A 1,096,191-nucleotide genomic window follows, 5' to 3' on the forward strand; every position below is an offset into this window, starting at 1 on the left:
TTGTTTATTCGGTGAGTGCTTAATGTGCTCCTGTTCTGATATTCGAGTATTCAGGAAAGGACTCGAGTGCCTTTGTGGGGAAGAAGTCAAATGTCCCCCGACGTGTGGCGAATTCTTATCCCCGTGTGAATCATATTTACTCGAGCATTTGGTTTTCAAGTCCCAATCTAGGCACTCATGCATTTATCCGAGTACACATCTGTCCCGAAAATTTTTATATAATGAGAGACATTTTTGCCCAAGCGTTTGGCAGTGGAATTAATGTTTCCTCCCAACAGTTAGTAGTATAATGATGAGTATAATGATGCCAGGCTGCGTTGAAAAAACAACGTACGCCTCAATATTTAGTTCTCAGATGCAATCTCATCTAGATTAACGGCTGGTTTCTCACCACCCTCCGCCACACTCCTATTGAGGTGTCTTGCGGGGTAAAATCTAGACGAGTCTACGAGTAGATCTGGCTACAGGTATTCGAATACATTTTGTCTCACTCCCACTTTTTTCTATCCTTATTTCGCGGCTGTTCCTCACTGGCGCCACCCCTCCCTCCCTGCCGGGCCTTCCTCCTCCGCCCGGCCCTCGTCTTGTCCACTACGCCCCTTGGGGTCCCCGCCTCCGCCGCCGTCGCAACCACCACCACCCCTCAGGACCCTACGCTTCTTCTCCGTTCCCATCCTGCCCCCAGCTCCGAAGGCCCTTATGCAAACCATAGCGTGGATTCTAAGAGGACGGGTAGCTACGCGTGAGGGAGCTGCGGGCTGCTCGATGAATATGCAGCAGACGAAGGCGATGTTAAGGGATTCTCTCACCCCATATCTCTTTCCTTTCTATCTCCTCACTCTCTCTCTCTCACTATCGTACACTCTCCTCCTCCTCCTCCGTGGTCGTGGTCTCCGCCTCCAAGGCGACGTGGTTCTTGTGTTGTGCTCGGGGATGGAAAATAGCGAAGGGAATGGGCGTGCCACTGCCGAGTTATGGGTTTCGTTTTGGGGCCCGAAGGGAAGGGACTGGTGGGGCAGTAGCTTTGCCCCCGATGATGCTGCGCGGTGAGCTGGTATTTTAACCGGAGTATTGAGTACAAATAGAGCGGTGTTGGCTGCGCATTTACTGGAAGATGTGGCCGACATGAAAGCACGCTGCCTAAGAAAAATCGCGATGTTACTTTGAAAACATAAAAATGTTTTTAAAATAGAGCTTGTAATTTACAAATCAGAGCGTAGTAATCCTCCTCCCGCTTGATTTCTGTATTTTAGTGGAATTGTTATCTAACCTAAATAATTGAACTTAGCCCCACTATAAAAATGATATTTTTGATGGAGTAAGCCAGTTTTATGAAGTCAGTAGTGCAACCAAATGACTTCGAATTATACTGTTACCATTTTGGCAACCGGAGAGAGGAAAATGAAGCCTTATAAGTTTTTTATTACTATTGCCCGATTTGTATTTTCCTGCGTGATTTCGTAATCCAGTGGGGATAACAATATTATGGAAGGTGACTTTATTTTTTATAAGAAGTAACTTATCACTGGAATTCAAACAATAGTGTTGATGGAATCAGCCGATCGCCGATATTCTCCGTCGCGGGAAAGAGGAGGAGTTGGGATTGGTCACTGGATTTTGCATATTCATTCTTGTCTTGATGCGCAAAATCACTTTTCTCTAGCCTAACTCCGATGTATGTGGAGGGTGAGATGTTTGTGCGTTGAAATTTCCACCCTCCTATCGGCTACCCCCTTTGTGTCCTCCCGCGTGTCCATCCTTGGGTCCGTTCCCTTATCCGCCCCCAGGGGATGACCGTCGCTTCATCTTCCGCCCCCAAACCACATCCTCTGCCCCCAGCGACCACCCCCGTGGCAGGAATCTATCCTCATTCTGCGGGGCGGGGGATGGATTTCACCCCGTCCCTCGCATTCCCAAAGGCTCCAGCCCCCAGCACCCGACGCCGCAGCCGCGGCCGTATTTAGGATGCGGTGGCGACATGAGGTTGGCTCGGATAAAGGGGGAGGAGGGTGTGTGTGGCCTGGTGGGTGGCGGTGTATTAGAGTCGGTGTGACTCCCTGCTTGTGTGCGTGGGGGAGAGGGAGAAGTTGAGAGAGGAACGACACCAATTACGGAGTCGGTAATTAAATCAACACCCGGGTTAATCAGCTGCGAAGGGATGGTCACGGGAGGGTATTCAGGCGGACGGGGGTGTGAGGGAGGGTGGGCGAAATGGCAGAGTGGGAGGGGGAGGGCTGGTTGTGTGTCGCGAGAAGGGAGAGAGTTTGAAATGGATGGTCCCCAACTCTCTCTCTCTCTCTCCCGGTCACCCTGTTGTACCGCGGCAAAATAAATACTAACTGAATAAATAACCCGAGCGCGACGGGTCCAATCCCGCGGTACATACTCACGCGATGTGGCCGCGATGCTCCTTCCCCGCTACCCGCACGTCTCGCGCACATGTGTATTGAACTCTGTGCACATATATAACAGAAGTATGTATGTATATCGTTGGGAGGTGGGTGTGGACGGTGAGAGGATTGCAGGGAGAGAAATAGGGCGGATCGCGGGTGAGGGGCGGGGAGCGGTCACCGGGAGTGCCGGAGGGGTGTCGGACTGGACCAGGGAGCTTCAAAAGGGGGCGAAGATGCGGTGGATGGGTCGAGCAGTTCTGCGAGGGGAGTGGCCAATGGGATGATACGGTCGGATTTCAACCCCCTCCACCCCCTCACCCCACCCACCCCCCACCTTTCCTCGGGCATAGTCCAGCGGGGTAGCGTGCTGGTGAGCGTGAACCGAGACCATATTGTGCCCCTGGATGGTTTTAATTAATTAATATCAATCCGAAAGTTCAGATGACGAATTGCCCCTGGAGATATGGCCGGTGGTGCAAGGGCATTGAGTCCGGAGAAAGGGTAGAAGGGATGACATCCCAAAACCCTTTCCCCCCCATCCCTAACCCTTTATCCCCGTGGCCTCAAGGAAGCGGGGCAGGGCCTCTCGGATCCTTGGAGGTAGGGCTTCTCCATCCCTCTTATCTCAGGGCGTGTTCCGTTGGGTACGTTGAGACTCCTTAACTTGCTCCGTGTTAATATTTGGTCTACCCGCCGTGGTGGCATTCGTCCCTATGCTCAGGATAAAGCAGTCCTCCCTAGGGTTGGCTCGTTAATCGCGGGAGAGGAGATTTACCGTGAGATTTATGCGCGAGCGTCGACTTTATTTCACGGGTCCTTTGTGTGAATTCCGTCGCGTCGTTTTAAATCGCTGCTTATCATAAATTCTGGTTTTTCTTTCGGGGGTGACTCCTTGAACTCGTGTTTTTTCTGTATTTTGTTTCGACTGAATGTGAGCCCTTGTGCTCGTATTTATTAACTTGACAAATGTTCTTTGAAATAACGTGTTTTCTTTCGTTCAACTACTTATAAGTTTGAAGTTTTCATGCTTTTATTATAATGTGCTATCGAATTCCTTGTATTCATATGTTTCCTTGCATGTTTTAGTCCACAGCTATGTTAACTGTGTCTCAGTGAACGGGGTAAAAATACAGTTCAAATTCAGTTTCATCTCATTCGAACGCTCGTAAAATGTGGATTATACATGTTATTCGTGGTGATTATCATATGCTACTGTCCGACTTTGGGGGATTTATGGTAGAGGGCTTGTTCACTGAACCAGTTAGTTAGTTTTGTTTTTCGATGGACACCACTTTTTCGCATATCTATCTTATTTTTAGTGCATAAAAATTCATCTTTTACAGTGGTCTACCTGTATCAGTTGATATAAGTGAAATTAGTCAAAGTTAGCTTATTAATTATGTTGTAACGTCTTTAATTGTAATTATTAACTGGATGGAGCATTTGGTATTGTGGGCTTGACATTTTATTTCACGTTGTTCGAACAGCCGTTGTCGCCTTATATATATTTTCTGATGCAAAATCTGCCCTCATATTGGCTTCCAGTCAAAGAAACCCTCTAGTTAATCACTTGTAATATTATTGTTATACACTTAATGTTTGACAATTTTAGTATCACTAATGGGATGCTGCTGCTGATGCTCTCTAACGACAGTAATTATATTAAGTGTCTCTTTGGCGAATTCAGCCATTGTAAGTGAATATGAAATGAATATTTCAAGTATTACACCACCCTAGTATGTCAGCTCACGCTGATATTCGATAAGACTAGTGAGGATAATATTTCAATGGTTATAATTCCTTTGCGCATTTGAATGCCAAAATATATGTAGAGGCTAATTTAACAGCTTTTCTGTCAGTAAAATATTTCCCTTCAATAGCGAATCAGAACTCATGCGTTCTGATTTCATGCGTGTGAAAGATGCGAGTCTTTGGATTGAATTTGCTCAGCAGCCACTTTATTTGTTCTTTCCATCCTTTCCTTTTATTGGTAAATCATGTGAATATCACATATTTTTGGCTACCATGAAGAAATCTTGGCGTTAGTCATCGACCCTAATTAAATATGCGCTGATTATTAGACATGATGAATTGTTTTTCTCGCCAATTCATTTTATTTAAAAGTTAATGAATGTTTATTATCATTTTCTCTTTCCAAAAAGGTTGAGTTATCGTTTCTTATATTTTGAATATCTAAATGGTTGAGTGTTGGAAGTAATTCGTTTTAAACATTCAGCGTTTAGAACTTTTAAGACTATGAATATCCTTATCGTTATTCATAATCTTCTCTCAGAAATTAGACAATCCTATTTGCCATTATTGGAAGGAGGATGTCTTGCTGGATTCATCTCATATCGGTATGCCCTCGTAATTACCTATAACCCGTGACGGTGCTCTGACCTGCAAGAACTTTTGGTTGAATATTCGTGTCTGTTTACTTTTCGTTTAATGAATTGATGTTTTCGCCGTGGTAGTGTAAGCCTTTTATATTTTCTCCGAATACATTTCCTTTTCTCTGACGAGAATTTCAAATTTTTTGGCCAAGCTAGTTATCTGAAAGAGCCCATGATGTAGTCAGTGTTGAGAAACCTGAACAGATAGGTCAAAAACCTCGGAAGACGGGAGTTAAATTGGTATGCGTCATCGTTTTATATTTATGTCGTGAGAGGGGGATTTTTATCTCCTTTTATTCGTGGGAATATATATTAGCTCTAATAAATCATATGACAGTTTTTTTTCCGAGTGGCATCCCTTCTCCTCTAATATTTCATTCACCAAAAAAGAATGTTAAGGTAAATCCACGGAAGATGTTTCTCAGAGGTCACCTGTTGCCCAAGGTTTCAATTTACTCGGGAGGAGAGCGTTATGGAGCTCGTCCTAATTCGCTGAATTTAGCTGTTTCCCTCGGAATGAGTCGTAGGAATGAAGCTCTCTTCCCGCTCCACTTCCCCTCCTCCCTCCTTTTCCATTCCTTACCTTATTTGCTCTCCCGAGATATCTTCACCATCATCTTCCAGTCCCCCCTCCCTCTCTATCTCTCTTTCTCTCATCCATTTGCGTATGTGCTGCATCATCGCGAGGCGTTTATATTGTATTAATAACGGTCGTCCCCTCCCTCTTCGGCTCAGCATTTCCTCGTAGGCGTTCTCTTTTTCGTTCGTAATTGAAATCGCCGAATCGAATTGTTTTCCTTATCGAGATCTCCGTCACGATCTCTTGAGTTAATGTCAATTCCGGCTCGTATGCATTTGCGTAATTGAGCCAGCATGCTGACGTAGCCTCATAAGTACTCATAAAGACAAGTATTGGAGTCCTCAGCCAATTTGAAAACCTGATTTCATTTACAATACATATATTCTTCTTGGTACTAATATATCTGTACACCTAGTTATAGATTTGGAAAAAATAATAACATCCCCCACATATTTTAACTTTACTCTCTTATATAATTTATTTATCATCTCATCCCCAAGATTCTGTTCTCATTATTTCCTTTTTTCTATTTAATCTTGAAAGCCTGGTATGTACGCACTACAATGGAAGGAAGTTTTCCTCTCAAACTCCCTTTCTCTTTTCGTTATCTTGAATCTCTTGAAATTTTCTGGTATCAATAACTAAAAATGATTAACTTAATCCTCCTGAGGTTTTTCAACTTCGGTATTCACTTTTCACTCACGTATTATATACTTTCATGGCTTTTTCTTCAGGACGCGCTCGTTGCTGCATTTATCATGTCTACCATTTCGAAGCCATTGATTATTTTAAATCTATGCTTAGAAAATGTCGTAAATAATCGTTGAGCGACTAAAGGAGTACAAATGACTTCTGCTCAGAGCATATTTTTTCATTGGCCACGATCGCTTATCGTCAAATGTTGACCAATTTCCGTATTGTGGCGTAGAATGTAAGATTTATTTCCTTCTCTGTTTCATATGGCATTTTTTGTATTTATATGAAAATGTATCATAGATTGGCTCTATGGATCTCATCGCTAGTTGTTACTTTGACTACGTTTTGCGAATTATTTCCTTAGCCAAATTAATATGCCGGAGTTGACTTCTTATGACTTTTAGATTGATGATGGATTTTTCGTATTATAAAATTAAAACTAATACATATACTATCGTATTATGAAGTACACGGTAAACATCAATTTATTTTTATTTATTTATTTCATCACCAAAAACGGCACAAAGGCTTTTACATTGGCTGTTCATTAAATAAATAATACCTAAAAGATAGCAAACAATATTTATTCAGTGAGTTCTAAATTGTGCGAGATGAGTGTAGGAAATAGCCGTTTTACTTCTTTTGCTTATTGTATTTCATTAAATGGTGAATGGATTTATTTCTGCCGAATTATGTATCCATGATTTTTAGATATAGATAATTACATGACACCCTATCCGCCAACGGAAACTTCATATTCTCCCGGAATAATTGCCCATAATCGTTGAGTAGAAAGTCCTCATAGTTTTTGGTTTCGATTTTTCTTTAGCTTGGGATGTGATCCGATGTGTAAAATTGTGTGAAGAGGGTAGTTTTTATCGTCGTGCGAAATTTGAATATCTTCCGTGGTTCCATAATATTGAATGTATCCGCTGTATTAATTAAGCTTTCTAGTGCATCCGACCTGTCGCTTACATGTTTTCCTGTCACTTTTTAATTTTCTGGGAGAGATTTATTCTATTATTACTTCGGTATTTCTTACGGCAATTACTGTTATTGCATCACAAATCACAAAATCAATTTCCTCTTGGCTACTGAGCATATCCTTTGCCTTTTGGAGATGAGGAAAGCCGGAAGCGCGGTGATGGGATATTGCTGCCATTCCGGTTTGTTATTAATTGCCTCGAGGGGAAGAGCAAAAAACTCCACCTATAGGCGATTGTCGGCCATGTGCGCGTTTATCTTTAAAAACCGTGGGAAGAGTCGTTAAAACCGATGTCCATTTTCCTTCCGTGTAACATTGCGCTTCGATCCGAATCGGCTGCGAGAATAAAGACGGAAAGAGGTGGTAGATCAAGAGGACGGGTCCATCTCGGAGACAGTGATCTGAGAGTTTGATTCAAATCCGGACGAAGAGGTTTGTAATGACGAGAAGCGAGAGGTCTTTCGTAGATCGCCGGTACCAAGATGGCGTTTTGCTCGACCGATGCCAGTTAGAATCGCGGTCTTGGCCATGTAACCGTTTAATCCAACTGCCCTCTGACAAGATCCCTGGATCCACCGTTCTTGCCCCCACACTGCGTGGCAGAAGCGGTGCTCCGTACGCTTAATGGATTTCTCGGTGTCGGTACACGCCATACCGCCATTGTGGAGCAAAAAACTTCCTTTGTTCCTCCGCGCCTCCATCGCAGGCCCCCGGTCCCCTTGTCTTCTCTCCGCGGATGATGGAGGTCGCCACCAATCATTTCTGCCCAGAAGTGGAGCCAATGAGTGTGCATCTATTCGAAATGTATTCGTGTACTGAATTTATATTTCCTCCCACAAATTCAAGCGAAAAAAATTGGTGATATTCAAAGGCCGACACGCGTAAAAATTAAAATTAATAAGAAAATCACTTAGTCCTAGTGCTTTAGGGAGACTTGCAAATATTTAAAAAGTAAAATTTGCAGGAAACTCGATGGTTTTAGTCCAGTATTTTGACGTAATAATTTTCCTACTGTCGCGTGAGAAAGGAAAGAATTAAATGGGGATTTTACAAGAAAACTACTGCGATTAGTACAGGAGTTATACTTATTCGTATGGTATTTTTGCCTCGAAGGAATCCCATTTACACTAACTAATATATTGTTATTTTTTTAAATGTTGCCAAATAAGTTCCGAACTATGAAGTTATGTTATAATAACTTCGAGAACCCCTAACGGTTTTGAGTTTAATAAGACCTCAATCCAAAATCAATTTGTGATCCTTATCAGAGTTTTGATTCTTATTTTCAATAAAATGATATCTGTGGCTGTACTTTTATGTATTTTTTCCTCGGAATTTTTGTGATTTTCTGCGTTATTACTTTTTTCATTCGTTCTTAATGAAATCACACCCAATAACTGTGACTCCTGTGAACATGGATCATATAATTTTTCGTCGTGATTCTTCGGATGGCACTGAAACTTAAACTGCATGGTATGCGAATAGCCATTTCAATTATCTCCGGTAGGGGTTGATTTTTCAAATGGAAAGAATTGCAATACAATTTCCAAGCACATTTTAAACTCCCATTTATGTCCAAAAAGAAGCCGTATGCATTTCGTAATGGCACATCGTGGATCTACTTGCCTATCGACCTATTAATGCTACTTCATAGTCGCAATGCAATAATTAATTCTACAAATATCGCAAAGGTACTCGTGATTAAGTAAATGGTCGTTGGGTCCCTCTAAATACGGTCTATGCCTCGCGTCCGTCTCTTTTGATAGATTTACGCTAGATGCATGTGCTTGCATATTTCATGCATGTGCGGCGTATACGTGGAGTTTGCTTCCTGATTCGTGATCTAGTGTTCAGTCGTCCGGGGCTTCGTCGTGTTGGACTCCTTCCCTTACGCCATCATCTCGCCAGAGAGGCAAAACTTAACGGTGGTTCAGCCATCCCATTGGCTATAGGTTTTTTTTGGTCAGGACACTGCGGTACGCTTCATTAAACCTCTGCGAACGCCCTCTGCGAAGAATCATGCTTTCATTCCCGCCTCGCAGGAGGCGGCCCATACCTTCGCCATTATTTTCATGCCATTCGTTGTATATATACGCTTTTCCTTTTCTTGAGACCAACCTACCTCTCCCTTCCTCCCCTCCTATCTCTCAGATGTATCTCCCTTTACCTCCCCGTATTCTCTCCCCTCATATTCCACCATTTGTTATATTTTTTATTCCTTCTCTCTTTCCCTCATTTTTTTGTTGAAAAAGCTGCTACTGTGGCTCAGCTTCCTTTGTAACACCCTCCCCTCCCCCGCCATCAAACATTTCTTTCCCTCCCCCCACACCCTTTCCCGCATTCTCCCAGTAAGTCCCCCCACCCTTCACGCCCCCGCCAGTCCTCACCCCCACCTCCCCCGGTGGCCTCGAGGCATGTATGTCCGTGAGTGTATGCCAGTAGCCGGATGATTGGTGTTAAGTATTTTAAAAACACGTCTCAGATGTTGGTGGGTTGGGGGGGTCGGGAAGAGGAAGAAAAATGTTGCTGGTGGCTCCTTTTCGTTTGCGTGTTGGCTCGGGGCGAGATTGGGTCTCATCCCGACAGGGTTTTCTCGCTCCCCTCCCCCCACCCTCCCCTATTCACCCCACCCATCGACCCCCCCACCCTCTCCATCCCTCAGCACTTCATCATGCTCCTCCATAAGCAGACCCCACGCATCCTCCCTCTCATTTTCCCCATCCCCCGTCGCCTATCTTAAACAGTATCATGCCTTCTCGCGCCGCTCGTATAATGCCCACTCTCCTGCCTCCCGGCATTTCTTTATCTCCATCTTCATTTTCTTCTTCTCCCAGTCTCTCTCTTTCTCTCTCACTTGAGGCCACTAGCCTTTTCTCTCGATTGCCGAATCATCTCGCCGTCGTCCCATTTCTTGCACCTTTCCTGCTTGCCCTCCCCCTAATCTCTTCACCTCTTCGCTCGATCCATATCGGTGGCGCATCTTCAAATACATAATGCATCGCCTGACGCAGTGTTTGCTTTCCTGTGAACTTATTGCCAGCGCGTTCGCAGCGGTCATTTTTTTCATCGAAATGGTTGTTGATTTGTGGTGAGTGCTGATAGCTGGCAATTATCGACAGATTTATAAATTTTCTCTCTCAGCCGGGAATGATATCGGGTTATTTTAAGTTTTCCACTGCAGTGAGATTATTTTTATATTGTTTTTCCTGCGAAATGTGCTGTAAAAATAGGAGAGGTAGTCTAAATAAAATAATTGTTTTATCAAAGTTTCTCTCTTCGTGGGTAATACTTGTCAATTTTTATTATTTCCGTTATGACCAGCGAAGATCACCGTTCAATTACTGTTGAATAATTCTTCGGTCTTAATGTGCAGTTTTCGTTGATGGGGAATTGACATATTCCATTTTTGTCGCGGGTGAATTAAGTGGATGCATCCCTCCCTCTCAACCGATTGTATTTTGTCTATTTTTGTTTATATTTTTGTTTATGAGTTCAGCTATCATATTGAAATTTTATGGGTGGTTAGAGCAGAAATTTTCAGCTTTTATCCATTTTTCTCAAATATAATAAAATTTTTGAGGAACTGACTAGGCACGATGTTTTATATTAAGGATTTAGGAAAATATTTAAAAAATTCTTCTCTCTTTTCCGTCATAATATCAAGGGGATTGCTTACTTTAAAAAAGAAAAGAAATTCGCCGTGACAAAATCGGGAGCTGTGTCGAGCGGGAATGATGCGTCCTCTGAAGCTCAATTTTTTGTTGTTGTGAAAACAATCCATTGTTGAATTTTCTCAGTCCTGAACTTGCTAAGTGCTGCAATTAGTTGCTGCCATTACACCTACGTCCCCACCTTAAGCGCTTCCGCATGTAATCTGTTCCTTTGTGCCATTTCCGTCAAAGTTAACGAATCGAATACCAATATGCTAAGTATCTAGTATTAACTAATAATAAAATCGCGTGCAAAGAAGAGCTGCCAGGTATGTGAAAGGTCGTTACGATAGTCTTGTTAGTGTAACTGACCTCTTAGATTAACTCGGAGGAGAATCTCTGTCAGACCGTAGATTGAAAAATAGACTAAACCTTTTAAATAAATTCAAGAGCAGTGTCTTTTCTAACAAAGTAGTCCATATCTTACGGACGCCAACATACTACGGATGATCAGATCATATAAATATAATGTGAGAGATAGACTGTAGAAAAGACAGATTCAGAATGTCTTTTTTTCCACGATCAATAAGAGATTATAACGGCAGCGATAGAACTCATAAATAGATTAGATGACTTATAGTGTAGCCTACTAACCTATTTAAAACTTAATGCATGTTTCTTATTTTTATTTCTAACAGCATATGGTAGTATAATTTGTTAGTATGCGTGACGTTTTTTGGATCGTGTGGTGTGCATGTGGGAGTCCAATTGCATGGTGCATGCTGGCGATTGATCACCCCCTGCCAAACACCCTAAAGGTGTCTCGCAGGGTATTATGTATGTAGATATAGGCTGCCACAGTGACTAAATTCTTGGCGGATGAATGCAATATATCATGGAGGAATGTTTTGTGTCGTTTATTTTCTGAAGTCTGGATTTCCCCTGATTCATAGTCTCATTTAGACTTCAAATCTGTGATGATTTTGAAGTGCAACCAAAACTTCGCTAGCGTGATGAAGTTAACGTGGTCAATCAGCTCGGTGGCACGCCCCGGAAAGATTGAGTCCATAGCTCACAATGTAAAACGTATAAAAAGTTATACGATTCCTATTAATTTTTTAAAAGGCTACTGGTATGAGAACCTTAAAAACTACCGTGAGTTTTTCGTATCGGTTTAGAGTTTCCTAACGGAATACGTAGGTAATTATCTTTTTTCCTGCGCACTTGGCTAGATTTATGCACCCGTGGGCGTTTGAGAAGGGTCAGCACATAGAAGATTACTCAGAAGTTGTGGAATTACTCGGGTTAAGAGTGCCAACTGGCAATCAAATAAATTATGGACCAGGATGGCTTGTATAATTGGTTAATAGCTTGGATGAGCGGGCAAAAATATCAAGGAGGAAATACGGTTGTAACTACTGGATCCCTTAATAACTATATCTTCCTCGCAGTTAGTAAAATACAGGGTGTAATTTATGACGCCATAAAATTAAGAGATTTCTGTGAAGTGGCTCCAATCTGTAAAGTCTCTCTCTTTGCTTATTGAAAGAGGAGTAATCCTCTTCTATATTTTGAGCTGCAATTTTGTAGCTCAGGAAACCTCTTGAACTTTTTACTTTGACTTTTATCTGTTTTTAAGTAAATTAAATTGAATTATATTTGCGAAGATTTATTTTGGCCTGTAGAGTTGGATTATTAATGGTGTACGTATTTTCGTGGTTGGTAATTTGGCCCAGAAATTGGCTTGCTTCTCAATGATGCATTAAATTTCAATTTTATATCAAACTTCCTTTTTGGTTCCAATTGGTCAATTAATTTGCCGTAATCAACATTAAATACATTACATGCAAGCGTTCTCAGGGCTGAGTTTAAATCTGTTCTGCGAAATAAATTTAGTGTTAATTAGGCAACCAAGTTCTGTTCCAGCCTTTGTTACATTACCATTCTCTACATAATTATACTGTATTATTTTTTATATATGCTCTACTATATTATATTCTCGGGTACCTCACACCTTCCGGCATCATTATCATCGGATTATCGTCCTCGCTAATCATGCCTCTAGTTCGAAGTTCAAATCCCACTTACTATCGGCGCAAAAAGGTAGAACGCTGAACTTTAAGCACTTGTATAAAATCCTGCCGAAGTTCCATAGGTCTCGTCATATGTCGTTTTACTAATTGTTTATTTTACTACAACAATGAATCATTGAAAATTATTTAAACGTAAACGTTTAGCTTCTACTCTCGAAAGAGTGAAGAAGAACACGCGAAAAACTATGAGGAGGGCAAAACGGTCGCCTTCTCCATTTCGTCACGGACAAAACTTCTGATTTTGCATTTTACTGTGTTTTTTACGGACAGAATGACATCTTTTAAATTTGAATTCTACTCATTCTTTGATTTTTTAAATGGCCGAAAGGTAGATTTCAATGATCGAGGTGTTGAAAAGAAAACGAATATCGCAGTTACGTATGCTATATGTAAAAAATGTGTCTAAAATTTTCACGTTAGGAAATGTTTAAATTGCTCCTCTTACTTAACAGAAACCAAAAAGACGAAAATCCCCCGCGGCAATGCACTCTACTAAAACGACGATTTTCTTAGTTTTGGTTTATTTTAAGTAAGAGGAACAATATAAACATTTACTCACATGAAAAGTTTAGTAATATTTTTTGGATATAGCATACGTAACTGCGATATAAAATTTATTTTCTATGCCTCGAAACAGACCGTAGACATTATATCTTCCCTGTTGTAGCTGTCAGGGTAGTGCTCTCTGTTGCCCACCGACTCTATTTTCAGTCTATATCTCCCTGTTTTCCCTACCGACTACGTGTAATTAATTAATTGCTGTTTCCAGTTGTCTCCATAGGACCTCCTAAAGTTTCCCTCACTACATAAATGCCTCGAAACAGTCATGTGCCAATAGTTTTTCCCGGTGTTGTGGGTATAAATCGTTTCTCACGTGGTCACTCAGCGTTCGAATATTTCATTGGTTCACTATGGGCTCATTAGCGCCCAAATGTGTAAACCGGATGTGAAGTGGTGAATCCGTTCCGCTTGGGATTGATGGCCGGTGCTCGGTGTGGAATTCATTTTGTTTGTCTTACAAGTAGTTTTATGATTTAGGGGGCGGACGGGAAGGTTCGGTAACAACAGTCTTCAGTCACCTCCCCGAATGGGTCTTTTCAGGGGAAGGGGAGGTTGCCCTCGCCAAGAAGGGGAATCGGTGGGGTGAGTTACCATCCCGTGCTCTCGCTCGAGAGATGAGAAGAAGCGGGAATCTGGTTAGGCACTGGTGGTGGGGATGCCTTTGAGGATTTGGTCGTGTGGGTGGCTGAGGCGGGAGAAAATTTCGGTCGGGAGGATGAGCGCGGAGGGGGCTGGAAGAAGTTTAAGGAAGGGGAGAGAAAAAAAAACACTCGCAGGAGGAAACGAAAGTTCATAATCTCTCATGAAATATGAAGAAGGTTCCGGGAGGGATCGTAGATCATGCGGTTAAAAATGGATGCCTCGGGTTAACTCCTTTCCCCCAAACCATTCCTCCCTCGTCTCATTTCTTAGTATTCCCCTCTCCAGTCCCACTGCCTCCCACCCCTCTCGCGGCAAATCTAGCCTCATTTCCCCACCCCATCCTCCTCTCCGTATGCTTTCCTTGATATTCCCCCACTCCACACTTTTCCACTCTTAAAACCCTCACTACCCGAATGCGGGTGGGAAGGGAAATAGTGTTGTGAGGGAGGATGGGTTTCGGCAAGGGAGAATTTTAATGGGCGGCGTGGATTGAATGGTACAGAGGAGACGGCTACCGTTGACTGCCTCCGTTTATACTGTCCGGAAAAGTGGCCACTTGCTCTCCCGTCTCTCTCTCTTACCCTTTTCCGTGGAAGTCTTTTTCACCCTCCCTTTCGTCCCGCCCACTGCCATGTGTTTATATGTGTGTCTCCCTCGCTCAATATGAACTCCGCCCTCCATCCCCTGAGGACAATCCCTTCGACCGACGCATTTCCTTTTCCGCGCTAATCTCTTTATTGGCCCTGATGGGAAGTCGAGTAAACGATGTGGTTTCCCTTGTTAATTTTCTCTGGATTTTGGTCTCTATCATTTTGTATTCCCTCATTCTCTTTGTATGAATTTCCCTCCAAACCATCCAGCTTGTCGTTTTGGGCTACTTATTCTCCGAAAATTTTCCGCTCCTGTTTCGTGGGAAAATATTTATGTATTCTTATTGAAGGCTCAGACGATGTGTGTACGATGTAGATGGGAGTTTGAAATTGTGCGCCCTCCCCATTTCATACGCATATTTGCATGGGAAGGGTCTCTTTCGTGGAGCCGTTTCCTATTCATGGCTCGTCCTTTATTTTCCTACCGCGATGGATTCCGCTGTTGGGCAAAGTGTTTCGGACCGATTTGAAGCTGCTTTAGTTTCCGCTCCGGAGATGAACGTCAGGTGAAACCACAAATCCAATCCGTCAGGGCTACAAAAAATAAAACAAGCCGTACAGATGTGGGCCCGTCAAGGGTGGGATCCATAGTTTAATATCGCTTTCCTGAAATACGTCCGTGTTTTCTCTCGTTACTCGTCTTTCGCAATCGCCCTACGGTTTGTGGTCACAGCCGTTTCTCACGAAATGAAAGGGTTGGTTCATGTCAATGATCCTTCGGGAAACCATCCTGATTTCAATCATCATTTCAGCGTCGTCTCAGGAGGACTGCTCATCATAAGTCATTGATGCAACTGCGTTGGGACGCGAGTTTCGTGGAAGTTATTTGAAACCGAGAATTTCATGCTAATTTGGCCAATGCGCTTCCTTTCCCCAGACCCGTCACGTCAACCTTAGCAATTTTAAGGTGGTTATTTCCTAGAATTTTATAAGTAGGCAGCTAGAAACGGTGCTCTTAAAATATTCCCGTGCGCGTTAATGGCGCGATTCTCGGAAATCATCACCTGAATCTCCCCGAGGACCTTGCTCAAGTCACACAACATACCGTTATGGGTTACTAATTTTCACCCTCATTAGCCTCCTGACTCACTTTGAGCTCTCCCTCGGATCGTTAAGGCAGTTCCGTATTGCCAATTAACCGCTCGTGTATGCACTTTATCTAACGTTTCGCATCTAGCAGCTCGGCCGTTTATCCTCTTCGGCGATAGCTCTTTGAAAGGGCCGGAGAAAATCCTTGCCCTTGCGGCTCTCAGCTCCGCAGTTTGACTTTCGCCGTGGAATGCTTTTGAGACGCTGAGTGACACTTGCAGACAAAATACCTCCTGTCAGTCGTTTGGGTCAAAGGAAAGTAGTGGAGGAAGAGAGGAAGTAAACGGTTGGTTATATTTGGGAGTCTCGCCTTTGACGAGCGGTGGGTGGTCTCGTGCTTCCGGAATAGAGCGAGACATCCTCTCTCACAACTTAACGGCAATCGATTAATCCTCTCAGTTATATAATTCAGAAAATTACGTAAGGTTAGGCATGTTGGAATAAATTCTAACTTCGTTATCTCGCATGTGAACGTAATAATATCCTCCAGTCAACTGATATTTGCATTGGAAACATCTCAAGTGAATTATTATTGAATTTCAAAAACTTATTTCTACTTAAGGAAATAATTCGTTAGCACTGAATTTATTTCCATGCCATTGCTGCGAAGGAGTCAAGGTTCCCATGAAGTTACTCCCGCTGGAGTTTAGTTTTCATAGGAGCAGTCCATGGTTTGTGGACTCTTCAATTAGGCAATACTGAACTTGGTTAGTAAGGCAAGATTAAGGACACTGAAGCTCAGCGACTTTTTATTAGAAAATGACTCTCAAGTTAAGCAGACTCAGTTTATGGATTTTTATATCCATGATTGTTGAAACTAGAGATTTAGGATATGTTGTCTAGAGTACTTGACAAATGCCATTTGTGCAAATCACGAGTTATCGTGGATTATTATCTTTTACCAAAAAAAAGTAAATGATTTATTAGTTTGTTTCATCATATTGAAAGACAATAACATCCTTCTTAGGAGAATCTATAAGTAGTATCACATCGCAGTATTGTAAAAAGAGCAAACTTATTTCATGTGCAATGACGTTTATATATTGCTAATTATAAAATAGAATTGTTTACCTATGAAACAGCAGCTTCGTATTCAATTTATCGAGTCACACTTTAAAAAGTGCCGAAGAATGAACCAAATTGATGTTTTTATCTGGTGAATCTTTAGGAGGTCACCGTTAGCTATCAATATTTTTCTTACAAATACTAGGATATTTTTCAATGAAAAAAGATTCTTGCTAAATAATTTGACTTTTCGAAAATATGTACCTCGAATTGTTACCCGAATGCTTGAAATTTATACTTATCATCTATAGTTACAAAAATCTTTTTGGAGAATCTATCTTTAAAGTAGTGATGCCTTTCATGTCTTTTCTCATGTCATCTATGAGCTTCTTTCGTCAATGGAATTCTTCAATGGAATCGCCGACAAATGTCTAGGATCTTCGTTAATTAATCATCTTAGGTTGATATAATATGATAAATACTGTATTTCATAAAAAAATCTTTGAATATTTTTATTTTCTTGTTTATAGTGGGCGCTGTGCATGTATATAGATGTAGATGATGTAGTTGTATGCAGAAAAGTTTATTGCCATTGCGATAGATTGACATTTGAAAAGGAACTTGCTGCCATAAATAAATGGTGCAGCACTTGGGAGTTAGAATTAAATCTTGGAAAGCTTATGGTGATGGGTTTTGGGGTAAGGATATATCATCAAGAAGGAGCTACACCACTAACGGGATTCTTAAATCAAATGCCGAAATCGTAAAATACTTGGGGTCACCATTGCTCGTGGGGTAAACACATGCGCGAAGTATGCGGAAAAGCTAACCGTAAACTTGGGTTTGTAAAAATAATTCTGATGAGGTAGGGCTGATAGCTGAAATCAATCGAGTACAGTGCAGGGTGGCCAGATTCGTGATGAGTTGTTGCGATAAAAAGTGCATTTTGAGTTTCCAGTATGTTATGCGAGTTAGGATGGGAATCTTTACAAGAACATAGATCGAAGTTTAGACTAAATCTACTTGCTAAATTTGGAGAAAATGTTTTCTCATTCGACGTGGAACATATTCTACGTTTACCGTCGTTCTATGTTAGACGTGATTGGAAGAAGAACATAAAATAAGTAGACTGCAAAACAGATTTAAAATGTCATTCTTCCCTCGTACTATTAAGGATAGCAACGGTGTCTCAGTTAATAGAATCACTCGCTAGGACGACTCATTGCATGTCTTTTTCTTCTTCCATAGTTTTAACCTTGTAGGGATTTGCTATAGGAACAATGGCGGCTAACAATCCTGTATCAACGTTTATATTACATTATATTTACATATAAACGAATCATATCGTCTTCGTTGTGGACTACATAATTGAAATTAATATTGTGAAATCTTATCAGATAAATACATTATTTTCAGAGCCTTATTGATAAAGCAGTCGGTATAGGAAAGGCGTCTATGGTTTTGATAGTGAAGATTGCCAAGGCATTGCCGGAGCACTATTCGTACAAAAGGGACGTACTTGCGTGCTCACACAAAACGCCTATAGAACGTGAAGCTGGTTTGTTGAATATAAACGAAACAAAGTGTAAACGTGCGGGCCCGATGAAGTTAGAAATATTTTTTATGACCAGGAGACAGATGGTTGCCTATTTAGGAATTCATGTTTTATGCATTGTGTATTTTGTATATTAAAGACTCATGGGACATCAAATTTATTTGGTGGCATTGGTGGACAGCTTTTGCTGCGGTTGACTGGATGGTGACTTCAAAGTAAAGGCTAATGATTTTTATGAGGAAGGGGTTTATAAATAATTTTTTCCGCTAACGATTCCGTCTATGAATGCAGATTTCATCGCGTTTTTAGCATAGTCTTTGTGTAGAAATCGACCAGTATGAGCTTATGTAGAAAATTTCTTTTCCCTTCATGTACATGATTCCCTGCCAGTATCCTCAAGAGTGTTTGGCCGCGGAAATTAATTGATCGCTTGGACAATGCATTGATTCTCGGTTGTAAGAAAAAATGTCCAATTTCTGCGAATTTAGCCGGTACAATTACATAGATCAATGACTACGAAGTTATGAACACGCTTAGAATTCCCCTTTGATGTTTTCATAAAATACTACGCAATTTTGCATAATATTTTATTATTCACACGTTTTGTCAATGTCGCCAATATTTACTAGTGAAAAACGTCTCTATCTAGTGTGGTTTAGTTTCAACAAGAAAAAAATTCTACCACGTTGAAGAGTTGAAATCGTGTATCTATGTTGTTTTAAAATACCCTATCAATTTCGCTTATCAGTGAGAAGTGTTCTTAGATGCTCTGCAGGTAATATATCTGAGGTTTTAGTGTCTTCTTTTAAAAGTCTTTTTATTGGTGGGGAAGACACTCTTTCGTAACCAGCAATAAAAATATTAAAGCGTTTTGTACCCTTTTGTCATCCTTCTTAAGTGCCCCGTAACTTTTTGTCCCCCGTTAATGGTCTCCGTCCTCTTTATTGTCTTCCCGGAAACGTCTCGAAAAATTGCCGTTGTGATTCCGGACGCTCGCAACAGTGTCCGCACACAGTAAAGTTTATTGCCAAACTAGCGAACTGTTGAGGTTGGGAATGGAGAAGCTTTTCCCTGTGAAAGAAAGGAGGTGGACCTCCGCCATTGTTATCTGGGACCATGTCGTTCAACCCCATCCCCTCACGCGTTGTCTCACCCGACTTCTCCCTAAAACATTTCCCAACTGTTAAAATCGTCTGCACTTTCCTCCCTCCTTACCCTGAAAGGGCCCATGGCCTTCCGATTATCCCACGCCTAACGACTCCTCTCCAATTTCTCATTGCTTTGGAATGTGCCCCCTACCGTGCTTAGTCTCGTACTGAACGTGCCTTTCTCCCTCTCCTGCTAAAGGGTGCATTCCCTTCTCTCCGCCAGGCCTTTTCCCGTATGGGATGTCCTTTTCAGCCTTGTGGAGAAGGTAACTACATAATCGAGAATAGTTGGTTCCTACCTGACCACTTGGTCTTCCAGGTACTTGCGGGTCGTCCTTAAGTCCTCCAAAATTGTTGTCCTCATGTTCAGTCATGTTCTCCCCCTTCTCTTTTCGTAAAATCCCGTTAATCACCCTATTAACATTGTGTTTGCTCTTTGCCTACGTTGACTTCTTGGCTAACTTTTATCTTAGGGGATAGTTGTTTCTTGGGATATATTGTGCGGCTGTTCCTTAGAGGATGGTGAATTCTGAAAAACGGGGATTCTGTTGTTGGAATGAATATTTGCACCTTCAAGAGTGCATAATTTTCTACACATGTACGCACAAAATATTGTGTGTCCTTTTGACCGAGTCAATTTGATATTCTATAGACATGCTACATCGGTATCTTATGCATTGAAATTAATTTAGTGGATAATGGATGTCTTTCTCTGCGAATGATCTATGATTCCGAATATAAGATTCTCCTCTTTTTTATTTTTAGGCGTGATAATTTTTCAAAAAATCGTAGGAATCATTGACGTGACTTTACTTTTTTGCCTCTTTGGAAAGAAAAAAAATCCAGAGATTTTTGAAACAAATTATTGTCTTCACTCTACCTCCTTTTAAATCATCAGAAGGGCTGCTATTTGTGACAAGAATTTTTGTTCATACTTCATTCCTTTGGAAATAAAAAGAGGCAGTCATTTTCAATGTAAAAGATGGTTTGATATGAGTGATATTTTGCGAAAAATGAAGAATTATGGAAATAAATTATGTATCTTACTTTTTTGGCCTGAATATGTATGAGAATCCACAATGGAAACAATGTACCAAGGAAATTTCTAATACGTATTCTGTACTTAATTTTCTTATTAACAATCCATGATTGTTATTAATGGAGTTGAGATCCTCTAGGTGGGGAGCCAAGCACCCCTGATTCCTTCTCTTCTTCTTCACGCATGCGTATTAGCCGTTTTTTTGCCATTTCATTCTCTAAATATTCTTGATTAGAAACTTAATTTCTTCGAACTTTCTCCATGCGTGCTATGTAAACTAAGGATTATTCTTTTTAGCTGAGTTTTTACATATATTCAATGCTCCTTGCATTATTTAGCACTATTTTATTGAGATATGCATTCAGATCGACTGCTGACACGGCTCCTTCCTCTATTCTGTGGATTTGAACTACATGTACATAATGCCTTGCGAGCCACCTGTAGGATTTTTGAATGGGGGTGACTAATTAGGCAAGGAGTAGTTGGGCTGCATCAGCGCTGAGATGACAGGCGTTGACATGCATGAGAACACTTCCAGAAGTCAGCATGTCTCCTCTTTTGCTTTAAGTTGGAATGGACGTGATGTTTCACATTGTTTCAAACTCTATCCATAGTGCATTAAAAAATTCTCTTTTATCGGCATTAAGGTCAAGACATGTCGATGCTGAAGCCAATTGGCGAGTTTTCTGGCTCTCTCCGCAGTGCACACTTGGCGGGAGAATCAATTGAGGCAGTGTACTTAATGAGATTGCTATTAGCTTTAAACTAACAACTTACGGTCAGAAATGACTTGAGCATATGGTACGGAGGACGCCCAAACATCCTTTCTGTGCAGTACTCGCCTGTCGCTCGTATGGTGTTTTAGATGAGCAACCGAAGGTTGAAAAAAAAACCGCCCTCGTAATTCCATTATTTTATTCCTGTGATGCCATATAATTTAGTTTGACGGTAAACGAAGGAAATTTTTCACGTGGTTTTAGAACAGTTCTTCTCAGAATTTAATAATTAAATTTAGCTAATATGTTTTTTTACGTTTCTGTAAAGATCCCATTCTAACTCCCTTCACATATGGCTCGTGTCGAGACTGATGGGTTTTGACCTTGGCTGAAGTAGTTGCCATGGCCTTTATTAAAGGAAATTTAATTTTATGAAATCTACATCTGCATAATACACTGCAAGCCAACTCTTGTAACAAATAGCAAAAGGATAGGAGGGAGCGATCAGGTGTGGAAAGGTCAAAATGTTAAATTGCCGTTTCTGGTAGAGTTCTATGTCGAAATTCCTGAAATTTTCCCTTTTTGATGAATTACGTACCCTTTAAGACATTTTAATTCCAAATTTACTTATGGCTCGCGTGGTATTGTGTAGCTATATATTTCCTTAAGCCATTTAGGTTGTTTATACTTTTTTTTCACCGCTGATAGATTTTTTTTTCTTCGAAAAAACTTATTTTATCCAATATTCAGCAGTAAATCGTATTCTTGGAGTATGTTCCATATCTGGTCAGAATATAGTCGTCGATTGTAGTTCATGAAACGTTTTCGTGCTGCTAGTTCATCACTGCCAATTTTCCCTCCGGTGTGTCAGTTCTCATGTTCTGTTTCCATAGCCTTTCAAGTAAAAGGGCACTCGTCGTCACTGGCTTTTTTCTCCATGGTTACAGGTGTTTGACCTGGCTTTCTCCGAATTCGGGAGTCTTGTTTCCCTTTGCGAGGGTGGTCTGACGAAACACGATTTGTGACCTCTTCGTTTTCCTCCTCGTCGTCTTGTCACCGCTTTGTCGAGCGGCGGCATATTCGGCTGCCGCTGGAGGTGGTCTCAAGTTTTTCGTCTCCGGGGACGTGTTTGGGTGCGTGGTAAGTGGGTGTAGGTACGGCAAAGGTACGTGGCAAATGTGAGCCCTCGTGAAGAGGTGGCAGGTTTGCTTGGGTGTTTGGAGACGCCATAATAAGCCCGAGGACATATGGCGCCGGCTCGTGATAGATAGCATCTTCTTATTTTCTAAGGCTGAGTGTTTTCTGTCGAGACACTGATAAGCTGGCGACAAGCTCCAAAAAAAAAGTCAACCTGTACTGCTAAGCGGTGGTTCTTGCATCGTCGGCTGCCGAAGTGCGATTTAAGATGTGGAGACAGGGATGGCTTAAAAGGGGCGTTGTCTTGCTGAACTCTCTCTCGGGTAGAACTTCGAAGTCGCAGTTATCGTAAAAATTTTCATTTTTTGTCACTTCTAGGGTTATTTTTATTACCAAGAGCATCATGCTCTTACCTTGATGTGATTATGTGATGATACTCCTTCGAGTAAGGCTTTGAATTCTTAGTTATCAAAAAATTTATCTGTTTTTATGTGGAGGGTTATTTTAATTTCAATAGGCAAAGCAATTAAAATGACCCTCGCGCTCTTACCTTGATGTGAGAGTGTGATGATACAATCCCCAGAAATCTCTTAAACCGTGCTGCCCAAGAAAAAAAAACATTTTCTCCCGGGTTTTCATGGAGATATAATGCACACATTGTATCACTAAGTAACTATTAAGCCAGAATTTTAATGTCTGTTCAGTGATGTGTGTACATCTTACTCATAATATTTGATCGTCGCCAATGTCGATGTTTTTTTCGAATAGAAGATGTACCCATTGATAGTGAGTAAGTAAGCTCATTGAGTGTAGAGATAGAACTAATTTCGAACATTGCGTCCTCTTATTCAAATATCCACCATCAATCTAGTCATCAAATCCATTTTTATTCTGTGTTACATTATCGTGGAGATTGTAGTCTCTCACCCTGTGGGAAAGGTTGTTGTCAGTCACTTCTCCTAAGTGATATATTTAGTTTCCTTCCTATATGTTCCCGAAAATAACTGAGCAGAATTTCTTTCGCGGCGTTTCATGTATGCTGCGTTCTTTCATGCATATTGTTGAGTGGTATCCATTCTGGCGTGCGAATTGTGTTATTGGCACGTGGTGTCAGTTCTATTGGAAATAAAGCGGGACCAGCTCGGTTCCTTTGGGGGCACGTTGTCCATGCCTATGTGCAGTTTGTAATTAATTGCCTTTCTTCTGGCGGATTATCCTAGGGTGTATAAGAGAATTGACATTTCTTCGTCTACATAATACCTTGCAAGCCGCGTCTAGGGTGTTTGGTAGGATTGCGACCTACCACTAGCATCTCAGGAGTCCGCACATACACTCCAATTGGTCATAAATATTACTCTTATTTCGTAATATTTTTCATATTAATTTTTTACGTAACAAATAATTGTTTTCTTCGAAATAAGTTCTTCAGTATTATTGTTCCATTACTGCTGTCATTCGGTGGTATCAATTTTGACGCGCGAATTTGGGACGTGGTGTCTTGTATCTTGGTGTTATTGGGACGTGGTGTCAGTTCTCGTGGGAATTGAGGGGGCCCGCTCCGTTGCTTTTGCTGATATGGGCGGCCAATTGTTTTTCCCAGAGACATCTGATGGACACACTATTCGGTGGCGTGAGTCGAGCGAGAGTCTCTATCCCCTTATCGTGCATCCTTCTCCCGGCCGACATCATTCCCTCTCCTAACCCCATCCGCTAATTTTCAGCTCTCGCCCCCCATTCTTCAATATTTATCCCTGCCTCCCCATCCTCCGCCCTTGCCCCTCATGATTGCCGGGCCTGTTTCTCGCGATCGCCTCCTTCGATGGCGCCGTCCCGTCCTTTTATTCTCGCTCGCCTCCAAATCCTCATCCCCCTTCTTCTCCTCTTAGCTCCGCTCCACCGACCATTTCTCGCTTTGTCTTCTCCCGTCTGTCACTCCGTCTGCCCAGCCGAACGAAATACTGTGACCCCCGAGCCTCGTGTCCACCTATCTGATGAAGGTAGCCTCTCGATGTCTATTTCTAACTCGGAAGAATTATTGTCGTTCCGGTTTTTCGTTTAAGATTTATCGAGCCTCGAATTTAATTGGTCTGCCAAAGTTTAAAAAAATGTCCCATCATAAGCAACTTAATACGTCCTTCATTCGTTGCCAAAGAGAGCGAGGTCAGCGGTAGTGATGTAGTGTACGTTATTACTCTAGTTGGAGTAAATAATTTTTTGAGTGAAAAATATTTTTAAGTGCACTTACCATTTTTTTTGGATGGCTCTGTGTTCAAGATACCTAGAAAATCCGTTGCGCCATGCCCTTCCAAACCGTAATATTAGCCTAGACATGTCATACATTTTCTTCAATACCAAAATACTTAAAATAAATTCGTGTGAGAATTCCATACTGAGGTTTAGTCACACTGTGCTGGTCTTTCAACATTAAGCTGACAGGTGAAAACTGTTATGTATAAGCATCTAATCCTGATTCGTCATGATCCATGTTTCAAATCTGGGTGAAACAGTCTTAAAGGATTTCTAGTTCCGCTAGAACGCTGTCGAAGCATGAAAATCGTTTGCGTCCTCAAACTCTTTAAATGTATTGATTTCAATGGAATTATGGAATATATAGTAAAATATGAATGAAATGAATGTAAAATATTTTCCCTTAGTACCCAAATATGGGTTCTTCTTGAAATATATGTGGCTCCTCATGTGTTAAGTCTATCTCTCCTGCTCATGATGCCTTAACCTCTATGTAACCTCCATGTTCTTCATAATGGAATTCTTTTCGTAGAATGCGGAAGGACCGTGCGATACTCCTCTGTGGCTAGCAACGTCTTCTGTGGTTGTATCTACAGCAGTTGTTGGTGTGAAGCATGAGAGCGGCTCTATCTAGAAAAATTTCCTTCAAAGATACTCAATTGGGATTTTTTTCTCACAAGTAATTATGGCTTTGCTAGTGTCGGTGAAAAACTTACTCAGCAATTTCCCTTGAGTGAGCATTATGTTGTGAGAGGAAGTACATTTAGGCGTATACGCTTGGAACTACATTTCAACAAAATTACTCCATTCCTTAGTCTACGATGCTGTCGAATTGTAGGTACCGCGTGCTCACTCAAACGTTGGAATGAGGATAGGAAAATGCAGAATTATCCACATTTTCTTAATAGGGAAGACGAATGATTAGATTATCGAAGTTTTAAGCGTAACAATTACTTCTTGAGTGAAGATTTTATTTTCCATTTTGGACTCACATCTGAAAAGAAGATTCATGCCATATCTTTCAATTCATAGTCCTTCCTTTTTCTATTGTTTTTAGCGTAAATCATAATTTAGGTACTTTCCGGAGTTCTTGATGTTGGCCTCAGCTGTTGGCTACTGTGCGCAGCTATGTACAGCGTGTTTAGGATCTACACTCACGCCAAACTCTGGGCAAACTTTAGACTCACTCCAAGGCTCACACTACGGCCATAACTACATATGTAGTAATTTGCCAGCGTTATGTCATGGAAATAAAACTAAGTCCACCTATGATAGTTCTTCTTGAGATTCATCTGGCTCTCCGCGTGTGATTACCGTTTCCTCTGCGCATAATTCCGTGCAGACAATTCCTTGGCATTCCTTACGAAATTCTTTCCGTCGTCTCTCTCTCTCTCACTCTCCGGAGAGAAGGTAGTGGTCGCAATCTCTCCCCGTCATATTCTCCCTCTCTCTCGTGCGTGTATATAGCGGACTCTCCACAATGATCCATACCCACCCCCGCTAAATAGCGCGACCACGTACTGCGTGAAGCCCCCCTCTCTGTGCCCCCAGGGAGCGCTAATGATTCAGAAGGAGAGAAATCATCCCTTTCTCACCCAGGCAGGAGGGGAGGAGGTGGTCGACTCTTTGAGCGAGTGTTGTCCAGGAGGAGGAAAAGAGTGTGGGAGAAAGAGAGAGAGAGAGAAAGGGACTCCTACGCATGTGATTTACGACTCGGGACAAAGTCGCACGGTATGGGGCTCGTGAAGGGATTGGAAGGGAAAGGGGGTGGTGGTGGTGGTGGTTTTAGTCTTGGGAAGGATGGGAGGTTTGAAAAGGGAATGGGTGGACCGTGTGAGAGAGAAGAGGATGAATCCCCTGTCCGTTAGGTTCCTTTTGTTTTTCCCAGGGACCACCCCTCCCCCCTCACACGAGCAGTGTCGTCCACTGCCCCTCCCAGCCGTGCCTTCCCTCTTTCTCGCTCTCGGAAGAAAATGAACGTGCGCTATCCCTCATGAGTTCTCCCAACCCTGCTCCCTCCACATACCCCTTCCCTAATCATTCGTCTTCCCCTTAGTCATCCGGCCTCTTCCGATTCCTCCGTTTTCTTCGCCTCTCCCCCCCTTCTTTGGCTTATCCCCCGCCATACAACCCTTTCTCTAGTAGTTCTTGTTCCTCTTTGTCATCTCCCACTTATTCTTTCAATTCCTTTCTTCTTTAATGTAGTGACATCCTTCAAATTAAAGATCGCGGGATCAATTCTCACACTTGTGGAAATTTCTACCACCCAGGACATAGATCTACATCTACATAATACCCTGCGAGCCACCTCTAGGGTGCTTGGCAGGGGGTGATCAATCACCAGCATGCAGCATGCATTTGGACTCCCACATGCACACCACACCGTCCAAAAAATGTCCCGCATACTTACAAACTATTCTACTATATGCTGTTAGAAATAATAATTGAATTAAGAAACATGCATTAATTTTACATAGGTTAGTAGGCTACACTACAAGTCATGCAATCTATTTACGAGTTCTATTGCTGCCGTTATAATCTCTTATTGATCGTGGAAAAAATGACGTTCGGAATCTGTCTGTTCTACAATCTATCTGTCTCATTTTATTTATATGATCTGATTTTCAGTTTGATTTGCGTATTCGTCTATTATCTAATGAAAGTATTCTTTTGGCTAAGGCAGGTTTGCATGGGGCATTTGACAATCACTCTGGCCATCTCCACTCCCATCGTCTTCAAATCACAATGCATCTTACTCCCTTTTATATGTATTGTCTATACAGCTTATTCTCTTCTTACACCCCCCTAGGAAGTAGGTGGCTACCCAGGCAGCTACCTACTTCCTAGTAATATGGACGGATTCGGTGGTGATAGCATCCTTCCTCCAACGCGATTTTTAACATTTCCTCCCCGCTCAGTACTTCATTCAAACTCTTAGTCTTTTCCGCAATTCATCTGAAATCATTCTCTCCTCGCCCAGGATGGACAACTCTTCATTCCTCCTTCTATCCGTCCACTTCACCGTTTCCATTCTTTTCCACGACTAAATTTAACGTTTTTATTCTCCTCTCGTTCTACTTCCTCAACTTCCACGTTTCCGCTCCGTAAAGTGCTCATTTCTGTGCTATTTCTCACTCTGAGTCCATTGTAAGAGAGGTTGAGTGGTCCTAAAGGCACTTTTGAAATAGAGATTTACATTATTATTATTATCATCATCGTGCATCTATCTTATTATTCCCTTTACATTCTCCTCCTTTAGTCTATCTAAAATATAATATTTCTATGACGCTGCGGTGTGCATGTGGCGGTCCTCTTGCATGCTGCATGTTGGTGATTGGTCACCCCCTGCCAAACACCCTAGAGATGGCTCGCTGGGTATTATGTAGATGCAGATGTAGTCATTCTTCCCCACGGTCACCGTACCTCCCTCTTTATCCTTCCTATTCCTTCCTCAGTTTTCTTCTTTGCCCCTCCCCCTCCTCTCACCCGTTCCCGCCAACTCCTCGGGGTGGAGTCCGAGAGAGGAGGACATTGCCGGACAACGTAGGTGGTCCCCGAAGACGCGGCTCGCCTCGCATCGGGAGGTGATGGTGGTTCGCCCAAGGCGGGAGTGATGCGCCTTTCGGGAGGCAGACGATTGAGTTTGGTGGAGAAGGGAGGGAATGGAAAGGTGCTCTCCCAACGATTCACACGCGTGCGTGCGTGATCCTCAAGCCCCTGTCGAACTACTCATCCGTCAGTCTTAGGAGTCATAGGATATCCCACAGCAAGCATCGGATTATGTGCGATAATTCTACGAAAAGAAGTAAACTTTTTTGCTCGCTGGTGAGAGCTAGCCTTTATCACATACATGCCTGTGTCATTGTGGTTAAACCTAGGATAATGCAGCTTGCATACGAGTGCTTCTTGGGTGCTTGTACAATTTCTCCAGTAGCATTTCACATGCATCAGAATGTGCCCCCCGTCATTGTGGCCTACCACCAGTAATGCATCATTTTTTGCAAACGTCTCTTGTTGGTGACAATGTGAATGGTATCTCTTTGGAGCGGGTTGACTGATGGCTATAAAACTACATTAATCCTCCTTAACAAGTCTGTTAATAAAAGTGAGTCCGGTCATAAGTTGGTATCCTTACGTGATTTTAATATTTGTAAAGAATCTGTCCTCACTGCATTTTTTCTCGAAATCATTCTCTAACATTTCTTAAATTTCATTTCTCCGTGTTGAATCCTTTTGTGTTATGACCTCGCATGAATATATTTATTTTAATAGCAAACCGTGTACAAATTTTAGCTTTCGATGTAAGTGTATTTGTCTTCTTTGCGTGGGGTGGTACAAGTTTGTTAGGGCTTACACTGCCTGCAATAATGTGTGCACATTCTTATTGTTTTTAATTAACATTGTAACGTGAGATGCCTGTGGCGTTCTGGCGATCAGTCACCCTTGCCAACACATCCTTGAGGCGTCTAGCAGGATATTATGTAGATGTAGCAAACATCAATTCGGTTATATTGTTCATCGTATAATATGCAACGTTAGAAAAGCCATTAGACGTCATTGAGCGGAAATGACGCCTGCTCAACTAGATGGCCGTCCTAAGATTTTGCGCCGAGTTACTTGGAACGAGCCGTGGTGTCACAGCGTGTCGAAGTGGACATCTCTTCTTTGCGACTTTTCTTCGTCTCCCGCCGGTGGTGGTTGGCGTCTCGTCGGACCTGTCCCCGGCCTCACAGCATGCGGAATTCGTGCTATGCAACGTTTCTCTGCCCATTCGAGCACCACGGGTGGCCCGTGTGCCTTATGGGATCCCGTTGGCTTTTGCTTGTCCCACGGGAGACCCAGCCACCACCGTTTACACAACACCCCTTCTTGGCGGGTCCCGCTGCCCTTTCGGTTGGCTGTAACGCGCATTATCCATCTGGATAAACCGGCTCGCAAATGCGATTGTGAATTTTACAAAAAGACACCATTCTTAAGCTGTTTTTCTCGGTAGCAACCAGTCACTGGAAATTGCCATTGGGAAACAAAAGTATAGGTAACTAACGTCACGATAGACTTGAAGGTGTAGCGAGGTCATTGGTGTCGTGGCTTTAAGGAAGGGGTTATGGTTCGCATCTGTTAAAATTTATAGTTTGGTTCTTCCTTACGTAATAGTAATAATTATAGGGAAGAATTTGCTCGGAAAAATGCTTTTGAAGGTGGAGTAAATTAATTGACTCATAATTGCAATGTTTCAGCTTACGCTATGGATGAATTGGTGACGTGGGCTATACTTTGGGAAAAATAAACCCTCGGGATGTGACTTGTATGAAGCAACAATTTATTGACTGTTCATTTGTAACTTTAGGTTATCAACCAATTAAAACTACTGAGAAAAGTACAATTTTAAGGTATCGTATCGCATTTCTTCGGTAGGATTGATTATTTGTGTCCATCCATTTAACCTCAGTCTATGCTCATAAGAAGGATTGCGAGAGAATAGACAACATTTGCCAAACACACCGTAGGTGGCTTGCATAGTGTTATGTATGCACCTTTACGAGTAGAATAGGTTTTGTGTTAATCTAGTCGTCACTTATGACGTCGTTTCTCATGATTGTGACTACGATTTGCATATGCGTACAATTTGCGCCTTCCTCATCATTCCTTTTTGTTCTCATCCCCAGTCTCCATCCAGGTTCACTTACATTAATCGCTTACGACTGAAAGGCGCTGTATTTCTGCATACATGTAAAAAACCTCTCTCCTCTGTTTTCTTGGTCTGTCATTGCACATATTGTCACTCCAGTTTTACAAAAGCTTCCTCAATTACATTTTCTTTCTAGTTCCTACTAGATCCTTTGCTCTCAGTCTGCCACACCCTATTCATACATCTCACCTTACCCTGCGAGCCTCCTATGCAATTTTTGGCTGGGCATGAGGACATTTGCCCTACCTGTGTCACCGTACATACTTACTTCATAGTATTAAGGGAACGTTCAAGTATTAAACAAGCACATTTTTAGCTATTTTGTAACACCTTCCCCTCGTGAGCAGAAATTGGCAGTAGTCGAGCCTCATAAGCAAGAAATATCGGTATTCCTTCTCCCTCTGGAGTGGTTATTTTAATTTATATCACAACGACACGTGCACCGCTGCGCAATATGCGGCAACTGTTTGTTGTTTGAGGACGTAATTTTTTCGAGTATGTATTGAAAATCAGATGTTTCAATGATATTCTTTACCCTGTTAGCCTCACTAAGGCTTTTATTTACTTTCTATGTCTTACTCGTCACTTACCCGAATGTACATGTTATAGCGTTCATCATACGAAATAAGTAATAATGTTTCCCGAAGAATTGAATTTAGTTTGAAGAGCTGACCACATCACCATCATCAAAAAGTTTGACCACATCATTGAAATTTGCAGTTTAACATTTCACATGCAAGGTGGAAACCTGAGGAATTTAATAACTACGTAGGATTAAAAACACGGCATATAAAGAAAGTGGGAAGAAACAATAGACGTTTCTATGCCAACTATGTAATCTACGAGTAGGCACCGCGTGAACAGTAGGTGATAATAGTGTGCCTCATGCATGCATTGGTAATCTCAGACGATGTAAAACTCCACGTGGAGTGGCATCGCATGGGCGCCAATCTTGCCTTTTTCAAATGCAGTTAAAATTGACCATTGACATTCGTCTAAACCGGTATTTCTAAAACCAAATAATTTGTATATTATGAATACACTAATGGTGGGTAACGAATCACAATCAATGCCTTTCGTTTTCTTTGATGAAGGAAACAACACAATTGTCGGAGCGCAGCCGCCGGTATTATTGCCAATAATTATTTTTGGTAAAAGACTTATACTAAGCTCCTACTTTCAGTCCTTAACGATAGCCGTATTATTTTGCCTGTAGTGAATAGTATTCCCACCTTTGTGTCACAATGTGGACAGAAAAGGTTATCTTGGATTTATCCTTGCTCATTTTATAATCCTCACTATCAGCTGTATTCACCTTGTTAAACCAAAATTTCCATTGCCACCTTCATTCTGCTTCATTCGCGCTAGACAGTCGCGTTGCCGTTTAGCTTGTTGCCAGAGTTATCTCGAGTCCCGCGTAAATGCTGTCGGAACTTAACGCTTCGGTTGGCAACGAGCTTTTGTGACTCGGCTTTCGGTGAAGATTGGAGGTAATTTACGAAACCCTTTCATTCGGAGCCTCATCTATCTACCTCACTCGTTGTTGTCCCCTCTTCAGCCATCTATAGTGGATCTTTTGGGCGGTTAAGCGAACTTTTCGGAGAATCGCGAGCGGGAGCAGTTCGGGTTGTTGATCACGTATAGAGAGTGCATCTCTTTTTACTCACGGGATGGGATCCGCCGCCGGGGGAGGGTGGGAGGGGAGGTGGGAGCGAAGGAGTTTACAAGTGCCCCCGTTCTGCACCGCAGCGCATCTTGCTGGTTGACAACGTTCGAGGGCGCTTGTTTTTAGGGGAGAAATCAGCCGTGGAGAAATTAGGCCGTTAAAAATCGCCTCCATAAACCGCATGTCTCGTGGGTATTACTTTCTGGAACAGCGTTGGCGTCGGTCTTTAATTTTTTCGCCTCCCTAGTGACCGCAGTTTCGAGAAAATGCGATTTTTATGTGTCAAACTATGTTTATTCCAGTTTTTTTTGCGGAAATTGTTCGTAGTTGGACCAGAGAGTGTACGGTTTTAGAATTAATTTCAGGGAAACCACCTGATAATATTATTTCAACATTTTGATTTCTAATTGATATAAAAATCAGTATGTTATACTTACCATTTATATTTTCGAAATAACTGGACAATTTAATTAATGTGATATTGGCATGGCACACGATAAAAACTGACGATTATATTCATCCTTAACAGTTAATATTTTATATTTTTTTAAGAGTCTTTTGAAAAGACTCACGGAATTACCGTAGCCTTGGAAAACCTTTTCCAAGAGTGAGGATAATTTCGTGATGGATTGCTAAAACATTGGCTGGTCTTAGCACTTCAAATAAGTTTATAAGCGGTATAAAATATTTCCATTAAAATAATTTTATTTCCAGTGCTTGATATAATTGGAAAATCGTAGGAAAATCTCTCATATAGTATTTGCGTTTGTGTACACCCTTGCTTATTTCATTTTCAACTCATCAGTTTACTTTCTTCTCAATACCCTGACTTATCGGCTCGGCTGCAAACCTACTATGTCTTGTGTTCTAGGAATAATAATTTTACTCACTTCATTTTTTTTAAGTTTTTACATTTATAATTTTTAAGTATAAAGTATTTTTCTCTGTAAATGCGTACTGTAGTGCATTCATTGCTTTTAAATTGAATTTGATGGACCTCGAAGTGCGCTTGTACTATTTGAAAAAATAAAAGATAAAAAAAATATCGGGCATCTTCCTTTTCCAATGGAGGTAATTTCTCGGTACGACTTTTATGCCGGAGATTGTTTACCTTATGCGCCCGAATGCCTATGTTCGCTCTCGGGGAATAAACCCCATTGTTTTACCGTGCATCGCTCGGCTCTTCCCTTGTTCGGAAAACCTGCATTTTTATTTATCGAGGCGAGGGTCTCACCCTTCCCCTCCACCTTTACATCGAGATTTAAGCCCAATCGGTCGATATTCAATCAGTTTTTGCGTGAAAAATTGCATGCACGGAACACGATAGCAGTCCGCGTCGCCTGTACGTGGGAATTGGCGGGGGAAGCGGTGGGGTTCAGCCCCCACCCCCGCCCCCCCCCTTGCCATCAGCGGCCCCGAAAGAGATGGTCCCCTTCTCTGGCTCGTTTCCGCGCCGCCGTGCAGAAATATCCATTAAGCAGCGTCATTCAATGCACTTCGACGCGATTTAATGGAGAGTGCAGAGTTTAACAGGCCTTTAAACTTTCCCACTTCTCTCTTCTCTCCCCCGCCCCTCTCTATCTCCCACTCCCTTCTTTCTGCCCACCTATCTGTGCCCTCTTATCTGTCGAAGCGTGAATTGTGGGAGCTGTTCCGCGTGTTTAAAACTCCCCTCCCTCCCCACGATTTGCGTCACTGCCTCCTCAACCCATCCCCCTCTCTGTTTTCATCCTCCCCACGGTACGGGTGACGCCACCTCTACCACTTGACTGCCGCGTTCAAAACACACTAACACCGCCTCCTATCCCATGCCATGGACCCTTAGTCACTCTAGTGTGAGTGGGTGTTCTTTCTGCGTTTTTTCTGTTTTATATATATATATTTTATTTTTTTCTCCGCCTCCCGTCGCCTGTACCCACCCATCCCCGTGGAGGTATCGTTCCTCTTTCGCCGCGCGATCGCTCTCCGCACGGCACCCCAATGGCCATCCCTTTCGGCAGGAGGGAGGAGAGAGAGAGAGAGGAGCTTTATTGCCCTCATCCTGCTCCGATGTCGAAGTGGCAGGTACCTATACGTGTGTGTGTGGGTGGGTGGAGGCCAATAGCGCGTCGTCGATGGTCCAATGGCGTTCAAACACCTCCCATCTCCGCTCTTCCCTCTGTTGTGGATGTTCTCCTCCAAACCCTTTCCTCATTCACTCTTTTCCATTCTTCTTCACCCCCTCCCCGCCCCTCTCCATGACCCTGTTCTCAACGGGGTCAGTTATCTCGTCCATGTCACGGCTCCAGCCCACCCTTCCTCTTCCCAACCAGCCTATTCTCCCCAGAAATGCTTTTCGCCTTCTCTTCAGAGTGCGTGTTTGTGTGTGTAAATAAATAAATATATATATAAACGAGCGTCTTTTTTGTGGTGGGACTGCGTGGTATAGCGCGGGGGTGGCGCGGCGTCGAACTAGTATCTCCGTCGCTGGCCCACCTGTCTATACACACCCTCCCGCCATCCATTGCAGGCACCCATCGTATCTCCTCGTTTTTTTACCGGCATATTCTTTATATTTTATTCGCTTTACATGTTTATGGCCGCTGCCCCTTCGCTGTACGCCTCCTTCCTCCCCCTTCCCTTGCGTCTCCGCGTTATCCCAACGCGGCGATGGCGCGTGTCCTGCCGCTTTCGATTTGTTTCGCGAGGGCGTGCGTATGATGAGTCGATGTTCTCCCCAGGAGGAGGACCCCTCTACAACGCCTCGCGATTTATTGTGATTTTTTTACCCCTCGATGGGGTGATAAATTTATGGACAGGGTGCGCGATGAAAAAAATGTGTAATAAATTGGGGCATTATAGCGGAAGTGTTGAGAATATTTGGGGGTGGTGCTGGGGGGAGGCTGAAAGGAAGGAGAGGAATCACATGAAGGTGTTGAGCCGAGAGAAGGAGAGGGACGATTCTTGTATGTTTTTGGAAAAATGTTCTTTTTCTCCAACCTGCGAGAGTCCCGAAATTCCGCCCCTTCTCCATCGGTCCCCATCCCCCCTGGCTTCTTCCGTAACGGTACCCCCTCCTCCTTCTTCCTTACCCTTTCTCCCACCCTTTCCCCTTGCACCCTTCTCTTCCCCCACCCCTCTTACCTTGTCCCTTCTTCCGTATCGTGTGCATGTCTGCGCTGTGACCCCAGCGGTGTCGTTTCCTCGATTTGGGTGGCTTGAAAGCATACTGGTGTATTCCTTCGTGAACAGGGTTTTTGGGTGGGGTGGGTTTTATAAAGGGTTTTGGCTTTTGTCGTTCGAGGGCGGTGGGAGGATGTGGGGGCTTTGCGTAAGAGATGCGGCGGGAGGGAGGTCGGGGAGTTGTGGGAGTATTGCGGAAGAAATGTTTATGGGCCTTGCCTCCGGGTTAAAGGAGGGAAATATTCTCTTCGCTCCCTCCCTTATACCAGGCGGGGTGCAACACGGGGGTGGGTGGGTGGATGTGTTTGGCCCGTGGACGCCAGTCCCGCGACCAAACCGCCCGGCGCCGCGTCGCCGCTCCCCCTCTTGCTCACCTTTCCTTTGCTTCCGCCGTGCATGACCGTGTTGCGGTCGGACGGGGTCACAGCACCGGGTCACGCTCCGGTAGGAGGACGGCCCGAGGAGGAGGATGTGTGGCCCCCAGTACGGGGAATGCCAAGGGAATGCCCACCCAGACGGCGGCGCGGCCGATTGCAGCAGCGGGAAGGGAGCAGAGGAGCTCTTGCACGGACGCTGTTCCGCCTCTCTTCATTTTCTCTCGTGGGCGCGGGCCGACTTTTTGCGGCGCACAGGATCACGGGGTACACCGTCGGAACGCCTCTACTCCTTCCAAACCTTTCCTATTTTATACCCTCCTCATCAACATCCACGGAACACCGGGCGAGCTGCATCCAGGGATTGCAGCACGCGGTGATTCCTAGCCGGGCGTGCGCTATTTGTCGTAGCTCGAGGTCGAACTTTATACCACTCCCTTTGTGGCCCCTAAGCAGCGTCCGGAATGGCCCTAAATCGCCAAATGGTTCTAGGCACCGCTGGTATTCCTTAAGATATTTTTACGATATCTAATCATGGATTACTCATCATTTTCGGTTTCAATTCTATGAGGGCTCATTTTCAATAGCCAATAAAAAAATAATTTTGAAGCTAATGCTTAACCCCTGCATTTACCCGTTGGAGTACAATTTTCAACTGTTCTTTGTTGGAAGTTTTAATCATTAAAAAGTAGAAAAATTTGTTGCTCTACCCTAAATAAAACAGGTTGGAAAATCATGGTTATATTTTACAGTTATATTTTTGTGAAAATAATGGATTAAGGATGGAACAATGGTTTCTAATTTCGTAGAGCTTTTTCATATTAAAATATAGACAACGGCAGACTTTATAATAAAGGAGTTTCCTTTTTCTTCTCTTTAATAAATCTTTGGACTTAGTTTTGATCTTATGCACTTAGTTTTTTTGCCCTTGATCATTAAGCATAAATCTCTCACTCTCTGATCTACAATAAAAGTCCTTTGCTTTCCGTGGAAATTTATTCTGCTTCTGGTTAGGTTTCATGAAATATGTCGAACGCCCTTCCATAAACAGTTTCTTTTATTTACTCTTGTTGGTTTTCCTTTCGCATGTATACTTCTCTTTCCCCGTAGTGCTCACAGAGTCGCTTTTGTTCCCACCTTTACTACTGTCCCCGGCAGCGGGCCGTCGCGAGCCACTCTCCCTCTCTCTCTCTTTATATCCCTCGCCTCCGTGCGCCTGGAGACGAAGGGTTGGTTTCGCCGCGGAGGAGGGCGGCCGCAAAGCGGGGTACAAGTGTGTGTAGGGATGGACCGAGGGCGGAGGACGATGGTCTTGGCAACTCTCCCAAGTTATAATTCAGAAAGTACCGGAATGCCCCCAGCCACCACCACCACCAACTGCACGGCCCTCCTCTTTACCTCCCTCCCAACCCATGTCTCCACCACTCCAGCCGTCTCCCCCTCCCACCACCCTTTTCCCCATCTTCCCTCTCAAGATTAATAAGAGTTGCATTCCGGTCTTTGGGAAAACTGTGTAAATAATGTCGCGCGGTGGAAGGGCGTCGTTTGTATTTTGCCCTGCTCTTTTTAGTGTGGGTGGGGCAGTCGGGTGGCCCTTCCCAGAGGTTTCTGTTCGCGAGGGATCGTATTTAACTTGATTGCATTTCTGAGTGCGGAACGGCTTTTGCGAATTAAGTCACCTACAGCGTTTCTGGGGGGAACTTTCCGGCCGCAGCATATTGCGTGCTTGTTTCCCGGAAAGTTTCCTCGGCCGCTTGGGGTCCTTTCCTAAACATTTGAGGTATCGTCGCAAAGGAAATCTTTTAGTGGTAACGTTAGGGAGGGGGGGCTCTTGGGAGATTAAAAAATAAGTGCTGAAGATGAAATGGCCCCTATTAATACCATCTCGGGTTTTGCTGTTCTATTAGCGAGTGAGGTATTAAGGCAATTAGTGTTTGCAAGAAATTAGTTCCATCAAGTTTAAGATATTCTGTACTGATGCGGAAGAAGCATATTTGTTAGTTATTCCGTTGCTGAACTTTTTACATTTTATTGAAAATTATAATGATACTGTAGAAAGTCCATTATAAATTTGCCATTTTTGTATGAGAATGGGATGCGATACGTAATGTAATTTGAAATTATTTTTTTCCTTGAGGTCTTACGATTTAGGAGAGGATGTTACGAAATAAATTGGGTGAAATGTGATATACCCTTTATATTCAGAAGATTAACGTATGTCTTGTGTGCCAAGTATGGTTCTAATAATTCGAAATTTTTATGTGTAAGCTAATAATTTGTATTAATAATTGTGATATTTAATGGTAATTAATTATTTCATAGTGTAAATAAGTGTTTTACTAAACGCACTGATTTTGGCACTGTATGGAAACAAGTATCCCTACTAGCTGCAATAAAATACTTTTATATTATTTGGAGTTCTCCTCTTCATATTTTTGCTAAGTGTGTCTATTTATCCACTGCTTACCGCGTCTTCTGAATTCCAAGATCTGTGGCGTTAGTGTTATCTTATTGATTATATGTTTTTCAAATATATTTAGAGTATTATTGGCTAGTTTTGCTTCCCCGCTTTCTAGCCTAGATTATTTCACAGAAAATAATTCTTCCCCCAATATATTCCTCCCCAATATTATAATGTTAAATGTTTGAAACGACAAATTTGTATTGATATATCTAGCAATGATATCAATAAGAGCTACGTGGAGGTTAGAGAGTGTGATTTGATTTAATTTTCGGTTCTCCATTGCAAAAGTTTGACACTACGTGAAAAATTTGTCTTTTTCTTTTCCTTTTGCTTGTTTTCACTATAGACGTTTGTGCCCTTCATCAAGCTATTCGTCAAAAGTCATTATAGTCACTTAATTTTAATTATTTGATTTTTAATACAAGTCATACTTTTCGTCGATTGCCATTCGTCCGATTTTTGTCTTCTTCAACTGATTATTTCATTTTCCGGTGTAGTCTATGTGTTCTTTGAGAACCATCTTAAGTCGTTAATTCTGAAGTATCTAAAGTCTTATTCTTTACGCTTAATGAAAAAATATGTTCACAAATTGATAATTTTATCAATACCTCCACTGGTAATTCATTAGAATCTGCAGGCATGTTATCTAGTCATCTACAGTGTTACTAAATGTTAAAGGTTATGGTGTGACATTTGACGTTTGAAGTGTACTATTTTTGAAAAATGGCCGTTAATGCGTATGATTTAAAGCGTATTTTTCATGCCATCATCTCGGTAAGTATAGGCCGTAAACCTTTCCATTATTTTTTTATTATTCTGGTAGTTAGCCTATCTTTTAATGTATTGCAGCTGAGGGAGTGTATGAGAAAACCTTCTATTCACAGAAATGCGCACGCTCTTCCTTTTGTAAGAGATGCTTTATACAATGATTCGACTTGATTACTTTCATTTACATCGCGTCGATTCTGGGCTAGCAATAGGTCGTAAACCCTTTAAATCTCTGTGTTGGTTTTTTGTAAGAAGAAAATTTTGGAAGATTTCTACGCATTCGTGACTTGAGTGGAACCTAAGGCCCTTCTAATCCACGATAGGGCGTCGTAGTGGCATACGGGTTTACTCTAGCGATCGTGGGGGTGGGGTTTTAGCGCGATGAGGGGAGAGAGGTCCCAGGAGAGAAGAAATAGAGAGAAAGAAAGGAAGGCGAAAAACGGTGGGGAGCGAGGTAGAGGGGATGGAAGGTGGAAGGATACCCCAAGATTCCATCCCCGAACCTTGATTTACAGGCTTTCTTTCGGGATTTATTCCCGAGATTCTGATTTATCGTTTCAAGGAAGTGTTTCGGCCGGAAGGGGCGAAGAGAAACCTTGACGGGGCTCTTAGCAAACTCCTCCTGCTGCACAGATCTTCTACCGAGGATTTGGTAGCTGTGTCTTTCCCCGTTCGCCGGAAAAAATCGCCTTTCGCTTTGAAGGCATACGCTTCTCTGTCTCTCTCCGGAAACTGCATCTTTCTTAATCTTGGTCTGTCTTTGAGTAAGCATCCTCTGTGAAACAAATTTTATATTATTTTCACGAATATTTCCATTGTCGTCGCACTCTATCGGCTGTCATTAAAACACATTAAAACAATTGGGTTTGTGATACTATATTTTTGTAGAAAATCTGTTTGAAATTTCGCAAATTTTTAACGAGTTTAATGGTTAAGTATTGGTAATGGGATATGTTAAGAAAATTTGCATATATTATTATATTATGTGTGTTTTACGAAAATAATGATTGTGAATAAGGTAAACCGTAGTCAAATAGTCCCGATATAAGAGAAACTTAGGCACCTTATGGTCCTACTTACTACTGACTAAGTTGCTTATTAAGAACCTAAATAACAAAATTGCTTAAAACGTACGCCATGAAGAATTATATAGGGAAGAGTTAGGGGGACGATGCGTAAAATTTTCCTTGCCAACGTTATTTGATCGGTGTAAAATTTTCGACGCCATATTAAGTATTAATAATTATTCAGCCAAAATTCTTACTTAGCTAAATGGAAAAGAAGGACAATGAACTTGACCTGCTAGTGTAACGTGATCTAAAAATTGATTTGATGTAAGGTGATCTTATATGATTGTAGTATGATGAAATGCGAAAATAACTTTTTGATTCCACATGAATCGTGTCCGCAAAATTTATGATGAACTATGTTAGTTACATTTTATTTTAATAAGTCGATTCCATGAAGTAACGCCCGAGACAACGAATTATTTGAAAATAGTATTTTCTGCCAATATTTACCAAAGCCTTTTATGAATTGATTCGCCTGTCCGCGGTGGAAACTCCGTAACCCGCCCTTGGCGTTGTCGGCTCATCTCTTCTCCACGTCCTCACCATCTATCCGACGATTTCTTCCACTTCTCGTTTCAAGGCATCGCGCATATCAGCTTTTCCATCCACGCCCTCGTCCACCCTCTCATGATTCCTCTACAACCGCTATGATTGCACTCCGTGTTCCTTGCGATGGTGCGAATATGTATATGCACCCCTCCTGCCCAGAGACGGGTGAAAGGAAAAGATGCCGAGGGGTTGAGAGTTATGCCTCGGATATTCCCGTGGTTTATCTCCATCCTCCCTTCCCCACCACCTCCGCATTTCCCTCTTATGACTCGCCTCTCCCTCTCTTTCTCATTCTCTTCCTTTGCTTAAAATGCGAATTCCTTCGAGTCCTAGCCGCTGCGCATCTCATCTCGCCTGGCCTTCGTTTCGCCCTCCGAACCCGCTTTCTTTGGGTTCAGAATGGTACTTCAGCTGCGTATTCTCTATGCAAGGCAGCTCCATGCAAGGATTTATACCTATATTCGGTATCCTTTCGAAATTATGCAATGGAGCAAAGCTATGGGTAACGGTACCTCACTCCTCTTGTAGGTTTACTACACTTTCATGTGATTGAAGGTATTTAGTAGAATCGGTAATTTCCATAAAAGGGTACATAATTTCATGCTCCTCAGAGTAAGCTTGAGTGAAAATTAAATGAAAAAATGTGTGTTAAATTTCCGTGAAAATTAAACATCGGCGACATCCACGATTTTTAAGGTCTACGATAATGTAATGTTTCCTCATTCATCCTATGTCCCAACTGTCTCTCTAAAGTCGACCACACTACTTTCGGTGTATTCTAATACCCTACATAGTCTAAGACTGCAAAGAGTCTGTAGGTAGTTCGTTGCTTGTTGCTAAACATGGTGTAAAAGCAATAAATAGTTATTTCCGCGTGAGATCTATTTTTTTTTATTCTTCACACTCAGGTTAGACGACTCTCGATTATATACACTAATTCACAATAAATCACTTGGAATTTTAAAAGAAAGTTCTATTTTTATTCATTGTCAATAAAATTTTGCCTACGGAAAATGTTTTCCTCTCCAAATGCTTTACTTGAATTTGACTTATTTGGCTCGAAGGGAAGCGTAATAAAGTTATAATCTGGCGTAACTCTCAAACTCTGCGATACCATATTCTGTTTTTTGAGAATCAGTTGGAATTTTCTGTTATTAAAATCAAAAGAGTTGCGTCTTCCTATCGTTGTTATTCCACTTCCTTGTGAATTTTCCTAATAACTGCTTCCCATTTGGCCTCGTTCTTCCGTGTTGAACTTGTTGGTTGAACTTAATGAGCTGCTCCATTTAGCTTCACGACCAGCGTGGATGAAAGTGAGTAGCGCCTCGTATTCCCTCCTGGAATCTCCCCGCTTTGACGAGGAAAAGGCCTCTGGCCCTCAAAATTTAACAAGTGTGCACAGCAATCGTGAAGGATTTTTTCCTCCCGAACTGGTCTTCATCAACTGCTCCTTAGATGCTTTGTGCCCCGTGAAGATGGCAAACACGGCCTTATGGGCGGAGCAAAACGTTGAAACTGCCGTGCCGAAGGAAGATGACTAGATTAAAAAAGAGACGGGGTCCATCGCCCAAAATTTGAGGGCGAAAACTGGCTGAGTATGAACTTTTTCCCTCAAGTGCCCTTATTACATTGCATACGCGGAAAACTGCTTCTGTGCCGTTTTCACGATTCTCCTCCTTTTTTTTTTATTCCCGCGCCAGGGCAAAAACTCGTTAAAAATTCCCGGGGTTGTCCGTCGTGATTTCGTGGATTCGGGGTGCTCCTGTGTCCCGCGCGCTTTTAATAATGCGCATGAACCCAAAAACATCGCCATGGATCCTCTTTTCATTCGTTTCTTTGCTTTCCCTTCGTTTCCTCCTAAATGCTGTGTTACTAATTTTATCGGCAGACACTGGTGGATGGTAGGGTGGGAATGATGATTGCTCTCTCGTTACGAAAACTTTTTGATGATGAAAATGTAATGAGCTATTTTAATCTCATCCAACTCGTCAAATATGTATTTTGGTATTAATATTGTAATTATAATTATATATATTGCGCAAGCTCACGGTGGGCTTAAAATGTGATGACCCTATCCTCAAACGAATTAATTAGGTATTTAAAATGAATTCTTCCTTATTATTTCTACTACTATTTGTCGTTTATGTGAATAAAAAGGGTATTGAGGAGTATAATATATTTTTGTTATAGGTGACGGTGTTTGTGATCAATGCAGGTTTCATCATAACACGTCGAATTTAAGGCTTATAATTTTTCTGATTTGCCAAAAATCTAATTTTATGATCTCTTTTTCTTGGGCACAAGTCCCTTTTTTCTCTAAAAATAATGGCTCTCATTCAGGGTTGCGAAGTTTGTGTCCCATTCTTTTTGCTCTTAGGATTGGTTTCTGTGTAAGAGCAAATTTTCTCTCATAATACTTAATAATTCTGATGGAGTTCTGGACACAAACTCCTGAAGATGCAATTGGTTGATAGTAAAATCATAAGTGCTATTAATAATGTCATTTGGTTTTAGCAATTTGGTATTCTTATTGTATCTGAATCACCATTTAGTGCAATAAAAAATGTGAGGTACTCTCAAGGATAACTGAGTTGTCAGTGTTTTTACAAAATATTTTGGGTACATGTTTTTGCTGAAATATGTAATACCTACTATTGTTTCACATGATATTTTTATTATATTTCTTCACTTTTAATTGCAGGTAAGGTATTTTCGGGTTGAGGATATTCTTTCCTGGATATGTCACATGCTTTCTTACCGTAAATGAAAATACTATCGCCAAGAAAGTAAGTACGAATATTGCATTATTGGAGTGTGTATTTTGAAAAATTCTTTTGGCATGCTGTCACCATCGCCATCAGTCAATGAGCCGAGAATTGTTTTGACTCAGCTCTCTACTAAACACTTCCATCGGCAAATCTATTCCTACGTTCTTCCTCTCCTCTACATCCCTCATCGCCTGTTATATCTCATTCAAGGTTTTTTTCCATTCTTCTCGTGAACTTTTCTTCCAACCATTTCATACATCCGAGTGACTTTGACAGCTAATTATTCAATAATATCTAGATACGTAATCCTTCCTGGAGAGTGCAGTACTATCACTGGGTAAAGTAGCTGATAATCGCAGGTAAATACTATAGAATTTGCTAGCGCAGAGTTTGAGAGTCACGCCAGATTATAACATGATTACACTTCCCTGCAAGCCAGATAAGTCAAATTCAAGTACAGCATTGGAAGAGGAAAGGTAGACATTTCCCAAAGACAAAATTTTGCTGATAATGAATAAAAATAGAACTTATTTCTAAACTTCCAAGATTTATTGTGAATTATTGGCCATAATCGAGAGTCGTATGGCCCGAGTGTGAACTATATAAAAAATAGATCTCACGCGGAAATAACTATTTATTGCTTTTACACCATGTTTAGTTATGAGCAACGAACTACCTGCGGACACTTGGCAGTCATCGACTATGGAGGAAATTCGAAGGAAAGTAGTGTGGTCGACTTTTGAGAGACAGTTCCGATAGGATGAATGAGGGTAAACGGTAAAGGGAACTGGGTAAAGTGGCTGATAATCGCAGGGTCCTTGGTTTAAATCCCAGGTGAAGTATTCGGAAACCTTCAAGCAATGTGTGGTTACCAAGGGGAAGAATTTATGGTATCAATTGCCCGTGGCTAAGTGGGGGTGACATATGCCCTCATTTATTCAAACCAGCCTTCAGGTTGAGTCAATGAGTAAGTGAACCTCTTTTTGGCTCTCGCATTCAGTGTTAAATTAAACTTATTGTACTCTTGAGCAATGTAGACTTATGGAAGCTCCTTGGGGATCAGCTTGGTGCAATGGCTAGTTCTGGCGTCTCGTCCTCTGGGTCCGGGATCAATTACCGGCGGTGGCGTAGATTTTTCTTAGCATGCCTGAACCCTACATGAGTATTTTTTGTTATGGAGAGCTCTTCAAGCATAGCTTTCCGTCCGTTGGATAGGCCTTTTAGACGCGGTCCCTTGACGCCTTCATTTGACAGCTGGCTAGTTTTGACGCCGAGTTTCTCTCCACCCTTCCTTCCCTGCCCTTCCCTCACGGCGCAAATGAGCTCAGCTGTCGTTCGACTCCTCCTAATACCTCCTCCATTCGAAGCTCCTCTGTACTATAGCCATCTTGCCCGCCCGGTTCCTCCCATGTAGGTGAAGATCCGTGATGTAGTGGGCAGGGACGTACGTGTAATGGTGGTCGTGGCGATGGACAACTCGCAGGGGACAGAAACGTGGGTGGACGCACTCGCGGGTTAGGGGTTGGTAAGGTGGCGAGGAAATTAAGGGTGTTTGAGGGCAGTGTGTTCGCCGGGAGGAAAAGGTCGCAGCGGAGAGGCTCGCGCTGTGTGGACGCGAAAAACGGGGCGGAGTTTGGGTCGGCGGTGTGTTGCGGGGCGAGCGGACTGACAGCCGTCTTGTTCGCCACGGGGAAAAATATCCGGAGCGCAATAAAATATGGCGAAGGACGGGGGTGTAGGGGGGAAAGTACACGGGAGACTGTCCCCGTATAGAGCGGGCGCATCGGTGGTCGGAGGGGGAGGGGTGCTGGATTCTCCCTCCCCCGTTTATCACACAAGTTCTCCTCCCTTATTGCATTTCCCGCCCCATCTCTCTCTTTCCCTTTAACATTGCCCGAAAAATAAATATGTATTAAACACGCACGCATATATATCCGCGCAGAAAGACTCGTATGTGTAGGCCTCGTCCCTACGCGTACGAATGCGCTTTTCCGCCCCACCCCCTCTCCCATGGCTAGCTTCTCCTCCTCGCCGAACGGAACAATCCCTCCGTGGATCCGCCCACACTACGGAAAACAAGCGAAAAACAAAAGGAGAGCAAGCCGCGCCTGTTTGGCGGAAAAAATTAGGGTCCCCTAGCGTTGATGGGAAGAGGGTTGGGGGTGTCGTTGAGGGCGTTAGGCGAATTGGGCGGGGGGGGGGGGGGGGGGGGGTTGTTTGAATGTGGGGTGGGGTGAACGAGAGGGAAAAAGGAATAAAAAAGTATGTCCGTTGCAGGTTTTTGTTTTGTGGCACGTCTCGATATAATGTTCTTTTTTCTCTTCTTTCCGGCTCCTGTTTCGATTTTTTTGCCCATACTCCCCACCCTCCCTCTGCCGCTCTTCCGATAAATTTTAAGGCTCGGACACAGTAGTCTGACTCGCGATTGAAGTGCTGCTTTTGTGATCACGTGATAATTTGGGGAGTGGCACTTTTTCGGAGCGGCGGCGGTTACATATTACTGGCTTGTATTTTTTCCCTCCATGTTTTCCTTTCCTCCGATGACTCCCCCATCCCCCTCTCCCCCGTAGTTCTTCCTTCTCCCTTCCTTCCCCACCCCTCTCCACCGCATGAGGGAAAGGGGATGGGGTGGCGCTAGCCCATGCATGCATTTTTTTCCTGCTCACTTATGCCATCGGCAGCTGGAGGACGTCAGAATCCGTGTTGTCCAGTTCCAGTGTTTCTCAATATCTGTATCCATTGCTTTATGATGTTATAGTGTTGCATGCAAATGTTGATGATGACTTTCTATTCGCATGAAACTGTTGAAATTTTTATTCCTCATGCTTTCTTCACCAGCGGCCTTATTAATTAGGCATAATACTTAATCATGTTTCAAAAAATATTCCCATTCATTCCTTAGTATTTTGGTTAGATAATTCCCTTTTTCTCCGAATAAGAAATATCCTCGTAAATTTTTCTCTGTGGCTCACACTTAAATGCTAGCATAAATTCTTATGTCTCTAGGCATGGTGTGAAGATGTAGCATTATATATTTTTTTTAATCCTAGGAGGTTTTATTATGCCGTCCGTGTACTTCATTGACGGATACTGGGTAAAAAAAAGATTCTAATTTGGATGAGGACATTTCGAGGTCTTTTTACCTTCGTTTAATTGAGCCAAAAAATGTTCGAGCACTTTATGTGTAACGGGAGTATCGATTGAAAGAATGATTTGATCGTCATTCCCTGCGTTTTTTATAATCACTATTTGATACAAGCTTTTTTGGAGTACAGAAGTCATGTATAATGCAGGAAACCCTTTTATGCTTAAAACATTCTACGTGCGATCAATCTGTAGGTGTTTTGGAATTAATGCCATTTTTCTTGAGGGAGCTTCAATTGTCAAAGGTATTCTTTTAAATACAAAGGTATAAGTGAAGCATTTTGTTCAAAGAAATCTACTTTTCTAAGCGAAAAAAAAATTTTTTATTCCTTTTTAGATTTTAATTCGTATGTAGTACCTTGTGGACACAGTTTTACGTGCCCATTTTGAACGATTCTTCTTATTTTTAATCCTTTTTTTCTTCTTAGTAGCCTAATAGAAATTACGGTATTGTTATGGATTTCAAATAAATTTTGTAATTTTTAAAGTTGCACAAACGTATTCGTGAGAAAGTTGAAGCTCAAAAGCAAGACCTTATATATTACGAAACTTTGAAGGAATTACGGTGATTTCTTTGTGGCATTTTGCCGAAGGATTCCGATACATTCATTGGTGCAAAATACTTCCGCAATCTTTTCACTGTCTTCCCGTACCGTGCCGTTTTAGGTCCATCACTTCCAATTATACGCCTATACCCATTTGCCGCTCAGTGATAACTTCCGCCTGTGGTATGGCGTAATGGAGAGATGCAATCACTGTGTAGGGTGGAGTATTTACGCCCCCTGCTCATGTCAACCAATATCGACCGTCGGTTCACCTAAAAAAAAATTCAAATTTTTTTAACGTACCTATACATGATGCAGATTATAAGTGGTTTTTCCTAATTTTTGATAATTACTGACTATTATTATATTTCTTCACCGTTAAATTATTATTTTATTAGTTAATACCTTTGTGTTGAAAGAAGAAAGTATTTATGATTTTTTTAAAGTGTAACATCCAACTATCATCATATTAATGTGGCTGACTGTAGTTTCGGCAGCGTGATATAATTGTTTTCCTTTGTTGTTTATTTTGTGCTATTGTGTGTGTTAGTATTTTTATCACGCTTAAAATAAGAATTTTAAGCAGGATATACCATAGAATGCGTGAGAGCGAGTATAAGCATTTGTAGTATTGTTAATGTTCTTTTAGAGAAATAGTAACAGGAGGAAAAGTTATTATTTTGTTCATCATTATCATACAGGTTTATCATAAAAGAATGGTGGGGTTTTGAACAAGTGAAAACAGAATATCTTACAGTTTATACTTTTAATTTTTCGAATTTGTCGTGTACTACAGTTTCTCTACATTATTGATAAATTTCAATTTGTGCGCCCTTAGTCGCTCGGGAAATGCCCGAACATTACTCAACTGCTGTCTAAACATTAGTTAACATAACTTCGTCATTGCTATATTAATTTTGTTCATTTAGTGGTTTATGTCGCGATTTTGTTTGTTAAAAACAACGCTTTCGGTTTAGCCCCACTTGAAAAAATCGCAATATCTTATCTTATGAATTATCCTATGGTATCTTGCTATGAATCACTGAAACTGCACCATTCTTTTATGATCACCTTGTACTTCAAGAATTCTTGCATTAGTCTGAAATAGCTCTCCACTATTTTCTCCTACCAGTCAATCTTTTTACACTTGCGTCTTTCTTGTGTTATCCATTGTTAATCACCCATTCTGTGGTCTATGTATCTCATTCAGGCCTCTCTCCATTTCCACTTGTTCTGCAACGATTATTGCCATCAGGCCATCATATCTCATGTTGTGGTCAATTGAGATTAAGGGCATTGAGAAGTCTTCTTAATTTTTTTCTGGCGGATTCTTTGCTCCCCTTTTTCATGTTTTGCAGTTCATACGTATCACAACCCTTTTCTTCATCATTCACTCTAATCGCCTCCCAGTAGTAATTTTAGTTGCTTTTGTAGTATGTGAATTGTTTGTTTCGTTGATTTTTGGAGGCATGGTCCGTGTAAGTTGCTTTTTTCTATAATATTTGACGTTTCTTACCCTAGTAGTAGCTATTCAGTCACCTTTGCGTTACTCTTGCCGGTAAAAAATGCAATTGGGTAAAAATGAAATTAAATGCTTGCAAAAAAATAGTTTCACGGCGCTCGGGCGTTCGTAAAAAAATAATCATTTACAGGTCGCCATAAATCACTCTCTTGAAAGCGAAATGCTGCACACACTATGTGAAAATTGAGTTGTTCCTTAGTTTCCTATTTAGTGTGTTTGAAGCAATTATTGGTATCTTTCATACAAGCTGTCTTCTTCCATGATGCTAGAGTTGAAAAATTCAAAGGAAAATAGCTTAAACAAATAACCATGCTACTGCGCTTTCAAGAATTTCGACCTTTCGACTTTCGAAGCCTTTCGTCCAAATATGTTATTTGCCTAGGTTCTATCCATTCTAATTTTGTCAATGCTATCATTGAACTTAGGACACTGTGAAGGCGTGTTTACTCAAAGCATTTAACTGGGCGGTTAGATGCTTGAATGCACATAAATATTGCACCGTAGAATCGTCCAGAATTGCGAAAATGCACGAATGCATCCCAATAAATAGCCCGTCCTAGTTTCGTGCGTCTACCCAAGCATTTTTCTTGCCACGTACTTGCACGTATAATTGAATCGTGTAAACACGGCTTAACCTCGCGCTTAGTGCTCTCTTTGGTTACTTTATCCCAATTTTTTTCCATGAACCGTCCTCTAGGAACCAATTTTTAATTTGACTGACAATGAGGTGTGGATTGGGCGTAGAGGCCGTCAGGGTTTTTGGCTCTCGGAGTGAATAAGTGGCGGTCGGGGACGGTATGGCAGCGTGGGCAGATGGTTTCGCGTGGATTGTTCGTGGAAGGGTCTTCTCAGGGGTCGGGAGTGGGTTGCATATGGCGCTCTCAGATGGAGGAATGCGCGTCGCCCGGGCCGGCGCCGCCGTCTTGGCGCTCGGGCCCTCCTCCGTCTTGCTGTCCGGCCGTCCTCCCCGTAAATATGCGTGAATGGACGGACGCATGGCCCATCCCTCTTTCCCGGGGCGAACGGCCGAGTTTGGGTTATGGACTAGTTGGGGACGGAGAGAAAGGAGGAATTCCAGTAATACGCGAAACTGGAGACCGTGGTCCTCAAGGAAGGAAGGCAGCGTGCCGTGAACCCTATGAGGGCGGGGTGGAAGGCAGTTATGTATGGAGAGGTGTCGGCTCGGAAATGAGGCGGGGAGGCGCCACATGGAAGGACTTAGGTGTCGTTGACTAAAACTCAACTTGGCGTAACTTTCCATATTATTACGGGAAACAAAAATTCAGAATTTCACTTCGTTTACATGGTAATCTGTAACCCATATTGCTGTGCTTGAACCAAAGCTCAAAACGTTAACATGTCTTTTATTTCGTTTTATCTATTCAAATTCGTTTAGTTAAGTTGAGACATGATGGCCTGATAAAGGCAATCGTCGATGGACAAGTGGAAGGCAAGAACGGAAAAGGAAGACCTCGAACAAAATATATGGAACAGGTAAAGAAGGATGTGAAAGAGAAGAAATACGTAGGTGTGAAAAGATAAGTTGATAGAAGAAATGAGTGGAGAGCTGCGTCAAACCAATCCTAGGATTGTTGACCAGAGATGGTGATGATAATTTGAAAATGTATTGCCAATTTCCCAATATAGAATCTGTTTTGTGGTGACGACAAATTTCGATGCATATTATTTTTAAGTAGTTAAAGTTAGTTTTAAAGTAGGTAGCCAAAAGTGGAAAATGTTATTTTTATTTAACAGTTATTTCTCTTTACCAATGAAGATACTTTGTTTTACGCTGTTTTATAATTCTTACTGAATATATTTTTCTTCGAAGTGATATTTTTTGGGTGCATAATCCAGTATCCACACTACTTGGTTAACAGAATAATAATTGTACAAAACATGCAAATTCATTTGAGTGTAATGGCGCTAAGTAAGGATAAAAATTCTTTGTTCTGCGAATGAACATTTATTCCATATTGACGAAAACCATTGACGATGTAAAGTCGTTAGTTAATTTACTTTCACTGATATGAAATTCATCGGAAGTGAGTGGATTAATACTAAATGCAAAAATTGCTGTTCTCTACAATTCAACTTATTAGATGTAACCTATAATTATTGACGGAATATTCTCACAATCTCTTTAAAAAATGAAAACTAAGCAGTGATCAAATAATCACCCGTTGTTAACCAAAGCACCCGTTTCGTAGGCTCCTTCCACTACCTCACCTCACTTCACCTAATCAGCATCTAAGGTCTTCGCTGATTTACTTTATACTGCCAAATGGTCTTTTTTATTGGTCATAGTATTGAAAAAAAATACTGTAAATGACCATGAAATAAACATCCACATGTACTATTTTTGAATAGAGATGGGTCGTACCGTTGAATTTTTTGTTTTTTAGATCGGAGATTGTTTTCATCCCAAGAAAAATCTTTACATGATAGGAATCAAAACATGAAAATACTGAATAAAAGTATTGAAAGGAAGAACTAAAACTTTCCAAATTAAAATTCTACATTAATTCAAACTCGACCAAACCTCATGCTAATTTCCTCAGGTTACGATTTAGTTTTTTCCTTGAACACCAATTGAAATACTGGAGTCTCGCAACAAGAGGACGCATAGGTTAATTCATCCATACTTAATTAAATTATTTATTCATAGGGAGTACTTACATGGGGTCATAGGTATCTTAACGTCAATGGCGGGGGTCTCGTATAAAATTAGTGCGGAACCTTGTTAATTTAACGTAATATTAAAATAAAATAAATTACTCATTTACTCTTCACTCCCATGGCCATTTATACCCTAAATGGTATTTAGCCTCGCAAACTGTCTGCCTCCAACTCTTTCCAACTTCTGCATCCGCCTCGCTGACTCCCATTTTCCCCTTATCAATCAGCACCTCATCCTTCCATCTTTTTCTCGGTGTTCCTGGAGGTCGTCTTCTATCAGGGTTTTCTTCCCAGGCTTGTTTTACTTGGGCCTCTTGCTCTCTTCGTACTATGTGCCCTGCCCATCGCAATCTGCGGCTCTTTGCTTCAGGTGTGTCGAAAAGGTCCCTGATTTCCCTGTTGTGTTTTCTTCTACAGCTTCCATTTTCTCTTGTTGGTCCAAAAACTTTCCTTAGCATATTTTTCGAAGACAATTATTTTTTCCGTTCTTTTGTCGATAAACCATGATTCAGCTCCATATAGAAGGATAGGTCTTATTATTGTTTAGTAAATTCTAAGTTTTGTTCTGATGGATAAAATTTTTGGTGCTAGCCGTTTGTTCAGGGCATGCATACTTCTATTGGCTGAATTTATTTTGTTTTGTATCTCATATGATCCACTATTGTTTGAGCTGATTTGCTGTTAGCTCTTAGAGCTGTGGCGTCAGTTACACGTTGATTTTCACTGTGCCGCCTATTTTTTCGTGCACAGTTTTATTCAATGTTTTGCTATTATTTCTGTAAACCAGTCTTTAGCGTCAAGTTAAGTCGCTGAGGAGGAGGCGGGGAGGATGGAGGCGTCCCCGGAATGTTCGCCCTCCCTCCTGACGGCCACCACAGCCGCGACACGGCCCGGCGCCGCCCCCTTCTTTACCTCTGGTCAATATAGGTATTTCCCCTGTCAGGTGCTATTTGTCTTACTCCGCAGCGGGGACAATTTGTCACGCGCCACCCGCCGAGGATGACGTGTACTTTTGTGGAAGGCATTTTTCTCCGTAATTCTGTGTGGCCGACCCCGTCGGTAGTAAACAAATATATTTCCTGCATGTTACGGAAGATTCCCGGTGACTCCCGCATCAGTAACGGTGTTTGCATTGTGCAGTTCACTTAAGCCTTTTAATGGTTAGCTCAGTGCATTTTGAAATGAACTTGAATGTTCTTTCCTTTGCCTGCAAGTGATTTTAAATTGCATTCGCGTTGTATGGCGTTTTCTTCCTGGCTGTTTAGCTGTGATTGGATGTTGTGCGGACCTAAATTGTTGTGTATTGATTGCGGAAACTGTATGTCGACATTGGAAAGGAAATGATTTTGAGAGAGAATTTAAGTCGTCTAGTAGATGATCGTGATTTTTTCTGTTTCAAGGGCTGCAACGAATTTCCGGTTGTTCAATGTACGATAACCTTCTCTGTTTCATGAAACTAAGGAGGAGATAGTAAATAGTTTTGTTTTCATTTTGCGCAAGCCTTGTATACCCCGCCATACTCTTTTTATGTGACGGTACCATTGTGTAGGAATATCATCAATCAATTCTCCGCTAAATGTAGGAATCAATTGTTTCGCAATAAAATAAGTTTAATGATAATAATCCATACTCCAAAACATTAAAGGCGGTACAATAAGTAAAGATTTTATTCTATCTTGATTCCTAGGATGTTGACTAGTGTGATGCTGTTATTTTTTATGGTTCATTTGCTTCAAGTTATCCCGTAGTTTTGAGGAAAATTGAATCGGAAGCGAGGGAGACTAACTATTACGGCACAACTCTCTCTATGATAAGTTTCCGTCTCGTTTCACGCCTCGAGTGCAACGGAGTTCCGCGAACGGTACTTTACGAAAGTTGGAACCCATGCTCAGCCGTGCATCCGCCATTTTCCTTCCTTTCCAGTCGGAGACATCAGTGGGATACACGGTTGTTCCCGTGCCCCTCCTCGATGCCTGAAGTAGGAATGCGCCTTGTGCTCCAGGGTCCCTGAGTTACCCTCTTACCTCATCCGTCTCGCCCGCGGGAATCCGCTCATCTCCGCTACGGTCTTGATCGTTCCTCCTCGCCAGAGGATCCGATCAATCAATCGAGACCCATTCCCTTGTCTTGTCACGCATTACCGATCTATCAAAAAGTTCCTTCCCGCCAAATACTCCCCGTTGCGCCCGCCCGCCTTCACCGTTTACCCTCCGCCTTGTCTTCCCGACTTTCACCTCTCTCTTTCTCTCTCGATCTCTTTTCCTTTTCTTTTTGTCCGTCCATCCTATTCCGTTCTGTTGTAGCAGTTTACGGAACGGGATATCAAGTGATTCCATTCCCTTTATCCTCTTCGATCTCCCCAATCTGCCAGGAGCCCTTCCAGTTAACCTCTTTCTTCTTCAATAATGATTGAATGTTATTAATTTAAAATTTAGTCTTTGTTGTACTGTCTTTAACTTCGGGGTTAAAAGTTTTATGGGAAAAAATATTATGAAATTTCCTAAGAAACGGTGGATAGCTGCCCGTTGCACCCGGAACGCATTTACGCATTTCAGAAAACTAACCTTCATTGTTTTTGGTATAAGAGATTATGGCAGTAAGCCATGGATGATTTTTGCAACATTTTGGTCCACGTAGCCGAATGCTCATTTTAAATATGTCTCCTTCTAAAGTTATGAGAAATACCTGCTTTGATAGCGATCGTAGCGCAGCAGTGAATCCTTAAATTGTACTTCAGTACTCTGAAGCAAACCCCTGAAAAATATTCCCAAGTAGTTATTGTTTGAAGTTGACCAATCTATGTCGTTAATTTGATTATAGCTATTTGCTGTATTATTTCACTGTCGAATTTTCTCAGTTCCTATTGTGGAGGTAAATTACAATTAAGTCTTCATATTATTTTGTTGATTTGGAAGACTATGCCGAAAAAAGTTGATTCAGTGGATTGGATTGAATTAAGCAATTAAACTAGCATTCCGTTACGGAAAGGAAATCTCTGTGAAATCAATAGAAAAAGGATAACGGTTCTCTATATGATAGATTTTGAAAGTAGCTTGGTACAGTCATTTTAAATGTAAATCTTTATTAACATTTGTCTCAGTATGCCAACTACAGGAAATATCAGTGCTTCCTCTGTGTCTAGTGCAGTTAGCTGACCTCACAACCGTGACTTCATTTTTTCATACTTCCCACTCAAAGATGTTTGGCTCTGTTCTTGTGCCACGTGAGGTCTGGGAACGGTGTGTTTTTTGGCGGTAGTGACGAGATTCTGCTTGTTAGGACGGCGCGTATGTTTTGGTTTATGACGTTGCAGTAAGGCGAGGGAAGATGAGAGTGGAAAAACTTGGCCCGGAACAGAGTCATGCGTGTTTGGGATTCTGGAGGGCGTGTCTTGACCCCATGGCTCATCCTAACGCATTTCTGAAGCGCTAGAACCTCTGTTCATTATTAAGGCAGCTTGCGTGCTACTCCTGCTTGTGTGTTGCTCCTGCTGTCCCAAAGACATTCCCTTACGACCTTTTAGGGTCCCTCACCCCCTCCTCTCCCCATCGCAGCATCCCTTCATTACCCATCCTGCTCCTTACTGCCAACCCTGAAACAGCTCCTCAACCCCCGTGCTTCGTTATGGTTACTCTTGATTTATGCCCTCCTGCCTCACATCCTGGCAAGGGGGTAGGATGTTTCTTTCGGGTCACCTAGGATGTAGGCAAGAAAGTGGGTGTCGTGTTACTGGGAGGTTTGCCATTTTTTTCTAATAGGTATTTGGTGGGCAGATATGTTTCCTCGCCCTACACAGTTCCTCCAACCATTCCTGTAATTTCTTAGCACCCTCAGCTTTGCTTCTTGTGTTTTGGGGGTGGAACTAATAATTAGCATCACTTTTTTGGCTGATGTATGGGATATTAAAGCTGTACTCACCACGGTGTGGGTGGAAAGGAAACGACAATGGCAGTAAGGTGATTCATTGGGCTAAAACAATAGAGTCTTGGAATCGGCATATCCAATTCACTTTCTTGATATAATAGTCGTAATACGTAGGTAAATGTTTTTCATCCTGAGTAAATTTCAAGTTTTTAAAATTTAGAATACCTGAAATTAATTGTGAAAATCCTATGACATGTATTTTAAGAGCAAAAGGTGTATAAAAGATAGTATGATCAAAAACTAACAACGAGCCCATGTACACTTTATTTTAGCAGTACTTTTCATGGATTTTGGCTAGATTTGATATTTTCAAAAGGATTATGAAAAAAGATGCTGAGACGCTAAAAAAGGTTTGAAAATTCGCCTCATCTGTTATACCAGAATATGGTAAGCTGGGATTCAAAGAATCTTTCCCTCCGTAAAAACTTTGCCTTTTGCAAAATCTTATTGGGAACATCTCGAATTTTAAAAGTACGTCCAATTGAAATGCCTTCCTATTTCAGTGAAAGGATAACAGTCAGTAACATCTATTCTTTTGAAAATGTTTGTGCGATTTTAGAAACCTGATCTTGACGAACAATATAGAAATCAAGAAAGTATTTTCAACTAAATTAATAAAAATGTGATTATGATGGGCACGTTCGTGAAACTGCGTTGGAAGGCATTAAGTTATCTAGAGTGCGCTTCAATATGCCTGCAACCTTGGAAACACGTCGAGTTAGCTACCACATATGTGGTACTCTTGCTCGTTGATGATGGTTTGATCTTCCGTGATCGCATCCTTTTGCGTATTTTTATATTTGTTTATTTATATATATAATATTCTTTTTATATCCTCTTTTGGCTTCTAGTAAATAATTTATGCTGCACTTCTCTGTCTAGGCAGAAGCAGGATTGATACACCGGAATCTCATCTGTCAATACCTATAGCCCTAGTTCCCCTAGCCATAATTCAACCATAGACCCTGTATGATTTTTATGCGAAAATAAATTCACCTATTTACTTTTGCACATTTTATTCACTAATTATTTTGTTTATCTAATAGGAATTTATTCGAATTCCAATGTAACATATTAATACCTTCTGCTGCTTAAATTTAACGAGTAATTATTCACTTATCCCTGTGTAGAATGCTCAAATGGATATAGCTATTTATTATTCTTCCTAATTTCTCACTAACTATGCAGAAACATTATTTTACATTCATTATTTTAATTACCTCATTTAAGTGGAGAAATCGGATTGCAATCGCATATTGATGCAACCTCGGTAGTTGGACCGAAAGAAACCTGCTGCGCGGAGCGGTGTGAGTGGGTGGGGTGACGCATGTCGTGGAACTAATCCGTAGAATATCCATAAATGTTTTGTCAACTGAGTATGTATCCATGTCACGTGGTGGTGATGCGTCGGGTGGATCTTGCTACCTGCAAAATTCTGCTGTAACTCCGTCCGACCATAAATGCTCACGTCATGTTCGTTGCCGTCCCCGAGAGTGAGGTTCCGCGCGCGGAGCTTCACATGGGCGGGGGAGGGGGCGGCGGGAGCAGTCTCCACTCTTATTATGCCACCCGAGTTCCCTCGAGCTGCCGTAGATCCGTTCATGGAGATTTTGCGTCGAGTTGATGGCGACTCATGGTTCTAATTATAAATCTCATGTCGCTCTTGTGGCCAGTTAAATTGAGGGTTATACATTTAAGTCAAAATTTATTATCTTCAATTTTGATGCCCTCGATTTACTAGGCCGAATAAAACTGGAGAACAATGGTGTATTTACCTGTTGGTGTCAGATTTACTCTTTTTCACATATTTGAATTCTTTGTTTATTTTTCATTAGTGCTTCATTCCTCTTTTTGATTGTGGTGAAATTGACACAAATTCAAGGGATTGATCTAATTGTGATAGCGATTGGAAACTTAAGAATTCGACAGTCAAACATAAAATGTGGACACTAGAGAGTTTAAAGCATACTGATACCATAAGAATGAAAAATCTAATCAAGTATGGATTCTATTCCTATTTAGTTTGGGAAATTAAATAATTAGTGGCTTACATTGGTGAATTTCTTAGGTGGTCTCGTGAACTTTTTTTTAGCCGTTTGAGCTCCGCCCCTCGCTCATGTTCTTGTCATTGGTGCGTATGCAGGATCAGCATCAAATCAGCTGTTTGCGAGTTACCACGAAGGTGTATAGCAGTGAAAAGTGTTTACCAACAAGCAGAGCTATATTAACCAGATTCCATTTTTATCTGCTGGAAAAAGATTAGTTTTAAACGTATCTACAAGCATAGAGATATGATAGCTATATAAAAGATAGGTACCAAATGAGAAAATGTTTTTATACTGATCGGTCTGACGCTGTCTTTTATTAGTAGATTTTTCTTTGGCTACATCTTCTACTTCCCACCGCCACCCGCATCTGAAATCCTAATAATGTAATTATTATCCTAATAATTTTGACCTCATAGAATATGCAAATTTGCATTTTTCTCTTTGATTTACTAAAATAAAATTAGCTTTATTTTCACACGCCATTGGAAATGCATATGAAGAGACTCTTTCCCGGCGTGTGTGGGCACTGTTATTTCTCGGGAATTCGCTCGAATGAAAAACAACTCGGGTTAACAAAAAACTGTTTTTTAGTGTGTATATACTTTTGAAAAGAATATTTATAATGTCCTTTTTGATCAGCGTATTGTCTAAACCTTGGTTAGCCTGGCCCTATATACAATTACAGAAGGTTTTTTTTTTCGTATTTTAATATCCATGTTTTACCTATTTCTTAACATCCCACTTTCTGGGTATTTATGCGGCCCCTTATAACTAGATTTTGGTTGTGCTCTTCGTGTAGCGACTCCGAATGCTCACCCCCTGTACGATTTTGCATCCTTAGCCTCTCTTTCAGGAGAAGTCCCACCCCATTCCCGCACCATGTACTAGCCCCTGCCTCCCCTTTGCCCCCCACGTGGGCGTTCCTCGTATACACAACACGTGCGAACACTCACTCACCGTCGCATTTGTTAAGTCTCCGGCGGACTTGTTCCTTCTCGCGGACTAAGACTCCGGCTGCTCTTCAAACGACCACGGAGATGGCTGATTTTGGAGAGCTAAAGAGAGAGCTTAGTCATGAGCTGTTGTCGACTTTATTCTCTATTTTATCGCTCGGGCGTTCTCGTTTACTTTATTTTTTTGTTTTTAATTCCCTCTTCCCCTCGTCCCCAAACCGCTACTGCGCGCGTTGTTGTAGCTTTCATGCGGCATTAAATCAATGTCGCGGTGGGGATTTTAGAGATCAGAGATGTCTGCCTTCCGCCCTCACGTTTTATTTCATTCGCCCCGTCTCTCGCACGCATCGCACCGATCACAGAGCCTGTCCCCGTGGGTATGTGTCGTGCTCGGCACGGTGTTTTTCCAGATACCTCCAGGATGCATGAATTTTTTTTCTGTGCATATCCAAGAAAAGAAATGGGTTGTATTTGGTCGGCGACAATCGCAGTCTCTGCGTGTATCTAGGAAATTCTATATTCCATGTTTTTTATGAATTCACATTCACTCCATGTAATTCTCTATGTACAGATATTTTACACCTATTGCGAAACCCGTTTGAGGAATCTTTTTTTTTAATGTCGTTACTTGCGCCCAACATAGTGAATTATATTAATATATTAAAGGCATTTCCGCTTACATGATTGTCATGCTTAAACACGTGATGTTTTGTGTCTAAAGGGTTTTTTGTTCGTAATGCGTGTACTTAGATATAATTTTGGAAGGTTTACAAACCTTTTCCTATCAAAGAAAACTCATTTAAAATTCAGAGTCAGCAAGAGGTCATTTCTCATCATCATGTTCTAGATTGTTCAATTAGATTTCAGACTGAAAACAAACTTTGCTATTTGTTTAAATTATGTTCTTTGTTAGCTATATTCAGGTGAAATCATTCTTAATAAAAGATGCTGTCTGAATTTGAATTAATTGACCGTTGGTGTATTTAGCTGTTTTCGTTGTTTCGAGATCTTTTAATATTTGCTGGCTGCATTTTTCGTTGACACAGAGGACAGAAGTGCATCTGTAATTTTGCGATATATTTTTAATTGTTCATCGATGAACAAACATTTTAGCAATAACCTATCAATATCACAAGTAACAAAACTGTAATAAGTAATTTAATATTTAATTTTTTAATTAATAAAATGGCGGCCTTGAAAACGAAAGGAAATTTTTTCGTATGGCTGGTGTAGCTTTTATTCTATCACTTGTCGAGCCCAAGTCTTTTCTCAGTGAACTACCATTTGATTTGTGGTCCATGGACTTCCTAATCCTTACTTACTGTAATGCACACGTTCCGAGCCAGTAATGCCTTTCGTCTCTTGAAAAAAGTGATTGTACGTGCTCCAAAATACCTCTGTCACCATTCCCTTTCCTTAACGTCCGTATCCTTTGTGAGGCACAGCGGAACACGATTCGTCAACATTCCGCGGGGGTCCTCCGATCCGTCTGGCCCTGTCCGCGCCGTTCTCACGTTACCTTTGGCGAGCTCCCGAGATACACCCTTTGATGCTCAGCGAGGACGTGCGTGCCCTTCTTCTACACTGCCATTCCTTCTTGATGAGCTATCACGTTTCATGATGCACCATCGATCTCGCTCCAAGCTTGTCCACCTAAATAGTGGTATCGGTTACCCGGGCTACATTTGTTAATAAGTTTCCAACTCGACTCGGAAATTCGTAAACAGTGCTGTATGCGCTCTTGGCGGGCACGGCCGGGGAAAGGTTCACTGTAACCTTCCACCACGGTCGACTCCGTCGTTTATCCGAAGTGATAAACATGGGTTTTATATTGAAATGGAAAGGGGATGAAGGCAAAAAAAGTATCTCTCCTCTTCTCGAGTTCCTTTGTAGTTCCGACGTCCCGGTCTTTGTGTGTGTGGGAGTCGGCAGGGGTTTCCGTCTCCCGCTGCCGACTAATTAATAAGTGTTGAATATGAAATGTTGTTTCGGTGAGGTGCTCGCCTCTTTACGCAGCCGTCGTGAGAGGTTACTGAAATTACTGTCGACCATGTGGAAAATTAAGGGAGGGAAAAAGCGAGAGGGCATCCGTTGAGGCGAGCACGGGAGAGGAAATGGTTATGGCTTCTCTCCTCCTTAATAAGCCCCCCTCTCCATTTCCACGCGGGAATTTATCTGGCGATTGACTTGAAAATGGTGAAGACGTCATTTCTCGTTAATACTCCTCGCTGCGTTAAAAAGTAATTTTCTTTTTTATCGCCCTATTTTATCGTGGCACCTTGAAACATGTTATTAAAAAGAAGTGCAAAAGTCGGAAGGCAGTAATTCATGGAATGCATTCAGGATGCGTTCGGTTAACTCTGTTCCTCGGAGGTTATTGTCTCTCCCTCTGTAATATAAGTATGGTTTCCTCAAACCACTATGCCTTCAAGGCGTTATGATTTATATAATACGATCGAACGTTTCCTAGCCACGAAAAAATATTATTTTGACGGGGCATTCTATGTGCACAATGTCGTCCCACGCACTGCTGATATGTTTCTCCCTATCCGTACTATTAGCCTTAAATGACACTTGATTTCAATACGATCTGGCGCAATGAATCTGGCGGTCATGACCTGTAATTTTCAAGAAATATGCCTTCTCCAAGTTCCACGGGATCATGGAATACAAGAAATTTACGATTTTTTACATCCCGAGTTTTTATATCCTTATATTTTGTCGTAATTCACGAAAGTTTTTATTACATAGCACTGCACTACTTAGACTTCGGGGCAAATAAACAGCTTTCCAATAAAGAAAACCTTAAATATCTATATGTAGGAGCATATGTTCATTAGATAAATCATTAAATGTTTTTATGAACCCACTAAAAGGCAAATTGAAAAGATATGGTTGGAAAAAATAAAATTAATTTGAAAGAGACTTCGTTCATGCGCTATGCATATTGTTGTGGGACTCCGGCGCTAGCGAGAGCAGCGATTCATGAATTTGTATAGAATGAATGTTATTATCCATTATCGTCCGAAAAAAGACTAGCATATTAAATATGTTAATTTTATTTTTTTCTGCGTTAGCATTTTCCTCTATCGATCCATTCTATCTTACATTGAGGGCCCTCAAATTTGAAATTTCAAAAAGAATCTCAATGTCATTAAATTATTAATAATTATGAAACGGAATTACTTATGTCATTCCATTTCTTATTGACTTTTTTATTTGCTTGATAAGAAGCTTTTTCTCGCAGAATGTGATTCGGGTTTATCTGTTTGCGAAGCCCCCTTATCTGCCTCCTCCTCGTCATGAGCGCTGACTATATTTGTCGCCCTTGCTCTCATCATTCTCGTCAGTCGCCCACCAATTTTTTACTTAGCGCCCTCTTAAATCATTAGCAGGCGGTGGCGGACGCAGCTACAAGTGCGAGGTGCCGTGGGCAGAAAAAGCGCGCCCTGACCCTCTCAGCCCGCCCGTATGACGGATGTCTGAGCCGGCCGGCCGAGGGCAAGGAACGCCCCCGCGTCCCGACGCCTCCTAATGGCAAAGTGTGATATGTTTATGCAAGCGCCACACCCACACCTAAAGTGGTATGCACTCTGCCCACTCCCGCCGTTCGCGTTTTTTTTTCGAATGCCGAAGGGAATGAGGTCCTCTCCCTCACACTTATGAATTGCGTGGTTGAAGTTGCAAAGAGTTCCTTCATTCCAGGTCTTGGTTGTCGGCGATTTCATTTTTTGTGGAGTTGATTGCTGAAGTCATCGTCTGTTTGAGAAATTTCTAGGCCTCAATTTACTTCGCTAGCCACCTAAAAGGTTCGATTGGTGGTTGGTCTTAAATATTTTGAAAATCTGGCATTGAAGTTGAATTAGACTGGGCAAATGAAGTTTTCTTTTCAAGGGAGCTGGGGAAGTTTTCTCGATGTTTTTCCCTGGTGAATTACTAGTTGTAGGAGGGAAGAGTTGCGTTTTTGCAGGAAAAAAGCCGAATTTGGAAGCATCTAGTTCATTTTCTCTCCAGTTGATAGCGTCAAGATTAATTGATACCCATGAATGCGGTCTTAATTGGCATTGGGTGCTAAACCTAGCTGTGATATCACTGCGCTTCATAGACCTCGGGGGGTATAAACTGCTTTCCGGTGAAAAAGATTAAATACATACATTAAGGTGAAAATAATCATTTGTTAAATCACGAAATATTTTTATGAACCCTCTGAAAGGCTAAACTGGCAAGATATGGCAGAAAAAATAAAATTAATTGGAAAGAGACTTTGTTCATGTGTTATGCGTATGGTTGTAGGAAGCGAGAGCAGCGATTCACGAATATGTATGGAGAGAATGTTATTATCTAGGCCTCAATGTACTTTAATGAGTTTAATGAATCTCACATTCCCTCTCTTGGTCCTTTCCGGACTTCCCAAGTGTTTATGCGGAGAGGGAGGGAAGCACTTCCATTTAAAAGGCCTTTGAAGTATTTGGCTTGTTATTCCGCGAATGAGTGGGGCATTTGTTCGGGAAGATGGACCCGAGGCGGCCGAGTGTTATCCTTTGACACCTCCCTTCCCGTCCAAATAAACGCCATCGCCGTCTCTTGCAGCCATCATCGCCCGCTCCATCGCTTTGAATCTGGAGTCCCGTCGTCGGCGCACGATTGCCGTCTCCCGGAAGGGGTCTCCCATTCAGTCCTCTCCGCCATCCATGCCAGATGTGCGCGTGGATGCGGAGCGGCGGTGTTTTCGCGCCCCGCGATGCTGGGGCGTGCGTGGGAAAAGGAGCCGGCGATGGCCTATCTGTTGTCGCGGGCGGAGTTGGGGAGGCGTTGAAAGGAGGGAAGGGCGTGAAGTGCTCCTCCGTCTTCGCGTGCGACCGATCCACTCGCTCGCTTTCCCAGGGTGCTCGCCGATTTCCACGCCGTGAGAGATATAAACACGCGCCCCGCTGCCTCTCCTTGGCCCTTTTCTCTGTTTTGATTGTGGGAGAAAATGTTTTGATGGGGGCCGCATGGGCCCGGGCTCATTACTCGCTGATGGAGCGAAAAAGAACGTTTTCACGATTCATTTAAGTGGAGTAGCGATGGGAGACGCATTGAGAAGATGATTCATTCGCCTATCTGCTTTCTACGTTTGGTTTTAATATCTTGAATCTTAGTGATCAAAAATGTTCAATGGTGTTATTTTACTGAAGAATTGGAGCAAATGCTACTAATTCACGTGTAGTGCACTCTTAAATTCGTGTGTGGGGCCCTTTACCTACTTTTTTTTAAATTTCTGTGTGAAAATGCATAGTATAACTATTTATTATGAAAAAAGTTTTTCGAGTTACACTGGAATTAATAAATCATACCGTCGCCTTAGCTAACCAATTTTGAAGTCATTATATTTGCTATGAAATCGCAATGGATCTTAGTTCCTATAATGTATGAAGAGGAGTTAAGCTCATTTTTTTCGCTCTCGTGTGCAATTTATGTTCTGTAAAAATGCAAATTACCAATTTTATCTCGCTATTGTTGCCCTAAAGGTTATGCGAGCTGTCAATGCATTCATTGATTTCTCTTACGTTTTTACTTCGGTTAATCACACTTTTTCAGCTATGACTGCATTGTCTGTGATGACTTTATGGATAATTTTCACTCATCGAAATTATGATACTGCGTTTCGTTTTACTAACAGCCGAGGTAAATGTAATTTTTTATTACGTGCACATTGAAAGGAAATGCTTTATTTTGGCGCGTGTAGATATGATTTTGAAGTGTGCGGAGATGGATCTGTGGGAAAACATCTGTTTCAATACATATAATGGACTTGAAGCACTGTATGGAGCGGAGAGCTTAAAAACTAGTGGTAGCCCTTTGCTGTCGTAAAAGGACCTCATGAAATTAAAAGGAGGAAGTGACGTTTAAGTGGATACGTGAGTGGAATTTTAGAAGGCAGATGTGAAACCATATTGAGAAGCCGCTAAGAAGCGTTTACTCCGGAATATTATGCTGTGCTTGAGCATCATCTTCGGGTCTGGGACTATTTTACCCTTCCTGTTTTCCGTGAACGTTCCCTAGTCGTTCGTGGTTCAGACATCGGTCGTTAAGCGTTCTTAGATTTTTCTTCCATCCATTTTCTATAGCCAGGTGGGTAAAAGTCCCTAACCATTCGGATTGGAAACCTGCATCGCCATGTTTATTAGCGACAGCATATCCTCTTGCTTTCTTGCTTTTATTTTATATGCCTCTTCGTTGTCCTATCGTGCAGCGTGCAAGATGAAAGGTAGAGATAAAGTGAGTGGCTTTTCAGGCGCGGACATTTCCCTGAGCCTTGAAAAAGTGCAGGTTCCTCTGCGAAGTCGTAAGTAACTGGTGCTTGGTTGGGATTTCCTTCTTTTTCGCTGTCGACCTTTGCGTTTGCTACATCCTCTTGCGATCGTGCCTGCTAAATTCTTGTCGGAAATACCTAGTTCTTATTCATGTTTCCTTTTGTTTGCATAGCTAGTTCTTCTGCTCTTGTTATCAATGCCAGGTTGTAGAGAAGCATATCTGTCTCAAATACTGTTATTATTGCTTCACATTTTTATTCGGCTTATGAGTTGTGTTTCGATTTATTTGTCTCGGTGTTTTCGCCATGAAGTCACGTTGATATTCTCCATACTTAATCACCCTACTATAATTTTCGGATTCTCAATTAGAATTTTTTTCAGTTTTATGGATTAGTACGAAGAAAGCCACAGTATTTCTGTTGCACGGAAGTTGGCGTAAAAGACTCATTTGTTTAGAAATTTACTTAGCTTTCATGTACATTTCGGTAAGGGCTTTATGATTCAGTGCCCAATTGATTCATTCATTTATGACTTTCATGTAGTTTTTCGGATCATTATTTTAATCCAGTGTGGGTTCGGATAGGTATTGGATTGTCAAGGTTAACCTAGGGATGAGCAAACGGAGAGTTGTCTCACTTGATAAATAATACAGCTTGGTGATGTAGTGAGTGAACAAAATGACGATGAGGCATGCGAGGAGGACCCCGCATACTTATTTATCCTACCTTTTAAACTTAACTTTATCGAATTCGACATTATAATAATCTGAAAAATTCAGTTGTCCTGGCAGTCAGACTGTACCGCCAGATTGTGTTCATTCTCGATTTACCTCTCTGTGCACTTGTGTGTGTATGCTACCGGCGAAGGCACCTTTGTGAATTCCGAAAAGGACTGGGCGGCTTTTTCTCTTTGGGTGGACAAAAGTGGACTATTATTCCCTCACGGATGTTCATGCTAAAAATTTGTGAGAGCTCTATGGGGTCACGCGGGTAAATGGCGTATTAGGTTGGAGTTCCGAAGGAGGGAAGCAGAGGTGGTGTGTTCTTGTGCGCAGAGAATGAAGACGAGGGAAGAGTGTCTGTGGAGAGATGGAAGCCAGTCATTGGAGCAGGCAGCTACATGGTGTGACACCGGAGACGGAAAATTGGATGATTCTTTCGGAAAAGGGGTCTTGATCCCCCCAAATTGCTATTGAAATCTTACATCCCTGGAGGGACGAAGGGAGTCATTCGAGAGAAAAAGTAGATTAGGAAGGTGTTTAAGGGATAAGCGAGGCTTCAAGTCGGGGTTAAGCTTTGGGCTAAGGGACAGTTTTTCCTCCTCCGATCGGAAGCGGCTCATTTTTCGGGCGTCGGTTAAAAAAGGGTGCAAGGATGCTGTCTTTTGGAGTCAGGGATGTTTGGCGATGAACCCTCAGGACATAGTATCCCCTGTATGGGAGAGGTGGGATTATCTCTAGTCCCTCATTGCTAGTCGGTTTGTCAACCCCTTCGGCTTCGGGACCCGTCCTTGTTCTCTCAACCTTAGGATTTATTCTTCAGCCCCAAAAAAACAACCAGCTTTCCTGGTTCCCATACGACACCGGTCGTTCCCTCGTACAGATATTTCTCCTGGCCCATCACAGGTCTTAAACGTGCTCTTTCGGACACCATACTTCCCAAATCTCGCAGTTTTTTTAAACGTTGGACAGCGCGTATGCTTGTCCTTACCGATTTTCAGTCGCTAATCTCCGGGCCGAGGTTAATGCGTGCCTTTATCCCCTTAACTTGTGGCCATTCGGAAGGGTTGGCGGGAAATGGCGGAGAAAAGTGGGCGGCGAGCGATGGAAAAGGTTCTTGCAAATCTGTGGGATTTGCTTTGACACACGCTGAAGGTACGAGGGATGCGTGGGGATGGGAGAGTCGTTTCGTATGTTTTACTCTTTGTACCAAGCCATCTTCTCCATTTAGCCATACGAGTATCATCTCCTTTTAAACATACCCTCATCTCGTTTATACATCTTATTCGCCCTGGTCCATCCCTGCACGTTCCTACTCATCCCCTTTCGCGGTTCCTGATACTTCGCGATGGCCCGTTCTCTTCTTTTGTTCAAGTATTCCTCTCTTCCCTCCGTGGCCATTTTCTCAGGAAGGGTTTGATATTATTGTAATTCTCTATTGAAGGAAGTATAAAAGTAGTTAAGGTCTTTTTGAAAATTTTATGTTTGATCCAATGTATTGCACTCAGTGTTCGGTCTTTACGGTTCTCCCAATGGGTTTTAAAATATTTTGAATGGATAATAGGGTAGTATCCTTCATCAAAGAAAACGAAAGGCATTGATTGCGATTCGTTACCCACCATTAGTGTATTCATAATATACAAATTATTTCGTTTTAGAAATACCGGTTTAGACGAATGGCAATGGTCCATTTTTATCCTCATTTGAAAAGGACCAGATTGGCGCCCATGCGATGCCACTCCACGTGACGTCACAAGGACCTAGTTTCTATACGAGAAGATAGGAGCTATACATCGTCTGAGGTTACCAATGCATGCATGAGGCGCAGAGCTGAGGGGAACATGTCTTAATAAATCACTTATTAGAATTGGCTAAGGTCGGAAAGTTTTCCTCGTTTGATAAGGTATTAATAATCCTTATTTAAGGCAAGCGCTACCTGCCAGCAGGGTACTCAGCTACCCGCAAGCAGCCTGCGTCATATCACCGCTAAGCCTCGCCTCAAGGTCACCTCACAGGGCGGCAGCGGGAACCAGAAATACGTCACACGGAGAGATTTCCCGGCATTCATACTTACGCGTCGCGTTTTCGCGCGCTTGAAAATTTTCACTTTTCATTGAATCGCGAGATATCGTCATTTAAAAATCTAAAAGCGTGAAATACGTACTCCAGGAGTAATAATCTTTCGATTTAGGCAATAAAAAAATAATAGGAAACCACCCTATTGCTAATGGTAATGTTGCCAAATCATCGTCTAAAAAAATCTCTTTATTCAATAATTAAGGTTGTTTAAAAAAACTTATCTTGGCTTAGCGTAGTAGTGGTAAACATTTGGCAATGGATTAGATCTGTTTCCGACGTTTCTGTGATGCTGATCAAAAACGTTTTTCATATGTTTTTGTGAAGTGGAAATTCAGGTTAGGACTTTTTAATGGCAATTATTTATTTAAAAATCGAATAAAAAAGAATCAACCGTCGCCATGCACTTAAAATTTTACTGCCTCCTATTTGGGTTGCCTGTACGTAGAGAATATCTATCAAAAAAGTTAGCTCACCGTTTCCACGGCTCTTTTAATCACTGCTCTGATAACTTAAAACCGGTAGTCACCTTCCTCCGAGTGTTTCCAAATGGATGCGCGACGAATTGGTTGATTGCCTACTATAAATTCCCCCTTAAATTCGGTTTCGCGTTACATTCTATTTATATTTTCCCCATTTTACGATCCTACCGGGGTAAAGGGAAAAGGGTTTGAAGCTTATATTTTTTTATATATTTTTATCTGTCCGTGCCTCCCGGGAGAACATCCGTTCGTCCGAAGCAATAACGTGCCCCTTGAGAGTAAGTTTAGTGTGGATATGGAGGGCGTGAAGGGAATTCATTTACGGACAAGTTATTCTTATTTTCCTTCCTCCAATATGCCACCTTTTGGGGTGCAGAGCTTCGCGGGTGCGGCACTGATGTATCCCTTTCTCGTACGTATGCACTCCCCACAGTCTCTCGCGGCTTCAGATTGGTTCGGGAAAATCTGGCCGGGTGTAATAAAGTTTAACGAGGCGGAGGGTGGAAGGGAGGTGGTTGTCATAGGGAAGATTTCTGGGGAGGATTCGCTTATTAATGCCGCCGGATGAACTTAAGACGTAAAACGTCTACCCCCGCTTGATATATCGCGCGGGCGTTATTCATCGTTTTTCTTGCGATTCCGCGAGAAACTTCAGAGAGAAGACTGAAGGGATGTAGAAGGCTGAGAGGTTAGGCGTTAGAGATGGAATGGGCTCGTATATCAAGTTAATTTTATTGCCGAATGTGATACAGTTGAAAGAAATTAAAAGACATTTTATTTTCTCTATCCTAAACCTACTTCTTGAATTATCTCCGACCCAGCATGGGGGTTGTATATCTTTTCACGGAAGGGGGACGCGTAAGGTGCCAGCAATTTTTCAGGTGAAAAGTTATTGACGTCACTCGCTGCTACCCTCTAATCATCTCGAGCTCCGAACATGCTCCTCCTTTCTCCACTTTCAAGGTATGAATCCAGTGTCAATAAGTTCCTCCGATAGTGAGATAAGATTTCTAGGGTCACACACCGTGTAAGGTTCTCAATATCTCCTTCCCATGTTTCTTTGTGCAATTCGCCTATCGTCCTCAATGATTCAGGAATTCAATGATGGATTCTTGGATCATTCATTTGGATTTATTTGGATTCCTGAATACCTGAGGAATATGGGCTAGTTGCACATCGAAACGTCGGAAGGAGATATGGAGGACCTAATCCGGTGTGATACCCGAGAAATCTTCACTGCCATAGTTCGCCGGGAAAAACTAGACATTACAAGTACCTCTGGTGATGAATCTGACTTTCTGAGTCAGTCGCAAATTTTGTTACAAATTATCGAAGGAATTTGTGAAAGTTTTTAGTTGACAATTCATAGATCAACTGATTTTTCGAGTTATTATCAGGTTCAGTGGCGGTTCTGGATATCCAATTTACAGTAGATGGAATGGTAACCTTTTTCGGACCCCCACTACTGCTGGGAGGTTACCCCCTACTTAGCCCTGCCCCCCTTGTCTCTATCCTGGAACGGCCATTGATTAGATTAGAAGATGCTGCGAGGCGAACGATCCTATTTTAAAGTGAAAAAGTGGAGTACCATATGGAGTATCCCATATGAAGGCTATTAAAAGTGTTTCTAAGTACTTTTTTTACTGGTATCTTGTTTTCTTCAGGAAAAATAAATCCAAACGTCATCCCCTCAATGCGTCTCCTCTAATTAGAAGCCCAATGAATTCAAATATTGTACCATTCAGTGTTAAGATAGACTAAATCGTGACAGTCCCTCCTGACTACTGAAAGTCAACGACAATCAACAATCCCCAATTGAGTGGTTTTATTTTTATTTTTGGCTCGAAAGTGTGGAAAAATATTTATTTATTTATTTATTTATTAATGAGCTCTGTAGGCAAAGCACTCACCATTGATTTCGAAGGATTTGCTGCTGGTCAGTCAAGTAGTATTGTCCATGGCCGTACACATTAACTCGTAATTATGATGGTTCCTGGGCTTGTTCGTTTCTAAGCCTACTAATTTATTCATATTCCGTCCTTTGCGCCTTAATCATCTTAGTCCTTACATGTCCTTCTTTCTATTTTCTTTCTCAATTTCTACTACCTCCTCTCCCTTTTACCGTTCCTAAGTAATAACGCCTCTCTTGCAGTCGGAAGTCATCGAATAAATAAGTGGTGAAGGGAGAAACCGATCCTAATCTTGTTTATTTTTCCCTTCCCAACCAAGGCCTCTTCGCCCCCCCCCCCTCTCTCTCTATCCCACTCTTGCCTCCACCCATTCCGTTCTGAGGCCCCTGTCGCCGAATAGTTTACGATGAGAGGTAGGCTTTAGAGGACTGGCAGTTTTAGGAGACAGAGACCTCCATTTGCCTCTGACTAATGAGGAGGGAGACTCACTGACCCAAAGTCTGGGGCTATTTCTGCGTAGTTATTGGTTCTCCTATCTAACATCATTCATTCGCTTGTTACACTCTTATTTAAGTTTTCAAGACGAACGTTTTGCTAATTTTGTGGCTTTGTTAATGAATACTTCTATTGGTCATTATATTTCTGCCTTTATTGCTATATGATCTTGAGACCCTCTGAAGAGAAGAATTGACCGTTCATTTTCACGTTAACTCCTCAATTATCCAGCAATGCTGAGTTAGCATAAGGCTTAGCCTTTTGCATTCGCTTCGAAGTGACCAATACTCCTTTCCTTTGGAATATTTGATTTTGTTCATTTAGTTCCGTTAAACAAGTCACCTGATTAAAAACAAACATTCGTTATGAGCTCGTTTGCTAATAGTTTCTATTGTCAGTTAAGATGTTTCTAAAAACGAAAACTTCCGTATTTTATCAGCCTTCGATGCTTACTTTTCAAGGAATCGGCGGTGAAACTTCGAGTGTCGTAACTTTTTCGTAGAATAAGGCCAAAACAATTACTGACTTCGTACGCGCTGCGCAGTATAGCTCCTCCCTTCCTTTGTCTCCGATATGAGATGATACCACAAAGTTTTCTGAGGGACCATAGCATCCATATTTTCATATAACTTCTGAGTGATTAAAGAACCATTGGATGTTTTTCTTTTGTCTACCCAATATGTCACCCTTGTGTTGCTCTCCAGTTAGAGTAAATGATCACTTACCTTGAAATGGGATTTTATTTATTTATTTCCATTACCGCCACCGAGGCCGGATGGCCGGGATGAGACGCATTTTCGTTTGGCTTAGATATTCCGTGCGCATGCAATTATTTACATTTTTAATTTCCTTCTTAAACGTTTCTTCATCCCTTTTATTATTTTATAGGGGCGCGAGATAAATTATTTCAATGTAATTTGGATGCTCCTAACTTAGCGCTGCAAAATACGATTCTGTCATTTTCAATGGAAGCGTGAGCCATATTTTTTCGTTTTCATTCTGTGATTCATTTGCTTACTCCCGCTGACTTAAGCCGTTATAATTGAAAAGGATAAGCGAAATGCTATACGGTCCTCTCCTTCACAACCGCGTGCAGAAATGGAAACACGACATCCAGGAATGCTGAGGCATTTCGTGAAACTTTTTTCCGTGAAAGAAAGGAAGAGGGTTTGGGGGGACAGGAAGGAAGAAATAAATAAATAAATGAAAAAAAAACAACGCTCTAGGGGTGACTTGTTTTTATTTTCTCTTTTTAATATGACTTCCTCAATGGGAGGACATAGTGCGGGAGAACTTCCACCCGCTTGTTCGCGAAAATATTCCTCTTTATTTTGGTCCGATGCTATCTCTTCCTCCTTTATCTCCTCCAACCCACACCCCCGTCCACTCTCTCTCTCTCTCCAGTGAGAAGAATGGGAATTTTGGGACTGCGGTCGTGGCTCTTGTGTTTTTCTCGTACTTAACCTCTCAACCCACCCTCCCCCCCTCTCTCTCTCTCATGCCTCCAGGGGGATGAGGGAGAATCCTTCAGAGGTCTACTAGCAGTGGAGTCACCTACACCGAGCCTCTCCCATTCCGGGGCCCGACCTCGCTTCGTTTTTCGGGGGGAAAATGTATGGCCGGAGACGGCTGAGGTGGTAATATGTCGTGTGGTGAGTGGATCTGAAGGTCGTGACTGAGGGTTCGTTTCCCGGTGTCATGGCGTCCCCGCGGAGAGAGGTTGGCTGTCGGGGGGAGGGTGAAAAGGGGGATGGGAAAAGAGGAGGACTCTTGCGGTAAGAGCCGCACATTCGTTACCCCGAAAAAGAGCAGACTTTTTCAAGCCCTTGTCTGGCGGGTCATCTTGGCGCGCGCCCAGCGGGAAGGGGAGTGGGGGTAGGAGGAGGGGCCACTCCTCTTTTTCCGCCTCTCGCTCCTAAAAGTCACCTCGGCCACGATGGATATCCGTGTGAGCCGAAACTTTTTTTTCCTCTCTCTCCGGAATAAAAGTACCTTGGTTTCAAATTTTCAGCTTTCATCCCCTTTGCTTTTCCCTATTCTCTCTCTTTTACTCATTTTATTTGCTTTGCCTTAAATTTTACCTACTTATACGATGGTTTTTTTCTTATTTTTATATAAGGTAAGAATAAATTGTCAGCATCTATAGAACACCCTGCGTGCCATCTCTAGGGTGTTTGGCGGGGGGTGACCAATCCTCGCGGCCATAGAAATATTACGCATACTAGCAAAATATACTCACATATTCATTAAAAAAATCTTGCAATGGTTTGTAATTCCTATAGCAAATACATGCAAGGTAAGGACTATGGAAAAAAGCATGCAATGAGACTAGGGAGTGACGCCGTTAATCCTATTAATTTTGACAACGTTGCTATCCTTAATAGTACAAGGGAAGAATGACATTTTAAATCTCTCTGTTTTGCAGTGTTTCTTTTATTTTCTTCTCATGATCACGTCTACCATAGTACGACGATAAACGAAGGATATGATTCACGTCGTCTGAGAGAATTTCTTCAAATTTACTAAGTAAGTTAAGGCTATGCTTCGATCTACACTCCTGTAAAGATTCCCATCCTAGCTCGTGTAACATACTGGAAACGCTGCTTTTTTGCCGTAACAACTCATCACAAATCTGGCCGCCATGCGTTGTACTCGATTGATTTCAGCTATCAGTACTACTTCATAAGGGTCCCATACGCTAGCAGCATATTCCAAGTGAAGCCTCACTCGGGTCAGGTAGCATAATGCGATGGAATCAATGTTGATGCAGGAGTTGGAGTGTTTTGGATAATATTCATGCCTGTCATTTAATGTTTGATTGGTATTCAAGCCTATAATTGTCTTGCCACCGGTCTCCTTATTTTCAAATCCAATGCAAGTTAGTTTCCTACGGTTATTTTAATCCATATGGCTGTGGGTTTTTCTCAGCATTTACGTAAAAGTTCCTTCTTCTAAGTGTTTTTACCTAATTTTTCGTCCAATTATGTTCCTCAATTATTTTATCTGATTCGTGCTGTGGCGAACCCATTTTTTTCTTCCTACTAGCCCTTTTCTATACTTCTTCTTCATTTTCCTATTCATTTCTAATTTTTCCATACCGTTTTTTCGGCATTATCCTTTTTCAAGTGAAGTATATGTTTATTTATATTTTAACCGGGAAGTGTTAGATAATCTGATTCTTTTCTTCACACAGGTTATGTAATGCTTCTGGTCTGATCCTAGGATGTCAAAACCCATGCTAGATTAGAATTTATGCACCGTTATCTCTTTTCTACTATTTTTCTTTGAATTTTGATAGCATAAACCTTTTGTCATGGGTCATGAAAAATCCCCTCAGTTCTCGCCTTTGAAATATACTGTATTATTTCTACTATCAATTGAACATAAAATTGTCAACTTCTCTCTGTAGTTGTAATTGTCAGTTAAATGGTAAAAGTCTATTTAATTTTTGCCGAAGTTATTTTTATTTGGAAAGATATATTAAAAGTATCTTCCGTGTAAGGTCTCTTAGTTAAAAAGTTGTCGTGAACGTATTAAACCAGGAACGTGTAGGGAGTGTCTAAGCTGCGACAAGCTTAAAATGGACGTCAACACCCACTTTTTCAATCATTTCGATTTTAGCCCTTCTTGAAACAGATATGAAACGAAAGTAACGTTGGAATTAATGATTGCTGTATTGTGTTTCCCCTTTGAAGGATTTTGGTAGGGCCACTTGTACACGTGATGTCATGGCTGTTCTCCACGAGTTGTAGCGTGTCACACTCGTCGTCGTACCTACAAAACTTCTGTGTTTTTTTTTTGTTTCGCCCACCCAACACACACAAACCTCGTTCTCTCCCTCCCTCTTCGTTCCTCTCTTCCTTACGGGCTCGCACCGATCAAACAATGAATGAAACCCATCCGTCTTGGCGACATCGGTGTCTTATCCCGGGGAAACTCACCTCTCCCCCATCCCCGTTACCCGTCCCGCCCCCGCTCCAACCACAAAATGCCTCCGTTGGATGTAACGGCGGGTCCGCTCGTGGACGTATCTGAAGCAGGATGCGTGAGATGTTTATGTGGATGACATTGCTCCTCCTCCTTCCCCAAAGGGAGTGGAAGAACACAAGAGGGGGATGGGTAGGGGTAGTAGTAACCAGGGGTATAAGCGACTCAGGCAAGGATCCTTGAAGGGGGAAAAAAGAGGGCGTGTGCTCTCCTGGGTAGGACGTTTTCTCGGTTTTCCGGCGCCAGGAGTAGTATAGTCGGTTAGCCGGCGGCACCCCCTCCGTCCCGGGTCCAATTAGGGCACCCTCCGGCATTGGCTCATGGGTAGACACCTATATCCCTCAAATGTCCCCTCATTCCCCCATCTGAGGACCACTTGATTTATGTAGTCTTTGCCACTTCCTGTCGCGACTGCTCCAAGGAGAGGGGAAGGAGGTCTCCTCCGTGGAGGAAGTCTTGGCTGTCGGGAAGGGGTGTGGGAGCGGCGCTGTGGGGAATTCTGTGGGGTGGGTGGGGGAGTGTGGGCGTGGGAGGGGCGGGGGCTTGACCTCTGGTCGTGGGAAGGTGGAGGTGATTGAGGCAGCGGCCTCTTCGGAGAGAGCCCATTGCTTTTGGGAGGGAAGAGCCCATCACTCCCCTCCATGGAGACAAGAACCACCATCCACTCTCGTCCTTTGCCTGAAACTCTTTTTTTTTTAATCTTTTATTCCTCTACTTATCCGTTTCCTCCTAACTATTCCTCCCTTAATTTCTTTTCCTCATCTATCTATTCCACTTATTCGAATATTTTCGTTCTAAAACTGAAGCAGGGGAGATGTTGTGGAATGATATCTTGATTTAATGAAAAAGAGAGATGGCAAATTTTCCACATCTTTATTTAATAATGTAGGACCTGTTTCGACCGTCAGTTCATTTTAAAGCGCATTGTACTTGCAAATGTAATGTAATGGTCGAAGCGCGTCGTACATTATTAAGTACTTTTATGGAAATATTGCCATCTCCCTTTTTCATCAAATTATTTTGCTATTTTTCCATTGCTTAGTGACGAAAATAAATCAGTCGATGCCCACGTGTCTCACCTACATGCCCACGTGATGATCTCATGAATAATGAGACCATAATACTTAGTGGAAGCCATTTTGATATTTAGTTATAATCCATGTATTCTTTTTTTGAGGTTAAATTATAAAATTGGATTACTCAAGGATTTCATACCCGTGGATAGTTGCTTTACTTCCCTGTGACTCTTTAAATCCTCATGACTTATCGAAGTACTTATCTTTGTTTTGTCCTGAGCATTTTCTTTGAAATTAAAATCCACTATTTTTCTCATGAATATCTTCGGAAATCGTTGAATTCATCCGGGATATTATACTACCTATTCAACCGTTAAGGGGATGCCGAACCGCCTTACTGTCTTAGGGCATTGATATGATCTTGTAAATAAAAACGCTGAGTGGCCTTCCCCTCTTCTCTGAGTAACTTTTATAATATAGCATGGTGTAGATCCCGGAATTATTTGTTTGCGCGTGAGGTTGAGAAATGCTTGATATTTACCAAGAGGTGAGCCTAGTTTTTTCGCCCAAGTCCTGTACTGAGGTCCTTCCTGAATGATGTGATGAAAGGCATCATAGTACGTGAGACTGTCTGTAGCCATGGTATAATTTCGAATTTGACTTTGTGCAGTTCGCATGGAAGGTGCTTCTTTTCCACCGTAGTCTCTTTACGGCAACGGATTGTTGTTTTGGCTTCGTGAGAGCAGTTTTCGAAGGTCTAGGGCTAATAAGGTTTTGAAGGCCATGTTGGAAAAGGAGTTAGTGTTTGGTAGTTCTGTCGTATTCAAGGAAAGTGGTGAGCACTTAAAAAAAATCTCTTTATCATCCTCTATTTTAAAGACTTTTAAGTGGAATTTCAATGGTTATGCTTGATCATAATCCGGGAAATATATTTAAATGCTGTAATAGATGTCCTGTATACCTACTAAGTTATTTCGCTCACATATCTTGCATCCGTCAAAGATGCACCTCTGGATATGTTTATTGAAGATTGGTGTTAAAAAATGTACTCTTGAAACAATAAATATTGAGATAATTCCTTTTAGTTCGATTTCCGGTGTCCGTCTCAGTATCGGGCTCTCCCCATAGTTTTGCGAGGCCACGGATTTGACCATAACTTTTGTTTGCCTTTTTCTGTAGCGGGAAGCTGCAATTGGCCGCCGTTAGTGCTCCTTGAACCTAAATCCTTCACCTGAAACCATATGTCGCGGAGTACCTTGTCTAACCATTTGGAGTTACCGTAAAATACTCAAGAAAATAAACTCTTAAATTAGGGTGGAGTGGAGATAAGTGTGTTCCCCTTCAAATTTAATACTAGTGGAAGCCTTTCATAAAATAACACTTGTAAGCCTTTCTTCCCTCAGTTAATTCGCTTGTATCCTTCTCAATCTTTGTCGGTATTATTCCTGCCTCTTCATAATCTCAATCTTTCTAAATTTCCACTGTTTTAACTTTCCCGTAAGATTCATCTTTCAACGTTTGTGTTTTTTTTATCAACCTCCTTTCTCTTTGTGGGTGAGTCTATCAAACAGTCCAATTGCATAAGGATTTCCGGGCGAGTTGCCTTTATTAGTTTTCACGAGTTTCGTACTTGGTCAGTTTCGAGAGAATTATCGGGACTGATTCTACCTTCGAAAGTTAGATACTCTTAAACCTTACCAGGTGGATAGCCTTTGAAACTTATACATAAAATAAAATGCACTGCGACCGACTTATGGCGATGGATTGGAGGACGATAAGAAAATAATGATGATAATGTGGTAGCAGTTTTCACTAAAGTAAATGAAAGAGCTGTTCATCTTTGAATATTTCGGAATGAATATAGATCATACATGAGAAGCTCGAAGTATAAAATTTCAGGACGAATAGCCTTTGCGTATTCGTAATTGAGGTGCTTCTTATGATTGAACCTGGATGCGGTCTACGGCGATTCTCCAGAGGACAAGTTTTGACGAAAAAACGCTATGCATCGCTGAATTGAACTAAATTTGCGGCCATGATAATAATGCTTACCACAGTACTCAATAGTCTTACGATCCTTGTCGGACAGTATCAATTTAATAGAGATAGTATTAGTCTTAAGCAGTGTTGAATTAATACAAGATAATCTCGTAAGTATGAATGAAGATTTTCGTGAGAATGAAAATCTTTCATTATTTATGAAATTTATGCATTTTTCTGTTTCGTGGTGATTCCATATTTGAGGATAGCGGTGGATGGGTGGAAATAAATTTATTTAATAAGCAACTAAAAAGTAAAGTGAATACATTTGATTATGACCTTTGAAAGCCAAAATATGCCTTGAAAACCTAAAAAAAATTCATGGAGAAAGTAAGTAAGGTTTCAATTTACGTCCGTAACGATTTGACGCCTTCAGTTAAGGAGATGTAATAAAAGACATTGTAGTTAGTACTCTCTTTCTCAACGATGGTAATTGGCTCTCTTCGGGTGGCTCGGATATCCGCCTCTATATATTCCATTCGCCCGTCACATTCCGGAAGAACATAGCTGCCCCCGATCTTTCCTTCGGCGACCTTTCTCCCTCGCCTTCCCAACACTTCGCTGACGATTATTAAAGCGGTCACGACCCTCCCTTATTTTTTTGATCCACCTGCGCCCTCTAGCTGACATCTGTTCCTCGTGGTCAAGGGCTGTCTGAGCGTGAGACCTTCTTAAACGGACTGCTACTTCAGTCACGCATGTAATTTGTGACTCCCCAACTCGGTCGTTTTTCATTCTTCAGCCCCTATATTTTTAATCCCTTAATCAAGAGTGATATGCATTTTCATGGACATATGTTCCATACGTTACAAAGCGCATACCCTGTCATTTTTATTTTTAATCACTATATGTGTGATCTAATTAAATTCATGTGTTCGAGTTTGTAACTTTTTAATTCGAAGATTAGGGCTTAATGTCTAATATTATGTTACACTGTGAATGAATCTCCTACACTAATTGGAGGATTTTATCATTTTCAAGAAAGGAGAAATACCTTAATAACAATAGTTGTATTTTGTAATTTAGTCCCCTTGGTTTTCGAAATTTGGGTGTATACTTAATAACCTTCATTTGTAATCGGATCTCCGTTACGTAATTCTTTTATTAGAAAATTAAAATAGAAAATGATAGTACATTAAAATTGGGGTTCGACCGTGGTTATATCCTGATTCTAGACATATAGTTCAATGTGTTTTAATTTTCTTTAAAGTAAATTGCCACCCATGTAGGATTTCATTATACATTTACGTCCTTCCACGTGGGAAATGTATGCTGAACTGAACTCTAGAATGCATAATTATTCAACGGTGGTAAGTATTGTGTTTGCATCTTAAAATCTGATGTAAGCGATGCACTTTAATGGACAATAAGAATCATGGATGTTTCGAATAAATTTGTTTTCGTTTGCTGTACTATAATCTTATATTTTCTCCAAAATATCATCATCAGCGTTGCAGAATTCTATTCATTGCCATAGGTTTTTTTCAATTTTTTTCCAAATTTTACATTTCATGACTTAAACAGACCTGGCGACGACATTAGGCTACTACTAACGAAAGGTGCCTAGGGGACCACAGATTATTCTCCCATCCCATCAAGCAGGGATCGGGCAGCCTCTGAAAAATATCTGCCTACGTCGGGATTGGAACCGGGAACCATTGGGTGGGAAGTCGGATCTTACGTAAAAAGCTATTTGAGAGGAAAATTTAAAAAAATATAAAATCGTAAACTGAAAGTAATTCTGTCTCCTTTTAAACCATGTTCAAAACCGCGCCATTTTTTAAATTAACTATGTTTTGTTCACCTTGTGTTTAGAGTAGGAGTACATCCATGTATTAAAATGCCGTTACGAATGAGCTACGTTTAGGCCGCGGAACTGTCGAGAGTTGGCCCAGAATGTAAGAGTTAACGAGCATATTTGTATTTTCTTGTACACCATTAATTTCGTGTCTTTCAAGTGGCGGAGAAAATTGGACTTTTTGCTAACATTGCGCGTTAGTTTCCTCTCCGCTTGCTGTTTCTGTTCTAGTTTTCTTGTATTGTTTTCCGGCGTAAAGTGCGCAATCTATTTCAAGTGTCTGCCTGGCATGGCAACAGTAGGTGAACGGATTCATGTTCATTCTCATTATCTTGCTAAAAGTATTGCGAAAGTCAGCATGTGCATACGTATTCATTTATTATTTAGTAGTAAAGAGCTGGGAAAATTGAAAATGGCATCGAAATAAGGTGTGATGACAGTAAATCCTCAATGATAAAATATTTTGCTGCATAATCTCTGGGCTAATAAACTTTAATTTAATTTATCGCATTTATTCGAATTTATCTAATCACCGGAATTGAAAATTCAATAATTTCCAATCCCCTCAGCTCCCACCATAAATACCTAAGCTAATTTCTCCTTATTGTGTTGCCAATACTAGAGATCGCACACATCTTTAATTTTTTTCCGCACCAAGGCTAAAAGTTGGAAACAAGTACCCTTCTTTGTCAATTCATGCCAATTTAAAAATTTATCTGTGGGGATGAGTTTCATGTATGTATGATTCATAGTTTATTTGGAAAAATGCTATTTAGTGTAAAATGCCGCAATATTAAGCTATGTAGTAATTCATGCCGTCTCTAACCATATAAATATGGTCATACTCTGGTATTTGTTTTATTTTTATTTTTTTGTTTTGAAAAGCCGTATTGCATATCGGTTTATTATTGCACGGTATGAGTTATGTAATTTCATTTCCCAATTAAAAAATACAATTTCAGTGACTGGAAAAGCTCCTTTAAGTATATTTTTGCCTCTGAATGTACGTAGATAATTATTTGTAGTTCTTCGAAAAATAGGAAAATAATTTTTTTATAATCCCAAGAATTCTATTATATGTATAAATATATTAGTTTTTATCTCGAGAAAATTGCATGTATAAGGCTTTCTCATTATCAATGAAATATTTTTCGGGAAACGGTGGAAGATGTGAGGTTACCTACATGCGGTGAAATTTGCGTCGAAATTCAACGTTTACGCCATGCATCAAAGTCAGCGATAAAATCACCGAGATCCTACCTACCTCTTCCAGCTGGTTCAAATTTTTCACCCGAGTCTGCGGAACATCCGAATTTCAGGGACATTCGAGAAGAATTCACCCGGGGATCTTGTTCCCTTTCCTGGAAATGAGAGGGATTTCCTCGATTGCCGAGAAATGTTCCCGAGCCCCTCAGAAAGGAAAAAAAAGAAGGAATCCTCACCTGTCGGGCCGAATCTTACCGTTCGTTCCCTGATACTTGATTCGCGCGCAAGACGTCCCCCCCCCCCCCCTTCCGAACAGTGCTTGCGGTGGATTTTTGCCGGGGAGGTAAGGGGTCTCTATCCTGTGGGATCTGGAAGGGCGCCAGGGAGGATTTTGCTGCGGGAAGAGGCGCGCGGAGAAGGGTTTGGACGGAGAGAGTGGGAGGGTGAGGGATTCGAAGCGGAACTGGAGTCAACCCCCTCTCCCCCTACCCTTGGAACAGGACGCTCGTAAACCCTTGCAAGGAGGGACGGAGGGGGAGGTGCAGAATGGGCGTTGCTCCTTGTACGCGGACTCGAGAGTGACTTTTATCGCCGAACTCGCGATGATTCTTCGGCACAAGATTAAGGTTCCGAGCGTAGTCAAGTGCCAGGAGGTTGTATGCGTGACCGGGATATCAATATTAATTGAATGGATGATGACCTAGGGGAGTTTGTAATTGATAATTGGCCCATGAAGTGTCTGCTTGTCTTTATTCTTTAAATAAATGTGGCTACTGCATTCTGGCAGTTTTGCATCATAACATATGAACTATCCATTACAACAGTATAAAAGCCCCTTTGAAATGTATCCCTCTGTCTCGTTTGGCAAAAGAATGAACCTCTTCCTGGCATTCTTGAGATGTGAAGCTCGGTTATTAGTGGTTGTTAATTTTCATCCTGTGTGAAAGTGCCCTGAGTATTTTTTAGATTGTCGTGAATTATTTTTATCACCCAAGTCCATGATAAGTCTCTAAGAGGAGACAAAGATTCTGGAATTTCAATATTAATCAGATGGATTATGAGTTGGATGATTTTTATCGTGAAAAATCGGTTTTATTAACTGAGTACTTATCTTTATGGTCTAAATGTTTTTTGCTTATGTGGTGTGATTTCTTTACAATAAAATAGAGAAGCTATCCCTTAAAACAACCTAACATATTTGTGCTTACCTCATCTAATATTGGGTAAATGAACAATCCTCTTACACCCTTGAGGGTACCATGTTGATGTAAATTGGTATCCCAAATGAATGTGCTCAAGGAGGTGTGGCTTTTCAAAAGCGACTTGTATCTAGGTGATACGGATGATTCTTCGGAGGAAGAAAGCGGTTTCTCTCTTAGTCAGGTGCCAGAAGATGGAATGTATGGCCGGTTGGGATTTCAATACTAATCGAATGTATCCCCAGTGGGAGGATTTTATAATTGAGCACTGATTGAAACCATGTCCTTAGTGAGAGCGTTTTCATAATTGAGAACTGATTTCATATAATTTAATATTGTCTTCAGTTTTTTAAAAATGTATTCATATCTTGTAGATAGTATGTGATACAGTAAAATGGGTGAACTATCGCCAAAATGTCGTATCATTTGGTGTAGTTCTGGTTGGGAAAAATAAAATCTCCAGAAAAATGGAACACCCAGCATTCTTTAGGTGAGTTGGTGAGTGAGTTTGGTGAGTCAATGTTGATATTGATTTTACCCTGTTTGACAATGTTCAAAACTTATTTTTTGGCACGTCGATAGTGGCTTGAAATGGTTAGCATGCGATTATGCTCAGCTGGGAAATATATTCAGAACTCATTCAGGTGCCTGGTGATTTTTTGTCTCAAAGTTGTCACTATTAATCCAGTGTATCTTGCGTGGAAGGTCTTCTAATTTTAATATTGGTTGAAGAGGATACATTACATTTGTTCAGCCGGTTGTGTTTTGTGGTTTTTTGTGACAAATTGGAAGTTAAAAACTTAAAAATATATCATTTTCAGGGCATAATAAGTACAGCGTTGATAACATTTCAATGTGTTCAGAATAAAAAATATCATATCAGAGAAAATAATTTGGTAAAAATTTCAAATTTGATGTAAATTTTGACTGGTATCAGTCTTAAATATTCCTAAAATTTGAACATGATAGCTTAAGTTTTAAATAAGTAATTTGTTTTGATCAAAGGCTGGCAGAGAATGTTTCTACTGAAGACGTACCTGTGAAATCATATATGTACTAAGATACTATATATACTACATATAAGATGTCCTCTAAAAAATTGTGGAATGTAGCGTGTGGAGTGTTGGGGGTAAAAACTTACTCCCCACCTTTCACCTTATACTTTTCTTCCGGGGAATAGATTATTAATGTAGATTGATATCGTGGATGGCGCCTAATATCCAAATAGTGGATTTTCCATGGTAACTTATATCGCCCAGTCCGCGGTTATTCTATTGGTGAAGTAAAAACTTATTAACCGTGGTGAAATGCCAGCTCCATTCGGATCGGCGTACATTTTCAGCCTTTCGATATTGTCTTACCTCATGCAACTATGTTTTGGAGGATTGTAGGATAAAGTCACATGACTCAATTGCTTGGCAGAATGAAATCACAATTAGGTTTACCGCATTGCTTATCTTTTCTTTTACAATCTTTCAAAAATTGTGCGCCAAGGCATGTGGTAATTTAAATACACGCCTTATATTCCTCGTTTTCAAAGTAGACTTCAATTCGCTGTTGCTTCTTCTCCTAGTCTTTCTTTAATTGCAGAGGAATTCAATTACCGTTATGATGTGTGATTCAGTACGGAGGCTGAGTATGTATTTCAAGTACCTAAAGATTTCAATTTTATGCTTCTTTGATTGTAATTTAGACCTCTTTTCGTGCTTAAAATTGAGGAGGAGTAATTGCCTTTGCTAATTGGATAGAAGCGCCGATTCCGGCGGAGTGTTTGCGGGCTTCAAGTATTGGACGTCGCTCTTCGACTCCACTGGTGCTATTACTGCTAATTGGAATTGCAGTGGCCTCCAGCGTTAACGACTCCCTCCTGACCAACTCGCTGCGTATCTCTCCCTTGCCATCGATATCATGGGGAAATCATCAGCGGAAATTTTAATTTCATCCGAAAGACCCTCGAAATCGTTTATTTCAACCGAATTGCTTAATTTTTTCGATATCACTCAACATTTACTGCTCATATTTTGTAAAATAAGGGATGGATTAATATCTCTTATGTATCGTATATGTATCGATCACCGTGTATTGTTCTCTTATTTTCATCTTTTTCTGCTTCTTGGCTTTTGAACAGATACTCAGCTATAAATATTCAATGAAAGGAATTCTCTTACCCGGAGGAGAGCATCAAAATCCTTTCAGTGCTTAATGATGCTCAATATAGAATTATTTTCTCCTTCAAAGTAATGGTAAGTAGCCAATTTTATCCTTTCCAGAATGGCTTTCCACGTAAAGTGGTTGAGGACATTTGATTATATATTTTTGGAAGTTATTCAGTCCAGTTTAGTTAACATTTGAAAGTGATTAGAAATGTTCCGCATGGCTTTTTTGCAGTTGTGTGAATTATTCCAAATTACTTTTTTTCGTGCTAATGATTAAACGTTTTCATTTATCGTACCACCAAACGAATACCATCACGTTATGTACTGCATGGGATTAAGGTTTTAATAAACATCGTACTTTTTTACAGGAGACATTTATTTACTGTTAGTTACACGATAATGCGAGGGTCGTTCAATAAGTCCACAGAATCTCCGAGAAATTGTTCTCTCATCACCAAAAATTATTGTTAACCAGAAAGCAGCACTCGTTAAAAGGGAGTTTCGGAGATATCAAACACTTGTTTTTGAAAGGGTTAACGCTGAAGGATACCAAAGCTGAGTTGCGAAAGGGTCATGGCACACCTCCTTTTGTGTTTGCTCCTATTTACAATTGGGTTAAATAATGTAAACTAGGCCTTACATCCATAAAAATGAGTATCGTTCCGGATGCCCTGTGGAAGTGTCTAGCACCGAAATTACTGATAAAAACCACGGTATGGTTTTAAGTGATAGATTAATCAAAGTGCGCGATAAAGGTAAGGCCGCAGGCGTATCGCAATGCACAGTTGCTTTAATGTTGCACGAAAATTTGTGTGTGAAAAAAAATCTCGGCATGATCGCTGCCGCGTTTGCACACAGTGGAGAATAAACGTAATCCTGAGGTTAACTCAGGGACTGTTTTGGCGCTTATCCTTCGTAATCCTGGGGATTTTTCGCGTCGATACCAAACTTTGGATGAAATATGGATTCATCAATACTCTACAGAGACAAAATAATAGGTAAGACAATGGAATTTTGAAGATTAACGGGCTCAAAAGCAAGTGAAGATTGTGAAATGGTCCGGTCAGGTCGGTCATGGCAACGATATTTTGGAATGTATGCGGAATAATCCACATCAATTACTAGGAAAAGGGAAAAATTATAACAGGAGAGTATTATGCATCGTTATTGGACCGTTTGATGGTGGATATCAAGAAGAGCGTCCTTATTTGAAACAGAAAATGTTCTTCCTTCAACAAGACAACGCACGGTTGCGCACCTGTTCAGTTACAATAGCCAATATCACAGAATTAAAGTTTTAATTGTTGCAGAATTCCCTGTATTCACCAGTTGTGGCCTCCAGTGACTTTTTCTAATTTCAAAACTTGAAGAAATGGCTTCACGTACAAAGTTTTACGCCTAAGGAGGACGTCATCGCACAGACTAATTCCTATTTTGAGTATATCCCGAAATTCTTTATTTTTTTGAACGGCTTAAAATACTTGGAAAAATGCTTACAAAAATTTATAGAGCAAAGTGGAGACTAAAATGAAAAACATAAAAAATTGACCCATTGTAATTTATTTTTATGCCTTTTTCTAAAGACTTATTGAACGACCGAGATAACTAGAGAATGCGCCCTTCGCCTCCTTTTGGTCGTACGAGGTGGATCTTTCATGGGTCTCTAGTTGGACGAGGCTGGCGAAGAAGTCCCGTTAGTGCAACGAGGTCGGTTGTATGTAGTCGGTACCTTCGGTGGGCAATCTGGGGCCACAGTTTCGGGAGAAAAAAATAGCGCGGCAGGAGTCGGGTGAGCGCGAGGCTCCCACACACGTAATGGCGAAAATCATGAGAGGAGGAAGGGGGGGTGCAAGGGCGCCTAGGGTGTGGGAGATTGAGGAAGGGATGTTTTGCGCCGCGAGCCACCCACCCGCTCCGCTCCTCCCTTCCTCCTCCCCAGCATCCCCCCATTCAATCTCCACACACCCCCATCCCACCGATTACCCCCTCCCCTTACTACCCATACTCCCCTACTTCGCCCTTCCCCTCCCCCATTCTTTTCGCCCGCCTGCTCTCTCATCGAACGAAGGAGGGCACACGACAAGCGGCGGATCCAGTTGACGTACGATGCTGCGAAATGGCGCTACAAGGCCCTTCATTAATACGCTCCCTCTCTCCCCCGCCATGCATTCCCACCCCTTTCGCAAACCCCCCATCCTCCTCGCCCTGCCTTTCGCCAAACCTCCCCCGCCCACTCCCGCTGCCTCACCAACCTAACCCCCACCCTCCCGCCGACTCCCTCTAATCAGAGCCACACATCTAACGGAGAGCATCCCATTTTGTCGTCGCCTCCATTATTCCGTCCGCCGTTTTGTTTCTTCTCTCTGCGCGCTCTCCACGGAGAGGGGTGAAATTTATGGCCCGGCCTCCTCCTCCTCTTCTTCCTCCGCCTCGACTTCTCCAACCAACCACCCACCCGCCCTGTGCCGCGCGGCGTGAGCTCTGCACGGGTGGTGGAGCGGTGGGGGATGGTTTATTCCATCCAACTCGCCCTCTCTCTTTACCTTCCATCGTTAAGCCATCCGACGTGCGCGGGAGAGGAACGGCCGATTAAACGGTTTTTAAAAGCGTGGGAGTCCGATGCATATTCAGGGGTGCGCGTGTTGTTTGATTATTATTGCCGCGTGAGCATCGGATGGGTGCTCATCGGAGACCGTTTGCTAAATGCGCGTGGCGTGTCCGATCGCGAGATAAAATTAAAAGAATCGCGCATCTTATTTTTTAAACTTCTTTTCGTGGTAGATTCCTCAGTAGGTTTTTACGCAAAAGAATTATCCTTTAAAGTACTATCTCCTATTCCTACCTGAGATTCGTCTACTAGACGTTACGTGTTTATTTTGAGTTAACACTTGTATACTCTTATGAAAGTGTGAAAAAATGTAACGCCTCGCGCTGATTTTACCCAAAGTTGAGTGCGCTGTAAATTTTATAAATCCTGGTTGGTATAGCAATAAATTAAAGAGTTGCTTTTGTAAGTTAATATTAAATCCGAACTATGAAACGTTGGTACTAGTTGCTGCATACTTCACCTCGCAAAAAAAGGTTCTTGTAGAATAGAAAGTCTAATGAAAAAAATAGGATTTTTGGCGGCTTTTTAAAAGCTAGCAATTTTCGTTGAAAACTTCCGAAAGTTTTCAGTGACACAGATAAACTGATTTTAGACTTATATTATTTGTAACGCCTTAAAAATTCGTCTTCGACTAAGGCTTTGATAGCATTAGTGAAGTTAGGAGGTATCGTTCGGTGCGAATTTTAGAATATAATATTGAAACTAAAATGGAGAGTTATGTAAAGGAGGTACATGTGAGTGAAAAAAAAGCCTCTTCTAATGAATGCGTTAGTTTCTGGGATGTGTTTACCATCGACTGGTTGCGGACTATGAATAAGAATTGAATTCTTCTCTAAACACTTGAATCGTATATTCAGTTTGCAAAAGCTGTATATAGTTGAATATTTTTTTCATTTAGCATTTAAAAAATTCATTGTGCATTATTTTCAAAATTTAATTTTTATTTTCCTTGCTGAATTTAGCCCTCTATAACTTCATTCTCTTTTTGTATGTAGCTTACCATTTCATGATTACTGTAATCTCTCGGTATTAAGTCAGCTGAGCTCCTTCAGCTATCAGGGTGATCTATTGATGTTCGAGGTGCTTTAAATCAGATTTTTTTAGTTTTTCGTGCTTTATATCCATACGCTCGTGGTAGTATTTATTTTTTGAACTGAAGAATTTTATACTTTAGATTAGATGTGAATTTATTTGTCTCGGTTTACCTTGTCTGACCGCATTGGCGTTCATTAATTACCGCGCGGTTAAAAAATCCCTAATAACGTTCTGTTTTTGTTGACAAAGCCTAAAGTCTCCTGTATTGGCTATTTTTTTCATAAAAATTCATTTGGATTCCGTAACCTTAATCATGGCAGCATTGGAATCATCTTCTATTGCGATATAGGATCTATCATTGAAGGAAGCATTGGTGTCTCTTATTTAAAAAAATGTACGATGCACCTCGGGTGTGGCTTTGAAAAAATACTAGTCACTTATTGGCGCTGCTGCGTAAACTATTTCGTGATTTTTATTTTTATTTAAAATGCGGTAGTTAGGACGACTTGTTTTCACTTCCGCGAGACCGTGGTGTTGTATTATTACTCGATGTAACTATGAATAGGAGAATGGTTTCCTTACTAATCTAAGTGACTGGGAACCCCTTATAGTACTTAAATAGTAGTGTATGCGTACTTAAATGTACGCAAATAGTAACATGAAAATCGTCTTCAACGATCGCTCTTGTTTTGTGATTCAAACGTTAGCTTTTTATGCGTGTCATGGTATTTTCAGAAATATGTGAAACCTCTGATTCTGTCATTTTCAACTTTATCGGGAGTCGGTGTTAGCTCATGGTCTTTAAGTTCGTGTATGCTTGGTGTGATCCTTGCATCTCGCCGAGGTCGTATTTTTTCAATGTCTTGTGTTCTAGGAATGGCTTTCTGAACACCATGTAGTAAGAAGACGTACTTACTCGTCTAGTCAAATCCTTGCTTTGCCTTGCATCTACGTTCGCCATTCATTTCGATGATGCCAGCGTATTCCGTTAGTACATCCATTTTACGGCAGAGTGACTGCTATATTTCCATCATTCCATTCGGCCTTCTCGTTTCCAGCTGATAAGACGGGAGGGAAAAGGATACCGACTGCGTGGCAGTGTACGAATGCTATGGTGGGATGGGGGTTGGCCGTTATCCTGTGATCTCGCTGGCGAGAGAGACTCGGGAACCAGCGTTCCCATCTGCAGTCTTCCTTCTCTCTCTTTTTCACCCTATACTCACTCCCACTCTGCCCATTCTGAAGTTTTTTCTCGCCAATACTCTTTAGCGGAAATTTGTTCTGCTATGACGAAGAGCCATACCCTCCGCGATAGGTTAGAAGCAGAGATTATGAGTAGATAGCATTTTTTTCCTACGTTCATGAACATAATTTTACTTCTTTGTTTCTTTGTGATTTTTTTCTTCATGGATTATGGTTTCTTTCGTCTTTCAGCGGTAGACGAATATTTTCACACTTTTATACACACTATCATACGGTGGTCTGACCAGTGTAACCCAGGTATAATGGAGGGAAAAGTATACCAATCTCTTCGAAAAATGTATTTCCATTTTCATTAACGCATTCACGTTTTCTGTCGACAAAACTCTCTCAAATTTCAGTTTTAATTTTCTCTTTGGTTCGGGGCTAATTCAATTCCCTGTTTGATTTCATGTGTGTTCATCCTCCGTTTTTTTTTGATTTCTCGACTTCTTTACACGAACTTTGTCCTTCTTCTTCTGTCGGTCGTTCGTCCTGCCCCTTCTCGATCCTTGTCACTTTTAATTCGTACCGCTCCCCCCGCCTCCTTCATTATCGTCTCTCCTCGGTCTCATCCTCCCACTCCTTTCCCAGCTATTGCTCGCTCTTCCAGCCCAACCTTCTCTTGAAGGACTGACTCTGGAAAGTTTCGCGAAGGAGGTGATGGACTGCGCTTTAGAGTAGGAACTGTGTCGCAGGGCGGACCCTATGTTAAAGGGTGGAACAGAGGAACAGGATGAACGGCCGGGGTGTATGTGTGTGTGTTCGCGTGTCTGTGTGTCCGTGTGGAAGAGGCGAGGAGACGTTCTCTCGGGAGAAGACGTCGGGGTACTGTGGCACTGCACATCCCTCCAACCGACACCTTCCCTCCTCCGCGAATTCCCGAGACCGTCTCCCGAGTCGGAGATAGTCCGAAAGGTCAAATATTTCCCTCCACCGCGGGGATATCCCGTCCGTGACCGCGAATAGAATTCTCTGTACCCTCGCCTGAGAACCACTGGCATACTAAAAAAAAACAACTCAATATCTTGGCCGCTTATATAAAAACGCACCCTCATACCGAAGGGATGGGACGTTAGTATACATATGAGGGGATGAGAATCCTAGGGCTACAAGTGATTTGTTTTCTAAACATAGTTAGGTACAGAAGTTGATAGAAGAAATATAAAAAAAAGGTGGCCAAGAGTCCTTCTGTGCTGACATCGAGTAGAAAATCAAATGGTTTACTAAATATCTAGTTTGTTTTCTTTACCTAATTTCTGTACCTAACTCTGTTTAGAAAAAAATCAATTATACCCCTTGGGTTTTCACCCCCTCAAATTTATACAACTATTATACATATACGAGCCTTCTTCACCCTATCAGGTAAGAGCAAAATCTTCATGCCTCACTTGCTTGAAATCAAAAATATTATCATCGTCCAATAAACGCAGTCTGCTCTAGATGGCAACCACGCGCGGTAAAGGCGACGAGGAATAAATATACCACTCAGAAAGGTTGAAGTGTTGATAAATCACTTACTGTGTAATATATATGAGGGAAGGGTTAAAGGGAATTGGTGGAAAAAAAACTTTTCTTCCACCTGCGCTGCGCTAGACTACCTGCGACTGCATAATTGAGATAGCTCCGGCTGGAATTGCGGGTGGTGGCCTCAAGTTGGGTTGGGAGTGTGTGCGGGTATATGCCGTGTATCTCCCTCATTCTCGGCTTTTTCATTTTGTGGGGAAGGGGTTGGTTGAAGGGCGGGACGCGTATGTGTGGGGCAGATGCCCCAGCGGCGGCTCGCCCCTTATGTTTCACGCTCGCCCCCCCCGCCCCTGAGGTGGTGACTGTGCGGAGACGGGCCCGGGGCGAGATAAGAGCGGTGGAGACAATCACACGCGGCAAATGACTTCATTTGAGGTCACCAAGGGATTCGCGTGAGATGGAAGGACTCGCCTCCTCCATTTCTCATCCTCTCACCCTTTTCCTCGATTCGCCGTCACCTTTTTATCTCATCCTATTCATATTATAGTCAACAGTCTCTTCCACGCCTTCTCGACGACGTATCCTTTCGCCTATCGGGGACGGAAACCTTCCATTGTGAATTGTGCTCGCGTGTATTGCCTTTTTTCCTCATCTGTATTTTTTCCTGAGAGGTCACACAGGAATGCATATATACATATAAGTTGATGAAGGAATGTGATGCTCCTAAAAATAATAAATTCTATTCCTAAACCATTAGAGTCGTATTCTACAATTATTGCCATGTGTCATTAACGTTCGCATTTAATTGTAATTACTGCCACTAAAGATGGCTGCCGTAAAATGGGTGTAAAGGGGTCAATGCCTACAATGTGATGCATAATTTGCCCATAGCATTTTTCGTCATAAGGTGTGATCTCTAAGCTCGATGACTCTCCGATCTACTTTAATAGAGACTGAAAGCTGTGTTTTTCGATGGATTCGGAATTTTCACCCTAATGAATAGGCCATGTCACCCGTGTTCGGCTCCGTAGGTATTCTTTTGAACTTGACAGAATTTTAGGTATCCTTGTTATCATTTTATTTTTTTGTGATTAGGAATGGTTTTTAGTTTAAGAGTACAAATTGAATTTTTTTTTCTTAATATCATTTGAAATTTTTGTGTCTGGATTTTAAGGTATAAGATTTCTGTGTTTGCCGATCTATCTGTTATAGATTTGTATTTTATTGATTAAACAAAACTAGTAAATTATTGTAGAAGAATGATTTTGAGATGATATATATGGGAGAGGAGAATTAAGTGTTACTTTTTTTTTTAATATTACAGTATTAATTATGTAAAATGTATTATCTAGTCCATTGCACTGTTGATAATGTTTCTTTTCTTTTCATTGCAGGTAAGGACCTGTTGAAAAGAGGATACTCCTCTCTAACGTAATTCGTTTCCTTTATTATCTATAATATCAAAAGTAAGTGAGTAAAACCTTTTATGTAACTTATTATATTCTTCCACACTTTTCCTTGATTTTTTTCAAGTTGAAATTGTCTACTCTGGAGTATTTTGCATCGTTGATCACCGTAGCATTAGACATCAGTATTCACTTGTGTAGCCAGAAAACGCCTGTGATTCGGGTATTAGTGGATTCTTCCGATCATATCCACTGCACTTAAATGGAGGGCATCATGGCTATCATAAGAATTATATTAGCATTTAGTGAATATCTAGTATTTGTGATTACTAACTTCTATGATAATCGTAATGTTATCTTCGAGTTAACCTGTATTTATTGATGAGTCGGTATCCCATTGCTCTCAAGGGTGAAGATGGGGAATTATTTTCCCCCTGATATTTTTAATCGGCGAGTGTATTTTACTTATCTATCTACTTAATCGGACTTTAAAGATCCCGTATTTTTATCTGTCTCTGAAGATCGTACAGGTACTTCAGCTAGGGAAAAATTGCTTAGAAAATATTTTCAGAAGTTCTTAGAGATTAATACAAAATTCTTGAACAAGGTATTTGCGGGAAATAAAGAGACCTCGCGAAGCATTTTTTGTCCTTTTAAATGGGCAAAATTTTTTTGTTACATTAGGGGCTAATGGTGTAAGGTAGTATGTAAATCGCGTGCGGTAGTGTTAAATATTTTTTCGTATCATCTACTTTTTGTTCATTCTCCCTTTCCACTTGTGAATGTACGAGGCATGTGCTTTCTTGATTGCTGCTTTGACTGGCTCTCACTCCGACCGTAGTGCCACTCATCGGACCATCACGTCGGCGTTTTAAACCTCCCAGCTCTCTTAATAGACCGCGCAGTTGTCCTGTTTACGACGGTAGTGGTCCATTATCGTCACGTTTCGGCTCTTATGTCGCTCACGTTTTTCCGCAGCCCCTCTTCCGAGGGTTTCTCCCGCCCTCCTTTTCCACCCCTTTATCTCCCGCCGTTGAAGTCGCTTTCGTCGGCGAGGGTAGTCGTCCACTGTCGCGTTGATGCATCGCGGCAGGTGAGGATTAGCGGAGGAGTGGGGATTTTGGGGGAGTGAGGGCGCTTTACGGGCAGGACTAGGTGGCGGCGACGGGGAAATGGTAGCTTGGGAAGGGGTTGGAGGGAAAAGGGTGAAGATCCGTGAAGGAGAAAGATTTCCCGTGAGTGAAAGGCGGTGTGGAGCCAGCACAGAGGGGGTGGGGTGTTGTGAGGGGGTTGAGTCAAGAGATCCAGATGGGGGCTCTTTCACATCACTCTGCTAGCTACCGCTGAAATGTTTGGCAGGGGATGTGATTTTTTTAAACTCATCATTCCCTGCCAAATTTTTGTATTAATAAATCATGTATTATCGTTGGTAAAATTTGTGGGAACTCTATAACAACTACTGGCTTAGTTTTGCATTCATAAACATCACCAAAATATGAAATAGTGGATTAAGTGACCTTCGTGTACGTTGTTACTTCGTGGCCATTTATTGGATATTTTGAAGCGTTTTTATGTAGCACGCACTCCGGCGCCAATTATGTTTTTTTGCTGTTCCTACGTAATGACGTGGTGCAACACAGAATTCCACTCAGTTTATATCAACACAAATGTCTGTGCGTAGATCTTAGGTGTTACTCCTCATCAAGAATGCACTGAAGATTCTACTGTGCTGATTTTTCGTGCGTTGGTGCCATTACACCTTATAGTGCCATTGGAATTTTTATTATAAGGCAGGAAATGGGTTAGGTGTAAATTGTAATGCTACACTACCTGACGAAAGATTAGGTTTTAAGATACGATGAATTCTGTTCATATCTTTTCTCGTATGCTGGAGAGATTCATTTAGCATTAGTAGAGTTAGTGGGTAGGTGTGCTGGAGACCTGTCTCGGCCTCCTTGCTCACGTCACTGCTCAGCACTTCGGCATGGCACTCGCCTTCGGCTACACACTCACTCCCGGGTCTGACTCCTATTCATCCTGTGTGCTCACCCCCCTACCACTCTCATCTCGAGCTCACATCCATTTCCTTCCATCGTCTAAAGTCACATCAACAACCGTCTTCATTCCTCCTCCGAACACTCCATCTTTCCTCAGCCTCTTTGCTCCCATCGTATTTTTAATTCTGCCTTTCTTACCCCACTCCTCAACATATTTATGCGCATTTGCCCCATCCCTCTTCTTTCCCATCGTTCCTATTCGCTGCTATTCTACGCATTATAACCACATAAGCTCGCATCTCTCATTCTGTTTCCCTTTCTTAATTGTTTTCGCTATTTTTAAAATTTTAGCATTTTTCAAAATTAGTTTTGATTTTAACTATGCTCGCTAAGGCTGTTATGAGTAAGATATCGCTGCTGCTTCACTCCCATTTTTATTTGGATTGTTTTCCTGAAGTTGTTATTTTTCTAATATTTATGCCACGTAATGTTTACGAGAATCCATCGAGTGTGTGAAAATTGACAAAATTTAATAGTGTCTTTCTCTTTTTTCCTCTCAGATAGATTTTTAAGCGTTAAATTGTTGTTTCAGTCATATGATTACGAGCGCAATGTATTATTTCTCTCGCATACGGTTTCATTTAGTAAAACTTTTAGTGCATGGATTTATATACAACTGTCTAGGCCGTAGATGTTGAAGGACGGTTTTGTCTCTATCTCTCCTCAATAAAGGCCATATTTTCTATTTTATCGTTGCTGCCAATTGTCTACGCCTCTCTTGGCGCAAAAGGATTACTTACTGCGTACTCGGTTTTGTGAATGAAAATCACCGTTGCTTTTTCACGTTTTTCAATCCTTTCCCTCTCAATATTATTGACGATGAGAGATTGAGTTACTGTCCAAAAAATTCGCTGTGACCTGTTTGTCACGTTATTCGCTGATCCTGTCTAATCACCGCGGATGATGTGTAGTGCATTTCGTGTAATCAAATTTTAACCCCCTGGTGTATGTTGGTGGTAGTTCACCCCCTGCCAAACACCATCGTAGATGGCTTGCAGGGTAATGTGTAGATTTATATTTTCCATCCCTTGACTTTTGGATGTCCGTCGGCATCTAGAACTTTTGAGTGTACCTTAATGCCCTTGATTTTAAATATTTATTTGCCATAATGTGTGACTGAATATATAGAAGAATATATTTTCTCACCTCTATTCCTTCCATACCACTCTCCTCTTAAGGCTGTATCACACAGGGCACGTCATTTCGCAGGTTAGCGCGGAAATAATTTTTGAAATTGCGAGAATGCGAGCACATAATTAAGAGCAGTGGCTATTTTTCCATCTCGCACCTATGCATTCCCACTTGCGTTCTAACAATTCTCCGCTTTACACGACGTAATTTTGACTGAGCCTTCGTGCAGACTTCATATTGCGCAATGACGTGCCGCGGCTAAAACGGCCCTTACACTTCTTATTAGTTCTTTCTTCTCTTGCCGTAAGCATTGATTCGTCTTATTGACCTCTTCTTCCTTGTATCCAAGTAGAGTTTCCCGGGGGGACTCACGTCATCCTGCTCTCCCCTTCCCCCTGGCGGCCTCTCCTATGTGCGTGGCTAACGTCGAGGAGCGTATTCGAAGGATGACATAAAAAGTAGATTGTGGAGGAAGGGTTCCTCTGTTTCAGATTTTCATCGCTTCACCGTCTCCTCATTTTACCACTCCGCTCGCTTATACATATATATATATATTCTGTTTTGTGCCCGCTAACACCTTTTCCTCGTCCCACGTGTCTTTTATAAGTCCCTTGCGTGTAAAATTGGATTGTTTCCGGAATATTTGACTTTTATATTTTTTTGTTAGTTAATTGATATGTTTTCAGTGTGATTCCCTTTTATGCGCTCTTTTTATAGCCACCTATTCTTCTTTTTTTGTCATTTCACGTCCTCGCACTATTTTCGTGACGTGACACGAAGCTCGTGGAAAGCATTTTTTTCCTCGCTTTCTGGGCTTGTTTTGACCGCCGGTAATGAGTGACTAGAAGCTCCGGGGCATTTTGCCTGTAATTAGTTATCATGCATAATGTGGCGATACAGACTGTCGGGTTTGAAAGAGGTGTTTTTAGATGTAGTTAAGTGTCGACTCAACACGGTTGACCTCCGATCGCGGCGGAATCCCTGTTGATAAGACTTTTTTAAGGAACCTAATTTGCTCTCAATTTTGGTTTCAACATTTTTTCTCAAAATTCATATAAAAAGTTGTCACAGTATTCATAATTTTCTAAATTAATCATTATTGATGATTTATTGCATCATATAGAAAAACTTTAACTGTTTAAGGCTTTAATTTTCCGTTAAACATTGTTTGGTTAACTAATGAATTGAAATTACCTCTGCATTTTTCAATAATGTGTGCACTACTGGTAGTAATTGGAAGAACAAGTGGAAATTGGAAATAAACAGTTAGATAAAAAACATCATAAACCTTTTCGAAAAGTAAACTTTTGTTTTATATTCGATTTCAAAAGTTTTCGTGAGTTATTCTTTTTTACTGTCGTCTTCAAATTGCTATTTCTTTTCATCGTGGTGATAATATTTTTTAGCCTTACGTCAATAGAGTCAAATTAAATTGAAAGATTCTCTGGCGGCTTTCCATTTTTTATTGCTTACACGCAATATTTACCAGATGCATAGTAATAAATTCACCATGGAAAATCATTTTAGATGGTTCTGTTCAGTCTTGATGTACATTTTGTGACTGGGTTGAACTTGGACTTTTGATTCGGTTGTTCGGTGATGAGCTCGCAAAGTACTTCAACACGAAGAGCCGATCTGGAAATCTTGTGATCTGATTCGCTCACGCCGTGCGGTCCTTTTCGTTGAGTAATATCGTCGCTCCCGATAAATTTCGCCGTGGACGTTGAAGCGTCCGAATAATAAGAAACCGCCGCGGCCTCGCGATAAATTACGAGCCCGCGGTGGAGAGAGAGGGGTGAGGGGGTGCGAGACGGGGATATATATCCGAAGGAAGAGTGGGCCCCGTGTTACCTTTTTCACCCTCATCCAACACCCATCCGCTTAAACGCCCACGCCCCGTGCGATTGGAGGCAGAAAAAAAATAATGGAGGAATTGGGAAGGCGATAGCGAGAGAGAGAGAGGAAAGACAGAAAAATAAGTGGGGAAGATAGGAGATGAATTCTCGTGGAAATTGGACAGATCGTGGGACGAAGTTGGGGAAGAAAAAGTGGGTGAAGGCGGAGGCTTGGGCGAAGGGATGGGCTCTGGGACGTGGGTTGGAACGGCTCGAATTTCAAGGCATTATAACTTTCAAATTTCAAGGGCCTTTCGCGACAAAAATAATGCTCTGCTTGGATATTTATGATTTTTTTCGGCGACGAATTGTGTTATCCTCAGTAGGTGACTCTACGGAGGTGAACTTCGTTTGTTGCTTTACTTGGGCGCTGCATTTGATGGAGTTTAGGGAGCATATGATGATTATCAGGTTTCCCACTTATTTTTCAAGGCGTCCCTGATCTACTACAATATGTATTATCAGTATTTCTAATAAAGTTAGTTGATATCAACGTTGCATTGATAACTTGAACTCTTTACTAGTTAGAACTATATCCTTGTGAAACAATTCTCAGCAGTAGTATTGAATGAGCTACTTAATAGTGCATGGCTATATTTTGTGGTACCATGTAACAGGTAATATAATGGCACAAAAGCTTTTATACGGCCCACGGATTTTTATTAATTCGACCCAAATTCTTAAAAACAATGTCTTTTTCATGGTCATTGAAACTTGGGACGGTTAATAAAAGTCTGTGGACTGTTCTTCTGTAATTATGTTACATAAAGAAAGAGATTACAAGTTCTTTCATTTTTTTTGAGAAAAAACTTGTGAATGATCTTATTTTTAGGGTCATTTTAGTAATACATGTCTGCTTTTAGTTGGTTACGTACAAATATTGGACCTGATCTGGATCCCACACACCAGTTACGGTGATCAATCATTTTCTTTGTGAAAGTTCACTAGGAATTTTTCAAGCAGTATGCCATCCCAGAGATTCCAATTCACCTTTATTTTAGTTCGATGAAGACACTAAAAAGTGTAGAAAACTGGCTATGAAATTATATATGTTAAAGTCTACAAAATGACCCTGCTACTGGAAAAGCGAAAGCTGCCTGTAGGATGGTGAGGAACAACTCCAAGGAACAGCGCACCAGAATCTCTGTCATCAGGAATAATAGTGCAGGCATTGATTGAAAGAAAAGACAAATTGAGGAGATGGAAGGGGTATCTAGGAGAGGGAAAAATATTACAATCGTGAACTTAAGAGATCATCTGTATGGAAATTTAACGGAAGCAGAGGAGTTTCTGGATGAAGAGCGATGCGGATTATGAAAAAGTAAGGGCTCAACACAACAATATTTGCCCATAGGCTCCTAGTAGAGTAGAGAATGGAGGAGATCATACCGTCGCTTATCGCGTTTGTGGCTAGGGTTTAGTTACGGAGATTAGAACTCAATATTTATAACCCTGATGTTAATCAGATTGCTCTACAATGACGGGAAAGTTTTTAATGTTTGTTAATGTAATGAAAGAGAAATTATGACGAGTGAGTTACAACGGTGAATAATTTGTATTCTACGATTTATTGATGACGGAGAAGTCACGGTGCAAACAGAGAAGGATATGAAGACAATTCTGGTAAAGAGATAGAAATACTGAACGATCCTATATCAACTATTTTTAGTCGGAGTACCTCTCATTTCTGACAAATTATTGGAGGTAGAAGAAATATCTTGCCTAAAAAACTACAACCGTTTCTTATGGTATAAAATCCATAAACGTAATAGATATGTGCTTGGTGAAATTGATACGGATAGATGATCACCGAGCCGAGGGTCGAGCCGTTTGGGTCTTCAATTATAAATACTAGCTATAGATATGAATTTATTTTGTTAATTGCCCATGAAAGGATTATCTGGCGGAATGGAGGAAACTTTAAGAAAAAAACTGGCGTACGATAACGTTTACGCGCAGTGCTTCGAAAAATCACTAGTCTGCCAAGATTTGGCGAAGCTCATCAGAGTTACCAAGATTTTCGGAATAAATCATCGTCGTAGACAAAAGTCTTTCCTGAGAGTATTTCATCTAAACTTTCTCTGAGACCATTTTTTGAGAATAGGAATCTTAAAACTAGGAAAGAAGGATTGTAGGTTAGTGTCGTCCGCGTCGTGCGAACGGAAATAAAGAAGAGGATAGCTCGATTTGAATTCGGTTGGATCGTCTAGAGGTGTGGGGAAAGCCGGAGAGACTTGAGAATTCTGAGTTGTAGGTAGGGTGGGGCTGTTGGTTGAGAGAGAGACGGGAAGGGAGCGAGGTTTTGGTACGAGAGGGTGGAGTGAGAAATCCTTCATCCGGAGAGTAAGAAGACGAACTCGAGCCGAGGAGTTGATGGGTTGTACGTCTTCGGCTGCAGCCATTCATCTCACACCCGATCCTCCTCTTCCCCTCCCACCCTCTCCTCCCCGCCCCTATCGCCCGAATGCCCTTTAACCAATCCTTCACCCGCATCCCCTCGTGTTATTCCCTCGCACGAGGTGAGACTTGCGATCGGAGGAGGAAGGCGGTGAGGAAACGGTCGGAAGTGGAAGAGTTGGGCTGAGTGCGAAAATAGATATCCGTGAGTGCTTTAGTCGTCTGTAGTTTTAAATTTAATTTTCCATGTAAATGGACCAATTTGAAAATATATATTCACATCGAAGCGGACCGAAATTCGTTAAAATGTTCCAAGCGAATCATATCGAAGTGAATCATTTTAGAATCTAAACGCATTGTAGTTTCTTTAGGCTCGTGATTGGATACTTTATTTACAACTTTTCTGGGAAATGCTTGCGAAAGAAAAAATATTAACCTATCTCTGATTTTACTGATATTATTTTGATTTTTATTGCTGCTTTCAGGATATGCGCATCGTACGCGGATTTGTATTCGAAATATGCCTTCTCTAAAGTAATGTGCATTGTTTACCGCCAGTGAATTTTAGTTTCCTCTGATAGTTTTTTTCTCGGCAGTTTTTTTCCGCTTTGCAAATGCTAATCGATGATATCTCTAGTGATGTACACATGGATATATGCAGGATTTTTCACGCGATGATAGAATCATTTATCCCCTAATTTTAATATAAGCTACAAATAAGTTTACATTTGAACCATTTCGGTAGTGTATCAAGCTACTGCTTCCTTAGTCGCGCAAGAATTAGGTAAAATATTTGGATATGAGAAAAAATATTTGGAAATGAGAAATCTCAGATACTTCTAACGGCTTCAGTGTCTTCAGAATGGAATGAAAAGTTTCATTTTACATTTGAATTAAAAAACTTTGGTTATGATTTGTGATACCATTAGAATGGAGACCAGACTTAACACGCAATAGAGTAAGTCATGTATGAGTGAATGTAAATTTTTTGTAATGTTGATCGGGAATTTGAAATTTCTGTATACCTTCCTGCGAAGAATTCTTCTCCCAATGCTACACTCTGTGCAGTTTCGTATAATATGGCGAAATATATTTTTTCTCGCAATGGAAGGGATTATTGTTGATATGAATCGTCTTATATCCGTAATCCACCATCCTAGTGGGACTGTTAGGCGTAGGTACCTAGTCGTTGGGTGCAGCAGCAGCGTTGTATGAGTGGGGACGTGGGCATCGAGAGCTTTCGGTGGAATAGGCGCACGTGTGTGGGGAAGAGGGTGAGATGGGAATGAGGTTGGATGTGTGCGATCGAGTAGAGGAGCAGGGGAGTTTTACGGGGCACGCGTTTATGTTCTCTCCCGCCCGCGCCCCGGGGCAAGGTTCGTCGTCGTGGTTTGAGCCCCGGCGGGGTCCAAGGGGAACGGGGGAGTTGGGCGGGATAAAGAGGGAGGAGGAGGGACATGGGCGCAGCGCATGGGAATAGAGTTTCGTCGAACTCGAAAGTTTTTGAGTATGTTCGGTTTGTTGGTCGGGCGCACCAGCGCGGGGCTTATTCCTTCGTTGCAGGAGGGATCGCCTCGAGGGATACGCGTGTTACAATCCCCGTGCTAGGGATTCTGGGAGTTAGGGGATGGGCGGGGGGGGGGGGGGGGGGGGGGCGGGAGAGAGGATAACAGGGGTAGGGAAACGAGCCACCTTCTCCGGCCTGGATACAGAAGGATGTTCCGCTCAGGACGGCCATGGGTAAATAAATGAAAAATATTCACTTCAGGACGGGGAAAATTTTCGCTTATTTTCCTCTTTTTCTGTGGGGGTTGGTGGCATTTAGTTTATTAGACTCAAACTTTTCTGGTTATTTCATTCCCCTCTAAATTCGTCTGGAGCAGGTAGTATTCCCTGGCTGCCTGTGATCTGGGTATTTTGTTGCTAGCTCCGTGGAATAGCTCAATGGTATCATCCGTTTTTTTCTTACTAGGAATCGATTTTAGTTAATTATTTTTTTTAATTCGATTTTTATTTGGTCGAATGGGCTTGCACATTTCTGACCAACTATTTTCGAAGATTCTTCGCCGATAGGTAGGTATTCAGTGTATCATTTATGAGAATTTTAAAATACCATTGAATGCCGTGGAAGATGAGTGGCTGTACAGTTCAAAGGCATTGGTAAGGTCCTGGATAAACTTCCAACCAATCAAAATTATTTAGCGACTGTTACTTATGCATTCTTTGTCGAGATCAGGTTCTTTCGCTTTGTACCTGTTGACGGCGCTCAGCTTCTGACATCTTTCACCCTAAGTAATTTGTAGTATTTTTTCATGCGGCCTTTACTACTTGACTGTGGTTACACCGTGGGTATAAATTAACTCATTCTATGGAGAGCCTTTCGATCTTCTACTTTAGATCTTACATAATTTTTATTGCTACCTTTATTTCACCAATTAAATATTTATACCCGATAACCTACCTTCTTCAAATTTATTCCTCGTGTGGTCCGCGCGCCGCTAATTTTCTCGTGTTTGATTGTGTAAAAAATGTTAATTGGAAATTAAAAAGCCTCTTGAAAACAATTTTTAATACTTTTTTATTGATGCGATTACGGCAAATTGATCAGAAGACAGAGCAAGGTGATTATTGTACTATCTTACCAGCCCGAACGTAAGTTAGTCGTATCACAGGAAATCCTTTCGTTGACTATTTTAAGATATATCCATCAGTCCGGCAACACCTTTCCAGCGTGTCTCGACATGCTTTATTCGTCCTTTCATCCTCGTAGTTCCTTATCCGTGCCCTTCCATGTGTTCTACATCTTTTCTAATGTTTTGACTCGCGCGTCGCGTCAGTGAACTCACCAAGCTTTTTTGTCGTGTTCATCTCATCTGGGAAAAGGAAGGATCTGTACCAGATTCTTGGCTAGCGTTTTACCTATTTCTGAAACTGGGATTATCTTTGGACACTTGAGGATTATCATTTAGATTTATCGTATCCTCATGAGTACAAGACGGTACATTCCAAAAGTAACTTAAGCTAAATCAGGAAATCAGCTGAATCACCGTGTCTGGAAAAATGTGGTTTTAGTGGGTATCCAAATAGTCGTGTGAAATTTCTCATTGAGTTATTTATGCTGTATGCAAATTTTGCGGAGTAAGCTCGATGCTTAATGATTTTCTGTGTACTTTCCTATCTCGTTGTCATTTCACTTCAATGTTGCAAAAAGTGGTTAACCGAATGAAACTGTTACGAACTTCCAGTGGATTGTGAGGCTTACTCTTGTTGGACATCTCGCCTGCTCGCACGCCCAATTCCACTGTGAGGTGTGAGCTGAAGTGCTGCGTCTCAGCCTGAAATATTGTCCCTCTTCCTCATCCCATTCATGTATTCCGTAGATCGTAGATTAAAAACTAGACTAAACCTTTTACATAAATTCAATTGCAGTGTATTTTCTGACGAAGTTAGCCATATCTTACGGACGCCAACATACCGCGGAAGATCAGATCATCTTCTATATTATTTCTACTGTATAGATACCTTTTCCTCAACTTATACGCAACCAAACTCTACAAATGAGGTACCAAAATGCACAGAATTTATCAGAGAACATACGACGGCCTATCTTACTTCCTAAATATTGCTATTGTTTCCTAAAATTGGTTTTTAAATAATAAAAAAACAACAAAAAACGGTAAATATTCCTAACGTTAACGGCGCACAAACTGATACATTTGTTCATTTGCAAAAATATCTCGCATTCTTTAGATCATTTTTATCAAAATGCGGCTGATTCCACATTCAAGTCTCCTGTTGATACGTAAGTATGAGTTATCATGTTCGTTTAACAGAGGATAGTGTAATAACTTCCAATGCTGTGTTGAAAGAGGTCCTCTGACCTTTGTACACGAACATTCCAATTAAATTTGTACATAAGACCCTGCCTTTTTTTCTACATTTTAAAATTAGAAACGCGCCTATCCCTCTGTGGACCTGCATTGAAAAGAGTGGGGAAAGCCCGCTGGGAGCGGGCGCAGCACGCTCGTATAAATAAAATAGGAGAGATAGATTGTAGAGTAGACAGATTCAGAATGTCTTTTTTTCCACAATCAATAAGAGACTATAACGGCAGCGGTAGAACTCACAAATAGATTGGATGACTTGTAGTGTAACCTACTAACTTTTGTATGTTAGCATGCATATACAATATAAGCATGTTTCTGAAATTTATTATTATTTCTAACAGCATGTGGTAGTATAATTTGCTAGTATGCGTGACGTTTTTTTGCACCGTGTGGTGTGGATGTGAGAACCCTATTGTAAGCTGGTGATTGATCACCCCCTGCCAAACACCCAAGAGGTGGGTCGCAGGGTATTATGAAGATGTATTCACGTTTCTTCACCTCAGGCCAATTATCAATGCCTGGTGGGTGAAGATCGTTCCAAAACTGGATTCGAACCCTCAAGACGTCTTCAGGTCTTCTTGCTACCGAGGTCAGCAAAGATTAAACGTGAGAGTAAAGAAGTTGTGGCCAATGTCTCCTCAGAATCTCGCTGCGGAAATGATTTACTTTACCAAATGAAACATAAAGATAAGATAGAATTTTCCTTTTGATGATGGAACAGAAGTGTGAAGCGACCGGATTTACTCAATCATTTGGGAGCCAATGTAAATTATTTATTTTCGATATTCATATTATTAATCATATATTCTATGAACTGGCGAAATATGGGTTCGAAAATGAAAAGGAGACTTCGTTGACTTCCACTGATTTATTTCGTCCGTACGACATGTTTCGAACCATAGGGGTCATTATCAAGTACTTGATCAAGTACTATTGAACGAAATATGGGCCACTTATTTCCCTGCGCCAGTAAACGAAGTTGATGGTAGATTATATCCTTGCCTCGCCTTCCTTAAATTGGTGAAGTAGAAAATTTGGTGTCTCCTCCACATCCCGACGCGGAAAGGCGTGGCTGCGAAGGCGCTTCGAGTAGAGACGGTGCAGGGGCGGGTTGCATGGGGCTGCTGCCCGGTGCGGTGGCCGGCAGATGCGACCAGAGGAGTGGTCGCGTGCTTGGCCCTTTCGCTTGCGTGCCAGGCCGCTCTCTCCCACCGGCACATGCTCCGCCGCGGCTGCGGCGTCTTGGAAGGCGGCGGCGGCGGAGGCAGAGGTGTGGGGGCAGGTGGTGAGGGGGAAAAGGAGGAATACCTGAGCAGCCACCCCCCCTCTCTCTCTCTCCTAATCCCAATCCTTACCCCCTCCCACAAAATACCCGGTCTGTTCCCGACATACCTCATCATGCAGGTACCCATGTCGGGATGATTTGGGGAACGGGCCGCGGTGTTCGTGGTCCCGAATGCATTGGGGAAATAGGGTTCTTAGGATTCCTCCCTATATATGAGACGAGATGTCTGAAGGTTAAAAGGGGGTTCAGGGAGTGGATGATGGCGGGGCGTATACCCTCGATCGGAATTCGGCTGAGAAATTTTGAATGGTGGTGTTTTTCCGATAACCCCTTCCTCTCTTACCCTCTTCAAAATATGAGGGCTGACGGATGTTTGACTGAAATTTAGCCCGCGCACATGTAAAACGACTGTTTTTTTATTCAACTGCAATGCCGTAGGACCGAAAGCGGATGGAATCGTTTATATATGAGAGGAAGGTGTTGGGATGAGGTGAGCGTGGATATTAAAGAGAAGGACGGCTTTTTCCGTGTGTTTTCCGGGAGGCGAGTGCCTCAGCGATGATAGGTTGGGGTGTCGTGTCATATTTAGGCTTTCAGTTTCGTGGGGCGGGAAAACATTGGTGAATTTCGGTGTATGCCGAAGATTATGGCCATCTGAGATGAGGCGGAAGTTGGGAACGGATGATATCAAAATTACTGGTTTCGCCAACGCGTCGGCCATGTTCTTCTGTTTTTGGAATTGGTTGGGATTGTTTAAAGGGTCCTTTTTACTCAATCATGTTGCGGAAATATCGTGTTATCGGATAATTTAATATTCCAGGACTTCTTTGTTTTTTTTCCTTTGTTTCCTGTTGATGGTTTGAATGGCTGGTGTCCTTTCTACCTTATGTCTTGTGATCTTAATCGCTGAATCGACCGCAGGAATCATTGGACGAGTCGGCTGCCGTGGAGTGTGATATTGGTCCTATAGCATGTATCTATCGGATGCACAAATTACTTAGCACATACCTATGGATGAGCGAGTTTTTTCCTTTTCTTCAATAGTGTCGGAATTGCGGGAAGTTTAATTTTACCTGTCGTGCAAATTTGAAGTCGTACGAAATTCTGGAAATTCACCTTTGAATTAAAATATAGCATAAGGCTCATTTTGACAAATCCCCATGTGAAGTGGTGATTGACTATCACTTTTCTCCATTTTCCATTGGTTTTATTAATCTTTATTTTAATAATCATTCATGACCTTTTTATCATTGTTAAATTATTTTTATTTTTTAGAATTTTTAATTCTTAATTGATTATTGTTAATTTCTAATTGAAATTATTATGAAGTTCAGTTTTGTTCTTGTGACCTTTGTCTTCATTATGTTTCCTTAGCATCGGAAGATATTTAGTAATTAGTTTTTTCTTTGTGTTTGCACCATCATCAGATATAGAGCACAGTCAAGTCAAATTATTGGATCAGATATTCCATGCCTATAGAGCTGAGCTTTCTACGGTGAACAGGCTTTCTCTTTGGCTCACACTCCATAAATGGCTAATAAAGGCCTTTGTGGGCTTTACCACAATAGGTTGGTGAGAATTATTGTGACTAGAAACCCTCGTAACAATTATTCTCAATTCCTCTGACACTTAACTATCCCTAAACCGCATTATGTTGGGCATCAATTTGAAAGAATATTGAAACATAACAGAGATTTATTGAGTGCATTCACCACTGGTAGCACCAATTATATGTGAAAGCTCGTTTTGATAGATGAAATAGTGGTAAAATTTGTCTTATAATTTAAATTGAGCGTCTTTTGATTCATGGATGAAGTCCATGGGTGGTACAGACCATCCGTTCGACAACGGTGCCTAATTGAAACAGTTAAGGATCACGCCGATAAGCATGAAAATTTCTCATGAATTTCGAATTGGTTTTTATTACATTTATCTACATAAAATCATATTAGTGGCGCGCCACTGAGTATACCTAATGATTGCAGACGCCAATGCATTTTCGAAACTTCAGGGTTTATCCATTGCGAGACTCGGAAAGCTCAAATTTTCTTACGACTTATTTCGCAGATCCTCGAAGGTCACAACTGAGTTACGTGTGGCAATTGTGCTTTTTATTCACATGTTCGTCATGGGGTATTATTTCTCTCGACTGCAATTTCTTAACGCTCGATAGAATGGATCAGCCTTGGGTACCTTGCTTTCACTCGCAAACCGGAATTAGGCTTATTTCAGTCCTCAATTTGAATTCACTTTTTGTGCACTTTGAGCGATCGTATGTTAATTGCGTGCGGCTATGAATCACTCATGACGTGAAGCGGATGATGTATCGTGTTTTTTTGTATCGTGCGTTATTTCTTTAATGCACTCTTAATTTCCCACCATTATGCATATTTTGTACGCGTATTACAGGCCGCCTCACTTCCGGTGCATCGTTCATGCGTTGGATTTCTTCGGGGATAAATTCATGAGAATTCTTAAAACCGGGGATTTTCTTAACTTTCCGTTTTATTGTGTTATTCACATAGGCGTGCTGTCGAGATGTTATCTCTCCTCTTAACTTCATTAATGCGGCGTTTCTCTCCTCTGCGACTATTATTTATGGACATGCATATTTTAGGCTGTTCTGCTAATATTAAATCATTCAAGCACGGATGCCGTCAGTTGAGCAGGCGTTTCTGTACATAAAATACGACCACGTATTATTAGATAGACTTCAATTGACTTGTCTGGTTTACACCGAAAATTATCACCTCTGAAAGTTGGATATTTTGCTTTAAAAATTATGCTCATAAAAATAGGGCATTTTTGTAGTTGATAAGCATAATCTTGCCCAGTCGATGTGATCAAGAATCATCCAAGTGAATATTTTATATCTCACTAAAATTCTATGACTGTACCTTCATTACCTTAATGCATATAATATGCTAATAAATACTCCTCTATAGAATTTTATTACAAATTTCGTATTCAGGAGTTTTCTTTTATGACGGAGGAAAATGTTCTATAAGCTGTGAGTAGATGGGTGAAGAACCCTTTGCATTGAAAAAATACCTTATGAGGGATCAACTGATAATTTTGTTTTCTAATATCAGGTGAAGGCATTCCCTTAATCTTTTTTATTTCTTTGAAAGTTATGTAAAATTGTACGCAATTGTAAATCGGTTGGTTATAGTTTACGTAATCTTTGTACTGAGTTTTGGAATTTAATCCTTTTTTGATAATAATGTTTTGGGCCAGATTGTCTTCCTATAGTGCTAACGGTAGGGTAAGTCAGACCTCAAGGCGCGTTGGGTATGAAGGATGAAGCGTCGCGACGCTTCATGATGAAATATTAGAAGGTTATGAAGGATCTGGCATTCCACTCCAATTTTCATCTGAGTGACTACTGTCATTTCCTCTGATGTCCTTTCCTCTGGTCCACTACGGCCCTCTTTACTTGGAATTGTGGTGTTAAAAGAAAGTAGCCACTCAGATTACGAGGTAAGAAATATTTTATTAGTTATTCTTTCACCATTATCATTAAATGGCTACTCATTGTGAATGAAAATTGTTAAAATGAAACATTGAATTTCTGAAATTTTCCAGTATGGGCCATGGAGAGTTGTATTAAATTCAATTTATATGTCACTCCTTACTCTTATCACTCGCATGTGGATTAAGTAGCTTGATTTTGGAGGATACCTGCTGATTTCACAATTTTTTCGAATGTAGGATGAATTTTGGATGGGAATATGTTTTAATACACTTATCGAAACGATTAATTAAATTTTTATTTGATGCCATAGTAGACGGGCCCAAGGACCTCGGCCAGATCTAACGATAGACTGTTCAAATGAGCATAGTTAGCAATATTGATTTTTCATTTACAAGCGAGTGACTAAGTTATGAAAAAAGCTTTTTGAAGTTTTATCATTATTCTTCTTGGTACGTGTCAACTGCAGAAGTCAGAAAAATATTGTGGGCATTCGAGATAATGCTACGGAGGAGAATGAAGAAGGTGATATAAAGGAGGGTAAAAAGTGAGGAAATGGTGATCATGGTGATCGAGACGAAGAAACTTCTTGTAGTTAGAAGGTTTGAGAGTTTGAATGGAGTTGGTGCTAAGCGTAAAAAATGGCAGAAAATCTTTTCTAAAAATTGTTCTGAATATCATGTGAGAGGTGAGGATATTATGTCAAGGAGGAATGGGTAGACAATAGGATATAGGATTGCATTAATGCGACCTACTCTTAATTTATGATATAAGTTAAATCTTCACCCGAACGAAAACCTTTAAAGACCTCTCACAGGCTCTTGCCGGAAAAATGTACTTCCTGGCATAAGTATTAGTGTATCAAGTTTTTTTCATTAAAAATATCCGGATCCACGGAAGAAACTTCATGGTGAACGAGCCAACGCCAACTTTACTTTAGGTGGCGTTGGACGAGTCCGTGATTAAGGTAGTTACTTACATTCATAGATATGCACACACATTCGTGCTCGTGTGAGGGGCTGGTCGGAGCGACAGCCCATCTCGTGGTTAAAAACCCGCGAAGAAATTCCTGGTTTTTCACTGCTTCTTCCAGCCGCTAATCTCCATCCCATCCTCCTTCCGCACCTATTTTCGGGTGGCTCGCCACCCCTAGTTTCGTCACCGTCCCGACACCTCTTAGGCTGCAGCAGTGCTTCGCCCTCTCTCCCTTTCGCGTTAAACCCCAAACGGTCCTTCTAAAAGCGTGATGGCCACGTCGACGGAAGACCAGATGTAAATGACGTTGTAACCGTGGAGAACATCACTCAGAACATTTCCTTGAGAGAGAGAGAGAGCTGGGAGAGGAGACAAGTGTGGTTGCCAAAAGCGATCGCCTCTGTAATGCCCTGCGATGGCGTATCGCTCTCAACACTCTTCTCACCGCCAGCGGGACAAGGGTTATTTTTTTATTTCATCCCATTTCCACACGTTCATCCTCTTCCCCCATCCCATCCGGCGGGATGGATAAGGCCGTGGGAGGTGGAGATGACGTGTGGGTGAGATACCGGGATACGTGAGTCCTCCTCGCCTCACTCTCGAGTGGTTTTCGGGAGTGGATTTTTGTCGGTGGAAGTGAAATCACACTCTCTCTCTCGCAAAGGGGAAGAAGAAATCTGCTCGAGTCGTGTTCGTTCGTCGGCGACGTAGAGAGAAAAAGTGTGGTTTTCAAGTGAAAGAGCAAGGGGTGCTCGCGAGACGTGCGAGGAGATGGAGCCAATTAGTCAATTTTTCGGAGGAGGAAAGGCGGTGGTGATGGGTTGGGAGCAGCCCTCAAGCCCCTCGTATCCCTCCACCTCGCACTCCTGTCTCCTCCTCCTGTCTTCCTCCACGAAAAAGCTCCGTTGTGGTGAGCGCGCGGAGTCCCCTGAAAAATTCCTGCGCCCGTGGCGGAGGGAGGTCGCGTTACGGGTTCATTTTTCAATTTGTATTTTCGGAGCGTCTCCCGTGTGTGTGTTTTTTTTTTCTTTCCGCTCTTCCCGTGTCGGCGGGTCACGATGCTAATGGCTTGGGTTGAGATCCACTCGCACGGTCCCGAGTTCTGTTTCAGGGATACGGATGGATTGAGGTACATGTGACGCCGCCTATCGTCAGCTCTCCCCAGGGGATGTCTTCTTTCACACTCGAAGCGGACTGAATGTCTTGAGAGAGCGTTCTTTCCGTGGAGTACTTATAAAAAGTCTACTAGCATTTTATCATCGGCCCACTTTTTAAAATCGTGAGATACAGATGATAGTCGCTGAGCGAAAGCCCCAAAAGCAATCTCCAAATTATCTGGTTAAAAGCCATACATGCCTACATGATAATCAGTCCTGAGTACATTTTTATCTATCGCACTCGTATTGTCTCATTCACAAAATCGATGTTTCTCAAGACGTTGACATCGGATGGGAAGATGCTTCGTGCAATAATCCTTTTTTTTATTAAAAATGAGTGTTTTGTTAAATCCGAAAGCAAATCAATTATCTATGTAAATAATTCATGTGTATGAATTGAGTTTCAACTAAGTGAAAGTTTTCGGCATATTTTGCTTTTAGTCTTGAGGCCCGAGATTATCCCTCTTATTTGTTCCTAAGTTTTAACGCCAGTGTATTATTAACATCCAAATTGGATATCTACTTACTCATGGTAGCAAAATTATCGAAATTGCTGATTTACGGCGTAATGTTTGAATAAATGATAATTTTTTAAACAGCTCATTTGCAGATTCAGTGGAGTAAAGTATTGCAAGTTTGTTTTACGAAATTGAGCCCATGGTTATCTGTTTTTTTATAAGGAATCGCAGCTGTGGCCTAAATCGAGCCTATCAAAAAGTTGTTACGATTTTAAGTAGGAATAAATTCGTACGTATTGGCCTCGCCAGTATTTACCGGTATAACTTCTGGGATAGGCCTTTTGTTCCATCAATTGGCCCACTTAAAGTTGGTAGTTTGAATAGTGGTTTGTTATTTTGATCACAATCCTGATTAAGCATATTTTAGTGGGTCCCTCAATTTCTTCTCTGGGAAACCCGTGGTCCCCAGTAAATAATTTATTCGAAGTAATTCACATTCTTGAATTGCTTCTCGAAAACTAAGCCTTCCGGAAACCGTGCCTCCGTTCCGGAAAGTATTCGTGGCCTGGCCACCCTGGAACGGAAACACCTCGGAGAGTCTTTCAACGGGATGGCTACTTAAAATTAGCATCCCCACCCTGAGGTACTCCGCCACCTGCGATGCCCATTAATGAGATCTCGTCCCCTCCTGCTTATCATTTTTCTTCGACTTTTGCACAGGCAAATCTCTTAAGGAGGTGGCGAAGGAGGTGGACTTTGGGAGATAAAAGGGGGAGACAGTGGTTTGGCTTGTGGGCAGTGGAATGCGAATTGATGACGCCTCGTTCCCACCCTTTTTCCTCTTCGCCTCACATACTACCCTTTCTCCTCTTCCCCCCCTCTTCACTCTCTCTTCGTCTCGCCCGCGCCTCCGCCTCGTCCTTCCCCCGGGAGGGCCGTCGTCGTCTCCCGAGAGTGGTTTGTCTCGAATCCCCCGCAATCCATCCTGCCCTTCCCTCCTTTTTCATCCGCCACACACTCTCCCATCCCTTTATTTTTTCTCTCTCTCCCTTGTCCACGTCCTTCCTTCCTCTTCCTCTCCCTTTTCCTCCTCCACCCCCACGGAAATCTCCTCTGATGGTAAAATCGTGTCCCGGGTGCCGAAACCTGAATGGAGGAATTTACAACCCCAGTGCTTGACTAATATCGTGTATCGTTTCCCCCAAAGTGTGCATGAGTGTGTGTGTGGATGCATGCGCTCTCATGGTTTGCCTTTTATTTATGGTTGGTCTGTTTTTACCCTCGCCTTTCTTTAAAGGGTGCGTGGGGGTTGCTTAATTGCCTTATCGTCGTCTTTGGCCGACTAGTAAATCCTTTCGCTGGTTGAGTGTGATAGAATGTGGGAAGGAAGCGTCTTCCCTATTATTTTTCTTGCTGAGCTCCAATCAATCTTCAGAGTGAGCTGCTTAATGTTCAAGCAGCTCTCTTTTTTAAATAAAAAAGTCATTGTGTTGATAGTGGCGCGGCTCATAATTTTTAATTCGTAGGCTTGTAAATGATCGTCTGCGATTGAATTTAGTAAAAAATCTTGAAGAATTACAAAAATAAATGCTTCGGATTCAATACATGAAATTCTGTCAATTACTGGCACAAGTTCTTAATTAGTAAAATTGAGCTGATTGAAGGCAATTCATTTTTGTTTATGATTCGTAAAATTTTCTGTTTTATGCTGCCTCGACCAATTTCACGTAGCAGTCAGTTAAGGTCAGGCAATGACAAAGACAGGTTTTGAGATGAACGTTGTACAATGTGCGTATACTTTCCTGAATTATTTTTAGTATCTGTTAACGATTACTTTGTCTCACGATTTCACTTTCTAGGTCTACTCCCCCCTACATCCGACCCCAGAAATCTATTTTCCTTCCAGTTCTCCGTATACCATTTCCTAAACTTGTTTTTGCAGTACTTTCCAATTCCTAAACTTACTTCTGCCACTGTCTCCAGTCCGTCAGTATCCCTACAGCCCCTCTATGGATTACATAGCTATTCAGACTCTCCTAACACAACCTCCTACTCTTCCCATTGTCACTTGCTCTTCATAACTTAAAATTCCTCTCTTCAAAGACCATTAATCTGAGTAGGTACCTATTTATCTTAGCATTTGCCAGAATCTTTTTTACTCTCTCGGCACCCTATTCCTCAAGCATCCGCAACCCTGTATTATCTCCTACTCATGTGTAGTACCATCTAGATCTGCGATTCGCCTTAGAAGAAAATGACTTGGTGGTGTACCTGTTAGCATTCCTGACCGAAAATCGGGAGAGTCTGAATCCCGATCAAGCCAAATAAATTTTTCATGCCGAGTTTCATCCTTAATTAATTATTTTAGTGCATTTTCCATTTCATGTGACGCTATACTTTAAGATTACTTCGCCAGTCATTTTCTAAGCATTGATTCCCGGTGAAAGATTTGAGGAACATGAGCCATGTTACCCGATGTATGATGCGAGAAGAATTCACGATTAACACCCGGACAATGCTATCAATTCCCTTCCACAAAAAGTAAATCATAAACTCACCCAATTTTCTTATTTCATTGATATTAATCATTTTTCTCTGGAATAGTTCCACGCTATGAAGATTCTTTATTTTCTAATTTGATTCCAATTCAGTTTAAGTTTAATTACCTGGTCGCGGTAGACTTAAACTTGAATGAATATAAACACACTTTGTGAATTTTCACTGAATTTATTTGCTGGTACGAGGCGTTTCGCCGCTCGAGAATGATGTCTTAGCGTCGAAACGCGTCGTACCAGCAGATAAATGCAGTGAAAATTCACGAAGTGTGTTTATATTCATTCAACACGAGTTTCCACAAAGTTTAAGCCGAGTCTATAGATTTCAGTTTTAGCCTTTTTTTGTAGCTTTAGTTTTTGCCGAATTTATTTAATCGGTAGTCCAATGCTTCCACCAGTTCTCTGAAACTTCAAGTGTAATAGATTACTACTACGAGGGATATAGGTAAGGGCCTGGTCGTCAGCGATTCGTATCAATTTGATTATTTGCTGCTCATTTCGACTCCTAGGTCTACTTCCTCCTCCCACTTCCCTCACCATTCATTCCCTAAGCATTCTTATCGAGATAAAATGACGACAGCGGACCATCGTGTTTTACACGTAACGTAACACTGCCACTTCACAACCTGGTTCTCCATCTGTCATCACTTACTCACCGTGAGCCAGTTATAAATTTGAATTACCTCTTTAAGAATAAGCCTTTGAATTTACGTTATTTGTCATAATTATTCTCGATAATTTCCTGCTTTTTACTATTTTTCGCTCTTTTCACAGTTGATTTCTCCTTGCAGTTGGCAAACGAGAACGCGAATGAAAAAGTTTCCTAGAGGCTCTGCGAAGCAGTTTTTATAGCTGTAATAATTGTATGGTTGTAGGCTTTGCATAATTACTGGAAAGGGTATGGGTTTTCATTCCTTTGATAAAAGGATATCTTTTGTTTTAATGCATTTCATTCTACCTACCTTTTCTACAAATTCGCTGAGGCAATCATTTCATGCCATAATCAATGATTCTAGCAAAAACCCATTCATGCCTTGCAGAAATCAATGGCTAATCTTCACTGATTGTATTTTTGAAGTGAAATATTTAACTTGAGTTTTCTCTTACATTTAATAACGAATTTTTTCGTGCCAATGTGGAACATAGTGCCAAAATATTAACATCTTCCTGTAGAAGAATTCATGTAGGGACAAGGTTTTGAAAATAATGTTTAACCGATTAGTGTGATGTTGTATTTTGGTCAATAATTTGGATGAATTAACTCTCGATTATAATAATTATTGGTGTGAATGAAGTGTTGGATAAAAAAGTAAATGATATAAGGATGCCATTGTTAAAGGTGTTCCATCTTATTTTTACCGTGGGAATGAACTAAATCTGAATTTTCTATGATGGATAATTTGTCATCCTTAAGTAATATACCGCTCTCGTCGACTTAAGGCCACTGACTCAAACTGTGGCGGCTGCTTGAAAAAGCGTTCAAGCCCATGAAAACAGTTTTCCTCCCGTCCGTATATCTTATTTTAGTTTTCTTATGGCGTCCTTGTTGTGACTACCCAGCGAGCTTCTCTCTCAACCGAAAATAACTTTTCACGATCACAACTCAAGCCGTTTGGACGCCCGCTCATCAGCCATAGAAATATCCAAAATAAAAATATAATTTCACCTCGTGCTTCATATTTTAATCCCTGCCGCCTCCGCTTAGTCCCGGCTAATTAGTTTTTTTTCTACTTATTAGTCGACCGAGAAAAATTTGCTTTCTCCCGTGTCGGAGCAAAACACCTCATCTGAAGCTTAGAGGAGGGAGTCCTTTTTGCAAGGCTTAGGGGAATGTGCTTTAAGTCTCTCTCTAACCCTTATTCCTTAATTAATTACTGAAATCATGCGCAATGAATTTATAGCTGGTTTCCATGGTCGATTTCAGGTGTTAAATAATATATTTATTTTTTATATTTGATATAATGTATTCTTCGTGGATTTAGACTTTTTCCTTGCTGTCCTTATGTATGCATATGCCTCAATATGTAACTACCCCTTTCCTTTGTTAGTTGCATGCTGTGCTTGCTGTTAATTGAGTATTCGAAATATTACGGAAGATCAGATCATATAAATAAAATAAGAGAGACTGAGGAACAGACAGATTCAGAATGTCTTTTTTTCCACGATCAATAAGAGATTATAACGGCAGCCTTAGAACTCACTGATAGATTTCGATGACTGGTAGTGTAGCCTACTAACTTATGTATAGCTTAATGCATGTTCCTGAATTTTATTGTTGTTTAAGATCAGAGTGAACTCAAACCTCTTGTAAGGGAAATTCTGCCTTTGGTGTTATAAACACGCCTTATCTATGGAATAATATGCGAGCACCTACGACGGGATTTAATAAAAAAATGCCCAGGAAAGAAGTTTTGTATCGAAGGTGGGGTGCTAATATTCAGAAGGACCCTTAATCTAAACCTTATTACCCTCAATACGATTCGTATATCGTCTTTATTTGCCATTTCGCGTGAAACGCGGCCAGAGTGAAGCGCGCCTAGTGTAGGCTTGAGGGTTAATTACCCGTGAGAGCGTGATGAATTCATCTCCTCGCCGAAAAATAGACTGTCGGCCCCAATTACGTCTGACGGCTTTCCGGCATCTCGCAGACACCTCCGAAACGCACGGTGTCGGATAAAAGCGGGAGTGGGATAGGCGAGGCCTCCGCCCCTTGCCGACCCATCGCATGTCCTTAAGGCTCTCTGCTTTCTTGCGATGCGTCCGTATGCCTCACGCCCCCTCATTCCTCATCATCCCCCTTCTGTCTCTTCAAACCGTGCTTCCCTCTGGGATCATTTTCCTAATGGTTACGTGTATCTCCCGTTAAGCACTATCGCTGGCCTCGCCCGCTCACATGTTCACACTTTTTTATGGTGGCCCTAATTTTTTTTAAGGAGCTTTGTAGCCGAGATGCTAACTTTGCTAACGAGCGGATTCGGCCTGAGTAAATGCTAACCGTTTTAAAGTCCCTTTGGCGCACCTGGTGTTGAGTTCTTTTCTTATTGGCATTTATTTGTCTTGTTAATTGATATATTATGCATAATTACGTCAGGTTTAATTAATCATGGCATAGACAAAAAAGTTTTGGTACGAAAACCTCAATGCATAAGTGCCTTTTTACTCGTAATTGATCAATTATCAGGGCTATCTTATACTTTTTTGGGAAATAAGTGTAGAGAAGTCTACGAATTCGGTGGAGTCTATCACAGCTGTTTTTAATCAGGTCGTAAATGAATTTCTTGTGTTCATTTCCTCAAATTGGGATCTTTTATTTCAATCATGGACATATTATATCTACTTACTTATAGTAATTTTATGTAAGAGTATTGAGGTGAAATAATTTCTGAGTTTGATTCCCTCCTTTTGCTGAATCATGCGGTGGCCGAATTTTGAAGACATGGAAGTCAATTAATGACAATACTTGAAACAGTATTTCACCCTTTTGCTGATTTAACGGAAATGTAAACGTATAATCGTTGTTTGGATATAATATGTTTACAGACAGTAAAATAACGGGTACACGATCGCAACACAACATCATTTATCGCACAATTCCCGCATAACTCCCACTTGAGCTGTTCCTCAACTGGGTGAATGATATTATAAGTGGATGTAGTGTAATATATTATTAAATATAGTCAGTTGTTTTCGAAATTAAAAGCAAGATTTTTTACGCAGTGGTTTGTTGATATTTGAATAGCGGAATAGTAGTCGGGATTAATGGGTTACTACGACAAAATAATGCAATATTAAGTCCAGCACAGCGATTTTTGTCTTCAAAGGATTAAAGCCTTTGTGTCTTACCATTTTCGGGCATAACATGTATTTTTGTGATATTTAAGAGCATGAGAAAATATCGTCTTCGACTACTCGGTTCAAGATTCTGAATAAAAGTGTGCGACCTCGGTGTTTACTCAGTTTTGGGTATTTTTCTTTGATCAATTTTACTGTCGTACATCCTCTGCGTCCTTAAAATAAGTAATATCCTCTAGAGGCCGTATTCCTCATCCATTTGTTTTTCTTTAGCAAGCTTGAAGATTCTGGCTGAAACTCAGCCATAAAACTATATATTTCGCCTTAATCCTTAGTTAGCTCAAACGGGATGGCACCCCGCAAACATTTGTTTTTCAGGCCAATAAATCATCTTAGCGCATTAAAGGCTTCCTCCGTCCTATCTCTCCCTCCTCCTAAACTGCCATCAGTCTATTTCTTATTACCCTCTTCATAGCTGAGAGTCAGGTTTTCTCTCGAGTTTGAAACGTCAGCTGCTTCTGCCACTTAAGCATTCCTGCGTCTTAATTTTTTTGTGAGTTAAATAGAGCTATCATATTAATCATCCACTGCTATCCTCCCTTTTTAATTACGCTCTGTATGAGTATTCTATTTTGAGAAGTGCCACAAATCTGTCGGGCGAAAATTATGTTCCACCGGGTGCTTGCCGTGATATATAATGCAATGCTAGTCCCCCTCGGTACCCTGTGATCAGTATCGTCATCTTGCGTAAATTACCGTCGAAGGATATTTTTCATAACAGTTATCGTTGATTTTTTCGTTATTATATTTCTGTCTTCCGCGCAGAAGTTTAAGCCGCTTATGACTATTTGATTATTATTTTGAGTAGTGGAGCTACATGTGATTTCTCTTATGTTGCTGTTTTTTCATTTGTTTGTTGTGCTTTAAGGAACTTGGTCTTTGTTTGAACCAAAAGTATTACATAGATACTTTACATAGATACTAAATTTTTCTGACATCCTGAAAACCCTTGTCCCCGCCTTTTCAGACTTACTGCTGATCGATACTGATACTGCTGATCGAAGTTTAGTGAAAAAAATTTTCCTGCACATGAGTACTATCGGCGATTTTTAATTTTTCGTCTTGAAAATGTTATTTTTAAGGAATGAATATGCATAAGCCGATAAAATTTGGGTACTGGTGAGCCTAAAAAGGTTTATTTTATCGCGGATATGGCTATAAATATGGTTTCCCTAATTGTGGAGTATTAATTTTTGTGTTGGCCCATTTTGTTTATATCCAAATGAAAGCCGCGAATTACGAATAGGTATTCAAAATACCCAAAAAGTAACTCTTTCGTGATCTAACCAAGTACACGGCGAATCAAGGATACTCCAAAATAACTGAGTTAATTTTAGTATTTTGACTTGCAATCAAGGAAGCAGTTACACTAAGAAATAGTAATCGGGTTGAGTTGGCTGAAGCCCTCTTCGTCGGTTTTCCTCCGCGAAATGCGTGGATGTTTCTAAAAATGTTGAATTACTTATGCTCCAACCTAAAAGGACCAGGCTTTCAAATTTGTTCAATGTAACCAGAGCAGGATTGAATTTTAATCGACATTACTTCGTTCAAAATATCACTCGTTTTTAACCTTACTTGACTTCTGCAATTTTTATTCACAATCCCATCACATTCCACTAACGAGGTTGACGTCTACCGAAAACCTCCCCCTCTCCCTCCTTCTTTCCCCTAGATATGTATGTAGTTATATATTTCTTCGTACATGTAATGTTAATAGATAATAATGGCGATTTTTAAAATTAATAAGCCTATAAAAGTGTGGTACTGGAAAGCCTCTGAAATCTCATTATATTTGTATCGTATTCACACCTTTCTAAGTACTCAAGAAACTTCGCCACATCCTCCCTTCCACCTCATCCTTAAATTTACTTTGTAATTACAAGACACGAACTTGCTGTAAACCTATTCTTTGAAAAAAAAGTGAAACCGTTCAAATCATGTTTACTGGAAGCATTTCCGTGGAGAAGTGATTCGATGAGCCTCATCATCGAGTTGAATGAGCCCTCTTCTTTGCGGAATTGCTCGAAACGCTCGGTTCCAGCCACAGTTCCGCTACCGTAACCTCCCTCCTCCCCGCAAAACTCCCATATCCCAGTCTGCTATTCCTTCGTCAGCTGGCGATAAATCCCCACCAAACACCTCCCTTTCCCTTTCTTCCACGGATCCTCCCACTGCTTCGCAACATTTCCTACTCTCCCTGTGCCCCAAATAAATGCCTTCTCCTCCTTCAAGTGCCTTCGTTCGCCCAAGCCAAAAAAAAACACTATGCGCTGGGCCTATGGGCCACGCCCGCTCTCGCTCCCGTTTATACTCACCCATGACACTCAGGAGGGACTCCTCGGAAGACCTCAGGCCTCTCTCTCTTCTCGTCCCCTCTTAAGTTCCTTGCAGCATCCTCCCTGGTTCCTCGCAATTACGGCCAGCCCTGGGCGCGTATTAGTTCCGCTACCCGTGACACACCCCCTCGTCCCCTGTAAGGAGCGTCCGATTCCTCCTTGGCACACTCGTCGTGGCTACTACCCCGCCCCATTCGTCCCCTCGCCGGGCCCGCAGCCGCTCATAAAAGGGAGCAGAGTGCTAGAGCAGCACAGTATCCTCCCCCGAACATGTCCTCCTGACTGTCTCTCTCGATTCAAGTGGAATGCTGATCAGCTAGCGGGGTGATAAAATCGTCCTTCTGTTCATTTTGAGGATCCATTATCTAGTTATGCGAGATAGTCGAGTTTAACGATGTCTCTGTTCAACTCTTGTTCGAAGTCGTGGCGAAAAGTTACCTGAAATTAAGATGACGCATCACTCCCTCTCCACTGGTCGTATTTGGTTATCTTTGGTGACGTATTAGTCCTTTGAAAGTTAGGTTATCATCATAAAATTTAAAGGGTATACATAGGAGAACTTTGCCAGCATTTGCCTTTGCCTATAATATTACAAATGTTGACCAGGATTGTTTTTAAATACACTGAAAATTTCATGTTGATCTTAAAAGTTTGTAATAGCGTCTCCATAAAAGACCGGTCGACAGGGAGGGAAGCGTCCCCATAGATGGATGCTTGGATACAGGTCTTTCAAAATCCTTTAAAAGCATACTTGTTGATCGTGTTCCTTATTCTTATGATTTTCTGCAGTGGCTCGAACACTGAAGACATTCGCAAAGAAAATCGGGGAAAGTAAACTATTCACATAAGGCATCAGTAGAGAAGATTGTTAAAGCAGTGAAAGCTAGTTGATAATGTTAATAGTTGTCCAGAATGAATATAGGAGGTATGTCTCGGTAGGAGGGAGAAATAGCATAAGCCTTTCCCATGGGTTAAAATTGGCAGCAAGTACTATAAATCAATGCGAGAAATCTTGCGACGAGTACGGAATTTGCTATGGAAATTGCAGTGGTAATTGCTGTTGTTACATACCAATTGGATGTGAATTGATTTTGTAAAATGCGCTGCCATTTCAGAATCAGGTTGTGATTAAATTATCCCCTGAAGCATTTTCTCACGCCCTGCTTTGTCGACTGCAGCCGTACGCTGGCTGGGAGCTAAATCATTACTACCCTATCATTCAAGTGATTTTTCCACCAAGGATATTCTAGGTGCTTATCGGATGATTGCCGGCTGCCGTCATGTATTAGATGTGCTGTGATTATGTTTTTGTTTTGAATACCTCAGCCATTCGTTCAGTGTCTCAGGTCACTTCATTCACGTCTTTCTTTAGCCATAATTGAGTTGTTCCACCAATTGAGATTCTTGCCATTCCGTTGGGTAATGTATCGCGATTTTTACTCTCATCTTTCCTCGAAAAACTTCCGCTAGGTTGTTTTCAGCAGCGAGATGAAAAATTAAAGCCCTTGGTGGAATTTCAACGTACTCGGCCTCTCTGTTTCCCGTGATTTATCTCTCGTGCCGGGTGTATTTGCGAAAAAATGGCGAAGCGTGGAGGGAGAGGAGAGAATATCTCCCAGTTGAATTGTCGTTCTTGTTTTCAAGATATAACCAGGAATTCGCGGGCGGTTTTGGGACATCCCGTGGGGGAAGTGGGAGGCTGGCGGGATGGAGAGGGGGGGGGGGTGGATGTTTGGCTAGCGGGGAAAGAGATGGCGCAGCGGCAAAATGATAAAATCCTCCGTCCTCCCTTTTTACCCCTGCCAAGGCCCTTATATCTTAATTTACTCCGATCCCTTTCTCCGTTTAACCGCAGCGCCACCACCTCTGTACTATCGCCACCTTTTTAGCCCCCCCTCCGCCCTATCTCCCCTTTCCATCCGCCCCTCAGCTAACGTTGTGCTCTGGTATTCCTGCACACTTACGAACACTCCCGCCCCTGGCTCCCTCTCCGTGCCTCCCAACCCAACAGATTTATGTCCACGTGCCCATTCCTCATCCTATCCAACCTTTCCGCTCTGGGTAAATACCTCGCGGCCATTTCGCCAAACTCTTCCCATCGCCTTCCTCGTCAAGAGGACGCCCTCCTCCCTCCCTCTCCGCATCGGTCGTATTTCGCTCGTTTTGGTGACTCATTTAAAACTTACGCTATCATCTGGAAATTTTCAAGGTATCTAGGGAAGGACTTGGTCAGAATTTGTTTGTGTATGAAATATAAAAGCTTTACATTTGAGAAATTACTGCGGTGACAATTTCAAATTGGTGGTTTTGGCAAATGCTTACCAGTGGTCAGCAATCCAAAGGTTGGTTGGAAGCTGTTGCCCATTTTATTCTCCTATTGTCTAGTCTTTTAATTCGGACATTATTCTTCTGTTCTCCGTCCTTCATCACCTGCTCTATATATCTCACCCAAGGCTTCCTCGGCCGTTTCTCCTTTCGGTCTTCCCCTTCACGATTTTTTTCATATGATCATCGTGCCTCGTGATATGGCCAGTTAGGTTACCCAGTCTTCTTATCAAGGTTTTCAAAAGACTACTCCTCTTTCCTATTATTTGTAATACTGCCACATGATTTAGTAATTTGATCTTTATCATTCATTTTATCAAACTTATACTTATTTCTTCTCTTTCGCATCCTTCTTTACCTGTTCTTTATATTTTGTTCGAAGTTTTCCTTAATCGTTCTTGCCATCCACTTGCCCCTCGATCATCAGGCCATCATGTCACAAAATATGTCCTATAAGTCTGGTTGTTCCGTCTTATCAGGGTTTCCATGAAGCTTCTCTTCTCTCCTACTCTTTCTCATTACTGACTAGCTCGATGTATTTCATCTTCATCATTCATTTTTAACACCAAATTTCGAAACCTTCTACCCTAAACTTCCTTGCGGCTGCCATCCTGTATTCCTCGCGACCATTTCAGTTTCAATATTGATAAAAATAAGCTTTAAACGAATAATACGCTGCGTAAAAAGATAGGTCGAGCGGAAGGGATGCATTCTCTTAAACCTTCATATTTTTGTCTGCCTCCAATCTACACCCTTCGCAAACTCTTCAAAGCGTCGTCATTCCTGTGATCGCTTCGCCCATGCACTCTCCCCAGCATCCGTCGCCGGACAGCCGAAATCCTCGTAACTCTTACCTTGCGGATGGATAAAAAATTCCCCCCTCCCTCATTCTCATCCCCTATTTCTCGCGCACTGTCATGTGTTTCCCCACACTCCTTTTACCGACGTTCCCATCTCTCTCACAGTCCTGTAAATTTTTATTAGGGCAGACAGTTTCTCCGTGAAGGGTCAGCGCGAAGGGTGGTCAGATGGGAAGACGGACAGCGGGATGGCCATATGAGAGCTTAAAAGCTTTTGCTCCGCGCGGTCCCTTATGCGTTTCCGTTGTCCTCGCTGATGCGTTCAGGATCCGCACTTAATTTGAACCTTTTGCGCGTGGCTTGACTTAAAATTTCTACCTGGACTGATTTATGGTGGTGTAGTTTTTCGGTAAATTATGAGCACGTATGAGCATCACTCGTACTTAACTTTGGACTGCGTCGTGAATCAGTCTTTTCGAAGTATATTCGTAAGACTGTTAATAAACATTTTTGAAGAGGTATTTTTCAGCTTCTAAATTAGCTTCACGTGATTATCTCGCTGTGACTAATTATTTTGAAATATTGATACTCATGGCATTGTCAATAATATTGCACAATTTTCGTTGAACGAACTAACGGGCTTAGCCGGGCAAGCGAATTGATATTACTCAATTTCTTAATAATGATGTAATTATTTTTTTCCACAAATTGAGAGCAAAAATAAAAGATTTGGAACTGTTCGAAGTTTTCCTGCTTTCGGTCGCAGTTATTTTCTTCCAAAGCTATCCAATTAAAGAAATGAAAAATGAATAGAATATAAGGTAGACGCGTGAGCTCGAAATGCGAAACGATAATTTTGAGATAATTGCAGGTTTGTCCTTGCGACCCCTTTTTTGCAACGATGGTTTATGAATTCGGAGTTCAGAATTGGAATCGAAATCTTTGGAGAGTCGTCAGCTTCCTTGGTAACGTATGTTTATCGGTCGGTGCCCTGTAAATCTCCATCCCCTGGGTGCTGCGTCTAGGGTGAAGGATGGTGGGAGCAGAATCATTGTATTTGTCCTTGGCCATAAAACCGCCCAAGCAAGGAGGCCGTGGTCATGCATCAACCAGCCGCCCCTGGAGGACTGCTCTGGTTATTTCTCATCCGAGAGCGTGTTTTCCTTCGGGGGAGGAGTGGACCTGACAGCGATAACCTTCCGTGGGTTTCCATCTCACTCAAGACGATCCCCGTCGCGTCGTCCACGCAATATCCAGGTCGCCTATTCTAACCGTCGTCTCCCTACCATTAAGTCAATTTGCATGGAATCTTGCATCGCGCATCAAGACATGACGTATCCGCAACAAGGGGAAAATGTTATGAATGGAATCTAAGTTACGTCGTTATTAAAAGCTTTGAAAGTTGAAAGCGTTTTCTTTGGTCGGTCAAAAAGTTTAATCTCGCGTTTTTATTCCTTTTTAGTTACATTCGTCTTTATTGTGCCTGCCGTCGTTATAGGATTTATTTTTTTGCGTCAGATGAGAATTTTGAGTTAGGTACTTGATGTATAATGAATTTATGGAAAACGTAACTAAGATAACGTGTGTGAATTTCTCCGCTATTTTCTGACCTAAGTATCGGCGGGCATGGGCATTTTCTAAGTATTTCGTTCGTAGTTGGAGATTGTATGTATGAAGTATTGGAGTAAAAAAATTCTTCTATTGTGTGATTTGAGGATACTTTGCTACAGTACACCCTAGCAATTCTAAGTATGAGTTATGCTTGGTACAATATTATTTGTAGTAATATGATTTTCAGTGAAGTTCGTGAGGTGGAAAACCAATCATCTGCCAAGTATCATGGAAAGCTGGATACCACATAGATGTAGATAAAAAAAACTGTGGAAGTGGGTAGTTTTTGTCTCAAGTTAAATCTAAACCTGAAAACAATTTTCTAGCCACTTGACGCAAATTAACGTATTATTGCCCATTGCTAATGAAATAATTACCAATCACTACTCCGATCACGAATCGATCATAGAGTATAATTTAAGGATAGTTTTTAGGACTATCTACGAAAAATTTCTATCCATTCCCTAGAATTTTAAATTTTGCTTTTTTCAACTAATGGTCACACTTATTTGAATTTTTCCTCCCAAGTTGTAGATTCACGCCTAATTGCGTTAATTTGTAGTGATCGAGGCTTAAAGCCTGGTTTACTGCCCAAATTGACATCTATGAATGCCGCTCAAAACGATACCTACCTTCCTTCATTTACACAGAAGTATCCCAAAAGTACATATTCGCTGATGGAAGATTTAAAGAAACAAAAGAAATTCCATGACCAGAAGAGAAATATTTTTATCTCCTCTGGTGTTTGCCAAATTTTGGCTTACGAGTAGCTGTTCCCTCATGAGTATGGGGAAAAGCACTCTGTTGCTGCATTTTTCACTTAGTTAAGGCAACGATGCGATCTATCGGTATTCGTCGATTCTTACTGCGTTAAAAGTTGAACTACTTCTACTTCGTTGAATGTATAATCAAATCTACCACACCCTCAGTCAGTTTGCACTCCCTGTGCTCACATACGCTGTTTGGCTGCCAATGTCCATACTTGTAAATAAGGTGATAATTACTAAAATTCGAGCATAATGATTAGTAATTGTCGACTGCTATAACAGTCAAATTCGTCCTGTATACCCAGCTTTACTCCGTCGCTTTTCGCAAGCTAAACATTTTCTGCTATTTGTGAATGTTGGCTGTAAGGAGGTGGAGCGGCGAGAAAGAGGCGTGGCGAGCGCATGAAGACGGAAGCGCGTGGTAGGAAGACGAATGTGCGAGATTGTAAGCGGTGAAATCAGGATGCCGGGGAATTCGACTCCCTCTTTCCCTGATTCTCGATCCCCTGGCCCGAAATTTTTCCCCGTCGTCGTCGGGGGTGCGTCTCCCTCTTGAGAGTGATTTTCTCGGAGAGCAGTCGGGGGAGGGGCGTGTCCCGACCGCAAGAAGCAATTCACCCGCTTCCCACCGCTCCCTCTTCCGCCTTCCACGATCCATCTCCTCCTCTCCACCATTCCTCCTCGCGTGTAAGTCTCTCCAGACCTAATTAATCCGGCCGTTTTGGTGGGAGCGAACCGGGATTTCTCATAGCGAACGAATGAGCTAGCATTCCGCTTCACCCCTCGCGACATCCCCTGTTCCTACGGTCTCCGGGACGGGAGAAAAGGGTTTCGGATCCTGGAATGGATGGTATATTGCGGAATAGGGATTAAAGAGGGAGTAAAGGTTTTTGAGACCGACTCCGCCCCTGCCGTGGCTGGTGGGGTGTCAGGGGAAGGGCGTAATAGGTGAGGTGGGTGAGGGAGTCATGGGGTGTTACGAGGAGTTGAGTGTGGGGTTTTTGAACGAACGCTCGCTGGGGAAAGATCGTGTTTACTCGACGACAGCCCGCGGAATGCTAATGCAAACACACAGGGTCCATTAAAAAAAAATATAATGCCACGAAGCCCCTTCCCCTTTGCTCGGCCCATTTTTCTGCCATGCTTAATATGTTTTTCACACCTCGACCTTTTCCTTATTTTTTTCCGGGAAGTCGCGCCTCGTTCTGCGTTGATGGGGTTTGGAAATAGAGGCCTCATTTCCGGTATCTTACGGGAATGATTGTTTCTTTTGCCAGTGCGGTGTGAACAAATTGCGAACTCTATACTGTATGCCACTTTTTCGTGATGTTTTGGGCTCTTTGTGTGTTTTGCAATTTGCGTCTTAATATGCTGTATGGGAATTTTTGTGCGTGTTTTTCGGGTATATGGATGAATGAAGCAAAGATAAAATTGCTTTTTCGTGGGTTTGGCTCATAGGTTTTTGGAAAAATGTTTTTCAATGAAGTGATGTTTTTAAATGTAAAAGTTATCAAATTTACTTTACAGCTTTACAGTTGTATTTTAAATTGGCTTCGAACTAGTGAATATTAGTTGGTGTAAATTGAGTATAGACACTGCTATTTATGCTGTAACTGTCGTAAGTTGATAGTGGTATAAACACAGATACATATTTGGTTTGCAGGACGTCACATTTTCAATTCAAAATTTTCACTGTTTCTCATCCAGCACCGCGAACTTCCGTCATTCGTAGTCGTTGATCAATTCTACATACCTTTTTTCGTAGTGAAAGGGAAATAATATTGGATTAAAGTGAGAAAAAATTGGCAAGCATTTTCTGCGACACCCTTAAGTCGTTTCGTCACCATGCTTGCTAAATTAGCATTTTCTCTTCGTACTGTTTACCCAGCTCGAATACTAGTCGAGGTGGACGGTTTTTTTGACTTATTTGCTGTGAAACGTCTCCTTGATAGATCGTTATAACATGGATCACTCTTCTTCTTCTTCGTCAGTCATGTAATGCTTCCTTTCTCCTCTCTTCATGCTTAGCACCCAAGCATTCCTTTCCGCATCACATCAGCGATGCAATTGGTTTCTATCCTTATTCCATTTTCAAAAATAATTATATCTTAAAATATGGTGAACACATGATTAGGTGAGTGTATATGGAATAAGCACATGCATAAGTGGTTCCATTTTAAAATGTTACGAAATCGAGCGTATTGATCATCGTGGGAAAAAATTGTGATGGGTTTGGTGTTTGGTATCATAATTTTCATTCATCTACCTTGTCTAAGGAATTTTGAGTGTCCTTGTGGTTCCTTAATAATATTTCCATTTTCATTTAATTATCTACCTTTGTATAATTTCTTCAGTTTTATTTGGGTATATGATCATCACAGTATCCTGTCTTGGGGGAATGGAATTAGCTTTCACGTGATAGCATTATATTTTAAATGCTAGTGAAAAATAATTTTGCTAGCTGAAGAATTTCCCACAAATAGAAGTATTCCACTCTGTAATACTTACTGATAACAAATTTAATAATAGTTCATGATGCACCTACCTGCTCAAAGTAAATATAATCAAGAACAAACATCGACCTCTACGCCTCAACCAAGTTTTAAATGGAAAAATTGAATGCCATGTGTTAGGTGTAATGAGCTGACTACATTTATTGCGTGTTGCCATGTCGATTTAGAATTTCTGGTGCATAATTTTATATGCTGTAGATGAAGGCGAAGTATAAGGAATTGAATGAATCTGTAGGTACTTCTTCAAATTCACCGTATGTGTATTTACTTTGAGGTTACCTTGATTTGGCTTACTTGATACGAAACCGCCCTTGTGGTTCCCATTACTCATCTCGTCATGGTAATACCCTTTCTCATACCTATTAATATGGTAGCTCTTACCCCTCGACCTCTTCGCTTGACTCGTATTGCGCCATTCATCCATGCTCCGTTTCAACACCTTCATGATTTGTTACGCGCCGTCCTTCTAACGACGGGATTTTAGGTCGAATCCCTTCCGGTCTCCTCTTACACATTAATATATTTATTTTTAACCACAAGTTTCAAAAATCTTACTCACCATCAGTTTTTTTCATGTAAGCTATGTCCCTTCCACGCGGAATGTATTCGATGCTTCAGGTATATGTTAAGAATATTAGTCCTCCTTTGTGGCCTTTTCGTTTGAAACGTGAGCGGGCTTATAATTCAGTGCGATAAAATTTGGGTTGAAGTGATCTTTTCGTTCTCTGCGGGTTATCTTGGGGACCCACGGTCTCGATTTCTTTCACTTTCATCTCAGCCCATGAAAATGTTATGAGTTCTTAAATGTGAAAGTTGAGGGGCATAAAGCTTCATGGTGAAGCTGTCTTGGGGGTTTTATGTTCGTTGGATTGACCTGGATTATCACCGTTCTCTTTATCCATTGCGCTAAATATTTCATTTGGTGAAGTTTGGAATTGTTACAGCAGTTTACTTTTGATTTCCATCCGTTCTCTTATGGTAATTTATTGTCGTTCAGCTAAAGTTGTATTGTGATTTAATATTAACGGATCTTCTTATTTTTAAGCACGGTTGTAACTTTGCTGGAGCACTTGTGTGTGCAGAACTTGAACTGAATGCGTTTATCCAGGAAATATATTTCTAGTTGGTGACAGTTCAAGCTATATCAGGTTTTAATCGCACTATCTTTTAATCGAAAATGCCATGCTTCCTTTTGCACGCTTCCTTTGTTTAATCATGGTCGCGCTATGTGATTTACGGATGACGTTACGTTATCTTTTCTGCATTCATAAATATTCTTACGAATTGCTTTCATGCTGCTTCCTTTGTTTACTACTTATCTCGATCAGTTATTATCGTATTGCTGTAAGTTGTTTATAATTCTTTTTCCTCAATATTTTTTGCTTTCCCTTCCTGTTTTCCCCCCCATGATATGTTTCTTACTTTGAATTGATTACATGTTTGGAAGATACCGTCGGCTTTTTATTTGGCGTTAAATGTAATCACATTCATATTTTTTCTTGTCCAATGGGATATTTTTTGGTCTTTTATCTCGGCTCGTGCACTTAGTTTGTGAAGCCTTCGTGCTTTGGCACTCCTTTTTTTCCTCCTGTCATCTATTCTCTTCCCATCTACTTGTTATCATTGTCTGGCCTCGTTAGTGATGCTTCATTACATTTTCCCAAATTTTAGTATAAAAAAATGAAAGCTTGCCTTAAGTAACTTACGCCTCAAATAAACAAATACTATATAGTTTATATATTATATATAGTTTATATACTATACAGTTTTTATATAAACTAGTTCATACATTTTTTACCTAGTCAAGAACCAAGAAGTCAAGCTTTACGCTAGGTTTGTAATGTTCATCCTAATTGCTGAGTGATGAAAACCATATCGTTGTGAGAAAAAAACAAAGTTTAATTCAGTCAATTATTTTTCAATTTCCCGTCTTGGACCAAATTGTCTAGAGAACGACTGAAACAGTTTTTAAAAATCATTTTGAAGTGTTGATATTCTTCTCTCTTGCTGAAACCAGGATCAAACTATAATTCACTCGTTATTTTTTTACTGCATTCGAGATAAATATATTTCAGGGTTTTTGAGAGTTTTGGCTTTTGATGTAAAGAACTAAATTGGTTTGTGACGGCCAGAAATGGTAATTAGATTAGTCCTTTACGCTAAATATTGACCCCACTGAACAAAGTGTTGGTTGTTATTGCTTTCTTATTTCGACGATTCCGTGAACTTTATTTTTTCACACGAATACGTAAAGATAATTACAGTTGTCAGCCTAATTTCCGTGTGAAGTGAGTTGAATACACTGTAGGGGACTGAGTAAGTACCTACGGAATAAGTGCGTCAATTGAGTTAGCGAGGTACCAATTATTTACGATCCGTGACTAAAAATGACATAGCAGGCGTAAAATGAGTGCAATAGATTCCAAAGGGAGTTAGAAATTTAGTTTTCCGGTGAAAAATAACACCCAAAATCGAGTACTATGCGGAACCGAATCATAAACCGTGTACGTTTTCGGTGGAATTTATCTTTTGGTAGTGAGCATGAATGAAATCTGGTGTGTAATCTATGAAGTATCCATCCAGTGGCCTAGATGACTGCTGTGATGCGCTAACCTTCTAACGCATGCGAACAGAGCCCTCATGTTTTTTTGACGTTACATACACTCTTAAATTGTCATGGTGTTTTCTTCCTCCATTGATACGTTTTATCCTTTCTTTGAAGCTTTATCTTAGGCTGTGCAACGTCGTTTGCACGCTGGAAAAAATGACTGAAGAGAACGCATTACAAAGCGTTATACCTTATCTCATTTGCAATCACTCGGTTCTCCTGGAAATATCCGAATACCCTCTGGGTACTTCGAGGCCATTAGCGAACCTCGTATCGTTGTCGGATACAAATGGGTCTGGTTCTTCTATTTCTCCGCGTTTTTAGCCCGAGGTATTTTTGGATGTAAGTACTTACATTCTTGTGGAATTATAATATTTGCATCACAAATACGCACTGATTTTCATTTTTGTCCCAGAAATGGCCTTGCGAGAGCCGTTTGCGCATGAATTTCCTGTAATCCATGTAGAAAGTCAGAGGGTTTAGCGCATAAATATTATCGTCTTTGTTCCATGATTCATTCATAGTATTACTCAGTGTTTATGGTTATCGTGTTTCACATAAAGCACATTTGCCTTCTGACTTCAAAGATAGCTAAATTTGGGGTAGAAAAAATACAAACGACTTCCGTTCGAAAACTTTCATTTGAGTTGTTCCTGAAAATAACGTTGTGACCACGTTGAATAACTTCTGAGTGTCTTTTTTAAGGCTCAGTAAAAAGTGATTTAGTGCGTCATAACGCGTAGTTGCTACCGTCCGAGGATACCACGAGGATTTATTCAAACGTCCCTCCATATGGCGGTCATATTCATGACCGTTTCCCTTTTTATTGTCTTCCGGTAGGGAGAACTTCGCCAGTCATTACCGAAAATCTTGCTAAAGGGTTCTCGCGTTGCGGCCGCGCGCGCTCATCTTCATCCCGAAGGACAGTGGCCGGTATCTCGGGAGAGTATCGAGTAAAAGGCTCGGGGTGGCCGCTGAACTTAATACTGCGCGGGCAGGCGAGAGAATAAGCGTGGGGGAGAAGAAGTTAGTTTTTTTTAAGTTGAGACCCGAAGACTGGCGCACTGTTGTTCGAGGAATGGGAGCCAGAGAGTGGAGGGAAAGCGTGAAACGTGAGACTTTAGGCGGGCGGTTTAACGGCGAACGATAAAGTCTTTTAGGGAGACAATAATTTGGCGAGGAAGGAAGGGACAAATTTGTTGGAAGGTCCGGGATGACAGCGTTAGTTCCCTATCTTTGGGAAGCGGTTTTGCCTTTAGGGAGAGGAGAAAGAGCAGAGAGAGAAGGGACATAGATAAAGAAGGGAGTGGGGTAAATAGAGAGTGAGAAAGATGGGGAGGGAATTGGGCGAAACGTATGATAGGGAGGTTTGGAGGCGGAGGTTTGGAGTTGGAGAGAAAGCGTGCAAGTTTCTCCTCTTTCAAGCATCTTACAGGGAGGGTGGAGTTCAATCGTGTGAGAGAGAGGAAGGAGACGGGTTTGGAGTACGGGCTGAGGAATGGTGGTGGAGAGAAGCAGTTGCGAGCTATTCGTGGGCGGGTTTCAGTGAGGGGTGGGTTTTGGTGGTCCTAGGGGTGGCGGTACCGTGAGGTAGAAGAATGTGCTCGGGGTGATTGTGGTCTGTGAATAATTGGTTTGGTTTTATTCACATGAGCGAAGTGCTCAGAGACCTGTCTGATCGTTGTGTTGCAAATCTGTTGTACGATTGCTTTCGTCACAAGCTTAAGATTAACCGCCCAATGGTGCCTTAAAAGCGGTCGGGATATCAATTGGCTCTATATAAAATGGGCTATTTTCTCCTTTGGACTAGTTTTTTCAATGCATATTTCTCATCAGTAAGTATTTGCTGTTAATTTATCCCTTACCTTTATTTTGCAATATGCAATAATGTGATTTTCTTTAACTTTCCGTTAGTACCAGTCTCTTGGCCTTCTTCTGGGAGCATTAATGGCGAAGAGGACTCAGAGACAATCAAATAATTGCTGTTTAGATTTCTGAACCTCTTTTAACCCCTTTTTTGTGGGATATTCTTCTACTTCTGGGATTAGAATTACACTAAATAGTAATTTTGATAGAAAGGCAGTTGCGCTTTCCAATAGTCTGGTCAGTTCAATACGTTAAATTGCGCTGGGATAATTATTCGCTTGCACTGCGTCTCCGGTCGGAATCCCCGCTCTCCGCCCTGTTCCGAGTGAATGAATTTTTAACTTTGGATTTATTTTATCTTTGCTGTGGTTAGGCGGACGATTCCGTTAGATTTGAAGGATGACTTTGTTGAACTATTTCAGCCTTTCCCTGTTCATAATGTGCTTAGATTTTTCTTAAGTTTTACATCGGGTCAGAGTTTCCGTCTTGACCTTCAAGAAACATTTTACCTACGGCTCCATTTGCTTTACTGTCGGTACAGTTATCATTCACAAACCCATGGTAGCAGTACGATTTGCTAAATGTTTTATGAATCGATTCGAAGCTAAATTCCCGTGGAGTCATGTCTTGAATTCACGTTACAGGTATGCGTACGGTAATGTGGAAGTGGACCATGCATGATGCCTTGGTCGCGCTTCCTCTTGTTTGAAAGATAGGTACATTTGTAGACGATTTATACCGTTCCTACTGTTCATGTTATATAGGTATGTGTCGCGAAGATGTGTACTTGTCTTTTATGCGGTATTCATAATTGCTACCTTGTTCTCGTTTGTCGTCAGAAATGCTGCTGCGAATAAACGCATTGTATTCAAGTGAAATCCTCAACTCATCATTATTCATATAGCGGCGTAATTAAATATTAACTGTCTTATGTTTTAGGCGTAGCTCAATGGAAATTATTTATGTTTAGAAGGTTTGAAGATGTTATAGCGTGATTTTTTATTCGTGAAAAGTATTTTTGATCGACTACGGTTTCGTTATATCATGATATTGTTTCACTGTCATGTAATCGTGGCTCGTCCAAATAAGGCCATACTTGGAAATAGCGTATGTCTTTAGAAAGTATTTTATGTGAAGACGCTAGAAGAAATAAGGTGTCTTCCCACTTCATGGTTTCATGTCCTTCGTAATTGAAATTAATTCCAAATCTAGAATTAGATCAACGCGAATTTGCCAAATGTTCTGCGCTAAGCTTGTACCAGTGGTTGTTGTGGTAATGAGTGAGTGTCTCCTACGAACTTAAGCGCACAGGAGGCGCGCCTATCTTGGCCAACTTGTGCCCCCCCTTGCCTTCCTTCTCCACCTACACCTCTTCTCCCCCCCCTATAAACACCCCCCGTTCCATCCCCCTGGCTGGCTCCTTGTCTCCTCCAACCCCCTCCCCGCTTGTCGCCCTATCCCTTCCTCTGGCGCCGGATCCAGGGCTCGTTATTTCTCGTGATGGACTGTGGAGTGTCACGCAAGTTTAGGGAGCAGGGATTAGATCCCCCGGGGAGGTCGGAGGTGGCGGTGCAGAGATTTTGGGTAGGCTCGGAGGCACCGTGGTCGGGCCTCCGATGGATACGCATTATTTTATTTTCCGAAGATCCGAGAGAGCTTTTAAAACCTGGAAAGAGATATTTTAAATGGATTGGGAACGGGAACCTTAGAATGCTAAGGGCTTGGCATTTTGAGTATATCGGGAAATTGAATATTATGACATTAAATCTGATGCATGTTTGAGCTGATATCTATCGCAAAGGCAGTTTCAAAATGGCGTGAGGTTGACGCTACCTTGTTTTTTTTAATCAATCAATCGCGAAGGTGTTCATTATTTTTTCAGAAATGATGCAGTAGTCGTGAACTATCTTCAGGGTTTCCTTTGTATTTGACTGCTAACTGACCATTTTCAGTTAACACTCGATTCATGAAGGGCATCAGGATTTATTTACAGTGGATTTTATCTGACTGTCTCGCATGCTGTTCCTGGTTATATTTATTAGAGTCATGTTATCTTGCAACTTGATTATCATCTTCAAGTAGAGACTCACTTTCGCAAGGTACAGTATCATTTATGAATTCGCTGGAGAAAATTAGGTGCATATTTATGTAATAGAAAGTTATTCATTGAGAGGTGGATGGGATATCATGATGAAAGTTTAGGACTAAATACTGAATAGTTCACATTAATGTAACTGAACTTGAACGGTAGGATATTTCTTGTTGTATCTTAGAAATTGACGCAGCCAATCGTGCTCTATCGTGACTAGTTGGTTGGTATTCTTTTCTTTAATATCCTTGTCCAGCAGCAATATCGCTGCCCTTTAGAGCGATCATTAAAATAATTTCAGCTCTGGCTTGGACCTTTTTCTAGCCTATCCAACTGTATTTATCTCGTGAAATTTGCTTAATCCTTACAATTTGTAAATTGAAAAATCCATTAGCGATTGAATTAAATACATATACTTGTAAGTAGGGATGTACGGATCCAGGATTTTTCTTGGGTCCTTGATTTTCGGAGCCGGATCTTTCGGATCGGATAGTCTCGGATTCAAATGCATTTTCAAATTCCTGACGCTGAGATTCCCCCGATGATTGTTCAATCTCTTGGGAAGAGTCACGCTATATGCCAGTCGTATTTTGCCTTTTTTATTTTCCTCGGCTGAAATTCTCCTACGTAACCACTGCGAGAGCTTTCAAATAAAACAGTTCATGTGTAGAACAAGAATCGCATTCGACGGCGCATTCGAAGAGATAATCGGAACTCTTTCCACCCTTGTTGGGGTGTTGCATTCACTGAAACTATTATTTAAAATTTCGGATCCAGATCCGATGTCTTCCGCGACTTTGGATCCGATGTATCCGATGAAGGGCAGTATGTAGTAAATACCTCGGATCCAATATCCGCGGATATTTGGATCCGAGGTATCCGATCCGATCATCCCTATTTGTAAGACTATAGTTTCCCATTCTTTCAACCCGATAGTAAATTGGAGTTTCATTGCACAGGCAAAGAACATACGCATATGCTGTGGCAATAATTGTTATTTCGTTGCCAATTTGAATTTATTTGGGCTAAATATATTAGACAGATTTATCATGAGGAGGTAGACGAGGCTGTGGACAAGGTCGAAAAGTCTTGTCGGAATACGACTTGGGTGGGAACGCATTCCGAAGTGGTCTTCGTGCTACCAGTTATATTTTTCTTTGGCCTCCATTCCTCTGCATATTTGTCTGCTTCCGTTGCTTTTACTGCATTCAGTGACCCGCCTTGAGTACCGTCGCGACGGGTCGTATCAACTCGTAGGTACTTCAAACCTTTTAAGGTAACGTGTGAAATTATTTTATAGCTTGCTCCATCAACTCTCTGTTTGTGATAAGATCATTGATTTTAGATGATAGAACAAGTACGATCACGTACTCATCAACCGTATCTTAATTTCAATTTTCCTTTTTGTTTTAAGTTAATCCGGTGTTGATGTTCTATTTATTGTTATGACAATCTACATGGCGCAGTTCTAGTTGCAGAGTGTCATTAAATGTTCTCTTCGAATAGAGGGAAAAAATATTTAAACGAACCTAGGCTTGGTGTTCATTATCAGGGACATCGATGATTACATACGCCGATTTAGTGACAAAATTAGTGGTAATTGAAGAACCGGTTGAAAATACCATGAGGATTATTTTTTATGTCGAGATTGGTCTCCTAGGTTATTACAGCATTCAATTAACAAGTTTACTACTTACCTCTATGGAGTGCAAAGGAGTTTGGATCGAGAAACGAAGGATGTGTAATTTTCATTAAAGGTTAAAATTATCCTCATCAACTGACGGTTGATGCTTTTTAGCTGATGCGCGAAGTTATTTTTAATAGCTCGCTCCATCAATTATCCGTTTGTACTTATCGCTTTTTCAGGCTATATTTCTGGAAATTTAGTTTTTAATATAGGCTGTAATGACGATATAAAATGTTCATTAGCGTTATGCTGTATAAATATCTTTTTGACAACAGGCGATATTATGTTTTTGTACCATTAAATCAAGTTAAATTAGTACATAGGCTCGTATCTCTTGTTGACCCAAAAGCCAATGGATTTGTAGTTGAATGAAGTCAAATAATGTCGCCTGCATGAAAATTGCGCTTCGGTCGGCTCAAATAGCTGAAAGGATTCCTGACTTAAAAAGCCAAGGAATGAATCATCCGCATTCTGTCTTCCACAATTTGTCTTTTTAACTGCGTTATATACAATCTGTAATGGCTCTGCTTCTATGTAAGAACATTAATGAAAATTACTTCCGTTGAATCTCGCAATCGCGAGCGTACCTCCTTCAACTGAGCGAGTCATGTGGGCACCATTGCATCGTGGTCGTGGTGGGTCCCTCAACCAATTCACCTCTCTCTCTCTCGAGTTAAGTCATTCCCATTCGTTGGCACCGCCCTCCGAGGCCTTTTGTCTTGCGACAGTACTATCTCCCCACAAACTCCAACCCGCCCTCCCCCCTCCACGCACCCCACCCTCCCAATTTTCCCCCTGCATGATCCTTCTTCCCACAACCCCCTCCCACAGCCTGCCTCTCTTACCACCCCACCCACGCTTATCCAACATCCCTGCGACCCAAAGACTCCACCAATTAGCTTAAAATAATGAACATGTTTTTTCCCGGGAAAATTCCGCGTCGGCTCGCTCTCCTTCCTCAGTCTCCCATTCGTCTCTTTACTCTTTATTCTTTCTCTTCCTTTCTCTCTTCCTTTCCGTCCCGTGAGTAGTGACTACGCCTCTTTGTTGCTTCTTTTTGCCGCTCTCCTGTAATTCGAAGTTAAGAATGTACTAACGAGGTACTCCTCTGCTAAATGGTCCGTCTCCCTCGGCTCGCTCCTTTGGGTTGTTTATTGGATGGTCTTATTTACTCGCCGTTCGATTTGATTAGCCGTTTGAGGGGGCTCGTGGTGATTAAATACCAGAATTAAAAGTGAACGGCTCTCGTTGGCGATATGTGGTATTCCTCGTTATTTCTGTAGTAATAGGTAGTGAATTACCCTGGGGTGGGAAAATGAACCAGAGTTACCCCTAGTATTTTGCTAGATTTATCCAAAATCTCGTGAATACGCCTCACTTTTTATCATTTCTCCTCTCAAACGATCCCACATGTTGAGTTTTGCGCCTTAAAAGAACGCTTCACTCCCACCCGACCGCTATTCTGTGTTTTAGATGATGTATTACTTGTTGAAAACTCATGCTGTCGTTCAGCAATTGTCAGGAAATTTAGAGTCATTGGACTCTTGTCAACATTTGTCTGTACCTCATGCATAAAAGCGTCACATCTGAGAAAATAATGAGGCAAAAATTGAAGTTTGGGCAATTGCTGAATGAGGTGTACTCCATGCATTCGTAAAAGTTGAAGACGATAGCGATAGTTTTAAACATGTTGTATGGGACCAAACAAGCGTGAGTGTAATAAATCCTCTTTACCGTATGAACTCCCTTTTTGAGTTTGCCTCCTCGAAAATATCTTCAGAAGCAAAGACGATCAGTGTGACGACTACGGAAATTAGATTTCGGTTTGTATAACTTCCAATGGTTCTTGATTTTTGGGCAGTCCAAAACCTTCGAAGGTACCATTTCTTCTGAACATCTCATAGCATATTCTGAGCCTTTTGTGTGTATATATATTTTTTGTTTTTCTCTAGCTTTATTTTGTGAAGAAATGAATTGGAATTCGGTTATAATTTTCGTAGTTTAATGTAGTTTATTGACGGCTAGCAATACCCTTTCCTTGTTACTCATAAGATATGGAAGTGAAGTCCGTCCATCTGTATGTTGCCTTATTTTATTGTTTTTTTTTATTGATACCTACTATGTCTGATGAATTTTTATTGTCATTATTCAAAGTTACCGGCCGAGATACGCAAATAACCTAGGTTAACTAATCAGGGGTCTAACTATCCCCAAGGATGTTTCTCCCATTCTGCGAGCTCAGCCCTCCGCGCTCCGCTTTCGTCTTATCTATGTGGTGCTTCGCCTTACTACCGGTCGCCGCCACATATCTTCCCCCATCCCTGTGTTGCTAACTCCTGTTGCCCGGATTAACGTGGCTTTGTTTGCATAAGGGACTGGCTGCCAGCGTTTATCCTGGTTAGCCTCACCCACGGTGCCGCAGATTTTCTTGCTTCTCTGCAACGATCTCCTCCCTTCCTCGCGCCTTCTGGTGATATGTTCTTTTTCAAGTTTAATTTTTGACTGTTTCAGTAGATTATGTTAAATGTGTAAGATTCTGGATATATTTGGAATGCCAAAGAGACATCTCCCTTTTAGTGCTAGAGATAACTTACCTTTCTAATCTTTATCGCATATTGTCTAAATTCTTGATAAACGTCGTGCGAAAATGTACTGTAAAGGATTTATTTGTAACGCTCGCAGGAGTAAATAACAGTTCAGTTCAATAAAGTTCCGTGTTTCTACCCGTCGTTTAATGTTTTTTAAGTTATGGTAGAGCTCACCCTGGGCGTGTGTGTTTCTTCATATTTTGGTTAGGGTGTTTGTTCCATTCCATGTAAATCACGCAACGTAAAAATCTATGTTAGAGGTGTCCAAAAACGTCAGCTGGGGTCCTTGGATCAGTAGCCAATCGCTCTACTCGGTTGGCCCCTGCACTTCTTGAGGTGTTTGTTCCCAAATATTATGTTGACTCACCTCATACCTCTCGATTTTCCGAAATAAATAGGTCTTAGCATCTCTTTTCTCTCTCTTTTTAAATCTAATTCTTGCACCGCGTCTACGATTGATTGATATCGGGGTATAAAGTTTCCCTATTATGACCCTGTCTTAATCGCATCACATCCCTCCAAACCCATTTCATTACTTACAGTAACTCCGTCCTTACCATTGCTTCTCAGTTTTGGATATTCCGAGATCAAATCCTCTCCGTTCTCAAGTTTTGAACTGTTTTTGATAACTGAAGAAAAGGGGATTAAATTATTTTTTTATGCTAGCTTTTGAAAATGGTTAAGTTCATTCGCTGTTTTGGGTGATCCCGGAGAATTGATAGAGATCCTATTTCCCATTCATGCATCGGTGTTCTTTTTTTGCTTGGACCTCGGATATTCATCTTCGAAACGCTCTCTCCGATAAAATTATCTTTGTAAATTCATTGATAGGAAATCCGATCTTTCTCCTCGCTCTTGTGTGATTCCGTTCGTTCGTTAGAACTGCTTCAGTTTTTTTTTTCGAGGCTCCAGGAATGATAATAATTACATAAAAAATAGTTCAGCGCTTAATATTGATGATGGTTTCTCGACCGCGACGCGGCGGCGAAGCCACTCAATGGAAAAAAAATGACGTTTCCTCGTGGTGGATAATCGGTTGCACCCAACAATTTTGAGATCTGTATTTCTTCGCGGATAAAGACGTCCTTATCTTGTGTTCGATCCGCGAACAGAGAGAGCGGAAGATATATATCCCAGCCCACGCCGATGCCTACGGCGCATCTCATAAGCTTTGGATACCTCTCGGTTGGAAAGAAAAAAAAAATTTAGCAATCAAGCCCTCGCTTTTCATTCGAAAGGCGATCTTGGTCTCGGAAGTGGGCAGTGGTTGGTTTTCAATTTCAAATTGAAGGCCCTGCCGCGATATAACAATCCCTTAAAACCATGTCATTATGGGACGCGGCGGCGTATTTCACTCCTGGAAGCTCTTGTTTGAACAACAAAGGCAGCAACAACGTAAAAAAAAGTTCTCATTCCCGATGTTCCACGCGGTTAAATTGGTGTGTGGGGGCCGGGAGCCGGAGAAATTATTACACCCAGATGTCAACCACCCAGTCACGTTTCTTATTGTCGTGTGTGTGGAGTGTGATCTTATTTTTCGGGCGCGGTGAAAAAAATTATGTAGTTAAACGCGTTGATGTTTGTTTATTTTTTCCTCCTCCTCATCCTTCCTTTGGCTTTTGTGAAGTTATTTGTGGCTTAGGCGTCCGTGTGCATGCATATATATACAGTGTGTGTGTGTGATTATTATTTTTTTAAGGCTGGGCGCCGCCATTTGGACAGGGGTTCGGTAGGAATGCTGGAATGGAAATGATGATCGTGAGCTGGGAAAAGGGAAGCGGGAAGGCGAGGGGTGGAAGGGAATGGAATGAGTAATGGTCTTGTGGGTCCAGAAGCAGAATGCGGGAGGGGGGGATAAGGACGAAGGCGATGAAGAAGTGGGCAAGATTGGTTTTGATTAGCCAGTCTCCCTTCTCCGAAATAGTTTGCCTCGAAGACGCCGAGGCGCGGTTGATTTTCTCGCGTGGGAGAGTGGGTGGATCAGTTGGGTGGATTTTGGGCAACCTCGGTCTATAACTATGGGCCAATTCCAAGGAAAAGGTTATATGGGTGACTGGCTTCAATAGTGTAGAGCCAAAATGGGCTGAGAAGTTGGGCTCTTCTCCTGGCCATCATTGCTGGAGTTTGAATTCGTTGTTGGATTTAGGTAAAAATTTGTGCAACATTAGACAATTTTTTCCACGAATTTCTAATGTTATTTGATGAAGTGAAAAGATGGTAAATGTTGATTGTGTGTTTTACGTAAATTTTCATGTATATTTTTCTGTGATCATTTGAGTCGCGTGGTAAAGTATTGCCTGAGATTCTCCCTTTTTTGTTTGTAGCTTACTTAGATGCTTTATGCTAGTGGTGCCAAAGTTAGTACTTTTTGGACTCTGTTCAGTATGGCAGATATTTCACTATTGTGTTTTCAAGACTTGGAAATTAATTTTCTAGTTACTTGAATACGACGGAATTTCATGTAATATTTTTTTATGAATTACTGGTGGTGGTAGATTTTTCTACCGTTTTCCGTATGCTAATTCGTAAGCGGTCTTTGAAAAGTTTTTTTGGCACTTTTTTTTAATTATTAACTTATCCCTGTTCTCGTATTATAGTAGCTATCAGTGTTCGACGCTTTAATTTTTTGTCTTAAGTAATCTTTCTCGTTTGTAAGCAGCGTTCATTATTAGTTTTTTCTGTACCATTTTTTATTTACCTTTCTTAATTTTGAGGTCATTACAGACTCTCCGCCTCCCGAAAATTAGCCTTATTTAGTTAAAGACTAGAAACGATTTTACAACCACAACCTATATTTTTGTACAAAATATCACTCCCATAATCACAATATTCTACCTTCCCCGTACAAAACGCGAGGCCAATGATAGGCACGACATGGCATTAATTTCCTACCCTATGTTTTTCCAGGGCATATCGTGCGCTGTTCTAGACTCAACTTAGGCCAAATATGCAAATTCGGTATCGCGTGTTGGACGGAGTCTATACCTCGATCGTGTTATTTTTTCTCATGGTGTTAGCCTGTGGTGGGAGTTGCCTAACATTCGACCTACTACTACTACTAGGGCGGTGAGCTAATGAAAGAGAACGATTTTTCCTCTCTCTCTCTTCATCGGTATCATGACTATTCTGTTGATGTGCGTGCCTCGCCCGAGGAAACAATGATTAGGCAGCCGCCATCCCCGCTTCTCTTGCCCCCTCGACCCGCATCCCTTCCTACTCCCAACTATTTTGTACACCCCGCGTTCCCGCTTTCGAACTTAGGCCCGTCTTCTCCGGGAACCCTCTTCTACCAGAGCGAATCAAATTCCGGAGGCCATTCCTTCCCACTCTAGCATGGTGTAGGGAGTCCTGCCGAGTAATTCGGGAGCATCTTAAGCCTCCCATCCTCCGACGCCTTCCACCCACCCACCTCATCATTGTCATTTCCATCTTTATAGAGCCCCCCTCCTCCTCCCCTTAACCGTGCCCCTGATCCTTGCCTTCAGGGTCTAACGACTCCCTTGGCCTCTCCTCTGCATCCGCCCCCATCCATTTTACCCCATCTCTCTCCTAATTTTCCATCTCCCTAGTATGTCTGTGTGCCTCCGCTCTTAGCTCTGCCGCTCTGATGGTAATTTTTCTCACCCTCATCCTCAAGCTGTTGGTACATACATATGTATAGCTCTGATACAAATATTAATGCAAAGAGGTTTGTAGATGATTTTTTTAAGCTATGAAAATCATCACGTTGTTTTCCTCTGACACTGTTGAATCCATGAATGGTCCATGATTTGGATACAAATCCTAGTAGCATCAAATTTGAAGATGATTATTTTAACAAAATATTATTTGTGAACCCCAACGCGCCTATAGTATGCAATGAGATCAGTGCTCCTGTATGAATTTCAGAATAAATACCCCAATGAGTCGTTTCCGATGGAGTTATCTCCACTGGGAAGGAAAGATTATTGTTTTTTTCCTAGTATTGTGAGCATGCTACAGTGCTGCATATGTTAGTAGGTTTTTAAGATCTATTTCCTTCCACCAAATGTGGGACATTTTATTTTCTAAGAGTGGGCCGCGCTCGATAATGTTATGATCAATATGTTGCAGAGGCATTGTTGGTTTGATAGCTGATTTTTAGCTATCTCTGACCAGAATGGTCTTATAGGAAGTGGGGGGTTTGATGACTATTTCTATATTTCATTACATATCGCCTACAGATGCAGATATCAGTGGAGCCACATTTCTTTAGTATTAAGTGTGATATCACGGTAAAACCAACACGTTGTGCTGGAAAGATTATTCGAAAAATTTTCATTTCATATGGTTACTTCCCACCAATAATTTAATTGATATGGTGTAATATGCGATAGAATGCCATAAGCTACCTCAGTACACAGTATCCACGAATAGATAGGTATGATGTGATGGGGTTATTTTCAACTTCATGCATTTCATGACGTATCAATTACGATTTAATATGCATGATAAACTTTATGTTTTTGCTGTTTTCCTTTTGGGAGAATACCTTATTCATCTTGTGGAAAGATTTTAATAAGATTATACCTGTTGGTGTCGCCTTTTATTTCTGAGTTTTAACTGTTGTCTTAGTTTTTAGCGTAGTTGATGAATTCAAATGCATATTGTGAATATTTTCTGGCTGGATTTGGCCATTTTATAAATTTCTACCATATTTTTTGTACAGAAGTATTATTGTTGGGTTCTATTCGTACGATCGCTTCTTTTGTAAATTCCTTTCATACCTGGTATTTTATTTGTAGTGCCATAAATTATTTGTGTTTTCTTCATTTCTTATATTCATGCTTTTTAATGTGTAAGTAATTTATATTTATTTAAATTTATTTTCAGGTAAGAAGCTGAAACAAATGCCGTTTTTGAAGAATTTCACGCATTTCTATTCTTGGACGCTTCGGTAAGCTGTTTTCTTTACCGCTTACTCTATGCTCATGGAGTTGATCCTCTTGTTGAACTTTCGGCTGATTTTACTTTGAACTGCCCTCCTGTAGGTTTCCTTCATGCTTCGTGGTCTTTGTTTGATTTTGTTCAGTTCTTTGAGCTTCTCTTATTGATCTTTGTTAAAAAAATTGCAGCTCATATCGTTTGCATTCAAATAAAATTAATAGTTATTATCGCAAATGGAGTTTTCGTGTGTGTGCCAAATTGGCCCAGTTTTAATTGGAACCCCGACGAATGCGTTTATTTCTCGAGTTTATTTCTCGATCAATTTACTGAATGTTCATTTCCCTTTAGCAACTTATCAGTTACATTTGGGATAAGGACGTTGGCTCTAATGAAAATAGGTTAAATGTATTTGACATGCTTTGGCAAAAGTATTTTTTTAATGTTCTTTTTTCCTATTTCATAATCGAATAAGTTTCTGACGAACCTACAGTGTTTTCTTACAAAGGATGTGATAGTCAATTCAGAGATGGCTTCCGTAGAAGTACCATTACTCTTGCCTCATTCCGCTGTTTTTTTCTCATTGCGGAAATGGTATTTATTCCATTTGATTATATTTCTCTCCCTGTATCGTGGAAGGGAAAAGGAAATTGTTTGTCTCATAAGGTTTTCGTAGAAAACTTTCGTAGGTTTCATATGTAACCCATGAATATAGCAATCTTCCTATCTCTTACTCTCATTTAATAGAGTTAGTCAGATACCGTTTCACGTACTTTATATTTTGTGGCCGCTCTCATTTATATAGTCACAAATTGTTTATAAATATTTCCCTCGGGCTTAAAATGGTGGGCTGTGGATTACATTTAGGCAGTGTGTTTCGCATAAATAGTGCTTTAAGGTTTCTTCTACGTTTACATGCGTAAGTCGCACGTTGTTGCTTGCCACCTTCGTAATTTCTCAGCAATGTGCGTTCTATCATTCGAAAATATCGCTCGTTTGTCTCTTAATTTGTGGCTTGACATTGCCATCCCTATTTTAATCTGTTCCGCTCTCAATTATACCTGCCTTCTTTATACTATTTAATAAAAGAGTCTCTTCTCATTTCTCTCGTGTTTTTTTATCTCCGCTTTCTCAATCCCTTCCCCCCCCCCCCCCCGAATCTCTTCTCTCCTCGCTCCTTTTTCCTTGCCTCTTCATTTGTCTTCTTCCTATCCCCGCTCTCCATCTCCGCATTCCCCCGTCTCTCTCCCCTCCTTCCTAATTTCATTGCCTTCCACTCCCCCACACCCCGCCATCTTCTTCGCCTTCCGCCTCTATTTATCTCCCTCTCTTCTTCGTCTTACAAACAACTAACTGTCCATTCTCCTCGCCGGACTAAGGGATATATCCTTCTACCTTTTTATTTATTGCCTCGTGATTGCTACCCCTACATTTATCCCCGTCTCATGAATGGCTCGCACTTCCCCGACTTCTTCCGTCTCCGCCCGCCTCTCTTCTCACCACTTCTCTGCCAGCAATCTCTTTTCCCTCCCCGAATTTCCTGGATTAAGTCGAAAAGACCTCCTTCTTTTGTACATCTAAACCCTCCTATCTTGTATTAATAACCATTGACAGAGGTCGGGTTGTCATTTCTCGGTAATTGCCCTCAGTGCGCATTTTATTTAAATTATTTCATTTGCTATAATTTTGGGTAGGTTTACTTTGTTTCTCGTAAATGATCCTATGTTCAGTTTACAAAGGAATTTGCAGACTTTGAGGGTACTTTTTGGCCAAATAACGGGTGTCGACAATGTAGGCTTTAATTAAATCTAGTCGGTGACCAAATATTTCTGGAAGAGATGAATTTTTCAATCTTTACATTTATATTGTATCTTTTTACGGGAATAGGAAAGGGATGCTGGTGTATTTTAGTGGTTGAAAGATATTTTAGATGACTGCTAATATTTTCGGATGTAACACCGTTTCTAATTTTTATTTGAATCATCTCTTGCTTATTCCCTAACTGAGACACGTTTGTGGATTATGGCGGAATTGATACTATTCTCCAATTTTATAATTTTTACATTAACTTTCTAGGATATGCGGGATTTTTATTTGTTCCTTCAATGATAGCTATTTCATGACCGATGTCTTTCCTGGTCGGCTTCTGGCGAAAATTTTTTCATCAGCAGTATAGGAGCATCGTTCATGATAATGAATTCGTTAAATATTTTCCGATGGCAAGATAAATTATTTGTTTTCTGTTATGGGGTTTAATTACGCAATTTTCGTTGTTGTATTCGCTTGGATATTGCTGTTCCATTTGTTTCGTTGGGTTCATTCATTTTCTCTTGGACATTTTTAATTTGTCGGATGAGCAGTAGTTCGTGATGCTGGCTGCTCCTGAAATTATCGGTAGCTTTATCGCCATGCGATAAATAACGCGTAAGAAAATTAAAAAATAATCTGAAATACCTTTTACTCCCTATAGTCACGCATCAGACCTCCCGCCACCAGTTTTTAAATAACCAATAAGCTGAAGGTGTGGGACGGTACGGGGGTGAATGAAAATCTCTTCTCTTTACGGTCGCTCATTCCAGCCTGTCTAAAACAAATTTTTCAGCTGAGTTGACCCCATGCGAGTCCTTATTGACCTCTTCGCCCCCTGTGCCCTCGTCTCCCTCCTCCTGTTTAATAGTGTTTCGTTTGCGGCTTCTGAGGGTGCATCGCCACGGGAGATCTGCCTTTCCTTTCTCATCCTCTGCAATTAGGTATTGACCTTGACTCTGCTACTAATGAACTGGGGAAGGCCAGTTCTTTCCGCACCGCACGACTTGTTTTTCTTCTTTTTTTCCCGTTCCCGGTAGCATCAACATGCCACCCGGTTGATAGGTGAATAGTTGTTTTATTCCAATTTTCCTCAGTTCTTTTGCGTTGAACTCGTTCAATACTGAACTCTTCCAAAACTCAATTTTCTGTTTAGTTTGTTCTAAAACTTGTTCCAGTGCTCCATTTATCTCCAACACCAATAGAATATTGGATTGGTTTGTTTAGATTCATTCTTACAGTCAGTTGTAATTGGGAAATTAGTTCTTATTCCTTTTAAATGCTGCCTATTCTGTGCCAAAAATGTTCGTAATTTCTTTTGCTCGTTTATTGTGGTTGTAATCTTTGCCCGTCAAGAGTTGACGGTATGTTTTAAATTGAAGTAATGTGTAGGATACGTTGTAGTTATGAGCATTCTTTGGTATGATTAGGACGTCATGAGTGTTGGAAATATCTCCCACTTTTAACGGCAGGTTGCAGTGATCGCGCGAATCACTAGTTGGTCGATATCTTCCAAACGTGACTACAGGCACAAACGCTCGGGGTCAAGTGAAAATTCCCAGAAAAACAAAATATGGTAATTGTTGGCACAATTGAGTTTACTTTTTAATAAGCTGGAAGTTTTATTCATTTGTATGTGTTTGTCAATTTTTCCCAGGCTTGTAATTTAACCGCACAGAGCATAACATTTCTTGGAAACTGAGCATTAGCATGTTTGTGATAATCATTGAGTTGTCAAAAATGACGAATCTGGTGAATATGGAGGCGTTGCTGCTCAGTTTTACATTACTTATTGTACCCTGTGTTACTACTGTAGTTGGTTTAATTTTGCCTTATACTATATCGTCAGCTACGAAATCCTTGATTTATGTTAGTGCAACTACCGTGAAATTGAGTCTGAAAAACTTCGAAGATGGCTTTATAACATTTATATACGAAAGGAACATATATGCTGATAAACGGTCTAGTTGCTACCTGCCTGGTAAAATTGGCTGTAAGTGATACTCATTAACGCATTAGCTACAAGTTATTTCCGTCAGTATTGGTCCGATTAGCAATATTAGTTTAATATGTCATTCTCATCAAATGCATATTTAAGGTATCAAACCGGGGAATAAGACGAAAACATTTTGTTTTTAATTTTCTATTTAAATGGTAATCAGCTCTGTGGTAAGCCCTGTCTGGTAAGATCCTAGCTTATATTTCTGGCGAATTTCCTTCTCCGTTTGGGATTGAAGAATTCCATTTTTAGCTCGGTTACATTATTTTCCGTGGTCCTTCATGAGTAAAAGTTTGGTGGTACGATATAGATTTAACGACAAAAGGTGATTCTGACTAGGAAAAGCAATGGCCCAAGCCGCTCTCTCCCATGAACTGATCTGACTGTGAGTAGGGAGGCTGAGGATATAGGTAGCGGTAGCGTGACAGGGCGGAGGATGGCTCCGGAGGAGAGATGGAAAAAAGCCTAAGGGCTATCCATTGGCCGCGTTCGTTACGAAAGGGGGCGTTGTTTTCGCGTTAATAACAAAGGGCTGCTCGGTGCCATGCCCCCAGAGGCCAATTGCCTCACTTCTGCTCCACGCCTTACTCGAAATTTACTTTATTCTACCGCTCTCAACCGGCTCCACATCTCTCATTCTCCTTACATCCTCCCACTGACTTCTAAATCCTTCTCCATCTCCATTTTAATTTGTAGTCCTATACCAATCTTCAATTCTCTTCTTTCAATTATTTCTCTCCATGCTTAAGTACCACGGTAGTCTCCGTTTCACTGGCTGCGTGATTCAGTTTTCCATGTTGAACAAAACTTTGACCTCGTGCGGGTTTAGCGGTAGCTGCTATTCTTGCGCACAAAATGAATTTTAGCTGTAAAAAAAAAACCAGTCCACGAACCTTTGCTCAAGATGACTGATTTCCTGTGTCAGAGGTTCGTGGCATTGAACTTGAAAGCTTGAAACAAGTACGAGGCAAGAAAGGGGTGCAACCGTTTCGCTTAATAGTTGTTCTTGGCGATTAAAACCCTCAACGTTTTCCTTTGGTATTTATACTATTTTCCTTTTCTCTTGTTAATCACGATTCCAATGCTTATATCCTTATTTTAAAATGTTTACTAAACTCAGCTTGTAATCATTGCCTTCCTTCAAAGATAACTTATTTAGTTTCCTTTGTGTTATTAAACGTATCTTTGATAATGGCAACGCAATAAAATTCCGGGGGGATGTTTGGCGATAAAAAGTGGAGGTGATTGCCTTCGAAGTGCTTGCGAAAAACCACAGTGCTTTCTTTGTAATGATGCTCCTCTGTTATTCATAAGACTCGCTTTGCGGTTGTTTTCACTATCGTGTTGACGGTATTATGCATAATAGTAGTGGGTAAGAAATCCTTTACATCACACTAAAGCTTTTAAGAACGGTCGACAAAGCATTGGAATAGAGGAAGAAAACGTTGTATGCGTACAATGTGGACATCCATTCTCCTTGATTATTTTTGCCGGTGTTTTTTCAGAAAACAATATCAACCGCATTACTTCTCAGTCCCCTCTTTTCTGACTTGTTTCCTCCGAGCACTCTTCCCCCCATCCCTCTTCACCCCCCCTTGGAAATTTTTCCTCTGGTACGCAGCTTGTTCGAGGCTTATAAAAGGGAAATTAAAACTCGTTCAACTACACCGCCTCCGGAAATAAAACTTTTTTCTCCATAGCCGACTCTCATTTCGTTTGCTCCCTTATATTCCTCTTTCCCTTCGAAGCAAATCCCTTCGTGGTATAATATCCTCCTCCTCTGCAACCTTTCGTCCCCCGCACACGCTTCAAGTGATTCACTTATTTCTCCCCATTCTCTGTGGACTCACAAGCCTCTATTAACCCCGACGTTTGTGGTGGCTTCTTCTTTCCTTCATATCTCCCCTCTTCAGCTGCAACTCCTTCACCCCAGGCCAAATTCCCGTGAAATCCCGTCGCCAGCTCCCACTTCGTATTTTCCCTCTCCCATTTTTTTTCGCCACTCTATACTGTGGTTTTGAAATTAGAATTACGCATCGGGGAAATTTATTGTTAACGTCTTTAATCGCGTGCAATGCCCGCAAATAATTATTTTGGACCCACAATCGCTATTTTAAATAATTTCTCGTGGATGAGCAGTATATTTGCATTGTTTAATCTGCATCGACACCCAGGTAGTGTTGTGAAGTAGCGAGCCAAAAACGAGATCTTCAAACGCTATTGACTTGGGTACTTACTGAGAGACGCGACGAGGGGTTATCACTATTGCATAAGTGGGATTATCGGAAGAGTGGTTATCAATCTTGATTACCAGTTTTTTTTTCGTTAAATTCGGAAAAGAAAAAAAAATATGTGCGGGTTAAAATTATTTTGGACGATGTATTGCCTAAATTTTCCAGCATTCTGTTAGGGTTAAATCTCATACATGATGAAAACTATCTCTCATGTTAGATATTTTCCTAGGGTATTGGGAAATACTAGCTCACAAATACATACTGGATATACTACCCGTATCGCTACATCGGAGGCTATTTTGTTTGCTTTGCTTGCCACTTTTAGACTAGGGTTACACTTTAGAACGCATGAAAGGATCAACGTCCAAGATCGTGATAATGGGTGGGTAAACTGTCGAAAACTAGCGAAAAGATGTTCTCGACTATCATTTGCGAATGATTACTAGAACATGTCGCTGTTACCAGTGGCGGATCTATGGGGGGAGAGGGCTATAGCCCCCCATTGGGTATCCAATTTACACTGGATAGAATGGTGATTTTTTTCTGACCCCCACTACTGCTGGACTTTTAACCCCCACTTAGCCCCCCCTTGTCCCTATCCTGGATCCGCCACTGGCTATTACCTTCCACTGGATGGATGGGGTGATGTTCGTCTAAATCTATCGTAGCCTCAGCCATTCCCCATGCAGTAGGTGTTTTTAAAAATTATCATCTTAAGTACTTATTGCGTTAGAAAGATAGGATGACACGGCAGGCTACGTTTCCTGCTTTTATAATTTGCAATTGCATCAATTGGATTTTATCCGTTTGTTAATTTAATCTTGTTGACAATTTCTCCAATCCGGTTTCAAGTAGGTACTTTAGCTGTTAATAATTTTTGAAAGTTTAGTTTTATGTGTTTCAAAGGCTAATAGTTTAACCTATATATCTTATTAATCGACTTCATGACTGAATTTTTTGATTTGCATTACCTATGAAGTCCAATGTTTTCCAGTATTTCAATAAAAATTGGAATTAATCTTACATCTACCAATTTCTAATTTATTTTATGGCCGCCTCATTTTTCGTGCAGCTGGTGGTTTTCTATTTTATTTTGTGTCGCATATCGGAATTATTGTCATGCTCACTATCCATCAATAGCTTGAAAAATACGGTCATGGTGAAAATCTCTTTATCTGATTTCCCAATTCTTTTCTGAACTTTCTTTTGAAATTCTTTCTTGCCTGGGTTTCAACACAGTTTTGCCGTCACATGGGAGTGACCAATTTTCGTTGTTTCAAATTGATTCTTTTCATCTTGCATTTATAATTATATCTTAGTATTTTCCCCTTTTTATTTTGGTTTCCTATCGTTCCATGTTACTTAACCTTATTGTTTTTTTTTAATAATTTTAGCGAAAATCGTCTTTCAGGTATTATGTAATAACATTTCGAATTTTTTGTTGATTTGATCCACCGGTTGAATATCACTAAATTTTTTTTGATTTTCCCGTTTAATTGTTATTGATAATATAAAAACTATGTCATGATGAAATGATTTCGGTACTTTGGTGAAAATGTGAGAAACGCGTAGACCTAGTGTATCAATATCTGCTCTGCCGAGGATGGTAATTGCCCTTGACAAACAATGTGAATGAAGTTCTCTAGGGTTTCCAGCTGGTTGTGGAAGCTAGCGGAACTGTCCAAGCTCCTGTGACAGTCTCGCATTTTGTTTGCTGATCTCTTAGCTGATTTTAAGGAAAATCACGATAACTTCATCAGACCTTCTATATTGATTGCTCGCTGTATCTATACATATTTTTCCTTTCAAGGTAACAAATAAGCAATTATGCAGTGTATTTTCAGGTCTACTAAATGAAGATCTCTCTGTTTTCAACCTTATAAATTTTCTAAAAGCCAACTTATGTCGAAGTGGTATCGTTTTCTGTGGACCTGTGCTCTTAATGGTTTCAAGACGTCCATCTGCTGCAATCGGCTTCATGCATTTCGAGGTATGGTTCATTTTTCTCGAGGCCATCCTTCTCTTTTCCTTCCCTTCATGTTTTCTCGCATTCCTAAGCGTCTCTTCTAATGGCAATCACTCATCCCAGCCTCATGTCACGCCCTTCTTTCAAGTGTCGCACCCTCGTCGATGGGAGCGAGATGTGAAGATCTTCCTTCCAGAGTCGTCGCCTCCCTTTCCCTCTCTCAAGGTTTCGTGAGTGATAACATTTCGTGCTCGCGATGAAAGGGCTCGGCTAATAAGGACCCTTGTATTAAGCGCGAGATGGGGTGAATGTCGGCTACCGGTTGCTGCCGTGGTCTTTCCCTCCCGTCCTCCTTATTATAATGTATCGTCCTAATGGTCTGTTGATCTGTAATTCCAGAGGGAGAGGAAAAAATGTGCCTGAGAGATCTTGTTAGGAAGAACATGGAGTGCTATTCGAGAAAAATCAAATGAGAAATGAATGATGGCTGGCCTCGTGAATGCTGCGGAACTCAGCCTTGGGTAATTGGTTAGAAAATTGGATATCATCTGATTTCTGTGCCTTATACGAATGTGCATATCGTCCACGCAATGTTTTTATGGATTGCCATTTTTGGAATGGTTCACATCCAGAAGCACTCATATTCGTTCATTTATTTCTGCAGTGATTGCATGTGGATTGTGATGAAACCAAAGATTGCACTATTTGACTCTGTATGCTAATTCTTCTGTTTTCATTAGTAATGCAAATGCAAGGATGTTAAATTTCCCCCTTATTTAGGAGTTACGCATCTATTTTGATGGCATTAATATACCTTGATGACCATCTTTTATTACATGTGTTTAACCCTATCATTAAAAACTCGATTTCGCGTCTTGTTATAAAAAGAATAATTCCTTACATAATACGGCTGAGGTTTTCTTTTATCATTTAAGTTGAGCCGAAAAATGTCTCATTTTCGATTCCATTCGATAATTGTGAAGACGAGCTGTAATAATTGTTGCGCCGCACTAAGTATTCAACTTCTAAATCTGAATGTCTCTACTTGGCTCTAAAATAACCTGCTAGCCATCCTCCTTTCTTCTAATTTCCTCCGACGAACTGATCTCTTTAAATGAGTCTATATGCTGCGCAAGCGGTCCCGCTTATCCGATCATGTTTACCCTTCCAACCCGTTGCCTCCCCAAAAGATTTCCTTCCTCATCCCTCCAAACTCCGAAACCAGAATCATTACCATTCCTTTGTAATGGAGAATCCATCCCGTCCGCAACCCATTGATTCAAGTGTCTCAGGGGAATGTGATACCTCCCGGGTTACGCCCCGCTCGTTAGCCGACAATCCTCCCTATCTCCTTCCCGACCCGCGCTCACCCCTCTTATTTCATCTTCCATCCCTCTCTCCCGCTCGTGGGTGGACAACAGTGCCACCTCCCTGCTTACCTCCTCACGGCCCCTCCCTCCTTCCCCCTTCTCCTTTCATCGGTCATTGTTCCTCCCGAATGCCCGTGACCGCTCGCTCTCATAATTTACGTCATCCTCACGGCGCTTCTGTGTGTGGGGCCCCGCGGGGTGGGTGCCGTTGGCCGGGGGTGGTGGCTCCGATGGTAGATTCCATTTCTGATGCTGTCACTTTCAAAGACCCGGATGAAAACCCGCCTCCAGCGCGGCAGTCTCATCATCGACCGGGCCCAGCTTGTGTCCTCCACGCATCGCCACCTCATCCTTCATTCTCACGTCTACCTCGCTTCCTCTTTTTTTTTCGATTGGCCACTCCTTGCTTCTTCTCCCATTGAACTTTTGCCCTCTCTCTTCTCTTTCCAGCATTGGTTTTTTCCGATGAGGATGGCTTCCGACTTGTTAAGGGAAGCATTATTATCAGCCTCTCTTCTTTCTCCGTCCTCCCAAATTGGAGATTTGAACGCTCGCGTCGTCGGTGCACGCCCCGGAGCGTATGTGATGAATGAATTATGGGCCGGGTCCGGCGGTTTGGTGCGCACCCAGATTGGCCCGCGCGATTGGAGCTGCTAATTGAGTGGCCTGTGTGGTTAAGCGGGCTGATTGGTGGGAGAGTGCCTGGGGTTGGGGTGCGGTGACTCATTTCGGCCTGCCATTATTTCTCTCATCCATCGTTCACTGGTACGGTGCTTGATTGTTTTTATAATGTGTCTTGCGTAAATAAATAAAAGTTTTTAGTATTAATGGCTCGGGCTGTATTTGAAATAACCATTGCTATGGAAAATGCCATTCGTTTTGCGCATTTCGTATTTGCTTTTCCTCAAGACTTATTGATTTTTGTTTCCTTACGGTTATTTTTTACGTTTATATTTTATGCGTTTTTCTTTCTTAGCGATTAGAGGTGTATCGGCTTGTTTTTTGCTCATCTTGCTCGAGAATCATTTACTCCGTTGTTGTTCCTTAGAAAAGCGTGAGTAGATGGAACTCTCCCTTTATCTATCTATTTTCGACTGGGAATTATTGAGTTAATAGAGTTCGATGATGGAAAAAGAGAGGTGCATATCCCTTGAAGGTTATTTGGGTTATTTTGTTATTAAATTCAGGAGGTGGTGTTATCACATTGCTCTACTTCGGTTTTTACCTTTACATCAGGCATTATTTTGGGCGTGAAAGAAACGTTAAAATTATACAGGGTGCTGTTATTTTCAGCGAGTGATAATTGACACAGCTCCATCGTAAATTTGACCTCCATTTTGCTGTTGGCTAGTATAGAAGATTTATTATATTTTGGGGATGCTTTAAGGTGGAGAACAGCTTCACTTCCTATGTTATTGCTGCTGGAGTTATGTCCTTTCGTCGAGAAACAGTTTTCTTCGCTTGCAAATGCCTTTGAGCGTTTTCAAGCTGGCAGAACTCATCCAATTGTAGTTCGTCTACTCCTAACGAATTTTTTCCGATGCTCGATAACAAGCTCTTACAATGTTATGAGATCAAATGATTTCGTTATTCACTATAAGCTACTTCTCTACTTAGTAACAGGGTTTTTTGGCTCCTTTTTTTAAATGTACCAGCAATCTTGGATCAAGGTTTTTATTCGATGAAAATTCCCCTTGCATTACTCTAATAGTGGCATACAGAGTGTAATTAATGCAATGGATGAAATCATGTCTTAAAATGGGCTACTAAATGCGATTCAAGCCTATAATTCCATTGCGTGAAACGTGAAATCAGAAAATTAATAATTTAGAAGAAAAAATAGCGCCAGTTTTAGGCAGATTATTGATATTCCATCGTAATTTTGTTTTCCACCGCCTATTTGTTAAGTTGTAATGGTAATTGCAGTTAGTACTTCCGTTTTGAGACCTTACACTTCCGTTTTGCACATGTCTCAAATACCAGCTATGAATTTATCTTGGCGTAACTCCTTCACCATCTCATATAGGTACTTTCAAATTTTTTATCACCTTGCCTAATTATATATTTTTGAGAAAGATCTCCTAAACACGTCACATAACGAGTTTTTCACGCATATCATGCCCAGTATTAATAAATTGATATGGTTTGTTCATCTGTAGTCGTAATGGAACTTTTACTTCTTATCATGCTGGTAGGTTGTTTAGCTGTGAAGATTTCTGTCGAGTCCAATCTTCCTATAAGTTATTTTTGACACGAATATAGTTGGCGAAATGAAAAAAAAAGAAATACAATGTTGGGATGGGTGAGACGGGGGTGATGAATAAATGGTTGTGTCGGTTTTCATGTAAAGATACCATAACGGTTAGATTACCTGCAGTAATAGTACCGTACAAATTCGTAAGCAGGTCCTATTATCGTGACATTTTCATATTATGAAATCCGAGGCAGTTAAACAGTAGGTCAGCTAACGTTCCCGCACTATGGTGGTTTATCTCTCTGTCACCATCGTCTTTCGCATCGTTAGTCAATTTTTCGAATTCGTGTTGGCTTGTTTTACAAGATTCTGAATGGTAATATTGAATAAAGTTTGGCAATTCAAAGCTTTGCAATATATTCTCGCCGTAGTTAATGGTCTCTCTTTTTTCTGTCGTTCGGTTAGCGTTATAATCGGTAATTTGAAAATTATTCATCATTCCTGATTACTGGAATAAAATGATCCCATTAAAATTCCAGTATGAGGAAGAACCTGTAAGTTGTACAAAATTTTATCTGTGCAATTACTGCGCAGTTGTGTAATTTTTTTGCATATTAGCATACACATTGCCTTCCCTCTGGGCGTTTATGCTAATATTTCACCCTGCCTTCTTTCTTGTACCCATCCAGTTTCGTAGTTATACCTTCGGGCCGCAATTCGTAAGAACGATGAAAATTCGACCCAATTCGGGTATAAAATGAATAAAACATTTCCAAATCGTTTTCAGGGTAGCTACCGGAACAGTAGCAGTCGTTTTAGGGTATAAATCAACGAATTGTTTCCCTAACGGGAGTGGTTGGACCAACTCATGTTTTTCCGACTACTACCAATGGAAAGATGATTTCCTCGAAGAATGTGTGAAATAAATATTTCATACGGATAAACGCAGACGAATAATTTGAGAGCGCATAAAATTTTCGTAAATATTATCGTTATTTCCTCTATTTCTACTGTTTATCGATAGAAATTCCCTGCCCTCCCGATTTACAATTCAAAATATACGTATCTATATTATCGATTTCAGTATCATATATGTTTCGCTGGTACTTATTTGAAGACAAAATATAACTTCGGTGATCCAATTTCGATTAATATTTTTGTTTAAAATTTGGTGAGGGAAAAGTTTGAATATAATTTTGTCTGAAATTTTCAGTTTTATTGGCTAAACTGGCCGTGGGAAATGTTTACGTTGTATTCCGTGATTAAATATGCTATCAATGGGGGGGTGTGATTTCTTGCGTTATTATCTCTGTCTTAAAATATTACCGTGCTTATTGTTGGTTCTATTGTTGTTTACGGCTTTATATCTACTACTCATTTGGACAATGAAATTGATCGAGTGCTAGGGAAGAAATGTAAGTTGAAAAGCGTATTTTTCGTGTGTTATTCACTAAGTAATTGTGTCAGTTGGATAGACTAATGCTGTTTTGTGTGCCAAAAATTCCGTTGATTTCTATTTTCATTTTAATGCAATTATACTATGTAACAAATAATGGTTCCTAGAAGTTGATATATATATTTCCATCACTTTGTGATTTCTTCTCCCGACTTAGTAAAAAAAATAAATGCTATTTATACTTGCAATTAGATGCTCTATTTCCATAAATTTCAAGTCTATGCGCCGGACTTTAATCTCAGGTTTATGTGGGCTAAAAGAAAAATGGAAGACAGTGGTTTAGATTTTCTTGCTAGAGAATGAACTTAGCTAATGAATTTATTTCCAAGTTTGTTGGACATCAATAAGTTTGATAACTGTAAAATCATCTATATTTTATATTTTGCAAATGGTTCGGTTAATGTACACTTTTGTTCTCCATTCAGCATTATATTTGCTGCGAATTTCCTTTTTATATTTTTGCAACATGATTTTATCTGTTTCTCCTTTTAGATAGCATTTATTGATGCCAATTCTCAGTGTGTAATATTTTCTCCGTAATGGTTTCTTTAATGTTTAGGCTACATGTAAAATGAAATAATGAAGCCTGTCTTTATTAGAGGTCTATTATCTGTAAACGAAAGGTCAAAGTGTGATCTATGCTTAGCGACCTTAGAAACATTTACTTCATGGATAATTAATGTTTCACACCTCGTTATAACTATGGTGGGATCTTGGTTTGAATCTTTAAAGACACTAACTCATTATTTTTTCTTGCAAATTCGCTTGGAGAAAGCCATAGTCCTAACGGGCGCGACTGTTAGTTCCCATGGTCTTCAATTGCCAGTTAAACGCGTTCGCTGATGCTTAAAGACGGAAAAGAGTGTTGGTCAGTGGAATCCAATCACGGTCATAACAACATTACTCGTTGAAATTCCCGTCATTGTATGAATCTATGTGTGCAATTTTTTTGTCCTTAAAACACCGTTGACAAACTTCGCTCGTTCTCAGTATCCAGTAAATGAAGATGTTTGGAGATCCCTAGTCTCCCAGATCCCAGAGTCTTGGAATAGATTGCCTCCGAGCCATCGATAGCAGATCCGGCATTACTATTGATTCGGAATGAGTGAAAGTTAAGTTACCTGAACTCATAGTTACGCTCGTTGGCATGTTGTTGTGCATTTGTGGACGATCCGCCCAGTGTCTCAATATCGAAGTCTTGCTGAACCAAAGGAAGTTAAGCCGACTAGAATCACGGCTTAATGAACGTGGTCTATTTGTGGATGAACATAAGTTTTCAAGGATGTTTTTCTGCAGTACTTTGACGTATTAAAAGTAATTTGCCTACTATTTTTTTACAGTTGTAAAATATTGCTTTTACTGAGAAGCAATGGAAATGCCGGTTTAGCATACAAACTTACAGTTTTTATGGGATTATATTTTTAAATGGGACTTTTTCCAGAAGATTAAATACTGCTTTGATTTTCGATGCATTATAGGAACCTATTTGGCTTTGAAATTTCTTTTAGCTCAAACTTAGGGTGGGTATAAATTTTATCTGTATCTTTTTTCGTCGGACAGTTAACTTATAATGGAGGATTATCCGAGAATGTGGCTTTTGCTTAAGTTACGTTTGCGCTTTTTTCCCTGGCGGCATACCTCGGCCGTCCTCGGTGGCGACCGAAGGAGCCTTTCACATGCTGGGTAGAGGTTCGCGGATTATTCTCGCTGGATGGGTTTATAACCACTTAGGTCATGGCTATGTATCATGATTCAGTTCATTATAGAAGTGGATCTATTGGTCTTGCTACGTTTTGAGTTAAAAATGCTTTTATTAGTATGTCCGCACTTAGCAAATGGGATATTGAGTACCACTAACTCTATCTCTCGCGGAAAGTGCCAGGAGCGCAATAGCTCACCTCCTGCAACTTCACTCTTAGATGCTGATTGTTCACTAATCATTCAAAAGTCAATATTCCTTTCATTTTAGCATTAACTATTTTCTTTAAATTATAAAAAATTAACTTGTATTACAAAAAATTCATCAAATAGCACATTAAAACTGTGAAACCACGTACAACAAAGATTTCCCAAAGTTTTTGATTAAATACTTTTAATTGTTTTTGAGACCTTATTTTTTTCCTAACCTACGGCAAAATCAGCAAAAATGCCTCGACTTTTTTTTAGCATAGTACCTAGAAAATTGGTTGGTACTCAAAGTTTTAACGGGCAATAGCTTGGAAAGAGAGAAATTTGTGTACCATGGTGTGCTGATGGTAAAATGTTTCTTACTTTTGACCAAGTACTCTGGAATCTCCTCATGTTTTCCTCTCTTTTACGTTCTCTCTGTGTGCCCAACGTGTAGAAATAGTTTCGGTCTTAGTAGCCTCAAGGTGTTTAAGTGGCCTAGAAAAGGAAAGCAAACGAAAAGTGTCTTTCAATTCGTTTTTCAGTGGCTCCTCTTCAAAGAACGGCCCAAAGCTGGCCACAGGGAATGGAATCATCGCTAAGCAGGCGGCTGTCAACTCTCTCGCGCGAATAAATGTTCCCGCAGGGACGGGAATAGTGTGGGCATGAACCCGATCTCGCGACCTCACCTCCTCCTCATGCCCACAGCCGTTCGAATTCCCGCCCTAGTCCTCTCACACCTGCGCCCCCCCACCCCCGTCACCCACCCCACCGCGCGCATTCCCCCCCTCCCTCCACTTCCCCATATCCAACCAGCCCCAACGGACCGTCTTCATGTTTTGTAATTATTAGTTTTATTCTGGAGGTCTTCCAGATAATTGAACATCGCAGCTTACATCACGGAATATTACACTGCTATCTCTCGGATCTGATCTCCACCGAGCTCACTCAAACAACCCTTTACGGACACGATCGCGCTGCGCCCCCACCTTTTCTACCACCGTCCTAATCTGCTCCCCTCCCCTACCTTCCCTCCCCTCATGCCCTATCATCCCTTCTTCCCGCCTCAGCCACATAATGCTCGAACAACCCTATCCCATCTTTATATCATTCCCACCATTCCTGCCCTCTTCCCTGTCACTTTTTACTCGTGCTGAACACCAGAAACAGGTATATTGTTTCCTCTCGTTTGTGTATGTTGAGAAGGGGCCGAGGAAGGACTCCGTTTTGGTATGCTTCTTTTTTTTGAGAAGGAAGTCGGCTCCTCTTGGTTCCTCTTCGCATAACAGGTGATAAACGTAAGGGAGTGAGTTCCTTCGCGGAGATAAAGGATTCGGCTCCACGTTCTCGCCTTATTTATTGGTCTCCGCGTGAACCGTTCAGTAGACCCCCAACTTAATATCTCGTTATCTGCGAGATCTTTACTTATTAGGGCATTTATATTGTGTGGTATGCCTTATCTTTCGGATCTTCTATTCACTCTCTCACCTAGAGGTTGTCGCACTTCATAGCTCGTATAAACTGCTTGTTCTTTATGTACCTACTCTTCACTTACAATGTAGCTAAAGCATCTTTGTTGTCTAAATTATGGTGTTTTTTCCCTCTTGCTTGAATCCATCGGAATGTTTTCCTTTCAATTTATATGGTGCTGCTGCATTTTATGCGTGGTTATAAGAGCTATTTCTTTGTATGATTATCATCAAAAGCCGTGTAACTTCTAATACCGGTTGATTTTACCTTTAATTAGCGATTAAGGATATTATTTTCTATCGGTTTGAATTTTGGCTTATTCTCCTCTGGTCACGTATTTATTTTCATTTCGTCTGATTGTTTTTTTTCCTTTTGCTTTTTTCACGGCTGCCCATTATTATCTTTTTGTAAGTAAACGGACGCACGTATTATGTTTTAGAGCCAACGTGCTCCAGTCGCGATAGTCTACATTAAATTTTAAATAATTTTTTATTCCAATAAATCTCGAGTAATGTGTTATTTTTTCAGATTTGCATTCTGTAAATAAACTGAAGTTCCAGGTTCGATTTTTGCTGCCTAGTTGGTTGTACGAATCGGGCTTTTACGCGTATGTGTTATATCTCTATTTAAAATTATTTTCCTCGCTAATGTAAAGTTACTGATATGGATAAATTATGCATTTTAAGTTTCGTTGTTTCAACTTCTATTTTCCCTCAGGTAGTAATGCATTTGCATTTCCTTCTTTCTCGATATCCAGTCGCATGAGGTTTTTTTAGTTCAAAACTGTACAATACACCCCCGATATCTTTATTTCCGGTTCAGCTACCTATATCGCGTGGCTGGAATTTATTAAGAGTTGATTTTTATGGTATTGTATTCCCCTTTTGTCTCGACAGGTATCAGGAAGCATTCTAAAGCGTTTCGAATTCATCGAAGTGTATATCTTCAGGCCTGAATATTTTCAGGTAATGGTTGAATCCGTTTACGTATATCACTTTCACGAAGACTGAAACCTTTGTTGAACACTGAAATCTTTGTTTTTAACTCAGTTACTACATGTAATCGAAAATTGGCCTGCCACAATCTATAATTTCCGCTGTCTCTAATCAGGTGAGAAAACCGCAATTAGCCACGTGATTGTCTTGGCTACCGTGACATTCTGCGTCCGTTGGTAAATCACCTAGTCAGTTTCTCTTTCCGCGATTGTCGTATCCAATTACAAGTTTATGTATCCACCGCGAGACCGTATCGTAAAGTGCAATCAATGCCCATTCGTTAACAAAGTTCCAGAGATACTGAAAAAGGTGCGCGCTTCTTCTTTGTTTCCTGGGCCCGTCTGGTGTTGATTAACAAGATCGTAACGATCCCTGTCCGCTTTTCTTTCATCTCATCAACATCTGCTCTGCCTCACCCCACGCCTCCTCACGAAAAGATTTCACCCAAGCACGTCGGTCCTCTCTTTCTGCTTCCTCTCCCTCGCACCTCGATTTTAGTCTTTCCTCGCTCATTACTTTCCCCAATTCCGTGTTCGCACTGCTTTTTTAATCTGGCGCCGCCTCTCTTAATCGTCTACTGCGTTTTTTAATGTCACGATAAATCCCGAAATATATATATTTCTCCTTCAAACTGGTTCGAGTCGTCGTAGATTCCGCTCAGTATTGCATCAAACAGTCGGCTTCGATGGATAAACGGGCGCGGATATTGAGAAAAGATAAATATCTATCTTCGTCCCTTCGAGTAATTGGCCGCTACGGGATTCCATCCTTAGGCGCCCGAAAAAAAATATTACGCGCGGAGGAGGGAATAGCAAAGCTGGAAGGTAAGGATGAGAAAAAAATCGAGAGAGTGGCTAATGACGGAATTATAAGAGGCCGAGGGAAGGAAATGAGGGCGTTGGGAAGGCGATAGGAATGGAAGCGAGGCGCGAGGTGAACGTTATAGGGGGGACGCTTTTATCGCCCGTTGAAATCGCCCGCTTTCGCAAATGTAATGGTATCACGATCCCGCCGCAGAAGGCGGCAGTCGTCGAAGGGGATCTCGTGGTCTCCTACCGCACTCACCTCTTAGCCATTTATCCGTCCACCTTTCGCCGAGCCAATCGACCTCCCCTGATGGCTCGGCCGAGTAAGTACCAGTTTGCTGCCGTAGTTTGCGGGAGGTGTGCTCGCTTTATAATGTTTTTGCCTCACGGAGATATGGCTCCCGCGGTTGTTTCTTTTGGAAGTTACCGAGATAAATGCGTTCCATTTTTTTTAAGCAGTGTTTTTTTTCTCTGCGCGGATATCTTATTTTTCTGGAATCTTTCCTGTAAGAAGGGTCTATCACGTCATTATGTGGATGACTCCCTTTTTATCTGCTAAACTTAATGTAACTTTTAAAAACTGATTGCCTTGTAAAGATCTCTCGCGTAAGGATGTAGCTTTAACTTGGTACTCGTGACGGTGACCTTGTGGATGATTTGTGATAGTGTTTACGAAACCTTATGTTTATATGATGTTGAAATTTATCATTTACCTGAAAATGTCTTTTATAAATAATTGATCATTCAATCTCCGAAATCTTGCAGTTACTTTTTGCCTCTTTAAAAATACGTAATGCTTATCGGGCGTTTTTGATGAGCGAATCTTCTCGAATTGTACTCCGTTTGAGGTTTCCTTTTGCACAGTCAACCTTATCCGATCAAATTTTAGATTTGGAGATAAATGGTATGCTTGCTGGAGTCCCTTACCGTTTTCTCTCCTCCTGAATCGTCTTTATTAATCCTTATGTCTTGGTTATTGGAAAATGCTTTCCCTACGGATTTATCTTCTTGTAATCGTTCTTTTAATTAGTGCTTTCGTGTCTATTCTCTTTTCGTCGTCAAAAGGCTTTTTCAAGGATAACCAAGTTACGTTTTTGTTACACCTCTTGTATGACACAGATATCTTGTTGCATTGTTTATAGTGTCCGTCGCTTCTGCATGAAAGTATGTAAACTTTCAAAAAAAGTTTGCAATCGAGAAATCATATGCCTTGATCTTGAGTCTTATCCTTCGAGTGCGCAGATAATGGAATCACATTTTTTCAAACGGTATGAATTTTTCCACTGCTGGATACTAACGGCTAGGCACTTTGAAAGTTGTTAGTGCTCATAAATATATGATTATTTGATACATATTATTGGTTTGTAAGCCCAAATCCTCTGGTATACAAGCCTGACGACAAGTTACTCACTCTTGAATGAGCTGTGATGTTTTTTTTTCAAAATTTATTTCGTCATAATCCTTGTAATTTTCTTTAAATCAAAGGAAACGCTTACTTGAGATATTTATCGTAAATTTGCCCATCTTCTCTTTATCTCTCATGCCATCGCCTTGCATTCATTTGTTCCGCACTTAATGGAGGAGTAACCTTACCGCAGGCCCTCTCCGTGAATTTGCTGTGAGCGCCTTATCTTCTTGTGCCCTCTTCTCGTTTGGCAGGAAAGATTTACACCTCTCTCTGATTTGTGCCTTCTTTGGATTCCCGACCACTGGAATTGCCTCGTGCCTGCTTCGAAACTCTTCGTTAGCGCGATTTGGGTCAGATAGCTCACCTCTACCGTACAGTCGTGCCTCGTTTTGCACTCGATTACATTGCTTCTACAAGCCGGGTATTAGCCAAAGAATCTGTTCCCTTCCTTTCTGTTGCATTTTTCAAAAGAACATTTGCATCACTTGATGATCTCCATTACTCAGCCAGTAGATAATGATGTACACTTTACTTGTTTATCTCTAGTCGCCGCTATTGATGTGATTCTTCTCTCTCTCTTCGTGGTTATAGAATATTCAGAGTGTTTGGTATTAAATTAGTCATCATTAGTTTGACGGCAGCATACGTTTATGTATTTTTTACGAATTAGAAAAATACAATAAAGTTCGTAACAAAGAAATCGTAATCGTGACATTCCACTTCGAATAAAGTTGTGTGTTACCCTCACTTGGCATCCCATTTTTCAGCTCGACAGAATAAGTTCTTTGCTTTAGCGTTTTAATTTTTTTTCAAATATGACATTTGTTATCAGTGACTATTTTCATTAATTTTATATAGTCGAACTATTCGAAAAATGTTTTGGCTTTGGTGGCTAACCTATTGAATAATCAAAGTTGATTATCCTGCATAGCTTTATCTTGGTTAGCGTAATTACTCCATCTTTTTTTAAATTTTAGTTTGTCATCTGTGTTAATGATTCTCCTTTAGGAATCATATTGATTCTCCCAGGTAGTCATATTGTACGTGTAAAATCGCTTTAAACCTAAGCCATAGCAATCTAGAGCTCGTTATGCAATGAATGATGTGCCATAATTCTAAATGGTTCCACTGTAGTCGTAGTAATGCCAGCATAATTTTTTTAAATGAATATTCTGAAAAATGTTTCATGAAACCCTTCATATTAAATAATTGTAAAGCTATAAGTAATAGCACTGCTGAAATATTTTCTGTTTTTTTTTCGAAGATTTATGTGATTCTCTGTTGATATTTAACAATTTCATGAGCTATTGGCATAATTAACTGAGGCTGGTTGCGAAACGGTAGGGCTAAAATTGAATGCCTTTGTTAATCCCGCAGCATAAGCAAATTCATGTGTAAGATTAGGGTTAAGTTAAGGCATACGTTTGGGCAATATTCAAACTTGTTGAACTTGATCGTGTAAGTCGAGTCATCGATAACACCCGTCACTCACGGGAGATTTTTCTTCCATTTTACCGCAATATCTAGTTTTATGGAGCCGTAACGCTGAAAGTCTGGTTATACTCGTGACAAATTGTTTATTCAGGTTGTAACTGCAGACAGGGGGTATCTAATCGGAGTCTTGTCACATACATCTCAATGGTTTTGGTGTATAGGATCAAGTAAGTCTCTTCTCGTGAACATCAAGACCAACCGTCCAAGCGTCTCGTTGTAAGCGTCGTCAAGTTAAGTTTGGATCTAATGTCGCCTGTCCAATTCATTGCTCCCTTATCAGAAAATGTCCGACAAGTGGATGGTGGTCGTTGGAAGAGTCGCAATTATAGGATTTCCGGTGAGGTAGTGTATTCGCCGTCTCCCACGCTCGTTCCCTCAGGTGTGCTGAGGTGTGGTCCCCACCCCCTTCCTATCCTCACCCTCCTCACTCCCAGACGTATGGTAAACTGGAATTTTGCTTGTATTTTGTAATCCCTTTCTTATGTCTTCTCTTTCATCTAGTTCTTTCGTAATTTGTGTTCATCCTTCCTTTACCCTGTGAAATGTAAGTGAAGTATCAGCAGTTCAACCTCTTTGGATGGTCTTCATTAATTCCTCGTCACATTTACCGTGCGTAGTTTTCGGCTAGAACAGACTGCGTTTATTAGACGCTAATAATATTTTGGATTCCGAGGGAGGGTGACGTGAAGGTTCCGTTTTTTCCTTGTTGCGGGAAGAAGGTTGTAGTGGCAAACTAGAACTTGTATTATTTTACCAATATAAACCAATTAATTATGCGGATTATTTTTATGAAATTTTCGCCTTCGCTCATTGCTACAAATTCCCTCTTATCATTCTTTCGAAAAGTCATATTGGTTACCCATGGACTAAAAGTAACCCCCGTAAAATTTTTTTCTTTGCAATATCATGAATAATTTGTAACTCAAAAAGTTAATACGTGTCGACGGAATATCTTATAGGTATGTATTGTTACAAAATGTGCCCTTATTTCTATTTTATAAAGAAGTATAATGGACGAGTTCCATTCTATGGGGCTTAACTACGTTGAAGTTGCCAACATGTCGCGGTAAGGATATTTATCTATTGAAGGGCACGAAGTTTTTATATTTTAGGAAGTAAATATCTTCCCTTATTTCTGTTTTATGCCAGGTCGTAATTTTTAAACTAAAGTTGACGTTCTATTTTTGTTTCGTCCATTTACTGCTAAAGCATAATGTTGTGAAATTAAATAGTGCAGCGAAAGAAGCCGACCTCTTCCTTGGCAGATATATCCGAAGTAGTTCTGTGATGTCGATATTTATTAAGTTTTTATAACGGATTTTTGTCGATTTTTTTACTGACTCCAGAAGTTAAGGTCTGCTATCTACCTGACAAACTTTTCAACTAATATTGGCATTAATTGAACTATAATGGCACCATTGGCAATAAATGGGTATCCGGTGAGAATCTTAATATCATGATCCTAATATGAGTGGGTTGGAAGCCGAGGGTACAAGTGATTTCTCTTTTCTATACAGAGTTAGGTACAGAAATTAGGTATAGAAAACAAACGCGATCAATTAGATATATTGTTGTGCATTTGATTTTCCACTCGATGTCAGCACAGAACTGAGACTCACTCGTTTCCCTTGGCAACCAGGTTTTTGTGTATTTATTATAACAATTATCTTTACCTAACTCTGTTGAGAATAAGATCACTTGTACCCCTTGGCTTCCAACCCACGAATATATAATCCTAATATCCCTACTACAAGAATCAAAATGTTTCTTCTATATCACGGTATTCTATGGTGATATATCATCCGATAAAAATAGCCGCCCCTAAAATGCCAAAATACCCGATAAATATTCAATATCATAGTATACATTCCTCTATAATACCTTATGCCTATCTTGGTATTTTATTTGGTGGCTATTTTTCATTGAGTGATATAACACAATATGCTACAGTGAAACTTATCGAGAACAGTCAGGCGACAGTTATCATCCTAGCATTAGTTATCAACATCTCCAATTGCTGATATTTAAAAGTATCGTATTCTGGTATTTAATTTTTATATATATCGCCCAGGGTACCTCATGTGATCGTAGTGGTATAGGGCGATATGAGGCGGGCGGCGGCCGGGACCGATGTGTGCACCGGTCGTGGGAATGGGACGCTTCCGTCAGGAGAGGCGCACCGGCAATGGCTCGGAACGCAATCATAAAGGCGGAGGAGGATCGACCGCGGATGCACTGCCTTCTTCCACCCTACCCCCCCATTATTCACGTCTCCCAACCCCTTTCCATTCTCCCCTGTACCAACCACCACACACACACTCACACGAATGCACGCGTCATCGGCCGGCCGATGCAAAAGTCACACGCCGACTTTGCCCCCCATACCGTCCGTTCCCTTCGCATCCTATAGTGCGGCCGACTTCTTAACCCCGCGTCACCCTTGGCGCAAAGGGATATTCATTCTCACGGAGGAAGCCAGACGACGAGGGGGGAGAGGATAGATATGGCCTTCCCGGCCTTCGCCGCTTCGATGTAGGTATTGAAGTCGCTTCGGCGGTGGCAAAGCCATATCGGGAGAAGAAGAGACCGGGGTATTCATTGTCGGCTTCCTGGCTTTGAGTATCTCGCACACCTCGACGCTGAAGCACCCGAGTTCATTGCCGACAGCCGCCCCCTCGAAGCGGGTGTGCGAGTTGGGGAAAATGAATTTCTGAGCCAATAAGTTAATGATTCTTTTTTGTTTCTACTGGATAATACCTGTTGAATGACCGAAATAACTGACTTTTTTTGCCTGTGAATCAACTGCTATCACTTCCAGAGAAGAGAAAAATATCAGGGGTTATTATATCTTGCGGGGATGTTTTTAAGCAATTTAAATCATCGACCACTATCATGTGGAGGGTACATTAAATGGCTATGTCAGCCACTAAGTCTTATTTTTAACGGCGACGTATCAATCACCGTGAAATGAAGCAAGATGGTGCTAATGACGGGATACGAAAAAATTAAATTCTGATTTTCCATATCGACAGATTTTTCTACAGTAATAACCAAGTAAAAAATTGTCATAATTACTAATTTTTCGGCGCATCAACTGCCTCTTGGGATAATGATAAATATATATTTATGAAGCTTTCATTTTTCGGGCACGAAATTCAATAATCATTAGCATTGAATAATTCATGGTTATCCGCTATTTCCTTTAAGTAGAATTTTTTATGGCATGCTGTCCAATGCGTTTATACGACCAATGAGCCAAAGAGAAATAAACTATGCTCTCACATGTTTTGAGGAAGATTATTTTTCAAGCATCAAATCATATTTAATGTGTAATAATTTCTTCCTCAGCTCTAATCTTCTTAAGTATTCACCACAATAAAGTGGAGGGAATTTGTGGCGGAGGAGGTCTTACCTCAAGCCCATTCACAAAAAAAATGAAGCCGAGAGCTCAAGAGTCAACGAAGGCTTCGAGAGGAAAATTACATGAACAATTGCCATTATTAATTTGTGCCCGCTAAAATATTCCTTTTTGCCATCCTTAGATAGTGGCATTGAGCTGATTCAGCCGCCTTTTTCGGAAGATGCGCTTCAATTAACGTAATGCGAGCTCACAAATCCTTGAGAAGTTCTTGAGCCTTCAGAATATGGCCGTAGCGCCCTATGAAAGGAAAATGGGAAAATTGGTAGCATGGAAGAGAAGCCATCGCTATAGTTCGTTAGCAGTCAGATGAGGTTTTTGTACTAATAAAATCAAAGACATGATTGCATAGAAATCTCCTAGCCGATGGCTGAAGGGGATTGATGTGACATTAACACAGGCTGAATGGGAAAACTGAAGCAGTATCGTAGGCTTAAAATTCATTTAACTCTCCTATTGTTTACAAATCGTAGATGGTAATGAATACATGAATTTCACCGACTACGACTGATATCCTTAATTGTTTATTTTCGAATCTAAGGAGGGGTAATGACAATCTTTTCATATTCGAAGAATTTCAATAAGTCCAATATATTTTATATTATTTTCATACCAAAACGTGCTTCATTAATTTAATGTTTTGATAATGAACGTAGTTCACACTAAGCTACACACTGATTGAAATATCTAGACACTGAGGATTTTCCATATTCATGACTATTTATATTTCTGAATAATAATATGAAGGTCCCGCTAAAATATTTTATCGAATTTATACTGCATTGAACGGCTTAAGGAGTTCAATTTGGGGCGAAATGTTAAAAATAAAAGTTTGCATTACAAAAGAAGAAATGTTTGCAAGAATAACTCCAGGCAGAATACTTATTTATTTGTACCACAGAATCAAAATTATAGCTACTACTACTGAGTTACTCCCTTTTACTGGTAGTGAACTATCATTTGAACGGAACCATCTCACGATATACTAAGAAAAAACCCTGGGAGTGAGAAAATCTCAGAAACTGGTATAGCTTGAAATAGAATGAGAAACTTGGTAACTGCTTCGAGAAGATTGCGGAGGAAAAAAAGTTACCCACTGAACGCGATCGTAAAAATATCCTTCGATGCAATGCAAATTTCAGGATTTCTAAGTGTCCATTCAAGGAATCTTCATGGCGAATGGGAAGAAAAAAATAATTGCATGCCGCCAGAGGCGAGCGAGACAAAAACGAGAAGGAGATAGACAGAGGGAGAGAGAGCAAAAAGCGGACGAGAAAAACTGTCAATACGGCGGCTAGAGCTCGTCCATCCGTAAAACTGCGGCGGGTGGAAGAGGCCAGCGGGAAAGGGGTGGAGGAAGCCCTCATCGGAACATCTCATAAAGGCAGCATTCTAGTATTTTTTCCCCCTGCCTTTCGGAGGCAAAGCTTTCCCACAGTTTACCCTTCCATAGACGCCCACGAAACCGCACTCCAGTACACTTCAATTAGTGTCGACGGCCAACGAGTCGTTCAACTCACACGATCCAAGGAAAATCACTTTTTTTGCGATGGCAGCCAACAAACCCTTGCTTCGTATGCGCACTTACCGGCTTGCATTCTTTATTCCACGCGAGATTCCCATCCACGGCGGTTTTATACGACGACTTTTACGACGTTTTTCATCTGAATTCTGAAGATGTTCACCCCAGAAAAAAAGGGGGGCTCATACCAGCATAGGCCAATGAGGAAGAGCCGCCAGAGTATATGCTAGCGATTTACCCAATTAATTACTTAGTTCAAGTAATGAAGGTAAAGTCATTAATTTTTGGATGAAAAGGTTCAACCTGCGGCAGTTTTTATTGAACCATTGCTCTAGACAATTATGATTAAATTTTTATGCTATAAGAAATGCTAGCAGGAAATATGAACAACGGAGGAATGGCTTGGGAGTTGAAATTGACACATGATATCTTGCAAAGAGACCTTTCACGACACGAATTAAGTTCTGCGAAATTTAAGTACTTAACTAAAACTGTCAAAAATAAATTTCATCCAAAGTTTAAGTAAAGATAGCAAATCTTTTAATTGAAATGTGAATAAATACACAGCTATCACTGATATGATGGGATGAATGACAGGGATCGCCATTACCTGTGCCGGATTTTTGGGAAGTTTTAATAATTTCTGTAGAGGTTCGGGATAAGCCGAAGTATTCTCGCTACATCTACAAATAAAGTACCTAGCTGGAAAACTCCTTGATATATTCATACCCACTGTTTCACTCATCAAGTAATGAGTATAAAAATGGATGCGTGTGATTTGGATAATTAGGTTATGAAGGTTTACTGCACACATGAAATGCTTGAACGAAGTTTTACTTACGGCTTTTATTGTTTTCGTTTTCGCTTTAATAAGCATACATTCCCTGCGTTGACAAAAATTTAATGGGTTGAAAGAAAATTTGGCGTTGAAGCTTAACTTATTCATTGAAGTGTTTAGGAAAATTGATCAACTCTTCTTCGAGAGAAGAAAGAGAAGAGAGTTCTCAAATTCAGAAATGATTATGAGTGTCCATTTTTGTCATGCTTTTTAAATGCATTTGATATGTTTTCAAATATATTTTTTAAACAATATTTTGCAGCATCTCTAAATTCGTAGCCACCATGCATGTAGTCCTTTAGCGTTATACCTTTCTATCGAGATCTAAAATAGTCTTGGTAATGCAGAAGAAGGAGTTTCTTCAATGCAGAGGATTTTACAATCATCCTCTGCAGTATACTGACCGAATTATAATGACCATTTGATTTAGCGTGTCATTGGAAAATAGTTGCTACCACTATCACAATCGTGTATGGCTTTGTGTTTTGTAGCCTTCCAAGTTTTGACTGTATTCCGTACGGTGGACAGTATTCAACATAGTCATTGTCCTCTCTAGTATTTGCAAAATGTATATCAATATCTGTACTCCTTGGTATTAGTACCGGAATAATACTAATGCTACTGATATTTATTTTATGCAGAAATCCAAGATTTACTTGGTATAAGATAGGAAATCACAATAATCCCCGTCACTCTACGTAGCTCATTATGTCCATCCGAATCTTGCTTTTCAACCATCTTGTTATCCCTTATTGGCTGGTATTCGAATCATCATAAATCGTTCCGCATAACATTAATTTTATGCATGTTCGAGGCAATCAAACCACATCGTTTTCAGCCAATTGATTCTTCATTTTCAATTAATGGGTCTCGGGCAGTGTGTATAGATCATGGAATTAGCTTGGGTCGAGTGCCCAAATTTAGACACGTGTCATAAATATTCGAATAAAAAAATAGAGATTAGGCTTTTTCGGGCATATGTTGGATGTTGAGAATATCGGTCGAAGTTGAATCCGTTGATAGTAGGTTATTAACGAATGTTCTTATTAGCATACCCTTTCGGGATGCCGCTTTAAATTTCTCATGCGGATTACTCCTCTTTTTATCTCATTATTCTCTCCCGTTGCTATTATCTTGCCAGTTTTTTCCCCGGCCTTAATGTTCATTTCGACCCGAGCACCCATTATTTCACAGCGGCGAATGAATAAACTGGTTCTCGTCTGTACGAGCTAATTGCGCCGACTGGCTACGAAGGCAAAATTCTATCGCACTCCCTTCTCTCCTCAAGTAGTATTTTTAACTCAGGGTCGTTCCATACCAAATCAACCACACCGTGGCAACCAATGAGTCAAATTTTGACGAAACTTGGTACATTACATCTCTCCACCAGGTTATGAAAATAGCCCAATATATTTTACCTAGCATCAATGGTTTTTACAGTTAATGCCTTACAAACTAGTTGAAAGAATGTATATTCTGAAAGAATTTATTAGTCAAACAGTGTACCTCGGTAAGCGTGAACTGATTATCAAAAAAATTGAGAAGCCTCAAGTTTGTTAGGCTGTACCTGAAAAACTATGGATGGAAAAAAATATTTTGGCTTTTTTCATAACTTGGCAAAAGAATTAAATGTACCAAGTTTCGTCAAAACGCAAGTTGGTCTATGCCAAATCCTCATTTTTGAGCTTGTTTGGTATAGAATGGTCCCTTAGAGAAAGTTTTTCTGTAGCCCTTCATACCTCCTATCTAATTTTGTGTCACCGTACGCATTACGCTTAGCTCTCGAGTGTCCTAAGCACCTGAGTAATCCCTGTGGAATTTTACCTGATTTGAGTTGAATTTTAAGGTGCTATTTAGTGATCCTCGCCGTTTGGAAACTCAGGAAGCATTCGATTACTTTTTCCCTAAAGTAAGTTGCGTTTTTCTTCAGTTGCTATGTCTAACGTTGATTTTAACAAAAATATAAATGCTATATAGCTCTGAACATACATTTTAGGGACATGCATGTAGTATATATGCGCTTCTTTATTATTATTCCATATTGTCGATTACTGAATGATTAATATGTGCAAGTATAATTTCAAAGTTTAATTTTTTCCTTTATCTACCTTTTGCAATTTTTTATTTTATCCCGTGTAAGGACAAGAAAATTGACTTGATTGATTGAAATTATGACTTGATTGGTGACACCATGTTTGATATGAATTTTCAATACCTTTTTCCAAGCGAAGCTCTATCTGTAATTATGTATGGAAAGAGCTGCCTTTGAATTTCACCATTTTTGAATTTTGCATTACTTTCTTTCATTTGAAAAATTCTGCTGTCGATTTTATTTTATTACATTCAACTATTATTGAAAAATGTGCCAATCATCAGTCGTATTACGCCTTGGAGTCATGAGTATCTGAAATGGGGCTGTACCGTCACTGTTTTCTGCATAGCCTTGTATTTATTTCATCATAAGCGTTGTCGTGTCCTTAGTATTTCTTTACATGTCCTCTTTAAATCATTTTTGCAAAGCTTTGAAGAATGCTAAAGTAACTTCAATAAAACCTTTTAAAATCCCTGAAATTATATGCTCAAGAGAGATAACCTATGATGTAACCATACTATTCTTACTCTGGATTTTTTTCTGATCTAATTTCCATTGATATGTTTTCTATGCAACGGTGCCCTCAAAAGAAACAGAACCCTGTATAATTGCTGCCGTCCAGCCTAATGTCTCGTAATGTCCGTATTTTAACCTCAAAAGAAGTTCCTGGGATGTTTCTTCTCATGCAAATTGCGGAAATTTCTTTCCTTTCCAATAGTATTCTCTGCCTGATTTGGAAAAATTGTTATTCAGTTGTGATGCCTTGGGCTAAGCGCCGCAGGTCGGTAGCTTTCGACCATTCCGCCGTCTTTGCTTTCCATAATCCCCGTTAAATTATTTTTATTTTTCTATGTATTTGTTAGTTGCCCTCAGGTTATCCCACCCTTGTTATTTCTCCAATTCAAAGTCATTTGCATCAATTTTACCTTTTTATATTGATGAATATAGATCGGTTGAAAATGGTGGTAGCTGTTAGGAGGATTTTTATTGGCCAATCCGTCGATAGCATGTATATAGCTGTTTTTGGAAAGGCTGGTGCATATTCTAATCTGTAGTTCCGAGTCAAATCGCTTTACGGTGTGGAAACGTGGGCTCTGAGGGAAGAGGATAAAAAAGATGGAGGCTTTCGAGATGTGGGTGAGGAGGAAATTGGAAAGAGTGAAATGGGCGGAGAGGAAAAGGAACTGTGAGGTGAACGAGATTTGGAAACTTCTCTCGGAGATGATGCATAAGACAAGGGGGTGTGAACTTAACGGGCACGAAATGGGCAGGTGATTAGCTGTGCTAGATGGAAGAAAGTTGTTAGCGGGGAAGGGGGAGGTAAGAGGATTCATGGACAGAATGGAAGAAAATGGCCTTTAATTTGTATTGAAGTGGGAAGTTCAATTTGGGAGAGGAGCAGGCTTTGATGATTTACATAATTCTCCATGTAAAACTACCGTAACCGATAGAGTAGGTACTTTCAGCAATAGTAATAATAATGATTTCGTATATTATATAATAATACATATTAATAATAGTAATGATGATAGCCATATGACCTCTGGTTTTTCATAACACGTGGACTCTTTTTTTGAGTGGAAAAGTAACTGTATAAATTTATTTTTGTATTTTTGTCCTTATTGTAAATGTTCTTTGCCAGAGCAGTGTTTCTTATCATAAACCTTCGTTTGATTTAATATGAGATATACTTGATAGGTCAGTAGAGGGAATGTTTAATGTTTATCCCATATATCGCTGCTGCTTATATGTGCTCGAAATTTTTTAGTGCTGTTCTGTCTCATTTTTTGAAGTTGTATTCCCTTGTATTCAGTTGCGTATATTTTACATAATCCCTCTTCGTATAGAAGTTGAGCTAATTTTCTTGTGAAAATCTAAATCGTCTGGGCGGGTAAAGCCTTGCATCGATAGATACGTGCACGCACAAAATAAAAGCTTTTTTTCTCTTCAAAGGTATTTATTATTTTATGGAAAATATTTTACTAATATATTCTTTCTGTTTTCTTTTATTTTCCGGAAATTCCATAACCATGGTGCTTCTGCTCGGTGAAAATCCATGACACTGCGTTGGAAAACATCTGCTAATGGCCCTTGCCTGATTTATGCTGTTTTGATCGGAAAACCTGATAATCTTCGCCTATTTTAACATAGGATCCTACTTCGGTGAGTAATTTTTCTTACTAAAAGGGAGGTGAATTTTCCTTAAGGTTTGTTTCTTCTCTTATTTTTCATAAGTTGCTGCATTATCCGCACAGAAGGCCCATGTGAGACCTTCGTGGCTGAATTAATTGTCGCTAGAATTCTTTTAGCTTCAATTTCTCTGTTATTTTTTTAGTATGTTGGCAGTTTTATTCATATTTTCCGAAAGAACCTCCTTATCTCTTTCTTAGGCAGGTTCAAAGTACTAACATTTTTTTGTTTATACACATTTGGCAACATTTCATATTGAAGGTTTTTTTTACTTCATCTTGGTCCTGTATACATTTTTCCTAACCATGGTATTGTTAGTATTGCTTTTCTATTTGCTCATAACTTTCTAACGTTCCAGTAAGAGCTGGATATGTAATAGATAGAAATGTATTATTTTCATGAAACCTGCTCATAGATTCCCCGCCAGGGAATAATTTTATCAATACGTGACAGCAACAAATAGAGCAATCATAAACTTTCCGATAAATAATCTATTTAATTATTCTTCAAATTATGTAATGGCAATGCCTAAGTGTCATGGGCTGTATAAGTTAAACTCCAATTTTTAATGTTTTAACCGTCACTATGCGTGAGCTACCGTTATTTCAATTAGCCTTAGATCTTTAACGAAAAAAAAATTGTGCTCGTGGGTTAATTTCCATTTTAGGTCTAGTGTTTATCCTCCGTTGAGTATTCTACCTTCCTCAGTCGTAATATGTTTTCTTTCTTTCTTCCATGTGACTTGGCTGACACAATCTACCTGTGCGATTCACCACCATGGACGCATCTTATTCAACATTGGGGTCACTAACCTTGTCTTCTCATTATTAGGGCGTGAGTATTTTGTTGATAATTTATTGTATAGAAGTATTTTAATATTCTATCGATTGTAGTTAATAATTTTAGCGGATTTCCTTTGGAGATATAAACATAATGTTACTACAATTGTGCTGTAGAATGAATGCACTAGTTTTGTGGTTGACACGGTGATATTGCCATGTAAGAATCTCGTGATTCGTGCATTATGGATTCACACACTGTTGTTGAAAAATTGGAGTTCCACCCTGCTTGAACCAGATGGTACTCCGTGAATTGATTAAAAGTTGTATCTGTATCATTCATGTAAAATAATAATCCTATTTAATCAATTAAGGGCCAAATTGGCCGTATTATTTGTTATTAAGTCTACAGGAGATGTGCAGTGGTCATTCACTGATAATATGGGATAGTGATTCCAGCAATGTCAGGCAGTTGGTTTAAAATATTTTCTCTTTAATATTCATAATCACTACCGTGTTTGGCTCATTATTGATGGACTTACAAGTATGGGTTAGTCATAGAAGAATTGTCTCTTGTATAGTCTCGTACCCTGGTTGGTATTCTCCTCAGAAAATTGCTTGAAAATGGTATTAATAGGAATCAATAGTTCTACAGAAAGTTTGAAATTTTATAAATCCTTGTACTTAATTTGAAATTTTAATTATTGGTCATGGAACTACTGATACTCGATACTATGCTGTTTGCAAAATGTTATTTGAGCGATCCTCTTACAATTTTGATGACCTATGCATGCATGGTTTGCTATATCTTCGTATTATTTCTTGTTGACTGTTGCTTATGTTCAATATTCATGCATGAAACATGATGATACCACTCAATTGTGTCTAAGTGCTGTGTAGCGTGTCCATGTCGAGTGCTTGAATATTCATTGGAAATGTAAAATGTGGGGATGTTTACAGCTAAAAGGCTCTGGTGATTATGAGGAATCCAAAACCTTGAAAACGTTATTTTAATGCATACTTTCGTCTCCCTGCGTCATTTTGTTCTCTGCGGAATATCTCACTTTTCATCGCCACACTCGCAGAACCGGATCTCCTCGAGACATTCGCCTTTTTTAATTACCGCACCTTCCGTTTTCTACCCTGCGTTTTAATTTCATCCCACCCTTTTGATTGCATCGTTCTATTCAGTCCCGCGACCTACCCAAATGTCCGTCATCCTCTTACGAGCACGGTATTTTTTTCTCGAGAAAAAAAAATACCTTTCCCTCTCGCTTCAGCCTGCTTTGTTTTGTTTTCTCCGATCCCCTCACTGTAAGAATCTCACGCAATCTGGGCCTCGGTGTTATCCTCCCAGTGATGCCAAAAGCTCCTCCCCTTTCCTCCCCCATCCCTAATGCCTTTACCGCCCTCAATATGGTGTTTCCTATGCAATGGAAATCTCTACCTCGAGGAGGTGGGACGGAGAGATGAAATGTGTCATTTTCATGAAAATTTCCTGCTATTCTCTTCTTCTGTGTGTGCTTCATCGACTGGCAGCCACAAAATACGGCTTTCATTGCTATATGTGTTTTCTGGAAATTGAATTTCAATATCTACATTTTTGTGCTGGTTTTATCGGCTATTGTTATTTAGACATGCAAAAAATGTTGATTTATGCCAGAATATTTCTTCGTTTTATAAAAAAAGCTTTGTACTTTGTGAATCGTCAATCGTCAAGTTATTTTGCCGATGGAAGCTTAATCTTCCGGCATAATTTGTGAACTGTTTGAAAATGTCACTACGATCGGATGCAGTAACTTGGCTTTAAACTATTGGGATTGAAATATTCACATTTTCAGTACCCTATTAATGCTTTTAATCGCGGTGGATGACTTTTATGGCGGTTGCGCTCGAGAGGGACTTAAATGGATTGACACCATATCTCTTTAGAGATACCGTGCTAACTACTGAATGTATCATCTAATAAGGAAAGTATAGGAATGAAATTTCGATTTGTTCCGCTTACGATTGGAAAAAAGCATTGAAAAAAGGAAATATGCGTTCGTGTAGCCTAAAGTATATTAATTCTTAAATTATGTTTTCATACTTTTATTTAATAAAAACTAAGCGGAGCAAAGAAAGAAATAAAATCCAAAATTAATTCGCCTTACGAAACTTTATTTTCTTAGAAATTAATCCGGAAAATTTCAGTAACGTATTCAATTTCTGCTCGGATCTACCTTTTCCTAAGAAAATTCCAATGAGAAACCAAAGGTACCTCCGAAAGAAACCAAAGTTATCGCCGATAACAGTGAGCCCCCTTAATATATGTTGAATGAAGATCTCGAGGCGAGTCCCAAGTATTGCCGCCAAGCACCAAACGGCAAGCTCCCCTTGCCCTCTACCCCTCCTATTAGCTATTTCTATTTCACTTCCTCTCCGTGCACTTGTTTCCTGCAATTGTTGTTGAAATTACTCTTCGGTCTCCCTCCTCTCCTCCTGTTTAAAAACACACTAAGTGGAGCGCTCCACATTGAGTGCAGGCTCCGTGTCTGAGGCATTTGTGCCCGAACCTAAATGTATTCCAAAGTACGCGCTCTGAACCCGCTCATCCTTTATTCACGTTCTCCGTATTATATATGCACTTCTGGCAAATTGTCGTTGTTCGAGCGGTAATCACGATGCCAGTATTAAAAAAACATGCCTCGAAAATTCCTCATTAACAGTATTTTATCTATTGTCCTTTACATTTTTATCAGGAGAGGTATCCAAGTTATGTACCTACGAGTATGTGTATGAATGTCGCTTTATCATTTTTCCCACGACCCTCTTGTCATATCTTGTTCTCTTTTTTTGTTCCATTATTTTTCGTCCTTCTTCAACACTTCTTGTCATAAATGAAAGGTAAAATAAAAAACAGATTCATTATTCTGCATATTTACGTGTCTATCCTGGCTTTATTTCATCTCTTTTGTAAAGCTTTTCATTGTAATTAAATTTTAGCAGGTTACACTCCCAATTGATCAGTTTTAATGGCTATGTATGCTTTTTTAGGGAGTTTGCAGTAAAATAATTTCAAATTCGCAATATATTTTGGAAGCTACTCGCTGATTTTCATTTTTCATGTAATCATTTAGCCAACAAATAAGTCTTGCATCTTGATCCAAGGGATTCTATCGTGTTCTTTACTCATTTAAAACTTCTTCCATTTCCATTCCATTTGTCGACAGCGTAGGCCTCAGAAGGTTTACATTATACCTACAACCCTGAACTAAGGCTTCGCTTATGTCCTCGCAAAGCACTCTACTCTGGGTCTGTTGTCTCTAAGAGGATTTTTATAAAAGTTGTGTTTAGTTTCAAGGAGTTAAAAATAAGAAATTATTGCACAATGGAACACAAATGAAAGAGGGCGGGAGGGAAGGAGCTTACTTTGGTGTTCGGTTCATTGTTCATCGCTAGCTAGTTTTTTGAACGACAATAATAGGCATTTTTTAATCATTTGAAATGTTGAAGTCTTTTAAGTCCCTTATATTTTTAGTTCTGTTCATTTTAACTAGCACTGCAAGTGTACTTTATTTAGACTGATGTAATGGTCGATGCTTCCGGTACACCAAAAAACTCAGTTTCTGACCCGATAAAAAGTTTTGATATTTTAATAGCGGGCAGCTTATCTCGTTTCAGATTATTGGGAATGGTCATCTCTTGCGTCAATGTATCTTTGGAGAATGGAGACAGAGTAAAAATATATATTTTTAGTTCAAAGAGTGTATTAAATGAAGAAAATTGTTGAATTTACTTTGCATCAGTTGACTACGGAACAGAACTCCTAAAATGCGAAGGCTATGCTCAAGTGAAGGGTGTGAGTTTGCTTGCTATCACCGGGATCTTAATTATTCTTTGGCTTTCTTTAAGTACGTTATTTGTTTCATTTTTTTCTGCTATTATCTAATTCTTGATGAGAGATTTTTATATTTATGCTCGAATTTTGTTGCTCTCTATAGTAGTTTTTTTACTTATTGCGTATTATAAAATATCAAGGAAAAAAAGTGGTCGGATCGCGCTTACATAAAAAATGAAGAAAGTTAGGATTTATACGTCTTGGCTTGACGATGAAGTTATTTATCGCAAGGCATTTCTTATCCTGACATGCATTTAATGGTGGTAAACAAGACTATGAAGGAAGACGGTTTAAATTTTCAAATGATGCCATGCGAGGGAGTGGTAATTCTTGGAAACTTTTTCATCTGAAATGTGGTGCAGCCGTCCGAGAATTTTTTTATAGTCGGAGAAAAGAATTCGTCTTCATCATACTGAGCCGACTCCCCTCACCTCCACGGGCCTTATAAGGCCGAAAATTAGTGCAAGATGTTCCTGCTCTCGGAACGAGTCTTGGAAGCATCCAACCCTTGTTTACACGCGTACGGAAATTACGGGCCTCCTCTCCCGCCACCCCGAATATTACCGAGGCACGCTTACATACCGTTCTCGCATCCCAAATTTTTAACGGAATCCCTTGTTGTACACGCATAAGGATGTTCCTTTATATTCCCTCCCTCTCTCTCTCTCGTTTCACGATTCCCAGCTTATTTCTTCCCCCTTTCCTACAGCTTGGTTTTGCCTCCTTTAGGGAATCCTTTCGAAAATTTCCCCGCCCCCCCTCTCCCTCTCCTTTCCCGAAACACCAATTTCTCCTCATTCGCCTCACACCCCTTTTCATTCAAGTGAACAGGTGCCCGGTCTGTCGACCTCATGCCCGAATCGGCGGAGAACCCACGGGTTTCGACGCCCATAAATTGTGCTTCCCTCCGCGGGGAGCTCCTCGCCCGATTCCCCGCAGAGCCTTCGTCTCCTCATCGCCGGTGCCCGCGTGCACGGAAAATATATATATCGTTTTGGAGTGGGGCGGTGCAGGTGAAAAGTGTTCTTCCCCCCCCCCTCCCCCCCACCCTTCGAGAGACCACGCCTGGCCCTTATCAATCCAAGCATTTCGTTCTCTTTCTCTCTCTTTCTCAAACACTCGCCAGCCTAATTATTCCGTCCTTCATTTTAACCAGTCCGTCCGTATCAACGTCACTCCCAACCTCGTTGCCTGTCAAGCGCGGAAAGTTTTGTTTTTTATTGGTCTCGCAAGTCGCGTTGTCTGATGCCTTTTTATTGTATTTGCTACCAAATTTTGTTCCCCTTTCCGAGTCACTAGCGCTCCGTGTTACTTATCGTTCGTTTTTTTCTTATATGTACTTGTACCCGTTTTGTCGTTTTTTTCCTTAAGCTTATTTTTTTCATGCAATTAGCACATTACGTCGATACAACACATCGACGCAACTGTCATTTTGTTCTCAGTGACTTCGACCTTGAAATGGGGGTGCCAAACCCGGAGAATCTAGCGTGTATAAAGACAGACTTCTTTCAAAGAGCTGATTTTTTTTCTGTTAAAGGGTTTACAATGCGTAAGTAGATTTTGGAAGCCACTGGAGACTCGGAGGCTGCGCGCTAGGCTTAGATTGCTTGAAAAATTGAGAATGGATATCCTTAAGAGCGACACGGAGAACATATTATTAGAGCCCTTCTATATTTCCGTGTCCGACAGAAGCGATAAATTATAGAGATGTTTTGCAGAACGGGTAGATATGGCAATTCGTTTTTCCCTGGACCCATGAAGGACTTAAATAAATGCTAGTCGTAATTTTCTTAAAGCACTTCCTTCTTGAGTAAACGGCTGGTGTCCTAACACCCCCTGCCTCATGCCTTTTAGGCGGCTTGCGGAGTATTATGTAGATGTAGATGAAGTAAGGCCTGCATCTCAATTTTCGATTGTAATTTCCATTTGTGTCTTTCTTATTCAGACAGCAGTTCGTTTTCGCGTCTGTTTCTCTTGCTCGGGATTTCTCCCACACACTACGCTTATCTGCACTTCCATCCGGGACGCCAGTTTTCGAGTTTTATCATACTTATGGCTGTCGACGTCTCTTAAACTCCTTTTCCTCCGTCCGTTTCGTATGATGCATCAAAATTTTCCTGTCACGTGTCTGTTTTTATCCAAACGTATCTGTCTTCCTTCGTCTGGGTGCCCAGTCCATCGGTTGGGATCTCGAAAAATGAGCCGTGACCACCCATGTTAACTTTTTTTCGGATTATACATTCATAGCCATTTCTCTGGCTCGTTTCGCGAGTCCAATTCCATCGTCTCGCAGTCGCAATCAGCGTGATATGTAATTATCACATGGAGTATATCGTCGGAGAACCTAGCAGCTTACAAATTACGCCCTTGGCTGTCTCAATCTCGCAAAAAAACTCGCTGTTTTTTCAGACATATTTTCATGTTGTACGGATATTTTCGTGTGCTTCTCTCCCATTTCCTGTTCATTTTTGAAATGCCTTGTTTATGTTATCAAACTGAACGGACAAGCCATCAATTCCCTTAGAAACAAGCTGTTTCAGTTGTATTTACGATGGGTATCATCTCTGTAGTAGCCCTTTCGAATGGCCAAGTTTTGTTAGCCCGTGAGATTATGTCCGCATGGAAAGAGATCTTTTTAAGTTAATTATGTGTTGAAGCTAGCAATCAGTTGGTATTTCTTGACAAAACAGTCCATTTTTCCCAGAGAAACCTGGTATGTTAACAAGATGTAAATTGAGACCAATTGGACGTTTTTATGTCAATCTTTGTTGTACCGGTCTGCGCATTCTGCGCTATCAATTTTATTCGTAACTCTGTAGTTTATTTTTTAATAATATCACCATGAATTTTTATGACAATTGATATTCTTCGTCCACGATGGGATTGATGGGAGTATTTGGTCAGAGAGACAACTCTGCGTCGTTGTAGTTTCAGAGGAGAAAATTATGTTGCCTACCATTTTTCTTTGTGAAAGAAATGCTTGGACGAAAAAGGTCGACTTAATTTTGTCGTTGTTCGTAATGAAATGTTTCGAATTCGCTATCATGAGCCTGAATTAATGTATATTTTATGAGTTGGCGCTTTATTTATCCCATTCTTTCATACCAAGTCACCTCTTTCAATTGTCTCATTTTCTAGTTGAATATGTCCTTTAGTAATGCATTAAAATCCGTACATATTTAGGATGAGTAGAATTTGACTTTTTTTTAAGTATAATAACCATTGAATCAATTCATTATTCAGTCCAAATTAAATCCTTTGAACTCATATTCTCTGGTGTGATATGCCTTTTCACCATCTTATGTTTCAGCTAAACCTTTTTTCGTAAATCACTCGATGGATACGTCAGTAGAGTGTTATGATGTCTTTTAGCAACTAGCGAATTAGGGTTCTCGAGGTCGCTCATGTAAAACGAGGTTTGACTGAGGAAATTGTCAGAACTCCTAGGAATAATTATAATTAAAGACAAGCGCGATAAGTATTTATTTAATATTCCTCTGATGATACAATATTGTGTTTCAAAATATATTTCCTTTAACCATGGGCCAATTAAAGTAAGATTGTGGTAGAAAAGCATTTCCTTAACAATTGCCCCTGTTATCATTTTAATGGTACAACACTGCCTCTTTCTTTATATTTTTAATCTGTTATTCCTCTATTGTGCGGCAATCGGGTACTCTTACCTTCTTAATTTCCTTAGTGCTTGTTTTATCATAAAAATTCTGCAAATAAGGCAGTAAGAATCACATCAAAAGGTATGTTTAGTTACAAATTTGGTTGACAGGCATTTGGTATTCTGGCGTCTCTATTGTTTTAATCTTCGTGACGAAATCTGCCTCAGTGGTTGTTAACTCTCATTTTAGCATGTCTCAAGCCTTAATTTTCAGGTAATTCTGCGAGCTCTATATGCTTCGTTTACATTTATTACTTAATGATGGGGATTGCAGCTCTTGCGAGGAAGGGCTGCTCTTGTAAGATGTATCGGATAAGGTCAAAAAAATACTAATCCAGGCAGCAACCGTTGAAACACATGTAACGCGCAATTTGAAAATACATATCTGACAATTATTTGCAATTTATTTGGAAAGCACCAACAACTGTTACCCTTTTTAACAATCTTAATACCTACGTAAAGCTGCTATTAATTGACGGGTTTCTCGAGTGCATAAACCGCTGGTCATAAAGACATCATGCTCTTTGAGAAGATAAGAAACCAGTTTTCAGCCACCTGAATGTTACGAGGTCAATATTTTTAATACTCTCTGCAGAAGCATGAAGTCCTATCTTCATACCGCATCAACTGTGTGAACGTGTATTGCTCTATTCAATCGTTTACCGAGCGTATTGTATATAATTTTATCGGCTACACATACTATTTAACGGCTGCTGGGAAATGGCATGTGCATTTTGTGTTGAATTCTCATGGAAGTTGCTGCAATTACTTTATTGCTCTACGGCACTTGGTAAGCTGATAAAATATTAAAGACCCTGAAATTCAAGGAATTCTAATCAGTGTAGTTTTTTCCGAAACTATGTTTTACCGTTGAACTTTATCGATATTTGCCACATTTAAGTACCATTCAGCCCATGAGAGAGACTACAGTTTTTCGCAGCGAGTCACTGCGGACTGGGTGTGGGTTTCATATCTTCAACGCAATAATAATATTTAAATGGTGTTTGGAGTGTGGGAAATATAATAATAATGCCTTGGAAATGAAACTTCAGAGCTTCGTGAACATTTTCCATGGTAAGATACAGGTTGAAATTTTAGGAATGCGGCCCTCTATTTCACTGAAACCCCGCGGTCGATACGATATCGACACTCAGACAATCGGCAAGTTTTCACATACATTTACAGATGCATATGCTGATAATAGTCTGATGGGCCAGTTTGCGCTCAATTAAAAGCCCGTGATATTCACTACCTCCAACTCCTGTTTTAGCAAAAGAATAGTCGCTGGCTTCCGGACTAAATTATTGGTATCAATGCTTCGCATTGAGATGGAGTTGTACCTCCGTCCAAATCCGAGTCGTCGCTATAAATTATTTTCATGAGTTCAGAATAATTGTTTCATTTATATTAACAATACACTTTGATTCTAACTTGTAGAAATGTAAACATTTACATAATTAGCTGGATTTGAATGTTATAGACTACGGAGCTTAATCGCGTACCTTTCCCTTGTCTTCCTCTTATATCTTCTATTTTGTCAGTTGTCCATATTTTCAGTATCTATACCCTGCATCTATCATCATTGGTGTTTGCGACTGTCGTGTTGCTCTGAATTTAAGTTTTTTTTTAATAACTTAATGGCTTAATGAATGTCTTCCGATACCTTATCTTAACCTATTCTATATATACCTTATTCTTAAGTTTTCGGTTGTTTTTCTCATATATTCTCAAGTTTTCCTGCTGGGTTTTGTGTTTGAGTTATTTGAATTCATCTTACCTATTGTACTGGTATTCGACTTGTGTTTATGTATTCGTAATTTCATTCTGTTTGTCTGCGTAAAATACAATTTTATACGTGAAAATTCAATAATTTCTATGTTTTTTCATAGATATTTTTAGTGCCGAAATTTTTAGTTGGGATTTTATAATTTTATCTATTCCCTATCAATGGCAATCTATTATGCGGTTTTTTTTAGAGGGGTAGAAAGTGTTTGCCTTTTTCTTGGAACCATATGACGTCGCGTCGCAATTCTCATTCAGAATTAGCATTGGAAACCTTGATGATTTAGGAACGAATAGAGGGGACATAGTGAACGTTACCTCTTTCTTTTTCTCCAGAATTCACCTTCTCTTACTTCATTTTCTTTCGGTGAAGCTGTTCTCGCTTGGTTGGAAGCACAGCTTTTTGATGAAATTACAAATGGATCATCATCCATCCAGTTTCAAGGAAAGATTCACCTCTATCGGCTCCATTCCATATCATCTCTATTATTTTCCCTCCGTTTTACTCTTTTTCGTGCGACCCGTGTTAATCAAAGTGCGGAAAACATTTAATTTCGTGAGATCTCGTCTCCTTTCGCCTTTGCAGACGTGTCTAATCCTCTGGCCGTTTATATCGTCATCAACACGGAATGGTGCTAATTTAGGATAACGTTCCCTTCCCGATCTTTGAACCCCGATCTTCGTATCACGCTCTCCTCAACCTTGTTTTTTTAGCCATTTCACCCCGTAGTGGCTTTTGCGATAAATGCGAATTCTCTTGTGCGCTTTCATCATTATTTATGGCATTCGCCAACTGCCGTACCTCGCTCCATTTTTTTAATCTCCCATTTCTGCCATATTTTTTTTACCCTTTCTCTCCCGCCTGGCCCTCGCGTATGATCGTAGTCGTGGCCTATCAATCCAGCGGCATCTTGGCGTCCCTTCTGAAGCTCTTACCGTGCAATTCTCTCATCTCGCTACCAAAGCTCTCCGTTTTATTCCCCTGTGTTTATTCCTTTCTGCCTCGCATGACCCGCTATCGTTCACCAAAATGCTTGGGTTCATTTTTTTGCGTTGGCTGTTGCTTTTCCTGATCGAGATATTCTTTCTTTCAATGTCAGTCCACATGAGACAAGGGAATATGAAGTAGCTTTAGTTCAAGATCAATTTTTCCGTGAGAAAGGAGTTTCCCTTTCACTACGACCATGCGGATTTTTTTCAAGTTCCATACTCAAGTCTCCAAGAATAAATTCCTTAGCTTATCGCGACATTAAGATGCTTCTCCTATTCAAATCGTTCTTCTTTGGTCATTATAGATCGCTCACAAAGTTCTAGTACATCATCTTTGCTATTTCGTGCGGTATTTATTTACATCGCTGTTTAGCGTAGACGAAACATACCCTATTTTCTCAGTCGTAATTGGGAATGATCTCAATTTTAATATCATTTTGTGCTATCCTCCCTTGATTGAGTATTTTGGACTTATTAAGTAAAACATATATTGAGCGTCTATCTTTCGGACAGAAATGTTTTACCCGCTTAAATAAGGGTATTTTGTATTAGGACAGTATGTAAGCTCGACTATGACTGCAAAAAGAGGAGATGAAATCACTGGATTGATGTAGTTGTGTCCGTTAGTGTATAGTCGTGAATTGAATTAATGCTGTGCGGACCTCAGTTTTCCACCACAAATCTCAATACCACGAGTGTGTGAAGGAAGGAAACGTTTGCTATCCCGTTCGACATCTTGTGCCTTTCCATCCTGCCTCTGCCTATCACCAACCCAAACCTATCCCTTATATTTAGGCCTCGTAGTAATGAGGGTTTGAGATTAAAGAGAGAGAAAAAAATAGGGTATAGTTTGGTCGAGGGACGGACCCAATCGGAGGCGTTTAGCAAGGCTGATGTTGGGCGGCGGATTCGACCTTTTCAGCGGCCCGTCATTCTTGCCCGCCTATCCGATTATTCCTCGGGCGGGCGAGAGAGAAATTTGCCCCCGTCGCGTACCTGGGGCCAAATAGCCCCTATTCCTCGGCTCCCCCTCTCCTCTCTATCGTCCCTCCCCCGCTTCCCTTCTTTTCAGCTCTCGGGACTATACTTCTCTCTCTCTGGGGTGAGCGAGTACCGTAATTGATCTGGAGGCGATTTCGCTCCCGATTTCAGCATTTACTAGTATTTTGGAGAGATTGCTTTGGGCTTCTTTTTTTTCATCCATCCGTAAGGGCAACTCACTCGTACTCTCCGGGGTGACGCAAGAAAACTCTTTTTTCCGTGGTGAGAGCGAATTCACTCCTTTGAAATATACTGCCTATATTTTCAGTTTCATCTCGGCGAGATATTCTTTTCATCCGCTCTGCTTTTATTTTTATCCACAACGTTCAATCTGAAAGTACTTGCGTTATTGAAGGAAATAAAATTATTTTTGGTGTTGTAATCAAACGTGTATGTTCAGTTAAATGATTCTGTTACTCCAACTAATGGTGTAGTAAAAATCGTGTTGCCCGAAGAATCATGCATGAAAGTTTTTGAACACTTGTCTTACCTCAGGAAATTTTACTTATTTCTTGTTTTCTACGTAACAGTTTTTCCCATGTATATTATAAGTATTACTTAGGGGATGGTTATCAAATTTTGTCTTAAATGGTCTTAACTTTAAATCTTAATATTTATTTAGGTAAATCAGAGACTAACATTTGGTTTAGTGTCGCCTATATCGTGTATTTCAGCTAATGAGGCATTCGTGTAATTTTTCTTTCCGTTTTTCATTTGTTTCTCTAATTTCAATGGGTCAACAATTCATTGCTCTTCCCGGGAGTATTCATTCCACCGTTTATTGTATTGCATGTTGCCGTAGACCTGAATACCTCCACCGGCATCAAAGATCAAACCGATTATTCGCTATGTGTTTTTATTATTATATGTACACATTATGTGTACCAGTTGCAGTGGAAAATGATGCAAGAGGTTTAATACCAGATGTGTTGTAAATAGTAATTGTGTAGAAATAAATGCTTTTCTCGGGACTCCATGTCGGGCCCGATTGATTCACTTTGCGCGCCGCTGAAATAATGTTGTTTTAATATCCTTTTCTGCTCAGCATTCGTTTCATCATTATCTTCATTAATATTTCAACCCCAGAAAGGGTTTACTGCGCTGTTTCTTTTTTATTATTCTCTACTCTAGGTCAATCCTCTTTCACAATTCGTCTTGTGCAATTCCTATTCTGTGAACGTAACTTCCGTTGGCCTTTCTGTTGCAATCTTCCTTCTATCTTTGCCCATAAAAAACAATTATTCTTTTAGCGTAAATTATTTTAATCCAAGGGCGCCAAAGCTAACGTGGACGCTTGGCATTACAACTTTCCACAATTGACGAATTCCTTCTTGTAAATTCATGTATTTATTTTTTCACATTGCCTTTATATCTTGAGCATCCTCCTTTTTTATTATTCATTTTATTATTGGTCAGATTTTCCAGTGTATATGACTAATTTCTTTAAAATACTAGTGAGGCATTGAGATCGTTCTAAAGTTACCGACATTTCTTTGGATTATGTATCGTCATCCTCATCCCTCACAATCAATAATGTTGGGATATTATTCCAATGAAACTTTGACCATCACTGAGAAGTTATTTTTTACCATTTAGCACCATTTAGTTGCGGAGAACTCCCTTTTAATATAATTTTCATACCTTAGGATTGGATATTTTGATTTCTAACCTGATTCTGTTCTCAGTGAAAAATATTCCTTTCTAAACAAGACAACATTTCCAACATTTTTAATGCAGACGAACTAAAATTTTATTTTTTCGGTATTTTTACTGTATTTTTTCTTTCACCGTAGTTTTAAAAATTTCAGTTCATATGAATTATAGAGGGTGGTTCAATGATGTAGGGGGAACTGGCAGAGGGGAATCGATTACTACTCCATATGCTTCTATCCCAACTTTAAAATAACTTTAATAATTTTAAAATGGACCACATAGAAAATTGTCTCTGTAACAAAGAATGTAAATTTACCTCGGAACCCTCTCGGAGGTATATTTTTCTATTTTTGAATATTTAATGGTGGACAAAGGTATGATCCGTAAAATCTTAAAGTGTCAATGTCATGTCTTAGCTTTTAACAGATTATTTCTTCGCTTATAAAAGACGAAATGCGACCTGTCGGGAGAGAATGGTGTTTTTCTGATAGTGTGTGGATATCAGTGAGCCGGCAACAGTAGGCATTGCCCTCTCACAACGTCTATTTCGCACTAATCTCCGTGTGGAGGTGCGGGAGAGAATTTCATTCGCCCTTCAAGATCGGCCTGAATGACGATAACGTGTAATTACGCTCCTCTGCCCTGGTAGCCGTGCAACCCACCCATTTTCGTCTTACACCCCGACCTTCATTTTCTCTCCAAACGGTGCGTTTAGGAACGATGCGATTGAAAGGATAGGCTCTTTTGCGGACCGCAGGGAGTTCCTGAATTTTTTCCTCCTCCTCTCGTTTACCGGGCGTGGTGCGATGGGGAAGTCGAATGATAGGTTTAGGAGGGATGTGAAGGGAAAGTAGGGAAAGGTAATAGTGAGCAAGACCTGTGTGCCACCCTCTATTTATTTCCCATTTAATTTTTCCGGCTGGGGAAGGAGTTTTGAGATGGTTTAGATTTGGTCGCCCAAAATTTCAGAGGATAACCGCAGGGTTTTTATTTCTGAATCGGGGCATTGGGGTAGCAGAAGATTGCTGGGTGAGATTTTAAGAAGCGAAGAAACTGTCAACCACTCTTTTGACCGTTTCCTTTCCCAAATGCCTTTCAGAAGCCGTTATGAACCCTCTCTTAAGTACGCAAACATACCCTCAGGGTTTTGTATGCCAAGTGGCTTGTGTTGACTGCTAGGAATTCTCATCATAATTTAGGTGATTGTGGAAAGTTAAGTTCCCAAATTAGTGTACTTTTTTAAACCATGCTAATTTTACTCTTTGTTTCCTTTTGGGGCTATGAATACTTCTATTTCATCTAATTTCTTCTACCTACGGTTAACCGTCCTGCATGCCTCATTCTACCTTCTTATACCAGTTAAAGACTGTGCTCGCAGAATCCATGAGTAGATCTCCTTCTTTTTTTACTCGGGGGAGTCCGTTTCTATTCTGATAGTGAATTGGCAAAACTTATTCTCGGTTCTATTCATTCGGGGGCATTGTCATTGTCGATCCTTGATGTTCCTCTGAATTCCTCGAATAGCCCATTTGTTGCGCTTTATATGGTATAATCTAGATGATATCCTTTTTAATTAATTTCACATTGGTCATTTGCTTGTCTTATCATTTTCATACTTGAAATCAATTTATGGACCTCGTCTAAGTTAAAAAGTATTTACAATAATGTTAAATATTTTTGTGGTAGAATTAGGAAATATTTTTATTGTGGAAGACGACAGACAGCTCTTAAAACTCTTATGCAAGAGAGTTGTATTTTATAGATTGTCTTTTGTTCTAATATTGATGAAAATAACAGAAATTCTGATTTGAGGTCAATGAAAGAGATTTATCTGAATGCCTGTAGTGCTTGTAGTTGGTTGAAACTGAAATCTATTATTATTTTCTTCGTGATTTTCCTAATCATGTGTTCCACTTCTGCAGGTGTAGTGTACTCGCCTGTGTAGGTGTTCGTGAAAATGAGATACGTGGGAGTCATGGTATTTTCACTGCTAACATTCTCCATTAATTCGCTTTCGGAACAGCGAATATAATTTACTCATATTTTATTGTAGAGTAATGAGTTATGGCAGTATTATTTCATACGGGGAAATGTTATTGCTGTAAATTTATTTTTTATGTGATGTTATCTTTTAAGAAGCTTATGTCTAGTAAGTCGTAACATCGCTGTTGTAATACTTGCGTTTCTATTTATTGAATATCCTATTTATACGCCACATGGGCTGCTACTCCGATATCGCTACCAACTTATCGTCGCCTAATGTCAGAGAGAATGTGTTTGGCTGTCAGATACCCCAAGGCTAACGTTCCATTAGATATCGCTTGCAGTGGATGACTTTTGATCTTAAATTTTAGTTCATTGGTTGATCCAAAAATTGATGTGGAGCATGGCTAGGAGTTATGCTCATGTTTCTGCTTCCTTCTCTTTGATATTTTCATTTTATCATCGGCCTCATTCAAGCTTAATGTATTTAATATATTCAGCATCAATTTGTATGGATCCATGACTGATTTAATAAATAAACTCTGTACAGGATAAATCTACACCTGCTCCAAATGTTGCCTCAAACTCTTACCTCCATTATTCCCTCGATGACGCATTTTTAACCTTCATAATCGGTATCCAGATATAAAGGCAAGGTGTGTCTAATTATTTCAGCTATTTTAGCAAAAACATTATGGAAGCGGCTATATATCTGTAGATACTTATATTTTAGAGGTTGAAATGTCAGAGCCTTGTCATCATCAGTTGGCCTAAATTTTTAAGCCTGTCGTTACCTTCCAGCGCCTTTCATCTCTACTCTAGCATCGGCCCCCCGTCCCCTCGAATCCCACTACCCTTCTAATATCGCATCATCCCCGTTTTTCTGCGGATCGCTTCGCCGACACCTTTTCCCACAATCGGTCTCCTCCCACTCGGGTCGCACTCATCCACCCGCTCTCAAACAACCACCTTGCGGCCGCAGATTAAATGCGGTTGCTTTATGCGGGCGTTTTATAACCATAACCACGCCGTGTACCGACTTAATGAACATCTAGTAAGCTTATACTTTCACTTCGTCCTTCCTCCCTCGCATTGACTCCCCGACTCCACTTCCTCCCCGGAGAACCAGCGTCATAAGCCCCCCGCCGCCCGCACCCGACTCCCCCACCTCCTTAATAATCCCACCCTCTCGACGCATTTCCATGAGCTCTCCTGCTCGCCTCCCTTTATTCAGTGTTATTTTGTTTTAATAAAATCACAAGTGCGCCATTTTTATAGTATCCAGGCTTGGGAATTGGTTTTCGTCCTTTTAATTGAGGATACGTGGCGAAAATTATCTCCCCAAAATATCTGTTCACACGCATAGGTGTGTGAATGAGGTGGCTGTCCGAAATAGTATTTCCTTTGGTAGTTTGCACGCAACTTCTCCTTCTCTATACTTTTTTTATATATTTAATTTCTTCTAATCGATTAAGTAACCAGGTGCGTTTGTGTGAGGAGAAATTTGGGATAATTATTTCCGTTTTTGATCGGTGGCAGGTGATCGGCCAATGAATGTGTTTTTAATGAGTACGTTCACCATTTTGGGTGTTGCTGTCAAATCTTAAGAAATAAAGTCGGTTATCATTCAATTACTTCATTATTTGATGGGTTGTTCTTATGAATTTGCTGTGCATGAATGGGTCAATAAGATAATGTTTTTTGTTATTATTACCATTCTTCATATCTTCAATTGGTGTGTATTTGAGTTAAACTCACATTTACTCCCGACAGTTTCTTCTATTTGTATTATCGATCATTTTGCTGGAGTTATAAACGTAATTTTTTTATATGGTATCCTCAAACTTCTAAACTGTCTTCTTGAAAACGTTCATTTTTATTTTACTCTAGCGAGATAACATTTTAGTTTTTGGTTCTCAACCCGAAATACTTGTATGGACACATATGAAACTTTCAACGTGTCTTGCACAACGTAACGATTTTATCTCATCCATTTGGTATTAAATATAATTTCTAGTTTCCACATGTATAGGAAATACCAAAAAATGGCAATGACGCTCTATAAGAGTGTGGTATTGCTAATGTATTCCGTTGTGGGAATATACTTCCCATTCACATAATTTGTGATGCTAAATGCATAAAATATCCTCCTGAGTCCGTAAGGACACTTTGATAGGTATAGTAGTCATTTTATAAAATCTTTAAAGATAGAAAAGAAATCTGAAAATAACACGTAGTCTCCAAGGTCGTGTGTAACTGAGCGTAATACTTAAGCTGATAGGACTCTGATTCTAGCTACTCCGTATACCAAGGTAATTATAGCTTTGCAACGTTGAAGATAACATTTCCTAGTGGAACTAATTTAATTGGTAATACTTTATGACATAAGAATAAAGTCAGCTCTTCTTTGTTGCAGTTTTTCTGGCTTCTCTATAACGAAGCTCGTTAGTATATGTGCTCATCTTATCTCCTCTGCCATATCTTGTCTTTTACTCAGGAAAATCAACAAAGAGACTCTTTCCTCATTGTATTCAATCTCTTTTTTTATTGTGGCACCCTCGGGTGTATTCCCGAACGAATGAAGTCGGCCTGTTGTCAAGAATTCCCTCCTCGGCTTTCTTGCGTGAACGTGTCCATCGAAAACGATTTGCTACATCTGCGGACATCCCGCCGATTCCTTTCGTGGCGTGTCAGTGCTACTCATCGTCGCACGAGGCGTCGATGTCAAGGGAGCATTTGGGCCAGTTGTGTCAACATTTCGGCGCTCGATAAAAAAGCTCCTTCTTTTCTTCCTTTGTCGGCTCCCCTCAGACGAAGCCGCCAATCCACCCCTCGCTCTCCCTTAAGTCCACCCCTTGCCTTGCCATTCTTCTCCGTCCAACTTCCATGAAAGAAGAAGAAAGAAAGAAAAAATAATTTCCTCCGATCTTTATCACTCGGCAGAAAAACTTGTTTCAAATTGAGGATGATTTAGAAAGGAATAAATGAAAGGAGGAAAAAAATATATTCCCCAATTACTGAGCGTACTACAAGTTTTTAACTTCAGGTCTTCCTTTATCGTCCCCATGTTTTTTTTACTCAACTTGCTCCAAATAAGCCTTGGTGTTTCTCCGTACTCGATTGTTATCGGAGAAAATAATCCGAGGGAATATTCTGTTCTTTTTCTTTGTTTTTTTTTTTCTTTCTCAGATAATGCTCTTAAAAGCTCCCTCTTAAGCTTTATAATTTGTTGCCTTCATTGTATTGTAGTTGTCTCTTTTACTTTACCATGCGGGTGATTCCGCTCTATGTTTGATCGTTGGTTGAAGGAAAATCTTCTGATGTTCCTCTTTTATCTTTTTCATGTCCTGGCTCCTGCTTTGCTGTTCCCGATTCGCGTCGCAGTACGTGAGTATTCATTACATTTTAAACGCATGTTATTTCCTCTCTACAAAATTGAGCGTGGAATCAGAGGCTTCTGCTCTATCTGTTGGCATAGCTCGATTTGTTTGAGTATGCTCCCAAGGTATGTGAAAATGATTGTTTATTTGCTGTCCTTTTGCGCTAGGTAGATAAGTAGTTGCTTATCATGCCTTCGAATTTCGTAATACAACACACATTTTGTATTTACTTCTACCTTTGACTCTCTATTTTTCTTGTTTCCACGTATCTAGAAAATGCGAAAAAATGGAAATGGCGCTCTAAAAGTATGGTATAGCTAAAACATTCCATTGTGGGAATATACTTCCCATTCAGATAATTTGTGAATGGGAGATATATTCCCCATATAATATGTGAATGCATAAAATCCTCCTGAGTCCGTATGAACACTTCGGAAGGTGTAGCAGACATTTTATATAATGTTTAAAGATAGATAAGAAAGCTGAAAACAACAAGTAGTCACCAAGGTTGTGTGTAACTGAGCGTTATACTTAAGGTGATTGGACTCAGATTCTAGCTACTCCGTATACCAAGGTAATTATTAATCTGCAACGTTGGAGATTATATTCCGTAGTGGAACTAATTTAATTGGTAATACTTTATGACGTAAGAATAAAGTCAGCTCTTCCTTGTTGCAGTTAGACTGGCTTCTCTTTAACGAAGCTCGTTAGTGTTTGTGCTCATCTTATCACCTGTGCCATATCTTGTCTTTTACTCAGGAAATTCAGCTAAGAAGGGTTTGGAGGGAGGCGTCACATTGAGTCGCCGCTGGTGCGCTTCTTTTTCCCCCCGGAACCTCATTTTTTTATTTCTAAATGAATACCTTATGTTACTTTTAAAAAGTGATTCAATTTCTATTATTTTGAATTGCAAGTAAAAGAAACGTTATCATTTATTTCGCCATTTGAGTGTACGTGTAGAGTTAAAATACGATGCATAAACCACCAGATGCCAATTAAATGTAGAATGAACTTAAGGTATCTATTATTATTAATTACTCGAAACCAATATTTTTTGTGGTAAGGGATTGCCTGTAGGACTAATTAATTTTTAAATCTTAAACTTCTCAATTATGGGTTTTATATTGCCTTTGTGGTATTAATCCTCGTTTATATAAAATTTCCTAAGGTTTATTTAATTATTGAAGATTTAATTTTTGAATTTACATTACCTTGTTTTTCCCTATAAATCTCCATTCACATTGATATATCTCCATATAAACTTATTCTTAGATTCTCCAACCTTTTGAAAACACCGCTGCCACGGCATTTTCGATGGTGTGCAGGTACCTAATTGCTGCCTCTTTTGAATTATAAAATAAAATAGCCATGAATAATTCCGGTCCATCCTTATCCCCTCGTCCTTCGGAGCCTATTCCATTGATTTATTTGGATGCGGTAAATCAGGAAGCCTCCCTTTAAGGGGAGGAGTGAGCCACCTCTCAAAGACGCGAACAAAGACTTCCTTCCCATCCCCTATTGACCTTTACGCTCCCCCGTCTTCTTTTGTTCTCCTTTTTCTTTCCTATCCCCCTCCCCTTTCCTCCGTATGTGTACCGTGTGCTCGTTTCCGCTCTCAATATCCCCTTCCCTCACCTTTGTCGGTCTCCTCTTTCTCCTCCACCAAACTTCCCTCCACCATACCCTTCACATCCATGCGCACCGATGGTGAAGGAAACATCCATCTACTCAAAGGGATGTATAAAAGGGTTAGGACTCTGTATGTGATGTGGGATATAGGTGGCGTTAAAGCATGAGAGGGGGTTGGTAGAGAGGGGTCACATTCGGTCGCCGCTGGTGCGCTTCTTTTTCCCCCCGGCACCTCACCGTCCATCTCCCGCCATTTCCCATCCTCCCCTCTCGGACTTCTGACCCGCACCGCCGACACGGTCAGGTGAGAAACCCCATCACGTCACCCTGCCCTTCCGAACATCCCCCATCCTCCCCCATCATCCGGCCAAGCGTCTATCGTCTCTCTTCGGTCCTTTCTTCCCCCCACCCCACCCCTCTTACAGAACGGGTCGGGAATAAATATATGCGGTTGACTCCTGGGGCACCGTTTCATTGATGCGACTCCTTTTTATCGTTTGAGGTGTGCCGACCAGCACGGATGAAGTGAGCCTCGAATTATTAAGTCGATAATGGGTGAATCACCCTCTCCCTATTTGGCCGTCGTTTCTTTTTTAATAGTTGCCGTTTCGAATTTGATATAATTGATTTCTTACTGACAGATTCTATTAGACAGGTGTCTATATCGATGAGTTCTCGAACGCCAAATGAGTGGCTGCGGGTAATTTCTTGGAATTAATTTGGCCAATGTCCTTGTTATTTCAGGTGGGGTCGGGTAATGGGTTGATACATTAAGAACCTCTATTTTTTTTATCCAAATTCTATTATAAAAATTTATTAATATACCTTTTCTGCGACGATGGGCATAGGTTGCTTACCGTGTTACTTTTCAATGATAATTTGTGGCACCTACTCTTATGAAAGGTAAACTCTGTAAAATGGAGTGGTAGTCGGCTTACACCTTGCACGAGATGAGCCAAAGCCATATTGGGTCTTCCTCACTTGGCTGATGGAAATGTATGTTGATAAAGAAAATGTAGGAAGTATGTAAGTGCAGTGATTTTTCAAGCATTTAAGCCTTCGTAAAGGATTTCAGTTATTGTCGGAATTGCTATCCAGTCCTTATTATATGACCTGAGGAATACATTGTCTAACTTTCATACATATCCTTACATTGAAATGAAGCGCTTTGTTTATAGGCCCTTATCATGTGAAATTTCTTGACTATATTGAAAAGTATCGTCATTACATTTTGTTGCTGTTTTATGGAACGAGAGGCCATTATTATCGATGGCATTTCTTTACATCTTATCGTATGTTAGTGCAAGTTATCTTTACATAAAGTGGTCATTCGCGGAGCTGTAGAAAGGGGAATTTGAATACCTTTAAATGCAGTAGATAATATTGTGACAAGAACGAATTAGCATTATCAGTCACTTGACTTGAACTGTTGAATCAAATAAATCATAAGTATGGAATGCGGTATGCTCAAGGTAGAATAGAGGGACTAGATATGGTATATACTTACAAGCTGAAAAGTCCATATCTTCTTCAATTTACTCAGCAAGCGTAAACGTATTCTTCATAACTTGTTATTTCAAAGATATTGTTAACCTTTCGTGTACTGTATTCTATCGGGAAGATCGTCTACTTTGTCGTCTTCATCACATCTTTCATCTCTATTGCAGATGCTTTATTTTTTGTTATAATTACGTCGTCATGTTGGCGTTGGCCTGTTTCAAAACAGTTTCTTTCAGATTTCCGGCTGAAAGGTAAAAAAAACCGTAATAATGAAAACAATGGAGAAATTCCGCTTTTGCCTCGCCGGATGCCCTTGCATTTATGCAACGGGTATTGGTATATCGTATTTTCGATGAAGTAGAGCCCCTTTATTATTACTATTACTATTTACCGACCTATATTTTCATTGAAAGAATATAGGGCAGGAGAATATAATATGTGATAATAAAGGGTAATATTCAGTTTGGTTTAGGTAAAGAAATATAGCTTCATGCTTTCCTAAGAGTTTAGCGTGTTGAAATGTATTGCGCTCTGCATCCAGATTTTGAGTGCTGATTCACTCAATTATGTTTCCGTGATTAATATTTATGTTTTCATTAAAATTTATTTTATGATAATCTGGAAATATATGATGCATGAAGAGTCGCTTTCGTCATTCCTTGTGCTCCTCGTGGAAGTAACTCCTTATACTGGTAGTACCTACTGCTTATCCTACATTCAAAATTACGAGTCACATAAGCATGGCAAGAGCAGAAACGAAGAAAATGTACGGCTTCCAATAAATGAGTGGAATTATATGGTGTTCGTTTTGTTTTATTATCGACTTAATCGAGTATTATGAGACGATATTTTTCATAGTTACGTTTATTTTTGTTAATATTGTTGACAAATATTTCATGATTGCAAATTGTTTCACGTATCTCCCTTCCTTTTGGCGACCCGTGATTTTAATTAATTTCAGAATGGAGGAAGAGGTTAGGTATTGAAAAAGATGGCGAGAAAGGATATTTTGAATGAGATTAACTTGTTTTATGTTGATATGAAGACTTTTGAAGACATGAGTTTGGAATTTATATTCCCTAAATAACGGTGAAACAAGAGCGGAGTTTCTAATAGTTGTGGGGCTATTTTATAGTGATGGAGGACCCATTATTTATAATTGATGATTTATAGCTGTCGTGTGGAGCTATGCTCCATCTACTAGAAGTGGAAGCCTTTTAGCTCTCATGTGTTTTCTTATACTGAATATCAGTCGCTTTCAAGTCAGCTCATTGTTACCTGAGAAATAGGCAGTCTCTCCTCCGGAATAAAGTCTTCTTCCGTCATCTTGTCGGCTCTTTTGTCACCGTTCTTTGCTTTCTACGGACAGCTTGAGTATCCAGAGTGACGTGGCGAGTCACTTTTTATCACGGCTCCGTGGAGTCTCGGCCAGTACAATGCATTATATCCGTGCTGAGGAATATCAAGTTTTTTTTCCATTTTCTTAGAATTCAATGAAATTTTTGAAAAAGAACACCACCACATTTTTTTCCTTACCACTCAGTGCAAGGCATGAAATATGACTGAATTTTTTCTTTTCTTTGTGGAGAATACTCATTAATAGAAATAATTATAACCGGAAAGGCTACTGTGAAACGTAGTTTCGGAATAAAATGCCCCTAACCTATCGGAGATAGAGAGAGATCTTCAGCTGCCTTATCTTCATTTTTGCGCCTATTTGTGTCGCACATTTTAATTTAATTGGCTTTGAAAACGCCAGAAGGCGTGATCAGAAAATTTTAATTGTTTTGTTGGATCCGAAACCTTTAGGAAATAACGAGGTCATTCCGCAATCCGCAATTTTCGTCATTATTTCGCACGCCCGGAAAATTAACGAACCAATACGGATTAGCTGTGCTCATCTGAACTTTTCGGCCGTTGGAGTTGCTTTTGTTGCAGTTGCAGGCGCTTCAATTGCTCACCAAATTGTGTAGTTTTGCATTTGCGTGTAAGATCAGTGGACTGAGTGAGATGTCTAAAATAGAAATATATATAAATATTTAACAGTGGATTGAATTAGAGAACCTTAATTAATTAGATAGTATCCATTGGAAATTATGCGGTGAATTCCACCTTAGTATTTTTACCTTCTTTCTGGTTCATGCATAGCGTTAGCCCCACTTGGGCGCGTCATCAATAGAATGTGTGCACATATTATAATATTTTCTTGCCTGCCAAGCACTTTGCACTGTTGAGTGACCGTGAATAGATCTATTTTCTAAGGTAGCTAATACATGATAGGGAAAATATTGAAATCGGGAACCGTGATAAACAATTACATTAAGAAGGAAGTGTTCATATGTATGTCTCATTGTCTTTTCTTTTTTCCCCTGAAACTGGGCTATATACCCAGTTCACTGCCCCTGCCAGGAACAGCATAGTCGGGCGTTGTAAGCATGTGTAAATGTTGACATGCATGAGTTTTTTCATGTGGATAAGTGATTGGAGGTATGTCCAATGTGGCTGAATGAAGGACAAAAATTGGGGCAAAAATTAATAAATGCATGTATCAAATACGTGTAGGAAACTCCCCACAATCTTCTTTTCCGACAAAAACAATCTTTATTCTCATTCGTATGCATTGACAGCCCCCTACGGGATATAACGTATTCCAGTATCCCCAATTGTTCAATTGAGATATGCCAATGCTGAGTGTTAATTTAATAATTCAATAGATGGATAATGATTGGAGGGACGTCAGTATTGCTGAAAACATTAAACAAAAATTAAGCATAAAAATATGGGGACATTAAGATTACGCTTCACTCCCGCTTGATCGATCAATTTTTCATGACAAATTGTTAGTTTAAAACGTAATACTTACACCATGAAATTTTGTGAATTTATTAATTATACTTAGCATACGGTTTTATCGCAAAATTTGAAAATATTCCTCATTGTTTTCTTGGATGATTTTTTTTATTTGAGAAACAGGTAAATATTGAAAAGGTTCCTCTATTTATGAATTCAATATTTCAAGTTGATGACGTTCGTTTTGCACGAGTAATTCCTATAAGTATATAGTACAAAATAGAACCAGTAGAGAGGAGGTGATGCGTCCTCTTTAGAACCATTATTTCATCTAATTTTCTTTCGTGAACTTTCGCTACAGTCTTCTCACCTTCGTCGTCGTCGTAGAAACCCGGCCTCAGGCCCAGCTGTACTCGTGGGCTGCTCCGTCCGTGAACGGTTTGTCCCAGGCCCCTTTACCTGTTCCCGTGCCCCCCCCCCCCCCCCCCCCCCCCGCTCGAGGGCGGAATGAGAAATTTTGATCGAGTCGAGTTGATTGGGCGTGAGGGGTTCCCTTCCCGGGCGAGGGAAGTTGGCTCCTCTCCGTGAGGGCAGATTGGATGGACTGGTCGCGTCGCCGGAGGTGGCGGTCCGTGAGGGACATCTGTCGCAATGGACGTGCTGAGAGGACCTTCCCCGAAATCCCTCCAGCCAGCCCTCCTCCTCCTCCTGCAGCTGCCCTCCCTCCCAGTGGTTTGCTGCGAACGGGGAAGGAGAGTGTCGTGTCCGAAAACGGCGTTTCGTGGTTTGACGTCATCCAGAAGAGACTATCTGTTGATGCATCCCCTGCACTGACGTGAAAATTGGGGACGTCTTGTTATTGAATTCATTCCCCTAAGCGATCTGAATGGAGATTCCGAAAAGTGTCGAAATTCGAATGTGAATTCATACTCCCGTGATGCAGTTTTCTCCTCTTTTGATCACATTTTTGCCTCAGGTCTTATACATTTAATATTCTTTCCTCGCCTCTTTTACCTTTTATTCTCCCAGTATTCTACGTGGCCATTTGCATATTCTTTTTATTTTCTCACTAACACCAGGCAATCATTTCGATTTCGATCGACAAGGATGATTGTAACGTAGGTGGGGCTCTCTGATGCACCAATAATTCCCACGAACATATCAGGCAGGACATTGTGTACTTGTACTCTCGTTTGCGCCGAAAGTTGATGACTTATGATAATTCAATGAAATAGAGAGCAATCAATACTTTATTTAACCCTTTAGTGTATGCTACTTTAATTGAAATTATATTGTTATAAGTTCGTATTTACGTTCATTCTATCCCTATTTATTTGATAAGCATTAAAATTTGTGCTGTCGTAAGGTTTAAATTTTCCTCCTACAATTATGTTGACCGCGTTTCACTATTTGGGCGTGAGAATTTAACGTGCTTCTTTTTAATGCTGCGTTTAAACATACCTTCATAATTACGCTTGTATAACAATTCTCATTTCCTCTATAATTTTTTTGATTACTACTCTGAGGCGAATTTATCGTTCACAAGATGATACTTAAAAGGCCGACGCTTTGTAAACTTAGCGTGTGTGTTTTGTTACAAGGAAGCTGATTTGTATACCCTGCCGTTGAATATGAAAAACGCACGCTATCGGCTGAGATAAATCGACGATAATGCACGGATGTAATTATCGTGTATTCTTTAATGTGACGACTGTAATCTATATGAGATCTTTAGGCACTATTATAATAACTGGTTGGATGCCTTTCGTATTTCCTCCGAAAAAAAAAGATACGTGTGTGTATAGCGTTTTACCTTTTACTCCTTTCGTGCAGACTTTCTTTCCTTTGTTTCAGGCATTTTTCCCCTCTGGTCTTATCTCTCACGCCGTCGCTTAAAATTCTCACCGTTAATACTTAGGTACTTCATCCATTATGGTTATCTATGGCATACTCTCTTCCACTTTTAAGTTACACGGCCCTTGCCTCTTGGCGTTTTTGCCTCGTCTATCATTTCTTTTCCTTAAATGTACTCGATTTGCGAATTCCATTTTCAACGTTTTTAGAATGCACTTTCCGTTCCATTTTCCTCAACATGATCATGAATTTATTCCGCATTCCTCTAATGCAGCATGATATTAATTTTTTCGCTCTCTTGTAGCGGTGTAGTTTATTTAATTTAGTGGTATTTATTTCAGAATCATGCTCAGGAAAATAATTTGAAGCATTAGTTTGCGCGCCAGATAATTAAACTAATGTGGTCTTACTTATTTGGTATCGTAGGTACTTCATTTTCTGCCCTCATTCACTCAATGAAAATCCGTGGTTTTTTAAATTAATTTTAATGTAATAGTCAATTGCTGGTGTGTTTAGAGCTTACTTTATCGTTTAAATTACTCGTCGCTACGTAAGATTCTTTGTAATCTTACGAACCGCTTTCCCTCAATCATTCCGGAATAATTCATTCTTTTTTTAGTCAGGGCTTGATTTATCAAGCTGTGCTAGGCTCTACATTTATTCTCTGTCATTTAATAGAAGTAGGTAGAATCATTTTGTTGAACTATTTTAATTCATATGCGTGTTATCGTATCATCAACTGTGTTTATTCATATTCAAGCCACCGCTCAGGCTCTTGGGATTGGATTTTTCATGACGTTCTCATGTTTAAAATGACATCTATGTATATTGCTATCATATATAGGGGATTTCCTATGCCGATCAAGTCTATGATAGTCCCAGCCGTCAATCACTTGCTTCATGTATAATATTGTGTCTTTCTGATTTGAACATTTAAAGTATTCTATCCCTGGTTACTCAATTAAAATCTTAATCGTATTCAGCAGTCTTTCTCTTCCTCACTTATTATGTAAAATGACTTCCTCTGCATCTGTTCTGGGAAAATCGTCCCATACAAGAATTGCTAAAGACCGGCATACTATCGATCCAAAAGGACTGTTTCAATAACTTTCGATTACTGTTTTCATGATTTTTTTTCCTGTCGATGCCAGCCGTGCCTTTGTTCGATATCATGTCCTTGTTGCCGTCCCATTCCACTTACAAGGCACGCAGCCGTCAATTTCCCACCAGGCGTTGCGTGGTGTCACGTGCGTTCATAGTCCTTGATCTTTTTTAATCCCGTCGAATTGATGAGGCAGGTGTTGACGACGACGCATATTCTACCATATTTTTACGAGTCACCTGATGGCTATTGCGGGCGTTAAGATCGCGAATTCGAAAGTATCCGTATTATCGTCAAGGTGTGCGATTCCAGAAGCGTTGTATTTTTTCCGAATCCTGCGCCGAGAAACTTCCTTGTCATGGGATTCATAGCTTTATTTTACTTCTAGAATCTCTTTCGAGTCGAAGCACGAATTGGTCTCGCGTTGTGTGTTATTTATTGACCTTTTGGCACGTACGAAATGAAATTTTGGAGATAAGCTTGAGGATATCCGGCGAACTCTAAAGAATTCCTTAACATTCTAATATTCTTCATATCGCTAAAACGGTGGAAGTACTTCGTGAATATTTCTTGTACCTATATATTCTGAGCCGAAGATTCAGGCTATGGTGTTTTAATTTCCTGGTGGTAGTGACAGGCAAATAGAGTGTTTGCATGGGTGAGGAATAAGCATGAAACCCTTACCATTTAGTGCATACATGTTTGAAGTTCACATATGTTTAATGAAAATTCCATGTGTTTTGTTATTAATTTATTATTTAAGTTTTAATAACCTTTGTTTTAGCATCGAAATTCAGGAGGGTAAAACGACCTGTAATTGGCTATTCGTTACGTGACGTCATCTCCCATAGTATAGTTGCAAGCGGACGGGAGCATTGATGAATAACTTATATTTCGCGTATTTTACGTGATATTTCATCATTTTTCTGCTAGTAAATTTGCAAAATGGAACCTGGTTTCGTTAAGGCTTGTTCAAATAACCTCCCAGACGTAGACCCCTTCGTGATCGGTGTATACCTAGGGCCTATCTTCGTTTTTGTAAGGTCTGTAACTTCGTTTTCTCCCGAGTTGGGAGAAAATAGACTCGTGAATCACCCGTTTCATCCAACACTTAAGTCTCTAACTCGATTGCATATAGACGATGAAGTAAAGAGTGAAGTGAGTTGTGAATGTAACATCTTCGAGGAAATTATTTCTTCCATGCTGGTTCAACCAACCGTATACATTTCGATCAAAGGTATCTGAGTATTGCGAAGTATGTTTCATATTTAAACTAGTTGTGCTTTAGGGATACATCGAACGCGTATTAATTTTCATTCGTTTGTTCGCTTCTAAGTTCTGTTTGATTTTATTACCTATTGAACCTATTGCCAATTCATTGTGAGTTTTCGCCAGTGTTTACATTTAAAGCATTTCGTTGCGCTGTTGTTCGTTTTTTTTTTTGGTCATATTTTGGTTACGGTAGGAATGATGGTGAAATTCGAAGCTTTTTGATGTTACAATAACTGGTTTAGCAATTTGTTTCAGCCTATTCATTTAATTGTCTTCGCAATGTTAACGTGAAATAACGTAAACTGATTCTAAGTCGTTAGTGATGGGTGGGAAGTGAGATGTGAAGAATCCTTACGAATTTCAAGGAGTGCAAATTCTTTTAGTGTGGTGTGCAGAGTGATTGGAAAACCGATAATTATGCTTTATTAGTGTTACATAATAGTGTTTTATATTTATTGTGAGCCAAGTTCTTTATTGAAACAGTTGATTCGGCATATACTGATTATAAGTATCAAAAAGACATCTCGTGAAATGTGTGCGTGGTAGTGCTATTTGGGGCGAACATTAAACATAATAAATAAATAAATAAATAAATAAATAAATTAGCAATAAATATGTACAAGTAAGGGTAATTTTGCATTGTTTTTTATACAATAACACCTCTAGTAAACTATTTTTCCCTATGTTTCCGCACTTTTATGCTGTCAATATTTGAAAATTTAAATGTAGCGAGGCAGGTTGTTGTGTTTCCTCTACTATAACATTTTAGGAGTTGCAAACATATGTTACTAATTGCTCGCATGTACGTATTTGCAATGCATCAAATTTGTACCATTCATACATTTACCGTAACGTTATTTTCTTTACTGCATTGTGAAATTTTTAAATTTTCCTTTTCCACTCCAACATTGTGTATATCTGCTTTTCGAGTATAAATGCTTACAATACTGACGTTGCTAATTATGTTTTTCCATAGTCATCAAGCATACATAATGAAAGTAAGCATCCTAAGTGAAAAAATATGCAATGCATATCATCAATGAATACACGGCCGTTTGTATGCAAGAATAACTGCATCTCAAACATACATATGCTTCAGTATTATGCATTATTCTCTCCTTTCTGAATGGAATAGTGTAATAATGTCATCGACTTAAGATCCCTCCGGGCTGCCAATTACCATTTCCGTCGTAGTTCAGGCTTATCGGGAACATCCACAAAAACCTTGTTTGGTGTAGAAACACGGGTGCTCCCACATATCGGAACAAAACAATATTCATTCCGGAATTTTGTCCTACAAGCCATTAATCTATCTTCGCTCATGGCTACGAACTTAAAGAATTATTGTACGAAATATACCAGTATTTTATAGTAGGACAGATGGTTTATTCCGTCAGATCAACCTCAGTGTTCGTAAACAACAATAAACAAGGTTTCCATCAATCGCAGGTGATCGGAGGAACTGCAGTCAGTTGAGTATGGGGATTGACGTCACAAGTCGTCTGACTTGGCGGCGAAGTGTTTTAAGCGCAACATTGATTTTGGAATGTTTATTTGTTAATAGCAAATTCACCCATGGTCGTACGACTGTAGGAATTGGAATTTTGCTTAATTAAACCAAACTGATATTTTTAACAGGCCTCACCAAAAAAGTGCAAATACTCTATTGTCGAAATTCGAAACGTAGGATATGTTTATTTAGTATTATACATAGGTTATCATATTTTAAGATATTTTGTTTATAAAAACTTTTCATTTATGTGAATAATAAATTTTTTTGATCGTAGTGATTTCCCTATGATAATCAAGTTATTTTTTTCAAGACCTGTTGATACTCGAGAACGCATAATTGCTGACTTCACAAGGTTTGTGATTTTTTTCAAGAAAAAACGACTAATATGGTCACATAGAAAAAAATTTTTCTGAATTTTCTTCAATGTGCTGTATTTGAAATCACCGAGTCGCTTTCGACGCTGTTTTGCCAGTTCTCTAATAAAATATTGACCACCGATAGTTATCATTGGGTTTACACTGAGATGATGATGTAATATCATTTCACTTAAAGTCTTAGTGACTCTAGGCAAAGTTATTTTGAACGTAAACATTTTGTCTTGGTTCATGATAGAATAAATTCTCGTAGAAGGGAGTAGTTAAGATTTTTATGAAAATTAAACATAAGTCACGATAAACCAGCTACCACGGTTTTTACTTACAAGTAAAAACCGTGGTATTACTTGATTTAAACATCCTGGTTCACTACCTCTATACATTCTTCCCCTTGAATTGTTATGCGAATGGTTTAGGAGTTGATGCGGTGATAAACTATTCGCCGAGATGGCGGAATAGGTCGAAGTTGATGGCACATGAGATGCCTTTTGTCGTCCGGAAGGTGGCAAGCTTAGGTGTAATAGGAAGACGAAGGGGGTGGTTGGAAACTGGGAATGAATGCGGAAGGGAGGGTTGGATTGGGCGAGGAGGCAGAAGTTGTCCATGGGAAGAAAAGATGGGGCTATTTCTCCCTTGCCCTCTTGTGGTTGCGTGGGCGGATGTTCTGGGCGTGGGCCGCTCCCGAGGACGATATAGTGTGTCCATAGGGCGTCCTTTTTCTTTCACACCTCTCCCTCCCTTTATCTCATCCCATTCTTAATCTCCTCGTCCTTTCTCACACACACACGCACACTCTCTTCGCCTCCGCAGTGGACCAAACCACCCACTCTCCCCGATCCGTGGATATAATAAAAAGGAATAAAATTCCCATTCGGTACTTTTCTTTATGCGTCCGGTTCAACCCTCGTAAAGAGTTTAAGCGGAGGATGAAAATGACCATTCCGTGTCTCTTATTTCGCTCGTACAAATAGCCGTGCTCGTAAGGTGGTTGTTAAAGCTCTTTTATTGACTCCGGAATCGGCTCCAGTTTGAAATCCGAGTTTATGTACAAACGGTGAAAAGTCGAAGGGTAGGGAGGGGTTTTTGTTTCATTCATGCCCCGTGAATTGGGGTTCCATCCCGACTGAATTCTGTCCCATCGTTAAATCTTCCATCTTTATTTAGGGTGGACAATTCCGGTCCACGTGGGCTACCCGAAATCCTGGACGTCATAAGTTTTCCTTCCTTTAGCACGTAAAAATTTATTTTTTTACTCGGTACCATACATTACCTCGCTGGTGCCTAAACCCATTGGCTCTGAAAAAACCAAGAATTCAAATCAGTTCACATCACAGTCGTTGTTATTTTCATTTTGTGTTCTTAAAGAAATTATTGGAAATCGTTTTGATTGTTCAAAACTTATCAGTATTTTATGTGATCCATGGATTATCGTTAATTTATCCCTTTTTTGCTGCCTTTACATCTTGTATTAAGAAGGGGTTCCTAGTTGTATGGAACAGAGTTTTGAAAGATAATCAGCGAGTATATTGATTCTATATCCACCATTGTGCTGTAGATGATATCAATAATTCAGTTCGGTGCTGGCGTAATTATGTATGAAAATTATCCTGGGATTTCTTAAACATCTATATCTCCTCAACCAACAATCTATCTTCAGTAATTCCAAAACATTTTTCGTTTTCTCCTCTTTCTATATTTTAGTTCCATTCATTTTTTATCTTTTTTTAAATCGCTTATTAGATGTTTCTGTAGCCGTTATAGTGTATTTCATCCGGACTCATTAACGGCAATGCTCCCAGCTATTGGGTGCTGTGTTGAATAAACTGCCTTTTTTAATTTGTATTTTCTGCTTTTATGATGGAAGGTTCACGCGGTAGAATTTTTTACTCCCATAATAAAAAGGTTATTATTTTTGTGATTAGCATAGCTGCTCACGTCCGCTCTTCAGCTCAGCTAATATTATATCTACAACACGAACCCCTATATTATTCCCCGTCGTGATTTTATTCTCATGCAAGCATTTATCACAATACCATTGTGATGCATCTCTATCTTTTAATCGGTAGCGGAGTGATGAAAAGCAGCATTTTCTATTATATCCGTTCTTTGACCTCGTTTGTTCCTAAATTACTTTACTTGGGCGGAGTAACCCCCTGTCATACTCATAACTGGGTATGCTTCATTTAAATCATGGTGTTTGTGAAACCTTACTAGAATTCTTCAGGTCATTTAGTTTTATGGAGTTTTTAATATTTAAATAACACCAATATGAGCGATGAACTCTTGGTATCTTGTCGAGAAGTTGTGCATTTGTATTCTTAAGTTCAGCCAACCGATTCTGCCTCATCAACGCTTAACTGCTTAACATATGTATATCATGTTTTTGCGCCAAAATTAATAGGTCTCTCGACTTCTTCTTTTATATTTTTCATTTTTATTGTCATCTCACCTTTACATCCTGAATATAATACTGGCAAGCTGTTAAACAAGGGTATCATAAATTAAATTTTAATTGGCCATATTCATACCTTAAAGCCGCTTTTACTGTTCATTGTCTCACGCAGCAGATAGTGAATCCCAGATGACCTGTGTATTTCTCACTATCCTTAGAGTTTAATCTAGATCGTGCATAAGTCCATACCATCACGATACCCTGTTAATTAAATCCGCCTGACTCGTAAAACCCCTCGGCTTCTTGGTGTTCAAAATGATCCATATCTGAGCGACTTAACCCTTTTTCAATGGCCGCGGAAGGAAGGAGGTGAAAGTTTCGTCACTTTATTGTTTTATTATATCCCTTGCTCATATTTCCTCAGTCTATCCATCTCTGAGAATATTCCACTGCTTCCATCTGCAGTTCCAACTTTAAATGAGGCAGCGTGGAAAAGACGTGCATCTGTGCATTATTCTCAATGAGCTGTTCATTACGGCCCGCACTCGAAAATGACTTTATGAATTCAATTGTTAGATAGGATGAATAAGGTTTTTGAGAAAATATGTTCTATATACAGGCACTCCCTCGTTAAATAAAATAATTCGTAGCGTTAACACCCTATTGAAATCATATTGACGTCATGAAAGATCTAATGCCCTACTCTATATGCTCGCCGGATGTAAGGACAAGGGTGCTGTCACTTGTAGTCCATGTTTATTTGTCGGAAGGACGGGTGAAAATACGAAATTTCATATTCCTTTTCGATGAAACGTTATCGTGCGCTATTTGTTTGAGGCGACCAAGGCTTAGGTTGTTTCCGCAGTTGAAGCTAAAGAAAGAGCCGTGGGGAAGAAACCTTGGGTCACTTCGCCGTTGGCATACCTACTCGAAACAAAAGACGCCAAAAAGATCGAGCCTCATTTCCTTTATCGCGGAAGATATTGTGTACTTGAATTGCCTGCACCCCGCACAGATGCAGTGATCAAGCATCCCCTTATATGTTACCGATGTATGAACTTTTAGCCCTCGGGATGGGAAGCTTAAACTTAAAAGAGGTAACGGGATGTTTTCCCGCTGATTGGCTTGAAAAAAGTGAGCTGCGGGTGAGTATAAAAGCATTTGTCTTTGTGCTTTTAACAGCATTGACATAGTTGGTAATAAAATATACATGGCTTATCACCTGTGGCAGTCGTCGCCATTGCAAAGTAATCCTAAATAAGTTTTATGTCCCCTTAAATAACTTCACCGTACAACTACGTTTCTACGGCGCATTAATGCGTTGCCTTCAATTTCATGCACTAGTACATGGATTGTTACTGAGGATCACCACTAACCCCTGTGAAATTCTTCAGCGCCCTTCTGCGCAGACACTCAACACAAACACCCTTAGCCCAAAACTTTTCCCTTCCCTCACGCCTCCGCCCATCTCCGACCGCCGTAGGCCGGACTTCCTCACGTGCCTGCCCGGCGCCCTCCGTGCCCCGTCTCCGCCGCTATCTCCGCAGTTGATCGCATTCTCGATTCTTCATTTCTGTCGTTTACAGCCGGAAGGAGTCCTAAAAATGTCTCTTCTCCCTCCGCCCTTCCATGTTTGTCCCTCGCTGTTCCTATCTTTTCCTCGCGAGGCGAAATTGCGACAACCGTGGCGTAGTCTCTTCTTCACTCGCACGAACGGACTATCCTTCGCACCATCGCCCTCTTACTGCGGTCGTTTTTCACCTTTTGTCCCACGGTCTTTATGCTGAGGACCTTATAATAGTGCAAAATTTGTATTCGATACCGTCTACTGAGTTTCTTTTCTCTTAATGTGAACAAATGGTTTGGGACCAGGAATTTCGTTCCTTGACTTTATAACAATAGTCTTTATACTTGCTGCCGTTTCTCTGTTTATCTGTTTATTTTTGAATTTTTATTCTGTATTTCTTTTTCATTCGTGAGGATATTATTATTATATTTTAATTATGTGGCTTATTTCTTTGAAAAGGTTTTTATTATTCACTATAGTTTTCTCATGCTTTATGAGTGTAACTTTTTGATAACACATAGAAAATTATTTCTAAGTTTAATATCCCTTTTATGTATTCGAATTTCCTTCTGTCCTGGGTTATATGAGTAAACTTCTTGGTTGTTTTGTTGTGTAATATAGGCTCTGCGAATTTTCAGCGATCCAGTGCTTGACTCATTCACACCTCTAGGAGATGAAGCGTGCGGGTAGTATTTAGTGTATGCATGAGAAATGAAATGTTGCTTATGTGCGAGCTTTCTCCTTTACCTTATTGCTCCGTCGGCGTTAGATTATAGTTTCAGATCTCAGGTGTAGACACACGGATTGGAAAATATTTCACCGTATATCTACAACCATTCATTTGGAATCAACTTTTACTCGTGGATGAAATTCGATCGCGATGGTTAGTTTGAGAGGCATGCAAATTTTTTTTCTCGCCTTCATTCCGTTCACCAATCGTCGTCCATTCTACTCTTCCACCTTTCTTTTTTTCTCCGTCGCAGGCGTGACACCCTGGTGGCGCCTGCCCCACTCCCCGTTGTGCATCGTGCGAATTTCGCCCTTCACTCTCTCTCTCTCTCGAGTGGCCTTCCCTCTTCGCCTGCCCCCCCCCCCCCCCAACCCTTTATTACCCATCCCACAGGTAAGGGGGTTTTATTCTGACACATCCGACCACAAAACCGCGCCGCTTCACCATTGTCGCCCGCATCTTTTGTCGAGGTCTTGTTGCGCGTGTCGCTTTAATGCCCCGACAACGACGACAACTGCATAAGTAGTTTACCCACCGGTGCTGGTTCTTAACGACCCCTGGGTGATACCCCCGCGATAGGGCGTCCCCTCCTCCACGCCCAAGACACGCGCCCTTCCCCCAATGCTCCCTTCGTCATCCCTCCCACGCACACTCGGCCCGCCCGCACCTCTGCACTCACCACCAAGCAAACCCCTGCGCTTTCTCTTCATGTCGTCAACGCTCCCGTTGGTACTTGAGCGTTCGCGTTACTTTCAATGATTTGTAAATTCGGTGATACTAGATAATGGTGGAGCCCATTTCTTTGTGATACGACATTGTGATAATGGTGTGGTCGTTCATTCCACCCCGAAATCCTAGTGCATTTACACAATCCGGTCGATGGAAGGGAAGGGAAAAGTTTTCCCTAGCGTAATTAGCATTTAATAATTAAAATATAGTGGATTTAATGATTCAATCAACTGTTTGACTGCTTAATGCAATATTGAGGTTGTTTTAATGGTAACCTATCGAAAATTTTTAACAAAGCGATGCCAGGAACTCATCCGGAGTCAGTACGTACCTACCTACAGAAGAGTGGAACCAGGCCTTCCCGAAGTACAAAAGAATATTTTGTACTGCTTCGACGCATAATATTTATCTAACGTATCGCTTGTTAACTGAACTCGGGGTAAGGTCTCGGGATGAGCATGCTTATACAAATATATATTTTATCACAGTAATTCTATGTTTCACGGGTGACTAGTGAAATTGGGAAAAAGTAGTATGTGTGAAAATAGTGGGGAGTATTTCATTATAATATATGTTATAAATTGGGGTTTTATATAATTCGAATCTCGCGCCATTTCAATCGTAGCTATGGATTCCAAAGCTGCGCAAGTCCAATAAGCCTTCCACTTTTTTTGCTCACCTTCAATTCCATCACTTCCACTTTTCATCGCGGATAGATATGTTACGTTAGATGGCATCGATTCATGGAACAGTCAAATTAACAGCTATATTTGCGCCAAAAATAAACAAAAACTGTTCTTCCCAAATTCCAGCCTAGTGGACTTGTTACGTTTTATAATTCATCGCTTTAACTTATGCCTTGTTTGAACGTCATGCTAGGATTCCTATGATTATACCTCAAAGCCAGCGTAATCGGATCAGAAATTTACCGCTCACGGGAAAAGTTGACTTTTTTCCGCCAAGTTCCCTTACCAGCAACACATTGGGAATGCTGAATAGCGTGGTGGTGATTAGAAGCAAACAGAGAGTGACATCAACGCGAAAGAATTCTATTTTTTGCCAGCAATCGCTGGAGAAGTTGTAAGCTATCCAAACCAATCTATAAATTGTAGCTGAGTGAGTGACCTCACGCGCAGAGTTGCCAGCTGCTCAAAATTATGTAAAATCTTCCTATTATTTGAATCCATAGTCAGTCAGCATCATGTATGAGGTAGATTGGCGAGCGAGCCAGGGTGGTGGGATCAATCGAAAAATCTCATCATCAACCATCTCTGAAAATATCTAATTTTTCGAAAGACCATGCTTTCATTTTATTTTTGGCATGGTTTTAAATAATGTCAAGGTCATAATATCCGGTGAGTTCCTGTGTCGTCTTAGTTCGCGGTTTTCTTTCGAAGAATCGAATTCTTTGAATGCGGAGGGGCGTTACTATCACAACATCTGTCACTGTGAGCCATTAAATCCCCCTTTCGCGAAAGCAGTTGGTTCCGTTGCTATAATCCTCGCAAACATCGTGCTAGATGTTTCAACGGCCATCCGTTGTGAGAAAATTTATGTTCCCTACCGCCGTTTTTCGTAATTAAGAATAGCTTTGCATCTTATGGATTAGACAGAGTGAGAGTGATTTATTGCTTTTTCTCACTGCCTTCGTCACTCTCTCGCTTACATTCCATTAAATGCTCGGCCTTCAAGGACTGTAATGTGACCATAGTGTTGTGTGTCGTTTGAGATGCGTTAAGTCAATTTTTCGTGAAATAATAGGACTCAGATTGTTTTGTTTATAGTGAGTGACGAGAATCGGAGAGTTAATAATTAAAATTTTGGTGTGTATTACTCAGACCGATCGACGCGATCGGATATGTAAGGTGAAATTAAATAACCCGCGAGGCATGAAAAATTAACTTCCTGTCCTTATCGAACCGTTTCCCTCCTCTCGTGTTATACTTCCAGTCTTATAGTTTCGGTGGGAACTCTCGAGGGACAAATTTATCTTGACGCTCCCTCTTCCCGATAAATTTCCCGGCCGGGCTGCATATTAATTGGCCGATGTCGCAGGCGGATGGGGAAATGGAAAACGGGCGTTGCGGCCAAGACAGGACGAAGGAAGGAAGGAAGGAAGCTAAGGCGAAGGAGGGAGGGCAGGTGAGAAGGTACACACGTTGTGTATGTGTTTGTGTGCTGGGTCCGGCAAAACTCACGCGACACATTTGGACGACGACGCTATAACCGGATGCGTTTCGGATACGACGTTTCCCCCGTTCCCTCCGTAGAAACGGACGCTACATATCCTCAGCGCCAAAAAATGCCACGGAACCTCCCAGCGCGGCCCTCCTTATTTATACGGACTCCTCCCCGGCCTCCTGACCACGCTATTCATCGAAAAACAATATACATATAGAAAGATCCTTATCTCCCCGTCCTTCCGTGGCTAGACATGCCTCGCCCCTTCCTTCTATATAGCTATATATGCCCGCCGTCTCTTACTCCTCGCGCCACGCCGTCGCACTTCCGACCATTTAGCGCCGAGTCTTCCCGCTTTCGGTCGCCAGCGAGGATCGCTAGAGACAGGCGTGTCGCTCCGCTGTCCTATTGTGAAGGCGCAATCCATTCCGACCGTCTCACATTTGTTGAATGTTTTAAAGTAAAAATTTCTCTTTTCATTCGGGTAATGCTGGCTAGAATGGATCTGTAGGCAGTAGCGACCTACAGGCCCGTTCGCCACGTGTTATTTTATTTCATAAAGAATAAATACAACCTATTTTTGTGTTTGTTTATTCCGTTGCGCTCTACGCGAAATGCTGGCTCCAAACCGGTCGTGCTGGTTTTATCACCCATTTCTTGAGCGTTTTGAAGTAAAAAAAAATCTGTTTTAATTCGGGTTATGCTGGTTAAAATATTTGTGGATCAAGTAGCATCAAGTAACTGGCGCATAATCCATATTTGTTATTTTTATTTATATAGAGTAAATACTACCTATTTTTATTCTTGTTTATTCCGCTGCGTACCGCATGAAATATTGTCTCCAAAGCGAATAGGAGTTTTATATGCTGTAAGGATTTTGTATGCTAGCGTAAGCTGTATCACCGGCTGAAGCGCCGAAAGTCTTTGGCGTAACATACTGCTCCATACGTTCACAGTGGCACTGCTACGTAGAACTTGGCCCTCTCTCGGTTTCCTGAAAGCTAATGGGGTAGCTTGAAGTTGTTATAAATATTTTGAGGTACAGGTAGATCTATTTGTTTACCATTTACAAGTTAGTAGCTTAATGCAGAATAATTTTTATTTCAGGTTAAATCCTATTTTATCCTATACCCATCCAATTTGTTGATTAAATTTAGATATTGAGTCAATGTGAAACACTTAATGGAATTATTTCTTGGAGAAAGTAGTAATGGTGTGGGTACTGGCCTACAAGAGTGTAGCAAAATAACTGAACTAATTGGCTTTGCAATAATTTGAAATGCGGATTTATTCTATCACAATCATTCGCAAATCGAACGTCTTAAAAGTAACCGGGATATAAAGGAAACCATAGCTTAACCAGGCTCCGTCAGGAGTGGATTACTTACGTTTTTGAGTATTCAGATGCAAGTACCTGTTAGATTAGTAATTGATGTGGTACTAATTAGTCCTTCCCTTTTTCTCCTCTGCTTACTCAGATCGTTGTTTGCCCGAATAATAATAAATCTTAATAAATCCAAAAGTTCCCTTCCATCAATTGTTTTTATCCATATTTATAGTTATCTTATATAGTTATAGTTATTTATATTTACCCTCTCTTATTGTTAATAACTTATATTTTGACATATTTCAGGTTGTGTCTATTTGAAATGATACATGATACGAATGATCATGACAAGATAGCGTATTCATCCAAAAAAATTCTCTTTATTTATGTTTCGTATCAAGTGCCAAGGTTTCGGCAGGATGTAGTTGTATAGTTCTTTTTATATGGTTCTTTAATAATAATGCCGATCCTTAGCTAATGATTTTGTCGTTCGTGCCTGTTAAATTGACTTACTTACACTTTGTTGGTGATGCAGGGATCTCCAATAACATAGATTGCAATAGGATAAGTTTGTAGGGCACGTAATTTCCATTTTTTAATGTTTTAAGTGAAGCTGTCATGGATAATTTATTTATTTAATTATTCCGAAACAGCCGATACGACTTTTACAGTAAGTATAAGAATCATAATCTGAAGTTTTAACGATATGGTTTCATTACATTATTCTTTATCGGCTGTTATTTTCCTTGCTTCTCTTGTTCTGTCTGTTGAAAACTTGAAGCTCGTAAGCTGATTAATAAGTAAGATTCATTGGTGCACAAGGAATTTATCAAAGGAATTAAAGCCTTTTAGAATACTTAAAGTTAACAGGAATCGTCATCTAAGCCAATATTATCTCCAATATGTAGGTACTCCTTTGTTGTGCGTCGGTTTTTTATTCAATCTCTACTACTATTTTTTGGATGTTAAAGTAATCATGCCTACGATACGGTGAAGAAGTGGTGCCTTAATTTCACCTGTCGGCTTTCCACGGAGACGCATAGCAGCTCAGCTGATATGGTCTTATGTTTGGGATCTCAGGTGTTCGGGTTAGTATTTTCTGGCAGTCTTCGCGCCGGTTTTGCAGGTGTCTTATGTTAACCAACGTTCCCACTGTTCGTTGAATGGACTTTCTCACGGCTATCAATTCTTGATTTTTGAGATAGATCGGAATCATTTATTAAAATTTATGAGTCAGGTCGAATTAGTGCTATTTTTAAACTGATGATTTCATAATTCTGCGTCCTGCAGTGTAGTGTTACAATATTTAATTTTATTTTTCACGCGCTTGCGTCCTTCAAATTGACCGACTTTGGGTTTGTTCTTTATCTTCGAATTGGGGCTCAATTTCACAGATGACGTCACATATTTAACCAATTAGGAGCTTTGTTTGGAATAATAATAAGCGACCGACTGCGGCGCGGGAGTCACTTTCACGGGAATGGATCAATGCCATCTTGTCGCCATTGCCTCGTGCAATTAATGGCACATTAAACTATTCAGTTGAAAATCCAATAGCTCTTCAAATGTGGTAATTTTAATCCGGCTTTCAAAATTAACTGAATTTTCCGTGAAAATCAAACAGTAAGGAGAAAGTAGAACGAGTGGTGACTTGCCGTTAGAAAATTTTGAAGCATCTTTTTCTTTTATCGTAAGAATCCGATCTTGTGTGGCAAGCGCGTGCATCGACCGTCACTGAAGGAGACGATAGTTTTCTCTGTTTAGCTAATAATATGTATGATTTGTACCACTCTCCATTTCGTTCCGCTGAGGTCTCTCAGTAATGAAATATTTGTTCTCTATCGCATTCATCCTATTATTTTTATCAATTCCTTTGAAATATTCGGGAAAATTGCGATTTATTGTGCTCATTGAGATCAGCCAGTTTGGGTTCATACGTTTTAAATTAGTATCCTAAAATCTATTCATTTTTCTTGAGATGCGCACAGGTGTGTTCTTGTATATATTAGTGGACATAGATTTTAATTATTTGAAACTTGTCTTACTATTTCTTCTACAATGTAACGTCCGTGCGAAAATTAAAAAATGGAATGCGAACTTATTTGTAGCTTTATTAACTCAGGACTTACCTGTAATGACATCATCCAGTTTAGAAAGCACCCCTTGTTGAGAAAATGAAAGTTAAAAGGATAAATTGAACGACTAAGTTGAGTTTTATAAACCCTGAACACAGGTTTTTTGTATTGATGGTCTTCATTCATGGCACCATTATTATTTTTGCAGTTCTATTTTACGATTCTGTTCAAACATTAGGAAAGTATTTTGAATCGTGTATTGTTTGGGAGAACATCTTTAATTATGTTATCTATTGTAGGTGGGATGTCTGTTTGACGTGTTTATTTAAACCTTCCAAGCACACAATTTCTAGTTAGGATAATCAAATATGAAGATTTAACTATTATAAATATGTACTTTTTCAACTTGATCATAAATGTAATAGCAGCTAACTGTTCGAATATTTAATTGTACAACAAAAAATAACTCCTAATTCACCCCTATATCGAATAGAGCTGAAAAGGCGCCCATTTCTTTAATAACATACCTTCGGATTTGATATTGCTTAGAAGTAACATTGAGTTAGACAGGGTTAAGCTCTTTCCGCTGCACGTGAAGTGTTTTATGCCCTTTTTCCACCAAGGCACCCGAGTGAAGTGTCTCCCTCTTACATCTGCTGCCGTCCAACACACCTCCCCTTCTCCACCCCTCTCCCTCCTCCCGGCTTCCCTTTCGCGCCCTCTTCGCACCTCGCTCCGTCGACTCGAATGATGTGACCGTTCTCCGGGTCCGTCTTCACATTTGATCGGACGTTTATCACCGCTGCCGCCGTATAGCGGAGCGGGGAGAAACCGGTGGGTGCCAGCTGGCTGGCCGCGCTCTACGTGTCGCTAGAGAACCCTTTTTTCCCTCTTCCCGTGGACGTCTTGTGAAAACAGACCGGCGGTCAAGCCGCAAGCTCATCCTTTGCCCCGCTCGGAGGAAGTGCGCCCTGCTTGCCGGGCACTGGAGGAAATTCATTCCGTGGTGGTGTGTCGCCGTTTTGTTCGTGTACATGGTCTCATAGTGGCCCGCGAACCTACCTGTATTGGGCGATTGAGTATTTTTGATATATCTCTATTTGCATTCCTTTATTTATGTTTTAAAGTAAAAGCGACAGTGCTGACTTTTTTACATTTAAGCTTTGTTACTCATTGTATTTTTCGCTTAATTTGAAACAGCCTTTATTACCTACTCCATTCCATAGCGCTCATTTTCAACCAATTTTATTTGTGGTTGTTAGAAAATCTAGGGAACGGTGCCGTTTCTTACTTCTGCGTTGGACAGAAATTAGGTAAAAATATGTTGAAATGTGTACTGAAATGTGATTGTAGTAATTCTAATATTATATGCAAAATTGGTGCAAATTAGTCTAGGTAATTATTGAAGTAGCATATAAAGAATACATGGAACTTTTTTCTTCTTTTTCCGATTCACCACAAATTTCACTTTTACGATCTCTTATTACAGCTCTTGCTATATGTTTTTATTGGCGTACTACCTACCTCAAAAATATTAAATTGTACGACGATAACCTTGAAACGAATATTTCAACCCAAGAAAATGCTTGTATCAAAGTGAAAATGCATGCAAGTTAACCGTACGGATTTTAAAACGAGATAGTGGCGATATTGGAGTATCCAAATTTTTATGTGAACTACTTCTGCTGCAGTTTTTCGAATTATATTTTTCCTATGATTTCGTATGTGTTTTGAAAATCTGTAGATTATTTTGGAAACAAATTGATAGAACTCATCGATAATTATAGGTCCTGATTTTTGTGGAAAATAATTTTGTCCAATGGCTATTTTCGGTAGTAGTATCAACATATTTCTCTTAGCTGAACTTTTGAATAATGAGTTCATAACATGTATACCCTGAGCATGAACCCTTAAATGTTTAAGAAAATTTGATGACCCTCGAAAGCAACATTCCTACCTGGTAGGTCTCATATTTAATTCTAAGCATGCTCTGAATATAGTTTTTCCCTACCTGGAGCAAATACGGCTTTCCCATGCAAAAGCTCGAGAAATTCCGGGGCTATCAACAGCGCCGAAATTATAGATTTTCCCAGGAAAAGAATAGGAATGCTTTGCGTTCCATTCCATTTCCATCCTTTCGGACTATCTTCAGAGGGATGCCACCCATTATAAACTTTGGTTTTTCCCATTTTTGAAAATTATAAATTGCCTACCCTCCCGATTATCATCTTTTCTGGTTATTTTTTTCGACTGGGCGGCTTTATGATTTAAGGAACCTTTTTCTTGCCCGCACTTCTTGCTTCAAATATTCCATCTTTTTTTCTCTTCTTCCTCTCGTGCCTCCGATTCCGCCCTCATTGTAATGCATCTCGGGAAGCTTCCGTGGACCCTAATGCGCCGTGCCGTGGTCCGCATTCCTTTTCTTTTTGTCTTGACGAAGAAAAAAAAATCACGGCGAGGGCCCCCTGCTGTCTGGGGACCCAAATCCTTCCGCCATCCCCTACGGTTAGTTCCTTTGACGGTAACCCTTTCGGTCCCACGTGGGAGAACCTGTATTTTCGTGTGAAGTATCTCGTTGCGATTGAGTCCTCCTTTTTTGTGAATTTAGTCGGCTAGTAGCAGCGCACAATAATTAGGGAAGGAGTATGTTTCTCCTCCACCTGTTATTGTTTTGCCAAACCGATTCGGTATCACCGTCATCTCAATGGACTGTAATATTCCACTTAATGCGATTATACTGTTCATTCCCGGTGGATCCAAATATGGCTGAATTTTCAAGTGATCAGTTTTTATTTAGTCTCTACTAAATGTAAAATGATATATTATTTTTTAATTTTGGAATCAGTAGTTATTCTTCGAGTATTGCGGATAGAATGATGTACGGTGCAGTTATGCACTTTTTCTGTCAACAGATTGTGATATGTTTCAGTGCAGAATGCAGTGAAAACTATTACCTCTGGTATATCGCTGAAATAATTACCTAATATGTCTATTATTGTTTTCCCAGTGCCGAAATATCTCCGAATCCTGACAATTGTGCGCTTTTCGATGGTTATATTTTTATTCGCCTTGCCAAGTTTCTCTGCAATGAATATTAAGATCAGTGCACCTACATGTGATAATAAATTCAATTCCTTTCCAATTATAAATCTATGATGTTGGACGATCATTACATCTCTTTTTTACGGCTAATGACTTTCTAACTGTATTTTCCGGTCCGGCAGAAAGGATGAATTAAAATAGATAGTTTTCCCAACGGATTCCTACGTATGTGAATTCGCTATTGTGTATTTTCTATTTGTTAGCGGCTGGTTTCCTAGCGACCCCCGCCACACGCCCATTGAGGCGGCTTGCGGGGTAGTAAGTTCATTTAGTTGACGGTTTGCCAATCTTTTCGATTGTTTGGTTTGACTCTAGTTTATTGCTGATGGATGCTGTTTTGCATCATTTGATGCTTTCTTATTCATTGACGTGGTGTGCGTTATACTTCTTTGTTCACAGGTCATATGTTTAGGATTCGGTGAATTTTGTAAATTAGCCCCAGCGAACGAGAATTCAATAAAAAATCTCAGCTCAGAGAGAAAATAAAATATATTCGCAGTATTACAAAATAAAAACACGATATTCATGGACGTATTATTGCTGTACATGCTGCATTCATTACTGCGATTTCCCGCTTTTGTGTCACATCATCTGGATTTCCCTCATTGAGATTAAATTCGAACACTGTCGCATCATGCAGCTGTATTTTACATTTGGCGTCGTATTTTCACTCGACCCTTTGTTTTTCTTTTGCCCCGGGTGTTGGCATTTCACGCCCAATTTGCAATTCAGTGCTTTCACGTGCACAGGGTCTTTTTTTTGTTTATCCCGCTCTCGAAAAAAAGCATTCCTGAAGGTTTTGCATAATGCGCGTCACTCCCTTGTATTTTTTTTCTCTTTCCCCACTTTACTCCTCCCAATCTCCCCCACCCTCCTTTACACCCCTTCTCCGAATTTCTCCCCCAATTTTACCGCCGCCACCACCCCCTCATAGGCCCCCACCTAACCGATTTCCCTCCGGCTATTATTTCCATTCCATCTCATTTCCTTCGCCTTCATTTTCTTTCGATTCCGTATTCACAGCCACAGGGTCCAATTGTCAAGCCCTCCGCTTGTGGCCGCTTTATGCTCGGGCACAGCCCCATGTGAGTTTATCGAGAGGCCCGAGTTATAAAGCCCTTTTATGTTTCAAAGCCCTCCTGTCTCTAATGCCTCCCATTCCGCCTCAGATTGTTTTCGGGCATTAAAAGGTTCTTCCCAACGGTTGCCTTAATTTGCGTAAGCGACCTAGCAATCTGAATTCAGGGCGTAGGTAAAGACAGCAATTCAGTGCTTAAGCAGGCACGTTTTGAGTGTGTACATTACATACCTTCTTTGAGCTATTTATACTGTCTGTTCTTACGAGATTTTCGAGAGACGTGCGTTAAAGGTGGAAAAAAGAGTACATTTGGAGACAATGGCTTAATTGCTGTTCTTTCTAAAGATAAACTATCATACAACTCGTAATTTTAAGTTAACTGTTTTTAACACTAGTTAGATGCCATTTTAATGGTTGTTAAATTACTGTAAATAACTAAAACTGTTTAAATATCCGTTTTAAATGTAAATTACTCTGAATGCTCTCCGTTAGTATGGATATTGATTAATTCCTTACATATTTACAGACTTTCTTTGTATCTAAAACATTGCAATGTTGTTTTTTGCTTTCTGCAGGTCCTTTGTGTTTCAATGGCTTGTATGTCAAACTTTATGCATTTCAAATCCCACCCAAGATCCTAATCCTTATACATTATATTAATCAAACATGATATTGCATTCGTGTCCTAAAGGTTTCGTCAACAATGAAGATGCGTGTTAACTGCATATTAATTCAGTCGTCGACGATTTTGTCCAACCGCTAGTCTTATTGAAATGTTATTTATTTTTTGACTTTTTTCTTTTCATTCCATCAATGAGGTATTTTGATCGTCGAATCCGAGAAGGTATTAATTTTCCCCCCTTCACTAATTTACTGGTTAGATGACTTTAGGGATGTTTTCCGTTGCCGTTTTGAGTGTTGACTTGCTGTTGAATTCATTCAATTACCACGTCCTTTCGCTCCTAATTTTTTGCGCCACCCAAGTGGCCTTAAATGCAGTGATTGAAATTTTATTGCCCGTTCTCGGGTCCAAAGCAAACTCCTTAAAATACGAGCCATGTCCGCCACATTATTATTAGGCCTTAGCGTATGCCATCGTTAATGAAGGGTTTCCTGAATCATGCTCGCGAACGTGTGATGGCCTTCCCTGAAAGCGCTCTCGCTTTTGGTTAAATGTCGTAATTTCTTTACTACAACATTGTGATCGACAGCTTCTCAAGACAGTAAGGAGGCTCCTCGGAGGAACGAGGAGAATGCGATTTTCATTATAATTCCAAATTATTTTCTTTCATTGGTATATAATCGACAACAAAGGTTAGAAATTGTCCCTTCCTTGCAGTACTCTCTGGAACTCAAGTTTAACCTTTCTGTGACTGTGCGCGGTAACTCAGTTACCCCAAATTATGTTAATGTTGTATATTTTTTTTTTGTCCCTTTGATATTTTTCGTATTTGATCCTAATTACTTTGTCGTTATTTAGGCGATGATTTATTTTTTTACATTGAAATTGTTTTTGAAAACTTCAATTATTATGGGCAGGGTAACCGGGTTACCCCGCATAGCTGTTGGCGGGAAGAAAAAAAAACTTGTTTGTTATATGAGTACAGGGATATAAGTTACCGTATTATATTATAGCTTTAATAACGCCAATATTATACATGATGGCACCTTGTGTACTCGTTTATTTCTTAGCATGTTAGTCAATGTACAGTTACAATTGCAAAATATGAAAGATTCCTGCCATTTCGCATGCAATCAATGTAAATACCTAATTGTAGCCTACGATGTATTTATAAATTATGCAAAGCATGATAATATATCATTGAAAAATTAGTTACTTAATGTGTTGAAGTTCAGGAAAGACTAAAATACAACGTATAATTTATGAATTATAAATGGGGTACCTGAGATACCCCACACTGTCCTTCGCGTAAGTTTTCAAGGCACAGTCACGGAAGGGTTAAAAATCATCATTATTTTTTTTTTTATTTTGGTTATCATGATTTTTTATTTTATTTTTGAAGTGAAAATACGATTGGTTGATTAAAGCATTGAATCATTATTATTAAAAATGAAATTAAGATGTCGTTGTTACGAAAGGGTTTTACTAAGTTCGTTATACCTTAAAAATCGAGATAAAAATAAATACTATCGGCATCACCGTATTTTTGAGTAATGTATGTAGTACTGAGGCTGCATGTGGAAGTACACGTTTATAATTATTCTTGAATTGAAAAAAAAATAATTCCACCGGAACATTTATTTAGCCTGATGTAATACTATAACGGAACCGGATGCCATTGAAGTGTCTTCATTGAAACTTGAAAAGTTTTCAAATAAGCCTCGCGTAATCATGAAAAAGTTCCACTCGGTTGAGCCAAGTTTGATTTCTTACGTTTATTTTGTTTAGTTTTGTCGTGATGGAACCCCTTTATGGCACCATGTGACCGAGCGGCCATACGGGGCGCACTCACGCCTGGAAATGCAAATAAAATCGTTTATCCTCGTGACGCGGGTCCTCAATCAGCTTGGTGACTCCTCCGACGGTCGAGAAGTCTCCTCCACCGTTTATATCCGAATTCATTCCTGTCTCCTCCTCCCCACATCTCTGCAGACGCCTCGGGATTTCCCCTGCTCATGTACCTCCTCTCCATTCCCCGCGGAGACGCATCGCTCTCGTCCCCTCCCGCCTTTTCCATTCCATCCTTCCCTTTTATCCCACGGGAGATGGACGCGTTTGTTTTTCTCCATTTCGAGCGAGTCATCCTTCCCCGCGGGAGGGAGAGCGTCCACTCTCGGCCGTGGGAGGGTGACCAAGGGAGGGTAGAACTTGGGAGTGTATATAAGAGGTGGGAGGGTGGATGTATCCGCGGGATGGATGTGCACAGGGTGGGAAGGGGTTCGTCGTGGAAGTGGGGTATGGGACATCTCCGCCAATGGGCTAGCTGTAGGACCCTGAGAATGTGTTCGAGAGTGTGAAAACGTTGAGGCATACCCACCAACGTTGCTCGATTGCATTGCTTCAATCTAATTATAAGTGGCAATTGGAATCCGACTTCGCCTGCTGATTGTCATTTTTATGAATTTTTTGTGTCGAGAACGAAACGTGGAGCGACTTTTAACATTTTACGTAACCCTGGGAAAACTGTGCTGGTAAAGTGATTGGCGTATTCGTTGAGTCATTGACTAATGATAAATGAGGTATATTTTGTTTAAAATGTGTTTTAAAATAATTTTTGCTTTAATATTTGCTGCGAGAGAGTGACCATTCGGACAAACTTCTTTGAACAAATAAAAAACAACTCAACTGTCATCTATAAAACGATATACATGCTCACCTAACTAATCTGACATGGATTTTCGGAAACCTAACAGAAAGAAGTTTACCGATGATTTGATTGGTTGATACTTTGATTCATTTTATTGAAGTTTGATGAATCAAAGCATGAAGTTTAAAAGTAGTTTGTTTTCAATATAATTTATAATATACTAACGAGATAATCTTGGAAGAGTGCGTATGAACATTCCTCTAGGCTATTGAGGTCTGATAAAAATTGTAATTCATCCGCTGTCATGCATAGTATGGCATCCCAAAATTGGAAGGGTCCCAGTATTTTCGAAAAATATTCCGAAGCATTATTATCCTCCGTACGCAAGAGATTATTGGGAATTATTCATTCATAGCAGTGACGTCCATATATAATTAAATCTTTTGCAATGGCCATCAATTTCTCTGTACATAACTACATTATCTCCGAAGAGGCGGATTTTCGTCGTGACCGCGGTGGTAATGTCATTTAATATGTTAAAGATATTCACGATTTCTTTGCATTGCCTAGTTTGAATTGCTTCAATTGAATTTCCTTTTTACGAAACCAAAATGCTTGTTGTCTCATGCATGTTTTCATTCCATTCCTCGTTTGGAAAAGGCTTTCCATTTAAATGCCAGTTTCTGTCTCGTGTAGGTCTATTGTCGGAAGACAAACGGAATATGTTCTTTTGGAGGGAAATGAGTCTTGAACGGATGGAACAGATGCAATAATGTGTACCTTGGAGAAAAATAACGTAGATGAGGAGAAATTTCTGATAGAACCTTGTCTCAAGCGTATGAAAATGTACTAAAAATTCTATCGCTGAACATTCATCATGTTTCCTGCTCCTAAGAGGCATGTATGAGTAGATATTGGAATGCACGTTAGCAGTCCAAGTCTTTTTTCCCACGCCCGCCACTCCTGGGGTACCAAACTTTGCGTGGAAATATTTATTTGTTTCTTTCAAAGAGGATTTTTCTTAGGATCTGGGTTTCTAAAACATCCTTTTTATCATAAAACGTAGGTTTTTGCTTACATCGACTTATTCGGAATTATAGCGTCCCGAGATTGATGCCACACACCCAGGACTATCCATTTTTTAAAGATGCTTTACATGTAAGCTTTTATGCATGTGTTTTTATTAATAGTAGTGGCCACAGATATTCGCCTAGAGATATTCGTCACAGTCGTACTCTTTGCCCCGAAGATGGGCATTTCATTTCAGATGATATAAGTTTCATATCAACTTATTGTAATATAATTCGAATAGTTTCTATTAGTGGGCGAAAGAAATCTTCCTCGGTTGACTACTCATAAATTAAGAATAATAATTTACTGGATTTCTAGCCCGCTCAAAACGTCTATGACATCATTTGAGATTCGAATGGTCGCTAGAGAAGGAAAGAGCTCTTTGTGAAAAGTGGTAATTACTAACTTTTCGCATTCAAACATGAGGAACGAAAAATAAGCGGAATACCAGGGTCTATCTCTAGCCTCCTTTATCAATCTCGGAATGGAAACATGGATCATTATATTAGCGTTAAATTGTTCTATTACGTGGGCGTGATTAATTTTTCTTTTAGCAATCAATGCAAATCTCATCTCTGTTTTCACGGTTGATTCGAAATATCGTTGTCTATATGTTTTTAACCCTAGAGAGGGTAACTCATATGATGGAGTACATGCTTGAGGCTGAGTGGGGGAGTCATTGGTGAGGATTTTGAATGCGTATGATATGAATCTAAGATCATATGATAGGAATCAAATTTGTTGGGAGTAGTGGTATAAAATGTTGGGGAATTATAACTCCGGTGTTTACCGTGAACTCCTTCCATATAGCGGCTAGGGGCTCAACAATGCAGATTTCTTGACGGAGGATTATCGTAGGAGCGGTTGTCATTTATGACTAAATCTACTGAATTCCTAAAAATCAGGAAATTAGTCCTTATGATGGCTAAATATTGTCAAATTCCCTTTGCAATCTGACACAAATTTTTAAAAATACCGCTTCGTGCTTAACTTTATACAGTCATGAATACTCATCTCAGGCCAGGCAGTGCGTAAATCATCTTCATCATAGTTGAACAATCCTGAGATTAGTTTGACGCAGCTCACCACTCACCTTGTATTTTCGCTAACCATTATCTAATTGTATATCAAGTAGGGTTATTCCGTTCAAACTCAAGCTGGAGCAGCGGAGTCACCATCGAGGATATTTCTCAAAAAAATGTTTGCTTGAGCCTTTATTGATAATTTTTTAAATTGACCCCTTAATTTTCTAAGTTGATTATTCATGTATTTACAGCAATTAAATAATACTGCTTATTTACATAGAAAATAATGAGAGTTCCTAAAACATAGATCCGCGATTTAAAAAAATCAGTTATTCCACACCAGTATATTCTCTCCCATTGAGAATAGCGTTTCAAGGAACCTCTGCTATATGTGTGATTGTTGCTTTTAGTCGAGTATCTGTGTTTAAGAAACTATTTAATTTTTATGCACATACATTGTGATCGCTTAACACGCTGCACCCGCTGGTATATGTATCGTATATAACTTGTTCGAGCCTTTTTTTGTCACTTTTCCCATTCGCTTATCCTTCGTTGATTGCCTTTACCAGGCCATCACACGACATCATGGTCAGAATAGGTAAATATCCGACTAAATTCCCATTAATTACAACCCATTGTTGGGTATATACCAAGCTCATTCCTCTAGCTTGAAGAAACGGAAGTGTGTGATAGGGGTGGGTTGAGCTTGTGGTGAGGTTGAGAACGAGTAATCGTTAGGGCTGGGTAACTTCAGGGCGTAAGAGGTTGTCCCCCACCCCTTTTCCCCTTCCCCATCTCTTCTTCCCCCTCCCTGTTATTTCTTTTCCTCCCGTAGGATTTCAATACGCGACCTCATGCGCTTGACCCCGTCTTTTGTTTTCTGTCTGAGCTGACGAGGGGATGTGCCGTGCTGGAAACGTATCCGCCACTCGCCGTAATCGCAGCCTACCTCCCCTCGTTCTCATCCCTATGTTGACCTCTCCTGAGCCTCTCGTCAGTGTATACGCTACACCCCTTGTCGTCTTGTCTTCCTTTTTATGTGTCGTGTCGAACCAGTGTAACCTCATCACCCACGATTCCTCCGTCTCATTTTTGCCCAAACAATTTGGTTGCTTTCGTTGTTCGACGCTTAAAAATGACGCGTTGTCGTGTGGAGTCGTTCATCGCTTGGATGAGACGGCGATAAATTTTTCCACGCTTCATTCTCCCGGTTTTCGATGTATGTTCGTAACTTTTTACAGCCTTAAGAGGTATTTTCCTTTTAAATTGTGACTAAGCTGTAATTTTATTTTTTGTATTCAGTTAAATACGTGAAGTTTAACGCCTTTGAAATGACTATTATTGAGAGATTAGGAGTCTCAGGAAATAATGTGACAAAAAATAGGTACATACGTACTTCAATAAATTTCCGGATACCCCTGGGCTTTGACTTCCTCGAATCGATAGAGCTGTTGGTTTTGTAACTCTTTCAATCCACTACTTTTCTTAGTTGATATTTTCAACTTCCAGGAAAGACCTTAAAGGACCTGCCCTTGTATGATTCAGTAATCCCCTCCTATTATTTGTGGACTTGAAAAAAAATCTAATTGATCTTTATAGGTTAATTGGTCAATTCTTCGCATGTGTCAGCATTATTTGCGGTATTGCAATATTCTAAGTTTTATTTGCAGTTTTCTATCCTCCCTTTTTCAGCGCGGCTTAGGGACATTTTAAATATAATAACAGTGAGTTTTAGCAATTTTAGCGTTTCTATACTTTCGGAGATTTATTATCATGGCCTAAGTTCCCTCCATTGCGTATTCATGTAGGCATTACTGAAAATCCTTGGGTAAAACCCACCCTTAAATATTTTGTCTTCACCCGACGGAACTAACAATATGTCACTGATTCGTCTGCATTTTTTCTGGTGTGGCCGTGTAAATGTAGTCTTTGGACTTTTTCCACTGGCTGCTTTGCTTTTACGACAAATTCATGCATTTCGTATTTTTTTACTCAACCTTACTCTATCACAACCCTCTATCTGTAATGTACGTCGCGATAAGGCTATCGAGTTGGAGACCAGTTAAGTGAAGTCCATGAAATCATTTTTTTACCTTTTATTATTTCCTTCATTTTTATCCATGTGAGATATTTTTAATTTACTGATGTTGGTTTAATTGCTCTGCAAACAACATATTATCAACCTCCGCTTGTGTTTTGATGCAATCTCACCGACAGTAATTACTGAAAAGTACATACATATTCCGGAAAGATGGGCATGGTTATACCAGAGTTACTGAATGCCACCTGCTGATGTATTTTAATCTATTTTTATCCATGCCTTTTAACATCAGTATGGTTGACAAAATGTCAATATTAGGACATACTTTCACCTGATACCAGAGTATTTGCTGCTGGATTGTGACGACAGTGAAAACCATAATGTGAAAATCATCTTATCCACTTCTTATATACTTGCTTTTAGGTAATTGGTTATGTTAAGTCCGTATTTAATTTTACTTCATTTCTATGTTTTAAATGCAAGGATATTATCCGAAACGGCAGTTAACTACTTAATCCTCTCGGAAACAATTTTATGGCCAAAATTTCATCATCAGAGAGACTGTTATTATGCTTTGTTAGAGAATACTTTTAGAAAGGTGTTTTATCTCAGGTTGAATTTTATGATATCATTGTTTCATTGTTTTCATTCATGTTTGGCGTATTTGCCTCCATTAGCATCGATAGTATCTTTACGACTCCAGATTTGTAGCAACGACGTTATAAAAGGAAAAATGTGTTGCATTAAATTTGACTCCTTGGCATACCACTTTGTAAAGTCCATTAATAATTGGAATCAAAGAATGAAGATTGACATAAAATGCTCCGCTTTTGTACAATGTAATTAACTTCTTTCTGTTCATTCTTTTTATAAATTGATTTCTCTGGTAAAATCGATTAATGAGTACATAGTTGGTGGTGGAGATACTTGATGTCTTTTTAACTTGTTCACTTGGAGAATTGGATCATTTTTGATAGAAATTGCTCGTTGGCTGGAGTTTGCCCTTACACTTTTCTGATGAATTGTACAATATCCTGCACCGTAGCTTCGCCAGCCAAGTGAAGATTGACCCGATAGATTTCCGAAGCAGCTCTCCACTTAACACTTACTTGAGGTGCGAGTAATTTTTTTCGTTACTGTTACTGCAATTGCATGCTGCTTTATCTGCATACTATCGTGCAAGCCACCCATAGGGTGTTTGGCAAGGGGTTGACCAATCACGAGAATGCCGCATGTAACTAATTCCCGCATGCACACTACGCTGTCATAAAAATATTAGACATTGTAGTAAAGAGTACGTACTCATCCATGAAAAGGCAAAGCTTGCGAACGGTTAGGAATCCATGCAAGGTTTGAACAATGGAAAATGTAAATCTACATTTACATAATACTCTTGCGTGACAACTCTATGGTGCTTGGCTTAGGGTTACCAATCACCAGCGTGCAAAATTCTAAACACTCCCCACGTGCACACCACACGATCATAAAAATGTTACACATGATAGCAAAAAATGCGTGCACAGTCATGCAAAGCCAAAAATTGCAAACGGTTTATAAATCGTGATGTAGGTATATCAGTGCAAGGTTAGAATTGTGATTAGAACAGTGGAAAAATATAGCATTCAATGAGTCTCCCTGGTGAGTTGTTGCCTTTATTCGAGATACTGTTGCTGTCCCTGATAGTTTGAGAAAAGAATGACTTTTAAAATCTCTCTGCTTTGCCGTTTATTTCCTTTTTCTTCTTCTCTTGATCTCGTCTACCTCAGCACAATGGTAAACTAGAGATGCCATGAGTCGTCCTCGCGATTGACACAAACAATGTTATTAATAAAGATATTGTTTATGTACCTGATAGATATATGAAAGAAGAATGATATTTTCTTGTTTTTTTCCCACAAGCTAGCAATTTTTTATTTTTGCGTGCATTGCTCTTTGTCAGTTTAGATCTTTACGGACTTTAGCGCTTTACCACCTCGGTTCAGCATTCAAGCATTTAAACTGAATTGGTGTCGTATTATCCACGGCCTCTTGAATTATGTTTACAAACTTGTTTCATGCATCGTTAGCCCAAAGGTTGAGATTAGCGTCTTTGGAATCAATGTCGACAAGCAGTGCTGAGCCCCTCAAAATCCGCCTTGCGGAATATATAGACCCTTTAGTAGTAGGTTTTGTATCGGAAACAATGCGAAAATTTTCTGGGGCCCACCATCAATCATTGGGGCAAGACTACTGATCGAAAGCTCCCTTCCGAACTAATATGATTCAACCCACCTGCTTCACTTCAGCATCCAGATTTCCCAGGGAATTTTGATTTTCCTCAGATCCACGGAAAGTGGAATCATTGACGCCGACGTGAGCCACAACCCGCAATATGGAGCACTTTCAGTCCACAAACGCTGCACCAACCGCTTTCGTCAACTGCTGAACGCCGCCTCCCGGAATCCACCAAGACGTCACACGATGGCCCTCACAATCGTGGCATGCCCTTTCACGCAAACGAACCATCACATGGCGGACGTTAATACTCCTTATCACTACAATTCCCGTCCCTTACCTCTGCAGTCTCTTCCGAGGTGCCGGTCTCGTGGTAGGAATTGGCACGCCGGATACCTCTGAGTTCCCCTCCGACAGCTACTAGCATCTATTTGAGATGGGATTTACCTCAGCATCCCCCAAACCTCGTCTTAGATGACTCTATCGCCATCCCTCCGAGACACTACCCTCCAAACCTCAGGATTACGTAGAGGCGTGACTCCTTCATCGATCTCGAGGAAGGCTCTTGATCGACGAGCCGTTGTTTGCAATGAAGCGAACCCGTGCATCACGTGGTGCACGGCGAGCTTTCGAGGAACCACCCGAAGAACCATTCCCCTCAGAGGTGTAACAAAGGGGTAAGCCACCCTTTCAATCTGAGCTCGAAGTTCCGGCACCATCCTTTCCATCACGGCAAGGCGGGTTCGGAGACCCTTGCATATGACGGCACTTTTGTCTGCGGCAACGGGTGACGTTGTTGATGTCATCTCAACACTCGTAAATTATGAATATAAAGTAGCCAATCGGAGGGAGCTACGTTTTACAGAGATATGATATTGATAAAAAAAAACGAGATACTAAATAGCGCTGTCACTTACCGAACGTGAACGTGAAATGTCAATAAACCTAGCGATATGTGATATTGATCAATAGATTTAAAACAGGAAAGCCATTTCATTTCTTTTAAACATAATGTACGAAACTTAGATGAAAGTGGGCGCGAAACAATCGGAATAAAACTTACGATATTAACAACCAACAAAACTAATGGGCTTGAAACACCCCTAACGACTCAAATGATGAATAAAAAGCAACACAGAAACTCTGCTCAAAACAGCTGAGAATGCTAGTAATATAATACAAATAAAAATATTATTATTTATAGCAAGACCAAGTAAAGAATTAGTGAACTAAAATCTCAAAAACAGTTGCGTATGATATTACGTAGCTGACATATTCCTTCAAATCTGAAGTACACACTTTGATGTAGAATGATTAATGAAGGTGTTAAAGTATGTTAGCAAGTTTAATTAATTGTATCCCTATTTTATGGGCTCTTCTAGCGATATTCAATAGCCACTACATTATATGAGGTTTTCGCCTCTCTTATTTTATTCTTGATGATGATATGAATGAACTTAGAACTCCTTATGGTGTTTATAAATATTCGTTGATAAAAGTGATTATTGTAACGTTCTCCCGCATTATTTTCTTTAATTTTTACCCCTGTATCACTCTACATACATCTACTAGTAGAAGTAGTTTCTACCCCTGTATCTCTATTCAAACAGCTACTAGTAGTGTTGCTTTCTGTCACTACATAAACGCAATGCTTGGCAGTTAAGGTCTGAAGTGTGGTGGATGAATGATGATGATGATGTAGTCCTTACATTTAATGCTCGAGATGCATCCCTGTCTGCACCCACAAATCTTGCGTGATTCACCCTCGCCTTTTTTATCGCCCTCCCTCTTTCTTGAAGTTTTTTTTTTCTTTCCTCCTGCCTGCTAAGGGATACGCTCCTCCCCGGGGCAAGGCTAACATGTCCTTGTTTGATGCCTCACCCGTCTCGAGGAGTGGGAAGTTGGTTGGCTGGTCACAGTAATTAATCAGTTCCTTCGCCCGGGGGAATGAGCAGACTGCCTTCTTTTTCATAGCGACTCGTCCAAGGACGGCTCGAGGTGGGAAAAAGAATGGCGGCTCGCGCACGATGGCATCGGTAGGTGGAAAGGGAAGGCGTATTTGCCAGTGGATGGAGATGGAGGAATTGCTAAGAAGTGCGGAGAATGAGTGCTTATAAATTGCCGCGGATGTGGAGGCGGGAGAGGCTACCTTCTTGCCTCCGGGGCACGCGGTATGCGTTCGCTCCCTCCTTGCTGGCTAAGGAAATGGCCAATTCGGGCACACTGCGTTTCCGTCGAAGAAACGCGATCTCTGAATGATACCGCCTTATTTTTTAATCATCCAGTCGCTTGAATGCAGCTGGGTGGGAAAATGGAGAGAGTCGACTGCCGGCGACTTCGCGATTCCTACTAGGTATTGCTTTTTTTTAAACCCCCCTTCATTCAATTTGCAGCTGTGAGAAAGTGCTTGGAATGATGTCGTTTTATTTTACCATAATAGCGCGGGGAATTTTAAGGGAAGAGTTGGATATGCAAAGCCGCAGTAACTCATGACAGGTGCCGATCATTGCGGGATATCTTGCTCTTCGAAAAAATCGATTTTCTTTTTAGTCTAGTCTTTTTATCGGGAGTCCAAATTTTATTATCTAATCGAATTATAAGTCTATTTTTCGGAGAGCCATATTTTGGCTGTGTTCTTGACTAGCCTTTGTCAGACACCTCAAAGATTAAATAAACCTTTCTAGAATGCGCTATTAAATTAGCATTTTCACCCACGCTTGGAAGTTTATACTGACCCCTTATAGTGGAGAATGAAATGAATATTTTCTGTTAATTACCGATCAGTAGATACCGCAGATACCGAGTTATAGGAAAGAAAAGAATGTAATCATCCTTTCCTATGCAAAGAATGCATACGATATTCAGGTTTCCCAAAAAGTGATAGGGGCTGCTGACATTGGAGAGATTATTATGCTCCCTAATCAAGTAGGCTGATTTTACCGCCTTGATAAAATTAGGGAGGCAGAATTGAATGCCTCTTGGGTTTCCGTGTTCTACGTTTCCTGTGTTGCCATCAGCGGAGGCGGGAGAAGAGTTGCCGGGATGATTGATGGTGTTAAATTTATAGATGTTTGTAAACTCGGCACATGTCGAAATAGGAGCTGAATCTCAGAGAGGTGTCAGTTCATTTTATTTAGATCAGATGAGTAAGCATGCTTTCTTGTCAGAAAAAGGTGTTATAAGAATAAAATTTTGTGCATTATCTCCGCCTTCGGACAGTCTGGTGGCTACTTGCGTCGTTATATTTTCGTTAGGTACCAGTGGTTTTGAAGTTATTTAAAACCCTATATAATATCCTGTTCATAAAAGACAATGGTGAATGCCATTGAGTGAAGTTGTTAAATGCATACTTTCTTTAGGATGTAACTAAACAGAATGAGGTGCTTTTTTAAACTAGGTTTCAATACTATTCAATTCGGAACCATTTCATCGTGAGTAACCTCTGCCTTCGGAAGTAAACTAATTTCCAAATACTTGTTATTTCAGCTTGCAAAGTATCCTGAATTGTCAAATGCCCTTGGCAAACCAAATCCGAATGCCTATTCAATGAAGGTGATTAATTTCCCATGAGTTATTGTCTACTATTTGATACCACGTCTTAAAAACGGTAGTTTCCCTCAATTTCTCGCATTAATCTCGTCGGATTCGCATAGAATTCCTGTTTTTTTCCTGTTATTGTGCCAATCCAGTCCTGCAGGATGCTTACGTGGCCTCTGGTCGTGACTTGCCAATCGCTTATTCTTTGCCACTCCGTGGAGCAGAAGACATAGCCTTCGTTTCCCCGTCTTAGCAGTCATCTGGCTGGAAACAATGCCGTCCAGGTACCTTGGAGTGACGCGTGAATTCGCGGCTGTGTGCCTCGTCATTCCACGAATTCACCTCTGTCCCCGCTCGTGCTTGCTTATTTCCGAGTCCCTGTGCCTCTTGTGTTTGCTCTCTCCCGATTCCGTGAGTGAGTTTCAGATTTTGAATGCGTTATTGGAAGCTGATGACTCATCCCAATTTTATATTCACATCTCGATGCCTGAGTGACTTAAGAGCCGGAATTATAAGCCGGAGAAATGTCTCTGTAGATTATACCCGTTAAACTGGAAAGGAAAACCTTAAAATGTATGGAAGATACACGAAGCTTATATTCTTTTTCCATGTAATTTCTCCATTACTTAAGGTTAAGTAGGTAAATGTACTTTCAGCCTTTATTTATCAAAAGCTAACACATTCTCCCTGAGAGGAAAAAATGTCATCTCAGAATAGAATGTAGCATTGAGAAAAAATTAATTTGTATAAATTTCTGCCTTATTTACTTATTTGTGTTAGAGGCACCTTAATGAGCTTGGAATATGTGATCACATCTGCATACATTAACTCACTTTGGGCATACTTATTTTTTCGTGATAAAGGCATCCATTATTTTGGACATCGCATCCATTATGGATATTATGAAATCTCATGCCAATTATTACTCGGAGGAAGTTTTGTGGTACAAATCTTGGTATTTTGACTACATAGGGAAGGTAATAAAAATGGTAGGAGGCATACTGTAATTCTGGATTCATGCCAGTAATTGCGTCGAGAAGTTTTAAAAATTTATCGATATTGCAGTGGCTATGGCTATTGGCTATGGTGCGTAATTCGCCTGTTTTCGATGTATCAGTACGATTTCATACTATGTGATGTTGGAGCAGGGGAATAATGCATGGATTTACTCTTAGACCAGTCCACTTTCAGCCAATTCTTTGTCTCGGAGAGAGAGGGGGTACTGTTGTTGTTTTCAAGAAGAGCCATTGCCAAATGATCCATGTTTTTTCAGTCGTTTGTTTCGGATGAGTATATCTGTTGTTTATTCATTTTGTTTCACCCGCTGTGACCACATTAACATTTCTTGCTTCACGTCGCGAATTTTTTGCAGTTGTTGAATAATTTTAAGGGATTTAGTCTAGTCTTGAGAAACCTTGGCACTTTCATTTACTTTTATTTATCTACCTTTACATGCACCAAGAACTCTGACTGATAATTGATTTTCTTTGAGAAGTTTTTATTTGAACTGTATGATGCATATTCTCTCAAACTTATACCGTTATATGCTCTGAATATTTGATAGTGACTGATGCAAGACATGTACATTACTTATTGATAAGTACGGAAAAAATTTTTTTCGATTATAAAAACTATTTATTAAAACATTGTCTTTTACCGTAGTAGGGTAAATAAAATATCTCCTTAAGCAATCAGGTTTTTATTTTAGATGCCGAACTTCTTACTTTAAATCAGAGTTTCAGCCTTAACTTTAGGCTTGAAATTTTAATGATAGTATGCATTTCCTTAAAACTGTTTAAACGATATCCGCCTCCATTTCTGGAACTATTGCATACGCCGCAGTTTTGGGGCAGCAGTATTTCTTGTCAAGGGGGTGTTCAGAACACTGTTCACCTGCAATCAGTTATTTGTCTAAATACCATTCTAATTATCGTTTTTCTGCTACCATATTGTGCTATAGTCTGCTATACTATAAGCTTAAGATCAATGTTTTTCAGTTTCTCAAATTCGCTATCCCTCGATATTAGAGCGAGCCCCGAGAGCATTTACAGCGATCAGCGAAGCAAAAGCAAATTTAAATCGTTAGTTATGTGGGAAAAATCTGCGATTGCGATCCCGATGATGCATCCTATATGTGGAGTGAATCTGGTGTCTTACAAAGTTGATCTGTGTAGCAGCTGCATTAATGAAATAGAAGCATGTAGCTCAAGTTACCACGGGAAAATTGTATTGATTGTCATGTAAAATATTCAGTTTTCTTGAGTCGCTGCTCCTGTATTTCGCGTTAACGGATCCTGGCTGCGTCCATGAAACATATTTCATTTACCTGTGAATATTTAATTTTCGTCTACACTGCACTTCCTTCATCAGAGTTGTTATTTCCCTCGAAGTTTTTTTTTACTCTTTCACCAGTCTCGGTTTTCAAATATTTCCCACACTTTCACCTTGTAATCGCTTGGTTGTACTTTTTTACATGACCGGTGTCAGTTCGAATAATGCGATTTTTTCCTTACTTCCTGGCCTTTTCATGTTTCTCTCAACATTCATAGAGAATGCACGAGGCAAGGGATTTAATCTCGTATCTCCCCACACCCCCTAATTTCTCTCCATCTCCACGAGTTCTCTTTGTTGATCGAATAAGCGTCGTTACCCACCTCCCACGCTTTGATTTTCTCATCCTCCCATTCGCTGGCTCCCCCTCGGAGTGGGCAGTGGCCAGGCACATACGCATGCATCCATTGTGTGCGGGTTCTTGTTCGGAGAGCGGCGAAAAGCGCATCCCGGCTTGACGGCGCGCGGGGATTGTGGGAGGGTCGAGTGGCGACCATAAAGTCCCACACACGCCAGTGCTCCTTGTGTGCGCGCATAATGCATAAAATGTTGGCCAAGGAAGCGTTTAAGAATGGTAGAGTTACGTCTTGTGTGTTGTGGGGGAGGGGGTGTGGAGGATAAGGATTGGAGGTGCCTCGATCCTATATACAGGAGTCGGGAGGGTGCATTGTGTGGGGAGGGTGGGTTGGGGGAGTGTGCAAGTGGTAGGGTGCGGTGGAAGGGGAGGCGAATTGCGGGCGGGAGGGGAAGTGGGAGGAAGCGTTGCTGGTGGAGGGGAGGGAATTAGAAATGGGATATCGTGCCGAGAGGCCATTAAGGAAGTGCATGAAAGATCATACGCCCTTCCGTGGCGGTAGCATAGATAGAGCGGGTGGGAGGGTGGGACGGAATGGGAAGTGGTGTGGGGTGATGTAGAGTGCAAATGGAGGTGTGGGTTGGGGAGGTCGCTTTCGGGTGAGGGGGTGTTGTGCGGGACTCAGTTTATAAATATAAGGTGGGGGAGGAGTCACGGCAGTTCGAGTTTTTTTTCACCCGTGAGGTGTTTTTATTTCAAAATGGCCACCATTGGGCTTTGTCTCCATCGGCATTATATTGTGTACACGTCTTCGCTTACTTGCATTCGTGGTGATCCTGTTGTTGTCCCTTCGTGACGTTCAAGCTCTGCAGATCGTTATTAGTGGTTTGATTCGGATTGTTTGGTCGTGATGCGTATTTCTAAATCGTCCTCTTCCTTTCCGGCGTGGGATGTGAATGTTTTAATCAAAAGACTATTTGTGGTGTTGTCTTTCTTAAGGTTTTTTTTCATTTTTTCCTAATTTCTATCCGTAACAGTTTGAGTTTAGGTTAACGTGCCTGCACGTATTACAAATCGCGTGTCCGGAGAAACCCTGTGGCTTATATCCCTTGGTATATGTCGCATACGAAGGCGCATGCATCCTTGAAAGGTTTTCTGTACTGATTGTTACAAGAGCTTAATATTCTTTTGCGAAGAAGCGAACATGGCTATTAACTGTGGTCAAGAAGCCTTTCAAATGAGCGAATATTGATTTTTTAATGGCTTTACGAGAGTTTGTAAAAAGTTCCCGGTACACTTTTAACTGTTCATCTGTGAATGTGGTCAGCTATAACATGGACTTCCATGCTACTTAGCGGCTTTAAGAGTTGAGCTCAGCACAAGAAAGTATCATTTGAAGGTTTTCCATTAGCATTCTCGGAATTAGTTCGAGATTTTCTCCCTTCAATTTTGCTATCGTAAGCCTTTATAGTTTGACTTAATGTATCTAAATAAAACATATGCATTGCTATTATTTAAAAATTGTGAATGTTGTTATAAAATATAGGATAACTTTCTTCCTAGATAAATACGTGTCTTTATAATCCGAAGTTGTTTTTGGATTGGTTTATTGCCCTTTCCCAATGCCATCTTCATGGAGAAATATCGAATATCTTTTAACTCCTCAGGTGGAATTTCGTTTGGCGACGGTTGATTTTTGCACATTTTTCGAGTTGATAGCTTTCTCTCTGAGATAGAAAGGCATCTTTCACTCCTTGGAATACAGAAATGGGCATTAAGTGTGATGAAATATTTGCCGTGCTAGAAAAATGAATTGTATACTCGAAGAAATGAATTTATTTGCTCGGAAGAATGTGAATTATGACCTCAATGGGAAGACTTCTTGGAGAGATCTTTCATGTTTTTCTTATTTTTTTTGTTATTGAATATTCGTGAGAACTACACCCAAACTTAAGCGGAGCACCGAAGCTTAGCTTTGGCGAACCCGTCTCAGGTGCGCCTATCCTTGAGATTTCACGATGCAGCGGCCCTGAGCGAATTTTGTTTTAGTCGCTCCTATTCTTGGATCGTTTGCTCGCGTCTAGCGGATAGATTAATAGCCGCTGGTGCTGGCGATAATATTTCACGTTGTGGGGACCGCTTCGTTGTGGTAGATAATAGTAGTGGCGTCTATACTCGCGCGCGGGTCTCCCTATTCCTGATCCGGCAAGAGAGACGCATGGGACGTAACCCACGCCACCCCAGCCCCTTGCCTTCTCCTTGACCCCCGGCGACCTCCCACATTTCCTCCCCTTCGAGCGCAACTGTGACTCTTCTTCCAGCCCGTACGCAGCAGCAGCGCCTCTCTCACGCACAGCGGGGTGACCCGTCGCTCGTCACAGTCTCCGCGTCCGCTCCGCTGGCCAGGCCTTCCCTCTCTTCTCCCCCCACCCCCTCAACGTCAGCATCCCTCATCTATCCACCCCTTTGTCTTCTCATTTAGTCAAACTCATCCCTCCCCCGTAACTCCTTCTTTCCCATATCTAGCTTCCCAATCTGCGGTGCATGTGTAGCGCGACCTAAAGGCCATTCCTATGCGCACTGTGTCCTTTTCTTTCTGCTTAACGTGTATTTTTAGCCATTTCTAACTCCCTGTACTTTCTCTCTCTCTATCTGCCTTTTCCCGCATTATTCTACGCTGGCTGCCTTTCCCGCGGGGAACCCTTCTTCTCCTTCCGTAGTTTGGTGTTTGTTTATACTTCCTTCCTCACGTGCATTTACATAGTTTCCGTTAAGCCTCCTAAAATAGTGTGGGACGATTTTTCGACGATAAGTGATAAGGTCACTTGCAAATATTATCCCAGACTCTTGGGTATCTAAATTTGTTTTTCCGTTTTATTGCTAGTAAAGTTTGATGCGATGAGAATTTGTATTATGATATTGAAATATATCCAGCTCTCGAAAATTGTCATTATCTTTTACAGCGCGTTTGATTGAATTATTCGATATCCTCGTAATACGTCACCACCATGCTGCCAAATCTTTACTTCATCTGAAGTATAAGGTAAAAATTTACATAAATGAATAAAGCCGAATATATTTGACGGATATCTGTAAAAGAAATGTAGTAAATATAATTCGTTGCAACTTGGCTGTAGTACAAATTCTATAAATTTCCCAATCTAATGACGACTAATTGCTTTTTCCTTCCGAGCTGTTTATTTCATATCATATTCTGTTTTTGGTTACCGGAATTAATGCTAATTTTTCACGTGTATGAGATTCGATCTTTTATATGCTATTAAATGACCTGATGAGGGAAGATTTACGTGGTGATTAAGCTCCTTCCGGCTTTCAATTTTTTTCCTCCGTACCTCAATTCTTAATATGTATCGGAAGATGCGTCCGGCTTACTTTTAGCTGCTTTAGATAGTTAAAAAGAGGCATTATTGTTTTCTATGTAAGCTATCATTTGAGAAACAAATTACTAGTAAGTTACGTTGTTTTACACGTAAGGTTGCATTTTATGATATGCTGACATTAGTGGACTTCGGAATTTTCTGTTGAGAACCATCTCATGCAATGTTTTAGATTGAGGTTATTAAGTATTCACGTTTTCTATCGATTCGCTTTATAAATGCTTCGTTTTTTTAAATAAATTTTTGTTAATGTTTTGGTGCAAAGTGATATTTATAAGCTTTTCATTTGTTTTGACAGTGCCTTTGTCGATCTCATTAAATTTTATTGAATCGTAACTTACTTGAGCATGTTCATGTTATGAGAATGAGAATTTCACGGGCCAGTGTACTTCTGCGTGATTTCTATATTTTACTTATATCGGCCCATATCACAATAGTTTTTTGTTTCAGTTTTTACACTTTGTCCGTTAATCTGATAGTTGAAACTTTTAAAAATGAAAAACTAATGTTCTTGAAGTACTTCCTACTCACTGAGCTCTTGTTTATACGTTTATGCAGATTTTATCTTTTCAATGATGCCTTACTTTTTTAAAGTAAAATGGCGTTTCTCGAAGTGCGCGCGATCGGAACGTTACTTGTAGAGCAAGTGAAGGTGATGTGTTATGGGCGTGATATCTTTGTCCACTTGCTCGTGTGATTGCAAGCGCCGGCCTCTTGAGCGCCTCGTCGCGGGGAGAGTGGAAAGTGACTCCGCTTCCTAGAAACAAAATAAGGGAGAGAAAGGTTAAGGGCTTTTCGTCCAGGAATCAATGCCCTTGCGATTTGTATACAGTGAGTGCCCTGGACATCATAAACCGATTTGTCGTCTCTCCCCTTGGAAGGAGAAGAAGTCGGTGGGGGCTTCCTTCTTTCTCCTCCCTTAAGAGCGAGTTATAATAAGCCGGGGCTGGGTGCGGAGGAAGCCGCTCCACCGTCTTGCGCCTCATCCTTCGGCGACCGCCCCGTATTGTTTTCGCCCTCATGGGTGAATCACTCCCGCTCTACTGGCGTTTTATCGTGACGCAATAAATGTTTGAAGTTTAACCTTACGAATTGAAATTTTCAGGGGAGCGTTGTATTCAAACAAGTTTGGCTCGAAAGGGTGCCCAGATTCAATATTTACATTCGGCGCCGAAAAAAAAACGAAGGCCGGGGTGGCACCGGATAAGAAATCCTAGACTGAGTGTATGAAAATCGCGTGCCTACTTTATTTATGAAAATTATACGTCGGTATATTCACAGAAATGTTTTTTTACATATTTAAATTCGGGTAAATGCTAATGACTGTACTCTTTATAATCTGAAAATTATAAGATGATAATACAAGTTTTTACCAAACAATGAGAGGTATTCTGTGAAGTTTTTGTGATTACTTTCCTGAGTATTACTGAAAAATGTTTTATTTGAATGTGAGATATTCCTTTATTACCAAATGTCTTCATCCGAGCCCTCGTCTAGTCATTTGTCTCTTCAATGAGCAGTTTTAAATAATCCTGACCGGGAAAATGAAACAGATAAACCAATTGGGTGAGTAAGCTGATGAAATACTTGGATGGAGCATTCCTATTTCTTCTCGACTAAAATAATGCTTCGTTAACATCGCAGAATTTCAGAAATTTGACCTGATTAGTTTCGACTAATTCTGGTAATGTCCCCTTTGAAACAGAAATGGTTTAATTCTAAGTTATGAAAGTGTTTGGAGTGAACTAAGTTTTCCATTTCTGTGATAATTTAAAAATTTTACCGTGTTTCATCGTCGAACATTAATTTTATTTGCAAAATTTTCAGAGGGGAAATATCATTCGCTTTGACGGAATTCGAAGTTACTTGAAGTCAAGCGGCGGAATACCTTTCGCGAATTCAGGTGATTCGGGATCGAATCTCGTCAAGGGAATTGATTTTTCCTGTGTGGAATTATCGGATTTCAGGTGCACTTGTTTTCCTTTTGTTGATTAACATGTCCTTGATTAACATCAAGTTTTTACCTAAAACTATTAGGCGTGCAGGTTAGCACTTAATATGTACATTTATCGAAATTGCGAGAACACGAGCTCGGAATTGAGAGCATTTGCCGTCTTGCATACATGCATTCTCGCATGCGTTCTGGCAAGTAACCGCTCCGCACGACGCAATTTTGACTGCGCCTTTGTACACACGTAAGATTGCGCAATGACGTGCCTCATGTGAAACGGCCTTAATAATTTGTTCTCGTGTATCATTCACTGGATCCCCTCGTGCGCCGCACCGCCTTCCTCCCCCGTGTCAGCGGCGGTAGCTGGTAGGGCGCGGGGGCCGGTGTGGAAATCCTCCCGAGTTCGTGTGTGCGTGGCGTATAATCTAATATGGGCGCTCTCTCTCTCTGTCTACGGAGACGGTTCGTGGGTGGAAGGTGCTTTTTTTGAGGGAGGCGGGAGGAAATATCGAAAACAGAGGCCCCCCAAAACCCGGAGTGTATTGGGGACGGGTGGACACGAGGGAGGTGGGAGTCTAACACTCTTGGTGATCCCCAAAAAATTTGGGTAACCCCACCCTCCGCCCTTGTAAGGCGTAAAGTGGGAGAAAGAACACGACACAAGGATTTTTGTCGCAGTAACCGTTGTCGCTTGCTTTCGTTTGTTGCGTCTCCGCTTTTTCATGGTGCGCGTTTGTCGCCCCGTCATTCTCCTGTTGGCCGGTTTATATTTTTTTTTGAGAACGTTTCTTTGAGGATCTCCGTCTCACCATGTGGTCTTACTTTTTCTCGTTAAAAGTATGAAAGGTATTGGCAATTTCAGTCACCTCTTGTTCACTTTTCATATCTGAAATCCTCCGGCGCATTGGGGTGATATACTGGGAACATATGAAATAACTCGTGGAAGCGTCCCCTTTTTCGGGAATAATGACGATGGTGTGGGAATGACTTCCTAATCCTGGTGTATGGATAAAAGAATAGGATTAAGTATGCTGACCTTTCATTGAGAAATGGCTTCGCATGTAGGGGCAAGAAAAAATAGAATTTTTTTTGCATTGTTTAATTGTCAAATGTTACATTTGAGAAAAACCTAATCTATTTTTTGTAAATTTGAGATAAAAGAAAATGTAGACAAGGGTCCACTAAATTTACCCTGAACTTTTCAAGATGATATAGAGAGTTGTAATGCAAGTACCTATTTATAGCTTCAGTATTCCTGTTTGAAATTCTTTCTTTTGGCCATCCTAAATCACGGAGTACATTTTTTATTTTCAAAGATGAAGACGTAATGTCAAAGTATTAGTAATCTCCTATTTTATTTGACCTTTTATTTTGATACTCTTATATTATGGTCGGAAACAATGATATCTTACCTGGAATACAGGGATTTGGAAAATTTTCATGCGCTTCCTCGATGAAGGCTTTGCCCCATGTCACGCCCGCCACTGAACGATTTGTTTTATACTATGTATTTCTTGGATAGCTTTATTTTTATTTGAAAATGGTAAATTGCTGTAATTATGGGCGTGGTTGCGATATGCTGATAAGCACTCGCGTAATGGACATTTAATGCGTTAATGCATGTGAATCAGTACATGCTCCTTTAGAAGACGCATCACTTCCGCTCGTTCGATCTCTTTTCGTGACGAATTACTTGTTTACAACTCTATGTACTTAAACTGTTTATAATCTAAAGTTTCACGCTACATGGAGTGGACCCTTGTCAACATTTGCTTTTATCTCATGTTTTAAAAAAAATTGCTATAGTTTTCTCAGATATAAAATTTTACTAATTAAGAAACGAGAAAAAGTTGACCAAGTATATTACGTACAATGTATAATTTTGAAGATGACAGCTTAAGTTTTAAACTAGTCATACGTTACCCAATATGAAATTATACAACGGGTTACGCGGGCGCGATGCGGCCTCTTTGCGTTCGATCATTTTCATGAGAGTGATAGACCATGGGTGAAGATTTTTTTCACTATCAGGTAAACTTCTGGGGAAGAATTACGTAGTGGCAGTAATATTCTCAGTATCGTGTTCTTCTCGGAGAATCGTCGAAGCCACCTTAGTCCGTAAAAAAGGTAACCTCTCGTTAAAAGTGAATATGATTCATAGCCAGTTTACACCTCTATTAACCAAGCCTTCGGGGCGTACATTATCGGAGAACAAGACTTAGTATGACCTGAAAATGGTCCATAAGTAGTTGTAAAATTATGCCCTCAGTCGTTTTAATCTACTGCTGTATTTAATAGAAATATCGGGTGCTTTGACCCTTAAAATGAAGAAAATTGAAGCAGTTAGAAAGCTTCGCAATCTCTTGCAAATGTAAATTTGAGATAGAGACAATTATGAGTGGATGTTTTGCCCTTAAAATGAAAAAAGCAAAATTTTTTAAGCTTCGTCTTAATCTTTTTCGCCTTAAAGTGATGCTTCGTGTTAAATAATCTCCATTTTCCAATTAATTTTGCATGTTTCATCAAGCTTAAACACTATCCGTTTCGTCTCATTAACGGGAGCGTGAATTCCGTCGATTCACATGTGCCACAGTCTCATTGCGTGTTAAATTGAACAAAACAAACACGCTCCACCCCCAGAATTGGGCTCCGGGGCGTAGGAGGAGGCGACAGAAGCTGGAGCGTGTTTGTGTCTGTCTGTCTGGGAAGGTTTTTAGGCTGACGGACCACTCGTCTCTTTCGCTCTGAATCGACTAATCCGATTAGGGGCTTAATGTGCGGCCTTTCCCATGGACCACCCCTCGCGCGCGTTGCAGTGACGGCGGACGGGGGGATGAAAAGAAGCAGTGAGTGGAGCAGCTTGTCGAAATAATTTACTTACCCCCGTCCAGATTGTCCGAATGCTCGTTTCCGAATGGGCGTATTGCCGGGGACCGTGAGAATTAGCATACGGGACGACTTTTTTTCGTCTTCCCATTCGGTCACTTGACGACTTCGATTAAGTTTCATCCCGCCTTCGTTTTATGGCTCGGGGGTGATGCTGCTGGTTTTTAATGGTTTGTGTTACCATTCATGGAATATAAAATTCAATCCGATGTTTAAGCGCGTTCACGTCACGGTGCTTTCGGATTAACTTGTAGTCCATTGGCTGATCTTCCTCGTGAATAAATGATAAAGAGAGTGAGGGGAAAGTGGATGTGTACATGTGTGTTTGAGAGATGCTTTTTTACTCCTCCAAACGACCTTTTTAGTCCCATGAAGAATGAGGGAAAGATATCATTAAAATGCCAATAGTTTAACTCTGCTTTCGATGTGAAGCTACTTTTCCGAAAGGACTCGTCGTGGAAAACATCCAGCCGAAGCCTTATTAATGAGGGAGACGCTGCGAAGCACTAAACATGAAATATTAACATGCGATTCTTTCAGTTCTTCAAAAATGTGCTGCTATCACTTTCTATGAGTCGACCCAATGCGGAGGAAACACTGTACGTATTCTGGTTTGTAATTTTTTTTCTTCCAATAGTGGAGACGGATTGCTTTTTAGGCTAATGTACTGGCTAATTTAGGCTTTTTAGGCTAATGTAGTGGGATGAAGAAGAAGGAGTTGGGCCGATACACTGTGTAAAATATAAGTTAGAATAGATTTTTAAGTAATTATTTGCTTCTCTCCGCAAAAAATTCTCAAAATGCGAGACTTTGAATCCTAGTTTGATTTGAACCGACCTTCTACGCTGGAATGGTCGTTGCCGTTTTCATTTGAAGACTTTGGTAACTTGTATGTCTTTTTCCAGAGCTTGAACCCTCTTTTTCACTCTATATTTTCTTTCGTTCCAGCGAGTTTTCCACGATGCTCTTTCTCATCGCAGTCCCCATTTTATTTATCAATCTTCGATTGAATGGATGACCTTTCCTTTGTAGTTTTAGCGAGATTAATCTACAAGTTTTAAAAATATTGATCGTAATTTCAACTAATTTACTTTAAAATTATATGTTCAGCTGTTTATGAAACCTTCTTAGTTAATTTCCTCGTAACAATGAGGGAGTTATCAATCTGGTCCTCCGATTAAATAAGCACCCAAAGTTTTGTTAGTAGTACCTTTTTCACTTTATGGCTGTAATTCAGAGAATATTTATCTTAAATGTGGATCCCATTTCTGATTTCTGTGTATACAATATGTTGGCCCAAATTGCTCGGTCGGAGTCATTGCCATTAGTGTTGACGCTTGCAATGATTTGACTTGTAAATAGGTATGCGGATGTAGACTTACTAAAATTCAAAAATTACCTCTTTATCGTTTTAATTTGAAGGTCATTACATTTCTGTTTCCTTTATGTCTATTATATCCGATTTTGAGAATGTTATATTCTATTTATATTTCGCTATCGTTCCTTCAGTCCACTTGGACTCAATGGAAATCTGGGGCGAAAGAATTCCATTTAATGTATCAAGCAACCTTATTTTTATTGTCTTTATTTGTTGATCGCATTTTATCTCCGTTATTATTACCCGAAATGGGACTTTTTTCTCTTTTCCAAGCTTTTGGGTAATTATTGCATTTGCGTTTTGGGCAATTTACAATTGATCTGACGAATGAACTTTGAGAAAGGAAATTTTACTTCTTGGAATTATAGTTAATCTGCGCACTGGCTACGAAAATATTTCAGCCTTCAAGTCACCTTGGAGCGTAAGATTTTTTAAATCGAGCTTCTAGATTTTTTCGTGGCACTAAAATCTTTGCTACGAGATTGGATGAAACTAGGTGATTTGACGAGACTTTTCAGGATCAATTGAGACCGTAATATTTCCGCGAAAGTGGAGCTGATGACCAAAAATGTCTGTGCGGATATTAAAATGAGAAATTTTTTCCAAGTTTCCTGTTGGTTTCATTTTACAAGTAACGGTGCATGGGAGGTGCCATTGGAGTCGTGCTATGAGTCCTTTTAAACCTTATTTTATATTTCATCTATTGTTCCCCGCGAAGTTCGTTTTTCAGTCATTGTGGAGCAAGACAGTACCGACACCTGCAATCCCTTTGTACCTCTTCTGAGAAGCTGTCTGAGAAATTCCGATGGACCCAGCAAGTGAATATCTAAGTGAAAGCAGTCGGTGAATACAGGGCAGACACAGTAACCTGGTAATCGAAGGAGGGAACTTTTCTTGAGGGTGGGGAAAGGGTCCGTAAATGGATTAGGAACGAGGAAAATTTGTCCCTCGGATCTGTTTCCCTATGCTTCGCTTGTCTCCGGAATCCTTAGGTAGGACAAGAGGGCGCTTTTTGGTAGGGGGGAGGAGGGGGAGAGGTGAGTTACAGGGGAGGGGGGCGCACCCTGTCGCGGAGGGGGCGATCCGAGGTGTGAAGTGGCCGGAAGGGGTGAAGGGGGGGGCGGAAGGGGTTTTGGCTCAGGGGAGAGAGTGGGAGGGACGTCACGCAACAACGTTTTCCTCCCAAAATGTGTCCTCCAGGTTTTTTAAAGCCCCACATGCAATACAAATTGACAACACAAATATCGATCGCGGGGCTTGGTCGATAGCTCGCTAGGAATTCCTCCTTCGGAACGGTTTTAGGGAACGTTTACACCGTGTGAATCATCTTGTTTGTTTTCTGGGTGAAATGTCGACTGCGTAGATGAGCTTCCATGTCCGTGGTTGAGTTTTTTTATGTCTTGGTAAATTGTTTCTGGATTTTATTTCGGGGTTTCTCTCCTCTTAGGCTGTTTTTATCGGCTTCTGACGTATTACGACTTATTAATCCTCTGAAAATAATTTTATAGTTTGTTTTTATTATATGATTTTCATCGCGATAGCGTGTTTATTACTCGAGTGCTCTTTCATAGTCTCCAATGGTACTAAAGAAAACTGATAGTGTTTCTTTTTTCCTTAAAAGGTTAATGAATTCGAGGACTTAATCATTGAGAACATGACCTTCAAGAAGTGATGTTGAAATGTATCACTTGAGGCTTGGTTATGGGTGACTTAACTAATTTTTTTTAAATATTGACCACGATTACAATGGGATATAAAATGATGTGTTTCAAAGTAGCACTATATTCTTGTAATGTGCATATACCTTCGTTTGCTTTGAAGAAATACATTTCATGGAGTTTTTTATGTTGCCTTTTCATGTTAGACATGCCGGCCAGGTGATTTAATGGTGGAATATATTCCATGGGCTCCTAAAAGAAAAAAAAAACATTGAGAAGAAGATTATCGCACGTTCTACTCGTTATTCTGCTCGTTGACGTCGTGGAATGCAATTTATGCCCTAATTTCCATCTTTTCTTCTTTTCACTTGCAAATGATTAAGTATATGTCTTTCTGTAAAAATCAGGTATGATAAAGCTGACTACGTTATTTATTGAAATCCCATTAACTTTAATTTGCTTAGAATGTATGTATTGCCTCTATTGCTAACTACCCTATATTTTGGAAGTTCTGTGGAATCAGTGAAATTTTATGTTCAGCGTGATGGCATGTGTTTAGGATTTTCTAATGATCCTTTGGAGCGTTTAGGCGTTATATCCAAGGGAGTACCCTGGATCAAAACTAGGGAGGCAAGCTATGGTTGTTCAAGTTATAGGTAAGATTTAAGCATGGAAAAGGTGAATGAAACCAACATTTTAAGGAAACTTTAACAACCCTTTATTAGTTTTTAAAATAAATTGCTTGAAAAGGTATTATTTTCCTTAAAGACATTTGAGATTTTTGCTTCTAAGGGGGGGGGGGGGCAGCTACCCCCTCCTGCCCCTCGCTGGGTACGCCCGTGGTTATATCTTTATTACTAAAGGAATGAAATCATGGCATGAGAGCGTGACCTTCAAGAAGTGATGGAGCCTAGTTGAGCCTTCATGAAGAGATGGAGATATGTCTTTTTGGAGCTTAGTTGAGGCAGCCGTAGTAATGAGTAACTTTGTTCGTATCCACAATTATTTATTCCATGATTCCCTCAGTTTCACGTCATTTGTAAGAGAAAGCTATCTTGTGTCGAGGTGTACTAACTATAAAGTTACTCACTGACATGGTTTTATCCTTATGAAAAAATTATTTAGAAATCTTAGGGTGTATTTTGTTCTCTATGCCCAAATTTTTTCTTGATGTGGAGGAAGGAAATTTACTTCAGAAAATGACCTTGAGGTTTATAGTAGGGCTTATTTGTAGAACACAAATTTTTATCTGAAAAAAATGTGACCTATGATGAGTCAGCTGTTTCATGTGGGAATCTACTGAACGCTAAATGACCACCAAACCTTATAGCCTTATAGTACACTTCGCCCGTCGTGAGTAGTGTAGAAATTTCCGGTGAAACCGTTTGTTATCTTTCTGAAGTGCACTTTATCTGTACAGTGGGCAGTAAAAAAGAAGGGCACCGACAAGTTATAAAACCTATCATTGAGTAGGCTAATGAATACGTTATCCATTACTTTTTTCGGGACGTTTGCGATAAGAATACTCGTACTGAAAAAGAAACCTTTCAAAATCATAGTAGGATTTGGATCGACGCAATAATGTAGGAGAAAAGAAAGCTTCCCTAAAGGCTCAAAACGAATCGTTACCTTGGAAATCATGAACTTGGAGGAATACTGAATTATGTTGAAAAGTAACTTTTCAAAAGTGAAGCGTATTCCTTCAGTCTTAAGTGAAACATCGGGAAGAAGAAGCTTTGTTATTCCTTTCAGCGGCATTATCATGCAACTTCTTTGCTAATCTGGTGTTTGAGGGGTTTCTTTTGGGGTGCTAATAGTTTTAGTATAGACGCTCGGGAGTATTGGTTTCGGACGTTGGCCTCATTTAGACCTCTGAGAGCTAGAGCTTCGTTCCCATTTCGCCAAGTTTCTTTTCCTAGAAAGCTCAGCTTTTCTCGTGAGTTCTGGTGATTCGTATGTTCTCAAATGTGGCGGTAGATTTTATATGACGAATTGTTAGTAGAAAGGTGTAGCATATGGCGTGGAGGATATTAATTCTGATGATTTTCGGCATGTGGTTTTTGATTTTTTTAGGTTGAGGACTCACTTTGTCGCATAAGAGTATGTTAGTGTTCATCCGAACATGAAATTCGTTTTTCTAAATCTCCCTAATGTGAATTTTGTGTCCACTCCATATATTATATTTTATCCTTTGTTTATTCCATCTTCAAATACTTGTTCAGGTGAGCGATTTGGTTTCCGTCGGTTGTACATGAATTATTTTTCATATCAATGACATTTTTACATTTCTGTAAAATACTGCTGGTCGTAAAATTACCGTCGCTTTTATGAATTAAGATCCCCGGTCCCAGTTACAAGCAGGTGACCCTCATTCGCAGGAGTTCTTTCGTGGAGTCGTGTGGTGGCCGTGCTATCACCCGTGTCTCGATTGAGCAATGGCCTTAAGTAGACTATCGAAGCGGCAGACGGCTTTCATGGTCGCTGTATATTACTGTCTCGCCGTAAAATGACTATGTTCTCGCCGAAAGGTTCTCCTTTGCCCCTTTACAAGCCACTAATCTCTCTTTGCCACATCTTCAGCAACCGGCTGCCCTATTTCGTACCATTTCCCTCTCCCGTCGTCTTAATGCCAGCCAATTTCGCGTACTGCTCGCATTAATTTACATCCTTGGCTTGCTTCCGCAACTGTTAATGGACACCTGCCTTATATATTTGCAGGGTAACCCCCACCGCTGCCTTCTGTGTCCCTCTGTTAGATTTCTCCCCAACCAAACTCACTTTTCAAGCATTCAAGCGTAATAGTGGTCGTTATTCAAGAATTTTACATCTCTTTTGTGTCATGTCTTGAGCTTGTCTCTTAACCATCATATCACTTGAAGGCCTTGAAGAGCAGTGACGTATCTAGGGTTTGGTTGTTCTTTAAGAAACCTCAGCGATGGGCCCCACTACCTGTTGTGCTTGTTAATCACGGCATAACGAAAAATGTACTCTTATCATTTAAACAAGTTAATTACCTGATCAAATTCTGTAAGATTGTTGGATTTCATTATTAAGAATGTGCATACAATTTGTAACTAATAGTAAATAATGTTTAAAAAAATATTTAAAGAATAAATGTACGCTGGGACCGAGAATATTGCAATTTCTGAAAAGCTTGCGATTATTTCATAAAAATCCTTTCGTCCATATCAATCAGTTCTTTGATGCTGGCGAATCCAGTGGTCAATGCGCTCGATTTTCAGTCATTGCTTTCGCGCCTATTATTAGCAGTTGGAGAATTTCGAGTCACGAAAAACAGGGTCTGAGTGTAATTTTCCCCGTCTCTTCAAATATATTGCATGTATCTTATTGATAATGCGCTGGAAATTATAATGTTAAATGCATAGCTCACGTGTACTTTTTCGGAATTCATGAAGTTCTTTGCGCTTTAGTGTGTCGTAAAATGACTTATTGGCTCAGCCGCCGCTTGCAAAGTTGCTGCTGATGGTTGACGAAACGATATAGCGGTAAAGGTGGTCAAATAATTATGGTTATGAGTGATGTTCAACTACTGATGAGGTAATACCTCATGTTCACATGCGGTTAATACGTAGTGCATTATTATCTCCACTCAAGATACGTTTTCAGATTTCTCTGTGTAGTTCACATCATTCATGTTTTATCGCTGTTGCTGCTTTTAAATGGCCTGTTTCGTGTCGGGAAATTTAATAAAATGGTCTTTGCGGTCATGAGTTCGGCGTGTGAAACCTTTGCTAGTAAAAGAGTAAAAAGGCGTTATTTACGGCTTTGCGTGTCTTGGGAAATCTCATAAAGCATTTTTTTCTCTGGGTCAACGAAAATATTTTGATAAAAATCGTTCTTTTTTTTAACTCTACCGTTTGGTATAAAATCTAGCGATTCTTTCTGCCTTTTCGTTTCCTTGGTGCTTTTCGTACATGTCGTGGGTATTGTGTGAAACATAGCTCCTTAATATTTCTTCCGGATTTTTCCTCGCAGGAAGTGAATAATTTATCTTTTCCGACCTAAGCTACCTATTACGCCTTGGGGAAGCTTTTCAACCATCCGAATAGCTTCGCATGGGTTTTTTCAACCGCACTATTCATGGGATCTGTTTGTGCTAATTTCTTTCAATATTTCTTATCTAAAATGTCATTGCTTCTCATTTTTGAATTTCAATTTGATGTAAATGAATTGCGAAATCTTTTGCTGGACACTTCCTGTCTCTTGACTCCTGGTCATGCATCGAGGTAATTTATTGCTCCGGTGTCGTACCTTCTGTTGGCAGTTTTGTATATCAAGATAAAATTTACTACCCGAGACCCTGTCCGATTACGCCTGATTTATTTATAATGTGTTTTATTGTATGTTGGCGTACCTGTTTGCATGGCTACTTATAAGCTGGGAGCCTTAAAATGCAGCGTTACTTTCTCGTCGAGAATTATGATACCTTCGTTTCGTAATTTTTTTTTTTTTTTAGATTTAAGAAGACTCTATTCCATATACTTAGCTATTTTTTGAGTACCTGCCATGGCATATTTTACATTATTTCATGGGTTTTGATTGATGGAAGCAGTCATTCTTCCGCATGCCGACGTAGCATTGTGACGAGGGCAAATGGGTATTAGGGTTATTCATCTGCTTCTACTAACTCCATTGAGAAAGAATTTATTAATTCTTTGACTTTTTACGTGTTATTCTATTAATCTAAATTTTTGTCGCAGCAAAGCAGTCAACGATTTCGTAGCCGATTGATTTTGGCCTTGGCTTTTGGCTTTTTATTAGGTAGTTATTTCAGACCTTTTCCCTCATTTTTCGGAGTGTAGAAAGTTTCTTTTGGATTGTATTCCTGTTTTTACGTCGCTAAGTGTAAGCTTCTACCAGCGCTAGCTAAACTAAGAAGATTATACTACATTTCTAGGGATAGACACTGGCTCAAATTATCAACCGCCAATAATAATTATTCTAGATGTCTCAGTCTCATCGAAAACAGCCGTTGAAAACCTGAATTACTGGAGCTGTGTCGCTTTTCTTTCCGTCTCGTTACCTTCTCATAAACCTTCATGACGTGTTGCTCCATTGCTCCTCACTGCTCATCCGAAATGCTCTCAGAGCTCGCGCTGTAATGCGAGAACAGCAATTTTAAGGAGCAGGTTGATTGGCGGACGATTTTCATGTTTTTTTCGTGTTTTCTAGCTGTGAAAAAAATAAGGACAAAACGAAGTATAGCCTTGCGTGGGGGGAGCTATGACGGACAACGTTTTTTGGTCCACTGAATTTTATTACTAATACAAACTTTTTCTGTCTTAATGTTACCTTTTTCTTGGTTCAAAAATATCTCCATCTACGCCTAAGTTCCTCGCGTGGAAGATGGTGCATTTATCCACCCGGGCGACTGCCCTGGGAAAAATTTCTGTTCCTTCACTTTTTAAACTTTTGTCCGTTTGCATCAATTCTTGTAATAGCCAAGTCCGGTTATGATATAACCTTAACCTTCTTCCTGAACCCCAACATGAGACAACTTGAATCTAAGAAAAGTTGTTGATGTGATTTTCTCTCCAACGAGTTATATATCCTTTGCAATTATGCAATCTTTTTTTTCCAATTTTTCTCCAATTATGCAATCCAGTGATCTTCTCGTAATGTAAAACATAACGATCACCTTCGTTAATTAACGAGAAAAAATTCATTGCTCCTCTGTAAAGATACAAAAATTATTTCTGGAAAACGTAGGAAAATTTTCAAATGCCAAGTTGCTGGACACCGAACCGTGATCCCAGCTCTGATGTGAGGCGATATCGTCGGATGGTCCGGGGGAAGAGGACACCGTCCGGCCGCCGCCGGGCGATTGGCGCCGTAAGCGGTACGCGGGGGGGCCAAATCCCTCCTCCCTCCGCCGTGTTACCGTTTTTTCGTAAATCTTTCCCGGTGGTCTGCCCCGCCACCCCCTCTCATCCCCCCGCGCTTCACGCTTTGGGTCGCCAATCCTCTTCATCGACAGACGGGAGGGTGTGGCGGCTGATGGTAATCCGGGGGGTTCAAATGCGCGCGGTTCATGTCGTACGGTGGACGGAAATCGGATTATGGAAACCCCACGACCGATCCACCCCTCCCTACCTCCCTCTCATCCTCTTCTCTCTCTCTCTATCCACATTATAGGTGGGGGGATTTAGAGTGGGGAATAATGGCGGAATGGGTGTAGGGTTGAGCAAATAAAGGGGTGGGGTAGGCCAGCATTTTTGTGGCCCCAGAGGGTGAGGGGGTAAGGTGAGAGCTTGGGGTGCACCGAAGGGGTTCTTCTCGTTGGAGAAAACTGTGCGGGAATGAGGGAAAGTGGAGGAGAAAATGGGGCGTTTGTCGTGTTTTTAATCATTCGATTTCTGACCCAAGGACGATTGCTTACTTTTCTCTATCGGGTTCCATTAATTTCGCCTTTATGATTGTGTTTTGGGACATCTGTCTTCGTTTCTCATTGCGGGAGGTCCTTCAAAGTTTCAGAACTTCAGTGAAGGGTATGTATATTTGCATGGTAGGACCTTCACTTTTCTTTAAAAGATGTCTCTTGATTTTCGTGTTGTTTTTTATTACTAAGCTCCTTATTGAACTTTCAAGCTTATACTCATCAGTGCATTTGAACAGAGATTAGGAGCATGTGGTTTTAGCACCCATGTGTATGCCAGTTCCTATAAAACTTATCAGTTAATCACGGTTATCATTAATATTTAAATAATTATTAGTTCCTTTGTTTCTTCATCGGCTGCTTTTCGATGAATAATCATATAGAGAATCCGCAGCAATCCAAGCATCCGATAGCAATAGTAAGATAATTTAATAATAGAGGTTTTTTTATTTCATCGTGTAGTCATCTGTTGCATTGATTTACATATTTTTTGATTCAACATTCTTTTGAAGTCAAAAATCTATGTGTCGAGCGGTGTACTCTCCTCGTCCTTCAATTGCCCTCTTTATCGCCAAGCACCGTCCTCCAGTCTGCTCAGCTGTGGAAATCAATTTGGGTACGGTTGTTTCGACTTTCCTCTCAGCTCCGCAGCTGGCTGATTAACACCGGAGGGAACATTTGGATCGAGGTAGAGATGGAAGGGACAAAATGCTGTGATCCGGGCTACATGTGAAAAGAATAGAGAAATGAAATCCCAGGTTTTCTTGTTACGCGAGGCTTGCCGCTTCCGCAGGTGCCAGGGGCGTGGTGGCGGAGGGTGAGAGGGCAGGCGCCAGACCGCTCCTTGGGCACCCACCGCTGATTTCAGTAATGGATAACCTCACTCAGTAATCCAACCCTAAAGTTGGTTTGGATAGGTGAGGCTAGATCTCTCTTCAGACTTAGCAGGTGCATGAATTTTACTCTTGGCGGATAAGTGGAGTCGGTTCATCTCTCTGAACCACCTCAATTGACGAGTAGTTTTCTTTGGCGGTGCCGAAAGTGTCAACAAGGACTGGAACTGGAACATTTGACCCTTCGATCAGCAGCCAAGCCTTCTTCTCACTAGGCCGTAACGTTCCCAAAGGGATAAGATCTATGGAAAACTACTTGCTTTCTAATGGGTAGCAATCATTTTGGGGCATTTATGTCATGGTTTAAGTCTCTGCCTCATATAAAAGCAATTTTTGACTCTATTCCGGCTTTTCCGATTCTGGACCTCTGTGCATCCGCCGGCCACCTTGATTTGCATCAGTTCCCTCGGGGCTCGTCTCATGCCCTGCCTTCGATCTCTTTTTATCGGAAAATTCGGGCGGCTCCATTCTCAATAAAGGAAACGGGTTATTCAGGGTGTGGGGGCAATTTAATGGGGAAAGCTCTCCCCTTCCCCGGAGTTTCACGCAGGTGTAATGATTTGCTCTAAGCTTGGGCCCCCGTGGCCCTCCTCCGGGTTGCCTTTTGTTCCCTTTTTACCCGCCCCTCTGTCTTTCCTACCCGCCCTCGCTTCCTTGAATCATCCCTCAACCCGCGGCATCTTTCCGCTTGATTCTCCGCGTAGCTTCCCGCCTTTAGTCGACACCTTCGGTTACGTTCTGCCTCGGGGAAATTTTTATCGATCGAGCTCGCATCTTTGTAGGTAGCTCTGCCGAAATACCCCCTTTCTCTTCCTGGTTTCATCGGGTCGTTGAATCCATTGAATATTTAAGCCCCGTAACAGTGGCTCGTTTGTATTTTGAGATTTTGCATTTTGGAGTTTGACTTGATATAACCCTTTCCAGTCCATTTCCAGATGTTTTATTTCTCCCCGCAGCTCCTGTATTGGAAATGAACCGATATATTTTTTCGGTGGAGTTTTGCATACTATTTTGTCGGGGATAGATCAGAGAAATTTATCTACCACTAACTACTGTGGACAGAGTTCGGTGGATATGGTTACCTTTTCTTGGCAGTCCGTATTTTATCATATTCACGGTTGTTTTCGAAGAATGGTCAGTATTCATGCAAAGCAAAAATTATTACGGAAGCCTGTGATATTGGCAAAATAAATTGTTTGGAAAGAAGTATCTTATATAATGAAGTGGATGGTTTCAGGCGTTACTTTATGGAAGTTGCTCATGATGAATGAAAATTGTACTTTGTTTTTCCACATATATTTATTTACTCGCGACCGCGGTTTCTACAGATGACGCAGTGCGTCGAAACCGCGGTCGTGTGTAAATAAATATATGTGGAAAAACAAAGTACAATTTTCATTCATCTTATATAATGCTATAATATTAATTAATTAGTTGTAATATATAGTTGGCTGAGTTGCGTCAAATTTAGCTAATGAAATAAACGATTGATGTAGCACATCTCTTCTCAGAAAGAGTACTTTGAGTTTATTTTCATGTGGCTGATTCCAAAAACCTGAAGGGATGAAATTTTTAAATTTTTTGAATTAATTTATTGACTCGTCAATTTCTATCTTCTCGACTACATTTCAAGAATTCATTTAGACCCATATTAATCATTGAATGTCAAAGGAAATTGACTACGGATGTTTTTTTTCGAAGTATACTGCTCCCCATTCATCTAATCACTTTATACAAACGATAATGCCCTGATGAGACGTTGATATATACTAATTCTAGGGTAGGCCCATCTAAATAGGAACTAGGCTGTTAACAAGGTGCCTTATTTTTTCTTTATCTGATTCGCCAATTCCTGAAAAATATAGAAACCTCTGCAAAGTGAGCCGTGCATTTAACCAAACGGTTCGTTTCAAGGGGTTTGTTTCTCTTTTTTTTACGCGGTTGTCACGAAGAATAGACGCATCAAAATTAGGACCATTTCATCGGTTTGTTTGAGAACACAATGAACGCCCATCAGCAAAAAATTTATATCCGTTCCAAAGTGCTAACGGGTAGTCCGAATCCGGACGTTGATCGTCCCGGCTCTCCCTTCGTTTCTCGGGAGAGTAATAGTGCGAGGGAATCGAAGACCCAGATGCGAGATGTAGATTGCGATAGACGTATCAGGTGAAAATTCCAATTCTTCGCCCTTCTCTCTCCCTCTCCTTCCACACGCGTTCTTGTGCGCGTTCCATTTCGGTTTTCATCCCCCTTTCTCCACTATCTTCACCTCTCCCTCCCTCTTCTCCTCCTGTTTTGCTGACTTCCCCAAACCGTTTGTCGTGGGTAAAGTAGGCCCCTTAAGGAAGGGAATCCGGCGAGGTACTGCGGATTGGGTGGTATTGAGGGCAGGGAGTGAGGTGGAGATGCGAGGCGTTTTTGATCGAGATAGCGATCTTGTAATTCTTTTGATCGGCAGCGGAGGAGGCAGGTGTTGTGGCTGCCCGAGAAATGGCGGGAGAGTACGGGGAACTTGTTGCTTAATGACCGCCGTGGACGAGCGTTTTCGACTGAAGTGGACGAGGAGGAGGAAGAAAATTGCTCGCTGCCGAGTTGTTATAAAGGAAATGAAATTTCGATTGTTGTCTCTCGACGGAGAGAGTTTTAAAACTTTTTTTTGTTGCTTCTACCGAGCTGCTTATATCATGACTTCATCGCTTCAAGATCGTCTCTCCGAATCTTTCGTTTTTAGATGGGCAGGCGAAACTTTTGCGGTTCGTTTTTTTTTGCCTCATGCCATCCCCAGATTCTTCATTGTGGGCGTTAGTTTGTGTGAAGTGAGTGCTCCCCGAGTTTTATGGTGTCACACTTCGTAAGTGGATGTAAACGGCCCAAGGTGCCAGGGAACTCGCCGCACTTGGTTTGCGAGTTAATTTTCCTGTTTTCGGAATTCTGGTGGGTTTTATGGCGCATTCATTGCACATAATTCCGTCATTAAGGGGTTATATTCTCAAATTAACGGCATATCTTCCACTTTGTCCGGCGAAGGAAAGGATGTTCTTCTAATATAAATTATGTTTCCTTTTTAACGATCCGCAAGTCTTGCTCTTAAAGAATCACGATCTTATCTCCTCTTTGAGTTGAAACAAAATGCATGCGTCGAAAAAGACATGGCGAGCGTAATTTTATCTCATCATTTTTATTACGATTTTAGTCATTTCTTTCTCTGTGTGTGATGTAACTTCTGATTCTGTTTATGAGAAAATTCCTACTAAGCTTCGTGTTGGGCAGCGTTGTTTTTCTCAGTGAACAAGAGCGTATAAGCAATCAGTTGGAATGGAGCAGGTAAGGATACCGGTTTTTTCAGCGTGATTATTCTTCACCATTGTAATTCGGTGCTAGCATTATATTTGTTCTACCTCACCAGAATGCTCCTGCTACTACCTATAAACGAAGAAATATGATAAGAAGCCGCGATTGAAGGTTGTGGTTTGAATGATAGAATATAAATCCAAAAATCGGAAAGCATTTCAGTGAGCAGAATGGTCTTACTACGTACTCTCGATATGTTTCCTAAATTCGTTATCCCTCTGATAATTTACTGAGATAAGTGTCAAATTATTCACTTGATGATGTGTGTAATCCTATCATTCTTTTAATAAAATTCGCAAAAAAAGTAACTATCCGCGATTCAACGGTAGTATTAATAGAGAAAAAAAATGTATATATCCTGCGGAGTTTCAGTGGCTTTTCTGTACCTTTTTTGTTATTTCATAAACATTTCGTGTCTTTTCACAATATTTAGTATATTGTTCTTCGGCTAACATTGTTGCTATTGACATCGTTCCGCTTTTCTTTTTTAATATTCCGTCCGATCTATACGATCGTTTCTTTTTCCTTGTCGTGCATAATCTTCCTTTCGTATCAAGTAAATTTTTCGATATTTTTTTCGGAAAAGAAAAAGTTGACGCGTGCTTCTACTTATTCTCTTTTCCATATCTTCGAATGTGGTCACCTCCTGAATCGGAAGAATGAGTCTCTTTTTATACCTTCCTCTTCCTCTCTCTTCGCAAAAATGCTGCTCTCCCGCTCCGTTTATCCCGCCCCACCCCAGTCCACCCCTTCCGCCCCCGCGTCACTGCTGCCGACCGGTTCTTCTCCCACGGCCGTACTTAACCCGTTAATGGCGGCTCCCGGTTCGGCAGCCCCTCGCACCTGAGCAAAGTCCACCCCTGAGCCTCTCCACTCGGTGTATCCTCCTCTCATAATACTTTGGCTAATGGAGGTCCTTCCTCCTCTCCTTTTGCGAAACTACACTCACTCACGGGACTATCACGACCCCCTCTCTTCCTCCTCCCTCACCCTAAGTGCCCACCTCTGAAAGAGATTCATTCTTCTCCTCTACTTCACGCGTAGTCATCGTCCGTGGTCACCTCGAGGCTGCCTCTTATCTCCATCGTTCGCCCGAACTCATTGAGTGAGGACGTTCCCACGTTATAGCCTCGCAAATGGACTGTTAGAAGTGGCTATTTTAAAAATGACCTTAGTTCCAATTCCATATTTGATTAAATCCGACTCCTGTAATCGATTCCAAGTAACACAACTTCCTCACTTTAATTGAAAGTTAATCTTCAGTTTCGTTAACTAAAAATTCTCATTCATGACATGAACAATAAAATACGATTCAGGTACGATTTTATATGTTCTATCATAATTTTGTCTGACTTCATAAAGAACCATAAAGTTTTTTTGCTTAATTTCTCATGCCTGTTGATTTTTGGAATGTGGTCAGATTTGTCGTAGCTTTAGACCTTTACAGAGCACTCAGCCGTGAAAAAGATCTTCATGAATTGCGTAATGAGATAGTATTTTAAGAGAATAATTTTAATGAATACCTAATTTTCAATATTCATTGTCAGTTTGGGTATGTTTATTTTGCATTTTTCGATGTTTTACATGGGTATTATGTAGGAATGTGCTGAGTGTGGAGAGTAATTTTAATATTATTTAAAACGTGAATTTATGCTCTGCTAAATGTTTGCTGTTACTTAGGGAGATACATTGTTTTTCTTAGGAGCTCTTTGCACTTGATTGAAAATGGCTCATTGCTTTCTCTCACTCAGGAGCTAGGTTGATGTGGTTTGTTGGGATTGGTGAGGGTAGATCTCACCCCCTGGTAAACCACATGCGTGTGCTTTCACACATTCACGGTACGAGATTCAGGTCCTTTCCCCTTCGAAATGCCCCTTCTTCTAGTCTAGAATAGTGATGATGATTGGAACATGCGCTTATTAGGTTTATTACGTGATAGAGGAAATGCCGTAGTCGCCCTCTGGTGAAAGTGGATGGGATTCTTGCTAATGTATCCTGGTTGTCCCTCCACCTGCGACGCCCTCCAGTTGATTTTCTCGTCACCTTAATGCTTGTAGAATTTGAATTCTGACTGCCACCTAACGTCTCCCCCGTGGGAGAATTCGGGCGAGTGCCCACCCTGATAGTGCGAATCATCGGCGGTGTAGCGTGCTCTGGACCACCCTTGTACACCGGGAGTGCCGAAATGCGGATAGATCACGGAGCAAGCGTTTGTTAGCCCTGAGGATTGAATTGGAAGGAAATGGAGGAGGGATTAGGCAGTTGAGTGGCGGTGCCTCCTCATGCTACCTCTTTAACATCTTTCCACCCCGCTTGTAAACCCCCTTCCATATGACCCCTGTTTCCCACCACTCAAAAGTCTCCACCCCTCCCGCGGCAGCGCGCCGCCGTTGAAGTAACAGCGAAATCCTGTCCAGGATGAAGTTGCCTGGATAAGAATGGAGGTTACACACCGCCTGCTGTCTCCTCCACCTCCCCATCAAAAGGTCCCCAAACCCTCTTCCCACGTCCCCTCTTGAGGGTATCCTCCTCCGCCCCCACCCCTTTCCCGCCCCCGCATACAGACCGGGGCGGTCAGTCAAGTGTTAAATGCCGTTCTCATGTCGAGGCAGTCGCGGTTTCCCTTCGAGGCGACATGTCACTACCCGCAGACCCCCTTCCCTCTCCCTGTACCCTCCACATCATCATCGCCGTCGTCATATCCCCATCCCATTGGCGTTCTCCCACGTAATACACGACCTTACTCCTAATTCGGTCCCGTGCTCTGCATATACACACACATACATACTCACTCATCCAGGCACGCACCGGCGGAGGCGGTCGCCGCGGCCGCAGAGCCCTTCCCTCCCCGCCATTCCTTTTCCCTCCTCCCCACGACCCCTGCTCTTATTTTTCACCCCACGGCACCACCGCACTCTCCTCTCTCCTTTTGCCCCTTGACATCCCGCGTCTCTTGTTCGACGATTTTGAGGCGTAGTCACCACAAACCTCTCTCTCTCTCTGCCTATCTCTTTGTAGTACCCCAGGCCGCGTGTCCCTCTTCTGCTCCTGTTCTTTTCCGTACTCATCTCTCTCTACCAGCCCCGCCCCCTCTTCCATCGTCCTTGTGTGCGATAGACAGTCCCCGTTGCTACAAACACCCACTCCAATCTCTCCAGCATCCCCCCCTCCTCCCCGCAGCGTCTCCCGCTCTGCGTCATTTAGACCACGTTTTCTTTGTCCCCCGCCCCACCCCTCCCACCATATTACACCGGCCAACGTGTTTTCCCTTCCTTTTATCAGTTCCTCGTCTCTTTATATATTTGTAAGCCCCCATACCAACTCCCAGATTTGCCTCCCCCTCCTTCCGCTGTTTATAGCCATAACCATCTCCTCCTCCCGCTAAATGTGTATCAGGGTCTCTTTTGTGAATGGTACTGGAGTGTAACAAGGCGCGAGTGTTGTGTGTATGGAGGGATGAGGGTCAGGTCTTTTAACCTCCTCCCCCACGCACCCTTTTCAGCCTTCCTAACGAATAAACCGCCATGTCGCGTGTTTATGTGTGTACGGTGGAAAAAGAGAGGCCGGCTAGTATGTCCGCCGTCCCATTGTGTATGGAGGATGTATATGAATATACATATATATATATATAATCTGGAGCCGAGCGCGGTGTGGCAAGTGGCGTAAAAAGGTAACGCGAGTGCCCCGACTTCGAACACGACCTCATTTGGTCGCGTGCGCGATGCGCGTGTACGAAAAGCCTCGTCGTGCGGGATCGAATTTGTGCACGGAAGCTCCCGATGTTATGGTCGTGGAGATGGTGTCGGAAGATTGTTTGGGATCGTGATGATCCCGTGTGTGCGCTGGTATTAATGCATCCGGCGCTCGTTTATCGAGTGCTGCTGAGCATTCATGAGGTCCAGGGGTTGTAGTCGATAAATTTCTCGATGCACAACAAAAGACACCGATTTTACTTTTTCATTATTTTTTTTAATTTTTCTCCGAGTTTGTTCTAAATAATTTTTATGTAAGTTGGAAACCAAGTGACATTCATGGGGGATATTCATTACTAAAACCTTTATTTTTTCTCGAAAATTTGATGGCGATATATTCATATATTCATATAGATGTAAATCGTTAGGTATGATACTAATATGGAGTGAATACCAAGAAGATTTGCATTAGGTGTTTTTATCGTAAGTCAGTAGTAATTTTCATGGTGTGCTGGGATGTGATATAATTTTTTTGCTGCTTACGAAATTAAAAGCCCTAATAGTGAAAGAGCTTTTTATGGTAAATAGATTCACTTAGCTTAGTGTATGCTAGAAGTACAAAAGAAAGTTGTGAATAGTCTATGCTATGGACGCAGTGTTCCATCCCCCAACCAAACACTATTGAGGCGTTACTAGAAAATTTATGTTAATATTTTAAACAATTTTTAATAGAAACAAAAATTTCATTTCAAAATTTAATTGGAAGTTATTCTAAATATATGCTACTGATGTGATATCAGAAGATGTAAAACCCCGGAAGGATATCAATTGTTTCTGTCTAAAAAGTTTTATCTACTAGGTATTCAAAAATGTGAACATTCAGGAAATTTGTCAAGAGTAGGTAAAATATTATTTGAATTATTGATATCGTGTTCGGGTAATGTAGTAGCTCAGTGGGTAGGGCATTGGGCTACCGACCGAAAGATCCCAAGTTCAAATTCCTTCTAAGGGAAGGAACTGTCCTCTGCTACGCTGACTCTGTAAATATATAAAAAAAACCTATGCCTTATTCTAGGATGAAATCTGCATTCATCCACCAATTGCGGGTTGAATTACTGAGTGTTCGTCATCACACCGGTATGACCTCTCTTGTGACATAATTTACGAATTAAGAATGCATTATTCCAGCCTATAACCTGTAATCCACATGGTAAAAATTGTCTTTCCTAAGCTATTAACCTAGAAGCCTCTAATGGGCTTGCAGGTTAGTAGCGTATTACAAACGTTTAAGAGTTGCTGAATGAGGTAATTTTTGTATATTACTCGCCTCGCTACAAAATACATTGATTCCGAGGCTTCTAAGCTAGCAACATTCCTGTTCATATATTTCACTGGAGCGACATCTCACGTAGAACACGATTATGTTTTCAACATAATACGTAGGCTTCCGCGGTAATGTAATTACCGTATTTACTCAACACATATCTATTTTTGGGTTGTATTTAGTTTATTTTTATATTGCCAATGACAGCCATCACACTGTTGACCAGATCTGGCCAGCTTTATTTGAATGTATGGTGGCTTTGCAAAATTAGTGCTTGAGGAGTCTAGATGAGGTGTAATTGACGTTCAGTATTTTTTTGTTGTCATTTTTAAGATGGCCCTTAATTAGTGTTGCTGATTTAGTGATCATTTTAAATGCTCGTTAGGAACTGGTAGAATGACGATAGTGAGCCAGAACAACCGGTTAAATAAAGATACTGTTGCAATACTAAATCCTCATTTAGGCGCATACCTTAGCATTGGTGGACGTGCCCTCTACAGCCACTTAAGTGGGCTCATTAACTTGAAAGCCAGCTCTTCGCTGTCTAAAAAGAACGTGCACTTAAACGACGAGATAAGGCTTGAGACCCGGCCGCACTCGGTCGCGCTGCGGGATAAAAATCACTTTCTCTCCTCTCTGACCACGGCTTGTTGTGTATTTCGGCATTCGAAGTTCACTTTGCATATTCCCGAATGGGGCTTGCCTGCTCCTTAAGTGCCTTTTTTCACACCCCCCTGCGCCGCGTACGTACGCAATCCATTTTAGACTCGCATGTATTTTTCGGGGTTTCTGCGCATTAAGCAAGGCAAGCGAGAAATGAATGCATGGATTGTGCCCCGGTCCGCCGACGTCCACTTAAAAACCTCCACCTCTCTTCCTTGTTCGGCTCTTCTATCTGCCCGCACGCCTTTTTTTCACGGAAAACTGGGACGATCGGAGAGGTCAAAAAACCGCTTTTTCCCCAAAGCGCCCGAATCTTCCCGCGGTCTCTCTCCATGTCGTTGAGCTCTTTGCGATTGTCATTTTGTGCGGTCAAATGAATCGTGGTGTGACGACGGGGTCAAAGGAGCGAACACGAATACTCCATTAAAAGTAGCCTTTACGTCTGCCTACTGAGTTAGTGGGTTTTCAGCGGCTGCGATTTGAAAAAAACATTACGGAAATGGGTGAAACTCTTATGTGGGAAGAAGTGGTGAGAAGTTGGATTGTGCTTCATTACGCGATTGCTAGTATTCCATTGCACTAATGGTACTCAAGTACCTGTACAAAAACCTGAGTAGCAATGTATTCGTCTCAGTACAGGAGAACCTAGTCATGGCTCGATATCCAGGCAAATTGACAAATTTTCCCCGACCTTAGTCGGATACTTGAAGTTCTCCGTGAGTACTCAGTTACCGTGACAAGTAGGTACCACGCGGATGTCAGGATGAATACCACCGCTTGCCAATATATCCATCTGACTTCTATTATGCCCAGACGAATGTAAGAGTACTTTGCCTACCTTCATGAACGAGTTCCTTTGTGCCCAAGAACTTTTCTGGTAAATGTAGGCGATACTCTTCAAATCATTTCGGTAAGAATTATCCATTGAAAAACCTTAAATGAGGATAACATTTCTTGTACGTGGTTTGACATAAATTGTCTCTGAGCAGAGAACACACCATTTGGTCATGTTACCTAGAGATTTGGTTGAATTTCTTAGCATCGAATAAAGAATATTGAATGCGTAACCAGCTATAACGACTTCAGAAGGGCCGAAGAACTTCGCAGCCTACCCTTGGCCCCATATTCATAATTTCGGGAATGTTTGTGGCTATTAGCAAGGCTTGCAGTTAATTGAGTTCTGTTACTGGAGTACCCTGATATCACTCCTATGCCTGTGTAATCGATCGATCTCTTGTAGTACACTCGTAGTGGGAAGCAGGGGCGCAGCTAGGAATTAAGGCTAGGGGGGATTTAGGATAACTAATACTTAGGAGTGTGGGGCATTGCATACTCACCAGGGTAAGCAGGAGTTGCGGGGGCCCTCCTCCAGAAATTTTTTTAAGAATAATGGCTCAAAATGGTGAATTTTATGGCTTTCTAAGGGATATTTGATAAATCCTAACACTATTATATAAGTAATACTAATCCAAATAAGTAAAATGGATTAAAATTAAAAATTTCTCTGAAATCTGGGGGGGGGGTTTATCCCCCAAAACCCCCCCTCGCTGCGCCACTGGTGGGAAGCAATCTTCCCCGTTACGTATTCCTCCCGAACTCCATCACCGCTGCACTGCTCTCCTACAACCCCCTGAATGTTCACGACGTCTCGCAGGTGGACTCCGTGGCTCCCTGGATGCGAAGCGGCAATTATCGAAATTGGATCTCATTATGGCAATTTGGAGAAACCGGAATGCGAGGCAGGCGAGTCAAGTTGACCGGTGGCGCTCCTCCCTCGCCCCTCTACCGATCGGGGGCCTCTGAAGATGAGTGCGCGCACGGCTGAATTGGATCCTTTGGAGATTCGAAGGGGCCTTCCCGGAATCCCAAGGACCTCGTCACATTCAGGGGGAATCTTCGCCTTTTTTATTGTTGCCCATCGAATGTGATTATGCGTCTCAGATCGACATTTCTTGAGTGCGCATGGGTGTTCGGCTGTAAGTGATCGCCATTTCCCGGAATGTCTCTTAAACCGTAGCGTTGCCAGAATACATTTGGGGTGATTTGTAAAATATTTCTTCCATTATAATCCTTGTGCTGCAATTGGAAATTTTTCTCGGAAAACGCTTTAAAGAAAATTCTGAATGATAAACCATGGTATTTTCAATAGCAATTTGGATTAGGACGTTGAACTTTTCCTCAATTGAACATCAACTAACCGTAATTCTGTGTGACTTGACTGAAAACTGATTGTAGGGCATTTTAAAACCCGAACCCCCCCCCCCCCCTGGAATGCGTCAATATTTTATCTATGAATCTATTTACCATAAATCTCCGATATTTTCAAATCGAAAGCTATCCTATAATGGAAGTATTGTTATTTTGAAGGTTAATAATGGCTGAAGATAGTCTTAACTTTGATTCGAGTTAACGTTATTATGATACACATAATTTTGGCCTAATGAATCGGCTTATATTTTCCTCATTTAAATCTCTTACGTGTTTAGAGTCCTCATTTCATTCATAAATGCTTGTCATAATAGCATTTAATCCTTCAAACGTTCAGCATATTTTCTCAATCAATGCTCAGTATATTGTCTGTGACATACTTGAATAGTCGAATGATTTTGACGTCCTATTAAAAACCTATTGTCATTATTATAAAGAGCCTTGAAATTTAGTTTTTAACTCCATCAATTATAATTAGTATCAAATAGAAAATAAAAGTTAAACTATTTTTCTTATATATGATCTTGTTTTTTCTCGGCGAATATTTCTTATAAATATTTCTCGGGTTTCTAGCCGAGTGAGAATTATTTTTCTTATGTTTTATGATACCAAGTCGCCATAAGAACAAGTAATGACGTACGTAAAGGTCGTTATCCTGAACAAAGATTGCAAGTTACTATAAATCCAGGAATGGCTCTTGACAGTTCAACTCTCAGCCTCTGTTGCTCTAGCATTTTTAAATCCATTTTTGGCATTCTTTTGTAGCTTCAAAAAAGCTTCTGTAGGTAGCCAATTTCTTTCACTCGTTTCTCGTCTGACTAAACGTGCAATTTTTCCTTTTTGTTGCGTATATTTCTAACTGAAAGCTTCGCATTTTTAATTGTTATGTTATTTATTTAGTACCTTATATCCCGAAAGATTAACGACGTTTCAAGTTAATTCACCTAATCTGTTTCCAAATTTTGATATCCTCTTACCCGGTTTTACTTGAATGGGTGAATGTTTTATTCTACCCGAATGTATTTGAGTTTTTTTGTAGCACTCCCATCCCATAACGCCCTCCGTTTCTGCTATACTTTCTTGCTGATATTTTCGGCTCCATTCTTTCGGCCAGAGAGGCATTTCTTTTCCCTCTGCATTCTTCATTGCACCACTCCTCTTGGAATCTTCCCTGTCCACTTTTTATCGCTGTCCCTTATCCTCCATTCTTATTTCATTCCACTTCCAATGCGGTCTTTCTAGTTTTTTATCTGCTGCTACTAACCTGGATAGCGGCCATGAATAGCATTCCGAAAAAGTGTTCTCGCATTACCTCATCGGAGTGAGTGCAGGTTTTTGGAGTAGTTTGATCTTCTTTCCTTTCATTCCCATGACCTATCTGCCTGCATCCCAACTGTGAGAGTAGAGTTGTAAATATTCCCGAAGTGACGATGTGAGTACGTATTTTAAGATATTGTCTACGGTAGACGATTCTTTTTTTCAGTGTTTTTTATTCTTTTTCTGGTTTCGCTTTCCATATTCTTTATAAAATATTGTGAATTCGATGGACCATATTACTATATGGATTGCTCTCCACTCTAGCGAGTTGTTGCAAGCTTCCTTTACGTATTTGTAATATTTATGCTAGATTTTGTAATAATTTTTTGCCGCAACAATAAATATCATCCCAGCAAATTTTTGTCGTTGCAAATTCTAAACGTTAGAAAAAACAATTCTCTGGTCATGTTTTCTCTTTTGTATGTGTGAAATACGAGGAAATGATGATGAGATTCGTGTCAGACCTCGAAACGCGGACAACCACGTACGCATTCTCACAGTTGGATACTCCGAGAACACCGAATCGATTTCACCCAAACCGCTGGCATTTCCAAGAAAGTGGATGCTGGCGGTGGAATTGATGATTTGCAAGGCGGATGCTGATTAGATTGAACGTTTGCTGGTGCGGCACCAATCCTGAAATTTATAGTAAAACTACAGGCAATATACAGACAGTCGTGCATTCATGAAATTCGTGTAAAGATAAATTCCGTGCCATTTTTTTAAAATGCAATGATTTTCCGTATTTTAACGAAATTCAGTATTTTACCGATGTCGTTTTATGTGATAATTTTTTCTTCTTTTCACGTTTTCCTAGGATTTTCGATTTTTCCTTCTCAAATAACAACGGATTTGAAGTTTTTTTGCGTAATAATAGATGCTTGTCGGTGATATTCCTAGGCTATCACAATAATTATGGGGAAATTTTGCCCATAAACCAATTAGTTGTGGCTTTTTGCATTATTGCTTATGGCTGGAATTTTCGAGATGTGGAAGATGGGCTTATCTTTCATTTCTCCTGTTTACTTTGGAGTTTTCGCTTTCATTATTGTGTCTAGTGATGGATATGCACATTGTAAAACCGTAGGGTAAACGATTGTAAATTGAAGATTCAGTTTTACATACTAAATCGATTCAATATCCTCTAATTGTAGTAGTTCTTTTGCTATAGCCATTTTTGATATAGAAAGATTTACTCATTTTTATGTGAGTGTGTGTTTATTATCTTGAATTCGCCGTCAATACACCTGTCAAGTTGATTGCTCATCGATCGGAAGTCGTAATAGTCCTCTATAAAGGATTTAAGTCGGTATCAAATAACCCACTTGCCAAATATGTGTTTAATGACAGCTCATTTGCCATCTGCATTATTTCGGTTCGCTCTTGTGATCAAGGCATTAAGTAAAAGCTTACCCATTGCGTCATTTTATTGGCAATTATCCATTTGCTAGTTATGGAGAGTTTTCATTTCTTTAGCACCCGATAGTCATTATTAATGCCTCTTGCTCAGTCGTAAACCAAAACGAGAAATTTGCTTTAATTGCTGCTCGTGTTTATTAACACCTGCTCTCTTCAAAATATTTCATGAGGCTTTCCTCTACCAAACTACGCGAACTCTTTTGTATGCCTTTTACCATTACATTTAATACCACATTATTCATTTTGTCTTCTTGCATCCGACCGTGCCTGTTGAAACTTTTTTCTTAAAATAAACGGAATGTTAAAATTTATGTGCGAGTTTGCCACTTGGTTGAGGTGTGTAATTAGAGTATATTCACGTAACTTTGTGGCTCATGGAAACAATTTATTTTCTCCTTGTAACAGCCGGAACGATATTCTTTTTATAATGGATACTGTATAATGCGTCAGAACATTGACAACTATTGAGAAGAATGGAAATTTTTATTCATTTGTCAACTCTTTGAAATCTATTATTGATTTCTAATCTTAGATTGTGCAACTTTAGACGGTGTTCAAGGTTAAAAATAGACGTACTTAGCTATTAGCATTATTATTCCATAGTTGTGTGGTGTCTTGTTCTGTACTAAGGAGTCAATTTATGTGCGGTTGCATTGTTGCATTTTATTTTAATCCATCACTTGTTAGATTGTATTAGTGTATAGGATAGCTTAATCTGAGAGTGACATTCCCGTTTAAATAATCTCATACTTACACTTATTAAAATTTATTTTAATCGAGCTTCTTAATGGCTAAAATATACCTTTGTGACAGAATAAATATCAATTTATTACTGTTTCTGTTGCTAACCCATTTGTTTCAAAATGAACCAGCCCTAAATGTGTTTCTCATTTAGAAGACAGTTTTTTCTTCTCACTCCCCAACGAAGTTGATCCCCCTTATTTAATTTTATAGCTCGAAATGCCTCCATGGGTAATGAAAATGTGTGCCTTCATTTTAGTTCAGCTGATATTATTTTTACGTGTGTTCAGAGTTTTTCGGAACGGGGACCGGGGACGCGGGACTTAATGATGGGAGCCAAGTTTTACGTCATTATTCCATCATTCCGGCTTGTTCGTTTGGGCCGCCAGGAACCGCACTGCCCCCAAATAAGCCAGAACTTGGGAGATGGGAGTTGGAATATTAATATTTTGCCGCAATGATCCGGCGGAAGGGGGCGTTATACCCTCGTCCGCTCATCTCCATGTTCTCCAGACCCCTTCCTCACCCTCCCACACCCCTTCTCCCAGGAACAGTCCTTTTGTTTCCCTCCCTCTCCCGCCAGTTCGCGCTGCTTCTTCTCTCGAAACTTCTCTTAGTCGGCTCCGCTGGGGGATGCCGTGTAGCCTGGTCGTGCCTGCGGTGCTTATTAGCCCCATGTATGTACCTCTCTCTCTCTCTCTGCCTCCCTCCTTGCTACGGCAGCCCCTGGAGAGAGAGCAGGCAGGGCATCATAATACGGCAGAAGTGCCGCGCGGTGCCCAAGGGCCCGTGAGGAGCTTTCCCGCACGTGGGTGGGTGGTTGGGTGGGTGGTGCCCGCCCCCTCCCCACCTCCCCCTAAGGGGCACGCCCCACGGGGTTTTAATCATGGCGCCGCCGCCTCCAGATGGGCATACATCCTCGTTAGCCGCCGCCACCCATGCCGCACGCCGCCGCGCCTCTGCTCCCAATGGGCTCGAGACGACGACGACGACTCCACAGCGGCTCCTGCTCCTCCTCCTTCCTTCCCCGAAAGCATTTCGCCCAATGTCCCTTCTCCCCAATGGTCGTGCTTTTTCCGTCTTCCGGTGGCCGCCCCTCTCTCCTCAGCCTCTCTTGTCTCCACCGACTACATCTCTGGCCTCATGCGGAGGGTTTCATTGGCGCCCGGCGCCTCGGGAGACAATGGGACGAGCACTATCCTCCACTGCCGTATTTAGTTCCGCTGCTATTCGCGTGCGAGGATTTAATTATTCGCTGTGGTCTTTCCACGAGGACGTTACCCTCATCCACTGATGTTGTGTTTTTTTTATTTCTCGAGGGACACTTCCCGCGATTCATTAGAAATTATCCATATAAGATGCTGACCGAAAGATTCTGTCGTTGACTCTCGTTCTGGATGGTGGATGTGGTTGTCTATTGTTAAGCGAGAGATTCGTGTGTCAACTTAATTAGCGTTTCCTTAACCAGTCAATCATTTGTTGATGCTTCCTGGTTTATTGTGGGTGCCAAAGATTGAGTGTGATGAATCGTCTCGTGTCCGCTCGATCGGAGTAATAGGAAACGCTGAATCGTGCTTTGCATTGCAACATACGGCATTGGTTGGACGTGGCAATGATTTTTTCGTTATTAATTCATGTCTAAGGCACTTCATTGTCGCCTTATATTAGTAGTGCGTTGTGATGACCAATCCCACTTGTTTCATTCATAGAATGGATTTTTGGGTTTTTATACCACAGGAATAGATTAGGATCTGCCGTTTAAGCGTGCACAGCAGTTACTTCTGGAAGAAAATTGATGTCTCTGTTTCATTTAAAAGGGTGTGAGTTAATTCAAACTTCATTGGGGTAGCACCGACTAATAATAGACCGCATAAATAGCACCGACTTCAATGTAATTTATTTTTTTCTCTTTCTGCATAAAATCGCTCTTGCTTATTCTTTTTGAGTATAATTGTATGTTTTCTCACAATTCTACTTTGCCATGCGACTACACTTTGCCCTTGAACGTCATCACTGAAGCTATGAATTGATGCATATTAATGGCGCTTTGCAACTAATTATCGTACTTTTTAGAGCAACCGTTTCTATTACATCCTGAAGGGTGGACTCACCTAATTTTGTCATTGAGAAATGAAAAAAAAAAATATTTTTATAATTTTTTGGTTGAGGAATAAACTAAGATAATTCTCTAATTGTGAATTTTCATTTTATTCTCACATCAATACTTCTTTTCGAACTCTTTATAGAAATTTATTTCTCTCGGTGAATAATATTTTTGTCTTTCACAGTTTGAAAGGTGCTGTAGCATTGTGGCTAATGACGGAGTAAAATAGTATGCGAGCACATTAAGGAGCTGTCAGGAGAACCGCAGCTGAAGGGTTAAATTCACTGTAATACGCGTAAATGTCACATATCATTGATACTCCACTGATAATTAGTTATTCATTCAATAATCTGCGACGCGTCTGCGTCGATACATTATTGAAAATCTTTCTTCTTTGCATATTAAGCTTTATGCTGTCGCCGTTCGTTTCAATAAACATTTCTCAATAGCTTTCATAGTTCCTTTTTGATTTCACAGCTAAATCAATCCTACTAATCACCATTATGGTTTGGTCGCATGGGGCTTGAGATTGTGTAAGGCGGTTGAAAATGTGCTGATACTTCGCCTGAAAAAAGCACTACGGTGATCACTGCCATCCTCGTTCTCTTGCATGAAAGTGATTCAGTCTCTGTCGGATCAAGTGGGGCACCGTGGGTACTAATCCCTTCGGACTAACCACTCGAAGCTTCCTCTCATTAATCCAAGAGGGTTAACCGTCGAGGATTCTATTCTGAGACTGCCGATCGATTTCGGCTTGCGGCTCATGTGAGCGCATCGCAATAAACATGCAAATCACATGAGAGAGAAAGGCCTCCCTCTCCACCTGCCCTCCGCTTCCACGAATTTCTCTTGCCCCTTTACCTCACGTAAGAGTTGTGGGGTGCTAAGGCCTGATGAGCGTTGGAGAATGGATGACATTCGACGCTTTTGATGCAAAAAGAAAACGAATATTTTCAGAAGATGAATACATCAAGGCGTGGAGCCTAAAAAAAAGAAGGAAAGTGTCAGAATCTTAATAGTAGGGTGGAGAGTCGTCAAAGAAGAGGTGATTGGTGGTTATAATTAAGTTTTATCTTAACTTCAATATTTTTCTGGCTGTTTTGAGAAAAAAGGAACAGACGGCGGCTTCAATGTATGACACCATCTACTCGAGGTAAAATTAATGCTATTCTTAGCATTTCACCCAGTAGGGCAAGTTTGTGCTTAGTTAAGATGGCAATTGTGGGATGTTTACCGGGGTCGAATCTCAATAAATGCAAGTGCCCTGGAGTTTATCAGTGATTAATGAATACAATAATTTAAGAAAATAATTTTTTATTATTGGTTTTAGCTATTTAATGCTAGTTTTGGATGATTTCTTGTAACAACTGCAGTTTATTCTTTCAGCAAATTTTCATCCGTGAAACAGAAAACAAGCTGTGCGTGGTCCAAACACCACCTCCACAGAGACAATCGTGAATGAGAGAGGTGCATCTGCTCCGGGGTTATATGTCTCGTATCCCTAAAAATTCGACCAATTTTTCACGAGATCAAAGCAGTGAGGAGATTTCAATGCCAGTAATTCATTGAAAGGAAACTTATTTAGTAACCATAATGTCTTTAATATCAAAGGGATGAATTAGCGTCCCGGTTATTGTTGTAATCAAATATTGGGTATAAAAAGATTTACAACCATCTATGGTGGTGCGATAGCCTCGCATATTGGAACCGGAGCATTCAGGCTAAGGTTTAATCTCGAGGACATCAATGGAGGTAAGCCGCATGAGTTGGTGGTGGAAGGATAGGAAAGTCTTAAGTCTTAAGCAAAACAATAAGTAAGGATCAATATTTACCACAGTGAATAGCATATCAGGTTTATGCCAGCTTCGTGCTTTCTCAATGCATGGGCGTATCCAGCGGGGGGCAGGAGGGGGAAGCTACCCCCCCTAGAAGCAAAAATCGCAGGAGTCTTTAACGAAAATCAGAACTGAATTAAAACAAAAGTTTTCCACAAATTTTCTTTTAAACCATGAAAAATGGTATTAGAATGAGGCATGCGACTAAAATATTTTTTTCAAGCGAATAATTTTATAAAGTAAGCGCAGTTATAATTTTCTTAAAATGTTGGTTCAATTCACCATTCCTGTGCAAAAGACTTGAACGACCATGGCTTTCCCCCCCTATTTTTGATTCTGGGTGCGCCCTTGTCTCAATACCGTGGGTCGAGGTGAGAGTTGGTTTCAAGGGTGGTGTTAAAGTATAGAATGGTTCATATCCACATACGTTCCGACGGACCCACCACCCTCAGGTTTTTTCCACCGGGGATGCCACACGTCCGGAATTGCGACACTTTCAGGGGAACCATCCTCCGTGTGTGGCGCCCACGGTCAGCCCTCCTGCCGCCAGCCCCTTTCCATATTCCCCGCGGATCCTTCCGCGACACCCCCTTCAACGATTGCGCCCGCGACTGAGGCGCACATTCGTGCTCCGTCCCCCCCCCCCCCGCCCTCCTCCCCATGGCATTTCCCACCTCCCCCAACCCGTCCTCACACTCTCTACCTCCTCCCGCTCGTTAGTATTCTAATGAGATGCATGTCATGCAGATGTCGCAACCTATCTCTCCCTCGGCATTTTTTATTCTGTCCTCCCCATCTCCCCTTCATCTTCCATTCCCTTCCCCACACTATCCTCATTCCACCTCCCATCCATTCCTACTCTTCTTTAATTTTTTTAGGCTCCTCCTCCTCCGACGATCCCACCTCTTCACTCTTCATCGTTCTGCCTATGTATATTCCTCCTCCTTATTTTTTTTGCTACATCGCAAGCGGAACGCTTTATTCTTCATTTATCCGCCTTCGCGGAAAGGGGGGTGCACTCTCCCACCCCCTCTCCCATCACCTCTGGGGTGGGGGGATGTGAAAAGGGATTTCGCGAAGTTTCGCGGAGGCGGAGCGGGCCTGCGCGCGCGGAGATCCGCGGCAAGACCCCCGCCGTCCTCGACGGAGCAGGGTCCCACCCCAAAAGGGCTCCGCGCCGTATACGGGGGCGTGTGCTCTCAGGACTCACTGGGGTGTAGTGAGCTTTTCGAGGAGGAATGGATGTCGGCGGAATCTTTTTTTGTACCTTTTTTATTATTTTCGGGCATGCATTTTTACAGGGAGGAGGAGTCGTGGCGGATGGAAAAGGTTATGAGGAGAGGAGAGTGTGTAGAATGGGGAAAACATCATAGCTCGGAGGAGAATTTCGCCAAAGTACGGAGGGAACACATCTGAAGGGGAGAGGGGGTGTGTGCACCCCTGCTCAGGAGACCGGGGGTGGGAGAGGAGGGTTTTGGAAAGGTTTTTTTTCGGAGAGGGCTGTGCGAAGAGCAAGCGGCTAGCTAAGATCTCGTTAACTTGGCCCCTGCAGCCATTTTGGTAGCGCTCTCGGATCGTCTCCTCTCTCTCTCTCTCTCCCTCTCTCTGCCTGCCTTTGTTTGTGTGTGAGTGCGTGGATGCCCCGAGGAGGATTGGGAGCATGTCGAGCAGAATAGTGTGCGAGGAGGAGGAGGTTTCGGAAGGTGGGATGATGGGGCGGGATATGTGTGTATTTGCTGTGGAGAGGAGGAGATTACGGGATGGCGAAAGAATGGCGGAGATTGTGGATTCGGAGGACGGGGAGCGATTCTCTGGGGGAGGGGATCTCTTTGGCGATAGATTCCTCGGTGGGATGGGGTGCTGATGGGTGGAGGAGGAGAAGGGGGAAAAGCCGTGGGAATGAGTGGGGGTAACAGGGCCCGGAATACGTAAGCGATTTCCCCGGCATTGTCTTCATACTGGGAATGAACAAGATGAAGGGGGGGAGGGCCTTTTGAGTGCGTGTATTGGAGAGAGAGGGAGATTTGGGGAAAAGACGATAGAGGGCGGGATGGTTCTCTACGTGCCTCCTCTTTCTCCTCCCCCCCTCCGTGTGTAAACCCAGATTTGATCCCTCCGCGCCTTTGATTGAGAATGGAGCCTTTTTTCGGTCGAGGCTTTTTGTCCTCCGTTTACTCTCGTTGTTGCCGTTCCTCGAGAATGGGATCGATGCAGTCTCTCGCGTATCCTTTGATTCGCGAGACAAAGAGTCTGGCATTGGTATTTCAGCCTCGTTTGTTTTGCCTCAGTAGTTCCCTTGTTTTTGCTCAAGATTTTTTTTCAGCGTCTGTGATTTTTCCTCAGCGAAAATTTCTCTCATCACACTGAGCCATATTTTCCTCCTTTCTAACACGATTTCTGATGTCTGGATGTATTGATGTGGGGTTTTATGTGTGATTTTAATTATAAATTGGCTAAATTATTATTAAGTTTTACAGATATTACAGAAGATATTACAGTATTACTTATACCACTGCTTTTTTACATAACGCAACCCGGGTTTCAATGAATTATCATCATCTTCAGGCATAAATTATGATCTAAAATAAATAATAAATTAAGATCATAATTTACGCCTTAAGATGATGATAATTCATCGAAACCCGGGTCGCGTTATGTAAAAAAGCAGTGGTATAAGTAAAGTAATATCCAAGAAAATTTATAATGGAATGCCTCAAAGTTAATTAATTGATTCGAAAGTATTTAAATGATTTATTGGATGTTTTAAAATTGAAAATAGGAGTTCAATTTCTACGGCATGGTGAAATTAAAAAAAAGTTAGTCCACCTTGTATTAGACTTGTTTCAGGCTTAAATTTATGTAGTATTAAGTTTTTTTCAGATTCATCTGCTGTATTTTAGCTAAAATAATATTTTTTCTGATTCAGATTGTGCTATTTTCACTTTTAAAAATATTAAATATCTATTTGAGTGCCATCGCTGAAATTATCCAATAATTTAATTGTATCATTTGTCGCTGTGCCATCAAAGCGTGAGATTTAAATATGAAAATCTTGGTTAGCTGGAATGGATTTGGTGCTCATATAATTATAATTTTTGTCTTAATTGCCAACACTCATCCTTTTTAACCATTCATTTGCTTAACCGATATGATTGTCATAAAAATGTCATGTTCGATGTTTTCAGACGTCGAGAATATTATTTATTTACGGGAAAGGTTACCTTTATCACTCTCATCGCTGTTTGTAAAGACTTTCATTATTTGAAATCATGTGGTTAAAGGTGAGTTCCGTTCTCATAATGGTTAGCTTTTAAAATTTGTTCCCTGTCTTCTTAAATTTCGTTACAGCAATCAGCAACCAGTTATAATTAGTGTATCGCTGAACAGATCAAAGTTAAATTTAGCTCGCTTTTATGTTAAGCTCTTTAAGTAATCGCTCGTAGTCCAAGAGATAATATTTTTTTTCTAGTGAAATATATTTTTCTCAGTATCACGTCAGATGGGGGCCATTTAGTCTTTCTAAAAGTGGTCTTTCCGAACGTGAGGGTCAATTATTACTCCTGGCTTTTATTTTGCACTCACCTGTTTGTAATTCAAAGTTAACGAAAATATTTATATCTCGTTTACAGGTTTATTTATTTTATTATCCAGAGTTATTCTATGAGTTTTTTATGCGACAATAAGAGTTTCTGAAACTGCAGCTTTTCCTTTTTTACTAATGTTCTTGAAGAAAATACTCATTAAAGTATTTAAAATGCCGGAAGTATACAAATGCACCGAGAATTCCGACGTAGCATGGGGACACAAACGAAGGGTTTAATCCAGTAAGTGCGCAATGTTTTGAGCGGTGCTTTCACAGATTTCCCTCTCTGGCTCGCGGAGAAAAATAATCGTGGTCTCCTTCTATCCTGTAGCGACCATTTTTCCGCTGATAGCGTCAGCTTATGCTCATATCTTTTGTGTTTAAGTCAGTTGCGCCATTTCTCAAATGTGCTCGAGAGGGAAAAAAAAATCGCCCCGCAATTTAGCCTGCCAGGTACATTTTGTTTCCTTTTTTCAGACACGACCGGCCGTTCTTCATATTTTTTTTCCTTAAACGAGACTTATATCAAAGGGACCGCGGAGAAATGGAGCGGAGTAGAAAATGAGGGAGATGCGCGTTCCACCTCGTCCAATCCATTTTAATCTCCGCGTGTGCGAGGTGGTCCTTTTTTCGCATGTTATGCTCATCTTTTTCCCCAACACTGCCCACACCCTCTGCCCCTGTCTTCCCCTTGACTTAACCGTTATGAAGTGTGGCAAGCGGACTCGGGAAAACTTGGAAATAAAAGCAGGAATTCAGGGACTGGGAAGAATTCGGGAAAGTCCTGGAAATTTCAAGGCAAAAAATTTGATTTCGTTACTTTTAATCTTAACAATACTGCCTGCTGTACATACACTAAAAATCAGTGACTGATTAAGATGGGAGCGGCCGGTCCACTCGAAATGTGTGGCCATATTTGAAAGATCTTTAAGGTGGGTCTTCAATGAAAGTTTTTACTTCACCACCTTAACCAACAATGTGTAAAACTAATTTATGAGTATCTAAAAGCCAATAGGGTGGTTTCCTATTATTTTTCATTGCCTAAATCGAAATATTATTACTCCTGGAGTGCGCATTTCACGCTTTTAGATTTTTAAATGACGATATATATTTTTCGCGATTAAATGAATGGTGAACATTTTCAAGCGCGCGAAAACGCGGCGGCTGAGTATGAATTCTGGGAAAAGCCCGTGTGACGTCATTCTGGTTCCCGCCGCCGCCGTGTGAGGTGACCTTTTGACGAGGATATGTGCGCCGCTGCGATGCACGCTGCTAGCAGGTAGCAGAGTACCCTGCTAACAGGTTGCGCTTGGCTTAAATAAGGATTATTAACACCTTATCAAACGAAGGAAACTTTCCGACCATAGGCAATTTTAATAGGTGATAGTTAAGAGTTGTTTCCCTGAGCTCTGTGCCTCATGAATGCATTGGTAATCTCAGACGATGTAAAACTCCTGTATACTCGTATAGCATCTAGGTCCCTGTGACGTCACGTGGAGTGGCATCGCATGGGCGCCAATCTGGCCTTTTAAATGAGGTTAAAATTGACCATTAGCATTCGTCTGAACTGAGATTTCTAAAACCAAATAATTTGTATATTATGAATACACTAATGGTGGGTAACGAATCGCAATCAATTCTTTTCGTTTTATTTGATGAAGGAAACTACCCCATTGTATATGACTGTCAGGCCTTGTACACATCATCGCTTAGAGGGGCCCGGGCCCGCGGGCCATCCACGTGTTCATTACTTTGACGGGCCCATGGAGGACTCGTGGAAAGGAATGAACCCCCCTCTCAAAACAGCGAATATCACCTGACACTGCTGAATTTATGCTTTAAAAGTCAATTGAGTTGTTATTTGCTGAGTGAAATTTTCAGAAGACAGGAAAATTCTGTATTCCAATCACTGGTGAAAAAAATAAACATCTCCGAAACCGATTCTCCGATTGGCATGGCCATCTTCGACGAGGATAAAAATAATGTTAGCCTTCCAAGGACTTGGATAAGATCACTCTTATGATTGCCAAGTCTATCGGAAAATAGATGTCGATGACATCTACTGCATCGAACTTCAATTTCCGGATTTTCTTGTCTTCGGACACTACAATTATACTGTGTGAAATACATAGTTTTGGTCACGCTAATTGTCATCATGGTGTCGTCTTTAATACGTTTTGAAACAATGATAATGCTTTTAGTTGATATCCTATTTAAGCTATTAATTATTATCACCTCTTACGTTAGGTGACGTGACTACTTTATTATACGGCTTTTTAGTGATTTCAAAGTAATTTATAATTCAAATATAGTTGAGGAAACGAATCTAAGTCATTATGAAATAACCGATAAAAACGGCAACGAGCTCGGAAAATAGGAGAAAAACTTAGGAGGAATTTTATTTCTGTAAACGATTGGCCACCCTATCACTACCCTTTCCCCCCTCCCGCGTTTTAGAGTGTTAAACGCTTTTGTTTCCCCTCAAATTTTCCTCCATTTCCCCGACTTTCCGTGTGGGTCTTGTGTAGTGAGAGGGAGTAATCCAGAAAAGATTCCGCCTCTGTAAAGGAGTAGGAGGATTTCGGAGGTGGAGCGAGATGAAAGAGGGGGAGGAGAAGAATCCATTAGCAAATACTCGGCGCGTAATGAAGTGACTTTTGTACCGCAGGGAGAGAGGGTCGTGGGAGGTCCCCCGTATAGCCCGGTGAGGGAGCAGTAAGGGTGTGGGATGCGGAGGACGTTGAAAAAGGAAGCTTTGGGGAGAGATAGAGTCGAGGGTATGGGAGGGAGTGTGCCTCGGTAGTCGCGTAATGGGTGCAGAATTTGACGAGGATGGGAAGGGGGATGTGAAGTGTTCCCGTGTTGGGGAGTAGTGAGGAACTAGCGTAAGAAAGTGGGGAAATGTGGAAGGGGAGTTAGCAGATTCTGAGAAGAGCCTAACTGAGTGCGAGACTGTAGCAGAAATTACCCCTCGAGTTTTGCCCTTCACATATCGCATGCCGTTCCCTCCGCGATACACTTCCCCCGCTCCCTGTTACCCTTTACCCCTTTACCTCTATGCTCACTTCCCGCACCCCACACTTCCTCCTCCTCCCCCGACCTCCACCGCGAGCTGCTCCCTTCTCGCCTCGGCTGCCATACCCGTGTTCTTTCAGGACCGTACTACCGGCTCCTCCTCTAATATAGCCCGCAAGGCCTAGTGCCGGTCGTGGGGAACCATCCGAATCCCTCCTTGGAGAAGTTCTCCGTCCCCTTATACTTCGCGCTCGCGTCCCCGCTCTTCCATTCACATCTCCCGTCTTCGCACCGCTCACTTCCCTCCCCGAGTTCGGTTCCGTCGCAGTCTCAGACGGATCGTTAATTTCCACTCAAGGAGTGCTCGCACACTGCTCCTCTCCCTCTTCAGCTCCTTCCTAATTTTCTCCTCCCCCACTATACTCCTCCTCCACTACCTTTCCGTGAGCCTCCTACCTTTACTTTTGTGCGCGAATCTTACCATCTCTCACCCCCTGATCCCGTGCGATTTCGTTAAGGTAGGGGGATGATGTTGATGCTGTAATACGGTCCTATTTTGGAAACAATTGTAGTGTCGTCTTTTGCTCCCACCTAATTTTCTCCTCCCTCACTACTAAATATTCTCCACCTCGTCCATGCGTGTCATGCTTCTTGTACTTATGCCTGTTATTTTGCTACGCGAATCTTACCATCCCTTTTCCCTCACCTCTTGTGACTCCGCTAAGGTAGGAGAGATGATTGCGCTGCTATCCGGTCCGACGTTAAAAAGAGTGGTAGTGTCGTGGGTAACGCACCACTCGAGTCCCTAGTACTCGGGTGTTAATTGCCACGGAGCTCATTGAGTGAGCGAGCTCGCTAGCATGCGATGAGGAGGCAAGCATACTGGAGGAGGAGTGTGAGCCAAGTTGTCTCCCTTGCTTGGTTAAAAAAAAATACACAAGTGAACTTTCTGAGAGGGTGGGAGAGGTTAGCCGTTCAAAACATGCGGGTTGTTCAAAGGTTGTGAGGACGAGCACTCATTATCATCGTCATCATGCAACGTTTGTGCTCTCCGCCGCGTTTTACGTCGTCGTAGTCGTCGTGTTCGGATTTTCGAGAAGAGAGAAGCGGAAAAAAATATTCTGTACCCTTATGCCTCGTTTGAGGACGCGAAAGAGTTGCGTCGGTGTAGTTTTGCCCGTTGTTTACTCGAAGGGTCGCGCGGCTGTTTCTGTGTTTCTCTGTGGGTGCTCTCCGGCTCGTTCTCATACCGTGTACGACACGCAAGTCCGCGGCAGAAGATGAGAAACAAGCGGTCGTCGCGATCCCATTTTTGTCCTTCCGAGGCATTGACGCCTCTCTTTTCTCTTTTTTTTTTCTTGTTATTCCTCATGCGGCTTGCTTTTTTTGATCAAATACACACACATTCACTCTCCTTCTCTGCATTGGTGTCGTTCTTGCTCGCAAACGACATGTCACTGTTGTCTGTTTATGTTTTTGATCCTCTCCTCGTGTTCCCTACCGCAATTAGGTTTTTTTTTAAGTCTCTTCGTTCCAACGTTGACCACCTCGTGTATAGTTTTGTTCTCAAATTTTTATAGAGGCTGTTTTTTTAGATGTACGGATTCTTGTCGTCCGCAGTGAAGCAAGTTACGCCGGGGTTGCGAACCCTGTCCACTCTTTGGTTTCAATGCTCTGTCTTTCGTGTAGACACAGGTTTCACTCGCTTCTTCGGGCGGCAATTGTTTTTTTTCCTCCGAGGCTCAACCTGAGGCATGTGTATGTAGTTTTCGTGTGGTCATCCCTTAGCAGTACCTACCATTCTGTGCCGTCCACAACAGATGTCATCCTGTTTTTCCACCCCCTACGTCATTGTAAGGGGATCAATATCATGCCCTATTAACCTTTATTGGACCTTTTATATTTGCAATTTATTTTCCTCGATGTATTCATCGTACAGACTCAAACCGCTATCCTTATACTGTCTCATCTCATTAGCCGTGAAAGGAAAGCCAGACTTGTATGTTTTGTAGTTTGCCCTCATGCTCGTTATTTACAATAATATCGCTTCCCGTTTGCTCGTTTGGGTCAGTAAGTTATTCAAAAGCAAAATTTACGTTTACGACCCTGGTTTCGGAAACTCTCATCATGACGTAGTTGCATGATCAATCGATTCCATGAGGTGGTGCCGGAGGTATCAGTTACTTACAATATCTGTTTCTGTGTGATTACTTGCTGCCCTTTCGTAATTTTTACGTATTTTTTAGACTCGACAGCTGTTAAGGCGAATTGTGATGAAAATAGAAATCGAGTATAATAGCATACCTCGAATAACATTTTTCAGTATCTCAGAAACTAATATATCATATCATGGGAACGTAACGCCTTATTTTTATCATATATCTAGTTTGTATCGTAATTTTTATGAATGAGGTGTGTATGAGTTACGGTGCTCGTGATGCAAAAGCACTTTCTACAAATCATGGAAGCCTTCCACTTCCCGAGATTTGTTTTCTATCTGGCTCCATCGTTGGCTTTTCAGGTGCACATTTAGTGTAGTGTGTTGGCGATTAGGCAATTCCAAGGGCTTAACTGGAGATGATGTCTAATACGTTTCCGGTTTGGGCGACGGGAATTTTTGGCGTGGAATATATTTGGAGAGAGAATCCGTGGGAAGGATTAGATGTCGAGTGAGGGAGAATAGGTGCGAAGGGGTGAGGGGAAGGCGGGGGAGAAACGCTTGGGCAGGGCAGCCAGGAGCTAGAAGCAATCCATCAACGCCACTGCCGACGCCGAGACTGAAGATCATGACAACCGTTAACAAATGCCCTGGCAACTGCCCCTCGAGGAGTGTGGGGAGGATGGCCGGGAGAGGGCGCTTGTCTGCGTGGCTCTGTTAGACGCCACTCCCCCACCCTAGAGATTAGCGCATATACGCTGACGTTATAATCTCCCGGCCACTTTTTCTCCGTTCTGACTGCTTCTCCCTCGCTCTTCCTCCTTGTTATTTCGCCTTGTCCACTCTCTCTTTCTCCGGCGTCTTTCATTCACTCGCTCGGGGCGGACACTCTAACATGAATCCTCATTTTTTCCACCTCTTTGGCGACGGGTGAAATGCTAATAAGCGACGGAGCAGATATGGCACTCTCCGGCGTGAATTTTTACCGTGTGAATTTCATTCTCGTTGACCCTAAATGAACTGTTGCTTTTTTTGTCCTTCGGGAAAAAAATGCTTCGAACGATTCAGAAATTAAGATAGCAGCTGTTGTCACTGATAATACTGGACTCACTGCTAAATGTTTTGCATGATAGGTGTTGGCAGGTTATTTATTTCCGCCTTGTTGTGTATCTGCTGCACGCATTTTAGGTGATAAAACTGGAAACCTGTCTTGTTTACCTATTCAGGTTAGAAGTTACCTACTATCCACTGATTTCGTTAATGACAGCCTTGTTCTATGATAATTAGTTGTTAGCGATACTTACGAACCAACGTTTTCAGTTACTTTTCTAATGTCTTCATGAATTATTTTAGAAACTGAATTAAGAAACAACCTCGCTTTGTCCATAGGTGATTCTATACGGCATCACCCGCCAGTTTGCGATTACACTATGAAACTAACAGTATTATTTAATTTATATCGATGGTGTAACTTACTTATTATGCTAGTTTTCTTTTACCGAAATAAAAAATGAAACAGCTTTCACGTCATCGCCAATAGGAAATGAAATCTGTGTTCAGACGCCTTACAACCTAAATTGCTGGTCGAACTTATACAATCAGTTTGATCGTCAGCCTTTTCATGTTGAATATAGTTAATTCCTCTGTACTATGTTTTCTAATTGTCAGTATTTCGAACGAGCATTATGCAGTGCCATCGATGAAACCTTCCGATATTTCAGAAATACTAATTCATACGTGGATGAATAAGAACTCAGTTGGATTTTGTTTCGCTTCTCTCCTAGCTCGCTGGTTACCGGTTGGTGAATATAATGAATTAGTTTCCTTTCTAATCAATGGGAATTGTTTCGATTGAATTAATGCACTTCAAGTTTTTATAACTTTACTTCATGTTTTACTGTGGGTATTTTTTGCAGTCTGTAGAGTCTCTCCAGCTAACGACACACGTTCCCTCAGGATTCGTGCTTGTCGGTTAAGAATCTCGCTTACTTGAGTAAAATCTTTGCCGGGGAATGGTCGAAATGTCTGAATTTTTTACATTTGAGCTTACCTCATACAATTATTTCTAACTTGGAGAAAGGTTTATCGTTAATGGGCTAAGAAAAGGTGTGTCAATCCTCAATGGAAATTCCTTTTTGCCATTCTGAAGACTTTTGGACTCCTGGACCAAGTCCCACTGCCGCTGCTTTCTTCAAGATTCGTTTCCTTTCGTAATAGTTATCCATTGAATAACTCATGTTTCCTATCCTTAGAAAAAAATTTATGTCGAAAGGTGGCTTACTTATATTCTGCCTGCACCTTTTTCACTCATTGTGTCTGTGGAGACTGACTTACACGCTTCAGGCTTAATGGAAATTTCCAAGAGATCTCAACAAAATGTGGTGGTTAATTTCCTGACCCTTCGAGGTCCGACTCGTCAGGTATCAGAGTCATACGTTACATTTCAGCGAAAAAGCATGAGATCTTTTTACGCTTTTGTTGTTTGAGTATCCCTTTGTGTAGGTAACTCCCAGGAACATGAATTTCTTTGGATGGTGATGTATATTGGTGGTCGTTTTGAAGCTCACTTGTTAAAACCATTGCACATAGATGTCCGCTGAGTAAAAGTTGGCATTTATTCAGCCGCCTTCGGGACAGAATGTGGAAAAACGACTACGATTCCCTTGGCCTTTTATTTTCCCCTACGGCTTACGCCATCTCTATTCAAACCTTGGGCGGCCCATTGTGCTGGATATCCTCTTGATGATAATTCATGGAGTATTTTTCCATTTACTTGTCATCATGCCTTGCTTTACAGTTTAAAAATTATCATCGAATACTGAATTTAAACCTAACGCCTGCAGTGTTAAGTACGTGAGCACCACTATCTGGACTTAAAAGTGGTCCGTGTTCAACGCATCCTCATTGGCGTCATATTCTTCATTTTATTTGTCACTGCTGTCTTCCTCGTCAACCCTTCTGATGGTATCTACTGATTTGAATGTCGATATTATTTAGGAATTGGGATCGGGGGTTTGTAATTTACTCAACAATACTCTTTCTCTCTCCTAAACCTTCTTACTTACTATAAACCCTGTATTGCATGCCTTTGGCCGGCCTGTTTTGCTATGCATCATTGCCTAATCGCATACCCTAACGTGCTGTCCAGGTGCACCTGGAGACCCTTTCCTGAGTGAACGGTCCCTTTCATGCTTGATTATATGGCTTCTTTTAAAATTAAGAGCCGATAAACTTTCTTTTTTTCCTATCTTTGATATTATATCGATGCTTTCGGATGAAAAAAGTTACCTAATGGCTACCGTCCTCCTACGAATTACCTCGGAACACAACCAATTAGCCTTGGATGCGGTTAGTCATCATAATTCGAGGGAGGTTGTATTTTTGTCCCTCACCAGAAGGGGGAAGGGCTATCTCTTCTCGAATTTCCTTTCCCAATTAGATCCGTTGTTTCAGCCGCTCGTATCAATAAAAGGCATCACCCTCGCCATGCTCATTGGGAGTAATTACCAACCTTTGCTTAAAGTCCGGGGAGTGTGCCCTTTCATTCGATAATTACAAGGTGGGGAAAGGGTTGGCGGCACGTTATTTACATTCGAAGATGGGCCCGTCGTTCCGGAGTCGGGGAACGGGCCTGGCGCGCTGCCTGTCCTTCTGCCGGTCCACGATGAATGACGGCTCACAGGTCGTGCCTGAACCCGTCATTGCCGAAACGCCGTGGGCACGGCGTCCATCATCTTCTCGCTACAGAGACGGATGTCGATGGCTGTTTCAATTTTTCTTCTTCCGGCCCCTCAGCTCTCCTCCCCGGCCCCTGGCACACCCCTGTCCATTTATACGCATTAGGTGCTCGTATGCCCACCGTTTCGTATCATCATCAGCCTCGTATCCTATAGAAGCCCCTCTTAATGCTCCCCTTGCCTCCCTCTCTCTTTCCCTCAGCTATTTAGTCCATTCCCATAACCATGAAAGCGATTTCCGGGAGGCACTTTTGTGTCCTGTAGTTATCCTTTCGAGGTCGACCAATAAAAATGCTTCTCTTGTCACCTGCGAGAGAAAAATGCTGCGCGGCGTTGTCCGCTTCGTTTTGTGGTGGGAATTAACCGACGGTGCTTTGTTTTAATTATCACGCATCTTAAATCCTCATTTTCCTATCGTTACCCGCAGCTAAACTGTGTATGTTGGCATGCTCCATTGTATTGCCAACATACGTGGTTTTGAGTCGATATTGACCAATAATTGAGAATATTTCCATTACATTTAGGAAGTCTTTCAACTATTTAAGAACGCCGAAGATTACGCTATCTGTCGTTCAGTTTGACGTGTTTCATTATATTATTACACATTTACACCGTGAAGAAATTAATACTCAGTGTTTATCGAAGTTCATGCAGTAACGTCGTGCAAAATATTTGTGACAAATGGACTACATTTTATTTTTACCTTTATTTTATTGGCCTACGAAGCATAAGTTTTTTAAAATTGGGTTCCAAATTCTTATCTTGAAAAAGGTATGTAAGTATCTTTTCTGTGATAGAAATTAATGTTTCGTGTGTTAAATTAGCGTGGTAGTTTCTTAAGATTACGGGTGGAGCCAGATTATTTAAAGCCTATTAGGCTAATCTAGAAACTCAAAAGATTCAATATAAATGTATTTTTTAACCAAATGTTAATTAATTTTTTAACCAAATTTTATATCTCTTCCAGACTGCTTTGCACTGGGCGGCTAAGCACGGGAACGAAGACATAGTGAAGCTGATTGCGGGGACCTATCGTGTGGATCCTAACGTGCGCTCGGTGAGTGTATTTTCCAATTTGGGTCGTATGCTATGCGTTCGTTCCTTTTAATTTCATGTGAAACCTATGAATATGTCGTCATAACCCTGCTTGATGGGACAATGGAAGCGTAACGTAGGTCACAAGTTTTAACTAATAAATGTATGTGGCTCAATATTTTCCGAAATGAACTGCAATGGAAAGAAAGAGGAATTTGTGTGCTACATTTATTGCAACATTGGCTTCAGTCCTAAAAATGCTATGTGCAGTTATGTTCGCTCTATAACGCCTGGATTGTCACCTAATGTTATTTCTGTGAGTAAAACTACATGCCGTAATAACATTGAAGATTATTAGGCATAATGCCTTTCTCAGTCGTTTGTATGCCGTGTCGCTTTGCACGCGTGTATGTGGGCACTGTCTAGAGAAGCTAAATATTTCTTTCTACAAACATAGCTTATGACAAAGAAAGCTGTAATTTTATTTCTATTTCAGTGTAAGTTTACTTAGATAATTTACACGCTGAAAATGTTCGTATATTTAGTTATTTGATATTGGTTAATATTGATCGCGAGATATCAAACGTTATTATTATTTTATCGATGGAACTTTCTATATTGATGTTTAATTAAAAACTTTACCCGAAGAAAAGTTAATGCTTGGATGTTGCCACTGTTTGTAATTCTCATTCTTATACTATATAAATTTAAGGGAACATTAATTTCATAAAGCGAAAGTATGATCTTTGTTGTGAGCCTCCCTCTTTTCATTTTATCCTTTTACGTTTTTATGTCATGAGTCAATAATACCATATAGTTTAATTGAATAAAGAAAATATTGAATTACATATGTTGTCATGTCTATATTATTACTGTTCCATGTTTTTCTTATTCGTCAGTGGACAGAATTTCAGTATTTTACGATGTTCCTCTTCATCAGTCCTATAAAGCTATTCTCTTTTCGGAGAGATGGAACTTACGTTTCGATATATAAACTGCTCGTTACATAGGTGCTTGTTGCGCTGCCTTTCACCGCTGTCGCATGAATTAGCGGCATGCGAGCTAATAAAAAAATATCCCCGTCCCCGGTAATGCCCCATGTTTGCTCTTGTCTCTGCTCGTGTTTGATTTTCATTTCAACCTACGAACTCGGCGTGATTGAAATACAAGCAATTCCGTTAGTCAAATACCTCCGCATACCCAGGGCCAGTATACATGCGCGGGCGCTCTCATTTGTTTGTCGTACAACGGCGCGGGGGTGTGAGGCCCGTCATTATCGGGATAATCTGGACAAATTCAAGCAGCCGACCGCCACGTATATCCGCCTCGTTTTCAACATTTTTTTTGGAAACTGCGTACTTCACTCTCACCTCCCCCTTAATTTTCTCCGATATTTCCACCATATATACAGTCGGCCACTGTCCATCGACTAGCTAGGACGAGGAAGGCCCAATTTTTTTTGCGGAAACATTGACGAGGGCAGTGACTCTGACTTTACCGCCCGCATATATGGAGTCAGAGGGAAAGGTATAGCGAATTAGTTTTTTTTTCGGAAGGGGTGCTTGGGTTATTTAACAACATTTCTGCGTCAGTCTCTATGTAGGGTGGTTGGTTTCGGAATAACCCGGCCTGTGTATCATACCGTGTGGCCGATCTGTGTTGGTGATTGAGGCTGCTCGGTTGTTTTTGGCGTTTATACAGTGGTGGCGGAGGTTGGGAAATGGTTTTTCGCGGATGTAAATGATCTCTTGGCCCATTCACTCTCTCTCTCTCCTCGTTCCCCTCGTCCAATCCATCTCTCCCACGTGACTCCTCCCCCCCTCCCTTCACCCCCTCCTCCCATTTCTCCCTGGAATGATTGAAGTGCGCCATTTTCCCAATCGCCTTTCTGCGGTGCCCATCATCATTACCCGCGTCGACTCTCCATGACCCCCTCATCCCCCCTCCCGTGCTCACTGGCCAGCCCGTGCCTCCTCGAAATGGCCATCGCACGCTCTTCATCCAGTCACCACTACCCTCCTCCTCTTCCCTATGGGCCTATAGCTTTCCCCTAACCCCACCCTTCCCCCCCGCCAGCCTCAACCTAATCACCACTCTCGCCTGCAAATCAATTATGACAATGTCCCATTTTGTTCTCTCGGACGAGGAGGGTTTTTAAAGGTAACCTTCGCGCCCGTTTTTGGGCGGGAAGGAAGTTCCCTAGCCCTATGCAGCGTCCTTCTTCCTCACGGACGTGACTTAAGCTAAATACAAGGCGTGTTTAGGGATCAAAGTAAGGATTATGGATTACTGATTTCATTGCCTTTTATTTCCTAAATACTTGGTGGAATTAGGAATTGATTTTTTCGTCATTTATTTATTTATTTTTCTCCCTAGTTTGGAGACTTAACTTCATCGTGATTCATAATTTGATCGATTATTCTAATGCGTCTAAATGGACAAATCCTATTTATTTATTGGTTCCACTATCTGGTTGACACCTTTTTTGGTCGTTAAATCCCTGTTACATAGCTCTGTTGCATAGATAAGGAGATACATTTCTGTTGGGTGATTTTTTCTGAGAGATTTTACTCGTCCTAATACGAATTTCATATACGTTCTCTTATTTCTTCTTCGTAGTGGGAAATTGTTATTGGATTTCAATTTGCTCTTTAAAAGTTAGTTGTTTAAGTTATGAGCTTGAGAAGACCACGAATCAGATTCATATTTTTCATCTCCAATTTCCTCCTGAGTAATAATAAATATTTCATGACTTATAATTATTACTATTGCATAGTATAGTGTGTGTTTTTCTTACGCTGATTTTTTACTGAGTGAAAGTGAGCCAACATTTTGTCCTTGCTGTTCCACACGCATTTTCCAAGTAATTTAAATTTTGGAATTGGGAATAAAGTTTTTTATGAGCTCGGCGATTTTCCTTTTTGATAAGAAATGGATCAAAGAATGATTGAATATCAAACATTGTGATAAGCAAATAAAGTGTAACAAAGTGTATGAAGTGTTAACAGAGAATTTACGAGTGGAATAAGCTTTATATGATGACAGACGCCCCAGCACGTCAACAAAAGGTGAAAGAAATGGTTGTGAACAACTTATCTAATGGGGACTGTGTTGAAGGCGAAAACATTAGTGCAGAAGAATAAATAAATATGTTTAAAGTAACTTTTTCTCGTAATTGTAATCTTAATGTATGAAGCAAAAATTTCTCTGCAAAGGGCCTGCCCATCTAATTTTCTGTTCAGTGTTTTATTTCCGGAGTAGGTGTATCTTAAACTCAGTTTGAATTTAAGAATTTTATCCCATATTTTTTTAAAGTTTAAAAAATAAAATGTGTGTTATAAACTCGTTAAGCTGAAAAATAAACGCCATATTTAAATGGATTATTCCATAAGCAATTTTTCTATTGGCTGGAAGTGATTCTATTTTAGGGAATATCCATTAAAATCATTTTGTGACTGAGTAAATATATATATTTTCAATATTACTTTTCCTCAGTCGTATGGAAGATGTCTCGCACCGTTCAACGAAGACACATGTAAGCTCACTTGCTGAGTACATTTTCCCTCTCGATATTCTTCCTCTTATTTACTGAATGGTTTGGCTACACCAAATCATAGACTTCCCCTGTATTGGTCTCGGAAGAAGATTGTTTCCTGGAGAGCAATCGTTGCGTGTATCTTTTTAATTTTTCCCACAAGTGTCGATGGAGCCACGCTGCAAATTCCTACGTTCCAGAGCTTCGCACTTCCACCTTTCCACCGCATGAATCGCATGGCCGTGGTAAACCCTTTTACCCTTTCTTCTCTCTGAATAATTTATGTCGAAGTAATCGCTTCCAACCTTTCCGGTGCTTATTTCTTCCGTTGTATATCTTATGTAATGGCAATGGAATCGTTGTCATTTCCTATAATTCCTATATTCTCAATTGGTGGTGTCTTGGAGCATATCACGTAACGAATCCAGCTCCAAATAGTTGCTCTTCTTCCCACGTACCTTTGGCTGGAATCGTAAGTCTTGTCTTCCCCTCAGATACTGATCTTTACAAGGCGACTGAGATCCCTTTCCTGGCTGATTTTTTTCCATGCCGAGCGTGGGAAATTCGCCAGAGGAGATTATTTTTCTTGGTTCATGATTGGGCGCATAAATATCGTCGATCACGCATTCCCCAGTGTAGATGGCGAGATAGTAGTTAGCCTTTAGCCTCAACACGTATTAATTGTTAATTGAGTCTTATCTTTCGTTCAATTCACTCTTCGCGTTAATTTTTTTGTTCAAAAATTCGCGTGCGCTGAATTAATCTTATTAGTTAGCAAGTTTCATATTTTTCACTTACGCGTAATTTGTTTCTTCGTTAGGATTCTAATAGGTGTTTCCTCAACGTTTAGTTTTGAATGTAGGTCTCTTGATAGAATTGTGTATCATTATTGTTTAAAAAATATCTTTTAAATATGTACCTTAATTTTCAGAGTGACCTTTTAGTCCAAGTTTCTTTAAAAGTTTGCTTTATTGACAAGTCTATCGAAGTATACCACCCTTTTACTTCGTGCCTTCGTTGATTTCCTCTAATTTTAAAAATTTCGTGTCCAAAATAAGTTATTTTTGTGAATTTTTATGGCCACTGCCGTAATATACTGTACCTCCGGATACACTACTGACCGTCGTGAACTTATTTTTTCTATCTCAATTTTCACTTCTCTCTTATGGTACCTCTGAAAATCATTTGCTGATACCTTTTTTAAAACTCCATCATGCTTTCAAATCGTATTTTATTTGGCTTGCTTGTTCGTGTACGATAGCCCTCCAAAATTTATTGTTTTTCATTCCGCTGTGTCAAATGATCGGTTTCTGGTACTTAGCCTATCAAAAATACCAATGTCTTGGCTGTGTAAATGCCTGCCTACAGCTCGAGGATCACAAGGGTGTCTATAGGAATAGTGTATTCACATACAATCATTTTTTATTTTTACTAGTTTATGATATGTGTTAGATCAATCGCCGTAATTTCGATGCCTGTTAATTCACTCAATTAATGTTTATGCTACTTGATACACCATTGAGATATTGATGATCATTAGAATTTTCTGTTACAAGCTTCATAAATTACGCTTTAGGGTAGCGAAGCGTTATTGTTTATATAAATTCGTTGCTGTTGTCATACGAATTGGTACCAGAGAGTCCCCCTCCGTGAATTATGCATTTTTTGCTTGAAATATATTTTATTCTATAATGAAGTATATTATTGCACCGCTGCAAGATTTGAAAATATTTTCATGTAATGAGGATTCTTGGTTTGCCATGCTTTCAAAATATTTTCTGTAGTTACAAAAAGGAAGCTAGTAGCAATATATTTTATTTCGATTTGCCTTCAGTTTTGTCTTAAACTATCCTACTCAATGAACAATGATACAATATAACCAACGCATGGAAGAGAGTGTTTAAAAATCCAACCAATCACGGCGCAGCAGCAAGGGTAACTGGCCAACTACACCGCGGCCGCCAGGAGGGAGAGCTAGGTATACGCGGCAAAAACACGGACAGCACCACTTCGACCTGAAGACGCCTGGTGGAATCCTGGCGAAACTATCGTCACCTCTGACCACGAAACGCGGCGATAACCCGAAAATGGAGAAATCCACTATATTAAGCTAGATCAGGGGTTCCCAAACTTTTTTTTTGTACCACGCCCCCCCCCCCCCCCCCCCCCCCCCCCCCGCTACACATATCAGCTTTCCATTTTGCAATACCCTATTTCCACTGCTATGGATGGGGGCGATTTTGAGAACCTTGAACTCTTGTGTGTTTTGTAGTTTTAAAAACTGTAACCTTATTTGATAAAGTTTACAGCTCTATTGAAACTTTACAAAAACATTTATGAAAACTTAGAAAGACTTTATTTCAAAGATCTGAGGAAATTATTTTTGTAATTTTTTTATTTCATTTGGGTGTCACGCCCCCCCTGGACTTTCTCCACGCCCCCCAGGGGGGCGCGCCCCCCAGTTTGGGAACCCCTGAGCTAGATGAAAGCAAACGTCATCAAATTTGATTCTTAGAGAGATTAATGGTGACCTGAAATCTCCCAACGGGCTATCCTGCTATCTTTTCTCTCCGAACGAGTAGTTTGGCACATTCAGTTATCTACTAAGCATATTCAACGCCTCAGCGTAATATTGCGTCATTTTGCCGACCCATTTGTGTAAGCCAAAATTCCTCTCATTTAGTATCGAATTTTGCATGAATCGGCTTTTGCATTTTCCGTAATGTATTAATGCATGCTGTTGCTATCTCCTATGGGTTGGCCTAAAGTTTTATTTCGAATATAGTATTTATTTCGAATCATATTGTTTTAAGCACGAGAAAATTCATTGTGTCTGCGCGAACTTACTCGATTAGACTCTTATAAAGTGACGCAATTTCCATGCATTTCCGCAGAAAAGCGTTTATTCACCAATGGACTTATTTTTTCCATAATTTTGAGGTATCATTATTTCATGCTCATTCCCCAGCCATAGCTTTTCAAGTCTGTATTGTAATTGATTGATAATATTTGAAATTTGTTTGTAGTTGAATTTCAAACATTCGTGCTTACCACCGTATATATTTTGGCATAATTGGAACTTGGATAAGATGAATCTCATTCCACGAATTCTCTATTCTTTGTTGTAACGGTGCCCTCTATCTACATTAAAAATACCCTATTTTTTGTTGCAATCGGGTACCAAGCGTATTTTCCGTTAGTGCTGTTCATACGGCCGGAGATTCACGTTACACGTGTCAATGCTTCGCTGAATTTTTACGCTGCAAATTATGTCCTTTAAACCTCAATTAAAATCTTTATGTATATTTTATAGATTGAGTGCGAACAACCAAACTGTGAAGTTTAATGTACCACCTCGAAAAACAGAACTTTTTACCTACACGATTCTCTGTCGTGACGGCGGAGTATGTCGCAGCATAATTGAGCGCGTGAGTAATAATGCAGCCTCATTTTATTTCGCCCACCGTAGGAGTTGCTGGGAAAGGTACCCCTCCCCTTTTACTTAAATGCCTTTTTCTTCTCCTTTCCCTGTCTTTCCAGCAATCATCGGACACGCCGCGCTCACGCACTCTATTTCTCTTCACTGAGGAGAAATTACCGCCACGTTTGGACGAGTGTGAACCGCTCTAGATAGTGAGGTATAGTGCGAATTGTAGTCGTCTTTGAACGAAACACAAAATAAGTGGACAGCTAGTGAGTGCTCTTAAAGAAATGCAAAAAGAAATGGACCGCGTAACAATTTTTTGTAAAACTTAAAAATATATACGATATACCTATTGTGTGTATAAGTTATCTGGTTAAATGGCAACGTCCTATTCCATAATAATTGAGTAATTAATTGCATTTTGCAAAAATAGATTTAGCAAAAATGAAAGAGGTGGTTCGATATTATTGCATCAAAGATACTCATGAACCAACATTACTTCTACCGAAAATAAATCAATAGCACTTTGTTAGGTTCATCAAACGAATTTTAACAGGTATGACCCGGGTATTTTAGCTTAGTTACGTCGTAGAGTTGTGCCTATGAACACTGGCAAACCTTAAAAAGAGCTATTATTTATTTTACGTAATGGAAATGATTCATACTCAAAAATGTAGTTACTGCTACTACTACTATTACATTCCAGTAGGCCCACCCCTTGCTGTCCTTAAGTCCTGCCCCGCCTTGACCGCTTCTGCCTCTACCACAGAGGCCTTCCAACCTTATCTCCCACCAATCCCAATTCAACAGAAGACCTTATCGAAAAATTTCCTTTCTGCGCGACGCTTAGTCCAGCACCCTTCCCCCTCTCTCTCGCGACAAGGCATAAAACTCTCCCGAATCCTTCCCTTACCGCCATCACGCAACGCCCCCGCGTGTACGTGCTACGCTGGAGTTCGCTCCCCATCGCTTCACGTGACGTATATAAAAAAGGGTATAAAAATGAAAGAATAAAGGAAATATAAGGCGAGTAAGTCCCTCTCATCAGATCACGCGCACACTCCCTCGCGTGTCTGACATGCATTCGGCCGCGGTATCTAAAATGCCCGCATCTCCGCTCCGAGTGCAAATCGTTCAAGGTGTGCCGTTGGTGTCGCCGATAACAATCCCTCCACGAACGAAAACCACGACTTTCTTCCCTGCCTCTGTTCCTCTCAACCCTTCCATTTCTCGTTCCCAAGGACTTTCTCTGTGTGTTCCCTTCCTTCTTACTCTGACTTTCTCACCTCGTTCCCAACACTATTGTGCCATCCCAATGTATTTACGATACGAACTTAAGCCTTCTCAAGTATTCCCTTTTACTTTCTTCTGAGTTTTCTGTACTCGTTTCTCTCCTTTTTATCTTCATCTACTTTCTCATATTCCTTTGAAAATACTACGGTCACTTTTCTGCCATCCTCTTACCTCTCTGCCAAGAGCTTCTTGATTCTTCTCTTCTCATGCTCTTCAATCTCACTTTCCACTACGGTTTCTCTTTGTGTCCCCTTCTTTTCCTTTTCTTCTCTTTTCATTTACTTCGTATTCGTTTTCAGATCTTGTTATCACTTTTCTGCTTTTCTTGTCCAGCTCTGCGACGACCTTTAGTCCTTTTAACCTTTCCCTTCTTCCTTTCTTGAGATCTCCGTGGTGTTTTCTTCATTTTTTCTTATTCTTCCTTTCCTCCTCTTACTCCGTTTCCGATTTCCGACTTTCCCATCGCTATTCTGCCACCCTTTGCCACGAACTTCAGTCGGGAATTACTCTCTCCACTCACCCGTCTTTTTCTCACCCCTTCCACCCCTACGGATATCGCATCCTCCATCAGGCTGTCGAGTGACCAACGAGGATTGTCCTCCCTCGAGTCATTATCTAACAGCGTATCCAATTTCCTCGTTTTGGATGCCTGTAAATTTATCAGTCCTTATGGGCTGAAAGTGCCCATAAATGAGTCTCGGACCCAGACGCGAGTGGGTTGGCTTATTTTTATTTTATTCTATTCGTGACATTATACGCCTCCGATGCGTGGTGGATGGTTTATGCAAACAGTATAAAATAAAAACGAAGCTAAAAGGGGTGATCAATAGGTAGTTCCCGGTAGATGTTTATTTTTTCTATTAACCCGCCATAGAAAGATAAAAAATGACGCCGAGAAACGTGACATTTAATACATAATGTCGTGGTTGGATGATATTTAGATTTTTTTTTCTTTTTCGATTTTATGAAAATATGTTAGGAATTCTGTATCCGATTTTAATTTCGTGAGACTGCGGAAATAGTATCCGACATTTTATTGTTGATAACGAAACCATTAAAGTTATTGATAATTACTTGAGATTATGTAGTTCTCCATATTTTCTTTGGCATTTTTGTCAAGTCAAATTAACATTGTGTAGGTATATGTTTTTGACGCATGCTAATTCCTTCGTCGCTGCTCAAAAATAAATAATTAGAACATGTGGGTTGAATTTTTTGCGTGTTGAAATGATTTAAATTGCCCTTAGTAATGCTGCTTTCTTATATTTAACACAGTATTTTGTTCATATTTTATTCTTTTATTTCTTACGCTTAAAACTGCGTTGAACATCTCTTGTTTTACTTATATTTTTTCTCATAATCAGAGTGTGGAATCTCTGTATCAGAGTACATAACCATATTTAGAAGGGTCAGAAATCTTAGTTAAATGAAAAAAGTATTTACGTATAACTATATAATTATTGCATATTTATTTGAAAATACATATATTTATTTCATCCTTTGTTTCATGCACTGTAGGAGTCGCCTAGCGATTTCATCGCACAGGGACAGAGTTTCATGTAATATCGACAGTGATGTTGAATGGTTTGTTTCATTCGGTACAATTTTTGCGTAATTGTAAGTCAACGTCTTGGAAAATACTATCGGACGAAAGAAGTGTGAAATGTGTTATTTAAACCTACATTTCGGCTCGTCCGTCTTGTTTGAAGTTAGTTTCCTCCGAAGCGATAAGGCTGTCCACAATCGTCTCAATCGACTAACTGCTTGGCTCCAAACCTGTATTTTTCTTTTTACGTGCCTTATTATTTGAATGTTTCCGTGGACTCATTCGATAACTTTCTGGTCAAATTGCAGTCGCCCTACTAACCACGAGAATTTGAAATGCGTCAAAATAAGCTCCTCACATTTCGAATTTCGGGTTGTTTTCCTTTTATTTTTCTTTCTCGACCCATTACCGTAATCGCCCGTGAAATCGGTTCAGCTTTTATGATGGCATGTTTAACATCCAGGCATTAAAGAAAAAAGTCATTCGAAGTGATGCTGATAAGGCGTTGCCTGTGACATTGTTGGCTGGAATTTCTCGTGATAATCGTTAAGAGCCGTGAAACATGACATGGGATAATAATGAGGGCTATTTTTCCCCCAAGTGGAAGGAAAGAGAGGAAATAGTTTAGAAGAAAAGTGTAGGTTTTCGAATGAAATCAGAAAATTTTAGACGGTTTATTTTTATCTATCAGAGGTTGTTGAAGTAATTTAACGTGCTTAATGACCCTGAGATTTATAGGTGGCTTCTGGAGTGGTGAAATTTTTTGTGAAAATTTCTGGCTCCCTTTCACAAGTGATGTAAATCGCCGGCGAAGCTTGCATCAGCTTCAAAAGTATTTGATTATTCGGATAATATTAAAAAATGTGTTAATGGTCCTATTAATCCTCGTGAGAGAGTCTGCAGGCATGGTATTAGAGTTAATCATTTCGGTAGCCCGATTTGAAGGTATTTTGGCCTAAGGGGTCGTTATTTATTTCCCATCAATCAGCTACCTTTGTATCGGCAACGTTATTTCATACGCTATTATATTTTTTCTATACTCAAATATTTGACGTGCTTCCTTTTTTTGTAATTTTGAGTTTGTACTATGCCGGTGATCTAGCATTACGTTGAAAGGAGCAGGTTTGCACTACAGTTGAATATCTTTTATACTGCCTGAAAGTTTTCCTGTTTAAAAAATTTCCCCTTTAGCAGAGAAAGAGTTATTTTAATGATTATTTTCCCGTCAGTGTTGGTATGTGTATATGTACTCTATAATTTCACATGAATGATGTAATTATTGGTAACTTACCAATTAATGTAGGTAGCTTGGGCCATTTTGCGAATCCCTGTAGCCCTGAATTGTATGTAGTTGTATAAGTAATTTGAGGATGCGGAAGAATCAAAAGTTTATCATAAAGTAGTGTGGATTATTTATAGGGAAATGATGTTTATCATATACACCTATACATCTCATTTCATGGATCTGTCATGTGTCATCTTTTAGTTATGATTTGATTATTTGCGATTGTATCTATTTAATTTCGTCAACATTTTCAGCGTCTGCGGCCTTAAAGTTGGCAATGCATAGCTTTCGTTGCTTGAACTCTATGAAGTGTTAATTTATCCACAAAGTGATGTAGGCAGCCATATTGGCTAATGGATGGCTGTGGCTTCTTCACAGTGAATGCTTTCCCCCCTCCTCTTTCATTGCGGGCCCGCTGGAGGTTGACCCCGCCGGGAGTCAGTTGGCTGTTGCACGAGGTTAATCCCCCTCACTTCTCGAAAGAAAGCCGAAAACTCCACCTCCCGTTTTATGAGCAATGAACCACTCGGGGCTGCAAAGGGACTCCCGAAACTTCTGCGGGCTCCGACCCTTTTATCCACTCGACTGCTACGGCGTCCTATGTTTTGCCGGCCCACCTCCGCGACACGCGTCTACGCGGTCCTTAATGTTATTAAGCTTTCTTGGAGGCGCGTGGCCCCTCTTTATGTGGTGGGGCATCGTATGCCGCCCCGGGACTGCGGTAGTGGTCTCCCAGAGGGCAGACCGTCGCTACTTCGCATGATCAGCACCCACTGCGAAGAATGCCATTGTTACTCATTAGGCGCTGCGACCACCTAATCCATTTTGCGGATGAATGAGCGCTTTATCGTCTTCTCAAGTCATCAACCCAAAAGCTGGTTGGCGATAGTCCCTCATCTGTTTCGGTCTTGTACCATTTTTTTCAACGAAACATAAGTAGAGCTGCTCAACTCATTCAATAGTTTTCCTGTAAATTCTAACCTAAGCCTTCCCCTTAAGTTAGCTTCAGAGAATGTGGCCAGCAAGGTTTCATGCCGTAGTTGATGACCAATTTAGATATTTCTTTTCTCATTACTTTCTTTCAATAGACACCGAGCATCCCACATGCATTTGAGAACATCCTTTGTACTGACTTTCTCCATCCTCCTTCCTTTTACCTTGCTCAGCGTCTCAGGCTCACTGCCATATTAAAGTATGCTGCGTATATAAAATGACCAAGGCGCTTTCTTAGTTGTAAGCCAATAATAATGGAAGGTGAGACTTTTCTTTTTGAAAGAAAACGTTCTTTACCTGTTTAAATCTGCTTGTCGATTCTTTTTTTCTCCCTCGGCAGTCACTTTGGTTCCTGAGTAATGGAACACTATAGAGCAGACAATAGAAAACGAAAAATGATTTGAGGTGTCAGGGCAATATTTAATCGATGAAAATATTTTTTAAATACTTGAATATTTTTTTACCGCCATGTCGTCGTCGCATCAGCCCCGTGACTGTTGTGGGGTATCTCCCCGAGGCCCCCAGGGCAGCGGCGGCGGCGATGGGCGCCCTTCCCTCCGCCTAGTGCAGAACCGTGTAGCGGCGTGGCCACGAGGCCCCACTTCCCCATTTGGCTGCTGCGTCGCGTCGGGACGGAAGTCGCTGCTTGTTATTATTTCCCCGCCTCCTCAGGGCGTCACAATGCGCCCACCTCTTCCGACGCTTGTGCCGCGTGAGGGCCGTTTCTGCGATTCGGGGTGTGAGGGTCGGGAGAACTCGAGGGATGGGAGAACGTGATGGAAGAAGTATGATCCGCAGCGTTTGTTTATGTAACTTAGGAGTTATGCACATGGTAAACCCGTGTGGCGAGTGGCGGAGTTTAATTGGTTCCAAGGCGAACTTTTTTGTCTCGATGCTTTCCCTTCAGTCGTATGTATTTTAAATGTGTGTATCATGCCTTCAGGGAAGGTGATATTGTGGTTTTTGTCTTCTGGCGATGGGAGACGGATGAATTTCCCGCTGGAACACCATCTGAATTGTTGGGTACCTCTTCTTGTTTGTGATGCAGCCTCGGTAATCCCTCCAGCTCTTATGCTGTTTTGCAGTTGTTATTCTCGCAAAATGTTTACCAGTGTTAAAATTAAGACACGACAAAGAGGCGACTTGCTACGGAAACTATGATTTGCAGAACAAAGGTAAAAACTTTTTCTCTCCTTTGGGAGACATTCTAAGAAAGATATTTTCCTGTTTTTTTTCAACATTTCTTCCTTGTGACGTACAAGTTTACTTCACGCCTGAGCAATTTCTTTTCGGGAGATACTTCCTCCGCCGTGCGATTGCTGTAAGTTGCCATTTAAAATGTTCGCAACTTTACAAGGATCCGTTACGTTGGTGTATACACTATAACCGTGGAGTGAAGCGCGCGCTAGACTTGCTTGGAGAGTTTCAAGAATATCCTTTTTTAGCTTTATGCTAGTGAAATCGGATTTTACTATGTCACCCATTTACTGGCACTGCTGCAATTGCCAGATTCTCTTCCTTATAACAATATAATTAAGAGTTCTCACTATTGTGTTTTTGCAACTCTGCCTTTGTGGGTTAAATTGCTTTCCACAAAAAGTAATCAGAGAACATTGTTACTTCGTTGTTAAAAGAAGGCCCCATCTTCTGAACGAATTAGGCGTGACTGAAAGCATGACATACAGGTGTACTTACGTATCCCACTAGATTTTACCTCTAACGTGCCTCATTTTTGCAGATCAAAGCTGAATTTATGGGGGCCGTTATTGATAGCATTTAATGGGCAAACTTACTTCTAATGATCCTATGCGAATCGCTTCAGGTGCATAATGTGCCTTCTCCGATGATTACGTGTAATCTCGTGTACCTGGGTGTTCGATCTCCCTTTTGTATCCAGTACTTTGCGGTGTCCGTCTCCTCGCTGCCCATTACGCACCTCCGCTGTTCTTTTTTTCTTCGTCTTCGATCTCTTCGTTTCCGGTAAACGCCACGCAGCGTGGAACTGCTCGATACAATGTGGCGAAAAAACAGAGAATTGCTCCAGGATTGCTACCTCGGGGATGTATTTCTCGTTTGCCCGGCGCCTCTGATGCATCGTTTCCAAGCGATTGCACGGGGAAAACGCTTTCGCTACGCGTAAAAGTTGGATTCTGGAACAATCTCTCAACGCCCTCGCTGTTACTGTAATTGGATTTCTCAGATAGATTATCATCCTTTAAATCTCATTGAAGTGTTTTCTTGGCCATATTCCCCGTCGTCCTGCTTTTCATTTGCTGGATAGCGTGTTTTTATCGGAAAAAAATTATGTTAATTGTACGTATTTTTCTTTTCGATACTTGAAACTGAAATTTCCTTCATTTATATTTCCTCACCTTCGGTAACCTTGCTTTTCTAGTCAGCATATCACTTTTCCAATTTAATTAATATCACCATAGAGATAAAAAGCATAATGTCCTTCATTATGATATGAGTAAATTGCTCAAATGTTATACGCTTTGTCTTTTTAACAGTTTTATTATGCTCCTAATAGTATTGATATTCATTTTACGGAATGTTTACTGCATTTAAACATTTAAACAAGTGATTAGATAGTCTAATGACTCTTACGGGTGTATTGTAAGATTTTCACCAGTTTGGTACTAAGTTGAAGTCTTCACTGCAGATAGTAGGGTCTTCGTGTGTTTACATATATTTCTTGATGCAATCTTTTATGCATATATTGAAGTTTCTCGAGTGACTCCTCACAAAAATCCTTGAACATGAGTGCTAATATGTGCTATTATATTTAAAGAAAATCCTGTTCGCTTGTTCATCTGAATGTTATTGTGGTGATATGGGTAGAATTGTCTGCTGCGCCTAATAGTTATCTACGAATTTTTATGTAATTGGCAAAAATATGCATCTGACCGCGATTTTTCTTTATTTCCCTCTCTTTGCTGAACGGTATTACTTTTTCGATTCCCTCCTGTCTGAGTTAATGATGTTAACAGCTTTCCCTCTTTTTGGTAAAGGAGAGATATTATATTAAGTAGAGATTATTATATAAAGGAGAGAGGTCTTTTTTTAAAATTCCAAAGATTTATTTTTTATAGAGTTGTGGCTCCAGTCTCCTTATTTGTTACATAAATCCACTTCACGCGAATAAAACCGTAAAATTTTGAAAACATAGTATTCTTTGCTACCTACTTTTACTTCGAAGTGATTAAAACCTATCATTTTTTCTTGAGTTCATGTTTTCAATCTATTTGCAAATGAATGTTTATGTTAAGCTATTTTTTCAATCAGCCATGAAGTAAAATAAGAAAAATGCACTTCGAAGCCCTTACTTTTTTAGTGAGCTTTACCACATTGTAGGTGCTTGATCATGCCTCCCTCAAGTTTTGGTTGTTCTCAATCGCTTGCACCAGGTTTTATTGCCTTTAACGAGAGAATCGATGTGATGTAAAAAGAACAGTGTGGGCATTTTTTAATGGTTTTTAAGTTTCTGTACGTCTGCAAGACTCGGTATGAAGGTTGTGTGGGAATATTTTTTGCCATCGTTTCTGGTTTCATCCCCCCTCATGAAGTCTCGCAGCAGAACAGGATGCATGGAATTCGAATAATCAATCAACTTTTCTTTTGCTATCCGGGGAAATCATCTAACCCTTCATTAGTGCATCCTCCTCTAATCATTCCGAGTACTTCATGCCTTTTTAGATATTGCATCCCAAGTGCCATCTAGCTCGTCCACTTCGTCCCGCTGATAACCTGCGAGACGGCTAATGATGCACCCGCAATCAGAAACCGGATTGCTGGGACATGAATGCGGTTTAAGGTAGCCTCCATTGCCGGCGTGCAAAAAAAGCCTTTAGGTCGTTTATGCCCTTATCGTTTTTGTTTCGCTTCCTCCGAATAAATTTATACTCTCACGCGCGTTCTTGCAGCGACCGACCAGATTTTTTTCCCACGACTTTCATCCTACGTGCACAAATACGCTACCGATCGGCAAGTTTTACGTCGGCATGCATATTATGAGATTACAAGTGTGATGGGGATCTAAATTTCAATCTGTCGGCGTTGAGACAGGCGGTAATTATTGGTACGGGAATTAAGTAATCAGGTCTGCGTCTCACCCTACGGAATTATCCATTACGCGAATGTTGTAAACGTAGATACCTGTCTGTTATAGTTAGGGAAAGCTACTCGATAATGGGAGAGATCGCGTAAGACACGCATTCATAAATTTTCCTTCTCGTAGGAAATTATTTTTGTAATAAACATTCTTCATCTGCTCCTGGTTCTTGTCTTAAGTGCAATACGAACTCGGTGTAAGTGACTTTTCGTACTATGTATGTGCGCGTGGCGTAGGGAAATTCCAAACCGTTGATTTCGATCATCATTTTCCTTCATAATTCATATTATTCCTACGCCATCCCATTAATTGGTTTAAAAAAATGGAATGAACTCCTATGAAGTATAACTGCTTTTCGCTTATCTCTTTCTCTATCAGCGATGAAGCTTTAAAATCTCCCAATGGGTGGACTCTTGGTTGTTGATAAACTTGTCTTACGGTGATCCCGGAACTCAAACAATGGATTTATTTCTATTTAAAATATAGTTCTTGTTAAAACGGAATATAATGAATAAATGTTTATATTTTATGTTAATTTATATTATGAACCTCAATTTTTTCTCATCCCGACATGAGTCAAATAATTGTTATTGGCCTAGGTTGAAAAATCACTTTGGACGTGGAAGTTTTAACATCCAGTCCCTTTTAGCTTAGCCTTAGTGACTATGAATGATCGGGAATATGAACTGGCAGTTTGTCTCCCCTCCTCCAATTTTGTAATCTCTATTACTGTAGACGCTGTATTTTTCTTTTATGTATTAATACTTAGAGTACCTACTTGGCAAAAGTGATTGGTGACAGATTAAGAAGGGTTAATCGAAGTTAGTAGTGAGTACATTTCTTTCTGCGAAAAACTGCCTTTCTACATCGCGAATTCTTCGTGATGTCCTTCACCATGCTTCCGCGCATTGACCGTGAATTATTGCAGTGATTTTCTTTGGTATGTCATGCTCGTTCGAATGCGCCACTTTTCAGACAAAATTCCTGATATTGTGGGAATATCGCGCGTCTTCGATTTCCCAGGGTTACCTACTTGTTCTATCGATGTGTCCTTAGTTTCCTGGTTGTCAATGCCGTAAATTCTTCACTTTCTTCGGCCAGTGGGGAAATAGAGTAGTCACAAGGAACTCCTCTCGAGAAAAAAAAATGTCCTTGTTTCTCATTTCCCACGGTTCGGAATTTTGCGCCGAGGAATTTTTCTCCTTATTCCTTGGTTTCGGGCATGTCGCTGAGGGCAGGAAGGCACTTGGCTGTATGGGAAACCTGGCTCATCATCGATCTCTTGCCCATCTCCTTATTTCCGTTCCCATGAAAGCGTCCGGTGATCATTCACGCTGGTACCCAAGAAGTCAGTCGCGAAATTGTCCCACTTGGAGAAATGATGTCGCGTGAAACCCAATGAGTGTGTGTACGAATCGCATGTCGAGTATTACCCTCGTCTGTGCTCTGCTTCGGAATTTTTGGAATTCTCGATTGTTCTAATTGGTAATTAATATGATTTAGAAAGCATTTTAAGCTATTCCTCTCCCAACAATCTTTAAACTATCATTGGCCATTTTCGTGGAAGCTATATGTTTTTAGAGCCAGTCGTCGCACTTATTTTGGTCTTATTCAGCACTCAGACATGTATTCAATGAAACTAACGTTAATTAAATTGTGTGGTATACATTATCAACGTGCATGCTCTAACACTTCTTTGATTACATTCTTGAAATAAACTTGCAGTTCGCATTAGCATTCCATCTGTAATAATGGTTAAGCGTAGTGGATAGAGCATCTAAGTACTGGTTTTAGGTCTCCAGGTTCATATCCCTTGGAAAGCCTTAGGACACCAAAAAATCCTCACAGTGCGAGGTATCCCAGGGAAGGAACTGGCTCTCCTTCCCCGTATGTGATATTCACAAGCTGGTGGCTTATTCTGGGGTGATCACTACCCTCACCTATCCAAAATAACCTTCGGGTTGATTCACTGAGTGAGTGATATCCATGAAATAATTGTCCGATTCAGTTTTTGGGAATTTGGTGTTAACCGCCTGCATGAATTAAATCAAAGAGTGCCTAATAATTTCCGGAGTCCTATATAACCATTAATTGAAGCACTTGTAATGTTTTAAGACTATATTTTGTGGGTATGAGTTAATTCTTATTTGATCACTCCTTTTTGTGTGTCAGTTCAATCCAAATTTATTTTTATCCATGCATATCTCTTGCTATCTTTCCTTAATATTGGCCAAGCTTGAATCCTCTAATGTAAAAATTCTATTCTTTTTCATGCAACCATTGGATGGATTGAATCATACCCTGCTTCTCAACACTTGTGTGTCACGCACAGAATGGAGTAAGTATGCTAAATGAATTGTTCGCCTTTAATGTTTTATTTAGAAATGATGCAATGTTTCTTTTCTCTCCAATTAACTGATAGCGTATTCATCCATATGCTCTATCAGACACCTTGTCGACCTTACTGATTTTCACTTTTGTGGTCATCACTAACATTCTTATTACTTAGATACTTATTTACTTGTGATAATTTAATCATTATCATTTATTTATAGCTTACATTTATTCTACATGCGTGGGTATCGCGGAAAATCAATTCCTGGAAGATCTATTTTTGTCTCGCTGGTACTCATTTTGCTTTCATAAATGCCGGTAAGATACCGAAGGGGCTGATATTAGACCTGCGTGTAACCGTTGAAACTTTACATGACTTCGTAACCCGAAAGGACTTCTCCCTCATTTATGAATTAACTGCTTTGTTAAAAATATTGATTTCTTTGCTTTCCTCTCTTTGAATTAATTTCTTCTTCTATTCCATGTCTTACCTCTCTATTTCAATCGAATTTTTCTTCCAGTCTTCGGCTTTTTCGGCTTGTCTCGCGATAATATCAGTTATTCTCGCGGGAAGGATGATGAAGCTGCTAAATCATGGAATATATTAGGGTGCACTGTCATCATCCTAGAAGTATAATAGGGGATACTATGTCCCCAGGTGAATGGTTGACACTAAGGGGAGCTCAAAAGTCTTACCGCCATTTTACCTCTCCCTTCTTCTCCCCCACCCCATCTTCCACCTGCTCCACACAGCCTCCCCACCCCCAACTTTGCTTCTTCTCCCCAATTTCCATTCCTCCCTCAAACTCACTTCGCCTCTCTCGTTTCGAGTTTCGGAGCGAGAAAGTAACCCAAGTCATCATAGCCACTTTATTGTTTTCATTTTGCATCGAGCTGTCTCCTTTTGCCAAACTTCTCGGGGTCCTCCCAATTCCGACGCAGCCCCGTCCCCACCCTCACCCCCTCACGGATAACTCCTCGGGGGAACACAAAACTTCATCCCCCTTCTCCATTCCGCCGAACTCTATACTTCCCCACTCCCTCCCTCGCCCGTTGAAATCCCCGCTTTCTTTTTCCCCCACGACTCTCTCACCCATATTCTCGTTCTCATCTCCAGATTTTTCCCTTCTCTTTCCTCCCTCTTCCAATGCGTCCCTACTCCCTTCTTCCACCTTCTTCGCACTTCTCCTTCCCATCGATTTTTCCACCCCCTACCCTCAAACCGCGCCTGTTTTAATATAGCACTTTCATTAAGTGCCTTTCTTACAGCTGTTGGCTGTAAAGTTTGAATGCATGAATGAATAATAAGTCTATATCTCACCCGCGAACTTTTCTCTCTTTTCCCTCTCTCTCTTTCTTCTTCCCAAATGCTGCCTTCCCCACCCACCCCTCCATCCCGCCACCCTGTCCCCTACTTTTGCCAATTCCTCCGCTCTCCTCGAATCTTTTTCCACTAAGCTTCCCCTCCCTTTCTCCCTTTTATCTTTTCATTTCCCATTCTGCCTTTTGCTCCTGTCCTTAAGGCCCATTGAATTGGAATAAAATAGCATGAGATGGCCTGGATACAAAAGGAAATCTCAGCCAACTTTGTCCTATGCGATCCCAAAAAACTCTCAACTCTTTGTTGGAGAACCATAAACATATTCGTGGTATTTTGCGATATTTATTTCGATAAACTTAATAGTTGAGTATGAAATGTATTGGTAATGTTATGCATTTTTATTCTAGTTCATCATGTACTCCGAACAGAAAAAATGCTAGAAAAGAATAGTGAAATTATATTTAGTGCGTATAGAGTTAAGACTAACTTCAGCATATGCACGCGTCAGGAAGGAAGACCAAGCCGAAATCTTGAAATAGTCTTCTCAGCCAGTTTCCTTCCCAAACTTTGCCTTTCCCCGCCCGCTCCATAACCCTTGGTCCATATATTCATCGACATGAGCTGATGCTTGTCAGACTCATTTAGAATTGTATGCTTTCTGTACATTTGTTTTGCTTGGGTGGCCAAAGTCTAGTCAGCTCATAGTATCACGTATTGAGGAAATATTGAATTTCTCTAAATTGGCACAAATAATTGTATGTGCGTGAAAGCAGAGCACTTAATACAGTCCTTTTCCTTTGTGGCCGATATTTTCATTGTCAGCGCGAATAACCTTTTCAAATTTTCATAATGCCTTACCAGCTTAAAAATAACGATATAATTTGCTATGATGGAAGAAAACGATAATGCAGAGATTAATTGGGCACAATATGACACTTTTTCTCTTATTTAATCATATTTTCCAGGAACAATTAAAAATTTATGAATTAAAATTGCGTTTTTACGGAGTGGAAACAAGTTTTAGCCTGCAGTGTCCTTTCTCCTTCCCTGCCTCCCCCTCCCTCCACCTGTTCGCGCCGCCTTCCCCCCCCCCACTCCCACCGCCTCGTTGAGGATCTTTTACATTCACTTCCTCGCTTTAATCTCTCGGATTCCTCTTCCCTCTCGCAGTGAGATCTCATCTCCGCGCGTTTGTCTCCGCATCCGCCGCCGTCGCTTTCTCACTTCGCGTGCCCCCGGGTCGGTCTCCATATCCCGAACCCATCCTCCCTTCGCATCTTTGCGCCCTCTGCTCCTGACGGCACTTTATTCTCGTGTTACCGAGTTTATTAAGAAGTGGAATGTGTTTTATTCGCCTTGGCGACGCGGTGGGGATGGGAGAGACACGGGGAAGGATTCATGCGGGGCCGTTGAGGGAAATGGAGGAGGCGGCGGCTGGTAGCGTCGCTACTCCCCCACTTCTCCCACACCTTGCCTATCCATCCTCCAGGGGCGGTGGCAAGGTAGGACCCCACCAATAGGGTCCATGTGACACTGCATAAAAGGGCCTCTGGAAAATTTATGTTTTTGACAGTTTCAAACTTCGAAGCACAGTTTATTTGGGAATGGTCTAAAAATTTCATGCACAAAAAATGATTGCTCATTATTTGACAAATATTTCAAAAACCATGTAGGAGTGTTAGGTATGGGAGAAGCTGTTGACCCTCGTATACCGGAGGATGTTGTTTTACTCTATATTAAAATTTTTCTGAAAAATTAGTTTTTGACTAATTAAGCTTTAAGTTTATCTCACATTTTCGCGTAAGTGCGTGTTAATCATTTGTTTTTATATTGATTTAAAATGAAGTTTATTTTGTCAACTTTCATAAATTTCAAACTCAAAGAGATGACTGAATGTTTTTTTCAAAGTATTTTAAATGCATTTTCTCAAGAGGTGCTGGCAGCTTCTTCCCCCCCCCCCCCCCCCCCCCCAATGCGTTGTCCTAACAAACAATGAAATGCTTCAGAAAATATTCGTGTCGTCGGCAGTTCAAAAACTAATACTTTACACTTTATTTTGACAAATTGTGTAATTTTCAACCATTGAAATATAGAATACATATTGGTTAAAATGAATTGCCAATCCTCTGATCCATCACTATCGATACCATTGCCTTAATGCAGCCAGCCCTGCAGCCTTCCACCCCTCGGCAAGTTCGTAAAACCGACCCTGTGTCTATGCTCCTCCGGCAACTTCATATTCCTCACAACTTTCTCACCAATATGTACCCTTTTCATGACTTCCGCTGCGTCTCCATTCATTTTTTCGGAGTTTCCCTTCTTTTACCATTCCAATACCCTTTCTACGGCAATCCTTCCTCCTGGATTCCAATTTTGTCGCAATTGCTTACATTTCTCAATGCCCACTCAATGGGAGGAGACTCTTTCCGCGTGGAATCTGCTAACCGCTCTCTCGACACATACTTTTGCGAAACTCCGGCAAAAATCGTGTCTCTCATTCCCCTTCTTGATCGTCGAAATTTCTCTATCCTCCCTTCTTCTGCCATCTCTCGGATAAATCATACGGCCGGGGGTGGTGTGGGAAGCTTCAGCTCTCATATCCGATTTTTCATCCCATTTTTTTCTCCCCGCCTTCCTTTCTTCCCAGCGACGGTTGGGGTTTATTTGTCTTGGGTCTTTTTCCCTTGTGGAGGCGTTATACGCCTCGTACCCTTATAAAGTATTTATCCGCGGACGGAAGGAGCTTTTTATCATCCCCCTTTCACGTTTTCTTTTTTGCGTGCGCTGTTATTCTGCTTGTCCGACACATCTTCTGCATTCCCGCTTACGCGCAGCCTTGCGACAGAAATGGCCTCTTGTACATGCGTTCCTTTTCGCCTCGTTTCCCGCTATTAATTTGATATGGCGTCGGCGAACATGGAGACAAATATCATAATTCCGGTTGGTTCTTTGATTTTTTTGCTCTCCTCCCGGTCACGTCGGTCGCGTCGCTTGTAATGTCCGCATCTCAGCTCAAAATATTTACTTTTATTCCTCGCTATCGCTTTTATGGAATCATATTAACTCGATATAATCAATTAATTATATGGTATTTCGTAAATTCACATACTTCTCCGGATCAATCTGATGCACGTTGATAATGAATTTCTTGGTGAATTGAACATTTATTCTGATTTTTTTCTCCTGTTTGCGATTCAAATTTGAATATTGTGCTGCGCGTACCCTGATAGCAAAAAATGGTAATTTTTGAGATGCGAAATACCTCCACGTGTAATAACGGTGGTATTTCTTTCGTTAATTTTAATTATAACATTTATCATGGTGCCTAGATTGCTACTGCTTTTGTGGGAATCAACTTATTAGTTGATATGGATTAATATCCATCTCGAGGAGTTTTTGGAAGAGATTTTTTACGCCAGTGTAGCGTACGTACATTCGGCATTGATTTATTACTGAATAATTCATCCATTTTACCCTAGTTACGTATCATTTAACTCATATTTGATGTGTTTTTATAGCTGTGACGTCCAATGATTACACCTCGTAGTACTCTCTAATAGTTTTTCTACGATCACAATGATTTTCATGTTATTTAATGGACTCATGCGATGCTGAAACTGCGATTATTGTTTCAAATTCAAGAAATTATTGTCTCTAATTTTAAGACTTGGGTAGATAAAAATCTGACCGGACTCTTTTTCATCAGCTCCCTTTACTGAGCTATCGGAATACTCTCAATTATTTCATTGCTTTATTGTGGATGATTCAGAATATTGTTGTACTACTTGATAATATCGTTGAAATTTCTTTTATTGGAATCAAAAGTAGGAAATTGATTATTCATTTAACTTGAGGTGTAGTATGAGTTATCCAATGTTAAATGTAATGCGATTGATAAGCGGGAGAATGAATCGCGTTCCATGTAATTTAGCGAATTTGATTTCATCTTTTGTTTATAATGTGGAATTCGATGCTTTCAAAATAACTTTTTGTGGTGTGATATTACTTATTTTATTTCAATGCAGATATCAAATTCATCCTTTTTTGTTCTAAACTATCCGTTAAATTTTCAACCGTGCTTCAGCTCTCTTTCAAAACTCCTTTTTCGTGAGTCGTTCCGGTGTCGACTAAGATGCTCTCAGGGTAATTCACAGCTGCTACATGTACGTGCTGTAAAACTTGGAGCGAATCGTAATGTAAAGTCCACGTGCAGCATATCCGCAATGTTGTCGTCATCTCCGTCGCTGCCATTTGTCGTCCTTCATGTTCGGAGGGGGAGGAGGCCTGGCGGCCATCCGAGACTTCATCTTTCTCCCTTTACTCGACCATCCCTCTCCCCTCCTCCTCTCTTGTCACCCCTGGCGGCCGTAAAAGCGGCCCATTCCGTCCTTATGGAGTCCTTCCCCGGGAAGGGTTTAATGTCTGTGAGGCAGGTGCGAGTCTCACACAGATGTCAGGCGTGTTTAATTTGAAAATTTGTCATCAAAATTTCATAATCTGCGAACCAAAGGACGGGATGGAAGGGTGGAGGCGGAAAGGAATGGGAGAGTTGGAGGAGGGAGGCGGCGTCTTGATATTACTTTCCGATCTTTTTTGCCGACTTCGATGTCTTCCACTCAGTCGACCCCTGCCTCTTGCCACTACTTTCCCGAGTTCTCTGCTCCATGTCCGGCCAGCCCTCCCCTCTCCCCCTCTTCAGTCGTCCCACCCCACCCTACCCTTCGTAAAAATTTCTCAGGCCACTTGCGACCCTCTTTCACCAAGAATTCCTCTCCATTTCCTCCTTTTTCTGTAACTTCCGAATTTTTTTATCCTCGTCTTTTCAAACTCAAATTTTTGTGATGATAAGATCTCTTAAGATTCGCTTCGTTCACATTGTTAATCCACAGGATATAAAACAATCGAACCTTTTATCGTATTTTTTATCTGTGCCAAAAATGAAGATATTGTGATGATGAAACTTGGTTACTTTTTAATTTAAATTGCGATTGTATTTGCCTGACACTTTTCGTTTACTTGCATTTAGTAATAATAATAATTGTGCCTCCGAGTCAGTTAAAAAGGCTGTTGTTTTGAGATGATCGTGGTGAAACTCGCGGAGGGAACTACTCAAACAATGTTCTCATTTCTTCTCCATTTCTTTTTAACTTTTTGCTGGTTATTAATAATGAATTCTAGGAAATATCCGCAGATTTACCAGCTGTCAACCTTGACGTAGTTTCCTGCTAGTGCATCGAAATGCTGTTATTTTACATAGTAAGTTTTCCCTTAGACCTGAACTGTTAAAAGGATACCTGGGATTCTCATCGGGTTCTTGAATCCCGCTCCGGGCGTCCTTTTACTTTTTTACTTTGGTGATATGTAGTATTAATATGTATTCCTTACAATATAGTCGTGTATTTGTCAATCTGTTGAATTTTTTAACTCGCTAAAATTTTGCGATTCTATCAAAACTCCTTTCACTTCCTCCTTACCTCAATATCCTTATTCAGGGGCCTTTCATCAAGTTTCTTCTCGCTGGTCTCACTTGGAATAAAGGTAGAAATTTCTGCCAAGGGAAAATACGAAAGTCAGTCGACATAGGGCGAAAGTGGGGTCCGAGAGGAAAAGATACATAAGAATTAAGGAAGGGTTGATTTTTTTCTTGAACTAATTACGTAAAGATGCCCCTTGAGAACTTTCCTGTGTTTATTTTTTTTACGATCCCCTCCTGATCCCTATCCTCCGTTGGAGCGTGGCCCCGAATCGCTTCGGAAGCACGCAGAAATGCCTCCTTAACTGGCCGGGATAAAAAGAGGCACACCTGTTTGGCGAAGGTTGCCCCAGCCCGCCCTCCTTTCCAAACTTCCATCCCCTGGCCGTTCCCTTCCCCTTCTAACCCCTCTTTTAACTTCCGAGGGCGCAGGGGGGAATGGGGGGCGAGGGGATTTGGGGGAGTGTGAGGTGAAGAGGCGTCGGAGAGGGTTGAAATTTAATCAAAAGGGGTTTGCCTCCCGACTTTGCCATCCACGGGCCGCTGAAGTCGATGGGGCTGAATTTTAGGAGGGGGGGAGGAGGTTTTAGAAGTGAATCGGGGTGGTTGCAGATGTGGGTTAGAGCCCTCACCCTTTCTTAGAGGGGGCAAAGGGGTTTTGGTTTGCGATACTGGGGGTGGGGGGCAGAAGTTTAGTTGAGGAGGGGAAGGGGAGCGTGCGCAGGGTAAGCAAGAGCTACTAGGGTGGGGGGGGGGGAGGAGAGGAGGCACTGTAGTGCGCGAAGTGTGTGCGGGCGAGGGTCGTTTCGTTTTAAATGCAAAGTTGCGGCGTTGAAGGGGGAGTTTGGTGCTGGGTGTTGGGGGGGGGGGTTTGAATGGGGGTCCCGGGGGCTGAATGGGGTAAAAGGAGGGCTTTATAGCGGCTCGAGGGGTCTTGCCACTTTGCCCACCCTCACCCCACCCATTCTGCTATGATATCCCCTCTCCTCATTGCTCGCGAAAGAGAGAGAGAGATACTGTGAATGCCTTTTGTGTAAGTATGCTGGAAAGAAAAGTCATCTCTTACTCCCTCTTAGTTAAGTCTTACTGAAAGTGAAAATGGCTGAGTGTGGGATGTGATGTGAGAGGCGTGTGGATGGCGCTGGAAGATTGTGGATGGTATTTTGCCGGGGAGGGGGTGGGGAAGGAAGATTATGTTAAACACGGTTGCGAGCATCGTCGTCATCTCGTGAATTCTCCTCCGCTCTTGTGGAATGTCTCGGGCTTTGGTTTCTCGGCAGTTATATTTAAGTGGACGGTGCAAAATGAGTCACTCATTGAAGATATTTTCGTTTTAACTCAGTGCTTCTTAGAGAGTGGAAAATTAGGAAATAAATTCTAGTTTTGTTGTCCTTTGTAAAATGTTAATGACGAGTTTTAAATCGGAATTAGTCGTCAAACAAACTACTACCTTATGTGGAAATGTTTTCTTGCCTGCTTCCCTCTAAGAAACCTCCACCCCGTTGCCCGTTTTTTTTATTACGCACTCGCCAGGTCGTTTATGCTGATGGCATTGTATTCACATATCATAATGATCGAATAATTAAGAAAAAAAAATCGGATAGTATGTTACTCGTATAGAATCAATCCCACCACGTTTGGGTGTTTTTTTACGAGTCTGATCCTTTTTTAGAACCGTGAAGAGTGAAAGATGTAAAAGTTTAATTACAGTTATGTTCTTTTTTTTACAGTATGTTCTTTTTTTTATAGTTCTACAGTTTTTTTTCTTAGCTTGTTATAATTTAAGATTTTTTCGGAACTGATTTCGTTATCTTCCTTGTTTCCGCTTTGATGGAACATTAAAAATTGAGCGAATGAGTTTTTACGAATAGGATTTTGATACTTTGTTGCATCGAGAATAATGCGTTATTCTATGCCCTTTAATGTTTCATTTCAGTTTGGGCAAAAGAAATTTATTTATTAAATCTGCTTTTTTAATGCATAGTGATAGTGTATATTGATATCTATCTACGATATTTTGATTTTTAAAGCTCTCTTTTGGTCAGGTCCGTAGGCTTTTTCATTTTCTGTATAATATACTGAACGAATTGGAGATAAAAATGAGAGAATTTGTAGAATAGCTTATTATGTAATTTTATTTATTCATGCAATGATAATAAATCTTTGTTACATACTCAATATGTTTATTTTTTGGAATTTGAATAACAAGTGTTTTAAATTTGGCACTTGGTAATTTTTCCATAATTATCTCTAGCAGGTTGCTGTGGACATCTTGATTCATACACTGGGTGAACAAAGTTTCAAAGTAGTTTCTAGTCAATTTTTATCGTTATCGTTTTGAAAATAAAGCCCTGAGTCTGGTTTATTAGCAGTGGTTTTGTCACGTTTTCTTTTCTCGAATCAATGCGAAATGGAATTCCGTTTTAATTATCAAGTACATGCTCTCTAATTTTGAGTTTAAATAACGTATTCATACTTTATTGTTATGTCTTTGATTCAAGCTATTGATATGAACTTTTGCCTAATTTTTGATTGCCAATTTTGGTAGAATTTAGCTGACATAGTTTCTGACTTACCTCTCTTCGCGTAGTTACTAGGCATATTTATTTTCAATTACATTCCGATTGGTTTTATTATTTATTGGTATTATTGGTCATTATGGTGATTTGCTGAGGCATGTTAATATCTGGTTTATTATGAGCTCGAAGGCTTATTCAAATAATTTGTGCCCTAGCTCCGATTTAAATTGTAGTAATTTAGCGTTTCGCTGGAAAGGTCGCGGTTAGATTGTGTCGCCATGCAAGTGAAGCAAAGTGTTAAAAACACGCTGAATGGGATTTTGATCCGGTCAAATTTTGAGCTTCGCCCCATGCCTGTATTTTCTTTTCACGCACGGAGTGGTTTGAGCTTAATGAAAAACTGATTACAGCATTGTGCTCATTTGAGTGATGGTCGCTTTTGTAGCTGTCAGCTCTAGGCTAAAGGGGTGTATGAATTAATGGTCATGGTTAGTGAAAATGCCCGCGCAATTAGCGTCATTATTATATGGGGTTTAGCTGTCCAGAGGCAATTAATCTACTCTCTCTCTCCCTTCGGCCACGAGGCCATCCTTAATGACTGATTGCATCTCCATGCCTCTTGCCTCTCGAGTTGCATTTTTTTATTTTATCAAAAAAGGAACCGGTCAGATTTGGAATTAGATCGGCTCTTAGCTCGCGGCAGTGTTATCTTGAAGTGTTGCCCACGTAGCCTTTTCCCTCCTTTCCGCACATTTTTTGCTCATTTTTCATTTTTTTACTAATTTATACGTGATAATATGTCTTAAGTATATTTTTTGTCTCCTTCAGATAGTTTTTCATGCGATTTCCCTTTATATATTCCGTATTAATGACCGTGAATGAATAGGTATTCATGTTTTATTAGTAGTTCACAATGATTGGGTTTTCCTCTGATGAGAATCTTCCTAAGCTGTCAGGAAATACTCACTCCTCATATGTAAAGGCCATATATCTGTTTTAATGCCTCGCATGGTTTTAATTAGTATGTTTGTTTGTAAGTAGTATGTAGTAATAGTTTGTATTTTGCGATTTAGAGTAACTTTTAATTTTTTCTTTGGATTTGAAATCAGTAGAGAAACGTCTTTCTTTCTTGACCTTCCGAATTATTTTGGACTCCACTCCACGGTTGCTGTTGTAATTTTGGTCCCAGCTTCCTCTATCTCCATCCCGATTGCGAGTACCCATTAGGTCGTATCGCGTTACCTTTTTTGCGTTAGCATTCCCTCATCCTGGACCGCCTATCTCTTTATCTACGGTCGCATTCGGTATCCCTTCCAAAGTATTCCCAGTATCCTTATATGACCGAACGAGTTGCGTATTTTTTTCCTATTTTTTTTGCGCGCATTTCCACCTCCCGAATTCTCGGGCCATGGAGCCGAATTGCCCCCATCTCCTCCTGTGATACCGGCGGTGTTTTTCTTCATTCCTCTCTCGCATCTCCTTCCACCCAAGAGAGTCACCTCTTCAAGTCCTTCGTCCATTCCCTTTTTCTTAGTCTCCCTACTCTCCTTCCTTAAAAATAAATGAGCGTTGAGAGGAGAGAGAGAAAGATAGAGGGGCGGGGGGTGCGGGGGTCGACGCGTGTGGGAAAATTAAAAGGCGGGACATAAATAAGGTGCGTGCGGGAGGTTTTATAAGGAGACTGGGGGGAGAAGAGGAGGCGTATGCATATTCATGCTACCAGAATGGTCGGTGCCTGGCCGCGGCGCCGGTCCTCTCCTCCGCAGCCTGCCCACCCAGCCCGATCACCTTTCCCGCTGGAAACCTCTTCCCTCCCCACTTATACCATCCATCCGAAAAGTACTCGAGGTATCTCGTGGTCTCCCGACTGGGTCCGATCATGAAGAGATTGCATCCTCGGCTGAACGTTTCGTTGGTGTACGAGCAGAAGCAACCTACATGTTCAAGAGTGTGCCCTCTATCTAGGTCTTGTCAAAAAAGGTTTACAATGCTTCCAATGTGTATGTATTCTAATATTGGTACAGTTTTTATGCATATAAATCCAGCCAGGACATATGGGAATGATTTCCTCTTCAGGGTTGTCAACCAAATTCTTTGTAAACATGTCTATGCCAGTTTTTATCCCCAACATATGGCATGGACATTGATGGCAACATTACCATTTTGAGCTCATGATGTCAGAGGAGTGTTTATGATATCGGTATTCGTTTTCATGACCAATCGTTTATTTTTTAAATTGAATATGGTTGTAAATTCGGAAATAAAGGGTGTTATCCAAAAGTAGTAGGACTGATTTAAAAAAAATTAATTTATTGAACATTTTGATACATCGACTCAATACTCTTCAAAATAGGCTCCTTGGGCATCCACACACTTCTGGTAGCGAGTCTTCCAGGTCGTGAAGGCCTTCCGGAAGTCGTCCTCCGGGATGCTGTTCAGCGCCCTCGTCGTCGCCGCTTGGACCGCTTCCACCGTATCGAAACGATGCCTCATGAGCTGCCTCTTGATCCTGGGGTACAGGAAGAAGTTCGATATTGCCACATCAGGGCTGTAGAGGGGGGTGAGGCAACGTGGAAACGCCGAATTTGGCCAGGAGATCCCTCACAATCCACGCGCCGTAGCACTGTGCATTGTCGTGGTGGAGCTTCCAATGCCCCACCAGGTCTGGTCGCACGCGTGTGATCCGATTTCGCAGCACTTCCACGTAAAATCTTGCATTTACAGAATGTCCAGGAGGTGCAAACTCCTTATGGACAATTCCATGACGGACGAAAAATGCAATCAACATCGATTTCGAGTTTGACGGATGCCCGGCTCGTTGGTCGTCCTCGACGAGCTCTCTGCCATCCCGAAACAACTTGTGCCACTCAAATATCGAAGAACGGCTAATGGTATCCTCCTTGAAGGCCTGCGTAAGTATTGTTGCCGATTTTCCAAGTTTGTAGCAAAACTTGATGGCGTACCGCTGCTCTAAATTTCGCAACTAACGATGAGGCGTCAACACAGGAGGTCACGAAAACATTATTTTACAGTCAACTAATGCACGCAGACGACTGCCGCACGTCGAAACTTGTTCCCAAGGCTCCCCCCCACAACATCCAGTCTTGCAGACCCCCCTCAATATTTCCGCCCGCGCGGAAAAAAACAGTCCTACTACTTCTGGATACCACCCTGTAATGTTAGGAAAAAATCGTTCGGCTTTCATTTAATCTAATTTAATAATTGAGAACTATTTACTGTGTATAATAGTTTGTTATTAAATTCTTAATGGTGAATTATCATTATTTTCAGCTGTACTTTAGTGTAATTTTATTCTTCGTAATAATTAAACCCGTATTTTAACTTATGGCGGTTAGATTATTTTACCTTCCCTCCACTAGCATTCAGAGAAGATTTCTTGGAGAGAACTCTTACTTCTGAAGTCTTGATTTCTTATCTCTTTAGCTTTCCACGTCATGATGACGTAATTTTTCCTGCGTTTAAGTGACCTCGGCTTCTCGACGCATTCCGCCTCAAAGTTGCACCCTCCTCTTCGAGGAAAATCCCCTCCCCCTTTCTTGCCGAAATCAAGCATTTTGGTCACGTATACCGGCGCCACGTATCTTTAACTCAGTTCTTTCATCTCACCATTTCGTTTCTCTTATCTGAATATATTTTGATCTGTCAGTAGCATCATAAATTTTAAAGTGCAAAAAGTAAGTATTTTGACAGAAAAATTGTCAATGAATAGTTCTCCTCCCTGACGGAAAATTCAGTTGTAAAATTCAACTAAGGTATTTGAGTGCTTGTCCTTATAGAATTGTGTGCATGGAAAAAAATAATTTAGTCTTATCATGGTTCACTTTTGCATATTTTTTACGTGTGTGCCTGAAGAAGAAGCAAATATCGTTCGCTTACTGCCGCATATCAATTCGACTCCTGTCCCAATCAGAGACTTCGTATGAATTTAAGATAAATGATTCCTTATCTATTGATAAATAATGCATTATTTATCAAATTTTATGTTAGAGTCATGGTTTATGTGATTTATTTTAAGTAGGAGCTTCAGCTTTTTGCTAGGAAAGCCAGTTGTGTACGCCAGTTCACTATAGGGACCCAGTTCTAACTAGGAAATTGCTCCTTCCTATTGTCAATTCAGTCATCTAAATGTATCCCTCATTAAATATATCGTCCATTCCTTGGTAAATATACTACGCCTGTATATTTTACCGTAATACCGTGTGTTTGATACTGCGTCTCAAGGCGTGTTATTGCCTATTTTGAAGTACACTTTTTTGCTTATGGAGGATTGCATCTGTTCCTCATTTATAGCATGTAATTTCGTTAATAAATAATAAATTTTAATAATAAATTATTCATGAATTTCTGTTTTCAAGATTTCTTAGCCGGTTGCCGGTGAAATATGTTGTAAATTCTCATCGTTAGGAACTTCCAATCAACGCAATTTTAATTGAATGATATGTATTCGTAGGTACCAAGTGCACTAAAAATCGCTAATATAACTAGAGTATATCCTAGGAAGTGGAGTACAATGTTATGTTGTAGATAGTGTTAAGCAATTAGCTAGCCTTATGATTCACTTCACTTCACAATGATTCTCCTGGTACTGAAAAAATATGCAGGCGTTGAAATCACCGCTGCCGGGCTAAAAGAATTAGCCTCGCACCATAGGATAATCTTGTTACTCGTGATTATCATTCTGGTATTATCTATAATACGATATTTAATTATCATCTGAACAAATTATTTAGTATCCAATCTCTTCTTCTGCCATTAAAGCGGAATCTTCCATTATTTCCTAAGCATTTGCTAGCAAGGAATATGCACGGGTCAAGGCATTCATTTTATTTCTTTGTCGCGTTGCTAGTGATTGTACGTGTATTTAGGTGAAAGGCATTTAACGTACGTTATCAGTATTCGTTCCTCATATTCTTTTGAATTGCTTGTGACACCTGAAAGATGTTTAATTTTGGGTACACAAGGTTTTATTTTGGAGGCGCACAGTCGTTATCGTGTCCAAATATAATCATCAATTTTCTCATCTGTCTGTGCGGTTTTTTTTTAAATGTACGTTATATCTAAATTAATCTTTTTTTAGTTCGGTGGGGCACAGCCGTATCCTTGTAACTGCAATTTTAGATTATTTCCGTCACTCTGTGTGAAATTTTGTGGCATATTTGCTGTTGTCAGCAAATTAACTTTTTTTCATATCTCATGCCAGCCACGTAGCCTACATTCAGTAAACTCTTCCGAAGCAATAATACGGACGGGCGATATGTATAACACGTGTATTTTTATTACGACTCCAATATCACGGCGCAGATATCGGTTTCCTCTTCCACTCCCTCGCGACAGAAGGTCTTTATGCGCTTATGTAGCGGTATAAGTCGCGCAATATGCTCAGGCACATCCGATTCCACCCTCCCTTCTCATAACCTTTCAACTCCCGATATGTTATTTTTTCTTTCGAAACTGAATTCACTCCGATTTCTTTGAAAACTTGTCTCATGCATGAAAGGGATGGGGGAGTACTTCTCCCACTCCCCTTTTATGTCTACCCCTATCATTTCCCTCGCGGCCTCCTGTCATAGGCACGTCGACCTTCCCGCGCCCTCCTCCATGATTTCATCCACCCCTTTTGTGTGTGGATTCAAAATACATACATTTTCACCTATATATATACGTGTACATTACTCCATAGTTGAAGAGATCGCTACCGCCTGGCTCGCGACGGCAGCCTGCCCGACTTGTCGCTCATATGACGTCCCCATTCCGCATGGGATTTTCGCTTCGCTTTTTTTTATAGCTATCTTCCTCTCTCGCTCCCAATGGGTCGTCCCGCGGATTATACAATTTCATGAATAGGATCGATGTGTGTGCCGGAGGATATGTCCGCTGCTCGTCACTCGAAATGTATGCGTTCACACACGTAAACACGCCTCAGCCGTCTCTCATAAACACAGGCGCGACCTCCTCCCCACACACAGCCTGCACCTCACGCATCACTCCTCACCCCCCCCCCCCCCCCCCCCCCTGCTGGAAAAAAATTCTAAAGTTGTCACCCGGATCGTGTGCGGAGTGTCGCTCGGGACGTCCGAATTTGATGTGGTGGGGGGGCGCAGCGGGGGGCAGAGAGGTCTTTCAGCGCCGCGGCAGATGTTGCAATGTGCCCGCCCCTCCCTCTCGGTAACAGTTCTCTCCACGCGTGACTTTTGCACTTAGCCGTATCGCCTTCACTCCCGACTTCTCTAAACTCAACCCCCCTCCTCCGGTCCAGAATTTTTTGTCACTCAATAATGGCGCCGTTTCATTTAATAATTTAACGCGTGTGTGCGGTCTGTACGCTTGGAGGGTGTTTCTCAGGGGTGGCAATTTCGAGGCGTGTATTGTGACTGCGATTATCGAGAGAGGGCGTCAAGGGTTGAGCAGCGAGTTTTATGTTTCCGCCCCCCCCCATTGTCGTGCCCTCTTGCGTTGATCTGTTGTGCTTGCCGTTCCTCTTTCCAGTTCTTCTTGATGGCGCGGATGACGTACCTGAACTTCTTTAAGGACATTGTGATGCTCAATTCTACATAACATACTATTATTATCTTTACACCTAAGGCTAACCTGCGAATTTAAACTTCCGACTCATTGCATTGAGTTCAATTATTAATTTGTACTATATTTCAGGCATAACTAATGCTAAAGAATGCATTTAAGCTGTACTTAATGGTACAGCGAGGTTAGAGCTAGAAGTTCAAGTAATGAAGAGTATTTTAATCATACAGGACACCAACGGAGAAAAAAATCTATTTAGATTATTGAGGGTGAAAACTATTATCTGGCGAAAATATCATAAAAATGAATGAATTTCAATGAATCTAATCGGAGTAATGAGCGTCAGATCCGGGTTTTTCTTAGTCGTCTTCGAAAACTATACAAGATAGTGGAAGTGAAAGCATCGTCGGTCAGTGTAATCTACGGGTTGATTAGATTTCCAGGGAACATATTGTTTATCATCCCAGCCTCTTCCCTTTCCTGAATTGAATCTCAATCTTATTTCGGAATTGAGTATTTCACATTATTTGAAGTATCGAGTTTAGTGTTAGATGTTCTCTCTATCTATGGCCGTGTTCTTTTCCTCTCCCCTACCCTCTTATTAACTTCCCTCACTCAATAGTGATCAGTTTTTAAATTAGAACATTTTGTGGTGAAAAAATGTAATCGCTTATGACTGACGAGATTGATTATTTAGATGGTTGTTTAGAAGGTATGGTGCCATAATCTGCGTACTAAGGGCCAACTGGGGTTCACAAATAGGGTCGTATCCCTGCTTTATTACGTATCAGCACGGCTCGTTAATCTTTGAAACGTTTGACCTGTAATGGCTCGCACCCATTGAATGCAGTTGCGAATCTTGTGTTAATTCATCGGCATACTAGTACCAAACTAGAATCATGACGCGAGTGGAAAATAATTTATAGCTATCGTTTAATGGTGACCTTTTACGGCTTGTTTAATTTTGCGGGAGAAGTTTGTCATATTGGTGGATAATTATCGCTCGAAGTTAACCACTGAACAATATTACCTAATATATTGGCCCAGTGATTTTAAAGAGTGATTATTTATATCTTATCGTGCAAATCTTTTAACTATTATTGCATAGGTTTCAAGGGTTGTATCTTAGAAAAGAAGTGTAATCATAATTAACATTTAAAAGAAGAACTGTTTGCTTTCACATTAATATTATTATTATTAATGTGAAAGCACAAATTTCTTCTTTTTAATGTTAATTATGAATCGCTTTCACCAAGTTACACCTCAAACAATCAATTTTATCAAGATTAATCATATTTTATACATTGCGTTTGATTTGAAAAAAATTGATGCAGCGAAAACTTAGTACGAAAGCTAAGGAAAAAGTTATTTCTCCCATTCAATAGCGTGTATTTTTGATTTTCCCACCCGAAATGCAATTTTAATTTATGTAGAATAATATCTATTCTAGAATTGTTTTCACCTCCTGGGTTCATTTGATTTTTCATTCTTATGAATATATACTTAAATGATGTCATTATGATGATTCTGATAGTTTTCTATTAATATTACCAAGTTTACCAATTAAAATTGGGTTTTTAACGTTATAAATCCCTTAGGCGAACGTTATTTCAATTAATATGTGGTGTATTTTTATCAGGGCCCGTGCAACTGATTTCATATTAATCTCTGCGGTATGCATTTTGTTGAATTGATCATAAAGTAGCCGATACAGTAAGAATAAATGAGTTGAACATAGGTGTCTGAGTGAAGAACTTAGCTAATAAGGTTATTTGATAAAACTTTGTTTAATTCATTGTTATGTGGCAACTATTATTAATGAAGAATAAATATCATATCGCAAGGTTTGCTTATGTGTTATAATTACATGGAGATAATTATTACATAGCGCTCAATACAGATGTAGCCTACCCACGCGTTACATTTTGTCAGATTTAATTGCCTATATGTTTTATTATAGTATTTCTTTTCCTTCCTATTATAAACAAACAATCTACTGTTTTGCATTTTTTTATCTTTTCGGATGATAATCAGTTGAATGATGACTAGTAATTTTTGTGATTGAGAATACGTAATGTAAAACTCATCCCTTATAGTGAATGACTACCATGTCATAATAAAAATTTTTTGACGAAGAATTCCAGGCCCAATAAATTTTTCTTTATTTTTATTAGCCTACTCTTACCATCACTCTACTCGATCGCAATCGATCAGAAGAAGTGAATTATATAGGATGCGGCCATTTCAATTGAGGCCTATTGGGAGGTTTTATCCCTGTCCCTGTATGGAGAGCGATATCCACGAGATTTATAAATCCACGCGAATCTCAATATCTTCCGTCCCCCAGCGCTCTTTTCACGCCTCCTACCTTTAACACCAGTGCCATTCATTCACCCGTGTCTGTATATTATATATATTCCGCCATATCACACGCATCTATTCAATCGGCAGCCTCTCTTCCTGCTCCTACCCAACCCTCGTCTCCCACCCCTTCTCGAAAACTCTATCTCAATATTTTTTACTCTCGCAGAAATATGGGATGGGATGGACGGAATTGAATTTTTTTGAAAAATGTCGTATCGAAACGTGTTATATGTATAAAAAAGGGTCGGATGCAACGCAAAAGGATAAAAATTTGTCGAAATTGATGTCCCATATGAAAGGCTTCGGCTCGGCTGGGGGAGGTCGGGCGGACTTTGTTCGGATCGGTTGGCCGGGGAGGTGTGGGAAGAAGGGGGTTAGGAGGAAGGGGTGGAGGTGGTGGTGGTGTGGGATATGAAACGGAGTGTTGGGTGTGGAGGGCGTGTTTGGAATCGGGGAGGAGGTCGGGTCGCTCGCTATAAGGGCTCGGGAAAGTGTGGAGCGATGCGGAGGAATTGGTAACTGTGACGTTGTAACATGTGCGGCTTACACGCTTTCTTTCCCCGTCGCCTCCCTCCAACTCCTCCTTTATTGTTATTATTTTTTTATCCTTTCACAGCCATATGCATTGAGCGAGCTTGAGCTTTGTGATAAAAGTATTTTTTCGACGCTCCAGCCTCCTTTCTCTCCGCTCTTTCGACCTTCCCCACTCCCCCTCGCCTTGTCCTCTCTCCCGCCATTCTTCCTTTCATTTCCGAGTCAAAATACCGTCTTTTCATCGTCGTCTCACGCTGTCGTTGTGACTTTCATCTCTGCCTCAGTCTCCACCCTCTATCGCACCTTTCAGCCCCTTTTCATTGGCACTTCACTTGTCTTTCATACCTCCCCCGACTTCTGCTCCTCCTCCTCCATTTGGAATACCCCTTTCGCAGTTAATGTCATTGGCCTTTTTCCAGCCGGAGTTTGCTGCCATAGAGTCGGGAGATGTTGTTGGTATTGTGGTGTGAAGACACTTAATTTCCAAGGGGAAGAAGCCAAATAGATTTCCCCCTACTCTTCCTTTCCCTTTCATTCTCATGTATTCTTCTCCACTTCCGCTGAATATACCCCCGTAATGCTTATAGTTTTCGTAAATGATTTAATTTTCTTCGAAAAGGATTTCAGCCGTTATTGCTTATATGCCGTGGCATTTTTTTTATCTTACGGGATTCAAAACCGAAATATTGTGGTTATCGTGTCATGCTATTTTAGAGAAAAGATGTTTTGGTATATGCATAGTGATGTATCGATTTTGGCCCTCGAATCCATAGTATCAATCATATAATGCTTCATATCAATCATTTTTTTCAGTCCAAGGCCACATAGACTTTTTCCTAAAGATAGGATGAGCGTGTGTGATGATCATTATCTTAGCTCTACTTAGCCTGTTATCAATCGATTTTCTAAACTGTGAGACATTACAATTTAATTTATGTTGTTATCTTTTTCTTCCTTGATCCATTGTATAGCAAAAGCAGAGCTGTCTTAGAACTCGTGAAAGTCGGTCCGATGTCAGATCCTATAAAAGGAATTTAGGGACTGAAGCGTCCAGCAATTGTCGCAAATGCCCTCGTCTATTGTTATTCCCAGTCGTTTTGCAATCATCATACCTCTATAACTTATTTAGGATTACGCCAATTAAAATGAAGATCCTAGCCTCTAGAGCATTTAAAGGACCTTGGAACTTTTATTTCCTTGAATTCCTGAGACCAGTTGATGCGCGTATGTTTACATGTTTTGATCCCTATTCATCTCAATTCTATTGGTCCCGTTCTCCCATCTGCATTCCATTCGCTCTCTCTCCCCCCAATCTACTTTCCTTCTCCTCCAACCCTGCATTGTTCGACGTGCATTGCTGTCGTCTGGCTTCGAGTACCGCCCGCCGACTCAGCCGTTTTGTGCGATATTTCCAGTACGAGAATGCCTCTTCAAAGAGCCTCATCGCAGATAGGGGGGAAGGGGTGGAGGACATTTTCCGAGGCGAAATCGGAGCGAGCGAAGTGAATGGCGCCCCGCGGCCTCTTTCCCTTTCAAGGGCTCCCTCCCGCCCCATTTGACGGTGTTGCCCCCCACGTGCCCTTGTTCGCCCTCCATTCTGCCTTTCCCCATTAGTTTTCAATTTGCCTTTTTTGACTGTTAGTTCGTCTGCTTTTTAAAGCCGTCTCGCAACAGTTTTGCCTTTTCTCAGTTTCCGTCATCCTCAGCCCCTTTTTTTTCGTTCATGTAAGTCTCCAAGAGGAATTTCTGTTGTATTCCAATTGCTTTGTCTCTCTTGCTATTCACCCTCGATTTCAACCTTTGTGCAATACATATCCATGCGTAACGTCATTTTGCGAAACAGGGGGCTGTAATTGTTGAGCTCTCTTGCTCAAAGTTTCTGATTGTGAGTTTTGCTGATGTTTTAAATTTATCTTAGTGCGCACATTGTGGCCTATGTTTTGTATAGTAAAATACTAGTTTTATAAATTATGGGAATTAGTTTTTTCGAGGCCTTCCTTGCTTTGTTTATTGGCTAGTGATGGAAAAATCAATTTGATCGACTTAAAGGCTATATGAAGTTGTATCTATAATTATGACTGAATTTGTGCGTGGTAAAGGAGAGGGGCACGAAAATATTTTTCTCTGCATAACTTGTAATCAGTGAAGATATAATTTGCTCTCCCTGGAAATCACTGTAATATTTCAGTATATATATCCGAAGATATTGCGTGCCATATATTCCCTTCTTATCTTCCACCGTCTTACAGTTATAACTATCCATCTAGTGTAGCTGATTCATTGGAATTACTCTAGAAATATTCCCTAAACCAGAGCATGTTCTGTATCACGCCTGAATCGGTTTAAATTCCCTGTAAAATTGAGTTTTTTGCGTTGTGCGCAAGGTATTTTATATAGTAGTACTAGATGCATCTCCCTTGGACCTTTACAAAGTGTAATGTATTTATTATAGTTCAAACTTTATGCACGAGTTCCAATGTGCAAGTTTATGTCTGCAATTTATACCTTTATTTATTTTTGTCACGCGATTAATAACTACATTTTGATTGGGTAAAGAAGATTCCCATTATGTTGACTCAGGTGGGAAACTCAATACGCTACTCAAAAGCTCTTTGGTTGGCTATTCATTTCCATCAATTTGCTTCACCCGGTAGATTGTTGATATTCCATTGTCTCTGTATCCCAAACCTCATCCATAATACCCAGCACTTCCAATCGAGAGCACCTCGTGACCCCTCTGCGATCAGTCCCTTGGAAAGCCCCCTTAATCCATCTCCCCCCTCCCCTCCTTCAAACAGTTTACACCCCCTTTCCTCTCCCGTGACGATCGCTACTCAAATAAGCCCTCTCCTTCCACTCCACCGAGGAAGGCTGTCGCAGCCACCTCAGATGTTTCCAACTTCCCACCTTAATATCTTCTCCAGCTAAAACCTCTACGGCGTGGGATTGAAACGCTGCTTCCTCCCCACCCATTCTCCAGCTCCATTTTCTGCCACACTTCTCCTTCGTTCTCAGGGGAGAGGGGGGAAGTTGCTCATTGGCACACCCAAAAGGCTTACCCCAACCCCATGCATATTGCCTCGACTAAATCTACCCTTCTTCTACCTCCTGGATTCCTGTCTTTCACCGCGGCTCCTCGTCTTGAGGAGGTCCCTCGACAAGACGAAACAAAACCATCGTCTTCTTACGTCTGTTAAGTATAAAATTCATATTATCCTACGGAATACGGCTACGTCCTGGACCGTGGTACCCTTTTGAATACAGCGCTTGCCTTATGGCCTTAGGGTCCCGGGTTCATATCCCTGTTGAAGCGTTCGTACGTCCCCAAACAAAACCCTGGAAGTATTATGTAGTCTAGAGACAGGCACTAGCCCCCTCCCTACCCTGAATGTGTTTTATCACACGCCTGTGCCTTAATCTGGAGTGAGCTCCACCCTCGCTTATATTCGGGTTAATTGCCGGAGTGAGTGCGTGCTCTCGTAAATATGTTAGCGCCATTGTAACAGCACTGCAATCGGTGTATCTGATTTGAGTACGTCAATATCTCTTTCTCTGTTTGCTACTCTTTCCCCTTCCTTCCTTTAATTCTGTCTGTCATGGTAGTTCAATATTCTCCTCCCACCCACACCTCTGCATCTCCGTCTCCCGCACTTGCTGCATCTGCTATCTTCCACCCGCTTTCTTCCCCCTTCTCGTGTATCTGCTCTTAATCACACACTCTCAGCTCCTCGTTCACGCCTTCAACCAGGAGTGGTAATCCCCTCTACGTCAACTGAAGATGCCAAAAAGACTCAAAGATTCTAAAAAAATGTTCTAAAATTTTTGTTTGTTTACGTTTCCTCCTTTGTTATTACTTTTTTATGTTTAAAATTCCGTCCTTGATATACAACAAAGTAAGAATGGCCTGCAACCCATTTGTGGTTTTGCTTCACACATGTGTATTTTTACTAAATTCTGTACTTCATTTCGAATGGTTTTTAAGCATCTCTCAATCTCCTGTAGTGCCCTTTATCCCTCCGATACCTGTGTTTTATTAACGCACCATTGCGTCCTTCCAGTTTCCTCTCATTTATGTTCATATACTTACTAGTTCATCATTCTGCGAATCCAAATTGAATAATAAGTGCGTTAACTTTTCAAATAGCAGCCATTAAATTGGTTTAATCTTTTTCTCGTAATCAAATTTCGCGGGTAATTAATGAGTTGAGGTGATACTGTTGATGTGGTGAAATTTTTAATTTTATTCATTCTCAGAATAATTGTTTTGTATTTTTAGATTCTCGCATTGAAATGACTTATGAAATGACTTCAAAGGCGAGTAAATAACTATTATGGTTCCGGAACTCTATGCCACGTTCTCCCCTGCCGTCCAGTGAAGGTGTCCTTTTCAATTAAAAAAATATTCATATAATTTTTAGAGCTTGAAGGCTGTAGGAAAATTCTTACTTTTATGGTTATCCTCGTAAATGACGTAAGACAACGTAATTTAAGTGTGAGGAAACCTCTGACATCGTATACCCACGCTAGCTGCGTACTTAAAGTTTTCAGGAAGTTTAATGGTAGTTTATGTATGTTCCTCCAATAGTCAATGTGTGGTAAGTAGGAGTGATAATGTGGTCTTTAAAGAAATAATATGCGTCTCTTTTGCTTTTGTTCTCCTTTTTTACGGTTATAGGCTTAAACTATGGACTGTTTCTGTTTTTGTTACCTCTCGATAATCAATTCATTCTGTGGTTTTATTCGATCTGAAATAATTCCGGTCACTCACACTTTTGCAGTGCGTTATTGTGTTCTCACGCTTTGAGGTTATCTTATCATTCGTGGTTATTTATTCGTTTGCTCTAGAACCGTCAATCGACTTGAGTTATGTTTGTCATTCATACGTCCGTTCAGTTCCATTATTGATGCCTAAGAGGATATTCCCGAGATGAATGATAATGGGTGGCTGGGAGAATAATCCCACGTCGGTTTGCACCGCTTTCTCTCCCTGTTACCTTCCCACTCTGTCCCGAGATGGTCTGCGTCGATCTTCACTCTGGGCGCCTTCTCTGCAGATCCAGTTCAAAACAACCCGCATTCTCTAGGGGCGGCAATAAGCAAGGCCCACCTGCCGCGTGCTTTCCTCCCCGCCAACACTCATGGATCCATTCCAGCCGTAGTCGTTCCGCTTCCTCCAGCACGCTCCAGACCCTCTATCAGACTCTTCAGCGCCCATTGTATGGAACTGTTATTTTTTTAAGTAGTCTTTTTCACGCTCAGTATAAATTATTTTAGGGTTTTGATTTTTAAATGAGGTGCTGGGAAATTTTGTGCGTTAACCATTTTTTAAATGTTTTGAGGCGTTGAATGTTATTTTGTTTAGAATTATCTTAAGTTTATCAGTAAATTGTAATAATGCTGTCATTGTTACGTAATATATGTAGATTAAGGTAGTTTTTCGTTGTGCGTTCAACCAATCGTGCCGCCTGGCATACCATTCACGCCAGTACTAATATCATTCAAACCAGTCATAACCGTCATTGAATTTCCACCTTCAGTTCTAACCTAAGTCCTAATGCTCTTCAATTCTACTATTATTCCACTCTTTCACTCCTCCTTGCTCACTTAACATTTTTAAAGCTGTCACAAAAAAGGTGATTCTCTAAGGAGGTTAACTTTATTTTGAGTCGCCTGGAGGGTATGCATTGCTTCTCCACGAAACGGCTGTTCAGGTTGGTCTCCCTCAGAAAATTATGAAACGCCGAATGCATGCGTGTAAGGTATTTCCATTGCATTCTTGGTGATTTAGTGAAATGGATGCTTATTTTGAATAACCACGTCTATGATTTCAATTTTTGTATTTTATCAGGAAGAAAGTATTCGGTCGCCTCCTCGCTTATCTCCTTTTTAACCCCTCCTCCTGGTCAGGAACTCTCTACGAGTACTCAACTGTATCATTGCTCCAGGAACCTCAAGGCGTAGTTTTGAATGAGATGACAGTGCAATTGGAAAAAAATCAAAAAATTTTCTTCCGATTTGAAAATTTTTTCCGTGTTTTGAAAGTAGTACTATCAGCCTATCACAACTTCTCCGCAATCTAGCAGCTTGGGAGTAAAGCGTTGATAATTTTGCACCACTTTATCGGAAAATATTAATGGGATGATAACCACGACCTTCCCATCCCAAATTCCTCCAGCACGCTTCAGGCTGCCCGCCCCTTCACATCTCCAGCCTCGAAAGGCCTTACCTCCTGGAACCCCCAACACCAATATATATATCCTTACCTCCAGACTTATTTGCTGACGTCACTGCCTACTAATTAATGATAGGCCCCCTCCCGTTTTCCTTACCTCTCGCTCCATCCCATGAGTGATGCTGGCAGGAGGGCGTGGTTAAGCCTCCCCCCCTCCATTCTTCGGCCTCCTCTCCCCCACCCCCTGTTCCCATTGTCTCCCGCCGCCCCTCCCAAGGAGAGCATTTATCAGTGGCATCTCCCATGCGCCCTCCCGCCAAGGGGGAGGGTCTATGCCGCCCCTTAAAACAGGAGGGACCATCCCGCACCGTGTGCCATATCCTCCCCCCTTCCCTTTCCCTGGCACTGCCTTCGCCTCCGATCCTATTACCATTCCGTTTCTCGCACACTTCCTCCTCCTCCTCTCCCTTGAGTCTCCGTGTCTCTCGATCGCAAATGTTACGCGCGATCCAACTATGGGAACGAGAACTCATGCAAACGGACCTGGAGACTGCCTAGCGAAACGGGATGAAATCATTCAATCAATCGAAAATTTTCACCAATTCAATCTTGGATAGGTGGAATTTCTGTCATCTGAAGTGTCGCAATCCTGCGATTGGTTTGCTGTTGCTCTCTATTTCTTCCTTTCCTTAACTAGTTCCTTTTGTGGTAGATTTTCGTAGTCCATGTATCCTTCTTCATCTGTTCTAAATTCTTCCGAGGAAGATGGAGCTACCCGCTGTCAGACAAGTTCACGCAATCGATTCGTCGGGAAAATACTATTCATTTCTGTACTCATCTCATTGTCTTCCTCGGGGTACTTTTTCTTCAGTTTTTCCCTCCATTATCTCATCTCGTAATTGCTCTGTCTTACGACACGGCCTATTTACTGTGACCTATTTTGATGTATGGTGCTCGGTAGCTCCTTAGTGGGTAGGGTCAAATAGGTATGATTTTGTGCTGTATATGGCTACCTTCATTATGCATGTTATTTGCATGTTCCGTGATGTATTTATTGTATTTGCTGCTATCTTTTACCTAGTATTTTTGACGCTTCAGTGTTCGCCAAAATGGATATTTTAAGAACAGGGTAATTCTGCTACATCGAGACTGAAGAGTGGTGCGTTTAATTAGAATAATCATTAATCAACTAAACGTAAAATCTATTGAAATCATTGTCTAATTAAGGAGTAAGATGCCGATTACTTTACGGAAGAAAAAATTAATATAGATGATTGGCGTTATGGATTTAATATCAATTTCTTTATCCATTTTCAAATGGCAGTTATGCTGAGTCTTATGGAATAAAAAGTATAAGATAGCGTACCTAATTATCTGTGCGATTTCTCTGAAATATCAACGTCTTGAGTTTGAACCTCGACACATGGAAGTTTTTCTCACGGAATTTTTTTCGAGTTTCACCATCTTTCGCGCTGCAGGTGTAAAACCATCATAAATGCTGATGATTGTTTCTACTCGCGATAAAATATTGATTCATATACTTGCGAATGATTCCCATTCCCAGTTTTAATATCTGATTCTATGGAAAAAGGTGACACTGAATGCACAGAATTCTCTGAGCCTTGATCCCTTACTGAGCCTTGTTTTGTTTTATCTCTCAGCGCTTTAAGGGGAAAGTTGCGTTTGGAAGTTAGTACGACTATTTTCTATTAGTATGGTCCAAGCCGAGGGTTTTATGCTATTTGGTGACATATAGCTGCCGAATGTCTGGTTCGTTGCGTGTTGGCTCATTAGGCATCTTGCCAGGAAATTTGAAGAAATTTTGATTGGTCTGCATTGATCGTGTTATAATAATGTCACGGAACCGAAGAATTTACAATTAGAACTATGATTTAGCTGCTGGAACGGCACTTTTTCTCAGAACACTAAATTCGATCGATATTTTCGGATATTTTATTCGTCTCAATAACTCAGTGCTTCAACGGGAACCTTTGGTTTGATGGGTGAAGGTAGACGTCAACCCCTACGTAGCCACAGGCGAGTAAATTTCAATCGTCCAAGTTAAGCGGCAGGAAAATACATTTCCTGGGCCATCTCTGCGAGGCCGTCTGGGCGCTAATATTACATTCTGTTTGGATACCGCCATCTGCTCTACCCTAATAATATAGCTAAAAAGGAAATCAAGGAAAAATAAATTAAATCTAAAAATAACTGCTCGTCGCCACTGATTCTTAATGTGCTATCGCTGATAACTGTCAGGTGTACCCACGGATATTACAAGACAGGATCCTCAAGTCAGCCTCCAAATGTGGTTTCACCCTCCGCGCATTTTAATTGATTTACAAAAGACGCCACTCGTATCGCTGACGGAAAAATTGATCCGTTTCACTGGGAAATAACGTATAATTAGGGGTTTAACTGAAAAAATATATGTATGATATGATCTTTCAAATTCATTACTTTCCAATGCTGTTCCCCGCAATGACCAACATTATTCTGCAAAATATTGGAAAAAAATTGGATCGCATTGCACTCATCACCGCGCCGCGGACATTTTTGAAATCCGGTGGAAATGAGACCGAAGTGGCAACAGAAATCTGCCTTCTATGGGATGGAATTGGGCCTCCTCTATGCAGTCCCCTTGGGTGTGCCCTTCCACCTGTACTTCCAAATACGGCCGCTAGATAGCGTCTCACTTCTCTGGATTCTCTAATAGTCCCTTTGCTTCCCTTTATTTTTCTATGAAGGGGCCTTCTCCCATTGTATCCCTCACCACCGAGCATCCACCTTGAAAGCCACTCTCTCACACCTTTTCATGCCACGAGCTTCCCCGTGACCCCTCAACCCTTCCTCGCCTTTCCTCCCCCTCCTCCTCTTCCCCTCGGATAATAATAACGGTAAATTACCCCGCCGCGGCGGCCCTTATATACGGGCCCGCATGTTACGGGTTCGGAGGAATCAATTAGGACGGGGGCGGACAAACGAGGGTTTGACGTTTTCCCCGGTAACACAATGTGTTTTGCGTGCTAGCCAGGGGGAGTGTCGAGGAAGGGGCGTTAGTTTTTTTTATGCGTCGGGTGATATGCGAATCGAATTAGCGAGTTTTAAAAACCCGTATAATATTTTTTTTTCGCCCTTTCCCGTCCGCGACTTTTGCTCTTCGAATGTTGCCCGCCCCCCTCCGCCCGCCCCTCCCCCCGCGTGTGGGCAGAAGTGTCTGTTTCGTCAGGGCATGGGGGTGATCGGTGGGTTGGGGGCGAAGGAGGCGGAGGATATGTATTTTTTTGCCGTAGCACACCCTTCACTGTCGTCTCCCTTTCGGTTTTAATGTTATCATGCTTGTTGTCGTCCGTTTTTTTTCGTGGGATTGTCTTCGTTGTTTTATTCCTTGTCGAATGCTTTTTGGAAGTGTCCCCTCCGGTGTGTTTTTTTTTGTTTCCCTGCACGAGAACTTACGTGTTCGATCTTTTGAAGGCTCGATTTTTTTAGTGTTTATTTCTGCCCGGTTGTTGGCTAATTTGGCATTTTGAGTTCATTTCCTTGTGCTTACTATTACTCAGTGTCAAATTCTTTGGTGTTATGAATCCTTTTTTCGTCAGAGAATGGAATCTTAATTTTGGGGGTGAGAAGCCAAGGGGTACAAGTGATCTCTTTTTCTGACCAGAGTTAGGTACAGAAATCAGGCAAAGAAAACGAGGGAGATTATTGAGACATTTAGTAGTGCATTTGATTTTCCACTCGATGTCAGCGTAGAACAGAGACCTACTCGTATCCCTTGGCAACCAAGTTTTTGTATATTTCTTCTAACATTTAAATTTGCTAACTCTGTTTATAAAAATATCACGTGTACAACTTGGCTTCTCACCCCCTCAGTTGATTTAAGCAAGGGTCGCATTTAATCTAATAGAGTTAAAAGTAGTTTCGGATGCCATTCATTAAAATTGTTGGCGATATTAGGTATTTCGTTTCCCCTGCACGACTATTGTTTCATTGTAGCTAAAAAGAGGAAGTATATTTAATCATTTCCCTCATCAATTTCGCCAAAGTGGTTGAACTGAAATTTAAATTAAAGTTAAATTTGGCAATTCTTTTTAGTAATGAGTTGCTGTTATGTTTTATAAATATTAATCGCTAAATAATGATACTATTTTAAAAAGCTGTATGAGTACTTTATCTAACGATGCATTCACTTTAAAGAGCTTTTTTTCAGGCTCTCATCAGGGAATTACGATGTATTTGTTCAGGCATTTAATTGCAGTGTAGCCGGATCAGTGGAAGAACATAGCACTATAATTTACTCCTACTTTAGAATTTTCTCGGAATAATGGGTGTGGTTTTTCCAGTTTCAGTTTTGGTCTTAGTCCTAGTTAGATAATCGCTAGTACAATTCAAGTTAAAAGTTGCTCTAGATCAATGATTATGCTATTTTTATTCACGTACCCATCATGAAATTTCGCGGAAGTTTACACTTTCAATTTTCCTCAAACGGTAGTTAGTTATTTTTAGCATTTTTATGAATTGGTTGCTAAATTAATCATGTATGTTCATCGTTAGGATGAGTGGGAGTAAAGAGAAGTCTTATAAAAACCTTAATGAGAAGACGGGACAACTTAGTTGGCCACATTCTTAGCCATGGTGGTCTAATGAAAACGATCGTAGGACAGGTGGAAGGGAAGAAGGATATGGCACAGCCCCGAATGGGTTACTTAAGACATATTATAAAGTTTTCAAATAGAAGAAATGCGCCACTAAGAAAAAGTTAGCGGATAGGAGAGTGGCGTCAAACCAATCTTGGGATTGTTGACTCATGATGATGACGTTCATTGTCTCCTTGTATGCCTTTGAAGTGCTAAAAGCGTAGGTTTTTCGAAAGTTTTGGCTTATTAGCTATAGAAGAACTGGTTTCTGTGAAGGAATGAATTAGTGCGGCTGCAACATAAATTTTTGTATTCAAAACATTCGTCATCATTATCACCAAAAAAAAAATCATTGCAATTATAATTAAGATCTACTCCTGGCAATTTTGTTATTTCTCTCTCTCCAGTAGCTGCCAGATTCTCAGTTTGCGTTGTAAATCAAATACAGCGGCGACAATATACAATAACGGAGTGGTTCCGTAATAGGGGCTCTTTTGCGAATTTTCGTACGAAATAAAGGCAAGTGGAACCTCTGTTTCTTGTTTACATGCTCACCATAGTGGTGCAGAAGTAGATTAAGAGTATCAATAGATTGATCTCGTTGGCATTATAAAATGTATTTCCCCGTAAAATTGATTTCTAATTGTTCTACCATCTTACCATAACCGTTCATTTCTAGTGAAGTTCGTCAGTATTACTTTTCCAAAAAAATAAATGATATTTATTACGGGTGCTGAAAGTTTATATATGAATATTTGTACTCCATTTTCTGTAATTAGGGGACAGAAGCTTTCATTTTATTTAGCTGTATTCTTATTATTGTATTATTTATTGTTTTGCTTCAATCTATAATAGAGTGAAAGATGTTGAGCAGAGGGCTACAGATTTCATGGATATGATGAGGGAAGGATGCTGTAACCTGTGATGGATAAGAATATACTTTACAAAAATGGAGATGTTTGAGTGTAAATGCCACTTTACGACTCTCCTGTGGGGACTTTGCCAAACCGACAGGCTACTTCTATCAATAAAAATGCAAAAATCGAGGGAAGTGTCACAGGAACACCGCTTTCTATAGATTCTTTTGAGTTCCAGTTTACGGCCAACTCACAATGAATCCTTTTATGGTGATGAATTCTCCTTGGAGCTGGGCCAGTAAGACTAAAATGATTTATTTTTGTCGCAGGTTTGAATCACTTTGCGATTATTTAATCAACACCTTGTCATCTCGTTTATCTACTGTGCTGGAGGGTCGTGTTATTATGGTGGGAGGGGCATTGACTTATCGTCTCGACGGTTCGGGTTCGAATCCCGGCGGTGGTGGGTATTTTTATAAACAATGTCAATTGATGGGCCGTTAAATCCATGATACTTTTTACGCCTTTCCTTGAGAGCTTTCTTTCATGGATGCAGGGTTTTTCTCGCCCTAACCTCCTTTCTATTTCATCATCTTTTTCCTCAGGCTCTCAGTACTTCCATGATAAAAATATTCGGCTTATCTCTTTATGTAATGGCCTGTGCGTTTAGGTTCCAGAGTATGATTTAATTTAAATGGGATATACTTTTGATCCTTGCTTGAATTTTTCCTTTCTTTTGTGTATAAAAATTCGTGTAAAATTCTTGTTTCAAGGCAGTGAATGTGACTTTTTCCAACATTAATCCAGGAGTGATGGAATGATACGGAATGCAGTGGATGGATAATTTTCTATTCAAATAAAAACGCGGCGAATGAGTAATTATATTAATTAGCTTGTACTAATGAAACCCTTTATTTAAAATAATTTTCGGATGGTGATAGAAGGAATATTATTATTTAATAAGTTATCCAAACTAAAATACTTAAAATCCAACGAAATATATTTGATTACTGATTTATATTACTTGCGTAGGATCAAACTTGAAGCGTTTTTTCATATTTGAACAATCTAGGTTAATTCTCTGAATTTTCTGTCTCGTTCTAAAGCAAAATTTCATTTTTAAACTCGTATTGCGCATTCGTTTTGATTCCCTGACAGATTGGCTGTTTACTAAACGTTGGCGAGGGCAATTAATTTTCTAAAAGGATTAGCAATGTGACCCCCACCCCCTTTGTCACGCAGATCCATCTCCACATTGTGTGCGCTCAGCGGATTTCATTTGTTGCATATCATTACTCTCCCCTTTTGCCGCATTAAGTATCCGCTTAGTCGAAAATACGCCGCGGGGCTAGAGAGCGGAGAAAGCCGCAATAAATCAATCAGCAGAGAGTTGGCCCGCGTCCCAACCCCTGTGGGATAAAATATATATATATATGTGCATATAAAAGTGTGTGCGCCTACTTATTTTGTTTTTTTTTACGGCTCATCCCAGCATGTTCTCTCCCGTTTCGTCATTCCTCCCTCTCTCCCGCCCTATACTCCCTCCACTTCCCTCTTTACCCCAACGTTCCAAAGTTTTATTAAGTATTTTTGTGGAATTGGCGTCCGGAAGAAAAATGATGGGAAACTGGAGTATCGGTCACTTCGTTCCATGTTCCGCCGCTAACCCTCTACCCCTTTCTCCTCCTCCTCCCCCTTCCGGACCGAAGTCATCCCCCTACCTACCCTCCCCCTTCCCCTAAATGATCCACCCACCCTTTTTGTTCCCCCCTTACAACACCCCCTCGACTCCTCCATTCCGTCCTCTGACGTCTGCGCTAATTCCATTTCACTTGATGAACTGGTCACCAGGGAACCCTGTCAGGCGGCGAGGCTATACTGCCAGAAATTGCTCACGTCCAGGTGGAATATGAAGTGGACGGCCCCACACACTCACACACACGCATATACTCCCGTGGACATGTGAATTCGTCTCTTCCTCCCCGTCCCTCTCCACGTCCCCCATATCCCTCATTCTCTCCTCTATCCGTTTCCCTCAGGGGAATAGGGGATAGGGTTAGTGTGGTTGCCTGAGTCAGGAATGGGTTTGGTCGTAGGTTTCTCATGCCAAAGATCGCGGGATCGAATGCTGGCGTGGGGTGTACATATTGTGATAGAATTCCTCCATTTGAGGCTTTTAGAGTATAGAAAGGCAAGCTTCAGATAGATGTGTTAACTATTTGGTACCCTCGTTGCAATTTACGGGATAACTTTTTTGTAATAGTCTTTCGTAATATGTGTTGATGAAGTAGACTCAAATAATATGCCTCCGGCGTGCATAATACCATAGAGTAGACGGAATATACTTACTCTATGGTAATACCCTTCAATAATTCTTTTAAAAAGTCTCATCAAGGTAATGGCTTTATTAGTGGAGTTGTAAAAAAAATATCACTTCATATTTCTTGAGAAAAAACATCTTGGGCTGGAGTGAATGTGCCAGTTGTAACAATAGCTACCCGTTAATTAGGACTCAGGGTTGAAAATGAGATGAAATACTGCTTAGCGGATACATTGGTCCTACGAATTGGGTTATTTGGGGTTTTCCCTCGCTTCTACTCAAATTTTCATCCGCGCTTACCCTTGCATTAGCCCTTAGTAATATTTACGTATATTTAGCTAATGAACGTACGGCTCACATGAATACTTATGCCAATATATGAGAATTTTCATGGGATTTCATGTCTGAATTATGATTTTTAATTATCTCTATTCATGTAGTGTTCTTTTATAAGGAATTATTGAAGTTAATTGTGACATGAATACGGTGCATATAATGAACTGATACCAATGTTTGTAAAGTAACCCATTGATTGATAGAACAATGGCTCATACCGGAAGTATGGGGAAAGCCGTTAAGTTTATAAGAATAGAGAAAATGGAAGTAGTTACTTCGGTGAGAAGAACGACGAGAAAATGCATTATAAACTATGGCTAAAATAAAAAAGTTTTTTATATTTTTATATTACTCTGACTTATATCCTAGTGTATTAATTGTCATTATTGTTTACTGGATGAGCGAAAAATAGGTGCCCGCCATTTATTATCAATCTGTGGTAATTTTCCCGTAAAAATTCGTTTTGAAATCCAGTGTTATCTATTTTCCCGTGAAAGTTTCATAAGACCCTTTTTTATATTAGTCTTGTTGGCATACCTATCATGACGTCCGTATGTTTCGGAAGTATGCGTAAATTGCCATTTATAATATAAACAATTTTTTGATGAGTTCTTGTGGTGCTCTATTTCCAAAAGCACTTTGATAAGCTGAAACTATTTATTTAAATCGATGTCTCCAATTAGGGTATATCATATGAAATAAAACAATTTCAAATAAAATCGTTCTTTACTTATCGGCAAATGATTGCATATTATCAAAATTGACGTACGTATTTTATCCGAGGTTGAAGGGGTCAAAGGCTTTACTTAATTGAGCTGAAATTTGATTTCGAACCCTGCCAGAGATTGGTAAATTAATTTTAGGCAGTGGCGAATAATTTTAATAAAAGAGCTTTAAATCACGAATCGGGCAATTTCCATGTATTGAAATATGAGTATTACAAATTGGAAGCCATATCATTTTCATTCTTTATTTCCTATCGTGTACCTTGTTCCCGCCGTTCTCCTTCCGCTAATGAAAAAGGATTTTTCGTTTGTCAGTTAAAACTGTAGGATATTAATGGTGCAAATTGATCTCGTTACTGAGGCTATCGAGGAACTACTCAATTGAAACTGAAATCGTAATTTAATTTATAAACCAATGGATGAGTTAAAAATATTACTTTTTTAAGTATTTATTTTGAGCCACTCTCATAAATGAAAAAAGAAACATGTAAGTTGTCGTCCACTTGAGAATTTTGTGGCATCATTAGAATGTACTCATAAAGCTCACAGGAAAGCGAGGGGAGGGAAATACTACTTACGAGCGCTGAGGTGATTGGGTGGAAGCAGAGGGTGACGTCAATAACTTAACAATGCCCTCATTTCTTAAATCGTTAAGAACTTCGATCTTCTCTGTCGCTAACTCTTAAGTAATGGGAACCGATCAAAAATCGTAAAAATTAGAATTTTTTTCAAGTTAATTAGTATTAGGCAAAAGAAATCGTGAATCTTGTTTTTTTAATATTAAAATAGCTTAATCAAAACGCAAAAGAAATCTATGGCCTATGGTGAAAAATCCGCGCAAGATGTCCCATTTTTCTTAATCAGTGAAACGGTGAAGGCCGTCTAAAAGCGAATGCTTAAAGAATTACTGCCCGCTGACACCAAGCGGGGGGCTTAAATAATTTTTGGTTATTGTGTCATCGTTTAGAGGAATGTAACTTATCATTTGCATTCCAAAAACTGTCACAGTTATTGAAGCCTAAGTTTGGTTTTGAGTTACTCTTAGGAAAACGGTTAGCGTTGATAGGAATTTTCGTTAGCGTTGTTATGACGGAATTTTGAAAATCTACTGAAGTCAATTACAATGTATTAAATTGACGTTACTCGAAAAGAGGATGATTTTCGTGAGTATGAAAAAAAATTATTTAGAAAAGGTACATTAAATCAATCAGCTGTATAGCGGTTAATTCACCGAATAATATCAATTTTGGAGAGTTATTTTCATTACTTATGACGCACAATGTGGTATTTTTTCTATTTTCTTCTTTGTCTGCGCTAATTTTCCGTGTTTATAATCGTAGCGAAGCTTAAAAAATCAGTCGCAATTAGCTTCAATAAAGATATAGCGGCATTCATTTCATAGGGGCGTTCACAAATAAATTTGGCAACCATTTTTAAATAGCTTGTAATCCACTAATAACGATCGATATGCATCCTCAGGTACAGTACGCTCTCCTCCGCGCGAGGAGTTATTGAATACGGCAAGGCTACTACATTTTGCCCATGGAGTGAGCGCCGGTTTCTATGCTATCGTTATTTTATATGGCCCTCGATCCCATTACTTGTGAAATGAAATATGGTTTTTTTCCTTCGAATCCTCCATCGCCTCCAGTCTCTCTTGGCCGCCATCTCTTTCAACTACAAGTCTTTCTAGAAGCGAAGGTACTTGCCTCTCCCCTTATCACTTTGTTGCACTTAGATTTTATATCTTTTTTAATCCCCTAAGGGTAGCTATATTGTAATTACTGTATAGGGCCCCCAATCTCATTATTTACGTGATGCAATGTCTACTTCCAAAACAACCTCTCTTGCAAGTCTCTCATAGCGCACAGGCACTCGCATCCCATTGAAGCCCGTTTTTACTCCGACTATTTCTGTCATTTTGAACCCCATTTTCTCTGGGCCCGATTCTATCCCCATCAATGGTCATCGAATTATTGCCACGTTAATAATTCAAACGAAATGTAAGAGACATAATTAATTTCAGTCATGACATACCTACCGGCTATCTTTTAATCGAGGCGTTTCCAAAACAACTTTGGGAATTTATCGTAAAATAGCTCAGAAAAGGCCTCCTTAGTTCGCCATAGGCCTACTCGTAGTGTATCCCAGGTATAAGTATAGTGGACCTACGGATAGCACGGGTTTAGCCATGGAAAAATCTATTTCGATTAAAATCAAAAATCGAGTTTTAATTGCCAAAGATCGAAGAAATCGAGATCGAGCCTTGATCTTCGAGTTTCGATCCAACCTCAATTGTTCAACTTCGATCTTAACCATTTTGTTTGATCTCAGCAGCGTCACTAGCGGCTCATGCTAACGTCATCTGTCTAAGTTTTATTTATGACCGGTAAAATTGGAATGGCACGCCCTCAATCATCCAGAAAACATCCTAATCAGCCGATCTGTCCAAACAATTTTAGTGAAGCCGAATTGTTCCAAGCGGTTATCTCTAAACTTTAATGTGCGTATAGTTGTCAATTTTTACAACTAATAATTTACGCTTGTATTCTAAGTAGATTTTTTGTGATTTTTCTCTACATCTCAGATGTCTATTTTGAGTATATTTCTAATGCTTAATTAATTTTTTTTTGTATGTACTGTATTTTTTCAAAGAACCTTCGATTTCATCGATTGATCGATCTTTCGGTTCAAATTTCGATTTTTATTGAAAAGTTGAGCTTTTTATTCGATTAAAAATCGTTTTTTCGAAAAATCGAGTTTGATCGACGGTTTTCCATCACTACACGGGTGTTTTAGTATTGTTACAGCATATGGCTCTTATTCTTCTTGTTTGTGGAAATAATTGAGGTAATTCTTTTCTCCCGATTTCTCCATCGCCTGCCCCAAAACCAATCTCTCTTGGCATCCCATATCTCTCTCAACACCTGGGGCCATATTCCAGAACCTCATTGACTTGAATCCTTACTCCTCCTCAGTAGTTCAGCACTCAAACTCAAGTTGAGTAAGAATTAGAGCTCTAATTTAATAAACTAGCATAAACTCTACTCACTTGGGTTAGATTAAGTGTGGTGAAACTTACAAAATAATGCATTTACCTAAATTATTTTCTGTCATGATCTCCAGCTTATCAGAAAATAGCATTACTGAAGGATAGTATAACACATTGCAGTAGTTTTATAGGAGATATCACATTTAAAAACTTGAGGCTATGGAGGCAGACATCTTGAAAATCAGCGACTGAATTTGAGTTGTGGCTCGAGAGAGATCTCGTAATACCGACGTAGAATGCGAGTCGAGTTTGAGTCGGTATCAAGATGTGTGCAACGTTCTGGAATACGGCCCTTACTCCCTCTAGCCGCAAAGGTAGTCGCTTCCCACTGTACAACCCCGTTGTTGCGCGGACAATTTTTTAAAACCCCCTTTCCCTTGGGCACATTTCCACCCCCAATGGATCGCCGTCCCTCTTCAAACGTCGCGAGGAGGCGTGGACGGAGCGGTTGTTTCCATTACGCGGGTGCCTTGTTCCAGCCCCTCGTCTTCCCCACCTCCCGCGACGAGCGAAGGAATTTGGGGAACGGCGCCAATTTTTTCATATTATTCCACGACCGGGACTTCGCACGTTGTCCTCCCCCAAGGTTCTGGCCCTTGATGAAAAAATACGACCGGTTGTAGTCCAGCTTAGTCCTCCCGATGTTCTCACTTTTCTCCCGTCGCGCTGACCACGCCCCCCCTGAACACCTCCTTTCAACCCCTCTCTCCTCGAGAATTTTCGGGATGGAACAAAAAAAAACTCAGAGTTGTTTGTACTTTGCATGTAGCCTTTCTCAGTCTCCCCCACCCCCCAACCCTCTCTCCGGCTCTTAAATGGAGGAGGAAATATAAAAAATAAATGTGTATATGAACGACAGACTTTTGGCATCCGTTGGGTAATTACGATGACCCCTCCCTGGATTTTTCAACGCTTTTTCGCCTTCAGTTTTTTCGTGCATCCATCTCTCTTCTCTTTCCCCTTCCCTCTCCCCTCCCCCGAAATGGTCGTCTCCAAACTGACCCCTGCTCTTCATCCGACCGCTCGCTTTGCGGGGGATATGGCCCTCCCCAATGGACAGCTCCCCCATTTCCAAACGCCCTTGCTGCCCTCCACCGATCCACCCCTCCCATTTCTCTTCCCCATCCTCTCTTTGCCTATTGCGGCGTCATTTGTTCTGGCTTCTCCCCCTTCCCGCCCCCTCTTTCGGCCAATCCGCCGGACCCATCTCGATTGCCGACATTCCTTGTCCCCTCTGCCCTTTCCGCCGCCAATCCAATCTTAGCCCCATTAATCACCATTGTTTCGATTCCTCCCCACCTATTCTTTACCCTCTATCTCTGTCCCTCTTTCTCCATATCCTGTCCTTCCCTCTCTCCACCCCTCTCCCCCCGGTCGCGAAAACGGAATGAGCAAACGACCCCCCGAATACGAAAATGCATCAGGATGGATGTCGAAAAAATTTCCCGCGAGATGTTGTCCCGCATAAGCATTGCCCGAGGGCGCGCTACGTTTTGTGGTCTCGCGATAATCATTCCTCTGTTTAAATCGACAGATAGGGAATTATATCTTTCCCCAAAAATGGCCAAGGCCTCCACGTTGGGAAATTAGTTGATTTGTTGCCGTGAGATAGGGGTTGGGATTCTTCTGTCCCAGTGCCTGTGTATTGTGTTGAGCGTTTGTGGGATGATGCTCGGAAGCTGCTCGTAATGGGTCTTATGAATTAAGGCCTCGATGGACGTGGGGTCGAAAATTGTGTGCCTCTCCGAATTGTGTGAACGGTTATTTTTGAAAAGCATTATTTTATGATAGCGCCTCCTATCGATGCCAATGGCTATGGGTGATGCATTGCCCATTATCTTGGATTTGGGCCCGTTTTTCTCTATTAATGAAGTTGTGGGGATGGAATCTGCTGAATGTGTTCAGTCTTCACGCCTGGGTGTTCACTTTTGATCAAATATATCTTATGGCGCATCCTGGACTACGTCTTATGAGTCATTCGTTTACGCTGTTTTCGCTTGATTCCCGAGAGGATTGTAAATTGTCGGTGTAGTTGCAGCGTTTGGTAAAAACCTTAATGTATCATTTTAAGGAAACCATTACTTTTGTGTCTTTTATTATTCAGTCATGTATGTTTGTCTTCTATCAGTTGATGGCTTTTCCTTTTTTACCCTTTGTATCGTATTTTTTAATGTAAAGACTTTATTTAATATCCTTAAATAGGGGAGATTTAGTCTTATGTGAAAGGGAGATGCGCGGTATCGTTTTTAGCATGCCTTTTCCATAGAACGTTGGCTGCTCGTTCATTTTTATCTTTCATTTATCGCTCGCTTCCCTTGGGATTTTATTGCCATTGATCAGTCAAATAAATTAAATGCATTAACTCTCCACTGTTTGATGTCGTAATATTAAAAATTTGATATTTTATGGTAGTTCATATATTTCCTGTTTGCTTGGATTTACTTGCATTTTTCACTTTTAAAAAAGATCTAAAAAAGAAAAGGAAGGCTTATGCATCATCTACAATGCTATATTTATTGCTGGCAATGGACGAGACGCCTATAATGCTCCTGGTTGCGTTGCCTTAGATGTGAATGGCATTTAACTTCTTTGGGATCGCATGATGTATTTTCATTTTAGCACACATTATAAATCTTATTGACAGCTAGTACTCCCACCTTAATTTGAGCATGAGGTCAGCGATGAATGAATTAAAAACATAATATTTGAGCCACACTACATTCCCAGGTCCGACAAAAGCGATAAAGTAAGAGCGATGTTTTGCCGAACGTGTAGATATGGGAATTCGTTTTTCCCCCGAACTATAAAGGATTTCAATAAATGCTAGTCGTAATTTCCTTAGAACACTTCCTTTTTATTTGTATACGGCTGGTGTCCCAACACCCCCTGCCACACGCCTTTTAGGCGGCTTGCGGGATATTATTTAGATGTAGAATATTGATGTGATGAAACAAAAATCTATGATTGAATAGACATGATGGAATATGAATATATGATCTCATTATCGCAATTTCATTCCGTTTTGATCTGTGTTGGGAGGCAGGACCACTACGTTTTCTTCCTGAGCAGATTATTTAATTATTTTTCCGCGTAAGATAAGATATTAATTCCTTTTGGGCTCATATTTTAATTGCTGAAATAGTTTTCTTTTTTATGGTGGTATACATATTTTACGAAATCATCTTAATGCTTCTTTGCTCTAAGATGTTGAGATGTAAGCAAATATATGTCAATATTCTAACCTACTTTTTTATTTTCAGGGCTACACTCCCCTTCATATTGCAACTCAGTTTGGCCATGAAAACGTTTTTAACCTTCTGGTGAAAGCCTACGGTAAGTTTTTATTTGGGATATCTGTATTTATTGGTATATTTTGTCGTAAAATCAGTGGTAATTTATTAATGGGTTTATACAAGGCGTTTAGTTGTGACCATAATATTATTAAAAGTATATTATATTATAATAGTAATTATTCTCAAATGATGTAACACTTATTGGTGATATTAACTATCTACTCTGCCTTTTTAAAGAGGTTAATTTTTAGGGGATCGATTTTTCATCTCCTTTCCAAAAGTTCGCAGTTTTCCATTAGCTTCAAGGTTTATATATTTCTTACAGTATTATTTCAAGGTTTGCAGCAGCATTCTATAAAACACTAGTGTGTTATCGAATTGCATAAATTCAGGATGACCAGCAGTATGTAAGGTAGATAGTATAATACCAGGATGCTTGTAAATCCCATTAATATCCATACTTGTAACGATAGGATTTTTAACAATATTTTTTCTATGTTAAAAGCAATTTTAGTCGATGAATTTTAAATACCTCCATTATTTAGGAAATATTTTGATTGTTGCGGGAATGCACTTTCAAAATATCATTTTATTTGCTATGACTCACGGAAATTTAACAGTATTTTGAAATTATCAAAATTTATTTTATATAATACTTCTATTGAAGTTTGTTCATCTGGATTGAATACAAAAATATTTAAGAATGTAAAATACAAAGCGTGGTGTTTTTATCATTGTTCAGTTTGACAGTCAATGAGTATTTTTTGATGGAATTTTTATATCTGCTAATTATTTTAATTTGTTATTTTCATGAAATTTGCATTTGATAAATCAGCAAATGTAACCATGACAACTCATTTAATTTCTCTATTTCTTTAAGTTGATGATATTATAAATTTCTACTAGCTTGAGGGAATTCATTGATTTTTCCTTGATTTCCCGGGTAAGTTTCTGCCCAGCTAAAATTTTTGAAATTTTCACGAGCATACCCATTCACTGTCAGCCCATTTTGGGTGGAATGTGCAAACACTGCCAAGGCTATTTTCCAGAATTTATAAGATTTCAGATTTAAAATTATTTTAAGTACCTAATTTTATTGAATGCATCTAGATTTTTTCCCAATGCCAAAGATATATTTAGAGCCATAGAACCATAAATGAGTAATGGGATGGTATTTATGAGACGGCAGCAGGTGAAATGGCTGCAGTACTGAAATTAAATAAGTTAAAAAAAATCTGGATGCTATATTGGCCTCTTGGCAGTAAAAGGTTTAAATCTTATCAAAATCCCTTTTTCTTTGCAGACGGTGATCCTCAACTGCGAGATTGGAGCGGGAGGATGCCAAGGCAATATATAGTGAGCCAAGACACGTCCGTCTCATCAGAGACTATTAGAAGTGAGTATCCGGCACCTCCCCCACCTCGGCCCCCGCCTGTCCCCAGCGATTACTCACGGGATGGGGGTCGGAAGCGCTGGCTCTTGGTTGACAAAGGCCGCCCACGTAGTGTGGCACCCAGACCTACCACCACTGTGGCCGACATTTCATCGCCTACTATTCAGGGGCAGACTTATCGTAGGGCCAGCGTTTGTTCTGGATCTGCTGCCCTTGGTCACAAGGCTAATGCTAAACAACTTGCCAATTCCAAACAACTCAACAATCCAACCAGTCATTGTGTTATTTCCGTATCCACAGTTGGACAGAGGTTGGGCAGTAAGCAAGTCACAAAACCAGAAGCTCGTAAACAATCATCCAAGCAGTAACATTGTGATTTGCTTATTTTTGATTTTAGTTTGGTGGAATATGGTTACCATCATTGCATTTTTTAGAGTTTGTCTAATATGAATATTATCATCTGGGATACTGCTGCAAAAATGTATTGCGCTCAAATTTTTCCCATTATTACAAATTTTATATGCTAAGAAGTTATTATTGTATAAATATGAAGTGAAATGAAGGAATATTGATTATATAATGCTGCCTTGAGAGTAAATCCTAGAGTCAGGAGTGAAGACCTAAGATACCTTAGAGATATTTCATTTAAATTTCAGGTGTTTACTATTACTTCTACATGCCATGGTCTTCTATTATATAGTCTGCAGCTTGTGTGAAAATTATTATCAGAAATATGCAACTGCTCGCCTATGTTTATTTTTTCAGTGTTTGAGCAATTTATTGGGTGTTTGAGGGTTAAAGTCAGTTAACCAATTTGTCTTTGAACAAATCCCTTTGAGCAATTCATTTTTTCAGTATATTACCATGATTGAAGTGTATCCCAATTTAATTTTTAATTTTGTCTGAAAATTAAGTCGCGCATCTCATTATTCTTGTAAAAATAGGAATATAATGTGTTCAAATATCAGTATTTTTTATATTTAAATATGTTTATTCTTTGTTGTCTAGTATTTCTACTTTTATTATATATTTTGGTTGTATGAATTGTACTATATCCTGTTGAAAATATTTGTTGAATTTGTTCCTTTCACCTAGAACCATTGGTGCATTAAGTACTCTATAGCCACAAGTAGAAGTGAATATTTCATGTGTTGATGAAGTCCCAATCTTCAGTCAAGACTATTCTCCTTGATATTTATCTGATGTATGCTTTTTGATGACCGCATTTGTAAGATTTTAATGGTATGTAGGTGTGGTTTTATTATTCCATGTTACCATGTATGCTTAGTTAGTTCCCTCTCAGGTGTTGAAGCTTGCCCACAAGATCTTGCCATTTGTTGTGAAACACAGTTAAATACATTCATTGCTATCCCAGTTCCTATTTGATCCCTAATTAAATCATTACTGACTGGGGCAGTCTGACGTGGGCTGTGAGATGGATATTTTGGATAGCCCCTGGACCGATGCAGCTTCAAAAGGCCCCAGCAAGGCCCCAGAAAGCCCCTTTGGTTCCATAGCTCAATTGAATAATTGGGCTAAAATTTGTTCCAACCAGGTGCCCCAAATGGGTCCAGACTGCCCCTGTGTACTGATATCATGCACTGTAACTGTCCATGGTTTTCTAAATCCTATTTTACAGTGTGACCAATTTAAACGTACTCATAAAAATAATTCAACTTGCACAGTACAAATTGTTTACCTTAAATCTATGATCACTTATTAATTGATATGGTTTGATTAATTTATCTGAATATGATTTTGAAATCCAAAAGTCTTCCTCCTCTCATTGAAGTACTCATACCACTGAAAAAATTAAATTGGTTTGCTTAAACACAAAGTCTGGTGTTTTACACAAAGTGCCATTGTGTATTACTCATTGGCTACTTGGCATACATATTTGTATGCCAAGTGGCTAATAGCTAAAAAAATGTCCACTTTAGCCTTTTGTCAGCATGATAGTGTTTCAAGCATTGCATTGTATTTAACCATGTCACTCTAATTGCCTCCCACTTTTCGTCGGGGAAAAATTAGAAATCTTGTATGCATTTTCTCTTAATTATTATTGGACTAGAGTTCCTCTATTTATGAGTATTTAGCCGTGACTTAGTATCATATTTTTTAGGTTTGAAAAAATTTACCTTATCTTCCCTTCATGTGTTTTAGCATAGTCATACCATATTCTTTTTAAGTGATATGGGCATAATCAACCTTCTCACCGATATCAATAGTTCTATCAATATAATGGTTGTGAATTGTTACATAGTGTCAAATGTTCCTAATTTTTCTCTACTCATTGGGATGTAGAATCATAGTGATGGGAAATTTGTGTTCTTTTTATTAAATTTGTAACTTAAATCATTTTTTATGAATTATTGATGTATGATTATGCTTAGAAGATTGTTATTATTAACATCATGCTTGATTCTGTAGATTTTCAGTTCACCTTTTTTTTAGAATTAACACTCATATCGTATGTATTGTGTATTTTTCTTGTTATCATTGCTTGTTAAAATAACCATTTAAGATTGCATGGAAAATAATAGAATTTTTGGCATGCTTGCTTGCTATGTAATACTTCTAATAGTATATGTGATGAATCTATTGAGTAAATGTTTTATATTTATGTATCTTTTAATGAAGTGGAGCATTAAATTAATGATAATTCATTGGAAATGGTATTATTGGTCATTATCAAATCTAATCTATTTCTTATTCATAAATTTAAAAAATATCCATTCTCTTCAATACATGTTTAAGATTGCTGTCAATGTTTAGCAAACCAACGGTTTGGTGTCAGCTTCAACTCAATAGGGGTTTTAATTATTCATTTAACATATATCACTATGTTGCCAAATATTTATGGGTATTTTAATGGTGCAAGTAATCATGCAGGAATTCTTTTTCTTGTTGTAGGAATCAATGAGATCCTCACTTTAAGGTAATGGTGAGCCACTTGCAACCTGTCAGCCTTTGATGTGAAATTTAACCCTTATAAATTAGAGTTTTGAACTACTAAAGCATGACCTCTCTTTTCTACAGGCTCTGTAGTTTTTCCCGCCAGTATTACTTGTGTAGGTGATACATGCGTATCTGGATATTTTTTATCATAGTGTTGTTCTAAGGTATATTCACACACCACAGTAAATGTGTACTGTACATCAAAACTCTAGTCAGGTCGTGTGGCCCAGTCCCAGGTTGCAGTATGACCATTTGCAACTCAACGTAGTGCAGCCAGTTATGAAGTGAGAAAATTGAAAGATGGAGCCAGCACTAGTGGCTATTTATATATTAGTTTGCTCACACAATTATAATTCGTTTCGGCTGGGAAGAAATTAGGTTAGCTAGGTCATTTCTCTTGTATCTTATTACAATTCTCATTGTTTGCCAAAAAGCACAGAAATCTTTCATGTAAATTTAAACACAGATATCTATCATGATGGAATTAGTAGGGAGCAGGCTTTGCTCTTGGAATTAGACTTAAATAAGCAGTTTCAAAGGGAAGCTGGATAGTATTGAGAGAAGTCTTTCATAAATCCTCAATTCCTTTCATGGATGAATGCAATGGCGTAATCAGATTATCTTTACACATATTTTTCTGAAAATCTGACATATCAGTAATATTCACAATATATTGGGCTATCAGTGTAAATAATCCTGGACTATGTGTCTGAAAGCATTCATTGGGTGGTGCCAGCATTTGAGCCAACTTTGCTGGTGTGTGTGAAAATAGCCTTAGGCTTGGTGGAATGTAGATGGAAATTAGCAGTCAGTTTTGATCCTAGTATTTCCTCGCATTTTTCAATTCTCCTTCATGCTAATGCGTGTCGGAATCACAGTCATTGAGGTTGCAGTATTTTAGTTCCATATCCCATATTTTACTCCTGAATTATTCCTTTTGCTGTGTCATTGAAACTAGTCAGAACCACAAGAACTCCATGGATGTAATTACATCATTGGATTGAAGTTGTTATTGTATGATGAAAATTTAAAACTATGGTGGGGTGAAATTTTTGCATTCATATGTCCTCCTATGATTTTCTATTGATTGCTTGCTAATTCCTTATTCATCTATAGCTTGACTAGTAGGTTTGCAGTGTTTACTACGACCTGCTTACTGAGAGTGAATGATACTATTTATTTGTGCATGGTACTATGTATGTGGCTGCTAAATGGGAATGAGAATAAACAATTGCCTGGCCAAACTGCTTTTGGAATAGTATGTTTTGTATTTAATAATTTACTCTCTGAGAAGCCATTTTTGATAACACCTGTGGATTGGAAGTACGTGCATGATGATGAGTGCATGTCCATGAGAGCGGTTTTTCATTATTTTGGAAGTAAGGATAATTTCCTCATTATAATGGATTGCTCATCAGGTAGGATGGAAAATCTTGTTTTAATTATCCTTTAGTTTTTTCTTTTAATTATACGGTTCAGTATTTTTTAATCTCAATCTATGCATGCTTGGTTTCTATTTAAGTAATAATAACATCATTAAGTTATGGCTATAGATGAGTGACCTTTTATGAATTTAGCCATCTTGATCTACTTAGTTTTTGCATGATCCATACATGTTAATGAAGTACTTCTCAAAAAATCTAATCTTTTTGTCTTTTTTTTCAGAAATGAAAGCAAGGAAAAAACATTCAGGTATGTGACTTTTCATTTAGTTCATGAAACCAAAACTTATTGTGTTTTTTATATTCTTCAAAGTAATGAAAACCTAATTTAAAAAATTGGAATCACTCTGTACTCAAGAATGAGTTTAAATGAGCCAATTCAAGGATTTCCTAGAACCCTAACTGTTATTTTTTTATCTGTTGAGCAGCATCTAAAATTTTGCATAGCCTAGTTTTGCCAAATATTAATATTAAGTGTGACTTAACAATGATGTTTATCAATATATTTTGTCAATTTTTCATTGTAAGTCCAGTTTTGAATAATGATTTCAGATGATGGCTTGGACAATCTTGGATTGATTAGTAGATATGGTTCTTTACTTGATGTAGCACATACTGGAATATTAGAAACATTTAGAAGCCTGGGGATGTTGGGAAATGTATGCAAACTGTATCAAATGGAAAGCTGCTCGCCTAAAGATCATACTTCTTTTTTGCTTCAGATATTTTAGCCATTTTTTGTGGATAATTATTGTGTCATGTTTATGAACACATTTTAATTGTTCACTGACTAGAATTTTACTCTACCTCTCATAAATACGTAATATATTTTTCAAATGTTTCCTCAATTCCTATTTTTTACAGAAAAGGATTTAGGATTCTTGAGAATTGGTTCCTTGAATGTGAGGGTGAAAAGGACAACTGAAGCCTTCAGTAACTTCCTGGGTGTTGGCAACCAAAATAATAATGGAGGAAGTAATTATGGAAGCAGCAGTAATAACAGTGGTGAAAAGATTCACAAATCTTGGGGTTCTGCAGATAACATCCAGGAGGTTTGCTATTTATTTTATATTGGTTTTACATGCATTTTTTTATGAAAAAGTATTTACATGTGTCACCAATGATGTCATGGCAAAATTAGCAGAGAAAAATTAACACAGTTTCCTTAACTTTTTTTTGAGAATGAAAAATTACTCCGTGTGTTTTTCGACAAGTTGCTATTTACATTTTATTACATTTTTTTAGTTACGAATGCATATATGAATTAGAAATTTTGTGGCAACAAAATTGATAAAAGTGTTACTTGACTATTATGTCTTTTGTTAACCAGTGATGGAATGGCGTTCCAAATAGCAGTTAATTCGGTGTTCCGAACAAAAGTCAAATAACATATTAACTGGTTAACGGCGTTCCAGCACCATGGCACCACTGTGTGTCACCCTCTTGTGCTATCCCTCAGCCCGAGTTTGAAGTATCTATATTAAATCTGCATGGAAGCCCTCAGTATTTTGATAATAGTTTGATTGTCAACATAGTAAGACTAGGTGGAGGTCAGAGATTGAACGTAGGAAAAGTGGGAAGGGTTAATGAGGATTAGGAAGACAACTATAATCTTTCCTTTTAAGAGGAAGTTTGATCAGAGTTAGTCACGCTAAGCATAGAAAGAGATAACAAAAGGTACATTCCTTCTTTAACAAGCATCACTAGGGCCTTCATCAAGCTCTTTGGCCAGTTATACTGATTAGAGAATAGGTTATTGGGTAACATCAGAATTTGCTGGCCCTTGTGCAGCTTAGAGTTCCATTCCAGCCATTTGGTGTGTAAGCGAGGCTTAACCCTCATATGGATTCGCTGCGCCTTAGCGGCGCTCGTGGTTTTTAAAGTGGTGTATAAATTTTACATTGCAATGGATCATGTTGAAATTTTCAGTAGTCTATTTTTTCTGCTTTCTTCGTCTTCACATAAATTTTGTTTGCATATCGTTGATAGTTTACATTTTATTGGCCTCTAATGAAAAAAGTTATGTCGTTGGATTTACGGCGCCGCTGCAGCACTCAGTATTTCCTCGTCTCTACGTCGGGGACAGCACTCTCAATGTTAATGTCAAAGCAATTATGTTTCGTATGAAATGCTATAATCTATTTATTATCATATTATTTAATTTTCTAAACTAAATAAACAAGATGAAATTGTGAAACGAAAGGAAAATATTACTATACCAATTTTGATTTCTCTTTTAGCTAAGAATCATAATGTTTGCCTCGATATAATGTTCATTGACAAAACTTCGTCTTTTTACAAAAATTATTCATAGTAACTCATGGCTAGCCAAAGTTGTTTTTTTCCATGGTCTCTGACTTAGTTTTGCTTTGGCCAAGAATTTCCTCGTTGTTACGTCGGGTACTGCACTCTCAACGCTAATGTCAAAGCAGTTATGTTTCGCATGAAATACTATCTATTTATAATCATATTATTTAATTTTCTAAAAATTTATTAACAAAATGAAATTGTTAAACTAAAGGAAAATATTACAATACCAATTGTGCTTTCTTTTTTAGCTAAGAATCTTTATGTTTGTCTTGTTATAGTGTTCATTGACAAAACTTCATCTTTTTGCAAGAATTATTCATAGAAACTCATGGCTAGCCAAGGTTGTTTTTTCCATGGCTTCCAACTTAGTTTTGCTAGGGCACCTTCTCCGCTCCGCGTCCACGTACCCGCCGTGGTGATAGTCACCTTGGGGCAAATCCCAGGGTTACTATGTTTGAATTACACCAAGCAGCAATTCCAAGAAAATTTTAACGCAATGCATTATGCGAATTCCTAGAATAATGCTTCCTCACCGTTGTGTGAATATTCCTTATTGAATAAGCAACTGTAACTTGCCAGGAGATTCAGAGGTTTCACCGACTACCGTGAAGAACACATTGCACGGTTACTGTTATATGTCTTGTACCTATCATTCGAAATTATTCCTTTGCGGCTACGATAGTCCACATAAAATTGCTGACGTTTATATAATTACCGATGGCGTGACAGTTTATCATTGGGGTGAAATGAAGATAACTACCCAAGTAATTGTGTGATAGAAAATAATTTCTTTTTCCTGACAATTAGTTCAGTATTTACATGGTAAAAATCGTTTCATGATGAATAGGAGAATAGACAATTTACCGTGAAGTGAACATTTGCAAATATATTTCTCGTTTCTTTGTGTACTCAAATGCACAGATATTTTTTTCATCAGGGTTTTTACTAACGTGAAGGGATGAGTGAGGAGGAGAAAGGAGAAGGAATACCAGCTAGGTTATTTTGAGGTGAAGGGAGGGAGATACATGGTATTGTGTTGTCTGCCGAGGATCAGGGAATACCCAGATCGTTAGGCCAGGTAAGCGGAGAAAACTCTTAGCATGAAAAAATTTTTGAGTGCTAGGAGGCAATTAGATACAAAAGCTTGCTCTTTCTTTATCCTTCCATGGCTGCATGAGCGACAGGGAGCACAAGCCTTGTCAAAACGCCCCACGGTGGCCCTCCCTTCATTCCAAGAAGGTCCTGCTAGGGTGGGTCATTAGGGTGAAGAGAAGTTCAATCACTTTTTGTGGGAGGGGGGAAGAAGGCGGTGATTTACGAATAAGGAAGCTTAGTGGAAGGTATGGATAGTCTCAACGTTTGGGTCAGTGAAACGCTACGGAAAGAAAAGGTGAGGGAAGTCCTCCCAGCGTGAGGGTATTTTTGTCACCCCAGAACATTCTTCCATCATTCCCTGACCCAGAGCTGGACAAAAGAAAATAGGCGCCTGTCCCTTCTTCCATACCACCTATAACCCATTCTTCTAAGAAGTTATTTTTTTGGACTTCCCACCAATCCAGGAGTAAAACATCATATGGTGCACTCCCACGCATCACATTTACCCGTCCATCTCTAAGAAAATGTCCTCAGTGAGGGAATGGGGCTCCATGGTAGGAAAAAAATACTGGCTCTTCTAGCTCCACCTCCATAGCAGCGTTAAGTTCTTTGACACGCTGCTTATTATCCCATATTCTTTATATTTCAAAACCCATAAGACTTTATTTTTTTATATTGCAGGATATAAGCTCCCAGAATATTTGTAAGATTTGTCTTGATCGCCAGAATCCTGTAAAAATCATGAAAATAACACTCGTCTCTTCTCTCTTTACCTACACCTGTTCGATTATTAACGTTTAATAACTTAGTCTTATAAATACACTGCAAGATATAACATATGGGTGGACGCAGTGAAGCAAAATTACACCACATGGTCACAAACGAATTTTATTCAGTCCTCAGTTTTAGTATTTATATAAATAAAAATATACACAGTATAAATATAAAAAATCTGTGTTTGTCCAGCACTGCATATCAAAAAAAATATTCAAAACAAACATTACACAAGAAAGTAAAACTTTAATTTGAAAATAACAGACTAAGGGAACAGAAATAGAGAGCATTACGGCAACAAGTGGAAAAGAATGCAGCGTTCAAGATTTTTTGTTATAACTTCCACAAAAATGATTTAAATGTAGCAAAACATGGTGGGAAATAACGATAATACATGTGTTTACCAATATCAATCAGAAAACTTGTAAATAAAGGCTAACTTTGAAAGATAATAACAAAAAAATGACACAGCGCTGCTGTGGCACCGTAAATCCAACGACGTAACTAAATTCGTATATCCATATGAGGGTGAAATTACCTCCATTTTATGCTCACCAAATTTGACATTTCATTGAAAAATTGCGATATGATTTGAAGTTCCTAGGATAAAATTTGAATATTACTTCTCTATTAAAAAAAGTAAATGCTAATTGTGGTTGTTCAATTAGGTACTCTACTGTTCAAGGTAGGTTTACATAGAGCAATCACCCCTGCCTGTCTTCCCTCCTTAAGGGTAAGTGGTCGTCCTTCCCCTCCCTTGCTTACCCAGCATTAAAAACTGTTTTCAACATTATTCTGTATCTAATCTAGAAGCTTCATGTAATAACCCACCATATCCAGCACTTTGTCATTCCTCTTCCACTCCGTCAATTTCACCTCCTCCATTCTTCTCCACACCCATATCTTGAAAGCCTCCTTTCTTTCTTTGTCTTCCTTCCTAAGTGTGCATGTTTCTACACCGTGAAGTGCTACACTCCAGATCAGACTCTTCACTAACCTTTCATTTAAACTCTTACGTAACAATCCTCTCATCATCTCTTTCCTGTTCGTTAATGTCTCCGTTGCTGGCTCTATTCTTTTTCTGATGTCCTTACTGCTGTATCATTTCCCTCTAGGATGCTTTCCAAGTATTTGAATCGTTCTTCCTGCTCAAGTTTACTCTCCTTCTTTTATTTTGAGTCTACATTCCTTGCTTTGGATGCTTCGCAAACCCCCATTACCTTGGTCTTCTTATGATTAATCCGCATGCCAAATTACTCTCAATGCTTGTGTAATTCATCCACTATAGTGTGCAGCCCTCTTGCTGACTGGCTAATCAACACCTAATCATTCACAAACCTCACTGATTTTACCATTATTCCCCCCACTTAACTGTGGCTTCCAACTCATCCCACACTTCTCTTACCATATCCTCAGGGTACAAGTTAAAAGCATAGCAGTGGGCTGTATAAAGACTAGGAATGTCACCTATTCTTCCAATCTATGCCTATGTTCTGAAGAATGTCTATTAATTTTATGCATTTTGCTCAATGAAAAGCTTTTAAAAATCTACAAAACAGGCATGAATGGTGATATTCTAGGTTCCTCCCCACAAGGGTTCTCATAACCCCATCTCATCAAAGGTTAACTTACCTTTTCAGAAACATAATTGATCTTCTTCCAAGTACTAGTTTGCCCTCTATTTGCCTCTATTCTTCTGTTTCAAATTCTCAGAACAACTTTTCTGCATGTGGAGTGAGGCTTATGGTCCTATAGTATCTGCATTCTCAACATCCTTTCATCTTTCGCCTTAATTTTAACATAGCTTGCCCTCTCCTTTTGCCATGCTGTGTCCATGTTCTTCCACTTCCTTATCTCCCATAGTTTTTATTATCATTTCCCCCGTTATTCATAGTTTTTATTATCCATTGGCTGTCAGCATTTCCAATTGACCTCTCAGCCGCTTTGACCATTATAATTTTTAATCTTATATACCCTCCATAATCATAATATATCACCCTTACTTTGTTGTCTGTTGGTCTCCAATCTTCTGGGTACTCTGTATTCTCCACTATTTCATGGTATTCTCTCCTCGTATTCCCCATCAGAGCTTCTATGTTCCATTTCCTCACCTTGCTGATTTTCCTTAGTCTTTTGAATCTAAATAACAGTAAACAACTCTTCCCCAGACAATGAGCAGTTGATGAAGGACTTGCCCTGAGCATGAGGGCAATTTAATATGCCTACTTGTCTTCCTTTTGAGTTTCAGATGCAGTTGGCATTGTTTCAAAGGCTCTCAAAATGTGTGAGATCGTTTATATTAATTATGGAATAATGATCAAAAAACCAGACTAATTGCTATTTTATAAGGATGATGAGAAAACCCATGATTAGTTGCTGCTTGAGCATTCTAAAAGCAGAAATTATTGTTGAGGCAGCCTGAAGTCTCTGTTCCCACCCCTGCTTTGGAGCTTATTGTCATGGAAGATTTTAGTCGAGGGATTATGGGGGTTGGGTGTGTGCCTGCTGGCTGAGTTCTGATCAACCTCCACGACCATCTCCAACCAGAAAAACTAATTGGAGGAAATGAAAGGCAGAAAAGAATTTTTAATGGAAAGAATTCAAGCGTTGCTAGTAATAGCACTGATTTTCCAAAATGAGATGGTGGAATTTGTTCACAGCAACTCATCAATCCACACAGGGAATAAAATGCAGAATTTATTTTAACAAAACCAAAATTTAACCATGATTTACTGGTGATCTAAGTCATTGAACTCAATCGAATTGAAAATATTTAAGGGATAATCTGAGAGAGTCTCGTGGAAGGTTATTCAGGATTTCCACTGGTTTGGGTTCTCCTTCATGGATCGCCCTGGTGAATCAACTTTCACAGGCAAATTTTCACATGCAGGTACACTAAGGGGATCTACTTGGTGAGCTGCTTGTAGGATGTATAATGGACAAGCATAAAGATATAGATAATAGATACAGTTGAAAATGTTGATTTACAAACAACATTACTTTTTCCATGTACATACTCGTACATACCCAATTACTGGAGTGGCAAGAGATCTAAAAGTAAGGAAAACAAGATAGTTATATTAGGCGACCTGATGCATGTGGGTAATTAACTTGTGTGATGCAGTGATTGATGGAAACTACAATCAGTTCCGTAAATAGTGGTCTTTAAGAGGGAGGTTGCTAAATGGGAGTTGTCATTGAAAGAGGCTTCACTGTAATTTTATGGTAACTGAATGTAAGCTGCCATTTAATGTTGAAATAATAATTTATTGCAAAATAATCTAGAACAATTAATTTTTTTGCAATAAAAAGTGAATGTAGCTTCTAGGTGAAATGCGGAGGAGACAGAAGGTATGGATGGAGCGAGTACTCAAGAGTGAAGAGAATGTTGAAATAGTGTTCGAGGGAAGAGTGTTTGGTAAATGAGGGAGAGGAAGGATTGGAATAGAATATTTAGATAGCATGAAAGGGAGTAAGCTTTATAATGAATTGCTAAGGGAAGTCCATGGAGGGAGGGGAGACTGCCAGAATATCTACTTCTTAAATACACCATGCAAACCTACCTTAATAGTTAGAATGTTTTAGCTATAGGAAAATGTGAATTTCTGAATACGTATTCCTCAAAACAAAATGTTTGAGCGCTGAAATGCCTAAGAGTACCACATGGTACCAGGATGTATCTCCTTAACTAATTGAGCTGGAAGAATAAAATTTAGGCCTTATGACTCAAAATCTGATGCACACTAAAATACATATAAGTTTATCACTTAATTTGGACAAAAAATCTCAGGCATTAAGGTTCATGCTATCAGAATTATCTATCTATGTATGTACTGTTTATTTTAATCTTGCCTTCTACAGTTGGATTTATTGAATTGTAGGTGAAAAAATTTGCAATTTTCAATGAGACGATAACGTTTTGTGGAGTAATTTTGATGTACTACTCTACCTTCTGGTGATGATTTAGTGCAGCAGCGTGACTATGGGGGGAGATGAGGGAATTGATCCCCAAAGCTTCAGAGGAAAAAAAATATTCAAAGATATTGTATAGTTTTAACATGTAATTACTGCATCTGCTTAAAGTTAAATATTTAGTGCCAAAGTGATGTAAAAATGTATTTCCAGGCATTTCATTTTTTTTTAATTTTACCTCCTTGCCTCCCAAAGCTTAATCCTAGTTACGCCACTGATTTAGTGCATCAAAACCAGTCAATTAAATTTATTCATGTGAGAAATTGCCACCTGAAACTGTCAGCTTTACTGATTTTTACAGAAAAATTTTTTGTAGTTATGCAATGCAGTTGACTTAATCTTAGGTGTCAGCATTACCTCTTTTAAGTGCTAACCAACATTTCTCAGGGTGATTTCATCTTTTTTTCCCTTACAGGTTGATAGAAGAATAATGCCACCCCCAAAATATCCAGCTAAGAAGCGTCGATCTAAAATGGCTCAGCTTCAGCATCACCGCTCTCAGCAAGAGCTTGGCAATATCCCCTCTCGAGCCCTGGTCAGTCACTCTGCTGAGAAAGGCAGCTCTGCTTGTGCTAGTACCCCTGCAACCCCCACTCTTCGTAGAGTCCAGTCATCTATATCAGCCACAACTGGAGATGAAATAACAGAGCCCTCTGCTAGTTCAGAGGCCCTGAATGAAGTGGAGCTCAGAAATAATGTTGGAAATGGTGGGGATTCTGACTCTGACACTGCTTGTGGTTTTGATTCAAATTGGAAAACAGTGGCATAGTTTACTATCTTGAAATTTTGCCCTATCAGACATTAATCTTGGGTATTTAGGATGTATCAAGTGTACAAACTGTATTACTCTGAGTATATTTCAGTAGATTTGCTCCATGTTGTTCATTTGGAGTTAAATTTGGACCAGCTAAGCCAAGAGTCATGCAAATCATATCATTTTTAGTATTTTATTTATTAACGTACAATATGGAGATACACTTTGAATCATATATATTGGTAATGGTGATGGCTCAGAAGACATTTGCCCTAAGATGTGCGGTGCTCATAGTGTAAACTTCTATTGTGATAGTGCTAACTCTTTAGTATTCTTACTGTATATAGGAAATCAAATGGCAGTATAAATTTACTTTGTCATAAAATTAGCTAATTAACAATTATTTTTACTGAGGATATTTCTTTTATCGGAAATAAAAAAAACTTAAATTATAGAATGTGAAGATTTGTAAAGGCATTTCCAAATCTTCTCCTCAGGTAGGTATTCATATTCAGAGGTGGTGAACTTACATGCATGGCAAATCTAGACCATAAAAAAAAATTTCCAATGCTAAATTATTTCAGGAAGATAGCCAGTAGTTCATGATGTTAAGACCCAGCATTTAACCTATTGATTATTAAGAATGTGGTTTCCTGGTAGCTCTAGTGAGTTTGTTACATTTCACTTTCATCCTTAGGAGGTGACTGTTATCAACAAGGGGTTGTTAAATTTTAAGGAAAAAATTATGAGTATGACCAAAGAAAATTCAACTCTTGCTCATGTATATAATGGGCAGTACCTTACAGGAGAACCACATTGGACTGCTGAATAAACTGAAGTGAGAGATATATGATACAAACTATGCATATAGATTCCTTGAATGATCAAGCAACTGAGACTAGTCTTGAGATTTTTATATTCATTAGAACTGCTGACTGACCTTTGAGTTCATTTTAACTTTCACATAAAGGATATGTCATTGATGAAAAGGGTGGTTTCCTATTATTTTTTTATTGCCTTAATCGAAAGATTATTACTCCTGGAGTGTGCATTTCACGCTCTTAGATTTTCGAATGACGATATCTATTTTTTGTGATTAAACGAAAAGTGAAATTTTCAAGCACGCAAAAATGCGACGGGTAAGTAGGAATGATGGGAAAAGTCCGTGTGAGGTATTTCTGGTTCCAGCTGTCGGCGTGTGAGGTGACCTTGGGGCGAGACCTGAGTGCTGATACGACGCAGGCTGCTAGCAAGTAGCTGAGTACCCTGCTAGCAGGTAGCACTTGGCTTAAATAAGGATTATTATTCCCCTATCAAACAAAGGAAACTTTCCGAACTTCTATTTTTAATGTGTTATTATTAAGAGATGTATCCCTGAGCTCTGTGCCTCATGCATGCATTGGTAATCTCAGACGATGTAGAACTCCTATCTATTCGTATAGAAACTAGGTCCCTGTGACGTCACGTGGAGTGGAATCACATCGGCGCCAACCTGGCCTTTTTCAAATGAGGTTAAAATTGATCGTTGCCATTCGTCTAAACTGGGATTTCTAAAACCAAATAATTTGTATATTATGAATACACTAATGGTGGGTGAGGAATCGCAATCAATGCATTTCATTTTCTTTGATGAAGGAATCTACCCTATTGAGTTAGAATTTTAGGAACTTATTAATTTGGACGTTGAAGTCATCGTACTTATTATAAACTCTGGACTAGGAATATGGATTTTTTCTGCCATATTTTGCTGACTCCTGGACACAGTGATTGACTTATTGAAATTTATAAAATTTGATAGCATTATTACGGATCTTTTGTCCATCCATTTCGTGCAAATTACACCATTTGCTGATAGCATGTGGCTTTCTCCACATTTCAAGTCTTCATCTTGCTTGATATTTTTTGGCATATGTTTTCTGTTGCTGAGAGTCATGCCGCATAAGTATATGCAGTAGAATTTGGATAATCTTGAATGATTGGAACCAGACACATTCTGGATTATTGATATTTCCTGTGAATAAATTAGTTACCTTAATTTATATGCTACTCTGCAACATGGAAAATAATGTTTTCAGAACCTGCATTGGCATCAGTGGAAATCATATTTGTATTGCTAAGGATCAAGTAATGAGAAAAACCAATCAATTTCATGAAAATTATGATTAAACACGACTAAAAAAGATTCAAAACATTTGGGAAAGTTCTTCATCTGTATATAGTGATAGATATGTCGTGAAAGTATTCTTGATGAAACCACTGGTGAATGGAAAGAAAATGGCTCTACATTTTTACAATCCGGCTAGAATATCAATATTTTGCCCTTGCATATTTTCCATCACGAACCTGTTGCAGATTCCATATCATTTTCAAGACTGCAAACATATACTTATTGGTAATTATCATGTACTCTGATTGGAGGTGATGCCACTTTGAATATGTTAAACCATAAATAATAACCGATTGCAAATTTTAGCTCTTATCAATATTTGTTGTCCCTGATAATCTTATAAATGCAGATAATGCCAGTACTTTGGAAAATCTACTCTGTATGAACTTCATAAACGATCTTTGACGAGTCCGCATGACTCTAGTGGAGAGAGGCCCTTCAGAATGTGGCCTTTGCGGCAGAGGTCTCCCGCTTAGTGACCAACTCGAGAGCATGATGAAGGATGACCTTTTGCTCCTCTCATGGAACTGCTTCTCTCAATCCCAGGTTTCTAACGGGCCATTAGGAAGGGTTAAAAAATTTTTGAGAATATCTACTTCTGAAAAGCAATTGACATATCCAGTACAAAAACTACTGCAAGGCTCCTGCACTTGAAGAAGCTGTGGCTTTTTCACTTGTGGATTTTCAAAAAATGATGAACTTCCAATCGTAAAAGAGTGCTTTCACTTGAGAAAATGGCATCTGAATAAACTTGCTTAAGATAAAATGCTGATTCTCACTGCTGCAAAATGAGTGCATTTAGATAATAGACGTTGATAGCATTCCTCTTCATGACAGTTGTAGCTTGATGAATGAGGAAAATAAACAATTATCATTCATGTGCACATATTTTTCATCAAAATGCAGATCTCCTAGCATAGATTTTAAGTAATTTTGGGCATGCGATGCGATGCGCTCAGTTTTAACTTCAGCCCATTTCAACTCTTCTTCTAATAAAGTCTGGAAAGTTCAAGGAATAAACATCACACGTTGATGCCCTGATTTCTGTTACATGAATTCACCACATCTGGGTATCGTAAATCCATGTAATGAAATAGTTTTCAAAAGGAAATGGCAAATTAGTCGACTAGCTCTTGTGAGATTAGCATGAAGACAGCCATGCCCTGTGACAGCAATTAAACCACTTACATGGGACACCTCTGGCCTCGAATGCTTGGAACCACACAAAACTGCTTTTAGAACAACAAGCAGTCATAAACAAAACAGTGATGTGCGGCATTTCCATGCAAAATGTTGTATTCTACCTCAAGTAACATTTTAATTGGGAGACAAAAAGTTACAAGATATCAATGCTATAGGGAGAAAATTATATGTAATTTAATGGCGTCAGTGTATCATTACATTTTCAATCAGCTGTGATGATCGGAAGATACTCTGTGTAGCGGGAAAGGAGGCGTGACGCTACTTTTCCTGCCCTGGCATGCGTGGGTCCAAGGAGCATTTCTGAGAATTCGGAACATGCACTAGGGTACTCTACCCTTTCCCACTCCTACACCCCTTCACCCCCAGGAACTAGATATATAGGGCAGAAATTCTGACCCGCGCTGGACAGTTTTTGGGCAGTACAGAAAGTGCGGAGTGCTTGGGCAGAACGAGCTTGTCGTTCGGGGACTTCTGCAATTCTCCTCCGAGGACTCTTCGGGACCTTGACGTGGGAGCCGCGGTAGATCTCGAACATCAACTCGTATGGGACTCGAACCGGGTACGACCAGGACCCCGACCATCAGCATTGCCTCTCCCTACTCGCCGCCACGTAAGTTTAATACCCCAGACTTCCACCTCCGTGCGGGCCAGCCTCAAGTCCCCCCCGTGCAAGTGTAAGGACTGAATATCAAGAACAATAAAAGCTGAGATTAGTTACTCCCGAAGAGCATTTGATTTGCTCTCCCTTCGGAACCTTATCCAGGTAGAAGTCCTCCTAGTAGGTAGCAGTTGTCGTCCCGTCACGACACAGCAGTGCCAAAAACTCTTTGCTTTAAGTACTTAAAATAGTGCAAAACACACATATACAGCTGTACTACACACCTGAAATGCTTAGATTAGTCCGCAAAGTGAAGATGTGGGGTATTTCGATGAAGTAGTAAAAACAAAGTGGGAGAGAACAATGTGCACACCGTACTAAAGCTACATTATCACATTCCAAATCACTTTTGCATTCATGCATTCCAATATCATGAGCCACACTAATTACATTTTAAAATGATGATGTTGATATGTCAATGTCATAACCTGGTTTTTGCCAAGAATTTTGCAACATAGGCTTTATTATTATTATGTTTCATGGCATAGGCTATGTGTAGGATTAATTCTCTTCATGATATCACTGCACTATATCCAGTGTACAGAGTGGCTTGCTTGCTAACACTCCAAGAGACAAATACATACTGCAGCTTGTAACAGTGTCTCTATGACGATGGGAGTAAAACAATGGAGATGAACTATAATGGACAACAAATCTTGTTGATGACACAGAACAAAGAATACGGGAGTATTGTAATGAAAATAGTGGCATTGGGATGTATGCGTTGTTGCTCCCAATGTTTTTGTCAGAAGAACTTACAAAAAGTGTTTTCAATATGTATTAACTAGATTTGTGAAGTTACTGAGAAAAGTGAATGTTATAGGCTATACCTATCAATATCATGCAACTGGAGTACTGGTTAGTGCAGCTACACTATGCCACCATCTAATGGTGCTAGCAGACAAGTGTGGAGTTTTGCATGGAATGATGCAAACCACTTTTATTTATGACTGCGTGTTGTTCCAAGCGTGGTTTCATATGGTTCTGTCAGTCAGAGGTGTCCCTGATCGTTAGATTGCCATATTTTCAGCGATGATATGTTAAAAAATAGAAATTTTGAAAAATTCTGGAAAACCTTCTGTTGTTTAGAATATTCCGTTATTTACATTCCCAGATTATCGATCTTCTACTGCATGTATTTTTTTTTCTAGTAATCTCAGCTGACGAAATTGCGTGTTGAAGAAATTGTCAACGACCATATATCTCACAGCGCAAGTACATGAGTGATTTACTAAGCAATGTTTCTCAATGATAATGTAAAGTTACTGTTACTAAATTTTAATGTAATGTTATCTTTACTCAATGTTAATGTTATAGCAATGTTACTCACTCCCTCCCAACCACACTCTGAATCAGTTTGTTGACCTGTTTGTAAGTCAAATTTATACAAATAGCCAGATTGTGAATCATATCTGCTCCACATCTTGAAAACCAGCATTATAGGTTTACTTTTAATGTACTGCTTCATGATGCTGTGACCTTTGAGGCACATCTTATTCTCATCTGTAGACTGCTGTTTAGATGGGTTTGAAACATTCTGAAAGCATTGATTGAAATAGGGCACTTGCATGTCAGGATGAGAGGACCAATATTCCCCAAAACTCTGAACTACATGACAACCCATCACTAAATTCATCCCCAAACATGTGCTAATCTCTTTGGTAGTAGTTTGGAAAGATGTCTCCATTTCTTTTGTATGATGCTCACTTTGTTGAGCAATAAGGGTAACCAGTTTGTCAACCACAATCTTATTTAAATATGTACATCATAAGCACTAGGTTTCTAAACTCAGGCCTACATCTAAGTTCACCGCTCCATATTCATAATCAATTTTTTTTTCATTTTGAAATGTGATTTCTGGGGCTTCCAGGTGAGTGTAATGTCATTGCTCTGGATTATTTTAGTACATATGACGTTAATAAAAGATCGTTTGCCTTCTCGGTGAATACTGTTGATAAAATCTTCTTGGGTTTGGTCTTAGTTTTGCTTCATGTGAGTCATTGGATGATGCTAAAGTTGAAGGGACCATAGTTGGTTTACCACCTTTTGTTGGCATGGATTTTGATGACGATGATTGAGGCGAAGAAGAGGGGCCGGGAAGTGATAATTCTGGAACAGAGTGCTCAGTGACGATTCCATCACCCATGTTTTCAGCATCTTCACCAAGGAAGCTTAAATCTTCTTTGTCAAGCATAAAATTGTCTTCATCATCCCTCTCATCAGCTAGTAGAAGCGCCCGAAAGGCATTGACCGAAACATTAACGGAAAAAAACCAATCTATTATCGGCAGTCTTTTCAGTTTGCTAAGCACTGCAACTACTACAATTGACAAGCATATTAGAACCGACACTTATTGCTAAAATATATGAACTACGTTGGCAATGAAGGGGATTTGATGTTGATTGTGTTTTGATGCAGTTCTGACTGTTGGTAGATAAATTACAGCAATCATGGACTCAAAAAATAATTTTAATCCCCCTGAGCCAATTTGAATGGGTTGGATAACAATGGGTGCCAACAGTCCTTTGGCTAGTTTACCAGTGTGGACCAAACTCTGTAGTCAGTCTTAGCCCTAATGATGATAAGGGAGTTTCTCATCAAAACGTTGGCCTTAAATATCCTTACCTGGTCCCAAACCCAAGGAGATTTTATCAATAGTATTTGCCGGGAAAACTTACTATCTCTTATTAAAACAATTGTTGTTATTAATGTCTTTGGTGTCATATAAATTGCATTTTCACGAGACTCCCATCCACTCAGATTTCAACGGGGAACACTGCACCATGAGAACCCCCATTTGCTCCTTTTCATTGATTCTAATGATTTGCAGTAATTTGTCAATGTCGGTGTCATACTTTTCATACTTGCGTCATATTTTCGGCCATGGGGAATTATAAATTTTAAATTCAGGGTAGTTCGTGGAAATCAGCTTACATGTTCTGTAAAAGCACAACTACCTCAGTGGGATGGTAAAAATATATAAAATGCTATACTTAATGAAGATTAGGCTTACAAGTTAGTCAGAATTTAAGTACATAAGTAAGTAATAATGTTGATTATCTTTAAGCTTGTTAGCGGAAGCAGAGGCAGACTTCAAGACAAGGTTGATACCAGAAATATTTTCCTGGGTTTATGGACGCAGAAATGCATTTGGGGAGGGGTTTGCTTTAGAGGTCTCACGCTGAAGATTTTTTTTGCTTGGTGATTTGAACACTTGGGCATCTTTTCTCGCTACAGACTTGCTTATGGACATTGATGGGTCCTCGCCCTAGTGCAAGGGAAGGTCCTCCTTTTAAAGAAAAATCAAGGTATAAAAACTAAAAAAAGAGAACTTTTGGCTCAAGAGTTCAATACTTAGAACTTTTCATTACCATTAAACAAAGCATATTTTATAATGCTCCCTTATCTTGGTCAATATCATTAATAATGCTTGGGTGTGCAAATTTTTGTTATTTGGTATCTGACTCACATGTTTAAAAGAGAGCAATGGGGTAGCATGTTTACATTTCCCTTGTTGCGAGTTAGGAATAATCCATTGCAAAGGAAATCTTTCTCTTCTGGGAGCGATAGTGATGTGAGGTACTAAACTTCTGTTTTTTTTTGTTACATATTTCACGTTTTGATTTGTTTTTATCTAGTCTCATCTTCATTTATTGATTTTCTCAATGTTTATATCATCTTTTTTTGTGCACCTCTTACATTGTTAATATTCTTGCCAAATCGTGAAGAACTAATGGCGATTCCCATAGATTTTTACTTTGTTATGGTCTCTTCTGTAGATGGGCACTTCGTTGCAGTTACTGATGTCTTCATCTAACTTGCATAGCATATTTGGGTGCAAGAAATAGATTAGACCCATGAATCATTCACCTAGTTCACTATTTCCAGTATTACATTTCAAAGAATATAATCCTATAATTTCAGTGTACATACTCAATGACTTTAATTGTGTGTAGAGAAGAGAATGGAGAAGAGCATTCATAGACAGCCAGACAGGCATTCATATCATTTATGGACTCAGATAAGGCTTTTGATAATGTGGATTTGAATACATTGCTTGCAATCCTGAGACAAGTGGGAATGTTTAACAATGACCGTGGAATTATCCACTATTTATACAAAAATGGAGCAGTGTGAATTAAATCTAGATCCCGCTATGAAGAAGCAAGAATAAGTCAAGGAGTTAGACAAGGGTGGATTCTGTCCCCCATAATTTTTTGTGTGTTCATTGAGTAATCGGTCAACGAAATGAAAGACAAAGCACCAGGAGGGAAAAAGGCATTGTGAAGAAGTTAGCATGCTGTGTTTTTCAAATGGCTTAGCACTCATAGTAGAGACAGAGAGAGACTTGAAGAATTCAATCACCAATGGAAAGCAATGAATAGAAATAAGGTAAAAATCAATCCAAAGAGAACATAAAGATAGGTCTGCAGTTGAAGAGAAGAGGCAAAGACCAACCTGGAACCATTAATTTGAGGAGCTGCAGGAATCCTGCTACTTGCGTAGCCAAGTGACCAATAATGGGCGAAGTAAGAAGGAAATATGTAGTCATTGGAATAGCCCAAGAAAAGAGGGAATTCCTCATAAAGAGGAATCTTCTTACTTTTAAGTGATGAAATTTGGAAGCACTTTAATAGAACTTACATTTGGAGCATGGTCCTTACATAAGGCATGGACTTCAACAGCAGCAGAAAAATCAATGTTGAAAGATTTCGAAATGTGGTTTTATATAAGAATGATGTTGGTTAAAAGGATATATTATGTATCTGATAAATGCGAAAGTTCTGAGAAGAGTGGGAGAGAAGTCTCTTAAAAACCTTGGGTAGAAAATGGGACAATTTAACTACAGCTAATTCAGCTACATCATGAGACATTAGGATCTTATGAAAGTTATCACTAAAGTACAAATTGGAAGGATAACATCAGAGGTAGGCCACAGATGAGATACAAATATATTTAGCAAGTGATGAGTTGTGGGAGCAGGAGAGAGATTATGCGATAGAGGAATTGAATTTATAGCTTTGCCAAACCAATATTGGATTAATGACTGTTGATGATGCCTTGTTTCCCCCAGAGTTGGTGTTTCAAGTTGTTTACATTCATTACACTCATAGTTGCTTCCAGCTCCATTTTTCATTCATCCATTCCAATAAGGTTAACATCTTTTTGACTACGGCAATACCTCGTTTTGCCCTCACATATTTTTAGCAAAGGGAAAAAAACACAAATGGCCATATAAAAATCTCCCAAAGCTTGTCCACCTTGGAAGAAAACTTTTCACTGTGCTGGTGTGCGGGAAGGGGAGACTGCACCGCAGGGACCAAACCCCAGCCTCTCAACTGGAATAGCCAAATTCACTCACACAAACAATCAAAACAAGATCCTTTGTGAGGGCTGTAGGGACATGAGCTAAGGCTTCTTGTTCAACAAATCCGGGAATCTTCACAGGGAAAAGCCTGCTAAGGATGCCCGGTGATTTGTAGATACACACTTAGTCAATAACCTGTCACACACAAATTCTCTCACCTACACTTCACCACCTCCAACTTCCGGGAGAAAATAGCTCCGAAGAGAGGGTGGTTAGAGGTACGAAAGGGGATGAGGAACAAGACGAAAACGTATATTGACGCACATATTTTTACAGGACTACATCTTTAAGGCTGTAGAGCTCAATTCCCCCATTTTGCACTGAACAAGATTTGTTCCGCTTGATTGCCGATTCCTCTCTTGGGGCCACCTCTCAGGTTTAAGAGGCTATCAGCTCACTAGTTAGTGTCTAGATAAACCCAGTTTGAGCTTCTTCAAATGCCATCATAAAAACATCGTTGTCAATTTTCTCTCCTAAGATAGAACATATGCATAAGTATATAGTTCAACAGCATCTTCACCAATTACGTTCCTTAATATTGAAGTTTTCAACTCACTCAACTTTGCTGTAAGGTCTGGCACTGACAGAAATATAGCAAAATTGTCTTAACTATCAGATATTTTCACTTATATTTACCGTATGATCTAATATTTTTCGTGGCCTGATGTTTTCCATTCTACTTTCCATCGTACTAATAAATTACTTTACCATGAGGTACTACCCAATGAACGTTCTTTAAGAGGATACCACTCATTGCACTACCACTTATATCAAGAATGTACTGTAATTACCAATTGCCTATTTTTCTTTATCTGACTTTTATTTTCATTGAAAAAAGAAGAGGTCTCTCTTTTCCAACTGTCATGTCAGTCTTTAATTAGGTAAATACGGTGTTGAACTACTCTAAAAGTTTTTTTGTTGTCTAGCAAACTTTTTAGTTTCTTATGTAACAATGGCCATAGCAGAATATCATGTTGAGTCAGCCCCTGAGATGATTCCAAAATTCTCTGCCCAAGGAAGGGATTGGAGAGCTATTGAGGCATGCTAAGTATTTAGCCCAAATTCACAGTAATATTGAAGTTATCAACCTTTTTCAATAAATTTTTCCTTCATTTATAATAATGAGAAAATAACAAACATGTTGTGGTACCTTATAAACCTTAGGGGTTATGATATGTGCACTTTATTTTGGAATTTCTTGGTTTTATTTCTAATATGTATTTAGAAAAGCGTTGAAAATAAAAAAAATTCTCATTGAGAGCCGAGGCACACCAACAAAAAATGTCGAAACTATACACATAATACTCGAGCATAAAAGAATAAAATTTCAGCTAAATTTAAGTTCATCATCATCACTGGTCAATAATACCCAGAGTAGTTTGATGCAGCTCTTCACTCAATACTCCTCTCAGCCAAGCTTTTCACGCCTTAAAATTTCAAATCTTTCATGTACTTCATTGCCTTGGGAGTATAGGTCGGGAAATGAAATGCAAAAATGCTTGCCCACGTTTTGATATTTTCTTTTATCTTCATCAGGTGAATAATGGTTACAGTAAATTAATACTTTCAATGCTGACCATGTAAAACTCAAAATCATACCCCTGTGCAGCTTCCGTTTCTTAATGCAAAACGAATGCATGGGTGCCAAAAGAGCTGGGATAAATAGGTAATGAAAAAAATTTCTTGGCTCTAACTTGTTAGCTATGAATTTTTTAATTTATGATGTGATATCACGTCACCTGCACAGCGGGATAGACACGTGATACGGGTTGCATAAGGTTGGCCTTTTTCCCTACACCACCGTTTTCTTTCAATTTTTCTTCTGCGCGATGTATCCAAAAATATACGACAAAAATGAATTTGAAATGTTATATTGGTATCGCCATTGGTATTTTGCCATATAATCTATAATACAATATGTGATACTAAAATATATAATATGAAAGGGATTCTTCTTATGAAAGGGAGAAAAGTACTCGGGACAGAGTGGAGGAGAATCCTTACAGCGAGTGTAGATACATGCGGTCTCTTTCCTACGCCCAAGAGTGCTTGCACTGCAATTGTGCAATACTTGCACTGTCGATTTTTCTTTCTGCCTCCTTCCTCTTGGACGAGTTCAGGGAAGTGAGATTGAGATATTGATAGTAAAAGTGGCTCGGGATAAGGAGTGTAGGTTGGAAGGATGAAGGATCTAATGACAGAAAGACGGAATTTATAAAGGGAAATCTTTTCGTCGGGTTCACGATAAATGAAAAAGCATGCATAGCTTTCGGGAAGGAATTATTTGGGAATCAATGGGGGAGTGAAATTAATCTAAAAGGGACGGATTTTCCCAGACGGAGGAAATCATCAGGCTCTGAATTGTTTGAATCGCTGGTGTTCGGTGAAAAATGAAGGGCTTGAAGAATGCTAAAGAATCAATCACGACCCATGTATTTCCGAAAGCAAGGCAAGTCAAACAAGATATCAATGATCGATTAGTTGGATACATTGTTTATAAGAATTCTTCCCTTGTGAAATAAAAGGCCTATGAAGGTAAAAAAAATTCTTCATAGGTCAACTGTTTCCAATTCCTAACCTTACCTTTTGCAGATAATAATAAAGTATATCTGTATACGAAAGAGGGTGTCTGGGAAGAGGAGACGCAACAAACACTCGTTGGAAGGGTGGTGAGAGTGGTGAGAGCTGGGTTTTCTATGAAAAGTGATATTTTGAGGGGTCATTGAACTTCGGGTCCACCACAAAGGACGTTCGGTTGGCGAAGGACTGACAGTATAGTTGGAGGGTTCGGGGAAAGAATAGGACAAAGGGTATGGGCCAGGGATTAACATGAAGGGATTGGGCATAGAAGGAGGCAACGGAGTACCTGACTGTGAGGGTTCATCCTCCTCCTCACCCTCCTCCTCACTAATTTCTAACTCGGAGTCTTCAGAGAATGCCGGATCCACGCTCTCTTCCAGGAGCTCCCGCAATTCCTCCTCCGTGTACATTCACCTGGAGAAGGCAGAGAGCTTGGAAGGAAATGTTTGTGTCCTTGAAGAGGTTTTCTCCCTCGACGTCGATGGCTGCGGGTCCTGATGCGAGGTCGAAGACTGCTGATCATTGGCAGAGGCTGATGATTAGGGAATTTCACCTCTTTCAGCCGGCATCGACTCGGTAGAGTTTACAGTTCTCATTGATCATGATATTTTTTGAGAGGAAATTTCTTTAGGTGCACCCATAACCATTAGGATGGGGAATTAAAAATAGCTATTCAGAGAAAAGCTGTAATGCAATATGTATGCAGAAAAATATGAAAAGCTGAACCTATGCAGTGATTCATCAGGGCATAACACAATAATGAAGATAGAATTTTGAAATTTGGAGGATTTATCACTATTGTAGAACTTAGAGACACTTTGGGAAGGATTTTTACTACAAACGATATTGTAGTTGTTTTTCAAACAGTGTTTCGTTTTATGTATGTACTTCTTTTAGAAAAGCATTGACCTTTATAGAGATATTATTATCCACTCTCCCAATCCCAGGGATTGAAAGCAAGCACTGTTTTCAAGGGTTAAAATAGAAATCAAGGGAACAGTAAAAGTCCACTTTGATCATTTATTTGTGTGAGAATACAGAAACTGATTTTGCAACAAAAAATTTTTTCTGTTGCAAAACAGAAAAAAATGGAAAAAAATAATCCTTACACATTGTTGCTAAAGAGCCAAGTGGAGGTCTACTGACAGGAGATACTTTGAAATCTCAAAGTCACCAGAAGTTTAACTGGAGAATGCAAGTATTAAATAGTTCTTATTAATCCTGCAACCAGATACAAAATATTTCAGTTACATCTTCTATATTATTTCTACTGTATAGATACCTTTTTCTCAACTTTTACGCAACCAAACTCTACAAATGAGGTACCAAAATGCACAGAATTTATCAGAAAACATGCGACAGCATTTCTTACTCCCTAAATATTGCTATTGTTTCCTGAAATTGGTTTTTAAATAATAAAAAAAAACAAAAACCGGTAAATATTCCTGATGTTAACGGTGCACAAACTGATACATTTGTTCATTTGCAACAATATCTCGCATTCTTTAAATAACTTTTATCAAAATTCGGCTGATTCCACATTCAAGTCTCCTGTTGATATGCAAGCATGAGTCATCATGTGCGTTTAACAGAGGATAGTGTAATTACTTCCAATGTTGTGTTTAAAGAGGTCCGCTGACCTCACTTAGTACATGAACATTCCAATTGAATTTGTACATAAGACCCTGCCTTTTTTATCTACATTTTTAAATTAGAAACGCGCCTATCCCTCTGTGGACCTGCATTGAAAAGAGCGGGGAAAACCCACTGGGAGCGGGCGCAGCACGCTCATTTTATTAACACATTGTGGTCCGCTCACGTAAAATTACGTGTTTCCTCATCCAGCGGTTGTGGTCCGGTCACGTATTTTTACGTGTTTTTGTATTATGATTTGTCACTCCCCTCTGCAGAATTATTTTCCACTGTTTGACTAAGTTATTGTTTTTTCATAGAATAAATAAAAATATTTGCATTAAATACATATGTTCATTATAAAAACGTGTATATGTTTATACCAAAAACATGCCTAAGTTCTCAAGTTGTGTGAGTTTAATGGTATACTTGTAGCTTCTGGGTAAAAATAAAAAAAATGGCCGGCCTCCGGGGCTAGTCAAATGCAAAGGGCATCGGACCAAGAAGTGTTAAAAAGCAACTAAACCAAGATACAAAATGCTGATTGCAAATAAAATCCCTCAATCCAATGAGTCATATAGGTGACATTTCTTGCTTTCTTTTTAGAACAAGATAATGATTCTTACAATTAAAAGGCACTTTTTCTCCTGATATCACACTCCAAGGTTAACTGAAAACAACTATACAACTGTGATTGAAATGTAAATTGTGCTCTAAAGTGGTGATTTTCCCAAATCCATTAAAAGAAACATCGCAAAATTCCCATTTATGAATCTATGTAGATTCCTTCTTCCTTTAAATTGGTCCTGGTCAAAAGCTGACTCAGTTTGAGTCAGAAATATCACATTTAGAAGAGGCAATCAGGGCATAAAAAATGACCTCGAATAGCAATAATAGTCTCATCCAACTACATTTCTTTCAGAAGTCATTCTCTTCAAAACTATTAACTGATAAGTAAGAAAATGCCTTTAAGAAGGATAAGCACTTCAATATAGAGCATTAATGTTTTTATGTCCTTCACAGTTTTCACTAACAAAACATTCACATTCACGCCATTAAATCTTTCCAATTTACAATCTTTCAGTTGTTTGTACATTCAGCAGGAGAATACAATGAACGTATCCAAAAATGTTCCATTACTTCAGGTAAAGGCAGCCTCTTCTTTGGAACACGTTGCAGGAGCTGTCATGATAAATGAGCAAATTGAAAAACAAAGCGTTAGGGTCAAATAGCGATATAAATAGCATGTAATAGTTCCAGTGATAGATAGATTCCAAAATTCAAGCGATTCCATCTGATTGCCTACAATGTCAATTTGTTGACATAAAAATGCTAGCATCAGCTCAGAAATTCATCCAAGAGAGAATCTGAACGCCAGTCTCTGATTGTATGTCTGGAAACTACCAGATCTCAATTAAGTCAATATGCTTGTGTTAAGGACTTTGGGTATTCTCTGGAATAAGACTCCCTCCTTCACTTCGATGTCACTTTCTTTGTCACACACTTGTACAAATAAGACTTGAGCAGTCCCTGACTGCTCCAACACTCCCAGTGTTTCTCTCTAGACTCTCTTGACTCGACTCTCTCCCTGGCCCCTCGTCGTGACCCCTCAAGCCACCTCGATAGAGTTCACGCTTAATCCGGCAAGGTGGCAGCATCTCCCCGGGGGACACGGTGCCTGGCGGCGTGACATTCAGCCTCTCCTGACCTGAGGACTGCCCTTGGTCCTCTGCCAGACTGTCAAGGTGCTCGGGTTGACCACCTTGCCGTCATCTTCTTCCTCTGCATTCAAGGGGGGGCGGTCTTCTTCTTCTTCTGCATTCAAGATGGGGCAACACCAGGGTGCATGCGATCGGAGCTAAACACAGAGTTGAAGGGTCTTTGAGTGCGTTTTGCCCCGGGGATGTCACGTAGGATGTACGGGTCCCTCGGCAACACATCAACTACCTGATATGGGCCCTTAAACTTTGGCGCTATCTTCTGCGAAGTCCCCGTCGATTGGGCTTCCCTTTCCACTAGCACTAAATCTCCCTGCTGATATTTTCAGGAGGGTTTATGGCACGCGTCATACCTTTTCTTTTGCCTCCCTTGAACCACTGCTATTCTAGCTAAAGCTTCCTCCCTAACTTGTTCTACGGATCCCCTTTCCTCCTTACTGTCACTATCCTGCAACGTCAATACTACCCGATTACCTAAGGCATTACCCGGACTGTACGCAAACAATAGTTCGTGGGCGCTCTTCCCTGTCGTCTTGTTCACCATTAAGTTCATTGCGAACTGAATCTCCCGCAACCCAACGTCCCAGTCATTTCCATTCTCTGATGTATATTTCGTGGAAATAACCCTAGTAATTATACTATTTGACCTTTCAACCCGCCCGTTTGCTCTTGGGGTGGCTGTAGCGTTCTTTATGTGTTTGATCTGATTCTTGCCACAAAACTCTTCGAACTCCTTTGCAGTGAAGGTGGTTCCTCTGTCTAATACCAGACGCTCGGGGCACCCAAATAGGCTAATGATATCCTTCAGTGCTTCACAAACTGGCTTCGTTTTTGTGCTCCTTACTGCTCTCAGCACTATGAACTTGGTGAAGTTATCCTGATAAGCTAGTACGTACTCATGGCCTATCTTAATTCGTGGAAATGGTCCCAGATGGTCCACATTAACAATATGAAATGGGGTGGCTACCCTCTCAATTGTGTGTCATGCCCCCTCCTTCATTCCTCCAGTTCTCTTGTGGTAGGTACACTCAATGCAGGCCGTGATGTACTTCTTCACTCTTCGCCTCATTCTCGGAAACCAAAAATGCCTCTTGATCTGTTCAAGAGTCTTCTCCTCTGCGTAGTGCCCTAAATCGTCATGGCTGCCTTTTATAATCCGCCAAATAGCATCTGTAGGAACCACCCACTTGGCTCCTCCGTCTGACTTGCGGCACGCCCGGTTGTCCCTTATGATGTAGTCAGTGTGTACTTGACGTTCGTCGTTGCTACAAGCAGTTTTCTTCGGTATTCCATATATCCTCTTAATCTCTGGGTCTTGGGGCTGCATCGTCAGAAGCCAATCTGCTTCATCAATCCTCAAAGTGAATATTTATTGATCAGCAGTCTCGGGTACCTCGGCTTGTTCGACTGGATTCCGGCTAAGGGCATCAACATGGCTTATGCTTCTCCCTGGACTGTACTCTAAGGTGAAATCATATTCTTGTAGTCGCAACAGTGGCGGATACAGAAAAAACTCTAGGGGGGGGCGCAACATATCTTGAGTTGTCTTTACTTTTATTGTAATAAAAGATCACAGTCAAGTCACAGCCAAAGTATAAGAAAATTTTATTTAAAATGATTTTAAACATGTAAAAGATAATGCCATCTTATGATATAAAAAAGTTACAATTGTGGTTTTGCAATGTTCAGCAATACGGGCGGACCCGCAAGGGGGGGGCCACGCGCCCCCTGCGCCCCCCATCTGTATCCGCCACTGAGTCGCAACCACCATCTTGCGATTCGAGGAAGCATTTCCTTCTTCATCATTGTGGTTTTCAAGGCGTTACAATCAGTTACCACTTTGAATTCCCGGTTAAGTAGATACATCCGGAACTTATCTATCGCTTCTACTACTGCCAATGCCTCAAGTTCATAGCTATGGTACATCTTTTCTGCCTCTTTTGTCTATCGACTATAATACGCAATGGGCCTTAGAGTTTCACCTTCTCGACTCTGTAACAGGATCCCAGCCAGGCCACTCTTTCTGGCGTCGGTGTGTACTTCGTGCACTGCCTACGCGTCGAATAAGGCCAACGTTGGTCGTTCCACCAATTTCCTTTTTAATTCTTGGAATGCACTCTGCTGCTCTTGGCCCCAATCAAAGGCTACATTTCCCTTTGTCAGTCGCGTCAGGGGTCTGCTAAGAATCGCGAAACCTGGTATAAATCTTCTAAAGAAGCTGGTTAATCCCACTAATTGCCTAACTTCGTGGACATTCACGGGCCTACGAAAATCGTTGACTGCCTTGATTTTTCTCTCGCCCAGCTTTATTCCTTCATTACTTATCTCGAAGCCTAAATAGTCCACTTTGTCCTTGAAGAACTCACACTTTGAGGGCTTCAAAGTCAGACCCACTTCCATCAGCACCTTGAGGAACCTGGTTAGCTTCTCCAGCCCTTCCTCCACGGTCTTACTCGGGATCAAGACGTCGTCCATGCACACGAGGACGTCTCATGGTTTTGTCATCCTAGTCACTTTGTTCATCATCTGATTAAAAGCGGCCGGCGCATTGACGAGAATGAAGGGGACCTTTTTAAACTGATAAAATCCCTGGGTCGTCACGATAGCGGTCAGCGGTCTCGACTTAGTCGCCACGGGGATCTGATAATACCCTGATGCAAGATCAAGCGTAGTGTAATACTTGTTCCCAGCAAGCCTATCTAGCTGTTCCTCGAGAGCAGGCATCGGAAACTTGACCTTCTTCGTCTTCCGGTTCAATTCCCTATAGTCTATGCAGAGCCGGTTCTATCCACTGGCTTTCTTAACGAGTAGTGCTGGACTCGCATAATCAGACATTGATTCCTCTATAATGCCCAATTTTAGCAACTCATCGCCTTCCTTCTGGATCTTTGCTCGTTGTGCATAATGTAGACGATACGGACGCTGATTTACCGGTTGCTCATCGTTTACCTCTATATCGAAACTCTCCACCTTTGCTGTACCCAGTTCACTCATAGTCGTAGCAAAGCATTCTCTGAATTCGTTCACTAGATCACATACTGAGTCTTTTTCTCTTTCTATTAAATTGTCGCTGATTTTAATATCATCCTTCCTGATCAGCCCCTTTTCTTTCACTGTCAAAATCTTTGGCTCCGGCTCTTCACCATTTTCCAGATCAAGTCTAATAATTCGAAGCTCTCTGTGTTCCTTCTCAACTCGGATGTCCCTTTGGTCGAGTGCACTTCGTCCGATAATTATGGCATCATCCTGCAAACAGTCTGGGACAATTAACACCTCAAGTTAAAGTCCACACCATCAACTTTTAATGCCATTTGTTTTGAACCAATGACCCTACAACCCCACATCCGAATCCTGACAAACGTTTCAAGCTTTTCTCGTACTTCAATCCAATTTTCTCTGCCACATCTTGCCTCATTGTCACTACCTCGCTTCCTAGATCAGCAAACCGGATGATGCGGTCATTATTACTCTCCACCCATTTATGATATTCATGTTTCACCTTCTCATTTGCACAGCTAATAATCTTAACGTTTCCTCTCCTCTCAAGAGTCTGCACATTTCTTTGATTAGTCTGAGGGCACTCCCTTGATACGTGCCCACTTTTCTTGCAGGTGAAGCAAAGTCTAACTTGAGCTGGTTTTAGGCAATCTTTCGCCATATGACCAACTCGGCACAGTTAAAACATTTCATCTGCCCTGACTTCCTTTCCCCTTTCGATTCCCACGGTCGATCTACTAATTTCTCACTCAATGTCGAATCTAAACTCCGAATGAAAGGCTTCTCTTCGACTCGCGTACGTTCCACCACACTTTCGTACCGCTTGATTTTACTCAACAGCCCCTCTACATCCTGGAAATTACATATGTCCAACAATTTCACCAACTCCCGATCTCCAATCCCATTCAAAATAAATCTTATCAGGGACACATTGCCAATATCTCCACGACTAGCTAAGGCCTTCATCGAGCAAACGTACTTTTTGTAGGTTTCATTTTGTTGATTCTTCTTTTGACTGAGTCTCATATGTACCTCCGCTTGATCGTCCAATGAGGGGAAGCTGTACCGCAGCTTTCTCTTGAAAGCTTCAAGAATTTCTCCCCCAATGGTGCTCCACAAGGCTCCAATAGTTCAGAACTATGGAGGAATACGTCACAGCAGTTTTGAGTTTGTCGCAAAGGTTAGCTGCTGTTAAAAAACCCCTTGATGATGAATTTTTAGGTGCCTTGCTTTTACAGGGTTTGACCGAAGACTACGATCCCATGATCATGTCACTGGAGAACTCAGGTGCTGAACTGAGTTGTGATTTCATCAAATGTAAGCTTCTTCAAGAAAACAGACACAGTTTGAACACAGAAATGGGTCTCTATACTAGTAGTACCGGCCACAAGGGTAATAAACCCAAGAAGCCGTATTGCTGGAATTGTCGGAAACCTGGCCATTGGAATCAGGACTGCAAGCATCGACGACAAAAACCAACGCATCAAGCAGACGCCAAGCCGCCTGAGAAAAAGGAAGGAAAGAAGAAGGGCAGGGCTTTGCTGACAGCACTTGGAGTCGATGTCTGATTAGCAGACGGTTGGTACATTGATTCTGCTGCCTCGAGACATATGATTGGGAGAGTGGACTGGATGTCGAGGTTTGATCCTTTAGATGAAGTTGGGTGTGAAGTGACTGTCGCTAATGATTGTAAACTATATAGTGATGGCAGGGATAATGTACTTGTTTTTACTGATAGATTTACTGAAGTGTCAGATGTTCTTTATGTGCCTAATTTAGCAGCATATTTACTTTCAGTCAATAGTATTGTTAAAAAAGGTCATGTTGTTGTGTTTGATCACCAAGGGTGCAAAGTATTTCGTGATGACAATTGTGAGGCTAAGGGTCATGTACAATTGTTAGTGAAAGAGTCCAACGGATTCTATGTCTCAAAATCGTCTGCTGAAAGTGCTAATCTAATCACAGCAAATGCATGTACTAGTAAATTTGCAAATGCATGTTCTGAAAACTGTAATTCTAGAGAATTGTGGCACAAGAGGTTGGGACACCTTAATCATGTAGGGATGGATCTACTAAAGAATGGTATGGCTACTGGTATAAATTTTTCAGGAGAGAGGCAACTCTGTGTTCCATGTGTAGAAGAGAAGCAAGTGCGGCAGCCTTTCAAACCAACAAAACATCGGGCTAAGAACCAACTGGATCTGCTGCACACTGATTTGTGTGGACTCATACCAGTCTAATCTTGGGGAGGAGCCAGGTATTTTCTTACGATTATTGACGACTACTCCAGGAAAATCTTTGTTTTCTTTCTAAAAAGGAAGGGTGAGGTAAGAGAAATCCTTGAAAATTTCATTATTCAAATCAAAGTAGAATGTGAAAGGAAGGTGAAGGTTGTTCTCTCCGATAATGGTGGGGAATACTGTAATCAACCTGTTGATAAGTTTTTCAAACTGCGTGGTATCAAACATCTGTTGACCATAAGGTACATGCCAGAGCAGAATGGTGTGGCTGAGCAAATGAACCGAACACTAAATGAGCGAGCACTCTCCATGATGCAAGGTGCTAAATGTGATAGGAGAATGTGGGCTGAGGCTGTGAATACAGCAGCCTATCTTGTAAATAGGTCTCCTGCACGAAAGACACCAAATGCCTGAGCAAATGTGGACCTGAGAAAAGGTACACCTCAAGCACTTAAAAGTTCACATTTCAACTCAATTAAGAAAGAAATTTGACCCCAAAAGTGAGATGATGGTATTTGTTGGGTAAGAAGTGTACAGGCTCATGCATCCCATCACCCATGAATTAGTTACTGCAAGAGATGTCATCTTTAATGAGATGACGTTTTCCCAAAATGTTATTGATCAGAAGCTGTCAAAGGGTTCAACAATACTGCCCCCAATAGTAGATGGGATTAATCCAACCTTATCTGCATGTGATGCTCCTGTTCAGGTTCCAGAACCAGATGAACAGCAGATGGAGGATGAGCTACCAGAGGAACCTGGAGGCGATCATCCTGCCAACCCACACCACAATGAAGGAGAGCATCGCTACCCCCAGCATGACAGAAGGCCCAAGGAGTACCCTGACCATGTATTGTATTACACTAATTGCTCAGATTCAGCTGAACCGAGAACAGTAACTGAAGCTTTGTCTTCACCTTATAGTGAAGAATGGCAAAATGCTATGCAGTGTAAATTTGACGCTATGATGGAAAATGAGGCATGGGTGCTAGTTCCAAAACCAAAGGGAAAAAACATTGTCCAGAGCAAGTGGCTGTTCAAGGAGAAGCGTAATGCAAAAGGCGATGTTGTCGAATACAAAGCTAGACTAGTAGCTAAGGACTTCACCCAAAAATTTGGGATTGACTTTTTTGACACATTTCCACCTGTTGTGAGGCATGGTTCTCTAAGGTTATTGTTTGTACTTGCAGTAGAGTTGAACTTGCAGATTGACCACCCTGATATTGAAACTGCTTTTCTAAATGGTGAATTAGAGGAGGAAATATTTATGTGTCAACCTGAGGGTTTCCAAGTAGAAGGGAAGGAAGATCATGTTTGTCTCCTTAAAAGGGCCATTTATGGCTTCAAACAGGCTTCACATGTGTGGCACTTAAAGGCTCACACAGTTCTCTCTGATTTGGGATACACTACCAGTCATAATGAGGCTTGTGTGTACAGAAAAAGCATCAATAATACTATGGTTTTGGTAGCTTTATATGTTGATAATTTTTTTTGTCTTTTACAAAAGTGCTGAGGAAGCATGCAAACTCAAGGATGCCTTGAAACAAAATTTTAGAATGAAGGATCTTGGGACGGCTGCCCAAGTTCTTGGTATGCAAATTGAAAGAGATTTAGAGAAGAAAACTCTTAAAATTTTGCAGACTCAATTCATCAAAGATTTGTTGCTTAAGTGTGGGATGGCTGATTCAAATGCCATTGGTACTCCGCTAGATGTAAATGTAAAACTTTCAAGGGCTAAAGATGTTGACAATAAACCGTATCAGCAATTAATAGGCTCAATCATGTATCTAAGTGTTTGCACTAGGCCGGATATTGCATATGCCTTAACCTATTTAAGCCAATTTAATTCATACCATGGTGAGGAGCATTGGGTTGCTGCCAAAAGAGTTCTTAGGTACCTTAAGGGCACAATGAACCTAGGGTTAGAATTCAAAAGTACTGGTTTAAACTTAAAAGGTTTTGCAGATGCAAGTTTTGCTACTGATGACAGTTACTGTAAATCATATTCTGGTTATGTGTTCAAACTTGCAAATTGTGCTGTAATTTGGGAAGCTTGCAAGCAGAGCATAGTAGCAACTTCTTCCACAGAAGCTGAATATGTCGCTTTATCAGAAGCTGCAAAAGAGGCCGTGTATTTAAAAAATCTTTTGTGTGACTTGATTGGTTCTAATTGTAGATCCAATTAACATTGAATTTGTCAGAGGTGAATCTGATTTGATTAAGCTTATGGTGAATGGTAAAATTGATTTGTATAATGACAATCAAAGTGCTCAGAAAATAGCCAATAATCTCCTTTGTACCACAAGCGTACCAAACACATCAACAACAAACATCATTTTATAAGGGAAAAGCTTTTCCCATATTCCCTAAGGGAAAAGCTTTTCCCTTATAAAATGATGAAATCACCAGGTGCAAGAAAAGGTCATTTCTCTTCACTATATGTCGTCTCAGGAAATGATAGCAGATGTTCTCACAAAATCCTTACCAAAGCCTAAACATGTTTACTGTACCCAAGGAATGGGATTGTATTAATTCAAGGTGATTTGTAATATTTATGGTGATTTTGATTGCTTTGTCTGTGTTATTTTTTGAGCAGCTATTGGCTTAAGTGGGTGTGTTGTTTTTTAATGGTGGTGTAATCCAACAGCTGCCAGTGATTTGTATTGGGCGCCATAGAGCAGTGCCACAGCGGCTGAATCCTAAATCTATATTTAGACATTCTGCTGTTCATTGTATTGTATCCAATGGCTAGTGTGCGTGTGGCGTCGGTCTCTTTGACCACATGCCAAGTTTTATGTATTAAGCCTTAAATACACTTGTTAACACCTTAAATAGTGATTTCATTAGTCGTAATTTCCCCTGCCATACTCCCTAACAAAGTAAGAGTTTAAAATTAGTTTTTTTTTAAATATTATTGATATGTCTTTGGTAAAACCTTTTTACTCTCTGACTCTGGAGCACATATATTGATAAACCATGTATATGTACATACCATGTGGTATTCACCAGTGGTGATTAACTTGTTCAGTTGCTTTCATTGCTGTTAGGGAATAGGCATCTACAATAAAAACTTCTTTATTTTTCTGCTATACACCACACAAAAAAAAACTGAAAAAGTCAATCAGTTTTAATGGGAAAGAAAACACTTTAATTTACTTTCAAAAATGGTCCATTTATTTCAGTCACATTTTTCACATTTACAAAACATGATCTTCAGTTGATTGGGAAATAATGATAATGATCACATTTATTGAAGTTTTCGGGTCTAAGAAAAAATTTAATGGTGATGATGATCAACATATTATCAAAGTGTACATAACATAGGTAGTCATCTATATCAATTTATGAAATAGGTAGTTAGATTCTGTAATAAAAAAATTAATAAGTTTCACATTTTTGAATGCTGCCTCATGAAAATATAACCCTTTGAGATCCTGGTCTTCACTGATGACTCTGTTTTGGAGTCAGTTAAAGTGAGGAAAGCTCTATGTTACATCAGCAGAATTGTTTAGAATTATGTAATTTCCATGTTTCTGCTTAAATTTGTAAATTCTATCTTTTTTCAAGCCCAGATGCAATGTGATTAGTTCGTCAATTTATTCTAAATACTATGTATTAGACTTGAAACTTATTATCTCAATTTTTTCTCAATTTGTAAACATTTTAAAGTCATTAGTATATTGATTTTTACTATAATTCCCTATTCTGCAGAAGTTCTTCAACAACTATAAAAATATGGAGCTCTTCATAAGATATTCTGTAATTTCAGTTAACAACAAGTATTTAGCATGTGTCATTCATTGTGTCTGTTTTATTTATACATGATTGATCAATTTGAATGAAATTGTGTTATTGTGTGTTTCATCACCATTTCATACTATGGTTTGAAAATTAAATATGTAAGAATGTTTCTCAGGTTTAGAGTCTCCCAACATTCCTATTTTACATTCTGCCAGGAAAGCACCAAGTCGTACTTGGCATTAAATACTTGTGGCTTAGTTTTCAATCAAATTTTAATAAAGTCAATTAAGCGCAAACTATAGTTACACACGCGCTATAGCGTCCTGTATGTTTTGACTCAGCATCTCCATTTAGTATTTCATGTTCATTCTTTTCTGGTGCTACTAACAAAAATGTTTTGCTCCAAAGATGTCTACAATGAAAATTATTTATTGACCAATTTGCTAATATGTACCTGATTGTTTTGTGTGATTTAGGTTACACCTATTAATGTACTCATCATTCATTCAACCTCAACTAACTACATGTATAAAAAGTGTCTCATTAGGTATTTACTCCTAACTGAACAGCTTTAATAGTAGTTTTAAGCCTCAAAGCACCATATTCTCAATCACTACCCCACTACTAATTTTAAAGTACTATATACATATTTACACATGAGAGTCAGAGTACTGCAGTATTAAATGCAACAGTTGTTGAATTGATTTGGTCCAGTTCCACCAGCAAATTACCACTATTCAGTCATCAAATACTGAAACTTTAACTTGAATCCAGAATGTTGTATTTCTCCTCTGGTTTCACTTTTATGATCCAATTTGGTAACCAATGTTCTTCCTCTTGAGGAACATATGTATTTCCTTGAATGTCGGTCGTAAGTCTTCATCTCTCTTCCAGCATTCCGTCATTAAATCATAAACCTCTTTTGGACATAAACTTGGTTTGGGAAGCATCACCTGTAGATAGAAAAAACATATTATTCATGGATATTTTCCTTGCGCTAAGGTTACCATGACATATATAGTGAGACCACCCCTATAAAAGTTTAAGGAAAGAGGCTGGTGCAATGTAGCATCCATTTATCTTTTTCCTGTATATCTATACACATCCATCTATACACCTTTTGCTTACAAGTATCACTGTTTTAAAGCCTCTAGGTACATTTTTTATTATCGTGTTTAATGATGTATAAATAATCATATGCAAATTTGGACCCGAAGACGGGAGCTGGAATGCGCCCGAAACTGTCGTCCGCTAAAACATGAATCAACGCGGTGTAAACCCGGAAAACCATCACCAATCAACTCACCACGGAAACCTCCGTAATAATTCATATGCAAATATGTCTACAATTTCTTATAGCACCTTTTTGAGATAATGGTTATCTTTATCAGAAAACATTATGGGTTTTCTATGAATGATTTGTGTATAAATCTTTGAAAAACTTGGGAAATAAGTTGGACTTGAAATAAATATTCCTGGTGTGATCCTAAACTATAAGGGAAGTGACTTTTCTTGAGGAATTTTCACCCTGGGAGTGGATTTAGTAGTGACCTAGTAAAAGTTCACCTCCTGTTGATTTATGGATGCCACCACCAAGAAAGGAGAGGAACTGGGCCCCTCTAATTGATTCAAAGTAATGTTTGTGGGTCGATCAAGCCAATGGCTTATAATTATGGAAAGTACATACATATAATCTGACCTTTGTTGATGACTGTACCAGCTTTACAGTAGCTTATGTATTACAGAGAAAGAGTGAAGTATTCAAGTATGCATTTCAAAATCTATGAAGCTATGGCCACATCTCATTTCAATTTTAATTATTAGATTTTGATGTGAAAATGGAGGGGAATATGTGTCTGCAGAAATTAAATAATATTTTGAAGAGAAGGGAGTCTAAGCAGAATATACCATTTGGTTTATCCCAGAACAGAATGGAGAGGCTTGACCGGGTTCAATAGAACATCACTCGAAAAGGAAAGGTTCATACTTTTGAATTCTGGACTTTACAAGAATCTGTGGCCGGAAGCTGTAATGGTAGCTGAATATATTTGAATAGATGTCCCATCTCTGCCTTAAAGGATAAAGTACCAGCGGAAATGTGGACAGGTGAAAAACTTAACCTTGGAAAAATTGTGTATGTATATTTGGTTGTCTTTCTAATTCGAAAATCCGCAAGGAATTGCTCAGTAATAAAATGTAATCCAGGGTGCAAAAGGTGATATTACTTGGTGGGCCACTGTCCTAATGGCTACAGGCAGTGGTCTCCAAGTGAATGCAACATTACTGCTGCGAGAAGCTGAGGATATATCGCCTTGGCTACTGGTGCAATGGAGCTGATGTGAATCAAGGGTGTTCTTGCAAATATGGGTGTTATTGTAGTAAATTCAGCACCAATGCTTGAAGACAACCATTCCTGTATTCATGCACTGGCTAAGGGGGAAACCAAAATACTAAAGAACATATATGCTAAATATAATTATGCATAGTACATACTTCAGAGATGTGTATTTTCTGTGATGTAAATCCTTATTGACAATGGATTGATGTGAATGTTCTTACCTGAAGCTCTCCTCCGTAATACATATGCTCAGCATTCTGAATCACAAGTTCATTGGAAAGATTGCTGAATGGTTTTTCACTCGCCAGCATTAATATCTCCCAAAGAGTAACTGCAAATGACCAGGCACTGCTGCGGCATGTATAACGATCCTAGGGAAGAAAGATTCAAAAAAGTTATTATCTTCAAGGAAAGAATAGTCCTTAAAAAGACACCCATTCTTGACACAGTCATAAATGGTCGCTTATAATTGCTGCTCCATCACAAATTTAACCCTTAGTCAATTTTTTGGTGTTATAATAATAATGATAATTTTATTCACCTTGAGAAATGGTGTAAACCATATTAGGTGTCGTCCAATACAAATTACAGACATATAAAAATACATTCTGTGTACAAACACATTTCACAATCAAATATCATTAAAATTACATTCAAAGTACCGTATATGTCTGAATATAGCCCCCCCTTTTTTCCAAAAATGCCCATGGTAAAAGTAAGGGGGGGACTATATTCAAACGCATTTATTTAACTTTTCCCGAAACTGAAGCCTTAAAATTAGGAGGGGGACTATATTCGAAGATATACGGTACTCATCTATAGAGTAATACATAAAGGGGATATCGCACAAGCCATACCCTTAATCTCCTTTTAAAGATAGTAACATTTTCAGCTCTAACAAGGGTTAGTAACCTGTTGAATAACCTGATATTGACTTTTTGGAAGGAGTTATAATTTAAAGACAACCTGCAATACCTATTCAATGTTAAAATTGTTTCTGTTCCTCATACTATAGTTGTGAACATTAGATCTATGCGTATAACTGTCTAGATTGTCTTTGACGCCCAGCTGTGAAAAAAGTGGCTTACAATGATCACGTGGGTTAGCATTACCAATAATCCTTATTGCTCTTTTTTGGAGCAGTAAAACTTGTTTGACAGAAGAAGCATGCCCCCAAATTTCAATGCCATAGTTTATATGACTCTGAAAGAATGAGAAGTACAAAGACCTAAGATATTCAATAGGAATCAGGGATTTCAGTTTTCTTAACATGTAAATTGCCTTACTTAACTTTTTGCAAATCCAATTAATATGGATATCCCATTTTAGTTGTGAGTCAATCTTGAGCCCCAGTAAATGTACATACACCATTAGTATTTTTTACATTGAGATTGCACAGCATTCGCTCAAAATTCCTTGTGGATTTTTAAATATAGACCATTATGTCATGTTAACCATAATTTTTTTACTACATTTATATTAGGTGTCATCTGGCCCAATGGTTAGTGTGTTTGCCTAGGGACTAGAAGATTACAGGTTTGAATACTGGAAAAGTTGATTGTATTCCCTATATTCTTAAATGCTGTTTTCAATTAGATTTTATGTGTCTTCCATCATTTTAGGCTTTCCTATTTAGCTATTTATTTGAGGAAGCTTATGACAGCCATTTATGCCTCACTTTTATGAAATAAAATTAGGAAAATGACATCTAGAGGGATTAAAAAATAATATTTGTATATCTTTTAAAAAGAAGAAAAAAATAAGAAAATATTTTTTTAAATACTTCTTTTTCAGAAAACAGTGTAAAATGTGCTAAAAAGAAAAAAAAAAGCTTTTCATCACTCAAGTAATAAAGTGTGGGTGCCGATCATTAATACTCACCTATCAGGCTCTTCAACACCCATTTCTAATAAACCTTATCAGCACCCAAGGTTTATTTTTCAAGTGATGAAAAACTTATTTTTCACTTTTTAATGTATTTTACACTGTTTTTGGAAAAAAGCATGTTTTTTATCTTTTTTTATTTTATTTTTGATGACATTTTTAAAAATTTTAATGACTGTAGTTTGCATGGTAAAAGATTACTAACTCTTATTGAAACTGTTACCTTTGTATTATTTTATCATTCACCTCATCTCTTGGGAAAGATTTATGTTGTTAGTACATACATACTTGTGATGTAAACGCTAAGTGATCGTCAATTGTTACCCAATAAACGAAAAGGCACCTATCCTTGTGGCAGTCTCTTGGATGCTATAATCGTGATCACATCATTCAACGGGACATTACAATATTAATTGCAGCTATTTCTTGCATTATTATGATGAGACTAGGGATCAAATGCCATTTTTGACATGAAAATAACATCTTCTCTCATATCAATACCCTGACTAAAGATTGGGCTTTGAGCCCATGCCCGTGAGGAGCTGATACTCCTTAATTCCACCCTCTTGCAGTTTATTGTTTCATATCTTTTGTCAGTAGGTCTCTCCTCGTACATTATTCTGCCATTTTACAAAATATGGTGTGATTAATAGGTAGAAAGGAAAATAATTGTGAAGAAAATTAATATCCCGGCTGTTAATGCCTCCCAATTAAGAAAGCTAAACCTCCATTGACAGGTATTGTTTAGAGCCATTTCTGTTAAGGAATTGCCTTAGTTTAATTTTCAATAAAAGGTATGTATTTAAAAAAATCTAATGTGTGGTTGCACTGAGGTAATTTAAAGGGGGGATCCCTCTAAAAGAGCAACACAACTGGTGGGATACAAATATGTACATATGTACCTGCAGTGTTTATATATTCATGACCACTAATTAATTTTTTATATTCTTATGTGCTTTAAAAGAGAATTTGAAGCATTACCAGGAGTATGCTTTCCCATGGAAGCCACCTGATTGGAGCTGGAGGTCGTCCTCCAATTTCACTGTAGTCTTCATGATAGGCACCATTACACATTGCTACATCACCAATCTTTATTGAATAGCCCCTACCAACCAAACAGTTCCTAGAAAAGAAAGTCTTATATTAATCTTGTAACATTAAGATTTTCATTACCCTTATTAAGTCCCTCAGAAACTGTTAGCCTGTGTGTTATATCATGTTGGCCTTTCAAAACTAATCACATCAGTCTTTGGTTAATGTCTTATTTTTATTTTTCACTCTTATCCTTTACTTGAATGGATGTGATCAAAATGGAATTACACTAGCTGACACATTGTGGAATTAATTTCCTTTATTCAATATAATTGCATTTTGTAGACCATGAAAGTAACAGTTTATATCTGAATAGATTTCCCTACTAAAAAGATTAATGGTAATGGAATGAAAGATTACCGATGAGAACATTGGGAAACTTACCTTGCAGCTAAGTCTTTGTGAGCAATATTTTTGGACTCCATGTACTTCATACCTGATGCAATTTGTGTTGCCATATATATAAGGCACCCATAGCTATTGAAGGAATAAAAAAATATTGTATTAATATGTATACTTTTCCACCATGAGGTGAAATGAAATTATTCCTTTAAAAAAACATTATGGTATCAAGTTATAATTAGTCTGTGTTTGTTTATAGTTTATCCATCATGCATATTGTCTATGCCAATTTCTGGTCCAAAATATTTTCACCGCCTAATGTGGAGGAAAACTTAATTATCAGGTGTAACTTGCGCTCACCATGCATAAGTACCCCCCCCCCCCCCCCCCCCCCCCCGTCCCACATTCACGCACAATTTCCCAACCAGCATTCAAACCTTTAAATATCTGATTCAGATTCATTCAGATTCCTCACCAAATCTAACTGCACCTGTACTGCATCTGCATCCTCTAACTGCACCTGTACTGTCACTGTGCATCTGCACTCTGGTTCCACGCTCCAATATTACCCAGAATACACCTCACATCTGCACCCAGGTTCCTTACCTATGCCACATATCCCTTAACTACACCCTCACATTCACCATGTATCTGCACATGGATTATACAGCCACACCCCACATACTACCTGAAATATACCCTGGAACAGCTTTTTCGTGTAGTTCCTTTCTAGGTATACCTTTTTGCCCTCCCATTTTGTACCTTTTTGGCTACATTTTTTCATATATAGATCTTTTCAATTTTTTTTACTTATTAAAGTTAATGCAGTGAAGCCCGCGTGACACTTTGTAATTTATTGGCTAATAAATTGGCACGCAATATTGTTTAAAATATTGGGCGTTATGTACCGTATGACACGTATCAATATATTTACACCAATATTGGCCGAAATAGTGTTCTAATGTCCTGCTAGAGAATGACATTGTATTTCGATGATTTTACTTTGTATAAGCATTCATTCAGTGATTTGTATGCTTCAATCAATAGTGAAACAACTTCTTTCGTCCACATTTTAGAAACTTTAAGCGAATTTTTGGAACAAAAACAATGTTTTACAGCCAAACTGGATTTTTTGCAAAGAGCTTCTTGTTCTGGCCACTAGGAGTCAACAAAACTGACTTATAATTGGAGATTGGCCACGAGAAAATAGAACTTGTTCTAAATTCCAAATTGGGCGAGAAATTGTGTCCAATATTGCGAAGAGGATATTGGACTAGAAAATTGTTGTGTGTCAGTTGGATCACAATCCAATATCCAATGGATTGGCCAATAAATTGGGAAGTGTCATTCGGGGTCAAGAATATTTTAGAATTGGAGCTATAAAGAGCTTTTTCATGTTATACCCCATGCCTGTAAAAAAATTTGGCTTTTCTGTAGACTATCTGATGAGGAGAAGCGTGAAGACCAGCCAAGTAGCCAATTAGGAGGAAATACCTTTGGACCTGTTGTGACTCAGCAGACTACGGAACCGCTCAAGTAGCCAACTATGATGGGCTTAATGAGGGACACCTCATGTAATTCCACGTTTACTATCCTATGAAACTCAAATTGGGCTACCCAACTAAATGTACATTGGTCACCAGTTTGTTAAAACTTTATACCATATCACGTAACTAAGTGGTTTCATATTTTAATCAATGAGAGGTTTGATGGGGTAGTTCTTGTAGGCTTACCAATGTAGGCTATTTTTTGGTCCATATTTCATTGCCAATATAGAGGCAGACTAGGTGGTGCCAAGTAATACATACTTAGTATTAGCCACCCAGTATTGGGTCAGTTGTCTTGGGGAGGGTGTACATGAACAGCATGGTATGACTGTACCTCTCCCAGGGGATTAGCCCAGCATCTTGTGGGTCTGCTTACTTGTGGACTTATTGAACTATGTATGTATGTGTAATATTATTTTAGAATATTTTGGCCATTTGTAAATATTTTTTGAGTCATCCCAAAGCACATGCAAGGTGCAAAAATTCCACAAAAAATGGATGATTTCCCTTGATTTGAATACATTGGGTGCATGAATTAATTTTTTTCATCCTGCCGTGTTAAGTCCATGCTAAAAAAATATGTAAGTTATACAGTAATCTGATTAAAAGAAACCAAACTATCTATCAAAATATCGATAACAACTAAAGTATGAAATTTACCTTATGGAATTGAGGCTGTTGGTTTTACTACATGATGTTTGAGAAGTTCTGAATTTCAGGAAATGGGCTAAATCTCCAAATTCAGGGTATTCTAAAACAGTCCATAACAATCCCTTGGCGGAATCCTTCTCAATGCTTTTGTCATCTTCAATATCTACACCATTGCAGTTTGGTTCCACAAGTACTACCTTCTCACCATCATCCTCATCTTTTGTTTTTATGTCCTTAAAACCTCCATCTTTTGTAAGAGTTGCTGTGCAGACACCAAGCACTCGCACTATGTTGGGGTCGGAAAGTGAAGCAAGGAACTTCACTTCTCGTAGTGTAATGTTGCCATCTGGAGCTGTAACACCTGGTGTGGATGCAGGAGCTTTCACTGACTTTGGAGTTGTGGATCGGACTGCCACTAATCGTCCACCCAATGGAAGGCTACCATTAGAATCTAATGTCGCACTGGAAGCCCTGATTCCATCCACTGGTGATGCATCATTCAGATTACTTGTGCTGCATATGACGACCTGTGAAAATGGAATTTAATAGTGGTGGAAATTTTTGGACAAGTATGTATATGAGAAATGAAACTTTGGAGTTATTGAGCATGCATAATATGTATGAATTAACCTATTTAGATTCTCACCTCTCCGGCATGGCAGTTACCCATTTTCTCCATTACTTTCAAGCAGTAGCTAGAAATTGGTTTTATCTCTACTTCTCTGCATTTATATGATTGTCCCATACTTGGAGCTATATTCCATGTTACTACTGGAGGAGGAACCTGAAAAAGCAATTACATTATTGCTAGAAACTAGTTTGTAGGGATTTCAGTTTATCTTTGGCAAAGTTTGAAAACAAGGCTCAAAGTAAGGCTATTTCTACTGAAAGATATTGCTGTATTGTGGATGTAAGACCTTAGTTCACATTCATGATATCCTCACTTTTTGTGTACCACCATCAACTATGTATGTCATTTTTTGGTATCATACTTATTTCTGTGAGTCAGTTTTATCATTAAGATGTGAATATATTTTGTCATTTTGAACATAATTCATGGAAATATCCAATATGTACATGAATATAACTTCAAAGAAGCTATTAAGTATCTACATTGAGGTAGTGTAGGAATTGATGGTTTGAGGAAAATATCCTATTATCTGAGAATCGGCAGAAACCAATGGATTAGAGGTTGAGACCAGCTTACCCAAATTTGTTGGCATTTCTGTTGAAAAATGGGTCTTAGATTACTTTTTTTGCATCAGAAGTTCTTAGGAAGTGACACTCTTGCTAAGTTACCTCAAAAAATTTATTTAGCAGACTATTTTTTTAAGCAGTAATTCACCCATTTGATATTTTAATTGGGATTTAGGTGTAGAAATTGATTGGGGTAGTATGCCTTGTTTATGGAACACTGATTCAATTCAGATTTTGTGATGCCCATGCAGTGATCATGAGCATAGCCAGGGATTTTGGCTTGGGGGCCATGGGGCCTCCCCAGTACCACCCATCCTTGGGGAGGACTGCAAGGAGTAACCTCACTTCAAGATGGAGTACCCCAGCCAAAGTTCCGTATATCCTATTTCTCCCCTGGATTAAAAAAATTAAATCCTGTAAGAATTTAAATTAAGCATAATTTCTGATGACATTTTGTATACTGATACTGAAATTTTTGGTTTTTTATAGTTTTCTGAAATTTTCTCATGGGAACAATGACCCATCTGTAAGGGTTGGGGCCCCCTTGGGACTGCCCAAGCTACTCAAATGGTTATGAATATAGTAACTATAACTAGAAAATCTATGACATTATTTTTCTATTTGAAGTTTTAATCATATGCTTTAAAGTATTCTATGAATGCCGTGTTTATCATGTTGGAAGGAAGCAAATGTTTTATGATATGGTCTAAAAACGTGAACCTCTCACAACCAAATGAATAGTAGTTCTTTGAGGGATATGTTATACAAATGCTTATGCTTACTCTGTTATGCCTTTCCCTGGGGGCTGTATGATATCGCTTTCGACTGGGAGGGTCCGAAGCGACTCGAGGAAAGTAATTGCTGAGATTTATTGCTTGGGAGCGTGGTACCGACAAAGGTGTGCTCTGTAGGCTTCTGAAATGCATTGGTGAAAAACCCCCTCCAGCTACAGATGCTTCCACTGATGCAGTGACAGAGGCAGTAGTGGCATCCTCGTAGTCAGGGGCCGATGGCTCTTCTATGGTGAGAAGGTGAAATAGAATCAATGAAAATGAAGAAAAATGGAAGCTGAATTGATGTGGAAAATAATTATGTACAATTATTTATATATTTTCCAAAGACACTCAGCTTTAGATTCACCAATATTAACTTTATAATCGAATTTTTTTTTGCATAAGCAAATTTTAAGAAATAGGTAATATTCTTAGTGGAATGATTGGGTTTCTTTATGACTTTCTTGGCCACTTAATTGAACCTGGTTTTCATTTTGAACTGTTTTAATTTTATGATTGTAGGTAAATATTACACCCTCCTATGAATAATATTTACCTTTTTGGTCAAAATATGTGCCAGAAGATTTCAAATATGAAGTATTGAGTATCATAAAGTGACCTCGAAGAGTGTGTAAGCAACCCAACTCTATGGAATTATTTTTATTAGATTGCAATTGTAATTTGTTTCCCATGTTGAGAACTGCAGGAGGGGGACTGCCAATCTCATGCTGATGTGATTCATGAAGATCAAAGCCGTCACCACCATGAGGGTAGAGATTGACCAAAAGATGCAAACCAGACTGAACTTTTTTGTATGTACAAGTGGGACAAGGTTGATTGAAATAAGTTTGGGCAACACAGGAGTAGTTGGCCCTCTTCCCACTCACCCTCGCACGAGCTCCTCGCCCCGCCGCTTATGGTGGCGCCATGGCCCGTGGTGCCGTAGCACCGCCTCATGGTGACGTCGCCTCCCCGGAGGCTGGCGTAGTTGGCAATGCCGGAGCTGAGGGCCGACATGGTGCCCACGCTATCGCCGTAGCAGGAGACGGCGGCGGCGGCGGAGGGCGCGAGGAGCGGCGAGGCCCTCAGGTCGTCCGGGGGCTCGTAGAAGAAAGCGGCGACGGGCGTGGCCGTGGAGCCGGCCAGGGAGGGGCTCCTACGCCGCGATGCCCCCGCCCCTCCGCCCTCCTCCTCGTCCTCGTCTTCGTCGAGGTCGTCGTCCGCGGAGGACGCGTGGTCCCTCACGGGGTAGGAGCGGCCACTGATGCTCCCCCTTGCGCTGCCCCCGCCACCACCCCCCACCGACGACCCGCCCCCGCCTCCCATGTGCATCATGCCGCTGTTCATGGGCGCCAGGTTCATCAGCAAATCCTGCGCTCGAGGGAGGGGGAGAAATGTTGCATTAGGAGGCTGCATCACTCGCTCATGGACGATACTTTTGGGTGGCGTATTATTTTTTTAAACTTAAAACCATCATCTGGAAATATTAGTGAATGAATGTTCCACTGCCGTAAAACAATTGGAATAAATTAATTCCCCAAGGCCAAGAATATAATTAAGAAATAATTTTTTTTTGAATGTCGAATAATTTTATAATTTCTGTAGCTGCGACAAATTTTAGGTTAGGACATTACTCATGTGAACTCAAGGTCAGTAAATATTCTCCAAAGTTAAAAAATAAATCATTGTTGGTCATGGCACATTTCTGCGAAAGCGGAAACCTAAATACCATCCTCCAGTTTTGACTGGGTAGGAGGTCCGTATTGTAATGGTTGGCCCCATTACACCGTGGCTACCTTGCTAGATATTTTTCCATCTTCCATTGACCAGACCATGCCCTTAACCCACCCCCTCTAAACTCGACCCATGGAGGTGGGTGAGTCATTGTGCGTGACAGTGAGTATATATAAGTACGGGGTCATGGTTATTGGAGTGAGAGTGGAGCAACTGGCAATGAGAAGTGAAGTAAGACAACAGGTTTTTGACCAAACTACCCCCTTTTTTCCCCCACATTGAGAACTCCACCCCGTCAGCAGAGGAGTATAAAGGTATGCGGCATCAACGCGAGCATGCAGATTTCCTTCACTAACACTGGGAAGGTTACACTGGTCCCTTTACGCTTGTTGTGCCATTTGTCCCATTAGTGAGTTAAAACTCACAATCAGCCACGCTGAAGAAGTTGTCTAGGAACCCACCGGCAGACGGCCCATTACCAGGATGTATAAGAAAATACTCTGGATGTGAATTGAGGATCGTCGTCGTCAAACAGGATGATTGATTGACCAAACTGGCTGGCGGGCGGAGCCTACATATGCCGTGGACAGATACGCAGGTTCGCGGATTCAAGAAGTGGACATTCGGGGAAAGAGGCCACACTTAAAGCATCGCGTGGTGCTGAATCGCTACGTTAAGGTCCATGGCAAGGGAACCCCCCCATTTTTGACGGAAGCACGGCCAGAAGGAGAATGCAGAGTATCGTGTGATAGACGCCGCTTCGATCCCGATGTGGAGGAGCTTGCTGTCGTAAAAGTCAATACTGTGATATCTCCAAGCCGCGGCGGTCGTCGTGCGGCCCAAGGTAAGATTGTCGCCACCCGATTGATATTCACTAGAATCCCCCACTCCCTGTTAAGGCCAGTTTACACGTGGCACGTCATTGTGCGGGATAGCCCTGGAAACATGTTGTAATAGCGGTAATGCGAGCTTGGAATTAGAGCAGGGGCTATTTTGCCATCTCATATTCAAGCATTCTCGCATGTGTTCTCATTCACTAGTTCACCGCTTTACACGACGAAATATTGATTGCGCCTACGTACATAGAGCAGATTGCGCAATGACGTGCCCCAGGAAAATTGGCCTTTACAGAACTAGCATTTAATTGCGAATATCCCCTGCGAACGTGCGTGCTAAGTCGTTTGCTGAAACAATTCAAATGATTGTTGTTTGCACACCGCCTATGACGGTGTTACCAATTTGATTAAAACGTTTTCATAAACTCGCTTTGTTGTTTGCCATCTTGCCCCTTAATTTTAACCCACTTTCCGATTAGTTTATAAGCTGAAATTTTCAGGATAACTCAGAACTAGATGATAGTGTAATATTCTGACACTTTTATTATGATTGGAACTCTATTTCAATTGTATTCAGAATTTAAAATTAAATTTGGAGATCATTTTTAAAAAATGGTCACTAAAACCCGATGGCGGCACTCCGATCATTAAAATGAAGGAGAAGGATTGAAAATCATATCAAAAAATTTGTTTGCATCAAAGTTTCTTTAAAAATGGTCACGATAAAAACATTTTTAATAAAAAAATGAATTTTATGTCAATGTTTTTTGTGTAATTATTTTACATCTTTGGCATTATTTTACCATCGATGTTTCATATATTCATTTCATTCGGTCATCCTTCATTAGTTGTAAGAGGTTTATTATATTTTGTAAAAAAATGCCCGTATCTGAAAAAATAATGTATGGTTAAATGAATGGGACTGTGTGTGTGTGAATGTCATCCATTTTTACGGATCGAGAAGCGAGGCTCCTTATCACCCTCTGCCATATCCTTTTCTGCTCTCAGTACGTTTTACCCGGTGGTTAAATCTGGGAGCATTAAAAAATGGTGCAAAGTCGAGGACATCCCACCCACTTTATCATCTCTTAAAGAGGCCTATACATTTCTTTAGTGTTTTGTCTCAGGTGACGTAGGTTTGCCACGTGCGGTAGGGATCCGCGAGGATTTTTTCTTTATGTGCATGTTTTTCCAGGCCCAAAACTTAACCCGGCGGGCCGTGAACCATTACAGTATGCTTATCATTTTCATTTCGAGTTTTTATTTCCCTTTGCGCTTGGATTGATGTACACTGTACAATGTACAGTGTACATCAATCCAAGCGCGATGGGAAATAAAAACTCATTGTATATATACATTGTATAGTATACTTTGCCAGAATTTTAACATCTATTAATGATTGTCAGATGCGTTTTTAAAAATCTTTTTGGATTTTCTCACTTGTTATTCGTGTTATTCTTGAAAAACGATAATCGACTTCATTCGTAAAAATTACGATTACGTCGCGACTATATCATCTGGGAAAACAAGGGAGTTAATGAATGCAGAATTTCCGTAAATATATAGCAATATAGTGTGACGCACCTCTTAACAGCATTTATCCAAAAAGCAAAAGCAGTAGTAGAATATCGATAGATATTTTATAGATTAGGAAGTAGCATTTTTGGCCAAATATTAATTTAAGATTACATTGATTTATTTTGGGTAGGACTACAATGACTCAAGAAAGCTAGTAATTGATACCTTGAGTGAACACGAAATAGTTATTTGGTGGTGCAATGGGGCATCGAATACCTCGAGTTCTACTGCACCCATGTTCCGCACAAATTACTTCTATTACGAGGAGGGATCGGATTGGTGTGATGACAAGAGTGTTGGCTTTCCACCCCGTGGGCTAGGGTTCAAATCCCGGCGGTGATAGGGAATTTTCAGAGACTGTCCGATCCCCGCTTGAATGTTTTGTGACGGACATTTAAAGTGCAACTCCCCGTCCGTCGGATGGGACGCTGAGCCGTGGTCCCCTTGGCACCTTTCGTTAAGAGCGGGCTAATTCCGACGCCCGGTTTCTCTCCACCTTACTACCAGAACCTTCCTTCATAGCGACCAAAGCTGTCAGTTGCCTCCTCCAAATACCAATACCATACCTCTTACGAGGATTTAGGTTTTAGGTGAAACGACGGTGTATTTTTAGGTAACGATTTTAGTTTATTAAATATAATACAAGTATGCATATGAACAATTTATAACTGGGCCATTTAAAGGAGGGAAATACGAGTGAATTCCTATCGGTATTAAGTTTCCACTTGAGTTCCTGCGACCTTCAGCCCCCGGTCAAAGTTCCAAAATTGACATACTGGACAGGCGATATCTCATCATGCGTATGTAATGTGATTGCTTCGTTTAGCTAATGCAAAAAAGATAGCCGCAATCAAGGCGAGATTACCATCAGAGAGGTTTGGTTTGACACCACGCTGGTAACGATACGCTCATTCTACCACGAGAAACAGATTACAGTGGTTGATAAAATACTACCATCATTTCATGGCAGCATTCCAAATCCACGAGGAACAAAATTACACATTAATTTCATGTTTGCCGCGACTATTGACGTACCAGGTGATTTGTAAACATAAAATTGTCCATAATGGCAAAGAATAATAATATACTCGCATGTGAAAGTAATCATTGGCATTATAGATAAATCAAGACCAAATAATATTGCCAATTATAAGATTAAAATGGAACCTACTTAGCCTATTGAGACACTCAGATTTAAAAGTAATCTTATTTGTGACCTAAAATCAACCAAGGTTAAAGATTATTTTCCGACTTCTTGCTTCTACCTTTGACTCTCTTTTATGTTAATTTGGCTTCCGTTGCTCTCTTTTCAATTATTATTGTACCTCATGATGGGAGACATTTGAGGTGAACAAGGATGTAGTGGGACTGAATAGAAACAGTGAATTATTAAAACAACGTAAGTCCATTCAGCAGGTTTGAATCTAACATCTCTGTACATCTTAAAGGTAATAAAGCCGTCACTGCAGCTATTTCGCATTCATAGATATAATAATATCTGTACTATCGATTCAGGAGAAATCAAAGCAGCATGTTCAGTAACTTCAAAGAAGATAAAAAGTTTTTTATTAAGTTAATGCCAAATAGACTCGTATCGTTTTCGAAATCATGGCTCAAATGCTTTTTTTCCTGGAGCATTTAATTTATTCAGGCTGCACGACAACATTACCTTCATGTTGATGGTCACACCGAATGGGTTCCTCAATATTGTCGGAGATCCGTGCAGGAGTTTCTGTCTCCGGCTCAGCACCAAAATGATGACGAAGACGACCAACAGGAGAAGGGTGATGGCCGTCAGTACTCCGATGACCACCTCTACGTAGCCATGGCCTTCTTTCCTCGCCGCAACTGGGTTGGTGAGGGAAATAGTGATCGTGAAAGCAAGAAAATGTTAACCTACGTACCGAAATTGGTGTAGTGAAAATCAGATTTTAAAGCTCACTCGTTTCGTATGGGTCCCACGACGAATCTGCGTTGACCGAATTCACAACAATTTCTTCGGAGCTGGAATTGGGTTCCATCTCGGTGGTGAAGTTTCCAATGGCTGGCTCTGTTGAAAAAAAACAGTCGTTAGAATGGCAGTGGTAAGTCAAACTTTCACAAAGGTACGCCTCAGACCATTAATTTTACTTCAAAGAGATTTGATAATACCCGTGGAACTAGTCATTGTTGTTATTTAACCTAGGCCTGTTAACAAGTTGGCTAAAATGTGGAATGTGGCAAGCCTCGGCCATGATATCCCCACGATTTTATATTTACAGTTATGTGTATAATTTTAATTTAGTTAAGTCTTGAATTACTTTATAATACATACCTATTCGTTCTATTGTACGTAAAAAATATAAGACCACCAGCCATTCCTTATGTACCTTCCAGAAGTTTTCAATGGAGGAGAAGGATGCGAATTCCAACGTCCGAAATGTGAAGTATATAGCATCCAGTATGTTAATCGATTAATCCAAATTTATGAACTTCTCACGTGTGGCTTTTTTGAGTTTACTTAAATTGTGAGTGTGCATATGATTGTGAATAAGTGAGTGAAGTTTTTAAATGCCCGCTTACAATTTTTGCTTATCGACATTTTCTCAAATTCCTCTCAATCGCAAATAATAATGCAAAAAACGGAGATATTTTTAATAATTAAGAAAAATCATGTTATTTTTCGAAGAAATCCGAACTTATTGACATTAAGTATTTTTCGAGGCCCCAAGCTTGTTCCTAATTTAAAATCGATATGTGTTTTTCCCCTATTACTTTACGGTATATGTAGCTTTTAAGACCTTATGCATGATAATTACCAAATTTATACCAGCAATCTCAACATAGCTAATATTCTTTTTTAGTTATAATTGCCGTCTTCGGCGAAGGCGGGATACAGTCCTCGGCTGCCAAACTGAAGGTCGCGGGTTTGAGTCCCTCCTGGTTAGGTTACCCCTAACAAGGGCATGAGTGTTTGTGGCCGTTCATCATCTTATGTAGTGGCTCCCCTATGCATATAAGGCCAAATATTGCTAATGCCGGGGTGATAGAAATTAATGAATAAAAAAATTAACTGCTAGTACATCGTTCCCTGCTACTTTTGAGGTTGTAGATGTGGTAGGCAGCGGTAGCTTAAGCATGTTTGAAGCGAAACTTATTAAATTACTTAGCATAGAAGTTTTTAGTATGTGTTTTTTCATAAAATAATCCTCCTCCACTAAACATACCTTAACTCCTGGTTTGTTAAAAAACGGGTTACACCTCTAATAATTGCTTCTCGAAAGGATCTCACAGACTATATCTCCTTCACTTTGAAAGGAGATGCCTATTGGTCGGTGCTTAAAAAATTTTATCGTAAACAAGTCGCATAATGTCTCCGAGGTGCTAGTTATTGTCGCCGATAAAAGAGAATAGAAATGGTCAGCGTGCCTGAGCACTCATTGAACAAGAAATATGACAGCAAAATGTGAATGAATGACTCCATTATTGCACCTCACTGAAGGCAGAACAACACAGAAAATGTTTTCTTTCATAGCAATATTATCGCGAGCATTGTCTCATTTAGCACACAGAGTTGAAGTGTTTAGTTAGTAGTTGGCAGACCAGACGAGCTGGGCCAAGTGCGGGAAACCTCTGCTCTAAAAGTTGAAACTCAAGGCCTCGAATCGATACAGTTGCTACCACGTGTCGGTCAAGTCGTGAAATGTGCAGAATTCCATCAGTTCTTGGAATCACCTTAATATCAGAGGAAATTCACAAAAAAAAATATTTTTATGGGGAAGCTGACGCCGGCTTTATCGGTTTGCATGCCACTGTGAGAATATGGCGTCGCTTTTCAGTTTATTTTTGGATTGGTGAGGAAAGCCTTGAATTTTGAAATAGAAATAGTTTTTGGGCGTCCAACCTATTTGGCATTTTTTGTTAACTTTCCATATTCTCACGACAAGTTTACAGTGACGATTGGGTTCTATACATGTTTCAAAAATAATTTATGCCTTATATAAACATACACTTGGCGATATCATAAAACTTTTTAATAACTTTATATTTGTCAATCATGGAATTTGAATATTAATCATTAGGCCATCATATGACAATTTAACGTGCTCACCAGCGAACACTAATGTTCAATTCGGAATAGTTTATTACGTACCTCCAAATTTTAATTATTAATTCTCTTCGTGTACAATTCCGCATCGTATTTATTGAAGGAAAACAATGGAAGTGTTTTTACATAACCATGTTTGCCTTGATATCGTATAAACGCTAACATAAGTGAAAGTCTTATTTTTAATAATATAGATTACCTTTGATGTTTCACTTTGATTTAACAAAGACATTTTTTTCATTTCCAGAACGCTTCAGGGTGAAATGATATGTTTGCTGCTTTTATTAGCCGCATTTTAAGGGAAAGGAGCTAGCTAATATATCCTGGAAAATTTCAAATGAGCAGGAAAACAACTTAAGGGACCTCAAAGGGAATGAAAAATATAACGAATTTTTCTTCCATCTGGCTGAACGCTGTGCTTGGGAGTATTTTAGTAAAGCGGAGAGTTTAAGCAAGGAAATTATTTCCTCGCACACTAAAACAGATTGTGCCGGCACCATCAAAACAATTCCACATGAGGTGAGCATTGTCCAAAAAAATTCAGAATGGAGTGCCTACGAAAGTTTTTCGCGGAGGTCTAGTGAGCACGGTTAGGGAGCGTTTGCTGAAGGGCCGGATGAAAGAACGTAGAAGTACGTGTTATGCTTTTAGCCCTTCACGGTGCGAGATAAAATCGGCGATTGTCGTTTTCAGTCCTAAGGAGACAACTGGCGTGCCAGGCACAAATTACAGCTCATGCAAAGGATCCCTTAATATATTCTCTCGCACCGTTAGGTTGCCGTGTCACCTCAAATAATAATTGCCCATGTACTTTTTAAAAAAGTCCACTCTAGTTTCGGTTTAATGTGAATCTGTCAGTAATGATTGTGTATCCATAAGAGTTCAAGTCAGACTGTATCCTTGAGTTTCACGTGACGAGTGGATTGTTGTGCAAAGATGAAAATTAAATTAATGTAAATTTGCAGTTATATTGTGTGGATTGTTTTGAAAGAAAGCTTATTTAACCATTGCATGAGAACTTCGTAAATTTTTTCCTATAGGATTATTTCCAATTTAGAAACTGTGAAAGAAATACTTTTTAAACAGCTAGGAGCATAATAATTGTGGGTTTCACGGCAAAATAGCTGTTAACTAACTTTTGCTCAATGCTGACGATTTTGGCTATGCTTAAAAAAATCGTCTTAGTTAATATCCGTTTTTCATGGTTTACTTGATGTATGAAGCTGATTTTAAAGCTTGGTTCGTTACAATTTATTCAACTCTTAATCAGTTTACTTGAAGATTTTGTGTCTTGTGAAGAAGCTCATTTGGATGAGTTTTAAAATTATTACATGGGAAGGACATTTTTGTGTCAGTTCCAAGCTTTTACGAGAATTTATTTAAGTAAATTGGTATTACTCTGAGCTGAGTATTTTAAGACTGCCCTGAAATGGAGTATTGTATTACTTTATATTGCGATGAGAAAGTTATTAATATTTGAGGAAAGGCTTCTCGAGTTTTATTACATTTGATTGACTGTACACTGGCCCTCTTTTCGGAAAGCCTTAAAGGATTATCAGATTAGTGTACAATTATATCCAAAGCATTTTCATAATGCTATGATGGTAATTAGTTATTGAATTCGAGTTCATGCGGAGGGCCTTTAGTAAAAGTAATCGATTTCCGTAGAAATCTTGACGTCACCTTGGGAGCACTTGACTAGTTACAGAACTTTCTTCAAAGTTGGGGAAATTTTTCTTCCCTGATCATCTAACTATGTTAATACCAGATAAAAACGTTGCCGGAGGAATTTCGATCAGACCTGCCAATGATACGAAGATTAAAAAAAAACCAAGGCATAAGAATTTCAGCCCTTTTTGTTTCCTCCCTCCCTCATCGTAACCTGAGGAAAATGAAAAAAAAGAAAACTCGCCGTGTTCACTTGCGCTTCGACTTAAACCAACCGCATTTTTCGTGCCCTCGGCAAAAGCCGTCAAATTAATCTTCCTTATCCCATGGCATTCTAGTAATTCAATCATTCTGACCATGCGTCGCTGCGATACGGACGCAGAGTGTTTGAGAACCTCCCTGTGTGAGGGAAGGTTTCAATTTCAGAAATCCCCCACGAGTGCTTCGGCATTATTATTTTTTTCCCTATTTAAATTTCAGTTTTTTTTCTTCCCACCCGCTTCAATCATTTCTTTCCGGTCCTGCGTGTTTCGTGGAGCCCGATGGTCGTCGAGGATAACGGCGAGGGCTTTCCGTCGCCTAAAAATTGCGCCCACCCACGAATTGCGTTCGTACCGGGGCGAGTTTCGCCGATCGCCATGTTGGTTCGAGCGTGGCATGGCAGCGCCCGGTCGGGAGGAAGGGCCAAATGACGATCGGCCTTCAGATTTACTGCCGTTATTAGCGGAGCTTATCAGTTTTTCATAGCAGTGACACTTGGCCCCTTAACAAGGTCCCAACTTAATTACTCACGCTTCCCCCTGTTCCGTTAAGGGTATTTTAATTGTTCGAACCTTGAGCTTCCCGATGAAGTCGATAGTAAACTTGATCCATGCTCAGAGCTTTATTTTGACGAACGTTCGATTATAAAAATTAGGTCAGGTATGCTAGATTCTTTTCTCTATCATTATTTACTCCAATCTTAGGCTATTAGGCAAGTGCGTGCGTGAATATGAGTGTCTCACCCACAGATGTCACATATTCAAAATCGCCATTAGTGACAATGAAATTAATGTTCTTAGCGATATTAATTTAAAAACTTGACAATATCATTGGGCGTAAAATTACAATAATTTGACATTGTTAATAAGAGTTGACGTAATATCGTTATTAATTTTTTCATTATAATTAAGTCAGTGTGAAATTGAACTTCGATAAAGTAACACAGCCTTGAGGATGGAAGACAAGTCGTCTTCCGAAACGTCGGCTTGCATAAAAGCTTTAACCTGGATGCAAAACCGAGAAATATTTGTCAGAAATAAAAAAATAGGTTCAGGATATTGTTCAGGATAATGTTGAAGATAAATTTTGCTGGTTTGAAAGGGGTGAAGAAGTTACGAAAAGTAAACCAGCCCTTTGGACAGGTGACAGTTTATCGTTCGGAAATCAATCCGCAGTTACATCCGAAAATTTACTGCCAGCTATGGTGATGGCTTTTGGAGATTAGGTGAGAGGTGTATCTTTCATAATCTCCAATGATGTTGATGATTAATTACAAGAATCAATCGGTTCGATTCGCCAAACATGGATAAGGACATGACCCTTTGCAGAAAATATTTTGTCTTCGAAAGATAATGCCATATAGATAGATAACACTTAGAATTATGTATGACACTGAAAGGAATTATCTTCATTTTGATAAGGTTTTTGTTTGATGTTGTAAATGCATGGCGCAAATGTGGTCACGTGATGAGCGAAAAATTGTTATAATTATTAGTGGGTTAAGAAGTAAGCCTAAATTAGAGAAATCAATGTTTCGGAATCTCTTAAGGGAGGAGATGGAAAGATATTGTCATCTCCTACTGAACAGTTTTAGGCATAAGAAAAAAAATGATTCGATTTAATGGTTCCAAAACGACTCAATATCCATATATTTCCTAAATTTATCTTACTTGGGCATGTGCTGTAGTGCATATTAAACCTTGGAAATTATTGCATACTCCATAAGAAAATTATCGCAATTGATTTCGAAGAGCATTTTTTGACGAAAATTGCGAGTAATCTATATATATAAAAAGTCGAAAATCGTGTTAGTTAGAACACTTATAACTCGAGAACGGCTGCACCGATTTTAATGATATTAGGTTCTTTGGATTCGTCTCAGCCCGGATATAGGACATTAAAAAAAGCATAATTTCACAAAAAAATTCATCTCTTTCTTAGTGATATGTTTTTAGGAGTTAGTAACGCAACAACAATTGATAAGTCGGTCAAAACTACAAATTAAATTATTTGTTTTGTTTTTACCAACTGAACTTTTTTTTTTGACTGAACTTTGTTACAATATAACATTTTAATTACTCAATATATTCAAAATATTTAAATTTTATTTAAAAAATTTAATTCGAGCTAAGTAAGCCCTGCTCGAGTTGACACTTCACTACCGTGTTTGTAAACAAATCTCCAAGCAATTGTTGACAATCGGTAATGTCCGTGTTCCTGTCGAGGAATCCAGAAGTTTGGTGATTTAAAAAACTGATAATGAATGTGATTCACGCGACTATACTCAAAGGAAAATTCAAAGATGAGGAAGTTTTCATTCCGAAGATTCCATGATCCCAACTTTTATGCCCTTTTGAGCTTAAACGAAATCAGTTTCCAATTCGTGTTGCATTTGTGATAACGATTAACAAATCGCATGGCAGCCTTTCAGTTTTTGTGATGTTTGTTCTCATGTGCAAATGAAAACCCATGATTTTCTCATGGTCAATTATATGTGGCATGTTTACGAGTCGGTAAACTGTTCGCTGTATTACTGCCTTCGCTTCAAGGGCTCAGCTAGGAATTAAGGATAGGGGGTTTTAGGCGCAGCTAATATTGGTGGGTGTGTAGGGTATAGAAAACCCGCCAAGGTAAGCGAGAGGTGTGGGGGCCCTCCCCCACACATTTTTTAAGATAAATGGTTCAAAATGGTGGGTTTTGCGGTTGTATGAATAGTTAAATATGTTACGTTTGTGACTCATCCGTCCCCCAAATATTAGAAACAAAATGTTTTATAAAAAAACTCTCTGAGCTCTTGGAGGGGGGGGGGGGTTGTTTATCCCCCAAAAACCCCTCTCGCTGCGTCACTGCTTCGCTTCGCTATATTTATCTATTTTCATCCACTTTATCTTGCGCCTGATAACAAAACAAAAACTGTTGTTTATCAGAAGGTGCTTGACAAAAATTCATTGAAAAAATCCGCGTAAACGTGCTCCGATCCACCCTATGTAGATTCAATAAAGAAAATTTCTTTCTGACAAGCAATTTTGATACTCATTTACGTAGTTTTATTGAATTTGTATCCTTATTTTATTATTATAAATCAAGTATGATTAAAAATGATTCAGCCGCTCTTGATTTGTAAATGGTGTAGCTAAACTGTAAGTTCATTGATTGTAAGGCGGTACGAAGTTCGCCGGGTCAGCTAGTAGTGTATATTACTGGAACAGAGACATTTAAAACAATAGGTGCATATTAATACGCTAGCGTCACCATCGCTCGTTAACTGCACGCACCACTCCCGCCCAACCTTTCATATTTCGTCCTTTTCCGTGGCGTATTACTCTTTTTTAACCTGCGCTATGACCTTTTCAAAATTCTGCGTAAATTGGGTAAATTTAGACCTTACCTGTTTCACAAAAATAAAAAAATACCCTCGAGAAAATGCTTAATTTTTAATGTACCCTATACACCCTGAAAATTTCAAGATGGAACGTAATCCAGACAGCAGACAACATTCATCGGACATCTTTAAATACAGATATAAATAAGGTCGAAATATCCAAGACACGTTGATATTACACGATGGATATTTTGACAACGTGGCATAGGTATTCTATTTGTAACATCCATTATGAGTTGCTAAAATAACGTTTCATTGATATCCGAGTTGTTATATCCGGGATTAAAAAATAGTTATTTCAAACAGCTTCGATAGGTAGCATATGTTATGTATAGAATTGAAGAGCACAAATACTTTGCTCGTATGTCTGGGGATTACTAAAAACAAGTAATTGGCACACAAATTATCTACTCATTAGATGTTGTGAGGATATCCAAGAGACGTTGTAATATGGACCTCCGTGTCCAAAGTTGGGCATCGCTGCAAAATTGTTCGGCGGGTCCTTGTGATATTTAATAGATATCCATTCCACGTTAACTGGATTTACATGGATATTTTAAGGATGTCATATGTTAACGCCGATAATGTTGTCTGGATGTTTTTGGGATACTGATTGCTGCTTGGGAAGTATTAAACAATACTTCACGAAAAAAGACCTGCTGAGCGAGAGTAATGCATCTTCTTAATCGAGGCGATTCGCGGGCACATTGAGACCAGGTGCCCTTCAAATTCTAAGAATAGGAATGAACTTGCACAATCCTTCTCGCGTTGCCTTGATTAGAAGAACTGATTTGCGAGTTTAAATCGGAATAGAACAGAGGATGAACCACACTATTTTGAAGGAATGTTTAACTATGTCATTTTCTGAGGGAGGATCTTAGGGTCAAAAAGGTAATGAAAGAGTCCATTCTGTCAAATCCCTTCGCGAACAAAGGAAATTTAACACATACTTGACCCTCGCTACTCACTGATACTGCATTTGTTAAAATAGAAAATAAAAGCCTGTAATCATTTGTTGATTGCTGTCGTCTTATCTTCTACTTTCCTTAGCATCCGATATTTCTTGTCCTCATTGACCAATTTTGAGGCTAATAATCATCAAGATGCGAAGATTTTGATAATATTTAAATATTATCTTGAAATCTGTATTAGATTTCGCATACAAATGACAGGTAAGCGGTGTTATCACGAATATCTTCCTATCAAACGTTGACGAAATCAGGTGGCACAATCTTACGGACTTAATTTACAGAATAACCATGAAACGCAAGTTATCAACTGAAGTGGAAATGATTGAGAAGGTCCTTTTTACGCGTTGATCCCATGGAAAATCTTAAATATGGTTTTTTCAGTTTCAAATTGAGTTGGATATTGATTTATTTTCAAATAACGGTTATATGTCGTTTAAAAGAAATACTTGTAATGATCGGTGTCTTGGGAACATAAGTAAGCAAATATGGAAATAAATATGAGAAACTGGTGAGAAAATGAAATGAGCCTACGTGAGAAAAAGGTTCTCCTGCTATCATGTGCTCTGGAGTTGACATTTAGAAGGTAACTACTAAAACACCTTTTACTACTCTCACCATTACACTATTTAGCTGTTGCTAAACATAAGTTATGGGTCCGCTTTTATTTTGTTTTCAGACTGTTTACTAGGGATAATGATACTAAATTGTTTCGGGGAAAAGTGTTTGCATGATGAGAGCAGGAGACAGTCTTCCATAGTTAATTAAGCCGCGTTGAAAGATCACCTTTTTATCAGGTGCAAACATAAAAGATCTCCAGAATCTTTCATCGAAAGACTTTTTTCACTGGAAGATTACCATCATAGCTTCCAGAGTTTTTTCTATTTTGAGCTACAACCTCCGTGGAATGCATCATATTTTGACGGAAAATCTCTCTTTATACGGAGTCAACATTGCTTGAATGTCAACCTTCCTCCATCTTAATGTTAGTATCTCCCACCGATCCTGTGAAACAGCGGCCCGAGGAGATAGATATGCACACGGAATCGATAATATTCTAGCATTATTGAATTATAAAGTGCCGATAAAATTTTTTTACACTTGTGAAGACTGCATTATGTTTTAAGATTTTTATATCGCAACTGTCTGGAGGATTGCTATGCCCCGAAAACCGAATAAATCCAAAATTATGACTACATATCTGCAGTGGAAGTCTTGGGATCCCGTTGTAATTGGGAAGGAAGCGTGAGTGAGCTCAAAGAGTATGATGCCTCAGGCACCTATTTCTTTCAGTGTTCCCACTCGAAGATGTAAGGTAAAGGGTGTTTGGGATTTATTCATTTTTTCATGCCAAAAGTTGTCTGATATTGATTGGAACCCACCCACAGGCGTAAATTAAAATGCAATATTTCGCCAAAAAAATAAAAAATGCGATGAATGCGAATCGAACGAAAGATTCGTTGCTCGGGGAAACGGAGCAAATTGGACATTGCGTCGATATCGGTTCGCGAGAGTGTGAAGTGTGTGTGTGTCTGTGTGTTCGGAAGCAGGGTGGATGTTGGGGGTGGAGTGGAAGGGCGTTTCGATGGATTTGTTGTGGGTTTCGTGACGAAGAGGCGAGTGGTTTCGGAGAGAGAGTTGAACACGAGGCACGACGTGACGGATCGGTCCATTGGCTGTTTTCCTGAAAGGAAAAATATTTCTCCACCCTCGTCCTCTCCTCGCGTGGGCGTGCCGATCAGGCGACGAAAGCACATATTTGATTTTTTTCGTTCCTTCTCCCTCTTCGCTTATTTTCCTCCTCATTCTATCAGCACCCATACTTTTCTCTCGCAACGACAGAGAGGGAGACCAAGTTTTCTTGCCAAGAGAAAACACGAGGAGCTTACACGATGTTTTTTCCCCTATCTCGCTGCGGAATGTATCGAGGCGAAAGCAAGGTTCGATTTTGAGAATAATTACTTCATGTTTTTATTTAAAGATGAGCCAAAAACTTTCAGCTGACTTTTCTTGCAAATGTTTTTCTATGCATATAATTGCTGGTTGAATGTTTTTAGGCGAAACCCTCAGCCAGTTTTGAGAATGATTTGATTCATGGATGCATTGTCAGGTGAGTCAATGTTTGGGTGATATTCAAAAATTGACTACCTTGATTCTGTGTATCAATGTATATTATGTCCTGGAATTTCTTACTTGCTGTTAAGATAAATTGATAAAGTTGATCACACATTAAAAAAGACTTTATGTATGTAAGCTGATAGAACGAGCAATGGTCCAAGATAGTGTAGTATAGTAGTAGTGAGTGTATGATGCATTTTGTTTTATCTGCATTAATCTATCTGTTTTCTATCTATTTCATCTATTCTCATCTATCTATTTCATTCATGTAGCAGTTGGTGTTGCTATTACTTGTAAATAGGGGAAAACCCGATGAGACCGTGTGCTCATATATTCCGGAGGTATAAATAAACTTTCGCAATGCATCACATGTTGCCAGATTAGAAGCAACGATCAGCGGTCTTAAATCTGATTTTTCCAGCCGCCTCTTCTCTCGCTACGAGCGCGAGAGACCAGCTTTTCTTCGCAATGTCGAGAGAAAACATGAGATTTTTTTCTCTTCCCTCCACCTCCTCTTCCTCTTCTTGCCCGCGAAATCTCTGTTCTTTCCTCGTAGCCCCCTTCTCTGTCCGACGCTGATTCTTCCGCGTCCCAACCTTACGACAACAGCAAGGCGAAGCAAAAGACACGCAAAGAATTTATGTGGAGAGCCGGAGGGGGAGGGGGGTGGAGAACGAGAGAGAAAAACCGGGAACACGGCGAAGCGAACGTCTCGCAGATTTTTTTTCGGACGCGGAAAGATAATACCCTATCGTATCTTTCCTTGGTGTACGGGAAAGGAAAAACACACCGTGATTCGTAAAGGATCTTTTATTTGATCTCGGGAGGGAGAGAAATAATTCTTCCCAACCCCACCATGCCCCACTCCCCCATTCAGCGAGTTTCTCGAGAATCTTAATATCGCATTGTTGTTTTTATTCTTGTTTCGGCTCAGCGGAGTGTGAAGGGAAGGAAAGAATGGCGAAATTAAGACGGATTAACATGGTTGAGGGGGGAAGTGACGAACGGACATATTTCTGGTTTTTCATAAGCAACTGGAGAGGGAGAGAAACAGTTTCAGGGCGGGATCTGGAGGTGGACGCAGTAAGTAAAAAAGTATGCTTGGTTATTGCTCAAGTTCTAAAATAGCGCGGGAAGTTTTATCTAAGAAGTTGAATTCGCGAGGCGCTTCTATTTTTCGGTTGTTTCTCAGTGAAGTGGGAACTTCTCTCCTTGCGAAATGAAATGAAAAATGGAATCCATTTTCGGGTCGTTCGCCCCTCACCGCGAATGGTTTTTCTCCTTATCACTGGTAAAGTTTACGTGTTTATACTATTTCGTTCCTCTATGTAAATGACAAGGGAATAATTCGTACCGTTTTAGTGCTGGAAGAGCTGAGGCACTTCCAATTTTAAACAAAATTTATATATTTTAAACAAAATTTATATATTTTAAACAAAATTTATATAAATTTACATATATTTTATAAATATAAATTGATTTATCGATTGAAATCGAGTTTATTGTCCTTCATAACGACGTGTCTACACTGAAACAGGTCTGGTTTCAATTAACGATCAAGTGAAAATTTACAGTTTCTCGATTTTTCCCAGCATAGTTAGGTTAATATCCCTCAAAGTTGTGCCAGCAGCAGATGAATCAGCACAATTTTTAATAAACATTCATAAGTAGTATCCTAGTACTACGGTGACTAACTTGCTTCCAAAGGAACCGTCTAACGCAGTGCGAGAATTGCGAGAGCGAATATTTCAGAATAAGTAAATTTAACTGTGAAAGTAAACATTGCGCTGATTACCAAATCCTAATTTGTACAAGAGTAAATAAGTGATTTGCTTGTCGAACGATATTATCAAACGTTTTGTTTTGTGAAATCAGACTCACGCGTCGAAGTGTTATTCTAGACCCAGAAGGCATGCGTTTCTTTTGACGCTCCGATCTGATTGGTTATTATGGACTCTTGATTGATTTTATAATTGGAACTGCAGGTTACATGCAATCGAATTTTGTAAATGAATGGATAGGCTTGGAGTAAAAACATTGAGCAACCGAAGAAAGAGGTGATGGGTATTTGGAATAGAATAGAAAACATTTTCTGTGTGTGTCTTATATATATATAGAAAAGGGGATATATATTCGCTGTGCGTTTCCATACGGCTGCAGGGCCAAAGTTTGTACATAGATGGATCTCATGCTCTCAAACCCTGCTAGTGCTACTGTCGGTCGTTTCCTCAGCGTCCTTTTCGTCGTTTTCTCATTACCGTTTGTTACGTTGCGACGTACAACTTCTGCGGTCGGTCTTCCTGCTGGGCTGGCACACCCCTTGACGGGCTTTAAAGGATCACTTATTGACATAACTCTTAACTGTTACTCTTGGTGCAATTTTTTTTGCTGGAATATGCGTCCATACGACGTTTACGTACAGATACACATGACCATCAATGTCGTGGAGTGGGGTATGAGCTGATCCCATGCGCGGTATATCTACGGAAATAATTTTTTCCATTGTTTGCTGTTACATATGTATACCATTATCAAACCAGCTTTTTTCCTTTACATAAAATTCCTGCTATGTGACCAGAATTCCAAGTTCCAAGTTTCCTACTTCTCTGGGTACTACCCTTCCCGAGCAGCGCCGGGTGGCCTGCTCGTCTACAATATTCTTTTGCATGTATGCTGCAATATATAGCGATAAGAAATGGGCATGACGTGAAAATCGTCGTCTCGTTAAGCTCCATGTGCATTTGGCACACGAAATAATTTTCTGAATGAATTATAGGTGGCTTTAAATTTTGTTTAGCCATTCAGGCTTGGTAATCATTCATTTTCCATCTTATGAGAAAGCAATTTTCCTGAAATGGTGCAGGCTTTATACGTTTACACTAGTGACTAAAACCTTGTAAAGAATTAGGAGTGAATCCCTTCACGACGAGCTTGTTTTATTTTTGAATGCTTATCACCGAGTGAGGGCAAACAGTTGAAATATGTACTGAGGGAATATTTTGTTTCTGTAAGGGGTATCGTACGACTAGGATATTAGTAGAAGAAGTATAGGTCACGTCATTTGCTTTGGAAACGGATTGGCAGCAGGCTTGGGCAATAAAGAAAAAAGGCAAAATATTTCGCGTGAGATGGAATGATGCTTGTTTTGAATACGTTCGAGGTGTGCTCGTAAATTGAGGGGGTTGGGCGTGTCGCATGAGAAAGGGGATTGAGGAACTGTTGGATTTGGTTCGGGAAGAAAGGGAAATCGATTCGGAAATCTTGAGGAGGTGGAAATAGTGAGTGGGATTGAGTGCTGGGAGGGAATTGAACATTGAAGGAAGTTGCAGAGGAAAGGCCGTTGAGTAAGCTTGGGATATGGAAGAAAAACGAATATAGGACGATATGAGGGCTGGGTAGGATGTGTGGAGTCAGAGCCAATCACGTAAGGAAAACACCCATTTAGGCAAGAAATAAAAATTAGTATGCTGAGTATATGCCAATTTGATTTTGAAATAAATTATACATATTCTAGTTATAGCCCTGAAATTTTTAGAGATCCATACGATTTTTCTTTTATTATCTTTGATACATGTTATAACAATTCAAATTTTTTTCTTTATTACGTCTATCTTCCGCATATTCATATTACTGTTCTTATCACTCCGTTATTGTTGTGGCAAACCAATTATAATAACTATACTAGCAACAATAGTTCATCATTTATGATTTGCATCATCCAATATTTCATACCCTCTTCATAATACTCCAATCCTGTCACGAGGGTGCATTGAAATTTTTACTCCTCTCTAATTGCCTGATGTGTTTTGGATTCTGCTTCAGTAACAAATAATTAAATATTGTGTGACATTATTTCTGGTAAATATCAGGGTTGATTGTATATCATCCTACAAACTTGGTATTTGAGGATAAGCTGTGGATATTCATCCTCTTATTGAAAAAGCAATCTCTTGTTCATTATAATTTAGCCTAATAAATACGATTAATTATGTCATATTTATATTTACAGCATATTCTGAAACTTTATTCTGTTAGGAACTGATAAGGTCCGATCTAGTGAATAAACGACCGTCGCACTTGGCATAGTGTATCTTGAAACAATGAGAATAGGGTAGTTTCCTTCATCAAAGGAAACGAAAGGCATTGATTGCGATTCCTTACCCACCATTAGTGTATTCATAATATACAAATTATTTGGTTTTTAGAAATCCCAGTTTAGAAGAATGGCAATGATAAATTTTAACCTCATTTGAAAAAGGCCACATTGGCGCCCATGCGATGCCACTCCACGTGCCGTCACAGGGACCTAGTTTCTATACGAGTAGATGGGAGTTTTACATCGTCTGAGATTACCAATGCACGCATGAGGCACAGAGCTCAGGAAAACATCTCTTAATAATCACCTATTAAAATTGCCTAAGGTCGGAAAGTTTCCTTCGTTTGATAGGGTAATAATAATCTTTTTTTATGCCAAGCGCTACCTGCTAGCTGGGTACTCTGCTACCTGCTAGCAGCCTGCGTCGTATCAGCGCTCAAAGCCTCACCCCAAGGTCACCTCGCAGGGCGACAGATGGAACCAGTTATACGTCACACCGGCTTTTCCCAGCATTCCTACTTAGCCGTCGCGTTTTCGCGCGCTTAAAAATTTTCACTTTTCGTTTACTCGCGAAAAATAGATATCGTCATTTAAAAATCTAAGAGTGTGAAATGCATAGTCCAGGAGTAATAATCTTTCGATTTAAGCAATAAAAAAATAATAGGAAACCACCCTGGGTTATTGGTCATATCGTTGATGAAGAATGAAAAGTATCACTTGGAAACAGTTGAACATGGATTTTCATTTTCAGACAGTCCCTACTTTGATAGACTTCCAAATTAGCCATTTTTTTAAATTTTGCAATATTGTATGTCATTATAACTAAATTTATTAAGGCTCAAGGTACGTATCTTATTTCTGTAATCATTATTAATGTCTTTCTCACTATCAGGAGATCACTTCGCTAATTAGGCTCAATTTTGGTTTTTACTTATGTTAGAACTCAATATATGCTCATCTTTTATGACGACGTTAAAAATAAAAATGTCTGTGGAAAGAAATTGTCCCAATTTTCCAAAAAATCGATGAATGAGTAATTGAGTGATTAAGCCTTGAACTTAAAGCTATTTGAAGGTACCAGACCATACTTTAAGCATCGTCTATAATCAGTCATTTTGCTGTTGCTCCTACGCTTTTGCGTGATTATCATTTATCAAGGCAGGGGAAACCCCTTCCCCAAAGTTGTTTGCTCCGGCAGCCGTGCAGCCACTAAAAACCAATTTCTCCCATGATGCCATGCGGGTCTCGGATGCCACCGTGGAGGAAGGATGACGCTCGGAAATTATTGACTCGATTGGGGAAGGCGATAGGTGTTGGCTCGGAGGATGAGGGGTTGCAGCCCGCCTATTGTTTCAATTAAGGGCCCCCATGTCCCATCGCTCGTCTCCCATCGGAGGAGAACATCATATCGAGGAGGCGAGGGAAAAGAAAGCCGGACGCCCCCCCACGGGAACAAGGGCGGAGATAAGATTTACGCCTCCTGCGGAGAAAGCACCGGTGGAGCCGCCACCAACTTGCGAAAGATTTTCTTCCCTCGTCCCCGAACTTCCCCGGCCCGCCACCCTTGTCTTGTCTCCCTCCCATCCCCAGGGGAGATGCAGACGAGGTGCTAGGACTTAAAGAGAGGCGAGGTGGAGGCTTTAGTGTCGGAGAAAAAAGCAGAGGGAGTAAGTAAGGATCCCAATATCTAATGGGAGCGTTATTATGGAAAAAATAACCCAGCTGGTGTGAGGCTGGATATAAGTGAGTGGCAGGATGAATTGTTGCCACCCCTTCTGCACGGGTGTCGGGGGTGGGCGTCGCTGCTCCTGGCCGTTAATCTTCTGGTTCGGAACACAGATCCAAACTATCTTTATTCCTCCCCCCCTTTCTCCTGCTTCCGCACCACGCCACGCCCTTCCATCTGCTTCTTTCCTTTCGCTAATTATGATCGCGGGAAGGCTGTGGCCCTGGTGCCGCCATTTGGAATCGCTCGCAAGGGACTCTTGAGTTTGACGTCTGCGGATGTTATCAGTGGCTAGGAACATTGAGCTAAGAGTACTATTTTGAGCTCCTCCGCAAGTCCGTGGGAATTAGTTCTTTTTTGAAGTTCACCGAAAGAAAGTTATTTTAGGTTCAAGTTTTTTTCTGCTGATTATGTGGCGTATGTGGAGAAACATTACCTTATTTTTATAAATTATCATCAGAAAAAACGCGGAATAGAAAGTAGTGGATTTCTCTTGCATAAACAGAGAGACTAACGAAGTCCATAGAGCAACAATACCTGAGGTTACGGGCAGAAATTAAGAATGAAATACTATGATGGTATAATTAGTTTATATGATGTTAGTTATTCGTAAGTCATGAGATCCTGGTTACTATATTCTTGGCCAAAGTGGATGCAAAATTCAAAATGTTTTGGTTGATTATTTCCCAGAACTCCTGTCGATATGTGTACCGACCTATGTCTGGAATATTGTCTATAAAATTCTAATTGAGACATTAAAATTGATACATTCGGGGTCCATATTCGCCATGTTGCCCAAGTGAGGTAAAGATCTCATATGACCATGCCACCATCCCATTATTCTCCCAAGCCTTCTTTCGCTCAAAGAATTCTTACTCCACGGTCGGAGAAAGAAGGGTGAGGGGAAGGGGTTGTAGGTAGCTTCTTCAGCAGGTTGCGGTTTAAAGGAGGACCGCGTTGGGTATATTACTCTGAGGAGGTAGGGTTTGGGGAGGGATATTCGGGATTGAGTCTTGTGGAAGAAGGGGGAAGACGAGAAAGGGAAAAAGGTGAGTTTAAGTAAGCCTCAGGGGGTGGTGTGTGGGGAAGGGGATGGAGAGCAGCATGTCCCTCGAGGGACGCGGGATTTAAGGTTGGCGAGGGTGGATTTACGAGAGGGAGGGGGTGGATGCCGGATTACCGTGGTTGATGCGGGGGTGGGGGTAGTGGGGCATTGAGGGGGTGGGGCCTCCTGGGTACGGCCGTGGTCTCCAGTCGGTTGGTCGATGGCTGCGGGGGAGGAGGAGGAGGATTTTCCGGGACATAAGTCGGATGAAGGCGAGAGGTGTTTGGGCGCCACCCCCACCAGCCCCCAAAGAAACCCCCTTCCACCCCTCAGGAGGAGATAAAAAACGCGGATGCTGTAATTTTTGAATGTCCGAAAGCTGGCAACTTTAATTACCTACCAGGCATGAAGCGCGAGATAAGTTTTTTTCCAGGCGCGCTCGGGATTCATCGAGTGTATCTCTTTTTTGTGTCGAGCTCCTGTTGCTTTAATACCTGGCATAATTTGGCATGATTACTTGAGCGCGCATTTATCCTGCCCAAGAATAGGTCATAAGTCTGCTTTATTTTTTTTTCTTCACATGTTCCGTCCTATATGGCTTACAAACAGGGGTGATTATGCTTTGTATTTATTTGGAGAATATTAGAAAAAATATTTTGCATCGAGGAGGGTTAGAATCGTAAAAAACTGGTACTTTTTGTTTATAGGATTGAACAGTGGCGTAACTATGGGGGGGGGGGGGGATGAGGGGGACAGATCCCCATCAAAGCCTCAGAGAAATAAAAAAAATATTTAAAACTACTGTCTAGTTTTGACATTTAATAACTGCGTCTGCTTAAAGTTTATTTTTTTGTGCGAAAATGATGTGATATGTATTTCCAGGCATGTTATTTTTCAAAAAGAAAAATTCATCTTTGAATTATCTCAGTGAATTAATTCCTTGCACCAGTGTGTGCATTTCAGATTAACTCGTGTTTTTTTTTATTGATTTTTTTTGAGAGATCATGGTTGTAAGTTTTAAGTTAACAAATCCCATTTTCCTTCAGCTGCTTAATTTACTGTTTACTGAATGTTTTTATGTTTTATCATATGCGTATATGTAGAAGTTTTCTCATCTCTTTTCCTCGGTATATTTTTAGTAAGACTTTGCTATAGATTGCGGATATACTTTGTGAGAAAATATCTACGTTTTTATTCTCTTTAATTACCTTCCATTTAATTTTTGCTCAATGTCTTTGATGTACCTTTTTTAACATTTTGACTTTGCATCCCGCTAATCGAGAATGGAATTTCATTGTGTTAGCCTTTTTGGCGATTCACCCGAATAAACACGTGATTCCGCACTTCCGAGAAAACGTGCCTTGGATCGAGAGAACGGCATAGCAAACTCGCGGAATGCCTCGCCGAAAACGCTGCACTTTAATTAGCTGATTATCATCGCGAGCGGGCATTACGCCTCCTCCTCTCCGCGGCCACCAGAATGCAGCCTATTTCGATGTTGCAATCGTGGCGCAATCTACACGGAATCTTCGGGGCGTCATTACCAATTAAAGGGAGCTAATCGAGGGGCTGTGGATTCCTGGCAAAGGCGAGAAGCTGTCGCCTCTCCGCGGAAGACGAAACGCATTCACCGGCAGTACTTTCCTTAATCTCGGAGACGAGGAAGTGTCGAGCCGAATGGTTGGGTTGGGTGGATATTATCGTCGGGACGGGAAAGACGACGTTGGTGCAACCATCTGTGTGTTCTAGATGGATGGAGGGAGGGTGGAATAAGGCGGTGGTGGTGGCGGGTATTAAGGTGGAAGGGGGGTTTAAGGAGATAGTATTACGAGATGATTGACGGAGTGAGCGGTACCGAAGGGGGGGCACGATGGTTTCGCATCGATCCGCGGGAATGGAGGGAGGAGCCACCGTCGGAGGAAGCGTGGAGGAGGATGAGAGGCTTGAAGCGAAGTAACATTCGCGGACCATTTTTCTCCCGAGATCCCATTGTGAACTGCATATCTTTTGGACGCGGGGGGAAAAAAGGGGGAAATCTCATTTTCTCGATCTCATAAAAAGGCCTGTGTGTGCCCAAAAATGAGATTTTGGTGCCAGTGAAAAGAGAAAACGGTTATAATATTTTTTTCTTCAAAAAAGCTTTAGCGATAACTTCAAATATTTACTGTGTGATTTTTCTTTGGTGGAGGTTTTTGGGGCCTGCATGCCCCTCAGCATTCCAAGAAAGTCATTCAGTGCACATAAGTTGTCGACACTGTTTGTGGTAATGTCAGTCATTTATTTTTGTGGTATAGAAGAGTTTTAAGCGTTCCATATGTGTTTGGCCCCTTGAAATATGCGTCACATCTCTAAGAATTTTTTGAGTTTATTTGCACTTATGTCTTTATTCTCTTTGAGATCCAGTACAAGCTGCATGTTGTAGTAGTACTTTAAGGTTATTAAGTGGCTTGTTCCTGAGCATTGAAATAATTTTTGCATCAGTCAGCCGTTTTATTTTTTCATGTTAACCCATTACATTTATACCAAGAGAGCTGTATTCTGCTCTCTTAACTCGATGTGCCACTTTCAGCGGAGTTGGATTTTTTTTGTTCATAATCGAATGCATCTCCATATTTATCAGCTATGTTTATAATTTTATAGATAAGATTAATTTTTGAATTTTTTCATTAGAAATATTTATAATTAAATCTTTTGGCGAGGGATGTCTTAAAATCGCCGTGAACAATCCAAGTTTTCCGTGATCTTGCGTAAAATAATATTCATACGAAAAGGCTGTTGTCCCATATTCATAGAAAACGATAGACCTACCATTTAACATATGACTTAATTTAATTTTTTTAGCGATTGGAATTTTACTTGCACTGGTTCGCAGTGACTTCCTGTTTCCAGCCGAGCCTCCTTAATGTGCATGTAGCATGCGTCGTTGTCGCCTTGTGATCGCTCCACCGCAGCTACAACACGCGCGGGGCGTCGCGTCGGCGACAGGTTTGTTCAGCCATCGCGCCGGAGAGATAAAATGCAACCACGGGTGCATTAAGACACGGTATTTGGCAAAGGAGAACGGCACTCCATAATTAAAATACAACTTTCCTTCCGACTGCGCGTGAGGTGGTCGCTAAGCGGTTCGAGGAAAGAGACGGGGGGGGGGGGGGGGGGGGGAAGGGTGGGGGAGTGGTGGTGGGGGGAAGAATACGTGTCGCGGCACATAGCGCACACACATTTCCGCCCTTTGTTAATTATCCTTCGAAGGGAGTATGGAGCGCGTTGGCAATGGGTGCGTTTAGTAATACGGCAAGTGCTGCCGCGGCGTGACTTATGATGTGGTTTTGGTTAACGAGGAAGTAATAACCGCCGACCGTGGAGAGGAGGGAGGGAGTTGAGTGAGTCTTCTCAGGAGCAGTGGGTACCACGTCCAACTCAAAGGTATATGCATACTATCTTGAAAGAGATGGGAATGAAGTCGCTAACGGGAGTTATTTTATGATTGCAAATTACACGGATGCGTATTCATCAAAGGAGAGTGTTTCGGGTGATATTTAATTCCGTCGATGCGTTCAAATTGACGAATGTCACTTCTCGCATAACCGAAGTAAAATGCAATTTTTTCATTTGGTTCTCATAGAACATTATTAAATAATTTTCGTTTCTTAAATTACTAATCTGCTTACGTAGCATGGATTTTGAGCTATGTCTTCAAATTTGATTTGTCATCAGTTTAACGTGAGCAGAAAAGTATTTTTTCAAAAAAGTATCTTCAAACAGGTCAGTACATGATGTCGTAGCTTGCGTACTATCTAGATATTTCTATAGACTCGTCATTATAAATGTTTTTCAAGCTTTTCATACAGTTAATATCCATTTTTTTATGCCATGTATTTTTGCCATGCATCTTACCGGTTAATTTTTTTTATTTTCAACTTTAAATTTCACTTTTAAGTAACTTAATGGGATGAATAAATTCCCCTTTTTCTGTTGCTGTTCCTTACATTCTTTACCTACAGCAAAAATATAGGAGATAAAACTATCCGCTTATTATTATTACATTTGTTACCTATCAAAGAGCTGTAGGGATCTACGCTACTTATTCATTTGGTTTTGTAAGTATATATTTGAGTTACTCTGACATTGTTAACTCCAGTCTTTCCCTAGTTTCAAGAGAGAATTACTTCAGTTAGATATGATATTAGAGTTTTCGTAATAAGTACCAATAAATCAAGAAACTGAAATTCGTCGGCACTTTTTCCTCCGAACAGTTCGTCGTTCACCGTCTTGGGGGACCGTATGAAAATACTTATTTGAGGCATTTCCACTAGTATTACTGCACATAGGCACAATGCAATACTTATAGCTGCGCTTCGACAAATCGACGAAATACGTACGACAACAAAAACGGCGTAATATCCACAATATCACTAATTCTTTACCTCCTCTACAGTATGCGCACGGACGCGAACAACACTATTGCATGAGCTGACGTCATTCAAGATGGCAGTGGTGCGAATTACGTTCTTCTTGCATGGCAAGTGACAGCTATTTTAAATGCTCGAAATGAAAAAAATGCAAGATTATACGGCCAAAGTGTTACACCACTTAGCTTAATATTTACACGTACTTTTCAGAAAGGTCTTTACCTTGATAGGTGTCCAGAGGTCTATTGGACTTTGTGAAGTCAATTTGATATTTTTCAACGTTTTAAAAATTGACTTCGCCTCTACGTTTGGTTTAAATGTTGAAAGTTTGTTTTAGTTGGAAGTCTAGTTTTAGAAAGAGAATAAAAGGCACAAGTTTTTGGAAAAATGATTACAAAATGGAGAAAAGTATTTTTATATTGTTCACATTTTAAATTATCCACGGAGTGTACTATATTTTGGTAAAAGTTTTACGCCTATTGAAGTACGACCGAAGTGGTCTTGGAGGACGTATTTAAATTTGATTAATTTAGCTTGGATTAATTATAACTTCAAAGGAACGACTTTTGAATTTTTTCCATCTAAGTACAAGAGTAATGAAATGGGTATCTTGATATTTCAAAGAGGAAATTTATGAATATTTTAGTTGAGATCTTATATCTACCAAAAGTTCTGCATCTTGTTTCAATTTACATTGTCATATTATTTTTTTACGTCGTATCTGCAGTCCTTTGGACGTTAGTGGGTTGTTACCTTTTAGTCGTTCAGCGTTTTCTTTGGCCGTTACTCGCTTCCTTTCACATTCCGGTTATTTCCCCCTTCCCCGTTGTCGTAACCGCTTCGGCGCTAACCCGTCTCGTGGGGTAAATCCGTTCCTTTTTCTACTTCGACGTCATATTTCTCTTTCTTTTTCTCCCTATTTCCCTCCCTCTTGCTTCCAAATCACTCTCAATGCAATAATTCCATTTAACCGCCGTCATGAGCCAAGAGTTGATTTTTTCCCTCCTTTTTTTTACACTCGAGAAATAATAATAATGATAAAAAAATCCTTTTCCTCGAAAAGAAAAAAAAGGGGACAGACATATTTCTGCGTTCGTCCCCTCCGAAACTTTTCGTGTTTTCCTGAGTTTTCTCTTCGGTTTCTAGCTGCGGTAGGGACAAAAAACACACCTTCCCGCTATATTATTTTTTGACTTGAATTTATTTTTCATCTAAGAAGTAGGTGGAGGAGAGGAAAAAAAACCCTCCTTTAATTATGACCCCTTCTGCGATTCACTGAAAGTTGCAAGCCTCTCTCTCTCCGCCTCCCCGTTTTTCCTCCGCTTCTTGTCTTTGCCTTACCCTACCGCCCGCCGGGATACCTACCCTTCCCTCTCCGGCTTCCCTCTTCCCCCTCTCGTGAACGGGAAAAAACCACCACCCCCGACTCTCTTGCGAAATTTTTTTAAGGCCCACTCCATCTCCGCTCATTTTCCTCCTTTTCTTTAGTTTTCTCTCTGCCGAGTTGCTTTCCTCCTTTCGACCGACATCAAAAACCCCGGCCTTCTCTTATCCCACGGTCCATTTCCTCGGGAGCATGTTCCGTGAGCGAAATTCGCTGTGATACTTTTAACCTTGCCTTCACTTCCAGGGTAATGTGCTTTTTTTCTTCCTCGAGCGAACTCTTGGAACAAACTCACTTCGTACATTCGTTTTTTTTTTGCGTCATATTCTTCCGCCGACTCGAACCGTGGATGTATTTGACCGTGCTCCTCGTTCTAATTTTTTTTCCCGCAGTTACGCGCGGCGATACATGCCTGAACTCCACCCATGTCTCTATGCGCTTCTCAATTTCTTGTAAAAAAGTGTAATAACCACCTTGTTCCGAAGACCATCTGCATGGTGTTTGCATTGGATTATCGTCCACTACGCGTTCCTCTAGGTTGCAGCTTGAGAATTGAATAGTAAAAAAGATCGTTCGTCGAAAAAGCTGTAGTTAGATATCTATAGATTATTAAACGTTTGAATATATATAACAAGTAATATTCCATGAAATTTTTTTCTCGCCAGTTTCCAACACTTTTATTTCATTCGATTCTTAATAATATTAAATACAGATGTGTGAAATCTAACCAAATGCCTAATTTACCTACTAAGTGTTAATTTTTATCACCTTCGACGTGAGATTCCACATAGACTGGCTTAAGCAGCTATCACATTTTTACCGGGTCGTTTGTCATAATGAAAGTAATGACAACTATTTACGATGAAAGTCCTCTGTAGCAATCTTTCATTTCAGGCCAAATATTTTTAGTTGCTTGAAGAGCAATGAACTGGTCATTAATTTTTATAATTTAACTCGAGGTTTGTACACTGCGTGCGTAAAGTGCAGGGAAAGAGATTTTGATAGGGAAGGAGGTAAGTTTTACTCCCCGAAGTGGAATCACGCGCCTTTAGATACATTGGTAATTACCGGTTTTCATTCTGAACTTGCAGAGGAATCGGCGCGCTGCTTTTTAAAGTTGATGGAACTCATTTATAATCACGTAACAGAGTTAAGCAGAGTTGTGGAATGAATTAGGTCCAACATTCTGTATTCGATGGGCCAGAACCTGAGCTGAATGGCTGGTAGTTGCTCGAATTGATTAATAGCAAGGAAATGGAATCCTCAATACTCCTTGTAGCTGGATCCCTGAATCGCCGAAAATTTTCTCTCCCTTCAATCTTTTTCTCTGAGCCATTAAACATCGATACGGGCCTCCTCACCCCCTCACTCTTTCTTTCCGAGTTTCCGTCATTGCTTTTTATTTCTCCGTGTCTGCCTATCGTCCCTCACCCTCCCCTATCCTTCCCATTAGACCACCGTCCCCTCGAAACCAAAAACTCGTATTGAACGTGTATCCGACGAAATAATGCATCCATACAATCGATATAAGTAGCGCGGTTTACGCCTCCTGCACGTGTCACCCAGCATTGGAAATCACTTGTGTTTTGGAACTTCTTAAGCACCGGCCACAATCCTTCCCTTTCACTTAAAAATGAAATTTTTTTCCGACAATTTATTGAAATTAGTAAAATTGAAGCCCTGATTTCCAAAACAGCGCTAGTCAATCACGCAAAGTTTTGAGACAAACCACTTTCCCCATAGATTTTCCAAGTTGTCAAAGAATTAATTCAACTTTTTCACTTGAATGAGCATATTAGGCTATTCAATATCATTTTATGTAAATAAATCAAAGCAGCATCCCTAGGACCCCAAAAAATATGAAAAAAACTGTTCATTACAAATTCATGCCGAGTGGAATTCTTTCGCCCTTTTTTGAAATATTCATTTGTTCATCACTTTATAATTTTAATGATTTCCTCGCTACATTTCGATTTTATCCTAAATTTTATATTAGCTATACTTGCTATTTCTGTTGCTTACATGTAAATTTATTGTTGATAGTTACTAAAGGTCGTCTGATCCATGTTGTCCTGTCGTAGCTGAGATTGCCTCTGCGAAACGCAACTTTGAAACCAGCCCGCTCACTCAAGCACGGATTTTAACTCTACACCTGAATGTCGGTCAGTTTGGTATCAACTGCATAAGAGAAGAATTCTGATTTCCCTTCGATTGGGGGAGGATGAGTGGTTTTGTTGTGTTGGCGGAGGGAAGGGGGAAATTAAGGGAAAGAGGTGTGGAGGATGGGTGGGGGGGGGGGGCTCGCCTGGTGGCCATCAGTCAAGTCACGGACGGGCAGATAGGTGAGGGGTTCTGTTTACAAGAGGGTTGGGAGGTTCATCTACCCCCTTCTCCCTTGTATCCCACCCGAAATCTCATCCCCCTTAAGTGAGGGAAGCTTAAGAAAGGCGTACAAGGGGCCGACCAGACGCAAAAATACATAATATTAGTCAAAACGCCTGGGAGATGGATGGGTACGAAATCCTCGCAAAGTATCCACAGTAGGTATTCTCCCCCCTTCTTTTTCCCTTTAATTGAAGAGATTAATCAAAGCCGTCTCCGTTTCCCCTCCGTTTCCATGCTTGCTTTGCTCCGATCCACCTCTCCCCTCCCTAACCTCCTTCCCGCTCAGCTTTGAATAGCCTCGCTTTTCTCCTCTTTCTTCCGATTTCTCCTTAATGTTCCGCTGCGATTCCTACTTCCCCCATTTTTCCCAATCTGTACCCCTCTTATTCTCCTCACTTTTATATTCCCCCGACGCTCTGCCCATCGACTAGGTCCCTCCTGTACATCCTCAGCTTCCCAGCCCCTTGCACAACCCCTCACGTACTTCGCTAACGGTTTTGTTAAAGCTTTCTTTGTGATTTGTATGTTTCCTTCATGTACCTTCGACATTGCTCTGAAAGGGATGCGTAAGTTTAGGTGGTACATTTATAATCCGCGTAAGAAACAGCATATTTTATGTGAATCTATAAATTTCACAGGAAAGAAATGTCGTACGAAAGTTCAAATAAAAGACCACTTGGTGGAAACAAGGTTGATATTCTGGGTAGCCATAGTCATGTGGCTAGTGTTTCTTGTGCGACCAATGTACGAACGCGCCTACATGGCAACTGATGCCAGCCGACTGGTTTTTTTAATAGGAGCGTTTAATCTGATGCGAATTCGCGATTAAATTATGATCCAAGTATATGTTAGGGATTTTTTTTTCGCTGAAATAATCTCCATTAGTCAGCCAATTACTCATAAAATAAAAACAAAACTCGTGAAAGTTGCCGCCCACTTGAAGAGTTCGTGACATCATCAGATAGGATCCGAGGCTAAGTACGAGGAGAGGGTTCTGTGTTACACCCTTGGTGATTGGACGGGGGCGACAAGAGAATTTCCTTCTCCCCCTTCCGTGATAGGGTTAAGAACTTCGATGTTTCAAGACAGATTACTCAAGGAGCATGAGGCGGGTCATAAAACGCACAAGTACCTATGGGCCTTTCCTCTTTTATAATGCTATCAGAGTCGGAATCAATGCATCGTGATGAACAAGCTCATTCTAATTGTTATAGCTCACAGTTGCTTCTTGTCATTCTACCATTCATTAGATAATAGACATATGCTCACTAATATTTTCTGCTGCATCAATCCTTACGATTCCTTCCTGCAATTCGATCATCTCCATGGTAATATTAACAGCTGACAGGAGATTTCTATACATCGGCATTGTATGGTATTGGGAATTCTTAGTCATTTTTTTTCTTTTTGATGCCCCCAGAATCACCTTATCATTGTGTTTTAACTTACAATATATGCTGCTTGGGTGATTTTTGTCTCTCTTTTATTACATTTCGTAATGTTTCCCATCAATGGTAAATGTGTTTCGTCATCAGAAAGAATTTAGTACATCAAAGAGATTGTCTAAGGCATTCCGAGATACAGTCTCGAGGGCCAGTTCTTTCCCTTTATTATTTTACACTTTTCACTTTTATTTAGCCCAGATAATTATTAATTTTATTTATTTTATGCTAAGCAGCAGCGAACTGGGCCAGGGCAGAATGAAAATGGTACAAACCCCCATGAAGGGATTTCATGACAACACCATTACGATCACCGGGAATAAATAATCACTAGGAAATTACTGAGGCACCAAGGCCCTCAAAATCAATGCATCTAACTACCTACTGTCGCATCAAGTTAACATCCCACTCCGACATCATGCAGAGTGTGTAGAAATATAGCTAGAGCCTTAATTGAAACAACTCATCATTGAATAGTGTGATATACTGAAACATTTTTTGTTCCCTTCATTATTATATTCAATGATCCAGGGTATGGCTTGAAAGACGACCTTGCCGTGGTATCTATTCAATGAATCTCCTTCGAAGTCAATCCTTTGTCTTCGAAGATAAAAGTTAAGCTTCATTGTTTGTCGATTTTTTCAACTTCTCATATTTCTTTTGTTGCCTTGCGGTGAAATATTACTGGTAAATTTTCATCCTAATTTCTGTTGCCCTGTCCTGTTACTACAAATTGTGCTAACGTTCCTAATTACAATATTCAATTGTATCTAGTATAATTTATCCGTCTTCTTCATTTTTCACAACGGGTGGGTATATCTGTATCGTTAAGCGCAGGACTTAGGCCTGATTTGATGCTGATATCACCGTTCTAATCTTCTTCGACACATGATGAAGTTCATGCAAAATTCTTAGCTTATCATCCTCGTTTTCCGTCAGTCGATTTCTGCAAAACCTACAACAAGAGCTTGGCTTAACCAGCGTGTGATGAGCGTGGTGGAAGCGAGGCATAAAGGAGCCGCGGGAGGGAGGGAGGGAAACACTTGGGGAGTGAGAAGCCACGGACCCACCCCTACTTCCCCCACCACCCGATTCAGTGGGGGGAAAAAATCTTTCCACCCCTCCAAACTTCCTTCCCTCTCCCAACCCACCCGTACCTCTCTCCCTCGAATATTAAATCAGATAAAAAGCTTGTTGCTTGACGGGACAGCACTAACGAAAATTAAAATGGTGTGCAATATTCGCCTCTCGTCTCGCGTGTATTTATTTTTTACGCCCCTCTTCCCCATCCTTGATTTTCAATGCCCCGTCCCCTCCCACCCCCCTCCTCCCTTCCCCGATCATTGCCCTCCCCTCCTCCTTTTCCCCCTCTCTCCCTCCCTTCCCCCTCCCTCTCCTTCCTCTCTCAATTCTTTTTCCCTTCGTGAAACTCATTCCCGCTCTTCCGTCTCTTCACTCGTGCGCTCCACAGCCACCAGTCTCTCTCCCCACTCCACCGCCAATTAACTCGAGTACGCTCCCCCCTCCTCCTCCACGCCCTCCAGCAACTCCCTATTCCCTTTCCTCTTTCTCTCTTTCCGTGTCTCCCCTTTCCTCTCACTCCCTTGTCGGCATTTTATTCCCGTAAATGGCTCGTCATAACATTTGCTCTCTTCGTTTGGATTTTATTCTTCTCATTCTGGAGTAGTAATATTCTCTCTTCTTTTATTTAAAAAAATTATTCTTCCTTTCATCGGGTGTGTCGTCGCTGTTTTATTTTGTGCTTCTCTGCCTTTTCCTCATCTTAATCAATTAATGCCCATGTATCAACGTCCTTGTCTCTGTTTCCTCTTTTTTTTCCTGCATTCTCGTCTATTTTCGGGTAAATTTTCTGGCCGAACTGCGTATTGTGTTATGTCTCGAAGTTGCAAATGTGCTGTTTGGAGAAATTCACTTAAGTTGGCGGAAATGATATAGGCTATGAGTTTGATCGTTATTCAGATAAATATTTCGACTGTTTCAATTTTAATTTACGAAGTGCGTACACCGTTCGTTTTTTTACACGCTTGCGCAGTAATTTTTCTGCTATATGTTTCGAACGCGCTGCTAAAAGAGGAACAAATTTACTTGAGCGATGTAGATCTATGAGAAAGAACGGACTTATCAAAATTATTTATAAAATTTAATTGTAACTAATTATATACTCGGTGAAATATTATTGAGGACCCTGGAGCAGAAATTAAAAACGACTTGCTTATTGAAACCTAATATTTCCATTTCGCTTGCGGGTTTACCCACAGATTATATCCATCATTATCAGATTAACCGCCATTCTAACCATCGTGCATATAATTAAAATATGCAGAGATTCTTTAAAATTTTTAGGTAGTTAATTTCATGACTGTAATCCTCTCTTATAATTTTCGCTGATTTGTGGATTCGTAGCACTTGCTTTGCGTATAAAAAATAGCTAGGGCGAGTTTCTTTTCAACCTTTCTCCATCAGATACAAGAATAATTCCTTTTTATTATATCCTACGACTTCTGTCCTCAGTGGTGATTATCAGATCCGTTGCCTGTTATTCTTTAACCCCACAACCAAAGCTCTTTTGGTTAAGTATTTTGATTGATACTTATCGTACCTGACGGCTACATATGGTGGAAATATGTGGCATTGAAGGTTATGAAAATATTTATTCGATTCCGAACTAATTTAATGCGAAAAACTGGTCACGAATTCGGCTCTTAAATCAGTTATTTTTTTCTATGAAATTGTATTAGCATGCAAAATGTGTGATCAATGCTTCTCTTCTCCAAATTTATTTCCTTTCCCTTGAAAGTAATTTTCTGATTTATATTCAATCACTCTATAATGTGTAGTGGGTTCTACGGGAAATTTATTCTACAAAGTGTCTTTATTGTCCCTTGGAGCCATTTTCTTTGCCTAGGTGTCGAACTATTACTTAGGTTAATGTGATGATAATGGACTGCGTCCGTGTTAGCTCGTTCCATTACCTCGACCCCTGCTTGCATACGCTTCTTATCCCGCGCCGTGTCCTTATCTCTCCCCCATCCCCTCTCCCACCCTCACCCATCGCAACCCCTTCCATCCCTTCATCGCCTCTTTCTTTTTTTTCCACGGGGGGATTGAACGGGGAAGAAGATTGAGAGGGGAAAAGTTAATGATAGCGTGGAAGGTTCTCTTGGGGCTGGCAGCGTTTAAAGGGAGTGGTGTTTGGCAGACTTTTGAGGATGACGGTGGTGCAAGGGAGGTGGGGAGGGAGGTGTGTCTGGGGAACCCTGGTGGTTTCTGGAGTGAGGGTGTCGTATGGGGGAAGGATGTTGATTCGCTCCTCTACAGTTTTTCATACGCTGCCGTGGAAACGGAATATCGCGTTTTTCTCCCTCTTCTACCTATGTGTGTGTTTTTTCGGATTTTTTTTTCGGTCCCCGTCAACCTTGTCTCCTCCCTACGCGGTGTTTAAATCGCTTTTTACCCGCTACGGTGCCATTGTACCTCGGGAACGAATCAGACGAGAGTAACGCGCAGCGTGATATCCAGTTTCTGAGATTGCGAGCGTTTTTCAGGTGGTACGTGCAGACATGCGTTTTTTTCCCCTCGCCTTTTAAGCCGATTTGATCTTGATTGAAAATATGTCATTTGATAAGTTTTCAGAATTTTATCACGATCGGGTAATCATGTTCACTTTGCTCGTTTAAAACTATTTACAAAATTTTGCGGTGCTCGAATCACTTTTTTATCAAGACGGTAAATGGGGACGGAAATGAAAATCTGTAACTTTTCTCTACTTTTAGGTCCATGATTTCGTGATGTATTTTCATCCATACGTTTTTATTTTACACTCGTTTTTATTTTTGAACCTCTTCTTGCCACGTTTTTTCTGGTAGTGGTGTGCCGTTGCTTAATGACGAATTATCTCGAGGGTGGGAGCCTTTACTTGTAAGACTCAGATGTTAGTTTTTCTTCGTAAATATAAATTCATTTCTGAGGCAAAAATTAATTTTTCTTGCAACCCGCATGGTAACAGAATCTAATCTACTGTTTATCGCGGGAGCGCAAGGATTGGGATTGCTATTTAAAAATTTGAAGAGAAACATTTTGTCGATGTTAAACGTATTGAAAACATAACCTTGGAAAAGGTTTTGACTCACAGAGGTAATTCCTCCAAAGGCAACCCTATAAATATTTGTAAGCTATTTCTCAGTGAATTGGGTGGAAATTCATATTACCCTTCCATTCATTAAATGATGACCCATAGAAAAGGACAAAAATCTTCGAATTGGGACAAAAATTACTTATTGAAGATTAAAATTTAGCTGTAATTGGTATCCTACATGGCATATCACAAATAATAATTTATGATGGCTAAATTTTGACGTTAGGCGCTGCATTTGTGGTTCTCAGCACTATTCTGCTATTTATACCTTAATAAATCTTAAGAACGTAAACTGTGCACAGGTATGTTTATTTCAATGATATCAATGATTATCAATATTTCCTTACTTCGATTCTGATTGAACATAGTGTTTTTTACTTAGAATTAGATAATTAACACTCCTTCCTATTTTATTGGTGTAATTATGACTTCATTTAGAAACCGTGTTTATAGGAAATAGATGTCCATTCATAGCGGAAGTTAGGGAAACAATGAGAGCAGATTTCATTCTTCCGGCAACGATATATTTTGATTACTAATTGTATACATTTACATGATAGAACAAGGTATTTCTGGCAAAATCAAATGACCCATGCTGTTTATATAACCCAATACTCATACCTCTCAAGAATTTTGGATACTATTATTGCCTAAATGTTCTCCACCTAAAATTTCTTTTGTGGATTACTTGCGTTATGGCAAGGAAATGCAATGTGCAAGTACTTTGTAAGAGATTACTGGAACGTTTTTATCCTCCATGATAGGCCAGCAAAAATAGAAGCAAAGATAAGGGGCTCTTCCATATGAGAAATCGCTGTGTGATGTCCACTTATTTCCTGAGTCATCCCGTGTGGACATGACGCTCGTAGATGGCCAAATACTGTATCATATGCCTTCAGTGGTATCCTTTGTTTTGTACTTCGAATTGAATGTTGTGGAGTTTTTCTTCCAAGGAAAAACTTTTCGTCTGGCATTTTACGCATTGGGAGGATTGCAACTGCCACGCTAAATTTCGAAATGGTGGCGTCACAAAATTTGCTTAGCCTTTTCTGTACTTAGTGAGGATGAACATTTGAGACGAAGAGGTGGACTAGGAAATTGTCTGGTGCTCTCAATCTATTTGCGGCGTTACTTTAGGTGGAAACTAAATTTCCTGCAAGCTGTGACCTGAGATGCCTAACTTGTAGAGTAATCAGTTATTTTTTGTGTTTTATTTCCTCCCGTGGATTAAAGCCGACTGTATTTGAGACCATTTCTCAATGTTTATATCTATAAATTCTCCCCAGAAAAGTATCTTAAAAATATGTGAATTTACTACTATAGCAGGTTTCCGATATCGCTTCGTAAGATACGTGGCATTTTGAAGATAAAACGCATGCTTTGAGGAAATTGATTCGTGTAGTGACTTCGCAAAAAATATTTGAAATATTTTTACGTAAGTTAATAAGCCCAAAAAAACTGATTAATAACACAACAGCGTGTTTTTTTCTGTGCGGAAGCTAATATAATTTCTGCTACCATCAGTCTCGTTGAGAATCAGTCGGTATTTCTGTTTGTAGAATATATTGCATCAAAGCTGAGCCTAAGTATCTCTTACTTTCTTTAAGCTATTTAATCTATTAATATCTAATTAATCTGTTATTTTTATGGAGAAATGTGTTGCTTGAATTTCCACTATTTTGTAATTTTTATTAATATTATGTTTTGGAGTTTTTTCTCCTTGGTTAGTGTCATTTTCAGGGTAGGAGTGTTATATTTTTCTTGAAAGTGATGCTATTTTCACCGAAACCGATAGGCTGTAGAAATGTTGAACACGTTTTGACCTTTCAACGAAATTTATATTTTCTTTACTTAAAAGCAGCTACAGAATCTATTGTACCACAATTGTTCTGGTGAAAAGGCTTAGAAATAGCAAAACTTCTCAATGAGATGATTGGACGAGTTGATCGGTGTGTAGAAATTTTGTTCTTTCTTTTAATTATACTTATCTTATTATATTTTATAATTTTTTAGCATCATTACTTCAGTTGACTTACCAGAATCGAAGTACACCTCGCTTATCATTATCCAACGAGCTGCAAAGTGCAGTTGAAGTTTCACGAATCTTCCAATTCTGTGGCGCAAGTTGATGGATACATTCCTGGCGTTCTCAAGAACCGTGTCAGGCATGTAGGAGAAGGACAGTGGACGGCCGTTGAAGAATTTCCCGCCGATACTGAAGAACACCCTCGCCTTTGAAAACACCTGTTTGGGAGAAAGGAAGCAGTGAAGCTCTATTAAAACAACCGAGGTGAGTACATTGAAAGCTACGGATTCAACCCGATGTATTCCCTCATTCTATAAACTTATTTAAAATTTAACACCAAACCTGATTTTCGAGGTTTTTTTTAGCAATGTTATGCATGCCTTTTTGAAAACTGAATGGGTGGAGTTACTCAATGAGGGACGATTTAGAGAAAGACGAGGGCCTAGGAACACTTATTGCAGTTGTACGTACAAGAATTCCATTTATGGGTGCTTACTGCATTTCTTTAGAATTTAATTATTACAATACAATCAGCTATTTACGCACGTACAAAGGGAGAATTTGCGAAAGAAACTATGAGAAAATTGGTTTTGAGTTATTTTATTCACAAAGCGCAATTTTTCAAGGAAAAATGATCATGCATGAATCTGCATTGTGTTTGAAAATGGAGAAATTAGTCTTTTTTCTCTGAATCCCTTTATATCCATTTTTGCCTTTTCTCTGTACTTGCCTTCTATATAAAATCAATGAATTGTAAAAAGGGAAGTTTATTAAACGGTTCTAATTAAGCTTTAATTATCGTCAAAGTTTCTGGCGCGGTAAGAAAAGTAGCACAAAATCTCCGTTGCCTCCGTTAGTAGCCTCCGATGCACAGAGAGTAAAATATCATTATGGTATGGATAAAGCAATAATATATCCCTAAGAAAAATCAAGTTTATCAAATACAATATATTATGGTTAAAAACTTTTGGGCTATGTCGCCGCGTTAATGCTTTGGGTGGCCCCAACGTTTCCCTTGAAAATCGCTTGAAAAAGCGACCAGCATCGGTCGGGAAACGTTGGGGCCACCCAAAGCATTGACGCGGCGACATAGCCCAAAAGTTTTTATTCATAATGACGAGCACCCGCGAGAGTTTTAACGAAGAAATGCAATATAGCTGAAATTATTTGATATTATATTTCGTTGGAAGTAAGGATTAACTGAAAGATTGAGGACGTTCAATATTTGGAGAAACTAATTGGAAGACTGTTTTTGTCACGATATTAGAGGACTTTAGAATATTTTTGCTTCTCTTCGTAATTGACACGAGAGCATTCACAGTTTACCTGCATCACCAGCGCTAGCCAATTAAACTATTCAGAGACGAGCCATGGTAATCGTAGCGTCAGCTATGATGAAGCAGAATCAAGCTATCTCAGGTAATGAGATTAAGGGAGTGTCGTGCAATGACGCGTTAATCTGTGGATTGCTTTGCGCTTCAGTTTAAAGAAAGGAAACAGCTTACCCTGGTGAGTTTCTCGTTACCCTTTCCCTATTCAACAGGAATCATTCCCTTCGACTGATTGATTATGACGCACGACTCGCTCTTCAATGATATTAGTCACGTTTGGGTTGATTCACCCAAGGGGTTATAAGCCTCTTTCCAGTGATCCCTTCCATATTAGAAAATTCTCTTATTCTAGGAGAAAAACAGCCATAAAATTAAAGTAATAATACTTCATATCGCAAATACTCGTTTATGTAGTCATAGAAGTTCTTGCTGGTGTTAGAAATATAGTATCATTTGTCCATCGATTATAACTTTTATTTTATCGTCCAAAAAACCTGCCAAGTGTCTCATCTCTTTTGGAAGGTTGCCAGTCTTATATTGAAAACAAATTTCATTAACGAGGTGAGCCGCACCGCAATCACGATTTATACCAATTTAATATGCATTACCTCGGAGATTACCGATAGCCTGGTGAGCATACTTTCATTGTAAGCCCTCACCGGTTGATGCATTAAGGTCAAAAGTTCTTTTTAACTATGGGCGGCCTGTAATGCACGCTCGTGACGAAGCTGCTTTGGGCCGCTCGTGAAATATTAAAAAAGAAAGCGCGCCGGCAAGGCATGATCGGAACGGAAGGAATCCCATCTTTGATGTGCTCCTTTGTTTGCACTTGCCGACCGATGCGCGTAAAAAAAATGAACATCGGAAGCGGGATCACAAAAACCTCATAGATCCTTTTTCTTTTTTTAATTTTTCATCTAACTCAAAGCCATTGGCGGAGCACGTTCTTGTCGACTCTACAGTAATTAGTTTCCGCAAAATACACGGAATAAAATAAAGTTACGAGACAGAGTGTGCTGCGTCAACACTGTAAAAGAAGTAAATAAAAAATAAATAAATCTCCAGCCTTTGCTGACTTTGCTGCTGAAAGAATGATTAAAAACCGTTCAGAAGGGATCGGAGACAGCTAATCAAAATTATAGTGGCCTGACGTTTTCATTCAGGCCATGAAAACAAAGCTGATGCCTATTTTTAGCCAGACTCCAATATTCATATGAGATCCCGTGATATTTATGAAAGTTCTAGATGCCTGTAGTTTTGTGGATTTTATGGCCCAATGCTCTTGTTTCAATATCCATCCATATTGAAATTTTGTCCCTTTAAAGAAGGGGAATGCCCTGCGTTAGAGGTTCGCGTACTATTTTAGTTTCTGTCAGTGTACGCCAAGATGATAAAATTGCTTCACCTAGTGGAATGAATATTGGCATACGACGCCTGCGTTTTAAACTAAATTCCTCTTCCATGCTAAATCAAATATACCTACTTGTGCTTATATATATCCTCATTGCATTAATGCACGAATATAAAGTGGCTACTACTTTTCCTGGTGACTTTGATCTTCCTGCTTCCAATAAAAAAAATCCTCGCGTCTTTTATTGCTGCTCATATAAACCGTAGCATCACATTTCCTACCCGGCCATACTTTTGTATCGTGATTGTTGCACATTATTAAGCTACCGTCATTTCCTTTTGTTGGAATAGCCCTTTTCCTCGCTCCATTTGCCCTTTACTTTCACACACAGACGGGCGAAAATTGGATTGACGAGGTCATCAGGGAAATTATCGGGATTCGAGGAGGAGGGAGGAATGAGAGGAAAAAATAGGAGGATAGTTGGATTGTGGATGGGGAGGAAGGAGGGTGAAAGGACGTTTTCTGTGCGAGGGCACATGACCAGCGGGGAGCGGCGAAAGGTCGCGAACTAGCGGGGCGAGTGGAAGGGGAGGGAGTGGGAACGGAAGAAAGGAGTGGGGGAGGTCAGTGAGAGAACGTGTGGGCAGTGGGGTTGGAACGGGGGGAGGTGGAGATCGCACGGTCGTCGGACGTAGGTGCGGGGGGTAGGGGGAGGAAGGAGCTCGTTAACCCACTGTTGCCGCGACTACAGAAGCGGCCAGTTTGATTGGAGGATTTTCAGTGCCTGGACCTAGCGAAATAAAAAAAAGAGAAATAGCAAAGATGACAAAAAAAAAGATCCGAAGCAGGCTACGTACATTGGCAGAGTGAGATATATATATATGTGTGTGTGTGTGTGCCTATGTATATATAATGTATATATATAGCCGTGTGAATGAATGAAGTAGTATATATATGCATAGTATATATACATAGACACATATACATGTCTACCATATATATTTATACATATGTATATAATATATATATATGGGAGACATGTGGACGGGAGTCGAAGGGAAACTGTTGGCGAATTGATGAACGGGAGGTTGAGTGGGCTCGTACGGTACGAGGAGGATTTGCTCGCCTGTGCAAATCGTTAGTGGGTAGGGTGGGGCACGGGAGCGTGAATAAGGGTCTACGGTTGCGAGTGAGGAGGTGGAGTGTAGCTTACCTGTTTGAGGGGGGGACCCGGGTGGAGGAGTAAGGGTGAGGTATGGCGGAAGGTGGGGCTTGAGATGGGAAGGGATCGTATCGGAGGAAGGGTCGGTGGAGGACTCAGGAGGAGAACTCATTGCCGGAGGAATCGGGAACAGAGAGCGACGAAGCTCCCCTCAACCTTTTCTTTTTTTTCGAAACCTTTCTCATCCTCATCCTTGGCTGTGTAAATTCGAGTGCATTCTGGCTTTGCTCTCGTCATTCAATACGTGGATGGTGACAGGACTAGCTAAATGAGATGATATTTTGAGGTTTTTTTGTCGGGCTGAAAAATCGGTTTGAATAGCCAGTAGACTTTGTTTATCAACTTTTTTTTTTAAAGTTACTTTTGCTCTGAAAAAAAATGCTTCGCATAAAATACTAACTAATGCGCTGATGGGAGACCTATTGCATCCTTGATTAGAATAGTAGGGGGTGTTTGCCAACCCTCTCGATGATCCGAGTAATTTCATGGCATAGATAATACTCCACGAGACTGGCAAGATTTACATTGTTTCAATCCTAGTTTTATTTTTGGATAGTGATAAATAAATCGTAGCCTCTATTCTTGCTGTTTTTACTTGTGTTACCAAATTCATTGCATAAATTTATTATTTGTCTTAGTCGGTCTTGGGACCCTCTAATTTAATGAACAGACCACAATGCATAGCTATGCTCATCCACGGTATTAATTGTATGTTAAGCTTAATCCACTCCGGGAAGGTTAAGAGAATTTTTCCATATAGATAAAAGCTATATTCAATGATTTTTTCGTATTGTTCCTACATTTGCGAATGTATGTATATAACTTTGCTACATTTAAAGAACCAGAGTAAGAAATAATGAAAATAAAATTTTAGTTGGAAGCAATTAACTAACTGCAAACGTAGAAAAAATTTAATTATAAAAATAATAGCTCTTTAGCATAGTCTCAAAAGAGGAATACACCTTTTTTCTACTGTAAAACCGGGAAATCCTTTATGTTTTGGACAAAAAGTCTGGAAACATTTTCTTTTTCGAACCTTTCCACTGTGATTTGTTTTACTGTTGCGGTAGTCATGTATACGCATATATTTTTCTGGAGTGTGTAATAAATTACAACTCCTGCACCTCTTTGACTTCTCCCGCTCGATCCCGACTGTCTGCCCCAGGACACATGAAATGCGACCTGCTGCAATGCCGTTGAAGCAGAATGCAAACAAGCCGTGACTGATACACCGTAGTATGCGAAATGTAAAGGCAGCTGTTTCTTTGGAGGTAATGAAATGCTTATAAAGGTGGAAGCACTAAGTGACTGTCAATCAATTTTCGTGGGGTAGGTATCCTCCTTTTATCGCAGCCGTATACTTCATTGAGTGGGGTGCTTTAAAATGCACAGAGTGGAGATGGGGTGCATTCCATGCTGGACGCAGCAAGCAATCGAACGTCATATCCTTCAACTCTTTCAAGCTTTGCTTAATAGCTGACTTTGTGTACCTGTTTTATGATTGACTCAAACGTTTTTAAGATCGTTTAAGGTCGAAACTCAAACATTTACCATGACAACACTGGATTAATTAGCAGAATAACTATCGAATGCAGTGAAAATAGAGAAATTAATTGCAATAAAACTTGATTGTCAATGCAGACCATTCCTTCCGTGAATAGACAATTTTTATCAGGCAGTTTTACAGGAAGTTTTTAGCTTTTTAAATATCTTATTTTGGTTCATTTTTGCTACGTGTAACACTTACTTTACTTATATTCTTGATATCTTGTACGATATGTGGCACTATGTGGTGGAAGTTATTCATAGCAGTGAAATAAAATGCTTTATTCAAATATCATTTTTGATATTTTTAAATTACTTTAACTAAGGGAAAAGTTTGTTCCATTCATCATTTATTTACCCTTTTCTCTAACTTGATGAATTTTTAAATTAATTTGTCCATTTTATGCATTTTAATTTTTTTGGTGATGCTTGTCCATAGAATAGATGCTTGAACAGTTGTACTTAGAGTTCATCGCACTGTAAGTATAATAATTCATGGGACTGCTTGTATCAAAACACGAACACAAAGTATCAATTTTCGATTGGTAATGAGTTAAAGGTGTATAGACGGCACATAATGAAAAAAGTATCGAGGAAAATTACCTCTGTGAATGTGACATGAATTAATCTTCTTTCAGCGTTCGTTTCAATTATAATTTTGACTCACGAATTTTCCATTACTCGGAAGAAAAACACCTACATTTCAAAACGGCTCGCCTTTTTGTATCACTTCTGCACCATTTCATGCATTCACCGTTCATCCCTAATTAGAGTGCTATGGGTAGATTCAGCTCATTCAAATTTCTGCTTAATGCATTCACCATTTTAATTACTGAATTGGTACAGCTAGTATTTTTATCCTAAGTGTGTTCCTAGCCGTCAAATTGACTATTGTTTAATGTATACTCCTCTATATTTGCGGATATTGCGTTGTATCTCAGCTAAATTCAGTAAATCGATTGGGTTTTTAAGTACTTTTCAGTAGAAAATCAAGAATCGAGAAGACAATCATCCCATTGATAGACTTGGACTCAGCTTGCGACTTATTATTAATGCGATAATTTTCTACTTTTAGAAGGTGTTACTTTACTGTGGCTGTGAGCTGGATGTAAAAAGGCTGTCCAGAGTTTTGCGACTTTTTCTTACAAGCTTTGAGCGCACCACTCCGAATTCGCCTTGGAAGCGGAGGATTAGAAATTCAATTCCAACCGAGAAAAGTCAAGTAAACTAAATAAAGGTTCCAAACTCGGCGTCGGAGATGAAGAAGTTTCCAATGCAGAAACAAGCCTCCATATCGAAGTGAGGAAAGTTCAGCCCAAGCAGTGGGCCGCGAAAAAGTTACAAGGCTATTGAAAAGATGAAAAAAAGCGTGTATGAGTATGTCATGGTGGACTTTTGAGTCGTGCTCCGAATGTGTCAAATATATGTACTGTAGCCGTGGAATGTTACTTATCTGTGTATTTAATTTCCTGGAAAGGTATCTTCTTCTGGTGGAAAATAAAACTCGAAATCTAACTGTGAGATACAATTTCAAAACTTGGTAGTTCGGTCGCAAATATTTGGCCTAATGCCCATAATCTTTAAATAAATTGAGTAGTTTTGGCTATGGTAAAGGAGATTCTGAATCGATATATTATGTTTTTTTCTTATGCGTTGGAAGTAGAGGAATTTCATTTTTGACTCGAAATGAGATAATTATATATTTATGATCATATTTTCAGAAATGAAACTCAAAAAGTCATTTTATATGGATGACTGGGAAAGTGTTACTTTTAATCATATGGATCATGATTTCACTATCTCTCTTGTCCTCGAAGTAATGCTTATTGTTATTTAGCCGATTACTTATGCTCCTGAGATACTAGTATCCTTATGAAACCGAGTAAGGTGACATTAGATACGTCATTTAACGTGTGGCCTTTCAAATTTTAACCTGGTTTAGCATCCTTATCTTATTTTTCTATCGATTACTGTCAATTAGTTAATATTTCGGGGTGTATTCTTCTATGCCAACTACAACTTAAGTTTTTTTTTTTTTTAATGGCTATTCGAATGCCTGGTGCAGAATTTTGATTTCTTAAAATCACCCAGTGTGCCGAAATAAGATATTATTATAAATACGAAATTATAAGACTAAGCATTTTGGAAGAGTAGCTTTTGAAGTTTTGCTTGAAATTATCCGAGTTATTTATCAGAATGACCCCTTTAGAAATGTACACCAATAAACGCGCATTTTTGTCCCATAATTAAAAAGAAGCAGCCGAGACAAAATAAATCTTTCTTTGATGCTGGAGATCTTCCATCCAAATGACCTTAATGGGGAATATAAAAGGTATCTCTGGTAAAATCAGATGGCATGTGAATATCAGATATAAAAAAATAGCATTAAATCTCAACAGGGTTATGTTTGTTCAATGTTGGCGATGCGAGGAATGTTTTCTTTTAATGCTTGAGGAATTCCAGAGCTATGATAATCTCTTGAACTTGCGACCGAATTCTGTACATTTTAGTGGCTAACGTTGAGCGGAGGCTATTTTACATTTGTGCGCGAGTGACCGGACGCTTTACAAAGCGGACGGCAATGGGCACTACGACTCCCTTTGGCTTATTCAAGTTGTTCTATGAGCCGGCGGATGGGACGCTGTTGGCTGAATCCCACCATCCCAGCCCCCCCCCCTCCCGCCGATAATGCATCCGAACGACAAGATAGCTTCGGGAGGAAGGGGCGTAACATTTTGATGTAACATTTTGAAGGTTGCGGGAGGCCCTGACGAGTGGAATTTCGGAGTGGAACGTGTTTACGGCGTAGAATGGAGTAAATAACTATTTTCATTTCCGGGACTGCGGTGGACGAGATTAAACGGTCCTCGGCACAAGCTAAATAAACCAGAATCTAGTATCAGGTATCCTCTCTCTCTTGCAAGGATAAAAGCCTTGGGCAGTTCGATGTGGACGAGACTTGAGTAATCCACAGCCGGCTTGTTGACTCGATTCCATGTTGAAACAGTGACCGCAAGGGTTGCGCACTGGGGTTTCAATGAAAATAAATATTTTCACTCGCATCCATGTCCACGACGTATGACTTCCGGATTATTAATTCGTTGAGCCTTGAAAAGAAAGGAAAAAAAACGATTGGGTTTTCCTATTGTGCAGTAACTCTCTACACTCTTTCAACCTGTGTCACATTGCCTCAAATTTTTTGATATGGTTTATGTTTGTACTTTCGATGCGTGTTTTAGAGGGATGATATATATAATCTATTTCAATTTGTCATTTCTCAACAATTCTTGATCTGATTATTGTGAAAAGTATTGGAAAAGCCATTTATTCATTCATTAAACTTAGTGAAATGGGAATATGGTAAATTCCGAACTAGTTAAATGAACCATGGCTCTATTTAATTTAAATCTAATTACAATTAGCTATATTCAATAAGCTTTAACTGAAAAAGTGAACTTTGTTTTTGTTTAATCGAATCTACCATCACATTAGTACGTCGATTTATTGTTAGCCGTTTTATATTTAGTTATTTATTTTCAGTCTGGAACATTTCTTGACGATTTTTCTTTTAATTTTTTCTTTCTTTATTACTTTCAAGATCGCGCCGCATACAAAAATTGGTGCTACATTTCGTGTGCTTTTTGAGTCAAATTGGCTGCTTTGTTCGCATTTTATAAGTTCTTTAAATGGCTTCAATTGACGCATATCCTCATCATATTTTCCCATCCCCTTAAGGATTTCTTCTACCATCTTATCCGTACAAGGTGTCCCTAATTTCTGTTCTGTATTTTCTTGCTTTGAATATGGAAGTATTAGTGTGCGGAGAGAATTTTCGCCCCTTTTCATGAGAAAAAATACCGGTCTATTCGTGTATTTGATAGACGGATGATGATGTATATTGTAGAGGAAAAACAGATTATCTTTCATTCAACCACTGGATTTTAAATAAAAATGAATACATCAGAAGTTAACTGCCTGCTGCAAAGTGTTTGAATTTATCAGTTAAGTGGTTTCCTTGCCAATTCTCTTTCTGGAAACTGGGGTGGAAATACGGCTTGGCGATAATGGTGGTGGAAAAGTAACAGCGAGTGGTTTGAATGAATTTCCACGTCATTTTCTGTAACAGCTGTTGTATACATATTATATGCCACCCATTGCGTGAAATGCATATTTCTTTGTATTCTGAGGGAAACAATAACTCAAGTGAAAAAATAAACTTTCCAACACCTCGCCATTCCTTGTTGGAGACATGAATTGAAGTTTGCGCATTGTGATGAGTAGTGGGTAAATAATCAGTGGGCTGTATGGCTGCATGAGGCTTAGCAGGAAGCAGTACTTATTACGATTTAACTGAAACATTTAACTCAATAAGATTATTATGGGCCATAAATCGCTTAAAAATTATTTCGTAATTTAAAAAATTTAATTCTTGCACATCATCTGTCATATCTAAGCATAATATATTAACATTCCGCCGCCATCAATACTGCTGTTATTTTGGTTATGTTTCATTACGGGTTATCTTTACGGTATTATCTTTGAAATTTCGGAAGGATAATTACCTTGAATTATAAATACCCTTTTTTACGTCAGCTATGTACCTACCTGCGCTTAAGGTTAAAGGGAAGGCCCCTTCTATTTCCCTGCCATACTCCATGTGCCAACCTATCCCAGTTCTCCAGTATCCAGCGACACCCCCAATTGAATTAGGCAGTCGGAATGAAAATATCAAGCCCTCCAATTTCACCCTTCATTTACTCGTACCGGTGAATTATTACATCTCTCATTTTCATGCGGGGTCATTGAACACGCATTCATCACTGCGAAACCTATGAAAGCATGCCGACGCGAGTGTTAAATTTTCTCGACTTCCTCCTACTCCCATCCGCTCCCGTTTTTTTTCTTCCGTACGATATCCGGTGTCTTGGAAGGGCTTTTTTGTAAGAATTAAAGACATATTGAAGAATTGAAGGGTTGAGGGAATCTTTAAAGGAAGAAATGAGGCCGACGGAGTTTCTTTTATTCCCTCTGGTTTTTGATGGCAGGAAGTAATGGACGTGGATAAGGTAAATATATCTTAATGAAAAATTTTAATTCATAGATTTGTGTAATTACCGGCGCGTTAGCAATTTTTGCTCTGGGTGTAATAAGTTCTTCAGTCCCAGCATTCGTTTTTCATCTAGTTTTTACCTATCTCAATCCAGTTCCTGAATTTCCCAATGTTTCTTTTTCTTGTATCCTTTCGTGTCCTTTTTATTTGGTCCTGGCTCTTCCCTTCGTCTACCTAGGGGAAAATTTCTTACTATTTTTCACCATCTTAGATTTTGCATGTTGTTGATGTGTGGGATGTTTATAGCCAATAGTGATATTATTTGGAAAGTGAGAGCTCTACCGAACTTATCAGTCAAATCTATCATATAACCTTTAAATAGCGTAGTAAAGCAGGTTAAATTATTAGGTCTCCCGAGATCAATCACGATCTCATCCTTACGTTTATGTTTCCATCACATCACGTTTATGAATCATTATGACTCCCTCGTATCCAAATATTAACTCTCCAATTGGAAACACCCCCCCGAAACAGTTTTTTTTTCAATCTACAGCCTTGTCCTTGAGTATTACTTATCGTAATAACTTGTCTCTAGGCCTTCCATTTTTCATCGCATTATCAAAATCATTCAATCTTATTTGGGGTACGGTGCACCACTGTATCTTTCCCTCTTGTTTTAGGGGAATTGGGAAAGGGTGGAAAGGAGGCTTGTGAGCGGAGAGGGTAAATTCTTGTGCCAGAGATGGGACACGATCCTGAGAAGAGGCCACTCTTTTTATTTTAAGCGATTCTTTTTCGAGGGTTCAAAAGAATGGTGATTTATCGATCGTCTATTAATAAGTAAAATATTGAGGTGGAGACGCTCATGGCTGCATGGAAATAGGGATAAGATGAGCTGGAGAAGTAGAAGTGTGAGAAAGGATGGAGTGGAATATAATGGGCAAGGGAACGGTTGTGGATTCTAGTGGCAAGGTGTGAGAGGGATTCGGTCATTGGTAATGACCACTTGGCTGGACCTTATTTTGCAAATATCACATTTTATCTTTGAAGATACCTTCAATTAATGAGAAAATAATGTGAAAAATAATTTTTAGTTTTTAGCGAAATAATAATTTTTGAGATCTCCTATCCATTAGCCATTTTCCTGTGATAATTTTACGTCTAATTTCAGAAAATAAACTCCTTTATTCTCCGCCATCAAAGCCTTGGATCATTCATTCTTGATGTAGGTATACCGTTTTATCCGGAAACGTAAGATTAGGATTATTAGTGTTGTTGCTGAATCACTTGTGGTGCAACTAATTTTTTGTTTTCTTATTCGTTTTGCATCTAATCGACGAGATGTTGCGCAGAATATTATTAAAATTATTATTGTTTTCATAGAATGTAGGTGAAACAATGAAAACAGTGAAGAAAAAATAATAGATTTTCTAAGAATAGTAGATTTTCTAAAAATATTTTTGGATCTAATAGATTTGCACTTTTCGGTTTGGACTTTTTGGTTTGGACTTTATGTCCTCCTACCGCTGGTTGTATAAATTTTATCACATTATGACTACCTTTTGTCTCAATGTAATTAACGTTGTCATGGACGTGATTTAAATTGTGTGCCATTAGTCTTGTGATAACTTGGGCGACATTAAGCTGTTGCTTTAACAATCAAATAGAACATAAAGAGAACTATTTTTTCGTAAGTAAGAGGTCTCATGTTGTAGAAAAAGGTTATTGCTATTGTTATCTCTTGGAACAAAATATGGTGAGTAAGAGTTGGACAATAAATTATCCGCAAGCTATCCATTCTACATTAAAAACCTGGTTCACTACGAAAATATTATTTTCATTGGCCTGGGGTCAAAATTAAATTTCCCAAGTAATCACCTTATGTAAGCCGGATTTGGTTAAGCTTTTACTTGAGCCAAGCAATGAAGCAACTACAAAATTATGGGTGGAATAAATAGAAAATTTCAAATTAGATGAACTATGTCCTGTTTTTTAAATCAATTTATTATACGGATATTTCTACTCCGTTAAAAAATAATAAATTTCGACTAAAATCTTCGTTCCGGAAAAGTTGCCTTGACTTCCAGGAAAATTTTACAGCGGCGGAAATAGCAGAAGGAAGCAGTGAAGCAAGCTATACGATGGAAAATCTCTCATAAGCTCATTTTGACGAATCAATTACCTACTCCCACTTGTATTACATAGATCTGCCCTGAATATGCTTCAATGAGAGGGAAAAAGCAATAGGAAGTTACTAATCAGATGAAAAGTCGGAAAGTCTGTTCTTTCTCATAGCAGCATGCGTCAGAATTCATGACGAGTCGCTTTACATCTCCTTGAAATAATGTTGCCATTTTTTCTGTCCTCTTCATTGAATTTGATGATGTCATATACTTCGTCATCATTTAAAGAATCGATTTGGCCTCTTCCCTCCCATTTTTCGTGCAAGATGGGTATTCGTTTCGGCTAACTAAATATTTTTATTCAGTGAAGATTGAATTATCACTACAATTTTTCTTCTTCTCAATGATTAGTAATACCACGATTGCCTTTCATTCGTTGGAATATTTTATTGAATGAGTAGTATGAAGATGAACTGAAAGGAGGGTGAATGAAATTAGTTAGCTCTCTGTAATACGCCTGTCATCTTCTGTCAATCAAAAATGTACGAAATTCCGATTCCGATCGATATCTTCACCGTGATTCAACAAGAGAGCATCGGACATGAGCGTCATCGATGGAAGGGTCTTCTCGGAAACAGGAGAAGCTTTTCTCCTGTCTATTCGCGACTAATTTAGGGTAAAAAAATCGAGGGCCAAGTCATATGACAAGGAATGGAGATTTAATCACTCTGCTAAACGATGAGACTTCTGTGGTGCATAAACATTGAAGTGAAAAAATAGAGACCTCTGGTTACATTTACAATGAATAAATTGCTGTTATTTGTTTATTATTTCCTCGTTGCTCATTGTTTACAGCAATTATATCTGGGGTGTGAGGTAATCACCTGAATAAATTCACCTTAGCTTAATTATTAGTTGTTTAGTTAGTTAATGGAATCATAAAAATAATTTTAATTTTAGCTTCACATAAATCATCTTGAAAATTTTTACGTGTCGTTTCCTTAAGTTTTCCTTATACATATGAAATTTCCTTAAGAAAATGAAATCGTAAAATTCTGCTTCAGTGTGTGTGCCTTCATTTACTTTTTCTATAAAATACTTTATAGATATCTATATCTTTTTTATGAAATGATGTTATGGCGGTAATTTTGACCTCAATTCTGTGCACTTAAGTTGTGAAATATGGTACTGTCTACACAATCGCAATTAGCGCATAAATATTGGTTATACTAATGGAATTGATGGTGATGTAATTTTATTTTATGAGCCATGAAGAACTTAGTATATGGCCATGTGAATTTTCGGTGATGTAAAGTATTGATAGCTGTCACAAAATTCTCCATAACTCATTTAGATTTTAAGGTTATATCAGTATAGTACTACTCAGGTTTTTCTAGATTAATTGCAAACACGTATGAATTATAATGAAGACAGAAAATATTCTGATTATATTTAAATTGGTGGCAAAGTTATTACCAAGTTTATTTGAAATTCTGTCCGTGTAAGTGACCTTTTTTTCTGGAAAGTAAAGCGCCAGTTTGGCTTTCAGAGGATAGACTGACGAACTTTTCATGCTGCCTTATTAGGAAAGTATATGCCATTATTTTTTTTAATCTTTCCAATTTAAGTCATACAAAATAAATTGAGATTGAGAAAATAGAATTAGTGGAATTCGATGGAATCGGCACATCTGAACTTAAAATAGTTACGCAAGGATATGACGCATTCGCGGAATTTTTTTTATAAATATTTCTCTTCCTTCATAATTAGTATGTTATCATAATGGGCACGCTTCATGAGCTATTTTTTGCTGACTTTACGTTTTACGATGACGAAGCTATAATAAAAAAAATTAACTCGGATAATCAGGAGTGGAATACTTTAAGAATGGATCTTAGTTTTTTTTTTAATTTACAATACAAATGTTTGTAACTTATGCCTGCATTTTTTTAAATGAAGATATTAGGGAGCATTTTAGGTCTTATATTGCCGTTAAAATCCTGTCTGAATGCGAATGTCTGACATTTCTGAGCCCAGGTTTGATGGACATTTTTCGTAGTTAGCAGCAGAAAATTATGAATATCATCGATAAATATGCATGGCTGACTGTTGTAAGTCGTTACATCTGATAAAAGAGAACTAGAAATCACCCTATTTCCCAATTATAAATTTCCCTATGTTCCCCAAAACTTATCATGTTGACTTTCAAAAAATCTGAATTCGGTAGGCACTAGTCGTTAAAAACTTTTAATTCAATATTCCATCGATAAAATGAGATTGGTATCTCAATTTTGCCTTAAATTCGGCTCGTAATTCTAAATAAAGTGGTAAGGTTGTCAGCTTGAGCCACATCGTATGCCGATTCTTTTCGTGATAGGTAGCAGTTACAAATTTGTGAATCCTTGATAAAAATAGCTTTTTACAAGAAAATCCCAGTTGAAAAATGTATCATTTATTAAAAGATTACAGGTGCGTCATATTCTTTTAAAATTTTAATAAAATAAAATCATACAGAAAGAGTAACAGAGAGATTAAAAGCACTCCTGCCGATGTGGGCTTCACATAAAATTTTTGGGTGGTGAATTAAGACTCAAAATGGGGTCGAAGTAAATTTTTTACGGTGGAAAACGGCAGTTTCATATTTCACTGTGTACAAATTCCACTCCATTTTATCGAGAATACTAAGATTTTTCAGCATCATTGCTTTTGTACCTCGGCACTCATTAGGAAGTCAACGTATATCTTTAAAAAGAAATGAGTGAGAATATCCGATTACTCAGTATCATATGCTGGTGCTAACTCATAAGATCCATACTCGCAGGATTATCTGGATTGAGTTATATTGCGGCTAAGAGAATCGTCGTTCAAACACTTCGACAAAATCCGAGGCTCGCTCGTCTTTCCGTCCTCTCTTCAAATTGGAATAGGCTTGATTGAAAAAACATGGGATCTCTCGGTTGGCGCTCATCCCTTCGAACGGAATTAGTAGCACTATCTAAATTCATACATTCCGCAACTCCGCTGCGCATATTCACTTGATACGTTTACATATCGAAGCTTCCTCTTTGACATCACATCGCCCAGCGTTCATTGCAAACCCGTCTTCCGAGCGAGGCGATGTAACGGGCCTTAATTTAAAACCCTTTTCCTTTTGGAGCTGTCGCTGAGAGAATGAAGTCTTCGGGCGCCAGAATCGTTAATGATAATTCCGGTAAACGTTCTTTACTTCAAATAAGCGAACTACCAACTGCCATTAGCATCTCATGAAATTTTATGCGAGCACAAAAACGAACACCTTGCGTCGGAATGGAAAATATCCTCCGGATAACGGTGGGGAAATAAAATATAATTTTATCCGGCCGTCAAATGTCAACGCGTTCGGGCGGGAGCCGTCTGAAATGGCTTTGCCTCGGAGAGTTAATCCCTTGCGGAGGGATGGGGTGGGTGGGTGGGAGTGTAAAAGCCAAAGGAAGGGGTTTAGGAAGAATTGGGAGTGGAGGAATTTCAATGGAAGAGGCGAGTCTCATTGTGTGAAGGCGAAATTCGGAGCGCTTTACTGAGGTGTGCGGAATGTGTGTGGAGACGACTAAAGGCGAACGGCGGAGGTGACAGATAGAGAAATAGGAACGAGTATTCAGGCATTGGCAAAGGGACGGGATTTGGGTTGTAAAACCTCACCTGGCCGTTGTGGATTTACGAATGAGATTCCATTGAACTTTGGCTCGATCGAGGAAACATCGAGGTTCTCATCATAAATAACTTTAGAAAATGATTTCGTGAACACTTATTTTGCAAGCATAATTTTTTTCCATATATTATAGGTTTTGAGTTTGGAAAATACACCGCTCAAAATATTACAGATATAAAAGAAAACTTTCTGAATGCATTTTCGGTTGATCCTCCACCTTCCTCGGAAAATTGAGTTTTAGTGGACTTATTTCTACTCCCGAGGAAGGTAACGGCGTCTCGGAAAATTAATTCACACACTCTAAGTTTTAACCCGAAGGATGGATTGGTTATCTAAGAGTAAATGTTATCCTTGGTTAAGTAAGCCGCAGGCGTGTGACCAGCACGCATTTCACGTTGGATGGCCTCTTCCTTTTCCTGAGCCACCTCTTGGTAAGCGGGTTTTTGTTTGGCGGTGTCCAATCGCTTCATGCGGAGTTTGAGCCAGGTATCCTCAGGTCAAAAGCTTGGAGATCTGTCTGCTAGCTACTAGTATTCCAGAAACCTATTCAGCTACAGCTAATTATACGCGCGGCCTTCTTCAAATCAGGGGTATAAACCCTTCAGGGAAGTGAGGTAAATAACAATCGGTCCTGGAAATCAGGGAAATTTGATACCGGTGAGGGAAACCTTTCGAGGCAGAGTATGAAGGTGAAGATGGCAGTTGAGACGCGAAGCTGTGTTCGAGGGGTGAGGGTTTTTTTTGTTTCGTTTGCGTTCAGAAAAAGAGGGAGAGAAGGTTAAGACTAGATTATTAGTGCAAACTTTTACTGATCTGAAGGCCAAGAGGACTACGTTGGCAAATGAGATGGCTGCATGATTTGGTGCAAACGATGACCAAAGTGCTGCAATAATGGCAAGTCAAAGTTAAAATTCGTTTTGTAATAATTTGTGTGATTTTTATTCATCTCACATTTTTGTGCAAGGAGTGTTTGGATGTCATATAGTTTTTGAATTTCGACGGGAATATGTAACTCCTGGAATTAATGAATTTTATTTCTCAATCAACCACAAGACATTTTACCGTAAAGGTCTTTTTTGCGAGATCTTTCCAATAATGTTGTCAGAAATATTAACAAAATTGGGAAGTAGAGATGAGAATAGAATATGATAAGTTGGTGTGAAGCCTGTTTATTTGTTTTACCAAGTTTACATTGACCTTATCAAGGCCTATAGTTTCGATAGACTTATTTTTGGTTTCTCATAGTATAAATACCCATTATGGCGCATAGATAATGATAAATGTACTTTTCGTTTTCCCCATAACGCCAGATCGTTTACCGGCTGCTCAGCAGAATTTGAGATGTGTGAACAGAAGACCATTGGAGTAGAAGACAGTGGCGCAGCCTGGCGATAGGTGAGGAGTTAAACAGCCTACCTCTTTCTTCGCCACTGTTCAATATGAATTACGTATGAGAAAAATTAAGTAGTCACAGTTTGTGGATGTATGCAGGCAAGGTGAGAAAACGAGGAAGTATTAACGGGGAAATAAAAAATTGACCCTTTTTGCTCTCGAGAAAGGTCAAAGTTAATTCTACCGAAAGAAATTGACTTTCAAATTTCATGCAACGCTTTCGCTGCGTTAATGCTCACCAGAAGCCATTGAATTCTTTCCAAGCCATTTAAACTCAGTTTTATTAGAAATAAAATCTATCCCTTTATAAATTTTGAGAATTTAATTTAGTTTTTGTTTATGGTTGTTTGTCAACTAGACGCTCTGAAACCACTACTTTAACTACCTGATGCTCTGAAACCACTGAGCTTAACATCATAAAACTGGAGATACCACCTATTTAGATGAAAATGATGCGGGATTAAAATTGCTATTTGATCTTCGTCAATTCAATCGATTGAGAGCAAAAGTCAAGCGGTCAAATCGGTCAAAGACCTCTAATGCTATTGGTGGAATGCGCGTCCCACCAAGCCCTTTCTACGCTTTGGGCTTGGGTATTTGCGGCCTTTTGTTGTTTGTGCCCCTTAGTTGATGATGGATGACTTCTATGGATCTCTAGATTGTTAGAACGTTAGGGTTGTTGGAGAAAAAAAGCTGAAAGCACCATTTATTTTTAAGGGGAGGAGCCAGCAAGCAATCATGTTATTTTATATGGATGTGTGCTCTTAATGTTTTTCCTTGGTGGCCGTGAGACGTTGAAAATGTTTTTTCTTACCGTCCTCTTCCAAGATCACATTTTAGATGCAATCAATAATTGTGAAAAAATAGGTACATATGTGATTTAATGGTTACACTTATATGTGTATATATATAAAAGAAAGTCAAAAATCGTCTTTGTTAGAACACTTATAACTGGAGAATGGCTTCGCCGATTTTAATGATATTAGGCTCTTTGGATGCTTCTCAGCCCCGGATAACATATAGGACATTAAAAAATAGGAAAATTTCAAAAACATTTATCTTTATCTTATCTTGCGCCTGATATAAAAACAAAAACTGTCACATATCAGAAGGTGCTTAACTCAAGAGATTAAACCCGAATGTGTAGGTGCCGTGGAACGTTTACGCAGTGCATTTCTTAATGCTGCTCCCTACGGACTATTTTCACGAGATTTTGAGCCTCAGTCAATTATCGGTCTAGCGTGGTGTAAACTTTCCCCAAGAACGGGTTTGACTTTATTAATTGCTTTATAAGACCACAGTGTCTTAAATTTCCTAAGTTGAAACATCAAAATTACAAAATTCATTGAAAAAATCCGCATATACATGCCTTGGTCTACTTCCCCGGTGTAATTTGAATAAAGAAAATATATTTCTAACAAGCCATTGTTATGCTTATTTATGTTTTTTTGATTTTTTAATATTTTATTACCGTAAGCTAAACATTATTATAATCAGTACAGCCGCTCTTGATTAATAAATGGTGTAACTAAACTGTTAAGTGAAGGTGGTCAATAGGCGGTACGAAGTTCACCGGGTCAGCTAGTAAGCTATTGAATGCAAAAATACGTCATATTCTGTTGATTAGCGTTAGGATTGCTTCAGGCATTTGTTCGCGTAAGGTAATGATTCGATACTTTTTTTTCAACGCCTTAATATTGTCATTCATCTTTCCTTGGTGTTTCATATTAATTTTCAAAAGGATTCTGCGTATTAACCAATAGAGGATGCAGTAGGACTCTTGAACTTGGTATAATTAGAGCAATATTATCTTCTTATTCATTGTACCGAGTTTGAGATGGTACCCAATTATTTGGAAAATTTACATTACATTAAACTATATTTTGGGAAAAAATATGGTTGCGTTAAATTTAGCTGCTTATTTCGCAGCATTTGAACAGCTGTTACTCAAAATAATACCAAGAAATGTTCGACGAGTTTTTTATGGGAAGTTTTCTCATTGTTTACTCGGAAGTCCTGTTGAAACGTGAGCGTTGGTTTACAAAAATAGTATCTATAGATGAGGAAGTTCTTCGTGCAATGTCTACAAGCTGTTGGTATTTATGTAGAGGATGTAAGGGGGGTTGATATGAAATAGTGGCGTACTTTCTGTTGGACCTAAAATTTGATAAAATGTGTGGTTTCGGGATCATTTTATAAAAAGTAGCCTGGATGGATGTCACAAGTTTTTTATTAAAATTGTCCATACTAATATTCTGCTGCCTCCTGTTACTGCCACCGGTAGCCTTTTTATTGACAATAATTTGACGCATGATGTTTTTCTGGGAAGTAATGATTCCAGGAGACCGAATTCAAAGTTTGAATACGTTGGGTACGCATGGGTGACATGTAGTTGAGGACGCAAAAAGGTAGCGTTTGGTTTTTGGACAATGGCACGTATTAATAATAAAACGTTATTGTACTTTTCCACACGATTTAATTAATACGACCGGTTTCGTCGCAGAGGCGACATCATCAGGTACAGAATCCGTTATAATAACAGTTATTTTGTTCTTGTTTATCTGGTTGCTATTACGTTGGTAGGGGAGGGTTGCGTTGGGGTTGGAGCGTCACTCAGCTTCAGGGGAATCTCCAAGAGCGGGGAATAGTTTACAAAAATATTTTCATTTGCTAAAATTCCATTTTTTAAATGCTTCCTTATCTCCAACTCCTCCAAGCAGTCCATCCTTCTTCCCTTTCCCTCAAGGTGGAGAATTTCCGGAACAAAATTGCTCCTGTGGTCACTCTCCCATAGATGTTTCGCAAAATGCGATTTTTCTAACTCCCCGTTTCTCAAATGCCTTCCGTGTTCCTCTGCTCTTACTCGGAACGAACGTCCAGTCTGGCCTATGTAATAGGTCTCACAGTCACTGCACTTGAGTCTGTAAATGCCACTTCTATCGTTTAAGTCAATTTTATCTTTTGTATTGCATAATAACGCCCTTAAATTAGATGTGTTATAATATGCTATTTTAAAGTCTTCTCTGGGAAAAAGGTTTGCGGTTGCCTGTGAAATATTTCCATAATAACTCAGTTTGCACCAGCGTTTCTTATGCTCATTATGAATGGATGAATGGTATATCATTTTCTGTGCCCGGAGGGAGTATTTCTTCCTTAACAATTTATCTATGACACTTTCTTCGTATCTGTTTTTAACTGCAATGTTTTTGATGGTTTTGATTTCCATGGCGAGGTTCTCGGCAGAGAGGGGGATGTTGAGTGCTCTGTTTAACATGTCATGAAAGGCGGCTAGCTTATGAGAGGGGTGGTGGCGGGAGTCGGAGGGGATGACATGGTCGGTGGTAGTCTCTTTCCTGTAGATTTTGAAGTCGTAGCCTTTTTCCGAGGTTGAAATAGTGATATCGAGAAAGTTGATACTATGGTTGGATCCTTTTTCACATGAGAACTTTATGTTTTTGGCTTGTGTATTCAGTTTATTCAAAAATATGTCCAGTTGCCTCATAGTACCAGTCCATATGGCAAACACATCGTCAACGTACCTGTACCAGCAATGGATAAAATTGGTGTTCACTGAATCTTCACTGAAAATTTTTTCTTCAAACTTGTCCATATATAGTTCCGCTAAAAACGGCGATAGCGGAGACCCCATTGCCAAACCTTCTTTCTGTCTGTAGAATTTGTTATTAAATTTAAAATAATTCTCTTCCACACACACTGTCAGCAATTTCACAAAATCGTCGAGGAAGGGTGGATCGGCTCCGGCTTTCCTCAGTGTTTCTTCTGCTATTTTAACAGCCTCGGAAATTGGAATGTTAGTGAATAAATCTTTCACGTCGAAGGATACTAACGTATGTTTGGATGGCGGGGGCTCTCTTTGGGTGAGAAGACGGCACAGTGCAGTTGAGTTCTTCACCCCGTATCTTGGCTTGAATCCGGTGAATTCTCTGAAGATTGAATTGAGGTGGGAGGCTAGTTTTCTTGATGGTGCAGCAACACTTGAGACTACGGGTCTGATTGGAATGTTTGTTTTGTGTAACTTTGGAAGACCAAAAAATCTTGGTGCCTGCGGGTTCATCACTGTTACTTTGTACATCTCATTTGTTTTAATGATACTTGGGGCAGAATTTAGGGCTTTAATTTAATTTAGGGTCGTATTAATTAAATCGTGTGGAAAAGTACAATAACGTTTTATTATTAAGAATGGATTTTCACAAAGTAAAGCCAGAAACAATCAAGTTTAATGGTACGTATAATGAGCTGAAATGTAATTCGCACGGTTTGTAATGTTGATGATATTTTTCACGAACCAGTTTATTTTTTATAGTTTAGTTTATTTAGTATAGTTTTATTATTTAGTATAGTTGTATTTACTTTCATCACTGCAGAAAAATATTGTCGTTTTTTCTCATTATTAATTAATAATTTGGTGGATAAGGAGTAGTATAAGAATTCTCGAGTTTTTGTGCTGATAGTAACGTAGAGACACTAAGCATGTGGGATTCAAGTGAAATTGGAGGGTAATGGTATTCAGGTGAAGATGAATCATAAAAGAATTCTCTCTCAACTCGCATAGTAAAGTGAGCCTTACCTTTGTATGATACCTTAGCTTTTAAGGTAACCATCGATATTAAATATCTATTCTCAATCTCACGAACGTTTTTTTTTATTTCGTCAGGTTCGTTAGCTAGAGAGCAATTATGAATTTCCAAAATTGCTGCGTTATTCAGTGTTTTTATGACAATTTTGAGTCAATGCTAGAATGAATTGAATGCTCGGCACTAAAAATTTAAAATTCTAACCACATAGTTATTTTACTTGATATATGCAGCTATTATGGGGATAAGAATGAAATGAAGGAGATGATTTGAGTGTAAGACGATTTCTGTTTGTTAAATGCATAGATTTGAGTCTATTTAATCATAGAATTAGGTATATTTATTATTATTGTTCTACAGTTCTAGTGTCTATTATTGTTAATGTCATATATTTATATTTTCAGGCGAAAATCGCATGAATCTTTTATCCTGCATTGAATTAAGTATCATTAGCATTCATCCAGCCTTCCAATTTTATCCTCGGTAAATTGGCCAATCGTATAATTTTGTACACCGCTGTTCTCTTCTTACATGCGGGTTTGATACTCATTTAGCGGAAGTCTTGGGAACTAGTGTCCTGTGCTCCTTTTCCCGATTTATTTTGCTACCGTGATGTATTTACGGTGTATTGCCGGTGGAAATTGAACCCCTAATGTCACTTTTATGAAAATAATGGGTAATGCACTCATGTTAAACCATTTTTTCGTTTGAAGAATGTATTTAAATGTATTAGGTTTACCATAAAGAGTAAAATATCAAAATAAAGAATGCCTCTCAAATATCTTCTTAGACCCAGTTAGTCGAGTTATAATCTTCAATTAAAAGGAGCTAAGAGAATAGAGTAATTTTTCTCGCAAAGAATTTGTTGAAGCATTGATTTTATGTCGAAATTTTTACGCCTGTGAATTTGACTTGACAAATTCTCTGGATTTCAGATATTTTGCTTCATTACAGTTGATGCCGTGAACAGGGGTGAAGGCTTGTTAATGCCTCGAAAATACGTTGTAGTTAGCTGAATGTAGCGGTTGCTGTCGGTGTTGTACTTACAGTAGGCATTCATGTATTGCACTTATGCGCAAACCCGCCAATTCCAATCAGATTTAAATTCTGAACCTTCTTCATTCCAAATACCAAATTCTGTTATAGTAACATACATATTTAGAATTTTTTTTGAGATATATTTGTTTTACAATCATTAATTTAAACCAAATATTTGACCTTGTACATTGAAATCTCACCTGAACATCTCGACTGAAGTAATTGTTGGTATACAGATGGACCGCCGAGAAATTTCGCACTTGGTCGAATTCGAAGATCATTTCGACGTGGCGATCCGGCCCGGTGGAGTCGTTCTTCCAGGCCACCCATCCATTTCCTGAAATGAAAGGAAAATTTATTAGTCGAATCAATTTCTATACTTAGTGCACCAATTAACCTTTTATTTGGTCGGAGAAATTTATTTTATGTATCGAAGTGCCCGCAAGCCAAGTTTCAGTGACAACGGCTTTGTGCGGAGAGCCAAATTTTAAGGGTAAATACTCAGATGTATGACTGCGAGAAGCTTTAATTCTTCCCCTGTATAAGGCAGACACGATGACTCATATATCAGATTTCAGTTTCTCGAGTTAAAATGTTTTAACCTCGTGGAAAAAACTTGATATTGCCGGCAAAATTGTTCTCGGCTTTCAACGCGAAGATCGCGGATTCGTGCACCACCTCTATATAGGGCATGGGTGTGTGTGATAGTCCATTTATGTTGATTATTAAAACTCCCGTGATACCTCAGGCCCTCAATGCGCTGTTTTCGGGGAGTTGAAGATAAATAAAAAAATAAAATAAAATTTTAGATTTTATCTCACAGTAAATATTTTCAGCATTGATAGGACTTTATTTTTTAAATAATCTGAATCCCTTTTATTTTAGTCAAGTATACAATAGGTTCGTGTTGTAAAACGTTTTTCTTGTCCCTGGTATTATTACTGGATGCGTATTATTTAATAATTTACAAGTAGTAACCACCATCGTGAAGAAGGAAATTGGCATTTGCTAATATTCATGCAAATAGCGTTAAAATTAAGCCCACTGATTATGGTTTGACGCTTTTAGGGTACCATCATCTCATTCCCAGACCTCTTTTATTGAACAGTTGACGAATTTTCCTCTATTAAGTTGAATTCAACCCTGTATGCATTGGATATCTGTCCTAATATAGGAATGTAGAGAGCGTTGTGCAAAAATTCCTTTGGAGAAAATATGACCAATATAGACCACGAGTACGTGACCATCTTGTGCCACTATGGAATTATGCCTATTGATGCCTCTTGGCTCAGGTGATTGCATCTTTCCTCCATGTGGATGCCGTTTAGGGGATAAGGGAAGAGCGTTGTATGAAAACACTAGCAGCAATTTTGAATCCCAAAGTTATGCATTAATTAAATTGTATGAAATTATTTTTTGAAGGTAAAATTTTATGTCTCCATAAGGATTATGTATTGGGACAACTTTTTCATGCACACAGTTGATTAATGGAGGTAAGAAAGATGTCAAGAAGTACACCTCACGGTGCTACCTATTCAAAACTTAAACTTGCCAATGTGAATTTAAATGAAATATTGTTTTTGAAGGAAATAAACTACAATATTAATCCCGCAAACATTAAAGTAAAAACTGCAGTAATTAAACATTTAGTCTCGAGTTACGACGAAATCGTACAGCACAAAAACGCATCGTACTACATTTTTTTTAAAGCAAAAAGTATTCTAGCCTTGCAAGAAAACAAGATAACACGAGAAATATTGGCATGAAACGATTCGTAATGGCCGCTGTACGCGATGAATGATCATTCGAATGATCATGCTGAAAGATTACGTTATCATTCACTGGATCATACGAGCAAAAAAGAACATGTTCTAATTTTCACTGACTGATCATGCGCATGACGGTTCATTCGCGAATTTTTCCGTTAATTAAATAATATGATGAATGATTTCATTCGCATGATCATTCACCGTGTATAGTGGCCTTACGGCAAGAATTTGTACATTTTTGGTCTTTAGTACATATTTGATGTTTAACGAAAAGGATTTTTTTTGGTAACTACTCAAAAAAAGTATTTTCATTCTGTTCTTAATCTCGTCTTTGCTATACGATACAAAAAACTGCATTTTATCCATAAATTTGGGTTGCATTGGTTTTCTTCTTGTAGATCATTAAACCGCTGTTAATGCCATAAAAGTTATCATTGGATGAAATGAGAATGGGCCTCCTCTACAGTCACTCGATAGATATGCGGGGTGCTTCATTTTCCCTTTTCCAATACTCCTACTCGGTGATCTCCCCTATATGCGCTCTTCATTCCACGTTGCATGCGTGAGCGTTTTTTCCTCTTTCTGCAGTCTGAGGGCACTCGGCGTTTTCTCCAATGCCTTTCTTCGAGCGACCGCCGTTACCCCACAAATGCCATGACCTTAAAACCGAAGTGTTTCTCCGATAGAAAGGGAAACGGACGTATTTCGGGGAGCGAGCCCTGAGGAGAAAGCTCCTTCAAGCAGAAAGGCGGAAACATTGAAATTTGTGTGTGTGCGTGCGTTGGAAATGAGAGAGAGAGAGTTTTGAGGGGACCGGGAAACTGTGAGCCGAAGGGCGAAAGATACGCAAAACATTTTGCGTCGAAAAAGCTTCGGTCCCTTGTTGAGTCAAGTGAAGGCATTTTAAATTCGGCAAAATCTCGTGAAAGTTGAAGTGGGAGGGAGCATAAATATTTTCATGCTCAGATAAACATGTCAGATGCCAAGCGGAATAATTAAATTGATCTGGGAAAAGAATGCGGTGCGCTCTCCGTTGCAGACAGTAGGTACTCGACGGGAAAGAGAGGGATTTGATTATTTGTCGGAACTTTCCTTGTAGCGTGGTGCGTCAGAGAAGTTCATATTTTAACGAATTATTTCCCTATGGAGACACCCGGGAATATTTTTGTAAAGCCCTCATTTCAAATACATTATCGGAGCCATGAGATTGATATTTTACTCCTTATATTAGAAGAGAATGGCTACTAACAGTTTTTTTCCATTGTATCTCATTAAAGTTTGACGCATTTCTAAACTTTAGGAGATTTATTTATCTTTTCCCTAGACTGGTAATACAATAATTTTTTCCGTAATATAACTACTGCTTTAAGTGAAAATCGGTGAATATATTTTGCAAGCAGAGAGCAATTTTTCCTTAAAGTTATGATTTGTATCTAGATTTCAGAAAATTATGTAAAAAGCTCAATTTTTTATGGCTTTATGCAATTAACTGTGCGCAAAATATTTTGACATATTATCTACTCCTATACTCGAGTCTGAAGCTCGTTTATGAAATGTCGTTTTGCAGTTATCGAGCTTATGTGGCACGAAAAATAGCTGAGGGAGTTGGAATGATGGTTATGTTAACTTTCATACTGAAAATGTGAGCGGATGTGTTGAAGGTAGGGTACTAGGTGAACGCGTTGGTGGGAGCAAAACTACCAAGTAAGCAACAAATAGCCCATGAATCGGATAATAGTTTTTAATATGATGGAGGGAATGAAATTTTCCGCTAATTACGCCTGAAATTATAGAAAAAATATAAGTAAGAGGTCAGGATGTGTGAAAAAAGCGTATAGCGGAGGCAGCGCACTCCAATTATACTTATCCACTGACATTGAATACCTACTCTCAAGTTTATAATCTCTGGCATTCATGTGGGTGTCGGCAGTGAAGGAATGCAAAGTGATAGCTTATTACGCGAATGGACGGTAGCGCTAAAAGGATGTGTGGAAAATGGAAGCGTGAATACAGAGAAAAATTTGGGAGGCGTGGGTTTGTGTCCTCAAATGAACCGGTGATGGTGGTACACGCTATCAGGTAGATGGGAAGAGCGAGAACTATAGTTAATTATTGTGTGAAATTCTAAAATACGTTGAGGAAAAAGAGGCAAGTAAGAGAAAGATGCGAATTAGTGTGACCATATATATTTGCGGAATGTCAGTACAGATAAGCATTCTCGGGCAAGCATCGTTTATTTATACCCGGGGAAAATTACCGAGCAAAGCTTACCATGGAGGGGAAAAGGTTTAAATAACGTAAAACATATTTAATTAATATTCACAGATATTTTTATGGTCTTTCTAAAATCACTGCATTCATCCTGAAGTTATCTAAATTTTTTCAACTTCTGTGAGTTAAAAAAAAATATATTTTATAGTCAAACTACTTCGCTGGTACTTCGTTTTCAATGTTCTCCCTAATTCCGGAAAACTATTTTTGGGATATAGTAAATTTCACAGCCTAGTTTTGTTTCCAACTGTTTACCACTCTTCTCCATTATAGCGCGGCGAAGTTGTAATTTCGTGAGCACTTCTTTTAAGGGACTTGTTTCCCACGCTGCACCGGCTGCATTGTGATTTTGAGTGCATCTGAGTTTTCGAGTGTAATCCAGTGCATGGCTGTGCCATGACTGTTGAAAATAGCTCATAATGAAAGAGGATGTGCCTCGCTTGCGGCACAAAAGAGATTCTAACTAGTTGGCATTTAGTGAAGCTTTTTATACCTTTAGAGTTTTTATTTCCCGTTAATTGCAGTATTTTCAAATGAGACCACTGAATTCCGTATACCACTCCGTTTCTAATCCTTGCCATTTTCCGCATACAGATACAATATTCAACCATTGATACGGTCGTGCAGATCTCACTTTAAACAAAATTATAACTTCATTGCCAAAAATTCGAACAAACCCAACCTCTTATAGTTAGTTGTTGTTTTTTAGTTATATTTTTGTATGCAATGCTGGGGTCGCATTTTCTTTTCCTCGCTTATTGTTTAAATGACAAAAAATGCATGTTTTTAAATGAATATCAGACCTCGTACGGGGAAATTGTTCTTAATAGGTTATGCATTCTAGCGGTACGACTCCGTTTCGCAGTTCTCTGCATTTTCTTCCCTTCCTGTAGTCTCGTTAACTGAAATGAACCTGATTTGTTTTGGTAAACGTTTGTGCAGGGCTAAATAACATAAAAAGTTCACATTTATTCTGCAAAACTGGGGGGATTCTTGATATACTATTGACTTATGTAATTCTCTGATTGAAGTATTTAATGGAAGCATCCAATTTCACCAATTCCTTCGTGTACTTCATGTGAGCCATTCGTAGCACGATGATGAATCGGTATCTTCGCAGTGATTTTTTTGAGAATTTTATTTTCTTGTGCTTTTCTAGTAAATTTATTCTTGAAACACGCTCACTCTGTAAAATAATGCGAATGATGGTTAAGGTAGGTGAAGGTAGAACTTACCCCAGACTAGACCAAAAGTGTGTGAATTTCACGGATTCAGAGTATGTGGGCCAGCTTCTTTCTCAGGGCCATTTGGCTTTTCGAGGTGATGAATTTGTTTCATGGCTCCTAACTGGATTTGAACCCATGAACGGCCATAAACCAAGATCTGTATGAAGTATGCTACTATACTCGCTATTCATATTTATATTTGTATTATTGGAAAAGACGAGCGCTTACCTGTTGACCATAGCTCCTTTTGACCAATAGCAAAGATATTCGGATAATCTAAAATCTTCCGAAGAGAGAGAATTAAGAAAAAAATCGTTATTCTCAGTAGAAATTCTTAAAACAACCGAAATTATTTTTGACTTTTGTATTTCTTTCATCATAAGTCTGTCCGTTGATACCAAAGATTGAAGGCAATTTTTAAAATATATTCAGCTGTGGCTACCTTCAGAGTTAAAAATGAGAGAAAATATTTCTCACCATGGAGTTGTTTTGAATTCTGTTGATGGTACGCATTTATTAGTGAAGGTATTTTACTAGCTCATTAGAAGAAAATTTAAGGGCTCGCGTCGATGCATTGTGTTATTTTACGGTATGACGTATCTTTTATGGGGAAACATGCAGGTGAATCCTACGCATGACTGAGTCGGAATACGTAATGTTAGGTAATTAACTCCCATAATTTGACTTTGGTGCGTGATGAAGTTTGTTGTGCTCGGAAATATTCACACATTGCATTAATTAGGGATAGCTATAACGGCCGCTCTATTGTTCATCGGAGCTATTTTGCCAAATAATGAATCGTGACATTCCTATATTCTTGCGTCCACGGATAAACAGGTCTCTCTTCCTCATTATTAGTGGATTGAAAAGCAAGAATGTGGACACAATGGATTTCAAACTCGCATTTACCGGCTCAGTGAGTCAAAGTAGCTTGCATTCCGGATTATGTAGTTGATACAGATGGCAAATGCTTGATGAAATTGAGTGATCCCTATGAGAACGCTAAATGATAAAAAATAGTGATAGTGACGTTGCGATTTGATGGGATAATTGAACAACAGTTATAAGTCAGTTCGGCAGTCAATTATCAGAACATAGAACCTGGTCTTAGCATTTACTGAATACTGGGGGTTATAAACGCTATGAAAATTTAAAAATAAATGTTAAGAGTCATATAGCCGCTTGCGCTTAGGGCATATTAATCCTTATATTTTAGAGTAGAGTGCTGTGGCATGAATCCCGTTGAAGATCATCTCTTTCAGTCACACTTTCTCTTTGTGAAAATGTTTGTTAATGCGGTTTTTTTAAGCTTTACGATTTTTGGAGCTTATCATACTAATTTGGCTGTTACAAAATACTCATCTCTACGAAGAATGAGGCTATACATATATTTTTAAGTGGAGATAAATTAAGAATAAATTGCTATCATTAATCTATTTTGGTCTTTTGTGCTCCATTTTATTTTTTTAAATATGTTAAATAAAATCCCATGTAAACTATGATTGGTGAAGTGCAATGCAATAAGCTCTCGAAATTGTAATGAATACATATCATCTGAGATACCACTTGAGCCCTAAAATGATCTGAGAAGCAACGAATCCATCAGAGAATTAGCCATATCATAATGAAATTTTCAAATGAAGAAGGAATATCACATCTTCAGATTTACATGTCGTCCTCAGTATCAGGGATATTAAATCCTCATATAAACTACATATTTTTAACATTTAAAACATATGTGGCGTTGATTATGATATGGCTATTTATAAATTTCTTTGAAGCAAAGAAGTGAGTGTGATTCTTGCAGTTGGTGATGAAAGCTTATTTGTCTTTGTTGTCAACGATTGAAGGAATAGCCTACTGGCGTAAAATGGGAACTTTCGCGACGGCATGGAACATTTTCAAAGTGAAATGGTCGCTGGATTTCCTGAGCTCCCACGTGTAGACACCGAAGGGCTCTTTCGCATGACGGTCAATCTCCTCCTTGACCACCCTAACCGTTCTTGACTCTCCTTTTCCACTGACCCTTAGGGTTTACTTACTCGACCGAGAGAAGACGCTGCTAGACCTCAAATACTCCTTTCGTTTTTATTTATTTTTTCTCCGTTGGACGGTTACTGGCTCACTATCGGTTCCCCGAGCCCTTGGAGCGGAAGTCGCAAAGGTGACTCTGCACTCTCTTGCTAAATGTCCCATTAGCTTCCTGACGTAGGTACTCCCCGACTAATCTTCCGGTCAGAACACCTTCGACGAGCATTTGGGTCCAGCAACAGCATAGCCTTCCCCTTTCAGTCCTATTTTACTGCATTCCCCTTCACTTACTATGCAATGCATTTTTAAAAGGGCGACCTTCATACCCCAGATATCACTCACCATATTATCATAGTTATAAGTAAATTTCATCTTCGAATTCATTTCATCGCGAGGTTGGTGGTTCCCGGAAATACCTTATAGAATTTGCTGAACATTTTTGTGAATAAATTTAAATTTTCTTTATCCACAGAATTTTTTATATAAAACACGACCGTAGTTTCGATGGATGATGTCATCGTCTGGATGATGACACTACCAGAACATGACGTTAACCATTGAAACCATGGTCGTAGTTTAATAAAAAAATTATGTGTATAAACAAAGTTTAAATTTATTCATCCAAAATCGCCATCCATCATCAGGTTCATAATATTATTGCGATTCAACAAGAAAAATAATATCTTCACATTAATAAATACATTTTATCCTTTCTGATACTGTATTAACTTTTTACATGCACTTAAAAGTATTTTTATTCATATTTTCTTCAAGGACTGGTAACAAAATTGATATAGATGTCCTGATAATAAATAGTGGTTGATTGTTAATATATTTGCCTCTGAAAAAAATGATGAGGTTATTGATGCGGCAATAACAAAAATAATTTAAAATTATACTGTTAATTCTCTGCTTAAGAATTGAAATGAAATAGGATATTTTGGACAATTTGAGGGGATTTTAAAAGAAATGGGGAGGTAATAAAACGTTTGGGAGTGAATGGGTTAAAATGAGAAAAAGATAGCTATAAAATTATGTAACACAAGCTGACCTGAATCTCCTAAGGAAAGAGATAATCTTTTCGATACGGTGAATTTTTAAAATTTAACTCGACCAAAGTATATGCCATTGTCATACTCTAACAATCCCCAGTTCCAGCCAGGATTTAAGTACCCATTTTATTCGGGAGTATCATTAATTTTGCGGAAGCATTGCAACATTATAATCCGTTATGTTCAGGGTGGACCAGGCAGGGTGAGTAATCCTGGTGATATTTATATGTTCTCGCAATGTATCTAGATGTTTGTACAGAGCCTAAAACCAACCTAAATGGGAACATTCAACCTTTCGCCGGGTGCTTTCCATGCGAAAATAGCTACCATGTTTTAGGGAAGGTTACTATGTTAGATGGCCGCAGGCAACTCAAAAGTGAGTAAGGGGGGGATAGAGATGGGACTCATAAGAATGTCCATGGTAGTCTGAGTTGGTCCAGCTTGTTATGGGGATGAGAGGGGGAGGAGGGAGCAGGTCGAACAGCGAGAGAGGGGTAGCAGTTGCAGGAAATTGCGGCAAAGTCAACACGTTTTGCTTGTCGGAGCACAAGGTCTCTCTCTATGTCCCTCCCCTCTCCTCCCTCCATCCATTCTTCCCTCAACGGCTCTCCTAACCGGAGACTCCAGCCTTTTGCCTCCGTCTTCGCGTCGCCGCTCGCCGCTAAGGGAAGAGAAGGCGCAATGTGTTACTCCGTTCTTCTTTTATGGCTGTGGAGAGGAGGAACGGAAAAGATGGTGTGCGAGAGATAGAGAGATATCATGTGTTTGGCGCAGGGAGAGGTTAAAGGAAAGACGATGCTCCGAGATATTTAATGAAGTCCCAGTAGGTATATCACGACTAGTGAGAATTGAAATACGACAAATAACCAATGTAACCACAAAAGGCGGCATAATACCAATATTCAGATGATTTATTAAAGGAATGAATAATGTCGAAATTAATTAACATTGGTAAATTACTTTGCCCTATTTCTGTGCTTTGTGATATACTATACGATAAATTTTTTTCTACTGAAATTGGGATTACAGTTTTCAAAAGACGCCATGAATTTTCTTCATTAAATGCTTGAAATCGTATGGTAATTCATTCAATGATTCTCAATACCTAATAGTGCACCTTCAGAAAAACCGTAACTGAAGGCTTGGATCACAACTATTTTGATGCTTAGTAAGTACTCTTAACAAACTGCGTAGAACGATCTGTCGTGCGTCGTCGATAATTGTTGTATATTCCCAAAGGATGATTCCTATATAGATTACTTACTGTTAACAAAATGCATCTTGCGGTCGAGATTTTCTGAGCCTTTAAGTAATATTCATCATCTTAGCACAGCACTTAGGATAGCTGGTCCTTTCAAGGAATGTAGTCTTATGGTATTGAATAGGTGGAGGTTGGTACATCCGCTAAAGTGGCCCGTCTGCCAATTTTTCTTCCGTAACTTTTGGTTCGTGTATCAATGGAGGTGTATTTGATATTTTCAGAGGAGAAAGGAGTCACCTCGGTACACTGGACGGTTCTTACTTCATATTTTCGGGGTCAGCAGTGGCGGCTCTATTCTCCTGCTACCGCGGTGTAGAGAGAGAGAAATATAAAGTGACGACGTAGGGTAGTGAATTTGGTGCGGTATGGGCTGGAAGTTTCGGGTCTCTGGTGTCCCGAGCGCAACTTTCATACATGGTACACTAATTTTGAAAGGATGTGCGTCGCTAAATCCACTGGGTTGGGGTAAAAAAATGTGAAAAATTATCGTAAGCATTTAGATGTAGGTACTTCAATAAGTATCTTCATATATTAGCTTTCTAATTAGTGCAAATTCTTCTTGGAACTTAGTTTAGCGGGATTATAACGGGCCTAACCGAAGTCCTCCTATTTCCAGTCCATAAGCCCGTTTCCCGGGATAATAGAAACGGGCTATGACCCATAAAAATTTTTTTGTAACCAACGTAGCAAATCTTTGAAGTGAGAGTAAGAACGCAAAAATGTAGTCATTATGGTTTTTTAATAATTAAATCAATAAATAATCCCAAGATATATATTAAAAATTATCTTTTTGTCGTATGTAGCCATGCGACAATAAATAATTCGGTTGGGCTATAATTACAATTGTAGGCTCGGAATCTCATACTTTCCTGCCATTTCAGTACTTTAATGTTCATTATTATCCTAAAAACTACCTCTAATCGTAATTTTATCCTAGCATTTAAACTGGGACAAGACATATTAATTGCCATGATGACATCATATATATCTCAAATCTCATGACTTTCTTGGACAGAAGTAACTTCCTCCACGACTGTCAGCACGGATTCCGAAAAGGTAGATCATGCGAAACACAGCTCGCGCTCTTTCTTCACGACGTTATAAAATCTGGTGAATCGAAAAGACAAGTTGACGCACTATTTCTAGATTTTAAGAAAGCTTTCGACGCTGTACCTCACAACAAACTTTTATACAAATTACAGTCATGCGGATTAAACGAAACAGTTGTAAACTGGATACGCGACTTTCTCAGAGATCGTAAACAAAAAGTAGTTCTTACCGGAATTAGCTCTGATGCTGTAAAAGTTACATCAGGTGTTCCACAAGGAGAGCGTAATCAGCCCCCTGTTGTTCATTATATACATTAACGATCTATGCTCCCGCATTAGCAGTAAAATACGTTTATTTGCTGACGACGCTGTCATCTATCGCGAAATTAGTGATCACTCTGACTATGAAATTACATCTTCTGACTTAAACAACGTTCATTTGTGGAGCCAAGAGTGGGGACTCGAACTTAATCTGAGCAAATGCATGGCGGTACATTTCTTGCGGAATTCGTCCAACTCTAACCATGTTTATGCAGTGGATAGTATTAACATAAAGGCAACAGACGAAGTGAAGTACCTGGGAGTTACGATAACGTCGAATCTCACGTGGGGAACACATATAAAGAATATTTGCGGCATAGCCCTGAAGAAATTAGGATTCGTCAAGCGTATTGTGGGAAGATTTTCGGATGAGAAAGTAAAAGAAAGGTGCTATTTCGCTCTCGTCCGACCGCACCTTGAATATGAAGCGAGCGTATGGGATCCGTTGCAGAAAGACTTAATCCGCGAACTGAATAAAATACAAAGGAAGGCTGCGCGTTTCGTCAAAAACTGCTACGGGCGCACAGACAGTGTTACCCAGATGTTAAACGAATTAGGTTGGGAGCCGTTGGAGACTCGGAGGCTGCGCGCTACGCTTAGATTGCTTGAACAATTGAGAATGGATACCTTTAAGAGCGACACAGAGAACATAATATTAGAGCCACAATATATTTCCAGGTCCGATAGAAGCGATAAATTACGAGAGATATTTTGTCGAACGGATAGATATGGGAATTCGTTTTTCCCCCGAACCATAAAGGACTTTAATAAACGCTAGTCCCAACCTCGTTAAAGCACTTCATTTTTTTTTCAGTTGTAAACGGCCGATGTCCTAACACCCCCTGCCACACGCCTTTTAGGTGGATCGCGGGGTATTGTGTAGATGTAGATATGTAGATGAATCTCATACCCATATAAATTCAACGATTTTCACTAATTGGTCTAAATTTTGCATATTGTTTTCCACTCTCTCCAAGAAATTTTTAATTGTTTACGTGCGGTATTTTATTAAAAAAATGAAAATTGTTCGTATCATTTGTTTTGAACCGATTTCCTGCATGGGTATTTTCCCCTAACAGTCGGGGAAATAATTTACTTTATTAACAATTTTGCTTCATACAGCTAGCTTTTGTCTAAGAAAATTATTTAGTTGACAGGTACTTCATATTTTGCGAGAAAATTTTGCGTTGCCAACGTGGCGATTTTTTCAAGCGCCGAAGCAATGAAATACCGAGATTTTCTCTCGGAACAGCCACTTGATAAAAAATAAATTACGTCGTATGTAGCTTTCGCCAGAACTCCCCTACGTGCATACGCGGTGCAAATTTGGATTTAGATCTCCCGCGACGGGTGGCTTTACGGAAGTATGTATTCACTCGTTGAAGATTAATGGTCCGAGTTACTTATCCGTGCATTCGTGTGAGGGACAAGGCACTTAAAATGCTGTTTTGTACACAGGCCACATTTGAATATTCTGCGAGCGAGAAAACCGCTCCTTAAATGGGCCTTTCATTTCCCTCGGTTCGACATCGGTAGACGGTCGCTCGCGCCATCGCTAACTTCTTTTTTTTTAAGGCCCGCGGGGCTGCCTGCAGACGGACTTGGTATGCACCGTGCCGCCACACATTGCCCCATAAATCAAAGAAAGGCTGATATAAAATTATAACACCCCAGCAGGCGGTCCGTTGTGGTCGAGATGAGGGCGCTCGGAGGACGGAAATAATTCGAACCTTCTACGCCGAAACAGTCCCAAAAATAGCGTTCCGAAGCACTCTGTCTCCGCCCTAAATTCTTACGACGGCGGGGGACTTCGCAGGATCGTTTCTGCTTAGCATTTGGACACATGATTACTGCATCCGAGTTTCCTCTACGTGTACGCGGTCATGAGGAAATCACGTCACGGAAAACTCATTCGTTTTACTGCGGTTCGTGTGTCGTAAAACTATTTTATAAATTCCCTTTTCCTTTCTTTCCTCTCATAGCGTGCTCAGCGTTTGGCCTTTTTCTTTTGGTGGAAGCAAATTCCAATGTCTTCGTGGATACATAGTGTGCGTTATTTGCGACTTGTTATAATGGCCATTTTTCTTATGGTGTTTTCTTCCGTTTTACGTTTTTTACTTTAAACCATTGGTGATATTTTATCGGAAATATCCATTGAAATATGAAGAATTTGAGGCAAAAAAGAAATAACTCAGAATGAGTCATTCCAATTTTTTTTCAGTTACCTTCATCGGATTGCGATGAAATGCCCGCAGAGTGAATACGTTGGAACTGCCGCCTTCTCTGGTAACAGCCTTTTTCGTTTCGCTTATTCGTCTTAGCAGCGGCTCTCATGCCATTGTGCGCTGATAAGTTTTCAAGGCTGATTATTCATTCCCGTTTATAAGGTATGATAATACCCGTATAAGTTGATTATATTACGCAGCAACTGGTCTGTAGATAAAGAATTTGTCAAAAAATAGATTTATATTACTGCTGACCCTAATAAATGGGTGAATTTCAAATGAAAAAAGGTTGTTAGGCCTTGATCGCGATCACTTTGGGATATTTTAAGTCGAATGTCTTCGTTTAAGACGCGTAATAAATTTAAAAAAGTTAGATGTACACAAATTTAAGAATTCTAGAAAGGAAATTTTTATTAATCCTTATTTTACGATTTAATCCTTGTAGTTATGCATCAAAGCTACCTCTGTTAAAATTGTCATAATATTATGTATTCAAAATTTCCTGCCATATCTTGGGTTATTGTTATCATACGCCTTCGTTAAGAGCGAGTTGCGTAATAATAATTGGTCAATTCATATCAATTTGCCTAAATCTACTAACTATTACATTAGTTCTAACCGTGTTATGTAAATGTGGCACTCAAATAATCTAAAAATATCATCCGAAAGAGTCGTAGCGTAAAACACCTTCACCAATTCATTATTTTTCCCGTTCTCGTATATTTTCCCTTGTTCTTTTCCTCTCTTTTCCTCCCCAGTTATCCTATCCAAAACCCGCCCTTTTAATCTCAGACCCGTGTGTTTTTTTTGCCGCTGTGTCCCTCTGGGAAGGGACTCTCGGCCTTTCCTTAGCCTCTCCCCCCACCACGTCCTCTCTTTTACCCTTTTATGCCCTGCAGCCATCGTCAGCATTCAACCCTGACCCTCCCACCCACCCTCTCGATCCCCAGGCACCGTCCACCACGTGTATCAGCAAGGACCTCCGCAAAACTAGGCTTTTGTTTGACCATCTAGGGTTTGAACAAACGAAGAAAGGCAAAGGCCATCTGGGTGAAGGAGGAGGGAAAACATTCCGATGAAAAAAAAACACAATCGATATTTGAACGAGGGTAGAGAGAAAGAGAGGACGTCAAGGGGACTATGCGATGAAAGAATAGAGTAGCAAATTTTTTGAGTCATCGGATTTTGGTTCTGAAAATATACCGACTCCGAGAAATTGGATTTAATTCATAATTTTCCACGTTCTATCTCAATGGAACGTGCTGTGGTTTAATATTTCCCGGAAGTTAAAATTTTTTTAATGACTCGAAGGCCAAACAAAAATCACCATATTCCATTATTTCTAGAGATTTTGCTTGTTGGGCAGGAGGAATAATGGGAAAAAATTGGGATTTTTTCTCACTGTTTAACCTTTTTCAAGTCAAATTTATCTCTTATTGTCCTAGTGAAATAGTGTTGGCTCTATCGGTGAGATAATTCTTTTTTAGACGCTACAATAGATTTTTCAGGAACTAAAATAAATGATCTATGATGGGAATTATTCATTGCTTTAATTATTAGTCTTTATCAAAAATATCACCCCCTACCTCATCATATAAAAATTAGCGATTCATGAATGGAAAAATTGAACTTAGAGTAAAATAATATTTACTAAATATTCGACATCCGGTGTAATGAAATGTTAGTATCTTCCGGGAAATATGATGCTCCTGTAGCTAGACCGCAGCACGTTTTATTGAGTTAGCAAGTGGAAAATTATGAATGTAATCCAACTCCTCGGAGTTTTTATCTTCAGAATCAAATTCCAACGATTCGAAAAAATGACTACCTCATACTTTCAACGTGAAGAGCCCTTGCTTTATGAAATAGTTATTTGAAGTGTTTCTCATCTATTCCTTTTAAGTATTAACATTAAATTTTACGTACGCAATTTTTAAATAATATATTTACGTTTCGTAAGCCCAGTATGTGCTCAGGTTTTCCTTTGATATTTCTCTAGGAATGATTAAATTGTAAGAAAATATCCCTATATTCCTTCGAGACTGATCAATTTTGAGAAATGATTTTCGCATATTTCTATGAATTATGAACGCTTTTGATTATAATTACAAAAGCAATTATGTCCATGGTCAGTTTGCATTATCTTGAGAAATATTTCTGAAGGAAATTCCATAAGAACCTTGATTGGGACGATATGCCATCCATAGATCCACCAGAGTGTGTCTAGTTATATGACCAAAACTCACTCAATGAAGGTTTTGTATGTGGTGCAGCGCATGGAGCGATGTTTTTCGGATCGATATTTTTGCAGTACTTTCAATCGCTACTCTTCAAGCTACTGCCTACTCACGGCTGACGCGGGATTTTCGCAGCGTCCTCTTTTTAAAATGCCATCTATTAACTATATAATTCTTTAAAAACATCATTTGTTTGCGAATTGATGACTTTACTTGATGTTAAATGAAATAGGGAGTTATAAGGAGCAGTAAGAGGGAGGGAGGGAGTTAAATGAAATAGGGAGTTATAAGACAGTAATGCATGTTTGGTGTGCCCTAATGTGTTGACTGGGATAGACTAAAACAGAATTGCGATGTGAACAAAGCCGCAATTTATGGAAAATCCAAAAAAATAAACAACGAAAGTCAAATTTTGCTGTTATCTTTTAATATACAACGAACAATATTCAGAAATATGTATCGAAAAAAATTATTCTTGCATGTAAATATTTTCATTTTATTTTTCCTGGATACGCCGGAAATAAATAACTTCAAACGTATACGCATCAAATATATTAATACGCAAGAGTGAAAATGTATTTTATTGCAATTTTCAGTTCGTTGAAAATAAGGCGCATCAATATAATAGGACTCGATCTTGGGACTCGGTGTGCGCAATAATGTTTGACTAACGCTCCGAAAACCTCCGTATCCTACGAAAACCTCTTGTTCCTCCGATTACCTCTGTTTCCATGTCTCCGATTCCTCGCCTCCGATTGACGCCTGAGCTCCGTCGGTAGTACCGGAGGCCTCCGGACGAAGCGCAGTGGTAGCATTTAACGATTCAATCACAGGAGAACTACCTCCGGTTCGCTGAACTAGTTGGTTGAGTTTATAAAGGTTTAGTGGAGGAAATTGGATAAGTTGCAGAAACGAATAATGCCGCGGTAGAGAAGGGAAAGTTGAGAATAATTTCAAATTATATGACTCGCTTATTGAGTTTTTAATGGTCCACTGTCGTCATAATATTACTAGGACTTGGTGATTGAAGTTGTAGTGCATAAGTTCTTGTGCTTGAGATATTTGGGGGAGTAATTCTAATTATTATCTGTTGCGTAAACGAGATAAATGTGTTTCATGGTGTTGACTGAACTCCTGTTATTATTGATTTTTGATGACCTCATCCTTCTTATTTAGATGAGATATTAATGAAAATGCCATCTTGCATGGAAAATACAATAGGTTTCATGCCACCTGCTTTATTTTCAGTTTCTATTTAACTTTTTGTAAAATTAAAGTCTTCAGAGCATCTGCATTTTTCCCAGTAAGATTATCGCTGATTTTATAACCTACAAAATTCAAGTTTATTTGATAGGCATCGACTTCTATGAGTCAAGAAGAGAAAAAAAATCTCATGTCCCTCAAGCATGAGGAGTAGGAGGATCCTTTCAAATGCCACGCCCGCAACACTTGAGTAAATAACGAGCCATACCGGGGGATATATATGCATTCTCTTTTCCTCTCTCCCTCTCTTCATCTCACGATCCTTCACACGCTCCAAATTACGCTCCGAATTGTGAGCGCGGTCCTCACCGCCTTCTGCAACCGAGACCCACTCTGGGAGGCCAAACCATGCGAAAACATGCGGCGCGCGGAGCGTTTAATAAAAAAGTCAAAAGATGGGGCGGATGGTTGAGCTCCCGAGGTGAAACAAAGAAGCAGCGAAACAAAACGAAAAAAAACATATCCGTCAGACGTCCCTCTCAAGCCTCCTCTCGTCGGCAAAGTCGATTATATCCCCACGAGAGTGTGTGTCGTCATGACGACGTCGGCGACATCATTTGATCTCTCTCTCCCGTACCCAGGAGGAAGGGGATGGGAAAGGAGCGGGAATGCTGGGCCGTAGCGCAAAAGGAGACCTGTGGGACGGTTGGAGAGAGAAGATTGCCTCTCTTAAACTCGAAACTATTGTCGCCGAAACGTGAATATGAGGTGAGTGAGCATGAGGGTGGTTGAAGGTAGCCCCCTAGGGGGATGAGAGGGGTTTGGCGAAAAGGGAAAGGCACTTCATGCATATTTTTTTCGCGTATTCTTCTTTTTTTATTCAATTTTTTATTCGTATAGTTGAAGAAAGGGCGATCACAGTTTGACAACTCGACGAGCAGTCCTCCCTCCCCAGTTTGGTGGGGAATTCGTTCGGGGATTCCCCGAAGCCTACCCGACCCCATCCCCTCCACCTCTCTCCCTTGCAACGGAGCTCGGGACCGCGGAGCAGCGGCTGCGGAAAGGCGCTCACCGGAGAGATTTATCCCGAGTTCATTTTTATTTCCCGGCCTCCCATTGATCCCCTGTATGTCAAACGCTCCCCAACCACCCGCTTCGCAGTAGCCTCCCCCAACACCCATGCAGTATCCTCTTTCCCGCGCCACTTTCCTACCCACATCTGTCCGTGCTTTTCGTCTCTCCCCTATAACCGTGAGATTACCTCCCGCACCTTTTCAAATCCGCTTGCACTTCTCCGCCTTTCCATCTGCTGCGCCTCACCCGAATCCTATTGTGTCCAATTGTTCTGCATCGTGCACTTTTTTAGCTTGTGTGGCGCAATAAATTTTCTCATCATATAATGTGCAGGAGGGCTCCGATTTAAGTGCTTAGATCATGACGAATGGTGATCATTGAATGGTCATTCTTGTGAGTTCCTCAGAAAAATGGAGATTTTTATTATTTGTGTTAGAATAAGACAGGAAGTTATCAGAGGGAATTTTAATATTTTTGAAACGCTGTGAAAAATAGCTGTGTGCCAATTCAAATGGAAAGATATATACAGAGAAACGGAGTCCTCTACCTGGGAGGTAATGTATTACATGGTACATCAAGGAATTATTGCAATCATTTTTCGAATGTACGAGGCCAAGAAAAAATAGAACTTATCTGATATTCCAGGTACTCAATAGCTTGGTATAATTGACGATGGGAAGCACATGTTAATTTGATGAAAATATTGATCACTTATCCAATTTGCCATCCAAACCTTAGTATTTCCCTTCAGATCATCAATGGATCAGAATGTCAGTTTTCATATATCAGTTTTCCATCCTTTTTCAAACTCACTTTCTGATTTAAAGGATTGATTATATTTAGCTTGCGATCCAACATTTTGAAAATTAATATAGAATGTATCACAGAGTGAAGAATCATAGTCCAGTTAATTGACGTTTAATCTTTAAGATTACCTTTGCAGAATGAAGAGAGAAATTCCTTCCTTGTCTCTCCCGCGGAGGGAAGATCCATAAAAGAACGCTTTATTGTCGAACTTTCACTTCTATCTCTCTGGAGTTTAGTGCCGTATCCTTCCTGTCTTAATCACCATGTACCAACCAGCTGCCGCCCAATTCGCTTTCATCATGATTAATGATTTGAATATCCTCGCTATTACAAGTCTCCATTTTAGTGACTTCTTGCCAATCTTAAGTGTCAGCCGACGATGGGAGTTATATTTCCCTTAATTCATCTTTTACGGTTGAGAGAGAAGAGGAATATATAACGGAATGGAGGAAGGATGAAAAGTTAGTACTAGCTTGATCTTAGCGCAAACTTGTGAATAAAAATTATTATTTTGTATCAGGTGGAAGAAAGTAGTATTCAAAATATCCATGTAACTTTTGCTAGGTGGTCGTGTCGAAAAATGCATGTGGTAATATTATGAATTCGTAAAATAATTGAGGTAAAATAAGCAAACTCAAAGCTAAGAACAATTTTTTCTAAGTAGAAATTTTTTCCCGAGTTCTAATAGTAGAAATATCAACAAGATTTCAGGGGATCAATTATCAGCGAATAAGCGAATATAAATTTTCTCGTATTAACCATTTCCAAATAAAAGAATCGCATATGAGAGAACGTATGCCAATTGTTTGGGCACGATGGGATATCCTTCATATAGGGCCATTTATGATCATTAGGTATCGAAGCCGACTCATTCAATGTCTGACAAAATCGTACTCTGCCTCATTTGAATCCTTTCGAGTCAATTTCAGAGGATTCGCACGGCTCGATATAAAAGTAAGTGTTGGTGCTGCCTACGTATCGTTTTTTCCATCATCTTCATTTCTCAAAAATTTAACTATTATATTGTTAAAGAGTCGGAGCAATGTGGTCCAGTAGCTACAGCGTTGAAGTACTGAGGGTCCGGGCTTCAGATACCCCCTTGGCTTGGGCCACGCCGCGCACAAATCACGGACGCAAAAATTCGTGGAGTATGAGAGGGCAGAGAAGGAAACCAAACCCTTCTATCTTGAATTGATGGTTGTCACACGTCTGTGGATTAGTCGGTCCCTCACCAATCCGAACTGTGGCGGCCGTTCGCTTTGGAGAAGGGTTTCAGAAGAATGACAACACACTCTCGTCGAGGTACAAACTCAACTGCCCTACATTATACCGTTTTACATGAGCCCGGAGCCTTTCTCTCCTTCCCTTTGGGGAGGGCCTTCACGCTCCCACCTCCAAGCTCCTCCGATCAACGGACTTTGTACGACTGCACTCTCGACCAAGAGGCTGGCCGCCCGCTACACGAGCCAAACCTCGGGTTGAGTAGGGAGAGAGTTAATTTAAAGACTGGTCGGTGTAATAAGCATGAGAAAAAAATATTTTCTTTACCGACTGCTGGTAGTTTTTCTTGGATATTCTTGGCCACCATTGCCCGTGATCTCCCGGTCTTCCCACCAAGCTGCAGTGTTCTTTTTCTCTCCGTCATTTCTTACTCGTCACATTCTTCCCCCTCCCCCGTCCTCTTCTCAGCCCTACCAACTTCAGCAGAGCTGAGGCTCCTCATCCTTACCTATTCCTCATTTCCACCACCCCTTCCACTTTTCCTGTTCTCCTTCCCCTCTCCGACCCTCCACCCCCACCCCATTCTCTTCCTTTCAGCGCAGCAAGAGATTTACTTCCATTTCTAAAGGTTTAACGCTCGCCTGCACCTGTCTTTGTCTCCGACCGAGCGCTGCGGATTCAGTCAACAGACGAGTCATTCCGTTGGAAAAAGTTGAAAGGCGCGTCGCGGAGCGTGGAGGGGAGGGGGTTAAGAGTGTATCCGGGGAGGGGAAGGGGGTGAGTTGGGTGACTGGAGATGAGGTTTCGGACGAGGATGGAGCGGTTAGGAGAATCTTACGCGAGGAGGGAGGTAGGGAGCATTGGAAGGGGTGGTGGTTAAAACTCCTCGGCCGAGGGTGAGTTTTAGGCTTTTTGAGGGTGGTTTGGGGGCGAGGTGGTGGGGGTAGTACGCCGTGAGGGTAGCACGCTGGAGGAGGGAGTTGTGTGGCGTGGGAAAGCGGGATTTGGCACATCGCGGAGGAGGAGGAGAAGCCGAGATGGGCGTTGCTTGTTGGAGGCGGGAGGATTAGGGGAGTGGAGGAAGGGAGTTGGAAGTTTTAAGCCTTGTTCGCAAAAACTTAACTTGACTTAACTTGGCGTAAGTATGGAGTTGACAATTTGAGAAGAGCGTGTAGTAGCTAAAAAATACTTAAAGTGGCATTGGTTGGCTTGGAATCGCCCTTATACGTGAAAAGAGCAATTTTTTTTTAATATCAGCCACTAGTAGGGAATCTATATCTACTAACTGTCGTAGATTCTCTTAAATCGGTTTCACAGTTGATACACGGTCTGGGCTGAATATTTCCTAGTTTAGTTCTGGGCTTTCACTTATAGTTCTAGATCAGGGGTATCCATGCTACGGCCCGCGAGACTTTCTCACCTCTTATCAGCAGAAAAAAATTCAAAAATTTCCATGCCTGCTGCCAAGATCACAAAACGAGATCCCAGAAACAAGATCAAAGTGAACTTATTTCTTAATATAGTTATGGCTTGACAATTTGTTTATAAACAACATACATGGTTTTATTCCTTTTTGTTTGGACCTCGAGTGTGTAGCTAACCCCAAAACTGCTCACAGTAAGGTAGATTGGTAGATTTCCGAATTCCATCCGCGTTATTAATACGATGGCGACGTTTCTGTGAGCCCTCTAAGGCCAGGCTGAAGTGGAGAGCGCTTATAGGGTGTCAGATATTTATAAAGAAACGCTAGATACCGTATAAATATCGGACACCTTAGAAGCGCTCTCCACCTCAGTCTGGCGTGAGGCAGTAGGTGAAAGGTATCCATCAAATTTACCTCCCGGTCGGACCACGGAAATCTACCCTACAGCGAACCTGAACGTCTTGAAAACTTACATCAGAAACCCTAAAATACTCATTGATGCCTAATGCAACCCTAATGCTGAAAGGTTTGGAGACCCATTCTCTTGATGATATTGAGTCAAGTTACGCCAAGCTAAGTTGTTATGAAGAGGGTTGCAAGGTTTTGAGAGGAGGGCGGTTGGATAGGAAGTATGCCGCATGATCATGGAAGCGGCGCGAGGCCCCGAGGAAACAGAACCGACCAATCCAGGGCGCCCAAAGAATCTTGAAACTTTAGCCACTATCTTCTCATTTATCTGCTCCTCTATAACCGCACCGTGGCTTCAATCTTCCTCCGCCTGCCTCGCTCATATCTAAATGCCGCTCCTCGCTCCAAGTGACGAGGTGCGGTGACGCGGCACGCGGGCTAATCACGGTGGGAGGCTTCTGTCGCGCCGAATCATCACTCCAACAACTCATATTTTGCGCGTCCCCGTGGAGCATCTGCGCGAATTCTCGTCTCGGTGTTGAGTGATTTGCGCGGGGAAGGGTACGCTGAAGGTTGTCCCGGCGCTGCTCCAATTCGTTACGAAATAAACCGTCGTTTGTTCCCGCTACGTAACCATCAAATTAGTCCGCGAATCCCATGCAATCTTGTGGGATAACAATTTAGGTGGGATTCGCTCAATAATGCCCCGAAAATATTATTGAAACGTTCTGAAATGATCCATAGCCTCTCATAGTACCCACTAGGTTTTGCCTCTCTGAATTTCTATCACCAGTAATGCAAATGGATCACTAGTACGCAATTATTTTGCCGGGAACAGTGGTAGGTATAAATAGATTTCAGTGAATGATTGATTTCGGTAGCAGCTGCGTTTTCTAGCTTAAGCATCCATGGCCATATTGGTTTGAAATATTAGTGGAAAATAATAATATTTGTCCCCTCTTTTTGGATGTTTTTTTTGGAATAAAAAAAATTGCGTAAGTGGATCAATAACTATTTACAATCATTCATTGGAAATATATTTTTGCTTCATAATACATAATATCCTGTGATATAGTGAACGATAAATCTACGTTTAGTTTTACTTATATCCATGACAACATTTATGACTTTAATGATTGAAAATGAATGTGTCAAAAGTGATAGTGACTGGGATTTCAGCTCATTTTTTATGAATAACTTACTGCTAATCTAGTGCTGTCGTCTAATTTATGTTCATTTGTTTATAATGAGGCACTTCCATAGAATGACGCCGGAGACTTTTTTTTTGCGTAAAGAATGGAATCTCACATTGGTGTATCAATGAGTGCAAAGGCAATGGAGTTAACTTAGTTTCCTCTTTTCCTCCAAAGAGTTCTCTGTTCGTGATGTTCGAGCTTAAGACGGCCATCTCCTTTTTGGGACCTCACTATTCCTCTGCCATACTTACTTTGAGGCATTATAACTTACTTAATTTTGCATTCTTGAGGAGGATAGTGCCAGGATTATTACACAATATTGAATTACCTGTGGCGGAATTCGAGGAAAAATCATTGTAATGCACTGTGATGTAAACGAGTCCTTCCGTGAATTTCACAAAAATTACAATGGATTAAAATGCATCGTTAGATTGTAATCACAATCATCATTACCGCTTGTTTCATTTCTCCAATGTCATTAGGATTGTTATCATTCTCGTTCTTCCACAAAGGCAATTGTGTAAATGTGAGATTCAATATCCGCAGTTTTTCATCTTTTATTCGCTATTATTGCCGATTTAGCCCCGTAGTTAATTAAAATCCAAATATCTTAGGCACACACTCGTGTCGAAATAAAACGGGTGATCACTTAAATATGTTAAAGATTGGGGATGACATTTCCTCATCTGCTACTCCTGTGAAATTAATGTTCTTGGCAAGATGCATTTCTCGACGTGTTTCAATGTATGAAATGGTATGGAAAATTATGAAATAGGATTGGTGTAATTGGAAATAGGTATGAGTAGTCCTCTCTGGAATATTTTAATTATGATATTTTTCGCCTCAAAAAGTATCCAGAAATCACTGCGGTGAAAATAATGACGGTGCAATTTGTAGTCGAACTAAATATCATGGCTCGCATTCCACACGCTTTGCAATCCTATTCGTTGTCGCTATGGCGTTGACAATTATGTCATATTTGGGCGAAAGATATTTTGAAATCAGGCATCTACTTTTATCTTATTTTGCTTAAGCACTATCATTACGAGTAAATAAGTTGCTTTATTCATGATAAGCAGGAAAATAGAAACGAGCGAAGTAGAACTAGTGGTTTATTTTTTCAAATTTACTCGTGGCTGTACAATAATGGTATAGAATTTGAATTACGCATCTAAGTACGGGAAAAGAATTGTTGCGTCACTCTCTGTTATAATCTATTTTGCTTATTCTCGATCATTTCCTTCAAGTAAGAAATATTTCATTACATGCCCTACTTTCTTTCATTCGTTTTCCATCATAGCCTTTTTTCTCTCGCAATCCATCATCAAGGCTTAATATTTCTAAGCCGACTCTTACCAAATATTGCTACCTATGCATTATCTTCCGTTTTATGTACGCGTCACAAATCTTAAGTGGAATTATTAATGAGTGAGAAACGTTGATCAAAGAAAATTAATTACTCAGAAGAAAATTTTTTTCACTAGTGGTAGTGGTAAGGTTAGGTCTAGCTTTCTAGTATTCGAGTCTATGGAGTTCTCTTTTGTCATAGGGAAAAATTAGGTACCAATAATGCCGAGTATATTGGAGAGATCAAACGAAAAGACTAATACTCGGTGGCGGATAGGGTGAAACAATATTGGGATCGGCAACTGTTGTCGGAATTTAAGGCACCTGTCATTGTTGCCATAAACTTTTGAACTTTCTCCATTTCGCTTCCATCCTTTCATCTTTCGATCGTTTGACTCATTTCGTCTCGACCTATTCAACTTTCTTCCGCACGGAGGTTCCTTCTATCTATTTTTCCATCACCTATCGCATCCTCCTATCGCGACCCAAACGCCGTTTTCCCCTTTTGCGTCGCTCTCAGATCCTGGTGTACGTACTTCAATTCTTTCTTTCTACCCTCCTCCCCCTACCTCTTTTCCTCCCAGCGTACAGCTCCGAGCTTACTCTCAAACCGTCTGTTTCCCTTCAACTGCAAACCAACTCCGTGAAAATAAAAAAAAGAGGAGCGAGTGAAAAAATCGAGGCAAATCCACAGCTTTTATTGAGAAGTTCTCCCACCTACTCTCCACGGGAGCGCTGACTCGCGCCCCCCCTCCGAAAAAACCCTGCCTCTCTCTCACTCTATCCTCTGCGACTACCTCCTCTTGCCGCCTCCTCCTCCGCCCGCCTCTTGCCCCTTGAAATTCACTGCGCGGTTGGAGAGAGATGTAGAGACCGCGGTAGCCAGCGACAGAACCAACCATTTGCCCCAGCTCTAATCGGGAAAGTTGAACTTTTTTTCCCTCTTTCATTTCGGCATGCACCTCTGAGAGTCGTTGACTGGAGGCACGGGAGTAAAGGGTTTGAAAAATCGTCCTCCTGGACTGTTGCGCGTTTGAGATTAAAGGGAATACGGTCAGGGGGCAAAGAGGTGGGAGGTAGAATGGTAGAATAGTCGAGTTTGCGTTTGGTTCGCAGAAAAAAAGACGGGAGAGGTTTTTAGAAAAATGGCGAGTCGGTAATGAATGGAAATGAGAGATTTTTATCCTGCATGTTTTTATTTAACTTTAGTTAAATTCCTTGAAAAAAGGCGGGGTCGTTTGCAATGCTTGTTCATTGCTGCTTTTCTCTTCGAAAAGCTCCTTAGTGCCCGTTTCTTCCTTCCGGTGATGTATTTATCCGTCCCTTTACGATTTAATGCTCCGATTGCCATTGATTATTTATGTTGACTCTAGGAAAAAGAGGCTAGCCATTGAATCTTCCTTCTTTTATTGCTTGAAGTGGGTAATGTTATCGCTAACTATGTTAATTATAACTTTTATCGGAAGATTTTTGACGCATTTTTATTAAATTTTTCCTTGAATGCCTTATCATCCCCCTGAACGTTCCATTTAATGATAGGCAATTACACTGAACTTGATAAATACCTCTTTTTCATTTATTTTACGCCGCTCACTGCGATAGCTTCCCTTTAACAATTCGCGTTTCATGGTTATCTTATCATTGCTACACGTGTAAAATTGAAATTGAGCTTGCTACTGCGCTGCACACAAAGGATTCGCGTGTTTTGCTCTCCTGTACTTTTCAGATAAACGCAATTGCAGAGTGACAGTGTCCTTCTTTGCTCTTTAATAGATCAAATTGTGTAGAAGGACAATGCCTTTAGGGAAATCACTTTATTTTTAGATGGAGGAACTTAGCATTAGAAAGCTTTAGAAAATATCTTCATATATTCACCTGAAAAAAAAACTGCAAAAATTTTCCTTATCATCGGGATGGGACAATTGTGGAATAACCTTGATGAATCCAGTATCTAGCTCTTTGATTGGACGGTATCCTTGATAGTAAAACAGGCTGAAGGAATTACGCCAAGTGTTGTCTAATGAATGCTGCTCCTTGGCACGAAAATGTTTCAACTCAGAGCTCACTCTCGGTTCGCTAGTAATCTTGCGTCGTCAGGGAGTGCCAATTTCCTTCTCTGGGACACGACCCTGCCTCGGACTAATTTTAAGTGGCCTCTCCTCCACGTAATATTTCCCTCCTCTACCCTGCGCAAATTTTCATTAAAGTTTCTAATTTATTTTGCTTACATTTTAATTTTCGGGGATTATATTTTACGAAGACTGGCAGGAATCGCGGGAAAAACCCAAAAGGGACTTTTAAATATTGTGTTTATTTTTTCGAGACTTCAGAAATGACTCGTGAAGTGTGTTTGGAATGGGAATTGTGGAGCAACGAAGCAAACAGCATTCGCTCGAGAGAGAAGGGATGGCAAGCGAAGAGATAATGAGAAAAACATCGGTGCTGCATTGTTTGTTGGCGCGTCAGCAATTAAAGCAGTCATCATTCAGTGGCAGACAGAGGGCGAGACAAAGGACTTATTGCGTACAAATGAGGCCGTTGGGTCCCGTATTCCATTTAACAAAGGTCAGTGCTCAACGTTATTACAACTGACGAAGCAGTCTTAATAGCATCAGCGTAATCAAATGAAAACGTCAATGTAGTCGGTGGTCGCCTACTTGGAAATCGCAGCTCAGATTCGCGGATGAGTGATTCTTGCCGGCATCTGCGGGATTGCAACAAAGCAACTTGGCTTTAATATTTTTGCGAAAAATATGATTATTATCTCTTACGAGATATAAATACACCGCAGAGCAATAAATTAATTCGAAATCCCTGTAGGAATTTTCTATTCATAACAACTGTCAATTTATGATGCCGGTGGCGCACGCATTCCGCATTAGACACGTTAGAAAGGTCATATTTCGGTTTTTCAGTTATTATTCCATATAATTTGGAGTTTTTAATCAAAAGGTAGCTCCACAATTTGTTTTCCAGACTTTTAATTGGAGGATGAATATGAATAACATTTACATTCACTTCATCTCCAGTTTTTTAATTTTATAACCTAAGGCAAACACTCTGTAATCCCGGAATCCATTTTAAGGATATATCTAAGTGAAGCGTGCTCATCATCAAATGAAATGTTTATAAAATGTAAAAATTCTAAATCATTGCTCTATTTAAATATTGTAAAAACAAAGACAGAGGAGATAAAAAAGAATTGCCCTTGAGGGAATTACGAAAAAACTAATGATGAGGACATGAATGATAATAATTCAGGAAATATTAAAACTCATAGCCATGGGATACTTTTGTATTTTTCCGGACAAGCAAGCATAATATAACACCAATCATGCATACTGTTAACTGCGGTTCTCGTTTTACGCTATTTTTCTTCTTCATAAAATTTTATGTTCTTCCCGGTGACCTTAGGAGAGTCAGATATCGGGAAGTCAACTTTTCTCGCTTCTGAATAAGATTGCTTAAATGTGATCAAACATAATTTTCGGAACAAAAGTCATCCTATACGACTATAGCCAATGAGTCCATTAGGTAGAGCTCTATTAGCTCCAAGGGTAATGGCTTTATAGGCACTAATGAGCATCACAGCTCTGCCAAATGTTGACAATGCGGGCCACCAATTTGGCTGCACGTAATATCTCATAGAAACTTGGTATGTATTTATTGACACTATATGTTCTTTACCCTGATATTTTTCTTCGTCTCTCTATTGATCACGATAATTCTTTTTAAGAAATGGTTATCGTAAGTAGTAATTTAAAAATGTGATCAAACGGTGAGATATCCCCTGAATACTTGCTTTTTTAATTTCATGTTGTTCTCTCAAGATTAACTTATTGGAGCATTACCCCAGTAAAATATACGTTACGTACCTGATAGATGTCGTACCATGGTGGGATAAATGCCTTTATTTCCTGATAATTAGACATATAGTGAAAACTTAAGATATGTTACGAGTTCTTTGTTTTTGAAGTGTAGATATCTAAATCTTAATGGTGTAACGTAATTTTAAATCTACTAAATAAAATAAAACTAATTGTATGTGAAGTCAACTATGGGAGTGCATAAGCTAATTTCCCTGGAATAAACTATTGCCAATATTTTTTTAAGAAAATCTAGTGAAGTTGGTATTCGGCAGCATGCATTGGTAATTTCCAATTACCGATTTATTGTTTGGCTCAGATGAATTTTTCTGTTTAAATTTAAATATTTTGACCCAATTCCAACCTTGCTTGTATCGGTGGTTTTCATTCGCCGTTGCTTGGCTCCTTATTTATTTTGTCGTCACCACTTTACCGGGTGAGGGGGGGGGGAGAATGAGGGAGGTAATTGCCCTGGAGAGGGCCGTAGCCGTTGCTGAAACTTGGTGAGATAGAGTGGGGGGAAATGTTTGGAACGAGTTGGATTGCGGGAGAGGCGAGTGTGTGTGCCCTCAGAGAGGAGATGATTGGAAGGTGCACGTGTGTGCTGGTCGTCTTCGCGACGGCACACAAGGAAAGAGGAAACGCGGCAGTTGGAATAAGAGGGCGGAGTCGGAAGCTGCTGCTGGCGAGGTGGCGAAGTTGGGACTTGTACTTAACGGCGGCCGTGACGTCCGTGGCGGAGGGAGCGGTCGCGGCGCAAGCGGCGGACAGAGTTGCAGGTCTTGTGCAATTCCGAACTTGAGAGCGACCCACCTCCTCCTCTATCTTCACTCCCATTTCATTCCTCAGTCTTCCATTCCCACAGGTCCTTGGTAAATACCATTCTGCCCTCTTCTATCCCCTCAGCAGCTCAAAGCTCAGCAATTAAATATTTTATGAAAAACTTATGTCCTCTCCGCATGAAATCCGCTTTTTTATTCTTCCATTTAATGCGTTTATTACGCCATTCTATCTGTGATAACAATAACCACCTCATTTAATTCATCAAAGAACCGAGGTTTATACGCTCCAGGATCACGATATTTGGTTATTTTATCACGGGCACTACGTTACTGTTTCATCCATAACTTTCTACGAAGGGATGCCAAAATATGCTAAATCATTGGAAAACTGCTTCTATTTCAAAGTGTTGTGAAAATTTAATAACAAAGCTGCTCAGTGAATGACTTCGGCGGCAGTTTGGAGGATGTACGTTTGCAATGTTGTCAAAGCGAATGATTTATCGTTTTAGCTATTTTCACCCTGCAAATGTAGGTGAATCTGTGGAGTATCGACATCACCTATTCCGCGAAAATTTCATAAATTCTGCGGTTAAATCCGCTTGCAAATTACCCCCCTTTGTGTAATATCATTCTTCCTGAGAATGTCATATCCATCATATTTCTTTATTTGTGATTAATTCATTCGAGCTAGTTTTGTGGAATCTCATCGTGGTAAAGTAAAAAGCAATATCAATGACATTAATTTAGTAAAGGATGCACGTGGCCGTTAAACTCTCTTAAAATAGCTGATATTGTTCGAAAAATATGTAATAACTCTGAAACCACTCTGTAATAAACGAGATATTACAATTTTTCAGACTTAATTTAGATAAAATAGAGGTTTTGTGAATAAGAAGCTGGGATTATGATGAAAAACATTTTTTATTCATAGCATAAATTCCTTCTATGTAAAGTTTTTTCTTGTATGCATATACTAAATCCGGAAATATATATAAACTATCCACGACCGTTTTCAACATTTGAATTCCATTCTCAAGTCTATTTTTACTTAAATTATCTCCCTATTTTATTCTTCAACTTCAGCTCTTTTGGTATGTGCCTTTCAACTCATCTGAGTCTTTCCTTGCCCTTATATTTCATAAGCAACTCCATATAATTTGCTGGGACTATGACGCAAAAAAGTTTGTTAATCGATAAAATAAACTCCTTCTATGCAAAGTTTTTTTTCATATATAGAAAATGATATATAAACACTACCCACGACCATTTTCAACACTCGAGTTCCATTCTCAAGTCTATTTTTACTTAAATGATCACTCTTTTTTTCTACAACTTCAGCTCCTTTGGTATGTGCCTTTCAACTCTATGCTTGTCTTATTCTTTCCTTACCCGCACAAGTCTGTTCTACACTCGGAAAATCATGTCAGGACCCCTTAATTCCGGGGACCTTCCTGGCCCGCTGCCCCCGAAAACCCCATCCCACGTTTTAGACCATCCCAGTCCTCGCCTCGTCAACCCTCTCCCTTGCCGCCTCCTCCTTATTCCGCTTGCGCCAGCCCGAGTCCCCGTCCGCTGAAATAATTAGAGCGAGTAGTTGGAGAAAACAAGCGCCGATTGCGCTGGGATCACGGAGCCAATTTAAAAGGGGCGGGAACTCGGGATTTCCGATGGCCTAGAGGTAGAATGTCTTGTCTAGGAATTCTAGGATAGAGGGAGATGGAAGAAGATGTGTGGAATGGAGTCAGGGGTGGGGGGGGACGGAATGACCCGGCAAGGGGAGACTGCAGAAATCAGGGAGGTACACACGTGGGCGTTGAAAATGGAGGTGGTGTTGTGTACGTGGATATTTCCGTCAGGCGGGTATTCGTGCGATGACTTTTCAAGCAGGGCCTTAATGATTATTTTCACTCAGCTGCTGCTCCTTTGTTTTTATTTAAAAAAATCAGACGGAGTATAGTCTCGCGTCGATATATATTTTCTCATTTCATTAATAATAGAATCAACTGTTTTCGTGGCAGTCGGAAATTTATTCGGGTGTAATTTAATGAAACCTGTTTCTCAGAAAATAAACAGCTCCGATTTTATTATAAAAGGAATATAAAATGGGCGTGATTTATCTCTCTCTCCAAAAAAATTGGTGACGACGTTTGAAATTCTTTTTTCTCAACACATTACCCTCCTGTTATGTCAAAACATGAAGGTATTTTCATTGTATTTCCCAGTATTTTTTTAGTCCTCTGATTTTTGTGTTCGTTACGATCTAAGTGGTCGATTGAGACTTTCACTATTCACCTCCATGATTTTTTAAAGGGCTGTGTTATTCCAAGCTCGCTAAGCTACAAAAAGTAAAAAAAAAAAATGTTTGGTTAATGGGAGAGTATGTGGAATAGCACATTTGTTTTCCAGTTGAAATGCGACCTGTCGCCTTCAAATACTTCTTTTTAATTAATATTTTTTCAATGGTGCGTTTTTTCTCCGTGTAAATACAGAAGATTGCTTGAGGACATTCATATGACACACCTTTCACTGTGTATCATATGGAATTTTGGAATCATTTAACGTCATTTTGTTTTTATAAAAAATATAATTGATAATAATTTTAAGAAACGAAGTAACATCCAGTAGCAAAAGCCACCCGCATACGACGAGCGCTATAGCTCACATGCAGAAAAGCGATGAAATACCTAACAGAACAAATAACATTACAAACAGAACATAACAAAATACTTTCTTAAATTATAAAATACAACCTATTATAGCATTTTGATATTTTTAATTTTTTTTAAATTCAAGTTATTATTCGTGACTCAAATATTATTTTTTTTATCAGAAAATAAACAAAATAATGTTTCCTCGTATTTTGCTACAAAAGTATAATCCTTTCGAAAGATTTGATTTCCGGTTAAAATAGCATATTGCTTAAGTATCTCAAATAAGCAACTTAAGTACATGCATTTTCATTACAGCCCATCTCTGCCTGACTGGATAGTCTTATTTCTTACCTTGCTCGAGGAAAACTCCTCCTACGTAGAGGCAGAGAATCGACAGCATTAACAGAACATTAATACCAGCTCACATCTGCTAAATGCTCCAATACGTTCCTTGTGGACTTACCTTTGCCGTATCCGATGTCGAGACGGAAGTTATCCGCGCCCACCTCCCCATCCACCAGCCTGCCGAGTCCTCCGAAAAGTTCGGCGCCCCTGCGCTCTCCGTCGTACGAGGCGTCGTTCAGGGCCGGCGGGTCCCCTGACGGCGCGGCCCCCAAGTCCTCGTCGCCCACCGCCATCCCTGAGCCAAGTCCTCCCTTTGTTCCGTCCATCGCTGGGATTCGGTAGCTCACTATCCCGCCTGAAAAGATTTAGAAAAACAGGAATGAATTGGCTTTAATAAAAAACTGCTGTTTACTCATAAATTTCTTTTTAAGATGATACTTGTTATATCATTCAAATAAACCTATATTTCAACATCGCATCAAGTCAACTTTATCATCTGCTATCACATACATTTTTCAAACAATCTTGTTTTGGCATATTTATGTATTAAAAACTCTTCATTTCCATGACTAATTTAAATAATATTCAATAATATTTTCAACTTCATTTTTGTAATCTTAGCCTTAATGGGATGCTGATTTTTAAGGAATTCAGTACGCCATGTGCACTTGAATTTCTCGAGTCAATCGCTATACTGAACAACAGTGTAGAATAGTTTGATTATGTGTTTGTGATGAATTCGAGTTGGTGATTGGTATCTTAATTTTCCATCCACTCCATGTAAAGATCCACTCCATCCTTTTTTGAGCTTAATTAATGAATATGAATATCCTTAATGATGTGATTAGTCAATGCTATAAGCAATATATAATAACTAAAGTTGTTCTTTGGTAATTCTGTATTAGTTTGCTGTAAATTAAAAGGATCTTATTCTTTAAATCCATGTGCACACCCAGTCAGTTTGTTGCTGTTACCACTTTATTATAAGTTATGCTTGATTCGGAACCCCTTTGACGCTCAAGTTTCATACTCCCAACTTTTCCATCTTGGTTGCGTTTCTTTCATATTTTCTGGGTGCCTTGGTGGCATTCGAGTGAGCCCTCCCTCACTCTGAGGATGTCGGTAGAGCAGCTTGGCGGGTGGTGTAATCCTCTGCCACAGTCCCGGGAAAGGCACCGGTCAATAGGTGCCTCTGATACCTGCCACTAAATGGGGCACCAGGTATAAAAAGCGGCGTTGTCCCGCGAGTACATGGCATTTTTGTTTTGGTGAGGCTCGCGTCGAGTGTGCGCTGCTAAGAGAGCTGCTCCCGAGAGACGGACCTAGGGCACCTTGTCGAAGACCGCCTCTACCTCCACAGCCAAGGTAATAACGTACCCGAACTACCCATCTTTTCTTATCTTTTAGGTGTGGTGGCATTCTTTGAGTCGGTCTCAATTCGGGGATTCATCTAAGACTGTTCATTTTTTGTTAAATAATTATATCTGTTTTTCAATCGTTTTTTGATACTTTTTAAACGCCACCGTACTCCTCAGGCTTGCACGCACGTTTCACAAGTCTACTTAATCATACTTGTTGTGTGAGAAATTTCTTCTGGATTTTCTTCGCCGTACGTTTCCATCGGTATATTTTTTTGTATAAAAAATTACTCAATATTGGAACATAATAAATTGCTCACAATACAACAGTGGCACGGATAACTAAACGATGAGGTCCGATTCTGATTTTTGGCTTGTGATTTATCACGGAATTTATGCGAACATAATATGATATCCGTGTTGGCCCAATCATGATAGGTATATCGCCATAGAAATGTTGCTGCGATTCCCAGTGGAACTAGTAGTTAATGGAACAGGGAACCCCGACGGGAGACATATTGGACCCCCACCTTTTCTGACTTCTCTCTCTCTCTATCATTAATGAGGCAGCTATCTGGGATCCGTGACCTTGGCCGTCCGTCAAGTTTGACCTGTGCTCTGGCAAATTGGCGTTGTGACTGGCCACTGGCCATCCGGAGCTCTGTGACAGTAAAAGAAGTGGCAGACCGGTATGACTCGAGGACGACAATCCTGAAGGTCATCTTCAGTCGCTTCTCACACCTAAAGAACGGCGATCATCAATCTACGTTTTGGTGCAAATGTCTCTATTAGGATCACCACACTGGCAGATAAAAGCTCGTGGACGAAGTTTGATAGGGAAAAACGTAATTTGGTAGAAGTGAATTTTCTCCGTAGGTATCGGTTTCTCCACCGACGTGACAGCTATAATAATCATATCTAACATCACAACTTCATTATTCCTGGGTGAAACAATGTTGTTGATTAAAGATAATCTTGCTTTAAGCGGAGTTATCCGTCTACCTTAATAAGTTAATTTCAGATGGTTTTGTTCTCAGTATGATGTGAGGTTGAATCCCATTAATCAAACTGACCTTCGGATTTCAGAGAGGGTGATCTATGACTACTATTCCTGGAATGGTATAGAAGACAAGCAGGCCACAGCAATGCCTCCCGGCCACGACCTATCTTCTCTATTTTTGTCGTTTTCTTTCTTAAAGGTGGTTAAAAATTCATTTTGCCTTTCTTGGGCCCATAAAATGAAGAGGAATAAGTGTGACTAACATTACTTTAATAGTGAGTTAGATATAATCATTCATAATTTATTTGGCACACCTATACTGTTTGGTTAAACTAAAAATTCTAAATGAACTTTTTTTGCTGGTAATAGCTTTAGCTGTCTCTAAAGAACCTCTTTGGTATCATAGATGAGCCATTTCAGTGTTTGACGATCTTGAAATTCAACACATAGTTTTTCGAAAGTCGTGAAATTCATGCCGGATGCCATGCTACCGAAAAAATGAAAACGTGAGCATGCGGATACTCTCAATGCCTCTTTTAGTCACTCAATGGACAAACCTATTGTGTTTTTAGTAGTAATTTTGCACAAATGAATGGATGGCATAAAATATTCTTGCGACTTGCTAAATCTACAGAAATTTTCGGCATTGAAGTCGACTGCATTGAAATCTCCTGTTTTATGTACTAGGTACCTTATTAAATTAAAAATAGAAAGATAGTATGCACAGAAGAAATTCCATTAATTGCCTCATTGAGCTTGGGTTTTAGTTGTCAAATTATTGAATAACCCCTGGGAAAGATGTTATCGACTGTTTTAAAATTCCATTCTTTATTTCATTTGAGGTAATTTGTAAAGGTATTCAGGGGTAGGAATAGTGCAGAGTCTAATTTTAACGTACTTGAAAATGCGCTTCTTATCAGTATCATCGGGAAAGACATTACTTTGCTTCGAGTTGCGGGCAGAATTTTGATAGATTGTTGCGCTCCATGTTTGCATTATGACGTTAATGAGGACCAATTTATATAATGAGTTAGCGGAAGAGATTCCGTTAGTTGATAATTCGGGGAAAGGACCAGATAGGAAGCTTCTTATCTTTAATCCATTTAATCAGAGATAAGGGATTATTTTGGAACGATTTAATGCCTTTCTCAGTTGCAAGACTTAACATTTTTTTCAGGGAACAATTTATAGCGCTCGATATTAATTCATGTTTTCCATATAATTCTCCCTTTACCGACATTTCATTCGATAAGTCGATTATTCCTTGGCATTTTTAAACCAGGTTGTTTTTTTAACGGCATTAGTTTTTTAATGCATATCGTCAAATTGCATTTGTTTTTCGTTATAAAATATTGCTGAGTATATTCCATTTAGTCGACTTAAGGTTTGATATCCCTGTTATTTAAGTACTCTACCGATTAAGGTGGGCTTCCATGGAGTACTTGAGAAGATTGGGATCCTCCCTCCCCATCAACCATTTCCCTCTTCAATTCACAATAAGGCCTACTCCATTCTTTCTAAAAATCCTATTCTTTTCTCTCCTCTCCCTCGTTTACCTAACATTCTACCCTCTAAAACTGTTTTCAACATTTCCTCTCCGCTAAGTACTCGCTCCATCCACATCTTCTGTCTCCTCCGTATATCATCTAAAAGCTGCCTCTCCTCACCCACCATGTCCAGCAATTCATCGTTCCTCCTCCTCTCCGTCCACTTTACCCTTTCCATTCTTCGCATGATCTACATCTCGAATGCCTGATGTCCCTGTAATAAGCGTAAAAATGTTATGAATATTCCCACTTTAAGTAATAGCTAAGTCACTGTACTGTACTTGTTTGTTGATGACCACCGTTTTCAAATCCATCTGAATTCTCTCAGTCGTGAGACTTCTCATATTTGAAAATGGTTTACGCAGAAGAAGTTGTGCGTTTATATTGAACGCAATGCTTTTTTTCATCGTATAGTTTTCCGTATTCCTGTGAAAGTGTTAGTCACTTCTACTTATGGTGAGCTTTTTATTCTCCCATCGTCGGCACCTTCTTCATTTCTAAAAGTCTAAACCCGCTGCCAGATCACCTGCCGAATGAATGGGGCCAAATTCCGGAAAAAAACTCGAGGGTTGGCACACCGTGCGCAAGAGCTGTGGCGCCAACTGGAGGAACTTTGCGTAACCGTGAGCCGACGAGAACGAACAGAATGCGACGGGGTAAGATACTTGGAGTCAAACAGCAGGGCCCGAGCGGAAGGAATATGGACCTCAGGAACCATCCCGTCCACGCTTTCACCGATCGGATTTCTATCTTTTGCACTTCCATTCCATTCGAGGGATCTCCCAATTTATTTAGCTTCCGAATTATAGGTATCACGTTTTAGAGACGGGGTAAACTTGACACCGCAGACAAGGTGACTGATGTCGCGTCTTGGGTAAAATGTATTGACGATTGGTGTGAGAAGGTGCTGCTAGCGTTCGCTTGGAGATGCATGCACGATCCTTTTACCTATTTTTGTTGGTTTGAATTCCTATAGGAATTAGATATGTTCCTAGTTCTGTTTTTATTCTCTGATGCTGGAGATTTGATGATTTTCTTCCCCAACTTAATTCTTTTTCGGATGTTTCATCCTGTTCGAAATTTCTCGAATGATGCGTGAGCACTCCTAAACAATACAGCTTATACAGTCGCCATAGTTGTATTGTCTGATGTTTTGAATTTACCGTATTATGTGAAAGGTAATTTTAACGTCATCAAATGATTTAACAGTTTAAAAATTCAAACCGGCAATGGTTGCATCTTTTTAGCAATGAAAATAGGATTTTAATAGGGTTATCGTAGTACATCATGGTGATAGAATTACACCGGGGGCTCAGCGATGGAATGAAGAAAGCTGATACTTTTGCATTATAATGAGCTATAAATTTATTATTCAATGTCTCATTAGCGTGCGATTAAGTGCCATTGGGATAATGTGATTCACTTTGAATTCTCATCTCGGCTTTGAATTCATGAGTTATCACATTACTTCCTTGTTATGGCTGGAAATAATAAATAATATTTCAGAAATAAATTCATTTCTGCGAGAAGCCGATAAGCTTTTTCCTCAATTTTAAAAAAATTTCTCCATACTCCTATGCCACAGTTGAAGTGATTTGGTGAATTAATGTTTTCCCTTGTCAAGGGTCACAGATGAATGGATTGCGGCTAGAAACCATTATTTCGCCGTAGAATTTAGAGCTCCTTTGCTTCTCCTTAGGTCTCAGTTGATCCATCGGTGGGTGCAGCGAGGATTAGTTACGGTGGATCAGGCGTCGATCGATGGGAGCCCAGTTAGAAAAGTGCCATTTTAACGGATAAAACCGCGAGAGAGAGCTGTGTAACACGACCGTTGCCGAATGAGAATTCAATTAAGCCACAGACATATAAGAGCTAATTTGAAAACACCTGCAATGTAATCAAATCGATCCGTTTACAGTGTAGCTGACCTTTACTGCCAGGAATCCCATCGTGATACATCCAGAGGCCAAATATTGGAAATTCGTTTTTTTATCTAGTTTATCTCGCGAGATAATTGAAAAAGGTCGTGGAAAAATAAGTAAGACAAGAACTTTGAGCAGTTGATATGGTAAAAATCTTATTTTTATATTCATTGTTGAGTTCATTTTGCGTTCTTCGAATAACGATATACTATTTCACTTCAATGGGATGATCTCTATCGTAACAGGCTCAACTTTGTGGAGGTTCATTCTAATAAATTATAGCGAACAAACTATGTATAAATCCACCAATTTATTTTTGTGGTACTACTAGTTTCGACGCAGCGGCGTCATCATCAGGTAACTGATGATGACGCCGCTGCCCTATGGCTGAAGGAAAGACAGTATATTATGAAATAAATGAGATTACTCATATAAGTTTATTTAGTGTTAATTTTTCGTCGTTAACTTCATGTGATAGTTCCTTTTACTTCGAATTCGGCGATCAAACTCTGTTCAATTGGTGGAAGTGAATCCAACTGATAATAAAGACATGTGTGTTATGAAGCTCGTATATGACTTCGAAGTAGCTATGTTTTACTTAGTTCTTTTGAAATTCTTAAGGGTTGCATATATTTTATACTATTTCTAAGAAATGACTTAAGGGAAACATCTATTAGTTGATAATGAATCATAGTAATGACATTCTTAGAAATTTCTATATTTTTAAAATTACGTCAAAAGTTTCACGTGATGGTTCCTTTTATTTTGCAGCCTGCGATTGGTTTTGATCGATTTATTAAAATACATTGGTTCCATTCGAAACTAAAGAAATTTGTAGCTGTTTTACGGTGAATTTCTTAGTAAGCGGATCTCATCATATGCGAATAAATTTAACTTAAACGCTGGGGACGTTTATTCCACATTTCCTCAGGTTCCTTGCTTAGTCACACAGTTATACGCGCCAAAATAACTTTTATTAATGTTTTCACCTTTAAAAGTCAACACGGATAACTTTTTGTTAAATAGTAGCACATTAACCCATTTTTACTCCCATATAGTTTTATCTGTTTTTATCACTTGAAATTTCAACATATATGGTACATACTTTCCGTTTCGTGGTAACTACCTCAATGGACTGAATTTAGATACGCCCAATGCAATTTATATTGCCCCAGTCTGAAAATATTTCAATTGTATTGAAATACGGCGCTGAGGTAATGTTATTGGTGCAGGTTCGGGAAGCAATTTCCTATAATGTTATTCATGGAAAGTGCAGCATCGAGTTTTAAAGCATTGTTAATTAGTGGCCTTTCAGTGAAATAAAATTTCATCCACAATTGTTCGTAATTAATTATCTTTAATTGAAAGGATTTCAGCCTTAATTTGATTTGAAATTCGAAAATAGTAGAATACAATCGTGCGAATTCAAACATCTCTGTTGCAGTTAGTCATGAATAAAAAGAAATCGAATGTAACCAATATTTTCTATCTTTGTCGACTTCATTGAATTCAAATAGCCAATTTATTGAATTCATGTTGCTGTTAAACGTTAGTCACCAATTCATCATTGGCTACATACCTATAATTTTTAATTGTAATGGTCTTTTATTGACTGACTCTGCGTGCATAGAATAGTTATCAGGTTACTCTTTGGAGGTAGGTTTTCATCAGATTTTAGGATTTTTCCTCTAAACGTCGAATTTCAATCCGCGTGATTGGGCCACATTAACTTCTCAGAAATGAAATTTATTGATAGAAAAAGTGGAGGACTTGCTAACATCCAATTTCCTTTGCAATGTTGTTTCCCTTTTATCAAAAATCTTTTTCAATATCTTCAGTGCTCCAATTTGCCTTTTGCCCTATTGCGTGTACAGCATCTTTACATTCACTTATCATTGTATACGTTTGCTAAGTTGAGCGAGGAACGAAGCCTTGTGCCGATTTAGGTTAAATGAAATTTTATGTGACGAGATGGGTGAATACTCCATCATAGTTGTGTCGTCATTGTTACATTATGTAATTTTAAGAGGGATATTAATTTAGTAATATTTGATTGGTTAGGCCTGGTGAAATAGCAAGCGATGTCCTAAGAAAGCGATATCATTTCATAAAAATTGTAAACTTCCATTATTGGTATGGGAATGAAGAAGATGACCTGATACATACTTGTTAGATTGATTTATCACATCACTTAGCGTTCTTATATAATGAATTTTATATAAATTTTATTGAACTTTCAACTTTCATTTGAATTTCACATAAGAGCATTGCTTGCGGTTAGTGGAGTTCATATTGCTACTCGATCTATAACGAGCGTCGTGGTTTGGACCTATCGGAGGGCAACTTGGAGTGAGATTTTTACCGTAATTGCTGAAATCTATCATAAATCAACCGTATGAATTGTCTGGTAGGTCTGCAATGAATTTAAAAAAATTAATCTAATAAAATATATTTTTTCATCCCCATTACACCAGAATAAACTAGTAAAACTGATTGGAAAATTTCAAGTTTGAGTGATGACAATTAAGGGTTCTTTAATCGATGTAAATTACGATGATCCCTCCATACGCCATGTCTACTTCCTGGAAAATAAGGGTACCTTAAGCTTGTTATTTGACGCGGATTGGCTGAGACTTTCAGGTTTTGTCTCAGGCTTCACCTTCCGACCTACCTTCCGAGAAATTACCTTGGAGGAAGCCGCGGGCCAAAGGGTAACTAAAATATTCCCTTTTAGTAAGCTTTAAGTAGGACTAGAATAGATTTTCTCAAATATCACCGCTTTAGTGCCGGCGCGCGGCGGCGGCGGAAGAGCCAGACAACGGAGATTAATCAGTCACAAAAGTTTTCCGTGAGGAATGATGCAGAGGTATTGGGGCGTCCGCTGAAAGAGAAAAAGAGGGAATTAGCTTCGAGGAACTCTATAGGAGCGCACACAGGAGAAGCGCCGTTCGATGGGGATAGCGGGCGTGTTAATTAGGTGAATTATTGACGTGAGGAAGGAAGGGAAGGGAAGGAACGGCCCTACAAGAAAAAACACCTACGAGGGTTTGCTTGCGACAAAAAAGGACGCCCGATTGCTCCTTTTGCTTAAAATTCCCGTTGGCGCGCGCATGGGTGCGAGGCTGACTAATTTTCGACTTCACCGTGTCATTTTCGTCGCCATCGTTCGTTGGAATTAAACGAACTCTGCCTCGCTCACAAAACATCCTATTGTTTATTTATTCGACTGTGCCGGGAGAGAGAGGGAATGCCTCATTTGTGTGCGTGCGTGTGTGTGTGTGTGCATTTCGGGAACGGAACTTTTAATCGTTCTCTAGCCGGGAGGTCATCGTCAAATTTGATTAATGGATGGGGAATAGAGGTGGTTCGGGGGTGGGAGGGGTCCCTTGGGTGGGGGAAAGAGGGAAGTATTGATGGCGCGACTTGGGAGCCGAAACAGCACGCCCGCGTGGTCCAATCACTCTTTTCATCGATTTCCCCATCCCACGCGGATCTCCCGAATCAACCCGAGGCGGTGTTTATGTATAATTTAGAGGAGGCGGTGAGTGGCCGACGCGAACTATTTCGAGGGCCCCCCGTGTGGGAGAACCTCGCGGTTCGTCCTCACGGTCATAATATTAGAGTTGTAGGTATTGTTGTTGTCGACGCCCGGATGCTGTTATGCACGGGTCGCATGTGTTGCAGGCCTGCGACTTTGAATCCTGGCCCAATTAGTTGTAAACCGATGAAGATCCACGGTGATGGCGTGGGTGCCTCTGCCGCCCCTGGGCGCCGTTCTCGTGAGATCAGCTGTCGATTTCCTCTTGCCACTTGACCTGTGCCATTTGCATTCGTAGATTGCCCCTCGGGAGGGGTCTTTTGCACGTGTCAATCCTGGAAGCGTACCGTTTGAGAATTTCCTTCCCTTCTCATTCACTTGTTTCATGACGTGTAAATCACGGCGTATTCAGGAATTGATGAAACTGATGATGTCATTGTCACACTTATTTGTAGAGTAAGGGTGACTAATTCAGTTATTATATTGGTGAAGTTTTTAGTTATATGCAATATTTATAGAGGTTTCAGTGTCATGTTTTTCCTTATTATGCCCCAAGAAAGAGGAATGAGGATAACTACGTCCTTATGTTCAGTTGGTTTCGCTTTGAATATTTCCACGGATGAAGTTAAAAAGGGGAATGCTACCATTTAGTGCCTGAGGGTCGTACGTTGAAATTTACGCGGATTCTAACTAAGCGAATTTCCTTATTTTCGTGAGATAATTATTTATTAATATCAAATGAAGCCAATTGTAGCAACTTTATCAATTCATCATTTTTCCTCATCGTAAGTGTGAAAGTATTTCAAGTATGGTCAGTGAAGTTCCCACAAAACCTTGATTTAAACTATGGTAATCATCCACAATCAGGTTGATGATAAGTAGAGTTCCTCGAAAAATACTACGCAACAGATAAACTCTTATTAGCACTCAATGGTCAGCTAGTTAAAAATCATTCTCCGCTTCAAAACTTTTACTCAGGTCTATAATTTTGAAGTAAGGCATATTTTGACAATCAGTAGCTATTTGGTTTTATGTAATGAAACATTTTGCTAAATAAGGTGTTCTTCCTCCATTTACGCATATGGAAAGAGGTCGAGACTGTCTTCTAGTATAATGTAACGGATAATTGCCCTTAAATAGGGATAGTGAGCAATAGGTCGAAATTTTCTCATGTTTATGCGTGTATTTATTTTACCTTCCAAAGTCACGATCACGCACAAATACCGTTTGAAGAGTGTTAAAACTACTGAGATGAAGAAAGATTGTTTTATGGCCTATTTGGTTTGTGTCTAAATAGCGACCCCGATTACCTTCCCTTTGGGAAGTTAATCCTTTTACAACACCGTCTATTCCTATCCACGCGACCGATTTTAAATCCTTCCTCCTCCCGTATATACACCGTGAAAGTCCGTAGAATACGCGCATCTCATTTTTTAAGGGGATTACCACCATTCTCTTAGCGCGAGGTTTTTGGATCATGAGAAGTGTCTTCCACTAACAAAGACTTCCGGTGTGTAATATGCCATTGGCGTGGACGCATGGTCAATGGCAAGACGTGGAGTAATATGTGGATAAATTATTACTCTCGGTGATAGAGGATGTTTTAAAAAGGATCAACCTCCTCACTGGAGGACCTTTGTCATGGTGGGTACTTTTACTCATCCCGTACGAATCCAAACCATTGGAATTTCCTTCGATGGGAGTCTTTGGGGTATAAGTGATATACCTTGGAATCAGTGGAAAACAAAGGCTGGTTGGGGGAGATGCATAAGGCGAGTGAGGACTCTTTCGGATGTGGGGTCTTCTGGCGGATTTTGCGAATATGATACAATGGGGAGAAGGGAGGTGTGGTTCCTTTTGGGAAGGGGGTTGTTGGGGTGAAATGATGGGCGGTTTTATAGGGTAAAAAGGGGGTGGTGTCGGCGGAGCAGGGGACTCTCTCTCAGTGGACAGGGTGAGTAGACTTAAGGAACTCGGAGCGGGGGCGGCGAAGAAGTATAAGAGGACGGAGCTAAGGAAATTATGCTCCCAAGGTTTTGAGACAAAGGCTGAGTTAGCGGAGAGAAAGACAGGGGAGGGACGTGGGTGTTAGGCGGAATTGTGTGCTATGGAGAGGAGGGAGGGAGGGGGTGGGGGGAGCGTAAAAGGGGGTCTGGAGGTTGAGAAGAGATGATCAGGGCCGTATTCTAAACTGAGTGAAACTCGAAACGTAACCAAAACCTAGTTAACTTGGTCCACTGCGGTGAGGGATTTTGGTTAGTTTGGGGGAAGGGGGCTTTATGGATAGAGAGGGTCGTGGGAAGGGGAGAATCTTTGTGGTGGGAGGGCTTATTCTGGGTGGGATGGAAATGGATCTCAGAGGTGGGAGTTGGTTTCTCCATTATGCGCTATGAATTCGTCATTGGGACCCGCGGGAGATGGAAAAGGGATTCCGTCCCATCTTGCGAGGCCCGCTGATTCTCAATTTATCCGACGTCGTTTTCTCTTGATAACCGTCCCTCGCCTCCAAAACACGACGCTAAGTCGTCGTCAAAAACCTCATATTCTCTCCCTCGGAAAATATTTTACCCTTAACACATTTATCCACAAATATAGCTGTTATCTTTAAATAACTTATTCAATGACGATCGAAAAATATTTTTGCCGCCTTGGTTATGCGTTCTTTCTATCTATTTTATGCTTGGCAACGGCGCGAGTTGGTGCTAACCTTAGGTATTATGATACCATTCTATGATATTCTTTTACCATTATTATTCATACATTACTTGTATATTTTATCATAATAAAAGAACATTTTGTGTTTCAGTGATTATTTGCTAAGGAACGATAGCTCACAAATTTAAGAATGAATATTCTCGATTAGCTCCGTGAGAGGTATTTATGCAGACTAAGTCGCTCATTTTGACGGGATGGCAATGCTAAAGTGATTAAACGACGAGAGTCAGACTAAGAATCAAAAGCATGGTTGTCACTCGTGGACGGAGTGCCTACGTCATACTGTTGTGGTGTTCTTATCAAAAATGTAGGATGAACAAGAATGCCAAGTGAGCGCACCACGAACACAAATAATGGATCTTATCATTTTATGGCTCTTTAGCTAACCGTTTAAACCTTCATATAATTGTGCCCTTAGATATGTATCAAATTCAGTTGGAAAACCGTATTGGGTATTGTATTTCATTTTGATATATTTTGGAATAATATTTTTTGAAAATAATACGGCTATCCTTAAGAAAGATATGTAAAATTAAATGAAATAATCGATTCTTAACTAAAATATTTTCAGTTTGAGTCCAAAGTCGTAGTAGTTTACAGGGGATTCAATGACCATTTACCTTAGTAAACTCCATTTAATGGCCATAACCTTGACATCATTAAACTCGGTATTATTAAAATCGCGAGACTCGAGAGGAAAAAAGAAAGGTCGTGCAACTATCTGAACTTAAATTTGAGGAAGGAATGGAATTTTTTATATCTGTATTTGGTTCGATCACAGAATGAAATTTGGATTGAAGAAAACTCCGAGTGAATTGTATTTGATCAATTTTATCGAATGTACGTCGCAATGGGAAACAATCAAATCAACAAAAAGAATTTGTTTGCAGAAAGTAATAAAACATTTCGGAACAGATATTCAGTGACAGTGAAAGAGAGTGATATTTCTGTATTTTCTATTTCAAATGATAGAATTTTCGGCACACTTGTTTATTCTATTCTATTTATTTTTACTTTTAACATCATGGAATGATATTCTTAAGAAATATGATTTCCTGATTATTCCCATATTGAGAGATATTCAGATTATATACATTTGAAAATATTTTTTCCACGTGCCGATAACAGCGTTTAGGGCAAACATTTTCGTTGAGTTCAATCGGTATTTCTTGAAAACAGGTCCAGGATTGTTTTCCTTCACCAACCTTACAGTGAGGTTTTAGTTGTACAGGATGATTCATTTTCTATAAGTTCCCTTAGTAGCTACTCTAATTTATCCAATGATTATGTCATGCATCTCTCGTTGGCTGTCCCCAGGTTTTTAATTTGGAAAAATTTCTGTGCGTGATTTATATCATGGGGAATCCCTGGCGGAGTCTCAGTATATTAGAATTAACCCTTAATTCATACAATCGAGAAGGGTGACGAACGAATTCTTCTCCCGAGCCTAGTTCATTAAGAATGGAACGGGGGCGCACGCTCAGGGGTCCACGGAGACGAGCGAGGGAGTTTCCGGGCAAGAGTGGAAGGTTGGAACGTAAGACGCGGGGTGGTGTCAAGTAAGAGACAGGGACGGAAACTTAAGAGAAATAAAAAAAGGGCAGGGTATACGTAATTATCTTAATTTTACCGGAAGAGTGGAAGGAGGAAAAAAAAGAAGATAAAGGGGGGGTATATAAGGAGAAGAGTTGGGGAGTCGTGAGACGAGGGCGAAGGATAAAGGAGTTTCGAGGCAAAATCTGGCGAGCAGTTCGTCTGATACGCAGTCCACGTACACGAGATTTTCATCCCGAAAAATAGACGGGACCAGCGTGCTAAGTAGGCCTCGGCAGTGTTTGGGAGCTCGTGGTATTCTTCCGGCAGGAGGCGTGAGGAGCAAGTGAAGGGGTGGGGGGGGGGGAGGGGAAGCAGTTCATTCTTTTTCTGCCTCGGGAGGGAAAATGTATTATCTTCCCAGTGTGCACACAACCCTCGTCATACCAAACTTCTCTCTCCAGTCCTTTGCAAGGCTTCGCCATTAGGTTAATTACTACCATTGCTCCGAGATGCTGGTACCAACTGTGATTTGCTCGGTCCTTCTCCTTTGCTGCGCTTTGGAAAGACCGGTTGAATTGGGGTGGGGGGGGGGGGGGGGAAGGCAATTTATAATAATCAGCATTCAAGGTTTGCGAAAGCCTTGGCACCTACAAATGTAACTTCATTCCGTCCGCCTTTGAAAAGTAAATTCGTTATGCGCCTAATTAAGATTTGTATCACTACAGCACTCATACATTTTGTCTTATTTTTACCCTAATTTTCTCTCTTTTCAGCTGTAGAAAGGGCCTTATTTGGTTTTCCTATACCGGTTAAGCGACTAAGGAAGGCAACTTATTGAACTTCAGTCGCGTATTTAACATTGTCATCAGCTTCAGAATTGGTATCCTGAAGCATAGGATGCAATCATTCCGAAGTTGTTGCACTATATATTGTATGAATAATTGAAAGATGTTTTTGATCAAATGGTATAAATAACGAAAAGTCGTGTAATAGCTCATGGAAAAAAATTTGTAATATTGCTTGGATTTATTTTTACTACTCGACCGAGTTAATAATTCCTTGTATTATATTTATCCGTGAAGCATTCGTAATCGTGGTCGCTATGTTCAAAACTCAATTGAAATCTTTGAAAACCTTTTGGGTGTCAGGATAGTGAAATTTAAAAAAAATATCCTATAGGATTTACTCTTGGTTAACGGATAACCTGGTACCTCTTTATTCCGACTAAATGGCGTATAAAGGCATTGGTCATAAATATAATGAAATTCGATATACAGTTCATTCATGATTCTCAAATTTTCCCTTTTAACGCATCTCTTCCTGTATGTATGTAGTGTCAAAAATATTTTGTGTGTTAGTACATAATAAGCTTGGTTATTAATAATGGATAAGGCGTATAGGTTTTAAATTTTTTTCTCTACTTATGTCTGGTTGTATGGGTGACCACTGGTTTCTAGCATGCCAAAGTAAAGTTTTACTGTACATACCATGGATGCTGATTGCCCCATAAAATATATTTATCTTTTCAAAGAAAACTCAAAATAGAACAAAATAAATAAGACAAAGAAAATTTTGTTTTTAGCGAAGGAATGTATTGTTGACGATATGAAGTTGTTTCTGCGTTAATTTTATTTTAATTGATTTAAGGTGTAGGTAAAGTTCTAACGTGAGAATTAAAAATATGGATAATGTAGCAAGCTGGAGAATTTCTATGTTCATTGAAGTGTGCGAGTCTGATTTAGATGTCACCATTCACCTTCAAAAAGTGACCATTGATGGAAAATATTTTCAAATAAAATAGTTCGATGGCTCTTCACCGCAGCATGATAGTAATTCTTTGACCGCTTCAATGTCCAGTGGAAAGCTTATGATTAACACTATAGCGCTTGCATGGTGAATTTCGTGTAATGCTCACTAAAAGGTTAGAATATAGGCAATTTTTTTCAATATCACGTGCGATTAAAATTCATTGTCATACTCATTGATCTGTATCTGGATGAAGAAGTGACAGCTATTTCCAAAGGCCTCTTTCAATGATGAATCACTGGCTTTTCATTCTGAGTGAAATGGGATATATTTTTAATTAGTCACTGGAAATGCTTTCGAAATGAATGAGTGACAAGCATTAGCAGTTCATTTCATTGCACAAAATGTGAGGTAAGAATAAAAAGCATTCCATTTTAACATTTTAAATAAATATTTTCTGTTAATTGAACATGGACCAAATAAAGTGAGTCAAATTGTGTGGTTTAGGGAATACAACTCAGCGGATTTTCTCAAGCCAAGAAGCCATTATACAAGTTGTTTACGTATGAATAATTGTAAATGCCGTCTATGGCAGGAGGAATGTGGGTGTAGAAAAACCACGTGCCCTTACTTTATAAAGTGCTTAAAAAAACGAAAGTATTCTGTGGATATGTTAATATAGGATGTGCTTGATACATGGTTAATGGTTGAGGCGATTGTATTATCATTGTAGCTGTTGACTGTATTAATGATTATAGATTATTTAAAAAAAATTAAGGATATCAATATTAGAGCTAAAGATATATTTTATAAATTGTATATGATTTATCATTAGAATTATGTTTCAAAATATTTCTCATAAAAATATCTCGAAGCTGAAGCGTCTTTTATTTTTAAAAAATTTTTTTTCATTTACTTTTCTCATTTTCAAATTAAAAAAAACAGAAAATTTTTAGCTGCATCATTCTTTTTTTAATCGGAGTAAAATCTGGCGATTGAAATAACGAATTGAAGCGTTGAATTATTTTGGAATTTGCAAAAGTCTTTGAGCAGTATAGAGTCCGTGCCTTGAGGAGGTTCCCCAGTGGAATTATCAGATGACATAGTCTTTCCCACTGCACTGCTCCTTTTGCCATGTCGAAAAGCAAGCGACCTCGTTTGGGCATTATTCCAGTTTCCACGTGCCACGGAGTGACCTCAGATCTGAAAACAGTCCATCGGGTCGCCTTGGAGACATGAACCCTTCAAGTTGGAGGATAGGCCGAGGTCTGTTTGGAGTGTGGCGAAAGGGTTCGAGGGGGCAGAGGTGAAGTTATATTAGAGGCCGAGTGTGTGGGGGCATGAAAAGATTTCGTAGCTCGAGGGCAGCGGAGTCGACCAGTTGGACAAAGAAAGGAAAGGTTCGGGAGGAAAACATTGGGAGAAATAAAACGACTCGGTCCTTAGAGAAATGACGAGTAGAAACGGTCGATATGTGAGAGAGGGGACGTTAGGGCTTGTGGAAATAGGAGAGAGAAAGAGAGAGGAAGGCGTATTGAATGGCCCGAAATGGCTAGCACTGTGGCGCGATGGGAAAAGAATGAAGCTTGAATGGTGGGGGCCTGTTGCGCCTCACGGCCCCGAGGATGGTGGAGTGCGGGCCGGGAAACGCGCTCGGAGGAAGGGGTTTGGTCTCCGGCCGAGGGATGGGTGGCAGCGTAGGAGGATGTTGGAAGTTTTCCCCGAACGCACCGATGCGCCTCACCAATTTCATTCCAGCCATCCGACCCCATTCCCCCTTTCGATCTTTTTACCTCCCAAACCCCATCCCCTCACTTCCGGCTTTTCTCTCGCCATCCTCCTCGCCCTCGGAATTCTTCGCTCGACTCGATTCTTTCTGACCCATTCGTATCCCTTTGCGGTTGAGGAAATTCCGTCACTATGTGATGATTGCGACTCCCTCAATGGGCATCTGAAGGTGTGCTACTTGTAACGGGTCGCTCGCGAGGTGTTGGGCGTCGGAAGATATCCCAGTTGATGCGGGAAAGATTTTAAGGGTACGAGTACGGACTAACTGTGGCCGTTTCTGATATGTTGGTACAGTTTCACTACACAATATGTACCATTCGAAATTTTTTTCGAATGATAAAGTAATAGAGAGGTGCTTTTTGTTCGCTGGTCTAGCCACACCTTGAATATTGAGCGAGCATATTGAATCCGCAACCCGCGAACTCAATAAATTATAAAGGGAAGCTTCGTGATTCATCAAAAACTGCAGCAGACATGCAGAAACGTTTCTCAGATGTCAAATGAATTATGCTGGAAGCCACTAGAAACTCGAAGGCAACGCGCTAGGCCTTTACTTATTGAAAAATCTTACAGAGCTACCCAAAGAACATTATATTGGATCCCCATTATACTTCCTGGTCCAACAGAAACGATAAATTACGAGAGATATCTTGTCGAACGGATAGATGAAAGTATTTTTTCCCTAGAACAATAGGGGGGTTTAATAAATGCTGGGTGGGACTTCGAAGGCACATTTCCTTTCCATTTTTTAACGACTGGTGTCCTAACGCCACCTGCCACACGCCTATTGAGTCGCTCCCCCCCCTCCCTCCTCTCCATAGCACACAATTCCGCCTAACAACCACGTCCTTCCCCTGTCTTTCTCTCCGAGTTTGAGCCTCAGTTTTCATTTTTATTAAGCTCTGGGTAATTTGAAATAGTGTGAATACCCTGAGGATGGAGTACAACTGGTACCCCGAAACGTCGCGACGTCGCGACGCGTCGTCAGCCAAGAAGGAAATTTCCCAGTGGAGCACCCGAACAGCCTTCACTACCATTGTACCTATGTGTTGGCATAGCTTTGGATTTTATAAATAGCACTGGTTTTTGCCCTCCTTTGTCTGAGAATCCAAAAAGTCGCAGCAGTCATCATGTGGCTGATTATACTCCAAAGATATCTGTTCCCTACACGTTATTATTTGCGATTGAGGGCTCTATTACTTAGTAATTATTGATTTAAACACTGCTAATAGACATCGTTACGTACTGAAATCGGTCTCAAGGTGTTTACGAGTAAGTGGAAGAACTATTCAAAGAAATTAAACTTGAAAAAGTTCTAGGACAAAAGCAGCTCATGATGATGAGGTTTCAAAATCGTTCAGAGAAGCTGAAATATTCTTGGTAGGGATTCTTACTAAGGTATCATTTAACTAAAAATTATAGTTTTTTGTCAGGCTATCAGCGGTAAAAAAATCTGTATTCATTTACGTATAGGAAACATTGTTGAATCTGTAACTAAATCCTAATTCAAGGTGAAATAAACTTTACAAATACAGCAAACTAATATATACGGAGTCGATTTTATTGTAAATATTTAATGATAATTATATAAAATAAAGAAAATTTCATTACTGGTATATTTTTTTAACGCGTTTGAGTTTTGGCCTGAATATTTCATATTTAAGGGTGCATAAAAATCATCGAAAAATCACCTGAGCTAAGAACTAATGAAATATTTTCTCATAGAAACTTATCTCGGTACTTCTCCGCGGAATAACGAATCGTATATTCCTTGAAAAATAATCTAAAAAACGGATTCTTTTATTCATTCCAACAGTTATGAAATATTTGTGCTTACTTGCACGAGTTGTAGAATAAAACGCATAAGAGATGAGAAAGCTATTCATTTTCATCCTTGGATCTCTAATTGCAGTATCTTGAAAGGGAATAGTGAATTGAATTGATATTTTGATGTGTCGAAGAAAATTATTTCTTTGAATGAACTGCTGACGGCAATGCTTTGAGAGGGGGAGTCTTAACTGGGCTAATTCAATCAAAAGAAAAAACTAAAATCTCCTAGTGGAAGAGGTTTAGCCTTGATTTCCATTATTCGCTTGAATTTCTAGTAATTAGGAAATGCCATGGATTTGGAACACGCAATATGGAGACTAGTGCCTTTTAAAGCCTAGCTTAAGCCATATTTGGCTGCCTCTTCGTTGAATTGAAAATTGCAAAATCTCCAAGATTTATGATAAGCGCAGGAAATTTTGGTGTGCTAATTCGAGGCGGTTATTCGAAAACTCCTGAAGGTAATAATCTCTTTGCATGGAAACTGCAGCATTAACTGTTGTTTCTTAAGAAAAGAAATGTTTTTCAAGTTCCTTTTCAAAAAAGTCGTAAAAATTTTTTGACTAGTGTGGAGTATCCGAGAGATTTCTTACTATCAAATTCATTTTTGATATCCTCGAAGAGAGAACCCATTTTAATTTCCTAGTGGTAATTATTTACCTTTCGATTTAATATCTCGGCTCCAAATTATCGTGGCACTAGGCTGCCATTTTTGTGGTGATATATGTGGTAGCCGATTTGCAATTATAAAATGGGGTACTCTAGTGCTGCTAATAATACCTCTTCAACTATAACACAATAGTTGAAATTAAATACCGATATTAATATTTTAAGCTCTTATGGTTTATAATTATAAATTTTTTTGTTGATTTTTAGGAAAATAATCCTCTGGATTAGGCTGGTATTAAGGCCATCATTTGGAAATCAAATTACACTGGAGTAAATATACCATTAGTTACTCCTTTAATCAATAGTTCCCATTTTCACGATTTTTAAAAAGTATATATATATATATACCTATGGCTTAAAATTGCTTTTTGGTTGTGATAATACGGTTTTAATTAATAATTAGCTTAATGGATATTGTTTTAACTCTAATCGTATTAAATTGTTAGTGCTGTTTTTGATATCAGTCGCAAGCTTTAGGATCCCGGCTGTGATTATTCCTTTTTTTATTCGTTGCAGAAGTCACACTAGTTTCTACATTCGAAGTTTATGGAGGTCAAGGTGTCTAGCGGTATTTTATATTTCCAATGCTGAACGAGAAATCCCTCTCAAGGCATTGAAGTGACAGCGGGTTAATTCCTCGTCCCTTAATCCCATGGCCTTGCCTTTGTTAATCCTCATCCCTAGAATGACGGGTAATTTGTCGCGTTGAACCCGTTTTTGCAAAGCTTTGTCTCTGCTGCCCCAACAAAAGGATTTCAATGACGCATTACAATTATGTGATGGCAGGGAAATATCGAAATTTTCATATTTCACGCATAGCCTAGCATGCCTTTTGCTAATTTATAAAAATAAGATCGCTCAGTATCATTTTAAAGAAAGAACCTATTTTGTTGTATCTCCATACCTATAGCAAAAATTTCGTTTTGAATAAGAGCCAAAAATGTTTACTGGAAAAAATATCCCTTCTTTCATCTTAGCTATATAACGGGGCTACCATAAGGTATTTGGCCAAACTGATCCTTCTTTTATAGACGTGGAAATGAAAAAAACAATATTGCATAATTTTTGTTGTTTAAGGCGGTATATTTGTGTTTTTGATAATGAGTCTTCGAGATTGAATATGTCAAGAGATATATTGTTAGACGACATAGAAATGTACTTGCATAGCCTTTTAGATTTCTCTTTAGTCATTAAAGTTTGCTAATAGTACGCTCCGTGAACATGATTTGAGCTTGAAGAGGTAAATAAGGTTTCAAAGCTTTATTGGTGAATAAGATGCAATCTTTTGTTTGTGGGCTAAATATCTCCATATCAAAGATGGAATGTACAACACACTTAGTTGCTAAATACTTGATACTTGAATTTTGCTGGAAATTCTCCGGATTATCTTCATAGATTGTAGTGGATATATTTAAGCTCGTATGTGAAGATGTGACTCCGCATGTTATTTCGTCTGCTTTGTTGCGCACGCTAAAAAGGTGTCATTTATCGTGAAAGGGCGTAGAACAAAAGCTTGCGTTGAAACTTTTAGATCCGTATGCTATTCCAAGGCTGGTAGAAGGGGACTTTGAAAAGTTGGTCTCGTAAAATAGAATACCTGATCCCTATCTTTATTTGAACGGCCTCTTTTTTTTCTTTTCCTTCGCTTTATATCTTGCACATCCACTTTTACAGCCTCGCGGTTCTGTGCATTTTTCTCATTCCGAGAGCAGCTCCTTCACGAGGCTGTTTCTGCGCACCTTGATACCGTCGTTCACCCTTGTTCATAATCTCTCTACTTTAAGCGGACTCCTCACCTGCTTCCATAAAACACTTCTCTCCCTTCGCACTCTCCTCGGCCCGGCTTCCTCTCCGGTCGTGAACTCGCGGGCCTTAAAAGGAAGGGAAAAGCGTAGCGGAGAGAGGGAGAGAGATGCATGCGCTATTACTCTTACATCATTCAATCTTAGAGCTTCCCGAAGAAGATAAATGGGAGGCGTGAAGCTCTTTCCCTTCCTTCCCTCCTTTTCTTTTTATTCTTCGCTCTGGTATCTTACCCAATCGACTTATTCAGGGAAAGGGTTTACCATCTTCTTTTCTAATCCCATTCTCGAGACCGTTTCCTTACTTGAATCTATTTCCTCCAGCATCTATAACGTCACAGAACATTCTCTTTTTTGCCTTTTTCGGAGTTTTTGTGGTTACTTTATATAAAGGGGGGAAAAGAAGTTCCACCTAAAATGATTACCGTCTCATTCACATTTTCTGATTGCTCAATACCGTTTCTAGCTTCTCGTGTCGGCTCACACAACTTTTATGTTGTAATAATTGTGCGGGGCAACGCCAAAATACACACATACGTACATTTTGGTTCAGTAAATACCTGTCGATGTTTGGTCCATGAATCTTCCACTATTGGGGATAAGCACACTCTGATTTCTAGCTTGTAGGCGTAATTGTACGCAAACCGTAGAGGAAACGATATTTACTATTGACTTGCTTCGAGCCGTAGGCCAGCACATCATTCCGCTGTCATGATATCTGTTTACCGATCAACGTATGAGAGTTAAGTGATGTGATAAATCATTTTTAACCATACAAAATAGTGCACTCGATTACCACAGTGTATACAAGCTGTGTGATCATAACCCACTCATGAAGTACGACCTTAGCCAGGGGCTGATCCAGGATATTTTTCTGGGTGGGGGGGGGGGGGGGGCGATTCATAAGGGTCTGACAGGTCTTTTCATTTTTGAAATCAAAAGCAAAACACAACTATTGCTGTAGAAAATATTCTGTTTATTTTGATATGAAAGTTATTAATGTAAAATTAAATGATTGAGGCTCCGTAATGCACAAAATAAAACGAACGTAATGGCAACTGTATTTAAAATCTTGTCTAGTTTTTAAGCACCTGGGGGGGGGGACACGTGTCTCCGTGTCCCCTCCCCTAAATCCACCTACGACCTTAGAGTTAGCACTGTATGTCACTTTTAAGTCCGGCTTTAGGTTGATATTGAAATTTGTGATGATGAAAAACGAAGAGGAAGAAAATTTGATTATTTTAAATTCGAACATCACGTAGAGTCCGTATAATCCGATTAGCTATTCGAAATACTTTTTTATACACCTCTAAAATTCCTGGGCACACTGTATTCTGATCTGTTCTGAGTGATTTTATCCTTCACCTATCTCAACAAAACTGATAGCCATAGTACGTACTATTTGTTTTATTTTTAAGTCGCTAAAAAGGTAAATTGTTGAAAACAACCAAATTTGTTTCCGTCAAAGCTTTTCTCTCAGTTATTTCGGGGAATATTGCGTCAATACAAACACCAAATAAATAATTGGACTCGTCCCTGTTCGATGTTTGGAGGCTGTGACCCAGCGGGCCGTGTTTTCAAGTCAGCATTATTTCCCTCAAGGAGAGAAAGCGAAGATATGCCTTAGGATCACAGGGACGTCGCTCGCTCCAGCTGTCGTCATTAAAAGCCACCCCGCACTGTGAGGGAAAAAAGGAAACAAATCCAGGATGCCATGAATTTTGATGACGCAAAGTCATTTGGGGCGCGGGGTGACGTCATCAACGCCGGTTCTTTCTCCCGACCCTTTCGGAAATGTATTTTTTCCTCCATCTTCCCGCGTTTGTTTTTCTCCTTTCTCTCCCTTTTATTATTATCATCATCATCATCATCCTAACCCCCTCGTCCCACGGGGGATGGGTGATTTCGTTTCCTTCGGGTGCACGGCATCGCAAAATAATTACGCGGGCGTTATGGTTGCAAAGACCTTCTAAAAACGTAATAAAATACTTCGCCCGGATTAATGAAGAATGATGATGGAGGCGTTGGAGCCCCTTGCTCTGGTTAGGCGGGGTTGTCGGACGTAGCCGTGCAGTCGTTGCCTCTCTTGAGTCGTCCTCCTCGCTGGGATCTGCGGGGCCCGGAGTTGCACGGAGCGGGCCCAACGGAATTGGGGGGGGGGGGGGCGCAGTTCTCCCATCTGAGCGCCCGGGGAGCAGGTGAGATTCGTCGCTCGAAAAACAACGAAGGAAAAATGGGCGGGAGTATCACACTTGCGGCTTAATGCATGAGCGTAAAACCCACCCATTAGAGAGAGAAGAGGGGGGGGGGAGGATGGGTCGCTTGCTTCTTCCTCAGACACTGGGACACGCCGCCGCTACTAGTGGAGATGCTGGAGGATGGATGACTCTATCTCTCTCTCCTCTGTTATGCCCTTTCCCACTGCCGCCCCTCTATCCCATACTCCTCGTCTTTTTAGCGGAAGGAAGTTGGAGGGAATACATCCGTTTAAAGCGCTAACTGTGTACCCTCCGGCCTCTCTCCTGAGCTAAGTGAGTGAAGTTGGATAGAATTAGGTTTAATGAAAGCAATTAGCAATTAAAAGTAGGATGGCCGCGTAAATTCCCGGAATTATATTGCAGCGTTGCTGGATGGGGGTCAGGGGATACGGTATGTTCCGTTCTCACCAAAGGTTTATTACGGTTTCCGTTAAAAGGGTTGAGAATGGAGCGGATGGCTTGGTGAATGGCCTAAGGGGGCACTTAAAAATTTTGAGTTTCTATCTATTTTTTCCTGAGTGGACTTGCATTAATTGATTGGTTCAATGAAATTATTTTTATCTTTCATGGTGTATTGGTAACTAATATGGGAAGATACTAGAAATTATGGTCGCTACCCTTAGTTTATTGCTTTCTTACGTCTTCGTTTGTTTCTCTGCAATCGCGTGCGAGTTTACTCTAATGCATCAATAAGTTTTATGTTAGACATGTTATGCATGTACCATTTTTGCAACATATCGGTCAAATTTCACGATTCCTGTTTCGTCAAATTCTCCCATTCCAATGGCTGTTCAAATATTTCAAGTTCAATGCAACTCTAGGAATGTAAATTATATATATTTTTATAAATTCGGATCGTTTAAATGACACGGTTGGCATGTAATTGAGTGTATGATATCTTTATTCCCATTCCTGGCTTTGGCAGACAGCTTGCCTTTGAAATCCAATGAAAGCATATAATTTATTGGAAAATTATGATTAAATTCTATTTTAAACATAACCATCAAAGTGGCAGATTCGTAAAGTATCTGTTTTTGCCGAGGTGGCCGATTTATCGAACCCTTTGCAGTGAAAACGTGTGGAAAAAGGTGTCTACTAGAAAAAAAAATGTTTCCGATGCCACTACATAGGAATTAGCTATTTGCTTGGAAGATTCTCAATAGGACACATATAGCCATCCATATGTTCTACAGAAATCCATAGATTCCAAAAATAATGAGTAATTCGTTGGCTTAAAGTTATCTTGGGAATAGGTACCTACCTTTTATAAATTTTTTATTAGCCCTTGCAAGCCTTCGATTTATAATTTTCTTTTGGAATATTTTACATTTCAAATTCGATGGCTTGGAATGCTGCTGCGAATTGTAAATTCTCTTAATTTTTTATATACATCTAAGAGGAATAGTTATGGATTTTAGGGTTAGGTTTCATTTAAATTACTAATTAAAGGCACATATTTCCACGAATTTATTCTCTATTGCGAGGTTGTAATGCAAGATTATTTACAATGATCTTGAAGTAGTGATGAAATATTTTGTTTCAGAAGGTTTTTTATTGTATTTTTGCTAATTTTACTGGGAAAAAGTGGAGACATAATATGAAAAAAGTATCTAAAAATATTTTACGCTTGGAATGCGATATACCTACTCCCAGTGTAGCCTGCTTACCTTATCTTACTTAAAAAAGAAACAGCACATCGAGTTGCAATAAGATCTCCACTGTCAATGACAGCGCAAGGAAATTTTAATCGGAAACAAGATTCGCGTTTTCAACCCTTGGAAATCAGAATTGAAAAAATCGTGAAGAGGATACAGCGGGTGGTGAGAGAGGTAGATAGAAATAAATAGGATGATACTCGAGTCCTTGTACCTTTCGGGCCAATGAAAAAATCCTCCCATTCTTCGGATCTGCATAACAAGACAGGCGCAATTAACTCTCCACTCGATTTTACTCCATGCCCGGCTGTGTGTTTCAATTTAAACATCACGGTCCGCATGCAGCGCCATTGCGCCTCGTGGCGGATCTAGCGCTCAGCCACCGATACGGAAAAAATCGCCCGACCATTGGCCGTTCGTTACACCACCCGGCTTCGCCGTAGCGCATCGCCCGCGACCATTCTTTCCTCCAAAGCGCTCCCATCGGCCCGCACAACATCATCCGCGCTCCTCCGCACGTTTCCACCGATTCCGTTCACTCCCATCCTCCTTTTGCCGTCTGTCCTTTCGCCGCTGCGTCGCCTCTTTCAGTTCCGTTATCGCGGAATCGATTCCCAAGGTAAGCAAGTTATGCGCGCTCTGTTTCGCGACGCCCCGCACGAGTAGAAAGGGTTTGTGCACAGCGAAACCTGGCTGGCTGGATGCACTGAATTCGGCCGTCATCGTTATACGTATATAGCGACGGATTGGATGGAGAGGAGTGCCCCGCGGGCGGGCGCAAAGGGTCGCTACCTCTCATTACTCCTCGAATTCTATGGAATGGAGGTAATGGTAGTTTTGTTGGTCGGTATACCTAGCCCTCTCATCCACGGGAGACTGAACAGTCAGTCGATGGTGAAGTAGAGGTAGGATTGCAGGACGTGCGCTAATTATTTGGTGAAGCATAATGCAGTTTTATCTGTGATTTCGGGAGGATCAATTTTGGGACGATACTCCTTAGCATTGAAGCGGCTAGTAGTGTAAGCGGATATGACTAATTTGGGATTCTCGTTACAATGCGAGCTGACAAAAATTACGAAATTTTATTATTCAATTGCATTTAGTTAGCTTATTTTTTCGTACAATGGATTGAATTACTCATAGCTCTACCTTTTCTTCTTTTGAAATAGGACTAGATAATATGCACATGTCTTATCTCTAAATATCTCTCTAAATGTTCAATATTTTTCCCGATCCTTCAATTTAAACTTTGAGCTACTTTCTCGATTGATTTTAGCTGAAATTGCGTGACTGGTGATGGAATAGTGAGATCATAAGGTCAGAATGTGCCATTCCATATAATTAGTAGTTGCAATGGCAAGATTTAATGTTTATATTTTATTCAATCAAGTAATATACCCCTGAAAATTTTAATCATTTTAAATCAATTTATCAGTAACATGTTTAGTTATTGGCCAGTAGAGAGTAAATGTAGTTTTCATAGACTAGAAACGCAAGCTAAGAATTATTAAATCCTTTATGTAGTCATAGTAAGCACTACTTGTTAGTTCACATGTCGTGATATGTCTCCGTAGGAAAGCAATCTCACTTAATGAATTATTGCATAAACGACGTATGTTGCAGCAGAAAATTGAATATTTGAAGAGAACCATGTGTCACTAGAGCAGATGCAATGCTAATCTAGTCCGTATTATCAATGGAAACTATTAAAAGAGAACGAGCTTAAGTCGGAGTTCAAAATAACTGAGGGCCTAGATTTCCAAGCTCCTTAAAAGTTGCCAAGCGTAGTGAAAGCTTTTTTAAAATCCCTGCTATACAGTTCCAAAGGACCAGAACATTCACGTATCGGATACAGACCTATTTTGAGACATTCCTCTTCCCGCAATCCTCCATTTTGCCCGTCATTCTTGCATGAGAGATATTGGCTTAAAGGGTAAAATTTCTATACTGTTCCCTGCTTACATTTCATTACGAGGGAGAAGGTATTAAAATATTTTTTTGATAAATGATTCAGGTACTCGGAATTATCTGAAGATTCTCGTGTTCGTACTCACATTCGAAAACTTCTTTCCGTATCTCCACTTTTCCTCCCTTGTCATATTCAATTTTCAGACGAGCAGATGGAATAATGTTATGTTTGCCATTTATGTGAAGGAGAGGCAGGATCTGTCAAGCGGGGGAATGAAAGCAGATCGGCTGTCGGAAGTGGAAAAAATTCTGCGTAGGCACTCAAACAGAAAAGAGATAAGCTCAAATCCAATTTCGCACTCGTGTTGCATTCCTAGAGTCCTACCGCATTAATGACGTTTGTGCGGTTCGAGTGAGACTCAGCCACTCCGTGCGTCGACAAAAACTAGGATGAATTGTGCTTTTGAGCTCGGGTCATATGGTTTTGCTTGCACGTGTGGAAATCAAATTTATTTTGATTAATTCACTAAAGTTGGTTGTGTAACTGAATTTTTGTTCTGAGGAAATGCTCGGTGGGTTTCGCTATATCTAGCAAGATCTTTTTTCTTTTTTTACCTGAATTATAACCTGCAACTGATCCCTGGCTTAAATGAGAAACTCAATAAATTCAACATAATCTTCTCAATCACTTGTGCAATATGATAATATTTATTAGGTCTATGTTAAATATGACTTCTTTGATGAATTTCGAGGAAAATGCCTTATAAAAATTAGTAAACAAGGTAATTCAAGTGCTACTGTTATTTATAAAAATATCTTTTTACTTGATGTGAGTTCTTTAACAAATTCCAGATTTTATGAAATCCGATGAAATTTTATGGATGTCATGCCTCCTATTATTTTCATCAGTGACTGTTGATTACAGTATACTACTTAGCAAAACAATGGACTATAGATGATCGCAATGAGTGAACAATGATTCCATATATGATCAAAATTAAAAGAAATGTACTCACTTAGTCTATAAGTGGCACACTTACCTTCCTTCAACCACCACCCCTCTTTAACGTTTGCCCTCTCAATGCTATTAAGTTTCGTTCCATCACAACCCCGTTTAAATCCTTTCCGCGACTCAAAACCTCACTTTCGAAAAGAAACAGTGCACTAAGTACCGTAAGCTACTTAGCCTGCCCTCCTGCCCTATCATCCGGCCTGCCTCTCTCTCTTTTCATTTCGGTTTTCCCCGTTCCTTGCCCACTCCCGTTGCCTCTCTATCCATTCTTCAGTGGAATGGACCTCGGCGCTAAATAGGGGGATAGGGGAATTAGCAACGGGAGGTAGCTCGAGCATTTAGGACCTTGCGCGCTTGAATCCGCGGTAGCCCACGCCCTAAAACCGCGGTCGCTTCGTAATGCGATTTCGCTTGCCGCTCTCTCTCGTTTGCGAAGATAGAGAGGTGGGGAGAGAGAGAGAGACATATGGATAGAGAGATGGATTTAAAATGGAGGATGCTTGGTTAGACAAGGGAAGAAGATAGGGTTAGGTTGCTGGTGGCCACTGCCATGAAAGCAAAAAGGAAACGAACCGACTAATCAAAGCGGAAGCACACCGGAAAGGACCCCATTGACTTCCCTGATATTCTTCCAAAGGCAAGGCACCGCATATAATGCCGCGTCCCGTATCATGTGAGGCATGCGTTTTGTGTGCTTAGAACTAGGGCAATTGTCTTATTATAGCTGTGCTAAGAGAAGCGGAGGAATCAGCTTAGATGACTGATTTGTATGAACATAACCATTTTATTTTTCCGGTCATAATGGCCTTGGTATTTCTTTAAGGAGCATGGTAGCCCAGTGGATAGAGCAATTCAGTTTTAATAGAAGGATAGGGGATGCTTATCTTATCTTACGCGATATTTATTCCGGATGGGTCCTGCGGAAATCCTCCAAATTAAATCTTTGCGTTGCGAGGCGGCTCAGAGAATTGACTACCTACCTGGAAAGTTCAAAATTCACACACCTATGGCTTGGTCTGGGGTGAACTATACCCTCGTTTTTCAAAATGATCCTTCGTTTTAAGCCACTGAGAGCGAGCACATTAAAAAAATGGCAGTTCATAGTTAATTAGGAAAGGTAATTTTATTTTGTCTACTCAAAGCTGGTGATCCAGTGGTTAGCTTTGGCATCCAAACGATCAAAGGGTCCAGCGTCCAGGTTCAAAGCGGAGGAAGCCCTGGTCTATGGGATCCCATCGTGGATCGTCATGTGATTTTTTATTGCCCGGATCATAAATATTTACAAATTTTATGCACTCGTGTTTTCATACCAGAAAATGATACGCGGTATTACTTATATTAGCTCGTATCTCATCTCTCTCATCATCACACGGCGAGCTGCCTGTGCGATTACGCAGTAGTTTTCCGTCTTGAAAAGATAAATTATTTTTATTTGATGATCTTTGGAGTGATTGTTTTTCAGTGCTTTTGAGGTTATGTTTTATGAGATGTAAATAGAGTGAGAATCGATGGAAACTGAAAGCGATGTAAAATGTGGAGAATAGTTGAACTGAGAAATTCACATGGATCACTTACTAAGGAGGTAATAGACATGTGGGATGACTACAAGCCAAGTGATCACGAATAACTGAGGAATTAATTAGGAGAAAATTAGAACTAAAAGCCCAAGTAAGAGGTGAAGCAAGGGAGAAAAACTCGGACTTTGCCCAGAAAAAACGTGAAATAAAACAGATACGTAGGCCACGTTGTTATGATATTTTTAATATTGCCCAAGTATTTTATATATTTTCCAATCGTCTTAAAAATTAGATAACAGCATCGGAACAGTAGAATAAATAGTAGGTACCCAACATCTCTTTCGAATAAAATCAGTTAGTATTGCGATGGGATTGAATAAGAAGTTTTTTCTTCCTAAATCTTCAGGTTCATGTACGAAGAACAAAATTGCTACGTTAAAAGAGCTTGGGTCAAACAGTTCGTCATCGCACAGTATGGTATGAAAGTTGAAAACTTAAAATACGTTAAAATTGCGTTTGACCCCTAGGGTTGGGTAGACTTACTTCTCGTGTACCTAAAGTTAATTCATCGTAGGCCAATGCTTTGGTGAGTAGACAAATGCTTGTCACCAAATAATGATAAAACACATAGTTTTCTTATGGGTGGTTCGGAAGACCTTACGTACGTAATTTTTTAGAGGGCAGTGAGTGAGGAGGTACCCAACATCTCTTTCTCTGGTATAGCTGACAAAATGATCCATTAAAATTAGGGAAGGTAGTTTATACACAACTTAGTAATAATTTTGGCCCGTATCGATTATGCATTGACAATTTTCTGCCAGAATTACGACACGGAACTACGAGGGGAGAATAATGGTATAAATAATGGAGTTGCTGCATGGCATTCAATAACAAAAATTGTGTTATTATAAGTATTCATCAGGTGCCACTCAGTGGGTTACAGAAATTGTCTAAAGACTACATATATAACGACGAATAAATTTTATTTTTAATAATATTTTTTGGGCATTAAAAAATTATGTGTACAAATAAATTTTAATAATAAGAAGTTTCGATTGTGATCTCATGCATTTCTTCTGTTGACCTTCCTTTACTTCTCGAAAATATTTGATGAAGTTGAAAACTTTTAGTCGCGCATTTCTTATGTTCCTTTGCTGCCGTTGAATGACGTCTGTACCATGAGAGTTTATGCATAGCTTGTTAGTTTGAATTCAAAAATATTTTCATGAGAACTTTTAGAAATTTTTTTTAACGTAATGCTCATGTAGATAGTTTCCCACTACTTAAATTTCTACGAATAAATTTCAAATTCATATTCTATAGTTAATGAAGATTGGAATTAATTAATTATGGTGTGACGGAGTATTGATTTTGTTGCTCCATAATGATGACTGGTTATAAACTCGAGCTTATCAGCTAACTTTGCGTTTTCATATAAATAGCTTGGAGAGATTATTTTATCAATTTTATAAGACAATAAATGTGATTTAGAGAAATTACTGCAAGGATTCATTGAAGAATTTTCCTCGACAAATAAAATTTGATACATATAATATGCGTCGAAATCTATAGGTATTCGTGTCGGCTTTCTAAAGTCGTCTATTTTTTTCAGAGGCTTGTGATTGATTGCCCGGTTCTTAAAGCAGTCAGCGGTCGAGACCAGTGATCCTTGGGTGAGTGAAAGATATTTTTTTGTGAGTTAACTTCGTAGGGTCAAGCTTAATATCATATTCAATCCTCACTCCGACCTATTTCCTGTTTTTCTGAAATTGCGTGATTATTGAAAGATCAGGGTAATAAAAATATGGAATTTACTTCCGATAGTACTCCTCAAAAGGTTTCGTTTCCATGTACGAACTCTGAGATCAAATTCTCTGTCTTATCTAATAAATTCCTAGCCGAATAGTTGGCAAGCTTAAAACTATTGATTTTATTAAGTATGTTTATTGACTTATGTATCTACTTCCATATCTAACTTGTTGGCTTTAATTAAAAAAAATATTCTCCTAATCTAAGTGTTACACTGCTATCGAAATCCTTCTTGGACGGCATTTTTCATCGAAATTCTGCCGAAGGAATATCCCGTATACTCCCTTTCAAAAGTCTTACGTCGAGACGTGGAACGTCGGAAACTTTTTTGTTCGGTACGTCAGCGGGTGCTTAGTCCCAAGAAGAGCAGAAAGAAAATTTACAATTCACCTCTTCCTTCCATCTCCCTTCTGCATGGCTCCCACAAACCGATTCAACTCCTCTGACACTACTACCTGCCACTCCGCTTTTCCACGTTTGCTTTCCTTTTACCCTCCCCTAAACCCCATAGTGTGTGCACCTCCGTGTATACACCATCCCTTTGAATCGTTGATTGCTTCCTTTACTATTTTTTCTTATTCGGAAGGGATTCCATTTGATATCTCGGTGGCTGTAAATGAGATATTTTCGCTTCGCCCAAACGGAATTCCAGCGCCCTAGCCTTTCCTTATATATTGCAAGGCAACAAAGAGGAGAGTTTTGATTGCGTGATATCCTGAGGCGTGCAAGGGCAAGGAAGGAGGAGGGCGGGGAAGAGGGGGGATAATGGGGGCCCGTAAGGAGTGGGGACGGGAGGAAGGGGTCTGAAATTCGATACCGCAGCCGAGAAATCGAACTGGGTCACGCGCCGTGCATTTCATTAGCAGACGTAAGGCCAGGATGGCTGTGAGGTAGTCAGTCGGCGGTAGTACGTAAGTATAAACGGCACCGATAAAAAAGACGACGATCGAATGTTTTTCTTTTGCTCCTTTCGCGAGGGTTGTTTGAGGCAGTTATTTTGGGAATTCAGAAATACCATTCTCTAATAATGGATAACTAATCACATGCTCATTGATTAAATTTTTTGGGCTTCCTGTTCTCTTTTAAAGCCACATTTTGCGTGCGATTTCAATAGAAGATTTCCAGCGACCGTCAAGAGACCTTTTTTGAATTGAACCTCGCATTACTGGCATGCTTATGCTCCATAGCTCGATGCAAAGAGTTATGTCAGTTCTAGGAGATATCAACAATCCATACATTCTGCCATGAAGGTCAGTTTTAGAAGATATCTTTCGATATATTTTCACACTTCATGCGAAATAATAAAGATATTTTTATTTTATTTTTTGCTTTGGATAAAACAGGGCGAGGTCTTAAACAAACATTTAGTTTGAAATACATATATGCCCATCAATTGATGGGATGGAAAGGAAAGACTTGGTTTGTTGAGAGTGTGACTCAGTAATCATTTTTGTTTAGTTTATCTGCGATAATGGCTTAAATCCAAGAGAAGTTGATTTATAACGTATAATTTGTATTTTGTGCATTAGTGAAATGATTTCATGTTGCATGAAATGGTTTCTAGAATGGTAAAGATGATTTCTACCTCAACGACGTTATATAAAAACCTCGATATTTTCCATTCATCAGACCTAAAAATAATGAAACCATGATTAAAAATCCAACTCGTTGAAAAAGATTCATTCAGGGATAATGTGGGTTTAACTAACTTTCCCCTTTTATGTCTGAGAATAATGTTTTTTTTTACGAGTTTCGATTAATAATTGAAAAAAAATCGAAGGGGAATTTTAGAAATGCATCGACATATAACCATTTGCAGTGATTTCTCAAAATTTCTTTCCCCGAGAAGTAGGTCAACTCTCTGTGTAACACCTATTAAAAGTGGTTTGGAGAGTTTTGGCTGGGGGTGGAGTATGTATGGCTACCACACAGAAGGGGCACGACATGGAACTAACGGTGGATTGCCGCGTGGGATAAGAGGTATTAAATAAAATAAAGAAAAATAAACGATTCCGTTGATTTTTTTTGGTCGACTCTTCCCGAAAAAAAACGGCAACCTTCTGAACCTTCGAAGCCTGGAAGAGGAGGAGGAAGTGACGCAAAAGCGGATCTGGAAATGGCGGTGGCGGACGTGGGGCCGCTGCACTGACTCTGAGTGCGCCCTCTTCGGTGCAAATGTAAAATAAAAAAGGCTTTCTTTCCGCCGCGTTGGAAATCCCACTGCTCTCAACGTGCCAGGAGTAGGAGGAGGTGGTGTACAAGATTTTTGGAAAAGAGCAGCGGCGTTGCTGATTCCGTTAGACATTTTCATTTTTATGCTATTTCGAAATTTAAGCCTTTATGCGAGTTGGGTATAGTTCTGATGTGCAGCGATGGCTGCAAGATTAGCTGGAGTTCGTCTCCCTTTGGTATCCAATCCTCGCTATCATGTAGAGATGGTTCTTACTCAGTAGCAATCCATGGTAAATCACTCTTGAATGCTAGTCCTTCCGTAACCTGTGCATAGCTATGATGCCCGAGTTCATGTGCATCGAAAAATCGATTTTTTCCCTTAAAAAATTAATTGTGGTGTTAAATATAATTAGTTGTGGTTTAAGGCTGCAACCAGCCCTTTAACTACCTTTATCCATTTGCAGTGCGTGGCAAAAGTATTAAAGGAAAAAATATTTGAGGCCGTATTGACATGGCCTTGAATAGCGATCTTTACTCAGAGAACTTTATTTTTTTAAGTCTTCCTCGTGGAAAGGTTCGTGCTGTAAGTTTATTTGCCTGGCTGGTAGTATTCTTTTTATGAAGGGTTTGAATAATGGTCTCTCGTAAAATCTTTAAGCGTCTGATGTATCTGAAAATAATTTTACTCGCTTCGGATTTTTAGTTTTTTCGTAATTTTCTCAGGCTACCACTCTGTTATAATCCATCAAATCTTTAGGATTGCTAAAGCCCCCAAGTTTTAGCCATTCAAGCAAAATGCGTATTTGTGACCAAGGGTATGGAATTAACACGGTAGGAAAGGTCTTACAAAATGGCAAAAGTTAGGGCTTGGAGTAAAAGTAAAGTTTCAGTCAGAGATTTAAAACTTGCTTCGGCAAAGTGAAATTTTGTTCTTAATAGTATATTTGGAATGACACTGGAATGATACCGGCATACTATTTGAATATTTTCTTGGCAATCGAAGTAATGCTAAAACGTTGTCGTAATTGAAAATCGCCTTTGATATTATAGATTATTGTGTCTATTTGCTGATGCTTAACAGCATATTTTTATCGTTTTGGTAAAGTTTATGTTTAAGAAATATTTTATTAATGCTTGATAGCTTTTATATTAAAACTTGCATTCTAGTTTCTAAATTTTGGAGGGATAAATATTATTATTTTTTCTGATATAATGAATAATACTGACTAAAATTAATGTATTTTAGTGATTTAGATGAAGCAAAAGTGTTGTCAGCTATGTTATTCTAGCAATGCATGGCAGTGACGAATATAATACCTGATATTGCTGATTTTCATGAAAATTTCTGCTAACGTTGTCAATGTACTATGTACATATTTATCTACGGAACAATATCATTACCAGAACGCGTATGTATGCTTGATTCAAACACAATTATTTTGGAGAATGTGATGTGAACTTATTACCCACATTTTTCATGATGAATTTTTTATGCAAAGGCTGTTTAAAAGTATTTTTTAGCTTGTACAAGGAATTTCATTACGAATTTTCCGTGCATACGAGATTTTATATGAGATTATACATATGAGATTTTATTCACTTGCTATATGTTAGCGCGGGTGTGGACGTTTGAGATAAAAAAATAGATCGTTATGCAAAGTTGCTCTCTTTAGCTTACAGTGTTAAGTTTTAGAAGGAAATAAAAACGTAGTGAAGAAATTTGAACATAAACCAAGTAGTTTTAAGGCTAGTTGTAATAAGTACGGGAACAAGCTTTTAGTATAAAATGAAATTCCAGGGGTTTACCTGGGATTCAGTGTTGGGTAAATTACTTAAGGAAATGCGGACGTTCGGAGAGAGGCTGCTAGTGGCAAGAAAGTGATCAAAAAGTTCTGTTAAGCAGCTTAAGTCTTGCTCTATGCACTTGTTTCTTTTCCTACACTGCGCTATGGACTTTCTAAAGACTCCACCCGGAGTCTCTTTTAAAAGAAAATAAAAGATACAGGTATAGAAGCGAGATATTTTTACCCACAAAATTGATTAATGCATGAGGAAGAGTTTTTGTGCAGTGCCACTTTCAAAAGTCGGTGCTATTTGAGGAAAAAAACGTTGAACGTTCCTTTCAGTCAGAATTTCTACCACTGCAGAATGGTGATGGAAAATTGAGGAACCTAATCTTCAGAGATATCAAGGCATAGTAGGATGTGAGCGATAAAATCTCAATTTTATGTTTCAGAGAGAAGAAAAACTTGATGGGTAGAAAGCACTGGTAATGACATGGGTTACGCCTGGAACGGTATGGCTCAGAAATAATCTCCTCGTGAATCAAGTATTAATTAGCACTCTCTGTATATCTCAATGGCTGGGTTACTCGCTTAATACCCACTTCAATTCACTTGAATGATTTATTGGGATAATTCCGTTCCTCATGTGGCTTTGGTTTATCTTTTGAAGATCCCACGGTTAAATAACGCTTTAAACATTTTTAATTGGAAGTTTGGCGTTCGTACAAAGGGATATTCTGGCTCAAGAACAAAATTCAATGGAAATCATTAAAATGAGAGGTCTTAGTTGGAGTGGCATTATTTCTGAAAATTTACGCGGAAAAAATTATTATAAATGATTTTTCGATATGATTTCAGAGTATTAAAAAAGACGAATGATATATTTTTCTGCCGAGGGTTGATCTTTGATTACAATTATTTTAGACTGTCTGGTTTCCCTTTGGTACATAGCCTTTTATTTTTGTTGGAAACTAAAGTTAGTGTTTTCATTATAATGCCCTTTTTTCCTGTTAAAAGTTGAAGGATTATATTTTCTGTCATGTATCTTTTAGAAAATGAAAAGGCACCTGTGTTCCTTAATCATTGCATGATATTTTTTCTTGATCTTCAGATTAACTTATTAGTGAATGAATTACCTTTTTAATAATTTGATTAATAAGTTGCTTTTGTAGTAGTCAGAATTAAAATTGAACATCGAAGCTGTAGGTGCAATCATTGGTTAATTTTGTACATGTTTTTAAATGAAATTTAAAAAAATGAAAATCTTATTTTAAGGTATTAGCGTATTCAAATGCTGATATATCTTTGGCCTTAATAATGCCTTCGAGACAATGTTGACGCGAAAAGTCTTCCAAGACTGGTATTAATTACCATGCGTTGCAGTTTCAGAATATATCCAAGTAGTTATGCCATAACATGTGGGAAAATGAATATGGAGCGCTAATTTATGGAATATACCTCTGGTATTCCCATAAATTAGCGCTTCTCAGAGATGATAGTTACTTGATCCGGATCTGTACCGTAAACTCGGGCTACTTGAGCCCTGTGGGCTAACTTGAGCCCAAAAACTGTAAAATGAAGTTTGGTTCTCTGCGTGTAGGCAGTATGTAGACAATGCATAGTATAGGCAGTAGGTAGACAATACATCGAGTGTAGGTGGTTTGGGAAGTCACCAGGGAGAACAGTACTGATTATATAACTTTCATAAGTGTAGTGGCTCAAGTTCCCCATAACAATTGTGTTACAGTTTAAATGTTAAAGGAATGGGCCACCAATTACCTGCTTTTAATTCTTAAGAAACAAGACGGGAAGAAGTTGGTAATTGGAGGCACTCTAACCTCACACCTCAGTATCAATATATATTCAATTCTATGATGCACACTTCGTTTGTCTTCCCCCTGATTCATCCCACCTCACTCAACGACTGGATGTGGTGTATTTTTGGCCCCTAAAAATGAAGTGGACGGGCGTTATTGACCGATAGAAACAATAAGATGTTGGTAAAAGGATCGCTGCTTCAAAAGGATCAGTTCCCAACGCTGTTACGAATTTTTAAGAAGAAATTGATTCAAATATAAAAATCATCCTATAGGCAGGCTTGAAGAAAGATGGAGTTGTGCCTGTAGACAAAAATCAGATAACAAGCCATTGGATAAATCAAGAAACATCCAAAGCAAATGAAGAATTGTCTATGATTAGGAAGGCATTTCTTCAGAGACTGCGAGGAAAGAGAGGCGAGTTTGTTACACCTCAAACTACCTAGAAGAAAGAAACTGTCACCTGGATAGAGTGTAAGTGTCTGACTTCTTCCCTATTAATGGCTCTGTGGAAAACAGCACCCATCAGGAAAGAGATACTTAAGTGAGGGAGTCATAAAAAACCAAGACCATCATTCGAAAAAGAAAGAAAAATATTGGAGGACTCTGCATCAGAAGAAGATGACACATTCAGTTTAAGATCAGGAGGCGACAGCGACATCAGCCTCTAAAATAATGATGAGGAGCATATAGGGCACAAGCATACGTGTTCTCTCAAAGCCAAATCATCATCAACACTGGAGTCTGTATCGAAAGATGTCCTAGAAATAGGCAATTTGGTGCCGGTAAAATGGAAGGAGAAGGAATATCCAAGAATCATCCTTGCTATAGAAGCAAAAGGTGATAGAGTAGACTGCATGGAGCCCACGATCTAAGCTTGGAGGTGGCAAAAAAAAACAAGGATTTCTGGTCGTAAAAATATGAAGATGTGGTTATGAAAATAGTTCCTTCAAATCCAATAAAAAGAAGTTCATTTTCTGATAATCGACTAAACATTCCTATACACCAGTCTACATTTGTTTGTAGAATATCTTTACTTAAACTTGTTTCTAGTGTATTTTTGAAAATAATGTTTTTTAAATTTTGTTTTTAATAATAATTTGTCTTTAACATTTACGTTTGAAGCTTGTGGAATGATTATAAATTATTTATTTTAATAACCGTCGCCCAACTTGAACCCAAACTGCCTTTAAATGGTAGTTCCTATGGGAATTATATTTTGGGGTCAAGTAACCCAATATTAAGGGTATATTGAACCCAAATAAAATTTAAAAAATATAAGTATTTCCTATGTCACAAACAATGATGTATGCTAAAGTATTCATAAAAAATGGTAATTTAGATATATAAAATGAATTTGTCAAAGAAAATATTATGTTGTGCCCATTTTTGAAAATAATGCTAAAGATTTCAAATCTGGGCTCAATTAGCCCGCATTTCGGTAATATAATAAAAACTCTCCTATAATATAGAGTCATTGTTGGCAATGAGGAAAGCTCGTGGCAGCAGTGTCTTACCTTGACGCAGTGACGGAAGTTTAATACACATGAAATAATCTAAAGCTTATTGACGTTCAAAATGCGACATCCATATTTTTATTTTATTCCACTGATTATGCGATCATACTGTATAAAAAATCGTTGGTAAATAACTTGTTTTCAAAACTGAGTTTTGGAATCGTGCAATAACGAGTAATTCTATCTGGATGCTTCCTTATGCAATGTTTTCCCTCTGTGTATCTGTATTGAAACTTACAGACTAGCTAGCATAAAGGTTTGGAATGAAAGGTTTGGCGTAAAGTGAATTAGTAGCTGGGATTATAATGGAAGTATACTGGAGGACAGTAAAGTACTGATCCTCTTGGTATTGTGGTATTTATCCATGGAGACGCATTGAGCGGTGGAAGCGAATGCGGGCTGCATGACTCCACTTACGGCGTTCTCCAACAGGTGGAATCATACTGGTGGTTCGTAATGAGGCCCATTTTCAGCGTGATTCTAGCATACGCTGCATACATGCATCAGTACCTATGCCTAGTTTTTTCTTAATTTCCTTTTATTTCTTCTAGTTTATGATGGTTTATCCTAACTTTTCTGTTGTAATTAACTGAAGTAACATGAATCTTCTTATCACTCACCGGTCACTGCCTTTAATGTGGAAACGGGACAGTGCGGTATGACTTGATTCGAATAATAAGGGGGATCGGGTTTGTGGTGGCTATAGTGTTGGCTTCCCACCTGGCGGGCTCGGGTTCAAATTTCCGCAGTGGCAGAGAATTAACAGAGATTGCTCGATCCCTGCTTGAGTTTTGTGTGGAGGACAGTTCAAGCGCAACACTCCGTCCGTCGGATGGGACGTTAAGCCGTGGTCTCCTTGGCGCCTTTCGTTAAGAGCAGGCTAATGCCGACGCCGGGTTTCTCTCCACCTTTCCTTCCATACCCTTCTCTCATGGCGCAAATGACCTCAGCTGTCGGTCGCCTTCTCCAAATACCATACCATCGAATAATAATTTCCATTCTATAGCGGCTGTTAGTATTTAAAAACTAGTTAATTTCATATATTTTATCGAAGGCCAGCTCCTTTCCTTGGTACACTCAAGAGGATTTTTGTTTGGGCCTATCCGAATATTTCACTCGGAATTTGAACCCAGGGAACTCCGATCAGAATATACGCTCTAGCATCTGTGCCTCCACGCTTCCGTAAGGGGCCGTCACTTAACGATCCAATCCGAAGGATCGTTTTGGATTTGTGGGGGTAGAGGTCACCCTGAACTAAGCCAATCTTGTGTTGTAACTGGGACTAATAGAAAGGGCAGGGGCTGATTTAGGAGGGCAGGTCACAGGGGTGTTGACTCCCCAAAATTTCATCAAATATTATAATTTTTATTATTTGCTTTCTTTACCCTTTCAATGTCTGAAAATTTTCAATTTCAACTGATGTTTAGAAGAAAAATGATATTTTATGCTCCGAAATGCGCAAAAAATGGGCATTATTAAAAATTTTATACGGGAGATCGTTCCTCTCAGATTTTGAGGGTGTCCATATGCTTCACACGAGATTTTAACTCGGAAACTCAGTGCAGTACAGCAACGCAGCGCCTTATACCCTGTACCTCGAGTACGTGGCTTTGCGGTGGATAAATTGCGACCGTTAAGTAAACATCGGTTCAAGGAGTTGGGGAGCGTGATGGCTCTGTGGGTAGGGGATTGGGCTACTTGTTGAAGGGTCTAGTTTACTAAAACCGGGTGAAACATTCGGCAACCCCTAAAAAAACATCATCGAAGTGCGATATGACCCATAGAAAGGAGTCAAACCCCTGCATGTATGTAATTAACACGCCTTTACCTTAGTCTGGGGTGAGCTCTAACTTCACCAATCGAAAATCAACCTTTGAGTTGAATCAGTTAGTGTGTTAGAGGTTAAAATGGGGCTGGATAGCCCTTAGCTTTGAATACTAAAAATCTAAGCCCGAGATGAAGGTGGTGAAGGAAAGTAGGGGGCGTGGGGAACAAGCGGAAAGCTTAATCAAAAAGTGGTGTGGAAGAGGGTTTTTGGGACGGAGGCCGATGGGGTTATCGGGGGAGGGGAGGGAGGACGAGGTGGCTCATGGATTGATAAAAATTTCATCGTGATTCAGAATCGTGAATCGGGGGCTTTCCGCTCCCTCCTCCTTCACACCTTCATCCCTCCGGCGGGGCGTCCGAAAAGGGCATCCCTCTCCCCCCCCACATCCCCCTTTCTCCATTCGCCCGGTGATATATTTCTCCTGTGGGTAGGCCGACGCGCATTTTTCCATCAAATCACTCGCGCGACTCTTTTCCGATAAAGAAGATTGAGGGCCTGAAAAATTAACGCTAGCGCTTGGTTTATTGCTCCGGGAGTTAGGAAATGAAATTTTGTTCTTTTTTCTCTCTTTCTCTTTGTTTTGTTCTCCAATTCCGTCGTCTACTTCACAACAAGTGATCGTTCTGGTAGCATGTGCATCTCCTCTGTGAGCGTGTGGTGTCAAGTGCTTGCGTGAAAAAGTCTTTGCCAAATGGAGAGAAATTATTGTATAAATCAGATAAAATTATGGGTGGATTGCAGGCGTTTTCCCGGGCCTTAGTTTTTGCTTGTTAGGAGAGGGTATAATGCATGGAAAATATCTTCAGGGAGGGTAGTTATTTTTTGCAATTTTTTTAAGTTAATTAGTTGTCGGCAATAAATTTGTGTAAAATACGTTGGAGTAAATAAAAAAGTTTTCGTTTTTACCGCTCATGTAAGTTTCCATAGAATAAAATCGGATTAAGCTGGATTTCCTAGAGACGCCGCGCCGTGCTTATAATTTTGTTTGTTATGTTATTATCATATAATATCGTTAGCACGAAAAAGTAGGTGCTCTTTTATATGATGCATTAAATCTGAGATTGAATGGATTCAATTCAGTAAAAAATTATTCACTTGCGGGCATATGATGAGATAGCTATAAAGAACGGGGAAACGATGGAAGGGAAAATGTCTGAATGGAAGCTTATCAAAGTAAGGAGCGTTATTCCCGTATCTTCGATAGCTTCAATTAATAGGCAAAGGCATTTTACTCACAAGTGCTGGGAAGGTTAAGCGGGTTACGGAACCGTCCGATAATTAAAACTTTAAAAGAAGGCTCTTTGAATTTTCCTTACCTTCGAAGTTGTTTCATTTTTTTATTATTTCCCGCTGCATTTTTTTCGCATGTTTCCCCTCAGCTTGAAAAATTTGGTACCTTCCCCCACCTCCTACTCCTCCTCAAGCGGGCATCCTTTCCTTTGGTTAATGAATTTAAAGGTGAGAAACTTAGGGACGGGAAGAGAGGAAGGAGGAAGCCATTTTCCACTCCGTCGCCCTTCGCATCTCAAGGAATGAGGAGCAGAACGCCTCCGTCTCCGTATTAAATTCTTTTTTTTTCCTCTACTCTCTTCTTCTTCTACTACGCTTTCTTTTTATTTTGCCAAGGAGAGGGTGTGAGAGAGGACTCCCTTACTTTTAAAAGAAAACGAGGCTCACAGGGGTGGGTCCCATCAACCTTTGACGCTCCCCTCCCTCCCTCCTCTTTACATGTAAAAGACGCCATTTTTCGCAGTGGTTGTTTTCTTTTTTTTCACGTTGGCCCATAAAAAAATTGGCAAAGTGAGCGGCGGGAACTCCTCTGGAGGCCGTTTTTGGATAACGCGGGGAAGGGTGAAGGTGTCTACGTCGTGGATGAGGTGGAAAGGATGGCATGGCTGGGACGACGGGTTTGAAACAAGCGCTAGAAGCAGATGAAACAACCGGGTTATAAAAAAATACGGTGAGAAATAAATAAGGAGTAAGGGGTGGGGGGAGGGAGGCTGAGGCTGGGTAGACTTCTTTGTATTTTATTCATCGACTAATCCAATTTTCTTTCCTCCGTCAAGGGAGTTCCGCTCTAAGTGAGTTGTACGCGAAACGAGTTTACTGCAATCGGATACGCCTCTTCTTGCTTGAGGAATTGAGCAGAGGAAATTTTTCAAGGGTATTACATTTTTTTTCTCGTACCTGGTCCAATTTTGAGTTGTTACTCTGGGGTGTATTTGGAGGTTTCGCGTAATCCGTGAGAATTTAATTTAGTGTTACCAAATTATAAATTCCTTGGTCATCATGACTCATCAAATGGATGCTTAATCATGTAAAAACTGTATTTTTTCCCTTTTTAACTTTCCTTTCTTGATTCCCTGCATATTCTTAACGGATACTTTTAGTTTTCCACGATATATTTTATTAATAAAGTTTTCCAGCTATCAACTAGTATCAGTTGTTTTCCCTCTCCACTCGAAAAAAAACTTATTCAAAAATTTCTTCTTATACAGCGTTTTAATTTTGTTTCATGCTATAATGGGAAGACTCTGGTTGCTATTTAATCAGTTTTTTTAATAACTACCTGTACTCTGCAATTTTCTGTAATCCTAGTCTCTTCAAAGTATCTTTCTTAACTTTTGAATTTATATTTTTATTACTTGGTAGTTTTGTGCATGAATAAAATGAGACCTGGGAAACGTAGGTACTTGTGATGATGAATAAATGGATACGATTTCTGATGCTTCTCTGGCGAAAAATACTTGTGAAAATCTCTCGTGTCACAATATGGATGAGGATTTCTATCTCTCGGATTCTTGGTTGCTTGAAGATGATGGTTGTGTCACTCGTCGAAACATTGGAAGGAGAGATTGGTAACCTCACGCGGTGTTAAACCCGAGAGATGTTCACTAGTAAGTGGATATGTTTCTTGCCATTCATTCTTCGTTAGGTACTTGAATGTTCAATATTATCGGAATAGCATTATTGCTCCACTTGTTGTGCCTGACACGCCTTTACACTGTTATTGATATTAAGGCCATCATGTATCTCGCTCTGATTGTTTACATTACTAATCGAAGGATGTTTCGTAAGTCCGGTATGGATAATATTATAGCTTTTTGCGAGCAAAACCTTTTTCTTAAACTTACCTCTACAAGTACGTAGGATTCCGAGAATCACCAAGAAATTTTTTATAGTCAAGATCGACAAATACGTCACGATGAATGAAAATGAGAGTTGATAAAAAAAGTGGTGAAAAGGAAACCATCAGACGGAAATGGATTGAATTAAGAGTAAGGCTATTATTTTTGTGACTAGATGAGTGTATTTTGTGACGATAATGTTCATTATTTGTTTTCAGTTTTTTGTGTATTAAAAAGCCATTTTCATCGCTCAAACTAACGCTCTGATCAATTAGGCCATCTAGTAAGCAAAATACCTCTAGATTTACTTTTACGGGTCCTCTAAGTTATGTTTTCCGGGACGAGAACCTTAGAACCATGTGTTGTTCGACACTTGCAATACAATTCTTGTATTGAACGCTATCAATTCTTCACTAACACCTTGCGCTTAAATGATGAGTCTATCCCGTAATGAACTTCCGATGCCAACTCCTACACACTGTTCTACGTTGATTACAACGTACAAAATATAATTTCAATGCCTACCATTTCATTCAAAAAAAACATCGCTTACAACAGAAAAATAAATAGAGGATAGGAGCACGATAGTCATAAAATAAATTAATTTGGAATGGGTTAATATTTCGTAATCTGTTTTCTTACTAGACTTTGTTTAATTAATCTAGGTGTTACTTAATTATATTTTTGTTTTTAGTTTCTCTCATCCTTGATGATTGCTTCTCGTTCTTAGCTAAAGATAATTCTTATTTACGTAAGTATTTACCTTGGCAGCTTGAACTTTCTGTGGACTTAAATTGATTTATTCATAAAAAGGCTTGACTGGCTTTTCCTGATTCACCTCTTATTTGATTTATTTTGGTCCCGCTCTGATTCATTTCAATAATTCTTGTTTTCCTCCCTTCTTTAACGACTTCCGTTATTCGCTCCGTCATCTCAGGCTTCTTTTGTATATTATTCCCTACTTTTTCGAAAATTTCCTTTCGCCAGCATCTTTGAGGCTTCTAATTGACCAAATTCTATTATTTTCGATGTTTTCTATAGGACCATATTAGCACATTCTTTCCGATAATTTTCAAGGCCCTTGGCTAAAGCCGAGTTGATGGCGTTTCTTTGAACATTTATGGTTGCCACTTACTCGCCAGTTTTCCTTTCTTGGAAGAAATAATCTAGAAAGGCCGATCAACAAAAGAACGGAAATGCCAGTAGAACCTCGGATGCATATTTATTTTATTTCACCATCTTTTAAGTCGCGAAATTTCTTTCCGATTATGAATGTTATCTCGAAAAATACGCAAATCACAAGGCCGTACTCCACTCAGGGCGTGGATGCTATGGTTTTTTTTCTCGAGAGTCTGGACTCATAGATGTGCACGCTCCCTGATAGCTCCAGTAAGAGCAAAATAACGTCTTTAGATTCTTTATATATCATTCCTTGCATTTGTTTGGTTGTGAATTTGATCAATTCTTTCACTGATGTGTATTTTTTTATTATCTTATTTCTTGTCTTTACATGAGAGGCACGCAGTGTTTCGGCTAAGGTACGTGGGAGTATCTGTGACACATGAAATGTTTATATCAGAATTTAATGACGCATTATCAAAACACATCTCCATTCTCCGCTTCATAAAATATTTTCAGATTTTGTTAATGATACATTTCCAAGTGTTTTTGCTGTGTGCGACATGTATTCTTTTGTTTTGAAAACATTTACAAATACCGAATGTTTTTATTGGCGCGTAATTTTTCGTCCAACATGATTTTAGGTATTGCAATTGAAAATGATTCAATGTGTTTCATAGTTATTGCTTAGCATTTGATTTTTCATGGAATTTACAGAATATTTTTCTTTATTTCTCTCAACATACGGTGTACCTACCTTCGATAGGGGAAAATTAATTCGAAAATAATGCCCTCAAGCCTATTGGCCTCTAGCCTCCAGAGTTATTAAGGAAATTTCATTCGATGTTTTATTCGTAGCAATCCTGTTGTAACATCTTCACAGCATATCCGAGGCAAGTCACGGAGCCGCAATAATGGGCAAGAAACATGGAGCATTTTTGTCAGAGTTCCCCTCGAAAGTTTATTATTTTATTCCCAGAGAGACTAATGAACTCGTGCCCTCGAGCAAGATTCGTTCGCAGAAATACCGAATTCCTAAAGCAGGAGACATCCACGCGGAAATTCAAAGGGTCGCATGTCATTTTTTTCCCTCCCCTCCTGAAATGTCATGCCGGGCCATAAAGCATTCATGAAATACAATTCGGAATGTCGAAAGAAAATACGGAAATATTTGGCGACGGAGGCGCGTAGAGCCTCCCATCAATCTCCGACGTCGAAAGAAAGGAGGATACGAAATCGCCAATACCCGATGAAAATATGCTCGTATCCAATCCGACCTTCCTTTTTTTCCTCCGCGTCTGCGATGAATGCAAACCGGAGGCTAGGCCGTAGGCGCAAGGAGGATCGGCCGATGAGGGAGGAGCAAAAGTGAGGTAGAAAGGGAAAAAAGTAAATCACGTAAATTTTAGTCAAATCTGAGTCCATCCCTTACTGGAGAAACTCGAAATAGTAGGTATCGCATCTCACGCAACCGTTACATAACAATATTGCGGTGTCACCGCCCCTCACCCCTCTCGGTGCTGCTCATAAAAACACAACCACGTCGAAAGTGAAGAACACGCATTTTTTTTTAGGGTTTCGTGCTGAGGATATCGAACGAACGCTTTAAAATTGATTTTGCGAGTACATATGCATTATATCAGATCAGAAGAGGGTTAATAATTTTTTGTAAATTACAAAGATTTGCCTTTTTATTGCGTGTGCATGAAAGTTTCAAAATGAACTGAATGCCGGATAATTGTATAGAGTGGATCTGTTTCCGTTAAGAAATATCCTTGAACATTCACGATTTTCCTTTTGGTTTTCAGGGTCAAATTCAAGCCGCATAACCATCTTTTTCATTTGATGGCCACATTTGGTACATTTGTATGGAAAAATTTGCTACATAGCCTTGTTTTGGCCTAATATGGGTTCACCTCCAATAGAGAACTCGAGGATTGACAGAAATCAACTTTCAAGGGAATGATAGTTTGTTAGTATTGAATTTAGGAAACATTTTTTTAGCAAACTCTTTTTTGTTCTACTATCAACATTAACTTCATTTCAGCATTTTGTTAGCAATTTATTCATTTATATTTCCTAAGAATTGTTTTATGAGTTTCGTCAGTATTGGCGGATATTTTCTTTTTTTCTGCCTGCCAACTCGTTACTCATGAATAAGCTACGCACCGCTTATTATTTCTTTGGTGATCATTGACATATTCCCCTATCCATTGAATTTAAGTTAAAGTGATAACTCGGAAAAATCAGAAATTTTAGTAATCATTGTGCTTTATTCAAAAGGTTTAGAAATTCTACTGATATGCCACACCAGCGACATGTTGTGCAAATGATGGGGTTTTGGAGACATGCATTGAGCTGTCACGAGGAACCTAATTCTGTCACACTAATAAGTTCAATTTTGATATCGGCCAGTTTTTAGCCGACGACATGGCTTTGACACTTCGGAAAAGATGCATGACATGAAGATTTTTCGGCGGCTTTATCTTTAGAATTTTCCTAATTTACTAATCCTTAATATGGCATTATTAGAAGTATGCTAGTCTTAAATCAGTAGAGTCTAAAACGTTTTTTGTTATCAGTTGCTATTATAGATGATTAATATATTGCATGAAATAGCAGGCTTCTCATTGCTAAGTTTATTGGCCGTGATGGCATTTATATTTTGTAAAAAATAACCATTTTCTCATACTTTGACCCTGATCTCGCATTGCGCGCATTTAAGCTAGTTTATTGCGCTCAAAAAGTATTTTAGAAACGCCGGAATCTGTTATAGCATTCATTTATATTAAATATTTTATTGGTGCTCAAGCATGAAAAAATGGCACTTCCTTTATATGACGGTAGAACTTCCGTATGAAGGGAAGGTATACAGGGAGGAGGAATGCACGAAGGAGATGGGAAAAGGTGGAGGGAAAAATAAGAGAAGAGCGAAATTGGGTTGGAAGCGCAGGAGCGTAAGGGAATGGAGGCGGGTGGGAAGGAGACAGCGAGAGAAACAAATCTTAGTCGTTCCTCGCTGCCCGCGCATAACTCTTCCGGCCGCCCTCTCCTCCTCCACCGATCCTCCAACCGCCTCCTCCCACCTTCCACGCCACCCATCCATCCTCCCCTCCCTCCTTCCCTCCCTCAACCCTTCCCTCTCCAGACACGAACCATCCCTCCCGAATGCTTCCCTGCGTTGTCCTGCCCCCTGCTGGGATTCCGAATCGTGTGTGTGTCTCCCATTTGATGGGGTTGGAAGGGAAGTGTGGAGCAAATGTCTTGGAAGTGGGGGCGAAGGATGCATTGTTGGGTTTGGGAATGTTAGTAGAGTTGTACAAGGACTTGGATCATTTTACGAAGCCACATCCCACCGGAAATTTAAGCACAAGGATGATCTCATCATGAAAATCATCATCTACTCTGATGAACGGTAATATAAGGCAAAAAAAAGAAATTCTGGAATGTTCATCATTTTTGTTTGAAATTTTGGTGGAAATCCCTTCCTAATTCAGTGTGATCTACAAGTTACCGTACATAGATATGGCTCTTTTTACACCCTATACTTTGAAACGTCATTTTACTATGACTTACACTAAATGAGGATGAGCGAGAGAGAATGAATACCGTTGATTACGAGTCGGCGACCATTTCTTGTCGGTAGACCAGTAAGTTTTGGCAAAATGGGATCCTATTCTATTTTTATGACACGATTAACATTCTTATTTTAAGCAATTATTCCTGCCTACAGAAACGAGTACCATCATGATTTGCGGAATTTAAATTATGAAAGCTAATAAAATACAGCTATCCGGGACACGTAAGATAGTTTGGGGACCGCATGTAGCTTGTAGGCCAGCCTGTTACCTAGAGATAGAATCTGGAGCAAAATTGTTAGAATTTAAAAAGATACGGTCTAGTTTAGGCCTAGCATTATTCGGTGTTTTAACTATTTGAAATATTTGAGTGGTTATTTATAATTTATGTTGCTTTTTAGGTAGTAGAACTTCGCGGATTTGTAGTGGTGTGGAGACAGTAAACGAAGCGAAAGAGGGTTGATTGTGAAATTTTGGCTTACAGACGTGGTTGGGGACAATCATGGATGAATTTGGGGGTTGCCGCCTCTGCATGCAGTGATACCGGGCGTGAAATCGGAGCGTAATTCTGCTGGAGATGTCAGGGAGTCAATTGCTTGAGCACCAATGAGGGTGAGGATGTTGGGCTGGAGTGCTGAAGAAGCAGCGACGCATGGGCTGAGCGGGGAATGGGGTTGGGGGAGTGACAATGGTGGGTGTGGACTATGAATTCGAGATGTGGAGAGGTGGTTAAATATGCGCATAGAAATGGGAAGGGTGAAATATCGAGGGAGATCAAGGCTAGATTTATGTACTTGGGAGGGTTTATGCTCAAGAACATATTTTTTTGATCTAGGAAGTGTGAATGTTGTGATTATTTCGGAGACTAAATCTTCTGCGTTTTTATGAAACTCCATTGGATGGAACTGCCTTAATTTTCAGCAATAAATAATAGCATAAGAAATATATATTTTTTATATTTTTCAATAAATTTATTGGAGGCAGGTTTTTATATGGAAGGATAAGATGAAAATATAGCGATGCCAGTTGTCCCTGCTTTTTACGAATCCAAAGATGACTTTAAGTCTAGAAACAATGTAATGAAACTCTTGAGACACCCATTCGATTGTTAAAAGTTTTCAGGAGAAACGACAATCAATTGATTACTCGGTTCTTAGTGTCATTAAATAACCTTGATTGTGCATATTTTACAATTTCATAACTTTGTTAACGCAGTTTTTGATTCACATATATTTTGATTGATTTGTTTCCTGTGTGATCTAGTATCATTAGTCAATCATTTTCCTACGGATCCTGAGTTTCTGTAAGTATGAATCATCAAGGGCCTGAGTGTATCTTTATGTTTTATTCAATAAGTGAGGAGATTTTAATGAAAAGATATTACTGACGCAGTCTATAAGCCGCGCTTTGGCTTGTGGATCCCATATTTAGACTTGGGGGTATGAACTTAACACGTTTGATATGGGGTGTTAAGTTTCCTACTCGGGAGCAATCGACCGCCAAAGACGTAGTCACGTTCAGAGAGCCTGTTCATCTTCAGCTCCACGGATGTACCTGACATTGCCGAGTTGTAGTATAGCGTTCGAATTACTAGGCCGTCCATCTTCCTCCTTTGCATGTAGGCTGCTGTAATTTAGCCCTACTTTATATTTTAGGCTAACTTTTTCTAAAAAAAAAACCTTTGGAAATGAGAAGAAAATGAGAGAAAAATCTTTAAGAACGGTCAATTTATACCTAAAGCTATGCTATATTATCAAACATTTTTTTGTCTATCATAACTGGTATTTCTCGGTAAGCCTCGTAATCCCCCGCTTTGGGTTCGTAAAATAGATTTTGACTTCATAACTATCACGGAAAAAGGGTATTCCGTAATTAGATATTTCAATTAAATCTGAGCACCATCATTAGTGGTTTGTTTACCTGCCTCATAATTGTGCCCGTCAAAATACTGCAGTCGCACCTTCCAGACTCGGTTCACCTCTTGATCTTCGAGGTCGAATCAGCGGCGCAGCTTTAACTGTGGCACCAAAGCAACAACTTCCACAAATGCCAGCGGCCTACCGGAGCGAGGAACGAGCAATCCGAGGAGGTGGTTATTTAGGGGGAACGGTGGGGATGGGATTGCGAGGCGGATCTGCGGCGAACTTGCAGGACGACGACGGCGGCGGCGGTGGGGATGGGGTGATAACTCTCGGGAACGAATCAGGGATGCTCGCGCGTGCGTGCGCGTCGTTGGCTGTGAGTTACTCGGAAGAGAGTCGGGGAGATTCTCGTTGGTATGTGCTAAAAGTAATCACTCTTTCTTAATTGAATGATCGAAAGATAACTCGGATATTAAAATGATTACGTGAATACCCAGTTTAACTTTAGAGTATAAGAATGATTATTGAAGAGATCCATGGAGGTTAGAGACACCTCTCACCAGTTAATGTGAACCAAAAATATAATTATAAAAAAATTACTGTGAAAGAGTTGTCGTGAGATAACTGAGATACGCAATCTATCACTGGAGTACTAACTTTTACACATATGCATCCAAATTATTGTTGAAGCAATTCGTTAAGGTTAGAAGCACCTTTCATGAATGAGTGTGAACCAAAAATACAATTCTAAATAAATACAAAGTGCTGATGAAGGTAATGATAAATAGATGTGCAAGCTACTTCCATCTATACGTCTACCACAGAGGCAACTCTTTTATCAACTTTTAAACATACTTAAATTTAGAAAGTGACGGAAGTCGTCATTTTCCACCACCTTCGGCAACTTAGCTAGGACTGCCTTAATCGACCACGCTTGTTCTATTGGGAAACCTCCGGTCACCAAACAACTCTTTGGCTTAGAGAGTAGGCTCATTGAAGAGATACAAAATATGCCGATCACGGTCGTAGAAAAGAGGTGCCTATTTAGGAAGTCATAGCACATTGAAGTCTTAAATGGCTGCAAGAGTAATCGAAACACATGCTAGGAGCATCGAGGTTCTCGGTTAGATTAACATATATATTGAATGGTACGAGTATCTTCGTCAGGTGCGCTGACATTTAGCCCTTCTGCGATCCATTGCGTCGTGTTTACCCAGCCCATCGCTTGCAGACACCGCACTCATTCACAGAAAGAATCGCATTTTAGGTGTGAATGGTAACCTTTTCAACCGAATTTAGGGCCCAACATTACTCAACTTCGGTGATCTTACAGATAGCGGAGTGTTTTGTAGTTAGCCCCCAGCTCCTTTTATTTTCATGATAGACACTAAATGTTTCTATTGTATTCTCAACGGAGCTCTAGAATTAAGGTTATTGGACAAGGGCGGATACAGGATTTTTTTTGGGGTCCGGGGGGAGGAGGGGGGGGGGGAGAAGTGAAGGGCTCAAGGGTCTGAAATGCAAACGGTCTTCTCATTCTTGAAATTGAAAATAACATGCAGCAATTGCTGTACGAAATATTCTCCTTTTTATAATGAAAGTTATTAATATGAAATAAAATGATTGTCTCCGTAATACACAAAACAATACGAACATAATGATAATCGTATTAATAATCTTGTCTACTTTTTAAGCCTCTTGGGAGGTGAGGGGGCACATGCCCCCCTCTCAAATCCACCTATGTATTTGGATATTTAATTAGTACTCATTTCATAATTTGAGTACATACTCAAGTTGCCTTACTCGCGTTTTAATGTCAGCCCCCGAGCAATTACTTGAGTGCCCGAGGTAATCATTCAAGTCCTCGAGAAACAATGAATGTACACGCTGGAACACCTATAGAGTCTGGGCCAGAGATGCATGGGTAAGACGGGGAGCGAGCACTTCTCGGTGGTGGAGTGAGTGGGGAAGTAGGAAGTTGCGAGGACGGAGGTTCAAAAGAGCGTCAGGGGAGGTTTATGTCATAGCTTGGGAAAAGTTGCATCGGGGGATGAAATGTAGGTGGGGGAAAAAAGGTGGGAGAAAAAAGGGTCGAGAAAGGTGAGGTTTGGGGATGTTGTGCGGGAAGTATAATGGAGTTAAAGTTGCAGAGGGAGGTAAGGAGAAGGGAGGTAGGAGAAGGTGGAGACGAAGGAAGGCGAAAAGAAATCGGAGGGCGGAATGTGTGCGCGTAGAGTTTGTGTTTGGATGCGGAAGGAAAAGTTTTGGACGGATTGGCGGAAGGGATGATGCAGGATAGAGCATGGGGAAGGAGAGAAAAGGGAGAAATTTTGACGCCGAAAAACGATGGTAAGAAGAGGATGGCGAGGAAAATTTCAAAGAAGAGACGGAGGAAACCAAGAAGAAAAATATGCTAGAGGTATGCTTGCGGGTGGGGAGAAAAGACTCGGATGGGGTTATCGGAGGTTTGAAAGTGTCAGGATGGTAATCGTTCATGATGAATACGCGTGGAGTACCTGTGCATAGATGATGGTAACCATGTGATCATAGAAGAGCGTTCGAGGAGCAGTTTGTAAACATCGAGTTTATATTTTTATTTGCTTGGTCAAGGCATTTTTTAACCGTGGGTAATACGTTCAGTTTAGTGCGACTGGTTTTTTTCTACTCTCAATCTAGCATCCCAAAGATTACTCCAAATTAAATGAATCAAAACCCAAGCAGCATTCTTAGAAATAAATCTCCTTAGTTATCCTTATGAATACTATTGTGGAAGTAGGTATATAGAGATAATAGATAACAAAAAAATCAAATCTGAGTTTTGTTGACTCGATTTTTTACACAACTTTATCCTAAAGACATTTGATAGAGTCTAACAAGAAATACGAATGATTTTGGAAAAATGGTTTCAGTGGTGCAGGTTCCCGCGGCCAAACAAATTTTGTTCAACACATCTATAAAGGAAAGATTGTGTTCTTACCTTCGATGTCTTTTTTAATTGTTAAGATTATGTAGACATCATAGAATAGTGTATTAGCCGTAAAACTATGAGCGATGAGCGTGACAGCGTACGTGCTTCATCAATACGACGTTATACTGAGAACCATATTAGGCAAGGGTTACAGTGCAAGTACAGTTTTTATAATTTTGAAGATGAGTGAAGATAATGGTTGGTGGGCTACATAATATTGCAGCGGCAAAGTGGTACAGGTTAATCACTGATAATTATATGTTTAAAGATTCAGTGATTTATTTTTATCTCTTTTCCACATCAATCCTGCGTAGGTACCCCACCATTATCTGCACTTATCTTCAAAATTAAAAAAAAGTTGCACTTGTGCCCCTAGGGTCCTCAATTATAAACCAAAGTCAAACATCAATAAAGATAATTGCATATTTGATGCATGTGGAATTGAGGAAAACGAATTGACGTAATAGTGTGGAGGGATTTCTGAGCTCTGGTTGTAGGAGAGGCGTATATTTTTTAAACTGGCGACTTTAATCATTGTAAGCTTAACACTTAGTTTAAATACCTACATTTAAGTTCTTGAATAAATTATTCTATGAAATCTCAAATATTAATAAATAATCCTGCCCTTAATTTTCCTGGATCATGTAAAACATTTGTTTTTGTTTTTTCTTGCTCTTTATAATTAGTCATACTCTGCAAATCGATTAATTATTTGTGTTTATTTTTGTTTTTACATATTGACTCTGGTTTAGAACATTTATACTGATAAAGTCCTAATTAGATATTCTGAGAAACAGTAGTTTTACTTTGTGATACAACGTAATGAAAATTATCCTTTCCTTATTGATGCATAACTTTTAGTTTTATGCAGTCAATTTTCTTAATAGGGCTAATTGTATGATTGCATTCACCTTTGCGTACAAGGAAAATTCTCCTTTGTGCTGTTAGGTTTTGAAATTATAGTTTCAGAGGTTTACAATTCGCCATTAGCACGCAGCCAATCTTCTTCCAACCCTTGACGAAGTCAAAAATATACTTTGAAGTCACGCTTTATGCTTGATATGCCGTCGGTAGATACTGAATGCGATGCAATCGTTAAAATCGGTCGGCGTCGCTCGCAAATCCGTCACGAGAGGGCGCTGAGCCCAACTAATGACTGTTATTTGCAAACCGAGGGGCCTAATTATCCGTGAAGAGCATTGCGTGATAATTGTTGAGAGCTCAATGAATTGCCAGGGTGGATGGAAATGATTGGGGCGATCGATGAATGAGTGTCAGTAATCGAATTCCAATGCCATTGATGGAAATGTTCGGTTTCCCAATTGATTGGCACGGGTGAAATGGGAAGAAACCAATATTTCAGTACGCTGAGGGTTTAATTTGAGAAGTGGCACGGAATACCTTTCGCTGATGGAGAAATAATTTTTTTCTGACGGTAAACTCCTATTTTTATAGCCAGTGTTTGTTACCAAATTTTATTTTCGAAATGGTAGACGACATAGATTTTAGTCCCTTTTTTTAAGGAAGCATTGCCGTACTCTTCCTTTATCGTGCTCGGAAACTTGCATCTGTTGCATTATAAAAACGATAGTCATTAGAACAGGGTTTATCAAATAAAGTGATTTTCGTTTTACCGGTTGGTAAACTTTCCCTCAAGGGTTTGAGCCAAATATATTAACTTCATTTATAATTGACTACGCATGTTCTTTGTATAAACAATGTTTATCAATTGAATTGTTTCGTTAACTTCTATTTTTCAGTTTATTTCAGCGATTTTTATCTCTCTTCTCTATTCAAAGAATCAATGCAGAAACTTACCAAGTAACATTATCATTATTACACTGGGATAACGTTTTGTTATGCAGTCTTCATCTTATTTCAGCATTATGAGTTTACTTTTAGACTTCCAATTCTTAGCATATACTCGTAAAAAAACTAAAACTCTGATTTAAGGATGGTGAAATTGATACTACTGTATAATAGCTCTATAATCTCTTTCATCCAATGATAATGAAATGGATACGTTCGAATGCAAAAGAGTATTTGCAGCCATTATTTTAGAGACGTACAAATCTGCCTTCGAGTGGCAAAGCGGCATTCGAGGTGTGGAGTAGGTGATTCTCTTAAGGCCTGGTTACACGGTACATGAGAATGTACAAGAAAATGTGAGAATGTCTGAATCTCAGAATGAACGGGAAAATGCACCGTGTAACCACGAAAAATGTAAGAATGTATGAATTTCTGAACGCCTGCTCTAATTTCGTTCAGACAATCATACAATTTGAACTCAGAGTCACCTGGTGGCAGACTACGAAAACGACACATTCATTTCATTTGGCTTGTATAGGCGACTTCTTTGTTTACGTATGGCCCCGATAGTTATTTGGATTTGATATGATCTTGCTTGGCTTGGATATCTCACTGATTGGATATGGGTAGCGAAAGAATGGAACACAAGAAAAGGGGATGGGTAAAAGGAAGGATCAGATGGAAAGGCGCTGAATGTATGAACCGCGAGAATAGTCCAAGATTGAGATCCAAATGATCGTTAAAAGGTCATAAAAAGCATGTGATAGGCAAAGAAATAAGATTCAAGTACTATTTACGCTGTATTTACTCAAGTTCATGTTTTTGAATCGAGACCGACTGCAAAACGAGTCGAAATTTTAGGTGTTGCGTTGACATGCAGCGAACGTCATCGGGATCGCAGTAATAAATATTGAATTTACCTTGCCAAAAGCCTCATATTTCTCGTATATTCCTGTAGCGCGCGCCGATTCACAGGAGAAGGATGGAGAGAAATCACGGCACACTCGCTTTCAAGTCTAAAATTCAACTGCCTTTATTATGTCCTGTTTATTACATCACAAGGCTTAAGGGCACGAGAAATTTTGAAAATGTGCTTTTATTATGGAACACTACTATCCAACAAAATTTTAACGATATCGGCGAAAGACACTTTGTGAATATTCCTTGTTAGGGGCTCCTTGTGACGAGAGGCCGGCCGCCCATTACATTCCTTATTTTTCACCGTGGTTTAATCGTAATCAGTATTTATTCTCGTAAACCGCCACTCTCCTTATAATTTGATCCTACAATGGGTAGAATGATAGGTACATTTATAGAGTTGTTTGCAAAGTGAAATAAGTAACTTGATAAAATCCTGCGGTAACCCTGATTTAAGAGTGTACTTACGTTGAGGATATCCCGTTGACAATATAGATAATGTATTTGACTCCATTCTGTGGATCATCAACCACTTATTCCTCTTATTTTTGTCCCTTCGAACACAAGCAAAAAACTTCTCCGGCGAGTAAATAGAGGCACTTTATATGGTTTTATGGGATACACGATTTATATGGTTTTCACACGTTTTTCTATTGAAGGTCCATGCTGCAATATACTTACTGCATTAAGCAAATTATGTAGGTGTGTAACGTAGATCACAATCTGCAATCAACTCATTTTAATTTAATCTTTCCAAAGCCCCCCAAACAATCGCCTTTATTTATTTCTACAACGCCTTGGCAACCCAATATATCCGAAGTTTGACGTTAAAGCAGCAATTATATTCGCCAAATTTGCGTTTGAGTCCCTACATAGACAGTTTTTCTATCCACTTCCTCAGTCTGTCATCAGTGGATTCCAGGCCGTGATGTAACGCGCGCACGCCCCGTCACGTTTTTTCAAACAGTCGATGAAGATTATTTTTAAAGACTCATATCTCAGCTATAAAACATTATTCATCCGCGAAATTTTCGGAAAGTACATTTGAGGTAAGGATATTATTATTCTAGTACTTTTAAAAAAGTTTGCATGTTCCCCATTGGTTTATATTTGAAGTTGAAATAATTTGTTGCGCATTTAAAAATGTACGAAAAAATGTCCGAAAAAATGTACCGTGTAACCACCCACTCGTGGATCTTGTCCATGAGAATGTACAAGAATCTGTTCAGAAAACCATTCAGAAAAATGTACAGATTCTTGTACATTCTAATGTACCGTGTAACCAGGCCTTTAGAGTGATAAATTTTGATTTTAATTTTATCGACCAACTTTTTGTCATTACGCTATCGAAAAAACGACCTTCGAAAGGAAAGACCAAGTAGAATTCGTTCGTGAAAATTCTGTCGGAGAATTGACTCTGGTGAAAGGTAGGCAGCGGAACTAGGGTTAAGTGGCAGGTTTGAAAATTGAAGTGAAGGAAGCGCAGGATTCTGGGAATTGTAACGTAGGTGTAGCGGAGTGAACCGGCGCAGGAATCTTTCCTTGCCAATGGCTCGTATTGCGAAAGCTGAGCACGATCAAAATGACGTGTGCTGTGGAGGTGGGGCAAGGTCAAGCTACGAGGAAAGTCGGTTAGGAAGGATTCGACTCAGTGAAGGCTGCGAGGAGGAGTTATGTGTGGGGAACAAGGGACTCACAAGAGAAGTAATTGCAAGGGCGAGCAGCAATAGAGTTCTACCCCCGAAAAAGGAGCCTTAGCAATTTCAGGATTACGTCGGTGGCATTTCTCGTTGTTCTCTTGATCAACCGTCTTGGTTGTAGTAATTTTAGCATTGTGAAGAAATTGTTATTATCTTAATGAAGACTTTATTGTACAATATGTACAAGGTTGAACAATGGCCGAAGCTTTTGCGCGACAAATTTAATCATGAGAATAGATTCTTTTCATATCATAATTAACACAATTAACTGAAATATGTAATAATTTGAAACTTCACGTTAAATATATGATAAATTTTTAAGTATTTTCAAAGAATGGGATGGTAAAGAGTTCGCAATTTTATCAGCGATCAAATTTTCTGTGGTTTTTATAAAATTGGACTGTTAAGTACAGAGTGAGTCACTTGCAAATACGCGGGAAGAGAAGATGATTGCTGTTACCTGAGGAGACTCTAGATGACTTCAGAAAATTTGTTTCTAAAAATCCATCTAGCATTGGTAAAATTTATTATTATGCGAGCCATTGTAATCTCGCCTTACCAGATATAAAATTGACCTGCTCTGTTTCAAGTAAGTGTTTTACAGAATTGATCAAGGAAAGACTTGTTACCAGGCTACGATTGCCTTACTACGAATTCCCTCTGCTTTAACTCACTCATTGTTGATTGAAATAATGATACGCAATGGATTTTAAGGAATATGACGCTTATGTTTTGACTGCATCTCTCGACAGTGGATGAAAGCAAACAGAGACCAGACTCTCCATGCTCCTCATGTTGTAAAATAACTTGTGTGCTCAGTGGAAAATTGGAGAGCGGAGTGAATCCTCGGTAGCCTCTCTTAATTATGGCCGAAATAAATTGGTCTCCTCGGTGCTTTAACATGGAGCGGTGGTTCTTGGCTTGAATTTGATATCGATTTAAACTCGCCTTTTGGTCCGAGTAATAGAAAAACCTAATTTTATCGCGGCCTACCCAAACGTTTAGCAACCAGAGCTTCAGTTGGTTTACACAGCGATGGACCACGGACCACGGGAGGGAGGAGAAGCTAGAGGGAGAGGGCTGGACGCATCGGCTCGGAACCGAAAAGGAAAGACGAAAAAGAAAGAAGAAGACTTCGGGAAGGTTTTAATTAATCAGGGGCCGGAATGAGCAGTGTTTGAGATTGAAGGATGGGAGGGCAAATGGATGTGGGACTCCCGGGGTTAGAGCTCGGAGGATTAATTTGAAGGGTGTGGGCGTGGTGAAGGGCTGGGGAGGGATTGGGAGAGGAGGAGTGGATATAGACAAATAAGAAGAGGCGGATCGAACGGTAAAGGAGGCTTACGGGGAAGGGGGACTGGCGGAATATAAACTGGAGAGGGTACGGAGAAATTCGAGGATTTTGAATGTAATTGGAAGGGAGTGGAACCGTGTGCGGAAATCGACGGCCAAGGCTTAGGCGTTTGCCACTCTACCCTCTGCTTATCGTCCTATCGCTTAAATTTTTTCTTCTTCTTTTTAGTATTTAAAAGAACTCCAGGTATATGGACTCGGTACCAATAATAACCTGTGGTGTTTAACCTACTAAGAGTATTTTTTTTTTGGCTTACATCCAAGGGAAATCGAAGCGGCATATTTTTATTCTGTCGAAGGGGAAAGGGAGAGTTTGGGCAGGGTTGGAAAAACGGTGAATAAATTGACTGAGACCCTCTGCCGTGTTTATCGAATTAAAAAAAATGACAGTAATAATAAAAGATAGGGACGGGCCATGGATTGTCCGGCGGTGGTGTGTGTGAATACGTGGAGAATGGCTCGGAGGAGAAGTAGCTGGATCGTCGAGGGAAAATACCTCTAGGATTTATTTCGTAAATCTCGATACAAACATATTTCCAACCGGGTGGTTTATTTTATCAAAGAAGGAGAGAGAATAAAAAAATCCTTTGGTATTTGAATTTTTTTAGTCGTCCGATTGCATCTTCCACGATTTATATTATGCGCCTCCGTTAAAAATGCTTCCCCAGATATTAAAACTATATATTTCGGGCGGTATTTGAATGATGTATGCATATATTATGAATGCTGTGACGGGCGATTTTATCAATTTTCGGTGTTGCCGATGTTTATCAGGACATATTCACGGGTGAAAAAATGGATTTTATTCTCATTTCTTATCGCGGTAGGACGGATTTTGATTTGAGTACCCACTATGTTCGAATGATGTATTCTACCCTGAAGGTTGAGGATACTTTGAAGGTTTGGTGTTTTGGTGCTCCAAATTTTTATGTCGGCATTCCAAATTGTCATAGATGTACCCGCTCTATGTGATTATTTTGAGGGAATATCATAAAACTTAAACTAATGTCCGGTATCTATTATATGTCATTGCGAATGCATCATGGAAGTAACTTTAGAAATTTCTCTAAATTGTAATTTAACACTTTTCCATAATGAAGAAGGGCTAGGGAGAATTTACTTTATTAGGTTCACATTTTTTATAAAAATTTCTTTGAGTTTGAGCCTGTATTTGCATGCTATTTTTCTGGACCTTATAAACATTTTCTGTGTTATAAGCCAATTCCTAAACTCTATTTATAATACGTACGTAATATTACGTATAATGCGTAAAAAACTGTAATACACATATATCTCTATTGCTTACGTGAACTATGCTAACAAATCATATCTATGCTTTAATGTATTTCTAAGAGAATCTATATTAATAGATATATCATTTAGCGGAGAGTCACATGAAAAAGTCAAGCGGCTCTTCCATCGGAGCATAGGCCTTGAGCTCTCCAGGGCATTTATGTTTCCTGTAAACGCTTTCTACGAAGCATTTTTGAGTAAACGATTGAATATATTTAGATGCTGTCTTTACTGGAACCACTTTTTAAAATAAAGAGTGTACTTGACCAGGATTTCTCCCCTTAAGGATGATATTAGCTTGAGTAATTGATGAAAATTACAGTCAGGGATTATTATGTGACTATCGATACAAGCATGCATCAATCCGAGTTATTTAGTTTATTCATGAAGAGGTGAAAAAGATGATACTGCTTCTTTAAAACCTGGGTCGTGTAAAAATTATTTTATTTCTAAATTTAATATTTAATTTCTCTTACATTTTATAATTATATTTTAATTTTTGGAGCTAGAAAGTATTTAAGCAAACTATATTTTATGTAATTAAAACATGATTGGTACCGAGAAAAATGTATTGGTAAAGCAACCCATAGCATTACCTAAGTCAAAAGTATATGCAATACTTGCTCAAAATACCTGTAAAATCTTAAAGCATATGCATGTTTTGACCCTCAAATCTATCCGGGGAAACCGAAATCCCAAATTTAGAATCCATGGCCTGGGAATCAGTTTAAGTTGGCGATTTCGCCGGCATTATTTTCTGCTCACGGTAGAGGCGTGGAATATAAACTGGATTACGCGCGTAAATTGATACTGTAGACGGACTTATAGCCAGCGATGCGTGCGGAGGTAACTTACGGCGTTAGTCAAGGGATTCAAACACCGCAGCTCCGACGGCATAAACATTAGCGCTACTCCTGGAGGATTTAGGCCGGCGTGGCTCGGTCGGCCGCAAAGAGTGTTTGCGTTTGCTCCGAGTCGACGGAAGTTTCCAACTGATCCGGCAGAGGCCACTTCGCCGCCGTTTCGGGGAGGCGCCACCGAGAGGCGATAAGTGGACGGATTCGGGAAAAAATCTCTCTCCCTCTCTCTCCTCTTTACTTCTCTTCCACCGTCTTCTTATCGCATCCTCTCCCACCTCTTCCGTATCCCCCTTTTATCTCGGATTCCTCCTCCACATCTTCTTCTATTCCTTCCCGTTCTACAGACGGGGTTCCCCATGTGAGCTGGATGTGACCCGAGAAGCCATGCCTCGCAGTTTCGCGGTATCTAGGGAGTTTTAAGGGAAGGTTCCCAGAAGAACTTAGGAGCGCAAACAAATGGGAAAGTTGAGCGGTATCGTTTCAATTGTAGTGAATTTACTAATTGAAATGATAGATGTATTTGTTTTCTGTGAAGACGCCTATTGCATTTTATTTATATGTCTATATGAGGAGTATTTTTAGGGTATAAATCATCGTTATCGAACGCAATAAATTGACTGTAGTACTAATGAAACATTTAGTGCTGGAATATTATGGCGTCATGTTGAAAACAAGGTTAAAAGCCTTAATAATTAGTTCTAACTTGGGTAAATTGATACATTTTTACGCAGAACAATTTAAAGTGAAAGAGAATATAGTAATCTCAGATATGTTTTTACTATATTTTTATCTTAAATTCTTGATGTTTATGTCTCTCAACATAACAGGAATTATAATGCCAAAAAATTGGATTTTCAGAGAGGCATACGATAGGCAAACTTGTGGCGTATGGTTGGAGGAAAACATTGCATTACATGTGAAAGTGATACATTTTAATTTGACACCATTCTTTTAGCGATGCTACCGTAAACTTTGTCAGTCTTATCGCGATGAATTAAAGGTCCCTTTTCGTTAATATGCTGACATCGAGCCACATTTGCCCCAACGTGTTCACCCTCGACATCCTCTCTCGATCGCATTGCCCTTCCGATTTCCCCCGTCTACATCCATCTCCCTCCACCAATCGAAGCAGCCATGTTTGCATTCACTGCCAAGGCGTTGTCTCCCCGCTGGCTCTCAACCCTTTCCGAAGATTGTTCTCTTCTGCACTGCGGGAATAATGGTTGACTTTAAGAGGGGTGCTGTTGCACTCTGAACGACCTAGCGAGGCAATTGCATGTTTCGCGTCGGAGATCATCGGCAGATGAAAGGGGACGTAAAACTACATCGCTCCTGAAGACTCGCGGAAATTTCAAACTTGCACGCAAGTTGTGCCCCGTCGGGTAAGGTTTATCAAATCATGAGGACACGTGCTGGGCAGTTTTCATGGTTTATGAAAAAGCCAGATAGCGAGTTCTTTGAACATGTGTAGCTTATCATTCTTTCAAAGTCATCTAATACCATTCAACCAACACACTGCCAGAGGGCATGTGCTAAGGAACTGGAACGGGAGTTTCAGTTTGGCGCATGATTTGTGCAAAATTTCTCTCTAATTGCGTAATTAGATGACATTAATGGTTAAAATTGCATGGCAGGTAGGATTTTTCGTAATGAACTTTTAATTATGCAATATAATGCATGCGAGATCCATATGTATGTTATACGATTTGCTGCACCATATTAGTAAAGTAATTATAATGAGCTGCGAAGGGAAAATCTTGAAAATTTTATTTGCAGTTCCTTTAAAATGTATTGTAGCCTATATATTTTAGGTATTAGATAAGTTATCAAGTATGACCCTCACCTGATTTAAATTTTCTGTTGAAATTGTGTTTCTTAATAGGTAGTAATCTCTTTTGTACATAGCTATGCATTGCTTAAAATACTTGATATTTTAGGGCCAATTTTCCAGTATTTATAAATACGTGATTTCATCTGGTATCTCATGGGATGGGATTTTTATTCGACTGTAGAATAAATTTAAGCATTTAAGCGTGAATATTTAACTGTGCTTCGGGGTTTCATTAATTTGTGGTCTATCCTCCTACGGTAGCCATACACGTTGGTCATTAAATATTTACCACAGTGGCTAATCACCTTTTGGCTATAAGTTTTCTCGTTATTGAGCACTGAGGAAAAGTTAGCCGTCCCTCAGCATATTTTAGCGGGATCACCAGGTTTATTTTCTTTGGATTTTACGATAACTACACATGAACTTATGAGTGGAAAATGTAATTAGTTAACGAAAAAGACTGGCGTAGGGAGAAAGGATTTACTTATAATTCTTATGTTTTTTTATACGGAACTTAGTTCGAGAATAATTTGAAAATCTGTCATTTAGTGCTATTAATATAAAGTGTTACTGTCAACACATATATTACATGGGACGATACTTTACTCATTGGGTTGTATAATTTTCAGGAATGGCGTGTTACTGGATGCTTTCGTTCAAGTGGTAGAAAACATGTTCGCACTATTGTGCATTAATCTGCCTTATGTTTTTTTTTCAAAAGATTGATCTGTTATATTTTTCTTCGTATTGACGTTTGAAGTGGAGAGGAATAATCTTGATTTATTTATTTGTCTTTGAAAGAACCCTCGGGAGCATTTGAGCAAGAAAGTAAATGCATAATGCCTTGATCATTGCATAAAAACGAGTTACGCAAAGGTTTTTCCATAGAGCCATGTTAAAATTTGAATTCAAAATTTAATTCAGTTCGTAGACATTATTATTTATGGTGTATTTCGTAACGATACATATCTACTTTTCGGTGTTCCCTACGGGCGTAGGTAGATTTCGCTGCACTTATGTACATGATAATTATCATTGTTTTGGTATTACAGTGACATTTTTACCAGCCGCATTTAAGCATCCGGTTAAATTTTTTAATGCTCTCGCCAATTTGATAAAGATTTATATTTCTTTTACAGATAATTTTAAACTTTTATCAGTTGATAAAATTTGCCACCTTATGCTAATCAGATCATCTTGCGTTGTTTTACATTTTGGAGTATTTTATAATGGTTGTTTTATATTTATTTATAAATATAGAAATGAAATTTGGAGCCTTAATTTTAGACGTGTGAACTGTTTCTTTTGATATTTTATTGCAGCTTAAATTGTGATACCCTCAGCGATTAATGGCGTGATCATTGAGGAAGGTGTTTGCCAAAGGGGTTTAAACCAAATAGTTTCCATACACTCTGTTTGAGGTGGTTGAGGCTCAGGATTTTTCTTCTGAAGCTGTTGCCATGATAACAAGGAAGCTGGCTCAAGTTTGTCTTCACTCAGTTCTCGTCGGTGCATTTTCGGTGCACTCCAGCATGCAGTTGCGTCGAGTAGCCGCCTGCTCCGAATTTTCTGAGAATATTGGGTATCGGAAGAGAGCTAATCCTGTCCGCTTATGGTGAAACTACGTCCCGCACCTCTTCCAGAACGTGCGAATTTAAAACCATTAATAGTGGAGGTCGTACGAGGGCGCCGTGCTTGCAGACCCAAGTGGCACGCCAACGCGGGACACGGCATAGCCGGTCGGTCGACGATTACCTCCCCACCTGCGAAACTTGCCTTGGCCATCCGCTTTTATCCCATATAGCTAAGCCGACGGGACGGCCCTCCCTTCATCCAACTGGCCCACGCCCCAAACACGAAGGTCCAACCTCTCTCTCTCTATCCAGCGCCTCCTGCTTTTGAGCTGTGTCGTGCTGCGTTCTACTTCTTCAGAATAGGTTGTATTGCGAAAAGAAGTAGCTATCCTGCTCGTAAAAAAAGATGGAAATTTGTCTCCTCGATCATATGGTGCTGTCCCGACTATCGTTTAGAAAGGGCGGGTTTTTCTGCTGGTATTTCTTGCGAATTCCATTTACAAAGTCACATTTTTGCATACAAGCAATATAGGTAGCGGTAGGTATATATTGCCACGAGTGTGAGATTCATTGTAAAAAAATAATAAGATGATTTTTAACTCAAACATTACATAAACAATTATAATCAGGCATTTACCCATATTTTTATGAGAGCCATTAGCACATTGATGCTGAAACTGAAGTAAAAAATCCATTAGCTGAACAAAAATAGCACTGTATTTGACTCACACTTTTATGGAAAAAGCGTTCCTTGAAAATTATATCTATAGACTAATGTTATGTGGCCAAGTTATACTCTTTAATATATCGGGATGTTACGCATGAAATCGTTGATTTTTGAAGCAAAATTTGAGAAATTTTGGGAGGAATTATTTTCTTTGAGTCTATATGCCCCGGCACAACAATCTTCAGCCGATGGTCTGCCCACCCTCACCCTTGCTGCCAATGATGACTCCGCCCACACCTTCAGCACTGCCCTCATTCCAACTTCAGTGCGCCCTGCATATCCGCTCTTTCACGCCGCACACATCCGCCTCCTTCCCTCGCTAAAGTTTCTTCCCACGTCAGCAGGGCGCACCTATCCCTATTGCAGCATATCTCTCCACCCTCCCGACACACGGTTGAAATAGCGATGGAAGCAAAAGAGGAGAGAGGATGGAGACATGATACGCTTCCCTCTCCCTACACTCCACGCAAACTCTCCATATTTGTCGGCCTTACCCGCTCTTCGCTTTATCTCCTAATTTCCTCGTCTTGGGTTCCCTTCTCCTTATAAGGAGGGTCCGGGCCCCAGGGGGTGGTGGTGATGAAAGGTTCGGGGACTGGGGGGGGGGGATTGTGATGGGGGTAAGGAATGGCAATTTTGCGGGGGGGGAGCGGTGCGGTGGGTTTGGAGAGGACGGAGGGAGTGCGGGGGACGGGTGCCGCCTCCTTGGTCGGCTTCTCCTATTTCGTGGTTCTCCTCTCTGAGATATATTTAATGCACGCTCCCCAAAACCAGTTGTGGCACGAGAAGTGGAAATGGATGATGGATTCGGCCTTCTCCTCGAGACCCCGGTTTCCGAGAAGAGTTTAAGTGGCTATTACGCATTTGGTCGCCATGGTGCATATTTAAAATTTTCATGCGGCGGGGATGTGAGCTTATTAGTCTGCTGCTTTGTTGGCTCAACTTTTGTGGTTGGTATTCATGAAGTCTTTATCCAGAGTAAAAATATGCAAAATTCAGATAGGGAGGGAGTGTGGCAGCTGTGGTGCCTAAAGTGAGGAAGGTAATATTTTACTTGTGTTTACCCTAAATTATTCTCAATTTTAACTAGCTCATTGAAGGGTGATTTAGATGAACTGGTAAATCTTATGGGTAAGTTGAAAATGTTGGAGTTAGCTCGTGGGCAGTTCTTGGAAGTAATATTTTATGAAGATAACAATGTCGAACAAAAGATTTCGTCAATTACTTCTCTCAGTATTTATTCATTGTTACTTATGTTTTCAAGTTTTTAAAATGAAAATCGTGATAAATGACCATATGATAACGTATACGTCCAGGGGTGGGGAATAATTCTCTACTCTCCACCTAATACATTGCTTAATACTAGTTATTGCTCTCCATAGTCTTCTATCAACACTCGCGTAGAATTTGCAACAGTTCCTATAATGCTTACAGATTTTTAGGGGACTATTTAAGTAGAAAACAGCTGAAACCGAATGAAAAAATAGCTAATAATTATATGTTATGATACATGAAAAGAAATATTACGTTTCTACAAGAAACCGTTCTCTGAAGCTAAAATAAAAAAAAGATACAGCCATTGGCTATATCCTTAATTTTATTAAAATTTTAGTGTAATAATACGTATTACTTTATCATTATTGACTCAGTGCAGTCACCCAATATCAGAACTATATGCGTTCGCATGTTGAGGAGTATGAAGTAGTCCTGAAGAAAAGCGTGTTACACGGATATTAGTAAATGTTTGGCTATTAGTGGTAGTTGTCTGATATAAACTAAGAGTATAAGTAAAAATGGCGTCAATTTCAAACATTTCACTCTGCTATTAAAAATCCTCAATTTTTTAGTTATGAGAAAGGTATGAAAATTTTATTAATGCCATGAACTTTTCGAAATATTACATAACTATTTACAAACTCTCATCATAATTTATGCTACTTTGACATTCAATATTTTCTAAAAATACTGTTGGAAAAATAACGCTGTGTTATTGATGCTGCTAGCAAGAAAATAAAACAAGGTGATAGCATGCTAGATTTATTATCTTTTATATGTGGTTCTAACATCGGGCTAACTTCTAGCTCAGATTAGATGTCCTTGTGCAGCTATTTTAAGCCCTATATTCATTGATCAAAATTGCATTTCGGTATGTTTTTGACTTGTGGAATATATATCGTGCGACGTGTCAATGCGTTTACTATTGTTACTTTGCTTCATCATTTGTTCAGATTATATCCCAAAAGGTGTCCGTATCACGAGAGAGTATACCTTTTAAGTTTACGCCTGAGCTGACGGGCCTATATGGCTTGATGGTGAGAAATTAATGTCCGTGATATTCTGCTGGATTGGAAAAGCTTTGTGTTTATTTTGTAATCTATTTGTAGCCATTCTCCGTACTTTTTCACCCCTTGCCTCTAATGTATTGAATTAACGAGTAATCAATCCTTTCTAGCCTGAGTGATTCTCAAGTGAATTGCCTTATGGAACTCAATATCATCGTAACACCGCCGATAATAGCGAAACACAAGAATTCGATAGATCTATCTTTTCTCTCATTTTAATTCAAATTACACGAGGCACTTCAATCCCCTTTTGACCCAGTTATGCAGTGCCTCATAGCATCAATTAGGGCGAAATAGTGGATCCCCGCCATTATTCCGCCGTTCTCTCTTTCCAGAGGCCCACTTGTCGGACGTACAAATCCATTCGATGTAACTTGATTAATACATGATCGCCGACCGTGCATCCTCCCCGCCGACGTTGAAAATTTCCTAGTGGGAGAAGAGAAACAAATTTCCCGGTCTAATCTTATCTTAAATGCGCTCTCCACCTTCTCCCTCCCGCCGTATCGGTTTAAGCACCCCGTGTTCATTCCTCTTAAAGTAGCCGGATAATTATCTCTCTCTCCTTCTACAGTCTTACTTTTTCCGAAATTTGTAATCCATGCTCATCTCCCACTCCCACAGACCCTTCTCGATTAAGCAGCTCCAAGGAGATTTCCTTGCAAACTACCCTCGCCAGCGTCCCTCCCTCCCTCTCTCCTTGCGCCGAGCTCCTTCCCTTTCACCCTCTGCCCTTCCCTCTTTCCCTCCCACTCCAGATCTGTCTCCTCGACCGTCCTCAGCCCTCAACTCTTTCTCGAACCCCTCTTCTTCGTCTCAACCCTTCTACACCGACCACTCTCCTATAGGTGACTAGAGCAGCGATCTTGGGGCATGGTGTGAAAATTTTAGTAATTTTATCTGTAAGCTGGGAAAATGAGAATGTCACGCTTTATTTTCATTGAGACTCAACTTAACTGCCTTATTTTCTTACTAGAATTTGTTAACAGTTGAAACCGTGGTCGTGATTCCATAATTAATTCTGTAGAAAAACAAAGTTCAAGTTATTCATTGAAAATGTTCAGCAAATTCCACGAAGTGTCGCCGGAAACCTAATAGTTTAATAACAGCAGTAATTTTCATGAAAGAACAGGGCAATATTTGAAACTTTTGTAACAGTTATGATACGTCGGTGACTCGGGAAAACAAAATTTGTCATGATAATATAATATAGCGAATATATTGATTAGCTTTTCTAGATAAATATTTCGTTGAAATCGTAGATTTCACCACGTTTTTTAACTATCGAATTGAAACTTAAACGTTACTGTACACTTCGAAGTTTATCATCAATTACTTGCAATACAGGCAGAGGGGAAAATAATGATAGAAAAATATCGAATATAACTTTATGTTTTTCTAATATATGACTCACCAGTTTATCGGCGAAGTATTTTTGGATTACTGTCTTAATATATGATGCCCTTTTCTCACGCGTTCGTGTAAAATTATCTAAATCGTATATAAAATTGAACAGCCGTTTGTACACAGAAATTACTCGCTGTTGCTACGTCCTAACCGGAATCACGTCAGAAGCTGAAGACAACACTTTGGAATTTGCTTGTTGAAAAAAAAAAATTCTACCATTTTGGATGGAGTTGGAGAGTAATTCAATCGTGAGTCAAAGATTGATAAGATAGATATTTGTAATGATGACTTAATTCAATGGAAGTACATGCCGTGTGATTCGTGGTTTATAGTCTAGCATAATCTCAAATTTATTTTTGAGTCTATGAGGTAAATAAGTATATAATTGGACATTAGATTTTATTATTAGATTACCTTAGGCCGATGAGTAGGCTCTATATCTTGCTGTGAAAAATTTCTAAATATTTTTTGAAGCGTTCGCTTGAAACATTTTCATAAATCACATAAAATATTTTCTCTTCAGAAACAAGCATGTGTATAATAATATTGTTTTGAAATCAGTCCGATTGACCCGATCCCAGCATTCTGCAATCTAACCTCAATGAAAAATGTTATTTGCCTTTTGATCAGTGCCCAATTCTCCATTCTTATACGCCGCGAAGTGGATTGGCAACTCTGCACCTCCTTTTTTTCCTTCTGCTATCTGCCATCTGATTCCTCCACACGAATCTTTTTTCTCACTTTCCCCTTCTCTCTTCTATTCCTTCACCCTTAATTTACCCTCACTATTACCCTCGCATCAGCTTCTCCTCACCCTATAGAGCCGTCCCTTCTCTCTTTCCCTCTGTATTTATTTTGCATGCACGTCCGAAGTGGATTTCTGGTAGGCGGTGCTAGGTTTAGGGCGATGGGTAGAAGACCTTGATTCCAACCCGAGGGGCGAAGTGAAAAGAGTTTGCAAATGAGCGGGTGTCGAGAGAGTGAAGAGGGTATAAAAATATCGGTGTCGTGCATCCAAGGCATGAGCGCGAACGAGCATCAACTGACAGATGAGCTCAAGACTATTCTTTCCATTTTGTTCCCTTCATGACATCTCTGCCTCAATAATATCTTGTGCAGGTGATCATGCGATTTTTTTCGTACATACGTCAATGTTGTACGAAATTCAACGTTTATTGAGAATTTTGTAGCTTGTTCTTTCTTTCTATTCAGAATTTTACTCGGGAGTTTTCTTTGGTTCGGCTTTTGAGTTCGTTTTTCTCCAATTGTTCACAAAAGATTTCTCCAGGGTCCGCATCTCGGTAGATTTGCCCTTGAATAAAAATTCTTTTCGCGGGCTCATTTTTTGGTTACACAATAAATTGGTATCATCTCTTGATTTTTTTTTATATTTAGAGGAGCTGTTTGCAGATGATAGAATGAGGTGAACCACTTTTCATGGAAAAACTATTTTTCGTTCGGTTAGCAAATTAGAAAGAATATGAAAATAATAATGGTACTATTAAGAATTGGAAAAGAAGTGAAACCTGTGAAGAAATGAGCCCTGTCCCCCGTAATTTTTGATGTTTACATCGAGAAAGCCATCAATAAAATCAAGAAAACGGCTTTGGGTGTCAATATCCACGGAGAAAAAATTATTATTCTGCGTTTAACTGACGACATAGCCGAGGCAGAGGAGGATTTGAAAAGAAGACTTTGAAAAATATGGAAAGGAAAATGGGCTGATATAAGCTGAAAATCAACTAAAGGAAGACTAAGATATTAGTATGCAGCAAAAGAGAGGAGACTAAGACAAGCACTAACCTAAGAAAGCATAAGCTTGAAGACGTGAAAGAGTTTCCTAACCTTGGAAGCCGAATTACCAACGATGGACGAAGTAAGAATGATATAGTCATTAGAATAACGCATGCGATGAGGGCTTTCTACTAAAAGAAGAATCTCCTTGCAGCTGAGGTTACAAGCATAGAAGTAAGGAAACAATTCATCAGCTGCTACATGTAGAGTATATTTCTCTATGGAAGAGAGGCTTTGAGGTTGACAGCAGCAGGAAAGTCTAGAGTGGAAAAATTCGAAATGTGATGCCACCGAAGAATGATGAAGATAAAATGGATCGATCATCTAAATAACAAGGAAGTGCTAAGAAGAATGAGAGAAAATAGAAGTCTTCTAAAAACATTAGGGAGAAGAAGGGACAACGTAGTTGGCCACATCATGGGGCCGAACGTAACGATCCGGTTCCCGTGGAATTTTGATCAACAACTCGAAAACAATTGAAGGAGCGATTGTGTAACTTTACGTTCGAAAGTATTCCGGCTCTCGATCGAAAGCATCTCTTCGTCAACACATCACTTGACGATAAGGCTATCGAATCGTTCGCAGGTGAGGTTTGGGATGGAATTTAAATGTTTATTACCCTTCATGGCCACGTTGTTTGTCCTTTTTTTTGGGATTAAGTGAATTATGCAATCAATTATATTCATAAATCGCAGTGTTATGTTGTTGATTACGTGAATTTGTAGTGAATTGACATAAATAATTGCAATTTGTGCGTATTAGTTCACTATGGTATAAAGATGAGCAAGTTTACATTTGCTTCGCTGTGTAATGTGTGTGCAATTGAAATGAAATTAACTCATGTGGAATTAAGTGAATTAAACATTCTATTTTTAATTTATATATCATTGTGTTATGTTTTTAATAACGTGAATATGTAGTGAAATTACATCGATAAATACAATTTGTACGTGTTAGTTTACTATACGATACAAAGATGAGGACGTTTACAATTGCTTCGCCATGTAATGTGTGCGCAATTCAAATGAAATTATCCTTTTTGTATGCTTGATTTAAACATGGTTCCACTACAGTATATTAGGTAAATTATAGTTGTGCTATAATAAATTGCCAAAATTATATTCTCTACGAGGTTTAATTTAATTCGGATCATCGGGCGGTTATTGACAAGTAAATGATTTAATTTATGTATTCAAATAGTTTATTTTAACTTCTCAATGACGTCGTAAATTAAGTTGAATTTATAAGGTTTATGTACTTCAATTAATGTCTCTGATGCGATATGGTTTCCTCAAAAAGGGTAAATTTTTGAAGTGATATTCGGGTGTTTGAGACGAGAAGAGATATCAAAGATGACTCTGCATATTTGCTTTTTCTTTCAAGTAATAGGTGAAAGGTTTGTGATGATGAGAATGTTTTTTATTGAGAATATTAATGTACTTATTTATTTCATGAGTTACGTGCTCTTTTATCTGTTTACCTTACGACTATTATTAAGACGTCGTACTAATTCACACTCGTCAGTTTTTATTTCTTGCAAATATTCAATATTCTGCGGCATTGCTCCTTACAGACACACAAAGGCGAAGACGAGAGCCTATCAATATCGAATATCCGTTCATATATTTCCTCTAAATGAATTACTTCAATTACAAATGATACAAGTTATCATTTAGCGAATTGCAAAAGTAACGAAATGGAGACTTACCGCGGCATTTCTAAATAGTCAGCGATATCTGAGTAAAAACTACTTATCCCAAATATCAGTTACGCTCCAACGGAAAGGAAGGTATTTAATACTGAATTGAGAAAGATTGATTTATACGCAAAGTTAAATTCTTTCAATAATATAAACTTAATGGAGAACTTGCAAGGATTTTGTACAGGCAATTTAACTCATCCATCGTATAGAACATCAAAAATCTTTAATATGTATACTTCTCTTTAACCTGAGTGACGCATATTAACTGAACAATAGCGCCCTGAAAATAATGAAATCGTTTTACGGTATTAATGACGCGTGACGTCATATATGCCGTTCCGTGGCATGGTAACCAGGCATAACAAAGTGTTTATCAGTTCGAGACGCTGGAAAGTGGATTTACCTCTCCTGCGCTGTAGCACAAGTTTAAAGAAGTACGCTATCTGTTTTTATTTTACACTTAAGAGAATTATCGGCATGGAAGCTGGATATATTCGTGCGGAGTCCGGAAATCTGCCCGAAGTCGATTCTCCCATAATGATGGAGTACTTATTGAGCTGTGACAAGTAAACATCAGCTGAAATACGGAATGTAAAGGCTTTGCGGTAAGTATTTTATGTTATTTACAAGATAAATGAATATATAAATTGTTTTCATGTGAATTCTGTTGCAGTAGGTCGTCATTATTAGCAAAGTTGTGATAATACATGTGACCTTTTCGCAATGTTTACATTATGAATCTCTATTTCAGATCTATGAGAAAAGAATACATTGAGAGGGCGACTTGACGTGTGCCATTACAAAGATCTAATAATTTATGCCGGGTGAAGTGTTTTTCTGAAACGTAAAGTTACGGCCAAAAATTATAATGCCACCATGGTGTTCGACGAAGCGTCGAAGATGATTTTGAACATTGCCTGTCACGATTGCACAGCGTCGTCGGGTAATTATAATGCTTCGGCGTAATGATCCATTAGTACTAGTTATTTACTAATTCATGCATATCTTTATTAGTAGCTGCGACCACAGTTAATGGCTTTATAAGTACCTTTATGTTATGATGTTTATTTGTAATGGTTTCAAGTAACCCTTAAATTTATTGTAATTTCATCAAAATTTAGACGTATACCGACGTTTATATAGACGAAATATGCAAGTAGAATCGATGGTAATATGTAAAATAATAATTTGTAAAAAATACAATGTGAATTATTTTTCTTGAAGATGACTAATGGTGCAATGTTTACCACTTCTTGTTTTAAGGGGAATGCAAGCATGCCTTCCTTAACTTTCCTAGAGTGGCTCCACAACAAGAGCTTTGAGCCTTCCCCAACTGAAGTTGAGTGCTATTGGCGCAAACCACCTTTGTCTGGTGTGAGAAACCAACTCCTTATGGCCACTGATCTAGGAAATTTGAAGCCTGTGGACCCAATTCTTGGAATTGTTGATTTCAAGGACCGGGTATAGATGGAAAATAACGATCAATGTGTTCTGTTGGCTTACAACTCTCCCTCTCACTCCCTTGAGCAGTTGGACTTATTTCATCTGGGCATTTTATTTAAAACTCAAAATTTGACCCATAAGCTCTATGAGGATTCAGCAGACAGGTTTTCGGAGTTACTACCGCGTAGATTCATCTCTGCAGACGACAGTTTCACCGGCATTACAGCAGGCTTCTTCAGGTCAATGAAGTGGAGATCCGTGGTATCGCCCGTCTCTTAAACACCCCGTAGGAGGCCGGTGCAAGAAGCCTGCTGCAATGCCGGCGAAACTGTCGTCTGCAGAGATGAATCTACGCGGTAGTAACTCCGAAAACCTGTCTGCTGAATCCTCACCACACCGCGAAAGCCTACACAAGGAGCTCTATGAGGACTTCATTCAATTTGCTAAGTCAAAAATGACCCTGCCCCTTTGTTTACAAGCATCATCATTGACTGTTGGGCAGGCATCATGTCACCTGTGGCATAAGTTGAGGTATGCACGATTGGGTGCCTCAATGATTTATACAGAGGCTAACTGTAAGATGGATGGTGGTGGTGCCCTGGCAGAGCAGCTGTTGGGTGCTCGACCCTTTAAAATCACAGGGCCAATGAAGAGGGGGAAAGACCTAGAAGGTGATGTAATTAAGTCATTAAGACGAGAGTTGGGTGTTAGTTTTGAAAATACAGGACTTTTATTGAAGGCTGAACTCCCTGAATTTGTGGCATCGCCTGAATAGTTCTTAATATGTGGTAAAGGTGAAGTGTCCCACATCTGAAACATGCAAGAATTGTATTAGCAAATTTGGGAAAGTGGGCGGTAGATGCCATGCACAACTGCAACTCCAAATGTTGTTTTATGGGAAGGAAAAAGGAATATTGTGCGTTGCTGACCCTAAGTACGAAGTCATTTCCAAAATTGAAATTAAAATTGTCAATTATGATACAAATTTAGCGAAGACACTGGTTGACTGGGCCAGAGAACTCTGGAGAAAAAATATATTCCCACTGTTAATTAAAGCCCTTTGATTTCAATAAAATGTTTTGATGTATTTTACTTTACAATTTCTTTTAAAACCTTAATCCATTTAAATTTCACCAGAAGTCAACTGTCTATGTTAACAAACTATCGGCTGTATTCCATAATTGGAATGGTTGGATTCTGGATGGCAAAATGTAAGTAATGTGAATATGAAAATATGAGTCACCTGAGAAAATATGAGGTGCTTCTAAACTTATGGTAAAATACTGATTTCAGAGGTTTGTAGAATGTTTTTAATGCTTTTATTTACAAGTATTTCTATAATAACAGACAAGCTCTCACTGACTCATTAAATTTCTATAACTAATCACACGTCTTAATTATCTTATTTTCTAAATTTATCAATCCTGCAGCTATTTTATTGACATAAATTTTACGCATTTTTCTGACAACTTGCCATTTAAGTTACATTTCACTAAGCTAATATAAATTACCATGTAAGGCTCCGCTGCCCTCCCCAAAACTCCGCCCGTGCACCTTTTCCCCGTTAGTGCCGTCCAGAGGCCCGGAGGAAGCGGCTGGAACGGCGGCCCTCGCTGCAGTACTACCTCGGAGTACTCGGAACGGCATATATGACGTCAGACCCTTGGAAACAACCACGCCCCCTTTCGAACGCCGTTTTTCGCGCCATTGGATTTTCGACAACTTTGAGAATTTTTATCTCGGGAACGAAGCGTTACCTAGCCCTCGGGTTTTTTTTGCGTTGTGCAAGATTCAACGTCCTCTATCTTCTCTATTTTTTTCAAAAAATGTGCAAGTTCTCCAATATTGTTTACTTAGTTTCGCTTTTCAAAACAAACACAGCCACTCTCGGCCTTACTGCGCATGCGCTCAAGGAAAACAATCGCGAAACTTATTCCCAATTCCAAGTAAATATGACAACGTCATAACTTTCGATTGCTTGTTGACGATCGTCCATACACAATCGCACTTACAGCTAACGTTCGAATACCGGGAACTCAATCGAGAGTGAACGGATCTCTAACGATCGAAAGGTAGCCAAGTTACACAATCGGCCCCCATGTGACATGATGGCCTGATAAATAGAATTCTAGAAGGACACGTGGTAAGAAGAAGAAAGAGAAGAAATACGTCTCTATGAAAAGGCTAGCGGATAGGAGAAAAGAATGGAGAGCTACGTCAAACCAATCTTAAGACTGTTGACTAATGATTATAATGAATGGTACTATTAGATGAATCGAAGATTACGAAATGGATCTGAAAACCAGATTAGGAAAAAATGTTCCATGTTATTTGATTGCATTGGATAAAATGTAACTGACATTTTTGACATAGTAATATAAATTGTTGATTTCAGCAAATTTCATTTTACATGCGACCGGTTTCGGTGTCTAGTGTGGCTAGACCATTGTATGCCGACTGGAATTGCTCAGTAATGGCTACAGCACCTAAATCGGTGTCGTAGGTATGTAAAATATAAATATAAATTGGAAGTCTTCAAATTGTATATTACCTGAATGGAGCCCTTTCACTGCGATTGCGCCTATAATTTTTCTTGAGTAGGCTCGGTTTTCTAGTCTACGATGAGCGTTTATCTTGAACAAAAGAATATAAAATAAATGAAAAACGGTTGCGTAATTTGTTTTTCAGAAAATTTCGTCACATATTTAGGCTGAGGAGAATGGAAGATAGTTATTTTCTTCCGGTACCTTTATCCTTTAACTACGTGCATGATTAGTACATACAATGCTTCAATGAGCGTTGCAACTGCTGATTAAGTTTATAAGCTGAGATTCGAGATTAGGTACTCACTATCAGACCAAAGGCGTGGGAAATTTATGAAGTTATTAAGGTGCCAGATATTTTCCAAAATACCTCTAAATGTGAGAATTAAAGCAAATTTGTGATAAAATAATTGCGACTGGCCGTGAAATTGTACATACTATATATATACTTCTTTCGCACGCCTGAATTTCAGCTTTTTGCGCTTAAATTCTATAGTAAACAATTCGTCGATTCAATAATTCTTCTTTTGATAATACAATTGTATTCAATTTTTAATTTTGAAAGATCCTACATTTTTTGCCTTCCCGTTTTCTTTCATCGTGATGAGATATGATCACTCATCCCTTTATGCACTAATAAAGGATTGATCAATAGTTCGGTGTAAGGTGAGAGTTGAGCTCGAGTCAACAGCGTGGAATGTTCGCACCTTTACGTTTAACGTACTTCAACTGTCCCTTATTCGTCTTTCCCTCTCTCTCTCTCTGTAGTCGTATTTGCTCCCTTCCCAAATACCCTTCGCCTTTAGTCACCATCCTTGCAGACCGACCTTCTCCCCTTTCTTGCCTTTCCCTCCGCTTTCCCTCCAGAGTTGAGGGACGCCCTTTCCTTCTCTCTCTGTCCACGTATTGCTTCCCCAGCTCCCTCTTCTCCTCACCTCTCCTTACCATTCCGGGGGTAGGGGGTCTTTTTCGCCGTTCCCTTTTCCCTCTTCCCACAGACGACCCTTAAAAGAACCCTTCCCTTTCATTTCCATCCACTCCTCCTCCTCCTCCCCTTCCTCCGCCTAACCCTAACCCTCCCCCGTCCCCCCAAGTAGGAAATTCCCTCCGTCTCCATTGTGCCCACCTAACCCCCTGCCGTCCCTTCCCTAAATGTTGCCAATTCGGAGGTATTTTTCGCGGGGCCAGCAAAATCCCATTTCGGTGTCGTTTTTAATGGTTAAGCGGGAAGAGAGGGAAACTGAAGCCCAAGATTGCCTTGAGATGCTTCTTCGGCGAGGGTTTGCCGAATATGTTGGCCGACTAATAGACCGGGAGAATCTAGTGTGCCTCTCCTAAAAGGCCATGCGTAGTAGCATCTTCGACCGAACAATCCAAATTTCTAATCGAGGTGATCTACATTGGATAAAGGTCCTATTTTATCCAAATTTGGTCAGAATTTTGTGTCACTTCAACAACACCAGTTATTTAATTGTATGGCAGGATTTTTTTCCAATTGAATATTAAAGGCTAGCTTGAAAAGGAATACTTAATGATAATAAGTTACCGTGTCAATTTATCTGCTTTAAACATATTTAACCCTTTCTAACCCAGAGCTACTTCAGGGAAAAATAAAATTTCAAGGTTTTTCATTTTGAAAACTTGAAAATTTTCCATCAAATCATGCGTATCATGGTAGCTAAATATTTCGTCATTAAAATTTACACCACAAAATAATGTGTAGTTTTGATATTCCCCAAATAGGACTGAAAATTTATACATTTTTGATGCTGCTTAGAAGCAACACTGGGCTATTAAGGGTTAAGAACTCTAGTCAGCTGTGTGTCAACCGATGATGTGAGGCAGGTACTTGTCGTAGGAATAGTTTTTAAATGTTTATTTACCCATGCTCTGGGAAAATAACTGAACAGGTGAACAATTTTATGACCGGGAGCACAATGGAATATTGTTATACAGATACATTAATTGAAGACAGTTATAGCGTAGATTGCATTGAAAAGGACTTAACATTATTTTTTTAGGGCCGTTACACTCGCCTATATCGCATAAAATTCATAGTTATTCAACCCGTTTGTCTTTGTCTCTCTCCGATTCTTGTTAGAGGTTGATCTACTTAAGAGTCATGTTTATCCTTAGGACATGGATTTTGCGAATTTTTCATAGTTTAGTTATTCTGAGTTATAAACACTGGGGTATTTCACTAAATATATTTTTCCAGTTATTATAACTCTCTGTTCTGCGACTATTTTTTTTATATGCTTCATATTCATACATGCGTGTGTCTCCATGTCAAATATGATTGTTAAGGTGCACTGTGTTTCTCCTTGAAAAGACTATACTCATGAAAAAACTGCGTGTTTGATATCAAAAGCAATTCTGTTGACTCCGTTGCTCGCAGGAATGTCATTTGATATAGGCCAAAAGCCATTAGATAAGCATATCATAGATGAATCCAATTTATCATTCCAATTTTTCCAGTACGCCATGAGAGCAATTTAACGCCACTAATGTGGAGTGTTTCATTAAAATTCAAATATTTCTTTTCATAGTTCATAAATTTCCTTCTCATCCTCAGTTTTTTATGAAAAAAAAAATTCCTTCGAGTAGATGATATAGTGAAGATATATTTCGCCGTCCCATCTGCATCTGAGTTTTTCTCTTTTTTATTTTGTTGACTATCTCACGCCCCTAGGTACTCATACGTCTATTCACTGCAAATCTGACGTCATGAGCCAGTGCCATCATATGTGGCTAATGTCCCATTCAATGGTCAAGAGGAGGCATATAGTCTGTTTATTGCCTCAACATGTGCCCACAACACGTTCGCAGTCATCAGCGTTGGCGACAGCGAATATATCTGTTGCCTCTTCATTTTCACCCCTTGTTTAATTTTTGATCTCTTACAATTAGGTGATTAGATTTTGCACTGTCGACATTCCAACTATATGTAATCTTATCAAAATTTCCACCTATTTTGCTATTATAAACCAGTGTTGTAAGGCATTCTATTTATTTTACTGCAGCTTTTCTTTTCGTTCTATTTTTCTTCTTCCATTATCATTCTTTCTCAGGGTATTCAATGAAATTAAATGAACATAACTTATTAGCGTTACCATTCACTTCTGAGGGCCTCCGATGTTTCCTTACCGGTGTGTATTTTGATCGACGAATGGCCTACATCCAGTCATGAAGCCATATTTCCAAAAGGTTTGTACGTTTGAATTATGGAACTTACGAGGATTCTTAATTTTGTTCTACGTCACCTACTTTGGCTCGTAATTTTTCGGCCAAAACATTTTTCAATGAGTAAATATTTGTGAAACCTCATCGCTCTCATTCCCAATTGTTGCAGAAAGGTATGAATGTTTTATTGTATTATAGTTTATTGTTGACTGGAAGACGTTTCAATTTTTTTGAGAACCTCTCTCTTACCCGTTAAATTTCATTTAGATCCGGTGTTCTCTTTCGAGAAGAGAAGCCAACCTCTTCACCTCATCGTCTTCATTCACTTCTTCCTTGCTATCGCTGCTTCGCGAAGGTATCCCGAAGGACGAAACGTAGCCTGTCGCGTATGGAGCTTGCAAGGGACTCCGCCACCTCCAGCGGAGAACGTGAGTGTGCATATATGTATATGCGTGCGATGGAGCGAATGGAAGATGGTGGAGGGAGAGAGGGGAGGGATAAGAGAGCTTCCTCCACAGACCGCGTGAGACCCAGGGATGCCTCCACCCCACCCCCTTCCCCTATTGCGTTCCTCTCTTCCCCCTCTTCTACTCTTCGAGAACCCATTCGTTCCGACATCCCCAGAGGCCGCCAAACCGCCCCCCATTGTCTCTGTTGGCGTCGGATCGCGGTTTCCAGTATTTGAGCCCGAGGCGCCTTTCGTGGGAGGGGCTGTGGCTCCTATCTCCCATTCTGCGCGTCTCGCCCCGATCCCTCCGTCATTGCCCGCCACTCCCTTCGCTAACGACCGACTACTCCTTCCTTCGACAATCGCCCAATTTATTGCTCTATTACTCCATCGCCACTCTTTCTCTGAGGTTGAACTTTTTAGTTTACTCTCTGACCGCTTTCCTTTTTAAGTACCAGCGGTTCATCTTCGCCGGAGATCTCGTGACACCTCAACATGTTTCTATGTCAGATCCCTAGCGGTAAATTATCGTTATATGTTTGGCTGAGGATCGCTGGATGAGTTTACTGCTTCGTCATCACGGATAATTGATTATTGTAATGGCTGAAATAATATTTTTAGTTTGGACCTATTTTAGTTGTACATTATAATTTTAGATATGTGATTGATGTCTTAGTAAAGATTTAATTAATTAATTATGGAAGAAAGAAGATATGATCCATTTCAGTCTGTAAGAATTTAAAGCCTCACTGATAATTATGAACTATCCCCCATCATTCCTTTTATCTCTGCCTCTTACAACCGCTTCACCTCTTTCTTCACTAACCGCCATTTCTTAGATAATATTCCAGACATTTCTTAGATAATAATCGCCCAATGTGCTACGCAATCGCCCCATTGTAGCTATTTGCGCGGGGCTAGCCTTTTGATATACCCCTTGTTCTTTCACTTTAAATGTTTTAGCTGTTCATCATCAACTTTAGTCTTCTGACGACTCACAACACGTTTCTTTACCTTCTCTCTAAGCCGAGATTGTTCCTTCTCTGGTAGTTGTATGGGCCACTCATTGAGGCTATGTTAACGCATTTCACCATGTTGGTAACAATTTAAGGCGGTGAACGTATGAGATGGTATGGATGGTAACGGTATGTTATGAGATTGCCTCGGAAGTGTGATGAAAGAGTAATATAAAAATATGAAAAATATAATTGTTTATAAAAACCAAGTTTTATAAAAAGAAGAAGCTAACGGCCTATGGCCCCTTAAATTATTGAAATATATTGAGAAATTTTTGAGAAATTGATGAGATATAGACACGAGTTTTAAAGGAACATTCCGAATATCGAAAACAAAACACGTGATACACCAGAAATTGATAAGTTTAAAATCTTACCTTACAATCGCACCTTGCTTTTCGTTTTTGACTCATGAAATGTTTTTTCTAAAACTTAAAGTTATTTCCTCATGATACATATTTGAATATTTTAGCGATTTAAGGGGCCTTAAGCAGTTATTTTCTCATTTTAAATAAACTGCTATTTTTATAAAAATTATATATTTTATATTGTAATATTATTTAACACATTTTACTGTATTAGAGCGGTAAACAGCTGCACGAGAAAAAATGGCTTTTCAAGAGGCTCTCCTGCTCAGGAGTCTAGCTTATTTTCTAGTGTTCTGAATAGACTCCATTAAACCTGTAATGTTTGCAATGCCTCAATTGGATTTTGGTCAACATTTTTGGTACTCCATATTTGAGTTTAATGCTGAATATTATTCGAGGTGTTTTTCTATTAATGCTAAAAGAGAAAGAACATAGGATTGCATTTAGTTTTGAGCTATCCTGAAAATTTCAGCGCTCTAACTAATCAGGAAGTGGTCGTAATTTGACTTGCAAGATTTTTCCGGGAAGGACAAACAAACAAGAAAGCGAGTACAGTAAAATGTGGCATAAAAGAAAATTCAACACTGTGACATTTTAATATTTAGTAGACATATTTTTTGAAAATATTTCATCGATCTTTGTTGTAATGCTTTGACTTGCTATTAGTCACTGATGTACTATTTTACTTAATCTAGCCCTTCATATGGTCGTAGTGTTGCAATGCTTTATTTTATAAATATTTTGCTGGAATGAAGGTAATTGCATTATTTATGTGTATTGAAGCGTTGAAGTATTATTTTCTGGGAAACAGACATCAAACAATCATTCCATATCCAGTTAGCTCATGCTGTGAGGGAATGAATTTAAATTAGGATGAGTCATTCCGTAATATGGATATGAGCGCGGAAATTGTTCTAAAAATAAACATCCTTCAATAAACAAAAAAGTGTATCAAGGCAAGGTTTTTCGCTATGCAATCCACCAATGACTTAATTCTGTTTGCAATATAATGAAATTAGATCCCTTATTTGTAAATTTCCCGGCAACTTAGAAGATGGTGTTGATGAATGCCTGAAAATTAATAGAGATTCTTTTATTCTATCAACGATGGGATGTTAGCCGTGGATCAAATTAAATTTTAAGTATTTTTATCAAACTAATATATATCTTTACGATAAATGTATTAATTTTGGATTCCATTGGCTGTGAATAATGAAATAACTAGATCTATTGGCACACCTATGACGGTGCTCTTTTTATGCATTAAAGTATGGATTTGCTGCGAAATCCCTCTTATTCAATGCCTTTGGTGCAGATTTTTCTTTGGAAAAGTAAGTAAATACGGTAATCTGTGGTGCTATGAAACTCCATTTATTTCACTTGTAACTTTACGTTGGATAAAAATCGTGAATTCTTATAATTTAATAACTAATAATTAGGGTTACCAGGTCTTGTCAGTCGGTGCTGCGATAGAGTTATTGCATCATATTCTATCGGTCAGTATGTTTCACACAATACGTTGAATAATTGTGCATATGTTGCCGTGATAATATCGACCATTTTAACTCTGATATTAAATAGGACGTTTTGTTAAATACCACTTCGTATGCTGTTACATTGCTATAGATATTTTATAATAGGTTTTACATATTTGCTTATCCTGATAAAGGAAGAGCTATAATTTCTACGCGTGAATGGTTATAATTTTTGTAGGACTAAAGCAAATATTTTAATAAATTATGCATAGTTTCTTTCTTTTCTAATGATTTTGCTTCTCACTCCTCCTCCCATTTTTCCCTTTCCGTGTAAATTTTATTAAACAAGCTTTTTTGATAGTGCCTCCCATCTCGTCCCTAGTCAGAACAGAAAGTGGCTTTTAAATCTCCATTTTGACTATGGCTGTGCTGCGTAAAAGTGCATTAGGCAGCCCTTTTCCGGTGGAGCCTTACATTGTGGCACGTAATACCCATGATATGGAGACATAACTACTAATCAAATTCGTTTTGAGCATAGCACCCTACGTTATCCACCCATTCGTTTCTGTATTCAAAAAGCGCAAATGACCCTAAGCTTTTTCGTCGGTCTATGGAACCCTTTCGACCCTTCGACGCGAATGGTCATTTTCTTCCATCTTCCCGCTCTTCGCCTATAGGCCTTTCTGTTTTGCTCCATTTCTCCAGCACGTTCCCCCGCCTTCTGCCATCAGTCCCCTGTCATTGTTAACCCATCACTAACCTACTCGCGAGGTCTCGCTTTCCCCTCTCACATCTTTCCCTTGCTCCCAAGAGGAGACTCCCTATTTTATTCGTCCCTCCTCGTATTCTCACCCTTTCCTTCCATCCCACCTCCCATTTTCTCCTGCATTCCTCCTCGTTCTACACCCGTTCCCTTTTGGCCCCATCTCCGGCGCACCGTACCCTTTTCGCCTTCTCACAATGCGGCAACGTCTTCCTCCGTCTATTGCTACTTCACCTTGCGCGTCTGCCTTTACACCTTAATGTCCCTTGGCCCTCCTTGTGACGAATGAAAAGGTACAAGACGTTTATAGCCCCTTCTTACGTTCAGGTGTCTCTTTTCCAGCACAGCGTAATCCAATCGCGTGTTCATGCGAGTTAATGCATTAGTTTGGCAGGGGACTTATTCATTCGGAAATATCTATCTTCCTATTTTAAACCTCTGAATCATTACATATAAAAAACAATAATAGTAATTTCCCACACTTTTAATAATTTTCCTCGACCATTTTCAACTTAATTCATGTGAGTCTTTTGTGATGAATCATTGTTTTTAAGAGCTGTCTGAGTGACTAACAGGTAGCCTGACATATACAAATATTCTTGAGGAGGGTGGGGGGGCAATATGTTGGAATAGAATAGAAGGGGTTAATTGGTCATATAGGAAGGAACCTGGTCAGGATCATCGAAAAAGGTCTTGGGGGAAGAGGGACACGCACAGCCAGAATCGGCGTATGCGTTGGTACCACCACATTCACCATACATACTTTTATCGTACATTTTTGAAAATGATAAAATGTTAAAATTGACAAATTTTGCCTCTTTATCTGTTAAAATGAATCTACACAAAGTTAACTGGTCAACCAATCGATCTGTTTCATTTTTCAAAAACATTGGTAAGCCGTGTAATTAATTCCAAGTGCTTATATGCTAGAGTGGGTTAAAGCGATTTGAGGATGCATGGATGTGATTTGATGAAGTCGTAGGCTTTAACTAAATACTATGAATGGCAGGTGACCTTTAATGAATTTTTCTGCAGATATCAGTGGCATCGATAAATAATTCCTGTTAGAGCTAGAAAAAAATCGGTGTGAACTAAATTTCTTTTCTAAGTTATTCACCGTGTGATATGATGGAACTAAAGTTCAGATTGTATGAGAACGTAACTGAATGAAATACCTGAAATGCGAACGTTCTAAATATTTTTGAATTGTTAAAATATATTTAAAATCGTTTCTGGTAATAAAGTTTGAGCTTGCGTGACCTAGTGCACGTATTGTGTGAATATATGTTATTGCAGTTCAGAACCTTTTGAGATGAAAGGAATGAGTAAATATTGTCTAACAAATCACAAATGAATGAGGTAGTTAACCTATAAACTCTCTTCTCTTTTCAGGTTTTTGCATTTTCGAAAAGTAAAATTGAAATTACTTGGGACTTTTTATTTATTATATTGGGAAAAAATAGTTTTAAATGTTTGAGAGTAATAGTTTGAATAAAATATTAATATAAGGTAGAAGTAAAATGTAAATAAAATTCTTTGCAATTGAGATAAAAAATGCGAAAAAAATTAATACTCTTTTTCTTAGAACTTATCTTGTTAGCAGAACAATTCGTGCGTGCAAAAATGATGCCTGAGCTATGATTCCTATGGATCCATTGACATTATACGAGGAAGGAAGCGGTGAAAATAATCTTCCTCAATGTTCTTTGTTGAATGAGAAGAACGATAAAGTTTAAATAATTTTTTTTAAACTACTCGGAGTGTAGTGTGTAGATTTTAATGCATTAGATGCTGAGGACCCGTATCTATATTTTCATTTGGTTGCTAAAGAAGTGATTTCATTTTTTAAGAAGAAAGGTGTATGTGATTGATTTGTGGGAGATAGAAAATGATACTCATTGAAATTATGACCGGGACAGGCAGGAAAACCTGTTCTTTCCATCAAAATGTCTATTGACGAGTTTTTGCGGCGTAAGTGTGAATACGAATCGTGTTGTCTCTGAGGACGTGACTATCCTCCTTGTCGTGACTGCGCATGATTTCCTGGGAACGTTTAATGGAGCGGCATTCGTAATTTATTCATAACTGCAGTGTTTATGCGTGAGTGAGGAGCATACAGATAAACTAGACTCGCGCAGAGCGCAAAAAATAATATTATGCCAGTGAATTAAAATTTGAATAAACCTACCAGTTGCTGGAAATTATAGCGAGAACTAGATGGAGATAAAGAGGGAATTTGAAGAGAATACTTAGCTTGCGGCTACCCCAACTGTGCTTATATGAGCATACCTTAGCGTTGATATATTTCATACATTGGAAATCTTGAATTGATAATTTTTAATCGTGAAATGGAATTATATTAGTTCTTAGCTAAACATCCACATTGTGCAGCTTTCGGTCCTTGCAATCAGTGTAGGAATACTTTTCGATAGCCTCTAGCGTTTTAATGTTATGGAAATCAACCTGGTATGCAAGAAATGAGTTTGGAATATTAAAAAATATCCTTGAAAGAAGGAGTGGAAGATTGTTACTCCATTAATCATGGCCATTTTGAAATTTTTTGCTTTTATTCCAGGTATTCAGGTTTAACTTTGAAACAGCGATATTTTTGCCATCACTGATTGAGTCTCACTAGGCAGAAAAACTCTTACCAAATTTGAGTAATACTTAATAAATGAAGTTAGAATGGCATATCTTTCCATAAAATTATTTATTTACATGTAAACTAAAAAATTCTTACATATTTCGGCAATGCCTTACATAGTCATGCAATTGTCGTTCGTTAATAATATTTTTCCAGTCTATTCTTATGAAATAAGTGATATCTCTGATAGGATTTTGTGGTTTTTGCCTCCGCTGCCGAGTAGTCCAGTGCATTCATATGAGAGTGTGTTCGTTGAGTCGCATTTCAAGCCTGTTGAAATGCAACTATGCAGTCCCAATAGGCTGAGCAAAATGCAGATATCGAGTGACACCCCATGGGCGCATCTTCTGCATCCTCTTAAGTGAACATCCCCTCTCTTGAAATATCGATCGTGGAAAAAATTATTTTACCGGAGAAACTACCGAATAATATTTAACTGGTATTTATCTTCTTGCACATAACCTTACCTATTTCTTTCTCTCGTTTCCAACTTATCTCCTCACTCCAAAAAGCCGTATTTTCTCAAGGAAGGAACCAATAGTATCAATTTCATTGCCCCGCCCTCAGGATCGTTGAAAGATGAGACGAAGGAGATTGAGTGGCGGGGGTCGAGTGTGCAAGGATCCAAGATCGTCATCGGAAACGTACAGCCAGGGAGAAAGAGAGACACACACTCGAAAAGCAGTATGGCGAAACAAATTTCGGTGCAAGTATGGGGGGATGTTGATGCGGAGAAGACGATCGGTGGGGAGTTGGGAAGGGTGTATATTGGGAGCCGAAGTAAGAGAAAGAGAAGGATGCCTGCGAGGGGTACGAGATGGAGAGGACTTAGTGCGCGACATGTTGTCGTACGGATTGGGAAAGCAAGAGAGACAATTGAGAAGCGAGAACGCGGGAGGACAGGCGCTTCTCTGGGGTTTAAGAGATCCCAGCACCCGCTGAGTTCCTTCCGTGAAGGACGTCCCATCCCACCTCCACCTTTTGCCGTTTTTCCTCCCCGTGTTTCCCCACGAGGCAGTGGAGATGGTGCCCCCTGAGGGGGAAAAGGTACACGGGAGGTGGTGGAAGTTTAAGAGATGCGCACCACCCCCATGGGCTCTTCCACCAGACCCACCCCCTACCTCTCCTTGCACTCCCTTCTACCGGTAGTCCTCCACTTCACACACTGGGGGGGGTACGGGTACAATACGAGGCCAACTGCGGGAAGCGACCGATATTGGACTCTGGCGTTGATATGCCTCTTTTTATGCGCCCCCGCCTCCCATAACGGACACATTCCCCTGAGCGAGGCAAGATCCTTCCTCCCTTCCAGTCGGCTCATATCCCTCCCATCGCTTCATCTACTCCCATTCCGGACTAACCTTTGAAATGAAAAATAAAAAGAGATGTCGGAGTAATTCTTTTCGCCGTCCCTTTTTTATTCCGACTGTGTTTGCGAGGGTATCGAGAGGTTGCGAACTGGGCGGAGAAAATGCATGCACCCTGAGGAAAACGGGAATATATTCCGAAAGATCCGACTTCTCCTCCTTCCACTTCGCGTCGGGCGGTCTCGATGGAGATGCGAGGCTACACCACCTTGATGTCCCTCAACCGTGTAAGAGACACGATTGGATAAAAGCAACGAGAAATATAAAAAAAGGTCGGAGCGCCTTCTTTCGTGCTTCCAATATCTAAAGTAGTCCCTTCTTCATCCCAACACACAAGTGTTCTTCCTCTTTCCTTTTCTCTCTGTTCCTCACCCTTCTCTTTTCCTTTCCTCTGCTATCCACTTCCTATCCTTTATACCTTATATCAAGGTTTGCGGTATTTCTTTCATTGCGTACCTCGTCCTTTCAGTTCTTTTCTCTCCCGACGAGATTTTTGTTTTTACCCATCGAATCCATCTTCATTTTCAATCGTTCGCTTTTTCCCTACCCCAATTGGTCTCTCGCAATAAGGAGTTGAACGTTTTTTGCCGTGGGTCTTAATCTTCCATGCTCTTGATATGATAGCGTCGACGTAACGTTGAACTAAATTGAATCCACTGAGTCTTCGAAGACATGCTTTTATCGGCGTATATGAAACGAACAAAAGAAATCCAAATCGGTTGTGAGATTGGGTTTCAACGAATGCTCTCATGCCCCTGTTTATTTTAAGATGTTCACCAATCATCGTTTCCTGGAATTTTTGTTTGATTTCTGTGGATGATACGTTTTCCGTCGGCCCTCAGATAAAAATCTTTTGTTCGCGTGCCTCACTAATCGTCCCCCACAGCAGGGTTCCTTATGATGCTGAATTTGCCATTCTAATGATTCTTAAAACTAGACAGAGATCTGGATAGAGATTTCAATCTTGTACATCATGTAATTAAAACGGACAATTTCATCTACTTGCCATGAAAAATACTTATTATAACAATGCATATAAATGTAATTGTAATGAGTATATAAGATGTAAAAATTAGCATATTTTACCCTTTGATATTTCATCATAATCATCATCTTATGTCAACAATCGTGAGATTGTGACTACGAAGGATTCCACGGTGTCGAGGTTCCATCGAGGTTCGTGAGATTGGCTTGACTCAGATCTTCATTACGCTCCCATCTGCTAGCATTTTCACACTGGCATAGCAATAAAAAATGAATATTATTTTACTAAGGAAAGCAATGATAAATAAAATCAATAATAAATAAAAATGAAAATCAATGTTAAAAGGAGGTTGGGGTTGTAGGGAGAAAGCAATTCCACCCGCCAATAATTCTCGTGCGTCGACGGATTTTGTGTGCCTATCTCAAGTTGAGAATGCAAAAGGATAGCTGCTTCACATTCTCCTCTAGAAACCTTTAATTATGTCTTCAGTGGTTGAGATGAGTAAACGCCGTATTGAATTAGAAACCATTTTGCCATTCCCTGCCATTCCTCAGGAGAGCATTCCTGCTTCAACTCTACCCTCTATATTTCTCTATTTCTTGCCATACCTACATCTTTTGCCGATATCAAACCTGTGGGAGGACACTATCTCTTCTCACTGCCTTGCACCTATAAAAGTCTCATGTTTGCACCCGGCTCTACGGGCGGACTTGAATATTTTTCTTATGAAGCTCTTCGTATCTACTACTACGGTATTCTTACTGTACTTCATTACAACGCCAGTGAATTTTCTCCGAAGTCTCAAAGCTGCGAAAATGCGTTCGGTGAAGTATTACTTATATGCGGAATTCCGGAATATCGCGCACGGATTGACGAGGAATTCTAATAAATAGGATCAGTATAAGTCTGATTATAACACTTGGACGAGTTATTAATGCGCATTGTTCATCTTGATATTTATTTGAGGGTAGAAAGGTTTAGTTTTAGGCGTAGCTTTTTATACGAATAAGTTTGAAGTTATTCGATAAAAAGATTTCCATTGTTTGTTTTACAGATAACGTATATTGGAATGTGATGGAATCAATTAAGCCTAATGACAGGAATTAGCGGTCCCTTAGTAATAATGGTTAATTGATATTCCCGATTAACATTATTTTAAGTAGTTTTGACAGTATAAAACAGCAGTGATGTATTATTTATCGGAGAGGCTCTGTTTGACGAAAGCGAAGATTATATAGATGCTTATTAAATTAATAATAATTGTAATTGACTAAATTTAGGCATTGTGTGAACTTAATTTTCATCACAATCATAGTGCGCCTTTAGCATATTTTCGTATTTAAGGTAATAATTAGTATTAATAAACGACATAGCATTGCCAAATTGCGATGAATAATCAGATCTGAGGAGTACTAGTATCTTGTTTTTATTGATTTATTTATTTTTTATTATAATTCAAGGATAAAAAACTTTCTCGGATCCGTAGTGGATTATTTTATACCATTAGTTGTGATAAAAGCCTTGGAATTGAAGTGCTTGCCATTAGCACCTCGAGTATCCTTAAATAAATTTTTCTTGCCTCGCCTCGTGATAATTTAGATGCGAGTCGGGAGCAGAAAATCACGAATCGTTATTCATCAATATTCGGCGCCATGAGTGAGAAATCCGGAATCCAGTGAATTGACGCACAACCACCCGAACACGATAAGGGAAAGGAGCGAGCGAATGGATGCGATAAATTTTGGAGTGCGGCTCTTAACGTTGGCATTTGACAGACTCCGAAATAAGAATGTTGACCGAGATACTTTCGAAAATTGAGCGAGCGATTTCATATTCCGCGAGAGTTTCGCACCGACGCGGAAAAAAGGCAAAACTAAAATAAATCGCGTCCACTCTCGTTACCCTGTTATTTTCATTTTATTTCCCCCACGGTAGCTATAGATAGAGTGGAGGTGGGCATGTTACACTTACGGTTTGGGGGAGAGTGGGTGGCTTTGCGCGCCTGTAGGAGGGTAGTAGAGTTTGAAAGGGGGGTAGGGAAGAACGGGGCGTGGGGAGTTGGTGGGGTACTCCACAGCCGCATAGCAGAGTTCCTAAAATAGCCCGTAACAGCTGCGGTACCTGCGGAAAATGAGAAACTCCTCCTACGTTCACTCCGCTTTTATTTCTCTTCTCTCCCGCGCTTATCTCTTTGCAACCCGGTCGCGCGGGGCTCTCTGTCTTTCCCTCCATCCCGGGGGACGTCCCATCGTGACCCGGCTTCATCCCTCCGTTGTCTCCCGTCTACGCAAGTGCGGTTCCCTCGTGCACTCATCATGAAACTCTCGACCGGCCATGCCCGGTGTGAAGGAGGATAAAAAGCTTCTCAACCCACTTCGAAGTACGCTTCCCTTTCGCAAGGCCTCGGGGGGATACCGGTTCTTCAACCTGTGTGCCCTCTTTTTCTGAATGCTCCTCGTCTTAATCTTTTGCGTTCATTTTTTTCCACTCTCTTCCTCTCTATTTCCCCTTATATGTATCTTTCGGTATAAGCTACGGATCCGTACGTCATCTAAGTTAGTAATATAACCTTACGGTGAAGTGTCGTAAATGCTCCGCTTGAGATGATTGAATTCCTACGCATTGACTTTCAAAACCCTGTAAAAATGTGCTCTATTCTATTGACTGACATGAAAATAAATTTCAATAAAGGGCAATGAAATATGGACAACTAAAATTTTTATTCAACTAAGTATTCCCAAGTTGTTGAATACAAGACTACTGTATGGAGTTAAGACTATTATCGCTAATTTATTGGCATTTTTAATTTTTAGACCCGTATGAGAATGCAATGAGACTATTGAAGTTACAGTAAAATACATGGGCATAGTACAATATAGAGTGAAATAATGGAAGCGGGGAGGGCATTTATTGTTTTATCTTTGTTTGATGTTGATGTGATGTGTGCCAACATTCTAGCACCTAAAAAATGTTTATATTTAAAGCGGGCTAAGGTACCGACTCATCGCATGCCTTCGGTCAGTTGTTCTTGTGACGGCATACTCCACAGGTGTTGATGAATATAGAGTATGTGCTAGATTGACGTTTACAGTGAAAATGATGATGAATAAGAATCCTATGATTGAATTATTTAGAAAGATTACCCAATTGGATAATCTAATATTTCATACTTGAATATGGAGAATACTTTTGGTGTCAAAAGGTTGTGTGTGAAACCTACTCGAATATTGGCAGGTGTGGACTCAGTATAACAAACAAAACATGGAGCTTAGACCTTGCATTGAAAAAAATTAAAGCATTTAATGAAGATATATTTTACTCTACAATATTCTATGGCAAATATGATTACCAGAATAAGAGAGAGTTACTCTAAGAACTCCTTAACAGATAATATTATTCACCTATGGCTGTTTTTCAGCTCTGATGCAATTACGTCCCATTGAATAAGCAATAAAAATAAAAATCTTTGAATACAGAGACTCATAAAATACAACTGATAAGATAGAACATAAAGAAAACAGAAGTTTCTGTAAATAGTTGAATTGAATAAACTAATATTTCAGTCTTGAAGTTTAATGTGAATTCGGGAGATGATTTTTTCATTTATGTGGATATTTTAATTTTTTGCTTTTGAATTTAGAGGTATTTTGATTCATGTAAAGTAACATTTCCTTTTTTTAAACCTTTGCAGTATAGAACATCAAATCCTTAAATTTACCTTTGGAATATTCGGAATAATATTGGCGTAGTACTTATCTATGATAGATAAAATGTTTCTGGAGGTGAGGAGACAATTAATGAAATCTGTAAAGTGTTACTATCTAAAAAACCATTTTAGTCATGGAGGGGGGGGGGGGGTGGAGCATAAACTATTGTACATAATAAGAGGGACTTGGGCAGATTTTCAAAGAATGCACGTTGATTAAATGCTGCTGCAGGAAACTTTAAAATGAAAATGAGCGATGTTCATTGAATATAAAAGCCGACAAACTGTTGGTTTGAAGAGAGTTTAATTGTTCTATTATCTCGGCTGCTTATTTTTCCAGTGAATGTTAAACTGTGATTCGAAAACTACTTCATACATTTTGTCTAATATGTTGTGGGCCAGTTTCGTAAATCTTTCTATGCAGATATAAAATCTCAGGTTTAATACCTGTATTTCATATTAGAAATTCAAAATTTTATTTAATCCCGTCTTTCAACTTTTATTTACTTGTTTGATGAAATATATTATGTCGCAAGATGTGAAAATTCGCTTCAAACGGCTAAATTTAAGTAAATTTACAGTTACGGTAAGGATTCTATTCTATTTCGTATTTTTCCTCTTTATGTATGTTAAAAATCTTGACAAGTATTTAGCACGCCTCTCCATTTACCGCATGAAGTATATTTTATTTCCAATTAACTGAAAAAGCCGTTCGTGAGCCAAGTGCTCTAATTATGGCTAAGTATTTTAATTGCCACAGATCACTTCTAACGCATATTATATATCACTCATCTTATAAATCCAAGAATTTGAAATAAATATTTCTATAAATAACATTTTTGAATGTTTTGACCTTTCTTGTATCCAAATTTATGATTGAGAGATCAAGAGTGAATTTTAATATATAAAATGTCTAAAAGACCTCTGGTAAATAAATTTATACGGTTCTGTGATGGTAATTGCTATTGTGATGTTCACGGGTGGAATTGAATCTTAGAGAATTTATCAATTTGTGGAGTCAGCGGAAATATTCAATTAAACACCGCGCACCATCAATCTGCATTACGCAAACTCCCATTTCTATGCCAAATACATTGCCGTAATAGCTCCCTCCTCCACGTCATGATCGATTGAATGCGGCGACTATCGGGAAGGCGAATGATGTATCGCACACAACGAGATATATAGGCGGAAAGTGGGGGGGGAGGGTGTTATCAATATGTTAAGCATGATCGCTGCTTACATACACACATAAGCATGTGCAACTGCCTGGTTTATTTATGCGCCCAGACTCACACACACACACACACACTTCCGGGGAAGAGAGGAATCTGTGAAAGAACGTGTGAGTTATGGCGATATTCTACTCAAGCAAGCGCGGAACTATATCGCTCCCGGAATGAACAGGACTTATATTCCACATTCTTGGCTGATAGAGTTCTATATGCATAAGCCGTCATCTTTGAACGATTTATTAAAGGGGATTTCTTTTTGTTTGGGAAAATAATGGCTCTTAAAGCCCTTGAAATATCGTGCCCCTGGGGGCAGTTACCGGCGGAGCGGTAGAAGCTTTTGGCTGTGCGGAGATGCAGGCGATGTGGGGTGGGGATGAAATGAGGACCTCCTCCCCGCAAGCAACGGCAATTTCCAGGCGCGGCGGATCCATGTGTTTCCGATTTCCTCGGAATGCAGACGGAGGAGAGGCTGGGATAGAGGAGTGACGGGCGCAAGGTAGTAGGCCTGGTGGGGTGAGAGAGAGTGTAAGGGTAGGTTGGGGAGGGTAAAAAGGTTGACTGGAGACGGAGAGACCGGTTACATCTTTATACCCCGGGCGAGCAATACTCTACGATTCACGTTGATGTCGCGCAGCTGGCGAGTCAATTATTTAAAATGGCAGCCAATATTTTGGAGGGAAATTGAATAAAATATTGCTGGACTAGGTAATTCATCTCTACGTCGTTCGCGTCTTCGGATTGGAAAAGAGCGTATGGAGATTATATTCCGATTTGATCGGCTTCAACCTTCACTGTTTCTATTATTAGCACAATATGTTCAGCATATAACACCGACAGCTGCCAATACTGTTTAGGTGAATTTATACCTAACCTGTTGTAAATTGAATTTACAGTTAATGAAACTTCATTTTCATCCACCAGTAACAAGGCTGATATTTGTTTAATAACTGAATAAGTAAACCTAAGATTGCCGTCTATTGGAATATAATGTAATTAAAATAATCAGTTGAACATACTTACCTCGATAAGGGAATAGTCTGATTCCTACCTGTATATCTTTGCTTACTTAAGTATAATATTTGTTAAGAAAAAGTAACTTGTACTATAAAATTTACGGCAAATGTTTATTCATTAGGTGTGGAGTACCTCTATGCGATAACCTCGTGCATGATTAAATGCGTAAGAACTATCATTGAATGGGATTGGCAGATAATATACTCATGTTTTCCCAAATGTATCGAGAACAAAAGCCCACGAGAGTCAAAGGTTAGAGACTGGGTACGAGTGAAAGGGTTATACGGAGATCTGGAAACTCGAGATGTGGGTGAATTTAATATATTTAATGGGCGAATGAAATGTCAAATTTCAATCCTGACCTACCTTTCTCGAGGACATTTTTATTTGAGGATGATGGGGATTCATATTTTACCAGCCATATTTAGACGGGAAAAGCGGAGAAGTTCATGGCAAGGACAGTTATAGATAGCTGAGTAGAATTTATAGTTGATAGATGCGTATACATATAGTTATGTAGAATCATTAAGGAAGGAAAAACTTTGGAAGGTCACGGCATTGAAAATTGTGATATCATAGATGTTGGGGGAATTGGTAGACATAGTGAATGAGGGAAAAGAGGAAGTCTAGCCTTTAACAGGAGAGAGAACGGGGAGTAGGACATTCTGGTGTAGGATAGAGGCGGTTGAAATTGAAAGGCCATCGATCGACGATGCACGGAAGTGTTAGGGGGAGAAGGAGTTTTTTTTCCGAGCCCGGGGAATCTATCATTCTTTCCAATCAGTCATTGCCGTGCCCTGTCATGGGTTGCCCGTGCCGCGGGAGCCGGATAAAAATCATTGCCGGCGACGTGGGAGGCTGGCAGGTAGGCTCTGGTCCCATTGGCAAGTTGGTGTGGGTGGCGGTGCTTATTTTTTAATCTTCTATATTTTTCGTTTATTCTCGCTGAAATAAAAAGAAAGTAGAAGAGTGGCTGAGGGGCAGAAACAGTGGAGAGATAAAAGAGGATATTAACGTGCTTGCCAAATGGATGCATGGGTACAAATACCACCGTGTTATAGCTCGTAAATTCGGAATCTTTTATACGTACTCTTTATTATTTTTAGTCCTCGGTGAAACTTTGCGAGATAGGGAGGATGAGCTCTTGTTTGCAAAAAAAGGCGAAATGAGGGATGGGTGAGTCGGACCGCACTTTAAACTTTTTATGAGAGCCGAGCACCGAATTAGAGGATGAAATGATACGGTGAGCCCTGGGTTAAAATGGGTTTTGAGCGTCGTTACCGAGTTAAATATTTTTTTGTATCATTGTTACGTGTGAAACCCCGGAAATATTCAGGCAGCTTTTGGAATTTCAAAAGGGATAGGTTGCTCATTACTGAGAGTAGTCGCGTCGTTTGTGTGATTAGCAGTTATTAGGAAATGTTCTTTGTTTGCCTGAGCTTTTATTTGTTTCAGGTAATAAGGCGTATATTACCGCCAAGGATTAAGTAAATAGGTACGACAAAATGAGCAAATCATGTATGGGGTACGCTTGTAGGGCCATGGCAGTTTTCTTTTATAAGTTGAACTATATTGGTTGAGTATTGAAAATCAAGTCTTATGTTTGCTGCCGTCTAATATGCCAATAAAATTCAATTGTTATTCGTTTAGTTAATAATAATTGCAATTGTTCACGACATGCGTAAATCATATTGTTCCCTAATTATTGATGCAACACTAATTTTGGATGATGTAATAAATATATTTATGAATCGTTAATCAATTAGTAACATTCTGTTGAAACTAAATATTTTCCTGATTTTATTATACAAACCCACCTGATTGCCATACTATTTCAATAATGACATGATGGAATAAAGACTACTTTTCGACTGAAAACTTAAAAATTTCACAATTGTGGTCAATGAAATTAATGCTGAAATTGAGTGCAGAAACATTTTTTTCTGAATATAATCCTTGTATTTACAGTGTTGGAATATTTTCAACCTTTCAAAAGCCATGTATAGAGATATGCTGCCTTAATACGGTTTTTAGGCAATGATGTAAGTCAATATTTGTCATATGTCTTTGTAACACTATGGCAGTAGTTATTTCGTCGTTATACTCTATTTTGTATACTGCGGTTATATTTGAACTTTAATATGGTTGAGAATATACGACAATGGCTGGTATTACTGCAGCAAACGTAAATTTATCCATTAAAATATTGAATAAGCTTGCCGCAGCACTTTTTTATGCGCAATAGAAGCAAGATTTAATACGCAAGAATGTCAGGACTAATTTATCAGGTTAGCAAAATGAAATATAAGGCAAAAGAAATTATGTTGTGGTAGTTCATAGGCCAATGATGCATATCATGTATTGTTACGTGATGTTCGTGAATAACGACTCTGCACCCTTCTATTCTGAGAATCGGTACGGGATGGATCCCAATACGCATCCGTGTAAAGTATGCTATTTCTTGCATAACCACTGTAGGCACGTTTAAATTTCTTATTACTTTGAATTCTATATTTTTTTACGTCTCATTAGCTTAAAAATCTTATTCACAGTGCTCCAGTACATATTTTACGTTCCCTCAGTCAGATTTGAATAATTTACGTATTGAAGTGTTTAATTAATTATATATTTCACAAAATCCACCAATAAACTGCCAACAAGAACTAAAATCAACCCCAAATCAAAATATTTAGTGTCAAAATGGGGATTGTTTTACTCTTTCCTGTTAAGCTTCAAGCTTTTGATGGTTGCTGATACCAACTAGCCACACTCCAAGGAATCGAGTATTTGTAATTATTTTTATGCCCAACAACTTTCGCTGATCTATTTACTTCTTGATCATTGATAATCGATTTTTAATTTACTGTTTATGGGGAAAGCCATCAAACGCTACAGCAGTGTAATATTTAATGTTAGCTTTTATTCGTATTCTGGTCATACATTTATTAAATAAGACATTATTAATTATACGGGGTACGTTAGGGTCACGGTGTAGAAAATAGGCTGGGAAAACATATTTTTTGAAGAATATTCAGCAGTTAAGTTGGATTGCCAGCAAATGAAAATATAGTGGCATGTATCCATGTGCATCAAAATTGAATCATAAAACTCTTGAAAAAAGACATTAAATTTTACGTTCAGCCTAGCTGAGTAAAAGGTTTGCAGGAAGCATTGATAATGAAGAAAAATCGCAAAGTAAGTTTTTGTACTCAATATTTGCTTAGGTCACTGCGTTAAAAACTTTTATTTAATGTCTTAATTACCATAAATTCTAACTGGCTTTACATGTAATAGTTCCTTTAAAATAAAAAAGAACCTTGTGCCTAACGGATATAATTCTAACTTACACTAGGCAATTTAGCTTGATGCCTTTCCCAAATGGCAGTATACTAGTTAAACAACAAAGAAATTGTGTGTGAACCTAAAATTTAACTTAAATGGGTATTTTGTCGGATACTAATGGCATTGAATGCTCTTTAGGCAATGATCCTTTTCCGATTAGTTCAATCTACGCTCTCCATGAATATCTGTCTGAAAGGATCGTTGCATTACCATTGCAGTACGATTCGATCGCATTCACCCCAAGTGTATTCTCACGTTTGTAATTGGTCAGCGCTGCCAGGATGATTTGCATTTGAGTGTGAGCGATTTTCCTCGTCCAAAGCCGCGGAGGATTATTTCAACGGCGTCGGTTTTGTGACTCCAATTCCGAGCTTGACCAATTGCTAGGTCAACAGCACCCTTTGTGTTAGACGCCCGTATCAGCACCTTCTATTCATCTTTTGCTAACTTAATCTGTTACGCAAAGTCTCTCAACATATCCAACGCGGGCTGGAAACCACTCAAAGGAAATTCTCGTGAAAGCCTAGCTTGCCTTTGTTCCGCTAGCATGGAGATCTACAGAGTAACATAGATCTCGTTGGGCTCATGGCTTTCCTACCTTTTGTCTGTAAGCCCGTGCCGCTCAGAGTAAATTTTGTGGAGGAGCCGCAGAAACTAGTCCTTCCCTCTATACGCTGGATGAAATACTTAAACGCACGTACCCCGACTGCTAGGTAAACAGATGAGAAAATGGCTGGGCCATTCAAAGAAAGTAGAACTCGCTTGTAAGAGGTTTGCAATTGAATAGTATTTTTATAGCAATTGAAAGATAATTATTTAATCCAAATGTCGAACTACTTTCTATTCTTACCTATTGATTATTCCCTACAATAGAATGGTTTTGTAAAGTTATTATACAATCTATTCTGAGAACTATCTTCAATGTTGATTTTAATATTATGAAAATATTAATATCCATGGACCCTTTTCTTTCAAGTAATTAGAAAATTCGATTTCGATTCTATTAAATTATTTTTTCGATAAAATTCGATCCGAGTTAGTTTTTTTCCTAATTTTGTTCAAGGAGCAATTTATCTACACATTTATTTTTGAAACTTTCCAAGTTGTAATATAAGAATTATATCGCTAACTCAGGTTAACTAGGATATATATTCAAGCATTAATGGTGTCAGTACTTTCTAAGTTAAATCTAAGGGTAGAGAGAATCATCGTAGCTGGCCTGTAATGAAGCATTAATTAAATTGTAATTGATGGTATGATTGTGTATGAATTAGATTCATGACCTTTCCTTATAGAAACGTTTTGATTTCCTAATTTGCTCTCTGTTAGTTTAGATGTCATTATAATGAGAGAAATTAATTAAGTGGAGCTAGCTACGCCATCTGTGACTGATGGACAGGTCATGATCAGCTATGAGTGTGATTTGGTCTTGCTGCGGAGATAGTTCTGCCTAATTTCAGAGAAATCAAAATTAATATTTTTTATAAAAATTCTTGATTAAAATAGATGTCAATTTTTCTTACCTAGGGCAAATTCGACTATATTAAGTTTTCATTAATGCTATGAAATAGTTTTACTGGTATTTAGGAGCCTTGATTTTTCTTTCAGAAAAACATTGTGACTTTGAATTTTGCGTTTGAACATGTATTGAAATGTGAAGGGGATGAAATGAAGCGAGGCTAATCATGAAGCAACATTCATAGGACTTCAATCTTGCTGCACGGGAATGGGTTTGTATTTTTCCTTCAAGTATTTGCTCGATTATGATGGGAGAGAAAGGGGAGAGAGAATATGGAGATTGTATGACGACCAGTGAGGAATGCACTAGACGTTGGAGAGTCTTGGGAAAATTGAAGGGGGGGGAAGTACCCCCAACGGAAGCACTGTTGAAGGAGGAGGAGAAGAGAGGGGCGATCGAGGGTGCAAGGGATATGACAAGGCGGAGGGGTGTCTCAGAAGTCGGGGCAAGGTGGGGAGGGGCAGGGTGTTAGGAGAGAGGGCAAATGAGATGGGGTTAAAGAGACGGGAAGAGATGCTGATAGCATTTGTAAGGACTGGTGAGGGGGGGTTGCTTGAAGAGGTGGGCATTTCCGTAACGAGGGGCGGACGAATATCAGGGGCGAAGGAAATGGAGCTTTAATGAAGGAAAATTCGGAGGAGTGGCACAGAGTATACGACACGACGAGGATCTGCGGCGGCCTCCCCTTCCCCCAACGCACACACAATCTCTCTCTCTCTCGCCGAGGGGACTCGGTTAGGTATATCCGTGATGGAAAATGGGGAAGGTAATGGGTGTCGGTGGAAGAGAGAGAGGGAGAGAGAGTAGCGTGTGAGCCTAACGGATGCCATTAGGCTACTCAGCTCCCCGCGGTACACCGATATCGGTGTTGACTGAATTAATTTCTCGTCTGCTCTGAAGGACTAATGAGATTGAGTGCCCGTTGCCGAAAGTTTCGTTATCGATAGCGAAAAGCTCATAGGGTGTCACGTACCTTTTTAGATTTCCTTGATTGCATATCGGACGGAGTGGCTGTAATTGAACTGATATGTTCGATGGATGTTTGATTTGCTGAGAACGGAAACGTTAATGCTGAGAGTGATCGAAGGGAAACCCTCCTGAGACATGTTCGAAACCTGTTTTTGATTTCTATTCATCAATATTACTCTCTAATTAGATGTATTCTTTTTTCCACAGCTACTTTCAAATAGGTTGTCTGTGAACGCTCTTAGTGCAAGTCAGCTTTAAAATGTGATTGTCTTTCGCATCCACTTAGCTGTAGGGCTGTTTCTTTACGCCTGTGAAATAGGCCGTGCACAGTATGGAAATGTGTTTTCTTTGCCTATTTATCAGGATGGTGGATTCGTGCGTATTGTCGTTCTTATTGTCATGTGCTCTTCGTATTCCTCTTTTTTCCTCAGTATTTGTTTAAAGGGTAGGTTTTTTGAAAACCTGTAAGATATTTTATTTAGTCGCAGTCGAAAATATAGTATATGACAGTTGCTCAAGGGTAAATTGTTTAATGTGATATCCTTGCGGTCATTCTCTGATGATGTTAAATGGGTGAATACGAAAATTGAGATTGGTAGATTGATTAATAAGGCGTTTACTGGTTATGGATCAGTATCTATTAATTGTTCAAGTAATTTGTTGCTCATAATCAACGATAATCATATAATAACAGAATATTGGTTAATTTCAGAGCTCAACGTTGAAAGCTGATGGTAATTGAGCATAAAATTTGCCTATTTCGGTTTAGCATATGTCTCCGTCAATTTCGTTCCTAGTTCTACGTTAAATATTAACCACAATTTCCGAGTGATCATATAACGAATGCACATGGGTATGAACCAGTGGCGCGAGAGAGCATTTTCTCTGTTCGAAACGATGCTACAAACATTCGGACAGTTAGGTGTATCGTTTAGATATATATTACCTCTAAATATTTATCAAATAGTTTAATTACCGTTAAAAAAGTAGATGGAAGTATTTTGTAATCTTCACAGTCTGTGTAAACAGAATGAATTGTGTTTTCCATCCGATATATTTCTTTGTACGGAGTAGTATAATCTGAAACCCTTCGTGGTCAGTTAAGAGTTTGTTCAGTAAGTTTTTAACTATTAACGCTAGTGTTTATGATTTTCTGCTGTGTGCTATTCCATTTATGTTAATTCTACTGGTTCTTTGTATATATTATGCTAATGACATTTATTTTACAATGAATAATGTTGCATGGCCGAATAGCATTTAGTTTTCTTTGTTCAAATCCAATAACTATAAATCTGAATGTATGTTCCAACATTAGAAGAATTTTTATAAATATTTAGCCAGCAAAATTTGCTGCAAATGAGTAATATTGATTTTAATACATTATTTTGTAAAAATAATCTTGGAAACGTATGCATGAATTAGGCATTTAAGTATCTTTGAAATACAAGATATCACGAATGGTGGTAACAATATATCTGTGCTATTAGTTCCACTTAGTGTTTAATAGTGCTATCATTTTTCGTTTTTATTTCATCATCAATGCGCTGACCAATTAGAAACATCGGGGAAAATCTAATCAGTAATTCACGCATTAAATCATGTTTTGTTCACGCACTAAAGAATCCACAAATTGACTTCTTAGATTGATACTTGTCCATTTTTTTCGAACTATATGCATTGCTTAGTGATGTAGGCAAAATAATACCCTGAGGAGTTATGATTTTTTTATTTCTCTATGGCGAGGAAAATATGCGAGCGATGGTTATTATGTTTTTCTTTGGTAGTACTAAGCTCTAGGAATTATTTTCATTTTTGCTGATTTATCCGTCACTAAAAGGTTTTCGGTTGATCATAGACCAAGGAAATAAGTTTTAATTAAAAAAATAATACCATTAATGAATGATGACCGTCCAAAATCGAAAGCAGAAGTTTTTCAGTAACGGCTTCATTTTTGGGGTGTTGCCATTACAAGCTTTAATTATCGTAAAAGTCATAAGTATCCGAGTGGTTATGATTTTTTAATATTTGGTACTAAATTAGAGGATTTTATAATTAGGTATTTAACATACTAGATACTCCTCATTGAAGCAACCTCATTGCGAATCGTTATCGGTCAGGCGCAGCTGTGCTCCTTACATTTCGTGTAACAAGTGGTCGCTCATGGTGTTTTTCGAAAGCAGTTTCGGTTCAGTGAGTTGGAATGTGTGGATGTGACCAAGGAAACGACGAGAGAGTAGAGTGTTGTCGAAAGAAGCGGTGACTCAGCCCCCTAAACAAAAGAACTCGGCAAACACTGGTAGAACGGCCAAGATGGACGCACTTTTTCGAAGGCAAACGGAGGGAAGGGTGGCGGCAAGTGGTTTGCGCTGCGGAGGGGAGATTGCTGTTGCTCGTAAAGAGCGGGAAGCGGAGGGGATGAAGGTTTATGAGGGCGGGGGATGGAAGCGGGGAGAGTGAGGAGGGAGCAGCGGTGCGACGGAATGTCACCGAGATGGAGAGTTCTCTAACCTCAGTTTGGAGCACAAGCATTTTCAAGCGCGGATGGCTAGGGATGCTAAAATTCCGACCAATATCTATTAAGGCATGACATTGATATGTACAGCTAAATGCTCGTGTATTCATGTTGTGTCAGGGTGAAATAGTTTGGGAATATTTGGAGTTGTGCATTATCATAAATATTTGCGGAAGTCCGATAGATTTCTAGATGAATGGAGAAAGATAAATTTATTGGGAAGAGACATATTTACCACAAATACTTTAATATCGCACTCCTTGTTTGGAGTATTTTTGTAAGACGGATCTAGTATTCGAGGCCTTGAAATCCTAGTTTATTGCGTATCACAATTTTCACCAAAATTCACATTTGAGGCTGGAGATCAACAGATTCGTTTCTTTGGAACCCAATCCCGTAATAAAGAGCCCATTGATAATACAGAAAGTTTGGCTTGAATATTCCTAATAGGCTATCTGCCATAGAGCATTGATAGTAGTATGCAAATACCGTAACTTGGTAGGGTGCCTGATTCGATGTTTAAGAATGGGGATGATGGAGGAGTGTTTAGGGGGTTGAAAGAGCGTTGCGGAGGTGGTGACGTTTTGGAGGAGCGGGTAAGTTGCGGAGGAAGGGAAGACAGATTGGCTGATAAGGGGTGGGTGTTGGGGAGTGAAGAGAATTTTGAGGTGCGGTCGTGCAGGTGTGGGTACAACTGGATGGAGGGGGATAAAGGAGGCGAAAGTCAAAAATAAGGAAGCGAGATGCGGGGTAATAGAATAGAAGATGACGGATGAGGACTGAAATTTAGCTGGTGAAATAAGAGAAGAGCAGCGGAACGAGGTGTGAAGGAGTTTATGGCTTTTCGTGGGATAAAATAAGCAGAAATGAATTCTGTCTGCTCCTAAATTGATATAAGGATAATGGAATATAAACGAAATGGCAAATATGTCGTATAAAGTCAATGTATGAAGATAAAATGATACGGAAAATATTCCTTAGGTGAAAACTCTCCATGGGAGTGTGATAGTTTGAAGGTGATATTTTTTAGGTGAATCTGGAAGCGTATGGTTTTCAGTGAAAATAATTTTATTTTTAGTATATAACGTGCTTTTTGTTAAATCATGGTTCTTAGCAATTATTTAAAACTATTTCTGAGAGATTTCATTCAAGGGATGAAAATAACCAGTACCTAATCAATATTATTAATACAGAATGAGTAGTAAAGCTTAACTACAGTTTGCAGACATGATCTAAAATGAATAAGGAAACTTTTAATTTTGTCAAAACATCATGTATATACTTGGCGAATGGGATCCGTAGAACTTTACTCCTACCTTTAAATTGATTTTTGCAAATCCATGAATTTTTTTTTCTACATAAAAAATAAATTGCGATTGAATGAAATCGATGAGATATTTTGATTCGAAATAGCTTAAAAGGTTTTGAGTCTAAAATGTCATGTATTATTGAATCCTCTGTTTTGCAAACCGTACGTTTTTGTACACATTTTGTGTTTTGTTATAACTTCTTTCATAACCCCATTTGAGCGTAGGGGATCATGGTAATTAACGAGTTTGGCTATTGAGTGTAAAATTAAAGTGTATGGTTGCGGTTGGCTGAAACGGTCACTACATTCCTTTACGTAGTATATGTTCTAATTAGAAACGACTTCAGCCTAGCCGGTAGTGAAATATAACGCAGCTAAAATGAAACATTCTGACCTTATCGGGGTTGAAATTCAAGCCCAGCGCCGTGAATATTTAGGGAATAATAACAAGAACGGAAGTCTCTCCTTGATGAGTATGACCAATGAGAATATGGATTGTATATATATATTCAACTGGTTCGGAAAGGGAGAACCCAGCTTTGTTTTAGAGGCACACTTAGGTGCAAAAACCTCAGGGAGAAAAAACCATTCTCCTTGGTTCCTTGGTGGAAAAAACCTTCTCCTTCTCGAGACGTTGCAAGTCACCAAAATGTCTAAAAAAAAATTATTTCCCTAGATCGATGGCGGATTTGGTCAGCGGAATATTGATATTTTATTGTTCAAGGATAGAGCAAAGAAAATTTTTATTCTCAGGTGAATGGCTACGGCTACCCTCCTTTGTAATTATAATTTGCAGGTTATCTATTTCCTTTAGCTTCATCGTCTCCTTCAATTCACATCAGCGTAGGTTTACTTAAAATGTTTTAAAAGTTACAGAACCAGTCGGAATTGAGAAAAAAATATTCATGATAAGCCAGTTCCATTAGCGGAACGGTGTGAACACCAAAATCAACCTTGGAGAAAATATTGAGGATAATGGAAAACAATAATAACAGAAATAATTTTATTGAGTTTTTCAGAAACGTGGCTGTAAAATATAATCGAAAATATAATCATTTTAGAATAGGCGATATGAAGTATAATTAAACATTTATTATATAAAATCTTGCATTGTCCTCATGTTTTGATCTTAGCAATTTTTTGCGTTGTATGGAAATTGACATTCTTTTGCAAGTTAATTGCCGGTGTAGAGGAAAGGAGCGGGGATCTCCGTTACGGGGCCTCAACCATGAGCTGAATTTGACTCGAGAAAAATTGTGTTGATCTCATGCCCCCGCTTGATGCAATGCTCGGGCGCTAGAGAACTCGAGCGATATCTGGTGGATGATGAAGAAAGGAGGTAGCAGGGCAGGGATAGAAGGCAGAACGGAAATGAAGGGTGTGGGTTGTCGAGAGAGAGGAGGGTGGCAAGGAGATCAGACGGCGGAGAATCGGCAGGGGACGAGACGGGATAATGAGATCGCGGTATGGGATGGGGAGACAAAGGGGAGAAGTGAGCGCACTCAGCCAAGTGCTCACACTCGTTGTCAGCACGCACGGACGCGTGCCACGCACGCAATGGGCGACGAGCAGTCGGAGGCGGCGGAAAGGCGAGCGTTGTTGGCGCAGGGGAGCGTGGCTGCCCAGCCGGTGAAGCATTTGGCTGCTGACAAGAGGGGTCCCCGGTTCAAAACTCGGCTGAATCTTTCGGAACCCCCCAAACGGAAATTCTCGAAGTGCTAGGTGGCCCAGTGATAGGAACTGGCCCAGTGATAGGAACTGGCCCCAGTACTCTGAATTTGTGAAGTTCACACGCTAGTGACCTAGTCCGGGGTGAATTCTACCATCACCTAACCAAACCAACCTTTAGATTGAATCACTGAGTAAATAAATGCCTTAAAATAAGGGGGATATAAAACGAGGGTCTTAGGAGGTCCAAGACCCTCTGGGACCCCCGAATGAGACAAGAGAAATGAGGAAAATAAAGAAAAAATCAGCACCGTCTTAATTAGTTAAATACACCATTCGCAAATGATTGGCCACGTCATTACTTATAGTTTTTTATCTCAAAATACACAAAATATCTTTTGGTATCCATTATTAAAATAGGTCATCTTATAATGGCACTGATGTTGGCTCTCTTTCTGTTACCTATCCATCGTCTTTAGTTGTTGGTTACCATTACTAATCAGAGTATGCGAGAGAATTAAAGTGAGGCATATCCGTAGAGCCGAAATGGAGTAGCTGAAGTTGAACAATATTCCTATTAGTTTCCTCTCAAGTGCGTTCACCTCTTGATACCAAGGTTACGCTCCGTAATGAGACAAAATCGTGGCCGAGAGTTGTCAATAGTAGCCCACACAGGCAATTATAAGGAAGGTGACCCTAGGAATCCGAGATCCCCGCCGAAATAAATATCTAGATGCACTAATTATTCATATATACGATATTTGAAACAATGAGAGGATAATCGGTTCAAGATCTTATTGCAACTCACTAATTTCAACTCTAAACAAAATTTTATATCGAAGTGAAATTTCGGCAATATTTTGATCCAGGATAACTACCAAAGCATTATATATCACATTCTGATCTCATAGGGAAGAGCTATCTTTCTTCGTAATCACTCATACCCTTTAAGAAATAAGATGCTTTTCATTCAGTTAATAATATTTTTTATATAGTATGATTACAAAATTACACATTAATTTCATCATTGAGCATTATAATGGAGCTCATGGAGCTGAGATATCCCCTAGAACGTGTATCTCTAATAAATGTACGCACCTACATTTAGATAAGTACATGCTTCTTAAGGAGCTTGGGGATCATGTGGCTAAGGCATGGCATGACGGAGGGATGCGTTAGAACAAAGGAACGGCAAAGGGAACCTGCTTCGGACGGGTGAGAAAAGGAAATGAAGTGGGAGGAGGAGGAGGAGGAGGTGGGAGTTGAGGGGGGAGGGAGTCGTGTGTGTATGCTAGCGCAGAGACGAAGGGAATGGCTTGGGGGGGGGGGGAGAGGGAGGGAGGAAGGGGTTGGGGAAATCTTTGAATGAGGAGCTGACGGGAGCCGGAAGGGTCGAGAGGCGAAGCGGTGTGGGACCGTGTGCCGGCAGACAAGCCTCCGCCGCTCCAGAGAGATTTCCCGAATCCTCCTTCTCCCTTCCCTCCGCCGAGCTGGAGGAGGAAGTATGTGTGTGAGCTTTGTGCGGGCCCACTGAATATGTTCTGTTTGTAAATGACTGACTTTTGTTCCCTTTCTCTCTCTCGTCCGCGATGGGCAATGTTGACTCACTCTCTCGTCCGTTTTGCTCCTCATATCGTTTTCCTTTCTCCACCACACCCCACCTTACATAGTCACCATCCATCATCATCATCTTATGCCTTGGAATGGAGCATAGTTATTTCAATTGCGTCGAGAAATTTGGCTGAGTAAAATGAGCTGTTTATGTGGCCGAAAAATGTTGGCTTTATTTTAACACTACGACACTGGATAACTTCATGTTCTTTTTTTGAGACCTTTCGTGATTCGTTTTTGAGACTAAAGATTTTTATTTGTTACATTCTTTTGTGATTATGCTAACATGACTTAACATTGATCAGCTGAAGGCCAGTTATTAAGTGTGTTAGTTATTAAGTGGTTTAGAAGAATGCAATAAATGAATAATGAATTTTGGATGTGCTGAGATACCTGCGTTTACAGAAAGCATTAAATATTAATTTTAATTTCTCGCCATCTCTTTAGCATGTTATTGTATCTCGCTCACACGACTTTATTATTATTATTATGGGTGTGTTCCATGAGTTTGTTAGGTTGTTGTTACACGTTTTCAGGTTGGTCATGGGACTTGAAGACACTTTCATCAGTCTAGGGTGAAGGATACAATATAGCGTATCGAGGATTTCGCTAAGCCCTCTTTGAATGCTATACTATGCGGAAAAAAACTGATTTACTTGATCACGAACTTATTTACTTCCAAATTTTTTATCTTATAGCGGCAAATTTAATTAGTAGTTCATAAATTTATCCAATTATTTACATCTTAGTTTAATTTGTAGTATCCGGGGCTCTCAATGGTTGATGTTCCTGTCGTATGGGTGTTTGAAAAAAAAACTTAAATTTTTTACGTTACGGAGGAAAGTATTTCTTCGTTGGAAAAGCTATGTGCAGTGTTATGACTCTATTAGATACTTTAAAGCAGTAATATAAATACCCCTTCGAGAAATCCAGTAATTCTGCTATAATTCCTAAACTTGTTGATACCCGTTTCTATAAAACTCAAGGAGTTGAGTTTCTATCTTTTTCTGTAATGTTTTCGTTTTTATCCGATTTCTATGATAATGACGAAATACTACGGATTCAGAAATTCATAAAGCATGTGCTTAAAATTTCGCAAAATTACAAACTACATAAAAAATTGATTATTCGATATATGAATGTCAATCATGTTATTAATTCCGAGCTGAGAAACACGTGAATTCTTATCTATAAATGAATTGCTGGGTTAGGGCTAAAAAGATTTGGGCTCTAGTAGAGAGAACAGGGCCTTTTCAGGGCGAGTATGGACTGTATGCGGTCGCTTGGACATTTGATGGCTTCATTTTCGTCATCATATCATCGCCGTCTTCAAAGGCCTTTAGAGAGGGCTTGGCCATTGCCAGGCGCTGTCGCCGTAAAGTCGCCAGGTCCAAAATAGCAACGTACCCAAAGACCCACTCGCCTCCCTCAACATGATTACAACAGAATTCCATTATGGTCCTTTGCTATGCACACCTGCCTGTGGGTGCTCACCAAACAACCGAAATCGTTTGTAAAGCCTTCTCAGGTCTTCCACACGGTCAGATATTGGTTTTCCGACGTTTCATTGGCATCTTATCTTGCCATCGTTCCGCAACACTGGACAGGCTCTGTAGTGAAGGCTATCATGACCTTTCAAACGATATGATTGTAAGAGAGAGGGAAAACTGCTTTCAAATCAGTAGATTTCACCAAAAAATATATTTGAGCTTTCATCTTCATTAGCCTTATTGAATAATACGTATCAGAAATGTCATTTCGTTTCCGCAATTTTTATTCTCGTAATGAATAAATTACTAGTTACTAAACGCAGCAGATTCTCGTATTCTCATCTTAAAGTAATGTAGGTGTGTCGGAATGTGTTCATAGGCAATGGAATAATTTTCACATGGAATGAGGCCTAAATAGGCAAAAACTTTGCGCCTTTTTGCTCACTTTTTCATTTAACATCAAAATGCGTTTTCTTGTGTTTAGATTCAAGACTACTCTTCCTTCTTTCAAGACTTATAAAACTAGTAGGAAATATCTTCTTAACGTGGAGAAACTTTACAGTAATTTACCTTTGGTTTTTTTTTTCGATGATACAAAATTTTTTTTCTATGAGTTATTTGTGTTTTAATTAATTATTATTTAATTAATTAAGTTTGTGGAATTTTCTTTCCCTTGATTTGTGAAGTCATTTTATTCTGCTGCAGTGATTTGAATTTTATAAGATATATCTAAAGAAAAATTTTCTGTTATATTATTCTCTGGATTGGAGCTATATTGTAGTTTATCATGAGGACTCATGTCGCGTGTCGTTTTTTCTTGGATAGCGCTACTTGAAGGAAAGCAATGATAGAAGAAGTGGCTGAAGGCTATTAGTCACAATAATATCATAGTTACATTTCATATTGATAATTTCAAGCGTGTGTCTGGTGATTCATGTTTAGGGCAAGCAGCTTTCATTAACATCTTGAATGTATCCTCTCGCTGAAGAACCAGGTGTTAGTGATAGCAATCGTTTTTGCATAGCTTTCGCTTAAATTTGATGAGCAGTTACTCGTATGGTTGCCATTAAGCACGGGTGGAGAATCAGCTGGCGCTTATTACTCTTGATAAGCCTTGATTAATGAATTTCAGCTTGTGAATGATGTTTTCCACAATCGGGTAATCAAGGGGTTCATAATGATAAGGATATCACTGGCAGTCTAATTAATTTCCCTCGATGCAGGGATGGGGATGTAATTTGACGAGAAGGAAATTAGGAAATAGTGCATTTAATTGGAAACAGTCAAATGTCTGCCTTACTGAGCACAGTTTTAAAATGATTGCAAGGCCAATGAAATTTACGAAAGAGCATAATAACACTATCTGTGGGCCGTGTTCACTTTCAGCTTTTACTTTGTTGCCTGGCTCGCAATTATTGCCTCATTTTATAGATAAATCCTGGGAAATATTAGCCAACAGAAACGCAATAGGCATAAATATTGTTATATCTTATATGATTTCAAAGATTGCGCTTATCATTTTCGAAATTCCCTCGGATGGATAATAGCTGGGATGAATAATAGATAGATAAACGGTTCCAATACAATGGACGTCTATTCTCCCGAACAAATTTTGTTGTCATTTAAAGTGGGCCCAACACTTGACGCATTATCTTCTTGTTTGCAAGCCATTTTTTTTACTCACGTTGCATGTAATATGTGACATATGGTTAAAAGTAACGTTATATATTGACTTTAGTCATACTTCATGTTATCGAATAGGCAAACATTTAGGTATTCATTAATTGAGCGTATAATAAACTTGATCTGAATATTTTAATACTAAAAGCCTATTAAAATTGTTAAATACTTTTAAAAAATGTAAAGTCTCCCGCGCTATGGAAAAGACCACTTTTTTTCTACTTTACAAGGAAGCAGAAGATAATATTTACTAAAAATATTGTTGATTCTGCAACGAAAATGGGAGCTGGTCGTCCTGATTTGTCCCACATGCATGATCATGCATGATCATTCCCACATGCATGCACACTTTTGAGAATTCGAGGATAAAAAAGAAACGCCACGTCGTTTGTGCAAGTGATGCCTTTAAGGGCGGGAAAGCTGCCATTCCGCGTTGGCTGCAGCTCTTAAACATCGCGGCGATTCCGCCGAGATACGGTCTAACGTGGCGCATGATGAGAGAGGGGGGAGGGGTGTTGATGATAATGGGACATACACGGAATGGGCACTCAAAAGCACCGATACGAAAGAGCACGCGCCCGGGCAGGCAGGCATGGAAATTGCGGTCGTGGAAGAAGAAGAAGAAGATGAATGTGCGAGGAGGGAGTTGGCCTTTTGAGGTGGAGGAGGGAAGATGAAGGTGCGCGCGCGAGGGATGCCGGGTATTATGGGAGGGCCGACGAGAGGTAGGTGGGGATGGAGGAAGGTGGTGGTGGAGGTGGGTTGATGGACGTCTGAGTTTCCCTCGAGAGATTCCTTGACTGAGTGAAGGATTGGGCCCGGTGAGGTATGATAAGGGAGGCTGGGGGATGCGGTGGAGAGGTGAGGCACGGGGACGCCTTTGAAAAGGTGAATAGAGAGAGAGAGAGAGAGGGGGAGGAGATACGAGCGTTGGGAAATGGAAAGACCCTGGGGGGGGGGGGGTCCTGAGCAGGTGAGTGGAAGTCGATGAGCAGGTCTGGGGGAGACGAAAGGAAAAGGGAAACATAATGGAAGAAAACCCCGGATGTAGGCGTCAAAATCGTGGGAATGGAAATTATGATGTTTAGCATTATTATATTGACTTATTTGAGACGTGAAATGTCCATTTAAAAAAAATTGGTTTCCCATGTGTATCTCTTATGAAGGGTTTTTCCCATCCATACGTCATGATACAGCACACCACCGTTCAGTAAAATTTGTATTATTAATTTCTTGAAAAATTTCATCCGGTGAAAAATTCTACGAAAGTGGTTACCATGGGAAAGGATATACCTATTTAAAATTTCCGTATGATTGGTCGAAGAATGGTATTGAAACCTTTATTCAAGATTTAACTTTTTGGTTTAATACATGACATTTTAGCGTTGCATTTATTATTTTAATACGAAAAATTCAACTACATGAAACAATTTTTCTAAAACTCTTTGTTATGTAAATTCTATTTATAGCACGTTTTTCAATGTTCTCGCCTTATAAATGTTTTCCTACTTTTAATTTTCGAAGCGTTTACTTAGATGTAGGCATCGTCAACGCTTGAAATACATTTCAAATTTTTCCTTCTACTTTCGATCATCACTAATTTATTGTTTTAAGAAGCTTCTGTTTAGTTATCCACAATGGACCTTTTCGGACGCATTGGTATTGAAATTAGCTATTTTTTTCACTCGCAATCCAATCAAAGGCTTTAGTTTCGCATGCAAAGGTGTTCAGCAACGCCCACTATCTGTTCCTAGAGCAAGTATGCATGAGTCCTAAGGTGATTGACGTTCATGAGAGTAAATACTTATTTAAGAAATGCCATTACTTTGTGAAAATATTGAGGTCTTAGGACAATTACCCTCCAGAAATAACTTATGGAAGTTTCCGTTTTAGTTTTAGCAAAATATGTTTCAGTCTGCCTACTAAAATTTAGTTTTTTTTGTTTTCGACTAGCATAGCAGACATTTATAATGTAATTTTGCACTTATTTTATCTAGGCAAGGCACCGATAAATATTTACTTCAAGTAAATATTGGATAGAGGGTAAAATTTAATTATTGAAATGAATAATGTACCTTAGTAGCAATAATTACGCTATTCAAGATCGGAACGGATGGAATAGTTTTATTATTCTTGGAAGAGCTCTGGATTCTAGTATGTTTCATCTTCAAGCTCTGCGTATCCTTTCTCAAGAAGGTGTTTGATCTTCACTGCTTTGAGGTACGCTCAGAAACCCTTAATAGCGACCAAGTTGGTTTCTCCTGAAGATATATTCGGAGGATATGGAACTAGAAGGGGGTGATTAAACCCGATATTAGAATCCCTTTGACACAAGTTCGTGGATGTAAGGGTTGACCTTCGTAGATACCATGGATAAAATGATACTCCGGTGCCTTTTGAGAAGATATGGCATAATCAATTGGGTAAAGAAGCTTGAGCTCATTTTTTCAGAGTTTAGAGGGACATTTCTAATAATATTCCATGTATTTGACGCAAAGCTAAACATTATGCAAGGTGCCTGTGGTTACGCAGTCTGTGCGTGAAATCGATTTCGCGAGATAATCGAAGTTGGTGCTAGTGAGTTTGTTTTCAAGTGAATGATTACGATTAGGCCAATTACGCTCTCAATTAAAAGATGAATGATTTCTTTAACGAGAGAAACAAGTGAAATGAGGAATCTCATGTATAAACCTGTGTATGAAGCACAAAATATTTTTCGAACTTAAGTATATTATGCATTTAAATCCTGTTGTATCATTTTCAACATACTTAAGATGATTATGCAAAAATACTTAATATGCATTAATGTATGGAAAATTATCGTAAACTAGATGACCCAGTATATTTCATATCACCTTCGTATCTATCTATATATACCAAAATCAATTGACGTTAGTTCTTCTCGACAAAACTCTAAAACGGCTTATACGATTTGATTAATTTTGGTTGTAAAATATTTTTGGAAGTCCAAACATTTTATGTCCTGTCTTTAAACCACCTCACGGATTATCAAAACATTGTAATACAGATAATTATGTCAACAAATAAGGAATTACCTACAATTTTTTTCGGTTAGTATCTGTGGCCTTTTACTACTAAATGCTGTTATTAAAGAAAACGTCCTTATAATTCAAATGAATATAATATCTTCAACTACATTAACTACAGTACACTTACAATACAGTTCATAAATTTAAAACTTTCTGATAAACATACTTTTCATTTTTTGCTCTCTGTAAATATGCAAAGATGACGAATTTATTTTAAAGCATCCGTTATATTTTAGGATGTAGGCCAAAAAGTGTTCAGAATAAATTTCCATTTGAGAAATTAATAAGCGTAATGGATCTGGTGGTGGCACCAATTGTGGCATTTTTACTTTTCCACCTGTACAGCATAATCCAGTACATTCACCGCTGTATGTTGCCTTACAATATTGATAAATTATTTTCAATTCCACAACTGTTGGTTATTTCTCGGCACAGTAATCTACTACCCGATTATAGTTTACGCTACACGTTCCAGGATAACAGGAGCACTGCGTCTGAGGAATCGATTAATTTTATATCGTCGTGCTCGATGTTGTTGTGTTTGACGTTCACGAACTCGTTGCATCCTTACTAAGCCTACCCGCTTCATTTTTAGTCACCCCATCACTCATTATTCAAATCTAATTGCGAAATGCTAATACGAAAATTGTTATTACTATCTGTCTCTCGCTGGTCATCAGTATGGTTAGTAGTTCGTTTGATTGAATTCGACGACCTAAGTTCAGTTGTCTTATCCTGAGCATTGTAAATTATTTAAAAAAAGGAAGTTCTCGTACATTTAGCGGTAAATTATGTAGTTGTAACATAACTGTCTTAACATAAAAGATGTACGGTTAATGACGGATACGGATAATAAAATAAGTGAAAAAAGATTTTGCGCACAGAATTTGTGAATAAATTACGACACCTGAACTTTTTTACGTGTAAAGCATAGGATTCAATTAGAGAATTAACTTAGAAAGAGATATCGAACATTATTAATGTTACTAACGGTCGTCAAGGGAACAGTAAGCCGAAAACGCTAAAATTTCAGTTTTTTATGTCATATTTTTTTCAAAATGCACCTTAAATACATGGAAAACTAAAATAGATTGCAAGAGTAAGAATGCGCATTTATTTTTCTTCCCAATGGTATAAGCTTCACCCATCACTGATTTAAATCTGTTAAAGAAAAAAGGTCTGCAGTCATTTATAAGGAACTTTGCATGTGCGGATTCTTATGGAAATGAGTTCCTGAACTTCCACGAATATTTTAAAAATAAGCCAACTCGGTCGAGCCGTTCTCTAGTTCTAGCGAGAAAAACGTACAGTAATTAGTTTTTACTATATAAAATATGCATGAAATACCTATTGAGATCAAGATTTGCAGTGTTTTTCTCGACGTGAATTAATAATGCAAAAAATGTCGTATTCACATGTATATCAGAATTGAAATTGAAGCTACTACCTCTCTCACTGTGAATTTACCATAATTGTATAAGGTATGATTTCGACTCCAGACATGAAGTACGTGCACGATCGCGTGAATTGAAAGTGCAAAGTTTTAATTTCAGTATGGTCAATCCTTATTTTATGAATGGTAATCCCTCTGAGTATTGTCTTTATTCACATGCTTTCTATTATGCGTGCTACATTCTTCTTTTTTTGAGTTCAGGACCCCCCTTTTGGGTGAGGGAATTATGAATAATAAAGTGGAAGTGAAATAGTAAAAAATATTCGTGTGTATAAAAGATCAAAGCATCACGGCAGCGATGTACGAATAGAAAATTGAAAATTTGAGTTGAAGCGCGTGCTTGGGTGTAGCCCTTAGAGAGATATAGAGAGACAGAGAGGGAGAGTAAAAGAGAAAGAGTAAAAGAGAGATAGTAAGAGAGAGTTAGGGATCATGGAAATAGACGGATAGGTCCCTCAGGCCTCTGCGTAAAATCACAAAGAAGGCGATTATGGGTGAGGGGTGTAATGGACAGGAAAGGGAAGGCTTGCAGGAAAGAGTGTGATGTTCGCTACGGGCAGGGAGAGTTGTGTTGTCGGCAGGGGCGCCTGTGGGACAGGGGACGAAGCGGGGCCGCGCCGGCCATATGTTGAGCGCCGCCAGCAGCCAGCCAGCTATCCAGCCGGCGGCGGCAAGCGGACACGGCACGGGGTGTTGTCCGACGGCCGGCGGGAGAGGAGGAAATGGTGGAGACATAATGGGGCAGTGTGAATGTGCGGCCAGAAACCACATTTCTGCGCGCCGGGGAGAATTGAATGGTGCGTGGGCGTGTATGAGAGGGGGCGAGGGAAGAATGGAAATAGAATAGCCGCGTTCTCCCTCCCGCTCAATCCTCCTTACTCCCTCTGCGGGGCTTAGGGGAAAAGGGAATAATGCCATATTCCCACTGCTTGTATCTATCCGCTCTAGGTTTCGCTCTCACGACCAACTTGATTTCCGACTAGACTCTTTCCACCGTTGCAACGCACTCGTTTTTTTTAGAGTGGTGGCCAATAGTATTATTTTCATGCCTTCGAATTATGCACCTGCTGGAACTTGTACTTTTGTTTGAAGGAGTAAGAACATTTTCATGCAAAACAGCGAAGATATTGATGTAAGTAAATATTATTGAAGTGTCCATCTCATTTCAATGAATGTCACTTTTGCGTAATTAGTTTTATTGGTGAGAAAGCCTATTTCAGGATGCAATTATTGCTCTACACTTCTCTAGAGTAGAATCATATCTTACTTGCATCTTAATAGTGAAAATGTTGCACGAATTGCTGATGTGTGTGCCTCTTGCTGCCATAGTGGGATCTCTATTCAAGGTTGGCTTTATACGGAGTTCCTTCTATTAACATTACGTTCTTTAGCATCTATATTGATTTTTTTGTGAATATCCGACGGACTAAGATAGGTTACTAAAGAGACTTCGTGTTTCCGTTTTTTTGAGTCACGAGGTGCCAAATGTAGATATTGCCAATATCTTCACGGAGAGGGGCTTAGGCAGTTTCTGACTTCACTCGCCGCTTCTGATAATTAACCTTGCCTTGAAGACAATATTACGCTTCCCTCCTTCACCAGCTTAAAAATTGGGTACTTAACCACGCTTATTATCTCACTATGTTTAGAGAAATTGTCTTAGAGTAGATTGTTTTCCTCGAAATAACTGTTTTTATCATTATTCAAATCAATTTTTACCTTCGAAACGACTCCTTAGTATAAAAACTTCGTTTCATATGCATGCATTCCACTTTCATTCCTTGCCATGGAGTCGCATTATTTAAATTTCGTTTAAGTAATGTATTTCTTAACCTAACAACTAAGGAATAACTTAAGTAAGGAAAAAAGGATGAGAACGAGGAGAAATATGAGATAGTATTATGTTATTGGAGAAAATAGGAGTGAGAGCATGGGAGAGTTTTGTGTGGGGGGCAAAGGGACGGAAGGGGGGGGGGGGCGAGAAGATTGTGATGGTCGGGTGAGGACTGCTTGGGAATGGCTGGGGAGAAGAAATGAGGTTATGTGGTGTGGGCTCTGGTGGATAGGGTCTGTCTCTATTGGGCGAGGGCGCGCTATAATTGTGAGGGCACTCCGTAGTGGCCGTGGGGAAGAGGCTATAGAGTGAGGGGTAGTGGCGTTTGGTGAATTAAAGGACTCTAGGGGTGATAAGAGAATGATTGCCGGCAGTGATGTCCGTGGGGATCTTACATGGGCGTGGATGGGGGAGTAAATGGACAGATTGGTGTGCTAACTGGCGCCGCACTGCGCTGCTACGGAGTCCACGCAAAGGGGATTAGTCCACGGATAGTGGTGGCATAGAAGGGAAGAAGGTGACATTGAGGGAAGTGGTTGGTATTGAATTGACGGGGTATCAACATGCCCTGATTTTCCACCTTATATTTTCACCTTCATTAATAGACTAATATTGTTTCTTTCAGCAAGAGAGTTCTTTTAGTTTTACCATTAAGGTATAATATTAAGTGAAATAACATAAATATTGTCATAATTTTGTTCAGTTGCAAAATTGAAAAAGATGAACCCTTTTAGTCTGGAAAACGATAATTAAGACACTCAGCAAAGTGAATGCCATAATTATTTATGAGTCCTTTTTGAGTTATGAAGTTCAATATTGGAAAGCTGAAGAATAATTTTCCCATCCTCTGCTCTATAATATTAACTGGAAATAAAGATTCTAAATTCGCTTACATAAATATTTTTAATAATTAATCAGAAATCACTGACAGTCAACTGATTTTAAGTCATGAAAATGATAGTGTAGAGATTAATGATGTAATTTGTATTTCATGATAAATTTATTTTTCACTTCCAATATCGCTGTAGCTAATTAAAAAAATATGACTTGTTAAAAAAAACACCGCTATAGACCTTTTTAGTCATTTATATATACGTTTGGATAATGACTAGAGGTTATTTATATTTTATTTTGGGCTACTAATTAGCTTTTCGAGTTGCATTTTTGCTGACATTTGCTTTAATAACTCTCATAATTAGTAGCTTTATCTTACTAAGCATCAGATGTTTAATATCTCATTTTCATAACGGAGTGTTAGTATATATTTTAGTACGGCACGTGTCGGAATTATTGACATACATTTCGCTTCATTTTATCGTTATCTGCAAAATATTTCTCATGGAGTACCGTTGATCCATCTCTTCAATCATTCGTGGAACGCGTTGGCGGTGGATGCAGCGTGAAATATCTAGTGGAGCGTCTAATACCCAATGCAGCTCGGGTCCTTGTGCATTCGATTGATTGCGTAAGCCAACGTGGTTGTGGAGTGAGGTAACCTCCCCAGTTATTTTATCTGGTTGCGCATGACACGGATTTTCTTTTGAAGCGAGGGAGGTGCGCGGGAGAGTAGGTTTATGCATAGGATCGGGTTGGGGAGTGAGAGAAGGTAAAAAGAATGAGCTAAACTGATGGTGGGCGCGCCTGGAATATTCCCGTGGGGCCATTCCGTTCGCTTGAGCAGACGGACCGCGTAAATGCGCGTTGCTATCGGAATTGCCTCTCTTACATATTTATGGAGAAAATGAGTGCGATGGGGTTTATGCATGGACGAGAGCGTCAATCGTTTGCGCTTCAATATTCCTCTTTCGTCAAATGAGTCCTTTCTCCATTTTGGCCGCACATTTTGAGTCGCCATTTGACTGAACCGTAACAATCCGTAATTTCGGGATAACCTAAGAGATTGGGAGTATGTTAACTTTGGAGGAACCCTTTCTCTCTTCTTTCTCGCGGAAAACCTTCGTTTTTTCCGACCCTTTTACGTGCGTCAAACTATCCGAGAGCAAATATTTAATCTCTGGAAGTTGAAAAAAAGTTGCGCGGGCCGAGTTGAGAATGCTTTCTTTCCTTTCCCCGTTGATATCAGATCTTCCTCGAATGTAGTTGAGTGGTGAACTGGCTTAGGAAGGGAAGAAGGAGAATTTGGCGGGAGATGGAGGAGGCGTCAGATGAATGCCTAAGTGCTGCGAAGAAATATAAAAGCGGGACATGGGGTGGAGATTTTTTCTCTCCCTCATTCCAGATGAAAGACACACACAGGGGCGAAGAAAGAAAGTTGGTAAGGGCGAAAAGATCGAGGAGCTGGGTGGAGACGATCGAAGTGGTGGGGAGCGGTGGACGGGAGAGAAGCGAAATGTGCGGTGGAGGAAGCAAAATTGCAGAAAAATAGAGATTAGCAGGACCAGCTGGAGGATGTGGCAACTGCTGGAGTTAAGACCAAGAACATAGATTCAGGGGGAAAAAACTAGAACTCATTTTATTCTAGAGGAACGGTGGCCTTAACCTTTCCTATGTCAAATCTGTGGGTGAATTGTTTTTGACTCGCAAAACATTAAAATCTGTTTATAGTGGGTAAAGTTGTCCCATATCTCGTTTTCGCTGTCCGAGAGATCATACGCCCTAAATATCATTAATTATAGCAGTGAATATCGTTAGAACATTTATGGTGAACTCACTGATTCACTTTTGAACCAAATTTTTGTTTTTAAAAATTCTTGCCGTAAACTTACACTGGGTTACTATTCCTCATGAAGAACCTAAAATTTTACGCGGCAAGGGACAAAGTACGAGTATGTCATGTTGCGCCAGGTTTTTGGGTTGTGGTATCATCTCCTCTCCTACTGCAAAATCATATGTATCCTCTTATCCCCTTACCAGCTAATTAAAAATCAAACCTAAGCCTTGATGGAAAGCCAGTCGTATATCAAATCGGTGTGATAGGAGATGAGAAACCTCTCTTCCTTATAAGGAAGGAAAGGATGTCTCGGAGAAAAAGCGTCAACCCTCAAGTTATCACGCACGGTATCACCTGTCAGGGCGTAGTTTATTGTAAGCTCGATTAAATTGAAATTATTTCCGTGAAAGCTCTCGATATAACATCTGTAAACAGTTAAAAAATACTTTATAAAGGGTATATTAAGCAATTCAATGTATATTAAATATAACAATGAAATTCTCGTAGTGCATGCATTTACTGGGTCCTTTATCGTATCTCTAGTGATATTGAGAGTTAGTTGTGATGGCTGTGAAAGTACTTAGTTGAAAGAAAGGGTTATGTTAAGCTAATGACAATGGTCTGTCTTTCACCAAATAATACAACTATCGTATTCTCTGATGTTTATGCAAATGAACTGTTTGTTGAAAAAATTAATCCACAGATGATTTTGATGATGCTGATTCCCCCACACAGTTATAATGCCCACTTCGAAAGTGTATACACTACTGGCGATACTCAATTCAATTTAGACATCCCATATACTGAGGATTTGATGGAAGAAATATCTATAAAACGTGATGGGATAACTAAACAACTACAATCGATTAAGAATAGTAAATCTCCGGGTCCGGAGGGAATACCCGCGCGTGTCCTCAAAGAGTTAGCTCCACAGATCGCGCCTTACTTAGAGATCATATTCAAGAAGTCACTCTCCGAAGGGAAGTTACCGCCCGACTGGAAAATTGCAAGTGTTACACCCATTTTCAAAAAGGGAAACAGAAATGACCCAGGCAACTACCGTCCAATTTCCCTAACATCAATTATAGGCAAGATACTTGAACATATCGTTGTTAGTAATATCATGACTTTCTTGGACAGACGTAACTTCCTCCATGACTGTCAGCACGGATTCCGAAAAAATAGATCCTGCGAAACACAGCTCGCGCTCTTTCTTCACGACGTTATAAAATCTGGTGAATCGAAAAGACAAGTTGACGCACTATTTCTAGATTTTAAGAAAGCTTTCGACACTGTACCTCACAACAAACTTTTATACAGATTACAGTCATGCGGATTAAACGAAACAGTTGTAAACTGGATACGCGACTTTCTCAGAGATCGTAAACAAAAAGTAGTTCTTGACGGAATTAGCTCTGGTATTGTAAAAGTTACATCAGGTGTTCCACAAGGTAGCGTAATCGGCCCCCTGTTGTTCATTATATACATTAACGATCTGTGCTCCCGCATTAGCAGTAAAATACGTTTATTTGCTGACGACGCTGTCATCTATCGCGAAATTAGTGATCACTCTGACTATGGAAATCTATCATCGGACTTAAACAACGTTCATTTGTGGAGTCAAGAGTGGGGACTCGAACTTAATCTGAGCAAATGCATGGCGGTACATTTTTTGCGGAATTCGTCCAACACTAACAATGTTTATGCAGTGGATGGCATTAACATAAAGGCAACAGACGAAGTGAAGTACCTGGGAGTTACGATAACCTCGAACCTCACGTGGGGAACTCATATAAAGAATATTTGCGGTATAGCCCTGAAGAAATTAGGATTCGTCAAGCGTATTGTGGGAAGATTTTCGGATGAGAAAGTAAAAGAAAGGTGCTATTTCGCTCTCGTCCGACCGCACCTTGAATATGCAGCGAGTGTATGGGATCCAGTACAGAAAGACTTAATCCGCGAGCTGAATAAGATATAAAGGAAGGCTGCGCGTTTCGTCAAAAACCGCTACGGGCGTACAGACAGTGTTACCCAGATGCTAAGCGAATTAGGCTGGGAGCCGTTGGAGACTCGGAGGCTGCGCGCTAGGCTTAGATTGCTTGAACAATTAAGAATGGATATATTTAAGAGCGACACAGAGAACATAATCTTAGAGCCACACTGTATATCCAGGTCCGACAGAAGCGATAAATTAAGAGAGATTTTTAGCCGAACGGATAGGTATAAGAATTCGTTTTTCCCCCGAACAATAAAGGACTTTAATAAACGCTTGTCCCAACCTCGTTAGAGCACTTTTTTTTTTTTTTTTTTAATAGCTGTAAACGGCTGGTGTCCTAACACCCCCTGCCACACGCCTTTTAGGCGGCTTGCGGGGTATTATGTAGATGTAGATGTATAATTGGCAAAATGGGTAGTTGCATTTCTTCAGGTAGAATTGACTGAAGCGGGAAAAATGAAAACGGTAAATTGTATAAAGAACTTTAGTTAGGGTGGAATTAAAATTTATCTCGTCCACATTATCTGAAAGTGGAATGCTACAAAGCTTTTAAAAAATTATGATTCTTCATTTTTGTGGACTAATGCGTGTGAGTATTCGTATTAATCTTTGAAAAAGTGTGCAATCTGTAAAGTTTTTTCCTCAGATCAATAATTCGATAGTTTGAGGTGATTGCTGTATAAAATTAGAATTTGGTTTGAATCACTGAATTGGTTTTGGAATAAATGCAGAAAAAAATCTATTGAGGAAATGAATTATAAGAGACCTTTTGAGAAAAGGAGATGGATGTCTATGGTAATCATTGGTAATGATGAGTTCGTTGTGGAGGAATGAAGTTTGTGCTGTGAAGAGTTGTGGATGCTAGGTGCATAACGTGGAAGAAGTCAGTGGTGCATTTTGGAAGCCCCAGGTGAAGTGGATGGGGGGCAAAATGGCGAAAGACGGTAGGTGGATAGATGCTATCGTGGCGAAGTCATTTCAGGAAAGCAAAGCGGGACGGTCGGAAATAGGATGAATGGATGTAGCTCCGCTTAGTTCACAAAATAAGTTTTTGTTTGGAGGAAAATTGTTGGGAGGATAATATAGACCGTTTCTCGAGAGAATTAGAAACGAAAGATTTATATGAGTGCAATTTTAATTTCATCATTAATTATTAGCCCTATTAAGAATAATAATAATAGAACCGGCAATTTTCCACATATATAAATTTAAAACGACCGGTTTCGATGTTCTACATCATCTTCTGTGGGTGGAAGATGTAGTACACATTGAAACTGTTCATTTTAAATTTATGTCTGTGGAAAATTTACCTATTTGTCGTTATTATTTATAATGTTATCCCACCGTTTTAAACTGAAACGAATACCTTCATAGCCTTACGATGTTTTAGGAAACAAATCAAGAATCCAACGCACTGCGAGGGGAAAGAATGCATTATTATTTTACCCATTGCAGACGCAATAGCGTCCTAATACGACTGTAATTACCGAGATCAATTCAAGAAATGGATTTCTCGCTGCAATGTCATATTTCAATAGAGGAGTAAAATTTATTTGTTAAACTTAAGTATTTTAATTCTAATCCTCTCTTCATACGCATGAAAACTTGGCAGATATTTTTTCCTTCCATTCCTCCTCACAAAACTTAATATCGTTTAAAACTTAATTCTTAAAAATGACTTCTTCTAGTTATTGCTCATTCGCCTTCTATCTATTGAAGCGTAATATCCTTACAACAAGAGACTCTGCTGCTACTTATAATTTTCGCTGTCACGTTAAGATAACAGTTGGTTATCAATTAAATACATTCCAGGTATTAATTAATGAAGTTATTTCATTTCGGATTTTTACGGCGAAAGGCTCTTAAGTGATATATAACTGAAGCAATCCAAAATGTAATGGAGGAATGAAGTCATGAAATGGTCATCAATTGTTTATGAATGAAGTTTAATTATTACAGCATTAGTCTGCGTTCGGTGCCAGTTGAATATGCTCGACATTAATTATTAACTACTATGGGCTGGTCACATGCTATTTTAAGCTCCAGTGAACGTTTAATAATGGATTATTTTTTACTATTGAGAGATTCTATATCAATGCAACGGCGATTATTAATGCCCTTTTGCATTATTTACAGTGATTAATTTCACTATTGACCTAAATTGTATTTTTATACAAACAAGCTACGAGGATGTGAGTTTTAGGATCTAGATTAATATATGGGACAATCGAAGAGGTCTTTTCAGTCTAATGATCGGAAATACCGTGTATATCGGATAATTAATAGAGGTTTTTACTTTTCCAATGATTGTCAATCTGACTAGAGATTTTACGTGACACTAATTATCTTGACCGAGGAAACAATTGTGAGAAGGAACTCGATGCTGATGATTTTGTATATATTTTGACTCAAAGCAAACAACTTTTGTTCAAGCCTTTGAAGAGCAATTTTGGGATATGCGTTTGATTGGGGTATTATAATTAGTACAAAGATGATGGGTGTGATTGTTGCTGCAGAGGAATTTTCTACATGGCTCTACTGCAGTACACTGTGTGCTATTTTCTTAATTTCTGTGCATGCTCATATCAATATTGCTATCTGATCTGTCCCAACATTTTTCCTCTAGCATTACGGTCATCTTCATCCTCAATGCAGCCTCTCTCTTGGCATTCAATGCATTTTTAAGTAAACTCGTCGTCCTCATCGCCCTCCTCATCTTTTCCCGACGTTACCTATGATGGTACTCAGAATGGCTTCCGTTTCCAGAGCCATTACGCAACGCTGAATCCCATTTACTTCTTTAGTCATGTCTGAGTCTCAAGCTCAGTGTGCGACGAGGCAGGAAATGTAAACGTTTCTGACAGGATGAGGCAAATATCGCATACCAAAGGAAGTGTATCTTCTAATTTTAAATGAAATAATTTACGAAGTTGTTTTTCTTTAATCGGTAAGAGGGACTTCTTTTCAGATGAAGTTCAAGAAATCATGAGTACTTTGAATTAAATCGAGTTGCATGATTTTTTCGTATATTACCGAATTTCCGAATTTTTGTTGAGTGCAAAGGAACTTATACCATATTTTGGTGTGTTGAAATAGAGCGGAAATTAGCCGGCTGTTTCATGAGCACTCATGTCTTGGAAATTAAGCTTTCCTTACGAAATTGTTGCATCTACGTTACGAGTTATTAAATCGTAGAATTATTTTGCCGTAAAGGAGAAAATATATAATTTTTTAGTTTTTGAACTATCACTCCCGAGTCTCAATAGTATTGTTGATAAAATTGCTGTAATATTTGAAGCATAATATATAAATGTGCACGACATTATGATTTGAAATTAGAGATGCAATGGCGTACAATATTATTCTCATTTTCCTTTTTCATTGCTAAATATATGTTGAGATTATATTTGAAGTCAGAAAATTTTATTCATAAAGTGATATAACAAGGCTGCCAACAATTTATAATCAGTCTCAATCATTCATTAGATTTCCAGTTTAAAATTAAGTTTTATTTTAATATTTGACTCGGAAAAATATTTATGATAATTGGGTGTTTGCATGAGGCATACATTTCATCCACAAGTTTATATTTGTGTACGGTAATGTCCTTAGTGGAATGAGACATATTAGAAGTATCAAAGTTTACTATGCAGAAATATTTACTTTTTTTATTTTCATTGAGCTATTTGAAAATGGAAAAAAAAATTCTCGTCTATGGAATAGGAAATAAAAACAGTATTAATCAAACGGATTCAATGCAATTTTCATGTTTGATGCAGGGAAATAGTTCGGAGACAATAGGTGGTTTATTTCGAACGTGATAAAGGATATTTGCGTACCGCTGAATCCATTCGAAATCTTAGTCACTACCTTTGCCCTTATTTCGAATAATTTATGTCAAAATTAGCGTATTTTTGATCTTATGGCAAATATTTGACCAGAGTACTTTTAGCCATTGGAACTATTTGAATTAGATTCTGTTCGTATTTGCTCACCCAGGGTTTTAAAAGTAGTGGTAATAAAAGTATAGAACTTTATTTTAAGATTAACTTTTAGGGGTCAGTACAGTGTATTACAATGACATATTCCACCCAGAAGGACGTACACAATTTGTAAGTAACTGGATAATTTATCGTAGGTCATTTTAAAAGTTACCAATAGCGCTTCAATGTTATGTCTTATTTTCTCTTATCTTTGTTTTAACCAAGAAAATGTTTATTTCTACAGTGTCCCTACAAATTCATTACGTTGCCATTTCAGAATGTGAATGGGTCTCTTTAGTTAGGTCTTTGTGGGCTATAGATCCTTAGATTTCCTCGGTTAAAATATTCATCTAAATTGTATTAAAATTTCGTGATAACCTATTTCTCTTTTGTCACGCTATTATCGGTAGAGACTATCATTTTAGCTGATATTTACTTTCCTTGTTTTTTATTCCTCTTTGTGAAAGATTTCACCACACAATGCCAATATTTGACTCTGATTATGAATTTGTACTATATTTTACATCTATAGTAAAAGTGGTTAGCAATAAACATCGACTCTAATTTTCATTGCCATAAATTTTAGTCTCCCATACGATTAACCATTTCGATTAAGTTTGTTCAGCTCGGGGAATTTCTCTTTCTTTTCTTTCCCATTCATGAAATCTGCTCACTTAATTTCCTTATGCTGTTAAAATAGCAGATTTCATTGCATTCTATATTCAATTGTACAAGAATCTAAATAATTGTTGAAAAATACTGTTTTTTGGTGCAAGCACTTACGTGCTAGTTTTATTTTATCCTGTTGATGAAATTGTTGCCACATTTTTTTACAGCTGCATTCTGAGCCATTAAATATAATTTTCCTTGCTTGTTTTAGTGGCGGTAGATCACTAGATTATGACTGACAGCAAAAAATTGTTTGGATTCGGCTATCTACGCAAGTACGTGCCACACCTATAATAAAAAAACTTTTGTGAATAAAGCAATAGCTTTTTTCCAAACTATTTTTACTAGCAAAGAAATAGTTTTTTTTACCAAATCACATATTAGTTCCCTAATAATTGAACTGCACTCTTAAATGTTTGTCAACTCTTACGGTGGAAGGAAGCTTGTGATCTCACGAACGTAATAGAACTCGAACCCTACCATAGAAGCCCGATAGAAAGGATGCTCAAATTTTTTCAGGCGTCTGGGTGGCTCCATGCCGAGGGGGAGGGGTGTCTTCTTGCTTCCTAACGACTAGGGAAGGGCGCATAGAAAGGAGAGTTATGAATGGGAGGGAACAAAAATAAAGAAAAACAGCGCAGTTCCGCTGAGGTTAGCGCGTGCGCCTACCGGAAGAGGGGGTGCTGTCGTGGCATATATGTTTGTGCAGTATCCGTGGATGAACCTTAGAGTAAATATAATCAGAGCGCTTGAGGTGTCTGCGCAGTAGCCAAAAGCCGAGGTCAAAGCTCAAACTCCTGCCTTCTCAAAAATGCTGTTATAAGTATGGAAACTGGAAAAAATTGTTGAAATAAGTCCTTAAAAATATTTTATACTCAGGTCCTGATATTCCACCTTTTTTTTTGAGTGTACAATTTTATGAAAATAAAATTATCCATTGGAATGAGCCACCAATTTTTCTGCAAGTTAGGTGATTGAAAAGGGGTTCAAAAATGGCCGCAAAAATTTGACACCGCTCGTCAGAGGAATAAGCAAAAAACACTTCACTAGAATGCTCTCCTGTGGCAGTTCACGGGAATTACTTCCACGCCAGGAACTACCACAAACACAAGCACCCACCCCCACACCCAATGGACACCCTCGCAAGGCTGTCGGACCTCGCTAAGGTGACTTCGGGTTGTAACCTGGGACTCCTCTTAGAGCTGAATGGCCTCTCCTAAGGATGCCAGGTCATTACACACTTCTGTGGTAGTTTACGGAAATGTTACTACCCTTCCCCGATTATCAATTTACTGCAAGTTGTTTAAGTAGCTGGCAGCAAACAAAATAGATGGATGTTCATGGTGAAACAAAACCCAGTACTACTCCATAAACTTATATTTTAACTGTCAACTATTTTCGACGTTTATACCGGTATAAACGTCGAAACTAGTTGACAGTTAAAATATAAGTTGTGGAATACTACTGGGTTTTGTTTCACCATGAACATTTCATCGTTCCACCAAGTAACGCCCAAATCAGTTGAAAATAGATGGAATTGGGTAGTGTGATGATACTATGCTGGCAACTCATCCCGTGTGCTAGGGTTCAAATCCCGACGTTGGCTGAAAATATTGGGCATCGCAGATATATATTATGAGGAATCACCCATGGGTTTCTAACCAGGGACTCTCGACTTGAAGCCGAGTGCTACACTCCCCAAGCTACCGCGCTCCTCTTTCAACTAGCCTTCGCGTTGAATCGCAGAGTGAGTGAAAGACAGCAGGGCACTTAAAATCCTAACAAAACAGCGGAGGATATAGCGATGGTGGAAGCGTTCACCCTTCCAAGCGTGGTATGCTTCAGCGTTATCGAATAAATAGCAGATAATAACAGGCATTGAGGTAAATAAATAGTAGCCTCAGTGAACCACATGTTCTATTGGAGACTATATCACTGAAATTGGTACAAAAAAGTACGCTGACGCGTTTTACTTCCGTACTTAACCATAAGTTAGGATTTTAATTCCATTGACGCAATTACTAATGTAACGATTCAAGCAACAGCTTGTTCATTAGAATCGGAGAAAGCATTTGGACGTTAATGAGGGAGATTACCGCATACGAAGAACCCAAAAATTTCCCTTCCCTGTGTTCACTCTTAGGGTACGACTGTTGCTAGAACTAGCCCTGGATGATACTATAAGAATGCAGGACAGAGCAGAACAAAAAATAGAAAAGGCCGCGTTGGTAGATGCGACACCCCTCGACGCTCACAGAAAAAGGGCACAAGTGGCGTGGTAGAGGTAAATAAAGAGTTTTATGCAACCCGCGACGATCATTGCAGAGGCGAGCCACCATCGGCGCCCACGTGCCACTGGGGACTCCAATGCCGGAGCCGTTGCCGCCGCGGCGAGGGCAGAGGGTGGAGGCCGGTGTTGGAGGGGCCTCGCTCTCCCTCCATGGATATCTCCCTCCCAACGCAGCCAAACCCCCTCATGCCCTCCCCCCACTCCCGCTCTCACCCTTCCAGTCGATCTGCATGCATACTTCATGCCCGGCGCACAGCGCTGCGAGGGTGGCAGGCTGCGGAGTCGTGAGGATATGGGGACCAGCCCCTTTGGGATTGTGTGTGTGGGGGTCAGGTTGGGTGGGAAGGATACGGATGGTATGGGTGTAGCCATGGAAGAGATGGAGGGAGTGGAGGCTGGAAGGAGAACTAAAGACGGCCGCCTGAGGGACGGAATAAAACATGACGAGGCACCCACTCCTACGTTTCGCTCGCTCTCTCCCCTACCTCCTTCCTCCCTCTCCTTTTCACTCAATGCCTCTTCATCTTTCTCCCTCTCTTTCATATTCCCTCTCTTTCTCTCGATCCATCCATAACTGCTGTCGCTCCCTGTCTCCTTAAAAAAACTTTTTTTTCTCTCCCCACGCGCAGCATCCCATGTCAGTGCATTCCTGCTACTATCCGCTCTCTCTATTTTTATTTATGCTCGAGTCTTCTGTTGCTTGAACGCTGACAAGATCATTGTTATGTTGTCGTCCTTGACTGAATTAATTTCTCGTCCCCGCGAGGTATGTTCGTTTGCGAAAGTGAATTAGCAAGGTCGTACACGTTTCTTCTCGATGAAAAAATATTGTTCGAGCCGAGTCTCGCCCGCTAGTGTCGCTATAATCTTCGATATTTAAATATCAAAATTACCGTATGAACCTCAAAAAAAAGTAAATTAAAAATAAACTCATAAATTTCTGTTATGAGTACACTAAAAGAAAGTTTCCACTACTGTGAAGGTATCTCTGAAATCAATAGTATATTAAAAAATTATTTCACGGTAAAAAATGAGAGAAACAACGAACACGTACTTTTCAAATATCACATTGCTCTGTCTTTCCCTGTAATTTATCCGAGCTCAAATTTATAACGAGTCACCCTTCTTTGGAAATGGGTCGTGAATTATCATAAATTTTCTAATTTTCAAAGGGAACTTGAGAGTAATCTAATTTTCTGTGTAGCTTATGTTATTTTTACAACCTGAAATGATAACCTTATTCGGTTTTTTTATTGTGAAGATATTTTGCTCATAAAAATAATTTAATTGAAAATTTTCTGTTCTATTATCGGATATTGATATCCATCCTTTAGTTTCCTAAAACTCTTAAAGATAAGTTATACCCTTACTAGTCTTAGAAACAAGAATCCAGATTGAAGAACGAATCCATATGGCGTGCTTTGTGTGTAATGGAGTTTTACTAAGAGTGTTTATTAAATGTACAGTAGGCGCTGCACCATATGCTGGTGCTATTCATTCTTATTAAATATTTATCACTGCAGTTGTACGTAATTTTAGAATTATACTGTCCTATTCTGTGGTAGTACATAATTTTCTAGTGTGGAGGAAATAAAATGTCTTTCATTATTAAGGTTATAGGTCCGTTAAATAGCCGCACTCTATATTTTACTGGGAGTGATAACAGTATGATACATCCTATGAAGAGTAAGTTTCATCAACTAGAACTCTTCGACTTTATTGTTCATACATTTTTGAAGAATTATTTGATAACTTTTTCATGGATACGCTCTCATTAAGTTTTGTCCATTTTTAGCATGGCTACATGAAAAATGGCCGATAAAGACAGAGGAAACATTCAAGTTAAATTTAAGTATTCTGGTCTCCTGTGATTGATTGGATGCTTGATCCCACGGGATGCAGCCATGTCAATATTTATATGGACCTGTACCTAGTTTTTCAATAGCACCTTGAAGGTTGTGGAAAATGAGTAGGTAAGGGTGTGTTCTCCTGCTCCTGAGCGAACTTGAGTTGGCTCTGCGCTATCAGCGGTCTCTAGGAAAGATTGGGGATGGCGTCATTTGCGTCGGACTTGCTCGGGTTTTCACAGAGAAGATTATAATTTATATAGAATGAGAGAAAGTACATTCTGATTTTGGATATAGCGTCGGCGTTTGTGGTGATAATGATTGCTAAATGTATGCACTTCTCTTGAGTTTGAAGCGCTTACTCTAGATCTTTCTTGACTTTAAAATGATGACAGTAAATTTATACGTGTCCAAGGCGCAGTAAAACTTTAATTTTATCCTTATTTTTATATTGAATTGCAATACACTCCAGAATCATAATAACGACATTGTGTCGGAGATGTGTTGAAATTTTTATACTTTAGAGGGATTATTATCGTAAATGTTGCGAGGTTCTTATCTGTTTGAATTTGTCCGGAATGTGAAAATGGTATTATCAATGTCAACAATTGCTTACACCGTGGGCTTGAAATATATTTGTAAAATTTTTATAATGGTTAAAAGTTCTTGTGTTTAGCTTATGATTGCAAAGTTAAAACGTAAGATTATTCATATAGAGCTTAATGATGATTCAATGATTCATTGTAGATTGATAAGTAAGTTGGACAACGATATCGGAAACAACTATGGATTAGATTTATTATTTTGATACATGAACTTTATAATGCATAACTGTAGCTTATTTCTGTTTTTCATTGTATGTGTAGTGTAGTTGTTATTCGAAATCCTTATTTTGATTATATTTCTTGGCGATAAGATACAAATCATTTTGGATGTCGCCTTTTCACTGCCTTATAGCATTCCGGCAGATACGATCAAAATTCAACCGGGGCACTACTTCTGCTCAAAGTTCAGATAAGCGTATCTGATTGTAAACGATGAAATTTGAATATTTCAATCGATATTCTATACAAAAGTAACAGATTCACCTAAATGAGATATGATCTATATTTTTGCATACCTTCGACAGTAATTAGTTTTACGGCTTTATATGAAAAAATCGAAATTCTGAGGGATAATATATGGAAATGTACCAGAGAGAAAAAAATACCAGCTAGAATGCATTAATTTCTTATTGATGTCTTGCCAAGTAAGATAAGTATCTAGAACACAAAAATGACCGTGGGCATAAGCGATGAAAGGAAACGCTCTCGTGGATACGTATTGGTATTTTATACATTTTTGTTGAGCGGGAGATCCAGTTATTTCTGTTGTGTTGCAATTCGGAGAAGTTATAATACTGTTTGGCCCTGCCCTATAACACGACTAGAATGTCATGTCTGTGCATCGCAATATCCAATTCTGACTGGCCAATTAAGATTTATTATTTGTGGGGAAAATTAATAAAATCTATAATATTACGAAATAAATATAATTACGGATGCCTTCTATGCCTGTATAATTTATTATGCAGGTGTTATGGCTGTTCAGGTGTTGTTTGTTGGAAAATTTTCTGACTTTAAAACATAAAGTGCTCGTAGAAGTTTGATAATTGTCTGGAAATATTAAAATTCAGGGATAGTCCCGCAGGCTAAGTAATGATGGAGAGGTGATTGAAAAAATAAGTTGGTACTCACTGTCGACCATGCAGCCGCGGAGTTCCACCCGCAGGCAAACTGTGCGGCGGTGCACAGAGTAGGGCAGGATGCGAAGCTGGCTGGCGAAGACCGGAGGCATGAGCCGGTGGCTCACTACCGTCGCTGTGTCACTGTTGCCGCTGAGAATCTGGCGGAAGAGAAGAACAAACATGACTTAAGATGGTTGAAGCTGTCGAAAACCCGTATCGAGTTGCTATATACTTGGATGCAACCAATGCTCAGCCTATGCTAATTGTGACATTAACATAATAACATTAAAATTCGGCTGAAATATGTTTTCCAATGCATCCTTACATCAACGTGAGAAAGTAATTATTCAACTTTGGGTACAATACTTTCATCGCGTAAATATTATAGCACATATTTATTAACTAAAGGTCGATGATTATATGATACTTACACGATTATAATTAAGATTTCCTGGAGTTCCTCTTTGAAAGTAATCGCTTGTATTGATGATATTAATAAAATTAATAAAGTAATTAGTCTAGTGGCCACCGCGAGCGAGTGAATTTGAATATACCTGCCTTTATGTAGGACTTCTGGGCTTTGCTTGTGGTTCTGCCTTGTTCCTCTCTTAGATATTTTTGACTCTCGTATGCGCACGAGAGTCATAGTCACGGGAGTCGGGAGGATATCAGTCAGTCGTGTTTGGCCTTTTCAGTATTTGACAGTCAATTTTATGATTCATATAGATTATTCTGGCATTCCTGTGGAATAATAGGTACCTGAGCTTATTGTCTTCACCTTGATAAGGCTTTTCATTTCTTTAGCTCTTTATGTAGTGCTGGATTATCCAGCAAGATGCATAAATTGTTGACGGTGCAGCTTTTTTTTGCAGCTTGTGTATATATTCAAGTGAAATGAGTTACACGAATACGTTATTTCAATCTATTTAAAAACGATATTCCGTGGCCAAAAGAATCTTAATTATTCTTTTAAAGCTCGTAGCATTTTTTAAATTACTGATTTTTAATTTAATCTTATATAAATAGCAAGTGACTCTGCAAATTGGTGTTCAAGTTGTTAAGTAATAGTAAATGACAGACCTGTTGTTTATCATTATACTTGTTTAAAAAATCAGCAGTGTGTGTGATGGCGAGCTTTATTTCGACACGAGGACTGAATTCTTTTTTTACGAGTACGACGTTTAGTCTGTAATAAAGGACTTTGTTGGCTCTTTTCAGTATTTTACTAGTGTATTTGTTTCATTTCAATTTCAGGATTAGAGATAGAGTTTAGAGTTTAGGTTTGGATTCAAGATCACTTTAAGGTGTGCAAGGATTAATTATGAACATTAAAATGTTAGTCAACTATTAGCAGGATTAAGTATTTTCGCCATGGGTCAATAGAAATTTACGGGATAGGGAGTAAACTATTGATATTCGAGCTAAATTACAGAGAGTATTTCCCTTATTGGACTATGGCAATGATTACTATAAGTCAGAACTCCATTGAGGTGAGTGATCTCTTTGTCAAACTACAGCATGGGGAATAGTTTCACTTGACCTAAAAAGTGATTGCCATTTTAAATGAGTACCTATTGGCATCATAGGTCAGAGGTATCATACAATGGCCTTCTCCCTATTTTTGAACAGATTGCTCGAATTTTCGGCCGGGTTTCCTAACCCTGTAACGATCTTTACGTTCTGGAATATTGAACTCGAATACTGCAACCATTACGCGACCCTTACCCTTGAGGAAATAAGGGCCTTTAGGCCATCTTGGAGCCAAGAGTGCACCGCCAATTGTGAAGCAGTTTTCCCTGCACTCACTCCACACGCCTCGATCGAGGTAAGCCGACGAGAAATCACGCATTTCATCGAGGTTCAGGCCGAGTAACTCTCCCGCCCCCGCCGACGGCGACGGCGGAGGGACCAGTGCACGGTATAAGGGCCCCACTTTGTGAGTAGCGGAATGCCCCGAGCTTGGAAGTGAAAAGAAGAATAAATAGCGTGCATGGGAGAGAGAAAAAAATCCACTCTCCTCTCTCTGAGCCGCCAAAGAAATGCCCCTTTTTTGAAGCTTCCACCCGTTGCCTTCAACTCCACGCTAAATCTAGCACTAAAGGCTTCTTCTCTATGCTAGACGTCGAAGGAGGAGAGCGCCTGAGGGAAGGCGGGAGAAGACGTGGACGGGACTTGGAGAGATGTGAGCGGGAGGCAGTGTACAGGGGAGGAATTTTAAGGAGGGAAGTGGCTGGATGAATGTATGTGTGTTGCGGGAGTAAGCGGGCAAGGTGGAGTCTGGAGGGAGAGGGAGCCTAGGAGGGAATAATGGATTGATATGGGAAAGGTGGGGGTTAAAAGCATTCGGAAAACACGGGCGCGCATAAAAATATCATCTTTTGAGGCATATTGAAATACAATGGCTACATAAGGCGATTTTCTCCGTGTGCTGCGTCGTAAAGAACCCCCAGACCTCTGACTTTTGCGAGCGTTGCGCTGGAAGATCAAGTGACATGGTCATAAAGTGTATCAGATTATGAGGGATTTACCGGGACACGAGGAGTTTTATGGGGAAATTTTTAGACGTATTCGGCTTGGTTTATCAATTGTGTGCACGTAAAATAAAGCGTAATGTTCCTCAGCATGTCATTTGCTTTCCGTTGGAGCTAGAAATACGATAGGTGCTACGTGATAGTTGCTAGCATTCATTACTGAACACACCTTCCTTTCGATTTTGTGGATGAATCTTTTGAGACGGTGGTGGGTCGAAAATAAACTGTTCGAAGGTGAATCACGTGGTCCCTTCGGTGCGAAACGTAATACGAGTTTCGTTTCGTCCCAGAGGTTTAGTTTAATTTCGACCCGAAGTAGTTTTGACTCCAATTTCATTTCGACCCTGAGTTTAGCTCTTCGGGTTTAATTCCTTTTCGTTTAGTTTCTACATTTTGTTTCTGGGAACGAAATTATTGAAACTTTACTGGTTTTGACTTTCGTTTAGTTTCGCTTGCCATCCCTGTTCATTAGCCCTCATGTCCTCAATTTTACACTCTTAAACTTATATTGATGGAGAATAGCCCATAGACTTTATCAATGACGCTAAATAATATTATAATTATTAGGTTAAGCTTTTTGATCGAGTGAAACCAGTGTTGGTATCCGGTGTCAGTCCCAGCTTTACACGCAGTATCTTCGCCGGAGAAACACCCAATCCTTCTCTCATTAGAACTTCCATAAAACCCAGTACTTAAAATAAGAGCGAAGAATGTGTAGGAACATATTACCTGTTGTAAATAATATGCAGGAAGTACGAGCATTAGGTTTGCAAATGAAATAAAATGCACATGGAATGTTTATAAAGTTTTCAATTAGAATAATGCAAAATATGGCAACCACCATAGCTTAAACAACTACCACCCAAGCTCCCACAAAATGAAAATTTCTGGCTACATTCTGCTAGCGGAAATTCTTAATTAATGCACTGGAATAGCGACCTAATTACTCAGATAAAACAGTTAAGAGTTTCTATGGACTTTAGCCCACGAAGACTCTGCAACGGCAGGCCCAAGCCTGATTCAGCGCGAAATATCTGGACATGTTTTTCGCGAAACTTGGCATTCGATTTTGCACGGATAGGATTACTCTGATATCAATAAAATGTTGCATAATCATGTTTTATAAGCATTGTAACGCAATTGAGGGTGAGAGCTCAAAAGTTTTTAAGGAAAGAAGGGATACGCTTACGTTCATGAGTTCACTTGTCCGCAAAGAAGAAAAAAATCGAAATGTTATTGCCTTATAAAATTTGAAATATGTGTATACCGTGTAGTTTTGTCTAATTATTCTCTTCCTTATCAGACCGAAAGGATATTTAATAATTCAAACGGGAGACCTTCGATTTTTTAGATGGAACATGACTTGAAGTGCCCAGACAGGTAGCTTTCTCGATATTCACAAGGCTTTGATAGTGTTTCGGTGGACTCTTTGAGAATCCTCTTCCAGTGTGACTACTTCCGAAATTTCACTGGAATGCATCTATGCAGGCAACGGCTTACATGTCATCTTCATTTTTTTGTCTCAGCATTAATGCGTAGCCTTTCAAAATTTGAAAGGTAGGTGTATAGAGCGCTCTGTGCTTTGAAAAAAATTCATATGCCCGAAAGGGCAAAGTTTCCTTCAATTTTTTGGTAACATTACGTAGATCTCTTGAATAAGTCATGGGCCGAAACAGCAGAGCGAAGCAAAAGGGGAAACGCGTATCAGAATAGTCGACGGAAACTGCAAGGTTAAGGGAGATATGACGGTGAGGGGCAATATATAGATATGGAAAAGCACAGGAGGTCTGAGTGCTTTGGTTCGAGATGGCCAAAAACGAAGGCCGGAAAGGGTATATGGTAGAAGGTGTAGGTAAGATACTCGAGTTCATTGACTCTCGATGAAAGACGGACGGCGGCGAAGTAAAAGGCTTTTCTGGCACGGTACAAGTAGGCTGAGGTGGGGAGAGGAGGGATCCAAGAAAGAGAGGAACACCACGCGAATGGGGTTTGCACACAGAGGAATTCCGCGTTTAAGTCGGGCCAGCCAGCAGCTCCTTTCTCGGAGGTCACCGACGGAGCACTTCTTGAGTCCTGAGGGCAAAAGAGAACGGGCAACGAGACTCCCAGACTAGTAGTTCCACGTACGCTCCAAAAAGAGGAAGGAGCCAGAAAGGGAGAGAGAGGGAGGGAGGGACTGAGTGAAAAAGGATGCTGGTTGGAGTGGAAATGGCAAGTACCTACTTCCTCTTTCTTGTCCCCGCGGAATAAATGAAAATTCCAGCCGGCCGAGTCCCAGGTCGTATATGTCATATGCGCCGAGGCCTTCCCAAAAGCACCCCGGAGGCCTAGAGGACTGCGACTGCCTCGAGGCGCAAGTGGCCAAGGAAAGATGGGGTTGGGGCAATGAATGCCGGGATGTTAGTCGGGAAGGAGTAAAAGCCTAATGGAATGAAAAGACGAATGAAAATTATGTTCTCTAGAGGCGCGTGGACGCTGAGCAGTTAGACTGGGGGAAGATTTCTCTAAAGAGAAAACGAATTATTTAGGTAGCTTGAAGTCCCGGAAGTAGTCTCTGGTGGGTGTCCGAACGGTGAAATGTTGGTATGGTCCTGTGATGATAAAATGCTCTGAAATAATGTGATTTTAAGGAAAGTGAGAGGAGTTTTAGGCCAATAGCATTTATATCTTTTGAAAGCCGCAGTAATATTCTCCTTTGGGAAAAGTCAGGCACAATAACTTGAAATTTTCTGTATAATTAGTCTCAACGCTAACAGAAGAGGTATTAATAAACGAGTAGAAAACATTAATTTTCCCTGAAACTTGCTCACTCCAATTCTAACCTCAGCATTTAATACGTTTTCCACTGCTTAAGGTTGGTGATCGATTATTTTTGTGAATGTGGTCGAATTTAGGATGAGCTAGTACACAATAGTTGCATTGAGCTATAATCGAGCTATTACGTATTTAATTCCTTAAGTCGTTAGATGTAATATTCGGATCCGTAGAAATAGAACTGGGGACTGGGTATGGGTTTGAACTCAGCGAGACAATGCGTCTCTAAGAAATTTATCCCTTATTTTTGTTTGGGACTGAATTTAGTCTGGGTGGATCTGATTGATTATAAGAATGTTAAACCCCAAGATTAATATTCTCCGTAATGCTGAAATGGGCTGACATTCCATTATTATCTCAGCAAGGAAAACCAACCGACATTTAACTATTAAAAATGTCAGATCTCAAATGCTTAATTAATTGGTATTAGGCATATAATAATGTGATGAAGAAATGACAAGTAGGGTCAATGCTTCCGATGAAGGTGACCATGTTCAGCATCCCTGATGAAAGTATTTGTATATCATTTGAATATTACAGAAATATGTTGAAGCTATTGTTATTGAAGAGTATTATAGAAATAATGTAGAATTAAATTAATGATAATGAAATGATATCAACACTATAAGATTGTATTTTTTCTTTATAGGTGTTGTCTACTCTGTTGCTGCTGTTTAAATAGTTTTGGGTGAGTAAATTTTAACATTTACTTAATAGAGCACCATTTTGAGTAACGCGAAATTATTTTGTACTTAATTAACATATTTGAGTATAATATTTGTCCAAATTGAAAACTTTCTCCATAAAAATAAAAATAAAAAAAGGAATGTTTTCACCAGTTAAAAGCTGTGATACAATTTGCATGGCAGTCTAAAAGGGATAGGTGGATGAGGGGACTTTTTGCGCTCAATTTCGCCGAAAAGCATCTATTATTAAAAAAAGTGACATCAGGTTTGAAACCGAAATTTATCCTCTAGTTCAAGAGCCAAGTAGGAAAAAGGATATTTATGTCAATTACGGTTTTTTGTCTCTTTTTATTCAATTGCCATAAAACCTTCGATTCCGCGAATGATTGAAATACGAAAAAAATAAGTAAATAAGCCAACCAAACCTTGATTTTCTTTGCTTCTTTTATTAATTATACTTGCCTTAGTACTCCTAGGCTTTAGTTTTTATCAGAAAGCCTTTGCCTCCGACAGTATGTTAGGACTTGAATGAGTAGAATGTTGCCCAGGGCATGGAAGTGCTCCCCTTTCCTTAAATATGCAAAGTTCGCATCTCTCTGGCGTAATTCAGGGTATACCCTATTATCATCTATCCAAAGCAAACTTCTGGTTAAAGAGCTGATTGTAAATGAATTATTAAAAATAGCTCATCGAAGTTATTTTAGATATTGGAGAGCAACTAATAAAAATGACTCGGAAATGGAATTCATTGGCATCAACCGTGAGCAGATGGCCAGCATCTTGGCCATCCTTTTCGACTGCTCAGCGCACAGTATATGTTGTCTTATTTACGGCTAGAAAAACACCTCCATTCCAGCGGGTTAAAAGAAAGCGAATGGCCTGGTCGGCCGACGGCAGCGCCTCGTCGGAAAAGTGTGCAGCGGGGAATGAAGACTGCACTGTGGGCCAGAGCCTTGGATTGGCTCGGGTGAGGAGGTTCGCTCGGCGTCGAGGGAAAAGAGAGGGTGCGCTGGGGTGTTCGTGTTCGCGAGTGCAACCCGGGGGAAGGAGGAGAGGGGGGGGGGGGGGGGAGGTTGGACTGGCGAGAAAGGAAGGGGGTCTCCGGAACGAAAGACCACATAAATTCATTATGTTCCTCTCCCCTGCGAGTGTCTATCCATTACCACTACCCGGCGCGCCACCCACTAATGGACCCTGCGGTTTTTTTCTTATCCCACTTCCTCCCGCAAACGGATCCTCCTCTCGCATTCCTCTTCCTCAGCTCCTCTTCCAAAACCCCCCAACTCACTCCCCCCCCCCTTCTCGACCAAGTTTTTCTTCTCCCCGCACCCTTTTTTGGCCGCTGCATTCCCGTCCATCGCTTTTTCCCTCCCTACGCCTTATTTTCCCTCGGCCTCATGCACCGTGAGCGAGGCGTCGCAGTGCAACGCGATGGAAGAAAGAGGATGGCTCCTCCTCTCGGTCGTTCCTTAGTCACATCTGGATACATTAATGCACAAAGGTTAGGAAGGGGGGGGGGAGGGAAGAAGGCATCCTGCTCTTTCGGGTGTGGAGGGTGGCTATTCTCCCTTCCACTGCATGGCTCCCCCGACGGCGAATTCATTTATTTCATGGCATTGAGTTAAGGCGCGGCGTTCCTGATAATGGGATTGTTTGTTTCCTCCTGCGTGTGTTTGAGGCTGTGTTTCTCTCCGCATGCCACGGGAAGAGGTTTCGTGTAATAGAGGTTGAAAACTTTAGGTTCGCAAAGAATATATGGGCTGGAGGTTAGAAATCAGCGGGAGACAAAGGGCAGACCTGAGTATCTGCATCACCTCTTCGGAAGATGCTGGTTTTTCCTTCAGTTTTACATATAATTACATAGTCAAAACACAGTTTTTTTTAAAGTTGACTTCGGTTCTTTGTGTCAAAGTTGAAGTTTCCTCTTTAGGTGTATAACCATATTTCCTCTACTTATAGGTGTTTTGATATCACAAATGCTTTCTAAAATAAAATTTGGTCCCTCTCCAGGCTGAGCATCTTGTGAAGATAAGCTATAGCAGAAGACTTGGGCACCTTAGAAATAATTGTTTACTCTTATCTAGAAACCTTAGTTCGTACTTTTATATGTATTTATCAATGAGCATGTTAAAAGCACCATCTCGAACTTTCTTTGAAATACATTGGTAGGTTTACTTGTTAAATTATTAAAATCGATGATCATAGATATCTTATGATGTGGATAAAAATGGATGACACCCTATCTTCACAAAAGCGTAGATCTATGCTCTTAATGATTTCTCATCCAATCCTTTTTCATGACACTTATCTGCTTTCATGAATAAAAATGGGAATACAAACAGTAGAAGCTGCTAAATAACGGTTACTAAGTGCCAAGCGGGCAAGAATGGCGTAATAGCAACGGGAATAATATCAACTTGAAATGAAGACGTCGACTTGTATGAGATTGGGAAACCTCAAGTCTCCCATCTCGTATTGCATATGCCTACACAGTACACATTTATGGGGTATTGACCCTGGAAATTTCTGTTCACGTTCGTATATATTCATAGCAGATAGCCCAAGCGGCGGCAGGAGCATTAGCTTATTTTCCCTCCACACATATTTCCATCGCGGTTCCGCGGTTGCGTCGAATGCTGTGATCTCCTTACTTGACGACACGCGTTCTCGCGCACTCCCGTTCACACGGCCGATTCCACTCCGACGCCGCTCACGTTTCCCTTTGCTCCTCTTCTTCCTCACTACGAAGTTATTCAAATTTCGGCGAGGGCGGAGGCAACTTCTCTTCCTCGTGTCCCCACTCCGAATTCCCGTCTTGCGCCAACAGCAGCCACTTTCACCTATTTGGAAAAGTGTCCGGTTTCTTATCGCCTCCTCCTTATCGTATCTGCATCGGGATGAATTATTCATGAAGAATATATTTCTCCTTTACTCGCCATCGGGGAGGGAGCGGTTTTTTTTTGTTCGCCCTGATTGAACACGGGGGGCGTTTTGTAAAATGAAGTGGTGAGCAAGGCTAAGGCTGAGCTTAAAGTAAGGGAAGAGAGGGGGTTTGGGAGGATGAAGCCTTGGGTCGAAGGAATGTTGGGGGTGGGAGGTCGAATTAAACGCTGCTCCCATTTGGGTCACGCAGGTGAGCGTCTCTCGACCTCTTGTTGGGACGCATGCCAGTTTACTCAAGCCAAATGTCTTGAGAGAATTCCAGGCTATTTCACCTTGAAACCGCGTTTCTGTTTTTATGCGGCCTCTGCATTTACATGGAAAGCAATCTCAGGCGACATTCAGTATCCACCTTATGCATTCAGTGAACCCCCAGCCAAATTTAGTGAATTGTTACTGCGAGGAAAAATGATGTTGACCTGTTATTTATCAATAATTCAAAGCCGTATTATATCATAAATGATTTCAGTATTAACACGCTGATTACTTTTAAGCATCTTGGGTATAATTTCATGTATTCAGTCCTTATGCAACTCGAATGTTCAATTCAGATGTTTTAGGTAAGACCATTTTTCGGAGCACGGAGTCAATTTTGATTGTAATTTACCTCCCAGATGGATGCATCACGTGAGCAAGGAAATAGAGGTCGCCCAAGAAATGAATGCTGAACCATCTGAATTGAGAAATTTTATAATTTTGCCTATTGTACCCACTTAGAAAAAGAATAAAAAATTAATAAATAATGTGGCGGTCAACGTATAATGGATTGGTGTATTGTCTGGAATATGTCTCAGATATGACATTCCCAAATCTATTAATGAAATGTCAAAAACATATATCTAGCTAGAGCCAAAACGAATACGCAACCGAGTGAGGTAAAGGAAATGATTTCAATAATCATGACTATATGGAGTCGAGGGGCTCTAGCCGATATTTTAATCTGAATAAAATTAATGATAGGGAATAGAAACATGATATTATGTTTCTTGCTATTCTTCCCGCAGTCGAGTTTACTATTAACGGAAAAAGAGGTAATATGTTAGTTTATACCAGCAATTAAATTTTATCGGAACTAGTGAGTATTTATTAAAATGTTACAAAAATTATTAGGCCGAGTGAAAATCTATACAGTTATTTGAATTACTAGTCACTGCTCTAATGAGTAAAATTGTACGAACTAAACTATTTTATCCAGTTAAAGCTTAAATTAATTACTGAGCTCAGCTATTAAATTCTGTTGACAGAATGCGTTAACATTTGATTTTCATCGCATTTATGTTTAATATAGTTAATAATGATCCTACATCGTATATTAAATACGTTTTAATGGTGTTTCCGGTTAGTATCAGAGTGCAATATTTATGCTCATAGTTCTTTAGCTGGTTTATTATATTATTAATTTAAGCTGAAACAGGCAAAATTTTATAATATTTTATCGTATAAATATAAAGATAATTATTCAAAATTCAAAACTTCAATACGTTATTTCTCATCATTATGAAACATTATGGGCTCCTATTGAAACAGTACTATTTGCTCTACGAGCAATGTTCTTTTAAACTCTGATGATCAGAAAAAGCTAAAGACACAATAAAACTAAAATTTAATAACACTGTATTGAAAGTTAGTGAAGAATTATACTTGTCCAAGTGCAGTATTTTCAATGCTTTGTAGATAGTGCTTTGTACTTTAAAAAAAAAGGTTCCGATGGTGGAAACGGCATAAGTTAGGATAACAAACCAGTTATTTACAAATATCCCAATGCAAATCAAGTAAGAATTTTTTCTTTCGAGGTTTATAATATTTCTTTTGTCAATCTTATTTTGTGATTCCCTTCATATGCCCTTATTGCCTAAGTCCCGTTCTTTAGTGTCTGTGGTCTCCGGTCGTTAACAAGCGTGGTAAGAGTACTGCTGGATTATTAAGCCCATATATGGAAGCGGCACATCAGCTTCATCCATCCTCCCAACACCCCCTCTCTCCGAGCCTTGGAGTGAAGTTTCATCCGGGCGATTTCCAGAGCTCTTCGCGAAGCCAACGATGGATATTCCAGGCAAGGCAGGCTCAGTGCTCTTTATGGCTGTACTTCAGGGATACTGTTTCCCCGCGCTTAGACCTAAGGGTCGCCATGAGATGATGTGACCATTTCATTGCTACGGTAAACACCTTTTCGAGATTAGCAACGCCCAGGGAGTTACCTCAACCCTTTGAGTGGTAATACCGTACGGATGACGTCATTTTATACAATTTGAAATTTCTGTGTGCTCTATAATGGCGGAAAAAATCGTCGAAACAATAATCCTTTATACAACAATTTATATTGACTTGATGATGGCATGTCTAAGGTGTTCAAAATCTGAAAAAGTGCGTGCCGACTGGCATAAATCCACTTTAAGAGGCCATAAGTCGTCCTTGAAGTCCTCGTCGTCTAAGAGCTCGTACTTTGTTCATAGTTCTAGCGAGGGAGATACAAGTTACTATGGAAAGTTTTCTTTTGTCAATTTCTCAGCTGCGTCTACAGTGACGAGCTGGATACTTCATTTCATGGTCTTGGTCAATTAAGCTAAGCCCCTCTGAGTTAAGTTTCGGTGAACAGGAATTTATTCACAGTTCACGGTCTTGGTCACCTTCTTAGCGTCTACTGCCTTCGCGCTTTCAATTGCTGGTATATATAAAAGTGATTAAAACTCAAAATTCTGTAATATTCTTTTAAAAAACCAAAATTGGTCCTCCATAGCCTTGTGAGAGCTCACAGATATAACTATTGAGGATTTTCAAAGAACTGCATGAAAAAGTAAGAGCCCTTCATGTTACTAAAAGATATAAAAAACTCATACTTATCGAATTATGTATAATTATCTTTATTTTTATGTGACAAAAAGTATAAAATGTGAACCTTTAGAGCTCAAAGTTGGTATTATTACTATTAACTGACTTAAGTGGCCTATGTTATTTCACAACATCGTCCATCCTACAAAAATGAATCACTGTGCTGGTGTGTAGGAAGGGGAGAGTTTCACGGGATGGACCAAAGCCCAGCCTCTCAACTGGAATAGGCAAACGCACATATCCACTCACGCAGACATGCAACCAAAACAAGTTCGTTTGTGAGGTCTGAAGGCACCCTAAATAACGCTTCCTGGTCGCCGTCTCGGGATTCTTCGCTAGACTGGAGAGACCCGGCGAAGGTTATCTAGTTGTTGGTAGATGTACAGCCACAAGCACTCGGAAAACAGTGACATACACATTCGCTCACGCGAAAATAGCTTCATCACTCCACATGATTCCCTTAGCTCTAAGAATAGCGTAGATGATAGTGAGACGGGCACTAGGAACAGGTCGAATTTCGGCTCACAAAGTAGCTCTCTTCAGCGAGATGAAGGAGAAGGCACTTACAAAACAGGGTCGAAATTGAAGAGGATGTGAGATAGCCTACCTTGAATAGACAAGCTAATAGGGGGTGATTGTGACGGGGAACCAATGGAAAAGGTGTGAGCTTGGCATAGACATGCAGGGCTAAAGAAGGTAGGGGAGGATCTTGGGTAGCACAACTGAATAGTAGACCAATGTTCATTGGGAGAAGGGGACTCCATGACTCCATATGGGGGAGAGGGATAGAGGCTATTGATCGGTACTGGTGTGAGGAGGTACCTACTGCGTGATAGAGTTGTGGGTTACAGGGTGGGGGAATAGTGAAAAATAATTATTTTATTCCTAGGGGATTGGATTTTAAAATTGCTGGATAATTTTGGAAAATAAAGTTTTAAACGTGACCTATCCGATGATGGAAAAAAGTGAGCTATGGGGGCTAAAGAAGGGGGATAGAATCGTGATCTCTGTTAACAATTTTTCTCCTGTTTTTGTCTGTGAAGAGACTCATAAGAGTGGATTAACTGGTTGGCTGTTTATTTTTTATTATTATAAGGCTATTTTCTGAGGTTTAATGGCCTGTATCGAGTAAATGTTGAACAGCACTAGATTTTTTTTGCCTTTTATATTGGAAAGAAGCCATGCGTACTATGAACGTAGTTTGAATGATTCTACGTATTTGGTCAGAGTAGGAACTGTCACAAGGGGAGCAGGAAATTTTATGCATTCCGGATATATGGCATGTATCAATTTTGTCGTCGACTTTTGAAAATTATTCTTTGCAGGTTAGTTTTTGATTATGGGTGGAAGTTTTTTATATCGTGAGAATTGGTTCCTTATCATTGTAGTGGAATCCTTAAAAAGTTTCCTGTGTTTATTTAACTAAATTTTCTATAACGGATTTTTATGTTCATTATAGCGATGCATTTTATACGTTACTTAGGGCTTTTGAATTTCGGCATAAAATTTTAGTAAGTTTCAAATATAGATTGCATGCCTGTAACTCGGAATGACTACATTTGGCAAAGAATGATGCAATTTCAGAATGTTGTATTCTACATCATATGTCAATGTTAGTATTCCTTTTTCTGTGCTAGGGAATTGGTGAACTTTGGATGGGCAGGCAATTTGGCAAGCTTTCAAAAATCTGATATCCTCCGCTTTTTTTCCCAACTTAAGCCTTCAACTGATGGCATTTTTTTAACTCACGTAATTTGTATTCCATACTTAATAAAAAGGGGAAAATCGTGCTTAGCGGCCTCTAACGTCTTCCTTGAAAAAATATATCACTGTGCTGGTGAGCGAGTAGGGGAGAGAGTCACCGCTACACGAGTTTTTCATTCCATATTGCATCATGAGGCCGTAGAGCTCAATACCCCCTTTCCGTATTTAACTGACAAAAGCATTGCGATTAGAAATATTGTATTCGCATACTAAACGGAAAATCAGGTAACTTTACCTATAATATGAATTGGGTTGATTCAAAGTTATTAGAAACGTAATTGCGATGAATATCAACACCGCGGCCCTATTCAGGATTCCGGCACTGCAGCTCAGATAATTCCAAAATACTTTTTTGCTGTCAAACCCGCGGCTGCTTTTGAAATCGAATCCAGAGAACTTTCCCTCTGAGCCAACTCATTTTTTCATGGCGAATTTCATTCTTGGTGCGTATAATTTTGAGAATTTGTTTATTTATGAAATCGCTTTAGAATTAATGAATGAGGAAATAATGTATTTGAACAAACTCGTAGTAACCACGGATATGATATAAGAAGAGTGTAAAATGAATGGGGTTTTAGACATTTTAGTGGAATTAGCGCCAGCATATTTTTCTATGCCGAAAAATATTGGCTTGAGTTAAGCCTCATATTGCCGAGCAACCTCACTGACGCGTATAGGGTGGTCGTTTTTCGCTAAATTAGTTCAACTTTGAACTCAAATATATTGTTAACCTAAAGACACAGGAAAAAAATAATCTGGAAAGTTATGCACAATATATTTGAAAATATGCATGCGAAGTTTCAACTTCCTGGCTCAAAAAAATCGTTTTTGAGGTTTCGGCCAGCTTTTTTCGATTCTAGCCCACTGTGCGACGTTACGTGGTTCACGTTGGTCTAATTTTTATGCGGGGACTTTTTGTTTATTTACTGCCCGTCCTCTGCCGATACCACCTCTGGAGGGTTCTTACATTTAGAGAAATGCAGCTGAAATGGTTAAAGTGCTTCGTTCATGCCCTCATTGGGAAAATAATGCATCATATTCGTGAAGTGTGACATTTCAAGACAATAAAAAATGATGATAGGGGGTGGGCATCATGACTACTGTCACAGAATTCTACGACCACCCTGCGAGTCGGCACGTATGCTAATGGTATTTGTAAGAATAAAATTACGAATTGGTGTCACTCATAACAGAAAACACCATTTCCAGAGCAATAATTGCTTATGCAGTTGTTGTCGGGAGCATGTAATTCATGCATTATATGTAAGTACAACAACGGCAGGTTGTGAAACGGTCTGAAAATCGATAAATATTACAACTGTTGGACTCGTTGAATTTTAAGTTACTGAAAGAGCGTTAATGGTCAGGGATTTTGTACTTACAAAATATTCAAAATATGATATTGGGGCTATTAGTTATCGCCAACGTTGAATATATGAAAATATCATGGCGGATTTAATATCCAGCTGTTAAAGGGCCTTTGTAGATTTTGTGACACTGCATGAACATGTGTTTTTATTTAGAAAATATATGCGTCAATTCGGAAGGTATTCAAAGCGTGAAATTATGTTTTAATGCGAATGTTTATTTTTCAGTTGTAAAATCTGTATCGGGGAATTAATTTTTAAAAGCCTACCGAAGCATTTGCTATTCCACCTGAGGTGGTGTGCTCGCCCGGAACGAGCTGAGCCATTCAATATTAAGTGCTGCGAGTGAGGGACACTTTTATATTGAGCTAGAAAATTGTATTCAGTTTCCAGTCTGATCATTTTTCCCTGGTTATTTCCGTGGCCTAATTTTGATTAAACGGGAATTGTCCGTTGAAAATTTATCCCTTCATAAAATTTGGGTGATTGAAACTACAAGTTATGATTATACGCTTAAAATAATTCAACTAAGTGGGTGCAGAAGGTACCGACGTGACAGATGTGTGTGCATTATGTACGTTCCCTTCCCAGTATTGGTTATTGTAACTGAAAGTATTTGTGGTGAATTTTGAGCGTAAGCGCATTTAATTACATAAAATCATAATTCTCACAGAATGATACTCAGTAAAGTCATTATTCTGATACAGAAAGGGTTATTTACTAACAATTCGAAGCTAAATTAGCCAGAATTTTTGTAGGATATTATGTAGGTTAGTTTGAAGGGAAATGCCTCGAGCACTTATAATATTTGTATCTAATGAACGTGTCTGCATTCAATTTTAAAATAAACCGAGAATTAGCCAGCAGAAAAATACTTTGAAATTATAATTTGAACCGAAGTGCTGGAATTCTTATTTGGGTCGTGGTGTCTGGGGATCCTTGTTCGATTGCCGGTCATATCCGACGAAAAATTCCTTGTGTAACTGCCTCTTGTCTATGCATGTATTATTTTCTTATTGGTGTTTGATATTTTTGCTTGCAAGCTGGAAGCGGCGACCAAGCTGAAATGTTGTGATCCGTTGATTCCCAGGGGCACAAAAACCAATGTTGGATTTGAGATTTTTTGAGTCTTTGTTGAAGTTATATAAACAGTCATAAAAATATTTGATGCTGGGTTTATGGTGCATGATGAAGTAGCGTACAAAAGGGGCGTCTAAGATGGCTTTTTGGCCATAGTTTCGGCTACAGGGAGCTGAGTTGAGGTATGTATGACTCTGAAAATATTACCTGAGTCCATGAATTTAAATTTTTACAGGGGATAATTTTATCTTATTACGTGGAAATGTTTTATTTTCGGCAGTTGTGCATAACTTAGTAAAAATTGTCGGAAGGAATTTTTATTTCTATGCGAGAATTTACAGGAGAGGCTTCGCGAACATCGCTGACCATTTTCTTCAGACTTATTTATATTTATTGCATTTCATTTTCTCCTTCTTCTACGGAATCATTGCGAAAAATGGACCAAGATTACGACGGGAAGAAGCCCATTCAATGCTATGTATTTCGTTTTTCTTCCTCTTCCCGTTTATTTCCTCATTTCTTTTTCTGTTGCCCTCAGATCGTGTCATGTGTGCTGGACATCCCTTATCGTTATGCGACGTCCCATTGGGAAATGGTCGAGACGGGTATAGAGGGTTGAAAACAAGGGAGGAGGAGCTCTATCTTCCCCTCCCCCAGGAGGAGAAGATGGCTTTAGAAGGGGGTGTGTCGCATGGCGAAAGTATAAATAAGAATTACTTCAAGGTAGTAAAGAGGGATTGGAAACTTCGAGTGGGGAAATTACTGTCAAGAGCAATGGTAAGGGAATGAGAATGCAGTTAGGAGTCAGTGTGAAGCAAGGAAAAAGGGAGGAGTTTCGCCGATTTCACTGCGGGAGGTTCTAAGAATGGGGAAATAATGGAGAGAACGTGGAGAACATGCAGTAAAAGCGCATCGTTGCCAATCCAGAGACTTCACAGCTGTCATTTATTGCGTCCACGTCGTTTCTAACTGAACTAAATGGGCCAGGAGATATTGCGGTGGCATATAACTCTTTCTATATTGAAAAGATCGTCACCGTGTGAGTCTTGAATTTGCCTATTAGCCTAAGTTTTTGATTGAATGTTCGGACATTAAAGAGATAAAAAAAGGCGTTTTTACGCTGGCGATGTTTAAAGCGAAGTTGAATTAGAATGAAGATTATTCGGGATTTCATCCGGGTCATGACTATAAACGTCAACATTAAGGTGGCTATATTTACCAGTGTAAACTTATGCAATCGTGTCATATATGAGCCAGTAATTGACATGTAGGCCCGTGAAATCTTTACACGGACGATGCTCAAAAAGGATTATGCCTTCTAATTCCACGAGAAAAACCCAGTATTAATTTAAATGTAGGTGCATCTTTAAAATAATAAAACTTCTTGGAATGGGTTGGATTAAAGAGGTATCTACTTAACTTTCTTTCCGCAGAGAATAATCTGAGTTGGTGAAATATATCGGCGAAGGCGTTCTGGCTTGAGACACGAGAATGCATAGTATATGCTGTTTGTTGACGTTCTCGCTCGTAAACGAACCCGAAATATTACCGAGCGACTCTTTTCCAATTCCAATAGCGTAGTTTCCTTCATCAAAGAAAACGAAATACATTGATTACGATTCGTTACCCACATTAATGTATTCATAATATAAAAATTATTTGGTTTTAGAAATACCGGTTTAAACGAATGGCAATGGCCAATTTTATCCTCATTTGGAAAAGGCCAGATTGGCCACTCCACGTGACGTCACAGGGACCTAGTTTCTACACTCGTAGATAGGAGTTTTACATCGTCTGAGATTACCAATGCATGCAAGAGGCACAGAGCTAGGGAAACATGACTTAAAAGTCACCTATTAAAACTAGCTAAGGTCGGAAAGTTTTCTTTGTTTGATAAGGTATTGTAATATCTAAGGTATCTGATAAATATCTAATAAATAAGTTATTAGGTTGAATTGGGAACCCCCCACCCGCAATTATTTCCAAAGAAGGGGAATATTTTTAATTTATGTGAATTGCACGAAGAAAGTGGCATAGTTTTGTCCCGTAGGTCCCATGCGGGAGGGATCCACGCGGATTTATATAGTTTCTTTTGTTTTTGTGCGACATCTCCCCCCGGTTCTATTTTGGTATCCGGGCGAGCCAGGGGTGGGATACCACAGTATTGATAATCCTTATTTAAGCCTAGCGCTACTAGCTAGCAGGGTACTCCGCTACTTGATAGGATCCTGCGTCGTATCAGCGCTCAAAGCCTCTCCCCAAAGTCACCTCGCGGCAGCGGGAACCAGAACGACGTCACACGGAGTTTTCCCAACATTCATACTTAGCCATCGCTTTTTCGCGCGATCATAAATTTTTCACTTTTCATTTAATCGTGAAAAATAGATATCGTCCTTTAAAAATCTAAAAGCGTGAAATACGTACTCCAGGAGTAATAATTTTTCGATTTAGGCAATAAAAAAATAATAGGAAACCAGCCTATTGATAACTTTCATATACATTCCTTTCTTTTTTGGATGTGTTTTCAAGTTATGTAATACATTTGATGTGTCTTTCTTCATGAGATCAGCGAGAATGTGGTATGCACATGATATGTGTATGGCTGTTATACTCTGAATATCAATCGTAGGAATTAGTGTCTCGTAAAAATAAGCATCAGTTTTTATACCCTTTTTTTGGGCATTAGATAAGAATAAGAATCATGATTTGCTTACTTTTGTAAACATGACATCCATTTATATTTCTAAAATAATTATTTTATAAATGAAAATAATTAATTTATTTATAATAATAACTTCAAATTTTATGGTATTAGATTTTCATGACTTGAGAAAGGGTGGTGTTGAATTTGATGCAAGAGATTTAAATTAAGCACAAGGTAATACATCTCCGGTATTTGAAGTTTCCTGAACCAGCCACTTATCGTCATGTAATTTAATGCGCAGATTTTGGTAATTTCTGGCATTCAGAGCGTGGTAAAGTAAAACCCATTAGAAAGGGGTATACAGTCGTCATTTTATGGAGCCTTCATGATTGTTCTGCTACCGGAAAAATCAAATTGATGAGAAGTGTACGGCTAGCTCCCCGTAAGCCTTCAATAAAAATTGTTTACCATCTTTCTTGCTTTCTAAGAAAAACCTCTCCGAAACTTCCGCATTCATTTTACTAGGAATCTAGACGGAAAATAAGGGGCTTTGGCCTCACATCGTTGAAAATCTCCACTGATACCTCATTTCCATTCGTGAACCTTGCTCCTTATTCTAAGAGTAAGAAATTAAACGTATGATTTTCCTCGTGCGTATTATACATATTATGGCAAATAATGATGTTACATATAATTCCAGTATTCTTTTCCTTGCAAAATTGTTTTACTCATCTTAAGCTTTTTAATAGCACCTTATCATTTTCTGGCTGTAAAATAGGTGTACGCTTTCGCGTTAATTATCTAAAAATTCTCCAGCGTTTCATGCTTTAAAATTCCCCACTCACCACTCTTATCGTGCCCTATCACGGTTAAAATTTATTTTAAAATCATCAGTTCACTGAATTTGATTCGAGACTGATATTATTATGAACTTTATGTTTTTAAACCTGTAAATATCTGCAATTAATATTTTGTTCATCATCATCATCAGTCAACAATCCTGAGATTGGTTTGACGCAGCTCTCCATTTCTCTCTCCTATCCGCTAATCTCTTCATAGCTACATATTTATTCTCTTTTACATCCTTTGTAACCTGTCCGATATAACTCATTCGGGGCCGTCCCTTGCCCTTTTTCCCATCCACTTGTCCTTCAACGATTGTCTTCATCACAGCCTGAAAATAGCGAAAATCCGGAGTCTGGAAAAGTCAGGGAATAACAGCTTTATATATGTTTGCCCATAATACATGCTCCTAAAATAGACTTTTGACCATATTTTTACGCATAAGCAAAGAGAATATCAAAGAGTCGAATTTTTTACGTTTTGTTGTGTCCCATGTGTTAGTGTATTCTGGACTTTTCGCGATTAGAAGCAAGCGCCTCAATATTTTTTTGAGGACTGTTTTATTTACAGAAATTGTAGAAAGTGTTAATGTTATGCAGAAAAATTCTCTCGTCATGCGTGATATTCACACTGTTTAAGATGGTGGTCGAGGATTAGGGAAAACTACGTCAAAATTTAAAATTCATGGTATTCAATTCCTTACGTCAATAGTCTCTAAAATGCGGCTAATTTCGTATTGAATACAACAGTCACGTCAGGTAATTCTCGAAGCACCTAAAAAACGAGGATAATGTAGGTAGCGTTACATAAATGAAGCACCTTGATCCTATAGTGTCGCAAATAGTGAAGTGTCGCAACAGTATTAGTTCATTCATGTTTAATTTTTCAGTAGTTTTCCTCACAAGCGGAACTGATAAATGCAAAGAGTCAGTGTAATGCAATTATAGCATCTCCATACCCGGTATGGGTGATCTTTTTAGTAAAAACTGGTGAAGCATTCAATGATTTCATTCCATTTAATCAATACATCAATAACAAATTAAATTCTGCTTCCAGCAGAGGTGAAATAAAGTAGCATTAAGGCATCATGGTGTAAGAGGAGTATATGGAAATTAACCGATTCTCCTGCAGTCTGATCAAGAAGCACCATCTTAGTTAGCATTTTGTGGCAACGTTGTGCCTTGGAGGCCTCGTAAGGTGTCCTGTTTTTAAATGGACCTCGCGATTTACTGCTGTTGTTGATGGGCCGTTGTTTACTCATTGTGTGTCGGGACTCACGGATGCAAAAGACTTACACGCTTTAGGCGGTTTAATTGTGGATCGGGGCAATCGGGGAAAAAATTTGAGTCTTCTGTTCAATAATGAGGAAATTGAATGGAGTCGCTTTTCAGTACCGTTTGCCTCCAGGAATTAAGTCTTACTTTGATCTTGGTACAATAAAATGTTTTGAAGGCTTACGTAAAGGTAGGAAATAGAAATTACTTAGGCTTTGAGCGTCTGTATAACTCAACTCATTTGTCGAGGGGTCATTACCATTGTTTTTATCGTTCAAAGAACTCAGATTAGTTCCGAGTTGCTTCAGCAAGGTAAAAAATAGTCAATTTGCATCAAATTATATGAATGCATTTGAGTGCTGAACGGTGCCTTAGTTACTGGCTTAAAGGTGAATTGTGTATAGTACCTCAGTTGAGTCGAGACAGCGAGTTGTATATTTTAAATTAGAATACAAGGGCTTGATTAGCCTATTTACCAACTTGTGTCCCTGCCGTAAAGAGTCATTAATAAAAAAAATGAAACCGATGATTCAAAAGAAACAACTCTGGATATAGATAATGGTCTTTTAATGGAGCCAAAAGTTTTTGAGCTGGCCTCCTAATTATGTGCGTTAATAGCTTCACGAAATGTTGAGTCATCAAAGGAGCGGAGGAGAGGCAGGATAATGTAAACAATATTACCTGAATAGGGTGGGGTTTGTATGGTGGCAAAAATATTGGCTTCATACTCCAAGGTGCACTTTCGGGCCGTCATGTAGGCTTTACATGAAATCTCAATCCCTTCTTGGGTAGGCCTTTTCTGAGTAAAATATTCATATAATATTAAAACTCTACGCTGAGACGTTCACGAGATTTCCTTGCGGTCTCTCTCTTTAGGAGGAGCCTGACGTTAATGATCTTCTCCACCCTTCCATTTTCAGATTTCATCTAACGACAAAAATGAACTAAACTATATTTTGTGTGCTTCAAATGGCGTACCATGGTATCTGGGCAGAATCATAATGCGTGTAGCTTGATGTAGTTAGGGAGTGGCATGTTGGTCTATCTACGCGTAAAGTTTACGATGGCTCGCCGGTTTGGAGTACATGCCTACTTGGAGTGGGCTCGTGGTTGATGGGCAGCTACGTTAGTTACCAACGCTGCTGGGCGAGGGAGCACCAGTTCGAAACAACCACCACCAGGTGGACGTGTTGAGCTGGGTAGTCGGGGGCGGCAGGATGCAGGGAGCTGGCGCCGGGTACACAGGCGGTTGGGGGAAGGGCGGATAGTGTCATTCTTGATGAATGTACGTGTCACGTTAAAAGAATAAACCGGTGAGGAAGGTAGAAGGGATATCGTGTCGTTTTAAAGTTTCACACAACTAATATTTCTGCCTTTTCGGTTCCGCATGGTCAGCAGTCGAGTGAGAACCTCGGGTGTGTGCGATGCCTTTCCCTTCCCGTTGCTGTGTGCACAGAGTGGCGGTGTTTCATAGATAAGGATGAGGGAACCAGTGAAGGCATTAAAAGATGCATGGCCCATGAATAATGTATTCTTTGTTAAGGCTCACCTGGCGTATATCACCATAGTTTTCTGTGTCAAAGGAATCAATTATTAAAGACGGAGAGGTAGGGTAGATGCGCTAATGGTGTTCAGCTATTTATTTTTTCTCTCCATGAGGTTTCCTCTATGCGTGTCTCTGTGCGGTTTTACAATGGGCAGCAACATTTCTCCGTTCAACCACCATAAGTTTGATATCGATTACTTTTGTAGTAATAAATATGCTGTTGTGATTTTGTCATAATGGACATGTGGTTTTTATATTCCAAATATTGGAGCGATTCCTTGCATCTAGAAGTTGGGTTCCCGAAAGAAATAAAATTTTTGTGAGCTTTGCTCTTGTTTCGACCAAATCAACTCTACTGTAGGTATAATAAATTATGCTCGTATCTTACATTGGTTTAAACGCTATACCTTGAATCAAACTGTGTTCATATTTTTTATCATATTGATATTGTAGTGATACATGGCTGAATTTGTGTGTATTAAGTTGCACACTTTATGGCTTATAATTCTGCGTAACATGAATATCTATCCAGAAATATAATTGGACATTGCAAATTAAAATCAATGCTTATAAGGGTCATTGATAAACTTCGAGATATATTGTCGTGATGAACTAGTAAAATAGAATATTTATCTACAATTTTCACATTCCTGCCTGTATATTTTGTTGATATTTTGCGATTGTGTGGTGGCAAAAAACACCATTTTATAGCATATTTGGAAATCATTAATAAATTTAGTATAAAGTTATTTTTCAATGATATTTACACAATGAAGTTGTTATCATGCAAAGCTTTTTGCTGTATGCAGGTATTTTACATCGATTAATAAACTGAATAAACTATTGCTTTGCGTAAAATACTCACAAATATGTATATACTGCTTTTAAAAGTGGCTTTTCTCAGATAGTTATATTTTTTTAGAGGTGGATTTGACAAAAAAGTTATGCATGATTCATTCTCAATTTTAAATACAGCGAGTGAGAAGAAATATACTGAAATTTTAAACGTCCTTGAGTATTAAAAAATGGCACTGATGATACCCATAATATAAAAACAAATTACTAATTTATACGCGCGTACTACTCTGTACTGCTCGTGAATTAGGTAAAAAATGTGAATGGGAGAGAGGAAGATGCGTTTAAGGGAATGGGTAAACTCGCAACGCCTTGATCCGATAAAAGTCTTCCGTTGCGGGAGGACGGAGAAGGATGTGTGGTGGCGTCGTCTCGCTGACTCGAGGGAAGAGGGGCGAAGAGCGAGCGATCAATGGCAGAGCGGAGTTTTGGGAAGGATCGGTGCGGAAAGTCATCTCGGCCTCGGGAACGATGGCTGAGGAAACCGAGCGGGCGAAAGTGAAAGCGTCAAAAAGGGCCGGATCGAATGGGCCGTGTGTCGATGGGAACAAGTCGATATAGGTTCGAGAGGCGGGCGGTGAAGTATTGCGGGCGCCTCGGCGGCGGAGGCAGCGGGAGTGACTGATGACGTGGGGGAGACGGCGAACGCCGAAGAGTTTTCCGCGGACTCGGGAGCGAAGTTGTGGTGAGAGGATGGACTTCATGTTTTTGGGCCGATGGGAAGAGGGGAGGGAATTTGAAGGGAAGCACAGTGTTGGATGGGCTTAGTAGAGAAAAGAACAGATAAGATGGTTACAGGAGGAGCATTATGGAAATCCTTCACTTTCACGGGTAACATATCTTGTGGGTTTATTATAAGCAGTTTTGAAGCAGATGTTGACAGTTGTTCTTGCAGAGCATATTATATATATGTATCGCTTTATTTGACGAATTTGAAATTAAAGAATGATAGAAGGGAATGGAATTATTTTTAGGAGGCTGCTAGTTCCAACCGGAGACAAAATTTGGTCAAAAATGAACGCAATTAAAGTTAGGCTCTGTGTGCATTATCTGGAGGTTTGCCCCGCGGTCAGTCCATTGCTACCCTTCTAGTAATCCTTCCCTCTCTAATAGAGAATGTTGAATCCCGTTTCATTTTCTCATTTGAATTTCAGTTTACTCTAGTTGAGTGTGTACCTTTATTTTCAAGTAAACAATTTTTTAAATGGCTATCACAAATTTTTAACTTGAGTTTATTAGTTCACTTTTAAATGATATATACTTACTAGGATTCTATTCTGAAGGCCAAGTTAGAACTTGGAAAGTTGTGATTTTTCATATAAATATTGATCCCAAATAGGTTGCTTTGCCCGAGGAACTTCAGTACACCAAGCATTCTGGCATCTCGTGGGACAGTACTACCCCTTAAGTAGTAAAGTTACGTAACTACTCGCCATATTTCCCTAAAATTTAAACCTTTATAGTAATAATGGTCACATAACAGGAAATTACTGTGGGCTTTAGTTATAAGAAGCTGAAACAATTTAAAATATTTTATGTAGACTTACCATATGATTTAGTACCCTGATAGATAGTTTTACGGATCATTTGCAAGTACTGTCTTCGTATTTGAAAATTGTATCACAAAGCTGGCAACGAGCCGTGGAGTGGTATTTTTCATGACATAAACACTAGCATGGGACTAAAACGATAATTTATAGTATATAATCCATACATCCGAACAAAAAGATTACATGGAACGAAAGAGAAAAATATGTGATGATATTACACGGATCGAAAATTGCTAAAATAATTAACCAAATCTAAGTTTAATTCATTAAAAAAATTCCTCGGGTCATATAGACCCGACGCTACAACTTAAGGTTTAATGATTTAAGTTATTTCAGCTTTTGGTAGCTTCCTCCGACAACCAACTCACTGAGATGAACCACAGTCCTGAGGGGTGGATGTGGATGGCGTTTGAAGAGGAACTACAATTCTGTTGCCTCTAACCCACCGACCCACTTTGGTCCCGTTGTCATCATCGTAAGCTAACCGTCCTAAGATTATTGTGATACAATGACTCTAATAAATCCTCCTATCTGACAATTATTTCATATTTACTTATTTCATTTCTGTTATGCTCTTTGTTTTCTCTCATATATATGTCAAATTATATTCCAGTCGGTAAGAGAATGAATGTAGCCTCGTAGACCCAATTACTCCAGTATTCATCGATTGTTTACTGTTATTTTACTATCTGAAAAAATTTGAAACTGGGGAACGATTTTTTTCCAATCATTTCCTATTTTTATATTAACTCCCGCAGTGCCTATGGTACGTGACTTCGATGTTTTTATCGGTTTGGGCTTTTAAGTTCGGAGATAGAGGCACGGGAGGGAGACGAGCAATCATTTCCGCTGTATTCTCTCTCCCCTGGCAGTAATGATAACACCGTATGGCAGGTTTAAAATAGCCTTACTGCTTTTAAATTACCACTTCCAAATGCCAAATTGTTCATTCAGAATGCCCAAAAAATTTGTAATTTTTTTATATTTTGAGTTTTGGAGAGCCGAAATGGCTTTAGAAATTTGGTTGGCAATATTTTCGATGGACACCGTTATGATAGAGATGCACGGATGAATTGAGTGCCGGCAGTACGTGATGCTGGTGTTTTCTTCGGGTGGGAGTGAGCTCTCGGAGGGGGTTTTACTACTTTTGGGGGGGGGGAGGGGAAATAAAGGAGGGGAGAGGGTGGAGAGATTGCGGGTTGGCGGAAAGAGCGCGCGCGGGTCGTGGAGGTTCCTCGTTCTGCTGGATTGAATTCTTTATGGGTTGCCGTATTTTTTTCACTCCACTTCCCCTCCCCCCTCCCGTAATAAAACAATCTCCATACCAAACAGCCACGTGGGGAGGTGGATAGGGAGACAGCCATGGAGTGTGGGGACGTCAAGTTGGACCAAGGAGTCGAGGGGGTGGGGGGAAAGATTTTATGTCGGCGTGGTGGGGTTGACGGCTTGCATGGAAAGGTGGAGAGAGAGAGAGAGAGATGGAGAGCGGGAGGGGAGAAAGATAGAAAGAGGATGGAGGTGCAAGGAATGGTTGAGCCCCGCTATTTCGGATTGTCGCGAAGGGGGTGGGGGAGGGCATCCAACTAATGCATGTTGGGACGGGGGGATGAATCCGGGGAAAGCGGGGCTGTTAAGCGGTGGTGGGAGGGTTCCTTTTTTGAGTGAGTGCATGAGGGTAGGGGAGAGAGAGAGAGAGATATACAGAGGTCGAAATAAAAGCACACGGGCAACTCTTTGAGAGGGCCTCCAGAGTGAGGACGCATTTGCGGAATGAGCGTTGGATTGCAGTGTCCGTACGGGAAGGAAACGGTTGCATTATATAAAAGGAGACTCTTGTAATATAAGCTTGATTTTTCTTTATATTTTTCCCTCCAGAGTGACGGGATCGTGTGACGGAATGGAACAATAACTTCCTTTTAGTGCAGGCTCTCTGGCTGCGCAGAGTATGCAGTAATTGAGAGGGGAACATTTTATAGCCTTAAATATTATGCATGTTTTTATCCCCAGCAAAATTAGGTTTCCATGATGAAGGCTAGATTAATTACCAGTGCTTTTGATCGTTTCCTGTAGCAATCCTCGGTAATTAAGGTTAGAATAAGATTATAATGACGAGGTAGACGAAGGTTTTATATTTCTCTCATGTAACGTTGAAGGTTTTCGTCATTCAAAATACCATTCATGGGCATTTAATGCATTTTGTATTAACATATATTAGCCCTGAATAAAAAAAACACGTTTTTTCTCTACTTATGCTGTTCAAACAGCTGAGCTGTGAGCGGATTTAGCATTGTTGGAAAAAATGACATTGAATCACATTAAACCCCTTGTTACGAGTTAAAAAAAAACGTGAAATACCTTTTAGCTAAGAAATGAGAACCCGCCTCGTTGAAGCAAGCTTATGTGTAAACGGCGGAGAGCATTTGTATATGCGGGCCACACCAGCGTAAATGTGTGGAATGAAGGGCCTCTTTATAACAGTTGTCGACTTCGGTGGCATTACAAAAAAAAGGACTCCATATCCCACTCTCTCCCCCTTCTCTCACACTTTGCGATGCGAGGAGGGTACATTGCCTGTCCCGAGTACGGGCAGTTTTTTTGTGAAAATTTCAAAGGCCACGGGTGTGGGTAAGGTCATCCATGTTTGCGGACAGCGAGAAAGGCTTTTGGAAATGGCATTCCGTTTTAGGTGGAGAGTGAGGGGGGGTTGGGGGTTGAGCGGTGGGGGTAAGTAAGGGTCGTGGGTGGACTTCGGAGGGTTTTAGGGAGAGGGATGGAAAGTGGAGTGGGTTGGTTGGGAAGAAGTTGAGGGCAGGACCGAATACGAGGGATAGAGTAAAATCCGTGGAAACGGGAGCAAGACTTGTGTGCAGGAGATAGGATATGGGGACGGAATGGGTTTAACCCCTTGTGAGGGAAGGATTACTTAAAGGGGATAGATTTATGGTTATTGGCTTGAGTGTAGCTAAACCTAAAACTGCATCGACACAACTGCGCCCCTGTCATCTTCCTTTCAATGTTACGTCATGTACTTGCATGATATTCTCTGCTTGAAGCTTCTACTGTTTCACACAGGTTTAACAGGTGCTAATGTCTTCATATTGAAGATTTTAGGTAAAATGATATTGCAAACGGAATTCAAAGAAATGATGGGAATGCAATGTCTTAAGTTACGTACATTCAAAGGGTGATTATGGAAATATCTCACGGGAAGCAAGAGAAGAGTTGAATTTTAGAATGTAAATGCCCTTTATAAATTATTTAATGCAATCCTATGCCATGAAATGGGTGCTTTAATAATCATTTCATTTGATATTTAATTATCAATTAAAACTAACATTTGATTGTTAAAGTGCAGCTTCGATGTCTGTTTAGAAGAAATGTGTGTTATTTTCTGAATTAATCACATCCTACTTTCCAAACAAGAAATGACTAAACATCCTAATAGCTTTGCACACCATTGAGAGATTCTGTTTCCTGTAATTGCTCTACAAATTGTCGAATACAGACGGAATCATTCACACCATGAGGTTGCGACCCCGTATTCACGTTCTGCTCTCCTCACTCCGTCCTTATTTTCAAGTGGCCTTGCCTTTTAGAGGCGTCTGAGGCGAGATTTCCTCGTCGTATTAACTCTGTGAATACCTGTTGGACTAAGTCAGCAAATGATCCACGAGGCGTCAATCGTTTTGCTTGTTAAGTCGGTCGCTGGTATCGCGATTGAATGATCTTCGTGGATGTAGGAGTCTGTAGGAAGTGCGGAACAGGTACGTAGGTACATGGCCTCAAAATTTCCAGAGGTGAAAGATTCATGATAGGAGTCTGGGAAACTGGTGCTTTGCAGAAATGCATCGAACAGACAGGCGAGCTGAGCTAGTTCAAGTAGCGGAATTTTTTATCCGTACTCGTTTAGCTTAATTCTATATCGATCTCGTAAAGTGCAAATTGATTTCATAGTGTGATATTATGTTTGATAGCAAATTAGAATGAACCCCTTGAAAACAGTGTTATGAAACAGTTTTAATAACAGAGCTAATCTACAGGCATGAAATAACGAAATATAAAAGACTAATTCGATAAATCAGATCCTCTGCAGTTACGCAATTAAGAGTAAAGTAGCCTGCGTAAGAAATGTTGCAGAAAATTTGGTCAGTAATTTTAAAGCAAACGGATAAAAGTTTAAAAAATCGTTTAATCAACTTTGCAAATCTATTCAATTCAATAATTTTTAAACGCTAGCCTAATGGAGATGGAAGGAAAGTGCCTATAAATTGCGATTAAGAGCTTAAGTATTTTTCAGTAGGTGATTTTATGAAAACGTATTAATTCAGTAGTCTCGTGGCTTATTTTTCTTGATTTTTAAAATTTTCTATATTGGAAAGAATAGAATGGAATACAATGCAATGCAATTATTTAAATGCTTTTTTCATAATATTTTGAAGAGATCGGTTGTTTTGATACAATAACGCTAGTTATCAACCACATTATCCGCTTATTTAACACAACTTTAAAAAATCATTGTGTTCAAATTTGGGTTAAAAAAATATTTGCATCTAGATCTCCTTGTTTTTCATAATTCGGCATTCAAATAACGTGGATTTTCAAACTAATATTAAGATAGTTTGAACCTTTCATCAATTCTTGAGCGGAGAAAAAGTTGAGATACCTACTTTGCGTCGCTAGGTGTAAGTACATGATAATGGTCTTGCTTTCTTACTTATGTGCCCAAAATATTTAATTGGGCCCTTAATGAACCATTGTTACGACTACATCCACCTTGAGAGTACGCATACTTACTACTTGAACGGAATTGTTTTGAAACTTGCTAAAAAATTATACTATTATCTTTAAATATTCAGGATGAATACAGTAAACCTTGGTCAATATTATCCTTTATCTCAGATGTGAAAAATAAGACTATTCTCGGGTAAACATTTTTATATTGGAGAAATAAGCAAATAAGCAAAAGGAAATCAATGGTGTACTGTTCGTACTCTGAAAATTTTAAGATGATAGTACGTCATAGATGATGATACGAACGAAATAAACGGTGTTGTTGCGAGATTTTGTGAAACATAATGGCTCCAGGAGTGCCCGAGAATGACTGAGTCGACACTAGTTGCACGTGTAAACATTTCAGTGCACATATACTACATCCTTTACGTATTCCGTTTAGGTGATAATACGCCCCCAAAAAAGGCAAAATACTTCCGTTCGAGGGTGAAGTGTGCAATAAGATACAAACAACCTTTTAGTAATTTACCACACTATTTTATTCGCTCAACCGGTTTCAATGTTATCCCGTTATTATCATGAGGTTTCTCTTGAGATAGAAACGTTGAAACTGGTTGATCGAATAGAGTGTGTGTGGAAAATTACTACAAAGCTGTTTTTATCTTATTACGATACCTACTACGATACTCAAAAAAGTTAACTCATCGGCAATCGATCTGATGCGTATTGAAGTACATATATGCGTCCTCATAATTCGGGTGACGTCACTGCGTGTGGCCCAGGGCGGATCGGAAAAATCGATTTTTTTCAAATCCATCTGGCCAAATGAAAAAAAGTTGTGGGACCGATCAAAAATAATGCCTGAAAATTTTGAGACCTCTAGGTGAACCCCTGACCCTCGATCAAATGCAATTTAGGGGGAGAGTCAAAATTCTAAAAATATAATATTTTTTGGTCATTCCCCATAGATTTTGTGTTCATTTAGGGCAAAAATTTCGTGCATTTTGACGTATCTGCCACCGTTTAGCCACAAAATGCCTAATTTGAGCCCGTTTCCGCGAAGAAAATATTTCAACGCCCACGCAGCGTCGCGGATACAGGAACGGCAGGCCGATCCCGTCCCCTCTCCACTTGCTTCTCTCCCTCCCACGCCTCGAATACAGCTAAATTCATCCCGCGTGTGCTGTTAGGAGGGCGTTCATATGTGATAATATAAATTGGGAAATGGTAGAAGGTAAAAAAGGATGCGTAGTGAGACGACTTGTCTCTAATTTGGCGCCTCGTCGGCATTAAACAAATCGATGTTACCAACTTTTAGAGAAGTGATGAAATATTTTTAGATCCGAAAACGCAGGGAAGTAGCCGACGGTCTATAAAAAGGCCTCTCGAGTGGCTATAAAGGCGTACGAACTACGGTGACGCGCTTCTCTTCCATTATGTGTATGACTAAATGGATTTAGTGCTACCACAGGAAAGCAGAATAAAACTTACGGAAAATGCGAATAGGCCAAAAGTAGGGTTTTATTGAAGTACGCAATGTGGCCTTTAGGTGGTGAGGCGAAGGTGCGAGGGCTCGGGAAAACGGGACTGTGGCGGTAAGGAGCGAGAGAGATATCTGGGGATTCGGAGAGGGTGGGAGGTGGAGAGAAAGTGACGGGTGTGTATGTGTGGGCGGCTGTGGTGGTTTTTTGCATGAGAAGTGTTGTGGGTCGCAGGAACAGCGTGCGCTCTGTGCTCGGGAGAGAGAGGGAGGAAACTAGGTTGCGTTCTGCTTACGCATGTGTGTGCGTCCGTATATGTAGGTATATGCCCTGGCCTTTCCCTCTCTCTCTTCCCACACCGTTCCTCGATATCGCCGCCGCCGGCCTGCGAGGATGCTCAACCGCGTCCGAAATTCCATTTGAGCGGAAGAGGAGACGGAGGGAACGCGGTCGAGGTGTGTGGGATCCGTATATGGGTGAAACCGTAATTAAATGTAACTGGGCTAAGGTCCTTTAAAATAGTACTGATCACAAATGTTACAAATTAAAAGTCACGTGTACCTATTTAAAAAAGGAAATAATAATTAAACTTCACTCATTTTTCGTAGATATTTATGATTTTTTTCTTCTATGGTTAAGGAAAAATTATGAATGATATAGAGTATTTTAATTCACAGCATAACACAGTGTAGTTTTAAATATGTATCCAACATAAAAATAATACATTTGACCTATTACTTGCTGGTTTAGCAGTAAAATAGTTCCTATGGATACCATAAGTATCCGCATCCATTCACATAGGCGCAGTAATTAGGAGAAAGCAACGTGTAATTTCAGAAAACAAACAGTACATTACAAATTATCGCAGCATTTATAAAAAGCATACACTAAAGATAATATTCATCTTTTAATTAATTTAACAGGGGCAAGTTATAGTTTAATCTGGAAAATGGAACTTAAAATTTACTTGGAACATGCGTTACTGGTAACTCGGTTAATTTTACTCAATTGCCCTCCATCTCTGTTACTTGGGACGCGGAAGGAGGGAGATGACGTGGGAAGGGCGAAAATACTCGGGTGTGTATGTATGTAGTATGCAGAGGTGGAGTGGGAACAATGGAGCTGGTTGGTTTCCGTCGGCGTGAGCAAGGAACGGGTGGCTGTTAGGGAATGTGGAGAGGGAGAAAGAGGAAACGGTGGGATCGGTGGGCTTTCGGGCCGGCTTTCGGGTTTTGCGGTCGGCGATGAAAGCCGTCGTCGCCGAGTGCGAGAAAGAGAGAGACGCCGTGCGGATGTGTTTTGGAGCCGCGAAGCTGATGATGATTGATTGCCGCGCGAAAATTCTGAAGGAGATGGGTCGCTGAAATGCAACAGAGAGTCTGTTGTCTCTTTTTCTTCTTCCATTTGAGCACTTGACGATGAAAATACCTTGAGAGTAAAATAGACTGTGATGCCAACATGCTCATTTTCAGAATTTGTGACCAAAAATGTTCAGATCGTGTGTAGTCCCAATGATTACTTTTAACAATGGAAATTTATGATGATGTTTCTCAGTGGTAATTATGTTTTTATTTACATCAGGAACTTATTGCGGTTTCCTGAATGAATTAGTGGATTGCTCATTAGAGGTTTTTACCTTATGAAGACCAGCCATTTTTCGTGGGTTAAACTTTACCGTGCTCAAGTACATGACTAGTACGCAAGTAAAAGCTAGGTAATCAATGATTACTTAAAAGAGTTAGAATGGCACATGTTGCCAAAATCTATATTCGTATTGAGTGTATTAAAGCGTGCATAGTACGTTTTTTATTTTTAACCTCCGACCGCTCAGAAAAAATACCATACAAGATACAGGAGAGTATTGCGCGTTCTCCGCACTACACGCTCAAGTCATTTCTGAGCGTAAGTTATTATTTTTAGTGGCAACCTCATTTACTACACTACCTCAATAAATTCTCCCGCCGAGAGTGCACTACGGAGCGACAGCCAGAAAACTCGCCGAATGGCTTCAGAATTGAATTGTCTTGACCTTTCTACCGATAAAAGAGAATTTCAATGTTAACGCAGCTGCTCAGTGTGAAACATTTCTATTCAATAGAAAGAAGAGACATTCTGACTTCCGGAAGTGTTCTGATCCATGACAACGCCCATCATCTCAGCACTAATGTAGCTTAATTGCTCTTTGAACAACTGCATTGGGACATTTTCGATCACCCGCCGTGCATTGCATACCTGTGCCATATGACTTCCATATTTACGCTGAAATGAAGATGTGAAATTGTCCTGAAGTTCATAGAAAGTCATTGGCGGCAACATCCTATGAAGAAGGTATAGTGATGCTCGTCCACAGGCAAAACCAATTCTTCAATGGCCGAGGTGATTTTGTCGAAAGGACACCACAAGTGTGCTCAATATTTAGAAATTAAATAATTTTTAATCAATCACTTCGCCTTCCTTGCATGACCCATCCGAGGTTGAAAAAACAACGCCCTCGTATTTTCCACGTTGTATTCATTAGTAAATATTCAAGCCTCCGCATCATTGGCTAGGTATGTATGTGAAGTAGATAAACTTGGTAAAATTTGGGTCGGAAATCAAGGACAAATCCCGCCCGCCTGGGACCGGCCTTAATATATATTTCATTAGGTGATATTCCCAATATTATGACGCACGCATTTGCTTTGCAAAGAGTTCATTCCATAATTTTTCTTTTGAAATTATCCCAAAAGTACCTATCGCATTCAGCTATGCTCAATAAATAATATTTTAATAAAATTGGCGTTGAAGTGACTCTGGATAAATGGATGCATTGTCATCGCGCAGTTTAGAATTTTATGTTGTTTTTCGTACTTATATGTTACTTTTAATACCTTCTTTGTATTTCACTGATCGATAAAATATAAATGTTGAAAACAGAAGTTATCGACTCATAAATAGACATGGCTTTGTTGAATTCACAAATTAACCGTCTGCTCATCCGCTAGCGATAAAGTCTACTCAACGAACAATGCAGGTATTATGAAAATAGCCAAGTTTCCATATGAATTGTGATCATACTCTGTGTTGTTCCATTTTCTGAAAATGCTCTCACGAATAAAAGTGACAGAATTGAATTTCAAAGGGCAGTACCACATGCTCTCGACGGAATTGCGCTAGTTAATGGCGATCTGGGCAGTGGAGTTATCCCCAAGAGCCGTAAAATCCAAGCTAATAAACAGCTTTGCCGATGTGTATGACCGCTATTTTTTTTCTTTCTCGTTACCCATATAACCTATTGTTTAGCTCGTATTGACGCCCCCGTGATAAACTCTAATTCGCAGCTGAATGTCAGCGGGCCCAAAAAAGATTTTTGTCCTTTTTTTATTCTTGATGACTGGGAAATTTTAATCTATAGCGAGTGAATATTTTGGCTAAAACATGAAACATATTTTGCTTCACAAAATGAATTAATGGGGAACATTGTGAAGGTATCTAACCAACATTGGTCGAATTAAGGCATATTTTTTTTTGTAGCTGGTAGAAGGAACTGTAGAGTGTAGCCATTATTCTTTTCCTACGACCAAGCATTATCTCTGTCCCGCGGCATTAAAAATGTTTGAGCTGTATGGAAGCATTTACCCGGGATGTTTTATCCACCCTGTAGCTACGTTATTGTCTCAGTAGTACCGCAGTGTATGCAGAACGCGCCGCAAAAAAAACTAATTTAAAGGAAGTCATGGAATTATGGGTTTGAATGGAATACATAAAAAAACGAGAGTGTCGCACAAAGCGTTCCAATTTTCCCACGACCGACCGTGGCGTATTACAAAAAACTAGCAAGGCTAGGGGATTCTTATTTTATTTATTCCTCCTGCCTCCACTCTTTCTGGAGGATGAGGAACAAGGAAAAACATGGGGGGAGGGGGCGTTTCTTTCCTTTTATTGCCTTCCATATATCACTATCTTCTTCCACACAACCACCAGCCGGTGTCGAGAGAATGGCGTTTGCGAGCTCTTGGGGTTGGGGAAATTTCGGAAAAGGGTAAGACGAGAGGGGAGGGGATGGAAGGAGGGTGGTGGGGGAGGTGTGGAGGGGAGGAGGCGGAGACGCCGGACGACCGCGTCGTTGGCCACGTGACCGCGGCCGGAAGGAACGCCTGGGCGATAGGCCGCCGCCGCCTCCGTGGCCTGCCCGCCAATATAGCGCAGTGGCCGCTCCGAAAAGCGCTCTCATTTATTCAAACGGTGGATGAGGGAGATGGTGGGGTGGGAAGGAAAAGAGGGAGGAGTGAGGAGCTGGGCGTAAGGGAGAGGTCAAATGAAAATTTAGATGAAAAAGTAGTAGGTAGGCACCAAGGTGAAAAGGAATGGGGCCAGGAGGACGCATCACTCTGGCAGGACAGATCGCATTTTTTTATTTATTTTAAGAGGTATTACGTTCTTAAACTTACGCAAATAATTGTTGAGGCACATGGGCTTAGCAATTTTCAACGTTTACCTGTGTCTGAAATGCAAAAATTTTACTTAAGAGAATATACTGAATTTAAACTATACTGTAAAATATCGTCTAGGTGCTTTACTTGTTCTAAAAATTTCAACGCAATATCAAATATTTTAACGAGTAAGAAGACTCAAAAAGAGAAGGATCGAGCTGATACCGCTTCCCCTTAATTGTCATTTTCCTCGAACAGTTCTTAGAAGTAGAATATATAAGAGCTTTAACACAATTTTCATAATTTCAAGGCTTATTTAATTTATTATTTCTAATATACCGCTTGAATTATTTTGCTGTATTGTTTCAGGAGATGCTTGGCTGCTGTGAATGATTCAAAATGAATAAATATTTAATTTATTTTTTCCAAATGTTTACTAGTTTAAGAAGGAAATCAGACAATAATGATCAATTATATTTTCACTTTAAAATTACTTTAGTTATATTGAAAATTCTTATGAAGTTGTCAATGAGTTACCATTTGCAATGGCATGCATATTAAGTTGATGTAAAAAAGTACTAAGTACTTCTTATACCCAAGAATTTATTACACTCCATTCCAAACTAAAATATTTTTTATGCATTGGTGTACCTGCCTTCTCTCGGCAATAAAGTCAAAATTACATCACTGTAACCAGTAGATGAGAAAACAAAGGTGAGGAAATTTAAAAGCTAGCTCTATGAACAAACTGTAAGGAAGCGAAATTGGTGGTTATTATTGTCCACTGGAAGTGGAAAATTAAAAAATCGTGTTATTTTTATAAATATAGTAGATAGCTTAATGGAAGCTTTATTTTAATATTTTCCCCTCTTCCCAAATTTGGAAGAAATCATTCTCCGGCTGTCATCTTATTTAAACAAAATTGAAATGTGAAGTTGCTTTGACGGAGGCTTGCTATAATTTTGCATACTAATCCGGAAATCCAGGAACCGTATCTTTCGTCGGCCTACCTTGTGCTTAAAAACACAAGCCTATTGTTATTCATTTTAGGAACAAGAGTTTAATCTTGACGTAGGTTAATTTAGTTTCTGAAATGTGTCCTTGAAGTTTGATGAGCAATTTGTTGCTTGGACTCCCCCATACAGTTTGAGTTATCTTTGATCTAATGGCTTTCTTTTATTAGGAAGAGTTGATTTTCTCCTTTCACTCGTAGAAATCGGCGGCTGAAGTGCACCGATAGCTCCAACAGTTTATGGAGATGCTGCTCTAAGTGAAACATTGTGCTGTGATTGGTTTCATTGCTTCAAAGACGGTCATCTCAATGTTGACGACCGTCCGCGGGAAGGAAGAAGAAAAACATTCGAAGACGCTTAATTGGAGTCATTGCTCGATCAAGGTCCATGCCAGACTCAAGAAGAGCTTGCTTATGCAATAGGAGTTACGCACTAAACCATTTACAAGCGGTTATATGCGTTGGGAATGTGCAAAAGCAAGGAACTTGGGTTCCTTATGGAGGGCAAAGTGATTCTACAGCATGAAAACGCTCTACCTTACGTTGCAAAACCCATTAAAACTACCTATAAATGCTCAAATTAGGAGTCTTAACCGACTCGCCATATTCCCGAGATATTGTACCGTCCGAGTTTAAGTTATTCCGTTCGATGGCACATGGTCTGACTGATCAGCAGTTGCGCTCATATGAAGATACCATGAATGGTTTGATTCGTGGATTGCCTCAAAAGATGAAAACTTTTACCGTTACGATGTTCAAGCTCTACCACAATGGTGGGAAAAAGTTTTAGCTAACGATTGTTCGTACCTTGAATAATTTATTTATAACAATTTTTCACGATAAAGTTGTACTTTAATCGAGAAAAACCGTGAGAACATAGTTGCGCGCCTAATAGAAGATAGTAATCTAGGTTAAAAAGATAGAACTAAAAATTATGGCGGGGATAAATGTGCATCAATTTCTACAAAACATATTTTCACACGTGCATTTTATTTTACCGGGATGGCCGCGCCATTTCTCACACTGGATAGTTGTCGCCGATGACATTTATGCGTAGTGCATCGTAGTTACTATCTATCCAAAATGCGCCACTAAATTCATCCACATACTTAATCCATAGTATTATTCAAAATACCTCTCATCGGAATAAAATCGATGTATCTTATCAGAACCTCTTTGACCTCAACGCTTTTTAATCGTAGTTATATTAAATTGATGTACACGCTTTGCTTTAATCATATCTTAAAATAGCTATTCATGCAAATGCATGTTATTTGAGCCAACATCACTAGGAAGATGCACGCGAACACTCCTGGCTGCTTATGATACTCAAATATGATCGCAGATATTCACCCATGTTGCAAAAAAAATCACCGCTTTAGTACCTGCACAGGGCAATCCAATACCAACAAAGCCCTAATGCCTTTAGAAATCAAGGTCTACCTGATGCGAGTCTCCATCTGGGTGGGCATTGAAAACGCTTCCCTCGGAAATATCTTTACCGTATTCTCACCTTTGGAGGCAAGTTCCCTGATTTTTTTCACCTTCTGACCTCTTCACACGTGCCGATCTGGACGAAAGATGTGGAAATAGTCATTTTTTCTCACAGAGCGGAAATATTTCGCAGATTTTACTTTGCAGCTGTAACCCATATTCGTAATGGAGATGGAAACTGTTTTTCATATTGAATTGTACCGAAGTCTCACCAGGTTTCATGTATCAGTGTCACGTACTTTCACTTATTCCCTTTTGATTCATACTTTGTGTTATTCACTAAATAAAATAAGTAGAAAAATTAGTGTCACAAAAGCAACTGAAAAGCGATACTTTGTCACGCATTCCTCTTTCTTTGTTAATTGTTGTTCGTAGTATCACTTTCGTTTGGGTACACGGCCTTCCTACCAAAACATTATCGTTTCCAAGAGGTCCTAAAATCATCATAATTTAGTCATATAGGTAGGTAATGTTGTCTCATTGATAATAGTTATTTTTAAGCATGATTATCAATTAGTGTCTTCTTAGGCGATATCGGTGTTGTCAAATGCTTTAAAATCTATAAAAAACAGTGTACCCTGGAGAAAATTCTCTTCGTTTTTCATGCACACTCTTCAGTTACATACATACACTGTGTTAGAGGTTATTATTGCATACATCGATCACATAATTGAAACAAATTTAGAAGTGGATAATTCAAATAAAATATATGAGAAGCAGCGCACGGGTTTATTTTTTAATTGCCAAAGAGAGGATCATTTCACAATTTGTTTTTCATTAGAAGGAGTTACTTGAGATCTTTCTCTTATTTTCCTACCCATATGTGTCTTTGTTATTTCCTGCGTCTTTCCTTTCCTAACCTTGTACAAATAGATTTCTCTCTAGAGGTCGAACGCATGATCCCAGTGACCCATCCCGACATCTTTACAGTTTTCTTGGTTTCTTCCGTATTACTGCCTCCATCTCTCTTTGAAATGTAGCCATGTTGAGGGACGCACCATTCTCTTTTCGTCTTTCTCCTCCTCTTCTCCAAAGCTCTATCTCTCCATGCCACAGCAAACATGCTTCCTGCCGTTCACTCAGGGATTCCATTCCGCCCCCGACCATAATCCCTCTCGGCCAGTTTAACCCTCCTCCGCCAAGAACTCACCCCTTCCTTTGAAAGAGGTGGAGATTTTTTGTCGAGAAGTAAATAGCATGAAGACAGGATCAGTGAGAGCTTCAGGCAAAGTAACTAGTTGGATAAAATTAGGTGAAAAGAATAGTTTCTATCTTTTGAGTGACACGGGTGTTTTAATAAGGAAGTTGAGGTCTACGTATAAGATAGAATGTCTACGAGTTCACTTTGTGGAAATTCATTGCAATAAGGTACAAGTAGCCGTTGTAATTTTCTGCACTTATTTATTCGCTCGACCAGTTTCAATGTTTAAACGCCATTTTTATAGCAGACAGCTATTGTTTAAGGTACTAACTGGTTTGAGTGACTATTCATGAAATCAGAAAATCCGAATGCCAGTGTAAATAAGCAAAATAAGTTTCAGCGAAACAGAATATTTTTGACTTTTGAACCGGAAATCATCTACGGAGAATTGAAGAGATGTCAACTTGAGAAGGGATATGCTTAGATGGATAACGTGTAGTTGGAGGGCGTGAGAGGGCTGGACTTGAACTTAAACTGTTGGAAGGGACTGATGGGATCCATGAGTCAAACGCAGGTGCATTAGTCGAAGATCAGTACAACAGTTCCTAAACATGCGTAACATGGACAGATGATCTGTTGTTGTTACAATGAATAAAAATAGTGTAATAAGAATTGAGGTGGACTTGAGAGAAGGAATATGAGAATGATGGCCGGCTCCGACTGATAGATATGCTGAATAAAGAAACTATTTTCGCTACGTGGGCTGTCATCTCTATCGCGGAGGGAACATCTCTAAGGTCGCACGAAGCAAAATTTATACAAATTGATGTGCAATCCTCGGGCGCCAGGGTTGTACCTATCTAGTGACTATCATGCTGCTGCTTTTCCGATCTGTTACCAATTGTGACTCAATAGAAAAAATTAAATTTACTTGTAGTACTTGATTCCATGAAAATGTTTCCCTCTGTTTTACCTTTTAAATTTGATGCTTTACATTACCTTCTTCGTTAGCACTCCTAAAGACAACGACAGATGATGAATTTCGTGGATTTGCTATCCGTCAAATGAGCTACATCTTCCGACATCCCATTGCAATTTTTGAGAGAGTGGATCATTCGTAGTTAATTGTCGAGAAAAAATTTTAAGTCTCAGAATGTACTAAATTTCCCTCAGAAAATAATATTTAGTATGTTACTGATCACCTTTAAGTATTAATAGTACCTAAAGTTATTAGCTGGCCATCGTAAAATACTACGTACTATAATTGAGCACAGCAGGTGTCTATAAGGGGCGAAATTTCTCTTTTGATTCAGGTATTTTCTATTTTTATGAATAAATATCTTCTATTGCTATTTAGTTACTGCATCGAATTTTAGTGCCTATGTTTGAGGTAACATTCTAAAAAATATGAAATTGCTGATTTCATTGGTTAACGTGTTAGTGGCAGCGAATCTTTATCACTTAAATACAAGTTTATAGCGTAGGGTACAATTCTCTCACTTAGCAATTCATTCTGCGTTTGTCCGATTTTAGGGAAGGAAGGAGAAGGATATTTTGGAAGGAGCAGGTAGTGAAAATAGGGGGCAGGTTGGAAATGAAGGGAAAGCGAAGGAGAAGGAAGTGGAGCGTCAAATTGGAAGGCTTAGAAGAGGAGGTGGGCCAAGGCGTGTTGATGGTGCGGATGAGGAAGGTGAGGAAAGGCGAGGGATAGAGTGGATTGGACTTCGATAGCAGCTCTGGGAAGGGATGAAGTCAATTGGTTAAAAGAAGATGTAGTAATCCACGATTAGTTTAAGGGTCCCTATACATACACAGTGGATGTATAGCCAATGATAAAATGGTTGTAATACTTAATTTTATGCTTCCGATTTGGATTATTAACCCATCGTAACCCAATTTTGCTTCTAAGTAGCATCAACAATGGAAAGCACTTTTCAGCTCTATTCAGGAAAAATTTAAAAGACGTGTTATTTTGTACTTTAAGGTTTGACTGCGAAATATGTAGTTGCCACAATAATTACGACTAAGTAGAAAATTATCATACTTTTTAAAATGGCAAGTTTTGAAATTTAAATTCTCCTAGAGGTCACTGTGGGTTAGAAATGGTTTAAAATGAGTAAAGTATTTGCAAATTAGGGAGTTAATTATCTTCTAACATGACTCTTTTGCAGATATTCAGTCATACCATGAGATGTGTCTAATGAGGATTTCTGAAGTTTTTATAATTCTAACGTTAAACTATTAACACTGAAAAATGATTATCTTTTTACCTCGTTTTATTAGACTCGCTTTCTTGTTTGTCTTTCCGGGAAAAATCTTGCAACTAAAATTTTGACCACTTCCTGATGAACTAGAGCGCTGATTTCAGGATAGCTCAGAATTAGTTGACAGTGCTATTACACTTTTACCACAATCGAAATAGTACCTCGAGTGATATTCAGAAATTAATATTAAATATGGAGTTCTAGGTATGGTCACTTAAATCTAATGGAGCCACTGCCATCACAGTATGAGGATGAGGTATCTGTTTATTGAGCGTAAACGACCTACCTGTATAATTTGTTTGTGTTTTATTTTCAACAGAAGGGTGCGATTTACCAATTACTTTAATGGCTTGCTCTGAAAACTTTACATTTCCACGTGGAATTTCCGACTTTGTACATAACTTCTGCCGTCTCTATTTTACAATAAACAAATTAGTATATAAACGTTTGCTAATTATTTCAAATTGAAGGAAAAGTTTAACATAATATTCCAGAAAAGAGAAAGTGAGGAACTGTATAATAATAAAGTGTGTTAAGACATCAATTTCAAGGCATCAGACAAGGTATGTTGGCAAGATGAACACTTTAATTCGAATCTATTACGAAACTCTTGACGGGTCTCAATGAAACTGTTGATTAGTTCTTGAGATCTCTTGTCAATTTAAAATATGGTGTATTGAATGAGTCCATCAATGAAGAGGTAAAATAGTTGAAGTGCAAAAAAAGAAACTGAAATGAATGAAAGTAAAGAGAAAGTGAGGAACACCATAATAATAAAGTGTGTTAAGACATCAATTTCAGAACATCAGGACCAGGCAAGTTGGCAAGATGAACAGTTTAATTAGAATATGTTATCTGATTAGCGCTCTCAGGCCGATATGCTTTATCTGATTTAAGCATAGCAAATACAGTACATGATGTCTTTTTACGGGATATCCATTACGAAACTCTTGATAGCTCTTGATGGAACTGTTGCATTAGGTCTTCATTTCTCTTGTCGATTTAAAATGACAGAAATTATAAAACATACTCCTAATTTTAATGCCAGTTAAATAATGAATGAAAGTGAATAGAAATAAATCCATTTTTATCGGTAGATATAAACAAATGCTCTTTTCTGATTAAAAATAGTGAAGTTGACATCAGTAAATAGACCAATTATGACTATTATAATGATGCTATTTAATTAAAAAGTTTGAATCGTTTATAGATCATCCTTTCTTGCCAACCAAGTAGGCTCTGGCATTTTGTTTTAAATGGATCAGAAAACTATTTTTGCTGCTTGAAATTATTGTAATCGTTATCGATGTTGGGCAAAAAAGACAATATTTGAGATAACCACTAGTTGGTTGAACTTAAAATTTAAATCGATCCCAAAATTCCTCTCTAGCAAAACTAAAAAGTCTAAAATAATATAAAAGTAAAAATATAAGATTATAAAAACCACGTTTTGTTAAAAAGAGGAAAATAGTAACCTACGGCCCCTTAAATTTATAAAAACTTCAAATATGACTGATGAGAAAGTAAAATAAGTTTCAGAAGATCATGTCAGGTATCAGAAACGAAAAACGTGGTGTGCATATTAAATTACATTCGCTTTCTCTAGGAGACAAATCTGACAGATATTAACCAGCTATTATTATTTTTTTAATCTCACATACGCACCACGTTTTTTGCATTTGATATCTGAAATGTTCTTTTAAAACTAATTATGCTTTCTCATCAACCGTATAAGAAATTTTTAAAAATTAATGGGGCCGTAGGTTATTATTTAGTAGGTTATTTTTTTCTTTTAACAAAACTTGGTTTTTATAACCTTATTTTTATACTTTTATATTATTTTATTGAATACCTGTCTGATAAATTTATATTTTACCAAAAGTAATGATTTGCTTTCAAACTAAATGGGAAAGGGTGTATATTTCTTTTATTACACTTTTTATACGAAACCTATACTAAACATTGGGGAGGAAGCAGTGTATGGCTTGATATATTATATGAACAATATAAAAATGACAAAGCATGTCAAGGACAGAAATGGCGGGCGACTTGGGCTGTTCTTTGGTATAATGTCAAAATATGACATTCGTTTATTTTGCACTGTGCACGTCCGTATTGATTTGCTATTTGTCGTCGATTCTGCTTTTTATATTTCATTCAGTGCGATTGTTCTTTTTGCCTATAATTAAAACCGATACGGTTGTCACCAACAGGGATCCCTTGTGGTATAATTGAACCTCAATAATAGAGGAAAACAGGTCCAGCAAGTGTGTATTCGGGATGACGAATGAAACGGCGTGCTGAAACGACAGCCCTTCTCAGCCGACTAACCGAAAGTCTCTGCTTCACATAAAATTGATGAAAGTGTAAATTTGGAATCAGTTAAAATAGAAATTTTTTTTGCCGATTGAATTGAGTCACGCTATGCTTGACGGAAAAATGAAAAGTGAATGTAACTTTTTTTTAAGGTAAACATTCGCCTAAGTCCCAGTTTTTGAGCTTATCCGTGCGTTTTTTTTACAAATTCGAGATCCATTAGCTGCAATCATTCTTCTGCCCATCATTCAAAATTCCGTCGATTTCGAATTCCAAAGAAAGGAAATGTGGAGCTGGCATACAGTAGTCAATTCGTAATTCACGGTGCGATCCGTACGCTTCGAAATTGCATCATATTTTAGAAAAAAAGTAATAAAATGGAATCACTGCTCTTTATTTTTAAACATTGAGTGTTTTGCTAATATTTACTTAATCGCTGACTCATCAAAAATTTTTCATTTGACTTCCGATAAAACATTTGTGTGAATAAAGCTGTCTTTTATATATTTATTTTTACCAAAATTCGAAATATATTGAATCGCTTGGAAAATCGAGATATATATTTAATGCGAAAGCTTATTTAGGGTAGCAATTTTAATTATAGGCCCGGCAAACACGTAAAATGCCATGAACCGTGCTTGATGTAATTAATCAACTGTCAACGTTTGCGGGTATTTGTCGATAAACATAAGAGAGTGAGCTAAAAATCAAAATTGATTTGTAATTGTATTCACGGCATACATTTATCTTATTTAAAGTCTGTATAATATAAAGCAAACTGAATAAATATAAGGTTTCGGTAGAGAATTCGATTAAAAAATTATGAAACACTTTGGACAGTATCAAAGTGAACCAGTAATTCATTCGCCGTAGTTCATGTTTTGAAAATTGTTTAAACAAATTCTCTTGGGCTTGAATTTCCTAACACAACTCATACTGCCATGGATATAATTTGCTATCGCAGCATGTGAAATTAAATCTAGCCTTCTTGATTACCCCTAATTCATCGAATGATTTAGGACAAATATTGAGCACCGAGCGCTCCCCAAAAATAGCAACGCTATGTACTCACGTGGGCAGTACCGCTAGATGTGCTTCCAGTCATGCATCATTCCATTAATTTTGTTTAATGTTCTTTGGCCTATGTGTGATGCATCATTGGTTGTGCCAGGATATTTGCTTCAGTAATGTTGCGTTCGATAAATAATTATTTCATTCTCCGTGAAAAAATAAAATTCGAACTCATAATGTGGAAAACATATAATGCATCCTAAAAATTAAGCTAGTCTTATAATAATATTTTATTGAAAGTAAGGTAAATCATGCACGTAGGATCTTGCTAAAATTGTGCAAAATCAATGAAATCTCTGTTTTAAAGAATGACCATATAATACGATTTCGTCAGTAAGACCAATATGATTGTCTGGAATTTTAATTTAAATCGTTCATGAAATCACGGTTTTTCTCTGTATTATTTTCTACTTGGTTAACGCAGTGAACCGTAGAGGAAGTAAGGTAAAGTATAAAATAATGCTTGTTAGTATAATTTCAGTACAATTTTTGTCCAAACTGGATCCATAAATATTAGAGGAAACAAGAAACCGTATCGTAAAAAAATATAATCCGGGTTAAGTGTCAATCTCAAAATCGCATGTTTATGAAAAGTAATCAGGTAACTATGGCAATATATCCGATTTTGTTTTCCGAAGGACACTTGAATGATCTGATAACACTCGCTGTCGACACCGATAGTGTCTTGGAAAACGTGTCTGGGCAACGAAAGCTAGTTGACCATTTTTATAAATATGTCACTCTGCTGCGAGATAATATTCAACTCACTCTTATCCCCAACCCAAGTGAATGATATCAGAAAGAAATGACCCACAAAAGTATTCTCCAACGTGTAAATAAATCACTGCGAAGGAACAAAAAGCAAGAGGAATGAAATAGTACTTTTTATCTATTGTACCTTGATGTGTTTTTTCACTCGCTTTGGCTGAAATCGTCCTTTAAAAAAAGCATCATCCATATCGCATGCTTACGTTTTATCAGGTGAAGAGACGTAGGCGTGAGTTAAAAGGGGAGGTGCAGTACGCTCCTCATTTATTTAAGACTAACTTGGGAATGGTAACTTGGAGCAAGAAATCTCAACCCGTGATTCTTCACCAAGTGATGTTTTCATTTTCTTTTCTTATTCCCTTTATACTGTAGGCTTTTCAACAGAAGGTGAGATAGGCATTATGCATCTCTTGAAGGCCATGGAGAACCTCGCTATGCTGAATTTCCTTTTGTATTTCCGTAGGGAAAGCAGCCAACTCGAGCTTTGGAATGATGAAGTGCTATAGAAGTGGTGTATATTAATGTATCATTTTGTCCTCATGCTTAAAAAAAACTGAGGTAATCATATCTGTAAACGTCTGCTATTTAGCCAAGAAAACCTTTCTTAATTCTATATGAGGGACGATTTACTATAGGAATAGCTGAAGCGTTAGAAAGAGAAATAACAGTTTCGTCTTAAATGAAAAGCATGTAGTATAAGTAAATAAAGATATGCGGTGGCCTATGAAAGAAGCTAATGAAGCATTTATTGCTGTTGCTAGTTTGGGGAATGCACATTTAATTACGTTAATTCGTTTCTTCCATCTGTTCAGACGATTATCTTTATGTCATCATGGGAAGTTGAAATACATTTAAACTGGGTATTTCCCCGCCTGGATAGAAAAATTTCATTCCCTCGTATTAATTAAGCATATCACAAACACTTCCAACGACGCCTAGTAGTAAATGTAGTTTTATTGGGTGTCTGACTTAGGAAACTGGATGCTTGGCGCCGGTAAAATCTGTAGTCTTCATAGCTGATTATGCGATTTCTTTCGCTAACAAAGGGTGAAGGTCTGCTGCGGCTACCTAAATTTATGGAAATAGCTGATATAGTCTTATATTGCTGAAAAATGAAGATATTACAATTGGCTGTTGACTCTATTCAAATTTTTAAAATCAATATTGTAATAGTATTATATTGATTTCTATTTAGGTAAATAAGGAAGTATTTCATTGATGGAATAATATTCAATAGGTTCTTAATTGTGTGGTAGTTATGGAAATAGTTTTCCCTCGAAACACATTTAATTCCTGACATTTTACCCCCCAGGGTTTTTGATTCTAATTTTTATTTACAACATTTCATTCTGCGGCAACCTTGATATAGGATTATTTTCGTTCGATACAGTGAAATTATAGGTTTTGTTTTATAAAATGCTAGGAAATTTCGGCGATCTAATGCTTACGAAGGTTAAACTTGACCATGTACTAAACAGTCAGCATCACCTTACCTACCTACATTCTCTGCTTACCTATTATGATAATATGTAACAGTCGATAAAATCAGTAGTCTAATAAAAAAAATTAATACGACACAAGTTATATTAGCATGATTTAGAATATCATGCCGTAAATGTTATCTATTACAAAAGCAAGATATTTTCATGGTTTTAGATTTGGATCATCCCTTTCAATTTGTATGGAAACTCTTTAAAACACTGCATTAATTTTTACCCATGATTTCTATACATTAAATACTAACACATACGAGAGTTTTGTTGATAACGCCGAGAAAGCCTATGAAAAAATCTTGAAATTCCTAAGAAATTTGAATAATGCAACATTTTACTCATTGATGTGGGGTTAGAACTCGATGGCAAAGGACCTACATTTACGGATTTTACGTCATATCTTCATGTTTGAGGCCGAAAATTCATGAAAGTATACTGTAAATCTGAGTAAAACGTTAACTTTCAGCGTATCTTTCCATAAATTCAGCGATAAAATGATCAATATACCTTAAAATATTATGAACATTTAAGTGCGTATGGCCTATTTAATGTGGCAAATTGCATTATTAGGATAATGTACGGCAACGGTTTTCGTCGAGGCAGTGTTCGCGAGAGAAATGAAACTATTTATATTGCTGGAACCAAATGAATGGGGAAAATTTTAGTTTTGTAGAAATATTGAGGTATTGAGAGTGTGAGTTCAATAAGGTAAGCGGAAATTGACGAGGAAAATAATCATCGTTTTATGGTTCTCAAACCATGACGGACGTCAATGGACGGGGTCGAGTTATAATTTTTCTCCCGACCATCCGCCAACACGTGCATTGGGTTGAGAGAACGGGAAGCGAAGGGAGGGTATGGACGGAGAGGAAAAAAGCCTCTTGAAGAAATGCCACTTTCCGTGTCTCAACTCAAGAGAGGGAGAATGGGTCTCTCTGTGCAAAGGAATTATAAGGTGAACTCCCTCTCGGGAGGAGTTGCAGGAGTCAATTATGGCCGCCTTTCATACCATCCAGAGAGGCAATTACTTATGATGGCAGGGAAATTAAAAAAAAACGTTTTTCCCTCTCTCTTTTTCTTTCCCTCCTCCTGCTTACTAGCCATGTCAGTGTTCCTCTCTGTGGGTAAAAATAAAAGGAAAGAATCCCGTGCCTAATTAAGGCGTGGAGGAAGCCTGTAAGGAAATAGGTGTTTGCTTCGATCACTCATAATTATGCCCTTCTATTCACCGCTCTCGAGGTCCCTTTCATATCTCTGCAGAGGAGTTGGATAAATATTTCCACCGGGTTATTAACATGTATTCTTGGCACTAGGACGTAGTTGTGGGAATAAATTCATTTCATTAGGGGCACCTAGAGTCCATCTCTCCGCCTCTCCTGCTGTAATGACGTCTTTGTTTTGAGAGAGGAAACAATGGGCGAGGCGCTACTTTTTTCATTCCAGGTGGAATAACTCACAGGCCAGGTGCTGCGTTTCGGAATGAATTTTTTTTTGTTGCCGATTCTTTTGTTAGCTAAGCCCTTTTGTGCGGATTTAATCAACGGAAAGGAATCATCTTAGAATTCGAGTTAATTTCTCTGTCTGAAAATAAATGTGTACTTATACTCTGGCTTTACCATTCTACTCTTTCTTTTTGGATGTATTTTAAGGCTGTTATACAAGCACTTGATTATGGGAAGCTTACCTTTTGCGGCAAATAAGTGAAAAACGGTGGGGTAAATTCGATAACTTGGAGATAGGACTAATTCACCAAGTTTCAAAAGGCTTTAATTTGAATTTATAATAAATATAATTTGTGTGCATTTCATATGTATTATTTCATGTATATTAAATTCCAGTCATTGCCACTGGACTAATTATTAAGGATGGAAAATATATCCTAGTTGGAAAACTGGTCTGTATATAATTTAAGTCAAGAGAATCCATCGTTACTTTCCTTGAAACTGCACTATAGTACTTTTTCTTTACGTTTGGTCAAAATATTATCATTAACATCACTAGTTTGAACTGGATGAACTATGTGTAAGGCCAATTTCATACATCTTGGTATACTTGCTTTAATTTAGTATTAAGAATAAGCAGTACGTTAATTTTATGCGGTTACAAATTATTTGTTTATTTTTGCGCAGTTATTAATGTTAATGCCATTGATCAACATTCCAGAAAACGTTAACATGTATATGTGATATCTCAAGCCTTTTATTTACTATCGCCTTTACCCTTGGTTGAAAGGCGTTGGAGTGGGGGATTGACATCATGTTCTCTTTCTTTTTTTATGTTCCTGAGAATCAGTTGTCATTGCACTGAATATGGAATAGTATTGCATCCTTTGTATGAAGTTAGAGAAACCCCCTTGTCATTCCGCTATTTCCCTGTGAGGTAGATCCATGCCTTATTCTTCCGAAACTGATTTAATTAAATTCACATGAAACCTCGCAGTGCCGAAGGACTATGTAAGATACTTGGAAATATTAGGGTGGATGAGGGTGGAGTGAACGGGGGTTGAGTCATGATGGGGTTTGGGGAGGAATAAGGAAGGGGGACCTGGGGAAAGGGTTTGTTGTCCTGAGACCTCTCCGAAATGTTTCATGAATCTGGATGCTGCAAAGAGTCTTTGAAGACGGAGAGGAGGAGTTTGGAGAGCCTGGTACACGGCAGCGGTGTTGATAGGGGTATTCGTGAGATGGGTAAATGAAAATTTTGATTTATACAGCTGTAATATTAATCCTGAAGATTACCTTTTCCACTCTTAAGTGTTTTCAGCTCTTAAAAGGACCGATAACGAGTTATTTTTACGCTTTTGAGCAATTAGTAGCCACCTCTTCAGACCTTATTTATCTATATATATTTACATATTTTTGTTAATTCTCTGTCAGAGTAGAGGATTAAAAATGTGATATAAAATCCAAATTAATTGTACATCTTTCGAGAAACTTACGATTTCCTATTTTTTCCAAGGATGAGCTGAATCTGTTAACCATATTTTTCCAAAATATCAATATTATTTTTTCGTCAAAGTATATTGCCTTCTGAAATACGTACGATATTCATCCTTTCTTTACTTTGAAGACTTTATCTTAGACATCAATATTTAGGATTTTTATTGTTAGCAGCTTTCCTCCGAAGATATATCCGAATGCATAAAAATCTGTAGATGTCTCTACTTGAGGCATAATTTTTAAATTTTAAGAGAAGATAGTACTCCTGTAGTGTCTTATAACCATACAAAGAAAATGATGAAGTATGACTTATTTCCAAGATTTATTTTCAAACCGCAATCTAAAAAACATCGACGTTTTCTTGCACTTTGCCGTCCTTTAGGTACACGTCGTAATTCCGTGATGATGGATCATTCAGCATTGAGTCTCAAACCTGGTCTTACAAATAAGGTGTTAGTATAACCCACACCGTTATCTCTATGCTACCTACCTTTCACTAAGAACAAGATTTTAATTTCTGTTGAAATCGTTTTCAGGCATGATTCAATTTTTAATTTTGCTTTTACGTACGATGCTAGATAATTATGTAGGAGGGAGGAAGTGAACATTTTTATCTTATCACAAGTCTACAATCTGGTTATTTGATATCCTTTCGAAGGTACTCGGAAAGCAATGAGGCTTATTTTGCCGCTCATATGGGTACGTCTAACGACGGTAATTGCAACCGAATACCTTTCTCGGGCGAGTAAACCACACGAAACGGAGGTGTAATATATGTGGCACGTGTTGCGCACCGTTGCTGCAAAACCTCGGAATGAGCGCCTTAGCGTTTCCCTCGAGGGCGGGGGCGTCGGAGGGCGGTTGGAGGGCGGTTGGAAGAGATTGGGGATGGTGGGGGGGGTGTGTGTAAGGGGAAGGAAGGGAATGGGAAGAGTTGGATGGGTAGTTGGGGGCGAAGGTAAGGCTCTAGGGTTATGAGTGGGGAGGTCGAAGGATAAGGGGAGTAATGACGAGGGGCGGAGAGAGATTTCGTACCCCTGCGTTTAATAACCTTCAGGTGTGCCCTCATGCGTGGTTTCACAAGAGCGTTTTTGGGCGAGACAGAGAAAGGGGGTATGCGGTTTTCGGAAGAGGAGAGGAGGAGTTGCAGAGGCTGAAAAGATGTCTGAGAAGGAAATATAAAAACATACACATACGCATATGAAAGAGTTTTGGAGGGAGAAAGAGAGTCGAGGAATATCCGAAGGGCCCTCAGGATTGGATACAGGGTAAGGGTAAAGGGAAAGGAAGACTCTTTGGTGGGATTTCGGGCGAGAGGGACCGCTCGGAAGGGGCCAGGGTCTATCTCTACTCACCCTCTTGAGCATACAGGAAAGAAGGAAAGAGCGGGGGTTGGAAGAAATGCAACAGAAGCTGAGGGAGGATGGGAAAGGTAATCGGGACGGATTAGTGCCGTGAACCGTAAGAGTTAGCTGTGAGAGCTATTGGGGAAGGTAACAACTTATTTCGTACGGTGCTGTGTTTGGTTGCAGGAAGTACTTTTAAGCTGGACGATAGTTGGATGTTGCGTTTCATGGGTCTTAAGCATGCTCCTGTATTTATGGCTCGTTTCTTTTTGTAGAAAATGATTCTATCATTTTCAAGATGAAATATGACATCGATTTTCAGAAATAAGTGTCTTTGTATTCCTTGAATGAATAAAAAATTCCGCAATCGAATAGAAAATAATTAACTCTGCCTTTCACGGAGTTGGCTTTGAAATGTACCGTGCAAAAATAAGTTAACCTAAGTAACATTAAGTTAAGGAAATGGAAATGAGTAGATGCATACTTTCAACTGCAGAAATTGAGTCAAAGTAGAAGAGAGAAAATGTAGGTAATAGTCTTTCAGTAGGATCCACATTTAAAGTACTTTACTATAAACATAGCTTGTAATTAATATATTATACACCAATCCGGACGAAATTTTTCATGCATATAAAAAAACTGCGGCATTTGCTTCCTATTATAGAATACTTCAACATTTTTTAATATAAAAAAACCAAACCTCAATAGTGTTGAGAAGAAAATATTTGATTTTGAAACCGATCCACTTATCCCATCCAGGTTACCCGTATCATCGTTCGAGTCCGAGCATTTTCTCCCGAAGTCGAGGCCAAGGAGTGAGCGTTGTTTGCACGTGCATGTGTGCGAGTGGTATCTCAACCAAGGCAATCTTAGCGAGGCTCCTTCATCCCTCGCAAAGTTTCCTTCGAGTTGAGTGAGTGCTTACGAAGGGTTTCCAGTTGAAAGGCTGGGGTTGGTTACTGGTCAATGCTGCGAATTCTCCCGTTCCAGCAAACAAGTGCAGTAATATGTTTCATACCTGTAACATGGTCCTTAATGGCATTGAAGACAACGTTTCTGTTTCATAGCAAAATCCAATTGAAAAGCGGCTATTTTGCCACTTGAGAAAAATGGACGTTCAGATATGAAGCAACAATTCGGGCCATCATTTAAAAACATTAGTTTAGAAAATCTGATATTTATAGCTATTATAAAGCTATAACTAAGGAGCCACCTGAAAGATGGTTCTATTTGACTACCACTATTATCTTTGGAATCTTTATACGAATAGGGACTTAACATGAAGAAATGTCTAGTGAGTGTTTCCGTTTTATACAGTCTACTGTGGTTTTATAATACCAAGCGACTAGTAAAGCTGCCACGAGGTGAAGTTAATTAATGCAAGTAATAAATCAAATAAACACTCCTCCCTATAATTTTTCCAATAGTTTAATGTTGGTGAAAACAAATATATTAGGACCCGATTTCGCAAACGTTTTGGAAAATAGGCCGTGCCAATAAAATAATTTACGATTAAACTCTTAAAAAAGTATCGCAATAACCAAATGGAATTGAGGCTGAAATTGTGCTAAAAAAAGATGAGTGCATTGCCCTCGAAAATGTAAAAATCCTTGGAAGAACGATGTGGAATGATGGCGAAAGTGTGGGGAAGAAGTGAAAAAAATTGAGCGGAAATAAGCGGGAGTCCGTGGGAGTTGGTTAGCTTTGATGGTAAAGAAAAGAAATAAAGTCTGGGGGAGGAATGAGTGTATAAGAGGTGCTCCGTGTGGAGGGGGGGAGGGAGTGGGGGCTGTATGACTGGGGTGGGAACGTGGAGGCCTGCCATGTATTAACGGCTGAGATGGAGGGAGAGACAAACGGGGAAGGGATGGAAGGTAATGTGATGAGGGAAGAATTGAATAGGGAACTTCGATGTTGGGGGCGCTACACAAAGAGGCGATGTGTGTTATGGGGTGAGCTGGGTCGGAAGGGAAGGGAAACATACGGAGAGGGGATGGAGTGTGTGTAAGAATGGGGATGTTCGAGACTGTTCGAGGGGTGCAGTAGAGGGGATGCCTGATTAAAGACGTACGGGAGAGGTGGGGAGAGCTCTGCACTGGTTTCTGTCTGAAGGGGAGGGACACAAAAGAATTGCGGCTGGGCTCTAGAACTAATTGAATGATTTAAAATTGAACCCATTCCCCAATATTTTAGGATTGGAGGGTTAGCATTGATTCAATTTTATTTTCAATCACAATGGTCTGATGCTCCAAAAAAATCAATTTAATGGCATGTAATTTTCTCCTAATCAGTAATGGTTTCTTTGAATGGCTTGCCAATGGGAATTTTATTTGCTTTAAATCTACAGACATAATCATCGTGGGCGAAGCTAAAAATGATTTTCTCCCTAATTATGTGGAATATGAGTGGATAATATTCCGGTTCTGGCGAAGTTTTGTGCAAAAAATATTTTCTTGCCGTTATCTTAATTTTCCGTTTATCATGTAACATCTTTTATTTGAGTTTTATTTGTTTTACCGTGTATTACATCCCTCTTATCCCCACATGGAGCACCTCTTCCCTCCCAGACATTATTTCTTTTCTTCACCATCAAAGCTTACCAGCTTCCACGGACTCCCTCTTATTTCCGCTCAACTTTTCACATCTACATTACACTTTCGCCGTCGTTCTACGTCGGCGGTATTCTACGGCATTCTGGATAATTTTACACCATCGAGGACAATAAAATCATGTATTTTTATGATAACAGCAATTTTCCAAATTTTAATCCACCATATATACTCCAAGTCTTCTCAATGCAGTGTCAAAAGTAATTCATACGATATTATGTGTAAAATGTCTGGTTGGGTACTACTTATTTTTTTAGTTTCGTAGTTAATTTCCTAGCGTGAAATACTTAACTGGTTTTTTTTATGCATTTAAAACGCATGTGGATAGGTACAAGTACCAAATATTTATGTCCAGAGTCTGAGGTTTTCAGCAGATGAAATTTTTACTTGTGCAATTAACTTCGCATTAAAGCCACGAGATCACTTCAGCGTTAATGAGATTCTTAGGAGAAAACAATTTTATTTGGTAGTGTGGGAGGTGAAGAAAGAATGGAAATTGATACAAATATCTCAGAAAGTCCTGAAGCAGCGTAGTAAAAGTTCTATACTTAATGATATGAAGTCAAGCCTCAGTGAGCATAAAATTTGTCAGTATTTCGTCAGATAAATATATTTCGTGGACTTTTATGATTCCGTAATATTTTCAAACCCATTATGATCAAAGAAAAGAATCTATTTTGATATTCGCAGTGTGCAAAAAACTTGCGAAGTGTAGTTGGAATTAAGTTTTTTGGAAGGGAGTGCATACCATTCGTTGTCTCGGGTAAGCTCTATTGGATATCATAGTGTACAAATATTTGACGATATGAGAAATGTTGTCCATAACTCGTGGTATTTTCATAGTGTTTCCCTTAAAAGTTTAAGCATGCAATTCCTACAATGCTGATATCGCGATAGAAAAATAATTATATGCTTGTCTTTTGAAGCCGACTAGCACAGGTAGACAGGTAGAGTGGAATTTTTCCATATTGAAATAAAAAAATTCAAAACAGGAAAATTTTCTGTTCATATGAATGTATTATAAATAAAAACTAAATAAGAACAGCAAACATTTTAAAATGAAAAGACCTCGCAATCCACGTTAGAATGTAGCCCAGGAGCACCTATACTCTGACCCTCCACTTTTTTCATTAAACATTTCAATAAGCCTGTCAATAATGGACGATGAATTAAACTAAATGCAATATTCAAACTAACTTTATAGGTGATCTATTAAAGGGTATGGCTTACCGATGCGTGTGAATTAAAAACAAAATATCGGTGTATTGTAGCAACCCGCTCGACACTTTAGCTACGTATTGAGCAAATTGTGGACTACGAATATGCGTCTCACTATCATATCTCCTACGCTGACCTCCTACAACGTCAGGCACACAAGGTGGAGAGCAATGATGACTCCTATGACCGACGCTCACTCTAGCATAGAATGGTCACAATTACACGAGAAATTGTGAAAAACTTGGCGTGATAGAGGAAAAATAACTACAATTTCGAAATAAGCGTACTTATTTTACCCAAAAGCAGCTCAAAAATTGAAGTCAACTGAAGAAAATTAAAAATTGTTTCCTAGTGTAACAGATTGCTTGTCAGTATTCCACCAGTTAAATGTTTATGATAGGTATAGTAATTAGTAGTGCGTTCACAAAATATCGTTTTTTCACCGTAAAAATCTTTTAACATTTTTTTTGCCTTAGCTCCCCTCATATTTATATGCCTTATTTTTTAATCAAGAGCAGGTTTTTACATTTTATCAATGTCATTGCTCATTACTTCCGTACCGTATGTATTTAGAGAAAATATTTTTTTTCTGTTTTTTTTAATGGAATAAGAATATATAAATTTTTATTTTCTGTCCGGGAAAATAAGTTTATCTTTAATGAATTGCTGCTTATGATCAAATCCAGACATGGGACTTGAAAGTTTAAAATAATTTCACGACTCTCTACCCATCACGAATGTGAAGGACTTCTTTTGAACTGTCGCTTTATTGCTTTATTGTTTGGCGGCCTTTGTTAATTGCTCGTACTATACTGAGAAATCAATTTAATATTGTAGTCACAGTCTAATAGGGAAATTTAATTATATTAAACGGAGAATAAAAACCTACCAAATAAAATTATAAAATCCTGTGCGTTTTATTGTTTTTTTTTGTTTTTTGTGTTTTATTGTTTTCCTAAATATAGTAAAATACTTCCAAAATCTCAAGCATCAATTTAGTCCAGTTTAAGGTTCTTGTAGATCACGGTAGGATTTAAAGAGGGGTATCATTGAAATATTGTGGACACTTTGAGTTAATTCAAGAGGTTATACGTGCGTAGTGATGCAATTGCCAGATTTATGTAACTCTTTAATCGGCATTATATTAACTTATTTATATTATAGGGTATGAAAAAGTCATAGTGTCATTATTATAGGCATGTAAAAGACTCGCAACTCTAAGTTCTCTCAAATAAGGAGAAGGCAAGACGTAAAGAAACGAGAGGAATAGAATGGAAGGGAAAAAGAAAGCTCGATTCGCAAGAACAGACTGAAATAATGGAAATGAAACGGAAGGAACACTTTTTAAGGAGTCGACACCGTGTGATTTTTTTTACATTTTCAGTCAAAGAAGAACTTATTGAAAAGAATTCCTCTTTCGCGTCTGTATATTTTTTTTCTTTTGCTCTCTCAATTATTTCGAAATTCTGTATGCCTACTGGTTCAAAAAACAGACGGGAGGGGAGAGGAGGGAGTAGGTTGAAGCTAAGGGAAGTGTGTGAAAAGAGACTGGCAGACGTTCGAGGAACAGTAGGCACGTTAATGAATGGTGTTTTTTTTCACGGAGCAACTTTCTGGAGGTAAGAGTGGAGTGTAGCGACGCAGAGACGCAGCGGGGATATCGCTCGACGGAATTCGCGAGGGTGCGTCTGGAATTAAAGAACATCTCGGTCTGAGTACGCCGTCGCCTGAGTTGGGGAAAGAAGAAGAATGCTTCAGCAATATAGGGGGACTTGGTTCGGGAATGTGGACCATTTGGGCTGACGAGGGGTGAGGTAGTGGGTTGGCAGAATAAAGGTTGTCTACATTGAAAAAAAACGTGTCTCTTTCGCACGTGGGTGGTTTTTTTTTAGTATAGGACTTCGAATCTGTGCATACAAGTTGCGCGAAGGGAACCTATTCAGCCGAAGCTCAACGCGTGGGTTGTGAGCAAAAGAAGTTGGTTCCGTGGAAATCACCGTGTGAAGGGATGCGGGTACACATGGGGACAGAGAAGGTTTTTAATCCAGGTCGTTATTTTGGAAACTTAGCGGAACTGAATTCGCTAAGCGACGCATGAAAAGGAGCTTACAGAAATATTCCAATGGGAAAAGTTCCGGGCAAGTCCGTGACCAGGGAGTCGAGTTTGTGTTCGGTATATGTAGGTGAACGGGAGCACATACGCTTGCCATTTATAGTCTTGAATGCAGTACGTAAAGCGTTACAGAGGTACCCATTGATTTCACATGGAATTATCAGCCATCTCTTATTTGTCATAGAAGTTATTCAAGCGGTACCTGGGAGCTCCTTGGTAAGGTTTCCTCTCCTTGAACGACTGTTAACTTGCAGTATACGTTTGAATATCTGAGTAATGAATTAATTGGTGTCAAATCACTGGGATTGGTTCATGTTTGAGTGACATAGGATTGGAGAGCGATTCGTTATTCGCGGCTTGATGAAAACATGCTTTGGGAAGCGATGCGTTCGCCTGTCTGAGAACGCAGGGAGAAAAATCAACAAATGAGGCAAATGAAATGCAGGAAAATTGCTTCCGTTCTGTTTGTTTGAAACCAAAACACGTCTCACGCACAAAACCAAATATCTGGCTACACGAATGCACAATTAAAGCGAGCAAATGTTTCCGCCCTTCCCCCATCCCCAATCGTCCACAGTTGCGTGAATAGTTTGATACGTACGAAAGTTGTCCTTCGTCCTCGGCGTGGAATAATGAAAAAAAGAAGAAACGGCCTTTCGGACCCAACGCAAAAAAATCTTGATTTATATTTGTAAGTCCGGGCATCCGCCGTTCAACCTCGCGGAATTTATTGCCACCCATCTGATCTGCACCCTTTCCGCACTTTCTCCCTCCCCGCGGGGGTATGAACATATAAACCGGCAGACACAACCGCTTGTGCGCCTCCCCACCATCCACCCATCGCCCACGCGTACACGGAAAACACTCGAGAATTAAAAAAAAGATTACTCGGAAAAATAGAAAAAATGTAGGAGGGGTGGGAGAATTTCCACCAACCAAACACATATATCTATCCACTCTGCCGACGTCTTTTTTTTTTCTTTCTCCTGCCTTTCCACAAAAAGGCCAACGGGGAGAGCTCATTTTTATTTCATCGGAATTGTTTGTTGGAGATTTTTTTTTATAAATATAAATCCGTACATTCCAATGCTCGCCAGCAGGCTGGCCGTTGTCACCCCCGCTCCTCCCCTCCCCCTCATGAAAGTACTCACTGCACGGGGACGCATGTGGTGGGAAGGATTTTGGCGAGGTAGGGAGGAGTGGTTTTGCAAAGGATTTTGGGAGGAATATTTCGAGGCATGAATCGAATGTGGTGGACGAGGGAAGGTCCGAGAGGAAGAGGCGTGTGTGTGTTTTTTTGTTTTTAGTGGAGGCTTAAGTGTGAGGGAGAGGAGGGGATGCTTGGGGATATAGAGCGATGAGAGACTGGGGTGGATTCCAAGAGGACCTTTATCCTTATACACATTGCCACGGGAGAGGGAGATGGGGAACAGTGTATTGGTCGAGTGCATAAATCACGCGATTAGAATGGCCTCCGCCGTCTGTGGAGTTTGCCTGATGATATTGCTTTTTATCCTGGAAGGTTGTGGGGCTGCAGATGTAACGGAGTATTTGGGAAGAGAATTGATTGGTCTGAGTCGAACAACTGGGTCATTTGCTCTCTTAATAATTGGCTGCTCGGGGGTGTAGAGTTATATTTATGGGGAGGCGTAGGGAGGGCTGAGAGAAACGAATAACAAGCTCGGCTACTATCTGTGGAGTGATCTTTACTTGTCTTGAACTCCCGATCTTGTAGCAATTCAAAAACACTGGCCCTCCCGTAAAAATGAAATTGCTTTCTGACCTCCTAAATGAATTTCGGAGGTTATTCTTTAACTTTTTCTACTGCCCACTACTACAAACACATTAATCATATACAAATGAAGAACCAATATCACATCGTATTTTTGAGTTGAGATCTTCGTTTTGTGATTTAATATCGATGTTAGAAGTTTTGTACTGCGCTCTTCATTTTTTACGGGAATAATTCTAGTATTTGACGTCTAAATTGTCAGGGGTCAATTTCACACGAAAACCACCAAAAATCTGAATTGTCACGTGCCAGATATATTTATAGGTTTTACTTACATTAAAATAAAAGAAAATGTATAATAACTCATGAAAGTTGCCAAGTGATCTGCTTTCCTTACTTCCTAATTTATTTACTTCGGTGAATGTCATTTCTACATCGTAGAAAAAGATAATCCCTTAGCATATATCATCGCCTAAACATTATTAATTTTGTGTTGCCGATGGGAAAATGGGCCGATGGGCCGAGTTTTGGATGTGAAGAGAGTGGTGCAATTTTCGGCAGTGCGGTTGTAATTTCGGGGGCTTTAGCGTTGGTTGATGTAGTCAGGGGGCGAGTTGTATGATGGCAGGTGAAGAAATAAGGGGAGTCGTTTTTGACGGGTGCGTTTGTCCACAGCTTTGAGCTCCAGCTAGCAAAATGAGTCACCGGCGCTGAAGGTGTTGAGTGGATGCCGTTGATGCGCTGTTTCGAAGAGGAGGAAGGAGGCTGGGAGGGACGGAGAGGGGTTGGAAGATGAATAGCCTCTTCTCTTTCATGCGTTCATGCAGCCATGGCGTGGCGTCGGTCTCCGGCCAAATGCTCTCGATTCCCATTCCCGAATAAACAGCGAAAAATTAAGGAATAGTAAAATTTCTTCCATAATTATTTAATGACCGCTTTAATACGTAGAGTTGTTGTTCTTTGGTTTTAGCCACTTAATAAAGCTAATGTCAATGGCTTGCGTACACGAAAGCATCAGGTCTAAAAAAATTTGTTTCAACCCGTGTATTACAATTCAATGTGCTTGCATTAAGTACTTGAAATGTTTGGCAAATAGTTTAAAATACATTAACATAAATTTATTATCTTTCAGTCCTGACGATGCAAACACATTTCGTGGAACCTTCTGGTCATGAAATTAAGAAAACCACGGGTTAACAACAACTTGGGTTGAAAGTACACTAATGTATGGTCCTAATTGAATTAGTCTTGCTAATTCTGCTCAATTTTGCATTACAAGCTGCGTTCTTGAAACTCGAAAAATGCTAGTGGAGGAGGATCGTCTTTCATTTTGACAATTTAAATAGCTCTGCTATTATAATGATCAATTTCGTGTAATTCCTCTTCCTAATGAGTTCGCAGTTCATTAAGTATTTGTACGATTAAAAATAAAATGAGGAAGTATATTTGTATTTTTCGGTTGCCAAGTTTTCACCTGATAAGTAAATTTTTGATTTCTCACTATATTTTTACTGAGCTCTGTTTCTTTGTCATATGCTAGAGAACTTTTCACGACTTTATAATTATTGTCAAAGCTTGCGAAAATTCAGTGGCTTTTTCCGAATCGATCATAATTACTTCGTGAAAATGTTTTATATCGCCACCCTTTCGGGAACTAACTGTTTCGATTGTGACTAGATTTCCCGTAATATCATATCATCTGCGTGTTCTACGCTAAAACGAATGAAAGTTACTGGAAACTTCCTTTTTTATGACGGAGAGCCCTCGACCCTAGATGTAATGCAGTATCGTATGATTTGGTTGCATGGATAAATTAGTCTCCTCGCAGCTTATTAGCTGTTACATTGCTGAAAGGCGTGTCTCGCAAAGATGAACATCTCCTAGTTTCCTGGTTGAGGTATTCTATTTTTCTCCAAATAGCTTCTACGTCCTAGTTTCGTGACTGGGATAGAGTGCGTCGTTAAGCCTTGAACGTGGGCAAATTTTTCGTACTTGTTGAAGAATCGCCCTGTACCAATTAATCTTGATGCATGTTCATCATGCGCACGAGTATGAGCTAAAAGCAGAGGAAAACTAGAAGCTGCTCTGATGAACTATAAAGAAATACTTTTCCTTCTTTCTGTCTTTCCTATTTTACTTTTATCGCCGTACACCGTGTTAAATTAAACCTGACTAGACGCTAATTTGATGCTCAAAGTTTTGCGAGGGATTACTTTTGGTTGGAGGCAGTATTCCGACCAGTGATGTTCCAACTTTCAATCGTGTACCGTATATTGTGATCATGTATCCTGTGGTTATGTCTCGATGCTCAAATCAAGCGTTGACACTTAGTGGAGGATGAAGCCATTGACTTGGTGGAGACCGAAGAAAAGTGCAGTGACTCTCTGCATTTCCTCCGTATATTTATTCAAGCCACATCTAGCCATTTTTGTTACCTTTCCGATCATAGATGTTATGAGCAGAGCGATTTACCCTTTTCTGCTCATGCGACCTCTGTATGTGAACATGGATTCTTGCGAGAATTAGTTTCACCCTCATAAATGCAAAATCATATTTCATGTATGGCATAATACTATCAACTAAACCAATGTGTAATATATGTTTTGTTCCTATTTGGCTTATTGCTTGAGTACTGTTTATTTCTTTGATTTATTTTCGTGGGTAGATATGTTTCCGAGACGATAGAAAGCGTGTAGACAAGTGCGTCATTTGACACCATTACACAATTTTGCTCACAGCTATTTTTAGATGTAATGAATATGATCTTTACTTCGCTCTAAATCGGTGCGCCCGGCGTGAAAAAACCCCATGCCACACCCTCCAGTGTTGTTGCGGTTCGTAGCCAAAGAACTCTAGCGGGGCCACCATCTCTCACACCAACGCTCTGCTTCCTGAACGGAGATGCGCCGTTTGCGTGGGGAACATGGGGGGAGGGGCTAAGGTTGGGTTTTTGGATTGAGTGCTGCGCTGGGAGGAGGGGGATGATTCTTATAGGATGACTCCACCTCTTCCTTTACCGGGAAACTTAGGAAGAAGCTTTTTTTTAAGATGATATGGGCGTGAAAAAAAGGGGTTCCACATCCCTTGCTCCCAACTCCGAGGGTTTCTTTTTGAAGTCTTACGCGGATGTTTTTTGACGAGAGAGTGGAGGAAAGGCTGAGGAAGAGCTCTGGGAAGGGAGATAAGAGACACTTAAAGCGCGAGGCTGTCGAGGCATATGGCTGGAGTCAGGATAAGAAAGTCTTTGCGGTAACGAGCTTCTCTCACACCACTACTTGCCTCCGAGTCCTTCTGAATCACCCCTTTCATACTTAACCATTTTATGGTGTATTTATACATCCTGCTAATAAAATATTCAATGCCCTTTCATAGAAATTTTACTGTCTATTTTTAAAAAATTTCAAGATTACTTTAACCAAGTGCCCGCGGCATTCCCCATGTGTGCTCCCTGTTGAGTTTCGTATTCGTCTCCATCTAATATTTAAATGGAGTACTAATTATTTTGCCGGTATTCATGGCGGCTATGAAGGCGTGTATTTGACTTCAAAGGCTTTTATTATCAAAGTTACGGTGCTGTGCGTGAGACGTATCACTCTCCTCGGTGAATTAATTAAGAATCACGGGGAATGGTATGACTGCGCGGTGCAAAAATGGGCGAAATACCCTTTATGTTGGGCGTGGCGGAACATATTCTCTCTCCTTCCACTTACATGGCTTTTCTTTTTCACTCTAGCCTCTTAAATTCAGAGGAAAACGCTTTATGTGGTGAATAATAATTACGCACGTAAACGGAGTGTCTTATAGACTACTCTCCCTTCACGTCGTAACTGATTCGAGTAATTGTTTGATAAAAGTGTAACAGTGATTATATAGAAGTTTTTCTAGATGAGGGTGAATAATATGGTGCTAAAATAAGTCAGAAAATAAAAGATAACAACCGGAAGATGAACATGTAGATTCTAGCAATGTGATAATATCACGTAAAACCTCATTTTAAGGTGAATAATTTTTAAATTTTTTGGAGGAATAAAGTTAGAAGTTTTTATGCCCCCTGTCGTTTTAAATTTTTGTCAAAATAAATGACCTTGGTCTCATCCATAATTTTCTAGTCCCTGCTAGCAGATTTTAGATGCTCATTTTCATCACTGTATGTTCTTATCTGGAGTGGTCTTATTCCATTCACACTGCGCATTTTTGAGTATTTTTTTCCTATTTATTTCACCGTTCCATCTTGTTGTCACGCTGTCCATTTCGTATCTTCTCCTCGATTAGTTTTGAAATAGAATCTAGGAACCTTATCAGCTGAGGGATGGAGTGTCCAGCGCTTATCGGCCTTTTTTTCCTTATATTTTTATTATTTTTTTTATCGCAGGGATACGGCGGTCACATGGCTGCGGAAGGGAAGTCGCGGTCGTAAAGGAAGTGACTCTTGTGGTGGGCGATGTACTATTTTATTCGCCGGCGATTATGAGGGGTGCGAACGGACCGAACGACACATTTTGGGACGTATTTTTTCGTTTATTTATGTATTTCACGCTTCGTTGTGATACATTTCGGTGAGGCGCATGAGTAATGTACGTCAAAGTCTAGATATCCGACTTTATAGCTTTCGGTGCTCAGCACTTCATATGCCCTGGCTCTTGGTTATCGTCCTGTTACGAATGGACTTCAAAAAAAAAGCGACCGACCACCGTGAAATACGGCGCCATTCATTGTTTCGCGGGTGATGATGTTAGTCTATTCCTCGTGGTCGGGGAAATGTTTCGGCGAAAATATTTTGGGGAAAAATCTAGAGTTTTAGAGACCAACAAGGAGGAGGCTATTTAATAACACATTTCAGTTTTTAAATAATAATCGAAAACGTAATAATTACTTAAACTATTGATTGTTTTGTTGTATTAACATTGTTTTTTATCGACTCTTTTATTGTTTTAGTATACTAACAGCAAATTTTAAGGAAACGGTGATGAAATACCTGGTCCATAAAAATTTACCTTTTATCTGAAAGTGTATTTCTGAATCTTTCGCATTGGTGATTGCCATTTTATTTTCACCACCGTTGACATTGTAGATATTTCTTAAATAATTATGAATCCCCTATAGCCCTAAGAATTTTGAATCCCCTATATATATAAAATATCACAGGTGTAGATTTTTAGACTCCTAGGGGAGAATTTAACATTCAGACTTCCGTCAAGTAGGATGACTTTTTCTCAGTTTTTGGATGCTATTACATAATCTATGCCTAAAGAAGCCTTCTATCTTGTAATCTTCTACTTTCTTCAAATAAATATACTTTTCCCTGTGGTATAAGTAGATGTAGCTCAATACTTTTCATCAATTTTAGTTATTTTAAATAAGTCTAGTGTATTTTAAAAGTGGGAAAATATCATCATGTATTGTCTAATAGAATGTGCTACGGATAATTTTCGTGTAGGAAAATTGATTGGTCATGTTATCGCCAATTTTAGTATCCAAAGGCCACTGCGCACGATGAGAAGTACCTATTCAGCTGAAAACATTAATAACGTAATAATTCTAATAACATTTGTAGGATCATTTTCAATCAAATCCAATGCAAATTCTTTTTTATTGGAAAAATATTGTTCACAAAAGCTGAATCAGAGCAGCCCTATACTAAAATAACAATCCCTCACACAATCTTCAAAATATTTTGATCATGATTGCAATAAAAATCATCAACTGATGTATTTCCTGAAAGTCAATGTGCCACTGAGGTAAAATTACTGCTTACCGTTATTCTTTCAGATATATTCATAATACGTAATGCATTAGAACATTTATGGACTACATTAATTCATTCAAAATTTTAATTAGCTGGATAACGGTGATAGTTTCAGATGCAATAAAATAGAAAATCATCCCAATTATCCGTTGGGAATGTACTTGACACCTACATGGGAATAAATTAAAGGGTTTGCTCAACTAGAAATCTCATCATAGAGTGGAGACCACTTCAATATTTCTCCGACTTGTGATATAAAGTCACTCCAGTTCACGGTACGTAATTTAGTGCCAATTTTGTTGCACATCCGTGAATTTTTTTAAAATTTTAAACTCGTTAAATGATGGATTGTTTTAATAAACGATATTTACATTACATCTTAAAGTAAGCTTGTGTGTTTGGCAATGCTTTCATTTTTGCTGAGTAGCATTCTCTGTGCAGTTACTGGTGTGGATTGATTAAATTACTATCTGAAAAAGGCGGGGAAAAATGCTTTACCAATTAATTGGCACGGGGAGTACCAATGCTTTTGAATGATTTGAATTTTTTTTAGAGCAAGAGAGAGACCCTTTATTCTTTTTTGTTCACGTCCTGGTAATGAGATTTGCATTTTCCAGCCACTGAATATGTAATGTGAACGGATTGCTCCCCTGGGAAAGTCACAGACAGTGTTTAATGAACATTAGTTATCGAAGTTTATGCATCGTGTCACTCTTCACCAGAGCAAAATAAATAGGACCGTATTGCTCCATGGCGAACTCCTTTCAATCGCTTGAATTTTTTTCTACGCTAGTTAATTTTCGTTTAATGAATATTTGAGGGATTAGTTTGGCTATGCTGGAGGAGAGTTAATTTACGCTGTAGCTTCGAATAAAATTATGTTTTAGATTTTTATGAGTTGGTTTCGGATGACAAATGCAACCCAAAGGTTAAGCTTGAGTTAAAAAAATATTTTTTAACCTTCCTATATAGGGTCACAAAGGTCAATTTCCTGGAAAAATTATAATATCGATAATAAGATTTATACTACCACAATTGAGTGTACTAGCTCTTGAACACATGATTTCTATTGTCCATACCAAATGATTCTTCTTACGACTACTCAGGTCCAGAAAAGTTTTATAATTCCCTCTTCCACTGAAGTGACTCGCAGAAATCACTTTTTTATTCTACATTAATTTTCTTATCATATGCGTAAACTATTTACAGCTAGTGCGATTTGATAAATTCGAGCATGAATATTTTGATGATTTCAATTAAAAAACGGTAAGAAACATTTCCTTTTATGTGGTCGAAATTTTAAAGTTTTTATGAGATAAAAAATGAATTTTCCTGAATCCAGAAGTTGTAAACGCTTGAAATTGTGTGTCCAAGAGCTAATAAACTCATTCGTGGTACTTGAAATATTTTTATTGGTATTAGAATTTTTCGGAGCAATTACTTTGTGACGCTAGCGAGGAAGGTTTAATAATACTACAAAACTCGGAAGTTAACCTTTGGGCTGCAAGATGCCTTTTGTATTTCACAGATGCCCTCATATATTATTCATAGTCTCATTCCCGCGCGCGATTAATTTTTTTTTCACTGAACCAATGTAGATCGCAGTTTCCTTTCTGACCGTCGAATTTCATAGTCCGGAGAGTTTAACTATTACCTCCATTAGCCCAAAAGTAAAGAGTGGGGTTAGTTTGAAAGAATGAATTGAGGTCTATGGGAAGTAGTAGGCAGAATAAGGAATGAAGGATATGGGAGAAGAGGTAATAATGGAGCGATGACGAGGCTAAAGTTGGTTGGACGCGGATGGGTGGAAGATGGGGTGGTGCAGCAGTACAATGGGTAGAGAGGAGGGAGGGAGGATCTCGGGGGAACACGAAAAATGTGCGGAAGCCCGCCGGTGCGGAAAAGAGGTGGATGTGTTGTGGGATGGTTGGGAAGGGAAGGAAGACAGTGAGGAAGGGATAGGACCAAAAGGGGATGACAGAAGAGTGATGAAGTGAAGTAGCGTGTTGCGATGGAAAATAATGGTGATCTGATTGAAATAAAGAGGGCAAAAAGGTGGCCTGTGATATAAGATACGAAATTCATATGAATTTGGCTACTTTCCAGACATATTTCTGATCCCAGTGGCTTACTGAAATGTTTAGGAGCCGTAAAGTGGATGACCGAAGTGATTGCCTCTCTTTAAATACACATTAATTATCAATATATTTTAATTTAAGACAAAAAATAACTAGATTTGCCACAAAGAGAGGAAAGCTAGAGAAGCGTAGATGAGAAATATGTGCGAGAACGTGCAACACAACCTCGTACAAGGAAAGTGGGAGTGGCCTAAAAAATAGTAAGGAACCATTTCAAGGAACTATGTAGGTACAAGATGTAATACCGTAAGGAAGAGGTATGGAAATATTCTAATTGAAAACGGAGACAAAGTCGAGAGTTGGAAGGAAAACCTGGAGGAATTATTCAACGGAAGCAAACTTAGCTAAAAAATTATCGAAGAGGAAAGTGAAGTAGAAAAGGATGGCATGGGAGCGAGCATCTTAAGGTCGGAATTTGACGTTGCAATAAGAATCCTGCGAAAGAGTAAGACCCCAGAAATATATGACATTCCAGCAGAGCTAATCAAAAATACAGGAGAAAAGGTCTTAACTCAACGTTATAAAACTATCTGCAATATGTACTCAACAGATGATTTACCTTGTGACTTTGAGAAGAACATCATGATTCCCATACCCAAAGAGGAAAATAATTCCATATGTCAAGGTTTTGAAGCATAATTCCAATCTCATCTTTAAATTTTTTTATTGCTCAATTACTATCGGGTTTTCCCTAAATTTTACGGGATTTTAGCATAATCCCTTCGTATCTTTCACCTGAGTTGACCTACCATGCCATAGTGCGCTCTGACTCTATCTCTATGAACTGATAATAGGTTTTCCTGTCGGATTCCACGCTAATCGAATTAATTGCTCAGGAGCAAATATCGCATGAACCTACTCCTTTACAGTAAAACATACTGTTGCATTATATTTTTCCCTCACGAGTGTAATAGTGTATGAATCGTTCTAAATACGTTCGTGAAAACACTCTCTTCATAATCACACTAAATTTTTTAGCCGGACGAAGGTCAAATAAATTGTGTAGGAAATACGTTGCTATTGCAGTTTTAACATAACACTCTAATTCCTGTAAATAGAAAGTAGGGTATTTACCCGTAGTTAAAAAATGATTGTCAGTAGACTTCAGTGAGCATTGAATGGGCCTTAATTAAAGCCTACATAGTGGATATGAGGCCTGAGGGATGACAAAAAACGTCCAAATCAAGGTGTTGTAAATTTTGTATATATTTTTCCCCGTGGGGAATCCTTTCAATGTACTCCCTTCTCAAGAGTAGCTTTCTTTTATGTCTTTTGAAAGTAGCTTGAGGTACCGTATTAAGAATATTTTTATTGTGAATTTGATATTTAATATTTGAAGTAGTAAATGCGAAATTTTCACTATTCAATTCTAATATTTCTTTTCTCGTCTACATTAGCTCTCAAGGCTCAATTACGAGAAATGAAATGTATTTGCTATTTAATTCAGTAGATATTCTCAAACGTTGCTGCCTATTTCTGCTAAATATTCCTTTATAAATAGTCTTTCAAAGAAATTGTGCTTCGATATCGCATAATAATTCGTCATTTAGATGAAAACCTATTGCTCCGTGTTCTATTAATCACCATGCCATTCCTCTTATAGACCTCCTCTTATTCCCGAGTGGAAGGTAAGCTGCCATGTTGCACTCTCTGCCGCTTCATCCCACGCTGATGAAAATGAGATATGAAGGCCATTGAAGCGAGCCAGATAGGGCGAAGAAAAATGAAACCCCTAGAGGAGGCTTTGAGAGCGTTATGACCGGTGACCCCTGGGCGAAGGAGGCGACGAGGACGGGAAATGAACGGAGTTGAGCATGAGGAGAGAGCGGAAAAGGCGATATGAGAACGAGCAAGAAGAGAAGGAGGGCGAAATGAGGAAGATAGAGGAGGAGAGAAAGAAATTGAGGATAGAGAAGGACAAAGGAAGGGCGGGAGAAATGGAAAAGAGGGAAATGGAAGAGCCTTAGCATTGGGAGAGGGTCAGAGGGGTGCTATGAGGACAGGCAGTGGGATAAACAGAAGGAATGGGGGAAGAGGTATGGGGAGGAAATTGAGAGAAGAATGGATCATGGGCAGAAGGAGAAATAGGAAAGGAGAGGTGATGAATTAAATTGAGGACAGGAAGAAAAGATAAGATCTAGAGCAAAGAGAAGGAGAAAGGAAAGAAGAAAAAATGGGATCAGGGTAAGCGAGTTGGATAAGTGATGAGTTAAAGAGACTGACAAGGCAAAAGAGAACGGATTGAAGATTGAGGAAGACGGTGAGAGAAGAGAAGGGAAAATCAAAAATGAGAAGTGGGCTAGTATGGGAATGGAGGTGAGGAAATGGAAGGAATAGTTAATTGTGAGGGAGAATGGTGATTTGGAGTAGTAGACAAAAATGTTGTATTGATGAGTTAGAATGAATGAAGAAAAGAAGATGAAATTAAGATTAGAGAAGGAGAAACGAAGGAAATGCGAAAATAGATATTGGCGAAAAATATATGGAAAATTGATGGCCAGGAGTGGAAGATATGAGAAAAGGTAAAGAATTGATGTTTGAGATGAGAAAAAGATGAGAGAGGAACGATGCATGAGAAGAGTGGATGGAGATGTGTTTAAATGCAGTTAAGGTGGAGAAAAACGGGAATGAAATGAGTGTAGAGATGGGGAAGAAAGGGCAGGAAAACTGGAGTAGGAGCGGGAGAATAGGAGAAGGGATGGCTTGGAGTTGTATGTATGGGAATAGAGAAGTAATTGATGATGGAGAGGGAGGGAAGGAAGAGAAGAGAATCGGCATAAAGGAAGAAAGATGGAGAAGTTTGAGTTGGATTTGAGGAGAGAAGATAGAAGAGAGAGAGAGAGAGACAAGGTTGAACCGAGCCGGGGGGGGGGGGGTGTCAAGGAGTTCAAAACCTCCCCAAATTTGAGAGATATTTTCGTGATAGGTGTATCCTCCCCGATATGTATCCCCTCTCGAAGTCAACCCCCCAGCCTGAAATCGTTCTCTTGCTCTGACTCTGGAGTGAGTTGAGTGAAGTTATCATGAAGAAGAAATGATGTAGAGGAGAAATGGGAAAGGAGAAGAGGAGAGATGTGGGAGTGATGAGTGGATGAAGAGGGAATGATGCGGAAGGAAGGGAGGGTCGCTGGAGGAATGCGGTTCGGCGAAATGAGCGTGGCCGGCCTTCTCTCCGGGGCCGTGGGGAGGGCGGTGCTTGAGTGGCCGGCGGTGGCGAAAGCGAGAGTGAGCACTCGGGGACACTCCCCCGAAGAGACGCGGTCGAGAAGAGAGGGACACGTCAGTGGCAGCGAAACCAATTTAGTCATCCCGTCCCTCGATACAGCCGCGGTTTTTCCCCAAAATCCGGACAAATTACTGGGTCTACCAGAAAAGGCTCACTGCTGTGTGATACGGGGGCGAAGGTTCGCATTTCAGCGGGATTGGTTCCAAGCTGTACATCAGATTTTTTATTTTAGCTCTTCACTGCTCTATTTATATCTACATCTCCGTATCAAGCAAGGTAGCCTGGTTCCCCATGCTCGAATCGAGCTATTTGTAGATCCGGAACTTTCATTTTGGAGTCCTCACTCCCTCGCAAATTTTTGATTCGTAGTGGAAATTATTTTGTTGCTCTCTTGAAACTCATCAATTCGAAGTGAAATATATTCCTTTGAAAGACACTCAATAGATATTAGAAGTAGCTTTGTTGAATCACGCTGGCGGATATTTATAAATAAATTTGAGAACAGAAGTGAAAGGAATTTCATTTCAGTAGAAATTTGTCTGTTAATATTTTGGCCTATGGGAATTAATTAGCGTTTAATTAGATTAGAAAAATAATGCCAAACTAAAATATGCATTGTAATTGTGAGCTAAAAATTGAACACCATTTATTAAAAAAATTAAGTTCAGAGATGAAAAGATGTGAATGCATAAAATGGAGTATGGCGGAACAAACTAAATTTACTAATGACCACCTTTACTGTACACGAACATACAAGAATATGAAAAAGGAGTTACATAAAAGAATTGGCCTAAAGGAGTGATTGGGAAACCCCATCGCAGAGATCTATTGTTTATATTCTTTTTGTATCGCACCATTAAATAAACGCATCATTACGTCGTAGAATTTCTTGACTATAGGTGGAGATTTGGATTGAATTTTAGATAATTGTAATTTTGAATGGTAGCATACCGGTAACTCAAATGATTTTACGTCTAATACGTGTATGAAAAACGTTGTTAGAACTGATGTCGCCTCGACGTAGTCTTAGGACTTCAACCTTGGCGGAGCGTGAAAATGTCTTCTAAGAGCTTCGTTAAAAAAATTCATAATGAGCTAAACCAAAACCGACGTTACTGATAGAATAGAGAAGATTTTGTTTAATAAAGGCCAAAGAGGTGGGAGTAGATTAAGATGGAGAATTGTCAAACATCAAGAATAGTTAAATTAAGAATAAGAGGAAAAGTTAGACATTATAAGGTGTATCATTTAATTTATTTGAATGCTTAGCGTAAAATGTAATAGTTATAGGAATAAATAAAAAGTTGAGATTTTCCTCTAGTTTTGTCGAGAGAAGGAAACACATTTCATGACTCGACCACCATGAAGAGGTTATTACCCTCGAGAGCATTCACTTTGAATGGTAAGAAATTTTCTTTTTAGCACGATGGATTTATAATTTTACTTTAATATCTATTCAACTTCATTAAATATATCAAAGCTCTATTGCGTACCCACATCACCTAAAACGAACACTTCTGCCGCGAACTTAATTTCTCCGAGGCAGACCTAAAAATCTTAGCCATTCATGTAGATTTGCTATGGTTCATTTTGATTAACCATTCATTTTCACGCTGTTCAGTAAAAAGGGCACTTCTAAGAATATGTTCTTGACGAACATTCAGGAAATATTATAATTTTGCATAATTTCCATTCCATTTTATTTAATCAATGTAATGCGCAAGAGGAAACAGACACTCTTTTAACATGATGTCAACAGAGGTTTTGTAAATCAAGTCCATGCAGCATACAAATTTTATGAAATTATTATTTACTCACTTATTTAAGTCTTCAGGGAAACATATTCCCCGTAAAAAACACTCCTATTCTCTACTACTGTCTGTAAAAAAGAGCATGATCCCCGAGTATGAGGAGGTCTAGCGTCTAAACGAAGCAATAAGTTTCAATGCAACAAACCGACTTAGCCCTAGATCAAACGAGCGATTGAGGTGAATTATGTTCCCATATTTTACTATAACACTCGGTTAATTTATCTCCCCCTAGAAGTTTTTCCGTACATGCAGTAGTGGCCATTCGAAAGCCCAGTTTCTATCTCACTAAATAGCTTATGGAATTCAAATATGTGGTTCTTACATATTCCAAGATGAATTTTTCTTAATTATATTATACAAAAAGTTAATTTAGTATAGAAAATAATTTTCCAATACTAAGTGGCACGTAGTATAATATTTTTTAACTGCGTTGTGGTGGTTGATCAATATGAGAAAATTAGTCGAAAGGTGTCTTTAAATATCTCGATATGGAGTAAGAACTTACTGACGACGGATTTTCGACTGGGCGTATCGATTCAATTAGGCTGGGAACCGCTAGAGACTCGGAGGCTGCGCGCTACGCTTTAATTTCTTGAACAATTGAAAACGGATACCTATCTTTAAGAGCGACACATAGAACATAATATTAGAGCCACACTATATTTCCAGGTCCGATAGAAGCAATAAATTAAGAGAGATGTTTTGCCGAACGGAGAGATATTGGAATTCCTTTTTCCCCCGAACCATAAAGGACATTAATAAACGCTTTTCCCAACTTCGTTAGAGCACTTCATTTTTTTAAATCTGTAAACGGCTGGTGTCCTAACACCCTCTGCCACCCACACGCCTTTTAGGCGGCTTGGGGTGTATTACGTAGATGTAGATTTAGAAGAGACTGAGGCAAGATGGAGTGGAGAGAACGAGGGTTAAATATCTTGGCGGTATTTGGCGCAGATTCAGCGTTTTCGAATAGTCTATATAGTAATCGTCATCTTTCTTAACCACTAAGCACTTGCTGGAGTAAGTTAGTTAATAAGTTGAAGTTCAAAATACTCCACTGAATAGTTCATTTTTGAACAGTTTCATTTCAGCGAACAGTTCGTTTTGGCAGTTCGGTTCTTCTTTCACCCATCTCTACTTTTATGGCGCCGCCGCGGCGGAGTTTGACCTTTCAAGGATCGTTCCGAACGACTTCATGCCTCCATAATCACCTCTTTTTTTCCACTTCCCGGCAGCGGCTTGCAGCGCGGTGGCTCGCTCAAGTGCGCCGGCCCCTTTTCTATGCGCTGTGCAATGTTTTCGAGATGATGGCGTGGACACGGCGGCGCTTCGGGGTCTAAAGGAAGTTATAGGAGAGTTCGGGGAGCGGGACGGGTCGTAGCATAGCATGGGGTGAAAACGTTGATGGAGGAAAAGTTTTGGATTTTTCGAAAGAGGCAAGATAGGTAAATAATTTTTCCCCTCTTTACTTAGGTAAGCGCCACCTGGGAGAGAGGGTAGGAATACGTTAGCAGGGATTTTGGTCGTGGAGGGGGAGAAGGTCGTTGAATTGAGCGTTGGAAGGGGCGGGGGATGTACAGAGAGTAAAAGGAATGGGCTGAGGTGGGGGCCAAGGGTTGAAGTGGATGCCGGAAGGAGGCAGAGAGGAGGGGGAGGGGCGAGGCGAAGCAGCGTGGATTCCTCCCACTCTAATTAATTTCCAGAATTCCTTCATTCCGCCGGCGCCATTTTCCCCCTCCCTCCCTCTCAGGTAGATAAAAATTTTCTCCCCCACGAACCTCGCATCCTCTATCTCTAGTTTTTAACCACGCTCATCCCTCTTCGTCACTCTTCTAGTCGTGCTTTCGTCTTTCTCCCTCTTCCACTTGACGGGGGTTCACACCCCGGCGGAATGCTTCGCTGTACTCCATTACGAATTCCCAATTCATTACTTAGTATCGGCCATGGCGCACGAACATTTATATCTATGTTGTTAGGTAAGCATGATTTCATACAGTAATTACGAGACATTGTTCATTTGAATGTTAGATAGGAAAAAAATCGACTTAAATTAACTTTTCCCCAGTTTTCATATATTCCTTGGTTTAGATAAAAAATGATGATATCAGGTAATAAAATAAATATTGAGCATTTACCATCGATATTTATCGTATGGATTAATATGCATTGAATTGAACAACGTTTTTTGGCAATCTCGCGGAATTTTAACACACTTATAAATTGTCAGCTACTTTAAATTTACCAACCGCATGTATTGCTTCATATGCGGATAAAAAAGGTGCATTATGAAGTTGTCGAGATTTTTATTCATGTTTGCATCAGCGTCATCGAAAAAACTCAAAACATTAGTTGCAATGCTGTATATTGTAAAATCATATATAGATAAATGCAGTATTGAAAATAGTTTTCGTAGAAATACTGAGGACCGATCGGTGCCATTACTTATCATGCGTTCAGCTTTTCGCCTAGGTGTTGTGCACCCTTAAGCAACTCTGGCTACCTCTCCCTCAGTTCACTCCCATCCCCTCATACACCTTCGGATTCGTCTTCTTCATTCTTCAAACCCTCCTCCTCCCGCCTTTATTTCCTCCATTCTCTGCTTCCCACCTCCGTCGGCCGCGGGATCCTTCTTCGCGGCCCACCGCTTGATTCGGAAATTACTCACAACCGGAATGTCTCCCATTCATTCGTTCATTTGATAGTGCGTGCTGGTTCCGAGAAGTGGTCGGTATGCGGCGGGCCCCTTTCATTTCGACTGCGGGAAATATGCTCTTTATAACTATCCCAGGGACTCGGCGGCACGAGTTGAGAATTCCAAAATCACCCGAAAAGGATTGCTTGGGTGGTAGGAGGAGGAACGCTTGACTTTGGAACCGCGAAATGCTCTCAGGGAGTTGCTCAAATAATGATTTATTATCACTGTGCTCGGGTGGAGAGTGTTTTTGGGGATAATACCTTCTCAAAGTTTTTTATGGGGCGTTAAAGACTCTTGTGCATACTTGGATGTCACTGATCACAAAAGAAAAAAACCGATATAGAAATTAAATTCATCTGGATCATTATTATTAGAGATTTTAATCATACCACAGTCCACAGCAGAAGTTGTCGTTCGTCCCTTTTTATATTATTTTTCTCATTGATAGGGGAAATGAAAGAGTGGAAAAACATTATTCCTGAAAATATTGTGTTAGTATGAGAAATATGTTCAAAATAATCTTCTATATCATTTCAAATTACATTTTATATCGTCGCAGGCATCACATTCATTTAACTTTGTTTTCCTAATCAATTACATAATTAAGATACAGTGTTGACTGGAATGTACAAATACCTTTTACAATTATTGATATAACGAGTTTATGATCTTGGAATAAACTGTTTTATAATGAAATTCAACTGAGTGAGAAAGTATGAGGTGCGGATATCGAATTAATTGAACGTGGTGATGCGAAAAAATGTTTATTGACGCGGTCACGAGGTGGCTACGGTAGAACTTGAGAGGCGAGTGGGCCGACTTATGGACGTGGTCACCTCTAGTGCCTCTCTCTTTGTGTGTGGGTTTTCAGGTGAAAGGCAGGGCTGGAGCCAAACGAGTTTTAAACGGGGGTAAAATTGAATGCCGGTGCATAAAACTTTCACCGGTGAGGGAGCGTAGAGAAAATCCATTTCCATGCATTTTGCATCCCTCACTTCCAGCAAACTCCCCCTTCCAGTTTACTCCCCCCCCTTTCCTCCCATGGGCCTCCCCCTTCTCCCTGCCACGGCCATTCTTTGTCCACCCCCCCCCCAACTTCCACCCCCTACGTTCCCTGCGCCCCCTTGTGTTTGCGTCGTCCCCCGCGGCGGCCACTCTGCCTTTCATCTTGCACGACCCCAAACCCAGCCATCGCCCTCTCCAGCCCCATGGGTCACCTCCAGTCTGCCACCGCCGCGATGGAAGAATGGAAGTCACCTCCCGAAAAATACGAGCTAAAAACTCCGCCAGGCACGGTGGAAATTTGAGCCGCGTGTGGAGAGAAACTGGGGCCAAGCGTATTTTTTTTCACGGAAAAAATTCACGGGCTCGTTGGGGAAACGTATGAGGGTGCCAATTATGTAGTGAATATGTTTGTGGAGAATGTGAAGGATCTTAGTGAATGGTACAAGAGATTATGTTAATGCCAACTAAGTAAGCTCCAGTATCAATTTATCTGTGGTTAGTGTCACGTTAGAGCTCGGCGCGGTTTCCATTAAAAAAGGCTATTGAAGAAAAAGGCATTTAATATTATCATCGTGATAATTTATAACTTATGCGTATCATTGATGCCACCTAATTCATTTGGACTTATTATCCTTTAGGATTGGGGTTTATAAAAGAATTTTTTGGCAGCGTAATGTATTTGGCGATATTTTAGAGATGGTGTGAATAAATTTCCTATGAATAGTAATTAAATATGTTTGTAGACTATTGGGCTAATTGAGGCTCTTCAGTAATGCTATCGGCGTTTATTACCGCTATGTACTTAATAACGCGCTGAAAATTGGCTCTATGAGGAAAATTTGGAAAATTATCTCATTGATGTATGAAAATGCCATGCTTTTGATTGAATCAACTTGCTGATTTTAATTCAATTTTTCAGAATTCCTTGATCTTACTGGCATTTTTTAAATGCAACTTGTAACCATTTACAGTATAATGATTCATTTATGATAGACGCGATCGCCAGGAAACCCTAGGTTTCATTAAAAACCTTGATTAAGCCAGGAAATAAATCATGCGAAAGATCCACAGAGAAAATCATTCGCCTTGACCGGGATTCGAACCCGGATACCCCGGATTTTTTCTCTGTGGATCTTTCGCACGATTGTGCGTTGCGGGTGACTCCCGTAAAAGTTATCACCGCGGCTAGTCCCGGTATACTTTAAACCAGGAAATAAATGATTTTTATTCAGATATATCAAATTAATTCCTTATTTTTGGGAGTACACCTAAGCAGGTGTTTATTTGGTATACATAGCAACTGCTTACTCTCTCTCATGATATTTTGAGAGATAAAATGCTGTCCTCTCTAATGCGTTAATGAAATAAAATCTCCGTGAAAGAATCTGATGTATGCTTTAAATTATGAAAAGGGAATATTTTACATTTTAAAATAAGCATAGCTGTGGTAAGAGGGCGAAAAAATTGTTGTTATTGTTTCTTTAGGTTGGAAAGGAAAGAGTAAAGCGTCGAGGGTTCGGGTCTAAGAGGATGGATGAGAATACGGGGTGGGTCTGGTGGGATTAGGGGAGGGGTGGGTTTGGGCGGCCAAGAGACAGCCCGGAGAGAGATGTAGCCGAGGCCAGGGGTCCACATTCCTCAGAAGGTGTTACTTATGAGAGTGGCAGGCCAGACTAGAATGAAAATTTCTCTGCCCAGATTCTTTCAGTAGCCCGCATTATTTAGGGGTGGACGAAAATTCTTTTTAAAATCCTAAAAATATGCCGCTTTGTAAAAATTCCTCGCAGCCGTCTTCTTTTATTTTAATTATTACCGGTTAGGAATGTAAAGGTCTAATAAAAGTCCATACCGGGAACATAATTTATCCTACGATGTGTACAATATCCTGAATCAGCATACAAGCGTCAATTGCTCCGTAAATGTAACTCCATTTCGTTCATTTCTTATAAGATGACCCAAATATACAAATTTGTGAAGAGGAAATGGTTTTTATCGAAAAGGATTTATAAGTTAGTTATTTACCCTCTGTACTGAAAATACGCCTGTAAAATAGATATAAGTTATTGAAAAGACGTAAATCTCCAATATATACGGAAGCAGACAACTTTTATCTCTGCTGTAAGGCATACTACCACGGAATGTAAGGATAAAAAATGCTATCCTCTTCAAAGAGTTGTTAAGTTGATGAAAATAGAATTTCAGCGAAGGAATTTGGTGCATGCTTTAAATTATGGAAAGGGTAACGGATATACGTTATGACTGATAAGGAAAATTTGGCTGTTCTCGAGGATGAATATATATGTACAAATCTGGAGCATACCACCAAAAGTTTTACCGATTGTTAACAGAAATACCAGAAAATGGACACTTAGACTACTTGAATTAAATTAACTGACCTGAGTTTGAGTGAGGACGAAGTGAATTTCGCAAGGAAAAAAAATTGCGGTAAATAATCCCAATGGGATAGTGTCTTCGGACGTTGTCTCTATAAAGACAGCTAAGCGGGCCGAAACAGTGTTGTAGTACTACGCATTCGGTCAACCTTTTTGAAAACCATTTGTATTGTGTATGGATAATTTTAACCATATCCAACCATGATAATTTGAGAAAAGTAGTTCATACGGTTGACCTAATAAATTGAATGAACCACCCCTAGTTAGAATGACGGCGATGGTAATTCTAGAAATGAAAATAAATAGTTTTTTTTTTAATGGGTAAATATCCTTAATGAGGTGGTTTTAATTTCCTCCACTATGACTGCAAAGTGAACTAAATCCGTGCTGCGGTAGGCAGCATTGGGTTTCCTCTGACCGCCACCAGCCGCCTCTATAAAGGCGGAACGAATTGCTGGTCAGGGACGGAAAGGGCGAGGCCCACTTCAGAGGGGAATGGAGTGAATTAAAGAAGGAAGGGGACCGGCGCGGCGCAAGAATAATGGGTCACGGGCAACGGGCTCCCTGACTAATTCCTCAGAAGGGCTCCATCATAAGTGGTAATGTACGTGAGAACAGGGGTGCGCTGGGAGTGGAAGTGTGTCCCGGAAGGAAGGGAAGGCGAGAGGAGGAGAAAACCTAGAAAGAGTGGTGGAGGAAAGAGAAAAATCTGGCACCCGCTGTGACGGAAAGAGCGAACAAAGGAGATGGAGGAGAGCGAGAGAGAGAGGAAAGAAAGAAGTCGGAGAGGCGCGAGGTGAAGGTGGGAAGAAAATGATGACAAATGCTCAGAGGCACGAATGGGCCATGGGAGTGATTTAAAACGGCGGAATCGGGTGATAAATATACATTAGTAACAGTTTATTTGGAGTACAAGCGCGTGAAGAAGGCGGAATAGCTCACTACACGAGTCAGAAATGTGTGAAATGATGTTTTGACTGCGTAATTAATCAGATGGGGCATCGGAAGGAGATGGGTAATACTGTGCCAAATTTGGATGAGAAATAATGAAAAAAACTACGGAATGAAGAACGAGACTGTTTTACATTGTTGTGGATGGAAAACCTTGAAAATGACATAATACGTTGATACCATGGCCGGTAGTTGAGTGTTGAGTTGAAGTGTAAACAATACTTTTTTAGTTTTTATCATGAGCATATCGAATTGCCACCAAATCAAGTATGAAACGATATTATACGTGGATGGAACTTAACCGTCAGAAGTTAAATAATGTTTAAATGATGAGATGATATTTTTTAAATACCTGTGTGAAATACTGGTGTCAGGTCTGAAGGGGTGGTGCATGCAGATATAATTAATCTTACTCTGTACATTACGGTCCACGCTTATTAAACTTGCATTCAGTGTGATAGGATATGTGTATATTGAAACACTGTGGTGATTAAGTCATTTTGCGACTGAAGGACACTCCGTTCCGCTGCACCGCAATCGCTCATTAATCATACCTTGACTTACCTCTCTCTGAAGCGTATAAGACATCATTATCTCTTCAGTTATTCAAATAATTAATTTTCTTTTGTACGCACCCTTACTCATCGTTCTTGTCATCTACCCCACCGTGCATTCAGCTATGAGAAGAAACATTTTTTCCCGTGGTACGATATCAACCCTTGCATAGCTCCTGCTATCTACAATTTTCCAGCGTTGTATCATAGACATACGATTTTTCTGAATTCAAGGGATTTATGGCCATTTTTTTATCGAAATTATTGAGTGCTATTCGATAAATTGAGGTAGACGCTTGTTTAAGAAAAAAATATGTTATATCCATTTTCATTGGTTTATAGTCTAAGGTCTAGATGGATTACCATTTCAGTACATAAAATATTTGTCTCTCCCTTTTATTGTATGACCTCGTAATTTAATTTATTTGTAAGCATTTGAGAATTTTTGTTTTTTTTTTGCCATATCCTGTCACCTTAAAAGTTTTGTGTCCAATAATTCTAAAAGCTAATGGTAGCCAGACGATTAATAACAACTTGAAACTTAAGAATGTAAAATTTCTCTTATGGCGTACTTCTATTGACTTTTTGCTTTAATAGGACAAGACTTATAGTACTAATGAATGTAGGTACTCAGTTCGCGTGAAAAAAACGTATATATCCTTGATATTGCGGAATCTTTTTAAATGAAAAATTTTGCATTCCATTAAATGAATATTCTTTCATTCTTTTTATTGTTAGATATCCTTGTTTCATTTATTAGTAGAAGAAATGAAATATTGCTCGAGCTTCATGACTATATAGTATTTTTATTATTTGTCTTCAATTGGGGTAATCTACCAGTTGCGTTAGGAACCCTTAACGCTAGCTCTATCATTTCTCCTTAGCTATTGTTCCTTTGTTGCCAATGCCCAATAATTCGTCATCTGAAAATTACTTTTATTCGTCCCAGATTACTGAGAAGGGTAATTTATCTTAATAGTTTAGGTAAGGATCGTACTTTTGGAAGTAATTCGTCCTTTAAATGTATTTTAATACTATTTAATGGAGAAGAGTGGTGATCTCGTGAACGGATCGTTGTCCTTCAAGGCGAAAGTACCTGGTATAAGTTTTGGTTGAAACCTGTAAACGCCTCTAACAAAATTTCTGGCAGAACTAGGTCGTCCAGGTAAAGGATATGGCCCCATTTACCTAACAATTTGTGAAACCCCATAGCCAGTGCATTATTCCGGAGTTACTTCCACCTTCATCAACGTAAACCAGCCTTGGGTTGAAATACTAAGTTTTGAATTTTTTCGTCAATTTTCCGTGAATTTTTAGTGGTGTAATTCAAACGTAGCATACCAATGTTAGCTTATGACTCACAGACGTTTTTAAGACTTTAGGGATATTTCCTTAGCGATACTACAGCTCAGCATCCTCCTTTATTCATGCTCGACTCCTTCATTACTTTCATGAAATCTCTTTCATCATCTATTCCTCACTTTGTCAATCCCTGAACTCCGTCTTTAATTGCTCTAAGTTCCCAAATCACTCTTATTTTCTATTATTTGCTTATGTCTTCTCAAACAGAGTGTCGATGAATACGTCGCTTTTCTTCATCCTTGTCATTCACAGTTCTTTGTATCTTTATTCTGGAACTGATTAGGACTAATATTTTATTGTTAGTTACGATAAAAAAATGTTTATCTAGGAAATTTTATTCCGTTAAGGAGTTGTGTATTTTAGCAGAATATTTTCATGTGGGAATTCTCAACTATGGGTACTTGGTGTGAGAGCTAAATCAAGTGGAATGTAAGGCGTTAGCACCTCTCCCTAATTCATATCAGTGAAACTGGAAACTTATACCGGGGAATCTCGGAAAATTATGACAATATAACTGTAGTAAAAATAGAAGGCAATTTTTAGTATACTTATCCTAAGAATGTTTAATTCTAGTGTAATTCGATATGACGGTTCAGTGAAACGTGTTGAATTATTCTCGGAATAGAAATAATTGGCGTAAAATAAAATTTTATCAAGTTTTTGGACAGTGAAGAAAAAGTATAGAAGATGCGTTTTAATGGGAAAATGAAGTGCGTTGGTTATTAAGTTCGCCGTAAATGTAAAATTTCTCAGCCGAAGTGGAAAATGCAAAGGTTTCCGAAACGACATGCCTACTAGCATATTAGAGTCAACATCTCTATGGCTTTTATGGCTGCTGCCCCGTTCTTTCGTTTTAACTGTTTCGCTTCTTCTCTCACATAGTACCTTCAAGGTGCGTAATTGCAAACGATAGTCGAAACCGACTTCTATCAAGAAACTCATTTTCCCCATTGTGAATGTGAAATTTCGTGTTTACTAATAATGTTCCAACTCACATTGCTCGGAGATAAGATTGAAAATGAGTTGGTGTAAGAATGTGGGCTCTATAACTAGATACTTAGCGTACAAGCTATGCTAATTTCTCGTTGGTAGTAACTAACAGCAATAGCTGTTTTAAAAGGAATACTAGTAATTTAACTTCGAACATTGAGTGAATTTTCTGAAAGTAAAATAATAGAGGCATATTTCAAAGTTGATTTTAACTGGAATGACTATGCTTGATATGCTCGTAGATATAATTATGACTGTGCGTACGAAGTTAGATTACATTTTACTTGCCACCGAAAAACACGCACGCAAGTTCACACTCAATTGCTTCTTTTCCTCTCCGGTATGAATCAATTGTCATTAATTACATTCTCTTTAGTGGTAGATTTGGTCGATATTCACAGAGTATAATATGTCTAATAAAGACTCTTGGTATACTTAGATTTTTCTAGAATAAGAATTTATGGAGTGATTAATTCATTTTTAAATATCAGCATTCTCTTGAACATATGAGCTGAAATAAGTTGTAAATGACATAACTGTTTACCGCTCTGACCGTCGGCCAATATTAATGACTACAAATTGAAATGAATGTACATAAGTAATGACTGACCGGAGAAAATTTAATATAACTCTTTAAATGATTGGATTAATCATGCATTTCACATTATATATGTTGTTTAAGTTTCGCAAATAACTCTTATGCCACTATTTCCGGAAACACTTGAGTTAGATCGCGCAAAAATTTGCTTGATTATAAAGGAAATACGTGTGCTCTTAGCAATATGGTGGTCATTATTTTCAAGATGCATTAATGTGATGGGAAAACTCTTTGTATAAGAGAGGAAAAATATTAAAACGTCGCCGCTGAGATGCTTGATCGAATTCATAAGATTCTGTGCAAGAAGTTTCCTTATCGTCCTCTTCCAGCCCTATCTGCCGCACCGCCTTGATTATTAGGAAAGCGAAGGATATCGTGTACCAAGGACATGGAAAATTATAATAGAGCACGTCAGTATTTCGAGTAATATGGGGAAGGAGAAGAGGATATAAGGCAGAGTGGGAAGTGAGTAAGGGGGTGAGTGAGTCGGAAATGCAATGGAATGGCTCCGTGGGGAGTCGAGTCAGCGTTAGGGGACCGTGGCAACAAGGAGGATAGAGGAGGAGTAGGGGGGTGTTTCAGGGAGGCAAGGGGAGGGGTGGTTATGGGGATAGCGCCAAACGTATTCCCCTCGTTCCAGCTAGATAATGGCGGTTATTTGTTGAGAGAGGTAGCGCTAACGAGGAGGCGGTCGAGCAGAACTCAAGGGTGCGTGGTGGGACGAGGTGAATGGTGGGAAGTGCAGGGGGTTGAGGGAGGGGTCTGAGGGAAATCCTGTTGGGTAAGGGTATTGAGGGGGTTTTGCTAAGAAGGTAAGGGAAGGGGGTGGAATAAAGGGACAGGGATAGGAAGGCGTAGAGGGAGAGAGAAGAATAGGATCCCCTAATCTAGTATTGCACCAAATGTATTCCAGTACAAGTTTTGAAGTACTTAGATAGCATGGGATTAATAAAACAGTCAATTAATTTTGTTAGATAACAAATTACATACAAATAAAAAATTCTATGTTAGATACTATAGTTCGAATAGGGCGGCCAAAGGAATTGTGGAAGATAGAGTTGGCGATTAGGCAAGTGAGGGAACTCGATTATGTCGAAGAATATAAGGAAATAATAATGTACGTATACCTGTCGCTGTACTTGAATACATCCCTGATATTGAACAACCTATAATCGAGTTTAAGTATTCGAGTACTTAAGCGGCTTCAAGAATTCATATACGCCGACCAATAACTATGTCCGAGTACTTTTGGATCTCTCGTACCCCGCACCTTAAACCTACAGCACTGAGCGGAGTCACGCAAAACGCCCTTAGGGTGATGGACCGTGTGTTGTGCTGGTAGCGGTGGTGGCCGTGAGTCGATGCAGTCGGCTGTCTTCAGATGGTTGGGAGTGTTTGCAATAGGGTTTCGGGTGTTTCTACAAAGGAGTGGTGGTAGGCGCAGTGAATGAGTGGTGTGGGGCATTTACGGAAGCGTGGAATGAGCGCTGACGGAAGAGAGAAGATCCCGTTGAAGGAGAGGCCGTTGGGAGGCGAGTGGAGGGGAGTTGAAAAATATAACTGGGTAATGACAGTCTGAAAGAGTGGACTATAAAATGGGAAATGGAAATTTCGGCCGGGAAAGGGGTTTAGAGAGAGAGAGGGAGAGTGGGTGGGGAGTAATTTAAAGGGTGCGATATTATTAGCCGAGCGTGGATGTCGGAGTGGTTGGAGGCGCGCACACTGTGTGCAGGGACAAAAATGTCGTAAACGGTCTCGATGAAAATTTTAAAGAGCAATTCTTTCTCGGCGCGGAACGGTCGTTACTTTTGGCCTCTACGGTCTTGCGTGAATAAAATATGGGGTAGCGTATGTCTTGCCGGGAGATGAGGGCTCTTTACCTCCCACCGAAATGCTTTGTACGCAATGTCACGCTCCAATGCTACCTTTACTCTCAGGGATGGTTCTATTATCATCAATTACATTCTCTTTAGTGGTGAATTATGTGCGATTTAGCCACCTGTGGTAATTTCGAATATTTCGGGCAGGGAAAAATGAAGTTTATTAACATTTAGAAGTACGATAATTACATTTAATTATTTATCGTACACTACATTCCTGGTACATTTTAGTACAAGAAGTATTAATGTACGTTACATGCCATGGATGCGGAAAGAACTCCCATAAAGGATGAAATTTTATTTTCACCAGTTACCGAAAATTTAAAACAAAATATATATTTCTCTTTCACTGAGAAAAGTTTTCATTACACCTCTCTCTCTAGCTCATCTTGGGGGTTTTATGTGGAAAATATATGTCAAAATTATAAAACTCTTGGAGAGTAATAAATAAATTACTAGAGAATGTAGTGTTGGTAAACTGAGCAGTTTGCCTACGAACAATATACCCTAGGTAGTCATAGACGTTTTGGCTATATTAAGTTTAAAAACAGGATTTTTTTACTGGTATATATACTCGTGTTGCCGGAGAAGTGAAGGTTCCAATCCAAATCCACTTTTCCTTACACTCCTCTTAGGCTTGTGGATCGGGCAGCCTATAGGCACAGTCTGTATTTGAAGGCGTCTTAATAAATTTCACTCACTCCCGTGCCCTGTCTGATTTAAATATCATTCAGTGCCATTAAATGTGAGATGTCAATTGGAATTTTTGTGGGGAGAAACGAAAACAAACCGAAGCGCAGATTTTTATGCGAATTCTCAGGAGGAAGGTGGGGAAACTATGGGTGCATATTATTGGAGAATAGTGGGGGATTCGTGGAAGAAAGGGAAGGTCAGACGGGGAAGGAGAATGGCGGAAAGAGGCGAGGGAGGAAAAAGGTGCGGGTTTTGCGGGAATGAAAAGAAGAAGCAGAACAAAGGAGAAGGCAGCGGGAAGGAAAAGGAAGGATTCTTTTATTTTTCTTACGAAAAGAATCTCCCCCGACTTAAGGAAGGTAAGGCTGACGATGGAAAAAAATGAAGAAAGAGCAAAATAAAAGGCAGACGGATAGAAAAGGAAGGAAGAAAACTGGAGATGGAGAGTGAGTTGAGAAATAAGGTATAGAAAGGGAGCGAGGGAGATTTGAAGAGGAGTTGGGTTGAGAGGCAGGGGAAGGGAAAAGAGAATATTGCTGTGCGGAAAACCGTGCAAGAGCTCAACATTCTCACCCCGTCTAAAGCGTCCCTTTTTAACTCTCCTGAACCCCGTGCGACCCTGCCCACCCCTGACCCTCACTCTCTCCGGAGTGGGCTATGGGTTGGATGCCCACTCCTCACGCAGCATTTCTATTTTACCCCACACCGATGTCCCCAATCGTCCCCATCCTCTTAAAGGGCTCTCCCAATCGAAAAAACCCGAGGGCATGCACCCCCTCTCCCCCGCAGTCACTCTCGCATCCAAACCCTCCATTAAAAACCACCCTCTCCCGGAGCACTCCTTTTATGTATTTGTGTTTTTTTCCTCCCTTCACTTTTCACCCCTTGGGAAGTGTCCCTCCCCGTGGCTGTGACCACCCCCTCTTTGCCTCTGCTTCCTTAGACTTCCCCTATTTCTCACCACACTCCTTCTAGATCTTTTTCCACCTCCTTCATCCCTTTCTGCATTCCCATCCACCCACGCAGAGGTGGCCATTAGTTAAGTTCGACGGACCCTGGCAGGGATTGACTGAGACAGCAACTGAAAAGGACTAACAGAATCCCTCCCGCTTTCTTTCGGGCCTCAAATCGTCTCTCAAAGCTTCCGCCCTCTCCTCCATTCTCATCGCCTCTTTTTATGTCATTCTCCATTATACACCCCACTCCTCTGACGTTCTCTTTGTCATCAATTTTTCCCTGCGCGGGCTTCCTGATTTTTCTTCGTTTCTCTCTTTAAGTGTCACTCCCTCCCATTTCAATATTCAGACGGTGAAGATGTTTGGAGAATTTTATATATGATTGTTATTCCGTAAATTTGATCTGGGAAATATTTGTGGAAATAATCAGGTAGAGAAGCTAGCTTGGCTTTTATAAACTGTAAAGGTGTCATCTTACTCTCTAGAATTGCTGAAATCTGTTTATGCTTCATCATGTATGAAAAATAATCCATATGACGATAGCTTTTATACGTTGTCTTCTTGGTAGTCGTTTATTTGTTTTTCCATTTAACCAATCTATAAAAACAACCAGTATATGCATTGTAAAAAAATATTTTACAGATTGATGGCTTTATTCTGTTGTAGCACAATTATGGACACTCATATTTTTATATAGAATTTAAATCTTATCGACCGCCAAATTTTTATAACAATCTTTATAATCTTATTTCGTTCTAAGAAGGTATTTGTTACGTAATTTTGAACAATTTTAAAGATTCTGGCATTATTATCTCGAAACGCCTTTGGAACTATCATGTAAGTACTAAAATATCTTTCACTTGGAGAAATTTATTTATAATGTTTGAGAATTATGTAGTTTCAGTTTTCCCATTATGTAGTGACAGTTGCTCAGTGGTGCAGAATCTGGTTGAAAATTTCTATCAATATCACTCTACTTTTTAATTAGTATGCATGCTGCATTCAGAGCTCGACATATCTTATTCCTCATTCCAGAAGGCAATCATTTCACTTCCGCTTCCAGGGTGTTGCTTTAGTTTCTTTTATGTACTGATGTTGTCGTGACTCGCGTGCTGTGTTTAAAACCGTTCATTTTTGCTCTTTGGCCGACTTTCCTCTGGTTGCCTTGCGTGGGCTTCTTAGAGCATTTAAACTTCAAACAGACATTACTTCGTTCATGCAATGAAATTCTCAGTAATTATTAGGCGCACCAGAACGTTCAATTCACAGAGTAAACGTCCAGCGGTCATGCTCTAAGTGGAGGTTTGTTTATTTATTTCATTGATTAAGAAACAAGATCGTGAGCAATCAAATGCTTCTTTGATAAGGGTAATTTTATAAATAACCAGAATATGATCGCAAGATAATTTTTAACTGGAAATATTTTTGAAAATATTTCTATACACTTGTGGCTAAGAAATTCCCCATTGCTTTTCTAGGCTGCAAATGATTAGCCATCTATAAGCCCACTTTCGTTGTGATGTTTCAATTTCAATGCCATTGCATTTTCTCTAGCCATTTATTCAAGGAGAATAGTATTTTGATGATGATATTTTTTTGCAATTTAATAATGCTATATATTCCAGTTCGAGAAAAAAAGAATTATTGCGTCAGGGGTTCTCGTACTCGAGGTACCACCTAACATCAGTCACGCTAAATTATTATTTTATTTCATCATGTGATGCAGTTTATGTTCCAAGAGTTCATGCTTGCTTACATTTGAGGCGTGAAGGTCAGAAAATCAGAGAAAATTTGATTAACGTACATGTTTATAAAATTACTGCATCTCATCAAATGAAATGCATTTGCACACTTCCACAAAAATATTAAAAATTTACTATAATATTTCAAAATGTCACTCTATAACGCCTGAATCAGTTGCACTACTACATACTTGTTGCCTTTAGGATTTTAAATCGTTTTGATTACTTAAAGAAGCTACTTGTTAAAGAGATCGGGACAATATTCTGCATTAGTTATGTACGCAGCGAGTAAGGACGATTAACTAATTATTTTCTTCTAAATGAAATGAGATTTTCTTGAGAAGACTGAAGAAAATGGTGGCTAAAGCAAATGAATAATATTTTACCCGAATAGGTATTCCCAAACAGCTTTTGGATTGAAAGATTAAATGGGTGAGGGATGTTGTCACTTACCTCTTCCAGTGATTTATCAAAGCAAATGTTGAATGTGCCTATTCTTAAATGTACTGTGAAGGTAGTGTGCAGGCTTCTGTTAGGCAACTGAGACTTCAATAGGCTATGGAGTTCCGTGAACTTTATAGTGAGCATATTTTCTTGTATGGGGATGAGATTAAGTTAAGGAAAAGCATTGTATGAAAAAAGTGTATTTGCGAGAATTATCTTTCAATATGTGGAATTATCTAGCAACGTTGAATATAATCGTTAAAATAGCTTTTGTTTTTCTTTCTTACCTTTGATAAAAAAGCATTTATTCCATGAATCAGTAATTGATGAAAATTCACAATATAGGAATAATAGGCTCATTTACACTGAAGCTCTGTATGTTCCCAGCTTATTTTTGAATTATCTTAGGGGATAACATGCTCTACCGAAGTGACTCCTACACATATTGTGAATCTACAAAATACGTGATACTATACTATACGTGCCATTTAAACTCATATAGAATTTGGTGCTCAATAATGTTTTTACTTTTAGGGCAATTATTCTTCAAACCTTCTGTGTGATAATTCTAAAGTTAAAAATCTTGGAAATTACGTTTAGATTAAAACGAATTTGGATATATTGACTTTTTCTTATTTACATGTATTTCACGAGAAAACAAATTTACTATAACTAACGTTGCACGAGTTTGTCGTGAAAGATAATCGAGATTCAATTTTCAAGTTTTATAGTTTCAAGTATAATTTTTTACCCAAATGTTATTGTAATCAATCGAGGCTATGAAATACTGGCTTTGAGTTAGAAATATCAGGCTCATATTTCAATCTATCGTTATTTACGCGTGGAAAGCAAAAGAGTCATGCTATAATCTTCGGATTGAAACTCTTGCTGAGTGTGGTGTTGTCCATCGTGGTATTTTTCTTGAATGCAATTTGTCGCTTAAAAGACTGCTATACTATCTTTGAGAAACAGTCGAAAGGGGCAACGCGATGCACAACTCAAAACTTTGGTATGAACGAATTTTTTCGATGATAGCACTACATTTCCGCATCTTAAATTAATGTACGAAAATAATAATATAATGATATAAAGTAATGAGTTACAATGCATTTATGCTGTTCTTTGGAGACCATAGGTAACCTTAATTTCATATTTTTTTGGCTTGCATTTTGAAAGAAGTATTCAAGTATAGTAAGCTGATACGCTAAATTGATAAGACAACAACTGCGCTCAGGTACGACTGATATCCATGATAATGTTTTAATCATTTGAAAGCTGCGAATTTCATTTCATAGTGTTTCGCGATTAAGTGTTATATTAATTATTGTATTTTTATCCATCTCAGTAAAAGAGCACCTTTCCTTGGCAATACAATGGCACGGCCATACCCGATTTACGTTTCCACGCTGTGCACTTCCTTGTATCCTTAGTGACAATAAGGTTTTACTCGTGATGGTATTCAACTTTTGACTGCTTGCTACCATAAACCCTTTTGGACCGACTTTGATCAAACAAACTCATTCCCTTTATCTGTCCCTTTGCATTTCTTTTTTTATGGTGGCAGCCCTTCCCCTCTCATTCCCTACCAACGCCCTTTCCTCTCGCCTCCCAAAATGTTTCCGTCATCCCCAATTCTCGTCAACCTCCTCAATTCTTAGAAATTCTTTTGTTTTCCCCCACTCGTCCTTCACCGTCCGTCCCACTCCGCAGGCCTTCTTCCTTCCGTTGCTCTTTTATTTTACGCTCTCAACTCCACTTCCAATCAATTTCTTCTCCTTTATTCCTCACAGTTTTAAGTTTGCTTTACGAGGAAAAGGAGTACTTAAGATTCTACTAAATGGAAGAGTTTTTTTATGCCCCGAGGAGAGAGTGAAAAAACGTAAGATCGGAAAGTTTATGGCGCCTGGAATGAAGGAAAACGATTCAGGCTGGCAAGTGTTCTGTGAAAAAGATCAGGAGAAAATGTATTCTTGCACACTAGGTTACTGTTATGATCTGTGCGTATAAAACGTGGGATATGTATCGCACGATTGCTCTCTAACGCTTGACGACAATTTTTACATCTGACATTTGAATAGCACGCGTTCACTGTCTGGTCTTAATTCTGAGCACGTTATTTCAAGTCACCGAGTTCTTGTCATTTGAGGATGACAGCTCTGATCGTTTATTTTTGGCATCAGAAATCATTCCGATGCCACTTAGCTTTGATCAATTTACCCTTCGTTTTAATTTTTTCGGTTTGGCGTTCAAATGGTGGAGGCCAAGATACTAACTGGTAGTGACGTTTAATGACTACTTATTCATTCCGATCGATTAATTCCTGACGAATTTATGATCGTATTTGGCAGTTGTTTCTTGTACGAAGATATACTGGTAAAGTATTTTGCTGATTGCAAGGTTACGTAATATCAATATGTTTTCAAAGCGGTAATTTCGAGGAAACAATTTTTGTCGTTCTTAAACATCAAAAATATGGCCACAATGTCATTTGTTTTCCAATTAGGTGCATTTGTAGTTCACTTATCGAAGAAAATATAATTGAAATTATAATAGTTTTTAACATGCATAATCTATGGAACCCCGAAAAAATTAGTGATAACCTGTATGAAAGGTTAGCATATTTGAAATATTATTTGTTGAAAACCATTTTCTATAAACTTTATCCATCAAAATTCTCGGAATATCAGCAAACTTAAACCCCGTGAGAGTAATGTGTAGGCATACTGTGTTTTCTGAGTTCTCTCCACATAAAAAAAAAATATTTCACATCAATAAATTGCGATTAGAAAATTTTCTTATTGAGAAGTTTTAATGCAATTTCGTGAAATGATTAGAGGTCTGCAAACATTGTCGTAAAGTGTTCCACGCGTCGCTAGAATTTTTAGTGGGTTTATATTTCAGATGCAATTTCAGAATGTGTCACGAAGTGCACTAAAATTTACTGCTTGAAAAGTTTTCTGAAGGTCCGGGGAAATAGGTTTCACAGGACAAAAACCTAATAAACGCGCCCGTCTACGCCTTTACGTGGTGTCCTCCGGAAATTTCTCATCACCTCCTTGCTTCCCGGACGAAAAAATTGTAGACTTATATCAGGTGGTCTCCCCCGTCACCAGAGCCTAGGCCGTTGAGAAGCCTGTTTCGCGCGCATGACGTGAATGCCCTCGTATAGCTCATATTTAGCGCGTGTCTTTACAACCTCCGGTTTCCCGGTCCTTGGCCTTAGATTGATATTTACTACTTACCACGTTGGTGTACCTCGTGTGCGTCGATGATCTCTGAGTCGCGTCTCACGCGCTGGATTTCGCTGTGAAACAAGCTCTCTTCCCTTTAACAGTCAAGTGATCCGTCTTTCACTTCTCGGCCTCTTTGTATCCCCTTAACAAAACTTCACGCTCTATCCCCTTACTTGTGCCCTGGTCTTCGATCCCCTTAGAATTATCCTCCCAATTTTCTTTCAACCCTTTCTCTTCTCAGGATATTCCCCTTTCACCCGCCCCGCCCATCCTTCTTCACGTTTCACCTCCCTTTGGATTCGCCCAACCTCCTTTCGTCTCGACCCCTTCCCTCTTCTTTGCACGTGTGTGTATGTGTGTCGCAGGGTACCCGTCCTTATCGTCCCGCCATTTACCTCGCCGCCACTAATTAGGGCCTTGAAAGAGCAACAACAGCGGAGGCGACAGCAGCAGAGGTGACGGGGCCGGCACGAACGGCCCAAAGTATGCGGCGTAAGGGAAGGGAAGGGTTCGTGAAGGCCGAGATGTAGGGGGAGGGATGGGGTTAATTTTGCGAGAGGGTTGTGTGGATGGAGACGGAGGGCGGACAAGGGGTGGATGGAAATTAAGTCCGTTGGTACGAGTGCAAATGAAGGAGGAGGAATGACGCGAGTGGCGGTGTGAGACGGGCGAGAAAATGACGAGTGGAGGTTAAGAAAAATGAAGAGTGCTTGAGCGTTGAAAATGAGAATAAGACGGGTGTGAAGTGCAAAACACTGTTATATGGGTAAGGGTTCTATGAAACTTTTCAGTGAACAAAAGAAAACGTAACGCTGCGAGCTATTCAATTTTCGTAAACCCTGTTAGTTATTTCTATTCAACGTCAACGCTTTTATTTTTAATCTCTAAGTAAGTTAAACATTTAATAATGATTCACTTTTTCCAATTTTTCAAGAAAATACTTTGCGGGCTTTATAACAAGATGAAACTACCGCTCAATATTCTTCTTTCTAATTGTAACACTCATAGATACTTGTGAAGACTCAATATCAAAAATCAAATTTAAGTAAAATGATTTAACTGTGTGATGCATTTTCTGTTGTATATTCTAAAAATATAAAAGCTTAAAATCATTGACAATTTAATGCAATGGATTACATAGAAATCCTTCAGTTAATCGAATTGTATTTGAATATGCGAAGAATGCATACATAAAGGAGTTTCGAATTAGTTATATAATTATGCTTATTGAGAATTTCAGAATATAAGGTTATCAAATCAGACAAGACTCAAAAAGAGCTTAATTGGTTAGTTACCCTCTAGTGACGTAATATTTTTCATCATTAGCGTCACCCCACGTATTTCCGCTTTCATACCTGGAAAAAGCAATATTACGGAAAGGTGTTTTGATCGCCAAACCGCGCAGAATAGCGGTTATCGGTAATGATCGCATTACTCTGTGATGAGGTCTCCCGAATCATGATGTACCGCGATAAAATCGAAGGGAATGCGCGCGAAAAAATTGACGCTGCCGAACTAGAGGTAGATGCACGTGAAATACGAGACGCTGGATGGATGCAGGCAAGCGATGGGTGGAATCGGAGGAGGAGGGGTTATTCAGCCCTTGATGCGAGAGCACGAGACTTCACTCCCTTTATTCCATCCCACCGCGAACGGCAGATAGTTTTCTCGAGCATCGGCGTGAGCAGCGAGAGAGGCGCCGCCGTGGAGGTTATGCAGCCCGAAAATGCGCCGAAGTGCACGGAAGCGTTGCCGTGATGCAGGATCCGCAGGCGACGGCCACGCTCCCCTGAGAGATCACACGGATAGGATTTTACTGCTTTGTGGGAAACTTCTGGCGGGAACGAGGTAGGGTTTCATGGAGATTGGAAAATAGGTCAATGAACGGAATTGGAGACGCGCCTCCGGGTCGCTTCGCGGATGTTATGCGAGTGGCTACTCGGTGATCCGAAAAGAAATGCGAAAAAGAGATGTGAGACTCCGGTAACCCTTGGAGATGTCTACTTTACAATTTTTTGTTTATGATCTCGGTTTTAATTTATCTTTTTACTAGCATTTGGAAACAAAATAATTCAGGCTAACACTAACGGGGTGAAATTAGGGGAGATGGAAGCAAGGATTTCTTACTGCTCGGCGGTATGTTATTCATGCACAAAGAAGAGATATGACGCATCGTGCTTAAGCTTTGGAAATTTATAAGGCTTTAAGAAATACATGTAGAGAGGAACTCGGCGTAAGATTTAGCATGATTTTTAGCAAAAAAAGCTCGGTAACTTTGGCGTAGCATTTAATACTAGGGGCAGAGTTCCAAAATTCCCTCCACTAAGAAATTATATAGAGATTAAGCTTTCTTTGAAAATCTCCACGCACGCCGAGATTTAAACACTCGACCCGGATGCACTAGAGTTTAGTGAGATATTAATCGCCATACCAAATACTCGGGGCATTTTTTTCAAGTTTTCAATAGTTGAAAACAAAGATTTAGTGTTTATGATTATTAAAGAAACGGTTTCGATTGGAGCTAAAGGGTCAAGTAAGCAAACACCTGCAATGTAAGATTTTATTTTTATCAGAAATGTATCACTAGAAAGATGTTGTTTCAAAAGTAGGTATGGTGGTAGGATGTAATCAGTTGGATAAGCTGAATATGCGATGAGACCATGCTATAATAATTTGATCCAAATAGGGATAGGATATGAGTAATTTCGGCTATGATAATGATGATTACTTTTACCCACTTTCCAATTCATTCCGTGTATAGCGCAATTTTAAAGTTCCTCCGGAAATGCTGAGTGACGCAATATTACCTAATGGAGGGGTTTGTAGTCTTGAGGAATTTTTTTTTTTTGCTTTGAGAAAAGGGTTTGTATTCTGTGAAAATTAGCAGAAGGCATTTTTCTTACATGCTTTCTCCAATTTTTGGAATATCCCTTAGCTTGATAACTCAACTACCCACCTTAAATGAGGAAAGCCTCCTCCATCATTGGTAATCACTTAGAATTTACTGCCAACCTAGTTATAGCAGTGATCGGGGACGGCAGATGAAGCATCGTTGAGGGCGGAGAAATATCTTGGGGTGCATTTGGGAGGCAGGCGGCTGTTTAAACGGCAAAACGAGGGAGGTGGTTTTGCCTCCTTTATAGTTTGGGCGGGAGAATGAAAGGAAGCAGATAACGCACAGCACGCGTATGAGAGATGAGTGGAACCTTTGGAAGGGGGTAACGGTTTGTTGAGTTTGGCCGGGTCGAGCGAGAGCCATTTTCTCGAAGTCATTGTCGAGGATGGCAGAGGCTGGGGGGTTGAGGTGGTATGGTGAATCGTTGCTGGAGGTAGAAAAAGCCCTGAACCACGGGGGAGGTGGTTGAACCCCACCTTAACCTCCCGTAACGCACGTGCTCCCGTAAGAAGATGGCCTCCAAAGGAGTTTGTCGTCGTATCAGTGGGGGTTGATGATTTTCATTTTGCATCAGAGCAGAGATAGCCTGGCGGACTTACTCTTGGAGGGCGAACAGCTTGGTCGATGATACAGATAAGGGGCCTGTACGTCACAGTTTTTGTGTGAAAACAGGGGTCGCTTTTTGTGCTTTGTCATGCAACTGCTGCTGAAGAGAGGGGGAATTTTCACACGCACCTGCAAATTATAACTTGGAATTTTGGATTGGACTGGGGGCTCTCTGAAACATTTTTTACGATATTCATTGAATGGAGCAGGGTAGGGTGATAACTGAAGAGAAAAGGCTTATGCATGCACCATCAATCCCACGCAAAATGTTTCCCGAAGCTCTAAGTGGGTTGGGCTGATTATCGATGACATGATTGCTGATATCGGAGTTATGCCTTCAGTTGAGAGGCACCCTCTTACCTTAAGGGATAAAACGTGGCGTTATTGAGATTGGTTTCTGGCTGTGATCAAAAATTTAAGATTAGATTAGAGGAGTTCAAAATTGGTTCGGAGATAGATTTGACATACCAACGTTACGAATGCCTTGTCCGTGTTTTGACATTTCTGAATCAATACTATTCTAGTTCCAATGACGATGTCAAATTTTATAATTGCATATTACATAAATAGGTACAATCATAACTAACTGATAAATTGTGTGTATTTTTAATTATTGAAGTCTATCGTGCTGCTGTAGCTAATTCATTGATGATGGCAGGCAATTCAGGAAGTAGCATTATATACATTAGTCTCTTTGAAGAATAATTTTTCAAATCCTGCATCGTGAACGGCGGTGAAAAATGCATGAATTGCTGTGACAAAATTCCCATCTCGAGAGATTTTGATACCATAAGAAATAGCAATTTTTCTCATGCCAATCAATGTATACCTATGTTCAAGGTTGGAAAAATCATTTCAATTACAAAATGCTAGTTTTAGTCCTTATTTTTATCAGCTGAAGATTCACAAATTTTTGGCACTGTTTCACTTTACTTTAGGGAGTGGAAATGAAGTTATTCCCAATTTTTGTTGAGAGGATTATAAAACTAGCAAAAAATTCAGTGTTAATTTAATATCCTTATTTTGCAATTATCGTCCATAAATGTTTGATTTTAAAATTTTAGCACCCTTTTTACGATCTTAAAAAAAATTAGGAAAAAAAAATATTTTTATTAATACCCGTGCAAGGAACCAGCTGCTGGTGCATTTAATCATAAAAGGCAAAGGCAATAATTCGTGCAAAACTTGTTGACTAGCCGATTATATATCATTTTATCCCTGAGTAATCATTTTACAGCTTATAGGGTTAATGGATATTTTTACCATTTTGCTTGATGTATGGCCCCTTTGCGAGATGGAATGAAGAAATTCCGTAGAAGCACGAGGTGATATGAATTACGACCTGAAGCAGAAACAAAGTCCGGGAAAATTTGAGGAGGCAAGAGCAATAAATAATGTCTTGCTCTAACATCAGTTGATGTAATTGAATTAAAGGCTTGCCACACACGCTAGAGTAAAGACCAAAGACTGGCTAGTTCCAGGCCAAGAAGAAAGCACACTCGCGCTGGGTGCTCCACCTACATCCTTTCTTGAAGCAGTTCCGCAGTATATTTTTTCGTCCGCTCAGTATTTTTCCTTTTTTCAGTGTTTCATTTCAGTGACAGTAGCCATTGAAGGAATTTCAGCTGTATCCAATTATATTAGTTTATACATTTACATACGTTTATACATTCGTATTTTTGCCCCTGAAAGTGGAGAATCGGCCTTCTCAAAACTTTTTACGCTGTTTAATTAACCCTGCTTATCTTAGTTTTTTGATTACTGTTATACCATAATTTAAAAGAGTACTAAGGCGTCTAACGAAAATTATATCTGCGCAGTGTATGTTGCTATGCTACCTCACCGACTCATGTAGTAAGTATTGATTCAATATAACGATGTGATACTTTCTTCCCTCCTTTTCATAGTGCAAAGCCTAATTTTTCTCGTCGTACAAATTTCAAGTTCCAGATGAGTTGTCAGTTTGTCATAAAAGTGCTCTGTTATTTTTGTTGCCATTTTGGAGCTTAGCGTTGATGTTTCTTCGAACTTACTATTTTTCCTGAGTTTGAAGAAAAACACTAGTCTAAAAAACTGACCTACACTGCTGGAATGTGCCCTTCTGCTTAGGTACGCCCCCTATCCAGTACATAAACGTGATCGCTTCTCTTCACTGCCACCCGAAACTCAGATGATCCCTCCTCCGCTCCCAATCTCTCCGTCCTGCCTCACAATCCCAACATCGTCCAGCGTAAAACCCTGGCCCCCGTCAAACCCCGCGACCTCAGGGCGCTCGGGAGTGCCGTCCGCCGGGCGCGAGAGGGTGCTTATCAAAAGAGGGGGCGTGTCTTCCGTATCACGCAGGTCGTATTCAATAGACCGCCGCGGGAGGGTTTAGTTTTCTGGCGGCCGGAGAGTCGGGACTTGCCACCGTGGCGAATAGTGGCGTTCGGCGGTGGTCGTGAACGGCAAGGGAGTGCCTCGGGTAAACGAGTGGTGTGGGTGTCTGCTCCCTCTGTTTCTCTCGTTTTCTCTCTCCCTTTCTGCTTCTCTCATCCTACGCCCCTCGCTCGCTCATTTATCACTCGGGCTTCACAAGATATCGTGCGCAACGGTTTTTAAGATCGTAAATGTAGATTCGGCAAACAAAAATGCTTCCCGAATAAAAGAAAAACATCGCGCGCGGTGGTGTAGGAGGAAAAAATATATATGTGTATATAATGGCTCCGTTATGGGGCGAACAATATTTTACCATCCTCCCCACTTGAGCCGCTCCTTGCTCCACTCGCCACACTTTAACGTTCTCGTGAGCATTCCTCCCCTCAACGAGCCATTTATGTCCCTACCTCGGGAGGCTAATAGCAGAAATAGAGTGTCTCTCTCGGGTATCTATGGCTACGTAATGATAACTGCCTCTCCGAAAGAGCCGAGGTATCTTTTTTTATTTCAGAGGGGCAGAAGTCTTTGCGTAGCGACGCATTACACGCTCCCAAAAGATCTCTCGTTACGTTTTTTGTTCATTTTTTCATCTTAACGGCCCGCATAATGGTGAATGGGAAGGCATTTGCTCACCACCTCTTTTTTTTTAAGTCTTCTTCCGGAGGTTTTCCAGTCAAGCATTTGTGGAAAGGGATAGATAAGTGAGTTGGAAGGAGAGGCGGAAATGCTCGCCGTTACTTTCCACGTTCGTAAGGGGAAAAAACAGTAGCGTTCAGGAATGGACGCGTGACACACGCGTTCAGGCCATACTGAGTCACTTCATATCCTCCTCGTCTTTATTTATAGACCCTCAAGGCCTGGAGTGTTTTTTCCCTCCTTTGCATGTCACTCGTGAATTTTTTGACATTCCGAGCGATCGAAGCGGAGAATGACACGGTAAGTGCGGCCATTAAAAAGAATTCCACGGTATGATAAAAAATTACAAGGAGAGAAGGAAATTGCTGACACCTTTAGTTTTTCGTGAGTCTCAACCCTTGGATATTTGCATCCGCTTGTCATGTGGGAAACAAAATTTCTTCTTCCAACAAGAAGCGTTTACCCGAAAAAATTAGGCTATTATTGATCAACTCAGGCAAGATAGTCTGTGTTTTGGTGCCAGCATTTTTCTTAAGTGCCCAAATAATTTGCCTTTTATCGCTAACTGGACAGGGTGACCGGTAGCCATTGCATCCCTGTCGTCAACGGGGAACGGATTTTTTCCTGTCACGTCAGTGTCTGCCTCTGTGAGCTTAAAAACGGTGAAATTGATCACTTTCCTTCTTTTTCCAATTCTGAAGTCATTCTCGTTTGGCACTTTTCAAAGATAATTTTGAATAAACGTATTTGAATTCCGTCTTGAAAGTGGTGTATTTTTACATATTACGGTAATAGTTGTTCCCGCTAAGATATCAGCGCGGAAGTAATTTCCTCGAAACCTTGGTGCAGTATGAAGGTAGTTGTATAAAATAACCCATGAAATTTGTTTGAGTTCACTAAAATTTATTTTTACTCTTTTGCGTTGTAATTATTTTCCTAATCCAACTTAAAATATTTTTTCAACTCATTTTATTTGTGATCTTCACGAAATCGGAAATTTAATTATTCCTTACTTATATAAACTAATTCGTTACATAAACTAAAATCCCTTTCATGACCATCGGGCAACCTGCTTTTGTGCTTTTTATTGCATTTAATGGATAAGTTACCTGCGTAAGAATTGAAAATCACTGGCTAAAACATATGTTACCGTTATCGTTGGAAAAAATCTGTTCTCCTTATAATAGCGATGCGTTGGCTGTCAAATGACTTCATTATGAAGATATTATGTCGTAAGTAAATATGTTTTACATGTGCTTTCTTTAATAATTTTCTGTATATGGTCTGAATATTATGTTAAGACACAAATAATGGATGAAGGGTCATACTAAAGCGGCAGTAAGAGTAACCGCTAATTGGATTAGATATTATAAAATCCCAATCGAGGACATTCAGTTCACCTGATCATGAAATTACTCATTATGTAAACTTTTTGATACGTATCATTGAATAGAGAGTTACTTAGTAAAAGGCTATCAATTTTACTGTAAGAGCAGAGAATCAAAGAACGCATTGCCTTCTTGAATGAATTCACCATTTCGGATAATTTGATTTGGGATTCTAACCTTACTTTTCACCCGCCTTCTGTTGCTCGAGACACTTAATGTTAATCTAAAAGAGTACCCTCATCCAGGAAATTTTCCGGGATGTTCATCCAATAATGACTAGTTGGATGGTAGGAGCTTATATTGATACCTTAATGCCATAATTTTCAAAGGATATTTCCATGAAACCTATTCAATCGAACTACTCCTTTGTTTTTAATGTCTCCATCCAATCACTTAGTGGGAGAGTGTGGTATATTACCATCGCATAGTAGAGGCGTGGGACGCGGAGAGGAAGAGAGGGGGGGGGACGAGTTTTCCAATTAATTAAGTCACCTCAGTTGGCCACTCACCTGCTTTCCGTCCCAGCGACTGTATTGCTTCCAGTCCGGAAGCCCTGGGCGCCAATATTCGATCGTGTACTCTTCCGCGTACTCCTGCCCTCGTCCCCGGTCGAACCGGCCCTGCGTCTGCACTCCGGTGACCACCCTCGTCTCGCCCAGGTCAATCTCGAGATACTCTCGCACCCCGCGCTCCACCTGCTGCCGCGGACACCAGGCGCCCCCGTTCCGCTCCACGCGCAGCCTGCAAACACAGATATAAAAATATATATCAATTGTTGGCTCAGAAAGAGAGAAGCGTGAGCAAAAGCGCAGCGGTTAGCTATAATGGACTCCGCGCATGATTAATTCAGTCGTAATGACGTCCATGGGTGCGGGATTGACTGGTTAATAATGACAATCGCTGGCGCCGCCTCTCAGAAAATTTTCATGGAGTCAGGAGAGCGTGAAATTATGAGAATAAGTTTGTTGAACAAACGATAATCCGAGAACAGCGTACATATATATAGTTCAGTGCTAATTCAAACCACTCCATTTTCTCCCCTCTACCTCTCTCTCTCTCAAAGTATGAATTCATAGAATCGCTGGCAAAATAAATATGGTGGGTTGATTTGAAAGGGACTACTAATGACCTAATTAGCCTGATTCAAGTGGGACATCGCCGATTTTTTTGGTACTAAAAATGCTTCTTTTTCATGCATTATTTTATGGTAAAACGGGAAAAAGTTTGGGTCCCCTCCTTCTTTGTCACCGTGGAACTGGCGATTCGTTTGAAATGAGAATTTAAACTGCCGAGGGGGGGGAAACTTCATTTTTTGCCCCGAGATTCATTTTGCTTCCAATACATTTTTGGAAATTCAAGCTCTCGCTACTCAGATTAATTAGTCCTTTCTACCCCTCGAGCATAAAGTGAACAAAAATGGCCACGAGTAATGGAATCCGTACGCCATTATTACAAGTTTTAGCCTCAGGGAATGGAAGAAACAGTTCTGTGCTTGCCCTTCATTAGGCATTGAAGAAAAATAAGAAAATGTTGGATTTTCAAATAATGGCCCACAATGCACCCGACAATTACAATTAACTCCCATGCATTTATTTGATGCGTCATATAGTTTCGAATCAGTCAGTACTAAGAGGTGCGCTCTTTGCAAGAGTGTAAGAAAATGCAGCGGGTGAGTATGGAATTTTCATTGCTTAATAATTATAAGTAATTGGAAATATTCTGAGTTTAAAATAATTCGGTGGTTATGTTTAAATGTTTAAATAGCGACTGTTGCGACCTATTGGGACGAGTGGGTCGATCATTACAGCATTATAATTGCAACCCTCAAGTGTATAAGAATTGAATGGAGGTTGGCTGCGGAGAGAAAGCCATTATCATTGGATTATGTATCCATGAGTAATGAGATTTTTGGCATCGGAAGCTCTGTATCTAGTAAATGAGTTGGACGGAGGAGTAACGAACTGGAGAGTTTGGACTTATTAATGCAGGAGTTGCATGAAAGAAGCTATTCTATTAATGAAAGCAATATCCCTGTTAATTATGAACCTTACCATCAGAAAATAATTTATTTGCCAGATTTTGATTATAATTATTATTATTTGAATATCGGGAAAATCGAGATGGCTACAGTGCAAATTATCTGAAAATATGGCATAATTTTATAGTATTTGATGCAAATTTTGAAATAAAAATGTGTCAGTGGCTTTGTTTCACTCTTACCTGCCGTTATGTGGTCCAACATTAGGGACGTAGGATGAACTGGCCGTTATTGCTGAGTCTGGAATACCCCCGGATTCCATACCAAGTGGCTCATCACAGTCACCTGAAAGCAAATAATAGAAGGCCATAAGAAATGGATATGTGGTCTCGTGTCGGTTGCAATATCTTAATATACATCTTAGGTATTCCGTACAGTAATTTAAAATGTTTAATGATAGCTTAAGACGATCCTTTGTTCAGAATGTTCTACACTGGCCATAACCGAAATGAGTTACTATGGCAATGCAAGTTGCATTTGAATTACAAGTCTCGTACCTATCACAAGTTAACGGTGATAGGCGTAATAATTTACTCAGGATTTATATAATAACATTAACTACTTGGGGTATTAGAAGTTTTTTATGGGCATAAATCTATGCCATATGGGAATAACCAATGCAATTGAGGCCTATTGATTACAGTTTATCATGACATGAATAATTTTATTCAATTTAAAGAAGTGTCTTAATTTTATACATTTTATTAGACGGAGCAGAGGTTTTCCATTCATTACCAGTGCACAGTGAGAAATGCAGGTAGCCTTGAAAAATCTATTAATCATTAACACGCTTTGCTACATGAGTTACCTGATTTCCTACGTGTGGTACGATTCTGGTGAGAGTGGTCCACAGTACTAATTTTTGTCTGTGATAATACCTCTTTTCGAGCTTGTGAAATCGCAAAAGTTTTTTCAATTTCCACTTTAGTGCATAAAGTTTTAGCTATCCGCTGCCATCACCAGATCCTTTCATGGAGTCCCCATCAAAGAATCTTTTTTTTTAATGACTACCATTACCGATTTATGACCGCACTGAAATGAATCCGTGGATTATCCGAAATCAAAACTCGATTTTTTTTAGAGTCTAGTTTACCGGTATAAATAATGACCGTCATAATATATTATGCCGTTGATAAATGCTCCAAAAGAGTTTTTCTAGTCATCAATAATCAATTTCAGCCAGATGAGAGCTGCCATTAATTGTTAACCACGGTTTTATACATTTTATAGCGATTCAAGTATGCGACTTCATCAAAAATTAATGCTTTCATACGCGTAAATAGGATAGGCTTTAAAATTGGTGCCTCCAAAATAGACATTTTGGTCGCATGGCTGCCCCTCCTTGACGCTTCAGTGGACATCGGACTGCGGCAATCATTTGGATGACGTGCATCCGCATGAAACAGATGGCCAACCCCTTTCTCCGTCTTTATTTTCTCTCGCTTTTATACTCCTCTCAAAATCCTTCCAATGAAAATTTTAATGCCGTCAATCAGAAAACTGCTGACGCCCGCTGCCCGGGTGGCCGTATGGCGAACGGAGGCCGGATCGACGGGGGGCGAGGAATGTGGACGTAGCGAAATCATTTCCCGTAAACTTCGATCGTGTGATTTTTGACTCCGCAGCGCAAAAATGTTGGCTTTATCGCTGCAACATGAGCGGGAATATTATTTTCCGCTATCTTCTATTTTTTATGAAGTCTGTTTGGACACCTACCTCTACTACTTGCGAAAACGTTTTCCTTATCAGCTTTTTTCCATCCAAAATATTTCAGCAGTCGAGTTTCTCCATGAATATTTTCGAGGGAGTTAGTTTTTTCACCGCTATGGAGAAGTTGTCGTTACAGAAGGTTATTGAGTTGGTATCATGAAACAAGTTACATTCAAGTAAATCTCGAGGAACGAAATTGTTGGGGAAATGTTTTATGAAGTAGCACTTTAAAGGAGTGTCTGAATCTCAAATTCTTGTATTGCTTGCTTATTTTTTATTCTATATCAAATTACTAAGTAAAAAATATGATTCATTTCTGTATTTTATCTAATTCTAAAAATAGTTTTCTCTTATGAAATGGTTTTTTATGGAATAGATCTGGTTCAATATTTAGTAGGTACTTGTTTCAAAAGATCTGCGAAATCAAGAAATTGGATTTCAAAATCATAAATATTGATGTAAACAGAAGCATATGGTGCCAATAAAATATGATTAATAAGTATTTTACCTCTAAGCCCAGGAACTTTAGCGACATTACAAGGATTTAAACGTGAGTTAACCTTATGGAAATGGTCTTCATTGATTGTAAACATATGTATTGGTCTTTATGTTCATAATAGTAGTTACATTTTTCTTCATTTGCCTTGCTGACCAACTTATTCGTGCTCATATTCTTATTCTTCTTGTCACGAAAGTCATCGTTTACGCCGTGATTCCAAAATGTATTTTTAGATACATTGGTAGCAATTCCAAAAATATGTCTTGATGACTATCTTCATATTTTGATAACCTTATACTGAACTCTTAATGCATGAATTATTTAAAACAATGGCATTTTACATGTATTTAATCCTGTTTTTTTTTAATAAATATACATTTGGTGCTAAATTGTGATTAGGCGTATATATATTTAATGCGTGTGGCATCAGTAGGATTTATTCGAGTTGAATTCATTTTGTGTTACCTATTATCAAGCAGAATTTATTTTAGGTCACTTCATTTGTTTTACTTCATGCATGACGATATCGATTGAAAGTTAATAACAGCATAGATTTCTGTAACCTAATGTATTATAACAAGTGATATTTTTCTGTAGCAAATGTGATCATGGTCACAGGTTTTGCCAGCAGTTTATTCACCGACATCCAGTAGATATGAACGTGCAGATGTTTCCGGTTCTCGCTCATCTTAAATTATCAATACAGATCAATAAAACCCTCTTAATGTTGATATTAGAAGTGCATCATCATTCGTAAATTATTAAACGTATATCGGTATGAGTGCTGTTATCCTTTGGCGCGTAGGTACTTTGGAAAAAATATTGTACTAAGCCTTTTGTCATCTTCTTTGTCGTCACCTTTTGTAGCATTCTCTTGTCCTTCTGCCACAACTTCCTTGTTTAGTAAGGGTTGGTGGGTTAGTAGGTGGGTTAGTAGGTGGAAGAATGTAGGTTCGTGCTTGCGGAGACCTAGTCTTAGTAGCTGGATTATGCGTGTGGTTTGCATCCACGCGATCGATTAGCATGACAATGGGAACACGCGTAAGCCTAAAGGAACCCGTTCTCTTCCTTTATCGCTTATCTCATCTACTGGAGAGCTTCAGGGGGAGAGAGTGGGCAGGCAAGCAGATAAAACGTCCGGATGGGAGAGAGAGAGCCCCGCGTCCATTCTCGTCCACCCACTCTTATCACTTATCGCACTCGAAGCGCATTCTCTCCTCTGGCACCTGCTGTCAAAGGTCCGTTCCCGTCAAACGGGTCGATTCGCTTCCACGCTTTAATTCTCTCTCCATAGCCAAACACTCGATGGAAACAATCGAAGCCGCCGCATAAAGCCACTCGTTCTTTTTTATTCCAATCTCTTCTGCTTTCGTATAGCCTCCTGCAAGGGTGCCTATGGTTCTTGTTTTAATTTTTCGGCATCGCTTTTATAGTTTCCGCGTGCGGATATACGCCCCCGGGGTAATTAAGTGATCGAAACTTTGCACGCGCCCTCTGCAATTGCCGTAATTCCGATCTCCCGTTCACTTCTCCTTACCCTTCTTCTCTCAATTAGTGATTGATTCCCGTTTTACTAATAGATGGCGCGCCGAAGCCGAGTTTTAGAGGAAGAGAAAGGGGAAAGTGTATGAAATATTCAGGGGTTCAGCAAAGTGGTGGGGAGCGTGCAGTGGCTCAGTACGAAATTGCGACGCTGCTCAAGTATTTACCTTCTCTTGAGTGGAAATGAGTTGGTGTTATCATTCAGGTTATTTTATCGCACAAAGTCTTCATGCTTTCTCCGAAAATCATAATTATTTGCATTTAATTAGGGACGAAAACGCTAACGCTAAAAAAGTACAAATAGAAATGTCCTCATTTTGTTCCTTGAGTGGCCCTGCCGTATTTTATTTGACGAGTCGTCAGTGAAGACTTCAACATATTTCCTGCGGTCGCGAAAGTTTATTTATTAATTATAACTGTATTGGAAAATTTTCAAAATATGAGGTAAATACACGGACTGTTTTATTTTCTACATATTAAATTATTTTACGCTTGGTGGGCTGTGGCAATTTATAGTTTAGTTGGCTGAACTCGTGAGGTGCGTCAAACCAATGCGAGGATTGATGACTGTTGAAGATCAGATTTTCGATCAAATAAGATTCACTTAACGAAATTTTTTTTCGCACATTAGAAGCAATGATAACTTGAACTATTTAAGGAGTATTTCAATACTGATGTGAGATAACTTGTACTTGACTTGTGTAAGCTACCTTGTATCATTTGTTGCATACATATATTTCCAATGCCTTTTTATTTTAGAAGGCATACATCATTGCAATTGTCTTACTGCTTCCTGAATCTTGCTTAGGAAAAGGTGTACTCTATCTTCAATGAATATATCACTAAGCATTCATGTCTGGAAAAAAATTCCTTCCAGGGCACAATGACCACTTGGCGATGAGGCTCTATGAAATAAGCCACGTTTCTAGCATAAAACGCGCAATGGTTTCAAACTGACCTATTTTCCCTCTCTCTCTTTCCCAAATATCATTTACTGATCATCCAACCGGTCCATTGAGCGCTGTTGCCGGACTGCGTTTATCCATTTATCCAGGGCGTTATACGAATATATAATTTTTTTCGTTATTACTGCGGTCGTGGAAAATATTCGTTATAAAATGTCGGTACCCACGCGCGCTGGCGTTTTCTGGCCGTTTTGTACCGATGTGGCTTTTTTCCCCTTCCGGTTCGGCACGATTGTCAAATGAAGCGTGAAATGTGTGCTACGGAGTGGAAGATCGATGTCATTCCGGTCTGTGGGACGGATGGGGGGGGAAAGGGTGCGTATTCGGAAGGGGATACGGTTTGCGGCGCGTGCGGAGGTATGGGGGACCATTGCAGGCAGAAATGGCGAAAGATTCATTGGACGGAGAGATGGGACGACGAAAAGGGGCCCTGTTGCATAAAGTAGCCGCCAGAGACCGACACAGTATTTCATTGCCTCGGGGCATAAGGGGGTGGGGGGGGAGGGACATACCCTCGAAAAGCGACGGCGATATGTGTGTATATGGAGATAAAACGGAAAGGAAGCGCTTTGGAGAGGTAAAGGGAGGCAGGGAGGGGAGGAAGAGGAAGGAATGACAGGGCGAAAACAATCTAACGCCGAAATGAAATCATCGCGACCGTAAAAAAAAGCGGGCGATGGACACAGTATCCTATTTCATTTTTCTTTCTCTCCGTCCCGCGGGGTGGTCGTCGGAAATTAAGGGCCGGACGCTTGCTTCACGAAGAGGCAGAGAAAGCGGAGAGGGAGAGGGTTTGACGACATTATTAGTGAAAAAGGAACAGAGGTTGCGGTGATGGATAAGTCGATGGGAAGGGATGGGATTTATTTTTTCTTTTTTAAACAAGCTTTACATTTCTGCTTCAAAAAGCGTATCCTTTTCGAATGACCGATATATCTGTGCCTCTCCGTGGGTTGTCTAATCTGGCAGATATCTGACCGGATAGTAAAGTCAATTGAGTCAGCCGTGGATTTTAGAGTTTGGCTTTGGTTATTTATCCGTTGAATTCCCGGGATATTGCCCTGAAGGAGTTATTTCCTGAATAAATTCGTACTCTTTGTGCTATTTGTAGGACATTTTTCTAAGCCAAAAATTAAAATATATCGGATGATATTAATAAATTATAATAATAATATACATTTTGAAAACGATTAAGGCAAATGGAATTTACAGAGAAAGTCACCGTGTAAACGCATTCTTACAGAATGCATGAAGCCTCTTTATATTGCAGTGAATAAATTTAAGCTATACTTGAGTAAATATACAAAATAAGTTACAATAAGTGTTGTAATGTAATGGAAATTTAATCGAAGTACTTTAAAATAGCGGTGAAATCTGTCTGATGCGCGGCTGGAAAGTTCGGGTTCATTCTTTAAATATTTTTTAACATTTCTTGCGTATCATGAGATTGAGACCTAACAAAAATTGTCTTTTAAACACATAACGGGGTAAAACTAATTATTTTGGGCCTAAAATGATCGGATGTTTATTGCCGTTATTTAGTGGAAAATAGGCCGAAAATTATTAAAATTCGGAAATTTAAGTTAGTTAATTTGTCAATTTTCATGCGTTGGAATTCACTGCGTATATGTTGATTATTTTTCTTGCCCCTGGGATATTCCTCCACGTGCGATTCAATAGCTAATCCAGATTATGAAAAATGAAAAAAATTAAAATAAAAATTGGTGGAGCGCATGCGAAGGCCTTTTTTGTGGATTTAATTACGGCTTTGCTTGTTACGACAAATAAAGATGATTTATTTGTAAAGTGTGGGAAACGCCTGGTTGTTTGGCTTGGCCAATTCACTCCGAGGTTCATAGCATCAAAAATATCTGTATAAAAATTATCTAACATAAATGTGAAAATGATTCAGGATAAATATTTTTGGGATTGCAATGCGTACTCAATAACAATACAAATTGCATTACCGGTCAAGGTGGTGCCGGCGTAACGTCCCCGACTGTCAACCTAGACGTCGGGTGTTCGAATCCCACCTGGGTGGATTTACCACCATCCAGGGCATGTATGCATGCGATTGTCAAACAAGTAAATGGTAGGAGAGGACTAACTAGTCTTAAAGTCACTTGCAAAAAAAGACGATTATTATTATTATTATTATTATTATACAAGATTGCATTTGTCGCGTGTATTCCCTTTAAAAAAATTTGGTACCTTTACACAAAAATCAGCAATTGTAACTACTAAAAGTAGCTCTATCAGCTATTTAATTTTCTGAAGGTCTATAATGAAGAATATTTGTGTTACGATTTGATAGATAATGCTAATAAAAAACAATATTATGCCTGCTAGTTTGCTATGCTTACTTTTTCAATAATTTAAATATTATGCATGTTGTCAACTATTTACTTTTGTACTCTTTAGGTTACAATAATGACTTGATTTCGTGTCGAATCTACAAAATTTTGTCCAAAACTGCTCCGTGGTCAAAATAGTTATATTTCTGTTATTTATTGGTCTAATCGAGCCAAAAATATCGCACAGGGGTTAGACGATCCCGTGTAGATAAGGGTTTTTGTGGAATATCCCTTTTAGTGCGCCATAAAATTGGCTGGTGGTATCACTATCGTGTCGTTGGGAGTATTAACGGTCGAATCTACCGATAAACATTAGCCTATAAAATTCAATTAGGTCTTCGAACCTTTGAATGTGGATTTTCAGAATGATTTAAATACAAACAGCTTTTCGAATGTTTTTACTGTGAGCTACTAAAGTAGCATGATGCACGAAATCCAGTGGAGGTATAAGTAATTGAACTCCATCATGTGGTTCGGGTTTATTCATATTTTAGTGGTATCTACTGGGTGGAAGTTAAATATATAATCAATAGCTGTATTTCCATTGTAAATGTATACTATTATAATGCAAATTACTTTCATGCAATAAATATATGCGATCTAAATGACAGAAAATTGCTCTTATTAATGAAATATATAATATGGTATTTCCTGGAGTATAGGTCATTCATACAAAAGTTAGCAGCCAACGTTTCGATTTATTTTCTTAAATCATCTTCAGGGCTATGTTAGAAAAAGTGCGAAACAATATAAAATACAGAGAATAAGACGATACACAATATTTATACATAAAGAAGGAACAATTGTTTTTTTTAATAATACAATATAATTTAAAGAAATATGTATATATAAACATATATATAAGAACAGAATGGAATATACAAAAAATTTTTACATACCTCTAAACTTTGAACATATTTATTAATGTTTTGTTTCTAAGGTATTACCACAACCTAGGTTACCATTAATTTTGATGTATTAAATAAAAATAAATTTTGCTGAGGTTATCGATGTCTGTTTTTTTATTACAACAATTTTTTGTTTTTGAAATATAAACCATTTCCTTGAAAACCTATTACCAATAAACAACTAATCACAAAGGAAATTTCCTTTTTTTCAAGGAAATGTTTTATATTTCAAAAACAAAAAATTGTTGTAATAAAAAAACAGACATCGATAACCTTAGCAAAATTTATTTTTATTTAATACATCAAAGTTAATGGTAACCTAGGTTGTGGTAATACCTTAGAAACAAATCAATCAACATACCTCTAAACTTTGAACATCAATAAATATGTTCAAAGTTTAGAGGTATGTCAAAAATTTTTGTATATTCCATTCTGTTCTTATATATATATGTTTATATATACATATTTCTTTAAATTATATTTTATTATAAAAAAACCAATTGCTCCTTCTTTATGTATAAATATTGTGTATCGTCTTATTCTCTGTATTTTATATTGTTTCACACTTTTTCTAACATAGCCCTGAAGATGATTTAAGAAAATAAATCATCTTTTCATAAAAACGCATTTTTCCTCCTTTGTACCTTCATTGACTTTTCCAATGTAATTCTTTCTATACCTTTCTTTCCCCTTCATTCAGTTTGCTTGTCCTTTACCATTTGACCTCATGAGGTCATTATGCTTCATGATATGAGATATCAAGTATCCTCTTTTTTTTCTTCTCAGGAGTTTTAAAAAAAGACACCAATTTTCTCTTCCTAGGACTTCATCATTACTTGGTTGGTGAATCAATCATCTCTGTCATTTTTCGGTAGCACCACGCACTTCCATTCCTGACTTCTCTGTTAATGTAGTCGTCGATGCTTTGCTACTGTAAAGATGATACGGTATTGTATTTGGAGGAGGCGACCGACATCTGAGGTCATTTGCGCCGTGAAGGGAGGGTAGGAAAGGAAAGGTTGAGGGAAACCTGGCGGCACTAATAGGCACTAACCTGCTCTTAAGGTGCCGAAAGGTGCCAAGGCGCCACGGCTTAACGTCCCATCTGACGGAAGGAGTGCTACGCTTGAAATGTCCTCCACGAAGCATTCAAGCAGGGATCGGGCAGTCCCTGTAAATTCTCTGCCATCGCCGGGATTTGAACCCAAGCGCACGGGGTGGCAAGCCAACACTATAGCCACGACACCAACACGAACCCCTACCATAAAAAATTATGCTCCTTGCGTAACATCTGATGATTTTTATTTCCTTACTACATCTTCAATGAATGCTTTTTGAAAATCATATTCAATGTGATAAATAGGAAATGCTGAAGTAAATAATTTGCTACCGATCATGGACGTTTCACAATTCCAATCAAATATTAAGCTGATATTCATGTTTTACAGCGAGGTGACTCGGAAAATCTGATTTTTTTTCGGGGAAGATCCCTCATTCAAAAATGAGTTGTAGAACTAGCTCAATATTAGGACAACAACGTTGAAGACCTCTAGATCAATAATGATCTTATATTGGGGTGGAGGTCGAAAGTCAAGAATAGCATTGTTTTATATATGTTCCCAATGGAATACCTATGCATAAGATATATTTTTACATTCGTAATATGTTGACCTCAAATGCGCAAATGATTTATTACTGTTTCACGATGGACGTGGAAATTGATCAATGCATATTTAGCTCATAGGAATATTATTTTCTCCCTCAGCGTGATGTTATTCAACAAATTTCCTTCAAGTGAGCTTTTCAGTCCGTGTAGATATATCTTTTCAAATCCCCGGTTCCTCTTCAAGATAAAATTTTGGAGTCGAATCCTCTTAAAATTGTCATCATTCTGTTTCCGACTTGCTAAAGAGAAAAAAACGTATCCACTCTGTGCCACGCTCAGCCACCGTCTCGGACGCGAGCGAAAAAAATAGGGAGGCGGCGACATAAAAAGAGCGAGACCATCGGAGCTACCCCGCCATCCTCATTGCCCCTTGACCGCGTAATTAGATCCCCCGCACAACATATCCTGGCCTCGCCGCCTGGCGCCGGGTTATCTCCGAGCAATGCACGTCCCGAATGGACTCATTGGCTCCGAAAGACTCTCGCTCTCCGCAACAACCCTTTCTCTAAGGTCATCCCTTTCCACCTCTCTCTCCGACCCAACACATTCAACTATCCTCGAGAGATAAGCCGCCTTTCGTTTTTCCTTCCCAACTGGTCTCTTCCGTCGCTCGCACCACCCGCTTTCTTCCTGCGAATTCCACTCTCTCTCCCTGGATAAGGAATGTTCCCTGCCGGACATGCATTAAAATTGCACGATTTTTGCGATAAGGATCAAGGCAAGGGTTCTCTGAAAGGGCGCTCAGCGGGGTGAGTAAATGTGTCCGTTGAGTGGCGAGCGGGAGTTCCGGTAGAAGCCCTCATCCCACCTCCGCTCAAAGAATAAGGAGGTTTTTGAAATTAAGGGACAAATTGGCGAAAGGGGAGTCGAGCGAGTACTTGAGAACACAGGTTACCCTTGTCAGGGAGTGTTTACACGGCGGAAAGGAATCCTTTTGGCGCGCGGGTTTGGTCGTTTTCTCTTTATCAAAATCCGTCACTAATTGCAGTGGTGGTCAGAGCTCACCTGGAGGGAAGAGGGTCGCTTCAGGGACTTCGGAGCATCTCCGTGCAAAGTGCGCTGTAGGGAACTTATCCTGGGTGGTGGGTGGGGAATGTGAAGCTAAGTGGTCAGCGGTGGATCGTGAAAAGATGTCGTCCTGAAGCTTTGACCATCCGCTCTTTACTCTAGATCAGGCGGGAGATAACGACGGGCAGTCCTCGGCTGAAGTGAAAAGGGTATGCGAAAGGAAGTGGATGATGAATAAAGGCTCTACTTGAAAGAGAAATTCACTCGCCTTGCTACGGCGTCGAACGAATTATTCACCCCTGAAATTCAAGAGCACGCAAATTTTATTTCGTCGTGCAGGGCAAAAAACGCTAAGATTTTTCTTATTTTCCTTTTTCAAGACTCTGGTTAAGTTTTTAATTTCCAACTTGGCACGTTAAGAATTTGAGGTCATTAGGAAGATTGTCAAGCAAATCTAGACTCTTCGAGCCAAGAGCTTGATATACGTGGGGATTATTAATTTTGCTCCAGCACCAAGTATTTTTTTTCAATCAACTTCAATTTTCGGAGGAAAGTATTTAGCCATGGTAAACTGTTTTAGTAGGTACTCTTGAGCAAATATTTTTTACTGCTATTGGTACCCCCAGACTCCGTATGCAGTACGTGTTAAGACCTTAAAATACGTAGGGATAATTTAATTTTCTCCTAGTTCTAAGCAATTATTCTCTATCAACTTCAATTCTCGGGAGAAAAATATTAGGCAACGGTGAAATATTTCTGTTGGTGCTCTCGAGCATATATTTTTTTAAATTGCTATTCGTAGACCCGCGCTCAGTTGAGGGAATGCGATACTAACTCGCCGTTAACAAGCTTTCCTCCCCATGGAAGCTGATATATCTCTCCTGTTGCCGCTGCTACTGCTTCGAGGCGAGGGGGAAGAGTAGATTTAATGACGCAAGGAATGGGCCCGCAGGGGGGTATCCAAGAATACGACAATGGAACCCCCGCTCTCTCCACCGCGTGATATCTCCATAAAATAAATATTTTTTTCCTCTGAGAGTGAGGAAACTTTTTTTTGTTTTCAAACGACCGAGCTTAAACGTCGATAATTATCCTCTAATGGGGAATAATTTTCTCTGGTGGCAGTGTGCGGCCTGTTTTGGTTGGGAGGTGGAAGGAGTTGGGGTGATTTCGGGGAGGTTAAAGGGAGAAGGATTCGCTTGTTATTTTATTTTCACCCCCATCCTCCAGCGTGGAAGAACATTTGCGAAGTTGTTGGTAATTGGGTGCGGGGCAGACTTAGGAGGGAGGTAGGTAGTGCGGAAGGAGGAGATATCAGGTGGGCCGCTATGAGGGAAGGGTGGGTCTGACGGTTTAAGGCATAGTGAGCCTTAGTTGCGAAGGGGAGGGGGCTTGCACGGGGGGCCGGGATAGCCCGGGAGATGGATGGAGTTGAAGGGCGCGAGAAGGAAGAGTTTTTGAACTGGCAGTGTGGGGAAAAGCGGTTGTAGGGTGAGGGAAGGTTAAGGTTTGGATGGATCAAGGTCTTGGGAAATCGGGCCGCGGTGTGCAGAAGTTCGCGCGGTTAGACAGGCGGGAGAAGGCTGATGTTCAGGTAAAGCACACTCGCGGGGCCTTCTTGCAAGGGACGGAAATAGTGGTGGTAAGTTTTCGTAGCCGGGCGTATTTGGGGCAGCGAGCGCGCAAGCCGTACAAGTTTTGAGTGAAGAGGAGGAACATCTAGGAAAAATGTAATGCAAGGAAATCAGTAAGGCATGATTAATGTTGCGGTGTAGAAATTTCTGCAATTATGTCTCATGTTAAACAGGTTTTTTTTACCGATTCAATGAGGAACGTATTTAAAAAAAGCCAAAAGACTTTTTTTAATTTCATGAAATATGCGAGCTAATGAGATGGCCTTTATGTAATTTGATAATATTTTCCTCTTAAAACATGTCCACAATAAATGTCTGTAATTTTCCGATGAATTTGAAGAGATTAAAAAATGTATAAAACTTATAAAAAATATTAAAATTGCATTAAATGGGGATTGAACGTCAAAATTCTCTTCAAGAAGGTCGCCAAATGTTTAGCGTTGATTTTACCGACAAAGAATGAGGGATGAAATTGTCAGTAAAAAGGAAAAAGAAGTAACCAGCTGTGGCGCAGTATCATCAAAGGGCCCGTGCATCAGTGATATTGATCAACGGAGATGAGTAGTAGAGCATGGTGGAGGGGTATAAAAGTCTGGGTAATGCGATAGGAAAGCATTTGCAATAGAATTAACATTTGAACCAGGGACATTGATGGCAACGGTGCTTGTGAAATCGAGAAGCGCGACCCACAAAACATTGTTTCCGGATGGCAGAGCTAAACACGTTGCGAACGCACTGTGCACGGCCTTCCTGCAAAAGCGGTCTCCATTATTGGGTGAGCGAAATGAGAGAGCATGTGGATGATGGCCAATAGCGTATGAGGTGGTGCTCCGTGTTGTGTGACTGAGCAGATGTGCAGTCCATAGCCGTAACTAACTCCTATGGTGAAGAGTCTCCGACGACGAGAAAAAGACTGATGGACGGACGGTTGTTTTTTATTCGCATGGGATTGACGTCCGCTCATGAGCGCTGTATATCGTTGTGCATGCAGATTTGCTATCATCACAACATTCCCTGACCTCATTTCCTCCCTTTGACGGTCACATTGTTCTTTCGCGAACGAGTGTGGCTAGGTTAAACTGCTATGGAATGAAAAAAAAAAACTGTGAATCATGTTGGTCGTGATTGATTGCATGTGATCTCCCGTTTTAAATGTATGTCAACTCGATTGTATGCGCTTATCTGAAGCAAGTAATGATCCTGTAAATTTTATTTGTATACGTTTATCATTTGGTAGATATGATTTTTGATTATTTGATTTGAAAAATTGTGTACAAAGATATAATTTCGAATTTTCTAATGTATCGAACATTTTTTTAAACTTCCCACACTTCGTTATTTTAGTAGGTTATTGCTGGGATATTGCTTTTCTAAAAATTTCCAATTTTAGACATGCCGTTTTGCCCTGTGCAGAATTGCCCGTGAAATGGATAGAATCTGTAACTGTAATTAATCCGCTTAAGCTCAGGCTCTAATGATCCAGGTCAGTCCATAATTTACCTCTACTTAGAAAAACACCGTTTGAGCCTGTATCTTTTCATCTGTCTAGTCTTTCGCTGGTAAAATTTTTAAATGTACTGCATTTTGCCCTTATTTCATTGAAGGCTTATACCTAAGAAATGGTTTAAGGAAGCAAATTTAATATTTTTTAACGGAACCAGAGTGGTCACCGCGCTATTCTGGTCTAGTTGGAGTTTACTAAAACATACGGAACAGCGGAATGTCGTGATCAAACTTCGCAGTGAGCGCAAAAAAATCGAAGAACTTAAAAAGGGATATGAAAGAAGGACAAGTCCCGCAAGCTCATGGCATTTTTCGCCGTCGAAGTTGAAACTTCTCTAACGATCCTCGAGGGCGAATGCAATGAGGGAGTCATTGAAATGCTGGTATGAAAAGCACGACTCCGCGCGGAAATTCCGTTCTCGGACGAGAGCCCGATAAGCATGCACACTAATCGTTCCTCCAAGAGTCTCCTTCATATCCGACTGAGAGGGAGGAAAGAGAAAGGCTGTAGAGAGAGGGAGAGAGTGTGTGGAAGGGAAGTTTGAGAGGAGACTCCTTAGGAAAGCTTGAGGAAATGAGTTTGAGAAAACGACAAGATCACGGAGGATCTAATTTCGCAAAGCCATTATATGGGTTAGCGTTTTAGAAACCACATGAATGGCAGAATGAGAGGCATTAAAGACGCTAACAGAGCGTTTGCAATTATCCGGGAGGAGAGACTTTGAGATTGTAATTCATTATTTTTTAAGCACACCACCGCAGACGAGTGAAGGGACTTGCCTATTTTTTTTTCTTTCCCGTTCGAAACACTTCCCTTCCCGAAAAGATTTCGCTAAGGCGGCTTTGCTGACGCTCTTGGAAAACCATTTAGACCCCTTGTATCCGCACCGTTTTTGGTCGATCTTCTCTCCTTAAGTTTTAGTAGTTTTAAGTGTCGTTTGTTCCGAAGTCCTGAGAGAGAGAGAGAGAGAGAGGGGGATATTGCAGAGCTGGATACAGCTTTCGGAACAGCTCGAGATGTGAGGGGCTCGGAGGGCGGTCGAGAGTGGATGTTCAGCGGAATATGGGTTTTTGGGGTAAGAGGTTTCATTAGTTTGGCGCCAGCGTCGACGTAGGCGAGGATAAAGATTATGCGGTATTTGCATCGCCCTAAGGTGTGCAAGGTATTTCACGCAACCGAAAATGAGGGAGGCCTCCTGAATTTCAAAATTTGTCCTTCCATCCTCTGATTTTATGTTGCACAAGGGAGAGAAGGGTACAAAAAGCTCGTGATAGTTATGAAAACGATTAGTGGCACTCTCAATATTCATGGTACTCAAAATAATTCATTCACGACTACCTTTACCGCAGGAATGCTATTCTTGAAACATTTTTTTAAATTGGCTTGGGAAAATATATTTCTGGTTATTTGATTTCAACAATTTTGATTATTTACTTGATATCTCTTCTAGTAAGGGCTGTTTCGCAGGTTAGACGTTTACATTTTGGAGTACACTAAATAGTTATAGGCAGTATAGCAGTGGGAAATCCTTTTGTGATTCATAGGTAAAAGAAAATCTGGACAACTTTCCTTTCTAATGAAATAAATATTATAGTTAATTATTCCTTTAAAAAATATTTGGGTTCATAATTTTTACTTATAGCTAAACACACATCTTGGCCTTTTCCGACAAGTTAATGGATTGAAACCATTACGTATACTTTCTTAACCCATGTCGAAGTGTTAATGGTCTGTTTCTTGTTGATTTCACTCATATGCTGTCTCTGTGCATTCTCAGTTTGTCAAGCTCTAACCCTGCAAGTAATTACTTCTTACAAATTTCATACTGTGTTGTGAACTCTAACGTCAGTGTGTAAAATTCCGCCTATGGTCTTTAGTTTTTGGAGTTTTCCTCTGTAACTATGTATATTTTTAAATTTAATGTGCCGAATTTATAATAATAACTTGAGAGTGGCGCAAGTTTGAAAAAATGTTTTTTTCCTAAATGCATTTCCTGTTGCTAGAAGTTTTTAGATAGATATTTTATTTGCTCTAGGATTGTCCTTTCGAGCATAAGTGCATACACACATGAGTTTGGGAAAATCTTGTGGTATTTTTAATGGGACATTGAACATTGTTATTAATTGTTGCTAACCAAATATTAACATGAACTCCTGGAGAAGTATTACGCTCACACTGATCCACTTTCAATATATTGACATAGTTATAAAATTCAAATAGAGAAAAATGCAGTCATCAAAGCAAATTTCATAGTAAATAGACAACATACAGTATTTAATACACAGAAAATACTATAACTTTCAGTCGTAATTACCTGCCTGTAGCCTGCCTGTAACTACTTGTAGTGATTACCGACTACTATGACGACCTACTCTAAATATAATGCAAAAAGTTCTGAGAACTTGTTTTCTATGATTAAATGTGGCTCGGTTCCTCATAGTTACACTTAAATCAGTCTCTTACTTGCGCGCAGGGTCAGTGCAACGCGGCTGAGAGAATGCAATTTGGTTGCGGAATTAATTTTCATCACTGCACTTGAGATGAAATGCTCACCTAGCAGTCGTGTGCACACGTGTATCGCACGACGTAAATACCAGCTGCGTTTTGTCATCCTCTCGCATACTTGAGAAAATTATCCGAAATGATCTCCAGCCCTCCCTCTATTACGCCGCCCGCAGAATTCCTTTTAATTCAGACTACAGGGAAGCTCCCGCATTCCTACTGCGTTCCATTCCTACTGCTGCGCGGATGAGTCTCCCTCTAACCCTCAGTATGCAAACTACCCACACAATCCCTGCCATTCTCTGCGTTAACCAAGTCTCCCCGCGCCCGGAGCACATCCAGCAATCTTCTCCCGTCCCTTTCCTCCCCAACCCGAGCCTCTTACCCTTTCCTTGCCGGCCGCCAGAAATGCACTCGCTCAGTAGTACGGGTCTAAAGTCATTTCTCTGCCTCCCCGAACTCCCTCCATTCCTCTCACTGCGTTGCCCTTAGTTCCTGACATTGCAATTTACGTCCTCGTCCTGAAATCGGCGGACGCTCACCGCACTCACATGCGGTTCCTTCAGTTGCTCCTACTGCTGCCTGCACACGGCACGGCATTCTCCCACTCCCAAACCTCGTCATTTTCTTCTACGCGCTTCCGCCATCAGCTCATAATAGTGCTGTGTGCTGCTCTAGAATTAACTGAAACCTCTCTCTCTCTCTTACATTCCCGACAATTCTCTTTCCCCGGAATTGCCATGGTAGTTACTCGCGTTTCTTGTCACAATCTCCGGCAGTATTGCATTTTCGCTACTGACCATTGTCCTTTTATTGTTCCATTGTTTGCCTCATGCTATCATTTCACCTCGCATTGCATTGACCACGCTTCGTTGGAATTCCGAGTTTTCTCTCCTGCCTTGTTTTATCCTGCGCAGTGCTTAGGATATACAGTTTATTACGTATGGGTCGCATTTTATTAAACTGTCGACTCAATCTTTTTTCCAAACCGCGGAGATCAAATCGATAGCCTGAATGGTGGTTCTGAAGTTCTTTTTTGGCCGTAAAACTGCAGTTCATCGCTTAAAAAATATTGGCAAGAATATAAAGCCAGCACGAAGAAAATATTAAAGCTGAAAATTTCCCTGAAGTTGTTCCCAAATGCATTTTATGATAACCTATTAAACTAAAGGGCCATAAAATCGTATTTATTGTCTTTCGAGGCGCAAAACTTCTCCGATATTTAGGTACTCGCACGAAAGCTTTACGCATATACATGAGGAACATTATTCGGCGTTACAGGTTGGGTTTATATTCCAATGGTTATCTATGTACATAAAATAAATATGACATTACCCACGTATTTTCATCTCCCTGTTTCGCCTTCATTCAAAATTACCTCCATTGGGAGCGCCACTCGTCTTTCTCGTGGTACACCATACGGCATCTCTTCTTTCCCCAATCCGTCGCCTAACGCTCGCCCATTCCACCTTTCCATCGGATTCACGGGACCACCGCCTCTTTTCCGGCCAATCCCGCCCCATCCTCCGCTCCACTGAGCGAGATTTACTAGACCATCTCCCCCGCCCTCCTCCTCCCTCCCTGCCTTCGACTTCCGTCGACTTACCTCCTCGCATCTCTCAATCCGTCTCACTCTGCCTCCTGCGTCGGAGGACACCCTTGACCCGACTCTGCCGGGGAGATGAAGAGGCAGATGCAAGACGGAGGGGCAAAAGTCAGAGGGGCAGGTGACTTTATACTTGCCAAGTTGGCTTGTTTGATGGTCCGAGTAATCGAACTGTCGTCGACGATGTAGGCTATTGCCGATACGATGGTAGCTTTTGATGGAGGGGGTAAGTAGTTTGTTTTCGCGATGTTCAATGTCTGCACGATTGATTATGGCTAAAAATCATTCTTGGTACATGATCAATTTTCAATAAAATTCTACTAAAATGTAATCAGTTTCCAGTTCATCAGTTTTTTTATGACCTGGTGTTAAGTAGCACGACCTACCACCGATTAACACGGATGAAGGGCAGTACCTACTTTACAAGCAAATCACGTTATAGTTGGCATGTGATATGTGCTTTGCTCATAGAGAAGGTACAAAACTACGATCTATAGTGAAATTGACCGCAAGTAATAGTGATAGCCGATTCTGAAAATCGATGATCATTTCAAATCTTAGGTGAGCCAAAATGGATGGTCTAGTCTATGAGTGTCGGATATCGATTGTCAATAATTCAGAGTAAGTGGCATTCGAAAAAACACTGCTCTCGATAATCGATGACATTTCAAAATCTATTAAATCTAACGCATCCTCCAATTGCAAGTGAATACAATTGGTAGCCATCGGCAACTGATTATTCTATTTTAATTTTTATATTCTAGTAATATAAGCTGGAATTCAATTAAAAATGTGTGCTTAGAACGTTGATGGCGATAAGAACTCATGGAAGTGGTCTTGTCTAAAGAACATTCATTTATTAAGGAGCATAGTGCCAGGTAAAAAAATATCTGATAGACTTTTACGTAATGGGGATAATGGCATGGAAAGATGGCATGATAGTTAAGCCGAAGTCAATTCTAGGTAGGGTAAAATATTGACTACTCGGGATTAGGCTGAGCAAATGCACTCATGAGTAGAACGTGACTTAAAGTTGTTCGTCTATAATGGCTTGGAGCTAGCTTCCCTTGTTTGTTTCCCTTCATCTGGTGCTTCGGCTGGTGGCGTCTTCTGCTCCCCGTTATATAAATCTCTTCCCACTTTTCACGATTTCTTCCTCTGTCTTTGCTTCCCTCGGTTCCAGGACTAGCTTTTTCCTTTCCCCTTCGTTCAGCTTTCTTATCTGTTTTAGACGATCTTCGTCACCCAAGAGCTGCGGAGTGGGGTTAAGATTAAGTGGGCGCGGCAAGGGTGGACGAGATGGAGGAGATATGAGGAGATATGCTTCGATTCATCTTACTCTTCATCCTTTTTCTCGGAGTTTTGGAAAGCAACTTCTACCAGTTTTTTCCTCTAAATTATATTTGGAGTCTTATCTTGGAGACTTTTCCTAGAAAGCTACTTCAGGTGTTTTTCGACTGCCCCTATGAGTTTTTTTTCTATTCCTCTTTTTCCTGCGAGTCAACATTTTCTATTTTCATAGGCTCATTCAAACCCCCTTCTCATCGTCATGGGGTTATTTTGCTTAATCAAGATGAAATATGTCTCGTTAAAGAGGGTTTGAGATTGAGCTGTGCGGGGATATTATAAGGGAAGGAAATGTATGGGGTCAATAGTTTCCAGAAGTTAAAGATTTACTGGCAGAATTATCGCTTTATTTAGACGATAAGGAGCTGAGAAGTTTCCTTTATGCTGTACTTGTAAGTCTGTAGCTGAAAAAGTACACGCTCCGTCATAAATCAGTAAGCCCGCTGTTTTTGACTGGCTAAGCAGCTCCGAAGAATGATTACATCCGAGGAGGGAGGCATGGGAAATGAAACTGTAGCAATTGGGAACCCGTGTAGTGGTTGGATTAAAATGGTTTATGGATAGGTACGTAATAAATATGGCAATTAAGGCTATTTGAGTTTACCTTAGTTTTCATCAAATATCAGCAATTATTTTATTATTTCCTTCAGCAATTGTTATCAGCAATTTCATTATTCCCTTAGGACTTATAGTCTGGATCTGCTTCCATCTCTTTTTAAAACTAATGCCTTGTTCATTGAAATAAGCACTGATTATGGTAATGTATTTCATAAAACTGCACGATTTTCTCTAATGATATTGGTCTAAAAATTTTGTGAAATTGGAAACTTTTTTGATTTAAAGCATCAGAATCAGCATCAGCGGACTCCACGGAAGGAATCTTTTTAAGTAATTGCCAGATAAATCTTAGATATTAAAAATTCTACTTATTCTAAATCAAAAGTACTGACTGTACGGTGTCATGCGTACCATTATCAAAAGATTAATATCAAATGAAGACATTTGCTACGAAAAAATATTCAACTTGACCAAGTTTTAAACTATTGGCACATATTGATAGTCAGGAAAGCGATTAGGTATTTAGGTTGTTAGAACCGTTAACCGGTTTAACTCTTAGAATTTTCATCTTCTTTTATACAATTCCTATTTACTTGGAATGAAATACCTCCAGTGATCTCCCATTTTTTTTGTAGCCCACAAAGGATGAGGATGATGCAATGAGTTATCAAAATGGGTCGAATTAAAAATATAAAAAAATTGGAAAAAACTCGTTTACTTGAATAAATAGTCTAAGTATGCGTAGTAAATTGCGGGGACAGAATAACTTCTCCGGTAAATAAGAAATCTTAATTAAAGACTTTTTCCAAAAACATTCCACTTCATCTTCGTGCAACACATGGCACTTCAGCTGCGATTGCTGGCTTTCTTGACCTCTCTTTCGTGGATCCCAGAATGTCGGTGCGGTGCGGTGGTAGTTGACCCGCTGGCGCACTAACCGAGCTCAAGTCATCCTTTCCCCAAGCCCCGATTCCGAAAAAAAGCGGCCCCGACCGCTGAGTTTCGATCGGCAGGAGATTGCGTAGTTTACGATACAAGATTATGAGGAGGGCGTCGACGGGCGAAAGGCGAAAGCCGCCGCCGACGGAGAAGGTGACGAACGCACGGAAACCACAAGTCTGCCACGTCGAGGCGCAAAAGTACACGGGGGAAGATGGGACGCGAGGGAAAGGGAGGCGGGTGTGGAAACCGTGGGAAGATGATGGTTTTTGGGGTGGGAGGAGGAAGCGTCAGATGTTGGCCGCGAAAGAGGGGTTTGATGGCCCGGCCGATGCTTCAGGGATTGAAGGAGGGTGGAAACCAGAGAAAATGAGATTCCAATGGGATAGTTGGGGAAAGGAAATGAAACAAGTATTTTTCAATGTACTACTCAAGTCCCATGCATGCATATGGAGGGTGCCGTACCTCCCAGTATATAATGATATACTGCTCGAGGCTGTACAAAATACAACCAGCTGTAAACAGAGAGTGTTACCTCCCGTTGGTATATGAGGGCATTTTTTCGCGCGGGAAGCCGCAATGGTGCAATATACTGAGGCAAATAAGATATTAAACATTTTTGTAGTCAGCATGTTATTGAACTTGTCTTAGGTCCATAACTGGGTCAATATAAGTGCTTATATCTCAAAGTGGGATCAATTTTCCTTTTAAGAATTATATTTAAGGGAATTATGCCATTAGTAAAAAATGTAGAACTTTTAGCTATTTGTCTCATGTAAAAAAGTGGTTGCACTTGGCATAAAAATGAGACCTCGGCTTTTTTTAGTCGAAGCGTTTCTAAGTGAACTCTGATTACAGAATTCTCAATGGGATTTATTCCATACAATAAGTGCCTTTCCATGCAATTTCAGTTGATGCGATGATGATGTACAATATGATGAAGCGAATTATTCTGGGAATTCCTCTTTAACCGATGGAGAATGGAATTGATGCGAAATTAATATGCTTTGAGCATTTTAGGATTAACTTTACAAAGCAATAACCAATAAATTGATTCAGATTTTGAACATATTCTGATTAAGCAAGTAGAAAAAACGAAAGGAACTCGTTTGCTATGTACTCATCTCTAATTGTACAGCAAAAAAATAAAATATCAACGTCTGCTCCTGCAGCAAAAACTTCCTTAGTTATTTTGAGTGTATTGGAATGTAATTTTCTTTACCTTAAACGTTCGAAATGAGAGACTCTAAGCAATATATCATCAGAGGCAAGTATGTATTCAGAGAATAGACTCTTAGCTGAGACCTCGACAGAATAACACTTAATCTCCTTCCCATTGAAGAATACTACTTAGCATTCGGTTTTCACTGTCTTTGGGAATTTTCACTCAAGAAAATTAGCGGCTCAAATAAATTGCTGCAGTGCACTCATTGGTCTGCACGTTGAATACTTATTTATCAAGATTTAAATTAGGTATGTGGGAAGAGTAAGCCTTAGTTTCACATTTTCATTAATTCAAGATGGTATTCACCCTCTTAGATTATTCCTCGAAGATCGTGCCAAAAATTTCAACCTCCTCGCAGGGAAGATGATAAAACGGTCTCGAATTGTGTTTCATATTTTGAGTATAGGCTATGCCCTGTCTACTATCCATCTCCGAAGGACAAAGCCAGCGGATGGCGAAGGTCAGCTAGTGGTGACACCCGGCGTGGTAACACCCACCGTGGTACCACTATAGAGGGGGTGCTATATTGGGGAGGCGTCGAAACTGAATGTGGAAATGCAAGCCAGAATATGGTAGTGGGGGGATAGGTAGGTAATATGTGTATCGAGGAAGGAAGGCGGGGAGTTTCAAAAGTATGGTTGGGGCGAATGAACCAGCTTGAAAATGCAGGGTAGCAAGGGCATATAAAATAAGGAATTGCGTCTGCGATATAGAGGATAAAGTTCGGCGAAATCAAAGGAAAACCACTACAAGGGACTAGGGAGGGTGTGATGAGGGGAGCGGGGTGTGCGAACTTTGGAGGATAAGATGGGAGATGGAATGGGGGGATCTGTCGGAGCATTTCAAGGGTTTTAGGGGTGAGTGAATGAAGCAGGGGTTTCCGAAATCCCAGACGCAAAATTCCCCTCCCCCGGTCCTGCCATGCGTACAGCCAGGAGGGAGTATTTTCGGACGAGTGTTGGAAGACTCCTTGGAGGGATAGCGCGTGGCGACAAGGGAATGGGCAGGCACAGGGATAGGCTCTAAATATGAAAGCCTCTGGGCTTCAAATATGGGATGCTCCAGTTCAGCCCTTATGAATTATTAAGTCTGGGAAGATCATGGTCCGGATCTTTTTTTTGTCCAATTTGTTGACGTGTATCAACTCTCAAATAGTGTATTTTCTCGTAAGAGTATGCGAGCAGTTTGAATTGCAGTTGCTTATGTCACCAAAGAGAATATTTCAGTCTTTCAATCATGCATCAAGATATTACATTCTGCATTATTTATAGAAATGCGTCGAAATTTACGGATAATGAAGAATATTCATTCAAAACTATGTGTAAAGAAAAGAGGATACCCAAGTAATAATCTGCTGAAGACACAAGTGTATTTCTCCAAGTTTCTGTTTTTCTTTCGTAAGAAAAACCCGTCAAAGTAACTCTATCTCACCTGGCAAATAATACATCCCTTTTGAAACCAGGAAAAAATCTGACTATGACTATTTCATGCCATATTGTGCCCACATTGTGCTTTCGTACCAATACTTTGTTTTGCATTACCGACTACACATACAATTACGGCACTTTCGGCTTTAGTATAGACATAACGTCTACTTAACGGCTAATAATTCATAAACTCATAACGTATTCGACAAAACTTGCACTGAAAAAATATTTAGCTTCTTCAATGCTGTAATCACTGCTTTCACTTAAGGAATCAGGCCATAGATTCATTAAAACCGACGAATTTCCATAGTTTCATGTAAACAATTACTGGAGTAAGGACATCGGATTTTTGATTGCTTTATTTTCTTCTTGAATATTTCATGTAACGAGCATACAATTGATTTCTAGCGATCCTACCAGCGCTAAAGCGTACTGATAATCCAAAATGAACGGACGAAATGGCCTTATAGAACGGGAGATGAACGCAGTAATACCGATTTTTGGAAGGTGAAAAGGAAACCTTAAGATCGTTAACAGATTAAAAGCCGTAAGAAAGGGATATTCAGTCGATTGACGGCACCAGTTTTGAGTCACGGAGAGGCGGGAGAGAAATCTTCCATCTCGGTTCATGCATTTTTTTCTTTTCTGCCGGTCACCGAGAGAAATCGGATGGCTAGGTGGGTGGTGGGCGGATTTCTTTGAAGCCGAACGGAGATGGGTGGAGTGGTGAGGGGGAATGGAGGGGGTTTGGATTTGGGAGAGTAGGGGCTGAAGCAGAGTTGGAAAGGGGAAAAGGATCTCGATGTTTTCTTCTGGGAGGAAACACACAGTCGGAAGGAGTGGAGGCAGGTCCACAAAAGGAGTGTTGAGAAGAGGGGGAGATGAGAGAGTGAAGAGAGGTACGACTTCGGAGTGAGTGGGTGGGTGGGGTCCGGGTGGTGGATTACGGCGAGGAGACTCGAGGCGAAAATGTGCAGTCCTCTCTCCACTCAGAAGTAGACGAGTGGCAAAAAATATAATTCCAAGGACGTTCTTTTCAAAGTTAAGAATGGAGGAGGACATCATCGAGGCGAAATTTTGCTTTCTTTTAGCTTTCTTGACACCATCTTTTGTGTTTTTTTTAAGTTTTATTTTTATTATTCTGTTCCTCCTTGCTTTCTATATCTCTCTCTCTCGCCTTTCATCTTACAAAACTTAAGTTTCTTGTTGATGTTGGATGGTAAAGCGGATTGCTCTTGTATCTTCCGGATTTGAATACTGCAGGTTGAATTTAAAAATGAAACCCTTTTCGTGAATTTTTTTCCTGTTGCACTCTCATGCATAAACTGTGCGAGGAGCACGCTCGTACTTTTTAAAAGTTCCTTGCTAAAGGAACATTGGATTGTTCTGAATTTTATTGCAATGGTATTCCAAAATTTAAGAGAGCCATCGATGATTAAATGGATTTAATGTCACAACTTGATTTGAGGAATGAGCATCAAGGGAGATTGAAAACCGCATCGTAAGTGAGTGATCAAGCATGGAATCACTTAAAATTAATAAGGCGACATTCATCGCCTTGCTTGATCTGTGAAATATTTATTTTCGATCATTTGTTTTGATCTTTATCAATATTGACCTCACTATATGTCTCATGTTCTCATGAGCTTGTAAACGCGAATCTTTGAGTCCTCAGATTTTTCTCGTCCAAATTGAAATATATTTGAAATGGTTCAGGCCTTTTCCCAAACAATTTCTGTACATAGAATAAAAGAGTAATCATACCCTTCTAAAGACAGGCCAAATTTGCTATGGGAGCGTGAAATACTTATTAAAACTCTCTTGTTATCACATAGTTTATTTAAAATCTAAAAAATATCTATCCATTATTTATAAATTTTACTTGAAACTTAATTTATCGAAAATTATGAGCAGTATTACAGTCATTTTAATTTTCAATCATCTAATTTACAGCTAGGTTTACTTCTTGATCATGATCTTGAAGATTTATTATTTCGCAAGTTCCCTTAATTATTTCCTTTGGAGATCTTAATTTTTTTATGACTTGCAAATTATTACTTTACGATTTTGAAAATAATTTTCAGCTCCTATTATGGTGACAGATATATAATACATAGATGCTCATTTTATTTACATTAAGTCTCAAGTCCCTCAAAAATTTATTATTATGAATTTAAGCAAAGAGGATAATATTTTTATATTTACCGATTGAAAGTGTCCATTAGCCATTAGAAAAGACGTATATATACATTTAAAAAATACCTAAGGGAGAGGTTTAAAGGTGTTGGTTTTCTTAGTTATTGATATCAGCCTATTATCTTGTGGCCTGTGATGCAACATATTTGCTGCAGATAAGTGTTCACTTTGCTGTTATGGTCCGCATATTACTAGTCATGAAGCAGTTCCGTACCGTTTATTCCCATAGTCATTAGGAGGTACTCGCGTGACTTCTGGCTGTCTCCATCCTCCAGAATACGTTTTATCGAGTTCCACCTCGATTATTGACTGTCAAATCATTTAGGTCACGCTCTGTCCTTAGATGTGAGAAATCGAAAGAGTGCAGTCACCTGACGTTTTATTCCGAATACACGAACAAGGCTCACATAAAATATATCAGCTCTGCGTTCTCACTCTAACGACCTGATGTTAAGACCTCATATTTTTTATGGCCATGGAAATTTTCAGGCCGTTGCATTTTGATAAGATGGTAGGATGGATACTATTAGATCAATTTGGTTTTTTCTCCCTAGCGCCCGTCGACATAGTTTCCATCGCTTGTCGTATCTAACGCTTGAAGTGCCTTTTACACTAGTAGGTCATTAATGTGAGCTAGTAGCTGTTTGTCATTCATATTAATTCTTCTGTCTTATTTCAATAATTACTTTATTTTCATTTTACAAATTTATCAGACTTTACTGATATTATATTGTCTTTTTTAGATATTTATTTTGTCTCTACCTTGTGATGGATGGAATGAATCAATTTCAACGTATTGATTGTAGAAAATGAAAAACTTTTTTTGATATTGAAATTATTTTAAACGGAGAAAATGTGAAACAGTAAGAGTAGATAACATAACGGAGATTCCATTGTTTGATTCCCATAAATGTCTCCTTGCTGTATCTGAGACGGCGAAATGTTTGGAAATAATTGTAATTTAGTGAATGCAAAATTTTAAGATTCAAACAGGGAGTATTTTATAAGCAATGCAGCGCATTGTTTGTTGGAATTTTACCCAATTAGCTGAAGCTAGAGTAATTTGTAGATGTTGTGCAAAATGTTACCTTACCAATTTATGTAATTATATGCAATTATCCCAAAAAAACAATAATCATCTTCGTGTAGATTACGCTTACATTTTCATCTTAAATACAAAATAGTATGCTGGGATTTGACATGCTTTCTATAGCCCTACTTTTCTGGAACTTGATAACTTTTCGTGTAATACCATTAGCTGGCATTAATCACCTACCCAGAGTCACATCATTGCCTTAACCAATGTTCTTAAATTGTTTTAATATTAATTTCTGCATGTAATTGGCTACCTTGTTGACCGATTTTCAATTTTCTGCCTATAATGTTGATACTTTTATGTTTAATCATGGAGCAAGTTGGGGCTAACAAGATTCTTTTTTAAGCTAAGGGACATTATTTACTCCTCCTTTTATTGGCGAAATTTTCTCTTTCTTACCATTTCAATATGCATTATACACTAAGAAGTTACGTAATCCAATATTTTTATAAAAAAAGGAAAAAGTTGTTTTAAGTAACTTATAAAGGCTATTTAATAAAAAAAATACATTGCCAGTAGTTGTAGATAATATTATCATATACCTTTTCGTGTAATTATTCTCATGTGCGAAAATCAACAAAGTTAAGAAAAAAAACTATCATTCTTCCCGCAGAGTGAAATCGATGACAGCAATTTTTCATTTATTGTCCTAAGGTAGTTTATCCGTCCATTTTAGAGAAGTTTCATCAGAATCATTCTTTTCTATGAGGACCAGTGTCTACTTTATTTCATAATTCTAGCTGGAATTGTACGATAATTCCTTGCGACGGATATTTCACTTGTGGTCGTCATTATTGCATTGTATTTTGAGATTGCGTTTTCTGTGAAAAATTTTGATTTTTATCTCAATAAAATTCCATTTGTGGATCGTACTGAAAAAAACCCTAATTATTCTACCATTGTGGCTTAAGCATTTGAGACTAGATTTGAGTGCTCTCACGACGAAAAAAAAAATCCGGAGAATATAATGATCGTTTTAAATAATGCTGGGTATACTTTTATTTTTAATATGCAAAGGAGTAGGTATAGAGTTGAGGGAAAAATTTAGCCGAAACATCCCCGACCCTTTCTCTAAATAAAGGTGCAATAACATTTAACGATCTCTTATCGGGAGAAGGCTAAAATAAAAATAAAAGAATAATAAAATTCCATTTTCATCCTCGACCAATGAACCGTATCCCTTGGAGTCCGTCTACTCCCTCAGTACGTGGTACTTCAGAAATTTTCCCAGAGTTGTGAAATACAAATGGAAATATTTTGGAAATTACTTTCCATTAAGTGTCATTATTCGGTACCCATCTGCCCCGAGTTGAAAGAATCTAAGTGTACCCCTTCCATGAAACCGTCTTTCTTCCTTCCCCACCTTCTTTTCCGTATGCGTGCGCATCCCCAACCATATCTTCCACAGTGCCCTCGGGAAGGCTGAACATTTAAAACCATATACCTCAGTTATAGATTCGACGCTTCTCTCGTTTGAGTCTCTCCCCAAGTCTCCCCTTTTAACAGCTTTCGTCTTTATTTCTATCTATCCTCCGTCTCTCTTATACTCCCCATACCTCTGTCTTCTTCTTTCGCCCAAACTTCTTTTCCTCTCCCGTTACCACATCCCATCCGCTCCAACCTTTTTATTGTCCTCCATAAAAACTCCCCACCGAATGCCATTTACATACCAATCATTTTTACATTACCCCATTCGTTCTCATCTCAACCTCTTGTAATTTTCCCTTTTACCCTCGCTCCTCTTTTTTTACTATCCCGTTTCTTTCACATTACCCTTTTTTACCGCTTATCATCTATTTTATTCACTTCGAAGTTTTACTTTCGGAATTTCAAGGACTGAATACTACTACTACTCGTCTTGTACTTCTCAAACTATTGATTTCGAAATTTCTATCGGATATCAGTTTTTGTGTCATGCGTGAGACTCGCGTTTTGCCTCAGAATCATGTGAAAAATTTGCAGGTGATTGTGCTAGAAATATAACTGGTAAATTAGTCACTTTGATGAAAGTTAAAAAAGCCTTCTAATTGCATCCCTTAACTTCAATTTTTAAAAAATAATTCTTGGAAACTTTATTTGAAAAATCCACTTTTTTGAACGTATTCTGATGGCTATACTGCTCGATGCATACGAAAAATGTCGACGAATTCTAGAATATGTCCCGTAATGTATTATTTACATATTCAAATTCATATATGACACTTAGGGAAGTCACAAGATTTGAGCTATTATTGAATAAATGTCGTAAGAGAAGTCTGAATTCAAGAATAACATAGAAATGCCACCACGATTGGCACATAGAACTGGGAAAAGCGTTTTATTTATAATAATAGGATTTATTTGCTCACCTTCTTATACTTACTATCATATTTTGCCTATAAAATGAATGGATAATGTATTTGGTGAAAAAACATTTTTTATAACATGTGAGAAAATTATTATTATTTTGAATCGCACCGTCGCGAAACTATCATCTAATATATTTATTTGAATTGAGATCGAGAGGATCGGCTAAGTAAATAATTGATGCTGTAAGGTTCCAAAATGAAGCAGCGTTTGATCAGTTTTAGCAACGAAATTAACTACATTATGACTAAAACCAAGAACCCTCTAAATCTAGATAAAGAAACTATTGAGGATGATCCCTTTCGTGAATTAGGATAGTTTAACACGCTAGCCTGAATTAGGTGCAAATTGATTTCAGGTGAGGCAAGCATGATTCTGGCACGAAATATTAACGATATAGCTTTCTTCGGTCGCTTAAGTCAACAAGGTACGCCAAAGAGACATAAGTTATAGCAGGTGAGTCCCTAGAAATGTATATGGGTGCAGTCGATAAAAAGTAATGGAGGAATGGAAAAGGTTTTTTTTATGGATCGTTGACTTCGCAGCGTGTGATGTACTGTTGGCAGTGACTCCCGCTCGTATTGCTTTGCGGGTCGTAAACTCTTGTATGTTATAGTGTGTGAGGTTAGGTGCTGGATATAAGAACAACCATTGGGAGACCGTATGCTAGGAAACACAAGTATGTGAATGTAGCCTGGCCGTGAAATGGGAGTATCTTCCGTCTGCTCTCTGTGACCGACTTGGTGAAAAGAATCGGGATAGATTTATTCGTAAAATTGTGCTACGCAAGGAGGAATGCAATCGATAGACGTGGTGTTATTGGCGTTCTAGGTATGGTGCAGGCTACGCTTTACATTTCAAGTAAAGTCTACATGTTGACAATCCTCGCGGTAATCAGTATTCAAGGTAAGGGGCTGGGCCCCTATACCTTGAATATATGAAATTCAAACCTTATGATTTTGTCCATGGTGGGCTTTACCTACACACATCCCATCCAAATTCTAAAGTGAAGCATTTAAGAGAGATATGAATTATATTTGAATATCTCCACCACTGTTTATATAATAGTTGTTGGTTGCCAGTAAAAATGCACGAATTAGTTCATGTGTGTTCATGTTTACTGAATGATGTCATCATTCATCGTAAGTACAACTTCTCTTAGAGCTGAATGTTTTTGGTTACTTATTATCAAAGCTTGTAATGAAGAAACCCTATTTTTATCACCTCTTTATCAAGCATATTCCTGTGATGAATCTCGTCTGGCAGCTGTATTTAATAATGTACTCATACCTAGTTGCTTTGCATAGAAAGTAAAAATCTGGAAAAAAAATCGGCTCAATTCAGTAAGCCATCTTCCTTGATGAAATTCTTGGAGACATTAACTTGATCACTTCTCCATCTTCTGGAATTTTTAGCGAAGGAATCCATTTGCATGGTAATCATTTTTCAACCCTACATCCAGCTTTCACCCTCCCTTCTCCTTTTGGTACTGCTTGAGATTGCTTCCAAGTTTTCTATATCTTTGGATAATATGAGCGGGAAATTGGCCTAAATTCTGCTTTCCCTCATTTTTGTACTTCATTTTAAGAGCTTATTACGAGAAAAAATTATTTATTTAATCTGGTATCATGGAATACTAATGAAAGCCAGATGCGAGCATTTAAAAATATTTAATTCATAAATTTTAGGGCGTTCACCACTTTGACTCATCATTTTATCTTAGATAGGTACCTAAAAGTAGAACAAGCTTTTTAATGAACTACTTAAGTCCTAACTGTGAAGAATTTTTTCACGGATTTTATAGATGTGGAATTCAAAGAGCTACTTTTCATTCACATCTTACAGTCAGGTGCAACTAAGATACGCATACTCCGTAAATTTTCTTGGGTGTTACAAAGAGTGTGCCTTGAAATTTTTAATTCTTTCAGTTTCAGTACACTCAGCTCGCTTTTTTAAGTAAAAAACAAATTATTTATCGCTGAAGTGCCTTAAACAGAGCGTAAATCGAAATTAATTCCTTCTTACAAGCGGTGTATATATATATTTTTTACAAAGGTTGTGAAAATAATAATGAAAGAATTTCTACGTATTTGGATTCTTCCATTATTGTTGAGAGCATATTAGAAGTGTGGAAATTCCATTGAAGAAAATAATTTGACTTGACCGGGATTCAAATTCAAGTCTCATAAATTCGAGAGACTTGAGTTCAGTTTTTGATCAAGACAAAACGTTTCTCTTTGGAGTTTTCGATCACTGAAAGCATTTTGGGTGACTCTGAAAAGGTGAACTGCTTGCTGGTCTAACTTTATTTCATGAATAAGCAGAACGTATTTCATTGAGTCTTGGATTTTAATTTTTCGGGGTGGGTGAACAACTTTAAAATGAATTTCCACCAACTAGCAATTGGTACCAAGAATTCTGCCATTTTTTATTATTTATCCTTCTGTATACTGAGCTTGATTTTTGAAAAAGGTAAAGCTAAATATTTGTCACTCAAAAACCTTGAGTGGGGCTTAATTTTTCTCAAAATGGAATACTTTTACAATTTAGGAATAAAAATATCATTCATGTATAGTATCTATCCCTATGGAAATGGCTATTTGCTCCTTTGCGGTGAATACGATGTGGATCATCAGTATCCTGATATTGATGAAGCCAGTATATTTTCGGAGGCATAATTATTATGTATCTTCTATGCTATCCTTTAAATATATGGATACTTCTCATTAAAACCGTTAAATAATCTGCTAAAAGTAAGTAATTAAACCTCATTCCGTCGCCGCCAGAGAAATTTGACACTTTCCGGTTCGATGCATGGGTAATGTTTCGACTGAGTGCAGTGGCGGATCCAGAGTGGGGTATGGGAGGCTATAGCCCTCCAGGGGTATCCCAGTTACACTAGATGGTAATTTTGTTCAGTTTTAGAATGAATGTGCAGGTAAGGAGAGAATCAAACACCCAAGTAGGCTAAAGCTATCTAGCAAAAGCTGATGAAAACATTTCGCTTTTGAACCTTCTACGGTATAGGTAGTATGTAGTCAGTAAGGTAAGTAAATACATAAAAATGTAGACATTTAGAAAAATACCATGAGGTAAAATTACTATAATATGCAAATAAATATTTGTTTTAAATACTTAATTCTTTGAAAAAATAGTTATGAGACAACCTCAAAGTGTTATTACGCACCTCAAAATTCTCAAAATTTTCGCAACTTCCGGGACCCCCAAAACAGCTGGAAGATTAACCCCCTGGGCCACCACCTAGCCCCCCCTCCACTCATCCCTATCCTGGATCCACCACTGACTGAGTGTAACATTGGAGTGGAGCAACTTTAGAGAGCTCTGTGCCACCGTTGTCGATGGTGAAAGGTTTCGGTATGTGGAGCAGCCAGCCCGGCCCTCGAGCACGAATGGCTATCAATCCCTGCCTCACGCACCTTGCCCTCGGCGGCGTGCAGCGACGGCGTTAGCTCTGGAGCGAGTGCATTGTGTCTCGCTCCTCATTGAAAGGGTGCTGTACGGTAAGGGGATATGGCGCGTTGCTCGAGTGCGCTCGCTGTCAGATGTCGAACGTCGTCGTCAGTCGGGTTATTGGGGATGAGTGCGCCTCGGGGACTACGAGTATAGAATGGCGGGTCTCGTACACACGGTTATAGGGGTGTAAGTGAGATGCTTAGAGCTGGAGATGATGCGGTGGATTTTAGGAGGGAGAAAACGGTGAGGAAGGATAAAGATCAACGTCGGTTGTCGAGGTGATGGTTTGTCTCATCTCATGATCAAGTTCGCTCAATGATGGTGACTATTCAATTATAAATACTAATGAGAATTAGGGGCAAAAGTGCAGTTTTCCTAATTTTGTTTAGCTACCAATGAGTTGTGACGGAACGCTGTACCCTAATCAGGATAAAAACATTCTTGACGTCAAATATTACTTCTTTGTTCTTTGCATCTAGTCATAGTGAGCCTTTTTAGCTATAAAATTTAAAGCTTCAAGGGATGTTAGAGGAATAATCAAGCTCAAATCCAAAGTACTTTAATAGCTATGAAAAATGAAGTAGATTTTTTCGTCTAATAAGCTGTTTCCTTCCATTGACCAGGAAAGTTGAAGCCCCTCAGGCTTGTTTTTTAGGATTCGTCTTTACTCGCCTTATTTTTTTTAGGAATTATGGCGTTTTATACCTCTAAAAATAACAGTTACATTAATTTAAAATTTACTTTATTTTTTGCGTTTTAATGCTACTCGAAATGTAAAGAAAGAGTATTATATCAGCGATAAAATTATCATCCTACCAGATTAATCTAGTTAGTTGTTTGATCATTTTTTTGTAGATATTGATGAAAATATTAAAAATTTTTAATGATGAAGTTCATAGATGGTACTTTTTCAATTGAATGATTTCTGATAGAGAAGATGAAACTCAATCATAATAACGCGTAATCAATTATAACTCACGAAAATATCACTTTTAACCGTAGTTTCTTTTCAACTTAATGAGCTATCTCCAGTTATGAATACATCTAATACCTTCAAATTAATCTCTATCTCTTTTACTCATCGGGATGCCTCAACATCATTTGGCGGAACCATGAACGACCAAATTTAAGCATAATATAAAAAGTTGGAAACTCCTTGTCGTTCTCACAGACGACTTCGCATTAAGCCTAGCGTTTGCAAAAACTTTGTCTTTTTTCTGACACCTTTCTACATTCATAACTCTTTGGGAAGCTTAGATACTGGTCTCATTACCGTTATTTTTAAATATTTCATAAATTTTTATTTATGGTGCTATTGCGGTGAAATTCATGCATAGATGAATCTCTATCGAGACATGATATTTCGCGGTCATCGTGATCAACAGCCTACGCATCGAATATCGCACAGAGGCACTCTCTCGTCATAAAAGGGGGATATGGGATTTTTGGGAATCGTTTCAAAGAGAGGATACGAGAGGAGGGAGGATCGAGGGGGTCGGCGCTTATGGGAGGACCCCTGGGGAAGACGGGGACAAGCAGACGCACGGGAGAGGCTCGATGGAAACTATACACGAGACTCCCCTGACTGCTTGAAGGGTGCAGGCGAGGAGTGGTTGGGAGGGTTACAGGGGTGGAGAATAGGGATGTGTATGTGGCGAGGTTCCCACAGGATTCGAGGGCCCTTCCTCACGACATGGTCTTTAGAGCCTCTCTTCGCTTCCTCGGTGGGAGGGAGAATATTCCCCTCCCCCTATACACCCACCCCCCGCCTCGTCTCGGAAGCTAAGTGGCACAGACAGGAGAGCAGCCTCTGTATAGCTCTCGAACCTCATCTCGTTCCCGATACATAAACTCGCGGAGTGGCGTCAAATTATGGTAACGATCCTCCAATAAAATTTTCATTGCGACCGCGTCGGAAATTATTCCGGATTGAACGACGCCGTTATTCAATTTTTTTCCCATTCGAGGAGAGAAAGAGCGACTTTATATTTTTTTTCTTGTTATGCTTTTTTCAATAATTCGTCTCGCCTTTTTTCCGCTGTGATTCATTCTCCTAACCCGTTCTTAAGTGCATAAATTGAAGAGGAAATTGCGTTTAACGATACAATGATGGGAAAAAGACTATCGTGTGGGATGAAAATGGAGGACGTGAAGTGATGCTCTGCACATTCGTGCTAAATTAAGTTAAAAATTACTTTTAGAGTTACCCTTTAAAGGTTTCTTGATCTTGAGAGCGGGAATATGCAGCTTGAGGCAGGCTTATAATAAATGATGAAGAGATCTGAACGCTCTTGAAAGAAGCCTTAACGTTCTATCTTAGAGAAAATTAATGTTCTCTGGGGATTCAAAACAATCTTCTCTCTTGAAATATTTTTGCAACGATCATAATGGCCACAAATTTAAATCTAAAATTCAGTATATTTTTGAAAAACGATTGATCGGCCATGGGTGAGGTTTAAATGAACTTAGTGTTCAGGAAAAAGAATGCGAGACCTAAAAATCTATGAGTAAAAGCTGTAGGGGAAGTAATGTCTTATACGATAGAGAATATCTGTTATAATTTGCGTGTGATTTCATTGAATCCCGGCTTATTCTCAAATGTATCATTTAGCTGGAATCTTTTCCACTCGATATATTAAAAAAGTCCCACTGAAACGCCTTCGTTCAAATAAGTGTTACCGTATTACTTAAATCATGTTCAATAACTGGGCCATTAGAAAATTCTTCCTAGAACCTTAGGACAGATATTACAGCACTAAAATTTCTTCATGTTGGAACGACATTTTTTTGTTTCGTTCTCTGTGATTATTCCTCTCAAAAGAGCAGCATCAAAAATATTTTTCCCTCCAGAACTCCATCTCGTCGTGAATCCTTCTCTGTGGTGTCATTGACCCGTTAATCATGTTTCTCGCATATTGAGTTCGTTTCCCGCCGTGGACGACGTACACGCTGCAAGCGTCGTGTTCACGGGCTCTAACACGTTTCGTGGCCGGTCATCCGGTGGGATACTAACCGCAACAGCGCCCACGTAATTCGATAAAATAACGAGGAGACATCCAGCGCTCGATCTGACGTCTGTGCGTACTGCATCAATGAAAACCGGTTAGTGCTGTACGGACATTTTTTCGATCAAATGAAATGACAGGAAAGTGGAGGGGGGGCAGAGGGAGAGAAGATGGATGTTAAAAGTTAGAATCGGATGGAAAAGTGTGGGTAGCACTGAATGGAAATGAAAAAAAGAACGAGTTCTTCGAAGATGCTATCGAAAAAACATTTACGAGTTCCTTTCTTCTTCTTCTTCTTTTCCAGTTCGGAGCGGAAGGGGCAGTGGGGGTACGGCGATGCCCTGAGTGGAGAAGCGGGTGAAAGGGACTGCGGAGATATCCAAATGGGGCTCTGCGTTTGGCACTTCTTCGGAACAGACCGTGGAGAATCGTACTCTTCCGTTGACTTTTATTTTTCCCCGTCGTGCGCATATTTTTCCATGCTGCAGAGAAAGGAATCTGCCTGCTTTTATTTCCTCCCTCCCGAAATCAGCTGTTTTATTCCAGTAAGTACATCCTCTTGCGTTTTCTAGTCTTTCTTTCAACGGGTGCTATTGCTTCTCGTGGAAACTTATTTTTCCTTGTTCTCGTTTCAACTTTTTTCGTACGATTCCCCTTTCTCTGCCTCGTGAATATTGATTATGCGCGATTGTATTACTTTATCGGTATTTCAGCTGCCTTATCGCCATATGATATTGAGATATTTTCCACAGGGAGTGCTTATTTTTATTTTTCATATAAAACAAAATTTCTTCTCTGCAAATAATGAGAAATCCAGCAAAAATGTTTTTTTGACAACATCTATTTTAAAACTTTTATTACATACTTATTCGTTTTTTATTTATTAATTCAATGCTAAAAACGACAAAAAGGCTTTTATATTGGCTGTTTACTTAAATAAATAATAGCTAAAAGATAACACAATTGATAAAAACTAAAAGAAAAATTATTTTTTGAACATAAGACGGGACATTATGGATTAGACAGTGGTAAATTGTTCAGGTGGCATTTTAAGGAGAGTTTGTACATAGTAGCGGAGGAAAAGAGGTCCAGGGAAGGGATTTTTGAATTCATGGAGTTAAACAAGAAGAAGGTTTGCGTTTGATTATTATTGCGTATTATTTAAAGTGATTGGATTCCAACATGAAATAGCATGCATTTCATTCGTTTTCACGCCATTATCCCCATTTTACCAGATAATATCATATGTATTCTAATTGGGGCGAAGATGCTATTGGCTTAATTTAAATTTCATTATAACTCACTTCCTTATCGATACGTAAAATTCAGAAAGAATGCATAAATAAGTTAAAATGCTGTGGTAGTTGATTATCAGTGTGCGTAGATGTTATTCCTATAATCTCCCATATTATTCCATTGATAACTCTGGTGACATTTTAATTATTTTTCCATCGGTTTGATTTCTCAACTATGCACTCACTGTGGCAATAGCTTTGATAGTACCTCCAAATTTTTAACCATTCTCACGTACTAGTTCCTCTCGAAAATCGTATCGTAACGCTTAACAAAGTCTTTCGTTGTATTGAAGTTTCCTGCTTGACAAGTTTTTATTGAATACTCATACTCCCTATTGTCACCAGTAACGGTTGACGATACCTTGTGAGCGGACAAGACGACTACTATTTTTCGTTTTATGATTTAAATGAGAAGCGATGCCTTGGAGCTATGAAAAGAGCTTCGAGATCGGTTTCCCTTCTTTATTTTACCCTACTAATTAAGCAGTGGAGAATCCTAACGAATATCCTGCCTATTTAAATCCTTATGCGTATTTTTTCGCCGTAGAATTTTCCTTAGAAACTTACAGAACTCGCAAATCGTCGCCGGAAAGCAGTAAGCTTCACGCTCCTCCATCGCTTCCTTTCATTTGCATGGCTTTTGATACCTGCTTGAATAATAAATTTCGTATTTTCCTTCGACTGGCATCCGCTACGTATGAAGCTTTTGAATGTCAAGAGTCGTGTTCGCGACGTCCCGCACCGTGTACACGCGTTTATGCATGCACCTCTACACCTCCAATAGATCCAGATATCTAGAATTCAATAGCGCCTGTTTATTACTCTTCTCCGGCTTAACAGAGCCGTGAGCAAGGAGTCACTTCGGGCTGGAGGTAAGGGGTGAGGTATTTGAAGTGGAATAGGGGGTGGGTGTTATCTGCTAAATTCCGGCTTTGTTTCGAGGAGGGAGCAAAAGCGACTCGCTGAGCGTCAATCGGAGAAATTGTTCAGAGGTTTACTCAGAGGAGACAATTCCTCCTTCCCTCCCCCAACTCCTATGCCGTTACTCCCACCTTGTAACCCCCTCTCCTCCTCTCTTTCCTCCATTCCCTTCTCCTCCTCTTCTCAGAGGGCATTCTAATACGTTCCGGGGCAGGTCGCGGTCCCGTTTCCCGCTCCTCATGCATATCATTCAGCAGGTTGTGTTATGTATAGCGAGTTTCGGCGCGAGACGCGCGCATTTAAATACGTACGTCAACCTGAATGAGGCGGCTATAGGGTGGGATGAGCTGTGGCTGATAAAGAGGGGTAAGTGCGGGTGACGAGAGAAGGATGGGCGTGTGTTTAAACCTGCCTTGGTGACGCCTCTGCGTGGTCGGAGGGCGACGCTCCCATCTCCGCCTGTCTGCCGGGTCTGCAATGGATGTGCTCCGGAGCAGGTGATATTAGCGGGTCTGGCCGCGGTTAAAAAATTCCGTCGAGTCAAATTCATTTAACACTGCCGTTAACCCTGTAAGACTGGCATTTTTCACTCGCGCTCGCCTCCCATCTTTCCATTTTGCACCGTGTCCGGCTGAATTTAATCATCCCTGTAAGCGGACAGCGACTCGAGCGCGCTGAAAAAACATGGGCGTAGCGATCAAAAGGCGTGCGGAATGCAAAAGCAACGGAAAATGACTTGCGGAATAAAACATAAGTTTACTACTTATTACAGTACTCCTTTTAATATTCATACAACGTCTGTATCAACAGTAAATTTTCTAGCAAAGGTGCCTGCATTATACCAATGTACAAGTAATCTATCTTCATTTTGTGCGTAGTTAAAGAGGCATAAAACGGAGAGATGTACAGCAAAATATTATTTAATTATCTGTCAAATTTGCAGAAAATTTTAACAGAATTATCTATCATGGACCCCATGAAAGGGAAAAATTTTGATCTTAAGTTGAAACGAATGAGTCTATACTAATAAGGGTGCTGTACTCTTTTGGTCGGAATCATTCTCTCCGCCATATTACTCGCCTATTGTGAGGCCCCGCCCCCTTTCTTACTCTTTGTAGATGTAAAATCCTGTCTTATAGTGGGACATATCATTACCATAAGGCATCATAAATTGTCATTTCTTGACGCCTAAGGTATTTTTGATTATGTTTGATTGACTTCCAATTCCTAGCGTGGCCTAAATTACAATAACTAATGATTTTAAACTTTCTTTTTCCTGTATTGATTTGTTCAAGCCCATCATTAATATATTTTCATTCCTAGTTGACTTCAGGGAAACACACATTTAGAGCTAAATTATTAGCTTAAGAAAAGATATACCTGTCGGCCACTGAAACCGCTGAATTTTCTGATTTCTATGTAGATTTCTATATTTTAAGAACATAAACTGAGAAGACTAATCCACCTATCTTGTGTGCAAAAGCATCTAAATGCGTTTCTTCACCATGAAATTACCATGAAAATTTAAGAGCGCTGATTACGACATAGTCCTGCACCATGGACTATTCGTGTTCCTATCAAAGACTAAATTGATAAAATTAGGCTGGTTATGTGGTCGCACAAGGATCCTATTTACCCGACGTTAGCCCACATTTCTCTTTGTCGATTCAACCATTTTCTCTCTTTCCACAGGATACTATTAATAGCCCTTTGTGCTTAAAAGTTATGCAAAATCGTAAATCATTTGTATCACTAGTGGAGATTGTATGATCGCGATTTTTTTCCTTTCTATGAATGTGTGATGCTAATCATGTGACTGCTTTATTGCTAATCATGAACTATAAATATTTTCCTGTTAGCAAAGAATACTATCTCGAATGGAATCTCTTTCTATTACCTTTAGTCAAAGGGTTAATCTATTGGATCTTTTCAATACTTTGCCTTTCGACTCGAGATAACGACCTTTTTCAGCCGTTATTTGCAGTCGTAATGTATTTCCCAGGTGGCATATTTCACACTTTTTACGTGGATATTAAAACAGTCTGTTCTCCGAGTGCGCTCTGGGAAATATCCATACTTTACAGGGTGGAAGGGTACTAAAAATGGAAAGAGACAAAACAAACCAACCACCGCTGGGAAAGGAGATTAGGGCAGCAAACCCCTTTTCACCCTCCTCTGAGGGCAAATATGGCGAAACACTCAACTTAGCCTCCTTTGCTTTACCCTGGGAGACAACAGAGAAGGCCATTCTCTTCTTTTGCACCCTAGCCCCTCCCAACGGACTCCGTTTAAGAGTGTCTCTTGTCTTTCCCTTTAAAAGCACACTAGAACTATCACTTCACAGCCCTCTCCTCCCTCCCTCCACCCCGTGTTCCGTCCATCCTTCTCTTTACCTTCATTTTGACTTTTCTCCTGCACTTCGATTTGCCGTCTTTTTACGTAATGTCTGTGCACGGATTCCATCATATTCTTATCTATGCAATGAAAAATATAATAAGTGTCTGCTGACTATAGTTTTAAGTATTATACTGAGAATAAATATCTGTATTCAGAAAATACTTATTCTGACTGAAAGTCAAAAGTGTTTGAAGGAACTTATGTCCAAAAAAATCGGAAACATCTCGGATAATAAATGGCTTGATTTGATTTTCTAGCAAGTGATTCGAAGTATACATTTCTTTAGGAATCGTTTTCATTTCTTAGTATTAGAGGGCCACTCTTTTGCAACGAAAGTAAATCGTGATCACCATTCCTTTAAGATATTAACCGTTTCCTCATAATGGAATTTTTAGCTTCTTAATTCAATGTGATATTTAAAAATACTTTCATTTATTACTTTGGTAAGAACTTGCATTTTTTGTTTTTATCAATTATTATTTATCAATTATTTACTTGACACTCTTAACTAATTTCAATTCTATTAATTTTAGAGTTTGGTTTCACTTCAATTCCTAATTAAGATTCTTTGATTTGCTGTGACCTACCCCAGTGGTAACTTTTCTTTGGTTCCCTCCGATCAGTGGCGTAGCTAGGGGGCGGGAGGAACCCTCCCGAAATATAAAAACAATTATTTTCCTTCATAAAAGAAAACAAATTATTGAAAAATCATGGTTTAAAAAATATTTATTTGACAAATGAAGATAATTCGATTATTGAAAGTGTTAACATTAGTTTAAAACCCATTACTTAGTATCCTGTTTTTAAAACTTTTTCTACCATGATTTGGACCCCCCCTGAGCGAAACTCATGTCTACGCCCCACCCTCCAACGACTTGGTCCCGGTATTTTCAACAATTCGAAGCATTGGTCATTACTACCTTCATATCCTAACTCTAACTTACTTCATTTCTCCTCGCTTATCGGCATTATTTCTCGGAAAATGATTTTCATCCTACCCAGTTTTACTCATTCTCTTGTCAAAGGATGATCCGTCATACGAGAGTGAAACCATTCAATTTCGTTGAATTGAATTAAAAATTATAATAATTCATAATATTCCCTTATCGATAATCCTAGTAGTTGTCCACTTCGTTTACTACTGGCCTATTACATGTAACTTAATACGATTAATTTCTTTATTGATAAAATGGTGTTGTTCACTCCATAGGGTCATACGGTGTCGACAACCTAAAGTGAGGAGTAAGAGTAACAAAAAAAAATATTTTACTTTAAGAGATGTTACGTACATTGACGACTGGTGTTTTCAGGTTGTTATTATCTATTCAGAAACAGAAATCAACACGCTTTTCATCAAAGAAATATGTCAGTATTTTTCCTTCTATCCTTCACATAGCAACATATCCACCGCGTCGATCATGCATTATTATTGATGAGTCGCTTAAACCATGGCCAGCCTCTCGTTCATGCACTTGCGGGATGTGCCTTTATGTTGCTATGAAACCTCTCCGGTCATGGTCGTGCAATTATGAAAATTATCGAGTAAACTAGAATTCAGCTCGCAAGTGTGTGCTACAATTTGCTAGAGTGCTTCGGGACGGCGGGAGAGGCAGAAAAAGCGTCCCAAAAAGGAACCGGGACGTGAGTGGGACGGAAGTGGTGGGGAGGGGGGATTGTGTGTTCGAAGGACGTGGTGCGAGGGAGATGGATGGAGAGAAAGAGAAGTAGAGAGGGCAGGGAGGGAGAGAGGGAGCGAGAAAGAGAGAGAGCGGTTCAAGAAATTACGAAGGATTAACGCGCGGGAGGCGAGTGGGCGTGAGAAAAACGTGGAGTGGAAGAGCGGAGCCGTCGTCGTTGGATGCGGAGGAGGAGCGGGGTGCGGGAGGGATTTATGTGGCGAAAGGAAATGGGGAAAAGGAGGCGATGGCGATGGGGCCAAGTCCTCCATGCAACAACTTAACTCGGCGTGACTATGCAGTGAGACAACAACTTAACTTGGCGTAACTTGCTTGGTGATGAACCGAAATCTACGAAAAATTATAGGGTTTCTCTCTTCTTCATAGGTAAACCTTTCTTTTGTATAGAAATATTAAATTATGGTTAATATGGTTAGGGTAATGGGTAAAATATCAACTGAAAATAAGCACGAAGAAAACCAAGATCTTAGTTTGCAGCAGAAGAGAAGAAGTCAAGACTAACATTGAAATAGGGAAGCAAAAACTGATAGATTGACTGATTAGAGGTGGATGAATTCTGTCATTTGGGAAGGAAGATAACTAGTGACGGGAGAAGCAAGAAAGAAATTATCAGCAGAATAGCCCAGGCGAAGAGAGCATGCACCACCAAAAGAGAGACCTGCTTACAGCGGGAAACTTAAATATGGAAGTAAAGAAACAATTTATAAGAACCTACATCTGGAGTATGCTCCTATACGGAAGTGAGGCATGGACAATGACCGCAGCGGAGAAAGCAAGGATAGAGGCCTTAGAAATGTGGTGCTACAGAAGAATGATGTAAAATCAAATGGATCGACCGAGTTAGTAACGAGGAAGTCCTAAGAAGAGTAGGAGAGAAGAGAAGCCTCATGAAAACCTTAACAAGAAGACGGAACAACCTTTAGGCCACATTTTGAGACATTATGGCCTGATGAAGATAATCGTCGAAGAACAGGTGGAGGGCAAGAACGGAAAAGGAAGACCTCGAACAAAATATATGGAACAAGTAAAGAAAGATGTGAAAGAAAAGAAATACGTAGGTGTGAAAAGATTAGCTGATAGGAGAACTGAGTGGAGAGCTGCGTCAAACCAATCCTAGGATTGTTGACCAGTGATGATGATGATGATGTCGCTAGTAGTGGCCCACACCGCTGGAATGACGGCGTTGGGATTTCCCTATCTCTCTCCTTCCATCCCTATCCTCTCCCTGAAGGCGTCGTCAGGCTCCCATTGCGGCGGTGCCTCCTACCCATTTTCCTTCCTCTGTCCTTCCCTTCCTGAGGTGTGCGGATGAAAATTCTCGGACTTACAGTCCCGGATCTCAGGTTGTAACCCAGCGAGCCCGCCTTGGGTGCTAGTTTCAGTTGGTGATGAACCGGACCAATCACGGAAATAATGTCTATATCGTCTCAGGATCATTTCATTTCAGGAAGTTCATTTTGTCGTTCATGGAATGGAAAAAAATATAGCATTCCATCGATTTATTTTTAGGTACCCCTAGTTTCGATGCAGCGGCGTCATCCTCATATAAGGAGTACCTTAATACGTATTCGGAGTACCTGAAGATGACGTAGTCGTACTTAAAAATAAGTTGGTCGAATACAACGTAATTTTTCATTTTTCATTAACGATACCGAAATATTCTTTCAATCACGGCACAAGCCGTGCATCAGTCGTGGAATCGATTTAGAAGACCTCGGATAGTTTTTGCGTCTCTTAATTGGCAAAACTGTCTTACGCTACTTTTTCATTTCATTAGATATACGCTTTTCTTAGCTAATAACTGTCCTACGTTGAGTAATGCTACATAAGGTTGTTGCTAACAAAGAGACGCTTTATATGAAGTGTCAGTTACACTAAGTTCAGTCCAATAAACTTATTATGAACGAGGTTGAATATTGATTGCCTCCTGGTTTACCACATGTTAAAGTGGAATAAATGTACAATGTAAAGACACCGGTTTAAAAAAACCTAATTTATGAGCTAGTTGATAGGAAAAGACTATTTTTAGTTTTTACGAATTTTTTTTTATTTTTTAATTTATTTTTAGTTATTTAGAAAAGACTATTTTTAGAGTTATTAAAATTATCGACAGACGTTTAAAAACTATTTAATGTTTATTGCCTGGGATATGGTGTGATGGGTAAAATATTTATACCCGCTAGCTGGTCTGGTAATATGATGAGAGGAGTTACGCTGAGTTAAGTGATTGTGGACTGAGCTTGGTGAAGGCGGGGACACAGTCTCCACGGGGTGGGAAGGGGTGGCCAACGAGGCAGGGAGGCGTTGCGAGAAGGGAAGATAGATCGCCTTCCATCCAAAGGGTGAGCCAGGGCCTGTTTGTCCTCCGGCTAACTGTTCTTTTGTTCCCATTAATGGAAATATCTTCGCACCGCTCGTCCTCGTGCCTATAAAAGAAACTCCTACACTCCCCATCTCTCCCACGCCGGAACGACACTTTGGCCCCTTAATTTGCGTGTCGCTAGATGGAGCATGATGCATTGAGCGGAGGAAATGCTCTGGGAAAGGATTGCGAAAATGAATAAGGCTCGTGAAAGGGGGGTGGGTGGATTCGTGCCTTAAATTGGTCCTTCACGAAATGCTGGGCCCCTACATCCGAGACGCTGTATTTTGGATTTGGAGATAATTATGATAAAATTTAACTTATCTAGCTGAAAACTAAAATAATATACCTTGATTAATCCCTTGCATTCATGGGGAAACACTGATACTCAAACAAGGACATAAGCCGTGAATATCACCCGAAATATTCCAACATTTGAGCTAGGTGTGCCTAAAGAGTGCTTGGTGTATTGAAAATGAAATGAGTACCGTAAATAAAAAGATCGAATGAACTAAGCCAACAGTTGCAGCGCATAATTCGACAGTTAACCCCAAATTATTATATAAATTATAAGTACAGTTATTACTGTCCTTCCTATAAGAGTTCCTCATGATTTAAAGACCAAGGTTTTGTCACGTGGTAATCTCATCTAGGAAATCAGGGGAAATCTATTGGCAATAAGGGATATATTCATCGTGCTCGTTAACGTATGAATCGATGGGAAGTCTTAGCTCTTGGTATCACACCTTTTTGGAGCATATTAAATCTCTCCACCGTAATTTCGTAGTATATAATAATAAGGTAACGCTATTAAGTGTTATACGCATCATGAAACGGCTAAATGTGTAAAATGAGGCCAAATTTGGCTTGATAAATTCAGCAAAAAGATTCTTTTAACAAATATCGAAGCTTCAGGGCATGTATCACTAAGCATTTAGTAATGAAGGTAGGATGTTTCTTACTGAGTAATAATGAGGCATGCACAATATAGTACTTGTTGTACGCATAAAAAAAGGTTGAATTTGTAAGTGAGACAAATAAGTGGATTCGTAAATTCAACTGAAAATTCTTGTGGAAATATCCTGAGTATAAAGGCACGTGGAAGGAGCAAACTATGTGAAGCCTTTGCTTTTAATGAATAATAATGCTTGCTGATTGTTGGTTCACCATTGTTACATAATGAATTCAAGCGAAGACTTCCAAGGCGAGCATAAGTTTTACCCGTTGTAAAAAAAGAGGCAAAAAATTGAGGAAAAAAAGTAGCTTGATAAATTCAATGGTAAGAGCCCTTGAAGAAATAAGCTGAAATAAAGAGGCGCTCAGAAGGAGTATATGTCTTAGCGCTTAATGAACAATGCTTGTTCAGAGTAGGATTTGAAGAAGAGACCCGCTGAGAATATAATAGAGAGGAGAATGAAGAGGAGCAGATAAGGAGAGTGGAGGCGGAGGAGGATTTAGGAAAGAAATAAAAAGGAGAAGATGAGGTGAGCGCTGGAGGGCAGGGGGGAAGGGAAGAGGGATGTTTGGCGAGCAGCGAGATGAAGACTGCTCACGCGATGCAGGTATGATCGTGCCACCCGGAAATGAGAAGGGAGAGAGGAGATATGTAGGAATATTAAGAGGACGACCGGGAATAGGCCAACTACTCCACTCGGTGATATGACGTGGAGGAATGAGCAAGAGAAAATGAGAGTGCTTAAGACATATATAAGAAAAGAAGTCCGCGAAGATAGGAGGAGGTGAGGCTGAGAACGGCTTACTGTACTGGGTTTACGCCTGTGAGAGTTGTCAGGAGAGGATAGGGAGACGGAATGAGTCGTCAGGAGAGCAAGAGAGGGAGGAGTGGGGGAATTCTGAATCCCTTCCGTAGAATTACGACGATAAAAAAAGAGGACCGCGATGATGGAAGATCAGCAAGAACGAAGGAAAGGAAATGAAAGAGATTTTGGGGAAAATACAAGGTTTTCTGCCGGAGAAATAAATTGAAAATATAGTGTGGGAATGCGAGTGTATATAATTAGGGGCCTGTCTGAAAGGGTGGGGATTTTGAGAGGAAATGGGCTTCGAAACAATTAAATGGGGGAGAGTCCCGTGGGGCGGTTGGGTCAGGGGGATGAGGGGCTCCTTTGAAGGGGTTGAAGAAGCAGGGTTGGCTACTTAAGGGGGGGAAATGTTTGCTTTCGTGGAAAGGTGGTGAAATATTGCGATTAACGTGCGAGAGGGGTTACATGGGAGTGAAGGACTGAGATTGAAAGGCCCACGGACTCCAAATTGGTGCAATAATTTGTAATCCACATCATAAGAGGTGCTTTAAATAATATATCCTCACTTATGATGGGTTGTACTTTCTCACAATTTATCATAGTATAATTTTCAACTAATTTTTGTACCTGATATAGCACTTCTATCAATTATTGAGTAATGCAGAGTAAAAAGTATAGCTCTCATCCAGATTAAGGGAATGAGCGTATTAGAGGCCGTTTATGTCCATTAGTTGAATAAGTATCAATAAGCGTTACTTTTACCTTTGATTATTTGGTAATAACAGATGATGTGGCAGATACCTTATGTACTCGACTATGCTTTTTCTGGGGTCACCGATAATGTGTCACAATTTCTTTGAGCTATTCCAGTCCCCGAAAAAAAAGACTTCCTCAGCATTTGCGCCTTAAATAAGATGGACCAACATTATGTGATATGTTTTTTTATAAATGAAACGATAGAGAGCTTCGGTATATCGTAATATCCTCTGAATGTCAACAGCTTATCCCCAGAGGAGTTGTACAAGTACCACTCGTCCTTGGAAGCCTATCTTCAAGCACAAATTATATTTCGTCAATTGCCTCATATAATTAAAATTTATTTTTCTTTAGGTCATAGAGAAGAGAAAAGTTGTTACATTCGATAACTGATATTTAATTCTGTTTTTTTTGACGTTTTTCGCTTGGACCAGGGTTTATATTTTCCCTTGTCAGTTAAGATTAATTCTCTCCCACTCTAAATCAGCATAAGAATGAATACGGGTATTAAACTACAAGTACTGGTCCGAAGAAACCATGTAAGTAATTGTCTCTTAAGCATTGTATCGGAGAATGTACGCTCAAATACATCGAAAATGATTATTAAATTTAGTACAAATTGCAGAAAATGTTGACATGTAATTTTTGCTTTAAATTTTTACGTGCTTCGAGGGCGAAATGATCATTGCCTCCCAAAGAGTAGAACTCCTTCGGTGCTAGGGCTTTTGTTCTTCGATTTTATAGTGAGTGCTCTGATATAATGACCTACGGGATGTAAATGGATTTGATGGCATTTCTTTTGAAACGGGAGCTGTAATCGTTTCTCTGTGCAGCGCAGCATGACACAGCCCGAGAAGATAATATGACGGGGGATAAATGTGTGAAAATGACGGGATGGAGAAAGAAATGGGGAGATGCTGGCGGAAGGGGAGGGGGTGGGTGATGATAGGGGTTGGATATGGAGAGAGGGTGGGGAAAGGAGGAGGGGGGGATGCTGTCTGTGGAAAAGGAATGGGGAGGGGGATGGGGATGGCGTGGCCATTCGTCCCTGGGAAAAGGAATGCTGCTAATTAAAGGGAGCGACGGAGATTTCAAAGAACAGAGGGATAAATTTTCTCTGCAACCACTCCACGCTTTGTTTATTCCACGAGATATAAAGTGTTTCGTCCTGCGGCGAACACATTCCCTTGGATTTTCTTCCTGCTTTTGGTACGTCCAGTCATATTAGCGCCTTAAAGAGAATGCTTTTTTTGTGAAAAAATCTTAATTTCGTGGAGCGTATCATTGAGGAAATGAAATTATTTGAAATGTAGATTGAAATGATCAATTTTATCAAAGAAAATGATACATCCCTGTATTTATTTAATCTTCTCCTCACAAAAGATCGTTTTGCAGAAATTGAGGTTGCGTGTGGATGGAGTTGTTCTTTCCCTTTTCTTAGCCGTTAATGATTTAACCGTTACATTCCGTGTTCGAAAATCGTGTTTTCTGAGTAAATATTCCCTATTACCTCTGTAGGGTGTCATGGAAAATACCCTATCTCGGCTTTCTGAATAATAATAATTTACTCTGCTTTAGTCAACTCTGCTGACTGAATTTCGTTTTCAGTTCGGTAGTAATTTATGATAGTTTTATTAAACCTTGTCCTCTTGCTACTCCGCTGGACAGCATTCATGTACAGAAACTCTTAGATTGTTAACCAAAGGTTATGGTACATCGCAAGACAAGCCAAGAAGATAAAGGATTACTCTAGATTCACCCATTTTTTAATTTTTTGTTGAATTATAAGTATCTTTATTCTATATAATTCAATTATTTGTTATCTGAAGAGATCCACTGTATGTATCTGAGTTGTTCCTCTGAGATATGCCTCTATTTTAGTCCGAGGTTTTATGAATCGCGTTACTCTATCGTGATGTGCCCGTCTGAAAAGGAAAATGCCATCAGAAAACAAAGGTGTTGCAGAGATTCTGCTTTACAACTGAAACAAAGTGATAACTCCAGTATTTTTCTGTGCTCTCTGAAAAGCCTTTGAGAAGAAAACTACTCAATTTTAATGTGCATGTCAATAAGAGGATAATAAACAAGGGAGATGCAGGTGCGAATGAAAAACCGAATATTTTTTTGCAAAATGATAAACCACATTTTTACCTGCGCTCCGATGATATGTGTCGGGGTTCTATTAGAGTTCTTCATGGAGTTTAATTAAGGTGTACTTATTTCAAGAATTGATAAGGTAGACAGAGTAAAATATATTTGAGAAATTGTACCTCACAGCTAAAAAATTGCACATTGATTCTATCTTCTCCTGGCTTATGCATGTACTAGGTTTAATGGTGGCACATCTATTTAAAGATGAAGATAAGACATTGCGATGAAGGGAGACAGTAGGAATTCCATAGGGAAGTCCTCCTCAAAAGCAATCGATGTCTAATGCTGACGATAGAGAACGTGGCGGGTTGAAGATAAATTGAGGTAAGAGGAGAGAAAGGACAATTAGGGTTCTGGAGGAGGATGACTTCCCTTGACTCGTAATGAGGTGAGAGGGAGCGGTGGGTTTTGAGGTCATCGTTGTCCGGGGCACGGGGCGAGAAGTCTCTTCCGATGGCGATGGCTCGTGGGATCGCCCGTAAGATGATGATGGAGCTGTGCCTCTCGAGGGATCGCCCGAGTCCGGGGCGAAGTTTCTCGGGAAGAGGGATTATTTGGGGGAGCAAGAAAATACGTCTAGGAGCGGAGGCTCATGCGGAGAACGCTTCCGAGTTGAAGGGAAGGTTTTAAGTCTCAAAGGGGTAATAATTGGAAAGTATTCAGGACGGAGGAAAGACATAGAAGGCGACGTGACTATGGCAGGATAGGATAGAATACGTTTCGAATTGTATTACAGGATATGAAGGTATGTCTATCGGACGTGTACAATCAAACTTTTACTTGCGACAACTGTGTCCCCGATGTATATATGGGATGAATTCAGTTAATTATGATGCTGTGAACGTTACCAGTTTATCAACTCGATTGTTACCGAGAGAAATACTCATTTCGATGATCTCTTCATTTAACTTACTGTTCAAAATTTTCACGAATTTAAATTGGAGAGGAAATATTTGTTGCTGCAACTCCTAGTCGTTCGTCGCAACAAACCTCTTTGTTTCTAGGAATTCATTTAATCCGTGGCTGTGGAAGATATAAATTTAAGTGCGTAATGATGTCAATATTTTACGTTTAAAATTTTCCCTTCTCCATACTTGATTCATTGTGTATGTAATTGCTAAATTTCTCTGTAAATAATTTCATCCATAGTGCTGATATTTCTTACAATTATTTTCTCCAAATTGTGTTTACCGAAAAGAGCGTTTTCAAAGTCAATAAGAAAAATGGGTACATGCCGTAAAATGATTAGAAATTGATACCGCATAATTCCATCTAAATATTTGAGGAAGTTATTCATGTAAGGTCATGATAATTTTTGTAAGATATAATTAAAATTACAATTTGAATATTTTGTTTAAATTTGGTATTGCAGATTATAACATCTAATATTTAGGGTCAATTAGGTATCAATAATTGTAATTAAAGTGTAAACTCAATATGTTTTTGAGTCGATTATGGGCAAGTTATTCTTGGGAGAAAGCTTCGACAATGTGTTATGGATGACATGGATTTTCTCTTAACTTCCCTCATATTTTGTTTATTAATCGTGAAATATTATTTCATCAAGTTTTCGAGTTTTTTGCCAGGAATGTCAGTGAAGTACAAAACCTATTACATAACAGGTTGTGAGAATTTGAGCTCGTGTTCAAAATTTGAGTATAAATTAGGCTGAGGTTGGAGACGCAGCTCTACACTTAATGGTCATGTAGGTGCTACGACATTTTACTTTGGAAATATCATGTATATTGCTCTTTGACGTGAGTAATTATAAAAGTATTATATTTCACGAATGCACGTGAAACTATCTAATTATTTTTTGGATACCATCCGAATCGTAATTTATTTTGAAAAATCCCATTACTCTGCCCTAATGCAAAATATTTTAACTGATTAGATTAATGGTCCAAAATTCTAAGCCTTTTCGGGGAAACGTATAGATATCTTGCTGTTGAATACATGGTCACTACGAGATACAGATATCACTAGGGGGATGATAGCACAGGAAGAAGTTCGGATGGTAAATTAGGGCATGGGAGTGGAAAAATAAGGCAAAAAATCAAATAAACGGCCTCCTTGATCATACCAGATATGCATGTGTACATGTATTTGAACTATATTTTTACTCAACCCCAGGGGATAGATAACTTCGTACACGGTTTAATGACCATAAAAAAATAGGCTTTGCGTCGTCCTTTCGGTTATAACCTGAAATGGTACTTAAACGTTTAATTCGTTTTGATTACAGAGAGATAAAATCATTTTAAACCTAATGATGATGATGCACATGCTGGTGATTCTGCCGGGAGGCAGGAAATAGTGGCGTTATAAAATAAAATTCCCATGAATAAGTGTGTCTTTAGCTGGGGAGGCGGAGAAAAATTCAGCTTCGAGTTTCCCTTGGGCACACCATTTTTTCACTGGGAAATGAACGTAAAGTTGGCATTTTTAACCTTTTCTTGCAGGAAATTAGCGAGATAAACCTGATATTGCTAAAAATATGGGTAACGTAGTTAGTTTCCGTTATTTTTTATTGAAAGAGAAGCGACCCGGTCAGAGTGCATTCGTGGTGTATTTCGAAGAAAATGATTTTCTTTGCTATATCTACTAAAAATTGCGTGAGTAGGTCGCTTTGAAAGTAAATTTACGTTAATTACAATTTCATCTCGTAATGTATCGAGTGTGATTGGTAAAGTACTGATAAATGTATTCTTCATGAAAGCGAATATGCAGAATCTGCAGATCTGTCAAAGTAAAATAAACCAGTCGAAACACTTGAGTACTCTTCACTCCTATTTTTTAAGGTAGATTTTAATGTCTTCACCTATTATGAACTTCGCTATGAAATTCTTGATATTTGTTGCATATATATTGACCCGTGAAAGTTACCGCGAACAAACGTACTTTTTTATTGGAGAGATTATGGACAGAAGTATTACTTTTCATTGCTGTCGGTGAATTCGATGGGAAAATATTACGGCAATTTTAAGTTTTTTTATTGGTATTTATTTGGGGACATTTTAAAAATCAATAAAACGTTATCTGAATTAACTAGGTGAGTGGTTTTGCTTTGCGAAAACAGGTTATCAGAAAATGAAGCGTCTTCTATTAGTACCATCATTACAGGTAGTTGAATTTATTCTTCCGCATATATTTGAACCTCTTAAATTTAGTTCGAACCCATTCCGTATCTTGCACTATTATTGCTTCTAAATACCACACAAAGCTTACCAAAGCCGCGAAAGAGCTTTATCATAAAAATATTTCTCTGAATAGTGAGTGAATTTCTCACGGGAAACTAAGCTTAAGTATCGTACAACGCCTCTTAACCTCAGGTGTGCTCAACGTATAATTGTTGTTTGCAGTGCTTCCCTAAAAAAAGTTCGCATGACGATTTTCTGTCCTTGTCGAAATTTAACGGGGAAATTCTTTTTTTCCGTCGATCTCTTTTTGTGCGCAATTTCATTGCCAGGTGCATGGTTTTTACTTACAGATTTTATCTTGTGCTCGATGGAGAAAATTTGCTAACACTAACGGAGGCTCATGGATCATGCTTACCTGAAAATAGAAAGAAATAGTATATGTCAATAACTCAATTGCATTAATCTGAAGTAAATATTACATTGCACTAAGTTCAAGGAATAATCATGCTACTATTTAATAATAATAAGTAAAATCATCTGCAACATTCTCTACAAATATTGTTATGGGCATCTTGCTGCTACATGATATTTTTGCAGCATCGCGTCATAGACGGCATTTTAAATATGATAACAATCTTTAATTAACGTAAAACGTGATTTTAAAACGTTTAATTTATTCTTGAATGTTGAGTATTGAACGCCAAATATTCGTGATAGAGAAACTTCAGTTTCATGAAATTCACTTCCGGCTATCGATTTGAGCTACCACCGTAAGAAATGGGAAACGTACGATAAGTACAGAAAACAATTCTAAGGTTGTTAGAGTTGGTATCTGGCGTTTTTCTAGAATATAATCTTGCGCGAAAATAAAGTAGGTATTTAAAAAAATTGTCGCAAATATCTCAGTATTTTTATTTCAGTGATGTTATTAGTTTATGAAAGATTTCAACCAATGAATATGTATCATTTCCTTGCTTTGTCTATTTGCTCCATCGAAGTAAAATGGCTTGTCACATTATATTATTTTTATAATTAGTTTTCCACTAATGTTATTTTGTAAGTTCAGCCGAAATTCCATCGGTGATATTCACACTCACATACTCACATTTTTCATGATGCTTAGAATAGCACTAGCACAAATCCAACAATTTGTGTTAGTGCTGCGTTTGATTTATATTTTTTTGGTTTAGTGACATGAATGCTACTCTGTATCACTTTAAAAGCGCTAAGTACCGCTGCTGCTAAAAGAATTTACGAAAGGAGGAGAATTGGCTGATGCGTGCAAAATATTGCTGCTTTTTGCAAGTATTTACCATTTGAATTGTCTCAAGAAAACCCCTTTTTTAGGCTAGCTGCGAAAAACGTAAACATTTTTCAATACGCGGAAGAGATGAACACGCGATATTTTCCCAAGAGAATGGAAAGAACGCTTCCCGAAATGGTATATATGGATCCCATGCCGTAAAACGCTCTTATGGAACTCCAGGAGCCTATTGGGAAATAAAGAATGGCGAGGAAGTCGTGAGCACCAGTTACGGGGGAAGAGTAAAAGGACAAGTCGGCAAAATTGACATCGTCGATCGCGCAGTGGCCAAATAGAAAGCAAAGACGACTCGCACTAAGCATATTCTCTGGGAAAGACAACACAACGAAGTATAATGCCGCACAATGAACCAGTTGGTTGAAGGGAGGTGGGTAAACACAAGAAAATGGGAATGGGAATAGTGTGTGGGAGGAAATATTACTAGAGATTTTGAAAGGGAGAAAGGGTCAAGAGAAGAGGACATGCCCCAATAATAGGGGGAAAAAGTGTTTGAGGCAGATTTGGGAGAGATGATTGGGGTTGTATTGGTAGAAGGAAAGCAGCTTGCTACTAGTGAAAAGCGGAGAGGAGGGCAACGGGCGGTTTAGTGTACCGTGCCGATGGGAAGGAACGCTCAGTGCATCGGTGGGCGGATTGTTTGTGCAAGTTTGGTGTCACAATCGCCGTTGCCCTTGGGAACATGTGAAATATTTTCTCTCATAACACCTTCTCCCTTTGGTTGAAAAAGAAGCAAGCGATAGGAGTAAGGTGTATGTGAGAGAGAACTGGTGGAAAAGTATGTAGTAGTGTTCATTTGCGGCGAGCAGTGCTATTGTTTGTATGTGTCTGCGAAATATAGATACGCAGCGAGCAGCGAATTTTGAACAGCGGTGTTCAAAATATGCATCTCTCGGCAATTATTAGAGTTATTAACGGGGAAAATTAATTTGACTTTTATGGATATGTATTTATTTTTATTTTTTACTGACTTATTCATTACTTTCATTCAGAAAATTTGAACTATGCCTTAAGAACTCCCAGTGACTGAAAATAGGAAAATGAAGTCGAAGAGAAATATTATATCTTTATTTAATGTTTTTCAGGACATTTAGTGGACACTAATTTTATTCATACCATTGGTATGTGGTAATTTTAGTTGCATAATTACTTGCCAAGTTTCTTGAGATGTCTAAAATCATGATTGTTGATCTCTTGGCCGAGTATTTGAGGTGATTTTAAACTATTTCACCAAAAATCCTCTCGTCTTTACGTGATCCAAGTCTGTCGATCGAAGTGAGGCACGGACATTTTGCGTTTTGGATGTCGGGCATTTGGGAAAACGATGAAGGAGAAAAGAACGGGAGTGAGCGCCGTATCGTAAGGGTCGAGAATAAGCGTGCAAAGTGGTCGCCTGAGGATGAGCGAGGACGTGGACCTCTCCTCCTCCTTCCTTCCCTCCTCATGTTCTCTGTCTCATTTCTCCCTTTATTTCTGTACATCCCTTCTTCCTTTTTCACTGCAACGACCTTTTCCCGGATTCAAATTCTTCGCCGCCAACGGTTCCTTGGCCGCATTCTCTCCCTCTCTGGACGGAGCAGGGACAGCTTCTCGGGCCGGAGTTGATTCAGTCACGGGATTCCTCTGTAACGGCCAATTTTGCGGAACGATCTAATATAGACAGATAAAACGATCCAAAACAGGAGCGGGAGTCGGGGAATTGGGAGAAGGAGGTTTAAGATGGGTCTGGAATAGCGAAAGACGTCGTAAAGGATTTTGCCAACCCGAACTCGTCTTTCGACTCGCTTGTGTAAATGGAAACGACCGTAGTCACAACGTTCCCGGCCATTATCGTACGACTCTTTGGTGCGAAAGATGAAGATTGCTGGCTACAGTACGATCTGGCTTAGATTACTAGGAGTAAAAAAGGTCATAATTTTGCACAATTGTTCAGTATTACTTTACCGAAAAAATTCCAGTAAATGGACCAGTCGAATCCTTAAAAATATAGAAATTATAATAAAGGCGCCCGGTGTACTAAAAAAAAATTACGCATTTGTTTAATTTTTATTTATTAGATTATAAAAGTTTTATTCTCACTTCTAAATTTAGGTCTAGTGATAAATTTTGAGCAAAAAATTAATAATTTGGATCTTTTTTTTTAGCTGAAACTGGGCACAGTATAGAATTCCAAAACTCTTACATCAACCTTATTTAAAATTAAATTCCGCGCTGAAAACATATATTTTTATGAATATCATTCTTTCATGACTCTTTACGAAATGCGTATATGAGGAGGAGAAAAAATATTTAGCATGAATAGCTATGAAAACAGGATTTGAATCCTTATCGACTAGTAGATCAATCGAATGTGGGAAATATTAAAGCGCTGGAAATGATCGAAATGCTCCCATTAGACCTCGTGGTGACAAACGTTGAAATTATATTTCTAGAGTTTATGGTGGAGCGCAAACTCTTTTTAGTGAGGTCACATTTTCCGAAAACTGCCCTCCGGACCCGTTCCTTAGGCCCGACTTCATTTTCTCAACGTCCTCCTCGGGTTCACCCTCCACCACCCCTTCGAAGCCAGCGGCCCCTTCCTCTCAAACTCCCCGTCTCGCTCCTATATTTACTCTCTCCCCCTCCAGCCCAAGTTATGGCCTCCCTTTAAGTTATGGTGGCTCACCGAGGGCCCCTATCTCAAATCCTTTTATCATTCGTGGCCCACATATTCGCGGAGGCCGGCAGTCGTCCAGCCAACTGCTCGCCAACCTAACCTCAAAAACCCCCATCCCATCCACCCTCACTGTGCAAGACGTCCTTCTTCCTTCCTTTCGTCTCCCCCATGCTGTGTCTTCCCTTCCAAAAGAGCCGAATATCTCCCGGGAGTCGTGATGTGGTCTCCTCAGACATAGATGCAAGGATGGAGACCGGAATCCGTGTGTCGGGTCCTTCCCCTTTGGTCGACCGCACTCTTGATCAGGATGGGACGTCCCTTTTACGCCTTGCTGCTCCCGCTGACCGACCATCCCCAGTGAAATCCCAAGCCCATATCCGCCCTTTCTCTATCCTCCACCTCAGGAAATCATTCCTGCCTATCTTGCCCCTTTAAGGGAGCCAACTAACTCGGGAGATAGAATTGCTGGAGACCATCACTATCACTGGTTCGCAGCTTAATGTTGCCGGAGATAACTTAAATTTTTTTCTTCGGAAAGATGGGATTTCTGCAGTTATTATGAGAATTCGTTCATTTTAGCTTTGATTTAAAGGAAATCAGGAATTAAATTTGTTATTCAATCAACGGTTATATGTTCTTTAACATACTTTCATACCGTTTGACCGCAAAACGAAAGTAGTCATATAATTGCCGCAAATGTTGGTCTTGTTCCTTTGGATAGTATGCTTTGCAATATAAATATGAAGCTCAGTTATGGAATAAACGAATGTGTTTTTTTTAACTTTTTTATCCTTATCTTCCTCGGATTTTGTGAAAAAACTCGATATATAATCTATGTTGTAGCTATGAATCTATCGAGTAGTGTTTCCATTCGGAATTAGAGGAGGAACTGCAGCTATTACATTTCGGGAGCTAAGCTTTCGGACGAGGATGTATAACCCCTTCAAAAGGTCCGCAAACCTGCCCGACTCCATCCTCATCTCTTCATCTCTCCCTTGACTGGCCGTCTCTTCAAAACCACCCCTTCTTCATCCTCCTCCCCCCTTTCTCCCCGTCCCAGTCAGCCCCGCGCCTCCTTTATCTCTCTCTCTCGCCCTTTCACTTACCCTCGCGTTTTTCATATCCGCGGCCACTCAACCGTCTCCCTCTTTCCCCCTTTCTCCCCTCCACCCCTTCCCTTCTCCCCACCCCCCCTGATTCTCCTCCTCATATCCCTCAATGGGCGTAGCGGATGCATATTGTTGGTACTGTTATGTCAGAAGGCATACGACAGTGTTTGCTTTTGAGCCGTAAAGCTTGTGTAACAAACGATTATTAAATCAGTTGGCCTTATGTTTCGAGGCCATTACTAAACATTTATTCCTTGAAAATGTAAAGTTGCGATCTATTATTTATTTTTTTACAATTTAACGCAAATAATAAACATAAAAAAATTGCGCTAAAATGATTGTAATCAATAGCAGTTAAGTTTATTTTCTTGTTGATATTACCTAAAAATGTCAAAATATTCCTCGTTTATAACCTGTTCAACTCTCCCAACGAACCGGTGCAAGTTATAAAGCTAACGCATTATTTAGAGATTCTTTGGTTGATTCCAAGATTATTTTGTCGAATTAAAATTTGAAAACATTAACTAGGGTTATTAGTGTCGAGTTCCTACTAATTACTAATTACTTATTCTAATTTGTTTCTTGATATATATTTATGGCAGTTTCTATAGCTTACGTGTAATTGAATACAGGTGTGTCAGATAGGTGCACTAATGAATGCCAAATTAAAATTGCATTATTGGAAAAATATTTTCCATGCATATTTCGCACATTTTATTAATATTTTGTCACTCTTGGAAATTTTGTGTACTTTGTCCGGCTATTGTTTTACATTTCATCAAAATATATTGTGGATAGAAACAAATTGTTCAGGTGTCTCTTTCGTCATTTTAAGTATTAAAATCCATTTTTGGAATTTCAAATTGAAGTATACTTTAAGTACAAATATGTTTGGTAATTTTTGGGTGAATCAGCCAACAGATATATGAAAATGAAGGACAAATATGTAAAAATAAGGGACCTTTTCCATCAATCAAATACGACATCGCGTTGAACTTATCGATGTTTTGCATACCACAACATCAGTATCGGACCAATTGTAACTTCTAATCATGAAAATATCCAGCTATGATGGTGATTTATTCTTTCACGATATCAGTGTATCGCTTCAATGAGCAGGGATTCCGCTAGAAACTTTATATTCATTTTTTGTTTGAGGTGCTATTGAAGTAAGGTTTTATTTTTTGGTGTATCTAATAAGACCGTTGATTGCTTGCTTTTGTGGGCATGCCCAGAAAATTCTGTCAGAGAAATATATGCCCATACAAAGCATCTCCTCTTGTGGAGAGTTCCCTTTCATAGAAGTAATGAATTAGATTCCGTACAAATGTTCATTGAAGGTGTAGCTCGGTTCATCGACCGTGGCAACTCGTATTAGCGACTGCTGGCACATGGATCGTCGAAATCAATCGGTCGAGAGCGCATTTCATTATTACATCAAAACAAAGAATGAAAAAAAAATGTCTTCCCTGAAAAATGGTCTGTTATTTCTCATGATGATGAAATCCCGAAACATCAAAGTGGGGAGCGAAAAACAATTACATACATCTGAAGGAAACTAATGGAAATCTGCTAATCGACCTGTCAGATAAACACTGCGTTGAACATATTCCGAATATTAAATATCTCGCGGAGGGAAAAAAGGGGGTGAGCCATTGGAGCGGAGAGAGAAAGCTCCCGAATTCGCCACTTTCCCATCTAACCATTCCCCTATTCCCCCCTCTAACCCCCTTCCCCTCCTCCATTGTTTCCCACCGTCTCCCCATCCCCCTTTCCCCTTTCAGCCGCACCACCCTTTCCCCTTTCTCACCGTCCTCACAAAACTCTCGCTAACTCAACAGGCAAAAAAGCGAAAGGGGGTGGTGGTGCGCCGTCCGGCGGGCAATTCATCTTTACTTCCTTTCCCCACCCGCGGCGCTGTCAGCGGGTGCGGCGTTTTTGGGGTTTCCTCTTCTCCTTAGCCGCTATATATACTTTTTTTTGGGAGTTCGTGATCCGCATGGCATGGGTAGTTTTGAGGGTCCTCTTCTTCTCCTCTACCGCGAGGATACCTCCATCCTCCTGTATTCTTTCAACCCTAACTCCTCAGTATTCACTCCGCGGCGCGTCGGCACACCTCAGAACACTAGCAATCAACGATGCTCTCCCAAAACAGGCATCCAGTGATGAAATTTCGGAGTCCGTCGTACATTTACTAAGATATATAACACCGCTGCAGCTTGCAATTTGCTTTGGTTTTCTATAACGGTCCTCTTGATGAGTAGCTAGCGCAGCTGGAAAACAACTGGTGAAGTTAAGGTCGTCTTTATATCCGAATGATTTCACTTCTAAGGGAGCTTATTAGCGAGGATTTTGGTGAACCATAAAAATAATTGAGCTAAATATTATGGCGATATTCTAAAATCATAGTTTTTAACGATAGCCTGGCTGATAATCTGTATAACACAAAAAAAATTTTCTCTACTTCACAATTTCAAACTAATGATGAAAATTGAGGAAACAGCCTGGTAAACTCGGTTCTATTTACTCATTTGCTATGTTTTCATCACTTTTTACATTTCTATTTAATATTCGTTTTCTATCTTTTCCCGAACCGTTTTCACATAATTTATGAATAAATGTAACACCTCGAAAAATGTCTCTTTTCCTCTCTCCTCACGTTCACATCTCCTAAAACAGTTTATATTAATACTTCATCCTTCTACCTTCACTACTCTTAATAGGCTCATCTTATTCCTATTTTCTTTGCTGATTTGATCAAGCTGCCTCTGTGATCCAATATTATAATATAATGGTATATTATGCATTATGGGTATTCAGGTTTTACAGATGATGGCCATAATGCTCTAAACGTTACCCTAACATCTTTTAACAATGTCTGAAAATTTTTAAAACATTCTTTGCCTGTGTGATTCCTTGTCATTATGAGGTCCTATCTTTACCATTAGAGGACTTCAATGTGTGTATTTAGGAAAAAATTGGCCTTCATTACCTTATATTTTATTTTATGTAGTATTTTAGTTATAGTTTATGCGCTATGAATATCATTATTACCACTCACTTCACGTGCCAAAGTTTCATACTTTGTGTTTCATGTGTTGACGCAGCAGTTTGGTGTCTAGATTAAGTTGATTTTGATGGTTCTGAGTAAAACATGAATTGGTTAAAAAATGCTGTTGCAAAATGAATAGCGTGCCTAACGTCTGACTTAGGTAGGAAAATTCAATGTGTATACATAGTTTCAACGAACACATTGGAAATCATGGGAAAATATGAAAACGGCATGCTTAATTTATGTTGGTTTTTAGTGTAATGGTATTGAACTGGTGAAAGGAATAGTTGAACTGCTTCCTCATTAGCTCACTCAAATCCAGGTCGTCACTTTTGGATATAGTGCTCAACGCAGAGACCCATTTGATCCCATCCAACATCAAATTCTCCTTTCCAGCCCTCTCTTCACTCACACTGCTCCAACATCTCAGAGGCTTCAAATTAGTGGAGTGGACGACTCGTTGCCACGAAACCAGCAACATGTCTTCGCGACGTCCGGGATGAAATGCCTGTTCTCTCCCTTACCACACCGTACCTATCTCTGCTTTTCTCACGCTATATCTCTTTCTCCTGTCACCCTCCTCCACAAGTGATCCCTGCTCCGTTTCGTGAGGAAGAAACCTATTTCAATTATCCCTGCGTGAGATTGCCAAAGACAATTTCCCTTTCAATCTTCGCCGGATGATTCGTTGTGTGCGCTAGTGGGAGTTGGTCTTGGGGGATGGAGAAGGGGACGGGTGTAAGTGGCATGGATCACCTCCAGAAATTAACTCTCGCATGGCCTGTGAGATGGACCAACGGTCTTTGCCATGAACATCCCCAACGAGAGGGAAGGGAGTGGAGGATTTAAGAGTTTGGACTAGCAGGAAATTTCTCTCATGTCTTTGTTCTACCTAACAGGTGTGTTCCTGGACGGTCTGACAATGCTTAAACGAAAATATCGGTACGAATTACAGTAGTAGAAACCTCTAAAGAGGTATGCAATCAAAATATCTCTGACATATCTCTAGTCCCTTCTTAAAATATTGGCTCTCACTAGAAATTGAAATTATATATTTAAATACTCGTCATAATCACAGTCATGAATATTTATTTAATAGATCTATTTATTTGTAGATATTAGCAACATTGTTCTCTCAAATGGTGGCCATACTTCAGTATGACTTTTAGTAAAATAAGTAATTCTCTCTTTATTACTCTTTACGATCAAATAATTGGTACCTATGTTTGAATCGTAAATCAAGCACGGAAATTTTCCTAACTTGTGGTTACATAAACCTTTCGCCATTTACTAGATATTTTATACATTTCAGTTTCTTTCCGTTATAGAGGCTTACAAAATTTGTTATAATGCATGGGAATGCATATATACGCCTGATTTAAAGCTGTTAAAACTGCTCGTTATTTGCTTGATTATGCTCAGTTCTTTTTTATTGCTCTTTGGCATGGGAATGCTAAACAATCTGCGTAAAATTGAAAGAATAATAGCTACTTTGTGTGGAAAATGATGTCTAGTTAAGGAATGATGGACTTGACCTGTGTGCGGAGGCTTTTTAAAAATGAGGAATTCCAGTTTTAGCTCCACTTTGGAAGTAGTGATTTCATGGAAGTTTTGCGCAGTGTTGATATCCGAGATCGACAAAACAAAAGAACTGAACATAATAAAACGAACAGAACCAAAAAACAACTACCCTACCACTCTCATTGACAACCTATACGAAAGCAAATGCTGGAAACAATCCAAGAAAAATATTTTCTCAACCCTCCTTGCAGTAGAAATTGTGGCCAAACGGTGTAGAATTTAATTCTTGGGAAGCCTTAAAAATCAGAAGAAAAATATTAACACTATCAAGCACCATTTTAATTAATAGATATGGATCTGTTGGGAGCAACATTTGCAAGATGCGAGATGGTAATTTTTCAAAATGTAGAGTTTGTCAGTATGATTTTATTACGTCAAGGAGGCTGTAGTAGATGTAGAATTATTCAGTAAGTCCCAGAATAGTATAAATTTACTTGAGTTCGGCGAAATTCCCTAACTTTTCACATTGAAGGATATTGAATTAATTCCATGATGGGCTTAAGAGGTTACCATGCAAGTGGAGCAAGCTTGAAGGAATCTACCGAACGGAAGGAATACGCTATGGCTCACACCATGTTCGAGGCGGATACATATGTTCAGGGGTCGTCGTTCCCCTTTCCCTCTCTTTGTGCTCCTTTGCCGCCCCTTGACTTCCGTGTCGGCACGCGTGGAGAGATGAGGAAACGTACTGAGGACCCTAATTGAGGAAGTGGCGACTGTACGACAGGCTACTACTTGACGGTCTTCGAATATGTCGAGCGTGAAGCGGTGCGGGACTCGCCGTTGGCGCACAAAAGGTTCGCCGGGGCGTTGAGGGGTCGCTGCTGGCCACCGCCACTCGCTGCGGTCGACGGCCGCCGTCCCAGATTGCGACGAGGACGAGCCGAGATAAGGGGAGTGAGTTCGTGTCGGTTTTACAGCGAGATCCCAGAAAGGGATATGCGGGAAGCCGGAGAGGAAGAGGCTCACGGAGTCAAAGGTCAAGTGAAGTTGCAGGACTTCCCAGCCGTAAATTTTACTTGCCGGCGTTAATTAAATATTATAGTGATAGGTTCGCGACTGCGCGATTCAAAAGTAATGATTTCTGTTCATCTTTCTGAAATAATATTTTGCCGTCAAAGGCTTTTTTCAATTAGGTTAAAATTTTGATTAGGGAATAGAATGAGGATAATTAAATCATCTTATTATTGTAAGCGATGTTGCCATCTATTTTAGCTAATCGTAAAGCCATTTTAATGAAGCTGATGTGATTTGACTTCAATTCATGCAATCATTTGATAATGTTGCAAAAAGCTGTTTGATAACCAACCTATGTTTTATTTTTAATCATTATTCTTATGGTACTTTAATACAATATCAGTTTTTTGTCAAAACGACGTACGTATATATTCATGCAGTAATCAGCCATGGTATATGCTTGGACAGGTATCTACATAAGAATCTGAACAAAAATAAAATTCTTTAGAAATATTCTAGGGAAAGCCTAAATTTGGCGATCAATGTGCCCCAATTTTTCTGAGTCGTTGTCTACATTTTAGCATCGGTTAATATTCATCAATGATGTACCTATTTAATTTAGCACTTGGATATATATAACTCTGTAACCCCTTTGGAAATGAATGCGTATGCGTGTAAAAAACCCAAACAGATTATCTTTATGCACGTTGCGTGTAGGGATTATCTAGCAATCAAGCCACTTAAGATCTGAAACGGCTCGCTTTCCTTAGAGGAAATATTGATTTATGATACTGATAAGCAAGACATTAGCTAAATTTTACATTTGTTACTTCGTAAATATATTTATGATTTCGTAATTTGGATTCCATTTTTCATATTTTAAGCAGGCTTGCCAATTAATATTTATAAAAATAGTAACAACTTCGATGTTCACCTGAAAATCGCTGTTGGTTTTTGCAACTTTTGAATAATTTAATCTCGTTCGCTTTCATTCAGAATATTTTCAAAATTGTGATAATATTCTGAATTTAGTATATCAAAACATTACCAAAATTTTGGTAATATTCTGCGTATTACCTACTGGTGAGAAAAAATGCTGAAATATTCCATATTCTTGAATTCTTGATGCTTTTGACGAATATATTTTCTATTAAGTGAAGAAAAGGCCTAAGGCATACATAAATTCAAAAATATAAGCAGCAGAAGTCGACTTTTCAGGGCTGCCGGAGGAACAAATTACATGCTAATCTTTGAGGCTTCTATAGCTTATGATTCAATTTTTGTCAGTGAACTTGCCGTTAGCTTATTTGAACAATGTACTTACATTTGTTTATTTGAAGCATTGTGAGATTAACTATTTACTGTGTCAAGCTGTTATTATATCTTTTTGCGCACGCCTAATTTTTAGTAACGACGAATGAAAATTATGAATGATACGAATGTACGGCCTAAAATTTTGGTTATATTCATTGAAAAAATGCTAATTCCCGACTCTGAAGATGTTATTTTCAAATAATTATGCAAACTTCCCCTCAAAGCTCGTTATCACTATTTTGCTAATTATCGTGGGTGGAGATGATTGAATGATAGGAAAATACTAAATAATTTTAGCTCAGTGAATTTTTTCAATCCTTGATAATAAAGTTATTTGTCAACTACCTTAATGAATCGTCAGTCATTAGGGATATCTATTAAAAAACCATTTGCAATTTTGTTATTTATCGATAATGCACCACGATAAGTTTTGGAAAATAAATATATGACCATTCACATGCTTTTGTGGCCTTGTTTAAAATACAGCTGTTTGCTTACATATTTCACCCACTGATCCATTAGTCTGTTTAAGTGGGCGTGAACGTTTTCATTCATGTAAGCCAGGCTACAATTCATCCACAAGAATGTCCACCGCGTATCTTTCTTAAGCCATTATTCTCGTTCATCGTTTCATTTTATTGATGGAATTTTGCATGCCTACAGAAAATTGTATGGGCATAATTGGAATATTTTCGTGACCCTGATTCTCAGAGCAGTGTAAAGAGAGGTTGTGGCGAGCAACGACACATATTGTTATTGTACAAGAAAGATGGCGATGCCAGAGTTGGTATGGAAAAATATATCGAATTTTGATAGCCAATATAAGCAAATATCCTTGCTCCCTTGCGTGCCACGCATGCTGGAACCTCTAGACATATCGCTGCTATTGTGTCATTATTCCGTGATTAAGGTAAGGAATTCCATACTTAATTGCTATACATCTCTTTCATTTTGTATCTCTTTTATTCCAGTAGGTTAAGGCTATGAATGCGTTCCTGAAAAAAATATGTTGAACGGTTTACTAGTAGTGACAAATGTATAAATGACAGCCTAAAAATTCCTCTGCGCCTGGAAAATTGTGGTTAAACCCATGCAGAGTAAAAATTTTGAGCTTTGCGTTTGAATGATAAACGTACACATGCATAATCTTAAAAAAATGTAACTTTACACCAAAATATTGAGAAACTTAATTATGCTTTTTTATCTACATTTGTTGCCAGCAATTTAATTTCCTGCTGTTTAATTTTGATTTTATATTTATCAATAAAACTTTCGATAAAGGCATCGTATTGTTTGGAGTGGCTCCTACCTTATTTGCTGTTTTACTGTCTTTGCTATGAAAAAGATCATTATCTTTCTATTTTAAGAACCCACCAAATTAGCTTTCTCCCTCTCTTGAAAGACCGAAGAAAAACACTCCAGCATAGGTATATAGAGACCAAGTGAAGATATGGTTAGATTGTTGTCTCTGAATTAGTGGCAATTGCAAGTGTGTTAGTGCTAAATTGGCTTTTAGGTCACTCCCAAACAATATCTTAGGAAGGTCTAAAAGGTCCTCTTTGCCTTTCACCCCTTTAACGGTCCTCACAATCAGTTCTGCTCCTTCCAGCATCACCCTTCCCCACCTCACACCCTTTTACCGCTTAAAACGGTAAATCACGATATCCTAGGGAAGGCAGTTTTTGGAGCGGAGGGCCTTAGTAAGGGGGTGAGTTTGGGGAATTGCGATCAGAGCTCATAATAGCCCGTCGTAAATTTGCACCATCGGTCGGCACAAGGTCCCACGCTCTCCCACCCTCCCACTCCCCAATCTCAACCTCCGAATTTCTCCCCATGCCAGGGTCCGTTCCTTCCTTAGGGTCCTGCCAGTGTACCCTCGCACCCTTTTGGCTCCTCGTTCCAGGCAACCCCCGTCTTCATTTTCCGATATCTGACTCAATTCTCAACCCGGTCTCCCTCCCGCAAGTTTTTCCGCCAGACGGTGGGCACAGAACGCTCAAGGGAAGGGTAAGGGTAACGGGGAATGGCGAGAAACCCATCTGGGAGATTCCTCTTTAAGGTAGCCGGGAAGCGGGCAGCTTCTGGTTGACAATACGGGCCGAGAGGTTTCTTCTTGTGTCTCTTCCTATAGCTTTCTCCCTTATCCTTTACATCCTATCATGCTATCCCATCCCTTATCGTCCTATATTCGGAAGAGCACCCCATTCGGAAGGATATAGGTATTCGGATACTGTAGAGACTTTGGGGATGTGCTTTGCTGGTTGGGTGGCATGAGAAAGATTCTCGTTTCAGCCAATTCACCATACGCCCACCTTACGTTCCACCTGAATGGCGAAAAGGCCTTCCGTCGATAATTAGCGATAAATTGCTAAAGACCCATCGTGAATGAGATGGTCCCAAAGCGTATAATATACAGTAGGGTGCTTTCCAAAGAGAATGGTGTGAGCGTGTTTAATGATTCTCGGGCAACTGAGTGAGTGAGGGAAGAGACACAGGGAATATTTGGCTATCTCCAGTGGTATGAAGTATGAAGGTGTGGTATGGATGGTATTGAGAGATGGGATCCAATGGTATGAATAATATTCAAGTATAGGATGTTTTAAACAGATAATGTTACTTTTTGAGTATTTCTGCAATTCTTTCGAATTTTTGTTTGTTAGTCATTCATTATAAAGTCCTCGCCTGCCAAACCGAAGGTCGCGGGTTCGAGTCCCGCCTGGGTAAGTTACCCTTATCTAGGGCATGGATGATTGTGATTGCTAAATGTTATCAACCCCGATTAAAAGGCCGAATAGCGCTGTTTTCGGTGGTGTGTGAAAAAAAAATAATTTCTTTGTCACTGAATGATGGTAAGCCTGGGATGATGGAGGTAAATTGCAAATGGTGAAATTTTTGTCGATGATTTTACATTATGTTTATTTAAACTAGCGCTCGTTTAGTATAAGAGCAACTTTAGCTTATCCAAACCTATCTTTATTCAAATACGTATTGATTATCATAAACAATATCCTTGCAGATTGATTGTATTCTGTTGGTAGGTACTATAAGGTTAAATCATATCGGCAGACTACAGGTGTCCGTTGCACATACTTTGAAATTTTCTTGGGAACGGATTTCTGGTTTGTCGGAGTCTCTAAATTGTTGCTGATACAGTAAAAATGAAGTGGATGTGTAATTTGGTCTGTAAGATGTACTTTCATGGTGATAAATTATTGCAACGTCAAGTAGTATATGATCATTATCCCCGACTATGCTTTAGACTGTGGGAACATTTTTGTAATTGGAAGGTTTATAACTAACGCTTCTGTGCTTTCTCCGGAGTGGTATGGGGAGACATCATATTATGGACGATTAATTCAGTTTGATTTATCTATTTTGACACTGAATTATAGTATACCGTTGTGATGTTTCTATTGCTGATTTTGAGTTGAAAATATTTATCCACATCTAATTGTCATATATATTTATTCTTTTCAAAATTTAATTAACAGAATAGTTCCATTGAGTCTGAGGTTATTTCGGGATAAAGATGAGCTCAGGGTGTATGCATATTCTTTTATTTTCTTTAAATAAGATTCAATGGAGGGCGTTTAGAGGAGGGTCAATGAGATGCTTGTCCGTGGTGTTTTGGGAGGTGCGGGACAGTGAGAAAAATCGTTAGAGGAGGGGCCGAGATTCGCAATCAGAGCCTTGGCGTGACCCTGGCGTGAGAATGAGCGAGGGTGCGAAAGTTGCCGCCGCGACGATGTGAGGTGAAGGGTTCGTGCGTCCAGGCGGGCGCCGATGTGAGATGGTCTGCTGGTGTGCGTGTTGAGAGCGCGGGCCGTTGGCTGTGCGGTGGCGCGGCGTTCGCTTGGCTGGGAGCCGAAGTGAATGCGATGTCTGCCTCGTCTCGCACTTGTTGGCGAGAGTAGGGATTTAAAGGGTCGGGAGAAGGCGAGGGAGCGCACGTGGATGGAAGGGAGAGTTGTGCGAACGGAGACAGGGAGCCGCTCGGATGAAGGATGACGTGAAGGTGGTTCATGTCCATTGCGGAGGCGCCAAAAAAAGAGGAGAGGCAAAGAGCAGTCTTTATTAAAGATTTTACTAATTTTAGAAAGCGACCGTGGAATATATACTGATCCAGTGATCCTTCTCTTAGTCACTCGCTATTGCAGTTAAAACGCAAAATTGCTATTGAGTCAGGAGGCAAAGTTGTCATTTTTACTAACTTAAAATGACATTCTGCAAGGTTTAGGCCTCAACAATTCTGTGCATCACATTTTTATTAGATAAAATAATTTTGCTTACTCTGGAATAGAAACAGGGTTCATAGAATGCACTGCGGATGTTTGGCACCTTAGTATGTGGTTTGAGAATGCACTAATTGGGGGACCTGTATCTAGAGCACGACCAGACAAGTAGCTTTTCCGCTCCGTAATTTTCCCAGTTACATAGTTTAATCAATGCCTTATTATATCTAATGTGGTGGATAATTGGTTTTTTAAAATCATACACATCATTTTTATTATCTTTCTACCCGTATTTTGTCGCTGTTCGGCTGGTATCACATTACACACGTCTCACTAAATTACTAGTCTACACCTCCGCTGAAAACGAAAATGTTAAGTTGCTAAGTGAAAATAATAGTGATGTAAAATAATCATTTGTATGGTAAATTCAACAAAACTTTGCCGAGAGAATGTTAACATATAAGTTTCATGAGATAATATAAAGTTTGGAAAGGAAAAATAGTAAGTTTGGAAGTAGTGTAAGAACATAATGGAGTATTTTAATTTGAAATAATCTTATATCAGTGGCGATTGAAAACTTGGCTGAATGTAACCATGTAAATATTTATTGTTCCGCCGGGTAGAGCACAATATTCATAATGCTTTTTTGCAATAACAAATATTTTGCTCTTCTAGGTGTTTTTCCGAAAGAATATTTTTGTCTGATTTTTATATCAGCCAATGTGCGTGTTTTGTTCAATTCAGGTTGCGTGGTTCTCAGTATACCATCATGGTTCAACTGCATAGCGTATCAGGATTAGAAATAATATTTAACATCAAGATTGGTAATTGTATTATTTAATACAACCCTATTACAAAATATTGGTTATTTTACACCAAAGATCAGATGAAGCATTCCAAGTATAACAACTGCAGCTTTTTTGGTAAAAGTAGCATCTAGAGTTCTAAATCCCTTTACATTATTTTGATATGCTCGATTAGCTCTTGTGACTGGATTTCTATGTAATGGACTGTTCGCAATTAAAAATACCAATGTGATATCGATGAATTAATTTTGGACCTGAAATTACTGCTTTTTTGGCAGAAATTTGTTAGCAATTTGCACCTTGCGGGAATCCAACATGATAATAATTTATCAGAGGCTGGGAATTATGCTCTGACCACTTAGGATACCTGGCTACTCATATGTTGAATGAGAGACTTGGAAAGAGAGTTTGGGTTTTCCACGGTGGCTGCAAAGGAAGCATAAAGGAGCGAAGCAGAGGCGATGCAGCGTCTTTATTAGGGCGCAATGAACCAATATATAACTTTCTGATGACGGTGGAGCTCTTTTGAGAGCGGCGCTGAGGGGTTATTGGTCTGGAGGAGACTTCATGGCTCTGGAGAGAGAGATAGAGAGGCTTGGCGTTGGGGGCCGCCCGCCATGTAATGGAAAGAAAAGGGAAAAGGTTATTCATAACTGTTGAGCCCCTGGAGAAAGTGTAATGAGTGTGTGTCTATATTCATCGCCATCGAAGCGTGCTGTTTCTCTAGAGTGCCTGCCTCTCACTGTAATTTATCACCTTTATTTGTATTGAGTTTAGTTTATTACACACAGCAGCTACCCGAGTTTGGGCCTTTTTCTTTACTCTTTAAGGCTCCCTAAGGATGTTGCCTTTAATGAGCGCAAGAATATATCAATGCCATTTCTGGGAAGTGCGTGAGTGCATAAAAAATTCCCTCCCACCTGAATAGAAGTATGCAGAGAGGAAGTAAATCACATCTCTGATTTGGGATTTCCGTTATATTCTGGGTGCTATGAATACGAAGAAAATGATCTCTATGTTTTATTTTGAGTCTTAATTGAAACTTGTGAGTTAAGTTGTTTATCAAATGTTAAAAATATAAAATAGGCAATGCCATGAGAATTAGAAGTAAAATCTTTCATGTTAATGCTTTTGCTTTAATTTTTTCATGATAATGTCTCTGAAATTTTACGGAAGAGGAAATTTATATGCTTGGGATTTATTGGTTTAGTAAGAGTATAATGTGAAATTTTGCGTTTTTTACTCAATGTTATTTTACAACAACTTATTCATTGGAATGTAAATTAAAATTTGGATTTATAAATAAATATGCTATATCATATGCTATTACTCATTTTTTTGGTGATAGCCTCTAACATTTTCATTTCGGAATTGTTTTACCATACATTTAATATTTTAAATTTGCAAAAAGAATAGATATAGTTTTGTAAGAATGAGGATGATCTTCATGAGCATAGCTAATCCAGAAGCCGCTGATAATAGGGTCGTTTCCTATTTATTTTCTATTGCCTAAATCGAAATATTATTACTCCTGGAGTACGCCTTTCGCGCTTCAAGTTTTTAAGTGACGATATCTATTTTTCGCAATTAAATGAAAAGAGAAAATTTTCAAGTGCGCGAAAACCCTACGGCTAAGTATGAATGCTGGGAAAAGCCCGTTTAACGTTATTCTGGTTCTAGCTGCCGCTGTATAAGGCCACCTTGGTGCGAGGCTATGAGCGCCGCTACGATGCAGGCTGCTAGCAGGTAGCAGAGTACCCTTTTAGCAGGTAGCCTTGGCTTAAATAAGGATTGTTAATACCCTATCAAACGAAGGAAACTTTCCGGCCATAAGCAATTTTAATAAGTATTTATTAAGAGATGTGTCCCTGAGCTCTGTGCAAGCATTGGTAATCTTAGACGATGTAAAACTCCGGAATACTCGTATAGCATCTCGGTCCCTGTGACGTCACATGGTGTGGCATCGCATAGCCACCAATCTGGCCTTCTTCAAATGAGGTTAAAATCAACTATTAACATTCGTCTAAACTTGGATTCGTAAAACCAAATAAGTTGCTTGTTATGAATACACTAAAGGTGGGTAACGAATCGCAATCAATGGCTTTCGTTTTCTTTGATGAAGAAAACCCTGTTATACATTGCTTTAATTTTAGGAGAATCGATTGAAAGTATTTGATTTATACGAGGAAACATGAGGCAAATTATTTTGCAGCACTCCATTGACGGACGCAGGAATGTTATAAAGTAACTCTGGATCCAAATAATAGAGTAATTTGAACTACGAATTTTCAGCGGATGCCTTGAAAGCAGATTTGAGTGATAATGAAAATGAAAAGCACATTTGAGAAATGCAGTACATAGTTGTATACGAAGGAAAGATATTGTGGGGCAGGTCGGATTATGTAATCAGCATATTTGGAGAGGTGTAGTAGTAAAAAAATGGCATTAAGTCTTGCAAGTACATAGTCTTCCATGAAAATTTGAAAGATATTGCAGCAAGCTGCTCAACTTTATTATCCTTAGTGTTAAGTAATAAAGCAATATTATTGTTGGTACGTAATAAGTAACACCCAAAAGAAACTATTACTACAATCCACTATCGTACCCAGCTTTCATCTGCATCATTTTCCATTTAATTTTCTCACGATTAGTTCTTTTCTTATAAATTCTTGACTGAAATCCAAATGTATTCGAGCAATTTTCCATATTGCGTCCATAAGAATAGAAAGGTACTCCGTGCTAATTGGTGAGCTCCGTAATCAGTTTTGCGAAGCATAGTAAACCACTTTCCCCCCATTATGATTATGCCGAGATGATTATTTCTTTTTCCCGGATGGTAACTACCACTCAGTCATCATTACAAGGCCGCCGAGTCTCGGAAAGCGATGTTTGAATCGCGTTCGTCGCTAAGAACGAATTGAGTTTTCGTCGAATCTCTCCCTCCGCCCTCGTAGTCGAATTAATTTATCTCAATTATCTTGCCTGGAGAATGACGGGCCTGGGTGGAGCGAGGAGAGAGAGAGAGAGCAAAGGCCCCCTTCGCGGGATTAACTCGATTAGTTGAGTCGGATGTCTGTTATTAGGCAGGCTGGAGGTCGAACTGCCAGCAGAGCTAGGGGTTTTCTCGTGGGCCAAAGAGATAGGGTTGCGAGAATGGTTTTGGGCAGCGGGAAGGAAGTGGGCGTGTCATTGTAGGAGGAGGAGGAACCACGACCTGGCTGGTCTGGGAAGGTACCTTACCTCCTCGCTCTATAGAAAGAGAGAGGGGGTGGGGAAGAGTCCGTGGTTTTGTGGGATATCGAGGGTTTGGGAAAGTGGGATTAGTTGGATGGCCATGAGGAAGGGTTTTAATGTGGCCGACGCATCGGCGAAAAGAGGTGGTGTATGGGCCGTAACCGGAAGGGGGCGGTATATTTCGATGGGGAAACAAAAGCGCCGTGGAAGAGATAAGGTGAAAGGAGAGAAATTGGCGTTACATGCGCTCGTGCGCGAACGAGGTTTACTATTCGACGCTTGCAGATAACCGTTGGCCATCTTTCAATTCGAAGCGGGGAGGGTATGGAATTTTGGAAAAATCAAAATGGCTGAATCGCATGACCTCGTTTGGATGTTTCTGCATCTCTTTCGATGTGGTGTTAGTTATTTGAATGTTCGCTGCCGTACCATCATTCGCTGGTGTCAAAGAAATCTCTTTAAAAATTTGTTTCTTTCGAGCATATCATTTTTATCAAATTTTGATTTTCAATTAAATTTCTTTTTTTTTAATAAATAACAATTTAGACAAGAACTAAGAATTTAACTTTGATTTATAGCAAACGATAATGGTTTCTTCCGGGGCATAAAAGCTTAGAATTTTATTGATAAGAAGGAGACAAAATAATCATTCAGAACTATTAGAAATATCAAGGAATGTATTTGTCTTTATTTGTTTGATATAATTTAGTTATACATGCTTTTCAATGCTGCTCTTTAGAAATTTAAAGACACCTCATTCAATAATTATTTGAAAATGTATCGTCAAGGAAATTTTTTATTGCGTTTTCCAAAAAAAATTGTCCCATCCTGGGCATAGTTTTTGAAATCATATGACTTACATTTTTTAAGGTTTTTATTGAATCAGCCGGATTAAATATTTTATTTAAATACAATAATTTATGTAAAATACTGGACCAACTATTATTTCAGAATTCGTAGCCCCGACATTTTGACTAACGTATCCTACTGGTAGGGTATGTTTTATCTTATTCCCACCCATTCTGTTCATGCTACTTAATTTAGAACTGATTGAAATCTTTTTCAATTTACCAGAAATTCTTTCCAACCGAGGTATGAAAAGAGATTGCTGGAATTTTTGTGGATGAATTTCGTTTTTTGTTATCAGAGAGGGAAAGAGTCAAAAAATTAAATCATCCGAAGATGCATGGCGCTCAGTGGGGTTTACTCCGCCGCTTATACACCGCTTCATTAAAATGGAAAGAAATGAACTCAATATGAGGGAAAACCACGTCATGTGAGTGCGTGTGTTTTCAATCGCCTGAATAACGCCTCCATATCGAGGCCACGCGTTAAGATTAATCGTGCGATGTATTGCGACCCGTCCCGCTTTACCCACGCTCCCCAACCTCGAAGGCTCTTAAATCCTACTTTAAATCCCCGAATCCTCACAGAGTCACACCCTCTTCCGCCGTTCCAACCGTTCCAATTCATAAAGCCCTCTCGGTTCCCTGCAACGCAGCTGACCTCGCATTGCTTCGTTCCTTCATCCGCCGAAAACGCAGTGGTCAATACCTACACATGAAGGGATGGGGTCTCCCTCCCCTGAAAAATCATGATGGGTAAAAAAATGTAAATTCTCCACTCAACTCCGATGAGCTCCACGCGCAAGCGTTTACGAGAAATTGCAACAACATCATTTTCAATTACCCCAGCTCAAATGGGTTGTGCGCGTGGGAAGGAACAGGAGTGTTTTAATCCGCAATCGGGTTCCCGGAAACCAAATTCAAACCTCGCCTTGCTTCCCCTTAAAAAAAATTACTTGAAATAGGTTCCTATTTTAAAAATTGTAAGGTTCTAATAATACTGTCTATACACGTTTTTATCAAGTATTTATGAGCCTAGCAAATGACCATAAAGTAGAGAAAAAAATGGAAAATCATCCATATCCTAGTAAGTAACCAAAACTAGTGTATTTATAATTTAAATTCAATCAGCTGGACTGATAAGCTGATCACTATCGACCCCCCTCCCACAAAACCCCATCCAAGATGTTTAACTAGTTTTTTGATCGAGGTCTCATTATTGATTCAACATGGAAATCGCCAAGGTTCTCTTTGAAGGCAGATATAGTTCTTAAAGTGTAATTGTAAAAAAATATTAGTGAGTAAAAAATGTTGAAATTAATGTAGAAATTTTTAATTGATAAATAAAATTTTAAAACGTTAATTCTGCCCTATAGTTTTTTGATTTGAGTAAGTTTTTGAAGGATTTGATTCTAAGTGATTCTAAGTCACTCTCAAATTTCTCCTCTGGTTACAATAAGTATTAACTTATACACATCGATGTGTGCCTGTGTGTAACGCTCGCTGCACACATATACCCCCCAAGGTAATAGAAACAAGCGCCGGCTTAATTTGGTACCAAATTGCGGATTAAAAAGCAGTTCCTTATGAAAACAAGGGTAAAACGAAAATGCACGAATAAACAGGCTTCTAGAGCGGAATGAAAAAAATAACGTAGAGTGAAAAAAAATGAAGAAGCTCTCTTACGCGCCACAGCTCTCTTCCCCCTCTCCCTTCAAGTGTTTTATAGTCAAAATATTCCGTGGATAAATATTGACCATAATACCCGCGCGTTTCAGATGGCTTTCAGGGAAGTGTTTCGTTGAGAGTGGGGTTATAGCGAGGAAAGAGTGCGCTAGCCAACGTGGAGGGTGGAAGAGGTTGAAGTACTAGCGCTGGTGGCAGCGATGGAATTAACGCGATTGTCGGTCCACGCGCTTCTTTTGTTTTTTTTTTGTTTTCGCTTTCCGAGGTGTGGGCACGGAAAAGCGATTGCCACGCATCACGCGCCGCTGTGCGTGAGACTAATGCCGTCGGGTCGTCGGCGGCGTGACTCGCGGTGAACATGGTTTTTCGAGGACAAACAAAACAAATGGTATTATTCCATAAACGGAAAATATCCTCCCTTCGTGGGAGCCGTCTGTTATTTCCGCGCCGAAGGGCGTGTTACAAATGAGAACACGAGTGTGTGCTGATTACCTTTCGTGGCTCGGATGACTTCGCAGTCATCTTCTCACCAGCTCTGTACCGATCATTATATCGATCATCCGTATTTTCCATGCGTTATTTTGCGAATATTTATCTTTTGAACTCTGGTCTTTTATGGCTCTGATGCATCCAACGCAAAAATTCATTTTAGTACAGGGTACTTTTTTTTATTAGGATCAATAATAATATTTGTCCAGCTCCTTTCTCGTAAGATTAAAAATCTGTAATTTTCTACTCACAAAGGGGATTCGAGAGAGGGTAAAAAGTTCTTAATAACCTGCAGAATGTCTAAAAATCTATTTTCCCCAACGGATCTAATTTTCTTTACTCAAAATGAACGTGGGCGCGTAAATAAAAATGTCCCCTTTGGCTTAGGAACATAAGTTCTTACCTTATAGAAGAGTCAATTTAATTACGTTATTGTAATACCTTCCGGAAAACCCATTTTTCAGGAGGGATAAATGACGCAGATTTCATTTCAACGGGATTTGCGTTTGTTTTAGAGATTTACCAATTAATTCATCGCCATAGATGAGTTATTTTTGTAAAAATCATACCTTTTACTTAATCATACGATTTTTCATGTGGCTACCTTTTAGTTATATTAAAATGCTCGTATTGTGTAATAATATTAAATGATTGCGACTAAAATCATGAACTATAATAATTAGGGATATATCCTCCAAACACATGTTTTGCGGAATTGATGTTATTGTTAGAGTTACCCAAGAATAGGTGCTTTTTTTGGAAACTAGGTATTAAAATTGGCTACACCTGAATTCAAGTTTATACTACAGAGCAAAATTTTAGCATCGTCTTTTCCCCTGAAAAAATAGAATTTATTTCTGCTCACAATAAAATAAATGATTAAGACTAACGATATCAGAATTATTTAGAACCTGAATGAGAACAATGAGAACAATGAAAAAAATTGCAAACAGAATGCCTAGTATTGAGAAGACTAGCGTGTTAAAAAGACTTGATCGGGAAGCTGAGGCGACAACTTAGGGTGAATTGAGGCCATCGAGTATTTGTCAGCGTTTAGATAGTATAATGGAAACGAGAGGGGTTATCGAAGAAAGGCAATGAAAATGAGAACGGGATGGTCGGGGGGGGGGGGATGCTGGAGCAGGATGTGGAAAATCGGAGTGGTGCGGGTGGAATATAATAATGGATGGGAAACGAGAATAAGCTTTGCCGGGGAACAAAGCCGGAAGGGTATTTCTGAGCGGTTTTGCGAAATGGTCGTGGGCTTGTGTGTATTTTGTTTGTTCCGTAGGGGATTGTGATCGGCAAGTTAAGTTGCTGGCCAGTCATTATCATCAATGACCGATTCTAAAAAAATGATAAGTTTAGTAATGAAAAAACATTTTAAAGTAAATTTAAGTGAAAATACCAAAAAAGGACCGTTTTATATCAAGAATAAACCAAGGAGAACACACATACAAAATAGTTTACACAACAGTTCTTTTTAGTTTACACACTGTTGATATTTACTTTCTATCATAAAATTGGACCATGCCTTCCGGAGTTGTTTAGCAAAATCTATGGTGAATTGGAAGTATTTTTTCTGATAGGGCTCCCGTAAGTATCTTTTCGTTTATTTCTTCTCTTGCCGCGTAAGTCAAAGTTTTCCTATAATGTCGAAATCAAATCTGATGACGTATTGATAGTATTTAACGACGGGTTTACTTCTACAGATAAAGAAGATTTATTTAATGGGTATGTATGAAAAAAGGCATGGATATGAGGATAGGTAATCGGGTTTATTTTCTTTGCTTGGCTTTTTCCCTTCTGGTTAATACTCAATTCGACAACGCTTTTGGAATCAGCAGTTGCTCCATATTTCAAGTACCTGAGTACATTTACGGGGCGGGAGGCCTTCCAAATTTTTAGGCAGTGATTATAACTCTTCCTTATAGGGTTCTTTATTTTAGAATTACAATTTAAACTCATAAACTTCACTGATTGTTTCATATATTTCCTTATAAATCGTGTAACTCCGGATTGAATTTTCTCTAAAAATTACGGCTTATTTTTTGTCATCAATTCCATCAGATGCGGATTATTTGTGGCTCACAAAGATAAAATTTTTCGTGGATGAAATGAATTAAAATGGTATAATATTTATACGTACTCTTCTTAGCCTCACTGAATACCCAATTTTCATTATTCTTAGCATTCTTGTTTTTGCTTGGAAAATATGAATTATGTTACCAAATGTAGACAATAAACGGGTTTCTGACTACCTATCTTCATCTTAGTGTCTTAGCCTCACTGAATCGCCAAAATGTATTATTCTCGGTATTTTTGTTTTTGTGAATGGTATAGCTTTGAATAAAATGAATTATGATATTAAATATAATTTAAGTGATGAGGAGACTTCGTTGACTTCCACTGATTAATTTTCGTTCGACATTTTTCGGACCATAGAGGTCATTATCAAGTACTTTCCTTACTTTCTCCTGTGCGTGATAATGACCTCTATGGTTCGAAACATGCCGTAATGACGAAATAAATCAATGGAAGTCAACGAAGTCTCCTTTTAATATTCGAATATTGACTTCGACATAGTTGAGCCGAATATCATTGAACGAATTTTAGTGATTTTTTTAACTTACTTTGCAATATTTTGATTCTTTTGCAATAAACCTTTTCCGTAATTATGAATGCAACTGTTGAAGAATCAAGCTTATTATAACGTGATTTTCTTATGTATGAACTGCCCAGTAATTAATTAGTGCGAGTTCTCGAGGGTTAAAGTCGTATTTCAATGCTAGGGGCCTTCAAAGTACTCGTTTATAAATTTATCTTACAAGTTAGGACTTCTTTCATTTTTTGGGATGAATTTCTTTTCGATCAGGTAAAATTTCTTGGCTCGTCGAAAAGTTTTTAAATTATCCTTCCCTGTAACGGCTCCGAAAACTTGCAGCACACTTTCGGTAATTCAATTTGACGTAGCGTAAAATTTTACATGCTTCATTAGCCATCCGACCATTTTCTTCTCTTGGGTCATGAGTATACCAAAGGAGATCCGCGAACTACCACGAAGTTTAAAGCATCGACTCCGCTGATTGGGCGGGAGAAGCCAGTGAGATGGTAGCTTTTTTTGTTTTGCTCCTTGACTTCGATGAAGAGGCGAAGAAGGGTTTCGTCTGAGGGTTTTTAGAGCGAAGAGGAGGAGTCGCGACTTGTGCGTGCGCTGAACTGAGAGTGATAGGATTTTCCTGGTGGGTGATACGAGGAGGTTTGAGGAGAGGAGAGAAAGGTTCCCATTGAGTGGGAGTGAAGGCAGTTGCTGTGATTTGTGCGTGGCAATTAAGGTAATGTCGGGGGGGAAAAAATTATTATTCACTCTCTATCTACCACGTTCTCTCTCTCTCTCTCCCTCTCATAATCACCCCCAGCCCTGATTCATTCATTTTCCTCTCACTATCTCCTCTCACTCCACTCTCCCTCCACTCTGCTCTCCATCCCTTTTGCATAATAGCCTCTACACCACCTCTTTCACTCCCTTCCGAATTCACCCATCCCACTCGGACGACCCTAATTTCTCTTAAAAAAAATTGTTTTTTTTTTCTACCAAATTTCATACCTGTTCTCTCGAAATTTATGCGCACATCATTGTCGATTTTTTCTTTCATTTTTATTTCTCCACCGTGCAATTATTTTATACGTCCCCATTATATTGTATTGATACAAACCGCCGGAATAATACCTCGCAGCATCATCAAAACATTTGCGGCTTTGCCGTAACATGGCTCGGGAAAATGTGTGTTTTATTTTAATTGTGTGCGCGGTATGAATGTGAAGGGCAATTAAAAAAATTCTGCTTTTCGCCTGCAGTTTGTTCCGTTCATTACAGTTCTCTCGACGAATCGCACTGTCCCTTCGTACGAGCACTTCATCTCGAGTCCGTACCATGAGATTATTGCAAAGGGTGGATAAAATGCAGTATAATGCTACTATATCGTCTGAAATATTTTTTCTGAACATCACTTTCATCATATCCGAGTACTTAGTTCAAATATGTTTTCATAATTTCCTTCTAGATTAGGCTACTAATGACATTTTAACCATCTCCAGACTCAAATCTATTGGCAACAATGATACCCTGAATTTTTACCACGAAAAGGGTAACTGTATAGACCTCGTGAAGATGTTCTAGAGACAAAAGATAACAATCTATTTGGTAACTATTGTGAAAGCAATAAGGTTGAGCAATCGTCACTGTTTCATTGATTTTGAAATAATTTTATAGTTAAGAGTCATTTGGCGTCGTTAGAGTATAGAGCCAATTTGCTCAAGACTAGCAATTTCCCAGTGACGTACCTAATCTATTTCCTTTCGTTCATATCTAAATTCACATAAACCTTGAATAGTAAAATGTTTCTATAAATATGCCATGGCATTCTATGTTTAATTATAAACTTTTGAGGGGATTATGTCGGATCAGAATTTAATCTTTCCGCAGTATAATTAACGTATACTATTCATTTTTTATATAAATTCACGGATAATAGTATGAGCTTCCCGGCATATCATTTAGCGTAGCTTTCACTTCAAAATGGAGTGATACGCCATATTATTTCTATGAAGTCAAGATAAATTTTGACTTCGTTTTTAAATTTAAGTATACCTTATCATTTGCAAAAATTCTTTTGGTGCTTATGTACTGTGTATTTTTCTCACATATTTATTTTTTTACGACAATTTTCCGTTGCAATTAAGGGAACACACGTTTTCTCTATCTCATTTCAACTTCTTTACAAACTCTATTCTAATTCCGATGTAGATGGCGAGAGAGTGAAGATATTAATTTAGGTTTCCCATGTTTTCAGTTTTAAAAGGATCCCTCCAGCAGCTGAGGGTTTTTCCTCAATATCGTATAATCTCCGGAGAAGGGAAGCGTCCATTGAACTGAGAGGTCGGGACTAGTTCCGTTAATTCCCTTGGAGAGAGGCTAGATATTAGGGCAGCCCATTTTGCCATTAATTAGGTGAAGTTGGCGTTGTAATGTTTTCTCACAGGCGTATAATATGCCCTGGCATTAACGGTATCCATTATGCCATCGCGTTTGTAAGCCTGATTGGATTATTTGGCTTGCTAAGTATACAGGATATAAGTACGAGGGTGTTATCGTTTTTAATGCTGCATCGTTGTAAAACCCTTTCTTCCTTGTTTTAATTATAACCTGTTTTGCCTGAAATTCATTATATATTTTTTGAACCCTTATTTAAAATGAAAGTCTTAAAAGCTAATACAATACTCGTTTTTTGGTTCCATTCTGATATTTTGCGAATAAGGCTTTCCCCAATCCAAAAATGGAAAAAAAATGTTGTGTCAGAACATGAAATATTTTTCTATAAAATTTATTTACAAGATTCGGCCTAATTCTTTCAAGTAGACAATTTAACCTTAAATATGATATGCCTTTCATCTTTTGTTTTTGAGAATTATCAACAAACAACTTTTGAGAAAAAATAATGCATAAATGGAATTATAATATATATAGTTTAAAGAGTAAAGTGATAAGGTAAGTCATGGCCATGAAGATAGTGTGATTGTACCACTGTCAAAATAACCTTCTGTAGAGAGAAAATAGCGATTTAAAGCAATTTTTTACCTTAATGATGATTTCAGTATGGTAAACAGCGCCGTGTAAAATCGTGCTTTCGCTGGTTTAACTACCCTGATTGTACCCAAAACTTTCTGTAGAATTGGAAGTAAAATTTCCTCATGAAGTTTTCGTATTCTCCTGCATCAATTTTTCTTGGCATTTCTCCTTGTCGCGCTTCTCTTTGGCAGTTCTGTAAATGGGATCTTCTTCGGGGATATGCGAGAGACTGTGTGACAATGGCGCGCCTCTGGGGGTAAGAAGAAGAAATAGAATTAGAGCGAGGGAAGGGAAAATTGGGAGAGCCGAGCGATTAAGGGAAGGACGTATGACAAGGAAGGAAGATAAAGGGAGATAATCGGAGTTGCAGATTCCGAGGGAGGATTTTCTCGGATGGGAGAGTAATAATAATTGCCCAAGATTCACCTGAGGCGGTACCTGCGCTCGGGTAATGTGCGGAGACATTCTTGGGGACTGTCGCCGTGTCTGCAGGCGGAGGGGTCGTTAAGTTGAGGATGGATGTACTTAGCCGGGCCAGTTAGGGAGTCGAAGAAACGAGTGTTTGTGAAAATGATGAATTACCTTGCAAAGAGCAACGTGCCAACTCTAAAGCATGAAATACGTACACTAGGACTCCTGTCTTTCATCAAGATTTCAAGGTAACATTAGCTTAATATCGCTAGCTGTAGTATGGTAGTAGGAATACAGAAGTATACTGCTATTGTATGTATTACTGTGCGGTTATCGCCGTTTTTAGGGTAACATCTATACCGTAAAACTTCTTTTGGAAATCAGTATCATTTTTCTGTACCTAGCCAGTATTTTCGGTAAAGAATAGAAAAACATGATTTTAATGCTTTCATATCATTGGAACTTGGGTGATTAACGTAATTTTTTGTCGAGACATTGCATGAATATATTTGAGTCACTAAAATTTTTTAATAGTTAGCATTTTTGATGGATGTATATAAATATAATTTTATTTCAAGGCGTTTCAGTTTTTCGCCTGATTTAAACCTGATATATGACGAAATTATATTTCCGGGAGCAATTTTCGGGACCAGTTTCTGCAAAAATCAGTCCCTTGGTTGGTTTTTACAATCGGTATAAGCATTTGCGTTCGTGAGAGGTTGAAATGTTAGTAGAAATGGTTTGTAAAGGGTGTTATGGAGGGCCAAGACGTAGAGAAAACAGGAAAATTGGCCAAAATCGCATATTCTTCTTTTTTCGCAATGTTTTACCACCTAAAAAATGTTTCAATACACTAACCAAAAGGTATGTTTCCGGAAAACATTTTTTCTTCGTGGCCCTCTCAAATATATTTTATGAAAACATGCGTTATAAATTTTCAAATCGACGCCATTTTTCCTTTTCCAGCTGAAAATTCTTGAAAACAACTGGAAATTTGTTCCATTAAATAAGCTTTCAAATACCGCAAACCACGTTAAAAATGAGCTTTCTTGACCGAATGATATCAAAAAGAGTGAAAATCGTAATTAGGAACTAGCCGGCCCCGATGGGCCTCTAGGGGGCTGAAAGTGTGTGGAGATGAGTCCTGTTTCTTCCCAAATTGTATGCCCTAAGCACGGAAAAATTCCGGAGGGGGTCTTTTCACCCTCTTATTCAGCTATTTCCTTTACCAATTCAGCGCCATGCATGGTGTTTATCAACTAGCGCAAACAAGATGTATTAAGAAATAAATGATTTTGTAAGGTACATAGCTGTGCATATTATTTTCAGAAATGTATTTGAATGCGGTGATGAAAGCAATATCTGAGGAATAGATTGAAGTTAATGTGGGTAGTACACGTAATTCATTTTCATTTCGTTACCACTTAAATATATTTTAACCATCAAATAAAAACGTTGCTTCCCGCGGAAAACATTCTAACCCAGATAGACCTCTAAAAAACTAACTATATCTTTATTTTTCAAAGATGCATAAATATAATTTGAATCAGATCTAATGTGGAATATATTTTTTATGCGGAAATAATCTAATAGGGATTCAATATGAGATATAAAAAAAAATTAAAAATTTTTTTTTCAGAACAGTAAAATATTATCCATTTTTCATCTTTATGTATGATAATCGTAGATCTACTATCCGAGAAGCCTCTATTAAGCTGTGATAATGAATATTTTATTTGTAATTTAATTTAATAAGTTAAATACTAGCACACCTCAAAAATTTATATTCATTTTTAGCTTTGAAGGGAAATAATACTGGTTTTAACTTGGGAAATTTCATCCTTCGCAGGAATTGTATCCATTCCGATTTTGAAGTGCTATATTTTCTTTCGGTATTAAAAAGAGCTCAAATATTTTCGTAACAGGAAATGCGAGGCGCATTTTTAATATCCTCATTTTCCTATATCATCAACCAATCCGTTTATTCCCAGTCTTTTCACACAATTATTAGTTGACTTTGTCATGCATTTGGGAGCTAATAATATTTCGACAGATCTTCCCTTCGGGTCAAACACTACATCATGACTGAGGATCTTTAATAGCTGCTCAGATAAAGATTACCAGGTACATCTGTTCTTTTTATTCTTTCATTTTCTTGTGTTTCTCGTCGGAACCAGATTGCGGAGGCAAAGATTTTGGCTTTAGTTACTTTATTTACTTAAATTTTTAATCGATTTACCGCGGTTTGAAGAAAATTTCCTTTTTATTTTTTTTAGTTCCGCTGCTTATCTTGCAGAAATATTTTCATGCTCTTTTGTGAACTTAGAATGTGCATAACTCCTTGATAACTTCATTTTGGCGGCTTGAAAGAAAAGTAATAACCATGCGACCTTATATTGTGATGGGCCTCTGTGATCCCGTAAGAACTGTGTAAAATTTAGTTCTATTATTTGTTAAATTTCTCAGCCGACTTTTTCATTATATGTTTAAGAAAATTGGGCGATGGAAATAAAAGATTATGCGCTATGAGTACCATTGGCTCCTTAAAATTATTTTGTAAGTTGAACATGGGATTGAGACCACATTGATAATATATATATTATTGCTGTATGAAATGTTGAATCGAATTTTAAATGCTAAGACACTACAGGTAGTATGTAAAACTTAGGCTCTTTTGTTCTACACCAGCATATGATACCATTGATCTTGTTTTTCCATCGCTCTATGTTAAAAATCGTCTTTGGAAGTACAAAATTTGTATTTCAACGACTGAATACGTGAACGGTTTTCATAAAGTTTGCAGTTAATGTGGTGTATCGCCACCTGAATATGTTCCACGGTCCAAATCTATCGAATTATTTCATATAAACATTTTAGGAATATATTTCAAGTTTTTTATTTTCATAACCCGCAATCATGAACCTAAAATGTTGACTGAATTTATTGAAACTTTTATGATGGTTTCTCAATTTTTTTATTTTAGCCTTATTTACATATTATTTTCACAAATAACGCGAACTTTCATATTTATATATACTTTAAAGCATACGATTTATATTAATACATTTCTCTGAATTAAGCTTAGAATATATAAAAAAGGTAGTAGTTACACGAAAACCTTTTGGATAAAAATTACTTATTCAATGTGCAAATAGCATGCTTCACTGGATTCACAATAAGTGAGAAGTTTTATCAGATTCGCCGAAGTTTCAATGGATAACTATCAAAGTCCTCAGGGCTCTAACTAGGGCTAACCTTACCATCGCCCTGAGGACGATGGTAGAGTTAGCTTTTAAAGCTCTGATAGAGCAGCTCACCCGGTGGGAATCCCTTGAATTATGTATCCATATTGGACGTCAGGGTAGCACTGAGCCTTATATTAGCAATATCTATGAATAATATACTTACATTTAATATAACTTTTGTTTTAATCATTCTATTTTTTTAATTGTTGAGGTAAAACCGCTTTTTTTCTTTAGCAATCTATGTTTACGGACGTAGTATGAGTGACGAAGATTTCTATGCTCGTCTTGCCTTTACGGAAGGAACACCTGAGGGGGCGTTTCCACGAAAATATGAGAAAAGTGGATCCTTCCGTCTCTCGTCTTCCATTACTTTCCAATTCCAACCCCTTTCATTCCCCGCAAAACATGAGATTTCATTTTCAATGCGTTGCTTTCGCTTTTCGGGGAAAAACAGTGAAGCCCTTCGATTTTCAACCAGCCGCCTCAAGCCTGAATTCTTTCGTTTCGCTTCAACCTTCTTCAACTCAATGCGAAGAGCTATCTCGCGAGCAATCGAGAACGTTCGGCTTGACTGAGAGGAGGGCTAATCGAATTCATTGCCACCCGTCACGAAATATGTACGAATTCATACCGTTGAAGCCCTTGCTACCGATAGCCTATCGTCCCTTCTCCCGAGCCTCGCGGAATATTTTGATTTGGGAATGTAGAACTGGGAATTCTTAACTGAATATTTGCGGCAGTGAAATATAAAATATTGATAGCAAAACAAATGGCAAAGGTTTTGGCGATATTTTTAAAGAAAATAAGCAAGGGTTACTATGAGTGGGCATGCAAATACGGTACTCATCAACCAGCCTGAAAGGCTAAATAATTAGCCGGTTACATACAATTTTGTGTAAGTAATATATTTTAGCTATTATTTAATTTCGTCTCATTTCTTCAATTTCCATCATGTCAATGCATCAAACGTATATTATAACTAGGTATCACGGGTATAACTTTTCCCCTGCTATCTCTCATTATGTGAGGTAAATAAATACGTAAGTGTATGTAAAATATTTGAAGAAATTCATGCATTACTCCGGAAGTTATATAATTAATGCCTTGATTTATAAGATAATTTATTTTTTTATCTTTCTAAATCTAGTTAAAAAAATATTTCTTTTCTATCAAGGCCATTCATTGAAAGTTGTCTTCCTGAAAGATAGACACGCAGTAGTATATTATAGTGGAAAGGAATTAAAGCCTCCGAAAGATGGGTGTAAGTAAAAGAGAGTCCTTGTGCTTCTGCTCGTGGGTATGTGAAGTTTGGATGGAGAATTGCAAAGACACTCAGTAAAGAGGAGTGCGTATGGAGACGATGACGGAGGGGGGGAAGGGGGTAGAAGGAAAACAGAGATCCCGGAGCGTTCCGCTAAACGACGCGCTCTCCCTCCGAGCAAGCTGATGAGAATTTTCATCCTCGAACCGCGCCCTTAACTGAATTCCCAGTCTCTCCATTTCCCTGTTTACTTATCTTTCCCCAATATTTCGCCTTAGTTTGCTACCTCTCTTAATTCCGCGCCCCACATCCTTCGTTAGCCTCCTCCTCCACGGCCGTACACAATTGGTTAGCGTGAAACAATTTTCTATTTTATTTCCTGCTCCTCTTTTGCTCGGTTTCAGTCGACTTGAGCAATAATTGAGAGCATGTTTGTCATCTTTGCTTTGTTCGTTACGAACGACGTCTCCTCCTTGGCAATCGAGCGTGCTTCCTCGTCCCCACTTTGAACTGAATCAGAGTTGTTAGTCTTGCCAATGTCATCGATTTTTAAGGAACTCCGGTTTATTGCCTCATGGTATTTGTGTGTGTCCTTAATTGAGGCGTGGGACGAATTTATCTGCGTTGGTGATTTTCATTCAATCTCTGTTCATTCTTTAGTTAACTTGAGTGTTGTATCCTAGTGTGGCGATGATAGTGTTTAATAATACGTGCCAAACGGATCATCAAACTGCTTGATGAATTGTATTTAATGGATCTTCCTTCAAGGAAAATATCTATATCAATGATAATAGCTTCACATTTTATTTATCACGTATTTTTTATTCCATATTTTTTTCAGTCTATGAAATGGTTGATATGTATGTTTGCTGTGTAAATAAATTAGAAAAGAAATGAGCGTAAGTATGAAGATAGTGGTGGATGCGGAAGGGGTTTACGGCTAGGCAGGAGGATAGAGAGCAATCGATAAAACCAGTTACCCTGAAATCTCAGCTTTAATAAAAATTAATGCGTGATCTAGACGACCGAAGTAGTAGCGAATTAACTATAGTAAACGGGACACTTGGTGGTTAAAGATTGCGGTGAATATGAAATAAGTTTAAGAGTAAAAATAACCGGAAAGAATGGGATGAATGTTGAGGAAATTATGCAAAGGTCTCTTTCTCATGGGAAGACTCTGCTCCTTTCTTTTATCACCCAGTGCTGATCCCTGATGTTGGAGAATGTCAGTATCCGTGTAAACTCAAGGCAAAGTCCGGAAAAGAAATCATTTTCAAGGTATTTTTATTTCAGGATGCTATACTAATGTGATTTATGGGGGATATTTTTAATAATGCTAAAAGAAATATTTATTTTTAAACAAAAGCAATGCATCTTTCTTTACATGCGAAAATAATTTTATTGAAGAATGACAAATTTAATCAATGTATTTTTGAAGAAATGAAAATTCGTAGAAATTATTAGCAGAAGGTATTGGCAAATCTCTTGTTGAAATATTGAATTTTCGATTTTCAGATTATTAGATAAAATCTTCTATTAGATAAAATCTTGGCCACAATATTCTGAAATATATGTTAAAATATTTCTTGGAGTGTAGGTCAACGTATGTTATGCAAAAAAGTTATAGCCAACGTTTCTGTTTATTTAAAACCATAATCAGGGCTTAACTTTGTACGTATTTATTGATAAAACTATGTATCTAACTAAACTATGTATCTATTGATAAATTATGTATCAAACGAGGTCAAGATAAAGGGAAAAAATTATTTATTCTGAGATATGCATTTTTTTGGACGTCTCAAGTAGATGGCATTTTAGGTATTATTTCACTATGAAATATTACAAATCTTCGTTTTTATGTGGTACCTATCCACTTGCCAGACAAGTGACTTTGTTTCTCTCAAGAGATGAGTGAAATTAAGCTAGCATATGAGTCACCAAGTGTTGAATAAAAGCCGTTACATAGTACTCAGGTGGAAAAACGCGAATAACTTACCTGTACTATATTTTGTAATGTTGTGTGCGCTGTAGAATATGAAGAAGTTTAGGAAAGACGCAGAAGTTGAGGAGAGTTGAGAGATGGAAGAGAGGCCAGTGGTGGCAAAAATATTTTTCTTATAACGCTCCATGAATTAAGAAAAAGTAAACCCAGCCAGGGATTGGAAGATGTAGGTGGTATGTGGGTGCAAAGGTGAGGAAAAAAGAAGTATGCCTACTTGAATTTTAAAACAGGAAAACCGAGCTAGGTTTTTACAGTGGGTCCAGGTGTTTTTTTCCCTTCTTGCAGGGGATGGAAAACTTTCCTCCCTTTCGTTCTTTTCATCCACCGAACGGATGGGCTGGGGGCGGATGCCGCACACTTCTGCGCTCGGCCGTGCGTGACCGCTCCGCCGGCGCGGCAGGGCGCAGGGGTTAGATGGACGGTCGTCTTGGGAGGAGAAGGGACATCGCGGGTGGTAGTGCAGGGATCCTTGGTAGCTTTGGTGAGGACGGAAGGGAAGGAAGCCTGGATAGAAGATGGGAGGGATTCGGAAAGGAGGTGCGACGACTTGTATACGAGACCAAACCATTCCGAGGTGGAGGAAAGGAATGCGTGAAATTTTCGCGACCACCTTTTGCGTCGCCAAAGCCAAAACGTCGCATAACTCAAAGGAACCGGGACGGTTTGAAGGAGGAGCTGTGGAGGAAGAGGAGGAAGGAGAAGTTTTCGCGTTTTTATTATATGAATAAAAGGACATCGGTGCGGGCGAGATGGTGGGAGAAGGGTGAAATGTGCGACAGGGAAACTTAGCAAAGGCATGAGGAGGATGGGGGGCAGGGCTCGGAGAAACTTCCAGGTGGAGTGAGTGTGTGGCGGTGTTATGGGGGAGGAGGAATGGGGTCGCGAAGTCTCTCAAAAAGTCGGGCTGTTCGGGGGAGGGAGGGAACCTGGCGCGAAAGAAGTGAGGAAGGAAGGAAACAGAAGCACGTTTCTCAGTGGGGAAGACGGCGGAATGGATGAAGGAGCGAGGGATGTTTGTGAGTGGAGCGAGGAAAGATATAAGGACCCCTGCTGGGGAAGTGACGAACATGGCGAGGGAAGACGGTAAAATTTCGGTTAAGGAGAGAGAGAGAGAGAGAGGTAGTTCTGAAAGGCTTTCATTCAGTCTTACCCTAAAGCGAAATATAGTTCTTGAATATTGTAGATTGGTACGAAAATAGATAAGTGTAATATACTTCCACTCTCGGTGTCTATTTTAGAGGAAATATACTTAAAAATATTTTCGCCCCCTGTAAGTTTTCCTGCCGGCATAAGATCTATTAGGTAATTGGACGGATGTGGCATTGTCCAGCACTTTTCTCAATGGATGGAAGAAAATGAATGGAAAGTTAAAATTATTTACTCCCGGTAACTTGATAGGTAGGTACTGAATCACGCAGCAAAGTATTATTTTCTTTAAACCCCGTAACCCAATTACCTTATTTAAATTTCAAATTACAGTAACATTTTTTTAAATCCCATAAGGTATCGAAAAAAGTTATGAAATTGCTTAATGATGATACATATTTACGATTAATTTTACAGTTTATTTGCTAAAATGAACAATTAATTGTATTCAGATTTGAATAATGCCTTGTCAATGTCAGCCAAAATCAACTGACATCCTCGAATGTACAATGTCTCTCTATTTTTTGCATGTTTAATCAGGTGAATAATTTATGTCGTAATTATGCGTCTACCCTAACACAGATGTTTGTATAAACCACAGCTTTATTTGGTGTATTGGGGCTGAAGCCCCGCATGTTTCACCTTTTAATGCTATATAATGCATATGTGATTGAAGAGTTCTCAAGTTATCAGAAAACAGTGGCATTTTAAAATTAATAATTGCAATTGCCCGCTGATGGTTAATTGCTATGTTTACAATGTGTAATTAATTGCAAATATTATGACAAAATTCTGTCATCATAAATGCCAAGAAATATATGATTGTGTTTACCTACGGATGAATTTCATTACTGAGTAATACCTTGTGTTTAATGACATTATTCAGAATATGGCAATTAATGAGCAAGAGAACCCATGGGGAAATGAACAGTTAATGAAGTGTAATAATAGCAAGCAAAACTCAATTACAAAGTTTCATCGTCATATTGATAATCGATTTCATGCAAAGGTGAGATAATTCTCGATAATATTTAAGTCCAAATTAATTGCATTTGACGTTGAAGTCTTGGAATAATGCTCCCTCCCGTTAATAATAATTCGGCTACTACTGAGCAATGTTGCTGATATTGGTCATGAAATAAAGAAATATAGTCTGTAATTTGATGCATGACGGTGATACAAAGATGATGATATACGACTACTGTATGATATAGGTACAGTATTCGTGAAACGGCAAAATATAATTTTGAAATTCAATAATTTTTTTCATAAATACATTCCCTCAGATGAAGTTCTAGTAACGGATATTGATGTCTCATTAAATTTAGAATTTTTTATCTACCATTTTAATCTACTGGATCAAGGACACAAAACGTTGGATTCAGGAGTTTAGACTGGGTTTTACTCCGATATTTGCTAGAAAAATTGTCTATACCTACCGTAGATTCCATATTTTCTCAATGGGGTATTAGTGTTTGTTTCTTAATCTCGTCCATAAAAGTTAGTTACTTAAATGTCCAACAATGAAAACTCAATGTTATCTAAGATTCATGTAAGGTTAATGAGTCTTTTAATTGTAAAGTTGTACTTTTTACTCTGAATTTATGTATACCTACATGGAAAATACGGAAAATAATAGCATTGAACTTCTTAGGTTCACTTATGATTTCTTGTGTATTTGACTGATGTGTCTTAACTAAGGATGGACATGACTTCGTATGTAAATAAAACCAAATAGTGCATCATTAAGCCTCTCAGGAACGTTAAAAATCTCAGATTAGCCTGAAAAAGTGTACTTCTTTTCATTTTTTCATAGTTCACATGAAAGGCTATTGCGTCTCATAGTTACAAATTTCGATTTAAATAGGAAAAATTACGTAGTGGTGGACAGAGTAGCTGGTATAAAAGTAATAATTAAAAAGACGAATAAAGTCTATATTATTAGCACTAATTTATTGAAATTAATATCATGCGTTCAGTATTATTTATGAAACTTGATGGATAATTTAAAATTCAATGTAAGCGCCTGCGGTATCGGCCAATCGCCTCAAGTGCCAGGTATATATTTTATGATACCTACTTTAAGATGTTCCTTGATGGGGCATTTAAAACAAACGTGACCCAGGTTGGGTACACACAGTGTAGAGCTCAATAAAACACACAAAAGACTCACACAACTAAATTTTCGGTGGCAATACCGCCTTCCACGGAGCTAAGAAAAAGACGCAATTATTCGCGACCAATCTTTGGACAATTATTGGAATCTTTTTCCCAACTCCGAAGAAGGAGGTAGTGCAATCGAAAATTTCGTTGAGTTAGTTTTCTGCGCCTGTCATTTTTATAACCTATGTACAATGAAGCCCCTTAACGACCACTCACTCATACAAATTTTTGTGGTGAACGAGACGAGATACGACAAAAAGTCTTATGAAGACCCCCTCTAAAATTGCCTGAAACCCCAGGAAAAGTTATGAAAAAACTAAATTTTTAATTATGTATCTGTGTATTAATTTATATTTGAGTATGGGAATTAGTTAAAAAAATGGCCACCAAAATCCAATGGCTGCGCGAAAAGCATAGAAACAAAAATTAATAGCAACATATTTGTTTATGCAAACAGAAAAATCTAAATTGGAAAAGAAGATAAAGGAATTAAAACGAAAAACTGATAAAGATAAGGCAAGAATTTTAGAATGTAATTTTTGAAAACTCGATTTCTTTATGGCTTATTAAGTCCTAATTTTATAATTTTCAATCATAAAAATGGTTTTCTGGGTGGGAAATCTTTCATCGGGTCACGCTACATCGGGTTTACTATACATCTTAGTTGTTTTATCAAACTAATTGGTACCATATTGATAGTATAGATCGAACTACATTTATCAAACTTGTTTGGTAAGAGTAACAGCAATATTCAATGTTCCATATGGATCCATATTGGGATGAGTTTGATTAGGAACTGGTATTTTTAACTATAATTTTTGCAGTGTTTACTCACTTAATGTAATGATTTATCAAATGAAATCTAGTGAACTGCAGTTTACTGTATTTCGTGAAGTCGTTATGTTAAGGTATTAAGCATGAACTGAGTGCTACTGTGGAATGTGCTCTCAACTTTTTTAAAAATTGAATTGAATAATATAGGGACTCTGTCTGACTCGTAGAAATTTATTTTATTTTTAAGTCCCTCAGAAACACGTTTTTCTTCTATAAAAATTTATTTGCATATTGTAACATACGTACCATGCGCTCGTTTTACTTGAAGGTGGAAATATGGCTTATGGGCAATTCCATTTTTGACAGAATTACCTTTAGAGAAAACTATGCCATAGGATATTTCGATAAAAATGTAAAATTCTAACTAATTATGATGAAAAAACATTTGTGAAAGTGATTTTCACACACAGAAACAAAACAAATTATCGAAATACCTTCTAAATATGCCCAAAATTAACATGTGATGGAATTACTGGCAGGTCAACCTCCCAAGTGTAATATTTCAAACATCTTCAAAACTGTGAATCGACGTAAAATTTGAAAACTTTTAATAAGGCTCTGTATACTGTTGCAAATACATATTTCATAAAATAAATCATTTAGCTGTAGATTTATCAAGATAAAACATCTATAGCCTAAATATTAATTTGAGAGATAAAGTTGACATTTTCATGGAAATGCCCCAATATATAATATAGGCAACTGAAAAATAAACGACTCTCAGGTAACAAATGGCAGAAAAAAAGTATATTACCTTACATAGTGAACATAAGAGGCCGCAGGCCTTTTTCAGGGGGGGTTTCGGCAGAGCCCCCCCAGCGAGCAAAAGCGAGTGCCTATTTATATACCAGCCACCCTATAGCATAGCAATACCGGTATTGTACTGTTGAATATTTGAGTATTTTGATATTTACATTTAACAGGTCGATCGAAATAGGCCAAAATTCCCGCAAACGGTGGAGACGTGATGCGTTTGTGGAGTCAAAGGCTCGGAGATGGAGGTGAGCGGAGGCGTTTAAAGGGGACGCACCGTTACGCGCGACATTCCCCGATGCGAGTTGGGGAACGTAAAGAGGAGAGGATCGGCTGGTAAAAAGATCCGAGGGAAGAAATAAGGAGCAAGTTTCGGCAACAAAGGGAGAGGTTCCGGAACTGCCGGGGTAGGAAATTACCTGAGGGAAATGGGAGGGATGAAAAAAGATGAAAGGCTCGCAGTGACGGGGCGAGAGAGAGAGAGAGGAAGAGATAGAAACAGGGACCTTGTAAGGAGTGAGAAGGAGGAGGGGAGGCGGACGAAGAGGTGAACAGCTGGATTCGCGCTGCTATGTAGGCTTATTTGCACATAATGTGAACGGATTTACTATATTTGGGTAAGTGACATACAGATACAACCTCTAGTAAAATTTTAATATCAGCAATACTCGGACATCGCCCTACCGGCGTACATCCTTTTACTTCATTGTAAGGTTCAAAAGCACTAATCGAAAGAGAACAAGTTACTATTACTTTGATATCCAGCGCATATATGGGATAGCAATATAATATATGGGTTAATGCTAATTGAATGTAAATGTAATTAAAATGATATCTGAATATTACTAATGCATTCAATATCAATATTTGTAATTGCTGTTGGTAATGTAAATAAAAAAATATTCCAGCTGATTTAAAAGGATGAAAGTGAGAGTTCACAAATAAATAGGCGATTATTGACAAGCAAGAAGCGCAAAAGGAGATTGTGTGAAAGAATAAAAAGACCCATTTTTTTTAACCACTCGTTAAAACGAAATACCTCTACCTAGAGTAAAAGTAATTTTCGAAAGCAGAAAATCGAGCCGCTGCTGCCATAAAATGCAATGTCGAGCCTTTGATGGCAATCCTTGGCCAAGTAAATACCCAAGGGTGCTAGCGAATACAGAATTTGTAGGAGGAAACGCGGAATTATCAACAACTTCCTTTGTGTGAATTTCACGATCCTCAGGACTCACAGAAGATTTATTTAAGATTTTTTGCAGAAGGAAATGGAAAGATCATGCAATGAAGATCACTCATAAGTGAAATTAAAAACCGTGGTTGGTGGAGAAGCTATATTATTTCTTAAATATAAAACAAATTGACGATAACAATGAAACCGCGACTAGGAGAATACTTGATTGGTCGTTAGCTAGTACGCCCTAGTGGGGTGTAGAATGACCAATAGGACGAAACGTAGGAGAACGAGCAGAAATAATGATAGCGATGATATAGGCTTTCTTGTGTCCAAGCTCTGCATCACAGGATAATGATTCTTTGAATTTGTGCATGCAAGGGTATATTATCGTCCTCAGAGGATACATATGTAATAAAGTGCGCATAATGGCAGCGCGGTAACCTAAAGCGAGGCCCAAGATTGAAAAACCACCTTCCGTATTGCTACAGGAGATGATGATTGTCAATATGGTGAATACCAGAAAAAATACATATTAACTTTAATAAACATCGTTGAAACGGTTTTCAAGCCCATAGATCCGGGATATACAAACATTCGGGTATATATAAAATGTGTGTATAACGGAACAGGGAGCGTTCTTTTAAAAGTATGAGTTTTGGGGAAACAGGTGAAAGTCTCAGAAAGGCTTTGTGTCGGGTTAAGCAGCGGAAATTTAGGGAATGGGGAAAGCAGGAGAATGAGAGGCAGTTGGAGTGTAATGAAAAGGTGAGTTGGATGGATTGGGAGATGGCGGGGGGAATGAACGGAATGAAGGGATTGCATAGGAGAAACGGCGTGTCCTTCACGATAAATCGATCAGTTTGGACGTGAATTTTCTTGTATTTTTGTTAAGTTTGGCGGAGTATTTATCAGACAAGACATATTTGGGGAAGGGCTTAGCTAAGGATATGAGGATAATTTATTTATGTATTTATTTCCAATTTCCCCGTAAACAGCACATTGTGGCATTTACAACGGGTTTTCAACATTAACAAAGCACCCCACAAGCATTCATGCCCTGGTTAGGGATCGCCTACTGTAACATAACATAAACAAGCCACCATGTTGTTTGTATGTAATTTCAAACTAACAATGGTAGTGAGGGACGGGGAGATTGTTGTGAAGGGAAAAAGGGCAGTCGTGTATGGAGAGAAGGAGGAGGCAGACGTGTTAAAAAGAAAGATCGGGAGAAAGACTAAAGTAGCGGTGTATTGAGAGAGCAGAGGAAGAGATACGGCAGAATTCAAGATCGGCAGGGAGAAGAAGAGAACGCAGAGAAAATGAAGCGCCTACGAGGGGAGAAGAGAACGGGAGGAAAGGGATACGAAGAACTCAAGATCCACTATGGTGCAGTACATGGCGGTGGTTCAGTGAGTTGTAGTACAAAATATAAATGGGATTGTGATAATCATGGTGGCTTTTTGATGTTGTTTTTTCGCTCAAAGTTTTAAAATATAGAGCTGGTTTTTGAATTGTACTAAAATTATTTGTTTGGTTAGTAGTGGATATTCTTAAAACGTTACACTATCCAGGCGGGATTCCAACCCACAACCTACGGATTGGCAGACGAGGACTTTACCCCACCGCCACCGAGGCCGATTAAGAAGGAATAGGAGAAGGTTTCCTTCTCATGGGTTCCATTCCGTGACTCAAACTGTCCAGTTGGTTCAAACAGTGAGACAATACCACAAAGAAAAAAAATCATTCGCCTTGCTAGGGATTCGAACTCGGGTCTCGGGATTTACGGTCGAATTCTTTTGCCAGTTAAGCTTTGCCCTCCGGCTGAGGAGCAGTGCGCACGAATTGGACTGCTAGTCGCATAATATGCTCAGCAGTCCACATCTTCATGTCCGGAATAGTTCACAAATTTTCACAGAAGGGAACGACGCCTTGGTAGCTTAACATGGTTAAGCACTCGACCGCGAATCGAGAGATTCGGCTTTGAATCTCGTTCGGGGCGATTGATTTTTTATTTGTGGAATTTTCACGCAATTTCTGCATTACGGTTCACTCATCCACGAAATGTTTTTAACGTGGCTAGTCTCGGTATGCTTAAATGGGTTCAAATAATTTATTGACACGTTTGTTCGTTTCGAGGAGATAAAATGGCAGAGGGTGTACATCGGGGGTTGAGTTGGAAGCGAAATGAAGTGACGAAGAAATCATTTTGTGACTGGTTTTCATGATTGACTTAACAGTTGGAGCAAATGGGATTGATCTTTATTCGGAAAGTCAGATTCTTGAAACAATTTTAACTATACACTACTACTATGTTGAAGTTGAATTTTATTATGTTCGAGTTTTCACGCTCCACGCCCGTCCTCTTGCGAAAAGTACTATTGGTTGTTTAAGATAAAAGAGGCCTTAGAAACGATAGGTTATGTACCTTAACGGCTATTAAGTAAAATTTAAGGTTGTTAGTTCTAGGTGCAACATCTCTTGAACTCATGGTTTCATAGAATTGCATGGATTTGTATTGATCAATGAAGATATAATCAGGTAGCTGATGATGATTGTGTAACAATTGACAAACGTGTAGTAAGCTGTTATAATAAAACTTGTGGGCAATACGATATCTTCGTTGATCACTAGACATGCTGTTCCAAGACATCTCTCCGCAAAAAGTTGGCTTTACTGGATTTGAAAATACGTTTGAACATAATTTGAAAGGTGGTTATGAATATCTTAGGAAACATTTCTGATGGGCTAAGTTAGATTTAAAATGTAACCTATAGTAACGTACAACAGAGGAAACAATTATCATCTTTGGTAGTAGTTTAATTTTAAAAACAATATTTTTTCAGCTGAATCACCCAGGGTGAAACAATAGTTTTTATTTTTATTCAAAACGTGAAGGCGTTACACTTCTTTCAATTTCAAAGCTCTACTTTTGGTACCGTATTTGATTTCACTCGCACATATACTTTCAGGCCTCCGTTTCAATAATGAAGCTTTTGTGATGATGTTGCTGAAACAGCATACTGCTGTCATGAAAACTGCAAAGAGACATCTTTAATGAATGGTTTTATGCTTGTTTCATCTTCATATAAAAAAGAGCCTGAAGTCCGGTGGCGTATAATCTTGTGTAAAGAAATAAAAAAAAGCGGAACCTAAGTCCTCGGAAAGCGAGGAAATGATGGATGGTGGCTCGGTGACAAAGGAGAGCATAAACTTGACACTCTGACTGTCCGTCCTTGGGTTGAGCTCCCTGAGAAATGAAAGCGTCGCCTTTTTTGGGGCGACTCCTTTGTGAGAGCGTTGGTTTGGAATGGGACCGACTCGGATGAGTTGGGTTTTTCGAGGGATTGCAGAAAGAACGGGAAATGAAATAGCCATTGCAAGTGGAATCCAGGAATCCAACACTGAACTGGAAAAGTATTCAGACCAAGGAGGATGTGCAAGGATCCCTATTTTCTGGAGCCAGTCAAGCAATGCCTTGGAGCCATTCTCGCTTGATCCCGAGCTACGACTTTTTTCCATCTCATTACTGCTAACATGAATTCTCCAGCTGCAGTTAAGTTGACTTTTGAGTTTAATATTATCAGTTTACGGTTTTAAAGGTAATACTATAATGAGAGGTAAACGTACTTCGGAGACACGTACGTATTCCGGAAATAACAAGTAATGCTAATCGTAAAATGGGTTTTGTTAAAAGAATATTAGGAAAGTGCGACGACAAAGTGAGAGAAATTAGCTACTTCTCCCTCGTTATACACCATTTAGAATACGCTGCCGTTGTTTGGGACCCTCATGAAAAATGCTTAATAACAGAGTTAGAACGCGTGAAACGAAGAGCTGCCAGGTACGTGAAAATTTGTTACGATAGTATTGTTAGTGTAACTGACCTCTTACATGAACTCTGTTGGGAATCTCTCTCAGACCGTAGATTGAAAAATAGACTAAACCTTTTAGATAAATTCAAGAGCAGTGTCTTTTGAAGCGAAGTTAGCCATATCTTACGAACGCCAACATACTACGGAAGATCAGATCATATAAGTAAAATAAGAGAGACTGTAGAACAGACAGATTCAGAATGTCTTTTTTTCCTCGATTATTAAGAGATTATAATGGCAGCGTTAGTACTCATTAATAGATTTGATGTGTAGCCTACTAACTTATGCATAGCTTAATACATGTTTCTGCATTTAATTATTATTTCTAACAGCATGTGGTGGTATAATTTGTTACTATGCGTGACGTTTTTTGAACCGTGTGGTGTGCATGTGGAAGTCCAATTGCATGCTGCATGCTGGTGATTGATCACCCCCTGCCAAACACCCTAGAGATGGCTCGAACCCTAGAGGTTTTTTGTAGATGTAGATGAAGATGTAAAATTTAAGTCTAAATATTCTTTGATACTATTTCATTTATACACAGCAGTTACGTCAAAAAAGCGTAGCATGATCTTATTTTTTAGGCTAAAATGGATACGGAGTGTAATTGAGGATGGAAAAGAAGAAAGCGAAAAAGGTATACTGCTAGAGCCGATGAATGTTTTCGATTTCATTATCGTAATGTGAAGTGTGAATAAATTAGATAAGATGGATTTCAGGAGCAGGAAACGCTTTTGTGAATTCAAGTAGAGAAGACGTTGTGTTGGAAATAATTGGTCCAACAGTTAAAGTGAAAAGGCCCTACATGGCCCATTTCTTTTACCGTCGTCCTTCTCTCCCTGATTTCAGTTCAAAAGTGTGCATTACTGTTTAGAATGTAGCTGAGGCAATTTTAGTTATCATATTGGTCACTCCTACTACTACGTGGGCACATTCAAGTAGCCGTGGCTAAATGATAATCCCTCCCCTCCCTTTCCCATACCATCCTTTCAATTCCACGGGTCGTTATATAATGCCGGATATTTAAAATACCCGGTTGATAAAAGAGGTAACTGCAGCAAATAAAATAAAAGTACGAACAATTAATAAGTAACGTAGAATCGTTGATGTTTTTTTTCACGGGAATCAAAAATATGTCTTATATTAAGTTTCATTTTAATTGGACTCAAAAGTAAGAGTAACATTTTTAATGGCTTTGAATCCAGTTTCCATGGAGATTTTTTTATTAAAACCACGCCTAAATATTCCGAGTAATTACGCTCGGATGTGCACGAGAATTGTTTGCGATGAGTTGTGATGATTGTTTGAGAAGATTGACGTAAATTATGAGAGAGCATAGAAACCATAATTTTTTGGCGAAATTACAGAAAAAGCAATTGTAAATATTCTCAAGGCTTCGGATCTCCAAGCAGCTGAGAAGTTTGAGTCAGCTATCCTACACGGCCATTCTGTGCTCTCCGAAGCAAAAGGGTGAACAAGCCGTGTGGGGATGGAGATATAGCGAGGGGAGAGCTGAGAGCTGCGAAGCTGGGGGACTAAATCCGCCTTATCTGCCTCCCCCAAGGATCTCCTCCACTTTAAAACGGAAGTGAGAGAGAAACCCCCTTAACGACCGAACAGGTCCTAAGTGAAAGCAGCCACAACACCCATCTCCCATTGCGAAGGACGAAGTGGGGACGTCTGCCTGGATAAGGTCGTGATGGAGGCACCCGTATGTATCTGTGCCGTGGACGTTAAGATACGACCATGAACATGAAGAGAGGGGAAGTGCTTCAAGTCATCAGACTGCAAAACTTAGGCATACTATAGCCAAATCTGAAGTCTATCAACCTCTTGGGTTACGCTCTACAAGCCAGAGTTGTAAGTCTTCTAGACTTCTTTTCCTGAAGGGGCTGGAATTTTGGGAGGAATTATGATACGAATGCCCCGCTCTGATGAGCACGACGAGTTATCCCTAGTAAGGATAAGTTTTAGATGAGTCGAGAAGAGAGAATCTTGCTCCGCTTGTCTCTACCGATACGACGCCACCACTAGCGATACCTGGAGAAGCCACCTTTTGAGTAAGGACTAAGGTATGGCCCAGGTTTCACTCCGGCTGAAGCATTCCGCAGTGAGCTTAACTAGTCCAAAACTAGTGTGTATCTCATCTGAAAGAAATTTTTTGGTATCTATCACAGCTCTGACGTGGCGATTTCATCAGAAGAAAGTAATTTTAAGATCGACCTGAAGACGCCGGTAGGAATGCCGGAGAAACTGTCGTCGCAAAAAAAGTCCACGTGGTGAAACCCAGAAACATGGAGACATCATCTAGACAATGCCGCGGAAAACTACGAATCAATTAATACTAAGGTTTTTACAACCAAGGTACTGTTTCTTTTCTTCCGTAGAGCGACTCCTTGCCTGCTGTACGATTGACGATGATGTAAAACTCGTATTTTCTGCGGATCACGTTCGATGCGATTTGCAACGGCTCAATGGCAAACATAAACGAGATATCAGACTGCAAGACTCATCATGCCGAGTGAGCCAACAGATGGCGATCATAGTCCTAATGAAGCTTATGGAGCTGTTTAGTGAACGATTTTGGGTCTGGAAGAGTATTTTTCTAAAAGTAGGTTGTCGCGATAGGAGATGTAGAACGGAAGGGCTATTTTTTTTTACGAATTTTTCTCCTGCTTAGAAAATTTTCGAATGTTTTCTATACATTTGGATGTCCTGGCTGATTGATCAGTGAGGTACTGACGGGAAACGGCAGCATGATCCATACTACACGTGAATTCGGATCGATCAATTCACCTCAGTATTCCATGTCCACGCTGAGATCCAATATTGACACTTCTGCAGTCGATAGAATCGATTTCCCCTCCATTCATTCCCTTTCCGACACAGTTGAATCTCTTTGTTGTGCGTATTTTCTGTGTATTTAAAGGCAATGGCAACGAACGTAATTCCTCGTGGAATGAAGCCAGGCATTTTATGTGGTTTTGAAAGCTGTTTTTTCGGCTTCATCAGGAGAAAGTATTAATAGTCAATGTCGGAGAAGACAAAATGTTTACCTTAACGAATTTAAGGCAAACACTATCTAGTCATTGGATTCATCAGAAAAACGAAATGAAAGTATTGATGAAAGTTTTTCCTACTTCTCCACAAGGCGCTTCATATCAGTCAATGCACTTGACGATTTATCTAAACGCGGGAAGTGTTGGAAAAGGTTTAAGATACTCTCTAATTGAAGGAGACTCCATTTCTATGTTCACGATCCGATCCCTCCGAAGCCAGGATGCCATGGCAACCGTCTTCGGGAACCGATAATGAATTGGAAGGCAGATTTTGGCCTAAGGTTAGTCTCTTGGAAAACGAATTTGCTAAGCCGGTATGTTTGAATACGGTAGAGCGTCGAGCAAACGTCTTTGGTTTCAAGTGGAGGGAGTAGAAGTGAATGAGCCGAGAAGAACCTCCTTGGCCACAGACGTGGAGTACGTTGACTTGGACGTGAAGTACCAAGAGGTCCGGTTGAGGAAGGCGGCGGTGTTTCGCATTTCTAAGCTCAAAAGCTGAGCAGCATTAGTGTGCGAGTATCGCATTAATTCCACTCGCTGATGTCAATTAGTCATATCAAGGAACAACTGTACCTAATCATGCCAGCCGCGAAATCATTTTCTTTTTTTTTCGGTATCAAATACTCCAATGCCGAATTCTCGACTCTTTTAGGCTATATATAAGATACTTGAGGGACTCAGCGGGAAATGCATAAGCGAGTTTAAGTTTTCAGTCTGAATTTTATAAGTTACAGATGGAATGAGGAGCTAGATATGTTTTAGCCCATTGGTGGTATTAATGTCAAGTTAAGTGATTACTACAACGTCATAAACCACCGAAAACCTTCCCAATCACTTTCATGGACGGACTTTCTATGAGGACTGTATAACATTTCTTTTTTCTTAGAGTGCGTTGAGAATGAACGATCTGTTTTAAAATAGTTGATAAACCACTGTGACCATATTGGGTTTGGATTCCATTAGAGCCAGTAAACAGAGCATAAATTATCCATTATACTAAGATTTCCTCTACCTTGGGTAGTTAAACTACCTACCTTTGAGGAATATTACTATCTACAAACACATTGAAGCCATAAATAAGTGAAACTTGTCATATAGGATTGCATACATTGTGAAAATTTTCTAATTAATTGTTGAAAATTAGTCATTTTTACCCTCGGAAGAGATGAAAATTAAAAAAATATTAAAATTAATCATTTTAATGCTCCAATTTTGTAGTTATAGGGAACTCATAATGATTTCGTCTGTATATCTGAGATAAATTTGATGTATTTTACATTAATATTGTCACTCAATATGATTTTCACCGAAAAAAAATTATTAGTAATGGCCGTGCATGTGATATCGTATCGAAGTTATACTGCTATTAATGCATTATTATGAGTTGGAATTTTAATGAAGTCTGTCGTTTTGATTACCTTGAATAAATCTCTTCATTAAGTCTCGCATATATTATTAACGCTAATAATCATTATAACTCCTTAATTGTACTCTAGTGCGAAAAGTTTTTACGACGTTTTCTGGTTGCATAGCTTTTGCATTCGAAATGGCAATTACTTTTGTTTTATGTCTCCGGCTGCCTGACCAAAGTTAAATTTATTCAACAGCTATGCTAGGTTTCAAAATATCCATAAATAATAGTAGGCGGAAAGGTACAATGTAGGTAATCAAAAGTATGCTGTAAAATTATGGGACGATAGCATTAAATTCATAATGAAATCGGATGATGCCCATTGACTATGTTGGCAATTTTTGGTTGTATCCACCCGTTAGTCATTACTTCTTTAATTTAATGAAAAAGAGACGGCAATATTCCACAAATTTAGTTAATAATGTACGACACGCTTCCACCGACATATCATTCTCAAGTACAATGTGACGTTGACAATATCTTATGTGAGGACATTCTTGGACACCATGATACCACATTGTTCCAACGAATGACGTGATGGTCGATACTTGACGCACATAATTAAATGAATATGAGGAATTTTGCCATTTTCCTTTTTCATCAAATCGGGATGTCATTCGACTACATCTCATCTGCCTCAGTCATTACCACCTTTTATTCTTTTTGATGCCTCCACAAATTTCAGACTTTGATTCTCTGAACTACTGTTTCTTAGTGGACGTTTAATGGATACTATATTAGTTTTCTCAGACCTTCACGCAATCGAAGAGTGGAACCTTGAGTCTTATTACTCGTCCTGTAGTTAGGCTTAGCCCTCATTTTCGTTTTACTCTCCCCTGACGTCTTTCGACTCCCTATCCACTCGAAGTTTTATTCCCACATCCATCCGTTTGCGGAGCGTGTGTCTTTTTCCCCCTCAATCCCGGTCTTGCGTTCGTGCTCCTCGGATCCGCACCCTCGCTCGCGCCCTCCCCTCCCCTGACTCACCGTCTTTTAGCCGCTTATGGGTTAACACCAGATTACCGGCTTCCGTCAGCTCCCCATTCCACCCCGACCCCCTACTCTTATCCCCTTCCACTCCCCAGTCTTGTCTTTGACGCGTGGGTTCCGTAAAAATGACGGGCATAGCACCCACCCCCTCTTCCCCGCTCACCATCGTGGGGGGTAATGGATTTCGATCCCCGCAGTAGTCGTTTTCTAGTTCCAGTGGGTGGTGGGTGGAAGGCGGTGGGGATAATGAGGGTATTTTGGCGATGGGGAAGAATGGTAATAGGCGTCCGAGACATGTGCCGTGCGTATTATCTATTTTTAGTCTTTCAGTCCTTTTGATGGTGAGCGTAATGGTTCGTTAAGGTTGCGGGGTGCGTCTAATGTTCCCCTTAGAGATGATGTAACTAATTGCTGCCTACGATTGTTGGAAGTTGATATGAAAGATGCAATACCGGAATGCAATCCATGACAGTGTTGTCTGAAACAGGTCTGAGTTACATAGGATTCGTTTTTGATGGAGCTTTCAATGATTGTAGGCCAATATTTACGAACTGAGCTCTTTTAGATGTATCACAGTGTTGCGAATTCCATAATTAAATTTTTGGTAGTAAAAAAGCAAGTAAATTAAATGGCTATTTCAAAGGAAAATTACCTTTAGCTACCTGTGCTAGTGAAGAGTTTTCTCGAAATCAATATTCACTTTTTAGGTCAAGCTCGTATTGCTATAAAACACAGAGTAAGGCTTGACATAATTGTGGAAATGTATACGGTTGGCCATGTATGTGGAATAGTACAAGATCTCTTATTTTTCAGTTTCATTCATTTTATTGTCGTGGTTAATATCTAAGTTTGTACTTCTCTGCCTATTTATATTTTGCCTCCTTTTGTTCACTTCGTTTTCAACGTAATTCATTATCGGTCAGTGCTGATTTTCGGGTTCCTCAGCCGCGTTGGTTGTTTTCGGATGACAACAGTTTCGGGAGCCATCCTGCTCCCGTCTTCAGGTCGAAGGACTGACCATGAGCAACGCCACGGAAACTTACGCCGTAATTCATTCTTGTCCTTAACCGTAAAATTAACCGCTCAGCAATAATTATTTTAAGGAAGACTAATGCCATTCCCTGGCGGAGAAATATGATTTGGATATTTAACATGGTCTATCCAGATATAATTTGAATTATTGACTTCAAGAAATGGATTATTTAGTCCGGTTGATGGTCTAACTGTTTAAAAAATTCCATTTCTCTTAAATCTGTTATGCAAAATCCAACCTCTTGCTCATAAACCCATAATAAGTATTCTTGTCGAAAGTAATGCGATGAAACATATGTTATTTATTATCCCTTATCACGGATGTACAGAAAATGGAGCTTATAATGACTGAAATGAAGAAATGATGAAATTCAGCAAGTTACCATTTTGTTTTACCAATGAATCATGAAAATTGAATTTACTCTCTCAATTCATAGAGCAGCGTCAGTTAACTGTAGTTACATGTCATAAGGTGATGTTTAAATTAAATTTCTATCTGCAACATTGATCAAAGCATGAGAAAACAAATAATTGACGGGTGCTCTATGAAGAGAAGGTAGATTTTATAGAAAATAAAATCTTTCTTCTAGAGGAAAAAGAGCTAGGCGTTCCTTACACGGTCGCGTGATTTCAGAGGAAATAAAAGCAAACGACAGAGCTTAAAGCAACAAAAAATAAAGTTCCGTGATGGAACTGCAAAGTGGACATGTTAGGGCAGGATGGGTCCCCAGGGGGCTGCCTTGCGGTAACTGTGAAAACCGCTGAGCCGCTGCGAACACTACCGTTTTCATGCTCTGGGAGTAATGCACCCCCATGGCATGTCCTGTTGATCAGGTCTAATCCCTGGTGGAACCTTGTGGGTCTATAAACTCGAGGAGTGTAACAAAAACTAGCATATTTGTTAGTCTTGCATTTTTAAAATGAATCGCCTTTTCAAATGCTACAATTTTACGCAAATATTTACAGCTTCGGTATCATTGTTAGCGTCACATTTGTTTGGTGAACTCAATCTTTCTTAAATGAGTTTTCTTTACACAATAAACTTCAATTGGCACGAAAAAAATAAGGATAAAAATATCTAATTTATGCAGCAGACATTGGGCGTCGCTGGTTAATGTGATCTCCAGAGAGAAGAAAAATCCACGGGAAATCAAGCCTAGAAATATGTAGTGAGCGGATTAACATTACTTTTATTTATCTTTTAAGCCAAATTTTTTGGCGCATGAATCGGTGATGTGTAATAGCTAGGAAACCATTCAAGATTTTAAGGCTACTTTGTATAGATTTTGGTAAAATTTTACATCATTATTTTGATTTCTAGTTGGCTCATCTTCTGACGGAATAAAGACGAGAATGAGAGTGATGAATCAGATTCTTAATGGTTATACTTGTTTTTAAAATACTATTTCATGTTGTAAAATATAATTTATTTTCCCTCCCCCATTGTTACTTGGATGATAAGATAGGTCTACAATTGTAAGCAGGGGAGAAAGGAGAGGGGTAAGAGTGAGGTAAAGGGAACAGAGGGGAGGATGCAAGGGACAACACACTGCCGTTATATTGTTGTGGTATTCGTATAAAGTTAAAAGTTTTCAGTCGCGATAAAATAACGCACCTACCGATTTTTAACTATAACTATTCTTGCAATAACCCAGGCGTATCGTATCCGATATGTGACATTAAGCGTTTACTCATTAATTGACAATTAATGAATCATTGATTTTTGTATCTTTCTACTATTTAATACTTTTAATATTTATAGTTATTTTATTCTTAATTTAACATTTTTCTTTGGGATTGCGGAATGATAGGGTAAAGTAATTTAAGAAAATCTTTTATGACCTGAATGATCGGCATTGTATGTTCATGCGATAGTTTGTTAGAAACTCTAAACAGAAATCAGACCGGGAAAAAATTCGTGGGCGGAAATAAGAGAAAAGGCAGTTAAAAATTATGGATGGCGGTGAAAAAAGATAGTGTGCGCAATAGGGAGAGAAAGTGGAGAAGCTTAACGAAGGAAAATTAAGGCCCTACGTGAGTTGAAAGAAGTGGAAGAAGGGGAGAACTAAGCCCACTGGGCTCTGAGTTCCTCGATGAAAACCTGGGAGTAGTCGGTACATTTTTGTTGAAATAAAACTCGGTCGAGCGTAAAAACATCTGCTTATTTTTCAACTATGAATTCAGAGTAGCTTAAATTTAAGCAGGTATATTTAAGCCAACTTTAATGCAAAAACATCATGCATGGCTATCCGTATGTACTGGCGTTGATGTTTATGTAAAAAACTATCCCTTAGAAAGAAGCGGTGCACACTTTTGAGTGCTAACGAGATTCTGGTCCTTAATATCTCCGTAAATAACGGTCAAGGAAGTCGTTATTATTGAACCCTAAAGTAAGCTTACTTTTTCAAGACAATTAACAATTAAATGAAAGACTCCCTTACTTTTTTGCTCTCTACTCGTCAAAATTTGATGTATTCGATTTTTAAGACTCGTTTCGTAAAATTCATTTTAATGAAGTAGGTACCTCACTGCAACTCGTAGCATTGCTTTACACGCAAGTTTTATTTTCCTCTTAAGCCCTCAGTTTAAGCGCAACAGTAAAAGACATTTGACAGCTTCCCCAAAACCGGGAACCCTTCACGTAATTTGGCTCCGATCAAGATGACCTTTAGGCGAAATCCTTTTGAGGATTGAAGGCTGCAACTCGTGGGCCACTTTCTTCACTTGGTTTAAAAGTGATACGTGCCAATTTCACTCACGGTGAGTCATACCGCGATGGTAGTTTTCCTTCAGCTTGCCAATGTGGTTACCGGGGGAGAGGTTCTTTAAGGGCACTCAGCGTCCGTTCAGACGCGCAGAAAGGAGAGGGAAAAAGTCCGAGAGGTTTGGGAGGGTTGTATGGAAAAAAAGGTCGGGGACCGCACGCCTTGTGGGAGTGCCTAATGCTGGATGCTGGAATGGGTTGGGAGGGGTAAAAGTTCCATTAGTTGATAATTCCCTTCCCCAAGTGCCCTCGTGGCCCTAACCTCAATGCATGAACGCGGGCGGCAACCTTTCCTCTGGCCCCTATTCGCCTATCGCCTTTAATCCCATTCCTTCGCCCTTTCCGTCATCGGCCTCACACGGCTCGCTCACTCACTTCCGCGCGTTCTCTCCCTTTGTCTTCCTCCTCGCCGAGGGGACTGCTTGTTTTTGAACGCACTCGCACTTGACCATCCCACCCCCACCATTTCATCCCCTTTATACTTCTCCACCCTCAAACTCTCCACCTCGTTTTCAACCCCGTTCTCACAGGCCTCGCAAACCTAATGGAAAAGTTTAGTTTTTAGCGAGAGGTTTGTCTTCGAGAATAAGGTTATTGAATTTATTATCCAAAATGAGATTCTTTTTTCTCCCCAGTACGTTAAACAGTCATTAACTTTCAACTTTTTTATGACTAGGTCCCCTAGGTCCACTTCATCCTTGTGGTCTTGTTACAATTTATTCTTTTAAAATCATGTATACCTACTGCTTGCAACTACATACCTTATTAATAGCGGCGGAGTAGGTCATAATAACCAAAGAATGATCGGATAGTTCTCATGTTGAGAAACCAGCAATAACTACTTGCAAAATGTCGTCGAGAGTTCTACCCAAATGTCATTTTTGGTACCTTTATTATTTTTACTATCCAATACACATTGCTTCATCTCTTATTACTTTGTGGATATATTTAAGAACAGCAGTGGTCAAACAAAATTTAATTTAGCTTATCCTTTTCAACGCTAAAATTCTATTCCAAATTGTTATCTCAACACATACAGGAAAATATAAGGTAGGTAGGTGAACCTGGCAAATCTATCCTTCGAACTATATTTAAATTTTTTTGAATAAGTAATCATATTATTTATCTGTCTAAAAAATGCTTTTTGGGACATTTGTCTTGTATAGTGACATCATATGTGGAATTCAAACTGAATGAGTATAAATTTCGTATCCCTCCGTCGGTTCTCTTTAGTGAAAAGTAGTTACATCTTAGAATCATTATACAAAAACTCAATTTCAAATACCTCCTTGAAAAAGTTAGAGGAAAATTAGAGTCATTAAATTAAATTTTATATTAATATAATAGTATGTCAATTTTAATCTTTTACTTCAATTAAATATCGTTGTTCATGCAATTTATTTTAGCAGCTAATAAGAGCTACCTCTATAATAGATGACATTGCCATCATCGTCATGGCACGATCTGGCATTTTCAGATTCTGGTTAAAATATTACAAACTCAAAAAATGGAGTGGGGTACCTAGATATTATCAAATGATGAACCAAGGCTAATGAAAAGCCAGAATCTACTTACCACAAATTATGCTTCAGGAAAGCACCGAATTACAGTTAAAATCATTAGAGTTGTTTTCAGTTTAAATAACTATTTTAGAGCTCTCGTTCTCCTTCAGTCACGAAATATTACCAAGCCAATGATTTTGCTATTTTTCCTTTTAAAACTCTTGTCAGGTTGATGATTTGCTTTCACGAAAGCGTTCATATTTACCAGTTCAGCATAATTACCAGCTCGTCAAAGCGTGTTTCCACATAAATAACTCAAATATCATCTCCGCTTTCGGGTAACGGTGAAGTTTTCAATCACGCCTATAATTTTGCGGTGAAACATTCCGTTCTATCTGGATTTCCCTTACGTCTATCCATTTATTTCACTTTATCTTGTCAGCTGTCCATCACTTTCATCTCAATTACATCTCCCTGCTACGATTTTCGGCTAAATTTCCCCTTGTTTTGCACATCAAATCTGGACGTAACCTAAATGGATATACGCACATATATTTTCCGTTCTTTTTGAAGCAGCCTCGTGGGATATTACTTTTTTTTTTAGCGACGACGCTTCCAAGCTCTTACCTTGAGGGGAGAGAGCCAGTGTGTATTACATCTATTTGCATAAATAGGACATGGATTGCATTTTAAATTTTCGGCCTTCTACTCTTAATGGAGTAGTCAGTCCTCTTCATATTTTTGTGATGAATGCATTCAACGTAACATATCTCTTTCGTTGTCTCCCTCTGCCGTAGCTCTGTATCCGTCATGTTGTGTGCTCTCTCTCTCCCTACGTGGTCCTCATCATTCATTAACCTCTTACTACCTACGCACGTTATCACCGCTCTCGACCCCCCATCCATCCCTCCACCCCTTTAAAACACACCCCCTTCTGTGCCCTCTCCTTCCTTCCCCCCCCCCCGCTTTCCCACCCCATAGGACGTAGCCTGCTCACTCCATCCCACCACTAGCCAACCTCTCTCCCCCACCTTCCCTCATTCCCTCCTCTCCCTTGCATATTAAACTTCCAAGCACTCCCTCTGTTATGAGTACCTCCTCCCCCGCCCTCTCCACCTCAACCCAGCTTTCACCTCACCACCTCTATGCTTTGTGGGAGCCGCGCGTATTCCACGGTTTTGTCCTTCTCAGACCCCATCATCCTCTCTGCTAAGTAGTCCGAGGCCTTATTCTGTGGACCTCACGCATGCTTTTCGCTATCCGCTCGGAGCTCGGTTTGTGGTCGTGATGCCCTTTGCTACGTTTGGTGAGTTCAGCTTAGTCACGCTTTTTATTTTAAATATACGCTATGTTTTCGGCGATAATAAGGAATTTTGAAGGAGGTTTTTGTTTACCTCTTAGGGGAAATAATTCCTGGTTTATCGTCAGTGACGGGAGAGTATTTGAAAATGAGTTTTCGTAGCAATCATCATAAAATTCCTCTCCTTCATTATAAATGTAATCCAAATTACTTAAAGGTTAATTATTCATGTTTGAAACGTTTTGCCCATGAAATTGAACAATTTTTTCGTTGGCCTGAGGGGAAGTTAATCTCTAACCGAGTTATTTTAACTAATTGATGGACTAATTTCGAATCTACTTTTTACATTATCAAGGCTTAGACTGTAGTAAACAAGAATTATGGTCTGTATTATCTGTGAATTGGGAATAAAATGCAGGTTTTGAATGTCAAAAATGTTTTTTACGGTAATTCAACAATTATGGTGTTTAATACGATGGTATGCTGTTTTTTCAAACTATTGAAATTTGTAAAGTAAACCATTTGCTCATTAGTACTTTATAATGTGAACGACATGCTATTTTTAGTTATTTCAGTGGAAAATTTTAACCATAGCGTAGAACTTTATGCGAAGTTGATAGACTGTGCGGCTATTCTAGGGTTTTACGGCTCTACTTAGTTAAATACCGCCACGAAGTTAGTATTTCCCTCGCAATTTTATTTACCCGAACGGTTTTGGTGCACACTACTCTCTCTCTCTCTCACTCACTGGTTAGGTGTGAAATTCAAGGGTACAATCGGGGCAGCTGTATGCACTGTATGCGGCAGCTGCCTTGAAATTGGCTCATCATGCCCTGAAACCAGATGGGTAAATTCATTTGTGAGGCATATCAGGAAAGTTTGATCATGGATTATTAACGAATAAAATCAGTGTAATTTACGAACTATTTCAGTTTTGCTATAAAAATATTTTTTTAAAATATGATAGTTGTGAGTACGTACCGCCACTCTCTCTCTCTCTGTCTCATCTCTTTCTGTCTCTCTCTCTCTCACTTTCTCTCTCTCTCTTACTTTCTCTCTTTCTGTCTCTCTCTCTCTCACTTTCTCTCTTTCTGTCTCTCTCTCTCAAATATTGGGAGAATATTTTGGGAAAAATTTGTTAATATTGTGGAAAAGTGCCACCATATTTTATTTAACCGCAAGTGAGGATGTGCCCGTTCTCTCTTGGAACGGGTTTCAGCTTTCCGCCCTTCGGGCTCTCAGCCGTTGCTGCTGGTTTGTACGCGGCTTGCCGCGCTGGTGATTAATTTCTTTGGAAAATTAATCTCTCGTAGGGGGCTGGTGTTCGGCCAGGTTCGTTGCCGAAATTGGCCGCCTGTAGGTGTCCCACCATTGTGGGACGTCGTTTGATAAGCTTTTTATAATTGGGACTGTGCTGTGGGCTGCTTTCTCGTAGAACTTGAGTGCCTCTTCTCTCATCCTTGAAGTCAGGGTTGGCTCCTCAGCAATCTCGTGCAGGTAGTCGTTTCCTAAACGGGGCGGGATCTTCAGGATGGTTCTTAATATTTTGCGGATGCGAATTTCTAGCTGGAGTTTGTCTCTCTTTGTTATGGAGCCGGACCATATGGGTGAGGCGTAGAGTAGGCGGGGTATGAATATTGCCCTATATATTCTGAGGCGGTCTTTTAGGTAGATGTCCTCCGAAGTCAGTAGGGTTCTGAGTGTGATTTGTGCTGCGCGTATCTTCTGCAGGATGTTTGCGACGTGGCGGTGGTATCTGAGCTTTTCCTCGAGCTCGACACCTAGGTATGAGGCGTGTGTCTTCCACGGGATAGTTTGTTTCAGGAGGCGTAGCTCGGGGACTTTGGCGGGCCGTTTTCTTCCGCGAAATAGGACTGTTTGAGTTTTTGTCGCGTTTAGTGCAGTGCGCCACTTGTTGCACCAATTTTCAGCCGTTTTGAGTGCAGTCTGGAGACGTTTAGCAGCGCCTGTCATGGAATATGATTTGCTTAGGATGGCGGTGTCGTCAGCGTATAAGCTGACGGTGGTGTTCCATCCATGATCTCGGGGGAAGTCGGATGTGTAGACGGAGTACAGATGTGGGGCCAGGACGGAGCCCTGTGGGACACCGGCTCCTATTGTGCGTTCAGATGATGGCTCTCCTCTCCAGGAGACTCTGAAGGATCGGGATTCCAGAAAGCTGCGAAGGAGTTGTTGCTGCCATTTAGGGAAGCCGAGGTTTTGAAGCTTCCAGATGAGTCCGTTGTGCCAAACCTTGTCAAACGCTTTTGACACATCTAAAAATGCTGCCGCACACACCTGTTTGGAATTTAGGGCGCTGGAAATGAAGCTCGTCGCGTGGAGTAGAGCATGGAGCGTTGAGTGATCCCTCCTGAACCCAAATTGGAATGATGGCAAGATGTTTTTGTCTGCTAAGAATTTTAGCAAGTGTGGCAGCATTAATTTCTCTAGGAGTTTTCCCAAATTGTCTAGGAGAGAAATTGGTCTATAGCTGTCGACTTTCGAGGGCGGCTTTCCTGGTTTTGGTAGGCATATGATTTTAGCCTTCTTCCATGCTGCTGGGAAGTAGCCAAGTCTGATGCAGGCGGAGAATATGATTGCTAGGAAAGATGCAGCTCCGATGGGAAGTTGCTTCAGGTGCTCGTGTCGAATGGCGTCCGGTCCTGGCGACTTCTTTGAAGGCAGTGATTTTATTACCGCAATTACTTCCTGAGTGGAGATGTTTGGCGGATTTTCTTCTGTTGCTGGCGGATGTGGAGTCTGCTCCGTGAGGAGTTGGAGATCCGCTGTGTCGGGTGTTTGGGGGTTTGGCTTGAAGGCGTTCTCCAGATAGTCTGCCGCTGCTTCGGCTTTTTCCGCATCGCTGCAGGCATGGCCGTTTGGTGTTTTTATAGGTGGAGTCCGGACATGTTTGCTCTGCAGGGAGCGGGCCATTTTCCAGATGCTGCCATCTTCTTGGTTCAGGGACGCAAGTTTATTGTTCCAGGCTTTCTGGCGGAATTCGCGAACTTCTGCCGCAACGTTTCTTTTGAGGGTTTGGTAGAGGCGTTTGGTATCGGGGTTTTGGTGCTTTTGGAAACGTCTCCGGGCTGCGATTTTCTTGTGGATGACTTTTGTTATGCTGGTGGGCAGGGAGAGGTAGTCAGGGACTTGATGTCTGGTGAGAGGAATGCAGGCATTTGCGGCAGAAGTTATTGCGGTTGTTATCAGGGAGACTGCTTCGTCGAGTTGATCGGGTTCGCCCAGGTCTGGTTTTGATGGTGGTAGCAGGTCGATAATGCGTTGCCGGTAGGCTGGCCAGTCCGCTCTACAGAAGCTTCTGTGCAGTGGTGGTGGCATCCGGGTAGGTCTCAGCCCGATATAGAGGAGGACCGGGAGGTGGTCGCTTTCCAGAGCTGTTGTGGTGTGACAGGAGAGGGACATGTTGGTTTCCGTAAGTAGAAATATGTCCAGGACATCTGATGTTCCATTTGTGTGGAAGTGCGTCGGCTGCCTTGGTCCAAGCGCCCGAAGTTTCTTTACATTTAGCCATTTTCGGAGTTTGTCTCCTCTTGGGTTTGGAGAAACAGAATGCCAGGAGCCGTGTTTTGCGTTAAAGTCACCTCCTATCAGTGCCGGCATGTTGTCTGGGAATAATGCTGCGTAGCTTTCTGCAGGGAAGGTTTTTCCAGGTTTGTGGTAAACCGCTGCAATTTGGAAGGGGCCGGACGGCGTGTCAAGTTTTACAGCCGTGACTTCAAGTGGGGCAGTGTCTTGGAGACTGATTTCGTTGCCTTTAAGGCCATCTTTAAGGAGAACGGCCGTTCCCCCTGCTGCGTTATATTCTGGTGGTTTGGGTTCTCTGTCGTTCCTGATGATGGTGTATCCTGGAAGGCGCCAGTGTTTCCATGGATGTAGTTTTGTTTCTGTGACGAGGACTACGTCTACTGCGTGAGTTTTCAGAAATGTTAGCAGCTCTGCAGATTTCCATTGCAAACCTCCATTTGCGTTCCACAGAGCTACTATGAGGCGGGGCAGCGTTGCTCTCCGTTCAGGGAACGGAAGGGGCCGCCAGTTTTTCGAGCATCTTCGTGAGGAGACTCGTCTGAAGCTGTAATTGTTGCTGCGTCTGTAAGGAGATCGCCAGCAGTTGTTTTAAGATGGAGCCAAGATCCAGGTTGTCCAGATCAGGAGTATAGTTCGTTGGAGGCGGAGGAGTTGCAGAGGCAGATGGCTGTTGGGCTGGGTCCTGGTTCGGAATATTTACGTCCAGTCGTTGGCGCTGGGCGTTTCTAGGGCGAGATGTTGGATTTTGTAATCCCGTTCCCCATGGGTTTTGACGGCCAAGGCTGGGGAATTGTGCTGCTGTCTTTTGTGGCGGGGCCGTTGGAGCGATTTCAGTGGGTTGAGGAGCTTTGGGTTGTTCCTGGGTGGTTTGTTGTGGGCCTCGTTGCTTGCGCATGCGCTCGAGGTGCTTCTTAAACACGGGACATTTCCGTGACATGGCCGGGTGGTTTCCCTTGCAGTTACAGCATGTTGCTGGCTCCTCTTTGGCGAGGGTGCATTTTGTGCCATAATGATCTCCGGCGCATTTCCAGCATCGTGGAGTCGCTGTGCAGTAAGTGCTTGAGTGCCCGAACCTGTTACAGTTGAAACACATCTGTGGTCTGTCGTGTTGGTATGGCTTAAGATAGAATTTTACGAAGCCAACCTTCTTGAGTTTGCCAATGCGCTTCGCCGGCCACTCTTCAGTGGGACGGACGGTGAGCTGATGTAGATCTTTCTTTTCTCCGTTTCGTGCACGGATGGTTCTGAGGGATGTGACTGGGACCCCTTCTGCCTCGAAGAGTTCCCGTAGGTACTCAATGTCGAAGTCTGCTTCTAGATTCCTGATGAGGAAGGAAGTTAGCTTGTCTTCCCTCAACGGCCAGCTGCTTGATTCAGCTTCCTCTTTTTTGAGCAAGGCCATTACGGCGGCGTGGTCCTCTGGGGTGTCCACTAGGATTCTGGTGAAATTCTTTCTGATATCTGCCGTGAATTCACCTTTGCAGACCGACTTAATGAGGGCCATGGATTCTCTGTAGTTAGATATGCTATATATCATAATCGCCGGTGGGCGGCGCCGGGCAGGTGCCCGTTGTGGTTTTCCGTTCGCTTCTGGGGCGGTATCTGGGATGATTGGAGCTGTCCTATCATCTTCCTGCGGCTGAATTGGCGTGAACCTGTTTGAGGTTGACACCGGGTGCTTAGAAAGCACGGTTGGAGGCGAGTTTGCCCCCCTTTTGCGGGTTTTTTTCATGATAAATGCTCCTGATGGAGTTGACGAGGGCCTTAAGAGGGCCGTTGATGACCCGGATGATGTGTGGGACTCATCGTGGTCCATTTCTTCCACCTGGGAAGCGTTTGCCGCGTTTGAGGCCCTAAAGGGGGCCGATGATAAGGACCTTAAGAGGGCCGTTGAGGTTTCCTCCGTTTCTACGGAGCCTCGTGAGTCGGAGGGTTTGTGCGATGGTGGCATCTGGTTGCCCTGTCCATGGGGCAGGTCCTGGGCTGCCATCCGGGCGCTGTAGAGCGTCGAATGTCCGCCAAATGGTGCCTTGGTGTTAGAGCCGGTTGGCCGAGGTGCTGCTGGTGTGGAGCCGGAGGTTGCATGGGCCGCCATGGATTCCATGGCGGCCAGATGGCTCGTTGGGGAGGACAGGGAGGGCTTGTTTGGGGCCTAACACCCTAACGAGGGGACCCGACCGTGTCCCCCAGGCGTGCAATGAGTTAGACTCTAGTGCCTGGGGTAGCGGCCGAGACAACCTGGGCGTGTCGCTTTGGGCAAAGGCACCACCCGGAGGTGATAACCACAGTGACCGGGTTCGAAAGGTAGGTACGAGCCCAGTCAGCTGCGGCCCCCCGGGCGCCCCTTTAGCGACGGGACTGTGACGCGATGTCTCTGCTCCCGATGGAAGCGAGGTGCTGTGGCGTGGTGTGGTCCGTGAGGCGAAATCGTTGTCCAAGAAGGCAGGGTCAAGTCGGTGGCGAAGGTCCAGACGGGCAGGGTCGTAAGCGGTGGCGGAGTCCGTAGAGATCTGATGCGTAGAGTGGATTAAGCTTCCAGTCTCTAAACCGGCTATTTTATTTAAATATGTCGTACTTTCCAATATATAACGCCTGAATTTGTTGAACTTATATTTTGGGAATTTGACCGGATATTTTATTTAAATATGTCGAACTTCCAATATATAACGCCTGAATTTGTTGAACTTATATTTTGGGAATTTGACCGGCACGGCTCTCCCCTCCCTGTCAAGTCACCAACACTCTCACGCATGTTTTGTCTCTCATTCCTTCCACACGTTGTTTACCTCTCCTCCCGCCTCCACTCTTCCCTCATTGTCCTCACCTTTCTAATTTTCTCTTCACGTTTCTTTCTCCTACCTCTCCCTCTCGCCCTACCCTTTTTGCTATTCTCTTTCGTCCTCGTTGCCCTCCGCACTCCGGGCCTCCACACCTACCTTTCAACTCCGTCCTCGACAAAAACAGCTCGCGATGTCAACCCGGCCACACCAGATGGGGTGGCGCCGGGGTTGGGCATAACGTCGGGGCGGAGAGCGAAGTGAGTTGCCCCGCGGGTGTCCTCCAGGGTGTGCAGCTCTGTTGATTGGGGAGAGGAGGAGAAAGAGAGACGAGGGGGTGGGGTGACGGGGGAATTGTGTGCCCCCCGGAGGAGGTGGGGTTTGCTAGAAATTTTAGTGGGTGGGGTTCGGACTTTGTGTATGGCAGGTGGTGTGCCGGGTCGCCCACACACATTGGTTGCCGGGCAAACACGAACTCGTCGCCCGCACAAAGAAACCGTGATCCGACGTCGGGCGGTTCGAGGCCCCAGGTAGGAGAGATCTTGTGTGCGTGTGTGTGCCTTGGGAGTCGTGCGCACGCAATGTGCCGCGTCTCTGTCTCCTGGGAGATCGCACTCGCGAGGGAGCGTGCGGCTGCGTGCTTTCGTGTATTGTGCGTCGTCGAACCGGTGGATGGAGAGTTTGGGAATTGCTGACAGCCGGGGGGGAGGGGCGTGATGTGGCCCTATGAGGTTATTAGGCGGGGGTGTGCGTATGTATGATGCATGGGAGAATGGCATGACAAAGGGATAGGCGAGGGAGGTGGCTGAGGGGGATAATGCTGGGAGAGAGTGGCTTTGGGGTTCGGCTGGGAACGGGCAAGCCGATTCCGAGAGAGATCGGGCGTCTTTGGGAGCAGAGTAAATACTCCGAGATGCTCTGTGCCCCCCATTCCCCAATTGCTGATGCATTCGTTGCTCACGGCCCACCGCTCGTGGCTCTTCGCATGAAGCAGAGGCACATCCAAAAGCATGCACTGCCATTTCGTTTGGAAATTGCTTTAGTTGCGGCTGAAGTTAGCACTTAATTATTGAATACCTGACGAGAGACAATAGCAGCTATCGTTAAAAAAAGATAAAAATTGGGGGAGTCAATTGATAGATTTCAAATGAAACGTCGGAAATACTCAATGGTTAGTAAGCGCCTCCGTTATCAATAAACGTATTTTTCGCATTCATTCATATTACGATCAAAAAAATATTAATTTTGGATATATATTAGTAGTTTCGTTTTATTTTTAGTCATAATTGACAATCAAGGCTGCTCTTTTTTCTCGGTGCGTTAAGTTATGCAATTAAGCCCTATAACAACGATCAGCATTCTAGAAATAGTGATTAATAGGGCTTTTTAAAATCTTTTTACCGTTAGTTCAAAAGTTACCTTTTTAATGATAATCAACAGAATATAAGTTACTCACTCCGCTGATGAAGTTAATTTTGTAAACCATAATGGCTGAAAATAAGGTTAGGAAGGTAAATAATGAAGTTTCTTTCCCATTGACTCTACCGCGTAAAGTTAATTGACTTTTTCAACTACTTGAAGGTCAAGCGTTTCCAAACAGGAAAACTCAATTAATACTCAATGTACACTTTGATTTTTCGTCTTTTCATTCCTTGCATGCAATGCATGGCAATGGTTTAGAATTTGGTTTATATTTACTGTGGGGGCTAATACTAGTTGAAATTGTTTTCAAGCAATTAATTGGATACTTACGTGAAAAATAATTTTTCTCCATCATTGTGATAAATAGTAATTGGAAATAATTTATAATAGCTGCTCATTCGGTAATCATGATCAAGCTATATACCAAATACAGTTATTGTAGCCTTTGGTACCTACTTAATCTGTATTGGGCCTTGGTGTATCGTTTAAGCCTCCGGAAAAATGCACAGAACTAGTTTACGCATAATGAACGGTCGCTTGTTATCCTTTATCGCCTTTGGTATTATTTAGTCTCAAGAATTAGCATAACGGTCCTCTTATTTCGATTCGCTGATAATTTCTTCATTTTGTCTTGCCATCGTTGGGTACAAACTTGTTTAAACTACAGGTGTTCTCCTTGCTGCTTGGAGTTGGCTTTTCTGTATTCGATGACCGATACTTTTTTCGGCATCGAATTCCATTCCGTCAATGCCAAAAAAAGCAGCATTTTCTATAACAATGCATTCGGAAGCGAGTTGGTCTACGTCGCGAGTGAGGTAAATAGACGCGCACACTCCCTCATTTACGCGGGGGTGATTTTTTTCTCCCACAACCGGCAGGAGATACGCGTCGTGTTCAACGGATAAAAACACGGGATTCTCTGGATGGGTTGTAGCTGGACTCATGTTCATCCGCACGACTTGTCATATCCAACACTCCTCTCCCACCCTTATCCTGCTCCCTTCAACCTTTTTATTCGCCCACCGCTCCTCCTCCTACCTTACCCCTACTTCACTGTCTATATCCTGCGTGCCTATTACCCGCCTCGCTAGGTTTTTGTGACGGTACACCGCTGAATTTATGAATCACCGCAGTTGCTATGTTATCTACTTTTATGCGTACTATTAGGAAATCATGCGTCAGGTATGCTGATTAAAAAGGTTTGTGACTGGAATAAGAGTATTTTGTACCGTAAAATTTTTCCAAGAGATTTGCTGCATGCCTTTAAAAGACGTTGATAAAAACAATGCATGTAAACAGATGCCTCTTAAATAGTTTTCTCTCGCAAAAATTATCTCTAATCGAAAAGACTGCTATGAGTATTTTTCCAGCGTAAAATGAACTTAGCTGCGTGTGTTTTTTAAATCAGAGATTAGTGCGTTATCAAGGACGGGAGTGAAGATGGGTAATTTAAAATTCCACTAAGAGGAAACGCACCTGGTGCTCTAAAGCATTTGCTACAAGCTGTGCGGGAAATATTTCGAAACACACGTATCCCATAAAATTCTAGGAACTCTGAAAATAATTCAATCATTGAATGTGATTTGATGCTTATTCATCATCATAAGTCACCAATGGAGTAATTATCTAAGCAAAATTGGTTCGATGCGACATTCCACTCCACTTTCCTGTCAGCTATATTTTCATGTTTGCGAACTTCCTCTCTTTTACTTCCTTAATAATCTTAGCTATGTAGTTCTATGCTAGTCTCTTTTGACCTTTCTTCATAGTCTTTCGTACTTTCATTCATACCAAGATTTTTCAATCCATAGGGAAAATTGGTTACGATCTCAGTTTTTGACATAGTACGTAGGAGCATATGTATTCGAATTTTTGTGCTGGTTTTAGTTGGATGATGAATGGAAATCCATGCTCATAGAGCTCAGCTTTAATTCTACAATAGTATTCTTTAAAATTGGTAGTAAATTTTACCCATTATCATTAGTGACTACTACATTTTAATTCAACATTCCTGGTAAAAAGTTAAAAAAAAATATTTGTCCTGAAAGTTGGTGAAACTCTTTGAGGTATCGAAGAAGTAAGAAATGTTTTCGCGTTCTATTGATTCCAGATTTTTTTAGGGCTTTCTGAGAGAAAATGTTTTTATTACTCCCCCTAGGTATCCTCTATGTTTTGTAAACACATCATAATTAAAATATATGTGAGAATTCCGTTGGTTGAGCTGTGAGAAGAATGGCAAAAACAAAGTCTTTTAAAGTTGACCTAGCAAAAAATGGAGTGAGGGCGAGACGTAGACTGTTTTTTTTTTTTAAGTTTTCTCCATAGTTTCCGGGTAAGGTGCGTCTAAGTGGATTACCGGTGTCTGAGACCTGATCTGAAGATGTGGCAAGCATAGGATACGACACTTCATCGAAAATAAACTTCGACGCAGCTAATCCGGAAAATATCCAGCGATGCGAAAGCCTCAAATAGAAATTTTTTTTTTGAACCTGCCAAACGCATTGAGCTATCTTTCAAAGTATTTGGTCCTCGAATAACACAAGTGAGTTCTTTTTTGAAATATTCGAGGAAGTATCTATTGAAGACACGTGTAGTGAATACTACATCAGTATTTCCTTATTTATAAGACTGTAAAATAAATCAAATGCACAACAGTAGTGCACACGAAGGTTGCCAATCCAATTTTAAGTTTGAGCATTTATTGAGTTTCAGGTGCTACGTTTAACTCTTTAATAGCTACTTATCCACTTTTCAGCTATTGGAGATGGGAAGATTTTTTCATTCAATTGGCTAATTACTTCATGGGCAAGTGTATACTCACGCTTCTAGACTGCAAAGCTCGCAAAGAAAACAATAACTGTTTAAGACGTTTTTACCCTTTCTATATCGTATGCTTTCTATATGTATATTCAATGAGTAAAACAGCACTTGGGGCGTAGTTATGTAAACCATAAATTGGAATAGGATTACGTCTTGAAAATGAGGGAGACATTGGTTACGTGCTTGGAAGAATATTTTAACGGAGCAATTAACCGGTTGATTTAAACAGCTATATTAATGCCAAAGTTGTACAGCGTTGCAAAAAAACAAGTTTATTCGTTTGCGATATCCACTGAATGAGAACAAATGAAGCTTAGGGATTTCAAGTATTTAAACAGTGCCACATTTTTTACTTTTAACACATGTTTCATGCTGACTTCTCCGAACCCTTTTGATTAAGCATTTAGGAGTTTACTCAGGGTCTATCTAGGAATCTGTAGTTTAGGATACGACTATAGCTATGCCTCTTCAAGATTTGCAAACGTTTCTAGAAAGTGATCTGTATACAGTTGGGGTTGCATGCAGCCAGTATCTTGCCTTGAAATGTTCACTCCAAGGCACGTTACTGATGAAAGCGGTCAAAAGACCACGCGTCCCGATATCGAACATAAAATTCACTCCTACGCTGGTGCCTGCGAAACACTCACGTTACGGTTTATGTTCAATTTCACGAGAGCAGTATCGTATTCATTTCCCGTAGCACGAGTGGTTTCACTCACCATGACCACTTCACTCCGGATTTTGGGACGAGTAGTGGGAGTGCTTCTTGAATGGGTAATCTTTGTTGCGCATGGCAACCAAGAGAGCTTCTCCGAGGACCCAGAATTAGACGGTGGATTAATCAGGGGTAGTCCCTGGTTCCTATTAGGGCTCCCGATAGAGGAGTGGTCATAGGATTCGGCACTACATTCGATGATTGGGACGCTTAAATGAAGTCTTCCCTATAGGGAGCACCGAATTCTAGTTTTGTGTCTTCCAGTCGTACTGCGCGATGTTGTAGAATCTCCCCAATTTTTCCCCTCTATCTCTATTCTATAATGGTCTGAAATCATCGCTGATAAATATAAAACCAAGGTGCAGCTGATTATCATTTGCTTCAATAGTGAAAAGCAAGCAAATCATTTGATATTCATTTAAGTCGTTAAAGTAATTTAAAGAACATGTCGCTGTTGCTAATTTTTTTTAGAAGTGTTACTATTATTGATAAGCTGGTAAACTAAAAACTTAATATTTTCTTTGAATGAAACCACAATTATGATTAATTGTGATCCATATTTATTGACAGTGATAGTTTATACATTTTGATACGCATTACTCATGATATATGAAGTAAATCTATGGGAGTATGAGGTACATGTAAGTAATATGAGGTAAATCGTCCATATATTTACTTCAATATGAGGTAAATCTATGGAAGGTCATTGAGAGGTCATTATTGACATCATTGTTGAGATTTTAGTGTGCTCTAGGCATTAAGAATTCCAAGCTTTAAGCTATAGCTTGGATTCCTTCGTGTATGTGGTATAACAGGTGTGAGCACTGTCAACTGCCTCTTAATGTAAATAGAAAAATATCGTGAAATAGGGAGTTTTGTTGACAGCGCTCCGAAAAATGACGGGAAAGAGCAGAAGAGAATTTTTACTGATTCTTAATGATTAAATGAGGAGTTAAACGTGTGAATATGAATGAAGGTGAGAAATAGTGTTGCAAATGGAAAAACTCGCTAAGAGTCATTAATTTACGTTACAAAATGCATGTAAAAATACTCGTCAAACCGTTTCCTTTTTGGGGGGAGGATGTGATGATATTTATTTATACCATTGCAAAAACGGTGAGGCTCCATTCGATATTTTCCTTTATGATGATCTCACCTAGTTCATAAAAGGTGAATTATGAATTCCCTGTTGCAGATTTCACCCTGATAATAATATAAATTATGTTGAGGAAATGCCGGATTCAGTATCTTGAGATACCATATATTTCGACGCATTTGTTGAATGGAGGATTTTCTGAGCAAACTGAAAAACTATTACTTTGTGTTTCGCACTCACGTCTTGGGATGCTGATAACTGGGTTAATTAAATTTTGCTGGAAAGGTAAAGCATTTATTTTTGCTGGAGTGCTTCCACACCGTTTATGGATGAAAAATAGGTTTCCCACACGAACTCTCCCGTCAAGACAAAATAACGCTGGTAGAGGATCCGAGCCGATCAATCGTTTTCAGCCGTTGTTGGGCGTAATTGGCTGGCCGGGGGAGGGAGGGGGATCGACTGGTTCGGGTCGCGTGTAAAACGCATTGCCTCGCCTCCGTTGCATGCTCCGACGAATTTATACCGTCCTTCCATCTCTGTTTTCTTTTTAGAAAACCTGATATTGGAACTTAGAAGCCGTTTGTCTCAAACGGATATTTTAGTCACCATTCAATTGGGTTGAAATCATCCTTTCCTGTGATACATCGGCCTTATTCTGGTCCCTCGAGAATGTTCTTGGGAATGGCTTTAAAAGTGGCACTAGTTCATGTTATAGCCGCCATGCGAATGCGAGAAAGCGTTGACTTTATTATTCTTCTTGAATTACTGAATAAAAGATATCTTTACACCTGCATGCTTGTGTTAATTTTACCTGAATATCGTTCCCGCAAATTGTTGTGTAAGAGCACAATTAATGCCAATTGTTTAAATATCATTGAAGCTGTGATATGTTTTCATCGTACGTTTACATTTTAAAATTTCTATAAAGTGCAGGAATTTTATGAATGTATATAAAAAATTCTTTTCAGTGCATGCATCCTGTCCATCAATTAATTACAATAAAAATGAAATTGGTTATGGAGGAAAGATAAAAGATTGAATATTTTTTTCGTGCATAATTTATTATTCATTGAAATATCTACACTTAATGGCTTTGGAGGAGTAATCAACTGCTGTTTCTATATTTAATTCATTAAATATTTAAAAATTCATTATTCAAATTATGAATTCTTTATTATATCGTGTCATATTAGAGAATAGATGTGGGTGGAAACGAACGATATAGCAGTCAAACTGATATTCGTAATGATGAATTTTTAATAGAAGATATTAATTGGCATTTGGTAGGTAGCTATTCTGCGGGTCATAAGTGCCATTTCATTCCATTTGACGATCGCATTCCCATATTTTTCATGTTTTTTTTCCATAACCCAGAAAAAAATTTAGCTCAAATTTTTACTATTATTTGGATCGTGTAGTGACAAGTAGATTTAAGTTTAGATCGTTCAATAGTTACTTTGCTCTCATAGGTGATTCAATGTCATATTTATTAAATGTCACACTTTCGTAATGCCATTCTTTACTACCAACTATTAACTGGTTTCTAAGGTCTTTAATCTTTGATTCCCTATATCTTTTTCTATATCTATGCCGGCCTCGGTGGCGCCGGGGTAAAGTCCCCGACTGCTAACCTAGAGGTCGCGGGTTCGAATCCCGCCTGCGTGGTTTGACCACCATCCAGGGCTATGTGATTGTCAAACATTTTAATTGTAAGCGAGGACTATCTAGTCCTAAATTCACTTGTGAAATAAAGACGACATTATTATTATTATCTTTTAGTCTTTCCTCAGTTTCGTCCCCAACTGGCTAATTGCTAAATGGCTGAGTTAGAACGGTTATTTATTCGTTTTCATTTCCACTATAAAGGCCTAATAATCTAATTATTTTCATACCGTTACGAAACCGAATCATTTGGTTATCTTTTTTATGTATTTTGGATTATTTAGTTGTTCTTTCCTTTTACCTTATAAGCCATTTACACTTTACGTGTTTTCCTCAGCCATTTTATTCTCTGCTTTCTAAGAACTTTCTGCTGTTCTTATTCAATAAATGAGCTAATTAAATCAGATGAATGTTGAACTTTAAACTAACTTGAGTTGAAGATATCAGTTGTTAGTAACGGAACAGTGAAAAATATATGGCATAAGGTTGAATGATAATTTGCTAATCAGTTTAACATGTATACGGGTAACTTGCAATCGGAACATACAAAAAAATAACCTTGTTAATTTCGCAGGTTTAATTTCACTCGACTTGTTTCGTCAGGGTGCGACATCATCTGGTGTTGATACAGGAATTACCGAATCTTAAATTCAATACGTCATTGAGGGTGGAAGGATGAAGGATGGTGACCAAGGAAGGAGGAAGGTTGTGTGAAGAGAAGAGGCACTCGGAGTTCATTATTAAGAATAATCCATTATATTGACAATGTCAGACACTGGGGTTGAGGCTGAGTTGGAAAGCCGCAAGAAAAAGAAGCCACAATTTAAGAAGTTGCTGAAAGCTGGGGAAATGGGTAATATGTGTCTGCTAATCACACTATATTGCCAGGTGGAGGTGAAAATGTACTTTAAACGAAAAATGGTTGGCAAATAATGACGTAGGTTTGTGGTACTTAAAAAATTCATTGAGTTCTTTTCTACATGTTTATAAAGGTATTTTTGTTTGACAACATGTGTCTTTTCACACGTGCCAAACTACATGTTGTACATACACCCCTGTACTCATTTGGTGTTACTAAAAAAGTGTTCTAATGAATGCTTGTTATTAGATGGTGATTTGAATTTATCCGTGGGAACAATTTTGGTAATATTATTTAAAATACTCCCAAGAATTGTATTCTACGCCGTTTAGCTACTATTTCTTCTGCAAAAACGGTTGAGAAAATATTTTTTTAGCTTGCTTGCGGAGTTTGATATTTTATAGATTAATAATAAAAAACACTTTGTTACTTCCACAAAATTCTGTGAAAGTAACAAAGTGTTTTTCATTATTAATATGGAGCCCTTCCACGTAAAAGCTTCAAGTTTCGATTTAAATTGTATAGATTGTAGATGAGATTGGTGGTGCATACGTCATTTCAGCTATTTTTTTATTATTTTTCTTTTGTTTTGATGATCCCTGACATTTACATACATTACAACAAAATGTTGACTTCAGTCTTCTTGGAGAATTTAAGGCATTTTTAAATATTATTAATAAGTTTGAGAACAACTCGAGTTGCCACATCATCCACAAATATAAACCAGAAATCCATATGTTTCAAAAGTTCACACTAGTGGGTACACAAGATTTTCTCCTATTGTCCAATGGTCTGCCGATATTGGTGGCACTGGAGACCTCATATTGAGACCGTTGGACTATTCATAAACAAAATCACTCCAGTTGTATCCCATATGAATTTGTTCCACTATTTCTAGATGCTGATATTGTACGTTTCAAGCTCTGGGGAAAGTCTCATTAAGTTACTATTCACCAAGAGTCTATTAGCTCCTGTAATGAAAAATTCTATAGATACTATGGAACATATGTAGAGACTCTCACTATTTGATCTTAAGAATCTAAACACGCAATTAATGCGCTCATTTGAATGGAGGTGTAAAAGCCAGTAGAGTGAAAAATAGTGGTTGAGTGGGGCAAACCGATTGGCTATACGCGGACGTAGGACTTCGTGAGAAGAAAGACAGTCATTTGATATGCTGCTGCCGCATACAGTTTTATCAAAATCTCTGGAGTCTAAGGGAAAACGACCGAGTCACGCACGCGGGGAGCGGTGACGGTGGCGGCGCGAGCGATTCACGTGCTATTACGGGAAAAAGAGAGCTGCGGGGATGGGAACGTCGAAGTGACAGGCCATGAGAGACAAGCCGGTGTCATGTTTGGGATTGGAAGTCTTGCCCGTCGCTTAAGAATAGAGAACCTATAAGATCGACAGTCATGTCTCACGCCTAGATTCACGACGGTTTCCTCCTGCCCCTAAGCTCGTTTTCCCATAATCTCCCGTTCAACTCATGTTCCATTTCACTGTATCATCGATAATTCGATATGTCACAGTAAAACCCTTGATAAGACTCGTGCTGTTTTCTCTTTTCGAAGATTAATCACTGGGAAAAAAGCATCCTGAAAATAACGTAGAAATAATTGGTTTCTACATAAAGTTGTACGTCAGTTGTCCATGCAACCGTGGGAAAAAATTGATTGTACTCTAAGGTGCTAAAAGAAAAAAAGTATGAATAGCCATTAGCCTCTGTGAAATGACAGTGGCGAGGTACAGCAGTGGCTTGTATTACATTTCAATGGGATGCTGACGAAGCAAATTTAATCCAATGATGAAATTAAAAAGTAAAAATCCCTGAGCTACGTTGAATCGATTTTCATGAAAATATAAAATTCTCTTCAGAACGGATCTGTGTCAACGGACCTGTGAAAATAGTTTTGTGTTACAAGTTTGCTCTATATTTCTCTTGTTGAATAGTAAGGAACTCTTGCTGCATTCTTGCGCTGTGCTTTAGCTTTCTGTGATTTAGATAAACGTTGCTTATTATCTACATAATATTTTGAACCTAAAAAACGTTATTTATGTCAGCAAAAAGTGGCTTTTTACCTTGCTATTCAAATCCTCTGTTATCCCTACACAACCCTTTCCCTCCAAGCTTAACTTATTCTAGGCTTGTGTTAAACGTTATTTTTTAATATACCAATTTATTTAGTGTAGGTTCAGTGCCTACAGAGAATTCCCATGGACATCCCTGCTCTGTCAATTTTCCTGCTAGCCGGAATGAATTATCTCTTTGAAGTTCCCTTGTACTTTTGTTTATTCTCTCTTGTGTGATTTGGAAAGAATTATTAAATTCAGCTATATTCAACTAAAAATACTTCATTTTTTAATTGGATATCGTTTTCTCTACTACGACCTCAATCATTATTTTTTCATGCGGTGAATTTATAAAAAAAGATATTAAAAATAATTTTTATTTGTTTCCAGATGCTCATTTTTTGAAGGGTTTTCAATGTACCTACATTTTCTCTTTTTTGAAAAATGAGTCAGCAGCCAATTGTAAATGATTTTAATTTTGGCAGTTCTTAAGTAAATATCCGTCCAGACAGACTCCGATAAAAATATCAAAGTGCAAACGAACATTTTAAATATATTTGATTACTTTTATTGCCAAGAAACAATTCCTGACCTCTATGGTGAAGGAACTTATGTTTTACGCCACGTCAATATCAAAGAGTCGGAGAGGCTTTCACTGTGTGTAAATGTGGTTTTCATTTTTATGACTTTTAAAATAAAGCTATCAAACTATTTGGCAAAATAGATGTTTTGGTGTTCAAATATGTGGGGAAGTGCGAGAGTTCCATTATTTACTCAGATTTCAATATGGGTGGAGAAAGCGAAGTGAAGGTGAACTCTGATGCAATTACTTCCAGAGAAAAAATGATAATATTTATTTTCAACAATAAGTCAGGACGCCATATGTTAAAAAGGCGAGGCTGTTTTGAAAAGGTTTTACGGTAAATAACTGCTCATGTGCATTATTTTGTGCCATATAGGTAACGGAAATCAAAACAAAATTAGATCACGAAATTTTCTGCTTGTGAAATATTATTACTTAGAATAAAAATACTCAGCTAGCTACTGCCTAAGGCCTACTCAGCTGGAGTCTGCAGGTAAAAGTTTTTGGTACATCGAAAATCATTCCATTTTAACATTAATAATATAAATATTTTTGCGATGCACCCAATTAATGGGGAACGTTAAGAAAAACTTTCCGGACTTTTTCTCTCCTTTTATATGCTTGAACGAAGCCTTCGAATATCCTGAAAAGGTGTAATGGTGACTCGGGGAAAGAAAGTGGTACGCCTACTCTGAATAGTGGAATAAAATCGCCTATGACTAAGTCTGGTTTGAGATATTTTCTCTCCTATCCAAATCAGCCTTAGGGTTGAATGGTGAGTGAGAGGATTTTAATCTATTAATGGATGAATGGACAGTAGCAACAATTCAATTTTATTCACCATGATGACATGCATTGGCCAGTGATGACCCATACTTTATTAAAACCTTCATCATTCACACCACCTCGCATGTCTTCTTATGGTCAACATTTGCAAGTTTATTAAACCCCGAAATTTTAAAGTTTATCTTCGTTAGCGCATTATTCGTTGGATAAAGTGACTTAAAAATCACATCGGGGCGAATAGAAGTTACGCATAATATGAAATTATCAGCCGAAAAGATAAAGGTTACGTATAAAATGGGAAGTTAGCCTAAGGATGTATAAGTATCCCCTAGGATAAAGGAAGTGGCTGCGACGGAGAGAAAGCAAACTTTTGTGTGTTTTAGCCCTTCCTCGAAACCGCTGAGGTATTGAGAATTCACGAGTGGAAAGGCAGTTGAAAAGAAGGGATTGAAAGCCGATGCTTAAAAATTTTCTGGGAACAGGAAACTCAAAAACGGATATTCAGGCAACAGGGAAATTTTGTCTCGAGCAGGAGATTCAAGGATGTAGAGGGATTTGGAGTGAAAGGAAGTTTTTCGATACGCTGGCCCTGGTGTGAGCAGTAGAAAGTCTATATAAATAAATAAAATAAGATAAAATTGATACGTTATTTGTATGTAGTCGGTTTACATAGAATACATAACCCTACAAATGCTAACGTGATGAAAATATTTGCGCTGAAAATAGAGGGTAAGGCGATTATTGATCAAAGCTGTCTGGTGCCTCGGACTCGCATGTATTAGTAAAAATCCTATTGCTTAAAGAAGGTAGTCATTGGTATGAGATTAAATTTGCTGAACATTTCTGATAGTTCTTGACCGTTTTTATTAAGTACGTCCTCTGGGGTGTGGAGCCATATTCTCGAAGACATATTGCCAATGGCAAGAATAATGTAAGAACCACTTATACACGCACTTATACACTCGTTGGTGAGGTAGCCTTTCTGTTCAGATGCCCTGCATACCACTTTCTGTTCTCTGACTATCTCTCAATAATATTTTCTCTTTGGTATACGATTATGAGCCTCTAAGACGCCTAAAAGTTGGGCTGTAAAGTGTTTTTCACTTAATAATAAGATAATAAACGATGTCTTATGTCTCCAACGGTCAGTGGTGATGTTGGAGAATAAGTTTATTGCGGAGCTGAAGCCAGAGGGAGGGAATTTAAGCGTAAATGTATTTTTTCTGGGACTATTTCTAACGGACATGGATTTCATTTAAGAAATTACTTTTAGAGCTACGATAATGTCGTTAAGGATCAGAGCACTAATTTTCCAAGAGGAATTGACTTTAAATGGAAAATGAGTTCGATCGAAATTTTAGTTTCGAGTCTTGTAAACTCCAATGACATTATAAAATAACATGAAGGTATACGCTTCTGTGACACACATGCTTCTATCACGAATACTTGTACAAATAAGTAGCACGTGGACATGATGTGATATGTATTCATAGTTGTATTTTATTGCAATGTTTGATTATGCTGAAGCGGTATTAGAGGCATTTTATGATAAATAATTTTTTTTCTGTGAAAAAAATTTGGATTGTTCGAATAAAACCTAGCCAGTTGGTTAATGATTTTTTTTCATTTGTCCCTCTCTTTTTGTATTGAGATTCTATGCACCGAAAAAATATTTTGCTGTGGTAGATGAATTCTCACACTTTTATCGGGTACTGTATGACTGCATATGCTTTTTCTTTCGTGGAAAATCCTTATTTTTTGCTTTAATAAATAATATTTCAATTGTGATTTAATGTGATCTCATATTTACGGTTGGAATTGAGGCAATAATACCTCAAGTATAGATTAAATGACTCTACATATGCAGGAGAAAAGGGTAAACCAGGTGTTATACTTTCTGAAAAATATTAAATCCTCAAGCTTTTTAGGAATGCAATAGCTTTTTTCATTTGAATTTAAATATCCCAATACTGTATTCTGTGCTATTTGCATTGCTATATACATAAGCTGTTCTCTATCTGAAACTTCCGTCTCATGCATGAAAGTTTAGTCTGAATAATACCTTGAACTGAAATCCGTTGTTTGGTATCTCGAAAACATGTTTGTTGGTACTTCGCAGAGGTGCAGGAAATGCAGTATTCGTTATTTTATCTCAAATACTCACTAATGCTACTGTCAAAGCAAACAGCAGTTGAACGTAAAATAAAACAGGTAATATGTCGAGTATTATTTTGAATTTTATTTATTCTTGTTAACGTTTTTTTGACTAAATTTCAGTAAATAAAGATGTGATTGAGTATTTTAAAATATTTTACACGCTTCATTTGCCTTAAATGGCCTAAAACTGAATTTGATGACACTTGTTGAAATTACGCTTCATTCCACGTAAATTATCACAATTCGGATTGTATTGGTATCATAATTGTAGAACAGCATTGACAATTTAATTGAGTAGTTCATGCTAAATTAGTTTTAGTCTCCTATTTATGTGTAAATCGTGTGAATTAATGTGACAAATAATTATTAAATGTATTTCTAGACCAAAATGATTAGATTTAGCTATACTTTTCATCCATTTAACCATAATTTTTTGTGAGCTCGAAATATCTTTATATATGTATAGGAAATGGATACGGCTCATAGTGTACTGAACAATTTATGTATCTTTTTAAAGATATTTCCTACTCTCCGTCAATATTTCTCTGCTTTCATGAGTTATTAAAGAAACTGTTCTTATTACTTCGCACATTCCAATCACCATGGGACGTGAAAGGTTATGTATAGGTGTTAATAGTGCTCCTGCTTTAATACCTCAGAAAAAAATTTAATTTTTTTGACGCCTAGAAATAATTTTGCCATCCATCTATTTCCCATCACACTCAAATCAACGGTGTCCCCTTTCGACATTTTTAATCTCGAAGCGAGCGCATCTCCGCGCTACGAGGGAAGAAATCTTCATCCATTTGGCAATCGCGTCGAGAGAAATGAATCTTAGGTGGGACTCTAGGCGCGTGGGACGGGATGGGTTTATCAAGACGTTCAGTGACTTCGGTCGTCCGAATCCCCACTTCTCTTACCCGTCTCCCACTCCGCGGATAAAGTTCTTCCCCGGAGGCTAGAGAAAATACGAAGGCAGCGAGCACTCTCCTCCATCGCCTCCCAGTTAAGGAGCGATATCGTGGGAGAGCGAGATAATCCCGAGGTCAGCGCGAAACCGAACGCAGCGATATCATCTCGGAACAGCAGCCAAGCGGAAAGAGGGTCCCCGTGAGGAGGGGCGAATATTCCTGGGGGGGTGGTAAGGGGTTTCCAGGGGATGTAGTGGTCCTCGGGCAACGCTTCCCAATTTATGGCCCTCCTCCATTATTTCATCAGCTTCCATATCCTCCTTGACCCGGCTTACTCTCCGAGTTGCGTCTAAGGAGCGCACAAGAAAGCACTTGGACATCCTCCATGGAATATCTCCTATGCTGTATGGCATCCTTGAATTTATACTCATGAATATTTCCTGATATCAGGAGGAAAAAAGACTGCTATTATTATTAAGGAATCAGCATTGTAACGCGTGTATGAGTTCCATGTACTGATGAGTACTCTTAAGAGATATCAAATTGTATCACGAAAACTGAAGTGCTCAACGCGGGTTTATTGATATTGTAAATGATAAACAAGAGTGTGAATATTTAGTCTTATTAGTGATTTTCTGTAATCGCTTGTATGAAATTGTTGAATTGGTAAATTTTAGGTAGCTTCGAAGTGATAGCGATGCAATGTCTATCTAGTTATCGCTATATTATTTTTACATATGTGTTTTAGAATTCATCCTGCCTTGATTAGAGAAAATGTGAGCCCTTCGTTACCGATCGTCATGACATCTTAGTGGTAGAAACAGAATATTGATTCTTAACGTTTTGAAATGATTCTTAAGTCCTGCAACCCACCCTTTTGCACACGAGTCATCCCTATTAAAATCAGTAAACAGCCGTCAGAATCAGTAAGTTGTCTCGGAAGTCCATAATTTTTTTGAGCGTTGTATACATTGAATATAATAAATAATATACATTAAATCTCTTTCCTGTGATGTCTACTTTTGTTGTGATTTAGTGATAGAATCAAAATTTTACAGTATATTAATTACCAGCCAGGTATGCTGAAATATAATCCACTCAGTCTTTATTTTCTGCGGAGTATGTAATATTCTCGTTTTACTTGAGGAATTCGCTAATGTTTGTTTAAGAGAACTTTTGGTTCAAAACTTTTATCGCTATCTCATGTAATGAAATGGGTGGCTTAGTTCGTATCGACAGTTGTCTCTTAAAACGGTCGATGATCGATTTGATCGATTTTGATCGATTGGAGGTATATCATTTTCCTCTGGCATAAATACCACCATCTAATCTGCACCTAGTTCTAAATTAAATCAAGAATTATACTTAGACATTCGAATTTGTGATGGGAATCATATATTTTAATCAGAACTATGAACAATATTTACACATACTACTCGTACTTAATGGACAAGGTAAATGGATTTGGTGTTTTCTAGACAGTTAAGGATATTGAGATCTATTTGCAATAATTTGATGCCTTTGAAGTCTTAAACTCCAAAATAAAAGATTTTTGTCTAAACACTCACCATAATCAGGTCTTCGTATCTCATATCATATAGCGGTAATAGTCTTAGCTTTAATGAAATTATTAGTGATGATTACAAAGTCAAAATAGCAATTCATGAAGTTGTCAACGCACTTTTTTGTAAAAAAATAATTAATTCGATTTCTTTGATCCTTTAGAGGGAAACACATCTTCCACGTAGACCACGAAACGTTAATTTAAATTTGCATCGTTTTGTGGTGGTTTCGATGGAGGTAGTGATGACCCCCTCTCTTCAATCTCCTCTAAGCCTTCCGGCCTAACGCTCATATTGCACTTGGCCCACTATCTACGTTATAGCCATATCTCGGTTATCTTCACCAAGTTCTTTCGCTTCCCTATCCTTATCGCCTTCCATATTCGTCTCTCTTTCTCTACATTCTCCTATCTCTTTCTCTCCTCCCTTGTCGGATGCTTAAAATATCGCCGCGAGGCGAAGAATGCGGGCGGACGAGGGAAGTAGGGAAAAGGGGTTGTTACGAGGAGTGAAAAGCGAGGGCGAATATGGCCCCCGGAGGATGAGCTCGGCGGCGAGGGTGGTCGGATACGGCGCACGAGGCGCGGACGCCGGGGAAAAATGAAGGCGGAGAAGAGATTTTTTCGCATTTGGCCAAGGTTGACGACGTGGGGAGAACGCAAGCCTTCCACCACCCACGTGCTAACCTTCTCATCACTCCATTCCTCTCCATCCGGGACCCGTAAGGAATGCGAAGATGGGAAACAAAGTGGAAAAAAAAGCGTTGAAGTGAATGGGAATATAAATGAGAACATTGAAAAAAGGGGGATGAAGGAAACGATGTGCCCAAGGAAAAACGCTTTTGTTTTTGAATGGCGTGAGAGAGAGGTAGTATTAGCTTGTAAATAAATGCTTAGTCCTTTAAACCTGTGAGAGATTGTGTTTTAGTATCGCTGTGATATTATGAGGAAAGTTTGATCGAATGTAGGTTTCGATCTAAATTTCATTTGAGTAAAAACAATTGTCATAACAGTCACTTGTTACAACTCGTGAAAATTGAGGCTTTCATGTATTTACTGTTGCCTACTGACCAATCTTGAAAATGATGACGAATAATAGTTGTTGAAACTAAAGCTCCCCGGACTGTGCTGAGATAAATCTCATGAGATGTGTGCTTGAATAAAATTTTATCATTTTTTCATCAAAAATCCTGCAATTTTTCATCCTTTGCATGCTCTATTATTAATTAATATCGTGTGAAAAATAACCCTTATGTGGCAATATAAGCTTTAAGCTTCTAGCAAAACCCTATTTGTGTAAGTTAAATCATCTCCGAGACCCACAATTTGTCTCACCATCGCCAACGATCATTTGGAACGGTTACGCTTTACGTGTGAGCAAGAGAGGGTATTAATTGCAGGCCATAAAAAGAGGCGTGGGGGCATTACCAAACGTAACGAAAGAGCTCGTGAATGAGAGAGTAAATGTAAGGGAAGAAAAGAGTGGGAGGTCGGAGGGGGAAGTATTTGAACCGAGGAAACAATGTAACAGGGGTAAAGGTTAAGAGGCGAGGGTGGGGGAGTTGCGCGTCGTTTTGATGGGGGTTGTCACACTCGTGAAAGAGAGGTGCTGTTGAGGAAGGGTTGGCGAATAGGGAGCATGGCAGAGAGTTTAGGGAGCATAAAAGGAGACTAAGGAATCTGCAATGGTTTGACAGGGTTCTAACTACACTTACGTCAGTTTCGAGAAAAATGGTTTTTAAAAAACGACACTATTTTATTCATGAAAAATCTAGTCAAATTTATAAATATTATAAGATTTTTATTTCTGTAGTTAACCTCTAACAGTCGAAGACAATCAATTCTTCATTTAGATCATCCATCAAATTGGAAATTTGCCACATAATGCCAACGACTAGAGTGCCCGTTAGAACGCAGTGAAACCACTGCATCGTAATGATCGGAATTAAATTGGTAGATTTTGCAACCTCACAGCTTATCGATACTTATTTCCGCATAATAGTAGTCGTTGTAACATTACTAAGAGCCTTGTTGAAAGGCGTTAGGTTTAGGTCCTAAAGAGGACGTTTTGGCGTGGTACTAGGTACAAATTACACTCTTACTGGATTCTCTTGTTTGTTCCAATACATTTTCCTCTATGTACCTATTACCTAAATGATAATTTTGAGTATCTCAATAATTGTAACGTTTATTAATCATGCCCTTCCTGCTCCGACTCGGTTTTCTTACCAGCATTAAGAAACCATGCTTTTATTCATTTGAAAAACTATGGTTGTTAAAATAATGATCATAACTAGAAAACAGTGACTCTCTTACCTTCCGTACATGTTAATGCCTCGCCGCATCGATATTATCACTATGTATAACTTAATTAATGGAAGAAAACAGTAAATGTGTACTTTGGCCTCAATAATCCTGATGCTTGGCATTGATGCTAGTAAATGAATGACAATTTGAACTTTTGAACGCGTTAGAAAGTATTTTAGACTTCAATAATTTCACAAATGGGTTAAAGGCTAAATGCAAAAGGATGGTAAGCTAAATGTTTAAGTGGTAATTTAATTGAAAAGGGTAGGTAACTGGTTCAGTAGAAATTCTCATCGCTACAAACAAAAAGAGTGTTAGAAAAAAATTTAAAACATTGATAATATTAATAAGCTCAAATTAAATTATTAATATAAAGATGGGTTTGACTAATTTTCTCCTAGGCTTATCCTTGTATGTCAGGCAGCAATGTAGAGCATCCATAATTTTATTCTAACACTACTCGCGAGGCTGCAGAGGGAGAAGCGAGCCGTAGGGGAAAAGGGTGTTTTCCTTGGTGGATAGGTGATGGGTGGAGAATGGAGCCAGATTGGGTGGCGGGAAAACAGCGGAGGAATGAGACGCACGCAGAACATGGAATTCGGTCGGAGATGATGGGAATGGAGGAGTATTATGCATGTCTCTGCAAGCGAATGATGAAACACGACAAGCAAAAGGAACGAGGTGATACTTATACCATTGTTCTCTTACGTTTATATCTTTCAATGAATAAATGAAGTTAATTGTTCTCTCGTGAATGACAGATGGGATTGACCTAGTTGTGGAACGTTCTCTTTCTTGCTGTGAGAAAACACTTTTAAGTCTGTTGTGTCAGCATTAAGGCGATGCCTTTACTATTTTTCACTGTGGTTCTTAATTGCCATGTTTAATTTCGAATACTGACTGTTTTAATTGCCACTTTTCTGTGAAGTATGTGGAATTGTAATTCTTTCTGAGTTTTTGAAAAATATCGCTGAAGTAAAAATGTTTTTTTTTTCTGTAATGCTTCCACTTCTCATGCTGGAAAATGGTATTAATTAACACATAGATGTCACAGTAAAAGATGCCGCAAAAAACTATTTGTTTGCATTTCACTACGTAGAACCCATTATAATCCATTTTGGCTCATTGGGTTGAATTTTCGTTTTCTCCTCTCGATCACGCTCTTTCGATTGTCCACGTGCTTGCTCAGTATGGAGAATATTGGTGAATTCTCACATTGTAGTACTAAAATTGTTGAATTCTTACATAGAAAACATTGTAGTACATAACTTTGTCAAACTTCTGCTTAAATTAGGAGATTTATTGGCTAAGCTTTACTTCCAATACAGATTTTAGTATTTTTGATTAAAATATTTATAAACCTATATGTAAATATTTTGTGCTTATGGCACCCGTATTTCCTCTCCATCGCTCTCGATCAAAAGATGAATTAGGTATTTTAAAATCGTTTTACTCGCGAATCCGTAGGCAACGGCTTCGTAAGAATTTAATGCCAGCACTGGCGTTACTCGCTTCTCGAAATATTTTATGGTGTTTAATCTTGCTAGTTCACGTTAATATATGTGCGTGATTAACATATTCCTGGTATGCATCCGTAAAAACCTCTCCAACATATCGGTTTTCCATTCAATTCCATTTTCTCTGCTGAAATTGGGTCCTCTTTTAGCATCGATCGCCTCCCTCATGCTACGACATCATTCAACGGTGGCACCCGAACGCTCGGGGCGATCCGAGCATGAGACTCAACTAAAGAGAAGTAACCTCCCTCTTTCTCTTCCACTTTTTCCAAGGATTTATTGATTTCTCGATGGAACTACATTTTAATCACTCAGGGCTGCTCTTAAATAAGGTTTGTCAATTTTAGATGCACAGCTTCAGCCGCTGACAGACGGGTGTAAAACTTACGAGTACATACAGTTATTTATATAGTCAATTTAGTGGTTTGCTTTGTTTACGATTTGAATTTTAGTTGAATTAGTCGAAGAAAGTTTTTCTTTTCATGTTTTCTATTTTTTTTTAAAGAGATTAAGAATAATGATTTTTTGTTTAGATTTATCAAGTGGTTAGTTTACTGAATGGCTTCTGTTTTCGAAAAAGCACGTTGAATTTAATGCACACTTGCTGATCACACTGTGTACTCACTCACTATTTTTATCAAAGTTAGAAATACTTTTATGATTGTAATACGGAAAAGAGAAATCAAGTTGCCCAATTGTACTGTAGTCAGACATTTTACGATCTTTATGCTGTATAATCCTCTTGAAAAAATAAACATAGATTCAAATGCTCGGAGAGTGGTGATGACAGATGTTGCACTATTTTTGTCGCGTACTTCTTAGTTCTAAGGGAAGGTCAACAAATATGAGGGCTGGTTTTCAAGTAGCCGTTGATTTGAAGACAAATTATGAAAAAAACTCGTGATGCCATCAGAGAGTAATGAACATGTAAATTGCTAACTGCAAAGACGAAAAGTCTGATAATCCTACAGATTGTAAAAGATTGCCAGATATGGAACAGCGCAATGTTCATTGTAATTATTTCCGTGTAATTAATCAATGAAGATGTCGTAAAAGCATTATTTTGATTGGAGAAGGACACCTAAGTAGCTCAGTAGGTTAAACATACGCGTCAAAGGCAGGTATCCTAGCTTTCGTTAAAGCCACTGTGGATATTCTCTATCTTTGATATTCATGCGAATTTCTCATTTTCTCACTGCCTCGTTGAGGATTCATTACCGACTAATCTGAAAATGGCTCGTAGAATACGTCTTAAACGCAATGACTGATGTATGGCCAAGTGGTTAAAGCAAGCGTCTCCCGGTTTCGTACAAAATTCATCCAGCTATGAGAAATAGTAAAGTAAAAATTCTATAAGCACAAAGAGAGAAAATTTCACTGAATATGTTAAATCATTTCGGAAAATGAACGTGACCATGATTTGATACCGGGTCAATATTTCAGGTGAATGAAAATATTAACAAGGGCCTAATCTATTCTCTCTGTATATTTTTAGATGTAAGCGTAAACTAGCATTGCGTCGCGCAAAACTCTCGTTCAAGTAAGTGTGATGCGAGTCCTCTTTACGGATGCCTGAATTCATGAATCAGGTGCGCGTAATTGATTGCGTGACCCGAGTTGACCTCCTCGATCGCAATGCAATTTCCTCCGCCGCATCCGATCGCTCCTCGCAGGTGCGGCGGCCCTCGTCTCCGCCCGTTTAACCGCCTCACCCGCCCGCCTCCGTACATCCCCCCTCCTCCTCCTCCTCGCAGAGAGGCGTGCGTGAAGGGAAACCCCGACGCTCGGCGTGCAAACATCCATCACTCCGCTTGGGCGATCCTTTTGCTCACCTCCCGAGCCAAAGGATGCTACTACGGTCTTGCTACCGCGGTCTCGGCTTGTCTCTTGCCGCACGCGACCCCTCTCCTCCCCGGCCTCCGAATTCCGCACGCTCGGAATCCTCCTCGCAGTGCTTCCCTCTCTGTCTCTGGCTCCCATGGAGAGTTGGTCGCGCGGCCTTCCCCTTGATCCTTTTGCCCCCCCCCCCTATTGCGAATGCCTACCTCCACTGTCTTGCACCTGCTTGCCTCATTAATTCCGCATCTTTCAATCCCTCGCTCTTAAGAAAGCGAATTTATTGCGCTCAATATATATTGTTTTTTAAACGTATTTCTCAGGTAAAACTTACCCCAACATCTTGCAATTTTCAATTTGTAGGAGCAGTCTCTTGCAAGCATTTGCTTCTATCTTGTTTGTGAAGAAACGGGAAAATGTAAAGATGAATTTTTGAAATCCAGGATGCAGTTAAATATTAATAAGAGTCAGCTATGTGCGCTGAAAATTTCAAGGTAATAAGCTAAGTTTAAAAAATAATAATTCAGGGAAAGAATGGTCGAGGCAGTCGGTTTTTCCGTTCATTCTTTTTCCTATTCCGTAACTTCTTACCCGTTTAAAACTTGCATTGCCATCAAAATGTTCCAGGTACTAATTAAAAACTCCCGTAAACATTTACCTTTATCTTAACTTTAAAAAAAAATGACTACCTACACTCAAAAATGAAAATTAAGCGACACATTATTATTTTTGAGATTGTGGCTATTTAATGTTCCCTGAAAATTTCAAGCTGATTACTACGTCAAGTTTTGAGCAGGTAATGGGTGACCGAATGATATCGGCCTTGCGGGAGTTGCGCGTCGTCTCAAGACGGAACATAAATTCTGCGTACCGTCAATCTGCCTCGCGCTCTCCGTCATTCACACTAATCTTGTCTTTTTCGCCGCGTTCCTCGTGTCATTAGATAGTTTGGGGTAGGGTTAGGGTGAGTAAAATGAAACGATTTCTGGAACATTGTGAATACGCGAGGGAGAGATCCTCTAGGTAGAGTTGGGAAAAAAATGCGTCACAAACAGCAAATGATCCACCAAAATACAATCGTGTGGATATATTCTTTCCATGATCGGCAATACACCGAATGTCTTCCACCTTTCCCCTCTCTTGAATCTATTAGGCCCTTTTGCAACCGCCTCTCTGTGTGTATCGCTCTTTTGTCGGAACAGGAAAGCCCCAAGTCATCATCCTATCTGACCATGCGCTGCGTCAGTCACACGAATGCTGTCTTCTCTAATCTCTTGCTAGTGCCATTAGATGGTTGGAAGTGGAGCTAGGGCAATGTGTTTTCCTAAAATGGTATCACAAGGAGCTGAAAATCGATAGGAGTTCGTCCCGGGTGTGGGATGTGATTCGTCAGTTTGCATCGTTGCATCGGAGCTATCTATCGTTAGGAGTTATCTAGTTAGCAATAATTGAACATTGTGGCATAAAAATGAAGAGAAGAAGCGAAAAATGAAATATGTCACTGAAAAAATGAAAAAAATCACTTTGAAAGAAGGTTTTTGGGGACTTGATGATGAATGCTTTGCATGAATAGGGTCAAGGGGGGGTATCCTGTACATATTGGGTAACTGAAAAAAAATTATCATTTTTATGTAGCGTAAATTGGGTACCTAAGGAGGATATTTAGTCCCCCCAACCCCTCATTGGTTCCGCCAGTGGTCGGGGTTAATATTTCTGGGACCTTTTCCCACCATAGTGACGCTTGCTAAGGGGTGTATCCGTTTGCGTTCAATATTTAAGATTTTAGGAAATAACACAAATGAGACGCCAGGTTGTTCTCTATGAAAATATGTGATTTTTACTTGCTGAATATTAAAAATTAATTATAAAAGGCCTTCCCTTATCTGCTTGGCATTTTGCGCACATTAAAAATTAAGGGCTATAACTTCATGTCATCTGCATCCTCATCGTGGCTGATATCCCCCGCAGGTTTCTCTTTTCGTTGTTTTCTCTGGTTTGGTTTGCTCTAGTACGTGCGCAACCCTAAAAACTTAATCTACTTAGGGATTTATGTGCAACGGAAGAATTCGGCGAAATGGCTGAGCGAGTTTCAGGACATAAGTCAAATTATTCATAGAATAAAACTTGCTAAAATTTTTGAATAAAAAATGATCGAGAGTTTTTACCTAATCGGAATAATTGCTCGTTTTAAGATATTAGTATGCAAAAAAAATCCAAAAGTCTTTTTCAAATTTACATATTTTTGTAACGCTGGCATCCATAAAAGTTGAGCGTCACTCAATTAAATCAAGTTTTCATATTCATGACCTGGTGATGCACAAATCTTAATCTCGTTCCATTCCATGGGATAAATATGTGTATGCTCGTGGTTTGCATTCTATGGCTTAGATCTTCGTTCTCTCCCTAAAGGAGGTTAGCTCCGCCCGCCTCCACCCTCTCGCTCCCTAATCCACCCTCCCTCCCCATCATTCCACGAATGCTGCATTCCGGTCTGTTCGCATCCCTGCACGCACTACGGAGGTGCTTACGGCGGAAGCCCTCAGGCGGAGCGGATATGCCGAAGGACATCGATGATGACGCCAGCTAGTTCGGACTGGAATAGCTTCAGCCGTTTGAATATGTCATTCAATATGGTGGCAAGCTAAGCAATCAATTATTCAGAGGATCCCTCTCACACGTAATTATTTACCAATTGAAGTGATGGATTATTCTGTACATGGCTATTGGTGATCTTATTTCAAAATTAATTGCCTCATTAGTTCCAACGTTTGAGCATAGAATTTTCCTGTTTTTTTTAAATCATCTACTGTACCTTGTTTAAAGGCAACTGGTCCTTTAGTATAATGCAACCTAATTTATTTTAAGTTCAATCAGATTTGTTGTGTCGTATTGAAAATAAACTAATATTTCATTGAAACTTTAAACTGGAATATGTTTACGACCAACACCATGGAGACACAGGAATTCAGTCGATCTTACACTACCTATTATTTCCTCAAATTTGCACATTGCACCAAAAAAGTATGCCTATTGGCATGGCGTGCATGTAGAATGAACTTGTAAAAAGACATATTTGTCGGAGAGTAGAGGTTGAAATATTGTTGAAGCTGCTTTTAAGATATTTTTCTGAATATAGCAGAAACACAATTTACTGAGGTGACTTTTAGTGGCTGTAAAGTTTTATGGAGCCCTTCCATCAACATTTTTACCTAAGCAGGATAGAGTGCGTTTCTTTCCTTTTGAAATATAGCCGATTTGAGCAAAATATTTAGCATAAAATATCTTATGAAATGCAAAAAAAATAGCTCGTTAGCTGAGAGGTTCATGATCGCATTTAAAATTATAATAAAATTTTTTGTTGTCTAAATTAGCACTTTATTTTTTAATGATTCCATCTTGAATTGAATTTTATATTTTTATTAGTTAGTGAAAATTGGTGCAAAAATCGGTACCGCTAAAGTTATAAGATATGGAATTATGTTCATTATTTCCGAATTTGGAAGAAAGCGCTATTTTTTCATACCATATCAAGATGAAGCCTTTTAAAATCAAATTTCTCTAATGAGAAAGTAGCCTTTGCCAAGCTGCCATCTGCAGAGGATATCGCCCAAAAAAAGTCTCTAGAATTTCAAATCGTTTCATTAAATCCATCTTCTTGGTGGACAAAAAATGTGCTCATTCTCTCGCCCTTGTGCCCACTGGACACGCGAGAAAATTTGCCGGCAAATGTGCGCTTCCGGTGGACGGAGGCGTAACAAAACACGAGGTGACCCGTCGCCGGATCTCGGGCTGGATCGCAGACTTCCGGAGACTCACGATAAGCTGCCGCCATAGCGAGAGGAAATGCCCCGGAGGAGGTGACGGCTATGGCGGGAGGCGAGGTGGGGAAATGAGCAAGTTAAACACTGGAAAGAAGGAGAGGAAATATGGTGACCGAAATAGAACAGATCAGTGACAGGAATAGCGCATTTGCAGTGCAGTTGGAAGTAAGTAGCGTAGGCGCCATGGTAGACAGGAAGTAGAAAAAATAAAGTAAACAAAATAGATTAGCGTCGCAAAGGGAACAACTGCGTACTTCATACGAGATTCTTCCTCGCCCTCCGTGTACACGACACGTACCCAAACACCCTTAAACATACATGGAGTAGCTGGAGTGCCCAATTATATCTCTGTGGAGTAAGCGATTTCACAATAGTGCCCCTTGTGACTCAGTTTAAACGAGGGTTGGGGGAGACTGAAGATGCAGGGGGAGGAAGGAGTTAGCATAGAGGGTGGGGAGGAGATGTAAGGGGGACGAAGTGGAGAGGGGAGAGGAGGAGAAGATTAAAAAAAAGAGAATCGCGAAAGGACAATGCATCGCGGAACAATGGATGACGACTGGAGGGTTTGCGAAGTCGGGCGAGCGAGCGAGCGTCTCCCATGGCGACTCTCCGATGGCTAAGGGCGGCGGAATTGGGTTGCGCGCGGCGGGCGTTGGCGGCTGCACAAGCATAAGGAACAGCTCTACATTATTTAGGCCCTTCCATTCCTGCGTCGTCGGGAGGGAAAATAAACAAGGCGGGGGGGGGGGGAGGGAGGAGGATGAAGCCGGATTTGTGCCTCCATTCGGCAGCATCGAGAGATATAAGCAGGAAGCGACGCGTTAAGGTTTTTGGTGCATGTATATACCTACAGGTGCGGGGAGGGGAACGTCAGGTAGTCATGGGGAGAATAAATAAGACAGTGTATGGCGGGGGGTGGATACGAGAGTGAACATAGTATGGGGATGTCGCTGGGGCTTTTGAAGGCTGGGAAGGGGACTCCGTTGGATTTTTTTTCCGGGGAAAGAAGAGGGAAATATGGATATGGGGAGAGATGTTGTAGGGAGTAGAGAGGGAGGTGTAATGGAAAAGGTCCTGACATCACTTCCTTCGGGCAAAGGGAATGGAATATCAGGCGCGGGTTGTGCATTGGGGACGTGAGTTGGAGACAGGTAGTAGGCGCTTGTGGGGGAGGGATGACGCGGAGCGGTGGGAAGGGAAATGGGCGAAGGAGATAGAAACGAGGTGGAAGACAATGGGTGTGATGGGAAGAATAGGTTTAGTTCGGTGGAAGAGAAATTGGCAGAAGGGGAGAAAGAAAGGCAGATGCTGCCGTGGAAATGCGCAATGGGGTCAAATCAATATGGCGCGCGTCGCTCTCTTCATCCGTATGTGTGCTTTCTGTGTCTCTCATTTTTATTTTAAAGCTCAGTACCTTTTATTTATTAGCCTAAAGGTCCTCAGAATATGATACACCAGGCTCTTGCGTGACTCGAAGGATCAGATTGCCAACCCTGTAGTTTCATTCTCCTCTGGTGGAGAGAGGATTTCTAGTGGGATTACGTTTGTTATCTGATAAGTTGCATATTTGAGATGAAATCCCGCGGTAGAGCAGCGCGATGAGACGATGATGCATTATTTGTTTTATGAATAAAGTGCTTCTTTTGCTTTTGATATCAAATATACTGCTATCCTGATGTTCAATATCCAGTTGTCAAAGATGGTTTTCCTGTTCTGCTATTATTTAATATTTCTTATTATACGAGGAAAAATTATAACTAAATAGTGTATTAAATTACCAGAAAATATAATTCATGGAAACATATCGTGCAAAAAATACTCGTATATGAGGACATCAAGGCAAGAAGGGAGTGAATTGGTGAAGGGGTGAATTATACCAAAAAATACTCGAAATGGCTCCGGAATTTGCTCTCAACTTAGAGATATGTTGATTTGATGTAAATAAGTCTGGAAGATTTTAGATTTAAATATTTGATGTTTGTCGAGAAATTTTATTTTTAACCTTGTTATCTGGTTTTCTACTTTTACTGCTATATTTTTTCACCAGGCTAAAATAAATGAATACCATAATTTCCTCCTTTAAAATTCCTTTTGTTTACTTCAGCAATAGATGTAGCAAAATTAAATTTTAAATGATGAATACAACCATGGTTTAAACCGCAATATTCAATTAGTATTTGTTTTAAGCCATATATATCAAACCGATTTGCGTTGAACCGAAGAGTTTATTGTACTCCGTTAAAATTCCCTAGATTTAAAAGAATTTTGATTCAGTGGTAGAATATTTTTCAAATTAATGAAAAAAAAACTTAATTTTAAATAAAATTTTTCAATTTAAGAACATTCCAAGGACATGTAGAAGGGAAGAAGGGTAAAGGATTCCATAGAATGTGTTACATAGGACAGGGTTTAAAGGGTATAAAAGAGATGCGTCGCTATGAAATGGCAAGCGGATAGGAGATCGAAACTGAGGGCTGCGTTTAAACAATTTTACGATTTTTGATTCATTATGATGATGAAAAAATTCACGAAGTCTCTCGGTAATCAATGTCCGTAAATCTATGAAAAGGAAAATAATTTCACTTGACCGGGATTCAATCCCGGAATCTAGTTAAGGAAAATGGTCTGTTCCCTATTTCTTCAAAGTGTGTACTTACGAGTACTTATATGCAAAAGGTTAGCTGCGATTTATTCATTTAATAAGGAATTCCTTACTGAAATCATTTTAAACTGATTTAAAGATGTGTGAGAAACATTTTCACGAAACAAGGCTGGTAGTAAAATAAAAAATTACAGCCATTTTGGGAAAAGGAATTGGAAAATATGTTCAGGAACAATCTTCATTGAGTGTTTGTTCATTATATTGATAGGATAGGGAAGGGGAATAAAGGGAAGAGGATATTCTTAAGCGGGTGGAGTTTAGGTTGGTGGATATAGTAATCAAGAATCCAAGGGAGACGACGGTGGGTTGAGTTGAGTTTTATGGAAGAGGAATGAGAGGTTTTAGCAAGGTGGCTGGAGGGTGGGGGGAGGGTTGGAAAGCAGCGTGGAATCCCTCCCTGCCTCCATGTCGGATAGCATAGATCTCAGTGTGTCAAGAGCCGCGAATTATTCAGGAGGCGCCACGCGGAGAAAGGGTGTTGGAGAAATACGAAGCACGGGCGGGGATGTGCATTCAGGTGGGATATGGGGCTGAGCAACGAGGGTGTGGGGGGCGTGGCCCTGGGATTACGGATGGAGGAGTGAGGATATTTTGGGAGAAATTCTCGGAAATTCAATCGAATGGGTTAGGAGATGAAGGAAATCAAGGCATGGAAGTAATTTGGGGAAAAGCGCTGTAGCTTGAGCCTTCATAAGGCGAAGCTCATAGAGCAGGAGAAAATTTCGTTTCTCTCTCGCGAGGGATGGTTTAAAGTGGGGGGTGAGTGATACCGCGTATTTGATATGAGGCTCATCCGAGAAAGGTGCGTCAGTCAATTTTTCCTCGTGGTTTTGGTGATAAAGTGTCATCTTTCCATTATTATTAAGTCACAAAACACTTGAATGGAAAATGCTATATTAGTATATTGTCACTACTGACTTCTTGTGTGGTACAAAGTGAAAATTTGGACTTCTGTAATCTTTCTCGATTCGAAACAATTTATAGGTTTTATGTATCTAAGATATATATACCCTAGTATCCGTTCCGTATCCGTTCCAGCAATTCCTGGAACCAAGCATGGTTATATCTTACGTAGGAATGTTAACTTTCTAGTTCCTAAGCCTAATCTTTCTATATTTAAAATCATTTCTTTATTAGGGACTAAGATTTTCAAAAATTTACCTTGTTCGATTAAAAAAGTTAAAGAGTATAAATAATTTTTGTGAAAAGGCTACAGATTGGTTGCTATCCCACGATAATATAAATGTTCTTTTTTGATGTGTTTGTGAATGGAAATGGAATTTTTTATGCTAGGATCTAAGAGCACGACTGCGAAGCAGAGCAGGAAAGGAAACGTATGCCCAAGATCTTTTGGATGGAATGAGATGAGAAACAGATCGGGATCTCTTCCCTTGGAACTGAGAGTTTCATCTACATTATGGGCAAAGAGGGCCTAATATTGAGGTAACCGCTCTAACCGGATAAAGAAATTGGTATTAGGAACGTTTTATAGTTGTTATTCTAGTTGTTACAGAACCTTAGTGCTCATTGGCAGATTGCTATTGAAATGCTTACGGATATTTACCATAGTCAACACGGCTGATTAGATCTAATAGAAGAACTGCCAATTAAAACTTTGGCTATGAGAAGAATCCTGGCCTGATAATACTCCAAAGAAAATTCAGTATCCTGCACTGGCAAGTTGCAGTCTAGTTTTCTTTCTGAAATAATTTTAAAATTAAAATTTAATTTCCTGGCTAATGTTTCAAGTAAACACCCATTATAATAAAAGAATAAATATAACTATTTCATCAGTCATTTAAGATATTCGTTCTTATTCCGTGTGCATTTTGTCAACTCATGTTGTAAAAAAATGTGCGAATTATAACAATTAGCTGTAGATTAGTTTTTATAATTGCGTTTATAGCTTCATCTTATAGCCATCTTATAGCTTTTTATTATTTGAAATTCTCATTGCATGCATAAATTGTACCACGAGGAGCTCGCATGCATCAGTTGTAGTTTTACTCTATGCATGTTACTTACAATTTTCACCAAAAATTGAGATGGCCTCTTCCCGTGTGAGACATTTATCGGCAAAAATAAGAATTGCCATAAGGCAGAGTTCGAGCATTCTAGCTCAGAAATTGAAAATTGCATCGATATCCTCGGATTCATGTGTCATACCTTCGGCTGCGCTGATAGTCTCGGGATCTTATTCCTGCTGCGTGCCACCGAATGAACAGTTGTCGGGCTGAAGCAACGCCGAATCACCCGTGGCGGACAGCCAATTCCACCGATGCATTGACACCAGTATATTGAAGCCGCGGAATTAGCCGTGGGAAGGGCACTTTTGAAGCTCGCATGACGGCAGTTTCTGAATTCGGCCGGAGAGTATGAGTTTCGTGTCGAGCGTTCCGGCAGAATCACCGCGGGGGGAGTAGCGTGCACAAATATCAGCTGATAAAATCACGCTCATCTCCGCGGCCCTGTCAATGGCATTGAGGACCACTCCCACCTCGCCCCGCGACAATCCCTCGTACCGACGATGACTCTTTCGCCAATCGATGGGAAAATAGAGAGAGAGAGAGGAAGGTAACAAACAAGGGCTCACCCCGATTGCTTTCTACGCCCTGTAGGTACCAATCACCACCATCCCCGTGTAACACGCTTTAAGCCCACTCCCCCCCCCATCCTCCTCCCCCTGACCAAACGGCCTTTTTTTTACACACGTACACCCTGCTTTCATCTCGTGCCTCGTGTCACAATCCCCTTCGGTTCTCATCGTTCCATTCCCGCACCAAATCAACCCTCTCTCTCTTCCTTTCTGAAAACCCAAACGGGCCTCACTCTTCCTTTCTCTTTTCCACCGAACACGTCCTCGCGCGTTTAAAACGCTTCCCCATACGGGTAGCTCGCGTTTTTTGGGGAAAACTGAACCAAATGTTTCGAGGTGTAATGCAAACGGGTTCACATTGGGAAAGGTTGAAATTGAGGAAAGTTGTAAATTAGGCGGTTTGGTGGTGAACGACAGAGCATGGGTCGTCAGGTGCGAGTTTTGTTGGCTGCTGTTAGCTCATCGCTTCGAATTCGAAATTTTCGGTACACAAAGGGCGTGCGTCCTCATTTAAAAGGTTTCCAATGGAGTTGGTTCATGTGTTTATTTAGTAGCTGAATATCCATGGCCATTATTCTTGGTCGTGTTTATGTGCGTCTCAAGTTTCCTGAACTTTTAATGGTATATTGAATGGCATGTGTCACTCTTCTTTTGATAACCCGCAGCTGCAATTAATTCATTTTAATTAACATGTCTGTGATTGGTAATTTCGTATTGCCTTTCATCATCCTTGACTGAAAGATGCACCAGACATAACTTAAAAGGCCTGCGAAATGATATCTAATTATTTATATCATAGCTAAATTGACTACTTATTTTATTACCTTCAATTACGATAACTTTTATAGTGATACGTACATATGCATACTTTAATTGATCACTGCGCACAAGTGAAGCCTAGCCTTCATCAAGGCCAATGCTACCGGTTAAAATGTCGTGGCATCTTTCAAATTCTCTCAAATAGTTTTAGCATAATTGTCGCGTTCCCGCTTTACGTAGCACATGACTGTGGAGACAGTAGATCCTTAGAAACGCAGCTAAGATGCACTGCATTCCACGGAAGTTAAGTTGGTCAGTGTGGAACACTAACAGAACACACTGTGGTCAGTACAAATATCAATTTATGCAATTTAAACGTGATTTATGACGTTATAAACAATTAAAATTAGTGATGTTTTGTGGACATGAATCACAAATACAAAAAAATGAAACTCAAAGATTCTGCAGTTCTGTTTTTCCTGAATTTTAAAAAATTGATAATTTTATGAAAAGCTATGAAAGAGAACATGAGGAATTTACAGCGATGATATGTATTCAGTGCGTGCTAATGTTTAAAAACTGTCTTGAAAGTAATATAAAGTAACATTAATAATAATTTAGTAATGAAACGACTTGTATCCGTGTTACGGATCACCATAGCATGTTGTGGCAGTAATGATGTCTACTCTTAAAATACGTTTTTAGTGTAAATAAGCAATTAAAAACAACGTAAAATTGAACAAGGTAAAAAATAATAAAATTGGTGTTTCTATATCCCTTCGCGTTATTATAGTACTTTTTATCCAAACTGGCATTATTGAAATAATTTCTGCGCCGATGGTATAGTAAAAACTTTGAGGTGAGCCTTTTTGACAATACTGAGAGCCATTATACCTTCTCTGATCTCCCCTATTCAATATTTGATTGAATTTGTCAAGAAAAAAACTAAAATATCTTTACGGAACAAAAGACCACGCAGATGTCATTTTTTGTGAGTGGCTATTGTTTTTTTTCGTCATAAAATGAAGGATGAAGACAAAGCGTTAGAAATTATCCTGCATACTGATTTTAGAACTGTGATTTTATATTGCAAAGTGATAGTAAAATTATATTTTTAAATCCCTTCGGCAGTGCGGAAAATATAAAAAATAACGTTTAGGTACTTCTGTGAATGCTCGAATCGAACAGCAAATTTTCTTCATTGTTATGCAATTGTACGACATTGTACGAAAAAGAGTTGAACAACAAAGCAAGTGATGCGTTCGGAAGCACTGCGGAAAAAGCATTGAAGTTTCTATCGGGTCTGATAGCCTTCACTGCGTTTCTCTTAACTTCATTGAAGCACCAATTGCAACAATCAGTATAGCAGAATTCGATTTTGCGTGACTTCTCTCCGGGATTCATACACGTTTTCATTCTAGTTTTCACATCACATACGGTCGGGTCTCTTTTCCTCTCCTGCCACTCCGTTTGCGGTCAGCAATACTACCGAACCCCTCCATTCCTCTGCCATTTCCGAACTTGACTTTGGTCAAAACCTATCGGACCCTTCCCTCTCTTTCCCATCCTCCCCCGGATGGATTAATAGTGCCATGTCGACGCAGATATCCGAAATCCCACTGTCAAAACTTCGGGCAGGGGCGTCCCATCTCACACAACCCAATTTTCCGCGGATCCACCTCCTCGTTTCACCCACCCCCTTTACTCCCCTCCCGTTCGTTCACTCCTCCGGCCCTGCGGACCGCTACCGCCCCTGCCTCCCTTTTTCGGCTTGAGCCTCATACAAGCCGCGCTAAGTCTGCGCTAAACAAGCCACCTCGACGTCTGCACCCCCCCCCCCATCCCCTCACGTCCCCGTATCTCCGTCCTATCTCTCCGTTCCATCCTCCCATCCGGCTCAATGATACATGAAATAAAGTTTGGGATCAAGTGGCGTTGGAGGAGGAAAAAAAAACAAAATAATAACGAAAACGCGGCATCATACGGCGTTGACACATCGAGGCTCCCTCGTAGTATTTTCGCATTAACTCGAGTTATTTCATTTTTCGTCTGCGCGGATCCGAGTGGAAATAATAAATAAAAGGGTCATCTGGAAACAAGTCCACTCTGAAGGGTTAACGTTAGGAAACCAGAGAGGAAACACTGCTGTGTTGATTTCATTTTTTCCATATAACGCGTGTGGGAGAGATTCAATTTGCATGCACTCTCGCAGTCGTAGGTGGCCTGTTCGCTATTTTTGTGTCAACCCTTCGTGATGGTTTTAATGGCTCGGTGACTGCAACTTACTGTTGTGCACCTCATGATGGTGAACCACAATATATTGACGTTTTTAAAAATTTCTAAATTTCAATCCTTCATTTTTATTTTTACTTTCATGGTTAACTGAAACATTGCTAATTTACCTGCCGAGTTGTACAATGCTATTGGTTTATCATGAAGGATCAATTTATTAAGTAATTGTATTTTCTTACTGTCAAAATAAGTCGAATGGCCTTTAAAGTATGAGTTATAAAATATTATTGAGCGTAAGATTTTATCAAGATTAGTTGGTGTTGCTTATTGGCTTGGATGGCAACTATTTAACAATTCCGAAATACAAATGCCGGTAAAATATTACCTATTCTCTCATCATCTTAATTCTATTTTGTTGTATTTACCTACTTTAGATCATTACCTGATTCCATGCTCTCGAACTCCGTAATAAATATCTTCTCTTTCATTTCAAGGCCTCCAGAATTTTATAATTATTATAAATAATAATAGTTAGTTCACCATTTTAAGTTTATTTTAACTGCCATATTTTTGGCCTGAATAGGATAAAATTTGGATAAATTTTCAAGCCTTAATTTTCGTTTTAATATTTGCTTATCTGAAGAGTTTCGTATTTGCAACTTACCGATACATTAGATATCTAGTAGAAACGTCACTTACCTGCAAAGAGAAAATTTTTGTTAGTTCATTAATTATGGGAAAATACCAGCTGATCATTTTAATTGATGACTAATTTCGGTACCTTTTGGATGATGCTAAAGATTATTTTAGCTGCAAATTTATTTTTGTAACCAATCACTCAGAAATACAATCAAAACACATAAAAGGCAGGCAGTAAATAGTCAACTTTGGCTTGAGAACCTGAATTAATTTTGCAACACGAGCTCATAAACGCTTTATATCTCCAAGTGTTTCATTGTAGTAAAGTTATCCATAAATTTGGCATTTTAAAGTTTTTCCCTCTTCAAGTTCTAATATTTTGATGGTATTACCTTTTAGTTTCCCAAATGAATTTCGTCTTTTTTTTTAGCATTCACAATGAAAGAAAATGGCAGAGTTATTGCCATTACTATTCATAGCACTTATCCATCTTAAAACTATACCCACGTTTATAGTAATACATTTTGGAAGCTAGTGTTGAGATATGTAGGAACTACACAATAGAATCCCCATTCTTCATGCTTAGAAATATAGTTTGAAAAGTCAAAGTATGAGTTTTGAGTATGTACTTTAGAAAAGTATAATAGAAGAAAGGTACTTCTGATTTAAAAGTTTTTGGTAAAAATAAACTATATTAAAGCTTCTTATCACTTGGTACTTTACTTCTAGCATTGGGGTAGTCAAATAATATCATTATTTAATATCAAGGAAAATGGAATTGGTTCATATTTGAATATACCATAGGAAAAATCCTTGTATGAACCTCAGTATGAATTTCTGCGCTAAATAAAGTAAGACCCATTTTGTATGTACGGAACATATGAGGCCGGGGATGTGCCTGCAGTTTTATGGTGCGGTTGTTGATTAGAGAGATTTGAAATCATATTTTCGTGGAGTTCCTTCTGCCAGAGTTTAAATCTTTATTCTGAAATTCCATTTCTTCATTTCCTCCATTTCTGTTCCGATTTTTCCACTTATTTTTGACTTTCATCCACGATATCACCGGCAAACTTGTTAGTTTCTCGTTTCTCTCTCTCCTTCCAGCTGATCTTTTTTCCCTTCTCAACCGCCATATCCTCATCGCACTTGACCAACTTTTCAAAAATCCTGGCAGGAAACACGAATGAGAAACCTCAAGCGGCTAAAAAATGTTTCCCGTTGTTTCCTGCCACGAGAGTTTTAAAGGAACGGAATTGACAAGCGAGCGACGGAATCGAAGTTATAGGAAAGCTCTCTGAATGACGAAGAGTTGCTTTCTTTAGTCCAATTTATTCTTATTTTCGCTGGGGAATGTGTTTGGGAAAGGGACCAGAACTTAGCCGCGATGGTATTTGGACGTTCCTGCTTTATCAATCCCAAATGCATGGCATTTTTTTCTCATGCTTCTTGAATATCGATGTATTTCCACCAGTCGCCGCCACGTTTCTGGATGTAGCAAGCCATATTTTGTTTCCATCTTTCAGCCAGATGGCACATGTACCCATTCATTTTTTTCTAATATTAGGTTTGGCCCATTTGACTCAAGCAAAGGTCCTCTCGCATACGGAGATGGAAATAATTTGCTCGGTAAATGTAAAGCTTCTTTCATGCCTGGTTAACTTTAATTAGGTTTTTATTTTAGATACATATAATTTAGAGGAAATTATTAAATTTTGATTACAGGTATCGGAAAATTTTAGCTTAAAATTTGTTTGTTAAATATATATATGAAAAACCTCTTACTTCTGTAATTAGTTATGAATCTAGAAAAAATGAATCGAAATAATTAAAGTTTTCCTTTATCTTACGCCAGGTTAATATTCCTAATTCTAATTCTTGAAAGTTTTAATTTTATCTTTTCTCCATCTCTATTTTTAGTGCAACTTTCGATAAGCCTCTGTTCTACAGTTTTTATGACTCGTTTTATATTTTTTGTCCCCATTTCCTAGCTTAATCTATGGCCGCGAAAGTTTGATGACGTTCTTGCTCGGGAGGCACAATTTACATGTCTTCACGATAAAAATGCATTGGTTTCACGCCTCGGAGGGGAAGAATATTTTCTCCTCTTCAAACTTGGTCGCGCTTTAGTCCACTTTGTTGATCGAGTTCTGTCAAAGCTCAAAGGATCGCGTTCATGGTGTTGGAATGATCGATTCTGCTGGTCGACCGGCACAAATGGTTTTTCCTTGGAAAGTTCGTTGACTTGCGTGTCATTTTTCATCTTTCTCATTTTGCACTCTTCAAAGGCATACGTTACTTCTCATTACAGGAAGCCTTTTCGAATTGAAAGCGTTGGTTGGTTTCTGGCCAAAGATTTTTTTAATCAAGTTAAAGACTTACTTCAGTTTTGTAATTGATTTCAAAGGACGTTAATTAACAAGTGTGTTATCTTTTAATTTTTATTTTAAATTATAATTTTCTGTGCCACTCAAGTTGATATTATCAGTTTTATTTAGTTTTAAATCACTTTCAAGTCACTTTACCTCACAGAACAAAATAAAACAGGGACTATTTTTCTACTTGAATACGCACGAGGAATCGGTACCGTGTTTCTCTTTTAAATATTTTGTTTTATCTCGTGAATACTTTCACAAAGTTTATAATCCATTTTATCCCAATGTCGCTTCTAAGTAGCATAAAAAGTGTATGCATTTTCAGCTCTATTCAGGGAATATTTAAGCAACGTGTTCTCTTTGCTTTGAAGTTTAAGAGCGAAATATATAGCTGCCACAATAATTATAATCGAGTGTAAAATTTTCGCATTTTTAAAATGAGAAGTCTAGAAATTTAATTTACCCCGGAAGCAGCTCTGGGTTAGAAAGGCTTAAAGCAACGGGACAGTGCTCCATATTCACTATACGACTTGAAATATCTTGTCTAAATAGTTGGTGTAAGGACTCGCAGGAACCGAGTGTGTAAAAAAGTGACTTTAGACGTTTGAAATTTCACAGAAAGAAGGGAGCGGAATAATTCGAAGGTACAAATATTTTTGCGGTGACAGAAAAACAACACGTCCGCCGTGAGTCAAGGAATTTCTTCGTGTCGTCACATGAGGTATAACAGGAAACCTGCTTTGCCTTTCCGTACTCTTTCGTTGAATCCATTACGGCGATACAGGTAAGAGAGGAGAGCCAATGAATATTCAACGTTAGCAATAACATGACTGTGCGCCCGAAGACCTCTTTTTATTCGCCTTTATCCCGACTAAATCCATTTCGTTTCCCTCGCGGCCGAAAGAAAAGGAAGCAGCGGGAGGAAATAAAAAAGGCAGAAAGTGGGACGACGTGGTTTGCGAATGTGGGTCGGGTGGATGGTGAGACCGCAGTAGGGGGGGCAGGGCCGTCAGAGGGCGCTCGCTCCTGGCGGTGGTGGAACCATGGGAACACGGTCGGGTGAAGTCGATGGAGAGGTCGGGATTGGTGACGGCGATCGGAGGGTTTCTGGGAGTCCATCAAAACCATCCAACTCGTGTCTCTGTTCTTCCCTAACCGTTATCACTGGTGTGGTCACAAAAAACGACGGTATTTTGAAATGTTTATTCAGAAAATTTCTTTTCACTGCAATAGAATATTTTAATTGAATGATTTTATACTTGGAAGAAAGATGACATGACGTATTTGTAGTATTTTATAATGAATAATAATATTGTGATTATAATCATTTACTGGGATCTATAATAACATGAATGTTAAACACCTGGATATTATTTTCGCCAGGGAGCCTCAATTTAGTAGGAGCTCAGGATACTGAATCTGAAGTGGAGAAGAGTAGGAAATACCACACCTCACTGCATTCATTATCTGATTGCATCAAAGTTTTGCTTTCGCTAAATAAGTGTATTTCCTTTTGTCTGTTAATACCGTGTCCCTCAGTCCATACATCCGTTTTTCCATGTATCATACTTTTTTATATTCTCATGTCATTCTAGACCTATAAGGTTACGCTAAAAGTGAATGCGTTTATTAAAGTCTATAGAGAATGTGGCATAGCATTTCTCTGGGGTATTTCTTAAATTCATCACGTTATAATTAGTTTTTTTTGGCATTAGAGTTGTCTTCCGCAAGTTATTTTATGGAACTCGGTAACGGAAGTTCGTAATGCTCTCAAGACTACGTCCCTTAATGTTTAATTATCCGTTTAAAATGCATTTTATTTCAAATACGATTGCTAGTTTTTATTTCTATTTTATTCAAAGGAAGAAAAAGTGAAACCTCATGAGGAGGAACATGAACCAGTTATCGATTTCAGAACAAAATTTCTAAATGGAACTTCTTTCTACAAAAAATAGATTGTTGCCTTAAATTTTGAAAGAAATAGATTCCGTTTTTTGTTCTATCCGACTTCTAACAAATTTTCGGAATGTGTCATGAAAAATACGTATTAAATTCATTAGAATTCATTCATTGAAATAGAAGGTCACATTTTAGAATGTTACCCTCCCTATGAAATTATCGCAGTTCTTTAGAGCTCCCATATTTTTCCTTTTCACCTGGAGTGCTCTGCCACCTATGTTGCAGTAGTGTTTTTATACCAATTTCTTCATTTTGAGGAGTTGAAATAAATCAATTTCTTAACACAGAGTTATTATATATTGTGCTAGTGATAAATTTATTGCCAGTATACAAAGAATTGACCGGATGCAATCAATCGTAATTCAACAACGATCATTCAATTGATTTAAGGGTGGAGTACAGGCATTATTATTAGGCAGTAACAGAGACGATTAACAAAGCCTCTTTGTGTAAGCCTATTAACACAGAATAAACACGGGAGTACGAGGCAGCTATATAGAGCATCATAATTCTTATTATACATTGCAAATAGTCTTCAAAGTCATTTTATTTGCAATGAATTAACAACTCACGACCCTTTATATATAGAACACTCTTTGGTACTTCATCTTATTTTTCTGAAGTTACTCAACTTATTACCTTGTTAATTAGGATTTTTCATTAGATACTCAAATTATTACTTTGCTAATTCAGAGTTTTCCAACGGGATAGGAGTAACTGTTAAAATTTCACCCAAGTGACGTTTTTCATAATCTTCTCGACATCGATCAATGTGATCCTAGCTGCAATCATTCAATAAACCCATAAAGTTATAGTTTTTTATTTAATTACTAAATTTTACTAATGCTATAACACTGAATTTTTTATAATAAATACTCAAATGTTCAATAGGCCCATAGGTATCAAACGGTACTGGCGGAATTACAAACCATTTTATGGCTGTGGTACAAATATAATCTGATGACCGGTTTTACCTTTGCTTAAATTGTATGGCATAAAAAGAAACGGCATTCCCATGTTCCTTTTACTGAGCTGCATTTTGCATCGATTTTGCATGAAAGCGAGACGATTGGCTGTGATTAAATAGATGTAGAACCTAAAATGTATTGTAGCATCAGGTAGGAATACCTTAAAACGTAGGGATTACGCCGCGGTAATGCGACCGAAAGAGTGGCGGAATACCAATGAACTAAGGCTCCGAGGGTTAAAAAATGTTGAGCCACCACTAAAACACACAGACATGAGCGCGCATGTATGATATTCGCCGGCATATACCGCTGCTAGGACCGAGCGCTCTTTTGCTGCTAACGTCAGCGATTGTCCTTTTGGCGGTGTGGGAGTGGAAAAGAAAAACAAAGGCGAAACTCGCCAGCGCCAGGTAAAAGTAGGGCCCAGCGCCTCCTTTTCTTTCTTTGTTTCTTCCCCCGCGATGAAATATACATCATCGAGTCACATCCCACCTCTTTCACCGCCACCGCAGCCCCTGTCCCCTTTAATTTTCCCTAGACTTTTCATCCCTCTCTCCCTCGCATTACCTCTGGCCGTCCATGTCCAAAATAACATTTAGAGGGAAAAAGGAGGACCTCTGAAAAAAGAAAATCTTCTCTTTTTACCCTGTCCAAAAATCTTCAATTAGCCCTGTTAGCGTCGTATTTACCCTCATTCTTTCCTCGAATTTGCCGACGAATCCTTTTTGAACTAATTTCTTCAACCTCTAATGCTCTGTCTCTAATTAAGGAAGTCCATTCTTTGTCAAGCTGACGTATGTACTAGGTGAGACGGCTTAGGGTACGTTTCCTTTCACGAATTTTCTGGTGCTTTCTTCTTTTTCACTTAGTGTGCCAGGTAGGGTGGAAATGTTAGTGCCTGCTCGCTCACTCATTTATGTGGTGCTTGAATGGAATTATTGCATTATATACTCTTCACCGATGCAGGAAAGCGTTACTTATAGTTTGGATGGGGAATCATTTACTGCATTTTGCGATTAATATGCTGTGAGAGATTAGGAAAATAGTGTAGGTGCTCTTCGATGTAGTTTCTGAATCACTTTATTTGTATAATTTATTTAAACTAGATGGAAATATCCACGTGATATTGCTCTAGCTCACTCTTTTGCGTTTTAGATTTTCATTTTTTCTCTAGCTTAGTATAATTTAGGATTGATTATATTAACGCTTTATACATTTCTCCTTTCAAGGGGTTATTCAAGTGGACACATATGAAATAAAATTAATTAATGTAATGTCTCTGAGTGATTTTACCCTAGTATTGATTTGGATAGGTGAAGGTAGAGCTCTCCTAAGATTGAGCTACTGTAATGTGAAGGTCACACTTCTAGAGTACTGGGGCGAGTTCCTTTCCCTGGGCCACCTCCCGCTTCGATAATTTTTGTCTGTTGTTTTTCGATTGCCTCAACGGGGATTTGAATTCGAGACCCATCACTCAGCACCCAGGCACTCTATCCAAGTTCCCTCACTGTGGAAAATCATCAATGATATAAAGGTAATAGTCTACGGTGTTGTGGGTTCAGGGAATATTTAATGAACTTAGAACCTTAGGAAATTATATTGAAAACATCAGCAAAGTTTGGTACCGATTCCGTCCAACAAGAAGAGAAAGAAAGAGCAGCGGGTGACGTCAATAACTTAACGCATTCATTTACTTGAAATGGGTTATAAATGTGTTGTTTCGTCCCTGATCGCTTGAGAATTGCAGAAAAAAATATTGATGTAACGTTGGTAACTTAATATAATAAGTGTTTCAGATTTGGAAATAATCGATCTTAGTACTCTCCAATCAGGAACTAAGTTTTTAAAATACTGTGTAAAATTTATGCTTTGTAAATTTTTGAAAAATTTAAACTTTGTAAAATTTAGGTTTTCATTTTACTGAATTGAGGTTTGTTTCCTCTTAACCTATATTTTATATTATTTAAATATGTTAATAATTTATTTAAAGATATAATTTTCTCAATTTCTGGGGATGTGTTTCGGATCAATACCTTGGCAATGAGATATTAGGCAGGTTATTTATTATTCTTTAGTTCTAACTTCAATTTTTAAACTTAAAATAGAGAAATCTTTTATTGCATATGGTATTAGAAGTAGGGATGGTTTTTAAGGCTAAGATTATCCATTAGAAATTAAAGGACCCTCGTTAAATATTAAAATATGCCCAAAATACTTCCTGTGATCTCCTGCTAGAGTAAATAATACCAAAATGATATCGACCCTTTGGAAATGTCAATATTTTTAACCCACATTGCTTATTGATACTCGTAATAGTACCCGGATATTCATAAAATTTGGGTATTTGCCCTTATTTACAAGCACCCATCATAATTTATTTCAATTTCCGTTCCTAGGTCTAACTCTCTCTTTAAGCGAACACAATATCCTTTTTCATGACTCCTCCGGCTTTGCTTGAAATTGTCGATCATAATTTGTTTCATAACCTGCTCGGGGGATTTCCATCGAATAGGATGTGCTGTCGAACTCTCGCGTTTCCCGTCTGACTCTTTTTATTCCGAAGGAAAACCCTTTTGTTTTTGTGTTCGGTCCATTATCTTCCTCCTCTCGTAAGTTTTTCCCTCCCTCACTCTTTCCCCCGAGACATTCATCCCCACTTTCCCCAACAAACCCCTTTTACTCCAGGCTTCCAACTCCCCACTCCTCTCTTTCCTTTCCCTCGGCATCTTCAGCATTGTACATTTTTTCGCCCTCTCCCCCTTCGTCCACGCCTTGATTAAAACGGATTACGAGTTATATGAGAAGTCTGTGGCTAAAAGTTTCCTGCTGCTAATGATGTGTGCGTAATCTTTCGCCCCACTTTTCCATCGGTATACTCGATTACGTCGTCGGTTCGTGAGAATGAAAATGTTAATGCTTCCCAATTTTCTCCCAAATTAAGAGGGCGTATATATATGTGTGTGTGTATGTATAAGGCTCGTGCGTGGGGAGGAAATATGAGTGCTTGGCGGAGAGTGAAGGGTAAGGAAGCACGGGGAGCTGCGCGGTGGGAGAATGGGGATAAAGATTTGGATCCGGGAAAGGGTGAAGCATAAATCGGGATGAATGGAAAGGGGTGAAAGAAGTGAGGAAGAAAGCATTACTTTGAAGATGGGATTTCCGGGCAAAGGAAACGTGTAGACGGAGGGAAAGGAAAGACGATAGAGCTATTCTCCGAAATTTGCCGAAACTCATTAGTCACGGGTTGTTGCCCATTACGGTTTTTTCCCCTTACCCCTACTTCTCGCGAGCTCAGTCAAAGAAAACAGGAAAAAATTATATTCCCGCAGTCCGGCCCGGATAGTTTTGGAATGAATTTGACGAGGCGATTAAGGCCTGTCGGTTAAAGTGCGATGAAAGCGCTGAGGTTTTCGGGTGGCTGCGACTGTTGAAATGTGACCGCGGCTCGCAAATCTCAGTGTTTATTTCGTCGCGAAACGCTCATTACTAAAAGGGAAGTGTAGGCATTATTGAAATTAGTGAAATTTTCTTAAAATTTGAGATTGGACGTTCTGTTTCGGAAATGGAATTTTACCGTCCCACATGGAACTGTAATTAGCTTCATTATCAGATTAATATCATCCCAACTAACTCCTAAATTGAAATATTTTACTCTTCCGTTGGCTCAGTTTCATGATTTTCGTTCACAAGACATCCAAAGCCGAGGTCTCAGTTTAGTCTTTAATTTTTTCCTCAGTCGTCTGCGAAGTCAACGTTGTCCGTGACTATACGAATAATACTTGTACTTTTCTTTCTGTAGCGTTATTATTTCTTGTGAATACGCACCACATGCAATGAGTAAGTGTTTCATCGCGAAGTATTTCTTGTTAAAAAAGAGTGCTATCATCTTGATATTTTCAGGTTAAAAGGGTAGCCTTTTTCAACATTGTTCTGTACCTCAAATGCGATAAGTGAACCTTGCAAAAATTTACTGAGGTCAAATTTTAATATTTGACACAAAAAATATTTTGATAAGTGCGTGAAATATATAGACTCAAAATTTAAAGATAATAGCGTAAGGTATAAAAAGGTATTTAGTAACGGAAATTGGCACACTGGAATGTTTTTAAGGGAATGGTACGTCATCTTAAGATTTATGTGTTCCTGAAGTTGTCACCAGTTAGCGGTGGTAGATCGTATATTTAATGTCAGAAGTATCGCTTGCCCTCTGCTAGCAGAGTCACTCCATTAATTTGAGGTGTTGCTTGTTTTCATACTCATGTAGATATACTCACAAGACTACTGAAAAGCAAGTGCCATAGGATACAGAAAAGTAAGAAATGAAGAGTTGTAATATTTAACTTTATCCACACTATAAAGAGTTATTAATAGCAAAGAGAGATATAGAGACAATGAGGACTTAAATTTAAGGCAATTACTTTCAGGGAGATATACTTTCGAGAAATAATATTTGAAAATTTTAATAATATTTGGCAAGAATTAAAGTTTGATTTGAAATAAATTTAACAAGTGTAGCTGATTTTAACAATTTTCCGAGTATCCAAAAATGGGCCTCTTTCCTCAGCTCCATATTACAGCAAACATTTCATGCAGATTAGTATTTCAAAGCGCGATTTAATTTCAGGGCTAAATACTATAATGCGGCAAATGAGAGATTTTGCGTTGAATTGATGCATCAAAATCAATCGGGAAGATAGGCTAATAACTTTGCCATTTCCTTGAAGCGTAAAACGTGCTGCATTAGTTCTACGAAATTCAACAGTTATTTCTTAGGAAATACAACAAACCATAACTATGAATCGTGGCGTTTATGATGAACTCAGCTTACTCAAAGGGTATCGAAGCCTATTTGTGTTTCCGTAATGATTTTTCAGCCAATATCGGTCGCGGTGCGCCTAAAGCTAGGCACACTTCCTCGTCGATATTTCCTTGCGGAGATCGCGGTTAGATATAACCTGGAGAAAGGGTCAAAGAGGGCTGGGAGAAAAAGCGATGTAGACTAAGATGAGCCAACGTGAATGTCTATTAAATTATAGTGATTATTAGAATGCTGTCAGTATTTCAGTTGTTATGTTTTGTCATTCTATAGATCATTTATGGGCGTTTTTGACTTACAATTACTTTTCGTTCCCAATGCTTGAAAAGTAAGTTTACGTTAGAAAACATGTAATTTTAAGGTTAAATTGGCTTAATATGTTTTTAAGAATTAGAATGAATTTCAACGTGTAATATGCTTAAAAATTATGTTCAACGTGCGTATATTTTAATATGCCACAAAGTATGACCAATAGAACCATATGGAAACGTGAATCCTAAAGACTACTTACAATCTATTCATAAAATGTTTTTTTTTCTTTCTTCTATTTTACGGTGTGCACGAGAGTTAAAAGGATTAAATACAAGGTCGAAATACGTAATTAACTATATTTTTCAAAGGCAAGTTAGTCTTTATTATACATATTTAAATTATTTCGCTGGACAATTTTTTATTCTTTACATAAAAAGTACTTCATCATCCAACACCAATCAGTTCTAATTTTCACTTTATAATTTATAAGCATGGGAAAATAGATTTATGATGAATTAAAATATTAATAACTAAATATCCTTAAAATTGTTTGAACGAATACCATCCCGACGTATTCTTTATGAGAATTGGATAAACTATTTTCAATTTCTCAAGCTCTATAGAATTAAAAGTTACTAAATTCCAAATTTTAGGATGAGAAACATCATCGAATTATTGAAAAGCCCTCTTCCTTCTTTTCTCATCATGTTTGGGATTGCTAGATTGAAAAATAAATCGATGTCATTTATAGCCAAGTGCGTTCCGTAAAATTATGCCCAAAAGGCATTTGAAATGGAGAATTTTCCACAAAAACATCCGCCCCAAGTATTGCTCGACTCGTTTTATTATTTGAATGAAATAAACCTACTCTTATCGACTTGAGAACAGAGTGAAATGCCGTATAGCTTGATACTCTTAAAAAAACAGTTAAATCATCTCCGAGGGGGAAAACAAGAGGATTTTTCGAGTGAGATAAAAGATTAAAGGAGAGAAAAAGGGGCAGATATAAGAGAGGCGGAGAAACGGAAATGTTGGAGTGGAGGAGGAGCGAGAGAAGGAGGAGGAGGAAGTAAACAAAAACGGCCGGACACAAAGGGGAAAAAAGGACAAGAAAGAGTGAAGTGGAGAAATACCTGAGTTAAAGAGTAGGGGGGAGTATGAAGAGGAGGGAAGAAGCCGGGTCGGGTTGAATGGGTGGTCATTCAGATGAGGCATGCTCGGGGAAGCGAGGATTGCTGGATGGGAAAACGGAAGGTTTTTTTTTTCATCAAAAATATTAGGTAATTCCGAAGCTTTATGCACAACAAGTTTACATGTCTCGACCTAAAATAACGATTAAGTTAAAAATATAAAAGAGCGTACATAACAATTTAAAATAGCGTAACTTGACTTGGGATATTGCTAATCCTTATCTTCATAATACAGTAGATTCCGGTTTATTGGGACATATCGGGACTTGTTCACTTTGCCCCAATTAAGCGGCTGCCCCAATCAGGCGAACTATCCTGTATATGGGCATAAACAAACGTTGAAATGATAGAAAGAAGAATAAAGAATGTTTATAATGCAACAAAAGTTCATTAAACTATTAATTTGATTAATAAATCAGCGAGTTTAGTTATTTTATTATAATTTTTAAGAATAATAACAATTTAGTTAATAATATTTTTCACAGCCTCGGGCCACGCTAAATGAATGTCTTTTACTAAGTCCTATAAAAGAAAAGTCCTATCCTCTTGCGGATAGTATAACAACAAGAGCTTTCAAAATAGGGCAAGAATAGTCCTATCCCTGAACATTTGTGAAAAATAAGAGTAAATCAAAGGAGGAAAATAAAAAAATAGTATTCTGAAAACAAAAATGTTTAATTTCGTCGCAAGTACAGAGTCTATGTCGCCGACTTATGGCCCAATAAAGCGGCATGCTGTCCCAATTAAGCGGAGAATACCCTGGGATATTCCTCTATCGGGTTCTGTTCTTCTAGATCTGCCCCAATTACGCGGCTGCCCCAAGTAACCGGTGGACCCATTAAACGGAATCTACTGTAATTACTTAATATCAATCTTGAATACCTTTCAAATTAACCAGGTCTAAAAGAGACACTATTGCCTTCAGATAGTTAAAAAAAATTAATGAATCACCTAAAATTGATTTCACGATTGAGGCTCAGTTTGTGCCGTAATTTAAGGAATGTGTTCCTAAGTGGTACGTAAGAACCAAAATATTTGTTGTTACTGGAAAAATAATTTCTTAACACGCGGTCATACTTCGAGCAGTCAATTGTTCAACATCGCAGCTCGCGCCGTAAGCTTACTTTAGTTATATTCCTGCTAGCTGGTTTGCTAACACGAAGGGCCTACTTGGCCTCATAAGCCTCAATGAAAAATGCTATAAAATGGATTAAAGTATACATTTTCTGAAGTATTCTTTATCAAATTCGATCATTAATGAAAATCTATATCATTTTAATTTATGATATATTTTGATGAATGAAATTTAATGAATGGCATTGAAATTGCAAAAGCTTGGAAAATATAGAAAAAAGTATTTGCTGACTTCTTAGTAAAATATAATTAGAGACTTTTTTGTATTATCTATCATAAACCGCTCTTTGAAGAGGGAAAGTGGAACAATGAAGAGAATGGAAAAAAGGCAAGGCTGGATGAGTGGTCATTCAGATGAGATATGCCGGCGAAGCTACGGGACGGGAAAGCGGAAGGAGTTGAGGGCGCTGCGGGAAGAATAAGGGAATACAGGAGACGTAGAGTTGAGGAGAAAGGGAAGGGATGTCGCAGCGGAGAAGAGAAATAAAAGGGGACCCGTGTGGATATAGAGAGAGAGAGGGAGAGTTTGGACCCTGTTTGCCCTGCGAGTGGTTTGGGTTGGGAGCGGGGTGGTGGTGCGGGTCTTTCTGTGTGTGTGTGTGCAGGAAGGTAGCAGGAGGAGATGAGGTAAGATGAGGAGGCGGATGGAAGGGGGGAGGGGTTTGGAAAGGACGTAATTAGGACGGCAGGGTGCCAAGAGCAGCGGGGTGCGCGGGTGGAGGGGTTGGACTTTTGAAAGCAGTGAAAAGGATGCAAAGCGCCTCGGAGGCGACTCGCCGCGAAGGGAGAAGAGAGGGAGGCGGGGTAGAGAGGAGTCGTGAAGGTGGAGAAGTGGAAGAAGGGGATGATTTAAGCCAAACGGATACTCAGTGTGGCGAAGAGAATGGAGGTGAACGGAGAGGAATCGTTACGGCTGGTTCAAGAATCGTCTCGGAAAACCAATTAACCCTTTATAACCCAATATAGCATAGCGCCAACCTCATAAGCAACATAAAAAATATATGCATTTTCATCTCTATTCAGTAAATATTTAAACGTGCCCTTTTGTACTGTAAAGTTTAATGGCGAAATATATGGCCGTCATAGTAATGGCGATTGAGTACAAAATTTACACTTTTTTAAAACGTGAAGTCTGCAATTGTATTTCTCCTAGAAGCAGCTCTGAGTTAGAAAAAGTTAAATCGTCAATAAATACAGTTTAAATAGACACCAGTGTATGGATGTCCTCCCAATTCAATGCTTACTTAGAATGAATTTCTCGGCTTGTACAGTGAAGTTCCTCTTGAGAGAGTAACTCCGTTGAAATCCCCCTCTGAGAGTACTTACTCCCTTAATTTACGCCCACTCCCCTATGCAACGAAACGATAGAAATCGGAATCGTTGAGATGCTCATCTCGAGCAATGTTATCACGGCGATGCCATACCCTCTCCTACCATCGCCGTTTGCTCTGATGAAGATGCCCAAGTCTGGCAACGAAACGTTGTTATTGGATCATTTGACCCATTGGTCTTATATTATTTTCATAGTGCGATGGTCTTGGAATACCAATGAAAACTCCTCTAAATACAGAATGTACATGCTGTGCAATGGTATAAATTTCACCTCGAATTGCTTGGTTATTCAAATTTCTTCCATCACTATTTATTAAGGATGCATTTATCGGCTTAAAATGTGATGTCCGGCTTTCAGGGTGTAACTCTCGTGTAATACCTTTCGAAATAGCTTGCCGTAATATTCCTTGATAAAGTATCTCATCATGAAATAGCATCCAAATAAGAATACTTTTCATCGTATCATTACCATGAAGCTGTTCCGGGAAGAAGACTGAAAATATATTAATTATTACCAAATATCGGAGCATTAGTCATTTTTTTAAAGTCATTCTTTGCTCTAAACGCAATAAGGCTTGAATTGCTAGTAAATTGCATTGTCATTTTTTTCTTGTAGAAAATTACTTAATATTATCTTATGGCAATTTACATTATGGTAAAATTAATTGAAGCGAAGTTTAATGCAAAGAAAAGGGTTACGGTACTTTAAAATCTTCTGTGTGAACAATGTTTACATTCCACAACAAGCGCCATGAAAAGAAGTTACATGGATATGGAATGGAAGCGTCTCATTCATAGATTTCCAGATCACCTCACAAAAATCTAAAATTGCTGCAAAATTATGGTGCCCAATTAGTGTAGTCATCTGCGCTCTTGCTCCGAGCTACGGTTTGGTCCTAGTTTCGGTTTTATTCCCATGGATGCTATTTTGTAGAATGGCATCGACGTGACTCATTTCATTGTTGCCACAAAAAAGAAATTTTGAAGTTAAATGAGTACTTTTCTCTTAGAGACGGAGTTTAGTGAAAAATTAGTCCATTTCTTTTTAAAGCACGAAATTTGGACGAGAATGACCAATGGATGAATTAAGCAGGAAGGATGCCACTGGCTAATCCTAGGGATGATGATGACCATTGAGTGATGATGATGATGACGAGAGAGAGAAAGAGAGAGATGGAGAAACAGGCATCTTTGTGCTCAAGGAACGGCTGGAGGATTTCTAAAGGAATGTCTGCTCGAGGGAGGATGGGTGGGTGGAGAACCCTGAAAGTATGGAGTAGAGAGAGGGGAGAGGGTTTGGAGGGCGGAACAATGCTTCTTCAGCCTCCATCCTCGTTACCAGGAGTGTGCACGGTCCTCCTCGCTTCCCAACCGGAAGAAGCACCGGGGTTGGAGGGTTGCGAGCATAGTAGGGGCAAAGGAGGGTGGGAGTCTGGGCATTGTGGCGGTAAAGGGCAAGACTGGCGGAGGGATGAGGCATTGTTAAGGAGGAGAGGGTAGTAGAGGCGGCACCTGGACTGCGGCTGGTCTCTGGGCTCCCGAGGAAGTATGGGGAAAAGAGTGGAGTCGTTACGGAAGAGTTGCGCGGGGGGAGGGAAAAAAAAGAGTTTAAGCCGGCAAGCGGGCTCGAGAGATGCTGAGTATTGCAGCCGGAGGACGGTGACCGACGGCATGAATGCATTTCTCTCTCGTGGGGGATGAGACGCACGAGGGGTGAGGCGAAAGGATTTTAGAATTGGCGGGCAAGACGAGGATGAAGTTTGGAATGTGGCGGGAGATGAAAGGAAGGAAATTACTGTATCCTTTAGAAAAAGAAATTCGTCGACTACGATTTTTAATTGATTAGCCTCTTATATCGAGGAATATTTGAGAATTAAAAAATGAGAATATATTCGCTATCTTCAGGCGTCACTCCTTAGTTTTTCGTTGAGGAAAAATATCCGCACCTCGCTTTGTGATCACCTCCTTTGAATAGGTTAAAATACTCCTGAGGCTGCACTCAGGATTAGGAAAAACTACTCCGAATAATAATGGCAAAACTACTCCAAATAGCTTCTCACATTCCATCCTTAAAAGCAGAATTCGAAATTTATTTTTATTGCAGCGACTAAATTATTCTGTCTGATAGGCAATGGCACATGAAATTCACCAAATAAACATAGGCTTAGTATTATTTAATGACATAATAATTATTTACTTGCGAAACAGCTATTGGCAGGCTAAATATTATTGCACTGCAAAATAGTTATGAATATTAAACGGCCTATGTGATATTTTAATGTACTTAATGGAAAGAGTACAATGATTTGATGATATGGCAAAACTTGAAAAAAGAAATAGCACCATAAGTACGAAGAATTTAGGGGAAAAATAGAAAAAAATAGGAAGTAGTCTTGTTGAATCTTTAATTTATCGATGTAGTGCGTTTCCAAGCATCATTTTATAGTAATATCTTTTACCTTGCAGAGGAATATTGCAGAGTGTAGGAAAACTGTAGGAGATGGAATGCAGGAAGGGTGGAGAAGTGCTGGAGGGACAGACGGGATAGGGGAGTAGAAAACTAAGAAAGAAAAACTAGAGCGACAGGTGCAGAGAAAGTGAGCCGTGGGGAGAGTTGTGGTGAGAGAGAAGGGAGGGTAATCAAGCCTTTCATTCCTTGTGAACGAAAACTGGGGTGAGTACCAGCGTATAGAGACGAGAGATGTGGGGCGAGGAAAAAAAGTAATTAAACGCGGGTTAACGTGAGCGAAGGGAGGAGGGTTTAATAAAAGGGTATGGGGCATTATGAGGAGTACATGAGGAAGGGGAAGGGGGGAAGCGAGGAGAACGATTCGACCCCAAGATTTTCCGGCCGCTGGTGGGAAAAAAAATATCATTTCTTCATCCTGGATTAGAATTGAGTGCATCGAGTAAGAAACAAAATTGCAGTAATGAGAGTTGCATCTAGGGATTGTACCTAGGGATATAGGACCCAGTGGGAGTGACACTCTAGTGCATTCAGTTTAATGATGGTTATTAGATCTTGTATTAGAGCTGTATGAGATCTGGCTTTAAGATACAGCCGTTAATGTTGCGTCGATATTAAAACTCGCAAATATTGGAGCATCACTTTCCATTGATTTAAAAGCAGTTAGTGGATTCTTGATATTTTATACCTTTTGTTTATCGGATATCATACGTTGATACAGTACGTATACATGTCTTTTGTTTATGGTGACTGACAGTTAAACCAGTAGTTTTTTTCATTATAAGAACTATAAAAGCCTCTTTGAACATAATTCAGTTTATAGCGAGCATGTTTTAAGGAAAGCTTGATATGTTTTGGGGAAAGTGAGCTTTGGCTAGTAGAATGCAAGATAATGTAATCCTACTCAACGAAATTTTTTCGAAAAATTATTGCTTTGCTTATTGTTTAGAGGTTTGAGTGTTATGATTAATTTTAGAGGTATAGATACTCTATATACGTGAGGTAATCCGTATGATACTTTTGTGGAGTTCGAATTTGTCCTAAATGTTGAGTTGTTTTATTATTCTTCGCTTAATTTTCTTTCAAAATTTAATGCAGAATGAGAATACACAGTGCTAATGAAAAATGAGTTTTAAGCTTCATTTAAATTTGAATATTTTTGGCTGGAAGAACTATTTGGCCGTGAAGTCTATGAATTATAAAGATGAGATAAAGAGGAAAAATCAATTTTCCTCAAAATAGTTTCAGAATATACTTGTTTGGTAATATAACCTTGAATAATTGAGGTTTTGTTATGAGATCGTGCCCCAAAATATTCTACACATAACGTGTTGTCCACATACAACCCTCGAAGTAATTTCATGTGTCCTGCACAACAAAAAAATCTCAATGAATTTATGCTTGCATCGAGGTGAATAGGAAATGAGAGTGATTTCAACACTTACGATCCAAACAATGAGTCACTTTAAATTTCTCCGTAAATACCTCCTGCTTAGTCTTGCCAACCGAAAGGAACATGGCAATTTGAGCACGTAGCTTTCTGTTACTTGGGAATTTCAGTAATGAAAAGGTCGCAGACCTCTTTATAAATAAAATATCCTTCATTTATTGCGGTATTCTCATTTTGGATTTTAATTTAAAGTATTACAAAATATTACAATATTTACCGCTGTTATTTTCACTAATTCATAGCTTATTTCAATTTACATTTAGAAGCTATTTCTATTTTTAAAGTCAGAATCCTTTACTTATTACTTTTTGCTAATCCTTACTGAATATCTTAGCTGATGAAAATGTCTCACTCAATATCAATTCTTGGACAAAACATGTAACAAAATTGTTATATATTCATGCATGCATTCTATTCTATTGCTCCTAATGTTATTAGCTTTTAATTGTTCTCTAGAAGTATAGAGATCTTGTTGGAAGGATTTTTTACCCTTCATTATTAATGAAAACAGTTTTGGAGTAGTGTTGGATGTAGTTTATTTCGGCTTTCATTGTTCATCGTCATACTTTTTATGTGTTGCTTGCCAATATAGCTCAACGTGACTACGTATATTAAGGTGTTGTCGGATGATATCATTCTTGACTATGAAACGACCTTTCTCGGCCTAGACAGGATAACATAAGGTGGAACTGGAATGGCATTCATAAAAATAGCCTCAAATTGAAAATTTTCCCGCAGGGAACATGGAGAAAAACATGATAGAGGCAAAGAAATGCTTGTGAATAGAGTAATTAAGTCTCAAGAAACAAAAGAACTGGAGATACGGAGTTGATAAATGCCTGAAAAAAAGGTCAAAATAAAAAGGGTAGATTGGGTTCCGTGCAAACAAAGAAATTACGATAAGGAGGATAGGCCTCTCCAACCCCATGAATTATTCATTTGTGAACTCATAGCCTTTCTCTTCTTCCTTCGTGTACAGGAGGGCACGAGGAGGTCTCGGAGATAGTGAGTGATGCATTGTGACAAAGGCTCTCCTTTCGGAAGTCCGCCCTTCATGGAAGGCGTTGGATACCCTGACCTCGCCACCGTCGCCATTAACCGAAATATCTAAGCCAAGAATCGGACAGAGCGAGGTAAGTAAAAAATCTCCTGATAAATTCGCCGCATAATTTCGTCATGTATTTTTTCAGTGGGAGTGAACCATGATTAAATATTATGGAAAATGTGATCTTTTACCCTGTGTCGAAATTTGTGACGAAATGTGATTCTTTGCGTACAAAAAAATTTCACGCTTGTCTTGGTGGAAGTTGGATATATCCATGATGAAATCTACCTATGGTGATTTCCAAAATTTAATTCACTTCTCAACTACCGACTATGGGTATGGGTATGGGTATGGGTATACTATACTTTCAGCATAACATGCTATTTTCAAGGTTTCCTTGAAAAAAATTGAAACCATGGTCGGTAGTAGAATGAGTTATGAATTAGTGTGGAAATTACCATTTGTAGTTTTATGCTGGTGATTCTTTACTCTGCGTCGTGATCGAATCATGTGAAAAAATTGTGCACATGAGGGCTCAATCGATTTTCAAGGTCTCAGTTCGCTTATTTTAGACTTATGCTGAAAACGTTTAGTTTTTCTTTGCTATGTTGCAATTTCATGGGAAAGAGACACTTATGGTAAAGAGATACATTCATCACTGAAGTATAAGAGTTTTTTTACCAAAGTTTCTGTCCCATTATCGAAAGTTATATTGGAATATTAAACCATTTTTGTTTTATTGCAGTCAGTTTAGGAGTTTTGATCTACTTTGGGAAATGAGAGAAATGAGACAAACAACAAAATATGAGTGAATTTGGTTTTTCGTCGGCAGTCTGCCGTGAGTTTGAAATGGTTTTTGAGACGGTGATATGCTCGGAGCACCCGAGACATTTGTGGCGGTGAAGTTCGTTGTCTGAGGGCAATGTCTATAGTCACGGAAGACCCTTCTCCGGACGTGGAATGTGTCTTTTTTCCGCAATCTTTTAGAAATGGCCGGGGAAAATGTTTTGAGTTTCTCATGCCATTTCTGACAGACCATAATACTTGTTACGGTGGGATGGAAGGAAGATCGTGATGTTCGTGGGTCGTTATTTTTTATTGACAGACTTATCCAAAACTTCGTGCTGCTTTTTCACTAGGTAGTGGAATATTTCCTCTTTCTTCATATTGTAATGTTTTATATAGGAGGATGACAGTGATAACATTTGAATCTATTTCGAGGAAAGAAACTCTTCGGAATAAGCATACTAATGAAGTTCATACTCTAGTACCTCAGACCATTGTGCGTCTCCTTTATGAAGAGCTATTCAATTTCATCAATCAAAAATCAAGAAAATGGTGTAACAATGCTACTTACATCTTTCTGATTTTATTTTATTACCTTGACGGAGATTTTTTTCCTCAAAATTTCATGAAAATTCTTCTCTCTAAGTACGTCCGTTTCAATGTCATGCACTTTGCCGCAGCACCTTGTATAGTGTAAGTTTGATCATCGCCGTATAGGAAAACAATGGAGCACGAAAGTGTTCATCTATCAGTTCCCATCATTCACTAGCCCTTAGTGTGCAAGACGGAGGAACTTTGTATTTTATGTAGAACTATAATTATACACTCCATATACCACTTGGTAATTCATAGAAGCGTAATTATTTCCTACGATTCTAGAATTTCAAGGACAACTTTTCTTTCCTTCATATTTATCTCCATTAGCCTGTGCCAGTGAACTTTGAGGAATTAATATGTGAAATTTGTGAACCCCTTTTTTTCGTAGCCTTCGAATATGTTTGATCTCCGGGTGGTATACTTCTTTTTTCCAGCAAGCGTATTGAAGTCACCCAAGGCGGAAGTTCTGTTTTAACTCAGCATCCCCACGTCACATTCATCCGCGCTCGCAAAAGAAGTTTTATAACCGGAGATGGAAATATTGATCGTTAGGCCCTTCTATTTGTCACGTCGCTACATCTGTTCAATGGGCATTCCTTTTCCATCTCTGTCAACAGAAAGGGGTGCCGTTTGCCATTGGCAAGGGATTATTGATACGAGGATTTGAGAGCACACACTCACGCTGTCATGAGGCGAATGAAGCAAAAATCGGTCGATTCGAGGCGGAAATCAAGGAATGAATAAGTGATATGAAGTGAAACGCTTTTCTCAGGAAATCGCCATCGCTTCATAAAACCAACACGTTCATTTCTATTAAAAACATCGCCGGCATCCGCGTTTCTTCTTTTTTTATTTCACTGCCGCACTCAGGAGCGAAAATGCGGCTTCCAAAGATTTCGGATTTCAACCTTGCCTTAAAAATAAACCATTGAAATCTGCAGGCATAAATGAAGAGAATTTTTGTCGCTCGCTAAATTTTTTTGAAGGATACATCAAAGAGGCGTATCTTTTCTAATTCCTTACCTTTATTCCTTAATATATATATTAAAGATTTGGATGAAAATTGCAAGGTAAAAGTTAAAAAAATTAACATTCGACGTGGTATTGATTTATCAATGCTTCTTTGGTACACCAATCTTCAAAAGAACGTTCTCAATATACTAAGGGCGAACCTAAATGTAAGATATTTATTTGTGGAATTTATTTTTGTAAGATTCTCACACATTAGGATCCATCATTTATTGCACTTTATCAAGTTTTAAAGACATTTTCGTAGTGTTATTTCATTTTATTGACAAATTTTACACGAAGAGCTCTTTCGTTTTGTTACATAAATGACCGAATCTATTTCTAATTCTTAGAGTATTTGGCTTTGCTTTTTGGTTCCTTAAAATTTAATCTTTTCTTGATAAATTGTTGCGGGGTATTAAAATGAGAAGATATGAGTTTTCCTGGATTTTCATTCTGTAATGGTTCTATTTATAATATTCTGTTTCTTTCATTTTAACCATGATTAATCGGTATTGGATCCAATATGGTTTTATAAAATCACCTGCTCATATTTGTTATGATGTTGCACTGAGTTATATATTTTTTGTTTGAATTGGTTTATACCTAATTGAATTACTGAACAAAGAGATATCAGTCAGATGCGTCAAAATTCCATAGTTGTTCTGCAAGTAAGGAATAATAGCCGATATTACCTGCATAGTTATCTTGGAAGACGCTGATAGTCGTTTCCTTTCTTACATTGTACCTCAACCATTATATTTCCCCGAATAAAGGAATAATAGGATTAATTCTGAATCGCAATCCTTCGGTAACATGCCCTATAAATTTCAAAAGAATGTGGGCCCACTTAGAAATTCTCTACGCTTTTCTTATTTCTTCCGTGGAGCGGAAAATGTCCGTCCTCTCTATTTTTATCTTCTCATCTCTTGGTAAGGCCTGGTCTGGAGAATTATCTCGGGGTCTCCGCCATTGAGAAAGTAAAGGCAGTCATTGAGGGACCGTGATGAACGGTTCCCCGTGGGCCACGCTCAGAGCAAAGGGAACTTGGGAAGGAAAACAAAAGAATGCTTCTCGCCCGGTCACTAGGGTGCTTCTGAATCGTTCTTTTCTCATCCCCCTTGGAAGAAAATCTCCTCTTTTTGCCATTTCGCATTTTAAATCAAGAAATCTTGCTTCAGCTAACCATTTTATTTAATGTGTTTTCGTACTTGTAGAAACTTTATGTGGTATTCTGACCAAAAGTAGGAAGAAATGGCTTTTACCCGCAAGAGTATGTCGTTTGATGGATTTTTCAATAGAATTTTTACTTATTAAATCATACGTATCATTGCTTGTTTAAAGTAAACTTGTGACTTTTTGCTGGACTACTATTTTCTTTCGTAATTTTTAGAAAATAGTTATCCTAGAAATGTTTATGGTTAATATTTTCAAGAATTAATAGTTGGTTAATTTGCTTACTTAGAATTATGATATCCCTTTTTAAAATTCTTCTTTTTGCGCCTTATATTTACTATCACGTTTTGTAAATGCCGATTGGGCTTTTCTAACGATTTATTTTTTATCATTGTTTGCTATAGAGGAAGAGAAATCAATTTTGCCGAGGAATAAATATTCACTATAACTGATTGAAATTCCTTGTTTTAGGTTGTAGCTTCAGAAGTTATAATCAAAACATTTAAAATTTAAAGTAACCTTTTTTCAGCTTTTCAACTTATGAATCGAGAACATGATTGATTGCTGTAGTATAAGTAAAAGACTACACCGCTATGCATTTTTTGAGTGAGCTTAACCTCTTCCAACAGAGGTAATATGCGGATATGCTTTGTCTACTGGTGATGTCCATGCATTGATATATAATCTTATCTTGGTATTCAATTATCGGTCTCAAAAATATCTCCTTATGGATTGGTTCAATTAGTCCATAGAAGGTGGTAAATTGTAATTATTGGAAGAAAATAAAGCACAAAAAGCTGTGAAGTTTACCGTCAGTTATGGATCAATCTTTTATGCTGAATTTTTCATTCTAGTGCGTTATGCAATCAACGAAATGAACAATTTTACGTTTGTGACTTAGGTAAATCAGTCTTCTGAAAAACTTTTGTATGCACTCTATTAAATTTGCTAATTGTGCAATTCTACCAACAATTCTGAGAATTTACTCTTCCTATTAAGAAGAGCATATATTCTCATGAAAAATTAGTAATGAATTTGGAGTTTGAAACGTTGACATCAAGGAAAAAGTAATCCGGTAGGAGGCCTGGGAAGAATTCATCCAAATCATTCGCCGGCAAAGCATTAAATCACATTTCACATGTAATCACTTTATACACTGAATAATACAAGCTAATATATTTCCAAAAATAGAGGTTAAATTACTGTCAAAATTTACAAAATAAACATTTTATTCTTCATGGTATTCTATGAAATATATACGTATTCGTCTAATCACAAGGTCATAGAAACAAAATTATAGTAGCGTAGATAGTAGCACATGCTCCGTTTGTATTTTTACTAAACTTAGATATAAGAAAAAAAACACAACGAAGAAATTAATATGAGATCAACAATTGATTAAGGAAAAATTAACCCGGCGGGAATCCCGAGAAGAGTTTACCCACAGTGCTTACATATCTTGAAATATTCTAACCTCTTATTCTGTTCCCAAGTTTTATGTCACTTAAATAGGTTATACATAAATGAGCCTATAATATTCTTCACATGCGTGGAGACTTGAACTTTTCTGAGATAGCTCTATCATTTCCTACTTCAAATTCATTACGACATTTTCTTTGTTTTATACCTTGGTCATCCGTCATTTAATGCACGTATCTTAACTTATCTCATTTTTTAATTTGGGAAACTGAAGCGTTTTCAGATTTAATGGCAAGGAAAATTTGTGCGAATAAAGTAATCTATACCTCCTTTATATTGCTTTCAAATGGTTACAGTTGTTACAGTGTACCATGAAGCATTTTAATTCCTGAACATTTAATGTACTCACATTGATTTAATTTATTGTGTATTTTTAATCTTAATTTTTCGAAAATGCTTCAGTAATTTTTCAAATAATTTTTTATATGCAAAAATGCCAGTTATTCACCGTTATTCTCTGAGAAAGAAATACAAACTAGACACCATCTTATTATAGATATAGTATGGTATTAAAGCATAAATATTTGAATAACGAAACATTTTTTTTTTTATGTTCCATGAAAAATATTTTTGTCCAACAATGAGTTGGCTTGGAAAAATTCTCCCCATTAAGACCTCTCCTATCGTATGGATTTTTCATCTTCCAAACGCACGGGCTCTTTTTCGAGCACTCGACCCACTTTTTACGAGTTCTGATTTCTGCAACGCTATTGAAGACCTACAAACTCTTTTATTTGAGTTGGCAGCAGTTGACGAACCACAAACTCCCTCTAAATTGTGATGCAGATTCTCATGTCAATTGTTGCAATGACTAATATACAATGTATCAGAACTGTTGATCTGGAAATGCGAGCTTTTCTGATTCACTTTTTAAGCTTTATTCTTCCAATATTTATCCTTTGAATGTGAAACTTCTACCATCCGCTCCTATTTTGTACATAGTAATGTCATTCCTTCTCGGCAGTTTATACTTGGTGAGAAAAAATTCGCGCAGAGTGCAAAATCACTTTTCAAGAATTAGCTAAATTTAAGTAAAGGAGAAAAATTTTCCTTACCTTGTTGATCATCAATCATATCTCTCCTAATGCCGATAGGACAGGAATCGTCCTCATAAATTGAGAGATCGGAATAAAAAATATCCCTTAATCCGAGGGAGAGGCTTATTTTTTGACCAAAATGCGGAGGAAGGGAGACGAGGAAATCTAACATTTCTTCGGAAAAGAAGACTGGCAAAGGAAGTCCAAGGAGGGAAGGAAGAGAGGGAAAAAGGCAGGAGAATTCTCTGCGGATGGGAATATAACGTTAAGCCGTGCTTCCCACGTCAGTCAGTCACATGGGCGGCCACCCTTTCCCCCTGCGAAGATCCCTCCGGCCCATACTCCCAAACCACCGCCAGAAGCCACAACATCTATCACGGCCCGCCGTCCCACTCCATATTCACCAATCGCCCTCCTCCATCCATCCCCTCCCCACCCCCTTTCACGATGTCCCCCTCCCTCTCTCTTTCTCTGCCTCCCCCTCCCACCTTTCCAACTATCAAAACCTGTCCGTCATAATTCCATTTCATTCCCACTCCTCTTCTCCTTCCCTTCCTTATTTCCTCCATTTTCCTCTCTTTTGCTTCTTTTCCTCAGCCGTCGCATGGAATCCTTCCTATTTTCCGTTTAAGTAGCCGCTTTAAATGCCCTTTTTGTCGATTTTTCTATCATTATGTTGGATATGAAGTTGAAAATAATTCCTTTCTTGCCCGTAGCACATCACTAGTGAAGTAGCATATCACTAGTGAAGCGATTTGCTAATGCAATTTGAAAATTTTAATTTTTTGCATAGAATCGTAATTCAATTTTTTGGCTTATACTTATTTAGTAACATTCTTTTTGTCATTTTCCCTGCGTCTTTATTCAAAGTTTTTAATTTTTTTTATACGGTTAGTTATACTGTTAATGGTCATGATATGATATGATAATCATGGATTCAGTAGTCTTTTGTATTTTTCCATTTATTTCAACACTTAGCGTGCCAGTTATATTATGCAAAAAATACATCATAGTAGATTGCGTCTTAATGATTTATAGAAAAGGAATCTAAAATCAGGTATTAAAAGTAGAAAAGGATTTTGTGTGAAACGAAGGTAATTTTTATTACTTAATTTTTAAATTATCTCTCAGAAATGAAAAATCACAGTTGAAAATTATATTAAAATAGGTATCGCTAGCGTTAGATCTCTACTGCTGGACAGAGTATCTAAAGCCAGGGTATTGCGCTACTTTGACTGAATGTCTCTTTTGCGCGTGGCTGTGCGAGGCATATTTAGTTTGTGGATTATTCAAAATCAGATAACTGTAAACTTTTTCGTGCTAGAACCAATATTTATTATTAGATTTTATTCAGTCATGTTTTTATAGGCAGGATTCAGAGCATAATTTATATTTGCACAAAGCCTACGAGGTGAACTTTAATGAAGCTTAGATAACTCTATTATCCAGCGAATGAGAATGCTTGTTGCATGTTGAAAATTTTGAAATTCTCGAAGTGGCACCATTTATCTACAACTTAATCATTATTTTCATTAAAAATGTTGCTCTTGAAAAACATAACACATTTGGAAACACAGCTTTTCAGTAATGCATAATGAGTTTCCGATACAATTACGATTTTTGTTTCATTTTCGAAACGTTAGTTGGCTATTAAATTTGGCTCGAAAACGACTGATATAGAAAATTTCATTCAGTTCAAATCCATAAAAATGCCTTATTCGCACAATGCATGCTTAAGAATTTTTTTGTTGCGACAAAGGGCAAGGGTTGGCGAAAAATATGAAATATTCCCGTGGAAGCTTGCTAAAGGAGAACTGTTTGTGATATTGCGCACTTTTTCTCGATCAAGGGGAGTGAAGAACTCGGGGCAAAAAGTGATGAAGGGAGAAGGGGGTGGTTGGTAATGAAAGGGGCGTCATATAGGCCTAGGGGCCCGGGGATGGGTTGGGGGGAGTGGACGGGAGTTAAGGCGACAGTTCCCTCGGGAATCTTGTGGGCGGGAAGGCACATTAGGCCATGGTGCGACCCGGGGAATTGGAGAAAAACGCGGCCAATTGGTGTCTGGCGTGAAAAAAAACGTGAAGCAAAGGATTTGACGTTTCTTGGAATGGAAGGAGGGCAAAGTGTTGACGAGGGAGGAAGTGTAGGGAGTTGGGGTGGGTGAGAGATGGGCAAGATTGAAGCTTACGTCTTTTCGGCTGGTTGGTTGACGTAATCCTGTGGGAAGGAGGAAATATTAGTGTGGAACGGAAGGGAGAAGGATAGAGGAAGATTGTTCCTTTGGCCTTAAGAGAGGATCGACTGTTACCTGACTTTTATGAGAGAAAATTCACGCAGAGCTTCAGCATTGATTGTGCATCCAATGTGTATATTTTATTAATGTCAAATTAACCAATTTACTAAATATTTCATTTTTAAATACGATTGACATATATTTATTTAGAAATATGGATAGCCATTATATTCACCCTGACTAGCACTGAAATATGACCTTGTTGTTTGTGTGGGCCGGCTAGATAGTAGTTAGTGTTATCGGCCCTTAGAAAATGCCAAAGAAAACGTTTTTCCTATCAATAAGATTAATTGGGGTAAATTTTGATTAAATTTAGCATAAAACCATGTTATTAAATAAAAAAAATACGTGGTGCTAATAGTAGCGTCGGCGTCATCCTGGATTTTCTTCGGCTTTCCAGGAAAGTAATGTAGGCATTACTGTAGAGGTTGATATTGATGCAGTTTAATGCTTAAATTTGATTCCACTTCTTTATTATAAAAAAGAACTGCCCTTATGAGATGGATTATTAGTGCTTGAAAAATAGTTGCAATGATTATCAATGTATTATTTTAGAATTATTCAAGAATTAAAAAGAACATTATCTTTCATGTTGTAGTTGAGGAATATCATCTGTTATTAAAGGCCCTTTACTACTTGGAAAAGTCTGTGTACATTATTTCTGTCTCCATTAAATGTGGCCAACTGTCTATTTTATCCCGGTCATCTCGGAAACAAAAAAGGTTGATAGAATTCTTCAAACTTGGTCTTTAAATCCATCGCCGTAGATTGGCATGGTCCACTCTAAGAGCCAATGACATTCTTTCTTATATCTGTGGTATTATGATGCAGGTCATAAAAAGACTACCTATGCCGGACTATATCCTGGATGATGTGAATATTATACTAGAAATGGTTGGTCTCTGAACGAAATTGAAAAGCTAAAATGCGAGAGAATGAAATAAGTAATTAAATTGATTATTGAATGTGCGTATGGTTGTTGATAGAGTTCCAACTACGAGAGCTATTGCAAGGAATTTCTTCGACCGAAGTAGGGCAAAGGTGGACAATAAATTGAGCTGGCAAACGGAACGTAGTTTGTTGGATCAAAATGATTCTGCGAGGTCAAGCCACTGAAGTCAAATTTTTATTTTTTGGAATCATTCTGTACCTTACTTCCTTTTATGTTTCTCTCTGTCTCTCTCTATCTATCTCTCTCTATTTTAGATCTCATAGCCAACTCTTATCTCTCGTCTGAACCACATTCTTCCCCTTCTACTTATGATTCTATTCCTATCATTTCATTCGGAATTTCTGCGGTAGGTCTCCTAGAACGATTCATTAAATATGCCCTAGTTTTGAAGGCAAGAATTTCAATGCATATTAGCTAACTTTAGGTCGAGGAAAAAGGACTATTATTTGCATAAAGCCCTCACGGCTCTTTCGTCAGCGAATGCTTTGTGAACAAATGCAGCATTGCGGGAAGAAAAATTTGCTGCACATCCTGCAGTCGTTACAGTTCCCTGTGTGGCAATTTGCGCGATTATTCACTCAAGGTTGAGCCTTGACCTTTAACTCCTCCTTTAACCACTCTCATAAAGATCTCGAAGTTTTAGGACTACTTATTGTATGGTGTAAGTAATGCGTGAACGCATTGGTGATTTTTTCCTGCACAGCCGGTTAGTGCCTAACTTTTTCCCCCTCTAGTTTTAAGGTGTTTTTTTTAGTTTACAAGCCTCGGGTAGAAGACACTTAAATCTTGCTTTTCTATAGTTTATTAATATTGACTTATTTGAAAATAAGTTATTGCTAGAGATAGGCCTTAAATGCTACACAAAATATCTCCTACTCATGCTCTCGGAAAATTTAGGGAATTAATGAAAATCTTGGTAGTTATCATTCAAATACTTTTATTTCAGAATGTACCTAAGTAAAGATCGTTAGAATGAATGAACACATTAACAATCAAATCCGTACAGTTGCTTATTGTCTATTTTGCTCACATATCAAGCGAAATGAACGGAAATATAGATAATTTTACCTGAGTGCACTTAGAAGTATAGGGTATTCACTTTTCTCAATGCCGAGCATTGCTGATCATGACTCTAGTAAGGGGTCGTATTCCACCTGTTTTCACAAAGCCTAATCTAAAAGTGAAATTGAAGATTGGGGATAATTTAGACTGCCTGTCTAATACTTTCATGAATGATTTTACTTATTTGTATGCCTATTTTATGGGGCTATCCTCCAAGAACTATTTGTTTGCATTTTTGCGATTATAATTTTTGTTATCAATGTTGATCTTGTTAATTACTCATGTTCTACAACTACCATGGCATGTAAAAATAATGTACTGTAGCATTTTAAGCCACTGCCATTAATTATACAGGCGCATTTAACAGATTATTCATTTTAAACATTTATTATGTATGGCATGGCATTTATTATGTATGGCATGGCATTTATTATGTATGGCATTTATGGCATGTAAACAAAATATATTGTAAAATTGTTGAACCACGTCCATCAACCTTAGTAACGTATCAAACAGTTTCGTTCCCATATTTGAGTGTTACACTTAACCTTAGCATACCATGTCGTATCTTTTCCACGTGTACTCCAACTTCTTCATTTTTTTTAGATCTCTCTCTCTCTGAGTAAGAATGCAGTGAAAAAGCGATCGGTATGAGAGATAAGAGTTGAGCGAGTTGTTTGGGAGAGAGATTCCACGGGTGCGATAGTGGCGACGACACCATTTTGAAGATGAAGGCGCCGTAAGATACAACGTCGTTCGAGAGAAAAATGAGGAGCAGGTTATCTTGCCCATTTGAGAGATTTTTTTCCCGCCAAACTGCTCCCTGATCTCGTCACCCGGACGACCCCATTTGAAACAACCTCCAACCACTTCGAGTGGCATGCTGCACGGTGCTTTACGAGTCTTTAAAGTTTGCGTTAAGGGCTTAAGCAGCGTCTTATTACTTGCCCTGTGCAATTATGGTATTAGGACCGAGTGCCTGCACATTGACTGGGGAAAATTACTTTGCTATGGATGTGTTTCATTATGAGTAATACGTTACGAACGAATGATGTGGAAAAAGGGACAAAATAATGATGGCTGGACACCAAATAAATGACAAAAATTGGCGTAGTTAGAAATATGTTTCTCAGGTGTAATTGATAACGCATGCGTTCCTGAACTAAAGTGTCCTGGATCTATGTCTAAAGCTCAAAAGAGGTGTATGTTATTACAATAGTATACTATGCCCGCGACTGCAAGAGTATATCTTTATAAAAAAGTAAGTTAGGCGATCTGTAACTTCCTTGACTCCTCACCATCATTTCTATAGATTGCTGATAGCTGTTGAACTTGTGCGAAAATGATAAAACCGAATGTTGCGAGAAAAGTATCCCAAAAAGGTTTTAGAGTAAATCTGAATCAATATTGACGGAATGATGCTACATCATTTATATTAAGTATTTGAAAGCAGTAGGTAGGTATCTGAAGATATTCACACCTGGAATCATTTTGAGTAAAATATTGTTTTGCATAAATATTGTATAATAGATTTTTTATTGTGAAGAATAGGCCAATGAATTTTATGATACCGTCAACTATTTTTAGTGTGAAGAATGAGCACTTATATCTTTTTCCATTTTTAAATACACAAAAACGACCTTCTTAACGCTTTCTCAGCTCAGTTGATGACGTATCGAGCCCATGACAAGCAGGTTAACCTCTTCTCATATATTACTCCCTTGTATTTATCGCGCGTGGTTCGTGGTTATTTGCAGGGGTTTAAGTGATTCCTTCCCTTAATGAGTGGCTCCCTTGGAACCAGTAAACGAGGTGGAAATCTAATGACGTCACCAACTCATAAAAAGTGTGCGGTAACTTTTGGGTATTTTTATTTTAAACTATGGGAGAATGGCTGAATGAGGAACATTTTTTCTTCATCGCAGTTTATAATAATCTTTCATATATGTAGCAATGAATTTATCTCTTTCAATGAATCTTTAGATCTGATTGAATTAATCCATTACTTAACATTTCTAGAAAGAAAACTATCCGCACTGGTGATTTTTTATTGCTAGGTTTCATTCAGGAATTTTTCATTTTTATGTAATTTTAATTTTTAACCTATGCGAATCACTTTAAACTTTATAATTTAATCTTCAAGAATTTGCTTTTAGCATTTTGGAAATATAAACAAAGGTATTGGGTTGGTGCTGAGATGTTGATTACGTCAGGCACATGATGTACAAGCTGCAAAACGTAGCACCTTAGACCGTCTAATCTGTCAAGAGTGTTTAGAAATAAGTGAAGGACATTCGAGGCCAATGCTTGAGGTCGTGAAGAAACGGAAACACTAAGGCAAGATTCGGTGATGCCATAAACTCGGCTACGAAAGAATTATGACCTTTAATCATCCCCTGCAAAAAGCTAGAGAAGGATCGATAAACGGAAAAAATCGTGTTCCTTTATTTTTCAAACTCTACAACGGCTAAACTCTTGAACACTAGTAAACGACATTTACGCTCGAATTCAATTTTGTCCCTAATTTTGTACATCAATGCACTTCTCGTATTCTTCATTTACCTGTTGTACTTACTGCTGCTGTACCCTTACCACGATTTTGAACTTGGGCGTTTTGGAAGATAAGCAACTTCAGACATAAGCAACATTTCTTAAGCTCAGATTTTCTCATTATCGGAATCTTATATATTAGTCTCGTCAAAGGGTATAATTAGTAAAGCATTTGAGGCCATGGATCATCTCTATAATGCATTGGAATGTTAAATTTTACCAAGTATTATGCATTAATCGCGTCAGTAGGTAGAGCAGACAGAAATGTTGTGGAATTAATCATCTCAAATATTTATAATAACGTTTATTTACAAGAAAAAATATATAAAAATGTTACAGTCTAGGGGAATCATAATTGCGGCATGTTTGTATTTTCTGGCACATCATTATTTTGTCGTCTATCTTAAATGGCTCTTTTATACATATATTGCAGAGAGTTATTTCCATTTAAACTTCACATTGTATTCTTATAAATCATTTCACAAAGATAACTCGGTGACAGCGTTCGTTCTCTGCTGCAAGAGCTTGCATATTTGCAATTGTTTGGAACAACAAAAAGGCGAAGGACTGAAGATGCTCTCTCTTAGAAGTGGAGAATCACTTTTCTCTCCTTTTTTTAGGAGAATATTTTTTGCAATACATGCTCTGAGAGTTTATCGTGCTTTTGTCTCGTTTCTTTTTCATAAGGAGCAGTTTGCGGCTGGCTCCGCAGCTTTTGTGTTCGGGTAAATAGTGCATAAGAACACAGTGTTCAAGGTAAATAGCTTTCTTTCTTTCTTTCTTTATGGAGTGCATTGGGTCTTGTGTATTTTAATGGAATGGAAAAGGATTTACTGCTGGGAGAAACGAACATATATTTTACTAGGAAAGCTTCATCAAGTAAAATGTCAGACAAACGCGCAATCCATCAATTCTAATGGCACGGAATTATGGGACTACATTTACCCATAATACTTAATTTGGAAAGCTACATTCTCTTTCGTTAGATTGTGAGTACTTGTATGAATTGTTGAGTCATAAGTTAAAAGGAAGTTTCTACCCACTACACTCATTACCTAAATTTATGCATTTTACGCTTTTCATCGATCGGCAGCTAAAGTTATTAAAATTAGACCCTTGGAAATCAGCTGAGTTGTAGATATTTTGATCACTTTTTTCACAGCAATGGACCCGGGCTTAGCTGTTTTAGTGAAAAAATATATATCTCTAGCTGATTGTAACAATTTGTTAAAGTAGTCTCATAAATTACGCTTAATCATAACTTTCAGCCACCAGTAATTGAAAATGTAATCAAATTGACGTATTGAGGAATGCGCATTCAGAGTTTAAATTAATATTGATAGAAGCTATTACATTTACTGTTAAGTATGACGGAAAAGGTTAACTTAAACTGTGAGAGCATTGCATCGCTTCAGGAGACAAATTATTTTCCCTTGACGGGAAACTCCCGTGATAGATGCACCAAAAGTCCCAAACGAAGGAGTCTAGCTTTTATTCCCCGGCGCCGGTGTACGGTGAAAAGGACGGATAGTCGAGGTAGTCTCATTGAGCTGGGTGGCTAACGAGAATGTCGGAGACTGGTCAGTCACCCTCTTCCAATTTCAATCAATTAAATGGACGGGGCGGCTGAAAAATGAGGAAAGTGACACGATGGCCATCTCCTCTAACGAATTCAAAGCTCTTTCGTGCCCATATCCACGATCGAACCTTCAACGAGGAATTTCCGTCATGCTTCCCGCATTGCTCAAGCAATCTTTCCTCTTACCTCTCAACGTGAAACTCGGCGTGTTTGTTTTTTCCCATCCAACGTTAACGAACTGAACCGTCTCATCCTCTATATTTCACCCATCCTTCCTCTCTCTTTCACCACTTCTACTTCCTTTCCACGGTTGCCATGACCTCGCAGTACCTCATAAGCTTCGTGCCGCCTCTCTCCAAGAGCGGAGATGCAATAGAGGCCATCTTGAGGGACATGCCGACAATATGAGCCTCATGGAATGCCTCTCTATACCAGTCCTCTAAGCTCCCCAGTCCAAGATTCTCTTCATTCTCGACCATCGTCGCAGTCAATTGCGTCCTTTTTTCTCTTTAAATAACCTGTATTCATTATGAGGAACGCTCATTTTATGCTTCCTCCTCTAGATACTTCACATCTCTTTATCGTAATATATATATATATATATATATATATCCATCCTTGAAATTCAGACCAGGAGACTCATCTTTCAGCACTTCAACTTTAGCTTAAGTGGCAGCATATGAAGCAGAATCTTCAAGCTGTTCATTATAGAGAATAATGAGGCATTTTGATGCGATGAGAGGAATGTTCAAGTTTACTTATTTTATTTTACAGACTGTTATTAAGCTTTAATAGAAATAACTTTTATAGCACATTCTTCTATTCTAATTAAAATGTTTTTTTTTATTTTAATGATATGATGTGAAGATAACTTTAGACAAGAAAAAAATAAGAACATGGAAAATATGCGTAAAAACTTTTCTGAAATATAAAATATATAAACCTCACGTTGTTAATATTGTTTCTTTCAAGAATTACTAACAGTTTCTGATTCCATTGGTAACAAATAATGCATAGAAAATGGAATGAGAAAGTATGATAGTGATGATAAAAATTCATGAGGCTAAAAATGTCTCACCATAAGAAATTGAATTAGCAAAAATATTTCAATGGAAATAATAATGATTTTCAGGTTGGAATTTAGCGTGAAGTAAACAGATTTTCAAGTTTCTCGCTGTTGGCATATCAATAGTTTCATTAATTTTCGTGGCAAATTGATTTTTTTATATTTTAAATGTGTATATGTTGTTATCCTATGGAAAAGTAACATTTTAATTCTATTGATTCATTTTACGCCAGGATGTACAATTCTAGTAGGAGACATCGAAAAAGTTTAAGGCTTTACATTACTATCTGGTGACAGCGTTTTCAAGGTATTTTGGTTATAAGAATTTATTCTTTTCATCTGGAAGGCTGAAAATATACCTTTTAATTTACATCCCGTGAGTTTTTTTTGATCGGCAGCATTTGATGATGGAATGCATGCATTTTTGTCGATATATATTACGTCCTCGAAAATTTTCCCGCCTACAACTAGCATTTTATTGCCTTACTCCACGTCGATTTTACGCGAATATGCTAAGTTAGGCTTAAAAATTTTAAATATTTTTATTTGGTTTTAAACTTTTCTGTTATTTTGAAAGAGATATGACACTCAACGTTTTTTTAGATAAACTTTCAATCGATGCAATGTATATTCTAAGACTGCGGATGGTTTTTTTAGATTTTGTTCTGTAGAATAAGTGTGATTTTAAATCATCTTGGAAAATATTTAATCATCTAGTTATTTCTCTTTCAATTGCGATTTACTCTTCCTCTTTGTGGAATTCAGCGTCTTCGTCACATGGCCGAGGCATATTATAAATTCAATTACTACTATGACCATCATCATTAGTCAACAATCCTAAGATCGCAGAATGCAGCTCTCTATTCCTCTCTCTAATCCGCTGGCCTTTTCATAGCGACGTATTTCTTTTATATCCTTTATAACCTGTCCTACGCAACTCATCCGAGGTCTTCTCTGCATTTCTTCGCTTCTACTCGTCCGATGACTGTTTTCACCAGGCCACCATGTCTCATAATATGGCCATACCCTTTTTATAAAGAATCATTCCTTATTTTCACCCTCGTAGCATCCTAATACAATTTATCGTCTCACCTCTCCCACACATTTCCAATTATCTTTTCTTTCCGCATTGATCCATTGAAACTTGTTGCCCATGAGGCGTTGTTGTTGGCTGGGATGACAAAAAGCGTAGAATAGAAAAGCCTATAATAACGAGAAAATAATGGCTTGCTTTGCCTGCTGACGGCTCGGAAATGGGAAAACTTATCGATCGACTCGAGGACGTGAACAAAGATGCATGAGGATTTAATTAATAACGTTTTTTTATTTTCTAACGACTCTAAACGGATCATGGGAGGAATAAAAAATACTATAATAATTTGTAGAATAACTTTTTAGTTTAATCATAAAGTCTCTTGTGTGTGGAAATGTCCTTTTTAATGCCCAAACAAATATTTTAGGGTCATTGAGACCGGATTTTTAATTAAAAAAGAGTATAAAATTATCATATCACACTCTAAATGTGGAATATTAGCAATGAAACTGAATCCTTTAGAATGAAAAAAAGGGTTGCAGTGATGGTAATCCACGATAATCCATTCCCATTTCCTTAATTATTTGCTAAAACGAATAAATAAAGCTTATAGATTTGGTGAAAAGGATAGCTGGCTTCTTTCATGTGGTAATCAGCGTTTGGATGTGAAGTATATAATGTGCGTTCCGGGTCAGGAAACTTAGATTTTATGGATTAACTTATCTGGCTGAAAAATCTTGTATAAATAAAGTACTATACTTCTGACATCCTATTCTCGTCTGGATGAATAAAATGCTCACACATTAGCTGTCTGAAGTGTGATTTTTATGAGTCATTCCTTAATAATAAAACACATTGCTATGCATGCATTATATTCCTCTCAGAGAAGCTTTTTTTTCCCATACCGGAGTCTCGATTACACCAATGGTGAAAGAAAGATAATCTTTCCAAGGTTGCTTCAACACTTCCGCTCATGATGAATAGTTCTGCGAAATAAAGAAAATTTGGAATCTGCGTCTGCATTAAGTAGAATCCAAAGAGCAAATTTCAGTCCCAGCCATAACAGAGCCAATGAGCGGGGACAGAAATACCGCCTTACTTCTGATGGAGGGGACACCTTCAAAAGGTTTACGACGTAGAAATAAAGAAAACGGAACCACGGCGAGGAATGGAAATTGGAAGCCAAATACGGTTCTCGTCGTCCTCCTCCAAATGATGTTGAAAACAGGATGGAACCAGTCCTGGGGTTAGGACGGGTGAACTTATGAGAGGGAATTGGACGGTCACATCCTCTGCTGGAGAGGAGCCGAACTAGCCAACCAAATTTGCATGGAGGACTGGCGGAATCTCGATAAGAACCCTTTTCATCGGGAGAGGTCACACATCTACTCTCAAAATTCCGCTATTTTTCCCTCATTGGTCTAGTTCCGTGGAATTTTTGATGATTCAAACCACTCTTTATAGAATTTTCTGGGTATAAAAAAAACATGTGATCATACTCCTTATGGAATAGACAGTGACCGCAATGAGCTCACGGCCAGTTCCTGAATAGACCTATGCATCCAAATACTCTTTTAATTCATTGCTTCCTTGATTTATCACTTTTAACCTTATCATTTGCTTTCTGAACCTTTACGATCAGCTTACAATTTAACGCCAGCAGAAACATTATTTGTACCTGAATTTTCTATGATTTTTGACCCTATAGAGTCCTTATTTTTATTTTGCCCTTATTCTTTCGTACTGAGAAGGCTACTTGGAGGAAAGAAGATTGTGTTATTTCAGTGAAAATTTCGAAACAAGCTTTCATATTTAGTACAATTATATTTAAAAATGTTTTGTATTTAGTTTACATTTTCTCGAAACGGCAAAATTAAATTTTCTCTTGTTTTTTTTTGCAATACTGAGGTTGTAACCGGCTTAAGTTTTATCTTGCCTGTCTATATGAGTAAATATTTCATTGATGTAGTTGAACTTTTGTGCATGGTCCATCAATTTATGTCATAGTATAAATTACAGGAAAAATTAAATAACTGCATTAAAGCTATGGTTACCGTAATAAAATTCAATAATAATTATATGCATGAATCAGGCTAAAGGTTTTCCAAGATAGCAATTACAGATTTAATATATTTTCCCTAATATTGTAGGTTAAGCAATAGGAATACAAACCTATGTATAAAGATTTTTTTATCATGAACTTTCTTTGAACTCAAATGTATCTTTCCTATAAAAATTTTCCATGATAACATGCATCTTTTATGACTTCAAAATGCAATTAAATAATTTAAAGACATACTTTCGACAGTTTCTTCCATACCCTTTAATCATCCATGTCAGTAGCAGAAACCCTTTTCGATATTAACGCTGCTGGAAGGTGCTAATCATTTTTAATCCGCGTCCTAACAACTGATGTTTATTTCAATTTTTTAAATTTAAAATGGTTCATGTCTATAATCATTCAAATTACATCGTAATTAATGTAGAAAATGTATAAAATACTAGTGCCATTTTTAGCTTTCAGAGTCAGGTACTTTTTTTTAAAACTATTCTCTATGCAATCTTCCTTTTAGCTTGCTTTTTGTGATGAACGCATTTACCGATCAATTTAAAATCAGGAGCAAAAGCCTTTCAGAGGCAGTTAGTTAATTTCCGGGAAAAGGCAATTATGTACAGGAATTTGATTGTGATATCAGTATCCAGTGTGATTATAGTCAGTCCCTAAACATTCTCCTTTGCAGTTTTATAAATATCCAGTTAGGGACACCATATGCCTATGAGGCGACAAAAGTTGAAATAAATTTTTTGATCAATCTTTTGCCCTAATTAAACTTTATTTAACGTTTATTTTTAATTTTTTCTACAAGGGAGTGTAAATACCCCAATGAAGTGAAACTACGGAATCATCTTTAGTGGAGGAGTAATGCAAAATTTACTAGATTCTAGCAAGAAATGGATTAATTGTTTAAAAATTTTAATAGTTATAACACATAAAATTAAGCCTGAGTCACTTGAAAAATGCATTGAGAAGAAAATCTTTAGCACTCAGTTCCATCAGTGTGCCTGCACACGTCTATTCCCCAATTGTCTTGGTAAGTCCATAATGCGTATGTTTAAGTTGCCATGCATTCCTTTTGATTGTTTTGTCGTTAATTCAATGTAATTAAAACATCAATTTTGTCATGCGTATTATTTTCCAGTTTTTTATTTAAAATGAGAGACTTCGATATGGCTTTAGCTCAAATACTAGCTAATGCACCCATATTAAGCGTGCGAAAATAGCGATTGGGTACTCAAGTTTAGAGATAAACTGGTCAGTGACGATTAAATATTGCATGTCGTTATTCATCAGCTCGTAAATGAAACGGCAGTAGCCACCGAAGATATGATGTAAGTTTTACATGCTGATATGACATGGGCACAATTCATTTAAATAAATAAAAGATCGTCGCACTTTTCCACAATTATGTTACTGCGTACAACGCGTTTCGGCTCAGTGAGCAGTAAAAAAGTTTGTTGAAAAGTGCTACGATGTTTTATTTATTTAAATATGCCTAACTTCCACCAATTAAAACCTGAATCTGTTCAACTTTTTGGGCACAATTTGGTTATTAGCAATCAATGATCGTCGACATTTCCTTTACCTCATGAATTGGCGGCTTTTCGGGGTGAGGATTTAGGCAGATGGGTTACCTAAGAGAAATGACTGGTCGTAGCTGTGGAAGCAAGGCAGCATGAAAATTTTGGGAGATGGAGTGGCCGAGGGAACGAGGGCAGCCACCGAGGAATTTCCGCTGCGACGAGGACCTCGCGCAGGTTCCAAGGAATTCCCTGAGAATTAGGAAAAGGCTGGCCGCTTGGATGGCTGCCCCCGCTCGTCTTCGGGCGATTGGCGGGTTAGTTCGGTGTCAAGACGCCAGAGGGAAGTAGGAGGAGAGGGTAGAGAGTGGGAACGGGTGCAGGAATGTTGGAGGTGGCGGCGGCGACGGCATTTTCCCTCGGAATGGTGAATATGTTTGGGGAATTGAGGGAATCGGGGATTTATGAGGGGGTTGGCGGAGGTGGCTGTGTCGGATTTGGGGAAGGAAGTGGCGAGAAAATTGGAGCGGTCGGCCAAATGAGCGATTTTAAAGACGAGGAGGTAGGCACGGCCTTAGACGTACAGATTCGGGGGTGGTAGTGTGGGTGTGGGGAGAAAGGAATTAACAGGTTATTTTGAAGGTGGAAGTGATCAAATAGTCAATAGGGGCATTTTAATAGTGCCTTTGCATCACTGCTGCATGTAATGTAGCGCACTCGTAGTGGCTAAGGGGTTAATCACGTCGGTATAATTTATTTAGTTAGGAACGGGTGTGTAGGGTAAGATTCCGATTTCCAGCATTTTTACATTTTATGCACCCTAATTATTGGTTGATCCCTGTAACTCTATGTTGTAATTTAACTATTGAGACATTTTAAAAGCTACGTTTTTAATGGACGAGGGATTTCAGGCGTTCTTGGCTGATTTTTTGGTTAAATTCTTCTCGGGTTTTGGCTAGCATGGAAAAACTGAGCTGGTGTAGACCTGAGAGAAATTTACCCTGACATTTATCATGGCCATTTGCCTCACGCGATAACCTACCGCTGTAATTTATTTTGGCATTGAAGAGTACTCACCTGTCTAATTGTAACGTATCTTTGTTTATTTAAGTAATGGTTGCCATAACTTTTCCCAGAATCATAAGAAAATTTTTTTTAACTTTATTGAATATTTCGAAGTAGAGATAGGAACATGTAATCCGTATATTTTTAATATTTACATCGGAAAAATGTAAATTAATTCAAATAAATGGCTTCAGGAGGCAATATCCACGGAGTTTGAATAAGCAAGGAAAATTTTATCAGAAGCTACAGAAGCATGTTATTGTATGAGAGCGAGGCTTGGACTGCAGCAGATAACTGTACCTAATTTGAGTGTTATCGAAGAATGATGGCGATAAAGTAGATCGACCAAATAAGTGCTAAGAAGATTGGGGGAAATGACATGTCTTCTAAAAACCCCAAGAAGAAGATGGAAGAACTTAATTGGCCACATCATAAGGCATGATGCCTTATGTAAACAGTTGTATAAGGACAGTTGGACGGGAAGAAAGTCAAGGGGTGGCCTCAAATGAGTTACGTAGAACTCGTTATCGTGCTTTGAAAGAGAGGAAACACGTCTTATGTAAAAGCTAATGAAAGGGAGAATGGAATAGAGAGCTGCGTTAAACCAAACATAATATTAAGGTAGACTTATCGTGGTGAGTATTTGGCACGTATTACAAGTAAGTGCATTTGTACCCGCCACTTTAATTGCTGTTGCACGACGTACTTTGCTGAACTTATATAAATGTGTTCTCCTTATGCACCTACATGTAATGTGTCACTCCTCTTATTTTCGGTGTTTACGGTGCGAATTTACATATTCTTATAATTTCATTTGATTTTTCAAGATTATAATATCTTATCAACGCACTTAATATATTGAAAAATTTATGCTTTAAGATGACGGAGACATTTCTCATATTTGTTTGCTTGAATACCGGGCACGGCAATATTGAAAACAAATCTGCTATTAAAGCTCATTTTCGGAAATGTGTGGCAAATTGCTGCATTGTTGAATTGAAATGAATGTTTCTCTGGGTTTTTGCAAGAGTTAAAAAAAAATATTTCTTCGGAGGAAGATGCTCGTTGAGCTAATTGAGCTTTGTGATGCTGAGGAGACGGTTTAAAACTGCAGCAGATGCATCATGGTTTCTCCTCGTCAGACGCCCTGTTACGCAGTTTTCTCTTAGCCCGATTTATCTCGGAAATGTAGAGCCTCCTCAGCCCGAGGAGGATGGAAGCTAACGTCACCCCCGTGTCTGCCTTAAGGCAGCCTGAGTGTGCGATTTCACACGCCGTTGGGCTAAGCTTGAGACGGAGGATCTAGGCTCTCCTAACAAGGGGTTAGGCCTCACCTCCGGGCTGATAACTGTGGATATAGATTGCTTTGAAATAGGTTTATGCGCACAATGCAGCTTCGTGGCTGTTCAAATTGGCCGTAGCTTAGTAAATATGACTATAAGGCAAAATAAATTTCAGGATTTGTTACTGAAAGTTAGTAAATACGTTTGTAAAGAATGATTCTTAAAAGAAAATACAGTTATTGCATTAAATGTATTGTTAGCATTATGGCATAAATTACAGTGAACCAAAAGCGAAATGATTTTAAGTTAGATAAAAGTTTAATTTTTCTTTGTTTAGAAATGATTGTTCCTATTAAAAATCACTAGGATAAAATTTAAATATACTTGAATAAGAATATAATTATGGAAATTAATTTAGTCAAATCAATAACTGTTGTCAAAGGCGGAAAAGTTGTAGTGAATGCTGCCGCAAGTATAACTATTTAAATTGAATTAGTCGCAAATTTGTTTTTCCGTAAAACTTAACTTTTTATATGCTCCAGTGTGATAGCAGGGGATTTGGAAAAATTGCATGCTGAGCATTAAATGCTTTGTTAGAGGACAAAATTCAGTTTATATCCGACTTTGTTAGTTAACTAAGAAAAGGTAATTTAATTTTCCCTCATTTACTCGGTAATATAAGAAAAGTTCGCGTTTTTTATATTATGACTTACTTTTTCCATAATAACAAACCCCAACATATTCATTTTAAAAATTTTCTTTCGTATTTCAGGATTTTTATTCACTGGAAAAATTGATAATGAAGCACTTACTATTATTCATTCATCCTCATGCGTTCATTTGTGAATCTTTGTCCACTATTCGTACACAATATTTTATGCAAGGCTTTAAGCATAAATTATAAGTGGAAAAAATACCAATATCAATTAGATTCGTATTACCACGATATAGAGTCGAAGTTCGGAAAAAAATCATTGTGAACTAGAGTTACAAAGCTAGAATAAATTTTGGAAGCGGAGTACAAGTCATTGTACCATTTATTCATTTCGTTTCCATGGAAATAAAAGAAAATCCTATTCTCTCGATTCTTCCCTTAACGATATATTAAACAGCACTTGAAGAAAATAAGAACGCGCGCTATCTGGAAAACTTGGGTAAGCTATATTCTCAGCTTGATAGACACAGGGAATAGGTTCGTGGAGACTGTTCCGCAACCGTGGGAAGCTATGAGTCTCCATGACGTTGCTTGCCGGTGCACTTAAGGTGAGCGTCCTTACTGCTATAGTGTGTGTGAGAGCTCTAAGCGTTGAGGAAGTGGCCCTGACGTCACATTCTATGAAAACCGTGAGTAATTACGCTTCCTTTTGCCCTCCCACACCGTCCATATCTGCGCTGGGCTTTTTTTTCTCTCCCGCCGAGAAGCCCTTTGTCGTCATTCTAGCTCTCCGCGTCGCGTCGACCGTATCTCTGCTACTGCTCCGACGTGATTCCACGGGGCGAATCTAGCCCACTTCAGCTCACCGCTCCTCGTTTTGCACTCTCGCACGAGATCTAGTTTATGTTGAAGGTTTCTTTCCCTGCAGATTCGGCTTCGTTTCATCTCTTCCCAGGAACGCTGGAAATGGTTCGCGGATATCTACTGCGATATTTATTTCCAAGCCTGCGATCTTCCACTGCTTCCCTGTTATCCTATCCCGAGGTCATGAGGTAAAAAAAGTATCTTTGCTGCTTCGCTGCGTTATTTATTTACTTGCTTGCAATACCCTGGTGACTCGTAATTCAGGACTTTTATGCCAAGAAAATACTTTTATTTAAAACATTTTTATTAGAACAGCTAAAGTCTAATCCCAATTGTCAAGCTTTTGTTGATATTTATACCTTGAGGTAATTTTTTACTAAAGCCCATTGGTCTTCACAGATAATTTTCCATTCAATGCGTTTACCCCAGGAATTTTACCTTTGTTTAGTAATTAAACAAATTTGCCTATGGTAAAGTTATGCATTATAAAATCATTTTAGTAGATTCTAATCCCGAAATATTGAATTCCAAAAATATGTTATCATAATCCATAAAATAAATTGGTAATTTTACAGCACTACTGAGCTAAAATACTTGTTTAGGTATGAAATTAATGATGTTTTAAATTTCTATAAAGCTTTTTTATGGAAAAATATTATGAGTTTTCAGTGAATCTTTCACTCATAACACGAATAGTTATCATCTTCAAAGAATTATTCATACTTGGGCTAAAAAATATAATCCTCTACCCTAAGTAAGCGAGGAAGCATTTAATATATTTGCCTTTGCGAACAATTTATCGGCAAAAGGACCTATCAGAACGGAAACAGTTCGTCCTTTTCCCAGTTTGGGTAGAGAGAGCGATGCAAGGGAGCCGCCGCACATTGCTGGTCTTTTTACTGCATACCTTGCGATATTTACTTTATCGGCCATCCGCATCCCCCGTGTTGACACCCGCCCTCTCTCCTCCGCAAGCAACCCGCTTTCATCCCCCGCAGAACATCCTCACCCAGCTGGCCGTTCCGTTGGTCGCCAATCGCGGTGGTCGGGCCATTCCGGCCGTGTACCTCTCCCCTTTCGAACGGCTTATCGGCTGCAATATCACCCGAGGAGGTGAACCAACGCCCGACCTCCTCGACATCTTGTTTCGGAAACGCGCCGTTGCGGGGGCGCGTTCGCCGAATGGGTGGGGTGGATGGAGTCTCCTTTGGGGGTGTGAGGAGGCGGATGCATTACTTAAGGGTCGGAGTAGTCGGAAAAGAGTAGTTTGGCCAGAAAAGTATTTGAGCATTTAATTTAATTTAACATTTATACTCAATAGTGGCGCAATCAGAAGAAATAATAAGGGTTTTAGGGTTCAATGTGAGAAAAACAGAAATAGTAATAGGAAAATACTGACAGTGAAGGCAAAGAAACTGGAAAGGAAATTAAAAAGGTGGAGCTAGATATAAAAAAGAGTAGGAAAAGTTCTCTCGGACGTCGTGTAAAAGGTTTGAATGGTGGAAAGGGAGAGGGAAGAGATAAACCGAAGGATATCTTGGTAAGTTGTATCCAACACCTGGACAAAAATCGAACAATCCAGGAAGCTGAGTAGTCAACAAGTGAGTAGGGTAGTGTAACTACCACTGAAGGTTTTCGTTGGTATGCATACCAGCACCAGGAGCGGAGAGGTAGAGAATCCTGAGGGGATGCTGCACATGCCGATTCTTTTTACTGATTTTCTAGCGAATACTTTTCTTAGAGAAATGAACGTATGCGCGAATGATGAAACTTGGAAAATGTTATATCGAGTTTAATCTTCAATTTTGCCGTCTTTTATATTGCCAAGCCATAACATTTTCTATTAAGTATTGACTTTTCAACTTCTGCTTAAATAATTTGCCGTCACGAAAAAAGCCTGAAAATGGAGCGGATTCACAATATCGGAATGGAAATCAGTTTGTAAAATAAAAATGTTTATTCACTAGCGTCGATTATATGCTTCAAATTTTACGATTCCAGTTGTTTATTTTTTACTTAGGTGCGATTTAGGTTATTCTGCCTGCCACGGTATCATTTTTCACCACCGTTCCCATTCCTAACCCATCCACAAGACTTCGTGCGGGCTGTTATGCTCGGGACAGTGGGGTGAATGTGGAAATGGTGCTGTCGGTGGTGAAGATTCAGTGGGGAGTGAATTGAGAAGAGGTGCTAGGGGGTGAAATGTGATTGTGGTTGAGGGAGTGGGGGAAGAGAAGGAGGGTGGGACTAGAAGTGAATGCGATGGCAAAAGGTTGGGGGTGGGAAGGCCGCAACCGCATGCTGTCGCTATGGCCTCTAGATTAAGTTGAAGTGAGCCTCAAACCTCAAGTCGTTATCAATTTCCAAAATTGGTTTTTGGTGCTAACTTTGATTCTTTATTGACCTCTACAATTTATTTTGATTACTTCATGAGCCACAGATTATTCGATAGTGAAAGTCCGTTTTTTGTCAAAAAATTGTGCAATACTCGCCAGTCTTTTTTTTGTAGGTTTCTGTTTTAAAACTCTTTGTACCACTTTCATAGCGGGAATACGTGGCAGATTTTAAACTTGATTCTTAAAGCTCTAGAAAGTATTTACAATATTTTATGAGCCCCAGATGATTCGAGAGAGAAAGCACGATTTTTCAGATGATGTTGCATTCGTTTCGCGGAGTTCATTTTCCCATATTATTTTGGAAGCCATTATTTTTATCTGGCTAAGACATTCGGCCCTTTTTCAGTCTTTTTTTTTGGCGTAACAAATACACACTAAATTTTAAAAAAAGATCTCTCTAGTAAGAAAATGCAACTATTTATCCACATGATATTTTCTTACTAGTCATTGAATATTTAATATGATATATAGTATTTGTGATCATGATAGTTTAAATTGATTGCATAAAATGAAAATAAATTGTGAAATGTCGAACGATTTAAATATTTGAATGTTGAATCTAAAGTAAAAGGTTTTTGGAGCCTTGCATTTAATTTAATTTAGCATTTACACTCAAAAGTGGCGCAATCAGAAGAAATAGCAAGGGTTTTAGGGTTCCATGTGAGAAAAACTAAAATAATAATAGGAAAATACTGACAGTGAAGGCAGGGAAACTGAAAAGGAATTTTTAGAAGTTGAGCTGAATATTAAAAAAGGGTAGGAAAAGTTCTCTCGGGCGTCGTGTAAAAGGTTTGGATGGTGGAAAGGGAGAGGGAAGAGATAAAACGAAGGATATCTTGGTAAGTTGGATCCAACACCTGGACCAAAATCGAACAATCCACGAGGCTGAGTAGTCCACGAGTGAGTAGGGTAGTGTAACTACCATTGATGCTCAATGTCCGAAAAGAAAATAGAGAATGAGGATTGTCTAAAGGAATGCAAGGCTCTCTGTTTAAAAAGAAATATAGCCTTATGGATTCGGTCTTTTTTCTATTCAGTGTAAATACGTCTTATCTTTATGTATAAAGTTTGAGTTAGGCTGATATTGTTATTGAGTATTTAATATGGTTTATAAATTGGTGAGTATTACGCCATGCACCATTTAAGTATATAAAAATGAATCCGTCGTGGGAATGAAACATAGTGGAGTAATGTATGGAGTGAAATGGGTAGAATGATCCAAATATCGGGGGATATTTGTAGAAGCGAAAACGTGCCGATAGTAGAAAGTGGGTCGATATTTCGTTTCAAACCAACTTTCTCAGGCCTTTTTGCGATTTTTGATTAGTAATTTAATATGGGGTTTGTATGGGATTCCTTTAAATTTACGACTACTTATGATATGTATTCATGATGTAATGAGAATAGTTCTTCTCTTTCTAGCCATTACATATTTTTACTGCCATGTTTGAGGAAGAACTTAAGAATACACAAACTTGCATTTCATTGGATTTGATTTTCTCAGTCATTAAGGCATTGTGCTTGTTTGTATAGCTATAAATAGATCAAGTGGAATTGAAATTATTATTTTTCCAGTAACAGCAAATGTATTCTTAACCATTGATATCGCTAACTAGTATTTCTTTGAATATCAGGGTCAATTGCATTGGTATGAGACAAATTATTCGGAATGGATTATATATGGCCTCAGATATCTCGTAACCACGACTTCCACTCTGAAGTAAGGCCTTTGATGTACACTGGATGTCAAAGAGTTTTCGAATTCGGGAGATCCTGCTTGATCTTCGATGATTAGAGCTCATCTCGATTCGAGTCGATACCGAGTAGTTACTGTTTCATCATATCGCGGTTTAATACTTAAGTTATGAAATAGATATGAATAATAAGTATGACTAGCAGCTACTGAAAAATGTATACAACTATCGTTATTAACTATAAATAAGCTATAAAGACTCCAGAAATCATAAATTTATAAAATTAAGTTTTTATGATTTTTATTTATCAAAGATGAGTAAATTTTTGGTAACAAGGGCCTTCAATTTTGATTATTTTACCACACATATGCTCTTAATTCAATTATCGTTGCTTGCAAGTAAGAATATGTTCTTTTGTTCATTCTCTGCCCATGGAATAGGTGAACGCCCAATGAATTTCTTGTATGTTTTTTAATATAGCGAGGTCGTAGCGGTATCCCCCAATGCCTATTTGAGTTAAAATATAGAGTACTCATGATAAGATAAATTACGACAAGATACAACGAATGGGAAATCACATATTCATTCTTATTTTCGTCCTACTTATTCAGATATTTTCTCGCGTAGTTTTAGGTCTGAAATGTCTATGAAACAAGCAGGTTGAAACGGGACTCCATGCAACTTGTTGCCTTAAAAAATCGCTAAGTGAGCCTCTTAGCCTCTTAGCGGTCGATATGTGGCCAGATAAAAGGTATCCTAGCTAAACTTCTACTTTTGTAGTTCTTTTCTTTTGAAGTCCTCCGAGTCCTCTCGTCGATCCCGCCTCTTATTTACTGCCTTTAACAGAGATCAAGCCAACGTTTTCCCACTATGAGATTGGTTCCTGTCCGAGTGTTTCTGGATGCTAACGCTGAACCATTTTTCCTTTTGTGTTCACTTTATTTTTACCCCGCCGTTTTACTGCCTTCCCCATCCTTGGCTTTGAGGGTGCGATTTCAACTCCTTTCCATGTGTGCAGACTCTCGGGAATTCCAGTTTAGAAAATGCTTGTGTACTTATCCTCACAATCTAAGTTTTATTTTTGTTTTTACTTTAAACTGTGCTATTGAAAATATTTTTGAAATCAAATTAGAAGTTTCTTGTCTTACATTTTTTTAAGAAAAACTAATTTTAATGGCACAATCCAATCACAAGAATGTAATGAAATTATATGGGATAGAAATAGATCCCTGACAGGACTATAGCATAAACCAGGGACTACGTGGGTATTTACGGACCACAAAAAGATATTTAGCTTAAGTTTAAGGTTCATGGGCTCTTATTTCCACTCAAAAGTAACGTCAACGGCTATTTTTCGATTCAGAATATCCTAGGAAGCTAAAATGTTTGCCTCATTCTTTCTCACGTAGTCAACACGCATGCGGGTTAAATAGGCCGTCAAGGTTATGAATGCGTTTCTCTTCCGCATTGCGGGCCTTGGATGTGAGCGCAACCAAACCCCAGATTTACGAACATAAAACCTTGTTTTCCATTATTTATTGGCACTGAGAAAATTTTGCTTGCAGCCCCGACGGAAAAAAATTCTTCAGCAGTGGGAATCTCTGGCTTAATTTTGCGAAGATTGCTAAAGCTGTGTTGGTTTAATTTGTTCCCCCTTATTTGGCAGCAAAACTCCTACCTCTCTCCTTAATCTTGCAGATTTCTACGAAGTATGCCTCTCGCCCTGAGTGTCTGATTCCGACAATCTCCAAAAGCTATCAAACCATGGAAACGGTTCTAATATGTCAGTTGTTACTTTCGCACGAGGAGAGGCCACGAGTCTCCATCCTGTCACCTGTCACTTGTATTTCCCTCTTTCTCTATCCTTCCTTAAATATCTTTGTCTCCATCTTTTTACATAATCCCCTAGATTTTCCTTTCCCCCTCATCTCACGTTTCCTACTGTTTGACCTCTCTCCTGTCTCTCTCATTCTGTGATCTTTACTTGGTAGGTACAAAATAATACTCATGCTCCGGCTAAGTCAATGACAGATTTTGATCATACGGCTTAGGTGCTAAAACTGAACTGGTATCGCTAACAATAAGAGTTATCATTAGTACTTGGATGTTAAGAATGGTTTTATTTTGGTGGCGACTAATCACGTTAAAATTATTGATGAGTATTATCTCCTAATAATTGGAAGTAAGGAAATAAAACTTTGTAAGGTTCACTGTTATTTAATTATGGGCACTGTGTAAGTCACCTGACGATGTAACCAAGTTACGAAACCCGGGTCGAGCCCATAATTAAATAACAGTGAACCTTACAAAGTTTTATTTCCTTACTTCCAATATGGAGAGGTTTCACAAAGTAAAGCCTGAAGTTATTAGTTATATCTCCTAATAAATTTATTTAGAATATTGTTTATGGTATTCTGTGGTCAATTAAATTCCCTTCCCAATGCTTATGAAATATTGAGGTAAATCTTTTATATAGAAGAACACATTGCACCATCAACCTTGAAAAATAGGTTAGATATCTGCAGTGTTTCGATAAAATAATCATCAATTGATAATAAAATTTGCTTTATCGTCTGTCATTGAATTGACCTCTTCAGAACTTGCAAACAAAATTTACCACCACAACTGCACCTCCAACTTGCAAAACATAGACGGAAATTAGCTGTAGTGGAACCACCTGTTTTGATCTCTCGATCAATCGAACGAACCTCGAATAGGTGAGCAAGAATAGAAGCCACGGGGCAAACAAGGCGGGAGGGACGTGTCGACGTTATTGTGTGCTGGAGTGCGAGCGTGAGCGTGACCGGGATCAGTATTTCGGAGAAATTGAGGCGGGGAGTGTTGGGGGGGAAGGTTAAGGGTTTTGCATGGGAAGCGGGGATGAGAGAGAGAGGGAGAGATTGGCGGTAGGCGAGAAGATGAGCCTGTGGGCGGCGGAAGAAGGTTTATCGCGGGGTGGGCTGGTTTTGTATGTAGGCAGAATGGGCGAGGGGAAAGAAGAGGCGAATCTATTGGCTGGTTTTTGGGTAAAGGAGGAGGGAGTATGGAGGTGGGTCGAATTTCTTCCCCCTTCCCTGTGTGTGTGGAGCCGGCTCGTGTGTGGCTGTGGCCCCTGAGTGTGTCTAGGGCGGAGTGCCCTTTGAATATTCCTCCGCAGCAAAGCCATACTCCGCTCCTTCGGCACGAAATTGAATTTCAAACATACATGGAGGTAGCGATGCTCTTTGGGATGGGGGACTGCTGACGTGGAGATGGAAGTGTGTGTGTGAATGTTTTTTTTATTTCCGTGTTCTACTGTAGTGGGGAGGTGAAGAAACGTGGAGGAGATGGTAAGGCTGGGGAGATCGTAGATGGGGTGGAAGATAGGGAAGTACATGCATGATTTAATACTAGAAAGCTCGGATTTGACTCGTTCCACTGAGGATTCTACATGATCCTCAGGATAAACTTGGTAAAAACATTTGTGTTTTCTTTTGACGTTAAACGCTGATGTTATCAGCAGCACTTAGTTTTTAATGTATTTAGAAGTTTAATTGGATATCAGACAACTACTTATACAACTTATTTTTTATCTGAGCGCGACCCGGGTTTAAATGAATTATCATCATCTTCAGGCGCCTGAAGATGATGATATTTCATTTAAACCCGGGTCCTGCTCTGAAAAAAATAAGTGGTATAAGTAATTGTCTGATATCCAGAAAAACTTATAATGGAATACCACAAAGTAAATCAAGGGTTAGTGAATTTTATTTAGAAGAGGTCTGACATTTACATTTATTTTTGGAGAAATTAATGCCCTTTATATCAAGGGTTTCAGCTGTAGATTGAGGACTTTATTAACGGAGATATTAACGTTAACCGATGTAAAGGTACGAGAGGGAACATATTTTGAAATCATCAACTTTCAATGTGGATATGCTCATTCATAATTCACACGCATATGCCTGGTTCTAACTCCTAACGCCAAAAGCCGAATGAGGCGGTTTGTGGGGAAGTATGTAGAGGTAGATGAACACTGTCTCACCTCAAATGTGAGACATGCGAGCTAAATAAATATTTTTTAAATAAAAGAAATGCATACAAAATCGGGAATTCGGGGTCCTTTGTTGTTTTAAGCGGCTCTGGGCTTGCATAAAAATATAAAATATTTTTTTGGTTCCCAAGGGTATAAAAATATTTTTGATTTCTTTTGCGGAAGACTGTTCTACGTTCATAAAAAAAAGAAATTCACGAGAAAAGGTACTGTTTAGAAAGGACTTGTCGTAAGACGGCGTATATGTTTTGCTTCCAAAATTGAGTGAAGAACGGAAAAGTTGGAAGATGGTGATAATATGATGAGAATAAGAATACTTTGGAAGTTAATAATAATAATTAATAATGAGTCTTGCAAGAACTTATTCATGGGATACGATAGAATTATTTTCTGAAAAACAGAAATAATTAAATTTTTATTTCATTCATATAATTACAACAAATTTTCGCAATTAAATGGATCCAATAGACCAAAATAGGCATTATTATCATCCGATTATTTTTCAGCTTGTCCGTTCTTTTCGATTAGTTGCGAGGGTAAATACTCAAGGAGTTAACCCTCATAACCGTTCCCCATTAAATATATCGCCAGGTATTTTAAAAAGAAGATGCAGAAAATAGAGATCGAAGGAGCAATTTTCAAATTCAGATGATTTTCGGGTTGAAGGTTTTCTTTTCAACACGAAGTCCTGCGTGAGGTGCTGGCTGGAGAAAACAGAAAGCAAGACGTACCTTGGTCTAAGAAATGGGGGCCTAAATGTAAATTGAGTATGACATGGAATAAAAATAAAAGAAAAATCCTTTTGGGTAGTTGTGGCTAGACGAAGGAATTGGAAAGAGGATTCGTAGAAGACTCTTAGGGGAGAATGGGGCATTGTGTGTTTGGTAATGGTAGGGAGACAACCCCTCTACTCTACTACTCCTCAATCCTACCACTCCCCACCTCACCTTCTCCATTTTATGTGTCTTATCTCCCGATGGCAGACGCGAGGCCAGACGTTTTTGCATTTCTTAACCGGAAGACTCTCCCCCACTCGGGTGATAATGGAGGCTAGCAGGGCTTGCCACCCCACGATTTACGCGTTGCTCTCAACTAAATCATAAGGTTTGATACACCGGAATGAATTGAAATCACCGATGTAACTTTGGGATCCTCAAGTAAATTTTAATTGATTATAAAAACGCTCGCTATGAAAAGGTTATCGGATAGGGAAGAGGAATGGAGAGCTGCGCCAAAACAATCTTAGGATTGTTGACTAATGATGATGATAAAAACGCTTTTTTAAATCGGAAAAATTAATTCAACTTTTTGAAGTGCCATCATAGGCAGCTATTTTCCTAGGAAAGTATTGTAGGAAATATTTTTTCATGGCACATCTCTTGCTATTTTATGTGCGTTTTGACCGTATTTCCAATATTTTCGCATGTCATACTAAAATAACCAAGATAGTCAGCATTAAATAATAAAAAACAGAATTAAAAAATGGAAATGATGCCTTTTGTTTCATGGTTAAGGAGTTGCTATAATAGTACCTACTGCTGTTGAAATTCTCATCTTAAATAAGGAATTTTTAAGGTCGTTTTTAAGAAGCCGCTAGAGGTTAACGATTATTTTCTTTGATTGAAATGTGTTCATTAGAATCCTAATCCTACTAATGTTTTGAAAAATTAGAGACTATGAAACGGATTTGTGTACTTATTGGGTAGTTAAGTTAATTAATGCGAAAAAAATTACTTAGTTCAAGTTAGAAGGAAGCTCATGATCAATTCTATGTTGAATTTATATTTTTCCTGCTTTCATTTTTGCCCCTATCCAGTGTGCATTATATGCATAAAACCGACTGCTTAAGCCCTCTAAGCCAGCCAGATTGAAGTCAGCCAATTTGAGGGATAATAAGCACTGTTTATGGCATATCGTATTATTTATTTGCCATCGTGATATTAATGCAATGGTCTCCATAGGTATGTGTTTTACCAAACAAAATATTTGGAAAAGACACGAAAATATAGTAGTAAAATTTATCGAAATGAATTAAAATGTTTGATTTATCTAATTTCATTATTACAAACCACGATCTGACAGAAAATATCGAAAGAAATACGGTACCCATACTCGCATCGTTTGCAAACAAATGTCCCAGCTTCTAATAGAACTAACAGAAATGTACTTACGTATATCAAGGCCGCTGGTCACGTGGATGAGTGCGTAAATAATCGCCACCTGTACAGCGATACGGTAACTCCTACTCCTGGATATCTTCTTAGCCTTCTGTAATGCAAGGGGTCCAGTTCTCCAATCCATATCTACAGACATGATACTGCATAGGGGACCCAAGGATCAGCACCGTTTGTCGAGGCTGGGGCAGAAGAATTGGGCCATCGATTTTGTGGTGTTGCTGGGTCGTGGTTTGCTGGAAGAAAAATATCATGCTATTAAAATCCTGAAGACTTATTTATGCCTAAATATTTACGACGGGCTTTGAAAAGAAATATACAACATTCCTCGATAAAATATTTCACGACGTTAAATTTACCTTTTGAGAAGGAAGGCAGGAATGAAATCAGAAATTCTGTGGTACATCGTGTGTGGGAATAAAATCAATGTTTAGAGATATGAGATTTTCCTTAATCTTGAAACTCAATTGTGATGCTGAGTAACAGATAATTCACACGCCATTTCGTTAATGTTGCATTTTAGCTATTTTTCACAAATATTTTTCACCCCTCTAATTGGAAAAATTCTTTCCATCGATTTAGAAATAAGTGTTTGCACCTTTTCAAAGGTATTTTTGATAATCCATATGTTCCCATTGTGGAATGGTAGAATCAGAGGTGAAGGCTTATGGCCATGACATTCCATAAATTTAGCCTAATCCATGACCTACTGTCGAGTTTGCAATGTCCTTGAAACTTGTCAAAATGTAAACACCAGTCCCAATCGGATTTAGCCACAAGAACTGGTGCAATGCGCTCGAAAGGATTGGTTTGACACAGAATTTACGGCCATTCAGCTTTTATTTCACAGGTGGAAAATGCTTACTTAGGTGAATATACTTAGAAAAATAGAAGAATATGAAGCTCAGTGGCTCAATTGTACAAAATTACGAGGATATTATTCCGAGGTATCAAGTGATTCATACCATGCTCAATAGAAATGAATAACTTGTTATTAAAAGATTGATTCTCAATTTGAGAAACCGGATTTATCTTCGCCGTTCAGAATTATGTGAAATGATATTGAATCTCAAAACATCTTCCTTCTATAGTTACGGGTTGATCAAAGATCTAAATAAGATCGTTTGTGAGCGAAATTTCTAATGCTTGCAATACTCGAATCTGGTGGCAGTATGAATCTTAATATTGAAGAAGGATATCGTGGTTGATATAGAATAGCGTCATGTAAATTAATAATTGTACTGAACATAAAGATAGATTAAATGTGAATCACTCAACTCCAGTGATGAATAGAGCAAAAGCATTATTGCGTTCAGCGGCTGTAATTTAGAGTATTTAGAGTAAAGTATTTCTATTTCCATTTAAAAGAGGAGAAATTTTTTTTACATTTTCAACGGCATGTCAAACTCAAACGTACTTGTTGGTTTCTGGATATTACAAATTTGTTTTTTGTTGCGTCTAATGTGACAAATTATTTAGAGCCTCATTCGAACACACGAAAATTCTTTTAGATTGTTATGACCCACACCTGATAATAACCCGATCTGCAGCGAGCATATGGGATCCGGGGCAGAAAGACTTAATACGTGAACTTAATAAAATAGAGAGGAAAGCTGCGCGATTTCTCAAAAACTATCTCGGGCGTAACGGTAGCGTTACACAGATGCGAAACGAGTGTTAGTCTAGGAGCCTCTAGAGATTCGGAAGCAGCGCGCTAGGCTTAGATTGCTTGAGCAATTGAGAATTGATATCTTAAAGAGCGACACGGATTGAGCAATTGAGAATTCATATCTTAAAGAGCGACACGGAGAACATCACGAACTCCACTATATTTCCAGGCCCGACGGAAACGATAAATTAAGAGAGATATTTTGCCAAACAGGTAGATATGAGAATTCGTTCTCCCCCCGAGCAATAAAGGACTTTCATAATTCTAGGCGTATTTTCATTCGAGTATTTCCTTTTTATTTGTAAACGGCCCCGTCACACTCCTATGGAAGGGCTTGCAGATTGGTACGTAGATGTAGATGAACCAACATAAAAGGTTAATAATTTTCTAATTTTAACATTATCAGAAAAAAATATTTTAATATTTCTAATGAATTTATTCTTTCCATGATTATATAGCGTTAACAAGACTTACGAGCGCAATAGCCTCTGGGTTCTGCTCAGATTTTTTATATTTTATTTCGTATTTCTATCAATAGGATATCTCATAATGTTACGATCAACATTCTTTGCATTGTTCAGGTGGTCTCTCTTCGATTATTTATGTTTTTTAGCCGAAAATATTTTGTCATTAAAAATATTTCAATTGCAATTGGTTACTTTGCTAATGATAATGTAATCTTATAACACACGTAAATTGTTTTATTATGTTTACATTTCAAACAAAACATGGAAGATTGAACAGTTGGTAGTGATCTCAAAAGGTATCTCTGTGTTGGAGCATGAAATCGGAGAAAAAAAAGACCTAAGGTACTGTTCAGTGTGGAGGTGGGGGTAGGGTTATATCTCTTCTCACCCGCATGTTGGGCATTTTGTGACGACGCATGTTATGACGGAGAAAACCGCAGTGGCGACGGTGACGGAAAAAGCAACGCCGACCCAAGAATGATACTTTGCTCTTCCAGGAGGCGGACGGAGTTCCTTGGGGAGGATGTGTGGGAGTGGTTGGTGATAGTGCGGCGGTTGTGAGAACCCATGCCCTTCATCTCCTTCATGGGACCACAATGTCCCCCGCCCCCTCTTTCTCGCTTAAAAAATGGACCGCAAACCACGTTCCTAGGCTTCCCATGGTCGTCTCCCCAAAGGGGGAAGATGAGGCGTAGAAGAGCATGCTGTGTGGCGGGTCTCGGCAGAGTGACGGAGTAATGGCCAGCCTCGGGATCGCGGTGGCCCATCTTGGCGGCGGTCCCTTGATCGATTTGGGAGGATCACGAGTCATGTTTTTCGGGACCCAGAGATTGGCCTCTCGCTTTTCGCGTTGCTGTGCGGTGGGGAAGGAGGGCTGCGGATTGGGAAGGGGAGATTAATTCGGAGATCCCTGACCGGGATGTGTGCCTATATATCAATGTTGTCCGTTTTTTTTATTCGGCATTAGAGAGGGGGGAAAATAGGGATTTGTGCTCCGGCAAAATCGGGGACGATTATTTTTAATATATTTCTGGGAAGACCACATCGGTGTCCGTGGTGTTTACATTTTGAAGAGGCGGAAATAAGCCCGATTTATGCGATTGATTTCTTTCTGGGTGTTTGCTCTGCGCCGGAAATAATTCAATGCCAGTTCTATTGAAAAGTGGAAATGTATATTTTTTCCGAGATTACGGAGGGGGATATTGTGATATAGATCGGGTTTTTCTCTTCTGTTGTAATTTGTAAAATTTGCTCATTTCTCTATCCTTTACTAGATTGCCTTAATACTCACGTCTAGCATCACTCATGGCATATCTAAATCTATTTGAAGCACACAAATATTGTCACATACATCTGACGATTGTCTTATCAGTAGTTATTTTTATACCAAATATAGTCTGCTCTATTGGAGGAAGATGGATTGAATAATTTAAGGAATAATCTTTGCTATGGTAGAAGTTATTATGAGGATCTGCTTTCTCTTAAATTAAATAAACTTAGTAAATTATCGCAAGTGATTAATGATTTCTACTTGAATTTTTACTATTATGCAGTTATTTCCAAGTTGATAACCAGGAGATACTTCTTAGAGTCATAACATGGGTACAGAAAATTTGTTGTGGTGTAGCAAAAGAGGATATCTGGTGAAATAAAGTAAAATCAATTTTAAACTTCCCTATGGATTATCTTGATGGAATATCCTTTGCCATGTTTTCACATTTAGTTTTGAAATTATTTTAATTATCTCAACTATATTAGATGTAGATTTAATATGACTCGCTATGGGATAATTTACTGAACAGTTGCTAGAAAACCTGTCGTATGATGGTAGTGGACTCCTCTACAGCTACATATGTGTTAAGTGCAGTTTTTATTCAGGCTGAAATTTTTAAGAGAGTCACAATAGATACTGAAAGAATTTATGCTGACTTTTTACAACTTTGTTAGAAAACTAGACTTTCATCCGTAGTCAAATCGTCGTTGACTTAATGCAATGAAGTGCAACTTAAGTCTAGTAAATCTCGCGTGGAATCTATGGCATCTTGGAGTTACTTTTTTAAGATCCCAAATTCTCCAAAGGGTAAAAAGTGAACTAAAATCTCGGCACGGACGACTCTAACGGAGATCACCTAAGCCCCCAAGCCTCCGCCCGATTTGGTCGCCAAGGCAGAGGATTCACGGTAAAGAATGGGAGTGGCATTTATACCCTTCTCCGGTGCGGAATGACGAAGATTTCTCCGCTGATCGAGCAGTGGACGTTCTTCCCCTTCCCTCCCCTCGGGACCCACACCGGCAAACCTATCTACAGAAGTGCACCCACCGTCCGTCGTCCACATCATTCCACACGTTCAATTTCTACCCCTTATACCGACCCGTCTGCCCCTCAGGGGTACCTCAAGAGGGCTTCGGCCATATGCTCAACCCTCCGTCCCCCCCTTGCAAGATGACCCGCCCCTGCTGTCCTCTCAGCCTTCCATTGAGCATCATCAATTTCCATTGCCATGACAAACGATCTCAGCTTCCAAACACAATAAATCTGTCCCGTGCTTTGCCTTTCCCCCACACTCCTCCGGCCGAACCTCTACCACCATGCTTCTTCCCCCCTCACGCTGGACCGGGCTGCACCTCTCCCCATCCCACAACGTCAAGCATCTCTTCCCGGAACTCATCCTCTTTTCCCTTCTCACCCACTCCCCAAGGAGGAGCGAAAAAAAACGAGAAATAATGTATCCAGCCCTTTCTGAAAGCCCCTTATCCACGGTCCACCTGCACCCACACAAACAGCTCGCTGAGTCGGCGACCGCCCACCGCTACCTTTTCCTCCCGGACAGGACACTCGCGTCTTCCCCGGCAAGATAACCCCTCCTCGTCCCTCAGCGCTCCGGTCCATCTCATCCGATGAGGGGCTGACTTGCCGTCCACCTTCATCCCCGCGCCCCGGTGGCCGAAGGCCGAGGATATCCTGCCTCCGGTGGAGAGGCTCCATACGTCACGGTGTTGACTTTCGAGCATTCTGGGACCTCCAAGAGGGTTGGGGGAAGGATTGTTTTAAATAATGTAATTTTGTTGGCATAAAGTAGCGAACTATATGGTTCTGCGAATGTTCCTGTTAAAATTGTTGAATTTAAAAATTTCAGTTAAGGGAAGATTTTCTGTAACCATTTTTGGAATAATTTTTATTGGTGTAAAATAAATATAATTTGTGAGATTAACTTTTATTAGTATACCTATTTCCAATAGATGGATTACCCATATTCACGCGCAATTTCACTCTTTATAGCATTTCATACTCTTTAGATATGAAGGTAATAGTTTCACTGAATGGAAAAATGTTGAGACTTTAAAAATGTTCTCTTTCTTTATAATATGGCAAGTTATTTTACGTAGGTATTTTGATTTTCTGCTAGAATTTCTGTTCATTTTACCTCTTTACTGATATGTGAAAAATTAATTGGGTGCAATATGCCATATACGGCTGAAGAATTTCACCATCTTTTTACTAACAAGACATCTATCTGTATTTAACTATCGTTATTATTCTTCATCTTAAATAATCTCGTTCCTAAATCGCAGATGATGCCAAATATTACGCAAGATATAGTACTGATATCAAGAGTTATGAAAGGGATAATTTTTCATATACGAAAGATGTGATCATTCTATAGCTTCCATCTGCCTTTGTGGCATAAAAGAAGTCGTCTGGAAATGTAACGGCTCATTTCAAAATTAATTGTTTCTTGCTCTCACCGAATTATTCGTCTCGAGTCACAAGGCATTAATGTCTTTCGTAGGACAAACATCATAATGCCTTGAATAAAAAAATAAACCTGCAATGAACCGTAATTGTCAAAATAAAGCTTTTTCCAGTATTAGTTGATTTCTGAATACGTGTGAGGTATTGAGTAAAAGAGAGTTCTTCTATGAATTGCCCCTCTATTTTGAAAAATAAATGACAAACCTTTGCCATCAATCGAAAACAAATAAATTTGATAATTTTTGCTGCAATTATTTTTAAAATAGCGTCCACAATTCTTTATCACTAAAATTTCTGTCCTCAAGTTTATATTTAAAAAAATATATTTGAAAAAAGGAAAGGCTGAAAGAGAATTTGCTGCAATAAAGCTTGATTATTAATGTTTGTATAAATGTTCTACGATTTTTTTAACAATAAGTTCCATGATAATGACGATCTTCTATCGCTGGGCTATAATACACCTTACGGACATCGCAGAAGGGAGTTGCTCAAGCTGCAATTTTGAAAACCTCCAGTGATTCTTCTGGGAGCTACAATATCTCAAAAGAAAAAGCGTAAGAGAGAGAAATGGGTGGAGCTAGAAATAAACGTCTTTCTTTGGTGTAGGTGGAGGAGAGTTGGTGATGGTGTAAACTCACATCGAGAATTTGTTTGGATTCAGTGAGTTCTTGGAATACGTTGTCTCGCGGGAGTCGGAAAGTTAGTGGAGAGTAATAGGTGGTGGTGTATGTCTTGGAAGCATAATTTTCTAGCCTTTATTGCTCTCTTCTGTGGAAGCAGTAACTTTTATTTAAGCTTAAGATTACTATCTAAATTCGAAGTGTGCTTTCTGAGGAAAAGACAAAGATATCTATTGAGAGGAGACAATATAGCCTTCATTTAAATAATTGGTGAGAGGATGTTACACCTTCAAATGTATAAAAATAAAATTATTTTTATGCGCTGACGACGAGTTTCAGGTTATTGGATTGTAATATCAGGCAATTCCATTAGAAAGAATATGTGAAATCGTGCAATCACATTTTTTATTGATTGTGAGAGTGTTGTGATAAATATTTTACGAAAATTCCTTCCTCCAAAGGAAATGCTTGTCGTAGCTTTTACTTTACATTATTGATAATATATTATATAGGAATATACAAATAAATTGAAAGGTAAGGAAAAAAAGGGGTGGGAACATATAATGGAAAACATATTACATAGTTAAAATTTTAACGAATATGCGGGATAACGACTCTCCCATCCAGAATTTATTAACAAGAGGAGAATTAATCGGTAGTATTCATTTTCTTTATGACACCAGAGCGGGATCTTGTCAACTAATATTCTGTGCACATAATTTAACATTAAAATAGGATTGGACATTTTACTGGAGAGTCAGCAAGGTGATTCTATTATTAAAAAGGCTAGAATTTTCCAAATATGATTTACCAAGGTGGAAATATTTTTTTATAGAAATACTTTCGTATTTTTTAAATGCTCCAGTTGATTACTCTAAATTTAAAATGCACAAAATCAATGTTTGAAAAAATTCATTGATGAGCTTCTGTTATCATTGGTAACAATAGTAATTTGGCAATTTTTATAATAGTAAATGCAAGGGATGTTAATTTGAAAAATAAGACTAATTGAAAAAGAATTGGAAGCGGATTGGATGCGCGGGTATCTTAAATGTGTTGTGTCTTATCTGTATACTTACTATTAGTGAAATTTTCCTTAGTTATCCTGCTTTTAAGAATGTTTAGGTAATTAATGGCAGACACGTTACCGATTTGAAGTTATGTGAATTCTTTATCTCTACATTCGGTATTTTTACGGTTGTATCGCTTGAGAATGTTCATGCAAAAGTTACGCAATTGACTATTTGTGAATAATATGCAAATATTTCATATAAGGAGGTAATTTGGTGGTCGCAATATGATTACAGTATTTTTTGTGAGAACTAAATTTATTTCTGAGACTGAATCGTTTTTATAAAAATTTAAAAAATCTCTTATTGAATATGAGACGCGTGGTGATAAATGTAACTGTATTGATTATCTTATTTTCCAAATCACTTAGTCCAGATGTGGACTCATTTATGTAAACAAGTAAACGATTCAATTTTTTGTGTGTGAGCCTTTTACCTGATATCGAATATTTCTCTATACTCATGTTCCCATTCTGTGAATATTTGTTTTTATAATTTTTCTAACATATCAGATTTATTATCTTAATTAATGATCGGTAAACTGCGGAATCGGGCTAATATATGAGTAAAGTTTTTAATTTTTTTGAATGTCAACTTATTGCCCGATCTCGAATTTTTCTCTATGTGCATTTTCATATTGTTTGAGTATTTTTCTTATAATTTCTCTAACGTATTAGTTTTTTTGCATACACTGATGATGGAAAAAACAGGGGAATTTTCAGGTCATTCTGCCGAGGTGGACGAGAGAAAAAAATCCTCACCCAATCCTTATTTACGTTAGGTGTGAAGGATGAGGCGTTCCCGGAATGAGATGGGCTGACGGGGCGAAACGCCCGGAGAGGACGGCGCTATCCTCTCCCTCTCTTCCTCTCGTATCCTTCCTTAGCCCCCGTAACCCTGGCCACTCTGCGACGCGACGCCCAGGGTTCGTGACAGAAGGAGGCTTGCGTGACCAATCCGATCGGTTTGGAGGAAACGAATAGACCCCCTTCCCTTCGACTCCCCTTCACGGCCGCCCCTTCAATTTTCGGCTTGCTTGGCTTCGACCTCAAATGCACCCTTGCTCCCTCTCTGCCGCGCAAACATCTCTTCCCGCTCCGACACTCTTTCTTGTATTGTTTCTCCGAACTTGCCTCGCTGGATGCAGGGAGCGGAAAACGGCAGCACGTAGGATTTAAAAAGGAAAAAAAATGAGAGAGACCTCTCTCTCACACCTAAATATCTCCGACGGTAAAGTTTTCGTGAGACCAGCGCCGTAGGGTATTGGAAATTGCTTTCGAAATAAATTTGGGAATCGAGGTTCGGCGGGTAATTCACAGAATACATTATACGAAAAATCGATTTTTTTCTCGATAGGGAAAAAATTAAATTTAAAAAATATGATCAATTCATGAAGCGTCTCAGGAGACTTTTGGAGCATAAAAAGTGGCTGTTATATTGATGAGGGGTGTTTTAAATGTGTTTTACTTTCAAATACTTCAAATTGGTTTGATTAACTTGGAAGGAAAAGGTTGAATGTCGCCATAATCTAAAAAAACGCAATATCATGCTAATGCTGCCTATAATCGAGTGTGTTTTAACGTTTAAAATGATAAGTGCTTGCATAATAATTTTTATCTAAAAATTTAATGACTTGAAATATGGACATTTTTACGAAAGCCTTTCCCACAAAACGATGTAAAAGCCTTTCACGAATGATTATAATCCCACTTTGTAGTAATGTGATATTATTGTTACATATATGGGTATTATTTAAACTTATGGTAGCAACATCTATAGATATGTGTTAAAAACATTCGAAAATAGTGAATCTTATGGAATGGAAAAATAGCATAACATTTGTAATATATTTTAACAATTCAATGGCAAGTTGTTTATACTAATATTATTATTTTGCTGCAATTATTTAGAGTTCATTTCATTAATGCAGTTCTTTCTTTGTTTTCTTCTTCGTATTTGGAAAAGTCTAAATTTTAATTTTAATTCTATTAAGAATAGATTTGTTGTTTCATTTCCGAGTTATTGATCACAAATCTATCGACTTCGAGTTTATATCGCAAGATATTTTTAAACAAAGGAGATTGTTTTAAGATTTCTTTGGTAAACCTATCCCATTCATGGATGAATACTTATCCTAAAATTAATGTCTCTTGTCAATTACTATGTGTAAGGGCCCGAAACAAAGTCCTCGAAAGATATTTTTGACCACTTTGGTGCGTGTTTAAAATATTGACAATTCGTAACACGAAGAGAAAACCATGATCATTGGAGGGAGTATGCTCCTACATCCGTGACGTCCGAAACTCAGTGTCAAGAAAATTCATGTGGGAAAGTCTTGACAGGATTGCGTCCGGCTGAAAAATTTCCACCCGCGTCGGCGATCCTCGGGACGAGATCGCTGCTGCAAAGAGAGGGAGAGGGTCTACACAATAACCACTCCTCGCCCTCGTTATAACCGTGGGCCGCTGTGCGTTTTCATGGAAGCGGGGTAGAATGACAGGTCGGCGCGGGGATCTCTGAAAGGAGTGTTTTCGGAGAGAGGAATGAGATCCCCCGGACGTGTTTCGCCGTCGCACTGCAAGACGGAGACAGGGACGAGCGACAGGAGGTCTGGCGACTCCCGCCCGACGCGCCGCCGGGCTGGGTGGCGTATGCCTCCGTGGCCATTTTTTTCCCACGACCGTGAGGTCAAGCGGTCCTTATCCCTTAACCCACCCCCTCCCACCCTAACCCCCTCTCTCCTCTTTCGCCCTCTTCTCTGCTATTCTGCCCATTTTCCCGTCCCCCTTATCTCAACCTTACGACCACGAATGCTCCCGACGTTTTTCGTTCATTCATTATATCTCATAATCGGGATCTCATTCTCTCGGACACGATCGAAGGTTTTTTTTGTCTTTTTTTCTCGTTATACCGGTTTCTCCTATCCTTCTTTTTCATCTCTTCCAGAGTGGAAAAGCGGAAAGGGAATGGAAGAAATACTAGAATAGAATAACCCAAAAAAAAACTTTGGTGGCTCCTGAGAATTGGATGATGTTATGGATTTCAATTCCTCATCCGCGAGATAGGAAGTTATTCTGGTTTATAATCGTCTTCTTTAAAAAGGCAGGGACATAATGGGAAAAGTAGAAAATAATGGTGACAACTCAGAAGTGTCCGATATATGTTTTGTTACCGATGATTTTAACTTCAAATCCACGTCAAGGGAAAAATGCCCTCTAATTTTTTTATCACTCCTTCTGAACCTTTTAAAGAATTAAGAAAATAGAAAAAAAGTATGAGAGCAATGCCATTTATTTCATGCTGGATGAGTAACGGGTGATGTACAGTTGTTGTTACTTTAATGTCTGCTATCGACACCGGAGGAGATATTTTGCTGTAGGTATTGTAAACGACAAGGAGAGTTTAGCAGGAATTTCCCTGAGGATCTCTGGCGTAGATGAAGAACTACAAAGGAGCGTAATTAGTTGCCTAAGAGGGCTTAGTGGTTAACAAGGGAATCAGTCATTTGTTTGTGAAACTCCCAAGTGTTCTTGATAAACAGCGCTGGGAATTGATTGGAAGACGGCTTAAGGCTATAAATTTCGTTAATTTTGTGTACATTGGAGTCCTCGTGCTATTTCTCTCAGTATAGCTATCTATGGAGCAGAAAAGGTTCTAACATCATATACGTGATTATGAGATACCTTGTTTGTGAAAGGAGATGCACTACGGAAATTACGAGAATATTACTTCCGCTAACTGCAGTCATGCAGAGGTCTATTGCTCATTTCATATTGTCTCAGAAATTTTGAAAATTTTCTGCTATCGACACCGGAGGAGATATTTTGCTGTAGGTATTGTAAACGACAAGGAGAGTTTAGTAGGAACTCAATGGCAACTTATTTGTTACATCATATTTACACTTTTATTGAAAATATTGAGGTTTTATGGAATGCAGTGATCATATCTTATTTATACTTATTCTATATCTTGATTCTTGTTCACTGATTAGAGCAATCCGCAAATTGGAATATGAATGGGATGTTTAAAAAATTAATCGCTTATACAATCGGAACATGATAATATTATTATTGTACACTTCGAGTCATGGGACATTAGTATCACAGAGATATAAAGTCTTTTGTGTACTCCAGTCACCATGGGTGTTACATTTACGCAATTTCTATCCCTTTGTATGGCATTATCTAATTACGAAACATATATGCTGTGAATGATGTCAACTTCAGGCTTCGCGAACATGGATTTCGTTAGCAAAAATGAAATACATTATTTTACTTATAGCTGAAACAACTAAGATAGCTTAAGATTTTATCAGTTGGTTTCAAGATGCGCATAACGATATAACCATCAATTCAGAATAGATTTTCAAAAAAAATTAGTTATATGAATAATTAAAAAAAATATTATGTTTCTGTTATCAATCATAAATCTTTATATTGTTATCGCACCCAAATTTTTATTATTCTAGTTGCATGCCAGCAGAGATAATTTACTTAAAGGCATTTACATTACATATACTTAAAGACATTTACTTATTAGTATAACGTCGTGCAGTTCTTTTAGCTGTCCTTTCGGAATAATCAGAAAATATTTATCTACCGACAAATTCCATGGTTAGAGGAAAATATAGGCGGTTTAATAGGTGTTTATAAGTAATCTCTAGTTTTCTTCAATGTTTCATTTAATTGCAATATAATTTTTTTGGAGGCTAGCAATAGTTGGTTTTTACAATGTTATTTTTATCCCCACATATTCTTACTTATGTTGTCTTTTACCGCATTTTAAAATTATTTACTCTCCCCAATTGGATATCGGGTGCCCCTATTAATTCTAAATTTGAGATATAATTTTGTATTACTACTGAGCAAATGTTCTGCATGAGTTTAATCCTGAAGCTTCCACAAGTTTATTCTCTTCGTATGCCTTAAAGACTTCATTAACTTGAACAAGAAAACAATGAAATGGTTAAGGTTTCATCATCTGTAATTAGCAATTTAATTAAATCATTTAAATAATAATTACCTAATATCATTATCCGTATTTTCAGTATTTATCGATTGTTTACATAGTTACATGAGAATGAACTCACAAATGTATCTTAAGCTCTGGTAAAGTCTTCATTCGTGCGTCTCTATTTGACAGGGGATTGCAAAATGGGGATGAAAGAGATCTGATGAATCAGCGTACGTGTGCATAACAACATTTGAACGGGCATAAATCCAGGCCCATAGTCTCTCCCCTGGCCTCAATACGTCAAAACAGAGTGAGCGGCGCGGAAGGAATGGCAATCTTCCTCGCTGCCTTGCTCTCTTTTGTTTATTTTTTTTAACCGCCATAACCGAACCGCAGCAGATGCTACTACTCAGCGCGGAACTCGGTCGCAGAAATTTCATTTTCCAAACAAGTTTACCTGGTTTGTTTACCGCGTGCGTGCGCACGAGCCGGAGACCACTCCATGACATTCCTTTCCTCCTCGTTGGTGAGTAACGGGATGTGGACCTGGAGACATTAGCGCTGATATCCATGTGGGGTACTTAGGGAAGTGAATTACCCAATGGTTGTGTCATTGGGCATTTACCCGGGCAATTATCTTTTCGCAAATAAAAAAGCGCTCTTTAGTAAGTTACTTATAATTTAAATAGCTATATTTGCAATCTGCATTTAGTGAAGACGATCGATTCGATGGAATATAATTAAAGGTTCTTACTTCTTACCGCCAAATTGGTGTAGGTTTATGCAACATAAAAGCAAACTTGAGGTGTTTCATAGTGTATTTAAATATACCCTAATTTTATTGAGTGCTTATCCTAGTATCGAAGAATGATATAGGAAATCAAAACACTGTATTGTATTTTATAATTTTTAGCGGTATTTTTTTATTTACACGCAATAAATGATGAAACACGGACCTTCAATAATTATTTAATTTTGCTTTAAACCGTAGAATTTTACTGCAATAACAAGAAACACCGGCGTTTAGGCAATTTCATAAATTTTTTAATGGACCTCCTCTTTCGTGCTGAAGACTATATTTTCTGTTTTGCGTCCGCTTTTTCTAATAGTTCACGCGTGTTACCCATGTAACTCAGCCACTCACTCCTACAATCTAACGAAAGCAGATTAAGAGATTATTGTGTATATTACAAATACTGAATATTAACGAATTTTTATATTTACCATTTTTTAGAAAATCTGGTGTATTTTATACCCCTATCGGATGGTGTATGAGATCCTCTCGGCGGCCTTTATGTTTTGTGTGCGGGGGCGAGAGGAGAAGAGGCTGATGCGGCTATCTACTTTAAACAAGGCTCGGTGATCCACTGTGGGATGTAGGAAGCGGGGATCGGAGGGGAGGGGTTGGGATCGTGGGAGAAGCAAGCAGAGAATTCATTCGAAGAATTAGCGCAATGAAGATAATAAATTGGGAGGAACAGAAGAAAAGATAACAAAGTAAAGAACAGGGTAATATGAAGCGCAATGTTTAAGAGAATTTTCTTGTTTTTACATTAAGAATTTGAATTGGAAGACGCCGTGCATGACATTAGGGTAGCGATGTAGACCGGTAGAGAAAAATTCCTTGCACTACAATTTGCTAAATATCGGAGAAACAAAGGCCATGAGCATAATTCGAAATTGTTTATGGCGTTACTGTACAGTGCTGATGAAGAAATAGATACTTTAGGAAGAATTTTAAATATGTATAGTAACAATAAATTTTAATACAATGTTGATTTTAAGATGAGCAAATCGTTATTTTAAAATTCAAGGACGGATGCCATTCATTCAGAATAACTTACCTAAAGAAATATTATTTATAGATATCGATTAATATCTACATCAGAAATTTATATGTGTACATTTTATGGATCATGAGATTAATGTCAAGCGTAATAAATATTAAAATCAGTATAGGGAAAATACGCTATGCTTGAGAAATAAGGAATGCTAGAACTGAGTATGAGACGCGGATTCGACCAGAGAAGAAAAACGGCTTAATCATTAGACTGGGAAGAATTGAGAAGTGTGAAGATGAAGGGTTGAAAGATGGACTCGGATAGAATAGCTAGGCAGAAAAAAGCGTTGGGAAAACAAAAGAGGTGGCGCCGTGGAGATGAAGGGAGAGAGAAAAGGTGAGGCGGGAGGAAGTGAGTGTGAGGGTCGGCGTGAGGGATTGGGAAGATGGATGGAACACCACGATGAGCTGACCCGGAGAGTGCGGGCGAAACCTCTAGGGGTCAAAGTTGGGTGGAGGGGGGAGTGAGGGTTCGTGGAGTGGCCGGTGAGGATTAAGAGGACACATTGCTCCCGCTCCAGGGGTCGTATTTTGTCCTGATTTTCTAGAGCAATGCTTGTTTTGAAGAAGCGCTATCATCATGAAATTTTATCAATGAAAATAATATCGTCCTCGTTTCAAGTTCAGCACGATCCATCAGGTTTATTCTTGAGGCATTGTTACACGGTACATTAGTCCGTAAGAGTTAATGTCTTAATGCGGATTTGAGGGCGTGAGTGAACGTAAAAAATGACTGTGTAACCACCCAACTTGTGCGAATGCATACACAAATACATTAACATAATCTAATTAGGTTCGGGCAGTTGAGTACATAGGCGCCGACTCCATGGGGCCTGAGGGGGCTCGAACCCCCTCAATAATTCTTTTGGGGGGGCGGAGCCCCCCCAATAATTCAAGAATTTAATTAAGTGATATTATCATGCAGTGGCGCCGACTCCATGGAGCCTGAAGGGGCCCGAGCCCCCTCAAAAATTCGTTATGGGTGTGAGGAAATAATGTGTCAGGCTTGTAGATTTTCCCCGGAGTGTTCAGATATCGAGATTCGAGTTATCAGTGTTCTAATGTTGATCATATGACTCTTCAAAAATGCTTAAAAAACTTAAAACTCACTACTTATAAAATTTCCCAAGGCAAGATCCCCGGTTAGGGCCCCCCCAATATTTTTTGTAAGTCGGCGCGCCTGGTTGAGTACCGAAATCATTCGTACATTTAGACATTGACAGTGCGGGTTAATGTACCGTGTTACCATCATTATCATGATCTCATCTAAAGAGAAATGCAACATCCATATAGGTAGAGGAAGAGTACACTCGAGGGGAATTAGAAATTGGGACTTTGAATTTGACTGGCGAAAGCGTTCCATGCCACCACTGTGACTAAAATATTTGTAGTATTTAGTTTTTACCGTTATCAATTCTTATTTGTGAAAATAATTGGGATACGAGTGTAAAATAAATATGGGATTTTTAACATGGTTATATCTATTTACGCTTTAAATTTCATAAAATTCGACGGGTCAAGAGAGAATGATGCGTCCCATTGAGAGAGAAGTGCGGAGAGGTGGAACAGAAAGCTTATGGTACAGTGTCTGGAAATTGCACGTCCACGGCAACCATGAGTCACCCGTCAACCGTATCGCTGGGGAAAAATCCCGGATAGGAGGAGGACCGCATGGACGTGTGGTGACCGAAAACCTCCGGAGTTGACCCCACTCATCGCTCCCCACGGCCTTTTCCGGGAGGTCTGCGTGAGGAGTGAGGAAGCAAAGGTGTTGCGTGTGCTACGGTATGGTGATGCGGTCTCGTATCCGAATGGTACAAGCCACAGCGGGGACCATGACAACCTGGGCTGCCTCCTATCTCCATGGGCAACCCGTTCCCAGCCGCACCCAAGGCATCCATCATACAAATCCCTGCTTCCTCCCGTAAACCCTCACCCTCCGACATCATTCCTCCTGCGCTACGAAGCCCCTGTTAACGCTGGAACACTTTCGAGTCTCGTGTGGCGCAGAAAATAGTGAGCTACGCCGATTTTCTCCACCAATGGCACCAATCTCTTCGCAGAGCAAGTGAGTCGTTAAGGCTTCACTCATGAATGCTCACAGCTCCACCTTATAACTCTCACTCGCTCATCGAGCTAGTCTCTATGTGTACGCCTGTCACCTTGCATGACTGATCCTGGGCTCTGATGAAGCATCTGAAGTTGTCACATATTCCTCAGGTCTCTGGGTTGCTACATATTTTCCATGCTTATTTGAGGATATTATTTTGTATGTATGCATTTTAGATCAAAGAAATTTGTTTAGCATATAATTAACCATTATATAAAAAAATGATGACTTTGGTGAAAAAATGGTGGGTGGATAGATAAAATATCGAAAAACCCGTGTTGGTTTATTCCTGTTTTACGTATTTTCGCGGCGATAGATCAATAAAATGATTCCCAATTTTAAGCACTTTATGCGAAATATTATTTTTTGCGTATAAAGTTTTGTTTATATCAATAATATTTTGCCATGAAATTTTTATTTTGCAATAAAGCTCTTGTGCAGTTGAAGAAATTGCTATAAATCTCATATTTGTTCTGAGAATTTCGCAGTAAAAAGCTCACCTAATAAATCGTATGAAATTACTAGGTTATCGTTGCAAACGAATATGTAACGTATCTTCACTTTAAAAATGTACACTAATTTAAATGAAGATTCCTCACATGGGTATGCAAATGGTTTTGTTTAATCATTAGCGAATGTGGTGGCATTAGATGTACAATTTAAAAGAAATACGGTACATTGGTGATTACGGAATCTTATTTTCATTCATGGGAACCTGGAATAAGGTTTAATCAATAGCAATTAATGAGGATCCAATGCCAGCGTCTGCCGCAGATCATCTGTGCGCGATAAATAAAAGCAATTTGTACCTTGGGGCTGCCGTTTTATTGGCTAAGTTTAATATCGGCCAAATTGGTCTTAATTGGAGCAATTACTCAGTTTGGGGCAATTCAAAAGGTAGGGTTCATTTTAGTTCTGCCTGTGTGGGGACCTGTATTTGAATGATGCCATGCAAATCTCACGTAATACTTTAGTTGAAATAATCGTCAAGATAATTAAGTATGTTGCTTGTCATTACATGAGCTTCAAAGTTTGATCACAATTTTATTTTATTTGCTCATAGATTGGATATTGTATTGCAGAAAATAAATGTCTCACAGTGCTAAATGTCCACCACCCATTTGCTCTGTAAATATTTTAGTTCTTCCTCTCATTTCGTTCCTGATACCCCATTCTATTCTTCATCTAATGCTTCAGTACAATAACCACCTATTACTTTGAAATTGCTGGTATTTACTTACTTATGTGTTCCTAAAATACCTATATATATGAGTAACAAACCATTAAAAAGTAAGGGAGTATTCGGGCCATTCGGAAGATTTTACGATGCTTCTTTTATGCTAGAAATTATACAATATATATTACAAATAAAACGAAAGATAAATTAAGGGTGCCAGTTCTGAGTAGAATTTCATTACAACAGTTGCATACTTTAATAGTTAATACTCTACTTTATCCATGCATTTGAGATAGATATAACTATGGAAATAATACAAATTATTTCATATTACCTGGAATATTTTGTAAATTTAAACAAAGCATTTTCTACTAAAGTCGTCCCCAAAAATCATTTTCATTAGTTTTAAACTAGTGATGCATAGCCTTGCACATTGCGATATTGCTAGCGTAATATAATGCCTTTTTTTGAATTTGGAGTAAAATTGAGGTACAACGGCCTGAAGGGTATTGTTAAATTTCGCATTTTGAATGCAATTTGAACAGTTTTGTTTGTTTGGAGATGTCGCTCATTCATGGTGAACGATCTAATTGGAAAAGCCATTTTTAAACACAATTTTTGGCGAAGTCAATTTTAATGCCGGCAATTTTTGAACTAATCATTTTCAGTGACTCGCTACGTTCACGTTGGCACATTAATTACTAGAGGTGCGTTAATAATTGAATATGACGGCAATAATGCTCGAAGTGAAATACAAAAGGCCGCGAAGCAAACATTTTATGTCGGCGCGCGCTACACTCACTCCTGGTGTCTTCACAAGAAAGCCGGCAGAAATAGCGGCTCTCTTAAATTGCCCTCACCGAGCATTATGGGGTTTCGGGAAATTGTTTGGAGTGGTTCAGGAAATTGACGAATAAGTGTTTTGGTAGACCTTGGGGTCGAGAGCCGAAGTTCTCCATAATTTATTCATCATCCACCCCGCCTCGATGAACTTTTCATGCAACCGCCTTTCCTGGTCTTTTTCTTCCGTGCACATCCCATGCTATCCACTCCTTGCCCCTGCAAACACCTGCTTCTCCCTACCCTCCCCCTTCATTGAGCCCCGTTGACCACATGCGGTTATTTCATAATGTTAGCCCAACTCTTGCTTCCCATGGGATCCAACCTTTTCTCCATTCCTCGCCGCTATTTTGTCATAAGCTTCATCCCCTCCTAGTTTTGCCGTTCCCTCACCGTCCTCTGGCTAGGTAGACATTTCATGAATAATTAAAGCAATACTGGTCGTTGTGAGTAAATTTTCATGTTTTTAATTTGTACCGCAGAATGCCTGTGAATTCAGGGGAGATATTCCTGAGGAGTGCTTTGATTTTTTTCTTTTAAAACAGCATATCACAAAAATTATTGATTGGATATGGTATCTATTTGATTCACTTTTTTGGGTTAATAGAAGCTGGTCAGCAGAAGTGGCATGTATTTAAATGGGGATAAGTGGAAAATTTACTTCATTTGATTTCAGTAATTGATCTATAGTTATATTTGGAATGTTTCTTCTTTATGGACTAAAGTTACACATTATTTATTACAGTGTATTTCTTAAGACTTCCTTAAGTGATAATTATGTGCATGTTTAAGGGTAACCTCATGTAAATTCTACAATTTGCAGAAGTTTTAATGCAAGTGGTACTAAATCGCAACTGACATTGCTAAAAAGGTTTTGATAGGAATCAAACTACGCAGTTCCTTGGAATTTGAATATTTAAACTCTCATGTATATTTTGATTTAATTTACGCATCAGATAAATTTTATGTGTCTCAATTTGGCTGGTTTAGCTTTGCTTTGAATGAGAAGTTTTATATACACAATATTAAAATTGCCTCAAAATAATTTCCGATGGGCTAAGGTTAAATTGGTTAGCAATCGTTGAAATAAAGATGTTTTTTATATTCAAATGAAATGTTTTGTGCTGTTACCTCGCGATCACTCGTGACTCATCGGAATCAGGTCAGAGGAATAGCATCGGATGCACTGCTAGCCCAGCTCACTAGCAGCACTTGTCCAGTTCGAAGAGAAAAAGAACGAAAGGAAAATATGCTGAAGTTTCAAGTACCTACCGAACGCACGTGAACGAACGCTATGTGAAGGACTCTGGGTAGTGGACACTAAGAGAAAGGAGGGAAGTCGATGAAAGGCGGTTTGAAGCTCTCCGGCTATCCGCGACTCGCGAGCTCAATAAGTACTGCAATACTGGGGAGGGGTTCTTTTAATGGCTCACGTGGGTTGTGCAGGGCCTGCGGAAAGGGAAGGTGGGTTAGCCGTTGGGGAAAGAGATGAAGTCCCCATCCGGTTCAACTTCCGAGCTCCAACCGCACTCGATATCGAGTACGAGAGGGTTTCGTTCGAAGCGGAGAGTGGAGGAATGGGAGTTGGCGCGGAGATTTTCCCCAGAGGTCCCACGGTTTGGACCGGAAAGGGGAGGGAAGCAGTTTACAGGGGAGCGGAAGGGGTCCGGGGAGATGCGAGTTGTTTGGGAGGGAGAGAAGGAGAAATGGGGGGTGAAAACGCAAATGGCCTGATAGGGTTGTGTAGGTGTGTTAAAAGCCGAGGAGTGTGAGTCCTCCGTCTTCCAGGTTCCAGGAATGGGTGGGGGAGGGAGAGACTTGGAGAAAGAAACGGTAGGAAGACTCAACTCGCTTTCTCTCCTGGAACTCCTTAATTGCGCCACTTCAAACATTTAGCATCTCCTAGCCCCTTTTCTTTTTATTCCCCGTCTTTTTTGCCTTCCCGTCCTCCTGATTTCCCTTCTGCAGGTGTTATTACGGGATCGGTAATAATTCAAGGAGGCCTGTTTGGGCGTAATTGTGAGTCGGCGAGTTTCGCTCTGTGGGATTCGGGTTGGAGTTGGATTAAGAGAAGGGAGTGGCGGAGTTTCCTCACTACATAAAAAGGGGCCTGCGTAACTGCTTGCTCCCTCTCGCTGTCTTTTCTGAAGCCAAAACATTCCTAAATTTGGAAGGAACAATTTTACTCAATTTCTACTGAGTTTGTTATCACTTTAAAGACAACGATAAACGCGAACTTGTATGTATTGGATTAGAAAATTTGTTTTATATAAAGGTAAATTGAAACTGTGAATTGAGAAGGAAACAGATACGTGAGTTTTTGCTAAAATAAGAAAAAAACTTCTATAGTATGAGATGAAATATCAAAATTGATAGTTTTGAATCGGCTGTTCGTATGGTAAAATCTAGGTTATTCGAAATTATTTCAATTGAAGTTGTCAGTTATACAAAATAGTTCCACCATATATACAGCATTTGTTTCATTTCACTCGATTGAATGAAATTGGTGTAATGTACACACTAGGTACGATTTAATCTGTACACCGGTCTTGCTGACGTAATCATGTAAATTATCGGGGTCGAGTATATTATGTTTGCTTCCCATCATCTAAAATTCATTCATCGTTAGCGGAATTTTCAATATTCTGCCTCCTTTTGGACTAAATGATCTTTGTTAAATTATCTGTAGTAACTGCTTTTAAAAGTAGAATAGAAAGTATTCATATTTTGCTAGAAACAGCGGAATTTTTGGAATTAAATATTTCTTTTTATTTCTAAATTAATAAATGCACAAAGTACCTTGACCTATCACTAGTATAGTTTGCTTTTTTATTGGTATTATAATATATTTGTTGTATTTTAAATTAGTTTTCTACAAGCAAGGCAATTAGATTATTAAATAATAGCATGAGTTTTTAGTGTGATATTTTTAACCCTGCTCTTAGGCTTGCTATTCCGGATGGTATAAGTTTTAAACTGCTGAGGATACTAAATTGCTATAAAGCCTTTTTAAACTGCTTGCAGCTCATCTGTGATTTATTCCTTAACATCTCAACGTAGCGCTATGATAGCTTTCCTGTGTTCACCTCTTTCCTTTAAAGCCCTATATTTTCTTCCTCCGAGTAGTCTTAAATGAACGGCGCAGCGCCATGAATTGCTACTTAACTTGCTTTCTTTGGTACTTATTTGGTCTCGTGGCGGTTCGTGAATACACGATATGTTGGTCGTAGTATATGCAAAAGTAATGGAGATACGCGAGGGCTAAAGAATATATGCGTTTGAGCTGCGTCTGCGCAAAGTTGCTATTTTGCCTCCTATCAGTTCTTTCAATCTCAAGGTAAAATGACCGCAGAATGTTTTTTTTGCTCGATGGCTTTATTACGGTGTGTCCATTGCATTTCCGTCACGAATGTGTGGCAGCCACTTGAAGATATTTGAAAAATGCCCGTTAAATTGGTATGAGACTGCTGCAAGGAAAGAACTTGCATATTTTATTTATGAAACTACTGTGCAATCAGTCAATTGAATGTATGGATTTTGGTATAGGATTGGAGACGTAATCAGTCAAATGGTTTTATTCTGTTTCTCACATTAAGCGTTAAAATAGTATATTATTGATTGCTCTTCCACAACTGTCAGCTTTTTTTTGTTCTTCCGCATTATTTTTTATTTACAAAATTATTAAAAATTCACAAAACTTTTTGTTATCTTGCACTTCTTGAAATTCTCATTTATCCCTTTTTTTTAAGTGTTTTGATAAATTATATACAGCATTTATTTTCACGCTGGTATAGCATATCAGCCTTTATACCTTTTTTTTGCTTTTTTAATATATCACCGATTCAGGAGCCTTGACAGGGTCATAACGATTGAAAGTTCTTCACTCACCTTATAAGGTTGATATGACACAATGTAATAAACGTCCATAATAATTACGATATGATATAAAATAATATTTAGCTTTAGATATAATTTAGAAGTAAAGTTTAAAGTATTTTAATGACTAATTTGTGTAATGCACGTTTCCTTCGAAAATGTCTATTTTGCTTACAATGAAATGGATATATTTTCTATAGGGCTGGTTATACCAATACAGTTGCTTCCTCATTAACTTCGGGGTGACAGATGAAATAAATTTTGTCCAATTGGCAAGTTTTAGCCTTAAATCTAGCAAATGCATATATTGCAATATTTAATTCTGGGTTTTCATTTCCAAGTTTTCTATCGAACCATGATGTTTAATATCGTAGTTGCACAGCTCATGTTTCTTCCATAGTTTCATCCATATTAAGAGATAATTACTTTGGTATTTTATTTTAAACAATATTTGGCCTCATTATTTATTTTTCAACCTTTACCATTACAAATAACTGCTTTTCGTGTCTCTTAAACGCTATTTTAGTCTATATTTCATGCTTAATCTTAAACCATCATTGATTACGAGGGAGAAAATGTGTTTCCTTTATATAAAAAATTCCTTTACGCTAGGCTTTTTTCAATGTATGTCACAACAAGTCATGCCTCAATCTAGCTATGGTTGGTATGACGTTTGCCTTTCTGAATCTACGGAAGGAAGCTCCTACTGAGCCGTCTGAGCTGAGTTCGAATACCTTAGAAAAAGAAAGCACGTGTTCTTGCATTCTCTCGTTTTCCCTTAAATTCCTTGGGCTCTCTCTCCTCGTTGCTTCAACGCGCCAACGAAGGCGAGCGATCCCTCATACACTGCAGCCATCCGTGCGATCCTCTCCTCCGTCTCCTCCACCTCATCATTCAGAGGAGGGAACTCTTTTTCGTCCGCACAGCCCGTATCGTCCGGATGATAATCCCTTTCCACTCGATTCCGCTTCGCGAGATCTGTGAGAAGCGACAACGGGGAACACACAAAAAGTGGAGTGTAAAGAGAGTGGGAGAAAGAGAGCGCTAAAGGAATGTAACTGCGTATATGTGGGATGTGTGACTGGTTGGTTGGCGAAACGTGAATCAGTCCGCCGTGCGAGTTGACGACCAATGATGTAAAGGGAGAGGGATGGAGATATGGGGGCTGCTGGCATGGCGGCGGAAGCGAAGAAGGCGTTTTTTTCTTTTTCTTTCGGAGAAAGCCTGGTCACAGGCGATTCAAATTGCTGCATGTGGGTGGTGGGAAACGGAAGAAGAAAGAGAACAAAGTCTACGGATTAGATGCTTGGTAAACTGATGTACTCTGGCACATTCCGTAATCACGGTTTAACATCAGTATTATTTCATATTATCTTTACTGTAAAAGCGAGATTTATTTGGTTGCAGCTTTACTTTTAAATCCAACTTGGTTTCTTTTAACCAGATCACAATGCGTTACTAGTACTTTACAAATGACAATGTTCCTCCTCATTTGCGGGTGTTGAAACAGCATAATTGTAGTATTGAAATTTCTATGAATAATCAGAAAGTCATTATTTGTCTGTAGCAGAATAAAAAGAGACGCATCAGCCGTGAGCATCGATAAAAAAGCTTTCTTGTTGCGAGGACGCAGCGAGGTTCAAGTATATTTCATCTTAGGGAAAAATGAGTAACTCTCGTGTGTCAGTATCCGTGCACTTAGAAGTAAGGGTGTGTCTTTCAAAGTTAGTTGTACATGTATAGTCAAAAATTTATTTTAAATAATTTCCTATGAAATATTCATAATAATGGCCTGAATTGATGAAAATTCAATAGATATCCTCTCACATCCAGGTTCAAAAATGAAACGTTATGCAATATTCATGCCTTCATAAGTTTAGAAGGTAACTATTCGATATATTGCGACCCTTATGCACGTAGATAATTGAAATGAATACCCATAGTGTTACTTCATATGTAGCCAAACCTGTACTGATAATTCATGAGTAGGGAGAAAAGTATTATCCCAGTATGTTAGGGAATAATTTGATGGTAGTGAGTTAATTGGCACTAAACCTTTTTTAAGAGTGAAAGCGGAGTATAATAATTAGTCTTGCATGAAAAAGGGACATTATGTTGCTTATTTGAGTGTATTGTACGTTTCCACGGTATGCGATAAATACAGGGACAATAGTTAGGTATGAAAAATGACTCTTACATTGAAATGGTGTGACATGAAGCTATTGGCATAAAATCACTATTCCCTCAATGATTATACCTATCGCTCAAGCATACTACATTCTCGTCGTGGGAGTTTATAATTACGTTCTGTAAGGTGATAATAAGTCGAGAACTGGGTAGCGTGGCCGTATTGAAGGTTCTCCGGCAGTGAAGGACGACCCAAGGTTTGCTGATTGGACTCGACTGCTTTCCCTCTCATCACCTTCCCCGACCCTTCTCATTACTCTCCTTGGAGGTCCGCAACAAGACACGCACGGCTGTCTTGCGGAGGCTGCTCTCTGTACCTCTCCTGATGGCTAGTCCACGGAAGCTGTATTCTCCCCGAGACAATGCGAATGCAGTCCTTCATGACGACATAGTAATGAATCGAGAGTAGGCTCATGTGGTGTGCATACGTGTTAACTGATGTGATTATTGCTAATGAAGCTAATTATATTGCTTGCAAATCTGTTAGAACGCGTGTTTACTCTTCACCGTGTAATGACGTGAGGGTCAATCATTTAATTTCTCGGCATAAACGAGTTAAAATTGAAAATGGTAAAATCAGTGTACATAACCTAATTTTCCCAATTCCATGTCATAAATCTGTTATAGTACAATATGATACCTTCCTCGGTCTCTTTGAAAAGAAGTTTTGCTATTTTGATTCCTAATTACTGAGGAAGGCAAAGTATATCCAATTTTATTTCCCACTACTTCCCAGAGGTGGAATTCAGCCTCAACATTTCCTAGAATTCAGGTATAGAATCGCGAGCGAGAAGTTCTTATTCGATCTGTGCAGAGAAAGGCTCTAGTTCCCTGACTAGTATTTAATAATTAGTAGCTGATTTGAACTCGAAAACGGGTACGTTTAAGTTTCAAATGGATGGTGCACCACATTATCTACCTCACCATAAACTTTTGCCAAACTTCGCACCAAATTTTAAATAAACCTTTAACCTAGTTTACCTCAAATGGCCCGACAAAGCATTTGGATCGTAAATAAAGGACTTGTGTTGGTTGAATTCCGGCATTTTATCCACACGATGGTCACTTTAGACCCCCAAGTGCCTTGTATTTTGGCCCCTTACTGCGCAGTCTAGGGCGGATGCACTGTTTTAAGTTTCCGGAAGCAAAAGAGGAGGTGGGAGAGAGTAGTGGGGATGGGAGCACAAGTTGGCGTTGCTACCGCCGCCTGGGGCAGCTGCAAAGCGGGGGCGGAGGGGATGGAGACGTATGCCCTAAGTTAAAGCTACGAGAGGAGGGATAGCGAGGCGGCAACGATGGTTCTTTGGAAGGGATGCAGGGGGGGGAGGCACTAAAAGTTTTAGGCGGCGGAAATGCTCCAGGGCAGTCATGAACCTGTGAGTGCCACCACCGCCACCGCTTGGAGATATTGGGGGAGGACTTGAACGGCGGAGCGTGTAGGTGGACGGGGGAGAAGAGATGTAGGGTGAGTGGTGACCAAAATTGTAGGAGGCGCAGCCTTTAAGTGCTGTCTAAAAGAAAGACAGGATAGAAATGGTGTGGGGTCGAGGGAGTGTGAAATGCATGCGGGTTCTGCAGATATGGCGCGTAGTAATGCATGCGAAAGTTATTGGATGCTCCAAGAGAGATCTTGGATTCAAGCTCTCTGCTCTCTTTGTGCTCGAAATATTTCTTTGAGGAAAAGGTTTACTCGATGTTAGTCTATCACTTGTTATCTATTAGAATGTGCACTTATGTCCATGAGAGTTCAAGCGCCTCCTTACCACATCCGACGAAACATTTTCTCCTTCCTCGTCCTATATTTTTTTCAATTGAACGGTCAATTTGAAATCATCCCTCTTTTTTCAAACCCATAGAAGTGAAGTTTTTTAAAAACATGATTATCTTGATACTAAATTTTGTATTACGTATGCTTGAGTGGTTTAAATTCAATTTATCTATCAAAATTAAAATGTCCTAGGACGGACGGAAACTTTTACGTGCGAACTAAAATAATAGGATGCCACGTTGACTTTGCATTGGATTATCAGTCCATGCATGCAATAGTTCATTGATTAACTTAAGATCCATGCATAAGGAGAAAAATAAATTAAATATAAATAATATGTACAATTTTTAACCAGGAATGATATCGGACATCTTATAAATTGAAATAAAACTTTTTACATGAGCCATTATTTTTTAAATAACAAAAAATTTAGGTATCAAAGGAAAAAATTACCCCTCAGAGCACACTTTTCCTCTACTTTGAACATTATTTTCAAAAAAGGAGCACTTTTTGTAATTTTCAGAGTCCTTTTGCTCGAACTAAACTCGCTGTTTCATCATTATTCTATTTCTATTAATAGATGGATACCGCAGACAAGGTCCTGCTATGCGTACATCCCACGTTGCCATTGATTCGTGAGGCTGACAGCAGATCACAAAACCGCCTTCGCTGCCTTTATATCCAGATATCTACCCGTCTACAATGGTAAGAGATTTCAGCTCAAAAGTTTTTGTACATTTAGTCAAAAATGCATTTTTTACAGACTTATCTTTTCAGCAGAGCTTATGACAATGGAAGGAGGGATGAATAATAATATATAATAATAATATATAATTTATTCCATTTACAATCAAATATTACATTTTAGAACATACTTAAATATTTTGGAATATATAGGTACCCCTTTTAGTAGTTTTGGGGCTACCATCATAAACTTTTTACATAGGTCTGGTGCTAGCACACATGAGAAGTAAAATTTCTTTGTATTCAGTTATTTGTTCTATTGCCGATTGCATTCATTATTACAAAACGTATTTCAAATATTTGGACAAGGATAACTATTTTTCTTATTTTTCTTATATAAACGCATAATTACATACATAGAATATATAATATACCTTTTATTGTAAACTTTTTAACCCACCTTTCTTAGTAGAAACTCTACTTCCTCACACATCATAAGCCATTTTTTAACTGCGGATTTAAATCCCCATCTTTTTTCCGAGTTTGCTACATTACTCGGCAACATGCTAAACAATTTAGGCCCTAAGTAATTGTATGACTGTCGATAAATTTCGGTCGTCGGCCTAGGTATATGGAAGTTTCTCCAAGCTCTAATGTCATAGTTTTGTGGTCGGGCCTTTTCACCACTACGGTTATAGAATATTCTAAGGACTTTATAAATGAATAAATGCCTTAGTGGGAGGACATCTAATTTTTTGAATAGAGGAAATGAGTGGCTTTTCCTATACGATCGTGTTATAACCCTGATAACCCTTTTTTGCGCCACTATCAATGGTTTAATGTTGATAAAATATGCTCCACCCCAGCAGGCTATTCCGTATTGCAATCTTGAATTAACGAGAGCATAATATACCATTTTTAACACTGATTCAGGGCATATGTATCTGAGGAAGTAGAATTTTCTTACAATAGTAATCATTTCTGATTTTAATTTATTTATGTGAGACTTCCATTTACAATTTTGGTCAAAATATATACCTAAATATTTTATGTGACTAACCTGTTCGATCAAAATACATTTATCACAGGAAGTAACATTATCTTTTATACAATTTGCACATTGATAGTATAGTTTACTTTTGTTTGAGGTAGATTTACTCATGCTAAACATAATATATTTCGTTTTTTCACTTAACAACATATAATTAGCCGAAAACCACATATTGAGTGTTAATAGATCACTTTGTATGTGTTCATATAGATCATCAACACTATTAACAGAGTAACTTAGTGCAGTGTCATCTGCGAATGACGTTAATTGACCTTTAAACCTGCCAGCACATAAATTGTTTACATATATTAAAAACAGTATGGGTCCCAACACAGAACCCTGTGGGACACCACAGGTGAGTCGAATCTTTTCACTGTAGCAATTTTTGAGACGCACACATTGATCTCGATCACAAAGATAACTTTGAAACCAATCATATGCGGTTCCACGTATACCTGCTTCCCATAATCGATTCATTAGTATGTTATGATTAATGGAGTCGAAGGCTTTGGTAATGTCTACAAATAAGCCAGCAACTCTACAGTTCTTATTCAGTCCGTCGTTCAGCTCTGAACAGAATTTTAATAATGCATCCTCTGTACTCTTACCACTCATAAATCCAAATTGGTTTTTATTGAAAAAACTATGCTGATTTAGAAATTTAAGAAGTCTGACTTTAACAACTTTTTCTATTATTTTAGCAAATACAGATAATAGGGATATTGGTCTGTAATTATTTACGTTCATTTTATCACCTTTTTTAAAAATTGGTATCACTATTGCAGTTTTTAATTGTTTAGGAAATATTCCAGTATACATACTTAGATTAGCAATATGGGAAAGGACCTCCGAAATATTTGCATTTACTTCTTTTATAACTTGTGTGGAAATATTATCAACACCTTTAGATTTTTTAGACTTTAATTCCTTAATAATGCTGCTAATTTCTTTCGCATCAGTAGGAACAAAAAACAGTGAGTCAATTGAATTGGAGGTTGGGAATATTTCTTTGTATTTATTCGTATTACTTTCAAAATAATTGTTCTGGGTCAATTCTTGAATTACTTTACCATAATGTGAACTAAATTTGTTTACAATGTCCTGACACTTAGTGACAACGATACCATTACTAGTTCTAATTTTTTCACAATTCTCATTTCCTTGCTTTCCTCCCGTGAGTGAATCTAAAATGCGCCATTGAGCAGCGGTATTATTGACATTACTATCAAATAGGTCCCTGTAATACTTTTCTTTGCGCTAATTCGCTAATGCGCTTTGCGCTCGATGGAATTAAATATGTTCGCGAGTTTTGTCAATTCTGAGTTTAAAAAATCTATTTTCATTGTAGTGTGCAGTAATATTTATAAATGCAGAACATTTCATCCATAAGCAGCGACCGCTCGTTAAAAGATGCAATTGATTATAAAAGGCATTTTTATTAACACTTTGAGTGCCATGGACGTAATATTACGTCCTGCTAATCCTTCTGAGGATTACCATGGACGTATTATTACGTCTTTCCATTTAATTGGCTTTGTATGCGTGAAGCCGTAATATTTCGCCAGTGGTACTGTTCCAGTTTACTGCTTAAGGGTTCTGTTTTTTCAAATATCAACTACTCGATGGAAAAAGAGTTCAATTTATGTCTTGAGGGCAAAAAGTCCTCTGTAGCTACCGGCATCCTCATCTTAGGCCACTTAGTGTGAAAATTTTTGGGCCAATGGACCGTTCGTTGAGGGACCCTTTTTATCATCCAGGATTTATAATGCTTTGCTTGGAACAATGCTTTTTTATGATTTCCATGCTATAAATAGTTCAAATGGAGCGTATTAAAAACATTATTATGCATGTTATGGTGGTACATCATATGTTGCAACTTTTTTATTTTTCAAAAACAGTAGGTTTTCATTGTTTAATTATATATTTAAAAATAATAATAAATCTCAACTCATTCATAAAGAAGAGCGAAGTCCATTTTTATTGAAATGCACATCGATATAAATATATTTTTGATGCTAATGTTTTAAAAATGTACGAATACAGTAGAAATGGCTGGATTTTTCAGTAGGGCTTTAAATTTGGCAGCCGGCACTCAATAGTATTAACTATAACGTATTTTTAAGAGGCAACGCCTATAAGATGTCTACCCGCTTAACAAGTTGTTGTGCTCATAGTCTAAGTGTACGGATACATTAATTTTAATAGCAACAGGTTCTAACAGTAGTTAGGCATTAGTTCAGATCTCAGTGAACGGATGCTAACCTTGCATTTAGATTATGCATACATTTTTAAATTAGAAGTTAGTCATAAATATAAAAGGGAAATTGCTTGTAACATTTCCATGCGATTAAAGTTGGCCTAAACGAACCTTAAGAGGGAAAAGCTTTTTTAGTGCAATGGTCTATCACCTCAGATATCCAAATTGGAAAGTTAAATTGCAAGTGCTATCATTGCTTCAGCTCAGCATCTTGGGATCAATCAGTGGGTTCGGCATGCTTGTGGCTGCATTCCCAAATGCTTGAGGGCAAGAGGTGATTGATTGGATTTGAGGATTGAGGGTGTGGGAAAGTGCAATATATCTCAGGTTGTCTGCGGGTGGTTAGATATTTGGTTCCCAAGCAAAGGGGGATGATGGCAATATCCGAATTACCCGCTTCGGGCGATTTTACGCCAAGCATTACAGTCACTGATTTGTAATTCATTCCTCAGTGAGCACAGTTCGTATCACTGATGCCTCTGCAGACTCAGAATCCCAGGAGGAAATCCTGCGAAACATAGATTCTAGATGTGGGTCCCGTATCCACGTGAAGAATTCTTGTTTGTAACCAACACTGATGTATGTAAGACATAGGATTGGGCTTCATTTAATCATTACTTGTGTAAAATGTAGTTTATGCTAAAAGTAAGTTCAAATTTACGGAATATGAATTTTCAAAGAGAGGTCATAATAAGCAAAATATATTTTACCTCCGGTCACTTCGATCAGTAAGTACACCTTTATCCTCCGAAACAAGACATTTTGTCTGATTAACGCGAAGATAATGTAATTCTACTTAAGGGTAATTTGCAATCGGTGTTTAATGGGTTTGAAATGCTTTAAAAGGTTTTACTGGGAGAAAAATTATACTGCATAAAAGTTTTGCCAAATTCAATTAGTACAGAATTATGCAATCATTTTTTGTTTACAAAGAGTTTTATTTGATTTAATACTGTAATTGTCGCGTATTAACATTTTCCCTCCAAATTATATACATCACCTTCCTGGATGTGAGGAAATTACCAGTGAGAATAGTAAGTTGAGTACTATCATCAAATTTTGATTTTATGCTAGAGATATTTTTACTAACTCATTTCACTTTGGAATGCTTTGCATTAGAAAATATGGAGCGTAGCCTTTACCAGTTAAGGTATGGAAAATACTTGTTAACGGCATGACATATCTTGAAGGTTTTCGTAATTTATACTTGCGATAAGCTTTAAGTAAAAATTTTATCAGGCTAAAACATGATTACAAACTTATGCGTAGCGTTTTTATACGACTACACTGAATTTATTTATGAATTTCACTTTCTCATGGGTTGTAAGGAACGGAAATGAATTGATTTGGCGATGTATGGTGCAAATGTTATGCTCGGAAAATAATCACTAAGAGAAAGGGAAAAGGTAATGTGGAATGAGAACCATGAGGCACTATCAGGGACGCGAAAGAAAAAAAACTAGGAGCGGCTAGGAAATAGAGCGAGATGTCGACGTGGTGAGAGCTACTGCGGCTATTCATGAGTCTAATACCTCCATTCAACTGCAATACGATCGTTAACCCTTCCTCCATTGCTTAGCATCCGAGTGGGAACTCCAACGTCGCCGGCGAGACTGTTAAGGGACATCACACCGACGGGGAAAGGTTAAGGGCGAGAGGGAGGGACGAGAGAAAAATACGGCGTTTTATATGGGCGAGGGTTTGTCGCCGGAAAAGGAAGCGGGAGAGGCGGAGGTCAGGTGCGGAGATCAGGGGAATCGTTCGAACCGCACAATCAGTCCACCTTCCTCTCAGCGCGCCGCCGGAACACCGACCCTCTCTCTCTCTCTCGCTGCTATTCTTCGCTGCTATTCCCTCATACGGACACTTCCACACACAGATGCCGTCGTCCCTTCAACAAACTGGAATTATCTCGTTGACCCAGTTCTCCTCCGGTCAAAGGAGAGCCTGCCGCCCCGTCGCCTTAACGAAGGAAGTAGAAAACGAGGGGCCGGTCACGTGTCGCTTCACTCCCTTGCGCTTCTTCCTCCCCATATGTCCCATCTCACCCTCCCATTCGCGTAAACTCCTCTCTCCGTGGTCACAACGTCTTCGATTCGTGTCCACGCTCCCGATCGGACGCCATTCCTTACAAGTAAAATAATATCCATGTAGGTACCGTATGAGGGTTGTACTGTATTAGGAATTTACATAGCGTTATCCTATTTGGTATTTAATGTAGCCATGCCATTACGTGTACTCTAGTTAAAGCTATGCATCCATGTTCATTTGATGGATACTCGCCATAACTCACCTTGCTACATGAGAAGTACTTCTTTCGTACTTTCTGGCAAAATTCCCTGGCAATGCACAGTAAACATTTGATCACCATTGGGGTAATTTGTTTAAAACATAATAGTCTGAGTTCACTGAATTTAAGGTGATTTATAGTAAATGTATGCAATATAATATCCGTAGGGTTACGCACCCGGAAAACAAATGAACGTGGAGCATGGTGGAATTACGCGAAAATAAACGTAGTGTTTGTAGCACGCAGTGTCGTAGCCAATTATTTTCAATCGTTTCGTATCCATGTGTTGTTATTTCAAACCATTAATCGTGGAATAACACATCTCGGAATATAATATGGAATTGAGAAATAGACTTCAGGAAAGATATCGATGCAGATAAGGTACAACTCAGTTTCAATACCTTTTGCGGCAGTTTAGATGTTTAAGTTTTAATAATAGTGTTAGATGGCGCTATGTCTGCATTCATTTCTTTCTATGAATGTACCGAAGTTGAGGGCGTCAGTTTTTTCGTTTGCTCTAATTCATAAAAAAAGTTATTTTTTTCTAAAAGATATCATTATTTCCTTTACTGTATGTGTAATTCAATTTTGGATTTTTACTGTACAATGCAAAATTGAAATAAAATTAAGATCGGCCAGAAATTTTTGAATCATTAAATAAACCATGTGAAAGGAGAATAACAGAGCTAATTCCATCTATTTCGAAGAAAATACATTTTGGTACTTAGCCATTTAATACTGATATGATGGTATTGATTTACATCTTTACACACCTCTCCTGGAAACATGTTCCTTCATCTCAGTCATTGTTCTCGGACAATTGAGTGGTACCATCTGCCATAAAAATATAATGTCTTCTGATGTGAGAGATACACCTAAATAAATATTTCAAGTGCAACTAGTTCTTGTAATAGAAGCAAACTGATTGAGTAATATGCGTATAGTTAAGCAGAAGAATAAAATATAGCGTCCAGCCCACGCGATTATTTTCTTTAATTTACGGGAATGATATCATCACATCTCATCTCCACCTTTTGGCCCATTTCTCTTGCTAGAATCTATGAGGGTTGCGCCATATTAGGCATTAGTATATTTTTTTAACTGTCATATTATTCAGTTCTAAAATTACATGCATTATAGCTGACATAATGGATAAATATTCACAATCATGATCAATAGAATATTTAATGAATATTTTATTATGTTTAAAAACATATTTTCTATGCATTGAATGCATTTTCTGCGGCGTGCATCGCCACTTGCTACTTAGCTTTTCTTCCTCTTTTTACCGGCACATTTCTCCAATATTGAAAATGGTCAGGAACGCTTTAATCGAGTCTCCGAATCGTCCACGGAAGGAATGGGTTCAACACACACAGCCACTTCAATCTTTGGAGAGCGTAGCCCGTCCGTCTCAAGGGTCATCTCACTTACCAACTTAGCATTCATATCGTCAGAAATGCAGATGGTTGGATTACTGAGCCAGAAGGTCCATTATGTGTCAAAATTAGGTGACCTATCATCGTAATTTAAGCTTGTGGGAAGTTTTCCTTCGGTTTTTTAAATTATGAGTGGATTTGATTTACTTTAATACTCTTGTATCGATCAATAATGATGAATTTCTTCAATAAAAGGTCTTAATAGACTTTACATTTTCACCGAAAAAAGAGTGAATCCTACCTGTTTTTGCAATGTAGAAACACTCTTCATCCAATGTATAATATTAGAATATGATTTTAATTTCACCTATCACCAGTGGCGGATCCAGGATAGGGACAAGGAGGGGCGGCTAAGATTATGATTCTATCTAGTATAAATTTAAATTGGGTACCCAAGGGGGGGGGCTACAGCCCCCTTTTCCCCTCTTTGGATCAACCACTGGATTGTAGCATACCTATATGTAAACCATAGTAGTATACCATAGGTAAAATAGGCCCTAAGTTTAGAGCTAATTTGTACTCCAATTCCTTAAAGTAGGGAAATATGTAGGAAAAAATAACTACAGTGGAACTTGGTTATAACGGCATCGGCTGTAACGTCAACTCGGGTTTAACGTCACATTGTGTACAGACCAGCCAAAATTGAACATTTTATGTTGTACGAAAACCCGTTTATGTCGTCAACAAATATTGCGACGATCGGGTATAGCGTCAAAAATTTTGCGATTCTTAGGTTGCAAAAGTGGTAATGTGATTTTATTACGTCCCAAAGTTCATAGAAACCATGTGTAGAAACATCAAAAGCAAAAACAGGTCACAAGCTGGACGTTGAGCTGGTGACGGGATGCAACTCTTTTGTTTAATTGGTGTCTGGAGGGAGCGGGGGCTGTCCCGCATACATGGGTCTTATCCCTTCCCACTCCTACATTCTGCAAGGTCACTGACACAGGCACGCTGTATTGTATTGTATTCACTCAGATTTAAGGCTGCTTTTTTTATAACGTCACTCGGATATAACGTTAAAAATCTTCTGGTCCCTTTGATGACGTTATAACCAAGTTCCACTGTACATACTTTTGTACAAAGTGGTAACTCCAAGCACTTCGATATTATCTAGTGTGTATTTCGACCCAATGGGGGCTGTACCCCCCTTAGCCCTCCTCATAGATCCACCACTATCTATCACCATATATTTTACTTTTATTGGCTGTATTCATTTTTAATTTTTTAGTATTATATATTTCAATGGTTCCATAGTGAAAACTTCAATGCCAATGACTAATAACCAAGCATTTTTTATGAAGGAAGTTGGGAAACTATTGTGAGAGGCAACAAGGTGATAGGACCATTAGACAGAGTTTTTGGAGTTGAGTAATTCTTTATTTGTATTACCTGATTTATAGTGGGCCACATTCTTTCATGCGAAGCCACATGTAACAGTTATTTTTGGAATTTCTTGGTCTACAGGAAACGTTGAATCATTCACATCAACACGGTTATTAATTCTCCACAAACCGTAAAACCTATACATTACCTATATAATTTCACAGCAGATTAAGTTATGCTACTTAAGGAATCTACAGAAAGGAGTATCTAGAACTGACTATTACATGCTTCTCAAAAGACAAGAGATTAAATCATTTTATAGAATATTGAGCCAGTAACATCTATTGTCTATTAAAAGAATTTAGGGCTACGTACCATTGGAGCAAAATATGGATTATTTGGAAAGCATAGCCGCTAATGAAGAATTTCAAGCATTTTGAGAAAAGAATAGCCGTCGTGGTGCGAAAATTTGTCCCTGGCAAACGCGACTCATTTGAATCCCTTTAATAACACCCACAATAGGCAGCGATAAAGGGGCACATTAACAAGAGTGTTTTCTAGCACCAGATAATTAATGTAAAACAATTCCCAACAGCGCCGCCAGGAAACGGCGAAAACCGCATTATTTTTTTTTTGTATTCTGTCCTCTCCAGTGGGATAAAAGGACGGACTATTTCCAGTGGCCGGACAAGAAGAGCCGCACTCGACTGGCGACGTGACGCTGAGGGCTGACGGGGAGGGAAGATGGAAGAATTCGTTGAAGGAAGTACTACATGGTAAAAGCCCTCGCCTGTTGAAGAAGGAGAAAGAACGTGGGTAGTGAGGGAGAAGGCGTGGAGAAATGAGGCGAATGCAGAAGAAATAGTTTGAGAGAGGCGTGGAAAGAAAAGCCGAGAGGTAATATAGTCTTGCAGAACGAGGAAAGAAAATACATCCTAAAATGAGACCTCTATTGCGGCTCGAAGGCAATGAGACAAAGAGTCCTTTGTGCGAAGAACTAGGCGAAGATTTCTAATGCACGTCGAGCGGGTCGTTTTTTTATTTTTACACCGTGTTTACTATCCGCAAAAACTGCATCGCATTATTTTCCGCGAATTGGGTCGGGAATATTTTTTGTGTCCGCTCAGTAATTAGTGGTGATTCGTTTCAATCCGAAGCGGTACACACAATGCTAATTATCTACCTACATACGCTCTTTGTAATTATCATCAGCGAATAATAATGGCCGCAGAAGAATGATGAATTATTTATTACTGGCAACAATTATGGCTTGAAAAATTTTTCGCTCGCAAGAAGGAAGGTAGGTGCGTCGAGAAAGGTAAATTGATCAAGGATTTGACAAAATGTAAATTATTGGAAGCACTCTAGCTGACAAAAAATAAGCTAGTTCAGTGCGTGGAAAGCTGATTGTTTGAAATTATTGTAATATGATTATTACAAACGAGATCTAAGTAAATTTTGATTTATTTACTTTTTGGTTGTTGGTGAATAATTTGGAGGACTTAAATTATCTGATTAGGTTTTAGCTCATTGCTCACTTTATTGACATAAATTAATTTGATGCCAGCAGGGAATGTACGACTGAAACTATACCTTAAAACACTTTTTGCTGAGGTTATCTTTCGTGTATAGTTTATTGATAACCGCGTAACCTGTTAATAAATCATTGTGGAAAATAATTATAGTTTCTTATTTTACACTCATTTCAACCCTTAGATAGATTTTTAATCAATGGAATCAAAATGGGGTAGTCGGTAAAAATAGCTGCTTTGCGTAGTTTTTGCTATGATACGTGAGATTTATAGCTTTTTTCTGACGCATACTATAAACTCATACGCGGATTTTTGTTGGAGTACTTCAATCACTCTTGAAAAGCAATAGATTATATTTTGGTTTTCCATGGCACATATCTTCAAAGAGCCTCTATTAAACTTAAATTACCTTTTAGTGCAGATATTGATAACTTCTTCGTCATCTGCATTTAAAGTACCTAAGTTACCGCCTTAAAAACCATCTGATACTCCTTAAGGCATTATTAAGAATTCAAGGGTGAATTACCTTGAGGATATTATTTTTAAATATTTTTCAATCGCTTTTTATGGCCAGGTATAGTCGATATTTGTAGCATCATTAGCAGTTACTTTAGGTATGTACCTAATTAATTTCAAAGAAAGTATATTTTGTTTAGCTGGCTTCGTAGTATTAGAAGACTGAGAGCATTCCATGTTGTGCGAAATGATTTTAATAGCAATTAAGTTATTTTTATCGCAATGTTTTAACGATTGAAGTTAGTTAAAACTAATAATCTTAATATTAGCGTCCTCTGAGTAAATAGCAGACTTTTTTGGCATAGATTTGGTTATCCAATGATTTTCGTAACTCATTTTCAGAGCCAAACATCGAGGTACTTTTTGTCATTATTCACCATGAGTCACCCTCATTTTAATCCCTTAAGTGAATAAATCGAATCTCTGTGAGAGATATATGGGATAGTATTTGAAGGAAATACATGGCTTTGGTTGAATCAATCTTTCGTGTAATCCGGGTGGCCCGATATGTCTCTTATACTGTCACAATATTCTACTTTTGATCGTTACCTTTGCCAAAGCTTCCATTTATTTAAGTTATTTGAGTTTTGTAAACCGTAATTAAATAAAAACAATATACTGAAAGTAGTAGCAAACGGAAGGTCAAATGCAGGGTCGAATATATAAGATAGTGCCCGCCCCCCCTAAAATGGAAAAATAATTTATTACTCCGAAGAAATTTTAACACAATACGCGTTAATACGCGAGGCACGATGGTCTGATGAAGACAATCGTTGAAGGACAAGTGGAAGGGAAAAAGGGCAAGGGACGACCCCGAATGAGTTATATCGGACAGGTTATAAAGGATGTAAAAGAGAATAAATATGTAGCTATGAAGAGATTAGTGGATAGGAGAGAGAACTGGAGAGCTGCGTCAAACCAATCTTAGGATTGTTGACTAATGATGATGATGAATACGCGTTAGAAAATAGTAATTCCAGATTAATGCCTTTTTAAAGCAAAAGGATTTTAAGAATGAACCTGCTGATTCTAATTATGATTTATTTTTAGTTGCTTCCTGAACTTATTGTTAGCTACAAAAAAACTAATATAAAATTATGCATTTATTTTGATTACTAATAAATTATTATTGGTAATGGTCTCCCCAAAACTATTATCTATATTCACCACTGGTAAAATGTGTTGTATGCGAGTAATACTGCAGCTTAATGAAGTTTTTTAAATTATGTCTCTAAGGTAAGAACAAGAAGTATTGAGTATTTACTCATTTCCTTCAAAACCATAACCTCTTATACAGCTGTATCTTGGCATTAACTGAAGCAAACATCATGCATGAATTACTTTGTATTTACAACGGAAATCACGAGATAGCCTCATGATATGAATAATTTGATTTTGTTTTGTTTTTTCCCCTCAAAATACCATTTATTCAACTTTAAAGGTCTTCAACCCTTTTCATGAAATGAATTCGTGGAAAACTAGTCTGAAAGGCTGGAGATTGCTCTGAAAATGACGCCTCAAAGGGATGAGAGAATGATGAAAGAAAGTAAAAAAATGAAATGAATTATATCAGAGAGAGGAGGGGTGGGGGTGGTTTCTAATGCAACTGAGGAAAAGATGAGGAGAGGGTGAGGAGGAGAGGAGAATATAAGCGGAAGTGGGCCAGGCGGGTAAAGAAGTGCGGTCAAGGATGCCGTTGGAGGGATATCAGGCCACGGGGAGGAGAGGGATGAACGTCTGCTGGAGGCACATCACTCTTTTCCGTTTTGAATCCTACCCATTCTCTCTCTCCTTTCAACAATTCTTTTCCTCCATCCCTCTCCCTTCCTCCACGATGCCTAATGTGTGTCTCTGTGTGGGGTCATCGCTGCCGGAGATGAGCAGGGATGGAAAAGGGCTTTTTAGGGTTGGAGCCCTTCAGGGTTCATGAGGTGGGGTTTTGAAAATGAGACGAGACAAGAGGAGAGGAGTTCAGCGGTGACTAAAGCGACGATTGGGAGTGCGGTAAAGGGCGAAATACGAGAATGCTTGCGTTGGGTATAAATGATGAGTGGCCCCGGAAATATCACGGGATAGGGAAATGGTCGACCAGTGAGGGCTTGGGGGACGTCGGAAGCCTAAGTTTTTACTGGAAACGGGTGCATGCACGTTCTAAGGAGTCCATTGACCCATTAATTTTTAGATCTTCATTGATGTAATCATTAGCTCACCTCCTTATAATTATAGAATTTAGGTGTAACTCAGTAGTTTTCAGATATAAGTTTCTTATGTTTCGGTAGTATACTTTGAATTAGTAAACTTAGTTCTCATATTTACTCAATACATTATGCACAAGCAATCAAATTACAGATGGTTATTCAAGGTACAACTAGAAGAAATTCGAACTCTTCTTGGTAGGAGTCTTATATCAGAATCAGTCTGATAACAATTTATTATCGAATTCTTTGAAGAATTGGGGGAAAATCGTTCATGAATCATTTTGCTCATGAGTGGTTGAGGCTATAGAAATTACTCCAGTAGGGCCCAGAGGCTATATATCACATAACTATTCATATAAAAAGACGTTTGATAAAAGCATGATTATTGACAACACTGGCTCAAAATTTCACGCGATTGGAACCTATTAGCATTTAAAATGAAAAAAAAGTTATAATTTACTTGCGTTGTTTCTTACGATACAATTTCATAAAATTATGCGGCAAACTGTTGACTTTGCTATTTACTAAACATACTGATTTTTCCACTATGTGTAACTATATAATCACTTGATAAGCTAATATCTATCTCTGGACTTGTAGGTAAATAAGTTTTACTTCATAGTATTCGAGGTAAACACAGGAGATTTGTAACGACGACAAACGCCGTGATCGATATAAGATTGTGAAGGAATCCATTTACCTAACTACTGGTATTTTGTAATGGATACGAAATTTTTGAAGAATGTGATGGATGAAGATATGAAGAAAATTTCTTTTATTTATCGAAATATAGAAAATGTTTTTGGTGTTTTATTTTGGGAAAAGAATGTGCATTTACCGAGCACTTCTGTGTTGATGCCAGACTCGCAATACCAATTATTATTTACGCATACCATATTCATTAGGTTTGAAATGCAAAAGCTGTCGGTATGCATTTTTTATGGGAATTTTTATTTTTATACATTGCAAGCAATTCCAGCTGCTATACAATAAAGAAGTAAGTAATGCATTTAAGTTTTTAAGTTTTTGCCTTTGACTTTTCGCATTATTTACAGGGAATCTTGGTACGTGAGCAGATTTTTTCAATAATAATTCATATTTTGAAAAATGAATCTCTAAATAAAGCCTGGCATATTCATGATCGCAGTTTTGGTGAGCATTGTGTTAACATGGGTGTTAACTATTGGAGTGTTTGCTGTTTCAACGAAATCATTAGCCAATAAAATTATCTCTGCACATTCAAGGAAGGATAAATTCTTTTTCGCCAATTTGGAAGGCAAAATACGTTGCGCATTTCCTGACGAATATGGTTTATGTATTTTTCTTTCCTCAATTAAGGCTTATAATTCTATGATACCGTTTTGAAAATTGGCTGATGATATAAAAAGTATTGAGTATGGGCCGACAGTTTGTGTGATTGGAGTTAATGATTGAAACTGGTTATCTAGTTTCGATATTTTTAATGGATATATATATCAAGAGGTCGAGAGGAGAAGATTAAGAAACGTCGACTATATTACTTCGGTGGAATTACACCGTATAAAATAGAAGTGTTGGAGACTCAAACTCATGGAGGGGTAGGAAATATGTCAGGAGACACATCGTGAGGTGTGAAATAGTGAAAAGAATTGTGTATAAATTTTTCGCTGGCGAAGTGCCACTCCATCTCAACGTCTCGCTAATCTTATTCACCCTCTCTCTCTCTTTCTCTACGTCACACGTCCCGCATCTCTTGAGCAGTACTAGCTAGGAGAAAGGCCCTCTCTCTCCATCTTTTCCGCGTTGCTCTTTCCGTGCTGTGGACGTGTTGCCGTGGAATCTACTCGTCGTCACCAGCTCCGCACAAGGTACTCACTCGGCAAAAGAAGAAATTCCGAGCACGGAGTGCCGGCTGATATGGCTGGAGGACGATTGCAACGCGAAGTAAAGGATCGGGAGAGAAGAATAAATAAAAAAAGACAGAAGAAGATATAAAGGGATGAACAGTTAGTTGTTTTGTGGGAGTGTGGATGGTCTGCTGTTAGTGCTGGAACAGGCGTGGATGCTGTGTGGAGTGGGGAAGGAAGATTTGGTGGCTTTAAGGAATTCGGGATAGGGTTTGAGAGAGAGTGGGATTCTGGCCAGCACACGTGTCTCACTCTAAGCCTTTGCACCGCATTGATATTACGGCTCCCATCAGACGTACTCTCTGAAAAGCTTCTCCAACGATGGGACCTACCCTGTTGGTTTTACCGCGTGTGCTGCGATGCAGCTTGTACATTTTCCCCACACCCTGCTCCCATGGTATAGATTGTAGATTCTTTTTTTTCCTGATTCAACTTCGGATTTTTCCCTTACTATTTTCAAGCTTGTCATTGGTCGTGCTTGCCACTTTTTAACTTCCACGCCTTTAAAGTCGGACAATTCTACCATGAAGCTAGTACAAACATATTGATGACATCTATGCGTATATAGAGTTGTGATTTTGGAATTTCTAGGGGCAATAAAATGAATCCACGAAGAATTCTCGAAAATTCAATGGATTTATTTTTTACTTAAGAAGATGCATCGCTCTCTCTCTCTGTCTCTCTATAATACTACCATTTTTTTATTCTTATTTTCGTAACTTCAAACTCATTTAAAACTTCTTATCATCTATAAGTTTTCAGGTTATATATAATCGTCATATTTTAAAATTATATCTTTTAGATATAGGAAAATTAAATATCCGAAAAAGTTTTACAGTAAAATTTTCAAAGTTGTGAAGGAAGAAATTTTTAACCAGATGACCTAGAGTACCTAGTCAGAACATTTTAGAATGGTGGCATTATTTTATATAAGTACTGCGACGCGAAAAAAGACATGTTGGATCATTTGCATTTAGTGAAATATTCACCGTGTAATTTTCCGATTACGTAGAAATTTTATGTTTTTTCATTTTCCCCCCAGAATTATCGTATCGCGTGTGGAAAGCATTGCAATAGCTATCCAAGGAATACATTAATTTACCCGGCAAGCAGGAGCATTGCCTTGGAGGGCTAAAGATTCATTTTGGCGGGTGTGCTGTGATCAGCTGCTAATAGGCTGTTTAAGGTTCAAGGGAAAGACAACACAGTCCCCTCGCAATCCAATCAAGTCTCCAATTCGATTGTTTTGGATCCTGCCTGGCTAAATATTTTCCGGTGTAAGATAACTGGACGATAATGGATGCTGGAGCTGTATCCAATTGATGGAAATTTGACATTTAACGCGTACCAGGGTGTATCCAATAAAATCAGTACAGAATAACGTAAACGGCTGATAGTATTTTTTTAAATATACAATTTTAATGAACCCACCCTAATTTCTCTCATTAGACCAATAATAAATACCAAATTTGCTTAAGTTTGCTGCTTCGTTTTTCTTCTTATTTTCCCTATTTTAATATGATATGTTTTTCATCATTGCTTATTTGATAATAAATTGTACGCTTAAAAGTATTCCAAGAATGGACATTTATGATATATTTAACTTTTTTGTGAATGTCACAAAAAACGTATTCAAAATCAAAATGTCCAAATGGAAGCGAAAAAATCGTTAAGGAATGCATATTTATCGCCAGGAAGTTATATTTTCTTCATTTTTTGTACACTTGGTTTATTTTACCTCAATTAGTCTTTCCATCATATTACTTTTGATGTAGTAGAAATGGTATATCTTATACAATTGTTATTGTAGCTGCCTTATACTTGGACGATCCCGATATAGTGACTCAACTTGGTTGGTTTCTACCTTTGAGGTTGGTTTTTTTGAACTATGTCGAACATATTTTAAATCAAACTAGTTTTTATTGGCTGAGTAGAAAAATAAATGTCTTTTGTATGTCTTTTCCTGATAATTATTGGTAATAGTTATATTGTTGACGTAATTTATCCATGCTGAATTATTATAATTACTCTTGATTACCTCTGTTTCAAAATTAGAGAAGAAGTTAGCTTTTTTTGCTCTTGCATATGCTAAAACATATTCGAATCCGAAAACAAAGACGGAGATATAAGATGAGAAAGTGAGGGTAAAAAATTATCTTATGGCAATTTTGTTGCTGTTAAACGCGATTCATACGCTTTGGAGTTTTGAGAATGTGTTGGCACGAGTAAGAGGGAAAGGACTACACATAAAGAAGCAACCTTTAGACCCTCCCTAGGCTCCGAAAAGATATGGGAGGAGAAGGGAGCCAAGCCTTGTGAGAATAGCTGTACGGAGTAAGTCGTGGGGCTCTCATTCATCGGAGACGGGTTTGTAAGGGTGTAAAAGAAGGAATGAGAGGCGAAAAAGAAATCTTATGAAAAAAACAGAAGATAGAGGGAATAGTTTTTTTACGCACAAACACACATACGTATATAAACGTCGAGGAAATGAAAGTGAGGGTGGTTTGGCGTGCACGCTGGGTATGAGCGCGCGTTTGTGAGTTTTCACGCAAGGTAGTGGCGACGTTCGGGCGAGAGGAAAAAAAATCCGCTTAACACCCCTGGGAGGAAGAGGAGGAAGAAGAAGAGTCGGGGGTGACTGCGGAATTGGTTGAGGATTTGGTGTAGGAGGCATAGGGGAAGATTGAGCTGTTTTTTGAGGGAGGGAAAAGTTCTGGGGGAGGGGGGTGGGAATGCCAGGGATGGGGGAAGGTTTGGATGACCGTCTTGATGCCCCCCATCAAGGGGTCGATTTGTGCCGGATTGGGCGTTGGGGGAAAGGATACGGAGTCATCTACTTCGTTTTTCCCACCCATCTTATTCCCTCGGAAAAAAACAGTCCACCGCATTTTTTCACATTGTCCTTTCATTTGTCCCTTCCCTTTCTCCTCGTTTTTTTTAAGTTTTTTTTCATTCCTCTCCTTCTCTGTCTTCTGCTTCTGTCGGTTTGCCGCTCTCCTCTATATATATATCTTCTTCCAGTCATTCCCTCCCACACATTTTTACGCCCTTTTAAGCCTCCACCCCACCCTCGCAATATCTCCTCCCTCGTGCTCTTCCGAAACCATTTGCGGTCAGCCAGAGGTGGAAAAGTTCCCGCTTTGCGGTCTCCACCTCGGCGGTGTCTCTGACCGCGCGCCCTCGCGAATCTGGGCCGTGATGAATCATTTGCCCGACCGCAGAGCAACCTTATTTTTTACCTCGTGGATCTAGATTTAAAACTCATGCAGTTATATCAACCTCAGGAGAACAGAATTACATTACGGGTGATGAGTTAGTCCTTTATGTTTTTCTTAGCTGTTCATGACAGTTCATAAAGACAAGTTACCACATAAAATTTCAAAAAATAAATGTGGCTGCGATTTTCATATCGATATAGAGTTTGAACTAATAAATATATATTATTATATTTATTTTTGATTTTGAGCGAATATCACCTTTTCATTTCTCCTCTCATTTTTTACTGCATTTACCTCTTTACGAGGTTAAACATTTTCCAGGTTCACATTTCATAACATAAGTACTTTTTAATGCACCGTAGGAAGTTTTTGTCCGATAAACGTGTGTAATACCAAGCTCCTCTAAAGTTTTTGCATTTATAAATGGTTTAACTCGCTGAATGTGATTTTAAAACACTGCCATTACTTCATTGTGATGATGAAGTTTTTGTGAAAAGAGTTCGCTCATTTATTCCTGGAACTGTTTATTTTATGATTAGAAAATGCTGTTGTTGAGCCAATGAATATTTGTTGCGAAGAGAGCAAATACTCCATTAATTTACAAAAAAATAATAGTTGATTTCAGAACGTTAAAAATATGTTTCATATTTGGAGCGTATAGTTCTGACAGTAAAATGTTCTGATGTTCGTGCCGTTTATTTATTTGAATTCGAAATAAATACAAATTTTATTTATTTAAATCGAAAGCAGAATTTTTTTCCCAAAAAAAATTATCCTTTGCAGCATAAATATGTCTCCTCTTATCCTAAACGTTCAACTTTCTCGGAAATTATTTTTTCTTAACTTCAGTACTCAGAGCTGATCCCAACTGCACTTTGAACCTTCGGTGAGACCTTCGGTTGAGCACTAGTCTCACTTTCGCGTAATCTTCCCATTCTCAGAACTTATTGGCCACGACAGTTAAACTCCTTCCACATTCCAGCCTCTCGACCTTTATCTGCTCTTCTCGTCGCATTCGATTGCTTTTCTTGGCTCTCTATTACTCCCTCCTGCTAGTTACCAGTTAAACCAAGGGCCTCTTTAAAGAGCATCCACTTAATTACCCTTTCTCTCTTCCCGCCTAATAAACTCCTCCTACCAGAAAACACATTTCTTCGCAGTCAGTCTTCTCGTATTTAGTCCTCGGGCAAAGCTTTCTATTTATTCCCTCTAAAGAAGTCTTAGGCCTCATTTGTATACCGGTTACCGAATTTGTAGCATAGCCTTATTTTTATTACTAATTACGTTTCGTGATTGACAAATTACTGTTTCCTCACCCTTTTTAATTATCCTTTTCGCTCATCGGAATTTCATCTGTTAATATCAAAAATATATAGTTTGTTTAATTTTGGTTTTTATCATTTTTGTATAGAAACGATCATACGTATTTTAAGCTGACCTTTGATAAATATATATGAGTATCTTTTTTTCTTTCATTATTCCATCATTTATAATGAATATGCAAATACACTAAGACGAATCGTATACATGACTTGAAATGTTTTATAATTTTTTGAGGTAATGACTAATTTCTATACACTTAATGAACAGAAAAACTATGGCTTTTACTCTCACTGTATTTAGTAGAATTTTTATTTCCCAATATTATTTAATGCACGATCTTTATAGGCTTAAAATTTTTCAGCTAAAAATTATACTAAGGAAAGTACATTTTACACTTTTGTATGCTTCATAAATACTTTTTCTTAAGCCTTAATAACGCCACATCTTTTTGTATCATGATCTTTTACAAAGATTTTGCAATAAGATTAGGAACTTAGAAATATGCCTCGATACGTAAACGTTAGAAATATATTAAAACTTATGGAATTTATCACCCATCACAGGATTTGTACTTGTATTTTTCAAGGAAGGTAATGGTGAAAATAACCTATTTATGGAAAATTTCCGTTGCTGACGAATGATTAAAAATTAAACTTTTCGTTGGAATTGTACAAGTTTAATGTGGTATGAACAGACATTGATTTAAAAACAAATATTTTTCGTCGGTATGAATACTAACAATTTTTTCGAGAATCGCTTTCTTTCCAGAATTAAACTAAGTTTAGATTTGAAAAGTCAAAAATTTAACCTTCTCTTATCATTTTTTAATTTAATATTTGCCCACATCAATATCTTTCCTGATTTTCCCATCCGACATTCCGTGACCTCCTTGAAACCAATGCTCTCTCATGCCCATCCCTTTTCCCTCGGGTGTACTTCAAGTACCTCACTCCTCCCAATCAATGAGTCCGTGTACCTCCCTTAACCACTACCACCACTTTGCACCAGGATAAGGCACCACGGGGGTTTTAATTGCGGGATGAGAAACGAATGAATGAATCGAGGTAGTTGACACCGTAGCACTTCGCACTGAGCATTTGATAAAAAAAGTGAGGGCGTGGGGAGGAGACAATCTGTAATGGGAGAGCATATTGGATCGTGGGTGAGGGGCGATGAGGACTTGAGATAACCCCCAGGCGATGTGGGGGGGAGGGGCGTGAAAGAGAAGGGGGAATAAATGAGGGGAGAGAGGGATAAGGAAGAGTAAGAGAGTGGGGAAGGATGGAAAGGACGATATGAAACGAGTAGGCGGAGGAGGACTTAGGTGAGGAGACGATCTAGATACGTCTATTTCGGTTTGGGATGAAGCCAGGAGGCAGTGGGAGCAAGGAGGGACTCCAGCGCACGGAGCTAAAAGAGATTAGAACTTCTGCGCGACTGTAAGGGCGATATATAGATAGTCCCGGTGGTGGTGGTGTTGGGCATTGAAGGAGGCGTAGTAGAGCTTTTGGCACGGTGGGGATAAGTAAGACTGATAAGGCATACTGCGAACGAATTGATGGTCCAGAATGGATATTTCTCAATTTTTGAGACGCTGGACTGAAAGAATCATCCGGATATTAGTGCACTGGAATCACGTGATGTTCGCCAGAGAATGGCGAGGAATTCGCTTGCCATTATTTTTTGATTCGGTGAAATGAAAAAGTGATATTAATTCTCGCATAAGCATTGATTAGGTTAGATGAATCAGGATTGAAATTTGATTAAACTTTTGAGGATTTATTAAGAATGATTAAAAAGGGAAGAAGCCTGATTAATACCATTAGTCTATATTTTTATGGTATTCCTTTGATGGACGTATTTCAAGAATGGAGATTTTATAATACAACTGATGATTCCCAGCATAGTTTCATCAATTCTCTCCTTATTGAGATTCATTATGCATCATATCTCTTTGGATCGTTCAGGGTAACCGGAAAAAATTTATTTTTTAGGGATGTGTTTAATGAGATATTTTATGAATACAGGTGTCTTTTTTAGTTTTGTTTGAATAGTCTTTTTGATGAATTTTGACCGTATGAATTTAATGGGAGCGTTTAATACTAGGCTGATTTTTATACCTCTTGTATTTCGGGAATTACTTACTTTCATTGTATTTATGGCGCAAAGAGTTACATTGGTACATATGATCTGCATCAATGGAACCCAGTTCATTTACTTGGCAGTAATTCTGGACGCCAATTTGCATTCTTTTCGAGCATGCCTGCGTTCATGCGCATGGCCATAACGCATTACATTCTCGGATGAACATCATCATAATGCTATCACTTATTTGCTTTTCATCATTGTTTTAATCAATAAAAGGATTTCTTATTTTATTTATTTGGTTTGATCAGTTCACCATATCGAATATAAGAGAATCTTTACGAATCTTTATAAGAGAATTTACGAATGGTGACCCAGAAATAACAGCCTCATTGATCATAAACTGTTGCACTATTAGCATCGTTCGTGTCTGAGCACAATACTCCTTCAATGTAGCCCACGTTTCAGGGAAGATTGTGTTAACTTTTATCAGTTCATGAACATGCTTTATTCCGTGACATCTCACTCGACTGCGCTCAGGGCGGTCTCTGGCATTGCACTCTGGATTTCTGCCTCAGGCTCCCTTTTATAGCGGTTTTCGTGTGCTAAGTTAGCACTATATTGCCCTTCCACCCTCTTTCCTCAACTCCCTCCCGATTTTCGATGAGAGTGATAAAAAGCATACCCCGATGCCATTGCCTCCGTGGTTCCTGATTGGACATAGAAGAGAGAGGTGCCTTCGGATATTTTTTTTTATCCCTTCCCTTAAGTTCGGTCGAACGGCAAAATATTCTACCTGGTATGAGTTCCCTGCTGATCTCAAATGTTGAAAAAAATATCAACCATCCTCTGTTTACGCTTGAGCACTCCTTTTTCTTTTTTAAATAGCGCGGTGGCATATGCAGTCATCATACATGAGGGCTAAGGAGAGGAGTTTGGATTTTTTTTCACTACCGTAGGGGAAAAAACCATAATTCCTTTTTGAGTGGAGCAACCTTCAGCAGAGAAAACTTTTCAATCTTCATGCAAACAGTGACGTTCTTATTTACAGTCTAAACCTTCCAAATCCAAAGGGCCTCCAGGATACGTCCTTTTTTTAGACCTCACTTCCATGAATTTTCTCTCTTCACAGTTTTAATAAGTTTGGTTTTATTCATATGACTTACTTTTGCAACAAATAGTTCGTTTATGGTTAGATCTTGGTTTCCTCCGAAGAAAATTATTTAAGGATCATTAACTTTTAGACTACCTATTTGAAGTATATTAAATGAGTTATTTTGTAGTCACTGTTGAAAAATTGCACCTGAAAATTTGAGCAGACGGCTATAAAACAGAATTTTATGTTTCAACTAATCTCCATGGCCTGTATATTTTGTATTTCATTGTATTTTGCTAACCTTGGAGAACGAATAACCGTGAACTTTGGCATTTCTACGCTTGCAGATATTTTAGTTTTTGAAATATTTAATAAAAATATTGTCCTAATTCCATGCCAATTCTAATAAATTACTGTCATTTTGTTTTTAAAATTTGGTTAAATGCTTTCTATTGCAACATTACCGCGTTAGGGAACTTGGTTATAGTTTTAGTTTTCTTTTCCTTTTATATAATGTAATATAAAATGCTACAGAGATAATTTTGGTTACTACCTCAACCATAGAAAATGCACGCATTGATGTTATTATATTAAATGCTCAACATTTTTACCGTAAATTAAGCTTTTGTTTTCGTATCCAATTATTGGCGAAGCGTTTAATAAAAAAATAACAAAAAAATATAATCGCGAAGAGAACAAGACCGCAGGTGTAGGGTGTCTTTTTTTACCTCTTTACGAATGCAGAGATATTAATGCGATATCACGAAAACCGTGGGGTGGGCAAACAGTCCTTTGTGCGCTCGAATTTATTTGCCGTGTCCACTCCCTTTTGCTTGTCTTTGCCGAGCGGCGGCGGTGGTGCCCAATTGATTCACGCTATCGAGAGAGAGAGAGAGAGAGACGGCTCGCTTTGGGAGGCACCCCGTGACATTCCCTTTGCCTTGTTGCCGCAATTAGGAGAAAGGCATGTCCTATTTGCTTATAGGCAGAATTTATGACGGACGGACATGGCTCACAAACAGGATAATATAGCATGGGGAGAGAGGGTGGGAATGACTAGCTTGCGTTCCACTATCTCCCCAAACAGAGAGCATTAGTTTTTACCCCGCGCAAACAACGTCATAACTAGAATAGAGAGGCAACGGCAATGGGGGGAAAACAACAACCGGTTACGTGGGAAAAATCGAATTACTCCAAATTAACGCATTTAGCCAATTTACATGATTTTCCGTCCGCAAGCAAAGCGAAGAGAGAGGGGGTGGATCGTAGTGGAAGGGTATATGCGGTGCGGAGTCCGGCTAGGTAAGTTGCTAATTGACCGGGCGGTGAGAGGGGTGAGTACTCGGATAGGGTGAAAGGTTCGGTGGGAATGGGAGACGGGAAAAGGGCTATAGGGAGGGGAAAAATCACACTTGACTTCACACCCATTAAATACCCTCCGCAGCAATTGCATACGGCCCAGCTGAACGGCATCGAGGACAACGAAATGCAAAATATCCACCGCCGCGTATGTTTGTGCGTGCGGAGAGAGGATAATTAAAATGGCGTGCTTTTTGGGCACGGAGTCGCATGTTTGATGCTTTACCACCCTGATTAGGTGGCGTTCTAGCTTTATGGCTTAGGTTGATTTGAAGATGCGAGTTCATTGCTTCTCAAATCAAATAAAAGCTATTATTCACCACACTACACTGCGGGGATAATGATACCAGTTTTTTCATTATTATTATTAGGTCTGTACGTCAAATTAAGATTCGTTCTTTCGAAAAAATGGCGCAAGTTAATTTTTGCACGCTTCAAAAGATAAATATGATCTCGTTTAAAAATCGTTTATCAAATAAAGCTCTCTGTCTGTGTCACCATTCTAATTTAGATTTATTTACTTTAGAAATGAAACATTTTCATCATTCTGGCGTTACGTTTTGTGTTAAAATGTAATATCATATGTTCCAAATTAGTGCTTGTTTCATACTCTATGGTAAGGCCAGTGAAAAATGTATCTCATTGTTATTATATTAATTCATGCTTAAAAGCCGTTTTTCCATATTCTAAATAGCTCTTGCCGGTCGCTTGACAAAAAAACCTTAGCTTATTTTATTCCTCCAACCTCATTTGTGTCGCTGTTTCTCGAGAAAAAATATTTTCACAGCTGTAAAACAATATCATGGAACTGCACTTGCATACGTCCGTAACATCATCAAGTAGGATTTGTGAGACACTTTATATAATGTGCTATTTTTATTATAACAATTTTCTGTGATTTCAATATTATTTTGGCATAATGCTCATCCTTCACACCTACTAAAAATAGCAATATGACGTGAAGGCGAGATCTTATCGGAGGATTTGGTATGTAAAAGGTTAAAAATAGTAATACGCTTTACATTTTTGCTTTTTTATCAAATGCCAGTTCCTTCTCAATAAAAATATTGTGAAGCTACTATATAATACTTCCTTCTAAAAGGAATGATTTTCCCGCAGTTAGTATCCACTAGTTTTCTCTGTAAGGCCTCTGGATTCTTCGAAACACCTCTGTGTGATCTCCATCGGAGTGGATAAGTGAGGAGAAAAAAATGAAGACGGTATCGAGCAATAAGCCCTCACTGCATCGGGAACGTCCCCCCTTTTTCGGACGAGGGAGTCCCTCCTTTTGGAGGTTGGCGAGGCATAATTGATTCGACGACGCTTAATAAGAAGTAGGATGCATTTACAGAGAGCCCTGGTCGCGACCAATTACGCGCGGGCGGCGTAAACGAACGAACGGCATTGGCGGAGGAGAAAGCACTGCCTCTCAAACACTACCGTCAAATGCCCCTCCACAATTCCTCCTGCCCATTTGACCCTCAGGGAGGCACCCCCCTTCACGGTTGCTCTCTTTGCTGCACGTGCATCTCCTAGTGCACGGCTGCCTACATCACGGTCGCGGAGGTAAGGTGAGGAGGTGTGGGGTGGGGGCGAAGCAAATTTTCCTTTGACCCCATAACTCGGAGGCTCCTTTTGGGGGTTTGGGCACGGCAGGAGCGCGAGGAATATCGATTGTGTGTGCAGTGTGCGGCGTTGAGCCGCTTACCTCTGCCTACTACCTTCCTATCTGCTCCCTCCTGCTCCTACATCCTCTACATCGCCGCGTTTTAGTTTTCTCCTAAGCTTTCCCCTTCCCTTTTACAACGTGCGTAGTCGAGTGTGTTCCACCACCGCCGTCGACCGACACCGCCCGTGCCGCGATTGGCTACTTTGTTGTATGTGCGTAGGTGCTTATGATCATGGTCCGTTATTTCACTGCGTGTGCTCCTTATGAAGCTGGGTTCCTCTTTGAATCCGAGCGGAAGAGAAGAGAGAGGCGTAATGGGTCTTTCTAAGTCATGACCGAGTCTCGTAGTGATTATTTTTTTCCTACCTTTTCGCTTCCAACGACATGACTGCATGTTACAGAAATTTACCATGGTTAAATTGGTTGACTTAACCCAAATACGGATATGGGTAGTAATTTCGGGGGTGTCAATACCAATAATAAGTAATTAGCAATCACAATAAATTTTTTACATTCGTTTTTGTTGGCTAAATTCAGAAAGTAAATGCATAATTACTCATAATGAATATTAAGTAGGTTGATTAATAAAATAATATTGTTTAAAAAAATAAATAATGAACACCAAATGAAAATTGTTGTTTTTTAGAATTCAAAAATTTTGAATTTTAACTACCAACCTAAGTTAAAGTATCTGGCCATGGTCAGATCGCTTCTAGCTCAAACCCCTTGCCGGCAATACTGGAAGAAGCCCGAGACCACTGGTATTAACTTTGTGTTACTATTTACTTACGCGCATTATATTAATATTTATTTTGATCGATTAATCATTTAGGAGGGGTCCGGGCCCCCTCGGCCCCTCCCTTACATTCTTCCCTGACTTGACCTACAAGCAGGCATGAAACGCTCATGCCTGCACGGATGAGTAGTTCGATCGAAACGCCAATTTTAAATCAGGTTTTATTTGTATCTTCTTAAAGGATGATATTCTATGAATGATATTAGTGCTTTCTGAAATATTGACTTTAAAAGTTGTGAAAAATTATCATGGTTACAGATCCCGAGGAAAAAAATAGAGTACACAAATCCAAGTTCGGAATAAGACTTAACTAAAATAAAAGTATCTTCGAGACCTGAATTAATTGATCGATGAGACTCACATGCTTAATTCCTTAATTAAGGAATACATGGAACATAATAAAATCAAACCAGGAATCCTATATTATGCTCCTTAAGTTTGTTGAACTGATACCACACCTACTTCCATAGTTTCACCGTCTGTACTTGCCAAAACACATAGAAATATAACTGATTGGGTTTGAATAGATATGGCTTCATGGTATTCAATAAAAATATTCGGTGTTTATAATCATAATATAATATGACACGATTTGAATTTTCGTGATATACTTTTCCAGATAGAATTTCCCTGATTATTACAATAACGAACGTTAGTATCCCTCATTCCATGGGATTCTGTTAAAGTTGTGCTACATAATTCCACCTTTCCATCTCATCCATGCACAATGAAATATATTAGTGCCAATATATAGTCATAGCCAGTTTCATCTTTTGAGAAAATATCAATAGCAGTGAATAACGTTACTTGAATGCTCTGGGTAGGTAAAATTCCATCAGAGTGGATAACTTAAGTCAAACTGCATTTAAAACTTTGAAATAATCTGTTATCCTCTTTTTACCATCACCTCAAGGCTCTGCTCGCATACATAAGGGGTTTGTTTATTCGTGAAAAGCATAAATGAACTAGGTCCACAAATTCCTTATGTGCTGAGTAATAGTTAGTTTTTGTTCGATTACCAAAGTACCCGAACATGGTATTGGGTTGATAGGAATCACCAAGGCGTTTGAACTCTGGAGCACTTCTGATTTCTTGTACGGTTTCTTGAGAGATTTATGGGACGGTTGCAGTGAATCGGGGTATATTTCTAGGAAAGGTTTTTCTATCGAATGATAATGAGGAAACAGTCAGGAGCCATTGACGTGCGAGAATTATCGCCGGGAAATACTGAGTGACCTTTCTACTTGCAAAGCAGAAATGAGGTACATGCTAATACTTGATACATGCTAATTGTTTTGCGTTATGCTAGTGAACATTTGAATGAAAATATTAGTGAGCATCTTATATATTGAAATAATTAATATCGCCTATTATCAATAATATATTTTAAAAGCTATACCACTCGTTCTATGGTCAAGGAGTGTAACAGATTATGAGATGTAGATGAAGATTTTCGACGCTGATTTTCTAAGATTCCAGGCAATCAGCCAATACCCTCTCATTGGGCGAGAAATTTGATAAAAGAACCAGTCATTTTATAAATATATATAGTAGCTAGGATCATTCATACGTTTAAATTATTTAACCATATTAATGTAATTGCCGTTCAGTGCTTACGCCAGTATTACCTGCTTTTTTATGTTTTATGCTCTTTTCTTTTTGGACATGAGGAAATTTATCGAATAAAATTGGTAAAATGTAAATATAAATAATAATGATGACGAATAAATATGGCTTTAGACTTATTCCTTAAGATACTAAGACAAAGAAAAAGTGATTCTAGACCCAGCCTGGGTAAAATAATGAACAGTTTTTAATTTTAGGGTCGTTCTATGATATAAAATTAAATGGTGACTAGTGATTTTTGAAATTAAATTATCATATTTTAATGTTATAAAAATAAATAAATGCAAATAGAGTTTTTAATCAATATTTGGCGATCATTAAAAAAGCGATAAATAATCATTTACTTTTATTTTATATCAAATTTTCATTATACCCTTAAGATTCTGAGCAAAAATGGGATGGTTAATTTCGCGAAAGTTAAGTTCGCAGTTTATGATGTTTCTACTAGCGGTATTTTTTTACAATAGTTGATTATCAATTTTGAATCTCTCGAGGGTTAAATTGGAAGTTCCTACAAATATATCGAGAGTTTCCATTAAATTACTCAAACTTTTGTCATTTCCCAAGGCCGAATTTTGCCTGAAAGATACAGTAAAAGGAATTTGTGAATCTTTCTTTTTGCCTAACCAGCATTCACCGGCTCCACCTCTTTGTCTTCAAATGTTATTTTGCATTGAGAATATACTAAAGGAATAGTTTTCAATTGAAAGAAGACCATTGCCAATGAAAACGGATGCACGGCGGAAAACGAGGGAAGGAACAGAATGGAAAAAAGAACGACATATAAAACCACAGATTTCGGAATAAAGAAAATCGGTAAGGCTCAGTGGTATCGGTGAAGATGAGTACGAATGGAAAGATAAAACTCTAAAGGAGTTGAGGTTTCGTTTGTTTTTTTTTCTGGAATAAAACATTGAAAAAGCAAACATTGGAATAGTCATGAGTTGAAAAAAAGTTGTATTCGAAGGTAAGAGAAGGTAAAAGACTTCCGAGAGATGTGATATTTTTTCGTTAAAAATAACAGTTAGAGCGGAAGTATTGAGCCATACGAGTTAAACTATGGGGATGAGTGTATCATTAGGATTGGTGTAGCTTAAGGCAAGAAATCTTTTTCCGCAGTCAGCTTGGATATCAGACTTCTTGGAAATCAGAATTATTGTCTCGTCCCGTCCATCGGTATTTGAACCTTTAGTCTAGCACAAGTATTCACCAAACTCTGTTATCGTTTGGTGGTCACAGATGTGGGATCATGCAATGAAAATCCACTGGTACGCATTAATTTTTATGGCTTGTATATCGATGTGATGTAATCCATGAGAATTATCCGTATTTATATTCAACCCATAAGAATTATTGTCTCTCAATATTTTATGCATTTTACAACTTATTAAAGTTTCGTGAAATATGTATTCATTATGTACAGATGCTTCAGGTAATGATAAGAAAGTATCTCACTATCATTGAAAAGGAAAGAGGTTAAATACAAGCTATTTTGGATAAATTATCCAACAATCTGAGAAATATCAACGGTTTTTTCATCATTGATGAAAATATTGATTGGCATTTCCATAATTTTCTAATGGCTATTTTCTGAGGGAGCGAGTTTTGGGATATCTGATGTTAAAATATTGACTTTCCATTATGATAGCTATGGCAATAATGTTAATGCAATACGAGACTTTTGGAATACTTTCGTTTACTGTGGGATGATAAAATGTCGCCCTGATTCACTGCTCGTTTTCCACCTTTCTCTTTGTTTCTATTCACCATTAACCACTACAGCCAGAAACTGACGCTAGGTTTCATGCATCCGTCATTTCCATTAACTCATGAGATCGTGTATTTACCCGAATAAGCCAACTAATCCATGTTGATTTCTTCCGTCCAGGATATCATATACGAGTATAGTAACCACACTTTAAAAAAATATATTTCAGTGCGTGAATGACGTTAAAAACGTGTGCAAGGTCTATCAAAATATTAATTTAAACATTTCAGTTTCTGTAATTCATCTGAGGTAAGTTTATGGTTTAATGTTGATTTTATGAGTTTATTTATCAATTTAAAGTAGTCAATACTACATAAAGTATTTTGTACCAAATTTGGTTTTAAAATCGTAAGTTTACGCTTTGATGACAGCCTTACGATATTGAAGCAAATTCAGTTTGAAAGTAGTCTTTCTTGGTGCTGGAAAATGCTTTATTTTTAACTACTACAGTGCGGTAGTACTGATTTAGGAAGTGACTGAGTGAAGCAACTGTGTGCTCAAATCGGTCGTTTTCATTCTTGAAAGAGAAGGGCTAAAAGTCCTTGAAATGGTGCGACGTCTAGTGGAAGGCCTATCGGATTGGAAAGGAAGATGGAGCAATGGGTTTCCGTGGTGACTGCTCCGATGGCCCAAAACAGAGGACGATTCTCTTGACCATTTGCGACGCCACCTCCGTACGAAAGGGCACCGTGCGATAACGGTCTACGTCAGTGGCGCCTTTCTGCGGTGCCCTACTGAAACTGTAGCCTCAGCTACAAAGCCGCTTTAAGGATGAAAACGCCGGCACGTGACGTGGATGAATTCCTCAGAACGTTGCTTGGCTGGGGCTTATCAATTGGACTTTGACAGAAGCCGTAGGCACCTATTTGCTTATACCTATTTGTTGCATTTATTTATATTTCCAATTCTCTTTAAGTATAAATTTCAATCTAATGTTAATGGACTCCATGCGTAGGTAGATGAGCTCGGTGTCCGAATGAAATATGCCGTTATGTTTGAATGATATAATTTATTGCCATTGCATTGTTGATTTTGAATTTTTTTCATTTCTGAAAACGTAAGATTCGTCGAGTTAGAGTTCTGAAATCAATTAATCGTAAATATTAATATATTTAAATGCAATGAAATCCGCTGCTTTGATAGTAAGGTATTGTTTTTGAAATTATGGATATTCAAACTTTATGTTTCACGACCCCTTATTATATATATATTTTTTTTTAGATCACGAGATGTGGGTCAATTGACCCACATCTCGTGATCTAAAAAAAAATATATATATTATGGATATTGTTAAAAAGATACGCGCATAGTTTAATCTCCCATTCTCTTGAATCGTTCAGCGTCATTTATTATCTAGACCAATCGCTACTCTCACGTTCTGTGATCTGCAAGGAGAAGATTGTGTAATAACTTGTCTCTTGTAATGATTTAAGTCGTTGGCCACTGGATCAAATTATTTTTATGCTATATTCGTTTACAATTATGCCTAATTCATTGTGTATTTATGCGTAGCTTTTCAATACGTTTATTTTTGGCTATATCAGCACTGAGCTTTCAAAAATAGCAAGTATTCATGTACTATTCACGTTGAACATGTTTAAAAAAAATAAAACTTGTGAATATTTCTGAGTTTTTTTTGGTAATATTATGCATCAAAAAATATTAGAAATAAGGTTCCTTCCAAGGGATTTCATCGTGTCAAACAATCAATTACAGACACAATCATCGTATTTGTCGATTATCAAATGCACTCAATGGCCTTGTATAACATGAAAAATAGAATAGGGGTTTGGGTGATCCCAAATAATGGAAAGATGGCTTTATGCGTCAAATATTTTCAAATATTTATTCCAACCCACTGGAATATCATGCTTGTTGCGGTTTCCTACGGCAATCAAAGGTATTTACATTTAATTTTAGTTCCTTATCTAATTTTGAAAATGAAATGTAAAGGCAAACATAACACTGGTCAACAGTGATTTTGTTGCCAATTAATTTTCAGTGAATATAGGATAACTTTATAGCCCTGAATTCGAATATGTCACTTGTTTTGCTATATTGGCTCTATTTATTGTTATAACGTACAATATGTAGATTAAAAAAAAAAAAACTTCAAAATATTAATTGGGATACATTGTGCACACAAGCAAATGAAAATGAGAAAACATATGAAAATAATCACAAAAATGTTGATCCATTGTTCATTCAGCATGTAACAGAAAAAGAAAGAAAAAAATAGTCTTTTAAAAATATTGCAATTAGCATCTGGAAAAACTTCGCCTGTGTGATTTTCTGTTGTGTTGAACATCAGGACAGTCACGCTGAAGATTCCAACAGTAGTCTGCCATCATGTGCTGGTCCCATCTACCTTGATATCGTTCTTCCATCACCTGAAAATCTTGATGGAATCTTTCACCTTGTTCCTCGCTGTAGTCACCAAGATTGTCCGGAAATCTATCAAGATGGCTGTGGAGGTAGTGAATCTTAATGCTCATATTTGCCCCCAAGGTTTTAAAGTTTCTGAGCATGTTTTTCACCAGTTCCTCATAATTATCTGCTTTGTAGTTACCTAAGAAATTCTTGACAACAGATACAAAACTGCTCCACGCAGATGCTTCAATGCAATTCATAACTTTCATGAATTCCAAATCATGCATAAGTTTCCAAATTTGGGGACCATAGAGTATACCAGCTTTTAATTTTTCATTGCTGAGTCTAGGGAATGATTTGCATATATATTTGAAACAGTCATCATTTTTGTCCAATGCTTTCACAAATTGCTTCATTAGACCAAGCTTGATATGAAGTGGTGGAAGAATGATTTTGTCCCTATCAACGAATGGTTTTTTTAGGATATTAGCTGTTCCTACAGTAAAGGTGTCTCTTGATGGCCATGAAACTTTCTCCCAGTGATCATGCTTTGCTCTGCTGTCCCACATGCAGATAAAGCAGGGGAATTTTGTGTATCCACTTTACTGTCCAAGCAAAAAGTTAACCATTTTCAAATCAACACAGATAGACCATTGGTGTTGGTTATAACGAAGTTTCTGGAGAATCATCTGGATATTTTCGTACTCCTCATGAAGTTTTGTTGAGTTGCCAATTGGAATGGATGCATAGCGGTTACCATTATGCAACAACACACATTTTAGGCTTCTGCTTGAGCAATCGATAAAAAGCCTCCAGTCTTGAGGTTGATATTTTGTTAGTCCCAGTTTCAGTAGTATACCAGGAATGTCACTGCAGTAAACAAGTTCATCTTGTTGACTGAAGAATGGAAGTAGGTCTGCTTCTCTTGTCCGGTAAGCTGTGATTTTAGTTCCTGGTTGCAGGCAATTCTTCTCATTAAGCCTAGATGCCAAGAGTTCAGAAGACTGTTTGGAAGGACCGAGATCTCTTATCAAATCGTTAAGCTCTTCCTGACTGAATAGCTGATGTCTTGTGGAGCTTCCTTCGTATTCACGTTCACTACTACTAGTGTTCACGTGCTGCAGATCATCGTCGTCTGAAGGGAGTAGTTTTGGCAGAGTGGTGAAGACTGGTACAGGAATGTCATCGTTGTATGGCACTGGTCGCCTTGCTGATTCTAAATCGGGATGTTCCCACTTATGCTTCTTGTAGCGATTGAAACCTTTTACATTGACCATGCAAAAATAGCAATCGTTATGGTGTTTTTTTGGCTCGCCACACCATTGGCACACCAAAGTTTAAACCCCTTCGATTCCCATTAGTCCACAGTTGTAAAGACTCCACAAAGCGTTTGCAAACTTTATGAGGAGCCCAACGTTTATCTTGGTCTCCCAGTTTAACGCCAAAATATGCTAGATAGGCCTGTTTCACAAAGTCAGTAATGTTCTTCCGTTGTTCTTGCAGAGTGTATTCTCCACAGATATAGCAGAACTCATCAGGAGAGTTGAAACAACCTTTACGCGAAGAACTCATGTTAATCTATGAAAAGAATAAAATAAAAAATATATTTGCAAAAATATTGTAAATATGGTAAGGTGGAACTGATAAGACAATATTTATAACAATATTATCTATATGTTAAATTTAACTAAGATTATAATGTTGTAACTAATCGCTACATACCTTTTTCTTGATACTGTGAACGAGAAATTCTTCCCTAGGAAAACTTTTAATGGCTATTACACAAACTGCGTCCTCTCACACGCTCGTCCCTCTCTCGACTGCCGTTGCTCGCTTTCGAAATTCGTATTTTCCAACGAAATGTTCCAACGAAAGGGTGGGTTACGTACAGAAATGAAAACACGAACTTGAGAATGGTTTGTGGACTGTATTACGATAGTGGTTCACATCACTGGATAGGTCACACTCGCTCGTCTGACGCCGCGCCGAAGACTGACAATGAGCGCTCCGTGTCCGTGTCTCTGAGCCAACGAAGCCCGTCGAACAAAGCCACCTCTTGTCACACCTGCCTCCATATCCCATCCCAATGGTCCCAACAGCCGTTCTGCGCACGACCCTGACCTTCACTGCAACAGTGTCACTAATTGACACTCCTTGAAATTGTGAGACAAATGAGGGTGTCTCAAATTACTACCACGTCCCATAATCTCACCTTCTCCTCTATATTGTGTAATATATAAGATATTACATTTGTACACACGGAGTTACAAAATATAAAATGAATAGGTATACAGAATTGAGGAATCACAACCGATTTACTGATAATTTAACGATTAAACGCTACATGTCAGAGATAGCCTATATCTAAGAAACTAGAGCCAATTGGGGAAATTCGTTTTCAGATTCAGATTCAGCATACCAAATATACCCAGTATTCGTTGAAATATCTCCGGCAACAACAAAAAAATTTTTTTTTGTAGAGCTGTGTAATCTATATCACATATTCATTCTTTTTAAGAGGAAAGCAGATGGGTAACTTGTAAAATGAAATATAAAACGTGAAAATTTTTTATAGTCTGTTCGAATACCATTTTTTTTTAATCAGTGGCAATATCCATGAATAGTGCACAAAAATCGCTATTTAGGGAAGAAATACAAAAACTCAACTAATGAGAGAAGTTTTTACAAATCATAAATCGTATGATTTTTATATATTTCTGCTTCTAAGCATTATTTCCTTTACCTTGAGGAATGTTTGCCTGAAGAATGTATCTTTTCAGAGAATACAGACTCGGGCATCAAGTCTTAAATAATCGTGGATTTTAGATGATCTCTCTTGCTCTTTTGCGCACGTTCTCGCGAATAGATACGTATCAAATAAGACCTTAATCCAATTCGCAGGACACGCTAGCGCCTCACCGCAGGCGAAAGGAACACAAGTTCCGTGCTCACCTCAGCTTTTTTCAAGGTGCCACCTGGGAAACCTCAAAATTACATAAATTCAGCGATACAATCGCAGACTATTTTCCTTTATTTTTTGTTATAAAATTCCATTCTTATTTTTTTATGCTTTGCCCATGAGTGGAAATAAAAAAAAACAACTTTCGACGTTAATGATCCCACTTAAATTTATTCTTCACTCTCGTAATGATACCCATACTTTTTTCTTACGAAATTAAAAATTCTAATGATTGAGGCTGAAGGAGTAAACCAAAGTCCATCTTTAAAGCCGTAGCTGAAAAATATCTTTCATTCCGACGAATATCTGAGACACGCAACTCCTGAACGCTGTTTCCTGGATTTATTGCTTCATTTATTATTTTTTTACGATCTTTCACGAAATGCAGTCGTATATCACTCCTTTAGTACGGTGTGGTCAGTTCACAGTATATACACACAAACATGCAGTGGGCAGGGCAAATGCATATAATTTCCTCGTTATTTCTTTCTCCGGAAAATATCTTGAGAATTATTTTTAATACTTTAATGGCCTCACGACGATCTTTCGACGAGACGGAATTCGTAGCGATACGAGGTGGGAGCGGGGTAAGGTGAGGGGTGCGAGAGGGACCTGGAACCTGTTAGAGTTTAATAAATCATATATATATGTATTTTTTTACGCCGCGCTATAGATGAAGGTTTTTTTGCCTTGTAACGTGGGTCACTAAGTGAGGGAGAACCCAAAAACCGCTTTGGCGACAATCCCCGTACCTGTCGCTGTGTGAATGAGCGCGCGGAACCCCGAGGAGCGCCCCTGCAAACGCCCAACCATGACGGCACTGGCGTATAAAGGGTGGCATACCATACGGGCGAGAGGGAGCCAAGGCTTTGCTTCGCGTGAAAAAAGGCCACTGGACGAGGAAGAGGTGCGTATTATTCCCACGCTCATTTCATGCAGAGCCACCGATCCGACACTAGAGCAGAAAAATGGTAGAACTAGTGGAAATTTGGTGGCAGAGATTGCGGTAATCCATGTTAGGAGGAATAGAGGCATCTGAACGTAACAGGCTTAAGAGATATTGAGAGTACTCCCATGCGTAATATTTGAACAGGTATCGTTTCATGATAAATGCAATTGATCACACGAAAATAATGCTTATTTTGATAATGTTTCCAATCTCAATCGACCGCGTAATAATAAACTCAACATTCCATTGATACTAATTTTATTCTCTAGACCTTGATTAAGATTACATTTCCTAGTAGAATAATAGTTTTTATTCGTTGATGCGTATTGGAATAGAGAACAAGGAAGTTAAAAAAATCAATTACTACATGATTGAACTAAATAATTTGGTTTCTTGCTGTAATTCATTACATAAAACAATAAGTCGAGCACATACGTTTTTCCTAAAAAAATCCAGAATTAGCCTATAGTCCACTTTCCTGTCTGTCTCATGAATATCGTCTGCAATATGTCTGGAGGCGTAATTTGGTAGGTTTGCAGGCCCATATTAGGTGAGATGCGGGAGAATAACTAACCTTACTTTAGAAAAGAGAGTGAGAACGCTTTTGAGCAACGTGGACATAAAATGCGGAAAGGTTTACGCTTGAAAATATGTTGGAAGTAGCTAGAGAAACAGCCACCAAAAAATAGAAGTACAAATGAGATGGTCAATGTAATAAGATAAAGAGAGAGAGTGAAAGATTATGAAAACCGTCACGGAGAAGATACAGTCGGGGAAGAGAGCATTGGAAATTTCTCGAGTATATATAAAAACACTCTTCTATAAGTTTTACGAACAGGCAATGAACTCTATAAGATAAAGAATGGGATAACAGCTTTGACGCAGCAAGAGAAATGGAGCTAAAATGGGCGATTGCGGGATTCTACTCACCTATGCTCCCACTCGCAATTTTCTCCGGTGAGTCTGCTGAGTGCGAGTTTTAGCCGGTCGACTTTCCCGAAGGAGTGCGGGTCTGACGGCTGCCGTGATGCCGTGGATGGCCCGGCTGTGAGACGGTAAGGCGGACCGAGGACCTTACCCTACACCGCCGTCGGGGTCGTTGGAAATTGGGATTTGGAGGGATTGAATTGAGGTGGAAACGGTGGAGTGACGGTGTTCACTGAGGCTTACGAAGAGTCGTTTTCCTATAATTGTGATGTTCTGCCGTACAATTCCTCCTCGTGCTTCGGCATCAACCAGCAATTACTTGTTCATAGGAAAACACTTGGCTATGTAGTATATGCTCTAATTTGCGATTGGTGAGTTCCAATACATAATCACTATTGATGTTTTAAAAATGTTCGTCACTTATTATTTTATACCTTAATGTCACTTCTACACCTTTTATTTGATGAACAATCTCATAAAAATTAGGATATGGTACTTGATCCTCCTAATGCTAGAATAATTATATTCAACGAAGCACTGAATGAAAGGACAATTTTTTCTTTCCAAATTTTTCACATCCCTTGAGCTCTTACGTTTCACTGGACTAAACGTCAAAATGTATTCGAAAACCAGATGGAGCACGATTTTTTCTCAATGCCGTGGATTTTTTTCCCTAGGGAGATTGCTTATCTCCATAACAAAGCACGTTCTTGAAATAAATCCATACACATCTATGTCCTGATGAAGAGATATAGGAAAAGCGGAATAATGCGACAAAAATCCGTCTTATTGGCCCTCCATTAGGGTTTGTCTTTGGTAATTTCTTTTTCACTGGGGTTGACTGCTCAACACAAATCATTCGCGAGTGCGCAAATATATTTTGAGTCTGTGAGCTTTTTCAACAATACGAATACGACGTCTTCTCACCCCGGTATCTGCCGGTCGTGTGCCAGGGAGCGGAGCGGTGTGTCGGCGCGGACGGACGCGAGGCGACTAAACCTCGACTGCCTGCGAACTTCACCAAGTCGCAGGCGGAGGGGCGGTCGTGAGGGGAGGGGGTGGATCGGAGGAGGGGAGGGTTTGGAATTGTTCGGCCGGAGTGAGAGAGAGAGGCGCGCAGTCGGAGCGGGAGGGTCCGACCGCTGCCGACTAATGGCCGAAACTGAGCCGACCGCGCGAGGGACATATGCATCGATTTGGGACGCCGTATTAGAGCCGAAGCAGGAAAGGACTAGCCAATGCCGTCACTAATAATAATTAATTTCGGCCTCGAAACAATTCTGTCAAAGTATTTTAATATAGCTTGAAGATTTCATGACAATTATGCGGTACATGGATTGGTGATTTAAAGGAAGATTAAGGCATCACATGTAGAATGGGAAGCTCTACTGCAGTATTGCATCCCAGGTATAGCAGATAAGAGTCCTGTAATATAGTATAATCTAGAATAATGATTCAAACGCCCAGCAATATGAATAACAGGTTAAGCATTCTTATCTACAGACTGAAGTAGTTTTTTTAGGAAAAGCCAGTGCACTTTATGACTTTGTATAAATTAAAAGTAACCGGCTCTTTAAAAAAGCATAGTCCTGCGTAACTCGATCGAGATTTGAGAAAGAATATTTTTGTTGACATTCCTCGATACTATTATGCGAAAAAATTTGGTCCTTTTCATTATGTTGAAAATCAGAATGAGATTTTGTCTTCAATTGTACACTAGGTGACTTCGTTGAGTTTAGTCATGGTTAGTTTAATTAGTTGATAACTTTTGCTATTCCACACAATTAATTTGGTACACCTCGACCAATTTCAGCACTCGAGTGTATTTTTTAAGGAAAATAATTCTGGAAGGAAGAACATTAGTAAATACTCCCGAGTCCTTACTCTTGTATTCTCTGGAAAATAAAAATGAAGTGTTGAAACCGGTCTAGGTGTATTAAATAAAGTGTGTGAAATAGACAAAGATATCAAGTTATTTAGTTAGTATGTGACGTTGCAAATATTAAGAGTTTTTGTATCCTCTTTTCCTTGTTTTGCCACTCTATAAGGACTGCAGCGTAATTTGTTGTCCAACTTTTTTTAAATTCTATTTTATTTGTTAAATCCCCAATTTTTAATTCAACCTCATAAAACTTGTAATGAAATTGCAAGTTTTTAATGGTCATTGAAGTTGACTACTCTGGAGAAATATAGCCTTCATAGTCATTGGAAGTCAATTATTTCAATTTTTATGCCGATACTTAAGTTGCGAACGAGATAATATCAATACTGATGGCTCACTGACAATTTAGTAGCATTAAAAACCCCGAAAGAATTAAATAGACCTAAAATTGCACGTCCGGCCATGAATTTTTAGAAAAATAGTCATTTGTCAAGACTTCATGAGAGACAAAGTACTCAAGATTCACATTGAGTTGGGTATAAGTGCGAATAGGCGTTTGCCAGTATACCATTCTAGTCATTTAGATGTCCGTCAGCACCAAACTCAAGAGCCTCCGGCACATAATTTACCCTGGCATTCCGCTACATTTTCTGTCTAAATTTTCTGTCTGCGGAGTTATATTGTGGCTTTAATTTATATTTTTGCGGCAATTCTAGCACTTGAAAATGCTACTTGCGTTGAACAAATCTATGAAAATTTGTTTAAATGAACACTTTAATATTTATGTATGCAGTTGAACACTCTACCAAATTTGTTTTCTTCAATGCCGATGAAAATGTTTTTGACATCTAATGGGTTTTTTCTGACTACGAGAAGGGTGCATGAGAAATATTTCTAGTAATATATTTTGTAAATATTCTGTTGTGTATTTTTATTTCAATGAGATTCATGCGTTTCAAAGGTTTTATGAACCGGCACTGATTCATTTGCTGGAAACAAACATTTATGCCCCAGTTTTAATGCCTTGTTAATTGATTCCGAAATATATATTCATTCAGCTGATAGAATTGTCATATTGATACCATATTAATAAATTATTTGAAGATTTGATCGTGGCGTATGTGATTTCAGGCATTTTAAATTAGGCTTTCACATTACTTTCCAAAATTGGTCATACTTTCAGGATCTATAATTTTGCCACGTATTACTATTTGTTTGTTATTTTATTTTAGTCAAATAAATGAAAGTGTTATTTAGAAATAATAGAAGAAAATAAATTTTGTTTCCTATGAGTGCACAATTTTTAAATATGCTCTTTCTAATTATTTTCTGTTTATCTGAGATCTGAATAATATCGTTACAAACTTTGCGAATACTCCTTACAAATCGCGATGTACCCTTGATAAAAGCTCTCCTGTGCAATTTTCATTGAACGAAAAATATCGTAAGATGATTTAAGCAGACTTCATCACATTCTGTCTAACCAGTGTGAATCATTGAACGTAAAGGCAATGTCCCAGGTAATCGAGAAGAGTCATGTGAAATTGAGTTTTTAATATGGAGAGGTATAATAATATTCAGTGGAGAGGTTTACGGAATATGCACAGCGAGTGTATATCTTTGTAGACAACATTTTATAGAAAAATAGAAGCCGGCAATCCATCTACCTGACGAAGTCACATACAATGCCGGAGAAACTGATGTTTACTGCACACGCGGGCACGCGCAGTACATAATATCCCACAAACCTCTTTGCTGAATTTTTACCACGCTGCAAAAGCCTAGATATCGATCTCCAACATGGAAGACTGATCCTTCAAGAATATGAAGAAAGATATCCCATACGTGCAAATTATTACACATGAGCTCATTAAAATAATGAGATGCCCAAAAAATCCAATTAAAAGGTTTTATTTTTTTTGACAACTCTCGTCATGTACCCCCATTTATTTACTCATCTTTCCCTTTCGTGCTCATTTCATCACAATTTATCACCAAAACGGGGAACCAAAACTACGCAGTCCCTCGGAAAAAAGGAGCTCACTTCCTTCCCAATCCAATAGCGTTAAAAACAAACTTCTTGGAATTCCATCGGATATGATGATGTAAAACTATCTAGTTTCTTTTTGTCGTGATAAAAACGTCCGAAAATTTCTCTCTCGGAACAATTCATTTTACTGACATCCTCAACGTCTCCGCCCCACGCAGGAAACCACCTGGGTTTCAGCGCGTTAAAAAAGCTGTCAAAAAGTTCCAAGTTCCTCTCTCGACCCTCCAAAACAGATGCTCGTGCCTTTTTAGCATCTCATTGAAACGCTTTTAAAAATGAGCGTTTAAAATAATGGGGTAGATGAATGGAGGGTGAAAAACAATCGCTCCATTGCCTCCTCGCACGCCTCTTTCTTCACTCCCCGAGCCCAAACGAAGAGAAGGGCAAGCTTGGCTCCGGGGACTGAAGCAGGGAAAATCACCATCACCTTATTCTCCCTCCCTGCTCTCTGTGTGCCGGGAAAGTTCGTGTGGCTTACGCGGATCTCCTGACGTGAGGCCCCTAGCTCTTTTTCGTCCCGCGGCGCTCGGGCTACGATCCCGCGCCTTTCTTTTCGTCCTGCCACCCAGTCCACCCCCGACGTTTCAGCCACAACCACCCCGAGCCATCTCCACCCTCCTATCACTACCGGAATTTCCTTTTGCCCGCGGAGCTGGCAGCACCGCTCGCGAGGGTGGATAATCCCCTTTCCCATCTCCCAATGCCAATCGCCCTGAAGCATTGAATCGAATGAATGAATAATTAAGGACCAACTTGTCCTTACTCCGCGAGGTTGGATCCGGTTCAGTGGGATTTGGAGAAAGGATTTTCGGTCTCATCTCGCCTATTCTTTTCATCCCCCTTCTACTTTCTTTCTAGTTTTTCGGTGGGGTACCACCACTAAGAGAATAAATTTGAATTACTCAACCTGTGAACAGCATTTTTAACATTTTAGGGGGAAATTAGTGTTGGATGTTTTTTTCTGATTAGTTAGCATTTACTGCAGCTGAATTGGTTAGGTTTTACTTTATTTACTATGTACCTAATCTTGAGCTATCTTTTCGCAGTAAAGTTATAACGAAGTGGATAGGTATAAAATCATATTCCAAAGACGTTTTTATTGATTATTTGGCTTAATTAATTTGAAGACCCCAAGAATTATTTTTATGCGCGGCCAAATTATTTTATAGGAACATCTATGACAAAAGATAAACATTTACAATGCATAGAGTAGGACACTGCGATAGATATAGAGAGGATGTTCTCGTTTTTATAAAGTTAAATACTCTGTCGTGTCTTTGTTTGCAAGCATTAGTACTAACACTCAGATGAATCCCATCCAATGCTTTCATATCGATATCTTCAGAAATAGTTAGATTTCCCGAAAAACAAAGTGTTTCGCATATTTGGGCTCAATGACTTGTTACATATGTAAAAATGTTATTTTGATAGAAAAAGCCTTTTTTACAGTACAAAATCTTTGTTCTAAAGTCTATTTACGTCATATTGTGCGTTTGTGTCTATATAGCTATGCCTGTACATACGTATTCATGTATGACTTCTCTGGCGTAGGATCAGTTAGACTATAGCAAATAGGGTTTATTAATAAATTACGCTATTTGTTATTTCTGATGAATATAGAAATCATCAGGAAACTTCCTTTTTATTTAATTATATATTTATTGTTAAAAAAAGATTTTTTGCAAATATCAAGCTAAAAATATGCAGAAACTGTGGAAGAGTCTAGCAACTTAGTATTATGACGGTAACTGAAAGAAAGATCTTGAAATAGACTCATTTTTTTAGCAATCGAGAAAGAGACAGGGCATTGGGTCAGTTCTAATATTTCATTTCTGCCTTAAATATGAAAGGTTTCGGAGTCACGAGATAAATGTTACTTAGTTTTTGCTTGAAATTATTTCATGAGCCTTAGGTTGGTATGGTGTATTTGGTGCTGTTAATATCACGCGTGAAATGCGTTAAGCATGAGTTAATGAATGACGTGAAAAATGAGTCTATATTTATTAGAAATAAGAAGGATCTCTAAAACTTATTTGAGGGTATCCTCCGATTATTAGTCAATTATCGGTGGGTAGGGTTTGAATGCAACGGTGAAAATTTGGCGAGCTTGCTCGCATATATCTCTCGATATGTTTATGGTATGGTATGGTATGATAATGGCTCTATTTTCACAATTACCCTACAGCCAATATTTTATAATATATTTAAAAATTACTGCTGGTTTCGGCTGTCAAACCGTTATGAAGTACTACATAAAAGTAACGAAGTGTTTTTCATTGATAATATAGAGCCGTTCCGCCACGCACAATCTTCAAGTTTCGATTTAGGAAAGGCTCTAGCTTATTTCATAAAGTGGTGTGCTCATGTCAGTAGATAACAATAAGTTTTTGTTTTTGTTTACCTCCCGAAAGAAAAGAGAGTATGGGCGTTTTCTAGGTTTTTGGGAAAAATTCCACATTCATATCAGGTAACCTTTGTGTTACGGATCCGCTCAGTGACTTGCTGGCGTGTTCTGAATTAAAATGAAAATATTAAACTTGGATAATTTCGCAGATTTAGCTAAAAAATGGTGCATCAATATAATACCAGCATTCCCGTCATATGCCGTGGATACTATTGTTCCCATTTCCAAAATACAAAATGCAATTTATGAGGAAATTGAAGGAGAAAAAATAACCATTGGTGTATATGGCAGAGTTATGGGAGCATGATAAAGAGAAAGCTCTGCTGTGTACCATGTGGTGGCCACTCCAATAATTAAAAGCAGCGAACCTAAGCACAAATTCGTATCGGATATTGAACACGGTATTTCATCGTCCGTTAATTCACCCGTGCAAATGGCTCACTGAAATGTATCGGAATCACCGCGTAGGAATAAGTGGGAAAGGCAAGAGGGAAGATGATGACGGCGGAGAGAAAGAGAAGTTTCTTTGAAGATAATGATTTTCAGCCATTGATTATTTTAGCCTTACGTAGATGATAGGGTAATTATTTTCATAATACAGAGTTATTATTATTTGGTATTACAGAGTTAAAATTCCAATTAAAATTTTTCTTTGAATTTATATATGTGTTAAAACTAATTTTTAAACAATCTTGAGTGACATGCTAAATGGCTAGATGTTGAAAATTTTGAATCCAAGTAGAAAAACGATCCACTATTCAGGTCTTTTTTGTTGTAATATATTTTATCGTACTGTTAATCGAGGTTAAGGGGGTTGATTGAAAAAATTAATAGTACAATTGCATCCCTGTTATTGCTCATTAATTTTGTGTGCAAGGATATAAATGTAGCTCTTATAATTGTCGTTTGGTGTGTGAAATAACATTGGGCTCCAATAGTTTGATGATGAACAATTGTCATTTTAGTTACAGCATACTGTCTTCCCAAAAACTAATCGAAGTCTTAAACAAACTTTTTCGGAGAAAATTACTCCAGTAACGCTTGAATAGCCGTGGTAAAGGCTTGTCTTATTCAAAACACTAGTGGTTGTGAACGAAGAAAACTCTTAATTTCTGTTTGATCGATGTTGTACTCAATTGCTTCAACTTCTAATGCGCCGGAAATGATTAATTTAAAGCATAAATGAAGAATTACGGTATTTTTACCGTGCATTTTTCTATATATAGAAATTGTATGAGCCAATTGCTTTTCATAAGATACTTTTTCGTTTTTTTTATGAATATTTGTGAAAGTTTCAGATAACTTGAAGGCTGATTGTAACAGCTGAGATAATTCAGGCCTTTCCATAGCATCAGTGAAAATAGGCCATGAAATATAATAAAGGGTTCATTAGGAATGAGGAATGATATTGTAATCATGATCAAAAAAGACACGAGAGAAATACAGAGAAAATACAGAGAGAGAAAGGATACTCGGTGCCGTGTGGGAAAGATAAATGGGAAAGCGAAAAGGGACGGATGAGGATGGGAAAAAGAGGGCGAAAGGATTGGTAAAAATGTCGGGATGGACGCAAATGAACGGTTAAGGACACATGAGGAGGCGGAATGGAAGGAAAAAAAGGGCTGATTTTTTTCGCTTGGGGATCCAAATAATAAAAGAAGAAAATAATTAGGAAAAAAAGTGGACCGGTCTGGGGGTTGGGTTGTATGTAAAAAAAAGAAGAGCAGAGGGTTGGAAAGGGGAAGGAGGAGAGGATAAAGAGGGATAGAGTGTTCAAGGCCGATGGTCGTCCGATTAGCAAGCGGTTTTAAAGCCTTTTGGAGTGGGTGAGTTGTGGACAGTGGCGCGAGGGGAAGTTTTAGGCAGGGTGGTTGGGAGAAGGCTGATGGCGGATTAGGAGTTGGGAGAGTGCGGGTTAGGGGAACCCTGGTGCTGGGTGCTGGGGACGAGAAGATAGGGGTGCGGGCATAATAGTGGGGAGAGGACTTGGGAGGAGTGCGTGCTACGACGGGATGGGACTGGGCCAGTCCAGGGCGACGGAGCGTGGATGGGAGGTAGCAGCGGAAAGGGCAAGTGGGGACGGGGTCAGTCTGCTGACGTGGTTGGGCGAGTGCAGGGGTTTGGGCCGTGAGAAGGTTTAGGATCCCCCGGAAGGAAGGTTGGCCCAGCTAAGTGGAGCGGGCAAAGACAAAATGAGAGCAAGGGCTCGAGAGAAAAATGTGTGTGTGTGGAAGAATGATTGAGTACACGGATTTTGGGCCAAAGGGGGGAAGGCACTCCTGATTTTTGTTTAATATTGATCTGGATAATATGATCGTGGATTGAATTAAATTATTCAAAAGAATATAAAAATAATGATATGAAGGCATCAACGGAGAAAGGGGAGACAAATTGTTTGTTTACTTTCATTATTATATGAAGAAGATCTGCATCTACGTGCTATCAACGAACGACCTGAAAGGCGTTTGGAGGCGGTATTAGCACTTCGGCATGAATGGGCTAATTATAAAAAGGAAATCCTTCAACGACACTATGCCTAGCAAATATTAAAGTTCTTTATTTTTTGGGAAAGAACGAACTCCCGTACTTATCCGTACGGAAAAATATCTCTCTAAATTAATCGTTTCTGAAGGACTTGGAAGTATAGTGGGTTTCGAAAATGATATTATCCGTGTCGCTTTTAAAGGTATCTAGTCTCAATTGCTCAAGCAATCAGAGCCTAGCGCGCAGCGTCCGAGTCTCTAGAGGCTCCCATTCTAATTCATTTAACATCTCTATAACGCTTCATAGCAGTTTCTGAGGAATCACGCAGCTTTCCTTTACATTTTATGAAGTTCACGACTTTAGTCCTCCTGGATAGACCGGATGCCATATGCTCGCATATGGGATCCGGTGAAGTGAGATCACACCTTTAATATGTAAATGGTTTCATATGCATATTCAAGCAGTGGCCGGATGATAGCAAAATTCTTTCTTTTACTTTTCCATCCGAAAATCTTCCCACAGTGCACTTGACGAATCCTAGCGTCTTCAGAGGTGTGCAACAAACATTTCTTTTATGAGTTCCCCATGAGAAAAAGGACTTTGCGAAAGAAGAAAGAGTCTGCCATGAGCGTGTAAGCTACAGCAAAGGGATTGACAAATGAGGGGATGAATGGCAACGGGGTGTTTTGAGCTTGATAATTGACAACGTGGCATATGAATTTTAAGCCGATTTCTTTGAAGAAACCGAGGTGGGAGGAAAAAACCGAATCTTATGGCGACACTGAGGAGCATGAGGAAAAGAAGAGTGGAATTCAAAAAACTATCTCGTAAGAAATAAATGCATGTAAGAATCCTTATGAAAGAGAGCATTGGTTTATTACGATTTACACAAAGGAAGAAACTAGAAGGGATGAGAAGAGAAATGAAGTACCTATGTTTCAAACTTATGACGACGAAGTTCTAGACAGTAGAGTTTATTCAACGTGGAATGTGATGGTGAAGATGATGTGTGAAGTATTAGGTCACTTATGGATACGGATTCCTAAAATTAAAAAAAAAATCATCGATCGGCGATTAATACATTGCTTTAAGGAATGGCTGAATGAATTAAGGCTTAAAAGGAGGAATAAGGAATTTTTTTGGAAAGCTACCGATCCTAGCGATGGGAAAGAAGAGGCTTGTAGATTTGCGCTATACAGCACATAGTATGTCATCTTAATATATGAGAACCGGAAAATTAGTAGTAAAATCTGTGTAAAGAAAATTTGCCCATTTCACCATGCAATTGTAAATACATTTTCCAACTGATATATTACATATGTTTACGAGTCATATGATTTCATCTACATCTTCATATTATCCCGCAAGCTGCCTAAATAGGTATGTGGCAGGGGGTGTTGGAACACCAGCCGTTCACACATAAAAAGGAAGTACTCTAGGGAAATTACGACTAGCATTCATTAAAGTCCTCACTGGTTCGGAGGAAAAACGAATTCCCATATCTATCCTTACGGCAAAGCATTTCTCTTAATTCATGGCTTCTATCGGACCTGGAAATATAGTGGGGCTCTAATATTATGTTCTCCGTGTCGATCATAAAGATATCCATTCTCCATTGTGTAAACAATCTAAGCCTAGCGTGCAGCCTCCGAGTCTCCAGCGGCTCCCAGCCTAATTCGCTCAATATCTGGGCAACGCTGTCTGAACGTCCGTAGCAGTTTTGACGAACCGCGCAGCCTTCCTTTGTATTTTATTCAATTCACGGATTAAGTCTTTCTGCACCGGATCTCATACGCTCGCTGCACATTCAAGGTTCGGTCGGACGAGTCCTAAATAGCACCTTTACTTTACTTTTACTTTCTCATCCGAAAATCTTCTCACAATACGCTTTAGGGATCCTTATTTCTTCAGGGCTATGCCGCAAATACTCCCCAAGACAGGTTCGAGGTTATCGTAACTCCCAGGTACTTCACTTTGTCTGTTGAATTTATGTTAATACCATTCACAGCATAAACATGGCTATAGATGGACGTAAACTGCAAAAAATGTACCGATATGCATTTTCTCACATTATATTCGAGTTCCCACTATTGACTCCACAAATAAAGATTGTTTAAATCCGATGATAGAATTTCATAGTCAGAGTGATGACTAATTTCGCGATGGATGACAGAGTCGTCAGAAGATAAACGTATTTTACTGCTAATTCAGGAGCAGAGGTCATTAATGTATATAATGAACAAAGGGACCGATCGCGCTTCCTTGTGGAACACCTGATGTCGCTTTTGCTACAAAACTGCTGTTGTTGGTAACGAAGGAAGGCATACATGAAAATGTATAGGCGCCAAATTTTTGTCATGTGACAGAAATATCTACGTGGTGCAAGTAAATTTAAATTCCTCCTTACTCCAGAGGACATAATATCATAATGTAAATGACTGTATGTTGACCTGATTTAGGAGCATAAAATCTATTTATTCCTGCTATTTGCCTAAGTTTATATTTTATTTTACCAAAGCTGAGTTATTTAAAGAAGCATCGTCGACACTTTATAAAACTTAAGGTTCTCTTAACATTTTCTATCTCATAAAAGGTTATTTCCACTGCCTTTAAATTTTCTTCTTTTCTATAATTTGAACTGATATTTCATTTTTTCTTCAATATTTTTCGTCAAAATAGATATGTTTTTCTACTCATGGATTTACTTCACTAATGTTTAGCGATATCAAATCTAGCGCTATTTTGCCATTCTGTGTATTGTCAATGAAAATTACGTAATTATAATTCAATTGTGTTTCGTGAGACCAGAACACAATGCTCATTACTAGTTTCACGGAATTAAATTATTATAATACATACCCATTAAAATAAGTTTACCGTTAGGAAGCAGTTTTCCGTTCGCAATTGTTTATATTTTTCCTTCATTTCATCAAAACCTTAATTTTTCAAATTTTAAGCCAACATTAGGAAAAAAACGTAGGATGTGACAAATTAATTGTGTTGGTGAAATAGCAATTGAGAAAGAAGAAAAATTCCATTTATGTAAGTAATGGTGAATAAAATATTAGAAAATGTTTTAAATTTAAAGTGAATAAAAAACTAATCAATATCTACTAAGTGCGGAATAGAAGTATAAGTACAAATTCAGAGCTTACGTATGCTCAAAATTATAGAGTTGATGCCAAGCAGACTTCCATTGCAAACAAGTGCACAATTGCCCTTTTCAGGTGTAGTTGAGTGTAAGAAAAGTGGAAGTATTTTGCATAAAAACGCTTATTTTAATTGTTGCATTAGCTGGAAAATATTTAATTTTTTATTCTGGATGAGCTAAGTATGCTGGTTTAGGGAGTTATTAGCAGGAGTATTACATTCTGAGCTGCTTGAGAATTTTAAAGGGAAGTTTTAATTCATTTTCCATCTCAATTTAAGAGCGAATTTTGTCTATTTTTATCACGTTTTCTATCAATATCTTAGAGATATTGATAGAAAACGTGATATACGGTAGATATTTAGAATATCTTAGCACAAGCTAGACATTAATCTTTCTGGACAAAGATTTTTTATTGCAGTGGATGCTATTTCATGTTGGTGTAGGCATTTTTTTGTAATGGAAATTGTGCTACTTAAATGAGAGATACTTAGCTTGTTGTAAATGAAATTATTATGTTGTATAATAACTGAGTGTTAATCCCACATACATGTTTATGTTTTTCTTTTGTGTGGCTTGGTTGTATGGAAAAAAACAAATCAAAGGTAAAAATACCAATGATTTTAATGATTTACCTGAAAGCCTTAAATGCCTAAATCACTTGAGTGAATTAAAAAAGGAAGCTTAAAGAATATTTTAGCACAAGCTAGACATTAATCTTTCTGGACAAAGATTTTTTGCAGTGGATGTTATTTCTTTTTGGTGATGGAAATTGTACTACCTAAATGAGAGATATTTTGCTTGTTGTAAATGAAATTATTATGTTGTGTATTAACTGAGTGTTAATCCCACATACATGGTTATGTTTCTTTTGTATGGCTTGGTTGTATGGAAAAAAACAAATCAAAGGTAAAAATACCAATGATTCTAAATGATTTACCTGAAAGCCTTAAATGCCTAAATCATTTGAGTGATTAAAAAAAAGGGGAAACTAAAAGAATATCTTAGCACAAGCTATACAATAATCATTTCTGAGCAAAGATTCTTTCTGCAATTGGATGCTATTTCATGTGGGTGAAGGTAATTTTTTTGTAATGGAATTGGTACCACTTGAATGAGAGATATCTTCGCTTGTTGTAAAGGAAAATATTATGTTGTATATTAACTGAGTGTTAATTCCACATATATGGTGATGTTTTCCCTTGTTTGGATTGGTAGTATAGAAAAAACAAATCAAAGGTAAAAAATACCAATGATTTTTAATGATTTTACCTGAATGCCTTAAATGCCTAAATCATTTGAGTGAATTAAAAAAAGAAGCTTAATGAATATCTTAGCACAAGCTTGACATTAATCTTTCTGGACTAAGATTTTATATGCAGTGGATGCTTTTTCTTGTGGGTGAAGGCATTTTTTTGTGATGGAAATTGTACTAATAAAATGAGAGATATTTTTGCTTGTTGCAAATGAAAATATTTTGTTGTATTTTAATTGAGTGTTAATTCCACATACATGGTTTTGTTTCTTTTTGTCTTTTCTTTATCTGTGAACGCACTCAATATGTATTTTTATGGATAATTTTATGTTTACACACTCCAGCCGGCACCTGCTGACAAGCCTTGATTGGCTTAGCAGGACCGTGAGGATATATTGCTGCTAATGTTATAAAAAATCTTTTTTTTTGTTATATTGGTTAAAGCAATTGTTTTGAAACTACTGCTGTTATCATCATTATATACATTATTTATTAATATGTTAAATCCTTGGCAATAAAGAAGAGAGAGCAGAACAGAAAAAAAAATATGGTTTTACTCTGATATTGTTGTAAGCTCCTGTTATACTTGCAGTGCAACCTGCTTAAATATACCCATTTCACATATTTAGTCATATTTAGTGTGCTTATTCACTTCCATGAAACATTTTAAAGGCATTTTCCGTACCTCATACGCGAGTTCATTGGTGCTACCAAATGTTCACAATTCTTAAATGAATTACATCTTTAATTGAATTTGTCGCTTTTATTCATAATGTCAGTCTTTATTTTGTTAGCAGTAATAATTGAACTTTACCCTTATCATGATTGCGTGTTGACAAGCGTGTTGACCTCTGATAATGTCCCTTTGAAATTATCTTCCCGATTGGAAATAGTCACAACGCCGCATCATTTAAACTACCAACCCTCTCAAGGCCATTTCAAGTTCATTTCATTTCATTTATAGTTCTAGCGTGGCCTTCCTGGTCAGACCTTGGTGACTATTGCGTATTTATAAAGATTTTAGAGAAGCTTTCCATTCTGGAATGAAATCTAATTTTGATACCTCATACGCTGGGACTAGCTCCAGCTCTCTCAAACCCTCTATCAGATCTTCATTATTGTTTTAGTTTATCTTCTCTTTATTTATCTCTTCCTAAATCTTATTTATTTCCTCTTCATCAGATTTTTTTTCAAAATCTGTCATTTTTTCTGGATGAGCAGAAATATACGATTACATTCAAAACGGCGGTTGTATGAATCTTGTGCAAATAAAATTGGTCATAATACCTGGAAAAACTGCCTAAAATTGTTAAAATATGATCGCACGGGAACTTGAAAATAACAATGCAAGAACGGCAGTAATGAAATATTCTAGAATTAGTATAGCTGAAAATGTTAATAGTTAAACACCAGTTCTTCTATAGCCTTGTAGTACTACCTAGTTTTTAAAATAAAAAGATAGACATAGTTCAGGGGAAAGGTTAAATTAGGAAAATATTGAGTAAGCATCTAAATCATTGCTCGTATACTCAGCATTTCACTGCATTGAGAGGTCAGGAAAGTATTTAGAAAATTCTTCCTACGTGCTTAGAACTCTGCAAACGATGGTGGACTAGAGGCATCGAAAGTAGGAGGTATGTTGTTGATTCAATCGGCTCCAACTACCGGGACGGAGTACGTGCAAAATAAAAGAACATCACCGATGGTATTCAGGTAAACTGAGTTAGTCAGACGGCTCGGCGGTAGCCGGAGTAAAAGTATTCGGCGTAGTATTGGGAGTTGGCTTTTAGTAGGAAGTGTTTAAGTGGCCTTTGATCGACCAGAACTCTCTCGCATGCCGTCAGAGAGAGAGAAAGAGAAGCACGGGTTTGGGGTGGGGAGCTAGGGGACAGGGGCTGGTATATAGGTAGGGCGGCGGAGGAGGTAGACGTGAGAGGGGACGGGAGGAGGGGGAGAGGACCTCGTGGTGAGGAGTAAGGGGTCAGGCAATCGATGCATGGTGGTGAATGCTGACTCGGCCCGTGGGACTGGCGGTGGGCTAGTGGGGATAAGTGAAGGAGGGAGGCGTAGTAGGGGACCTTTGGAGGTGGGAGGTGGAGTTTTTGGATTTCTGCGGGTGAAAGAAGAATGAAGAGGGAATCGCAATGACGGCCAGCCGCGAAAAGGGAGAGAAAGAAACGAGACGGAGTAAGATACAAAAAAAATGAAACTCGCGGAATAGGTTGAGCAGGGACATTTTTCGCACGCAGCCTTTGATGACTCGTCGGCGTTTAGGGTTTTCTCCGAGAATGTCCGAAGATGATGAGTCTCCGCGCCGTGGTTATGCATACACCTATCCTCGGGAGTGATCCTCGCGTTCACCATTTTTTTACGAGGGTCGTTGACTTGCGGCTGAAAAAAACCTTCTTTAAAGTTGTCGCGTAGGAAAATCCTGAAGGTAAAAAGTTACGGCGTGAACGTATTGGCAGTACTTTTTTCGAGATATTTTAACACCTATCCGTGACATTTTTTCAAAATTCTCGCCAGCTATTTTATGTACTCACTGTACATTTTATGTACAGAATGCATGCCATTGCACTGCATTACAAGGGAAAAGGGAGGTAGTATATGTGATAATATATTTGGCCAATTAAAAAAAATAACACATCCCGTGAAATTATCCGAGACTAGAAAACCCGTTGAGGCTATTGTGTACAGTTATTTCTATTTCTTTTGCATTAGCTCATTCATCGTCACCTTCTCCACCGTATGAAATTTGATTAGAAGACGAATGAATTTGATGAGATGTTATGAGCAAAACTTTTTCCGTTGCAAAGTGAATTACAAGCTATATAGAAATTTAGGAAGAATTAATTAATATTATTTTCCTTTCCTGGGGGGATATCAATGCGACTTACGAAAGTCATTACTCACGATAATGTGAGGAAATGTACTCTTTACAAAGAATTTGACGTATACTAGAAAAACTTCACTTTTTGGCATTCAGAAATGGTATCATAAATTCTTTAGCTCAGATAAATCTTTAAATTTTAATCTTTGAAATATAAATGAAGAAAAACCTGAATTCATCGCGGACTAAAATGAAACCAAAACAATTGTTAGAAAAATTATTTTTTGAGTTAAAATTACACAAAACGTAAGTGACAGAAAAGGATATGTTCCTTGTAGTTCGGAATTATTTAGTGCCATTCCTGAGGATATGTATATGAGAGTTATTAGGGTAACTTTTTTGAATAGCTCTTGATAAGTCTTATCAAGATCAAGGCTTTATCAATATTTAATGACTTGACAAACTCACTGGAATTCAGATGCTTGTTTAGCAGTACATGCGCTTGAAATTGCTGCCATTAGTTATTTTAGGTGCTCAAAATATTAGTCAAATAATGGGATTTTTTCAGGGAACGTCACCTTCAGCGTTTTAATCAATCCGTTTCCCATGGCAATTCTATTAAAAGTCGTACTCCTGTGAAACATTTTCCAAGCTGTGATATAAAATCTAGCCTTAACCCTATATGACACACTTATCTCATTTTTCTGTTTTATTGAATAAATAATACTCATTTGTTGAATTAAGGTTTTTAAATGTTGTTACGATCAAAAGACAATGAAAATTAAGGCGGCCGAGTTTATTTTTTCCCAGCTTGAATATTTTCAGCCAATTTCCATCAAGCTGTGTTTTGTGTTTCAATGTGACAATGTTTATTACTGATCCCATAGCGACGTTTTTGGTAACTCTGGAATTCGTCACGGCTTCAGCAAATATTATGCATCGCAAAACTTTAGGAACCTCGTCAGCAGGGATCAAGAGTAAAGCCAACGTACGAGTTGCAGTAGCTCCCACTGGGATCTGAATCCATGGCCTGTTTGCAGGTCAAATTCACATTTTTTTCAGGAAAAGCTAACTTTCTGTGGAACATGACAAAAACTGGCATATTTTGCACTCAGAATTACCGATATTATGTCTACTAAAATATAATTTACCACAAAATATAATTTATGGCAGAAAAATATTATATCCTCCAAAATTCATTAAATGATGTGATAAATATACGAAGGAAACTCTGACCTTCCTAAATGTAGCAGTCCTATTCGTATAATTACTTCCCGTAAAGCTTATCATCCTAAATTTATGGTGGTAATACGTTTTTAATGACATCCACAGTTTTATCTTGTTGTCATCGCTAATGTTAACGTGATCGTTTTTCTTTTTGCCAGTTAAAAGTGATTCTTTTTAAACGTGAAAAGGAGAGTATACGAGGCTTTTTTCATGATAGAGCCAAATTTAAAGAAAAATTTAATTTTTCCTTCCTCATTATCTAATTGGCTTTAGGAAACACTCCATTGAAAAAGTCATCTTTTGCGACTCTTGCCTTTAGCTTTCCTTTACCTGTCCTCACTCCACCCAACAAGGCCCGCCACGGAACATCTTTTTTTCCTTCAACAGTCTTCGAGAAAGAGAGAGAGAAAAGGTCTCATTTTGAGGACTCGTCAATTCCTCATACTCGTCGCTTCTCCGAGGCCTTTGAACCCTCTCGCTTGGCCTTCTCCTCAGAGCTCATGAATGGTGCATCGTGAGCCTCCACCATCCACCCCTCTGCTTCTCTCGGTCGAGTGGGTCGACCCTGTTGGAAGCGGCAACGGGCGATGGGTGCAATTATAGCCGGTCAAGGAGTAGGAAGGAAAAGTACTCGCGCGAAAGTCAACCCCTGGCCGCATTTCCTTAATCAAGCAAGGGCACTCGACGGGAAGAGGCCCATGTCGCATCTAAGCGAAGAGGGTTCTACGGTAGAAAGCAGGTGGAAAATGTCCGGATTGGGGATGCGGGGCCGTGGTAGTAGGGCATAAAAAAGCTACGTTGTTGCTGACATCCAATGTATTCTGTCGGTTTCCGAAACACCCTATCGTGTTTAGTGTCCTTTTGGGTGAAAGGTTAGAGGTGAACGCACGAGTGAAATATAAGGGAAGGGAGAAATCGTTTTTTCTTTTGCTTCGTATATTTTGTACACATTTCACTATCCGTACTTGGAGTTTCCTGAAGACATATCTAGTGGAGGGAAAAAGTAAATTAGGATTACAGTGATTAGCTATGGAATTTTCGCATTTTTTTTAAGGCTAGAATTCTTTAAAATTCATGAAAATATTTTTTTTAACTAGTTAAATGGATCTTATGTTACTGTTTTGCTTCCTGAATTTTACATGGGTTTTTAACGAAGTGGTGCATATGCTAGCGTGCCCTTTGCTGGATATTTGCTTTAATTTTTTCATGACGCTAGCATTAAAAATTCATCATTCTCATTTATAATCTAGTATTATTATAAAACTCTTACATTTGTTTTATAGAGGAAAATGTATTGCCCAAATTGTACAGCCATTACTTGGCCTTTTTAAAGAATTAACAAATTGTCCATGGAATGGGATTTTATTCACAGACCATTTAAATGAAAATATCCCAATAGTATATAGTATTCCTCCTCCCTTTGGCTGACATTTTATTCATTTTAAATTTCAAAAGGGAACGTTTTCATTAGTTTATATTCAAACATATGTGGGTAGTAAACTTTATCGAAAAAGTTCAGATGTATTCATTTCCCAAGTAAAACGTAATTTTGATATTAAAAGTAGCGGGCGTTGTTCCCGTCTTAAAATTTGTTACCTACTAAAAGTGGAGATATTCGACTCTAGATGTTATTAATTTTTCTTAAATTCATTTCTCTTCTATTTCATCCACTCAAAACAAATACGTAGAAATTCGGGAGAATGGGACGGCTTGCTTGACAAAATGAATGTTCATGACATAAAAGATAAGGTAAAGACATAGTTTTACTGATTCTAAATTTGTCTACTCCTGACTAATATTTAACGATTTTTAAAGTTTTTAGGAATTTAAATAGACCTTAAATTCCAGTTATTCAATTACAGATAGGTGATGACATAGTACTTAACTTGATTTTTGAAGGAATGAGATTAAAGCACCGTCTACTTCAGCATAAAATGTCAACTCTTTTCCCCGACACCATATTGTCATGCATCACTGTACCATTGGTGACGCAAAACTTAGGCATACATCCCTACACCTTCCATCAATATTTTCAATATTCTTCGTTAGAGCAAAAAGATATTCCAGGTCCAGTAATAACACACCCTGGGTCAACCCTTGAAACTTAAATGAGGTCTTGAATTATCAAAGTTAAAAGCGGTCGCTCCCCTTAAGCTTTTCGCCTGGCCGAGTCCGCTCACACTTTTAAAACTCTCGGAGAGGCCAGATGGATGGAGTGAAAGGTGGACGTGGAGTGAGGCAAGGGGTTGGTCGGTGCAGGATGGGGAGTAAAGCATACAGAACGGGAGAGAGAATGCTCTCGTCCCGCCCCCTTACTCTTTCAGCAGTTTGACTTTAGGTATTTCTTTCACTCCTCGCTGACTCTCCTTCCTCCCATCTTTCAAGGGAACCGAGTGGATTTCAATAGGTAGGGATGGGTGGATTGAAAGTGTCCTTTGTGCCAAAAATTTCCCTCGTCTGCGCGAAATAATGAAGGTCATACCCTTTTCCTCTTTCTTTCACTCTCCTCCTCAATCTCTCTCTCCCTCTCTCTCGGCGAGCGAAAATAAAGCAAGCAAACTCGCGCGCTCAGAGTTAAACTTTGCCCAACGGAATCTCGTGAATGTTAAAATCTGGAGCGTTTAGGGTTGAAATTCGTGTCAATTAGTGGAGGTTTTTTTCCCGAGGATGGAAAAATTGGGTGGGTTTGGAGGAGAATGAGATCATTTTCTACTTTTCTCTATCTTAATCTCCCGCGAAATTTCCCATATTCCGCGGCGCCGCTAATGGTTCAAATGGATGTTGGAAAAGAATGGAGGGGGGGCAGGGTGGGCAGAGTTTGAGAAGGGGGAATGTAAGGAGAGGACTAGAAGTTTGAGGGAAGGGAAATGTGGAGGGGGAAGGAGGAGGAGAGACTGGCAGGGGGGAGGGGGTGATAAAGGAGCATGGCCCGCAATTGGTCCAATGGAGGAGAAACGGCGACGAGGAAGGAGGCCGCCGTAAATTAGTTTGTCTGAAACAGAAGATTTCTTAAACAAAGGAGGGAGGCAGTTGTTTACTGCCCTCTATGCCGCTATAAATCTGCCTTAAATTTATGCGCGGAAATTCGTATATGACGCCGAAGTTGCTTGTTCATTACGATTCCCGCTGATTTATTGGACTTGACGGTCTCACATTAGAGGAAAAATAAGTTTTGGGGCAACACCCAATCCAACGGCTCTCAGTAAAATATTAGAGATGTATTTGCGTAAATCCCTCTGAATTTCCTCAGCTTCAGAAATATCGTAGTTTTCTCCTCATTTGGCAATGCAGCATACAGTCTCGAGTTCAACAGTTATGCTAAATCTTCTCGTTGTATTTCGTTATTATTTATTATGGCGGGCTACTTGGAAATGATTGCGGTGAAGAGTTTAGTCGAATTAACCCTTCTCATTTACATATTAATTTATCACAATTATGAAGATACTCTGTACATTGCGAGCGTAGAAAATCTGCATTCTGAATGACATTCCATTGGAGATTTCCTGTATTCTTCTTTTTCACCTTGCCAGATGATTTTAGCAGATACATTGGCTAATAGATTGTATTTTACTAAACACCAGGAAATTAGAAGTCCGCATCTATATACTATAACCTATATTAATAGACGTACATTACGACCACTCTCTCACTCATACAAATGTTTGGGGTTAACGAGACGAGATACGATAAAACGTCTTATGGTGACCCCCCCTAAAATTGTCTGAACCCCCAGGAAAAATTATGAAAACACTATTCCCATTACTTATCTGTCTATTAATTAAAAATTGAGTATGGAGATTAGTTTTAAAAATTGCCATCAAAATCCAATCGCGGAGCGGCGATCATTGAAAGGAAGATAGAAACAAACAATCTTAGCACATTTTTTGTTTATGAAAACAAAAGATGAAAAATTTGAAAAGAAGTGAGCACTATATTGGGTGTTAAATCTTTAAGGAGGTGTATGTGTATCCCGAATCATGAAAACTTTATAGAGATGTATTCCTATAGTAGTATCATTCGCGATCATGATACATAATCTTTCGAAAAAATCGTCATACTAGGCCCAATTATTGCCAAGAATCTCCACTTTGCGCATTTTCAGTAGATATTGATTTTCTGTTCCTAGGTAATTCTGTTGTTTGTATCATCCTTTCTTAAGCTTACGAAGGGAAACCGCAGTCACACTTTATTCCCATTTCAAATTTTCCGATAAGTAATGTGAAAAATAATCAAGTGTCTTTAATATGGCAATGAATTAGCCTGGTCGATAGAGTTTGTAACTACGCATGGGTGTCCGTGTTCAAAACCCTATGCAGGCAAATTTCTTCCCTGCTTTTATGTATTTATTCTGAGTAAACCTACATTGAACTCCTAATTTTACGATTTTCCATCAAAACGTTTTTCTGGGAGAAAAATATTTCATTTACTCACTGTACGTCGGGTTTATTAGGCGTTTGATCTTATTTGTTTTATCGAATTCATAGATGCCATGTCAATAGCATTTATAGAACTATATTTATCACAATTGTTTTGTCAAAGTAGCAGAAATGTGTAATGCTCCATTTGAATCCTATTGGTTAGTGCTCAAGCTTCTTACTTTTTAAGAATCAATGCATCATCATTTTTTCCTTCATCATTAACGTACGGTGAAATGGGAAGAGCAGTACATGTTTGACTCGATAGATACCTAGAGCAGATGACGAAGGATGTACTCTAGGTACTAAAAAGTTAGCTGACAGTAGATTTGATTGAATAGACGCGTTAATTCTTTGCATTGGTGGCTGTTGACTTTAATTAAATACCTCCAATGAAACCTTGGCATGGTTGACTTAATACCACCAAAGAGACAATTTTTCATCTGATGGGTATCCCAGAGCACTATCCCAGACTCAGGTTTCCTCCCGCCCATCTTCGGTTAATAGTTTCCTAGCCCGGACGGTTGCTCGGGCGATGGGGCGCATCAGGGCACGTTCGGGGCCAGGGGTGACGGCAAGGGGCGGCCGGGCTTTGCGGTGTACCACGTGTAGGGGCGCGTGTGTGCGTGATGTGTTCGTCGATCGGGCGAGAGGAACGAATGACGTGCCGTGGACCACGAGGCGTCCGCCGTATTGCAGCGACGGAATTTGCAATCAGCGATGGCCACAAGACCCCGGAGGCGCCATCATGTCGATGATGAATCGCTCTCCGTGGCCAGTTTAAATTTGGGCGGGCGTTATTTGACATATTTGAGTGGGGAGAGCGTTGCGCATTATCATGCCTCAAGCACCAATCAACAATCTATCATTTTTCATAAGCCCTTGTGTCAAGTATGCTCCCGTCCGATATTAACAATTACATACTCATAAAAATGTAACCAAGGCTTGGTTGAAAATCAATAATTCATCATTTGGTTATAAATGATTCATTTCATTTTAAGTTAAATTGTAATTGGTGGCTAAAATTATAAGATATTCGCCTTCGGTGGGTAAAATGTTTCTATTGGTTTCAGTATATGTGATTCGCGTATGTGGTTTCAGTTTGGGTTGATATTTAATTGTTTAATATTTTATTACCTTTTTTTATGTTTATTTGCAATCAGATGTGTTTGATTAGATAATTATATATATTTATTTTATGTATAAATGTACGTTTAGAGGTTCAATAAATTTTCGAATAATTTTGTTTAAATATTCTGTTTGCTAAAGTTGCAACATCTTGTGTCAATTGCTTCAATTGATATATCTTTTCCGATTCTTTACGTTTTCTAGAATGAATATGATATATGGACATCATCATCATCCTCCGTATTTATGAAAGTATTTTATATAGTAGACATCGATATTCTGCATTTATTTAAGCATAACGATTTTTAATTTACGTTCATATGTTAACAAATTGAGCTGGTTAAACCTGTTTGACTTCAAATAGATAAAAATTACCTCAACATATATATAGTTAAAATTGGTCTTTGAGTTTTATGGAAGTCTACTATTGAAGTTTTATTTGTATTCCATATTAATTTACATTTTTAAATATCAAATTAGCAGCCGTAGTAGTAACTGCTAAAAGGCTCTAATGATAGTTAGTTATCCGACGTAGAAAGCACTCGAATGTGAGACCGTTTATTTGTATATTAACAAAATTTGACTTTGTTTCACTTTGCTGATAATTGTAAATGAGTATGAATTAATCATAAACTCAGCGTTATAAAAACTTGAGGGTAATATTCTTGCTTTGATCAAATTAAATTTTGCTTGTTATGTGGTGATATTCTTGGCGAACGTTCCTGGTTTCATAAGGTTGGCCTATTCTTGAAAGCCCTTTAGTCCGGTTTTGGCAGATATTCAGCTAACGTCATGCTTTGCCGTAACTAACTGCTTGGAATTGCGCTGATCATAGTACCGCGAAGTAAACAGTTGTTAGCTCACGTGGGTCCTTGTGGTGGATCATAAACAGCCACTACCGGATAATAGCTAATCAAACCTTAATTGCTGCGATTAGACCTTGAGTCAGAGCTTTTCCTGTTTGTGAGTCAAAGCATCGCCAGGTGACCCTTGTTTTCCAGTATTTGGGCAGATAACGCTGTTATCTAAGCTTAAATTTTAACTTAAGCCGTTATAACTCCACGCCCTTTTTTAATGATGAAAATATTTTACTGACCTAAAACGAAGGCCTATTATTATATCTTTCAGGCAATGTTCTTACTTCGCAATTATTCAATGCTATTTCTAAAACGCTTTTCTATTACCAGATGTGTCAGTGAGTATTACTTATCCTTGCGAAGTAAATATAAAAAAATGCAGTGGGTGTTTAACGTAACATTTAAACAAGTTTACTCTTCACGATATGAAACTCATACATTGAACACGTCAAATCCTAAGATGGACCGCTTACTCTGATCACTCTCATCACGGCGTGTTCATTAGATTGCCTTGAAGATGAAGATGCAAGAACGTACAACTCTAGCAGCCTGACGAAATTTTAAAATTTATTGGTTGACATGGGAATGCAGTTTCCATTCAAGTTTGATTTCAAGGCCCTGTTACATTTTGAAATATTTTTCGCCTAGTATTCACGCGCTCAATGCCTCTGAACATTCCAAAACTTATGCTCTGCGTTAGAAAACGCTTTAATAGCACAATTTTCCATAAATCTGTCATTCCGTAAATACCTAGTTGCTGCATCGTTATGCTTATTTTTTATTGACTAGTCATAGTTAAAAAATTTAATGAACACCTGGGTGTACCACCATGTTTGATGCACTAAGGCAACTATTTTTATAACTCCAGTGCACTTGTGGCTCTTAAAATTACTCAGACTAAAATCAGACGACCTATCTACGAAAGAAAATATCTTACTTCATTATGAGCTAAGGTTTATTTGTAAACTCAAAAGTACCAACATTTTGGGAAATGGTAAGATAACACGCGCTTCTATTATGTATCAAGACTTAAAAAAAAGTGCATATGATTGATTTCAACGCTGGACCCATAGAGATAATTTTAACGAAGTTCGCACTATATACGCTTGTCTCGGAAAATTTTTCCAATTGAATGTACCTATGTATAATTTTTTCTATCCATTGCAAATTTTCCATTAATTGCCTTCTTTAGCCCATTCGTTTTTTGTTCTTTCCATGTGTCAGTCTTATGGTCTCTGTCGTACTACCCCTCTCCTTTTTTCTTGTTTTATTCCACAGGATTTGGTTTTTTGGTTTTGGATGAAGCGAGAGAGGAGGCATTATTTGGTATTAAAATTTAGATCGATTGAATAGTCTTGTAATGAGAACCTTTGACAATTTAGGTAGTAGTGGCGTATTGAACGACATGAAGATGAAAAGACGACAGGATTTTTGGCGTGCTCCCATTAAAAAATTTGTAGAGTAAAAAAATAATGGATATAGATTACAAATAACACTAAGAAATTCAAAAGAGTGATATGAATGGAAAGAGATGAAAGGTATCCGAGTCATATACGTATGCTAAAAGAAAAACTGCAGGTCATTCCAGTCACAATAGGATTGTGCTATTCCTGCCGAAAGTATTAGTTTGATAACCAGTAACACTAATTTTTCGCAGTGAAGATCACAAAAACTGGTTCACATTGGCGTTCCATTTAGGTGCTACGATCAACACTGTATTACAGCCTCTGAAAGTAATAAAGCGGGGATTTAAAGGGAAATGAATGAATTGTTACTGCGGTGTAAAGTCTATTAGGGATTGGTTTAGTGATTGTTAAAAGTTTGAACGAGGAAGTAATTATCCTTTGCATGATGACATAGTACAACATATATCAAGAAATTCTGACTAGCAAGGCAATATAACAATGTATAGGCAAAAGGGACACTCAGAGTGGACCTTAATGTATGTTTTTCTTTCCGAATACCAAAGCACTCCTCCTGCTCTGAGAAAAACATGCGACTTCAACCAATTCACTAAAGGTGCACTAAATTCACTAAATTCACTATATATTGAGCCCATCCATAAATGCATAAAAATTGCAGCAAACAGCACCACATGAGAAATGTTTTGCCACACGCTATAAATTTTAGCGGGGAAAAACGCAACATTTCGTCATTGTTTTTACAGAAATTTAGTTTTGCAATCATTAATATACAGATTGTTAGTATAAAGAAATTGGTGAAGTACCATGGGCGTATCCAGCGGGGGATAGAAGGGGGGAAGCTTCCCCCCCCCCCCTGGAAGCGAAGTTCAATTTAGTTAAAAGCGATAGTGTTGAACAAATGTACTTTTGAATAACACCGACATTAGTATAAGACAGAAAACCAAAATAAAAATCATTATTTTTCAAGCAAATAATCATAATCATTAATTGATTGCTGCCATAATTTTCTCAAAAATTTGGTTTCATTAACCTTTTATGTGCTAAAATGCTACAACTTGACAACGGCTTGCCCCCTCCCCTAGTTTTGATCCTGGGTACGCCCTTAGAAGTACCCACTTTCAAACAGAAGTTCCTAAGTCTTTGCGAGAAATACTGTCATGTACGACAATAAAGTAATGAATTAGCCAAAGACCCAGCACGGTCTCTCTGTAGGTCCCTTAGACATTTCACACACTGCGTAAAACACCGCATTTCACCTCTCACAAAAATCTCGGCACATGCGCCGCCCACTACCTGCGCATAATCCCCCCCGCCCCATCCGACCATTCCACATCATCCCTCCTCACTTTTCTTCCCACCCCCCACTCCCCACCCCACTACATCCTCCCCCCACCCTACACCACGGAAGGAGTGGACGCCAGAATGGACACGAAGGAATGCGCGGTAAAAGTGTAGAGAGGGCAGTGGAGAGATGTGTCTTTTTTTATCTGGAGGGAAGCGGGCGTGTGTCCGTTTTTTGGAAGAGCGAGCACGAGGGAGGGAGGGGCAGGTTTAAGGGATCGTGAGAGAGAGAGGTAGAGAGGGAGGGAGAGAGAGAAATTAGCAAAAGAGAGGACAGTGTCAGGTCAGGGAGAATGGTGGGATTTTTGGAAAAGGGTCCGGGGGTGAGGGTAGAAAAGGTGGCCCGGGAGGGCGCTTGCGTCGCCGGTCTCGTGCGTGCGTGCACGGGGACCGCCGCCGCCCGCGTACGTACGTGCGCTCGCCCGTGTCTGTCTGTAGACGCGGGTGGAGAGATGGGCTCTTTCTCTCTCCGTTGTGTTGGTACGTGTGGAGGCGCGTGGGAGCTTGGGAAGGGGCTTCAAGGGAAGGCTCGCCTTGTCTGCCGGCGGTAGAGACGGACGGCAGTGAGAGGAGAATGCCACGGTGCATAAATAATGAATGATCAAGGCCGCGATACATCCCCTTTCTCTATTCCTTCTCCCCTCGTCCTCCATTCCCTGATTGCACGAACCCTTCCTTCCTGTCCACATCGTCTTCTCACCCGTCCTCACCAATTTTGGCCCACCTTTCTCTGCGCTAGGGCTTCATGTTTGATATCAACATAATGGTACTCTAAATTATAATCCCTCCCGTAATATACAGTTACCAAGGCAGTTTAGTGGAGAACAGATAGATGCATAGAAAAGAGTTATAATTGGTTCACAATATATATTTAATTTCTCTGTTCTTATTCGTGTAAGGTTTTGCTTGCGTTTTCGAATTCAGTGTGGCGTATGAGTGAAACAAAATATATTTCTTTGAAATGATTGATTTAATTCAGGAATCCGTATCTTGTCTTCCATTGAGATACTAAGATTAAAATAATAAATGACTCCACACTGACTCATCTCCCTGGAAAAAAAGCCTTTTGAAGCGTCGAGCAAAGTTCTTTGACTGAAGTACTTGCTTAGGCCTTGTTATAGTTATAGTTACGTACTTAAAATTTATTGTTTCCGAAACCATGGTAAGAAAATGATCAAAATATCATTTAGTTACATCATGCTGTCCAACTAATTCAGGGATTTGAGAATTACATTTGATTGAAAATTTCCCAGCGATAATTTCAGTATTTCCACTATTCAGGCAGATTATACAGCAGTGAAATGGCACCATATATTCCTAGTGAAAGGGAATTGATTGAGACATGAAACTAATTTGGAATACTCTCGCATTAATGCCTTATAAAATTGAATGAGACGAATTTTTGGAAATCCTAAGGAGCAAAATTCTCAATGCCAATCCAGTCGATCGTTACCATTTCCATCTAAACTCAGCCTTTAATCTGATTCTTGGTTTCAGACTCAGAATTTCCACTTCTTATCTCAGTGTATTATGCGGATGACTGTTCCCAGATCCATTTTAACGTTCCGGTACGTCTCTGTGATAATTCAACGCGAAGAATCGATGGAGTTTGGCGGCGCTGTCTTATCCTAGGCCGTGGATAAATTATCAATCAACGTGTCCCGCCTCAGCTGATAGACTTTCCCTCTCTCCTGAATTTGTTTCACCTCTCTTTCCCTGCAACTTCTAACCCATCCCCGCTCAACCAAACCACTCAGCTGGGTTTATTTCCCAACCCCTTTTCCGAACCCTTCTTTCCCTCCCTTCTAACGTTTCCAGCGTTTTGTGCCTTCCTTCTCCAGTCGTCTCACCCTCGCCTCTCTCCTCCAACCACTCCGCCCCACTCTCATTCCTCCCTGCATCCCAAATCCACCTTGCAGGCTCCCTCTGTAAAATGCATGATGGGAACTTAAAGGCTCATTCCTCCTCATGCCCCGCCCTCTGCCCCTACTGCTGCGAACCTCCCTCTGTTCCTTCTTCTCTCTACCTTGGGTTGCTTTCTCCTGCCTTTCCTCGGCCTATCCTTTCCTTTGGCATTCTCTCTACTCTCCTAACTTCTGCCATACTGGCTTTCTCTGCTATCCCACTTTCTATCCTGCTCGTGCGTACGCCAAGTATGTAGTTTTTTTGTATTCCATTCGCTGTACTTTTTCCAGGGTTGTGCTTTCCATTTACTGACATTTTGAGCCCACACATTTGCAATTCTATGCATTCGTAGTGCTTGTCTTAGTTTGTATGGAGCGGTTTATAGAGAAAACATTACGTATATCTCTGAAAAATTTGTAATGAAAACTTTATTATTCCACACATATTTAACGCCAAACTATTCTGCTTCCTAGGTTTCGAGGAAGATCTTATTCATCAGACGAAATGAACGTATAAGAAGTATACATTACATTTTGTATTTGTCCTGATGACGATATTGTTCGAAAACATACTCATAGAGTAGTTGGGCATCAAATATATGTGGGATAAAAAGATATAATTGTTGATTTTTCATAACGATTAATAAATTCCACGCGTCACGCCTGAAACAACGCATGTCTTTCAAATCACCTTTATTAGGTCCATTAACTCAGTTTAAATCAACACAATCAGGATTTTTCGTCGTTTTTAATTGTGGAGATGATATAAACGAAGAAATAGTAACATTTATTGCTTATTTGGAAAATGATCGTTGCCGAAAAATACCCGAGGTGTCGGTGCCCACGAAATAGATTCGTAAATTTGCACCTCTTGAGTCTCCCACTCTGTAGGTCTATGCAGCGAGGGCGAAGGTGGACGACCAGAAGAGGACGTGGCTTTTCGACCAACCCATTTCACGGACAGCTTCAAAAGAAAGAGATTCGTAATCCACTTTCTCATCCGTTAAAACGATCTCTGTCCTCATGGAGAGTATAATGTGAATGATCCGAGCGTGAAGACCCATTCAAGTGCAAATTGCTCTCCACTCCTTTTAGAGTCATGAGTACCTCATGCTGTGCCTCCTTCCCATAGGGACGCCTCTCTTATCCGTCCTCTCCGCCTCTCGTCTTCCCGCTTCCCGTGGGAGGCATCGGCGGCCTAGACGGGAATGCCGGGAGCAATATCCAAGGAGGCGGATCAAGGGAAAGTGGGTGTGCGGGCCGTGCCGCAGCGAGTGGGTGCGTGGAAAACGGAGCGATGAGACGGCGGCCGAGCGCAGCCGCCGTTGCCTATGGTCTCATTCATGCATGCCTTATTATGCGTAATTATATCTCATTTCTAGGTGGCTGTTGTGGCATCCAAGGTAAGCGAGTTGCATATACCAATAGGATAATACTATTATACTTTTTGCAGGGTAAAGTTCTTATTTGGCTATAGCGTATTTTGCGAATTAGGATTCCTCTACTTTTGCTTTCAATTGCTTTTAGTCCTATACACCAATTAACCCTAATTTTTTCATTTTTCAAAATTTTTCAAAGGCATTTCAGCACATTTGCTTCTCATTGATACCACAGTGCCATAATACTATCGGCCCTGGTGTTGTTAGGGTATTAGCTCGACTGCTAGCCCAAGTGCCATGAGTTGCAATCGGTCCTGAGTTTGACTTGCCTAACATATGGCATGGTAATTGCAAATATCCATTATTATTACATTGAACGTAGCAGTAAAGATTTATTGGGATTTGCATTGGGTATGTTCCTCCGTATCTCCTTCCAACGTTTCGGCAAGCAATTCACCTATCATATTCAGTGATTTAGGAATCCAGTGGACGACGATCTTACCCGATGAAAATCCCAAGAAATCTTCACTGCTATAGTTCTCCGGGAAATAACCGGACATTATCGTTAATCGTAATTAGCGAAAGCTGCGTACAATTTATTATGTTGGTGGACCTTGAACGCGAGGTATCTTTTCTATGTGCTCTGGTAGTGCTGTCTGTGTGTTTCTGTTCCGGCTTGCGGGTGCGAAGAGGAAACAAGAGGATTGGAGTGCGGGGGGGAGAAGGATGAGGGTCAGGAGAGGAACGTGTTGCTCGTGGACGTGGGGAGGAGGTGGCGACGAAGCGGAGAGATGATGGCGTTGGCACGGTGTCTCGCAGGATGGGGAGGAGATGCTTCTCCGGGCGCGTGGTAGAAAACATTCCCCAAGTAGGCGCTGTGCGATGCGGAAGGACGGTAGAATGGAAGAGAAAGTGGGGGAGTGGAGGGGGAGGGTCAAAGTGCGTGGAGGCCACGATTGAAAGTGAAGGCAGGAAGTTGGAGGAAGTGTTGGTGAACGTTATATTCCGTAATTGAATGACGCACTCAAATTTGCTAATTTATCTTGCAATGGAATATATGCCGTCCTTCTCTCCGTACCTTGAGAGGAACCCCAGTTTTTATATTTAAATTCCCTGCTACTTTTTTGATGGTGCAATGATACAGTTCTTTGGAAGTACTTCACCTGTAAATCGTTCTCAAATTTAGTAAGCATATTTTAATGGAATATTACGCCCGATAAAACTGACTCAATTAATGAAATATGATGTTAATACTGAAATTTTAATTTACCATACAATTCTTAGCTGTACTTATTTCTCTTCGTTCAAGTCCTTGAAGCATCAAGCAAGACGCCTATCTTTGTCAATGAATCATGCAATAAACCATCTCTAAAAACTCATTAAGGAAAGTGGAGTTTACTCGAGGAATGTTCAGTTGCCATTCCATGTGTATTGAAAGTGGTAAAATCCTTATAAATGTATTTTGAGTCCAATAATTTTAAATTTATATTGTTTCTTGAAACAGCATTATTAATATCCAAAGTTTTTCCTATTTTGGTTGATTATTTTCCAACAGGACTACTTGTAAACCATAATTAAAAATGTCAGTTTCATTATAACTTGCATCTCATTGTAAGAATTCCATTTTCATATCACCGTCAATGCTTAATCAATAAATAAGTATTTTGAAAATTTATATACGTTGATATTTGATCGATCGATCGCTGCGATGTTAAGAATTTAACATTGATTTGGGTAACTTGTGAGATGATCCGTATTACTGGAAACTAATTTATCGAAAATGGTCCTGGTTGGGTCAAAAAATTATACTAGTTGAATTTTATTTTTTTTAAGTTAACCCTCTTTGCCACACGAGCTAATGTGCATATACTTAAAGCATTAATGCAAATTCACACACTTCGTGCTTTCACTATCGGATATTGTATCCCGTAGTGTTATTTCTCGGATGTAGGAAAATACCCTGAAGACAACGGTTAACCTGAGCTTAATTTTCATGTCCTTTTTCATGTGCTTAAAGATGATTTATCTTGATAGGCACTAAATAATTGTTCTTTTCCCCGGTATTGAAAGTTGTCTTTAACTTGAAAAACGTCTTTTCTATTCTCTGTGAGATCCCTGGACTTTAGGGGAGAAGAGAACTGCCTGCCTTATTTATCTTTTCCAATGATACTTAGAGCAAGTTAAGCCATTCAAGCCCAAGTAAACAGAATTTTTTAATATCTACTATATCCAATCTCTTCGTCTACGAGCTACGACGACGATAGCTACATCACCCAGTTCTCGTGCGTGGAAATGAGATTGTGTATTGGAATAAGTAAATTTTTCATAGATTTAATAACTTCTCGTCGTTCCAGCGTTAGTGTTCCTGCAATTTCTGTGAGAAAACAGACACAATCAAGTTCAAAATGCCATGCGTGTGCTTACGAGTTCAAGGAGATTTTGAGGAGTGATATATAAAAAAGAATGAATGGCTATGATTTTGATATATAAATTACTCAATAGGTATTCAAAAAGGCTTTGGCCTTGGACAATTTAGATATCTTTAATGCTGAATGATAAGGCCGACATTCCATGTTGACGGTAATAGTGCGTGGGTGTTGTGGTCGGCTATCGATTTGAATGAACCGGCATTTTTCCGAAATAGATTCAGATGATCCCGTGTGCGATGGGATGAGACAAGGCTTAATAAAGTGGGATGTATAATTCAAGGAAAATCAGGGGTAGAAGCCTTCCAATTTGCGAGCGATTAACAAAAAGAGCGGGAGTCCCTGAAGCCAACCGCTCCCATTCCTTCTCCTGCACATCGCCCTTGGGACGAACGGATCGGGAAATGTATTACTAAGGACACGCGCTTGTTTTGAGGAGGCTTTCACTTTCTGAACACACCGGAATCATTCCTTCTGTTCTCCCAGGGTGCAAAGACCCTAAAGAAGCATCGTCAACAAATTGTAATGCACAGCAGCTTTTTTTTTTAATTCTCGTCTTTCTCTCTTTCCTCGTGTCTTTTTAAAAGCCTCGAGGCAAAGACTCGAAAATTCCTACTCGAGAAACATTGTGCATGCATACCTACGTATTTTTTTATGGGGCTTTGGATGCTAATAAGGTTGTCTCGGAAGAAAGAAGAAGAGAGAATGAGGGAGTATGAAATGGGAAGAGAAGGGGAGAGAAAACAAGAAATGAGGATGCGATAAGAAGGAAGCGAGGGAGAGAGACAATAGGTCGGAGATAACGAGGGAGAGCTACTCAAGGAAGGGAAGCAGAGATTGGGGGGTGGGGTAGGGGGGAGGAGTGGGGTTGGAGGAGAAGAAGATAATAATAAGCGGGGAAGGTAGTGTGTGCATGAGGGTGGGGGTGAAGGTGGCGCTGCGTGGGCGGCAGACTGTTAGACTCCTGGGCAGATTGTTAGCGAAGTGAAGGGCGCACTTGGAGCCCGCGTTTCCCGACAAGATTTTCTGTACGCCCGCCGCGACCGTTTATGAAGACGCACACCCTGACACCGTGTTTTGCCACGGTATATCTTGAATGTGGTAGTTTTCATTTCATTTTTTCATGGAAGTATTCAATTTCTTAATTTTTTTTAATACTGATGAATGATCTGTTTTCAAAGTATTCAATTGATCGCATTGAGCAATATTTTACCGGAACTCTATAAGCCAAAAATTGGTGGTAAAAATTATATATCCCGGAACAATTCGGCATATTTAAGTTAAGAATAAATGTTAATATGGCGAACCTCATCGTTGGTGCAGTGGCGGATCTATGGTGGGAGGCAAAGGGGTCAAACCCCCCCCTTCCCCATTGGGTCAAAACACACACTATATAAAATCGAATTTCTTTAAGGTTACTACTTTGCACAAATGTACGAGGGTGGTTTGAAAAGTTCTCGGAATCACCACGAGTTGTCAGCGCTAGTGCAACGAACTTTTCACGTGATGTTCATAGGACTGCTCGCTGTAAACACATGCCACGCCAATGCCCGTGGAAAAGAACTGTGTCGGTGACGTGGCTTTTTTGTTGTTCCCGCATAGTGATTAACGAAGATGGAAAAAAAATCGAGATTCGTGCAGTGATTAAGTACTTCGTAAAGATAGGTATGAAAGCAAAGGACATTCCTGCCGATTCCCACAATACACTAGGGGACTCTGCTCCTTCATAGTCAACTGTTGTCAAGAGGACAAAAGAATTTAAATTTGGTCGGGGAACTTAGATGATGGTCCGCGCAAAGGTCGGCCAAGAAGTGTCACTAATCCTTTCATCCCTTGAAATTATACAATAAATCGACACACCTATATCATCAGCAATATAAAGGAGCAGAGAAAAAGATTAGGAATTCACTACCGTTTTTAAATCAGGATCGATTATTGTAATACATGGTAGTATCGGTTATTACGGCCGGTAAGAATTAATAGTAGTGGAGGGTATCCTATTCATTGGCTGAGAATGTTAAGGTCCTTAGTTAAATTTCCGGTGCTGGGTTTTTTTATTCATCTATCACCGTGGCAACTCAAGTAAAGCCCATCTAACTTCTCAAGGAGGCCGTTTAAACAGTGGGGGAATGATATAGTACAAGATAGAATTGTTATAGAACCGTAGCAGTGGCCACAGATTTATGTAATCAAAATTAATTAATTTCATTTCCGCATTGTATATTTTTAAAAGAATAACGTGAGCCTGTTATATTAGCTTTCTTTTCAATTCCACCAGGTGTTATTGGTACGAACTTTTGTAATACTGCTGTGTTAAGTAGACTTATTACCCTGATAACTCTCACGATTAAACGCTCAGATCAAGTCTTACGGTTTTGTGGATGGTGTTAACATAGAGGCGACAGAAGAGAAGTATTTAGGGGTTATTATAAATTCAAAACTATCGTGGGGAACACATAACATATATATTTTTTGCTGAGTCCTTAAGAAGCTAGGATTTGTCCAGCGTGCTGTAGGAAAATATACGGATGGAAAAGTAAAAGAGAGGAGCTATTTCGCACTCTTGCAACCGCACCTTGAAACATCAACATCATTAGTCAACAATCCTATTTGGTTTGGTGAAGCTTTCTATTCCTCTCACCTGTACGCTAACCTTTTAATAGCGACGTATTTCTTCTCTTTTACATCCTTTATAACCTGTCCTATACACGCTGTCCCAAGGGTCATGTGTCATTTTTGACCTCTAATTTTAGTAACTTCCCTTCGAGCAATATTCTTGAAAATTGGCATACATTATGGGAAAGGTCCTAAGTTTTGTTGAGTTTAAGCAAAATTTTACAATTTTGACCTTTTGGCCTCACAATGTGGGCCCAAACAAAATTTTTGAATTAGCCTTATGGGGTTTCAAGGTTAAAAAAATCGAGATAGAAAAAAGTCTGAATTTCATTGACCAAGATGTAAATTCTTAGGTTTTCGGACACAAGGAAACCGAAAATAACACCTTTTTTTCACGGAAATTGAACTGCTGACCCAGTAAGGTCACAGTCAAGGTCATAAGGATGGCAAAAAGAATAGCATACCATCAAAGGTGACATCAAAGGTATAACTCATACGGGGCCGTTCCTTGTCCTTCTTCCCTTCTACCTGTCCTTCAACGATTGTCTTCATAAGGCCATCATGCCTCAGACTGTGGCCAATTAAGTTGTCTCGTCGTCTGCTCAGGGCTTTTAGGAGGTTTCTCTTTTCTCCCATTCTTCTTAGCACGATTTTCCGCAATAGCAATGATATCCGGAGCAGAAAGATTTGATGCATGAGCTTCATAACATACAAAGAAGGGCTGCGTGATTCGTCAAAAACTGCTACGGACGCACAGAAAACGCTACAGAGATGTTAAAATGAATGAGGCCGGGAGTTGCTAGATAGGGGGTTACGCGCGACAGTTGGACTGATTTAGCAATTAAGAACAGTCAACTTTCATAGGGGCACGGCGAAAATCATTTTAGAGCCTCACTTTATCTTTAGGCCCGGCAATAACAATTAATTAAGAGATATATTTTGCCGAAAGGATTCGCATAATTATTAAATTTGACCCAGAATAATAAAGGATATAAATTAATGCAAGGCAAAACTTCGTATCCGCATTTCGTAATTGTTAACAGCTGGTGTCCTAGAACATCGCCACACAAGTATTAGGCGACTTCCAGGGTAGTGTGTAGACGTAAATGAATTTTAGTAGTGATACATGTATTAATCAGCCAAGAAGAAAAGCGGCTCATTAATTTCCTTTAAATTTGTGTCATTTTTAAGACATATTATCTTGATTAGTTTTCATTTTTCCGCAATTTTCAGCCAAAGCAAATACCTCACGTATATACTATAAATTCAATTGATAATTTGATTTCATACGTGAGTAAAGCATCCTCTCTGAATCTACACGCTGCATCATACCGTATGTCTTATGTTGTGATTTGGCAGTATACCGAAGGCCGTAAAAGAGAGGACATAGAAGGGAATAGTGAATGCAGAAAGAAAATACAATAAAATACAATGGAATGGACAGTAAAAAGGAGGGTCCGGAATGGAAGGAGATGAAAGGCACACAAGTTGATGTACGACCAGCATAAAAAGATTTTGAAAGAGATGTATTCCTTTTGGGTACATATTGAAAGCAGGAATAGGAAATTCCTACTGAAATGAAGAAAAGGGGTGACGCGGAAAAGAAAACAGGGGAACAGGGAATAAAGGAGTGTGACAAGAGAGAAAGGGAAGGTAAGAGAGAATGGAAAAGTAAGAGGGAAGAGGGAAAAGGAAGGGTCAGAAGAAACAAATGGGGGTCGAAAATGGAATTGGAAATAGCGAGAGAGGCCGTAGCGGAGTGGAGCGAGGAAGGGAGAGGGAGAGTGAGGTAGTGCTATGGGGTGCGGTGCTGCTGAAGATGGGGAACAAAAAGCAGAGGGATGAAACATTTATTAAGTCGGCGAAATGCAGCGGAAACTTAACGAACTGAGAGACGAAAAGCATGGAGGGAAATGGAAGAAAACCTTTGTATAGCGAGTACAGTGCTTGGAATGGGCAGGCTACCTACTATATTGCGAGATAATGATTGAAAACGTGGCGAAAGGGTTAGTGGCAGGGAAATAAGATATCCAAGGAATGTATGGAGTGGAGCAGGTTGCTTGCGAACGGAATAGGTGAGAGGATGGAGAGAATGTTTTTCTCTCTCGAGTGTGATGAAAGAATTTTAAAACACGTCGGGAAAGAGGAGGAAATTATCGAGGAAAAGGCGGAGAGAATTCGACGCCGGGGAAATGTCGAGGCCGGAAAGGGCGAGGATAAATCCAAAGAATGGCAAGACAAAAGGGTAAACAAGACATCTTTTTTTAAACACAGGTGAAGAGGTCTTGGTATCCATTTACAAGGAGAAGATGGAATTTTTTGTTCAGAGCTTAAGAGATAAGTAAATTACATTTTTTAAACTCACGCCAAGGAAAGGGTAAACACATTTAGCCCCGAGGAAGGAAAACAGTGGAGAGGTAGAATGGCAAAAATCAAAAAGCTTGTTAGTTTTGGCGTGATCTTGAATGAATTTCAGTATTTTCCGACTTTTAGTATCACTTACGTCGTGCGTGAACTCATTCATGGTAGCCCTATGACCTTGCTCATAAGTGCCTGAAAAGATATTTAGCTTTCAAGGAAATTGTGGTGGATATAAATGTTTAAGGAAACTATTTTTACAATTCCGAAATTATTGCCGAAATTGTCCAGGAACTTTTCTCACGAAAATTATTATGCCTATTTTTCAAATTACATTTGTGAACCCTATGCTACCATGGAGTCTTCTTTACGATATTCATAATTTTTCAATTTCTATGTCAATCTTTGGTGCTAAAAAGAAACCGTGCCGGGATCATTTCACACAGTATCAGCAATGGCAGAAAAACTGATGTTTCTTTCTTTAATGTAATCCCCAATTATTTTTTCTCATGATAATACTTGTTTCACTGATATACGATAGATTTCCATTAAAAATATAGTAGGTTTTACGCGGCGTTATGAATGGTATCCCTGTAATATAACTTGCTTTTTACTTGAGGACGTATTGCTAACGTTGGTCATACAACATTGAAACTATGTCGTGTTTTACCTTTTGTTCTTTATTTGAAAATTTGGACCTTGAAAATGACAGTGTCGAAAGCATGGTCGGTAGTAAAATTGCACATGCATGCATGCAATATATGCATGATAAATATTTTATCATGCATATATTGTACTTCCAACACATCAAGCCTAAAAAAGTTCTTAATTTCTAATTTCATATAAAAAAAAATAATTATGCTTTCGGGATGCATCAGTCGCATATGCTCTGGATCTGATAGGTGCGTTTTCCTTGCCAAGCCACGTTCCTATTTGCACGACACATGCCAAATTTCTTTATCATAGCTAATCTTTTTTAAGAACCAACCTTCCGACGCAGTTTTTCCTGTCTGATGAGGCCATCAGGATCTTCTTATCTATTATATGTGTGGAGCTAAAAATTCAGAAAAATACAGTAGTCCTTTGAAAAGTCTTACGAGATGGATGCCAGTAGGTAGTTACAAAGTTTTACTTACGGGCTAACGATGATTTTGAATTGTCTAAATTCTAAAAGTTTCACCGAAGCATGCTAACATTTTGAGACAATCTTTTTTGCCACGATATTAAACGCTATTATAACTAGACAGTTTTCCAGCAACAAATGCTCAGTGGAAAAGTTAAGTATTTTTACTTGCCCAGTCTAATGTATAAGAAATAATTATTTAAGTGGGTCATGCATTGTGTGTTGCTGCGGAAAAAATAAAAGGCTACACGTTTTTGTTTACTATGAGATACAGAAGTTATAATATTGTTTTTTTTTTCATTTTTCATCTCATATTTTCACCTCATATTTTCGTTTTTCACGTTTAGGTGTCGTGGAAACTGCTTGCGTCTTACTTCTGGGTACCTTATGATCATTAATTATCGTCAGTGTACCTGCGCCTTAGCAAAGACTGTAAACAATCTAATGTAAAGGAAGTAATTATTGGAGCGTCTCATAATTAGTATTTGGTTAGTTATTATAACTTACCTATGGATCAAATGATGGGGTATGTTAAAATAAGTCTCCAAAAGAGGACGCAAAGAAGGTGAAGAGTGGTTTTCACTGCTTGTTAGACCAAGTGAAGCTAAGGAATTCAAGGCTATTTGAGGACTCGTCTGCCCGATGTGTATTAATTACTGTGAGTTGCAGAAATTCTCCCATCTATTCTCGAAGGCAGTCCTGAGAATAATTTTATTTCGGTATAGTGAACGTTTAAAGGGGCTGAAGAGTCGTGAGTGCCTCCAAAATTACAGTTGATTACGTTGTGGGATGAAAAAAAAATCTGGTTATGCGAGGTTGAGAACAAGAGACACCACTTATAGGGTGGGCCTTAAAATAGAATTAAGCTTGATTGACCTTTGTTTGGGCCTCAAACACTGTCAAGCCGGCAGGTCTGCCTTAGAAAGCAAACAGAAGCAGTATCAACGTCAGTCAAATAAGAGAAAGTCTAGTAGGGAAAGGCCCTAATGTATTTACAATATCCTCGATGCATGGCTCAGTTGAAAAACTCGTTGGCATTTGTAACTGGGATTGCGGAAAAAGGTGAAAGGGCAAAGAAATTGTTTATAACGTTATTTACGTTGCTAATTGAATAATATTGGGTCATCCTCTTTCGCAGAAATGTTATAATTGTGTCAATCTTTACCTCATAACTCTCTGACAAAAATTCCTGATAAAATTTATTTTTCCAACTGAACATGGTGAAATTTTTATTATTATTGACTCGTTTGAAAAAGTTTGTGCGCACTGCCAATTTGGCAATTTTAAGAGCACACGCAGAATTCTGTTGAAAGATACCATAATTTCGAGCGATCGAGCTATGCAAGGAAATTGTAACCTTTTGATATTTGATTAAAAGACGGCATTGAATACATCCTCAGAATTACAGGAGCACGAGAATGGGTGGTAAGTATGTTAATTCGGAGTGTAACATCTATAGATTTCATCGCTGACTAAGTCCTGGAAAGAGATGAAAGGGTACGTTGTATTATATAGGATCGACGCTAAGCGAAGTAAATATTAATATATCAGCAATCAAATCAGTATTTAAAAAATGTTTTTGCGGAATATTTGAAACGACATTTCACTTTTTGTTTGCTGGGACGCATTGATTTCTGTCATTAGATATAATAATCGGATATACCGAAAACGTTAAATGAAATGACAACTGATAATATTCCCCTGTACTTACATTTTCACAGTTCGCTTCGATATCAATGCTTAATCCTATTTTGGTATCTGAGAGAGAGGGAAAAAGCTGAAAGAGTTAGGGAATTGTTTTTTGCTTTATTTGCGTTGCGAATAGAATCTTATTGAGGGAGCGTATTTTACGGGGGGATAAAATATAACCACTTAATTTCCTAAGGCCAATTGAAATGATGAAAAGACAGACGCCGGTGAAGTTAAATTAACAGTGTTACATTCATAGTTGGCGGTGGTTCTAGTACTACATGAAAATATTTTATATCATCTACTACCTCTATTAGAAAGCCACTGTGAATATTTAACTCTTCTATATATAATTCAGCAGGTTTATGGAGGCGTACCATTTCAATTTTATTGACCTAAAATCACGGATTAGTCGAAAAATCAATAGCACGATCCGGTTTTTTAAAGTATTAACATCCACATTTTGGATGCTGGCGCATGGAAATCCGGTTCACGTGGCTCTTTTCTGATTGCTTTCTGTAGAATAAAATTTGAGATTCGTTAATTACGCTCTTAGACTTCTAAACAAAAATCCACGTTAAGAATGTAGTGACAGAAGTAGCATTATTTCTTATTGTTTCTCGGACGGAACCACATTGCAACTCGGCAAAGCAAAGCTGTGCCTTTATACCTAATACAGCATGATTACATTTAAATATATTTCTATCCGAAAGCTATTCGAAATTAAATGTAATTAACATTCCTTTATGTTTAGCGCCTTAAAGAATTATCTTTTCATCCTTTAGAGAATCAAAATAACCACTTAAAAATTCAAGACATCAATTCCAACAATGAAAACAAAGAGGTTTAATTAAATAGCTGTTAACAATGTTTATAAAAAAAATCCACAATATTTTCCCCGATACATCCATTTGAGGATCCCCTAGATCTGTGTTGCTTTGAACCGCGCATTTTAATAGGTTTACAAAAGTTAACATTACCGTTACCGACGGCTGAGAGTTCCAAATTTCACGGAGAAAGAGCTTGTTGTCAGTGTAATTAGCCAAAATTTATATCGATGTCTTTATGATTTATGGAATCCAACCTTCTGAATAATATACCTCGGGATTTCAAGTGCTGTATTGCAAACAGTGAGAATGAGTGGATCACTTGGCACTCATCAATGCGCTGTGTTTCCAAAGACCAATTAAAATTCGCCAAAGTAGCGGCATGACCGAATTTTCTATGGGAGGGACCTAGACATACTTCATGTAGTCCCTATGCCTAAAACTTGAATATGTCACCGTTAGACATATAATATCACAGTGAATATTTCACACATATGCGGAAGAAGAAATACCAATTCTCAAGTGATACGTTGACGAAAAGTAGCACGGCCTTTTAGTAGGTCTGGGACGGAGCTAAATTGGAGGTCAGCGGGGCAAGGGCCGCGCTTTCGTGCTTATCCGAGGGAGAGGAGGCGCGGGGGAAAGGACGGAGGGAAGCCTTGGGAAATTAGATGCGTTTCGGCTGCGAGCGGGCGGGATATCTCTCTCTGGGTGAATGTTAGCGAAGAAAGGGTTTTAAGGCAGAAGCGAGAGGCCGACCATTCTTTCCTTTTACCTTCCACTCTCCCTCCCTTCCTTCACTCCTTCCATTCCTCCCATGCAAAGGCTCCCCTCTAAAGACTCCCCTCTGCCCTCCATTTTCCATTCTTCAGGAGTCCCTATTGTCTTCCTTCCTCAACACAAACTCATCTCCCGCCCTTATACGCCCACCCTTCCTCTTACTCCTTAGCTTCTGCTCCGCCCTCATCGCGAAAAGGAACGTATTCAATTATCTGCCCATTATAAAAGGTCCCGCCGACGTTTTATGTTCATTTTGGTTGTTGCTCTTGGCACATGGCTGATGACGGCGTATTTTGTTGGCGTGCTATAGTCTCGCCTTTTCCCGAGAAATATTTCGGGCCCGTTCATGAAATTTTCATCGTCTCCGCAGCTAGGGGAGGAAACGAAAGGTCCCCCTACTTTCTAGATTTTCCATTTAGCAACTGTGCTAATCGTGCGTTTCGTTCTCCTTTAGCGCGTGGTGGTGATGAGAAAAGTTTTATGGAGAACAACAGTCGGTCGTAAGGAATTCATGAGAGCGAGATAAAATAATCATTCTTAGTTTCACCAGATTACAAGAGCGTGCGCTCATAAGATAAACCCCAGATCGCCTCATCGCTTGTAATTCAGCTCATGATGAACTTTTAAATAGGAATCGTGCAGCTAGATACTGGAGTTTCCTTTTTTGCTATGAATAGCACCGTAAAAACGGGATTAAATGAATAAAAAATGGCTGGAAAACAAATACGGAGCGAAAACCGCTCGATGTCTGCTCGGTAATTGGTGATTAGTTGGAAGTCGAGCGTTATTTTCGCCTGGGAGAGAAGTAATTCACCCGCCTCGTGGCGTTGTCAAGTCGTTTAAACATTTAATCGCGTTATGTGTAAAACAGGAGCGTCAGTCGAAATTTTTCCGCGAATATTTTTTGGCATCAATTTTTCATGAGGAGGATCGCGGTGTCATCCTTGCGCGCGAATTTTAGAACACGCTGCATATCGATTGAATTGGATGGAAAGGGGGAGGTAGGTACGGGATCGAGAGGGAGGATTACCGGTGTAGACTGATTCGTGCAATATTACGGTGGGGAGAGAAGGTCGGCATGAGCTGAGCAAAACAAGGGAACACGGCTGTAGGGCGGCAGGGCTTGTGTTCTGGTGGGTGATAATGGCGTTAGAGGGAATGAGATATCGAAGCTTGTTCCATTGTGCGCTCAAAGTGAAAATAGTTGAACAGCTACGAGAGCCTGAGAAGGTTTGTTCGTTAATACTGCTCCTGTTTGTGGATTTAATTTCATCAAACACCGCATGTGTTTTTATTAACATTTTTAGCAGCCTAGAATAATTGATATCTATTTATAAATGTTGTATGTTACACCCTCATGTTATACTGAGGTTTTATGGAAAATTGTACGATTGCAGCCGTCTGTTAAATACCATGTCTTAAATATAAATCACATGTTTGTATCAGGAAAATATTAGATCACGTTAAAATACATTAAGAAGTAAGCGATGATACTATACTAACGGGTAAATAAAAAAGTATTGCTTGGCGGCAATTGAATGCTGTTTGCTGAGATATGTTGTTTAGGGAAGAGGACAGATTATCTTCATATATTTGTAGATGAGAACTATAATTCTGTAAGTAGTGAGTTTTGGCTTTTAAGCGTTATTAATTAATTAAATTAGATTCCTTAATGCGATGATGAAGTTTTTAGAGTTAGGGGATGTAGAGATGACATTATGCCTATGATTATACAGGTGATATACAGGTAAATTTCTATTACCTGTACATTTCAATCACATTCTGCGTCAAGATTAGGATTATATTTTTCCCATAAAACAAAGATGGGATATGCATTTTCATTTTAGTCATATTCCGGGTTGAAGAAATTGCATTCACGTGAAGCTTAGTCAGCACTTGGCTGGAAAACGTTGCACGAATAAATCAGACATTATTTTTGATTGAAATAAAAACTGATGTTTACTACTTATACTTATTTAGAACAATATTTAAAACAATTTCATTTTTTTCTAACGTATTTAATAATAATGCCTCTAAGACATATTATTTCCTTCTGAATGATATAAAACTGCAACAACGGAGTAAAATCGCTTTATTGCTTTCTTTTAATAATCTTGAAATGAATTAAATCATTTCAAATTTTGAATTTCAATGAAATCTATTGAAAATTTTATGTTACACTAGTTTTTTTTATTTAAAAAATAAGTTTTGAACCGAATCTTATAAAGGGAAGTGGTAAATTGAGAATGAAGGAGCATGAAATATGAGATATAGCGTTCAGTATACTTCGCACACTTATATATTGTGGTATGACGGTATCGGAAGACGACAAAAACTATTTGATTTTGTATACTAGTGAGAAAATTCTCTGTTCCTGGTCGTCGGTCGTCGTCATTGGTTCGTCGAATGTAGAAAACGGCCGAAAATAAATTTTTTCATTACATAGTTGCGGAAAAGAAAACGGAGTTAAACTTCAGTCCAGCGTATTTTCTCCTCACTCTTTACTATGATTTCTATCCAAATACATAGGTAAGCCGTAAAATAAAAAAATGAATTATTTAATATAATTGTTTAAAAAAGTATGAGTGGCTATTTAAAATCGCTATTTAGTTTGTAACTCCTTATTATTTATTTAGCTGCTCTAGCTGAGTGAATTGATATGTATAATTTTAGGAATTTTTCCATAATGCAGCTAAATTGACTCATTCGATGGACTCCCGCGCAAATGGGGTCATTTTTTTACTTTAGGTTTATTTCCTTTTTGAAACTCCAGCAACATTTCCTTTATTTTTTGAAGTTTGTTACAATATCCACTACCTCTCCAATCAGGGCTTGTGATGCCGTTCATGGAATTGAAAAGTAATTATTGCAAATGTGGGAATACCATAAATGTTACGAAATCCTCTCTAGTGGAGATCAGTTGAGGAAAACCAGCAAGCCATTCGGTCAAGCCAGTCGCGTATTGGAATTTCATTTGTCTGCTACCATAAATAGCTGCGTATAGATAGCAAGAATGTTTTCCCGTCGAGTGATCATCAAAGGGGCTCGAGATGCAATGACCGAGAATATATTGACGTACCGGCGGCACCGCCGTTTCCAGCGTCCCCATAGAAAATACACACACTCGCGGCCTAGCCAAGCACAGCGCGGGCCCTCTGACCGTAAGTGAGAGTTGGGATAAGGGAGGATGGGAAATGTCAATGTCGGCCTACCGCACACACGGCGCTTGCTCGAAATTACATTCAGAAGCGGCATTATAAGTCCGTGAATCATGATTTCACTAATTTATGCGGCGTATCCCATAGTTCGCTCTCAATTGGATGATTTCCGCTATCAATCCATAGCAAAGTCCTTAGTATAATTAAATTATACCGCAGATTGAGCCAAATAGATTTATTACTCTGTGTAAAACCTGATACTATTTGCTTCAGCAATTTCGTTAGAGTCATAATGAGAATACCATCAAGGGATTATTTTCAAGGGCTACTGCGTTTATTAAGGACAGCAGTATAAGGCCACCTGTGTAATTTAAAGATTATTTAATGCGTTATTTTCCTTGACATTGGTTTAATCGATTCAGGAGGGGAAATCCAGCCGAAGTTTGCTGTTAAAGTCTACAGCCATTGAACAATTGGCAGTATCAGCTATCTTATAAATATTTAAAATTATGTTAAATCATTTGGGTATTTATTTAGTAAGCGCGTAAAGAGGAAGTGATACAGGGATATGTTTTCATTACATTGATTAATTTCAATTTTTATGAAAGAGTGCATTTTAAGGGCATAGTTATTTTACATCTTACATATTACATCTTATAAATAGTTATAATTATGATAAAACTCTGTATAAGTGGGAAGATATTCTCCTGGATACAATTAGGACTCACCCATTTTATTGAAACTTATGATCAAGCTTCCAGATAATGAGAATGAATTGAACGGATATGAGGTTATAAGTGGGATAAAGCAGTAAATTCATCATCAACTGATAGTGATAGGGGAATTCTATCTAGTACATCACATTTTTTGCTGCGGATAAATATTGTGATGATACATTTAGGTTGATAGTTGCTGGTAAAGCTAGCTTTATTTATTTATTTGGTCCGTTATATATGCCTTGGTATGGTTTGAATTCATCTTTCGCTTTCTTCATGACTCGATTATCGATTTCTCCATGAATCCGTGTAAAAAATTTTATGCCTCTTCAAAATATTGGCACCCTCCATGGGCATCGTTTTAGTCCCATCATGTAAACCTTTCAAAAGCTCATACAAACACGAGGTTTTGTTTTGAAAAGTTATCATGACGTGTTATGACGCATACTTTATGAAACAAGGTATTTAAACGCCTCAAGGGAGTCATTTATGTATAAAAGTTTGAGTTGTGAGCTGTATACTTGAAAATCAAGCTAATCAATGTAGCCCTTAATTTATATCTTGTTTTTTGAGGTTTTACGGAAATATTTTTTTGCCCAGGATGCTTAACCATACATACAGATACAATTTAAAAGGAAGATTTTAATCGCTAGCATTGCTAGGTTTGGATAACGTGTATTATTAAACATTTTCACATATGATTCCGTTCTAATACCATCCAAAAATAGTTATTTAGAGATTTTCCTCAAGTTCTACCCGATAAAAATCGTGGAGAAAGAGCCAGTACTTTTTAGTATGTTTGAACGTAACTATTTTTAGGAATGAATTAAATATTTACAGAATAATTACTTTCATATGACGTTCAGAGATTATTATACATTTTTTATTTGTTGTCACTACCTTTGCGTGAAGTTATCGAGGAGAAATTCGAAAAGTAAGGGGTTCAAAAAAAAAAAAAAACAACGTTCTTTCAATTTAGGTGGATAATTGTGGACACAAATAGAATAATTTTATTAGTTTCATTTTTAGGCAATTTTTATACCAATTGAGTTGATAGAAGGGGTAATCTGTGAGCCGACAAAGCGTAATGTCAATATTTCAATATTGCAGCTTAAATTAAAATTATTGAAAGCGAGTAAATAGGTATTTGTTAAAATGCGAAATTTTTGCATAAGTTAGCTGAGCTATGTCCTTTTCCGCGGTCTAGAGAGAACGATTTATGTTCAAGAAATGACTTGTTTTCATCTAAATAGTGTGTTAGCATTGCAAAGACAAAAAAATGAAAAAGCCTAAATCGGGCATTTATTTTCATATTTTAAACGTCCGTACCCTTTTGTCTACCTTCAAGTTATACTTGATTTGAGACTCATGATCAAACGAGGTACTTTTAACATAAGGTTATCATTTGCTTATTTACAAGATGAACATTAATATGAATATAAAATGACGATTTGGTGAAACTTTGCTAAGCAGTGATCTCGACATAAGTTTGAAATAATTTTTATACAGAAAAAAAACAGAACCTATGGTGCGTGCAAAACATCAAAAGATATCTTCACTGCATCGTGAGTACCTGTGGCAGAAAGAATGTCGTTTTTACGGGGGAAGGTTAAAGAAGTTAGGGAAACGCTTGACTTTCGGTTCGCCTCGTAATGGGTTTCATGCAGTGCGGCTCTCAGTGGAGCGAGGTGGGAGAGGTACACGTGGAAGGGTGAGTAATTTGGCGTGGAGAGGAAATGACGTACTTCGACTCGTAATGAGGGAAAAGGGAGGGGGGCGAGCTTTCTCTGACGCGTGAATGGTTGCGCGCCGGTAAAAAAAAATAGGGATCCGACGTCCACTGTAAAATCAAGGGGTAGGGTGTGAAAAAATTACTGAATTATTTATCTTTTATGTCCTCTGTGGAAGACTTGCGGACGTAGGGGCGGATAAAACAACGACTCTGGTCAAGATTTTAAATATGGAGTAGGCTTTTGACGAGATTTCCCTCTCTCACTCCGCCAAGTAACGTGCAGCCATTCAAGAAATACGCTGGACATGGAACTTTGGAGTGACGATGAAGGAAATAAAATTCTCTCGGTGACTGCATGCCTACTTTTTCTCTTTGATCTTGCCGTAATTCTCCTATGATTATGACCGCGGCTTGCCTGCAGCACATGTAGTTGCTTGAGTTAAGGGATAAATGTTTATGGCGGATTTAGGTGTGGACGTAAATGCTATAAAGGTTACGAATGTAGGCACCGGCGAAAGGAAATCTACAGCCTGATATTTCATGTGGAACTTGTGTCTGATAGAGTGAAGTGGTTACGTAATGAGTTGCATTATCCTAAAGGTACAGCTGGTATGCTGCGATACATTTTATAATTTTAAAATTGTTTTTCTGCGATTCATTATTGTTCCATTTGTATAGTTAAACGTCAAAATTATTTTAATTTTCCTTATTTCCAGCCCGTAATACAATGCTGTGCTTATTTATATTCAGAGTGCATCGATATCATCATAAAAAAATAAGCTGGCATAGCTAAAAAGTAGAAGTTTGATTAGCGTTTGTTAGATAAAAATAATCTTTTATAAGCGTTTGACTAAAGACATAATACCGTCTAGATATATGAGTTTCATAGAACCCATCAGTGGCATAACTATGAAAATGTTTATGGAGGGGGTGGTGACTTGGGGTAACGACGGGGGCGGAGAGGAGGTAGTTAACTGTCAATGGCAAATTTTTGAAAAATGACATGACTGGAAATACATTTTACATCATTTTGGCTCTAAATATTTCACTTAAAGCTGATGCAGTTATTACAAGTCAAAACTCGAAAATATCTTTAAATATTTTTTTCTCTGAGGCTTTTGGGGGTTCATGTATCCCCTCATCCCCCCATAGTTACGCCACTGGAACCTATTATGTACGCTAAATGCTAACAGTTTGGGAAACTGCAATGATATTACTGGAACGGGAAAAAAATCAATGTTTTTTCGTCAGGTATTGCTTTGAATGCCGTGCTATTTAACTGAAGGGGCTATAAATAAATGTTTCGTTTTCAATATATAAAAGTTGTAAAGTTCTTTACTTATTTGTCATACTTTTTGCTTCTAATAAATTCAGGACTGCGTGAATTGGAGTTTATCATCATAGCCGTAGCGAAAAATTAAATGAAAATGATTTTCCGATCAAGTCAGGAGTGTGATACATTAAGTAATTCTGTGAAGGTAAATTCAGCCTTACTCATTGTTACTCATTGTTACATTAGCAACTCATTGTTAGCCATTATACGTCTATACTTGTTTTTTCACTCCAGATCACTATATCGCAATTTATGAAAGTTAGATTACTATCATATATGTAATGTGATAGTTTATCTTTTGAATGATTAGAATGTTTGAAGCATATGAATTCGGCTAGGATTAATTCCACCTCACTAAGTCTTTTGAAGCTACAATTTTATAGTTGTGAGGATATTTCTACAAAAGACTTAACGCATGTTAAAATAGTTCTGAAGAGATTTGCCCCAGGATCAAAAAAAGGACCTGCTCAACATTTTACTCCGAGGTATGGCGGCAATCGGGGAATTAAAAAAAAAGCACAGGTCTCAAGTGGTTTCCACGGCTATCTTAGGCTCGTTTTCCTCTGCTTTTTAGGCTCCTCTGTGTGGCATTGCGGGGATTTTAATAAAAAAGTGTTCTTGCGTGTGCGGGGAAGAGAGGGAACAAATATTTTGCAACTTTGAGTGCTCACCGCAAAACCCTTCATTTTCCTCGATGGATTAGAAGAGAAAATAAAAGAAGGAGGGAGAGCGTCGCGACCTCTACGAGCCCCACTTCGACCTCCCCATCATCTGCCCCGATAGCGTTTTCCCACTCGCATAAGCGGCAATGGGAAGAGGGGGATAATCCACTTGCTTTATAATCCGCAATTGTTTGAAGTATGTTACGAAGAGAGAGAAGAGGAGAATCGACCGAGAAGGCGGTGAGGTCTGTGGTCTGTATATGCTAGCGATGAGGAGGAAGCACTGCCTGAAACGAATAAAAAAAATAATGCAAAATGAGTAAGAGGGGTATTATACGGAGAGGAGGTTCCTGTACCTCAAAGACACGCTAGTTGTGTTGGGCGGATAATACGTCTGCTTCATATTTTTATTTATTTTAAAGCCTTTTGCGGTGGGGACTGAAACGAAAACACAGGGAGGACGTAGTAGGCGTACAAGGTTATGGCGGGGTGGGTTTGGAGCGTTGTGGTTCAGGTGGTGAGGAGTGGAGGCTGGGTCAGAGAGGGAGGAGTTTGAGGAGGATAAGTATGAGGAGGAGTTTTGGGAGTTATTTCTGCGCAACGAGATGTGAATGTGGTGGGGGAAAGGAGCCAGGTGAGTGGGGAGATGGGAGGTTGTATGTGGAAGGACGTGGAAAGAACAGCGGGGAGTAGAAGCGTGTCCTACAAGTGGAGGAAAGAGCGCTGTGTACATGAGCGAGAGAGGGAGACAGACCGAGTTGGAGTGCGGCAGTGACTTTGGCGGTGCAAGGACTCGGAAAGAAAGGAACAGGCGCACGGCAAAAGGGAAGAGAGTGGGACTCGTGGTGCAAGAGAGAGAGAGAGAGAATAATTATAAAAGGCGTCCCTTAACGAGATGCTCTGCGTTGAGAGAAGACTTCGCAGCCGGCGAGACAACGTTTAGTGGGAAAATAATTACAAGGGTGAGGCGAGTGAAACGGGTACGCTTGTGGGTGTGGGATGTTACGTCAGGTTTTAGGATTGATAGAAAGACAAGAGTTGGAGTGAGACGAAAGGCAAAGCGTTGGAAACCCCGCTGAGTCTTTCTCCTTTCTCGCTCCTCCCCACGGTATTACCGATGAAATATGTACGCAGACATAAAAGTCGTAATTCCACCCTATCCATGCTATGCAGTGCCTAAAGTTGATTATTTTTAAACTTCGACGAGTCATTTGGGTTTGTTTTGCTGAAGAATTTTCCCCATTGGATATGGTATGATCGAATCGATCTTTTGATGTACCTACGATGAAATCCTTGTCTCTCTCGTGTTAATCTACGAGCCGAATTAATTCTGGATTCGAAAATCATGTCGCAGTATTTTTCGTTGAAATTACATTTATCTTTGTGCATTACATTCAACTCTCCCAGATTAATGCGAACATTTTGTGATATATTCTGTTATTACCACCGTTAGCAATAGGTTAATATTATAATTAAATTTTTATCTGCCTTCATTATTTATTTTTTCAAATTAAGAGCCCGTAAAAGTAAAAATTCGCTTTGATATTCGCTCGAGAAATTGCTTTTCATGGTTCCTTTCACAATCTCTTGTGTACTCATTTTTTGTTGATATACTCGAAAATTTCCTTTCAATTCAATAATTAATCTAAATCAAGAGCAGTAATGCCTAGGAATTTAGATTGTTCTTATAAATTATTGGCTCTAATCTACAATTTACATTGAGTTTTGTCAGATTAATACCATATACCTACCGCATAGTAAAAATCTAAGTCTCAGTTAATATTGTAATGTCTCATTGATTGATCCCATACCTTATCGTATTTTATGCTCTTGAAATCACATTGCCATTTAATTCTAGGTATTGCCTATAATTATGCCATTCAATGATAGTGAATTACTGACTCTTGCGTTGTTCAATAGGCTCTTGGGCATGTAATTGTAGTTTACCGACTGACTGAGTTCATAGAGGCTGGTGAAAACGCAGAACATTCAGGGAAAACACCAATTTTGTAGTTTTTAAATATTTAACTGACCGACCACGTGGTTCAACAAAGCGTACGTGTGACGTTAAAATAAAAAAAGACTTCAAGAAGTTTTCATCGTCTTCCCTTTATTTTTCATACTTATAGATACAGAATAGACTAATATAACATGTTCAGACTTAGTTTCTTCGATTTCTAAGGTTTATCTTAATGAAATATTTTATGATAAGTGATATTGTTTGCATCAAAATTAAGAATCATAGTGCTTCCAACGGTAATATTATTATATTTACTAGAAATTGATTTTAAAAAATCGATAATATATCCTGTTTAGAAAGTGAAGCAAATTTGGTCGTGATTTCTCGTATCTCTTTCTGTAGAGTCCATGAAGGCCAATGGCAGCAATGAAATCTGTCTCTCTTACGTAGTCAATATTTTAAAGTGATGTGATGTAGTTTAGTATTACGATAACAATAATTGTCTAAATTATTGTTATTGTAAATATTAAAAATAATAACATAATTTGAATAGGTGTGCTGTCATTCCGTTGTTGGTTTCTAATGAGGATGTTGAAACTTGAGCTGCATGTAGGAAGAAAAAATATAAATTTATTGCTTTCTGTGGTCATAAACAAGAATATTGCGCAATTCGCAGCCTGATATGACAGTTGGAATAATTTCTTGGCAGCAAGAATGAAGGATACTCAACAAATATATAACTTTTCTGTGTTTTTGTCCGAAAAAATAGACTTTTGAATTTTTCCCATAAAAAAAGGTGATAGTGAAGCTGGGATTTCATAATTCCGCGTAATTTATTTCACCAACAATGGTTTCAACGTTGAGCCTCATCTTCAGATGCATACGCTTGGTAACCCACTCACAGGTATGTATGGTACATAGTCGTTTGTTAGTCGATACCATGATTGGTAAATAAAATATGTGGAATAGCGAAGCCCATGCTTTTTATTTATTTTTACACTGGTTAGCTAATTCTATTGATCATGCTTGAAAAAATTTGTTGCATTGAAGTTCTATCCAAAGCAGGAATTTAATATAAGGAGGTATTTTTATATATGCTATAAGATTACTAGGATTTTCGAAATACTTATTAAACAGATTAATCACTCGCTAAAATTTTCCTTGTAATATAATAAAAAGAATTCGAAAATTGTCCTTATGCTGTTTCGTTATTTGAGTGGCAAATATCTAGAAAATAAAGAAATGTTCTGAGACACTCGTAAAACACATGCATTTTGCATTGTTTAGTCTATCTTTGCGTGGGAAGATGCAATTGTTAATGCTATTATCTGACGGACACTATTCGTGGGAAAAAATTGAAAATTTTCCTTTGTGATTTTTAAGGCAAAATGAGATACCTATGCCATTTCTTGGCGCACGGTTTTCTTAATTTACTGTATTTGCGTATGCTATGTTCTACTATTTTAAAAAAGACTACCATTTTTTTAAATTGTACTTTTTCACGCATGCTTACAAAAACTAAATCAATTCTAACAAGATATTTATTAGCAATTAATTTTCCACTCTTTTTCACCATTTTGGAATTTGGTTCGATTACTTGTGAATAAAACGATTAACCATTAATTTTCTTGAAACTTTTACACAGCAAACTAAAATGACTTTTTTGCCACTGTCTATGATCAAAAATGAATCCCAAAAATCGTATGCTTTCTATGATTACGATTGATTTGAAAGCGTGCGACACTGTTTCCTTTAGTCATAAATTTAAACGTTTTCTCCGCGTGAATGAGGTTACTTAATTTAAATTCGATTCAGCTTCCAATGTATTAGGAAGGCCAGACAACTATTTCTATGGAATTTCATTAATTTATTTCTTCCAAAATTTGATTCTTGATTAATCTTTCTATTGTAACCAGTGTTGTGTTGAAAATATCTCTTTGCCATCCATATTCATCATTACCCATTGCGGGCTGGAATGAACACCTGATGAGATAGTCCCGTGAATTGTAAAATCTGCACAAAGCATGTACATCGTAATTTATAAAACACCTTTTATTATGAGCCTCTAATGAAAATGTAACTGTTGAGCGAAAAATACGCGTCAGTAGTGATAAGTTTCCAAATGAAAGAGTCCTTTCTCTCAATTCGTTTTCGGGAGAAATAATATGTAGAGCATCATTTCATAAATGAAAAAAAAATTTATTTTACGCCCAGAAGTTGAATGTGATGAAAATGAAATCTTATGATGTAGAGGAGTCCACAAAAAAAGCTAATGTGAAATGAAGAGGGTTGCCAGATGAATAGATATCGGGTTTCCTGACGGAAGCGTTTTAAATGAAAAATGTTAAAAAAAAAAAAAATACTGCGGGTGGGCGGTATGCCTTATTAGCATTCCTTCCGCTTTCCACGTGTAGAGCGGAGATTTTTGCTGAAAAGATGGATCGAGATGAGAATTCACCGGAAAGTTTTCTTAGGAAGATTTTAATTTTTTTAAATTAAAAGTGCAAAGAAGAATTAAACGGATTAGGAAACACAAAAGAATTGGTAGAGACTTAAAAAATGCATTCAGAGTGGTTCCAAGAACTTCAAGACTAATTATGAAAGTAAATTTTTAATCTTCATGTCAGCGAGCTTGTTTCTTGCAATTTTTAATCTCCCATAATATTCTCGTTGGAATTTCATCCCGTTGATTTCAACGGAAATATTCATTTATAGGTAAATTCTTGTGCGAGATTATTGTGTGAAGGAAGTGGCAACAAAATCTATGGGATGCAATAAGATTTTTCCCTACCTTTATAATTATCAGTAATATAACCTGGAAAACTTCACAATATTAGTTTTTCAATGATGACGCTGTAGGTCAGTAAAACACCCATGACTGAAATCTTTTCAAACAGTTAACTTTATATATTACCGTTTCCTATGGTACCCTGAAGCTTGGATTTTTGCATTAAAAATGGTCAAAACTAAAAGAAGAAATCGCTTTTTAGAAATACCGTTGTATTGGTCATGTATTGTACCTTATCGTACACCTACCGTGGTTTATTTCCAAGATTTAAAATTTATAATAATTTTAATTTCCCTTATGATATATTATGTTCTTGGTTCTGCTGATGAAGAGGTACTGAAATAATTTCCTTAGCATTTTCCTCCTGGAAGTTTTTTTCCGAAGTGCTGACAGTAAATGTAGGCAAGTATCTTGGACGTTTAATGGCTACTACACTTGGGATAGAACCTCGACCACTGATTCTCCCCTTGAAATGTTCTCCCGAAGACAAGTCTAGTGACGCATGGTACTCTCCAGTTTCATCTTCCGCTTAAATATTCACATAAATCATCAGAGTTCATCCTGACACCCTCTGCATCGCCGTATTCTGAGTAACCACCGCCGGAACTCACTTGCGACTCTGTCTAGTCGCTTTGTAGATGGCACACGCTAAGGAAAATGCTGAGGTGAGTAGTCTTTGCATCCAATGATGGAGTTTAATGGAACCTTCCTGGCATATGTCTCTTGCTTCATGTCCCACGAATCTCCTGCTAACGGTGCCTTCTGCATTTGCATGGCTGCCCTGGACAGTTATTCTCCTTCCTTGTATCGCTCAACTTCCTTTTTTATCCACTTCAAAATAATGCAAGAGAAAAAACTTCTAACACCTTGGTTATTTTTACACAAATAATTGTATCTAAGTTTTCTTAGTCTTGAAAACTTCTTACCTTATCGGTGACTCTCCTTATAAATTTGTGCGGGATATAAATTGGCACCACTTAATTTTTCAAATGAATTATTGTTACTGCGAGGTCATTACCTCATCGCTTTTGCTAAAGGATTTATGCGACCGTTCTACAACACCTTCTGTAAATTTATTTTAATATTACGCACTTACAGGCATCTTTAGTATTTACTTAATTGTTATACATGCGACAATCTTTATGGTAACTCTATTGGAATATTTACAAGGCCATTGCGCACGTTCTAAATTGTTTTCATTTGCTATTATATGCCATATAAATTTTACAAATATAATTATTTAAATTATTCCTTTTCCGTAAAATTAAATTTTTATTTTTTAGACGAGGCATGAAATTATCTGGAGCCATGGAGCTAAATAATTTAAAATATCCGTGTCAATGTATTTCTATGCTATGGGAGTTAATTTCATATTTAGTACATGGTGAAATGAGTGATTTATTGAATTTCAATTTCAATTAAAAGGTTTTTCTTCGACGTCAATGTAGCAAGTTATATAAAATTACAGTTTTTCAATCTTGGTGGAAACTTAATCCTTTTTTATCTTAGAGGAACTTCAAGCTGAATTCCATTCTCTGCTATCTTGAATTGTCCTATCCTTACACTCACTGTTGCACCAGAAAGCACGTAACTCTAAAGGAGCAGCTTAACCTACTGTCCCTGTCTCCTCGCCCTAAAATCCGGACTAAGCGCTGTCCTCACCCACATGCTATCTATCGTGAAATGAACTCGACTTCGTTCACGACTGAAATTGCTCACACTAGGGGAACTGCCAGTCGCCTTTGCTGACCACAAAATGTCCCGAGTCGCTCAAAGATCACAGCCGGATGATGTTTCAGCAGCGCACAGGGACATGAACTAATTTTTCGTCAGCCCATTTTGACGACGTATACTAAGGCCTTCGAGCAAAGGTTCATGCCGCAGAGGACCTCTAACTTTTACGAGCCTATGACTAGCTTTTCGGGAGGAGCGGGAAACTATTTGGTCAGAGATATTGCTGGAGATGCGCAGGGTAGCTACAATACACCCATGAAACTTCTTTGGCGACGGATATTTAGCTGTTTGAATGTACAGTGCTGTGTGATAGAAGTAGAAGTATCCATTTTTCCCCGATTTATAATCCTCCTGGTTCGAAGACAGCATTTCATAATTTATGGAAATATTAATCTGTTCAACATTAACTCAAGTTTCCTGGAATTCTGGTATTTTATAGATAAACTTATAATTTTTTATATTGAATTAGAGATGGATTAGATGAAATCAGTGGCGGATCTGCAGAGAGGCGGATCTATAGCCGCCCTTTAAGTGTCCAATTTACACTTGAGAAAATGGTAACTTTGTTCAGTTATCGAATATATACAGGAGAGGAGAGCCCCATAACACCCCAATTGTTCCTATCCTGGATCCGTTGCTGGATCAAATAAACTTTACCTTAAAGAACTTGACATAAGTATAAGTGAATGGACTTCAGATGACAGCCATAAGCTTTCCAAACTACGTTATTAGGTACTTCGTTATAATACATTCCCTATATTTGTTGTTCTAAAATGGTTTGATTATCGCTCTTGTAATGATAAGGACTATATTTCCCTTTGAATCCAGTAAGGAATCAGAGGAAACTTTTTGGGCTTTTTCACTTTGAAGATACGCTCTTTTACGTGCGTGAAATCTAATCGATGTTTTCCCAATGCATCATGGCCCTTAACAGGTACCATATTAGGCATGACTGATTAGATTAGACATTTTGGCGTTGCTTTTATAAATTATCTCAAAAGATAATGCATTAGTTAGCACTTAGTTAGTATTTAGCGTTTACCGTGATTTTGATATAATAAATCTAATTGTCCTTTTCCAAATAGTTTTTGATGAATTTTAAGAAGATACAAATCTAAAGTCCTGGTAAGTAATTTCTGAGAATTTATCAGTAACTTCAACTAGCTAGTATTCATTGAGCATAAAAAGTTCAGTGATGAAACTTTCCCCCTTTCAGTGATAATATCTTCGCAAAAATATGAAAGAAGGAGTGGATTGAACAGCATCATCTCCATATAAAATCCATTTATAAATTAAAATAGCGTGGTTATCGTTTCAGTTTGATTAATAGTAGCCATCGAAAGCAACACATGCAAGCTTAATATTAATACCTCCTCTTTAGCATGCATATGAGTCACTACTAGTTATGGTAGAATATTATTTTAATAGCTCTAAAAAAACTGCCATCATGAGGATTTAATTATCCCTCATTAGATTTTATTTCAAGTTACTTAAAAATATACATTTCAAACTACCAATCACCAAGTTGCCACAGTGAAGTTTTTACTTGCTGCACTGCTTGTATCATGAGGGTATGTGCTTTGACTGGTACATACCTTCTTTCCTCTCATTTGTATAGTAAATTCATGACAATGCATTACTTTTATGGCAAAAAGAAGAAATATCGAGTCACTAAATTCCTTATTTACAACCCTCGTACTAAAATAATTATCACTATTGTTTCATTCATCTCCATCCATCCATTGCTCCACTATTGTCAATGCATCTTTGTTAGGAAAATTTTAATTTGGATCTTGAAGGCATTGTTCTTATTGAGCAATCAGTTAAATTTTCATTTTTGGGCTATCAATTTTTTCACTACGATACATAGAAACCCCGATGGCATGATGGATCTAATTCTAAACAAGATCTAAATCGCGCAAACCTCGTCAACTATAATTTAAGTTAGTATAATCTTGTGAAGATAATCAGGTACATATGCACTTTTGTGTGTCATTCCCTGTATTTTTTATTTGAGCATGCATTGTTATTTTTCTTAAAAACAAGCGCATTTGCATTCTGTCTCCACGGGTGTATCCAGCATTTTCTAATTAATCTACGGATTCTGAAAATTAGGAAGCGTGGTGGTCATTTTTTTAAACAGTATCACGCAGCTCTGAGGCTAAAATGACAAAAGTTTCCATTTCTTTTGAAAAAACATTTGTATTCAAGAGGAATTTAACTAATATTGGCTCGTAATAACTACAGGGTAATGAATATGCATTCCGTATCATTTTAGATAACTCACGTATTAATGGATAGCCTACATGTGTCAAGAAAATAATTAGGTCATATTTAATCACCTGAATTTTTCGTTTAAATAAGTATCCAATAGGGCATGCATCTCGAATTCATATTTAAAAAGGTGCTCGTGCGTTGGCCGGTACGTGTTTGCCCTCGGGCAAAAAAATAATTAACTCCGATGAGGTGGGCTCCAATCTACACAGAATGAATATCTGGATCCCCTTCAATAGCCAAGCACACACTCATATATATTGCCGACGACGTGAAAAAGGAAGGGAAAGGCTACGACAATGGCAATATCAGCAGACCGCCAGGATTAAAAGAGAAAAAAAAAACCAATAATCGCGATTTTTTTTTGCCGACTGCAAAACAGCGGCCGCGCAGCCTCAGCAGTGCCTTTTCATTTCCCGGTCGGATTGTAAATTTCGAGTACGCACACTCGCTAGTGTACACACGTACAGTCAAAAAGCCGCACCCGAAAACACCCGCTTAGCCGCGGGAAAGGTTTGTTCAAAAACGACCGCTCTTCGTTAAGTGCACCGAGAGAAAAATTACATATACGACGCTTGGTTGATATTGTATTTTTTTTCAGTTACGTTGACGCGAAAAAAAACAGGACTTTAACAGATGACCGTTGGGCCGAAATATTTTTGTCGCTATATTTTCTTTCTCCATCGACTTTCAATGCTGGATATAAATCTTCTCATTACGTCGAGCAGAGATGATTCAGCCGAAAAGGCACCCAGATATGGTGTTAATAATGTTTTCATTTTATTCGTTAACTCTATTACGTGCTCACGATCTCTGGGATGGTTATTGGTTTCCATTGGTACATAAGCAATGGTTATCGTGTTGTAATATCCAAGTCCAGAGAATAGTTGTGGAAAGTTATATCAAACACTAAAGAGTCGCTCAATTATTACGCAAGTTTTAATCAATATCTAGCGAAGCCGGGAACTTTGCGGAAGCCCGACTTTTGGGCCAAAATAAATGTATCGCTATAAATTTATAAAGATAAATTTTATGGATATTTTATGTTATTAGCGATTCTCTTCTTAGTGTGATGTAGAGATAATGCAGGCGAGTGCACTCCTTCAGGAAAGTTACATTGTTTATATAATCTTTCTGTTTCATTTGGTCACTAACTGGCATCCTCACCTTCACATATATTTAATATATTTGAAGTTCAAGCCTAAAATTATCAGCCGTGTCCTCGGAATACTGATGGATAAATGTAGATAAAAAATGCTAAAGAAATTCCCAATTCGGGAAATTTTCTATAAGTCCTTGAAATTTAATACTGCGTATGTTCACTACCCACTCAGGTTTTGAAATATAGATAAATAATGAATAACTTTGTCTTCCATACGTGTGACTCGGGAAGTTCACCATTGCTGAAGCAACAAAAAAATTCCCCCGGTAAAATTGGCTACGTGACTATCATGTGCGGGATTTGGATCATCGGCTTATCGAGGTTAAATCAATGTTTACATTCTTTTATTTTGTTGTAGTCTTGCCTGTGCATACTGTTTTTGAAAGTTGCCGTTTTCATGAGAAAATGTGGTTCTTAAAATTTGAAGCATGGAAATATTTAACTCTAACCCAGAGCTGCTTCTGAGAGAAAATAAATTTTAAAACTTCTTATTTTTAAAATGTGAAAATTTTGTGCTCCATCATAATTATAGGGCCAGCTGCACATTTCGCCATTAATTTTACAGCACTTCATAACATATATTTCAAATCTTTCTGGAATAGAACTGAAAATGTATACATTTCTGATGTTGCTCAAATGCAACATTGGGTTCTAACGGTTTAAGTCGCTGGAAATGAAAGAGGAATCACTATTAACGAATTTCACTCCGTAGAGCTATGGAAAAGTTAATTAAAATTGTGCAGAAACCAAATATGAATGTTTTTCGTTGGGTTTGTAGGGAATTGTTTCATTTTTTCCTTGCATGCCGGATATTTTTCGCTGCTGTTACTTTATAATTATCCAAATCTGTACCTGAAGCGGGAATCATTGGAAGAGTGAGAGATTTATTTCTCCTACATTTTTGTCTCTCGAGTGGCACATCTGTTGAAAACTGTCCCTTTAGCGAAGTGTCGTGGCTTAACATATTTATACACTCCTATGCGTGGTGCGTGTATGCGTGCGGAGCAATGCAAGGGAACGACATGGGAAAAAATTGCGTCGGAGGCGTAATGGGGCTGAACAGATGAGCTGGGTAAACAGGAAAGCACAATCTTCGCCGCGCTCCCAATTGCACCGTGATAATTTTTTAAGTACTCGCGGAACATAAAATGAGCGCGTCGGGCGATGAGGAAGGCAAGCGGATAGGATGTACAAGCGAAATTGCCTCTAATTTATAAGAGGGAATGTTTGTGCCAGCAATCAAGAGCGCGATCTCTTCCCACCGTCTCATTGTGTTACCCGTATGAATATCTTATAACGATCTTTCTCACTGTAGTGCTAATATCTATCCCAATGCTTTTACATATGTAACGTTCGTAGGGAAAACTATCGTATTTTTGCAATATTTCATCTATTTCCGGAGGCAATCCTAATTTTAAGTGCAAACAATATATAATTAACGAAAACGTTAGCTCCATATTTGATCTAATTCCTTTGAATTGAGGGCCCAAAGGTGAAAAGACACATTTTTATTCGACCACCACATTTCAATCTATGCCACACCGTCGTATTATAAGATTGATTTAAATGAGATCAACTTGAAATATAAAAAAAACGAAACTCTCGATGCATTTTTTGGTTTATACGAGATGCAGGTAGAGAAATGATGGCTTGTACCACGAAAAATTCCCAAGTGTCACACCCAAATATCCGACTTCGGTTTAACTAAACATTTTTCCGTGAATAACTAATATGGAAGTGGTATCCTGCAAATTGAACGATCTCCATTGTGTACTTAACTCGTATTCTCTTGTCAAGTATTTCCTTTCATTTACTGTGTAATGTTTTTAAAGGAGTTTTAATGTGAAAAATTTTCACTTGAATTCCGACAAATGTTTGAAGTCAATTAATTGATGGGACAAGCTAAAACGTTAACCAGGAGAAGTTAGTTTTATTCGTATCTATAAGAACACTCAACTTTTTTAAAGAAAATTTATAGTAGAAAGGAAGGGTTGCCGTCAGTTTGCTGTCAGCTGAGCTGAATTGGATACTGATCATGACCCCATATATGTACGTGCCTTTAAGCCTTGAAGTGTTCGTTGCGATGACCCTGACCGTGGTACGATAGCTATCACTATTTTAAACCGATAACGGCTTCCTTCCGTTTTAGAGTTGAAAACTCGGTGGAATGCCTCAGAATACATCATTTCCTCGGGCTATTTTTCCATCCTAGTTCAAAAATACGATATTGTTCGCATTTATAGCGGGTAAATCAAGAGTAATATTCCCTATTGCTCCGGAAAATAAGCTTATAATTTATTTGCTTGTCAGAAAGATTCTCTCAGGCACCTGTATTTGCTTCAAAATTTTAGTATTTGTGTATAATATTATTCATTTTATTACAAATATTTATTGCTGACGAGATTTCGCTCTTGAAAACGTTTTTTTAATGAAAGTAACGTCTCTTGAAATCTTCATTTCCCGAATGTTTTATCCTGTTTTTTTTTTTAATGCGAATGTCATTCAGAATATCACTTTCAATTATTTCTCGAGTTAACTACGGCTAGGTTTTGTAGAAAAAACAATTCGGCCTTTCAAAGGGAAGTCTTCCAGCAGATAATTCTTGATCTTCAATGTAGGTGTGACGTGGATAGATCCGGATGTGAGCCTTCTACCACATCCCTTTTGAGGGAGCTTGGCCCAAAAGGTGAACCTTGGCCGTGAGCGACTCAAGGGAGCATTCTCCCACGCATTAGCTCCCCTTTCGTCACAGTTGTAGCATGTCGCACCGGAACTGCAGGATTGGAATGGGAGGTATGCCCTTATCTCGTGCTGCTGCAGCCGTTGGTTCTACCATCTAATTCTTGAAAGAGATTCATATTCCAGTGGTCATGAAAAAGGCACCTGACATAGCTGAGCATTTAACCTCCCTCCATCGGAGACCGTAAAACTTAAATTGGGGTTAAAAAAGTTAAGCGGGTTTTGGAGATGATTTTTTTGTAAAACTTCCATAGAAGTTAGGTTCTTTGTACTATTGTCCGTAGATTGACGTTTGATGATGGCTTCCTCGATTTGAAAATCGTATCGTACTCGTCCATTGTGTATTCATGTTGCTCCCATATCAGTTGGCTGGTGTAATGACCAAAAATCTGGTCTTATCTTCGTAATTTTAGCATGTTTGAAGCCTTAATAAGACTTATGACGCCGTAATCAGCGTTGTAATTGGTTAATATTCGGCTCATGTGAGGAAATCGTCCCATTTTTAAGCCTAACAGTTACAGCTTCTTTTGCTCTTTCTTACTACCTTTGTGTTGTGTACAAAATGCAATGGGTTTGTGTTGATAAGATAAACTGTATCTTAAACTTTCACAAGGAATAATTGTTGCATTGGCTTGTATAACTTAATTAAAATAATCTTGTTACTAATATTTGACTAAGTATTAGATATTATCAAAGTATTGGGTATCTATTTGTTTTTTTCTTGTTTTAAATCCTGAATACAAAAATATGGCAATGGCTTCGTATATGGAATTATAAATGTCCTATTTGAGTCCTGATGTAGCATATACACTGCATGCTGTGAAATGCGGATAAACTCCCTTATAATTAAAAAAATATATAGTGCATAATTTCATCTCGTAAAAACTCAATTAACGTAAACAATAAATTAAATTGTTAAATCGATTATCGGGACTGAGGAGGTTAATTGCCGTCATTCCCTGTCTCTCTACTGTGGTACGGAACTGATCCTTCCATCTTACCAACGGTACGTGAGCCATCCAATCCCCCGCACATCCGTCTTACCCGTTCCATTTTCTCCAACCCTGACTCTTAATTCTTCCTGTGGCACACCTTTCTCTCTATTTGTCTTCTATCATTCCTACGCCGGGTTGCACGAGGGTAAACCCATTCTCATTTCCCACGCGTGACGACCGTCTGCCTTCGTGTTAACGATCTTGCGTTGAAAAATTAAGGGTATTTCAGACACTATTCCCATACATAGCGAGCAGGATTAGGCTGTAGTAAAATATCGGTGTCCGAGAGGAATACCACGCCATTTTCTTGTTTTTTTCCTAGCACTCGTTGAGCTTAGACTTAAATAACCGCAAGAGGTACAATTAATAATATTAGAGGAATTTACGTCTCCAAATTCCTTTCAATTATGAATACTTACTCTTACAATACCGCGTGGAAAGCCTATTTAATGTTTAACATTTTCAAATTCTGTTGTTATTAAATTGACTTTCTTATGTGCACATGAAATTAGACGAGAAAACTCACCTATAGCATGTAGATGGAGAGCATTGAAGCTGCCAAATTTATATTGAGGTTTAAAAAAACCAGGACCTTTCGATAATGTTGTCTCCCACATTATAGCAGTCATTTTGGGGAGAGACAGCAATGCAATAACTGCAATTTTCAATTTTGTTTTTTCATATTTGGTGCATTTGGAAGTAGCTATGCAACGATATGCATTATATACACGTTATAATATATTATTTTATTTTAGTACAAATCGGAAATGAGTTAATTCATAAATTGTTGTGAAGGTTGATATTTACAACTAATCAGTGAAAATTGTTTCCCGATATAATATCATAATTTGGAATGAATGATGGTCATCAGTAATATATACTAATTCTAAAGTTGGTGCTTAATCTCAATACATTTTTCTTTAAACTTCTCTCACTTTTTCTTATTCGCGGAAGCAGTGCTTTGGTTATAAAATTTCTATTCCAAGACAATTTTTACTCGGCCCCAATGGGCAATACTTTGTAATTTTATGCCTATAATTTTATTTGAGTTTACCCACTGTTAGTAAATTTAGCAATAGTTATGACCTCAAATGCAGCTCATGGTGACCAACCCTTTTTTTTCTCCTGTTCCAACAAAAGTTTTGCACTTAACTCACGCATTATTATGCTTCCTTTCCTTTTCACCATTCACCTCACCTACCATTTCCTCCTCCCCGAAATGGCGACCGCCCTATTCCCTCTGCTCTCCTCATCATTCGGTTTAATTTGGCCAAGATCCTCCTTAGGGCGTTTCAATCAGTTAATGGATACCCGCTACGGTGGCTGCAATTCACCGGCAGCGTCGGGAATAGAGATGAAGAGGCAAGGCATGAGGAGACCGTTCCGCAGACGAGGTCCCTCGCGCTTGCTCCTGTGTCAATTGTTCCATACGCTGTATGTGTGGCTCCGAGGGATCCCTGAATGGGTTTGTCGCCGACGCGCGTGAACTGTGCAACTTCACTCCGATGCCCCGCATGTCCATTTTCAAGGCTCGTCGCAACTGCTTCGGTTCAAGGGATTGCATGAGTGAGTGTGTTCCAAATCGCAAAATCGGTCGCGAAATTACTTCAATGCGTTCTTAGACACTATTTTAGTGTGTATTCGTAACCTCAATTATCATACGCTCTAGCTCCAAATCCATTGGATTTTATTATAATGTTGGGATGCTCGTATATAACGTCGAAACTTCGCATGGTTTTACGGGTGTGAACAATTGAGATAACAATTCGTAATTTGTTAAACTTGTTAAAAAAGAGGCTTCATACGTTAAAGATTTTAATTTTGTTTTCATTCAAATGGTATTGTATGTATGTACAAAATTGGGAATATCAATAGAAATTTTTTGCTATCTAATATTGCATACTTTTCCTCCCTTAAAATTAAAATATGGAAACTAATCCTCATCAGCACACTGAGGGGCCTGATTTCATAGTTATCAGAATTCTACGTACATATTAAGCCATACTTGTTCAATATCTGTAGCTGCTGTGTACCAATGTAGGCATCAATCTCATACTGCTAGTACTGAGGGATGGGGATTTTTGGCACGGAAAAATTTATGCTGCCACTATAAAGTTCCTTAAATATTTTTCCCGTAAAATTTTGTAATAAGCCGTTGAAATATTGAAAATGAAATTATCATTTAAAACTTACTATCAATATCGACTCATTCGTCGGACTCGCGGTTAGTTCCGGTAAATTACTTCACTCAACACGGTAGATCAAAGCAAATCATCTGTGAATTTTTCCATCAGCTTGCATTAATTTTAAAATTTTCCTCAATGTTGGTATTTATTTATTTATTTAGTTAGAGTTATTGATGAAAACATTGAATTAATATTGTCTCTCAAATAAATAGAGGTCAATCAGAAGATACTTGAATATTTTTGCCTCAAATCTGAAGATTGCAAAGCTTGGTTGTGTTAAAGTAATCGATATCACGGATTATCCCATTAGCGGATAGCGTCCGATATATCAGACGCGCGTATTTAATATTTTTTCTGGGCTCCAGTTGACTTGTGCTATATTTCGATACTATGTTAAGTTCAAATGGATGTCTGTCCTCACCGCCCTGCTAATATTTTAGCTGACTCCTTGAATTTATCGACTTGAGAAGCATTTATGTGAGACATGGCATTGAAAGAATTTTCAGTCACCCGTACGGGATAAGTAAATTATTTTTTATTGTAGTATTTTGCTCAATATGTTGATAACTTTTATCTCATTTTTCTTCTAATGGATGATTTTTTTATTTTCTTTGCTATCAAGTTTTTCTGTACTATTGTGAATCTGTAATCAACACTGAAAACGTTTACTGTAAAACAACACTGTAAAAATTTAAAAATTGCATAAATAAGTTAAAATGAAACTTATTAGCCAGAATAATAACTTTCTAAATGAAATTCAACAAAAATAAAACTTTATGCATGGCTTAGTGGGTTAAATAAAATGCCTAAAGCGTTAAGCACTACAAAATAGCAATATTGTGAGAGTCAAATTTCTGTAATAGGTCGTAATTAAATTGCGGACACAATAAATACCGTCGGTAATGAAAATTATGCATGGAATTCCGTTGCAATTTACATTATAAACTTCGAGATCTAGGAAACCAAATCGATTGAGAATGAAATGGCAATGGAAATCAAATACTTTGTATCATGATATTCACATCGTTTTTTCTGTAGTTTTTAGAGTACCAGGGATTCCTTTTGATGGCAAATTATTAATTTCCTTGTTATCTTGTGTATTTTAATAATAAAAGTGTAGGTGAAAAATGACACAGACACTCGCTTTAGTTTTACTCTCCAAATTTTTTCAGATGATGCGTGTCAACTGCAGTAGACGAAAGAAAAGACGACCGTTGTCATCGAAGGAAAAGTGAAAATGTATCATTATTTTCAACCATGAGCTAACAAAGTGAAAGCCGTCATCCACATTGATTTTAACTCACACCAGGTTCTCCTAATTTCACCCCCAGAACACTTGTTCAGCTCTTTTTCGTGCGAATTATTTTGCAAAGTTATATTGTACATCTGTTGATAGGATTTTATGGGCATTTCGAAGCTAATGGGTGGAATGGTAAAATTCTTATAAATTTTATCAATTAAATGAATATCTATTGTTTAATTTCATCTATCAAACTAATTTTTGAAACGGTGAAACAGTGCAACTTTCAACGCAGTCATGACTCGATTGCTGAAAAATTGGAAAAAAGCTTGTTCGAAAAAACATTTTGGCAGCTCAAATTGTAATGCAATTTTTTCTTGTTCTCGATTACCCTTGCATTCGAAGCATTTTAATTATTCTTGCATCGTCTGAAAAAAAATGAAAAAAATCCCGTCTGGTCTTCGTCGAATGTTCGCCATCAAATCGTCAATCTGCAGGCTCCCTCATCATCGACCATGTAACCTTTCGCAATTCTAATCGATTGAGCTAAAAACGTGGAGGAGGGTGATGGGATGAGAGAAGAAAAACGAGGTTTTGTGGCGGACATCCAATTAGCGTTCGTTTATCGCGTTGGGAGGCACAGAAAGCTTTGTGAGGAACGCTTTCATGTTTCCGCCGACTCTGCAAGTTGCGGACGATGCTCCTCCCTTCTTTGGAGCCTCGCCGTAATTTTGGGGAAATATTTTTCATGCATGGATTATAAGATACTTACTCATGAAATTTAATTCACATATTAGTGAAAGTTTTCATTATTGTCACGATCAGAATGATTTTGATATTTACTTGCAGTTATATAATGCTGAACGCAAGTATGTAAAAATATAAAAATTTTGTTTCTATTTATTTATTCAAACATTCTATTCTTTATTATCTCTTCTCCTACGCTATGGACGTGGTGTGAATACCAGAAAGTTGTATCTGCGTGATTCTATTTTATAATACACCTTTAATTTGATAATTAACTTTGTTATTGTTGTTTAATTTTATTAATCAATAATAGTATTGATATTATTATTATGCAATTAGCTTGTAGTACTGAGTAATACGAATGTAGAGAGGTGATGTCTATATAATAAAGTGTGAATATGCCACTTACAAACTCATGCTCATGCGAAATCTATTTCCGTAAATATGCTGGTCCTACTAGGAAAAGGAAAATTCTATGAGGAAATTAGATACTTCTCTAAACATATGTATTTTAATAGAGGTAATTATTATTTTGGACGAATATGTGATAACTACATATGTTTTATTCTCTTTGATACGTAGAAGAAGGAATTAAGCTTGTATATCGCAATATAAAATTTATCAGCACGCATTATAAATGATTAGTTTGGTTGAACTGCAAAAGTAAATATGTAATGAAGTAAACAGGTGTGTAGACGACTGTTAAGTAGTGTTTCTTTTCCTTGCCTATCCAATTTAGCCTGTGCTATTCATATTGCAACGGTACTGGGGTCATATTTTAGTGGCCTAATGGAAATTTCGTCAATTCATATACTTGATCTCGGTTTGATAGCCTCCAACCTGATATAAAGTTCACTTTGAAATCAACCTAAATTTTTCCACTTGAAACATCGATCTAATGTCAGATACTTGATCAGGTTCTCACCATCGCACCGGGTGCTTCACCCTGCCATTCTCTGATCCAGGGAACACCGTCTTATCGCTGCCTCATTGGCCTCCTCCATTATCCCGGTGGTCGATGAGGCAGGTGAGAAGGAGATTGCTGCATCTCTGGGTAGAGGTCGAACCGCGCGTGGAGGGGCGACCTCAGCCGAGGAATTTTAGTTGAGGCAGTCCAGCGGCTGCTGCACTCCCTCATACTCGCCGTGCTCGCGGGTGCAACGTTTCCTGGAGGTAGCTGCATTGTTGCGGGAATCGCGATTCGGTATTTCGCTCATCGTCGATCGAATCGAAGTTCTTACCTCCCGGCCTAATATCGTCGACTTTTTCGCCTTTGGTAGCTTAGGCGATTGATCAAGGGGATATACCTTCGGCTAGGAGGCTCGGGTATTTGTTCCAGTTAATGCACTTGACATAGGTTCCCGCCCGAGGGCAGATCTGATGAATCGTCGCGGAAATTATGGCTTTTGCGTAGTGAATGGCAGGAGCCTAGAATGAACTACTAACAGTGGATAATGATAATTTCCAATATAGAAGTACACGTTTATTATTAATAATTTATGTTAAATTTCACATTTGCCTCGCAATAAATTTAATATTAAACCATTGCTCGGAAACTGGTGACCATTCCCCGTGATCATCTGCGCCCGATACATTATCACGCGGTAAGGAAGGTTTGAAAAAGAGATTCCTCATCCCCTTTGCTCCTTAGCGTAGGCATTTTAAGTGTTCGGGTTAATTTTCATTTATCTTTTCAAAATTTGTCTTGTTTGATCTTATGGCCCCGAATATAGTGCTTATCAAAAATTTATCTCTCGTTAATATTTCCAGTATTTCTACAGCATTAACCCTAAGTTCAAGTTCGATTTATCATTGCTGTGAAAGAAAAATGTTCCTTTTGGCCTTTAATAAGGCTAAATGGTTATTAATATACAAGGTGGCATTGACCTTATTATGGAATTTCGTTCGGTAATACACGAGTAAAAATTTCAGGCAATAATCCGATATAAAATTTCACAAAGTTCTGAAAATTAAGTATTGGAGAGAAAATGTCGTCGGATAGTTACTTTATGACCTTCTAAAGAGAGTAGGATGTAGCGATCCACAGATTAACTATGTATTTTGCATGATATTTGAACAAAATTAGATTGGTAGATCATATGGAATCATTTTTTAAATGACGATATCATGGTATGAATCAATTTGACAGGAAAACGACACAAATGGATGAATGTAACGAACCATTTATTCTCCCATAATGAGTATTATGAAATAATACCATCCAAAAATATTCATGACCGTAATTGTAGCATATTTAGCGAACTTCATACAAACGTCTCATCCATTCGATCAGATGAAGAAATAGAGATGTACGTTAATTTTTAAATCGTAAACTCTATTTCCATTCTTAGTGTTACTAAACTGATCTCTGTTCTCGATAAAAGTGAAATATTCACTTGATGATGAGGTTACCAAAATAGGATAACGAAAGAGGCTTTCTGCTTGCGTCATCCGTAGTATCATATGCGGAGGAAATATTCATGTTGAAAAAAAAACTCATTTCCGCCTTTGAAAAACCCATGTCTGCCTTCAGATGACGCAGGACAAAATGCAAAGGGATGGAACAAGGGAGGCAGAGCTGTGAAAGTTCGACCATCATCGGCGGGGAGGGGAAATCAAATTGAATCTGACGCTGCGGTCCTAATTTGCATGAATCGGAATTGGCCATCATTTCTTTGGGTGGAAAACGAATAGTAACCCAAATATCAATAAGCGGCTTGTTCCGCGTCTCAATCACGGCTGAGATTGAGCAAAATTTGGAGTGATTTGTTTTCCATAAGGTTTTCCAATTACTATCCCCTTCGCGGGTAATTGTAAAGGGTAATTTGACCCAGCGATACCACTCTGCGAAAAATCAGCGAAAACAGGCTGTGAATCATCACTTTTAGCTTATGCATGCGGGGTTAATGTGTAAATAGGCAGTGCGCGTTTTTATATCCGAGATGCTTGCTGTTCTTTTCACTGGATTCTAGAGCATTCAGTCTTATTGAGTTTTCATTCAAACGCGTCATTCATATTCATTCATTCATTCATTATATGTTAATATAGAATATGGAACATGAAATATCCTCATTGATTTCGTTGAAAATAAGAAGGATGTTAACTTACATTGGATCAAGATTCAACGATTTAGGACTGAATAAGTTCAACAGATTCAGGCTTCAATTGGTGGAAGTTGGGCATATTTAAATAAATAAAAGATCGTTGCACTTTTCCACAAGAATTTTTAATGCGTACAACGCGTTTCGGCACACTGAGCCATCATCTGGTACAAGATAAGTGCTACGATCTTTTATTTATTTAAATATTCAGGACTGAGTATGAATGTATATAGATTATTCTTAATGCAATTATTATTGGTGGAAATTTTATCGTTTGGAATATCTTGTTGGTTCATTATAATTTGGTATAGTCCAATTTCTGAAATACGGATGGCCTGTTATCATCTCCTAAGCTCTAATTTTTCAATGCCCAAAGATTACTTCACGTGAAAATATGAGATACTCTTTTTAGCTTTACTATTGTATAATTATTTAATATTTTATAATTAATAATAATTATCTTTAATATGAAATCATAATTTTAGACTTTGTGCACTTTGAAATCCACGCTCTAAATTAATTACAAATTGTGACTAATAAGGAATTTCGTATATTTTAATCCAGTATTTTAAAAAGTTCAGTTGAACTCACTGTGCACCGCGTTCCGCTTGAAAAGTGTAGTAGTGTGAATTTCTGAAGTGTTTTGGCCATTAGAGGATCTGTCCACATTATTACAATGGTTAGTAAAAATATAAATTTAATAATGGACAATGAACTTAAAAACGTTGATGTTTCAACGTGTAATATTTTTCAGATGAATTTTCATAAATAACAACACATTATGGGCCCAGGAATGTGCTAAATATTGGTAATGTGTGAGAAGCATGCATGATATACATGCTGATGTATCGTGATATTAAGAACAAAATGCGAAAAGCATAAGTTTAATATCGGAATTTAATTCTGCTATCTATGAATGCTTTGTAGCCGTACTGAGTATTAAGTAATACGATTTATACGTGTTATATGTGGAATTGTTAAAATTCTTGAAGTAAACTTACTTGAAAAAGTAAAGGTTTTACTTGTGACAGGCTATTTGATCAAACAGGCTAAATGATCGTATGAATTCTATAATTATGTTTATAGCCATCTACCTACTGTTATATTTTAGGATAAAAAAATTCATTTGTGTCTATAATACAGTTTTATAAATCTCAGTTACTCTACCTAATCCATTAAATAGTTAACAACCTATTCTGTCTGCTACTTTATTGTGCAACTCATTTCTTTACTTATTTGTTCGAAGGCATTTTGGGGGTGGATGCCATCTTATTCCTAACTGTAGAAGGTACACATAAAATTTTCATCATTAAAAATCATAGAACGAAATGTGCAAAAAAAATGGCAGGAAAACAAAAACGAAAAAGCAATTAAGTGGAAATTTTTATTGCATACAGTATACCTTATCCTCAAATGGCTCCAATATATTGTTTCTGTTTCAAGTGAAAATATTTTTGTAGTGAAGGAGGTGCTAGGTATTTATTTCCTCAGCGCCGTCCTAGCAACCTGTCCTGGTCTTTAACAATTTACGTCAAGGATCAACATTCATAGCGTGCTCTTTAAATCTCCCTCATTTCACACGTTACCGTGCGATGATGACATCTTTGAAGTTGGAGTCATTTCACCTATCGCGTCTTTCGTCGACCCCTAATAGGCGAGCACCTCAACGCCAACCTTTGGGACCGATGAGACTCGTGGAGACGATACTTTTGCATTCATCTCTGGCACAGTTCCCTGTCACCCGCTATCACTCTCAAGTCTCCTCACTGAACGCTGTACGTCCCCTTTCCTCTTTTCCTGCAGCCCTTAAAACTCTTCACGTCACGGGGAAGCGCCGTGGTCTAGACGGGGGCACGACGAATCCCGCTCATTTGCGTCACATTAAGCTGCCGTGCACAGTGTACACTTCAGCCTGTCGGTCACATTCTGAGGACTAGGAAGCCAACGGGCCTATTGCCATTGTGAGCAATGGAAAGAAGTTTGTTTGCCTCACGAACCATGAAGGGAGGTCATTCTCCAATGAGCTAACGAAATCGAACGTTGCATGAGAACGACGGTCAACAGTAAAAGTGTGGTAAAACAAAAACTTAGACGGACTCGTAAAGTCGATAATTTTTTGTAAATCTTCGAGGTAATATACAGTTAAATCTTTTATGGCTGTCAGATGAATTCCTTCATTTTTTATCACAATCTGGAAGGTCAAAAGAACCCCGGTACTCTGTATAACGCTATAACTTAGTTGCCATATCATTTTTTAATAGCAAGGGAAATATTTTGTTATTTTGGAATGGTATTTGTTGAATGTAACCGACAGCTAAGGTGATTTGCAACAGGGAAGGGAATGTGGAGAGAAAACCGGCGTCGGCATTTGCCTGCCATAAACGAAAGGTGCCTAGAGGACCATGGCTAAACGTCGCATCCGGCGCACGGTGTGTTACACTTAAAGCGTCGTCCAAAAAGCACTCAAGTAGGGATTTCTGAAAGATTTTTATCAACGCCAGGATTTTAACCCGAGCCCTAAACGTTTGAAGCCAACAGTTTAGCCACCTCACCAACCTGAATCTCTTGCTTTTATTGTCAATAACTTCATTTAACCACTTGCTACTTATTTTTAATCACCAACAACAAGCCTCATATAGAATGTGTTCCAATTGCTATCAACTACGAAAAATTATAAATCTCACTGGCCGTATCATCTTGACAGAAGATTCAAAGGGTTGGATAGATAGGTCAGGGAAAGGATAACCTAAGACTAAGAAACTGACTTTTGAATACCTCACATTCAGGGTAAAGGGTTCCATTTATTTCTCCGGCCTACCTCGCTAAGCGGCAACGTGTGCGTGCAGGCGTCGCAAGAATCCACCCCGTAAACAAACCCTCTATGTTTCGCTGAACGCTGAATTGAATACATTTTTGATTCAGTGCACTTAGCATTGTAACGCATAAATTTTATTATTGTATGATCCTAAAATTGATAGAATATTATGTATCCTGTTTTGGACATTTGACTGTTGCTGTTTACCCACCGTCTCCTTGACGAAATTCATTTGGAATGAACGTTAGATTCAGTTAGGGAGCTAACGTTAGTATTCCTCGAATTCATCGCATATATGCCAACGGTTGATACGTAGGTATAGTGTTGTAGATAATAAGTTTATTTGAATTACTGATAGTTGATATTTAAGAAATCATCTACTTTGGAAATTTTGAGACGCAGCGCAAAGGGGCCGAAATTTAAATAGCACAGGTACTGATTATAACTGCTACTTAGGTGTTTTCCCGTATGCTCGGCTAGTTTTTCCTAAATATTATATATTTTTTGTACAGTATTTACTGCAGCAACTGTACTTTTTGAACATCCTGAATATTTGGTGTTTCAACACTCAGTTTTAAATGCTCTTCTCCAACGATATGACTTCAATAATTGATGACAAAATTAATTTATTGCATGGAAAATTGCATGGAACATCTCACCTCAATAATTCATTCATGGTTATATAGCTACCAGAATATGGAACTCACTACCGATAGAAATAAAAAATTTACCAATAATTCATGTATTTAAGACTAAAGTTACTAAAATGTTTAATGATAGTTCATGGCAATTCCCAGTGTGCTGACGTGATTGAGTTCTGATATGATGATATATTCTGTATTCATGATATAATTTTCTATTGGTGCTACGTTTTTCTGTTACACCTCAATATTTTCCTATGAATAAATAGTGATACTGTTTCCAATGTATTTAATACGTCTGGAAATGTTGTATGGCTAGATATACATACAAATGCATTCGAGATGCAATCGTATATATATGCTTGTGTAGGTTTTTATATTGTTTATTTATTTTTTCTCTATTTTTTGCATTTACTGAGTCTTGCTGTAGTGTTTTTTTTCTTTTTACCTCTGTCAAATGATTTTTACTGATTTTTTTCGCACTTATAAATTATCTCTTGGGCCAAATGGCCCACGATAGTAAATTAATTGAAATTGAAAATTGCCCCAAATTCACTCGGTTGGATCATCGCTTTTAAAAAACTTTGCACACGTCGGCCCAACGCTTCCGAGAAGTGAAACCAGAGCCTCTTCGTTTACCCTCTGATTGGGAAATGTTTGTTATGACGGTCAATGAGTTCGGGGAAAAACAAAAGCCGCGGATTTTAAGGATGCCCATCGCTAGCGGTTGCGCAAAAACTCCTGCGATCGACACTGGCGGATATTACATGGGAAATTAATCCATCGTGCCACCGACATGGGGTTATGAGTTCTTGGAATTCTGTAATCGGCGAGATTCGAGGCGTTTCGCAATAACCTGTCTCTCATTTTTTCTATGATTCCGCTCTATTTTGTAATCAGTTCATTGAATTATTTGTTTGCTTGTTTGTCCAAAATGTTTTTACTATTATGTTTTCCCTTTGACGTAATTAGAAATATTCATGTTATACGGAGTGAAAGAAATACTACTTCACTTTAATTTGATACCAAAGTAATAAAACATAGTTCACCAACTATACCCATTTTTAGCATTTTTCTCTGTCTTTCTAGCAGCAATTATGATGAAGAATGTTAACGCCATTATGTTTCTACCTTCTGGGTATAATTTGAATGCTTTGATTACCGATGATATTTTTTATAGTTTATTTTGAATTAAATTGTAAACTCCTTATATCTATATTCTCAATAATTTGTATTTCCTAGGAAAAGGCTATAATGGATCTCTCATATTTAGGTAATAAAATGCATTTATAACTAGTTATTTGAATGCCTTGTTCACAAATTTGTCTGTACACATTAAAAATTGCTCATTGGTAACTCATATTGGTAAATATTTTGCGTGTATGCACTCTACATAAATTACAATTTTTCATCCAAAGCCAATTACTTCGAATTCTGCCACTGCTCTAAGCATTTTTATTCTTTGAGGAAATATTAGGATATATTAGCTATAACAAGGTGTTATAGCTTTAAGAAAATGGAATGCTAAATTTTCTCCTAAATGTATTCGTAAGTGTAGCTTCTAAGTAACGTAGGAAGTATTTATTTCTGTCAACATATGCACAGTGTTAAAGGTTTAAACAGAAACTGTGTGATACGAGGTTCGAGTAGATCAATGATAAAAAATATGGCACATCACATAACCGATACTTGGGATGTAATAAAGATAGGCATTTATTTATCAAAAATGTCAAAGTTTTCTATCGATCTGCATCTTGTTGGGAAGAGAGCATAATTTTTCATTTGTAGTATAGTAGCAGCTACTATGTAGAAATGTTGGGTTTCTTAAATTGTTACCTCCACTCCGTTAATTATATTGACACATTTTGTTTCTCTGCTATGCTTAGAGCTTCTCATGTTTGTGAGAAATTATTACCGCTTGTTCATGAGGAGTTTAAAGCGAGAAATTTCTTGAAAAATGTGGTAATCGAGCAATAAAATACAATACGACAAATTTCGCTACGCTACGGATCTGTGTGATGCTTGGAGCGATACTTATATGATGTACACTCACTACATCTCAATCTGCGTTCATGAATCACGTAGTGTTTCGAAAAACATATCGAAAGGTCATGTTGTTGCATACTGTATAATTCCGAAAATCGTGTTGTAGCGGCTTGTTGGGGATTTGTGTGTGTAGACAAATTTCTTGGCATAAGATCCCGCTGGAGGGAGCTACAATCTCACGTTGGTGTGAAAGGGAGGATAAAGAAAAAATCGTTGGTGGGGGAGGGGATGTAGGGTGCGTTTTGTGAGCCGGGGAAAGGCCATACCTCTGTTCAATGGCCCAAGAGAAGAGACCGTCGGCAGAGACGCGTACGACATGTTTTTATGTTGATTTAGAGGAAGGGTCGAGTTAAGCGTATCCCTTTCACCCCGGGACGGTCGCGAACCCTTTCTACGTTTCCTTTCTCCCTTGCCCTTACCTGCGTCTCCCTTTCTACTCGTCCGTCCTTTTACAGGCCCGACCAATTATTCCCTCCTCCTACTTCCACTCCCAAAAACCTTCAGCAGCCGTTCCACGGGCGGCCGCGTCAACCTTCATCACCACTGCTTCTCATCACCTTGTTCTCTCCCCATCTCTCTTCCGATGCTCCTTTTCACTTCGCTCCCTTTCTTTCTCTTTCCTTCGTCTCCACTTCCACCCACCTCTCCCTTTCACGCCATCTCATTACTGAGGGATATGTGGGAGGAAAAGTTTTTGATCCCACCTTGCTTTTTCCCGCCCATGTTCTCCTTACTCCTCTTCTTTCTCCCTCTTTTATGGGCATTTAGCTATGCATGCGGGGAAGGCCCAGCCAGCTCAGCCGGTTGCTTCTATTTTATGGCGGCGTACACTCGATTCAAGCGGAACTTTAATCTTTTTCGGGTTGACGCGTCGCCTTTGGCCGTTGCGACATCGCACCTTTTTTTTTTAAAAGGAACACACACACCACGAAAAAGCCATCCCTCGGCGGAGCTCGAGGTATTCGTCTGCATTATCCGTGATCGTGTTTTCGGGAGGGGAGAGGGAAAAAGGAAAGCTGATGAAGATGAATCTTTGTTTGCGTGTGTAAAATAATGCCTTCTAAGCAGCCGCGAGGGCAGAGAGGTGCACGGTGTTCGTCTTTTAGTCAGTTTTAGTGAAGTGAAAACAGAGGGTGATGTGACTACGCGGGAAGAGAAAGTATTTCATTCAGTACATTGAGGACCATGTAAATCGTTGGCAGAAGGCGCATGCCTCGTCCCGAATGAGTATAATCAATAAAACAGTGAGTACCAATTTCAACGAGTAACGCACGAGCCAATTACCGCATAATGCAACGACACTCCGCCATTTTGTCGATTTATTTAAATCATAAAACGACGAGATATTTATTTTAATTGCCTAGCTTACTAAGAGTAAAATGACCTCACATTTGCTGGATATTCTGTTATTGGCTTCCCTAAATATTTAACATAAATTCGGTACTGCAATACTTATTGTTTTTCATCGGGGTACTTCACATTGCTTATGTGTGGGTGGTTCATTTTATTACATGATTTTTCTTCCAACTTTGGCCTGCACGGTTAACTCCCTGTACGTTTTACATGTTGTATTTTTTAAGCGTCAATTAGTAAATAGTTCTGACGCCCCACGCCCAGGAACTTTCTGCTTTCATTGCGTTTTACTTCTTAACCATTTCCGCCAAGTGCCGAGAATAGTTATTATAATTGTAACATATTTCCTTGTCTTTTCTAACGAACTTTTATCTTTAAATTGTTCACAATGAATCTATTTGGTGATGATTAGGGGTATTTAAAGTTAATTATGAAGTCATTGAGGGCTATGGACTTTGTATCGGAGTCAGTTTTTGAATGTGAAGTCCTTCATTATACTGACATTTTCCTTGGCATAACCCATTGCTGTTCCTTTTATTAACTCTTTATTGATATTATGACTGCTATTAGTGAGAAAACCGCTCTAAATATTCGTGAAAGTAAAATCTAACCAAACTATACTAGTAACCTTAAAGCTCATAAAATATATCTGAGGCGCGTTGCTGGATTTTCAGGAAAGTGATAGCCAATCTTGATGATAAATTCTCCATTAAATTGCAATTTTACAAATACAAAATGTCAAAGGCTAAAAATTTCAAAGAATAAGAAGTGTAGTTTTAGTGAAGAAGAATAAAACGATATTAATGGAGAAGATAAATAAGTGTCATGCATAAAAATTGATTGTTTTTCGAACTACTTCCTCTAAAATTACGTCGTTTCTTATTTACTTCATAGATGTTGCTTGTACTCGGTCAACACGTGAATGGTAGAGGTCCTTGTATGTTTATCTCCATTTCAATCGAATTTCAAGTAAACATTTTTAGCTATTATTTGGCTGCGGCTTTGGCCGTTCAGTTACTGGAAGCCCATAATTTGAATCAATATATTTAACTGCCAAATGAGTTGCTTTGTCGCTAAACTATAGGATAATCGATAATATAGCATCGTATATAATTAAATTGACTGTTTTCAACACTTTATTCCTCATACAAGAAATATCGTAAAGAGATTATTAGTCTTATAGGTGACTTTATCCGTTGAAATTAACAAAGGAAGTAAATAGAAGGATATTTAACACCTATTTTGTGTTACTTAAGTATTATTGGCATTATTGTCGTTCAAACGATGTTAAATCATATTCTAAACTCTAGCTTGTATTCGGTGGTAATTATTCTAACCAGTGGTCTAATAGTGCCGTAACGCCGTTCCGGCATTGATTAACAAAAGAAATAATAGGCAAGTACCACTTTTATCAATTTTCCTTCCTCAAATTTCTAATGTATACATTCGAAACTAAACAAAACACTTAGTAATAAAATAATGACTTGTGGTAAAAAACACAGAGTAATATTTCACTTCTAAAGATAAGCTAAGAAAGGCGCGTTCCAGCACTGCTAATTTTTCCATGACGTCACTGATTCTAACGTAACGCGACTATGTAAACTCTGCGTGCAAAAAAAGTTTTATTCAGATCACATTTTGTTAAGATTAACATTGTGTAATTGAAAAAGTATTCGCAATCGTCGCCTGTGTAATTTTTGTTCTCGAAACTCTAGATTTTGCCATCTCTTTTTTTCTGCAGCGAAAATTTCAATTTTGTCTCGAAATTGGCTTGGTTCACAGCTACAATTCCATTTTAAATAAGTGCATTTGCGTTCAACGAAATTGATGTTTCGATACATTGTTGAGTATTTTTTATGCTATTTCAATCTCCCATGGTTGTCATTCTTCCATTGAAATAAAAGTTATCATAATAGATGTTTATTTTAATGGAAAAAGATAGAACTCACTAACAGTAGTGTTTTCATACGTCATTGACTTTAACTTATACTTTACCTGACGAGCTATTTTTTACAGTATATACAGTTCTCCTTATCGATCGGCATTGCTAGATTTTTCCCAGCTAAAGATAACGAATACTTTACTATCGTTACTTTACCGAATATACCCCTTACTTCTAGAAAAAATAATTTATTATCTTATTGAAGAATATCAGTTCAACTTATCAATCCGTATTCATCAAATAATACCTACCTAAAAATAAGCATAAAACTTTTTTTTTTAAATTAGCTACTACTTTCCCTTTACTGTTTCATTTTTTTCATAGATGCTAACGCGTTCACGTTGTTTTGCCCCACTCCATATTTTACAATTTCTTTGCAAAATTCGTTTAAGGCGTCATTTAATATCTAGATATCCCCGCACGTGAGCCGCGTATTCTATAAATTAATTTTCCCTGTTCGACGACAGAATTTACTGCCCTAAGATTACCCGCTCAAATCGTTAGGCTAATCGCGGGGCCCCAGAGCCCCGGTCGGTCCCTTCGCTGTGCCGTATCTCTGGCTGCCTAGTCTCCACGAGAACGACCTCCGTCCGCTTGTCCGCGTGACATACCCCCCCCCCCCACAGCACTCCCACCCTTGACCCCACCTTGACCCCGCCCACCCCCGCGTCCTGTGGAGCTGACCATTGGGATTTAACCCCGAAGTGTGTGTTTAGCGACCCAGAGAGACGAGGGAAAGGGCGGAATTAAGAGCGCGTAAGCACCTCCGGAGGGGCGAGGCCTCAGTTTTATTCCTGTGGTCCGACGGGATTGTGAGAGTAAAGAGGGCAACTTGGTCGTGGCCGAAACGGGGTGCAGGTGAGATATGTCAGGGGAATAAGCGAAGGTAGGCAGTCCGGCGGAGGTGTGTGGGGTCAACATGAGGAGGGCGACGGTGTGCTCCCTTCACGCCGCGAGCAGGCGAGGAGAGGAGGTTGAAGTATTTGATGGACAAGAGGCTTGCCTGAGTAAACAGAGATAGGTGCGGTTCGATACGGGCATTTTTAGCGAGCAAAAAAAAGAATTGGCCCCGCCAATTAATCGGTTATGGCTCAGATTCAGCGAAAGCTTGGGTTATTGCTCCTGTTGCGGTAGGGTTGTATCGGGGAAGTTTACATCACCCATATCTTCAACCTGTTTTGTAAAATATGGTGCTCAGTTCTATGAAACATTTTTTGTAATATAGAGAAGTTGCTTTGTGCCACAATCAAGGCTTAAGTAAAGTCAATAAATCCTAATGTTAGCTTATTTCTTAAACTTGGCAATATTATTCTTAAAGATAACATTCAGTACATCTCATTATCCATAAATGAAATGGTTCAGAAGAATATGATTGCTCGATAAATTTTAAAATTCATCTTCATTAAAAATGTTCTTCAATCTTTGATGGTCATACTTAATGTCTCTAAAAATTTGTAAATTACGCTTTGAACAATTGTAATTTAATCGCAAGTACACTAATGCTTTGAAGTCATTTCTGTTGCACAATTGGATATAAACTCAGAGAATGAAAAATGATTATGATAATGCTACGAAATTTTAATGAGAATAATCCTGTTCTCACATCTCGCATGTAAACTATCATGTGAAGTATGTTACATTGCATAGAGCAAATTTTACTTCTATAATGCGATAGAATCTAAAACCATTTCACTTATGAAAATTGATTTTATCGACGTGAGATTTTTTTCCATCCTCACTCATTTAGTCCACCTACCTCTGTTCTCAATGACCAAGTCAATAAAGTGAATGTACGAATGAACAACACTTATGTGTGTCGTACAATGAGGTCTGCTGGCTACCGATGACTAATAGCCGCACTCTCAGGAAATTGTGAATGTCGACCGGCTATGTCCTATATTACCGTATTCATGGGCAGTGAAAACAAAAGCTACCCGTTTATGGATTAACGCCCTCGAAGCATGCCCGGAGAAAACATAAAAGCTAAACGGGGAATCATGCGAGGGAGTAAAAGGGATGAGGAAAAGGGGCTGCATAGACTTTTGTTTCAGCTTGTCTCAGCGCAATATATATCTGGGGTTAGGTTAAGGTTAAGGATTATCAGGAAAATCTTTGCTGGTTTTAGTTTTGTGGGGGAATTTCATAATAATTATATTCCTAATAGTCAATTAAATTTCGTGGCTTTTTCCTTATTGAATTAAATTATAAATGTCCTCAAATAGGCTCAAATAATCTAGTTTTGAAAATATTTAAAACTCGGGAGGATAATTCATAAAATAATGGGAAAGATATACTCCATTCATCATCCATACCTTTCCTACTTTTCCTAAAATATCCTTCAGGTCACTACTCTTGTTTTTTTCCGTCGCCTACTTCGTACCTCATGTCATTAATATCACCCTAACAGATTTATTGGTGATCAACAAGGTAATGATCATTTGACCATTTAAAATCACCAATGTATGTTGTTACTCCACTTTTGGCGAGACTAAAACTCTGCCTTCCTACACTCCCTACTCATGATAAAATCGTAAGTGAATTTTCGATGGGAATAACTGCATTCTTCAAGAAATGTTTTTCTTCAAAATTTTGTATAGAGCAGTAAATCGATGGGCTCATATATGTGTGTAGTAAATATATTCTGCAAAAAATAATATATTTTGGATTAAAATCTCTGCTCACTCTAAAACTGCGTGTTGATATTCCAATATATTTTTCTTTGAAATCCATAGCATTGCTTGGTGATCGATAGTTTACCCTAAACTTTAAGTCATGGTCAGCAATTCGTCTGCATTAAGCAATCGTGGCCAGGACCACCCGGATAATGCATGTAAAACTCCGTATTTTTTGCAATGTTGGACCTGTAGTAGAGTATTTTGTAAAATATACTCTATATATTGTTTGAAGGCAACACAAATACAGATCTTGTAGCATAGAGCGCATCTTCACCATATTTAGTATATAAAAAATTGGCCTTTCATCGGGATACGGCCCGCCCGCAGGTATTCACACAGGCGCCATGCCGCTGGCTCGTGAGTGAAGAGCCCTTCACTGAAAAATGAGTTGTGAGCACGAAATTTTGGAAGTTAATTATACCGCTCTTAGAATATAAGGGCACAAGAAAGGTTTTCCTAATTCATTTGTAATGATACTACACCGTCCTACCATATTTGAACGATATCAGGACGGGGACACTTCATGAATGTTCCTTGTTAGTTAAAGGAGTGCATATTTAGGTTTTTCACGTGACGTTATTCATCTCATTTTATTTCGCTCCGCATTACTCAAAGGGTCCGAAAACGTAACGGGACCGAAGAACTCGTACGTATAAGAGAAGAGTGTTTGTGTTCCGATGCGATGTCTAAATTCATCGGAATGAGGAAAGTATGAGCTCCAGGGACTATAGAGGGTGGGGGACAAGAGTTACCGTGGCGATAAGAGTGTTACAACGTGGGCTGAGAAATATTTCGATGCACGAGGTGAAAAGGGTTTAAAAAAAATGAAGAATGGCGATGGATAATCTGGTGGGCCGTGAGCAAAAAGTGGGATAACGCAGGCGAGGAAAAAAACGTAGGTGCGCAGTGAATGTATTGGGGTACAAAATTTGGGCCGGCGGCAAAAGAGATTATTGGCGAATTTTATCACCGCTCGAATTCATCGGGCGAGGATAGAAAAAATTGCTTGCGTTCCTAATGGAGATTTCGCTATAAAGCGTGTATAACTATAAAAAATATGTTTCCTCTTCACGGGTATAATGAGGTAAAAATTTTAACCACTTCTTTTTCGTTAGTGGAACGAATGATTTTCAAATGAGATTCGGATTAATGGAAGTGTACACGGATATTAATGACCAGTTTACGTTTTTGGGTAATGAAGCTATTTGTAATGATTGCAAATAGAGATTTTGGGGGTTATAACACGGTACCTATTATAATGGGTGATGAGCACTAATTATAAGCATGCAAATTAAGTAGCGAAACTGAATCTAGCTATCAGCATTCCTTACGGTACATAACTGGCTTATCACAAGTCTTATGAAATATATGTTTCATGTAAAATATATGTATATACGAAAAGTTCAAAACTACCAATGACGTCTTTCATTCATCGCTGTTTCTCTAAAATCGCCTGATTTATATATTTTTGTATTGTTACAATGTAAAGTGTAAGATACAAAGTAAATGCAAGACTCACATTGCTTTGCCTCCTGCTTGTTGATGAAACGTAGTATGTTTTTCAGTTTGAAAAGCAAAAAAATCAATGCCTGATGGTAGGAGGTAAATTTTTAGCGTTGCAGATTGTTCGATTACGATTTTCTAATTCATGTATGGTGGTTGAATTATTTGTGACCATTCTGCTTCTATTGTAAAAAAAACCAACGCCTGCATTAACCTCTATAGGCTATTTTAGTTTGTGAGAGTAACTGCAAGAGTAAATAATAGTGAAAACTAACAATAAGAAAAGCCAAGAGTAACTGCACAAGGTTTTACTAATGAAACTGCGAAAATATTTATAGGTTTATTTTACATGCTATGTGCGGACTCAAGAATCAGTAATACTATTTTAGGTTCAACAGATTCAGGCTTCAATTGGTGGAAGTTAGACATATTTAAGTAAATGAAAGGTCGTAGCACTTTTCCACAAGAATTTTTAATTCGTACAACGCGTTTCAGCTCACTGAGCCATCATCTGGTACAAGACGCTTGAACACATGTGAAGATCCCTTTTATACCCTTGAGAGAGGAGAGTATTGTTACTTGACTTTCCTATGTGCACATTTTCATTACCCCCTTTTCATTTTTATTTATATGTAGAGGATATGTTCATATGCATGTAATTATTGGAATTTTAGATTCTGAATTTCGATAATCTCTAAAAGTTAAAAACTCAAAGTTTATGGGAATTAATTATTAGCAATTTACCGTTTTACCTTGGGTTTTTCAAAACAGTCTCATTATTTACTGCACCACTTGCTTTGTTTCTAAAAGTCAATCTATGGTACTTAAAAGATGTATACCTACTATCTTTGGAGCATTGAGTAGTAGATATTCTGTGTCGACTAAAGGAAGTAAATTACTAGTGAAGTGTATTATAATGCATATTATGAGTGTTTGTCGTAAGAACATTCTGGATTTATGGAGAATATATGGTAATTGACCTATGGAAGCCGTCGTAGTCATCATAATTGGGTCTTGAATATGTAGCTGTAATAATTATACTTTAATATAATATTTGCTATAAATGTTTTCTAAAAAATACAATTTAAAAAAATGGAATGAACTATTAAAAATATATTAATGGAAGCATGTTGAAGTAAGTTATTATTATTATAGGCAAAATCAAACTTTCGAAGTATCGTTTACAGATTTTTTTAACTATTTTCGTAAATGTTTAAATTTGGTATAATTTTCTACGCTAAAGGATAATGTAATGGAAACGTTTAAAAAAACCTCAACAGTGTCTGTTCAATATTTTTCTTCTACATAGCTATCAGATTTAAGGATACATTGTTTTCCAAAAAAGAAAAGTATCACGGGATTCTATTCGTTCAGAATTAAAACTTGTTCAGGATTTATAGGGCACCAGGTATATTTGAAACTCCACTGATAATTCGGTAGCAAAAAGAGGAATGTCGGAGTGATTGTGGCTGCCAGTGCGGTGCGAATTACTAAAATTTACTCCGTCCTAAATCACTCCCTCTCCTCCACCAAAGTGTCAGCCTCCCGAAACACCACATTTGTCCACGCGAACCCGCAATCAAATCACCAATGGGTGGTGCTATTCCCCGTCGTGGTTTGCGGGGAAGGAGTTGGCTGGTGTTGGTTGGAAATGGGGGGCGAAATTTGATTACGGGCACATAAAGTAAACATCCCTCAATAATGAAAATAAATCCATCTAATTTTTCATGCGGTTATGGAGTGCCGTGTGCGTATAAAAACCTAATGCACCACCCGGCAGTGGGTACATTTATTAGCTGGAGACTTTTACTCGGGGAGTGGGGGTAGCGAGGGTGGCTGAAGGAGTGGGTGCCGCAGAACCGAATACACGTACGTATTGGTCGGCTCCACCCCCGCCTCCCGCACCCACACCCTCCCTTCACACGCCTCCCAAAACCCTCCTCCCCACCCTCCCGATCCTCACCCATAATCTTCCTCCACAGCCGTCGGCATGGAGACTCCTCCACTCCTCCGCACACTATAGTGCTGCTATGTGTTGCTTCTCCCCACCTTTTTCTCCGAACCCCACCCCCGCCTTATTCCACTTCCCCTCTCTCGTGGGTGCCATCTATGAATAATTCAAGGGACCACCGTAGCACGCGTCCCTCTGTTCCCTTCGGCCACCACCGACTCCCAAGGGAGCTGCGATCCTAAATCTCCAGTTCTGGAGCGGCGGGCGTGTATAGGGTGGGGGAGGGAGACGCGGTAGTCGTGGACGTCCCAGCGAGGGAGGCGACCATAGTTTGAGTGGAGTGGTCGGAGGGGATCTTTGCGGAGGGTGAGAGTTGGAGGTGGATATTACTATATGGAGTGGAGGGTACGTGCACGGAGGTAAAGGACCTCTCCTCGTCCATTCCAATGCAAGGCCCTTCCATGACGTATATCCGAATGATTTCAGACGAATTAGGATCATGTGGTTCTTACTTTTCAACTGCACGTTGGGTTTATTTTTCTAATACTTGAGTTGAGTTCATTGATTTCCTATCAGTGTAATATTTGAGCGGCTTTAGGGATAAACGTAGTTTTTAGTGAGAAGTATGGATGAAAGAGAAAGATGTACTTATTGCTCACGATATTATTTTTTGTTCGCTCACACCATATAATATAGCTATGATGTAATCAGTTCTGTGCATTTATTCTTCTGAAAGCATAGAGATATGTTGAAAAATACCTGAATCGGCTATTTTCTCACTCAAAAATTATCTTAGGCATTACAATTCATCTATCGTGTGATTTCCTTATCGTTAACAAATTTTTCATTTTGAGCTCTAAGACGTCTAAAAGTCGTTTGAAGAGACCACATGATCGATCTTAAGTAGTCTTTGCAGAGGATATGAGATGGCGGTGACTATTATATAGGGATGGATTTAGGGTCTTGGGAGGTGAAGGAACTCTCCCTCGCCCCACCAGGGTATGTGTCCCCTTCCTACCCCTACTCCTAATATCCTCTCACCTCATCGGCTAAAGGTGTGTTGGTATGGAAGGTGGGCGGGTGTGGGAACGGGAGTTGTTGGGTAGGTATCTTCCGTATGTGTGTGAGGGTAGAAAAGGAATGGAGCAGGGCGATGAAAGAAGGGAAGAGGAAGTCCTGAGGGAGGCGGAAAATCCTATTTAAAGAGGAAGTTCTATCGCAGCGAGCGCACACAAAGGGATTAAAGCATGTACCTGTGATTTAGAATATATTCTTTCCATTTTATGATTCTGAGATGTGCGCAAATCCATTTATGTTTGTGAAGCAAAAGTGCGGCCGAGCTCTTGGAAGAGTTTGAGGCTACATAGGTAAATGCCCCATATTTACTGAATTACCTACATTTCCCTACGTTGAAAATTATGATGAATATGTTGTTTGCTATCGTTTGAAGTATTAGGGAAATGGCACAATTAAATAAAAGTGGAGTACAAGATTACCCATCTTTATTTTTGCTCCATTATATTGTGCAAGGTTGTGTTAGATTAACCAATTCCGTTCCAATGGAGTTCTTTCTGCGCATGTTGAAAAAAAATATATGCGCAGTAAAATTTAAAAGGATTTAGTACCTCGATATTTATGTTGGTGCTATCACATATAACACATATATGAACACACACACACATCTGTCCAAAACTATCTCGATGAACTTGCGTGGTTAGATAATAAGTATTTTTCAGATGTAATGATTTTTTGCTCAATCCGGTGATTTAGTATTGTTGTTAAGTGTGTGTTAAAAAGATTTAAATAATTTGACCAACCAGTTAATGCCTTGCGGCAACATATGTTACCAGCTGGTAGTGCAACACTTAACGTATTTTTTGCTATGCATCGTAATTTATTTGGGTTTCTACGAGCTTGAAATTAATAAGCATGCTTTCAAATAAATTTTTCCGAAAATTTTGCTTTCGTAAAGCACTGCATGCTGTTCCTCGAATAAAATTAAAAATTTCAATAAAAATAATTTCCATAATTTCGCTATGGATGTTAAAGAAATGCAAATATTTACCACTGGATAATAACTCCTATAGTGTAGATTTTATTTTACATTTAATACTATTTGAAATTGCCAAACATTACTCTAAAGGTCATTGAAAATCTCAATTTAGAGGTACCTAAAACAAAAGAATCATCTGTGTTGTTAAAGTGTAGCCGAAAGGAGAACTGTTTAGAGAGCTGCGTCTAATAATTCTTGGAATCTGTGTTTATAGTAGTTTATAATTTTTCTTTTCATTATATTCTGTTTATTGCTTTTGCTTTTAACATTTAAATGTAAGCAGATCTTCGATATTTTACTTTTTTCTCAATTTTAAACTTACGTAAATGTCATCCCTTATCTCATCATCCCTTAGTTTGTATATTGCAAAATGCATTTATTTATTTTCTCCTTTTGAATTGGTTGTTTCCATTGATATATACTGTTTAATTTCACTAATAATTTATTTCCGAAATACTCATCATGCTTACGGTAATATATATCAGGCATATTTATGGGACAATAAGGCACTTGTACAAATAGGGCGGTGATTTTCAATGCAAACATTTCATATTTTATTACTTCGTAGTATAAAATGTCTATCACTTAATACTTACGGCGAGTTTTAAGGATTTACACCTCAAAATAGCACAAGATTTAAAACACTTCTCGTGACTCAGAATTAGCGATGCTTCTGTTTCAATTTATGCTCTGAATTAGGGCAATGAAATGAAGCCCACTTTCCTTGTAATGTCACCTAGTTTTATAAAAACTAATTTAGTACATGGCATGGAAATAAAATGTACCTCCTCAGACAGATGTGTAAATTTTGTAGCGGATTTCGTATCCAATAAAATGTTTGGAAAAAGCGGAACTGCCTCTAGTCCGCAAGGCCTCAACTCTTAGAAGATCCTATGACGAGCGAAGAGGGACACAAAGGGATGGAATGAAGGGAAAAAACCGTTTCATGAATACCTTCCAGAATGGGATATGCATAGCATGCGCGAACATGCGGGCGACGGTATGAGAGGAAGGGACACGGGAGGAAAGGAGTCTTGATTATGAAACAGAAACGCTGCTGCGACGACTTTTTTTTTAAACCGAGGCTGCGCTTATCACGAGGGAGCACACGGGAAGGAATTTCAGAGTGAGAGGGTGGGTGGTTGAGTCGGTGGGTGGAGGAGATCGGGGGTGGGGAGAGGCGTAAAGTGGGAAGGGGTGGAGGGTGTGGGTGGAGTGGGACCCGGGGCCGCAAGTTTTGAGACAGCCAGGGCCGTAGGAGAGGGGACAGGCGATTCTCTGAGCCCGTCGGTCGAGGCCAGGATTTAAAATGAGCGGCTCGCAATCGGCAGGAATCTCTTTCCGTCCGTGTGTCCTCGAGTTCATTCTCTCTACGTTTCTCAGGTTTAATTTGCCGGTAGGAGACAGCTTTATCTCTTGTCAGGCTGAGCGAGATGTAGCTACCGGCTGTCTGCATCTCATCAGAAAAATAGTGTGGAGTATCGTGATGTGATAATAGAATCTCAGTTGGTTTTCATGACGATATGGGCGAGGAGTGGACGTTGTATCTTGGAATCGAGAAAGTTAGAGGAATCTCCTTTTTTACTTTGATAAATCATGAACAGGTAAACTTTTTTTCCGGAAAATTCAAAGGAGTTTGAAAAATGAAAATTTAGGCTCCTTTCATGTGAGTAAGTTTGTGTTCCTTGCTGTGCTTTACTCTGGGGCACCTATGATGGCTTAAGGAGAAGATGGTGTGTGGTGTGCCTAAGTCTCATTGTACTTGTGTGAAACTTCATTGGCTTCGTCAGAAATACCATTTCGTGCCATCACAAACCGATTGGATATTTTCTCTCAAATTGAAAATTTTAAGGGTGGCCTTTAAATCATCCCGTAGAAATTTTTTCTGGATCAATTTCAAATTTTAAGCTATGAATTTTTCCACCTTGTGTATTTATCGAGATGTTCTTACCCATATGCACACCTGGGTATGCACAGAGTTAAAACAGGAATTAGAATAATTCTGGAGTGCAAAGTGAAGATATGATATAATTAAAAAATAGACATGGGCATTTATTTTAAGAAAGGTGAATTGAATAACTCTTGCAAAACATATCATGGCAAGAGGATCGTAAAAAACCTTATAGTTCTAGGTAAATGTTGTAGAAAAATATTGCAACAAACCATTGCTTCCTAACTGTATTATTTGAAAATGGGTAATGTAGAGAAATATAACAAGTTACGTATAAAAATCTAGAAGTTTATTGATTATGAAAATTCACAATCATATAAGTGAGAAAATAATTCATCAATTTAAATAATCCGTTTATCTTGTAGAGTATCTTTTTTTCAATTTACCGCGATTTGTGCACCCGGGTGTACACGTATGTGTTCATAAAAATTAGTTTCTCCTTGCACGGAATGTCTTGGTGAAAATGCCGTCTTCTATTCTACACTTTCCAGATTCTTTTTGAAAATCATAATTATTCTAATTTTAGGCATTCGTGCAGAGCAGTGTTATTTGAAATTTAAATTGACTCAATTTGCGCCGAACTTAACCGACCCTCGGCCGAAAATTAGGTAAATTTTGTTATCATTCTTTTTGCGGTGGCTCTCCTTTTCCTTTCCACTTGCCTACGTCATCATGGTGGTTGTTTACTTTTGCTCTCTTTCTCCTCTGATTTGGAGTCAACCAGCCGTATGGTGGTTTGGGAGAGAGGCGAAGCTGAATCATCTCATTCATGGAATGGTATTGTTATCAACGGATAAAAGTACCCAAAATAGACACGTATTGAAAGATATCACAGATTTTTAATAGCTTTATTGTTGCATATGCAGAGAAATCTATGAGGGAGTGTGTAATTACAGTTATTACCAATAAAATTCATTTTTTAGTGTGATTAGCTTCTAGATTATCTGAATATTGAAGTATGTGATGGACACCTATTTGGAGCTTGTGGTATTAACATGCACAAGCTAGTAACACATTCACATGAGAATAATAGCATAACGATAGTCTATAAAAAGTGTCGCATAGCTATCCTTCAACATTTGATACATTATTATGAATGTGCCGCCTACATTATCAAACATACCTTCACCTAGGAATAAAAATAACTTTTTCGAATGATATAGTCGCAAAAAAGAAATAGACAGAGTGCTGTCCATCATTACCAAACGTCATTCTGGTGATAAAGATAAAACCCGTTATCTATCAATATACGATCATTTCTTAGTAATAACACGGAATAAAATAAGTTATTTTACTTGAAAAAAAAATCAATAGCATGCATTTACTTTCGAAGAATAGCAATTGAAATAGCCGAAGCATGAGCTTTCAAAAACACAGTAGAATATTAAATGCAGCCATACAAGGCACAAGGTCTCCGATACAAGGTTTTCCCTCCAATTAATTGGTTAAGTAAATTTATGTGACAATAAGTAGCCCATATTGCTTGGGCACCATCAGTTTTAGTACATTTGCGACAAATAAGTTCGTTAAGGTGACACCATTGCTTTTAATGAACATGCTGAATTTATTATTCCGCAGACTGTTTCTACTGAAATACCATAAATTCTCTTTGCTTTCGAACTTAGACACGTTTGATCTACCTTATTCATGATTCAGAGATGAGATTTAATCATTATTGTTCATGACTAGTGTATAACTGGAATTATTGAGAGCTTATGATCTTTGAGATTCTAGGTAAATGATTCTCTGTTCGGTACTATATTTTTTTCTAGATTTTGAATTACTTAACTTTTCATGGTTTTTTTTGTTACCGCTTCATTGACCGCAAAAATTTTATTTTTTATATAGGCACCCAAAAATCTCAGCTTCTAAGCTCAATTCTTCGTGGAAACCTGATTTTTCATGGAGAGGGAGCAAGGTGGAGGAAGGGATCCGTCAAGCCTTTGTAACCGTGTGTGGATCAAGGTAAATAGAATATTTCTCTTTTAAAATTGTGCGCCAGAGAACTTAAGTGGTGTCCCAAAATTTATTGTGCCTTGATGAAATGCTCATAAATCCAAGAGTATGCATTTGAACCTTTGAGACTGGAACTGAGTTTAGTTATTTTTATTAATTAATGCATAAGTCATTTTTAGAAGAAAGGGGGATAGCAGGAAAAAGATGCTTGCATGGAAGGTCCATGGAAGGAAACGACAATAATACTTCTCTAAGTGATAGCCAAACTGAAGTCAAAGATGAAGGTCCAATATTATTTTATTTATTAGGACAACCATATTTTTTGAACAATTTGAAATTGTTCGAAAGTATATCACTTTTTATCCTCACATTTTGCCTTCAAAAGTTAAATTCAAAAATAACTCTTGTGCAGCCAATCCATGAGATTTTCACAAACATTAAAACAATTTTCGTGTTTCGTGATACTTTTTATGAACCTCATTTAAGGTTGGCCAATGTATTTATTCCAAGGTTGGAATATTGAGCAATCAATACTACTTGTGTTTAAATTACTAAAGTAATCGATGAAAATCTCACTTATGATCTCGGGGCTCTGAATTAAGGACTTAAAAGCGTCGCTGGCACGAATTTCAGTATTTGGAGCGCCAAAGCTCTAAAAATGGTTTATTTAACCAAAGTAATATGTCACCTTGTTAAAAGAAAGCCTCTACAAATGTTAGCTCCCTGGTGTAAAAGCACTCATAGATAGGTAGAGTCAAGTCAAAACTTTGTGGCCCTGTATGAGAACTCCAGTGAGTGGAGAAGAAAGTGACAGTGGTGGGGAAATTTATGGGAGGGGAAGCGCTTTGGCTTGAATTAAAGATACATCTTGAATAGATTTAATTCCCAAGCAAAAGTGGCAATTTAAATCTTTCCTTTCCCTCCCCTTGAAATTTTACTTATTCGAAAAACACTAGCCCAACCAAAAACCGACGTCCGCACAAGAGCCACCAAGTTTTCAAGGTGCTTTACGGTAACCACACGTTTTATTTGTTGACACATTGTAACTATGGTGACGAGAAGAATCATTAAGTGTACTGCTTTTGTAAAGGTTTTCCAAAAAATAAATTCATTTAACTACTATGATTGTTTTCTGTTAGCATTAGAGCGATTTCTTTGGAAATCACTTCATTGAAGGAGAGGGTTGCGCTTACAGGGCACGTAGGTGGCCAGGAAGAACAATGTATTCCATATTTATTTGAGTGTTTTACAACAGTATTATTTAGTTGGTTGCCACCAAATTTCGTCATATAGCTTCCTTAATTTGATAATGGCACAAGAATATGTTTTCATTTCTCATTTGATTATTCATCGAAATATACGTAGGGAAAATTATTTTATCTTCTCTTTGGCATTAGCCAAATTATTTGCAGGTCATGTTAATTGAAATTCTTCCTAGAAAAACCTAGAAATTCTTCAAACTTATTTGTTTTTTATCTATCATTTGCTTTCTCTAGTTATTTGATTTACTATCAATATTTTTGATTTTCATATCAAGGGATTACTCTGCGTAATGAATTACATTAGGAATTGCACTAGGCTTCACCACTATTAATGTCGTTGAGAGAAGGGAAAGATGAGAGAAGTGTGATAGGCACAAGTAGAAAGCTGTCACTAGTCATCTAAGTGAACCACAGCCCACCTCCCTGCCTACCTGTCTGCAAAATCAATTTCATAGTCAATGATTTACTGATACGGTTGATATAGGCCTCTTAAGACGGTTTTCCAAGAGCGCGAAAGCCTTTGAAACAGTCCCTCAGACCCACGCCTTGTTTCTTTCCCATGAGTAGTGGGAGAATCCTATGCGCTCCCCCAAAGCACTTGAAAACGCGATCCGGGGCCCAACCCACTTGGCTAGCGGATGAGAGGCGGGCGGTAAGAGGAGGACGAAATATTTCGGTTATAACCAGAAGGCCCAAGAGGAGAGGAAGAGAAATTAAAAAAAGGGTAAGCTGGAAGATTGAAACAAAAATACTCGTAGAATGAATACGGACGAGGAAATGGAAGAAATTTTGCTGGAGCCTAATGTAAGTGATCTCGGAAAAATAGAGGACGTAAATAGGGACGATTCCCTAGAGTAGTTGAATTGTGCGAGTGTAGAAGACAATCGACGGTAAAAGCACGTTGAACGCCGTGACAAAAGATTTTCGACCGTCTGGGTCCGATTCACCTCTTCAATGGGTATTAATGGCTGGAGGGATTCTCAAGCAGTTGAACGCTCGAATATCTCAATGTATTAGGATAGTTATTGGCATACAACTAGTTGAACTAAACCAACATATAATTGCAATTGCACTGGAGACATCGAAAGCAGCGATTGAGAAATAGATTTGAATAGATCTAGTCCCATGATATCAGTGCATGAATGCTAAGATAGTTTTAATATATATGCATCGGAATTTAAATTCATGATAACTACTATTTCGTTTAGCCGGGATTAGAACCCCAATCTTTCCATTCCCGGTCAGATATACTAAAAGTTACACCACTAACCTATCTTCTTACAAGACTAAATATAATTATGTTTTACACACTGAATTTCATCCTAGTTGGGAGTATCATGGCACTGGTTTATGGAAATACGCACAAAAATACTTGTAACATGCATTACTTCAAATATTCAACAACGCTTTAATTCACTCATTTATTGCTTTCGGATTTTTCCATCGAAATTCATCAAGGATACGGAATGGTGGCTACAAAGCCCAGAGTAGAGATGAATAGGAATTAACAATATAGGTAAGGTAAGAGCAAGAGAAAAAAGAGACTCAAAGAGTTGAGTGAACGAAAGAGATATAGAGAGCAATTGCACCAGGTCCCGACGGCAAAATGAGGAAGTGGAGGAAAAAAGTGAATAGCGCTTTGCGTTTCTCTTCTCTTGCACTCTGGCAGTCCCTCGCTCACAGCGCACAAGGTGGACGTGGTCCCATATTCTTCTCTTCTTTCTCAGTTCTTTTCCGCTCCCCATGCTCCCGACGTGCTCTCTCCGCTCATACTTCTACCTTCTCCACTTCCCTTACTTTTCCCGCGTCCACCCCCCCCCCACGGAAGTTCCCCAAGAGGGCGCAAATGTAGCTCGGATACAAAACAAAAGGAATCCGGAGGACGGATCAAAGCCACTATTTCTCAGCATGCAAATTCATTTTGAGTGCTCTTCTTTCCAGACTCACTCGAACGCTCGTAGTGATCCTCTGGGCAACTACTGTCTTTCTGCGGCAACAGTGGGCATGGGGAGTGGGGGATTGAGTAGGATGAGGGGCCAGGCGAAGTTGGAGTAAGTGGAGGTGGGGGAGCAGGGTCACCACCCATGGGTTTTTGTTTTCCCTCCCTCTACAGAGAGAGAGAGAGAGAGGACGACGCAAAAAAAGACGAGAGATGGATGCAAGACCCACCCACGAATTGAAAAATGCAGGCTCACTTAGTCGGGGAAAGAGATAGGGTTTCATGAACTACTTCCTGTGGCATCTGCTCACTAGACTCGGATAATCCTGAAGCATCTCTGACCACCATGTTTTTGCGAAAGAATGTATTGGTGTGCTATGTAAATTCTTTCACTAGCACAGGATTGAAGGGCCCGTTACACATTTCAAGTCTTAAAATACGAGAAAGACTTTGTGTCACGCTTTAAAATCCAAGACGAAGGATTTATTAGCAGAAGAGTCAAACTGAATGAAGTAAATAATTTATAAATTACCTATAATCAACCCCGATTGTTTATCATAACCTAAATCAATGAAGTAAATTTCTGAAAAATCTATGCTTACTGATTTTGTTATGTTAATTTTTTGGAGAGAGTACCTTTGATAATAGTTTGGAGAGAACCTTAATTTTATTTTTTAATCGCCATTGCGTATTTCATTACTTACTTCGCTAGTTATTGCATAACTTACATTTTTCATGTTTTATATTCCTCACTTCACGATATTACTAATTTTACCACCGGTAATTGCTTTTTTTAATCAACCATAAGAATTTTTTTCCGGTTTATTCATAAACAATGGCGTGCATATTGTTTGATTTTCAATTAAATTTAATTTTCAAAGGCCTTTCAAAAGTTGACCACTAGCTAATTTAAGCCCTTATCATAAGATATTTAAAAAATGAGGTAATACTGAGGTAAATGATTTAAAAGAGGAATATAAGCTTATATTTCTTTTATCTATTATATAATACTGCTATATTTACCGACATGTACATTTTCAGGCAAGTAATCAATGGTTCCCTTTGTTTCCACTTAACTGGCCTACCTCCCTAATCAGTACCCTTGCATTGAGTCAGCAGAAAAGCCATACCGCAGCTTTGATGTAGTAATATAATGCTTTTCCTGAGAATAACTTCACTCGTCATGCATGAGACAACTTTAGCTCAGCTAATCTTCTCTATGTCCTGATCTTCTCTTTTTATCAATTTTATTCTCCATTCCTACGCAATAAATTATCCTCAAATTCCTTCATTTATTCGGATGACTGTGTTTCTTTAATTTTTTTCAATAAGGGAGGAGCCACATTCTCAGTGCATTGTGTCCACTCTTTGCTTCATCGTATGGCTCGGCAGCTTCGGATTGTAGTCAAAGCGAGTGGGATGAAGCTGGCGTCAGTGGCCCCGTGGAACGCGTGGTGTTGGTGAGCGGAGTCTAGGAACGCAGACTTGCAAAAACATACGAATGGTGAGTTCCGATGCGAACGAAAACTCGGTCAATCCTGGCGGCGTGGGGAGGAAGAGTTTGGAGCCAGAGGGCGGACCGTGTAAAGCGCAGTTTACGAGAGGCTAGGCGTTATGGGTGAGTGTATTTCAATGTGTGTGCGTGTATGCATAGAGTAAAGTAATTTGGAGAGGCAGACTTGGCCGTTGGGGGAGGGCGATAGAGAATCTAGTTTTCGATGGCTAGGAGAGGGAAAAACAAACGCTTTTCTAAAGATGAATGAGTAGACGCGATAACAGCTACGTGCCTGCTGTTGTCGGTGTTGGTCCTACTTTGTCGACCGTTCTCTTTAAACTGCGGGTACCTCCGAAATGCATATATATGTACATATATGCATAATTTTTCTTGTCCATTCATATACTTTTTGATAGTTTTCAAGAGATATTTTACGCTTTCCCAAATGCGAGCAAATTTTGCTCTGATTGTAAAAGGATGCATCATCCAGGAAAGCTCTCATGTACTTCATGTTTACCTTATTGTGCCATTAGCCCGAATTTATTTTACTCAATCGTCCATTTTAAAGTGCTCGTTTAAAATAAAACTCAGGCTCCACGGATAATAAAAAACCGACGAAATTTTCCGCGCGGCAATACTCACTATCAAAATATAGATTTTCATATATTTAGCTTACTTTAAGTATGAGGTACAATATCAGCATTTCCTTACATGAAAATTTCAAAATATTTTTTCCATATAGCATACGTAACTTCGAATTCCATGTAATTTTCTACGCCTCGGATTTTGAAATCTAACTTTCAGTAATTTAAAAAATCAATGAATGGATAAAATTGAATTCTAAAAAGGTGTTAGAAATCGAAGATGTCGTCCTCTCTGTAAAAATCAATGCATTGCACCTACCAAATATTTTGTCCGTGACGAGATGAGGAAGACGACCATTTCGCCCTTCTCATAGTTTTTAGCGTGTTTTTCGTCACTCCTTCGGCTGTATTTGCTAAATGCGTACGTTTAAACAATCTTTTATGATTTATTGTTGTTGCCGAATAAACAATGAGTAAAATGATATTAAACCCACCCCATGAAGCTTCGGCAGAATTTCATACAAATAATTCAAGTTCAGCGTTCTATTTTTTTCGCGGCGATAGTAATTATTTTTCCTTCATTTCTTAGACTTATCAGAAACCATGATTGTCTAATTTTCAACCCAATAGGGTTAAATGCTATTAAATATAAGAAAGTACTTAACAAATCACTCTTAGAAACCTTTTTTGATGCCAAGGCTAAACTTTCGGGTTCCTAAGTAACCATCCGCAGTGAAATCCATATTTGCAATAAATATAATTTGATAGCCCAATCTTATTACTACTAGCCTTTAACTCGGTATTCCCTGGATTTGAATTATTTTCCTTCTCCACTTACATTAAATATCCATTGACATGCAAATAACGATAGTAAATTAAGCCGAAGTGATCTCATTTTGGTCTATAGCCTTTCTCTGATAACATTGCTGTAACTCCAGAACTTGGTCATAAGGATCTTGTAAGAAATTTTTTTTCTACTGGCCTTATGTTAGTTTAATTTGGACAGAATTTATTCATTGTTTGTCTTTTATTGAACATTGGTGAAATAATTCTGCCTTTGCGAACGATTATGAAAAGGGAAATGCGAGTAGAAGAATAAAATAAATTCGTACAAGTCGGATTTTCCCACTCTTTTTAATCTGTTCTTACGATGTGCTTAGAATGAATCATAGCTGTAATGAGTGACCATTATAGAATAATCTTTATCAAATTGGGGTGGCATTATGGGCTGATTAAAAATTTTTGCTAGAAAAGTTTTGAGTATAATATTTGAGAAATGATAGGCTTAACACTAACGGATTAGTCGGTAACACTTGAGAGTTGAGCTGTTTTAATCTTATAAGTATTTCCGCGAACTATCGAAGAAACTGGAATTGGCAAAGTAATCATTATTTATTACCACCAAAATAATTTCTCTCCTTTATATTTTATGAAAGAAAATGCTACCTGCTATACTATAAATGCTCCCTGTTCATGCAAGTATTCCCGCTTGAGCCTCATTCCCCCTGACCTCACCCTTCTAACCTTTACATGATATGTGACTTCAATGTGGGGATATCAAAGAAAAAATATGTAAGTGATACGAAGGTGGTTATGTAATTGATGTAAGTACCTAGAATTTATAGGAGTTAGTACATTAAAGAAACGTCAAATGCTTGACTCCTAAACTATGGTTCTATCAACTTATGATCTGACGACGAAAAAAAGCTCCTTGTTTGTATGCAAATATGCAATAGATGTAATGACGATGAGCAAAACCCTACGGACCCCGCTTACCGGATTGATCAGGGAGTGTTCAATTTTACCGCATAAGTGCAACCAATATTTATTCACTCATTTTTTGAACATTTATCATAAATTGAAAGCAAAGTTTAAAACTTTCAAAGATAACGTGCAATAATATTTGTTTAGTCACTTGAAAAATATGAGAAAAGGCCCATCGAACCCAGTTCTCCCGGATGCAGATTCTCAGTGAGATATAGTAAATATTCTGGTGCTCGTTTCCCACGTGTCCGGATACGTATGCTCTCATGCCTGCCTCACTGTGCTTCGTCACCACGAGATCAATGGCATCCTCCGCATGTGTGTCACCCGATACTGTCTGCACACCGCCTTCAGACCCCCTCTCGCTCCGCCGCACTGTCCATCTACTTCCACCCTCGGGCACTCTCCGACCGCGCCACGGCGAAGGGGACACCCGCCGCCCGTGGATTGCAGACCCGGGTCGCGGACTCGCCGCCCCACTGAGTGGGCGAGAGGAAGTGAGAGACATTGGATCACGGAAATTTCGTGTCCCGTCCGAATACGTGTACCGACCCTCGCAATTGGCTCCGGAGCACCCCGGCAGCGTACACAGCTCACTCGTCAGAGTCTGCACTGACGTCATCTCTTCATCAACCTCCCCTTTCTCAGCATCTCTGTTTACCTCCTCTGGTGCCTTGCACACCGAGGTGTCCTGTTTTCGTGACTATAAATTCCTTTTGAGCAATATTAATTTTCTCACTCATCTGATTATAAAATTCATGCGATATTTTTACAAGAAGTAGTTTAATGGTCAGGGTAAAACATGTACCTTAATATTTAATTAAAGAGAAACCTAGGGCATAAATAATACACTTATTTAAACGGGGAGTTTTCTCTACATGTGCAGCATGTATGTGTTTATGTTCATTGACGACAATTGATTTAAAAAAAAAAACTGAAGAAACCTGCTGAAATGCCGGAAAAATTGTCGTCTACGAAGATGAACACACACTCTGCATGTCCAGTAAACAAATCCTCTGAATCTTTACCCCACATCAAAATACTACCCAATGATATCCCTTATTTACCCAAATTTTTGGTTGGTGGACTTCAGTACTTCCAATTTAGAGATCAAAAATTCAACTAATTCAAATGTTATGGAAGAGAGCACAATTTGATATTGTTTAATTGTGTGAGGAGCAGGCAGTGTAACGATTTGGTGCCCATAAGTACGACTATTAAATTTTTCCAGCCGTTGATACAACATTCCTTGGTGTTTAATGTAGAGAATTTCATGATTTTGCTACGTTTCTAGGTCTTCAGACTCCCTTTAAATTTGCCTTGTTGCTTCCTTTCTTTTCAAATCTCTCTTTATTTGAAATATTTAATTTTCACCTAAAGTCTATGAGATCCATTTCCAATATTGAACACATTCGTACAGTGGCGTCAGACTTGGCTTAATTTTGTTTTCCGTCGAATGTGGCGCTTACCAGCGTTTATTTAATTTTTGTTTTGAATAAACTTCAAGGACCCTTCACAACCACATCGTCATCCTCTTCCTCAGACATATTCGTGTTTCACCGTATCCCAGACCCTCCTAGCTGGCACAATTTGCTGATGCCAAAGCACAACGCTTCATCGGTTACAAAGCAATCTCGTAATTGAGACGACAGAGAAGATGATGTGACTGGTAGTATATTCTGCATTCCCTGTGCATGGATATATATGTACAAGCGTCTTTGGAGTGCTGATTACTCTGCATAAAAGGAACTTATTGACTCTCCATTATCAGAAAAAACAACTTAGCCTGCACGGTAAATTACCTGTTGGCAATCTGCCATAGATAATTTACCCTCCGAATCAAAGATTCCTAGATAATCTCGTTAATTAATAAAATGAAAACTGAGCAAATTGATAATAAAACTTCTGCTGGAACTTTTATAATATATTATAAAAAATGAGAGAGAGATGAAAAAACGTTATTGTTGTTATTTTATGCCTGGGAGTATACGGCTAGTTTAAATCCGCAATTTTTTCATCATTGGCAAAAGAATAGATGGTATTGGATTACTCAATACCTATAATGATCTAATATGAAACCTCTATTCGATTACTCACTAAAACTGTATCTTTTTAAAGTTAGTATGAGCATGAGCTCGTTCTTAAAGAAGCCTTCGGCGCGTATCCCAAATTCATGGGTTTATAGTATATCCTTTCTTCTCCACAACCTCCTATAAAACAGAAATTTCTCCTCTTTCCCTTCATACCGGTAGTATTAAAGGGTGGATTTTCTAAGTTTCAAACTCAGAACCGTCTCGTTCACAGAGCATCACACTAATCACGCAGCCACGAATGAATATCTCCCTGAAGTGAATCACCCCTTCACTTAGTATTTTAATACGGAATAATTTTTGTTCTCTAAGGGTAGAGCTCATCTTGAACTAAGCCAAAAGCGCGTTGTTATAACATATTTTGGTCAGGCTGTTTCTTTCCCTGGTCTACCTCTATACGTGACGATTTTTATTTTGACTGATACACGAATATGAAATAGGGAGGATCATAAGAGCAGGCATTTTAGAAGGACTAAGGTGGAGCCTCGTGTAAATACCATAGATTCGGAGCCCCCGGGGTAACTGCGATGAGGAAAGATGAGGGGAGAGGGAGTGGAGATCTCACGTTAAATGGCAAGAGTCCATAACGGTGACTGTTCATTCGAAACGTGATAGGGGAGCTCCAAATAACGCCGGAGATAGGCGGCGGCTGGACACGGGAGGGATAGGTGGAGGCAGGGGTTAGTTAGGTACGAGTCCCACCACGGAGCGGGGTGGGCAAGGGTCGGACGGCGCAGAGGGATACAGATAGGGACTGTGGTGCATCCGTATCTAGCGCCAATGTTGGTCGGCTCCTGGCTCGGCAAACCGAATTCCAAAATCGCCTAAGGGATCGTTCGAATTCAGCTGCTCCGAGGACCACGACGCAGTAGATACCGGTATTATATAATGCGCACGCGGAAGAAATGGGGATGGCAGAATTCGGGGTGAAATTAAAAAGAACAAAAAATAAAATACTTGGGAGCCTCGGATAAAAGCGAAGTCGTACATATCGAGCGTTTTGTGCTGCGCCAAAACCCTCTCTCTAGTTTCAAGTTTCGGCGGCCAATGATCAGGATAGTCAAGTGTGAGAGCATAGGTGGAAATATAAAGTTTGCCTCGCTCACAATCAGGATATGAGGTAGCGCTTTGGTTCGGTGAGAGGGGGTGGGAAGTTGGTGTATGGATGCGAGTATGAGTTGATGGAATGATTGAAGGCAAGGCAAGCGAATGCGAATCTGTGCAAGAATGTTTTTCATCTCGCAGTGAAGTAGGTTGATTGTGTTTCATGCCTCTTCAACGTTTATTCATGGATCAAAAACAAGCATGGAAGGCATAAATCTGCGTCGTCTGTAGTCTGAGTACATCGATAGGAGTGAGTGAAGGTATATATATGTTGAATGGAAAAATGAAATAGTAGAAAGGGCTATTTAGTACTAGAAATTTCAAAATATACTAGAAATTATACGTCAGCAAACATAAAATGTAGACGTGAAAATGTAACAGTAAAACGTAGTAAAATATGAGCAAAACAACAGTAATAGAAGATAAAAAAATACTAGAAAAAGCTTCTGTTGTTTAAATAAAAAAATCAGAAAGATTTCCATATATTAATTATTACATGAAAATCTTTTCCTGTTCGTATGAATAAGCTGTTGCATGTCTTTTTCAGACCAATGGCTAGAGAATAAATGCTTTTTTAGCTGTGGTATATTTTACTTTTCTGTAGGTATATCATTAATGCATATATTTTTCTGCTACTGAAGGACAGAAGTATCGTTGCCATTAGAATTTAGAAATTGACGTTTGTGTTGCTAATTTTCTAAATGACATCCTGTCCATCCCGTACCAAATATCTTTATTGCCGACAACTTCATTTCATCCACTTTACTTAGAATTTATAGCGAAAATCAATGTGAGCTCATGGTTAGTGGAGAAATGTCAACTCTGATAGGAATTAATTCAGCAAAAAATATATTTCGAAAGGGTATGTTTGATGTATGTTGCTGTCTGAACAATTAGTCTTTTCGACTTTAATAATGAATATCACTGTAGCCAACTGAACTGTATCAGTTCTATGAACGGGAGTTCTTAATTATTCAATGTATATGTTGGTATATATATTTAGCTGTTAAAAATTTAATTTCATTGAGCCTGCTAAAATTTACGGGACTCATTTGTTTATTACATAATTGTTAGAACAGATTTGTTTGACAAACGTGTTATCCTTTTATGATAATTTTTGTGAAAGTTTAATCATTTGATTTATTTTCGACAGAATGACGTACAATGAAACCAAGATACTTTTACTCCTCATAAGGAATTTTATTGACGAATTAAATCGACGTGGTAAAATAATTTTAATTCAACTTTTTTAGACGTTCCATGAGAATAGCCAGCAATAGGGCATATTATAATGTTTCGGCTTTCTTCCCTTCGGCTTTCTTTCGGTTACAGGACTTTATTTTCCTGATTGGTTGACTATATTTTATCTCTAACCATAAGGTGTGGAATCGTAGTATCGTTCTTTTTTGCGTCACTTTTTACGTCTTAAATTCCTATGAGACGTAATAAAGAGTGTATAAAAAGTTCCTCAACTACCAGCCTAGGTAATAAATATTTCCATCAAGTCATTTCCTTGGGTTTTCATCTAGTTGGAATAAGAACAGAAAGAAAACTGGATACTTTTACCCCTTGCTACATTAATTACATTATTATTACCCTATTTATTCATTATTACGTTATTAATATTATTATTATTTACAGTCCTGATGATGAACGCCGAGACGGAGCTTGAAATGTTGGTCGTTATGAAAGAATTAACCCGGTGGAAATCCCTTGAACAGTTTATCCACAAGAAAATAAAAGTTAACAATGCCGCTGAAAATTATTTTGAATTTATTTTTCCATCATCATTTTGAAAAGAGTGTTTTTGTTGCACACAGCATTGTGATTCACAAAGCGCGCCCAATGCAGTAGAGAGGTTGATATATTTGGTTAGCTAGGCAATAAGGGCTTGTTTTCATACCAAACAAAAGCGAACCGCACTCAATTCTGGTGTAGCCGGGAGTCGCTGCCACGCGAAGGTCGTGCGGGGATCGTATAAAAAGATTACTGCGCGGGAAAATAATTATTTTTAGCCGTAAGCGAGGGAGGGGTGGGGAGAAAGAGGAGGCATGGCAAAATCGAATTAGAGAAAATCCCTTTCAAACACGACAGAGGAGCGAATCCTAACCACGGAATACTCTTAAGGCCATATTTTTCACTTGACTTAATCCTTTTTTAACCCTCTCATGAAAATTGATTCCATCTCTCCACCCCTCCCTTCTTCCCTTCTACTCCTCCCCGAAAATTCAAACAGCAGCGTAGCGTTCAAACTGCCACCAAAAGCGGACTGTGTCAACAAAACCTCCTTCCCCGGAGATTCTTGTTAGCGTCTCCCCCGGGCATTATTTATTCCCATCGTCTCCCGTGTCGAAAATGCCAATGAGAAGGCCTGGGTTTTCGCAGCGCTGCCGCCGACGGGAAAGCCTTCCCCCCCGTTCCACCCCTGCTCCGCACTTCCCATCTCTCCGTATGCATGCATACGTGTTGTGTTTGTTGTGGGAGATTATATGAAAACAAAAGAAGGCATGGTCGGTCGGTTGACTTCTGCCTCCACCTTGCTGAAAACTCTACCACCGTGCAGCTTCCTTTAGAATCGGTTTGAAGGACGCTTTAGTGGTGTACGCGAAGTGAGGGCCGGTTGTTGATGGTTTGTCCTTTCATGTTCCTTGTCGTAGATAGTAGACGTGATTATTACTTGTTTTATTGCCGAGAAAAAATATCCTTCTCTCGGCGATGAAAAGAAAGTGAGACCAGGAATATGGCATTTGTTAATCGATCTCTGTGATGGACTTACTGCTCATGGCCAGTTTCTTTTCTTGCCTATTTTAATTTTTTTCTGATTTTTTGTGAACACTCGGTTATTGGGTAATTTAGCACCATTTCCTTCAATATTTCTTTCGCTATTGATTATTAAAGGTTTGAGGACCCTTCCAACTTCCTTTGAAACTATTAATGTGTTGTTTTGGTACGTGATAGTTACCGTGCTGCTATTATATTTCAATTATGATTACTCTGTGACCAAATTTTGTACCAATTCAGTTTTGCTTGGTGAATTGGTGAAATTTGCATTGATTGTATGATTTAAAACTTATATTGCTTACCTACCAGTATTTGTTCCCACCTCTTAGTATTAGTGAAGATTCCACATGCTTAAAATTTGTGATCCTAAATTAAAGTATAACGGTACTTATAATAGGTAAATGATTTTTTTCGAATTACTGAGCTTATCATTATTTTTGTCTTTTTTATTCAAATTTGTTCAATATTAAAAATCATAGGCTCAAAGAACCATGTTGCCTTATAGGTAGTGTTTATTGGGATACGCTCTCCGATCTTCGATTTTTAAGCCATTAGGAATATAATAAAAATAGAACCTAAATATACAGCTAAATCAATTTGTTTCGGCTCATTAAATTTTGAAACTAATGTCTTCAGCTACCAAAACCTATTTAATTGGCATCATATAGGTCGTTTTCGTCCTCAAGCAGCGAGAACAGAACATGATGTGAAAAATATTTGGGTCATATATGGGATTGATTTTTCTGTATTTATCATAGATATCATAAAGCTTTTAAAATATTTATAGTTAGTTGTCAACTTACGATTATAGTGGCTATTAATTTATTTCCATAAATTAGGAAATGATTTAGCTATTCTTGCTGAAATTTTGATGTGAATTGATGGCATGTAATGAAAATATTGTAATTTTTATAGAGAAAAATATTTCATTGTTTGACAGATATGAATAATTAACTTAATCTTGCTTAGCAACTATCATGAAATAGCCAAAAATATCCCGTTGTCCTTGTGCTTCGTGTTTTGTCAATATGCCCGTTTGGTGCATGGTAATGAAAAATTTCATTGTTCTTCCGGAATGGCAGACGTGATAAAAAAGAGGAAAGGAATGAAGGTGGATGGCACTCGATATCTCTTCCCGTTCCCATCAATCTGACCAAATCCTCTTCTTCCTCTTTCCCAATGGCCACACGGGGTCAAGCTAATTGCTTGGGCCTTCATCCGATCGGTTATCTTTTCCTATCTCGCCAAACACTTAAGCTGAAGTGGATACTCGTGCGTCGACCGCAGTCGCTTCGGAAGTGTAGAGAAAGGGATTCGCCAACGCGTGAACTCACGCTCTGACTGGGCGTTTTTCAAGCGATGGGAGATCGTTGGCGCAACCGTTTAGCATGTCTAAGGGAAATTCGTCGTTCGCTGAGCCCAGTCCTACCCCATCGCCAACTAGCGCGTAGCCAATTTTCCATCACCTTTCCTTCCAAAGCGAGCCATCGATCACCCAATAGTACCCATTACCCGTGGTACTCTAGAAGCAAAGTTTATGTCTGATAGTATGTTCTTTACTGAGGAGGATATAAGTTTTTGATTGGTCTAAGGCTACAACTCTCCTGCTAAAAACACGATTACCCATCTATTTCTATCACCTTTGTTTGAGAAGCAATGATGATGAAAAAGTTTTTTTATGCATTTGGCAAGTCATTAATACCCATTAGTGCTATCAGTTTTTCAGGCCAGCGTAACACTTAAATTCATAGCCTTTATTAGGTGCGTTGTGAAAAAAACCGGTCAGGTTTCACAGAAATCTCAGGTTAGACCGTAGTAACATTTATGTATAGTAATTCATTGCATGTAACTTATCATTATCAAACCAGCAAGTGAAATTTCTCTCATGTTGATATTAGGAAAATTTCCGATATAATAAAGAGCTTATTGTCGAAAGTGTAATTTACTCTTTATCCATATTTCCCTTTGGAGGACTGAAAATGCATATTTGTATTATAATCATACTTTTGAAAGCGAGGCATATGAAAATATTTGTATTATTATTTCGGTTTTAAATGAGGTAGACGTTAAATTTTTTTGAGAAGCTAAAAAATACCGA

General features: G+C 39.2%; 2 protein-coding genes across 2 annotated transcripts; one reads left to right on the plus strand and one right to left on the minus strand.

Moving 5' to 3' along the window:
• Positions 1–285,124: 285,124 nt before the first annotated feature.
• Positions 285,125–360,074, plus strand: LOC124166794. The gene is made up of 8 exons (XM_046544852.1): positions 285,125–285,340; positions 286,231–286,320; positions 304,818–304,823; positions 344,930–345,002; positions 346,266–346,358; positions 350,979–351,005; positions 351,620–351,807; positions 359,322–360,074. Exons 1-8 carry the CDS (start codon positions 285,125–285,127, stop codon positions 359,673–359,675), a joined length of 1,047 nt encoding a protein of 348 aa, XP_046400808.1. The 3' UTR covers positions 359,676–360,074.
• A 23,071-nt stretch (positions 360,075–383,145) lies between these two features.
• On the minus strand, positions 383,146–926,691 carry LOC124168398 (discoidin domain-containing receptor 2-like). The gene is made up of 17 exons (XM_046546941.1): positions 926,457–926,691; positions 722,133–722,235; positions 720,422–720,653; positions 620,699–620,846; positions 488,308–488,544; positions 456,625–456,761; positions 433,100–433,307; positions 399,879–399,986; positions 399,606–399,784; positions 394,676–395,159; positions 393,798–394,033; positions 392,465–392,602; positions 391,828–392,345; positions 389,663–389,755; positions 389,168–389,309; positions 386,524–386,673; positions 383,146–384,917 (listed from the first exon to the last, which is right to left on the minus strand). The coding sequence occupies exons 1-17, from the start codon at positions 926,596–926,598 to the stop codon at positions 384,768–384,770; spliced, it is 3,405 nt and encodes a 1,134-aa protein (XP_046402897.1). The 5' UTR covers positions 926,599–926,691; the 3' UTR covers positions 383,146–384,767.
• Positions 926,692–1,096,191: the final 169,500 nt, after the last annotated feature.

This window comes from Ischnura elegans, chromosome 1 (assembly GCF_921293095.1).
Source record: "Ischnura elegans chromosome 1, ioIscEleg1.1, whole genome shotgun sequence".
Taxonomy (NCBI): domain Eukaryota; kingdom Metazoa; phylum Arthropoda; class Insecta; order Odonata; family Coenagrionidae; genus Ischnura; species Ischnura elegans.

Bases quoted from the DNA above. Each gene is read 5' to 3' on its own strand.
- LOC124166794 (XM_046544852.1), top strand. From the start codon at position 285,125: ATGGGCCCGTCGTTCCGGAGTCGGGGAACGGGCCTGGCGCGCTGCCTG. The intron at 351,006-351,619 runs GTATGTGACTTT...TATTTTTTACAG, and splicing joins AGCAAGGAAAAAACATTCAG to AAAAGGATTTAGGATTCTTG. The intron at 351,808-359,321 runs GTTTGCTATTTA...TTTCCCTTACAG, and splicing joins CTGCAGATAACATCCAGGAG to GTTGATAGAAGAATAATGCC.
- LOC124168398 (XM_046546941.1), bottom strand. From the start codon at position 926,598: ATGTCTGTAGATATGGATTGGAGAACTGGACCCCTTGCATTACAGAAG. The intron at 395,160-399,605 runs GTAATGTTGTCG...CCTCGAGCGCAG, and splicing joins GTGTGACCATCAACATGAAG to GATTTGCTGATGAACCTGGC. The intron at 392,346-392,464 runs GTGAGAATCTAA...CCATTTTCACAG, and splicing joins GTAACTGCCATGCCGGAGAG to GTCGTCATATGCAGCACAAG.